This window comes from Dermacentor albipictus, chromosome 2, assembly GCF_038994185.2.
Source record: "Dermacentor albipictus isolate Rhodes 1998 colony chromosome 2, USDA_Dalb.pri_finalv2, whole genome shotgun sequence".
Taxonomy (NCBI): Eukaryota; Metazoa; Arthropoda; class Arachnida; order Ixodida; family Ixodidae; genus Dermacentor; species Dermacentor albipictus.
Genome location: NC_091822.1, coordinates 108461608 through 109581607, shown reverse-complemented (window position 1 = coordinate 109581607; position 1120000 = coordinate 108461608). Strand labels below are relative to the sequence as shown.

Below are 1120000 nucleotides of genomic sequence, written 5' to 3'. Positions count from 1 at the left end.
ACGACATCTGCATTTGGACATCAAGCGTGACACGACTTCAGCTTCGCGCTCGGCTTCAGAAGGCTGCCACAATGACATCTTGCTACCTTCGTGAACAAGGACTTGAAATTTCATGCGGAAAGTGCGCAATGGTGGCATTCACGAGGAAGCCAATGTCTGGTCACGGCGTATCTATTAACGGACAACTTATACCATACAGCAGAAGTCACAGGTTTTTGGGAGTCGTAATTGACAGAGACCTGTCTTGGACTCCGCACGTGAATTACGTGAAAAAGCGGCGGACTGCTATCTGTCACCTGTTCAGGTTCCTTGCAGGAAAAAGTTGGGGAGTATCTATACACGCTATGTTACAGCTGTACATGGCGCTGTTCGTTGGATTCCTGCAATACAGCCTGCCTGCAATATCCAACACCTGCAAGACTAACCTGCGTACGATTCAGAATATTCAAGCCCAAGCCCTTGAGATATGTCTTGGCTTACCACGCAGTGCATCAACGGCATCATTGCTCTTGCGTAGGATTACCCAATCACGACGCACATTACTGTTGAGACAATGCGTATGCATCTGAGGCATTATTCTAGGACCCCTTTCCACCACTTGACGAGCCTCACTGCTGCAAGGTACTGCTCGACATTTAGCGGTACTGTCAGTGCACACCGTGCGTCGTTTACTTCAGGGTGCGCACCTGCGGCCATACCAGCGTTTCATCCGTGGTGTTTGAGCCGTCCACAAGTACATATAATGATTCCAGGACTACCGAAGAAGACAGATCTACCGACCCCTACTCTAAAACAGCTGAGCTTGCTTCTTTTCCATAAAAAGTAGAGCAAACACATGCACATCTATACCAATGGATCGACTACGTCTCGCAGTTCTGGTGGTGCCGTGGTTATACCAAAGCGAGGAATGACACTGCAGTTCAAGACATAACATGTCAGGACCTCAACGGCGGCAGAACTACCGGCCCTGCGTCGAGCAGCGAAATTAATTGATTCTGAAAGCACGAGAAAATGGGCTGTGTTCTGTGATTCAAAACCGGCATTACAGTGCACGCAGTCACTCAGTGCTCCGACACGGATGTCATGACCAATTGACATACGAAGTCGGGAAACTTTACCATCACGTCCAACAAAAAGGTCACGAGGTCGTTTTTCAATGGGTACCTGACCATTGTGGAATCAGTGACAATGATTCCGCCGATAACGCTGCTCGCACAGCACATCAAGAAGAGCACAGCGTTCGAATTCCGCTTTCGAGGACAGACGCCGCAAGGCAGCTTCGACACCTGGCACGCAGTCTCACACTGACCGAGTGGAACGCGCCAAACTTACGACTTAACACGACTGCATCGACTAAACCCCTCCCTGCAACTCCGAACTCCATTCGGACTTTCTCGACGTGAAGCTAGGCTTCTCTGTCGCCTTTGGTTAGGAGTTGCCTTCACAAAGGCATGCTCTACATTAATTGGAGTGACTGACAGTGGAGCATGCGAGGTCTGTGGCACGGAAGAAAACATCGACCACCTGCTGTGCCACTGTCCACGATACACCCCTGAATGACAAGAACTTGCCAGAGCTTTTCAAAAACTGGACAATCGGCCGCTTTCTGTGCACGTGCTGCTGGAACACCGCCCCCATCGCCCGTCGGCCCATAGAGCGGTGAAGGCGCTTTTGTGCTTCTTAAGGATGACGGGCTTGTGCGACCATTTGTGACTATTAATGCAATTTCTGTAAGGCCACACATGCCATCGAACTCACTGCAATTTCCTTCCCTCCTCTCTCTCCCTGTTACCTTTGTTATCCCCCTTTCCCATTCCCCCGGTGTAGGGTAGCCAACCGGACGTGATTCTGGTTAACCTCCCTGCCTTCTTCTGATCTCTTTCCCTCCCTCCTATTAAAAGTTAAAAGTTATATTAAAAAAATGGCTGTGGCTTAGCTAAGGTTAAGCCCAGGATGCGAAGCATACTAGCCTTCATTTTAGTTGTTCAACCACTGTTTAGCCTGGTGAACTGCTGTTGCTTGGTTATATTTGGTTCGGCTAGACGAAGAAACAACTCATGCGTTACTCTGCTTCGCCTTCAAGAGTGGAACGCGACAGCGTTCCCGTCGACCCGCCAAGGGGTGGAAGACAATGGCCTACGGCGCAGCGACTACGCGCCCCGCATTGGACGCGGTGAGCGTCGAGCAACGCAGCGTTCGGCGCGGCAACGAAATGTGCGCCTGAGTAAGCGAGGCACTCCTGAGCCTTAGAAACAGCTCGTTTCTAAGGCAACACCACATTCACTAGAGGCGCTTTTGTACCGCTTTGAAGCATCGTACTCGTGGCTCAGTGGTAGCGTCTCCGTCTCACACTCCGGAGACCCTGGTTCGATTCCCACCCAGCCCATCTTGCAAGAGTTGAGCCAAAGACACCTAGAAAATCAGTCTCTGTAGCACGCCGCAACCTTCGCTTCTCATTCCAACGAGCAGCTGTCTCCAGGACGCATCTCACCTCGTGAGTGTCTAGCAGAGGCAAGCGCAGCTGCTTATATACCGCCGCGACGCCGCGAGCGACGGCGCGAGTTGGAGCCCCGTTTCTCCTCCGTCGTGACGTCACGGTGTCACGTGGTATTGAAGGCGACACCGCCGCGCCTGAGGAGCTGGGTTGAGCTCTCGTAATATGCTTCGCATAAAATTAAAAGTTACTTGAGGTCATCGCAGAAACACTTGGTATAGATTTGTTGGAGCGCGCCTACCTGCCACTCGCGCTGCACCAAATGTCATTCTGCGCCCAGTCTAGTTCTCGGAAATTTCTGGGAAGAATTCGCGGAAAACTGGGAATTCATAGGGATTTTTGAACAGTCTGGAAACTCAGAGAAATTTCAGGGAACGTGTCCTTATATAAGGGGAGATTAGGTGTCATTTTATTGACAGGGAAATAAAGTCGCCCTAATGCTGGCTCGAGTAAAAAAGAGGAATTGCAACGAATTGCCTGGGACGCTATGTCGCCGGCGGGAGGAGTTGCCAGTGTACAGTCAACGACCGATTTTCCGGACGCCCGATTTTTGGGACTTGCCCGATAATGCGGGCGGCTTCGCGGCACCATGCACTACGTTCTCCACAGAGTTAATGTTTGAGAACGTCTTCGCCGTACAATTTTCTGGAGTGTTTACCGCGACCGCAGGTCCGAAATACACACCGCCGTTTTGATTATCTCACCGCCTCGAACCGGCGCTCTCGCACGCAGATCCGCTGGCAGCGGCAACGCGAGGCCTAGCTGCTTCGACGTTCGCTATTAAGGTATTTGCCGTTCGGTGCCGTGTTTTTCATTGAAAGAATTCGCCGCTGTCAGCAATGGCACGGACTCCGCCTCTACAATTCTCACGATTGATTTCGAAGCCTGGAAAGGACGGCGCGTTGCATAATGCCGGTTCCCGAAATGCAACTTTGCCTCGGCACAGAGTTGCTACGCGGTGAAGCACACGTAAAGTATTGCGGTGAAGCTCAACAAGCGTGGGAAGGGGCAATTAGTTTTATAATAGCGTTTGTTTTCTTACGTACATTAAACGTAAGCACATTTGTGGGGCGTTAAGGTGCCTGTCCTTTCAAGTCCTTTAGTTTGCCTTATGGAAACACAAACGTAAAGAAAATGTTATAAAACAGGGCGCCGTCTGGCGCCTCATGTCAAACGTATCCAAGCCATGATTGTCCATTAGCAACCATCCCACAGTTGTTATGTGGACGCGTCTCGTTGGGTGTACGGGCGCCAAGATCGCCGAACGATCTCAGAAAATGGACGCCCAATGCGCTTATAACTAATTTTCAGGTGAGTTTAGAGAAAGCGAAAGCTCATTGCAATAGCTACTGGCCATCAACGCGAGTGAGAGCGTATAGCCATCACGAGAATTCACGCTCAAGCGCGAGCCATGGGTGCCGGCATGTTCGACAACGCTATTTCTTAGCGTCCGTAAACATTACGGACGTTAAACTCGCCAAATAACGTACGTTATCATAGCGCGCGTAAACCGCAGAAACCTAATAAAGTTCCGAGCATGCGCAGTGAGGACGACGCTATTGCGTTACGTACATAATGCTGTTACATTCGGTTGCAAACGCTACACTAAAATTGTCTATTGTCAAGGGACACGGTACGTATTCCCTTATTTATACACTGGTGCACCCACCATCTCCTGTCACAGTACGAGTACCGAAATACCTAATAAGGGTATATTGGCAGGCCTTTAGAGCTTTTTCGGACGTGACTATGTGGCGATTTGAGCCCTTAAGGGCAGCAAAAGACATGCACTCATTTTTTTCGGACGTTTTCGCGACCCCTACGGAGTCCGAAAAATTGGACGTTCACTGTATACAGCTGTGCAAGGGGATGCTTCAAATGGTCCGTGGGGCGAACACGCGGTGGAACGAGGACGAGAATAAATAGAAAGGACCGTCGCCATAAGGAATGACAGGAAAGGAACTGTGCCGCCTCTTCTTTGAAGGATCTTGAGCTCAAAAAGCAAAATGTAGGCCGACGCCGAGATGCAGCTTCTGTGTGCATCTCATCTTATTCGTATTCAAAAATGTCTTCATTTTCAATGGCTTTACCATCTTTTTTCGAACATATACTATTCGCCCTGCATTTCACAAACCCTCCCTTAATTTAGTCTTCTATTTTGAATAAACACTACTCCTTAGTATATTAAAATTGGATTAAGTAGATTTTTTTTTTAGCATGCTTCAGCATCCGGCGACATGGTGACGTAAAACAAAGTTATTTGTCACTCGGGGAATTTTGCAAAGGCACTCTGGCAAAACCTGTAGAACTGAGGGAATTTGAAAATGTCAGCTTGATAGAGAGCCTGGTATAGTATGCATTAAATAATTCGACGCCTGCCCTTAAATTTTGTTCTCCTGCCGGTGCCTCGCGTGCCACGGAAGGCGGTGCGCTTCCTCCTGGCTTTCCTCCCTTGCGCGTGCGAGACTGGGCCGCGATCATCGGGGGATCCTCTCCAGTTTCACTCGCACATACAGCATACAGCGCGCGGCGACTATGCTATCGTGCTTGGACTTTATACGGTACATCACGGCGACGGCAGTAATGCGCCTCGAGTGTCCGTAAATTTCAGTCGCCAAATTGGGACGAAGTCGTAGATGAGTTGCTGCGTCCACAGGCGCTGGAACACGATGCAAAGTTTATTGGAAGTGCAGTATCCCAGAACCCAGCTGCGCACCGGCACGTATCATGCTCGTTGTGCATCGATAACTTTTGCGCCGATAACTTTCGATAACAAGATACACTGTCGCCGAGACGAGTAATCTTGTGCTGCGAGCTATATAGTACACATATATGTAAAAATCAGTCATGGCGTCCAATGGCGTTTCGAGAGACAGCCTATTGAATGCAACAAAAAGTCTACGAAACTTCTATAACGACTTCCATATAAGGGATACACGTGTACGAGCCGTACCAGCGCATGTGCTCAAAGGTAGATAGAATTTTGCGGTTGTCGCCAACAAACCGGCTACATGCATCCGTTCATTCACGAATGTCTGCACCCACGAAACTAAATCAAAATTAAATCGTTTCGAGGGCACCCAGCAGACGTGCAGGCGTCTGCAGGGCACGTACAACATCCGGGCAGAGATTTCAAAGGCGCCGGCGGTTATCGTCTTCTGCTCCACGGGAGCGCATATCAGGAAGCGCACAGTATACGCCAATGTTTGATTTGTCCGTTTGCAAAGCTATACGTGCTGTATTCAAAGCAGTTGCCCTGAGCGCGCAAACACAAGCGACAGAACACGTGCTGCGGTTTTGTAATGGCCTGGCGAGCGAGTGGAAACGCACAAGCCTGTACATGTACAGACCCGTGATATCGAGAGCGATGAAAAGACGTATGCGACATAAAAGGCTGCATGGCGAAACTATATAAAGGTGCACGCGCGCCCGATTTCAACCCGAAGTGTATGTGGTGCTCCCGCGTTCCATCCTCTCTCTCTCTTCTTCTTTCAGGAGACAAATCGCCCTAACCCCTTTGCAGCGCGGTTGAGGTGTCCTCTGCTGAGAGACAGTTACTGCGCTGCACTTTACCCCAACCTTTCCTTCCCATCAAGAATCCCCTTCTCTCTCTCCGAACGCAGATGCTCCGCGCTCACCTAATGCTCGGGACTTAACAGCGAATACATTTTATCGCTGCCGGATGTTGGGTCAACGCGTCTTCGCGTTAGGTATACACGAGACTACAGTGGGATCAGAGCTCTTTATCTGCTCGGTGGTCTCCTTGACAGCGCTGCATACCGTGTGCGATATAAAAACAAAAAATGAAGGGAAAAAACAATAAAAGAAAGGAGAAAAAAGAACACACGAGGGAAATGGAAACGAAGCTAACAGGTATGAATCATCGGAGCAATGAAACGGTCAGGGAGAAACTATATTTTTCAGATATACCCGCTATATATAAACTGTCGCCGCTTGTCAGCGGCGAGCCAATTTCACTGCGCGGCGAACAACTCTTGACCGCTCCCGGCCAGAACACACAAGTTGCGGTATGTTTAAGTACACTATATACTGTATATATGGCCTGCCCATGCGTGCCTGTATAATCCAGTTCGCTGCGCCAGCTATATAGGATCTTCGGCATTGGCTCCCCTCGATGCATTTACCTTTATCGGGGTGCATGCCACTGTCGCACGTGCACTGTGCACCACGCTGTTGGTTGCAACACACACACATAAACACACACACACACAGCTTGCCGAGCCACTCGCCGTCGGTGGACCGCGTATATTTTACTGCCGCGATAGGCGCGCGGCCCTCCCGAAAGAAAGGCCCTCCCCGAAAGAATAAAACGGGGCGGCGGCGGCGGCGCGGTTTCAAGCGTCCCGGCGAGCGAGCGTTGATAGTGGCGGGGCGTCCCGTGTCCACATCGTAAATCGCCGAGTGACCCCAAGGACGAGGCAGCGATGATCGAGACTCGCGGCGAGCGGTGTAAAACGACGCATACGGAGAGATTCGGACAGGCTCGCGACAGAGCAGGCGGGAATGCCTAAAGGCTCGCCTGCATGCTGCATGGCGGTCGCCCCCCGGGGCTTTACAGTGGTGTCCCAACTTGTCGTTCGCTCACGAATGCGACGAGTGATTTATGCGGTGAGGTAATGAGACGGTGCTTGTAGTGCTAAATATTAAAATAATAAAGAAGGATAGCAGCGGGAGGGGACCGCATCGTATAATGTGGGCATGATATTAGTGCTATACGCTCCTAAATGTTTAAAGACATGGCGTGGTGACGCGGAATAGACAGTATATAAAGGAATTAGTCGAAGTCCTTAAATGCGAGCGGTATGCTTCAAAGGGCCCATGCAAGCCTCGCGGAATTCGCTTTATCTATATAGACGCGCAAGCTAACTCCTGCGCTGAAGCACGACAGCGGGCGAGAAAGATGCGACGCGGAACGCAATCAGAGAAGCCCGCAAGGCTATGCGACGCAAAATGTTTGCGTTGAGTGCACGCAGGGAAGGCCATTTGTCCTTCCTTCCGAGAAATTAAAAAAAGAATTGAACCTCTCTCCCTGTTCCAAACGCAAGTGGGTTTAAATACCTTCGTTCGAAAGAGCTGCTTACCAGTGGCCCTCAGGGTCCTCCTTGAGTATTTAGGCTAGGACTTGTGCAGCAGGTCTTCCAATTCTTCCCTTTAGGAAGTTGCGGCAGGCCTGCTGGGAATCCGTGAGGATCGTCAGTGGTTGGTTTGCGTGTAGGCCCTCGCGGATGGCTAACGCGATGGCCAGCTTTTCGGATTCCGTAATCGTGCAGGGGCGTGTGGCCTCACCACCGAACGTGGCCTCACCACCAGAACCATCATCTGAATACCGGGCCACACTGGCATCACGGGCAACCTGCAGGCCGACAGAGCAGCTTGAGGATTCGTACATAACGGAACTCTCATGACGCCGGCTACAGAAGACCCGGACCCTGTCGACCTCGAGTATTCAGCCATCGTGAACTACCACAGATGGCGTCGCTTGCGATATCCACCACCCCACCGAAATCTAAAGACATAGGATGCCGCTGCCTGGCGTAGGCTACAGGCAGGCACTTACACGAACCTACGCATATTACATCGCATACATCCCACAGACTACAGGGACGAAGGTCCGTGGTGTGGGGCCACACCTACCCTATACCACGTTACGTGGTAGTGCACACTACACAACATAGAACACCCCGACACGAACACCACGAGGGAGCAATGGGAGGCACTGCTGTCCAGCTCGGCCCTCGACGACCAGCTCAAGCTGATAAAGAGAGCTGAGAAGATGCCAAGAGCCAACGGAGCCATGGACTAGGGGCCCCGACCATTAGCGACTTTTCTGATTACTCTTTTATTAAGATCCATCCATCCGTCCGTCCGTCCGTCCGTCCGTCCGTCCATCTATCTATCTATCTATCTATCTATCTATCTATCTATCTATCTATCTATCTATCTATCTATCTATCTATCTATCTATCTATCTATCTATCTATCTATCTATCTATCTATCTATCTATCTATCTATCTATCTATCTATCTATCTATCTATCTATCTATCTATCTATCTATCTATCTATCTATCTATCTATCTATCTGTCTGTCTGTCTGTCTGTCTGTCTGTCTGTCTGTCTGTCTGTCTGTCTGTCTGTCTGTCTGTCTGTCTGTCTGTCTGTCTGTCTGTCTATCTGTCTATCTATCTATCTATCTATCTATCTATCTATCTATCTATCTATCTATCTATCTATCTATCTATCTATCTATCTATCTATCTATCTATCTATCTATCTATCTATCTATCTATCTATCTATCTATCTATCTATCTATCTATCTATCTATCTATCTATCTATCTATCTATCTATCTATCTATCTATCTACCAGTGGCCGACCGTCTATTGCGCGAAATCGTTAAAATGGCGTGTGTTTGCGCATCATTGCGAATGCAAAAAATATGCTCCTTTTCATAGCTAAGCTTTCCTTGCCCATGGAGGCATCCGGCACTGCAATCCACTCAGCTGCCGCAGAAAACTTATAATGCATCCCCGAAGGTTTCTATTGTTTCGTTAACGTCTTTAGAATGTACATGTTTGCTCACATATATAACTGGTTAGGACGGAGAAGAAAGCTGCGGAAGAACAGAGCGGAGCACGCGCGATGCTGCATCAAGACGCCAGATCGTCGAAAGTTACGCACACGCTGTATCCGGTTCTGGAACGTTTCGAATGCCATGAATCGCACACAACTTCACTAGTGAGCACACTTCGCTAATTGCACTTGCGGGCAAAAGCGAGACAGCACATCTGTATATAGACATAGCACGTGGCTTTCAAGCTATACACATGTGTCCGAAAAGTAGGAGCGCCAAAGGTTTTTCAGAACCCTGAGGATGCAATTTTCACTTTAGGGCGATCCACCTACTCCACACAGAGCCTGTGTGACCAATATGGACTTACTCTCGTAGTAGCGCGGCGCTTTTGTACCGCATCAGAACCGACGGTGATTCAACACTGGACGATGCGCTTTCCCGCTCTGCCTTCTGTGGTCATATATCGTCGACGTGGAACATTTCGTTTGGCTATGCCCGCAGTTCGAGCACAGAAGGAAAATCGATGGTTGACAGCCTGCAAAAGAATGGTCTTTCGCATAGGGGCCTTCGAAGACGTCGTTTTCCCCGGAGGGCACGCGGCAATCAGGGAGAGAGTGCAACGACTGCTGATCGCCTTCGTGCGAGACACGGGGCTCTTCGACACCTGGTGATACACACATGCAGTGACACTCACAGAAGGCTCAGGCGGAACAGTTGCCGGCTATGTAAGCCAGGCTATTACCCAGCCTGGTGCACCACCAACACCACCACCACCACCAAACGATTGCGCGAGAACACAGTATATATACAAGCTGCCATATGAACGCTAGAATTTCAAGTTGCATGGTCGAGTGAAACCACAGTCCATGCAGAATCAAGGGCCAACGGTGACAAGAAAACAGCGTCACCGCGTTCGTGTGCTTCTGTCACGCCGTCGGAGCACACGTAATAGTGCGGCTTGAAGCGAGCGCAAGCTCCGCGTTACACATGCAGTTGGCGTGTGGATTACACAGAGTCATGTGCCATCGCTGTAGTCCGCTCGAGCATCACACATTGTGAGGCGTATAGTATAGAAAGAAATAGCCCGGCCAAGACCCACCCGTTGACATCCGCGCATGAGCTCATGCGCCGAAGCGTTCCACAGTAGACAGAAGCCGCCATATATAACACAGTTTAACTGATATGAACCTAAACACTTATTTTTAAAGCTAAGTAGCAGTAATTACTGAAGTGCCTCCGATGCATCCTATTCGTCGGCGCTGGATTTCCAGATGGAAGCTCTTTTCGGGCGCCATGTCTTTCCGGTAATGTAGCCCGACGTTGCTGACAGCGAAGTATGCGGTCAGGCTAACAGCGCAGATGTGTCAGCCGAAAATGAAGCCGCTAGATCGGGCACGAGCCTTCGCGGACCACCTCTAGTAGACAAATCGGTCACGCAGTTTAGCCTTAGCTATACACAGTGCTGCGACTCCCGCGGTCTATCTTCGAAACATTTTTTTTTCTTTTTGCTCCGCGTTATCTGCTTCGATGTAGAAACAGCCGTGTATACGACCGGGAGTTGTACTCTGCGCATGCGGGTTAAGAACAACACGGCGAACGACTGCGAAGGGAGAAGGAAAGCGTTGCTCCTTATCAAATAAAACAAGCATATCTTTTCAAGTTTAGCGAGCGGAGCAAGCAAAATTGAGGAGGCGAGTCTCAGATGACGCCCCCGGACACTTATCGCGATGCAAGTGTGCCCAGGAGGAGGAGGAATAAACTTTTATTGCAGAACCAGCACTTTATGATGGCCGGGCCTACGCCTCCCACGAAGGGACGTCGAGGGCTTGCCTCGCCGCCGCCTCGCGGGCGTGCTGGGTCGCCCAGGTTTGGTCGTCGAGGGTGGAGCTCCGCAGAGCCTCATGCAACCTCGACGAGAGAGTCGTGGTGTTAGTCTGTGCGTACTGTGCTGGGCACTCCCATAGCATATGCGAAAGCGTAGCCGGGTGAATTCCACAGCACCGGCAGTTGGGGGTAGTGTAGACGTCCGGAAATATAAGGTGGAGGCGGGCGGGTGAAGGGTACGTGTTTGTTTGTAGTAGACGCAGGGTGGTAGCCTGCGCCCGGCTGAACTTTGGGTGAGGCGGGGGGAAGATTCGGCGACTCAGGTAAAAGGCCTTAACAAGATCGTTATAAGTTGTCAGACTGTCCCTGGTGTCCAACTCATCTCCAGTGACTCCGGCGCGGTTGACTAGGCCTCGCGCAATGGAGTGGGTGACCTCGTTGAGATTGGGGAGGTGTGGGTGGACAGGGCCCGCATGGGCCGGGATCCATGTTAGGGAGATGATGCTGTCTTTAGAATGTGGTGCCTGGCAGAGGATGCGAAGAGCTTGGGGACAAATACGCCCTTTGCTGAAGTTAATAACGGCTGAGCGAGAGTCACACACTATGGTGTGACAGGTGGGATCTAAAGTGGCCAGGGCGATGGCCACTTCTTCAGCCGTCTCTGCAGTGGGGGTAGTGACGCTGCAGGCATGGTGTAGGGCTCCATCACGTGTGGCAACGGCCACAAATCGTGTGCCATGGGAGTATCGGGCTGCATCAACAAATGTGACGCCAGGTACGTTGGCAAGGGCTTTTATGATAGCTCCGGCCCGAGCTTGGCGCCGGGCCCTGTTATATTCAGGGTGCATATTCCTAGGGATAGGGTCTATGTAGATCCAGCTACGGATGTCGGTCGGGATCGGTTGTTTGGGGCCCTGTTGCTGATGGTAGGTGAAGCCAAGCGTGGACAGAATAAAGCGCCCCGTTTCAGTATGGGTGAGCCGTTCAAGCTGAGAGCGTTGTTGGGCTTCAATGAGTTCGGAAAGGTTGTTGTGAACTCCCAGTTGGTTGAAGAGTTCAGTGCTGGTGCAATGTGGGAGACCAAGTGCTTGCTTGTAGACCCCTCGTATGAGGGTGTCGAGCTTGTTCTGCTCAGCCCGGTACCAGTTGAGGTACGCAGCAACGTAGGTGATGTGGCATATGACAAAGGATTGGACGAGTCGGAGAAGGCTTTCTTCTTTGAGTCCTCCTCGACGGTTAGATATACGTTTAAGAAGTCGTAGGGTGTTTTGAGATTGGGCACAGATCTTGTTGAGAGCCAAGGCGTTGGAGCCGTTGGTAGAGATGGTGAGACCAAGAACCCGGATACTAGGGACGTTTGGGATAGGACTGCCATCTTGAAGGCGTAGGGTGATGGCGTCACAGGGTCGGTGATCAGATTGGTGTTTGGGAGGGCGACCCCGCTGAATGGGCTTGTATAGCAGAAGCTCCGATTTAGCCGGCGAACAGCGCAGTCCAGTCCCTTGGAGATAGGCTTCAACCGTGTCAATCGCCGTTTGGAGGGCCGATTCCACTTGACCATCACTGCCTCGGTACGACCAGATGGTGATGTCGTCGGCGTAGATGGTATGGTTGATATTGTCGACTTGCTGTAGCTGCTTGGCAAGGCCAATCATGACTAAGTTAAAGAGCATGGGAGAGATAACGGAACCTTGCGGGGTGCCTTTGCTGCCAAGGGGAAGCTGGTCTGATCGTAAATCCCCGGCCGAGAGGGTAGCCGAGAGGGTAGCCTCCAGCTGGGAGAGCGAGCCTACAATTACATCCGTGACTTTCTCTCCAATCGAAGTGTGCCCAAGAACGGCGAATTTTGAGCTTAGCGGGACCACCCATGGTGTCGCTCGAAGGTGGAAAAGCATGGGCATTCCGAAATTTGCGCTTTCGGCTGAGCACAGGTCGGCGCGTATATACTCACACAAGCGTTGGCGCGTCTCCTGTCGTTGGGAATGTCTTTTCATTGCCTTCACAGGTACACAGTGTGTATATGTCAGCTGGTGTCAGTGACATTGGCGTGACATACAAGAATGCCGCAGCACTATCTCGCTGGCGCAGGGTGCCTATACGGGGCGTGACTCGACAATGATGCCGTGTTTATACACCGAAGGAAGGGCCAACCACCTGCGCATGCAGGCAGCGGCGAAATACACACCGGCAAACAAATACACGACTTTCTGCCGTTCCACTTGCAACTGCAGATCGGTATCCTAGACTGGGGCAATACCGCAGAGAGACAGTATAAACGTATGTGTATATATACGCACACACCGACAGCTTTTATGGAGGCACGCACGCAATGTGGCTTCGAGCGGACGACGGAAGAATATATGTAGTGGCGCCGTGGTGACACGTCCTCCTCCTTAACTCAGCAGTCATCGACAGTCTTCGCGCGGTACCGCGCGACTCAGCGACGCATGCCACGTCCCCTCCTTGACGGCGCGTTGTGTACAAGGCTCGCAGGCAGGTCACGTCGCGCTGATGAATCACGGCCGCACTTGTTGGGGCCGAGCAGTCGTAAAAACACCTCACTGCCGAAGCCACCGCTGCGCCCTCGTATAGCCGCGACAGGGTCGCAGCAGCAAAGAGCCGCGGAGCGCACATGTGCTCGAAGCGGGCTATGGAGTCAATGCATGAGAAGTTTTCGTTTACCCGCCAGCCTCTTCGAGGCGATCGCGCGCCACGCTGACCGTCTCCCTGCACAACGCCTGCCACTTCCCCCCCCAACCGATCGCGGCGCCCCCTGAGGTTCCTCTCTCCTTATCGGAGCAATATTTTAAAGCGGCTCCGGGATCTGATAACAGGTCCGGATGAATGTCGACCCACGCCGACGTGTGAAGCCGCCGCGGTTGGACAAACACGAGGAGAAAGGTCCTCTCCTGCGCGTTTGCCCGCGTGCATTATATATATATATATATATATATATATATATATATATATATATATATATATATATATATATATATATATATATATATATATATATATATATATATATATATATATATAATATGCGTATACCTGTAGATCCACGACGCAGTAAGGCAAAACGAGAGCGACAGAGCGCGGCACAAGCACTATTTGCCTGCGGCGCGCATGGGCCATTCTCGTTCTTGTGCACGGTGTGTACAGAGAACAAGCGCCCGTGCGCCTTCAGTTTGTGTGCGTACACGATCGAACTGGCGCCCATCGGGGCGCGCACGCATGCAGCCTGGTATAGGCGGATATGCTTAAGGACGTGCGTGGGGAGAGCTTGCATATACGCGTCCAGTTTCTGCGATCAAATCGGGAAACCCTCAGGCGCGCGCGTACAATCCCGGCGTTGCAGATTCACAATTTTTGTTTTTGTTTCTTTCCGAGACGCGAAAGACACCTGACAGGAGCCTGCGGGCAACGCAATCATTGGCGCGTTCCTGCAGTAACTGCTTGCTTCCGCGGCGTTTTGCGGCGAATAGCTGCTTGCATGTTGCACTGTATATATATATTTTTTTCAGACGTGGAGGCTATAAGGTCCAGACTCGAACTCCGGAACACACCGCCTAAAAGATAAGCCCTCTGCTTCGAATGCAGTAATCCCACAGCTGGTATCGGCGGCACACAAATCGGTATATAACATCGCCTCCGAAATCTCCTGCGCTCCGCGTCTATGTATATGTATACGTTGTCCCCCACCGGAGATCTACAAGGAGGCTCCAGCCTGTACACATAGTTCGATAGACGCGAACGTGGTGTTCCATGTCCGATGACGGGAGCGCTGTCCGCAATTTTCCGGCCGTCGTCACTAAAGGTTTAGCGACACCTTTGAGAATTTTGGCTTATAGTCCGTATAACGTATTACCCTTTTTTACCCTTAACGTTCACGTCTCTGTTGGTGATGTCCACAGATTATGATGATGATGATCTATAGCCGTCCCCTGCCATCAAACATGCTATAGATATTTTTCATTCTAGCATTTTTGTGTATACATCTCTCTAACCTTTTTTTTTTTCCTAGAAACTTCACTATCTACCTTGTACGGCTACCTATGCGTGTAACAGATCCGCTCGTATCTTCTCTTCCCTCTTCCCTGAGTTTTTTTTTTTCACCAATACACTATAAACGTCTCTTGCTTATAGTGATTGCTATGTAGTGTGATTTCGGGCTATGATGTACTCACTAGCCCCAAAATAGGCCTTAATAAGGCTTTTCTTATGAGCTTTTGTTTCTCGGATCATCAAGTTTTGCAATTTCTTTTTATTCTCACCTAACTGATTTTTTTCTTCCATACAGGATTAAAGCAGGAGAGTTTGACACTAATAACAACGCCACCAAACAAAGCAGAACCCCCGGCTCTCCAGTGCAACTATACAGTGAACCACTGCACCGGTAAGCGAGAAAGTGGTCCAGAATGGCTGTTCATTGCACTGTGAAAAGATCATATGCTTATGATGAAGCACACAAAGAAAAACGTGATATTTTGCCAACAGAAAAGTGTGGTGAGGTGCAGAAAGAGACAAGCGTTTGCAATATTGCTCGCATGTGGATGACATTGAAGCACTTGCCCATGCACTGTACAATCATCACACACATTCATGAGCCCTCTCACTCATTTCAGCTGATTTCACTGGAGTGGGAAGTCACTGAGTCAGCTTAGGCGAGTGTAAATTAATGCAAGCACAGCTGAATGCCAGTAAGTGTAAGAGACACAAATGAGTACCCCTGAGTGCCAGCTGACAATGTAGGTTAATTAGTTGTCGCCTGCAAGTGTAAAGGAATATGGCAGTGAAATAAACCATAAGCTCAAGCACATTGAGTTGATATTGAAGAGGACAACTATATGCGAAATGAGTTCGTGCAGAATGGGGGGAATGCAACTGAGCGTATTTTGCTCGCTTTAGTTCCTTGTTCAGAGCATTACGTGTGTTCATCCATTGTCATGACTTGAATACTTCGTTTATACTACGTATACGCTCATTGTAATCAGAATTAGTAGGGATGGACATTGGTGCTAATAATGCCAGTGAAATTTCAAATACAGGGCTGCAACTTGGAAGGTCGGACACATTTGCATGCTATTCACAATGTCACAGGAAAATCTATTTATTTCAGTACCTGCATCATTTCATAATGTTATCAGAAAGCAGTGCTGCGTTGTTAAAAAGTGTGAAAGAATAAAAATACACAAATATGACATTTCGTTTAAGTCTAGTGATTGCTTTGTAGTGTTGATTTTCGGTTGTGAGGTACCTAATGGCCCCAAAATTAGCCTTAATAAGACCTTTCCTGGGAACTTTTGTTTCTCAAATGATCAAATTTCTGCAATTTATTTTTATTCTCACCAGACTGATCTTTTTTTTCTATGCAGGATTAAAGTGGGAGAGGTCGACACTAATAACAATGCCGCCAAAGAAAGCAGAACCCCCAGCTCTCCAGTGCAACTATAGAGTGGACCACATCACCGGTAAGCAAGAAACTGGCCCAAAATGGTTGTTCGTTGCACTGTGAAAAGATCATATGCTTATGATGAAGCACACGAAGAAAAGCTGATAAATTGCCAGCAGAAAAGTGTGGTGGGGTGCAGAAAGAGACAAGTGTTTGCAATATTGCTCGCATGTGGATGACATTCGAGCACTTACACGCACTGTACTAGACACACATTCAAGAGCCGTCTCACTCATTTCTGCTGATTTCACAAGAGTGGGAAGTCACTGAGTTTAGGAAAGTGTACATGAGTGCAAGTGCAGCTGAATGCCAGTAAGTGTAAGTGGCATAAATGAGCGTCCCTGAGCGCCAGCTGACAATGTGGGTCAATTATTTATTACCCGCAAGTGTGAAGAAATATGCCTGTGAAATTAACTATAAGGCCAAGCGCATTCATTTGATTTCGAAGATGACAAGTATATATAAATTGTTCTTGTGCAGAATGTGGAGAATGCAACTGAGCCTATTTCGCTCACTTTAGTTGCTTGCTCAGAGCATTACGTGTGTTCGTCTATTGCCATGGCTTCAATACCTTGTTTGCACTATGCATGCACTTATTGTATTCATGCTAAGTGGAGACGGACTTTGGTGCTAATAATGCCAGTGACATTTCAAACGCAGAGCTTTAACTTGAAAGGTCGGACACAGGTTCAAAATTTCTTACGAGTTATGCACATGAGAATTATGTGATACAGAATGTTCTGCTTTTTGTAGTAAATCATCGCCACCTAGTTTTATAATGTTAAGATAGAAAATTGGGTGTGTTGGTCAGGCAGGATCTGATGTGAAAGGTGCAAGTATGACAAACAAAAAGATAAACACACACACCGGGCACCTTGTTTACTTCCAACAATATTCAGTCAGGAAACAATGCCACTATTTTATACAAGGAGCACTATCACAGTTCATCTGTGCACATTTGCATTCAGGTAAAGCAGTTCCTTTTTCAGTGAAATGAAAATAAAAGAAAGAGACATAGTCACCTTATAATGGTGATGGCTACTTCTTTTCGCATAGCAGAAACAGCAATATAGCATTTCTTCCTTGCGATTATGAGATTGAGTAAACACTCATGCACCTATCATGTGCCCCAATCATCCTTTTGGCCTCAATTACTAATCTAACCCATTTGTCATGGCTCCTGGCAGGCATGAAAATTTGTCTTACATTTGCAATCTCTACAACAAATTCCCAGGTGACCCTCTCTCCCATTTCTAACTTTGTTGTAATGTCGCCTCGGCCTATCATTCACACAGTGCTCGGTTTGTGCCACATACTTTCTGCCACATGACAAAGGAATTTCATAAACAACTCCTGCCTGACATGTGTGACATGGTCTTTTTATTTTTGTGATTTGTGGCACAGGCCGGTGCCTTGGGGAAAATGGGTTGGTCATTCTGCACATCCTTGAAAGCTTGCATGGGGCAGAAAACACCACCTTTGCATTAGCTTGCTCGACAATCTTCTTCGAATTATGCGACATGCGGTGTACGTAAGGTGTGACGGGTACCTGTTTTTTTTTTTTCGCGAGGTGGCCCCTGGGTCAGTTGGCAAACTCACAACTTCAGGATTTTTTCTGCTATGGTAACTGGAGCAAGTTGTGGGTAGCCTGCCTCCATTAGTCGTTCAATCTGCTTAAGAAAACTCTCCGCAGCTTGATGTGGGCAGGACTTGAAAACGTTCAGCTGGCACATGTTAGCCATGTTGCATTTGACTTGGCTGTCTTGACTAGATTGTCCGTCATCGTCTTCGCACCTTTTGCATCACATCAGTTTTTTAATGCTGACACATGCTCTTGGAGGAAGGAGGAAGAACGATAGGAAGATAGGCAGGTTAGCCAGCATAAATACAAGTGAACTACTCTGTGCTGGGGAAAGGGTATGAAGGGAATGAAAGGAAACAGGAGAGCCGATATTTAAAATAAAGGACAACAGAATGTGTGCACATCCATGCGATTCAGCGCACTCTAGCAACAGCCCGCACCTCAAGTGGCAGGGCAACGCAAGGGTGTTCAGCACAGTCTCGACACTGGTTCTCTCCCCCAACAAGGTGCAAATAATTGCAGTTGTTTTCTAGCCACACCACAATCAGGGCAGTCACATAAGAGATCTCGAATCATCGTCTCGCAGCCTCAGAAGTTTACCGCTAACATATATAGAAACCTGTTTAGTGCAAGATCACTACTATGTTGTCCTTGAACAACTGTTGAACGAAACATAGCCCTAACAGGGCCAAGGTGAAACAGTTTATGGAATTGTCTAACATTAAGTGGAATTTCTCTTTCCTTCCAGGTACAACGATTGACTAGAGGTCCTGGAGTCATCAGGACAAATAATTCTCAACATATACGAAGGATATCTGATGTGTTTGAGATGACGAAGCAATTATGTCAATATGAAATACTTATTTGAAAAGGCTTCCTTTTTTTTCTTATTGGTAATGTATATATAAAGAACTTCACTTGCATCTCCCTGCATTCACCTAAACACTGTGACATGTATACGGAGTGTGCTCCACAGCACAAAAAAAAGTTCTTCAATTCAAATACGTACATTTTCTTGCAGCGCTTTCATTCTTTCTTTTTTCATGCTAGTCATGGATAGCTATCTTTTCATTAGCTGCGAGCACTTCACTAAGTTCCTCATTAGATAACATATCTATGAAAAATGTGACCTTACACTAAGTTTGGGACATATGTCTTGTTCCTTATATTGTACTTGTCTGCTATTTTACATAATTTTGGTTCTATACAAAACTTTTTCAAGGAACGAGAAAGCAACGAACTGAGAGGTCTAATTTTTGTTGGTCACAACCCCATGAAATTCATGCAAGTTCATTCATTATGCTTCTTTCACATATTAAAATCTGTAGGCGCAATACACTTCCTATCTGCTTTTCTATGTCCTGTCACAGTTTGTCTTTTACTTTTTACTGCCAGAGCTTGGTGTATAAGTCCTCATTCTGTGTTAAGAACCTACAGTGAAACTATGCTGTGCACTTTGTTGTATTGTAAATAAATCATTCTCCTTTGAGTAATATGTCCTGTGTCAAAGTCTGCATGAACATGTCTGCGTAAATGTACAGCATGCTTTCAGATTGCGTACACAGATGAAGTGGACATTCCGCTAAAGCATACTTCAGGTGGTAAGAGAAAAGTGCTTTTAATAACTGTGTTGACATAACAAATATAACCATGGCAGAGGCACTCAACTATTATACACGATTCCTAAATCCTGATTTCAATCGTTCCTTCGAGATAATTGCATATGCAAGCGTGCAGTCCATCTCACCCGCTTGCAGCCACTGCCTGGCACACCTTGCTCTGCATGATACAGCACAATAGCGTCGCGCCCGCTTAATGCAGCGCGTCCACTTTAATACAGTTGACATTGCTTTATCTATCTATCTATCTATCTATCTATCTATCTATCTATCTATCTATCTATCTATCTATCTATCTATCTATCTATCTATCTATCTATCTATCTATCTATCTATCTATCTATCTATCTATCTATCTATCTATCTATATATATATATATATATATATATATATATATATATATATATATATATATATATATATATATATATATATATATATAGAGAGAGAGAGAGAGAGAGAGAGAGAGATAGACATAACCAAGAGTAGTTTGTGCATGAATACGGCTCGTCTTGCACACGGTGAATTGCTTGCATTCCAGTCAGCAGAAAGTGCTCATTGCGGTGGTGCTGATCATACAAATGTAGCACAAGACAATGGGCACATCGCAATTATTCCAGGCTCATTCTGCGTCGGAGCCATCTTATTGAAAGGCGCTTGAAAGAAACCGTTAGCAGCTTCGATACGCAGGCAAGATCGCGCCTCGTTTTACATTTTCAAACAGCTGAATCGTTATTTTGACGACAGTTGCCGTGGTAACCTGGTGGCTCTAGCGCTTCGGCCCTGCCTGTCGCATTCCAATGGAAATGCAAAAACGCTTGTGTCACCCTTCGGGGGTGCGCGTTAGTTGACCCCAGGTGGTCACAATTAATCCGGAGCTCTTCATTACTGCGTCCCTCGCAATCCGCAGCAGTCTCAGGATGCTAAGACCCATAATATAAATTCTTTAACCATACCCAGATTTCTTTCCTCCCTTGCTTCCTTTAACATCGACGGCATTGCAGGTATGGCCACTGTAGCTGCGTTGACATGCATCTGGCAGGTAAATAGGTGAAAACAAGCTAGCGTGTGCAAAGCGGTGAAGCTTCCGATATCTGCAATACAGTTACGTTAGGCTCACGAACGGAGGTGGTGACGCGCCTTGCTGCTTCAAAATAAACACTGAATCGATAACTGCAATGGAACGGCATGAAAGGCACGGTCCGGGAGCTTTTTTCTCGTACTCACAAAAGCCATATCTGCGAGTCTTACGACGGGGCACCGTTGTTGTGGCTAGCGGTAGTGAATAGAAATATTCGTCGGTTCAACAAACTTACAGACGTGCCGGCAAAATCCAGCCCGCTTATTCGACGTCTCAGAATAGCGCAGCCGTATTGCCAGTGTAACGTCGAGGCAGCGCAACTTTGAAGCAAGTGCAGTTACCTATATTTACCGAGCCCGCCGTGGTTGCTAAGGGGCTGTGGTGTTGGGCTGCTGAGCACGAGGTCGCGGGATCGGATCCCGGCCACGACGGCCGCATTTATTTAGGTGCGAAAACACCCGTGTACTTAAATTTACGTGCACGTTAAAAAACCCCTGGTGGTCGAAATTTTCGGAGTCCTCCACAACGGCGTGCCTCATTATCAGACAGTGGTTTTGGCTCGCAAAACTACATAATTTCTTTTTATATTTGCAGTTGTGCATGTCGGCGGCGGATCATATTTGATTGAACCTTGTGAACGAGGTTGAAAGTGTCTCAGACAAAGCCAAATTCCCGGTTAAACAGCGACTACAGCGAACAATCCGCAGTATAGCGAATAAAGACAAAACATTGAAGAACAACATTCGCCTGGCGAAGCAGTTTGTTTTCGCGCAGCTCCCACGCTCGGTTATCTTATACCACGTTTAGCCTTTCCGCCGCGAATGACAGCTCTTGAAAGCGTTATACTGCTACTTATTTAAATACACCTTTACTATCACCGACCACATAAGCATCGGCAACAGTTACACAAAATATGTATACCACACACGATCGCCGATGGTGACCAACCGACGTAAAACGGCAGCCGCAGAAGCACAAATGTATGTACAAATAAAAATTCGAATCCTCTGGTTCAGCACAGCGATGAGGTCTAGTGATTACAGTGTTCGGTTGTCACGGGTTGTACCCGGGTTCGATTCCCAGTGGGTGCATGTTTGTGCAATGTTGTTTTCCAATGTTTGTGTGGTGAGTGTTACCGATTTCCTATAATCTGGTTCTAAGCTATGTGTATGAAACCTCGCGCGAAACACCTCTGGGCGGCACATGGCCATACAGAATTATTTTTTCATCAATAATACCCGTTAAGCCGAATAATATTTGAGCCGCTTAGTAAGCCGGACAGATTTGACCTGAAATACCGTATAAACATTTGGCGTTATGCGTGACATTTTCCAAGCGGCCCCCTCCTCTGCAACGAATGGGGCCGTATAAATGCGGGCCGCATATGCAAGAGCCGCACAAAATAGGCCGCATGGAATGAGCCATTTATAAGCGTCAAAATTTTCATCTACTTTCTGCGTTATATGCGTTATTTTAAGCCGGTATTAACTAAGAGTGTAATATGATCATCATGGTCGTTGCAGGTAGCGGCTGGTGGAGCTGGTCTCTTTTGTTACCGCTCTTCGAGGAGTATTCCTGTGTACAGTACTCTAACATGATTGTAGCTATCTTTTTATGTTGCCGGCAGACCAAGGCTGACTCAACTGGCGAAAAATTAAAAAAATAGAAGAAAAAAACACTTCACACAAGTAAGTTTACATTTACGAGTTTATTGTCAATGGTGAATGAAGCAGTATATATGGCCGCAATTTTCGTACAGGTCAGGCGGACTTAATTTTGTCAGTCATTGAGCTTGCCACATACAGAAACAGATATCCATCTATTTATTGGAATTGAAAAGTGAAATCGAGCGAATTTTACCGATCGTGTTCGGCGTGTCGTGTACAGCACGGATAACGCAGCTTCAGGCAACAATATTTGTGGTGGGCTACCCTACTGTAGTCGCGTACGGTGCTATTTACCGTGTTTTACACTGTGTATATTGTCTGCATTCGACGAGTTGAGCTAGATTTAAAAAAAAAGAAACATTAAAGGTGCTCGGTAAAGATGAAGTGTCAACAAGATAAGCTCGAGCACATTGCGTCGTTCTTAACACATCGGTGAGGGGTACGTAGCGTAGTAAAAGAAACGTTATAAACGCTACGCTAAGTATTCCAGCAGATATTGTCTGCTCTTGATATTTATGCTGCACACTCGGTGTTCAGGTGCGGCAGTGAAGGCTTTGATACAAATAGAGTACTCATAGGAAAGCAAGGAACGTTATGGAGACAACAGTGCGTGCAGGTCCTTCGCCAAAGATTGTGTAAATACAACAAGGACACTAAACAAGCGAGCGTGCAAGCCCAATTATATCTCACAGATCCTTAGAAAACGCAGTTTATGGTTTCATCTCGAAAAAAAGAAGAAAAAACTCCGTTTATGCACTCAAACAATGCATAGAGATTCAAAAGGACAGACTGGGGGGCTAGTTGGTATGACATTATTTACACAGTATGTCGTCCATATACTTCTGCGCTACTATGTAAATAATGGCATTGTGGTTGTAAAGAGAGGAACACTTCAATTGAGTAACAGAGGTGACCAAGGGAAGCCTCAGCCTGGGAACGAACGTTTCAACAAGCAAACATATATGTGAAGGCCGTGACGGAAGCAAGTTATCACGCTGACGCTTCCGCTGATCGCTAAAGTACTGTTCATTGGCTGAATGTTGGGCCGAACTTAATATTCTGCGAGTATATTTCAAAAACGTTTTTCGTAACGTGCTGTACCCAGGTTTGTCATCTGCTGCTTTGAAGAGAAACAAAAATTGTTTTTTAGTGATTTGTCATGTTTGTAAATGTGGAGTAAGCCGGCTGTGTGCAGGGCTAGCCTATAGTTATCGAATTCGTGCTAACTGTTCTTGAAACATGTAAATGTAACTGCCAGAGATTCAGTCATCGCGATACTCGATCTCCTTAAAATTGCACTGAGCTCTTTTGATCGTTTTAATAATATTTGCATTTTCTTTTAATAAATTTTTGTTGTGCAGGAAGCATGTGGTTGGTATTTTCCGGCAAGCTGATTTGCAAAGAGCAGATGACAGAGCTTGCGCTTTAGCAACTAAGAACTTGCTACATTGTTTCTGTCCTGGTCGTCTCGGTTGTAATAACCTAGGAAGAAATGTCGGGAATCAACGTAATATATATCCGGTTATCATAATTATAACGGCTTTAAAGGCAAGTCGTGTGTAGTAAAGGCAAGACGTGTATGTCAAATTTTAGAGCTCCTGCTCGGTATAATACAAAACTGTACACTGCTGCTTTCCTGCACAGGGCTCTTCACCCTCCATCTGGCAAACTTGAAACAGTTCACAGCGGGGTTTGGAGTCCAAGAGGGCTTGTTGCCATTAGTGGGACCATTGAGCTACTTATAACTTGGTATGGACAGCTTGCAGACCAATAAACTGTCTTTTGTCCGTCTTCCTGAATAGAGAAATGATATGAAGCCATGACTAACGTGCAAGTAAGCAATGCCGAAACAAAAGTTGATGCAACAAATGGACCTATCACAGTTCTAGGTGAAGTGTTCAGAAACATACCTTGCGAGGATTCTGGCCCAGTCGTGACACATTCCCTTGATTTCACAGCGATGCCTTTAAGGTTTCTTCAAGTGATGTCATCTTCAATGCCGACTTGTACGCCCAAAGAATACAGAGTTCAAAGGGGTGAATGAATATCAGCAGCATCTTGGAGGTTAATAATAATATTTGGGGTTTTACGTGCCAAAACCACTTTCTGATTATGAGGCACGCCGTAGTGGAGGACTCCGGAAATTTTGACCACCTGGGGTTCTTTAACGTGCACCTAAATCTAAGCACACGGGTGTTTTCGCATTTCGCCCCCATCGAAATGCGGCCGCCGTGGCCGGGATTCGATCCCGCGACCTCGTGCTCAGCAGCCCAACACCATAGCCACTGAGCAACCACGGCGGGTCATCTTGGAGGTTGTAGTGGAAAGTAAAGAGTCTCAATTAGTATGGTAGAAGCATGGGTGAGCTTGTGATTCATTATGAAAAAAAGTGCTCGCAACGTGTTTGTGTGCTTTTGTGTCCTTTTGTGTGCTGTGCTTAGTCAAGCCTCGATTATGTGACAATTGTTTCCGTGAGGTATTAGTAATAAACACAGTCGATTCATTATGTCTTAAATGCGACAAACTAGATGTTTCACAGGAAGTAAATTTCCCACTAATGTGCAGTGGATTAACTTATCGCGGTGGATAATTTATGCAGGAACAGCCAAAACCATTTATTATATTGTAGTACACGCTACAAATATTATCGACGTGTCAAAATAACAAAAGCCTCGTCTAAATTGCCTTTGAAGAGCAATAAACATATATTTATTGTTATTTTCCACAAATATGTGAGATAATTAAGGCGTTTTAGGGAATGTCCTTGGAATCGACTACCAGCGCTTCTCAACAGCTGAAAGTCTTGCAGCTTTAAGAAATGATTATAGGAATTTGCTCTATCCGCCTGACACGCAAAGTAATTCAACGTTGAAAATGCGAAGCATTGTTTTTCTTACTCACCGGCGTCCACATATGGGCCCACTCGCTGCAGGGTTAACATGCTTTCGTGGTAGTCGACAAGCAGATTTTGTTCAGTTCCAGCGGTGGATTTTCGCGCTAGCCTGCACATTCATGTTCAAGCAACACGTCATTGCTCGGCCAGATGCGGCAGATCACTAACGATTGAAGCCGTGCAGCCGTTATGCCAGTGAAACGCCACAGCTGATAAAATTCGCCGTCTTTGAACACGTTCGCTTATTGGTGGCAGTCACCGAAAGTCGGACGCATTAACTGGCTGAAATATTATTGTTATCAAAAGAAAACTGCTTTAAAACGACCCTGCGTGATTCTGCTCAGCGGAAACCGAATATTACCAGCAAATATTACCGCCGTACAATTTGAATCAGTAAATGGCCCGGACTGCGATCAATATGAATGGGCTGCTCCTTATAGCACGTCTGTGTGGTTTCAAAACCTTTATTCTAGCAATAAAGCACAGACCTTGAAAACAAAACCCCTAATAAAAACGATTGCCTACTCATTTTTTAGAAAATGGCATGTTAACTATGCTTGTCCCATACTACAGCTACATTTATAGATGAAACATTTAACAGCGTTGAGCGCCCTTAGCAGAAAATAAAACATGAATAAATGTAGACGGCAAAATTACAGCAACTCCACTTACGCGCTTCATGCCGAAACGCGCCGCGGTTGATTTGTTCGCCCTCTGTGGCAAACGCTGGAACTTGAGCAACTTGTGTTCGGGGCCTGGTGGCACTGCGTCCTCTCTGGTTGAGCTCTGAGCCACGAGATGGCGCAGCTGCTCACGTTCGGACATCATCAGCATCAGCATGATCACGTCTTCGGTAGTCGATCATTCTGTGAACAATAATAAGTGCACGGAGGGGAGGGTGATAAAGGCTAAGTGGAGATGGGTAACACGCCAAGCCACAGCGGAAGAAATGCGAGGAAGTGCACGGGGTCTTCGTAGCAAGCATGCGCAGTGCGCAGACCATTTGCGCAGACATGACTAAGAAGAATTGAAGGCTCGGCGAGTTGGTAAACTATATCGTAATGCAGGATGCGCAAAAACACACACACACATACACACACACACACGCACGAGGAAGGATGGAATGGACGACACGAGAAGAAGCTGTCAACACTTTTGTTTTTTTTCTACTCAAAGGCATGATGACACAAAAAGGCGTACAAACAAGTAGAAAGAAAAGAAATTAGCAGATAGCATTACGCGATACGATTGAAGTCAAACGTAAGCAGACCGTTTTATCGAGTGCGCCGCCATTTTGCGATCACAGCCATGCTGGTATGCAGGTATGTGCATGGGAGCACGGCGGAGGCATCTGGAGGGTCCTCAGCGGTACCGTTGTTGAAGACGGGTGGCAAGCTTTCGCGTTTCTTGAAAGGTGTCAATAATAAGCTCACGCGGCTGGGTTAACATTTTAGCTTGTCGTTACTAAGCTTGCCGGGCCTATATAGGCGACGGGCCTAGAGCCACTGCCGCAGCTCGGCCTGTTGTCGAAATAGGAGACGAGTGAAGTCTGAACATATAGTGAATACGTAACATACGAGCAGAGCGTTATTATCGCATGTCCCGCCTTGAAAATCTATTAAGGTATCATTCAAGTGACAGAAACCCAGGTGTCTCGTTGTGTCGGGCGGTGTGCCGCACCGCCAAGATCCCAATTTAGGCCCGCGATGAAATATGCTTTGCTGGAGTTCATGTTCCTAAAGTTATCGCGGTGAAATTTTCTAAGCATTGTTAACCAGGCACCCGGGTAGCATCATTTACAATATAAAAAATCTAACTCTAGCAGAAGGTCCGTTAAAATGGATAAAACGATCTGATGACGGTAGGTATACGAATATGGTACGATCTACCACAGACGCATGCGACGCGTTAAAAGGATATGCGCACTCTTGGTCTGGAGCGGTGACTGTGCAACAGCACTTCGCCAACTCGAAAGAGCTCAAAAACAAAGAACTGCTCTTTGCAACAGCAACTTTATTTTCTGAAGTAATACAGCGCGCGGCGCGGCGCGCTGGTTCGAGGCTATACGTTCCTCCTTGCCGGTGAAACTGTCTATATCGCTAAGTACGGACAGCTAGGCTAGTTGGTTGTGATTAGGATCATGAAACATCGTTCCAGCGCACAATTAAACACGGACTGGAAGAGAAAGACAACACGAACACCAGAATACCGGCGTTCGTGTTGTCTTTCTCTTCTCGTCCGCGTTCAACCGTGCGCTGAAACGATGTTTCACAATGCCAACGGTCTATATATCGGCCCAATATGCGGTGATCGCGTCAGGGCGCCCGGTAGATTTTAGTGCTCGCTCTTTGCAAGCACAGGTGTGCTATTAAGGTATCATCAAGCTGTGTCAAGGCAGGCAAACAAGTGCGCCTCGGTTAATCTCTACCTAGAACCCAGCACTCCCAGCCAATATTGGACGAGTCGTGTTGAGCCGATACTGCGAGAGCAAAAAAAAAAAAAGCAACGCCTTCATGAAGAGTTTGTTGGCCAAGGGTGGCTGCGTGGCGTAATCACTTTCTGCTAGTTTATTTCCTTCCTCAGTGCATACAATGCTAACTGATCATGGTCTTTATCGGCATCTCTTTCGAAACTGGGCAACGACCGATGGGTATACCTACACTGTTTGATCCAATCACGTTTTACTACATCTACCGCTGTCTCGCATTCTGCATATGTGTCTTCTTCATCGCTTCTTTTTTTTTTGCAATAAATTTACGCCTCTGTTATTTACAATTAGTTTTCGTGCTTCTTTCGACAATGAAATTTCTGTGATTCTACCATCTGCCAGCATATCCCTTCACCTATAGTTGGCAAAGCGACTGCCCTCTATGGTGGTGTGGTATAACCGTTTCTGAACATGCTATACTGTTGTCCTAATGGAAGCCGCACGGTTTTCGGGTGGATGCAAACTTTTGTGAATTTCCTTGGGTCCCACTTGCATTCAGTGTCGAAGAAATCCGCTCAGTTGCGTTGGCCATTTCTCAAACATCTCAACGTTGCTTTGTGGGCATGCAGAGGAACGGACAACAGCTGGTGGTAACGAGACGGCGACTTTAGGTAACCAACGGTGACGTCCTTGCAGAAAGCAGCGAAGGCACGACGGGGATACGAGCTTGCGCCGGGGCACGGCCGCGTATAGCAAAGCCTAAGAGCTGACGGGCAGGCCGTGGCGCTGGTCTTATAGGCAGAAGTGTAACCGGGTCCTCCGCCATACTAGTACGTGTACGCGGAGGCGGCAGACGCGTCTGGGTATTCGTTCGAAACGCCAGTAGAGATGAGTACCTAGGTTTGGTACGCTCCGTAAATTTCGGCGAACGGGGATCCCGGTCCGATGTTCACGGGATACCCAAGTTCCTCGTAGGGTCCCGCCTCGTACGGCTTCACTTCCGGAAGGCAAGGCGAGTAGGTGCCAGGCGGCGCCGGGCTATTCGAGAACCAGTGTGGCGAGCTCTGCTGCGGCTGCAGACGAGGCGTCGTGTGCCACATGTCCCGCGACACGGCAGCGGCAGCGGCGGCTATCTCAGCTGCGTTGTAAGCGTCGTGAATGTAGACCACCCCTTTATGGTGGTGCAAGTAGGCACTGTGCGAGTCCGTAACGTAAAACGCGCGGGCCGGCATGCGGTAAGGCTGGTCAGACTTCTTGGACGTCGGAGGCTTGGGCTTGCTTCAAGGCTTTTTGTAGTCCGGGCAGTCCCGCATGTGCTGCTCGCGTATCCGCTTGGCCTCGTCGATGAACGGCCGCTTGTAGTCCTCGTTTAGCTGCTTCCATGCGGCGCCCAGACGCTGGGATACTTCCTTGTAGAGCATGTCGGGATTTTCCTGCTCGATCTCGCGCCGATGCGCGCGCGACCACACCGTGTACGCGTTCATGGTCCGCTTCGTGTGACCGCCGCCGTTGTTGCCGCCGCCGATACCGCAGTTGCAAGCACTGCGGTTAGAGCCGCTTGCAGGACCGATAGCAGGAGAACCGTGGTGGTGCTGCTGCTGTTGCTGTAAAGCTGCATTGACGGCCATGGCATAGAAGGGCTGTTGCATCGCAAGGAGGCCCACAATTATCACGTATGCCACGAGCATGGTGCTTATATATATATATTGTAAGCATTTATGCGGACTTCATCTTCATCTGTACAAAGTCATCATCAATCATCGGCTCGTGTTCGTTTTTGCGTCGGCGCCATTTTTCCTTCTTGGAATAAAGCGTCGTCTCAACCGTAGTATTTCAAGTGGTGGAGGCGCTTTAAGATCCCTTCGACCTCAATCCACTTCAAGATCTCTCCTGGAGCTACGTTCGGGACGCCGCTTACGCCAAGAGGCCGCCATGTCGCAAGACCAGACCGCAGCATCCACCATCTCGGTTCAAGTTCCAGCCACCCCCAATCCCAGCCCTGCCAACAACCGGTATCGCGACCCTGAAATCTTCTCTGGCCTTCCAGGTGAGGACGTTGAAGACTGGCTCGACAACTACGATCGTGTCAGCGAATACAACAACTGGAACGAGACATCGCGGTTAACCAACGTGCCATTTTACGTCTCTCAAGTAGCCAAGACATGGTTCCTGAATCATGAGAGAGACTTCCGTGATTGGTCGTCTTTCAGGGAACAGCTACGGCGGATTTTCGGCACGCCCACGGTTCGTTCGGAAGTTGCGAAAAAGAGGCTGTCTGAGCGCGTCCAGCATTATGGCGAATCGTATACCTCGTACATTGAGGACATCCTCGCGCTCTGCCGCCGTGTCGACAGTGCCATGCCAGAACCTGATCGCGTGCGACACCTTCTTAAGGGTATCGGATCTACCGCCTTCAACGCACTCGCCGCTCAAAACCCTTCGACGGTGTCGGACGTCGTCTGCGTCTGTCAGCGCCTCGACGCCCTGCAGTCAATCCGCTTGCAACCGGACTTTTCCGACAACTCCCTGGCCAACAGTATTGAGCTCCGGTCTATCATTCGAGCCATAATTCGTGAGGAATTGCAAGCGCATGGCTCAACCCCTTGCAGCAGCGCTCACGTCCAACCTGCTTCTACGGACCTGCGCGGTATTATTAAGGAGGAATTGGCCTCCCTGCATAACGCCCAGCATACCAACGCTTCTCCTTGCCCACAACCGGCTTCTTACGCCCAGATTGCTGCAATGCCAGCCGCGCCGCCTCCAATTACACCATCTGCACCTGTTCACGATCACCTGGCACCCTTAGACACCCGAGCTCCGAACCCGCCTTACTACTCTGCCTGGCGTTCGTCGAGGCCTACCTGCTACTACTGCGGCTTTCGAGGACATATCTCCCGGTTTTGCCGACGCCGCCAGCAAGACGAACGTCGTGGTTACGCGGCCTTTGAACGCGATGAGCCACCTCATCGCGTTTACCGCACTTATGACGATAATCCTCCCGTTCGCCGATCTCCATCTCCGGCCGACTTCTCCAACACCGCACTCAACACACGTGCCTCGAGACGCCGCTCCCCATCGCCGCTCCGACGTTCTGTTTCGCCACTTCGCCCTGTCTCCCAACTCCATGTCCAGCGACCGGAAAACTAACCAGTGCAGTTTTTGGAGGGAAAACTGCATCACCGCGAAGTGCTCCAAGTCCTCCTGAACGTCCTTCGAACATGTTATTGGTGTCTGTGGAGGGTGTGCCTTTGTTAGCTCTGATTGACACGGGAGCTACTATATCTGTTATGCGTGCCGACCTGTGCTCTCGTCTGCGGAAAGTGAAGACGCCTTATACTGGATCATCCCTGATTGGGGCTAATGGAGCCATAATTCGACCATCAGCCCAATGTACAGCACGCGTCTTCATTGATGGTATCTGTCATCACATTAAGTTCGCGATTTTATTCCCGTGCGCTCATGAACTAATTTTGGGTTGGGACTTTCTCTCGTCAGCGTCCGCATTAATCTCTTGCCGTCAACGTGTAGTCCATATGAGCGAGACAGTTCATTGCGGCGGGAGTACCGATGAGCCACGACTGCGCTTTCTCACTGCTGCCGATTCTGTACTGCCTCCCGGCCACGAGCAAGTCATAAGTCTCTCTTCTACGGACATCACCAATGGCGACGTGTTCATCACTCCTTACGGTCGCTGTCTTGCCCGTGGGATTGTCTTCGCTTCCTGCATGGTGCGGTTCAAAGAAAGCTCTGCCTTAATCATCGCTTTAAATGCGACCTCTGAGACAATCCTCCTACCTCAAGGCTCCGCAGTGACTTGTTATGTGGATACCCAACCAGTCTCCCTGCTTCCTCTTGCCGCCTCGCCAGCTCTTCCTCAACAGGACAAATCTGCTTCATCTGCCCTTACTTCCGTGATAAGCCCTGACCTTACTGCTGCTCAACATGAAGCGTTGCTAAAATTGCTTACGAAGCACCAGGCCTCCTTCGATATGGATACTTCGTCCCTCGGACAGACTTCCGTTGCCTTCCATCGTATCGACACCGATGGCCAGACTATTGTACGCCGTCGTCCCTACCGAGTCTCTTTGGCCGAACGCAAAATCATCGAGGAGAACGTCGCCGATATGCTGAAAAGAAACGTCATACGTCCCTCCGCCAGTGCTTGGTCATCACCCGTCGTTTTGGTGCAGAAGAAGGATGGATCGGTACGATTTTGTGTTGACTACCGTGCGCTAAACAAGATCACCCGTAAGGATGTATATCCCATGCCCCGTATCGATGACGCCCTTGATTCGTTGCAAGGCGCGCAATATTTCTCCAGCCTTGATCTTCGCTCCGGATATTGGCAAATCCCAATGCACGAAGCGGACAAAGAAAAGACCGCCTTTTCTACTCCGGATGGTCTTTATGAGTTTAATGTAATGCCTTTCGGTCTATGCAATGCTCCCGCCACATTTGAAAGAATGATCGACACGGTTCTTCGCGGCCTCAAGTGGAAAACTTGTCTATGTTACCTCGACGACATCGTCGTGTTTTCCTCGACTTTCACTGACCATCTGCAACGCTTAGATGAAGTGCTCACATGCCTTTCTAATGCCGGACTTCAACTAAACACGAGGAAGTGCCGTTTCGCTAGCACAACGATTAAAGTCCTGGGTCATCTCGTTAGCAAAGCCGGCATCCAGCCCGATCCGGATAAAATTTCCGCGGTGCTCAACTTTCCACGTCCACTTCGTGCAAAAGAACTGCGCAGCTTCATTGGACTCGCCTCATACTTTCGACGTTTTATCCGGAACTTTGCCAGCATTGCCTCGCCCCTCCACAAGCTCCTTGCTAGTTCCAGTTCCTTCGATTGGAACGATCAGTGTGAAGCCGCGTTCCAAGAACTCAAGCGCGCACTAACATCCCCACCTGTTCTTTGTCATTTTGATGACAAGGCGCCCACATTAGTGCATACTGACGCCAGCGGTCACGGAATTGGTGCCGTACTGCTGCAGCGCGACCACGGATTTTGCGAAAAGGTTGTTGCATATGCAAGCCGCACTCTCACTTCCGCGGAAAAGAAGTACTCGATAACCGAACAAGAGTGTTTGGCTGTTGTCTGGTCCATTCAGAAATTTCGTCCATACCTCCACGGTCGACATTTCACGGTTGTGACCGGCCACCATGCCCTATGTTGGTTGTCGACGATCAAAAACTTGTCCGGGCGCCTTGGCCGCTGGATACTCCGATTGCAAGCATATGATTTCAATGTCATATATAAGTCCGGACGGAAGCACCAAGATGCCGATGCTCTTTCACGATGCCCATTACCACCATCATCGGGGCACATCACATCACCTTGTCAAATTGGCCGCACGGAGGACGCTTCGTCTCTTACACCGATTTCTTCCTTGACTTCACCAAACCGCCTTTCAGTGCTTTCCACTCACCAGCGCGCCGATTCCTATTGCCATAGTATCATCAATCGCCTTAGCGGTGTTTCATCTCCTCCCAATGCCAGGCTACGGAAACAACTCAAACTGTTCAAGTTTGAAGACGACGTGCTCTACCGGTACATTTTTCACCCAGAAGGCCATCGATGGGTTCCCGTTCTACCGCGCTCTCTTCGCGCTGCAGTTCTGCAGGCCTCGCACGATGACCCGACGTCAGGCCACTTGGGTTACAACAAAACACACGAGCGCATACGCAGCCGATTCTATTGGCCAGGCCTTTCCACGAGCATAGCTAAATATGTTGCCTCGTGCACGCTTTGCCAACACCGTAAGCGACCTACTACTGCTCCGGTCGGGACCCTACAACCACTTCCTTGTCCAGCACAACCCTTCTCTGTCGTCGGCATTGACCTTTTCGGGCCACTCCCACCTACTCCAGACGGCAACCGATGGATCGTCACTGCTGTTGACCATTTGACCCGGTACGCTGAAACAGCCTCAATACGCTCAGGAGCTGCCTCAGAAGTAGCGGCCTTCTTCTTGCAGGCTGTCTACTTACGTCACGGGGCGCCTCACGTTCTTTTGAGCGACCGAGGCAAGGCATTCCTTTCAAGCACTCTTAATCAAGTTCTGCAAGCGTCCAACACCGTGCACAAGACAACGTCTAGCTACCACCCTCAGACCAACGGCCTAACAGAGCGATTTCATCGCACGCTGTGTGACATGCTATCCATGTATATTCAACCTGATCATCGTAACTGGGATGCGATTCTCCCATTTGTAACATTTGCGTACAACACGTCTGTTCAACGGACCACCGGATACTCTCCGTTTTTCTTAGTATACGGCCGCCACCCAACCTCATCACTCGACGTTTCTTTCTTCTCTGGCCCCGTCAATGCTTCACCATTCATTTGCGACCAGTTTGTGTCTCGTCTTGCCCAATGTCGTCGTCGCGCCCGTATGAACACTGCAGCCAGCCAAGACGATCGCAAACATCGGTACGATGCCTCTCATCGCGCCGTTTCCTACCGCCCTGGTGACGATGTGCTCCTATGGACCCCTGCGCGCACACCCGGTTTATGTGAGAAGCTTGAGTCTCGATATCTTGGCCCCTACAAAGTCATCGAGCAGACCTCGCCGGTGAACTATCGCGTTACACCTGTTGAGTCCCCAACCGACCGACGCTGCCGCGGAACAGAGATCGTGCACGTTTCTCGCCTGAAGCCCTTTCATATCCGTTCCACTGTCTAATGTGCGGCCAGGCTGGCCGCTTCCGTCCACGGGGGAAATTAGTGTAAGCATTTATGCGGACTTCATCTTCATCTGTACAAAGTCATCATCAATCATCGGCTCGTGTTCGTTTTTGCGTCGGCGCCATTTTTCCTTCTTGGAATAAAGCGTCGTCTCAACCGTAGTATTTCAATATATATATATGTATATATATTATCTGTAGGTGTGAACGCGTCGCAACGAGTGCCGTCGCGAGCGCGTCCAGATAGCGCCCATTCGCGCTGCCCTTAAAACAGACCGACGATATCGCAGCGTCATCCGACGAAAAATCGACGCAAGATACCAGCGAGCGGTAGAACGAAAACAAATGGTCTCGTCGCCATGGCAATTGGCAGCCAGTCCGCTCGCTTATCGCGCGCACAGCCCCTGCTCGAACGCTTCTTCTGCCTTGTCAGGGGCGCCTTGTGCGCGTGGCGCTATGGCACGGTGCGATATGGGTTCGCGCGAGGAGCAAAGTGAGACAGAAGCACGAATAGATATTCGCGAGATAGGCTCGCGTGTAGCGCGCAAAAAAAAAAAGTACGCCTTGTTTGTAGTTCCTAAAGTAGACTTCTGCGACTTCGCACGTAATCGTGCACTGACGACGGAGGTTTGACGAAGGGACACAGTCACGTCATTTTATTCGTCGCACACACACACACACACACACACACACACACACACACACACACACACACACACACACACACACACACACACACACACACACACACACACACACACACACACACACACACACACACACACACACACACACAAAATAAATAAATAAAGGGCGTGCGGAAAACCTACGCCAGAACAGCGGACAGTTCCCATATATATAAAATCATTACCGCCTCTCTCGTGACATGTAGATCTGTAGATCAGAGAGCCATCTCGTGCTTCCTTTTCGAAAGAGGGGGCATTATCAGCTTTTTCTGCAAGGCGCACTGCCCAGAGCTAAAGTGTATATCTTAGACCTTAGACCGTGGCCAAGAGGCAGACAAACAATACCTTATGAGCAACACTTACCCGCCGTGGTTGCTCAGTGGCTATGGTGTTGGGCTGCTGAGCACGAGGTCGCGGGATCGAATCCCGGCCACGGCGGCCGCATTTCGATGGGGGCGAAATGCGAAAACACCCGTGTGCTTAGATTTAGGTGCACGTTAAAGAACCCCAGGTGGTCAAAATTTCCGGAGTCCTCCACTACGGCGTGCCTCATAATCAGAAAGTGGTTTTGGCACGTAAAACCCCAAATATTATTATTATTATTGAGCAACACTTGGTAGTGAAAAAACAATAAACTAACATTGCGAAGCAGTCTCATTTAAACCACGCGTGCAAGCAACTGCAGACCATCGTTCGTGGACAGCCGCATTTTATCAACTGAAAAAAAAAATATAAATAATATATATATATATATATATATATATATATATATATATATATATATATATATATATATATATATATATATATATATATATATATATACATATATATATATATAACAGGGAAATATAGAGGCATTCCACGTAGAAAAGATGGGAGAGGCCTCTGTCAGACGGCCGTGTATATTGCTGACTAAAAAAGAATTCGCGTATCTGTGCAGCAGGTGTCGCGGCATGAATGGCATTTCTTACGAGTAAGCTGTCGTTAGCTCGCACGGTTTCGGCGAGGCTTTTTTTTACGCAATGTTGTTCTGTAACGAAGAAGGACCGCCGGTCAGACGCCACCAACGTTTGCGTGTATACGGCGCCGTCCCTCGCTGTTCAGGGTGAAACCCCTCGAATGAGTTCGTCTTCTCCCGTCGTGCACACCTTATAAATGAACCTTTTAACAGTTCATTTGCTTTCCGTTTTTTTTTCTTTCCCTACCAAGTAGCGCTTGTCGAACGCTTGTCTTATAACGCGTATACAGGTGTATATTTGAATAGCAACGAATAGCGCGCTGAGGACGAGAAAGTAGAAATCAGACAGAAAACCAGCGCTGGTATACATACTGTGCGTGTGTGTATGGTTTTTAGTGTCTCGTCCTCCACGCTCTATTCGTTGCTATTCAAATCACGCACCAACAAGGCAAAAAGCTACGCCGCTGAATTACAGGTATGTATAGTTGCCAAGCGAGATACAGCAGGGAAGAAGACGCATGCGCTTGCTTCGATAAAGCTATGGAAACGATGGAGCGTGCTTTATTAGAATGGTAAGATATGTACCCAGCTTTCGGTTTAGTCTCCTCTAGACCCCTTGAAGCCCCCGCGTTCTGGGATAGCTGGAGGAAAGTAAACATGATCGTAATAGAGATTAGTAAATGCGATCGAAGCTTTGGTGGCAGAAAAACAGGGAGACCACAAACAACGGAGGCGAACAAAAACAATGTTTCCAATATTGTTTCGGAAAGTTTTGATGCTGGAAATTCTTGGTGCGCTTAAAACAAAGAAAGAAAAATAAAGATCGGTAGGACATTAGGCAAAATAAAGAACAAGACATTAGTGGCGCAACCCGCTCTTTCAAAGGGGATGCTCATACATACATACATACATACATACATACATACATACATACATACATACATACATACATACATACATACATACATACATACATACATACATACATACATACATACATACATACATACATACATACATACATACATACATACATACATACATACATACATACATACATACATACATACATACATACATACATACATACATACATACATACATACATACATACACAAATTACCATGCTGGTCAGTAAAAACCAGTTGGGAGTTTGCGCTTTTACCTGTCGTCCATTAATTCCTTCCTCGTCGTCCGTGTTTCTTATTTTTTCACAATCACAGTATACGGATAACATTCAATCAGTAACATATATTTAAATACTATAGTTTATGGAGCCTAAAAATGATACAAGTCGAAGCGCAATTTACAAGAAAGGACCATACGCCAGAGGTCAAAATTATAACATGATACTTGCAGCGGTCGCTCAGTGCATGTGTGTCTATGGAGTTCTAATGCTGAACCCGAGGTCGTGAGTTCGAAACCCGGCCGAGACGCCGTATTCATTTGCATAGGAGCGGAATAAAAAAAAAAGAAGCTTCTGTGCCGCGCTTTAAGTGAACCTTAAAACTCGCGTTTTTTTTGTTTTTTTTTGTTTTGAATGACATGGCGCCTCAAGTTGAAGTCAGGTGCATTCAATGTTGCGTAAATGAGAGAGCCATCTACGCATGACTCAATGAAACTTGTTGAGTGAGTTGGTTCATAATGCTTAAGGAAAGATACTGTGCCAAAGACAACCACAGGAGGGTATCCTTCTCGTGCTTGTCTGTCTTCGGCTATTTGCTGACTCATTCGCACTGAAGTTTTTCACAGAAGTGGCATGAACGCATTTATAATACTACGTTTGGGTGCGTTTACTTGCCTGCTTCGTACAGGATAAACTGGAAGCATGCGTCAATTTTGATCTCTTAAGAATGGCTGCTGCTCTCGTGAAGGAAAACCAAACGCGCTCAACGGGATCGCTGTCTATAATTGAATACGCACATGAGAATTACATCTTTTTTTCAGCTCTCGAATAAACATAAAGTCGTTTGAACGAGTGCGGTAAGTGCTTCAATTTATCGAAGCACTCGATGTAACGAAATAATTATCGGTTCCACCCGAAGTTCGTTAAATGGAGTTTCAATTGTAGTGTGTACGCCTTCTTGTTCGAAGCATCATCTCCAGAGCACAGGTTCGCGCGACTGAGAAACGCCCCTTGCGCCTGCCACAGCTTCGCCGTCTCATTAATTTGAAAACCGATCGCGGCTGAAACACGCAGGCCTGAAATTAAGCGATTCGGCGGTGAACGCCTCCCGAAGGATTCCAGAAGAAGCTTTAGGAGAAGCAGACGCTCTGCGCCATCTGCGGACCGACCCACGGACTACTCCGCTTTGCAGGCCCGCAGCAGCGCGGGCTTTACGAAAGCAACAAGTGGTCGATCGCTGCTGTGACCAGCGCTTGGGTTAGGACTATCTCATGAAAAGCTGCGCAATGAACGAGAAGATAAAAAAAAAGGAACAAGAAACAAGCAAACGCAGCATATCCGACTGCGCGGGTAAGCTCCCAGAAGCGACAGCTGTTAGTTGTATAATACGACCTAAATCAATCCGGTTGTCGCAGTTGTATGTATAAGGGCAGTTTTATAACAGCGTACGCAAACAAAGGTGAATGCTTTACGTAAGTTATAACTTATAAAGGGGATTTAACGCACGTTTTATTCAAGTACGTGCGCTATGAAATAGCGATGTAAATTACACAACACGTAGCTCCCGCTTCGATGGGAATTGTATCGATGGCTGCACGTTTGTGGTCGTTGGTCGGCGATAAATTACGAACCAAGCTATCGCTTCCGCTTAGCTTACCAGAACATGACGCTATTAGCGGCTAATCTGTCGAACTCAGGGTCAGCATGAAAACGACACCATGGGACTAGTGAATTGTGTTATACCCCCGTCACACGAGCAACTTCAACGTCCTTTGAACTAAATATCCTTTACTTCAAGGGAAGACGCGCGCTGTCCCGTTGGTGCATCAAAGGAGGCCTTCACTGTTTAAAAAAAATTACACCCATTGGGGCTTATCTTGTCCCACAACAACAACCATCATCCGCATTGCCCGGCGGTAGTTGAGCGCTTAGTAAAGACGAGGACGAAGAAGGAGACACACGTGCGATACTTGACGTGCAAGCTAAAGAAGTTCACCAAACTTGGCCTATCGCTAACTTCGACAAGCATTCTTTCTTTTGGGGAAACTTCACTGGGAACCAGCCACAGGGATGCTTTTCTTGCAGTTTACAATTTTATTAGAGAGACAAAAAGAGTACCTTGCTGATTTTCTACAATTATCCATAGTTTCTATTACTTCCTTTCTTTACGTTAAATTATTCTATCAAAATTCTTACCAATACTTTCATTGCAAGTCTAAGTTACAGTTCTATCGTCCCACGCTCCACTATTCAAATCTAGTTTCTCTATATACTTCTAACCTTACGGAAAACCGCCTGCTTCTTGGCCAATCCCCCATAGTGGGTACGCGCCACTGTCTGGGACACAAGACAAGACAAGACAAGTTCAGCGTTTGTCCTTTTGGAACGTTTGCCCCAAACTTTGGTCCGAGTTCAAGGACGCGGCTGTGCACGTAGTCTGGAAGGCAAAAGCCTTCAGGGACGTGGGTACTGCTGCTGACCTTTTGCTGGGATTCGGCAGAAAGGTTCTAAAGATTTCGAAGTTGGATATTCCAGAGCTTCTCAGTAGCTGGGTGAGCAAGACGCCGAAACTGCTTGACCTGAGTGAAGGCGACGCCAGGTTTAAACCCGATGTGTAACTGCACGCCGAGGCGAGTCCGCGGAGCAGACGAGCCTGCGAGTGCCGCTCTGAACGCAGAATCTTCGTAATTATTCTGACATGTCCTGTAGACGGGGTTAAACCACCGAAGAAGGCCAAGACGTCTTCAGGAAGAACGCCGTTACGAATGCAATACCTAAGAGCTCTGCACATGGCGGTGGCAAGGAAGGCGACTGTGCTGCTGGGGTCTTGCATAACACGATGACATGGCCCGCATTTCCTTTCTTTAACGCTGCGAGCCCAGTACTTCCAAGTCTCAGGAACGGCTAGCGCGTTATCAGCGTGACACAGCGTTCTAGACAGAAAAGTAGCGAGCACCGAGCTTTCAAGAAAGGAAACGCAAGCAAGGCAGATGATGATTATTTCTGTGGGACAAATGTATATATACACCCCAAAGGGTGCAACTGTTTTACGAGTGTGTACAGGGGGCGTCCGACAGAAGCAAAAAATAAAATAAAAAAACTATTTCTAAACATAGAAGTTCAATGTTTACATGTCAAATACAAGTTTCACTGTATTATAGAAATTTCTGAGTATACTACTAAACACTTTCGTGATCCACACACAATCTCAATCATGAATGCGCCAGTACAGCAGCGCTGGCACGGCCTGTCGCCATCACAAAAATCGACGCAACATGTGTGCGATGTGCGATTTGAGTTGTCGGCTCCTACGCATCGAGGCATAAAGATCATCGAAGTGTCGTCACTTTTATTTTCTGCGCGTAGTTAGCTTCTTTCCTTTCCTCGAAACCTATGGGTTTCAAGATACGCTGCGCTTTCTGTTAAACATGTTTATGAAGGGTGTTTGGCTGTCCCATGGCGAACTCTATCAGGGTCCAAGGGATAAGACCGCGTTGGTGAGAACCAATGAAGCTATCTTGCGTGCCGACTTTTTGTGGCGAGTAAAAATTATAATAGCCGGACAGACGACACGAAAAGTGCATCAAATTAACTTTCAGAGCTACTGCTGTCAAATTCTATTGTGAGATATATCTCTGGGCGCCCATGGCTGTCAGAATTATTACAGTTTTCAACAACATCATTTCTCGTTGCACGTCTAGTTAGGGAGCGTTGTCATGCTCAAAGATGTTCAAATCCCCAACGGTGAAGGCATTACCTATGGGACAGACCAACACCCTTAATGGCGCAATCACTTTTAGAGCTTATACCCTTTACGAAATACCGGGTTACCGGAGAGGCGGATGGCTAGCGACGACCTGCTCTGGTTTGCGCAATCACAACGCGTTATATAAACTATATAAACATTTTACAGAGAAGCTGTTTACACTTAGCCCCCGCATGCATCCCCCGCATACATTCCCTGGGGTGTATACCCTGGCCAGCTTACGGGGGCCGATTTTCTGTTCCATGTGTGTTGGTTGACGGATAATCAGAAGGCGACTGCTTGTTAACAGTTAAGTTTATTTACACGCAGTAGCTTACCGCAGCAGTGGCAAAACGGTTGAGAATCCGCATCGTGTGTAGGCAGCACTGGGTTTGAAACCCAGAACCGAAACTCAACGGTTTTTGTAATGGGTAGAGATGTACTGCGGTCCGGTGCTCGGCTTCTTGTAGGGTTTCTTTTATTTAGAAATGGCTCCATATGTTATGCAAAAAGCCCAATAGCGCTTTATATATTGGTTTTGCCCGAAAACTTATTTTTGCTTATCATCTTTGTTGTTACACTGGTATATTACTCTTATGTCGTGGATTATAGTGCTTTATAATTCTTCCTTATATGTAAATATTGACACAACTATATTTGGCAGAACCATAATTCAGCGGGTATGCGCCAGTGGGGACGATGCTGTAGTAGCGCGGGTTTTTACGTGAAGCGGGGAAAACGAAGAAGACGTTGTTGTTGTTCCCTTGGACGACTGATAAAGTGCGTTTCTTGGCGGTGCTGCTATGCATACTCGTCGATCCCACGTCGTTACACTGGTGGAGGTGAGGGGTATTCTTCATGCTTTGCACCCCTTCGCGGAGCCGACGATCGAGCCCGGAATCACCACCGCGCATCGAAACACCGGTCCACCGGTTCGGTCGTCGCCTGCTAGGCTTAGCGCCCGAGTCCAGCCCCCTGCAAGAAACTTCGAGAAATCGTTTGCCTCCTACAAATAACATGGCCACCGTAGCTCCATCACAAGTAACACTACAGAATCCTATGGTCCCGGAGAGCTTTCATGGTGATGCCTTTGAAGACGTCCAAGATTGGCTAGACCAGTTCGAGCGCGTCGCCCAGTATAACCATAAGACCAGCTCGGCGGACAAACTCTCGAGTGTCTACTTCTATTTGAAGGACAATGCTCGTACGTGGTACGTAAACCGGGAGAGGAGCTTTGCCACGGGGGACGACTTCCGCGCACAGCTGCTGGATACCTTTTCAAGCATCGACAGGAGGGAAAACGTGCAGCGTCTCCTTCAAATCCGCGTTCAAAAGCCCAATGAGAGTGTTACTATGTTCTCGGAAGACATGGCCCGTCTTTTCCGTAGGGCAGACCCAGACATGTCAGAGGAAAGAAAGCTGCGATATCTCCTACGTGGAGTGAAGGAGCAACTGTTTGCCGGCCTTGTGAGAAATCCACCGACAACAGTGGCGCAGTTCACAAAAGAGGCTACAGCCATTGAACGGGCCCTGCATCAACGATACCGCCAGCATGACATGAGCAACTCGACGGCGAACACTTCCGTACTGGATGCGAGTAACGACATGTCTCTGCGTGAAGTTGTCCGAGAAGTGGTGCGAGAAGAGCTTCGGCAGCTCGGCTTTGTGGTTGCGCCTACGGAACCGACGCCAGCGTTATCTTTTGATGCTGATGTAGTCCGGGAGGAAGTCCGGCAAGCTTTTTCAGCGCCAGACTGTGGCAACGTTCCGCGGCGCCTCACTTATGCGGAAGCTGTTCGCCGTCCACTCAACGCAACTTAAACGCCGTTGACACCCATAACTACAACATCACCTACGCCACAAGTAGAGCCGACATGGTCACCCTCGTCTACTCTACCAACCCCGCCGATCCTGCCAGCACAAACAATGCCGTATTTTCGACATGCGCGCGCCACTCCTTGGCTCCATGGAGAGTTACCGCCGAACTACCAGCGTCGGAAAACCGATTTGTGGCGCACCGTCGACAGTCGACCGTCGACCAGTGTGCTACCATTGTGGTGAAGCTGGACACGTCTATAGAGTTTGCCGCAAGTGGATCAACTGTCGCGCCGCTCAACACCCAAGGTTTCCTGCCAACTATGCTTATTCTCCGTACGACGGTGGACGCGCTTAGAACGACGCTCCTGTGAACAGTCAGCCACCAAATACGACGACGCCCCGACCACGTTCTCCTTCTCCATCTCCGGCGCGCTACAATTCGCCGACTCGTCGCAGTTTTGCCGACGTCACTAGGGGCAGATCGCCTAGCCCTCGACGGGGAAACTAGCCGCAGTGACCTCCAGGGGTGAGGTTGCCGATACTCTAACTGCTCCACATCCCCCGTTATCGACGAACGACGACGTGAAGACGACATTGACGACATGACGACGAAGGCTGGTCCACCAGCCGAAACGTTAAGTAAAAGAAGTCTTCCAAAAAGTTCGTCGTCTCTTTCCTGCGTATGTTACGTCGGGTCCTGCGTGCTGAACTTTGAAGAAAACAATATATATATATATATATATATATATATATATATATATATATATATATATATATATATATATATATATATATATAGAGAGAGAGAGAGAGAGAGAAAGAGAGAATATAGTAACCCGTCTTGGTTGCATGGTGTTGGGCTGCTGAGCACGAGGTAGCGGGATCGAATCCCTGCCACGGCGGCCGCACATCGATGGGGGCGAAAACACCCATGTGTTTAGTTTTCGGTGCACGTTAAAAAACCCCAGGTGGTCAAAATTTCTATAGTCCTCCACTACGGCGTGCCTCATAATCAGAAAGTGATTTTGGCTCGTAAAACCCCTTAATTTAATTAAATTTATATAATCTACTAAAAGGTTCATTCTTTCTTTCGTTCGTTTGTTGATAAAAAATAACAACTGTAACTCACGTCGATTGCATTTCTATCTTGCGCTTCTTACTCGCCGCTGTTGGAATGTGGACGAAATTTTTTAAGAAGTGTACCGGCAAAGTGCGTCTTAGAAGTATTGCAATAGGTAATTTGTTCTATCGTTATACCACGTGCTCTTCTAAATGATAACAGAATTTTCCAACACAAGTGCCCCGGCAGATGGCACATTTCTACTGTCTGAAACATACTACTCGGCGGGATGGGGGGGGGGGGGCGCACATTAATTGCACGAGAAATTATGTGAGATACATAGCTGACTAGGAACAGTTTGTTCATTACCTCTTTAACTAATTGCTTATAGCGGGCGTGTCGAAATTGATGCACTCAAGCCTGTAAGTTGTGAGGCACGTCCATGTGATGGTAACATTGAAACAAGAAGCATTTTTGGTATCAGCGTCCTCAAACTTGCCGCAACATACACATGCACTCCAAATAATTTTTTTATTAAAAGGAAAACACCATTTAATGCAATGCAGGTCAAACTTAACTGCGGAAAAAATGCATTTTGTCGCGAATTTCGGGAACAGTATGCGCGTTTCGAACTTGCAGGTGTACTCAAGTGACTAGCAAAAAAAAAATGTTTTTGCAAGAATAGTTAATTTATCAACCATGAGTTCAAATTCCTAGTGTATATGTCCATCTTTACGAGGAGCTCAGGGAGTAGAACTGTGATCTCTACGACAGGCGATCCTCACAAATTCTGTTCAGGATTAAAAAGAATTAAAGAAAAGAAAATTATACAAAGAACGTCATACAAAGCCACGTAATTGTAGAGAACGCATCAAGGTCCACTGCGTGCTTTCGGGGAGCCGAATCTCGGGCATGACGACACCAGATTACGAAGTTCCGGTAATACGTTTCTTCCTGCACAAATCGAAACGATGGCCAATGGTCCCAGCATTATCCCGAAGACTCTACACGCGCGAGCCCCTTTCCAAAGCGGAGGAAATAGCAGATCGGTTTTGGCCGGCGCAAATGCATTTGCGTGGTACGGGAAGTGCTTCTGATGGAGCCGCATCGTTTCCCGTTTTTTCGATAAATCACCGCTGATGGAGGAAAACGAACGCTCTTTCGGCGTTCCCCAGCGGCTCGAGCGCGATTGATCATCTTATACCCCACCGAAACCATTTCATCGAAGCGCGGTTTGTCACCCCAACCACGGCGCTTCCTTGAACGGATTGTCTGTTGACCTTCCGCACTTTGGCGAACCGGCAAAGGCAATGTCAAATGGTCTGATGCGCGGGTTCCGCTGTAACGCAGGACGTCAAACGAACTACAAATCAATAAGCATGAAGGCCCGCAATACGTCCTTCGAAACTGTTTTGAGATTGGTATCTTACGTAAGTGGGTAATGTCGAGGGTCCCGCGCACAAAAGCGAACCTCGATGACGCACTAGCAAGACACCGTTACTATATATATATATATATATATATATATATATATATATATATATATATATATATATATATATATATATATATATATATATATATATATATATATATATATATATATATATATATGAGAAGCACAACTTCGCAGTTTGGTTTATTTACGCAACAGTCTCTTTATACATTTAGGTACGGAAATACAAACGCGCGAAAAAGAACGAAAAGACAGAAAAAAAGAGAGGGGAGCAAAATAACCATAAGTTGTGCTTCTAGACTTTCTAAGTCCATTTGGCCCATTGAAAATCCAGTTATATATATACAATATATACAAGCATGACTCTCAGGTAAGTGCCAGCGGTTACCATGATTATGTCTAGGGAAAACACCTGAGAGTCATGCTTGTATATATTGTATCCTGAACACATGTGCATTTCATTTTTTGTATTTGAAAATGCGTGTCATTGATAATCATTTATAATGCGCAATGATAATGATTTACGATGCGCAGTGTATGGTCTAGTCAGTGCAGATAGCGAGCCCTCTGCTCTAGATACGGTGCCTTTAAAGCTGTGTATGTTTTGTTCATGCGTTACTGTACTCTGACGAAGGCTGGTCCACCAGCCCAAAACGTTAAGTAAATAAGTCTTCCAAAAAGTTCGTCGCCTCCTTCCTGAGCGCCATGTATATATATATATATATATATATATATATATATATATATATATATATATATATATATATATATATATATATATATATATATATATATATATATATATATATATATATATATATATATATGAGATACGACACATACTCTAAGAACGAGAATACTGTTACCTTGCCCCTCCGGCTTGGGCCACACTTCCTGCAGTATGATGTAAATAAATAAATAAATAAATAAATAAGTAAATAAGTCGTGCTGTTTGGGCAATGCAAATCATGCTGCCGACTACTCCAACTGCCCTGCAAGATCGAAAGAGATCCGGGTAACCGAAGTGATTGAGAGGAGGCGGTGCTCTCGTCGAGAAGCTATTGCAGAAGTTCAGAGCAGGACCCAGGGTTATGCTGGTGTCGGAGTAAGTCAGTCACTTGGCATGGACTCGTCAATTTCCCAGAGAATTGCAACAGGGATAGAAAAAGCGATGGGAAAAAAGCATTAGAAAAGATTCTACTAAACCTACCTAACTCTTTGGCTACAGTAATATCCTCACAATAATATGGTTAGTCTCAGACAATAATAAACAGCGCACCGAATTCGGCTGCCATATTTACAAAGTCACCTGAGTGTCAGATAGATCTTCCCTCTAACAGTGTGGATTTAGCAAGACCTTCGACTTCACATCAGGTTGATTATGAGTGCCATTCTGATTCAGACTCTCTAGGCAATTGAGATGTCGGTATGGACACTCGAGTTCTTAAACGAACGCGATCGTCTAACAACAAACTGCCTGATTCTCCTAACTCTAAAACAAAGAAGTGTGCGAATGAATCACTTACGAGGACTGACTTTCTGAAAGGCAGTATTCTGACCAAGCAGTTGCGGCTGCTTATCTACCCTCAACATAGGGCGCCTAAGAATACTCCACTGGAAGTTTCTGCAGCTACAGATTTATATTTTATCTACCAACAATCTCCAGACATTATACTTTTACAAGAAACTCGTTTGTCCGCTGACGAAGACTTTCATTAAAACAACTACAGGTGTTTTCGATTAGATAGACCTTCCCGAGGTGGTGGATTAGTGTTTTTCATTTTGTCTAAATTCTGTCACAAAGCAAAATTTTCACATCCTACTCTATCATCAGAATGTGAAATCTTAATATTAGAAATAAATATTCTGGGTTGCGCCCCGCTCTCCACAATTAACTCCTACTTTCCCGCTGGGGTGCAAGACGTACGCTCACTTGATGTTGCAGTGGCCTATTGCAAAAAGAACTTATTGTTTGCGGGAGAGTTCAACTCACATCATGTGTCATGGGTATGCCGCACTGACTCATCTGGAAAGCGTTTATGGGATTCGACTAATGTCAACAATTTCGCAAGTTTGGATGCTAAAGTTGCCACTTTCGTGCGTTCGCAGTCGCCATCTGTCCTAGATATGATATTTGCTACCTCAGGCTTTTACATTTCTTCTTGGGCTGTGGTCGATGCTGCCATTAGTAGTGACCACCGCCCGATTGTCTTTGATATTAACAACCCCCTGATTGAAAAAAAGAACGTGCGCAGACTCTTATGGACTATTCAAAATTTAAAAATAATTTACAATCAACATTGTCTTCTATGACAGGTATGGAAAGAGATATGAAAACAATTAGCCTTTGTGCAATATTGAAAGGTACCATTAAACACTCTGAGTATGTAGCCTCATCAACAAAAGGGAGTACTGATTGTCCATGGTGAAATAGCGCTTGCGCACGAGATTATAGACGCTGAAAAGCTGCACGGAAGAAAGTTAGTTTCTATCAGTGCCCCACTAATTGGAGTAATTACTATAAGTATGCTGCTGCTATTTTAAAAAGAAGAGTTTCATTAGCGAAGGACAATTATGATGAAAAACAGTAATTTTTAATCAAAAAGTGGCAATAAAAAGCACTGTTTAGGTTTTTCCGCTCTCCCAAGGCCGTTTCAGTGGCCATAAGTACTGACTCATTTGTTCTGTCACCAACAGAATTCTTAGAATTATTAGATTAAATTGCTAAATGCTTAGAACAGCGCTTTACAACTTAGCTGCAGGTAAACTTCGTACGGGCTCTGTCAGGGGATGATTTAATAGAGGTGACAATGGAAGAGCTTCAGCACGTTGTTCGGCTGCTCCCTGGCACAGCTTCGGATCCAGATGGCATTACATCAGGCATGTTGGAAATATTCTTTGACCTCCCTCCGGAAGACCTCTGCAATATAGTTAATCACTCTCTCATGAACGCATGGATACCTCCTGACTGGAAACTCGCAAAAATAATCATCCTGCTTAAAAAGCAAGGAGCAAGAATGAATATTAGCACAACTATATTTGGGACAACTATATTGCCGCCGGCACAGAGTTTATCACTATATGGCCTCCGGTATGTGCCAGTGGGGACGAGGTTGAAGTATCGCGGGTTTTCAGGTTAAGCCTGGAGACGAAGAAGACGTAGGTTTTCTTGGGCGACTGATAAAATATATTTGTTCGTGGTGCTTCTCCGCGTCCTCGTCGATATCCCGTCGTTACGATATAGATAATATAAGGCCAATCGTACTACCTTCGAATGTTGTGAAATTAATAGAAAGATTATTGCACAATCGTATCGTGAAATTTTTAAAATGATGATGCATTATTGAGCACATGTCGTATTGGATTTAGACCTGGGTACTCGATATGGTGAGCACATGTCGATTTAGAGGGACGCATTAAGCTTGCTCGACACAGGCGGCAGTATGAAGCTTTAGTGACGCTTGATTTAGCTAAAGCATACCACAGTGAAGGGCATATCATACTCATTAACGTTTTAAATAGTGTGAGTTTTCGTCGGTATAACATAAATTAGATATATGATTTGTTAAAAGATAGGAAATTTTCTTCTTGCCAACTTGGCTTGTTGACGCAAAAATATAATCAATCAAGAGGAGTTCCCCAGGGATCTATGCTTTCTCCTGTTTTGTTTAACGCTTTATTAAGCTGAATTGCATTGTGCGATACCGTACAAGTATATGTCTATGCAGACGACATAGCATTTTCTTGCGTCTGCGAGTGATATTCACTCCATTATAAAAAACACTGCAGTCATACTTAGGAACGCTAGAAGCTCGGTTTGCACATTTTCGAATGTCGCTTAATGTCAACAAAAGTTCCTTGACTGTGTTTTCATTGAATGTGACGGTTAACATCTCTCTCCAATACCACCAGGAAATAATTCCGCAAATTGACTTTATCAAATATCTAGGTGTAATACACTACGCACAACTGAGCTGGAGAAATCACATTAATCATGTTAAATCTAGGGCAGCATGTGCTGTTGGCATGATAAGCAAACTTGGCCGACATCATTCCGGGCTACGCAGGGAAACACTAATAATGATTTATCGCCCGTACGTTCGACCGATGCTGGAGTTTGGGTGCGTGTTATTCTGTGGTGGACCAGCACACAAAATTTAACCCCTGGTTCTTCTAGAGCGGGATGCTCTACGGAATTGTCTTGGTTTACCAAAATTGGTAACTAACAATATTTTATATGAAGAAGCATGACTGCCTACTCTTCCCAGCCGATTCCGCATTCTAACAGTAAAGACTTATTTAAACATTTATGAATCTGCTTTATGAAGATCACAATTTGTATTTATAATTGAAATTAGGGCATTTTTCGACGACCATTGGTCGCGTTTACATAGAGCTCAGGTTTTGTTTGTACAAGCTGAGCTAAATCCACTAAACGTTAGCATACGCGAGATCATTTGTCTAGACAAGCCGTTGCCTAATATAAAAATTGAATTTCATGATATATTTCCATCAAATGCCCATATCCTGCCCGCTACATATCTAAATGGCATGGTACAAGATCATTTGATGCAATTGGGAATAGTTTTATGTGATCGCAACTGATTCATCAATGAATGAGGCGAAAGCGAATGTGGGTATTTTCTCCGAGTCCCTATCCTGGTCATTACGCCTTCACACTTTACGCCTTCTGGATTTCCACCCATACTTCTTGATGAACTATCAGCCATTATCTCACCTCTTCGAAAACTTCCTTAAAATTATTCATCAGTAGTTATAGCGACTGATTCGCTGCCGGTACGCACATCACTCATCTTCAGACACCTGCTGTAGCCAATACATTTGGGTCATTAATCACCTCAAACTTAAGAGGAAGCTTTAGTTCGGGCCCAACTCCGTCGCGGCCTATTCAAATACATGTAAAACGCAAAAACGTTTTTCTGAGATAACCCCTGGACCGATTTTAATGAAATTTGTTGCATTTGAGAGAGGAAGCTAAATTATAGTTACTGTCGACGCGGAATTTTGATTTAGAGCCTGAATTTTATTAAAAAGATCTTCAAATATTCAACCGTGTGAAAAAAGATAGAAGCACGAAGTTTACAAATTCATAGCTCGGCACGAAGAACAGATAACGCAGTTCTGTAAACGGCATCCATTAGATCATTCAAAGCGGACAAATTTGATATGTCATTTTACAAATTACGTGAATTCGTGGCGTTGGGTACAAGGGTTCTTCAAAAGCTGTATTTCCATATTACTGAATTTTTTTATATTCATGTGCAAGATTTCAATTTTGTCCGCTTTAGATCTACTATTAGATTCAAGTCACAGAATTCTATTATCATTTTTCTTTGTTGAGTTATAGAGTTGAAACCTTGATAGTTTTTGTTCTTTGAAAATTTTCGATTTTTGCGAATTTTTAATAAAAATTGACAACCTAAATTAAAAATCCAAAACAAAAAAGGAAAAATACGAAAACGTATTTCCAACAATCTTTTTCTTAACGCAGTAAAGCGGTGACAAGATAAACGAGAGGGCTGTATCGTCTCCTCATTACCAAAAGAACAGAGGGGGGAGGTAACCAAAGGCGACCTGTGTAAATAGAAATTTAGGGAGGGAATGCGGCAGTGTAACTTGGTGAGGCAGACCCCAAGCATCGTTGTGTAACAGGATTCGCTATGCCAGGGCAAAAGCCAGGTGCTTATACTCTGGAGAAGCAGTCAAATGTGGGTTTGATAAGGCTAATCTAATTGATCGCATCCGAAATCTTGCCGCCGTGATCTGTGCTATCACTGGTAGAATAGGAAGAAAAGGTCTTATGTCACTGAGGCTAGGTTTAGAAAACGTTCTCTTTTCAAAGATTCTACAAAATTGAAAGTCCAAACGACGGAATTTTAATGATACATCCTTTTCATGGGACAGTATATGGTGTTCCACACGTAAATTAGAAATCTCTATAATAAATTTACGATGCCACATCCTACTATTAAATATTTACCTATACAAGTTCGGTCTGGCCCCGTCCCCTCTGTGTCCCATCCTCCAGGAACCCGAAAACATTGATCACTTTCTAATAGCAAGCCGTCGATCTAGAAATCAGAGGAAGAAATTCGAATTTTCATTCCGAAAATTGCGTTTTTCTTTATCTACCCAAAATATCCTCTCCTTCGGGGCTTCTTCATTGCGCTTTAGCCACACGAACATCTGCGCAGCCATTGGTCACTATCTCTGTGACACAGGAAGGCTACGGTGTTAATTCTCGAAATCCTTAATTGGATAGATAATTAAATCGCTGATTTTGTGTTCCAAATTATTCTAATACGACCCAAAAGAAACAAAAAAATTGCTATTTATATAGAATCACAATCAAATTTATTTCTGTATCTGCGACGCAAATCTATTTCTTAGTTAACATGAACGTTACACTTCACCCTGATTTACTTTTCCGTTTAGGTTTTCCTCTCTCCCTTCCCTGTAACCTTTAACTGCCGGCTTCTTGGCCAATCTACTGCAGTGGGTAAGCGCCACAGGTGAGGAGCAAACAAAGCAAGCAAGCCTGCGCCGAAGCGTGAGTCATTAGCAAGGATTCCAGCTGCATAGTGGCGCGCTCACGCCACGTGATCTAGCACCGTTACCTATGCGTTACTTAACCGTGATGAAGGTCAGGTGCACACAGGACAAGCTTGGCTTACCCAAATTTTCCGGTAGGGGAAGGGTTGGTCATTTTCTGAAGTGGCAACGCGGGGGGCACTGACGGCCCGAGAGCAGTGTTTGGCGCTCGTCGTATCAACACATCAAAGGAGAATGTTAGCGGGAATTATATCGTTGTCGCGAGTTACAACCCGGATGACGGTACGGTGCGCCGCTACTCGCCTTAACAGCGTGGGCATCAAGCGCCACGAAAAGCGTGTCCGCTTCATTGGCTGACGAGCCGCGCATTCTAAGCGTCATTGTCGTCGAGACGCTGACCAAACCACACCTAATCACAGCTCACCACACCGCTCACAGCGTTACTCAGAGTAGCGTGCATCACGGTAGCGAAGCGTCCACCATCGCTGCCGGGGATTCGCGGGACGTTGTGGATGGCAAAGCGCTTGGAATCATTCGTGCCTATTGCAAAATGCGTTCCACAAGGAGCTCCAGCAGGTGCAACAAAAGGTATGCTAAAGTGATTATCTACTTTTGTCGTTGCTGTGGCCTCAGAGCATGAGTCATACCCACAAGGGGCTTCGAATGATGGTGATAACCTTCAAGGCATGCAGTGGCACGTATACCCACTCACGGGGGCCTCGCATGTCAGTGCCTTTCAGGTATGCCAATGTGCTAATGCTTTTGTTGTTGCTGTGGCCTCAGAGCATGAGTAATACCCACAAGGGGCTTCGAATGATGGTGATAACCTTCAAGGCATGCGGTGGCACGTATACCCACTCACGGGGGCCTCGCATGTCAGTGCCTTTCAGGTATGCCAATGTGCTAATGCTTTTGTTGTTGCTGTGGCCTCAGAGCATGAGTCGTATACCCGGATGATAGCACTATACTCTTCTGTGGAAAAGACGCAAACGAACTAATTATCAGATGTAATGCATTGCTAATGAAACTACCTGATTAGTCACATTCAAATGTGATCAGAATTAATCCCACTAAAACGAAAGCTATTCTTTTCAGAGCCAGAAACAAACCTTTTCAGTTGGAACATTCAATCACTTATTTAGGCAAACACATAGCACTAGTTAATGAACACAAAATACTTGGAGTAATATTTTCATGTCATTTGAGTTGGGATGCCCATTTTAATAACCTTCGAAACAAGTTTTCTGCAGTCGCCGGTGTACTATCTCGCTGTAGAGCTTACATGCCGACAAAAGCCAAGCTACAAATTTATCATGCATTGTTCACCTCGCAATTTAATTACTGCAGTTTAGTATGGGCAACGACAACGCGAACTAACATAAATAAAATAGTTACATTACAAAAGACACTTTTCCGACACATTGCTAATATTGAAGCCCGATCAACAACGAAAACATTATCGCAAACATACCAAATCATATGGGTAGATCGATACTACGAATATCGTCTTTTACAAATATTTTATTTTGCAAGGAAAGAATGGAGAGATTTTCTTACATCACTAGCGACCTTGCAGCACCATGACATACCTGTGCATTTAAGAAATCCTGAACCTTGGCTTGTACCGCGCTTTCGCACCGAGTATAAGTTACAATCTATTAAACACAATTTGCCGAAAATGCTAAATAATCATGTTCACGCTAATAAATTCTCTCGTAAAGAGTTGAAGATGTATTTCGTTAACCTATAACACATATATTCATGTATAACGATGCATATAAATGACTATGTTTTTTCTTTTTTGCCTATTTGTTTGCTTGTATAAAAAAGGCATTTTTTTTACATATCCATTCATAAGCATGTAACTCAGTTTTTTTCAATTTTATGTTTAGTTTATGTTTAGTAAACTTCTGCTTACGTTTTTTGTACTAAAAGTTATTGTTATCGCGCTGCCATGTATAACGCCTCCTGGGTCCAGTCAAGCTGCTGACGGCAGCTTTTAGCCCGGGAGGACGTTTCTAGTCTGTACTAGAAGAAGAATAAACTTGAACTTGAACTTGAACCCACAAGGGGCTTCGAATGATGGTGATGACCTTCAAGGCATGCAGTGGCACGTATACCCACTCACGGGGGCCTCGCATGTCAGTGCCTTTCAGGTATGCCAATGTGCTAATGCTTTTGTTGTTGCTGTGGCCTCAGAGCATGAGTCATACCCACAAGGGGCTTCGAATGATGGTGATAACCTTCAAGGCATGCAGTGGCACGTATACCCACTCACGGGGGCCTCGCATGCCAGTGCCTTCCAGTTTTCTTTGTTGGCGGTCTATCTAGCACGCCGGCGCCGCACGGCCAGGAAAAAAGCGGGCGGAAAAAGGATGGCAAAAATTGTGGGGAACCCTCACCTTCCAATTGCCTTCAGCTACGGGGGTCAACCCCTCACAGCTCCTCAGAGCTTACCCACCGCAGCTATTGAAAGCCCCCACCGCACCCAACTGCCGGCCCTGAGGTGAGGAGCCAGACACAGCTGGGCCGGGTTCCGATCCTGACCTGATGCCACAGGCCAACCTGGGCCGTGATCCCACAATTTCCACCCGCTATCCTGGGCAAGAATCCACGGGTGTGCCGGCACGAGCCGAGTGTCTTAGACACTTGGCCACGATGTCGGTGCTTGCCCTAGAGTATTGGGATGTTATATAGCTACCGAATCTGCGTGTCAGCGTTCTGGGGCTGCGGTATAGCGCCGAGAAAGCCTGTAATAAGAACCGTTAACAAGTCCACGTACGCTTCGGGATGGGCTCCTTTATTGCGCTGTCGCGTAACGGAGTTGGATGTCCAGGGTTCAAGGGGGTTTGAATCAGGTACAGGAACCTCGGACCGAGAGAGACGCAGACAGCGTCTGGAGCTCCATTTCGGATAGAGGTGAGCGCGGACACTGTGCGGTACACTATCTAGAGGCACCTTAGCGATAATGGAGGCCTCGAGTGTAAGGTGTCAACACAGCTGCGAGTAGCTTGTGATGCGGGCCAGGCTCTTTCAACGACTGCGTGGTCCTCTGGATTGGCGTGCGCCGGACGGCGTGTACCTTGAAATCTCTCACAGCCAGAGCAGCGGGGACTAGAGCCGTGAATCAAAAACAAAGGCCGTGGTTACCGGGACCTGAGTTACGCGTCCTGAAACGCGTATAATATGGCGGTGAATAAGGATGCATCACCGCTTTCCAAGAAACAGTAGGTTGACGGAGAAAGGACGAAACGTGAGAGCGGCCATCGGCCGTGGATATTGGGATGCGTCGAACCTCGTCCACTGTCGCGGTGGCGTAGCGTACCCGGCAGATGATTAATGTCCCGCGATTCATGAACAAAAAAGGGGAGGGGGGAACCATCGCTGTACCGTGAATCAACGTTGTTGATGTTGATGTTCATTATTTTCGACATGGCACATACAGATAACGGGGATTGGCCGCGCAAATGAGAAATGAAAGGCGTAGACATGCTACCCCGCAAGGTCGCACTGTTGTCTTCATCTCAGCTCACTTAGTGGGACCTCAATAAGCTCGACAAAATTGTTGTTGCTGCTATTGAACAAGGAAGGGTACATGAAAAGGTGAAAGGTCTTCACCTCAGTGCTTATCGCTTACTGAGTGCGAGGACGTCGCAGAATGTCGCGAACCGAAGCTGTGACGGACGGGTCAAATGCATTCGCGACGTAGTCGCACCCTGGCTGTCTGCGACGTGGCAAGCTGGTGGCGAGACTAGCTTGCGACGTGCCTAAACCACACTTCACAGTCAGAGGGCTCGAATTTGGCAGGCTCTAGGAGCCGTCAGGGTCCGGTTCTACGATGGAGGGGCGGAGGATTGGTGACCTTTAGCTGCAATAAGTGAAGCGTCCGGCGTCACCAAAACCAAGAGGGCAGTTAGAGGTCAGAATCAGCTAGAGCCTTGAATCGGGACTGCTCCAACCATGTTGTTGTTGTTGTTAATGATGATGACGATGATGATGATTATGCACCTATGTCGTGGCTCCTACCCACTAAAAGGGATTGGCCAATAATTGGGCGTTGTTGGGGCATAAGAGAATGGTTAAAACTGACGAGGTGTTTTGCATGATGATGATGATGATGATGATGATGATTAACTTGAAGGCAGTGGCACGTACCCACTCACGGACGGGGGCCTCGATGTCAGTTACAAAATTTTCTTCGTCGGCGGTCTAGCTAGCACGGCCAGCGAAATAGCGGGCGGAAAAAGGATGGCAAAAATTGTGGGGAACCCTCACCTTCCAATTGCCTTCAGCTACGGGGGTCAACCCCTCACAGCTCCTCAGAGCTTACCCACCGCAGCTATTGAAAGCCCCCACCGCACCCAACTGCCGGCCCTGAGGTGAGGAGCCAGACACAGCTGGGCCGGGTTCCGACCCTGACCTGATGCCACAGGCCAACCTGGGCCGTGATCCCACAATTTCCACCCGGTATCCTGGGCAAGGATCCACGGGTGTGCCGGCACGAGCCGAGTGTCTTAGACACTTGGCCACGATGTCGGTGCTTGCCCTAGAGTATTGGGATGTTATATAGCTACCGAATCTGCGTGTCAGCGTTCTGGGGCTGCGGTATAACGTTGACGAAGACTGGAATAAGGACTGATACCCGCTTCGGGATGTGCTTCTTTATTCCGCTGTCGCGTAAGAGAATCGATAGCCTCTATTTACACGGGGTTTGACGCAGGAACCTCGGACCTAGAGAGAAGCAGGCGGGCGAGGCTCCGGAAGCGCTCGGGGTTACTGGGAGCCTTCACCATATGTGCCAACGCAGCTTCGAGTAACCTGCGATGCACGTCGGGCCCTTTACATGGCTGTTGGATCTTATGGAACGACATGGGCCAGAGGGCACAACACCTTATACAGCCTCACACTACCGGAGCAGCGGGGAGCTACAGAACCGTCAATCAAGAATGAAGGCCTCGCTTACCGGAACCAGAGTTACGCGTAAAATGCGTAAAACAGCTGAGATTGAGGCCATATCGCCGCCTTCCAGGAGGCCTTTGGCCACAAAGAAGCGTAACAGCGGGAGGAGCAGTCGTAGATTTGGGATGAGTCGCGTGCAGGTCTGGGGGTAACCCGTATATGGTTGGTCACCATTGACCTCAACCTGTGAAGGACGAAACACATGGGATACCCAGGTGAGGAGCACCGGGTAATCCGCACTTCTTGTTGCTGTGCCCTTAACCAAGATGGCGCCCAGCTGGTTTGTTTGCTTGCTCGCTCTCTTTTATTGGCCCAAACCCACTATAGGGGATTGGCGAAGACTCGTATGGAATTCGCGGCCGCGCTGTCGTCTACGTCACAGTCGTTTAGCGGTGCTTCGCTTGCATTATTGTTGCTGCTCTTCAAAGAAAAAAAAAACGGAGAGGAGACGCTGTGCTCAGGCAATTCGGCGCTATTCATTGCTAATTCCATAGATATTCGGAAATTTATGCTCCCTATTAATTCGGAATAATCCCCCCATTTCTTGGCTCATCTCCCATCGTGTGTAGGAGCCACACGCAGACAGGCAACAACAATAGGAACTTGCTACTATACTACAAGGAAGGACTTCGTCGCTGTGGCTGGTTGGTTAATGAACCTGGAGATTCTCACACATTGAAGATGTGCTAAAACACACATTCTTGCAACCTGAACGACACGCTTTGAATGAGCCCAATGCCTTAAATTCACTCATTCATTCATTCATTCATTCATTCATTCATTCATTCATTCATTCATTCATTCATTCATTCATTCATTCATTCATTATGTGTGCTTGTTTTAGCCAGTTTGAGGATCTTGGATACAAGAATAACGTCGAGAATATTTCGTCCGACGTCGGCCTTGTTACCCGTACATGGCTCAACAATAACGTAGCATAAATTTACGCGAAAAACGTAGGCATTTTCTGGTTAAGACATGGTGAATTGTGAAGAAGACCTGTTAGATATGAACAGGAGTATGGCAAGCGAAACGTTTAGTGTCCCCATTCTCCCTCAACACGTCGGTTTCTCTTGGCAGGGCGGGAGGGGGTGGTGGAGGGGAGACGCCGATAGCAAAGCCTGCCTATATCTGCACTTCATTTTTTTTTACGTTCAACTTTTAATGCAAATGCATTGTATGCCTCATTACGCGAAAATCCGGCGTTGTAGTCAGCTGTGTGACCGAATGACGGTACCAGAAATAGCCGAAGGCAACGAGTAAAAATTAGACCTTACCGAGGCGCAGTTAAAATGCAGGCAAGAGCTTGCGCGGACATGGAACGCGCAGAAAGAAGAAAAAAAAAGAAAAACATTTCACCAAAGCGACTATAATGCTTTCGCATTCCCACACGTAAGCCGTCTTAAAGAGACGGACAACCGATTTTTAAGGTCCTAGCTTTTTTTCTGGCGCGACACAAAGCTCACCGTCGGTAGTGTTTACATCTTCCAAAGGCGCGTGGATAATCAGTAAGCAGAATTTTCCTATCTGAGCAGCCTCTAGAAAAGTAAGAGTCCCTCCTCCAGCAACGCTGTGAAGTGAAAGCCATGTCGATATAGCCCACCTCGCAAATTGCGAAAGCCCCTATTGTTCTGCTTTCACCGGATCGAGTGAGTGTAACTGTGGTATAACCGCCTGCACGTTGACCTTTTCAACTACTTCTGAAAATAAAAAGCTGGTGCAATAAGTTCGCGTTGTTGCACAGACATTTCTTATATTTGTGCCGCGTTTTTCCACAAGTGAACGCCTACGCCATGGCTGGCTGGCCCCCGTCGTCGTCGTTTTGTCGATGGACGACCGAAGCAAACTCGTCGAAAACGAAGGCGAAGGCAGCGTCACTTTTCTGCTCACTACAAACGAAGGCTTATCTGCATATTGTAAATCAGGAAGAACTTATAATAATAACAAGCATACTGCATTTCAATACCAATAAATAGACCAGCAACCGGGTACACTAGTAGAAAGTGGCATGGTGGAGCTCTTATGCAGCTTCATGCTTTTGCCGCGTGGGGCGCCAGAGCAAATTTTTTGTGACTTTTAGCGATGAATTAAAATTGTAAATCCACGTTTAATGAGAAAAACATGGCTCGTTTTAGTCACTACGATAGGGAACCATTTCATTAGCGTGGTTATATATCGATTCATGTTCTGAGCGGCTGTCTGTCCCTCTAAGTGTCTCTGCGATTTTTTTTTTTTTTGGCTAAGCCCTTTCGGATTTCGAATGGTTGCTGAAGCAGCTGGGTTGCTCGATATCTCTCCAAATACATTTGAGGATACATTGTTGTAGCGAAAGTCAAGAATCAAACACCGGTAAATTATGAGTTAAGATTCTCAGTACTCAAATCACAACGATATTGGCGAGTACCGTTGTCGGTCGTCGAAGTCTGTCAGCTTTTGATACGTGACTCACCGTATAGGCTCCAGAATAAACACCGGCGTTCGCGTTCATTAGATAATTTACAGGTCTACTCTGTGAGTTCTGATTTATCTGATTTCACAAGACATTTTCACTCTTCTATTTGTGATCTTTTTATTGCGCTTCTTCCGAGCGCCAAACTTGTGGCCTAAACCATAGAATTTATGTTTGTATTGTGAGAAGTGCTTTGATTTTAGCCGTCCGGCATAGCGGGTGTATGTCACACTTCAGGATCATCATCATCATCATCATCATCATCATCATCATAATTACCTATACGGTATACGCGAGGCATCGCACCCTGTAATCGGCAACAGCTGTGGCCACAAAATTCGACACGATAATGACTCTCATGCAGACAGAAGCCACTACCGGGACAGCGCAAGACAAGCCCAACCAGCCACCTCCGAACTTCTGGGACCCCATCCCCTACCTGACCGAAGTACCAACCACCAAGTGCCTGACCAGGGTCGAGCACGACATCTGGGAGATAGAGGACTACAGTATTCCCGGAATGTTCATCTCTGCCGAGGAGAACGACATGACCAAGATCCACGCGCTTATCTTGGGCCCTACGGGCACGCCGTACGAAGGCGGCTTCTTCCACTTCCTGATGAAGTGTCCGCCTGACTACCCCGACAGTCCACCGCGGGTGCGCCTGATGACCACCGACGCCGGACGCGTGCGGTTTGGGCCGAGCTTCTACGAGAACGGCAAGGTCTGTCTAGGGCTGCTGGGTACCTCGTCGGCTGGAACCACGTGGAGTTCTGGTCAGTGCCTCGGAAGCGTGCTATTCGCCATCAAGTCGCTTCTGACGACCGAGAACCCGGTCGCCCAAGGGTCCGCCTTCGGAGTCCTCCCGGCGTTGGGAACGTGGCTGAGCGGCAAGATCTGCTACAACGCCGTGCTCCAGCACGAGACCATCAGGGTCGCGGTGTGCGACGTGGTCGAATGCTGCCTGCGCGAAACGTCGCCGTGGCCGCCGGCCTTCAGGGACAAGATCTTGAAGCACTTCCCGCAGTTCTACACCGAGTACGAAAGGACGGTCAAGAAACACCTCCACTTGACCGGTTCCTACATGAACGACTCCAAAGAGGGAGGCGTGCCCACGTATCAGTTCGAGACGCTCTTGCAACGCCTCGCAGAGCTGCGCGAGAAGGTCAGAGGGGTGAACGATGCGGCCGCCGGAAAAGCAAACGAGTGATTCGACGCCTCGCGTCACTGTAGATTGCGACAGAAGACCTGAGAAGGTCAGGCGCAAGTACCGCTTCGGTGTTTGCCTGCCTGTGTACACCAGCGCCATGAGTGACACTTGTTAAGGCGGTGGCTTTATTCCTCGAACTATTCGAAACCAAAATTTGCGTATACTTGACGAATAAATCCTTGTTTAGTAAATGCTTTCCACAAACACCATCATGAAAACACCTTCCACCATCCATATATACATGGCTGCATGTTGCGTGCATATGGCGGCTCTTATGCGCGCATAGAATGGAACGTGGTTCCAAGAGGAAAAATTAGTCAACAAAGCATGCAAATTAGGTTACATGGTGTCACTCCTAAAACTTCACCTCTCACTCCGTCTATTAGTTTTCATCTGTACTTGGCAAACAACATAAGCGGACTTTTCAAGATGAGGAACTTAAAACCTGAGCTCCGTCGATTGAATCAACGGTACTGCTTCCATATGTTTGGAAACCCCCTTTCATCACAACCCAAAATCTTGTTAACTACAGTTTTACAACAGAAGAGCGTACTCATCGGCAACCGGCGAAAGTAGAGAGCGTCAAACGATAACCGATTGCTCAAGTATCAGGCTTGCTGTGCAAGTATATAGCAGAAAAAGATGACGTTTATTCGACGTACAAATCGTACAGACATGCAGGAAGCATCAGCAACTCATCTAAAAGGTTCACGAAAAAAGAAAATTGACAGTGAATGAGGGAACGTTGTGGTCGTTCGCGAAATTAATTTTTTTTGAGGATCCCCTATGACATCCAAACGTGACGTAGCAAACTCGGCCTGCCACTGCAACCGCGCCATTCGTGATAGCGAATATGAAGACGAGTAAGCGTTTACATCTCGACCACTAAACTGCATCAACAGCCGTAGAGATTGTTGCCATTCTGGAGGCAATTCGTTATATATCGACGGAGCCACATCAGACTTGGGCTACATTTTGTGATTCCAAGCCGGCACTTCAAGTGATCGATTATGCTTTTAGATGAAGACCTAACTATGCCTTTGCTCAAGAGGGCATCGAATCATATGAAGTCGCCGTAAGAGCTGGGCATTGCATAAGGTTTCAATGAATTCCGGGACACTGTGGCTTACATAAAAATGAGCTTGCCGACGCGGAGGCAACGATGACCCACATTAATGCCACGCCAGTGTCGATCCCGTTTTCACGACCTGACACTAGTGCCCTAGTGTACAGTCTTTTGCGCGATAATATCGCGGTATATTGGGCCTCGCTAGGTCATCGTCATCGCCACCTTCACGAACTCGACCCGAAAATACGGATACCACCGACCATGAAAAGGTGAAATGCAAGGTAGCTGCACAGATTACGATTAGCTGTGGCTTTTCCCCCGCGCTGTCGGCATCTCATCGGCCGGGCAGACAGCCCGAATTGTGAGAGATGCGGTACTCCTGAGATGACAGAACACCTCTTGTGCATCTGCCCACGATTTGGTGTACAGAGAAAATCGATGATAGACATCTCGTCAAAATTCGTCGTTGGGCCATTAACTGGAAGGGTTCTATTGGTAGTTTCGCCTGATCCTCGTCATCATTTATTTCACAATACTGTCAATCCCGATAGGGATTATTGCAGGAGTGGACACATGATCATCAAAAAAGTACAATATAAACAAAATAACAATGAACAAACAAGAAGTTAGCATAGAAATGCATGGACACTTACATTCATTGAATAACACATTGGTCTTCACACTATCACTCTTTCAAAAAAATAATCATGCCTGATAGTCCGAAGGCTCGCAACAAATTTTTGCCTGAGAGCGGACTGGACAAGAGACTTTGAAGAGTCTTGGAGCGTGCAAGATTTTCACCACCATCTTCGTACTCATAATCCACGTCTTCTCGATTCTTTCTTTCTACACTCTTTCCCCTTCCCCTAACGCCGAGTAGCAGGTCAGAACATTGATTCAGGCCGACCTCTCAGCTCTTCTCTCATAGTAAATACATCTCTCTCGCTCTCTCGGCCTGCCCAATATCGAGAGGCTGGACGCGCGGCTACTGGACGACGAAACTCCCGAGTGCGGCAAATATTGCAGTTAGGTTAAATACCGGACCAATTGCGGTTGCATGAAGACATAGCAGTGCGAACGAAAACATATGCACAGAGAAAGAGACACACGGAGACAAGCGCTAACTTCCAACTACAGTTGAAACTCGATTAACCGAAGTGATGACAGCTCTCAAATTATTTCGTTATATCGAGAAGTTCGTAAAATCGGGAAAGGAATTTTTCGGTCCTTCGAAATATAAAATTGAAACGCAGCGACGCGCAAAGACTACCGTGGCATTGTACTTGTCGCTAATCCAGCTCTCTGTCGCATAAACCACGAAATAAAGAAAGCAACCACCGCCGTCCCTACCAAGGCGGTGTTGAGACGGCTGTTCTGTGCACGGGCGCGGCGTGCAGCCTCTTCAAAATAAAGCTAGGGATGTGACCACTGCACCTAGATGTTCTAACGCGATAGCTTTAGAGCGCACCCTCGAAGAAGAACCTGTGTCAAAATTAGAAGGACATAAGCGCTTTTTTTTACTCATTTGTTTCAGGGATAACTTCATTAAATCGAGTTCGGCCAAGTGTGTTTCGTTAACTCGGGTTCATGGTAACATTGAACCCTATGGGTACCTGTGGGAAATGTAAATTTCTTCGTTAGATCAGGAAATTCGTAAAATCGGGTTTCGTGAGATCGAGTTTTAACTGTATCAGCTCTTGTTTATTGGCCGGATTTATATATACAGAGGAGCAGTCGTAACGTCACAAAAATTCTAAAAAGAAAAAAAAGACAGCAAATTCAGAAAAGCACAGGGTACCCTGAACCGCTGCTGTTCTCAGTCGCAGAGGCTTCACACAGCAAAAATAAATGTCTTTGTGCAATGAGTGGCAATACGTCCACTCCACACAACCGTGGGCGTGACAAAGTGGCGGTTATTCCTTGCAGGCATTGCTTGCAAGCATCTATGGAATTGCTAATTCCATAGATATTCGGAAATTTATGCTCCCTATTAATTCGGAATAATCCCCCCATTTCTCGGTTCATCTCCCATCGTGGGTAGGAGCCACTCGCAGACAGGCAACAACAACAGGAACTTGCCACTATACTACAAGGAAGGACTTCGTCGCCGTGGCTCGTTGGTTAATGAACCTGGAGATTCTCACACATTGAAGATGGGCTAAAACACACATTCTTGAAACCTGAACGACACGCTCTGAATGAGCCCAATGCTTTCCATTCATTCATTCATTCATTCATTCATTCATTCATTCATTCATTCATTCATTCATTCATTCATTCATTCATTCATTCATTCATTCATTCATTCATTCATTATGTGTGCTTGTTTTAGACAGTTTGAGGATCTTGGATGCAAGAATAACATCGAGAATATTTCGTCTGATGTAGGCCTTGTTACCCGTACATGGCTCAACAATGACGTAGCATAAATTTACGCGAAAAACGTAGGCATTTTCCGGTTGAGACACGGTGAATTGTGAAGAAGACCTTTTAGAAATGAACAGGGGTATAAGAAGCGAAACGTTTAGTGTCCCCATTCTCCCTCATCACGTCGGTTTCTCTTGGCAGGGCGGGAGGGGGGACGCCGATAGCAAAGCCTGCCTATATCTGCACATTATTTTTTTTTACGTTCAACTTTTAATGCAAATGCATTGTATGCCTCATTACGCGAAAATCCGGCGTTGTAGTCAGCTGCGTGAACGAATGACGGTACCAGAAATAGCCGAAGGCAACGAGTAAAAATTTGACCTTACCGAGGCGCAGTTAGAATGCAGGCAAGAGCTTGCGCGTACAAGGAACGCGCAGAAAGAAGAAAAAAAAGAAAAAAAAGGAACATTTTCACCAAAGTGACTATAATGCTTTCGCATTCCCACACGTAAGCCGTCTTAAGGAGACTGATAACCAATTTTTAAGGACGTAGTTTCTTTTTCTGGCGCGACGCAAAGCTCACCCTCGGTAGTGTTTACATCTGCAATGGGTACTTCCAAAGGCGCGTGGATAATTAGTAAGCAGAATTTTTCTATCTGAGCAGCCTCTATAGAAAAGTAAGAGTCCCTCCTCCAGCAACGCTGTGAAGTGAGAGCGATGTCGATATAGCCCACCTCGCAAATTGCGAAAGCCCCCATCGTTCTGCTTTTACATGATCAAGTGAGTGTAACTGTGGTTAACCACCTACATTTTCACCTTTTCAAACAATTTTGAAAACAACAATCTGGTGCAATAAGTTCGCGTTGTTGTGCAGACATTTCTCATATTTGTACCGCGTTTTTCCACAAGTGCACGCCTACGCCATGGCTGGCTGCCCCCCGTCGTCGTTGTTCTGTCGATGGACGACCCAAGCAAACTCATTGAAAACGAAGGCGAAGGCAGCGCCACTCTTTTGCTCACTACAAACGAAGGCTTATCTGCATATTGTAAATCAGGAAGAACTTATAATAATAACAAGTATACTGCATTTCAAAACTATATTAAATAGGCCAGCAACCGCGTGCACTAGTAGAAAGTGGCATGGTGGAGCTCTTATGCAGCTTCATGCTTTTGCCGCGTGGGGCGCCAGAGCACATTTTTCGTGACTTTTAGCGATGAATTAAAATTGTAAATCCACGTTTAATGAGAAAAACATGGCTCGTTTTAGTCACTAGGATAGGGAACCATTTCATTAGCGTGGTTATATATCGATTCATGCTCTGAGCGGCTCTCTGTCCCTCTAAGTGTCTCTGCGATTTTTTTTTTTTTTTGACTAAGCCCTTTCGGATTTCGCATGGTTGCTGAAGCAGCTGGGTCGCTCGATATCTCTCCAAATACGTTTGAGGATACATTGTTGTAGCAAAAGTCAAGAATCAAACACCGGTAAATTATGAGTTAAGATTCTCAGTACTCAAATCACAACGATATTGGCGAGTACCGTTGTCGGTCGTCGAAGCCTGTCAGCTTTTGATACGTGACTCACCGTATAGGCTCCAGAATAAACGCCGGCGTTCGCGTTCGTTAGAGAATTTACAGGTCTACTCGCGTAGTGAGTTATCTGATTTCACAAGACATTCTCACTCTTCTATTTGTGATCTTCTTATTGCGCTTCTTCCGAGCGCCAAACTTGTGGCCTAAACCATAGAATTTCTGTTTGTATTGTGAGAAGCGCATTGATTTTAGCCGTCCGGCATAGCGGGTGTATGTCACACTTCAGGATCGTCATCATCATCATCATAATTACCTATACGGTATACGCGAGGCATCGCACCCTGTAATCGGCAACAGCTGTGGCCACAAAATTCGACACGATAATGACTCTCATGCAGGCAGAGGCCACTACCGGGACAGCGCAAGACAAGCCCAACCAGCCACCTCCGAACTTCTGGGACCCCATCCCCTACCTGACCGAAGTACCAACCTCCAAGTGCCTGACCAGGGTCGAGCACGACATCTGGGAGATAGAGGACTACAGTATTCCCGGAATGTTCATCTCCGCCGAGGAGAACGACATCACCAAGATCCACGCGCTTATCTTGGGCCCTACGGGCACGCCGTACGAAGGCGGCTTCTTCCACTTCCTGATGAAGTGTCTGCCTGACTACCCCGACAGCCCACCGCGGGTGCGCCTGATGACCACCGACGCCGGAAGCGTGAGGTTTGGGCCGAGCTTCTACGAGAACGGCAAGGTCTGTCTAGGGCTGCTGGGTACCTCGTCAGCTGGAACCACGTGGAGTTCTGGTCAGTGCCTCGGAAGCGTGCTATTCGCCATCAAGTCGCTGCTGACGACCGAGAACCCGGTCGCCCAGGGGTCCGCCTTCGGCGTCCTCCCGGCGTTGGGAACGTGGCTGAGCGGCAAGATCTGCTACAACGCCGTGCTCCAGCACGAGACCATCAGGGTCGCGGTGTGCGACGTGGTCGAATGCTGCCTGCGCGAAACGTCGCCGTGGCCGCCGGCCTTCAGGGACAAGATCTTGAAGCACTTCCCGCAGTTCTACACCGAGTACGAAAGGGCGGTCAAGAAACACCTCCACTTGACCGGTTCCTACATGAACGACTCCAAAGAGGGAGGCGTGCCCACGTATCAGTTCGAGACGCTCTTGCAACGCCTCGCAGAGCTGCGCGAGAAGGTCAGAGGGGTGAACGATGCGGCCGCCGGAAAAGCAAACGAGTGATTCGACGCCTCGCGTCACTGTAGATTGCGACAGAAGACCTGAGAAGGTCAGGCGCAAGCACTGCTTGGGTGTTTACCCGCCTGTGTGTACCAGTGCCACGAGTGGCGCTTGTTGAGGCGATGGCTTAATTCATCGAACTATTGGAAACCAAAATTTGCGTATCCTTGACGAATAAATCTTTGTTTACTAAATGCTTTCCACAAGCACCATCCCGGAAGCACCTTCCACCATCCATATATACATGGCTGCATGTTGCGTGCATATGGCGGCTCATATGCGCGCATAGAATGGAACGTGGTTCCAAGAGGAAAAATTAGTCAACAAAGCATGCAAATTAGGTTACATGGTGGTACTCCTAAAACTTCACCTCTCACTCCATCTATTAGTTTTCATCTGTACTTGGCAAACAACATAAGTGGACTTTTCCAGATGAGTAACTTAAAACCTGAGCTCCGTCGATTGAATCAATGGTACTGCTTCCATATGTTTAGAAACACCCTTTCATCACAACCCAAAATCTTTTTGACTACACTTCTACAACAGAATAGTACGCATCGGCAACCGGCGACCGTAAAGAGCGTCAAACGATAACCGATTGCTCAAGTATCAGGCTTGCTGTACAAGTATATAGAAGAAAAGGATGACGTTTATTCGACGTGCAAATCGTACAAACATGCAGGAAGCGTCAGCAACTCATCTAAAAGGTTCACGAAAAAATAAAATTGACAGTGAATGAGAAAACGCTGTGGTCGTTCGTTAAATCAACTTTTTTGAGGATCCCCTATAGGACATCCAAACGTGGCATAGCAAACTCGGCCTGCCACTTCAACCACGCCATTCGTGATACCGAATATGAAGACCAGTAAGCGTTTCCATCTCCACCACGAAACTATATCAACGGCCGCAGAAATTGTTGCCATTCGGGAGGCAATTCATTATATATCGACGGAGCTGCATCAGACATGGACTATACTTTGTAATTCCAAGCCGGCACTTCAAGTGATCAATTCTGCTTTTAGATGAAGACCTGTGTATTTGCTCAAGAGGGCATCGAACCATATGAAGTCGCCGTAAGAGCTGGCCATTGCATAAGGTTTCAATGGATTGCGGGACACTATGGCTTACATGGAAATGAGCTTGCCGACGCGGAGGCAAAGATGACCCACATTAATGCCACGCCAGTGTCGATCCCGTTTTCACGACCAGACACTAATGCCCTAGTGTACAGTCTTTTGAGCGATAATATCGCGGTATATTGGGCCTCGCTAGGTCATCGTCATCGCCGCCTTCACGAACTCGACCCAAGCATGAAATACGGATAGCACCGACCATGAAAAGGTGAAATACAAGCTTGCTGCACAGATTACGATTAGGTGTCCTTGTGCTGCCTGCATCTCATCGGCCGGGCAGACAGCCTGAATTGTGAGGAATGCGGTATTGCTTAGATGACAGAACACCTCTTGTGCATCTGCCCGCGATTCGATATACAGAGAAAATCGCTGATAGACATCTTGTCGAAATTCGTCGCTGGACCATTATATGAAAAGGTATAAAAAAGGTATTGGTACTTTCGCCTGATCCTCGTCATCATTTATTTGACAATACTGTCAATCCCGACAGGGATTATTACAGGAGTGGGCACATGATCATGAAAAAAAGTACAATGTGAGCAAAATAACACTGAACAAACAAGAAGTTGGCATATAAATACATGGACACTTACATTCACTGTATAACACATTAGTCTTCACACTACTGCTCTTGCAAAAAAAGAAAATCATGCCTGATAGTCTGAAGGCTCGCAACAAATTTTTGCATGAGAGCGGACTGGACAAGAGACTTTGAAGAGTCTTTGAGCGTGCAAGATTTTCACCACCATCTTCATACTCATATTCCACGTCTTCTCTATTCTTTCTTTCTACACTCTTTCCCCTTTCCCCAACGCCGAGTAGCAGGTCAGAACATTGATTCAGGCCGACCTCTCAGCTCTTCTCTCATAGTAAATACATCTCTCTCGCTCTCTCGGCCTGCCCAATATCGAGAGGCTGGACGCGTGGCTACTGGACGACGAAATTCCCCAGGGCGGCGAATATTGCAGTTAAGTGAAATACCGGACCAATTGGGGTTGCATGAAGACATAGCAGTGCGAACGAAAACATATACACAAAGAAAGAGACACACGGAGACAGGCGCGAACTTCCAACTACAGTTGAAACTGAATTTAACGAAGTGACGACCACGCTCGAATTATTTCGTTAAACCGGAAAGTTCGTAAAATCGAGAAAAGAATTTTAAGGGCCTTCGAAATCTAAAATTGTCACGCAGCGACACGCAAAGGCTACCGTGGCATTGTACTTGTCGCTAATCCAGCCATCTGTCGCATAAACCATGAAATAAAGAAAGCAACCACCGCCATCCCTGCCGAGGCGGTGTTGAGTCGGCTGTTCCGTGCACGGGCGCGGCATGCAACCTCGTCAAAATAAAGCTAGGGCTGGGGCCATGGCGCCTATAGATGTTTTAACACGATAGCTTTAGAGTGCACCCTCGAAGGAGAACCTGTGTCAAAATTAGAAGGACATCAGCGCTTTTTTTTTACTCATTTGTTTCAGGGAAAAGTTCGTTAAATCGAGTTCGGCCAAGTTTATTTCGTTAACTCCGGTTGATGGCAACATTGAATCCTATGGGTACCTGTGGGAAATGTAAGCTTCTTCGTTATATCAGGAAATTCGTAAAATCGGGTTTCGTTAGATCGAGTTTTAACTGTATCGGCTTTTGTTTATGGGCCGGATTTATATACACAGAGGAACAGTCGTATCGTGACAAAAATTCAAAAAAAAGAAAAGGAAAGACAGCAAATTCAGAAAACTACAGGGTACCCTGAACCGCTGATGTTCTTGGTCGCAGAGGTGTGCCAAAGAAAAAGTAAATGTCGTTGTGCAATGAGTGACAGTACGCCCACTCCACACAACCGTAGGAGTGACAAAGTGGCGGTTATTCCTTGCATGCAAACACTGCATTTCGCATCGCTTGAAGGACGTGGGTCAGCGATCGGGCATTCAGGTAGTATTTTCTGCACCTCAGAAGCCGTTGGAACTAGCAAGGACTAGTTGACCCACCAGAGGAAAAGCGCGTCGATGCAAGGGGAACCATCGCTCAAGGCTTCTAGACTGCGTGAGCCTGGTCGTCTACAGGATACCCCTCCCTTGCGGTGCATGTTGCGTAAGGCAAACAGGTACGTGCTTGAATGAACGCCTACGCGAACATTGTAACAATGTGAGAAATGGGAGAGCAGGTTTCTTTGCGATCCATTGTCGCGACTGTGGATGCGAACAGGAGTTCGGGTGTACCCTCGTGGTGACTAGGCATAAGGACGAATTTACAGGCGCAGCCACTGCTACTGGGAACACCGGAGTCGTGGCATCGTTCCGCGGCAGCCCCACCACCGGCGCCTCATGTACACTTGCGGCGCAGGCGCAGTAAAAGCGATTGGCGGAAAGCCCGGTGAGTCGTCTGCTATTGCGAGCCGTCTGGCAAGGCTTCACGAGGCGCCGGTGGTGGCGCTACGCGGAGCGATTCCACGAGCTCCCGTGTTCCCACTAGCAGTCGTCGCGCCTGTAGTCGCACTATCGCTGAGGATGCGCGCATGGCGCGGGAAGATAGTCGTGTTAGTAGGCCTTCTGGTGCGTTGTCAGAAAAAGAAATAGTTTTTTTTTAGAAAGCACAGACATGCGCACATAGATGATGCCGTGGTTTTGTTTTCTGTAAACCGTAAAAAACTGAAATATATGTCGAACTTTTTTCAAGAAAGCGCGGCAAAAAGTTGACCCTTGTCCTTATATACCGGTCATTTTTTGCCTGTTTATACCGTTCTTTCTCTCTTTCTTCTTTACGAACTGAAGTTTTGGGGGTCAACCTATATTCCGGTGCGACCTTTATCACTGTTTTTACGATAGCTTTAGTTTCTCAATTTTCTGTTATTTGTTTTTGTTTTTTGTCACATCATGACTTCTATGTGTATACAAATACGGCCAATAAAGAAATGCTGATGGTTACATGGAGGTTAGCGCTTGTCCCCGTGTGTATCTTTCTTTGTGTATGTTTCAGTTATTCAGTTACCCTAAAGGCCCGATGGGGGAATTACATAAGGGGGAAATGATAACAAAACGAAAATACACTGTAACTCATTCACTCCAAAATATTCCGTCATTATAAGGAGGATATGCGTCAATATACGGAGGAATTGCAGGTAAAATACGGAAAGTATGTCGTATTTCAAAAATACGGCCAAATCTCCCGTTAATTTACGGAATATGCCCTCAGTTTTAAGCTTTACGAACATTTCAGTGTAATAATGCAGTGGTTACACTGTTTTGCACGAAACAGACACAATTCCGTATTTTTGTTATGCGAACATCCGTATTTTTGCGAGGAAAACTATACGCGCTGTCTGAATGAGCGCTTGTGCTCACAAGGTTTCAGCTAACAATATTTTATTGAACACGCAAACTGTACGCATTATGAAGATACGTACAAAATGTGAGAGCTAGCCTTCTACCAAAAGCTGCAATAATATGTCGTATAAATATGTATACGCATCCTCTATTCCGGTCGCAGTCTGCCGCACACAAGGGCCTTCTAACGCTGATCAGATGCGCAAATATATACGTCTGTTTGCACTGTTTTCAATTTAAGCCTTTTGTAATTAATAATACATCATATATGTTTAAGTGAACGAAGAACCGTGGGCATACGTGCCTATGTAAACAAAACTTGCGGCTCTCAGGTGCTGGTGCACTGGGAATGACATTGGTGCTCTACGCCAAAAATTGTGCGCGCTATAAATCAGTACCGAAACACAGGGACTGGTATAATAACTGTATAACGGCGTTTACATTTAGCAACAAATAGTCTGGAAAGGAACTGGCGGCCTGTAGATCCAAGTACAACGGCCGGGTGGAATTTTCGAATGCGGGAAGCAATTAACCCAAGAGTGAAAGGGCTTCGCTGAATTATAGTGTGATTGTTTTAACTAATTCCCAGAATATTTCCAAAATATTTCGTCTCTGTCAGTAACTGTTCATTCATTGACACACAATGATTACGCATAATCTTCACTCTTCATGTGTTGTCAGTTCTTGGGGTAAGGTATAATCGCAAACATTTGTCGCTTCACCTTGAAACAAGACCGTTGAGCGCGCACGTTCTTGTACGGCAGAATAAAGATCGGGAACATGCGCCGACATTTGTGCAAACTACGGGAAGGTGACTGAAGATGAAGGACCTAGTACCGTGCTAGTATTGTGTGTACTGTCAAAAACAAAAATAAAAAATAAAGGAGAGAGAAAGGAAAGAAAGAATGCCCAGTGCCGAGTTGACGTAACAATTCAAGCTCTATTTCTTTTTGACCCAGCATGCAACACCATATGTTCCATGTGCTCTATCCATTTATTTACCCGTTAATTACATTCGCCAACCAGCCCAAATTAGCACTATGCCAGAGCTTATCGACGCATCCCAGTGCACTGCTTTGCACTGCATTGCAACACTGCGGTTTGCTATCCGCAGAAGCAAGCCGTCTGGTTGACCTCCCTGCTTTTCTTCGTGTATTCTTTATCTCTTTGTATGTAATGCACAACCTTGTGAGAGAGAAAGCGTTCTCCTCTTTCACAATTCAATTATTTGTCAAGCAATTATTTTGCTGTTCCAGCAACTACAGCCCAAATGCCAAAACGAAACCGATTCTGTTTTGTTCTCCGTGCTCACAGAATGCGGCACCACGGTGCAGCGCGCGCTGCGCTTCTGATCCAAGGAGCGGTAGACGAAGCTGCGCATGTGTAGGTGAGCCGGCTTTTATCGTGTCATGTTGTAAAAATTGTTAGTTTACCGTAAATATGCTTTCATTTGTACTCAAGAGTGGAGCAAGGCCCCAAGGAAGAGAAATTGACGCATCGGGAGCGAAGAACAGAAGCGATGGATGCTTACGCTGCTCGAGTCTCTGCATGTTCGAGTTGGCAAAGTTCCCAATTTGTCGCTGTGTGGTGCACGCTTGTGTGCTCGTCATGTGCCGTCGTAGCGCGGGCATATTCGTGCTGAATATGTTTCACTTCGTCTACAAAACTCTGCATGCTGCGGCATCGAAGAAATTGTCCTGTGTTCGGGTGCACGTAAGCGCTTGGACAACCGATAAGCTTGCTGCTTCTCAACGGATGTTCAACTGTCTACGCGCGCTCGTAACTTGCTCGTGAGGTAAGCCGATTTTAATTTTATTTGGTTTGCATAACGTAGGTGTTAAAATGATGCGTGGTAAGCCGGCGTCGCGAAAAGAAATATTGTTTCAAAAGGCCACTAAGCAGCGTCTTAGGCCAAGAATGACGCAGGAATGGGGAAAAGGACCACCTATCATTTCATTTCGATTTCAGTGATAGCGCGGTCGGCTCGATCGCGATCGTAATTTTCCGTGTGACACTTCTAACCTCTTGCTCACTTGCGGTAAAAGCGTAGAATAAAATTGCGTTCAGTTGTGCACGTGTATTGACGCTTGTACCGGCTTGAGAGCGTACTGTATCCGATACGGCAAAAACTTCTGCTTGCTTTATTGCTAGCATGCACGTTATTGTAGTGAACAAAATAGTCGTACCCCGTCAAGCGGGCAAGTTATGTGCACTTACGGGGAGTGAGTGCACTTCGGGGACCTTGAGTGACACTTTCGGCCATGTATTCTTCCATCGTGCTTTCGGCCACGCAGTGCTAATGGTGCTAAACGGAAACAAAGTGCACTCGCACAAAAAAAAATGGCGACAGACTAAAACCATGTCTTTTGAAGATGTAGATTAAAATATAAAAAATTTCTGAAAAGCGATTGCTTTAGTGGTATTATAAATAAAAACAATCGTAATCTATATTTACTCAAAAAACAAAAGTATTTTTAAGAGTGTTGCAAGTCAAGGCCGGCCAAGATGAATGCCTAGCCAATCCATAACGAGATGGTCACGTTCGATGAGGCGGCATTTGATCCTGTTAGAATATCAGCGAGTTATGCTCTGATTATTTTGTTAAAAGCTGTTCAACAGCTAGAATTAACTTCTGTGTCCTTTTTCTATGCATTACATTTTGTACCGTTGAAACCGCTGGCGGCGAGGCTATGTACTCGACCAGCAAAGTGCGTTCCGTGAACGCACTCCGACCGGAGTGCACTCTTCTGCGAGTACACTCACCTTGCGACGTTTAGATGTGGGAAAGTGCACTTGAAACCGCGTGCACTCTCCGTAAGCGCACCTAATTTGCTCGCATGACAGGGCTGATCTGCTCTGTTTCCTTGGTGCAACTGTTTGCGGTGCAGCAAAATGTTTTGCCTCGAATGATGCCTAGGCAGTCAAGGCATTAGTGTCAGAAAGCAAGCTGTAAATGTTGTATGAGTTTCCAAGAAAATGCTGGTCGTACAAGAGAAGCGAATGCAATCAACAAACTGTTTTTTACGAATAATTCAGTTGTGTTACTAAAGCGGGGAGTAGATATGCATGGAAATCGGATTGTATTGTTACTTAGCGGGAACAAGGTAACTTATCATTACTAATTAATTATTTTATTTTACTGAAAGACTAGTTGCTGTTGCCCTGCTGGAGCTGAGAAGAGGTCTGCTGCCTGTAATGGGTTCATCTCTCTCAAGTTATCGCAGTATTGTTGCTGTCAAAGTGAGTGGATTTTTTTTTCTCTGCTTTTTGCTACCTAAATCATGACCACCTACTTAGCTGTGTATGTGTAGGTTATCACTGTTAGTGACGGAGTGTTGGTGGACAAGCACCCCTTCATTATTGCAACACATATGACAGTGCAGCTGTGGCAGTATGCGAAGGTGTTATTATATAAGCCAAATTATGTTCTGAGTTAATATGATTATATATTGATGTCATTCAATTGTTGTCTAGCAGGCAAAAATGCTAAACAAGAAGTAATTTTAATTTGCACTTGGTAAGTTGTGCAAGCAAATCAAGGTGTTACACATGAAATGGGACATTTATAAATGCTGCAAACCTGAATAGCTTTAGAGTTAAGTGATATACCACTATAATTTCTTTGTAAAGCATGCAGCAAGGTTCAGGGTTGTAGGAGCCTGGCATCAACAGAGGTTTATTTACTGTGAAGTTCGAATGAAGTGTTCCTGTTAAAGTGACCATGTAAAATTTATGCCTTAGTTCTAATCTTGTATGAGGCAGACTCAGGTGAGTGAGTGAGTGAGTGTGAGTGAAACAACATTATTTTGTCCACTATAGACGTAAGCAAACGCCACGCCACCTGGCTAGGCCCACTCGGGGACCATCAGGTGGAACCTGACGGCCCTGTCGCGAGCCCTCTGGACTGCCAGGGTTTGAGAGGTCTGATCGTGGGCCCTAATGAGCTTCTTCATTTCCTCTTGAGTGAAAGGGGGACCGGCAGAGGCGTAGCCCCACAGGACATGTTCGAAGTCCGCATAGTCACCACACAGAGGGCAGTCCGGGCTTGGGAACCGTTAGGGGTACATTGTGTGTAGCGCTGCGGGGCTCGGGTAAGTGCTTGTTTGCAGTAGTCTGAGAGTGACTGCCTGGGACAGGCAGTCACTCTCAGACTACTGCAAACAAGCACTTACCCGAGCACAGCGAGGAGTGCGGCGAAGGTAGGACTCTTCTTGACAGATAATTGTATTTGCAGATTTCGTTGTACGAGCAGAGAGGCTCGGGTCGCCCAGGAGAGGACGTGTTGCCCAGCGCACGGTCAGTCAAACCTCGTGCAGCCGAGTGCGCTTCCTCGTTGGGGTTGATCGAGGCACCCTCAATGGTTCCAAGGTGCGCAGGGAACCAGGCCAAAGAGTGATGTTTCATGTCTTTGGCACTTTGGATGATACGTAGGGCCTTGGGAGCCACCATTCCCATCTGAAAGGCCCTGACAGCGGCCTTAGAATCCGAATAAATCGTGTCATGTACACTGTCCGTCAATGGAAGAGCAATAGCAACTTGCTCTGCAACGCTGGAATTAGAAGTGCGGACGGTAGCGCAGCTAAGGATTTTAGCATCACAGTCGATGACCACTGAGGCGAAGGCCTCTTCTTGAACATAGGAAGCAGCGTCTACGAAGCATGTTTGGTCCTTGTTCAAGCAGACTCAGGTGGTAAATTTTATTTCTTTTTAGACAAACGCAGAAATGCATGGGTAATATTTGTATACATAGACATTACATCGCTATTGTTTAACCAAGTGGTGCCCCTGGATGTTAAAATTGACTAGGCTCTGTTTGAATAATGTCATCTTTCGTTGTAACATGAAGGCAATGCCTTTTACATTATGAGAAATTATTGCGTATGCATACCATCACAGTGTGATATTTGCACCAAATGTACTTCGTCTATGAATCCCTGCACACTGGTGCCGCATGAAAATTCATCATGTAAAACATGTCATGCAGCTTACCAATTTGCATAAATATAACGCAAAAATGTTTTGTGTCAATAGTATGTGGCCTCAGAATGCATTTCATGTCATATTGTTCGCGAAAAAAACTATAATGCAGTTTTCTGTCTTTATATTTTCTGGCACTTCGAACTGCGGTGAGCTAAACCACTGGGCAGCAATACTGGAATTGGTACCGCGTGTGGAGCCGTGTTCAAACACACACGAGGAAACACGGCTTTGCCTTGTTTGACTGTGTTGCAGGTACTTCTGAAGTACTGCCTGTCCAATAACCTTGGTGGCATGGAAACGCCTCCCACTTCTATGCATTGCTTTCTGGTTCATTGTGGCATCACATCACATTGTAATCAGATTATATGTTCTTTTTCTGAGAGTTCCGTAATCCTCCTCTTGTGTTATATCTGCAGTCTCATTATTTATGTGCAGATGACCAGTGCTCGAAGTTCCATTTTATCGCAAGGTAAGGTACTAGTACCTAAACAATTCTGTATAGCAGAAAACCAAAGCTGAACTGGCGAACGGTACCAAGCAGCAGCCTCAGTGCAGTCTCAAGTAGACGGATTGCATTGGTCATGCAGAGGTGCAGAGCATACCTCTTTATTACTTGCTGAACAATTAAGCTGTGAGGAAGCTGAATATTCACATAGCTTCAACCGCGTGATATTGGCCATTGGTCCTGCCCTCGGCAAATGTGGAAGATTATCACGACATTTCATTTTCTCACTCATCTTTCTTATTGGAGTCGGATTACCGCAGGTGTAAGTAGGAAACAAATCACATAGGCAATCAAAAGCCAACAATGTGTTAACTTGGAACATTGATTGTACAGTTTGATGACCCAAAATAAGTAGAAATACACCATAAACGATTGACAATTAAATTTTACTTGACGCAGGGCTAGAGCATACAGTAACAATACTGTACGATCATGCAGTGTCGCATAAATATAATTTGTAGTGTAGCTTTCCAGTGTATGCTTCAATTGTTGCATTCTGTCAGAGGGCTGGTAACATACTTCACACGTCTCACTGCTAGCCTGTCTAGCAACAGTAGTAAAAATGTGCCAACTGTATTTTTTTAATGATTTCATAGAATGTGTAAGGAGTTCGCTCAGAATAATAAAGCCATAGAATCAACACACAGTGATATGACTTTCTCTGCACATGTTGCAGGTTCAAAAAAAGTATGGTGGAAGCTGTTGCCAAGGTTCTGACCAGAAAGGAAAGCCAGTCCACACCACTGATCTCTACTACAGGGGCTGAATAGCACATCGAGCTCCCTCGACTGAAGCCAACCTTTGAAGGTAGTGCTTCACGACTTTGCAGCAGCACATCCCTTGCACGAGTGTGTGGCATTTCTTCCTCTAAAATACCTTCCTGTTGTGCCGTAAGCTACTCAAGCAGGCCAGAGCAGTGTTTCGAGAAAATGCCCAGAATTTTTCCATTGCAACACCCACAGTGTCGCTAACATAAGGGGCGCACACTGGAAACACTGGTAAATTAGAAAAAGCTGTAAGAAAACACTATCGTATATGGGTTCAAATTGTCGTAAAAGCACTTACCATACATGTAGAGACATCTCCTAAAATGTGGAAAACCACGAAGAAAAATTTTTACGGCAGCAATGTTATCTGATCATTGCCCTGGTTAGTGCACCGTACATCCTGCTTCCAGGACAAGCTGCTGCACAACACATTTCCACTGGATTCACCTGTGTCCAGCGCAGCGAGCGACATCCAGCACAACATATTGGAGATCAATGGTATACACAGTGTTTTGTGTCCCCTTTCTCAACACCAACTGAACACGTGGTAAACTGTTTCCAAAGCAGAAAAACAGAGGGCAAGGGTTCTGAACACATTGCATTTTAAGGTGGCTGGTAATGTGCAAAGCAAGTACCCTGGCATAGTAGTAGTAGGTATTTGCACGAGGCAAGCTAGGAGCCAAAAGTCTGCTGGTAGCTTGCAAATGGCCAACATATTGTTGGCATTTTGAAGTTCTTTTGTTCTCATCATTTATTTGTGTAGTGGAGACAGCTTTCACAACTGAAGAAGCCTTGGAAGCATGAAACACTTCACGAAACCAGCTTCAATATATCATGCGTCTGCATCACATAATTTTTATGGCTTCATGAGTGAGCCCACTGGTTAATACGTAAGAGTGTTCATGATGTTTGCCATGCATTGTCCTCTTTATCTGCAGGCCAACCCTATCTTGAGACTCAAGCTGACGTTGCCGTTAGAGAAATTGTGGCTGCGAGCTTGCTTTCCGAGAGCCAGCTTTTGAGAATACAGAATGAGCTAAACACATTGAATGCCAGAACAGGTTGTTCAGGATTCAGGTCGAGAATCTTCAAAGCCCAATTCATTTAGTGGTGTTAATGTACTGCTGAAAGTTTTTTTTGTTACGTTCATATGGTGCCCAAGCATTGCACTAACAACTTCTTCATTTGGAGTACATAGCAAGGGTGTAGTCCACATAAGCTGGTAGCTTTTTCCTGCATATTCAAAAGGTGGTTTCTTGTTCAATTGAGATTTTCGAATTTTGCATTGTTTATTACGTGTTCTGACCTGTTCTCTTTTTGTACAGCTTCTTAGTTAAACATATGAATAGTGAACACAACTTGACCTTTTTGCTTGATTTTCTAAATTGCACGCCCTTGCTGCAAAACAATCTAACTTCAAAACTGATTCCACCTTATTGAAACAATTACTTGAAGCAGCCATAGCCAGCAGTAATATGCCTGACATGATTGTGAACATGTAATATTTTTTTTTTATCTACAGGGTGTCCCAAGTATCATGCACCAAGGTTTAGAAATATGTAAATTCCATGTAGCTAGACAGAACCAAGGTAACATTGTTTGCCGTTGCTTGGAAATACTCAGATTATTTCTTTTTGCATTCTACCTAATTACATAATTATTATTCATTAACTAACTTCTCAATTAAATGAAAAGTGTCAATGAGAAAATTGTAGACCTATATGAAAGCCTCCTGATACAGCTTTCTGTTGCTCATTGTGTGCTACATAAAAATGTTTTTCTAAGAAAGAAGCCCGCGAATACACATAAAGTGCCTTGAGTGGCCAGTCACATGGCAATCTTGTGTCGCAAAGCTACGAATACAACTTAAATGGGTTCTCTTAAGAAAAATACTTAGCTCAGAAAATTATATTTTTTTATGCAGCCTGTGGAGACAAGGTTTCTTGGCCATGGCCCTCAAGAGTGATGCGGAGGCCACAGCAGTTAACTGCAGAAGCCAAGGTCACTAGCAGTTCCTCCAGTGACCGTGAAAAGGTCCCCTGGGGCACAAGTCTAATTTGGCGCCACCACCTTTCTCTTGCAACTTTTCTACCTACTTTGCTAACCAGGTGAGTCAAAGATGGCAAAGGGAAAAAGAATCAACAGCTCCAAGCATAGGACTTGCTCAAGCTCAATGCAGTTTAAGTGTGAAATTCTAACCTTATCATTTATCAAAAAATGGGCAATAAGTAGACGGTATGGTCTTCATACGGACACCTCTTTCCCGTAGAAAATCATCAGTGAAAAAAGCAGCTTATGAAGGCTTGAATATCGGCCAGGATTAACGCAGAAAGTTGGGCTAGTTGGTGTTGATCCATTTGCTGAGACATAGTTACTAGCACTAAATATATTAACGGAAAAATGTTTGAACAGGACAGAGCACTAGACTTCAACTAACAGGCTTTAGTCAGAAAAAAATTGCAAGAAACCACCGTATGGTCAATTAAATACGCAGGCTGACGCATCAACGAATGTGCCACGTAGGAGAAAACCACATGCGCAAAGAAGCCGATAGATGCCCACATAAAGCCATTACAAAGCATTGAGATTCTTCTGAAGGTACAACTCAATCATGAGTGCCAGGGATGGAGCGCCTACACATTCATCAGCAGCTTTGAAATGCAATATGCCTCAATTATTTCCCTAACTGCCTGGGGAACCGTCTGAGCATTTACATGTTGTGAAAACACGGGGAGCATTTTCATGTGCATCTACGGCAATGGTCACCCAAGTGGCCAGCGCCTGCGAGAGCCTTTACAGCATTCCTGTGCTCCCCACGCCACTCATCCAGGCACCTGCCTGGTAGTCCAATATAGAACTTTTCGGAGGGAAATGGAATTTTGTACACCACCCCCAAGTTGCAGTCAACAAAGCGGGTGACACGGTCTTTAGTGCATGTACCTTGACTCCCTGCATTGTTTACCAGCCTGCACATTCTTGCGAGCTTCATTGGCGCTGAAAAGCAACACCCACACCGCACTTGTTCGCCACCTTTTTTAGGCAGTGGGACACCCCGTGTACATATGGCACAGGCACAGGGTGCCCCCTACGGCTTGCGTTATCGCACCGAGCAGCTGCCGGGTCAGCTTTTACCTCTATTATGAGGCAGGTGCTCACAGGTGCTGGCCACTTGGCTGACCATTGCTATTGATGCACATGAAAATGCTCCCCGTGTTTTCACAACACGTAAGTGCTCAGACAGTTCACCAGGCAGTTGGATACGGAAATATTTGAGGCATATTGAATTTCAAAAGCTGCTGATGAATGTCCCAGATAGCCAGATACATCCATTAGATAACCAGATTTATCCAGAAAACATTGCATGAATGTACTATGGATGTATTAAGGATGAATGTACTATGGATGTAAGTAGTACGTTGTGAGGATGTCAGCGCTGGGTATATGTAACATCTAATAGACGCCCACAACATCCTGTAAATGTATTTATTACATCTAATAGATACCCACAACATCCAATATATATTTACTACATCTAATGGATATCCATATTGACCAAACTTAGGTCCATATGACATCCATTGTACTATTTTTGGTTGCTTCTTTTATTCGTCATGCATGCATGCACTGGACCTCTTCAATTTTTTGCCCCAGACTGCTTGAGATGCTATTACAGCCAGTGATTATCGGTATACGCAGCTTCTCGGGCAGTCCTGGACTGTTTGGGACAACAAATCAAAGTGCCACTATTATAAGCGAAGGGAAACTCAAGTTGTCACCACCGGCCTTTTTATTGTGAAACCTCTTATTGGTATCAACCGTTTGACAAGTATGTAATGTACACAATATTTGCAGTGAAATACATTGGCAAACTGCAGCTGTCTCGTGAAAATAAAGTGAACACTAAAAATACAACATAATGCCATCTCTTGGTTCCTGGAAGTGCCAACGCGCACTTAACACACAAACCAATGCAAAAATGTCACTTTTGCACAACAGCTAAGTATGAACATACTAAGGGATAAATAAAATAGGACAGTAAAAGCAATGCTTGAAAAGGAACATTTCTCTCATAAAAAAATTATTTCTTAGGTGAGCAACAGCAGTGTTAGCTGCATTCTCTCCAGTGAAATATAGCACAGAGGGCACATTATTCTCATGAACAAAAACAAAAGCAGAATTCACATATGGAAACATCAAATCACTATTTGACTAGCCTTGTATTCAGCAAAAGCAATAGAAACAACGTAGTGAAACGTGAAGGAGAGCAACAGCTGGAGGCCCAAAACAGCAATATATCCTATAGGAAATGCAATCTGAAAACCATCAGTGTGTTAGCACAATAATAAATTATGGGAAAAACACGGGGAATGCGAGAGATGGAAATTCAAGACGATGAGCAAAACAAGAACAAGGTGAAAGCAGGAACCAACGTTTCGGCAAGTCGACTTGTCTGATAAATTACGTAAGAGAAGAAGGCAACGCCCTGCAGCCAAAGGAGGCCACATTAGCTTCTCCATAAAGGAGAAATATTTGCAACACAGCTGCTGTAAAAAAAAATTGTTTTAACACACTGTTCTCTTTTAGAAATGAAGACTGTTATAACGAGGGAAGTATCTTAATATTTAACCTCATTTTTCTCGAATAAGTAAGCATGCAGTCCAAGTACAACCATGGTATGCTCTATAAATTATTCGGGAAAAATAACTATATCATATTTGCTTGCAAGTGAGACTACAGCCAGTTCGTGTGTGGATTCATGGATCATAAGGAATGTCAGTGTCATTGCAGTTAGTGGTTACCTGGTACCACAGCACACTTAGCATGCAGTGGAGCCAGGCCATACTATGCTGATGAATGCTGAGCCACTTGTAGCAGTATCAAATCAGCCCTTTCCTTTTAACCCGTCCTAAGGCTTTCATTACACCCAGCCTGACACCAGGTAACAGGATTCTACATTTGTCACATTTTTGAAAACATGCAGCACTACTTATAATCCACTCAGGTACCCCAAAAGGCCAAAGCATTGATTCTGTCGATGCTGGAGATGAGCTGCTACATCTGCATCTCCTTAGTGATTGTCTCGTTGGTGTTCATACACCGGCCTCAACATAGCAACAGTGGTTAATTGCACTGGCCCCCGCAGCAGTACTACCAAGAAAACATGTTGCAGTGAGTGCTAATCTTACGGTTGCCACTTCAAAGGGAACATTATTTTTGTACTGTGAAGATAGGTTTAGCTTTGTAGTTGTTACCATGATTAGAAGTTAGACCACTACCAGTTTAAAAAAGAGAAAGAAAATTTGTCAGCAATCCTAAAGGCACATGGTGCAATGCTATGCGTGGCTGGAGGGCGAATTTCACTTGCAAGACCACTCTCTTGCTGGCTGGCTTGAACATCCTAAACATGAAAAAGGACAGAATCTTTACAACTATGCAAACACATCGCTCATTACTTACCCTGCAATCAGGGTAAGTAATTCACCATTACTTGAAGCCCATGCTTGACTTTGTCACTATAACAATATGTGTGAAAGTGTCCAAGACACTCATTGCCTTTCCTTGGGTGTGTTCACATCAGGCTTTATCTTGACCAAATCAAGCATGGGCTTCCAGTTAAGGCACATTTTTTTAATTCTGGGGGGGGGGGGTGTAAGACATACAAAGTACCTTAAGACGCTTAAAGTAACCGGTTTTCAGCTTTCCTAAATTCAGTGATTAGGCTAAAATCCCAGGGTAGAAATCTACAGCTGTAGCTTCTCCTTTATCATGGAAGCAGATATGAAGCATCTGGTTAAATAGTACCACTGAATGAAATTTGTCCTTGCAAGCAGTACAGCACAGGGAAGCTTTTCATAATGTGCAAAGATATTGACTGTTCAAGAACACGGGAAAGTTCATGCCTTGTGCCTATAAATGATACAAGCATGTAATACTGAATGCTATACACAGGAGCTATGTAAACGTACAGAGGTGCAACAAAGCATGCAAAAGATCACTTAGCTCTACATACACCCCTTACTACAAAATACCTCCATCGCCAGACAGAACAAAAATTTATCCGACGATTACGATACTCCCTAATGCGAAATTTGAGCACAGCTCTATACGTGTTTCCATTTCGCGATATTTTGAAGCAAAGAATTTGAGAGAGACATGTAGCAGAGTCGGTAATGGTCGAAAATCTGATCTGCGGATCAAGCGAGCCGGCGTTTATACATGACTCGTCAAAGGTTCCAGTGTGATCGCTGGTGCCGCATGGCTTCCAGAAAGTACTATACAATTCGCATAGCGCATACAATCAGATTAAGAAACAATCTCACACAATAACAACCAAAACAAGCGCGAACGAGACCGACCCAACAGAACCAAACAGGCGCGGGCGAGAGCTGTGGCGCGAGCAGACGATAGTACGAAACGAGCGGATCGGCTGAGACCAGACACGAGTGCGCATCGAGCCGTAAGGAGGGTCCGCATGACACCAGCATCGCGCGCGCACGTCACTGAAGGGGCCGCTCTCATTGGTCTCCGCCATTCGCGGCTCGCGTCCGTCGTCTCCCACTCCAGCGAAGGGGGGCGGAGCTGGTTACGAGGCCGACGACAACGCCGACGACGACGCGAAACCCAGGAACGGACGCCAAAGAGCTGCGCTCTAAAAGCAATGCATGACCGGGGACTACCTCACAACATCGAGCACCACTATTGAAAACATGTGCCAGAACCACTGAAACCATTGTGCCATTGTGCACAAAACCTGCAGACCGCAAAAAGCACAGTGCGAGAAAGACCAAGATGAGTGTGAGAAGCTGAACTGAAACACGAGACAAAGGGAGGCAGACAAGAACATTGCTTGTCTATCGCCGTTTGTTTCGGGTTGCAGTTCAGTTGTTGCAAACTTGTCTTAGCCATGCACCAATTGGCTCAGTATACTTTTTCGTCAAGAAATACCGCCGACATCTCTTGAAGGGTACTACCGAAACTGTTGTGCATTTGTGTTGTGCATCAGCTCTTCGGCCCATGCTAAGCACTCTACCAGCATAAAATAGAAGAAAGCAGTAACTAACTCCCGACATACCTTGAAAAACATGTGCCTACTGACGACCGGACACTACTGCAGACATGGTGAGAATAAGAAATGAAGTGTCAAAGCATCAGCACCGCAACTAAGAGTGGTTTATTGTGAGAACGGAAAAGCTGGCGCTATCTTGCTATCTCATGCAGCCCTTCGGCGAGCACCAGCAGAGCACGGCTCAGCGCCAGCACCGACACTCTACCAAAACACGACAAGCTGGCACATGCCCGCATCTGCTTGCTTGATCTTTGCGCTTATCGTGACGTATGACAGGCACGCGGCTGTGAGAATCGTTGATAATTGGACAATGCTATGTAAAATCTCATTAAATCATTTTACTTTTGTAACGTCTTTAGACATTCTGCATATAGTGCGACATTTATGGCGTGCTTCCGGCTCCTTGCATTCGACACACTTGGCCTCCGAGACCGAGTGTCAAGTTTAGAGGCCAAGCAATAACTTGCGCACGTGAGGGTTGTCGCTGTTTTAAAACGTTTGGTGGTGCTTAGTAAAAGTAAAGTCCCTTCATATAATTTCTGTGCGCTTTTTCTGCTATATATTAGTTAATTGCTGAATGTACTGTACCCTGTTTTTCAATTACTTTTCCAAAGTTGGAAACAAAGAATTCTACAAAAGATCAAAATCTGCAACACGAAAGTTTTGGGCGCATGCGCATTCTTCTTTTGCTTCACTCGCTGCTTGCATATGTTGTTCTACTGAAAAGATGTACATTTCATGCGCAATTATTGATTTTATGAAGTAGAACTGATCGATCAATGTGCAGCAAGAGAATGGGACGTCATATGGACATCCATTACATGTGAACTGATACTGCGCGATATAATCGCACCAACTACAGGCACCAACCGCATAGCATCGTCCACGTCAAAATCATAGAAGGGCGTATACAATGCGAAAGTTTTGGAGGGCCTACAATGCACGCTTAAACTGCAAACTTTATAGAGGTGCAATGTATGTCGGAAGTACTGTTTTTAGAGATGTTCTATGGACATCCAACATTTTGTTCGCTGTATGTCTGATGAATGAACTAAATGGATGTTCAGTGGACATCCAAAACTTTTACGCCATTGTATATTTCTTAGATTTATGTGCATATAAAGGATGTCCATAGAACTCCCCATGTTTTGCTGATGTTTGGATCAGTCCGGCACATTTATTGAATGTTTACGGCTATCTTGGGTGTAAGTGCTCCATCCCTGGCGCTCGCTGATAAAGAGTTGTATCTTGAGAAGAACCTGATCAATGCTTTCTAATGGCTTGATGTGGGCACCTATCGGGTTCTTTGCGCATGCGGTTTTCTCCTACGTGCCGCATTCATTGATGCATCCGTCTGCGCATTTAATTGAGCATACAGTGGTTTCTAGCATGGTTTTTCTGAAAAGGCCTGCCAGTTAAAGTCTAGCGCTCTGACCTGTCTCAACTTTTTTCCATTCATCTTTTTAGCGCTAGTAACTATGTCTCGGGAAATTGGCCAGGATGACTTTACGTAGATAGGATAATGATTATGAACGTTTCTGGTGAAGGTAGTGGTAGAAGACTGAATAATCGAAGAGTTTAGGTATAGATTAGAAGACATTTAATTCCACTGCTAAAATTTTAAATCATCCCCAATAATTCTTGTCTGATAGTGCGTGCATGTCGAGTGACAGTGCTTCCTGATTCAGTGCTTCTTGGTGCTTGCTTCTCGCTGACATCATTCTTATGCTGCATAATTCACCTGTTTAATTTCCCTATTTCTCCCGTACAAGCAAATTTACATTCATAAGAAACCTTGTAGATGATTTCTGGAAACTTGCTGATGAGATCAAAGGGCAGCATGCACCCCAGGGTTAGATATGCATTCAAGAGCCTGGTATCTTGCAAATGTTCAAGATATACCCCTGCTAAGCAAGTTCTTGGCATCATCCTCAAGGTTATTTGCGAATAACCTTGAGGATGATGGCTTAAATTGGGAAAAACGATCAATTTAAAACATGTCAAGCAACATCGCTGACAATTCACACACATTCCAACTGTAATAAAAATATGGCACCAAATGCAAGAATCATTGGCATTCCGATCTAAATATGGAAACCTTAAAGCTGAGACCACACGTACGCTTGCGGACGTGTGCTAGCTCATGTCTGCGCGCCTAGCACCTGCCGCGCCTCGCGAGTAATGGTGGTTTGCATCCACAAAGACGCGCGACAGGGCGCGCTCACTGGGCTCAATCACAGACGCCTCGGGAGGCGCCGCTTCGTACTTTGTTACTGACAGCGTTTCAAGATGTTTCGATATTTATAAACGTCATTGTTATATTTTTATATCTGTTAGATCAGTGCAAAAAGAAAGGAAGAACCACATTCTTGCACGATATAAATCTGCTTCACTGAGAGTTGAACGCTCCGTGCCGTAGCTGCGTAGCCAGGCACGCCGACGCGAGGCAACCCAAGCGCGCGATAACAGAGAGGAGCTGTTCCCTGAGATCACGCCGCGTTTTGACACGTACGAGCCATGCCGCACTGTCTGTGCATGCGTGGGCGCGTGAACGCGAGCTTGCGCACGTCCGCAAGTGTACGTGTGGTCTGGGCTTTATAATTCAGGCTACTAAATACCTCATGAGGGTTACGATGTGAAATATACATTTGTTCCTCATTTTTTTTACTATAAGACCCAATTATGCTTAAACATCAGGGAAAGCACTGAGATCACAGTACCTAGTATTTTATAGTGCTCCAGAAATCAGTTTCTCTGCCAACCGTAGCATCCCACACTAACAGTTTTTGACAGAAAATGTGAGACAGAAGGCACATAACACTTGGGGTGGTGCTATTCGCTTTGATTGTTTAGGAATGAAGATCATAGTCTACATGTTATGGCCCTACGTGTCATTACCTATAAACAACAAAAGGAGGGGTTTTGCATAACTGCGTAGATTTGGTGTGTGCAGTTTAATTTAGAAACCTTCACAGCTGATACTAAACGCACTCTCCACAGCGTTAGGCTATACAGGCACACTAGTTTACACAGAACGCACTTGTCACCTCGTCATGGTCCAGGTGGCGATTCAGGTTCTTCAAAGGTGTTTCATTTTACGGGATGGCACATAGTGCTTCACTTATTTGCAGGATATTGCATTCCAATTGTGTCACATGAGATAAATTCATTCGAGTTTTAACTTGCCCAAAATGTATTACAGCTGTGTACCGGTAAACTGGCAACAGCTTGCAGTAACTACAGCTTGTGGAAGTACAATTGCAACTGCCATATTATGTGTGACTACTAGTGCATAGGCATCGGCAACAATGATGGTTAGGGTGCACTAGTTTCTTCTACTCTGGAGTATGCATCCTCCATGAGAAAATAAAGTTTTTTCCCCGCCTCCTCCTCTACCAGATTATAATGTGAAGTGGGGTGTAATTTGTAGAGTATACCCTTGCGTAAACTTCATAAGCATTTCTCCTTGTCGGGGCCACAGATCATTGTTGCTACGACTGTAAAAGCAGGGTGCCTGTTCACAGCACCTATAGGGAACAGTCTGTGAATCTTTAACAGTAAACATAATGAATAATTGAATAATTTTTAGTAATTTTCAATAAATTGAGCACTCTTTGCCTTCCACGGTGGTGTTTTCCAAACTCTAAGGTTGGCATGTCTGCGCAAGGTTTGACTGCAGGATGTCATTTTGCATGAAAGACAGCGTTTGTGCACATAACACCTCGTTGGCATTGTTCTGCTATACAGAATGTCATAAGCTTGATGATGATGATGAACCCCTGATGATGAACACCTTTGTTGAAATGTCGGCTACCGCAACATCCCTTGTTCCAACAATGTTGGTCTACGTACGGTTTTTCTTACATACAAGTTACTGTTTTGTTGTGTTCTGTGATTATCCTTTTTTTTTTCGCTTTCTTTAGGGTAGAAATTCACAAATACTATTTGTTTCTCCTAACAGCAGCAAGTTTATCCTTGCAAGGCGTTTGGGGTCAAGAACAACTTTCACCAGGAAAGAGTGCAAGACGAGTGATTAAAGAAAATAAAGTTGTTTCTGTGATCTAAAGAACTTGGACTGAAATTTTTCACCTTTTTGTATATATGCTATGCAGTGCATACATATCATTCATAAAGTGCAAAGTGTTTTATCTTTTCAGCTATGTCAGTGTGTTGGCAAGACAATTTTCTCAATAGTGACCTGCTGCTTCAGCTACGAGCTGCCTTCATGACATTTGCATTAAAGGATAGGTACTATTGTGGACAAAAGTACCCTGGAGGTGCGAGTGTAGACCAAATTGCATCTCTGCATTCAAGACCGCTGGAAGCAGTGGGTAACGTATGCACATTCCAAACGCAGATGTTAGCGTGGCTGATCCCAGCAGATGTCGCACCAATAAAATTAAGTCGACTCTCGCGCGTCCTGGGCAGTTTCGATCCCGGTAGTATATTCTGCAAACAATGAATATGCTCTGTAAGACGAAATATGGGAAGCACCTGTACTTTAACGGATATAGTACAGATTTAGCATACAGAGTCTTTTGTTTTCTGAATACAAGAAGCACCTGTACTTTAAGAGTTATAGTACAGATTCAGTATATTGTGTGTTCCTTTTTCTGTTTTTCTGAATACAAGAAGCACCTGTACTTAAAGGGTTATAGTACCAATTAAGCATACAGTAGTCCATTTTGTAGATACGAAAGAACTCGTATTTTGTATTAAGGTCTCATTTCTACGGCTGTCCGTTCTATGGAAATGACCGTTCTTTATTTGCGGAAAAGCATTTAGTCGCACATTACCAGCACATTTGCCGTAAAATGAAATTTTTTTACAGTGTTGATAATGACTACTTGACGGCAAAAACAAAAAAAGGAGAAGAGAAAGCACGATACAAGACTGAATCTAGTACATACTACAGCTAACAACACTCTTGGCAAATACACAATGGTGCAAATGTTGCAATATAGATTCCTATACACACAAGTGAATGTCAAACAATGGAGCGAGAATTATAAAGACCAAATAACCTAAAAGAGGGCCTGCAGTTTCCAGATACTCTGCATTAAGTGCACTGAATCGAAGAGAGATCTGCGATTTAAAACTACAGGAAAGAAAAATAAAACAGTTGCATGACACAAATGAGCTGAATCTGGAAGTGATAGAAGTAGGAAACAAAATAATGTTCATAAGAATGTGCTCTTTACATGGCTAACAAATGTATCGTAATTGGTAAGACATGCAACACCTGAAAGCTCATTCCAGTGTCTCGTAGCAACAAGAAGTGGCAATTAAAGAAAAAGTTAACTCACACATATATAGGCTGCACTTTAAAGGAATGGTCTAGTCGAGGAAAAACGCTATAAGCCTGCGTGATGTAACGGGTGGCGAAGGGTGAATGACTAAGATAAAGTTTTTAGAAAAGAGACTGCAGTGCCTGACGCCTGCGATTTGCAAGTAAAGGTAATTCGAACGATGTATTTATTTCCGTATCGCTAATTCTTCGAGAGTACTTGTTTGCAGTGAAACGAGCGGCTTTGTTCTAAAGCAATTCTAGTTTGTTAATTAGGTATAATTGATGAGGGTTGCATATTATAGATGCATACTCTATTTTTGAGCATACTAATGTAGTGTAAGCTAGTAGTTTTCTATCGGTGCTAGTAGAGTGGAGGTTGCGCCTAATGAACCTGAGTGCGCGAGATGCTTTGCTAACCACCTCATCAGTATGGCGATTCCATGAAATATCCTATGTCAAATGAATTCCCAAATATTTAACATGCACCGTTTTGATGAGCATGTTATTTAATGGGTAACGGCATTTGACTGCAGTATTTGATGTAAATACAATGGCTTTTGTTTTTAAAACATTTCCATCTGCCAGATTTTGCAGCATTTATTAATTTTGTTTAGATTATCCTGAAACGTGTTAACATCGGAGGTATTAGTGACCAGTCTGTATATCGTGCAGTCGTCTGCAAACAATCGTAATGCAGAGCGTATGTTAGCGTTTAGGTCGTTCACGTATGGCCCTGTGTAAAATTGGCCCAAGTACGATTCCTTGGGGCACACCAGATTTGGCTTGTGCTAATTGAGATAGGTGTTGATTTACAGAAATTGGCTGTGCGTGGCCCATTAAGAAGCTTTTTATCCGCTTGGGAATTTTCGTGTCTATGTTTATAACGGGGATAACGTGAGCAATTTTCCAGTCGTCTGGCACACGCCCGGAGTCGATAGACTGCTGGAACAAGGCGGATAAAATGTGGCATGTGGAAGGCTGAGTTAGTTTTAGAAGTTTTGGGCATATGCCATCAGGACCTAGTGAAGAGTTAATTGGCAATCGATGTATAACTGCTGATATGCCCTGAGAGGTGATGGTTACGTCATCCATGTTAGCACTTAAACATGTAAAGTTCAGGTTAGAAGGAAGGGATAGTTTGTCGGTAAATACGGAGCTGAAAAAAACTTAAGTTCCTCAGCTGTCTCTGCCAGGAGAAGTTCGCGCTGCAATGACCTTGAATATTGTAGACCCTCACAATGGGCCACACATGAACAATCATGAGCGCAAGTAAATGTGGAGCTGAAATTCGGCGCGCTGATGTCGCATCACATAAAACTGAGGCATCATATGTTGTGGACAGCAGCTAGCTGCGCCATATCCAGGCTGTTGTGCAGAAAATGCCGTCGGCCGATAAACCACTGCGCAATGAGGAGGGTTAAGTAGCGTGTCTTGTTTCGTTGCGCTGTACCGTATCTGCTGCATCTGTCTGAACAGCACTGGTGACCGGCGCATCTGTAGCGATAATATTAGATGGTAGAACATATACGCCAGCTGGTTATAATATGCGTGCTGTCCTCCGTAGAGTCATGTGGTGGTGGTTAGCTGTAGCAGCAGGTGGGTTCAGCCTGGCGATCAAGGCCGGCAATCAATTGCTCCGCCCGAACGTCTCTTATAGAATCAGTGCGGTGTTTCACCACGTGTACATCAGACCAGTACCTCTTAAGAATGCGACAAGGAGACGTGAAGGAGACGTGCAGTTTCCTTGCGGGCTATAACTGGTCCTTCGAGGAACACAAGGTGTTGCAGGCATGTATCCGGAAGGTCCTTAATTTTGTTGCAGATTTTCGAGGAGATCGACCCTTTCACCTTGAAATTTTGGGCACGACCACAGGAAATGTTCAATGGTCCCTGTCTCGTCGCATGTCGTACGGTTCGGAGAATTGAGCCATGTCAGACGATGACGTATATAGTTTCCATGAAACGTAAGTGGGCGGAAGGGCCTTCGGGAAAAAAAAAACTGCGGAGAAGAACGGCAATATCGTTAAAGCAGCCGGTAGAGCATAACAAGTGTACGAAATAATTTGTTGCGTAACCACCACTACGCAGTGCATGTAGGTCACGTCAACTGTGTGATGACCGTATTGCAATGGAAATCTGCACGCGTGAACAGATGCGGACAAACCTACGTGGCAGCCGCGGACACTATGTCTGCCTCGGCTTCGTATAACTGGCTATCGCAAAGTAAAACAGCAGAAGACTTCAACACTGTATATAGACCATACTATAGGTCGAACGCATCACCTTGTCTTTATAGATAATATAATGCTTCGGACGCATGCGTAGCGCTTTCAGGGCAATTAGCGCAGTTTACGGTGCCGTAATACGTCACCCGTAACTTCGTACGAGGAAACATTTACTCATGCATCACAATGGGCAATATCAATCTTTCCAACTCAGTTTCGCAGCAGCCAAGTCGTGTCGGGAAAGCCAGGTTTTCGTAATCCACCGTCGCTTGAGCTTCCGAAAGCCTAGTAAAGAAACTAATGAGAAGCGAGACATTTCAACAGGACGATGCTGACATTGAAAAGGTCGCCGCTTCTCGCAGCGTCTGTCAGCAGCATAAACTAGCAGCTCCACGCGCGCTGATTCCAGGGTGGACACCGGCAACAACGCCGTTGGAGACTATTCACGTAGATTTTGCCGGCCTACTTGATGGATGGTCATACTTGGCCATCGTGGATGCCTTCACAAAATAGGCGGAGGTGAAGGCCATGAAAACGACCACATCACCATGCGTTGCAGCTGCCTTTCCTTCGCTGTTTGCAACCTTCGGTGTGCCGCGAATCATATAGTGAGCGACAACGCACCGAAATTCGTGTCCGCGCACATCGAAGAATTTTGCACGAGAAAGAGCATCAAACAGTACACAAGCGCACCATATCATCTGGCAACCAACGGCCGAGCTGAGCGAATCGTGATAGAAACAACGCGACCCTTGCTGATCGCTGACCGAAGGTTCTATGCCGTGAAGAATTGCACGCTTTCTCTTTCAACAACATTCCACGCCTTCAGCAACTGCTCACAAAAGGCTGACCGAACTCATGTTTGGCCGGAAGACGACAATGCCACTTAGCCTCATGACTCCATCAGCGACATGCCGTGAGGGGGAACCCGCAAACGATCATCTCATGCAGCTTGATCCGAGGCAACCACTCTACATGCCAAACTTCCGTGGAACTCCTGCTTGGATCCCGGCTATCATAAGGCAGACGAGCGGAGTGCGTTCGTTCCTGGTGAAGGCGACAGACAGCCAGCTACGCAGCCGTCACCGTGATCACATCCGGCATCGCACTAGTATGATCAAAATCACGGACGAACAGATTCTCAAGCCCGAACAGCGCAGCCGGTGCCTTAGACTTCGGAGGGGAGGGAGGCACAATAGCCACCAAGGGATGCATCGAGCCTTCATGCACATCACAACGACTCACGATTGGCAGTGGTGGCCCAGTCAAGCCACCGTACTATTAGGCTCACACAGTCTTCACAAAGAAGGATAGAAGGTTGGTGTGGTTTGGTGGCTTTGGTTTGGTTCTGTCTGAACTCCCAACTTCTTTAACGTGTGTGTGTGTGTGTGTGTGTGTGTGTGTGTGTGTGTGTTTGTGTGTGTGTGTGTGTGTGTGTGTGTGTGTGTGTGTGTCGTTAAAGAGGTTGGGAGTTCAGAAAGAACCAAACCAAACCGTTCTGCGACCGACGTCGTTAAACTGTCCAAGAAGAGGCACTGCCAAGTCGGCGCCTGCTCGTCGCGCGCGAGTGGTGCCCTGGCCGGCACGGGCATGCGAGCAGCTTCCACTTGAGCGATGCGCACCGTCGCGCGCTTTCTGGAGCCTGCACATTCTGTTTTGCAGTGCCGACCCACAAAGACCACGTTTGTACGGCTAGGAAATAAACAGCTGTTTCTTTAAAAAGACATGTTAGTCATCATCATCAATAAGCATTTATGTTTATTGGGCTAGTTGGTATGGCATTATCTACACAGTAGCGCAAAAGCACACAGATAGCAAAAGGAACAGACGGGACACAGTGCTAGCGCTGTGGGCCTTCTGTTTCTTTCTAGGTCAGTGTGCTTCTGCGCTGCTGTGTAAGTAATAATTTTCTCTATTTATTTTCTAATGCGTTTTTTCTAGTCATGGCTAATTCCTGGCCCATCCCCCACAGTGGGTACGTGGCATATTTGATGCCCACCGTCATCATCATTGTCATTACCGATTGCCGTACTCGAGGCATCACAGCCTGCAATCGCGGCCACCGCTATCGCAGCAAAATTCGGAGCAACAATGGCGGGCCCTCATGCACCGGCCACCGCCGCGAAAGCGCAGGGCACGCCCAACCAGCCTCCTCCGAACTTCTGGGACCCCATCTCGTACGAGCACGAGGAGCCGACCGACGAGTGCCGGCGCAGGGTCGGGTGCGACATCAGGGAGATCGAGTTCTATCGTGTTCCCGGAGTGTTCATCTCCGCCGACGAAAGCGACATCACCAAGATCCACGCGCTCATCTTGGGACCTCCCGGCACGCCGTACGAAGGCGGCTTCTTCCACTTCCTGATGAAGTGTCCGCCTGACTACCCCATCAGTCCTCCGCGGGTGCGCCTGATGACCACCGAGGCCGGGCGCGTACGGTTCGGGCCGAGCTTCTACGAGAACGGCAAGGTTTGTCTAGGGCTCCTGGGTACCTCGTCAGCTGGACCCGCGTGGAGTTCTGGTCAGTGCCTCGGAAGCGTCCTGCTTTCCATCAAGTCGCTGCTGACGACCGAGAACCCCGTCGCCCAAGGGTCCGCTTTGAGAGTCCTGCCAGGGTTGGGAAGTTGGCTGAGTGGCAAGATCTGCTACAACGCCGTGCTCCAGCACGAGACCATCAGGGTCGCGGTGTGCGACGCGGTCGAGGACTGTCTGCGAGGCACGTCGGCGTGCCCGCCGCCATTGAGGGACGTGATCCTGAAGTACTTCCCGCAGTTCTACGGCGAGTACGAAAAGACAGTCAAGAACCGACTGCACCTGACCGGTTCTCGCATGAACGACTCCAGCGAAGCAGGTGTTCCCACGTACCAGTTTGACGCGCTGCTTGAACGACTCGTGGAGCTGCGCGAAAGGGTCAAAGTGGCGAACGGAGCGGCCGCCGAAAAAGCAAGCGATTCGAAGTGACACGTCATGAGTCCGACAGACGTGGCGTGGAAAACGCGCTTGGACGTGGATGCTTGCCCCCGGCTGTGGACTACACGAGTGATATGTGTGTCAAGGAGAAGACCTCCTCGAACAACATTTCAAAATAAAATTTTGTGAGTCATGGATGGAAGGCGCTATATAACCGCAGCACTTTCCGCCTACCGAATCTCTCTACTGTACATGGATGCGCTCTGCGGGCAGGGCCGTGGCCAGGGATGGAGTACACCGAGCACCTTTGAACGCATTTGAAATAGCCAGAGATTTGCATCAGAGCTCACAAGGCTTCATTTGTCGACAAAGCTCGCATCGCGTCTTAACGCAGCTGTGTGTCCTCTGATACTACAGGCCTACAGAAACGGGCACACGTCGCAGAACAGAGATACAACGCAAGGTACGGCCTGCTTATTGCTTTATAGCACATTCATCGATGCCTCGATTGGGAAGTGCAATTCATAGTGTCTTTTCAAGGAAAATAGAGGCCCGTCTGCCGTTTTGCTTTCAGGTACCTCGCATTTGTACCGCAATAAAAAGTCTACCATACAGTAGGCTTCCTGGGAGTGCCACTTAATGTAGGCCATGGCAGCGGGTACGGCAGACCCCTTTAGCCGCAATCGTCACGTAGCACGTTATTTATGAACAGGCAACTGGCTAATAAGCCCTCCCATGCTAACTCAAGGCATCAATTTGAGTAGCGTAGGCTAACACTTCCTGGACGAGAGCTAGTACACATACGGCATCGCACGCTGTAATGGTTGGGTTCGGACATGAAATAGAAGGTAGCTGGCCCATGCCGTCGTCCAACTCATCCACGCTGAGGACGTTGTTGAAGGGAGAGACTTGTTCTCATCGAGAACGAGGAATATGGGACTTATTTACAGTATCTACATAAGAACGCTACAGTTCATCCGGCTAACTAGACTGAAAGAGGACTGCACACTAAGGAGCCGCCGACGGCTACGTAAATATACTCTGTCCTCCCTAGACCCCTAGGTGAGGGAAAACGGCCGTTCGACCAAACGCAGCGTTCAAAGACATCGTAGCCGACCCGCCTTTGAGGGGGAGGGTTTACGCACTCACTTCCACACAGGTTGCACTGACCACACCGAGGTGAGTGGGTTCTCAAGCAGGCGCCTCTTTATCCCAGAGTCGACGTTGCAGTCAGTGGTCGCCGCGTCTGTCCATTGACCGACGACTTCTAAGCTGCGCGAGACGTCTCCGCAAAGCACCTCGTCCCCGGAATTCCCCGGGGACGAGGTGCTGTAAGTGTGTACGCCTTCACCACACTAACAATACTTCCTCCGCCTTCTACGTCCATACATCTCGGCGCCGTCCCCCGGTTGACGCGGCTCATTCTTGTCTTCACAAAGCAGGTTGTAGCGGCAGCAGACATCCCGGCGCCGAACGGCTGGGGAAGCGGCGCATTGTCCATCCTTTCAAAGCGAGTCGTCGCAACAGACCTGGTGGCGCCTTTCCATTGGTCTCTTCCCGGAAGATCACCAGCCCCCGCCGGTCAAACGTAACAAGGCGTAATGCAGAAAATGAGAGTTCGGCTCCCACCGAGGGCAAGTTGTCTTTTCGTCCAGTTTCATATCACTACTGTATTAAAACGAAGCTTTAAAAATTTGGAGGACGCTTAAGCTTCGCCTTTAAGAGTGGAACTCGACAGCATTCAAAGATCCCTGACTGCTTCTCACACTTCCCGGCAACTGGAGCGTATGTAACCGTAATGTTTACCGGGAAACGCTGGCCGCGAACGCTATGCACGAAGGCGGGCCTTTTGGTAGAAACACGGCCTCTTGCGTAAGCTGCGATGCGGCGGAGGCGAGCGCCAGCTGGAAGCATTGTAAGGAACCGGGCGCGCCGCTCCGTGGCCCCCGTGACACCCACGCGCAGGCGTGTGCCAATGGTGGAGTCCGCGGTGGGTCTGTGAATTGTGGAAACGATGGGGAATGGGTTTCTTTGAGTTTTCGCGTAACAGAATTATGTTTTCCCGTAGAGAAATTACAATATGAGAGCTATCATGCCTGTAGGTAGGTTGTGTGTATGTTGTAGTTTACGATTTTTCCACGTATATTAGCTTGAGAAATTCAATTATTTCAGTAGATTCCTTGCGTCACATGGGTGGCCTGGGTATGGGTGGTTCGAAAATCTCTGTTTCAATGCGACGTCGGACACCGGACGCTGGGCGCCGGCGCGGGACGCCTGACGCTCATACCGGATTTTCTGCGACACGGACTCCTTAATGTTATCGCGTTAAAAAGCTCCTCCTGCGCCTTTCCTGCTGACTGTGGCTGCCGCCTGCTGCTGCCGCCGGCTGCTGCTGCTGCTGCTGCTGCTGCCCGTGCTTTCTTGTCGAATATTTCACACAAGGTAAATATACCTGGTAGCGAAGCTTCCACAGGAGCCCATACGTTCAAAACATGGCGGTCCATCGGCGGTTCATGGGGCTTAGCGCCATCTGTATGTGGTGGGAACACTTCCGGTGGAAGAAAAAATAATGTGACGCCATGTTCGTTAAGAGCAGAAGCGACGTCATTTTGTTTTCGAAGGCGCGAAATTTGTTTTGCTGTCCTTCCTTTGGAGCTATATATTCAAATGCCCCGCCATTCAACTTGATGGGCGTTTCGAGCTTTCAGCGTGGAAAGCGATGCAAGAAAAGCCCAGCCGTACGGCTGTCATAATCGCATCCCTGCACCGAGGAGGAGGAAATAACTTTAATGTGTCCTGAGGAACCCCTCCCCGCCCACTCTTGGTTTAGTGGGCGGCAGGGGTCGCGGGCCGCACCCACGTTGGGACGGGAAGCCCGTGAGCCTCCGCCCTTTCGTGAGCCCTCTGGACGGCCCTGCACCGAAAATACTTTCTTTGGAGGCCGACGAAAGCTGTAGTGTGCTGATCCTATCGTCGGATGCCAAGCCCGTCGGCCAGCGCAGTCGCACGAAAACAATTACACAATTATCTGGCGGTCGTAATTCACTATATTTCTCTGAACATATTAAGAAGCGATGAAGCTACCCGCGTCACCAAATTCAGACAAACTTCGACAAGCAAAAAAGCACAAACTGTTAGGGGGGCGCATAGAGTTTCTCACTATAACACCTAGAGGGTAATCTGGCGCCACCGTCTATGGGAGTTTCTTAAGGGGGCACCGTGCCGTCATGGGAATGACGGTATATGTGTCTGCGAGGCTCGTGTTGGCTGGTGTTGTAAGAGGCTTTGTCTAAAACGTGGATACGGCTACGCAAATAACGCATTCTCAAAGTAAAATCTTCATAAAATGTTTCTATTCACGCATATTACATCTCTACTCACCCACGATGCATGACCAAGCGAAGAAAAGCAAGAACAGACGACCAACTGTTTCAAAGCGAGCGCGAACCTTGTCGTCTGTCCTCCAACTTTAGCGGCCCGCTGATACTTTTTACGTAACATGTAGTCGTACACACAATAACAAGTACTCATAGTTAAACAAAACATGTTTTCGCGTAATTATAAAGTTAAAACAGCTTTTCACGTGCTGTTCTAATAGAAAATGAATCATTGTGACAGACGAAACGGTGCTTGCCAAGCGCGTCTTCAAGGTGTCCTGTCTCTACGAGAACGATGCCAATCCGAATCCACAATATACCGGCATTCCCATGCATACCACAGCGCAACAGCGCCAGATTTCCCTCTAGGTAATGTAGTGAGCAACTCTATGGGGGGGCGTATTTCAACAGGTGAACTTTACGAGTGCCCCTTTCTGCCCATTTCAAGACGTGCATTGCATTGCGAGTGATAGTGGCGTCAACGCCCCCTGTAGCGATGGGCGCTGAAAAGAAATGCATTTATTACTAGTAATAAAATTAAACTTGTATTTTCTTAACTCGTCACGAATATATAAAATTGACTAGGAATTTTATTTTCGCTGAATGAATCTAACTGTGTCCCGTTTGGATTCAAAAACTGTTTTTTCTTTCCCAATGCTTGTTCCTTCCAAACATAGTCGCGCTTCAATCGCTGCTCCCATAACCCCCCATGCTGATGTCGGTGACAATCTGTACTGAACGCTTTTCGCCCGAAGCTTCGCGACCTATTTGAATCGACCTTGGTTCAGATTCGGATGGATGGATGGATGGATGGATGGATGGATGGATGGATGGATGGATGGATGGATGGATGGATGGATGGACGGACGGACGGACGGACGGACGGGTGGATGGACAGATGGACGGACGGGTGGATGGACAGATGGACGGACGGACGGGGCGGTGCGTTGCGCCACCAAGCTCTTGCTATCATACTGCCTAATGTCCTACCTAGGTTAAACAATAAAAAAGAAAAAAAACACTGAACTACCCCACCCGAATTTTCTGATCCCGTATTTGGAACTGTGCTTTTGTACATCTCCGTTTTTTGTCGTTTCCCTACTCTTCCACCAATCCTCTAATCGTCTCTTACTAATGCGTATTGCGGACATGTTTACTTTTCCACTGCTCTCGCTGAACCCAAGTGCTTCAAGGAGGCCAGTGGCGCCTAAATCGACCGCTGGGTAGACGTCTTCACATTCTAATAAAACATGCTCCATAGTCTCCCTAGCTCCCTAGTCCCCCCGGGTTTGGGACGGCGGCGGCATCTAGGAGCGGTGGCTCATACTACGCCTGCAGCAGTGGCAGGCAGACGGGGAAGCTGACCTGCGCATGCGGGTCGTTGGCCGCTGGTTGAGAAAGAAAGGGTCCGCGACGCTGATCAACGTCATCTAGAGTAAATTTTAGGTGTCATTGCGCGGAGAGCCGCGATGAGACGGGAGGGAGAGCACCGGAGGAGATCGCCTCACGTCGCGCATGCGTTGCGCCGCGTGGGCGGTCGCATTTGCACCTTCAAGAGGACGTCGGACGCCCCAAACAAATGGCGCATAAATCCAGCTTGCCTCTTTCAATCCCTGCAACTTTGGTCGCGTTCAAAGGTGCACTGCATTGCAGAGTAATTCGTTCGGGGGCTTCCTTGACCCAGATGAGAAGGTGCGGGTGAACACTGCCTCGTAAGCTTCACTGCATATAGATTACTACAGGGCATGTTGGATCTGCTTCATTTCAGAGAGCACCTCTTAGGCACCCGTTTCTGTGGCAAGCGTCGGCGTTACCGGCATAACCAAGCGAACTAGCAAAGCGAAAGTTGAATCAACGCGGCGGGCAGCGGGACATGAAAAAAATCGGCTAGAGAGAAGAGGTGCGAGGAGGAAAGCGGAGAGGAGTATGGAGCAGAAGCATGAGGCAGAAAGCGGAGGAGGGTATGACAAAAGCGTGGGAAGAAAAGTGTAGTGCGGCGACGGTGGCTACGAGATGGCGCCAGAGCAGCGCGCGTCGTCTGGGAGGTTTTTGGCGGCGGCTTCTGTGAATCACCCACGTGCTTGCTTTCGCGATCTGAAGATTAACGAGGCAGTGGTGCCGCACCTCGCTTTGCAATGTGCTTCACGAGGCCCATTGTCCACGCCAGCCAATATATCGCGAAATGAAAACATATATAGAGCTGCGCTCAAATTTCGCATTAGGGACTATCGTAATCGTCGCGATGATCACCCACCGCGACGATAGTTTCTACATTTCAATTAAAACCACGGTTAATCTCCCCCGCGCCTTCCTTGGCTTCATCGTTTTCATTGTCTATTTGCTTCATATCTCCTTGATTGTGAACTTGTGACCACTGGTCTTCGCTGGTGGTGACTCACAAAAACGACTGACCTCTACTAAACCGAGCCTCTCAGTTCTCCGTATTTATCGACAGCGTGTCACCTGAAGGCCGAGCATGCTGGGTGCCAAGAGTAACTCGTCAGGTAAATGCGGAAGTCTCATAGGCTGTGTTGTACAATATTCAAATGTCCTGGGTACCTAAGTGCTTTGTGGAACGCTACTGGAATGCCATCAGAATGTTTCAGTGGGTCTCTAGTATGTACGCGTCTAATCGCGAGGTCATTTTCTATATTTAATTTTGTTTGTGAGATATTTTTACAGCGAAGCTGGCTTCCCCGGCAAATTTTCTGCGTCCGTGCGTGTACACCATCGCGTCGACAAAGAAGAAATTTCGTCTCCAGAGCTAGTGTAAAAGAGAGTCTAGTCTTGTAGTTTCATTAGCATGAGTGTCAGTACCAATGATGGATGACCCATTGTTCATCCGAGATTGGTCACACAATATATGCTGACGACCTCACCATCTGGACTACAGGAGGTTCGGCAGGCAAATGGCAAGACGCTCTGCAAGAAGCGGCTGACAAAATAGAAAAGTACCTGGAAGCATGTGGACTGACGTGCGTACCAGAAAAGTCGGACGTCTTGGTGCTAAGAAATCGTACAAGAGGCCGACAACTGCAGCAGATACCGCAGAACCGGAAGTAAAGGTAGGAGCTAGGCATCATGATTCCGCATGTTAGGACGCTTTGCATCCTCGGACTCCTGAGAAAGAGGGCGGAGCCGGGGAAGTAGAGTTGGAAAATATTCAGGGAACAGTACAACAAATAGCCCACCTGATCAAAAAGGTGACGAGCAAAAGTCACGGGCTTAAGGAAGTATACTACACGAGAATGACACAAGCGTCAATTGATCACGAGCGTCGTCAGGTACGGGATCCCATACGTCAACATGAAGAACAGTTTAGACAAAATCAACACCCTCATCATAAAAACCGACGAAATTTCCATGGGCCTGTCACCCTCCACGTCCCCAGCACGATTACTCAAAATGGGGGTGCACAACATATGGGAAGAGCTCTTGGAAGCGCCCAACGTCAACCAGCTGGAGAGACTAAAGCTGAGAAAGACGGGAAGGGCCCTGCTCCAGGATAGGCACTACAAAGTCGAGGATGAGAGGCACATACCTCAGCGTATACCGCACGAGATCAGAGACAAGCCACACGTCAGTAACATACCCAAGAACATGCATCCCGAGTACGACAAGGGAAGGAGACAGGTGAGAATATAAGCGCCCAAGCACATAGTCGAACGAACCAACAATAAAGAGGAAAACGTGACGTGCACAGACACAGCGGCGTACAGAATAAACGACTGATTTGCAATCAGCGTGGTGGACGAGAAGGGCAAAGGACTGACAGTCATGTCCATACGAGCCAAGGGCTTGAGCACAGCGGAAGAGCTGAGCATAGCCTTGGCCATCGCAACTTGCAAGAAGACCCTGGTTGCCGTGATTACGGACTCGCAAGAGGCGTGCACAAGGTGTATGAACGGAAGAATCGGAACGGCAGCAATTGAGGTCTTGAAAGGTAGCGCTAGCTCGCGCCCAACTCCGACGCGGCCTATTCAAACACATGTAAAACACAAAAACGCTTTTCTGAGATAACCCCTGGACCGATATTAATGAAATTTGTTGCATTTGAAAGAGAAAGTTGGATTATAGTGACTTTTGGAAGCGGAATTTCGATTTAAGGCCTGAATTTTATGAAAACGATTTTCCAAATTCGAAAGTTTATAAATATCTCCGCATCAAAAATATACATCGCGGTTCTGTAAATGGCATCCATTAGATCATTCAAAGCGGACAAATCAGATATGTCATTTTATATCTTACGTGAATTTGTTACGTTTGCGCAAGGGTTCTGCAAAAGCTATATTTCCATATTACAATTTCTTTAGATTCATGCGTAACATATCAATTTTGTCCGCTTGAGATGTACTATCAGGTGCAATTCACAGAATTGTGATATCATTTTTTCCTTGCTGAGTTAGAGAGTTGTAAACTTCATAGTGTCATTTTCTGAAATTTTTCGATGTTTGCTAATCTTTAATAAAAAATTGACGATATAAATAAAAAATTGGAAACCAACAGTCACTAGATTTTAAGTTTTTTTTGTTTAAATGCAGTAAACCTCGTCAAATTTGGTGCAGTGGTTGCTGAGAAAAACGAATTCTCCTTTTACATGTATTTAGATAGGAGCACCCGAGCTAAAGATTCGTCTTGAATTATAGACGAAATTTCTGCAAGGAAATGACTGGCGCGATTTTGCCGCGCAATTTGTGATTTGCCGCGCAAAACGCAATTTGTGAATGACAGAAGCAAGGCCTGCTGACCGCTGAAATACCTCTTCTTTACCTCTGCCTCCTCCTTTCCCTAGTCAGTGGCTATGGTGTTGGGCTGCTGAGCACGAGGTCGCGGGATCGAATCCCGGCCGCGGCGGCCGCATTTCGATGGGGGCGAAATGCGAAAACACCCGTGTGCTTAGATTTAGGTGCACGTTAAAGAACCCCAGGTGGTCGAAATTTCCGGAGTCCTCCACTACGGCGTGCCTCATAATCAGAAAGTGGTTTTGGCACGTAAAACCCCATAATTTAATTTTTAACATTTAGAAGATAAACACATAGACGGGCGATGCACTCGCGTCTAATTCATTATAAGAAGGCACGCACGCTAAATATATTACCTGCGATGCAAATACACGCACAGGCAAGAAGAAAAACCCAAACACAGAGGGATGTGCCACAAGCAATACTAGAACAGATGCATAACGTAAAGCACCTTATCATATGGCACAAAAAATGCCTGAAGTATCAAACTGGCCTTAAAGCTCATATCACGTCAGTGTACACCGTTCATACGGCTTTAAGAAGGAACCAACCTCCTCGTAAACGTTACTTTCAGCAATCTCGATGCTGTTATCACGATATATTTTTTTTTTTCAACACCACTGCGGCGCTCAACTGGCCCAAAATCATGCGCCTCCATCGAATACTGCGGCCGTCCGCGAGAACCAAGGAAAAAGAGTATGCCGTGCAAGGAGGATGGACGGATGGATGTTATGAGCGTCCCTTTTGGAACGGGGCGGTGGGTTGCGCCACCAAACTTTTGCTGTTATACTGCCTAATGTCCTACCTAGGCTAAAAAAGAAACCACGACGAATTCTCATAACCAAATTTTCTGACCCCCTATTGTGAACTTTGTTTTTGTACGTTTCCGTTTTTTGTCGTTTGCCTACTTTTCTTCCACCAATCTTCCAATCGCCTCTTACTAATCTCTACTGCGGACATGTTTACTTTTCCATTGCTCTCGCTGAACCCAAAGGCTTCAAGAAGGCCAGTGGTGCCTAAATCGACCGCTGGGCAGATATCTTCACATTCCAATAAAACATGCTCCATCGTTTCCCTAGCTTTACCGCAGCAAGCACATGCTTCTTCTTCCTTATTATGTCTCACTTTATAGGTGCGTGTTCTGAGGCACCCTGATCTTACTTAAAAAAGTAATGAGCTTCCCTTTGAGTTATCATAAATTCTTTCTTCCCTGATTTATTTTTTTTCCTCTTAAGTAGTTACTCATGGCAGGTTTTTTTTTTTTCATTGCCGCTACTTATGAGATTGTTTCAGTCTCTCTGACTTTCCGCTTGACGTTCTTTGTTGCTGTGTTGCTCACCCTACAGGCCACATACTTGCTGGTAAGCTTCCTAGTTCTATTCCAATGTTTTTCCTGCGATGTCTTTTCCTGTAATCAATGTTTTTCCTGTACAAATTCCTGAACACTCTCCCAGCCCATGTACTTTCTTCCGTATTTCTCAGTCGTTCTTCATAATTAATTTTACTGTGAGCTTCCCTCACTCCAAGACTTGTCCAGCCCATATCACCCTGCGCAGCTTTATTTGCAATCTTCCCGTGAGGAGAATCGAGGAGGAAAGCGCCGTGGGGAGGAGAGTGTCGCTACTTTCAAATTATCGCGGTATTTTAAGGCGGTGTTGGGGGCGAGGACTTACGAAGTCGCCATCTGTCGGAAGCGCCTCCCTTGCGTAGTATGAGGGATCACGCGGCGTGCTCCTCAAAGGTTTCGCTTACGGCGCTCAATAAAAACACCACGCGGCAGCCCTCCTGCACATTTATGTAAGTACTCTCAAAACGAAGGAAGTTTTTGACTGTCGATATAATAATCTTGGGCAAACTGAAAGCACAGAATCGTTTACAGACGCTCTCTCTTTACCGAATACGTATAGTGAACGCCACTGCGCGCGGTCGCCGCGACGGAGTCTCCCGAACCGGCTTCTTTCGTGAAAGGTAAGCAAACACTGTGAGTAAACTATGTGAAATGTGTTCTTATATAATAGGCTGCCTGTATAACCAAATGGACCATAACAGAATGAAGCTTCAATGGAGCGATCGCATGGGTTCCCAGCGACCGACTGCGCGTCTGCATGCATGTCCGCGCACAATGTTTTGCTTTCGCTGTGAGCGCGTTTTAATGTGCGTGTTACTTCTCCCTTTCGGTTCCAGTGAACTTGCCACTATCTAGCATCAACAAGTTCATAGACTAAACCGTCATGACAGTAGCCGGGCAGCGGGCGCGTGCGAGCGTCTCAGTGCGCGTTTTCTGCTATTCACCGAACATCGCAGTCCGAGCGTCGTAGCAGAAATCTTCCTCGCGTCCGTGCTTGCTGCATGTATAGTTGTAGCCGATGTCTGTCTGCCAGTTCTTTCGTGAGCCAAGCTTCACGCAGCTCCTTGTCCTGCGGCTACGTGTGAATAAGCTTGACACCGGGCTCCGTTGCGTACGTCTGGCACTGTGGCACCGAGCAGTAGCCTACCATGCTGCACGCCTCCAAAGGCAGCCACTACCTATTACAGTACTTTCAAATGTTGTCAAGCAGATGCCCAAGGCGGGAGAGCCTCACCACTTAATCAGAGCCGCAGCGCAGGTGGGACATTTAAACTTTCGTTTTCAGCTCGCTTCGGCGCTTCCGAAGCAACCGACGCGGCCGCTGTGTCCACGTGATCCCTCATGCCATGTCACGCCGACGGTGGCGCCAGCTTTTCCAGTGGTGGAGCTTGGCCCCAATAGGGTGCCTCCATGCGCACGCCACCGCTGAGGCGCGCGCATGGAGGCACCCTATACGGCAGTACGGTCGCGATCGCCAACACACGGCACACGCTCCCAACGCGCGGCGTCGTACCTCCAGTACCAAAGCAAGCGACGTCCCATGGCATATGCTTCAAAAAGCCTTTTTTCCTTCCTCCGTCGGCTCCGTCCAGTGAACAAGATGCGCCACTGGGAAGGTGGAAAGACCCCGAAGTTTAAACTACGTACACATGTCGTGAAAGCCGCACGTATGCGCAGCTTGCGTTGACGTCATCATGGCCGCCATCTTGGAGTACTAGCATGCCGAAAAGAGGTGTCAGCAAGGAATGTGACAGCACGATTGCACCACAGGCGCGTGTTGCGCCGTACGACAAAGCGATAACAATGATAGAGAGAGAGAGAGGAAGGACAGGAAAGGCAGGGAGGTCAACAAGACGAGCACCCGGTTTGTAAACCGGTGAAAGAAAGAGTCAATGTAAGAAAGCAAAACACTGTGCGCCTGATAATATACGGTGGCACTGACGTCATCGCAGCCGCCATGTTTGGCTACTAGCATGATGAGAGCCGAGTCCATGACGTCACGTGAAAACTATCTAGATCTTTTATTCGCCGTTTTTTGTGTACGTGAAGATACAAACGTGGTACTTGATGATGTCACAAATACTTTTTGCGGGTTTAGGCGTATTAAAGGATAGGAGAGTAATTTCATGTTGCTACGTTAACCAGCGGAGACAAGCTGTACGCTATACTTCACGTTTTCTCTCCGCGAAAGAAGTGGATTGCCTGAACGTTCACGCCAAGTGCTGTTCGCAGCAGGCAAAACGACTGTACGAAGCCATCCTGCACGTGAGTAAAGCCTATCGGGATACTAACAATGAAGTCGCTAAACTGGGGCGCTATTCTGGACATTCCGCCATTTTCTTCGATGCGTGACGTAGGCGCGACGCAAACAAAATGGCGCTGGTGGCCCGGTTTTGCTTACGTAACGTGACGCCAACTTGACGTTCCGCCTAAGAAACTGAAATGAAGGCACTGAATGTAGCGTTATCGGTAAAGCAAAACAGTTTTCCTCCGCAGTAAAAATAAAGCAGCTATCTCAAAGCGTATGATTATTCTGTCGAAAACGCTTCTCGCTTCCGTCGTCTGCTGCGTACAAGCCGTCGTCTGCTTCAGTAGCTCGGATCCGTGTCCCTGGAAAATGGAATGAGTCATCGCATGTTGGCGCCAACGCGCTTGTTTTCTTTCTTGAGACAACATACGCGACCTACCAGTGGTGATGCGCGCACGTTCTAGGCCACGTTATCGCTATTTCGTGAAACGCAAGTGACTCAGCCCGACTCGGCTGGCTTAGAAACGGTCGAATATCACCGATAGCGTTGCGCGCGCCAGAGATATCCACTAGAGCGACGCAAGCGCCGGCGCTGCCATCTCTTGTTCATTTCGCTGGTTACTCGCACCGCGGGAGGGAACTTCAAGGCGCCGCCTTGCGTACATTTCTTTTTGTAAGTTAGAAAAAGGCCGTTGTAATAACTTTTGATTGTGCGAAAAGGCATTAATCTCAATTACAATACAAATGCAGCAGTGAAAAGTGGACAACATTGCTGAAAGTTTGCTATATTCAACCAATATTATTTCGTATAAACGCGTTCTTTTAAAAAACGATGACCCAAAACACAAATGCCAACACCACCCGAGAGCGATGCAAATACTATGAGCACGCGTTTTGAACAAAAGATTTTCGTGGCGCCAAACGGCGGGGAAAATGTGGCGATACGCATTCCTCTCGGCTGCCATTGCATATGGCTGCCCATTAGCATAATTCGCGCGGCTCGTCGCAGCAAGAATTATGGCGGAAAATCTCAGCAATGGCGGCCCAGCGCAACGTCACGCATCGTCAAAATGACGATTACGAAACAGCCCTTCCTGTGACGCTCCTCACGAGATATTCCTTCAGCCAATCAGCAAGCTGGCATGGCGCATATCTTGGATCGCCACCACATATTCGCGCAATTGCAGATGCATTGCACTGGCTTCTGCACGCTACCGCTCACATTCTTTTTGAAGCGCTAACATCACAATATATCTGCCAAGGACCAAAAAAATGTATTAGTTCATAAAATTTGCAGCTCCACGTCACGTTTCGTCATCTTAATGAAAACGCAAAATTGCATTTTGCAATACTTCCGCTTCCCGGCACAAATTTCAAAACACGTGACCTTTCGACAGCCAATCAGAGAGTAAACATGGCGGATAATGGCGGCCGTGCAGCCGCCATGCGTGTCCAGAATAGAGCCCCTGGCACCCTGAAAACGTTGCACTTCTAATAGGTTGACCGATTTTTAATCGGCGCCTCACTGTTGGCGACGCATGCCTCATTTCGCTCCGGCGTGCTGCGCGCCGCGGCCTATACCATTTGATTCCCATGTCACAGTGTTACTTTATATCGCCATACAGCTTGATATGGACCGGGTACAGCTGCACGGGCACTTTGGATCGCGATTTTTCTCGATTTGCGTTTAGTCGATCGCAATACGCGCATCGAGTTCGAGCTTCACGATCGCGATCGTAGGCTGTCGTCAGTACCATCATGCCGAGTTAGCTAAACTAACTCGATTAGATTTGTTGGACCGTGTGTAGCAGTGACCATGCTTGATCGAAACGGCAATTTGATCCAGTAGGGCGCGATCTTAATTGAAGTGATTGTGTCACACCGCGCTGCTCTAACGTCCTGCGTGCTTCATCGTCGTCTGGCACGGCGCCAAACGAAAACTTTTGTGGTTTTGAAGCAGTTGTAAGCGGTCTTTAATGGCTCACGGCTGAACACATGATCGGGACCTACTTGCCGACGTAGCGCAACGACGAGTCGCTTCGTGCGGCAAGTGAGACAAGCGAGCCCTTACTAATCAGGTCTCTTTATTCCTGAGATCATTCTCGATCGTCAGCTAGCCGCAGTTTCTAAACGTCAGGAAAAGCGTCGGGTTGCTGTCAAGATTACTTTCGATTGTGCCTTTTTTTTATCCATTGACGAAATGCTTAGAGCATATCCTGGTTGATTCGTTTGGGACCCGTTCGGAGCCATCTGCAGCTGAAAATGAGATTTATTAACCACGCCATGTGAACTTATACGACGCGAATGTTCCTTTTGCATCATGTGCAATGATCGAGGTTCATTACACTCGTTGCACAAGGTCTGATTTCGCTTGCATATGCGTTTGCTTTTGCAATGCGATTGCGCAAACGTAAATTCGCAAGAATAATCACAATATGGGAAACGGCGCCTCTGACGCCAGCGGCCGAAACGAGTATCGTCTACGAATTAGCGCTCGCCAGCATAAAATAAGCTTCTTCGGCATAAAATATTGCTCATCGCACCCTCCATTGTAACCCTGATCATACCAAATGCTAAGGCTTGTGGGGATGTGGGGTATGCGACGCGCCATTACAGTGTACTAGAGTAGGGGCAGTGTGCTGCAGGAAGCGCTCGCCGCTGAGGCGCTTCATGTAGATAGCACGAGATGGCGCTGTAGGAACATGGGCTGTAGAGTTACTGTATATGCTACCGCAGGTAGCATATACAGTAACTCTAATGGGCTGTACGGAACGTACGGCGCAGTGCCAGCGCTGCACGCTGATATTTTGATAATCGTTTTCTGTTGCTATCAAATAGACGTGCAAATGCTCGGCGGATGTTAAGATGCATCCCCGAAACTCACTACATATAAGAGATGAATGGTATGTGCACTCCTAGCGCATCTCAACGCCCATTAGATGCATTTATTAACCTGACAGCAAAGGTTTTGCAGACACAGAAGTAATGGCGTAAAGCCGTTAAATTTGTTTTGAGCCACGTTGCCACGTAACCAGAAATTATTCGAACGGAAAAGTCGGCTGCAAATGACGCCGTAGTAAAGGACATCGAATTGATTTAAACCAACTTGGATTCCAGGTGCACATATTTTCTTTTGCGGTTCGCATTCATAAAAAAGCGGCCGCGGCATCCGCGACCCAACGTCAAGCGCTTAGTTCCTCAGCCGCTGTTGTAGAAGAGAAGGCAAAACAACATGCACGTACGTAGCCCAAAGCCAAAGAGCTTCCCTGCTTGGCATTGTGGGGATTTGGGGAATTCGACGCGCCATTGCGCGGGCGCATTTCACCCATGTGTGTAATCCTTAGCCACCTCGTTCTCGCTCCGAACCAGTTTTCGGCGGTGGCGCTCCACTCGCGGTGGTTCGCGGTGAGGGCGGAGCTAGTGACGTCACGGAGCGGCCCCTGGTGGCTACTGCCATGATGGTACCGGCTCTCTTTCTCCTTGGGGACTGCGCCGGTACGTACATGCTCTCTCTCGTCCGCCGACACCTTTGTGACTAGGATTAAGCTCACGCACGGTGCCTTTGCCCGTGCGGGGAGCGCGTACCTCGTGTTGTTCCTATCCCGACGCTAAGCCGAAGAACGGGTGCCTAGTGCTCGCGCGAGGTCGTACCACGCCGAGCCGCACTCATCGGAGGCCCAAGCCGAAGGAGATTGCCGGAGCTCTCGCGAGTTGGCCCATCGGTTATCGCGAGAGCAAGTAGCATAGCCGCCGGGACTTTTCCTAGCGGCGCGTCCCAGCTTGAGCCTGTGCTCTCGCATCGACGTGCTACAGGCGCCCCTAACTGTATTTTTCGCCCTTGGTGCGGTACCTCTTTGGTTCCCCGCCGTCCCGGGACCGGGCGCTCGTGCAGTGTTGGGTGCCGTTGGAGACAATAAACGGTTTCCGTCAACTAGGGCAATACTGTGTTTTTGCGTGCGTCGCTCAGTAGCCCCTTGTGGCCTGAGCTCGCGCGCAGCGGCGCTAGAGGCTGACGGCTGACGCGGCCCTGTGGCTCGCTAAACTCGAACCCGCGGTGGTCGGTATACTCCTGTGAGACACTAAGACCCCACAGCATTTACCTTCTCTCGCAATAAACATTGGTCCCTCATTCTGTTTCGCGAGCACCCCGCAACTACTTAAGTTTATTCGTGATTTTTTTTTATTTACATCATGAAGTGTTCCTGAACGTCAGGCTCATGTGCGAGTATGAGACACACCGACATCCTACATTTCTATGGAAGGAATAAAACAGGTAGGAAAGACGCTAAGTAAAAGGCATCTCTGCAAAACTACACACAGTATGCCAAAACACAGAAAAACAGTGCAAGTACATTCCTACCCAAACAATAGAGACCTATAGCGGAATTAATATGCGCAAATAAATTACTTCATTCATTTTAATTATATTAACAAAATTAGCTTTTTGAATGCACCAGAAAAAGTTGTGCATTCAGATGAAAAAGACAAATAAGGGTCAGTATACATATGTACGTATACATACAGGCTGTATGTATACATACAGCCTGCTAAGAACAGTACAGCTAACTTTAAAGTGCAATTTCTTTTTTCGTCATGCTTCTCTTCAGTGTTAACACTTTTTACGTAAAAGTGCAGCCTTGTTAGGACATAAAAACGCACAACTGCTGATGTGAAATCGTCACCATGTAATTTGCAGCATATATGGCATAGCCAAATTTAAAGCTTTCACTAGAATCATGACATCAACTATGCTGTCGCTGCAAAGCTCCTCTTTGTGGAAGAAGGTTGTAAATATATTCCCTCAAGTTTCTTTAGTGCTTCGAAAAGCAACTTGGACGGATACAGCAATCCTCCCCTGTCACAAATTTCGTGAATTTTGAGACTGCTACTGACACTAGAGTTCTGCAAAAGAAAAGAGCGGCAGTCCTCACATTTCTTGCGAGCAAAAAAGTTCTGCGCGACATACCCTGCCATATATAACGGATGAGGCGGTCACCGCTCCTTTCCTCCACATAAGCCCGGTGCTCTGCCGGAGTATTGTTTAGCCTTTGCTCTACCAGCGTAAGATTTCCAGCTTCAACTAACTCGTAAATTGTGACGCAACGTCCCCTTCCTTGTCAGAATTATCAGGTGAATGAAGTAGCGATACCAAATATTTACTGACCTCTGTGTTCCCTGTTTGCATTGCCTTCGCCAAGATATAAAAAGGCAATTCACAACAATCGAAAATTAAGGCGGCGTTGGGTGATCGTTGGATCCGCACGACTACCTCACAAGTTCTCCAACTTTTATTGGCTTAGTCTAGATGTCAATAGGTATTTAAAACCCTCTCCTTCCAAGTATTCTAACAGAGCCAAAGTGCTGCACAATGTCACACGGAGCCCATCTGCCGTCGACTGGCTCAAGAAGCCACAAAGTCCTTTTGCATTGGAAATCATACTTAACGCCAGCGAACAAGGACAGAAGGGAGACGACACCACAATGCACTAACTTCAACAACTTGATTTTCAGGAAACACCCACCTATTTAATCCATGCACAGTTAAATAGGCGGGTGTTTTCTGACAATCAAGTTAGAGTTAGCGCATTGTCGTGTCGTCTCCATTCTGTCCTTGTTCGCTGGCGCTAAATATGCTTTCCAAGTAAGTCTACCAACACGCCCAACAAATGGCAATTCCTTTCTTTCTTTCTTTCTTTCTTTCTTTCTTTCTTTCTTTCTTTCTTTCTTTCTTTCTTTCTTTCTTTCTTTCTTTCTTTCTTTCTTTCTTTCTTTCTTTCTTTCTTTATTTTATTTATTTATTTATTTACAGTACCCTCAGAGTAAATATACATTATAGAGGGGAGAGGCTTCATAAAGGAAGTAAATAATGATATACAGGAAAGGCACAGTATAAGTAAAAATAGAAAATCATACTAGCTCACTAATTAACACAAAAAATAGTAGTCGTAGTTCACCATAGAAATCTCATCATACACTTAAATATACAGGTTGGGAATGATAGGTAATACATACATAGTTAATTTGAAAAAAATAGCAGTTATACAATAACAAGCCACATGATATATTGAACGCAAGTTTCATGATTTACATGTAGTTAACTAAAGGATTTCTTAATTGAACATGATTACCTATATTAACAATAGATGCTGGCAGACCGTTCCATTCGTTGCATGTTTTAGGTAAAAATGATTGCGAATGTGTTAGTGTGTTAAAGCGAGGAACATGTACCTTATGTCTATGATCTCTACGTGAGAAGATGAATGGTGCTGGGTTAATCCACGCCGACCGAAGCGCAGCGTTCTGGTAGTTAATCTTATGAAATAAGCATAGACGTGATTGTTTCCTGTGGGTTAATAGCGAAGGTAGGTTCAGAGTAGTCTTCATTTGTGTTACGCTTGCTGTACGATGGTAATTAGCTAGTATAAACCAAGCGGAGCGATTCTGTACACTTTCAAGGCAGTTAATTGAGGTGGCGTGATGTGGGTCCCATACTGATGATGCATCTTCCAACTGTGAACGGACATATGTCGTGTATAATAAATGTTTGATTGATAATGGTGCGAGCGAGAAGTTTCTACGAAGATATCCAATTGTGCGATTAGCTTTGCTCGTTATAAAGTCGATATGGTATTTCCAGGATAAGTTATAGGTTATATGGACGCCCAGATATTCGTAATTTCTTACGCTCTCTAAAGAAATGTTATTAAGTAAATAGGCAGGACAAGCTTCATTAGCACGGGATATTCGCATTGATTTACATTTCTTGACGTTAAGCTGCATGTGCCATTTTATAGTCCAGTTATGCAATGTGTTTAAATCGTCCTGAAGAGATGAAATATTAGTGTCATTAGTAATTTTACGATATATTACGCAGTCATCTGCAAAAAGACAAATTTTAGACGAAATGTTATCAGGTAGATTGTTAATGTAGATTAAAAACAACAGCGGCCCAAGCACAGACCCTTGTGGAACGCCTGATTTAACTGGGGTCAGAGTTGAATTAACTTCATTAGCGCTTACAAATTGCATGCGGTGTGTTAGAAATGCTTTTATCCAATTAAGTACATTAGTATTAATGTTTAGTGCGCTGAGTTTAGATAGCAGTAATGTGTGGTGTACTTTGTCAAAAGCTTGAGCGAAATCAAGGAAAATACAGTCCGTAAGAAATCCTGCGTCCAAGTTAGAATGCAAGTCGTTAGTAAAGCAAAGAAGCTGAGTATCACAGGAGAATGTTTTACGAAAACTATGTTGGCTGGATGTATAGAAGTTGTTAGATTCAAGATGATTGATTACCTGAGAATAAATTACGTGCTCCATTATTTTACAGGGCACAGAAGTTAAACTAATGGGCCTACAATTAGAAGGGTTATGCGTATCACCAGATTTATGAATTGGAACGATCTTAGCCGTTTTCCAATCTAAAGGCAATGTGCCGTTGTGAAGCGACTGAGAAAAACGTAATTCTAAAATTATTGAGCAATACTCACTATAGTCGTATACAACTTTAGAAAAAAGGAGAGGCCCCGCCCAGATGACCGATGCGGCGAAGTCACCGGCCGTCCGGCTCATGACGTCGGTCCAGAGTGCGCACCCATTGGTGGATGCTCGTGTGCATCCACCTCGGAAGAGTAAACGCCCCCTTTTTTCTAAAGTTGTATCCGACTATAGTACTGTGTAAAAATTTAATGTTAATTCCATCAACACCACATGACGATTTCAATTCTAATTTATTTATAGTCGATTTAATACCGTTACTATTAAATGCTATGGGATCCATGTGGGGGTATCTTTTAGGCCGTATTTCGGGAAGAGGAGAGACGGCGAAAAGGTCTGGTGTCATTTAGCACGTCAGCGCATGCGTGGTCGGTGATTGCTTTCCCAGTTAGTGAAGTTAGAGTAACCTTTCTAGTGTTATCTCCTTTCATAGAGCTCCAGAATGCCTTACTGTTAGTTTTCAGTAGCTTGGGAAGGGTAACGTTGTAGTAGGAAAATTTTGCAGACCGTAAATTTGAAAAGTACGTGGCGGCAGCAGATTTGTATGAGAACCAGCGTTCAGGATTTAGTGACCGTTTGGCGATACGAAATAGGCGTTTATTTTTGTTACTAGTCTGCTAAGGTGTCTGTTATACCGCGGTGCGTTACTATTTGAATATATACGTCGGACTGGAATATAACGATTTATTAGATCAGATACTTTTTCTTTAAAGAGGCGCCAATTTGTCTCGACAGAACGATCAAGATGGCAAAGCAGAAACGTGTCAAGAAAAGAAGCAAGTTCGTTGTTTATTGCCGAGAAGTTAGCCTTTTTATAATCTTTTATTTCCTTAAATCGTTTACGTTTCAGTGGTAGTGATATCGTGATTGTAAAATGTAATGTATCGTGATCGCTAAGGCCAGGTAAGTGCGTTATCGGGGATATAATATCAGCTGATGACGTTAGCACGAGATCAAGTAATGATGACGTAGTGCCTGTTACACGTGTTGGAATAACGACCGTTTGTACTAAGGTAAAGTCAGAACAAATAGCGATAAACTGATTAGCCTCACTGGATGATGGGTTAGAGAAGGGACATGTGCTTGACCAATTTATTTTAGGAAAGTTAATGTCACCCATAAGAATTATCTTTGCTCCCGGGAATCTTACTGTTAATTGATTTAGACAGTCATGCAGGTGATCACAAAACGAACTATTCGAGGGTGGCCGGTAGCAGACGCCTAAGATAATTTTTTTGAAATTAATGGTTGAACAACACCAGATAGATTCAATTTCAGTGATTATCGGTACATTAAAGCACTCAACGTCTTTACTAACAGCAAGTAATACAACGCCCCCTATTCTGTCAGTACGGTCATTCCGATACACAACGTATCTTTTACGGCAATGAAACAATTCTTCGTTTGTTATTTTGTTAGTCAACCAAGTTTCAGTTATCGCTATTATGTCAGCATCAGTGTCATCAACCAGAGAACACAATTCGTCCCTTTTATTAAATATACTGCGAATATTAGTGAATACAACAGAAATAACATGTTTCGATGAAGTGCAAGCATCTCCCCTTGCGTTTCGCTATCGCGAGTTCTGTAAGACACGTCCTGAGCGCAGAATTCGAGGATCGGAATTTCTGTTTCGTGGCGTTATTTCGTAGACTACATCGTTATCTATGCCATAGCCATAACATTTTTCTCCCACGAATAGTCTTTTGTAACGTAGCCTGTAGGGTACATTTAGTCCCTTGCCATATTCCGTTAACTTATGTCTTATATTGCGTGTTGCCTCACAGAAGTCTTCGCTCACAGTCAGGCTGCTTCCTTTTAGAAGAGAGCGCTTAGACAAAACTTGTTCTTTGGTTTTATAAGAGAAAAACTTAACTATTATCGGCCGTGATTTTTGTTGACTGTAGCGACCAATCCTATGTGCACGCACTATGTGGTCGCAAGTTAAACTAAGTTTTAAAGTGTTATTTATGAAATCTAGGGCTTTTTCCTCTGACTGCATTGAATTTTCTGTTGAAGTATCCGGTACTCAAAAAAAAAAAATAACAGATTGTCGCGACGTGAGCGATCTTCCGCGTCATCAATTCGCGCACGAAGCGTGTTCGTGTCAGTTACTACACTCTCAATCTTGTCGCGCAATAAGCTGACATCCTGTTTCCATTCATCAAGGATGGCCGTCTGGCTTTCCACGTGCTGCAGTCTTTGATCGATGTCTGATATAGCATCTGAAACGGTTTTTTGCTGTTGTTTCAGCTCATGAATTGTCTCCGGCATAGAATTTTGTACAGATTCCATTCTAATAGATCTTTCATTCAGGTCCCTCACGGTTTTAAGTACTTCAGCAAGGACATCGTCCTTGGATGGGCCAGGATTGCTTTCCACGTCACCACACAGTGAAAGAAACAAGGAACAGAACGGGTCACTCAAGGCTTCTGGGCACGGACGCACGACAATGAAGCGATTACTAGATTTAAAGCAAAGAAGTGGCAGTTTGGAAATGTAGCTGACGTGCAGGGTGAAAAAAGAAAAGTGTGAGCCGGTCATCCTGTCGGTGCCTCCATGCCCTCTGACTGCCCAGAGCGTGTTGCTTGGCTTTAAGCGTCCCGCTGCTGGCGCTGTCGACACTGTCGCGGTTGCGCAGTGATAAGCCGAAGATACAAATGGGGTGTCGTTCCAGATGTAGATTTCGTGGTGGCTTTGATCCGGGCGAAGTGTGGCGGGAACAGGCTCAGCGAATTTGCCGGCCTCAGAACCATGAACGATAGGTTCGCCATACGAATCCAGTGGAAGAGCGCACCGGAAACCGGGGATGAAGGCAGCGAGTAACTGCAGGGTGAAAAAAGACAAGTGTGAGCCTGTCATCCTGTCGGTGCCTCCGTGCCCTCTTTTTGCATAAGCCTCCTTTTGCATGTGACTCCCAACGAGACAGAAACTCGAGGAATTCCTTCAGAGCCCTTCAGAGCAAGCACATGGCAAGCACGCTGCAACTGGCCGCAACACCACAGAACGCATGATGATGTGTGTTGTTTTGTGGCGCAAGGGCCAGGTTTGGCCAAAGAGCGCCATGACTGGTGGTCATGACAGAACGCAACACACGGAGAACGCGTCCATACAGCCCGTGCGACTGCAGCGCCGCCGCATACATTCGGGACCTGTCTACGTTCCCGGCTTCGAAGCGGTGCGTGGCGCGCTGCGCCGTCTGAACATAAAGCCCCTTGACAATCTGAACACACTGCCCCTATCTAGTATCTAGCATAGAGTTTCCTTCAAAATTTGTAGGAAACTCTATGGTATCTAGTACACTGTAGCGCCATTGCGCGGGCGCATTTTGCACACGGTCTACTCGCTCCGAACCAGTATTTAGCGGTGGCGCCCCACTCGCGATGGGGGCGGAGCTACGACGTCACGAGGCAGCCCCTGGTGGCTACTGTCGTGACGGTAGCGTGTCCTCTTTCTCCTTGGGACTGCGCCGGGTGCGTACATGCTTCATCTCGTCCGCCGACACCTTTGTGGCCAGGACTGAGCTCATGCACGGTGCCTTTGCCCGTGCGAGGAGCACGTACCTCGTGTTAGTCCTGCCGACGCCAAGGCATCAAGAGCCCACAGGCTGTAAGGAGTCGTCAAATCAGCACAGTTGTGACAAATGTATTTTAAATGTTTAGCAGCTGACCCGGCCATGACCGCTGGCATCGCATAACAAGCTGCTAAATGTGCACGTGTAGCACGATTTACGAAACAAACATTTCTCAAAATAATCATGACAGAAGCTGGCTTACTTCATTTTCTTCATAGCTACGATCCATTTCCTTCGCCGTTCTAGTTCTTAAGGCGTGCCAGGAAACATATACCAATTTATCCCAGGCTGGCCTTCGCGGCTGAGAGTCTCTTACGCAGCAGTGTGGCCGGTTCCACTTGTTCTTTTTCGCAGCTGATTAATTTCAACGCTTGCCCATGAAGCGCATGCCATTGCACTGTCGCAATACGTATGGTATCTTATGGTAAAACTTTATTCTGGCTTTTTGGATGGCAAGACGTTTGGATGTCAGATGACTCAAGGTCGACAGGCTACCACTCTGCTGTATTCGGCTGCAAAAATAAATTTCGGAAGCAAGCGTGGAGTGCATATTCAGCCGCGGCGACTTCGAGGACACCACCGCTGCGATAGCAGAGAAGCGTCTGCTTTGCATTGCGAGCATAAACAGAAAGGACTTGATGAAATCGCACGTCTGTTCGGAATCTTTTGTTCCCAGTGAGCGCACGGCGACGAGCACGGAACCCGGCACCCATGATCAAGCTTGGATACGAAAGAAAGGCGCGCATTCGAGTCAACTATTGCGAATGGATGAAGCTAACTTCGTGGACGCACATTAAACTTGTTCAGTTCAAACGTGTTGTAAGATTATTATGCTTAATTGGCAACCAACGTTCTGGTGGAAGTTGACCGATGACGTATTATGAAAACAGTACGTGACTAAGAAATGAAGGTGTGTTCTTTTCCCTTCTGTAACCAAAGCCATGCCTATACCATGTGCCGGCGGCCCTAGTTCACACGGGCTCTCCCGTGCTTCTGAAGCTCGCCGGCAAGCTGTCGACTCCGCTCATCGTGCGCGGTAATACTGCGCAATGTTGTTGTTTGTTCCTTTGAAAATGCCGCAGAAAATAAAGTTGCTTTCGCATAGAGTAGCTGCTCGTTTTTCAGCTCTCTCGAGTAGGCGAGGTGCCCTTGCACGCGCAGGCACCATTCGAGACCTAAGAGTGCGCATAATCAACGCGTGCGAGTGTCTGGTAGATCGTGACATATTCGCAGCCACTGTCATCAGCTCACTTTATCCATGTTAACAGCCCTTTCGACCGAGTTATATTACAGTTCTTTATTTGTAAAGCTTGACGCTCGGATGCCAGATAAACAATCTTCGGAACATCGCACCGCGAAAATTTCAGCAGCACGAAAGCTAGCAAAACATGCTTCGTCGGATCCTATATTCGGATGTACAGGCGCGGGTTGCCGCGCTCCTCGGAGCGCCACGACGGCCGCCGCGCGAAGTATTGCGGCGCAAGCGCACTCAGTGCCAGAAGCGGAGTTAGCTGCGCTATGGTCCCTCTAGCCACCATAGCTGCGCGTCGTCCGCTACGGCTCCTCCCACTTCGCCGCGAAACCTAGATTGCGCGCGCGCTTTGGAGTACACAAACCCTAGCAATAGTGCGTCAAGAGGTTGTATTCTTAATCAGTTATCAAAGCACGCAGGCATGCTGCACACCTAAAATTTTAACTGAGCCTTTTATTTTTAAAAGGTCCCTTTTGTCACGGAGGGCCGATTTCAGAATTCGCTTGCTAAGGAAGTAAGAAATCACATGACAAAGGAGGCATATTTATAAATCTCAGCTTCAGATTTATTATATGGTAAACACGAAGAAGCCCAGACCATTGCTGCAGAGGAAGCTTAGATGAAGGTCTCCTTCCTTTCGAGCACCATGGCTAGTCTTGTACCAGACGTGGCGAAGTGGGAGGAACCGTAGCAGACGACGCGCAGCTAACTCCGCCTCTGGCGCTGATTGCGTTTGCGCCGCAATACTTCTCGCGGCGCCCGCTTGGTGGTGCGAGGAGCGCGGCCACGTTCGCCGCGTGGCCGCGCCTGTACGCTTGCGTGGCACACCTCATGGCACATGGACACACCTCTGATTGTTGTCACCCGAGTGATGCCTTATTAAAATTCCAAGGTTAGACATACAACAATAACACATTACATGTATACGTCACGTATCGACAATATACTTGACTCGCCTCCTATTCCTATTGTGGGCAGAGCTGCGGGAATGCCTGTAAGCCCGTCGCCGTTCGATATTGCGACTATATCGAAGCTAAAAGCTTAGTGGTGACCCGCTAAGAAGTTTCCGAATCCAAACAGCTTGTTGGCACCTCTCGGGAAAGCGCGAAAACTTGCCACTAGTCGGGAGGGGCACACCTGTCCCCGAACCGTTAGGTACACCTATGACAAGCATGGTGTCACGCACGTACAGGCAAACATATCTCACTCGATGACCACGAGCACCCGCTGTCACAACGCTGACGTGATGAAGACTGCCGGCAGTGAGAAGCGAACGCTTCGTGCTGCCCCAGTTTCACCGCGAGAATACCTTTCCCGACCAAATAAGTGAAATCAGACTTGAAAGTTCTGGGAAGCTCAATTGCTGTAATGAGGTTTGATTCCACTGTAGACAGACAAGGTATACAGAATTAATGTCTAGAGCAAGACTTGAAAGACTACTGCGGACTTGCAGAGGTTGGAAAATTTACGAACTGTTACCGCGTAGAATGTGTGTTCTATATAAATACCAGTGATGAGTGCGCTGAAGAACCGATGTGGCCGAGACTCCATGTGCTGGTGGAGAGGCCAGACACCATTATCAGTGCTTCAGACAGCTTTCTGTAGACCCGAGTGATCTTGGTTGGGACTCTAAGCGCATATATCCCCGGTTTCAAAAGTGGAGGGGGTAAATGACCTACTCCCCCCGTCCTGTGAGAGGGGGGGGGGGGGCAAGTGCCCCCTTGCCCCGCCCCCCTCCGGTAGATACGCCTATGAATGGTTGCGGGTTCGCGTCCATTGTGAACATACCGGAAAACGTCCCATTTAGTGTGCTTAATGTTTCGCTTACTTCGCTTGTAACCTCTGAAGGGTACCGTAATGGAGAGAATGTAATGATCGCTCTCAATGTTTAGTTTGGAATTCTCCCAGATGGCATTGTCCATGTTCCTGGTATAAGTCAAATCAGGCGAGGTGTTTTGACTCGCGCTATTGCCTATGCGGGTTGGTCTTTCGGGGTTAACCAGAAGAGTAAAACCGAGGTCTTGAGCGGTCTCCCAGAGTTTATAGTGCCTTTCTTTTGACATTTTTGATAGCCCCAGGCCGAATGCTGTGCATTTAAATCTCCGAGCAGCACGAATAGTACATGCTTTGTAGCTTTATGTGCTTTGCCTATTAGTGTAGCTATTGCTAGGAGGGCTATATCCCTAGGAGAGCTATAAACGTTCAGAATGTAGAGCATTTGGTCGGATCGTCGTTTTGGCAGGATTTCAACGAAGGCGTATGACACCGCCGTGAATTCTAGGTTTAACTGGTTGGCGGTCAGATTTCTGGTCACCACGATCGCCGTGGCCGGAGAGATGCCTGGAGCGGTAAATTCGTTATAAGCCACAAAACCCGATAGTTTCGCCGCTGTACCAGTTTCCTGGAGGGCAACTATGTCAAATTTGGTTTGGTGGTTTTGAAGCGTGTATTCCAGATACCTGCGTTTACGGCGCAAACCTCTGCAATATTCCACTGCAAGATTACGATTGGCGCGTTGGCCATCACGCTTGTTTGTGCGGTTCCATGCACGGTGAAGCCATGCTGGGTGTTCTTGTGAGCACTCCGGCTGCGCGTTGAGCCACAGAGTTGCGCAGAATGTTTGGTTTTGGCGTTGGCGCAGGCGGCGTTACCACCTGAGGCTGATGGTGAGGCTGGGATTGGGGTTGTGCCGCGGTTAATCCAATGTGGGACATAACCGCAGTCACGGCGGAGCTAAGAGCGGCAATGCTCTTCCTCGGCTGTTCGTTTTGGGCGGCTTGCTCAGCAACCGTGCTCTCGATCACGCGTCCTAGTTTTGAAATTTGGGAGTCCGGCGCGGCGGCGCTCTCTGCGGGTACTGCCGTGGGACCTTCCGGCTTCCGTTTAGTGCGGCGCGCACCATCTAGCTCCGTGTCGCATTCTGCATCCGCTCCACGCCTACACAAGCCACGATCTCGCTCGCGTTTTTTTGTGCTGGGGTCGTTACTAGGCGTATGTCCGCTTTCTAATCGTCGAATTTTGTTATTAGCCGCAGCTAATTGTTGTCGGGGTAATTTCATTTGCTCCGCCAGCTCCCTTACCTGCGGGTTTTGGGGTAGCTTGTTCCCATGCGACCTGTGTGCTCTTGGAGCTCGAGCGGTCTCCAGGTGACCGGGACGCCGACCGGTCCCTCCCGCTCGCGCTCTGGCCGCGAAGTGGTGGAAAGGATTCGGTACGGCTCTGTTTGCTCACATGACACCGCTCCTGTGGTCTGGACGTACTCGTCGACGCCTTCGTGCCCTTTTCGGCTCCTCCCCGTGGCGACAGCGAGGTGTTGTCTGGCTTGGCGGGCTGCTTTTTTAGGATAAACCGATATTCGCAACTCCCGCTGCCGGTCGGGTGGCTTCCGCCGCATACTACGCAGTAGGTAGAGCAGGCTGGTTTTTCACCGTTGGGTGGCGAAGGGTGTTGTTCGCCGCACCGCCGGCATCTCGGTTCTGTCGGTCGGGGTTGAGGGCACACGTCTGCTCGGTGCCCCAGCTTCCAACAGCTGAAGCAGGCCTCCGGCCGTTCTCGGAACGGACAGACTTCAAACGTGAAAGCCAGGTAACGTACGAATTTCGGGAGCTTGACTCCGGTGAAGGTGATCACGAAGTGGCAAGTCACGCCCATTCTCCGCGCGTTCACAATCGGCAGGTCGGGACTTCTGTTGCGAAGCTCGGTGTAGATCGCTTGGTCCGTTTCGTAGCTGTACGCCCTGTACGCCACCCCTCGCACCGAGTTGTCGGGCGCCGGAATGTATGTTGTCACACGCGCATCAAGCTTCTGCTGTGAGTTCTGCAGCTTTGTGATATTGCAGTAAGCCTCGGCCTGTTGCCGGTTTTGGGTGCTGACCGTGATCGTGTTGGTGGTGTGGATCCTCACCTGTAGTCAGTAGGGAGGGCTTGGCGAACGTCGAGGTTGGCGGCGGCGCATACCGCGTCCGCGAGTACAGCTGGCCCCACTTCGGTCAGGTTGGCGGCACCTTTCGGTCGCCGAAAGACCACCTTGTAATCGTCCACTGGTAAGCGTGGCCTTGGTCGACGGCGCACGATCGGAGGCGGGCGGGCCCGTCGTCGCGGCATCGGTCTAGGCTCACCCATTTGGCGAGGCTTCTCCGTAGGCGGGCCTCGATGCGGCTCCGGTCCGGTGTCCATATCTCTGGTGCATGTCCAGGGCCGTCTTCCAAGTCCCGTCGGACAGCTCGGCTGGGCCAATGGTTTCGCCTTCTACCGCGTACTCCACGGTTGGTCTCCCTGAGGCAACAAATTTGCGTTTGTTTGTTATTTGGTAGACGACAAAAGACTAATTTTCCCGGCACTGTTGGTTCTTAAAGACTGGAACTTTTCTGGTTGAGCCCGAGTTCACTGGAGCCCATTTTTGAGCCGCTGCGGCCGCATTTTGATGAAATATGAGGAGGCGATGAAAATGAAATAGGCGAGGAGGAACGTAGCCTCGAACCAGCGCGCTGCACCGCCACGGGTATGTGCGGATCCCGTTTTCTCTCGGCGACAGCTTGGCGATTAATAATCTGGACACGTTTAGAGAAACATTAAAAAAATTGATTCCGTAGTTATGCGCACACGTTTCATTTGTACCATGTCACTTGACTGTCATTCTGTGGACAGCATGTCACTTGACATGCACTTGCAGTTCTTTGCAGGAATTGGATGAGCCATGCGCGTTTCTGATCGTCCAGAGTGTTTTTGTTGTTCTTCGTTTGCTTGATGTTGTTCGGCGTATTTCGATTCAACTTTTTTTCAATTGTTTGATTTGTTGTTAGCTATGTTTTTTGCTCCTGTTTTCGACATGTTGTTTCTCTTACCCCCCTCACGCAATACTCCAGTTGGAGCCTGTGAGGTATGTGTATAAATAAATAAAGGTAGCGGTATAATTGCGAATTAGTGCGATCCTAACGTGTTCTGTCTGCGATTTCTGCGATGTCAGATGACTCAAGGTCGACCGGCTACCACTCTGGTGTATTCGGCTGCAAGAATAAATTTCGGACGCAAGCGTGGAGTGCATATTCAGCCGCGGCGACTTCGAGGACACCGCTGCTGCGATAGCAGAGAAGCGTCTGCTTTGTATTGCGAGCATAAACAGAAAGGACTTGATGAAATCGCGCGTCTGTTCGGAATCTTTTGTTCCCAGTGAGCGCACGACGACGAACACGGAACTCGGCACCCATGATCAAGCTGGGTTATGAAATAAAGGCGAGCATTCGAGTCGGTCAACTATTGCGAATGGATGAAGCTAACTTCGTGGACGCACATTAAACTTATTCTGTTCAAACGTGTTGCAAGATTATGATGCTTGGCAACCAATGTTCTGGTGGAAGTTGACCGATGACGTATTATGAAAACAGTACGTGACTAAGAAATGAAGGTGTGCTGTTTTCCATTCTGTGACCAAAGCCATGCCTACCGTGTGCCGGACGGCTCTAGTTCAGACGGGCTCTCCCGAGCTTCCGAAGCTCGCCGGCGAGCTGTCGAGTTCGCTCATCGTGCGCGGTGTTACTGCAGAAAATAAAGTTGCTGTCGCAAAGAGTAGCTGTTCGATTTTCAGCTCTCTCGAGTACGCGAGAGAGCTTGCACGCGCAGGCACCATTCGAGACCTATGAGTGCGCATAATCAACGCGTGCGAGTGTCTGGTAGATCGTGACATATTCGCAGCCACTGTCATCAGCTCACTTTATCCATGTTAACAGCCCTTTCGATCGAGTTATATTACAGTTATTTATGTTGTAAAGCTTGATGCCCGGATGCCAGATAAACAATCTTCAGAAAAGCGTACCGCGAAAATTTTAGGAGCACGAAACAGCTGTGAAGACGTACTTCCTCTTAGCTTCGCTAAGAGCATCGTACATCTTGGATTCGCATGTACGCTTGTGCGGCACACCGCATGGCACTCGGAGACACCTCTGATTGTCGTCACCTGAGTGATACCTCATTCGAATTCCAAGGCTAGACACACAACAATAACACGTTACGTGCATACGTCACGTGTCGACAATGCTTAGACTTGACTCGCCTCCTGTTCTATACTGTGGGCAGAGCTGCGGGTGCGCCTCTAAGCCCGTCACCGCTCGATATTGCGGCTATATCGAAGTTTAGCGACGACACGCTAAGAAGTTTCCCAATCCAAACGGCCTGCTGGCACCTCTCGCGAAGGCGAGAAAACTTGCCACTCGTCGTCGCCGGCACGTTCGCCGCGCACCCTCCAGCGCAATCGCAAAATGGCGGCGCCCTCAATAAAAGGGTCTGTAGTTTTTTTTATTATTTTTTGCTTTGTTTTTCTTCTTCTTCTTTTTTTTTTTTTTTTTTGAAGGAGCCATTGGCTCCGCCTCGGCAAGCATGTAGTATGGACCACCGTTACTAGTATGAACCATGTAGTACGTCACGGCTCGCGAGCATGCCAGTGTTGCTCGACTGTTATGCCCATTCGCGTCTAATATAAAAAAATAAAAATCAATTACAAATTACCTGCTGGCTCAAATGCCCTAAAATTTTGCCAACGTGTTTTTTAACGCACAATGATTACCCCAATAGGAGTTTTAGGTTAGGGGACGCAAGCGACTGGCGTACGCAACAACCAGTACCGTGGCCCCTGGTGGCTGTGCTAGAACTCTATGGTTGTGGTAGCTAGTGTTGTAGCGGGTGCAGTGATGCCAACCCTAGGAATTTATCCCTAGATCTAGAGATTTTTTCTTTGCTTTAGGGATCTAGCGTCTTTTTGTGAAATCTAGGGATTTTAAGAGTCCGTATAATTGTTACTTTAAGCGGCCTCAAGGCAGACGTATCTGATTATATTGCCTTCTAAACACAAAATACTATATCATGAGAAGCCAACAATCACTGACACCAAGGACAACATAGTGGAATTACTTGTGCTTAACAAATGTAATGAAGAAACGATAAATTAATGGAAGTTAAAGTGGATGAAAAAACAACTTGCCGCAGGTGGGAACCGAACCCACAACCTTCGCATTTCGCGTGCGATGCTCTACCAATTGAGCTACCGCGGCGCTGTTTCCCCATCCACTTTCTTGGGTATGTATGTGTACTAGTAAAACCCTGGGAGTGTTAGCCAGCGCCATCACTCACAGACCTTGGCAGCGGACGTGGAACGTCCTTGTTGCCGCAGGCGTCACGAGAACGTGATCTTTTTGGGTGAAGGCAACTGGTCAATAAACCCACATATGCTACCTGAAGGCATCAATGTTGCCGGATTCGTTGATGCTCTACAACTAGCAACATTAAATTTTGGGGGATGTCAGTTTCTCGTGATATCATTTCTTAGTCGCTCCAACTACTGTTTGACAATCTTTGATTGAGACTTTGATAAATAAAGAACTGTGCGGTGAGGGACGCCATTTCACCGCTTCTGAGTGTTCTATTTGAGGTGAGAAGGGGACTTTAACGAAGTCCAACATGTTCGTTTTTCTGTGCGCATCATAAAAAGACTGTTAATGTTGTCTGAATAAAATACCTTGATGTGATGACGGGGCTTAGCAGACAATGTCCAACTCTTTCAACTTGGGACCATTCTTTTGTTAAAGGGCTGCATGGGTTCTTTGCGCGTGAAGATGAGCCTGCTGAAGGAGCAGCTCGAAAGGCGGTGCGGTGAAACGGGAGTCATCTGCTCGAAGTTCACTTCAGATACAGAGGGAGTCATCTGAGTGTCGTTGCTGACTCCCCCTCTATCTGGTGGTGCCATCTGTCGACCCTCTATGCATAATAACTCTACAAAAAATTAAGAAAAAAGCTACAGATGTGGCTAATACACATTTATTTATCTCTGATAAAATGTATAACAAATGGAACAAAGAGTGAACTGCGCTGAGACTTTGTTAAAGCTGAAATTGCCACATTAACAAGTAAACAAAGAAAATCTAGGGATTTTTCTTTAATCTAGGGATTTCTGGGGGTTCATTTGAGGGATAAAACGTTGACCTGAGTTGGCATCACTGAGCGGGTGGGTCACGAGGCGGACGTGGCACACATAGCCGGCAGTTGTTTCGTCTGACACCGTAGTTCTCGCGTACGCAAGCCGCTAAAGAAACTCTATATTATGATCGGAAATTGAGTGTCGTGCTCTTTTAAAGAGTGTACATATGTTAAATCGTGCTCGAACTCGTGGCAAACGAGATTGGTGTAGGCGCGTGGGCCTCATTCTAGGCCTCCTCGTGATGCAACAGGTGCCAGCCCGGCACCATGCCATGGCCGTCAATGCAGCTTTACAGCAACAGCAGCAGCACCACCACGGTTCTCCTGCTATCGGTCCTGCAAGCGGCTCTAACCGCAATGCTTGCAACGGTGGTATCGGCGGCGGCGGCCACAACGGCGGCGGTCACATCAAGGGGCCCGAGGACGCGTGCGCACTGTGGTCGCGCGCGCATCGGCGCGAGATCGAGCAGGAAAATCCCGACATGCTCTACAAGGAGGTATCCAAGCGTCCGAGCGCCGCATGGAAGCAGCTAAACGAGGACGACAAGCGGCCGTTCATCGACAAGGCCAAGCGGCTACGCGAGCAGCACAAGCGGGACTACCCGGACTACAAGAAGCCTCGAAGCAAGCCCAAGCCTCCGACGTCCAAGAAGTCGGACCAGCCTTACGGCATGCCGGCCGGCGCGTACTACGTCACGGACTCGCACAGCGCCTATTTGCACCACCATAAGGGGATGGCCTTCTTTCGCGACACGTTCAACACAGCTGAGACAGCCGACGCTGCCCCGTGGGAGAACGTCTGGAGCATGATGCCTGATCAGAAGCCGCAGCAGAGTTCGCCACTATGCTTCTCGAGCAGCCCGGCGCCGCCTGGCACCTACTCGCCTTGCCTTCCGGAAATGAAGCCGTACGAGGCGGAACCCTGCGAGGAACTGTGGGATCTCTTGCAGGCCTTCTTTCACAACGCGTTCAACACAGCTGAGACAGCCGACGCTGCCCTGTGGGAGAACCTCTGGAGCGTGATGCCTGATCAGCAGTCGCAGCAGAGTTCGCCACTATGCTTCTCGAGCAGCCCGGCGCCGCCTGGCACCTACTCGCCTTGCCTTCCGGAAATGAAGCCGTACGAGGCGGAACCCTACGAGGAACTGTGGGATCCCGTGCACAGCGGATCGGGATCACGGTTCTCCGAAGTTTACGGAGTGTACCAAACCTCGGTACTCACCTCTACCGTTGTGTCAACCGGATACCCAGACGCGGCTGCCGCCACTGCCACCGCGTACACGTATGGCGGAGGACCCGGTTACACCATAAAATAAAGAACCGTGACACCTCTGCCTGAGACCAGCGTCACTGGCTGCCTGTCAGCTCTTAGGCTTTGCTATACGCGGCCGTGCTTGGGTGCAAGCTCGTATCCGCGTCGTGCCTTTGTGCTTTCTGCAAGGACGTCACCGTTAATTGGTTACCGAAAGCCACTGTCCCATTACCACCAGCTGTTGTTCATTCTTCTGCATGGCCACAAAGCAATGTCACTGAATATAAATATCACCCATGGTGTTCTGTGCGCGTCGCGAATGCACGGCCAGACTTTTCTTTCAAGAGGGAAGCGAGCCTTCCTTACTTTTATGGCTTTCTCTTTCACTGGCCCCCCGCGGACTCCAAGCTGTGCGCGAGAGAAAGGACCCCGCTCCCTCCGTTCGGTTCCTGAAAGAAACCCAGTGACGACGCTTCGGGGTGTCGGCTGTTGTTTCCCGTGCCTGGGGGCGGCGACGGGGATGGAAACCGCAGTTGGAAAAGCGCGGGACGGGCAGACTCGCCCCACCAGCCCTAGAGACCGGACCACTTTTTTTACGGGGCTAAAACTGAACGTTTTGTGTATTTTTAACTTGCTTTTTTGACCTTCTCAGTGTAATTAAAGTTTGTTTTAAATGTTCAACTGCGTTCGACCCGTTATCTAGCTGGACAGCGGACGCTTTGATCCCGTCAAGTGCGATCCGCGAGGCCAGCATAGTAAAAAAGTGAAGTCGACTGCCATCGGCCGCCAACTCAACGTCCGCTGCAGTGGAATACGTCGCACGGCAAGACCTCCGGTTTGACCATGACATCCGCCTACTGCAAGGACACGGCATCGCCTACAAGTTGAGCAGCTGACGGCACGCAGGGCAACGACAAGGTGGGCTCGTTTCAAATTTCATCGCGCAGCTTAGCAGGCTTCACCACATACGTCCGCTTTGAGTGAGATACGTCGTGAAGCACGCACGCCAAAATGGATCAGGACAAGCTGACGCCTGAAACGTCTCAAATTATGACAGCAGAGTATGAAGCTTCCACGGCAAATATTCGACCACAAAGAGCAACTACGTTTTCCATGAAAGGTAAAGAAACGTATGAAACGAGTCGCGAAGAGCACTGCCGGAGAATAGACGCTGCCTGGAAGAATGTGGAGACAGCTATTTTGAAAGTGTCATGTGCGAAAGAGGAAGACGTTAACAACGCCGCAACGCAGCTTCGCGCAAGCTATGAGCGCTACGAGCACGTCGCCGCCAGATACTCTACCTTCCTCGCCAAAACGAGCAGATCGGAAACCCAGCAGGAATTAGAACTCCAGAAAGCAATCGACGCAGATCGTTATGTGACTGTAAGCGACAAATTACGTGAGGCTACAGAACGAGAACGCGACCGCTTACAAGAGGTAACGTCGCAGCACTCTCTATCGGCCCACTCAAGCGTTTCTTCGAGGTCACGACGATCGGGCTCGTCAACAATCAGCCTAGCCGCCGTACAAGCACGCGCACAAGCTGAAGCCGTCCGGGCCAGAGCAGAGTTTGGTCGCAGAGAGGCCGCGATGCGTATTGAAAAGGCAAGGATTGAGGCTGAATTGGATATTTTGCAGCATGAAAAAGAAGCGGCAGCTGCAAACGCACAGGCGAATGCGCTCGAGGCAGCCGTGGAGCAGGATGGCGGGGAGCGCATGCGCACGCTCCCTCCTGTGGACCGAACGCTGCAGACTAGGAGTTATATCGATGAGCAGCAAGCCCTACGCAACTCTGCGCTCGTGTTTACTGAGGAGGCCGTTACCAACTCAAGCGACGACGTAAACAATGCTCGCACGTCGCCGAGGGCCAACACAGCTGCGAATAATTCGATGTGTCTGCGAGCTGATGAACGTCCACCTGACTACGATGCTGCCCCTAACAACCCAAGTTGTAAGCATGCTGGAGCTACGAGTCGTCTTATGAACTTACGAGTTGGTCCGCAGCCGCTTGTGCACGCCCCGACACACAACAGTTCAAGCTCAGAGCTAGCCGATGTCCTCAAATTCCTGTGCCGCAAAGACCTTGTTTCAAGCGGTCTTATCAAGTTTGATGATCGACCTGAGAACTTTCGCGCTTGGAAATCATCGTTCAAAGGTGTCGTCAGAGATCTAGGTCTTTCTGCCCAAGAAGAGCTAGACCTCCTCATCAAATGGCTTGGCCCTGAATCGTCAAATCAGGCTCGGAGGTTGAAATCGGTGCACGTGGATGACTTTTCAACGGGCTTGAACGTTGTGTGGAAACGGCTCGACGACGTCTTCGGGCGCCCTGAGGCAATTGAGGATGCACTACTGAAGCGGCTGGAAGACTTCCCGAAGATATCTTACCGGGAAAATACCAGACTCCAGGAACTTGGCGACCTCCTGCTAGAACTCGAGGCTGCGAAAACTGACCCGTATCTCGCCGGTCTTGGCTATTTGGATACCGCAAGAGGGGTCAACAAAATTGTTTCGAAGTTGCCATCTGGACTTCAAGAAAATTGGATGTCGGCGGGGTCGAAATACAAGAAAGATCACCACACTGCATTTCCACCCTTTTCTTTCTTTAGCAAATTTGTTAGAGATCAGGCCAGCATGAGGAACGACCCGAGTTTCATCTTGCATCCACAAAATGCCTCGTCTGAATTCAATCAAAGGAAGGAAGACAATGGTACCAAGACCACGCGGCAAAGATCATCTGTGTCAGCGAGGAAAACAGAAGTGGATCCTGTTTTTGCCAAGAATTATCAAGATGCCACTGCTAACGAACAGCAACCGGAATCGAGGGACTTGAAAAGGTGGTGTCCATATCACAAGAAACCTCACCCTTTGGAAAGGTGTCGCGCCTTCCGTGAGAAAACCTTGGAAGAGCGGCAATCTTTCATAAAGAAGCAAGGGATCTGCCTACGATGCTGCTCATCCAAGAACCACATGCAGTGGCAATGTCAGGCAGTTGTGAGATGCCTCATATGCGACAGCGCCGACCACGCCACAGCGCTTCACCCAGCACCGCCAACCTCGGAGCCGTCAAGGGCTAGTGGGTCTGATGACAGTACCACAGATGACTCGGAAAGAAGAGTCACATCTAGGCGTACTGAAGTGGCAAACGCTGACAACAGCACAAGGTCGTGTGCCAAAATCTGCCTCGTAGAGGTCACCCATGAGACTCAGCCTGAGAAGACAGTTAGAGCGTACGCGATTCTTGACGACCAGAGTAATCGCTCGTTGGTTAGGCCAGAACTCCTCAACGATTTCGGAGTGATGGGGACGCCTACGCAATACACGCTCCGCACTTGCTCCGGCAGTACTGAAGTGGTTGGAAGAGTCGCTCATGGTTTTTTCGTGCAGAGCATGTCAGGCGAAGTCAAGTTTCCTCTTCCACCTCTCCTCGAGTGCAAGGCAATTCCAGAAAACAGAGAGGAAATTCCGACACCTTACGCTGCAAGGCACTACCCACACTCGAAGTCAGTAGCAAATCACATTCCGCCTCTTGAGGAGGCTGGAATACTGCTCCTTCTTGGCCGGGACATCCTAAGAGCTCACAAGGTTCGTCAGACAATCAACGGACCCCACGACGCGCCGTATGCTCAGAAGCTCGACCTCGGATGGGTCATTGTCGGTGACGTTTGCGTTGGTCGAACGCGGAAAACGGGCAGCGTCAACGTGTTCAAGACCCATGTGCTGGACAGTGGGCGACCATCTCTTTTTGAGCCGTGCCCAAGACATTTCTTTGTTAGGGAGGCGCCGATTCTCAACTCTGCGGATAAGGTCTCAAAAGATTTACGATTGGCAGCAACACTGGATGACACCCTGGCCCCGAGTATTTTCGAGACAACAGAACTTGACAACCAGCGTGCTCTCTCCATGGAAGACAAGACATTCCTCAAGATAATGAATAGTGAATTCACCCAAGACAGATTAAACAATTGGGTCGCCCCTCTCCCCTTTCGCACACCGAGAAGTCGGCTTCCGAACAACAGAGAACAAGCTCTGTCTCGTCTGCTCTCGCTACGGCGTACCCTGCGAAAAAATCCTGAAACAAGGGAACGTTTCGTGAACTTCATGAACGAGCTCTTCATCAAGGGTCATGCGGAGGAAGCTCCACCACTTCACGTGGACGAAGAATGTTGGTATCTGCCCATATTCGGCGTTCACCACCCCCAGAAGCCTGATCAAATCCGAGTCGTATTTGACTCCAGCGCTCAGTATGAAGGGGTATCTCTGAACAACGTTCTCCTGACCGGCCCTGATATGACGAATAACCTTGTGGGGATTTTGATACGCTTCCGGCAAGAACCAGTTGCGGTTACAGCGGACGTCCAGCAAATGTTCTACAGTTTCATGGTTCGCGAGGACCATCAGAACTACCTGAGGTTCCTCTGGTTTAAGGGCAACGATATCTCCAGAGAAATCATAGAGTGCCGAATGAAGGTTCACGTTTTCGGCAACAGCCCATCGCCAGCTGTTTCAACGTATGGCCTTCGACGGACTGCCCAACAAGCTGCCCCCCGATTTGGCGAAGATGCCAGGAAGTTCGTTGAAAGAGATTTCTACGTCGATGATGCACTTAAGTCTCTTCCGAGCGAAGAAGATGCCATTAGTCTGCTGCAAAGAACACAGAAAATGCTTGCAACGGCTAACATAAGGCTGCACAAGATAGCTTCGAATAGGCAGAATGTGCTTAATGCATTTCCTCGAGAGGACCACGCCCAGGGACTGAAGAACCTCGACTTCGGCACAGACGCGTCGCTTACGCAGAGAAGTCTCGGTCTGCTGTGGGACATAGGCGACGACAGCTTCGTCTTCAGGGCTCCTCGTCAGCACAGGCCATATACGCGGCGAGGAGTGCTGTCGACCGTCAACAGCCTTTACGATCCATTAGGGTTTGTGGCTCCAATAACGGTTCAAGGCAAGTACCTTCTCCGTGACCTCGTGACGAAGGGTTATGACGGGGACACACCGCTTTCGGACGAGAAAAAGCAGAGATGGGACGAGTGGAAGAACTCTCTCCAGACACTACAGCACCTTCACGTGCGAAGAACGTATGCGCCAGTCTCGACGCTTGAAGCCGAAAGCAGGGACATTCATGTATTTTCAGACGCGTCCACAAGGGCCGTCGCAGCTGTGGCATACCTACGCGTGACTGACAAGCAAGGAAACAGACACGTCGGATTTGTCATGGGAAAGGCCAAGCTTGCTCCACAACCAGAACACACCATCCCAAGGCTTGAATTGTGTGCAGCAGTGCTTGCTGTAGAGATGACCGATTCTATACTACGAGAATTGGACTTCCAGCCGAACTCGGTCACGTTCTACACGGATAGCAAAGTGGTCTTGGGTTACATATACAACGAAACAAGAAGGTTCTACGTGTATGTGGCCAACAGGGTGCAGCGGATACGTAGCAGCACGCAACCTGAACAATGGAAATACGTTCACACAGACGAAAATCCAGCAGACCACGCCACTAGAGCGATTCCAGCAGCACAGCTTAAGAGCACGAACTGGCTGTCCGGACCTGATTTTCTCTCACGACGAGAAGAGGAAGCACGGTCGTCGAGCTTCATCCTCTTAAATCCTGATGAAGACAAAGAAATACGCCCTGAAGTCTGCACTCTGGCGACGGAGGTGAACAAACGACAGCGACTCGTAGCTGAACGCTTTCATAGACTCTCGAACTGGAAATCTCTCACTCGTGCTGTAGCAAGTCTGATCCAGGTTGCCCATCGCGCAAAGAACGCATCACAAGGAGAGGTAGCTCCCGTTGAGGCGCTCTCCAAAGCCAGGCTCGTCATCATTCGCGCAGTACAGCAGGACGCATTTTACGAAGAGATATGCTGTATCCAGAGAGGAGAGCAGGTTCACAAGACAAGCTCGCTTCGAAGGCTTGACCCATTCTTAGACGCCAACGGCTTGATCCACGTCGGCGGCCGCTTGAAGAGAAGCGACCTTCCAGACGACGAGAAACACCCTCTCTTATTGCCAGGTCGGCACCATGTGGCCAAGCTTCTCGTGCGCCACCACCATGAATGCGTGCAACACCAGGGCCGACACTTCACAGAAGGAGCCGTACGAGCTGCTGGGTATTGGATCGTCGGAGGTAAAAGGTGCATCTCATCCGTGCTGCAAGCATGCATTTCATGCAAGAAGCTGCGAGGGCGCTTTCACGACCAGAAGATGGCTGACCTTCCGGCAGACCGAATCAGCACAGATCCTCCTTTCACGAATGTTGGAATCGATGTTTTCGGTCCCTGGATGATTGTCTCTCGCCGAACGAGAGGTGGTGTTGCAAACAGCAAGCGCTGGGCAGTCATGTTCACTTGCTTAAGCATTCGCGCAGTGCACATTGAGCTGATCGAATCAATGGATACGTCGAGTTTCATTAATGCCTTCCGAAGGTTCCTAGCAGTGCGAGGGCCCGTCAAGCTAATACGCTCTGACTGCGGGACCAATTTTATCGGAGCTTGCAGAGAACTTGGAATCAGCGCAGAGGGCATTCATCGCTCACAAACAGGCAAGTTCCTCAGCGGAAACGGCTGCAAATGGATATTCAATCCACCGCACGCGTCCCATATGGGCGGTGCGTGGGAGCGGATGATAGGCATTGCACGTCGCATTCTTGACTCAATGCTCATGCAGTCACGTCATCAACGACTCACGCATGACATTCTTGCAACCTTTTTGGCAGAAGTTGCGGCCATCATTAATGCCAGGCCCATAACTCCTACTTCGTCTGACCCCGAAGATCCCACAATCCTAACTCCGGCGACACTTTTAACCCAAAAACACGGAAGCGCATCTGTAACAACTGGGCAGTTAGATACAAGCAACCTCTACAAACGGCATTGGCGTCTCGTGCAAAACCTGGCTGACGAGTTCTGGAAGCGCTGGCGCACAACGTATGTCACTACTTTGCAACAACGCCAAAAATGGCAAGCAGCAAAACCCGACCTCAAAGAAGGCGACGTCGTTCTACTCAGGGATAAAGAAGCAACCCGCAACGACTGGCCCGTCGGAGTGATTACACGAAGCCTGCCCAGCGCAGATGGAAGGGTGCGCAAGGTCGAGCTGAAAACAGCCAAAGACGGGGTTGTGAAAACATTCTTCCGGCCAACAACAGAAGTTGTGCGTTTGCTGTGACCGTGATATAGTGGTGGCGTCTTAACAACGGAAGACACCAGACGGGGAGTGTTCTGTGCGCGTCGCGAATGCACGGCCAGACTTTTCTTTCAAGAGGGAAGCGAGCCTTCCTTACTTTTATGGCTTTCTCTTTCACTGGCCCCCCGCGGACTCCAAGCTGTGCGCGAGAGAAAGGACCCCGCTCCCTCCGTTCGGTTCCTGAAAGAAACCCAGTGACGACGCTTCGGGGTGTCGGCTGTTGTTTCCCGTGCCTGGGGGCGGCGACGGGGATGGAAACCGCAGTTGGAAAAGCGCGGGACGGGCAGACTCGCCCCACCAGCCCTAGAGACCGGACCACTTTTTTACGGGGCTAAAACTGAACGTTTTGTGTATTTTTAACTTGCTTTTTTGACCTTCTCAGTGTAATTAAAGTTTGTTTTAAATGTTCAACTGCGTTCGACCCGTTATCTAGCTGGACAGCGGACGCTTTGATCCCGTCAAGTGCGATCCGCGAGGCCAGCATACATGGAGTTTCATGAAAGTTTGCATCCGCCCGAAAGTAGTATGGCTTCCAGCCAGAAAGACAACCGTGTAGTGTTCAGAAACTATTATGCAAACCGCCATTGCGGGGCAGTCGTTTTGCCAACTAGGTTAGCTGATATGCTGACAGATGGTAGAACCACAGAAGTAACATTTGCAGAAAAAAAGCAGGGAAACTAAGTGTAAATTACGGAGCTGTACATTTTAATAAATAAACGAAGGATTGAGAAGAGATAGGCAAAATGGTAGACAATGATAGATGTAGTAAAACCTGATTATATCAAACAGTCTAGGTATGGTATGGTAAAACTCTATTGAGGTCCTGCAGATCATGAGTCATCACGAAGTGGGCCGCTCCCATGTGGGAACCGTTGTGGGAACCACAATGTGGCCAAGCCTCTCGGCCACATTGTGGACCTGCTGGACAGCCCAGAGTTGATCAGCCAGAAGAGGGCTGCGGAGAACCGCCTCCCATCTGGCCAAGCTGTTATCTGTGATAGAGCATGACCAGGCACACCGCCAGGGCATGTGTTCTAACGTGGTTATTTCTCCACGATTGCGGTAAGTACCACCGGTGTAAGTATCTGGATAGGTTGTATGTAAGAGCGATGGATTGGGATATGTATTCGTTTGTAGTTAGTGCTTGAGCTCGATTGATTGTCATCTCTTTCGAAACAGGGCAATGACAAATGGTCAATCTAGGTGGTCATTTGTCATTGCCCTGTTTTGAAAGAGAGGATGATGAAGATGATAATCAATCATCATTGCATACATTGAGGAAGGAAATAAACAAGGAGAGAGCAATTACATCATGCAGCCAGCCTTGGCCAGCTAATTCTCCCTGAAGCCACAAACTTTGCACGCACATTGCAGATCTATACACCAATCATACTGCCACTCAGCATTGCACACCAATAACTGCCCGCTCAATGCCATCACCCGAACATTCTGAACCCATGATTCTCGCAGAATCGGCAAAACCGACAGAAATCGCACAAGTTGATGTACTGCAACGACAGTTTCTAGCAATCCAACAAAGCATCCAGCAACTGGCAAGTGTAATTGAAGAAACGCGGCTCGCAAAAGATCAGTGACACAAGAAAGTGAACACTGGCACAACAGGAAGTAGAGCAGGGACACCCTGCCGATCCACCCGTAAGCCAGAATGAATAGCAAAACCAACCACAGGAACGAAAACCCACTCCTAATCTGGTAATGGAATTGTCGCAGCTACAAACACAAGCAAGGACCATTGAGACAGTACATAAGTAACGCCAAAACGACACCAAGCATAATCGCATTGCGGTAAACAGGCACACACCCAACTCAAACTGGCTACAGCACACATACCACCATGTCTGAAAGCCGCGTGGCCACACTTGCAGCTAAGACGCTCGCAACACACAATAGACGGCAGTGATGTCGATTATAATCTAATTGAGATCCTACTGCTCTAACGAGGCTGAAAGAGCTTTCTCATACTGAATATCTACAGCCCACCCAAGCAGAAGCAGGCCAAGTTCGACTACTTGATCACTAAAGCAATTGGCATAGCCACCATAGTCTGCCGATTGTAGGAGACTTCAACGCGACTCACCAGGCATGGGGCTACACGACAGCCACATCAAAAGGCATTGCCCTCCAGTACACGATACAGCAGTACCATCTCACCATCCTCACAGACCCCACATGCCCCACGCGTCTAGGAAACAGCATCTCCCGAAATACATGCCCTGACCTCACCCTTTAATCATCATTGGGAAGTGGGTACGCTACCAGCAAGCTGGAAGCACGCAGACATCATACTCATTCCTAAGCCAGGCAAACTCTCCAGCTTCGAAAATATGAGACCAATATCACTGACTTCATGACTAGGCAAGCTTCTGGAACATGTCATTCTGAACCAACGTCAGCCTTACCTAGAATCCAGCGACCTCTTTCCTGAAACTATGTTTGGATTTCAGCCCCACCTTTATACCCACAACATCCTTCTTCAGCTGAAGTAACGAGTCCTTGAGCAAATCTCTCCACACAACAACGGAGCGATTCTAGCACTTGATCTCAAAGGCGCTTTCGACAATTTGGCTCACCATACCATCCTTACAAACCCAAGTTTCACAAACTAATCCTAATACTTACAATTACATATGTGCCTTTCTAAGCAACCGCACGGCCACAATAGGCATTGACTCACTCAGAACCCAGACGTTGCCTACCTGCAACAAAGGAACCCCAAAGGAACCCACCCTTTTCAACATTGCTATGATGAAATTACCTGACAACCTCAATGGAATACCAAGAATCGGGCATGCAATATATGCCAATGACACCCCTATCTGGACCACCACTGGTTCCAAAGGAGAGAAACAAGACGCCTTTCTACAAGCGACAGACGTCGTCCAGCAATATGCAAAAACAAGCTTCTCCGGTGCTCCCCAAGAAGTCGGAACTCTTAGTCCTTCGACAGAAATCACGAAGAAAGCTCAATGAAATACCCAACATCACACTCACCCTCGATGGCAAAGAAATACCCACAGTAAACCGCGTCGGCATTCTTGGCCTCCACATACAACAGGATGGCGGAGGCCAATACACCATCCAACGACTCAAGTAGACCACCTTCCAAGTCATGCAAATGGTCAGCCGCATCACCGCCAAACAATACGGACTGAAAAAAGACAACACAACTTGTCCAGGCCCTGATAATCAGCCGAATTGCCTACGCTACCCCATACGTACCCCTCACTACTAAGGAGATAGATCGATTAGACGTACTTCTTCGGAAAGCATACAAGCAAGCGCTCAGCCTACCACCGGGCACAGGGACACTCAAGATTGAAGCCCTAGGAGTCCATAATACAATAAGAGAAATGATAGATGCCCACCTCACAAGCCAACGAGTACGCCTAGCCCTCACACCAAGAGGAAGAATAATCCTAACGCCCTAGGCTACCCCACACACGGCAAAGGCCACGAACAAGCAATCCACCTGGCCCCCAATTTCCGGGAGCACATCAAGGTAGCCCATATCCTCAGAAGCAAGCACCCAGAACATCATGCCGGTCGTTGCCGAGCTCGTGCAAACTCTACAGACAAAATATGGCAGTCTCCCCACCACACTATACACAGATGCCGCGCAGTACCCCCAAAAAGCAGTCATGAAGACCAGCGTTGTCGACCATAACCTACAAGAGGTGGTCTCGATGACGGTCCGCACTGCCAGCGCCTTCGTAGCGGTGGAGACAGCCATCGCCTTGGCCATTACCTCTAGTCTGACCAACGAGTACGTCACAATTATTACCGATTCCCAGGCAGCTTGCGTAGCTACGCGAAAGGCAGAGTATCTTCAATTGCCCACCGTCTCCTCAAACAAGCCTCCCAATTTCCGGACGTTGAAATAGTATGGACTCCAGGACACAAGTCCCTCCGTGGAAATCGGGGTGCACATGGTGTAGCCCGAGCTAACGCCTCCCGGGTGCCACAAGCGAGTAATACGGCCGTATCTATGGAGCCCGTACTTTTACAATACGACGCCATACTACACCACCACAGATTGAACAGACGACAATACCCACCTCCACACAAGACCCTCCAATGTGAAGACGCCGTAACATGGGGACAAATACAAACCAATACATACCCCCATTTAAGCAGACTATACGCAATACACCCTACACTATACTCATACGAATGTCCCCTTTGTAACAACTACGCCTCTCTCTATCACACCACATGGGCCTGCCCCAACGTGAAGCCAGCCCCGCAAACACCGAACTCCACACCCGAGCAGTGGGAGGTCGTGATGAATAGTTCGGACCCTCGTAACCAGCAGCAACTGGTGCGGCGGGCCCGGGAGACAGCAAGAGCCGCAGGAGCCCTGGACTAAGGGCGCCTCCCGCACAAGCAGAAAGACACCTGCTTGTCCTTTTTTTTTAATAAATGTTTTTCCTCCTCCTTTCTGAAGCCACTCCCATCTGTTCTTCTCCCCTCGCAGTATCATCCCAACTCCTGACCAACAAGACTCATTGTATTGACCGGGAATATATTTTACTGTGAAGCTGCGTAGGTCCAACATCCAGAGTTTGTGGTGTCTGTGTGCAAAAACTATCATGTGGGCCGATCCTGGTGATTGTGCAGAAAGGGTCCAAACTCAATGGCACATACCCCTGTGGGCTTGGGAACCTGTGCCCTTGAACTACCCTCGTCGCACCTGGGACCTAAACTATCGTCATCAGCAATGACTCTAGCATTGCAGTCTTTTTCCACAGCTGGCTTGATGCCGCACCTCGGTACAAGCACGCGAATGCACTCGTGCAACTGCTCATGTGTTCGTCTTCCACTGCTGGCTCCATTGCAGCTTATCGTTCCACCGTGGCATTTCACTTTTCTGTCGCAATGGGGATATGAGCCATTCATTGTCTTACGTGATAGACATATTTAATGACAGAGGTGATACGCGAATGTGTGTGCGTACCTATATAGTCACGATAACCACAGATCAGGACAATAGAGAGTTTTAGATAAGGGACGCAAGCGGCTTGTGTGCACAAGAACTAGCGGCCACGGTACTCACATGCGCAGACCCTTATGTCTGGGCGCGCGCGTGCGTAGTACCGTTGCCCCTAGTTCATGCGTACGCAAGCCACTTGTGTCCCCTAATCTAAAGCTCCAGCAAATGTGTTCGTATCTTTGTTCAAAATTCTACGTCACCTCTGTGTCGTGCACTAAACAGCCTCGCTGGTCACCCACCTTCACAGAGGGGAATGACTCATGAATTTTTTAAATTAAGGTCCACTTGTTCAGCTGCCCTGTCTGCAGCTTTACGACACCATGGGCTCTATTCTCGACACGCACAGCAGCTACACGGCCGCCATTATTCGTCAAGTTGACTCTCTGACTGGCTGTCGAGAGGTCACGTGTTCCGACATTTGTGCCGGCAAGTGGAAGTCTTGAAAAATGCAATTTTGTGTTTTCATCAAGATCACAAAACATGCCGTGGAGCTGCAAATTTTATCGACTTATACTTTTTCTGACCCTTGGCAGCTAGTTGTGACATTAGCACTTAAAAAAATAAAATAAAATAAGAACGGTAGTGTGCAGAGACCCGTGCAATGCATCTGCAATATTGCGAATGTATAGTGGCAGTCCAAGATGGCTGCCATGTCAGCTTGGTGATTGCCTGAAGAAATGTGCCGTGCGGAGTGTCACAGGAAGGGCCATTTCATAAACATCAATGTGATGTTTCGCGTCGTTGCACTAGACTGCCATTGCGGAGATGTTCCGCCATAACTTGTGGTGCGGCGAGACACGCAAATTATGCTAATGAGTGGCCATATGCGATAGTGGCCGAGAGGCATGCGTATCGTTGCACTTTCCTCGTCGTTTGGGGCCATGAAAATCTCTTGTTCATAATGCATGCTCACAGCATTCGCATTGATCACGGGTGGTAATAGCATTTGTGTTCTGGGCCATCACTTTTTTAAAGCACACATTTATTTGAAATAATATTGGTTGAACGTTACAAAACTTCTGCTACTTTTTGCACTTTTCACTGCTGCATTTGTATTGTAATCAAGATTACTGACTTTCTGCAGCATCTGAGGTTATGGCAAAAGCAGCTTTTTAATTTATAAAATGAAATGCATGCAAGGCAGCGCCTTGAAGATTCCTCACGTGGTGCTTACTTGCACCGTGTGAAGAAGCTAATCCAAATAATTTTTGTGGCAGAACACTCCTTAGAAAGCACGTCTAGCGTATAACCAGGATTCGGTATGTGGCCTAGTGAGAGGCCCTTTAAGAACACCAGTCAGAGGCGCATACAGAGCATCGATAAATTTTTATTGCGCTTCCTTGATGAAATGCATATTATATATATAAGTGCTAAACTATACATACTACACAGCCTTTTATGTCTGCTACATGACAGATCCACCATGTCTAGCAGAAAACAACTTAAAAAGCATTTTTCTCGCTTTTTTTCGTCTCGCTCCGAGTACAAAAGCAATATCGGCACATGCGACATAAACACGTCATTTGAAAATCTCGTCTTGGAGGTTCAAAATTATCTTTTTTTTTTGTACACGACAATGGTAAATAGTGCTTTTTTTTTTCACAAGAACAAACACAATAACATTCAACTGGAGTGTGCTGTAGCAGCCCAGGTTCTGTGATCTAAAAATTCATGACTTCTTCTGGTCCACAGGCCCGATTGAGCGTCCAAGCTGCAAAGTAAGGAAATAAAAGCAGGCTGTCATCGATGTTTAGCACCTTAAGCTAGAAAATGAAAAGAAGTATGCGAAATTTCCTTTTATACAGCACTGAGTGTCATATCCCAAGTCACTGATGCATAAAAAAAAAGAAGCAACAGAAACTTGCAAACATTTGTTTGGGGAATAAAACAAACTAGAAACAATTCCCTATGAAACAAATGTGGGTGCAACTATAAAACTGATACACATTACAAGATAAGGCTTGCACAAGTAGTACTTTAATGCATAATGTAATGGGAAATTTCCAAGGTTTCATTTAAGAGGAAGAAATCGTTCAAAGTGTTTCACAACTGGTAAACCTACTTTGTACATATACACAATTTGGGTTCTACACCACAGTACAGTCAACGACTGAATTTTCGGACATGCCTGATATTTTGAACGTCTTCGCGGCACCGCCACGATCCCCACAGAATCAATGAATTATGACATCTGAAGTTTCGGATGCTCGAACCCCCCGCCGTCCAATTTTCCGGACTTTTTGACGCGATGGAAGGTCCTTTGGCTCCTCGCGCAGTGCCCTTGAGAAGGAAATTGACTTGCAGCCAAAGCATATCCCCACTTTGAACCACAACTAGCCGAATCTAGCCGTCACACACCGATTTGGTTCATCGCCGCACTTCCGCCTCCGGTGGAGTTTCTGGAGCGGCGCCATTTCGTTTGTTTGCACAGGCCATGTTTTGGCTAGCGTGGTGTGTGGTTATGCTGTTGTGTCAAGTGTGCTCTGCGACGCTAGACCTAGGTGCTTCGACGCTCGTCAGCGAACTCCACTGTTCGCAACTTGAGGATTTCGCTTGCCTTCGATGGCCCCCACTCCGTCTTCGTCGTCCTCGCTGATGGCATTGAAGCGCGGAAAGCAGTACCGTCGGTTAATGATGGAGAAGAAAGCCGCCATTATTAAGAGGAAGCTTTAGCTCGGGCCCAACTCCGACGCGGCCTATTCAAATACATGTGAAACGCAAAAACGTTTTTATGAAATAACCTCTGGACCGATTTTGATTAAATTTGTTGCATTTGAAAGAGAAAGTTAAATTCTGGTGACTATTGGAAGCGGAATTTCGATTTAGGGCTTGAATTTTCTTAAAACGATTTTCAAATATTTGACCGTTTGAAAAAAATAGAAGCACGAAGTTTACAAATTCATAGCTCTGCATCAAGAACTGATATTCCGGTTCTGTAAACGACATCCATTAGATCATTCAAAGCGGACAAATTCAATATGTCATTTTACATCTTACATGAATTTGTTACGTTGGTTACAAGGGTTTTGCAAAAGTTGTATTTCCCTATAATTAAACTTTTTTTATATTCATGTGTAACATATCAATTTTGTCCGCTTTAGATGTACTATTAGATGCAATTCACAGAATCGTATTATCATTTTTAGTGGTTGAGTTACAGAGTTGTAAACTTGATAGTTTCGTTTTATGAGAATTTTTTATTTTTGCCAATTTTTAATAAAAAATCGACGACCTAACTCAAAAATTCGAAACCAACAGTCACTAGATTTTAAATTTGTCTTTTAAATGCAACAAAGCTCGTCAAATTTGGTGCAGTGGTTGACGAGAAAAACGAATTCTCCTTTTACATGTATTTAGATAGGAGCACTCGAGCTAAAGCTTCCTCTTAAGCAAGTCGTGAGCAATGATCGCAGGCTGACGTGAGCAATGATCGCATGCAACCGGAACACCGTCCAAACAACAATCAACAAGTTCTTCAAACCACTGCAGCAATAACACCGGCTGCCCGACAATGCACATGTACATAATAAACCGGCAGTCGGCTGCATACAGAGTTTTTGAATGCCTCTTTTTATAGCCACTTCACTGATGCTTTGGCAGGGTTTCGAAAGCCTGGTACTTCGCCCTTTATCTCTAGATCTGAGTAAAAAAGAAAAAAGGTGTGTTTTTTTTGCATGCATTCATTTTTTCGGACTGCCTGAATTTTCAGATGTTTTTACGTTCCCTAGAGGGTCTGAAAAATCGGTCGTTGACTGTACACGAGTACCTACGGCTTGAAAACAAATTTGCTGTTCCTTATCATATTTATTGTATATTGCTATCGAATGTATATAGTAGAACCTTGTTGATATAATCCTGTTTCATATGATTTCATGGCGCAAATGTTTGCGATGCAAAACACAAAAACTAACCCACTATAGCTATGCTTCTTTTTTTTACCAGTGGATGCGTTCCTGGAAAATACAATCTTTTGGCACCAATGCTCATTGCATCGCCAAACTGTGATCATACAATTAGTTTTTTTAGGCTGCTAGACCCTATGTAAACAAGAACAGGCACGGGGCGTGCGCCATCAAGAACAGTTGACTCCGCCGCAGCAGCTTTTCTGCAGTACTCGTCCGCCCAAGTAACATGAAAACGCCGGCGCACACTCAGTCTCCTATTTCGGTGGAAGCAAATCTCCTTGCGAGTCGTCGCATGCTGCATTTACAGCTATCGCTTACCTATCCGTGTCACAGCGAGCACGGTGCCACTGGAAGCATACTGCACGCATCTTTAGGCAGTGTGAAGTAAGCGTCATGTTTTGCTCTGGCGGCACTGTATTCTGGTGTTGCCCACTAGCACGGTTTCATCTTGCTTTCCTCTCACCGTCTTCATACATTACACCGATAGGAAAACGACAACGTGCTTGAGCCCCGCCAGATCGACGGGCGTTGCTGTCTCCTGCCGCAACGATTCGTGCCGATTAAGCACATCAAAACTTCCCGTCAAAGTGCCCCGCCCGATCAAGCTGCCGGCCCAGGCTGATTATGAGGAGCGCAAGCGTAAGCTTGACAATGCGTTGACGTCTCATGCTGCAACCATTCGTGCAAAGATTTGCATTACATAGATGTGAACTACAGTTGAGCTTGCCGAACCTTTTAGTGACTTCGGATCTTGCGTTTTCCCGGCTAGTTCGTTTTTCGAATTTTTTTTTTTTCAGTGCGCACTAATGAGGTTTACTGTATTTGGACTTATCACTGCTTTACTGGTTGAAATTCAGATGAAAATTAGATAAAATCTAATTGCTCTTGCAGTTGGGACAGGCATCTCAGTGCCCACTTTTATTCAACTCTTTGTAAATTGCCACACGATGTGTTCGCTTCCACATCTTTCATATCACAACTGACTTGCTTCCATGTTCATGATTATATTGCGCTTAGTGTTACACTGACGAACGTGAAGGACAGGACGTGGATGTACGTAGCGCTACGTATGTCCGCGTCCTGTCCTTCACGTTTGTCAGTGTAACACTAAGTGCAATATAATCATGAACATCCACCAACTAGGCCTGTTCGTTGCCGTACTAAATGCCTTGCTTCCATGTATTTCTTATCACAGCTGACATGTGGTCCTTTCACTTATGTTTCTAAGTGTTGCCAGCTCCTCTGGAACACACAGCAACCCTCCTTAAACAGCTGCAGGCAGGCGGTGACTCAAGTTTATGCTAGTGCCGCCTTCGCAGCAGATGGCTTTCCCATAGAGAGAGTTTACTTACGATTTCTTTCCCCCCTTAAATACCAGGCAAAAGTAAGTGTGCCAAGTATTATGTTGACCGATCCAGACCGCAAATTGCAATCTTTCTGCAACATTTCAGTAAGAACAGAACAGCGGTAAACATAAAATCATTTTTCTATGATTTTAAGAGAAATATGCACGTCCCTGTATATGAGAAACTAGAGGAAAAAGAATAGCAAGAAAGAGAAAGACAAGACTACTTATGATTTTAAAATACCATTTAGAAGGGTTGTGGCAAGTACTGTAGCAGGGAAGTACCGCTAGGTACAAATAAAGATACAGAGGAGGAGGATGATGTTAGCTGCAGGAGGACCTAGCCTTGCTGGTATTGCCAGCAATCACTCCACGCCAGCACCGCCTTTCAGCATAGCTAGGCAGCTTAAGATCTACAGGTGCATCATTCAGTACATCCTCATTTAGAGCGCATCACGAGATGGGTGACCATTTATACTTATGCAGGAAGAAACATGCCCAAACGAAAAATGTTTGTGCCTATGAAAGGGAGCCTTTAAGCAGACATTTTCCGATTTAATATATCTGAATGCCGTTTATTTGGACATTGCATGATTTTGTACAGATTTGCAGCCCCTCCACTGGCCCCGTAGATATAATGTGTAAAAACAAATGGTATTTCACTCACCTTACAGTGCGTCATTCAATAATTCAAACTCTGCCTGCACAATGGCATGCTCTTTTGACCAACAAGATAAGCACAGAGAGATGTTTTTGTTTTGATACGTTGCCAGCGCCTCCTTGAAACCAAAAATAACTCGAGTATATGCCGACTATACCCAGCCCACGGGACAAGCCAAGCCACTAAGTTGTCAAGGCAGAACTCGTGTGTTTGCCGTGTGTCCCACTCGTGTCTAGATTTTTTACGTTTCACATCTACCTTTATGTTTTTGTTAACAATGGTGAAGCTGTCTCAGGCAACTTCGTTATCTTCTGTTACTAATTTTTGTCTCTTAGAATAATCAAGCGCCACCAAATGCCGCCAGCTCCGCTCTTGATGTCGGCGATAGGGGAGGGGGGGGAGGGGTATTCAGTAAGTGTTCACTTGACAGGCTTTCCATTGTAGCTGGTACAGGGTATGATCAAGAAAACAGCCTTTCACAGCCAGTTTCATTCTCGCTAGTTCAGCTCCAGTCAATCAGCGGTGGCCAAAATGAACAGTTCACTAGGTGGACACTTACTATTGCTAAGTAGACACACGATCATTTCGTTGTCGGAGTGCATTTGACCTCTATTCGAGATAGCAAGAGACAGATTTAGCGCATACACTGACCATGTTTTCATTTATTTGTGGCGATGGAATGACAATATTCAAAATTCAGACTGACCAGGTCACATGCAGCAATGTGTTTACAAGCCTTTCTGGCCAATTGTGGAACAAAGAAAGTTACATTCTAGGCGAATTCATTATTTCAGATTCCTAATTATTCGGACTTTTAAGCAGTCCCTTCAGAGTCTGATCTATTATTCAGCCAAATGTAGTATGGAACATCATAGTACTGATACACTCATTCTAGACAGCAGTATGCTTTTTTATTCTGGTGGCTTTGGTCAAGGTACATTACAGACACCGACTGATTTTCCGGACTCCAAAAATTCGGACATGCTCTATTATTCGGTCTGCTTCGCGGAACCGCCATTCTCCCCATAGACCATAATCTATAACAACTGCCGAAAGTTTGGACACCTTGCAACCTCTAGTCTGATTTTCCAGACAGTCCTTGAGCCAACTCGATCGAGAGCACCATGCACCGACTCTGACCGGTGCATGGTTCGATTAGCTGAGCGACATCTTTGTTTTGAATGGAGCCTCCGTGCTGCCCCACGAAGTGGCGCTACTGGAAATCCCCGCTCATCATCATCGTTTCTGCCTGGTTCGATAGAGTTGCTACAGCAGTTCCGGTCTCAGCTTAGTAAGCCACGTCAAGACAATCCAGCAGCTGATTTGTTTGTTTCTTTGTGCACAACGCTGCGAGTAGGCTACGTTTTTCGTTTGTGTGCTGTGTCGAGGTTGCGGTGATCCAAAGCAGCATATGGAAACATTGCGTCAAGTGTCTAGTGGTGCAGGCAGACTGCCCTGGTGAATGCCGGCATGCGGGTGCCGGGAGGCCTAGGATTTGTCGCCTTCTGATGTGCTCCCTATTAACGCCGAAAATGTTCTGCAGGGACCTGCGCAGCAGTTGCATTGCGATTCCGGACAGCGTCTCATTTGACAGTTTCACAGGTGCTGACATGCTGTAACTGACATGAGCAGAACTCGATGAGGGCGAGATCATTCGTCAGGTTTCTGCTGCACTGCCGGACGATTACACACCATCTGCTACACTGCCGTCGCGTGCGGAGCTAGTACAAGCAGTGACTGTGCTTTCAGCTGCCTATAGTGACCATACAACCCTCTCCGAGATTCAGGCTTATCTGATTGTGTGTAAACAGAACAGCGTGCAACGACGCAGTGACGATTTCTTCAAGCCTACTGCCAAGCCCGAATAAATGCGTGGAAATAAAGGATTTCGTTCTTTTTTTTTCTTTATCTGCTTTTTCGGACATTTCCGCAGGCCCCATGAGGTCCAAATAAACGGTCAGCAACTGTATATATGCCACAAGAGTGTTTCATTTACCTTTGATTCAGTGCTTACACATGTGAAATTTGAAGGAACACTAATTTATAACCGGGCAAAGTACAATAGGAACCCCAGAAAGCACATGCCCATCCAAGAGAACACTCACAGTGAGAGTCACATAGAGTCTTGCTGGGTAGAGGAAAAGACCAGTAAGTGCTCTGTGCTTTGGCTGGGCGAGTGGTAGAGGGACACGTCCGAGTTGCACCGAGAGCCAACATCTTCGAAGCATGCCAATTCTGTTGAGTGAACACAAGGAACACAAGTGATTAAACTAGGTGTACCTTTTTTTAGTCACGTATGTAAATCAGTGGGATAGCAAGTGCAACATTCCTTTGTGGTTCATGACGAAGTTACCTCATAACTTTCTTTATGGTGTTTATTAGCATTAAGCAGAAATTAAGCAACACCCACCTCCCCCACACACTCTTCCTAAAGCGCCGCCAAAACAATCTTGAGACTCGACAACTATTTGGCGGTTATCATTTTGCTGCCTTTTTCTCTCCTTTCGAATGGCAGTAGTTATCTGTCTCTCCTGGGGTGTGAAGGCCAATTTTCTCATTGATTCGGCATCCGTACGGTTAACTCGAGATGTATTCAGAAAAATCATCCATTGGAATGATCACGTGTAATCGTTGTTGCTTCGTTAGTTCAACCTTCTTTGTTTAGACTGATCCAGAGACCAAGAAAGGGATTCAGTACGTAGTGAGCTGGTCTGTATTATTGTGGAAAGCGTTGCGGCCGGAGAAAACGACAGTTGTGTCAAGGTTTTCCTTTTGCTTCATTATTTCTTTGAGTGACAGCTCACCGCAATGCTGGCAGATCCTTAGAACCATATACCCATTATATGGGTTAGATAAGGTGGAAAATAAAATCATGCGAAACAGCGTCCATCATGAAACCCTGCAATATGAATGTTACCCGTCACCTCGTCTCGTTTTTTCCCAATTATACAGCACTTTTCGTGCGAAATTGGCAACTGGAAATGAGTGAGTCTCAAGGAGCTGAGAAATTAAGTGATCTACTAAGGGAGAGAGCCAAGGCAACAGCCAAACAGGAAGGAAAGGTGAAAATAAGCAAATCGAACCTTTGTTTGTGAAAATATTTATGGAGCAACATCATTTTCATTTAAAAAGGAAGTATAGAAAACACCACCAGAAGTGGAGAATGATTCTGGGTTTGTTTAGAATGATGCTTCTACAGTTATCAGTTGAGCTGCCTGATGTAGCCACTTCTCTGCTGGGTTTATGTGGTTGTTTTCCTAACCTTTCGCGGTTGGCGTAGTACGTCTAGAACTGCAGCGTCCTGCGCTTTACATAGTTGTACAAGACTGGCGGCCACGCATCGTTACGCAACTTCCCTAATAACAATACGAGTTGGTTTTGGCACTTGGTAGAGCAGTAAATAAGGGATCCAAAATAACTGTGACTGCTCCGCAAATATATATTTCTTTATAATTCTTCCAGAGGTAACTCAAGAAACGCTACTAGAAATCTTTATTTTACACTTTCGCTTGTTTATGTTTTCTTCCTCCACTTCTTTTCTGTGAGAGTCCATTTGATGTGTTTCCTTGTTTGTCAAGTGAAGGAGAGGTGTACCTCACGGGCATGCCTGTGAAGATACACCTTATTTCATTTTTATTTTGTGGGTTTACGCGTCTTCATGAACGGTGGGAACATTTGTACTAGTAAAGGTACTTCCTCCCTCATTTGCACAGAAAAGTTACCCTGAGTTTACCCCCCCTCCCCACCCACGAATCAAAATCCTAGGTACGTGCCTGCCTACTTCATATAAACGTGAAAGCTCTAGAAAAAGAAAAGTACCCCTACAAATAACAGCAAACAACAATGCTTAACTCTTTAGAAAAACAAACCAGCACAACTATCGGCAGAAAGCAAACAGCCAGAGAAAATGTTCGTTTCCCATATTGACTAATCGGGGCGGGCCCCTTTCAGTGCTGCTATTAGCTGAATCATGTTGAAACCTTCACAGCAATGTGGAGAGCATTTAAAATTGAATTTAGCATCAAGTGTGGCTTCACACGAATGTTGCCTTCAGGCTACGTTGCAAGGCTGCTCCTGAAAGCTAAACTTGCATATAACATGCCACCTGTATGTGCACTTTATTATAGCAGTTTTGGTACTGCTTATAGTATGTGTAAAAATACAGTATTACCTCATTAACTCAAACAATCGGCAAAATCGCACTTTCTCTTTTTTTCTCGCAGATATCTCGAAATGTTGTTCGAGAGCGGAACAAAAACTCCGCCATCGAAACGTTTTAACAAACTTCGCGCAAGGCCACCATGCCTACCACGAAGTGGACGTTTCACCGAATGTCAAGTCGGAACGTAGTGGCATAACAACTTTGTCAAGTAACCATGTGGCACGTCATGTGAAGGGAGTCGTGTGCACAGAAGCAGGCACACTTGACACAGTTCGTTTTGTTCACTTTATGCAACGCACGTGATTCACCGACAGAGGCATGATTTCTGTTTCAACACGAGCGTTAAGGAGCCCGTGTCGCAGAAAACCCAGTGCCGGACGTCGCTTCGGCTAAAAGATTTTCAAACCACGTATACCCAAGCTCTCCTTGCAACGCAAGAAATTTACTGAACTAATTGAATTTCTCAAGCTAAAATACGTAGAAACATTGTAAAATATGACTTACACACAACCTACAGACATAATAGCTCTCGGATTGCAATTTGAGTATACGAGAAGACATATTTCTTTTGTGCATAAACTCAAAGAAGCCCCTTTTCCAGTGTCTCTACAATTAACACATCGGTTGTGGTATCCGCCATTAATGCGCGCCAGCATGCAGGTGTCTTGGGCACCATGGAGCGGCACGCCTGTAACCTAGCAATACCTTCAGCTGGCGCTTGCCTCCGCTGCATTGTGGCGCACGCAAAGGGTCGTGTTTCTACCACAAAGCCTGCCTACGTGCATAGTGTTCAAGGCCAGCGCTTCCCAGTAAACATTACGGTTACATATGCTTCAGTTGCCAGGAAGAGTAAGAAGCAGTCAGGGATGTTTGAGTGCTATTGCGTTCCACTGTTAAAGATGAAGCTTAAGCATACTCAAAATTTTTTATTTTGTTCTATGCAACGCACATGGCACAGATTTGTTATTCTACGCAACATGGAATAAAAACACACGTGCCACATGCGTTCCGACACATCCTGCCTGCAGAGCGCATACTCGTGAATGCTCACGTCGCTTGCATATGCAATGCAGGTGGCACAGACTTTCTGCGAACGGTGCCACAGAAAATGACGTGAGCACTCACGGGTACGCAATATGCAGGCAGGATGTAACGGGTGAAATTACTGTCGCCAAAATCACTAGGAAGGCTACAAGTGGAGAGGACGGTGAAGGCGGCGACGACGAGAGACCTCGAGAGATGCCAACATCAGCCAAAGCAAGAAGCATGCTTCGCTTGCTGTGAAATAAAGCTGAATGCAGCAGTGGAAACAATCAGCTCCTGCGATGTGTGAAGCAATTCGAGGACACCTTTCTAGGTCCAAGTGCTACCATGAAACAGACCAGCCTCACATGGTTTTTATGCACTGAATAAAATGACAGTGTTGAAAAATGGAGCTGGTTGATATCGCTGGCATTTTTTTTTCACACCTTTACAAAAGCCAGTTTAGAAGCTCTTGTTGAAAAGATGGTCAGTAATGATCAATAATAAAAAAAAGAACTAGACTTTTCACTGCAATTTTCGCAGTTTTGCTAGTAAAAAATCCGGTTATCTCAAAATGTTTACCGGTTCTTACTATTTCCAAGTTAACCAGCTATTACTGTACAGCAAATAAGACAGGGATATTATCGCAAGGGGAGCATCTAAAATCTTTGCTCTCTTAACATCTCAAGAAATATACACACTTCTTGAAAGCTTCAACAACCAATTTCACACAATATTGCCTCACTACTTCTGATTGCCAAGGCTGAGCACCAAACGGCAAACCAAAAATCAAATTATGGAGTTTGGCATCCCATAAAAACGCACAGGCTAAGAGAGACATCGTTTCGGGGGGTTCGGATTAAGTTCGACCACCTGGGGTCTAGTAAGTGAACATCTTTCCATTTAATCTCCGATAGCACGTGATGAGAGCATTATGCACTAGAAACAAGTGACTGCCATGGCTTGACGAGTCAACCAGCTCCTAATTAGAGGGCAGTGCCACCACTCACCACTGCCGCTAGAAGTGCGTGCTGCTTGTCTTTCCTTGTACGGCGACTCGTTCATGGCGTCGGCGATCCTTTCCATGAGCTGCTCCTGCCCGTTGGCATGAGAAGAGGCACCCGAGCTGTCGGACCAGTGCCCGCACACTTCCAGAAGGCTAGGCGGCCCTTCAAAGCTACCTGATGAATCCAAAAACCAGGGAAGGATGTAAGCAGCAGCACCCCTGAAGATGGGGCATTGGGGTTATTCATTCCAGTAATACCTTCTGAAACAATAGTCGCTAAAGGTAAAGGTTACGCCATGGCAGTTCTCCTTCTTCAATCATTTCCGTACATGACTACTGTCCCCTTTCACAAGGGAAAGAAATTACTAGGAGGGAGCAGCAGGTAACAAAATTGAAGTCAAGAAAAGTTGACCCAACATGGGATCATGTTGCAATAAGTTTTAGTTTCTTCCATGGCCGTGTTCAGCACATGCCCTACCGAAAAAACAATGGGTGCAACAGCAACATGTGGCTGCCATACTTACACGGTGCAATGAACGCGAAAAATTTATGCGTTGCAATAAATGACTGAAGATGCACAAGCATATCAGGAGAAAATGTGCACAGAGCGGTTGGCAAAGTACCCAAATGAGTGTTCGTCGATTAACAGCTACTGGAAGCCAAGCACACTAGGACAAGTTTGCTGGGCACAGGCAAAAGGGATGGGTTCAAGGAAAGTTGGCTTGCAAAGGCTGGCTGCATGAAGCAATGCTCCTTTCTTTTAAATTGTATAAACTTATGTAAGGGCCAAACTTTCCTTTGCAATTTTGATGAGATGGGCCTCTCACACGGAACTGGGCCATTTGGTCTACTTTTTTTCAACTACATGTTAAGGGAACTTGCACGCATTTCCACGGGACACCTCCCTAGATTTGTTCATTGCGACAAGGTCCTCTTTCTGCTTCAGTCACCAATGTACGGACTTGCCATCAATGCTGAAGCTGCAGCCGGCTGCTTGCTTGCCGTGCACCTTGGTGTACATGACAAACATGAGCTTAAATGCAGCGTCGTCGCCATTAAATGCTTTTTTTCCATTGTGGACTACCGGTAGCTGACAGATGAGCCAAAGGAGCTGGCCGAGCTGGCTGCGAAAACTAACCGCACGAAGAAAAGATGGCGCTGCCAACGCGCGGTGCTAAGGAGGTTTGTCAGTGTTTCTTTAATTGCAATAGCATTTATATGGACACTCCAAACAGATTTCTGCCTTCGCTGTCAGGTTCCGTATGAAGTCCAAGGGCAATAAAATCGTTGCCGCACACCATACAGCAGTATCTCGATGATATGAATTCCTCAGGAGCACCAAAATATTCGTATCATCCCAAATTCATATGAGCCAAAGCAAGCCAAGCTGAACATGAAAATGAACACCAACTTTATTGGGCACAACTACTTCTGACCGAAAAAGTCTGTAATGTTCTTTTGCACTTTCTTGCCCTCAATGTCGCTGACAAGACCCGCCTGAAAGGCATAAAATCGTGCAGCAGTTTCGTCGCTCACACTGCCGGCATTTACGGCGCGGCGGCGCAGAAGAGAGTGTGAAGGGTTTCTGACGTCGGCGTCTTCACCATCAGTGTCAGTCTCGATTTCATTCACTTTGTCGACCAAGTCATTGTTCAATGGACCTTAACACGCAGGTCGCAAAGTTGTTGTCCGCAGTGACGAAGTCTTGAGCGGTAAGCTTGGGTCCCCAGACTTTCAAAGCCTTTCCACCAATCACCAAGTCCTCATCAAGCTCTTGGTTATCTTCCGTCGGAGCCGGATACTGTCCCTTGCCAAATTCACAATTGCAAAAACAGTGCGCGATTGTCTCTGAGATTACATTGTCCCAAGACATGGCCAAGAAATGCAACGCATCGAGTAGACTAATCCGCAAATTCTCGTCTTTGCCATCAATTTTTGCCAGCAGGTGCCTTACTAAAAGTCCTTTGAAGTGATGCTTGACATCCTGAATTATTCCCTCGTACAGCGGCTGCAGATGGCTCGTAGTGTTCGCAGGCAGGAACCTTACGGTGACGTTGTTAAAGATTGTCTCCTTTGGATGGGCCGAACGCTGGTCAATGAAAAGCAACACCTTTCAGTTCCTTGCAGCCATTTTCTGATCCAGGGTTGTGATGAATTCGTGGAAAAAATCTGCGGTCGTCCATGCTTTCTTGTTCCCTTTGTACAAACAAGGTAAACGTCCTGCCGATTGGAAGCACCTTGGCTGTTTAGACTTGCCTATGGCGGTAAGCTGCATTTTCTCTGAGCCATCTGCATTCACGCAAGAAAGCACAGTCAGTCTTTCTTTATTTCTTGGGCTGCCCTGGCATGCCTGTCCCTTCACGCATAAGCTCCTCTCCAGCTGCAAACTGGCGGGGGAGACGTTCAGGTGAAGGGAAGAGGATGTGAAAAAGGACAGCAGCCGTGCATTAGCCATGGTGGCTACGCTCCCTCTCCAAGACCAGCCACATCACCCCGGTCACGTGCACAGGTCATTGGCCCGTTCGTATCATCTGCTAAAGCTTGAGAAACTGTTTGTGTAATCCTAAATCATAGGGTATTATATATAACGTAGAGCGTCCAAAACATCTTAAAAATTTGTATCATCACGTAATTTGGATTAGCCATAAGCATATCATCGAGATTCTACTGTATGCAATACATGCAAGTGAAAGCTTGTGAGGGTGAGCCGGCGATCACGGCTCAATCTTGCGCACACAAAGGAGGGAAGTGGGAAGAAGGTAGGGATGGTGGGGGGGTGTTCTACTTCAAGTGCTTTGTTTCCATGGCTTAGTTCGCACTGATGCGAGATGCAGCACGACGATCAATTCGCCCACTGCTGCTGCCGTGCTTCCTCCCTCCATTGTTCTGACACCGAGTTTCCACATACATTCACAGAGTGAAATGAGTTCATGTGTGCTTGTGCGCGCGTGGCACCATGCTTGCTAATTTAGTTAGTATGCCACTGTTTGCAAGTTTATACTATATATATATATGCAGTAATACGCAGCTAGCTGTGCCCGCCATGTTGCCATTGTGGCGGCGTTTTTTCTGGAGATCATGCTAAGCGCAACGCACCAGCTGGGAGACGAGGCACGGAAAGGTGCCTTGCCTCCCCGCATGCAGCAGCGCCAGACGTGGGCTGAACTTCCCTCAAACCATGGCTCTTGTTCGTGCTACAGTGGTCGTCGCTTGTCGCTAAGGATAAAATTAGGCATCGGCTTCACTGCTTTGTGTGAAGAACAAACGGTAGCCCATGTATTGCGTCACTGGTGGCAGTGATGCGCTCGGGCTGGGCAGCCAGCTCCCTGCCATTAACTTTGCCTTCATGCAGGTGTGTGTGTGTGTGTGCTCTAGTACTAGAAAACCAACATTTTTCGTCAACCAATGGTGGACATAAAACGCCACGCCGTATGGTTATACAATCGTCATGTAAACCCATTTACCTATAGTTATTTATATTGATTTTTAAGTTTTTATCATCTTTTCAATCACTTACGGGTTAGACAGTGGTACTATATGCAAACTTCTGCCATTTCACAACATGCTGCAGTGCTAATTTTAGATAGAACGGACTTTGGATATCAAGGACCTTATTCGCTGGATTGTCATGGTGCGCTGTACTAAGTGTTGGCTGCATACATGCATTAGGAAGCAAATGTTTATGCGCCTGCATCTGGACTTACACATGCACTGGTAGTTCAGCGCTTTAGCTGTTTATAAATTGTCGTTGTTCTAGTCCCTGTAAATTGGCCAGAATGTATTTTATCTCACACAACTGCAATATAAAAAATTTATGATCAGTGGGTGACTACAACTAGTGAGTTATAAACGGGACCTGTTACATTGGGAGAGCTGGTACAGTATTTTCAGAGTGGCAGAGTCAATTGTGTCCTATGAATGTTATACATTTTATCACTCGAAAAAGTTCAGTTCTCAGTGGAAATGACACAGTGAACAACTTGGGACACTAATTTGCTGATTTTGCTTGACTCGCTATTTGTGTTTCAGCTACAACAAAATGTCAAACCACAACGGTGCCCTGCAGTGCCTTACCAGACGTAGCCTCAATCAGGAGCGGAGGAAAAGCGCTGTCCGAGAGGTAATGACTCATGGATGGCACAGCTACGGGAACCGACATGGGGCCAGAAAATCTGCAAGGGAAAGGAAAAAGTTTTAATTCCCATGAAACTATATTACATGCCAATGCGAGTCATGTGGGGTCTCCAGTTACAACTAGAGGAAGCAATATTTACTTTTCTGTTTACAGTGATGGTTCCGTTTAAGTGAAACCTGATTTGCAGAAAGATATTCATTTAGCCTAATGGAGTAAATACTTTGAAGCAATGAAATGGACTCGTTTGTTTCAATTAAGTTTTGAAAGAATATACGAGTAAAATGTAGGTACGGTAAGTTTCAGTTAGATGACACACTGGACCTGACACGATAACCTGTAAAAAAAAAAATAATCACCGACGATTACGACACTTTCTAATGCGAAATTTGAGTGCAGCTCTACACATTTTCATAACTCGATATAGTATTTGCTGGCATGGAGAATCTGTATCGTGCGGCAGGTTGCAAACGGAGCGAAGCGTTTCGAAACAAGTAACACTCAAACACAAATGATAGCAGTGAGCAGAGTCAGCGAGTGTAGCAAATCTGATCTGCAGGTCAAGTGCATGGGCTTTTATACATGACTCGTCGAAGGTTCCAGTGTAAGCGTGGCTCCCAGAAAGTACTACACAATTCGTGTCAATCGTACAATTAGATTACAAATACTATGATGCCATCTAGTCTCATGTGGCACTCTGCTTTACTCCTCATACCTTTCATCATACTCTGTTCTTCCGCTTTCTGCCTCATGCTTTCACTGTAACTTCCTGCTCCACTTTCCCTCTCACGCTGTCTTCTTTCATCTCCCACTGTGCTCTCTGTGTTTGCTTTGATCTTTTGCTGTGCTCATTTGCTTGGCTACGCGGTGGAATGGCGCTGAGGCATGCCGATGGAACACTAGGAACACACAGGAACGCTAAAGAGCTGCGCTCTAAAATTTGCTGCTCACATGAAGTAACATCTTGTGTAGTGGCCTTTAGTGGTGCCTTTTCAAAGTAATACCGTACTTACTCGAATCTAACATGCGTGATAAAACAGGCCCAAAAATTACACCCATCTTAGAATTGAGCACGACTCTAAATCTGCATTACCATATCAACATTGGCATTTCAACATAGCTGCCTCGTACGCGCTTCGAGGCTAGCTGCCGTAGCTTCCTCCATGTGCTATTGTATATGTGCTTAGGTTAGTCCATCGTCCGGCTTCCCGTATTCTGCGTTTGCGCTATCAGCACGGAAGTGCTGACTGCGAAGATGCACTGAGTTCATCACGATGCCGCAATTAAAAGGAAAGTGATCACGTGTGCAGAGACAGACCAAAATTGGGTTGCCTCACGGGCGGTGTTTGGAGCTCCCAAAACTTGTGTGTGGGACTGGCGCAGACAGGAGAGGCATTCTACTCTGGTGGCTGTGCAGCCCCTATCTTGAAAGCGATTTGCGATGGAGACAGAATCTACACGTCTAGGCGCACCACGCTGTATTCTCGTCGCTTAGTTCATGTTGAAGCGAGAGGCGCAACAAAGGTAAATTTGCTCACTCCTGCTGCTGCACTTCCCCACTCCAGTATTTGATAAAAAGTTTCCGCAGTCATCGAGTGAGATGTGTTCATGTTTGCTTGTGTGCGCATGACACGATGCTTGTTAACTTAGTTATAAATGAATGTTAAAAAGTTTATATGACCGATAAAACTACTAATTTTACTTTTCATATAATAATATTCATCATCATCATCAGCAGCAGCAGCAGCAGCAGCCTGGTTACGCCCACTGCAGGGCAAAGGCCTCTCCCATACTTTTCCAACTGCCCCGGTCATGTACTAATTGTGGCTATGTCGTCCCTTCAAACTTCTTAATCTCATCCGCCCACCTAACTTTCTGCCGCCCCCTGCTACGCTTCCCTTTCCTTGGAATCCAGTCCGTAACCCTTAATGACTATCGGTTATCTTCCCTCCTCATTACATGTCCTGCCCATGCCCATTTCTTTTTCTTGATTTCAACTAAGATGTCATTAACTCGCGTTTGTTCCCTCACCCAATCTGCTCTTTTCTTATCCCTTAACGTTACACCTATCATTCTTCTTTCCATAGCTCGTTGCGTCGTCCTCAATTTAAGTAGAACCCTTTTCGTAAGTCTCCAGGTTTCTGTCCTGGACGTGAGTACCGGTATGATATAGCTATCTACTAATTTGCTATCAAATCTGTGCTTCACCTTTCGGGCGAAACTGCGATTTTTAAAATGTATTGCAATGTTAGTGCATAGGGAGTAAATCTTTGTTTTTCCAAATGAGAGAAAGTTGTATTTCTGTATGAAAGAATTAGTTGCGCACTACTGTAAAGGACTTATCTTTTTTTTAGGTCACAGAAAACGGGTTTGCACTACAATCAGGGCATCTTTCTTTTCCCTTTTTTTGGTCACGAAAAACGGGTGTGCATTACAATTAAGGGCGTGTTCAAATGGAGTAAATATGGTATGTCTGTCAACTAAAGCTAGTGAGTACAGTCAAAGCAGCCAAGCGGAGGGGCACAGGAGGAAGAGTAGGTGCAGTCAGAGCAGCAAACAGCAAAAGAACAGAGGTTGTGTGGTGAAACCGTCAACTTATGCATTAACTTCAACATGCTCTTAAGCATTGCAGATATTCAAATGTGAGAGGAACGACTAGAGGAACAGGTACGTTGTAGTTACACTGCGAAAAGTGCTGCAGAATGTGAAAGTATGCAGATTCAAAAATGTGAAGCTGAAAGACGCTGTGTGGCAGCCATTGGACAAGAAAAGCATGCTGAGCAATATGACCACACGCAAGAAAATTAAAAATCGACACATGGCGGCTATGAAAGACAAGTGTGTGTCTTTCTGATGATGATGTGTAGTGTTTTATGGCGCAAGGGCCAAGTTTGGCCAAAGAGCGCCATGACAGGTGGTAATGTTGACGATGTGTTGTGGATGACGTGCACAATGATCGCATCATGGTAAATGAGATATGGCTGTAAAAGGGCCTAAAAACTTCCGCTGTAAGTGGGGTAGAATACATAGGTGCTAAAATAATGACGGTGACTAGGATGTGATGTGGGCTATGGCAATCGGCTTCCGTTAAAACATGATGCAATAAAACTTAACACTGACAACAGAGTTTCAGGAGAGCCCTTGAAAGCAGGGCTGTTAGTCTTGTGCTTAAAAGTTGCCTGGCCAGATGATCTTCAGGGTGTCCGTTTCGGCTAAAAACTCTAAGACTGTTTGCAGATTAAAAAGAGGTTCATCGCTAAGAAAAAATGCAGGGTGAAGGGGTAAATTCTCGCGATATGCAGCAGGGAAATACTTTTTCCTCTCTGTTTCTAATGCAGGGCACTGAATAAGAGCATGGAGGACAGTGAGATTATTGCCGCACTTAACACAAGTTGGAGGATCGTCCCCAGTCAAGAGATGAGAGTGGGTTCCGTATGTGTGGCCTATCCTTAAACGGCAAAGGAGTACTTCCTTGTACCTTGCTATTTTCCCATTTATCCAGTTCCCCAGTTTTGGTTTTATTATGTGAAGCTTATTCATTGCCTGTGTGTCCCATTCGCCCTGCCAGTGATTCCTCAATTTACTGCGTAGAAAGGGCTTTAGGTCTGTGGCAGGGATGGGGATATTTGAATCTGCATGACTAAAAATTACTGACCTAGCGCTTTCGTCAGCAGCTTCGTTGCCTTCTATATCTTTGTGGCCAGGTACCCAGCATATGACAATCACTTGATCGCACATATATAGGGAGCACAACAGACTGTACAGCTCACTCAAAACTGAGTTCTTGTATTTTCTTGGACTAAGTAGGGCTCTTACTACACTCAATGAATCTGTAAACACAATAGCCCTAGAAAGTTTTGTGAGCCTTATGTTTTGTATAGCCGATAGTATAGCGTAGGCTTCAGCTGTAAATATACTTGCGTGTGGATTTAGTGCCCCAGATTCTGAAAATGAAGGTCCCAGAGCTGCGTAGGAAACTCCTTTAGAGGACTTGGAAGCGTCTGTATAGTATTCTGTACAGGAGTACTTCTCCTGAAGTTCACGAAAATGGAATTGTATGTGTGCTTCTGGTGCCCTCTTAGTTATTTCTACGAAGGAGACGTCGCATTCAATGGTCTGCCATTCCCATGGTGGGAGCAGGCGAGTGGGTGCCATTTGGACATTCTCTGGGACTAAGACACCTGTTTCTTCTGCCAGTGTTGTCAAACGAAGGCTCAACGGAGGTCTAATAGCTGGGCGGTTACGAAATAATCTGGCTGTAGACTCTTCATGAATAAGTGAGTGACATGGATGCTGAACATCTGATTTGACCTTGAGAGCATAGGAAAAGGTTAAATATGTCCTTTGGAGATGTAATGACCATTCATTACACTCCACATACAGGCTTTCTACGGGACTTGTCCTAAAAGCGCCTGTAGCCAGGCGTATACCCAAGTGGTGAATGGGATCTAGCATCTTTAAAGCACTAGGTGCAGCAGAGCTATATACTATTGCTCCATAGTCGAGACGGGACCGTATAAGGCTTTTGTAGAGGCTCAAAAGGCATCTCCTGTCACTTCCCCAAGATGTGCGGGACAAGAGCTTTAGCAAATTCATTGTTTTCAGACATCTCGCTCTTAGATATTTAAGGTGAGGGACAAGTGTTAGTTTAGAGTCTAAGATGATTCCTAAAAATTTATGTTCGTGGCTGACAGATAGCCGTTGTCCATTAAGATAGATAGCAGGGTCAGGTAATACACCTCTCTTTTTCGAAAATAGAAGGCATGTGCTTTTTTGGGGGTTTAACTTGAATCCATTCTCGTCAGCCCACTTAGATATTTTGTTTAGGCCAAGCTGTATATGTCGCTCACAGATAGAAATGTTGCATGATTTAAATCCTATCTGTACATCATCCACATACACTGAATAAAACATTGTTCGTGGAATGACGCTATAGAGGGAATTCATTTTTACTATGAAGAGCGTGCAGCTCAGTACACCACCTTGTGGCACACCTGTTTCCTGCGTAAATTGACGAGATAGTACTTTACCAACCCTCACACGGAACGTACGATCAGAGAGGTAGCTTTGAATGAGGCTCAAAAGATTGCCTCTGACACCCATACTAGACAGATCACGAAGAATTCCAAAACGCCAGGTTGTGTCGTATGCCTTTTCCATATCTAAAAATACGGCTAATAAAAACTGCTTGTGCACGAATGCATCTCGGATATTCGCCTCCATGCGGACAAGGTGATCTGTCGTACATCTACCCTCCCTAAAGCCACACTGCATGGGGTCTAGTATTTTGTTGCTCTCAAGATAATGAATTAGGCGTTTGTTTACCATTTTCTCAAAGAGTTTGCATAGACAGCTTGTCAGGGCTATAGGCCTGTAGCTGCAGACCGAAGTTGGATCCTTGCCCTCTTTGAGAATAGGAATGACGACTGCTTGCTTCCAGGCAGATGGAATGTAACTGGCAGAGAATATGGAATTAAAGAGTGATAGTATTGTTATGTGTGTTTCGGCGTGTAGGTGTTCTATCATTTCATAAGCTATTCGATCGCTTCCAGGAGCTGATTTATTGCAACAGTTCAATGCAGCCTGAAATTCCACCATGTTAAATGGCCGGTTGTAAGGTTCATTTTTATTTCCTTTCCGGTTCAGAGGCTGTCGTTCCGCTTGTCGCTGATATCTTAGAAATGTGTCTGAGTAATGGGATGAGCTCGAGATGTATTGGAAATGTGCCCCTAGCGAATCAGCTTGGTCCTCAATAGTGTCTCCTTGTGTGTTTACTAAAGGTAGAGGGTGAGTTTCACGGCCTTTTATTTTGTTGACCCTATTCCAGGCTTTCCGTTCGTCTGTATATGAACTGATGCTACTGATGTATTTTTGCCAACTTTCCCGTTTGGCCCGGCGGCGTGTTCTTCTACCTAGTGACTTTATTTTCTTGAAATTGATAAGATTTTCGGTAGTTGGAGATTCGCGAAGGTGATTCCAAGCGTTATTTTGATTTTTACGAGCTTCTTTGCACTCCGCATTCCACCAGGGAACACGTCGCCTAGTGGGCGAACCATTTGATTCAGGGATACACAGTGACGCCGCATCTACTATAAATGCTGTCAGATATGCCACGGCGTCATCAATAGAAAGTGCAGAGATGTCTTCCCAGGTCATGCGGGTAAGTTCTTTATAACGTTTCCAGTCGGCTGACTCGACTATCCAGCGGGGGACGCATGGGGAGCATTCATCACGTTTTGTTGATTTTATGACAATTGGAAAATGGTCGCTGCCATATGGATTCTTAAGCACGTTCCACTCTAGATACGGTACGAGTGTACCAGATGCAATACTCAAATCGATCGATGAAAATGTTTTGTTTGCCACGCTATAGAATGTAGGCTCTTTATTATTTAGCAAACATGCACCTGTAGTGAAGAGGAGGCTTTCTACTAGGCGTCCCCTGGCATCACAACGACAACCTCCCCAAAGGGTGTGGTGTGCATTGAAATCTCCGACGACAATATAAGGTTCCACCAGTTCATTGATAAAGCTTTGGAATTCTGTTTTTGAAAGATGGCAGTTCGGAGGGATGTATACTGAGGCAATCGTTACTAGTTTATTAAACAGTATCGCACGAACTGCAACTGCCTCTAGGGGTGTTTTAAGTTGTAATTGTCGGCAAGCAACACTCTTATCTACAATTATTGCCACGCCGCCGGACGAGGCAAAAGCGTCGTTGCGGTCTTTTCGGTATATGGCATACTGCCGGAGAAAGTTCGTGTGTGAAGAATTAAGATGTGTTTCTTGGACACACAGCATCTTTGGATTATAGTTATTTAGGAGTTCCTTAATGTCGTCTAGGTTGTGGAGTAAACCCCTGACGTTCCATTGTATTATCTGCGTGTCCATAATGTATGTGTTTTGTGCTGTGTGTCAAAGAAATTTAGATTATATAAGCTCACGAGACCTTTTCAGGCCCCTTGATGCGAGCTCTCTCTTTCTTCCCGGCGCGCTCGAGGGAGCTGCGCCGGTCCTTGGGCGTCTGAGACGCCGGATTTGTGCTTGTATCCATCACCTCGTCTGAGGCGGTGGATTGTGCCCGCGGAGCAGGCACTTTCGCGGGAGTGGTGGGCCGATCTGCACGAGCAGTGGCCCTGGGTACAACAGGCCCGGAGGTCTGCTGGCCCTCATTTGCGGGCGACGGAACAGCGTTGGCTGTTCCAGTCAGGGGGGCGGATGGCGTGACCGCCGTCACTCTCCGAGTGACTTGGGCGGCCGCCGAACGATGTGGCGCTGCCCCCCGGCGTGCCACCTCGGTGTAAGAAGGACTGGTCTGATTGTTGGAATGGAAACGTTTGCGTGCCTCTGGGAAAGTCAGATTTAGTTTAACCTTGAGTTCTATTATTTGTTTTTCTTTTTTCCACGAAGGGCAGGATCGCGAGTAAGCAGGGTGATCTCCTTCACAGTTGGCACAGTGGGTTGCTGAACTGCAAACGTCAGAAGAGTGTTCGACGGAGCTACACTTGGCACATGTAGCACGCCCTCTGCAGGTTTGGGACCCGTGCCCAAAACGTTGACACTTAAAACATCGCCGTGGGTTTGGAATGTATGGCCTGACACGTAGCTTGCAGTAACCGGTCTCGATTGATTCAGGAAGAATGCTGGTTCCAAAAGTTATGATAATGTGCCTAGTTGGTATTTCTTTGTCATCTCTTCTTATTTTAATTCTTTGCACCTTGACAACGTTCTGCTCTTGCCATCCTTCTAGTAATTCACTTTCACTAAGTCCCAGAAGGTCATCTTCCGAGATGACCCCGCGCACTGTATTCATTGTCCTGTGTGGGCCTACTGAGACGGGAATGTCCCCAAACGCTACAAGTTTTGAGAGTCTGTCGTACTGTGGCTTGTCGCAAACTTCGAGAAGAAGATCACCACTTCCCATCTTTGTTACTTTATATCCTGGGCCTATTGCTTCAGTGAGGGATTTCGCTACAAGAAAAGGTGATATCATACGGACAGTCTTAGTTTCGTGTTGACTGTGAACGACGTGGTATTTCGGGAAGGACTCTTTTGGTTGCATAAAAAAACTGAAAGGTTCATCGGTGCGCCCCCTCTTCAGGGAGCGATCAGGTAATAGGGGAAAAGCTTCAGCCATAAAAAATTGGAAAATTCGGCGGCGATGGTGGCCACCCACCACCGAGCCCAACAAGGGGACGCTACAAGGTCGGGAAAATACCTGCAGACGCCAGCCATGCATCGCCGCTATAACCTAATATACGATACCCAAGGTTGGATAACTACACCAGGTTAACCCTCGCCACCTGGAAGTCTGGAAGTAAGAAGAAGCGAAGAGAAGACAGGAAAGATTGAAAGTGAGAGAGAAAGACGAAGATTGAAGAGGAGGACAGGAAAAGGTGACTGCCGATTTCCTCCAGGTGGGTCAGCCTGGAGGTGCCGTCTATGTGAAGCCGAGGCCAAAGAGGTGTGTTGCCTCCGCCGGGGGGCCTTAAAGGTCCAAACACCCAGCATCAGCTCAACCTCCAGGATCCCCTTTTCCCCAGACACGGCTAAGCCGCGCACGGCTACACGCGGGAGGGTCCAACCCTCGTGTGAAGTGTGTGTCTTTCTACGTGTCTAGTTAAACAAGAAGAGTGAGAGAAAAGATACTAGACAGTTGCATGTTATCAAATATAGGCCTGAATGCAAGGCCAACGCTAACATTTGTGCGCACGTTTGCATAATCATCTACTAAAGCGTCGCTAAACACCAATTCCCACAGTGCATGGTATTCACAAATTTTTTTTATTTAGGCCGTAAATCTTACAAAAACTGACTAAATAAAACCGAAGCATAAAGCTTCTCTAATTTAGCAATAAAAAATTTTAACATAATCCTGTAAATTGTATCTATAGATTTATACAATGGAACCCCATTGATAAGTTTCTCCCTCTAGCATTTTCCCAGTGGCTAAGTTGTGTTTTCATGGTCTCGACCTAAAGTCGATTGACTCCTATGTATTACCATGTTTGCATGATTCTAACGCACCCTCGAATCTTACATACACCCAATTATCCCGGGCTTGAAGTAGGAAAATAAAAGTGCCCCTGAATTTACCATGCACCTTAATGTAACACGAACTTGTACCTAACAGGCGCCTGATCTATGAGAGAAAAATATAGCATGTCCCCACGTTCACAATCAGAAAAAAACGAGATGTGCTGAATTTACCTTCCACAGAAGGAAAGTTTTCATAATGAAACTGGCGCATCATTATCGCCATTTGCGCTTCATTGGCCACGAATACCAAGTACACAAGGTGACATTTTCGAGCGATCACTTTCGGAGGTGCTATTACTATATCCCTTTCATGAGATTTTATGCGACTCTGCATCAGACTTGTCAGAATATGCAGCCAAAAGTATTCCTGACACTCTGCACATATGGCGAGCTGGGCACAGAGCCAGAAATGCTGGTGGCCACATGCGCCAACGCATCCAGTGCCGAGTCGCACGAAACCTCACGAAAGCGATAGCATGTCGAAAAGTTATCGCAGCTGATCACAAAATAAACCTACAGTAACCTTCAAGGGAACGCGCTATGCCCCCATCTCGTGATGGCGTTGATGCTGCATCTGACGGCTCTGACAGCAGGCTGCTGCCAACACAGTTTTGGTTTCGTATGTGATTGTTTCGCGCCGGCAATTTTCAGACCCACATTTTTCAGCAAGAAGGTGCACACTAGATTTGTGTAAATACGGTATGTCCCCACTTGATCTGTTGCCATTCTGTAACAATCCTGCATCTTACGCTCAGTTTGAATAGTTCAGACATCACGTAAATTTAGCAGTGCAGAGCCAAATTTGCTCTAGGCTGTCGCTATGGAGACAATAAATGTATACTCGCGGTTAAGCCTGTCAAGCCCCAACATTGTCCCGCGCCGAAATGGCAGAAGTACACAATCATCAGACCCGATAAGTGTGTTACTGCACCACTGAAGTTGTTGCTGGTTCCCCAAAGTCAGTTTCACAGCAATACAGGCATGTGGAAAGGGGCTACCATAACAGAACATAGCAGTGCACTTCCTTTAATTACATACATGTGCATGTGCCAGCTCCAATTAAAGTACGTGTGAAAATGCGCCTAATAACTGTGCTGGAAGTCATTCAGTACCGTTTCTGATTTCACTGGAGTGATTTGGAGCCTCCCTCACTGTTAATTTTCCCGGCTGTTACGTTTTTCCCCGCATTCCCTTGAAAAACGTACTAATAGTACTAGTGAAAAACGGTTGAGACGTAAGGCTAATCAAAATTTCAGGTGCTTTGTAACGTGCCATTAAATATTATTACGATATCATCGAGCGATGCTCAAGAAACGAGCCGCCGTGAGAACGACGATGAAGTTGGTCGGTGCGCTTGGCGCGAGCGAGTGTCGGCCTGGCTGCCTGGCTCCAGTGTAAATAGCCTGTAAATAGCCTCTTCTGTCTGTGTTTTTCCACACGCAACATTCTGGTGGAGGTGCGGGGTACTGCAGAAGCCGCCACCTTCTCTCGTCTCGTTACTCTTCTCTCCTCACCACCCATTCTCGCCCACTTCGACCCTGATGCCCCTACAGAATTGCGTACAGATGCCAGCGGTCATGGCGTAGGTGCCGTCTTAGCCCAGCGTCAGCGTGGCCAGGATCGCATTATTGCTTATGCCTCCTCACACCATCCGAGCGCAACTATTCCATTACGGAACGAGAATGCCTTGCTGTAGTCTGGGCGGTTGCAAAGTTCCGTCCTTACCTTTACGGTCGCCCTTTTTCCATAGTCAATGACCATTATGCTCTCTGCTGGCTTTCTTCACTAAAAGATCCTACAGGCCGGCTTGGTCGATGGGCTTTGAGGCTACAAGAATTTTCATATTCCGTGGTGTACAAGTCTGGCCACCTGCACCAAGGCGCTGACAGTTTGTTGCGTTACCCTGTTGACGACTCTGACTCCTCTAATATTGCCAGTGCTTCTTGCATATTCTCTGTATCACAGCTGCTTCATTTCGCCGATGAGCAATGCCGTGACGCCCACATCAGAGAACTCATTGACCGTTTTGAGCACTCTCCGGCCGATGCTACTCTACGCCTCTTCGTCCTCCGCGATGGTACTCTGTACCATCGTAACCTTCATCCGGACGGCTCTGAGTTCCTCCTTGTAATACCTAAACACCTCCGCTCCACCGTTATAGAAGAGCTCCACGACGCACCAACGGCAGGACATCTCGATGTATCTCGAACCTATGACCGTGTACGTCACCGTTTTTTCTGGCCGGGTCTTGCCCATTCAGTACGACATTACGTCGCCGCTTGTGAAGTTTGCCAACGACGCAAGAAGCCTTCCCAGCTCCCCACTGGTTACTTGCAGCCGCTCGATATTCCTGCCGAGCCCTTTCATTGTGTCGGCTTAGACCTTCTCGGCCCATTTCCGGAATCTACATCAGGGAACAAGTGGGTTGCAGTCACGGTGGACTACACGACCCGCTACGCCGTAACCCGTGCTCTCCCGACCAGTTGTGCAACTGATGTTGCAGACTTCCTCCTACATGATATTATTTTGATGCATGGTGCTCCGCGTCAATTGCTAACAGACCGTGGCCGTACGTTTTTGGCCAAAGTCATCGACGACATCATGTGTGCCTGCTCAATACGGCATAAATTTACCACCTCCTATTATCCCCAAACGAACGGCCTCACTGAGCGCTTGAACGGCACCCTTACAGACATGCTATACAAATACGTTTCCGACGACCTCCGTGACTGGGACCTGGCTCTACCTTACATTACCTTCGCATACAACTCTTCCCGTCTCGAAACTGCTGGCTATTCCCCGTTTTACCTCTTGTATGGCCGTGAACCAACGCTACCACTGGACACTGTGCTTCCATCCGCCACAGCTTCAACTAACGATTATGCCCGTGATGCAATCGCCCACGCTGACCACGCTCGCCAACTTGCGCGCGCTCGTCTACAAGTGTCTCAACACAAGCAGAAGCAACGCTACGACCTCCGTCACCATGATGTCCATTTTGCGCCCAGCAGCCTCGTGTTGCTTTGGTCACCTTCGCGTAAAGTTGGCCTATGTGAAAAATTCCTTTCTTGTTACACAGGACCATATCGCGTGCTCTGCAAAGTGACCGATGTCACCTATGAAATCGTTCGAGCCACGCCCACTATGTCCTCCGCTGTGACAACCAGTGACATTGTCCACGTCGCCCGACTCAAGCCCTACAACTCTCCACGCGCCTTGGATATTTATCAACACCGTGACGGTGCTTTTGCCGCCAGGGGGGGGGGGGGTAGTATTACGATATCATCGAGCAATGCTCAAGAAACGAGCCACCGCGAGAACGACGATGAAGTTGGTCGGTGCGCTTGGCGCGAGCGAGTGTCGGCCTGGCTGCCTGGCTCCAGTGTAAATAGCCTGTAAATAGCCTCTTCTGTCTGTGTCTTTCCACACACAACAATATTTAAGACTGCCTGCATGACAGCGCGCTAATTCAGCAGCCAAGAAAAGCAGAAAAGCTATGGTTTCATTTCGATGTGTTGCTAGCACATTTTTTGAACATAAGTAGCAAAAGGATGCTAATGTTGTGGCCCAGTAAAACCAGTAGCCACTGACTGTGCTCGAACTATGGGATATGCCAAACCAAGCATTCAAGCTGTCAAGCCTGCACCAGTGTGTTCATGTGCATGCCCTCTGCACACAGTGTTAGCCTCTTTACATGTTAGTAGTTATATGGCTTTGCGCGACTTCACTGTTTGATGTTACAAATTTTCGTCAGTCAGTGTCATCAAAGAGCTTCAAGTGTGCCCAATTCTATGCTCACAGTCTGTGCTGGGGGGTACTGTGATGAAGTGAGGGGGAGTCCATGGAAATACAAGACAATGACAGTTGCAAACAAATTGGCAATCATTTGCCCACCACAACGCAGTTGGCTTTGTTCCCAGTTGCCAAGGTACAAAGCTTTGGTGTAAACACTGACTGTATCGCCGTCATGTCCAAATAACTGGTCAGCGACTGTAGCTTCTAACAGAAGCAAAGGGAGTTGGACATGAAGTAATCAACAATGTTAAGTGTTTATACTTTACAAGTGATGACACTTTCAGATAAAGTTAATGTTTTCCTGTGTAATCGTCACTTGGTGTAATCAGAAAAAGTTAACAAGTTCTCTCTGTATAAACTTATGGCCACCTATGTACAGCTTTCAAATTACATAAATGAAATTGCAAATTCCGCATTATCAATTTCATGGGAGTTGACTGCAAACATTATAACACTGCTGCAGCCATGAATTGTCATATTTGAGGAACATTTCAATGTGTTTTGGAACTTCAGAACTAAACAACACAACTAAAGACCAAGCTCACTTTAATGATTTAGAACTTGGTTCATCGTGCACTGTTAGAAAAATATATTTGTCATGCAAGAAGGCTAACCCTGGACTATGCACGTCGGAGTCTTCCCCGAAGGAATCGGGGGTCAGAGGTGTGTACTTCTCGGAGCCCTGCGAATGCTGCGACGACAGGGGGGTGCTCGCGGGGGTTTGAAGAGTCTTGAACGAAAACTGAGGACCCATCCATAGCCTCCGATGCGGCCCCACATGTGTGTTGATCTCAACCTGAAACAGTACGATAACACAGGTTCACGAGTAAACCAGCTGTTACATACTGCGGGTTGTACCGCGAGGCGGCATCAACACGAGGCAGTATCGGCAATACCACTTTACTGCCATCACAAAAACCAAACGCGAAATGGGGAAACTGGCTAACACAAGTGAACACACAATACTTCGGTACCCAGGTAATGGTGCTCTCCATAAACAGGGTCCACTGACCGTGTTCCATTTACCCGCTGAACTCAGCAGCCAGGTTCAGAACACAACACCAGCGGTACTCAAACTTTTGATTGTCACGGACCTCATGACCAGTATAAAGGTTATCCAGGGAAACAAAGCAGCCATTTTGGCTAGCGCAGTATTGCATATTCAATGGCTCCAATGTGCCTTCTGCCCTTTCTTCGCAGCGCTGCAGTGCTGCTAACCACTACATGCCTGCCACTGTTTGATGAAACACTGGACAGAGTGCTTGCTTTCCCACAGCATAAGCAATTATTTTCACTCAATCTACGCTTGTGCAAAAGATAAGCAATAAAACCAGCTGCAGAGAGCAAACGACTACACACGGACAGTCTGTCTTAAGGAAAAGCAGATGGCAGTTTCCACTTATATTTCACTGTTTTCGTATTAAAATTTGTGCAGTAAATCTCACGCAACCATCTGATTGACAGAGCACAGACATTTGGTAAGGGACCACGCACATGCTCTATCATATTAGAAGGAGAAGAAGAACTAAGGGGCCCAATTTTTTTTGTTACAGCCAATGGATATAACATGTCCATTGGTGTCGTATCTATTTATGTATTTTATCACTGATATGTCACAGAATGCATAACACCCTTAGAAAGTTGAACAAACATTTAACCATACTAAAAAATAAAAGGCTACCGTAATATCCCAACAGATCCCACCCCCGAAAGATAACCCACCCTTGAGTGCTCCCGGCATAAAAAAAATGAAGGTTAGCCACCACAATGAAAATTAGCCCACCTCATATTTTTCACTTGATTTTCTCTTTGTTGTAGGTAGGCTATATCGGGATTAAATACCTCACTAGGAACACAGACATGAAAATACAAACTAGAAGGTGCATCTTCCTCTCGGTATTCATTGCCAAGTGATAGTGGAGTTATGTATGTCGCAGACACCTAGTCATGAGGCTAGAAAGCTTCCAGTGTGTGGTTACATCATGATTTTACATAGCAGCTTTAAGTTATTAGGCATGAGAGGTGTTCTACTTTGCTTCTTCCCAAATGTGTTTCATTGCAACGTGATAGCACTCTCGGCTGTAAACATTGCCCTGCGTGTCAAAAGTGGCAACAGTGCAAAAGTTCATCGACATACGCTGAAAAGCGGTGGGGCATCCTTGAGGCCAGAAAGCCAGAGCAGCCACTAATCTAGAGAACTTGAGGGGCGGGTATAAAACAATTTGCGGCAAATCTTAAAAGAAGCCCTGAAGAAGAAACGAAATGTATAACTGTGCCAAGTTGGGCAAGTTGGTACAAATGCAGGTTTGCCCGCAGCATGAAAAAAGGTAAGTCTAGGATGGCACTACACAGCACTTGTGAGGTACTGTCCTTCCTTCGTGTAGAGTCTGTTTTTGTTTGCGCTGTAGGTAAACATGCTCAGGAGAAATGCCACCAGATTGTGTAAGGTAACCAACTTTATTTATTACAGAGCACCTCAACTGCAACAAGTATGGTAACCCACCTGTGAAAGCCAGCTGTCATCGTTCTCCTTTTGCCTCGGTCCAGAACCTTCCATGTGGCTCATTCCATTGATATCTGTTTTCAGGGAGGGTGCACACAATTAGAATGAGAGAAAGAAGAGAGAGGGAGGTGGGGGAGGGGTAAAATCATTAGCATACTAACAAGATTTCTAGACGTATCATATAGATATTTGGACAAAGACAGAAGCTATCAATGCTTTCACAAAAGGAAGGAGAATGAGAAATGCGTGCACATTTGATGACCATGCTGGCATCATTATTTCACGAATTAATAATATTGCTGGTGTATATTAGAGCAGTGTATAATGCCTCAGGTTTGTTCACTTGGGATGTCCTAATTGATAGAGTTTACAATGTTGTAATATCCGCTTTCATAGCAGTTATTGAGCTGCAAACATAACGTTTCAATGGCAAACAAGAAACTATGATTTCCTGCAATTCTTACAGGAAGATTTAAATCATAAATAAAGACACTGCTCCACAACAGAGGAGGTGGCTTTTGACTTACTCTTTTAAATGCAATAAATTTATCAAAATTGGTTCAACGAATGCCGAGAGCAAGATTTTTACATTTCCAACTGGTACTCGGATGGGAGCCCCTGGGGTACCTTATCTCAAGTCCAAACACGAACCAATTCATGACTTGGAGAGGGGGCCATGCCACCCCAAAAGCTGTTCAGGAAGGAGCTGTAGCCACCAACCTTTGAAGGACTGCTTCCCAGTGGGCACGTTGGTGGCCAGTTGTCCCATCATGAGGGGGTTGTTGCTGCTCAGTGGCTGTTTTGCATCGTGGCTCATGGGTGGCCTGGGAGCACCGCCAGGGACAAGAATAAGAACACCATCAACAGAGCTGAGGTGATCAACCCAGTGCTTGAGCTAAATTGGCAATGAATGAAAAGCACAACTGCCATTTGATTGATTCATTGAGTTCAGTGTCCCAGAGCGATACTCAGGCTGTGAGACTAGGCAGTGGACGGATCTGAATTATTTTGAACACTGTGTGTTCTTTAACTTTCAGCTGAATCAACGTAGAGCTGGAACATTGTTATGAGGAAGTCGCATACAACACAAAAGTATCTTTGTTATATCCAATGTTCGTTATGAGCATACATGCCGATGTTGGCAACGAAAAAATAACTAAATAAAAGTTTTTGTTTTTAAATGGGAGTCTTAGATTAGCTACGCTATATCCAGGTTCACTATACGGAGGTTCAACTGCATTAAGCATTTTTGCATTTCGCCTCCATCAAGATATGGGAACCATGACTAGGGGAGCATACTCTATTCAAGAGCAAAATAGAACATGATATTTAGGGGATGTAGCCACAGGCACACCCCCCCAGGCACATCATGACTTTCTCAAACTTATGTAACATGCACGATTCTCCATTTAAGGGAAACCCTGCATTAGTAGTACCGTATTTACTTGCATAATGATCACACCCCTGAATTTTGTCGCCAAGATTTGACTTTTTTCCCCTTTCCCGTGTAATGATTGCACCCCGAACTTGCCACAGCGATATGTCATGTGCCAAGTCTAGCTAATGATGATCACACTTACCATCTGTCGAATGCTACGCGAACGACTCAAGACATACCAAGCGGTCTGCACGCACCGAACATTCTTAAGCAGATGCCCCATTTCATTCCTTCCATCACTTTCCACACTTCCACGAAAAAAAAAAGGCTACAACCAAACTTGCCTTGGCTTTATTATTTGTAGGCTTTATATGACTGTGGTCAAGAACAACAAAAAAGACGCTTTTCAATTCTTCTTGTCTGCACTCGTGGGCACGCAACAAATCGCGAGCGGCAACAATAGTAACCACGTTTACACTAATATGTTAGAAGTATACCCTATTCATATGCCGCCGTTTTTAACGCAGCTAAGATATTCGCCCACCCTTAGCGGAAGTGTGCCGTATTAAGATAGTAGCGAAGACAAATGCCGCAGTTTCTTCAGCGTGCCCGCCATGGGTTTCTGTCACTGGCAGCTAAGCGCGCCCATCTCTGTTTCTGTCCCCTCAAAGTGGTCATGGCTACGTTATTGCCGCAAACTTGCCAATAGTAACGATATTGTTTATTACTGATACGGAAGAAACTGTTTAAATGTGCGTAATGAACTCACGAGAAGAAAAAAAATTGCGTTCGGCGGTTTCGGCTTGCGCCGCCGGCCGCCATTCTTTTGTTGGTGTCTCGCACTGTTACAGCGGCAGCCGCCTATCTGTTGATTTGTTGTCATCCCGCAGCAAATGCAGGATGGAAAAAAAAGTTTTCTTTTCATGGAACGTACCCTAACCCGGTCATCATGAATAAAATTAATCCGGACTGTGGGATTTCAGTCTATTGTAGTAAGTGTGGGGGTTTGCTCGATTTAGAGCACATGCTTTGGCGCTGCTTGGCGTTGGCCGGTGATGGTTTTCGAGGTGAACAGTGGTGGCATCGGATGCTACACAGTGAAGTGCTGGCGGACCAACTCAGGGCTGTCCAGAGGGCCCGTGTGACGGCAGAGGGGCTCGGCCTCTCTGTACCGACGTGGGAGCGGCCCGCATCAGTCCCAGACTGATCCCTCAGGACCTAAATAAAGTTATTCATACCATACCATACCATACGGGAAATTTAACCCACGTAATGATCGCACCCCTGAATTAGCGTCATTTTTTTTTACAAGAAAGTGCGATCATTATGCGAGTAAATACGGTACGTATTTGGCACCTTGAAATTAGCATATCCATTATTGCATGCCTGTGTTGGATGTTATGTTGACCACTCACTCACAGTAAAAGTGGAACAAACATTCAAATTATACTGGCCTGAATAGTGATGAAGTGTTTCTTCTGACAGTGGATGATATTGTGCAAGTCCCACATTAAGCACAAATATGCAGTCACTCACAATTTGAAAAGACCAGAGTTTGCTCGTGGATTCTGTCTACAGTCTGGTGTGCTACACAGGTTGCACATACTGATGGTTGTATGTTAAATAAAATTATGTATGTGGTTTTACGTGCCAAAACCACGATCTGATTATGAGGCACGCCGTAATGAAGGACTCCGGAAATTTGGACCACCTGGGGTTCTTTAACGTGTACCTAAATCTAAGCACCCAGGTGTTTTCACATTTCGCCCCCATCAAAATGCAGCCACCGTGGCCTTGATTCAATCCCGCGTCCTCGCTCTTAGCAGCTCAACACCATGGCCACTAAGCAACCACGGCGGGTTGATGGTTGTGTATAAATGGTGTGCCTGGTGTACCCAACTACAGTGGAATCTCGTTGATACGATTCTCACGGGCACCGAAAATAAAAACGTATTATCCAAAAATCGTATTATCCAAAACGGACTCCAAAAGATCGCGAATAATACATACTAGGCACAGAACTTGCTTTTATTAAGGGGGGAGGCTACCCTGGAGACCGAACTTTCTTATTTTTTAAGATATCCAGATGAAACTTTCAGGATATGTTCACACCACCGAACTATGAGGAACTGCAAAGTTTCATGAAGATATGTTTATTAGTGCCAGAGTTATTGAGGTTTAACTAGGTGATTCATGTATATGCCTGAGGAAAAGCCTGGAGAAATGCCAGGACATCGTAGGAAGCTGAAATTCACTGTGATGATTCCTTGATAGATATCCCAGGGGGCTAAAGAGCCCTTTTCTTTAATTTCCCCTCCAAAAAATTTTAAGACAACTTTGAATTTGATGTAGCCAGTAATGACCACATTCATCAAAAATTAATTGCTTATTATAAATTAACTCCACCAACTTTCAAAAAAAGAAGCCTGTTACCCCCTGGCAAAGTCACTCAGGAACAGAATAAAAAAAACGGCATACAAATCTGAAAAGCGGTTCTTGAGATATCGCCTTACCTAGCACCACTACTAGCGAAAAAACACATTCCGAGAAAACAGGCCTTAAAGTTGAACACGTGTTTTTTTTTTTTATTAGAAAGCTCCTGCGGAGCTTCTAATTAGCTCTTGCGGCTCCAGGCACACTCAGTGTGTCGGATTTTCGACTGGCGACAGCCGAAAGCACAGTTTCGCCGCTGAAAAGCGTCTACGCAGTCGGCACTCGCTGCGGAAGATAGGAAGTTCGATGCTCGTACAAGACGCATATCGCGCTCCCGTGCACCGAACATCTGCACTGTCTTGGGCTTTGCCGGCATCGCGTGCAGCGATGAACTAGCGAAAAAAAAAGAAAGCTGAGCAAATAATCTAAAAGATAGCGCTAGGCGATGAACAGCTCGAAAGCAGGCGAGCAAGGGACGCGAGCGCGCCATCACAGGGAGGAGCCGCCGCCGCCCGCGCAGCAGCCAATGGCAGGCGCGCTTTAGCCCGCGGGATTTGAGCAGCCGCCGCCGCCGGCGCAGCAGCCAATGGTAGGCGCGCTTTACCCCGCGGGATTTGAACGCGCTGCTCCGGCCAATCAGCGCTCCGCATCACATCGCGGAAAAACGCCAATAGCGCCTCAACCGCGCCGACGATGCGGTGCGTTTGGTGTTCGAGCTTGCGAAAATTGCTCCCAGAGGCCGCCACACTGCTGCAGGCGCTGTGCAGAAGCACGGCCGGACTCTAGCCGAGCCGAGCCAGGCCAAGCCTCGAGCATACAAAGCGCGCGTCGCCGCGTCTTTAGTCCGCCGTGCCTGTCGTTTCGCTCGATGTTAATTTCAGTAGCTCTGCCCACCCGCTTCAAAGGACTGGCTCTGATGTTATCATCATACAGAAGACGTTTCCGGGATCGTATTATCCAAACCGACGTGGAAATACGATCGTATTAGCCGTACAAAAATGCATTTACCTCTATAGGGCATCGGCCGGGAACGAAAAAAAAAACGTATTATGCCGAAAAACGTATTTAGCCGAATCGTATCAACGAGATTTCACTGTATTCCTGCAACACTACTGGTGCTTTTACCCTTACATTTCGCACAGAGGTGCTGCTCAGGGCGCTGCTTTATGATGCGGGTGGGCTCACATGGTATTTCTCATACTTTGCGAGGTTTTTTTTTTTTTCTTTGCTAGTCGGAAAAATATTGTACGCAATTAGTACATCGCTGAAAACACTGCAGTTAGATGTCATTTTATTGTGCCTACAAATGCCTCATTGACACTTTGAAAATTAGGACAGTACTTCTCGAGTTAGATAATTAATTGCAATTACCGAATTAAATACCAGTAACGAAATAATTACTGGCGGCTACTCCATTGTACTGGAAACAATATGCCCTAAGTTTTCTTCGAGTAACGCAACTGCTCTTTTCTGAAATCTTGGTGCATGATAGTTGGGGAACACAGTATAATTCACCCAGTAACCGAAATGAGGCCAAGCCGGATTCACTCGATATCAGAATTAACAACAATCAACAGCAGTCATGTGCAGGAGCGCTTATACTTGGACTCACAGAAAAAAAGAAAAAGACAGAGGGAGGCTGCAGTTTCGCCGGAAAGGCGAAGCAGTATTAGTGATAGCCAAGTATGTGACAATTACACGAAGGAAGATTACACAACCGAGAGGACTCAGGCTGTGAAATTGAACTGTCACCTACTATGAGGTCTTGTATATACTCATATAGCGCCATCACTAGAGCACTCAATTTTTCGAAGTCACATGAAGTTTCTTAAGTGCAAGAAATATATATACACACATATATATATATATATATATATATATATATATATATGGAGGTCAGAAAGCTAGTCGGGCCCCAGTCCCCCCCCCCCCGAAAAATAAAAACTCTACTGCTAGATTGCTAAGCCTATGGCTTAGCAATTTTGATTACAATGAAGCTGGAGGGGTGTGTGAATATCAAACTTTTCAGATACAAATTGAACATGAATGCTTAACTTCGATTATCGAATAAGGTTATGGAGATGCATTTAATAGTAAGTTTATTAAATCTTTAATGCCCAGACACAGTTCCACATCAAAGAAAATTATAATAACTTATTTGCCTTTATTTCTGGCCATGGAGAGTACATCTGCACAAAAAAACAACAATGAAATGTTTTTAGGCAAACCTCAATCACTACATGTATTAATTAATGAACTAGTAATCAGTTTGCTGAAATATTTACAACTGACAGCTCATTCCAGCGTACCAACGACACTACTGTAGGTAATGCATTAGCTTTCCCATGCTTGAATACGAATACTGAGGTATCGAGCTTAGTGCAGCATAATGATATGCTGAGCATTACAGCGCTAATCCTCTTGCTAACGCTTTAACATAGAGGGTTAACTTTTTAACATGCTTGAACATTGCAGTGATGTTGCCAATGTAAGAAGTATGATTAATAAGCTATTACAGTAAAAGTTTGTTCATGAGCATGTTAACTCGTAAAATTGAGGAAATCACATTGTCTAGTCTCCACAACCTGAGCATTATTACACCATCAAAGACACGTTAAATCAGAGGCACTGGGCCCTGTGCCAATTGTCACTCAGCCCTATTGTCGTAAAGCCAGGGAGCTCAATTTAAGCCAAATGTCAACGAACTCCAACAGAACCCACCTGAGCAGGTTCCACTGGGCATAAGCAGTCACGTCAAGCTCAATGGGCGAGTCCTCAGTGACTTTGTTCACGGAAGAGCACGGCCGAGGGTCGATAATGTACTCGGTCAGAGCACCATTACACGTCATGATGAAAAGGGAGTCGACAGGATTCTTTTCTGCATTCAGCAAAGAACACAAGGAGAGAGTAGCATTCACCAGGTGAAAGATTAAATTTTAAGGAATATTTTACGTGTTCGGAACAAAAAAATATTAATTTGAAAACCCATAGTCGTACATTTTTTGTTTTTGGCGAGCAAGTGCATTGCCATGAACAAGGCTGACAGCCAAGACAAGTCACAGACGAAACTTTTTTTTTAGAGTCGCCAACCAATTTTTCTGGGCCACCGTCGATGCCAACAAGTGCGACAGAGCCCTTATGAATTATTACAATCATATTTAGCGCCAGAAAACAAGGACAGAAGGGAGACGACAACACAATTGTGTTGTAGTCTCCCTTCAGTCCTTGTTTGCTGGCGCTAAATATGCTTTCAGTTTACCAACACGCCCAACAAATGGCAATGCTACAAATTACTGCAGTCAGTCCGCGGCACTAAAGCATGTTTTGCTTACACACTGCCCTCTGTAATGCCTTGGCCTCGAGAGAAAACAAATGAAATGAAATGTAATGCTGGCCTTCTCACCCTTCTTGTCGCGAGACGTGCTGGGGCTTCCTACCAGCCAGGCCCGGGGCGGAGCAAAGGCGGCTGCTATGCTAAAGGCCTCCTTGGTGGCGGGCCCCGAGGGACGGCGCCCCCTGGGGGGACTGTTCTGGGGGGCGCCGATTCCGGCCACCGAAAAGGCGGCCCCCTGTTTGATTTGGGCCAGAGGGGAGACCAGCGTTGGTTGTGGACCCGAACGCCGGAGGCTGCCTGAGGCGTACTTCTCCAGGCTGCTGCTTGACGAGCCTAGGTGGGAAGAAGCATGTGAATGCGGGCAAAATATGCACCAGCTTAACCCTTTTTCACCATTAAAAACCTGACCAAAGATGCACCAGATAGACAGACAAAGACTTTGACATCAAGTTGCCAAGAATTTTCTTGTGTTTAAAGCAATACAAAGCCTGCAGTTTGGACAGCTTTGTTGTGATTAAGAAAGAATCATAGCAGATGTAACCAAATCAGAGCAATTCATCTAACAAAGAGTACAAAGCTGCATAAGTGAGCTCTATCAGCCCTTGCAAGCCCTAGTTGTCTGGTTGGCCCCTACCCAAGACACTTCACTACTCACAACCAGTCCAATTCCTTTGACACACCAGTCTCTCCAGAGGCTTCACTGTATCCAGGCTTAGTACTCATATATATTCTCCACTATATCCAACATATGCACCTGTTTTTTGTGCTAGCTCTGCTCTGTACAATGCCTGTGCCTCCTCAATACTGGCCACAGCACCACACCTTGACAGCGCTGCATGAAAACTGTTGCAAAACTCTCTTATTCACTTCACTGTAGATTGGTGCCTAAACCTCTTGGTCTCGGAAGTCCATGCTGCCTTCTTCACACAAAGGACCCACAATCTGTATGCGTATGTAATGCTCTACAAATTAACCTATGCCAGTGGTTTTACTTTTGGTTCTGAAAGCTGTCACTTCTATTGCAACAAAAAGGAGGCGAGGCATTCACACATACCACTGTTGGCCTGGCCAAGCAAAATAGAAAATTAGAGCATAAAATGCTACCACATAGGCCTTTAGAGCCATCTCACGTAGAGTGCCGTAACAAGAAGCAAATTCAAAAGTTATTTTTGCTAGCAGCTCCGTTGCGCTGGAGTTCAGCCTATGTTGACACTGGCCCATCACTGCCTGCTCATCTTTCCACTGATCACACTCATGGTAGATTCGACTGATCCCTACCACAGTATGACTCAGTTTGCAGTGATGCAGGATCCTCGGGAGATTGGGGCCAGAAGCCTGATGGAGTTGATTCCAGAACAAGTGGAAGGGCCACATGACCGGAATTCTGTTGAAGCTCTATCGTGCTCCCAGCTTGAAGGTGAAAGTGCTCCTCGAGTGCTTTGAGCTAAAGTGCGGCACTCTGAATGAAAAAGGTAAACGTGTTCCAAGCGCTAAATTTCAACTGGCTGAATGTAATGTTTGTGGCCAGTTGAACGTGCCACCAGACATCAGCATGCACTTTATTAAATTTTTGGATTATGCAAGCAGGTGCGTGAGGCATGTGCTACCATTTTCCTAGTGCTTCCGAACAGGTTCTCATACGCTAAGGCTCCAACGAAGATCATGGTAGCCACAAGAGGGAACTCTCACTGCAGATGCTTGAACAGGAGTGCAACTTGCCATGGTGAGAAGGATCCATCTATGCCAGTGGAGCAAAAAAAATTAACAGAAAAATAAACAAAGGGGAGAGGGATCTCGTCAACGTGATGCGTTGATAGGAAGTGGTTGGCTACATTGCAGGGGGAAAAGGGACTGAAAGAGATTGACTCGCAGAAAGAGTAAGGAATTGTGTGCACACACGCAATGAAGCACACCGACTATTCTATCCTGTCAACTAATCCTTGTGTCCTAAAAAGAGCACAGCACAACACTAGCCGCAGGCGTCTGTCCGAACCAATGTCCAAAAACACCTTTCCGAGATAAGGGGCGACTGTCCAATCTGTCTGGCGCAGCTGAGAGCATTTGTCTCTGCATGCTATAGTGAAGGCACTTTACAAAGCAGATATGTCTGAAACTCTTCTGCAGTGTGATGAAGGGCTGCAACATGCCACGACAGACCAGGAATACAGCCCTGGTACTGAACATGGAACAAGACAAAGGAGTTGACAGAAAGAGAAATACATAATAGAACTCACAGTGGGCACACAAGGGAAGCCTCAACTCAGAACCAATATTTCAACAAGGGAACTTGACTTTGTCAGGATGCATTCAGGGTGTCGGGTGCCTCGTCGTTTTGAAGGCACTGACAATGACAAGTCACGCTGACCCAGGGCTGAGGCTTCCCTTGTTCATCTGTTAATTAGTATGCAGAACAGACTCTTGATGGAGTGCACAGAGTTGCTTTCAAGTGCATTGCACAATAAATGTTGTTGAAACAGCATCATCAGACATTGTTAAAAGATTCTCAGGGGCTTCTATCACCCCCTTGCACATACTGTTGCTTAGGGGCACACATGCTGTGTAGAGGAAGACGCTCTTGTTGCCTGGAACGAACAGGCCCTGGAACTGGTGAAGGACGATACACTTGAGGGAGCAGAGAACAGCATGTCTTTGCTCGAGTTATTCTATAAGTTCCAATAAGGAGCAGAGTTGTGTGCTTGTTTTCCAATCGCAGCTCAAACGTGTGGTTCAAGAAGCAGCCATGCAGCATGAAGAAGCCACCATTGGAGCATGAATAAGCAAGCCTGGCAATGGCAGCACCAGTGCATCATCACATTTTGATGTTTTTTTTGATGACCAATGTTGAAAGGGCTGCTTCAAAAATTAATGGCTTGTTTATCTTGCAGTGGAAAAATCGCATGACAAATGCTCCACTTTGTGTTGTGCATTATTTCAGGAATGCTGACTGGCATGTGTTTTCGCAGATGGCACCACCGTGCTGTGCACAGCCAAGGATCCTGTGCTAGGCAACGTCGTAGCACAAGCAACAGGATATTTCTATTCATTCAAAAGAAATCAAATAACTACCACAGCTCATATCTGTTAGCTGTATGCAAAGTGGTCCTTGAGTGTTTCAGCTAATGCAAGGTGACCACACAGGTAGTGCAATTCACAACCACAATCGCTGATGTCACAATGAGCTTGGCTTCTGCGAACATGATGTGCGACTTTACCTTAAAACTTTGGCTTGTTTAGCGTGCAAGATGGCGGGACGTCCATGCAACTCTACTCTCTGCAAGAGCACATACAGTAACTTTATTCTTTACCAGGCATTTGTTCTCTGAACAAGGCGAAATTCACAGGATCATGCCCAGCACACAATTTTCTACAAAGATTGCAAAAAAGGAAACTGTGCCACTAGTGTCTGTGGGTGCTGAAAGTATGGCATTGCAGCCAGAATGGGAATGCTCGGTAGTATAGATTGTGGGGATTTGGGGAATGTCTGTAATCCAAGCCACGTCGCCCTTGCTCCGAACCGGTTTTTAGCGGTGGCGCTCCACTCGCAATGGTTCGCGGCGACGGCGGAGCTAGTGACGTCACGGCGCGGCCCCTGGTGGCTACTGCCGTGACGGTACCGGCTCTCTTCTGCCTTCGGACAGCACCCGGTACGTACGATGCTCTCTCTCATCCGCCGACACCTTTGTGACTAGGATTGAGCTCACGCACGGTGCCTTTGCCCGTGCGGGGAGCGCGTACCTCGTGTTGTTTCCTATCCCGACGCTAAGCCGAAGAACGGGTGCCTAGTGCTCGCGCGAGGTCGTACCACGCCGAGCCGCACTCATCCGAGGCCCAAGCCGAAGGAGATTGCCCGAGCTCTCACGAGTTGGCCCATTGGTTATCGCGAGAGCAAGTAGCATAGCCGCCGGGACTTTTCCTAGCGGCGCGTCCCAGCTTGAGCCTGTGCTCTCGCAGCAACGTGCTACAGGCGCCCCTAGCTGTATTTTTCGCCCTTGGTGCGGGGCCCCTTTGGTTCCCCGCCGTCCCGGGACCGGGCGTTTGTGCAGTGTTGGGTGCCGTTGGAGACAAGAAACAGTTTCCTTCATTTTAGGGCAATACTGTGTTTTTGCGTGCGTCGCTCGGTAGCCCCTTGTGGCCTGAGCTCGCGCGCAGCGGCGCTAGAGGCTGACAGCTGACGCGGCCCTGTGGCTCGCTAAGCTTGAACCCGCGGTGGTCGGTACTCCTGTGAGACCTGTAGACCCCACAAGATTTGCCGAAGTTTCAGCCTTCTGACTTCAAGAGGCCTTGTCACATTGAAAATAGATCGTTTCCAATGAAGTTATATATTAAAACCTTTCGATGATTCACAAAGACTCATTGCTTCGTTTTATTACAAAAGCAATGATTGCTTGGAACTTTAGAAAGAGCACAGCAAGTAACGCCACAAGGGCGATTAAAGATACAAGCACAGAGATTAGAGAAATTCATGCACAATTGAACCCACTTGTAACATATTAAAGAGCCAGAACAATTCCGTTGTTATAATCAACAACTGCTTTAACCGGGTTGCATGAGAAAGGAATGGGGGATGGCAGAGGTGTAGTAAGAAAACTATAATGGCGGGGAGGCCAGTGCACCTCCACACTATCTTCCTCCATCTGGCTGCCGATTGTGTTGACTTGCTTAACTGTTTAACTCTGCTTCCTGCATACTCTGATCATGTGTAATAAGCTGTAGCTGTCAGCATTCAAGAATTGCACTGCTATAACAACTGCTCTCTCAGGTGGCAAGGTGGTCACAGGTGGCAAGTGACATGCAAGCTCCGCTGAGGCATTGCTTTGGTGGCCCAAAAGGGGCCTTTCCCTCCTACCATGTTATCGCCGCCATTGTCGCTGTCACTGTCATCATTTCTATCCAATGCAAGTATGTTCACGATGATGGCCTTATCAGTTAGAAGCTTTCACATTTCTAATGCATCCACATGTAGGAACTCTTCGAGTCCTGAAGCATCTTCGTCAACTGCAGACCAAAGTTCCGGCAACACTTCGTTGGTGGCAGCTTTGCAGGCTTCGTATAAGTCACTGCTGCCCCGGACAAAGCATGCTTTCTTAAAGCAGTTCCGCACAGTAGTAGCGCTTGCTTCAGACCACGCACCAAAGATAAACTGCACGGCTGTCACTAGATTGATCTTCAAGTCTGGTTACTCCCTGCTTGTCTGCCTGGCCATGTCCATCAACAAGACTAGTTTGTTCAGGATGCGGTGACAATGCATGACCTTAAAAGCTATCACGCTGGCGTCCATGGGCTGCAAGCCTACCGTTGTGTTTGGCAGACGGAAAAAACTTCCACGCTTGAGAGCTTAGGCATGGAGTGGTGGGCACTACAATTATCTAGGATGAGCGTGACCTTCCTCTTAGATTGCTCTACATGTTGATCGAACTCCAAGAGCCACTCATGAAAAATTTCTCGCATCATCCATGCCTTGCGATTGTGACAGTAGCGTACCGGTATCCTGGCAGCACCACGGAAGCAGCGGGGATTTTTTTAATTTCCCAATGACAAATGGAAGGGCACTTATTGCTTCTATCTGTGTTGGTGCACAAAAACAGAGTGAGGCAAAGCTTGCTATTTCCGCCACCCTCCGTGTCTCCTTTGAGTGCATGCATCTTAGATGGCGACATCTGGAAGAACAGTCCTGTTTCGTCGTCATTATATTATATACGTTGGTGTTAACTTAGTTGCTGAGAGCGTGGGGCAGCATCTCCCCCCCCCCCCCTTTCTGCTTCGCCTCCACATCAAGTGAAGCTCCCTCACTGGTGATGGCTTTGTAAACAGTGCCGTACCTCTCTTTAAGGCACTATACCGAGCCACCACATGGCTGCAAGTCCACAATGTTGATGAACAGGGCAAACAGCTTTGCCTTTATGGCCAGAATTGGCCCAGTGATGGGCAAGTTCATGGCACGGACACGGAGAAACCACTTGTAGAAGGCCTCTCCTATCTCTAAATAGGCACATTGTCGAACGTGTTTGCACCCGTTGTCTAGAGCAGCTTTCTTTGTTGAACTTCTCTGCTGAGCGAATGACTGTCGACAATGTCGGTTGCGATAGTCCATACTTCTTCACCAAGTCACACACTTTTTTACCGTCTTTGTAGTATTTCACGGTACTGCAATTCCTTTTTAAATCTATAGCAGTGCGCTTTCTTATCACTGGCAACATCATGCACTGCCGATGATCAGCGGGCAGATTAGCCATCTCCTGTTTCGGTGGCGAGTCAAACAAGGCGGAGGAACCATGTGGCCAGGAACGACTTCGACGCAACTAACATAGATGAGCACGAGCAATTTATTCCATTGGCACGACTGCGCAGAATGAGGGGATAGCAAGCAATCTGGGAGCAGTGCTGTCCGTGCAGTTGGTGCGGTCCATTTGTGTTTCGGAGGGTGGTGTGGCATACAGCTATGGGCACAGCCCATTCATGTTCAGAGGGGTGGAAGGGTGATGAGATAGAGGCACGTGAGGCTGGCGATGCGGAGAAGGCTGGAAAACAGGTTCTATTGGAGGGGTGCGCAGCAGCCATTGGGACAGCTGGTGAGTGTGCTCAAATTTCTATTTTTCTTTTTTCTTTTCAAGGACTTTGCATTCTATTACCTTTTGGCATAGACAACCAGCAACCAGACTTCATCGTTATAACCGACAATGTGACATGGGGGCATTGCAGTAAGCGGGTTATTTCACCACAGAAAACACACAAATGTTGACGGTGCAGCGGCTTCTCACTGTTATAACCAATATATTGTTAAAACTGGTATCGTTTCATAAGCAAGTTCAACTGTACCTGCTATCCTTGCGCCAAATGTAGCTGAACGAATGCAGCGTCAGAGTTTTCCATCTTTGTGGTGCCCAGCATTAGACTTTCTACCAGAGTTCCTTCAACTCTTCTCCAATTTTGCAAAATTGATAAACCACACATTTCTACAGGCCAATTAATGCCTTGGCGTTCATCATACTCCAGCCACAACTTTTGATGCCAAAAATTTCGCAGAATGAAACGAACCATGCTTTCACAATGCATTTCAGCTCAACATGAACATGGTGTTTTATGGCGCCCAAAAAATAAGTGCCATCATAGGGTCAACATAAGTAATAAAACCTTTCTGCCCACAGGTAAGCAGGCTGTCCTTTTCTTGATTACAAAGGATACCTATCAACAACTGCAAGCAGCCATGTGGTTCCCATTCCACTTCAGAGTGTCTACCAAGTTGACATTTCTAAGTTCCCCGAGTTTTCCAGGTTTTCCCTGAGTGCCTTTGCAAAATTCCCTGATTGACGCAGAACTAAGTTTTATGTCAAGACGGGCTGAAACCATGTCGCCTGATGCATTCAGTCTCTAGTGAGCATGTGAAATTTTTTTTTTAAATAGACCCACTTAATCCAGTTTAATACTAACGGGTAGTGTTCATTTTATTCAAAAACAGAATAGAAGAAAGGGGGGCTTATAAAACACAGAGCAAATAAAATGTCTTCGAAAAAAAGTGCAAATCGGGTCGCACATTCTCAAATACAAATAAAAAGGAGATGCATACAGAAGCAAATATTTTCAACATATCATATTGACTGCAAATAAAGACGGGGACAGCGGAAGAGAACACACAAACAACACGGGCGGTAACCTTCAACATATTTTCAAATGTGAGCTATTTCTATCAACTGACAGGAAGCTCAGTGGTATGAGGCCCCGAACTTTGTCACAATTTAGACTCTTTCTCAACAGCTCGCAAGTCAACTACAACTGTACTCACATACTCTCGGCCCATGTCTGACGCCTCAGTGTTGTGTTTCACTGCTTTAAAGAGTTTATTTTGGTTTGGATGAGGAACACCTGCATCTTGGCATCTGCCAACACTTTGTTTATTTAGTTCAACCTCCTTCAAAATGGCGGCAGCATGGTTCCTTTCCCGTTCATTCCTCAATGCGTAGGTCCTTTCTGTTCTCGTCCTCCTTCCGCCGCTCATTTGAAGCACATTTTTGGTGAGTTGTACAGACAACGTCCGATTTTTCGAACTCCCTAGGGGCAGTGAAAATGTCCGAAAAATCGGCCAGTTGGAAAAAATAAGTGCATGTCTTTACTGCCCTTAAGGGCCCCTCACCAGGCCCCATAGAAAATTTTGGTCATACATTGCAAGCTGTTAGATGTGCTCTGGGGAGTGTTCTGCCGCAAAAATGTTTTAAATCGACTCATTAATAACCGAGATAGAAATATTTCAGTGCCGCAAGCCCATGATTTCAGCAGGTGGGCTCCACTGCCAAGCAAGACACTCTCTCCACTAACCCAGACTAGCCTTCGCAAGCGAAATTCCTTCCCTGCATTCTCCCATACCAGACCTCGAGGATCGCGTGAAGCATACATCACAGGCCCAACCTTCATTTTTTTTTCTCCTCACTTTTCTTTTTTGGCGCTACGCACTTCCACTGACGGTGTCACACGCGATCTGTTGTCTCATTCGCGCAGTGCATGATTTCGCACGCTGTACAGAAGGAAACATGGCTAGCGGTATAATTCAGTGCTGCACGAATACTAAGGCAGAACAAGTGGATCGCAGAGCATGAGCACGTGCATGAACACGGTAGAAAATGGCATAGTTTTGGTACCTGCGCACGTGACCGCGCAACCATGGGAACAAGCAGACGAAGCGGAAATACATCTCTCTTGCTTTGGTGCAAAGTAAAATAAAAAAACATGCAGACATTTCGTTTGTGTTTTATTTCTCTGCACTTCAATTCGTCAATACAAGCAACAGATCACACAAATAACACATATTGTCTTGAATAATTTTCGAAGTCATGTGTTACCATGGGCGATGTTACACTGCGGACACCAGTACATAGGCGCAGGCACACGAGTACGTCATCCTCGGGCTTGGAGCGCGGCGGCCGCGAGGAGAAGGAAAAACGGCGTTCGGTTTGAAATTTCAGATCTTTCCGTGGCACACAGCGATGTAATCCTTTGCAGACGCGATCATTATTGCACAATGTATGCTCTGCGCTTGTCAGCTCAACATGGCCTGACCTGGTGAGGGACTCTTTAAGGGCTCAAACCACCACAGGCACATTCAAAAAAGCTCTAAAGGCCTGTCGGTACATGTATTGGGCATACCGGTGCTCATACTGTGACAGGAGATATCAGGTGCACGCTTGTATAATTAAGGAATACATACTGCGTCCTGTGACAATAGCCCCTTCTCACACTTGTTATGCTTCACCGCAAAACTATTGTGTATGCTTCACCAAATAACCAAATAACATTTGTGTACAGAGGCGAAGCTGACTTTTGGGAACCGGCATTATGCAATGCACCATGCTTTCTGAGCTTTGGAGCCAATCTTGAGGACCACAAAGGCGGAGTGCCAGTGTCATTGCTGATAGCGGCGAATTCTTTCAATGAAAAACACGGCACCCAACGGCAAAAAGCTTAATAGCGAACTTCAAAGCACCTAGGCCTAGCGTTGCCGCAGTGGTAGCTACGGCTGCCAGCGGACCTGCCTGTGAGAGTGCCGGTTAGAGGTGGCGAGATAATCAACATGGCAGTGGTGGTGGCTTTGATTATTGCTGTTTTGGACCTGTGGTCATGGCAAAAAAGCCAGGAAAATTGGATATCGAAGGGTTCTTGCGTCCGAAATTTCAGACGTTCTTATACATTGATTCCATGGGTTACGTGGTGGTACTGCGAAGCCGTCCGAAAAGTCGGTCATTAACTGTACATTGGCAACGCCTCCAGCCAATGACAGAGCCTCAAAGACGCACTACAATTCCTGTCTGTTGCTCGAGCCAGCATTAGCGCGACTTTCGTTCCCCTTCAATAAAATTACAGCGAATTTTCTCTGACAGAAGCACAAACTCCCCGACTTTTTCCTTACTTTTTCCAGACTACTCAAGATCCCTGAGAATTTCTGGTTTTCCTGGTTGGTAGACACCCTGCACTTGAAATGTTCCAAGCTGCTCTTGTTATGTACAGTGCCCTGCGATTCCAACATGACACTCGGAGCACATGGCTGCCCACATTTGTTGCTCCACCGGTGGGTGCTGGGGAACTAAGAAGATGTGTTCTGATATACAATGAGTGGAAGAGCATTCCTGGTGCAAAGTGGACGCATTTGGCCTCCCAGCACACATCGGTGGTGCAACAAGCGCTGGCTACGACACGGTCCAAGTATCCCATTCAAATCGCTGAGCACTGTACCTTTCATACACAATCAAGGGAGCACCAAAGAGAAATGCCAAATATGTTAATGATGATTAAGTATGCTTTCAAAACTTTATTTTTGTTCATATTGCGCGAGGAAGTTGATTACCAGAAGAGAAAATGAAGACTCAACTTCCATTTCCTGAATTTCAAATCAAAACCACAGCACAAGTATGTCAGTGTAATGTCATTATCTTGAGGTAGCTTTTGTATTTGGGTCATTGAGGCGCCAGTAACATTTCTCAAGACTCTCCAACTTCACTTTTGACTACTTTTGAATACAATGCATATCATAAAAACCAACCAGGACCAAGTAGATGTTGCATAATTCCATGACATAACATTGAGCTGGTGCAAGAACTTCCAAGACAGCATCATCAACCATCTTTAATTTTTGTGCCTACACTGACTTATGAAGCAATTTTCATGGTGAGAATGGCTTTCTTGGTGCTGTAGAAGCATAATTAACTAATACAACTAAATTTCATTCTGTCGCCAGTATCCCTTTAGCCCAGAAGTTCCACGTATGATAATATATATGAAAAAGAAAGCAAGAAAGAATCATCAAAATAAACACTAAGGACATAAGCAATAGCTATAACCATACATTCAGAAAATGCTGCACTTGAACATTGCTCAACAAAACACAACAAGCACATGATGGGAAACTGCTAACGTACAGTTAAACCTCAACCCATTGAAGTCCTAACAATCAGCAGTATAACTTCATGACATACAAACTTTGCTGCATTATAATATTTATATTTTTGTGTAAGGGCTGCACCCTTAAATTTGTGGTTAAAAACGGTCCCCACCCATGAAAAGTATGGCACACAATATGTTTTCAGATATAAAAAAAAAACATACTTCTCAATTTGGTCGGCCTATGTTATTCGTGGAACAAGTTCCCCAAGACCTGGCTACAATGGAATATTGATTACAACAAACAATATTTTCTGTTGAATTTTGTCAAGATGAGGCATGTACTACAATGTTGCCGCAGTGATGTGTTCATGCGACAGCACAATGAATGCAACTTTTTCTGGCCACTTTCAGAAAATGCGGAATTACATTTCAACACACACTATAGCAAGCTTCTCACGATGGCACGCCACACGATGCCCAGCTGGCTAATGGCGATGTTCTGGGACAACTGACCACAAGTGATCAACCTTATACCCTTGCACTAGAACTCGACCATGGTGAACAATGCAGGTGACAGAAGAGATATTAGGATATTCAAAAAGGACAGAAGCACCATCCTGTTTCAGCTCATCTATGCTGCTCATGTAACTCTTGTCTCGTTGTGTGTGCTGCTCACCACGTTTAATGAAAACCAACAAGTGCAGCTTGTATCCTTGTACCCACTTCACCACAACAACTCCTTCCTCTATGTGGGATGGCTTGCGGTAGACAATATCAGCTGCCACGGTGGAGGAATACAAAAGCTTTGCAGGCCTTCTGTCATATCACCAACGTGAAATATCATAGGCACAGCATGAAATCGTACCTTTGGTTGCAGACTCTCAAATTCAACAAAATGAATTTTTTAGTAATTTTTAGTAATTGAAATTCATTTTTTTCTAATTGCTCAATAATTTGGAATTCTTTTCACGTAACAAACATCCGTTGGCGATTTTATGTATGCATTTGCATAAAAGGTTGAATTTCAATATACAGTCAACGACCAATTTTCCGGACAAGCCCGATAATTCGGACGGCTTCGCAGCAACATAAGTACCCCAGAGTCAAAGTACTAAGAACGTCTGAAATTTCGGACGCAAGAACCCTTCACCGTCAGATTTTCTGGATTTTTCCACAACCAAAGGTCTGAAACGGCATTAACCAAAGTAACCACCACCGCCATATTGATTACCTTGCCGCCTCAAACTGGCGCTCTCCCACTCAAATCTGCTGGCAGCCGTAGTCACCACTGCAGCAACGCTAGGCCTAGCTGCTTCGATGTTCACTATTATTAAGCTCCTTGCCATTTGGTGCCATGTTTCTTATTGAAAGAATTCACCGCTGTCAGCAATGGCGATGATTCTGCCTTGTAATTCTCGCCACCGGCTTCGAAGCTCGGAAAGCATAAGGCGTTTCATAATGCCGGTTCTCAAAAGCCAGCCTCAACACATAAATGTTACGTGATGAAGCGTACCAAAACTGTGAAGGGGCAATTGTCACGGCACACACTATGTATTCCTAAAAGGGCCCTGAACCGTCTTTTGGGCTTGGTGAAATAACATAGTCCGCGGGTAGCATACACGGCTGTGAACATCTCAGCCAAGTTTTGCTGTCGTACGCGATGTGTGGAGCTCGCAAGTGAATCGCGAAGTCACCTTTCTTTCAAAATGCTCTCTTTTTAACAGAAGGCCCTGTACTCGCTCTCTTCTGGATGCTTTATTTTGTCATCAGACACTTTATGTTGTCGTGCCCTTAGACGGCTACTATTGGCCGATAGCTGACATCAAGCTGCGGTCGGCTACGTGGCGTAGATACTGCAGCCGCCTTAGGGTGCCTCCACGAGTCCACTGGCTAAGGGCACAGTGGCTCGCTGAGGACAACCGTGTTTGGCTCAAAGGTGCCAAAGACGAAAGTCGTGGTATCTACGTTATCCAAAATTACATTTGAACTGCACGCCACGGTGACGTTTAGATGGCAAAGCGTTGTGGGCACGCCCCACTGCGCCATAGCCTTTGAAGTGTAAGGCATTGAAGAAGGAACAGGAGCACAGCGGAGGTCGTGTTTGATTGCTGATAACGCTGCTTATGCTGAACACATTGAACTACCTTTTTGCCGCAACGTATTTCTGAAATAGCCTATTTTCATTTCAAATGCCTTTCTGCATTTTCATAAAAAGTGGTTCAGGGCCCCTTTAAGTATACACACGTGCAATAAGTGTATTGGCAGGCCTTCAGAGCTTTTTCGAACATGCCTGTGGTGATTTGGGTCCTTAGGGGCAGTAAAAGGTACGCATTAATTTTTTCTGGCCTGCCTGATTTTTTGGACGTTTTCGCAGCCCTTGAGGAGTCTGAAAATAGAACATTGACTGTACAGCTAAATTTCTATATAACGAAGTAAAGTGCTGGCTTTACTGACTTCGTTATATCGAGGTTTAACTGTACGGCATAAAACATGTAAAGGCTCCAGCGCCACTTAAAGGTACGTGACCAGACCAGCTTGCTTGCACACAACAGCCGATCAAACACAATAACAAAGTATGAGGAGGCTTCTGCATGCTCCATAACCTGACAATCACTGGTTCAAGAGTCTAAAGAATGCGGTGAAAAATAACCCAGATGCTTGCTGTGCCGAGTAAAAAAAAAAGTTTTCACATTTGCGAAGCCATGACTTTTCTGCATTGCATGGGCATCACTATGGCTAATATTAAAGACACCAGATCTGCGTATGCTTTTCTTTTCATGGTCGAACTTACAGAAATTGGAAAACTAGGAGCAGGGTGCATATGTTTTATATTCCAGATTTTCCTTTTAACTCTCAGCACTTACTAAATAAGCAAATCATTGCTTTCATTCACGCTTCTCGAGGTGATTCTTTGAAGTTTCACATAAGAAATCTCCAAAACTCATGGAGCAATTATTTCTGCTTTACTTTTATTCAGAACACCAACGATCAGGATATAACTTAATGTATTATTACAAGTGTATGTTGCCACTAATACAGCTTTAATTAAAATGTTAAAACATAAAAGCACAGAAAATGAGCACATTTCTAGTGGTAAAGGAAGACGTAAGGGCTTCAAATGCTTTGAAGATGGCAGTTGTCCCATTCAAGGGTTTTTAAAGTTTTTCGAGGACCACTAAGAACCCTGTGCTGTTAGCCAATGCCTGGCAAGATCTGGCAAGAACCTCACAGGAGGTCCAGTCCAGAGTCGGTGCTTATAAGCATTTTTTTTTTCACCTTGGCATGCCACACACAGTGCCTCCACTTGTTTCTTTATAGATTTGTATGCTACCATGCAGTGTTTAGCATGCACAGTCTCCTGTCAACAAGATTTCATGCAGAACTAAGCTTTGTGAGTTTAGCTTTTTAGCACCTTTCTGTACTAGGTTGTTGCATAAAAATCACTGAGTTGGCATTTGAAGCATAGATCATGTTAAAGCTCATGTGCTTAAAGCAAGGAGACGAATACGGCACGTGCATACATGCTTCCTGTATTGTGCCCCCCCCCCCCCTCTCTTTTTCTAATGCGAGTTTCTTACAATGCAATTCGTGCAGAAAAGGCAACTTAAAAATACCTCTGTCACACAGGAAAACTTATTTTGAACAAAACTGATGTTCATCGTAACATGAATACTTTTAACGTGATGAACAGTGGTCTCGAACATGTCAGGCTGAAGCCGACATTCTTGCAAGGGTACCACCTTCGCTAACACTTGGCAACAGATCCCCTTGTTGAAATGTCAGCTCCAAGCACGAAATATCCCTTATCTGCCCACTGTTCACCTACAAAAAATATAATGCCATTTGCAGGTACCGACATTCATACAGCAAATTACATTAGGTCCTAGCAGTACTACACAACAAAAATAACGTCATTAGTGTAATATGGCAGCCATGATGGATCAGAGCAAATTACATAGAAACAGTAACGTTCATGTGTGCAAAACTTTTCAAAGTATAGCAGAACCTCGTTCATACGTCTTGGGGGGAAAAAAAAAACGAGAGAAAGAAATGTACTACTGAGAAAAAGTATGATCGGAAGTCAGTAGAAAAACTGACAGATTCAAATGCAGTTGACATCTACGTAATTCAAAGTGTTGCTTGTTGCACGTCACAGCACGAGACGCATGAGTGGCCAGTGCGATGAAGTTTTTCTATTGTGAATGTTTCAGGACAATGGTAAATACATATTGGTGAGCAGCACCAGAATACGATGCCTATGATGCCACCAGAGCGATACATGACGCTCCCTTTGCGTGGCCTCCAGCAGAGAACGGTGGCGCATTTGCGTCACTGCCTATTAAATGCATGCAGCAGACTTCCAAAGGCACGACGGCCCATGTGCAGTGAAACAGATAAGTGGAGACGCTTATCGCAACAGGGTTGGTGGTGATAGCCATGAATGCGGCATTGTGGCAACCCAGGAGGAGATTTGTTAGTACCAAATAAGAAAGTTAGTACGCACTAGCATTTTCATGTGAAACAGGCAGGCAAGTATTGTGAGAAAGCTGCTGCAAAGGGCAGCTACTGTTCTCGATCACACGTGCCTCACACCTTTCCTTGTTTACATGGAATCTAGCAGCTGGAAAACGCGCCATGCGATTGCAGTTTGGTGAACATTGGTGCAAAAAGACAGTATATATATGGATATATATATATATATATATAGATATATATATATATGGATAGTATATATATGGATCTGTAAAAAAATAAGCATGCCTGAATTGGGTATTTTTTGTGTTCTCGATCGCGAACATTGATGCTGGGAAATTGTATGTAACAGGATCGTATCAACGAGGTTCCACTGTACACATATTTTCATCAACGTTACTGTACTTACTCGCATAATGATCGAACTTTTTTGTTAGAAAAATTGACGCAAATTCAGGGGTGCGATCATTACGCGGGTTAAATTTCCCACAAAAAAAAAAAATTTTTTTTTCATTTCGCATTTGCTGGTGGATGCAGGTGCAGGACACCAAAACAAAGATGGCGGCCGGTGGAGCAAGCCGAACACGTTTTTTTCTTGTCGTGAGTACATTACGTGCATTGAAACAGCTTCTTCCGCATCAGTTATGAATAATATCGTTAATATTGGCAAGTTTGCAGCATTAACGTAGCCATGTCCACTTTGAGGGGACAGAAACAGATGGGCACGCTTAGCTGCCATTGACAGAAACGCATGGCCGGCATGCTGCTGAAACTGCGGCATCTGTCTTCACTACTATCCTAATACAGCACGTTTCCGCTAAGGGTGGGCAAATATCTTAGCTGTGTTACAAGCGTCGGCATATGAATAGGGTACACTTTTAACGTATCAGTGTAAACGTGGCGACTGTCATTGCCGCGCGCGATTTGTTGCGTGCCCGCAAGTGCAGATGGAAAGAATCGAAAGGCGCCTTTTTTGTTTTTGTTGATTACAACCATTATAAAGCCTACCCACAATGAAGGCAAGTTTGGTTGTACCTCTTTTTGTCATGGAAGTGCGAAAAGTGATGAAAGTAATGAAATGAGGCATCTACTTAAGAATGTTTGGTGCGTGCAGACCGCTTGGCTTGTCTATAAGAATCGCTCGCGTAGCATTCGACAGATGGTAAGCGCGATCATCATTAGCTAGACTTGGCACACGACATATTGCTGCGGCAAGTTCAGGGTACGATCATTACACGGGAAATAAAAAAAATCGAATTTTGACGACAAAACTTAGGGGTGCGATCATTACGCGAGTGCGATCATTGTGCGAGTAAATATGGTAATTTTGCATATTTATAGTACAGTAAAACCTCGTTAAACCGTACCCGCTTAAACAGTAGTTTCGGTTTAAAAGTAGTAAAGTCAATTCCCCGACTCAGCGGCCATTGAACATAATGTATTTTGTATCCGCATTAACCGTACCAGCTTATTGCGTACGCATCGGTTAAAACGTAGCGTTTCCACTTTTCGTCGCGCAAACATGGCGGTGCGTCGTCTCCATCGGGCGGCCCGGCAGAACAAGCCTCGGAGATCGGTACAACGGCCTCCAAGCGCCCTGTGCGTTTGCATGTGAAGCCGCATCAACATCAACATCATTTCGACGCCGCATGGACGCCATGCCAGAGAGCGTTGTGGCGTCGTGCAAGCGAGGACTCGCGTCATGTCAAAGCTAGGATAAAAAAAGACGCCGGGTGCTCAGCATAGAAGAAAAATTAGACATCGTCCGTGCTACCGAACGTGACACGAAGAAGTCGGCGCTGGCCTGCGACATGGATCTGCTGTTGACTACAGTGTGTGGCATTTGGAATGCGAAGTTGCTCGGCAGCGCTGCTGCGACCGCGAAGAGATGTCGGCTACGAGGTTCGACTATTCACCATCGTTGCCGCTGTTGTTGCCGAAGTGTCAACTAGCGACAGGGATGAGGACGACACGGAAATCGACAGCACGGGCTATTCAGGCCCGACAGTGGCAGAAGCTGCGCGTTACGTCAGCCTCGTGAATGCGATCGTCGCAAGAACAGGGGCGCGATAACGTAACTAATTCCAAACGAAAAGTTTTCCGAACTCCGGCACCCGGCAATGAAAAAGGCGCCACGGGACTTATGCAGCACTACTGCGCGCGTGCACGGAGAATACGTAACGCCAACGAGGAATCTGTCGTGCCGTGCGAGTGTTTGCCGAGAAGAGGGGGGCTGGCTGAGAAGCTGGCACGCAGCTTCAGTAAGTTTGAGGCCGCTGTCGTCGTGCTAGGCCGCTGCGACATCAAACGAAAATAACACTTACGCCCCGCGAAGTGAATAAATACTGCATGTTTTTTCCCCTTTCATCACACTCTCTCTGAGTTCCGTTATCGACAGGTAAGTGGGCGATCTCATGCTATTTCGCTTAAACAGTACTACCGTTTAGTACGTACTTTTTCCGAGCTCCGGCGGACTACGGTTTAACGAGGTTTCACTGTAATCGTAAAACTTTCAAGTCATGTTTACGTAAGCAGTCGAGTGACACTTTTGCGTACAAAGTGCAGACAAAACTCGAACCAGGTACATGTCTAATGTGTTGTCAACATGGCCGGCATGCCACAGCAGAATGAGCATGCAGAAGCAGATGGCTGTCGGTGATCAGGTAACACACGTATCAGCTTAGTAGTATATTATGAAAGAACAACTTCTTAAAAACTCAACAAGTGTATTTTGTATACTGCATTGCTTTGGCTGCTCCTGCACATTTGTTTCCCAATACTCTTCATTGGAGAGTACGCATTAACTTCTGAAACATGTTTGAATTAGCTGCCTAAACTTGTTCGATGGCATATGCTGGTTTCATCTATTAATATTAAATATCCCCATGTACAGTAAGTGCAAATGACAGTAAATGCAAATGGCATTAACTCTTCCTATGTGACAGGGGCAGAAATTTCTCTGAACATCTTCTGGTTTTTCTGCATATCTCAAACACCCGAAGATAGCTTACATTATGTGCTTATGCATAAAAGGCAGCCCGTTTCAGTGCATCACCACATGTTACAGCTTGATGAGTAGTTATTGGGGCAGTTCCAGAAAATTCCACAAGCAGCAATTGCAAACTGAAAATATACCGTAGAGGAGAGCTTACACCAAAACAGATAAGCTGCTGCGTCGGCTGCAAAAACGTAAAAAAAGAAAAACGAGAAAAGAAAGAGACAGACTCAACACGTGTGGCAACATCAAACAACACTGTCGTCAACACACCGCAGCCAACAATTAAAGAAATACTGTGAAAAAAAAAAAATGAATGTACCTTATATTTCGTACCTTGTTAAACTAGACAGACTCCACAATTTAACTTTGCCTGATTTAACTTTTGCAAATCCTACGAAGTGTGCAAAAAATTTTAGCAAGAAATACATCATGGTGTGAAAAGGCAGACATACAAAATGCAGACACAAGAAAAACGAAAAGGACAACACCAACGCCATTTGGGTTCAACATTTGCGTTGAAACTGCCACTACAGTCGAACCTTGTTCTAGTGACGTTGCATTTGACACAAAAATAGGTTCATTACATCCAATATTCATTACAAAAATATATCCATTGCGCTGTAATAGTGGCGCAACAATTTTTAAATTTACTTTGTTATATCTGATATTTCGTTATATCCATGCTCGTTATATCAAGGCTTTTGATAAGCTGCATTCCCAAGAGCATGTGCAGATAGTTTTTGTGTCTCTGATCTTTTCAACCAGTGTGTGACCGTTCAGTTAATAGCTGACATTTGTGTTGTCCTTTCAGTTCCTTCAGTGTTTGTGTTTTGTACAGTTGCCTTTACACACTACAAAATCCTACCAACTCCTTCAGGGCCAAGATAACACACCAATTCTGCAGTTCGCAAGAAATGCTAAGCTTTAATTTAACACAGTAAAAATAAAATCTATTACAATGGTATTCCTTTCTGCACATTGTCAGTAGTCCTAGCGGCGCTCCGCCCACATTATCACTGGAATCGGGAGGCTGTGAACGATGGATGATAAAGAAGGAATAGAATCGAGTGAAAGAAATCCCTACATTACACTGGCTTAGCTTTCTGTTGTCGTAAAACATGTCACCTCAGGCCAGAGAAATTCATGAAATCCAGTAACCACACATACAAACAATGTGCCTGTGTTTTGCAAAATACAGTCAATCCTAGATACATCAAACTCGGATATATTTAATTATCGTCTTTGCGGAACAGTCCGCAAAGACCCCTTGGAAATCTAATGCAAAAGTATAGTGACGTGCTATGTGTACATAAAGCTTCAGTTCACAGCCACATTCAATATATTGTAAGCTATGCCGCGCTGTGCCCCTGTAGGTGGGCTTTTTGCGTCATCGGAAATATTTAATGCCAACAAATTTGAAATGACCCTGTTTTGGCAGATGCTGTCAAACGTGAGATTGAATCTGAAAGGCAGTGGATGAAATGCGCAGGGCGCTCTCGGTTTTGCTCGATGCAGATATGGATGGCTTGTGCAAACTACAGCCATTCGTTAATGGCAAGAGCAGATCGCCACTGTGCTTTAAGAATGCCAAAAGGCTTCCAGTCCGATATACGTACCGCAAGAGAGCGTGGACGACATTTAGGCGAGTGGCATTGGGCACCGAAAGCCGAAATGGCGACGCTGTGCTCACGGCTTTTTCTGGTTGTAGACAAAGACTTTCGCCGAATGGCATTTTAGGATTCCACGAGCAGGAAAAATGAGTCTGACCTCAACTTCCACTTGGACACATGTTTACATTAAAGTTTGAATCTAACAAAACCCTTGCACTTCATGGTAAGACTGTGTTTTGCGAAATACAGCCAATCCTAGATACATCAAATTCGGATACATCGAATTATTGTCTTTGCGCAACAGTTGTATGATCCCCTTGGAAATCCAATGCAAAAGTGTGGTGACATACTATGTGTACATCAAGCACATTGTAGAAGGATTGTGTCAACGGCATGCAATACTTATAGCTGTGCAATCTGAGTGTCCGTGCTGAATGCATTTCATTTGGCTCACACACTTACACGTCAGTAGGAATTGACTTGGATGCTCTGTAAGCTGAAATCGACTTTTGAAACTAACAGCGTGTGTGCAGTGTTGGCAGTCGCCGATGCAGGGGCCGGAGGGAAAGGGCCAAGAACGAAGAGACGTACAGTCAAACCTCGATATATAGAACACGGATATATCAGATTATTGCGTATATCGAACACTTTCTATATCACGTGAAAAATCGCATGCATTTTTACTTTTTTATTTCGAACGGGGCCGGATGTAAAATGGATATATCGAACTCCGCTGCCCCAGACCAAGTGCGCTCTGTTGACAGGAGGCGAGCTTTCCCGCAACGCTCTCGAAGATAGCGGCGGCGCGATGGCTGTTCCAGACTGCTGCGTACGACAGCTGCCCACATCGGTTGCGCCGAGGTAGCCATTTGAACGTAGCAGCGACCGCACATGGCGGCTTGGCGTGGCCATGGCTTGGCCAGGTTGGCTAGTTTGACAACGTCAACGACACGTGCGTCTCGGTGCTGTCGCTTGTGCTTGTTAGTGTGTGTGTGGCTTAGGCCTGTCGTGGTTGGTGTGATGGCTACAAACGCGAAGAAGCGGACGGCCCTAACATTTGCTGCGAAATTGGAAGCGATACAACGCGTTGAAAATGGAGAAAAGAAGTCGAGCGTCGCCAAAGCTTTCAACATCCCAAGGAGTACTTTGAGCACTCTGCTGAAAAACAAGAGTGACATAAAGGCCAAGGCGGAACAGAACCAGCACTCAGGTGCGCGGCGGGTGCGCAAAGCTGCCTTTGAAGACGTCGAGAAGGCGCTGTACAAATGGTTTATCGACGTAAGGGCCAGGAATATTCCTTTATCGGGACCAATGCTACAGCAGAAGGCCAAGAACTTTGCGTTCATTCTCGGCACTGAGAACTTTAACGCCAGCAGCGGTTGGCTGCAATGTTTTAAGGTCCGCTTTAACATTGTCGGGAAGACAGTTGCGGGGGAAAGTGAGGACGCCAATGAAGGCGAGATCAAGAAGTGGCTTGAACAAGAGTGGCCTCAGATTCTCGCCAAGTATGAGCCCAATCAGATATTTAATGCTGACGAAACGGGCCTGTTCTGGCAAATGCTTCCACGACAGCAAGCAAGGCAAGGCACGTATCACAGTTCTGTTGGCTGCTAATATGGACGGAAGCACGAAGCTGCGGCCGCTTGTCATAGGCAAGTTTTAAACCCCAAGGTGCATGCGCAACTGCCCCAGCGTTCCGGTTACATATGCCTGGAACAAGAAATCGTGGATGGCTCGGGATATATTCCAAAAATGGTTGAAGGCATGGGACTCTGAGCTGGCGCGTCAAGGCCGGAAGGTTTGCCTCAGCGTCGACAATTGCACAGCACACCACACAGGTGTCCAGCTGAGCAGTATTGAAATTCATTTTTTGCCGCCGAACACGACGTCAAAGCTGCAGCCATTGGACCAGGGCATTATTCGCGCTTTCAAGTCCATTTATAAGCGTCGGCTGATCGACATTTTGCTACTCAAGCTGCGAATGGGCCAAGAGCTAAAGATAGACCTTTTGGGTGCCATTCAAATGCTGAAAGCCTCGTGGGACAACGTCAAGCAGTCGACAATAGTTCACTGCTTTCGGCATGCGGGTTTCGTGAGCTGCATTGAAAAAGCTTCCGAGGAAGCAACCGAAGATTTTACGTTGGATGGCACAGAGGAAGGATGCCAGCTCGAAAAAACCTGGAGCCAGTTGGAGCACTTTGTCGGTGCTGAGCCACACAGCATGTGCATTGAGGACTTCGTTGGCGGTGACGACAGCACCGGAACAGTAGCGGAGTTAACAGACGTGGAGATCACGGCAGAAGTGACTGCTGCGCGGCCAAACGAAGACGCTGCCGAGGCTGATCCAGCAAGCGCTGATGTTGCCCCGCTCCCGACTGCAACTGAGGCTGTGGCTGCTTTGGCCGTTGTACGCCGCGGCGCAATAGAAGGCACTGGACTGTCTCTTGTGGACCGTTTGGACTATGCTGAGGATGCCGTGGTCAAGCACGCGGTTGCCAATATGAAGCAGGCTACGCTGCTTCAGTACTTTCAGCAAACGAAATAAATACTTTGTTTGAAGCTTCATGTGAGTATCTATTGCGCCACGATTGGTTCATTGATTGATTTGTGCTAGTTTTTGACGCGTTTTCTACGTGATTTTATATATCGAATTCTGGCTATATCGAACTATCTTGCAATCACCGCGCTGTTCGATATATCGAGGTTCGACTGTACCAGCTACGAGGCATGGGAGTGCTAAGCGGCACACAACTAGAAGAGACACGCAGACTTTTTTGGGCAGTCGAGAAGCTATAGTGACTAGTTTCAACATGAAGCCGACTTCGAAAACTGACACAAGTGCTCTCGACTCGTTGCCCACATATAACAACTGGCCGTTTAAATGGCGCATTGTAACGAACACGTGACTGGGAATGTTCAAGCAGTACAAGTGTGCTGATGGCGGCACGCATCCATTTCACCTGGTGCGTCCATTTGGTGCACCTAGACTGGAGCTGTGCATCCATTTCTACCTTATCTTGAATAAAAACACACAAGCACCTCAATGTGCAATGACCCTTAGTCTCGTGTGCGGGCGACACAGGCTTTTAGGGGTAGTGTTGCAAATACCATTCCGCAGCACAAGCGACTTGCAACGTTTGTGAAGAAAAAAATAGGTAAACTTTTATGGGTTCAACTGTGGCCTTGGAGAAGCAAATCCCTCTTCACTATCCCACTTTTCACAATCTCGGGAAACTGCGCGGAAAAAATTTTAAAATTAAATTATGGGGTTTTACGTGCCGAAACCATAATCTGATTATGAGGCACACCGTAATGAGGGCTCCAGAAATTTGGACCACCTGGGGTCTTAACGTGTACCTAAATTTAAGTACATGGATGTTTTCACATTTCGCCCCCATCGACATGCGGCCGCTGTGGCCAGGATTCGATCCTGCAACCTCATGTTTAGTAGCCAAAGACCATGGCCTTACTAAGCAACTGCAGCGGGTAGGCATGCTAAATTCTCAGGTAAGCTTCAGATAGGCTTTTTCATATTTTGAATTATCAATATTTCATACTATTTCGCGATCCTCTTTGAGTACTATATATCCGGGACTGACTGTTCTTCAGCCACAATATAGTAGGACTTTATAGCATATGCTTGAGACAGTCATAATGAGGATGGGTTTATAGCGTATGCTTGAGACAGTCCTAACGAGGAAGGGAACCCCGTGAAAAGAAGGAATAATGGCTGTGCTCACTTGAAGAGCTGGGGCTTCCCGAGAGCACAGGGCTGTTGCGGCCGGTAGAAGGGGCGGACTGGATTTCTTCCAGGCCCGCGCTCTTGTGAAACCTGCTCAGCCGGTTCACAACTCGGGGGGAGGTGTGGGTTCTCCTGGTGATGGGGCCTAAGGTAGAGAGGAGAGCAAGAAAATTTTTAAAAATTGCAGTTTGCCTCAAAGTACACAGGATTCACCAGCTTCCGCCACGAAACACAAAGCAGCGACAGCGAGTGCTGCCTTGCAAATCGGTGCCTGCTGCCTTGCAAATCTTGCTTTGTTCTGCATGGTTCCATTTCGCATGTCAACAGTGCTTCATCCAGTTCTTAAAGTGACACGAAAGAGAAAAATCGTGCGAGCTGTATTGGTAAATGCCTCCTGAACAATACCAAGAAAGCTACTTTTACCATGAGAGAAGCCAGGAAGGCCACTACACCAAAAGGCAAGTGGTACTGCCAGCTTGAATTTCTCATACCTCCTCCCCGTGAGGTCGTGGATTTAGGGGTGGTGGGCCTGCTGCCTATATTAGTGCTTGATGTTCACTCTGCATATACATTCCAAATCAAGTGCACCGACTGCAAAGGACAAGCATTGTACCCAACTCTTAAGCAAATAGCCAAATTATTCGGGAATTTTAAATGCATAAGCATTTCTATGCTTAGCCAACGAGAAAACTGTCCGTCCGTCCTGTAAGACGGTCGCTTTCAAGATAGCAACCACAGCAGCGAGTGAATTCACCTTCGTGCTGCCTCTCGCTTCAATGCGAACTATGTGGCAAGAAGACAGAGCACATGAACCTGTCAGCACTCGCTGCAACAAGCCTCCATTGCAGAACACTTTCAAGATTGGGGCCCACAGGTCTCTCTTTGATGCGAACTCAGCGGCAAGAACACAGAGCAGACGAGACTGTCAGTAGTCGGTGCTCTCTGTCGCCATCACAGATAACTTTCAAGATACAGCCCTCGCGGCCATGCCAGACGCAGCCGCCGTCACAGTGCGGTTGATCACGGTTCCTGATAGTTTGACACCCATGTATAAGGCACTAAAGAGCAACAATGGTTTATAATGATAGGAATGTCGTCAGCGCACCTGGCACCGCCACCTGCAGTAGTTTGCTTGCATTATCAATTCACCTTGTGCCACCATGAGCAACAGTTCGTGTCGCCGCAGCGCTGCCATTTGTACTGGTCGGATCAAGTTTCGTAACAGTGATAATGACAGCAGGCTGTGTGGAGATGAGCTAGTGGCACAATGTTTACGCATATTTAGACACCTCCCAGAGGAGTTTCTGCATACATTTTTATATTATTATTGACATATGCAGAATATGCAAAGGCACACTACTGATCAACAGTGGTGGCTTTCTAGTAGGAACTATATATACCAGGGCAAGCTATATAATACATTGAAAGTTATGACATATGGCAGCTCCAAACACCCATCAATTACAATGAATAGCTATCACTGTCAAAAGATTATCAGGGTGAATGAGTGGCCTTGACCTCAGGACTCTGCTTTGCGAAAGGGCTGCCAAATGCTGGGTTGGGTGTTGAATGCGACCTTAAAAAAACAGATTGCTAGAACCTAATCGACTGTATTTTTGGCTATCATGGCTATCTAACCTAGAATGCAAGTTGCAAATCTTCAAAGTCAGTATACTCGGAAGAGTGTTATTCTGGAAGTCTTTTCTTCAAAGCCTTGTAGCTCTTGTTCTAGGATAGCCAGAGCAATAATGTTGGCCTTATTGGGTTCCTCGAACCATACAGGACCCACTGTAACCACGCTTAGTGAGATCCGAGGAGCAGATCTCTCACAAATATTTCTGGAAAATTACGTAAAGGAAACGTGCATAAAATCGGAACTGAACGAGATAAAAAAAAATGATTGACCTCATATTCGAAATAAACACACAAAATTGCATTTTTTTAAAACTATCAGTCTAAGCCTTAACTCTCTTTAATGCATTACAAAGCCAACTGCTGTAACCAATTATTGTCATAAGTGATACTGCTATAAACAAACCACACTGCAGTGATCGTGCAAAAGTATAGCATCCTCACCTCCGTAGGGGGTAATGGGGAATATATGAGTGGTGCCCCTGAGGGTGCTCACTGCGACCCACCGACTGTCCAACGAGAACGCCACATCTTGTATCTGGAGGAGCAAGGGCACATGTCTTAAATTATTTTATAAAATTAGTGTGCAGTCAGATGCGCAACAATGTTGCTCCTGTTGGGCTAACAAATTCAAACAACATGACAAGAGCCTTTCAGGAAGATTCAAAACTGGAGTGGTCAATGTTCAGTACACATTCAAAATGGGAGAAAACACTTTTGTTCTCACCAAAAAATAATACAGCTTGATAAATCAGAAAGAAGCTGGCACTTTCTGGAGTTTGATCACATCAAACTTTGAAAGTGCACAACATTCAAGTCTCGGGGCAGGAAACACTTACGAGGAGCAAATTCTCACTGGTGCCTCCATGAGTAAACAATTGAGTAGCTTCATGCAAAGAAAACTGCAGTAATGGACGAAAGATAGGGAAGGAACTGATAAGACATAAGCAGGCTTGGTTATCACAGCAAATATGACAACAGGATGGTTGCAGGTCTGTTGCTTGTTTTCGCCACCACAAGATGCTAACAATGCAATTTTCACATTGCAATGGGCTGGCATTTCAGTACATTGTAATGGAATGCCAAGGTATGTGCCCAGCTCGAACTGCAGGGAATATCTGCCTTCCAGAGGCACTGGGATTCAAAGCTGACGAGAGCATTAACTGGATATAAAAGGGATAGATAGGGATTCTCACAAGCATAGGTAACGTTAAGAGACGAAGCTGAGATAGGCAGAGTGGTAGATTACGACATGGTAACGCTTAAGTAGCTCGTACAGCCTAGGTTACTATTTGCCCCCCCGCTATCTTGCTTTGAAGAGGATTCCATTAGAAATCATCATCACTTCAGAGCTGGTGCAGTGGCCTGTGATATCCTTCTCCTCTGTAAATTAGCTACACCCACTGGAGGGTAAATGCTGCTGTCCTGAACATTTTCCACTCTGTGAACATGTTCGACAACAGAGCTCCTGCAGTACGTCGCCGAGACTTACCTTAGCCGTGGTGTCGCCCCGGTGGAGGGTGTACAGGTGCTGGACACTGCCGAAGGTTGGTCCACCCGGGTGAGGCATGAGGTGAAACAGGTGGAAGTTGTGACCCAACCGGTCGGCTGTGAACAAGAGCACACCGCTTGGGTCAAAGTGGAGCGCTGACAGTGGCTCCCCATGGTGTGCCTGGAAGTGCGCCACCAAGCCCTCGGTGTCGGTGTCCTCTTCCGTGCTGAACGACCCGTTTGCCACACCCAGCACATCCACAACTGACACCACACCGGGACAACACGTGGCGATCGAAGCACCAGCTGCGCCGCCCAGGCCACCAGTCAGAGCACCTCCCAGTCGGTGGCAGTCCTTCTTGGAGCTGGTGGTTGTCGACGGCACTTTGTGGCCCGTCAGGCTCGAGGCCACAGTTTCGCCAAACAGGGACAGCCCTTTGCCCAGCGTCTACAAAGGGAACAAAAACAAAGACAAGGGAGTTGAAAGTTGGTTTAAGTTACTACCTCTATAACCCAAAATAATGACTTATGGCTGCTCTTCATGACTTATCAAATGAAAATCAAATAATACGGTTTAATGCCCCAACCCAACACACAAGCCAAGAGGGACAACGTAGTGGGGCGCGCCCTGGGGTGAAATAATGAATGTAGAAAAATTGTAATGAAAGTATTTAAATTATTCAATAAATGCAATTATATTAAATCATGTAATTAGAATTCAACAATTATTATGCACCTAAATATAGGGTGCACAAGTTTTTTTTTTTTTTTTTGCATTCAGCTCCTAATGGAATGCAGTATCAGAATGCGGACAAGAATCGAAATCGCAGCCTCATGCCTAGCAGCAGAATGCCGCATCCACGAAGTCGTTGAGGCGGATTAAAATTGTCTATGCCATATCCTAGGTTTCATCTCAACTATGTGTGCAGTTCAATTCATGACAAATTCAGGCCATAAGAGCCCGAGTTTAATGGTTCTTTTACTTGCTCACTTCAAAAAACAGATTCTCGTCGGGAAAAACAAACAGCTCTTATTCAGCCTACCTTGGCAGCATGTATGACTGTTGCTGTGTACGACTGTGTGCCTTCGCCAGCGACCCCGCCTCTTGTCTGGTGCACTGGAAAAAGCTGGAATAATCCACAGAACAGCCAAACTCAGGTAAAAGACAAAGGGCCAGCAGTGAGATAAGAATGCCCTGACTGACATCAGGTGTGACATTTCCTATGCATCATTCAAACTGAAAAATCATGACATGAGTCCTGTTGCTGACCACCACCATTCCTCCATATGCAAATCAGCAACAGCAATAAAACTAAAGCTACCTACATTCAAATGGCCTAGAGAGAAATGTACAGTACACTCCGCTGTTAAAAGGAACACCAAATCTTTATTTTGTTTCTGATTACAGATCAGTTTTCACGTGAACACCTTAGCAATAATTTTTTACCTGTAAGGTCTAGCTAACGCACCATATAAAGGATATTTTCCAAAGAAGTTGACATGTCTGTTATGTTGGTTTGTTTACTTATTAGTTTATCCTTTTAAGAGTGTACCACATTGTATACTTCTATAGACAAAACAAAGACTCTCATGCCTCCCTCTCCTTATGTGCAAAGCTAGGCAGTGTTGCCAATGGCAGCATATTTTCTTTTATATCTAGTGGATCTTTTGTATGCTTGTATGCATGGGGATGCTCATATTATCCATCCGTACATTGTATAGAGTAGAGTATGATGGTGTAAAGCCTCACACAATCCCCAGAGAGGATGACAAATAAATTAAAAGGATGTTGTACTGCCAGAAGTCAAGTGTACTAGAATGCCAGATGTGAAATGCATTAGGAATTGAGCAATCACAAATGAGTTGAAGGAATTGACAGCAACAAGGACGTAAGGAGGCATTTCAAGCAAGGTCAACTCCTTAGTTGAAATTGTTTTTAACGACAGAACGTGAAAGTTGGTGCATTTGAGCAACAGGTGCGTTGAATAGAGGGATGATTCCATGAAAAAGGGAAAGCGTTGATCTTGCATCCCTTGAAATATATACACCTCACTACTAATTTCTGACATCCTCATAGCTATGCAGTACCCCAACATTTTGTTTGACTGCAAAAGGATTAATTCAAGCATCTATAAAATTGGCCATTCACTTCAAGATGTATTCATCACTTCCAAGAAAGCTTATGTTTCCTACAACAGTGACTCACCGCTTTGTCCGCAAAAGCTAGCCATCGAGTATGTAGAGCAATTGGGTTGACATTTGGCCCCGACACAGGAAAGCAACCTGCACGTTTAGAGTTCATAAAAGCGTAAGTGAGCACATTTGGGCATTTCTGTTAAAGGAAGCACACCGGAAGAAGGGTCATTTTTTCAATAAAGAAAGAGTACTCTTTTCATCAGACACAATACTAGAAAAGAATTAAGTACAAAAATAACGAAAAAAACATCTTTCCTTGAAAAACATACTAGAAAAAGAAAAGCATGTGACAAGAAAAATAAAGGACAAGATGGAAATGCTTACCAGTAATACAAAAGCGTTCTTTAAAGGTGCAAGCATTGTACACAAAAATTTTGTCTTGGAAGGTCACGACCAGGACTCTGCAGAGGAAAAAGGAATGCAACTAGAACAAACTATACAGCGCACAATGAAGTAAAATTAAAAGTTAAAAAGTAGATTATGGGGTTTTACATGGCAAAACCTCGATCCGATTATGGGGCTTGCTGTGGTGGGGGACTCTGAACTAATTTTGATGACCTAGGTATTTTAAAAATGCACCTAAATTCAAGTACACAAACATTTTTGCATTCTGCCCCTATCACACTGCAGCTGCAACGGCTGGGATTGAACCGAAGACCTTGAGCTCGGCTGTGTAATGCCATAGCCACTAAATTACTGCAGTGGGTGAAATTAAAAGTGCTACCCATAAACCCTCAATAATAACGAAGACATTGGGACAAGAAATAGACTTCGTTATAGGGAATATTTTATTCAAAGTAAAGCAGTCGTAAAAAAGTCAAAGTAATGCAGAAAGTGCCGTCTAGCAGCACGAGAGCTTGTAAATCAAATCAAATCATTCTTTCTCACTTGGAACGTGACTGCTGCGACTGGGAATCGAACCCACGACCTTGCGTATCGCATCAGAACACCATAGCTACTATGTCACCGTGGCGAGTAGCATAAGGACAGTCGCAAATTCCGGTGACATCCGCGGGCATCTACCTCGTCAGTTGGCCATTATCAAGTGGCACAGCAAGTCCCAATGAACTGCAGTGATGTGCCAGTACATCTTTCACAACACTCTTTGGCACTCTAGACTGGTATGAGAAAAAAAAAAGACAAATTGGAATAGTTTTACATTATCCCGAGCATAGTTTAACCTTGTTATAACCAAGTCACATCCAACACGAAAATATTATTAGTGAGAAACCTTTTAGACTTAGTACGTCATTATATTTGATAATGAATGCCTGATGAAATACTAGGCCCATGTTTGTTACATTGAAGTTCTGACTGTACCTTGAATAAAGTGGTTGCATGTAATGAGAGCCTATTATCAAGCAAAAGCAGATTTGTAGCACAGTGAGGCTTCATCAATACAAATGCTTGCATTCCCAAATTGCAGTGCCACTGCGAGTGTCTCACCTCTTATTGGCTCTAATCTCATTGATGGGTTCTTTGAACCTGATGTTGTGAACCTGGTCCATGGTCTTCAGGGAAACGATGCTAACAGAACAAAACTGCTGCGCAGGACTGAGGTAGCCAGGGGAAAATAAGAGGAGAGAAGGGTGAAAGCAGGTCAATGACTGTCGCGAATGCGTGGACTACAAAATGGTTTTCATGTGCAACATCATGCTGTTAATTTGCTGCAGCTGACAGGCACGAAGAAATGCATGTGTCAGTTAATTTACACACACACACACACAAACACACACACACACACGCACGCACACAGAATAACAACAAAAACAACAACAACTGCAACAACTGCAACAAAAAGTTGCGGCCAGTTACCTCGAGCTGTCGCAAAGAGCCACGAGTGGCCTCTTTGATGCAAACGGGTCATTGCCACAACTGCCTGTGAATAAAAAGGAAAATAGCAAAATGTGACGAGAGTTTCCTTTATTTTTTATAATAAAGGCACAGGGCGCTGTACTTCGTGGTATTACACAAACAGTGGGTGCACCATGTAGAGCAAAACCTCATTAAGCCATACTTAATGTATGGACAAGAAATGTATGCACAAACAATAGTATAAAACTACAGTGTAGGCCTAAATACCAGTAAGAAGTGAAATGAGGAGTGCATTAGGAAACGAAGCAACAAGCTTCTATGTCACGCAAAGTGAGGGACATCAGCTGTTTTTGCCTACAACTGTTGTGTTGCAGAAATGGGGTGGTTGTTTAGTAAATTCTGCTTTACCGACACTGCCAATTGCCTAAGACCAAAAACACCTAGTACAAACTGTGCATGTACATCTCTCTCTGTATTTCCTTTTATTTACTTTATATATACTGTCCCCGACTGATTTTTCAGACTCTAAAAATTCGGACATGCTCGATTACTCGGTCTGCTTCGCAGCACTGCCATTCTCCCCATAGACAATCGTCGTCGCCGTCATCATCATCATCATCGTCATCATCATCAGCCTGGTTAAGCCCACTGCAGAGCCAAGGCCTCTCCCATACTTCTCCAACTACCCCGGCCAAGTACTAATTGTGGCCATGTTGTCCCTACAAACTTCTTAATGTCATCCGCCCACCTAACTTTCTGCTGCCCCCTGCCATGCTTCCCTTCCCTTGAAATCTAGTCCGTAACCCTTAATAACCATCGGTTATCATCCCTCCTCATTACATGTCCCGCCCATGCCCATTTCTTTTTCTTGATTTCAACTAAGATGTCATTAACATGCGTTTGTTCCCTCACACAATCTGCTCTTTTCTTATCCCTTAACGTTACACCCATCATTCTTCTTTTCTATAGCTCGTTGCGTCGTCCTCAATTTAAGTAGGACCCTTTTCGTAAGCCTCCAGGTTTCTGCCCCATACGTGAGTACTGGTAAGACACAGCTGTTATATACTTTTCTCTTGAGGGATAGTGGCAACTTGCTGTTTATGCTTTGAGAATGCCTGCCAAACGCACCCCAGCCCATTCTTATTCTTCTGATTATTTCAGCCTCATGATCCGCGTCCGTGGTCACTACCTGCCCTAAGCAGATGTATTCCCTTACCACTTCCAGTGCCTCGCTACCTATCGTAAACTGCTGTTCTCTTCCAAGACTGTTAAACATTACTTTAGTTTACTGCAGATTAATTTTTAGACCCACCCTTCTGCTTCGCTTGTTTAGGTCAGTGAGCATGCATTGCAATTGGTCCCCTGAGTTACTAAGCAAGGCAATATCATCAGCGAATCTCAAGTAACTAAGGTATTCTCCATTCCCCATAGACAATAATGTATAACAACTGCCGAAAGTTCGGACACCTTGCAACCTTTCGTCCGATTTTTCAGACACTCCTTGAGCCAAGTCGATCGAGAGCACCATGCACTGACTCTGACCGGTGCATGGTTCGACTTGCTGAACGCCATTTTTGTTTTGAACGGAGCCTCCTAGCTGCCCCACGAAGTGGCGCTACTGCAAATCCCCGCTCATCATCATCGTTTGTGCCTGGTCCAATAGAGTGGCTGCAGCAGTTCCAGTCTCAGCTTAGTAAGCCATGTCAAGACAATCCAGCAGCTGATTTGTTTCTTTCTTCGCGTACGATGTTGTGAGTAGGCCACATTTTTCGTTTGCGCAACTGGTGACGGCATGGTGGTGTTTGCTTTGTGTGCTGTGTCGAGGTTGCGGTGATCCAACGCAGCATACGAAAACATCACGTCACGTGTCTAGTGGCACCGGCAGACTGCGCTGGGGAAGGCCTGCATGCGGGTGCCGGGAGGTCTAGGATTTGTTGCCTTCCGATGTGCTCCCTACTGACGCCTAAAATGTTCTGCCGAGACCTGCGCAGTGGTTGCACTGCGATTCCAAACACCGTCTCATTTGACAGTTTCACAGGTGCTGACACTGCTGTACTGACATGCGCAGAACTCGACGACAGCGAGATCATTCGTCAGGTTTCTGCTGCACCGCTGGACGATGACTCAGAGTCAGAAGATCACGCATCATGCCGTCGCATGCGAAGCACGTACAAGCAGCGACTATGCTTTCAACCACTTATAGTGACCGTACGACCCTCTTCGAGATTCAGGCTTATCTGATTGCACGTAAACGGAACAGCGTGCAAAGGTGCATTCACGATTTCTTCAAGCCTACTGCCGAGCCCAAAGAAGTGCGTAGAAATAAAGGATTTCTTTTTTCTTTTTTTCTTAATCTGCTTTTTCGGACACCTGTTTATCGGACACTTCCGTAGTCCCCGTGAGGTCCAAATAAATGGTCGGCGACTACTGTATACATATATATATGCCATACATGAAAATGAAGCCTGGTAATGCTTTGATCAACCAAACACCTAAATGTTGGCAGTCAATTGACCTAAAACCCACAGTGAGCCCTGAGCTACAGAACGAAAAGAAGGTGGTTTTCCATAAGCGCCATGCGACACTTACTGTCTGGTGCTGGCAGAATGTTCAGTGCCCTCACAGGCCCCTGTCTCCAAGACAAAACTTCTTGAGCTTCACCATTGGCCTGCGAGAGATAAAAAATTGACAGTGTAGACATCCATAAACAAAAGTTGCCTGAGACAATCTGACACTTACTACATTTCTGAGACATGCTGCTTGGTACTCACCGAAACAGACCAAACTTGGACTCCATTTACATAACCAACGACAAGTAGCAATGGGGGTGCTGTTCCATTGTAATCTCTACTGCCATCTGTGCAGGCAACGAGAATCAATGCGAGTCACGTCAGCCATTTCATAAATAAATGCATGACAACTACTTTACCAGCCGGTAGTCATTATTTCAAGTACGCATTACCAAGACAGACAAACAGAAAAGAGAGGTAGTCTGCGGCCAGCATGCTCATGCATACTTCGTTTTTAAGCGTATAACTCAAACCGATTACTTGTTACCATTGTACGTGTGAAGTAGCATTGCAATTTATGTAAACAAATTACTTGCTCAATTGAGGCTTCACCATAATGCACTCAAATGGCAGTGAGGCAGAACTAAAGACAAAAGTTCAGACAAAATATCAAACAGCAGCTAGGCTTACCATTCACTTCTGTGTATGCAAACTGTACCCACTGAATTGTTTCTTTTTCTTCTGCTTTTGATGTTTGGGTGTAGGCCTGGAACAAATGAACGACTTTCAATATAAAGTAAAAATATGCGAATCACAAAAGTAGTAAATACTTCTTCGATTTTAACCTAACAAAGTATTGCCACAGGCCATTGCTGCTTCTAATGTGATGCAGTAGGTTGGGGGCCAGGGCGGGTAAGAGTTTAGGATAAAAATCAGCCAGTGAGCTTTTTTTATTAAATGTTTGCTTCGACCTTCCGGTGTGAATGAATTTGGTAGGTCAAAACCTTGATTTGAGCCCATTTCGTGCACACTCGACATCATTAACAACAGACACAGCTACATAAACAAAACAATTTAATTTTCTTTCCCAACAAATTCAGTTGCACTTACGAGTATGGACTCTGCAAACAATTAAGAAATCCAGGAATGAAACAGGACCATTTCACTCGCACTGTACTCAGAAATCACTCAGCCACTGAAGAAAGTAGTTTCACACAAACAGTTAAAGGGACACTAAAGGTTACCAGAAAGTCAAGTTAAAGTGGTAGAGCAATGTTCTAGAACGTCTAAGGCGTCAATATAATCGCGAACAGAGCTTTAGTAACCGAGAAATTGAGGTAAATGCATGACACGATTTGAGACCCCCCAGCGACATTCCGGTACTAAACCGATGACGTAAGGTCTCCCCGTAATTTATGTTACTAATACTCAACTACTCGTATTAAAAATATCATTTCATTCGATTATAAAGCGGAAAAAAATGCTACTTGTCTACGTCTATTCGATTCTAAGAAAAAATAACATTTTGACGTTGCCCTTCAGTAATATGGGCGTTCGAAAGGTTTCGTTTTCGCTCGACTCTGCACGCTCGACCCTGCGCCGCGCACGCTTTGGAGTTTCAGTACTTTCGTTATCGCGTCGTGCTGTGAGGGTTCTGCTGGCTCGCAAAACTTTCATTTGGAACAAGCAGCGAGAATGCCACGTCCATGTGATGTCGTGGGAAGCCCTCGTTGCTTTCCCGCTCCGGAGAGCCGTTGTCGAGGCCACCGTCGTAGTACGCAACGACGCCGGCAGTGCGAGCCCTCAGCAGCAGGTTGCACTCGTCGGGGCTCAAATCGCTGAAGTTGAGCCCACCATCGCGAGCCAATCTGTCGGTGTCAGGGTCCATTGCAACGAGCGTCGAAGTTAGCGTCATAGAATGAAGTACCAGCTTATGGGCGTATTGCGGTATAGTAGCGGCGCCTGGTGGCGGTGCGGGAAACGACATCTGGGTCATGCCAGCTTGGCTGTGGCGAAGCACGTTTCTAGGCCGAGTTTTGCGTCGATTCGCACTTTTTTATGCCCTGTTGCGAGTGCGAAAAGGCTCACAGACCAAGCCGACCACGCTGCGAGCTCGCCGGAGCCTATAGTTTAACGAAAACGGACTCTCCGTGTGCCGTGGGACGTAATGCGTTCCTCCTTCCGCTAGCCACCATACTCCCGCTTTCGCACTGCTGTCGGCTCTGTCTTGGCTCTGTTTCTGGCCGCGCGTTTGCGTTTTGCGCAGAAAAGCCGTAGCGCCGTCTGCGGACGCCGTTCTACTCACCGATGGCGCAACGTCACTATGAGACCATGATGTCAGTTCTCCTCGATCGGAGGGCGGGCGATTTGAACTGCGCTAGAGGTACGCGGATGCTTCAGAACGCATTTTCTCTTAAAATAAGTCTCTCCTTGGCACGAAACAAGCGTTTCGAGGTTTCTGTGATGGTATTTCAACAGTCCACGTTGACTTAATAGTAACCTTTAGTGTCCCTTTAAAAGTCAAAAGTAATTAAAGGACAGAACCTACTGCATGACCGCATACCACCATCAAACAACCAGATGTCCTTTTCCAGTGTCTTTTTTTTTTCTTTCTAAAGCATGTCACACACCTTAGCTAACCACAGGCCTTAATCAGAAGTGCTTTGTGGTGCATGCAATGCATTGTAGATATTTTTGTCATTAACAATTGCGATTCTAAGACTTTCTTACGCCCTTGTAGGTTGGTTGCCCTGCGAAGCTCTCCACGCTCCCGCAGAAACTTTAGTACAGAAAATACATTCCTAGCTCAAGTGCAGAACACTCGGTGAAAAACCTACTGAGGTATCAATATGGTGGGTTCACTGTTAGAGAGAACACGCAAGCGCATGGCTCATGCCAACGTTACTAGACTAGCTTCAGTTGTAAAACTCCCCGCCCGCGCGCTTACAGCGGCTGTCGCCACTTCTGTGATAGCCGCCAGGTGGCAACGCTGTTCCATCGGGCTCCACTGCAGACGCCTCGTCACAGCCTTGAGCTAGAGCGGACGGGCAGTTTGTGCGTGTTTCACGCTCGCTGGCATTCTCTTTTGTCCGAATTAGTGATACCAAGAGAAAGCGGTATCTACATACAGCAATAAGATTTATCGCGCCAGTTCGTTAATAATCAAAGAAGGGTAAACTGTACGAAAGGAAGAAACGCGTACAGCGAAGCGCAGAAGCTGCGTTTCTAAATGTCGTGTCTTTCTTCCTGTCGTCTTAACATTTCGCGCAGTTTAGTCTCTCGAGCCTGAATATCTGGCCAAAGTGCGTGATTGTAGGATGATCTTTATCCCCACTGAAGCTTCTCACCACGTTAAAGAAGCGCTACAAAAAGAAAGATGAGGTCGGTCTTTGTGCACACAAGCCATAAAAATAAATAAATAAATAAATAAATAAACAAATAATAATATTGTTACGTAGGAAGACGCAGACGAAAAGCTATGTACAAATATATTTACAAGGAAAATACGCTGCGCTTGGCCAAGAGGCGACAGCCCGTGCAAGCTTCTAACCGTCGTCGTCGTCTTCACACTGCTGGCCTTTCGTGATCGCACATATTGTGCCGTAGCACTACCCCCGGCTTCAAAAGCGCCGTCCCGGAGCGACTAAAGATCGGACTCGGAAGCAGTGTAGTAGGCCTTGAGCCTACTGACGTGTACGACATCACTAGATGCCACAGGAGAGGACGAGGTTGAGCCCACAGGAGCAATTTCGTAAGTCACAGGTGTCACCTGGCGCAGCACGCGGTAGGGCCCTGTGTATCGCGAAAGAAGCTTCTCTGAAAGTCCGACGTGACGAGAGGGCGACCACAGGAGCACGAGCGCACCAGGTGAAAACTGTACGTCACGATGGCGGGCGTTGTAGTGACACTGCTGAGTGGTCTGTGAGGCCGTAAATCGAGCACGGGCAAGCTGGCGTGCATGGTCGGCGAGGGCGATGGCGTTGCGCGCATACTCGCTTGTTGAGACCGCAGCAGGAGGAAGTGCCGTGTCTAAGGGCAAGGTAGGTTCGCGACCGTACAGTAGATAAAAGGGAGAAAATCCGGCGGTGTCGTGCCGGGAAGAATTGTACGCAAATGTTACGTAAGGAAGGGAAATGTCCCAGTCGTGGCGGTCCTTGGAAACGTACTTGGCCAGCATATCGGTAAGAGTACGGTTTAACCGCTCTATCAGGCCATTGGTTTGAGGATGGTATGAAGTAGTCAGTTTGTGTTGAATGGAACAGGAACGCACAATGTCAGCGATAACTTTCGAGAGGAAGTTTCGACCACGGTCAGTAAGCAGCTGGCGCGGGGTGCCGTGAAGCAAGATAATGTCACGCAAGAGAAAGTCCGCGACGTCAGTGGCGCAGCTGGTAGGGAGAGCCCTAGTGATAGCGTATCGGGTGGCGTAATCAGTCGCGACGGCTACCCATTTGTTCCCAGAGGATGACGTGGGAAAGGGACCGAGCAGGTCTAATCCAACACGAAAGAACGGTTCCACAGGGTCGGTGATCGGCTGGAGATGACCGGCAGGTAGCACCTGAGGTGTCTTCCGACGCTGGCAGGGATCACAGGCAGCAACATAGCGTCGAACGGAGCGAGCGAGACCAGGCCAATAGAAGCGGCGGCGGACGCGGTCGTACGTGCGGGTTACCCCAAGATGTCCTGCAGTGGGTGCGTCATGCATCTCAAAGAGCACAGTCTGTCGTAGATGTTGTGGCACGACAAGAAGAAGATCAGGGCCATCAGGGAGGAAGCTCCTTCGGTACAGAATGCCGCCCTGGAGGACATATCGGCGAACGGATGCGTCGGTAGGTGTAGAGCGCAGACGCTCGATGAGTACTCGCAGCGATAGGTCTCGGTACTGCTCATCGGCGATGTTAGCGAAGGCAGACACAGAGAAAATGCCGTCGGCGGTACTACTGTCGGCGTCGTCAGGCTCGTCTACCGGGTAGCGAGACAGGCAGTCAGCGTCCTTGTGTAGTCGGCCAGATTTGTAGGTGACAGAGAACGAATATTCTTGGAGGCGTAAGGCCCAGCGACCAAGTCTTCCTGAAGGGTCTTTCAATGAGCATAACCAACAAAGCGCGTGATGGTCTGTGACAAAGGAAAAGGATCGGCCATATAAGTATGGGCGGAATTTCGCAACCGCCCAAACTAGGGCCAGACACTCACGCTCAGTGATGGAATAGTTGCGCTCTGCGGGCGAGAGGAGCCTGCTGGCGTAAGTGATAACACGGTCGTGGCCACGCTGGCGTTGTGCCAGTACTGCGCCAATTCCGTGACCGCCGGCATCAGTACGGACTTCGGTAGGCGCAGAAGGATCGAAATGGGCCAGAACGGGAGGCGTTGTGGGAAGATCGATGAGAAGCGAGAATGCAGAGGCCTCGTTATCGCCCCACTGGAAAGGGGCGTCTTTTTTCAAAAGCTCGGTTAGTGATCGTGCTATGGCCGCGAAATTTTTGACGAAACGGCGGAAGTATGAGCAAAGGCCGATGAAGCTGCGCACATCCTTGACACACTTCGGAACAGGGAAGTGCGTAACAGCATGGATCTTGCCTGGGTCCGGTTGCACTCCGTTCGCGTCAACGAGATGTCGAAGGACGGTAATCTGGCGACGGCCGAATTGGCACTTCGATGCGTTGAGTTGCAGACCGGCTCGCCGAAAAACGTCCAGGACTGCTGAGAGGCGCTCGAGGTGCGTAGCGAACGTTGGGGAGAATACGATAACGTCGTCCAAGTAGCACAAGCACGTGGACCATTTGAAACCGTGAAGAAGGGAGTCCATCATGCGTTCAAAAGTGGCAGGAGCGTTACATAGGCCGAACGGCATCACCTTGAATTGATAAAGACCGTCGGGTGTTACAAAGGCAGTCTTCTCGCGGTCGAGATCGTCCACGGCAATCTGCCAATAGCCGGAGCGAAGGTCAATAGAGGAGAAATAGCGAGCACCGTGGAGGCAGTCAAGGGCGTCATCAATCCGAGGTAGGGGATACACGTCCTTTTTGGTAACCCTGTTAAGGTGCCGATAATCCACGCAAAAGCGCCATGAGCCATCCTTCTTTTTTACCAGCACAACCGGTGACGCCCAAGGACTACATGACGGTTCAATAATGTTCTTGGCAAGCATTTTGCGAACTTCTGCGTGAATAACTTGACGCTCAGCTGGGGACACTCGATACGGGCGGCGATGAATAGGAGGGGCATCGCCGGTATTAATGCGATGTTTGACAGCTGTAGTTTGGGCCAAAGGACGATCGTTAAAGTCAAAAATATCGTGGTAGGAAAACAGAACGCGGTAGAGTTCACGAGCGTGCTCTGAGGGCAAGTCGGGGGCAATCATTTTCAGTAAGTCAGCGATGGTACAATTTGTCGACTGCGATGGTAGAGGAGTATCGGATGAAGTGTCGTCTACTGCAATGGATGCTACTGAGTGATCCTCGAATGAACAAAACTGGGCCAAAGACATCCCACGTGGCAGCACTTGTGTCGTCAAGCCAAAGTTGACCACTGGCAGGCAGACGCAATTCGCCGTAATAGATAAAACTGTATGGGGTACTGTGATCCCGTGTGTAAGGAGGACGTCTTGCATAGGAGCCGCGATGTAGTGACCGTCGGGGACTGGTGGGGATGACACTAGGTCAACGTAGGTCAGTGCCGAAGGTGGCAAGCGAACAAAGTCGGCGGAACTGAGGCGACTGGGGTGGGGTTCAGCAGGATCCAGAACAGGCAGGTCAAGGCGGAGAGTACTGGCGGAACAGTCGATGAGAGCAGAATGTGCGGAGAGGAAGTCTAAGCCGAGGATGATGTCGTGGGGACAGTGGGCGATGACTGTGAATAGCACGATTGTTGAGCGATCGGCGACGGAGACGCGGGCGGTACACATACCAATTACGGGGGCTGTTCCGCCATCGGCGACACGGACAACAGGCGTCGTGGCGGGCGTGATAATTTTCTTGAGCCGGTTACGAAGGTCAGCGCTCATTACGGACAAATGCACTCCAGTGTCTATGAGAGCAGACACAGAAACACCGTCGACTTGCACGTCAAGAAGGTTCAGATGAGTAGGCAAAGTCAGTAGAGGATTTGGCGGCGTAGGGAGCAATGCAGCGTCACCTCGAGGCGCTGCATCGTCTAGTTTTCCGGCTGGGAGCGGCGTCCGAAGGGAGTCGGCGAGTAGGAGCGACGGGGCTGAGGAGAGCAAGATTGTCGTCGTTGGGGCGAAGGCGAACGAGAATAGGGGCGGTTCGTTGCAGGAGAATCAGTGGCGGCATTATCGGAGCGTGCGGCATAGGGACGAGAAGGGCCACCTGAGGGGCGAGAGTAGGCAGTATAAGTAGACCGGATCGGGGAACTCCAGCGACTACGACAGTACCGAGAAATGTGCCCGATTCGATGGCAGTGGAAACAAATAGGCTTGTCGTCAGCAGTGCGCCATTCAGATGGGTTGCGGAAACGTGGTGGGTAAGAAGATGCGGGACGGGGCGAAATCGAAGAAGCCGGGCGGGTATCAGGGCGATGGGCCGAGCAGATGGTGTGAAGACCCATGTTTTCAAACTCCTGGCGGACAACTGCCTGGATCAGTGAGACCGTGACTGCAGATGTGTTGGTGGGACTGGAGTCGAAGGCAGCCGGATAGGCGGCCTCGATCTCACGCCGGACGATCCTGGTAACATCGGCAGTGTTGTTGGGACGAGGAGCGTCGGCACAGGAAGATGTCGCTGGGGTGTTGGGCAGACGGGCAAACTGCTGGTCAATACGTCGGCTTTTGGCGAGTTCCAGGCGGCGGCACTCTTTTATAACAGCATCCACCGTGGCTACGTTGTTGCAAACGAGCAAGTTGAAGGCGTCATCGGCAATGCCTTTGAGGATGTGGGAAACCTTGTCTGACTCAGTCATGTGGGTGTCAACTTTGCGGCACAGAGCCAAGACGTCCTGAATATACGTGACATAGGGCTCTGTTGACGTCTGCACACGGCCGGAAAGCGCCTTCTGCGCGGCAAGTTGTTGACCGTAGGGGTTGCCGAACAAGTCTCGAAGCTGTGTCTTAAGTGAATCCCAACTGGTGAGCTCATCTTCGTGCGTGCGATACCAAACTCGAGGTGTGCCACCGAGGTAAAAGACTACGTTGGCGAGCATAATAGTAGGGTCCCACCGGTTATTGCGGCTGACGTGTTCATACAGGCTGATCCAGTCATCGACGTCTTCCCCATCGTGGCCCGAGAATACGCCAGGATCACGGGGAGCGGGGAGAGTGATGTAGGTCGGCGAAGTGGCAGCAGGTGTCGGAGCCGGCGGAGTCGGGTTGTCGTCACCGGGAGCCATGAAGGAAGGCTCGACGTACCGTCCACTGCGAAGCTCCGTGACGAGGTACAGGGAACGTCCACCTCCACCAGATATGTTACGTAGGAAGACGCAGACGAAAAGCTATGTACAAATATATTTACAAGGAAAATACGCTGCGCTTGGCCAAGAGGCGACAGCCCGCGCAAGCTTCTAACCGTCGTCGTTGTCTTCACACTGCTGGCCTTTCGTGATCGCACATATTGTGCCGTAGCAATATTAATAAATAAAAATAAAAAATAAAGAAAGAAGTCGGATTTTTCATTCCGGGAAGATGCTTAATCAGCGAAGCTGAAACGTGCAGCCCCTGTGTTTATCACTGGATTAATCGCGAGGGTGCATTAAAGTATTTCTCAGTTATGAGGTTACACACACAATCGGCTGCGACGGAGAGAACGACGCCACTGACGGTATGCCCGCAGTCCGCAGTTGTCGCTTGCGTTCGATGTCTCGAGTTTGCTCGGTGGCGTGGTTAGCAGCCTTCGCCTGCGATTTGCCGCTTGTGATTCTTCGAAATTAAATTTTTTCAAAATTAAATCTTTCCGTTACGTAAGACCATGAGTGCCTCATACTCCCTTCAGCAATGGCTCATACCCCCGTAAACGCAGCCTCCCCATTACGACGACAAAAGTGAAGTGAAATTCTGGGCTGGAAAGATGAACGGCCACGCAGCCAGCTGTGGAAGACAACGACGAACGCGGGAGCAGTGGCACGAGCACGTGCCGTGTATTTCGCAGAAAGTTCTCTATGTTCTTTTTGCAGTGCACCTGAAACTATCGAACATTGTTTTCTCTCCTGCAGCCGCTTTATAAGACAAAGAAAATTATTAGTACACTCATTCACCAAACTTGGGCTAAAACTAACCTCACCAACCATTCTTTCTTTTGGTGCCACCTCACTGGGATCGAGCCACAGGGATGATTTTCTTGCAATTTACAATTTTATTAGAGATACAAAAAGAGTACCTTGCTGACTTTCTAAAATTATCTACATGTTCTATTATTTCATTTATTTACGTTAACTTATTTTATCAAAATTCTTCACAGTATTTTCATCACACGTCTAAATTACACTTCTACACTCACGCTCCACAATTTAAGTCTAGTTTGGCTTTACTTCTAACCATACGAAAAACCGCCTGCTTCTTGGCCAATCCCGTATAGTGGGTATGCGCCACTGTCTGGGACACAAAACAAGACAAGACAAAGTTCGCGGTCGGCATGAGGAATCGCTGTTTCGCGCTGAGCAAAGCGGCGCATTACTGGGAGCACAGAAAAAGGGGCGCGCCGAACTGTTGACATTGTTCCGATAGCGGCTTATGCAGCCAGGTACGCAGCACGTCGGCATCGTCTGCTGATATTCTTAAGAAACTCGGCGAAGGCTACAGCTCCACGGTGACATGCTTGCTGAAATTCGCTGTCAACAACGAACCACAGAATACACCAATGCTGCACCGCGTGCTTAGTCCGGCCCGCCTGCATAGCCGGCTAGTGAGGAAGTGAAGCCGGACGCTACTGCAGTGCCACGAAGGCGCGGGCGGGTGGCGGTTCCGCGCAACGGCGGCGAGTTTTAAAACTGAAGCTAGTCTAGTAACGTTGGGCTCATGCGTCGCGTAGCGCCGTGTACAATTAGCGGCAAAAATAAGTGCATGCGCAAAACGATGCAGGGGTGGCGCATGGCCTGCATCGTCTGTTACCGAATCACTCCGTCGTTTTGCTCACACGCGGCCGCCTAGCCATGAAATTATACATCAGGAGCCCCTTGCTTATGGAGAAATAATTTCGTGCACTGCCATCCATGAGAAGTAGAAAGCACATAAGTACACTCACTTCTTCTACAGTGTCGTGGGATGCAAATAGGCAGCTGAAATATTTTACGGAGACAGTATTTTTGGACTTGCCATATATAGTCACTGTGCTTCGTGTCGCACGAGCATTCCGCAGACAGAATCCTATTCCCAACGACGTCTCCAACTGCAACTTGTTCTGTCTCTATTTGCTTATATACCGTATTGATTTTAATATAATGCGACATTTTTTTTCCAGAATCTTTAGCGTCAAAGTCAGCCCCCGCCATATCCACAAATATTGCCCATAGGTGTGGCTTCATGGCAGCGCGAATTAAGCTTACAGTGTGGCTTTGCGGCAGTGCGCGCCACGATGCCGTGAGGCCACACTATAAGGCAACATTTTATTTTCTTGGTTCCTCCAACTGGCACTTTCGCCTTATAATCAAATAAATACGTTATGCTAGTGCCACTCCCTCACTGGCATTTTGGAAAAGCGATACCTTTAAATGATTATGGTTGTGTGTGTGCAGGCGTGTTTACATTTCTGATTCACCAATGGTAATGAAGTGCAGTAATGTGGAAAGTTGGTAGAGTTGGTGATTATCATCATGGTAGCTTTGCATGGTATTGTCCAGCAAATCGATAGACTGAGCGCGACGTATCAAGACATCATCACTGAAACAAGCCGTGCACAACAGTGCTGAAAACAAACTGTAGTGTGACCTGTGCTCTTTGGTTGAGTCATGTGCCACACTCCATCCACGAAATGTGGCTTTGTCAGTAGTGGGATGATGTCCGAACATGAAGCTTCCACCAGAAAAACAAAGCTTGACTGAAAGCTCGATCATTTAGATTCTCTTGGCAACCAGATTGCTGACAAGAGAGGCATAACTTCTCTTCTTTAAATCACATTCCATCACAACCACAGCTCAAGATGTGCTCAAGATCCAGCCAACCAGGCGCAGGCCACATGTAGGCAATGCAGAGGGGTGGTTCGGTAGCAGACGACGCGTGGCTTGCGCTTGGTTTTTGCCGCTTCTTGTACACGGCACTGCAGGAGCATGAGCCATGCACTCACGTGTTCCCTCTAGCAGTAGACCCATCTATACCTTCCGGCCTTTTTTCCCCCTCTTTTATGTCCTATTCCAGAAAATTTGGTGCTGTTGTTTAGCACTGGGTACTTCTTCAGTATTATGTCGCAGTTACGGTCCTCTTGAAGGGCCACCACCATGAGCGTTGTGCAAGACAGCCAGTGATGGTACTGTTGCGACTGGGGGTCCGACGACGTGGGATCCTCTTTCCTCGTGGAGGGGTGAGTGAACGAGAAGCTGGGTCCGATGTTCAGGACATTTGACAAACACGTATATATTTACATATGTACAAGAAAACGCAAAGTAATACAGAAAAGTTAATGAAGTGGTAGTCGCCGGTCACTCCCACTGTCAGTTGCTCCTTTTATGCCTTGCATAATCACCGTTCAGTCACTTCCCCCAATCTGGTGTCAGGAGACCAATAACATCAGGTCCCACCAATCCAGAGGTAGGTTGCCCTTTCCACTGACTCCCATCGTATTCTGACAGGTGATGGCCGTGTCATCGCATGGACCGTGTCTCCAGCTTGAACATGTCAAATTGTGCGGCTGACAGGTGATGGCTGTGTCATTGCACCGACTGTGTCTCCAGCTGCTACATTCCAATTTCTGAGGCTGACAAGTGATGGTCGTATCATGCTAATTGCTCAAACCTCTCCTGATCGAGGTACTCCCACGCTGGTCATAAATCACCCGTGTCAAGAACTATTTGGACGAGGCCGTCAGCCCGTTTCCAATAATCGTGAGAGCTGTGACCAAAGGGTGTCGCAGGGCGAATGGCCGATCACAACAGTACACAGTCCAAAGCATAGGGAGCTATCCGAGATGAGATGGGCAACCAGTGCCGAAATTGTGCACACCAAAAGCAGTGCCGTGACACACAGTTTGGTGAGCAACAGATGAAACAGTTCTCAGTAGCACATGCTGCGATTTTGGGCACATGTGTCCAGTGTCTCACATAACTAAATTGTGATGTCTTCTTTTCTTTTTCTTTCAGGGGGGGGTTCTTTCCTTTGTTTTTCCGATACAATTATTTTGCCAATATGAATGACACATTGAACATTTTTTGCAGTTTGGATGCATTAAACAAAGAAATGTTGGCGAACAACGCAGCCTACTGCCATCGCCAAGCATCGTTGGGATAAAGAAATTAACAGCTAACCACTGTCAAAATGCCCATCAGCCCATAGGAGCGCTTCCTGTGCACATGAGACAGTAGCAAGCAAGTGCAATGCCAGTTCTTTCACTTTTCGCTTGCTTCTTTTACTTTTAGTTTTGCACAGCGACAGACAATGGTTATGATAGTAGCAAGATGACAGCGTTATGTCAAAAGAAGGCTACGTGACTTACGGTGCCACTTCCCTAAATCCTATTTTGACCCTATTTTTCTCAACAGCACAATAAAAAAATTCAACTTTCTCCACTTCTATTTCTGATTTCTTTCTACTATTACTCCACGTAATAAAGGAACACCTGGGAATCATGAAAAAAATATCATAAAAGAATTGGAAACACTGACCAAATCCATCACACTAGTTGCCGAGTCCCCCCAAAAGGGGTGGGCAGTTAACTGGTGCGGTGGGCAGCATTTACATTGCCACTCACCCTGGTTATAACCCTGAATACATTGTAGCCGCACACTCAAAATGCTATAGTGCTTCCTGACTATGGCAGGCTCCCCATAGCATTCATTTTTTGCTTTTTGGATATCAGTACAAAAGGGAGTATTTGGACTGCAGTTATTAGGAGTCTGCAGAACTCTGAAAGACAGCCAGGTTTAAGAGATGTTAAATAGTTCCACTGCAGGCGCAGCAACGCGTGACAGCATTGTATGCACTTGAAAGCAACTATTCTCTTAGTTGCTTGCTGCCTGCAAGGTAAAGCCCCTTTTTACATGGGAGCCATAGATGTCTCATTCTACACAGTGCTTCACGTTTCATCTGAAAGCTGCACCATGATAAACTCTACGTGCAATTTGATTTCTGTTGTCGCACTGCAGGCTTACTGCAGCAAAACATACTCTGTCCCAAAGGCAAGACCAAGAATATAAATAAATAAAAGACGAAAAGACAACAAGATTAAGACGCTACGAGGCTAAGTCTATTCCAACTTGCATGTTCTTCAATGCACTGATTACACCTTCAAGGTGGAGTAGAAGCTGGCTCCCAGTCTCAATCTAAACGATGACAATATCTCAAAGCAAGTCACTGGCTAGCAGAGATGACACATGGGTAGGGGGGTGGGCTCTAGATGAATTTTCAGCCCCTGCAGTTCCTTAATGTGCACCTAAATATAAGTAACAGAAGCCTTTTCTCCATTCCACCCCTATTGGAAAGTGGCTACTACGGCTGGGAATCAAAGCCCCAACATTGTGTTCAACAGTAAAATTCCACAGCTACTGAGCCAAGTCAACAGGTCCGAGTCTGGGACAATGGTTTTCCTGACAAGGTCAAGCGATAACTCTGGATTATTCATGGCTAAACACCATGAGAGCTATTTTGTGTGCGACGGCTTTGAGCGACGAAATGGGCTGTGGCTTGAACAGATCACTCAATTCTGGAAATCTAGAATTCATCACTCATCGCCCGGAAGTGCTGAGTGACTAGCCAATAGCGCGAAGCTGGAACTGGATGTACATCACTCAAATACTATCGAATGTCATACAGAAGGAGCAAACGATTGAACTTTTATATGTGCAAGAATAAGAAGCTACAGCAACACCTTCAGAAATATTTGCGGCTGCTTTTTAGAGTAAGATATACGAACTTAAATTAATAAAGCACACGTCATGCTAGTTTCGACATGCATTTGCTGCCTTCATACCGGCAACACCGGGGAGAGGTCACTCAAAATCGTTGCTCGCATGGGATACGACATGTATGCGATGAGCGAACTCAACAGCCATCTCCATGGCATCACTGTCACGTGCAAGGTCACTTGCATGAGGTTTATACTATAATAAAAGCTGGAACAGTCCTTAAATATGGAGAACTGTTGGCAGATTTAATTACCATACATAATGGCTCAACTATATTAGCATTCAGCTGGGACTTCGTGTGTAGTGTAATGTGGCCTAATGCTACAGGCAAGTACAGAACACTTGCAAAACACAGCATCATACTGACCAATTTTCAGTTCTTAAGCATGGTGTCATTTTGTTGTGTGATCAGCCTCGCCAACAGTTTTAAGTCCTAGATTGTGTGTGCAATGCACAATTCCAGGTTTCTTCTCACTCTTTAGTGCATTACAAGACACACGCAATATTACAGAAATTTCTGAATAATTGGAGATGAAAACTAGCATGCAATGGCTATAGGTGTCTGAAATATGCATGGTTGAATGCACCGATATACAAAGAATATATTTATACAGAAGTACAAGTGACATCCACCTGAACCCTTCGTTGAGGTAGTACAGTAAAGGAGATATCTCGTGTATTCTGTAAGCACTCATCTTTGATAAAAGAAGTTTGTTATGAAAAAAGCTTCTACTGATGTTTGTGTAATTATTTCTTTCAATGAAGAATATTTGTACAAGCTGTCCTCTCCCTCTAACTTTGAAAAACCCCATGTGTGCCTGTATACATGCATGTTAAATCTAGAAATCAGGGCACACACAGCTGATAAACAAGGCGACATGCTTTCTGATAACGAGGTTTTTTATCAGTAGAATGAACGTCTCTATTGTCATGCCCACGGCTTCTCTTTCTAAAAAAAAAAGAAAAAGAAAAAAAAACCATGTACTTTGGCCACAACAATGCAAGTGAACAATATTCATGCAATTTCCAGGAATGCAAGTGAGCTTGCACACTTTAATGTGAATATATATATATATTTTTTTTGCAATGAACACTTGCTTGATCTTTATTTATATGCAACATGTGATTTTCTTTAATAGCCCACGCTTTGTGCAATGCGAAATTTTTTGTTTAGCGCGTAAACTGGCATGTACTTGTACCACCACAACCAATTGTGCAAGGGAAAAAAAAAAAGGAGACACAAGTACCAAGAACATGGTGTTGCATTTAGGTGCACCAAGAGTTTTAATGTGATGTGACAGTGCAATGTGCGCATAATGTAAAAAATAATAAAGAAAAACTAAAGCCTGCCGCAACGCCACACGTCGATGCGCACCGCGGAGCCAAGTTCTGTCACAATGCCTTCGGGCATGTCGCAATGCACTTTTTTGTTGTTGTTTTTTCTGCTTACCACGCTCCGTTCACGTGTTTAAAACCAGACATTTTGTCGAGCTCACTTACTTGAGGAATGACTTCATTGATCAGATCAACAACACTGCCCATGTAAGACTTGTCACTGAAAGGAAAATCGACACGCATTATTTAAATCAGCTGGCACTCGTGCAAGCGAGCTGTGTTACTAGGGGTGACTAAGCGGACTACAACGCGGCGACGCAACAATGCGCTTTCGTTGGGAATTTTATTGGCCAAAAACGAGCATTCTCGCCGAATAGGCCACGTTACAGCGAAGCTGGGGGCTAACGGTCAACCGTAGGAAACTCGTCTGTTGTCAGGGCGCAGACGATGCATGCAAACGAAGGTCAAGCTCTCGTTTGAATGGCACCCCGGAAACAACGGAAAGCGAGAGTTGTTTCGAGGCGTGCGCATGCACGGAACTCGGTTCGCGACTATTCGTGAGTTGTTCTGCGTCACGTTGCCACCGAGAAAGCAGCGAAGCCCGTAATTAACCCGCGCAGTGATTCATACTTTTATTAGGGTTAGGCATTACCGGATGTTGCATAAAAGGTGAGCAGACAAAGTGAGCTGTTCGAGAGCAGCGTGGTTACGGAAAAACGAGGCGCCAGGCGACCCATTCGGCCACGCACGGGCCCCATCGGGTCGAGAAATGTCTTTCGAGAGTGGAGGTTCAACCGGAGTCAGATGAATACGCGAGTACGACAGCGCGATTTCAGTGTCAAGATCGGGTACTGCGTATTTTGGTGTATTGTTCTTCGAGCACCTACTTGATCACGGCTTGTGGTCGCACCACCAGGCCAGATGGCTTGACACCTCGCCTGTGAGACTCCGCTGCCATGTCGCAGGCAAATGAGATCCAATTTTGGCATACGACTGGCTAGTTGTTCGCACAAAATCAGAAGAAATATCAAATGACCGTCCGCGCAGATGTCTCCATCTTGTTTACAAACATCAGCTGAAGCCTGACGTCACACACGCCTTATCCCCCGACCGTGAAGTAGACATGAAAGAACGCGTTTAGCAACAACTATGAAAAGCACAATGAGTAGCTAAAAATTTTTAAAGATTGTAAATTTTATATTCTTACACTTATATTGTTACAAAATTAGTTAAAATGTAGCTATAATTTTGAAAGTGTTATATAATGATGCGACATACAGCGCCACAAAGACTTATCGGGATTATCAGGCAAGGACCTGTTTGCATGAGCATCTTGCGATCTTGCTAAAAGTGAAGTGGCCTACGGTTTGCATTGTAGTTTAGCTTCTGTTTTCGCCTTCCCTGTCGCAGAAAGTGAAACCTGTGACTGTTTGTTGCAAGCTGAAGCTTTTGAGATAACCGCTATGTCTGCGTTCGTTGGTGTGATGCCTGCTCCTGCCTGCCAGCAGCTGTCTTCTTTCCTGTTCGTCGACTCGGTCAAACGTCTCAGCATGGAATAGCCACGTAGAGTCCAACAATTATGGGTGCCGTGCGCGGTGGGGGGGCCATGTAGGACGGTATGAAACTCTGGTGTGCGTGTGTCACCGCCGCTCGCCTGCATAAAGCCCCCCCTCGTCCACCGACCGTCAGCCGACCAACAGTTGCGCAGGGACGTGGTGCTGCCTGCTAGACAGGCGTATACCTCGCATCGCGTAGAAAAGAAACAAACCATGGATAGCGCCTGTCTGCAGCACACACCCGACTGCACTCCGAGGTGCAAGTCATCGGCGCATGCCGATCTTGTCCTCTCCTCCATCACCAAGGGGACAGTGCCGGAGATACAGACATACTGTCGCTACCTCTGCCACAACTTCTGGTGCGTCAGCGATTCGATCGGTCGAACGGCGCTCCACGTAGCCGCGTCGTTGGGCAAGGTTGAACTCGTCAGATGGCTAATCGAGCAGTGTCACGCCGATGTGGACGCTCGCGACCGCGAGTCCGGCTGGACTGCCCTGCACAGGGCCGTTTTCTACGGACAGCTTCACTGCGCCAAGGTTCTGCTCCAGCACGGCGCGAGCATCACTACGTCCGACTACGAAGGTCTGACACCCGTGGACCTAGCGGTTCGCGACAGAATGCCGTACATAGAGTACACTCCGTCGGACCCCTGCGAAGTGTACGTCTGGGGCTCCAACAAGAACTTCACACTAGGTCTCGTCACGGAGCAGTCGCCCAAGGACCCCGAAGTTCTGGAGTCGTTTCGGCGAGACGGCATCTCTGTCCACAAGGTCGAGATGCAAAAGTTCCACTCTGTTTTCCTAACGAACGCCGGCGACGTGTACGTATGCGGACATGGTCTCGGTGGTCGGCTTGGGCTGAACTCCGAGAAAACGACGCTGAGCGTGACGCAACTCCCGCTTACCAAGGTGAACAAAGGAAAGTGCGTGGACATAGCATCAGGGCAAGACCACACTGTCATGCTAATGGAAGATGGACAAGTCCTGACATGTGGTTTAAACACCTACCACCAGCTGGGCCTCATCCCACCGCCCCCGCAAGTGCTGTCTCCGAGGCCTCTTTCAATGAAATTCCTCAAGGAAAAAAAGGTGGTTGGAGTCTGTGCAGCAAAATACCACACTGTCATCTACACGGAAGATGGAGTGTACACGTTTGGTCTGAATGCTGGGCAGCTTGGTCATCCAAAAGGAGACAGACTACAGACTGTTCCGAGGCAAATCTCCATGCTAAGCCATCCTGACATAAGATTCAGCCATGTTGTGTCTTCTGATGGTGCTGTCGTCTGCGCAACAGTGAAAGGTGACATATATGTTTGTCAGGAGTACAAATGCCGCAAAATAGCATCTAAGCAACTCGAAATCAAACAGCTGAGTGTTGTTGGTGGTCAGATCGATGATTCTGGTGACACTGTTAGTGGCAGCGGGGACGGAGAGAAGCAAGCACTTAAAGTGGCAATGCTAACCAAGTCTGGAAAGCTATACCTGTGGCAGTCTTCAAACCTTACACTCACTCGCTGTCTCTTTAACACCCATCTGCAGCCCAAAATTGTGGACATTTGCCTCAGCACCAGAAACATAGCTCTTGTCTCAAAAGAGGGCGAAGGTTACTTGGGAACTCTGGCCCCAAAGAAGGAGGTTAAGAAGGTCTCTGAAAACAGTCCTCAGTCAAGGAAGACAGCTGTGCCATCCTCTAATGCTTGTAGCCTGGTCAAACTCTTGGAGTGGAAAGAATGCGAGCATATCAGTTTGAAGAGGCTTCACTCTGTTAACAGGGCAACAAGAATCACCTGCAGTTGTGCTGGGGAGAGCTTTGCTGTGCTTCAGAGTAATCCCAAGGTGGGCCTCTTGTACGAACCCAGCGTCAAGTACTCGGAATTTCAGAGCCACATGATGCAGCTGTTGGAGTCGGGCGACTGCGGAGATGCTGTGCACGACATTGTTGTCAAGGTAAAGGGCAACTCCTACCCCTTGCACCGTTACATTTTGGCATCTCGCAGCGAGTACTTCCAGAAAGTTATAAATGAGATAGAGCCATCAGGTGTTCATGTCATTGACAACATAACTGTAAAGGCATTTGAAGAGGTTCTCTGCTTTATCTATACAAACAGCTGCAACATCCTTGAGAGTGAGAGTGCACGCGTTATTGTAGGGTTGTCAAATAAGTACAGTCTGGGAAAGAGGATCACAACTGCATTTTTGAAAGAGGTTCACGACGCCTCCAAAAAGCTTGGAGTTCATTCCCTCAAAGACTGCCTCAGCAAAGCAAGCATTAAAAACAATGCTGTGGTTCTTGGCACTGTACCGCCAATGACCAAGTACCGCTTCTTCAGGAACAAGTTTGATACCCTATGGGATGTTACCCTGGTGTCAAGCGACAGCGTGAGTTTTCCATGCCACCGGTGCATTCTCGTAGCCAGGTTGGAGTATTTCAACAGTATGCTGTCTTTCGGCTGGGCGGAGTACTCAAGCAGCCAGTTGTCCCTACCCATAACATCGAAAGTTTTGGATGCCATCCTGGAATTCTTGTACACAGATGACGTTCCTAAGTTGAGGCACTCCAGGGACATTGAGTTTCTTTGTCAGGTTCTTGTAAGTGCAGACCAGCTGTTGGCGACACGGCTGAGGCAGATCTGTGAGGCCACCCTTGGGGATATGATGACATTGAAAAATGTTTCAGACCTACTGGAAGTGGCTTGCATGTACAATGCAGACCAGCTGAAAACACTGTGTGTGCAGTTTATGTGCATCAACCTTCCTGCCATTCTGGAATGTTCGCTGGACTCTCTCAGTGATGACGCTGCCACTGACCTCGCGTCCTGTTACAAGGAAATGGTGCCGGCCATGTCAAGACGTGTCGTAACACCTTACATGAGTGACCCCAGCAAGGAAGACATTGAGAAGGTCCAGGAAGATTATGGGGCACTGTTTGATCACGCTGAATTTCTGGTCACTAACACCCCTGATACAAAAAGCAAAGCTAGACGGAAGAGTGCCCCAAGGAAAATTTCTGAATCTTCTGCACTAAATGTAGTCTTCACTTCCCCAGCAAAGCCCGTGGAAGAGCCCCGTGTTTCCAGCTTTGGCGATTTTGCTAAGCAGAGCAGTAGCTCCGCCATCAGGCCAGTTGTCCTGCCGAAACCTTGTCAGCCATCATCAGCAGTGGAGGTTACTCCCACTAAGCGCCCGGAGCGAAAAGTAAGAACGCTCTCGGAAGGTGCTACCTCTCCGCCAGCAGTGTCAGCCTTCACATTTCCGAGCCTCGGCGAAGTCATGGCTGACAAGAAAGGGTGCAAGTCACCAACGGACAGCAAGCATGTCGAGGCTGTGCGGCCAATGGTAAAGCTGTCACAGAAGCAGCGAAAACAAATGAAGGGCAGCACACCTGTCAACATACATGCACCCAAGACGCCACCACCATCCAACTGCCCATGGTTTCAGAATGCGTCGCAGACAGCTCAGGCTTCATCTCCTCCCACTGTGGGAACTAATGAAGCAGGTGCACATGGCACTTTCCCTTCTCCCTCTTCACCTCCTGCCGAGGTGCCCAGAATGATAGACATACTTAGGTTTGAAGAACAAAAGGTACAGAACCTTGAGAAGGTGAAGCCAAAAGCGCTTCACATTATAAACATGGAAGACAAAGCAATCGAAGAGTTGCTGAAATTTTACAATGCTGAAGACAACGCAGAGGAAAGGATAACGGCTTGCAGGGTCCTGCCTGATGCATATGCTGCCCCTGTATGGAGGAAGAAATATTGACTTGCAAGCAGAGGAGGCTTTGTCAAGAACATAAAGGGATTTGTCTAAACTAGAAAGTGAGCTTGGGTGCACATCTGCTTTCTTTTTCTCTCTTGAAGTACAGTGTCGAGCCTTCACAGGCAGCCTTGCAGCCACCTACGGCTTTTAAATCTTCAATGAACTTCTTCTAGGCATTAATTATTATTCCTTGCACTGTTTTGTTGATAAAGTTTTATGTAACACCATTACTTTGTGTTTTTGTGTCTTAATTTGAATTGGGCATAAATGTGCTGAAGAAAAGTGTAGTAAGGAGGAAAGAAATATTGAAGGTCGTAAGGCTGTCTTACAAGGTAGCTTTCTCGGTTGCTGTCACATGTATTTGAGCAGCAGGTGCCTGTCATCCAAATAAATTAATTTTCTTGTGATCCATAGAATACATTGTACATCACCAAAAAATTCTAAATTTGATTTTAGGAATGCTTTAGATAGCGTTGTTTCAATTGCAATCATTGACTGATAGCATTGTTTATATTGAAATGGTTTGCTTGTGGAACTGGGCTTCCAACTGACACATCTGGGCAGCACTTTTAAATCCGGTTTTATTGATTGCTTCAAATTTAAGTGACAGTGTTAATGTGCTGATAGTTCCTGTTTGTTTTTTCAGTATAGCTTAGTGTGTTCACTGTTAAGTCATTTGACTCTTCGTAGCAGCATTCAGTTTATCATGTTCCTGAAGTTTCAAATACAGACTGATATTCTAAGTCTGGAAAGTATTTATTCCTGTGCCTCATTTTTTAACATGCAATTCCAAAGTACAAGAGGGGTGAAGCTCATGAGATTGCCTAATGATTTCTTTGCATTACAGTTGAAACTAGATTTAACAGAGTGATGACCATAGTCGAAGTATTTCATTAATTTAGGAAGTTAATAAAATCGAGAATGGAATTTTTCGTTCCTTTGAAATCTAAAATTGTAATGTAGCAACATGCAAAGGCTACTGTGACATTGTACTTGCCGCTAATCCAGCCACCTGTTACATAAACCATGAAATAACGAAAGCAACCACCACCACCCATGCCAAGGCAGTGTCGAGTCGCCTGTTCCGTGCATGGGTGCAACGTGCAGCCTCGTCAAAGTAGAGCTAGGGATGTGACCATGGCGCCTAGATGTTTTAATGCGATAGCTTTAAAGCACACACTCGAAGAAGCTCCCGTCTGTGTCAAAATAAGAAAAACATTGCCGCTTTTTTTACTCATTTATTTCAGGAGAAGCTTTGTTAAATTGAGTTTTTGTTAATTTAGGTAGATAACATGGAACCCTATGGGTACCTGCCGGGAATGTAAATTTCTTCGTTAGATTGAGAACTTCATAAAATCTGGTTTCGTTAGACCAAGTTTTAACTTGCTTAACTAACTTAACTAATTTTTGCTTAACCATTGAAATACCAAGCCCAAGTGGTACTCATCCTAGCTGTTTGTACAGACTTCACTTTGCTTGCGAGGCTTTGCTTGCGGACAACAAGTTACTCTTGTCAAGTCAGTTTGCATTGTACACTTGAGTTTCGGTACTTGAACATATTCTTCAATATTTTCAATTCCTTTCATAATTATCTCTTACGATTATTACATTCAAATTTTGCATGTGCTCTGGGGGAGAGTCTCCATCTCAGGTCATTCATTGATATTTTGGGTTGTTGAGACATACTGCACTATAATGCACTCTGCAATTAGGGATGTAATGCACAATAATTTACTGGTAAAGAAAAATGGTAAATTAAGTATGCTTTCTTGCGAAAGAATTGGGATGTTAAATGGTAAAGTGCAAACAAATTTTAATGAGTTTTACACTTTAGTACTTGTACTGTCCTCTTTCAAACACTTTCAAATATATTTGCCACTGACATGCACTCATTGCACCACTTTCTGAGTGATACGTATTCGCAAATGCTTTCTATAAGATGGAAATGCATACTTGTTGACTCCACTTTCAAATGTAAATGGCTCACTGTGCTTCTGATAACAGCACATGATACTGTTTTGTACGCACAGTAGAAAAAAACAAATCTTTTTGATGGAGTTTTAACAGCATGTACAAAGCATGCACAGTAGGAAAAAGAACTTGTTAATACAATTTTAGTGTAGTGTGTATAAAGGGAGTATTTCAAGGCCGTTGGTGACACCAGGTTCCCCGTGGGTCTGGTATACCTTCCCTTGGAAAAAGAGAATAGCACAAAATTCCAGTCCAGGTTCACTGAGCAAAGCAAGGTGTAGTCTTCAGCCAGGCCTAAAGGTCTAAGGTGTGTGAGCAGTCTCGAGGTCCATGTGTTGTAGGTTGTAGCTGAGACTCCTGTGCATGGCCAACAGGACGATCTCGCTTAACATGGCAGCTACCCAGGAAGCCGCCACATGCCACATAAGTGGGAGACTCGTCGGTACTGCTGTTTTGTGTACGCAGTGCTACCATTGCATAGACGTCTGTTCCGTGGGCTTACAGCAGCGAACACGTCTCTGAAGAGAACGATGCAGAAGCCTATCAGGGGAAAGAGTAGGGGCAGATAGCCCAGATGATAACCCTTCATAAGTTGAACATTCACTAACAGTCATGACGAGTACATTAATTAGTTTAAGTATGTACTCTCACTAGTGGAATAGATACAGAAGTATGGAATGTGTTTGTATGACACAATATGAGTGTGATGTTCCGGCGAAGGAGAAGAAGACTGAAGAGACAAGAACAGGAGGGGGAAGAAGAGAAAGAAGTGGTCAAGATGGATCCCTGTAAATAAATGAGTGTATTTTAACTCGTACTTTATATTTGGCGCAGCCGACCATGTGGCTTGAAGTAACGTTCGTAAGAAGAACAGGTGGGCAGGCAACCGTAAAGACCTACCAGCTTGATGGCGAAGACCCAGTGCTTCTTCAGGAATTGGCGACTTCATTGGAACTGCTTCGCATCATCACTGAGAAGAGTCAACTGAACGAAGTGGCCCTCGTTGAGAAAGGAAGGGTACGAATTGATGCTTCTATGTCTGAATTTGAGATTATGTTTCCGGGACATTCAAGGATAGATACCAAGAATGAGACTGAGCACACGAATAACGCCTTGTTGTAAGCACTGTTGCAGCAGCAGACCACACAGTATGAGCAACAGAGACTGATTCTCGAAGCAGTTTGCGACTCACTAAGAGCACAGAAACCGCATCAAGAAGAGTTTAAGCCTCGATGGGGCATCCAATGCCGCCAACTTGTGGCTCAGATTTTATGAATATGCATGTGCGCAAAACCACTCGACGTCATTGGACGACAAAGTGAGTAACAAGTGCCGTTTTTTATCTGGCAATGTCAGAAAATGGTGGGACAAGCGAATCGCAAGTCAATGCCGTGATTCATGGCACAAGTGGAAAGATAGTTTTCTTTATGCTTTTAAGAGAAATCTGGTTGACAGATGGAACGACACAATAGCTATTAGACACGGATAAGGGACAGTCACGGATTATTTTTTCGAGAAGAGGCGTTTACTCTACATTTCCGACCCTAATATACGGACTCTGCAATCCTCCCGCTGATAATTCAGGGCATGACTAACGAATCGCAAAGAGAGGTTTGTGTACACTGTCCAACCTCCACGGATCACTTGCTTGCCTTAAGTATGTGTCCAGCAATTGTCTGATTGATGGTCCCATCAAAAGGCATAGTACTCTACCACTGAGCATTGATGCACATGGCGAAACGGTAGAATATTTTAATACCGAGTCCTACCATTGTGAAAGGATGGAAAATGTATACCTTTTGAAATCAAATCCTTTATTTGTTAAAATGATGGTAAATGGAAAAAATGTGGACTCCCTGGTTGATACTGGAGCATCTGTAAGCCTGGTAAATCAGCAAGTTGTCCAACCGAGAAAAGTGTATGAAGGAAGAATAGTTAGTGTACATCTATGATGGAAAAACTAGAAGGCATAGAGTTAGTAGAACAACTCTAGAGGAAAAGCTGGGCCGGAAAAGTGGGAACCTCTAGGGCGCCGCCCTGTTGCTACTGGTCAATGTGGCCAGCGCAATTACTATTGAAAGAGCTGAGAACAAGTACAGGTCACCTTATGCTTTGTCACCTAAAAACGCATACCTGATGGCTTTATGAAGGTGGTACGTTAATATTAAGTTTACAGAAAGCGATCGCTAAGTCCGTGACTTATGTAAATCACGATGTACGCATTCATGCAATAAAGGATGACGCGAATTTCGGTTTCGAATCTGTTTTTTGGATGCGTAGTAGCTTCGTTTGACATGCGATCGCGCGTCGACATCGGACGCTATGACACACTCGTGCCTTATGTGCCACCGAAGCCCCGAAGTGGTCTGGCATATACCTTCACATGTAAGTAAACGAATGTATCTCCTTGTTGAGAATATCACGCGAGTAGGCAGCTCTTGTGGTACATCACAATGGTTCGAGAAGCGTCACAGTAGAGCATTTTTTCTGCATGCGGAGCGGTGTTTTTATTTGCAGGTTTCCCTTCAGTAGGAAATTGCTGGACAGGCGGACCAGCGCACCGGAATTGTATTGGCGAAGCCACAAGCAACTCAAAGAACCTGTTTAATTGTTGCACTTTGAACAATCATGCTTCTACAAAGGCCACAGCAGAAAAACAGCCTGATGACCGAGTATTTCTGTGCCACGAAGTAATCAAGAGGCGAGTGCCTAATGCGGACGAAATAGAGTGCATGGAGACTTAGAACGACAGAAACCTGAGCTAGTTCGTAAGGATTCATTATGCAAAACAGAGGTGAGGCGTGCAGACAGGACACAAGAGTAGAGAAGTGGGCGGCGCGCGTGTTGTTTGCTTGTAAATACTCTACTCTTGTTTCCTGTCTGCACGCCTCACCTCCGTTTTGCATAACGAGTGCATCAACCCACATATTAATAGCTTAGGCGTTTTATTAACTGTGGAATATTTTCAACACTTCCTTGCATGCCATTTCATGTCACAAATTTGTGCAGCGAATCTATTTGCATGATCGACTCCGGGCCTGTGGGACCGTTCACTTGCACTTGATGCTGAGTCTTTTACATGTATCCATAAACTGCAGATATGCACATCAGATCCCTGCGAGCACTTTCAAAATTCAATTATTTTCGACAACAGGCACATATGCAATACTGACATAATCTGGAATACCACTAAGCAGCTGGGATACATTTTTGTTGACCATACTCGCAGGTAAAATAAGTACATCATGTGGACAGCTCCAGCTCATTTTCCTTAAGTCAGTGTGTACAAGGGTTATGCAAAAATAATTTTTTTTTCTCGCGCACCGATTATTTTGCTGTATAAGCAAGAGAACCCACCACGTTAGTGTAACGTATCTTGTGCATCACACTAATTTGTGCTTTCATTTACCAAGTGGGATGAGTTACTTTTATGGCTCATTCAGTCATATCACACTGCAAGCTGCATTCATCAATCTTCAATGGGATTTTGCAAATGTTTAATGAAACATGTTTCCCTTTTTTGCAGATATGCAATGGCGAGCCCTTCCGTGCGTTCCAAAGGTAAAATTTAAGCTCTAAATTAAAGAAGACATTTCTAGTCAGAAACAAGCAAAAATAGTGAATGCAGAGTATCAGAAGCCCAAGGTACAGAAATTATGAGAAGTGTCGAATGATTTTAAGGAAAGAGTCGTATTTAAAAATGCAAGACCCTTTAGTGGAGGTCAAGCAAGTCAATATAGGTAGAATACTCTGCAAAATTATGCGAGTGAGGGGATGTCAAACAATGGGTCAGGAAATGCATTGTTTTTCTGCAAAACAAAAGCTGATTGCCATTACATAAGTCACTTTAGCACCATGATAAATTCAGAAATAAACCAAAAAACAAGACACGCAAAAATAAACAAAACATTTAATGATATTTCAGCAGAACTTTTTGTTGGGCTAGTTGGTGCATATTACTGAAGTACTATAGCGCCAAACAGACGACACAAGAAGAAGAGACACGGACATACCGCGTCTCTTCTTGTGTCGTCTGTTTGACGCTATAGTACTTCAGCCATTTAATGATGCTCTCTCCACACTGGGATAAATAAAAACAAACACATCACATCTAATGTGGACATATCAGATGCCTTGTGAAACACTAAAGGAACAATTCAGTTTCGAGCTATGGCACTTGCCGCATAGATGTGGGGGGGCCTTGCACCAATAGTGATAGTTACCACTGCATTTAGAAATTGAAAGCATTCGTGCAGACAAGGATGATTCTTTATATTTTTGGCTACCACTTCAAATGCCTCCACCAAGTGTTACAATGCTGCATGCAGCCATACTAAGGATCTCGCAACAACACCTGCAGGTAAAAAGCAGAAGCAGTCAAAGTGCTGGTGTGTTCTGGACACTATGTTTGAAAACTTTTAGGCAAGAAGAGTGCAAGAAGCAGACATAACTGCATTTATTTCCATAATTCCCCATTTAAATGGCCTTTTCTTTTTGCTTAGACAATGCCTAAGCCTAGCCACAGCAGCTCCCTCATACAGACTCCACAAACCAAGAGGCCGTGGAGGCAAATGCAAGTAAGAGACAATAAAAAATAGCACTGGTATCGACATTCATCTAATTTCTTTTTATTTCATTTAGGCAGCCAGCACACCTCGAACAGCCACCTTGACTGCGGGTGTGTCACCCTAGTCGCCAAGGAAACATTTGAAGGAAAGTGACAGGCAATGTGAACCGCCACTTCTCCATGTAAACAATACTCTTTCTCTCGGATGACTCCTACGCCTCACCACGCCAGCACACTTGTGCACAAAGATGCCGCAGAGGCACGTGCAGGTCAGAGGCAAGAAGCAGTGGCACTGGTGTCGACATTTACCCAATTTCTTTTTCTTACACTGAGGCAGCCAGCACACCTCGAACAGCCACCTTGACTGCGGGTGTGTTAGTTGATTCCTGTTGTACATATGCTCATAATAAACTTCAGTAAACTTGAACTTCATAATAAACTTGAAGGCAAATGGGACATTGATGCATTGTATTTTTGAACATTTATTGTACACATACAATATGTTATACTTTGCAGTGCTACAGAGCGTATTTTGAAGCTTCCCCCTATATTTTGCACCTTTAATTACGTATGTGTTGTGTGGCCCTCAATGCAGTTCATGTTGTAGCAGCTGCTTTGTCTGTGTATCGCACACTGGCTTAAGCTCGTGATATCCACATACTTCTCTCACATATACAAAATAAAGTTCTATGTAGTCCTCAGTGTTACAACAAAAAATGAAAGTAAACAATCCGATCGTGGAATTATGTTTATTACAGTGATTCCTACGACAGTTACTGACAAGTTGACAACTTGAACTGGTCAATCGGTCCATAGCCGCCTCTATTTTTCAAAAATAAAGGAGGCTATGATCCGTCATGGCAAGGAATTGTATGTATACATAAAAAAAGGGGGTATGTGTGTGTTTGTAGTGGGGGTATAGGATTAGGGCGGTACGAAAAAATGTACCAACACCGTCCTCTAGACCCATTCTGTTGAGGTACCGTAACAAAACGTATTATGCATAAAGTTCATACAACCAACTCTGATATTACTACAGACGCCAGGCGACGCGAGCTACATTTGTCATGATGCATTCGCGACTGCACCGGATGCCCTCCACATTATTCTCGTTAATCGTGCTCACTGCGCCGAGGCAAAAGAAAGACAATGGGCGCAGGTGCCTTTAAAGTATCTCGACCTTGCGAGGCACGGCTGCGCGTGCCTGGGGAGCTGTCCGTGCGAACACTCCCTGGCACACACCTGCCTCGGCGGCCCCAACCTACGTACCGTTCTGCTTCGAGCTTTGATCCCCCCACTGTCCCTCGGGTGCCCTGGAGTTCCTGCGCCGCCTGCTCTACTATCATCTCAGGTGCTCTCCTGAGACTTCCGTTTGTCGGTTACATGTGCCCTACAGCTGGATCATTACTTATAATAATAAAAAACCCGATCTATCGTCACGACGATAGATCGCGAAAGCGGCTTTTGCAACATACCGCGCCCGTGCGAAGATAATTACGGAACGCCAACGAGGAATCTGACCACAGCTTCGAGCTCGTAACGTCGTCGAGTGACACTCCTGCAACAGGCGTGACCGCTGAAAACCGCATACCGCCAGAAACTTGAACAGGATCATCCCTCGGTTGCATAACTGCCAGCTGTACGGCCAACATGGACCCCACCCCCACCATCCCGCAACATAGAATAAAGAACCGAATTATAAAACCCAAACACACGGCTGCACGCACACATCACAACATCACAAGCGAGACGCCATGCTGCTACGCTGCTACTGTTGCCGGATTAAAACTGACTACTGTCACCAAGTCTAGCAAGCGTCTCAGGAGCTGGCAACCTCGGCGCGTAGCAACATGGCGGCGCTCTTGAGGTTCCCGATTTTAATGCATGGGCCCTATGGGTAGCTTGTCCTCTAGAGTCAGTATAGTAACTCTATGCTAGAAGGTTGCAACACTGGACAGAAGTAGAAGTTGGATTTGGCGGACATCACCTGAAAGTAGATGCCCTTGTCATGCAGGGTGTTGACTTCGTGTTTATTTTATCTAGACCTGATGTGAAGCGATTGAAGATGAATATTTCTTGGAGAGACGAAGTGACCATTGACGGATCATTTAAGCCTAATTTATGTGGAATTGAAAATTTGCATCGAGGCGTTAGAAATGCTGATGAGATACTGACAAATTTTCCCGAACTTATTTGTGTTGAGACGTACCCGCCAGCAGCAGATGTCCTCGAGGTACCGTTTAAGCTTCGTGACATCGCTGTAGTACGTAAAAAGCCCCAAGTCTTTCCCACGAGAAAAAGATACGGCTAAAGGCCGAACTACAGCAAATGCTAAATGCCGGTATTATAAGGCCATCGACATCAACTTTCACGTCACCAATCACCATGGTACCAAAAGACGATGGCTCATTTCGCCTTTGCACAGATTACCGGCAAGTAAACGGCCAGACTGATTTTTTTCATTTTTCCATGCCCCGAATAGACGAGATCATCAATGAACCTGGTGGATCAAATTTTTTTCTCTCGGATTGACCTCTGTAAAGGATACTAGCAGGTGCCACTACAAGAAGATTACAAGCAGTACACTGCTTTTGTAACACCTTTCGTTGTGTACGAGTACAACCGCTTACCATTCAAAGAATTCTGGATCTTGGTTTCAGAAAATGATGAATGGCATTCTTGATGAGTTCCTGGGAAAATTTTGTAACGTATACATTGACGACATCATCATATACTCACGTACACGAGAAGAACATGAAAAACACCTTTCATGCGTGTTAGAAGCCCTCAGCAAGTCAAAGTTTAAAATTAACAAGAACAAGAGTGAATTTTTTCAGACTAATGTTGTCTTTCTAGGAAGAGCTTTTGACGGCAAAACTAAAACAACGAAAGAGGAGTCTGTACAAAGGATGAAGAAGCTCGTCAAGCCATATAACCTACACTCACTCCGTGTTTCCCTTGGACTCGCCGGTCATTTTTGTGTGTTCATAAAGGATTACGCTGCAAAGACACGATGCCTCACGAAACTGACGCAAAAGGATGTGCTTGTTCTACCCGACTTCAACAAGCCTTTCGAACTGTGCATGGTCGCTTCACAATATGGTACAGGGGCCCTTTTATATGAACGAGACACAAAGGAACAGCAAGGACGCCAACTCAAAGTGATTGGCTATTATTCTTCTACGTTCTCAAAAGCTCAAGAACATTATACAACCACAGAAAAAGAGGCTCTGGCAGTTTTGATGGCGCTCCGGTATTTCAGAAGCAACGTAGAGGGTCGTCATTTCAGGCTTTTCACTGACAACAGAGCGTTAACCTACCTTTTGGTATTAACCCAGCCTAAAGGCAGGGTGGCGCGTTGGATCAGTGAAGTACAACAGTTGATTTTCGATGTAAGCCATCGACCTGGTGATAAGCTCCCTGATGTAGATGCTCTTTCCAGGCTTCACATCACAGAAGTGAGAACATCTGATCATGGACACGTTTACAGCTTGTGGGAAGGCACCGAAGACTTGACTTGCGATAATGGCAAATTCTGCGTGCCAGGAACATTGGTGAAAAAGGTTTTGAAGTTGTACAATGACAGCCCAGAGTCAGGAGGGCATGATGGATTCTGTAAAACTTATTGGAAGATAAAAAGTCGATTCACATGGAAAAATATGGAGGAAGATATTAAGAACTATGTGTAAACCTGTCACCACTGCCACAGTAACAAGGCCAAGTATCGTCCAAGGGGGAATCAAAGGGTCATCGCCAATCATTCCCAAGTACCATTTGAGGTAATTCATCTAGATTTTGCGAAAATAAAAAAGCGAGGCGAGGGAGTCAGTAAGACTCAAGCGTTCCTTGTCGCCATTGATGAATGCACACACATGGCAGCTGCAAAGCCAGGAAAGGAAGACACCAATTCTGTTTTGACGTTACTGGAGCGGAATATGTTCAAGAACTCAAGGGTGGTGGTGTCCGACAACGGGCCAGCTTTTCGCAGTAAGAAGCTTCAAGAATGGGCCCGTGATAGAGGAATTGCCCTGAGATTTGCCGCACGCTACCATCCAGAAGGAAACGGCCTAGCTGAGAGGCTCATTCGGGACTTGAAAACATTCATCCCAATTTACCATGATTTCCGTGGAGGATGGAAGTGTGCCTTAGAAGCAGCAGTTAAGTACCACAACCATTATCATACCATGGGATTAGGATGCACGCCTAACTTTGCTGCATCAGGCGAAGCAACTCGGCTACCTGCAGACTACGACCTTGGAATCGTTGGAAAAGTAGATCTGCAGGAAAGGCGCATTAAGACAGAAGAGTAGCTTGCACGCTACAGATCAACCATAAAGAGACACAGTGATCTGCGACATAGCTCGAAAATGCCTGTAATAGAGCTTGGAGCTACAGTTTTAGTTCGGAGGAGTTTAGATGGACCGAAGTCAAGATTTTCTTGGCCCTACACAGTGACAAAGACCATCAAGCAACAAGGAATTTTGAAATCGCTACACTATTTGGGACTGGAAGGAAAAAAAAACTGAAATAGCAACAGTGGGAAATGTCATACCCTATCATCCCAGGAGGGATGAAAACCAAAGTCCGGAAGGATGTGATGTTCCGGCGAAGAAGAAGCTAGAAGACGGAAGAGACAAGAACAGGAGGGGGAAGAAGAGAAAGAAGTGATCAAGATCGATCCCTGTAAATAAATGAGTGTATTTTAACTCGTACTTTAGCATGTATAAAAAGTAATAAAGAATACTGCATACAATAATTCCTACTCTAAGAGACATGTAACAGCAATGGAATGAAGGTGCATAGGCAATAAAGAAAAGTAACTTTACCTGGGACATAATTCACTGTTAATGATTGAAGAACATTCTACATAAAGAACCAGCGGTCCAGAATAATTTTATGTAATTGACTTGAATTAGGTTGGTGTCCACCAACCGGGAAAACGGGGAATTCTCAGGGGTTTTGAATAGTCTGAAGAAACTCTGGGAAAACTTCGGGAATTTGTGCTTATATCAGGGAAAATGAGCAGTAATTTTGTTGAAAGGGGACGAAAGTCGCGTGAATGAAGGCTGGAGTAATAGAGACCAATCGTAACGAGTCCTCTTTGACGCCCTGTCGTCCGCTGGAGGAATTACCAGTGTACCGTCAACGACCGACTTTCCGGACGCCCGATAATTCGGACGGCTTCGCGGCGCCACCACACCCGCAGTAGAGTCAATGTATAAGAACGTCTGAAATTTCGCACGCGAGAACCCTTCGCCGTCCGAGTCTTCACCTTTTTTGCCGTGACCGCCGGTCCGAAACAGCATTACTCAAACCCGCCACCACCATTGCCGCCATTTTTTATTACCTTGCCGCCTCGAACCGGCGCTCTCGCACGCACATCTGCTGGCAGCCGTAGCCACCACCGCGGCAACACTAGGCCTAGCTGCTTCGACGTTCGCTATTAAGCTTCTTACCGTTCTTAGCCGCTGTCAGCAACGGTACCCACTCCGCCTTTGTGGTCCTCGCGATTTGTTTCGAAGCTCTGAAAGCACGGAGCCTTGCATAATGCCGTTTCCGAAAGTCAGCTTTGCCTCATTACAGCAATGTTAAATGCGAAAGCACACTCGAAAGTATTGCGGTGAAGGATAACAAGCGAGGTAAAAGGGCAATTGTCATGGGACACAGTATGTATTCCTTATTTAGACGCGCGGGCACCAGCCATCTCCTGTCACAGTACGATATGCCTAATTAGTCTACTGGCAGGCCTTTTGAGCTTTTTCGGATGTGCCTGCGGCGATTTGAGCCCTGAAAGGGTTCCTCACCAAGTCTGGCCATTTTGAGCTGACAATTAAGCGCCGTGCATACTATGCGCGCTACATCGCTAGGCGCTGCGGAAAGAGATGAAATTTCAAACACAATGCCGTCTGCCCTTCTCCTCGTGGACGCCATGCTCCCAGTCGTAGAGCGGACGTAACAGTGCAATTACGCCTACGTACATCGTACTGATGTGCATGACGTCGCTCCTAGTGACACGTGTCTTCGAGAATTATTCAAGGCAACATCCGTTGTTTCTGTAATCTGTTGCTTCAGTCGACGAATTGAAGCTTAGAGAAATAATGAAACACACAAACCGAATGTCTGCGTATTATTGTTTTACTTCGCACCGCTGAAAGAGAGATGCACTTCTGTTTCGTCTGTGTGTCCCCATGTCCTGCAGTCGCGCGCGCAGACGACGACAGTATGTCATTTTGTAAATTGTTCGAGCGTGCGATCATGCTTTATGATCCGCTTCTGTCTTCCTCTGCATTCGTGTAGCACTGGCTTATACCGTTAGTCAGGTGTTCTCGTGCGCAGCACACAAAATCCTGTGCTGCGCAAAACGAGACAACAGCTCGCGCGCCACGCCGTCAGCGGTAGTGCACCACGCTGCCACGCAGCTAAATAAAGCGAGGGGAAAAAAATTACCGACGATTACGTTACTTCCTAATGCGAAATTTGAGCGCAGCAAATAAGCTGTTTCACCTTTTCGATAGATTGAGGCAAAGAAATCGAGCAACACATGTATGCGCTATCACAGAATTTTTTTTTTTATTTTTCACACGTATTCCTTTAACAAAGACTCCACTAACAGTTCTTGACAGTCATGAAGGAAGCTTTGTGGTCGGAGAAATAGACTGATATATGTTCGACTTGGTACACCAATGCTTGATTCTCAAAGACGAGATCTATACAAGTGCCTCGCGAGGTTGTCACAGCCGTGGGACGCGGCGGCGCGAACGGCACGGTCTTCTCGGCGGCGGCGCTTAGCCTCTGCTTCGGCGACGCGTACTCCTGGATCATCTCGACGGCGGCGACGGTAAGCTTCTGCTTCGGCGGCACGCACCTCTGGATTCTGACGGCGACGGCGCTGGGCCTCTGCTCTGGCAGCTCGTTTAGCAGCAGCAGCAGCAGCAGCAGACGGAGGACTTCCATCGGTCGTCTCGCTCATGGCTCAGAAAGAACTGGCAGATAATTTCGCAGTGGCGAACGGCAGCGGCAATTTCGGCTCGGGCGGTGCACATATACAGATCCGCCGCCACCGATCTGGCTCTCTGATTGCCACCGCACAGGGGTTGCATTGGAGGAGGAGCGAAGAAAGGAATTAAGTTCGAGCCGGCGCTTTGACAACCGGAGACTCGCAGGAAGAGGGGGGAGGGGGGCGGCGTGTACACCCAGCGGCAAACGATGGGGGCAGAAGCGCGCGCAGCAAGCGGACAACACGATAAAGGGAGGAGGGAAGAGATAGCAGCGACTGACTGATGCCGCTGACGCCGATAGTGAGTCAACCCCAGCTGCGGAGTTGGTTTCAGGGACAACGCCGCCGATGCCGACACAGCAGCGCTAAGAACCAGGTCTAGCCGTGGGAAGGTGGTCACGTATTCGTCGACGTGCCGGGGCCTACGTGAAATAACCGGCGCGTCGGCAACTGAAGAGCACCCTATCCGCCACACAAGAACAGGGGGGGGGGGACCCTTTCCTCCTCTTTCTGCATGGCGGCGACGGTGTTCTATGCAGTCACGTTATCTTGACTCTCTAGCGGCGTCAGCGGCATCCAGCGGTATCAGTCGGTCGCTGCTAGCGCTGGGGGGATGAAAGGGGGGCGGAGCTGGTTACGAGGCCGACGACAACGCCGACGACGACGCGAAACCCAGGAACGGACGCCAAAGAGCTGCGCTCTAAAAAGGAAGGCGGGTCCGTGACGTATGCGTCACGCGATCCTCGAGCTCCGGTATGGGAGAACGCAGGGAAAGAATTTCGCTTGCGGAGGCTAGACGGGGCAAGTGGAAAGAGCGTCTAACTTGGCAGTGGCTCTCGCTTCCTGAAATCGTGGGTTCGCGTCACTGAAATATTTCTATTTCGGCTAATATTGAACCAATTTGAAAAATTCTTCCGGCAGGGCGCTCCTTAAAGGGCAAGTAACAACTTCCAGCGTATAAGCAAGACTTTATATGTGGCCTGGTCAGGGGCCCTTTAAGGGCGAAAAGACATGCATTCATTTTTTTCGAAATGCCCGATTTTTCGGACGTTTTCGCGGCCCCTAGGGAGTCCGAAAAATCGGACGTTGACAGTACAACTGACTGAGAGGATGCTTCAAATGGTCCGTGGGCCGAACGCGTGGCGGAAGGAGGACGAGAACAGAAACGACCTACGCAGTGAGGAATGAACGGGAAAGGAAGTGTGCCGCGGCTTCTTTGTAGGAGCTTGAACTAAAGAAACAAAGTGTGGGCTGACGCCGAGATGCAGGTGTCCCTCATCCAAACCAAAATAAACTCTTTAGAGCAGTGAAGCGTAACACTGAGGCGTTGTGCGCGGACTGAGAGTATGTCAGGACAGAGAGGTTGACTAACCGACTGTTGAGAGAGAATCTCACTTGTGACAAAGTTCAGGCCTCATACGAATGCGCTGATAGAAATTGCTCATATTCGAAAATATTTGCTTCTGTATGCATGTCCTTTTTATTCGTATTTGACAATGTACGACTCGATTTGCAATGGTTTTTACCATTTTTTGAAGATGTCTTATTCACTGTGCATTTTAATAACCCCGCCCTGCTGTTTTCATTTTGAATGAAATAAACACTAGTCCTTACTATTCAAACTGTATTAAGTAGTTTTTCTTATTTTTTAGTTTGCTTACTAAAGAGTGGGGCGACATGGTGTCAACCCGTCTTGACATAAAACAAAGTTCTGTGTCACTCAGGTAATTTCGCAAAGACACTCAGGCAACTTGGAAATGTCAACTTGGTAGACACCCTGGGTTTGTCCAATTGTTTGTTTTAGGATGAAGAAAACATTAGCGTAGAATACTGCAGAAGGGCCCAGTTTCGCAGAAGCGTCCATTATTAAGACTTCCAATACTTCAGAATTTTGTAAAGTATATATTAAGCGGCCCCCTCGAAAGCGTCAACATAAGCCGAACTAATTCGAAACACCTATACCCAGGCCCTCCATGTGGCGCAATAAAGCTACTTAATCAAATTTCTCATGCTAAAATTCGCAGAAAAATCTTAAAGTACGACTTACAGACAACCTACAGACATGATTGCGTCGGATTGTAATTTAACTATACGAGAAAACATAATTCTGTTCCACGAGAACTAAAAAAAAAACATTTTTCCAGCTTTTGTACAATTCATAGACCAGCCACGGCGTCCGCCATTTGCGCGCGCCGGCGCGTGAGTATCTCGAGGGCCATGGAGCGGCGTGCCCGGTTCCTTGCCATACCTCCAGATGGCGCTCGCCTCCACCGCATCGCTAGAGTCACTGGAAAAAAATTCAGAGTACCGCAAAGGTCGGGATTTGACTGGCAACACTGAGCGGCCGCCGCCATATACCTTCCAAGCCGACTGCGTCGCTGGAAGGCCGCCGTGTTAGAAGCGCTTGATATTCGGTGACACATCGGGTTGAGTGTTTACTGATGTACAAATACTTTGTGCACGGAGATAATGGTTGCTAAGAACAAAAATAAAATGTTATTTTGTGCGAAGTAATGCAGCCGGTGGTTGTTTTGCACGCTGATCGTGTTAACTGCTGGAACTGTGCTACGATTGTGGGCAGCAGCTTAGCGCTGCTATAGGGAGCTTATGCACGCGTTTTTTTTTCCCCTTCCGCGGAGCGAGCTACGAAGGAAACATTTCATCACTTCGAGCAGGAATGAGGCAAGCTTGTGCTTTTGGGCATGGACATCGTGGACCGCCGTCGGCTTCTATTGAATGTTTCCAAGCAGGATGAAACTAACACCTGACAGTGTCAAAGGCACGTACGTTCATTGTATAATTTCACAAGCTAAATCGGATACATTTAATTTAGTTTGTAATTGGATACCACGCGTTCTCGACACTGCCGGGCGACTTCGTCCGCAGTATACGCACGACACACTTCGACTGCCGTGTGCGCACCGGTGTTTGGCCGTGATCGTAAGACGATCCGTGCACATTGGCGTAAAAACTAACTTCGATGACCATTTTGCGCATTAAATCTTGTGGAAGGCCAATATGAGCCATTTGCGTGATTACAGCAACGTATATTTACTTCCGTACACTGATAATGAGCCAGAGTTTGCTACACTGCGATTTATGAACGCGGCTGTCTAGTGCGTTCATAAGCGGCTACTCTTCTCAACTTATTTATGGCTCTTTTCTTAGACTGCCAAGATTTGCTGCCTGTGTAAAAAAAAGCAGGAACGCCCGCTGGTGACGCAGCACATTTTTTTTCTAAGTTACATAGGCGATGTATGAAATTCTTGTGCTTTTAGAGTGGTTTATGTAACATGCATAGTGACCGAGTGAAACTAAAGTTACTGGGTGTTCTGTTGTTTTGTATTTCTTGTTCTGCATCAAGCACAACATTATTTGGGTATGCACTGTAGCATTTCAACATGAAACATAATATGTATGCTGACTTCAGTTCATAGCATGTGCTCGGCTTACAAGCTCAAAATTTGAAGCATGTGTTGTGAATATCACTTGGACATTGGTTTCAAGCACGAAATGCGTATGTATAAATGAGCAAAGGATAAGTGGAAAAAAGGAAGTATCATGGGCTTCGTATTTACGATGTTTTTATTGACTGAGATCGTCACGATCTGCGAAAAACAAGTGCCATATGGGTCGAGTGACTCGAGGCGAGAGCGCGCTCACGTGCGCGGAGAAATGCGAGTAACTGGTGCACGTGAGGACGTGGAATTCTCGCGCGACAAGTGTGCCTTCCGTGCCACGAGCACAGAATAACCGTTTCTGTTAAGCAACAAACGCATACACGTGTACCCGCCTCAAACGTGCAATACGTGAACGATCCATGCAATGCACTCCTATTTTCGTAGCATCGCTAACACCGCGTTCACTTCACTTAAATATCTTCTAAAACAGTGCCGAAAAGCACAAGCAAGGTGTACTTATACATCGCACACGCGGGGGTTTTTTGTAGGCTTGAAGTTCTCCCGGCCGATTCTGTGTAACTACGCAGAACGACGCGCTCGGTCATTTTTCCCGGTCGAAATCTAGAAAAAGTCTTTTCCGACTCAGTTAGGTTGCTGCATCCGAAGGCGCAGCAGCCAGGCATGATTTCCCTGTAGTCAAATGCGAACGCGACAATCGTAACCCACACACACACACACACACGCACACGCACGCACACACACGCACACACACGCACGCACACACACACACGCACGCACACACGCACACACGCGCGCACACACGCACGCACACACACACGCACGCACACACGCACGCACACACACACGCGCACACACACACACGCGTACACACACACACACACGCACATACACACACACACACGCACGCGCGCACACTTGCGCGCGCACAATGCGCGCGCAAGTGTGCGCGCGCATTGTGCGCGCACACACACAATGCGCGCGCACACACGCACGCGCGCATTCGTTTTCCCCGCGCCGCCGGCGCACACGCGCCGGCGGCGCGGGGAAAACGAATGCGGTACTCTGAAATTTTTTCCAGTGACTCTACCGCATCGCGGCCCACGCAAGAAGCCGCGTTTGTACCAGGAACGCCTTCGTGCATAGCGTTCGCGGCCAGCGTTTCCCGGTAAACATTACGTTTACATACGCTCCAGTTGCGGGGGCGGCTCCGGGATTATATTACTGAGGGGGGGGGGGGGAAACCCGCGACAAGTGGGTTCATTAGGTGGAGTGGGCAGGGAGGCGGCAAACATATGCATTGTGTTTTGACTGTTTAACTCTCTTCCACTTTCATCTCTTATTTTATACATATTCAAATTAATCAATAGAAAGTCCGAGACATGGCCCCTACGCTTCCTTCAGTCGCTCAAGGCTCCAATAAACATGCGCAGTGTTCTGCTAAGGTAAGTGCAACGTAATAGATGTGGAGGCTGCGCACGTTCAATAAATGTCAATCATTGCTCAGCCCAACTCTTCTGTGCCTTAGAATTTCTCCCATTATTTCTGAACGTATTTCTTAAGTCTATTGTCTTTAATTGAACTAACTGAACTTTGTAGTTATTCGGCGTGCTTTTCTTTGCGTCATTTAACAGTGAAAGGATGTGAAGAAAAGAAAAGCGAACATTCATTTATGCATGTGCAACACACTCATCCGAGAGCACAACAGTGTTGCAAAGCAGATAGCAATAGCTCGATGGCTAAAATCTAACAACAGCTTGACTGGGCTGAAGGCCTTCTAAACACATCAGTGTGAATAAGCCATTCCAGCAATGCAGTAAGATATCAATTAAATTTTAGCATACTTACACAGCAGTGTTCCTGCTAAGAAAATGAAAATTTATATAGTACATCGTACAGCACATAAATAAAAAACAGTAATAAATAAAGAAAAAGACAGGTACCCAGCAGCGACAAAATAACATCAGTTAACTAGATTACAATACAGCTTCATAAGAGTAATTTCACAGCAGGAGAGTCAACACCACTAGGCAATGTGCATATCAATTCCAACTTTGGTAAAGACGCTCTAAATTAAAAAGAAATAGACACCCTTGTGGTACAAAATTTTATCAAAACTCAAGGCGGGTTTATCGGCCCCCTAACCCCAAACTCGACAGGGCCCAAGCGGTAGACTGGCGGCAGCTACAAACAAAGACCTTCCCCAACCCCGTCCATCTCAGGAGGATATATCCGGACGTCTACTTAGACGATAACTGCAAGCTATGCAGCAGGGCTCACGCAACTCTTAGACACATTCTCTGGGAATATGACGCTATATGCGAAGAAAATGCAGTTTCCCCAGAGGAAGCTGCGGCGTGATGGACGGCCGCATTGCGCAGCTCAAACCTCGAAAATCAACTATGGGCCATCCAGCAAGCCCGTGAGGCGGCGAGGAGACAGGATCTCCGGACCTCCTCGGGGGTGGCCTAGGCCTAGGCCACGAATTTGCCGGATTGTTAATAAAGTTGTTACCACCACCACCACCTTGTGGCGCCGGCTGGCGATTCGGAACGTTGGAAATGGGAAAAGAATAACGAAAAGATATGCAGATCCCACGTACTGTGGGAATCGACGTAAGCGAAGCTTTCCATGCTGGATGCTTTGATTGATGATAATTAGCGGTGATGTTGACAGCTAAAGCTTAATTTTTTTCAATGTTTAGTGTATGAGTATGTGAGTACCTTGTTTAGATTTTGTTTACTTGTGTTATGCTTTGGTTATTGTTTTTATTCTTATAATTGTTCTGTGCTTTGCTTTTGTTTATCTATTCTTTCCTTATGTTTATCCATTAATTGTTTCTTTTCCTTTGTTACTTGAGGTAGACATTAGATTTGTTTGTTTTTAATTTTAGTAGATTTAGTAACAACACTAGACATGGTTTAAGCTTTCTACATATGTACAGGCGCCGACAAAAGTGGTATACTCCATGCAGCGGGAGCTGGAGCAACGGCAAACTAAAACCCCTAGATAATTTGAAAGTAGCGACACTCTCCTCCTCACGGCGCTTTCCTCCTCGATTCTCCTCGACCGCCGGCTGCGCACGGCCCGCTTTTCCTCCTAGGCTCCCGCGGACGGGCCGCAGGATTCTATGGAGGCATGTTATTTTGGGCCAGTTGCGCGCCCCATTGGGGCTGAAATTTTTGAGAAATGCTAATAACAGCATTGATAATGCTGGAGGCAACGTTTGTGAGGAGGTTGGTTTTTTTCTTAAAGCTGTATGAATGGGGCATACCGATGTAAAGGGAGCTTTGAGGCGAGTTCTATACTCCAGACAATTTTTCTGCCACATGATCAGATGCTTTACTTCGTGCGTCTGATCTAGTATTGCTTGTGACACATCCCTTCGTGTGTGGCTTATTAAGCGAAAGCCTTAGACCTCTGTTTCGAGGTCCCGTTGTGAGCTACAGAAAATATCACGTGACCGAAGGAAGGCGGGAAGCGAACCAAAGCATGTGCAGCCGCGTATAAGAGATGATTAATGATTACCAAAGTAATGATTGATTAGTGATTGGATTGTTGTTGATGCACTCTAATCCACCCCAATCGGTCTTAATACCCTTTCATCAACACTTCACCTTAATCCCCCATAATCCGCCTTAATTCTCCTCCACGCACCTAAATCTTTATTCATGCATCTTAATCCTTCGTAATGCACTCTAATCCACCTTAATCTTCTTTAATACACTCTAATCAACCTTAATCCTCCCTAATCCACCTTATGTCAACCACTAATGATTCATTAATTACCTTGGGTAATCATTCTCTCATACAGGGGTGGACATGCTTTGGGTCCCCTCTGGCCTTCCTTGTGTCACGTGATACTTCCAGTTTAGAACGCGACCTTGAAACATAAAGATCTAAAGGCTTTCGCCTTAAAACTTAAAAAAAGCTCAATTTTGACTAGTGAACGCTCATCACCTACAATACTACGGGGATACTTGCCACTAATTTTTTCAGGGCGCAAAGCAGAATCAATAATACTGCGCTTCCGACTGAATAACAACAGTTAGCGACATGCGAAGTGATGGAGCCACCCCAGAATATTAAGCATACTGAGGACAACCGCAACAAAAACGCTGGTGAGCAGGCCGGAAGAATGATAAAAAAAATGCAGCATTACGGGATGCTTTGCTACGAGCTATAAGAAAGACTCCTCAGCTCGCAAACAACGCTGTTCTTTGTCAGAACAAAGTTGCTTCGGCCAATGTCATGCAGCCACTGCTTCCTACGCAAGACGTTACGCTTTCGTTGTGGTATCATAAAAACGGCATAACCATCTTCAGGCTTCTTGCTGCAGATATATGCGCAACAGCCCGGCATAGCGCTAGCACATAGACCAGAAACACTGCGCACAACGTTCGTTACGCCGAGCTAAAGCACCGAGCCAGCCGTGCTCAGGAGGAAAATGGCGCGAACGAAAAAGAAAAACACAAGCAAAACTCAAGATCCGCGCGTTTCCAAGGGCAACGGCAGGGAGACCAATCGTCGTGCAGAAAAACGGGGGCAAAACTGGTTGCCGCGGGGGGGGACACGCAAGGGGCGAGGAGGAGGCGAGGAGGTCGGGCGGCGGCGGCAGAGTTCAAAGAGTGGCGGTACTTTCAAATTATCAAGGGATTTTACGGCAAACTGCATCGCCCCGCCATCTACAGGCAGCATCTGGGATCGAGAGAACCAATGGGTGCCCGTTATTATCTGCAAGCATGTCGCTTGACTCGTGTCAATGTTTCGTGCTTCAGCTCGCCAAAATGCCGAGCGATGCCGCTGCAGTAGCAATCCGCATGGAGTATACCACTTTTGTCGGCGCCTGTACATTACACAATTCTACACTATCAGAACTGTTTAGATCGATCTAAGAAGTCCCGCTTGAATCGGGCGTCCGCTCCGCCGGTCTCGGGTAGCTGCCGCTGCAGCCGCCTCACCTCCGCTTCTCGTTGCCGCATCTGGGGCCTGTTTCACCTCCGCAGCGGGTCGGGCCGGTATTTCACTATATTCGGGATAGGCCCACGTATGGGGAGTGCTTAATGCCTGCTTCACCTCCGCCGCGGGTCGGCCCGGTGTGCACTGTCTCCGGGATCGGCTCACGTATGGGGAGCTTCTTGCTTACGACATGAAAATTTCCATCGATGGTAGAGGTATACAGCTTCGCTGTAAAAGCCACAGGCCTGCACGGCACACGCAGCATAGTCACAGCGTAAGGTGGAGGATCGGCTCCAAGGAGCTTCCATTTGTGTAAGTCCCGAAGATCTTCGATGCGGTGTTTGAGCGCACGTTGAGCATGGTCAACAAGGATTTTAAAGAATTTCCTAGCATAGGACAAACTTCTTCCTTCTACTCCAAGCTGTTGTTGCTCACTGCTTCCCTGCACTTCTGAGCATCCCCCCAGCACAGTTCAAGCTCGTCTTAGACTTTATCATCTGGGCTTTCAAGCACACCACAAGGAATGTGGCTGACGTCGGTCTGCAGATGCTGTACCGGCTGCTTCAAAACATTGGCCAAGAAGTGGCATCACAAAGCTTCTACCAGACGTACTACACAGGCATCATGCAGCACCTGTTCTCTGTGGTGACGGACACATCTCGCACAGCTGGCCTGTCGATGCAGGCATCCATCCTGGCCTACATGTTCAGCATAGTGGAGGCAAACAAGGTCACGGTGCCACTCAATCCAACAATGCAAGCCAATGGGATCACCAACGTGGTCTACGTGCAGGACTTTGTGGCCAACCTTTTGAAGACGGCGTTCAGCCACCTCTCCGATGCACAAGTGAAGATTACTGTTCAAGGTTTCTTCAACCTCAACCAGGACATCCAGGCTTTCAAGGAACACCTGAAGGACTTCCTCGTCCAAATAAGGGTGTACACTAGTGAGGACGACAGCAACCTGTTCCTTGAAGAGCGGGAAGCAGCACTGCGGCAGGCAAAGGAAGAGAAACGCAAGATCCGCATGCTCGCCCCGGAATCCTCAACCCCTACGAGATTCCCGAAATGATGCAGGACTGAGCCATCATTGTATTTATATAGAGCTCTCGCTCTTTCCCTACTGCGAGGTCCCTTCGCTTCGTTTTCACGAGAACGATCTGAACTGTCCGCCAGGCGTCGACGGCGAGCTGCGGATTGTGCTGCAGCTTGTCATGCTCTCTGCACAGCGGTCTGCTGAGCCCGATGTTGCCTGGTTGCAGTCGCACGCGTAGCACTATGATTTGCTTCTTCAGCAGCGTTTGTTACCTTGCGAGGAAGCGCCACAACGTGTACCGAAGAGTAAACACAGATATCCTGACTACGTCGCGCACATGTCATATATATACCTGCAGCAGTGGCATGGTACGTTGCTGTTGTTGATGACGATGATAATGATGGTTTGTTGGCATCCCCTTCGAAACGGTATGGTGGCAAATTGTCGCATAGCCTGCTTGAGTTTACCAGGTCCAGCTAAATGCAGCATGCAACTGCTATTAGCGGCGAGTTGGAGTGGCGCCCTCTCGCGAGTGACGTCACGGACAGGACGCCGGTCGCTCCGGCGCACTCGGCTGCCGCGCACGCTCGTTCCCTTAATGTGCATGCTTGGGGTTACTGGTGGCTCAAGCCGTACTTATTGCAGGATATGTCGACTTCTTTCTGCTGTCATGCCTGAACGAGATTTTTTTTTTCTTCAAAACCGCGTGAGTCGAGAAAATTTGCGGCTTGGATGACGCAAGCTATTAGCGTTGAAGCTGCCTACTGGTTTGGCGATGTTTGTCCATAAATTTTGCGTAAATAGAATGTCTGGGAATTCAACACGTGAAATCGTGCATGACGATTCGCTATTAACACTTAACATATTGTTAGTAGTTAGCTAGAGAGAGATCGAGTTTTACGTAGGAGAAAAATCTTGGTATTTGGTGTCAACGTTATAGATCCGTGTTAGGACACTGCCCAGCGTACTTTCAACATGATTCTTAGTGCTCAGGTCAGTTGTTCTAGTCAAACATGGCCACTTTATTAATGCGCATTTTCCTATGCGCCTAACTCTTCCTATTATGCGCCTAACTCTTCCTATTAAAAGGAAGAGTTAGGCGCGCATTTTGAATGAAAAAGTTTTCTGCTACTTCCATCGTTCTCCGAAACAGGCACCCAGAAAACGCACAGCTCATGGCTATTACACGACGGCGCGTCGTGTACCGTATTTATATGCTTCCCGCATATCACAACAACAGTCACCCGAAAGAAAAGTTTCGTGATTAAGGTCGAGAGCCAATCACTTGCAAGCTATGGAATTTTTCATCATGGGCCTCGGTAGACTTTATCGACAACACGGCACACTCCTCACGCCACGGAAGCAACCGACGGTCGTTATGGCGAGGCACGCAATGTTTCCGAAACCCATCAGTTCACTACAACTTCGAATTGAAACCATGAAGCAGTTTCTCTTGCAATGCCTATAGTGTACTCTAGTTACTACAACGCAGTTTAGGCTGCCTTGAATTGAACTGAGAATTATTCGCTTCATCAGTTCATAAAAGAGAACCAGGAAGACACTACAAGAATCACGCGAATTCACTAGATTTTTTACTTCCACCGGGGAGTATTGACATCCCCAAAATGTTCCATATTAGTAATAAATGAGGCTTCAGCTTCTTTTTGACAGCAGCCACACGGTGCGGAAGGAAAAATACGCTCAAATATTTAGGCCGAGCAGCCTGTGTCAGCTTGCTAAACAGCTTCGTCATGTCTGTTCCTCAAGCAACACGCTCCGGTCAGTTGCTCAGGTCAGTTGAACGTGTAGCACGGGAAAGGAAATATCCATCGGTATATTCATTTCCATATGCTGGAAATTGCTGTAAGCCTCAATTAGATATACCTCAATTTACCACCACTTAAATATACCAATTCAAGCTACAGTGTTAGTTAAGTTCTTGTGTGACTGCCGAACGTTTCTGTGAAGAAATGCAATAATTCAGTATTATACCGTGAACTACTCGCCGTGAGGAAACACTTTTTAGCAGATAATATCAAGGTAAATGTTGTAGAATTCATATATACCCAGCGGTTGTGACATGCTTGTTGCTTCGTTAAAACACGTTGGCGGGCTAGTTGGTTAGAATCCATGATAGAGTGCGCACGCACGACTGAACGGGGACGTGGAAAAAAAAAAAAAAACAGACACACAGAGACAGCGCTGTCTCTGTGTATCTGCTTTTTTCTACGTTCTCGTTCAGTCGCGCTTATACACTCTATCATGGATGCTTGTTGCACCGCGGCAGATATGGTATCCTAAGCGGATTCTTATGTGCTATGTTATGCGCTCATGATTTTATTATTCACGTGAGCTACCGCTGCAAAGTACAGATCCGCGCATGAAAATCCTGCAGCGCGCTGGTCGCAGCTCCATCGGCTGGCACTGTAGCGTTGCCTTTGAGCAGTATATTGCCGTCTAGGAAATAAGCTCTTCGAATAAATTTTTCGTGAACGAAGGAGTCGTAAAAATATGTTTGCGACGACCATCATAAGTGTACAAGCATAGGGAACGACAGCTTAACGAACGAAAACACTGCAGAATGCGCCCAGACAGCACCCGAACTGTAGCATACGACAGGCACGAGTCCGTGCACTGACGTCACGTGAGCGGCGCTCGCAGCGCCCCTGTAGGTCGTTCTCGGGGCTAACACGCCACTGCTACGTGTCGGGACACCTGAAGGATTATACCGGAACTGCAATGCAAATTTTATACGTATCGACGGAACTGGGCGCGCTTGTCAAACGTCACGATATGATGACAATGATGATGATTATTTAATGATATCCCCTTTGAAACGGGATGGTGAAAAAAAAATATGCAGATCCCACGCAGCGTGGGAATCGATGTAAGCGAAGTATTCCTTGCTGGATGCTTTGATTGACGATAATTAGCGGTGATTTTGATGGCTAAAGCTTAATTTCTTCAACGTTCAGTCTAACGCGAGAGTTGTGAGTGGGTGTTAAACGTTACCTTGCAGGCGCCACTGCTGTTTGTCTGCGTAGTACAGAGAACACGCAGGGAGAGAGAGAGACAACTTCATGTAGTCGCCTGCAGAACGACACCATGACTAAATGGCGCCGTGACGCGGGCCCTGACGTCTTCTCAGTGGGTGGTCTCTACTCAACTCCAGCGCGTGTTACTCCCGCGGTTGGTCGCCCTGTGGGGCAACGTTCCGTCGCTTTCGCTCGGCCTTTGTCTTTCAAGAGCCGCCGAGACCTGCTGGACAGCCCAGGTTTGGCTTTCGTGGTCGTAGCATTCCGCCGCAGCCTCGAGTCGCGGAGGAATCGTTGTACTTGTGGAAGCCTCATTGGGGAACTTGGTGCAATCCCATAGGATGTGCGTCAGGGTGGCCCTCTCCCGCTGGCACACGCGGCACACATCACTCACATATAATTTAGGGTATAGATGAGTCATTAATACTGGGGTGGGTAAAGAACCAGTTTGCAATTGTCTGAACAGCACCGCCTCCGCTCGGCTCAGCCCCGGGTGCGGGGGTGGGAAAGTCCTTCGAGCCAGGCGGTGGCACTGGGTAAGTTCGTTGAACGTCGTCATGCGGTCCTTGGCACTACACCACGTTGGACGGTTGGTTGCAGCGGCGCGGTTGGTTAGCGCTCGCGCCACTGCGTGTGCCGTCTCGTTGTGGTTATCGTGCTTCTCGGACGCATCGTTGCCCGCGTGCGCCGGGAACCACTTGATTCTAACACACCGATTCTGTCGTTGCAGGTCAGCCGAGCACAGAACGCGCACAGCCTCACCACACACTTTGCCCTTTGCATAATTCCGCACTGCACTTCGGGAATCGCACAACACCGTCTGGCACCCGGGGTCGGCAATGGCCACGGCAATGGCCACCTCCTCCGCCTGACACGCCTCGCGGACCCGTAAGCTCGCCGCTGCCCTCGTCGCGCCGGACGACACCTCGATGACGGTAGCTACGAACGCCGCGCAGTCTCCCTGGTATTGGCGGCGAGGAGTTACGGAGTCGCCCTCTATCGGAAGCGCCTCGCTGCCGTAGTATGAGGGATCACGTGGGTACGCTCCTCATAGGTTTTGCTGTCAGCGCTCACTGAAAACACCACGCGCGAGCTCTCCCGGACATTTCTGTAACTACTTTCGACACGAGAGAAGTTTCTTACTGTCTAAATAATAATCTTGGGCAAGCTGAAAGCACACAATCATTTACAGCCGCTATCTCTTTACCGAATACGTACAGTGAACGCCACTGCGCGCGGTCGCCGCGATGGAGTCTCCCGAACCGGCTTCTTGCGTGAAAGGTAGGTAAACGCTGAGAGCAAACTATGTGAAATATGTTGTTATAGTGTTTGTATAACTAAATGGAGCGTAATAGAATGAAGCCTCAATGCAGCGATCGCGCAGATTCGCAGCGACCGACTGCGCGTCTGCATACTTGTCCACGCACTGTTTCGCTTTCTCCGCGCGCGCGTTTTCGCACCGTGCCATGAGCTTTAGGCCGCAGAATATGAGCATTTGACAGTATACAGGCAACCATTGTTGCGTGGGCGCTATCAGAGCTGTTCAAAAATAATTTCATTATAGAAACTTCGACGTCTACGGGGACTGTGAAGTGCTGTCGCGACGATGCAATCTTTTTTTTCTTATAAGTTCTTGGACCTTTCAATACGATTTCTCGAGTTGCGTCGCATTGTATGTTTATCGGCGTTCTCAGCGTGCAATTTCCCGCTGCTCCTTTTTTGTAATCCAGTGCATTAATTCATAACACAAACATGACCATATGCCACGCTTTCTTTAAATGTGCTTCTTACCGCTGCCTTTCCACTCCACTGAACTTGCCAGTATCTATAGCAGCGACAAGTTCATAGACCAAACCGTCATTACAATAGTCGGGCAGCGGACTCGGGCGAGCGTCTCAGCGTGCGTTTTCCGAACTTCGCAGACCCGGCGCCGTAGCAATCTTCCTCGCGTCTGTGCTTGCTGCATACCCGAGTTGTAGCCGATGGCTGTTTGCCGGTTTTATGTTTCGCGAGCTAAGCTTCACACAGCTTCTTGTCCTGCGGCTACGTGTGAATAAGGCCGACACCTGCCTCCGTTACGTGCGTCCGGCCCTGCGGCACCGAGCAGTAGCATGCCATGTTGCGCGCCTTCAAAGGCAGCCACTACCTATTGTAGTGCTTTCAAGCGTTGTAAAGGAGACACTCGAAGCGGGAAAATTTCGCCACTAAATGACAACCGCAGCGTACGAGGGAATTTAAACTCGTTTTCAGCTCGCTTCGGCGCGCCCGAAGCAGCCGACGCGGCCGCTATGTCCACGTGATCCCTCCTAGCACGTCACGCCGACGGTGGCGCCAGCTTTTCCAGTGGTGGAGCTCGAGGCCAATTCTGCCGCATCCACGAACCTTGCGTGCTCGTCCTTGGCGTGAAAGTCGATGAGGGCCTTGGCCCTCGCCGCTCTTCTCTCCTTGTTGTACTCCGGGTTCATGTTTCTCGGGATGAGGTCCACCCGAATCCGGCGCCGGGTTCCGTCCGGGACAGAAACGTCGCTACTCGCCGCTTTCGCTCCGGGCGTGAAGCCCAAGTATTGAAGTATGCGCCTGCCGGCTTCGGTCATAGAGAGCCGCTCCAGCTGGGCGGTCCGTTGCGCTTCCGCAATTTCGTTGAGGGTATTGTGTACCCCCAGGCTCAGGAGCTTGTTGGTGCTCGTACACTCGAATAGTCCGAGCGCCGCCTTGTAAGCTCGGCGTATCAGGGCGTAGATTTTATTCCTTTCACATTGCATCCAGTTCTGGAAGGCTGCAACGTAGGTGACGTGGCTGATTACGAAGGAGTGCACAAGCCGAATCAAGCTTTCCTCCTTCATCCCGGCCTTGCGGTTGGCGACCCGTCTGATGAGACGTATTGCGTTGGTAATCTTGGCTGTAAGGCGGGAAATAGTCTCGCCGTTGCCCCGTCGCTTGTCTATGATCATGCCGAGCACCCGGATTTTGTCGACCTCCGGGATCACGTGGCCGTTCCTCGTCACGATCTTGATGGCCTCGCAATCCCTCGCTTCGCTCTTCTTACGTCTGACGTATTTCGGTGGTAAGACCAGCAGTTCTGACTTGCTCGGTGAGCAGATCAAACCGGAACCGTTCAGCTGGTGAGGCGTTGTTGTGCGCCATATTTGATAACCACTGAGAGGGTTGAGCGTTGTCATTTTCTCACATGGCACATCGCATTGTGGCAGAAGGATTAAACATGAATTGGATTATGGGGTTGTACGTGGTAAAATCACACTCGGATTATTAGGCGACGTAGTGGCGGACTCCTGATTAATTTTGACACCGTGATGTTGTTTAACGTGTACCAAAATCTAAGTGCACCTGCGTTTCTATTTCGCCGCCGTCGAAATGCGGCAGCCGCGGTTGCGATCAAATCCACGGCCTACATGCGCTCCCTGCAATGGTGAGGCGGCGCTGCGATCGGCTCAACCGTTACTCAACCGTCAGCACCACCGTGTCAGTTGCGCGAAACACCGAGGTGGACACGGCTAGGGAGGCATGCTTTTGCGGCGCTCGTTCGAAACGTGTCGGAAGTTCTATATTTGCGGTTTTAAGGCAATCGAAACATCGAGGCCCATTTTAGACCACCGACGCTTGAGAAAGGACGTCAAATTTACGACTAAAACCATGTATATCGTGTCAAAGAAGTAAACAGCGCGGACATCACAGCGAGGCACCTAAATTAAATTATGGTGTTTTAGGTGACAAAACCACGATATGATTAGGTGGCACGCTGTGGTGGGAGACTCCGGAATAATTTTGACCACCTGGGGTTCTTTAACGTGGACCCAAATCTAATTACATGAGTGTTTTGGTATTTCGACCCCATCGAAATTCGGCCGCCGTGGCCGGGATTTGATCCCGCGACCTCTTGCTTAGCAGCCCAACACCATAGCCACTAAGCAACCACCGCAGGGCGCGAAGTATTTGTCACAACAAAGCGAGCATGTTTACGAGGTCGAACTCAAGTTAACAAATAATTGTTTTATGCCACTTAAGTGAACAAATACGGCCGTGGACGTTTTTCAACTGTCATTTATCGCTTCATTACTTGGAGCGTGCCTTGCACCTCACAATTGCAAAGGTTTTGGCGAATTGGCAGGTAAGTGCTTTTTTCTCAGTTGACAGAGTGCCTCGATCATATTCTGGCCTTGTCGTTCGGGCTCGAATGTGAGAGGGCATTACCGCTCATGCATCATAGAGAGCAATCAGCTGAGACTAAACAACGTGAAGACTGAGCAAATATGGGCTAGCATGCGCGAGAGAAATGCTAATTTTCGGATACTCGACGTGTGCTGCAGTGTACTCCAACCTTAGTTCTGTTGTTCTGAGCGCGAGAAAGCATCGGCACGAATGAGCTCGGTTCCAGAATTAGCGTCTTGATCTCGGCACAGGAAGACGCACAGAGCTTACAAAGCTCCAGCACGGAGCGCTTACGAAGCTGACACGTAACAACCACTGTTCGTATTTTCTGGAGCAAGACGAGCTAAACAATTAACTCATTTGCAACAGCGGAAATCAGTTCACGCGTTTTTATGCAGTTGACGCTTTATTATGTGGTTTTACGAATGCCGCTGCTAGTTCTTTTTTTATTTTTTGTCTTGTTTTTGCTTTTACGTCTTAGTTCGATTAACAGAAATTCGCCAGACCGACACGAACCGCGACGATCCACTTCAGCCGCCGGGCTGCTTCCCCCGGTTTTGAAGGGAAGCAGTACGATTTGATGCCGACATCCTCTTCGCGGTTGTGACATCCTTAATCGGCGCTTGTTCTTTGTGTTCACACATCTCACGAAGGAGCTGCCAAGAGGCCGTGGTGAATCCATTGGAAAATTGGAAATGCAGGCTTTCAGGCAGGCCTGAGCGCACGACGGACAATGGTGAAATGACGGTGAGGGCCTACCCGCGGGTGCTCACCGCTACTGCTAGGTGGCGCGACATGTACAGGCAAACTTCATTGCAGTGTGCAAAACTAACGCGGCGGGCACAGAGGTGTTGATTTGACGATTGACCGCTTCCGTAGTGTCTCTTGTACCCTGCGGTGCGCTTTAATTAATGCGGCTCTGCTTCTGCACGCCCTGCGTAAGTTGCCCGCTTGACATATTTGCATGGCGTTTATTTTTCAGAAATAGCAGCAACGTACTGTGCCGTGCCTGGAACTTAAGCTTAGCCGGTTTCCCTGCAACCGCTGTCGTACGTGGGGTTTCCTTGCCTTCTTACGTCAGCTCCCCCCTCTCTTATATGGGAACTGCCTCTTTCCTCCCTCTCCTTCTCCTCTCTACAATTCTATCTGCGTCCCCTCTGTCCTCGCACGTTAGTAGAAAGGGAAGCGCTGCAGTTTCTGCAGTGCTTCTGAGGGGAGTCACTGATAATTAGAACTGTCAAGCGGCTAATGTGGCAGCGGCAGGCAGCTCCAGAGGGCATTGTGCACATTCGACGCGGTGGGGTGAAAACGAGTTTTTCCTGTCGCCTTTCCTCTCTTACTCGCGACTCTCACACTCTGACCCCCCCTCCCCCCCCCTCCGACGCGACAGCAGCAGCCACAACAGCCCACAGCAACCAGCAGCAGTGGGGAAGTCGATTGAAGAGGCAAAGAAAGCTTTGCTTTAAAACGTGCCTTGCGCAGCCGGCGGGCGAGGAGAATCGAGGAGGAGAGCGTCGCTACTTCCAAATTATGAAGCGGCTTTACGACGTGCAAAAGTTACTGTATATGCTACCACAGGTGGTAGCATATACAGAAACTCTACGAGGTGCTGTCGAACAGCGCCGCGAATGGCAGAAGTCGGAGCACTGGCATGTGAAGCAGACGACGGGACGAAGGCGCTGTCGGTGCTTCCAGCGGGTTTTAAGGACTGACGAACCGGAAAACGCGTTTTCGTGTGTCTGCTTTTGAGATAGGTCGCCACTTGTACGAGGCAGGCCACATTCACGGCACCAAGTAGTATACAAAGTAGAAAACTAGCGCAAATTGCGATGCAAATACACCCCGCCATCTGAGCTCACCGCGGTAAGCTAAGACGTGGGGCTTCAGCATTTATATTCCAGATGTTATTTTGCTGTGCACACTAATATTGTCTTGTGCTTAATCATGTAAACAGAAGAAGGGCACTAAAAAAAATTCACCGACAATGTAAAAAAGTGTATAAAATACATACCGTTGATACCGAACGGTATGTATTTTTATACATTTTTCATACATCGTCGGTGAATTTTTGTTGTTGTTGTTGTGCTCTTCCCCCATTTGAAATCATGGGGCCGCTAGGTGTGTGCCCCAGGAGCCAACAGGCATCTGCCGCTCATCAATGAACCTTTTTTGACGTTAGCATGGGTCCCTTGCAAGCATCCCAACATCACACCTACGCGGTGGCGTTCACGTAATGCGATTTTTCTTGCGAATTCAAGGCGGTGTCGAATTTGTGTTTTTTTCTTCGGCTCTCAAAAGGTGCATTCATGCCAAATATGACCTTCAACATCGCGTTTGTGCTCATTAAGGGCTTGCGTAGGAGATATTGAGTTAAAAGGTTTTCGCTGCTACCGAAAACTGTTCCGATTTTCTCGTTAATCATGCAATGACGAAGTATTTGTCAGAAGACTACAAAGATTGCTAGAGTGACTGCGGTGGCCATGAGCATGTAGGTTTGCGCGTGCACTTTGGCGTAAGTTTACACCTCATTTTCTTGCATTGACTCTTAAAGAAGTTTACACCCCTTAGGGTGTCCCACAACAACGCACTCTTAAAACGGTTACACCCTTTGGGGTGTACATTTGTCCCACAACAATAATCGTCATCTGCCTTGCTTGCGTGGGTTCGACTGTGCTCCGTGTGATGCGCAAGCATGTGGATTTTTTTTTATAGCTCTGGCCATCAGCCAGTAGACACCACTTAGCAGTCACCGATTTCTGCGAATAAACACAGGGTGAGTAATTTTTTGGTGTGGAGCGTCCAATAGCGCGTTGCTCAGTTCTTTGTCATTAGATATTTTAGGGCAAGAGCAATTATAACGAGGGGCCGACATAGCGAACACATTTTGCCCAACGGAGGTGTTCGTTGTACTCAGGCTCGTCTTTATTTGTTATCAACATCGGTGCCCTTTCGGGCGAAACTGTAACCTTTCCTTTGTCGTACATTGCTCCGTTGTTGTAAGCCATACGAATCGAGAGTAGTAACTTAAGGCACGTCCTCCATGCTGTAGATATTGTAAACTACTCCAATATGCAGCGTGTACTGCCGGAAATGCTATGCGCTTTTGTAAGGGAGCTGGTTTGGCGACCGAGTTTGGGAATGAAGAATTCGCTTTAATTGCAGAAAAATGCTGGCGGGGCCAATTGTTGGCCGAAACCCAAAACCCCGTCTATATTTGTGACATCACTCCTTGTATTGCGTGCTGCACGCGGTTACGCATATGCACCTAAACCGTAGGCAAGCAGAAAGAAGAAGAAGAAGGCATTTAGAATACAGGCACAGAAAAATACAGAATGTTGAAATTTTAGTATCCCTGAATGGTGCCATTGTATAACAAAACGATTTTTAAGAGAGCTATCGTTTCTCACAGGAAAGGAGTACAGCTTTAAAGAAACGAAATGTCTAGAACTAAAGTTTAACAGTATCTAGTTACTTCCGTTTCCCCCTACCCACGCAGTGAGAAGTAAAGAGAAAATGATGCTGGTGGCAATCTCCATAGCGACATGTGTATGGTGGCAAAGCCTGCCTGCCTGCCTGAAATCCGATTACTCTCGGGAAACAAACTCCGGCTCCGATGTCGTGAAAGTTGTTCATAACGGCAACATATACGTGAACTGGGCATTTCATTAAATGGGATAATACTATCTTGTTGCTCCATCCCGTAACACATGATTTACGTGTGTGTATGTACACGTCTGTGTGTATGTGTGTGTGTGTGCGTGTGTGCGTGCGTGTGCGTGTGGACTAATCAAGTGGCCCAGGTCGCTCACAGCAAACCGCCACCGTGTACATTTCAACGCGCACCGCGGAGCGCCCGCCCACACTAACGCGGCGACGGTGCAGCCACCTATAGCGCGAGCTTGCGGCCAATAGGGTCAAGTTTTTTCCCACTGTACACCCATGTCTGTTGCCTGTACACGCATACTTTGTTTTGCCATATCAAAGAAAGAAAGAAAGAAAGAAAGAAAGAAAGAAAGAAAGGAAAAAAGTAAGTCAGTCAGTCAACTTTTTCTTCTTCTTCCTGGTTTTCCTTCAACAGCAACGTTCCCGTGTATGCATTCATAAGGCTGCTTCGCCGCATGCTTACTCACGTGCAGGTGAAACAACCTTCTCAGTAAACGGCGTTCATATTTTGTACGCTGGACTAACATTAGTGTGCTCGAGTTCACATGTTGAGATAAAGAGCCTCGTGGAGGCGTGCCCCGCAGGGTCAGTATACCTGCAGACATCACGTACGTTTTTTCGCGAACGCGCAATGTCACTGTCGCTGTGTGCTGAAAGAACTTACAGGAATGGTTGGCTTCGATGTCGAGGAGTCAATAGACGGTGAACACCAGCGGCAATGGCAGCTGTGCACGCTGGCTTAAATAATCAAGCTACTTGGCGTTCCATCAAGAACTCTTGGAGCCCTTCTTGACGTTGTTTTTCTTGAGCCAGAAACACATTTCAAGCGTAAACCAACTAGCCCAACGTCGCATTATTCCGAGAGGTAATTCGCTGCAGTAAAACGTCATGTGACTCAACACACCACGCAGACCGAAACATAAGTTTATTTCTTATTTGATGGCTCCTATTATGTTAAGCTAATATTAAACGCGCAGCACTTCGTTGTGCCCTCCCACTATAAATTTAGAGCGCGGCATAGCAATCGCTCAGAATGCACTACCCATGAACTGCGTGCCGAACTCACATCAAACCTCTTAGGCCACGAAAGCTACCTCTGTCTTCAGCCACGTTCCCTAATTCCTACGTGCTTTGCGGCCTCCCGGGCAAACCAGAAACGGTGAGCTGATGCATTGCAGGGCTCGTCTGGGTGTCGCCCTAGCGAATCACGTCACAAAAAAGTCGGGAGAAGAGAAACAGCAGCGCTGGAGATCCCAACTAACTGGCCGTTAGCTGCCCCCTCTGCTATCAAGACGATGAGCACGTGGAGGCGTCACACTTTCCGTGGATCGAGTTGCCCAGCCACTGCAAGTATTTGATGTCGTCACGTCGCCCGAACCAATGTCATCACGCAGGACGAAAACGGCGTGCAGACACGGCTGAACGGCACCTCGTGTTGCGGCACTTCATCTCACGCTGTCTTGGAGGCCGGTTTGGACATCCTGTTGTGAACACTGTTGGTCACTCCGTCCCCTCGTAGACCTTAAGGCCAACCCCCTCAACAGAAACGCTATTACTGCAACTACTTCAGAACAGGTCGACCCCAAGAAACCACACTGCTCACGTTTACGCAATGTACACTTTACTTTTTTTTGCATTTCAAGTCTGTACAATCACAATAACATTGTTACGGCGATGGGAGCGAGAACCGGTACACGTCTTCGTAACACGTGTGCCTCAGAGATTCGCGCCATCGACGGTACACAGTGTAAACCAGTACGAATTACTGCGCGCGCGCGGGATCAACGAAGGCACGGTATACCTACTGATAAGGCACAGTTGCGCGGCGGCTGCTAGGCCACCAGTAACGACGATGTGATACCCAGCATTCTTTGCCTCGGGGCAGACAAACGAACATGTAGTTGAAGGCACCGACGGGTGAGCATAGCATACACATTCAGTTCATTTGATATATTATTGCACTTTCGTCCAAATGGCCGTAACGAAGGCGTGGACCATCGATATATGCACCACAGTGTAAAGGCTAGCTATTCTATTGCACAATTCGATTGCACACGAAACAAACGTATGGGGGTTGACGGGCACTGCGGCATCGTGGTGAACTTTGTATTGCCAAGAGTGGGAGAGGTCTTGCACCAGTCGCCTATATATCTATCACAAAACAGTTACTGCTGTTTCCGAAGGTTGATTAGACCTAAATTCACGCAGGCGCTGTAACATATACATTTTCGATCAGTGTCTGTGCACTACAACAGCTGGAGTTGGCATCGCAGTGAGAATGCGCGGGATGAGCGGCACGTACCCACCAGAAGACGGCCTTCGATACAGTTATTTCTGTACTTCCCTTTCGCATGCCAGCTCACGTTAAGTAGTCGAATGACGAATTTTTCTAACACCCTTACAATGCGTTCTCGGTTTCCGAAAGCGACGAACTTAGCGCACTCGACAGTAGTGTGAGGTCGCAAGACAGCAACGTTAGGGTACGCGTAGATAAACATCCACATATGCAGCTGATCGAAAACGCATGCCGCGTGGCCTGGATAGCATTAGGAAATACGCAGTGAGGTTCTGATTCTTTACTAAGGCCGCATAATTTAAGCAAGGCGCATATATACATTATATTCGAACTTTGCTCTGTTAATTTAACCACGTAATTAAAATCGCACAGATTTCCATTTTCGTACATGCTTTAGCCGAGATTTATGACGCCAGAGACTAAACCGTAAACAGTCTGGAAGAAATGTTAGAAAGAGCCATATCTGATACGTTTTCCGGGGTTCTACGTTCTTATCGCTGATTATATAGCAACGCCGGCTATATCGTCCTTACGAAGGGAATGAAAAAAAAAATGCTAACGCTGAAAAATGTTCTCGGGATCTTTTCTATGCTCTGAACGCCCAGCCTATGTCGACCAACACAATAATAACAAGCGTACGTTCTCAACGCTCTGAAAGATGTCTGTACATTGTGCCTCTCGTCCCTTCTGTCACGTTGGTCATACAACCTCTGGACGGACTCGGAGCGTTCTTAATTATTATCAAAACGAACACTCCATTCTCGTTTCTTTCTTTCGTTCGGAGCCTCCTGCGGGTCGTCACCGCGTCGAATAGTCGTATCCCGTCGTCTGCTTCACTCGGGGCTGATAGAGGGCGCTGTAGGCCTGAGCCCCGGCCGGAGCCGCAGGGTGGTGGTATCCGGGGTAAGAGGCTGCCGCAGCGGCTGCTGCTACGGCTGCGGCTGTGGCCGGAGTCGGCGGAGGAGCGGCTGGTCGGCCGTAGGGCGACGTGCGCGACTCCATCTTCATCTGGTACACGTAGTTGTCGTAGGCGGGCGAGTAGCCGCACAGCTCGGTCGGATACGGCTGGCTCACGGGGCAGCCCGCCGGACCAGCTGACGACGACGAGGACACGGGGCCGGTGGCCCCCAGCACGCGAGAGAACAGCGCGCTGTTGCTGAGTTGCTCCACGTCTTCATCTGCGCCAAGAGGAAATGAGGAACGGAACATATTAAAGGAATGTCGCATCAGCATAAGCGTGGCCTCCAAGATCGGGGTAGTGAGTCCTACCCCCCCACTGTTCAATCTCGGAAGCTGGGGTATAATCATTTTTCTACTAAAATTACTAATGGGAAATCCAGCGCTGCAATCGTACCGATATACCGTGGCAACCTTGTGTGATTAAAGGGCATTAACCGAACTAATGCTATTCTCCTGTATCGCGTACGCACAGTGTCAGCGCAAGCTCTAGTTTGGCGGTGCAAGACAGGACTTGGCCCTTCATCGGCGTGTGTGCATTGTGAAGGTCTTGGTAGCACTGAACATTATACAGGGTGTTTCAGCGAACACGTTGAAATTTTTAAGAACTGCCGGTGGCAGATAGCGCGATTCTAGTCTATGCACTGATCCGCCTGCATGCAACGCCACTGGCGGCGCTCCCTATCAGGCGAGCGTTGTGAGACGCCTGGTAACTGCTGGGACGCTGTTTCTCCTGCCCGGCAGCGCAATTGACTTGCGTGTTCTGTCGCGCCAAACATGTTGCGCCCACAGCTTGAACCCCAGTCCACAGTTCACGTGCAACGCTAAACCATGCTCTCGCTGTCAATGCTTCGACAACCGGGCGAAGCATTGATAGTTCTCTTGCTTTTTTTTTCTTTCTTTGTTGATTTTTTGTTTCCACTCCCACCTGGAAAGCGGTCGCTGTGGACGGGAAATGAACTGGCCAGCTTCGCCCGTGCTCGGTCGGCAGCAGAACGCCGCATGCCGCAGTGCGGGCACGACGTGATGATTCGGCGCTGCTGTCAGTATACGGAAAGCTTGAGCGCACGGGGCCCACACTTCGAGCAACCACTAAAATCATCATGCCCCGCACTTATCGAGCGATAGCGGCGCGAGCAGCGAAAACACCGAGGGCGACGCTAGTCGCGCCTGAGTGCGAAGTGAAGCGACGACCTCGGCGCTAGCAGACGTCTCGGGGAGGGCCTCCCAACAAGGCGGAAACAGCCAGGCGCGGTACCGAACCGAACCCTCCCTCCCCCGCAAACGCCCTTTCCCCTTCCCTCGACAGAGACGGATGCGCGCCCGCGAGCTCGCCCTAGCCGGCTTCGTCTCCGAGGGCAGGAATGCGGCTAAGTGCTCGCTTCTCTAAATGGGCCCGCCGTCGGGGCCCGAATCCCTATAACCGAAAACGCCGTGCAGCGCGAACGCGTGCACCACTTTACCGTAGCGACGAAGGAGCGAGACCGTTGCTCTCGAGTCCCACATGCACCACCTCGTATACATACGCTCACACGCGGTTATCTTCTTCCTCCGGCGCGCTGATCGTCGGCGTCAAGAAGCGGGAGAATCGACAAGATTGCTGAAACACGGCCGGACAGGAGCAACCAAAGTCTAGTAACGTTGGGAGCAACTGCAGTACTACATGCGAGAGTACCCGCATGCGAGACAGTGGGGCGAGCACCGAAAGAGAGGAAAGGGCTAACGTGGAAAGAAGGGTATTCCACGATCGTCAGAACGCACGTTCCGTGCCATGCAGGCACACGTGTTTCATCGTCAGCGGGCGAAGGTCAAATGAAGGCTGCGGCAACGGTCTTCTATAATGCCCCATCCCCCCCCCCCATCCCCCCAGTAGCGTTTTCGATGGCACACATGCAGGCAGGAAGAGTGAGTCTACCGGGGCAAATAACGTTTGTAGTTCGATTTCACTCAATTTCACCGAACGCAGAATGAAGCCTGGGGCCGAACAATATGAATTCAGTGAAAGTAATAATTAAAGGACATTGATGTAACCTAGAAATATACGTAACGGAAGAAAACTGTCTTTGGCTTTGCGTTAGAGAGACGCTAAAAGACCCCGGAGCGGTAAAGTATTCTGCGTTTACTTCGAGAGAAAACGTCGGATAACAGAGTAGAAATTGAAGACCACGTGCTTGAACTTTAGCTTGTTGATGCTGCTTCAAGACGGAAGTATACAGCATCAAACAAAAAATGACGGGATGAGAAAGAGAAGAGACAATGCGTTTATTTTGTCGTCCAGTCTTGCAGCGCCTTGTCATGTGCATTTATTGTGGTCCCATTTCTCTTTTTTTTAGCCTTGTTTTTTCTGTCATAGTTTCTACCTCCAATTATGCGCCCAGATCCCAGCGCCAGTACGTTACTGTGGTGTTAAGCATTCCAAGGCATTTTCGCTCGTAGGGAACAGAATTGAAAGAACACTGCGAAAGGTTCGAGACGCAGGGACAGCCTCAAAGTGGCCGGTGATGTCTCAATTGCACTAAACATTTTTAGCCGCATTAGTAAAGCATGGAGCTGAACTAGAGGTCGGTCAGAAACAGAGCACACGCATTTAGGAGACGAAAGGAACGCGGCTCGTTCTAACACTGGTTCTGCGACGTCCCGCGGTTCCAACCGGGGGTTCGACACAATAGATCGCCAGAGTTATTTTCTACCTTCGGAGACCCGTTATTCCGGGGAACAAAAATAAAGTCGTTCCTCCTTGGTGACCTCTTTTGTCCAGCTCTGAAGTATATGGCACGCGAGTGAAAAAGAGCACGTGTCTGAGGAAGAGAGAGAGAGAAAGAATTACCGGAAGAAGTCAATAAAGAACACCAATGAAAGTGCCACTTGTTGGCCTCATTCACACAGCACGGCAGCCGCAACCACAACCGCAGTAGAGGTCCTACGCAACTCGCCCTCCCCCCCCCCTCCCCCGCCCTTTCTTTTTTCCTCCTTCCCCGCCCTCCGGACGCGCGCTTCCTCGGCCGAGACGAAAGGATGCGGCGTAAATTACGCGATCCGGACGTATGCGCTAACGGTCTGGAAACAGGCACTAAAGTAACGACCGGGGCGCACCACTTTTTCAAGCGGTATATACGACATGCAACTCTCCCCTTCCCCTCCCTCCTCTATCTCTCTCTCACTCTATTCTACTGCCTGCAACCTCCCTCTCCTTCCCGAACGACTCTCCATCTCCCCGATCCCTCTCCTCTTCCTTGCTCCTTTACTTCGTTTTCCCCCAAGTTATTAATTGTACCCTTCACGGGCTTCTCTTTCCTTCTCTCTTTTTCTTTTCTTTCTATCCTCTCCGTCTTTCCCGTCTCCTCCATCTCGGCTGGTTATATACACTATACATGGCGCACTGAGCGCGCCGATTGGGCGCGCAAAAACAGAACACATTCATCACGGGCGAGAAAAAAAAAAAGAAGAAGAAAGGAAAGATAGCCCCGAGAAAAGAAAAGAAAAAAAAAAGAAACGATGGAGGGAAAAAGGCACGACAAACCGGAGCGGAGCCATACTACACACGTGGAAGAGTCGAGAGCTGTGCCGCTGTGCCAATGTTAGCATTCCAGCCGACGACAGTTTTCTTACACGCTTGCTTTCTTTTTTTTTTCTTTTTTCTTTCTGCTACTTGTGTTTCAGTGAACGCGGGACGCGGTGCTGCTCGCGGCTCGTTGCAAGGAGGAGGAGAATCGTGAAGGAGTGGCAGAACGAATCGGTAAAGAACAGGGGAAAGCGGGGGGGGGGGGGGATGTGCCTCTGGTCCACTTCGCGCGAGTGCGGGCGTGTCAAAAAAGCGAAGCGAAAGGATTCGTTTTACAACCGACAGCGTGCTCGGTGCCTCGCCGGACCCTTCGCGTATATACAGGCACCGATGGCTCATGTGTGTGGCGTGCTACCATACTGCTGATTTCAAGGTCGCTGGTTCCAGTCCCGGCCGCTGCGGCTGCATTTCAAAAGGGGCTGTGATAAAAAAAAAATCATAGACGTAAGTGGACGTTAAAGGTCTCCATTCGGTAAACGTTACGTCCGGGGCCGTGCGGGGCCATCCAGCGGGCCATGAACCATTTCCGAGTATCTTGGAAGATTTTCCTCTGGTGATGGACCCTTGGCAGCCTAGCCCCGGGCACCAACAACAATAACCGTTGGACAAATAAAGTTTATTCCTATATCCTATCCTATCCTATCCTACGTCCGGGGCCATCGGCAATACAACGTATAGCGTGGGAGTTGCTCGTGGCTTTATATATAAGCACGATATTTCCGCCTGCCTTTGCCGAATTGACGCTCTTTTTTCTTTTTTTGTTTGCTCGCTTGTTTGTTGATTTGTTTCGAACAAGAGGCGTTTCCCGCCCTTTCTCGGTATACACGTGAGTGCACTATGGCCTCCTAATCACTATACACGGCGCGCACTATTATGCACTTATAGCAACAACAACAACTTGTATGAGTACACTTCCGGTAGTAACGGCGCTGCCCCTACAGGTGGCGCGCCACTCACCCGCTTCTCCCCTTCGTCTCGTCAAGAGCATGGCGAGCGAATGAGTGGGCGGTGCGAACGGGTTGCGACAACGCTATCGCGTTCCACTCTTGAAGGCGAAGCTTAAGCGTCCTCCAATGTTTTTTTTCATTCCACCTAATTATATAACTAGTCTTAATAAATCAACTTCTCAAATATTATTAGATGAAAAGTGTCAATGATACAAACTCCCGATACAGCTTTCTGTTGCTCGATAGGTGCTGCATAAAAGTGTTTTTCCGAGCGTGAAAGTAGCCCGTGAATGCAGGCAAAATTGCCGCGCGATTGGCCGCTCGAGTCACTTTGCGTGTATTCGCGGGCTTCTTTCACACTCGGAAAAACGCTTTTATGTAGCACGTATTGCACAAGTGACGGCAAACAACATTACCTTGGTTCTGTCCAGCTACGTGATATTCGCATATTTTTAAACTCTGGCTAAAGTTACGTGGGCCACCGTATATATACATTAACAAACTTGAATATAATGGAAAGGCAGGAAGGTAAATAATCTTTATGACAATTTCTGGTTTGTTACCCGGAGCGGAGGAGGAGGAGGGGGGAGGATTTAGGACAATGGAGGAAGAAGCCAAGAAATAAGAAAATACAGAAGAAGCAGGGAGGTGTATCCGTTGTATATCCCATTAGGTTGAGTATAGGCGCGTAAGGCGGAAACGCATTATACTCATAGTCCGTAGTGCATCTTTATGTACCGTATAAAAGTTACATGGTTTAGAGGAGACCGTTTCTTCGACTTAGTTTTGTGATATACAATCAGCTTACCATATGTTAGTCTTTTCTTTTTTTATTATTTCTTGTTTTATTTATACCCCCCCCCCCCCCTCCTGAAAGCTGTCGTTCAATAATGCTGCGCGCGACGCATCCGATATACCGGTGCTGAAAACAAGGATGTTTGTATTTTTTTTTTTGCGCACCGTGCAAAAAGCTAACCAGCTGCTGCAGGGATCACGCCTCGCGGCATCACCTCGACGCTACAGTTTTCACAGCGCTCTGCATGCTGCGGCCTTTCGCAGCGCTTATTCATCATTCGCCGGCGGTAGCACTTTGCCGGGTGAGTGAGAGAGAGAGAGAGAGAGAGAGAGAGAGAGAGAGAGGGGGGAGGGAGGGAGGGAGGGAGACCCGGGTGTCTTGGCTGCGGCCGAGCGCGGAAGCGTTTTCCACCGCGGAGACGGCATCCAGACAAGCGGACTCGATTTATCAGCCGCGAGTCGCCCCCGTGACGGTAGCCTGCAGCTCGTTAGTGTGGCGCTCTTTTCAGCCGCATCTTTGTGTGGGTGCGCGCACGGTGAGGGAGAACGCGCGGGAAAAGCCGTGGAACACACACTGCAGCGCTCACGATGGGCCTGAGGGTATATGTATACTATAGTTATTATTTACCATACCTACACTGCCAGCCAGCTGACGCTTAGAAAGTCGAGGCGACAGCGATACATCAGCTGCTTTCTCGCAGCCAATTCGAAAACACATAGCAGGAGAGTCTGCGCCACAAGTTGGCATTGTATAGTTAAACGTGAAATAAGTGTTGCTCTCCATCCGGTTATAGGACAGTATACCACTGTCGAAAATGCACGGTTCGCTCATAGCAACAGCTCGTTTCCCGGGCTTTTGTTAAGAGGGTGGGCGGTAACTAAGATAAGGTTTGGGGCTTGATGAGCGAAGGTGCGTTTTTAATTCCTAAAGGCGGGTCGCTAATTCTCCGCACTTTGGGACTTTATTCGGTACATCACGACGACGGCGAAAGTGCACCTGGAGTGTCCGTATGTATTTGTTGTCGCAGCAAAAACTTTACTGTAACTTTTATTTATAATTCTTATTGTAAATGCTTGCAATAATACCTTTACTTCAAAAAAGAAAAAGAGCGAGGAGGTTGCGTTGCATGCACTTTGAGCCAGAATGTTTGCGAATATTGCCCGAACCGTACGAGCCTTCTTCAGTTTGGCAATGAATCAACGCACATGTGTCAAACACGAAAAAAAAAGAAAAGAATTGTTAGCAGAAACATCTCATTTTGTTTAGGTGGGCATCGGATGGCGCCTACGGGCGCAAGCGACGTATGACGTGACAAGTCCAGGACGCGTATCAGAGCGATCGTTTCGTTTCCGGATAAACTTAGCGGGCCGTTCCAGAGTGTGAAATTGCAGGTCTTTTGGGAGCTATAGCTGTGTGTGCGTAAACACAAAGGAACGCGTCTTGCGCATGCGCTCACCTTTCTCGGTCTTCGTGTAGGCTCCCCCGTGACCGACCCCGTGCAGCAGCTGCTGGATGGACTGCCGAGGGTGGACCTTGGGCATCTTGACCGGAGGAAGGTGGTGGTGACCCAGCATCTCGGCCACGCCAGGAGGGACGCTCCTGCGCATTGCGGAGCGCGAGCTTATATGTAATTGTGCTGGAAAGGAAGATGCATGAATGTATATATGGCCTGTGCGGGACCCAGCTGTATGCAGGCTGGATCCTGTTCCTCCCTGCTGACAGTGAATTAGCATTAATTGAAAAACGTGTTTCAGAGTCTGAACAGGTGTGCCCGTTGCATGCCATCATTGGAGTTGAATCCGCCATCGTACTGTTCACTCGGAGCTGCGGTCGTCTATATATGCATCCTGTACTTATTCAACAAAATATGCTTTCCCAGTATGAAATACCTGTTTTCCTCTAATGTCATTTGCAGTCTAAGTTATGCGGCATTAATATTTTCGATATCATAATCAATAGAAGATTTTGGTTTAACGCGGCTGGAAAACTGACTACACAGCGTGAGATAATCGTGAGATAAAAAAGAAAGCCGGCAGATAACATGACCTGTGGGAATCAATGTTATGCGAAGCAGTGTGCCAAGTTAACGAAACGACCATGAAAAAAAATATGGGGTTTTACGTGCACAAACCACTTTTTGATTATAAGGCACTCCGTAGTGGGAGACTCCGGAAATTTCGACGGCCTGGGGCTCTTTAACGTGTACCTAAATCTAAGTACACGGGTGTTTTCGCACCCATCGAAACGTGGCCGCCGTGGCCAGGATTCGATCCCGCCACCTCGTGCTTGGCAGCCGAACACCATAGCCACTAAGCAACTACAGCGGGTATAAGACCATGAAAGCACCAAGACGTAGGGTGCTGTTTCATGACCTACGTGACACGCATGTCATGACATTCATGTCATGGCCAATCATTTATGTTCGTCATGCACTCTTGTCATACCATGCCAATTTTTGTACGTACCAATTAAGTTAACGACACGACCATGAGAGCACCAATACGTGGACGGCTAGATAGTATGTCAAAGTGGCACATGTTCGCCAAGAAATACTTCGCATTAAAAAAAAAAAAGCAGGGATAACAGGTGGAAGGGACGACGCGTGCAGCGCTGTGTTCATAGAGTTACGTTATGCCGTTCATAAGAACTCATTGACCTGTGCTTTCTCTACCATCATTTGGATGGAAATATAGGCGCTCTTTTACAAACTGTTCAAACGATGCCTCGCGTATCTGGGCCCTACAAAATTTTCTTTTTGGCTCGTCAGACGAAATACTCGGATTAAAAAAAGCAACCAGAGACGAACGCGCGCAAGCACGCACTGACAAAGTGTCTCGTCCTTCATTTGCGGGGATTTCGTCTATCTCCAACAGATAAAAATCTTATATAACGCAGCTGTTTTTCAGGAACATCGTCGCTCCCTTAGTGCACTATATAACGTGGTTTCATAGGGACGTTCTTTGAACCTAGCAAGATTTACACTCGATGCCTCAACGGACGGCGCAACCGCCTCTGAAGACGGGACAGCCGTTCTTTTCCTTCTTCCCTCATAAAATTGCGGGACTATGTGTGGGTCGTATTTTAGAAGCGGAAGCCGCAGCCGAGACGTACTCCCGACTTCGCGCGAGATATCACTTTTCGTGGAACAGCTGATGAAGGAGCGCGCTAAACGTCGCACACCGAAGGGCTTCTGCTTCTGAACGCTGCAGGATACGCGAAGCGGCGTACATAGGCCACCAAAGAAAGAAAGAAAGAAAGAAAGAAAGAAAGAAAGAAAGAAAGAAAGAAAGAAAGAAAGAAAGAAAGAAAGAAAGAAAGAAAGAAAGGGGGCAGGGTGGGGGGCACTCGACGGTGATAGCGGGCTTGTGATGTCGCCGAACAGTTCCTCCCCTATCGCGCCAGGACCTCTCGAGCGCGAGAGTTGATATAGCGGTCTTTTAACGACCGCTTTAAGAGCGCTTCGCCCATGCGCATAAAGCCCGAAGACGTAAAAAGAAGGCAGCTCCCATAACCCTCAAAGATGCCGTCTTCGCGGACAGATCGCGACTGTTTGGCGTAGCAAAACGCCGCAGCTGTCATTTATATAGCGAGCCCAAAAATAAGTTCTATGCGAAGTGTTGCTGCGGAAATGCGGGGCACATCTATATAGCGCATGAAGGAGGACGAAGGCAAGCGCTTGATTTGCACGGCGAAATTCCCATAGTGGCTATACGTACTGTATAGAACACCAGCTAATGTGGCCGCGTCAGTGGAGCTTACGCGGGCCGTTAAGCCATGGGGACCACATCACAAGGCCTTATAAAGATTTAATCGATGCCATCAACGTCGCACCCTCACCTCGCGCGTTTCCCGCCACCTCTCACCATCACCTCAACACCCACTAACAACGGGCCAAAATCAAATGAGTGCTATTTCTCTCTCTCTCTCTCTGGTTGATTCTAGTCGATACTCTTGCTGAAGCCCAAGTTTGTTTTGTTACCTTTCTCTCGAGCTTCCATTTGATTACAACGTTGCACCACTTGGAGTCACGAACGCCAACCAATTTTTGGATTGGAGGGAGCCACAAAGGAGGAGTTCTCGGCGCGTGGTTCCGTTCCGTTTTGCCCCGAGTTGCAACTCAGCCGTGACAAAGTCTTATAACCCGGCAGTCATCTCTGCTCAGCTTGCCGGTGCCTATACAGAACGATCAAATCAAATCAAACAGCGCGCTACGACGTCGACGGACATACATGTGCTAAAAACAGGCTCGATTCAAATCTGTTTGCGGAGGCTTATATTCTTGGATCGTGGCCTTATGGGGGGGAGGGGGTAGGCACTCGACGGCACGTAGCACGGATGAGAAAGAAACGCGGCCATCACTATACGCTTTCCTGAGATCTGTCATACTGGCCTCAGCGAACGTTTGTACAGACATGGCGTGTACCCTGCGCATGCGTGCAGCCAGTGTTCTGCCTCTCCCTTATGTCATTCCCATATTCCCCCCTCCCCATCCCCCCGCGAGCTCTGTGTCGGGAGCGACCTCTCCATCTTTCCTTTACCATCCCTTTCTTTCTTAAACGTCGCAATTTGCGTTGCGATGTATACATCCAAACATCTTTACAACGGCTGCACGCGTAACCGCTGTTGATGCGACTTGTGGATGCGTGCTTGCTTTTAGAAGACGCGACGATAATTTACAGGAAACCTTGAGCAACCGTGCATGGTCAAACCACGTACGAGAAGTCAAAGTGCGTCATGGTTATTCGAGTTTTCAACGCCGCAGTGAAATACGCTTTGGGAGACGGATATATTTTTTTTTTTCACCGACTGCATATATACTTTTGCTGTTCTTCCTACACTGTGTGCGCGTGCAGTGCTCATTCTCTCCATTTCTCTTCCTCTTCTTGTCTCCCGCTTTCCCTTAACCCCCGTGTAGGCCGGGTATAGCAAAACGGATGCTCGTGTGGTTGAGCTCCCAGATTCTCCTTCCTTTTCTCTCTCTCTCTTGCAAGTGTAATGAAGAACAGCGCACGGATAAGGCCAGTGAAATCGTATGTTCGATGCCTGCAGTGCGGCCACTGAGCCAGCCGGATCGCCCCTGCTTGGGGCGAGCGTGAGCCGCTCGGGTTTCTTCTTCACTGTTTTTAGGCTTCCTCCGTTTCTGAGAGCATGTTCAATTCTATCCATATTATACTTCCTTATGTCAGCTGTCTTACGCTTGTTGATTAACTTCGAAACTTCTGCCAGTTCTATTCTAGCTGTAGGGTTAGAGGCTTTCATACATTGGCGTTTCTTGATCAGATCTTTCGTCTCCTGCGATAGTTTGCTGGTATCCTGCCTAATGGAGTTACCACCGACTTCCATTGCACACTCCTTAATGATGCCCACAAGATTGTCGTTCATTGTTTCAACACTAAGGTCCTCTTCCTGAGTTAAAGCTGAATACCTGTTCTGTAGCTTGATCTGGAATTCTTCTATTTTCCCTCTTACCGCTAACTCATTATTCGGCTTCTTATGCACTAGTTTCTTCCGTTCCCTCCTCAGGTCTAGGCTAATTCGAGTTCTTACCATCCTGTGGTCACTGCAGCGCACTTTGCCGAGCACGTCCACATCTTGTATGATGCCAGGGTTAGCGCAGAGTATGAAGTCTATTTCATTTCTAGTCTCACCGTTCGGGCTCCTCCACGTCCACTTTCGGCTATCCCGCTTGCGGAAGAAGGTATTAATTATCCTGATATTATTCTGTTCCGCAAACTCTACTAATAACTCTCCCCTGCTATTCCTAGCGCCTATGCCATATTCCCCCACTGCCTTGTCTCCAGCCTGCTTCTTGCCTACCTTGGCATTAAAGTCGCCCATTAGTATAGTGTACTTAGTTTTCACTCTACCCATCGCCGATTCCACGTCTTCATAGAAGCTTTCGACTTCCTGGTCATCATGACTGGATGTAGGGGCGTAGACTTGTACAATCTTCATTTTGTACCTCTTATTAAGTTTCACAACGAGACCTGCCACCCTCTCGTTAATGCTATAGAATTCCTGTATGTTACCAGCTATGTTCTTATTAATCAGGAATCCGACTCCTAGTTCTCTTCTCTCCACTAAGCCCCTGTAACGTAGGAGGTGCCCGCTTTTTAGCACTGTATATGCTTCTATTGGCCTCCTAACTTCACTGAGCCCTATTATATCCCATTTAGTGCCCTCTAATTCCTCCAATAGCACTGCTAGACTCGCCTCACTAGATAACGTTCTAGCGTTAAACGTTGCCAGGTTCATATTCCATTGGCGGCCTGGCCTGTCCGGAGCCGGTGATTCTTAGCACCCTCTGCTGCGTTGCAGGTCTGACCGCCGCCGTGGTCAGCTGCTTCGCAGCTGCTGGGGACTGAGGGCCGGGGTTTTATTGTTGTGTTCATATAGGAGGTTGTGGCCAAGTACTGCACCAGGGTGGCCAATCCTGCTCTGGTGAGGGAGTGCGTTACCGGGTCTGGTCACCGGGATCAGGCCACACTCCAGGCCTGTTTGTGCAATTTTATCAACACGCGCATTTTTTTTTTAATCCGGTGGAAAATTGCCGGCACCGGGATTCGAACCACGGACCTCATGCACGCGAGGCGGGTGTTCTACCTCTACGCCACTGCTGCACTCTGTCTGTTATTTATACCGGAACATCATTCATCCGAACGCCCTAGTGCTTTTAGGCTGTGGCCTTTGGCTTGCCCCCCCCCCTCTCTCTCTCTCTCTCAAACATTGTGATTTCAGTCGCAACGAACTGCTATATGAATGGTCTTCGTGGAGCGCACACACGCCTTGGACAAATTTGCACTGGCGCGGGCAAAAAAAACCTTGAAGTGTAGCGATTGTCATGTAAAAAAAAAAAAAAGCTATTCACTATTTCAATTTCGCTGTGCGTTGCCGGTTTGATCTGTTGCTCGAGGCTGTCTATCTAAGTGTGTCAGCTGCTAGAATCCGGTTAGAAAAGTGTATATAGACCAAGGTATAAGCGATATTTGGGCACTTGCATGACTGAGATTAATTTAGATTCTATACTTAGTTCTTGATCCATCGCGCATACCCTCATGTTCCATGGATCCGTATATACCTGTATTGCCAGCTCGTCCAAATGTCAACTTCGGCGTATATTGAGTGAGCTCCGTTCTGCGGACGCGCGCAAAGTGGAGAAGGGTTCACGAAAGGGAAGACGTCGTCCACTCTACTGCAGCACGATGCTGCAAAGGAAACCCAATACGGCCGCGTTGCTCAGAAGCAAAAGATTCGCGGTTTAAGCAAAACATTTCATGCTCCAGGGATAGAATAGGGGACCGACGCCCTTGCAGGCGATCGCTCTGCCCTCTGGGCTAGCCAATCAAGGGGATGTAGCAAATCTCAAAGAGAGACCGCGGGTTCATCGATAACTTGTACATAAAACTCGGACACACACTGAATATGGTAAATCAGTCCCACGGAAGCCCGCTAGGAGGAGGAAAGTTCATTAAAGGGAGAAATTGTCATCCAGACATTTTGTGCTACGCGGTCGGGTGCATAAAACTTTTCCGTTTCATTAAGCAACTCAATTCTTTAAATTAGGTGTGCTTGAAAATGGACATGTGCAGCTGTTGGCTACTGCTCTGGTAACTGCACATAAAACGATGCCAATGCTGCAAGTAAAACTCATGACAAAGAATTTAGAGACATCAGTTTAAAAAAAAAGTAACTGAACGAGTATCCCTAGGTAACGTCAAATGATGTGTATCATGAGTGCACGCATTCGAAGCACGACAACAACGAACATGGAAACACAAGACAACACGCAAACAATAATATTTCCATCTCCATAAGAAAGGAAGTACGTCCCCATACACAAAATTTTCTTTCAGGAGAGTAACGAGTACTCAAACCAGAATGCGTAAGGGAAGAAAGGTATAGCGAATTGCGAAAACGCCTTCATTCTTATTTCACGTGAAGTGACGCGCCCTAGTACTCACCAGTCTTCTGCGTCGCAGTCTCTGAATCCCTTGGCGAAAGGATTGCTGGCAATTTTCAGCTGCGTTATCTGAAAAAAGAAAAGATGAACATGAGATAAAGATAAACTAAAGAGATAAAAAATTGACATATATGCTCAACCTCGCTAGAAGCGAGAAAAAAAAATGAGAGAAAGCAGCCAATGGCACAACTCTAATTGGCGAAATACACTTGGTTGTAATTATGACAACCGGAAGGGCGCCTGTAGTTTCGGAGTGCAGATCGATTGCACACATAAGTTAGAGGCAACGCGTGAATGCTAATCTGCAACTGCCCGGTGCTTCAAGGCAGGCTTGCGCTGGTAGGACGCCCACGCCACCAACACACGCGCCGAAAAGCAGAAAGCAGCGGGCCTTTCAATGTCCCGTGAGAAATTGAGAGCAAGGTTCTACCCGCATCGCTGCCGAACACAAGATTGTTCGGCAGCTGAACGCTATACTGCCCTGGTCATGAAAGGGCTATATGCGTTTTCGAATTCTGCATCATGAACTTGGGATAGTTGGGATCGATTAAATAAATATTAGCACATGTGAATGGAGAAATGCGTAAGCTATAGTGAAAGGCCGCCTATGAAATGAGTAATTGTGTGAAAGGCACGCCCATGTCACGCTTTTGGCAGGTTCCTGTGTCTTACCAGTGATCGAAAGTGCTTCAAGGTCTGTCATTCGGCCACCAGCAGCTAGCCACACCTCAGAACCTAGCAGACGTGGATACCTCCTCAAGAGCAAGACGATACGGGACGTGCGTTCTCTTTGAAGTCAGAAAGCAACGCTTTCTATCAGAATCTTTTATTGAAGCCGTTCACCGGTGGTGCTAAATATTCGCCGGTTGCCAAGGGTCTGAGCGCCGCACCAGTTGTTTCATGAGACACATGACAGTGCATGCAGCGATTGATACGATCAATGAGCGAGCTTCTTGCCACAGCTAGGAGGCAGGAACTGCTGCGCCCCGACATCCACGCCATCGCGTGAGATTTCCCATCACGTGACCCGCTATACTGATTAGCTTCTGAGCTTGTCGAACCCCCTCCCTCGATCCGCCGCCTGAAAAACATTTGTCCGGTCACTCTTCGAAATGCGAACTCCCTTCAGCGCGCTCAAGCTCATCTGATAAAGAAGAAACAAACAAGAAAAGACGAATCGAGTGGTGCGGTCGTCGGCAAAGTAAACGCAGCGGTGGGTGGAAAAGCCAGAGAAACAAACAGAGCCCAGCGACAAGCAAAGCGAAAGCAGATTGTCAACGTCCGTGTTCACCAGCACAAGCGAAACCTTGTCGCGCCTCAGACCGCCGATCGCCTCCTCCTCGACCTGTCGTCGAGTTTACTACGAACCCACGACGCGGGCAGCGCGCGCGGCGGAGCACAATCGAGGCGTTGGCAGATTCGAGCCACGCGCTCGCACGCGCGCGAGTGGCGACAAAGTGAGAAAGAAATTTCTTTTCTGTTTACTCTCCCTCGAGGAAACAAACCCGGCCCCGGCCACGCGTGAGAAGGCGAGGAAACGAAACACGCAGTCTGGGCCACCCGTGTGGTTCGGCACGTCTGCAGGGTCGGGCGGCATCGCACTCCTCGCGCCAGTTCGGCGACGTCTTGCAGTCGGTAAACTGGGTGGTGAGGCTAACCACCGCCGCCCGCTATAAACTACCAACACTGCCACCTCTGTGCACCACGTTCGGGACGAAACATTCCTGTAGGCGTCGCGTGTCCCCCCCACCCCCCGTGCACTCACACTCACGCGCGCGCTTTCGAGCTCACGTCATCGCCTGGCTTGCCGCCGTACGAGCTTCTGCTGGCGATGTCGCCGCCGCAAGAGAGAGAGAGAGGGTGAGAAAGGTTTTTGTGAGCAACAAGTGATTTACCGCCTGCCTGGCGGCACTCGTCTTGGGAAAGTGTCGCTTCTTTCTTTCTTTTTATTAGTATTACCCTACGCCATTCGCGCTTTCTTTTTGGTGGTTCCCCCTATTTCCATCGTTTCGAGCGTTCGGAGCAAACTTTCTTCTTCTCGCTCCTTCGCGAACATCGGCGGCGACGCCCTTCTTTTTCAAGACTCTCGCGTCGCGCTTGCTGGCTACGCGGTGCAGAACGAGAGAGAGAGAGAACAAAAAGACCATTGCAAAAAAAAATAATAATAATAAAGAAAGAAAGGTGTCCGTCATGGCAGAAAGAGAGAAAGCGCGACCACGACTTGGTCGCCACCGTGCGCTAGCTCTTCGCCGCGGGCCCTTACAAATTACTCGCCCTCCGGTCTGCGAGCGAGCTTGGTCGCGCGCCCGGGAAGAAGAAGAAGAAGAAAAAAGAAAAGCAGAAAAAAGGAAGTCTCCGCAGCTCTCGAGTATCGTCCCGTCAGCGCTGAATTACGGCACTGCGGGAGGTCATAAATGCAACTTGCGACCCGCGCGCAAGCACTGCGGTTCACTCGCTGACGAACGCCGAGGAAGCCACGGTTCGCGGCTATATAACGGAGCGCGCACTATGCGCAAAGCGCGCGCTCGCACCCACAACATGCAGCTTATTCCCTGCCTGCCTGTCTGTTTGTTTGTTTGTTTTCGACCCTAGCTGAGGAAACGGAGACGCGAGGAATGCAGCCGCGTGGCTTCCGCGCCGGAGGAAGAGGAGGCGTTTAGGAAGGAGTCATTATTCGCGCCCTCGCCCCGGGAGAAGAAAAGGAGCGCGCGGACCGTCCCGCGGTTTTGTCTTTCGCTCCCGTTTCTGTGTGGCCCGCGAACGGGCGCCGCCACGACCGGGCGTCGTGGTGACGGTGGTCTCCGAGACGTTGACCCAAAGATCGAAATTGCGAAACGTGTGACCGGCGAGAAATGCCAGCGTTAGCACCGCTACTGTTAGTATCTCAAAGATAGAAACGGGGTATACTTGAAGTAATAGCACGCGTAGGACGCATGCTCGGTAAACGTGCGTGTATATAGGCTCTGAAATGTGTGTGCCTGTTGCCCGGGTTCGGCATTAAAGTTCCACTTGGAAGTCGGCGCTCGTTCTGTGGGCTTCTTTTCTCTGTGTTTCGTCTATCGCGCTGTCATATGCCGATGTGTGATATTACGCTTGGTACTGTTTCTTCCTGATGTAGGACCGCATATCAAGTAAATGTCAGTCGTATATGTATATGATCCAGTATATTTGCGGTATCTGTGACACAACACTCTCTGTGGCCCGCGCAACCTGCAGCCAGTGGCGTAGCTAGGTCGTCTGGCACCCGGGGCCCATAGGTCATTTGGCGACCCCCTCCCCTCCCCTCCCTGGGTGTAGCTGGCGGAAAGAGGGGTATCTTCAGACGTATGTGACACCCCCCCCCCTCCACTGGCCCCTTGCACCCGGGGCCCAAGACCTCCCCCCCCCCCCCGCTACGCCACTGCCTGAAGCCCTCATAACGTGTTTCGCAACTCTCTATCAACCAACTATAGAGCCAGTCTATAGCAGCACCATAACGTGTCCCAAAGCGTATATTGTCGCGAGGAAGGGGCAAGCGTGACGTCACTGCGTACGTAGCTACCTGTCGCGACGAAACTTTTGATAATATCCACGCCACCGTCCCAGAAGAGACGTGTGTATAAATCGGCGACAAAAAGTTTACCCGACATGGGATTGGCGAAAGAAAGCAGAAGCCACGCGAAACTTGGGCCTAGCTGTAGCCTCGAGTTCAAAGTTTGAATCTAGAAGTTTAGATTGTTCATTCAACAGACACAGATATGGATTAAATTAGGAGTGCTACACGCCTTAACGGGGTATAGAAATTCACAATTGTACCTTTGAGAGTGGCGACCTTGGCCCGGTTGGTTTACAGCTTATACATTTTGGAACGCCGAACGCGCGATAACGCATGGCACAGTCACGTGACAGCGACGGATGCGCCAATCTGCCACATGGAAGACCTCGATATCGCGCAAAACTGCAGAATGAACGTTGACGCAGCTATATAAAGAAAAAAAAAAAGGCATGAAATGCTGGGGTGTTATACTTTCCATGAAACCACCATTCGATCATTAGGCGCTCCCATTATAGTGCGGCGGACTCCGGATTAACTCGGATCACATGGGGTTCTTTAAACCTGCACCAGATCTCAGTACACAACCGCGTTTTTTTATTTATTATTATTATTTTATTTTTTTGCATTTCACCCCCATCGGAATGCGACCGCCGCGGCCTGTATTAATACCGCGACCTCGAGCTAATCATGCGCATCGCGACAGCCGCTAAGCGATACCGCCTGCATGGCGGGTGCAGGTATCTCCTGCCTTGCGTAATAAAAATGCATGCTCCCGTTCCCGTTGCTGATTGTATTCGACACCGATGCCTCGCTTCTGGAAGGCCAGACGGCAGCAGGGCTTGGCACATACAGAGAGCAGCAAAATGGCTGCTTTTGTGTCCCCTTTGACTGCCGTGCTTTTGCCTACTAGCGCTGTGATAGTTCTACTTACTTACAAAAAAACAAAAACAAAAACACACACACACTTGCCGCGGAACCAGTGTTCGGTAAACATTTGTGGCCGACTGTACGTATCGGCTTTCAGTTCAGCGCCACACAGGTAGGGTGACACAGGAGCGTCGTCCATGGTCAGTTTCTCCACCACCCAGTAATACAAGGGCGTTGTGTAGCACGGATCGGTATACGCATACAAGTGGTGTCGTGTTACTTACAGCTTCGCGCGCGCGTGGTGATGCATGCCAGTGAGTGGTGAGGGGGAAAGGGAGAGAAGGGGGATGAGCGTTGGAGGGGGGTGCGTGACCAGGCGGAACACATGTGGACACTGGCAGCAGGGTGCGCCTATCCGTCCGGCGCGGAAGAAAGATTGCCCTGTTTGTTGGACTGGCCGACTGTCAGCATATAGCGTACTCCCCACTGTGGCGTATTACGGTGTTGTTGTTCCTTCGTTTCTTCCTTTCTTTCTTTCTTTCTTGGAAGCAGAAGGATGGCATTCCTGACCGTGACGACAGATACATTGTCCGAGTCAGTCCTAAGCAAAACGCAGCGCAACGTGTAAAATCGTGTGAAAGGAGTGGTCTTCGCGTCCTGTTACCTATTGCTTGTTCTGTCGGCTTTCAACTTTGCATTTTCTTTTCGTTCGTTATTTATTTTTCTTTCTTTCTTTTTCCAATGCGCTGTGGTACGCGAGGAGTCAGACGTTGCAAGGTTGCACGTTTCGTTGGCGTCATAAATTTAAACACGTAACGGAATCACGTGGAAATATATGTGGGAGATCGGGTGCTCACCGGCGGAACGAAAATGTTTGGGCTAAGCCGTTCCCCAGAACAAAACACGGATCTTTCGAGCATAAAGCGGCGAAGAATAATGGGCCTCGTTTCAATTCAAACAAACCTTGACATGGCGAATATATATATATTTGCACAAGGACTTTATATTGTTTGTTCGAGTCGTTCCATCCCTGTCTGCACGTCGCCTTTTCTCTACTTCCTTCTTTCCGATGCGCCCCAACATATGGAATGCTTGATTGCTTAAGAAAGACTAACCGTTAGGCTAGTTGGTATGCATAACTGATGACAAGAATTAGCGCAAAGGAAAGAAAGAAAGAAAGAAAGAAAGAAAGGACGCACGCACAGGATGAAGGGAGAACACAAGACCCTGTAAGAAAAACGAGAGCTTGGTTAGTTGGCACTGTTCTTCACCGTCCGTCATCATTTTTTGCGCTGTCTCTAGTGTTACAAGAGCTTGTGGTTGTACGTCCCCTCTTCTTGTGTGCGCATGCTCTCTCTCTTTCTCTCTCTCTCTCTTACGCTAATTCCTCTCCGTAATTGAGCGGTTAGTTTCAATGTTTAAAGGCAATGCGGGACAATAGGGGGGTTAAAAAAGAACAAAAACGACAACAACGAAAAAAAAAAGAGAGAGACCTCGAGAGATGTGCACTGTTTTTGGCCACTTGGAACTGCTTAGCGCCCGTCCAAATCTCGGCACGTGAAGGTGTCTGAATTCCACTCCCACTGGAATGCTGTAGCTCTACTATAGCGGGAATGGAACCCGGCGACCTCGTGCTCAGCAGCGACGCACCATGTATACACACACCTAGCATCTGCGGCGGGATCGTTTAAATAGACTTGCGACGACAGTTTCGTGCAAGCGACGAAAAACGCCGAGGAGATGCATGCACGTGCAGTATGCAATCACTATGCGGTGCCGTCAGGGAGATACGACATGTCGCAACCTCACGATCTCAACCTCACGACCTCGGCTTCACACAGCTCGATCTCAACAGATATTCGTGCATTGCACGCAAGCCCCAAGCGGCACAGTGCCGGAGGCCCTTGGGACATTTTCGCACCCTCTTTTCGAAACGTGACAACGAAGAAGACGCGTGAATTCCTGCGAACAGCGAGGCTTGGCTCCCTCGCTCTTCCAGAGAGAGAGAGAGAGAGAGGCGGAGAAGAGTAAGAGCGTCTCCTCTCGGCTGCAGCGTCACGGCGTTCGCATCCAGGAGAGCGGTCATTTGTCTCGGCCCGACAGCTCTCTGTCTCGTCTGTCTCCCGCTTCCCTGGCAAGACTCCGCGCGCGGTGGAGACTCGCGCTAGCGTCTCCAGCCGCACGGACGACGACGACGACGAGGAGGAGGACTAGGCCTAGAGAGGGGAGCGTTCGAGGGAGGGACTCTCGCAACCGCTGCCAACTTCTCTCGGTGGCTCCGTCGCACGCGGTCTGCACCGCGGTCGCGCAAAGGATGTGCGAGAACGCTTCTGTTTATCTCTCCCCGCTTCTCCCTCGTCTACTTTTACGCTGGCTTCTGTTTAGTTTCGTCTGTTCAGCCCGGTGCCGTGATAGAGCACGCGCAGTCGCAAAGTGCCGCCGAGCAACCCAGATCATTCGGCGACGGCGTCTCCTGCCCCGCCCACACGCTTAACTGAAGAGGGAGCGGAACACAATAAAACGCAAGAGGTATATAGAGGCAGGAGGATAGAAGAGGTGGCTGTCCGCAATGAAGTGCTTGCCAGTGTTTGTGTGACGTACAGGCGTATCTTATCGTTTCGAGCCGCCCTGACATGTTTGCACAATAAAATGCCGTCAGCTCGGATTCTTTCAAGGGATACGGGGCACTCAGTCAGTTTGGCAGGTTTGGAAGGGGCGACATCGGGCAAAGCCTTACGATATTGGTTAGATGCAGTAAGAACGACTTGGTTGCGGTTTATTGTAGAGAGTTACGTTTACAGATTTGAGAAATTGTAAAGGAGTATAAGAAGAGTCTGCACGCTTTGGTGACTCATAATTTCCCCGAGCAATATTCGCCATCCATCTTGCGTGCCACGTGGTTTTTTCAAACCCTGCGTGCCAGCTACTTTCAGGAACACGAACGGCATGCGAGTATCAGCGTGACACAGCATTCTTGGCATGAAAGTAGCGGGCGCATAGTGTTTTAAGGAAAGGAGGCGCACGCAAGACAGACGACGGTGATTGTTTGGGGACAAGGTCTAAGCCCAAAACGCTGTAAAAGTTTATTTAGAGTGTGCAAGTAGTCGGTCAGCTGTATACGCGTAGACACATATCGCTCACCCTGTGGTTCTGGTAGGCGGTGACGGCGGTGAACTTGGTCTCGGGGAAGATGAAAGTGCGGAAGTTCTCCGTCTTGGACGTGTCCTCCCCTTTGCGGTTGACATACACCACGTGACATCGGGGCTGGTACCGGTGCATCGAGTTCAGAATGATCTGCGCCAGCGGCCAAGCTTCGGTTAAAATAAAGGCATGCTAGCGTTGCAGTATAACTATTCTGGCACAGAAAATAGTGTGGTGCAGTAAACGACGCCGCAGCGCCTGATGGAGGCGTTTATGACAGATGTCACTTGTTGCAGAGTGAACAAATATGTAAGCACACGCACCGTTCGCTTTTCATTCATTCATTCATTCCAGTCCGAATATTACAGCTATTCCTGTTCGTGTAAACGTAATTTATTTGGAAACGTCGTTATGCGACTTGAAGACTATGGCGCGAAAGATGCCGGGGACTAATGGAATTAAAATGCACGCGAGCTGTCTTCCAACTATATATACATTTTGTTGAATAGAGAACCGAATAATTACCAAACAAAAGTCACATGACTGAAAAGATGACCAAAAGCGTGCCGCCTTATGGCTTTGCCCGTGTGTCCGCTGTCTTTGTAGATACAACAAACGTCTTTGTTTCATAGTGCATTGGATGGTTTTCTCAATTGAATGTCTGCGTACGCGTCCGTTATTTCTTTCTTTATCTGCGTCAGTTTTTTGCGCTGTAGTCTTCAAGTCGTATCCGCTAACGCGCTTGATTACAATGGCTCAAGAATTACGTGCTCATAGGCCGTAGAGTACTCAGTCGCCTTCCTTTTGCTATAGGAAAATCAACGAGAGAGGCATGTCGGACTCGTATGATAGCGTGGAGCGGCATTTCATGGGACAAGTTCGTTCTACTTCTTTTTTTTTCTTTTCCTTGAACGTGTTTACGTCTCTCAGGCATTATGAAGGGGAAAAAGAAAAGAAGAGCAACCAAATTTGATAACATAAATGTACAGACAGTAAAGTTGCCTGAAGAGTAACTTGGGCCCACATTCGCAATAGAGCTCTTGTACCCTGGCAATGTTCGTAAGAGCAAACGCCAGGACATGTAATTACGGCGATAGCGGCGGGCAAGTGGCACTTACGAACGAAAATCTTCCTGAATTCGACCCCATCATTACTAGCTTTTTATTTATTTATTTGTTTGTTTGTTTGTTTGTTTGTTTTGTTCATCCATTAACACAAGGCGAATATATGACGGGCACGTGAATTCCTTAAATTTGCGAGCGTAAATTATAGATATCTACATATACGACTGGGGCGACATACCGCGTTGCCATCATCTTCATATCGACAGCATGCAAGCGCAAATAGATTCACTTTTTCTCTTCTTGCATAAGTTGCATTTAAATAGGCTTCCGTACACACTCCCTGCAGCCGCTTTGTAGTAAATGAGCGACTCAGTCAAGTTCTGACAACTTCTTTGCAAACGGGCATTGTTTGTGCATGACGTCATTGTAGTATGCATTCATACGCTTTCATATGAAAGCATATGAATTTTTTTTCATAAGCTTTTTTTTCGATGAACTACTTGACATGTGAACAGTTCGCTTGTTTTGATGTTTCCTTTTCTTTTTATTTTTCGCGTTTGCTTGGCTACTATATATATTTAATAGTGGATATGTGTTTATATATTCATGTATGCCCATGTATGTGTGTATATGTACATATAGTCCTTTTCTTTCTTTCCCCTTTTTGTTTGGAGATAGTTATGCTGCCTGCACTGCATTATTCGTCACCGTGTTTTTTTATGTAAGCTTAATTACAACTGTTTAACATTTGTATTATGCCCCCCCCCCACTTTAATGCCATCTGAGCGAATGTGGGACTGTATAACAAATAAAAAATGAATAAATGATATGACGCAGATATTATGACGACGAGCTAATGACTAAACTATATATGCACTTAGGTGAACGCAGAGAATACTCCCAATGAAAAAAAAAAAAGACTATTGCTCGCATGCACAGTACGAATGTCCCACATTCAAGCATGGGGCCATATAAAAAAACGGGCTTACGCATGAAAAGTATAGCCAGCAATGCAGTCGCGCTGCAACGGCGTGTTCCAACCTCCATGTGCAACCGGCCTGTCGTTAGCATAAAATGAAGTGGAATTGGTGATATCTACTTCCCGTATGCCTCTCGATAGTGCACGAGCGGACACGCCTGCTGGCGCACGATCATTACCTGTCTATTATACTGAGCTATACGGCATACCACATACGTAGGAACACCACACACAGCGTCACAGGTGCAGACAGAATGGTAGCCAAGGAAGAAGAGAACGTTTTTGTAACTAAACGACGCCTAAAGGATTGCGTGTGATCTAACCGGACAACCTCAATGACGAACATAAACTTGCGGGAAGAGCTTATTTGAATGGACACTAAAGGAAGATATTATATGTCGAGGCTAGGTTGAAAGATTAAGCTTTCGTAATAACGAAATCGCCAGTCGCAGCGACAACAGAGCTTTCTTTAAGTGAAAAAAAATTTTGAAAATGGAAAACCGGAGTGTCACAACATGTTCTACACTTCTCATGTGACGTCAACATTGGTTGGTTAATATAGAGCGGTACAGAGGGCGGGAGGGCGGGGGGAGGGAGGGGGATCACGTGGAGGTTACCTCAATTATTCCCGTTTGGCGTGGGACGTTGGAGAGCAGTACCGGCACCTTCGACGGTAATTTTCTACGCTACGAAGTGATCCATATTGGCACACAAACAAACGGTAATAGACTTCTAGACGAAAAATATGTCAATCTAGCCTCGACTTGATATTTTCCCTTCAGTGCCGCCTTTAACGAAACGTCGCGCGGTTTTAAAGCAGAGCCCACGCTGAGACTCACGTGTCCGTTGTCGTCGAGCTGATTGTTGGTGAGCTTGAGCTTGTCGAAGGAGACCACCTGCTTGGTCCACTGGGCGCCCTTGCACGGAGACTCGGGGTGCACGTGGATGCGCGGGGGCATGTTGGGGTCCGCCTTGCCGGCGACCATCCAGCTCGAGCTGCGCGTAACGCCACGATTTCCCAGAGTTGTCTTTGTTCTTTCGACTTGGTGCTAGAAATGGGGCATTAGACTGGTCGTTTTCGAATGCACTACTAAAGCGTTCTCGCAGGGGGACTTAATATTCGGCAGGACGAAATCGGGCGATCGGAACTCATTTGCCTGCCTATAGTTCAGAGCACCGAGCTCTGTATCTCAGAGCGCTCAGAGAGAGAGAGAGAGAGAGAGATAAGGGAGGAAGAAAAGGCAGGGAGGTTAACCAGACAGAGTCCAGTTTGCTACCCTACACGTGGGGAGGGTAATGGGGAGCGCTCAGAGACGCTCCTAGACCCCCTTGGAGCTGGGAGCGCGACCAAGATTCGACAGAATTCAGATCACGAGGCCGCTCTGTTTGCTCTGATGGGAGCATTGGAACGTTTGTCTCGGGCGTGCTCTCTCTGACTCTATAATCTCGAAAGGTCTCCGCTTCGCCGCATACCGATTTGGAGCGCGGTAGGAGCTATTCGAATGCACGTATACCACAAACCGGAACGAGCTGTTATATAGGACCGAGATATGTTTCTAATTAAGAAGTTTCTAGCGCGGCCAAGATGCAATCCCAGAACGCGGAGACAATACACGGATGGAGCGGACAGACGAGAAAAGCCGATTTTAGTCTGTCGATGTTTGTTATTATTTTGTCTTCGTTTTCAAGTCACATCTGTGCAGCGCTGTAGAAGACCATTGGAGAAAGATTCCAATTATCTTGCATTCAGCCATTGTTCATGCTTCTGGCGGTTGTCAATCGGCCATTACAGCGCAATAAAAATACTAGCTAGCTAAATAAATAAAGTAGAGCTATAAAAAGATAACGTGCACATGCCTAAGTTGACTTAATGTTGCTCTTTAGAATGTCCCCTTCACTTGTATATTTTTGTACTGAAACTTGATCGTTCCAATTTATTCCCCGGGCGAGCAGCGACGAAGCCACCTCCTATATTGCTGGTACGTGAGTACGTCTATAGTAGGGAGCCGCCCCTTGTGGGTACGAACTACTAAGGCAATGATAGGAACGCGACACAGATCAAATCGAACAGGGGGCCTTAAAGGACACTAAAAGAGAAAAATGATTTCTTCTGAATCCGTAAATTACCTTTCCACGACACTAAAAACACCACTCTCACCACAATAAGACGCTTGGTAAGCCAGAAAAAGCGCAAGAACGAAAGACTGGTAGCGACGCCTTCATGAAGTTTCCACACCTGGTCGCTGTGACGTCACGGATTTTGACGGCATCTTCTAGGGACTACTTACTTATACAGCGGTATAGATTAACTACATTGTGTTCTAAAGGAACCAAATATTAGACATAGCAAGTTTCGGGAACCTTTACTCAGCCAATGCGGCTCAAATGCGAAAACACACTTTGGAATCCCTGACGTCACACTGACGTACCGACATCGGGGTTTCGGCGCGAAATTCAAATACTGATACTTCGACCTTCGTTTTCTCAACTAATAATGAATCTATTATTTTGAAATGACTGCCTGCAGGGTTCTCAAACAATGCTTTATTAGTCTAAACTGATTTATTGTATCGCTTTATTGTCCCTTTAACATGCCAAAGCCCCAGACGGGCTATATGAGACATGCCGTATATGACGGCTTTGCAGGGGGCTCCGCGGATAGGTTTCGGCAACAAGGAGTTAATTTAGTGTGACCTAAATCAACAAGTTCACCAGAGTTTTTTTTTTTTCCATTCCGTACCCACCGGGATGCGGCCGCCGCGGACCGGTAATTGAACCCGCGACCTCGTGCACAGCAGCAGAATTCTCTATAGCCACGGGGCCACATGGCCGCATGCTGCGAATAACGTGTCAAAGGCTTTGCATAAATCGGCACGCCAACGCAGAAGAGAGAGGCTGTGAACTGTTCACATACATCTGGCTTTTTTGCTGTGAGCAAGTTGGCTGCGCGGGGACTGACCTGTGGAAGGCGTACCGGTACCGCTTGTTGTCCACGGGCACGAAGTCCATCATGAGCATGTAGTCCGCGTGCGGGTCCAGCCCGTACAGCTTCACTTGCAGCGTGGGGAACATGCGCCTGCGCATCGAGAACAAAGACCGCTTTTGTTTTTTGTTCACGGCTGATATCGATGTTCGCAGCAGTTTGCAGCATGCAGCGTCATGTTTAGCGCCAGTGGAGCAGGAGGAGGAGGAGGAGATTTAAAAGATGAGAGGTCGGCCCGGAGGGCGTGTCTTTAGCCTGGTACTCATCACACGGAAGTGGGAAACACAGGTATACGTAGCAGGTGATTAGGATATGGTACAATGAACTATTATATATACATGTTGTCCAAATCATTTCAGTAATTCTGGTTTACGGGTGTATACGTGCATTTCGAAGACGAGGCAAACGTGAAGGAAAGTCTTTATTGGAATTGAATGCTGCGGTTTTACGTGCCCAAAATCACGATTTGATTATGAGGCCCGCCCTAGTGCGGGGACTCTGGATTAATTCTGACCACCGGGAGGATATTTAACGCATGTGCACCCAATGCACGCGGGACGCAGGCGCTTTTTTTTTTGCATTTCGCCCCATAACGAGACGCGGCCGTCGCGGCCGGGATTCGACCCCGCGACCTCGTGCTTATGGCAGCGCAACACCAAGGCCGCTAAGCCACCGGGTAAAGTATTTATTTGAGCAACGAAATTAAATGACATTAGCAATTAAATAGAGCTAGCTTATAGATCGGCAAGCGACGATGATTTATTCGCTGAGCCCTACCTCGGCAAACCGTTGCAGTTGCTTCCTATGCCGCAGCCCCCTACCTCACCCGATGCCTTGGCTCACTCATATACCAGACACTCTGTGGTAAGGGGGTAGGTATAGGTTCCGGTCTCGCACCGGCGTCGGACCTCTTCAATAATAATAAAAAAAAGAAAATACATCTAAAGCGTCCGATGGTGGCATCGAACCTCGGTCGCTTAGCACAATAGTCCGATTATATGTCTAACCGCTACTAAGCGATCGCACGCGTGCATACTTCTCTCCTGCCAACGCGAGCAAGTCCTTTCAGACGCCTGGCGCATATCAAGAGCGAGACCACAGGCGTGCGCCAATTTCCACTGAAGCCGCGAGTGACATATTATACCACTGCCTTTCGCTTCCTTCACGCCCATATATATATACATCAACGAGTTTCTTGTGAAAGCTTGACGGTGCGCCAGCTTCGTCCATTTATCCATCGTGGCTGCATGGCTGCTATGAGACACTATAACTGCGTCGCCTTCGGGATTGGCCCCAGTCGTGAGACGAAACACGTTGTAACAAGAGGCGGGCGAATATCAACATTTACAAATGTACGAATCCAGTAGTGACAATATGCATCGAATATCGAACATTCAAGCGCAGAAGCATGTATGTTTACAGCAGGAGTATTTATTTCGGCATAAATATGTACCACTCATTTGCTGCCTATAGTGCAAAAGAGACAGCTAACAGATTCATCGACAAAGCATACATTCTTTTTAAACTGCAGATCGCTCATTGTCACTAACATAGTTGCAATAGTAGCCTCCCAACAAATGTAGAGCTATGTTCCAAACAAGCGTGTCGAAAAAGGATCGCTGCTGTATATGACCAGCTTTCCAAAAACGCTTAATAAATGCTTGCCGAGAAAATATCACAAGTTGTGTGTGTGGGGGGAGTGCTGAAGGGACTTGTGTGCCGTAGACGCACATAAAAGGGACGGCGGCAGGAAAAACATCGTATGGTGTAGCGTAAAATATATATCTGTTTTATGATTAGACTGCCAAAAAACGCTCCATGGCACACTACAAGCAAAAGCCAGAAAACAAAGCCAGCGCAATTATTTTTTGTTTCTGCATTGCTCCGAAAACATTTGTCGTTTTTCGCTTCCGATAATTCGCCATACGTTGTTCAGCGGAAGGAGAGCAGTAACCAGGCTTAATAACGTTCAGTTGTCGCGAAATTTAGTTTCAAATATTCGAAAGTACCTAATTTCGAATACGAATAGTCAGTGTGTCGTATTCGATTCGTATCCGAGATTTCGAATATATTCGACCACCCCTTGTTGTAACGCTTCTTCGACGAAGCACGAAAAATAAATCGCCACGCCATCGCCGCCGTCTTCGTATTGCTAGTATTGCTGCTGTCGTAGTATCGCTGTAGTAGTACTGCTGTGTAGTATTGCTACTGTACGGGGAAGTTCTCTCCCATATTCCTGAGCGCGCCTGACGTCTCACACAACGAACTCGCGCACATACGTCCACGTACACGCTCTCTCTCGGAATTACTATCAATTCTGCAGCCTGTAACCGTAATACACTGCCCTCCACTATCAGGAAGGCGCATAGCTTTTTTATACGCTGTCTCTATCCGTATATAGCGCGACCGCGGACATGCGCTAAGCCCACGAGCACCACGTGGGATGCAGTCCAAGTCGGGCGCTGGCAAACCGGGGTGTATAGCAGCGTACCATCACCACCACTCGTGACAACATCTCGACGCGATTAGTGCCAAGAGGCTATCCGCTTTCGCCCCCCCCCCCCCCCCTCCCGCTTACGTCGAAGAAGAGACGAGCTATCGTCGACGACACGTCCTCTGCGCGCACGCGATCGAGCACCGCAAGTCGCGGCCGCGGAGACCGCGTGTGTCCGGGATTAGGCGGACCTCCGCCGCAGGGAGCGAAGAGACGGCGCGCGTAAAAGTCCCCGGGCGGGACGCGTCCCGCGAGTACGGGCCGCGCAATCCGGGTGAATGATTGCCGGGAGGCGAGGAGGGTGACGCACGCCTGCGCGCGATGGTTACCACATGGACGGTGCTTGAGGCTCGCGCGCCGCCGTCCCACGCACTGCTGCTGCTGCTGCCGAGCCCGCAAGATGCGCGCATACGCGAACGGCGCAGTGTGCAGTATATACACGAGGGCGCCCTTCCCGGGCAAGGACATTTATCGGGCGCGCCACGTATTACCGCGAAGAAGAACCGGGAGCGCCCGAAGAAGCAGCGCGGCGTGGTGGGATGCCGCGGCTCCCGTATATCCACGCTGTACTACGCGAACGGACTTATACTCCGGGGCAAATTGCGCGATGTGTGCATCAAAAATGAAGCCAACGGATTGAAAACGAAAGAGATTAGATAGATAGATAGATAGATAGATAGATAGATAGATAGATAGATAGATAGATAGATAGATAGATAGATAGATAGATAGATAGATAGATAGATAGATAGATAGATAGATAGATAGATAGATAGATAGATAGATAGATAGATAGATAGATAGATAGATAGATAGATAGATAGATAGATAGATAGATAGATAGATAGATAGATAGATAGATAGATAGATAGATAGATTCTCTAATAAATCTCGGAGACTAAAGAAATCACAATAACCTAGACCGCAAGGGAGACGATATTGACCTGTCCCTTGCGCTGTGGAAAGTTAGGGTGACCGCCGATTTTCGCTAGTTGCCCGCGTTATTCGCCGTAACGGCGACAGGTACGCTCGCGAGAGATTGTAGAGACAGATGAAATTCTTTCTGAAGGAACGAATCGCGTCAGCGCTCCGTCCCCTGTCCTTGTCGAACAAAGAGCTACACGGTTCCTTGCACATGCGCCTCGCTCACGTTGATGACAGCATTATCTGTTCTTTATGTTGTGTTTGTTACGCATATCTTCTGTTTAAACCGTCGATAAACGGTAGTTAGAATTAGCGCCGCGTTTGTCTAACGTGTTTCTACGTCTAAGTGCCGCCAGTAGCATTCGTCATCGAGTTAAAATCCCGTAGAGGATTGCACTGGGATAGGTACGTTTGAATTACGTGCACAGGGCACGTTACAGATGCGAACGCAATACACACCGCCACGCCCAACAAAACTGAAGTATCTCACGGAGATCTGTGTCTCGTAAGGAAGTTGCGACAGAGGCCCATCCTTCGTTGCGCGAGATGCACAGGTATAGCGAAGTGCGTGTTGCAGCTGGAGGGATATGTGACAGTCTCTCGCGAATATCCGGTGCAGACATTGTAGGGTTTTTCTCTCCGACGTAAATGGCTTGCACGCGCAGATCAAATGGGCCGTGTCTTCCCGTGAGTTCCGTGCACTGCGCATGCTGCAGTGACGATCTTCTCCGGCTAATTTTAAATATGAAGTGTTTAGTGCAACGAAGGAAAGCTTAGGGGTGTTGAACTCTTTTACATACCTAAGAACTCTCGAAATAATTATGCGTAGCGTTTAAAGTTGACATAATGTGGTTGATTCTAAGGAAAGAAAAGGGAAATGAAAATCGAAGAAACGACAACCTGCATGGCTGCCGCCGGTGGGCCCGAGCCCACGGCCTCCTCTTGACTCGTGCGGTGCTTTCATATTGGTCACATATGAGGGCAGCTAACTCGTCGAGCGGAGATCGCCGGTTCGGATCCCAGTGGTGGTCAGCATATATTTTATTCCGCTTGTATTTCCGTTTTTTTTCTCTTGATAAAACCCGATCACATTATAACGAAATTCACCCTTTACGTCTATACCTTTCTCGACATTTCGTAAAAATAAAGAGATTCGCCTCACCTAAGCTTTCCTTTGCTTATTCGTATTCTGTTGGCTTCGTATAGCTCGTCCCTTGGTGGTCGTCTTTACTGAGTGATGTGCACCGGATCATTCTACTAGAATTAAGATGCCGAGGCAGTCTCCGTACGTCTGCGGTCACTAAAATAGGCTGCAGGAGTTCTGAACGTACAGCGAAAAAGCACGATAGACGAGATGCAGTAAAGGACACCGCCCAGAGCTGACCACGACGCAGGGCTGTTCATTGGCAAGCCATGCGCGCTGCCTGATCCTGCTAGTCATACCAAGGAACCGCGCTTGTTCTCACTGTTCTAGGTCGAGCATCCTTTCCAGCCGGCAGTATTTCTTTCTTTTCGTATAGGAAATACCTATTTTGCTAGTATTTCCTGACGGAACTTCTCGGATGTAAAATGAAAAATTTCGCACCAACGCCGCATTGTGTCTACACTATCTGAAACTAGGCTTGTTATGTTGTAGCAGGTTTTGCTGGATCTTTTTTAATTATAAAGTGCTACGCTGGCTAGGTGTGGGCTGCAAGCAAGTCGGACGGATCCTGCGCATTTTATGTTTGTGTTCTAAATATTCTCTGTTACACCTTCTACGAAATATGCCATGTATGTTGAAGTATTGAAGAGTGTTACCTGACAAATCTCTTGCAAGAAAATTTCTTGATTCACCCCTTCGAACTCTCTGCTCAAATTTATATTCTTGCGGTATGGTGATTTTTCAAATGAAAACACTGTCACATACATTTGTCGTACCAACACCTCTGATAATATTTCTTTTTATTTTACAGTGCAAGTAATCTCCTCCAAGTAATCGTGAGGTCGCTATGGGAAGTGGTAGCAAATTCAACGAAACGACCGCGTTATCGTGGTCCTCGGGGGCCTGGCCAGCCCGCCGTCATCCAAGCACTGACCAACCTGCCTACCGACGTCAGCTTCTTTCCCTGAAACCCCTGGCCAGCCCACCATCCTCGGCACCTTTCCCGATTCTTATCCCGAGGGCACTGCCTGTAATTAAACTGCTTGAACATAAACGAGCGTCACCCATCTAGGGCCACAAAAAATGCCGGTTTGTGCAAACTTATTCGTAAATAAACTGTCATGAAAGTGAATTTCAGTATTCTTTTATTATCATTTGCAAGTATAGAGGACTTGTGCTTCTTGACATAATATCTTTTTGTCGAGGTTTCCTAGCTACTATTGAGGAAGACGGTATGGGGACAATTGCTATCAAAAATGCGGCATTAAAAGGTTCGCAGTAAGATTGGCTGCATATACTCTAGAGCCAGCGTATCTAAAATATTCGTCATGCAAACTACATTGGTTCAAAGCTGGCATTAATAATGTCCATGATATGCTCAACACTGGTCCTACGCTGGCAGCACAATGGCTGCTGCATTGGCTCAAAACTGGCATTAAGAATGGCAACGATATGGCTCAACACTGGTCCTACGCTGGCAGCACAATGGCTGCTGCATGCATTGGCATAACATTGGTCCAATCTTGGCTTTAACTCTGGGCCAGCATTGGATTGGGTTGCACTTTGCCAATATGCCAACATTGGTTGAAGATTGGTACCAATTTCTGCCAGGATTGGGCCACGCTTGGACCATTGCTGGTGTGCTGCCTGGGACGTCTTGGTAGGCTGCCGGACCCTCGGTACGCAGTTGCTGCTTGCGCTCGGCTGTACGAGCCTGTTCTTGTGCCCGGGCTGCAGCATCGGCATGGCCTAGACGAGCTCGTTCCCGCTTCTGCTCACGGCGTTGCTGATCGAAAGCTGCCTGCTGCTCAGAAGTACATATGACGCGTGGCCTACGCATTTCGGAGGCGGAGAGAAACTGCTGCGCGCGCACTCATCTGCGACGGAGAGCAACGACGTCGCTACTGGCGCAGCCAATCGCGAGCCTCTCTTTGTCTTTTTTTCCCCGCATGCGCACGGCGCTGCGGTGGGGGAGTTTTTGGCGTACAGGCGACGGACGGACGAATCGGTTAGCCATACAAGGCTTCGCTGTAAAACACATAAGCAAAAATTTGGTGGACGCTTAAGCTTCGCCTTTATGAAGTGGAACGCAGTTGCATTCAAAGACCCCTGACTGCTTTTATGCGAAGCATACTAGCCGCACAACCACGCTCTTCCTTGCTGCGCCGCTTGCGGCCGCGTAGCTACATAGCCGGGTCTCAGCTCGTGCGCTCGCCTGCATGACTTGTTTCTTCGTCTAGCCGAACCAAATATAGCCAAGCAACAGCAGTTCACCAGGCTAAACAGTGGTTCAACAACTAAAACAAAGGCTAGTATGCTTCGCATCCTGGGCTTAACCTTAGCTAAGCCACAGCCATTTTTTTGCTTCGCACTTTTAATGTTTCCGTCTGAGAAGAGCCTACATAAAAGATATGCACTGTCATTATATTGTTTGCGGGCTGCCGTTTTCAAAATTCCGAGGAATAACTTCGCAAAATATGAAAGACAAGGTATGAGCAACTTTGGTAGTAGAAGTGTGGTTAGGTAGCCTGAACGCCGGACGCCTGACGCCGGCGCCGGATTTTCTGCGACACGGGGCCGGGGGCCCTCAACGCTCTCGCATTAATACGTATAACCATGACATGGTGGCAAAGGTCCAACGATGTCCGAATGAATGGTGTTGAAACGTGCATCGTGGAGAGGAAATTTTCCCAATGGAGGCTTGGTGTGTCGTTGCACCTTGACAGTGACACGCTGTACAAGTTGTCGGGATTTGTGAATTCACTGCGCCATTCCCAAATCGTCGGGTCGGTCATTCCGGGTCGGTCATTGAAGTTGCGAGTGTTGCGCAATTCCTGAGCAAGCCGGCGACTGGAGATGCGAGCTCTTGTACGGAGGGAATCCACTTCAGGAATTGGAGAGGTATACGGAATGCATTTATAACTGCCGGAGCGACGTCCATCATATTGTCGGCCAGTTCGGCGAGTTCCGACAAGGGCTTATGCTTATCTGAGAGCCATGCGTACGCTGGTTAGAAGACGTTGTAGAAACAACACACGAAATACGTCCGTGTCCAAGGAGTCTATAGTTGATCCCCAATGAGGTGTTGCAGGTGACGTAGGAACTGAGTTGGACATCGGTCACCAAGCTCTCCGTAGTTCTAGAGCTGTTGAATACGCCGATGTACAGGCGGGACGAGGCGGCGATGAAGGGCTTCTTTGATAGTCGTATATATGGCGTTCCATGGTGTGGCTGAACGATGATGTCGCGTATCTCGGCCATGGCCTGTAGCTGCAAAGCTTCAAGCAGTTCATCTTTGCTAAACTCCAACGCGACGCCATAACTGCGGAACTTGCTCTCAACTTGTACGAACCACAAAGTGGTATCGGCAAGCCATAGCTGTGGTAGCGTAATGGTAGCTGTAGCTCCTATAACAACTGTAGAAGGTAACTGACCGGTTGCAGAGGTGGTAGGAGCAGAGTGACGTCGTCTGGAGTCGGGGTTTGATCCATTGAAGCGTTCGTAGTACGGGTCACCAGCAACTGTGGAACCACCAAGCACAGTTAACAGTATACAGGGGTTATATTTGTACGGCCCTTCACTTCACCTACTCCATCGTTTCCGACTGCACTTTCTTATCTCTTAAGTCGTACCCCACTACTCCGCTCATGTCTAAAACCGGCGACGTGCCTGAAGTCTTCCACAGGGGTGTTTAGAATAAGTTTATTCCAACAAAAGACGATACGAACATTGAGCCACAATAACGGAACAATTCCACCAGGACGATGACATCTACAAAACACGAAGCGTTGTATACTTGGCACGCTTTGAAAGAAGTGTCCGAGTCCACACTCACTGACATATGACCACATATACCCACGGAAACGCACAGTTAACATCACCGTTGATTTCGCACTGCTGCCATAGAGAAAGAAAAAGACTAAGAGCGGACACTCAGAGAAATGTGGCCTCAGGAACTACGTCACGGCTACGTAACGAACTAATGCTCTCATCAAACGCCAGGGGACGCAGACGCAAAAAAAGAAAATGTTGTAATGAATTCTGCTCAATCGCTTTACAAAGTAATAATTATACACCCAAATTTGGCGTGTTTCTGATACATAAAAACAGAATTTATCGAAGACACCTTCTGTGCTTTTTGTTCTTCATTCGTACTGCCATCAACACCAATCACCATTCGTCCATCGAGAAGAAATCAACGACCCCAGCGGCGTGCCAGCGGGAACGTCTCGTGAACGTCGGCTGCGGCGGTGTTGTGTGTGAGAAAGGTGAGTCACGTTTTTAAGCGAAGCTTGGAGTAATTGACTTGTGAGCGTGACGAGGTTCGCTAAAAAAATCAGTTTGCGGCTCTATATGAGGCGGCTAGACGCGAACAATGCGAAAAGCATGCCCCCTCAAGAAATGCGTAGCAAGAGGGCTGTAATAGCTGTACTTCGTTGCTATCCCCACCGAGAACGGCATAATCTTTGTTGGTTGCGTACCGTGAAAATAATCAAACGACGCGAAGCTGCCATTAACTTGCACCGGTTCACGGCTGTGCACTGCACTGCGACTCGCAGCTTGTCAGACGCCATCGAGACGCTGCGTCTCGGTTTGCGAGGGTAAACCGTTCTTGCCCAGCGCTGTTTGCGATAACCGCGGCATCGGCATTCCATTGAAATAGTTCGTGTTGGCGGATTAAAAATGATCTGCTGGACAACGCTTAAGGTCAATATCATGAATTGCACATTTCAGCAAAATTCCGGTTTCGAGAAAATTGAATTCCTAAACCGCGTTTAAATGATCGCGTCACGGTTGACGGTCTTTTCGTTGGCCCGTTCTAGAGGCTGACGAACGCTGGAAAGAACATAAAAGACGCCACGCTGATTCGGACCGAAAACGGCGTTCCGGGGACGGACGCTACCTAAATAAAGAAAGCAGGATGTTAGGCAGGCTGTAGCCAAGTTTTGCTTGCTCGTTTCCCTCATAGAGTAAGGGCTCCTGAATATTTTAACGATATTGCTTGCAAACAATGACATTTGACATAAACAGCGAGCATAGCTTATTGCGTTTGGTACTTTGCGAGGTGTGTATCTACGGCTCCACACGGACGGACGCTGGTGAATGCGTCCGTGCGTATTGTTTATACAGGAAAGTAACGGTGGGGAAAAGCCACCAATGACTACTGCATGTACTTATTGCGGCGGCCGTGTTGGGAAGTACTGCGCATTCTAGTAATTTTCGGTTCCTTATCAGTTTTTCGTGGCGAAGACATTGCACAAAGTATTGTCGCGTAGGCGTGGCGAGGCGCGCATTTGAACAAAGGCCTCGTATTTGGACGTTTCAAATGTATCTTCATCACGCTTATGTGAACTGCTATTTTGCCTACCAATGTACTCCTTATACTGAGTACGTACAGCGGTGTCGAAAACTTCCCAGGCCGCGATGCCCTCGATGGGATTAAATAGGATGGAGGCCTGGGAACTTTTGAAGACCCCTGTACGGGGTATTAACATTTATCCTTGTAAGTCCGAGTTATATGGGTCAGAAGTCAGGATGTGTCGGTGGTTTTATATTGTGCATCGGTTCGCTATTCATTCAAAGCGGTTTCCTGGTACAGTTATGACGTGTACATATGTTTTTGGTAATTAATGAAGCGTGCACTTATTGATATTTTCAGACCGCGCTGATGCCATGCCCTCCGGCGGTCCAAGCTACGGCAGCTGCTGCTGTGTGTCGTGGTGCTTTGACAACGGCAGAACCCAGAAGCCTATCTTGACTTGGAATAAAAACATTGCGGAAACTCTGTCTCTTTGATACATATGAGCGCTTGTACCAAAACACAGAAGACAAGCGCGATGGATAAAGCCGTAGTGAATTATGATTACCTCTATCTCCATCTGTTACAACTTAATCGAAATAAAAATTGCGTCACTACCTCAATTCACACCAAATATTGAACTAGACAAAAGAGTGAATCGCTAAATCAAAGCGACAAATAAAAGCGTTACCATTTGGGTGACGAAAAGTGGTCTGAAATGACAAGCTTCCGCGACAGCCCAACGTCGGTTACGAGGGGTAATCCAAATTTCGCGCCAGCGAAACCGAAACAGGAAGTGCAGGCCAGTTGCTCTCATCAACCGCCAGGCGCGCTAGGTTCGATTGGGCCGCTGGGGGTGTATGGGTGTGGCCGCTCTTAACTTTTTTTTCTTTCTCTATGCTGCTACTGGAGCCATACAATGCGCGCAACAACCGTCACTGCTTTTCTGACAACGCGCCAAGATTTCCAACCCACGCAACACTTTTCTTGTGGGCAGCATGTTTTGTTGTCATTCTAAAAGATTCGGGTCGCATTGAGTAACCACTCTTTAATATCTATGGCATAATTTGTCCTTCAATGCAACTAAACAAAACGACAATTATTTCTGGATGTTGGTGTAAAAGAAATCCCGTTGTTCTTAAAAATATGCAGGTCCATCGCAAATGGTGGAATCTGTGAGAGGGGAAGAATTAGTGAACCAGTTAAACGCTAAATGCGATGAAAACATTTTCGTATTATCGGCGAGGAGGAACGCAGCCTCGAACCAGCGCGTCGCTGTCCTATCGTGCGGATCGCCGTTTCTCCCAGAGGCAGCTTGGAACGGTTGCGGTGTCATTGCGAATTAGTGCAATTCTAACGTGTTCTGTCTGTGACTGCTGCGACGTCAGATGACTCAAGGTCAACCGGCTACCACTTTGCTGTATTCGGCTGCAAAAAAATAATAAGTTTCGAAAGCGAACATGAAGTGTCTCTTAATTCAACCGCAGCGACTCCGTGGACTCCGCCACTGCGGTTTCAGACAAGCGTCGGTTTGGGATTGCCAGCGTGAACTGAAAGGAGTCGACGCCATCAGCCTCGTCGCGTGTATGTTCAGAAGATTTTGCGTCCAGTGAGCGCACGGCGACGAACTCGGTACACTCGATCAAACTGGGATACGTCACCACATGGCCCACCTTATGCTGCGCGACGGTGGACCAGTAAGCCTGCGTCGGCAAGGGCATTTGAAACCGAACCGGCCCACTGTTAAAAAAGAGAGTCGGCGCCAGTCGACGTGGGCTCTTACCACTACATGTACGCTATCTTCAGCGATATCTGTACATACACTGTGTATAAAGCTTTTCGTTTCCTCTTCGTCTGCTCCAAGAGCCGGTCTCTCGTCCTCCACCCCGAAGTTAGAACAACGAGCAGCTTCCTCGTTCTCTGGTTGTTGGTGCTGCCAACGAAGTATAACGTCTCCATACGGCGATGAGCATTCCTTAGACGTTCACCACGAGACAACCATCCACCCCCCCCCACCCCCCCCACCCCCCCCTCCCCACTTCCATTCCCTCAGCGCCTATCGAGAATTCAACGCAGTGGTGACGCCGACTGTTGACAACCCAACAAAAGGCTCCTCTACCTGAACCTGACAACCTAAGCTAATTGATGAAAAGGGCCAACGTCTAATGCTATACGCGTGGGAACGGCTTCGACCTCGGATTCCCAGATTTCTGCGCGCTTGCGCTATATGCAGAGGCGAAGGTGCAACATAGGAGGCGGAGACTCGACCGACTCGAATACGCACCGTTTGTTGAATTCTAGGAGTTTGCGTGCCAAAACCACGATTTGATTACGAGGCATGCCGCACCGGGGGACTCCGGTATAATTCTGACCAGCAGGAAATCTTGAACGTGCGCACCTTTCGTTCATATGTCCCACTTTTATCACGGATGCCGAGTTCGTCGCCGTGCGCCTACTGGAAACAAACTCTTGTGAACATACACGCGACGAAACTGCTGCCGTCGAGTCCTTTCAGTTTACGCTGGCAGTCTAAAGCGGACGCTCCTGTGCAACTGCGGCAGCGTAGTCCACGATATCTCAGTAGCTGAAGAAGCACTTCACGTTCTCTTCCGAAAGCTGTCTTTGCAGCCGCACACAGCACAGTGGTAGCCCGTTGACCTTGAGTCGTCTGACACCGCAGCAATCCAAGATGGAACGCGCTATAATCGCACCAATTCGCAGGGATAACGCGACCTTTCCAAGCTTCCATCTGCCGCGGCCAGAAATGGCGATAAACATGACCATAACCAGTGCGAGGAGGAGAGGGGCGCGGCGCGCTGGTTCGAGGCTACGTTCCTCCTCGCCGATAAAACAGAAAAGCTTGTGTCGCATTGACCATTTAACCGCCGCACTGAATCTGCCCGTCGTATAGACGCTAACATGCGCATTGGACTTGCATCACATTAATAATAACGGGCTTTGTTTAGACTATCCGTGAGAAAGAATTGTTCAGTTGCATTAAAGGACTAGTTTTGCCTTTGATATTAAATAGTCATTTTTTGTACGAACCGAATTTGTTTGAGTGACAGCAAAACATACTACCCACAAGAAATGTTTTGGGTTGGAAATCATGACGCATCGTCAGAGAAGCAGTGACGGTTGGTGCGTGTACAGAGCGGCTCCAGCAGCAATGTAAGTGCAACAATACTTCCGTGTTCACTACTTTGAAAATGTGCCGTGCATTCAATGCTTCGTACTCAGCAGCAGTCGTAATGCAAAAGGCATCGTTGCAATCGTGAGGACTCGGACACTACTTCGAAAATGTACCATGCATGCAATGCTTCGTGTTTTGTATAAGCAGCAGTCATTACGCAAAAGGCCTCGTTGCAATCGTGAGGACTCGCACACTATTTTGAAAACGTACCGTGCATACAATGCTTTGTACTTTGCGTATGTTATCGTCCTGGTGGAATTGCGCCGGGCTTGTGACTCAGTGTCCGTATCTTCTCTCATTGAAATAAACTTTTTCCAAACAAACTGCAATCGTGGCACACCCAATTTAATAACTTTGGGAATAAATATAGTGTGATGGCTCCAGTAGCAATCCAACAGAAGAAAGTCGCATTGCAGCCTTGACATGCCCAATTTAATAACTTTGGGGAAGATATTCACGCAGCACGCTTATAATACGCCCACATACGTTAACGTTGTCAATAGCGAAATTTTCGAATCGAATAGGTGTACGCGCAATGGAGGAAAACTATAATCGAATCGAATACCGAATATTTTATCAATTCTAAGCAAAGTGAAATAGAAAGGTCGTGTGGCGTTCACTTGGCTAAAACTAATGCTTGTTAACGTTATATGTGACACGCGCGATGCATTTCCTAGCTGGACTTTATTACAACTGAGGAGCTTCTAAATGAGAAACGACCGAAAAAAAAAAGTGATCATATCTGGCGCAACCTGACAATGAATGACAGCGATGGAACGTGGTGAGGTGGTCTAAATAATAAACTACTTTGCTTCACTTAAGAAATTATCACGTTGCATAAGTGTGAGTCATCCTTATGGAACGACTGGAATTTATTGAGTAGAAGTAAACTACATGCCAGAACATGCCAACGAGATGTGCCAAAAGCGCTGTGTATAATGCCCTCAATGACTGTCAGAGCTGAAGCCCGGCCGCGGTTAGCTTCTCAATAGCAGTTCCCTGCAAAGGTTCCGATAATACCGCATTTACCCGTGCAAATCTCGTACTCCTTTACTCCGTGCGCTTGCATCAGGAAGTGGTAGTACATCTCCGCAGCGACCACCGCAACCTTACACCAGAATCATTCGAAATATACACGACTTGCGTCTGGCTTTCTCTCTGTCGGTAGACTCCCATGAGTGTCCATATTTCTCGTACTCGGGTAGAAATGAATGTTCGTCAATTTCGAATAGTCAATTCTTGAGCACAGTACGAACCGGATGACAAGCATTCCAAATTTACGCTTACCAGACAACCAAAAGATTGCGAACATATCAAAATTGTCTAATATGTTCGCGCATTCGTGGTTGTCCGACACGCGTAAATTAGAATTTGTTGAGTATGCCCCTCGCTGCTTACGTTTACGCTGGTATTCTTAGATCGAGTAAACGAACGTGCACACACATAGTCTCTATATGCCTCCACGCATAAAACAATCACACGTTTATCTCTGCTGCGACAGACACCTCGCTTCATGACACCCAAAGTACCATCAGTTTTTTACCTGCGTTATTGTTTGTTACCCCTGCTTTATCCTATTTCTGCTGGCCCTTATGAAACATGCAACACTACCGTGGACGCGTGGACATTTGTTGATGACGCGTCAGATTACATTTGCTTTTCCGTGTCTATGACAGTGTTCAACTTCTTTTCATCCAGCCTTCTCGACTGATGTTACCTCAGCCACCTTTGTTCAGGGAAACACATAGCAAGCCACCCATTCACTGGCGTGCTTAACCCTTTATTGACGAGTGTTGCCTACAGGCAACGTACCAAAAAAGAATTTTTTTCTTAGTGAGTTTAAGTATTGAGTATGAAGTTTCCAGCTAAATGTCTTCAGCCAAGACTGAATGACAGGCAGCAAGCGTCATTTGTTGGTTTAGAGCAGGAACACTGGACGAAGAAGTAGAAGTTTGGTACGCGACTCACTGTCTTGTGCAAGCAAGGCCAGAGGAGACAGGCCGATGCAACATATGCAGCTGAAGTGGTGTCACACATGTGATGTAAAGCAACTCAAATGTGCGCCTATGGTTCACATATTATGAGAGCTGTCGATACAAATTGAAAATGAAGCCTTAGGAGGCTTGGGGTGAAGCCCACTTCCAGTTTCCTGTCTGGGGTTCGCCCTCTATTGCTAAAAAAATTCTGCAAAATATTTGTTATTTTTGTTGATTATGCTTATTCTTGATGTGTTTTGCGTATTTAGATAGAAGAATAAAAATTTTTCTTGGTATTTATATGTCTCCTCATTAAAGGGTTAAAAACGTTGCTTCTGAGCACTGTTTGCCTCCCGTGGAGCTGTCGTGAACGCGTGCGCATAGCCTCCATTTATTAATGCAATAGCGTTAACGGCCCCGTGTCGCGAAAAATCCATCGTCGCTTTAGAAAAAGTTTATTTCAACAAACGACGACACGAACACTGAGTCACAATGACGGCCCAATTCCACCAGAACGTTAACATCTACAAAGCACGAAGCAATGTTATAAATGGCACGTTTTCACAGAAGCGTCTTAGTCCACGCTCACTAACATGTATAACCACATAGACCCACGGAAACACACAGTTACACAAACTAATTGTCACATTACACAAAGACATGTTCAATATATACAGTATACACAATGGTTATGTACAATGATGATGTGACTTTACATAGTTTTGGAGCCATGCTATGAGATGCGTATTTACAAAGATGATCACGCATACGAGAGCATGCAGAAATCGCGGGCACCTATACGTACATGTATATTTAGTGCATTGTTTTGATGGCCTGGCTACAAGAACCAGGCTGGTCGAAAATTAAGTCATACGCGTCCATCAGTCACCGACAGGAAACAGCATGACCACTGCAGAAGGATCTCCTCTTCCCCAAGGAAGAACAACTCCTCTGACAGAAACGACGGTAGCGGTCGCTGGAGCCGCACCGACGACACACGCGTTGCAAGCCGCGGCAGTCAAAAATCACACGGTGGAGGCCCTCTGGTAATTAAGGACAGGGTTCATGGTGTTCATTTCCATCCGAATGAACAAGGTGCCCGTGAGCACGCCACGTCGTCCGCTCATAAGACCAGCGTTGACAGACAGAATGTTGCCGTATGGCGATAGTGCCTTTAGGAGGACTTCGTTCGGAACGAAGGACGGCAAGAGGAGGCAGGCTACGTGGGTGACCTGCGGGCCGACAGGAACGACAGGACAACGCTCGCCGTCGCGGTGACAAGGCAGCCAGCATCGACGATTACAGTCATGGAAGCCATGCTGCTCTTGAGTGTGACTTGGAAGTTTAGGGCTCCCGTGTGCGGAACGCAGTAGACCTCAGAGAGGCCAGCTATAGAGGGCGTCGCATTGACGACGGTCTCAGGACCATTCCCCGTAGGGACAACGACGTCGAGTCCGGCGACGGCGTCCCACGTCTAGCGTCGACCGTCTTCTCGCGAAACATCATTCCGAACCACGCACACTCAACTACTCTGCTATCACCAAAGTGGCTCATACCTTCTCTTTCAATCTTGACAAAGTTATTCCTCGGTATTTTGAGAACGACGGCCTGCAAACAAACACCGACGGCGCATACCTTTTATACTAGATCTTATCAGATTGAAACGTTAAAAGCGCGAAACAACAACAGGATATCGACCCACGCAAGAGGCCGCGTTTCTACCAGAAAGCTCGCCTTCGTGCATTGCGTTCACCACCAGTGTTTCCCGGCAAACATTACGGTTACATAAACTGCTGTTGCCGGGAAGCGTGAAAAGCAGGGACCTTGGAATTTTATCGCGTTCCACACTTAAAGAGAGGCGAATCTTAAGCGTCCTCCAAGTTTTCATTTTCTTTCCCCTTTCTCATAGTGAAGGGTAGCAAACCAAATGCAACCTGCCTAACCTTTATCTACGTTTCGATTTCTGCTTCTTTCGCCATTTAGGCCGGCTTCGAACAGCTAATAACGCATGAACACGGTATATGCGTTTCCCGGAGAAGCGATCTGCAGGACTTCCCCTCCCAACAGCCAGCACGTAGAGCTCGACACACAGTAGCAGCACCATGGATATACCGGGACGGTCCATTTACGTCGTCGTGCCCGATGTATGGATTCCGAGGGGCCGCGCACGAAGGAGGAGGACTCGCAGCCACTGCAGAGTCGTTGCGCTCGAACAACGTGCGGCGAAGGGGCAAGCGCGCACGCGTGGAGTTGCCCCCCTTGAGAGCTGCTAATGAGACAAGACCGCCCATGTTGGTTTTTGGATCTCGGCGTTGCTTCGGTGGGGGAGGCGGGCAGGCGTGGGTGCTTGTCGGGCTCTGCTCCGTCTTGATAGATCGCGCCGGCGAGGCAGCTCGCGGCGCCCCCATGCAGCTTCGTTCTCTTCCAGTGCACTTTTGTGTGCTGCGGACGCACGGCGCAGAATAGCGGACGGCTAACTCTGGAGAACGGCAGGCAGGCAGGCAAAAGAAAGCCTACGGTCGTGCGCGTCAACTGCGGCGTGTGCAGAGCAGGGGATTTCTGACGCAACGAAGGAAACCGGGCGCTCTGTTATACTTTATAACGACACGGCGGTTCCGCCTGGTTTCCCCCGTCTGCTCGTCCGTCAAAGCGGGAGAGCTCGGGCGGGCAAGGGACACGTGCGCGCCAAGAGGCCAGAGCTTGCGCGGCATTAGGAAACGCGGACGAAACCACGTGGCTCGGTGCCGCTAGGAAAGAGCTTCAGCTATACTAACTGTCTATATCTGTACAAGGAGCGCGCAGATTTGACAGACGCCCTCGGCATCTTTCAAAATGCGAATGGGTATCTCTGGAAGTAACAGTTGCCGTTAATTTCTCTAAGCTTGCCTCGACTCCAATGTTGTAACACGCGGTGCGCTCGTTATTGGGCTTGTCAGAAAGGTGAGTGTGTAGGGAAAACCAAGAAGGGCTTTGGTGCAGGACACGCGTGTATGATGTGTCCCCTTTTCGAAAAGTTGGCTCGAGAAATTAAGTGTGGTGACAGAGCTCAATATCCGCGAAGAACTCGTTTTGCGATCGGAAGTCGCGGTCGCAGACCCGATTGGCGCACGACGAGCCCGTATCGTTAGGCATCGCGTATGCGTGTAGCCCCTTTTAAACACCTTAAAAGAGAGAACGATGGTTGTGCGGCCGTTTCTGTACCGTGGCGTTCTGCTTGTCATCACTCGGACACAGCTTCGATGGGCGTCCGTGTCCCGATGTAGACCGATGGAAAAAATGTTTTGCTCGGGTTTTTTGAACGCACGTTATCAACAGCATGGCCCATACCCACAGAAATGTTCTTAGGCTAAAGTTGCTCGTAAGATCAGTTGGCAGCCGCTCGTGACGATGGACATACTATTAGCGAAGGCGGGTGGCAATAACAAAGAAGAGTCACGAACAAAATGCTCGGTGAATTCGGTCCCACGTCGCCAAATTTATTCCGGACTCCTTCACTATAGTTGAAGTGTCGCTCACCGCTAGAGAGAGCGATGTTGTAAGTTTGGTTAGCGATTGGGAGATTGGCAGCTCAAAAGCAGAGAGGTGACATAAGGTTAAAAGTGTAGGAACACGTATTTAAAGAAAATGGCCAAATTTAATAACTTACAACACAGTTAAACAGAAATTAAAGCTGAGCATGGTGGCAACTGCCATTACCCCGTTTCAAAGGGGACACTCCTACCTTCCATCCATCCATCCGGTTATATGGCGCCTGCATGTAACGTTGCATGTAGGCTCCCAAAGTTTGGTGAGAATCTGTGCACAGAGCGCTTGTGTTGCTTTGCGACACTATAGGCGCCAGTCAGTCACTCGGTCGGTCGGTCATGAGCGGCAACGCTGTTTGATCAGTCAGTCTATATGAACAGCAGCTCTGCTGGCGACGCCTCCTGTGAAGCCGACTTCAACCAGTTTAACAGAAGTGTTACTGCGGCGAACTGTGTGCTAACTCAGCTGCAAGCGTAAGCGCGCTGGTGGCAACGCAATTAGCGTACAGTGGCTCTTTTCTCGTCCTTCGACGAGACCAGTCATGCTACAACAGAAAACGTTCCTGACGAGACGTGGCGAAACAAAGCGCCACAAGAAGTCGTTACCGGCTCAGCTGCCACCGTTCTGGTGTCCCGAAATTCCGCAAAACACCGAGATTAAAGCTTTCTATTCACATCCACTAGCTGCAATATCGGTGCTGCATAAATTAAGCGTTGTAGAAAAACGTGTGCCCCCAAGCAACTTAAAATGCGAGCCCGATGCATGTGCCCGTGTAACTTCTCGGCTGCATGTGATAGAGCGTATATCGTGCGATCGCAATATACTATACATTTCAAAGAACCCGCGGTAAGAACTACTGCACGTACACGTGCTAGTTCTTACCACGGTTCTTTTCTCTTTTTCTTCGATTCATTGTTTTTTGATCGATGCGTTGAGCTCAGGAGAAGCAGAACGGCTGTGGGGAGCCTGGAATCTTTCACGGCCGACCACACACACGCACACAGGCGTGCCCGCGGAGAGCATCTAAGCGGTGTATACACACGCGACGTCAGGAGAAACCTTTTCTCCCTCTCTTTCTTTCTTTCTTTTTTTTTCCCTAGCCGGGCTAAACAACAGGCGCTTGGATCCCGTGCTTTCTAAGGAATTATCGGCCCGGAGATGGGGTTGCGCGAAGGCATCGGAAAACCCCGTGCGGCCCGCCGCCGCCGCCGACATCGTGCACCTCGTGACCGTGGGAAAGTCGAGCACCCTGTAAAGGTCTGTACACCCGCTCTGGTTTCTCTCTGTCTCGATAAAAAAAAAATGATGAAGCCACCCGACCAGCCGTCCTTATTGCGTGCCTTAAGCCCACCGGGGAGAGATACGAAAAATTCTTGAGTTGTTTGTTCTATAGCCACATGTGTGCTTGCAATTTTCCCCGACGCGCTGCAGTTTCCAGTTTATCGCTGTCGACCCCAACTATACTAACTCTCGCACAGCAACGAGACCCGTACTCTAAGCCGCATTCCCTATCACCTTCCTTGCACCGCACTTTGTAAAAAAAGAAAAAAAAATTATACGTGTAAGTGCGTTTTTAAAATGTTGTTTACTGTGGTAGCTGTCGTGCCATCAATGCCGCAGTCGTGTTGATGCCCGCAGCTAGCGCCGGCGTCTTTCGCAGAAATTTCATAGTGTTTTGCAACAGGCTTGTCTAAAAAATAAAAAAAAAATCTATTTTCACTCATAACGCGCAGCAGCGATGTGATAGTTGGGGAAATATTAAACGCAGCAGGTCTTGCAAGCCTTGCTTCACACAGGGCTGCACGCGTTTATTTATCTCTAGCTTTCTCGTTAACAACAACAACAACAACAACAACAACGACGACGACGACGACGACGACGACGACGACAACAACAACAACAACAACAACAACAATAATAATAATAATAATAACAGCACGTTAACTTGCAAAAGCAGGATAATGCTAATGTCAGCCCTGCGCTGACCTTAGCCGTGTGCTGTCGTGTCCTGCATACGCGCTCCTCGTTCCGATTCTGCGTATTTTTAGGGCCAGTTAAATATATTTCGATTCTGTATCTATGCGGGATCTATCGAAATAAACGTCGCGTAGCGTTGAAATACAATGCATGCTCCGACCTCAACGAGATGCGTTTCTTTCCGTTTTCGCTACCGCCAGGCAGATGGCTCTCTATAAGCAACGCAATCGGGCCTCTCTTTTTTCGTTCCTAATTTGCTCCCGACTCAGTTCCCGTCAAATGTACACAGCCAATTTACATCCGGCTCATTTCGAGAGGCCGCCCTTCGCGTGGTGTATATATACGTTGCTTTCGGTCAAAGGAAACACGTGCCTTAACTCATGCAGCCAAGCCTTCCTTCGTGCGCCCATAGTATAGCCAGCGGCAGACCCTGGACGCCGCACCGAGAGAAGTTTAAAAAAAAAAAACTTCAAAAAAAAGAAAACGGACAAGAAAACAGCCCAACAATTACATGTATATAAGCTTCGGTTTGTTATTCGAAGATCGTCGAACCATGGAACACAGCGCCGAGCGCGTTTACTACAGCCACAGCTACAAAATAATGAGTTATACGATAAACAACTCCCTCGGGCGTCCGCATACTTTTCCTTCTTTTCTTTTTTTTTCTTTTCCTACCGAAGTCTCGCGAGATCCTTCAGGCTGCTTCGCGTTACGACGCCGCTCTCACACGCGAGACGGGGACGAGAACACCCAGCGATTAGGTTACCGCGGTGGCCGCCTTTTTATGCGTCGTCTCCGCTTCGTGCAACGTCAGTGCAACTGCTGCAGCACGCAGCAGCGGCGGCGGCGCCAGTATTGAGTCGCGCAGCCCCCTCCACGGCTCGACCGAAGCGCGACGTTGTTTCGAAGACTGGCCTTGGCTCTCGTATCACGTGATATACGCCATATAGTGCATGTTATGTGGACGCAGCATATAGCCACATAGAGGACGCGGTGGTGGTGCTCGCGCTCGTTCCATATATCCATAGCAAGCGCTGCTTCTTCCTAATACGTCTATACGTTTTCTCAGGGTTCTGGACCACTTGTTATCTCTTGTAGAGTTCTTCTTTTCGTTTCTGTTTGTTTGTTTGCGTGATTTATTACGGTGTTGGCTGCTTTGCTTCGCGACCTCGGAGTTTGAGCTATGTGACATTTACGCGTGCCGGATATGTTTATGATGCCGCGCCGTAAACTGAAGGCAGCCCGCACGAAAGGACAGAAGAAAGTAGGGAAGTGAGAGAGCGAAGCGAAGAAAACAACAGAGAGAGAAAAAAAAAAGCAAAGGACAAGACACGCTTTCGTCGGAGACTGCTCTCTAACCGAGGAAACTGCAGGAGCGCCAGACAAGCACATTAGTTGTTGTGAAGGAGGAGGGAATAGAAAAGCGGGCACACAGAAAGGAAGTTACGATCCGCGAGCCGCGGCACTGGCTAGAAAGCGCAGCGAAAAACAAATTGCGGAAGGAGGGGCCGGGGAGAAAAAAGGAAGAAGAACACAGTGTTGCCGTGTGTTGTGTTTTCTTACAACAACGCGTTGCCACACGCTATCAGATAACGGTTCTGCCATGTATACGCGGAAATCGAGACGCGACGACCGCCTATAGCTCCGCGGCGATGCGGTCGCGAGGGCCACCGCAACAACAAACAATGCGCTCGGAGATTCGCCGATGAAACGCGCCGTATGCGGAGTGGAACGGGCAATAAACGCCGTCGTCGCAAGCGCAGGGCGAAGAGTCGCTCTTTCTTGTTGCGACGGCATCGGGGTTGGGGGGTAACGGATGCTACGATACACTGAAACGTGGACGCGTGGGCTACAGCGCTAGCGCACGTGTGTATGTTACCGTGTCTGTTAAGTGCGCAGATCCGGCACGTGACCCGCCGTGGTTGCTCAGTTGCTATGGTGTTGGGCTGCTGAGCACGAGGTCGCGGGATCGAATCCCGCCCATGGCGGCCGCATTTCGATGGGGGCGAAACGCGAAAACACCAGTGGATTTAGATTTAGGTGCACGTTAAAGATCCCCAGGTGGTCGAAATTTCCGGAGTCCTCCAATACGGCGTGCTTCATAATCAGAAAGTGGTTTTGGCAGGTAACACTCCATAACTTAATTTTTTAATCCTGTGCGTGTGCACGTGATGTGAATGTGTGCGTGACTGCGTTGCTTTGTTCCCGGGCCACGAATGGGCTGAATCGTAATCGCAGACAAAATGTCTCCTTGCATTTCGCTCCCCAGGCGTTCATCGCCAGCAAGGCCGATCATGCCACTGTGTTCACGAGCGTGTCAGCGCCGACGAGAGTGCCCGTGCGAGTACACGCGAACAACACGAGCATGCAAATATGACGTTTCTGCAGCGACTGTTGTAACTGCGTGTACAGGTGAGGGTCAATAGTGTACCTGCGTCGCCCTTGGCCTCGTACCTGATATCTCGTAGAACGTCGCGTAAGAGCTTTGGCGATTAGAATTGCTCGTGTCTAAATATATCTCTTGACAAGCTCTCAGGGGAACAAACTTTCCACGAAGCTGATTCCTGCGTGACCTGAGCGTCTCTATATATTGCAGCTGTCGCCTGTGACAGTTATTCACCATGGACAGTTATTCATCGTCGAGGTAAAGTGCGCTTAATTTGTGGGCCAATTGAACGGGCTATGAGAGACGCCGCGTGTTGTAGGGCTCGGGGTTGACCTTGACCGCCTGTGGTTTTCACTGTGACAGCAATTATATATGGTGACTCCAATGGAATTTTCCTGCCGTCCCTTGCATCCGTTTACAGCTGTGCGGAGGGCGACATGATGTGAGGAAAGGATAAGTTGCTGCGAGTCGAAATCTCGCCGAGTTGTGTCTGCGTTGGCGATTTTCTTTCAGAGCTTGTTTACCGCCCACCTTTTTTAGTTTATGAGAACGCGTGCCTCGCTGTCAAATCAGCCGAATTCACAAAGCCCACAGATTGTGAAATCCGCGTCATTGGCCAGCCGCTTATGCCTGGTCAATGACGTTGAGCTTGAAACTGAATGAAATGCGTGCATTGAATAATGATGGCGCTTAATGAATACACGTTGAATAGTCCTCTGATAACTTTTGAGATCCTGAATACGACTTTCCGACGCTCCTATAGTTAGGCTGACTGGCTTTAAATTTCCGGTGAACCTGTTCGCGGTACGGTAGGAACCTGACGCCTCCTCGTTTCAACTTCGAAATGCACTTGTGAGGTATTTGCACGATAGCGCGAAGTATTCAAAAACTATAAAGGCAAGGTAGACAGGGCCAAATCGAATCAAATAGTATTGTTTTGCCCGGCATCACGACTAGCACGATAAGCCCCGATATTGGTCGGCAGCTGTTCTTACATGAACCTTTCGTTGCCACACAGATGCAGCCACGGGACGGTTAAGCGGAAGAAAACACGATATTTACTTTACCGAGATGACGTCTCGTTAAGTCCAAAGAATGAGGCAACCGGAAGTTGCTGTCGGAACGCTTTCGTGGCCTTTGTTTTCAAACGGTGAAAGTCTCCGTACGGCGCTGTCAGCTATAGTTTCAAACTGGGCTCTGGCTAATGTCGGCCTAGTATCGGCTGAGGCCCAAGAATCCTACGTCCAATAACATCAGAAGGTCAGCAAGAGGATATTGGGCCCCCGCGCCACAGACGGTCGACCTTCGATACGTCTAAGGGCTCGGGGTCCAGCTCAGACCTTCCTCCTTGAACACGTATGAAATGTAAGAATTAGAAGGGTTTGGGTGCGAGCTAGTTGGTACGGATCATTCAAATTTAAAACAGCACCAAAAACATTAACAAAATTAACTTGTTAGGTAATTAACCGCGGAACTAACCCGACTGAAAGCTGTGAAACGATAAATTTATTTGCACTCTGATATGAAGATGTAAATAAATCTCCTATATAGTCCAAGAAGTAATAGCACCATAAACATTAAAAGTATTGAAAGCGTCACTCGAGCCCTATGTATAATATATATGAATCAAAATGCCAGCCACGCATTGCAAAATAATACGCAACATGCCTACAAATATTCCATGTTGTTTCTGTGGAACACAGGATTCTTGGTCTTCTTATAAAAAAGAAAAAAAATAACAAACAATAAATACAGTAAATAACGGTACGTCTGTACCGTGTGTACCTACGTCGGTAAAATAGACGAACAGGGATGTGCAGGGTTCAAATTCGGACACTGTGCATGCCTACACCTCGCGCTCGCTGAGCCATTGGAGGAAGCATGCGCGCACAAGCCAGCAATGTTCTATACGAGACAGAGGAGCGTTATTTACATCCATAAACGTTCACGTCTCTTCTTTTTTTACATTACTTGGTTTCCGCGATGGGTCTAGTTGGTCGTCACCGCGAGTCCGCCACGGCCAGACGAGGGAGAACCATAAACACGTGCGCGCGTTCTGCAAGCGTGCGCGCCTGCGTGCATAAAAATGCGCACCAAGCACTCGGTGCTTCTGCTCCCCGCCAACGTCATCCACGTACCCAGCCACAGAGGCCCTCCGCCGAGACGCAACAACCAAAGGGAAGGAGCGATCAGCACCGACGGAGTGGACCCACGCGTGTGTGCACACTGCGGAAGAGTGTATATAGCAAAGTCGTTTGCAAAAGAAAAAATAAATAAAACAACGTATTGTGACGTCATGCTGTAAATGTACCCGCCGTGGTTGCTCAGTGGCTATGGTGTTGGGCTGCTGAGCACGAGGTCGCGTGATCGAATCCCGGCCACGGCGGTCGCATTTCGATGGGGGCGAAATGCGGAAACACCCGTGTACCTAGATTTAGGTGCACGTTAAAGAACCCCAGGTGGTCGAAATTTCCGGAGTCCTCCACTGCGGCGTGCCTCATAATCAGAAAGTGGTTTTGGCACGTAAAACCCCATAATTTTTTTTTTAATGCTGTAAATGAGTCGACGAGGAGAGCGGGCGTCCGCGAGTGGTCGCACAATAAGGTGTTGAAAGATTGTCACAACGACCGACGGTCTCACCTTGCGTCGATCAGAATTACGTTGAGGTGTTCCCACTCACTAAATGTGCAAGTCAACAACCTAGCGGAGCTCGAATGCACATGTGAACACGCTACCAATATAGCTCGAGAGGCAAAGCAAAGGGCCAAGTTTCTTTAAGCGAAATGAAACGAAAAGCTCAAAATTTACATGCTTTTTTTTTCACGTAGTAATAACAAGCAAATAATGTAAGTTTAGAAGGCACGGCGCATGCTCAGAAAATCAAGCACGATGATATGTAGCTAAGAGGAGCAAACGTGGTCTTGTGGTTGTGCAAGGTACGCAGAATTACATAGTGCACAGGGTGCCACTGCTATCGCGCACGAAACTTTAAAACGAGACGAATCATTCTGCGCAAAATAAGGCCAAGTGCATGTTGCTCGAAGTCCAGTTGAGAAACCACTAGTAACTTCATAGTTTCTGGAATGCACTTAGTTAGTCAAAAGCACTCAACTAACTCTTATTTGTTGTTCTAAGTTTCGGTAAGCCCACCTTGAAGGTACTATATGGTACCGTGGGAACCAAAATATTCACAGAATACACACATGCGGAGCAAGCAATGCGTAGAAGGAACGCGTTACGTGGTGACTTTGTTGATGTTGATTACTTTTCAGTATGGCACGTAACCTACCACAGGGATTGGCCCTGGGCTCAGTAAGCGACGAGCACTAAGGTGAAGACCTTCCATCTTTTCAGGTACGTACCGTTCCTCTTTCAATAGCAGCAACAATATTCTCAACTGTATCGAGATTCCACTAAGTGACCTGAGATGAAAACGATAGCGCGACCTTGCGGGGCACCATGTCTACGTATCTCACTACCCATTTGCGTGGGCAATCCCCGTTATGGGTATGCACCATGTCGAAAGTAATTAACAGCAACATCAACAATGTTGATTCAGGGTAGAGGGTACATTCCTCCGTCAACCTATTGCTTCTTGGAAAGCGGTGATGGACCGTTAATCACCGCCATTTACACGCCTTTCAGGACGCGTAACTCAGCTCCCGGTAAGCGAGGCCTTTGTTCTTGATTCACGGCTCTAGTCCCCGCTGCTCTGGCTGTGAGAGACTGTAAGGTACACGCCGACCGGCGCACGCCACTCCAGAGGACCGAGCAGTCGTTGAAAGAGCCTGACCGGCATCACAGGCTACTCGTAGCTGGGTTGACGCATTACACTAAAGGCTTCCATTATGGCTAACGTGCCTCGAGATAGTGTCCACGCTCACCTCAATGCGAAATGGAGCTCGAGACGGTGTCTGCGGTCCGAGGTTCCTGAACGTGATTCAAATCCCCTGGAACCCGGGACATACGCCTCCTTTACGCAACAGAACAATAAAGAAGCCCTTCCGGAAGCGTGGACTTGCTAACGGTTCTTACTACAGGCTTTCTTGGCGCTATAACGCAGCCCCAGAGCGCTGACACGCAGATTCGGTAGCTATATAAGATCCCAATACTCTAGGGTAAGCACCGACATCGTGGCCAAGTGTCTAAGACACTCGGCTCGTGCCGGCACACCCGTGGATCCTTGCCCAGGATAGCGGGTGGAAATTGTGGGATCACGGCCCAGGTTGGCCTGTGGCATCAGGTCAGGGTCAGAACCCGGCCCATCTGTGTCTGGCTCCTCACCTCAGGGCCGGCAGTTGGGTGTGGTGGGGGCTTTCAATAGCTCTGAGGAGCTGTGAGGGGTTGACCCCCACAGCTGAAGGTGATTGGAAGGTGAGGGTTCCGCACAATTTTTGCCATCCTTTTTCCGCCCGCTATTTTGCTGGCCGTACGGCGCCGGCGTGCTAGACCGCCGACGAAGAAAATTTTGGAAGGCGCTGACACGCGAGGCACCCGTAAGAGGGTACGAGCCACTGCCTTCAAGGTCTTCATCATCATCATCATCATCATCATCATCATGCGAAACAGCCCTTCACTATGAACCATCTTCTTATGCCCCAACAACGCCCGATTCTTGGCCGATCGCCTTTAGTGGGTGGGAGCCATGACAGAGGTACATCATCATCATCATCATCACCACCATCATCATCATCATCACCACCACCACCACCACCAACAACAACAACAACAACAACAACTGCATATTTAGAGCAGCCCCGACCCAAGGCTTTACCTCTAGGTCATTCTTACCTCTAAGGGCGCTCTAGCTGTTGTAGACGCCGGACGCTTGACATATCGCAGCTAAAGGCCACGAATCCTCCGCCCCTCCGTCGTGGAAACGAACGCTTACGAAAGCGCAACATCGGCTCCTTGAGGCCGCCGAATTCGGGTTCTCTGACTGTGAAGTGTGGTATTGGCACGTCCCAAGCTAGTCTCGCCACCAGCTTGCCACGTCGCAGACCGCCAGGGTGCGACTACGTCTCGAGTGCGGTCGACACTTCCGTCACAGCTTCGGTTCGCGACATTCTGCGACGTCCTCGCGCTCAGTAAGCGAGAAGCACTGAGGTGAAGACCTTTTACCTTTTAATGTACCCTTCCTCGTTGAAAAGCAGCAACAACAATTTTCTCGAGTTTATCCAGATTCCGCTAAGTGACCTGAGATGAACACGATAGCGCGACCTTGCCGGGCACCATGTCTACGGATCTTACTACCCATTTGAGTGGGCAATCCCCGTTATGGGTATGTACCATGTAGAAAGTAATTAACATCAACATCAACAATGTTAATTCAGGGTACAGGGTACACTTCTCCGTCAACCTATTGCTTCTTGGAAATCGGTGATGCACCGTTAATCACCGCCATTCACACGCCTTTCAGGACGCGTAACTCAGCTCCCGGTAAGCGAGGTTCTTGGTTCTTGAGGTTCTTTGTTCTTGATTCACGGCTCTAACTCCCGCTGTTCTGGCTATGGGAGACTGTAAGGTACACGCCGACCGGCGCACGCCACTCCAGAGGACCGCGCAGTCGTTGAAAATGCCTGACCGGCATCACGGGCTACTCGTAGCTGGGTTGACGCATTGCACTAAAGGCTTCCATTATGGCTAACGTGCCTCAAGATAGTGTCCACGCTCACCTCTATCCGAAATAGAGCTCGAGACGGTGTCTGCGTCTCTCTCGGTTCGAGGTTCCTGCACCTGATTCCAAGTCCCCTGGAACCCGGGACATCCGACTCCGTTACGCGACAGCGCAATAAAGGAGCCCATCCCGAAGCGTACGTGGACTTGTTAGCGGTTCTTATTACAGGCTTTCTCGGCGCTATACCGCAGCCCCAGAACGCTGACACGCAGATTCGGTAGCTATATAACATCCCAATACTCTAGGGCAAGCACCGACATCGTGGCCAAGTGTCTAAGACACTCGGCTCGTGCCGGCACACCCGTGGATCCTTGCCCAGGATAGCGGGTGGAAATTGTGGGATCACGGCCCAGGTTGGCCTGTGGCATCAGGTCAGGGTCGGAACCCGACCCAGCTGTGTCTGGCTCCTCACCTCAGGGCCGGCAGTTGGGTGCGGTGGGGGCTTTCAATAGCTGCGGTGGGTAAGCTCTGAGGAGCTGTGAGGGGTTGACCCCCGTAGCTGAAGGCGATTGGAAGGTGAGGGTTCCCCACAATTTTTGCCATCCTTTTTCCGCCCGCTATTTTGCTGACCATACGGCGCCGGCGTGCTAGACTGCCGACGAAGAAAATTTTGGAAGGCAAGACATGCGAGGCCCCCGTGAATGGGTACGTGTCACTGCCTTCATGGTCATCATCATCATCATCATCATCATCATGCGAAACAGCCCTTCACTATGAACCATCTTCTTATGCCCCAACAACGTCCGATTCTTGGCCGATCGCCTTGAGTGGGTGGGGCCATGACAGAGGTACATCATCATAATCATCATCGTTATCATAATCATCATCATCATCAACAACAACAACAGCAACAACAACCGCAACAACAACAACAACTGCATGGTTAGAGCAGCCCCGACTCAAGGCTTGACCTCTAGCTCATTCTTACCTCTAAGGGCGCTCTAGCTGTTGTAGACGCCGGACGCTTGACATATTGCAGCTAAAGGACACGAATCCTCCGCCCCTCCGCCGTGCAAACGGACGCTAGCGCAACATCGGCTCCTAGAGGCTGCCGAATTCGGGTTCTCTGACTGTGAAGTGTGGTTTAGGCACGTCGCAAGCTAGTCTCGCCACCAGCTTACCACGTCGCATACCGCCAGGGTGCGACTACGTCGCGAGTGCGGTCGACCTGTCCGTCACAGCTTTGGTTCGCGACATTCTGCGACGTCCTCGCGCTCAGTTAGCGAGAAGCACTTAGGTGAAGACCTTTCACCTTTTCATGTACCCTTCCTCGTTGAATAGCAGCAACAACAATTTTCTCGAGTTTATCCAGATTCCGCTAAGTGACCTGAGATGAAGACGACAGTGCGACTTTGCGGGGTACCATGTCTACGCCTTTTATTTCTCATTTGCACGGCCAATCCCCGTTATGGGTATGTGCCATGTCGAAAATAATTAACATGAACATCAACAATGTTGATTCAAGGTACAGCGATGCTTCCGCCCCTTTTTTTGTTCATTGTTCATGTATCGCGGGACATTAATCACCTGCCGGGTACGCTACGCCACCGCGACAGTGGACGAGGTTCGACGTATCCCAATATCCACGGCCGATGGCCGCTCCCACGTTTTGTCCTTTCTCCGTCGACCTACTGCGTCTTGGAAAGCGGTGATGCGTCCTTATTCACCGTCATCTTATACGCTTTTCAGGACGCGTAACTTAGGCCCCGGTAAGCGCAACTTCGTTTTTGATTCACGGCTTTGGTCCCCGCTGCTCTGGCTGTGGGAGATTTCAAGGTACACGCCGTCCGGCACACGCCGCTCCAGAGGACCGCGCAGGCACTGAAAGAGCCTGACCGGCATCAGAGGCTACTCGTAGCTGGGTTGACGCATTGCACTCAAGGCCTCCATTATGGCTAACGTGCCTCCAGATAGTGTCCTGCTCAGTGTCCACAGTCACCTCTATGCGAAATAGATCTCGAGACGGTGTCTGCGTCTCTCTCGGTCCGAGGTTCCTGCACCTGATTCCAAGCCCCCTGGAACCCGGGACATCCGACTCCGTTACGCGACAGCGCAATAAAGGAGCCCATCCCGAAGCGTACGTAGGCTTGCTAACGCTTCTTATTACAGGGTTTCTCGGGCGCTATACCGCAGCCCCAGAACGCTGACACGCAGATGCGGTAGCTATATAACATCCCAATACTCTAGGGCAAGCACCGACATCGTGGCCAAGTGTCTAAGACACTCGGCTCGTGCCGGCACACCCGTGGATCCTCACCCAGGATAGCGGGTGGAAATTGTGGGATCACGGCCCAGGTTGGCCTGTGGCATCAGGTCAGGGTCAGAACCCGGCCCAGCTGTGCGGTGGGGGCTTTCAATAGCTGCGGTGGGTAAGCTCTGAGGAGCTGTGAGGGGTTGACCCCCGTAGCTGAAGGCGATTGGAAGGTGAGGGTTCCCCACAATTTTTGCCATCCTTTTTCCGCCCGCTATTTTGCTGGCCGTACGGCGCCGGCGTGCTAGACCGCCGACGAAGAAAATTTTGGAAGGCGCTGATGTGCGAGGCCCCCGTAAGTGGGTACGAGCCACTGCCTTCAAGGTCATCATCATCATCGTCATCATCATGCGAAACACCCCTTCACTATGAACCATCTTCTTATGCCCCAACAACGCCCGATTCTTGGTCGATCACCTTTAGTGGGTGGGAGCCATGGCAGAGGTACATCATCATAATCATCATCATCAACAACAACAACAACAACAACAACGACTGCATGGTTGGAGTATCCCCGACCCAACGCTTGACCTGTAGCTCATTCTTACCTCTAACGGCGCTCTAGCTGTTGTAGACGCCGGACGCTTCACATATCGCAGCTAAAGGCTCCGAATCCTCCGCCCCTCCGTCGTGGAAACAGATGCTTATGAAAGCGCAACATCGGCTCCTATAGAGCCTGCCGAATTCGGGTTCTCTGACTGTGAAGTGTGATTCAGGCACGTCGCAAGCTAGTCTCGCCACCAGCTTGCCACGTCGCAGACCGCCAGGGTGCGACTAAGTCGCGAGTGCGGTCGACCCGTCCGTCACAGCTTCGGTTCGCGACATTTTGCGACCTTCTACGGACTCGTAGGATGCCCTAAAGAGAAAAATGGGGCTATAGCTCATCATCGCCTATACAAGTAACGTGACATTCAGCCTCTATAAACTGTTATCGGAGGAACTTGGTGAACGAAATCCGACGGAGCTGCTGCATTGTATACGCCACAGTTGCTCGGAGTCAGTGCCTGACTTGACTCGAAAATATACCTACAGAGCTCTCTGCGCAACGCCAGCCACAACAGGTACGATTGATTTTAGGCGCCTCGCCGGGCTACCTCCCCGTGACTTTCGCTATGTCCAAGGCTTCCGATCGCCTGCGATTTTGTCAGCGTCTCGGCTACACTGTCGCTGCGAACTCACGCGTCTCATCAGCCAAGCAAATTCTGACAGATGACAGATGACAAATGTGACAGAGTTTGCTGTCGGGTACATACGTTGTGACGCGCATAGCCGTTCGCAGCACGTCGCCTTGCTCATCGCTCGCGCGACAGCATAGTGATTACAATTGATTGATTGATTGATTGATTGATTGATTGATTGATTGATTGATTGATTGATTGATTACGGTCTCTTGATCTGTTGGTATACCACACCAGTTCTCGAAAAACGTTGGTGCCGCGCGCCTTGCGAGCTCGCGGGAATATACCAACCATGATTAAATTAAACGGGCAGCTCTCTACTGTAATTTATGAAGTGCTAACGCTACAGCTTATCTCTAGTCGTAATTCGTTTAGCACAAGCGTGTTGTCCTTCGTGCTTTGTGAAATAGGCTACTGAAAAGCATTCGTGTTGTGATTGTTCCTACTCCGTGATGCCTGCCAGAACGCTAGACTTGCGAGCATGCGCATTTTTTGCAGCGGCTTCTTTATCATTACAATGAAGTGCCTCTTATGTGGAATGCTGTGAACAGTTGGATCTCCGTGGAACACTAATCCGAATAAAATCAGTCAGCTTACGTGAAACGACGATACAGACAATAAATAACTATTATCCTGCTCTGCGTACGCTATTCATTTCAGTGAATCGCTGTTTCACGTATTCCGGAAGTTTTCTGCGACGCGTGTTACCCTGGAGTTAAATTTATTTATTTATTTATTTATTTATTTATTTATTTATTTATTCTTGCAGAAAACATCCAAAAATGTGTACCATTCTCAGTGAACTTCCCGTGCTTACTGGCCATTACTGGGAATGGGACACTCTTAATTGAGGTCAAGTTGGGTATGGTGCCTCACTTCAATCAACATCTTGGACTCAAACTTGAATATGTGTCACTGGTTATGTGCCACTAGCTGTGTGCCATTGGCTATGCGGTTAACTAATAATCTTAGTTAATCTTAGTTAAACTTAATGTCATTTGTCATTTGCCACTAGGGCCACCAGCTTGGTTATGTGCCGTTCTGCAATGAATCTATTTGACGCCAACTTGGGGCACTTGGTATCGCAGCAACTTCTACGCAATCACGGTGACATCTACGTTGTGTTCCGCATTACGCACATGTCAACTGTAGCTGACTCTACTAACCATTTTTTTTTTTCACCTATATGCCTGTGCTTCTTCGACAGAATCGCGGCCTCGTGTACGTATTCTGAACTCGGTATATACGCGGATATGTCGGTGCTCATCATAGGGTTTAGTGCAAATTGTCCTCGCTTCTTATTTGTGTATGTTCCAGTGAACGCCTACGGATTATGTGAAATCATTCATTTACCCCCTCCCTGGATAACTCGATCGCACAGATTTGCCGAACTTGTCACGTTTCTTTGTAGCGTACAATATTTTATTTGCAGTTATTGTTATTATGTGAAAAGAAATAGCGGGCACCCTTACAGGCGAATAGAGCTCTTTTGGTATAATTTAAAAAAGAAAGCACCGAAATGACGACGGAGGTTTAAGCTTCGAAACATGCCACAACCAGGCGTCGTATAATGCTTATGCAATCTCTACATAGTCTACCTTATGTAGACACAATTCTAAAGTTCTATAAGCTTTCATCGAAATAAGTAAGGTCTGATAAATGCTGTCAGATGATCTCTACAGGAGGAACAAACGTTCACGCTAAGGTCCGACTTTCGTGGTTGTCAGTATAGTGCTAAGCGCGTTCCCACCCGAAGGAACGCCAACCAGCCAAATTTCTCGCTGCATACTACATAGTGTTCACGGTAACCCCCGGACCACCACCGCACCTCGCGTGATTTCTCTGCCTGGCAAGGAGGGCACGGTCAATAACATCCTTGGCCGATGCGCATGCGGCGGCGCATTTACACTGTGTGCAGAGTTCATGATCCGTTGACTCTGCGACGTACATAACACACGTCGGCGGGAGGAAACCCGCGGTCTCAACCCCGCACGGGGGGAACCGCGCAGCCGAAACGCGGCTCGAACCAGCCGTGCCTCACCGCAGGGAAACGACGGTTATACGACCGGCAGCACGACGGTGCGTAGGGGGGAAGATGAGGGGGGTGCGGTTGGGGTAGAGAATGCATTCCCCTCCCCCTTTTAATTTATGGCTCTGTTCTGGCTTTTCTCAGGCAGGAAACCTCCCTCCGCGGTCCCATGCAGGGCATCTTCGTGGGGTCGTTCCGAGAGAACGTGGGGGAGGGGGGGGGGCGAAGACTGGCGCACACACGTATACTATAGAAGTTTGGCTCGCGATCAGCGGTGAAGGAAAGGACGGGAAGGAGATGTCCGCGGCTCGCGCGGAACCGCTATAGTGTGTCGGGCTTAGCCAAACCATCAGTACCCAGAGAAATACTGTTTGTGCGCCCGTGCGCGTGATCGCTCGCTCGCCCGCCAACGGCTGCTTGAATACGTTGTGCGTTTGTGTACCGGCGTGCCTGCGCGCGCGCGTGTGTTGTGTTGGTTTCTATGCGTGCGTTTGCATCTGTGTTTGCGTGTGTACGAAACTTGCGTGTCTCGTGTAAAAAAACGCTTGCATACAATACAACGCATACAACGCGTTCAAGGCTTTGAAAAAGACGAGTCCACTTGTCGAAAGGCTGTCTCCTGCTTTCACCTAGTTCTCGTTTTAACACGATAGCGTGAAGGAGTCCGTGTCGCAGAAAATCAGGCGTCGGCATCCCGCGTCGGCGTTGGACATCGCTTCGGCGTCGGACATCGGCGGGCTTTGAGCCGTCGTCGCCAAGCGGCGTCTGACCAACCTGCGGATATCGCCTGAGGAGTTGCTTCACTGGAGATGGTCCCGAACGCAACAGGCGTTGCACCGTCGAGATCCATGTAGCGACCGCGTTCGCGCCCTGTGCGTTCGTGCTTCGACGCTGCGCAGCTTCGCGGCGCCTCTTTGCACGTCTAGCACTTGCACATTCTCTGTGGCACAACAGGCGTCGCACCGTCGGGCTTTAGTCTACCCAAGCCTAATGACATTCATGTCTAGCCACCGACCTAGGGACAGCCGTCAGGTCTGGCTGAACGATGATTGTATACCTAAATAGAATAATTACAGCTAAATCAAGGGTTAACCAAGTGAAATCAAGACTTAACCAGACTAAACCAACCTTTCGCTTTGCATATCCAAGGTTAACTGAGCTAAGCTGCAGTTTTTTTGCTCTAATGTCAACTAGAATATCGGCTACTACAGCTTGCTCTCTTATTCACCACCGCTGTCTTCTTGTCTCTTAGGATACACTTAGGAGTGTTTTACACAATCCATAAGTAAGACGGCCATAACACATACGACAAAGAGCATGACAACGCCTTTTTTCCTTAATATTTGCTGCCTTAGTGCAACAATTAGGCCTGGTCGTTATGCTACATTGCACTACCCATATAAAGTAGTGCAGTGAAATACAAAACAGTGTGGGGCAATACGGTTCAGTATGTACAGACCTGGACCACGAGCACGCACACCTGGAATGGAAGGGTGAAACTGCGTACACACGTATTACAAAAAAAAAAAGAGAGAGAGACAGACAGAAAGAGACAGGGGGCAAGCAAGTCGAGAGCTAACAAAAGCGTCGTCGAGTCCAGAGGTCCCAAACATCTTGCACCAAACTGGAGTGCTGACAAATTCCTCGCTAAAAACAGGGACGCACACTTTTACGACTCGTGTCAGAGCGTGACGAGTGTGCCGTACACGCTGCCCTGCTCGTGGGCTTGTGACATTGACTCCGAAAAGTGGTTTCCCCACCTCTACCCCCCCTCTCTGCTGACGCGTTTCCCGCGAACCCGGTGCTCTTAACTATAGCGAGGTGCCGGGCACCTAAGTTTTCGATATAGCTTCGGGAGGCTTTCCGCTGTATATTTTCAGACTTTGACAGGTCGACTTTGCTTTTGTTGTAGCATCGCTTTTCTTCCTCCCTTTCTGCTTCCCGAGCAAAAACAGAAAAAGCGGAAAGAAAAGAGAAACCAAAGAAACCTAGGAAAGACAAAGAGACCAACAAATGTTTCTGCGATGACGTGGTGTATTTGTCCCTCAGTGCGAAGCACCACAGACCGTGAACAATGCTGTGGTAGTCGTGGCGGCAGCTACAGCCCGATAGTTGTTTCGCGTGATAATGATAGCCGCTGACGTTTCCTCGGCAATTGGAGACACGTGTTTTTGGCTTACTGCATGACTAGAGCTGACCGCTCAAATACTTTTTTTTCTTCTTTTGTCTTTCACATAAACGTTTGTACGTCACGATGAAAATTTCTTGGAAGTTAGGCAGTTGTGTGGGAGCGTCCGCGCCTTTCTGTGCTGCGTGTTCTTTTGCGCGAAGAGTATAATCAAGTTAGCTACAAACGAACCCGTTGCGCTACTGGAATAGACGAGCGGGTTTAGCTTGGTGATGTATGTGCAGGCAAACGACTCTGTCTGGGCGTTCTCAAGTGCAACGTCACTCAGCCACATCACGAGCCGCTCAACAAGCCAGTGTCGCTCAGGAAAACGAAAAAGAATAAAGGAAACTTCCGTCCTCTTCCTATCTTGATGCGCGGCAAACTTTCTGCGAATTCTCGGCGTTTCACCGGAATTCCCGGTTGTTCCCGTTGCTGCCAGCTTTCTGTGCGCTGCATTCACTTCCACATCTCTTACGTTGCAGGTGAGACCGCGAAGTGGCGTTGTTGGTGAGATCTGTGACGTCGCCTTTAATTACTGGTGAGGTGACAGGCTGCTCTGAGAATAAAGGCTCTCGTTTGAGTTTTCAGCCCTCTCCATGGCATTTACATAGGTTTAGCAGGCCGATATAATGTTAGGCGTAACGTTACGAGACAGAAAGAGAGCGGTATGAATCAGGGAGGAAGCGGCAGTAGGCGACATAGTACTTAATGTCACAAGAGGAAAAAATAAAGGGGGACATGGGCAGGCCATGTGATGCGCTGGTCATACAATCGGTAGTTCGTTAGAGTTACAGAATGGGTGCCAGAGGAAGGGAAACGCGGTCGAGGACAGCAGAAAATCAGATGGAAGGGATGAAATTATGAACTTTGCAGGCGCGATTTGGAATCGGCTAGCGTTACACAGGGCTAATTGGAGATTGTTGGGAGACGTGTTTGTCCTGCATAAAATATAGGCTGATGACAGTGATCATGTAAGGAATAATTTTTTTTTCGTTAAATTCTATTACTTCCTTATCACTCACCGTTCGCCATCCGCCGATCCCTGTGATAATGCAGGCGGAGCACCGTTCGGATCGGAACGAAGCGCGGAAACAGACGTAATTCAAAGATAAACGTGAGATTGTGCCGGTCCTGGGCTTTGTATTCAGAAAAAGCTCTCAGACTAAGGATTGTCCTTAAGAGCAAAAGCCAGTCAATCACGTGGCCAGACATAACAGTAGCGAAGTCGACCATCTAGCGGCTAGTGGCACTTACGAATTCAAAGCCTTGTGAATTCGATTCCGGTTCCGCAGACATCGTCGTCAACATCATGTCGACGGCTGGTGCCCAAATCTGGTGAGGGCGTCTTTAAAGTGTCAATTGAATAAAAAAAAAACATGCTAAGACACAACTCTCATTGTAGAGCACTCGGCGAACGCATTTGTAGCACAGGAGCAGTGACAACTTGCGCTGAGCTCCCGTCGCCATGGCATTGTGAAGCGATCGCTGCTACTGTAAAAATGAAGTGGTTGCCGTACAACTGGCTTTCGCCAACGATACTGCCGTAGGCCATGCGAGCTTGAGCAGTCGACAGTATGCAAACCGAAGGCGCACCTTATCAACTCGAGTGCCCTGTCACTCCCTGCTGTGCTTGTCTTCGATGCACAGAGGGCATGCAGTGCGACAAGTGCTGGCGATCCAAAAAGGCGCCGCTTCCAAAGACGAAAGTTGCCTCCACGCAGCGATATCCACGAGACGGCGCCTATGCGTGCTGTCGTGTTTACTTTGTAAGTAGCAAATTAGTCAAAAAGAACAAGAGCTTGGTGGCTCAACCCACCAGCCCGTTTCAAAGCATCCATAGCATCCCAGCATCCATACATCCAATTCAATCCCCTAGAATCCAATCCAGTCTCATCCCATTAAATCCAGTCCATCCATCCGCCCGTCTCCGTCCGTTTGTCCGCCCGTCTATGTAATACGACCTCAAGACGTGCTCTGAAAGCTGTTTATCAGACCACATGGGCTTGCCCGAACGTGAAGGCAGCCACGCAAATACCACACTCCCCACCCGAACAGTGGGATGCCGTGCTGACTGGCTCGGACTCTCGTGACCAGCAGCAACTGGTGCGGCGGGCCCGGTAGACAGCAAGAGCCGCAGGAGCCCCGGACTGAGGGCGCCGCCCCGCACAAGCAGAAAAACACCTTCTTGTCCTTTTTTTTTTCAATAAATGTTTTCCTCCTCCTCCTTCTTCATTGGCCAGAGAAAGCTATCCGCTTGCATAAACGTTTTCTGAACAAAGGAGTATAGGCAAGGCAAATTTCTGACGAGCTGGTTTCATTAGCAGAACAAGGTGGGTATACAGAGCAACGATTATATTCCGATGCTATATATTCCTACTCGCACTTCGTTAGTGGTCCGGTGCAGCGCTCCGCTCACGCTATCACCGGAATCGGGCGGCCGTGAACGGTGGATGATAACAGAGGAATAGAATCGAGCGAGAGGAATCCGTAGATTATACCGTCCAAGGCCCCTAACCACTGTCAAAACAATTATGCAGACCCGACACGCTTGCTGGAATCTGTAAAGCAAGGTTTTAGGGAAGCGGTTACGTAAATGCTATATAAACCTAAATGCGAGGCATACAATTGTCTTTCTTTTTTTTGCCATTCTGTGCAACGTGTAATCTTGTATAATGCTTGGTTTTATGCACCGCGCAGGCGACAACTCTAATTTCATGCAATGTTCACACGTACGCACTATACACTAAGTTCACAAGGCATGCCGAGATGCAAACTGCAGCACTTTCTCGCGAATGCATACTGTGAAACGTCGACGTAGTGGTGTCACAAGGACGAAGGCGGTGTTTGGTGTTTCTGAAAGAAGGAATTCTGAGTGGAGGTGCCTGGCAGAGAGAAGTACGACGCCAAAGGCAGTGTCAAGGTTGAATATTATTCGCCTATTTCATTCTCTCCCCTGTTTAAGACCGAAAACTTGTACCCGCATCTGTGCCGTTTATTAAGCATGAAATGCGTTTAGCTCCCGTTGTCGGTGACCTTCAAGTGACCTTGAGCCAAAAGCCAGAGCGGTTATCCGGGCACTTAAACGAGAATATCCGGGCAACGAGTCAAGACCGCATTACATACGCTAGTTAATTGCGAAGCAAGTTACAAGAAAAATTACTTCTGAGTTCTTCCTGTTTGTTCACGATATCACTCAAGCTGTAACTTCTAGTACGCTGAAGTTTTATTTCTCAGTTCCAATAGTGACGTTAAAAGGGCAGATACAGGACACCATATACTTAATTGTCATCTTTTGGCGCTGAGACGCCTGCGCTCTTTTCAACGCCAGCGGTCCGTGAGGTCCGTGGCGCGTCCTGCAGCGCCGGTAGCGTCTGGCAGCGTTCAAACCGCGGTATAGCGTCTGGCACACCGCGGATGGCTGTTTGGCCGAAATTGCAATGAGGTTCTGTCTTTGACAGGAAACTATTGCGTCCATATGGACCATGCAGTGCACAGTATGGCGTGGTGCGGTGGGGTGTGCCGTTGCGAATCTGCACACACCCCTTTTAAGATTGTGGCTATAGTATTGTTACGTGTAGCTGGAGCCCAATACTATATACAATTTATTTACAGGGAAGCTAACGGAAGGCCAAAATGGCGACGCTATATCAAGCGGGGCCCACGTCGTCTTCTTCCTCCTCAGTGCAGCCTCACTGTGGCGGCTGTTCCGTAGCGTCACCCCCGGCAGTAGAAGCACCGCCCCGGTGTTTAATCTACACATCCGCGGTGAAAGGTGTCTGGTATGGCTTTAGTCTCGCCACGTGAACGATGTCACTTGCAGCCGACGATGACGCTGACAGGTCGGCGGGGATGACTTCATACGTGACGTTGGTCACTTGTCGCACCACACGGTATGGGCCAGTGTAGCGCGACAGCAGCTTTTTCGGAAAGGCCCACACGTCGAATGGGTGACCAGAGAAGCACCAGAGAACCCGGAGTAAAGTGCACGTCGCGATGGTGACTATCATAGAGGCGTCTCTGATGCTCCTGTGAGGCCTCGAGACGGCTGCGGGCGAGCTGGCGCGCGTGGTCGGCGTGTGCGATCGCGTCGCGGGCGTATTCAGTGGTTGAAAGTGTGGCCTGGGGCAACAAAGTGTCCAAGGGCCGGCGGTGTCGTGGCGCGATGAATTATAGGCGAACGTCACATATGGTAAGTGAAGATCCCAGTCGTGGTGGTCAGTCGCAACATACTTCGAAAGCATGTTGGTGATGGTCCGGTTGAGGCGCTCCGTGAGGCCGTTGGTCTGTGGGTGGTAGGACATGCTGAACTTGTGCTTTGTCGAGCAGGAGCGGAGGATGTCCTCGACGACTGCCGACAGAAAGCTGCGGCCACGGTCAGTGAGTAATTGGCGCGGACCAACCAATATGCTTTGCCGGTAGCCATTTTCATGCTTACATCTACTCTCAATTACGGGAGAGCTAGCATTTCTTTTCTCGCTCGCGTGCTCTCACGTACGCGACGCACACGCCAATCTTCTCAGAGGACTATACAATACTCGGCGCCGGCGCGATAGAAGCACGCGGGCAATTCTGGCCTAATCGTTTGGAATCGCAACGCATACTTGTCTTTCACGCATACAGACAGCAACTGAGCACAAACTGCTACAGTGTGCTACGCGCGTGTCGCGCACAACGTGCATGCCAGTACCACAAGGCAGAATGCTGCCACGTACAGACACCACCACCGAGCCAGGCTGAGCGGAGCGCTGAGAGTGCAACCACTACTCAAGTATTATTGCGCAACAAGAGAGAGAGAGAGAGAAAACAAGGATAGGAAAGGCAGGGAGGTCAACCAGAACGGCATCTGGTTTGCTACCCTACACTGGGGGTGGGGGAAAGGGGAATAGAAAGAGGAAGAAAGACATGGACGTAAGAGAACAAGACACACAAAGCGCAAACTTTCAACTAAACTTATTGTACCACTGAAACGGTTTATACATGTGAAGCAGTATAGACTGCGTATGCGCCTGCAAGAAAACGAACTGCGCGTTCGTGTAACATAGTTATGAGTCATGTGATGCCGCTTTTTGTTGCGCAATAATACTTGAGTAATGGATTGCCAACTTGCCCGGAATGCTGCTCTCATTAAGTGCATCCACTACCGTGCAGTCAAAGGAAGGAAGAAAGCAAAGGGTACCTGACGTCACTCTTCGCGAAGCAAAGTGATGCCGAAAGTCGGCGTTACTCCGCCGTCGTGTCGGACCAAATTCCCTTTTCCTGTTTAGAATTCTCGCCTTCGGTGCGCTACCACGGGCTGTTACGACTTTGCACCGCTGCACCACGATTACGACTTTGTGGTCCCGTAGCGCTCGTCCCCCGTTTCGTGACAGAGCGTTGGTAGCGAAGACTCCGAGCCAGGCGTCGATGAGAATAACAAAAGGGACTTTATACATTATATACAGGTTATTATACAGGACATGAACGGGTCGGCACTGGGGCCGAGTGCTCACAACAAACGCGACTGTTCTCGCACGGCGACGTCCGGCGAAAACGGGTGACACATCTCACTCCAGTCGAGAGCGGCACTGGCTCCCGGTGGGTCGGCGGATCCGGTTTTCGAGGCGGCTGCCTCGCAGCTTTATACTCCCCGAGAACCATTGTCACTCAAACGGCCCAATACAAAGTCAGCACTCGACGGTCGTCCGAGAAGTCCAATCAGCGACCGCGCTGGCCACCCGGTTCAAAGTTCGCGCGCGCGGTGACCCCCAGGCAAAAGGAGGTGCGGCGCCGGGCTGTCTGGCACTTGCTGACACGTTTGAACATGCTGCCCGCCGATGCTTCTCCGCAGGACACCGCTGCCTGACGGCTCAGCATCTTGACTTGTCAAGGGAGAATTTGGGCGCTCGCAGGATAAATTCTGCATCTTGCAGATTCGGAATCCGGGCTTGTGGTAATGGCACAACAGGGCGCAATCAAGCCGGGCTGCGCGCCGTAGCGATCTGACCAACGGTCCGATCGCTGTGCATTCCATCGCGATACAACCTATCGCAAGCCCCTCTGCAGATTAAAAGAACTAACGCGTATGCTGGTCGTGGCTTCATCGGAATCGTCTTGCTTTCTTGAACACCTTTTTTTTTCGGGCGTCCACTCGCAGCAGAGGTGTGACGAGCCACAGCACAATGACGAACAGTCCGGCAGGGGAGAACGTCGTGTACGCGTTCAAATACACCGACTGCTGCCTGCGGTATATTGTTCTCACGGTAAGTGAAGCTTTACGGAAACAAAGTTCTGCGGTGCCGAACAGTAAGCACGCCTGCCTGAGGCTAGCGCGTTGACCGGGCCTACGTACGTGCAGGCCGCACGTTCCTCTGTCGAGCATTGCTCATTTTGCACCAGAGCCGCCAACCTTCATTTCCATGCGCATCTAGAGCACACAGATGAGATTACTGCAGTAAAGGGGGTTCACCCCTGTGTTACATACAGCCAGCCGCTTCATTCCCATCCTTCTACGTGGCTGTTTTACGTGCCACAAATGCATCGTCCGTTGTCAAAAGCAGGAACACTGCACAGTTGTCACTGAGGTGCAAAGTGTTTATCGTACATAATCTGAAGCACACCGGTTTCAGTCTGTGATGACACGTTAGCACGGATCCACCGAAGACGGGAAAAATATCCCCACGTCGTCCTTCGTCCGTGGCGTGGTGTGCGGCGTTGCATGCGCGCTCGTTTCACGCGTTTTACCTCTTCCAGTCCCACCTGGCCAGAGCAACAGCTGGGAGAGCACAATCTACATTACGCAGCGGTAGAAAACACGGAAACTAACGCAATCAATCACTTACAACGCCTTTGCCACTGTGCTGAGCACACGGAGCAACTCCTGTGAGCGCACACAACCATAACAAAGCGGCCATTGTGGCCCGAGAACATGGCCACTAGAGTGAAAGAGAGGAAAAGAGGCTAAGATGAGCGCCGCGCACGCATATAGTCAGTGCGAGTTTGGCCATGGATGAGAGCGAGGCCGGGCCGTCTTCTCTGAGCGTTGCGCGGGAGCAGGAGGCTTTGAGCCGTCCTCGCCAAGCGGCGTTTGACTACCCCGCATCTATCGCCCGGCGACCTGCTTCACTGGAGACGGTCCGAAATAGAACAGGCGTCGCACCGTCGAGATCAATGTAGCGACCGTGTTCGCGCCCTGTCCGTTTGCGCATATTCTCGGCGTCTCTTTGCATGTCTAACACTTGCGCTTTCCCTGTGGCACAACAGGCGTCGCACCGTCGGGCGATGCGTGTCTACCCAAGCCTAGTCACAGTCATGTCTAGCCACCGACCTAGGCACGTCCGTCATAGCGGGCTTAATGATGATTGTATACGTAAGTATATTAATTACGGCTAATAAAAGATTAACCAAGTCATCATCATCATCATCAGCCTGGTTACGCCCACTGCAGGGCAAAGGCTTCTCCCATACTTCTCCAACTACCCCGGTCATGTACTAATTGTGGCCGTGTTGTCCCTGCAAATTTCTTAATCTCATCCGCCCACCTAACTTTCTGCCGCCCCCTGCTACGCTTCCCTTCCCTTGCAATCCAGTCCGTAACCCTTAATGACCATCGATTATATTCCCTCCTCATTGCATGTCCTGCCCATGCCCGTTTCCTTTTCTTGATTTCAACTAAGATGTCATTAACTCAAGTTTGTTCCCTCACCCAATCAGCTCTTTTCTTATCCCTTAACGTTACACCCATCATTCTTCTTTCCATAGCTCGTTGCGTCCTCCTCAATTTAAGGAGAACCCTTTTCGTAAGTCTCCAGGTTTCTGCTCCGTACGTGAGTACTGGTAAGACACAGCTGTTATACACTTTTCCCTTGAGTGATAAGGACAACCTGTTGTTCATGATCTGAGAATGCGTGCCAAACGCACCCAAGCCCATTCTTATTCTTCTGATTATTTCAGTCTCATAATCCGGATCCGCGGTAACTACCTGCCCTAAGTAGACGTATTTCCTTACCACTTCCAGTGCCTCGCTACCTATCGTAAACTGCTGTTCTCTTCCGAGGCTGTTAAACATTAGTTTAGTTTTCTGCAGATTAATTTTTAGACCCACCCTTCTGCTTTGCCTCTCCAGGTCACTGAGCATGCATTGCAATTGGTCCCATGAGTTACTAAGCAAGGCAATTCCATCAGCGAATCTCAAGTTACTAAGGTATTCTCCATTAACTCTTAAAGCCAATTCTTCCCAATCTGGGTCTCTGAATACCTCCTGTAAACACGCTGTGAATAGCATTGGAGAGATCGTATCTCCCTGCCTGACACCTTTCTTTATTGGGATTTTGTTGCCTTCTTTATGCAGGACTACGGTGGCTGCTGTGGAGCCGCTATAAATATCTTCCAGTATTTTTATATACAGCTCGTCTACACTCTGATTCCGTAATGCCTCGATGACTGCTGAGGTTTCGACAGAATCAAACGCTTTCTCGTAATCAATGAAAGCTATATATAAGGTTGGTTATATTCCGCACATTTCTCAATCACCTGATTAATAGTGTGAATATGGTCTATTGTTGAGTAGCCTTTACGGAATCCTGCCTGGTGCTTTGTTTGACCGAAGTCTAAGGTGTTCCTGATTCTATTTGCAATTACCTTAGTAAACACTTTGTAGGCAACAGACAGTAAGCTGATCGGTCTATAATTTTTCAAGTCATTGGCGTCCCCTATCTTATGGATTAGGATTATGTTAGCGTTCTTCCAAGATTCCGGCACGCTGGAAGCCATGGGGCATTGCCTATACAGAGTGGCCAGTTTTTGTAGAACAATCTGCCCACCATCCTTCAACAAATATGCTGTTACCTGATCCTCCCCAGCTGCCTTCCTCCTTTGCATAGCTCCCAAGGCTTTCTTTATTTCTTCCGGCATTACTTGTGGGATTTCAAATTCCTCTAGACTATTTTCTCTTCCATTATCGTCGTGGGTGCCACTGGTACTGTATAAATCTGTATAGAACTCTTCAGCCACTCTAACTATCTCATCCATATTAGTAATGATATTGCCAGTACGACCTCCAATTTGTACGTCTTATTAAGTTTCACAACACGACCTGCCACCCTTTCGTTAATGCTGTAGAATTCCTGTATATTACCAGCTATATCCTTATTAATCAGGAATCCGACTTCTAGTTCTCTTCTCTCCGCTAAGCCCCGGTAGCAGAGGACGTGCCCGCTTTTTAGCGCTGTATATGCTTCTTCTGTCCTACTAACTTCTCTGAGCCCTATTATATCCCATTTGCTGCCCTCTAATTCCTCCAATAGGACCGCTAGACTCGCCTGACTAGATAACGTTCTTGCGTTAGAGGTTGCCAAGTTCAGATTGCAATGGCGGCCTGTTCGGACCCAGAGATTCTTAGCACCCTCTGCTGCGTCACAGGTCTGACCGCCGCCGTGGTCAGTTGCTTCGCAGCAGCGAGGGACTGAGGGCCGGGGTTTGATTGTTTTATTCATATAGGAGGTTGCATCATATTAGAAGAGAGCAGACCTTTCACAGCACTGGCTGCAATTGACAGTGTGTTCTCCGTAACGGCACTCATGTAGGCTAAAGAGAAACATGGAAGCGTTCCTAATTTTTCTGGCCGCAATAATATTTGGTCGGTTTGCTTAGTACGTCAATTGCCGTTATGAAATTATTCAAAACACAAAGTTAAAAGGCTTGCGCCACAAGCGAGATATTTTATCCGCAACTAATCGAAGTGTGGGAATCTCAGAAATCTCGAAGAATAATTTCTATAGAAGTTACGAGCTTCCTATGACTACTGCCATGGTTGTGTCACATAGCAAGTGACCAGAAAAAGCGCTGCGGTGGTTACAAATTTACAGCAATCATTGCGAATTCCCGACAGTGTTGAAATATTGAAAGTTATGACTGGTTTCCCGGATCTTGTTTTTTCTCCAACTCGAGCTCCTCGGGTCGATGGGAAGAATATTTTCTACTGACGTTCCTGCGTGTTTCACGTCAGGGGCGTCCACCTCTCGCGCCATGACACCTACAATGCCGTGGACTCGTTCGAAGGCCCAAGTCTTCGATGTTGCTGTCTCTGCGGGGAAAGGTACCGAGACCGTCGTCCACGCGACGGCCTCAATAGTTGGCCTCTGTGACATCCATCGCGTTCAGTACATGGGAGGCTTCAACTTCCAAGTCACCGTCAAGAGCATGGCTTCCATGGCTCTAATCGTCGATGCTGGCTGCCTTGTCATCGGTGGCGAAGCACTGCCTTGTCGTTCCCATCGGCTCGCAGTTCACCAACGTAACCAGCCTCTATTTGCCGTCCTTCGTTCCGAACGAAGCCCTCGTCCAGGCACTATCACCATACGGCAAGGTTCTGTCTGTCTGCGCTGGTGTTATGAGCGGACGATGTGGCATGCTCACGGGCACCCGCATCGTTCGGATGGAAATGAGCACCGCAACCCCTGTTCCCAATTATCTGCTAGTCTCTGGTTATCGTGTGACGTTTCACTACCGTGGCTTGCAACGCGTGTGTCGTCGGTGCGGCTCCAGCGACCACTACCGCGTGCACTTTGCACCGCAGCGTTCTGTGGCCGTTGTGGTATCCGTGGCCACGAAAGCGACGGATGTGACCGTCCTTATCGGCGTTGTGGGGATGGTCACCCTACAGTTGTGTGGCCTGTGCGGTGTTCATACTCGGACGCTACTGCTGGTGCCTTTCCCCCTCACCACCGGCGTAAGCTTCGGTCGCGACTGCGCGTGACGCCGTAAATAAAAAAAAATGGCTGTGGCTTAGCTAAGGTTAAGCCCAGGATGCGAAGCATACTAGCCTTTATTTTAGTTGTTGAACCACTGTTTAGCCTGGTGAACTGCTGTTGCTTGGCTATATTTGGTTTGGCTAGACGAAGAAACAACTCATGCGGTACTCAGCTTCGCCTTCAAGAGTGGAACGCGACAGCGTTCCCGTCGACCCGCCGAGGGGTGTAAGACAATGGGCTACGGCGCAGCGACTACGCGCCCCGCATTGGACGCGGTGAGCGTCGAGCAACGCAGCGTTCGGCGCGGCAACGAAATGTGCGCCTGAGCAAGCGACGCACGCCTGAGCCTTAGAAACAGCTCGTTTCTAAGTCAACACCGCATTCACTAGAGGCGCTTTTGTAACGCTTTGAAGCATCGTACTCGTGGCTCAGTGGTAGCGTCTCCGTCTCACACTCCGGAGACCCTGGTTCGATTCCCACCCAGCCCATCTTGCAAGAGTTGAGCCAAAGCCACCTAGAAAATCAGTCTGTAGCACGCCGCAACCTTCGCTTCTTATTCCAACGAGCAGCTCTGTCTCCAGGAGGCATCTCACCTCGTGAGTGTCTAGCAGAGGCAAGCGCATCTGCTTATATACCGCCGCGACGCCGCGAGCGACGGCGCGAGTTGGAGCCCCGTTTCTCCTCTGTCGTGACGTCACGGTGTCACGTGGTATCGAAGGCGACACCGCCGCGCCTGAGGAGCTGGGTTGAGCTCTCGTAATATCATCATCATCATCAGCCTGGTTACGCCCAGTGCAGGGCAAAGACCTCTCCCATATTTCTCCAACAACCCCGGTCATGTACTAATTGTGGCCACGCCGTCCCTGCAAACTTAATCTCATCCGCCCACCTAACTTTCTGCCGCCCCCTGCTACGCTTCCCTTCCCTTGGAATCCAGTCCGTAACCCTTAATGACCATCGGTTATCTTCCCTCCTCATTACATGTCCTGCCCATGCCCATTTCTTTTTCTTGATTTCAACTAAGATGTCATTAACTGGCGTTTGTTCCCTCACCCAATCTGCTCTTTTCTTATCCCTTAACGTTACACCTATCATTCTTCTTTCCATAGCTCGTTGCGTCTTCCTCAATTTGAGTAGAACCCTTTTCGTAAGCCTCCAGGTTTCTGCCCCGTAGGTGAGTACTGGTAAGACACAGCTATTATACACTTTTCTTTTGAGGGATAATGGCGACCTGCTGTTCATGATCTGAGAATGCCTGCCAAACGCACCCCAGCCCATTCTTATTCTCCTAATTATTTCCGTCTCATTATCCGGATCCGCCGTAACTACCTGCCCCAAGTAGGTGTATTCCCTTACGACTTCCAGTGCCTCGCTGCCTATTGTAAATTGCTGTTGTTTTCCGAGACTGTTAAACATTACTTTAGTTTTCTGCAGATTAATTTTTAGACCCACTCTTCTGCTTTGCCTCTCCAGGTCAGTGAGCATGCATTGCAATTGGTCCCCTGAGTTACTAAGCAAGGCACTATCATCACCGAATCGCAAGTTACTAAGGTACTCTCCATTAACTTTTATCCCCAATTCTTCCCAATCCAGGTCTCTGAATACCTCCTGTAAACATGCTGTGAATAGCATTGGAGAGATCGTATCTCCCTGCCTGACGCCTTTCTTTATTGGGATTTTGTTGCTTGCTTTATGGAGGACTATGGTGGCTGTGGGGCCGCTATAGATATCTTTCAGTATTTTTACATATGGCTCGTCTACACCCTGATTCCGTAATGCCTCCATGACTGCTGAGGTTTCGACAGAATCAAACGCTTTCTCGTAATCAATGAAAGCTATGTATAAGGGTTGGTTATATTCCGCACATTTCTCTATTACCTGATTGATAGTGTGAATATGTAGCCTTTACGGAATCCTGCCTGGTCCTTTGCTTGACAGAAGTCTAATGTGTTCCTGATTCTATTTGCGATTACCTTAGTAAATAGTTTGTAGGCAACGGACAGTAAGCTGATCGGTCTATAATTTTTCAAGTCTTTGGCGTCTCCTTTCTTATGAATTAGGATTATGTTAGCGTTTTTCCAAGATTCCGGTACGCTCGAGGTCATGAGGCATTGCGTATACAGGGTGGCCAGTTTTTCTAGAACAATCTGTCCACCATCCTTCAACAAATCTGCTGTTACCTGATCCTCCCCAGCTGCCTTCCCCCTTTGCATATCTCCCAAGGCTTTCTTTACTTCTTCCGGCGTTACCTTTGGGACTTCGAATTCCTCTATACTATTTTCCCTTCCATTATCGTCGTGGTTGCCACTGGTACTGTATAAATCTCTATAGAACTCCTCAGCCACTTGAACTATCTCATCCATATTACTAATGATATTGCCAGCTTTGTCTCTTAACGCATACATCTGATTCTTGCCGATTCCTAGTTTCTTCTTCACTGTTTTTAGGCTTCCTCCGTTCCTGAGAGCATGTTCAATTCTATCCATATTATACTTCCTTATGTCAGCTGTCTTACGCTTGTTGATTAACTTCGAAAGTTCTGCCAGTTCTATTCTAGCTGTAGTGTTAGAGGCTTTCATACATTGGCGTTTCTTGATCAGATCTTTCGTCTCCTGCGATAGTTTGCTGGTACGCTGCCTAATGGAGTTACCACCGACTTCCATTGCACACTCCTTAATGATGCCCACAAGATTGTTGTTCATTGTTTCAACACTAAGGTCCTCTTCCTGAGTTAAAGCTGAATACCTGTTCTGTAGCTTGATCTGGAATTCTTCTATTTTCCCTCTTACCGCCAACTCATTAATCGGCTTCTTGTGTACTAGTTTCTTCCGTTCCCTCCTCAGGTCTAGGCTAATTCGAGTTCTTACCATTCTGTGGTCACTGTAGCGCATTTTGCCGAGCACGTCCACATCTTGTATGATGCCAGGGTTACCGCAGAGTATGAAGTATATTTCATTTCTAGTCTCGCCGTTCGGGCTCCTCCACGTCCACTTTCGGCTATCCCGCTTGCGGAAGAAGGTATTCATTATCCTCATATTATTCTGTTCCGCAAACTCTACTAATAACTCTCCCCTGCTATTCCTAGCGCCTATTCCATAATCCCCCACTGCCTTGTCTTGCCTACCTTGGCATTAAAGTCGCCCATTAGTATAGTGTATTTAGTTTTCACTCTACCCATCGCCGATTCCACGTCTTCATAGAAGCTTTCGACTTCCTGGTCATCATGACTGGATGTAGGGGCGTAGACTTGTACAATCTTCATTTTGTACCTCTTATTAAGTTTCACAACAAGACAAGGCAACTCAAGTCTCGTAATATGCTTCGCATAAAAGATTGCCTCGACGCCTGGTCAACCAGCGTCGGCAATACGCCATGTTCTCCGGCCTCGTCGGCCGAGAGGGAGGACTGCACTCTAAGCCGAAAACGGGGAAAAGGGGACTAACGGCAGCCGTTGGACCTTTGGATCAACGGTTAATCCACCGTGCGTGCCGTGTGCAGAGGCGAAGTGTCGTGCGCAAATTTGTGGGACTAAATGTTCGTCCTTGCAAGGTAACGGTCGACGGTGGGGATCAACGGCACAATTTAGTCCTCTGACTTTAGTCCCTTTAGAGAGGGGAGCTCCGTGTCCCTCTCCTCCCTGCCTGGACGGGGTGGCAGCGGGTCATAAAACACTGTCGCTCTGCTGTCATCCCGCCCACACGAAGGTCAACAGGCTTTCGCCATTGGCTAACATTTTGGCGGGAATCGGGCCCTGCTTGCGTGCACTCCGGGTAAGCGCGCGCAAGTCGGGTCCCGGGGAGACCACATCGGGGCGTCTGAAGGTGCGTACGTGTTTTTCTCTGCCGGCGGCGGCCCCCTTTGTCCGCCGCCGGCCGATGGCTACTTCGGCTCGTCGGGGTCCCGGCGGGCGCGCGCGCACTCTTCCGTCGTCTCGATATCCTGAGGCAGCGTCTGCCGATCATGCCCCCGTCTGTTCGTCTGTCATTTCTTTCTCGGCTTTTGTTCTCGATTGCCGCAAGGCGTTCATGCGCCGTCTGGGCCGGCAACCGGATACAAGAGGCCGAGACGAGGCATACGGTCGGTTTCTGAGGGAGCTCGCGCGTCCCTTTTCGCCTCTAGGCATTCCAGAAGGAAGGCGACGGCCCGTGTTCTGCTCGGGCTACGTGACCCTTTGAAGAAAAAGCCAACCTATTCGAACGCACTAGGCCGGAGTCACAAACAAGAAAAAAAACTGCAACATGTGCTGTGAACAAAGAGTACCGAGCGCCGTTGAGTCCCCTGCCCGGACCCATATGGGTGACAACACCCGATAGAAAACAAAATAAATAAATAAAATGACACGTGCAAACGATTTGCCTGCTTCGCATGGAGGGTTTGTCGAGAACAAAGAGAGGGAGAGTGCGGCACCGTCGTAGACATCGCAAATCGGCAGTGCGTGTCGTCCGCTAGGAAAGTGTCGTCTGTTAGGAAAACAAGTTGTGGAGCTCGCGCGACGGCCGCGCGCCGCATTTGGTACGAAATTGCTGTTCTGTCAACAGGCTTTGACGCTGAAATGTCGCACTCACGTACGGTCTGCTCCCAAGAGAATGTACCGCAACGGAACACGGCAGCCCGTTTTAAAGAAGACGAAAGGAGCCTGCCGACGACACTCCTGAACGGCTACAAGCATATTGTGGAATGCAAGAAAACTTACGTCGCGTCGTTGACCAAGAAGAATCAGACATGGAAAGAAATAGCAAAACATTTGAATGCCAACCACGGGATTACGCGGCGCGATCACCTGCAACTGAAAAAATGCTGGACCAACCTGAAGCAAAAGCGGAAAGAGGAAGCTGCGGAAGAAGAGGGAAAGCGCCACAAAACTGGTAAGCGCACATGTTCTGCATGACTGACTTATTTGGGCTACTTTTTGTTATGTGTAGTCACAGGAGATAAGAAAATACGCTCGCAATCAATCTTTCCGCGACTGCGGGAAGCGCACCAGCATAGGGCGCGGGTGCTTCGCGATGAGCAGAGTCACCTTTCCTACTGCGCGGCACACTGTTGACTGAGGAATGCGGACCGGACCTCCGGTGACTGTTTGAAACGTGCCAGCGCCGTAAAACATCACAGCCATCAGCAACTGCAGCATAGGAGGCACACAGTCGGTCCTCTATTGTCCCAGCTTACCCGGATAGGCAACGTAGCGAGAAGTCGCACGGCGTTCTTCGTGAATCTGTAGCGACCGAGGAATTGTTCGTCGTCGTACAGCTCCATCGAATTCCCTCGGTCACGTAGGGTGGGTCGCGGAATTTTCGGCAAGGGCTGCGCCTCTGAAAATGCTGTATCCATGGCGTAGCAAGCAAACTCGAAAGCAGCTAACCTCCGCGCGACGTCCGTTCGGGAGGCTGCCATGTTGGAATAACACACGAAGTCAGTTTCAAGCTAGCCCGGGAGCAGACTTCAAACTTGAGCGGACTTCGACGCAGCCAAGTCGTTCCCAAGTCGTCCGCAAGATCAAGCACGATTTACGACGCGCGGCGAAGCTGTCTTGAGACTGCCAGAAGTCAAGTTCGAGCCAAGTTAGATCTCTGCATTCGGGGGTTGTAGAGTGCTTCTAACTTATATTTGACTGTGACTGCTCCTGACTTAATTTCATTTTCATGATTTTACTCTGGCTATGACACGTTCCATCTGCTGTATACTTTGGAGTTGTTTTATTTTGTTTGAACTGCTGCATATTTCCAGTCAATTTTTTTATCTTCTGTATCTATATGTCATTACTGTATACCAAGGACTTGGCATTTGTATGCTAGTATTCCTTTATTTGTTTTGTTAATTGTGGCTCAAGATGATGGTGGCAATATGTAATCAAAAATAAACATGGGTTACTTGAGTTCGATCATTGTTTTTGCTTGAAAAGCTATGGCAACCTGGAATCATTGGAAAAGTGATTTCGGACTAACTGGGAAGGACTAAAAGTTGCTCCTGCAGTTACTCCCTGTGGACTAACCTTAACAGACTAACTGTTGGTCCTCTAGGAACTAACGGGAAGGACTAAAAGTTGCTCCTGCAGTTACTCCCTGTGGACTAACCTTAACAGACTAACCGTTGATCCTCTAGGGACTAACTGGGAGGGTCTAAAAGTTGCCCTCACTTTTAGTCTGCAGTAGTTGCTCCCCCAGTTAGGCCGCTGCATTTGCTCCCGCAGTTAGTCCAAAATTGGTTCAAAATCTGTGGCAGGTCATTTAGTCCCCCAAGAGACTAACAGCCATACCCGTTTTAGTCCTTTTTGGCTTAGAGTGTGTGCTCTTGATGGCGGGGTCGATCGCAGCACGCCATGTTCGCTGGCCTCCCAGGCAGCGAGGGACACGCGTTCTGTGGCCGGTGGCGCCTCCACTTCGGCTACTAACATCACTCCTGATTGCACCGAAGTTTCGAACACGGCTAAAACGCCTGGCCCTGCAATTCCTGCGCTCGCTGCACCAACTAAATCTGCGGTGGCTTCATCCGGCTCAGTTGTGTCGCTTACAACGCCACCTCCGATTTATGGCTCTTCTGCAACAGCCAGGGCGCTGTTGCATCTGAATGAGCCCCCGGCGGCCGAAGTTGTCGGCGGCGATGACATCGATCCCGCAGCCCAACCGCTACCAGCATCATCATCATCTGAACATAACTTCAGCCTCGGAGTTGATAGTAGCGTTGGACTCTCACCAAGCTTGGTAGACTCGACGTAGAAATGGCCGTCCCACGAGACGTAAAGCGTGCCCACGCGTCAGCATAGGGCTCGGACGGCGCCCCTGTATTGCCGCGCCGAGTTATAACGGCCAAAGAAACATCGGCCTTCTTCGAGAGGATCGAAGAAGTGACGTGTGTACTGCATGTCCCCTGGACTTGTTTCAGGGGCGACGCCTTAAACAACACGACCAAGTCAGTTCGGGGAAACTTTTAATTTTTTTATTTAATATGGCTGACAGCCTGAATATTATTTCATTAAAAGCCACAGGGGTTCCGAAGCCCTATAAAACAAGCGGAAATTATCAGCATGGCCCGCGCTAAAAATTGTGACATTCTGTGTTTGCAAGAAACACATTTTTTTTTCACTATTGGACATGTTCTTGCTTTCAAACGCACTTTCAACCTAGACTGTTTTTTCTCTTTCGCGACATTACGCTCTAGTGGAGTCGGTATTATTATATTCATTAGAGTTTTAATGCGAGATCATCATGTTTTTTATGATGGGAAAGGACGGATAATGACATTTGATTGTGTGCTATCTTCATTTAGGTTGTGTATTTTGTGCATCTACGGACCCGCGCACGCCACTAAGTCCAATTATTCTTTTCGGGACCTGGACGTGTATTTCCTGGACGGTCGTCACATGGTTCTGGTTGGGGATTTTAATTGCGTTTTAGACACGCGAGCATATGTGGAAGGCCCGGGCTGGGGTCGCCCTGATTGGAACGCATGGGAGTTGCGTCGCCTTGTCCAACACTTTTCGTTGCTGGATACACATCAACTTTTTCATGGTTCTTCATTTGTCTGGACTTGGCCGTGTACACCGTGTAGACCGTGCCTATGTGCCAAGCAATTTAGCTCAGTATGTCTCCCATTCAGATGTGATAACTTTACCTTCATCTCCTGTGTATTTCCGATCACAGACCAGTTATGCTTGAAGTTTGCTTCCCCGCTTCTTAATCAGTAAAACCTTGCCGCCTCGACATCCGCGTTCTACATAACGCGCACTCGCGCTCTTGTTTGTCAAGAGTCTTGCGCGATTCTCTTTCTAGATCTGACCCAGAGTCATGCGACGCGCCCAAGGTGTAGTGGCGTCTGCATTGTTCAGTTGAAGGTCGTGCACTTAGACGACGCATGTCAGAAGGACTGGCGGATACTGCCACAGAGCTCCGTATTGCACTTCGGGTCAGTCAACTGACTCCGCTGATGCGGTCATGGCCGCGTGAGCTACGGATGCATTTCCAACGTCTCATCGTAGTGCTGTCTTTGTCAACTGCTGCTTGGCGATGCAGACGTAATCCGTGTGCACACGTTGAAGTTCTGCGCTTTGCATGAAACTCTATTTTTACACAGCCATACGCATTCGGTTATGTAGCCCCAAGATCACTTCTTGTTATGTCGCCTCCTGCACGTGATTATTTGCTCTTTGCATCGCATTTTGAAAACATAGCGCGTATACGAATATGCGCATGGATCATGGTAACGTCGAAACGCTTAGCTGCCTCAGGTTCCACCTGAAGTCGCTGAAAGTTTTTATGCACGACAGTCAGCTGACGAAGTGAAAGCAGTATTATCTTCTATGAAGCGTGGCTCGGCGCCAGGGTCGGACGGGTTACTTATCTAACATTCTGGGATTGGTGCCACTTCCGTGTCTGTTATTAGCCGCTGCTTTGAGAACTTTGAATTGCCGTCTAGTTTTCACGACGGTCTTATTGTGCTTATACGTACCTAAGCACGATCCATCATCAGTTCGTCCAGAGGCCAATGATGCTTCTCAACGTTGACTAGAAAACCTTCACAGCTGTTCTCACCCGACGCTTGGGAAGCCTGATGCCATCCTTCATAGGACACCATCAGGCATGCTCAGTCCCTGGCAGAGAGATACCGTCTCTCGTTCGTTACGCGTGACACAATGGCATACACGCTGACCAGGTCAGAATGTGGTCTCTCAGTTTCACTATAGATGAAGAAAAGGCACGCGATCGCTTTGAAAATAGTTAAATATATTTAATGTACTGACCTCGTTCGGCTTTTCGTCAAATTTTATTGAATTTATTAGGAGCGCCTATTAATATATCCGAAGTACATTATTTATTAATAGTCGGCAAAGTGCACCATTTAGTTACTCGTGGTGTTCGTCAAGGATGCCCTCTATCTTCAGTACTCTTTGTGCTCAGCCTTGAGCTATTCCTGCGCTCGGTACTGAGAGACCCTTACGTGTGCAGTCTCCCACTGCCTGGTAGCGGTGTGGTGAAGGCGACAGCCTTCGCCGATAACATCACATTGTATCTCAAGAATAAAGATATAGCTCTACTCTGAGCTACTCTCGTTTCTTTCAGAGGAGTTGTTCTTCCTTGGGGAAGAGGAGTTCCTTCGACAGTGGTCGTGCCATTTCCAGTCGGTGGCTGATGGACGCGTACGACTTAATTTTCAACCAGCCTGTTTCTTGTAGCCAGGTCATCAGAAGTGTTCATTGAATGCGCATAGAATGTAGGTGCCTGTGACTTCTGTGTGTGCGTGGTCTCGTATACATGATCATTTTTGTATATACACACCTCATAGCATCACTTCAAAATGATGTAAAGTGTCTCTGTCACATCATCATCGTACATAACCATTGTGTACACTGTATATATGGAACATCATTTTATACATGTGACAATTAGTTTATGTGTAACTGCTTTTCCGTGGGTCTATGTGGTTATATGTTAGTGATTGAGGACTCGGACGCTACTTTGAGAACGTGCCGTGTATACAATGCTTCGTTTCTTGTATACGTTATCGTCTTGGTGAAATTCTGCCGTGATTGTGACTCAGTGTTTGTATCGTCTCTCGTTGAAATAAAGTTTTTCTAAACACAGCAAATACCACACCTCTACCACGGCCTCTACGCCAATGACATTGCTCTGTTGGCGGTCAGGAGGTGCATGGGCGAGGTGCAGGACAAGCTACAATACGCCACAGACATTGTGAACAGCTACGCCACGAAATGTGGACTTCGATGCCCCCCCCCCCCAAAAGAAAGAAAAAAAATATAGGGGCTCCTGCTGATAGGTGAAGGCATGAAGGCTACTACAAAAACGCGCGGACCCATCACTGTAGTTGAACTAGACTGAGCCGCCATCAGACCCTCCCCCTCAATTAAAATACACGGTATCACTTTCTAAGAGGACTGCAGAAACACACAGATGTTTCACAAACTGCGTTCCACTACCACCCAGATTACCCGCATGTTGTGCAGAATCGCCGCCAAATTTCGGGCGTGATAGATCAAGGCACAGTGCGTGTCGCGGAGGCCTTCGTTCTCTGCCGCCCTGCGTATGTCGCCCCATATATATGCAACCCTGAGACCGAGAGAACGACGAAAACTGGACCGGCTCGTCCGAAAATCCTCGAAGCAAGCACTCGGGCTGCTCGCCAACGAACACATCGACAGAGAAACTACTCGCGTCGGGGCTGCACAGCACTGCAGACCTACTTACAGAGCTCCATCTCACAGCCCAGCATCATCGCCTGGCGGCTATACCTCGACCGGCCGAAACCTTTTTTCGCGCTTATGGCACTCGATCCCAATCGAGCCCACAGATGGAGCCCATAGATTCAACATACGAGACAACGTACTTGTGGCACCCCTACCCTGCAGCATGCATCCCCCGCACCAAGAGGGCAGACAGAAATTCCGACATCGAGCACCGGAAAGAAAGTGCGGAGCAGCCGGTAGGGCGGTCTATACGGACGCAGCGGGCTACGTTCGTGCGAACGCCATTAGGGCCGTGGACAACAACAACCAAGAAGTACTACTACTACTACTACTACTACTACTACTACTACTACTACTAACCTACTATTACTACTATTGTATTTACTATTCCTACTGCTACTACTTCTGACGCCGCAGACGCTTTAACCGGCAATTTAGCTGGAAAACTCGGCGACAAGCAACGGACCATTGATCAACCTTCTGGCCACATACCACTGTTTTTTCTTTACTGCCGAGTACTATCGAAGTCCTCGACCGTGTTCATCGATCACGCGAACCAAAGTCCAAACGTGCTCTCACCTTCCGGCCTTGGTCACGATCATCTCGGTGCCCAGGGCGTTGAACTCGTCCCACAGGGCCTTCATCTCCAGCGAGGCGCCCACTCCGACCAGCTTCGGGTGCAAGGGCTTGCGCTCGTCCTCGGCACAGCCGCCGGACTGCGACAGCGCGGGCGAACACGAGCCGCCGCCGCTGTCGTCCGCCGACGAACAGCGGCCGCCGCCGGACGAGGCGCCTTCGAGGCACGGCGACCCTACGCGGCCATCGGAGGAACCCTTGCAGCTGTCCGGGAACTCGGTCGAGCTCCGGTACGCCTCGGCCAGGCTGGGTCGGTCCTTCGTGCTCGTCAGCAGGCAGGCTTTTCGGGGTGGCGGCGTACGGGGAAGAGAAAAACAGCGACGCCCCGTTCGAGAAACGAGCACCAAGTACACAGCGTGTATAGTCGGATACAACTTTAGAAAAAAGGGGAGGCCCCGCCCAGATGACCGAAGCGGCGAAGTCACCGGCCGTCCGGCGCATGACGTCGGTACAGATTGCGCGCCCATTGGTGGATGCTCGTGTGCATCCGCCTCGGAGAAGTAAACGCCCCCTTTTTTCTAAAGTTGTATCCGACTATAGTAAGAGACACACACAGCGAGCCCGTGCGTGTATATATTACTCCATCTCACTAACGCAGTGCGGTGTAGCGAGAGCCAAGGGTCGCGTCGGCCAAGCCGTGGCTGGCGCGACCCAGGAGGGACCCAGGAGAAGGGCCGCTCCATTGTCTGCCTCTAATCGCCCTCCGCGCGACGCCGGCTGAAACGAAGCGTCACGGAAGGATTAGCGGAGCGCAATGGGCGAGTCCTCCTCCCTTCACTGAACCAAAGCACGCGGTCTCGTTTGTGATTGGGCGGCCACGAGCCGTATAAGCTTTGCTTCACTAAACAGGATTTTTTGTGCAAAGTTGGCAAATTAGGAAACCTTAGGCAGTTGCGATGTTCTGCATTCAATTTCGTTGCGCTGCGGTGACAACTGTGGCTGAGCACCACCCAGTGCGGTCACATTAGGAGCGTCCGCTTAAATTGATAAATGTCAGTTCTCCAACGTACAACATGACTAATCACGCAGTTCTGCGGAAGCGCGCAAGGTGGAGGAAGTGAGGTCGGCGGTATGACAGTGTTCTCTTTGATCAGTCTCCAGCGCAAGAGAGCACCCCAGGTAAGAGCGCTCGGATGAGAGTCATATCGCAATAAGCTACGATCACTTATCTTTCAAATATTTAAACTCTACAGAAACAAGACACCCCGTTTAGGTGAGATTCGTCTGAGGTTCACTGGCTCAATCGACTCACTGGCTTTGTAGTCAGGAGTAAAATGTTCTCTTTTTCGTCCCAAATGCAAAGCCTTGACAGCAATAGACCCGCAACTCTTAATCCTCCTCTTTCTTTCTCGCGTTTTCATTCTGCGCCCCAGCAAAAGCGCGCATCTAACAATCAACTATCGCGTAGCACACAACACTTAAGCACACGACCTAATCCAATTGAGCGACCTATTTTCTAAAAATACGAATACCTGTTGAACAGATAGCAAGTTTATCAGCTTGCGGAAGCAGCTGGCCGAGTCAGATAGGAGATTAGGTAATGTTTAGTTTAGTTGAGTTGAGTTGATTTAGTTTCACCACACTGGTGCGCACCAATATGTACATTAGTGGCAAAGGATAGTGGGATAAAAACTGCGTATCAACAGCTTGAAAAGCGCCACCACATAAAACATACGTTTTATGGGGTTGATGGGATGAAGAAATTAATAAGCCCCGGATGGGTTTGGTTGGTGCTTGATAAGGGTAATTGGGCATCTCTGAGAGATGGCTTCGTCCTTCATTGAACGAAGATGGCGAAAGTATAAGGAACGACCAAGCGAGATGTTCGGTTGTCCTTGATTCCATATAGCTGAAGGATAAGTTGAACATGTTTTGTATAGGATTCTGCAAGATGAAGACGATCAATGAAATGAGATCGCAACCTTACACTGTACTATACGCTATCGCTGCGCTTCGGCTAGTCCCAGTTCTAGCCATGACCAATGTAGACGTACAAGTCAGCAAAATGACCCAGCTGGACGTCATAAGGCCAGTCGAACGGGTGACACCAAGGTGTGGTACTTGTCACCGTTGGTAGCAGCCAGAAAGCTAAAAGCCATCTTCTGCGTCAACTGCACCGAATTACGAAAGCAAGTTATGTGTGAAGGACTCATCATGCCTACAGTGAGCAGGTGCGAAACTGATAATAAAGTGAACATTATTGCCAGGCACTGGAAACTCTGCTTGTCTGGTATCTCATGGCTTTCACTACGTACATCAAACACTTCGGAAGATTTTGGTTCCCGTGGTAATTTCTGGAACCGCAAAAGTACCTCAGCATTTACAGAGGAGCTGTTTGACATTTTGGGAGACTTAGCCAATTCAACATTTACTCTGGTTAACCTCTCGGTTTGATCATCTTTTATTTTCTCTCTCCCCCTCTCTGCCTGGCTGATTATTCAATTTGGATTGTATAATTTTTTGGACAATACAAGGCAGAAGACCATACGCCAGGCTTACCGCGGTGGTTCAACCTCTCAAAGAAGCAGGCGTGGCCCTCAAGACACTGAAATTCTAATTCCACAAATCTAATCAAGTTGCTTAAGTGAACAGGTTATCATCGCGGACCCCGCTAAACCAGAAGCGATCCGAAGGATTCCATCTCCTTCAACATTCTGGCAAGCACAGGTCGCTACTGGACTTGGTATAGTTTCCATCTATCCAAGGTCTTTCTAAGATTAGCCACTAAAACCAAACCTTTGAGACACGTACCCATCATCTCGGTGTTACAGCTCGTCTTTGAATAAGCCGACTGCAGCGCTCATTTCAACATATCAAAGCTGCTTTGGCAATGCCGCCCTTTCCATGTTATTACAATTAACAGTCGGAAATATCAAGTGTTATCAGCGCAGGCGCATCGTCGTATGGTTTAGGGGCAGCATTTCTCCAAGTCCACGATGACATGAAAACGCGCTAAAAATTAAGTAAATTTTTGGTTTCCACGTCCCCATATCACGCCGTAGGCCGCCACACCGTATAGTGGAGGACTCCGGAGTAATTTCGACCACCCAAGGGGTTCTTTCCGAGTCCCGCGAGCGTCTCTGCGTTTCGCCGCCATCGAGACGTGGCCGTCGCGGCCGGAATGGAACCCGTGACCTCGAGCTGAACAGCGGAACGCCATGGCTACTGGATTACCCCGTCTACCCGCGGTATACGCTGCAAGTTCAATCCCACCAATGGCCGCGGAACTGAAATAAGGTCGATATAAGAATTAAACCCCCGCTGTAGCGTGGACCTGTTATCCATAATTACACATATAGAGACAAATCATGAGCCTGCGCCACGCGCCTCTCACCGCAACGAAGCGCGTCCACACACTCAGACTGCAGCGCTTTCGCGTGCGTCTGCTAGTCTTCAGAATCTCACGCGTGCGAAGCACGTGCATGTGCAGCTCAGATATGTTGTCAATAGAACGTCAATAGATGCCTTCACGCGTAGGGATCGCCGGAAATGCAGAAACTGATTGGCTGGCTTTAACTTGCGCTCACGACGAGTGTGCCTGCCCTGAAATCTTGCGCAAGCTTGACGACGCTCGTCTGCTGCTTCATCGCCACCTGCTCAAACAGAATCCAGACCAGCGCGTCGCAAATGGAACGTTCCCGCCCTGTGTTCGCGGTCCAGGCTTATACCTCGTCGCGATAGAGCGCAACTACTCAAGCTAATGATTGGCTGTGTGAACATGTGCGAACGTTTATACAAACAAGGACGTGTGACCAGTTCATAGTGAACGTCTTGCGGTCGCTGCGAGACACTTCGGCACTTGGTATTGTAGTCAGAGGATTTATACAGACACCTTCAAGAGTGCCCTAACCCCTCCCTCCTAAATATTCCAGATCCCTCCTTCCCCTCTTACAGTGAGGCACTCATCCTGCAAAAAAAAATTGCGCTGGTAATTAGTAAAACTAAAGTCCTGGAGAACATGCACGGAAGGTTTTGCGACCAGTTTCCGGAGCTGGCATTATTCCACGACGTCTTTCATTCAAAGAAGAATCCTGATTTTAAAGTATCTCCCAATTGTACAGAACATCAGAGGACGACATTGGGACCGAGTATTTAATCTACAGACGGGTATCTTGAAGAGCTGGCTTCAAGCGCCAGCAGCAAGCGCTGCTAATGCTTGCGTGCGAGGTCGGGAGAAAAACAATGTTCCCGGCTTTGTCATCAGCTAATGAAGATACTGCTTCTTCCCGCAGGAATTAATGCCGTTGAAAGAAGCTTTTCCACCATGAACAGGACCTTAAGATCAAATAGATGTCGCATTACACCGGACCATGTCGGCGCGCTGATGAAAATTTCTATCGAAGCTCCAAGTACCCCAATATTAGGAACGCAACGAACGAAGAACTGGATGAATATTTGCAGTGTGTGGACCGAGCCTACATGACGTGGGCTAAGAAACCACGTCGGGTATTGTGATATGTGTGAGGTGACGCGGTGCAACTGTATAATTTGTCCAGTCCCATTTTTGTTTTAATTATTATTTCGTGAATCTGGCAGCTGCGGTTGGCCTATAGTAGTTTCCTTGTATATTGTATCTACCGCATTGTAATGGACATGATGCGCATATATACCTTTTGTTCTTAGTTGTTATATCTTAATTGTGCTGTTTAAGGTATATGGATCCTTCGTGTCTATTGTAGCTTAGTCCTCTTTTTCTCGTGCTATATGATACTGTACTTAGTTTTGAAAGCGTCCGCACTTTGTTCTATCAAGACTGGTAGGTTAAGAACTTAATTGCTTGGCTTTGTTCTGCACATAAAAAAAGGATAAACTTTGTGCAATCAAATGATAACTCTAAATGCTGTCCCTTATGTCCTTGCAATTTTCAAACGTTGTGACGGAGTGTCATGGGTGTTTAAATATATTACCGAATTTATAATCTCGCAAAACGAGGCGCATATTTTTGCCTTCTATACAGCATTCGTTCGTGCCCACCTGTTTCCGCCTTCGTTGTAGTATTCTTTGGGCAACAACATCAGCTCGACATGCACCAACAAGGACGAACTCCCTTGTAAAACGTTGCTAGTATGCTTGCTTAAAATGTTAATTAATGTACTTCTGCTAATTAACAGCTTTTCCGTCCACATTTTTTGAAAATAAAGCGTCCAGCACGAATTAAATAAAGCAACGTGGTAAAAAGAGCGCTAGCTCCTTGAACCTCTTCCCTTCAACAGGCTAGCCTTTTGCTCAAAAAAGGTATAACCAATAACTTCGTATTCCCCCTCGCCCCTCGTGTTCTGGCAACACAGCCCCAAAATCGAAATTCTGGATAAACCTCTGATTGGAGTGTCGCGCTTTCAGTGCGCAGCGTATGTTGCTAGTGAGGGGCTATCATCTCCTTGGCCTGAGGTGTACGACACTCGACGAATCTGAGTGTCCGTGACTGGCCCTACTGTGTGTGATCTGTACTGTGTGTTCTACTTTATACTTTTAGATTCGTCCGGTTGCTCTTTCTTTCCTCTTTCCTTTCCTTCTTCCTATCTTCCATTTCTGTGTTGCTGTCACCTCCCTTCTGAAGGCAGGTGTTGTGCCCCTTCCGGTGGCAGTTGCCAGCCTGCTCCTCGCTTTCCCTTTCCTGTCAAATGAATATATGTTTTCAAAAAAAAAGAAGGTGGGTGAATATCAGTTTATAATAAAAAATGTTAAATTATTGTGTTTTACGTGCCAAAACCACGAACTGATTGTGAGGCACGCCGTAGTGGGGACTCCGGAAATTTGGACCGCGTGGGGTTCTTTTATCGTGCACCTAAATATAAGTAAACGGGTGTCTTCGCATTTCGCCCCCATCGAAATGCGGTCGCAGTGGCCGGGATCCGATCCCGCGACCTAGTGCTTAAAAAAAATTAAATTATTGCGTTTTACGTGCCAAAACCACTTTATGATTATGAGGCACGCCGTAGTGGAGGACTCCGGAAATTTCGACCACCTGGGGTTCTTTAACGGGCACCTAAATCTAAGTATACGGGTGTTTTCGCCTCCATCGAAATGCGGCCGCCGTGACCGGGATTCCATCCCGCGACCTCGTGCTCAGCAGCCCAACACCATAGCCACGAAGCAACCATGGCGTATAGCTTTTTGGAATACGAATTGAATGCGAATAGTAAGCATCGAATATCGAATAGTCAAAAGCAGACGCATATATTTGCACAAGGAATGTTTAAATGGGCATAATTAGGTACCACGCCAGTACTGAATAAAGTGGGAAAAAGGCCAGCTATCAAGGACGAAAGACCACTTTTAAACACAAGATCACTGACTGTCATTAAATATAACTGCACAAATTCACTCAACCTTTTAGATCCTGGTTGCAAAGAAGCTTTTCAATAAAGAATGAATGTTGTATGAATAGCTTTACAAAAGCCCCAAATACCTAGTTGCTAAAAGATATAAGTTGTTATAATAAAAGAAAAGGAAAGGTGTTGAAAGACTTGTGTGTCTTAGACACATGTAGAATGACCCGTTGCGAGATGAAACACAGGTTGTAGCGTAAAAGATAAAGCTGCCACACGGCTAGACCGCCAAAAACATTAAATTACCGACTGCAAGCCAAAGTCAGAGGTTGGCACGTAGGCTTCCGTCGTAAAATCGAAAACAAAGGGTGTATTGCACATTTTGTTTTTTGCATTGCCTCGAAGACTTTGGCAGTTGTCTCACCCCTGATACTCTGCAATAGTTTGTTTAGCAGACGGAAGAACGGCGACCAAACTTTAATAGTCGGTTGTTGCGAAATATTTGGTTAGTTCCGAATATTCAAAAATACCGAATACTTCCGTTTTTTTATGCGAATTAGTTGTGTAATTATAGTATTCAATTCGTACTCGGAACTTGGAATATTCGCGCTCCTCTAGTTGTCGCGATCTTCGCTGTGCGAAAGTGAAGGCTTGAAATCAGTGGTGCACGAGTGTGAAGTCCTTACTGTCGAACGGCTGCCGGCTTCACGTACATCGCGTGGTGTCGTTGGGTGGAAATACAGGCGGGAAAAGCCCTGCAGTCCACTCCGTTTCTTCCCGCCCGTATTTCCGCTCAACCACACCCCATGATGCACCGACTGGCCCAACAGTCTACGCTTATTGATCACGTATGTGTAGCGCAGTTCAAGAAAGGGGAAACCGTAACTCTGTTCATGCACTGTTTAGTAACTATAGGAAGCCGAAACCGGAGTTCGTCGTGCCGGAAGTACGTATATATGCAGCGATGGCTAGGGAGTCGTCTCGTACAATGACTCGGGTTCGGTGAGCTCATGTACAATAGCCCTTCCGCCAAGCGTATGCCTACAGACATGCTTCGGCCACTACATGCCGGACATCAATGCATTGCGGATTACGTATATTTGGCGCCGGCCCGAGGGTTCTCCTGGTGGCGCGGCATGAGCAGTGAGCCCTCCGATGCCCGACCTGGCGTGAGACAGCGTACGCTTCCAAGTGAACCTGAATTTCAGTCTTCCCAAGCTTTCGTGGCAAGTCATGGCTGGTCAGGGATCTGTTCTATGTATATCACGAAGGGTATCGCTACATTATCGCGGTGGGCCATCACGCGAAGTTCTTGAGCTGCTGAAACTACAAAAATGAAAGATGTCTGTAACTTCGGTAACCATCTCGGTTGGCTTGTTGCAACATTCCGGGCATGATTCGGTCAGACGACGGACCTTAGCTCGATTCGATTGAAGACATTTTTTTTTTTACCGGATAGGAATCAAAGCAGGTTAGTTCAATTCCCCATATACCCAAAGTAATGAAAGGTTGAGAGCAATTCAAACAACAAACAACATATTCCGGAAGTTAAGCAACATTGCTAAAGCTCTCTTAGATCCCAAAGTAGCGACCATGAGTATGAATGAGACTCTCCTAACGAACTTGTGATGGGTCGCAGAATGAATACGAGTGTTCCTGTGTTCATACAACCCCAGGACTGCTGGTAATCCAATCATAGGTAGCGGTCAAAACACTAGCGAAATACTCGGCAGGAAAGTAGAAGCCGGAAACTGGAATGTTCGGCACAGGAAAAGAACCAGTGGTCCTTGGTTCCTTACATCTGGTGCCATCATGTGCATCATGCCGGGTGCACAGAAGCAAAAAAAAAAAAAGAAGGTCTTATGGGACAGCTGCTGCACTGTGATTGTACTCTATCGAGCACACAAATATGGGAATGTGGGTCGTGCTAGGAAACACATTCAAGAGGCCCCTGCTTACTATCTGCCCACGTCAACGCAGGGTAACACAGGGTGGGCTGGGTACACAACTCATAGTGGCCGAACCACGAGTACGCGGCAACGCCTTAACTTGCGAAGGCGGCGACTTTTCGCCACGTGTATGTCAATAGGTAGTCTATGTGTCTGTATGTGGTCCATGGATGTCTATATGGGGGTGGCCATACGAACGCAGGATCTTTAGGAACTGGAATATTATGCCAGAATGAATGTACATACTATGTGGAACGACCGCCGGAGCCCATTGCCGACTAACATAGCATGTTATTTGACGACTTGCTTGTTTATTTAATAGGTGAGGCTGAAATCGCGGATGGTTAGCCATTAACGACCTTCTGGGACCAGAAATTACGCTTGTCTTTGGAGTAAAATATGTTCTAATATGGGCCGATTTGTGGCCAACAGGCTAGTACGTGGGGAGAGTTTTGCATTTACCTGAAGTTCTTCAGATGGGCCTAGATGCGTTTGTAACGTAACGCTTGTACTAAATTTGTGAACATTCTGGGTTGAATGGCGTTGAGTCAGTACACAAATTATTTCATCGGTCAAGAAAGCGCGCTGTGACAGGAGATCAAGAGTTAGCAAATGTGTCAGGGAAAGTTTACAGAATATCTGAGAAATTTTCGCTTTATTTTCAGGTAAAGTTTGGAACTGTCCCATGTGATTAGCTTAAAATATATTTGGCACTCTACTCTTAGTTGTTTTAAGCTTATTCAGTTTTTGTCAACTGCCCGATAAAAGGGCTGTGAGGACAGGCAAAAAATTATATTTGTGTTCATTTTTCCTTTACCCTTCTTGGCAACTTGTATGGATTGGCAATGTAAAAAAAAAGTAATAATATAACCTAGCCTGCACCATAACCTTTCTTGACTGTGGTGTCGTACCTACCAGCCGTTCCCAATTTCCCCTTTTTTTCTAATAACATGTTCACTTTTTTTTCACGCACTTTTTATTCGCAATGTCACTTTCTATGAAGCTCAAGCTATCGAACTTAACAAATTTGACCGCAGCGATATTCATAAACATTACCATCGCAATATAATCTAGAAATTAAACTACATTGACCCCGTCACTCCGAGAGGTCACGGGTGTTAGGGTAAGACATGTTTGCCTGAAGAAACAATGATAAGAAGGAAACGGCTGTCGACCTGTGCTTAAGACTCTGAAACGCGAGGCTTAATGACTTCCATGCCGTAATTACCGGGAAAAAGAAACATTCATTGCGACAAAAAGAAAAGAGGGCAATGCAGTACTGACTTAGTGGCTTTCTACAATTAAAAGAGCGAAGCGTCCGGTATCCTTAGTATAGTGCATGTGAAACTGTTCGCACCGATCGCAACGAAAATTCTGATATGTTGTGCAGTTTGGTATCGTTTCTTTGCTGAAAATATTTCACGCACATTTAAGAGTGGCGGGCTACTGCTCGTTGCTTGGACTCACATGGAAGACGAAAGCAGGAGCTATCTTCATGATATGCGAAGCCAGCAACACACCTTCAATCGGTTTTGGCAACATGCAACTCATTCAATGAGAGCATATAAAATGCATTCATTCGTCGCACCGTTGTTCACACGCATTGCCTTATGCATAATACCACCTCTATGGACTTAGCTAGAAAACGTGTCAATGCGACAGCTTTTTCACCAGTATCTGTTCTAATGTTCTCGTAATCACGTCATCTGCAGCCGTATCGAGCTATGTGCTCGGTACGAGCGCTCTGAGAATGTCCGAGGGAACACGCGTCAGTTAATGAGCATAATGAGCGTAACACCGCTTCGCCACGAGCACCGCTGAGCTATCCTATAACTGTAGGCACACGATTCACTGACCGATGGTGTTTGGCGTATGAAAGCGACACCTGGAGAGAGACGCGGCGGCGTGGAGCTCCTGATTATATGCGACCAGCTCGGAGTCTTCAAAGTGCTCTTAAATCCAGAGTGAGGAACATGCTTGCATTGCGCCGCCTATCGAAATGTGGTCACCGCAATGAAAAAAACAAGACTCACGACCAGAACGTCACAGCCACAGAACTGAACGAGGACATCAACATTAACTCCGAGCAAGCTAAAGCGAATACACGCTCCCAAACCTGAGGACGGCGTGAGGAACGACCGAATATCCGGTTGACGAGACGCGACGCTCATCCGAGGAACGACGAGCGACGACAGTTCTTCGCCGTGTCGCCGCAATCTCGCCGTTGCATACGAGAGCACACATTTAGCAAACGAAAAAGAGTCATCATCTCCCCCTCCACGCCGCAGCATCCGAGGTTGCCAAGAGGGGGGGGGGGGGGCGACGGCATCCCGACTCCGCCGAGAGGCGAACTCGACGCTCACCTTCCATGTCTTTCACCGGCGTGCTGGCGACGTAGCTGGGAGTGCTGGCCCAGTCGGTCGCCGCCAGGCAGCAGTCCCCGGCGGCAGCCGCCTGGTACGCAGTTCTTCCGGCCGGCGGCGCGTCTCCGTCGACCGCCGAGGAGCTCGGCTGCTGCTGCTGCTGGTGGTGGTGCTGCAGGTAAGCCTGCACGACGGGCGGCTCATTCGCCATCAGGGCGGCGATGCTGAACGTGTTGTGCGATGACCGTCCCGTGTCGACAAGTTCCATTGTCTGGCGCCTGCTTGCCGAGGTGTCGACAGGGGCCCCTCCAGGCCGCGCCCCCCGCCCACCCTCGCCGGCACGCCCTCCGGCGGTTCGAAAACCGACCCGCGGTGCTCTCACTGGCAACTGGGTGGTGTTCGCGCCGCGGGTGGCACCCCGAGATCGGTCCGCCTCCCGACTGGCCCGTGGTGCCCACCCTTCCTTCGGCTATTTGTGGCGTGGGAGACCGAGAGAATGTAGCAAAAAGAGGCACCCTCGGCGGCGGCGGCGGCGACGATGCTCGGGCTGTTGCCGCATCTCTCGCTGCAATGCAAGCCTCTTCAACGTTGTAGCGCATCCCGCGGCCGGCGCGGGGTTTCGATGCTGTACCCACCACGTGCGAGCCGGCGCGGAAGGAGGGGCTTCGGCGGCGCGTCGTTGCTTTGGAGACATGCCAGGTCCCACGCGGGCACCCTCCGCCACTCGCTTCTTCGAGGCTCGGGCTGGATGTGGGGTGCGGGAGAGTGAGTTCCTCTTTGCTTTGCTTCGTTTTGCTTTGTCACGGCTGGTTCTGCTTGCTTTGAGGAGTTGAAGGAGGCATGGGGTGTTGTCGGTGATCGTACCGTGACGCAGGCAAATGGACTGCAGCTGGGGAATTCGAGCAAGCTGGCGTTGAGCGAACGCCGACGCTCGCTGTTGTTTAGAGATGTTGAGGTTACTTGAAGAAGTACGACTTGCTAATCGTCGGCGAAAGCCGCACTCTTGCGCAATAGCCTGGTTTAACACCATATTGCTTCCGTGAGGAAGAAAACCAGATACTATGAACGAGCGAGATGTTCACGTTTCTTCGTACTCTTTTTAGTTATGCGTATTCTTCGTTTTTCTTTTAATGTTGTAACACCACGCAATTTGCGTAGAAGTGTGTATTGATGGTTGATGCTCATGCAGCCATAAGTGTTGAGGTGTTTAGATATTGGTATATTGCACAATAAAGTTCGAAACGCATAATACATCTGCGGTAGCTGCTCAAAAACAAAACATCTTGCTTCTTGTTGACACCTCCACTAAAGCTGTTTTCGTCAACGTTTTTCTAAACTTAAAGAGAATAAATAGAAGTTTCGTCTTCGTCATTTCCAGTCCCGTGTACCAGGCCTGCCAGCACTAAAATCTGAAGAAGCACTATAAAGCGTACTGATATTTAGAGGAGAATACCAAACACATTGTTGTTACCTAAAATTTATAAAACAGGCCAAAGGCTCTATTCTTTAGAGCCTGTAGAGTCCCCTGACCTCGCCCTGTAGCACGAAAATGCAGTAGAACGTGTGGCCCCTTGTACTGGCATCAATTACGCGGTGGTTTGGACGCGTAAGTAAAACAAAGAATTTTCTATCAGTCGCCTCTTTGCTTATGTTTGACCTGCTCGGCCAAAAATCTTACTTTTACGGCATCTTACGGCATCTTACTTTTCCTCAATCGATTTACGGTCAGGTTGCTGGCAAATTCCTATACACAAGGACGACAGAGAAAAGACAGCATTTGTATCACCCGACGGACTATTCGAGTTTAACGTGATGCCTTTCGGGTTGTGTAACGCGCCCGCAACGTTCGAAAGGTTCATGGACACGATATTACGCGGCTTAAAATGGGAAGTTTGCATGTGCTACTTAGACGATGTTGTGATCTTCGGGCGAACGTTTAGTGAGCACAACAAACGTTTGGATTTGGTCTTGAACTGCTTGGAGAAAGCGGGTCTTGTGCTCAATTCAAAAAAATGCCGTTTTGGGGAACGGCAAACTCTTGTGCTAGGCCATCTGGTCGCTAAAGAAGGCATCCGACCAGATCCGCAAAAGACTGCGGCCGTAGAAGCATTTAGAGTACCCAACTCTGTCAAGCAGTTAAGAAGTTTCTTGGGCTTGTGCTCCTATTTTCGCCGCTTCATTCCCCGGTTTGCTGACATAGCTCATCCCCTTACACGCCTTCTCCAAAAAGGCGTTCCCTTTGAATGGACTGCAGATTGCGACTCATCATTTCGCCAGCTCAAGTTCCTGTTGACATCCCAACCAATTCTTCGCCACTTTGATCCTTCATCACCAACTGAGATTCACACCGATGCCAGTGGCATAGGCATCGGTGCTGTGCTAGTTCAGCGTGTTGGCGACCGAGAGCACGTGATCTCTTACGCTAGCCGGTCCTTGAGCCGCTCCGAGCGCAACTACACAGTCACCGAACAAGAGTGTCTGGCGGTCATCTTCGCCGTGCAACGGTTTCGTTCGTATCTCTATGGGCACCCCTTCACTGTCGTAACAGATCATCATTCGCTATGCTGGCTTGTGAATCTGCGGGATCCCTCAGGACGACTAGCGCGCTGGGCCCTCCGTCTACAGGAATACGATTTCGTTATTTGCTACAAAAGTGGTCGGCGGCATGCTGACGCTGATTGTCTCTCTCGGATGCCACTTGAAACAACTGAATGTGATGCGGACAATTTTGATGAGTACATCGCTTTTGTGTCCCCGGAATTTCCGGATATGGGTACCGTCATATCCGAGCAGCACAAGGACGAGAGCTTACAACCGCTCTTCGCGGCAGCACAGGAGTCACCTGCGGGCAGTCGCTTTCGCCTACGGGATGGTGGCGCGCTGTATAAGAAGAGCTACTCGACCACCGGTGCACGCTACCTTTTAGTTGTCCCCAAGAACCTTCGCCACCAAGTATTACACGCCATGCACGATGACCCAACTTCCGGTCATCTTGGTTCCACACGGACACTCTACCGGGCTCAAGAACGTTTTTACTGGCCTAAGATGCGGAAAGATATCGAACGGTACGTCGCCAGCTGCTCTAAATGCCAGCGCTACAAGCGTCCGCCACAAGCGCCACATGGCCTGCTTCAACCAGTTCCCCCTTCTAGCGTCCCCTTTGAGCAAGTTGGTATAGATCTTCTGGGCCCTTTCCCGCGATCCTCCAAGGGTAATCGTTGGGTTATCGTTTGCGTAGATCACCTTACCCGCTATTGTGAGACCGCCGCATTGCCATCGGCCACAGCTACAGAAGTTTCTATCTTCTTGCTGGCTAACATTATACTCCGACATGGACCTCCTCGCATAGTAATCAGCGATCGTGGGCGACAGTTTACCGCGGACGTGGTTGAAGAAACCCTTCGTCTGTGTTCATGTAGCTTCCGCCATTCTACGCCCTACCATCCACAAACTAATGGTCTGGTCGAGCGCACAAACAGAACGCTTGCCAACATGCTGTCCATGTACGTCGATTCAGCACACAAGAATTGGGACAGTATCTTGCCTTTCATTACCTATGCCTTCAATACCGCGAGACACGAGACCACTGGTTACTCACCATTTTTCCTTCTGTATGCTCGTCCGCCGCGCTACACCCTCGACACAATATTTCCCTACTTCGCTCATGACAACGAATCAATTGATGAGCTCCTATGTCGAGCAGAAGAAGCGCGACGCCTCGCTAGGCTACGCACCATAGCATCGCAGGACCGGTCCAAGATACGCTATGACGGGCGTCACCGCCACGTTTACTTCGATCCTGGTGACCTTGTGTGGCTCTGGACGCCGTTGCGGAAGCGTGGCTTGTGCCAGAAGTTTCTCGCCCACTACGTCGGCCCTTACGTTATTCTGGAGCGCCTCAGCGATGTAAACTACCGCATTGCGCGTCTCACGAGCAGTGGACGACGCTCGGCCAAGGCTGAAGTGACACACGTCGCGCGTCTGAGGCGTTACAATCCGCGAGATGACTGACTCGCCCGGCGGGCTTCGTCTGCCAGCGGGGAAATGTCACAAGCTGTCATGAACCACGCCTGCCGCGCAAACAACCAGATGAAAGAAAGAAGAGAACGACGTGAGCCAAGCTGCCGCGAGACCGCTCTTCAACAACCGCGCCTATCAACCAGATTCATCTGGTTCTGCATTAAAACACCTCGTGTGTAACAATATTGATGTAGTTCGGGCACATTAATCTATTGGTCTGGACTGACTTATTGTTCTCTTTTTTTAATATATATTAAAAGTCACTCCGTGTGCAAGCTCACCTGTTACTGGGTCGTATGGTGAGATATCCGAATCCCTGCCGGCGCTGTGGTAGCATAATATTAGAAATAAAAACGGATAAGGATAGCCATCTCGTTTTGTTCTCGCAACTTGCCCGGATGTTCTCTTTTGAGTGCCCGGATAACGGCTCTGGCTTTTGGCTCAAGGTCACTCTAAGGTCGCCGACAACGAGAGCTAAAAGCATTTCATGCTGACTACACATAAATGGCATTTATTCACTCGTTACAAAGCTTACATGATGGACTTATGATGTAGCTATGAGGGGTATACGGTGTAATATTGCAGTCGTGCTCGCTCCCTATTCCTTTACACTGGGCCCGAAATGGTCAAAGGTGGTGGGCGTGGATTTGGACTTCCTGTACCTTTCTTTTTATTGACGGACTTACCGCCAGGCTTGTGTATCAAAAGTTACCACAAGGCATCAACTAATTGCCTGCAGCCCTGTTTGACGCAGTTACTGCAGCAGTGAATTAGCACACTTGTTGTCCGTTATCGAATGATTAAGGTCATCAGCCACATTAGGATTTGGCTTGGCCTCCCTGAGCATGTTGTACTTAATATGTACTTAGTATCAGGGCACAGCCACAGAAAGTGGCAAATTTCGGACGTATAGACGCAGGTGACGGGCACTTAAGACACGTTGCGGGGTTGTCACTCGCAGATGCCCAGGCGCATGAGACAGCAGGTGTCAGAGCCACGCGAAGCCTGCTGCCCGAGTGTCTTCATGCCATTTCTGGACCTTACATACGTGTCGAACGGGGAGGCGCCATTGCCGAGCAACTGTGAAATTTCTGCAAGAAATTGCACACTTGCAAGCCTTATATAACTCCTGATGAGCACAGGTTTGAGTTTGATGGAACATGTCGACTGTGGCAAGAGTCAGCTCTCTCAAAACGCAACCACTCCCACTCTGATCGACAAACATACTGCCGGGCTACACTTCTTTCTCAACAGCGAACGAGAGGCTCAGTTTAGCTCCGAATGCGTCATACGATGCGCGACAACGGAGCCATCTGCGCAGGCGAAACATGGATGATGGAGTAATTGCTACTTTCCTCTACACAGCGATACCAAAGTCAGGTGCGTGGGTAGTTTCGGTTGCAAAGACATAAGCGGTGTTAGTGTTACATGTTCTCATTTCATTTCGTCAAACGTTGTTTGACGTTTCACGTCAAAACATCTTTTGATTACGACTTTTTCTATTCGCGTTTCAGTTTGTGTTGCGAGGGCGAGAGAGTGAATAAATAAAAACGAGCGGACTTCAGCGAGTTTTCTGGCCCTGAACTTCTTTACTGCGACAGCAGCAGGCCCTCGCAGTAAAAATCGACCTCGAGAACAACTACACTACAGGGTGGCCCAGCTTAAACCAAACCCAGCGCAAGTGAAGAACACTTGAACTGTAAGGCGACATTATACAAGTTGACGCAAGACAAACGTCCACTTACGTGGGTTCCTGCGTCTCTACCTGTCTCTATAGGTACTGCTGCAAATGTTGACCGCCGTGGTTGACCGCAAATGATATCGCCTTAGAGTTCGGGCGTGCTTCGCTTGCTTTTGGGTTCGAAGTATCTTGGGCCACCCTTAGCCCACGTGCTCTTCGCCCACTACACTGTCATTATGTTGATTGATGATGATCGGCTTCTAATGAACTTGGTTAAAACACGTTGGCGGGCTAGTTGGTTAGAATGCATGATAGAGTGTATAAGCGCTACTGAACGAGGACGTAGAAAGAAACAGATGCAGAGACAGCACTGTCTCCGTGTATCTGTTTCTTTCTACGTCCTCGTTGAGTCGTGCTTGTACACTCTATCATGGGTTTTAATGGCGCGAGGGCCAGCGCTGGCCAAAGAGTGCCAAACACATGATGCAAAGAGTTAACAATGGTTCATGACCTCTAAGATGTACCATGGCTGTAAAGGGGTCTAAAACGAGTGTAAGTGCGTAAAATATGCAGGTGTTAAAAATATGACACTGACAAGTGAGGTATGTTTCGACCATAAAATATACGTTGCGAAGTGATCATAACATAAATATGTAAAAGGGTGAAAGAAGCATTGATGCGTTACCTGGGTCTTTGAGCGCATGAACCGGGATGCACATGCTCTAAATACTACTTCCGCACCAGCAGCATCTGTTAAGATGCTGTGCCACGGATCATTTGAGTGTATAACATGCAGTACACCTGCATCCTTTACCAAAAATTAAGGTTGAGTTAACGTCAAAGAGTGGGTCGTTATCTAGGAACATTGCTGGGTGTAATGGAACTTGTTGCTGGCGTGGTAAACGGAAGTGTTTTTTTTTTTCTGTGAGCTTCTAATTCACGACATTTCTTCAGCACGTGAAGGACAGTCAGCGTCTCGCCACATTTGCCACAGATAGGTGGCACCAGTCAGCAAGTACGAGTGTGTACCATATATGGCGGCCGATTCTCAGTAGACAGAACATGAGCTCGGTTCGCCGTATTTTTTTTTTTAATGGGTGGCCGATTCCCCAACTGTGGTTTAGTGACGTGCAGCTTATTGGATATTTGAGTGTCCCATAAGCGTTGCCAATAGCCCCTATGCTTTTTCCCACAAGAAAGGTTTAAAGTCTAGGGCAGGGACAGCTACAGAGAAGTTGGTGGCTTTTGTAGCCATTGATGTGGCGGTTTCCTCTGAAGCATATTACCCTCGATACCTCTATGGCCAGGTACCCAGCATATTGTGATATGCTGCTTAGGGATACACATTGTACACAGAAGCGAGTAAAGATCATTAAGCACGGAATTTTTCATGCTTAGTGAACGACATTATGGATCTTACGAAACTTAAGGAGTCAGTGGATATAACAGCTTTTTGTATATTTGTTTTTCTGATGTGTTTGACATCCCACAATACTGCATACCCCTCAGCCGTGAACATACTCATTTCCGGATGTAAAATGTCTGATTCGCAGAAGCATGGACGAAGTGCTACGACGGTGTGAGACTTGGACGCGTCAGTGTAAGACCCTTGGCACGAATATTTTGACTGAGGCTCGTCGAAATGCATTCGAACATGTGCCTTTGGAGCATGTTTAGCAATGTCTACAAATGAGGTGTCACATTCAGTGTCCTGTCAGTGCCACTGCGACAACGGCGGCTTTGGAGCAATCAGGCTGTGTCGAAAGAGTCGGACATCCATTTATTCGCTGAGGCTGCTCACACGCAAGGAGAAAGGCTGTCTCACGGCAGGTCAATCATAAAGAAGTGTGACACTGGTCATATCATTTGTGCTAGAATAAAAGGAATGTTCGAAGTTGACATTCACTTTCAAAAAAGTGCACGAAGCCTGAATATGACCTCTGCAGGGGAAGGAACCACGCATTAGCTTCTACGTAGAGGCTTTCCACAAGACTTGTCCTGTGGCCAGTCGGATGCCTAGATGGTGGACAGAATCCAGTGTCATCAGAGCTCTTGGGGCGTAGCAGACTGGCACACTATGGCGCCATAATCCAATCGCATACGCATAAGACTCTTGTGGAGGTCCATGAGGCACTTCCTATCCCTATAGCCCACCTAGAGTGCGGCAGTCTTTCAATAATGTCATTGTATTTACGCATTTGTTTTTAAGACACTTTATATATGGATGAATGTTAGCTTTGAGTCCAGTATGATACCTAGAAAGGTGTGTTCTGTGGCCACTGGCATGCGCTGTTTGTGCAAATCTACATTGGGCTCTGCGAATCGGCCTCTCTTTCCTGTGAAAAGAATACGGAAAATTTTAAGAGGATTTAGCTTAAAGCCATACTCTTCTGCCCATTTACACACTTTCTTCAAACCAAGCTGAACAAGTCGCACACAGATTGCGACGTTACACGACTTGAATTCTAACTGTATTTCCTCTACTCGTATACGGAATAAAACATATGCCGCGGTAAACATGTCCGCAAGGAGTTCATTGTTACGATAACAAGGGTGCAGCTCTATACCCACCATTCGGTACCTCAGCTTCTTGAATAAATGGTCTGGAGTGGGCATTGCCAACTCTAACACAATATGTATGATGTGATAAGTAACTTTCAATTAAATTCAGCATATTGCTTCGAATACCCATTTTCAGAAGTCTCTTAAAATCCTACCTCTCCAACTTATGTCATATGCATTTCCCATGTCTAAGAACACGTAAAGAAAGAACTGCTCACGGATAAGGGCGTCGCGAATGTTTGCCTCAATCCGCGCGAGATGCTCGGTAGTCGACCGACCCTCTCTGAATCATCACTGATAAAACTCAATCATTTTGTTCAGTTCAAGAAAATGTAAAAGATAACGCTTCACCGTTTTGTCGAAGAGTTTGTATAAGCAGCTTGTGAATGCTATTGGGCGATAACTTGATTAGTCGAATCGGTTTTTACCTTGTTTCAAGACCGGGACTACAATATCTTCTTTTTATGTGAATGGAAGGTATCCGGCAGCCGAAATAGAGTCGAAAAGTGTCAGCAATATCATCTGTGTGTCGTTGTGCACGTTTTGAATCATGTATTACATGGTTCTGTCAGCTCCCAGTGCAGAGACCCTATGTACGCTCAAGGCAGCCCTCCGCTAAGAAATATTAAAAGGATGGTTGTACGGTTCATTCGGTCGGCATTTACGGTCAAGCGATACACACACACATTTAAGTTCTGCTACTTGCTTGTATTTAAGAAACAGTTTTCAGAAGTGTATGGAGCTTGATACAGGCTCGAAGTGTATGCCAAGGGCGTCGGCCTGGTCTTTCAAGGTATTCGATAACCAAGGGCAAAGGGTGGATTTGCTGCCCCTTTAGCCATGCAGCCGTATTGACAGGATGGCGGCATGTTCACATTTGCAGTCAGCGCCTACTAATAGCCCAGTTTGATTCCCTTGAGAGGTGGCTATTGAGGTGAAACCATGTGGAAGAGACAAGCCCCAGCTTGTGCAGCTAGCACTTCGTCCTCGTTTGAACGGTGCCCATTGCCGCCATAGGTCATGCAAGTGTGCAGTGGTGAGAAGAGCACTTGCGAATTGGGAAAATCGTTCACTGTGATCGAAGCGCAAGGTGGAGTATATGTATACGTTTGATGAGATTTATACGTGGGATTGGATTTAGGGTGCAGGAATCACTCACCCCCCCCCCCCCCCCGCCCCTGTATGCGCTTTAAAAGAATGTCAAGCTTAGCAAGCCTGAGCCGAGAATGACTTTTCTGCGCTTATTGTAAGCGTGCACTTCTCTCATGCTTGCTAAGCGGGATAATATATCGCGCTTTCTTCACGCATCGCAATGGTGGGTTTTGGCCAGTTTTACACGCGCGTACAAGCGTGTTTATCTTCGCGCCTAACTGGTCAGGCATGATAAATGGAGATCTTGGGACACGCGAGGAATGCGTGTCGCTGGATCTGACGGCTTCTTTAAAACATCGGCTTCTGACGGCGCAAACTTTCTTGCTGGGTACTGCTACTATACTTTCTGCCGATCGACACTGATAGCTCGATATGCGAACAACATATTGCGGATGTAGAGCACAAGCTTGCATTCTTAAAGTACAAGGTCCACATATATGACGACTTCGCTTAGCGTCCACTGAGCTGCCGGCATCATCCAAAGCGACTGCTTAGGGGAATGAATGCGCAATTGGGTTCAAGTTAATGCGCAATTGTCTTCAATTTGAACGAATTTCGCCAGTTAAACAAAATTCGAAATCATACGAGCAATATTTCATAATTTGTAACACCAACTGGCCCGATACTTCGTGCGAACGAGCTGTCATGTCAGCGGGCTTAATTGTTCCAGTCGACCGGTTTCATCCACCATTCTCTAGTTCGTTTTTGTTATCATGTAAAGGGGCACTAAAGGAAAATATTAGGTCAAGCTAAAGCGATAGATTAGTATTCGAGAATGCCTAAGGCGTCATTACTATCGCGAACAGAACTTTAGTAATTGAGGAATTGAGGACACGATTAGAGACTCCCTCGGAACACTAATGTACTAGCTCTCGAAGACACTCCTTATCATAATTCTGTCACTAGTATTCAACCAGTCACAATAAAACGATTATTCTATTGCTTTATAAGACGGAACAAAATGCTGCTTGTCCAGTGCTATTTGATTTTTAGAAAAAATGAAGTCATCGACCTTGCCCTTGACAACGACGCGGGTGGTCGAAAGGTTTCGTTTTCGCTCGACACCGGCGCTTCCCGCGCTATCGCATTTCAGTAGTTTCGCTATCGCGTAGCTACGCTGGTTTTGCTGGCTCTCTAAAATTGCACAAACTGCAAGTAGCGGACAATGCCACGTCCGCTTGTCTAAGAGCAGCTGCAGCGGCGAACCCAACGCTCTGTCTTGACTCGGTTTCTCCATGGCCGCGCGTTCGCGTTTTCCGCAGAAAATCGTAGCGCCGTCTGTCGGTGCCGTTTTACTGACAGACTGCAGTCAATGGCAGTGATGGGGTATGCAACGCTAAAGGTTTGCGGACCTTTCAGACGCAATTTTCCCGTAAACTAAGCCTTTTCTTGGCACGGAACAAGTGCTGCGACGTTTCTAGAATGACATTTTAACAGTCCATGTCGACTTAGTATTTGCCTTTAGTGTTCCTTTAAACTCGACCAAGATGTTGCGGTACGAAAAATACATATACGCGCATGACGAATGTGTAGGGCTCAACACTTAATTGAGCGAGTATGATCGGTCCTCCTTTAGCCCGACGGGCGTTGATTCTTGTTCCAAAAAATACTGAGCTTCATGTTGAAGAGCACCATGAAAAATTTTCATCGAGAGCCCCTCATTTCAAGAAAGTTAAAATATTTCTTTTGGGTTTCGTCGAAGTTAAAGCACTAATTAGGAAAACAGATACAGTATCACAAATTACATCAGAAGGTAGATTGCGATTATTGATATTACTGATATTCGATGCTGCTAGCTTAAACGAAGCGTTCTTATCGTGATCGTATTAGAGGCTGCCCTTAAACAGCAGCCCAGTAACTTCTAGCGCTATGTGTTACCCCATAGCAAAGATAGCATGAGCATAGCTGTTGCCAAGTTGGTGACAAAGTTATTCGTAAACCGCAAGAAATCTGTCAGGCGTTCGCACACCACTTCTGCATAAGTTCTTTTGCAAGCGATAAATGCGCATACGGTTATCAAACCTGAATCAGAATCAGAATAAGAATCAGTTTATTCATGACAAAATGAGGACAATCACAACATATGTATATACAGAAGGAGGTCCCGTAGTTAGAAGCTGAAATGGGGCTTCCTGTGCGTGATGACTAGAATTAATAATACATACAACAATGGCAACATGAAAAATTTACGAATAAAGGTTTTAGGAGACAAGGCATAAATGAACAGAAAAACATCATATGTACGTATTAAACAAAAACAAGGCTTCGACTTAGTCAACGAAAGGTGAAACTAGAAAAATAGCTAAGAAGAAAGAAAGTAAAAGAAATATATATATATGCAGGAAGGAAATAGAGAGACAAAGAGAAAGTTAATAATACAACTCATACTATACTCAAATGGGAAAGTCGGAGGAAGCTAAAAGAAAATGCTTACGTTCTGTACGAAATCTGTGAGCTCTGAACAATTTTAAAGGGAATGGTAATGTATGTATTCCACAGAGATAAAGCTGAAAAGTGTAATGACTGCTTACCATAGTTGGTGCGAACTAAGGGTAAAATGAAGTTAATATCTTCTGCAAATATAGTATTATTTATATTAGTAAGGGATGTCTTCGGTACGATGGTTACTGGAATATCATTGTTTAATGCCCTAAAAATAAATATGGCCAGGTTATATTTAACAAGGTCAGTCACATCCAAAATATTATGTGCATGTAACAGCCGAGTTGCGCTAATGCTACGAGGTGAAAATGTTATTAGCCAAATAGCTCGATTCTGAATGACTTGCAACGAAGTTAGGTGACTGTTATAAGTGTTTCCCCATGATTCAATGTTATAGTTATTATGAGAATGAACAAAAGCATAATAAAGCGACATGAGAGTAGAAAATGATAAATATGGTCGTGCATTGATTAAAATGCGTATCCCGTATGCCATTTTTTTTTAACATTAGCAATGTGAAGGTAAATTTGAAATGGCGGTCAAATTCTACACCTAAATAGGTATTAGGTGATCGTTGATTGAAATAAACTGAAGGAGCTCAGGCGATCGCTGATGTGAGGCAAAAACGACAAAATTAGTCTTATTATGGTTAATTTGTAGCTTGTTAAGTTCACACCATGTGGAAATTTTCACGAGATCTTCATTGAGCTCGCGTGTTAGCGTTGATATACAATTTTTAGAGCTAAATATAGTAGTATCATCTGCGTACAGAATACACTTAGATGAGGAGAGGCAACTGGGCAGATCATTAATATAAATTAGGAAATGGAATAGGAATTAGGAATTAGGAAATTAGGAATATGGACCCCTGTGGTACACCAATGTTAGTAGTAGCTTCTTTAGAGTAGTACCCAGAAACATTAACGACTTGTTTTCTATCTTGTAACTGCGGATTAGAAGTAGAGGCGGACCAGTTATTCCGATGGCTTCAAGTTTAGCACAAAGAATTGTGTGAATAATTGTGTCGAAGGCCTTGGATAGGTCAACGAATATCGAGGCTGCAAATTTGCCTTCATCAATTGCTTTTCTGAGATAATCAGTAAAAGATACAAGTGCCAGATTAGTTGAAAAGCCTGACCAAAAGCCGAACTGAAAAGGGGAAAGAATACTAAATTTGTCTAAATATTTTGTTAGACGCTTTTGGATAAGTTTTTCAATAACTTTATTAAAAGATGGAAGAACGCAAATGGGTCTATAATTTCGTGTAAGCGTGCGATCACCTTTTTTGAAAACGGGAATGACTCGACCGCGTTTGAGTTCACGTTGAAAAACACCGGTTTTAAAAATCAGGTTAATGATAGCTGAGAGGACGTTATCGATATGTTGTGCGATCATTTTATTGTGGTAGGCATTAATATTATCTAGGCCAGCACTAGCGGCTTTAAGGGTTTTAATTACTAAAATTACTTCATCAGGTGTTGGAAAAAGGAAAAATGAATGAGGTAAGCGCTTAAAGGACATGTTGCAGCATGAATCAGAATCAGAAGTGTTATTGAAGAAAGCATCACAAAATGCATTTGCAATATCAAGCGGATTAATGTATTCTATGTCATTGTGAATGATTCTCGAAATGACTTTCTGAGAGTTATGGTTTAAAAAGGTGTTAACTATTTCCCACTTTTTCCTAGTGTTATTACCACATTCTATAATTTTTTGTTCATTATAATTCCTCTTCGCACTTCTAAGCTGTGCAGAAAGAGAGTTAGAAAATTTTTTGTAGCGGGCAAGTAGTTTAGTATTGAAAAGCTGCTTCTTTGCTTTTTTTATATAAATTTTCACAAGACCGCATAGCTTTCAGAAGGCTATCTGTAAGACATGGATTTTGTGGCAATGATACCTTTTTTCTGCATTTTATTTTATGAGAGTGGGAGTTGAAATGCGATGAAAGCGTGGTTAAAAACTGCGGAAAAGATTTTTGAGGTTCATTAGATGACATAACTTCTGACCAGCCAGTTTCAGTTACGCTTGCAAGGAACATCTCTTTGTCAAGTACAACTCTGTAGAATAACGTGTTAGATAAGGCGGAGTGATTGCGCAGGCATAGAACGATAGGATAGTGATCGGATCGGTAATTATGAAGAATATGTTTAGTGCCTAGCGTGCGAAATAATTATGGAAAAAGAGGTGCTTAATGCTGTTCGCAAGCTTTAAATGACACCATCCGCAGGCGTTGATGGTATTCCTAATTTTGTGATTAACGGTTACGATGACGCCTTAGTTTCCCGCTTTAAGTCTTTGCAGAATGCAGAATGTTCAGCTCAATGCAAGATTGCGGCCGTTGTCCCGATAATTAAGTCGGGAAATTTTCGTAATGTGAAAAATTATCGCTCTGTGTCACGTCGTGGTTAAGTTTTTGAAGCGATGATGTATGACCATTTGCATTTTTATTTTGGGCGAGAGATCTCAGCATCGCGACACGGTTTTGTGAAAGGTAGATCGTCAGAGAAAAACTTGACGGTTTTTCTTGACTGCACCCATTGTATTTAACCGCGGTAGGAGTGATGCATTTAAGTTTAATCTAAGCTTTCTGTAAAGTCTCACACCAAGCACCATTGCCGAAACTTAAGCATTGCAAGTTATGACCACATTATAATACTGCGCATAGTTTGAAGCTACTTGAAAGATCGTTGAAGGTCTGCCTCAAGCTTCTGACCTTGGCCTGCTGCTGTTTGTAGTCTTTACTAATGTGTTACCAATATGCTTAGATACCACAGAAGCATTATCGCTCGCTGACCTCTTAAAATTGTTCAAAAAGACTGAAAGTGTGCATGTGTTTTCATCTTGCATTGTATATTACTTTTCACTATTTCAAATTGCCCAGTGATATAAAGTCCTTGAAGTTTTCCTTTTGTGAACGTATCACTTTGCCTGCTGTCTGCATAGTCCCCAGGTCCCCTCAAGTTGTCTATGACAACTTTTTTGCCTGGAGGACCCCCAACTTTGCGTTGGAATTAAAGTGAAGTGAACTGAAGTGAAGTGACTGACAGTAACTGCAACGTGACATGCTCTCATTTCAGAATGGTGCACAGCAAATGAACTTCGACAAACCTGAAAAAAAAATTCGATGATGTCATTCTTTAAGAAGCATGGTTGCTTAACGCTTGACTGTTAACTTTCTGGCAGCGAAGTACGACGGGTTTATCATGCACGGGACCTTAAAGTTGAGGTCGACTGTAAGTTACATGTTTATTCACATGTGTCACACATTGCTTATTCAGCACTAAGAGCACTTGATGTTATTTTGCATATAACAAAAAGAAAAATTTCGCACATTTCAGTGTCTTGTGTTTTGCTATTGCGCTCTCATGCGCTCGCGTCTTGAGTTCGCATCTATGGTGCGGGACGTACTGTCTCATACGTTTAATGACCTAATTGAAAAAAAAAGTGAGAAGAAGATTTGTACGTATTGAACTTTACAAGTATATCAGGCTCCGATGGTTTTACAGCTACAATTGCATTTTGACAGACCTTGGGCTAGAAAGGTTGGGCTAGAAGGCTTTCGCATGGCATGAACTTTTTGAATCAAGTTGTACGTGGTACGCTCGACTGTGATGAACCTTTGGGATCGCTGCGTTTTCGTATTCCGCGCGGCAAAACTTGCAAGCGCATACATATATTCTATCCGTATTTTAGATTGCCTTGTCCCATGGCGTGATTGTAAACCACTCCTTTCGTTCTTTCACAACGATATTTATTTGACATTTTTATAAATGCAAGTTTCTATTGAGTTTGTTTCGTATTTATTATATAGTGAACTGTTCAAAAGGAGTGCCTATAAAATAAATAAATGACCTTACTCTTGCATTTGTGCCAAAAACGTTGACGGGCATGCAAATAAGCTATCTGATATCCAACTGTCCATTGATAAAAAGTAAAAACTCTTTAGACCTAGCTGCGCGGGCTGCTCAGCTGTAGAATATTCATATTAGTAGTACCTTACAAAGAGTCTATTGCATTATATTTTATAGATGACTTCTGAAGAAGTTCCTGAATAATGTCGTGGCCAAATTAAAAAAAAAAGTAATTGCCAGATTCTATATCAACCTTCTGGCTAGTACACTGAAGAGATTAGATGCACATGGTGCATTACTAACGAAGGCTATGCGTAGTTTTACCGGAATATTCCACATCCACACTTGCGCTACACTTATGAGTGCAACGTGCAAGCGTTTGTATTTTGCTCAGCCAGCTTGAACTATGGCAAGCAGGCAGTGAAAAGGCACAGTGCTTGAAGCGAATGGCAACTCCTCAAAACGAATAATCTTCTTGTTGCAGGACGTATGCGCAAAATAATGTTACAAACTCAGATGTTGCTATCAGGCACGCCGTAGCGGAGGGCTTCTGATCAATTTTAACCACCCGGAGTTCTTTAACGTACATAATATAGTCACATGGAAGTTTCTGCATTTTGCCTCTACCAAGAAAGCAATCGCTACAGCCGGGCCATCAATGCCCCTTTCTGGCACGTGGAAAACGTATTTTCTTTATCAAGCAGCCCAAAAGGTATATATATATATATATATATATATATATATATATATATATATATATATATATTGTCGCGAAGCACATTGAGCAGTAAGCGTTCGCGACTAGAACGTTGGAGCAGCGAGCGTTGGAGAGGTAGTGTAGCCGACCGAGCACCGAAACAAGCTTGTTCTTTCTCGTCGTCGTTGTCTCTCTCCTAGCCACAGCGCCACTGCTCCCTATTTTACAGTACAATATATATATATATATATATATATATATATATATATATATATATATATATATATATATATATATATATATATATATATATATATATATATAGTTGCCATGTCAATGTTTGTATTGAAACGAGGCCCATTATTCTTCGCCACATTATGCTCGAAAGATCCGTGTTTTGTTCTGGGGAACGGGTCTGCCCAAAAATTTCCGTTCCGCCAGTGAGCACCCGATCTGACACCAAACACTGACACCAAGGACAACAGAGGGGAAATTACATGTGCTTAATAAATGAAATAAGGAAACGATAAGTTAATGGAAATTAAAGTGAAAATTAAAGTGAAAAAGAGAAATGGAAATTAAAGTGATGAATCCACTTTAATTTCCATTAACTTATCGTTTCCCTATTTCATTTATTAAGCACAAGTAATTTCCCCTATGTTGTCCTTGGTGTCAGTGTTTGTTGGCTTCTTATGATATGACTAATAAAATGGGGCTCGGTTAACCACCTGTCTTGTCGTTTATATATATATATTACTGCAGTCAAAGCTTTAGCAGAAAGGTAAAGTAAAAAAATGCAACAGCTGATCGAGGCAGAATGTTTTCCTCGTATAAATGAAAAGCAAAGTTTTGTGCAATGTCTTCTACCAAAGAAAGAACGTTCTGATAAGATAAAATGATAGAACACAGCATACAGCTAATATATGACGTGCCTAGTTGTAGGAAAAAACAAATTGATTGACCTCTTAAGCTTTCACTATATCGTAGCTTCCACAGGCCAATTACCCCCACAAGTTTGCCCAGAGAAATCACATTAGCTTGTTACTTTTAGTGCTAAAACGACTGCTACAGGCCCAGTATGATCCCCACTGACTTTCTCAACAATATGCTTGAGTCGTTTCAACATCGTTGTATAGTCTGCAAAAAAGAAAAAGAAAGAAAACCAAACAATGAACAAGTGAATTGCACCTTGGTTGAAAGTGCACAAATTTAGCCGACTATGCCGGTCAATTTTTAACACGATTTACTCGCTGGTGATGTTGTTCCTAGTGATTACTGGTGCAATGCCCCTTTCTACCTCAACAATTTCTGACACTGGCTTTTAATAATAGACTTCATTTTTGTAGACTGAGTAGGATTGTGCCATTTAATCTGATATTCCAAGTTGTCTAAGTTGTCTAGTGCTGTAGCTAATGATAATATAAATTCAAAGTTCAAAATACAAAACTTTACAGCTCCATTATACTTGCCACTCTCTTTACAGACTTCTATTTTGGCAGACGATTGGAAAGTGGTTAAGGTGGTTCCGCTACAGAATTCTGGCACCGCCCATTGTCCTCTCGACTACAGGCCAATATATTTAACCAGCGCAGCCTGCAAACTTCTTGAACACATTTACCGAAACCTGCTGCATTTATGCGCATTGGTGTACCCACAAAGTACACCAATAGATCACCGAAACAGACCGTGCTGCTGCCTGTGCATCAGTCCTCCGTTGCGTGACAGCTTGTGCTTCGTTTCGCAACATGGGAATGTTCGGAGCGTTTTGAGCAAGCAGGTGGAACTATAGAGGGCAAATACATTATCAGTTCACTGCAGTCAGTGTGCTGTATAGGCGTACAATAAAATGAAATCGCCAGCAGTGTTGCATTTCAAAGCGCACTGCCCGCCGTCTATCCACACCAACGGTAGTAATCGTACAGCTCCATCTGACAGCCATATAAGGCTGTGTCGGCATCTCACAACGTGTATCCGCGTTATTATTAGGGTAAAAGCCTTTTGTGTCAATGATGGTGGTGCGCTTGGCGCTGACCTTGGCGAAACTGCGCGTGACGAAAAAATGGCCGACGGCGCAAAGAGAAGAAATACGTCAAAAAATTCTCGGATTGGCGTCACATTTCTCGGAGAGGTTTCTGTAAGCGGAGTAAATTAGTGGCTTTGAAAAGGACATTTGGTACATTCAGGTCTGTGTGGGAATCGAACCCGGGCCTGCGGGGTACGAAACGAGCACGCTTCCCTGAAGCCACGGCTGCTCTTTTCTTTTGTTTTGTTTTCATTATAACATGGAAAACAAAACTGAAGAGATATGACAGAGCGTTCACAGCTACGCACTCAAAACTCGGGCAAACACACACGTGCGTCCAACAAGTGCATCCAGTCAGGCGGAGGTTCCTGCGCAGCATACAGACATCTCACATAAACAGCACTTTCGCGAAAGAAGGATCCTGTAGATCACGAGATTTCGGCATGGCGATCACGCAGTCTACACCTCCATAGTATGTGTAAACACAGTACTATGAATATGTCACAGGGAGGACCACCAGTAACCTTAAACAGTAGAAGGCTAATTGAGTATGGAGAGATGTCAATGACCTTCTAAGCGTCCGCTGGAGAATATAAAAAAAAAACACTGCATCACCACAATTTTTGAAAGAGTGATCCATGGTCTCGGCACGTGGACAGAGTCGACAGTTCGTTGACCACGGCACAAAGCAGCCCCTCGAATTTAACCAAGATTAACAGGGAGCGCTTCCGAATGCAATTTAAAGGAAAATGTTTTTACTACAGGAGGTATAGACATTTTACAAACCCGCCTAAGTACATCCTGATAAGGGCGAGGTAAATAAGGGGCACGATACAAAGGATCTGGGAAAATTGAGTCCACCAGTGCCACAGAAATTGGTGTAAAATTTATTAAATTAATGTGTTTTACGTACCAAAACCACCACAACATGATTATGAGACATGCTGTAGTGGGTGATTCCAGAAATTTGGACCATCTGGGGTTCTTTAACGTGCACCTAAATTTGAGTACACGGGTGTTTTCGCATTTCGCCCCCATCGAAATGCGGTCGCCGTGGCTGGGATTAAATTCCGCGACCTCGTGCTTAGCAGCCCAACACCATAGCCACTAAGCAACCACGGTGGGTAAATTGCTTTTCGACTCGCACTGAAGATGTACCCCAGGCTGAATCTAACTTTCAAGAAAAGAAATGAGTCAACGACCTCCTTGAGAGAGCCGCAAGGAGCCTGTGGGACATTTTTGACGTCTGATGACGCTACTATATTAGGAAGATAATGAACTAATCGGAGTTGCAATATTTCACGTAAAAACTTGTGGTCACTGTCTCGAACGAAAAACAGACGAGAAACAATTTGCCTGACGAAGAGATGGACTAATCTTAGACCACCACATTCAAGGGGGAGGAACAGATCGTCGCGCCTTATTCGATTTACAACTCGAGCTCCAAATAAATGTTGCAAATACGCGATGCAGTGCCTGAATGCGAAGTCGTCAGCAGTGCAGTACTTGCAGCAAATACATAAGACGGGAAACCAAGAACACGTTGCACAGTTCAGTACGACTGAACCTTGACAAATTCCGCCCTCGCCATGAATTAAATTTACGTTGAATTTTTCGAACTCCTCCTGACCAATGACTGTTGCTATTTCTGTACTGTGAGAGAGGTACACCTAAAAAGCGCAGATCTTTCTTTTTTTTTTCATTGAATGCCTGCGTAGTGTGATCGCATTGTGTTCCGTAGTCCAAACCAAAAACCTGAATTTTTTTCAAAATGTTAACGCTAGCACTAGAAGCCGTACAAAAATCTTATGTAATTGCAAGAACAGTCTTAACACTCTTGCTATCAGTACAAAATAAAAAAAGGCCACGTCGTCTGCATGTGCAAGGACCCGAATTTAATTAAACGGCGAGTTAAACCCTTGGAAATTTAGTTTTTTCAGCATGCTCATACAAAGTGGCTCTAAATACAAGCAGAACAGAAGCGGTGACAAAGGGAATCGTTGTGTTACTGATGATAAAAGCCAAATCGGATCGGAGAGAGAACCATTCACTGTCAGCCTCCTTGAGCCACTAGCATAACATATTCTGACACCTCTAAGGAGCAGGGATCCGATATTTATATGCTCTAATACAGCAAACAGGAACGAGTGATTCACCCTGTCGAACGCCTTAGCCAGATCTAGCTGTACTATTGCTACCTGCCCACTCACCTCAGCTACACACTCTAGCACCAATCTCGCAACACGAATGTTGGTCTGACTGGACAGGCCTCTGACGCCGCATGTTTGATGATCACCGACCACAGATCTCATCACGACTTGCAAACGGTTAGCCAATACCTTTGCAAGAATGTTATAATCCACATTGCACAAGGAAACAGACCGATATCCGTCCACTTTCTGCAATTTAGTCTCATCGTCACTTTCGGCTATGAGGACAGTGTGCCCTTCGTACACACTTTGGCACTTAGGTACTCTACTTCCAAGGTCTCACGGTACACCTGAAGTAATGACAATGATAAGAGGGAACGACAACAGTGATAAAATTCCGCAGTAAGGCCATCCGGGCCGATCGCCCTGCCTTTCGCTAGCGAAATTGTGCATGCAGTTACCTCATTAAAATCAATGTTTGTATAATCACACTCATCCTGATTTAACTGGGGCAGCAACGATACGAATTTCCTGGCAGACGCATCTGTATCCAATGGCTTATGGCCTCCAAATACTTTTTTATAACGTTCGAAAAAGCGCTTTAGCTATCAGAGTCGGCTCATTAACAATGATTCCACCATACTCTACATCTAGTACTCGTTTAGCAGCCGGGGCTTGTCGTGATGAGCGCCGACAAGTCACGGCTGCTCGACGGTCCTGGCTTACTAAATGTGTGCCTAGTGCGTGCCCGATTGCACGCATCACACGTCGCAGCTATCTCGCAGACTAGTACGTGCGTCATTAGGCGGCGCACTTGATGGTGCGGAGGAGGTGGCGCCACGTCATGAGTGTATAAAATGAACGCGTTGACGACGTTCCGAGGTCTACAAACGGTGCAATGCCTTCGCGTTACCGCACGTAAGCAGTCTTGAGTGTATGCCGAATTTTTAGTTTAGTAATTGCTGTCGCGCCAGGTGTTGTTGCGCAGAAAAGGGGGCGCGCGCTCTGCGCATTGACGTCACAGTCAGCGGCGGTTGTGGGCGGCGAGCGATGGAGGAACGTGCGCGCTCTTGCGGCTCGCGAAGACGGCCGCGCAAGTACGCCACTGCGGAAGAGTACGTCACTGCGTGCCGCTGCGCCTTAGTGAGGAGGTCGCCTTCCACAGGTGTGCTTCCCATTGCGGCTCGTTATGTCTTGCAAGACGTCTAGCCCCGGTTGCATGACCTAATGCATTACCAATATGCCTTACAAAGAAACCTAATCCCGATTGTATGACGTCATGTATTAGGGAATGTGCAGTGGGCTTTCTCCTTCTTGTGTTACAAGAGTGTAACACCTGCCGAAATTTTTTGTGTTTACATTTCGGCAGAGCTTTCGAACGGTGTAACGCGCTGTATCGCTTTCAATAGTGCAAGGTGTGCACCATAATCAGATCGTGGTTTTGGCAAGTAGAGCCCCAGAATTGAATTGCGCTACTCCGGCCCTTACTGCATCTTACGCGAAGTGACCGACATCGCGTATGAATGACCGATATCAGGTGACCAATATGCGATTCTTCCGTCGGCTCAGCTGCCAGAAAAATGTCTTTCTTTTTTTCTAAGATGTTTGTACTGTTACGGTGAACTTTGATCAGTTTTCGGGCGGAATTCACGAAGCCCACTTAAAGGGCCCTTCATCAGGCCACACAGCAAATTTTGGTTATACGTTGCAAGCTGTTACGTGCATTCTATGGTGCGTTCTACTGCAAGAACTTTTTTAAATGGTTCATTATTAGCAGAGATAGAAATATTTCAAATGTCGCGGACTCGTGATTTCAGGAGGCGAGCTTCACTGCCAACGTATACACTCTCACCACTTGCCCCGTCTATTCTCCGCAAGCAAAATTTCTTCCCTTCGTTCTCCCATACCGGAGCCGGTCACGAACACGCCACGGTGCCCGCCTTCTTCTTCTTTTTATGCGAGAACACTGTATGCCACATTACGAGAGAATCCGTCGGCGTCGGCGCGACCGTAAGATGGTACCAAAAATGACCGACGGCGCAAAGAGAAATGACAAATAAAAGAATGCTTGGAGCAATGTCAAATTTCCCATGGAAGTGTCCTTAAGAAAGGAATACACTTAATTCAAATAGCAAACGACGATGGTCGTCCTCAGGTGGGCAGCGTCCTCATGTCCAGGCCACCGTGGCTCCCCACCGGCCGTTGCGCTCTATCACCACTCGAAGCTGCACAAAGTAAATTAATGACTTCGAAAAGTAAAATTGGTACATTTCGGTCTCGGTGGGAATCGAGCCCGGGACTCCTGGGTGGGAGACGAGCACGCTTCCCCGATGCCATGGTGGCTCCGCAATTCTGGCTCATTAAAGGTGTGCCAAGTGCGCGCGTCATCGCGCACTTCACGTCTCAGCCATCTCGCGGACTAAAGGTGTGGCCTAACACGTGCATCATTAGGCACGTGATGGCTCACGGAAGAGGTGGCGCCACGTCATGAGTGCGTTTGCGACGTTCCGAGCTCTACAAAATGTATAGTACTTTCACATTCCCATAAGTAAACAGTCTTAAGTGTCCGTGTCGAAATTTTTTACAGTGCAGCTCTTAAGCACCCATCCCTGCGTTGAGCGTCGGCGTGCCTCTGCGTCCCTCATAATCGAGCGAGCAAGCATAGCGAAGGATGGAAAAGCGAACGCGGAGAGCAGCGGGTGATGAAAGACGGTGATAGCGAACAGAGTGCGAGGAGGAAAGCGGAGGAAGAGGGTGCCGTGGAACCTTGAGGCGGAAAGCGGAGGAGGAGAGTATGGCGAAAGCGTGAGAAGAAAAGCGTAGTGCCGCGCAAGACAGGCTCGGCGGCGACGATGGCTACGAGATGGCGCCAGAGTAGCGCGCGTCAGACATATGGAAACAAAGCACTGCATGAGTGGAGGTCTGTCTGCGGCGGCTGCTGTGAATGGTGCCCGCGCGTCACCCATGCGCTGTCTCTCGCGATCTCCCCATTAACGAGGCAGTCGTGCCACACTTGCTCCGCTCCGTTTGCAACGAGCCGCACGAGACAGATTCTCCGCGCCAGCCAATATATCGCGAAATGAAAACACGTATAGAGCTGCGCTCGAATTTCGCAATTAGGCATGTGCCGTAATCATCGGTGAAATTTCTTTCGCGTTTTTCGCTGCCCGGTTCACTTCCGGTAACCGTCTGACGAGCGAGCCCGCGACCTGTTGCGTTTGTTTTGTTTCGCTTTTCTCGCACGATCGTACGAGCTGTGTACAAGAAGACCTGCGTTGTTTTTTGACTGCTTCTGCGAAATCTACCCTCAGTGGGCGCACGTTTGGAGAGGCTGGCCCGGCTCACGGATCCTTACCGCGATACACCTCGTTGTTGTACTGCTGGAGCCGCCGTCAGGAACGATGACTCTAACTAGCGGTAGGATAAGCCGGTGCCACGCGAAAACTGAGGTAAACGTGAGCGGATGAAAGAGCTTGATAGCGCGTGCTGGAACATGGTAGAAAATGACAGTTTCGTTCTCTGCGCGCGTCACTGCACGGTTTGGGAACAAGCAGACTATACGAAAGTACATCTCTTTTGCTGCGGCACGAAGTAAAACGAAGACACGGAGACATTCAGTTTGTATGCTTTATTATTTGTATCGGCTGACCATGCTTCTTTCTCTTCTTGTCGTTTAATCCGAGCGCCTATTCCTTCTCGCTCTCGTATACGACGAACCACATGCACAAGTAACCACGATATAAGTGCACTGCAACTTCGGCTGCAGACTTAGCTTAAGAACGTTTTGGCTAAGAAATTACATACGAAGGACGCAAATTAGTGAGTGTCGCCCTAGGTTATTATCTACCACGTGGAATCTTTGAACTTGCAATTAATAAATCCAAGCATACGAGCGGTATTGCTGTAAATCAAGCACACAAGCAGACGAGTTCTTTGCAACAAATTAAATAAAGTTGAGGAAAGTCCTATATCAGGGTGTATTCAAAGGCGTATTTCCAATTATGCTGCCAGTAGCGTTAACAGTAACGAGCACCAATTCAGGAAGCTGTGTTACCGCATTGTAGGGGTTGGCTTGATGGTATATACAGGACACAGGAAGACAGACAGACAACGACGACGACGAAGACGACGACGACGACGACGACGATGACAGCAACAACAACAACAACAACAACTTGTTCATTTCCCTCGGCTATGGAGGAGACTGTACAGCGCTTGTATCTCAAAGGCACTAGGAAATGGCTTCGCATTTGCAAGTTTCAAGCAAATCTTGTCCACTCACGGCTCCAGCAACATTCTAGATTGCGTTACAGCGATCACTGCAAGAGAAGTAGGCAAGCAAAGTCTGGCTTAAACTGCTGTCCTCGTAAAACAAGACTTAGTCCCTGTAATAAGTGAGTCCCCGCAATATAATGACAACACGCGTAACAGTCTCCGAAGCGTTGAAACAGATCTGGGATCACCACGGGCACCAGAGTTCGCGTGGGAGACACACCATGATCAAGACAACGGTGTGTTTTCATCATCAGGCCTGAACACTTGTATGCCTTTGCTAAGTCTTCGTCATACATCAGTGGGACGTTGATATGAGCACTCGCTGCTGCGGACAAACTGCTTGGGCAGCTGTAGTAACTGCTGTATAGGCGTAATAGAACTGCACATCAGGTAGTCTCCACATACTCCAGACGATCATGACTGTGCGTGGCTCGGTCGAGTTCAATGTGCTCAGAACAGTGGACAACCCGAGCGCGCTGAAAATCTTGCTTTCAAACACATTGGCATCATCTATGGCGTCGCGAAGGCAAGTTTTGGCGAAGCAATCTTTCAATTTTTCGATATTTGCATGCGTTCGGCCTGGTGTCCAGTTTATGTTGTAGAAAGTCATGGACCATAGGGTTTCGGCCATTAACTATCCAACAACGGCCATGTTTGACAGTTTTGAGACGGGCGAGCCGGTACGGATGAAATTGTACACATTGGGCAACAGAAAAGGTATCGATCTTCCATGATCTTTACTTCTCGGTAGTTGAGCATTCTTTACGCAGCCATGACGTGCTCTCAAATCGAGGTTATAAGCGCGGTCGTTCAGTAGGCTCTTTGCGAAGTCTGGCGTTGCAATTGGAACCGATATTGAGGCTTTCTTCACAAATACAGGAAGCAGTAGGCTCACATTTTTGAAGACCCTCTTCAATTCGTCGGTGTCCTCGGGTTCGAAAGAAACGACTACTTTTGAATTGTTCGTAGGGAGAGTCTCCTATATGGCACCAAACATCTTTCTTGCTTGGATATCTTTTTTGTGGTTGGTTAGTAGTTTCGACTCATTTCATTTATGCTGCTCGTGCAAATTTCGAAGAGAAGTGACGAGACAGTGCCAGCCTCGACGTCGAATGCTCTCAGGCCGCTCACAACGGCGTGCCACAGAAAGTAAGTGGCTTTCCGACTGGTATTTGCGTCGTCTGTGAACAACTTGTAAACGTGGTGAATACTTCCGGCGCCTCGAACGTCGATAAGTTGCACATTATCCAAAGCTAAACCATATGCCTCTGCGGCGGCCTCAAAGTCTTTGATGTTACAAACCTCGTGCTGATAGCGCTTCTGTTGTTGCGGACATCATATGTATTCGGCAAAACATTACTGCAGAAACTTCTGGCACAGCCGCGCGGCTACTCTAATCACCTGTTTTTCTATCGTTGACGTGTTCGTATTGCTATTTATAGTTTGCACCGTAGTTCTGCGATCGCCCAGAGTGCGACTATCAAGAGGACATATGAGTGACGTTATTAAATGCATTCGTGTCGCTCCATAGTGGGTGACGCTGTTGACTAATGAAAGGGCATACCTTAGCGACATGGCTGCGTATAACGTCATGGCGTTTCAGAAGTCTGCTTTCCTCAGAAGGCACGTGATGTGTCGGAATAAAGCTCTCGCCAGGGATGAGGCGAATGGCTCGTGCGTCGAGGAAGCGTCCGGCCTCGCGCATTGCCACGTTCCCCGACATCACGCCCGTGGCCATGGCTTCCCGGAGCTGGGCTGGCACGGCGGCTTCCAAGGCATCGTTGATTGCACTTGAGCAGGCGTAAGCGAAGAACTCTTTGCACGGGCTTATGCTCTTGTTGACGTACGCGGAAATTTCACAGGCCTCTTTTGGACAACAGAAACCCGCGTCGGAAGGCTGCATGCTGTTTCTTTGGCACTCATGCACGTGGACTACTGCGAAGGTGATCACAGCAGCGATGTCCAGAGATAGCGGTATACCGCAGGCCATGACGATCACTCGCCGGGAAGTGGCAAGTGACGTGGAGGAACGCACGTCCTTCGTTCCTGAGGCTTCAGGAACGCCGGGGTGGGCCAGCGTGGTTGTCACTGGGCGTGTATTGGTACCGTCCGCCATGGCTTCCTCCTTCTTCTACTTCGTCTCGCCGCGTGCGCTTGAAACGTACCGGCGCAAGAGCGGTAATTTCTTATGATAACCGAAGAATGCTTTTTTTCGCAGCGAAGGTGTATATGGAAGGCTCCGTGTATTTGTCGTGTGCCTCAACAAAAACTATCATCATAAAGTGCCTCAACAAAAACTATCATCATAAATGGCTCATACCCCTGTAAGCAGGCAAAAATTGCAATAGCACATAGCCCCGTAACGTGGAGGCTACAAGCACTTAGCAAAGGAAAGCGAACAGTACTTACATTTTTTCTAATCATGCATGTTCGTTCGTTCGTTCGTTCGTTCGTTCGTTCGTTCGTTCGTTCGTTCGTTCGTTCGTTCGTTCGTTCGTTCGTTCGTTCGTTCGTTCGTTCGTTCGTTCGTTCGTTCGTTCGTTCGTTCGTTCGTTCGTTCGTTCGTTCGTTCGTTCGTTCGTTCGTTCGTTCGTTCGTTCGTTCGTTCGTTCGTTCGTTCGTTCGTTCGTTCGTTCGTTCGTTCGTTCGTTCGTTCGTTCGTTCGTTCGTTCGTTCGTTCGTTCGTTCGTTCGTTCGTTCGTTCGTTCGTTCGTTCGTTCGTTCGTTCGTTCGTTCGTTCGTTCGTTCGTTCGTTCGTTCGTTCGTTCGTTCGTTCGTTCGTTCGTTCGTTCGTTCGTTCGTTCGTTCGTTCGTTCGTTCGTTCGTTCGTTCGTTCGTTCGTTCGTTCGTTCGTTCGTTCGTTCGTTCGTTCGTTCGTTCGTTCGTTCGTTCGTTCGTTCGTTCGTTCGTTCGTTCGTTCGTTCGTTCGTTCGTTCGTTCGTTCGTTCGTTCGTTCGTTCGTTCGTTCGTTCGTTCGTTCGTTCGTTCGTTCGTTCGTTCGTTCGTTCGTTCGTTCGTTCGTTCGTTCGTTCGTTCGTTCGTTCGTTCGTTCGTTCGTTCGTTCGTTCGTTCGTTCGTTCGTTCGTTCGTTCGTTCGTTCGTTCGTTCGTTCGTTCGTTCGTTCGTTCGTTCGTTCGTTCGTTCGTTCGTTCGTTCGTTCGTTCGTTCGTTCGTTCGTTCGTTCGTTCGTTCGTTCGTTCGTTCGTTCGTTCGTTCGTTCGTTCGTTCGTTCGTTCGTTCGTTCGTTCGTTCGTTCGTTCGTTCGTTCGTTCGTTCGTTCGTTCGTTCGTTCGTTCGTTCGTTCGTTCGTTCGTTCGTTCGTTCGTTCGTTCGTTCGTTCGTTCGTTCGTTCGTTCGTTCGTTCGTTCGTTCGTTCGTTCGTTCGTTCGTTCGTTCGTTCGTTCGTTCGTTCGTTCGTTCGTTCGTTCGTTCGTTCGTTCGTTCGTTCGTTCGTTCGTTCGTTCGTTCGTTCGTTCGTTCGTTCGTTCGTTCGTTCGTTCGTTCGTTCGTTCGTTCGTTCGTTCGTTCGTTCGTTCGTTCGTTCGTTCGTTCGTTCGTTCGTTCGTTCGTTCGTTCGTTCGTTCGTTCGTTCGTTCGTTCGTTCGTTCGTTCGTTCGTTCGTTCGTTCGTTCGTTCGTTCGTTCGTTCGTTCGTTCGTTCGTTCGTTCGTTCGTTCGTTCGTTCGTTCGTTCGTTCGTTCGTTCGTTCGTTCGTTCGTTCGTTCGTTCGTTCGTTCGTTCGTTCGTTCGTTCGTTCGTTCGTTCGTTCGTTCGTTCGTTCGTTCGTTCGTTCGTTCGTTCGTTCGTTCGTTCGTTCGTTCGTTCGTTCGTTCGTTCGTTCGTTCGTTCGTTCGTTCGTTCGTTCGTTCGTTCGTTCGTTCGTTCGTTCGTTCGTTCGTTCGTTCGTTCGTTCGTTCGTTCGTTCGTTCGTTCGTTCGTTCGTTCGTTCGTTCGTTCGTTCGTTCGTTCGTTCGTTCGTTCGTTCGTTCGTTCGTTCGTTCGTTCGTTCGTACAGGCCATGCGCTTACGTTGGCTGTCATCATCGATGAGGTTTCAGTCATACGTTTTTCCTTCTTTTCTTTTACACGCTTGCGCTTGTGCCGAAATGTTCCTCAATTACCCGGCGCAGCACCGCTCTGAGGATCGGCCATGAATTGGGCGGTGCAAGGGTACAAAAATAACGCTGATATTGAGGAATATAATTTCGATCAAAACTGGCAAGTGGAACTTGTGAAAATTTAAATATATTATAGAATGCTTAATCGGTCGCGAGAGCGCGGCGTCCTTGTTTATTGCTCTGTGCGCTAGTTCTCTTGCGCATCGTTTATAACGAACTTATGACATCGCCCTTCTTGACCGTACACCGTGGCTCAGCTTGGCTCCGGTGTAGTCCACGTCACACTCCTCAAGCCGTAAGCAACATTTGGCCTTCTTCTAACCCGCACCAGGGCGGCACTTCAGTCACCGGTGTATTTGTCTCACTGCTGGCGAAGATGACAGAAGAATCACGGTTTAGACAAGCTGCATGGTCTAACTTTTTCCATTTTGGACGTATTTTTTTGTAGGAACCTCCTCTCTAGGGTAATGCCACATGGATGTTTGCTCCGCCGTGGAGGAATTTATAGTTGTTGATCTTGTTCAATCCCTCGCAGTGGATATGCAACGTCACAGAAGGAAAACGAAACGAAACAGGACAACGCTCATGGACTTCACGAACTAACCGCGCCATTTTGCCAGCCGTTGAAATCATTACAAATATGTTGTAAATGTATTTTGTGCTCATCTTCTTCTCGTAACAAGCTCACGTGCATAAAATTAAAAAAAAATATTCTGGGGTTTTGCGTGCCAATATCACGATATGATAACGAGGCACGCCTCTAATGGGGGAACCCGTATTGATTTTGACTACCTTTGGTTCCTTAACGTGCGCTCAATGCATGACATACGGGCGTTTCTTCTTCTTTTTTTTCGCATTTTGCCCCCATCGAAATGTGGGATCATGCGTAAAGTGTAGAGTCAGTGCATGACCTGTGACTGGACGCTACACTTGGGCTGAAACGTTGGTTTGGGCCGCTGGATTCCGTGCCACTCTGAACCTGCCCCACTCACGGCCGGTTGATGCCGTTGATAACGCGGACGGAGTGCCGCTCTGACCACTGGCGAAGGACGACGAGAATTGTGACCATTGTGATAGAACGTTACATTATCCCGCCTTGATAGCGAAACACATAAAAAAGGCCCTGATTTCATGCTGTCCATTATGGCCCACAAAGGGTCGACCACATCACACTAAGGGGGCTCTCTGACAAAAGCGCATACACACACAGAAAAAATATGGGATCCCATAATTCGCAGGAAGTCCATCGGCGACCTACACACTTAATAATAAAAGTAATACATAAGATAATACATAAAAGTTTAACAGTCTCGGAAGAGAACAGCAATTTACAATAGATAGCGATGCACTGGAAGTGGTAAGGGAATACATCTACTTAGGGCAGGTAGTGACGGCGGATCATGAGACGGAAATAATCAGAAGAATAAGAATGGGCTGGGATGCGTTTGGTAGGCATTCTCAGATCATGAACAGCAGGTTGCCATTATCCCTCAAGAGAAAAGTGTATAACAGCTGTGTCTTACCAGTACTCACCTACAGGGCAGAAACCTGGAGGCTTACGAAAAGGGTTCTACTTAAATTGAGCACGACGCAACGAGCTGTGGAAAGAAGAATGATGGGTGTAACGTTAAGGGATAAGAAAAGAGCAGATTGGATGAGGGAACAAACGCCAGATAATGACATTTCAGTTGAAATCAAGAAAAAGAAATGGCCATGGGCAGGACATGTAATGAGGAGGGAATATAACCGATGGTCATTAAGGGTTCCGGACTGGATTGCAAGGCAAGGGAAGCGTAGCAGAGGGCGGCAGAAAGTTAGGTGGGCGGATGAGATTAAGAAGTTTGCAGGGGCGACATGGCCACAATTAGTACATGACTTGGGTTGTTGGAGAAGTATGGGAGAGGCCTTTGCCCTGCATTGGGCGTAACCAGGCTGATGATGATGAATACATGCGCCTGTAGAATTTACTGCCTAATTATCTGCGGTGAAATACGAGCATGCAGATCTGTGCACCGACAAACAGACGCCTATAGGGATCACGCAGGACAGCGTGCCATCACGTGATCCGGAGCTTACCATGGTGTTCGCGGTTAATTTGGTTCATTTGAGTAGTCCGCGGCTATATAGGGGGAGCACACTGTTTATCCGGGGCGTGGGGGGGGGGGGGGGGGGGGGGGCCGGAAGCTGCGTGTGAACACAACAGTTAAACGCCGCAGAACCATCGCATGTCAAAAGCGACGAGCGGGCAATTTTTCAAACTGACGCTCTTTTCAGACAGCCCTGGAAACTTACTCACCGGGAGGACAAAGAAAGAAAGAAAGAAAGAAAGAAAGAAAGAAAGAAAGAAAGAAAGAAAGAAAGAAAGAAAGAAAGAAAGAAAGAAAGAAAGAAAGAAAGAAAGAAAGAAAGAAAGAAAGAAAGAAAGAAAGAAAGAAAGAAAGAAAGAAAGAAAGAAAGAAAGAAAGGCTGAGGGCTCTCATGGGTGGAACCTAATGTAGGCTAGAGGAAAATTACTCCTGATTTGTCACTTTCCGGATTTTCCTTTTCGTTTTTTTTCTTTTCGTTCTTCTAGTTCGCGGGGACGCTCCCGTTCCTTGCCACCGCCAGCTTGTCGTGTGCTTCCGTACGTGTCCGGTGTCAGATTGCTGCTGGGTGTTTACCTCCGTCAGAGGCATCGGCAAACTTTGTTTTGCTGGGCGGGAGGAATGGTTTTTCTTTCTTTCTTTCTTTCTTTCTTTCTTTCTTTCTTTCTTTCTTTCTTTCTTTCTTTCTTTCTTTCTTTCTTTCTTTCTTTCTTTTTCGTTTATAGCGTGGAGCCTTGGCGTCTCTGAAAAATAGGCGGCGAGATGGAACACTTCCCTATGAAGTGCTCATCGATCATAAATGTTTACCTTCGAGTGTCCGGTCTGTACTGGCTGCACCCGCCATGTATCGAATAGCTTCCACTGTGCCTCGGCACCATACCGACATGGTGGACACGACTAGGGCTCAACTTCGTGTATACCGGCCCGCCCTAGCTTATTAACTATGCATGCAATCTGCAACGTTGTAAAGTGATTTAGTCGCTTTTTTCTTGGTAAAAATGAGGCTTCCTTTATAATTTTTTTTGTACGTGTACATAATAACGAACCGAGTTTCTAGGATACAGTCACGGGGTAAACGACGCCTTTTAACTGTGGAAGTTAAAATATCCTGATAGGAATTACAATTCAAGTACTGTTCAGGCTTTCGCTAAACGGATGTGTGCGCACTATAGACCAACGCACTACAGGAAACATTTTGCGCGACTGCGACTCTCTGAATAAGGCCACCCACTGGAAAGCCTGCATAAAGATCGAGCGTTGCTTGGTAGCAGTGGCAGATTTAGAGGAAAGACCCTGGCTCTTTGACTCACCCCCCCCCCCCCCCCAGACGTCAGAATACCCCCTCTCTCTCTTGTACATTTTCCCGCCTGTACGAATTCGTTTCATACACGTCGGTAATACGTTTGAGGCCCCCCGCCATTTTCTATTTGTTTAGAAGTGGTATATGAGTGGAACAAGAAACACGTGTCTGCAGGTGCAGCACATCGTTCAAGATGTTCTTCACTGCAACAAAGCTGAAGGAACTTGCACGACTATCCACTATTCCCAGCCGGAAACGCGGCATTTTCAGTTAGAAAACTAAAATGCAACCAGACAGCAGAGGCGCGCGCTAAAGGCAAGGAGACAGAGAGATCCTCTAGATAGGAAGTTGATGATGAGTGGGTGGCCTGTTGTCAATGATAGCGCCCCCACAGATGACACCACAGACGGAGGAACACATCACACCCTGCTTCGAGCTCACGAATTGCTGTCGAAACAATACAAGGGGTACGTTTAGAGCGCACTCCGCATCAGCGTGTCGCAAATGGAGCCAATACGTGCGGACCTGTTATACGCACCTATTGACGGAATAAGCTTCAGCAATGACGACTGTTTGAAGTCACAGAAATCAAACAAAGACAAACAGGTGGTTTTTTTTTTTTGCATCTGGTGCAAATTAAACAGCAGTATGTGTGTCGAAGTAACAAGAATGTTGGCACGCAGATGCATGAATTAGCAGTTTATTAAAGATTCGGAGTTTTAAATTTGCGTACGTGATGTTATTGAACCTCCCGTGCACCTTGTCGGATTCATATTGAAGCCTGTATAATTTACGTGAGTGTTTTCTTTTTTTTTCTTTCTATCTTTCTTTCTTTCTTTCTTTCTTTCTTTCTTTCTTTCTTTCTTTCTTTCTTTCTTTCTTTCTTTCTTTCTTCCTTTCTTTCTTTCTTTCTTTCTTTCTTTCTCTCTTAGGCTACCCGAAGAGACGATCTTCATTTAAAGTGCCAATTACGTCAAACACAGTACGCCCTTCAGGAGCTATCCGCAGCAAAGTGACAACTAGTTACTTTTTGCACAGCCACAACTACAATAATCCCGACAATTTCCGTCGCACAAAGACCACCTAACCATCCTTTTCCTGCTGCCTTTTCCACATCGAAAAAGCGTGAAGTTACTCGCAAACAAACTTGTCTCGCTTGTAGCTGTTGATATTCGCGAAACTGTCTCAAGGAGGGGGGGGGGGGTCGAGATGAAAAGAAAACAAGAGCGACACAGCTCGAACCGCTGCGGTAATCCATCTTGTCCGCGGGATTCCGTTTCCGTTAGCCACACTGTCGTCGCCTCCGGGCCCTGTCGTCTGCTCCAGAAGCCGTTTCGTTCCGTCTGCTTCACTTCGTGCGACCCCGCTGGTCCGTTTTCGCATACTCAACCGCTATGTATATAGACGCGTGTGTGTTCCGTACACCCTCCCGCATTGCGTGCGCTTTCTTTGCCATTCCTCCTCCTGATCTTTTCCTTTATTTTTAACAATTTTTCTTCCCTGAAAGGAGGAGCCGAAACAACCAGCGGGGCTTCCCAAAGGGGGCGCGCGTGCGCGACCATGATACCTCTTCTCTTCGGGCGCCGACGAGTGAGACGGGCGTGAACTGGAACGGCCGAGAAAGAACGTGCTGCGGCCGGTCGTACGTCACTCGGATGGGCAGCCCCGTACTTCCTTGCACTGGTTTCTGCTACCCCCCCCCCCCCCCCACACACACACACACACACAGCGCCGACCCTCGGCCGGCTCCGCCAATGTGCCTCTTGTTACCGCTCTTGTTTTCCTCAACTTTCCACGGGTTTAGTTGTTTTCTTGGGCGCTAAAACCGGATGAGAAGGCCTTCCCTGGCTTAAATTTGAACTGCCTACAAGGCGACGACATGCTTTACTTACCCCTATAAATAGTTAAAGAAGAAAAAAAGAAAGACTGCGGCCGCCAATGTAGTGCTGTGACCAGGAAATTTCCGCACAGGAAACATGGCCGACGTAGGTAAAGCTGTGGTGTATAGTGTGTTTGAGGTGTTGAGGAATTGAAATAAAAATTTGTGCTAACGGAAAACCCCTGTCTTTAGCTCTGTAAACGAGCTCTAAAATACACCTGTAATTCATTTAACTTAGTCGAAGAAGTATCTTGTACTTCAATAATTATAAGACATTTAACTTAATAAGACTAAAGTTATGGTAACACGTGAAGAACAGTCGAGCAACGAAATGATATGTTTTGTAGACCCCTATGTTTTTCTAAGAACGAGAATAGATAAAGATGACACCTGTACTAAAGAAAATCAGCGAGAAATATAGTACTAGGAAAAAGCAAAGGGGATACTTTGAAGAAATATGAAAGACATAGATGTTAGCTTTACGAGCTGTGTGTGCGTGTGCGTGCGTGCGTGCTGGTGCGTATGCGAATCGCAGACTTTGCTGAAATATGAACGAAAGAAACTTGATTGTTTGAAGCTCTGGTGCTGGCGTGGTCTTGAGAATTCCATGGACTGCCAAACGGAACAATCTCTCGGTCATCAAGCAGATAATTAACTAATGTCGGAGGCAAGAAAAAACGGGACCGCCAATGCTATACATGGTCAGGTGGGATTCTCCAGACCACAGGGAAGCGTTTCAGTGAGTTTTAAGAAAAAAAAATGTGTGTTAAGCAAGTTTCACTGGTTTTCATGTGTTCATGGTGCTACCTGGTCACGACAGCAACTCGATGGTACACACAACAACAACGCACATTCCAGCCTAATCAATGCTGCTCGCGTACCCGACTATTCGCACCGCGCACGCACTCTGATCAAACAAAATTCTGCCGCTATATCATCGGCGACGGCATTCGGCAATGTCTCGATACACGTGCGGGACGTCTCGCGCAGAGCAATGACTTTGTAACAGTGGTTAGCCGGTGAAAAACGTTCACTGGGAACACCATCAGCAATATTTAATTTAAAAAGACAGCATTGTACAAGCTATAGAATTGGGCTAGTTGTTAAAGGCCTTCGCTCAAGACAGCGTTTTAAACAAAAAATTAACGAATGAGAAGGCGGCACAAGTGGTCGCAAGCAATTCTTGACATGGTAAAGAAACATACTGGGCGATAAAAAAATGCTTAATGATTGGGTTTTACGTGCGGAAACGACGACTAATTATTAGACACGCCGTAGTGGGGGTACTTTCGGGATTAATATTGGCCACCTGGGGCTTTCTAAGGTGCACCTAAATCTAAGTACATGGGTGTTTCTGCATTTATCCCCCAACGAAACGCAGCCACCGCGGCCGGGATTCGATCCCGCGACCTCATGCTTAGCAGCGCAACACCAAAGCAACTAAGTTACCACGGCGTGTGATAGAAAATGTGATCGTAGAGGAATAAACGCAGAGAAGATAACCACTTCTTCCCTGCGCAGCCTCCCTTTTCCTCTGATTTTATGGTCCACGATAGCGTAGATTACCGTGCGCAGAATAAAACCTTCAGTTGACATCCGCAACTTTAGCGCTGCCTGTGGCAGCCTTAACCGCGGTCTCTCCGTGTTGTGCAAAAAAAAGAAAAAGAAAGAACTCACCTGAGGCGAAGACAGCTACTCGAAGGTATTGTGAATTTTCTCGCTCTGTTGAATTGTGCCATGCTGTCAAGTTCACCATTCACTCTATAGATCGAGCCAATCCCACGCAAGACACATTCACCAAGCCAAACGTATAATTATCTGGACTCTGGCACAGGGAGTCCATCAATTCTTCATGCCATTGCTCTTATTGTGCCGTTGCCTGTGCCTGTAGCGTTGCTTGTACCAGTATCATTGCATGTGCCCTTGCATGACGCAGAACTTAACCAGTGTTAGCACTACGGGATTCACAAACGTGTGCCTGATGCCGTAAGGTGGTCTCTTCTTGCTGCTGCATGGACGCGGACAGGGTGCTAACGCACGAGAAGACTATGGAAATAATGAATTTTTTTTATGCGACGTGCTCACGTGCTTAGAAGAACGGTCGGGATTAATTAGAATAGATCTTTTCATCGGGCGAGGAGGCAACGGGTGAGCCCTAATTTCATGCTCTCTCGTTTGGGCTAACCGGCGCGCTCCTGCGTGAATGTGTTGCCATCGCGCGCTGCGGAACGATTTGGAGATGTTTTGAAGGTCGTTCTGCGAAAGAATTTGCCTGACGTCAGATCATGCAAAGTCGTCGAGGAACCACTGTTTTGCGTCATCAGCCCCGATATGTGTGCGTCTGTATCTATGCTGAAAGAAGATATTTATTTTATTTACGCCAGGTGACAATGCTTTTTTCAATGATGTTATTTTTTTTCGACCGTCCCATTTTATATTTTAAGCTATCGTGTTTTCCCAACAAAGCTCAGTTGTAGGCGCAACGGTTTGCGTGTGTCCCTTCTTCGTTTATGTGTGCCGTTTCGTCGCGATACTTCCACCATGCTTAGGGTGCGTACGTATTGTGGACTATACTTTGGGTGTATCTGTTTGAAATCGACAAAAAATCAGCAGCCCCTGTATAAATTACCAGCGTGAATTGGCAAATTGTTCTCACTATCTGATCGCTTAGTGGCGTGGGAACTGAAACATCAGAGTGCTCGTGTACGGCCGGCCAACCCGATGCAAACCCGAAACATCTAAGCGCCAGCCGTTATAAAATATTTACGTCCGCCAACGGCATCGTTCTACCTCATTTCAAGCCTACTATGCCGTGTCACTGTTACCCTCCTGTATGAAGCCGATGGCGGGGCTCAACACAGTCATCAGTGCAGTTGGTAAACCAAAGTGACACACATAAGCTTCGTGCTTCGGCATTGCCTCTACGCCCTGTAAAGCAGCAATGTAGAAAGGGACCGCACAAAAGGAATGCGACGGCAATTTGTAAGGACATGACTCTCGCAAAATGGATGAGTGCGTCGTAGAGGACGAGCCGAACAAGAGCGAACAAAAAAAATCGCTTTTCATCCCCTTGCGGCTTGCTGTATTCTCGGTCTATGCGCTACAGGACAAAAAGACCTATAACCCAGCAGCTACCACTACTTCGGACTTCACAGCTATTCGGCGGTCAACATTTAGCTGCCTTTTTTCTCTCCTTTTGGATGGCGGTAGTTATTGGCATCTCCTGGGGTGTGAAGGCCGGTTCTCTCATCGATTAGGTGCCTGCGCGACTAACTCGAGATGCATTCCGTTGTCACCATATAGTGCAACGGTCACGCGCATCTCTGTTGCTTCGTTAGTTCAACCTTCTTTGTTTAGACTGATCCAGGGACCAGAAAATGGATTCAATTCGTAGTCAGCTGGTCTGTATGCCCGTGAAACGAGTTGCGGCCGGAGAAAACGTCACTTGCGTTTAACTTTTCATTTTGTTTCATTATTTCCTCGAGTCACGACTGGCCGGGACGCTGACAGATCCTCGGAACCATATACCCGCGAAATGGGTTAGATAAGGTGCAAAATAAAATAATGTAGACAGCGTCCATCATCAAACCCTGCAATAACCGTTAAACCCATCAGCAATATGAATGTCACTCGTTAACTGGTCTGCTCTTTCCCTAATGGTACATCACTTTTCGTGCCAAGTTAGCAACTGGAAACAAGAGTCGAAAGGAGTTGACAAATTAAGCGATCTACTAAGAGAGAGAGCCGAGGCAATAGCCAAACATGAAGTAAAAGCAAAAAATTAACAAATTTAACCCTTATTTGCGAAAGTATTTATGGATCAACATCTTTCAATTAAAAAGAAAGTAGAGAAAACGCCGCGGGAAGTGGAGAATGATACCGTTCGTTTTGAATGACACTTCTACAGTTTTAAGTCGAGCCGACTGGCTTAGCTACTTCTCTGTCGTGGTTATGTGGGTTTCTCACTTTCCGTGGTGGGCGCAGTACGTCTAGAACCACAGCGTCCTGCACTCTACGCGGTTGCAGAGGACTGCCGGCCGCGCATCGTTACGCAACTTCCCAAATAACAATACGAGTCGGTTTTGGCACTTGTTAGAGCAGTAAGCGAAGGATGCAAAAAAAAACTGTGATTGTTCCGCAAATATATATTTCTCTATAATTGTTCCAGAGGTAATTCAAAAGACGCTACTAGAAATCTTTATTTTACACTTTCGCTTGTTTACTTGTTCTTGGCAGTGCTGTTCCTGCGCTTCTTCCCTGCGCGAGTCCATTTGATGTGGTTCCTTGTTGGTCCAGTAAATGAGAGGTGTATCTCACAGGCGTACCTGTGAGATACGTACACCTTATTTCATTTCTCTTTTGCGGGCTTATGCGTCTTTATGGCGAACGCTGGGCATTATTCACATTGGTAAAGGTACCCCCCCCCCCCTTTCTTGCGCATAGAAAGTCGTCTTGTTATGTTGCTCTCACTGTTGGACTGATCTTTTTTCTTTCGGTACTGTAGAAAGGTACTTAACCAATGCAGCTGTACTTATTTCTCACTTTGGATGGATGTGTGTTGTTTAGTGGCGCAAGGGCCAGGTGTGGCCAAAGAGCGCCATGACTGATAATGATGTGTTAAGCGCTGATTGGTGAGTTACGATGATGAGATGTAACATGGCTGTAAAGTGGCCTAAAATTAGTCGCTATCGTAGAAGCATAAAACGATATATAGGTATAAAATTATGACAGTGATACGTGGAGTGGTCTCTGGGTATAGGACGAGTGACAAGTGATAATGGGGCTAAAATGCATGAATATAGAAATAGCACATATGCCTCCTTAAAGCCTTTGAGCCCAAAGGCTGGGAGGCAGGTGCTTTCTTTCAATGCAGCTACCGCAGCAGAAACCTCTGTTAAGAGGCTGTGCTACGGATTTCCTGGGGCTATAGTATGAAAGCTATGTACAGCTTTTAAAAATTGAAACAGTGATTGATGTTTAAAGAGAGGTTCCATACCTATAATCATTTGGGGATGAAGTGGAATTTGTTGTCGGTGAGGTAATGGAAAATGCTTCTTCCTATTTGCATCTAATTCTCTGCATTGCATCAGGATGTGAAGCACGGTAAGTGGCTCACCACACTTATCACACATCGGTGGATCATCACCTGACAAGAGGTATGCGTGTGTACTGTATGTGTGTCCTATTCTAAGTCTGCAAAGTAATTATTTCTCACTTTGGCGTCCCTCTATCCGGTGGATGTGGTCCAGCGTCACACCTTTGCACCAGTCTTCCTAATTTCGAGCTTCCATAAATGCGTAATGCAAGGGCGGCACCTCAGTCACAGCCGGTGGGCGAGAGAAGGAGTGCAGTCCTCTCCGAGAGCGCCAGCCCAGCGTCCGAAACCTGCATACGCCGGAGAGCGCTCGCTCGACAGCACCCGTGTCACGGAAGTGGCGTCTGGCGACGAACGTGTGCGCTTAGCGTCGACACCTTTGTGTCGTCGTTGAAAGTCCGACAGCCGCGGAAACGACACCAAAGAAAACTATTCGCTTCGAAATATATGCAGTATACCGCGCAGCCCTTCCGAAAGTGCGCTACTCGCGCCAAATTATTGTCACTCGGTGACACTTTTATTTTAACTTGACGACACGTATCGTTCAAGTTAAACGACTTCGTTCCCAGTATACCTCTCACACTTTCATCAGATTTATCTATGTTCGACTGTTTCTTATTCACTGCTGATGTGTGTATACATGCGTGGGATTACCGTGGCGCGGTTTACATTTACCAGTGAGTCAAGGGTGCCTTTTAAAGCGAAAGCTTTACTGGCCGCGAATTTACGATTTCGCCGTGGTGGTGCTCGGAGGAGGCACATGACGTCACAACGCGCGCCTCGCCGCGGATGTTTTTCTCTCTCTTGCTTCCTAGTCATTACTGCGCATGCGCCACTAGTAGCACCGAGCCACAGGTGTTCCGCCGTGCGTCGCCGTTTGGTATGACGCCACATCGCATACTTCGTCGTTGCGCTCGCCTCCGCTCGCTTCGCCAGCTGCGTCGCATGCCTGATAACATGTCGGAGGATTGAAAAGGAGAGCTCGTGTGCGCCGCAACCACAGTTGAGGCGGCAGTACGGACGGCGACAATTCTGATAAGCAGGAGGAGGCCTGGAATCGACATCGGAACGAGATGAAGAGGAAACGAATCGCCCCGGAAACAGACGAACAGCGCGCCGAACGCGTGGCTAAACGCCGCAACATAGCTAGACAGCCAGACTAACCTGGACTTGCAATCAAGATTAACCAAAGCTAACCATGCTATGCCTTAGCTTTCGCTACGTTTATCCTGGCGTAGCCGAGCTAACCCACTGCCAATTTGTTTATCTTGATGACGATCTTTATTGGCATATCGGCCTTCGAAACGGGTGGGTGACGCGTATATCACCTAGCCTGCTTGGAGCAGTCGGGTTTTATACATATCTATTACAGTCTGCGTTTTTTTTCTATCTCTCCTTAATTTTTTTTCTTGTCATTGGGTCCTCAATCTTTGTATCGTACAGTTACCGATGCCTGTAACGACCCTGGCTCTATCGATCTCTTCCCTGCTTCTTTTTATTATTACTCTAAACGTATCTTGCTTATGTCAACGACTGACCACTTTATGATTACATCCGTTTCGAATTCCAGAGCTTCTGATGGTGGACGTTTCCTACGGTTATCAACAGTAAAGCGCTGTTTCCTACTTTTCTTAACAGTATTGTTATCAAAAGTGAAGCACCATCCGGAAGCTTTTCCTGAAAACAAATCGTACAACAGGAGGCGTTACCTCCCAGAAATTACAATTTAGAGATAGAGGTTTGAATGACGAAAGCAATGATAAAGGTAAGATAGGCAAATTGCTAGACGTTGATAGATGTATTAAAACCTGATTAACTCAAGCAGGCTGGGTGACTACATGCTGCCACCCCGTTTTAAAGGGGGATGCCAGGGATAATTATTATCATCACTCCAGAAAACCCTGCAAGGTGCAGGTTAGAGAACTATATAGAGTTCAGATTTCACCCAGAGCCCACTTTGCCGCTTTGGAATGTTTAACAAAATCAATCAGTCAGTCACTCAATTGATCATTCATCTGTCTTGTTCCAGTTCATTTTCTATTTTCTCTATTCCCCTTCATATTTTTCAAGCTTCCCTTCCTTCTCCCCTCCAGTGTAAAGTGACAAACGACATTTTCGATTGTTTGCCGAACTCCCCTTTATTTCTTCGCTCTCACTCGGATGGGAGGAAACACTTACCCCGTACGGTCAGGTGTTTGTCCCTTATGGCAATCCGAAATGACCAAAGCTGCCTTTTGTGATAAAAGCGAGTGCTATTTACCAAAGCAACCGTGCGGCGATCACATTCCTACTTCGCGCTTTTCGAAACACGGTCAACGGACGTTAGGCTCATTTGCATTCCAGTTGCCTCCAATACCGCCGTGCGTGTTCGCGTGCACAATACACGAACCGCCATCATCGCCACCGAGCCGGCCTCCTTCCCCGCCCAAGCTCTCCTTCCTGTTTTTTCAGGGCCGCGACGGCGATTAATCATATTGTATAAGCGCGCATCCTTGAGCTGGGGAACGGGCGCGCCATAGTTTGCAACACGTGTGTGTGTGTGTGTATGCGCGCGCGCAGTGGGGCAGGGGGGGGGGGGGGGTCGACCATCCTCGAGCACGTATCACGAGCCTCATGTTGTAAAAGCGCGACGCGCATCTTTCGTGATTCACTCATAATCGCCAAGAGTGGCGGTGTCGTTATAGATGGTCTCGCACGGGCCACGTATAGCACCGCTAGGAGGCGCGCGTGTCGCACAAACTGTCGGGATGGGACGCTCCGTGAAAAATGACGTCTCCCTAGCGCCCGCCCCCCTCCCCCCGCCCGCCATCCCGCGCTTCCCCTAACGTAAACTTCTCCACTGAGTCAGTCGGGCCCTTCTTGTTCATTCAGGTCATCGAGGTCGCAAATCTTGTTCAGTCGCCGGCTGCCAGGAGCGTCAAAAGCATTTGATTCCTTAGCCGAGAGAGGCGAACAAATATCTGAAAAAAAAAGAAAATAAATAAATAAAGGAATAGGAAGACTTAGTATGCGTGCTTTTGCGATGCTTTCGACAGCAAGCAGAATGCCGAAACCTGCGCCACTAAATAAACAACTTGTCAGGAAAACGTCGGCGCAATAGAACGAGGAGGCCGCGTTAACAGGCGCGCCGGAATATTAACTTCGCAGACAAACGAACCAAAAAGAAAAAAAAGAAATATTCGAGACAGGGACCACACGTGTATGTGTATACCACGGACAGCGCGCTAGTCTATATATTGCGTGCGCAAGGCTTACGCCTTGTATTTATAAACGTAGGTATATGCGCGCGTTCCGAGAAGAGGGCCGAACTATACGTGAACTACTATATGCGCGCACGAGGCAGCGCCAGAGTAAACAACTGAGCGGTGCAGGTTGCTTATTCCGCCTCGGCGGAAGGTCGTAAAAAATGCCCGCCAGTAATGAGAAGCAGGAAAGAAAGAAAGAAAGAAAGAAGGAAAGAAAGAAAGAAAGAAAGAAAGAAAGAAAGAAAGAAAGAAAGAAAGAAAGAAAGAAAGAAAGAAAGAAAGAAAGAAAGAAAGAAATTAGCGGACAAGGAGCGAACCGTGTATAGAGTGCCAACGAGCGCTCCTTCGCAGTCGAGCGGATGCCATTGTATTGTCCGGCACAGTGAAGTTAAGTCTATAGTCGCTGGCCATGGCTGCGAATCTGGACCTGTATTGACAAAAGAAGAAAGGCTTTTACCCTAGAGGCTTCCGTAAGAAAAAATCCCAGCCGATGCTGATGGCTGGACATATTATTAGCGAAGACGACCGGCCAATCGCAGCGAGCACTTACGGACGGTGAGCTTTCGGAATTCGTCCCCTATGAGTTTTTCTTTACTGCAATCGAGCACCATATAGCCAAAGGAGAAGGGGAAAGGGGGGTGTTAATGTAGACTAATTTGCGGCAGACTCAGAAGACCCCGAAGAGAGAGAGAGAGAGGGATAAAGGATAGTCGAGGTTGTTAACCAGATGCAAGTTCCCAGTTTACTAGCCTACAATGGAAGGAGTAAGGTCATGGGGGAGTAGGGGATTAGAAACATGAAGGGGAACAGAAAGAAAAAAATTGCGAAACAGTGTCGAACTACCGTATAGGCGTTCACACAGGCCGGTGGATCGTAATCGACACAGTATTGTTTGCAGGCCTTCTGATAAAAGTTCATCGGTCACGTCGATGTTGTATAATTATCTCTTCCGACAGAGTCCGGTAGTCCAACTTATTGAACACTCTCTTGGTAATGAAATCAAGCAAGATCTCTAGAACCAGTGCTACCAGATTGTCACGTGTGCTTTTCCCAAACTTTCCCTTTATTTCACTTCTTCAATAGTAAAATTTCCCTTTATTTCTTTTGCAAATAAACAAATCCACTCACGAAAGCTTTCTAAACAATCTAAAAAGTTAACATCTAAAAAGGTTTTATACTTGTTTAAAGAAAAATCACTTTTAGAGCGTCTGCGGAGGTGCATACCCAATGGTGCGATGACTGGACACCGGGCGTCGCTCGCCACTCTCCGCAGCTGGTCCTGCTCTCGGCCTGCAAACAGGCCTTGACCAGAGAATGTAAGCGTTTCTTCTACGTCATGCGTCACGCGCCAGAACAGCCGGGGATACGCAGCGCTACCCTAATCTAACAGAAGAAGAGAAGCAATTGAGAGCATTTAGCTCACAAACGCGCTGATAAGGAGCCACTATAGAATGCTTCGAACCACGATGATTGCCCTTAAGGAAGTTTCGACCACATTTTTTATACGTGGGCGTGTCCCTGACAAACACGCGCTTATGGAACAAACAGAAGGACGCTCCGGCATTGTCGTCACCTTTTACTAGTGCAAGACTGTCCTGCGAAGGATCATTCAACCAGCCTTGCTGAAACTTCCTACAAAATTTAGTTTTACGTGCGCCGCGATTAAAAAAGAACCTAATTTAAGGCCATTTACGCGAGCCCGAGGGAATTCACGTCTTTGCAGCGGCCCTTGTGGCCAGCTGCAACAAGTGCGACAAAAAGCTCGGATTGCTCGGATTTCGGAACTATGCAACAGAGTCTGCGTGGAGGTTAAGGCATGTTGGACTGACTTGAATTCAAATGTAAAACAAGGTATCAACTTTGTTACAGGTAAACATGAATGGGTCTCACTCGATGATCACGAAAATTTGCTGTCACAAGACTGGCCTGATGAAGAGCGTCGGCAGCGGAGAGCAAACATTTCGTGCGTCTCCGACACTAGGCAGGCGGAAAGCAGCGCGCATAAAGTCACCAGCCATCTCGGTTTATTCTTGATCTTTGCGCACGCCGCAGGTTACCTACAAGGTAGGTATGGCACGTGGGCCGCGTATGCACTCAGCCACACGGCCAGCCTTACGCAGCGGTGGCCCGGCTAGAAGAGGAGACGCACGTTTACCTGAAGCCCATCCCCCCCTTATGGTGTGTGTTTGATCGCGTTATCTCCAACATTGTGCACGGGATAAGGCGGTGCGCATGACGTCACCATCTTTCTCGGATAACCCTCGCACCCACAGCACACTGCGTGCTGGTTCGATAGGATCTTATCGCACTTGGACTTTATAAAAAACATCACGCCGAAGGCGACGGCAATAATTCGCCTGGTGGGTTCATAAACGTGCTATAGAAATAAAATCGATTGCTATTGCTGCTGTTGGTGCTCGACACTGCAAAAAAGGGGCAAAAACATTTTCAACCTCAGACGAAAAAAAAGTTCGGCAGCATGTTACACTCCTGTAAAAGGTGAAGGCGAAAGCCTCCTGCACACCTGGTAATGCATCAAGCTATACGATCGTAGGGAGTCAGACTTGTTGCAAGACATAACGAGCCGCAGTGTTAAAGGGACCCCCACCAGGCCACATAGCAAATTTCGGTTACACGCTGGAAGTTGTTACGTGCCCTTTAGAGAGCGTTCTGCTGGAAGAATTTTTCAAATTGGTTCAATAATAGCCGAAATAGAAATATTTCAGTGCCGCAGACCCATGATTTCAGGAGGCGAGGGCCACTGCCAAGACAGACTCTCCCCACTTGGCCCGTCTAGCCTCCGCAAGCGAAATTCCTTCCATGCAATCTCCCATACCGGAGCTCGAGGATCGTGTTACGCATACGTCACGGGCCTCGCATTCATTTTTTTTTTCTGCTCGCTTTCTTGGGGCGCGGCGCAGTTCCGCTGACGGCGTCGCGCGCGAGCTGTTGTGATTGTCTCGTTTCGCGCAGCGCACGTTTTGCGCGCTGTGCACGAGGACACCCAACTAGCGGTATAAGTCAGTGCTACACGAATACTTAGACAGACACAAGCGGATCACGGAGCATGACCCCGCGCTGAAACACGGTAGAAACATGACATAGTTTCGGTGTCTGCGCGCGTGACTGCACGACGTGGGAACAAGCAGACAAAACGGAAGTGAATCTCTATTGCTGCGGTGCGAAGTAAAATAAGAACACTCAGAGATTTGGTTTGCCTGTTTTATTATTTCTCTAAACTTTAATTCGTCTATTGAAGCAACAGATTCCACAAATAATAGATGTTGCCTTGAATAATTCTCGAAGTCACGTGTCACTACGAGGAACGTTACAGCAGTGCGATGTACGTATAGGCGCCCTTGTGCGATATACGTCGACCCTCCGGCTGGGAACGCGGCGCCAGCGAGGAGAAGGGCAAACGGCATTTGGTTTGAAATTCCAACTCTTTCCGCGGCGCCTACCGATGTCATACCTGGCAGATACGATCGTTAGCGCGCATTGTACGCACGACACTTGTGAGCTCAAGATGGCCAAACCTGGTGAGGGGCCCTTTAATTGCACGTGTGGCACTTTAGGGTGACCTCCTCAACGACACATGCGAGCACTTAATGCACTGCCTAAAGTTGCAGCATGCTTGTCGCCAGTAAGTGTTACAAATGTGTAACACAAGCCGAACCCGATTACGTTGCATCCTCGCAGCAGCGGAAAGCAGCACCCGTGGTCGAACGCCTTGTTCCCGCGGCTTCGCACGTCGCACCTCGTTTCTCGTTTGGCGAGCATTCTCCGCCGTAGCGTACTTTCGAGGCCTACCGCGCAATCTTTTAGGCCCCGGGCGAGCGTCCTTCGTCGCCGTCTCCGCCGTCGCAGTCGACTGTAGCCGCAACCGCCGCCGCCGCCGCCTCGTTACGTCAGCGACGCAACACTTGTTTTTCTGTCTGCGCGCGCAGCTCGTTCTCCTCTCCACCCGCCGATCACTTGGAGACGGTCAGGTGTTTTGTTTTTTTTTTACCACTCGACCAGACGCCGCTTTATTTTTCAAGGCTATCGCGCGAGAATTGCTTAAGGCTTTCACCTTTGAAATTCCGATGTTTTATACATTGCCAAAAAATTAATTTGGATTATCCCTCAGACCCATGATCTTGTCCACAATATCGCAAATGCCCCACAACGCTGTCTGAAACTTCACAGCGGTGAGTGAGTGTCTCTGCACACGATACTGTGGGCACTGGCACAGTAGTTTCATATACACCCAAGTACAAAGAAAAGTACTACAGCTTATGCATGCACTGTTTTTGAGGGAAGCTCACGCGTGTTACCAAGGCATTATGGCACGCACCAGGTACTTGCGTAACAGGCACGTGCTCTTACTCCCTCCGCAATTTCTGCGTACACCAGGGATACCTGGCATCCACGAAGAGCCCTATTCATGCGCGTGTCCACTTCCGAAAGAAAAAATTTCTGGCTACGCTATGAGTTGTTGCATGTTCCAGTGAGGTATACGCAAGGCAACGGTTCTTTTAGATTCGTTCATAATTATTTTTTAAAGCCAATTCTTACTGACGACCCCTACGCAGGATGCGTCGCAGCATCACGGCGTCAGCTTTCATCGCTATGGCCCTGCGAACTCCTTCTTTCTCTCTCTCTACATTTCTCTCTCCCTCTCGTAGAGGGCATCCAAAGTGGAGCCAAGACGCGACTTCAGAAAACGAATAAAGGATAAGGTTATAAAAATGCAGCAGCTCCAACGAGTTGGAATCTATATAAAGCGAAGCTTTGTGTGAGCGTATAAGGACTCGAATCACGAGTACACACACACACACACACACACACACACACACACACACACACACACACACACACACACACACACAAATTATACATAGCTTACACGTGACGTCATATCCGCCGTCTGCCCCGACCGTCCGCCATCACTAGGCGCCTCGCTGCTAGCCACTGCACCGCCGCTTTTGGGTTCACCGTTCGCTTCAGCGTGTAAGTGCAGCATGTTTGCTGTCGTTGAAGCTTTACGATGGAAAACGTCAGGAGCCCTAAATTTTGCCCTTCGTACATGGACGAGCATGTAGGGCCGACGCGTGCTCGCTACAAAGAAAAGGTAGGAATTTGCGACGGCGTGGATGCCAGTTCAAGATCCGAGGTGTTCCCGGCCGTGCCTTACGTGGATATTATTAATTATCTTGGCCTGTCCACGAGTTACGTCACGCTGAACTGAATGAAGGCCTACAAATCGCTGGAGGTGCACAATTACTTCACGAGCAGTTGGGTGAAGAACGTTGCAGCGAAGCGCCTGCCGTCGAGTCTTATCATCGTCTTCGGCGAGGTTAGTCATATGAAAGCATATGTTCCTTGGCATGCGGCAGAGAAAACTAACTACATCAGTATTTCTTGAGCTGCTCCATTGACGAACAGCTTTCTTGCCACATAGGTTCATCCATATGCACCTTTTCCTCCAAGTTTGAAATCGTGTGTTCGCTTTTTTATGCGCGTTTTGGTTTACAGGTCGGCACAGATCCATGCATGAGCATTTTCTTGCGTGAAATAGAAGTGTCCCTTTATATTGCAAGCATGCAGTAATCTTCAGTATTTACCGTGAGTTTGTGACAACTGCAGCAGCTGAACATGAGCCACTAATTGGTCCAAATTATTTGTGGTTTTACATGCTAATAATGTGTGGCATTGTGTGCCAGTAAGCAATGTGTGCTTTTGAGGCAATATCAGGATGAAGTCACAGATACAGAAATGTTTGTGAAACTTGATTTACAAGCGAAACTTTATTTTCAATTTCAGGTCAGCCATTCCCAAAGATTCCGGGAGGCACCAGTAAAATCTTGGTTTTTGGCTAAAGCTGATGGCTCTTGTTCTCACAGCCCATGAACATGCATGGCAGGACCTGGAAAAGCTCGCTCCCACGACGGTGCCATATTATTTGCTGCTGAGACGGCTGTGTGCCTGAGATGCAAGAACATTCACAGAGAATAGGAACGCATGGCTTCAAACCAGCAGCCCATGCACAGAGCACAAGCGCCTCAACGACATGGACTTCTCGTCATCGAGGATGAATAAGCGTACGATGGCCAATATTCATTTGCAGGTGAATGACATACAGGTTCCAGCATGCTCGACACAGGCCCAATCAACTAGGTCAGCTTCTCCCACAGAAGAAGATATTAATTTGCTGTAATCGAGAATTGCAGATTCTGGAGTTAAACCAGCTCTCTTCATGGTGCACCCAGTGTACAGTGTTTCAGCCACCACGTAGTGTAGAATGTCTAGAACCACGTGTCCTTCGGGAATTGTCCTTTGTAGAGGCACTGCCTGAGGACCTGGATACACTCGCTAAACGTTGCGAAGATTTCCTTGCCAACCTCCACATCGCACAAGAAATGGTCGACCATGTTGAAGGCGTCACAAGCGGAGAATCAAACTGCTCCAAACGGTATCGCCATCACGCAGGGCGAATTATCGCTTCTGTCTTCAAAAGTTTGTGCTCCACAAGCTTGAAGAACCTTCAGTCAGCCTACTCAAGAAAATATGCTACCCAGAACAGCACAAGTTCACTGCTGTATCAACATCATAAGGGCTGCAACATGAACGTTACACCTTCAGGACATATGCAAAAGAAATGGTACTGCAGCGCACAAGCTTCGAGCACTTCAGTCCAGGGGCCCATTTAAGTACACAATACCCCTACCTTGCTGCCACACCGGATGCAATGGTCAAGTGCAAATGCTGTGGTGAAGGTGTTGTGGAAGTGTCCTTACAGCCTTGCTAGTAGTGTGATACCTAAGAGAAACAATGATCGAAACTTTTTCCTTAAGGATTTGAACGGGAACCAGATTCTTAAGAGGACACACTTATTCGTCTTTCAGGATCAGACTCAGATGGCGATGTGTAATGTTGCGGACTGTGACTTTGTAGTGTGGTCCCCATTATCCGGCACATAGAGAGGGTTCTCAAGGACGAAGCATTTTTTTTTACTCTAGTGCCAGCTGCGAAGAAATTTTTTGCGCGTGTCACCGTGCCAGCATTGTTCGCAGTTTACTTCACGCGGAAAGCGACAACAAATAGCTCCGCTGACAACGCAGAAGAAAACGCATATTGCTTTTGCAGAGGCCCGGAATATTGCAAAATGCTAGCATGCGATGACCCACAGTGCAAATATCAGTGGTTTCATTACACTTGCATCGGTATTAAGAGGGCCCCAAAGCAAAAGCACTCGTACTGCGAGGACTGTCCGCCAGGAGAAATAACCACGCCATCAGCCCTGACTAATGAACTAATTGTCCATGCAACGAGTTAGGTGAAGTTTCTTGCTGTCGTGGTTGCATCGTCATCGTCACAACATCGCCTTCATACTGCCCCCGTCAAGGCACATCACGATGATCGGAACGCTGCTACAATTGCTCTAATCTGTGACTTCTTATCGATAAGATGCTACCCACCGGGACTGTTTTGGGAACCTTTGCAATTATGTTGTGACTGAAACTTCAAGTAAAACTTCACAATATGAAAGTTTGACTTTATAATCTTTTTTACAATGTACAAAGTGCTGTATGCTGTAGATTGGCATTGCCTTTTGGGCTGTCTTAGGAATCTGGCTTTCAGGCAGCCCCAGAGATGTTATGATTTAACTGCTCTGTCAATATGGCAGAGTATGGCAGATCAGCTTGTTTGGCGGCTTCTGTAGGGTGCTTTGGTCTCATAAACAGTTTAGATCAATGACGATGAATTTATCCTTCTTTTCGTTTGCTGAACATGATTGGTCTGCGCTATTGGAAGTGGTACAGTGCGCAATATTTTCAATGACGGGACCTGTATCACAGTACAAGACCTTTATCACAGTAAAAAAACAAAAGAAAGTGTAGTTCAAAATTTCTCCACAGGATGCAGAATGAAAGCTCTACAAGTGGTGCAGGAGAAATAAAAGAGATTGTTGTTTTCCAAGTTGCACAAACATTAGCACAAACATTGAGCAGTGCCTAAATTGCCGAACAGTTGCACAAACAATGGCAAAAATGTTGACTTATGCCTATATTACAGACATACACGCATGAGCTCAACAGATAGGAAGTGCCAATTTAGACTAAACATATAGTCTTAATTTTTTAGGAAATCACCTAAAGATGGTAGTTTCACAGTAGCGTCCGACAGTCTGTTCTACTCATTGATAGCTCTAGGAAAGCAGCTAAATGTAAAGCATTTGGTAAAGACAAAATGAGGAATAATGTACATGCTGTGTCTGTGCCTAATATAGGTGTTTGGTTGTACACAAAGCAATCATTTTTGTTTATGCTAACAAAATCATGCATAATACGAAACTTAAGTCTTTCAACCGAAGTTCTAGATTCCAAAGAGGGCAGTTTGAAAATTAAATTGATTATATTATGGGGTTTTACGTGCCGAAACCACTTTCTGATTATGAGGCACACCGTAGTCGAGGACTCCGGAAATTTCGACCACCTGAGGTTCTTTAACGTGCACCTAAATCTAAGTACACGGGTGTTTTCGCATTTCGCCCACATAGAAATGCGGCCGCCGTGGCCGGGATTCGATCCCGCGACCTCGTGCTCAGCAACCCAACACCATAGCCACTGAGCAAACATGGCGGTTGAGAGGACAGTTTAGTGACATTGTTAAGTTCAGAGGGAAAGTGCTGTAAAGTTCAAGCTAGAGTCACTCATTGGAGTTCGCAAGAACCACTGATGGGTACAGGTTTGTGAGAGCACAGCAGACAGTTACTATCTTGTCAAGAGGCGTGTGCTAATCTCTTGGTTTGGAGGCAACGTTATCAACTGGTTGAACAGCCTTCATTGTGAGATACTTGTTGCGCACAAGGCCAATCACTCATTCCACGTGGATTCGAACGTTGGCCAGCTTTCTCGTTTTTTTTTTCAATGTCTACAGCTGTTAGCTGCTTCTGGCCCTTAGTAAATGCAGCTAATGCGGCTTAGCACAGAATAGACCCACTGAGTCAGCAATTTCAAATCCTCGATCAGCCAGACTCTTGCGACAATTTGTCCAGGATGTCACAGTGTTCCGTGATCACTGGTTCTGCCTCCCCGGCCTTCATAAATGTATGATATGGAACTCCGCGGGCATATGCCTATTAGAAACTTTACACTGTTACATTTCTTATAATTCGACCGTGTTTCACTTCTTGGGAGCAAGCACGATGTCCTTTCAATCATAATTTTAATGCATTCGACTTTAACTGCTGCCTTTCACCCAAAGTAATCAAAGAATGTCTGTGGCAGGGTCCTCTGAATATCTCTTCTGGACGGCCATGATAACAGAGACTTAAGTCTCCAGAATGCAGGATCAAGTCACTTATCAAAAGTCCTGCTTATGGTCACTTACGAGACACCAAACCTATATGCAAGGTCCTATAGTGTGGCAAGTTTAACTTAAGCTTCATTAAAAACACAGCAAACTCTTCAAATTTGGGTAGCCCATTCTTTGGCGTGTGCTTCACCACACCTTTTATATGCTGAACATTGCCCACAACATAGAAAAGTTGAGCAACCCATGCAGTGTAGAAAAGATACTTTTCCATTGTCCTCGCGCAGTGATGACTCCGAAATTCCTCGAATATTTTCCCCTTCAACTTGCACACCTCTGAAGGAGTCTTCGGTTGTCGGTCTCAAGTGCCTGTACGTCTTACATTGTGAGGTATGTCTGCACAGGAACCTCCGGTCCTAACAAAGGAAAGAAGAAGGCTTAGGTTTTGCACACTGAGCACTAAGACAGATAGACATTCAATTGATAACTTATGTGAAAAATCGTTTGTGCAAACTTACATATGTTTGTTTCCGAAGCCTCATAGCAGCTTGAAGGCGGAGAACAACTGTAGGACTCTTGTTTCGAGCCCACACCCATTTCATGCAGGGAGTCGTCTGCTGATGAAAACTGGCAGCCTGTCATACTATTTGCAATGGTGAGTCCTTTGATTTCGCTGCGCTTTTTTGAACGTTGAAAGCGTGCGTCCTCAGCTGTAGCTATTTCGTCAATGTCGTGTGCCTCATATAAAATGTAGGCGCTGCTATGATCGACCTGTCAAGTGTGAGAGACATTCACGTACGTTCCCAATCCAAGATGATTTACCTCGTCTCAGAAAAGGCTGTAACGGTAAGTCAGGCCATCGAACTGTCAATTATGAGAAGCGTTCAAGCGAGCGTTCCCATGTCGACATAATTGCCATCTTCTCTGAAACAGCCTCATCCCCTTTATTCCCCGAGCTGACACAAAGGGATGGACGAAGAGAAGACAAACCGAAGGGCGGAAGGTCGTCGACGACAGAACCTGACGAAAGTGCTAATATTCCCACAGGCTCCCCAAGAAGACGTTGACGACCACAAGACCGCCAGATGTTATTTAAGGCCGTCCTGGCCCCGTGTTACTCATAACCGCTCGAGACTCGGATGAGAGTCACAACCATACAATAATGAAGTGATTACAATTTTTTCTACTTTTTTCGTCATCACGATGGCCGGCTTCGTTGTCGTTTCCTGATTCTTGCGGCGAAGACCCACCTGACCTGGTCGAAATCTTATGAGCGCCCAGTCTGGAACCATCAGTCACTAGATTTTAAGTTTTTCTTTTAAATGTAACAAACCTCGTCATGTTTAGTGCAGTGGTTGCCGAAAAAATGCATTCTCCTTTTACATGTATTTAGATAGAAGCACTTGAGCTAAAGTTTCCTCTTAACCAGCCTTCGAATTTTGTCTGCAGATTTAGGCAAATCTGATTATTTAGGCAATGTCACCATGCCTGTATCCATTTTAAAACGGTGTACGCTACTGTATGGTAATGAGCTTATTCGTTCCTTCAATGAGCACAACAGGTATATGAATAAAGGGAAAGTCAGACATCCACCCTTTCGTAGCAACTACGTCAAACACAACAGGTCTATGTGCATCTGCTGACACGCTTCTTGTTTGCTGAATTCATCGCCATATAAAACATAGGGAAGGCAGACGATGAAAATTAAAGACAGTCAGCAAAACAAGAAAAAGGTTAAAGCGGGAGCCAACGTTTCCACAAGTGGACTTGTTATTGCCATAGTGCACCAGATACAGTCACATTTACTTTGTTCTTATTTACAAGCTTTTCAAGTAAGAAAAAATCCAATTGATAACCGCATTAAATGTTTCAAATAACATAAATAAGCCTTTCTTGGTTGCCAAACAGACCACACGAGAGTTTTTGCATTCTACTTTGTTTAGAAGCGATAAAATATTCGGTATACGATTCGATATTCGAAGCCTGTTATTTTCGAACATTAGCGTTCCGTTCACTATTAGTACCCTCACGTGCTCAGACACCTCTGCCGCATTGTTTGAAAGCTCGTTCGATGCCGCGAACATCTTTAAGAAAACAAATGAGGACACCTATAGCTTGATTCAATTTGTGTGATTTGTACGTCCCAGAGGAACAACTGAAGCCACGAGTGACACGGTGTTGAAATGCTCCGGATTCAATTTAGAACACCCGGGGTTCCCTCAGGTGCACCTAAATCTAAGTACACACGAGCGTTCTCACATTCCGTCCCAATCGGAATGCGGCCGCGGCGTTCGGGAATCGAACCCGGGACCTCGTTCTCAGCAGCATAATGCGAAAGCCACTTAGCCACCGCCGTAGAGATAGATGGTTTATACACTACTGCAAGCGGCCTGACACACGCCGGCTACGAAAGACAACGTTTAGAAATCCGTTGTTCGACGAAGCAGAAAAAATAAAATATTGAATGAATGAAAGAAGCAGGGCGGGGTGCGTTGTGTCTCAGCCCGAAGGGAGCAGATGGCTCAATGACGATGCCGTTACACATGGCGATAAGCCTTCGCCCGCATCGCGACCGCATCGTTACACTTCACCGGCCATCAAAACAGTCATAAACTGGGAATATATCACAGCGAATGAAGGGCCCGTTGTAACGGTCCCCCATGATGCAACCCCCTGGGATCCAACGAGAACCTCTCGTACGCGAAACGCTTCCTCGCGAGGATGCGAACTCTAGACGCGAGCGCTCCGTCAACTTTTCTGTTTCCTTCTCTTTCGTTTTGTTTGTTTCCTTGATTTCTCGAGAACAAAGTTACTGGCCCTGATGGGCGTTGAAAGGATTAATTTGAACCACGTGTGGCTAGACGGAGAAAGCTTCTTTTCCAAACTGCAGCCCGCGCGGAAGAAGCGAAGCGCTAGTTTTTTTTTTTTCTTTACGTCCCAAACAAAAGGCGTCCGTCCCGCTGGACGTAAAGAGGCTGGAGAGGAACTGGGGGGAGGCCAGTTGCGCCCAATGAAGGTTTTGGTTGCGCCAAACAGAGCCTGTCCTTTGTCTATGCTGGGGAGAGTCTAGGAGCTGCTTCTCCCGTATCTTATGCGGGAGGCCTGGGTGGGCGGGCGCTACGCGGTATACGCTCACTGTATACGCATACACGCGGGCGCAAGTAGCTTACTTGCTCCTCGGCAGGCGGGCAGGCTGGTGGTGGTGGCGGTGGTGGTGGTGTTTAGACACGGACGCTTGATATATAGCGCCCACTTCCCCGAACAACGCGTGCGGTTTCCTTGCGTTTGACGAGGGAGGGGATCTCACGATTCCTGGTGGGTGAGTGCCGTGTTTGTTTTACGAACGCGCTTATCCAGCTCCAGCGTCTCACTTCGGCGACTATACTCTGGTATGGGGCGGATTAGGGGGAGGCTGCCGTACATGTCTCGGGCAAGAATGGTGCGTGCCATGCGTTTAAAGGGATTCTAAAGAAAAACATCAGTTATAGAAGAAGGCTCTTCGAGTACGGTTTAAAATTTGCAGTTCCTTGGAGCAGAAAAATGTGAAGTGCGCGGGTCACCATGTACACAGCTTGACAGGCTGGGCGAAACTGCCGTCGTTGGCGTTGTTGTTGTTGTTGTCTTCGTCGTCGTTGTCGTTGTCGTCGTCGTCGTCGTCGTCGTCGTCGTCGTCGTTGTTGTTGTTGTTGTTGTGAATACGGAAACGCAATTACAGCGCTGACAGTAGTACTGAACGTTCCTTTCATACCATTCCTAGAATGAACCAACACGAACTCAATCAAAGTTCAGCACCACTACGTGATTCGATGTTTCTGCAATGTCCAGCGTGCTTGATTCTCTTCAATATACTCTCTAATATCAAGACTAGTGGATGGTTACACAAAGCTTTTCGTTATTAATAGCTGTGCCATTAGTCGACCGTTTTTTTCTATCATTACGCATAACGATTGGCTCACAGTTGCTCTTGCTAGCTTTTCCAACCTGACAACTTCTTCTATAAATGCGGACACATATGTGTAGCCATTTGCAGGCCTTAATTAACACCGCTTAATGTAACACCCGTGTGTTGTGATCCGGATTTAAATGTACCCACCTCGCAGCGGCGGCTGCGTCAGCAGGGGTTTGGTGCGTTGCGACACCACGGGCCTGAGCACACGAGAGTCGGACCCTCCCACGTGTAGCCGTGCACGGCTGAGCCATTTCTGTGGAAAGGGGGATCCTGGGGGTTGAGCCGATGCCGGGTGTCTGGACATTTAGGCCCACCGGTGGAGGCAACACACCTCTTTGACCTATGCTTCATATAGACGGCACCTCCAGACTGACCCACTTGGAGGAAACTGACAGTCGGTTTTTCCTATCCCGCTCTTCAATCTTTTTCTTTCTCTCTCACTTTCAATCTTTCCTGTCTTCTACTCACTCATTCTTACTTACGAATTTCCAGGCGGCAAGGGTTAACCGTGTGTAATATATTTCCTCTTAGGTACATACATTAGGTTATAGTGGCGATGTGTACAGCTGGCGTCTGCAGGTTGCTCGGAACCTGTAGCGTCCCCTTGTTGAGCTCGGTGGTGGGTCGCTACCACCGCCGCCGAATTTTGAAACCATGTTATGGCAGAAGTGTCCCCCCTACTTTCAGATCGGCCTCTGAAAAGAGGTCGCACCGAAGCAACTTATTTTGAAACCGAAGAAAGACACATTTCTAAAGCACCATGTTCTTCACAGTGAAGGCAACACATACATAAGAAAACATTTACTATTTCTAACTTCTAAATGCCTAGCAAACGCGATTGGACCTGACTGCGAAGCCTCCAAGATGGCTAGCGAAGACCTCCTCCACAAACTGACCAAAAAAGATCAACTTGAAAACCTCGCTGAACTCACCAGTATCGGTGGCATTAAAGCGAAAATCTCTCCACATCGCTCCTTCAACACAAGCAGGGAAGTTACGTCAGGAAAAGACTTCCTGAACCTCAGGGACGAAGCGCTCCTCGGAGGATTCCAAGGTTAAAACGTAGGGAGGGAGGAGGGAAAGAGATAAGGAGAAGGCAGGGAGGTTAACCAGAATAACGTCCGGTTTGCTACCCTACACCGGGGGAATGGGAAAGGGGAAAACAAAGATAACAGGGAAATAGAGGAGGGAAGGAAAGAAAGAAATTGCGGTGAGTTCGTTGACGTGTGTGGCCTTACAGAAATTGCATTAATAGTCACAGATGGTCGCACAAGCCCGTCGTCCTTAAGTAGCACAAAAGTGCCTTCACCGCTTTATGGGCCGTCGGGCGATGGGGGTGGTGTTCCAACAGCACCTGCACAGAAAGCGGCCGATTGTCCAGTTTTTGAAAAGCTTTGCCAAGTTCTTGTCTCTCAGGGGTGTATCGTGGACAGTGGCACAGCAGGTGGTCGATGTTTTCTTCGGTGCCACAGACCTCGCATGCTGCGCTGTCAGTCATTCCAATTAATGTAGAGTATGCCTTTGTGAAGGCAACTCCTAACCAAAGGCGACAGAGAAGCGTAGCTTCACGTCGAGGAAGTCCGAGTGGAGGTCGGAGTTGCAGGGAGGGGTTTAGTCGATGCAGTCGTGTAAGTCGCAAGTTTGGCGAGTTTCACTCGGTCAGTGTGAGACTGCGTGCCAGGTGTCGAAGCTGCATTGCGGCGTCTGTCCTCGAAAGCGGAATTGGAACGCTGTGCTCTTCATGATGTGCTGTGCGAGCAGCGTTATCGGCGCAATCATTGCCACTGATTCCACAATGGCCAGGTACCCATTGAAAAACGACCTCGTGACCTTTTTGTTGGACATGATGGTAAAGTTTCGCGATTTCATATGTCAATTGGTCATGGCATTCGTGTCGGAGAACTGACTGCGTGCACTGTAATGCCGGTTTTGAATCACAGAACACAGCCCATTTTCTAGCTCTTTCACATTCGATGAATTCCAGTGCTCGCCGCAGGGCCGTTAGTTCTGCCGCCGTCGAGGTCCTGACATGTTATGTCTTGAACTGCAGTGTCATTCCTCGCTTTGGTATAACCACGCCACCACCAGAACTGCACGACGTAGTCGATCCATTGGTATAGATGTGCACATGGTTCCTGTACTTTTCGTGCAAAAGAAGTAAGCTCAGCTGTTTTAGAGCAGGGGCCGGTAGATCTGTCTTCTCCTGTAGTCCTGGAATCATAAGATGTACTTGTGGACGGCTCAAACACCACGGAGGAAACGCTGGCTTGGCCGCGGGTGCTTACCCTGAAGTAAACGACGCACGATGTGCACTGACAATGCCGCTAAATGTCGAGCAGGGCCTTGCAGCAGTGAGGCTTGCCAAGTGGTGGGAAGGGGTCCTAGCACAATGCCTGAGATACATACGCAGTGTCTCAACGGTAATGTGCGTCGTGATTGGGTAATCCTGCGCAAGGGCAATGGTTTCAGCCGTTGATGCACTGCGTGGTAAGCCAAGACATATCTTAAGGGCTTGGGCTTGAATACTCTGAATCATACGCAGGTTAGTCTTGCAGGTGTTGGTTATTGCAGGCAGGCTGTATCGCAGGAATCCAACAAACAACGCCATGTACAGCTGTAACATAACGTGTACAGATACTCCCCAACTTTTTCCTGCAAGGAACCTGAACAGTTGACAGATAGCAGTCAGCCGCTTTTTCACGCAATTCACGTGCGGAGTCCAAGATAGGTCTCTGTCAATTACGACTCCCAAGAACCTGTGACTTCTGCTGTATGGTATAATTTGCCCGTCAATAGATACGCCGTAAGCAGACATTCGCTTCCTCGTGAATGCCACCATTGCGCACTTCCCGCATGAAATTTCAAGTCCTTGTTCACGAAGGTAGCAAGATGTCATTGTGGCAGCCTTCTGAAGTCGAGCGCGAAGCTGAAGTCGTGTCACACCTGATGCCCAAATGCAGATGTCGTCCGCATAGGTGGAAAGTCGTACGGTGCTTGGCAGGTTGTCAATTAATCCACAGAGGGTAAGGTTGAAAAGAGTCGGGCTAAGCACTCCGCCTTGAGGGACTCCTCGGCTACCGTAATGCTCGGATGTCGGGCCATTTTCTGTGTCGACATAGAATGGTCTTCTCTGTAAGTAGCTGCACACCCACATATACATCTTACCACCAATTCCGACGGCTTCTAACGTGCTAAGGATGGCTTCATGGCTGACATTATCATAAGCCCCTTTAACGTCTAGCAACAGAGCAGCAGATAGTCGCTTACAGGCCTTTTGGTGTTGCACAAACGTTATCAAGTCAACAACGTTGTCTGTTGATGAACGGCCACGTCTGAATCCAGCCATTGCATCCGGGTAGATTTCATAGTACTCTAAGTACCATTCCAGACGTGTTAAAATCATTCTTTCCATTGTTTTTCCGACACAGCTGGCAAGTGCTATCGGACGGTATGAGGAAATGTCCAAAGGCGACTTGCCAGCTTTCAGAAGTGGAATGAGGCGAGTTGACTTCCACTCTTGCGGAACCGTACCCGTCTGCCAGGAGTCGTTGTACAGGAGCAAGAGCGCCTTCCGAGCTTGGCCTCCTAGATTACACAGGGCACGGTATGTAATGCCGTCAGGTCCTGGCGCTGAAGAACGCCTGCACAAAGCCAGCGCAGCTTCTAGTTCTTCCATAGAAAAAGGGCATTCCATGCGGGGATCGCGTGAAAACGGTGGGTGGTCGAGCGTTCCCGTACCCGTTCCATCGGAATTTGCTTCGCCAGCAATCTTTCTGCAGAAAGATTCAGCGACGTCAATATCTCTACATTGTAGATGGAGTGCTAGAGATTTAAACGGGTGGCGCTGACCAAAGGTTGTGCGAAGGCCACGAACAGTCCTCCATATAAGCGACAAAGATTTTCGCGGATCCAGGGACTCGCAAAAGGATACCCATTGCCGTGAAGCCAGCTTGTTCATGCGACGCTGTATTTTCTTTTGTGTTCGTCTAGCCAATCTCAAATCATAATTGGACTTCGTGCGTCTATATCTTCGCTCCGCGCGACGGCGAATTGCTCGAAGTTTCGCTAGTTCGATGTCGAAATCGGTGCGGGAAGAACACTTCGAAAGCAAATGCGTGGTTGTTTGTATGGCATCCTTTATCGCGCCCTGTAGGTTATACGAGGTGCCGTCACGACAACAGTCTTCCATTATTATTTTGTATTTAGGCCAATCGGTGCACTGGATGGTTCTGGAGGACTTGGAGCTAGTCAAACCTTCGATCTTCAAATAGGTTGGGATGTGGTCGCTACCCCGCGTTTCTAAATCCGAAAACCAGTGCACTCTTCTCGTAAGCGAACGTGAAACGAAGGTAAGGTCCAAGCAGCTACTATACGCTGATCCACGCAGATAAGTAGGGCTTCCATCGTTTGACAGGCAAAATTCGAGTTCATTGGCAAAGGACACCAACGTTCTGCCTCTAGAGTTCACTTTGGAGCTTCCCCATAGGTAATGGTGGGCGTTAAAGTCACCAGTGAGCACCCATGGCTGTGGAGTCAATGTCAAAATTCCCCGTAAGCGCTCACAATCTAGACGGCTTGTTGGAGATAAATAAGCTCCAAGAATTGTGAACGTGAGCTTTTTCTTCTTCACTGTTAAGCAAACGTATTGATTTGCTTCGTCAGGAGGCACTAGGTGATGTACATAAGTCAAGTCACGGCGTATAAACACAACGACCTTGCTGCACTCTCCGTGGGTAGAGGACATGAAACACTCATACCCGGACAGTCTGATGGGAGCTGACAGGTTGGGCTCGCAAATCACGATAATGGGGAATTGGTGCGTAAATACAAACTGTCTGAAGTCGGACATGCGTGATTTAAGCCCTCTGGCGTTCCACTGAAATACAGATGCATTCTTGACCTCCTCTTGAAACGACGGTAATTCTCGGGCCGTGGTTTTACCCTAGAGCCGCAAGCGCCGGACTCAAGGTGTCCAGCACCTGCAGTGCGCTCTGTGCCGACGGAGTTTTCATGTTGCGCAGTAGAATGCGCATGGCGTCCATAAGTGACTTTAGCATCACTACGACTTGGCGATCATCAGTCGTCGTCGCTTCCTTGGTTCGTGAGGTCATTGAGGGCGGCGCAATTTGATGTGACTCCGATGCAGCTTGTGCTCGTGGAAGTGTAGGCCACTCTTCAGGAGGTGAGAGTGTTGCCCCAGTCTTCGTTTTCGCACTGTCGGTCTTTGTGGAAGTTGGCGTTGATACGATAGCCGCTTTGCCAGAAGAGTGCGTATATCTCTCAGTAGACGTAACTCTTCGTGCTGCTCTTCGATGGCGATGTCGTCGTCGCCTGAGAGTAGCGGCAGCCTCTCTGCATGTTGAATGGTCCCGTACCATACGTTTGAGTACTGCTCGCTCGTTCCTCACCCGCGGGCAATCATTGGATGAGGCCTCATGGGTACCATGGCAGTTAGGGCACTTCAACACAGTTTCGCGGCAGGCATCTGCTGAATGAGATTCGGCGCACCGTGGGCACACGAGGTTATTCCTACAGACACCTTTTACGTGTCCCATCTTGCAGCATTTGTAGCATTGCAGGGGCTTCGGTACGTATGGGCGGACTGGATGGCGGACGTGGCCAACTTTGACGTGTGAGGGAAGGCTGTCTCCCTCAAACCACAGCTTCAGGCAACGTGTGTTGCCAAGTCGTGTGATGTGCGTGATAAGAGTGCCTTCTGTACTTGGCTTTATTAATATAGGTAAGTCGTCGGTTGGTATAGAAATATCGACATCATAAATGACGCCGACAGTGCCATTGCAGCCTGTAGGTATCATGGATCGCACTTGTACTTTGTCGATCTCCGTTACGTGCCGTAGGCTTTGCAGCGCACTACGGTGTAGCACATCTACTGCTAGGACATTCTTCCGTGCATTTATTCTCACGTCCTTTATCTCGTTTGGCGCGATTCCCTCAAGAAACGCAGAAAGGACTTGCTTGTTTAGAAGTCGAAGATTGGACACTGGGTCCACAGGCATGAAGAGCATGGTGTGCGGCCAGCGCTGAGGTGTTGTCTTCACGGTGGAGACACTTGGCGACGATGACCTCCGTAGCAGTCTTCTTTTTGTGGTTCGCCTCATGACAAGTGTGAAATCGTCGTCCGACGAGTCGATGCTGTCCGAGTACAACTCGGTTGCCTCGCTGTCCGTGTCACTTGACGCATTTCCACGTTTCCTGGACGCGACACCACGTGATGGTTTGACTCCAGGAAGGTCTTCGAGGGCTTCTTCATCCATTGCCGCAACAAGGGAGCGGCAGCTCCCAGAGTTTCGAAAGAAACAAAGCGAGACAAAGGTACAAGCGTTCTATGATAGAAACACTTCCAAGGTTAAAACGTAATTAATGTACAAAGAATAACACTCCGACGAAACAACCAACAAATCGCCATGATACATGCGATTCGCACACTTGGTACCAGTACTGTGCCCAGTTCACTTGACGAAGGATCTTTGATAATCAATGTCAGACCACACATACCGAACCCGAGGCGGTGCTTCAAGGGCCATAGGCTCGGGCATTCATTTCATTTCATTTATTAATACTGTCAGCCTCATTGAGGGGCTATAACAGGAGTGGAAAAAACGGAACTGAAGAGCAAAATAAGTAGTACAGTACATATTGAAAAACCATGGTTACACATTAGTTAAGAGGAAAAAAAAAAGAAAAGAAAGATCATCTCGTGAAGTGCACACATAAACAAAAACAAAAATGCATCACTCAGAAATCAGAACAGCAATCTTATACAGCAGCAATCTGATCTCTTCGCCCTATGCTAGTGCCATAGATGAAATTTTCTAAGTGGCGTAGGAACTCGGCTAATGATGTCGACCGAACAGCAGAATCTGGAAGAGAGTTCCAGTCTCTACAAGTTCGGGGAAAATAACTAAACTTGAAACAATTATTTTTTATAGTCGGTAATGGGATAAACTTACTATGTCGATGCCTTGATGTTTCATTAGTTTTGATCTCAAAGTAATCTGATTTATTTATTTTGAGATAATTATTGATAATGAGGTAAAGAGTTTTTAGTCTTTCATATCTGGTTCTGGTTTCTAGCATAGGTAGTTGGGCTTGTTGGCAGAGTTCTGTTGGAGAGTGGTTCCGGCGGTATTTATTAAAGATAAACCTTACAGCGAGTCGCTGAATCCTATCAAGCTTGTGACAATTAGTTGCAGTGTGAGGATCCCATATTACTTTAGCATATTCGATTATCGGTCTCACTAGGGTTTTGTAAGCGAGGCACTTTACATCCGGAGTAGCACTGTGCATGGTGCGTCGCAGGTACCATAGTGTTTTAAAAGCTTTGGAAATGACAATTTCAATGTGGGTGTTCCATCGTAGATCTGATGTAAATGTTATGCCTAGGTATTTATACTGATTGACTCTTTCAAGCATATAACCGTTGATTTGATAATTGTAGTCAAGAACGTTTTTCTTTCTAGTTACTGACATGAACACAGACTTTGTAAGGTTTAACTCCATCTGCCAGTCGTTACACCATTTCACTATTCTTTGCAAGTTTAAATTTAGTTTAATCTGATCATCAACTGTATTTACGGTATTGTACATCACACAGTCGTCTGCAAAAAGTCTTAATGGAACATCAATGTTACTTTGTAAATCATTAATAAAGATCAAAAATAGGAGTGGGCCTAAGACGCTACCTTGCGGTACACCAGAAGCAACGGGAAGTATGCTGGACTGACAACCTTTAACAGTTACATACTGTTCACGGGAGGATATATACGCAGAAAACCATTGTGTGAGTGTTCGATTTTGAAAGACCGCATTTATCTTATGTAACAATTTTTGGTGCGAAACTTTATCAAATGCTTTTGCAAAGTCAAGGTAGATAATGTCTGTTTGACCACGTGAATTTATTGTTTCTGCGAGGTCATGAACTATTTCTATCAGTTGGGTAATCGTGGACAGTCCCTTTCGAAAGCCATGCTGACGATAATACAGGATATCATGCTGGTCGAGATAGCCGAGTAGGTGTTTGGATATGATGTGTTCAAGTAACTTCGAAACTGTACTAGTGAGCGAGATCGGGCGATAATTACTAACAGAATTATTTCCGCTTTTATGAACCGGTATGACTTTTGCTCGCTTCCAATCAGTTGGAAAGCATCCGCTACTCAAAGAAGACTGAAAAATTTTGGACAAGTATTTAGATACCCATTCAGCGTATCTATATAAAAACTCATTAGGGATACGATCTGGACCTTGGCTTTTCTTAATGTCAATATGTAATAGCAGATTTAAAACACCTTGCTCGTCAATATGTAAATCAGCAATAGGAGGTCTTTCAGTGTCAACATTAAAAGGAGGCAGTATACCATTATCACGTACGTAAACAGATGAAAAATATAGATTAAAATCTTCAGCACGCTTATGGGCGTTCTCCTCGGTCTGAGCAGGGTGCAGAACTTTAGACGGATTTATATAGCGCCAGAATTTGCCAGGTGACTCGCGAAGAAATTTTGTGAGCGTCACATTATAGAATCTGTCTTTTGATTCCTTAAGAAGTCTCTTTAAATCCTGACTCATGCGGCGAATACATAGTTTATTTTGGGGGTTTGGGTTGGGTGAGTAAGCCTTACGTTTGCGTTTAAGTCTTCGTTTGAGATGAAGTATATCTCTGGTTATCCAGGGATTCTTTTTATTCGTGCGCTTAGTTTTCTTAGGAATAAAGTGATTAAGGCACCGTTCTGCTAATTGCGAAAAGAATTCCCATAGTTGGTCCGTGCTAGCACCTAAGTCATACAGCTGCATAAACTCTGAATATGAATAATCAAGACAGTCTATCACAGCAGCGTCATCAGCGTCATGAAAATTAAAGAAACTTTTTTTGGACGAAGTACTTATGACATCTGGTGATGCGTTTAATGACAACAAAACCATCCTGTGATCTGACAAGCCCTCCAGTGTTTCACATTCGCAGACAGAACTGTGTATTCGTTCGGAAACAAAAATTAAATCAAGTATGGATGATGTTGTAGGACATATCCTTGTGTAACCAGACACAACTTGAACTAAATTATGACAAAAAGCCAGTTCAAGTAACTGCTCACAACTAGGCACTTCTCGTGTTCCAGGCAATTGCGAACACCAGTCAATGCCGGGTAGGTTGAAATCCCCAAGTAACAATTTCCTACTATCCTGAGGCAGGTAAGTGTCCATAAATGTTCGTAGATTTACCAGGACGTCCAACGGAGCATTTGGAGCCCTGTAAACACCCCCAATGAAGACTGTTTGTGTATCTAATTTTATCTTGACCCATAGTGCTTCTACGCCATTCACATCTGGAAGTACAGAAAATGCTATGTTGTCTTTGATAATTATCGCAACTCCCCCCCCTCTGTCTTCTCGATCCCTTCTTACTATTTTATAGTTCGGAGGGGTGACTTCAGTGTCGAGTACATCCTTGTGCAGCCAAGTTTCGGTGACTACTATTAGGTGAGGTTCATGTTCTATGATTAGGCTTTCTAATTCGACAAGTTTATTTAATATACTTCTGGCGTTCACATTTATAACTTTGAACGGTTTTGACCCTATGTTCCTGCGTCAATTGCCACTCCCAGAAGGGGTATGGCAATTGTACCTTTGTTTCGTAGTTTCATCCCAGGCGTAAAGGATTTTGTTCACCTTCATCTTATCGAATACCATCTTTACCTTGGCCCCGTTTTTCCTTTCGTCAACAGTGGTATTCCAGAGTTTTTTCCGAATATCATGCACTCTTTTAGAATAGTCCTCTGAAATGCTTATTTTCCCTCCTTTAAGCTTGTAGCAATTATTCATAATCTTGGTTTTTTCCCTAAAATCACCAATCCTAAGGATAACTGGACGATGATTACCCGGATTCACCTTACCAAGACGGTGTATTCTCTCAATGGTACTTAACTTCTCTCCGAGTTTTGCCTCAAAAACGTCGTCATTTACTTTTTTCAGCAATGTTTCTTCGTTTTCATTCGCTTCTTCCAGTATACCCCTTACAATCAGGTTGCTACGCCGGGATTGATTTTCCAAGCCATCGACTTGTTTAGCTAGTGCATCGATTTCCGCCTGACAATCACTCATAGTAGACTCAATGTTTGATAGCCTTATTTGGGATTTCTCTAGGACCACGAGTTTTGCTTCGATGGAATCGAGTCTTGGTTGCATTTTCACTATACCTGCCTCAGACGAAGTTTGTTTTTCTTGAATTTGAGTAACTTTGGCCAAAATATCTTTTTGGGTTTGTAGAATTTCATTTAGGGTGGCTTGAGAAATAGGCCCCGGGTTTTCCTCTACATCCCCTGATGGCTTAAGTAGTATGCATGCCATTGAAAAGCAGTCGCAGACACAATCAAGCAGCACTTGTGGACACGGCAGCACAACTAGACAAAGGTAATCACCACGAAAACCGTATCTTTTTGCACTAACCTGCACATACAAAGGCACTTCAGGTGACATCGTCACGGCAGGGCTGCCGTGTCCACTGATGATCGTAGGTCTCGGTAGCAGATTTATAGCTGGCAGGCTCCGTGACGTATCACGATGGAGTGACGTCACTGTGCTCATCGATGGTGCGCAGAGGCCGTTTTCCACGAGGCGATGATCAGTCATATTTGCTGCACGGCGATGGGCGTCGGCGATGAATCCAGGAAGCTGCCACAGCATTTCGTCGATCGGAGCCAGGGAATCGGAGCGCTGCCGTCCAATGTCCCCCATAACCGGCGACGTGGCGGAGGCTAGGATGAGGATCGACGCGCAAACCTGCACATACAAAGGCACTTCAGGTGACATCGTCACGGCAGGGCTGCCGTGTCCACTGATGATCGTAGGTCTCGGTAGCAGATTTATAGCTGGCAGGCTCCGTGACGTATCACGATGGAGTGACGTCACTGTGCTCATCGATGGTGCGCAGAGGCCGTTTTCCACGAGGCGATGATCAGTCATATTTGCTGCACGGCGATGGGCGTCGGCGATGAATCCAGGAAGCTGCCACAGCATTTCGTCGATCGGAGCCAGGGAATCGGAGCGCTGCCGTCCAATGTCCCCCATAACCGGCGACGTGGCGGAGGCTAGGATGAGGATCGACGCGCAAACCTGCACATACAAAGGCACTTCAGGTGACATCGTCACGGCAGGGCTGCCGTGTCGCAATCATGCAGTGGCAAAGAAACATGCGCGATGTGCTGTGCCAATGACCGTCCTTGTGATAACTGCAATGGTCCTGCGCAATGTTTCAACTGCAAGTGAGACCATCGAGCTTACTCACGGAGCTGCCCTTGCTGGAAGAGAGGAAAAGAAATAATCGCAATCACCGCAGAAGAAAAGGCCTCATATTGTGAAGCGAGGAAAAGGCTAGGGCACTTACCTCAAGTAAGCTACGCCAGTGCGGCCGGGCAGGGGGCAGCGCCACACGGGTGTCCGGTCTACAGGGTCCGCGCACGATATTCCTGTGGAACCTCCATCCGCCCCCTTGGCGGCAGCGGCCAGTGCTACTCCATCATCGTCGAAGACGCCGCCGCCAGACCGCAGTGTCACGGGGCCCAAAGTTGAACCGAACTCCGCGGCTCGAAACGCGCGTCCGGACGCCTGGCTCTCGATCGTCCAGCGCCTCGGAGAAGGCGCTGGAGGTCGACCCGAAAACCCCGGCGCCATCGACGTCGAAAGAACCGCGCTCCCTGGAGCGCACCAAGAAGGACAAACTTCTTGTAACTGCGCCAAAAAAGGACAGGCAACCTCAATGGTAGCCACCCTCGATGAGAGTAATCAACTTTTATGCGAAGCATATTACGAGGGCGCTCCTCAGGCGCGGCGGTGTCGCCATGAAATCACGTGACACCGTGACGTCACGACAGAGGAGAAGTGGCTTTGGCTCAACTCTTGCAAGACGGGCTGGGTGGGAATCGAACCAGGGTCTCCGGAGTGTGGGACGGAGACGCTACCACTGAGCCACGAGTACGATGCTTCAAAGCGGTACAAAAGCGCCTCTAGTGAATGCGGTGTTGCCTTAGAAACGAGCTGTTTCTAAGGCGTGCGTCTCTTGCTCAGGCGCACATTTCGTTGCCGCGCCGAACGCTGCTTTGCTCGACGCTCACCGCGTCCAATGCGGGGCGCGTAGTCGCTGCCCTGTAGCCCATTGTCTTACACCCCTTGGCGGGTCAACGGGAACGCTGTCGCGTTCCACTCTTGAAGGCGAATAAGTAATGCATGAGTTGTTTCTTCGTCTAGCCGAACCAAATATAGCCAAGCAACAGCAGTTCACCAGGCTAAACAGTGGTTCAACAACTAAAATAAAGGCTAGTATGCTTCGCATCCTGGGCTTAACCTTACCTAAGCCACGGCCATTTTTTTATTACATGTCACCTACAAGCTAAGCTCATCCAAGAGTAAATATTTTCAATTCCATTAAAATGACTTTCATCACTCATTGGAATTGAAGATGCCTGATCCACAATCTAGGCGACATCAAAGATATAATGAATACGTTACCGCCAATAGCATTTTGCCTTTAAGAAACAAACTTCGGCCCCAAAAGTACACATTTCATTGAAGGTTTTACTGCCCTACGAGAAGACCACGAACGCTCCAGCCCTCTATCTGGAGGAGTCGCTATTATTGTGCAAGGCGGCATCCCCACACGTAACGCTCTGTTAAATAAACTGTAAGGGCTAGGTGAAAGCGGTCACCGTTTTATCATATCAAACTGTCACCATCTGTTCACTGTGCATTCCACCCCGTACTCATTTTACCACCCGAGACCTGGGAAATTTAACAGACCGTCGCCGAAGTCTTTTGTTTTAGTAGGCGATTTTAATGCTCATTTCACTCTTTGAGGCAGCGATAAAACTGACCAATAAGGGCAACTTATCGGAGATGCTATTTTAACAAACAACATCTGTCTTTCGAACTCAGGTACGCCTACATTTTTTTTCAGCGCGTTCACGTAATTTTTGCTGCCTAGATCTGGAATTTTGCTCACCGGATGTTTTTACCGATTTTAAATGGGAAGTACTGGACACTTCATATGGCAGTTATCATTTGCCTGTTATAATCAACTTCACATCAACGCTACCCATTACATCTCACAAGCCGCGCCGTTGGGAACTGCAAATTTCAGACAGCCCTGTTTTCACGGAAAATTCCCAGCTGGAAGAGCCCATTTCGACAGAGCTAAGCATTGATCAAATCAGTGAAAAGCTTATTGAGTGTATCATTGCCGCAGCTGAAAAGGCTATTCCACAGTCTCCTGGCATTATTCGCTCAAAGCTGAATCCTTGGTGGACTCCTGAATGTGCGGAAGCAAAAAAGCAGCAAAATAAGGCCTCGGATATCTTGCGTATAGATACCCAACGTATGGCAATTTCCTGAAATACAAACAAGCCAAAGCGAGAGCTCGATATATCGGAGACAAGGCGAAAGATTATCATGGCATGAATTAACAGCACATCCAAAAGAATGTGGGTTACAGAACAGGTTAGGAAGTTTATGGGAGACTACTCGTATACAGGATACCCATACTAACAATTTCAGGCGCCCACACAACATTACAGGAACAAGCAAATATACTTGGGGAGCAATTTTATAAGGTCTCCAGCTCGGCGAACTATTCAGACACGTTCCTAAAATGCAAACAATCAGCAGAAAAGGAGAAACTGCCAATGCCTTCTACGTCAACGGAAGGATATAAGGATCCGCTTACTCTACACGCACTAGAGAGTGTTCTCTCTTCTGGTAAATAAACCACAATAGCTCCTGACCACATCCACTACTCAATGCTCGCAACACCTGTCCGAAGCATCGGTTGAGGCTCTCTGAATATTTCTATAAAATATGGGAATCTGAAAAGAAATCTAAACAAAAATTGGAAAAACGCAATAGCAGTGCCGTTCCAAAAACCAGGTAAAAGCCCTACATCACCTCAACTACAGACCCACATCCTTGACAAGCTGCATGGCAAAATCGTACGGTCGCGTTGTAAATGGGAGATTAACATTTGCCACTCTTGGCATACGGAAATTCGTTGATTTTCGTCAGTGCGGGTATAAAAAAACGCTGTTCAATGACTGACCACCTCGTCCGACTTGAACATCAAATACGTGGCGTATTCTTACACAAACAGCACTGCCTGACAGTGTTTCTTCTATTTAGAAAAAAAAAAAACGTATGACGCCACATGGAGATTTGGAATCTTACGTGACCTCGCTGCTTTAAGAATCCGCGGCAAAATGCTGAACTGCCTCGCTGATTTCATGTCCAAACGAACATTCCATATACTTATCGGCAATGTGCTCTCTCGTATGTTTTTTCCAGGAGAACGACGTGCCACAAGGTTGCATGCTTAGCTTTTTTTTTTTTTTATAAAAAAAAAAAAAGGTTGCATGCTTAGCACAGCAGTCTTGATGTTAGGTTCCGGGTTATATTGCCACACCATTCTATCCCTAAAGTTGCTCATACCTTGTCTTGCATTCTTGACAAAGTTATTCCTCGGAATTTTGAGAATTACAGCCCACAAGCAAATGTCATGAAACAAAATACCGACAGCGCATGTCTTTTATGTTAAGACTTCTGAAACCTAAATATTAGAAGTGCGAAACAATAACAGATACCTGAAATAGATGAAAATTTTTTTTTCACAAGGCGGCGCACTAGCTCTGGGATCGGCCCACGCAAGAGGCCGCGTTTCTATAGAAAGCTCGTCCTCGTGCATAGCGTTCGCCGCCACCGTTTCCAGGAAAACATTACAGTTACATAAGGTGCAGTTCCCGGGAAGTGCGAGAAGCAGTCAGGGATCATTGAATGCTGTAAAGGCGAAGCTGAAGCGTTCTCCAAGTTTTTTTCTGTAGGTACAAATGCGCGACTGAAGTGCCACTCGAGTGCGTGACATGCGCTACAGTCTGTGGTCGCTCAACAGGGCGCTCATAAATGAACCACAGAGAGTAGACATGACATGGCATAGACAATGACCATCAGAGACAACAGAGTAAAGCACAAACGAGTCACATATTGAGGGACCAAGCGGAGTTTACCACCCATGCTTTCGCATATGTCTTTCGCTCAAGTGCAGCATGAAGCGTCCTCAAAGTTTCCAAGTTGCGAGGGATCTTGCACGCGCATGTACCACACCGCCTGTCGTCTTAATTAATGCGATTTGCATTCGCAGCCTACTTCGACCACATTGTGTCTATACTCAGCTCTATGCAGCAGTTCCTCGCAGCAGAGTCAGAGGTACAGGGCATGCGAGTGCAAGTTTTTGTGTAGCGAGAAATGGTATAGTGTCATAGTTCGGAACCCGCGTTGCTTGGCAAAATGACCTTGACAAGTGGTCTCGCCGGCAGGTCGCTTTTCGAAGCTCGACAAGCTTTTCTGCAGGTCGCAGCTGCGATGTGCACGATGTTGCTTCGCTTTTTATTTAACTATTTATGAAGGAAAATAGCAGTTCTCCACTTGTTCGAGCGAAAACGTGCAAAGAACAAAAGAAATCAACGCAACGCTGCCATATACACGGTATTTGTATTTAAAAAGTACAAACAATTGATTGCTTTGACGCTGGTTCAATTCGTACGTAGTCGGCACAGCCCTAACAGAGCGGAGGGCTCCCTCCAGAGTAAAGCTTCGTCTTTCGCGAAAATGACGTCCGCAGACTCACCTGCGCGCTATCGTTCCAAGCTGATCTTTTGCGCATCATTGATGTCGACGTCCAGAACTTTCGCCTCTGGTGATTGAAGCGAGTTCGAAGCAACATGATCAATTAGCGTACTTGTGCCATTAGAGACTTCGCATGTTGGAACTTCAAATAAGCAATCAGATCCGTAGGTACGGAACAAACTATAGTATAGTTAATACAAATGGGTGATGTTTCATCGAGTAAATGAATGTTTATATTACCCATCATAACGTTCTTTTCTTTTTTTGTCTAGTGATACACCATGAAAAATATGAGCAGCCAGACATGAAATTCCTGTTGTCTTGAGCAAGAAAGCAGTTATCGAATTTAATCCAAATAGAATCGCAATTAGTAACGGTAAAGCATGGGCCACGTCTTCTTTGATAAGCAAGATTAGAAGAAACATGTATGGCTGCACCACCGTGACTGCTGGTTCATTTATTGAAGCATTGTGGATTATCGCTATGGGAGCAATGTAGATTTTTGTCATCAGATAAAAACCTTCAATGTACGTAAGACCACTGTTATCCAGGCAGCGGGCGCTGGGGACGACGGAGTGGTCTTGCGGCTGGGCGGAGCTGGAGGCACTGCTCGGGGACTCATTGCTCAAATATCTAGACGTTTGCATGCGCTGTGATAGTCAAATCTGCGGAGAGCGCGTGGAGACGATAGCCCAAGCAGCGCTTCTCTCATACTACGACGCCGATGCCTGTGGGGCTGCCGTCACTACCTAATGCTCAGGGACCTATTCAATATCATCGACGTCTCTGCGTTACCTTTTGAGATTGTAGTTGTATGCCCGTGGACGAAATGTTAGGACCAACTGGAACGTCGACAATAGGAAGTAGGTCGAATTCCCCTGGGTTGTCATAGAGATGTTGTCAACGAAGCTGTGCAAAGTAATCTAGAATGATCAAGCTTTGAAGCCCGAGAAGTTTCCAGCAAGTTGACTTACTACAATCACCTACTGCTCATGAGCATGGAGAGATGGGTGAGATGCGTGGTCAAGTACCTGCCGGTAACATTCCTCCACCCTCTTGGGGTGGAGGAATGTTACCAGGCTTTTGACTTCTGTTTGACTTTTGACTGTTACCAGGCTTTGACTACCAGGCTTCACTACCTCGAACATAAGTGCGGCCTACTCGAGAACGCAGTGTAAGTCGACTCGGATAGGTAATACGTAGAGGTGGTGTGCCGCAAAGTGCAAGATGCAGCAAATGTCACGTGGCGGCAGGAACTCGCCCGAATGTACACGCTATCTATCTACCTCAATCATATGAGTGCAATCGGGACCGTCCACTTGTACAACAGCGTCGGAAGCTCACTGTTCTTCGAGGCGAGGAGCAGGAGCATTGCGAACGCTTACACGGCAACGAACATTCCGCGAAAGTGTGTGCGCTGTGCTGTGTCGAGCATGTGGTAACGGGGAGGTAACAATTGGGCATATCGTGCTAGAATGCGAGCAAGTGGGTAATCGTCGTCGCAAGACGTCTCTGGGGCAGGCACGGGCTTTAATTAGGCCTCTGGGCTGGCCGCATTGAGGCAGTCGCAGTGACGAAGCGACGAAGCGACGCCTCGAACACTGGAAACCGGCGGCGACGAAACGCCAGGAGCCAACCGACAGTCAGCAGCCACTAAAGGCGTCGGTGTCAGAATCGTCGGGATCGAATCCTTTAGCATCGTGACTGTACTTGGTTTCAATTCTTCTCCCTTTTTTCCCTGTTAATTAATCGCGTTATTACTGCTACGATGTGACCTATAGGTCCGCCCGCTAGAAAGGGAAAAAGCGCCATGCCATCGTCGCCGCCGTCGTCGTCATCATGATCATGCTGCAGGGCACCAACGATCGATAATTGCTCACTCAATCGGATGATGACCAATGGCTCCCGGCACCATCATTATCAGCAGCAGCAGCCTACTTCAAGTCCACTGTGGGACTAAGGTCTGTCCCTGCGATTCCAATCACCCCTGTCCTGCGCCAACCGATTCTAACTTGCGCCTGCGAATTTCTTAATTTCGTCACCCCACCTAGTCTTCAGCCGTCCTCGACTGCGTTTCCCTTCTCTTGGCAGCCATACTGTAACCCTAATGATCCACCAGTTATATAACCTACGCATTACATGACCCGCCCAGCTCCATTTCTTTCTCTTAATGTCAATTAGAATATCGGCTATCCCCGTTTGCCCTCTGGTCCACACATCTCTCTTCCTGTCTCTTAATGTTACGCCTGTCATTATTCGTTCCATCGCTCTTTGTACGGTCATTAACTTGTTTTCTAGCTTCTTTGTCAGTCTCCAAGTTTCTGCTCCATATGTTTGCACCGGTAGAATATGCACTCACTGTACACCTTTCTTTTTAGTGATAATGGTAAGCTTCCAGTCAGGATCTGCTAATGTCTGCCGTATGCGCTCCAACCCATTCTTATTCTTCTTTAAATTTCCTTTTCATGATCAGGGTCCCCTGTGAGTAATTGACCTCGGTGCACATATTCCTTCGCAAACTCTAGAGACTGACTGGAGACCCCGAACTCTTGTTCCCTTGCTGATCATTATTCTTGCTGATCATTAATGATTGAACATTATCTTTTTCTTCTGCATATTAATCTTCAACCCCACTCTCACACTCTCTCTGTTAAGGTCCTCTATCATTTGTCGTAACTCGTCCACAGTGTTGCTGAACAGGACAATGTCATCTGCAAATTGAAGGTTGCTGAAATGTTCGCAAGTGATCCTTACTCCTAAGCCTTCCCAGTTTAATAGTTTGAATAATTCTTCCAAGCACGCAGTAAATAGCATTGCAGAGATTGCGTCTCCTTGTCTGACCCCTTTCTTTATAGGTATCTACCTACTTTTATTGTGGAGAATTTAAGGTAGCTGTGGCATCTCTGTCGGTACTTTACAAGATATTTATACGTAAGCGTCCTGTACCCCTTGATTACGTAATGACTCTATGACTGCTGGTATCTCTACTGAACCAAATGCCATTTCGTAATCTATCTTTTCTAATCTAATCTAATATATATTATTTTCTCATCTAATCTAATAATCTCATTCTTTCAGCGAATTCTGATCTCTTGAGTTGGACAGTTTCATACTTTGTCGTTTCTTTGTTAGGTCCTTCGTTGTTTGGGAGAGCTTACCTATTGGTTGCCTTGATGCGTTGCCGCGCACTTCAAATGCTGCTTCGGAAGCCAGCCTACTTACGGTTTCATTCATTATCTCTACGTCATGTTGATGTTGCTGTTGTAAGGCTGCATATTTGTTTGCAAGTGCCAGCCTGAACTGGTCTCCTTTTACTCTTACTGCGTCTCGGTTGGCATGTTCCTTCTTGACCAATTTTACTCTATCTCTCTTCAAGCTGACCTCACTAACCTATGATCACTACACTTTATCCTACCTAACGCTTCTACATCCTGCACTGTATACTGAGATCGGCAGAAAGCATGAAACCAAATTAATTCCTTGTTTCACCATTAGGGCTTTTCCAGGTCCACTTTCTATTGCCACGGTTTCTGAAGAAGGTGTTCATTGTTCGTAGCTTATTCCTTTCCATGAATTCTCCCAGCATCTCCCCTCTAGGGTTTACAGAATCGACTTCGTAGTTGCCAATTGCTTGCTCACCAGCCTGCTTTTCCCCCACCTTTGGATTGCATTCGCCCACTACTACAATATATTGAGTCCGCACTTTTCTCATAGCGCGTAACTTTAAATGCTTGCGGGGTTTGATAGAATGTCGTGTCGCTCCCGTAGATGCGGGAGAAAGCAGCTGGCACAGTCTAAGAATGTACGCGTGATTGTTTTGTTGTGGTGGTTCTTGTGTGACTCCGCCGGAGGGTGTGGACATTGACTCAGGGTATGAGACGAGGCATTTGTCCGGGCGCAGCCCCGGCAGACGCTTTGCTGCTGAAAGAAACGCGTCCTTCACCGTTCGCCGGCTCTTCCTTCGCACCGTCAGCGTGAGCCCGAGCCTTCGAGGGGCGCCGCCTTGGACAATCGTCTACCACGATCACATCCATAACTGTTGCTGTTCGTAAAATACAAATAGTTTGCGAGTATTTTTTGTTCAAAAAGTCAACTGTTCGCAAACAAACTCGAAAACTGGAGCAAAAGCGCGATGATTTTCAATCAAAGCCACGTTATTTCGTAACATTACAAGGCGAAAAAGGTGGCCGAAGAAAAAGCTGCTACACTGCAGCTTGACTGGGCTCCAGCCACCCATGAGCAATGGAGACGAAACACATTTAGCATTACTAAACTTTCATAAAAAGCACTGTACCAGCCATACAATGAATACAAGATTACATTACAATCAAACACGCCAATCAAATTCATCCGCGCAGCCATCGTATAGACATAAAACATGCGAACTGACGTTGTGGAGCAGACTGCGTTGCTCAGTGAGCCAAACTTTCTTTGATCATTATCAAGTTAGCCGGCTGCTGTGTTCGCACACCGATGTGGGCAAAAGCTGTCGTGTGCAAATTGTTCAGATTCAAGTTGCAGAACCCGAGGTCGTCAAAATTGATCCAGAGCCGTCCACACTACAGGGTGTCCCAACTAACTTTAGCCAAGCCGTTCAACAAAGAAAGAAAGACGGAATGAATAAGAAACACGGTGCAAGATACAATTATAAGACCTACAGTGTTCGGTCGCCAGACCTCTGACGACCGAATACCATAAATCTTGAAATCATGTCTTGCACCGTCACTTTTTAATCCTTTCTTTTTTTTTTCAAGAGCTTGGCGAAAGTTAGCTGCCCCGCATATACTGTATATGCTCTCCACGGAATTTCGCAACAGAACACCTAAATGGCACCTAAATATCCTCTCGATCTGCAGTCAATGTGCGCTTGCCCTTTAATAAATCGAAGCTTTCGACGCCAAGTTTTCTTTGCCAGGCTGTGGCGCCTTTGCTTGCTCGGTTTCTCGCCCGGCATGGCAGTGCAATCCGCGGTCGCGCGCGTCGCGGGGTGGGGTCACGGAATGGTGTCGTTGCGTTTCACGCCACTTTCCTCCCGGATGTGCCGCGAGCTCGTTGCTTCTGCATCCTTCAGACGGTTTGCATAAAATGACGCTCAACGGTTTTCTGGTAGATTTCAGAGAAGCTAACGCTGTCGGTGACTATCACTATCGGTTGTCTCTAGGATGTTTTTATTTATTTATGAATCGAGACAAGCAGCCTCGCTCAAATGGCGAAGTGCTACGTACGGGCGACTGATTGATTGACTTAAGATATGCGCCACCCATCATAGATTTAAACATCTTTAGCGCCCATGTGGTGGGTGCATAAAGGGTGCTTGATTTCTCCTTTAACTAAAACGTATACCCTCACCTTTAAGAGATAAGGTCGAATTGTTAGTGGAAACAAAGCCCTTTTGTCCCCTATTTAATATGGAAAGCGCAGGTATACATGATGATAGCTACGACAGAAAGGGCACAAAAACTACACGAAATAAACTTTAATAGCTATACAGCTGGTAAACTCTCGATGTCAGATATTTCGGTGCGCACCAGATGGTCAGAACGAATACACAGCATTCGACTGCGGTTTCTCTCATCGTAGGTGTAGTTAGGGATCGTTGTCGTGTATAACAAAATGTTTTATACAGCCTAAAAGGCAATTGTGTTCATCTGTGAGACAAACTAGCGCCCGTAAGCGTGTAAATTTTTTTAGGGTGTGCCTGCGCACGGCATCACGTTCAGACATTGACCCCACAGCACTCAACCTATCATGTTTGATACACTGACTTCGGCATACCTCAAACTACTGATTTTAGCGCGGGAAACATTGAGGAAATATCCTTCTAACATACACGATGAAGCGAAACTTTAGTTGTGAATAGCCGTGCAAACTAATTACTAAATATATAATTGTTATAAAAATTAATTAGTAATTCGGTACCCTTTTGTTGATTCTTTAAAATAAGAACTATATCGCCAGAAATAAAAGGTGAGCTAGTTGCATTTATTATTATCATTTCTTTTCTTTTGGTGCGGAATGGTACATGAGCTTTGTGGTGTTAAACGCTATCAATTCGATTCAACATCGGAGAGGCATTAGCTTGAATTATCCAATTAAAAATACGATAAACGAGGAGAACTCTGAAAAGTATACTACATATCTCGTTTGGCCGCGCCGGAGAGTGCCTTGGAAGAAAGTAGTATCGACGTCGTTGAGCTGCGCCAGTCGGCAGAGAAACGAAAACGAAGGGTCGACCGACAGGACGTCGCATGGCAGAGGAGGAAGAAGAACGACCGCATAACTATCAAAACAGAAAACAAGGAAGCAGCGGACGAGGCAAGAAGCAAACGCGCGCACGGCGGCCTGAGCTAATGTTGAGGTGGCACTTCAAGCAACTTTATCACTCTCAAAATAGAGGATGGGTATCCGGATGGCGGGGGGCTCAGATTTCGCCAGAAAAGAGCGCCGTTCGCGTCAGCTGCAATGCGGGGTCACCTAAGGTAAACAAGCCGCGAAATCAGAGTGCCGCGCAGGGAAGCAGATGGGATGATCCGTGGCGGGTGACGACAACTTTGTCCTGGGTCGTCTTCAAACTTACTTACGCTGGCGGAAACACACGCGCACGCACACACGCACGCACACGCACGCACACGCACGCACGCACGCGCACACACACACACACGCACACACACACACACGCACGCACGCAGACAGACAGACAAAATAAGATGATGGGAAGGAGGGCACCACGTGTCCTTAAGCGGATCATTTAACTCTCATTTGTATTCGCACTGCAGCAAGTGTGGATGTGCGACCGAATTCAGCAAATGTGTAATATGGAATTAGAGAAATGATCAAACCACTCTCGAGCCCACAGGGGGATGTTTTTTCGTAAGGAACCACGATAAAAAAACAACTCGTTGGTCGCCTACCAGGTGTCTAACCGCACGCCGACATACCCGCCAGGCAAATGTGTCGGGTACCACCGAGTCACCAAACATCTTTTAAAGGGACAAGAAAGAGAAAGAAAGCATAAATTCGTTTCATGACTCTGCATTCGTTCGATTCGCGACAATCGGTTATAATCTAACGGAAACAGCATGCGGTGGCCCAGTGACGTCAGCGCCTTCGCAGAAGGATGCGCAGTATGGGAACGCTGACATGACGAGCGGCAACGGAGCCAGCTCCGTGCGTCTTTTTTTTTTCCCCGAACTTTCAAGTCCTTGAAAATTGTTTTAACAAATTTCAGGCCCTCAATCGAAATTGCGCTTCCAACAGTCACTAGAATTAAACTTTATCTTTCAAATGCAACAAATTTCATCAAAATCGGTCCACGGGTTATCTCAGAAAAACGTTTTTGCGTTTTACATATATTTGAGTAGGCCACGTCGGATTTGGGGCCCGAGCTAAAGCTTCCTCTTAACTCGTCGAGCCGCTCGCGCCGTCCTCTTAAGGCGCCGTGGACGCGAGACGGTGCATTTGCAGCGACTCAAACCTTACTACGACAATGAATCTCACCCGCCGTGGTTGCTCAGTGGCTATGGTGTTGGGCTGCTGAGCACGCGTGGTCGCGGGATCGAATCCCGGCCACGGCGGCCGCATTTCGATGGGGGCGAACACACCCGTGTACTTAGATTTAGGTGCACGTCAAAGAAACCCAGGTGGTCGAAATTTCCGGAGTCCACCGCTACGGAGTGCCTCATAATCAGAAAGTGGTTTTGGCACGTAAAACCCATAAATAATAATAACATTGAATCAAGTGTCCTTACTTTCTTTAGATCACTATCAACTGTTCATCCTCTCCTCCCCTTGAGCCACCAGGATAGCGCTCTCTCCTCCGGGGAGCAGTTGTCGCGTGTAAGACAGGCGTGTCCGTCAGGCGCATTGTTAACGCCTCGCTGCAGACCCGCCTTTGTGCATCGTCCTGGCTTGTTAATTCAACCGCGTTATAGTATACAAGGTGTTTTTTTTAGCTGCACCAAATATTTAACCATTGCCTGTGGAAGACAGCACAATTCTAACCCTTGATCTATATTACTCGACGAGGTGGCCATTAGTTCTACAACAAATCAAAATAAATAATTGAATAATTAACATAATCTAGCTAATTAACGTTTCTTATTAATCATTATACGGTGCATATTTTAACCCAAGTATTGTAGCTAGCGAGTTCGCAAGGCGTATTCACTTGGATCGAGTTCACAGGACTGCCCCAGTTTCGAGATATTCATTTTCAAAGTGTCCGACGAAATGCACTGGTGTTCCAGTTACTTTTGGGCTTCAGTGCATAAAACAGCGTTTTCTTTCGAAAGGTATCCCGAACGCCAATACAATTTCTCGGATACCTTGAAAATTAATATCTCGAAACTGGGGCAGTCCTGATTAATTCGTTCCAAGTGCATACGCCTTGCGAACTCACCAGGTGCAATTCGTGGAATAAAATATGTGCCGTAAAATGATCAATTAAAATCATAATTAGCGTAACTATCTTAATCATTCAACTGAAAATTTTGATTTCTAGCAGAAGTGACGGCTGCCTCATCGAGTAACTTGCATCAAGGTTTAGAATTGTGCCATCTGCCACGGGCATTTCTTAAATATTTAGTGCAGCTGAAAAAAAAAAAGAAACACCTTCCATATCGGGTGTTTGAGCGAACACTTTCAATTTTTTTTAAAAATGGCCTGTGGCGGATAGCACAACTCTAGTGCACAGGCACTACCCAAGGAGGGGCCCTGCCCCCCCCTCCCCGCCCACGCCACCACTTCAAACACACATTCCTAAAGCGCCGCCGAAATAATGTAGAGACTTGACAGCTATTCGGCGGTCAACATTTTGCTGCCTTTTAAGGCGACAGCTTTAAGCAGGAGACACACGGTACGATTCGGCGTACGATGTGACGTGCGACGCCGCGTGCTCCGGCATGCGGCATACGACGATTCGGGCCACACGGTACGTGCATCCGAACGAGCGAGCCGTCAGCTCCAGATCCAGATCCAACGCCCCAGCTTGTACGCTCATAAGACACTTCATATCCACGTCGAGAAACGCAACTCTGCACAACAGTGCTTCGCTTTACCCGAGCACTGTCAATAAAATTATGCCCCTGAGAGTGACAGAACACTTCACCACGGTGCATTGTCCACTGACGGTTCCGTTGATAGCCAGCGCTGGGGCCGGTAGGCCCATGACCTAGGCGGACGCGCGGCCGACAGCGCTTGCGATCCAGCCCGAGCTAGTCGAAGAGCGCTTCTTTTTGCCAAAACGATTAACACCGTACACTTATGTCGCCCGTAATTAAATACAATTGGTTTACTCAACGCAGTCGTTGCGAAAGGCAAACGTGCAAGCGAAGCGAGCAGCTCAGACGGTCGGTGTATGCTGCCTGCCTGCGAAATGCCCTCGCATCGCGGCTCCCGATCTCGCCAGTAGCTTAGTTCTAGTGTACTAGGCGTTGCTTTGAATAACAGGCACACGTTCGAGATAAGTTTACTCAACTGGTAACTATTTCGTGCCGGAAACAAACTCCGGGTGGCAAGAAAAAAAAAAGACTGCGAGAAGACGGCCCGCCAGCCTGCCTCTGCGGAGGGATCATCAGAGGACGTCACATGCCAGCCACGCTGTCATTGGCTGCGTCCAAACGATGGTGCCGTTGTCGGCCGCGTCGGACGATGAAAATCTGCCTGGTTTGTCGCACGCCGGACGTCCGATCCGGCGCTTCGCCACGGCAAAACACCTCGATTCCGGCTAGCGTTCCGGTGCGTCGAAAGCCGGATCAGACACCGAATCGTACCGCGCGTCTCGCGCTTTACTGGCCGCGAACTTGCGATTTCGCCGTGGCGGTGCTCCGAGGAGGCACATGACGCCAAACGCGCGCCTGCCGCGGATATTTCTCTCTCGCTCGCTTTCTTGTCACTACTGCGCATGCGCCGCTAGTAGCACCGCAGGTGTTCCGCCGCGGCGCAGCGCCGCGCCTTTCCGCTACGCCGTTTGGTATGACTTCACACGCGTTCCTCGTCGTTGCGCTCGCCTCCTCTCGCTTCGCCAGCTGCCCCGCATGCCTAACAACAAGTCGGAGGATTGAAAAGGAGAGCTCGCGTGGACGGCGACAATTCTGATAAGCAGGAGGAGGCTTGGAATCGACATCGGAACGAGATGAAGAGGAAACGAATCGCCCAGGAAACAGACGAACAGCGCGCCGAACGACTGGCTAAGCGCCGCAACATAGCTAGACAACCAGACTAACCTGGACTTGCAACCAAATTAACCAAGGCTAACCGCGCTATGCCTTAGCTTTCGCTACGTATATCCTGGCATAGCCGATTTAAGCCACTGCCAAATTTTCTCTCCTTTTGAATGGAGGTAGTTATCGGCGTATCCTTTGATGTGAAGGCCCGTTTTCTCATCAATTCGGTGCCCGCGCGATTATTTCGAGATGCATTCAGTTGTCACCATCTATTCAACGGTCACGCGCTTCGTTAGTTCAACCTTCTTCGTTTAGAATGATCCAGGGACCAGGAAAGCGATTCAGTTCGTGGACAGCTGGTCTGCATGCACGTGGAACGAGTTGCGGCTAGAGAAAATGCCAGTTGCGTTTAACTTTTATTTTTGTTTCATTATTTCCTCGAGTGACGGCTCGCCGCGACCCTGACAGATCCTCGGAATCATATACCCTGGGTAGATAAGGTAGAAAATAAGATAATGCGAGACAGCGTCCATCATCAAACCCTAAAGTAACCCTTAAACTCATAGGCAATATGACTGTAACCCGTTAACTCGTCTGGTTTTCCCTAATTGTACACCTCTTTCATACAAAATTGCCAACTGGAAACTAGAGTCGCAAGGATTTGAGAAATTAAGCGATATACTAAGGGAGAGAGCCAAGGCAACAGCCAAACAGGAAAGAACAGCGAAGTTTAACAATTTTAACAGTTCTTTATGAAAATATTTATGGATCAGTATCTTTTTATTTAAAATGGAAGTAGAGAGAGCGCCGCCGGAAGTGGACGACAATTCCGTGTGTTCTGACTGACGCTTCTACATTTATCATTAGAGCCGCCTAACGTAGCCACTTCTCTGCTGTGCTTATGTAGGTGTTTTTATAACCTTCCTTGGTGGGCGCAGTACGTCTAGAATCGCAGCGTCCTGCGCCCTACGCGGTTGTACGGGACTGGCAGCCACGCATCGTTGCGTAACTTCCCAAATAACAACACTAGTCGGTAGTGGCACTTACCTTGGTAGAGCATAAACGAGGGATCCAAAAGAACCTGGGATGGTTCCGCAAATATGTATTTCTATATAATTCTTCCAGAGCTAATTAAAAAAAAACGTACTATAGTCGGATACAAATTAAGTCTGCAGTGAAGCTCCGCCCACGGCCTCATAAGCGCCAGCCACTGTTCCTCCGCGAGGCTGCAAATGATTCGTACTTCAAACTTTTTCTGTTACCCAAATAAGGCGGTAACTACAACAATAAAATTATTAGCGCGTAAATTTATACCTTTTCCATCGCCTCTTAGTGTGAAATGGCGAATGCCTAATTCTTTATTGAAATGAAATAGCATGCTTGCTTCGCTACAACTATTTGTTGCGAAGTTTCATTTCATTTGGCAGTAGAGTAAAACGGGTGCAGCAGTGAAATGAACTGCACCGCAGACTTTTGAAGACTCCATACATTTTGTCCATGTCTCTTGCACACCTTATTGCTACCGTCGATGAAAAGACTCCTCAAGAACAGCAGACGCTCCGGAGGTATCAAGTACGACGCGATTTTGAAAAGACCGCATGACGACGATTTTGTTTGCTTCTGTGATTGGCTGGCGCAGTAGCCTAACTCCGCGCGGTCCGTGTGCCTTTGTTGCCAACTGCTGATTATTTAGGTTCTATTCTACGAAAGTAATCTGTATTTTACATTTTCGGTTCTTTACTTGTTCTTGGCAGTGTTCTTTCTGCGCTTCCTTCCTGCGCGAGTCCATTTGACGTGGTTCTTCGTTTGCCAAGTGAAGAAGAGGTGTATCGCACAGGCGTACCTGGAAAAAAACCTTATTTCATTTCTCTTTTGTGGGTTTACGGGTATATATAGTGAATGGTGGGTGTTAATAACATTTGTACTGGTAATGGTACCCCCCCTCTCATTTGTATAGAAAAGTTACCCTGGGTTGCCCCCCCCCTCCAACAAAAGATCCTGGGTACGTGCCTGTGCATGAGCTGGTCTATACTCGAAGAGGTGGACATTACTTGCACAAAAAGTTAAAATGTATAACTCACTATTTAACAAAAATTACTAATTAAATTTTTATCTAGTTACCTTATGGCACATATAGCAATTTACAAACTCTAGCCGGGCAGTTCGCGAGGGGGATTCACTTGGAGCGAATTCTCAGGGTGCACCAGTTTCGAGATATTCATTCCAGAACTTTGTGGTGAAATGCATTGGCATTCAAGTTACTTTCGTGCCTCAGTGCATAAAACAGCGTTTTGTTAAAAGAGTCAAGCGGCACAAGAGTGCATTTGTGCTGCAACTTTACCGGCGCATATATCTCGAAACCAGTGCCATCCGCAGAATTTGTTCCGAGTCGATATGCCTTGCAAGCTCACTCGTTACAAATAATAGATTGAATTGTGTGCCGTAAAGTAAATAATTAAAAAAGTTCATTGGGCAGTTACGTTAATTATTCGATTAAGTATTTTTATTTCTTGTAGAAGTCACGTCCGCCTCATCGAGTAATTTATATAAAGAGTTAGAACTGTTCTAACTGCCACAGGCAATTTTTAAAAATCTCGGACAGCTAAAAAAAGAACGCTGTATATGTGTGAGTGTGTGCGTGTGCGTGTGCGTGTGTGTGTGTGTTTGTGTGTGTGTTTGTGTGTTTATGTGCCTGTGTGTGTGTGTGTGTGTGTTTGTGTGTGTGTGTTTGTGTGTGTGTGCGCGTGTGCGCGTGTGCGCGTGTGCGTGTGTGTGTGTGTGTGTGTGTGTGTGTGTGTGTGTGTGTGTGTGTGTGTGTGTGTGTGTGTGTGTGTGTGTGTGTGTGTGTGTGTGTCATGTTAAAACAAAACAGCAAGGCCCCGTTTGATGCAGGTACTGGAGCAATGAATTCGCACACTTGTCGTCCGTTATCCAATGGGCGTCATGTTCATGAGGGCATGTTCTCTCTTTCTTCCGGCTCATTTCCCACATCAGGCATTTTATTTGCAATTTCGTTTTTTCTCTCACCATTTTGTAGTCAATCCCACCTTTAATTAAACAGTTTTCCGCTAAATTTGCTGTTCATATTCTTTGCAGGTATCCCTTATGAAAATGACTGTTGAAATGTTGTTGGCATATTGTTGACGAATTGTTGACTCAATAGCCTTTCAACAATACCTCAACAATTATTGAAACCACAGAGCCATAATTCAACAATAAAGTTGTTGGGCAGTTCACAACAAAAAAGTCGTTGACTAAATTCTGTTGGTATATTGTTGACTAGTATTGAGTATTATTGAGCCATTGTTGAGTTGTTTTCAACAATAAGGTCATTGACTAAATTCTCTTGATATATTGTTGAATAGTATTGAGTATTATTGAGCCATTGTTGAGTAGTTTCCAACAATAAAGTCGTTGACTAAATTCTGTTGATATATTGTTGAATAGTATTGAGTATTATTGAGCCAATGTTGAGTTGTTTCCAACAATAAAGTCGTTGACTAAATTCTCTTGACATATTGTTGAATAGTATTGAGTATTGAACCATTGTTGAGTAGTTTCCAACAATAAAGTCGTTGACTAAATGCTGTTAACTTTTTGTTGAATAACATTGATTCACGAGCAATATTGAGTTTCGAAGTATATGTGAAAAACACACGCACATATGTATGTGTGCGTCTTTTGCACATATATGTTGCTTTACTGATCACTTGATCACCATTGCATATATACAGGCTGTTGGTTCACGTTACTTGAACCATAGACGTATATACACGGGTTTCAGCTAACTTTACTCAGAGTTTAAAAATATGCCGATACACAATAATACGATGCGACCAAATGCATGTTGCATCACTCCTGTATGCGTCACGCTATTCTTGTATATTCCTAAGTAGTTAATTAGTCAAGAAAATTAGCCATTCTGAAGGAACAATGTTAGGCGAAAAATTGCATTCAGGATTTCTAGAGCACTTTGTAAAACGTCCGATTAGGCAATTTCTAACTTTCTATCTATTAAGTGTTAGTGTTTTTCAGCTTACTGCGGATGCGCGCGAAATACAAGAAATATCACTTGACATACCCGCTTGCGCGCGCCGTGCTTGCAGCGCTCCTAACTGAGCATACCATCGAGCAGGGTGTGTTGCCGCTTAAAAGGCGTCAGGGCAGTGACGCCAGCGACGTGCTTCCCTCGCTGCGGTTCATAATGGCGATAAGCAGACGGGTGTTCACACCGGTTGAATGGTATGTATTCGTTCGTGCGCGGAATAGGAGCAGTGCAATCACGACTCGCAGGCGGGCATGTCACGTGGCGTTTTTTGTATTTCGCGAGCATCCGCAGTAAACTGAAAAACACTAACACTTAACAGATAGAAAGACAGGAACTGTTTATTCGGACGTGTTGCCAACTGCTCTGCAACTTTCTAATTGGAATTTCTTTCCTAACTTCCTTGCTTCAGAAGTTGGTTAATTATATCCTTGACTAATTAGCTAATTAAGCAAAATACAGAAATAGCGCGACACGCTACACACCAAAGGGAGCAACATGCATGTAGTCACGTCGTCATAGAGTGCATAGAGTTTACACTCGGCCTAAAGTTAGCAGAAAAACCCTACACATACACACACACACACACACACACACACACACACACACACACACACACACACACACACACACATATATATATATATATATATATATATATATATATATATATATATATATATATATATATATATATATATATATATGCAGTTTGAGAAGACAAACGTCCCTACAAGCAGTGACAAACAACCGATGATTGGACGCATCCTGCATTTCCATCGGCGTCCATTATAAGGGGCCAGTGCCCTGGCTGTGTGTTAGGAAACGGCATTGCATGCCTCTATGTTAAATATGGTCAAGCTGGCGGAGAACGTTCACAAAATTCAAGTCTGGGGTTTGACGTGCCAAAACCACGCTTTGATTATGAGCCGCACCGTAGTAAGTAACTCCATATTTATTTTGACCATCTGGGGTCCTTTAACCTGCACCGAACGCACGGTACACGGGCGTTCTTGCATTTCACCCCCATCGAAATGCAGCCGCCGCGGCCGGCATTAGATCCCAAGCATTCGGGTTAGCAGCGCAACAGCTCAGCCACTATGCCACCACGGCAGGTGCGGCGGAGAAAGGAGTGAACATCGTTTTTACAGAGTGCGTTTCCCTTAGATGTTACCCGTTAGCGCGCTACAGAACGAAACGAAAAGCTTGGCCGATATTTATGACATGGTGCTCATATTTCACATGGAGGCCAAATTCTGTTCTGTGACCTAGACGGGGTGCTGGCGAATGTGTTGGGAATCTGTTCCGCCACCAAGCACAATCTGCGCTGCTATTGGCCTCGAGCTCCACCACTGGAAAAGCTGGCGCCACCGTCGGCGTGACGTGCTAGGAGGGATCAGGTGGACATAGCGGCCGCGTCGGCTGCTTCGGGCGCGCCGAAGCGAGCTGAAAACGAGTTTAAATTCCCTCGTACGCTGCCGTCCTCATTTAGTGGCGAAAATTTCCCGCTTCGAATGTCTCCTTTACAACGCTTGAAAGCACTACAATAGGTAGTGGCTGCCTTTGAAGGCGCGCAACATGGTAGGCTACTGCTCGGTGCTGCAGGGCCGGACGCACAAACGGAGGCCAGTGTCAGCCTTATTCACACGTAGCCGCAGGACAAGAAGCTGCGTGAAGCTTAGTTCGCGAAACGTAAAACCGGCAAACAGTCATCGGCTACAACTTGGGTATGCAGCAAGCACAGACCCTGAGGAAGATTTCTGCTACGGCGCCCGGTCTGCGATGTTCTAAAAACGCGCACTGAGACGCTCGCCCGAGTCCGCTGCCCGACTAATGTCATGACGGTTCGGTCTATGAACTTGTCGATGCTGTAGATACTGGCAAGTTCAGTGGAATGGAAAAGGAGCGGTAAGAAGAACATTTAAAAAAAGCATGGCATATGGTCATGTTTGTGTTATGAATTAATGCATTGGATTACAAAAAAAGGAGCAGCGGGAAATTGCACGCTGAGGACACCGATAAACATACAGTGCGACGCAACTCGAGAAATAGTACTGAAAGGTCAAAGAATTTAGAAAAAAAGAAGGATTCAATCGTCGCGACGGTACATCACAGGCGTCGAAGTCTCTAAAATGAAATTATTTTTGAACAGCTCTGATAGCGCCCACGCAACAATGGTTGCTTGTATATTGTCAAATGCTCATATTCTGCGACCTAAAGCTCATGGCACGGTGCGAAAACGCGCGCGCGGAGAAAGCGAAACAGTGCGCGGACAAGCATGCAGACGCGCAGTCGGTCGCTGCGAATCTGAGCGATCGCTGCATTGAGTCTTTGTTCTATTACGCTCCATTTAGTTATACAAACGCTATAAGAACATATTTCACATAGTTTACTCTCAGCGTTTATCTACCTTTCACGCAAGAAGCCGGTTCGGGAGACTCCATCGCTGCGACCGCGCGCAGTGGCGTTCAATGTACTACGTATTCGGTGAAGAGGTAGCGTCTGTAAACGATTGTGTGCTTTCAGTTTGCCCAAAGTTATTATTTAGACAGTAAGAAACTTCTCTTGTTTCAAAAGTACTTACAGAAATGTCCGGGAGAGCTCGCGCGTGGTGTTTTCAGTGAGCGCTGACAGCAAAACCTATGAGGAGCGCGCCACGTGATCCCTCATACTACGCCAGCGAGGCGCTTCCGATAGATGGCGACTCCGTAACTCCTCGCCGCCAATACCTTCTCGGTGACAAATCGCACAGCGCAGAAGCACAGGCACAAATGTTTAAAGAATGGGACGACAGACTGCCTACAGTTCGCCATGACGTCGAAATAAGAAGCACAAACAGCGACGTTTCTGTACTTTTCTGGTCAATAGTTGAGTTCGCATGGTTGCGGCATGCATTACCTTTTTTTTTAATCCAAACGACGAAAACGGAGCGCACAAATTAGCACGGCGTTTGCGACGTTTGAATTTGGCGCCTTTTCCAGCGCATCCCATTAGCTCCGGCCGGTGCACTGAGTTACTGCGCTAAAGAAAGTAGTTCATCAAAGAAGCGAAGCAAAAACTTTCATACACTTGCAAATCGCAACAATTGTCCAGTAATAACATGACATTACCAAATTTGTTATGAAATGATGAAATTTATGATAATGTAAGCGTGTATTTGTATAAGTATACATGTATGATTGCGCGTATGTGCTGTTCATGCTTGGCGCATTCCGGCGAGGTCGTGCACGTCTTTTGCTTGTGAGCTTCCCGAGTTTTCTGCGTTCTTTGTGTGCTTCGCTGTGACATCTTTGGAGTATTCCTGCGTGTTGCTCGCTTTTTATGGGCTTGTTGCCTCGAAGATCGCCATGATCGCCTCCGACTCGGCCGCATCAAGGGTAAGTGAGTGTTTCGAATTTCCCTTGTTCGTCCATTGCGACGTACGCGGTGAACGGAAGCGCGGGAATTATTTCAGCGCTTGTGCGTGTCTTCCGCGCGCCTCTTTTCTAGTTTTCATTCCTAGTACTATCCTTCCGTTGCCAGAATTGGTTGTACAGCACTAGATTCGTGGTATATAACATGGAGCTTTGTCCTGGTTTAACTTTACACTCCGCTTGTGGTGACGTAAGGCAGCTATGTGGTGCCAGCTAAAACAGGGCATGTTGTACGCCATGATTTCTGATACGGTATTCGAGCACCGATTGAGTTAGCCTTATTAATGAGCGCAAAACAATGCGACGTGAAACCATCCGATCTGTACTGTAATCGGAAGATATTTCGTTCGCGCCACGCTAGTACAAGACGTGGGAGCGAGCTTGTAGCGGCGTGGGGCGGTGGGATCGGCGAAAGTGTATTCTGTTGCGCTGAATTCCCTTCAGGAACGAGTGACTAGGCTGCTATCTGACACGCCGTGCTGCCGATGTTCGCGCGATCGGAAAACACAGAGGAGGCTGTCGCGCAATAATAATAAAGAATTTGAAGGGTGTACATGTGATTCTATGCGATACGTGAGATACAATAGAGGGGGATGCCACAGAGTGCTGCGAAATCATCGAGTTATACGCCTTGCCAACCGCGTGTGTTTTGTTTTCCACCAGTTCGCGCGCATCCAGCTTTCTTTTTTCATCTTCGTTCGACGCCATCGAGTGCTTCGCCCCAAACGGCTTCGCGTAGGCGCTCTTAGCATTCACGGGAAGGCAGATTTCATGGCACTCCAGGTCCTACAACATTCAAAATAATGTAATTTCGTGAAATTGCAGCTTTTCGCACTTCAGTAAGTGATTGATTTAACAAAATTTTAAAATCAGTAGAGGAACGAGATGCCTGGCATATCTGCCTTGTCGTCCCACTGGGTTTCGAGGCGGCATGTATACGTTATCGGCAACATAAACATCAATAATCAGCATTGTTTCTTGTGACCATAGAAGTAGCTAGTTATGTCGAAAAGCTATTTTTGCTTTGAATCCGAGCACTAAATAGTGAACAGATTGAAAGGGGAGCGCATAGTTGTGAACTAAATGACAACGCTTTGCCACAAGCTTGGAATAATGCATTGTCGAAAGAGCAGTTCTGTGAAATTCTTTCTTTGAGAGTAAGCAAAACTTCAGTAGCATCAGGTAGACGGGGAGTAAAAGAATGCAACACTGGTTTTATACGAAGGAGCATCCTTTAATATGTGGCCATAACAGTTCAGTAGATGCATGGAAATAATTTTTAAAACAATAGAGGAATGTGAAATAAATTATTTGACAAGCTCACACTGCCATTGGCAAGAGCGGCCACACTTTAGTGTATTCAATGACTAGTCATTTGTATCCGTCTATTTATGTCAGCCTAATGGTCCATGTAGCTCTTTTGATTGTTGATTATGCTGCATTGTGGCTTCACATTTTAATACTGACATCTTTTTTCAGATTCAAAATGAGCCGAGAGACACCCAAGCTGGAATGCTAAAGGTGAATTCTTTGGCCATCCATTCTGTAACGTCACCATGATCAAATACAGTGATGCCGTGAAAATGTATTGCAGGAAGCAGAAAAAACAACATTGCTGATGCAACTGCAAGGCATTTGCTCCAGTGATCAATTGGTGCAGAGTGCCTTCATTAGGAGACATGGTGCCTTTAAGCACTCAGCTGAAAGACTGCAACTGCACCGGGACTGGGAGTGAATTTCAGTGTCACTTGTGAACATATTAAAGATAGAATGTGCCTTCTTCAGGGTATATGCCCGATATGAGAGGGGTGTTCAGAAACAGTGTGGACATTAGTGGTCTACGTGAGTGCACATCTTCCTAGTTTTACATATGTCATGCAGCAGTGCACTGCTAGAGGTATCAAACCAGAGTAGCAGCACCCTTTGAGAAAGTTGGCTGAAGAACGAGCAGTGATCAAAGCTTTCTGCATTTCAAGGGCCAAATTCCAAAAAGATTGATGCCGAGCTGGATGGTGTGAAGTGCCGGTCACCACATACTGTAGCCAGCATGGCATGAATCTCCTTGGCATTATGCCTCGTTAGGATGCAGAAATTGCATCACTGCTCATAAAAAAAATTGGAAATTGGGAGGTTGAGGGGAAGTGGCAGGGCTTCCCTCTGGAGCAGCCAGTGCATGTCCATTGCTATACTGATAATCCTACCTTAATGAGAACCAGTGATGCAAGTTAACCTATTACGCAGCTAAGTGCATTCCTTGTTTTGTATTAAGGGGACACTAATTACACCTTAAATGAATTTAAAATGAAGCATCGTTTTAAATATCTACTTCTGTAAATTTCTTGGTAATTGCTTGATTATTAGAGAAAATAAAGCTCAACATTCAATTTTCTGAGTATCGGCCCAAAATCTTCGTGCTGACATCTCATTGTCACATCGTAGATTTCAAGCATTTTTACAAACTTGGGTTGTATTGTTTCAGTAAAAGTTCCTGACGGTTCTTATTTTAAGTTTTTGGAATACAGTGAAGAACATCTTTATTTGTAAAAAAAAATTGCTGCACCTGAACAGACATCATCAAAATCCATGACGTCACAGCAAGCGGGTGTGGTAACTTCAAGGCAGCACTGCCACCAATCTTTCCTCTTGCTGCTTTTACAATTTACTCAGCCTCTTGTCATGGTACGAGTGAATCTCTTGAATTGTAGGAAGGTCATTTACAGATACATCTAAAATAATTTTTCTCTTTAGTGCTTTCTTGCCATAGTTGCTTAGGGGTGTTGGCACAGCGCCGCTAAGCACGAGGTCACATGATCAAACAACCGCATTTTGATGGAGGTGAAATACAAAACTGCCCATGTACCTTGCAGCCTGATTTGGTAAAAATTAATCCAGAGTTCCCCACTATGGCGTGCCCTAAAGCCTGTTTCACATGCAAGCCAAAATGCTTGCAAATCCTGCCGCCGCGCCGCAGAAATCAGTTTCAAGCGGCGGTGGGAGCGGCAAGGTTCGGGCAAGTTGGAATTTCATCGCAGCGGCAGAGCGGCAGCACTGCTTCCGAACGGCCCACCTCGACACGTGACCAGCGGAGGATTAGTGCTGGAAAGCCTGTGCATAGGACGATGTTTATTTACTTGGTACGCGTGGTACAGGCAACATGCCAAGAGAGCTTTTCAACGAATTGTTAAATTGCTAAGCGCAGGATATGTATTTATAAAATAAATATTTGAGAGGCAGGGACAAAGCAATGTTTATCTTGGTAGTCGCAAACTACCGAAACTGGCTGAAAGTCCTGTGTTTTATGCCAGCAACATTGCTATTCGCAGCAGCGGAAAATGCGCGGCGGCAATGCATATGAAACGAAACTTTGCGATAAGCTTTGCAGCGCCGCGTCGCTGTTTGCTCCATTCGCTGAATCGCTTGCATGTGAAACAAGCTTAAACATCAGATTGTCGTTCTGGCACTTAAAACGCCAAAATTTAATTAATTTAATTTTACTTTAGTGCTCCTTTAAGCGGTAGAATTCATGATCTCTGCAAAAACTCATGCTCAAAGTATTTCCTGTAAAGATTAAATAAACTAGATATAAGTGTCTATTTATGTTTTGAATTCTGTGATACGTGATGACTATTAGTGGTACAACGAGACAGAATTGTAATACAATGTGTGACGGCACGATGATGCACATCGAGGAAATGACCGAGTCTCCCTAGAGGTCCCTGACAAGGACATCAACTGACTGTCCACATGCTTCTGAGTTCACTCCGTGATCTTGTGCAGCCTGTGCTTTGCGAGTAGATTAATTTAATTGAGGTTTAATTTAATTAATTTAATTTACTGTCCTTGCGGCTTATGTACATTTCATACAGTGGAGTGGAATCTCGCATTACTTCTGGAGCACAGCAAGCGAACGTGATGTGTAGTGGTAATCTTAGTAATGATCGACAATCATGTCCCACTTCGAGCTCCTAATGCTGCTTGCCAACACAAGCAGCAGCATCTGCTCAAGATAGCGTGAAAGAGATTCATTGAAAAGTGGCATATGCCTGGGGTCGCATACCCAGTCACCCAAGCTGTTCCAACGGTTGGTATTGAACTCTTCCCTCAACATAGCAGCCCAATCTCTCCATTAGACCATGGCTACATATTCACACAAATGGATGGGACAATCGAGACAAACACCTGAAAATATGAAGTACCCCAAGAATGGTAATCACAATAAATAGTACTAGATGTGCATTAGCGCAAGCTCTTGGGCCAGTGGGTGCTTGATGAACTTGAAAAGGGGGGGTACCAGCAAAACAAAGGACGCGCACACATGGAAAAGGCGTTAGACAGGGACGAACGCTGGTCCGTCCCAATGTCCGTCCATGTCTAATGCCGTTTCCTTGTGTGCGTGTCATTTGTGTTTCGCTGGTGCTCCCCTTTTTTAAGTACTAGATGTTTGGATACTTTGGTTTTATTTTTCTTGTTTGTGCTGGATTGTTTTTCTGAAACATGGGGCATCCAGACAGCATCAGAAGCTTGTAAGAAGTCAAGTTTAGCATTCTAGATTTGCAACAGGTACTTTTGTAATTTATTTGCAGTAGGGCTGTTGTGTGAATGTACTTGAAAGGCTTAAAACTGTTTTGCTAACATTTACTTAAACATGCAGGTTCACATACGCTGTAAGAGTACACATTGAGAAGGTTATCCTGGCCCAGCTTACCATGGCCTGCCATGGTGAACCAGGAAAGTTTGCAAGGGCCTTGCTTCACCATGTGTTCACAGAGGAGGAGCTCATGGGCCATTTGGGCTTTGGAAATAACACCAAGGGGCAACAGAGGCTCTTGACCCCATCAGGGTCAGTGCTGTTATAGGCAAGTACCATATATCCTTTCTGGTTGCATTTTTACATTCACATTTCTTTTCTAAATTTATGAACTTGCCATTGGCATAACAAACAACTTTCATGTAGCCTGTGTGTGCAGTTGTGTGATACAATAGCCTACCATTTGGAATGACTGTTCATATGATCTTAAGTGCCTAATGTCGCCATACTCAAATGCTTCCAAATTTAAAAGCTGCCTTCACTGCCGAAAGTTTTTAGCATCTCCACCAAATAAAATGAGCTGCATTTGTGCATTAGCAGTGCTACTTGGCTGTCATTGCAAGGAATAGTTGTCTGTGAAGCACGCTCCAAATCTGTTGGCATGGAGGACATGGTTAAGTAGCCTGAAAGTGTTAATACACGAATTGAAATACACAAGAAGCTATGCTCAAGTGTGGTTACTGCTCAGCTCGAGCAGGAGCACGTTCACCAAATTGCAGAAATCAAAACAAAACAGCTCTCCATGTTCTGAGATGTGAAACAGTAGTTTCACCAATTTTAACAGACCACATCAAATCAAAGTTGCTCCTATCTTGAAGCAGGTCCATGTGATCCGAGACAGCAACCTTTCAGCGGAGGGAACCTGAGTGTTGTGGCAATTTTCTTTTGGTAGTTTCAATCAAAGAAACAACAGGGACAGAGTTGCCAGCTTCACAGTCAACAGTACTATGTTTAGTGGATGCTTACTTATTCTAAGCACCTAACCTATGACTCATATTTATTAACATGAACTTTATCACTTTGTATTCTAAGATATGAAAAAAATATTTGTGGCTTTTCCCCATATACTTCAATAAATGGAGAATAGGCTCTTGGGGCCTAATGTATAAAGCTTCTTACAGACCATCGGACATGTCCACTACTCCCATTCTGAAATTGTTAGAATTGTTTCCTGCTTCCTTAATGGTTATGAACCATTGCCAAGTAGATTATGGGCTTAAATTTATCAAAAAGATGAATGGGCTTTTCTGTCGCTCTTGTTTAGCCCGTTGAGGATCACATTTTGGGGAGAAATATGCCTCTAATTTAGGAGTTATATATCTTTTGTGGTGTGCACATACTCAAAACTTTCGACTTGAATAGTGTCCTATTCAATTTAGTCTTTGAATGGTCACTATTTGTAAATGTGAGTATTGTTCTAATATTTCGAAACACCAATAAAACATGAGATTTGAGCCAAAGTACGGTAAATTTTCACCTCCAATAACATAGTATAGACGTAAAACGTAAGAACTTGTAAGAATAGCAGACCAGGCTACATTACTAAAGTAGCTGTACTTTAGAGGCTGTACAGCAATCATTCATGCTTACTGAAAAGTCCTGTGCATGTGAAGAAACTTTTTGCTGCTCCATTTGTTCTTTTAATAAACAGCTCTTCATAACATAACAATGACAGAAACTTGCTAACTTTAAGAATACTAGTATGTGAACCTCATCTTACATTAATTGTGATATCAGCTGTTCATTATTCAGAAGCTATCCAATATTTTATTTGCTTCTGGCATTATTCGGTTCAGTCTCAAAAATCACTTTTCGTGCATCCTTAATATTTTTATTGCAGATTTAAGTTCTTCAGGGCGACTTTCCGAGAAAATAAAGTGGTAAATAATTTTTTAAAATAACAATAAAGTGGCAATACCATTTCAGTATTTGCAGTTTTACATGTTTTATTTTTTTATGCAGGATAAAGCAGCATAATTTTTTCTGTAATGAAACTTACGAAAACTTGTGGCAGCACTCCCAAATTAGTGCAATGACAGACACCAAGGAGCTAAGTGGAAAATCAGTTTGGGAGAAACCCAAGGAGTGACAGCACTATAAGAATATTTTCTAGAAGTCTCAGAAGGTTGCAGCACCTCCAGTGGGAGGCTAGGCAACACTTTGTTCTGAAAAGGCAAATTTTTTCAGAACGTTCCATCACAGCGACAGATGTATGGCAGTGAACCCTAAAAGGGTTAAAGAAGTCAGTCCTATGGCATATGGCTCTTAAAAGACAGCATTTCTTCGTATCTGTCACATTCTGCATGTGTCATGCTAAGCAGTTTGGCGCACAACTACACGGAATCCTCATTAACAGTAATTCAGTCGTTGTGGCAGAAAACATACTTCGCTGTAAGCAGTGTCTTCTTTAATGTAGAAAGTCCTAAGTCATTGTAAGGCGAGAAGTACGTTCCGATTGCATGTGAACTCAGGAAACCTAACATCAAATGAAGCTACACTCAATTCTAGTGACATGACACTATTGTATTTGGAGCATGGAAAAGCACAGTGAAGTGCTGCACATTTTTATTATGAAACTTACAAGAAATAATTTTAGTTGTCAGTTCAGGTTTATTTATGAACGACATGAATTTTTTTCACCATTTTGTTTCTCAGCAAGCAAAGTTCACATCTTTGAGATTGAAGATATTCATAAAGTTATATTGCTACAGTGTTTTGTTCCTCTTTGCGCTTTCCTGCATTTGACACTTAGTGGAGTCCTGTGCCACACTAAATAAATTTAAATGGTCATGCTGTAAAGCTGTACCCATGGAAAATTGGAATAAAGCAACACAAATACATAAATCAATTTCATTGTAACAAGGGCATATTGCATGCCATTCTTTTGCATGTGGAAGTTGCTTTTTAAAACTTGTTCTGGCTTGTTTTTGCAGGTTTCACGTGTCGCAAATTTCCTGGTACCAACATGCCCTATGTAAAGAACTCTGGCCTCGCTTCTCGCATGGGACCCTGCCCCTGAAGCAACTGCCCCTGCCCCTTCACCTCTGAAGGGCCCAAGTTGGACAGCTCAAACCAAAACACAAGTGTTGTACTTTTGTAACTCTCGACATTTTTATGTTTTATGTTAGTCTCCTGAAGGGCCCAATTTGGATTTCTCAAATGAGCATACAAATGTTGTGCCTTCCTATGCCTTGACATTTTTATGTTAATTTTATTTATGTTAATTATGCTAGTCTCCTGAGAAGCCCACATTGGATTGCTCAATCCAGAAGACAAGTGCTGTGCTTTGTTAAAGTTCATTACATTTTTATGTTAGTTTTTGATATGGTTCCAGTAAGGATAGTGTTTCCTTATTAATATATTTTTGAAGTAGCTTAAGTCATTTCATGCCAAACCACCCAACAATTTTCTCAAGAACTGTTCCATTATGGCAAACCATTTCAAGTTTGCTTGATTTTGAGTAGGTACAATGAGAAAATTTTTGAGAAAATTTGCTTTCATACATACTCTTAAGTAATTCCAGGGCAACCAACCAGCGTTTTTTTGGCCATCACAGATATAGTTAAAGCTCCGAACTCTTGCTCCCCATTTATTTTCCTTCACAAAAATTTTTTTGAATTTTGGCAAAAATTTATTGTTCTTGCCCAGCTAAGCTAGAAGCCAGATACACGTTTCTTCTGAAAGGGAAATTGTATGATCCAGATATTCAGGTGGTGTTCATGTCAAGAGACTGAAGTGGTGTGACTGCCAAAATTTGCAAAGTTTGAATTTTCTTCTAACGTAGGGAAATACAGAAGGCACAAAATGAATATAAAATCAGACTGGTTGACTTGGGATACCAGCAAAATATTTCAAGCCTTGGAGGTTCAGTTGATCAGCTAAAAAAACTAACGTTGAAATTTTTTTGCAAGCTTCGTGTTGAAGGTAAAAAATTAGCTTTGGTGGTTGGCACAAAAGTATGTCACCCATCATTACACAGCCGTACATGTCTGCTATGCATGTGACAAGTAACAAAAAGTGATTATTCTTTAAGTGCGATAAGGTATTTTTTATAATGTTCCTTTGTGGATCACACATACAGCATAAATATAGCATAAATATATGAAGCCATGTCATCTAGCAAGGAAAGGTTGTTAATATAGTAGCCACAAGAACTACTCAATAAACTGACTTGCCTTTTTTATCATTACGAAGGCAGGTGACGTCAAGTGCTGCTGCTGCAGTCTCAGCTCGTATTTTTTTAACATGAATGAAAAAGTGGTTGCCAATGGTGTCTGACCACATCAGACTGAACATGGCACATATGACTTTTATAGATGAGCATGTTCCAGCTCTGAAACAGTGGTAGCAAACAACACCACAAGAATTTGTTCATACTCATGTAGGTTTTCAGTCTTAATTATGAAGGTGTTTTCTACTTGCATCATCATTGGGCTTCAGGGAGCAGGGCACAAAGTGTCCTGCTCCCTCTATGTTGCATTGCAATGCGACATGCCCTTTAGGATGCTTTGTATGAACAATATCAGTGCTCTTTATAGATTTACTGTCTACATAATAGCTGATATTTCTTTTTCTAAACTGCATGAAACATATCTTTTAGCACTGCAGGATTCCCTCACATATTTATTACGTACGAGGTCTGTTAGAAAAGTATTCGACCTTTTTTTGCGAACACCTGATGAATATGAAACAAGCACGTTTTCATCAGCTGCCCTTGAACCTTTGTGCGCATGCATGAATTTTTTCCCACCCGCCAATAGCGTGAATTGCTGGGACGCAGCGTTTGAATGAGGTAGTACAGTGCTCTCGTCGGTTTTTTATTGCAAGGAAAATGGCCGAGCGACTGGAGCAGTGCTACTGCATCAAATTTTGACAGAAACTGGGCGACAGCCAAGTGGAAACCATCTGGAAGATTCAGAGTGCTTTTGGTGACTGTGCTATGAGCAGCACACAGATTAAGGAGTGGTACAACCAGTTTAAAGACGGCCACACATCGGTGGAGAGCGAGCCACGCTCCAGTCGGCCATCAACATGCCGAAATGACCAGGTCATTGCCGAAGTGAACCCCGTGGTGATGCGGGACCGTCGTGTAACTATCCAAGAAATTGCGGAAGAGGTGGGCATCAGCACATTTTATCCATATTCCATTATCACCGAAGATTTGGCCATGAAGAGAGTTGCGCCGAAATTCGTTCACAAGCTGCTCATGGTGGAGCAAAAGCAACTTCATGTTGAAGTCTCACAGGCATGCTGGATTCCACAAACAGTGACCCCAACTTCATGAACACCATAATCATTTGTGACAAGTCTTGGGTGTATGTTTACGACCTGGAAACCAAATCCCAGTCGTTACAGTGGAAGCATTCCACGTCGCCAACCAAAGACCGCTAAGTGTGCAGCAACGTCAAAGTGTTGCTGACTGCTTTCTTTGACTTCCGCAGTGTGGTACACCACGGATACACACCACAGGGTCAAACAATCACTAAAGACTACTACAGGGATGTCCTCCATGGCCTATGTGATGCTGTATGGAGCAAGATACCGAAGTTGTCAACAGGAAATTGGCACATCCATCACGACAATGCTTTTCTCGCACTTGATTCAGACTTTTTTGGCGAAAAACCAGACTCCTGTAGTTCGACAGGCTCCTTGCTCCCCTGATATGGCGGCCTGCAACTTCTGGCTGTTTCCCAAAATCAAGGGGCCATTGAAACAAGCGTGATTTCAGACAAGAGAAGACATTATGGCTGCAACGACAGGTGAGCTAAAGTCCATTCGGAAAGAGGCCTTCTCGGAATGCTTCTAACAATGGCAGCACCGCTGGGAGAAGTGGCTGGATTCCCAAGGAGGCTACTTTGAGGGTGATTAGGTTTCCAACACTTCAGTTATGCCAGTTTTTTTTTCTTCAGCCAAAGGTCGGATACTCTTCTAACAGACCTCGTATTGATATTTTATGTGCAATGGCTGTAAGGTTTACCTGGCCCACACCAAACACAAGCCTCGTTGCGTTAGAGCATGTGTCCCTTAGCAATAAAATGCCGACCCTAACACCGCTTCTCTGTCATCTGTGCATACGAAGCCAGCTTTGTCGTCTGCATTCCCGGCCAGCAAGCTGTGCGCACATCAGAGAAAAGTCGGTGCTGACAAAATTTCAAAAAAGAATTTCTCGCATTTAAAAATGCCTTTTTTAACTTCACACATGCATAGCAGACATGTAGAGCCATCCAATAATGTATCACATTTTTTCGCCAACTACGAAGGCTGTTTTTTCCTTGAACATGAAGCTTCTTGCAAAAGATTAGAATTTTTTTTTTACAGGCGATCAGCTGAACCTTTAGAGCTTCATATATTTTTCTGCTATACTATGTCACCTGGGCTACCATTCTGTATTTAAGTTCTGTCCTGTGAATTTTTTCTTACGAAAAAAAAAAACTAACGGATTGCAATTTGACTCATTTTTGCCGGTGCCAAAAGCAATTGAAGTATTCAAATATTTGAAAAATTGGCTATTTTGGCAGTTGCATCACTTCACTGTATTTCCACGCACACCATTTGAAGGCCTCGATCAATACAATGTGCATTTGAAAAAAAAGTATTTGAAGCATTTGAAAAAAAAAATGAAAAGCTAGAGGACATTTGATGCCTCTAGCTCAGCTGAACAGGAAAACTAAACTGTCACCTAAAATGCTACAAAATATCTGGCAAAAATAAATAAAAGTGGGTAACGAGCTTTGAACTCTAGTAAACATATGGCAATGTTTCAGATATATGTGCGGTGTCAAAAAAATGCTTGTCGATTCGGCATGGAATTGCATACTTGCAAGTGCATCTGTGCCATTTCCAGAGTTCAGTAAGAACGGCATTTTACATAACTTTGTAAAAATGGTTTATTGCTATCTAAAATACATGAGTAAAATTAATAGGTATAAGTCAGCTTAAATTTAATATGCAACGAAACATCTCCAGTAATGGCAATGATGTGCCTTTCATGTTTGCATAAAACCATATCTTCTGAATTCTTTCGTTATTTTTTGTGGCAGCGAATAAAATTGAAATGGAACTCGCACAAGGAGTAACTTTGCTGCATTCCAGCACATCACTAATAGCTGTCTTTGTTTCATATGAAAATCTGAAGCAGTTAATATGAATAAGTCGCTTGATATGGAATTACCTGCGCAGGAACGTTATCATGGCAGAAAACACAACTGGATCATGCAACAGCAATGCGGCATAATAAACTGCTCCCATAGGCATCACTTATTGTGATTGCCATGTTTCAAAAGTATGTAAGGTTTACTGAAATTGGCACACACCATTCAACCAACAAATGGGGATTGTACAGTGATCCTTTTTCAGTTTTACAGATATTTAAGTTGTCTGCCAGGTAGCATAATTCTTGTTCTTGAGCTGGATTATTCAGAGGTGGACATTACTAGCACAAGAAATGGAAACATTAAACTGATTGTCATAAATTTATTAATTCACTTATAGCATCACAGCACATATTTCAGTTTGCAAATTGTAACCAGTGAGTTTGCAAGACATTCACTTGAAATTAATTTCCAGGATGACAGCAGTTTCGATATTTTTCCATAAATGTGAGAGAAATACATGGGCATTGCGGTTACTTTTGTGCTTCGATGCATAGCAGTGCATTTCTACAGCCAGTTTGATGGCATGTGTCTCGTTACTAGTGTCATTCTGGAAATTCATTCTTAGTGCATACACCTTGTAAAATTACCGGCTACAATTTGTAAAAACTTTATTAGGAACTGAGTTTTTGTTAATCAGCTGATTATGGTGTCTTGTTTCTCGTGCAAGTAATGTTTGGCCCTCTGTATCTAGAATTATGTTAGCTGCAACAGTCAGTCTTCAATAAGTTCCATGAAACTTAAAGATAACCACCCTGCATATCAGGTCTCAGTTGAGTGCTGTGGGCACAAGCAAATTGTGCCATGGTTATAGTACCACTGGCTACCTAATAGAGAAAGCAAGTACCTTTTTTGAGTGTTCTTATTTACAGTCATGTCAGTCTGCTTGTACATTTATTTATTTAGGCATTTATTTTTGAAAATTTATTTCTTTTGGGAAATGTGTTTTACTTGAGAGCCACACTGACTACATCTTCAGTATTCAATTTTGTTATGGTGTCAAGCTGCAGGAAGTTTGTACTGTGCGATAGTTTTTAAGAAGTTTCTGATCTCAAACTACAAATGGTTGTACATTTACACAGATGTTTACAAATAAACAGTTCACCTAGAAAAATGGTTTTTGTCTGCATCAGTTCAGCACTCTTGATTTTTCGGAGGACCATGCACTCTGACAATTGAAAAAAGTGGCATAACAGTACTGCTAGCAGTTTTACAATATGGTTTATTACAGGCAATCTAGGAGCATGCTTTTGAGCCCAGGGTGACAGAGGTCTGCAGTACAAAATGCCTGTATTTAAATTTTATCCTTATCCTCTCACAGCAGACATACCACCGTGACATCAAAGGTAATTATATGCAACATAGCTCAGCAGTATTTTAAGGTAAGTGCAGGTTTAAACTGCTAAATACCCAGTGGGGCATAAAGGGCTTTCAACGTAATTTGTGTTAATGTTCAACAGATCTGCAACAATGCTTCCATGGGCTTTCAATATTGACGAACTACACATTTCAACAATACCTCCATGGGCTTTCAATTTTGAGGCTCAACACATCTGCAACAATGCTTCAATGGGCTGTCAACATTGACAAACAACACATTTCAACAATACCTCAATGGGCTTTCAATTTTGAGGCTCAACACATTTGCAACAATGCTTCAATGGGCTGTCAACATTGACAAACAACACATTTCAACAATACCTCAATGGGCTTTCAATTTTGAGCTTCAACAATGCTTCAATGGGCTTTCAACATTGACAAACAACACATTTCAACAATACCTCAATGGGCTTTCAACATTGACAAACAACACATCTTCAACATTGCTTCAATGGGCTTTCAAGAGTGAAATACACCATAGTTTCAACGATATGCCAACGATCTTTCAAATTGAGAGGCCACAATGATGTTTCGACAAAATGTCGCGGGCCAATTATCAACACTTGTCAACAATTTCCTCAATGATGTTTCAACAATTCGCCAATGATCTTTCAAGGTCATTTGTTGACGTTGACCAATGATATTTCAATAACCTTTCAACAATTTTTTTTGTAAGGGATCTCCCCTCGGGATCTGTCCCTTATCTTATGGAAAGCCTGCCGTCCCACTTACCTCGGCCAGCATCACGGATCCTTCAACATGAGATCCCAACCTGAAACTATATGCGGTTTTTTTATGTATCTTTCCCTTTCTTTTCGTTTTTTTTTATTCTTGCATCTAACTGTCTTCTTCTTCAACTAGAATCACGCTCATTTTCTTAATTATCTTTTTTTTTACTTTTATTCTATTGTACTTGCAGTTTGCGATTGAATTTATATGGGTAAATTATTCGTTTCCACTTGTGAACGGGCATTGCCCTATGGGGGACTTTTTTTTTCGGATGCGTCACGTATTTCGGCGGCCAAGTTTTTGTATTCATGCCTATCTAACCTCGATTCCAGCTTCAGAAAAAAAGGAAATAGAGTGAAATATTGACGTAGTGCACAAGTTCTGTATTCGGCAAGTAAGCGTTGCTGTGGCCTCAATACATGGTCACATTTGCATGCTATTGTGATGTTTAGCTTTAGTATAGGGCTCCGAAGTCATATTGAAAACCTATATAGGTCTTCCTTAACGTACCACCCTAAATGTAAGTATACACGGCGCGATCATTGCAATTAGGCTCCGTCAAAATGCGGCCCCCGCGGCCAGGAATCGAACCTCCGACATCGTGCTCGGCAGCAGAACACTACAGCCACTGAGTCGCCGAGGTGCGAGCAAATAAATGTCCACGCATCTCAAAGCGTTTTCTTCACATTCTTACAACTCGGTTAGTGCTTGCAGTCTATCGGCACCATAAAGACCTGTTTTAGCGCGCTCATGCGTCTTCCTTGAAAAATAAACTGCGCGTGTCCGTTTAAAGGCAAGCGTTAAGTACCGTCGAAGACGTCGACACCGTGACCCAATGAGAATGAGGACGGCGACGATGACGTCACGGCGACTCGCGCCAGTATCTCGCAGTGGCAAATACGTATTAACTGCATCAACGACTATGGATTAAGTTATCGGAGGGCACAAGCATGTGCACCTTTGTTGTGGCCACCGATGCCGCGATAGCGAGGAAGACATACGAAGTGCTTCCTCGTCTACAAATAACGAACGACTCGGACTGCAGGTTGTCGGAAATAAAGGTTCTCTCTATCAGTGCCTGCCACACGTACTCCCGAGAGCGACTGGTCACACTAATGCAGAAAGTACGAGCAAGAGGGAAGATGGGTTACGCAACGCCAGTAAAATGCGATTCCACAGTACAAAAAAAAAAAACTCGCACTTTCGTCCGAAAGGTGAAGCATCGATCGCAGTAGCAAATTAGTAGACAACTATGCGTAGTAAGGGTAGTAGATTTATCGGCCCTATCCAATCGGAAACGTTCGCTTATGAACTAAATTAACAAGCATGGCGTCACGTGCGCATAAGCAAACGTGAACCCTCCTCCCTCGATGACCGCGCACACTCGCTGTCAAAACACTGGAAGAAGCGCGGCAGCAGCGTCGAGCGAACTGACCTTCGTGCTGTCTCTCGCTTCAACGCGAACTAAGCGACGAGAACACGGCGCACACGAAGCTATCAGCACTCGGGGCTCTCTGTCCCCATCGAAGATCGCTTTCAAGATAGTGTCCGCGCGGCCGCGGCATACGCGGCGGCCACCGCAGTAGAACGCCCCCTCTGCCTTGTGCGCGATGAAAGACGGCGCACTACCTCCCCGCGTTCCTCCCTCGCGCACGCGAGGTTGAGCTGCCATCGTCGGCGCGCCTTCGCACACTTTCACTCGCACATACAGCATAAGGCGCGCGGCGACGATGTTATCGCCGTTGTACTTAAAAAAAAAATTATGGGGTTTTACGTGCCAAAACCACTTTCTGATTATGAGGCACGCCGTAATGGAGGACTCCGGAAATTTAGACCACCTGAGGTTCTTTAACGTGCACCTAAATGTAAGCACACGGGTGTTTTCGCGTTTCGCCCCCATCGAAATGCGGCCGCCGTGGCCGGGATTCGATCCCGTGACCTCGTGCTCAGCAGCCCAACACCATAGCCACTGAGCCCTTTGTACTTTATGAGGTACCTCACGGCGACGGCAGAAATATACGCCAAAATTGTCCATATAATTGCTATCGCAATAAAAAGTCGTCACGCGATCTGCAACCCCATCAGCGCGACCGTTCGGAAGCGCAACAGAACTCGTGCAGAGCTGATGGAATGATCCCGCGGATGGCACTCGGCTGAAACGCACCCAACGACGACAAGAGATGATAATTCAGTAAGCTCAGTTGCATTCAGTGAACTTGGGCTTCTCCACTGGCAATTTCATCCGGCCCTCTCAAACAAAAAAACAAAGAGAGACATCGTGATGGTATTTGTAGGCTGCGACAGGCTACAAGAAAAACTCATTAGCGGCTTCCACTGTAAAAAAAAATTAAGCTGTCTCGCAAAGACCCGAGTTAGGAACGCGGGAAGTCTCTGTACAGGAATGCAAAGCCACACGCACTTTTTTCTTTTCACGCGACCCCTGTCCGACGAGAGGGCAGGGGCCGACGCGCGCGCGATATACAAGGGAAGCAGAGTCGCAGAGCAGAGCTCCGCGACGACGGGTCGCGGGGAACCGAGGGCGCGAACCCGCGCAGTGCCGGTGTTGACAGGACAGCGCCGGCAGACTCGCGACGATGTCATCCTCGCGAGTGTCGCTGCATGCGGCGGCGGCGGCGGACTCCGTGGCTCTCCCGTTCCGAGGTGCCGACACGTCTCGAACGCTCGCGTAGAAGGAAGGAACCGCGCGGCACATGGAGTAGCGAGCTTGCGAAGGAGGAGCTGCGCGTTGCAGGAACGTCGCGGCAGCCGCACACTAGCCACGGGTGGGGAGTGTCTTTCAGCACGCACGTATAGACTCGTTCCCGGCCGAAGGATCGAGAGTGTCGCGGTTGCTCCCACACCTCACCGTCGCAGTGTGTGTATACCCGTACGGCAAAGCATGCGTAAAAACTGTTCTGCAGGCGAACGTGCTAAGAAGGTGGGAGGGCCACGTGGGGTAGGGAGTAGGGGGAGGGGGATAGGCTATGCGCCACCGCGGTGGTGAAGACAGGCCGAGTCTGCGTACACTCGTGAAAGCGCTACGCGCTCGCATGTGTATATATACACGAGGTGAGTGGCGCACAAATTTGTTCCTTCGTGTACAGGCGCGCAGCCGCGAATCTCCGTTGAACGACGGGAATGTTGAGCGCACACTTTGGAATAACGCCGTATGAGAGTGACGCTTAAGATGCCCGACGCATCTCTTAACGTTTTCCTCTTATTTTCCTCAACTGCGAAGCTTTTCTTTCGAGGAACCCGTATGGGTTTCCTTTGCAGGACTTAGCTACGTTTGGGTGTGGATGTCTCCTTCTCCCTTTATTAATTACTCCTCTCCACCTTGTGGGTTTCCACAGAACTATTACGTCATACTTCTTTGTTTATGTTCTAATTCGGCGCCACGATCGTTATAGACTGTTCAAAACGAAAAACGACTAGTCCACTTTGAAGTCCTTCTGGGACGCCGCGAATGTATTTTGCGCGCTGTAGGCTCGATGTGCTTCGCGCGAATCTGATGAACTTGTCGTTGTTAATGCGAGTCACGTGAACAGTGTCATGAACCGCGCCGACAGCAAGCGCGTTAAAGTGGCATCCCGTTAATTAAAAAAAAAATCGTTTGCATCAAAAGTGCGTCCGTCTGCCTATGATTGTTGCTGTTATTTTCTCAATGAAGATACCACGGTAAGTCGTGTACTCACATAAATACCGAAGGGCAGAATCGCCAGGCTTGAGTTAATTGCAACGCGGTTAATGGTGGCACGTAGCACTGACGTGTATCTGAAGAGTTCCTTGTGGCTTGGCCTTGCTCTGGCGTTTGTATCTCAAGCTTATATGCATTGGAAGCTATAGTTGCCTCATGGTAATTGGGAAAGAATACAGTCACTGGTCCGCCACCCACAAGGTGTGGCAGTGTGAATGAATGAATGAATGAATGAATGAATGAATGAATGAATGAATGAATGAATGAATGAATGAATATACGTGGCGGCGCGAGGCCTTAGTGTGGAAAAGAGCTAGCAAAAATGAAAGGACACATCGAGACTATGATACCCGTATTAACCCCGCAAGTCTGCTTCGACGACAAATGTCCCGAGCGTGATTAGAGCACACTGGGGGCGTGCGTCGCCTGCAGTGCACAGCTAGTCGTTAAGAGCCAGCTGTCTTTAAATGGCTTACATACGTACTACATGTACGTTCTCGTACACGTGCGAGAACGTTGCATCGGTTTCCGCCGAATCAGTGCAAAGAAAGCAAACCGCAATTGACGCGAAGTATTTCTCTCGTACTCAATTGGTTAAATATGCGGCAGCGGAATTCACCACAGGGGTCCCTGCGACACCAGTTAACAAAATTGTGGTATGTGTTTGTCCTTAAAGCTCACCACTCGCGAATATCCTCCGGGAAAACGTATTCGAATGGCGGTGTCGCGTAAGAACGAAGTTCTCGGCAATAATTTTTAGGCGGAAATGTATTGCTTTTTGTTAGCTAAGAAAATGAAGGATAAATGTTTTCTTTGCGACTTTTGCGTGCAAGCAACGGCGCTTCTGGCGTCGCAGTGAGCTCCCGAATTTCACTGTAATTTTGCGTATTCGTCACTTTGTTGAGGAGGAAATATCCAGAAAGAAATTCAGAACGAACATTTGTTTATCTTCTTATCTAAAGCAATATACTCTCCTATAATAAACAATCAGCTAGTCATGTCACTCGCGCTGTAACATGACAGCATGATCGAGGAAGAAAAAACATAGGAGTGAGCACGACGTCACGCAGCCAACCTTCGCGGTAGCCAACTCTTCGTGAAGCCGTTTACTTCGCTTTTTCTCTCTTCCGTCATGCCTCCAAAAGCCGGCACAGCGCGTGACCGCCTTATAGTTATCGGTAGGTTTTAGTGGAGTCGCACTGATTTGCGCACGCTTTGCAAGCTGCTGCACGTTTCCTCCTCCCTATATATGCTTGTGCAACTTCGATCATTGATGACAACGCGTACATCTACCGACTTCGTTGCAACGCATGGGTGTGTCGGCCGCACGTTGCTGTCGCATCCGTTGTCTTTGCTGGCTTCACCTGTATCCTGTGACACTCCGCCCTATTTTTCCTTTTTCTTTGTTTTTACCCCTTCATCTATGCATTGCCGCATGGAAGATGGTCCGGATATTTCAAGGAATATTGAAAAACGCGCCTTTCGCTTCAGTGTCGATCCTTTCTGCTACCTCGGCAAGCCTCCGCTAATGTATGTACTTCCAGTTCCTCATGTCTGTACTACCAATAAAGCGAGATTTTTCTCAGTGATGTGCGAATGGCAAGTTTTTAGACTGCGTCTATACTAATCAAGCATAGTGCCAGAAGCAAAGCGAATCAAATCAAATATATGTTTTCGAATAGCCTGAGAATGATGTACAGCCTTCTAACCATTATTACCAAAGAAATGTGCAAAGGAAGCATCATGAACAACTAAGCAGTTCGCTTGCATACTCAGCGCTCTTCGGAGCATAAGAGCAACCAAGCATTACCGTATAAAATTTAGCAAGGCAGTCATGCGGGCCAATTAACATCCGTGTTTATCTTCGCGACCAAACCAGAAGTTCACGTGGTCTGCATGCGGCCGACGGCAGAACAAAAAACAAAACAAAAGAAAAACTTGTTCTTTATTTCAAACTGTCGCGGTAGATGGTGCCAGTATTCCATTAAGAATGGTGCAATGAGTCATATTCAAATTTACTCCAGTCAGAGTACACAGGTGCCACATCTATAGATAGCACCAGACAATAGTGCCAACCAGTGCCAAATGGCAGGTCTAAACAAAATTTTATTGGAAAGCCTTGGTTCAGCCGTATAAGTCATGGCTCCCTAGATGAGCGATGCAACTTGCTCTAAAGTACGTCACGTCCACTGTGGATGGTATTTTTAAAGCGAAAGCCTTAGATATCAATATTTCAAGGCCGGGTTGTGAAGTACAGAAAATATCACATGACCCAAGGAAGGTCAGAAGCGAACCAAATCATGGGCAGTCGTGTCATCATCATCATCATCAGCCTGGTTACGCCCACTGCAGGGCAAAGGCCTCTCCCATACTTCTCCAACAGCGCCGGTCATGTACTAATTGTGGCCATGTCATCCGTGCAAACTTCTTAATCTCATCCGCCCACCTAACTTTCTGCCGCCCCCTGCTACGCTTCCCTTCCCTTGGGATCCAGTCCGTAACCCTTAATGACCATCGGTTATCTTCCCTCCTCATTACATGTCCTGCCCATGCCCATTTCTTTTTCTTGATTTCAACTAAGATGTCATTAACTCGCGTTTGTTCCCTGACCCAATCTGCTCTTTTCTTATCCCTTAACGTTACAACTATCATTCTTCTTTCCATAGCTCGTTGCGTCGTCCTCAATTTGAGTAGAACTCTTTTCGTAAGCCTCCAGGTTTCTGCCCCGTAGGTGAGTAATGGTAAGACACAACTATTATATACTTTTCTCTTGAGGGATAATGGCAACCTGCTGTTCATGATCTGAGAATGCCTGCCAAACGCACCTCAGCCGATTCTTATTCTCCTGATCATTTCCGTCTCATGATCCGGATCCGCCGTCACTACCTGCCCAAAGTAGGTGTATTCCCTTACGACTTCCAGTGCCTCGCTGCCTATTGTAAATTGCTGCTCTCTTCCGAGACTGTTAAACATTACTTCAGTTTTCTGCAGATTCATTTTTAGACCCACTCTTCTGCTTTGCCTCTCCAGGTCAGTGAGCATGCATTGCAATTGGTCCCCTGAGTTACTAAGCAAGGCAATATCATCAGCGAATCGCAAGTTACTAAGGTACTCTCCATTAACTTTTATCCCCAATTCTTCCCAATCCAGGTCTCTGAATACCTCCTGTAAACATGCTGTGAATAACATAGGAGAGATCGTATCTCCCTGCCTGACGCCTTTCTTTATTGGGATTTTGTTGCTTGCTTTATGGAGGACTACGGATTTTGTGGCTTGCTTTATGGTGTCTGTGGAGCCGCTATAGATATCTTTCAGTATATTTACATACGGCTCGTCTACACCCTGATTCCGTAATGCCTCTATGACTGCTCAGGTTTCGACAGAATCAAACGCTTTCTCGTAATCAATGAAAGCTATATATAAGGGTTGGTTATATTCCGCACATTTCTCTATCACCTGACTGATAGTGTGAATATGATCTATTGTTGAGTAGCCTTTACGGAATCCTGCCTGGTCCTTTGCTTGACAGAAGTCTAAGGTGTTCCTGATTCTATTTGCGATTACCTTAGTAAATAGTTTGTAGGCAACGGACAGTAAGCTGATCGGTCTATAATTTTTCAAGTCTTTGGCGTCTCCTTTCTTATGAATTAGGATTATGTTAGCGTTCTTCCAAGATTCCGGTACGCTCGAGGTCATGAGGCATTGCGTATACAGGGTGGCCAGTTTCTCTAGAACAATCTGTCCACCATCCTTCAACAAAGCTGCTGTTACCTGATCTTCCCCAGCTGCCTTCCCCCTTTGCATATCTCCCAAGGCTTTCTTTACTTCTTCCGGCGTTACCTTTGGGATTTCGAATTCCTCTAGACTATTTTCCCTTCCATTATCGTCGTGGGTGCCACTGGTACTGTATAAATCTCTATAAAACTCCTCAGCCACTTGAACTATCTCATCCATATTAGTAATGATATTGCCGGCTTTGTCTCTTAACACATACATCTGGTTCTTGCCGATTCCTAGTTTCTTCTTCACTGTTTTTAGGCTTCCTCCGTTCCTGACAGCATGTTCAATTCTATACATATTATACTTCCTTATGTCAGCTGTCTTACGCTTGTTGATCAACTTCGAAAGTTCTGCCAGTTCTATTCTAGCTGTAGGGTTAGAGGCTTTCATACATTGGCGTTTCTTGATCAGATCTTTCGTCTCCTGCGATAGTTTGCTGGTATCCTGCCTAATGGAGTTACCACCGACTTTCATTGCACACTCCTTAATGATGCCCACAAGATTGTCGTTCATTGTTTCAACACTAAAGTCCTCTTCCTGAGTTAAAGCTGAATACCTGTTCTGTAGCTTGATCTGGAATTCTATTTTCCCTCTTACCGCTAACTCATTAATCGGCTTCTTATGTACTAGTTTCTTCCGTTCCCTCTTCAGGTCTAGGCTAATTCGAGTTCTTACCATCCTGTGGTCACTGCAGCGCACTTTGCCGAGCACGTCCACGTCTTGTATGATGCCAGGGTTAGCGCAGAGTATGAAGTCGCAGAGTATGAAGTAGAGTATGAAGTCGCAGTCGTGTATAAGAGATGATTTATCACTAGCAAGGTAATTAATTATTGATTAGTAATTTGATTAGTGTAGGTAAAGGTGGATTAAGGAGTATTAAGTTGAATTAATGTCAATTAAAGTGGATGAAGGAGGAATAAGGTGGATTAGGGTAGATTAGGGCGAATTAAGGATGATTAGAGTAGATTAAAGTTGATTAAGATTGAATAAAGTGGATAAAAGAGGATTAAAGTGGGTTAGGATAGATTAAGGTCAATTTATGTGTATTTAGTGTATTAAGGAGGATTAGGGTGGATAAAGTCGATTACGGTGGATGAAGAAGGATTAAGGTGGATTGAGGTGGATTAATGATGATTAGCGTGAATTGAGGTCAATTAAAGTGTATTAGGGTGGGTTAAGGTGGATTAAGATGGTTTACAATAGGCTTTACAAGGCTTGCGCATTCGCGTTTGGGCAGTAGCTGAATACACCTGAGATTTTGTTTCAATTTCATGTTTTATTGTGCACACTGACGTGAAAAATATTCGGATTTTCGAATATTGACTATTTCATTCGAGGATCGAATGGAATATCACTATCTGAAAGTCTTAAATATTAGCACACCACTAATTTCCTCTTTAGAGCCCCTCTATAGTTAGCCCCACGATGACGATTCGTGTCGTTTTAACTGACAATGCTATATGTCTGGGCCATGAAAGATATCGAACGGCGTGTGGCTTTTGCTTAATTTTGGCCGTTGCGAAATTCATTGGCGTGCACTGAAAATCACCGACGCAAACGTTTAAAAAGCTTCTGAACGCGGCCGTCTCGTCTGGGAATGTAGCCACTGATTGCGCATTAAAGCAAAGCGGCGCAAATCTTGCCAGCTTGGCAGCAAATATACACGCCGTATCCGCTGTTGTATATACCGCCTCTGAGCCATATGCGAAGATGCGAAACAGGAGCCCTCATGACGACAGAGAAGCAATGCTATATGTACGCAACATACCGCGTTTCTCGCCCCCAGCTGCTTCAATAAATTCACGTATAAGCACGCTGCGAAGGAGCTCGCGAGACGGCTCACAATGTGACTACAACAATCTGGAAAAAGGCGTTCAATTCTTTTAGCGCGTGCCGTTATCCTTATAGCAAACGTCATATAGAATAGACGGTGGACTTAAAAGCTCGCAGCACGTCCAGCCTGCACTGGGAGGCACCTCGTTCGGATGACGTGGGTGATCTGAAGGGTGTAGGGGTTGAGGGACGGACTTCGGGATGAAAACCAAACTTCGGAGTATTTATTTTACATTATGTACAGGGAGGTGAGCGTCAATTAACAGTCGTACTGTCATTACGGGCCGGCAGCAACTCAGACGCTGCGGCCCGCGGCAAGAAGTTCGAGAGAGGTGAATCAGGGAATCAGGGCATGTCCCAGAATGCTCAGGTCTCTCTGGAAGGCTTCTTATAAACCCTTCGAGCACTGTAAGTCACGTCATGTTTCACCAATGGGAGAGTCCGCTCCGATGACGCCACTTTCAGCCAATGGTAGGCGCCCGTGTCGCGGTGTCGCACCTGGCGGCTCTCTGCGGTCTTGCCTCGCAGACTGGCAATCCACTTCTTCTAGGCTGGAGAAGGAGGGGGGGGCGCTCATGCTTCATTGCACAAGGGCCCACCTGCACCCGGTGGCTCGGCTCCGCAGCGGTAGCAGATGCCTTCTTCAAAGCCGAAGGGGGACGATTGAGCTCCATTGTACGAGGCCCCCTTCTAATCCCGGCGACGCACGAACTTGTTGGCACGTGAACTTGTTGCCTTAAACTTGTTTGCTCGGCCGCTTCTCTGGAATGCACTTTCCTGCTTCTGCATTCCTCAATTAGCTGTGCTGCCATCCGATGTGGTCTGGGGAACTCGAAGTAATCGCAGGAAACAGCTCCATATCTAACAGCTCGTCCTCGCCCCGGTTGTTCTGAATGGCCGGTGAACTCAATTCGCTGGCCATGAGGAACGCTGAAAGAAGCTGCAGGGTACTGGGGTCGAGCCTCGTTTGACAACCCTCGGGATCCTGGACCCTGGAGAACATACGTCAAACAAACAAAACAACACAGCGCTGCACCACGCGTAAGCGCAGGCTCTTCACCCCTGACTCGCCAGGCTATTACTGAGTCAAAATCAACCCTGATCTTTTAGTTCCCCCAATTTTGACCAAACAGTTCCAACCACCCCTCCAAACAGCTATCCATTTCTCCTCGATTGCCGACAAGACCAGAGTACTATTGTTGTTGCAAAGCAAAAGGGTCGTTGACGATGCAAACAACAAATGAAAACAGCCGAACATAACTTAAGTGGCCTAACCACACGAACAGCATGTTTCCGATCTATCGCAGTGGCGTACATATCGCACGTAATGGTGCCACTGAACAATCTGGTCAACCTCACAAGTACGTAATCACAAGCGCACTAACCTTGTGGTCACTAAACAGAACGCGTACTTGCGTTGTAGGCAAACTTTTCATTTACGCTTACTCACGTTTCTTCCCTGAAAGTCCTACAGGACACGTGACGTAAACGAACAATTAAACTCGCGGGACTTACACACTCCGCAGAACTCTTAAAATGATGCGTCTTCTACTAACTCTTTCCACGCACGTTCACTAAAGAAGTCAGAATACACGGCTGCCCTCACACACACACTAGCAACCCAGTCATAAAGTCTGCTTCCTTCCGTCCACACAGGACACGCGCTAATGGAACTAAGAACGCTTCTCCGTGCAAATCATGCACTCACTCAAATCTACGCGCTTAACCTTACAAAATTCAAAAACGCTTAAAAAGAAAGAAGGTTAAATAACACACGCGCTTTACCATAGGCCTTTCGACGATAACCTTGACCTTCAGGTTACTCACACACACAAAAAAAGCCTATCTACTTATTAATGAACATCTCGCGAGACTACATGTTTACATAAAACGCATCTTTCAAATCTCGGAGCTTTCTCAAACCAAAACATAAACAAAGCTCAAACCTTACATATTGAAAGAAATCCTAGTCTCAAATCGCGAAAACATTCCGATGCTCAAAATAACAAAAACAAGACACTCCATTTCTACGGAAGGGCTCTTCGCCTCCCTTTCCAAACGCTTATGTCTGACTCATACTCTGAGCCGTCCTCGCGGTCGTCGCGGCTTGAAAGCTACTCTGGCTGCCGAGAGACAACAAAAGGGCTGACTAACTATCAGCTCCCCCAAGACGTTACGGTCTACTGCCAATTTGCGTCCCCGCGCCCCGCTTTCAACACGAACTCGATTGACCACGTCGCTACTCCCCACCTGGTCTCGTCCTGCCACCTTGCGTTTCTTCGAACTGCACGCTGAGCTATAAAAAGAACTACGGAACGACGAGGAGCTTAACTGCCCCGTGCCCTTTGTCCGCGTCCGCGCAGAACATTCTTCGCGGTCCCCCTTTGACCGGTGGCTCGACCATTTTGGATGCGTCAACATCGTCCTTGACGACCGCACCTTCTTCCTCGCGCCCTGCCCATTTGGGTTTCTCGCCATCTTTGGCGGCGCCTCATTAGTTACCGACTTTCGGTTTTTACTGCGCTTCTTTTTACGGCGCTTTCTCTTTGCACTCGCTTTCATGTCGCCTCGTGCCTCGTGCTGGCCGGTACACATTTCGTCTGCCCGGATCGGCCTCTTACCCGCACAGTCTGAGTGATTTACATTTAAATCGACCCTCTCTCTGCCTCGACTGGCGGACAGCTCAACCGTCTCTGGCACAATGCAGCAGGCTTTACTCGAGTAAGACAACTCGCACTCTTGCGAACTGCCCTCTACTACATTGCCCAGCGCACGCTGTGCATCGACACACAGCCCGTCGGTATCGATCACTGTCTCACGCGCACAGTCCGAATGATTAACAACGGAATCATCCCTATCTAGGCTATCTAGACTGGCGGAGAGCCGCACCGATCCCTGAACAATGCAGTTGTTCTCTCGTGGACTACGGAGGTCGCCATCCCGAGAACTACTCTCAACTGCATCGTCCAGTTCGCACCTCACTTCTGCACGCAGATCTGGCTCTACATGGGTGCTCGCGTCCCTCGGGTCAGCAGTACCCTTTTCTTCGCTAGCAACCTCGCTAACATTACCAGCGACGCACACACGCGGTAACTGTGCCAATTTGTTCGCAGCTGGCCTCGCTGTCTCCACAGTCATCTGTTGGCACAGCACCTCGTCGCTCTCACTGCGGCCTTTAACGGCCTCTGTTGCCACTAAGGCATCGTTAGCGGCTAGCCTTTTCCCTTCACTTATGAAGCTGCAGCTAATCTCACAGGCACTACTCTTTTCGTCGGCTTCTGGCGAAAACCTGCTAGATGCTTCCTCATTCTTTCGCTCTGTACTACCTACAGAATTCTCAGACAGCCGTTGTCTCTGTGCCAATAACTGATCACAATACTGTATCTCTTTGATCAGTGCTGCCTTCTCTCTCTCATACTTTTGCTCACGCTCAAGCTTACGTTGATTCTCACGTTCGTGAAGCTCACGCCTAAGAGTAAGTTCTTGAAGCTCATGCGTCCTTTCATTCTCGCGTTCTTCACGCTGACGCTCACTCCTAAGCTCACGACGCTCTCGCAAACGTACACGACGCACACGCTCCCGTGGCTCCTGTATCACCTCCCAAGCAAGCTCAATGCTTTTGTCATCGTTGCCACTATCGTTAATCGCTTTTATGATATCTGGCGTTTTCATCCGTTCGTCCGCCTCAACTCCCAAATCGTCGCACACCAACAACAAGTCTAACCTCGTCAACCTTCTAAGATCCATGGCAGCTGCCCCGACAGGTGGTTAAAACTGTTTTCCTTAATTAATTTGTGCAAACACACAATGCAACAAATTCCCGATTCCCAGAACTATCAAAATTGAACACACAACCTTTGAGTCTGGCGAATCATAAGGAAAAAAAACCACGCGCTCACTTACGGTTGCAGCACCCTGCCATCCGGTTCCTTTGTCCGCTGTTGCCGGTTCCTCCGGACTCCCTGGGTCGAAGGCTCGCTCCTTCTTCGCTACTCCCAGTTTCTTCGGACCTCTTTCGACGAAGGCTCTCTCTTCTTCGTTCTTCCCGGTTCCTTATGATCTTTCTCGACGAAGGTTGATCCGTAGCGCTGCCACCAGCTGATGCATTCGGAGGCGATCCTACCGCTGCCAACCAGATGTAGGGGTTGAGGGACGGGACTTCGGGATGAAAAACCCAAACTTGGGAGGGTTTATTCTACATTATGTACATGGAGGTGAGCGTCAGTTAACAGTCGTACTGTCATTACGGGCCGGCAGCAACTCAGACGCTGCGGCCCGCGGCAAGAAGTTCGAGAGAGGTGAATCAGGGAATCAGGGCATGTCCCAGAATGCTCAGGTCTCTCTGGAAGGCTTCTTATAAACCCTTCGAGCACTGTAAGTCACGTCATGTTTCACCAATGGGAGAGTCCGCTCCGATGACGCCACTTTCAGCCAATGGTAGGCGCCCGTGTCGCGGTGTCGCACCTGGCGGCTCTCTGCGGTCTTGCCTCGCAGACTGGCAATCCACTTCTTCTAGGCTGGAGAAGGAGGGGGGGCGCTCATGCTTCATTGCACAAGGGCCCACCTGCACCCGGTGGCTCGGCTCCGCAGCGGTAGCAGATGCCTTCTTCAAAGCCGAAGGGGGACGATTGAGCTCCATTGTACGAGGCCCCCTTCTAATCCCGGCGACGCACGAACTTGTTGGCACGTGAACTTGTTGCCTTAAACTTGTTTGCTCGGCCGCTTCTCTGGAATGCACTTTCCTGCTTCTGCATTCCTCAATTAGCTGTGCTGCCATCCGATGTGGTCTGGGGAACTCGAAGTAATCGCAGGAAACAGCTCCATATCTAACAAGGGCCACATCATGCACGCACGTGCGAAGGGTGTCGAGCGCGACGACGCGTTTAGTTGGCAGCTAAACTGCCCATTCGTCTCCAGCGAGGACCCGTTTAAGTTGTGGGATAACTGCGTTCGCGACACGACGAAGCCGGTCGTATAGCAGCTGCGTACAAATCTTTCGACGCTCGCGACTACGAGCCGGAACGTGAAACTGGTGTCTCATGCAGCGTACATGTCGTGACGCAAAGACCGCCTCCCCCCCCCCCCCCCCCCCGCCCGCGCGTACAGGCGCTTTCCATGCAGATGCATGTTCTCGGGGCAGGAGAGTTTGGGAAGACGAGGAGGAAGGGAGTCCGGGAAGGGTCGGTGGCAACGCAGCTCCGCGTGATGGACGTGACGACAGCGCGGACCCGGACGACACTCCGTGCGGACGGGTCGAGGCGCGATGTTTCTCGAGAGGATTCCCGCGACCCCGCAGCAATCGCCCCTAAAAAACGAGTAAATCGGCGAACGGCTAAGTACATACGTATAAAAAGAAATGAGCACGGCGCTGGCGTGTCCGCTTCGAAAACTAGACTTGTTTTACGAGCTATCGAGAAACGAGTCTCGCCTGCCACACCGACTGACTACACACGCGACGCGCCAAACCAGCAGGAACAGCTGTTGCAGAGGCCAGTTGCCGATTCGACTCTTTTTTTGTGCTTATGCTTGCTTTTGTTTGTTCTCTCCGCGCAGGAAGAAGGATACGAGAGAAGGAGACGGCGAGTGGGGCGTTATACGCGACTGTAGGCGGCCTGCAGTTTCGCGCGGGCCTGTCTACAACGTCACCGCATTTTTTGAATTACGCGGGACAGATGGCCAGTTCCGGCCGCGAAGGGGCTGCGAATATCTACGCGGCATTGAGTTGCTCTCAGCAGCGTTCTCGCACCGAGCGTGGTCTCAGTATATATACCGTCGGGACAGATGCAAGCGGTTGACTGCGCCGTTCACCCACGAAATCAGGGACGCTGTATATTCGTCATTGCTCTATAGAAACAATGTGGAGCGTTGGCAACTCCCGTACGAGTATGCGATATTGGACTTTCGTAAGCACAATTGACGAAACCTCTCCCATTCCTCCAATGGAGTACGCTCGCTCTGCTTGCGTCCATTCAAATTAAACTATTGTATACGTGAAAAGGGTGAAACGAACCTGCCTCGAATTGAGTCAACCATCGTGAAAAACATGCAGTTACCCCCGCAGCATAAACAAGTTGCTCTTGGAGCGACGGCGAGTGCCAATGTGCGTGGCGTAAGCACAATTGAAAAAAAAAATGCGATACGCAGGACAAAGAGCGGAAACTTGCGAACGCGCTATATGCTTGCGCGAGCAAATTTTAAAGGAGTATACTGACACTACTTTCGTATCATGTACTTCATTTTTGTTTTCTTAATCTTTTTTTTCTCTTTAGCCAGCTGTCGACTCCTATAATTACAGTAGGAAGACTGAATTCCTCGAGAACGTATCCAGTAATTAATTTCAGCGCCGTTTATGCGTTTATGTACAACGCTGCTTCAGAAGACAAAAAAGAGAGACTATGTTCGCGTCACCGAAATCGAAGGTGGCGAACACACGGTCAGTCCTGTGCCGTGACTGAAGGCCAGTGGCGTAGCAACAGGGGGGGCCGGGGGGCCGTGGGCCCCGGGTGCAAGGGGCCAGTGAAGGGGGGGGGGGTGTCATATACGTCTGAAGACACCCCTCTTTCCGCCGGCTACGCCCGGCGAGGGGGGTGACAGAAGACCTATGGGCCTCGGGTGCCAGACGGCCTAGCTAAGCCACTGCTGAAGGCCACAACATTATCGACCGTGTAGCCGAAAGCTTCTGTGTGAAATTCCAGTGGAACACTCTCGCTGTCGAGCGCTGAGTGGGCTCGGCATATATTTAGGCAGCATGGTGTGCGCGTCATTATAATAGCATCCGGTACCACGAGATTGCCGCAACAGGTTTCAATGACGATGAGTTACCCCCATTTCTTTCCTTGCATGGGTCTCGATACTGAGTACAGAGTGTACGGCTAAACGTCTTCGGCCAATACTGAGCAACCAGGCAGCAAGGGTCATTCATTGGATCCAAGCAGCAACTGAGGATGGAAAAGAAGACGAAGAACGACGCATGACTATAGCTCTTATTATTATTTTTTTTTTGAGAGAGCATATGGTCAGAGGAGAAAGACCAACGCGATATCCCCGCAGCAATGGCATCACGCAGGTAAAGTAGACGAACTACAATGCATAACTGCCTTTCACATCTGACGAGAGCCTTTCCGCTGTTAGAAGTTCTACACAAAGGCATAGGAGGCTTGGGGCAGAGCTAGCTTTCCGTGTTCAACCTTGTGTTGCCCACAGACAATAAGAAACCTGTTGTTGAGAAAGCTTCCGCAAAATGTTTTTCTCTTTCGTTGAATATTCTTGTTCTCGGTGAATTTAGCACAGAAAAACAAACATTTTCTGCCGCTACCTTCAGCTGTCCTTCTTAAATGATTAAAAGGCAACGTCAAAAAAATTATTTGCTGCAGTCTTGAACAATTGAGGCTCTATATCGGGTGTATGCCGGGTCAACAGCTATCCAATAAATAAATAAAAACAAGGCAAACATTTTTTTCAGCGCTACTTCAGTCTATCTAAAAAATAACAAACAAAAGTGAACAAGGACGAGTTCCAGCAACGTCCGGTAGGTATGTACGTGCATACGTGGTATCACGTGGTTGCTAGTAAAAACGAAGAAGCGAATCAGAAAGCAGAAGAAATAAAGATGTAAGGCGATATGATCGAAATAACTCTATATTTAGTCTTGTAGTGTCTCTCCTGCCATCGCATGGAAGACAGATAGTAAATACAGAAGGTTTCGGGTGGCTGTTAACACCACAGAAATGGTCCTTGGCGAACTGTATTAACTATGCAAGAAGTATTGAATTGAATCCTGAGGTTTTACGTGCCAAAACCACGATTTTATTATGGGGCACGCCGTAGTGGGATACTCCGGATTAATTTTGACCACCAGGATATTTTTAACGTGCCCCAATGCACGGCCCCCCTCCTTTCCCCCCTACCCCCATCAAAATGCGGCCCCCGCGTATGCAATCAAAGATAGAGAGTGAAAAATAAATAGAATATGGTAGGCGATGGGAGTTGATTAAAGTCTTTAACTCGACTAATCGCCAGCCTTCCGACACGACTATAATTATAATCGCCAGCAGGGCTTTAGCCCTGAAATTCGGGCTACTATACACCGGGTTGCAGAACCTTTACATCGCATCGGGCCTAGCATTCCAGAAAAAACAAATGTTTCCCCTTTCCCACCGATTACTAGTATTAGGCTGAAGAATCCATCCCATAAATAAACCATTTATTCAATCGATCAATTTCTCCTTGTCACTTGTCGTTCATGCATGCACTGGTAACAGGCTTTGAAACCAACCATCAGATCAACTGGGTCGCTCATGAGCACGTACCAATGTGTACATACGCGCCTCTCTTCAACGAGGCTCTGTCGCATCAGCATGGCTCCCTGTAGATGTGGGACTGGGTAGAGGCACCACTGTACTAAGAAAAAAATATTTCTCGGCGACTTGGAGCAATGGGTATACGTGCCACTCTGACTGTGCTGGTCTTGAATGAACCTCTTCGATGCCAACTTGGGAAACCGGGCAGGTGCCGTATGTGTGTGCCGCCCTTCAATGAACATATTTGACGCCAACTTGGGTAGCTATAGGTATGTGCCATTGGGAGCGTGCCACTCTACAATGAGGAATATATATATATATATATATATATATATATATATATATATATATATATATATATATATATATATATATATATATATATATATATATATATTGACTCGCCATTTCATCCCTGCGAAAGCGGATGTCCGGCTAAGCTGTTGAACACCACCACAACTGCTGAGAGGGGTGTGCAATGCTTTATTTCTTTAGCGCAATGGTAGTAATGGTAATTCAGAGTAATGGTGGAAATGTTAATTTTGACAGCATGCCGCCGCTGGTGGTATTGTCGTTTCTTCTTTCCTTTGCCACTCCTCGTATTCACGCTGCTCCTCTGGAATCCTAACTATGCCTTGCCTGCCCATATAGCGGTGCTGCAACAACAAGTAAATCAGTTGCTAAGCTGGTTCTTTTATATACGAAAGGCTAGTGACGTCACTCCCCACGTCGCAAGCTGGCGTCGCCGCGTCAGCTTGAGCAACAGTAACCTTTGCCTGGAAACGTATGCGCGCAGCGCTACATGCTTCGCATTATTATCAAGAGCGTCTTATCATCAATCATGTGGCTCGGATGCTTATCTTGTGCTTGTTTTTATTGAAACGAATGCTGTTCTGTATGTTGTATGTGTGATTCCAAAGAATGTATATACCTTTCGCTTCACTTACCTGCTATTTATATGTATACATACGTTTGCAGTTATTTGCCAAGTAAGTATGATCACCGGAGAACCCGACACCAGGTAAGTATGGTTGCCAAGAGCTTAATTGAGCCATGCGTGTTTCTGATCGCTCACAGTGATGTTGTTATTGTTCCTCTTTTCCTCGATGTTAAATGACGTCCTCTTTTTCAGTTGTTTGATTTGTCGTTAGTCATGTTCTCCTGTTTTCGCTATATGTTATTTTTTCTTACCCCCCTAACACAATACATCCAGTTGGAGCCTGGGATGTACGTGCACAAATTTCTCCGATGCTTAGTGGAATCGAGTCCACGTCACAAATGTTCCCCAAGGATAGCAAGTCGGTGCATTACCAGGCTGTGCCACAAATGCACCGAATATATGTGCCATATTTCAGTGAATATGTCTTTCACGCCAACGATGTAGCGAACTGCGCCATGAATGCACTGGGTATGTGTAGCTCTTCAATGAACGTCTCGTAAACATGGCTCAGTGAGTATATGTGCCACTGAGTGTGCGGCAAGCGAGGGAACAATTCTCAACGTTCGCAGGTACCAGCGCGCCACGCTTCTCATCTCTGAGGCCGCGTGCGAACTTCGCGGCAGTGCCACCAGATGGCATAGTGTGTCCAGAAAGAAGCACGAGAGAGGAGCCCGGTTGCCTTTCCACGAGTTTCTCAGCGGTCGCACGCATGCCGACGCGCCATGCATTTCCTAGGCCACGGGCAAGCTTCGCGGCGGCGGTGCTAGATGGCGCCAAGTGTTCTTATAACAGAAGTAAACAGTGAAGTGAGAAGGTGTGGTGGTTTTGAACAAGACGGGGTCCACTTCAATTACAGGCTTGGACGACAAGTGCTCTGGCGACTCGTTGGTCGCGCTGTTGCTTTTTTAGGAGGCCTGCGGGCGCTCAGGAGGCCATAATGAAGAAAGTCCCCTAGGAGAACCTCAGAATACAGTCACCGTCAATAACAGAAAAAGGAGGAAAACAAGAAAGAGAGCTCGCCATGCAATAGGCTGCATAAACATGCAGAGCGGCAGAAGAAAGAAAAAGTTGGCAGAGATTGAGGAGCATTTAAATAGAGAACAAATAGGGGTGTATGCGGTTATAGAAACGCACCTTAGAGACTCAGAAGAGCCGCCAGTGATTGTGAATTATGTTTGGGAAGGGTGCAACAGAACTAAATCAGAAAGAAAGGGAGAGGGAGTCGGAATGGTCATCCATCAGGGAGCCAAATGGAAAAGAGTAAATTCAAAATGTCAAGAGCATCTTTGGTTATCAGGTACAATGAGTGGAAAGAAAACTTGGCTGGGCGTAACGTATTTGTGGACCAGAAATAATTGCACAGAGAAGAATCAAGAGTTAGTGGAACGCCTAAGTAATGATATTAAGGGTTTCGGGATTGATGCCGAAATTATCCTATTAGGTGACATGAATGCCCACATACAAGATCGAGATGGCTATACCGACAACAACAGGAAGTCAATGCTAGATCTTTGTGAGCAACATAACCCAGTTATCGTAAATACAGGGCCTAATGTGAAGGGCAGACCACGTGGGAAGTGGGAAACCGACAATCGACCATTGATTACTGTCTCATGACAGAAGGAATTCATGATAAGTTGAAAGAAATGGTCATTGGCGAGGAAGGGTATAGCAGCATAGAGAGTGGCCATAAACGCATGATTTTGAAAATGGGATATGTAGTTGGGAAAGAGAGCATAAAATGGAAAATCGCCAGTCCAAATGTGAACGCTGAACAAATAACAAATATAGTCACAAGAGTCGAGGAAGAAGATGGCAAATGACCAAGTAAAGAGTGGGAATATAGTGAGCTTCTAAGTGTAATAGCGACAGAAATACGGAAAAAGAAATACCATGTTCGTTATAATATCCCGAGAGCACAGGCAGGCCAGAAAAGCGCAGTTGCTACAGAATGAAGTAGCTAGTAAATTAGAAATATACCGGGAGAAAAAATCTGTGTTTCAAATAGTGGTGCAAGCAAATATAAACGGTGAAAGTGAACGTTGGTTGTCAGAAATACTTGAGAAAAAGAACGCCGCACCTAGAGTATTTTGGAACCACATAAAATTATTAGGGAAGAAGTCAACAACAATTCAACATATGCTAGACGAAAATGGAAACAAACTGGAAGGGGAAGCGGCATTAAATTACATACTAAAAATAACAGCAGAATATTTCCAAGGCAATGACGAGGTCGTATTTGAAGAAAAAGAAAGCATGAAAGAGAACCAGATGAAAATGGAGCTAGTGCCGACAAATTTCAACTGGAAGAAAGCCGAAGAAAAAAATCCCAAGCGCACAGCCACAGAATTAGACGAGGTTCCCGTTAGGTTGGTTAATCAACTAGGACCAAAAAGTAAGGAAGCTCTGGTGAAAGCAGAGGAAAAAAATTAAAAAGATTGATGAATACCAGACTGTTGGCGAACAAAGCAGAATGAATTTAATTTATAAAGGTAAGGGCATAAAGATAGAAATCACTCATGTAGACCGGTAATATCATCGGTAATATATAGCTTAGCAATGCAGGCAATCAAATTAAAGCCGCAAGCATGGGCAGAGAATAACGACATTTTGGGAGAACTTCAGTATGGCTTCAGAACAGGTATAGGCGTCTGGGTGATAACTTATTTGTTCTTACTCACTGTATTGAAATATAGAGTAGAAATAAGACCGTTATATGTGGCCTTTTTAGACATTACAGGAGCGTGCGACAACGTAGACCGGAACATTTTGTGCCATATTCTTGAAAGGGAAGGCTTAGGCGACGATTGTCTGCAGCTTTTGAGAGAGATTTACATAGAAAATACCATTTTCGTTGAATGGCAGGGGATGAGGAGCGAGGAGAAATATGGTATCAACAAGGGACTGAGGCAGGGGTGCCCCTTTATCCCCACCGCTGTTTGTGATGTACATGGTGAGGATGAAGAGGGAACTAGAAGGAACTAATATTGGGTTTAATTTCTCATAAAAAACAGGCGGGTACAGTAGTAGAGCAGCAGCTTCCGGGTTTATTTTATGCGGACGACATTGTGTTGCTAGCTAACATGCAAAGTGATTTTCAACGTGTGTATGATATCTGTGGACCGGAATGCGGCAATTTAGGTTTGAAATTTAGCGTTGGAAAATCAAGTGTTATGGTATTCAATGAAAACAGTGAACAGATTGTGGCAATACAATGCCAGGAAATACCTCGGGTAAAAGAATATAAATGCCTTGGTATATGGATAAATGAAGGCAATAGATGTATGGAAACACAGGAAAAACAATACCAGTAAAGGGGAAGAGAAATGCAGCCATAATGAAACACAGAGCGCTATGGGTGTACAATAGGTACGAGGTGCTCCGGGGTATGTGGAAAGGTGTAATGGTCCCAGGACTTACTTTAAAAAACGCGGTTGTTGACTTTAAATCAGAGGTACAATCCGGACTCGATGGCAACCAAAGGCCAGTGAGACGCCTCGCATTGGGGGCTCACGGGAAGACTACAACTGAAGCTGTGCAGGGGGATATGGGCTGGACAAGTTTTGAAGTGAGCACAGTAAAATTCATTATGAAGAACCACTGCGGAATGGGGAAGAGTGGGTTGGGAGAGTGTTGAGTTATTTTTACGGGAATAACATTGATTCACAGTGGAGGAAAAGAACTGGGAAGCTTAATAACCATCAAGTATGCGGCCTGTAGGGTGAACAACACAGCAACAAAGAACGTCAAGCGGAAAGGCAGAGGGGCTGAAATAATCTCATGGGTGGTAGCAATGGAAAAGAAACCTGCCGTGAGTAACTACTTAAGAGGAGAAAACGAAATCAGGAAAGAAAGAATTTATGATAACTCAAAGGGAAGCTGATTTATTTTCGAGGCGAGATCAGGATGTCTTAGAACACGCACCTTTAAAGCAAGATATAAGAAGGAAGAAGAAGCATGTCCTTGCTGCGGTAAAGTTAAAGAAACGATGGAGCACATTTTATTAGAATTTGAAGATATCTACCCAGCGGTCCATTTGGACACCAACGGACTCCTTAAAACCCTTATGTTCAGCGAGAGCAGGGGGAAAGTAAACATGTCCGCAATAGAGAATAATATGAGTCGATTGGAAGATTGATGGAAGAAAAGTAGGGAAACGACAAAAAGTTCACAATAGTTCACATTTCACAATAGGGGTCAGAAAATGTGGTTATGGGAATTCATCGTGCATTTTTTTTTCTTTTTAAACCTAGGTAGGACAATAAGCAGTATAATAGCAAGAGCTTGGTGGCGCAACCCACCGCCCCGTTCCAAAGGGGACGCTCATAACATCCATCCATCCATCCGAAGCGCGATAGAGAAATCCCGATGCAGTATAGTAAACGCCTCGTACATAACTTGTTTCCACGATGGCGATACATTGCGTTGCTGTATTGAATCAATGCTAACGCATTACCGTCAACAGTAATCGTGAGATGGCTTCTGTCGCAAATTTTTCGGCCGCTTGAGACTCGGAAAATGCGACAGGCATTTTGAACGCGGTCCTTTCGTGACATAGCCATTTGAGAGAAAAAACTCGAAGAAAATACTCACACCTATTTCTGCTCACTCAGGGACGCATCAGTCCCGATTACATTATCTATTCCTAGTTGCTTTAAATGAAGTCGCAACATGCTGTTTAAATATGTAGTAGGTGGGATTCTGGCATGAACGAGAACGGATGGACGAGAATATAAAATCAAATTCAATCTTTATCTTAGGCAAAGGCTTGTCTGAATAAATGTTCTCGCGCACATTGAATTTTAATGGCTCTAGCTTATCTTGCACAAACAAAACCTGAGTTCTATATAAACTTGATCGCAACTCATGAAAGGACGTCCTATAGTTTCACTAATAATACTAACTGTAATCGTCTCAATGCTGATGCGTAAATGTTTAAATATGTCTATACTGTCAGAATGCAGAATCTTCAGGCAAAGGTATGCAGTCGTGATTCTTGATATAAAACATTATTTACAACAAATTTTCGTAGACTAAGACAATTCCGGAGAGCCTCCCGCTCTTGAAGAACCAGGGGGTAAATTTTGTATGCTGGTCCACCAGAGCATAGCACGCACCCAAAATCCATTATCGGTCAAACGAACATGAGATAAATCATTATTATAGTTTCCCTGCGTAGCCCAAAGTGATGTAGGCCAAGTTTGCTTATCATGCCAACAGCGCGTGGTATACCCTAGATTTAACGTGATCAATGTGATTTCGCCAGCTACGTTCTGCGTCGTATGTTAAACCTGGATATTTGATAAAGTCAACTGGTGGAATTATTTCTTGGCGGTGTTGGAGAGAGATATTAACCGTGCATTCAATGGAAACACAATTAAGAAACTTTTGTTGACATTAAGTGACATTCGAATACCTGCAAACCAAGCTTCAAGCGTTCATAATGTGACTGCAGTGTTCTTTGCGATGCGTGAGTATCCCTCGCAGACTCAAAGAATGCTATGCGTCGTCTGCATAGACATATACTTGTACGGTATCGCACAATGGGATTGAGCTTAATAGGAGGAGGAGGTTTTCATGGGAGGGGGAGGATAAAACGTTAAACAAAAATATGAGAAAGGAAATATCCCTGCAAGACTCCTCTTGATTTATTATATTTTTTGCGTCGACAACGCACGTTGGGAATAAAATTCCCTATCCTTTGAAGAATTCATATATCCAAATTATGACTTATGATATGCAAAATGTTAAGGAGTGTGAGATGCTCTACGCTGTCGTATGCTTTAACTAAATTCAAGGGTGTCTAAAGCTGCATACTGCCGCCTGTGTCGAGCAGGCTTAATGCGTCCCTCTAAATCGACATGTGCGCATCATGTCGAGCATCCAGGTCTAAATCCAATCTGGCATGGGCTTAATAATGTATTATCATTTAAAATTTTGATAATGCGATTGCGCAATACCCTTTATAATAATTTACAACATTCGAAGTTATAGTGCGATTGGCCTTATATATCTACATTAATTCCCGCTCCTTGCTTTTTAAGCAGGGAGGTTGTTTTTGCGAGTTTCCATTCAGGAGGCATCCACGCGTTCGTGAGAGAGTGATTAACTATATTGCAGAGGTCTTCCGGAGGGAGGTCAAAGTATATTTTCAACATGCCTGATGTAATGCCATCTGGACCTGGAGCTGTGCCAGGGAGCAGCCGAACAATGCGCTGAAGCTCTTCCATTGTCATCTCTATTAAATCATCCCCTGACAGATCCCCCTACATGAACTTTACCTGCAGCTTTGTTGCAAAGCGTTGCTCTACAGACCCTTAGCAATTTTATCTAATGAAGCTAACAAGTAGTCAATATTTTGTGGGCACTGGAACGGCCTTGCGAGAGCGTAGAAACCTGAACAGCGCTTTTTTATTACCGCTTGATAAAAAATTATGCCGTTTTTCATCATAATTATCCTTCGCTAATGAAACTGTTACTTTAAACATAGCAGCAGCATACTTATAGCATACTTATAGTTACTCCAATTAGTAAGGCACTGATTGAAAATAAGTTTCTTCCATGCAGCTTTTCGGCGTCTATAATCTCGTGCGCAAGCGCTTTTCCACCATAGACAATCAGTACTCCCTTTTGTTGATGGGATTACAAACTCAGCTTTTTTAATAGTACCTTTCAATATTGAGCAAAGGCTCATCGGTTTAATACCCCTTTCCATACCTGTCAAAGAAGACAAATTTCTGTAAATTATGTTTAAATTTTGAATAGTCAACAAAAGTCTGCGCATGTTTATTTAAAGAAATAAGGGGGGGAGGGGGGGGGGGCTTTGTTTATACCAATGACAATCGGGCGGTGGTCACTACTAGTGGCGGCATTGACCACAGCCCAAGAAGAAATGGAAACGCCTGAGGTAACAAATGTCAAATCTAGGACAGATGGCGACTGCTAACGCACGAAAATGGCAACTTTAGCATTTAAACATGTGAAATTGTTGACATTAGTCGAATCCCATAAACGTTTTCCAGATGAGTCAGTGCGGAATCCCCATGACACATGATGTGAGTTGAAGTCTCCCGCAAACAATAAGTTCTTTTTGCAATAGGCCACTGCGACATCAAGTGAGCGTACGTCTTGCACCCCAGCGGGAAAGTAGGAGTTAATTATTGAGAGCGGGGCGCAACACGGAATTGTAATTTCTGATATTAAGATTTGACATTCGGATGGTAGAGTATGGTGTGAAACTTTTTCTTTATAGCAGAATTTATACCAAATGAAAAAACCTAATCCACCACCTCGGGAAGCTCTATCCAATCGAAAAGACTTGTAGTGTTTTAATGAAAGTCTTGGTCAGCGGACAAACGAGCTTCCCGTAATAGTATAACGTCTGGAGATGGCTGAAAGATTAAATATAATAAATCTGTAGTTGCAGAAAGTATTCATCGGCAGTTCCACTGGAGTATCTTTAGGCACCCTATGTTGAGGGTAGATAAGCAGCCGCAACTGCTTGGTCCAGAATACTGTCTTTCAGAAAGTCAGTCCTCGTAAGTGATTCTTTCGCACACTTTTTTGTTTGAGTTAGGAGAATCAGGCAGTTTGTTATTAGGCGATCGTGTTCATTTAAGAACTCGAGTGTCCATACCGACATCTCGATCACCTAGAGAGTCTGAATCAGAATGGCACTCATGATCAACCTGATGTGAAGTCGAAGGTTTTGCTAAATCAACGCTGTTAGAGGTGTGGTCTGTCTGACGCTCAGGTGACTTCGTAAAGAAGGCGGCCGAATTTTGTACGCTGTTTGTTACTGTCTGAGACATACCAGACAATTGCGAGGATATTACGGAAGCCAAAGAGTCATAGGTTTAGTAGAATCTTTTCTAATGCTTTTTCTATCCCTTTTTCTATCACTGTCGCAATTGTCTGGGAGATTGACGAGTCCATGCCAAGTGACACCAGCATAACCCTGGGTCCTGCTCTGAAATTCTGCAAGAGCTCCTCGACGAGAGCAGCGGTCGCCTCCTCTCAATTATTTCGTTTACCTCGATCTCTTTCAATCTTGCAGGGCAGTTGGAGTCGTCGGCAGCATGATTTGCATTGCACAAACAGTATGACTGAGCCTGAGACACGCAATCGTTGGCAGTATGGCCTTCCCCGTATAAACGGCAACGAGCACTTGATCGACAGTCATTAGCACTGTGTCCGTACCCCATCACTTGAGGCATTTTAGTGGTCGTGGAGCTGAGGAACTTCAACTCTCTAGATACATATTGCCATGCCTTTATCTCTGATGGGCGAACCGTCCCTGCAAATGTTGCTACGGATGTTTCTGTGGGGACCCTCTTATTGTCTACAAGCCTGGTACAGAGGTACACGGAAACTACATCTGCTGCACGAAATATCTCTAGAATTTCTGATGGACTTACGCTTACGTCCACACCGCGGACTGGGCTTTTGCAGCAAGCGAGGAGAGGAGGGATGAAGGACCTCACCGGTTGCGTGGCAAAGTTAGTGCATTTCAGCAGATCATGTACACAGGCCTGGTCTGGGGAACAACAGAGGATCCTCCCACGTCCAAACTGTAGGACCTCGGTTATTTGCTGGAAGTGCGTCGAGGAGGCGCGGAGCTCTGATTAAATTACCTTGGGGTTCTTCATACGAATAACTCCTCCATTCGTAGGCACCAAAGCCACAGGAAGGCATGGTTCCATTGCGAAGGAACAATTCCTCTGGCACGTAGATCATGCGGAGGAATGGAAGCAGACCAGAGGGTAGCCCTCTGACCCGGAGATGAAACAGTCATCACCTCGTCAATAACCACCACTTTCAATCAAAGGAGTGAGAATGAAACAATAAAGTTAAGGAAGGAAAAGTAACCGCCGGCTACTTGTCAGCAAACCCGGATAGGAACCGGACCAGGGCGCACCAAAGCGACAGAGCAGGAGCGTCGTCTCATCTGTGATGCGCGTCCTTGACGCACATCACACATGAGACGCTCTCCCCATAGAGTTTCCTGTAAGAAACTCTATGGGGAGAGTTCATAATTATGTTCATAAATATGTCCATAATTATCCGTGATCTTCGTTCTCGATTCCTTTTATGACACCTTGCTTTCACATTCAAACTTTCCCTTTCATCCATGTCGCTCTTTCGGAGCCCACCTCCTCAAACTTTCTGTTCCGTGGGAAAGGGGGTCGTCAGAAAATTTCGAAGGAGAGGAATTTGAATCCACCCCCCCCCCCCCCCCCCCCCTGGCTACGCCAATCATACATAGGACACCGGGGCTCAGTGCTTGTTCAGGGTTCTGCATGTGTTGAGTGCAGATTGAGGGCGCTGTTACTTGTGGCAGCTTCTGTTTTCTTGTTCCAGATGTACTAATACACCAGGACTAACCATGTTCCACGGTGTAGATAGGCACCGCGCGTATCAGAGGTAGAAGACGATGACGTTGAAGTGCTGAATAGACAGCTTGCTTTTGTAGGTATAGCGAACAATAATTGCTGTGCAGTAGACAAGGAATAAGGCCGTCTATGATGAAAATAAATCGGACGAAACAACCATGAAGTAGATGGAGGCCATTCAAGTGCAACGAGGAGCGGTGGATAACGAGCGCAAACAATTGTTTGGAGGCCTTCCACACACACTGTCTGATTACCATCATGCAAGCTTTCCATCATTCAAATGTGTGAAACAGATGAGAATAATTCCCAATTTCGAAATATTTTGTATTGCTCTTTACAGCGACCAAGCCTTGGTGTACTTTACATAGGACAACAAACTAATCTAAAAACGTTGACATAGGACATGGCACAATATCTTGTACTGATTGTGTCCACATCATCATCATCATCATCAGCCTAGTTACACCCACTGCAGGGCAAAGGCCTCTCCCATACTTCTCCAACTACCCCGGTCATGTACTAATTGTGGCCATGTTGTCCCTGCAAACGTCTTAATGTCATCCGCCCACCTAACTTTCTGCCGCCCCCTGCTACGCTTCCCTTCCCTTGGAATCCAGATTGTAATAAATATTTTTTTCAGTTTCTAAGACTGTAGTAAGTTCTTACCCCAGACGCGCAGCCACAATAGCCACCGTAGTCATCAACAAAGAACATCGGAACAGCATTTCGCTCACCCGAAACAATCCCCTCCAAGCCGAGGAAGCGGCCATTGCCCTAGCGCTCACCCAAACAGAGGTTGAAGTTATAGTGACCGACTCCCAACAGGTGTGCCGCAACTTTGCTAGCGGCAGAATTCATACAACTACGCTCAAGATCATCAATCAAAAGCCGCCAACGAGGTCAGTCATGATAATCTGGGCGCCAGCTCATCACGGCATTCCTGGCAACGAGGTCGCCAACCACGTGGCTCGCGATTTGACCCACCGAGCCGACGCCGAGGAATCTGAACCCGAGCGCATGCACCCTCTAGTCTCGTACCAAGACATCACACAACACTACAAGCTAACCCGCAGAACATATGCACCCCCACACAAGTCACTACCTAGAGAGCAGGAGCGATTCCTCCGAGCTCTACAGGTTAATACAATCCCCAACCCAACCAGAAATCACGTCATAGCCCCTACACAATTCTTTCCGCAATGCCGCTTCTGCGCATTCTCAGGCAGATAGTAGGGGGTTCCAGAGCGGCACCATTGAATCCTCCGAACCCTTACCCCACCAACGAGCTTTGGGAGAGATCCTTGGCCAGCTCCGACCTCGAGGATAAGCAACGGCTTATTGCGAGGGCCCAGGACGCGGCCCGAGCTCAAGGCATTTGGAATGAGGACGCCTCTCCAAAGCTGCATTCACCCAATAAAAATGTTTATTCTTTCTTTATAGCAATACAAAACACGAAAAAAAAATATGTGCGTTCAAAAGAGATTCAGGGCTGATTAAGGGATAAACTCTTTGTCGAGAAGTAATAGAATCTCCAAGAAAGCTAAAAGAAGTTCAGCGTTTGAAAGCGCTTGAACATAGACCTGAACCACCTGCGCAGTAGGTGCATGAGCAGAGTTTAAAACGGTGAAAACTGGGAGCGCGGTTACAGTGTACTAGAACATTCTAGTACACTGTAGCGCGGTGGACGAAAACAGTTTGAAAGAACGTGCCCATTGCGGCTTTGAATGCATACTTTTTTCGCAGCGATCGCATTGAAAGTTGGGGTAAATTGCTTCTCGTCAGTTTTTACAGAATCTAATAAGAGTTGAGTTGACTATTTTGTTAGCGTTTGATCCCAGAGAAATTAATTTCAGACATGCCACGCAGGCAACAACAGCTGTTGGTGACGTCATCACACGCGAAGTGGGAACCGCTATCCAAGACAATCCAGTGGTCAAATCAATCACGGGCAGCGAAGCTCTCGTATGTGCAGAGACTGTTTGAACGTCATTATTTCACTTCATACATACTTAATTTGCTGTCTTGCACTAGTACCACTCATTATTGACAAACATTTGTGAGTTTCAACGCTCCCTTTCGTCAGATAAACGTAATGGGCAAGAAAAAGTGAGTATATGGCGGCAGCGTATTGCGCAGCGACTGTATGGTAATGTCGCGGCGGGTGGACAGGCGAGGCCATTCACCGAATTTTGTTGTTGTTGTTGTTGCTTTCGGTGTAGATCTGGTAAGTGGCAAAAGAACGAGGGCCGGACGGTCTTGGGATCCGACGATGAAGCCCTGTACTCGGATTTGGAGCAGCCTGATGAGAAATCGAACGAGCACCTACAAGACGCAGTGGACGCGTTTCATGCCGACCGCGATAAGGTAAATTCATAGCATTTGGTTGTAGTCAGCTGCAACATGTCCTCGGTGACTCTCCTAGCTGGCCAACGGAGTGTATATACAAGCCGGTGCGTCTTTTTTGTCTTCCTAACAGGTGCTGCTTGATGACTCTGATGCCGATAGTTCGTCAGGGCAAGTGAGTGTCATGGACGTCGTAGCCTCGTTTGCTTTCGAACATGTGCGATCATGGCTCAGCCAACGTCTGTACCCCACTCGCTTCTTTTGTTTTTGCCCCAGGAGGAAGAAGTTCTTTCCCTGGACGACGACGATGATGACAGCGATAACGACCTCGATATCGACGAGTCCGAAGACGAACTTGGCCCAATTAGCGAGGCCCATACGAGGAGTATCCAGAAGGACGATATGGCAAGCGACATAGAGGATGAAGACGACGGTAGGCTTAGCTCACGGAACTTCTAGATTTGGACGGTGTTTCACCGCGCTTATTGCAGGGACGTTGCTTTTGACGAAGTTCTAAACTGTGCGTCTTCGCCGCTGCTTTAGGCTTGCCTGATGTGAAAGCGTGGGGAAAGAAGAAAGCAACCTACTATCACACAGACTTCGTCGATGAGGACTACGCAGGTAAGCGCTGTTCTGTAATTTCTGTTTCCTGCCTTCGCGTTTCATTCTTTTGTCGCCTGAAAGTGCGCGGCACGTGCCTGCATAAACTTTCTGTGCAACTGTGTAGCAGACGGCATTTCTTTCTCTTGCAAACGTCGTGCATGTGCGTAAACGATGACGACGCCTCGAAAGTGCACTGTTGGAACTTTCATCTTGTCTTGATAGCCACCTTGTAATTTCATTTCCTTCCATTGCACATAACACATTTGCTCAAACCCACCTTAACGTACAACTTGCTCTACTGAACCGATGTACTTTCGCGTGGACATTGAGCCACTGCTTCATGAAAAGCTATTTCGTTGCTTAACTGTGGCTTCATTTTGGGTGTTAGGTATCACCGAGGACGCAGCAGAGCTTGCAAGACTAGAGGAGCAAGAAGCTCGTGCACTTCAGAAACGGCTTGTTGAACAGCTGGATGAGGAAGACTTCGGACTCGATTTATTCCAGGTTCTGTTATTAACTTTGCATTCCTGATTGCTTGCTGTACAACTGATTATGCAAATGTTTTGGAAAACATCGTGGATACAAGGCAGGTGACAGGACAAGGGCTTGCTCTACCGGGCTGATAAAGCATTAAACTATTCCAGTCTGTTTGGTATTCAAAGTCCATCTTTATCCCTCTGTGCGATAGGTCAGAGTGGTTCGAGTCAAGCGCATATGAGCGGGTGCCATGCTCAAATGGGCAGAGCCCAAGCCATCTTGACCTATCATGGAGGGCTAATGACCGGTTGGCAATAAAAACAGATTGGAATAGTATTACATTATAGCGGCCCTGATTTGTTTATTGCAAATGACCTTGCATTCAAAAAACATCAAAACGAAGCTGACTCGAAACAAGAAACACACAGGCGATTTAAAACTAATATTTAAAGATAGGTTCTGACATTACATCTTCTACTTGCAAGTTTTTTTTTTTTCAGTTATGTAAATATGCAAGGCCTCTAAACACTAGAAAGATACTGGCAAGTGTCAAAGCTCCCTGAATAATTTAGAACCCCAGTCACACAGGGCACACATTGTGATTGAGCCTGATCAGGATCAAATGTTTGGCTCCTTTGCGCATAACGTGATCTTTGTAGCACAAGAACTCTAAAATGAAAGACAACAGTGAGAGGAAAGAGAAGAAAGCAAAGACAAGCGCTACTTTAGAAGGGAGACAATCGCTACCTGCAATTGCCTTTGCACAAGCTGCACACGGAAGACAACCGAAATTGAGGAATTCGATGCTGATTGGACTTGATTGTGATCAAAAGTGCTCTGGAGTATAACACTCGTTAGTACAAGCCATTTTTGGTTTCGGTACCCAGGAGACATATTTATGAGAACACATTGTGACGTCACGATGCATTGTCTTGCTCAGTTCTTGAAATCACAGTCGAGAGAAATGGGTACCACTCCTGCTTACTTTTTTTTATGAGGGAGGTCATCATACCTAGGCTTAATGCTACACCATGTCAGGAAATTGTGCTCTGTGCCATAATGTCACAGTAATGTTGATAATGCCACGTCTGCACTTAGCGACAAACTGTTGGATCAAATTGAAATATCCTGTGTTTCTCAACCTTCACACTTTCTACCTCATCTTGCTGTGCACTACAAGGATGTGGTATTGCTTCTACGAGTATTCATAAGTATTCCTTATCAAGCATTTTGAAGTTCACAGGGACTTGCACATATACAGGGTGATGATTTTAAAGCAAAGCTTTCATTGCCTCTTGCTTCGACTTTTCCACTGTTGCTGCTGTTGCTGTCTTGCACACTGCAATGGGAGGTGGTTCAGAGCATGCAGTTACATGGCAGGAGCATGGCAGAGACAAAAAGCAATGCAAAAAACTGATTTGGATTTTTCCATTGATGATAGTAACAATGCCCACTGGAGCTCCCTGGGCATTGGCACAATAGCCTAGAAGGAAGGTAGGGAGAGGATGCAGGGAATTGAGGTAGAAGCGATGCAGCCACGAAACGAGTGACTGCCTTGCCACTCTTTGCTCGCAGTTTGCATACATGTGAGGGATGGTGGGAGAGGGAAAAGGCAACTTGAGAAGGCAAAGAAATGCTATTTTTAGAGATGGACAGCAGTTGGGGACAAACTGGATAAATTTAAGTCCAAGGTATGGCACCTTATTTTTCTGATACTTCTGAAAAATAAGCACCATGCAAAACACTGTGCACCATGCAGACAACTGACACATCGTGCAGATGCAAAGCCACAGCACAGTAGCATCTAGGCGACACTACATAAGTGGTCCCACACCAAAGTCAACAATTCTGTGCCCGCCATGGTAGCTTTGCGGCTATGGCATTGCTCGAGGTCATGGGTTCAATCCTGATCATGGCAGCCACATTTCGACAGGAGCGAAATACAAGAACGCGTAAGTACTTAGATTAAGGTGCTCCTGAAAGAACCCCAGGAGGTCAAAATTAATCTGTATTTCGGCACTACGGTGTGCCTCATAATCCATTTGTGGTTTTAGCATGTACAGCCACATAATTCAGTTAAAGTAGAACAGTTCTGCCATGATTAAATGTGCCATTTGAGGCAGTGACAATGCTAACCTCGGAGGGTATGAACAATGGCGCTCAACAACACCTCAGGCAAACACATCTTGCTGTGTGTTGTGTGTGTTGCACGGACAAACAGCAGCGGTGCATGCACAAGGTAACCTTTGCCACCAACTCACCACTCTTGTAATAAATGCTGAGTAAATTAAACATTCACTGTCGGCATCACCGCAACTGTCTTGGAAGTAAAGCAAATGGCACAGGAAGCTCCACTTACGTTGATTCCCACATAATTAAAATGTTGTGTTTTATGGAATGCTTAAAGATAGCGTAATTCTTGTCTTTGGGCTAGATTACTTGAAAAGGCGGACATTACTAGCGCAAGAACTTGAAACACACTCAATGAATTAACAAAATCCACTAATTACCTTAACTAATTACTCTATGGCACATATTGCAATTTACAAATTGTAACCAGCGAGTTATCAAAATGTTTTGACTTGAAATTAGTACCCAGAATGAAACTAGTTCTGAGAGGTATTATTTCCAAAAATGTGGGATGACAATCCCACATTTTTGGAAATGGGTGTTCCAGTTTTGTGCTTCAATGCATAAAGGAGTGTTCTGTTAGAAAAGTCAGTGGAACAACAGTGCATTCTTATAGCGAGTTTGATAGCGCATATCTCCTAACTGGCGCCATTCTGTAAATTCATTCCTAGTAGATATGCCTTGCAAGCTCACAGGTTGCAATTCGGGAATTGCAATATGTGCCACAAAGTAATTAAGAAAGTTAATTAGTGCATTTGGTTAATTATTTGATGTTGCTTCTATTTCCCATGCTAGTGATGTTTGCCTCTCTGAATAATCCAGCTCAAGGACAAGAATTAGGGCGCCTGCCATAGACTATTTTTTAAAATTCCTTAAAACTTAAAAATAATCACCCTGTATGTATATACATACACCAAGATTTAAAAATATGGAAATGCCACATAGCTGGACAGAACCAAGGTAATGTTGTTTGCCATCGCTTGGAGATACTCATATTATTTCTTGCATTCTGCCTAATTGCATATATAGTCTTAATTAATCAACTTCTCAAATATAACTAGATGAACAATGTCAATGATAAAATTCTAGAGCAACATGAAAACCTCACGGTACAGCTTTCTATTGCTCATTAAGTCCTACATAAAAGAGTTTTTACGAGTTTGAAAGCATCCCACAAATACACTCGAAATTGCCGTACGACTGTCTGCTAGAGGCACTTTGCAAGTATTCACAGGTTTTTTGTGTATTCGCGGGTAGCTGCGTGTATTTATTTGAGAAATTGGTTAATTGAGACAAATTATGCAATTAGGCAGAACAAAAAAAATAATGAAAGCATCTCCAAACGACAGCAACAACATTACCTTGGCTCTGTACGTGGCATTTTCATATTTTTAAATCTTGGTGCATGATAGTTGGGACACCCTGTATACCGGATGTTTCAACAAACACTTTTAAAATTTTAAAAAAATTGCCTGTGGCAGGTGGCACAATTCCAGTTCATGAGCTGGTCTACTCGAAGAGGCGGACACTTCTCACACAAAAAATTGAAATGCATAATACACTAATTAACAAAAATTCACTCACTTTTTAACTAATTACCTTATGGCCCATACTACAATTTACAAGTTCTAGCCGTGGAGTTCACAAGGCAGATCCACTTGGGACTAATTCTCAGGATTACGCCAGCTTTGAAATATTAATTCCCAAATTTTCTGGCGAAATGCATTGGCGTTTCAGTTACTTTCTTTAAAAAAATGTTTTATGCATTCTAGCATGAATGTAACTGGAACACCTATGCACCTCTCTCATCAGTTCGGGAATTAATATCTCAAAACTGGTGTCATCCTGAAAATTCTTTCTAAGTGGATCCATTGCCTTGCGAACTCAATGGCTACAATTTGTAAATAGCAATGTGGGTCCTAAGGTAATTAGTTAAAAAGATAATTAGTAATGTCTTGTTAATTAGTCGAGTGTGCATTTCAATTTTTTGTGCAAGTAATGTCCACCACTTCCACTAGACAACCTCATGAACTAGAATTGGGCTATCTACCACAGGCACTTAAGAATTTTTTTAAGTGTTCGCTGAAACGCCCTGTATATGTATATGCAGTGATTGTTTCTGAACCTAATGTATGCAACTCTATGTCTGAATTTTTTTTATTTCCATGCTTTTCTGCACAGCTTCCAAAGGAAGACACTGCAGAGGTTTCAGAGAAGATTTCAAAGGACTTATCAAAACTTTCCAAGCGTGAGAAATTGAAGGTTAGTGCACTTCGGAGAACCCTAAAGATTGGGGTATCTTAAGTGTATTCATTGGTATGGTTTTGTTCCTTTTACAGTTGCTGTCGAAAGACAGTGCAGAACTACTTGAGCTTGTGGATGACTTCAAGGCAAAGGTCAGATTGTTTCATAAAGTTGGTTGCTTGCAGCGTCTTCAGTTGCCTGATGTAATATATCTTTCATTGCAGATGATAGAGCTACGAGATACAATTTTGCCACTGGCCAAACTGGTTGACAGTGGAAAGGTTATCTCTGTGCCAGCAATTGAGTATGTTAATCTGAAGAGACAGCTTATTGTCCAGTAAGTAACATTGTTGAGTGCTAATCAGAATTGGGTTGTGCTGCTTGACTTACACTTTGCGTGTCAATGACAGCAGTTTTGTGTCAGTGGCTGCAGTTGGTGCTTGTGCAAACTGATGTCTACCGTATTTGCACAATTCTGCCGAGTGACCGGATATAAAAAAGATAACTTGGTGCCAATTCTACCGCACACATCAAGTAACGAAACCTGAGTTGACGCGTACTGTGTTGAAACGATGTTATGGTACACACAGAGGCACACAGACATGCACGCAGCTCAATCTTAGCAGCTAGGAGCTAGTATTAGAGGCCGACGACACCTCCGTTTCGCTGTATACCGACCACAGAAAGTCATCTCTAGGCCCATATGATGCATTAGAAATGCCAGACTTCTTGAAGGCTCACACAACCACCGTCTGGGGGAGGCCATTCCACGCACCATGGAGCCACCTTATAATGTCTCGGAGCGTCACTTTCTTCTGACAGCCTGTTCGATGGCAGTGCGGCTAGCTACTTTGCATTGAACTTTTCTTTTTAGAAAGTATCAGTTTATTTTGAGTGAAATTAGTCATGATTGTAACGCACATGCAAATTTGTGCACACCTTTTATTCAAGAAAGGTGCACGTTAGGATCGAGCAAATACGGTGTATTAGTCTGCACAAACAAATTTGACCATTTTTGGTCACCTTTCTGTTCTCGCATGTAGTGACCTTGGCAAAACATGAGCTCATTCCTTCACGTTGCACCATTGTTGCCCCTGGCAACAATATGGCATGATACGTTTGCTGACAGAAACTGTGCTTTCACAAAAACTTTCTGTGTCGTGTTTGTTTCCATTGGTTCACCCATTCATCACACACCTTCACTGTGTGCCAAAATGTGAATTGTTTGCTGATAGCCCCTGATTGTTCCAGAGTATAGCCTCAGGTGTGGCAGGAAGACATTCACAGTAGGCCACGCAGAATGAAACAATTTGCAGCCAGCAGTGTTTACGAGAATGTAATGTTTTTAGCCCAGTCCTTTATAAGAGGCATCGCTGTGGCATCTCAAGTGCAGAAGTTCTGTGCTAAATGCCGGGAATGTTGGGTTCCCATGGGGTCCTGTTTGTAGTTTGCCTAATGGCTTGTCAACTTATTGCCACTAGGTACTGCACAAACATAACCTTCTACATGATCCTGAAGGCCAAACGAGTGCCTGCTGGGAACCACCCTGTGATCAAAAGACTAATTTCCTTCAGAAATGTAAGTCATCTCCATTGCTGCACAATTTTTGGGCTACCCGTTCTGAGGCAAGAAACTGTGAACCTTAGCACTAGAGCCAGCACGAGCAAATCACATCTGTTGTAGATTCATACAGTGTTACCGGGCATAGAGGTTAAGGTAAATAGAAAGCAAGATATTACAGCCAACTCATGGTCTTGGCTTTCTGACATGTTTGCAGGTAGGGGTGTACAAATAATAGAAATTTCGAACATAATTGTAGTGGCCTATTCAAGAATCCACTGCTCTAGATCGTGTAACGTTCATTTCTGTTTGTGTATAAGGGATGACAACACTTGCTTGAGTCTAGAGTTAGGAAAGTCTGTTTTAAGTGGTGGCTGTACTGGGCGAGTCTGCAGCAGGGGAGGTGCGTTTGCTGTGCGGATGTACCAGTTGCTAAAGAAATGCATGGAGTAGCTAACTTTTATGAGATTGCTCCACCTTTATGCCACCTATGGATTTGCTTTCTCTGTTCAGGCGTTGCACTTTATTTTTCTGACAGTCTCACCCCATTTGTGTGCCTTTGAAACAATGTGCATTGCGTAGTGTTAAACTTTTCTCCAACGAACACAGGACTCCACAGCCGTCTGTTGACATCTGTTTCACTACTGTCATTGTTATGGTATGCCAAATGCGATCACTTTTCAGTTGTTTCTCATATGCAAGAGACTTGGTTGTCTTCAGTCTCACTTGCAAGAGACTCAGTTGACTTCAGTTGTCTGAACTTAGTTCTGCATGGCTTTACTTGTATCAAATGATGCAAGCAAGCTTTATTTTATATATCTCTACCAGACCAACCCCACACACTCTCTATATTTCACTTTATTTAGAAATGAGAAATTATGCAGCAAATCTGAAATTTTTCTATTAAAACACAACTAGTTGCCAACTGTAGAGGTGTAAAATTTAATCCTGAGGTTTTACTTGCCAGAACTGTGATCTGATTTTCATGCATGCCATAGTTGGTGACTCTGGATTAATTTTGACCCCCCCTTGGGTTCTTTAGTGTGTAGCTAAATCTAAGTCCATTAACGTTTTTTGCATTTTGTCCCCATCGAAGTGAGGTCGCTGTGGCAAGGTTCATACCCCCAATCTTGAGCTCAGCAGTACAATGACATAGCGACTCAGCTACCGCGACAGGTACTATAGTGGTTTTGCTTCATAGTGTTGCGTGCCATTGAGGCTGAGGGCTTTGTTTCTACTACATGCTTTGTCATTCTGAACATACATTTACAGCATTGTATCTAAAGCATTTCTTTTTTTTTTTTTTGCTTTGGACATGCGAGGTGTTGCTGATACGTTTGCCTTTCCAGCTTCTGAAGCAACTGGAGCCAGTGGATAAACGACTGGCCAATGAAGTAAACATATTGCTGGACAAGTTGTCAAAGGGCGAAGAAATTGTGCCATTGACTGCATCAGCAACAAAGCCACAGCAGAAGCCTAAATTAAGGTACGCATAATGTTTCTTCTGTGCATCTGTTTAGATGTAAAATGAAAGTGCAGCCAGTTATGAGCCTGGCCACGCATAACATATTATTGGTAGGATCTCCTAGGCTATCGTCATTACATCTCAATCACTGTTGAAATCTCATTAGTGTTTATTTTGTTTGTGTGTTTGCTTTCTGGCGTGATTTTTAGGTTTTCTATGCTTGCTTCATTCACTCTTTTTGTTATTGTCTTTAGGATTACTCAACAGATGCAAACCGATGCATCTGGCAGCAAAAAGGAAACTTCCAAGGGAAGTCCGGTGAAACAGGTAAGCCACTGTTTTTGACAATAAATAGCTGGTAACATACTTTCACTCAGTTTCCTTTTTGGTATGCATCCATGCATAAAACACATCAAGAGTACTAATAGATGTCAGAACAAGAAGTAGAATGAATTGGGAAAATGCATAGCGCATGTACACGATGCACGTGTCAGCATGTGCAGTGGCAGACTGGGAGACTTCTGAAGATGAGTTTGCGCAAGTAGGCACCTGTGTTTGGGCTAAGTTAAGTTAAATAAAATGCGCCTGCCCATATAACTTATGCATAGGTAACATTTATGGACAAAAAGTAAGATTAAACGGCCCCCTGCACCAGCCCACATAGCAAATTTTGGTTATACCCTGAAAGCTGTTATGTGCCCTCTTGGGAGCATTCTAGTGCAAGAATTTCTAAAATTGGTTCATTAATAGCAGAGGTAGAAATATTTGAAGTGCCACAAACCCATGATTTTAGGAGGCGAGCATCTCCGCCAACAAGGACTCTCTCTCCACTTGCCCTGTCTAGCCTCTGCAAGCAAAATTCCTTCCCTGCATTCTCCCATACCTGAGCTGGAGGATCACATGATGCATAAATCACAACCCCGCCTTCCTTTGCTCTCTTTCTCGCTTTTTTGCTGTGCGACGCACTTCTGTTGACAGTGGTACATGCAAGTTGCATTTGTCTCATTTAGCTTGGTGCATGATTTTGCACACTGAACACTAGATTGAGCACACTGATTTTGCGCATGAGAACACTTGACTAGCGGTATAAGTCAGTGTTACACAAACATTGAGGCAGATGAAAGCGGATCACAGAGCGTGATCACACACTGGAACATGGTAGAAAATGACAGTTTCACTCTCGGCACACACGACTGCACGCCGTGGGAACAAACAGACGAAACTGAAGTACATCTCTCTCGCTGCGTTGCGAAGTAAAACAAAAACGTGCAGACATTCAGTTTGTGTGTTTTGTTATTTCTCTAAACTATAATTCATCTTTTTAAGCAACAGATTACACAAATAACTGATGTTGCCTTGAATAATTCTCAAAGTGTCACATGTTACTATGTGCTACGCCACAGCATATAAATGTACGTAGGTGCATTTGCTGATATACATCATCCCCCCCTCATGTAGCACTGCGCCCGTGAGGAGAAGGGCAAACGGCGTTCAGTTTGAAATTTCATATTTTTCTGCAGCACGTAGTAATGTAATTGTCAGCAGACACGGTCATGAGCACGCAGCAATATGGCCAGAGCTGGCAAGGGGCCCTTTAAAAGAAAGAATAAACCCAAACTGCACGATGAGCATGCTTAGTTCACGCCATGTGCTCTCTCTCACCGTGATATTGCAGTGTCGTGTAATTCATGCAATCCGATGCCAGTGCTCTCATTGGTGAGCTCATGCCTATGCTCCGTTTCATGTGTAGCAGGTAATGCTGCAGAAGCTGCACGAGTACTGGCCAAGAAAGCCTCACTTTGTGCTTTTTGCAGCACAGTTCTTAATCTGCAATGTTTCCTACAAAATAACTACTTCTTGATATATTAAAACTTGTGGACGCAAGTTTGTGTCAAATCACATGTTACTGGCAAAATGCAAAAACATCCATCTATTTAGAGTGCCCCACTATGATGCTCCTCTTACTCGAATCGTGGTTTTGGCAGTAACACCCCATAATTTAAAATAACATATTACTTGCACATGTTGATGCTCCTACAAGGCAATGTTTTGGTCGCAGGCGCAAGTGGTACGCTGTGGCTGCTGGTCACAGAAATGTGTTGCACTGCTCATTTGGTGCTAAATTTGGTTTAGATCTCCAATGCCTTTCGTGGAATGAATACATTGCATTTTACTATGTAAAATTATGGGACATGTTACATCGAATTGCATGCCACGTACAGTAAAACCTCACTAATTCAACATTGTTAATTCAGAGAATTCGTATTCTCCCTGTGGTCTCTGCTGGCATATGCATTATTTAATGGCATCAACCTCTCGTTAATTCGGATGTATTTGGCCGCACACCGATGAATTTGGACAAGCCTCATGGTGCAGTGAGCACAAAGCGCTGCAAATGTGCGAAGCCAAGATAGAAAAAATGCACTAGCAACCCATTGCAATGAAGCGGTGGAGGCAGCATCACCATAGTCATCAGCAAGAACCGTACGGGATTGCTGGAAACCCTGAAAGCATTGTCTCTTTTTGTATTTATGCACTTACACATGACACCATGTTGGCCACATGTGCTTTCAGAACTCCGTGGTCGCCATGCACGATCGCATCGATAACGACTGCAGTTTCGACCCAGCATTTGTCGTGAGCAGTAGTTCTGTTTTGACTTGGTATAGTGCACATGCAGTGTCAGAAACACAGCAGACGCTGTTGAGGAAGAAAACGGATTCTACCGCGGCCTGCATGCTCGCATCGAACGTGCGGCTACATCACGATGGACGGACAATCTGTTAGGGTTCACTAAGGAAAAAATAATCAGGATGTGCTTTGGGGGTCTCATACATGAAGGGATGCATGAGAGTCATGCATCCCCACAGTGCACCCAGCTCTCGCATGCCAACCCAGCGGCAGCCCTAGTTGTAATTCTGTTTTGTCATTAAGCCTAGCTGCTTTGACGTTGGTTACACAGTTCCCTGCTATTCGATGCAGCGTCTCTCATTTTAAAGATTTGTTCCTGTCAGTAATGCTGCCGAATCCACCGTTGTCATCCTCACCGATGGCTTTGAAGCGCAGCAAGGCTCTAAAGACTGCTGCATAATGCCGATTCCCTGAAGGCAGCTTCGCCACAATACAGTGGTAGTAAACAGTTTTAGTTTAGCGTACGCTATGTGCTATAGTATAGTGTACGCTAAGCAGCGGACGTTTGTTAGAGATTCAGTTGCACTGCGAGATGATCGGATCTCAGAGGCCATATGCCGTCGTTGTGGCTATCTTCCGACTGGAGTGATAGATGGAGCTGACATCTCAAATGTTTCCTTCGTTAGGCTTCGACTCGTTTGAAACGAGAAACGATCTCAAAAACTATGCAAGGTTATCCACAATACCTTCGTCAAAGCTGCCCGAGACTAAGCGAAAGCCGTTTACACAGTCATTTACTACAGACGAAGTGAATTTTACAAAAGCAAAGCCAAATTCAATTCGAAGCAGACTGCCGGGACTGCCGCCATGTTTTCCGCGAACTGCGCAAACCACGTAAAGACGCTAACGCTAAATCTGAGAAATAGCATGCGTAGACTATATGCTATGGGTCGTTTAGCGTTCTGCGCATGCGCAGTAATGATGAGCTATATTATAGCGTACGCAGTGATGTAGTGTAGGCTAAATTAAAGCTGTCTATTACACGGTCAAGCATACGCAGTGTATTGCTGTGAAGCATACCAGGAGTGGGGAAAGGCCACTGTTAAGGGACATAGTATTTGTTCCTAAATTATACACATGCGCACTCACCATCTGCTGCAAGCACCGAGATACCTACAAGTGTACTGGCAAGCCTTTCGGAGCTGTTTCAGATGTGACTGTGGTGATCTGAGCTCTTGAGAGCAGTAAAAGGCATGCTTTCTTTTTCTTTTTTTTTTTTTCCGGGCGTATTTGCAGTCTCTAGGGGCTCCGAAAAATCGGACATTGACTGTATCTTTCTATCATATAAGAAACACTGCTTCTTGGTCGCCGATGCGAACAGTAAGTCCCTGTAGCCTTCTTAGCATTGGATTCTATGTATGAAACAGGGTATAGTATTTACTAAGCCTTCATAGCAGAGTAGGGTTACTCTATAGTCTATTAAGACTCGGTAAGATGTACAAATGACTTGTACTTCCAATTTTCAGCATCTGCTCTAGTGCTTATTCTGTTCATAGTCACACTCTCCTGTGCAGTCTGATGCAAGTGATGTCTTTCTTTGGCAGGAAAAGAAGGACCTGAAGCGCAAGAACACAGCTGAAGAGCAGGCCATCCTCGACATGTATGCAGAGATGCGGAAAAAGTCACGGTTTGAGGGCAGCTCTGGCAGGTACATGTGTTCGCTCATTGGTCAGCTGCAAAAGTGAATTTCTACTCTAGTAAGGTATGGCGGTCACTGTGTGGCTACAAAGTCCACTACAAGTTTAAAACTTAAATCTAAGGCTAATTTGCCAAGGCACCGTGGGAATTCAGCTTCTTTGCAAATGCCGTGTCCAATAAGCTTTTGTGGCTGACTTTACAGGTCGGTGATCACCTTTGCATTTAGGGAGCTCCATACAGTGCATTAATATTGTAAAGGAGCTATTGATCCACCTATGGTCATATTTTGTGGCAATCCACTTTATTTCCTCTTCTTTCTGCCCTATATTATTGGCTCAGACTCTGCTGTGCTACTGTTATAGTCAAACCTCAATTTAACGAAATCCACGATGTAACAAGCCATTTTCATTTCTCAGTCTTGGTTCCATTGAGAACCATGTGCATCAATTTGTTTTCTTTATTTTTGCAAATTTAACAAATTGATTTGTGACACGGTTTTGGCCATTACTTGAAGCATGTACTTGAAGCCTCCATGGGTAGTAAATTGTTATAGTGAACTGGGCATCTTCTGTCGACATGAGCTAAACAAGCATCCAGTTGGCTAAATATTAGTAGGGGTGTGCAAATATTTGGAAATTTCAAATATTATCAAATATTATATCTTTGAATATTCAATTGGATGCAAATATTCGAATCAAACCGAATATATTGCTGGCTTTGCAGCAGCAAACAGGGTTTTTAGCATTTATTGCTATTTAATCTAAGAAAGTGTGTCTGATTTCGTGCTGAGTTTTGCGATAATTTCATGCTGCTAATGAGATTTTGCCTGTAAAACACGCTTAGCCACTGGACGTCAAAGTTGAGCAGGAAAGCCAGCCTCTCAGTAGCAAGGAGCACAGGTTTCCGAACCGCGAGGGTGCTCTCTTCTGCAGGTTCGACCCCCAATCCTGAGCTTATTGCTTGACAGCAAATGCAATGAATGACTGCTGGTACAGGTTGAAATGTCTCTTGAGTTTACGGGAAATAGATTTAGTATAAAGGCACTGGTGGTGAGAACAAAGAACTAGCGGAAATCACTCAATTTTCCAAAGCTAACATGAGCCAAATACACAATATTTTAGTATAACGGCTAACTAGTTTAATTTCTTTACCAATGACGATGTAATTGCAATGTTCCAACATGTTAAAATAAACCAACTTGCTAATAAATGCATGTGCATATTATCCGTATTCAATTTGTATTCGAAAATTTTGATGTTAGCACACCCCTACCAAACATTAATCTTTGATGACTGCTCCTCTCCACCTTGCGGGTTTCCGCACAACAATTACGTCCAACTCTTGCCTTTGCTTCGTGTTGTCGACAAATTCGACTTTGCCCTGCCATCTGCTAGCTGCCTAGAGCGGTAGAGCGGCTGCCCCGGAAAGGCGGTGGTCCCGGGTTCGAGTCCCAGACCAGGACGAATTTTTCTTCAACTGTGAGGCTTTTCTTTCGTGGAACCCGTATGGGTTTTCTTTGTAGCAATTGCTACGAACGGGTGGATGTCTGATTTTCCCTTTATTAATTATTAATCTGTGTTGTTTTGCATAACTTGCTGCTCTATGCATGCAAAGTCTTGTGCTGCAATGCAAAGTTGGATTTTGTAACACTCCTTCTGGAAAAACATGAAAGTTTAAGAAAAGTACGAGTCGGTTTATGCATTGGAGCTACATTGTGTGCAAGTGGCTCGATTAGCCCAAAATGCAGTGAAAATGCCCTATAATTTACCACTTTGAGGAAATGCTCCGTGGACCATCATTTGAGTAGCCACTGGTGTAATGCACTCTAATGTGGTACATTCTTTAGTGCAAGCACGTTAAGACAACATTAATCCACTCATTTCCATGATGACTGCTCTTCAAATCTGCGAAACAGTGTTGACTTATTGGCATCCGTTTAACATTTGATGCACTGCAGCGAGAATGAAGAGGAGGAGGATGCTGTGCCTGAAACATTTGATGATGAGGATCAGGAACAACTCGATCAAGACGAAGAAGAAGGCGGAGATGAGAGGCGCGGCATCACATACCAGGTAATCGCTGCAAGATGTCGAATGTGGGAGTTTGGGATTCTGAGTTATACCACTTTGTAGGCAGTCTACTGCACTTGCAGTGAATAGCAGCACGAAGTTTGCCATGAAAAATATGTAATGGGATGTAGTATCTTAATTTGTTTTCTTTTGTCGATATAACGTTCCACCTAATTTCGAACATATAGACTGGGATCGGCTGGTTATTCTGGATGATCTAAGGGTTCATATGCTTGCCAGCTGGCACATTATGTCACAGCGCATGTGCAAAAATAAAATGTAAGGAGTGTCAGGAGTTTTTCCTGTTGTGTCTAAAAACTGCAAGAAGCTTAGTTTATGCGGCTATAAAGTGGGGCTTATATGCATAGCAAGCGTTCCTCAAATCATTGCCACCCTCTCCTCTTGCTTGTGCAGATTGCCAAGAACAAGGGCCTGACTGCCAAGCGAAAGAAGGAGTACCGAAACCCACGTGTGAGGCACAAGATGAAATACCGCAAGGCCAAGATCAGCAGGAAGGGACAGGTGAGTTTTCTGTCCTGAGAGAGGTTGCGACTTGATGAGGATAATCGCTTCACACTTGACTGTGACTTGTAAACTTTCTTATCACTCCTGGGCATATGATAAGGGTGCAACAGTTTGTGCTCATTGGCAGTTGAGTTTATCTCAGTGAAATTGGTTGGAATTCTTTATGCTGCAACAAATTAGCAGCATCAGATTTTTGCGAGTCTGAAATTGGTCATGAACTCCTCCAAAGTCTTTGGTCTTCTGGATATTAAGTTAATTACATCAAATTACCACCTTGATTCATGTTAATGTCTGTGCCTTTGTGGTGAAAGTGATCCTAAGAAAATTGCCTATTCATTATATCTTCCCTATATTAAGTGATTGTTTAATGCATTTTCTGAAAATGCCTCATTTGCGTAGTGGTCGTTTTCTTGCCCCTTTTTAACCTGCTTCTCCAAACCTCAAGCTGAGCTCAGCCAAAATTTTTGCAATAGACAACTACAGCAAACCATCTTAGCCAAATTGACCACCTTTTTTTATATATACCTAATTCACTAATAAGCTGTACACATCTGGATCTCTCAGTTTCCCACGCTTTAACTGTAGTTCTGTCATGTTCTTGTAAGATGAATTTCCAAAGTTCCCCCAGGTTTTCTTCTAGAGGTCTACTACAGTTTAAAACCTTAATTGTGTATAAGGGTGTGCACGGCTCCTTGAAACCCTTGATATCGCAAAGTACATTTTCAAGGCCCTTGAAAGTCGGGGAGTTCCTTTTTTTTTTTTTTGCCTTTGAAAACCCTAGAATTTCTTTGAGTACAGTCCAAAATCGATTATGTGGCCAGCTTTTTATGGTGGATCAGCGTGGACTCGGTGAGCTTGCCTTTCTAGCAACAGTGGTACCATGTAAAAATTTAAAGCTGGTGCGAGCGCACACACGTTTTGCTTTTACAATGACTTACGCAGAATTGGGAAACCTCATAGTGGGCGAGAGTGAGACACCAGCACTTGGTGCTGGTTTCCCTCCCATGTTTATGTTGCTTTATTTGCACCTCGTTAGGAACTTGGAAGTGATCAAGGCTGCACATTTCCAATGTGCAGCCTCAATATATTTTTGTCTCTAGCGCAATAAAGCTACCTGTATTGTTTTGGAACCATTATAGTATAAAATTCCTACATGGGATGCCACTCGGCAACTTTGAAAAAGCTTTCACGGGGCCTTGAAAGTCCTTGAATACCCTTAAATTTCTGTCTCTGAAACCTTTACGAACCCTGTGTAAGTATTTTTAATTTTACTGCTTTTTTTTAAACTTTTTTAGTACTGACAGGATGGAGACACATTTTGCATCTACTTGACAATGTGTTGTTCCGGCCCATCTATCTACTTGTGCTTTGAAACACATTTTTAAAATTCATGGTCAGCCCTCCCACCAAAGTGGAGATAATGCCTGACGCTGCTCTAACTCACCAATTCAGGTTTCTTTAGTTGAATCACTCATCAGTGCTAAATACTAATGGGGATAGGCTGGCATTTATTACCAGAGGTTGTGGTTGTCCGCTTTCAACTTTGATGTTGAGCTTTATGTTGACCTCATGAGGCCAATGATAGGCTTGTAAGGGGGCATATTTAATGAAAGGCGGACTGACCACTTTGCTTCATCACAGGTACGAGAGGTCAGGACGGAGCTTCAGAAGTATGGCGGAGAGCTGTCTGGCATCCGTGCCGGTGTGACACGCAGCATCAAAATGAAGTGAAGAGGACCTGTGATCAGCCAAACATATTTCTTGTGACAAAGCCCATTGCTTAAAAAGGTGCTTTTCGTTGGCATTTTTTTGTTGTTTCAGATAGAAAATATAAAAATTTTTCACACCAATTCTGTTTGTGTTCTCTATATGTGCCCTGCTAGTGAAAAAGTTACAGCAAGAACTGGTCATGCACCTTTACTGTAGCTCCTGTTCCATTAAGAAATCTCTAACCTCGAAGTTTTGATTCACGAACCTTGCAAGAATAAACTCACTTGACAAAACTAAAAGCCATTCTGCAACTTTTCTAAAGGGCTTAAAAAGCACATGCAAGGATACCAACATCTTGTCAATTATGTACAGTGTGCTGTACATTGTTAAAGAGAACACAGTAATGTGGGTTTCGAACACTTTCATGTGCAGTTCTCACTTTTCCAACACTTAGATGCCAAAAACGTTGAAACCTACGTCAGTGTGTACTGCACCGGTGTGCAGAAAGGTTCCCAGTGCCACCAACCACAAGTCATCTGCTGCAAAGCCAGGCAGAAGGACTAATTTTTATTGTGCACTTGCCAGGAGGACAAATTTGTACAGTAACAGTTTACTATACTTGCAGACAACTTTCTGTGGCAATTAAACAAAAGCTAGAAAGGCAGAGCATGCACATATAGAAGCGTTCTTGAAAAATGAAAAGTAAGGTAAGACCTTATTTACAACAATAAAATAAGGCAATACACCACCAAGTGTTAAATTTGACTTATTTTTCTGCAATGCTCTTACGAATTTGATGCGAAACTATAGCACGTGAGAGCTACACTGATTGTATGCTCCAAGAAACCAAAAGCGTTGTATAACACTGCCGGAATGCTTGGCACAATAACACATGCGGAATCCATCCCTGTAGCTTTCCCTTCATTGCCACAGGAAGCTGTCTGTGAGCACAGCGCTAACCCTCTTGCAAATGTAAGTATGGTCAAGACAATGTTATTGAGTTAATTTAGACTACATTGCCAAGGCACGGGGCCCGTACGAGGTCTAACCTTTGGTACTCCATGGGCCGGGACCACGGGAACAGCCATCGAATTGTGGACTATTTCAGACAAGGTGGTGCTGCCATAGCTGTCCAACAAGGAGGGAGCACAAGTGCAGGACTCCCATTCCCTGAACCCACGATTTGCTTTTATTGCTCCTGACCCTCCCTGTCGGCCCTGGGATGATCAGCCCTGTTAAGAGTTTTATACCTTAAAGTTTTATTGGCCTTAAAAAGCTTTATACCACAGTCACGCATTCACTTTCAATAACCACTGAAACTAATGACAATTGAAATGTGCATGCCCGATTGGCTTCTTTGTGTGAGCTATCAAAAGGTAGCCAATTGGGCTTGTAGATTTCAATGGTCATTAAAAGCGAGCATGTGGCTGCAGTACTTCTCTCATGTGTTCCCTTTAGCAGTAGATTGTACTGCATATATACTACTGTGCTCTTGGATTATGTACACTTGGCCCTGCCACCTTTCTCTAGGCCTCAATAGAAAAATTTGCTCCATCTAAGACTCTATATGGTTCCTTTTCAATCGTGGTGAAAAGTTGCCATGTTATTGGAGTTCACAACGAGTAAAAGAGCTCCTGGTGTGATTAAAACTAGACCACACTGCGGCATACTATTCCGTGGTCTCAATGTGCGGCTAGTCTACTGGGGCATTTGTGCCTGTGCCAAAATCAACTTCGTGAGTGCAATGTACTGATCTTGGTGGCATGCCCAAGACAGGTTTGTCTTTTTGGGATGGCTTTCCGAGAGCTGTTGGGCCAAATGAAAATCTACACTATGTTCTAGATAAGAGAGACTATTGCATGTGACACGTGAGGGTTTCTCTGTAGCACCATCTAACCCTCTATTCAGTAGCCTCTCCTAGCTACTGCTACTTCAAAAACGCTTCATTTTGAAAATACGTTGCCACTTGTATCTCTGTGCTCAAGCCTGCATTTATCGTGAAGCATTCTTGTTCGAGCCAACCCACTTTTTTGACATGCATCTGGCTATTTTCGTGGGCCGATTTCGAAGATAGTGCTATCTAATAAAAAGTAGCCATTAAAAGAAACCGTGGTTTGGATCATCATTGTACATGACAATTTGCCCGAAAGAAAGTGCACAGAACAGCATAGACAACCATGAGATCAATGTATCCCTTGATAAGCTGCCTTGCATGAAAGGCACACCCCTTGCTCTAGATTTAAGGTCGCACCTCTAATAGTACTAGGGCCTGCTCGAGTGCTGCCTCACTTTGCTCAAGTTGCACTCAGCAGAGCGCTCTATAAGACTCTCCTTGCACTTGCTCCACCCTAAAAAAAGAAAGAAAGAAAAATTAAATTATGGGGTTTATCGTGCTAAAACCATTTTCTGATTATGAGACACGCCGTAGTGGAGGACTCCGAAAATTTTGACCACCTGGGGTTCTTTAACATGATCCTAAATCTAAGTACCACGGGTGTTTTCGCATTTCGCCCCCATCGAAATGCGGCCGCCGTGGCCGGGATTCGATCCCGCAACCTTGTGCTCAGCACACTCCACTCTAGGCACCTGTGGATTTCTGGAGACACACATAACCCAGAGTCACAGGATGTGTGCTCGGCATGGGGAGCACACGTGCCCCATTTCCTCCCGCGTGCTCGCGTCGCCGTCCCGGTCGCACATTCCAGACGAGTCAGTTAATCAATTTTCTGCATATCATTGTGATTGAGGGTTGCAGACAGGCAGAGGTGTATTGCTCGCCATCTCGAAAGAACTCCCATCGTACCGCATCCACATTCCAAGTGAGTTGGAAACCGTTTGGGTTGTTGCTGAATTTCCCAAGCAAAAAATAATTATTGGTGTCTATTACCGCCCCCCATCTCAAAATTCCATTTTCGTTAACGAACTGCACGATGTCATTAATTCTGTGGTGTGTCAATTCCTGAGGTTACTGCTTTTCTTAATGAGGGATTTTAACATCTCTAATGTTTCGTGGGACTGTGAGCGACCTGTGCTGAATCCGCCTTCTTCGCTCGCAAGATATTTTTTGGATATGTGCACTGTATTTTCTTTACCACAATTGATAACAAAACCAACTACAATCGCTGAATCAACAGCAAACATTCTTGACCTCGTACTAGCAACACACCCTGAATACGTTTCTAACGTCACTCACCTGCCCGGTATAACTGACCACTCCATTCTATCATTTCGCATTAACCTCTCACGTCCAAAATGCAAAAACAGAAAGAAAGTTATGAAAGATTATAAAAATGCGAATTTCGAACTAATCAACCAGGAACTTTGCACTTTTCTTGTCAGTTTTCTCGATTGTTTTGAAGAGCGAACGGTACAATCAAACTGGGATTTATTTTTATTTAAGGTTCAGGAATTAACAAATGAATACATACCTACTCGTACGATAATTGCAAATGCTGGTGCAAAATGGCACAACCGCCACATAAAACGTTTGTCGAATAAGAAAAAACCGACATACCGCTCAGCAATAGTCCCCAGATGACGGCCGCAGGGCAGCCTACGAACAAGCTTCTGCCGTGTACATAGCAGCCATAAAGAATGCTAAAGATACTTTTCTAAAGGACATGCTACCTTCAATGCTCACATCCGATCCCAAAAAGTTCTGGCGCGTTTCATCCTAAAAGTGATAGCGCAATCAGTCTTGTTGATTCTGCAGGGAATACTATACCTGATGCGCAGTGTGCCCGTGTGTTAAATGAAGTCTTTGTCCGCAACTTCTCTACAACTACTCAAACAATGGTTCCTCATGTTAAACCTTTAGGATTTACATTAATGTCTCCCGTTATAGTTGACTACAATGGTGTGGTAAAAGCTATCAAAATTTTAAAAGCCTCCTCCTCACCTGGGTACGATTCCATTAATCCTAGGTTTCTTATAAACACAGTCTGTTACTCATCAATTAAATTAACAAAAATTTTTCAGCAGTCTCTAGAGAACAGTTCCCTCCCCACTGACTGGAAGATCAGGAGGGTGGTTCCGCTTCAGAAGTCTGGTAATAAACACTCACCTCTAAATTATCACCCCATTTCTCTAACTAGTATTCCATGTAAAATTTTCGAGCATATTCTATTTTCAAATCTTGTTTCTTTTCCTTAATAGAACTCATTTTTTTCGCCTTCACAACATGGTTTCCGCAAGACATTCTCGTGTGACACTCAACTTGTATGTTTCACTCACCGTCTTCATGCTATCCTCGATCGTTCCTCTTTAGCAGACTGTATATTTTTAGATTTTTCAAAAGCCTTCAATAAAGTATGCCATAATCTCCTTTTATATAAGTTGCAGTTACTAAATTTGGATTCCAAACTACTTGCATGGCTTGAATGTTTTTTTACTAAATCGTTCCCAGTTTGTCTCTGTTAATAACACTGACTCTCCTCCGAGTCCTGTTTCCTCAGGGGTACCACAACAATCGGTGCTTGGCCCTCTTTCTAATCTACATTAACGACTTACCTTCCTGCGTCTCTTCCCATATCAATTTGTTTGCAGATGACTGTGCAATATTTTGAGAAATAACTAGTCCTAACGATGCTACTATTCTACAGTCTGATCTGGATGCTGCGTCCGATTAGTGTAAGACTTGGTGCATGGAATTAAACACTTAAAAATGCGAAGTCATGCGTGTAACTAGATCTACTAATACAAATGTTTCACATCATCTTGATAAAGTTCCTTTGGAAGTAGTATCGTCATATAGATATCTTGGCGTCACTATATCCTCAAAACTAACCTGGAATGATCACATTGGATCCATAATCGCCAGCGCCAACAAAACACTTCCATATCTTCGCCAGAATTTCTCACACGCTCCTCAGACTCTTAACACTAATTCGTTCTAAAGTGGAATACGCCGCCTCTGTTTGGGACCCTTTCCATGACAATCTAATCTACTCACTCGAAATGGTTAAAAATAACTCTGCAAGTTTTATTATGTCTAATTACGCTCGGACCGCAAGTGTGACTAATATGAAATCAAGCCTTGAACTACCATCACTAGCATCTCGCCGCAAGATTCATCGCTTGTGTCTTTTTCACCGCATATTTCACTATCGTTCACCACACGATTTCATCTTTCCTCCCCAGTATGTATCATCATGCATTGACCACCGACAAAGTAGCCATTGCTTTTTGTAGGACTTCTACTTTCCAGTATTCATTTTTCCCCAGGACTTGTGAGGAGTGGAACCATCTTCCTACCACTACTGCAGAAATCACAGACCAACGTTTCAAGAATGCTTTAACTAACAGTAACTAGTTTCTTTACCTCATGCTATTTTTTCGTTGTTTCTTGTTTGCTTGTGCTTACCTGTATCATCTAGTCCTTTTACATTGTTTTATATTTTGGTGATTTGTTAATTAGGGTATTGAATTTTTATTCGTACATTATGTATCTGCATGTATAAGTGTATTTTTTCACACAAATGTTTTTTTTTTTTTGCTACTCCCCTCTGTAATGCTTCGGCCCTGATGGTATAATAATAATAATAAAAAAAAATAAACCGTTTGCAGCAGAACACTTATACGATTCACAAAGACTCTTTTGTACCAACCCCACCCCAAGCACGTTTCACATTACATAGATGTAAAATGGTTTTAAGTACGTAGTTCTGGCGCTAGTGAGGTGCTTGTCATAGTCTGGCAAAAGTTCTTGTGGCTCATCCTTTGCTACAAATGCAACCAATGATGCACCCTCAGGGGCATGCACCTGGATGTTCAATGTCGTATGTATGCAAATTGTGCAGAGAAATACACTATAAATGAGGTATTGCTGAAAATATTGAGTCTAGGCATATCCAACACTGCATTTGAATACTGGACAATTTGCAAACTTCTGTAAGCAGGCTTTCCGACATACCTGGCCATAACCAAGATGGTTGCAGTTTCGTATGCGTTCCTTGGCTTAGTGTGGTTGCGTTCCTGTGAATAACACTTAAAAATGAGACACTTGTTTTGAAAGCTTGGAAGTTTTGAAAGATGGTACAAAGGGCAGCAGGAATGATGTCATCAGTCCACATGTTGATACCTCAATTTCGATTCTAGCCTAAGGTGTGCCATCACTACGACAGACGAGGTGCATGGAAGAGCACGCTTTTAGGTTTTGCATATCCAATCTACACATCTTGCCATTGATTGCATTTTTGCTCGTGCACAAATGCAGAGCCATTCAGCATCGGGGCACTTATGCGTAGAAGCTACTGTAGTGGCCACTCTACTGTTTGTGCACTTCATGCAATGATTACGAGACATACAACCAAACGAAAAAAAGAAAGCATTTATTCACAATCGCCGCTTAAGAGTCGCAACAATGGTAGCACCGAAGAAGCTCTAAAAGACCAATGTCACAGCAGTCTTATTTTCTTCTGCAGCACTTTCATGCGTGAAATATATTAAAATAACTCTTATGCATCTGGCTCTACAACAATAACTTATTTTGGTTTTATCCTAGGTACCTCATCTCAGCAGAAGGAAAATAGCTTTGTTCAAGGACTATCAACACATTTGACATTCTTCTATACAACAATCACGAATGCCTACATTTTGTTACTATGATACAACAAATGACAGTGCTCTATGAACCAGCTGAATTCTCACCGTTTGGGCGAGACAAGATGTTATGTGTGTATGCTTTTTATTACATGTGTGCACGATTGGAGAGCTTAGTTGTGCCCACACAAAAATATTTCTTTAAATACACTATGATCACAGCTAACAGCATTCATTGAAAAGAATGTCCTGTCCATTTCTGCTCCTCCAAGCACTTCAGTCGTCTTCATCGCTGTCACTGAAGTGGGCTGTGTACTTCCTCTCCTCGTGAGTGTCTCTTGCATAATTTATTAGTTGCACAACCTGCAGAACAAACACACACAGTAGTCAGAGCTCTGCAAATAAAACTGCCCAATACTGCATCACCTTTAGAGGGCAATCAACAGATTTGTGGATGAGTGCTTGGTTTCCATTGAAATTTTGCCTTCCTCAAACTGATGTTTTTATTTATTTATTTATTTACTGGATTTAACATCTCAAAGCAACTCTGTGGCTATGAGAGACCCTGTAGTGGAGGGCTCCAAATTTATTTATTAATTTTGAACACTGAGGGTTCTTGTTCCAAAAGCCAGGGGAAAGCCAGTGAAAACAACACTTTGAAGCACTGAGGGTTCTCTAATGTGCACCTAAATCTAAGTACCCACAGGTGTTTTTGCATTTCACCCCCACCAAAATGCAACAATTAGAGCTGGGAATCAAACCTTCAACCTCGAGTTAAGCAACAGAACGCCATAGCAACTAAGCTACCCCAGCAAGTAGATTGCTGTTTTAACTACAGTTAAACCTCGATATAACGAACTTCAATCATAAAGAAATTCTCCACATAACGAAGTAGTTAACTTTTCATAACCTCTTGTCCATAGTACACCATGTATTTTGAACTTCAATATAACAAAGTAAAGTTTGTAGGCGATTTCAATATCACGCAATTTCAGTGCCGCCGCAATGGAATTTCGAGACAATAAATGGACACTTCCGTGCACGCAGATGGTCAAATGATTTAATTACATGTGGACGCTTGCACATGCACCTCTCAAATCATGCACGGTGCGACAAGGGTGAACGCTGAAGTGGAGCCACATCATGTTCCGTATAAAGTCCAAGTACGATAAGATCCTGTCGCACCCCGCGCACTGTGTGCTTTAGGTGCAAGTGAAAGTGTGCGAGGGTGAGACAAGAAAGCTGGTGGCTGCACGAGTGCCGCCTTCCCGCACGTGCAAAGGGAAAGCGGGGGAGAGGAGCAAGCTCACAGTAACACGATCAAGTGCGCGTGAGCGGGCGGCGGAGTCGGGGTTAAGCTAGCGCATGTGCGCATATGGAGCCGCGTACCGTGCTTTAGAGGTAACCTGCCGCGTGTGCAAAGAGTGGGCACAGCAACATGTAAGCAGTCTTCCCGTGCATTTAGTATTGGAGATAGCGTAATCGAGAGTTTCGGTGGCCCGTTAGAGCAGGATGCACACGAAGCATTCTCTACCCGCCACCGGCGCTTTTCCTAATAGCGTCATCTAAGTACGGACGACCCTATCAGCTGCGGGGGTGGACTGCACGTGAAAGCATGGCTGGCTTAGCTTAATTCGTACCTCCTATGTGGAGATATCATCGACATACGTGGCATTAAACCGTATCATTTGTTGCCGACTCTCAAATTTATTAAAATGGATCGTTTTCACATTCAAATTGGCTTTTTTCTATTGCCCCTAATCCAGAAAATTCTGCGGTCCTTTTCCATGTAAGAAAAATCAACCGACGACTGCAGTTATTTGCATAAAAGGTTGAATTTCAGTACAAAGAAATTTCAATATAACAAAGCAAATTTCAGATTTTACCTACTTCGTTATACAGAGGTTTAACATTTTATGTACTACACGTGATCTTCTTTTACAGAGATGGTGCTTATTAAACGACACCGCAAACTACCATCAGATAACTAAAATAAGCAGTTGCATGTTATCTTTGGCTTTGGAATTAGAGCAGCATGTTAACTTGTTCTCAGCTCAAACAATCTTTCAGCAGTACATTTATGTACACTGTGAAGAACAGAGTACAGTTAAACTTCGATATAGCAAAGTAGTTAAAATCGGCAATTTGCTTCATTATATAGAAATTTCGTTGTATTGAGATTCTACCTTTTATGCAAATTAGTAGTCGCCGATCGAATTTTCTTACGCAGGAAGAGGCTACAGAATTTTCCAAATTATGTGGCAGTCCAAAAAAGCAAACTTGAATGAAAAAACAATTCATTTTTATGAATTTGGGAGTCGGCGACGAATGATACGCCTTTATGTTGATATTTTCACATCGCACTTGAGAAGCCATCTTTCTTGTCTCACCCTTATACACTTTCACTTGCAGCTAAAGCACACAGTGCGCAGGGTGCGATAGGATTTTATCGTACTTGGACTTTATACGGAACAAGAAACGGCTCCACTTCGGCAGTCGCTCTTGTCGTGCGGCGTGCAATTTTAGAGGTTACAAAAATTCAATTACGGGGTTTTATGTGCCAAAACCCCTTTCTAATTATGAGGCACACCGTAGTGGGGGACTCCGGAAATTTGGACCACTTCGGGTTCTTTAACATGTGTGCTCTGAGAGGTGCATTGGCAAGCAGCCGTTTGTAACTCAACCATTTGACCATTCGTGTCCACGGAAGTTTCCATCTTATGCCTCAGAATTCCTTTTGCGGTGGAAGCGAAACTTCGGTATATTGAAATTGCATACGAACACACATTGTTAAATTGAGGTTATGAAAAGTTAAATGCTTTGTTATATTAAGAATTTCCTTATATTGAAGTTCGTTACACCGAGGTTAAACTATACCTCCATGTTTAATTGCACTCATTCAGAGTGTGCTTAAATGCAGGTCTTCCTCATTTTTTCCCCAAGAAATTTATAAAAAATTGTTGAATGCACATTTAGGCCAAGACGCATTAAGAGATTGCAGTTGCTGGAACCCTGAAGGCAAAAATGCGAGTGAGAGGAGCAATAGAGGTTCGCTAGTTGCACAATCAGAAGCACATATGCACACGAAGTCATCATTTTGAGTTGCTAGCTAGTTCCAGGGATTGAGGGGCTCAAAATACTGAGCACTGAAACACTGAACAACTGAAAAACAATGGTCTCCTTGGTATTACACTTAAACCTTACACATTGCTTCCATCATCTCTCTCTATAGTCAGATACAACTTTAGAAAAAAGGGGGCGTTCACTCCTCCGAGGTGAAGGCACACGAGCATCTACCAATAGGCGCACACTCTGGACTAACGTCATGAGCCGGACGGCCGGTGACTCTGCCGACGGAGAAGATGGCCGCCCGCGCTTCAAACTGGGCGAGGTCGTGTCAGCTGTGTGCTTCAGCCCCTCGTCAGAGTGAATTCCAGAACTGTTTGTGATGGTCTATCATGCCGGAAATATTACTGCGAGCTTATGATGCGGCATTTGTGCCGCGTGCGCTGCGCGACGCTTTGCCTGAAAACAGGATCCCCCGGTGACTGCTATGAACACACATCCAGAGTGTTTGTTCCATGCTGTTTTATTTTGCTCCCAATGAAGTTACGACGAGAAAAGTTTTCCAAAGACTGGTGCCTACTGTTAGCGGCGGGTGTGTTCGTGTACTGTGTCGCTGCGTTTTTCGTCGGACGGGTAGAAGTGATGGAGCAAAACCATTCTCAGGAGAAATCAGAAAAGTGTGCGCGCATGAAACAAACCTACAACTGTCTCAACAGAAAATATTTGCAGAAGAAGCCTTCAATGCAAAGATTTGTTGCCGTCAACTTAGTGTAAACGATCATTGTCAGCAGTGAGATAGCCGAGCTTCTAGCGACGGTGCTCGAGCGTTGTGTAGCACCGTCGATTGATTGCTGTCCACCAGTGCTCACTGCACGCGTAAGCTGTAGAATGCGTGCTGTGAAATTGTGAACACACAAAACCAAACAATATAAATTTTATGCTACTTAAAACCAAGAGTATTTATTTAAAACGATGAATGAAGCATCTTTGTACCTTCCTGCCTCGACTGTATTCTTGCCCCAGGTTTGTAATGGTTGTGATAAATGCATTGTTTTATGTAAGTCGTTTTTCAATAGCAACTGATTCATTTTAAGCTTGGAAGATGAGTAGTAGATATGCCGTGTACATGTGAACAAGCGCAAAAGCCTTGCAGAGCTGCTCTTTCTACTTTTGTCACTTGCAATGAAGCTAAAGAGCAGACGACAGGCAGCGTTGTAGAAGGCACGGGGTTATTTTCCTGTTGCTATCTGGCATGTGCTGTGGCATATGAGAGCTCTACTAAACCAGTCATCAAAATACAAAAGTCTATTTATACCGAGAATTACTCATTTCAAGAGCACAATTTTTCGAGTGGGACTATTTTAGTCGCGGAGGCAATCAGCTGTTGCGCTTCGGTCATCTGGGTGGGGCCTCCCCTTTTTTCTAAAGTTGTATCCTACTATAGCTCTCTTGCACTGATGTATATTTAATTAAGTGGTTGATGCAAATTGAGGACAAACTGGTTGAATGGTTTCTTTGAGTAGGGCAACTCATACGTAAAAATTTGCAGATAAGTTAGATTTTTATTTTTATGATGCGTGTGGTTGGTTGCACACATTTCTGGTGCTACCAAAGACAAGAATTTTGAGAGATAGTATGTGCCCTATAAACTAAGTGACTGCTGACTAGGGTAGAAAAAAAAAAAGAAGAAAATTAATGCTGCTTGTTTAAGGTAAACCACAGAGGAATTTCCAAGTTACAGCGCAGCATGGCAATCTAGCTGGTGTAAACAGCGAAAATGCAAGCAAACAGTCATTGTGTACTACCATGCATTTTGTAGCAAACTTTGGCATATGTACCAGTGTGTTTTGATACGAGCAGAAGGAACACAACACAGAAAATATTGCCACGGCACGTCATGGCTTGGGAAAGTGACATTGAAGAGCAGGCAGGTTAATCTGGAAAACGACCCACAAACGGCAAAGTGCTGCACATGTTCCCGTGCATGCTCGGTGACTGCGCCTGGCTGTGACCATGTACCCGTGCACAGTGTTTCACTCTATTTTTGATTTATTTCTCATCTTTCTACATCACCCTCCCCCACCTACAATGTAGTATAGTAAACCAGACTTTCTGTTCTACCTTCCTGCTATTAATTCTGATTCTTTAAAAGGTTTTCTTCCTCTCTCTTACGCCAGATTAAAACTTTATCTTTGTCCACTAGAGGGTACACTTGCGCTCGGCAGCATGCAAGGCAAGGTTAGAGCCAAAGGTCCTACAAGGCAGAGGATCACAGGAAAATGGAGGCTTGAAGTGAATCACAGCAGTCAAACAAGGAAACCCACTAGCTACCTTTTAGACAAAGAAACAATACAAGCATGCTCACTGAAATGTTAGCGCCAGTGAGATTCCTTGCTCGACCACTGAGATTCACTTCAAGACCAACTAGCAGCACAATTCACCACCTTTCCCAACCTAGAATGGAGCAAGCGGCACTGTGCCAGCCTACCTACAGGCAGTTCAGCCATGGCGTTAATCAACCCACCTTTCGCGCTGTGGTCTCACTCTCGCAGCCAACACGAAGAGATCCATGGTTCAGGTCCAAGCTGGCCGAGAGCCGCTGGTTCTCGGGTCTTAGCAGGAACTCTACGTAGAAGGGCGGCTGCGGCTGGGGCCCCAGGTTGGAAGGGAACCAGCGGCAGTAGCTGAGGCTACTGTAGTGCACTACATGTACGATGCTCTCAGAGTGAGCACCCTCACGCTTGATGATGAAGGCACGCTCGGTCGATATGAGCACCCGCAGGCCATCAGGGCGGCTCTCTAGCTGCTCCATGGCTACGAACCTGCACAAACATGCAATACAGCGGTGCTTAGAACTTCTGAAGGATGAATTAGCTATACATTCGGTCAGGTTGTGGTAGCTCTTATACAGATCATCAAGAATATTTCCGTATTCGTGGCCCAGAGTTTTCACCGGTGAACACGGCTTCCAAATAAACGCAGCAGTACAGAGGCACATACTAGCTGAAAATGCCTACGAAACCTAGTAGCAAGTTCAGCTGCTCACTAAGCATGTGTGGCAGAAACCTGATTTACTTTTCCAATTTATTTTGTTCTTTAGTACCACCTTCCAAACACGACGCATTTGAAACGTAGTTCAGAACAGAAACTAGCAAGAAACAATGCAAAAGCTAAATGTGGCCCTGTACTTTGACTACACCATTCGCATTTTACTGGTGCAGGGCCCCTCTTTACGAGACTGCACTTAGAAGAGAAGCACTCTTCTTCAAGGCTTAGCAGAAAGTTTCATTCTGCCCAAGAGGTGGCTGCCACTCTTAGCAAATAGAAGGGCTGTCTTATTGTCAATGCACACACTGAAAGTGCTGGCACCACGGTGGGCACTGGCTCTAGTGCAACTTCTACTGTTGCGACTGCACAGGAGCCGTTCTTCCTAAATACCGGTGGAGCTTTGATCAAGTATGCGGCAGGCAAAATGGACTCGAATGTGTGTCGCAGAATTTCCATCCTGCATCAACTACTACTGAGACACGCCGCAGCAACTGTCGCGCTACTGTCATGAGCCGTTGGTGACGCTTATGGAGGCTGGTGAAAGATGATGAACTTCGACCAGCAATGCTATCTATTTGAACAAGCTCATGCACGACAGAATTGTGACACGCCGATAATGGTGACATGGTTTGATAATGTAACAAACAATCATCTTGTCAATTTATGTGCCATGTGTTACCCAACCATGTGTTTCAGATCAATCGGCAGTCACCACAGAAATTCGACAGTGCGTTCGATGCATGATGCATCGAACGTGATGCAGCATCACTTAAATTCAATACCAATAAGCCTATCACACTAGGAGCTACAACATGAGCACATCTTGTGCTAGGGCTGGAACTAAGCATTGAAACTAAACCAGACAGCAGCAAACTTACGGCACACTACACTTATCTGCAACGTCTTAAGCTGCTTTATGTCTTGAACATACACTATGCTCCGCACCAAAAACCCATCTTCCCTTCCAGTTTGCAGTGTCTTCGAATAGGGCATACACTCACAAAACTACTTTGCAATTGTCACTTACTATTGGTCATTTCTGCAGTGATCATGTTGTTGTTATGCCAATCATTATCATGGTGACAAGCACGTGAATGTCAACTGATGGTGAAGCACTCTTATATAAAGAAAGTTTTGAGTACAGGTCTTGGTCACTTTAACCAGAGGAGAGAAAAATAAAGCCTCCCCTTTTTCGATATGAAGAGCCAGTGAAGGCACAACATTTGCAATACTGCTGCACACTCATGCAGCACCCTATATTACTAAAGCCACCTATTGCTCACTATTCGAACCACATCAAACAATGCTACTAGCTTCCACAAAAAATGCATGTTTTTTCTAATTGTTAATGCGCTTTCAGGGTAATGATCTCAATCAGCTTTTGTTTATGGGCTAGTTGCCTGCTCCTAAGCTCACATACTACATGACGTTTGGGGTTCAAAGGATGTTCCACATCCAGTGCCTTGGCCTGAGCGTCACTGGCTAGCACTTCCAGTGTTATGCTTGTCCACACACACAAATACCCAAGTAAGTGGAAGGGAATATGGCCGCCTAGCTAGCTCAATAGTTAAAACACTGCACGTGTAATGTGACAGATGTGGGTGGCAAGTTATCTTTTCGTCCACTTTCAATTTCACTTATCACATTATTTCTATGTTTCAATTAAACATAACAATAATTGCTCCTATGCTTTCTCTGGCTTCATTGCCCATTTCTTCATATGGTTGAGATTAACAAGGAATCCAACCCCTCAAATCCCCTTATTCTTATCATTGCTCTTTGCACCTCAACTTTCCACACTGACCAAAAGAATGAGAAAAGCACCACTCACAGGTCTCCACTGGCATCGGTCAAGTTGCAGAGGAATTGCTGCCCAAGCGCTTGAGTGGTCGAGTAGCAGGGAAGCAGGCCGCCTGGCCCCGAGCAGAGACGAGGCGCCCGGCAACGCCGTGGGTGCACGTGCGATAGGGGTTTGCTAGTGTCGCGCACAATGCTCGCTGCCTCCGTCACCAGGTCCAGCAAACCGGCGGCTGGCATAGCCACTGTCCCAATCAGGCCCTTGCCCAGGCCTGTCAACAGGCCCTGGACGCCCTCATTGATTGCCCCCTGGTACGAATGCTTCGCGATGCTGGTGAAGCCCCCAACCACTCCACTGCCCAGCCGACGCAGTCCCGTTACTATGTGGCGTTCGCTCGACTGTTCAGGTGCTGCAGTGCTGCGGCTGCGCTGCTCCAGCTGTCGGCCAGGGTTGGCCACCGTAGTCAGGCTCTCGGACAGTGAACCAGCCATCTGGAAAAAGTTTTATCACAAGCCTGGCCACACACAGCTGCTGAGAACCTACACGGCGAGGAATTCGTTCTCTATAGAATTATGCGCATGGCTATGTGACAGAGTGAATGTGACGCAATCATTAGAGCTGAGCTTCAACTGATCGTTTATTTCTGTCTGCCTTCCACACCAAGCTGCGAGCGCTCGAAGTGGCAGCGAACTGCTGAGGCGTTGTTGGGAGTGGCAATATGACGCATGCAGATGGAAGAGTATTGTGTTATTAAAAGGACACTGAAGAGAAGCACTAAGTTTAAGCTGCTTATTTAGTCTTAAAATTCTCCCTGCGTTTATTCAACTGAAAAATGTCGTTGTTATTAGAAAAGGAAATAATATCGAACTTCCCTCTCTTGAATTACATGCCCAAGCCCCATTCATGATGACGTCAGTGCGATGTTGCACATTTACACTAATTCTTGAATATACAGTAGAACCTCGTTAATACATTCCCATTATGTATGTTTTCCCAGTGCCAATGTTTGCAATCGAGAACACAAAAAGTGACGCAACGGAGTCGCGCTCATTATTGACCGGTTCATATGTTCCCGGAAAACACAATTTTTTAGCACCAACGTTCAATATGCCGCCAAACTGTGAACGTATAATACGTTTTCGAGCCGCTAGATCCCTAGCAAACAAGAAAATGTGCAAGGTGAGCACGATCGAGAGCAGTATAAAGCAGCCAGTCTCACATGAAAATGACAGCGCACACAGTTTCTTATTCCGGTAGTACCAGCAAATCTCTGCCTGGGTCATCACACGCCATATTCATAGCTATCGCCACCAAACCTATTGTGATAAGCATCTTTACCTATCCGTTCTATAGTGTGCGGTGAGTAGTGCCATTGGTAGCATAAGGCACACTTTTAGTGGGCGATAATCCAAACGTGCCGCCATTCCCTGCTGCAGGCCAGCGCGATGTGGGCATCATGGTTCACTTCGGCAGCATCTAGCATCACCCACCAGCTCAATTTTGTTTGTTTCCCGTCACCCTCTTAATACACCACACAATAGGAAAACAATAAAATGCATCTTGGACCATCAAAGCACCACCAGCTTACCATGCGTGCCAGCGATCGATCGTCGCGACGCTTCGTATTATGTAGATGTCAACAATAGTTGAGTCTGCCACATTTTTCAGTTACTTCGGATTGTACATTTTCCCGGTTAGTACGTTTTTCCAAAATGTATGAACGAGGTTTTACTGTATGACATCCCTACATGCCACGAAAGGAGCTTCAATTTCAAACCAAGCGCCATTTGCCCTTTTCCTCAGGGGCGCTGCGCTCCCAGCTCGAGAGTCGACATCAATCGCACAAGTGCACCTATTTACATGGCAACGCTGTGACGTTACTCACAGTGACACGTGACTTCGAGAATTATTCAAGGCAACATCTCCTATTTGTTTAATCTGTTGCTTCAATAGATGAATTAAAGTTATGAGAAATAATAAAACATACAAACCGAATGTCTGCATGTCTTTCGTTTTACTTTGTACTGTAGGAAGAGAGACATACTTCCGTTTCGTCCACTTCCCACATCATGCAGTTGTGTGCACAGAGAATGAAACTGTCATTTTCTACTGTGTTCCAGAGCCGTGATCAAGCTCTTTCATCCTCTTGCATGTGTCTCAGTGCTGGTGATTGTGGCACTGACTTATATTGCTGCATCGTGAAACATTGTACTACACAAACGGGGACAAAGAAAGATGTACAAGGACAAGTATTTATCTTTCTTTGTTCCCGTTTGTGTAGCTCAAAGTTTCACGATGAATCAATTCCAACCAGGCCGCCTCGCAGTGGTGCTTCAGCTTATACTTTTAATCAGTTGTTCTCGTGCAGAGCGCACAAAATCGTTCGCTGCGCAAATCAGGACAAACGCAATAGCTTGCGTGCGCAACTTCAACTGGAAGTGCGCCACTCTGCAAAAACGCGGGAGAAAGAGGAAAAAGAAAACGAAAGAAGGCGGGGCCAGTGTCATATTCATCAAGGATACTCCGGTTCCAGTATGGGAGACCACCAGGAAGTAATTTCGCTCGTGAAGGCTAAGCGGGGCAATTGGAGAAAGTGTCTACAGTCAAATCTCGTTACTGTGAACTCTACATTAACGAATTTCGCAAATTTACGAATATTTTAAGAATACCCGCCAGATTGCCTATATTTTTAACGTAAAAATATTTCAGAATAACACATGTAGTTTATTTTCCCCTTCATAACCGAGGAACATTAGTATTACGAATTCGGCTAAAAGTGATGGCGCCGCAACTCTCGTGTGAAACAGAAACTACGAGTGCAGTAGCTATCACTATCACCACGTCGCAGTAGCTATCATCATCACCATGTCAAATACCAACTACTTCACCCCAAACTTCACCAAGAACTTCATGACAAAGGTTTGGCGATGTTCGCGCAAGATCCAATGATGAATGCAGCTAGCGATGGCGCCAAGAACTGAAAGCAGTTTTTGCTGCAGGACAAATTGGAACTACTGCTGGAAATCGACGCAGGGAAAAGGCAAATTGATGTGTGCAGACAGCGTGGCATTGCCCCATCGACCGTTGCGACCATTTTGAAAGACCGAGACAAGATTGCCAAGCTTCACCAGGAATCGCAACTCACTCCTACAAGGAAATGGCTGCGACTGGGAAACTCAAAATGTAGACCAAGCTGTTCTCATGTGGTTCAAAGATGCCAGACAGCAAAACGTTCCCGTGTCTGGGCTAATGCTCCAAGAAAAAGCCAGCGAGTTTGCCGATACACTTGAAATAACTGGGTTCAACGCCAGTATGGGTTGGCTTTTTCGTTTCCGCCAAAGGAACGGAATAACTTGGCAGGTAGACTTGGGCGAGGAAGAGGCTGCTGACAGAGAAGGTGCAGATTCCTGGCGCAATAATAGTTTTCTAGAGGTGGCTGAATCATACTCTGAAGTCAATATTTTCAATGCGGATGAGACCGCATGTTTTTATCAGTGCCTGCCAGACCGGACGATGCACTTCAAAGGGAAGCAGTGGACCAAGGACCAAGGTTGCAGAGCTGCTGCCCGCCATCTCTTCCTTCGATGACTATGTGGAGAGCGACAGCGCAGCACTAACGGCGGCAGACCTGACAACCGGAAAGGTTGTAAACTGCATTCGTGACGTCTCCAGTGACGATGAACACCCGAAGGAAGACGACTATGGGTTACTGAACACTGAAGATGAGATTGTGTCGAACATTGATGTTTTAGTGCACACGAACAAAGTCCGCACTTTTATCCCTCGGTGCAATGACATACCCGATGAGGTATTGCGCAAAGTGGAAGATGTAGACGCATTCCTAATCGGTTGTGTGTGCTGCACACGCCAGAAGAAAATCACTGATTTCTTCAAATAAAACAGCTTTGAAGTGAGTGAAACATTTTTATTTGAGAGCATGCTTGTCTGCACACATCTACAACCAAGGTACGTCATTTTCATTTCTAGGTTTGTCCGCTGGCTTATAACCGCAAGTTTTTCATTGCAACTATATTTCAATATAGCGAACAATTTTAGGCGGTCCCACGTGATTAGTCATATCAAGATTTGACTGTATATTGGTGGTGACGCTTGCCTCCTGAAATCATGGGTTTGCGGCACTTCAAATATTTCAATCTCTGCTATTGGTTAACTTAAAAAATTCATGCGCACACCTCATTAATGATGCCAGCGGGATCGCAGTTACATTGCCCTCAACAGAAGCCTACACTTATGGTAGAATCATAATATAGCATTGTACAGCGCAACGTCCTTTGTTCAGAGGACCTCGTGGCATGCCTTGCAAAGAAATGCCCGTATATCTGTATGCTGGCATCAACGTTAGATTGTCTGAAGCTGCTCTTTTTGCTTAGGTGATGCCCACATTGCGCCGCCTGCAGCAGGAAAACGCGGCGCGATGTGGGCCGCTGTTTCGCTTCGGAGGCATCCGAAGGCATCAAGCTCCACCATTTCGTGTCGGTTTCCCATTGTTCTCTTAAAACACCACGCAATAGGAAAACAACAAAACCTGTCTCGGGCTGCTGGAGCACCACCAGCTCAATGCGCTTCGGCATCTCGTGCTGCAACAATCCGCACGAGGCCTCACATTACGTAGATGTCAACAACAGTCAAGTCTGTCAAATTTGTTTAGTTACTTCAAATCGTACGTTTTTTCTCACATTTTTTTCTAGAACGAATGAATGAGGTTCTCCTGTATCTGGGCTGTTTTATGCAGGAATACTTTCCAAGAGCTTTCTAGTTGAGTCTATTATTTGTGAGCACAACACAGTCCCTCCCGTTTGATAAACCCTCGGAGCAGGCGTTTTCAAGATTTGATATCTTAGAGAGCTGGTGTAGGAACATCAATGTGCTATTACATAATTTATTTACACAATACTATCATTGCCTTGGGGGAACTATGTAGGGGACAAGTAATAAAAATTGTGCCACTGCAACATTCATCCCACTAACACAAGCATGCCCACTTACAACATACAGCAACATAGAGCAATGCAGTTGAACCTCAATATAATTAACACGGTTATAAAAAATAATCGAATATAGTGAAGCAAATTTAAGATGTTTCTTGCCAATATCAGCGTGTAATGATTATATGTTTATAACAAATATTGATTATAACGAAGCCATTTTTATATCAGACGCGACTTCATTATAATGAGGTTTAGCTGTACTTTATTAAAAGTACATTCTAACATTTTTCTTGTAGTAACCAGAAAGTCAAACTAAATGTCATTATTTATGGTTACAGTACATCATTCTTTCATGCACATAACCTACACCCAAAATACAGCAGTCAGAAAAGAAAAAGACTGCATGTATAACTTGTGAAAACAACAGCAAACAACACATACATAAAATATTTATAAGCACTAACAGGCGCTACTGCTGGAACAAAGCAAAGCTCCAGAAATGAACCTGCCCAGTATGTTCAGTAATTGTTGCCTTCTCTGCTGCACTCTCATCAAGCAGGATGAAGATTCATGGCAACGCAATTATCTTGCCTTTAGGCGCAGTTTTACGACAATGGAGCGCACTGCCAAGAAGCCACAGCCAAAGACACAATTCGTGTTATTAACCTGCACTTACACAACATATTCTTTTACTATGGCATCACCAAATAATGTCTTAAATTCTACGCACTACAGAGCTTAAAAATTCTTATTTGTATATTTGCATACCACCATCAGGGAGAGACATGGATATCATCGTTACCGTGGTGCCATCAACCAGAGAGCTCACCTTGGCAGTGGAGTTGGAGAGGCCATGGGTGACCCCCTTCAAGAGGCAAGCGGCATTTCCATCTTTCATGAAGTCCGACCAGCCTGTGCAGACATCATTGATGAGCCCCACTGGGTCACCCAGGAAGTCCACAGCACCCAGAATCTTTGCAGCGTGGCTCTGAAACTCCTGAGAAAGCAGACAGCGAAAATGCCATCAATTTTCAACGTGTGTGACTGCTCCATACGCTCATGTGCATGAGGTGCAACGTTTACTTCTGCAACACAAACTGCCTTACAAGCTTTGCCCTCCCCCCAACATGTGAGATTACATTTATTTCACTTTCAAGTAAAATAAAATGCGACAATAACAGGAAATAATTTTGTGCACCATACATGGGAATTTTTGTCACTAAATGCAAACTGAAATTAGTTTCAAGCATTTTTCATTGTTCTTGCAAGAATTGCCACATGTGTTCAGTAAAAATGTTTGTATGCATACCTCTTAAGCTGAAAGTTTATACTTTCGCAAAGTGCTACAGCCTATAATTTTTATAATCGAGGGCGCCTGTTGATTGTTAATTTTGAAAAAAATGTTTCCGCTAGGTTCATTTCAGTTTTATAATGCTAGAACTTTTGTTTAGGAAACGTTTGGAGAAAAATGAAGGAGTTTGGGCCGAAAGACGAAGCATTGATTGTGATAGAAAATTATTAGACACCTACACTAAGTAAAGGATAGTAGCTTTACCTGCCGTATAAACTTGTAAACATTTATTTGCTTACAAACTAAATTAACAAGCATGGTGTCATGCGTACACAGGCAAACATGAACACATCTCACTCGATGACTGTGGACTTTCCCTGTTAGAATGCTGACGTGAGGAAGAGCGGCAGGAGCAGCGAGCGAATTGCTCTTCTACTGCCTCTCGCTTCAACGTAAACTATGTGGTGAGAACGCACACGAAGGCATCAGCGCTCGTCGCACCTAGACTTTGTACCCATTGCAGATTACTTTCAAGATAGAGCCTACGTGCCTGTGCTCAGCTACACCCCCATATGCAGCTGCAGCCAGCGTAGAAAGCCCACCTATCGCTGCCGTGAATGTGCAATAAAAAACAAATGAACAAATAAGAAAAATGTATACCGCAATGAACATGTCCTCAGTGTGGTAACTTTAGCATCGGGTTAAAAATTATTCTAAGATCGAAGCTAAGGCTTACAACAAAAACCAATCGACTGAAAAACATCAATAAAATAATGTCGTGTGTTGCAGAACATCACAGTCACTTGAGGTGGGCCGCGTTTTCCTGAGATGCGCGCATATGCGTCAGTTGCAAGAGAATAATATGGGGACTGTACATAGAAACTATGGACGCAAACACGCTTTCACCCGTTTATCCCTAGCCAAGCTGCCCTACGTGGCCGCAGATAAGTACTCCGGAATAAGCACTTCTTTTGTTCATATGTCATGGCATAGCAGTCATAGCACTGCGCTTGTGATTTGGAGGTCAGTAGTTCGAATGCCTGTTTGAAGTTTTTTTCCTGTTCTTTTTTTTTTAAATATATCTGCATTATTATATCACTTTTCCCTTTCACTTCTGCAGTAGTTGCTTTTCACCTATGCTTCACCAGCAAGCTTGATGAGTATGGTTCCTGCCAAGGGGGGCAAAGTGACCCAGTGCGAAGTGCAGGGGTGGGGGCTTAGGTAGATGCCACTTTAGCGGCTGTAGACCAATGAATAATAAGTTGCTACTGCAACTTTGTTGTTTTCTATGCTTCCCCATAATGGATCCTGTATCGGCCGCTGTGATCCTGTTTGAACTGCAGTTAAGCGCTGGTTGTCGTGTAGTACGCATTGTCATTGGCTAGGGACAAACAGAATGGAGCGTGTACTCCTTCACAGTACTCAGGTGCAGTCTCGAGATTTCTCTCTCGCAACTCACACATGCCCACAAGCATCAGGCAAAGAGGGCACAGCTCTTGCGTGTCTGCACCACCGACGAAATGGAAATAAACCACAGGCACAGAGATGAGCAGTTAGATTTCTATAATATATAAGAAACAACACAAAGGTAAAAATCTGTGATTTCTTAAAGAATGCTACTTCCAAACAAGGATAGGGCTTTGTTTACAATGTCATCGCTTATGCAAATGCTTTACGATACATCAAAAAATACAACAGGTAATACAGTACATACCCCTCTGTAATGTTCAACCACATTGTTGACTAGAAATTCTAGAGATTCAAATGGGTGCGACTTCACAAAGGAATCTGCAACATAGAATGACAGAAAAATGTCACATGTTATGCTTAGAGTGCAAAGCGTAAGCTAGCTATTTTCATAACGGCCAGCATGAAAGTATTCATGAATTAAGCATACCAGACAGTCTTACTGAAGGCAGGTGTGGACGCAAGTAAAAACGAACAGGTATTAAACATTACTCTCATTCTCATTCTCAACTTGTGTTCGTGTCTGTGCGTCATCCTTTCAGTGACTTCAATTCCTGACAACTTATTGAATGTTCAGTCATTCTAAATAAACAGTCTACACATTATTGCGGTGACACCTTTTTATTCTAACAAACTTTAAAGAAAGATTTACTGCTTATTGCTCCTTTATAACTACTCAAATTTTTATGACATTTTTTTTGTCTGCACTGTTCACTAAAACATTAAGAATCATTGTGCTTCTGGTTCATCTGGACATTCATTGCCAACAGCTTACTTCTTCAATGGTGAGGTGCACTTATGACAGCAGTATCTCATTTTGCATACACATAGCAGGCAAGCAAAGATGCCGTATGCATTCATGGACATTAAGGAAAAAAAATGCAATATCATTGCGAAATTTGAGTGAAATGCAAAGCAGCGCTAAATCTTCTGTTAAAAGTCATTATACAATTGACTTCTGTTGATTCGACCTTGACGGGACCAACAAAATTGATTGAGTTATCTGGCATGTCGAATTAAACAAGCACCAGACAAAATACCAAACCCACCGCTGAATCATTTGGCAGGATTTGCCCGGTTCTAACATTTTCCTGATTTCTATGCGTACAATGCGAAAGTGGTCTAGGTTTTGTCCACAGTCAATTTTCCATGCATGCAATTTTTGGCCCGATTTTCTTGAAAATTATAAATAAATAAAAGGCGCATGTTATAATTGGGTAAACACCATAATCAGACATGGTGAGCGGCGATTGTTGCTTGAAGATCTTCCTAGGGCTGGCCGGAAATAGGCGTTTTCAATAGGAGATGACGCAACACGTTCACTGTCCCCCTAAGCTCCACCAAAACAGACAGTGTCACTAAAGAGGTATCAGGCTGTCTACCAGGTTTTCTCTTAGTGCCTTTGCAAAATTCCCTAAGTGGCACGGAACCTTGTCTTATGTCAAGATGGGCTGACACCATGTTGTCTGATGCTGTCATTCTCTCAGCAAGCATGTTAAAAAATAAAAAACGACTTAATCCAGTTTGAATTGTAAGGAGTAATGTTTATTTTATTCAAAATAGAAAACTGAAGGGAGGGGTAGTAAAATGCACAGTGAATAAAATATCTCTGAAAAAGGAAGTGGCAAAGCCCATTGCAAATTGAGTCGAAAATCTTCAAATACGAATAAAAAAAGAGATGCATACATAAGCAAATATATTTAAAAATGAGCTATTTCTATAAACTGATAGCAAACTCATTGGTATTAGGCCCGAACTTTGTCACAAGTGAGATTCTCTCAGCAGCTGGAAAGTCAACCTCAACTGTCCTGACATACTATCAGCCCATGCACAATGCCCAAGTGTTGCATTTCACTGCTTTAAAAAGTTTGGTTTTTATGGCGGTCGCCTGCACCTCGGCATTAGCCAACACTTTGCTTGTTGAGCTCAAGCTCCTTCAAAGAAGAGGCGGCGCAGTTCATTTCCCAATCATCCCTCAATGCGACGGTCCTTTCTATTCTCGTCCTCGTTCTGCTGCACGTTTGCACCACAGAACAATTGAGCATCTTCTTCGTATGTACAATGGCATCTCCTCTAACCGGCGACATGGCATCAAAGACAACTCGTTACGATTCCTCGCTTTTACTCGAGTCAGCATTAGGACGACTTTCGTCTGCTTTCAATAAAATGACAGCTAATGTTCCCTGATAGACGCACACATTCCCCGAGTTTTCCCTGAGTATTTCCAGCCTATTCAACATCCCTGAGAATTCCCGGCTTTCCCGTTTGGTAGGCATTCTGAGGTTGTTATTGGGGTCACCATAGGGTGTCAGGCACATGCATGCTAATTGGTCAAGTTCGAATTATCCAACAAAGAGCAGTTTTAAGATTAAAAAAAATGAAAGTTTGCACCCACAGAAATGCATGGGCGCCAGCCAGAGCCTTCATTCAGAATCAAATTAACCAAAAAATCAAATAAACCAGAATCAAATCAATGGAAGTCTACTGCAATAAAAATGCAGGTCACTGTGCGTAATACAGAGATGAAGCAGGAAGTCACTTCAAATAAACTGCATCACAGGCAGTACCTATATGCACTTATTTATCACCAACCGCAGGCCTATGGCAAGAAAAATGCTTCAATCATGCAATATGCATGGTTTTGAAAAATTGACAGCACATTAAAATTTGAGGTAACAATGTGGCATATGCTTTGCTATTACTATACTACCAATTAAAGTTTAACAGTAAGTAGCTAAGTAAATAATAAATATATGAACACATTTACTTTCTTCTTTAACATATTTACTTTCGTCACCCTACTCTACATGCCAATTTATCCTCCTCCCACATTGAGGGTGAAGGAGAGTGAGCTACATAACTTACTGAAGAAAGCAGCTGTCACCCTGACAAAGATGAGTACCCTTGTTGAAATCTTAGCTCTAGTGAAATCCCTTGTCCAAACACTGTTGCTCAATAAATAAATGGTAGCTCTAACAGCTGATGTTCTTTAACACTATAAATTGCGCATTGCAGCTACAAGCTGCACCTTCTGAAAAAAATTTCTTTAGTGTGCCAGAAGAGTTTATCAAATAACAGCCATAGTTAATGAGACATCATTCTGCAAGACAACTCAACGTTGTGTGCTACTAAAGTAGTACAGTACATGATTCATTTCTATTGCAGCCAACACCCCCCCCCCCTTCTGGTCCCCTGTTCTTCTTCTTTTTCTTTTTTTTTTATGCAGTCAATTGTGAGCTATAGAAAGAGTGTCCTTAGGTGCAGTAGAGTAATGGCGAAATCACGACACCATCACAGTCGGTCCGAATTTCGGAATGATATCAATTGTGAATAAGTTCCAGTTTTAAGCTCAGAGATAGCTGAAACTTGCCAAGTTCAACAGAAACGTCCTCAAAACGCATGAGGCTCCATCCAACTCTCTTCTTGATGGCATCCAGCTCAGGGGGACGATGACTCAAGGTGAGCACGCTGAGCTTGACTTGGTCCAGCCTCAGTTTCAGGGTGTTGAAGTAGAAGCGCCTGGCATTGGCTGACGCCGCTGCATGTGCTCTAGGTGCCAAGTTAAAAAACCTCCATTAGTGCCATTCTGTGCTCTGTTTGCCAGCGAACTGCATGCATTTAAACCTGTGCTGTAGAAGAAAAATACACTTGCAGCATGGATCTTTAATTACACAAAACATCACTAAGAGTTCCTCTATCTTATCAATAGTGACATGTGGCAACCTACTTTGCCTTGTTCGATGAAAAAATAAAAGCTCATGAAGTAGGCAGTAATGATTTACTATCTACGAAATCAATAATCAATAATCAAACCAACCAAATGCAGGAACATATAAATCTCAACATTTCGAGGTCAACTTGGAGGCCGGCTTCGGGGCCGACGTGGTCAGCTAAACGACGGGTGGCGACTGTTGGAGGCATAACTACACAATTAACTAGCCCAATGAGACAGGTAATCCTGTCAAAATATTTAGCTTCAAGTAATAATTTATGTTAGGATTATGACTATATTAGGAATAATAGCTGGGCAAGCATACCTCTGTAGTTGATTGTCAATGAAAACTTCATCCCCGAAATCATCCACAAGGTGGTGCATGAATTGAACAATCTTCAGCATCAGCAATTCCTCCAAGGCCAACGTAATGTTCTTCATGTGCATTATGAAATGCTGCAAAGAAAGACATGCACAGCTCACTTTCTCTACAGAAAGCTCAGAACTCGAATGCGCAGTGCTATTTCTTGAGCAACCTATACACTGCATTCAGTGGTAACAGCTATAAATTGACAAATGGGTGAAGAGATGCTTGCTTGGTAATCTTGCAATCTATAAACTTATGTCACAGAAAAAGACAGAGTATGGTTTTCTCAAGTTGCCCCATAACATTTACCTCGCACATAGTAGAGAGCTTTAGTAAGTTTGGTATTCTAGCAAATGCAAGTGGATGGGTCCACTTGCACCCACCTGGTAGTGCAGAGCTCAACCAAGTAACCAGTGCAGTAACCGAGTGCATCCTTCCTCATTGCTAGAGAAAATTTTCGGCAGCATTATGGTGTTGCTGCTGAATATTTACTCCAGTAGCACAGTAAAACACACTTCGCTACTGTAACACTAGCTGTTTGTCTGGTTGCACTCTTCACCACCAGGTGGCTGCACTGTGCAGGTCGTCCAGCTTTGTGCCTCTGCTCATCCGGTAAAACACCCAATCCACTTGCATTTATCGAAATACCGGGACACTAAAACTCTAGTATCTTGAGTACCCTGATTTGGCAACACTGAAGCAATGAAATGGTGGTGCTGTGACCATACCTCAAAGGGCCCCTCACCAGATCTGGACATTTTGAGCTGACAAGCGCCATGCATACAATGTGCTTTATCGATTGTGTCTGATAAATACATACTGTATTTACTTGCATAATGATCACACTTTCTTGTAAAAAAATTGCTGCAAATTCAGGGGTGCGATCATTACGTGGGTTAAATTTCCCGTAAAAAGAAAACATTTTTTTTCATCCCGCATTTGCTGCGGGATGACAACAGGTCAACAAACAGGCGGCTGCCGCTGTAACAGTGTGGGACACCAAAACAAAAATGGCGTCCGGCGGAGCAAGCCGAACGTGCCAAACGCAATTTTTTTTCTTTTTGTGGGTACATTACGCACATTGAAACAGTTTCTTCTGTATCAGTAAAGAATAATATAGTTAATATCGGCAAGTCTGTGGCAATAACGTAGCCATGTCCACATTGAGGGGGGAGGGGGGGGTTAGTGAAATGCTCAGCAAATAAAATACCTGCGAAAAAAAAAATGGTAAAACTTATTGTGAATCGAGTCAAACATTCTCAAATACGAATAAAAAGCAGATGCATACAGAAGCAAATATATTCGAATATGAGCTATTTCTATCGATTGATTACAAGCGCATTGGTATGATGTCCAAACTCTGTCACAAGTGATTCTCAACAGCTGTGAAGTCACCCTCAACTGTCCAGACATACTATCAGCCCACGCACAATGCCTCAGTGTTGTGTTTCGCCGCTCGAAAGAGTTTATTTTGCTTTGGATGAGAGACACCTGCATCTCGGCATTAGCCAACACTTTGTTTTTTGAGCTCAAGCTCTTTCAATACGGTGGCAGCACACTTCCTTTACTTCCTTCTTGTTCATTCCTCAATGCGTAGGTCCTTTCTCTTGTCGACTTCCTTCCCCTGCGCGTTTGCCCCACGGACCATTTGAACCATCCTCTTGGTCAGTTGTACAGTCAACGTACAATATTTAGTACTCCCTAGGGGCCGCGAAAACATGCAGAAAATCGGGCAGGTCCACAAAATGAATGCATGTCTTTTACTGCTCTTAAGGACTAAAGTCGCCACAAGCACATCCGAAAAAGCTCTGAACGCCTACCAGTACACTTATTAGGCATATCAGTGCTATACTGTGACTAGGGATGGCGAGTGCACGCGTGTGTAATTAAGGAATACATACTGCGCTCCGTTGCAATTGCCCCTTCCCAAGCTTGTTAGGCTTCACCGCAATACTTTCGCGTACGCTTCACCACGTAACACTACTGTACCAAGGCGAAGGTAACTTTCAGAAACCGGCATTATGCAACGTACCATGCTTTCCTAGCTTCGAAGCTAATAGCGAGGGCCACAAAGGCGGAGTCGCATTGGCGACAGTGGCGAATTATTTCAATGAAAAACACGGCAGCAAACAGCAAGGAGCTTAACAGCAAACGCCGAAGCAGCTAGGCCTAGTGCTGCTGCGGTGGTGGCACCTACGGCTGCAAGTGGACCGCGTGTGAGAACGCCGTTCGCGGCGGCGAGGTAATCAAAATAGCGGCAGTGGTGGCTTTGATTAACGCCATTTAGGACCTGCGGTCACGGCAAAATGTCCGAAGAATCAGATGGCAAAGGGTTCTTGCGTCCGCAATTTCAGACGTTCCTATGCATTGACTCTAAGGGTATGTGGTGGTGCCACGAAGCTGTCCAAATTATCGGGGGTCCGGAAAGTCGGTCGTTGACTGTACACTGGCAACTCCTCCAGCCGACGACATGGCTTCAAAGTAGATTCGTTACGATTCCTCTTTGTTACTCCAGGCAGCATTACCACGTATTTCATTCCCTTTCAATAAAATTACAGCTAATTTTCCCTGATAGAAGCACAAATTCCCTGAGTTTTCCCCGAGTATTTCCAGACTATTCAAAATCCTTGAGACTTCCTGGTTTTCCCGGTTGGTCGATACCCTGTGCTATTAATGAACTAATTTGAAAAACTCATGCACACACCTCATTAATGATGTCAGTGGAATTGCAGTTACATTGCCCTCAATCTCCTACACTTATTGAATAATCATATCAAATAATTGTACAGTGCTATGTCCTTTGTCTTGAGGACCTCGTGGCATGCCTTATGAAGAAAGTCCCTTATACTTGTCCTGCTGGCATTGACGAAGGATTGTCTGAACCTGCTCTTGTTGCTTAGGACCTGCACCTGCACTTGCTGTAGGATTAGTCATGTTGCCTACTAGTCCCTTGATACCTACTTGTCTTTCCTTACACTTCGAACTCCAGAAAAAGGAGTTAACCTGCAAGTGTATAAGTATGGTATAATTACCATGTTAACTTCAACTTTGATAACCTGAAACTATGGAAGTGAACTTAGAGAAGCACACTCAAAGTAACTTGCTTTTATTTATAATCTCAGAAAAGGGGAGTGCTTAAATTCGTGCTGCTATATGTAACTGGCAGATTATGTTATAAACAGGTTTAACACATTAAAAGATCCATTCCACGTCTGGCGCATTATGCTAGAAGAGGTTTCCCACCTGGAAGATGACCACGTCTGTGTCCTTCTGGGGCAAACGCTCAGCAGTGATGACAATGGCTGGCAGGTGGCGCAGTCTGTCACGCTCGTGCAGCGGTGTCACGTAGAGTGCCACGGGGCGTTCAGCCCCGTGCAGCTGATTGTCAACTTGAACATTCTCAACACTGGCATCCAGGAGTTGTGACGACGCGCTCTGAATAAAGTTCACACGGATGTTCTGAAGCACTGCATAGACAAGTTCCTCACTCAGATGGTTGATGACCGACACACCCAGGCCTCCCAACAGGTGCAGGTTGAGCTGCAATATTAACGCAAGAACAGATGAGAGAGAAGTAGGCTACATTTCCCAAACACAGCAGACAGCGACCAAAATGTAGCACTCCTCTGGCAAAGCACACATCAGATCAGTACGACATAGGTAACTGAAAGTTTCTCAAAAAATGACTGACATTGCAGATTCAACTTAGCATCTTTTTTTTTTTTGCTTTAAGTAAAGTTCCCGAGCCTCAAAACCCAAGAAAAAAATACTGAGAATCTTCAGAGTACCCTAAACAATTCACCGTAATAGCATTTTTATAAACCAGTCTTGGCTTCACTATTTAGGAGCTGCATATGTCGTGATGTCATAAGATAGAAGGTAGCAACGCAGGAGCAGGACATTGCAACATTTTGGCACATGCTTTGGTCTGCTTGGTCATCTCCTATGCTGCTACTCATTGCACGGTCCGATGTAGCAGCACAAGACCTTTGAGAAAGCTGCAGCGAGAGCCAGAATGTTGCATGTCCAGCTCACATGCGACTACCTTCGGTGTTATGACATCATGACTGTTGCAGCAAGGGCATGGAATCCACCAAGCCCATCGACTGCTATGTCAGGTTGTAGAAAATGAAGGAAAAACAGTTTATTGCCCTAGTTACACGGCTCCAGTACAGAATCCCTCTAAGCAGGAGCAAGTTAAAACATCTCAGTTCCCATCAGGACCCTCTGCCCTCGCTCTCGAAAAGTCTCTGCTTTTAATGCCGCCGTCTTCCCTAGGTGAGTTGACTGAGAATCTGAAGACCGCTCAGCAGCAAATCACCATCGTTGATTCTGTTGCGATATCATGCCCATGCTCGCAATAACCCGCAGTAACTCCTCCTCCAAAGAGACTGGTTTGGAATATGTGGCAAGAAAGCAACCAGTGCCTCTCTGGTCGTCGACGTTGTTCCCGTCCTTTTCATCCTTTGCTCAGGCTGACAGGTGGGGCGAGGGCCTTTTGTGGGACTCATCAAGAGTTGGTGTCCACACGGCATTGACCTCTGGATAGGTGCTAATGGATGTGTGGACTTTGACTTGTGTTAAACGTCTAATTAACTGTGACTCCCAAATCGTTGTTGTTCTCTTTTCATCCTTTGCTCAGGTTGCCAGGTAAAGGGCGGGGTGAGAGCCTTTTGTGGGACCCTTCAACAATCTATGTCCACGTTGTGTTGATGTCTGGATAGGTGCTGATGGATGAGTGGTGGTTTGACATGTGGCAAACGTTTAATTACCGTATTTACACGATTGTAAGTCGACCTATTTATTTAAATTTGAAAAGCTGAAGTGAGGGGGGTTGACATATAATCGAAACCAAAACACGGCACAGCCAAAAAAGTGAGACCAATGGGAGCTACAACGTTGTTAAAATTTTATGTATGCGCTGTGGCCCTACCCGTAGCTTTTTGCTATCCCGCGTGTTTGTTAGCTTTTCGGGAGGGTTTTTTAACATTTTTGAGAGTTTTGCAGTGCACACAACACTCATGGCGGGAAGTGTCGATAGTTGATAGAAGTGTCGCTGTTCCATTCGCGGCGGCGTTGGTTTTTTATTCTATGGCAGCACCCTCAGAACGGCGGCGCTTGCGGGGAGTATTGGTAGTTCATGGAAGAGCAGACACTGCTCATGTGTTTCTCTTTCCCTGTAGCTCTTAGCTTTCTCTATGCTCTTAGTCTGACCAAAGGCATTGGTTTGACATGTTTGACTTGACTGCCGGCTACGTGCTACTCCCATGCTTCCTCAGTCGTCATGAGTGCTCCAGGCCCACTAATGATTCGGCACTCGTTTACAGCAGTGTTCAAGAGGGCTGCCATCCTTTACGCCGAAGAAACAAATCACTGTGCAGCGAGCCGCAAGTTCGATGTTTCTGAACGGGTGGTGCGAGAGTGGCAACTGCAGCAAAGCAAATTTTAGTGAGGAATTTCCCACGTGCCAAAGTCTGGACACTTTCCGGAGCTGTAGGCCAAGCTTGCGGCGTACTTCGCTGAAATGCGTGATCTGTCTCGGCCAGTGAAGTGCGACATGGTCATGAAACAAGCCCGGATCTTTGCCTTTTAAGAACCTGCTCTGCCATGAGTACAACGAGTGCCTGGCGGCAGAAGACTGCAAACTTACGCCAACCGGACCTGTCAAAAGAGCCTCCCTGACAGCTGCGTGTGGTTGGGTGCATTCGGCATGGGCTGCTGTTCCACAAGATGTCGTGGTGCGGTCGTTACCAAATGTGGAATTTTGCTGGACGACAACGCGCTGTAGGACCGTAGCAGCGACGACAATGGCAGCACTAGTGAAGACGAGTAGTCCAGTGACCATGTCAGCTACAGTAAAGCCTCGTTAAACTGTAACCGCTTAAACAGTAGTTTCGTTTTAAGAGTAGTAAAGTCAAATCCCCGACTCAGCGGCCATTGAACATAATGTGTTTTGTATCCGCATAAACCGTACCAGCTTATTGCATACGAACTGGTTAATACATAGTGTTCCCACTTTTCGTCACGCAAACACGGCGGTGCTTTGTCCCCATCGGGTGGCCCGGCAGAACAAGCCTCACAGATCTGAACAATGGCCTCCAAGTGCCCTATGCGTTTGCGCGTGAAGCCACATGAACATCAACATCATTTCGGCGCCGTCCCAGACAGCGTTGTGGCGTCGTGTAAGCGAGGACTCGCGTCATGCCGAAGCTCAGATAAAAAAGACGCCGGGTGCTCAGCATAGAAGAAAAATTAGACATTGTTCTTGCTGTTGCATGTGACACGAAGAAGTCGGCGTTGGCACGCAACATGGGTCTACTGTTGACTACGGTGTGTAGCATTTGGAATGTGAAGAAGTTGCTCAGCAGCGCTGCTGCGACCGCGAAGAGATGTCGGCTGCGAGGTTAGACTTTTCGTCATCGTTGCCTCTGTTGGTGCCGAAGTGTTGCCCAGCAACAGTGATAAGGATGACACAGAAACCGACAGCACGGGCAATTCAGGCCCGACAGTGGCAGAAGCTGCGCATTACGTCAGCCTCACGAATGCAATCGTCGCGACGAGAACAGCACCCCGCAATGAAAAGGTGCCCTGCGACTTCTGCAATGCTACCGCGCCCACGCACGGAGAATATGCAACACTAATGAGGAATCTGCAATGCAAGTGCTTGCCGAAAAGAGGGGGCTGGTTGAAAAGCTGGCTCGCAGCTTCAGTAAGTTTGAGGCCACTGTCGTTGCTGATAGGCCACCGCAGCATCAAACGAAAACAACACTTTTTGTGGCGCGAAGTAAATAAGTACTGCACATTTTCTCCCTTTCATTACACTCTCCCGTTTTTGACAGGCAAGTGGGCGATCTCATGCTATTTCGGTTAAGCAGTACTACCGTTTAGTATGTACTTATTCTGAGCTCTGGCCAACTATGGTTTAAAGAGGTGTCTCTGTACTAATAAATGTTTTTATCAAATGTGTCCTCGGGTATGCTTTTCTTCTTTTTTTTTTTCCTGTTGCACGCAATATGGGGGGTCGACTTACAATCGCGTAAATATGGTAACGCCTTTGTGGTTTGAGACGTAGGACGACATATGCAGCTCCTGAGAAACGAAACCAGAACTGTTTCCAACAAAGTTATTATAGCAAATTACTTAGGGTGGAGTGCGGCTTACCAGTATTTTTCCTGGGGTTTCGAGGCACGAAACCTTCATTTAAAGAAAGAGAGAAAAAAATCCGTACCCTCATATCAGTACTCCTTTACCCTTTTAAGTCCCGTGCTTTAGTGAAGCTGTGTGACAATTTCACAACTTCTCACAGTGAAGAGGATAAATGATTAATAAGCATAATCATTCATATTTGTTGAAACATCCAGGTCAAGATACCCAGAAACATTAAGCGTCATTTTGCCAATTAAATGCCACTTGAATGTAAAGCCTACTAAATCTGTAATTAGACAGAAAGTGAACTTGATGCACTTTGAAAAACAACTTTGGCACGCAGGGGCTGGTAACACAAGAGGCATTCAGCATTTAAGGTTTTTCCAAATACTTCCAGTTGTGAGTTTGCAATGAAAAATGTTTCAATGCACACTTGCCTCAAGGTCCAAGCCAAACTTCCCCTCCAGCTGTGGAGCCTGCTGGTCCTCTGACGCTTTCTGTGCAAGAAGGCTGGCATCTGGGCTTGGGGTGCTTACAGAAACCTTTTGCTGCATGCAAACAATATGCTCTGTTAGTCAGCACTTCCGTGCCACATACCATTGGCTTTCAGTTTACACACCTTCTGCATGAAGTCGGAGATGCACAGCACTATCGTGGGTCCCTTCGGAATGACTCGCACCAAAAGGACGCCGGAGCCGCCACGCATCTTCTGGTTGGTGACAGCCTGCTCTAATGGCACGCCATTAGGCATGCATTCAAAGCTAACCGGCTGTGGAGGGCCCAGGACTACATCGTTTCCTAAAAATGAATAAGAAGGACACTTGATATCTGTACAAATAATGAAAGCAAACAGGTTAGTGCTATTTTTTAAGGACACACATTTAATGGTAGAGTCAATAACTTCAGTAATTTTACTGTATGTGCCAAGCACATGCAAGAGCCATTTCCTAAACATAACTGCATATTCTTGGTGATCAACTAACAGTGGTAACTAGTGTCAATTGTAGATGACAATGACTGCTGATAGACTAAAGACAAAAAAAATGAAGGGGCACTTAGTTATCCCTATGTGGCTGAACGCAAAAGCATTGCAACCACAGCACAATGCTTTGACATTATGCCACAATGCAAGGTTGTGGATTCGACTCCCACCAAAGTCTGAGGGTGCGACTCTCAACAAAGGCCGTGGATTTCAGAGCTTTAATTATCTACATATTAATTAAATGTGTCTTAATTAACTTTGCCTTAATCAACACCAAAGTTTGTGGGTTTGAGTGCCTCAATGAACATTGCCTTATTTAACTGTGCCTCAATTAGCTTCACTTTAACACCGAAGGTTATGGGTTCGACTCCCACCAAAGGTCGAGGGTTCGTCGCCTTTTTGTACCATTGCATAGTCACGCCAATGCCGGACTTTTCACATCGTGCAATGCTTCCACACTAAAATCTCTCTTTTTCTGGGCCACAGCGATGTCAGGAACAGCTCTGGGTGGCTGTCAGTACAGCGCAATTAGACGTCTCGGCACTCTGACTGTGACCACGGAGGGCCCGCGCAATACGTGTATAATTAAAGAACTTGTAATTTGGCCCATGGCAGTGGCCCCTTTTCACTGTTATATTGGCGGCGAGGAGTTACAGAGTCCCCATCTATCGGAAGCGCCTCGCTGGCGTAGTATGAGGGATCACGTGGCACGCCCCTCATAGGTTTTGCTGTCAGCGCTTACTGAAAACACCACGCGCGAGCTCTCCAGGACATTTCTGTAAGTACTTTCGAAACAAGAGAAGTTTCTTACTGTCTAAATAATTATCTTGGGAAAACTGAAAGCACACAGTCGTTTACAGACGTTATCTCTTTACCAAATACGTACAGTGAACACCACTGCGCGCGGTCGCCGCGATAGAGTCTCCCGAACCGGCTTCTTGCGTGAAAGGTAGGTAAACGCTGAGAGCAAACTATGTGAAATATGTTCTTATAGTGTTTGTATAACTAAATGGAGCGTAATAGAATGAAGCCTCAATGCAGCGATCGCGCAGATTCGCAGCTACCGACTGCGCGTCTGCATGCTTGTCCGCGCATTGTTTCGCTTTCTCCGCGTGCGCGCTTTTTCGCACCGTGCCATGAGCTTTAGGCCGCAGAATATGAGCATTGGCAGTATACAAGCAACCATTGTTGCTTGGGCGCTATCAGAGCTGTTAAAAAATAATTTCATTGTAGAGACTTCAACGCCTGTGATGTGCCGTCGCGACGATTCAATCTTTCTTTTTCTTCTAACATCTTTGATTTTAATGCTATTTTTCGAGTTGCGCCGCGGTGTATGTTTATCGGTGTTCTCAGCGTGCAATTTCCCGCTGCTCCTTTTTTGTAATCCAGTGCATTAATTCATAACACAAACATGATCATATGCCATGCTTTTTTTAGGTGTGCTTCTTACCGCTGCCTTTCCACTCCACTGAACTTGCCAGTATCTATAGCATCGACAAGTTCATAGACCAAACCGTCATGACATTAGTCGGGCAGCGGACTCGAGCGAGCCTCTCAGTGCGCGTTTTCAGAACATCACAGACCGGGCGCCGTAGCAGAAATCTTCCTCGCGTCTGTGCTTGCTGCATACCCGAGTTGTAGCCGATGACTGTTTGCCGGTTTTATGTTTCGCGAGCCGAGCTTCACACAGCTCCTTGTCCTACGGCTACGTGTGAATAAGGCTGACACCAGCCTCCGTTACGTGCGTCCGTCCCTGCGGCACCGAGCAGTAGCCTACCATGTTGCGCGCCTTCAAAGGCAGCCACTACCTATTGTAGTGCTTTCAAGCATTGTAAAGGAGACACTCGAAGCGGAAAAATTTTGCCACTAAATGAGGACCGCAGCGTACGAGGGAATTTAAACTCGTTTTGAGCTCGCTTCGGCGCGCCCGAAGCAGCCGACGCGGCCGCTATGTCCACGTGATCCCTCCTAGCACGTCACGCCGACGGTGGCGCCAGCTTTTCCAGTGGTGGAGCTCGAGGCCAATGCTTCACTGCACTAAGACCACATTGCGGCAAAGCTAACTTAAGAAAATCTGCCATTATGCGACACAGACTTTGGCCTCGTGTATGCTCCTCAGGGCATGTTTTGATTTGAAGCGACCTGAGTTAGGCCTACGTTGCCTTGGATTGAAAATTGACTGCAACTAGCTACCTTGGCTGCAATGGCAATTACGAAGTGGCTGTGCTGCATGACACGATTCTTTTGATGTTGTTGTTGTTACTTCTATTTTTTTTTTTTGTAGTGGGGTGGAGCAGTTTTCTGGGAGATTTATGGCTGCGTCCACACAATCAGGAGGATTAGTTGGAATTCGGGAGTTTCCCTGACAAAGCGGGATAATTGGCAGGCATATTATGCGCAATCCAAGAAAAGCCGATACAAAAAATACCCATTTATTGACCGATGTTACAGTGTCTCTGGAATCAGTCAACAAAGTGCAGCTTATGGAGAAGGTGCAGTATTCTGTATGAACAATCACAAATCCAGCATTAATTTCCCTTATACATGTATGACATGTATGTGTAACTATAGTATATACATACACAACTACAAAATCCAGCATTTATTTCACAAGTATATGTGAATTTGAAAAAGAAAAAAGAAAATTGAAAAGGGAGAGAGAGAGAATACACAGAAAGGCAGGGAGGTTAACCAGAGGTAGTTCCTGTTGGCTACCCTCCACGGGGGGAAGGGTGAAAGGGGCTAAAAAAGAAAAAGAGTGGAAGGGGGACATATGGAGAAAGAGAGACGAGCACGAACAAAGCGCGACACATGCAAAATTAAGAAGGTTCAAATACATTCTCGCCATCAAAAACATGTTTTGAAAATGTTACTTTCAATGTAAACTCTCCAAATGAACTGCAACTACAACAGCAAAGCTGGCAATAAACAGCATGCGAGACAGTGCGCAGTCCAAGGATGCTAGTTTAAATTTTTTTTCTCTCTTCATATTCATAAAATAATTAAACTATGAAACAAAGCCCATTCCAGCAGTTAAACATGAGTACATCATGCAACAAGTAAGGGAATAAAAAAAAGTATTGGCATAACATCAGGGGACTAAGATAGCAGTATGGATTAGAAAGTGAACCGAAGATTATGAGGAAAAAAATGGCACTGGGAATGCCATGTAATGCATAGGGCAGATATCTGGTGGACCATCATAGTTATAGAATGTGTGCCAAGAGTAGGGAAGTGCAGTCGAGGACAGCAGAAAATTAAGTGGTGCGAAGAAATTAGGAAATTTGCAGGCATAGGACAGAGACAGCTGATACAAGACAGATTTAATTGGAGATTACCACAAGAGAACATCGTCCTGTACTGGAGCTAAATTAGAATGCTGATGACAAAACCAGCTTAAAGAAACATTAAACATTACAGAAAAAGCTTTTCTTATTGAAATAAAATCCTAATTGCACACAGCTTATTCATCTAGCTGTTTCATTTTGAGCTATCAACTTGTTAAAACACACTTTATGTGAGCTGTTGTGCTTTGACTCCCAAGCTTTTGTAGCCAAAATAAATTTAAAAGACGATAATAATGTTAATAATAATAAAGAAACTATCGCAAGAAAATGTGAACAATGAATATCCGGCAGATTCAACATGCATGCTCACCTCTTCGCAGGCCATGGAATCCATCACGCGGCTGCACAAACATGCCAGGCAGCTGGCAACAAAGACGGCCATCGCTGCAGAACTGCCAAGTCTGGGTAAGGCGACGGCGGCCATCAGGCTTGCGCAGCATCAGCTCTGTGTACTTCTTGGGTTCAGGACCCAGCCCGGCAATGTCGAGGACCAGCATGCGGCCAGGTTCAGCGCTGGGCCGCGGTTCACGTGGAGTGCTCGAGCCCTCATGCTGCAGCATCCCCGTTGAGGTCATGCGCCACAGTTGTGAGCGCTTACCCAGTTCCTGCAAAGAAAGGTAAAACAAACAGTTTTTATGACACTGTAGTACCAAACAGAAGTGAAAAATACCAGAGAAGCGCACAGTGCTTTGCGCATTGTCAGGATTGGGGGCTCAATCCCTTCGTCCGTGGTCCTTTGCCAAGATTGGAGTACGGCATGAATTCGAAGGTAGCTGGCCCATGCCGTCGTCCAACTTATTTACGCTGAGATCGTTGATGAAGTGAAGAACTGCTTCTCATCGAGAACGAGGAAAAAGGGGTTTATTTACAGAAAATTAACTCAGTCTAACATGACTGTTTGAGAAAAATAGTATTAGTCCAACAGGACTGCATGAGAGAAGTGAACCAGTCTAACATGACTGCTCAAGAGAAGTGTGTCCAACAATCGCACAACCACAGTTTTTATACACTCGATCCGCTGGTCCTACGACGCGGCGGCTGTTCGTTTACACACCACCAACTCGCAGCTGCTCTGAAGACCAGTTTTCAGACACAAAGGCACACACATTCCGAAGCCCAAGCGACGGCGTTGAAGGTGGTGCCGTTCCGGAAAATCGACGCCGCTCGAGGGACGCTCGTTGTTTTGCAACATGCTGAACCGTGAGAGCGCAAAAATAAGACGTTCCCGCGGTAGCTTCTTCAGGCGTGTCAGATCAGCGCCGCGTTGAGGAACTCTGGAATCATTGTCCACACACCAAACTCGTCTTGTCACAATGTCGAAGCGGGCTGGAGGAAGGCGGCGGATTCCAGCGCAAAGGTCGCTTCTTTGAACGCCTCGCAGCTGCAGCGGCGGAGAGCGGGAGGTGCGCGTCTTGCACCCCTTGTCGTAATCGGGTGGCAAGGTGACAATCTTGTTGTGCAACCCGCCGTTCTTTACAGCGCCTCCATGGCCCCAAAAGTCTCGACTGTCTAGCGCTGACAACCGCTAGGCAGGAAGAGAACGGCTGCTGGTCAGGGGGGGATTGATGTCTTGGCTCGCAGCGACCACTTGTGCATTGATGTCACCGCCCCAAAACATCCAACAAGGACAGGCAACTGCAAAATGAACCCCACAACACGGCTCTGCGCCGAGATGACGTGCATTGGCTCTCACTTTAGACTCGCTAGGCTTCAAAAAAAACAACAACAACATAAGTGCAGAAACAAAAAAAATGCTGCATTTCACTATGCCAATTTCTGAAGCAAATTCCTGCTGACAAATTCAGCAATCATGGAGGGAATCCTGCTAAATGAGAGGGGATCTTCTTCGCTTAATAAATTTAACACTAGTAACCCTAAAATTTAGGCGGGACCCTCAAACGCAGAATTCAAATTAGCCTGCTCAAACCATCAGCATTGCTATGCAACTTTCCCTTCTTATATCTAACGGAGAAGTTGTACTCTTGGAGAGTGAGGCTCCATCGGAGCAAGCGGCCGTTTTTGTGTGACATTTGATTGAGCCACGTAAGAGGACAGTGGTCGGTCTCGAAGATGAACTTCGCTCCGTACAAGTAACACGACAACTTCTGGGCGGCCCAAACCAAACAAGCGCATTCCTTCTCTGAAGCGCTGTAGGCTTCCTCTCTTACATTTAGTTTACGGCTGGCGTAGAGGATAGGATGCTCCTCGTTATCGTCGCCGACCTGACTAAGTACCACGCCCATACCTCTGTCGCTTGCGTCGCATTGAACTATGAATTCCTTTGTGTAGTCTGGCGCGCGAAGCACAGGGCGAGAAACCAATAGCGTTTTCAAACTTTGGAAAGCGTTCTCTTTGTCCTTATCCCAGTGTACGTTACTCGGTGCTCCCTTTCGGAGGGCGTCTGTTAATGGACTTGCCAATTGCGAGTAATTCGGAATGTACCGTTGATAGTACCCCACAAGTCCCAAAAATGAACGAACGTCCGTTTTCGTGCGCGGCTGAGAAAAATCTCCAATCGTAGCTATTTTCAGCTCAGCCGGTCGTCTCATGTCCTGACCGACAACATGGCCCAGATAGGTAACCTGCGAACAACCAAACCTACACTTTTCCGCTTTCATCGTTAAGTCGACTTTAAACGTACGAAGTCTCGCATTCTTGTCGTAATAGAATTTGGCGTTCCTTTGAGCTATTTCCATGTTCTTTCCGACTAGTTCTTGGGTCGCGCTTAGCCGTTCCAGTAAATTCAGCACGTATTCAACCACGGTTGGACTCTCCCCTCTTTCCTCCCACATCTCTCTTAACATTCTCAGTGGAGAACGGAGTGTCCTCCCATACACTAGTTCTGCTGGTGAGAACCCTGTCGCTTCATGTGGAACCGTTCGCAAAGCAAACAAAGTTGCCGGCAGACAGTTCTCCCAGTCCTCCTTGTGCTCGTAACAGAGCGCACGCAAAACTCGCTTAAGCACCGAATGCCACCTCTCTACACTGTTTGACTGAGGGTGATAGACAGAACTGTGTATTAACTTTACCCCGCACTTTTGCAAGAATGTGGAAGTCAGTGCGCTCGTGAATACTGACCCTTGATCTGCCTGAATTTCGGCTGGAAACCCAACTCGTGCAAACACTGTCAAAAGCGCGTCTACTACTTCGGTGGAGCTGAGCTCTTTCAAAGGGATTGCTTCTGGAAACTTGGTAGCCGGACACAGCATGGTAAACAAGTACCTGTAGCCTGATTTTGTTTTTGGAAGAGGCCCTACCGTGTCTATTACAAGCCGTCTGAAAGGCTCTGTTATTAAGGGCACTACCTTCAGTGGAGCTTTCCAAGTCTCTCCTGGTTTACCAGAACGCTGGCAGGCGTCGCATGATCTTACAAAGTTTTCTACATCTTTGAAACAGCCAGGCCAGTAGTATTCCATAAGCAATCTTTCCTTTGATTTGTTTATGCCTAGGTGGCCGGACCACCCATTTCCATGACAAAGACTCAAAAGGTCCTCCCTATACTTAGTAGGTATGACTAACTGATCTAAAATCCTACCCTTTCGATCTCTGTAATGCCGATACAACAATCCTCCTTTCTCATGTATCGTTACGTTGCGCCTAGCAATGCCTTCTTTAGCTGTGTCCCGTAATTTAGCTAAGCTCTCATCATTCTTTTGCTCAGCTGCCAGTGACTCTCTATCCACGCGTAAGAGTTGATCAAAGTTCTTTGAGGCCGGTGATAATAACGACCCTGTCTCGCTTGGGAGCGCGTCTGCATGCTCTTCCTGCAGGCTAGAACTCTGACACTCTAGTGCTACGCTCTCATTGAGCTGGTCAACTGGCAGGCTCTCCTCAACTGTTCTTTTGTCCGTCGGGCCTAGCTCGGATTCGGGTATTGAAGCCATCCCCTTTTCTGCTTCAGCTGGAGGAGCTTGAGCATTTTCAGCCGAAAGCGCCGCGATCTTACGAGCTTGGCCTCTGGTCAATGCCTGTACTATGACCTCTCCCAGTTTGAGCCCTCTGTCACGCAGTAACTGATTCGAACGATTCGAAAAGATGTAGGGATACTGCAGTGACAAAAATTTGGAAACTGCAGCCTCAGTCTCTAGCTCCCCGAATGGTCCACTGATTTTGACTTTGGCCATGGGCAGACACACGCTGTGTTCTTCTACAACCTGTTTTATCCATGCTACTTCTCCGGTGAAGTCATCTACCATCACGTAAGACGGATGGACAATGTCCAGCGTGGCGGCACTGTCTCTTAGCACTCGGCATGGTTTTCCATTAACTTGCAGGTCGTGGAGATATGGACTTAAAAGTTCCATATTCTCATCTTTTTCCTCCACGTAGGAAAAAACTACGCTAGACTTCTCGCAGTTTACAGCTATATGTCCCAGTTTGTGGCATTTGTAACAGCGAATTGGTCTAAAAGATCCGAACTTTCTTTTCTGTTCTTGTGCGGTTTCTCCGTTAAGTTTCTCCTCGCTCTTTTCTGCGGGCTTTTCCGCCATGTCTACAGGCTCGGATCGTCTAGTTTGCGCACCCTTTTTGAACGGAAATGGTTTCCGCGGTCCATTTCGACCGTCCCAGTTTCCCTCCTCGGCGTTCAATTTTCTACGGGTTGCGTACTCTTCGGCTAATTCAGCCGCCCTTTCCACAGTGTTTACATTACCTCTGTCTTGCACCCACAGTTTCACAGCTTGGGGGATGGTTTTGTAAAACTGCTCTAGACACATGCATTCAATGATCATGTCTCTGCTGTCGTACGCTTCCGCGCTTTTAAGCCACTCGACTAGGTTGGCCTTTAAGCTATACGCAAACTCCGGATAGCCCTCGCTATCTTTCTTGCCTGTGCTCCTAAACCTTTGCCGAAAAGCTTCGGCTGAAAGGCGGTATTTCTTCAGGAGACTAGCCTTAACTTTTGCATAATCATATGCATCCTGCACACTCAATCTGGCGATTACTTCCGCCGCCTCACACGGCAACATAGACAGCAACCGCTGTGGCCATGTACTCGGACCGAAGTTCATCTTTTCGCAAGTCCTTTCAAAATTGCTTAGGAACAAGCCTATGTCGGTCCCGACCTCATATGGCTTTAATAGCCTGTCCATGCGGTACGATTCTGCCTCACTTGATCGACCCAGAGCTCCTTCACTTCCTTGAGACAACTCCAAACGTCTGTTTTCAAGTTCAAGTTGCATTTTTGTTATCTCGCGATCTTTATCGCGTTCCTCTCTCTCTCGTTTTTCTCTGTCTCGTTCTTCTCTTTCTTTTTCCCGTTTCTCTCTCTTTTTGAGAAGTTCCAATCCCATTTCAATATCTTCCTCACTGGCCTGATTGGAAATTAGCTCCAATAATTCCGATTTGAGCATTTCCTTGCGTACATCTAGGCCCAGTTCCTCACCAACAATCAACAACTCGTCTCTCAGCAGTGTCCTTAACTCCATGACTGCTGCTTTACTGCCTTGATTCTGCTCTCTAAATCTAGCTAGGAAAACACAACCTAGCTAACACACAACAATCTAGCTTCCCTACTGTTCTAAACAGAACAACCACAAAATGAAGCCTAGAGAGTCAAAGCAAAAACCAAGCACTCACCACAGATACAGCACCATGTCGCAAAGTCCATCCCACCGCTGCCACCAGTTGTCAGGATTGGGGGCTCAATCCCTTCGTCCGTGGTCCTTTGCCAAGATTGGAGTACGGCATGAATTCGAAGGTAGCTGGCCCATGCCGTCGTCCAACTTATTTACGCTGAGATCGTTGATGAAGTGAAGAACTGCTTCTCATCGAGAACGAGGAAAAAGGGGTTTATTTACAGAAAATTAACTCAGTCTAACATGACTGTTTGAGAAAAATAGTATTAGTCCAACAGGACTGCATGAGAGAAGTGAACCAGTCTAACATGACTGCTCAAGAGAAGTGTGTCCAACAATCGCACAACCACAGTTTTTATACACTCGATCCGCTGGTCCTACGACGCGGCGGCTGTTCGTTTACACACCACCAACTCGCAGCTGCTCTGAAGACCAGTTTTCAGACACAAAGGCACACACATTCCGAAGCCCAAGCGACGGCGTTGAAGGTGGTGCCGTTCCGGAAAATCGACGCCGCTCGAGGGACGCTCGTTGTTTTGCAACATGCTGAACCGTGAGAGCGCAAAAATAAGACGTTCCCGCGGTAGCTTCTTCAGGCGTGTCAGATCAGCGCCGCGTTGAGGAACTCTGGAATCATTGTCCACACACCAAACTCGTCTTGTCACAATGTCGAAGCGGGCTGGAGGAAGGCGGCGGATTCCAGCGCAAAGGTCGCTTCTTTGAACGCCTCGCAGCTGCAGCGGCGGAGAGCGGGAGGTGCGCGTCTTGCACCCCTTGTCGTAATCGGGTGGCAAGGTGACAATCTTGTTGTGCAACCCGCCGTTCTTTACAGCATTTAAAAGCTCAACAACGTAAGTACAGATTCAATTGATACTTGTGAGATGCTAAGGACATCCCTGTCTTGAGCATGCAGGAAAATAAACATGCATGACTTTGATACAAACATAACAAACTGCTATACACACACAGCATACAACCTATCTCAGCTCCTCGTGATGAGCAGCAGTAGGAAAATGCAGGCCCATAAATGCACTTTCACTTTGCTAGCAGTTAATCACTCAGGCCTCTACCTAAACAGCATGTACTAAACTTCCACACTTTAATTATGTAACTTTAAAATTCCACACTTTAATCTTTGTAAGGCACCGCTGGTAAACTGGGCTATAATAAGGAGCTCACGTTGGGCATTGTGGCCCTTTCAGTTCGCACTCTGCTTAGCTGCAACTTGGAACATGATTTTGCTAGAACACATTTATGTGTTGTCCCTACCCTCATCTCCCCCATATAGCATTAGTATCACACACCTTCGGGCAGACAGTACTACTGCCCACAAGGAGCAATAAATGTTCTCACTGCATGTTTGCACTACTGTGTCATTTCCTTCACTGCAAAGAGCATGGCCCACTACTACCAACTTGCGCATGCCATTAAAGGATGGAGTCGGCTGTCTGTGAGACCAGAGTTTGCTTACTGCGAGATCTATTCATCACCGCAATTGTGAATAGGCACTCAAGGGGCAGTTGATGCAAAAAACTAACCTCAGACACTGCCTAAGCAGTTGTTCTCTTGAAGAACCTGCCCCTTTGTACTTTCTTGATTTCAAGGCAAAAGCAAGGACAATTGGTGGCATTGAATGCAAAGTAGGTGCTCTCATCCATATCCGTCTCCAGTGTACCTTTACTTTTCTCAGTGCCCTCTGAATGGCTCCTCTTTCTCAAGGCACAACTTGTTCCTTGTGTGCAGTCGAACCTTATACAACAGTCATATCAGATCCGAAAATACCTTCGTTGCACCCGATATCTGTTATAAGCATACATCCAGATATCGGCAAAAATTAAATCTTGATCAGATACGTGCGAAAGAAATGCAAGTGGGATGCCTCCGAGAGGCCAGCAAAGGGCCCTCAGTGGATTCTGATGACCTGTCCACATCTTGCTGTGCCGAACAAGGCACGAGAACAATAATTTCAGACACGTGCTCTGCACTGTTGCAAATGCAAATACGCAACCGTGTGATTCGTGTTATCGTGTGGGACAGGTATGCTGGCTTGCCAACTGTGGTCCAACCAAGCCAAGCCGCTGGCAATAACGTGCACACTACAGACAGACTTTTTGGACACTGAGGGGGAACCGTACGTGGATCAGTACTCTGCTACTCTGGCCGTCAGTCTAGCCCGTGCATCTGATCTCACGCTCAATCACCGATAAAGTATATGAGTGCGAACATATTGGCAGTGAGCTTCTTGCGATGGCTTGTCACCAGCCACTCCATCAGCCACCCTGGCTAGGCCACTATGCCTAGCCTGTGCTGCTTCGCCAAGAGTCGGCAATCGAATTTGCAGGTTTGTGCCAGTGCTATTCGACATGGCGGCAACTTTGTTCATGGCTGCCATGTTTGCAGCATCACATGCACAGTTTATGCTCACAACACCATGCGGCGTCTGAAATTTTGATTACTGCCATTATAAGTTGGTGCTTAGGGTAGGTGATGGTACCGCAGGAACAATGCAGATCAGAAAAATCATTCATCTGGAAAATTGGTGTGCAACTGTATGTGACATTTTTGCTACCAGAACATATATTTTGAGGCACCTGCAAACAAAAATTTACTTTGCTCTAACTGATGCCGTATTGAATCCCACATTTATGGATTCATTATAGTGGAGGAATACACAATTGAAATAAAGAATGGTGAACCGAATTTTATATACACCATTATATTTGATAATTCAATACACCTATCCATGTTTGTTAATCGAGGTATGACTGTATATGCTGCATGCAAAGCAAGCCATGGTAAAACAGTCACCAGAACACGTTAGCCTAACAAACTAACATGGACAATAACTTGGAACCTTGAAATTCTATGATTTTATGATGCATAAAGCACTAGAGTGCCCCCCCAAGTTAACTCTGAATGTTCAGTGCCATTGAGATCTTTTCTACGGGGCAATGGATTTAATAGTGTATGTAAGCAGGCGCTAGAACAACAAGATATGTCACAAGCCTGACTACCTTCTTGTTAATGACGACGCGGGTCCCTTGAGGAACGTCAAGCACCAATTCTTGACACTTGACGTCTTTTGAGCCTGGTTGAACTTTCACCATAGTCCGCGGTCTGGAACAAGCAAATACAAGCGTGGCATGGAGGAGGGCACAAAGCATATAGCAGCACATTACATTCTTGAAACCAGCATCGTCCACTATGACCTATGTCAAACATGCATGATAGCGTTCATGCTAGAATCTATGACAGATTCATGCAATGCTGTTTTTGAAGCTCAGCATTAGCAGAACGCCAGCTGCGCAGTGTTCGTGACAGCTGTGAAACCTTACACAGAAACATTTGATGGATAAACCAAAATGAAGCACTACGGCACAAAGAAACAACCTAAAATGAGGCAGGTACACATCCCAGGATAACACTGCACTCACTCTAAGAATGTTCCTGAGAAAGCGATGTAGAAGAAGTTCTCATAGTACAGCTTTTTGCCAGCTCTGAAAATGGTCATGTCGTACGCTTCGCTCATCCCTCCTGGTGCTGTCACTGTGATGTGTGGGGGCAGCGTGGGCTCATCCCAGGCATAGGGAACTGCAAGAGTGGTCCAGAATAAAACAGAGTTACCAAACAAACAGAGATTGCCGTGAATGTTGACTCTTTTGACTCTCTTTATGGCAAACGTCAACAATACCCAAGACACTTTCGAATTGCCTTTCTGCATGCTTTTCCCTTCATTTGGTGAGTAATGTTTCAAGTCTACACTGATATCTGATAATTCTTCACTACTATAGCCAAGCAGTATACTTTGCTGTACTGTACCAATATAGACTTCAAGCTTCACAACATTAATTTTGGACATTGTAGTGATTAATTTATTCTTGAGATTCAACATCCGAAAGCAACACTAAGACTATGAGAGATACTGTAGTGGATGGCTCCAGGTTAAATTTTACTATCTAGGGATATTTAAAGTGCATCTAAATTTAAGTACACGAGCATTTCTGCATTTCACCTGCAGCGTAATCTTGCCAGCTTGGCCGAGAATTGAACCCATGACCTTGTTCTCAGGCCAGGTGAACACCAAAGTCACTGAGCCACTATGGCAGGCACATTTAATAGTATTTATTTAATAGTATTTAATAGTATTTATCGTTCACTGTCTTGTGGCTGGATAGTGCCAAACACTGCTCGCAATGAGAGCTTTAAAATTATTACAGAAAAGAAAGTAGGAATGCAGGCTATTGGTACCTGAGGTGTGTGCCTTGACAGTGGCCCTGAGCAGTTCATTGCTAACGTGCGTCTGATGGAAGGTGACAGGAACTTCGGACTGATTGTCAATGCGCAGTGGTGGTGGGATTTTGGCACAGTCCATGAAGATGATGAAGAATGTTGCACCTTTCAAAATCACTTCCACTCGAAGAAAGTGCGACCTGCCCAGATCATCCCTGGAATGTGTAAGCTCATTAATCCCAAAGTGTAACCAAAACGGCATCAATAATTTTTTTTTAAATAAATAAATTAATAAAAGAACATATAATGCAGCACTTCTTTCACGTGAAATTACCAGCTTAGAATGGCACCTTTCTTTACACTTGGAACTCTGTTCCAAATAAATGTGCCATTATTTTTACTCCCCATTTCGCATTCGAAAAATAAGCAGAGCTCAACTGACAAGTGACTTAGCTCTGCAAGAAAGCCAACCTCCCAATGCTGTCAGCAGAGTACAGATATGCATATGTCATGTCCATTTAGTGTCAATCCTGATAACAGCATTAGTTATGAGATATCTGCCCAAAAATTTTGCTCTGAATTTGGCATTTTAATTAGTCTTTGTCTGACAGCGTATGAAAGAGGATTTAGGTGAACAACAAACACCACCCCACTTTGATCATCACGAGCATGAAAACAAACAGGAGCTTGGATTTAAGTAGCAAAACATGAGAAACACTGCACCCCACTCGTATTGTGAATAAGACCTGCCTCATGTGGATGTGAAAGGAGTTCAGCTCATCAATCTTGAAGCCACCAGACCACATGCAGCCAGGTGTGTCCACCAGCCGCACACACAACAGGTTGTCGAGGTCCACTCGAGGCCAGTGGAACGGCAGGCTGGATTTTGGCTTTGCCAGAGAGATGTGGTGCCTGTGCTGGTGCTGGAAGGCACAGTGCATAGAATGTTGCAACATATCTTGAAGAGAAGCACAGTAGTTCTTCAGAAAGGCATGACATGAATATGCAGTATCCACACAAATATAATGCGTTACATATGGAATCATGCGCCATGTAATGTGTGATTTTACCCCACCATCAATTTTCCTTACATCGTACTTCAAAATGCAGAAACCTCAGCCCCATGGCCACTTAGTCTTGCGGCCAAGTAAACCTCTAACCACAGGTGGTGCGGGAAAGCTTGCAAATAGCAGATCGCAACTATGCTCGGTGATGGGTCCAACTACAACATGAATGTGTCTATGTAGAGACTTTAAGTCAGACTGCCTGATCTATTTTTTTCGTGCCCGCACTGTTTTAACACTGGTTCACCCCATCGCCAGCACATTTCTTCCCCGTGACAGTGACAGGACGGTACGGACAACAGCTTTGTGAACAAGGCCTTAGCAAATGCTTGGTTAGGGGAACACTGCTTTCTAAAATCAACTTAACAACAGACATGTTTACTTAATTTATGCACTTTTCAGTTCAAATGCTTAAGTTGTAATAATGATCAATAGTTGGTGCTGCAACTACAGTAGAACCTCATTCATACGATCCCATTACATACAATTTACTGGTGCTAATGTTTGCCACGAAGACCACAAAAAATGACCCAATAGAGTTGCACTTCTTTTTTACCTGTTTATACGTTCCCAGAAAACACGATCTTTCTGCACAAACGTTCAGTACATCGCCAAACTGTGGTTGTAGGATACATTCCGGGGGCTAATCTCATGTAAACAAGAAAAGGTGCGAGGCGTGCGCGATCAAGAGTTGCCGCCCACTGCATCAGCTTCCCCACAACACTTGCCTGCCCAACTCACGTGACAACACTGGCGCACACTCAGTTTCTTATTACAGTACCAGCTAATGACCTCCTGAGCAGTCGCATGCCGCATTCTCAGCTATCGTTGCCAACCCTATTGCGATAAGCATGTTCACCTACCCGTTTTACAGTGCGTGGGGCGTACTGCACGCTTTTAGTAAGCAATAACCCAAATGCACTGCTGTTCCCTGCAGCAGGCAGTGCAATGTGACACGTTTGGCACCGGCGGCATTCGCCGCTGCCCAAAAGCTCGATTTCGTTACGGTTTCCCGTTGCCGTCTTAAAACGCTACACAATAATAAAACAACAAAATGCATCTTGGGCTGCTGGAGCCCCACTAGCTAGACATATGTCGGCACTATGTGCCACAACACAACGATTCGCGCAATGTTTCACATTATGTAGATCTCAACTACAGTTGAGTCTGTCAAAATTTTTAGCATTGCCATTTGTTGGGCGTGTTGGTAAATTGACTTGGAAAGCATATTTAGTGCCAGCGAACAAGGACGTGTTCTTGTTCACTGGCGCTAAATATACTTTCCAAAATTTTTAGTTACTTCGTATCGTACATTTTCCCAGTTAGAACATTTTTTCTTGCATTTTATTCCAAAACGTATGAATGAGATTCTACTGTAGAATGCTCAACTCTGCTCCTAGCTAGACAACGCAAATGTCGCTCTACGCACTAGTAAGACAAACTAGTCAAACAAACCTTTTCACACTGAGTTAATGCTAATGAATATACAGTGCCTAAATTTTACAAAGCTGAAGGCAGTGCTAACAAATACAGTACATGCACATATTGTACACGACATAAAACTGAGATTAAAGGGGCCCTGAACCCCCCCTTGGGCTTGATGAAATAACATAGTATGCGGGTAGCATATGCTGCTGTGAACATCTCAGCCAAGTTTTGCTGTCGTATGCAGTTCATGGAGCTCGCAAGCGAATTGCAAAGTCACCTTTCTCTCTAACACTCTATTTTCAACACAATTCCCTGCCCTCACTCTCTTCTAGATGCACTATTTCGTCATCGGACGCACTATTTCGATAGCTGAAATCAAGCTGCAGTTGGCTACATGGCGTAATACTACGGCCACCGCGGGATGCTGCCACGAGTCCACTGGCTAAGCACACTGTTGCTCGCTGAGGAAAACGGTGTTTGGTTTATGTTTAGTGCGTCGCAGGCACCAGCAGCGGAAGTCGTAGCGTCTACGATGAAATTTGAGCTGGCCACCATGGTGACATTTAGAAGGCGGAGTGTTGTGGGATGCCCCACTGAGCCGTAGCCTTCACAGTGCAAGGCATTGAAGAAGGAACGGGAACACCACGGAGGCCTTGTTTGATTGCCAATAACTACGCTTCTGCTGAATGCACTGAAGTGCTTTTTGGGCAAAGTATTTCTGAAATATCCTATTTTCACTTCAAATGCCTTTCTCTGCTTCGATAAAAAGTGGTTCAGGGCCCATTTAAGACACGACAGCATGAATAAACAGTTGCTAAGGTTCCGGAACGACTGCATGTGTTTCCAAATGACATTGTTTTCAAATACACTCCGGATATCACTTTAATCTGTTAAGAAAGTGCAACAATGTTTAGCTTCACTCACCAGCTCCTTGGTGGCAAACCTCTGGGCAATCTGAACAACAGAACTGCTCTGATTGTCAATCAGGAACCTTGGCGAGAGCACAACGTAGTTGGTACACATGTAGTTGCCACGCCCTTGTCGAATCTCCACTCCTATTGTGTACACCCTGCAACAGTTGAGTTCAGCAACTTCGTTACCTACAAAATCTCGAGGACCTGATTTTCCTTGTGCAGATTTGTACACATCAAAACAGTTTGACAAGACTGGTGGTGCACAGTTGCATTGGATTACTGCCCTCATGCAATGTAGAGAGCACTACTCCACTAATGACACACGATGGCAGCACCTGTAAAGTTAAAAGCCAACTGCAAGGAAACAAAACATCACTTTGGCTAAATCGGTTATAAATTTATTTGTTTGTTCATTTATTTCAAGTGCCTGCAGCGCCCGAAGGCGTTATTGCAGGGGGGAATACGCAGGGTTACATATACTCATACAAAATACATAACTGATCAAACAAAATAACACAACAGAAAAATTCACGCCGCTATAAATTCAACAGAAATGCTCTGAACGATGCTTCAGTGCGATAATCAGCAATTTCCTGTGGCAGCTGATTCCACTGTGATATTGTGTGTGAAAGAAACGAGTGCTGGAAGACGTATGTTCCACAAATAATTTCTCTTATTTTTAAAGAGTGGCCATTTCTATAAGAAGAAATTAGGAGGCAAAAGTTAAGTTCCTTTATCTGTTTTAACCATACCGTAATAAAGTTTAAAAAACATTTCTAATCTCACGTTTTGTCTGCGTGTGCTTAATAATTTCCACCCCAAGCTATTTAAGTGCAGTAATACTAGAAGTAAATTCATAATTATTACATACAAAACGGGCTGCGTGGTTTTGTACATGCTCAAGCATATTATACAGAGTTTTGGTTTGTGGATCCCAGGCAATACAGGCACCTCTAATATGGGCCTTAGGTTCAAAAAGTAAAGTAGTTCTTTAATTTTGGGAGGAGCTAACCAGAAGTTGCATTTAACAATATTTAGCATTTAGCAAATGAGTAACGTATACTATATTGAAGTAATCTTGGCAAAGCTGCAAGACTGGTAAATGTCCAAATTTTCTTATAGCAGCTTTCAAATAACGCCTAAGCAGGCAATACGTGCAGCTGGAGGTTAGCAGATATACGACATAACTCCCAATACTCCACCTTTGAGGTCTCTTTCAGTGTGCAGCAGGCACCACATCACTCCAGGTGAGCAGTAACGGCAGTGTTTTTTTTTTCAAGTTTCAGTACCAAAAACACCTATTTCTGCAAGATTTTCGTAATGCATCCACTCGCATTTTAAGTGCAAAGATTTGCATGGAAGCTGTTCTATATCTACGCTATTTAAAACTAGGATTTTTACTTGACCGGAAAACTTTGTTGCAGTTGGCCTTTAAATAAAAACCGTCTAATGTGGACTGCAACTGCTGTGCAAAACAGCTGCACTTGAGAAAAGGCAAACTCACCAGTCCGGCCGGGCGTCGTTTGGAGACACCATGAGGCGTCGCACCTTGATGCCCTTCTCGAGAGAGAAGCACATGCACCACTGGGGGAAAGTGCGCGGGTGCAGCTCCATTCCTACCCTCATGCTGCACCTGCAACCACCAAGTGCAGAAAGGCCCAGGTCACACACTCCTCCCACCGAGCACAACACATTTCTTTTGCTTTTGCAGCGTGTGCGATGCTCAACTCTCTTGCATCCCTGGATGTTCAGCTTGCCCGCATGACACATACACAATGATTGAAGTCAGCATTGTTACGAGATATGGTGCGAATGTTCTAATGCGAGAGCCACCTGATGGCATGAATGAATCAGGTGCAAGAGTAACTTGTTTCCTCTTCTTCGGCTGCAGAACAATGGCATGCATGAACTAATAGCATGCTTGTACTGTGAAGGGTTTTCCATTAGGCTTCCTGTTCCGCTTAGAAGCATGGCTTCAGCATTGTCGAAAATATTCTCTCAAATGCGCTTCTGTTCATGGTACTGCACCCTCAAATGTCTTAGGTGTCATTGTCGGGCACGAGCAAACATCGCTTGGTAAACTTGCGTGGCGAGTCCAACTTCCTTGATTCCGAAGCATTTCGTAGAGGAACTATTCCTGGCATGCATTTCGGCTAGTTGGCATTCTTGTGTAGACAAGACAACCTCGGCCAGGCAGTACTGCTGCACCTTCTCTAATGTACCCCGTTGTTCAAAAAATTTGTCTAGCCAGTCGTATACAATGCTCCGTTGGCTGTTTGTTTGTGTGCTCTCTTTTTTGTTACTCATAGCGCTCACGCTTTGTGATGACCGACCGCGTGCATGCTCTCTCTCACAGAAACGTACGAACTGGTTGGAAAACAGCAATGTGTAGACTACAGTCCCATTTTCCAGAGACTATCTGATGCAGAATATATTTTTGCAGCAGTAACACTAAGAAAGGAGTGCCTGTTGCGCCTGTCATTTAGGGTGTCAAATAAAATGTGGGCACAAGATGCAGCCACACATGCAAAGTATGTTTCACACATCAGTGACATAATCTATCTGTAACATCGAGCTTGAAGTATACACGAATTCAGTGCAAAAGAAGTCACCATGCTTAGAGATGTATTAAAAAAAAAAGGTATGGTTTATTTCTTTCTGATGCCAATTCGAAGCAACGAAAGCCAAAATACTTAGAAATATGGCAAGACGAGTACTGCTTATTTGTTTCCAATTAGGAGCACACTAATATGTCCCTAGGATGCCAAGTTACAATCAGTTTTTTGACAGGTGCATATGTATGCAAACAATTGCTTTTTTGTGCTAGTCTGCCTGAGAAACACAGACGCAATGCTTTGTGCAACCAATTTAAATGGATTTGTATAGAATAATCATGCATCTCGTCATGCCCAGTCACTTTAAGAAGGAAATGGTGTCACAGAAATTTCTGCTGTGCGATTATAACGTTGCTACAGATTTTAAGAAATGGATACATTAAGCAGCTGGTACTCCTGATTTTGCACAGTTCCAAGTATGCTTAGCATCACTTAGTAAATGAATGGCATATTTAAAATAATGATAAGTTATCTTTGTTTTGGCAACAGCTGTGTGCAACTATTAGTGCAATGATTTCCAAATGCTTATGACAATAGTTTAAACTACGTGCCTAATGATAAACAGTGTGCGATTTCATTTTCATTTCAAAGTTAAATTATGGGCTTTTGCTCACTGTTGTGCTCCAGTCTACTAGAAATTTTGTGATGGTTGCGGCTGCAAGAGCATTTTGAGTTCGACCGTTGCATTTTGTTGCAATGCTGTGAATTTGCAACTCAACTTGTTGCTTTCTGTATGTGGGGAACGCAAGCTTAATCGAGTTGGCCCATTTTGTTCAGTAAGCGCAGACGAACTTGGCAGGCATGCTCGCCTATTCTGCAGCCCTCAATCTAGCTCGTGCACATGATTTCAGGCCCGATCACTGATAAGCAACAAACTTCCAGCAACAATTTTACACTCACAGTCATGCGATTGCATGTTAGGCCTAACCAGTGCTGCTTCACTGGGTGTCAGCGACCAAATTTGTGGTTTAGTGCCAAATTGGCGTAACGTATTTGCAGTAGTCGTATGGCTCTCGGGAAGCTGAGGAACTATCTCGCCAGTGAAAACAAGAGTATGTGGGACAAAATGAATGCCGCTTCATGGCCGCCGTTATTAGCAACATATACTGCATGGATCACGTCCAAAAAATTTAGCCAGATACTTTATGATGTCCGAAACTTTGATAGCTGTTATAAATTGGTTCAGCAGAGAATGTGGTGGTGCCACGGGACTGATGTTCAAATAATTGAGCAGGTGCAAAAATCAGTCAGCTACTACAAACAAATTCATATTTGCCTTGTCTTGGCTTTGAGCCATGCGATGCGACTTGCTTACCAAAACCGAAACAGCCAATCATACATGTTTTTAAATATATATTCATTTGTTTCAAATACCTTCAAAGCTTCAAATAGTGAGATTAGAGCCGGAGGGAATGTTGAATACTATGATATTTGATCAGATATTCAAAAATATTTATTATTTGCACAAGCCTAAATTATAGGCAACAGCATGGGAAGCAGGACAATTGTTACAAGAGGAGTTGCAGCTGATTGCAGCAAGTCAAAGTTAGGGACTGTACCCATTTGTGGAGGTATTAAGGTAATGAAAAAAAGCCCGAGAGTCTTAATGCACACGTACATCATGGACGCCTCGCTGTCAGCGAAGGAGAACAACAGGGGCACCATACTTCGTGCTTGCTCGTGCTCAGGAAATTGACCGGCAGACTCTGAGTTGGTTCCCTCTTGCTTGAAGATGAGCGGCAGACCAGAGCGGTTGATGATCCAGTAAGGCACTGACACATACACCTGCAGTTGTAGGTGCATGGGCAAGCAAAAAGATGGTGAAAAGAAAGCGTGAAAATGTGTGGGTGGATGAATGAGTGGCAGAAGCATGATTACTAAAAGAATCGGAACAAAAGAAAGCTTTACCATGCTGAAGAAGCAGGTGGTTTGGATTAAGGCAAAGGGACGCACTAACAATCAGTTGATGTGTGGTAAAATTTAACATATAAAAGTGACGCAGCGGCTGTGAACGAACCCCATAGCGGACAGCTCCAGATAAATTTTTGCCTAATAAATGTTTTTAGCATACACCTAAAGCTTAGCACTCAAGAATTTTTACAGTCTTTCCCCATGAAATGTGATGACCACGGCTGGAAATTCAGAACATGTCCTCACACTAAAAAAGTACAACACGATAGCTGCTGATTCACCATAACAGCTGAGTAATAACAATTATATGCCAAGATTTTCTGTATCAATCATATGCAGATGTCTCAAACCTGTTTCCCACACGTACTGCTGAAATTACAACGAAGGTCAGCGTAAAGCTTAGAATGAAGGTGTTTTATGAAAAATGCTGATATCACATGTAAAGTTAAAAAAAATAAAGTATCCTACAGAATTTGCAAATGACATATGATTAATGCTAGCCATTTTGTACTGTCACAAGCTTTTGAGCAAATAAAGAAAAGAGTTTCGTGTTCTTCCCACCACTCTTGCAGCCAAGTGTTTGCAGGCCCAGGTTCATTTTTAGTGAGATATGCTCACGTGACACTAGTTAACAGAAGTGCACATTAGCATGCAAAATTACAAAACTACGCTTTACCCAAGGTCACCAAGAGCAGTCGGTGTCAAAAGTTGATTGAGCATGGGATCCATGAAAAAGCTAGCTTTCTGACTAGTTTACACATTGGGTGCATAAATAATTGAAACATTGTGTTGCTTGCGCATAATGAAGATTGCAACTATGCACCTGCAAAAAGGCTTAAAAGGAAACAAATTCAAAACTACAGTGATAGATCAGTGCTCCAAAACACTCGCTTCACATCCATAAACTGGACAAAGTTTTCACAAGTGAGAAAATGATGCAAACATGAAGTTGGTTGGTAACACCACCTTAAAAATGTAGCAACAGGTCCTGGTGATGCCTCATGTGCTTATGGTTTGCGAACAGTTATGACCAGTTGTAATAAAGATATAATTTCAATGCATTTAAAGTGGGAATTTCAGCCGATTTACTGTTTTCCAGTGGAACTCAATAATGCTATCTACCATATTTACACAACTGTAAGTTCACCTCTTTCTAAAAATTTGAAAATCTGAAGTGGGAGGGGTCAACTTACAATCGAAACCGAAACATGGCACTGCAAAAAAAGCAAGACCAACAAGATATCAGGGGACCTACAACGTAGTTCCAATGTTTGCTCTACAGCCCCACCCGCAGGTTTCCACTATCCCACATGTTTGTTTGCTTTTCGGAAGGGTTTTTCAACATTTTTGAGAGTTTTACAGCACACACAGCACTCATGTGGGGGTGTCAATAGTTCATGCAAGTGCGGCTGTTCCATTTGTGGCGGCACCCCCAGAACAGTGGCGCTTGCGGGGTGTATCAATAGTTCATGGAAGAGCAGACACCGCTCGTGGCTCGCGTGTTTTTCTTTCCCTGTAGCTCTTTAGTTTTATGCGTTCGATTGGACTGTCGGCCACGTGCTACTTCCGTGCTTCCTCAGTCGTCATAAGTGCTCCGAGTCCACTAAACATTCAGCGCTCGTTCACAGGGGCTTTGAAGAGGGCTGCCATCCTTTACGCTGAAGAAACGAATAACTGCACAGCGGGCCACAAGTTTGATGTTTCTTAATGGGTAGTGCAAGAGTGGCGATGGCAGCGAAGCATAATTTTCACCTGCGACGGCAAGCGAAGAGGTTTCCACGTGCCGAAGTGGGGACGTTTTCCGGAGCTGAAGGCCAAGCTTGCGGCATACGTCGCCGAAATGTGTGATCGGTCCCTGCCAGTGATGTGCGACATGGTCATGAAACAAGCTCGGATCTTCACCTTTTAAGGACCTGCTCCGCCGTGAGTACAAGTGACTGGCGGCAGAAGACCGCGAACTTACGCCAACAGGACATGTCAAAAGAGCCTCCCTGACGGCTCTGTGTTGTTGGGTGCTTTCGGCGTGGACTTATGCATGTACGCAAATGCACTTATGTATGCGAATTCGGAATTTCGCTGGACGGCAACGTGCTGTGGCACCGTAGCAGCAATGATGATGGCAGCACTAGTGAGGAGTAGTAGTCCAGTGGCCATGCCAGCCACTAATAAATTTTCGTTATGGAATGCGCCCACGGGTATGCTCTTTTTTTTCTGTCACATGCGATATGGAGGGGTCAACTTATATTAGAGTCGACTTGCACAATCGTGTAAACATGGTGTTCACATTGACTCGCTGGCATGAACTATACAGGTACAGCACCAGCAGTATATAAGCTCCGAGATTGCCAGTGAAGTGAAGGAGTCTTGTGTTGTGTTGAAGCACATATGACCTCACCATTTGTTTTATGAAGACATCTGCTATTTTCATTTGTTAGTTTCTCAGCAACTAAGTCATCTCTTGGCAATGTACGAGCACCGATGGATTTTACAGAGGCCGCAACCTTTCGCTGCAGCTACACTTAACATCTGCCTTCAGTACCTCTTCAACGATACTGAAAATGTAAAATAGTGAGTTAAGATGAGAGGCTAGCAGCCCTAACCTTGAGTGATCTGGCACGGTGCACACTGACACGTGCGTGCAGCACGAGAAGCCGTCCCTCCGTGTCATGCGTCTCCAGCCTCGTGGAGAAACTGCTTGAGCCAGGCGGAATCACCAGGCTGGTGCACTGACGGAAGTTCTCCAGCGAGAAGCCAATGATCACATATTGCTCAGTGTTCACCTGCAAGAGAGGGCAAGGCATCCCCATGCTCAATTCCAACTATGTACAGCTGCAACACAAATATCTTCGTAAGAACTCCGAGAAGTAACATAGCAGATATAACATTATCATGTTTCTTTACAGTGTGTAAGCATGGCCACTGACTGACACATGGGATTGAACATCTAACAACCACAAGGCTATGAACACTGAAGCTATGAGCAACACTGTAGTGAAGGGCTGTGGATTAATTTTGACTGCCTCGGATTCTTTTGAAGTGAATGTAAATCTAGCATTTCACCTTCACTGAAATGCAGCTGCTGCGGCAATGAATGGAACCCGCAACCTTGCACTAGGCAGCAGAACATCACAGCCACTGAGCCATTGCTGCAGGTCCAAATTTCGGGACGTGCACATGGTGCAGTGCTTCACAGCTTGTGATGTGCTATGCAGGAGCACACTTTTCTAGAGCTCTAAGGTGTCAGCGAGGATTCCTTGCGTCTGAAGTCATACCTCGTGCAGAGCCCGGTTCTTTTGCGCAGAGATGATGCCCCTGCACTGGCCCTCATTCACCACGTATTCCAGCTCACAGGGCAGCAGGTTATGTATTCTGATGGGGGGCAGCAGGCTGATTGTGTGCCCGGGCACGCTGCTGGACACTGTGTTCCAGTCAGGGTACTTCTCACGCTTCACATCAACTGAGAATCTGGGGGGGGGGAAAGAAAAAAAGGCAGCAGGTTTATGTATTGCAATGTTTGTCACATCATGGGGCATTCAAACGGCCCATTGTATCTTTCCCAATACATTTCATCTCGTGGAACACTTTTACATTCAGCATAGAAATTAAACCACTCTTACCTTCTGAATCCCAATTTCGTTGTTTCCTGTCATATTGCTCACAGGAATAACTTCAGCGTAACACAAATGGCTGAAATTTTCCTTCAGTATAGGTCAAATCAAATCAAATAATGGGGTCTAACATCTTAAAGCAATTCGCAGCAATTTTTTTAGATGTTGATTACTGCACTCAACAGCATTCAGGTTGTTAAGGGCTGCAATTTTTAGTGGCCCACTTGAAGGAATTTCTACCTGTTTCTCATGTCGTGAAGCACCCAGAGGATGGCAACATTTTCTCCACATGCGTGTTACAGAAAAAATTCACATGAGTTTAATGAATGTGAAGATTATTTTAGTGCCAAGGAGGAAGATAATTGTGACTTCTACAAACTTCCTAGGATGAGAGCACTAAAGAAGAAAATGATAAGGAACTTAAACCGGTTTTTGCGGTGGTTACTCACTGTGTAAAGCTGGCTGGAGGCTCTACATTGTACAGGAGCTCAAGAATAAAACAAACTTTCAGAAATAAATCAGTCACTATGCGTTCATTCACCCGAGTGCTCTTTCCACAAAATGTCCAAAACACACAAAATAATTTTCCAAACAGAACAACCGCAAAGTAGGCAAATGCTCACAATTGCAAATAGTTAACTGAAGGGTTGACTAATAAAGCTGAACAGCTGAATGATGAAAGACTTGCTTCTAATCTGATGATACTGCTGTGTGAACAGTGCCAGAGTGAACATTACAGACGCTTCGTGCGTACCTGAAAACGGCAGCATCATTGCGTATGGGGCAGCACGTGATGGAGTAGCTGCTGCCCTGCTGCTTGGTGGCGACGTGCTGCCACTCCAGAGCCGAGTAGGCAATCAGGGAGATAGTCGGCCGCACCCACATGTCCGCAAACACATATGGCAGGGGCACCGCGGTGGTGCACTTGGGCTGCAGGCAGATCTGGTACGGCCGCACTACGGCAGAGAAACAAGAGGACACATGTCCCCAGTAGCTTCAAGCAACACCTTGCAGGCAACGAACCAGTTATACTTAACAACACTACGCTGTGCTTCTTATGGCAAGTTAACAAGGAAGCATTACAATCTATCCCACCTTGCTGCTCAATTAAATAATTTATCACCTAGTTTTACTGGCCACGAGTTTAATGCAATTATCCTGCAACATAAATGGTACATTTGACTGGTTGCTACTGTGCTCAGATGCAGTTTGCAGTAGGGGTGTGCGAATATTTGAACACGTCAAATACCATCGAACATTATATTTTGAATATTCTTATTTGATTCGAAAACTAGGTACCTGAAAATTTTATAATATTTGGTTGGATAGAAATATTTGTAACAAATCGAGTATATTGCTGGCTGTGTGCGAGCAAACACTGTTCTTAGCACTCATTTCTATCTAACTTAAAAATGTGCGTCTGACTTAGTGCTGAATTTTGTGAGGATTTTGTGTTGCTGGTGAAATTTCACTTGCAAAGTGCATTGAGCTACTGGACATCGAAGTCTTGTGGAAAAACCAGCCTCTCAGTAGCAAGGAGCATGGGTTGATGGACGAGGGCGCGCTTAGAGCACTACGAAAGGCGTTGGGGTCGTCTGTGCAAAAGATCCATCTGCAATAAGAAAGGTTTTTCTGGAAGTAGAGGTCCAATGGGCTGCTTCTCAGCAGCAATGCCTGTCCACATGGCCTCGTTATGCAAATATGCCAGCTCCCCACCATATGCCAATGGCATGCTCCAGTGCAACACAGCACATGCCTGTTACAACATTTCAGGATAGAGTGATGGCCGATTCGCTACCACAGTACACACCCGTGTGAAACACGAGACTTGTAGTACAGATCTCGCAGGCAGCGGTCGTTCCGGGATAGGTATGCTAAAGGCGCTATTCTAAATGAGTACGGATGCATTTCACATGCTTGCTTGAAGTTATAAGCACATCTTTTTAATGCAATCAAAGGTGCCCTCTTTCTTCTGTAGATAACATAGTATACACCGCATTATATTGGTGGTTGCGCTACATTCTTGCGAATGCAGTAACTTGACAACAGTGAGTCAGTCAGACGTCTCACACCAAAGGGAAACAACACAGGGGGCTTGATGCATAAACTGTGCTGAAGAGGTACAGCTCGCATGTGGCACAAGACATTAGGGAAAAGAAAAGACAATGTTCTTGCAGCTCTTTTCTAAGCAACGGTCACAGCAAACAGTACAGCACCCCTTCGTTTTGGCTGGGTGTGAGTGCATCTTTTGCCTTGCTCATTTGCTACCCTTGCAGCACCAGCCCCAATGCTGGGCTTATTGCTTGACAGCAAATGCGATGAGTGATGGCTGGCACAGGCTTAAATGCCTCTGAGTTTACGAGCATTTGATGCTGTGTAGGGCACAGGTTGGAGAGAACAGTCAGCCAGTGGGAATTACTCGTTCTTTCAAGTTAATATGAGTCAAATACATCATGTTTTAGTATAGTGGCTTACTAATCTAATTTTTGCCGCTGACAAAGTAATTGTGACGTTCCAACATGTTAAAATAACCAAACTTGCTAATAAATGTGTGTGCATATCATTATTCAAAGCAAAGAATATATTCGTATTCTATTCACATTATAACTTTTTTTTTTTTTGACACTTAGTTTGTAGCAACACAGAGCCTTCTCAATATTGAAGACAGAGGTCTACCCCAGCCGAATTTTCTGCTGCTCCCATAGCAAATGGAAGACATGTGACTGAAATGCTGTGGGATTTCAATTGTGCACCCAGCTCGAAAGTGAGGGTGCCTCCGATCAATCTCAGCTGGATCGAGTGTGGCACTCTGAATAAACCAGGCAAATGTGCTCAGAGTACTCAATTTCAACCAAATGAATATAAAAAGGACCGCAAGAGTGCTCTACAGTGCTCGAAAGCGGCCAGTTGAATGTAGCATAACTTGCATTTTTCAGTATTCAAAAGAGTATGCTCACTTTTGCCTTCTGTGTCTCTTCTTGTCATGCCTTTCTTATTCTTCGTTTTGTGTTTCATCTGTTTTGTTCTTTTCTGCGTATCTTGATTTATTTTTGCTTTCGCTTTACAGACACATCATATGAAGAAGGGGTCTTTACAAAGGCACAAACATGCTGTCCACATGCTCATTCACTGAGACCCATCCCCCAGCCACGTGCAGTGATGACAAGTGCCCAACCTCTGTGCTTGTGAAAACAATTTCTAAAGCCACATTCAGGGTCAGTCAAATAAATGTTACTCAAGGATTCAAAGAAGTCGCAGTTCCGCCCGAATGGTGAAGCACCGATTCTGATAGCAAATTAGTAGATAGCTGTACGAAGTAAGCATAGTAGTTTTATCGCTTGTATAATCGTGTAAACATTCGCTCACTAACTAAATTAACAATGACAGAATGTGAAAGTGTGACTCAACGAGGATTTAGAAAGAAACAGACACACAGAAACAGTGCTGTCTCAGATAACATCAGTTAACATCAGATAATATCACTGCTTTAAGACATTATACTGCCAACTTTTGTTAAACCTGACCTTGATGGGAAAAACTAAATGGACAGAACTTGAGGGTGGAATCAACAGAAGAGGCAAAGAAAAAAAAAAAACATCCAAACACATGGCTGCTTTATTTGCCACTATTTAGCCGAATCCAATGCTAACGTACATGCAAATGTAAGACGCACCCAATTTCATAGCAAGAAAATTGTTGTGTCTTTGATTCTGGCAATCACAATAGGATGAAAGAGATTACCACAACAGAATGTAAAGTTTACCTACACAGAATCAAAATTTATTTAGACCTCACATCCATTGCCGTCACTCGATGAAACGTCTTTACTAGGAGCCAACCTGTCACCCTCAGTCCAAAGCACTGCACTTGACATCCCACATTTCTTAAAGGAACTGACAACTGGCCAGAATGTGTTCTGAGATGTTAATGGAAATGAAATGACCATAATTTATAGTGATAGAATCCAGCATGCTGTTCGCGATTTAAGTAGGAATTGTAACTTAAAATTGGCCAAGAAAGTCTCAAAAACCAGTAAATGGCGAGACCTGGCAGTGAAATCTTGGTAATACGAATGTAATTTATGAGATTACTGTAGATAAGTCAACTGCTATTAAGTGCATCATAATTAATGCTTAATATTGCAGTCGGTAAATTATTAGACACTCGTGCATTATTCTATGCTTCAGAAAGCAAAAACGCATGTGTGCCTACGGCAACACGCTGAGTTCCGAATCACTTGTAAAAGCGCCATCTTGTTTTTGATTCGATTGGTCTCATTTTGACTGGTTAAATACCAAAGCAGTTGCACAGGAAACTACGAAAACACATAGCTACTATTGCAGAAACAATTTAACAATTCGGAAAACATGAATCACAGGAACATCCACTTGATAAACAAAATCGTACTTTGTTACAACATGACCACACTTGTCGTTTACCTCTACTAATGCTGGCGTATAATCACTATCGTGCTCACCTATCACTATTTTCAGCATGCTTTCAGTGAACGACTACATCCTCACTCTGGCTGGTAAGGTTTCCATTGCACTAAATAAAATGGGTACCACAAAAATTGGTTGTCATCCCTTTGAATACCTTAACAAACATCGCAAACGAGATGGTGGCCCAAGCACAGACTAACAAGTTCACCAGTTTGTCTTAAACAAAAAACATGTACAGCAGCTCTGTTTCTACTAGTGTAGCGAGTGAAATACTTTCTTTTGAATGAGTTTTCTTCATGAAAGTGCCCCATCATCACCATCAACCTGCGTGAAAGCTTATTCTGTTGTCAGCTTGTAATGATAATGGTGATGACGCTGGCTCTGAGTAGGCAAATGCCACAAATGCAGCTTAGGTTTTACAGTAGTGTTTTCAGCGGGAAATAACATGTCTTCGATCTTTCCACTGTCCCGTAGCACAGCCAAGACTGGTGCCACTGATGTCATCATTGGGGTCATCAGTGGCATCAATGGATCAGGTGCATGCGTGCTGACCAGCTAAGTTTGAAATATGCAGAGAGGGGCAATTTAAAAATCGAATTAAGGATAGCTTTGGCCCATATAAATGTATAGGTGCCAGCAAGTAGCTTTGGTCAAGATGGAACTGCCCGAAAAATCAAACCAACCGGAGCTGAACTAATGGAAGACTACTATACTCCAATCCTTGAGCATGCCAGGAATACGGTATAACAATGCCACTGATTACCTCCGGCTGTTTCAAGCTTCAGGTCCACTGCAACCTCCACCCTGTTTTTGATCACCAACGCTGACTGCACAGTGATCATCTTCCGGGCATTGCCATCAAGGGTCACGTTGAACAGCACACGTGTCGTGCCAGAAGCACGGTGCTGTTTTGAAAAAACAAAAGAAGGAAAGGGCACATACAATCATGTATTACATCGTGTCTTATTGTAAAACATGTTGCAAACTGCACTTTTTAAAGGCTCCCCAATAACCAGCAGTCACATTTTGTCCTGGTCCTTTTAACATTTGATGTTTTAGCTACCAAGAGGCATCAATGCTTAGTTGAGAAAATCAGCAAAAGACAAGCTTTTAGGTTTCATTATGATGACTAGAAGCTAGCATTTCTACAGGTTACCGACTATGAAGTGAACAATTATGTTAATGAAAGCATTATACCTAGAAAGGTCGTGGAGGTCACACTGCAGAATGGATTAAAGGTAATACTGTATTCAGTAAGCATTCTGTGTACTTACTTTACCTGTAAGCACGCTGCTTATGGCAGGCACGCAGCATGAACAACAAACAAGACCAGAAAGTAGAAAATTTACTGTAGCACAGCATGACTATATGCACAGAAAATTCGAAATGGTCTTTTGGGAGCTAATAATTAGTTCCTTATAAGAAACAGCTGTTGTACATCAAACATATATTCTGCTAAATTTAATACTATTTGCGTCATTAAGTTGTGGGGATTGAGATCCACTTCGGTAGCTTTGTCCAGGCATTGATCTGTTCTGTCATTCCTACGCCTCTCCCTTTCCACTCGCAGTGGCTTGCGGTGGTCGCGCTTGCATTGCCGGTAGTGGTTGCGCAGTCAGCAAAGCCAGCGCGAGGGAGATTGCTCTGGGACATTATTGGATATGTACACCTTTTTCTCTCGACCACTGGCCCCTTTACTAGGGTCTTCGACTTGAGCATGTCTACTGGGCCTTTGCACTTACAGCGAGCTTGTGTTGATCCTTTTCCAAACGTTACGCTGACCAGCAGTGCCTAGTGCTCGTGCGCGGTCCTGCTATGCCAAGCCACACTTATCGGAGGCATAGGCCACAGAGATTGCTCGAGCTCTTGTGAGTGGGTCTATTGGTCATCGCAAGAGCAAGCAGTATAGCCTTGGGGACTTTTCATAGCAGCGTGTCGCGGGAAGCCATCCTCTTGCAATGGCATGCGGTGCCCCTGTCTGTATTTATCGCCTTTGGTGCGGGAGCCCTTTGATTGCCGTGCTGGCCCAGGACTGGGCGTTTGTGCACTGTTGGGCATCACCGAAGACAAATAAATGGTTTCCGCTAACTTAGGGCAACACTGTGTTTTCTCATGCGTGCGCAGTGCTCGGTCCCCCCTTTTGTGGCCTGAGCACACACGCAACGGCGCGCTAGATTACGCTAGGTGATGGCTGACGCAGTACTGCGGCTCACTAAGCCCAAACCCGCAGTGGTCGATACCCCTGTGAGATACCAGAGGCCCCCACAAAGTTCAATGACCACAGTTTATTTACGACTCTTTATTGAATTTTCCCCATTTTTTATCTATTCATTAAAGTTACTTTCGCCTGATCAGAGCAACAGCACTGGAGGACGTGCCTGTCTCAAAGATTTATCATAACACAAAATATTTTCCCTGTTTCTCATTCACAAATTTTATCAGCAATACATCAACAAAACAACCTGTTTTTCATGCTGCCAGCTATCATTTCATGCTGTGATTACTATAATAATCTAAAATTACCAATGCATTACACATTCCTTACACAAGATTATTCATGTGAACCTTGCACTTCAAAATACAGGAATGACCTGTCATCAAACACTGTCATGGAGAAAAAAAAAAAGTACATATGTTCTCTCAAAAGCTTATCTGCAATTACTGCAGTGCCTGTATTGGTGCCACGATAAAAATATTTTTTTCTTATGGTACTGACTTTGTTTCATTGTAACCTTTATGTTCTACTTCCCCATGTTACTTTAATACTATTTCCCCAAATTCCAAATTTTTGTTTTATCGCTACATTGTGCTTTATAATTACACTTTTATATATCTGTATTTATGCACTGATACATGAGTTAGAATTGCTATTTTATGATGATGTTATGCGATACCTTTGCCCCTTATATAACACACTTCTACTGAGTGCTTTTGGGAGCAATCATTTAAAAGAATTAATTAATAAATTGATGCTAAAAGATATCAATGCAATCATTGATACAAGCACATAAAACAGCAAGTAGGCACAAGCAGGCATAACAGAAACCCACCTGACGCTCTACTGGCCTCGCATACTTGAAGTAGACTCCCACTTTTTCCACAGACACTGGATCAAGCTGGGTGTAGCCTGGAATCTTCAAAACCAGCCTGTGCATCCTCAGCTCATGGGAATCCTATACCAAGTAAAAAAGCAAAAAATTTAAGCTCCTGAAACTTTGTAACAACTTCCAAGTAAAAAAAAAATATGAGATCATGGAGGTTTAGCCTCCCAAAGCAATACTGGGGCTTTGAGAGGCACCACAGTGAGTGGCACTCCAGGTCAGTTTCAACCACCTTGGATTTTAACATGCCACCGCAGCCGGGATTTGATCCCACGACCTCATGCTTAGCAGCGCAACCCCATAGCTGCTAAGCCACAACGGAGGGTGTTACTGAATTTGGTGCTGAAAGGCTTGTGAACAGCTGTTTGTATTCATTATGCCCGTTAATGTTCAACTTATTAGTATTTTACCACAGACAATGAACTTGCTGTTGCTGAAGAAGAGCAAAACAAGAACAGTGTAAAAGTGGGAACCAATGTTTCGACAAGTGGACTTGTCTTTTTCAAGGTGACATACGCTTTCCTCGGCACCGTATTTAAATATAAGAAGTTACACAAATGTCTTGAAACCTGTAGTGTAAACAGTGTGAAAAACAAGAAGTGAGACACACATAACACGAGCACTTGTGTTTTGTTTGTCTCAGACATCATTTCTTGCATTGTTTAAACTGCAAGCAATCCCAATTAGCCCAGTGTTGCAGCCTTCTACTGTCAAGAAAGCTGCTAGAGCCCCACTTTTTATGATGTGTGGTTTTTAGTGGCAGAAGGGGCCTCCCTCTTCCCTGAAGCTTTGTATGCGCTCAAGCCAACAGTTTGCACATCTGGTATCATGTGCATCTGATGGAAAAACTATTCTTACCATAAAGATTTCGTGCAAGAATGAAATCACTACAACATAATTCCTTACTCCAAATTTGGCAGAGCCCATCTAAAGATGATGGTCGACGATAATGCGTTTAGCATTCAAACTATATAGTGAGAAAACGTATTGTCACCGTCGAAATGGGTCACGTATGAGGCATGTACTGCAGCGGGACTCTTCTTTTGCACTTCCCTAAGAACACTCCACGCCATCTAGCACCGCCACTGTGACGCCTACGTGTGGCCTCCGAAATGCGTGGTGCGCTGGTGCTTGCAAACGCTGAGAAATGTGTGATGCGGCAACCGGGCTCTTCTCTCAAGCTTCTTTCTGGACACGCTGCGCCATCTAGTGGCAATACTGAAAAGTTTGTGACATCCAAGACAGGAAGCATGGTGCGCAGGTGTCTGCAAACGCCGAAAATTGTTCCCTTGCTTGCCGCACACCCAGTGTCACATATTCAGTGACCCACGTTGGTAAGAGGTTCATTGAAGAGAGACGCCTGCCCAGTGCATTCATGGCATAGTTCGCTAATGCGCTGGTATGTGCCGCAGCCTGCTAATGCGTCGCATCGCCGTCCTTGAGAAACCCTTGGGACGTGGGTTTGATTGCTTCAGCACTGAATAAATTTAACTTTTTCCGTACCGTGCCCACTGGGCATCGTTAGCCCGCTAACTATGGTTTGAAAAGGCAGTTTCGAGACTTCTCGCATCGCTCACGGACACACTGTGCTTTCGGATGCGGAGGAGGATAACTATTCCTTTGTTTCCTAAGCAGTTCGCCTTTTTCTTTAAGGCAGCAATTTTTGAACGCGCTCCAAAGTTTTGCGCTTGTCAAAGTAGAAAACAAAAATGCCCGTCTGCTATCGATGATTTGAAACGCCGCTTTCGAGATTTTCTGCACCGTAGGACATGAAGGAGGAGAACCATATTTTTGTTTTCTAAGCAGTTCGCTTTTTCCCCACCAGGCGTTAATTTCTGAACACACCCCAAGGTTTGGCGATCGTCAAAGCAGGAAGCAAAAATGGGCGCCTTCAAGAGCAGCGCACGTGCTTCGAAAGATTGTAGATCTCGGAATTCTGCTGCGTTTGTGGCTGACTGTATCCATGGATCGAGCAGCAGCGAGTCTGAGGACGCTAGTTTTTCATCTGACTTTGACACTGAGACCGACGATGATGCAAGCCCGCCCAGAACATGATGGCCACAGGCTAGCACGCCAAACTGTAGTGCCTGCACTTAAAATTTTTGTGGTGCAATACCTGTTCAATGAAAAATTTTGATTTTTTTCAGAGATAGTGCCAATTAGGCGGCAGTACATTTTCTCCTGACTTCTGTTAAATTTTTTTCTTAGTAGATACAGGCGACTCTACAAATTTTCTTCAATTTTATCCCACAATCTTGATTTTGGCAATTTATATCTTTTTTTATGACATTCATCTCATTAGTAAAATATGATGCGTGAAAACTGCATTCATTCTGCCTTTTGTTTAAGTATTACATAAAATATAGAGTGCAGTAGTTCCTTCAGAACCTACCCCGTCCTGCATCTTACGTGGGCTCGATTCCTCTCAGCATCGGAGAAATTTAAGGAATCGTTTTCGCCATTGTGAAGTGGCAAATTTTCAGTGGCACAACCCGTTACCTAAGTTGGCGTCAAATACCTTCACTGAAGAGTGGCACATACCTACTGGCACATACCCATTCGATCATCGACTACCCAGTGACCCAGGTAGGTGGGAAAATGGTTAAACACACACACACACACACACACACACACACGCACGCACACATACACGCACATACACACACGCACGCACGCACACATGCGCACACGCACACACACACACTCACACACACACACACACACACACACACACACACACACACACACACACACACACACACATAGCCGCCAAAAATGTGAGAAATACCCTAAGAATGCTAATGCATTATTAAGAGTATGTTAACACTATAAGCATTCACAAATTGTCCTGCTCGTCATTTGATCTTCCAGAAACTTAAACAATCCAGAGGGCCTCCAACCCCACAAAATCAGAAAAAGTTTGAATAGTATCTAAATTAGCAATGCTTTACCACACAGGTAGAAGGTTCTGATCACCTGATGCCTAATCTTGCCTCGTCCTTCGAATGTGAAAGGCACGACCTGACCAGGTTCCACGTCCTTCCAGTCAAACCTAGTAGTGGAAGCTTCGTCCTTGTTGCCACTGAGATAAAAATAATGATTAACTGGCTATTTATTGTGCGTTGGTCACAAACAACATAAAAAGAAAGGAAGCAGAATGCAAATGCATATGTTTAAAATTATGACTGTGAAATGCCACACATTAAGAGAGAGAGAGATAAGATAATGCAGAGAAAGCTAGGGAGGTTAACCAGAGGTAGTACTGGTTGGCTACCCTGCGCAGGGGATGTTGCTCAACAGTGCATAACTCATGCACCAAAGGCATACTTGAAATTTTGAATGTTCAATTGAGCAGCCATTGTGCCGTCACAAAGCAAAGAAAGAAGGGTAAAAAAAAATACATATTTATTTTACCACTTACCAAAAATACATTATTTTACCACTGCAACTAAACGTGCAGTAATATGCTTTGCTTCTTCTTAAATTCAGCTTTTATATGCCTTGCACAACAATGTGTCAACACAATTACAACCCTCCTGCAATAATATCAATGTTAAAATGGCACATATGGAAAAACAGTCCCATACCTGAATGTCGCAGAGACAAAAGCTGTAAAGCGAAAGGCGACTCCAAGGTCATTCTTTATGGCAAACGGTACAAAAGGGGAACGGCGCCTGACTGGTGCCTCCCCTTGGCCGACAGCGCCATTTTTCTCAGTGTTCCTGCATTTAAAAAAATACTGCTTAGGTTTGTGCTAAACGGCATGAAAGAAAACAAAAAGAGTGGCTGAAAAGGCCACCTGAAAAGCCTCCGAGCACACACAGATTGTCTCGATGAAACCAGCTGCCATCACAACCAATGCTGATAAATTTCTGTCAGCTTACAAAGTCTAAGAGTGCCTAAAAAATACTACACCTTTCTGTTGCCTGCCACACCAAACTCTGTTATGCATGTGTTATGTTAGCCATGTGACACACAAAGAGAGGACACACGTGAAGTGGCCAGACATCAGCATCTGGTGTTCAAACTGTCACATTTGCCACCACATCGTAAACAAAGAAGAGTGGTCACGTGCGACATTTCCTTTGTGAAACGCACAGCCTGGTAGTACAAGAAACGAAGGTACACAGCTTTGAACTCAACTCAAGCTGGAACACGGCATAAGCGTGGCCATCTACACAGAGGTTATGCACATAAAGCCATCTTTAAGAAAGTGGAGCTAAGCCTGGTGTAAAGCAAGAAAGGAGGAGAGCTATGTGTGAAATTCAATATGGGACTATGATGTGCTATCCCACCACTGTGGCACAAATGAACACAGCACAAACTCACTTTTCAGCCGAAAAAAGCTGATAGAAATCAGTGGCCCAAGAGGTTTTCACTTTCTGGTACAGGTCCAGCAGCGCAGTGGTAATGTTCACTTTGAGGACATCCTCAGCTGAAACAGAAGAGGCTGTCAGTCATGGTACTTGGAAGACAGCAGCAAAACCACACCTTTCAAATGTCAAATTATGACTTCTGAGACAGCCCACTATGCTTGTCAGACATTCTAGCAAAACACTCTTAATCAATAAAGTGCACTATAGTCAAGAAAATTTGGACTCGTTCACTGGCTTCCCTACCCCTTTTCTTTTTTTTTAACATTATTCACTAAAAGTAGAGATGCAGGTAAAAAAAAGCACTTTTCTATACTTAAAGATATATTCACGAACATTTGCCCACTTGTCTTGATGCTATGGAATTACCTTATAGGTTCGAATAGGATGAGACAAATAATAGTAATAGCAAACACAGACACACCAATATATAGTACGGGCCTTTGTTAGAGGAAACACCCAATTGGTAGTGATATCAGTGCACCTCGAGTATATCACCAGTTTCTCAGGAAGAAATGGCTTGATGTCACGCTCTAGGTACACCCTTATAGAAAAAAGATTATTGCTGAAACCTGCGTGTCAAAAATTAGCTGTAATCGGTCCCGAAATACTTATTTGGTGTTCCCTACCGCAGCGGGGCGTACTGCACAACTACAGCTACAGCTAGTCGCAGCAAAGATCAACTGAGCACTTCTTATGCAAACAATGGCCCCTCTTCAATCCTTACGGTTAGGAGGGGCACATTGAACATGGATAAATAAAATATGTATCAAGATATTATTAAACAACATCCATTCAAAGCTGGCAATAAAGCTACAGGTATATGCAGTGATGGTCACTGTGCCTTGCAAGCTGTGCCAAGCAAGCCCTCACACTGGGGAATATACAGATAGATATCCTACCGTTTATCTTGAAGTGACATTTTGCAAGGCCAGTCTTCCTAAAAGCAGCCTCCCACTGGCAATTGCACCTGTTTGAAAAGTAAGATAAGGTCATGTTACACTGCTTCATCTCTCGTATTTACATGATCTAGCCCTAGTGCAGGATCAGAAAAAAAAATGATGTGGGAAACTGAAACCAGGAAGATAACTATCGGCAAAGAACAAGACAAGCTGCATGATCCGTTCCACCTCATGTAATCATGATAAATGTAGTTCCACAAATGTTGCACATGTCATTTCGATAAGGCTGATTTTCACATTCAAGCCCAGTCTGCTAAACATTGTGGGCACGCTCGACTCTCATGCGTCCCATGACGTTGTTTTCCCCGCAGGGCTCTCAGATCTCTTGTAATATGGCTTTGCCACATAGCTAAGCACTACGGGCCGTCAGTGTAGTTGCAGATTCGTAGGAGAGATGGCGCAAGTGCTGCACTGCTAGCGCCGCCTAATGGCGGGGTTAGGGTCGGTAAAGCGCATGACTTGTCGCGTGCTTCACGGCACTCTCTACGGGACTGTTTCAAGATGGGCTTCAGAGTGGAGCACCGGGAAGGGCGAGCATGATCATTCAAAGGCACCACCGTTCGCGTGACTGTACACGTGAATGATTAGGCGTTGTCATCCAGCATGAGGGCGAGCATATTTGCTCGATATCCTGCGTCGGAGAGTCGGATTTCCTTGATTTGTCTGCACCCATTGGCATGTTCTATTGGTAGTAATTCGGCTAGCTGGCATTGATTGGTGTATAAAAGGTGCAATAAATACCCTTTTGATTGTTCCCACTACTGTGTTGTCATTCCTTTGTCCCAAGAGCATGTTTGAGACCTTATAACATTAAACTTGCTTAAAGAAAGAAAAAAAAAGAAAGAAAGGCTCGGACCTGTTTTCGTGTTGGTGCTTACAGAGTCGTGAACAGCAAACAGTTGTTCTACCCTCCAGTCCATTGCAACTTGCACAATATGCACAATCTGGTGCAAAAACTACCCAAATCAATGCAATTGTGCATAAATCTAAGGATGCAATGCTTTAGTGTGCGAATTATAAAACCACCATTGCTGCTCAGTCTTCCCACATACCTTTGTTAAAAATTTCTTGTAATGAACCTGAAACAATTGACCAATTTCATCTCTCCTGCTACCACATGTCCCCTAACAGATTGTTTCTTAAGTTTCCAACAAGTCATGCTGCTAACATTTTGACCTCACATCTATTTTCCTTTTGTCCATGTCAGTTGGCTGCCAGCCACAGATCTATTACATCAGCTTTACATAAAGTCATGGTTGCATCCAGAAGGTTGTAGTGCTAAGGGTGCTTCTGTGCATTGTGCTAGTTCAAGTTCTATTGTCATTGTCACCTAACGTTTTCTTTCAGATTTTTGCTCATTCATTCTTTTTCACTATGCATAAATTTTGTCTCCTGTGCAGCCAATTCTCTCATGAGTAATGGGCCATGTTTTCAAGCCACATCGACCAGTGCATCCACTGTGAGAACTCACTGCTGTCCCAATAAAGAATTCAAAGCCGGGGAAATCACTGCAGTCTGCCGATTGAGGTGACCTTTCCCAATACTTACGAGCAGATTAAAACCAAGGCTGCTTTCTCGAACATGGTGATCTCGGCGATAGTGCTTGCAGCGCAAAGACAAGTAAGGAAACAAATGGACAGAAAAAAATTCCTGCCTAATCATTTTCTTACTGGTTTTGCATCTTTTCCATCCCAAGAAGAATGAACTAACTAGCCTAACAAGAAGCCATGATCAGCAATATTGGTCACACATGCATGAATAACCTATCAATGTGTAATGAAACCCTGAAAGCTATTCATCACAATATTGCACGCTTACCTCCAGGGTTCGATGATGGGCTCCCACCCCGAGAGCGCTCTGTTGTAGTAGCCGATGCTGAAGAAAAACTTGGACTCTCCACTGAATGTTTTCGAAAGCTCCTGAGAAATGTAGGTTTCTGTACAAACAAGCATAATCACATTCAATGTCAAGCCAAGCAAATGTCAATAAAACAAACTGGTATGCCAAATCCAATAAGAGAAATAAAAAAACAAAACAAAAGAAAAATTTATGGTGCTAGCAAGTCACTCAAGCTGAATCGCAATAATAGGCATCAGCTGCAAATCACAGTGCACAGGAGAGGTAAAACTAAAAGGACACTGAGAAAAGACATTCACTTCAGAGTGGTACATTACCTTTTTTTTAAAAAAACTACCTCTCAGTTACCACAGTGAAAAAACAGACTATTAGAGGGGAGAAAATAAAGGCCTAACTTCAACTTTAATATTGAATTTAATGCAAACCACTGTGCTCACTAGACAATGTGAATATGTTACAGATTTTTAAAGGTGTCTACCACACAGTATTTCAGCAATTTTCATGTAGTGAAAATTATAATAAATAATGAGGTTGAGGCCTCGTGTACCCTTGAATGCAAAGTAATTCTTAACCACAGATAAACACTTAAAAGAGGTACTGAAGAACAGCACTTAGTATAGTTTGTTATTTTGTCAAGAGTCAATTGACTTGGCGGAAAAAAAAAGGTTGTTTATTGTGGAGAAAGCTCAAAGCAGAGCTTCCCTTTTTAAACTTCACACTGGCACCTGTAGGGGTTGAAGGACGGACTTCGGGATGAAAACCAAACTTGGGAGGGTTTATTTTACATTAAGTACAGGGAGGTGAGACGTCAAGTAACATTTGTACAGTCATTACGGGCCGGCAGCAACTCGGACGCTGCGGCCCGCGGCAAGAAGTTCGAGAGAGGTGAATCAGGGAATCAGGGAATGTTCTGGTCTCTCTGGAAGGCTTCTTATAAACCCTTCGAGCACTGGAAGTCGCGTCATGTTTGGCCAATGGGAGAGTCCGCTCCGATGACGCCACTTTCAGCCAATGGTAGGCGCCCGTGCGATGGTGTCATACCCGGCGAAGAGAGTCGGCGCCTGGTCCTCCTCTCTTGATCCCCCTGCGGTCTTGCCTCGCAGAGTGGCAATCCACTTCTTCTAGGGTGGAGAAGGAGGGGGGGCGCTCATGCTCCATTGCACAAGGGCCCACCTGCTCCCGGTGGCTCGGCTCCGCAGCGGTAGCAATTGTCTTCTTCAAAGGCGATGAAGAGGTACGCTTGGGCCTTCCCGGCACGTCTGGCTGTCACGGCGCATTACCGCCGTCTTGGTTTGCACCTGTCTTGTGGCCTTCAACTTGTTTGCCTGGGCGCTCCTCTGGAATGTGCTTTCCTGCTTCTGCATTCCTCAATTAGCTGTGCTGCGTTTCGAAGTGGTTTGGGGAACTCGAAGTAATCGCAGGAAACAGCTCCATATCTAACACACCACAGGACCAGCACATTAGTATGACGCCACGCACTTCAATCAATTTTTGTGTTTGCGCCATTTTTCTTCAGAGCAAGTTCTCACAAGTTCAGCACATTGAGTCTTTGGTTTCTTCAGAATGCAACTCGAGTTTACTAACCCTTTAATGAGAAATAACTACTAGAAAATGTTCATATTCTGTCTCAATGGGCAAAACACATGAAGAATAGGTGTAATCAAGAAAAAAAACATATATTGCAGCAACTTTTTCAGCTATAGGCAGGAAACCCCAAGCAGGGAACTACAAGTGGGCTTCACCCTAAGCCACCTAACCCTATGTCTGAAATTTATACAGAGCAGCTCTCATCATATGTAAACCATAAGTGTACATTTGTTTTACATCACGTGTGCGACACCCCTACAGCCAGAGATTTTGCATTGGTATGTCTCCTCTGACCATGCCTTCAAAAGTCATGTGCCAAACGTCTTCCTCTTCCTGTGTTCCTGCTCCAAACCAACAAAACACACTTTCTGCTTGTCATTCAGTGTTGGCCAAAGACATTTAGCCAGAAAATTTGGACTGAGTACTGAAACTTAGCAAGAAAAAATTTTTATTGCGATAGCAATTATATGGACGCTCCAAGCAAATCTTTGCCATCGTTGTTGCTGTAAGATTCCGTATATGTATGCTAAATGCCACGCCAAACCCATATATACTACATGTAGTATATATGGGTTTTACAGCCGCACCATTCTATCACTAAAGTTGCTCATACCATGGTCTTGAATTCTTGACAAAATTATTCCTCAGAATAATGATAATGGCAGCACACAAACAAATGACATGGAACAAAACGCTGACAGTACATGCCATTTATCTTTAATCTTCTCAGACCTAAATATTGACACGTGTACTCGTTTATCTTTTTTGGGTGACCGCTTTTTACCATCTGTCAAATGTTATCGCTCAGCGGGAGACGCACCCTCATGTATCAGAAGTTTCTCGAATGTTATTGATGCTTCTGTCCATTGTCTGTTGTCACCGAAGCTTATGTAATCTGATCGCATGTGCGACGGTAATTGTGTAGAATTTTCTCGAAGACACACGGGAACCAATGATTACTCTGAATCCTTTGATGACCCATGTATAAAAGCAGACACGCTTGACCGGCAGATCAGACTTTCAACGATCGCCGGCCATGTTCACCGCTACTGCTGTGCTCCGAGTGTAACCTGCTTTTGTGGGCACAAGTTCGCCCAATAAAATGTTAGTTTTGTCATTCACAGTTTTACTGCTGTATTATTCACTGCCACTACTACGTGACAATATTCAATGTGCGAAACAATAACGCAACTCAAATCTGAAATTGATGTAATTTTATTGGTACTCCTGTGCATTACCTCCAGGATCAGTCCAGGAAAGAGGTTTGAAGCATACCAGATATGGAAAAGTGGTGGTAAAGCCGTTAAGAAAGATGGTGGCTTTAATTATGAAACATAAACGAAATCATCCGATGGCAGGATTCAAAACAGGACCCCTAGCAAAGTACTAGCTCCTTTTACTTGGTCGGCTTAAGTTTACTTCAATTTATACTGCCACCACAGCTACGGGTCTTACACTTTGTGTAATATTCGGACATATTTTTGTCGCATTAACCACTTCGCCGTTACGGCAAAATTGATATATATTCTCTCTCTCTCTCTCTCTCTCTCTCTCTATATATATATATATATATATATATATATATATATATATATATATATATATATGTTTTGTTGCAGGCAACACTCGTGAACAAAACGTAGATTGCCAAGTCCAGGTTAACTTACCGTTTTTCGTTATCACCATCATAATTTATATCCACTGCAGAGCAATGGCTTGTCTTAGAAATCTACCAACAACACCTTGCTGACTCCTCTGTCTTATGCCTGAAAATTTCCTAGTCATCACACCACCCAATTCTCTGCCATCCTTGCCAGTGTTTTCATTCTCCTGGCACCCATTTTGTTCTACAATAGACCACTAGCATTGTATGGTCTGCCCAATTTTGTTTCTTCCTCTTAACTTCTACTAGAATGTTCGTTACCCCTATTTGATATTTAATCCACACCACTGTCTTCCCATCTCTTAAGTTATGTCTATATTATTTTGTTACATCGGTTGTTTACATGGTTTCTAGCTTCGTCTCAAGCTTCTTTGTTAACCTCCAAGTTACTGCCCCATATGCTAATACTGGTGGAATGCAACATTGCAATGTTTGTCTATATATTATACCTTTAAAAGTTCTCAGTGTTGAAGTCATATTTATTATAGGGGGAAAAGAAAGTTGCAGGAAAAGAAGCATTTTCGAGTTCACCAGTGCCCCTCATTCCCTCAGAAAGCACAAATGGCCCCCCCTACTGCCCGGCACTCACCCCTGAGATCAATTTCCAGCAGTGGCACATCGGCATCCATGCAATCATCAATGATGCAGAGGCAGAAGTAAGAGACTTTGAGTTCAACAGCGGACATGACTATGTCTTGCTTGGCAACATCTGTCTGGGAGGTGCTCATTGCAGTGCTTAAGCAAATGCTGGTGGCAGCATTCTGAGTGAGCCAGAGTGCTGCATCATTGAGGTTGCCACCGCAAGCTTCGAGGCTTCGCAGGCAGTCCTCCCGGGAGAAGCCCATCTCCAGGAGGCTGTCAATGTTCACAGCTGCACCGTGGAAAAAGAAAAAGGGAAAACAAAAACTCGTGCAGATCCCATGCACTGTGTAAATTTGTAGAAGCGAACGCTTTTGCATTCACCCTGCTGCCACAGACAAAAGTGTGCTGATTCATCATGCCATCCCTGCCCTGCCTGCAGTCTCCACTCAGCCACCACGGCCTGATGAGGTCAAAACTTGTGGCAACCGATCGGTGGCATGTCAGGTCCTATGCTCACCTAGTGATGTCATCCCTTGCACTAACCTACTGGCACATATTACTGTCTCCTCTATTGCCTTCTTCCTTTTGGCACTAACCCTTCTCCCTCCTCCCTGCCCTCCTTTCCATCACCACTGACCACAGCATCTAAGCCTCTTTTGTTCCACAGGTTGTGTGGCAGTTGCATTTGGTCACATTTGAGTTAGTCATAGGGCCAATCGCATTTTGCACAGTTAAATTGACCAAAACGAGGAGACCTACTAGAAGCGTGAGGTACTCACAGTCCATTTTGCTGCCACCAAGCAGCCACTCCTTTGGTATTGAGTCCAGGATCCTGAGGAACATCTTAACATCGTTGTAAGAAAGCCTGAGGTTGAGGTTCATTGTTCCCACCTGCATTAGAAAAATTGTTAAAGGAACAGGTAAAAATTTTCACAGTACCATGATCTGTAGTTACACAAGCAGATAAACCTGGAATTATTGCATACATGCCGGTACTCAAGCACACACCTTGTTGCTTCTTCCTCGCATCATTACCCTTTTTGCATTCAAACAACAAATAGCAGAGTCCTTCTTTTTTCTTACTTTAATAGCATGGTACAACATGCAGCTACGAGCACTAAAGAGGGAGGGCGTCTAATGGTAATCTGTTAGTTCTGAAAGTGTAATAAAAAAGACATTAGGTCCCGACTTTCTTTATGACCAAAGCCATACATTACTTACCCAAGCATAAACAAATGTTCCTTTGCCATCCAACTGTGGAATGGGAAGTTTGTTCACAATACAGTCGCCAACTGATTTTTCGGACTCCAAAAATTCGGACATGCTCGATTATTCTGTCTGCTTTGCGGCACCGCCATGCTCCCCATAGACCATAATGTATAACAACTGCCGAAAGTTCGGACACCTTGCAACCTCTTGTCCGATTTTTTGGACGCTCCTTGAGCCAACTCGATCGAGAGCACCACGCACTGACTCTGACCGGTGCATGGTTCGACTTGCTGAACGCTATTTTTGTATTGAACGGAGCCTCCTTGCTGCCCCACGAAGTGGCGCTACTGCAAATCCCCGCTCATCATCGTTTCTGCCTGGTTCATAGCTACAGCAGTTCCGGTCTCAGCTTAGTAAGCCATGTCAAGACAATACAGCAGCTGATTTGTTTCTTTCTTTGTGTACGACGCTGCGAGTAAGCCATGTTTTTCGTTTGTGCAACTGGTGACGGCGTGGTGATGTTTCCCTTGTGTGCTATGTCAAGGTTGCGGTGATGCAACGCGGCATATGGAAACATAGCGTCAAGTGTCTAATGGCGCCTACAGTGCCTGCGCAGACTGCGCTGGGGAATGCTGGCAAGCGGTTGCCAGGAGGCCTAGGATTTGTTGCCTTCAGATGTGCTCTCTACTGACGCCGAAAATGTTCTGCAGAGACCTGCACAGCGGTTGCATTGCGATTCCGGACACCGTCTCATTTGACAGTTTCACAGGTGCTGATACTGCTGTACTGACATGCGCAGAACTAGACGACGGCGAGATCATTCATCAGGTTTCTGCTGCACCGCCGAACGATGACTCCGATCAGAAGATGACACACCATGTGCAATGCTGCCGTCGCATGCGGAGCGTGTACAAGCAGTGACTGTGCTTTCAGCCACCTATAGTGACCGTACGACCCTCTCCGAGATTCAGGCTTATCTGATTGCGCGTAAACGGAACAGCGTGCAACGCACGCCGCATTCGCAATTTCTTCAAGCCTACTGGCGAGCCCGAATAAGTGCGTAGAAATAAAGGATTTCCTTTTTTTTTTTCTTAATCTGCTTTTTTGGACACCTGTTTATTCTGACATTTCCGCAGTCCCTGTGAGGTCCGAATAAACGGTGGGCGACTGTAATCCCATGTGTATTAGGTATTAGGCCTTCTGCATGGGTGATATTCGCTAAAGTTCTAAACATAAAAAACATATGCTGCACTTTCCACACAGGCATGTCAGAAAAAGGAAAGCTGCAGCAGCAGCACATTTCAGCTCCGGCCGCTTGTCAGCGACGCGCACTCTACACCGAATGCGTGCACATAGTCAATCTTTGGCTGTTCAGTTTGTGTGTGCAAAGTAATTTTTTGTATGACTCCAACATAGTGAAAAAGTTGTTTCCAGAATTTTGCGGTATGCTGCATACAACTGAAATTATATCTATATTTGAAATTTCATGATGTTTAAGGCCATGGGTATATTTCACATTCGCCAATTGTGGTGCGTGTCGTGAAATGCAGATATCACGTGTGCAACTTTCGTTCGTCTGTAAGCTATGTTCTGCAAATTTAGTTTGGAGCTTTCATTCTTTACATCCACACGTAACTTTTGCCATTCCTACTAGTATGCGAACATAAAACTTGGTAGGCGCTCACAGTAGTTGCCGTGACTGATCGTATGTGAATGCAAACTCTGCTGCAAGTGTGCCGCCTTTAGTTCAGCCTGCGAGCATGATTTAAAGCTCATTGTCCGTTTAATAGTCTATGGATACGCACATATCAAGGGTGAGCTTTTCGCGACAGCATGTGGCCCGACAACCCCCTGCTAGCTAGGCCTACAGCGCTGTCTCGTCGGTAGTTGGCGAGCGAAGTTGCGGTTTGGTGCCGAGTCAACAAAATGCTTAAAGGTGGCTGCATACGGAAGGCACTTCGAATGTGGAGGAACCACCTCAACAACAAAAGTGAGGCTACGGGTAGCACACGCAATGCTTGAAGGGTAGAAACTTCATTCGCAGTTGCCATGTTTTCGATATTAAGCCCGTGGACACAAGGATCAGTCCGAAAAATGTAACACAGCACTATAGAGTTCGTGGAATGTCTGTCTCCATTCTACATTGACTCTGTGGGGTTGGTGGTGATATGGGAAGTCCGAATAATCAAGCGGGCCTAAAAAAAAATTATATGTTTAAAAAAATTGGTAGGTGACTTACTTTCTTCTATAGCACTTTTTCTTCCTGTGTTCATTTGTTTGCTTTGTGCGAAGACGATGGGTCCTCGGACGTTAACCTTTCAATATTGGTAATTTAAACAGATGCAAACAACCTGGTCACAGGCTTCGATTCTCGTATACATGAGCATGCTTGGTCTACATGTTTTGGTTATAGCGCAATAGTACCATATATATTGCGGAAAGTCGCGTCTTTGGCGACTTACCTTATCAGCTGTCTACACTGTAACACATACCTATATCTTTCTTTCTTATGTCATGCACTATTTTTGGTTGCGATTGCAAATCACTGAATGAACTGAATGATTGAATGAATGAATGAGGCTCATAGTTTAAGAGAAGTCCAACTACACTTTTCAGAACTGCCGTTTTTGTTTTCTTTACCAGCCACTTTATATTCGGGCTGGGCGCATCAACCCTGCAATGTGTGTGATGGATGCTTACCTGCAAGACATGTCCGAATTTGGTATCAGGTGGTGTGGAATCTCGGTCCACGAGATCAATGTAGACGCTGATGGGGTCTATAATGGACAGTGCAGTGTCATCCTCCAGGCCCAGAATGCATGAGAACACTTCTAAGTTCTGGAGGTTGCAGGACAGGGGTCTCTCAGTATGTGCTTTATGGTAGGACAGCACTGCCGTTGACTGCAAAACAGAATTATAGACCACTAATTCACATACAGACGAACAAAATGGGTTGGTGCATATACGGCAGCCACTAAGAAGTCATGATCGGCAGCTTACCGCTATCCTTAAAAAAGGAAAATGAGCAATTATATGGGGAGAAAACTAGAAGGACAATGAACAACTTGAGAAAAAGCTAAGAATCACGGCAAAAGCGATGGAAATTGAAATTATAGATGTAGCTTTAAAGGACAGAAACACAGTGGATGGCGATGTGAACTAGAGACACAGAGCAGGAGGTTGTAATTAATACTTTAGCTGAAATCAAAGGAAAGTAATCGAATTGGACAGGACAGGTAATGCATACAGCAGGTAATCAGTTGTCTACATTAGAACATCCCTACATTAGAATTGCAGAATGGGTACCAAGGGAAGGAAAACACAGAGAACTAGGTGGTGTGATGAAATAATAAAATTTTCAGACATAGGACAGAGTCAGCTGGTACAAAATAGGGGTAATTAGAACAGCTAGGGAAGGCCTTCATCCTGCAGTGGACGTACAATAGGGTGATTATGATGAATTCCCAAGTTCTGTAAAGCACCGAGTCATGAAAGAAAGAGAAACACCCAATTTGAACTTGCTAACCTAGTGAAAATGAAAAGAAAGCATATTGGTGGATACAAAGCTGTCAGCTTAAACCAAGACAAGGCCTATGACCAAATAAATAGAATAACAGAAAAATCCTAAGCAACCAAGTGATAGTTACAGAACAAAAAATACCAATCACTCTCTTTACGTCAACGAAGAGAAAAGGGCAGGTATAAAGTAGCAATTCCTTTCTCTCAATTCTATTCCTTTCTTATCATCCACCACTTCCAACCAGCCGATTCTGGCGATAATGCTGGAAGAGTGCCATTCGGATCACTAACGAAGTGTGAGAAGGAAAATAATTTAAATAAAATAATTGCACTGATCACGCTTACGGTTAGCACTCGAAAGAAAGATGCTGATGATATGCAGGACTGTATCACTTTCTACATATTACGAAGTGCAGTTGAGCACTGACACATCAAGTTATACTTAACCAAAATGTTATCCTAAAAATAATTAAAATATGACTGCTGATATCAAAATCATACTGACATCATGTCAAAGCACAGAATCTACCAAAAAAGATAGATACCTATCAAAAGTGATCATATCGATATAGAGCAACCTAATAATTCATACTTTTATTTATTTTTTTATTTATTAATACCTCAAGGGTCCAAAATAGGACATTACATGAGGGGTGGGCATGTAAAAGGCGGGATTGATGATGTGGAAATAAGGAAGATGAGTCGGAACACTCAATGGCAGATCTAAAGCGTGCTGTATCGCGGATGAGTGCAGTTTGTCTGGGAAGGCCATTCCAGTCTCGGGCAGTTCGGACGAAGAATGACTGCAGGAATGTAGTGGTGCGGGCTTGTGGTGGGATTACCGAGTTCGGATGGCCTGTTCGACGAACAGGATGAACCAGCTGGACCAGCTGGCTGTCACGAGGTATGGAATAAAAAAACCTGTGATAAAGGCATAGGCGAGAGATGCGACGACAAGAGGCAAGAGGTGATAGGTCTAGTTTAGATTTTAGTGATGAAACGCTAGTGTGATACGAGTAATCTGAAAGAACAAATCTAGCAGCACGGTTTTGAACGCTTTCAAGGGCTTTAGTGAGTACAATAAGTATCCGGTAATGCACTTCCAGAAGCAGAAGTTTGCAAGCCACTGCTTACACAGAAAAAAACTAAATTTTGATGCGACCTAGCAGCACTGCTTGAAGATGAGAAGTTCAGCCTGTACTCCTCTGACTACATTAAAGACAAGAACTTGTTATTCCGCACTGCACACCTATACAGCAGCAATATTCAATTGTTACTGTGATAACCATTAACATTTGCTCCTGATAGTATCGAGACAGAAGGCTCTTTAATGAAGTGCAGAGAATTCTGTTGTGTATATGTAAATGCCAACATGCTACTCTGCATAGGGAAAGGGATCGGGGACAAAAACGGCCCAGAAGGAGGATGGGAAAGGAAAAAAAGGCAAATGGCAGTACAGTCGCGGTACAAACAGGGGTAAGTGGAAATCACTGGAAGAGGCCCCATTCTGCATACGACTAATGATGATGGTGATGATGATGATGATGATTATGTGATGATGATGGTGGTGGTGGTGATACAGTCTACTGAAACTTCCAGTCGTCTCTTGTAGCTCTATTCTGGACACGCATGGCGGCTGCACAGCCGCCATTATCCGCCATGTTTACTCTCTTATTGGCTGTGGCGAGCTCACGTGCCTTGAAATTTTTGCCGGGAAACGGAAGTTTTGCGAAATGTCATTTTGCGTTTTCATCAAGATGACGAAACGTGACGTGAAGATGCAAATGTTATGGACTAATACATTATTTTTGTCCTTGGCAGATATATTGTGATGTTAGCGCTTCAAAAAGAATGTGAGCGGCAGCGTGCAGAAGCCAGTGCAATGCATCTGCAATTGCGCGTATATGTGGTGGCGATTCAAGATATGCGCCATGCCAGCTTGCTGATTGGCTGAAGGAATATCTCATGAGGAGCGTCACAGGAAGGGCTGTTTCGTAAACGTCATTTTGACGATGCGTGACGTTGCGCTGGGCCGCCATTGCTGAGATTTTCCGCCATAATTTTTGCTGCGACGAGCCGCGCGAATTATGCTAATGGGCAGCCATATGCAATGGCAGCTGAGAGGAATGCGTATCGCCACATTTTCCCCGTCGTTTGGCACTACGAAAATCTTTTGTTCATAACGCGTGCTCATAGTATTTGCATCGCTCTCGGGTGGTGTTGGCATTTGTGTTTGGAGCCATCATTTTTTAAAAGAACGCGTTTATACGAAATAATATTGGTTGAACATAGCAAACTTTCGGCAATGTTGTCCACTTTTCACTGCTGCATTTCTGTTGTAATCAAGATTAATGCCTTTTCGCACAATCAAAAGTTATGACAACGGTCTCTTTCTAATTTACAAAAAGAAATGTACGCAAGGCGGCGCCTTTTTTTTTAGTCGGTGCGAGTAACTAGCGAAATGAACAAGAGATGGCAACGCCGGCGCTTGCGTCGCTCTAGTGGATATCTCTGGCGTGCGCAACGCTATCGGTGATATGCGGCCGTTTCTCAGCCAGCCGAGTCGGGCTGAGTCACTTGCGTTTCACGAGATAGCGATAACGACGCCTAGAGCGTGCGCGCATCACCACTGGTAGGTCGCGTATGTTGTCTTAAGCAAGAAAACAAGCGCGTTGGCGCCAACATGCGATGACTCATTCCGTTTTCCGGGGACACGCATCCTAGCTATTGAAGCAGACGATGGCTTGTACGCAGCAGACGACGGAAGTGAGAAGCGTTTTCGACGGAATAATTATACGCTTTGAGATAGCTGCTTTATTTTTACTGCGGAGGAAAACTGTTTTGCTTTATCGATAACGCTATATTCAGTGCCTTCATTTCAATTTCTTAGGCGAAACGTCAAGTTGGCGTCACGTTACGTAAGCAAAACTGGGCCACCAGCGCCATTTTGTTTGCGTCGCGCCTACGTCACGCATCAAAGAAAATGGCGGAATGTCCAGAATAGCGCCCTTGGTTCTTGAAACTCCTGCAGCTGCGACGAATGCAGCTCCAAGATTATGGCACCCAGGATCCGCAAACCACCATGGTCTCAGCTTAACGTGATAGAGGTCGAAATTGTTGCTTTTATTTTTATTTCTAGCAGATTACAGCTACAGAAGTGATGGCCATACCTGGCAAGGAAAGTGCCAACAAGTCTCCCACTTACAGTTTGCTCCAATTAAGGCACAATGTAGCTGAGATGAACAAATAACTAACACTTACATACTCCAAACACTTTTCCTATGCAACTAAGAAGACAAATTCAGCAACAGCCTACCTTCAGTATAACTGCATTGGTGTCCCATGCAGCAGAATCTTCAACGACAACGATTTCAGTGTCGGTCATATTCAACTTCAGTTCCAAAGGAACCTCTGGAAAAGGCTGCTGTTGCTGTTGCCACTGCTTTAAAAAAAAAGTAGAAAAGAGAATTACAAACACAGCATTTGCAGCCACGAAGCTTCTCAATCACAGAGCTCCTGACCTCTTTACAAGTACCGATCGACTTGCATGCTGCGGTTATTTGGCATCATAAGTATAGTACAAACACAACAAAATACATGCAGCACAGCAAGATGTCGCATCCAGCCTCCACAGGGGTTGCTAGTTCAACTTTACCGTGCTGAAATGAAAATAGGAAACAGTGCACACGACCATTCCAATGTTTGCATATGAAATCTTCCATTTGCTGAACAAGCTTGGAACGTGCTTGGAGGTTCTGCATATTCTATTCCTTTAATTATGATAAACTCAAATAAACTTCGAAACTCGAATTCTATTAGCAGTAAGAATTCGGTCAGCCCCCTTGCGAAAGGCCTCGAGCAATGCACCAAGCAATCAGATCAGATTTCATGTTTGACTAAAGTGCAGTAGAACAGAAACGTAAATTCTTTTACAGCCAACAGATGTCAGGGAAATCTAACGAAGCTTGCTGTTGGGCAAACTATAGCGAGGGTTCACTGTCTGGTTTTTACAATTGTTGTGCGTGCATGCATGACCAATATTGCTGACGGGACTGCCTGTGAAAATAAGACGGATGGGAAGACTACTATTAGAGGCACATGCTGCTTGTGAAATTATTTCCAGATATTTCACAGCTTACAGGCATTTAAAGAGATGTTTTGACAAAGGGATACAGGAAAGTACAGACCTTCCTGCATGAAAGTGAATGAACGTGATCATACTGATAAGTGATAATGACATGACCACAGCAGTGATAGCCAAATGAAGATGGCATGTACATAAGAGAAGTTTTGAGAATGCGAGTCTTGTTTTTTTAACAATTCTTTTCGTTTATTTACTTTTCATAGAGATGTTGGCAAAATACTACACCATGACATAAGAGAATTGCATTCATAGTAACAAAAATTTATAAAGAGAACTTTATAAACTAAACCAATAGCACACTCCACAAACATGCCAAGTTTGCAGAATTTGCTGTTCGTGCAGTTCATAAAATTCTCTTGACACATGGCAAAGTAGACACCAGTCAGACTGGCTGCCGCATTAGGAGCGCCTGAAAGAGCATGAGTGATCTTAACCGACAGAAACCAGATTGTATCTAGCACAACACTGCAAGCTGTTTTCAAAGAGACTTCAATATTGAAAAGAAGACCGGATACTACTGCCCCAAAATTATCAGAAGCTTCCTTTATAAGATTGAAAGTCAGAATATGTCAGTTACTTCTATTGCTATGTGCAACAGTGAATTTTTCTTTCTGGAATATTTTGTTTGATACTGCTCTCTTGATCTTTCTGATTTCATGATGGCTTCTCTGCACATTCTCCTTATATAGTAATGAGATCTTAAAAGTAGAAGCATAACGTAATAAAGATGTCAGTTGAGCCTAGCACATTGTACTGTCTCCTTGTGCAGTCCTGTGTGCGCTGAAGTTTGTTGTGAATAGGTACCAACTAGCTCGTCAATGCATCCTGCTGAAGGGAAACTGCACTGTAACTCTTTTCGTACCGCACCCATCGGGCATCGTTAGCTCGCTAACAATGGTTTGAAATGCCGTATTTGGAACCTTCCGCACCGTTCATGGATACACTGCACTATCGGACATGAAGGAGGACTACATTTTTGTTTGCTAGGCAGTTCGCTTTTTCACCCAGGCGGTAATTTTTGAACACGCTCCACAGTTTTGGCGATCATCAAGTACAAAGAAAATGGCCGCCAGCTATCGATGATTTGAAACACCACTTTCGAGACCTTCGGCGCTGCTCACTCACACTCTGCACCATAGGACATAAAAGATAATTATATTCTTGTTTGCTAAGCAGTTCGTCTTTTCCCTGCCAGGCATTAATCTTTTAATGCATTCCGCAGTTTCGTGATCGTCTAAGTAGGAAGCAAGAATGGCCGCCTCCAGGAGTGGCGCGCGCGCTTCGAAAGATCGCAGGTCTCACAATTCCACTGCGTTTGTGGCTGACTGTATCCATGGATCGAGCAGCAGCGAGTCTGAGGATGCTGCCTTTTCGTCAGACTTTGACTCTGAGAGCGACGATGAGGCAAGCCAGCCCGGAACATCGGCAGCTGCAGCCTGGCATGCCAAACTGTATTGCTTGCACTTAAATTTTCGTAGTGGAATAGCTGCTCAATTAAAAATTTTGATTTTCTTTGGCGATAGTGCCTATTAGACAGCAAAACATTTTGTATATCTAATAATTTTTTTTCAATACGTTCCTTTGTAGATACAAGCATGTCTTTACAAACTTTGTCCAATTTTATCCCACAATCTTGATTGTTGTTGGCTTTGTTGGCTTCTTATGATACGACTAATAAAAATCGGGCCCCTCGGTTACCCCCTTTCTTCTCTAATCTTGTTTCTGGCAATTTAGATCTTTTTTATGACACATCTCATGAATAATACTTATGCATGAAAAGTGCATTCATATTGCATTTTGTTTACGTATTACACAAAATATTGAGTGCAGTAGTTCCTTCAGAAAAAATAAATCGCGTGTAACCTGCAATAAACACCTATTTTTTCCATGGTAGGGAAAGAGAAACACAAGCAGTACCCTATTTACTCGATTCTAACGCGCCCTTAATTGTAACGTGCATCCATTTTCTAAGACCAAAAAAAGAAAAATGAAAACGGCCTCGAATATAATGCACACTCGTTCGCCGTGACCTAAATAAAACAAAGGTCTCTTAGAGTACAGCGCAGCTCATTCTTTCATACAGAAATACAACTTTCTCTCATTTGGAAAAAACAAAAGGTTTACTCCCTATGCACAATAGTTGCGATAAATAAAAAAAGTCGCAGTTTCACCTGAGAGGCGAAGTATCGATTACGATAGCAAATTAGTAGAAAGCCATACGAAAAGTAAGGATAGTAGTTTTAGAGGCCATATAAACTTTTAAACACTCGCTTACTAACTAAATTAACAAGTACTGTGTCACACGCGCACAAGCAAACATGAACACATCTCACTCAATGAGTGCGGAAACTATTTAAACGTTGGAGCAAGGAAGTGCAGTAGCAGGAGTGAGGGGATTGACTTTTGTGCAGCCTCTCGTTTCAACGCGAACTAAGCAATGAGAACACAGCGCGGTGCGCCTAGATGCATAGACTCTTGCCTCCGTCGCAGATCGCTTTTAAGATAGGGGCCGCGCCGTACATAGTAGCCACCGGTGTAGAACGCCTCTCCTGTTTGTGCCAGCCCTGCATGCAAGTTTCGGGAACTCCGAACACCCGTGAAGCGGCCCAATTTCCATCGGTCTCCGCACACGTGATCGCTTTCCTTTTAATTGCAGCATCATGATGAACTCGGCATGTCTTTGCAGTCGGCACTTCCATGCCGATAGAGCAAACGCAGAAAACGGGAAGACAGACGGTGTACTGACCTAAGCCAAGGGAAGCATTGCCTAAGCACACATACTACAGCACATGGAGGAAGCTACGGCAGCTAGGCTCGAAGCACGTAAGAGGCGGCCATTTTGAAATGCCGATGGCAATATGGTAATGCAGATTTAGGGTCATGCTAGATTCTAATGCGCACGCAATTTTTGGACCCGTTTTATCGTAAAAAAGTGCGCGTTAGATTCGAGTAAATAAGGTATGTTGATCCCATTGGTGCTAACTGTATTTTTTATCATGGGCGACATATAGATATGTGACGCGTATTTTAATTGGAAACGAAGTGCAACAGGCAAGAAATATATGCGATTTACACTACCTTGGTCATGCGTCGTACTGAGGACTGGTTCTGTGAGATATGCAAATCCGCTGATGTGGGCTGCTTAGCTGAAAATGCACGGAAGGCAACAGTAATGTAAACAGAGCGGTGACAAACTCACATTATTGTGTTGAAAAAGTAAGCAAAGCCTTCCGTGTGCCCATAACAATGAGCGCAAAGTGTTTGGCAAAGAAAGCATCCTTACCACCGGACAAAACTTGGTGCTCGTCGCGCAGAGAAAGGAACTCAGCAAGTTCGCTGATCCAGCTGAAAATGGCCATGACGCGCATGTTGTTCAGCAGGACAGTGAAGCGTGCTGCGTTGTGCGTGATTCGGTAGTGGATCTCAGCCTGCAACACTTTTTCCTTCGAGGCATTCTTTGTTGGTAAGAGGATATTGGTGAACACGTTGGGTCGGTTGTTTACCGGTGCATCTAGAAGTGAACCACGACAAAATTCAGGCACGCACTGTTTGAACAAATGTTTTAAATTTCAGCCCAACGTGCACGTCTGTATACAGAGCATGCTACTTCAGGCAGGTGTGTTGAAGCAGCAAATTTGCAAACAAGCTTGATACAAAATAACCAATGTTCCTAAGAATCCTTAAGAACAATGGTTCAATCGCAAAACATTTTTAAAATTAGTTTGCCCTATGTAAAACATTTTATTGCATGTGAATTCAAAGTTCTGTGTCCTACATAAAGTTAAAATAATTGCAATAATATAGTCCATGACTGCAATTGAGCACATCTGGAGATATAGTAACATATATTGTGAGCTGACTGCAGCCTTATCAAACATTATTGCACAGGAAGAAGCTCAAATAAGGATATAAAACCGACAATGCTACAATGATGAGACAAACAGAACACCACCTTGCTTACGTACATCAACCTGTCTTGCATTGTTTCTTTTCTTGCTTTTCTTTTTTTGCTTTCGCTACTTTTAGCTGACACCCAATCTGAACTTTAACTTCACTACCAAGCATATCATCTCCTGAAACACTTTTAAAACGAAGCACGACCTGAGGGACAGCTTACCTTTAAAGCGTGTGTCCAGTATGCGTATCTCGTGAGAGACCAGATCAATGTCATTTGACTGGTCAGAGAACCGCTCCAACGTGAGCTTGGAGCGAATGAGCTCCACTTTTGCCAGAGTGGACTCTGCATTGGCGCAGTGCAGTCGTGCATGGGCATGGACAAGCTCCAAGGTCACATTCACCAGAGCCATGCGTATGGCTAAGAAAGTCCAGCTGTTGCCGTTGTGGCCTCCCTGCTGGTAAGGGGCATGAAAAAAATGAGGCTTTATGTTGTGATACGACGCGCGCTACTGGACTGTGTGGCCACATTAAATGTGATAGCTATTCTTTGGCTACCTCCTAGCTAAAATTTTGTTGTCTCGCACCGATAAGCGAAGTAGTGCTAAGAGGAAAGTGGAGAATGCAAAGCTTGACGTCAAAGGTTGGGAAGAGGCATTGACATCATTCGAAAGGCAGCCAGATGCGGGGGAAAAGGAGGAAAAGAAAGACATGCGGGACAAAAAATAGATTTAGTTATCATGAGCAGGAGATAGAAGTTGAATAAAATGTCTCTCTAACATTCAAAGTTTGTCATGCCATCATAAATGATAAAAAAATTCAAGTCTCATACATCTATGTTGATTAGCTTTGAAATGCGGTAGCATTCCTTCGTAATTAGCCAGCTCCATGAGCATAAACTGAGCAATAGATTAGCTAATTGTGTCGGACAAACAGGGTCAAACATGAGCAAATGCGTGACTTAGAAATGCTACCTAATTTCAAAGCTAATCACAAGAGATGAATGCTGCTTTAATTTTTGATGAGCTAACTGAAGCACGAGAAACATAACACCCTTACTTTGGTGTCACACTGTGACCGGAATTTAGATACAAGAATAACTTATTGTCTAAAATAAAGGTTTGTTGTTTACCATACTAATCTCTTTGCACAAGACAAACATTGTGACAATTCTACAAGGGTAATCAAAGAGCAGAGATTGATTCAACATTTTAAAATTGAAGCACGTCGCGGGGAGGTTGCGAAAGACATCATAGAGGGGGACTCTCCATTAATTTCAACCACCTGGGGTTTTTTAATGTGCAACCAAATTTCATAAGTACACAAGCGTTCTTGCATTTTGTCCCCATAAGAATGTGGCCCCAGTAGCCCAGAAGTGAACCCACCACCTTGTGCTTAGCAGCAGAATGCTACTATGTACAGCCACATTGGATCACCCAACACAGTGGGTGAACCAACATTTTTTTTTAGTGTTGCTTTAGGACAAACGCAAAAAAATAAAGACAACACAATGCTGTTGCAGTCAACAAATAGCGAGCTCCCACAGCCAATGAATAACAGTCTAGGATTTTAGCGACATTACAATGATGAAAATCAAGTTATTACAGGCTCACCTGTTCTGGAAACAGCTCGACAAGGGTCAAATTGGATGCGGAAGTGCGCTCCACTGTCTCCCCGAGGTTGCGACTCAGGATTCCGTGGACCAAGGCATACTGGCTGCGATCCAGAGTGACGTGTACCGAAGAAAAGTTTCCTTCAACCGTCCAGTCGGGCACTGAAATCAAATGCGACCCATATGGGAAAAACGTGTAGTAACACTCACAACAAAGCACAGAAACTTTCTCATATGACAAAGGTGAAAGGGCTTCAAGTGCACTGAAAAGCCCAATTTTTAGCTCTACTTTACTGCACAATTTTTTCCCCTTTATGCTAATTTGGTCATGAAGTTGTGGCATATACAGGGAGAATGCTCCTTGCAGAATCATGGGTTTATTAATGGCAAAAAAATCAGCCTAACTCCCGGAATTTCTTTGGTGATGAACTCCTTTAATGTGAGAGCAGGAGGCTCTCACAGCAAAGGCTGTTTTGAAGAAATTCTTTCCGATGCACACAACATTGTCATTGTCCACTACGGCATTGAATGTTGTGACCTTTGAAGTTCATGCAGGGACACCACTTCTCTCAGTGTCAGTGTGATGTCCGAAACATTGCACAGATATCCAATTGTGAACATTGCACAATAGCTCAGTGTTTAGTGCGTCAAGCTCCGAAGGGCACAGTGCCGCAATGACATGAGTCAGGATTGCAGTGATGATGGTGGGCAGGTTTGTTACATGCATGTAAGTGCTAATTTAGCAAGTCTGAGCGCATGTTGCCGATGTCTGTACATAACACATAATGCGTTGCAACATCTTAGGCATTCGTCTTAGGTCTTCATCAAAAATGGCATTGTCATCCTCGGCAGGTTAGTTTTAACAGGTTAGTGGAGTGATGTCGCATGCGGTCGTGGTCGGTGGCAGTTGGCTCTAAAGGCGGAGACTGACCGGCTGACCTGCTCTTCTAAAACCACGAACACACGCCGCTTACAACACCTACGCATTTTGCTGAGTTCTCTGAAGGCTCTCTAACCTCTCACTCCCCCAACACCCTCCTATATCCTTTTTTCTTTCCTTCTTTATTTATTTCTTTCCTGCCGCCTTCCCCTCTCCCACTCTTGTCCCCTCATCTAAGAAACCACGCCCAGATATGTCAAATGACAACGCTGATTTTCCTTTCTGTCTTTCCCTTTACAGCCAGCCTCCACCGACAAAACTTGTGATGTCACTATACTAACCTGTTAAAATCAACCTGCCAAGGATCACAAGACTGCCTTTTATGAAGATAGGTCCTCCTATCGAAACATTGGCCAGCCTCTCTGAGGCACCTTATCTCTGTTTACAACCTGCTAGGTAAGACAGTTTCCTGAGCATGAGTGTCTGCAGCGCAAGCAATGCAGTGGCGACAGCGGACGAAATTTTCTTTTTCTTCGCCCCATGACAGGCGTGAAGCCAAGGATGAGGCAGGCAATGGCCTCATGACCGCAGCTGTCGTCGTCATCCTAGTCAGCACTCGATGGTCAGACAGGCAGAGTAGACCAAGTTTTAAGCATTTAACTGCTGTTGTAGTTAAAGTGTTATTTATTGAAACAGTAACTACACAAAAGAAATAAACTGAGTATAAGCTGAATCCGATTGCACCAATACTCTCTCATCCCACATTTTGCAACGGTACAAGGACTCACCGAAATGGTTGAAAGCAGAGTCCAGGTTCTTTTCAACTAACAGATGTAACATCAACGTGCGTTTCAGGAGAGGGCCACCCTAGAATCAAAAATAAGACGTGAAGGTCAAGATAATGTTGCAGGCTGCTAGTATAATTTTGTGTTACTGTTAGTGCTTGCTCATCTGGTAAGACTAATACTGCTTTGATGACTAACGCTTTACCTAGAGCTATCTGGCAAAAAATCACTATTTACTGGGATGGTTTTTATATAAGATACACTACAAAGAAGGACAAGCACAAACAACTGCACATGGCACATTGATGGCGCACTATTACACGCATGCATGCAGTAAGTTCGAATTCAGTGCTAACAGGCATACATGAAAAATCTTTCAAATACCTAATGTCACAGAAAAGTGAAAAAACTGTTGCAACAGATGCTGATTACAACAAAGGTTGATTATACAGTGAAGCGCTTCATGTTGACCAGGCAAGCAAGCAAACTGGCCCCTTACACAATGCTGGACGCGTTGTGATAGAAATTACACAACTGGACTTAGAAAACCACTTCCAAAATCAGAGCACCATTCCATGGAATGAACAAAAATATCCTATGGATGATCTGCAGTAAAATCACGTAGTAACATATGTGAGCTATGTCTACTTTGTATAAGCCATCTACAGGCAGCATTGTCTATGACATTCCTGTGTCTTGTCGTCACGGTTACATTGAAGCATTGCTTAAACACTCATTTAAAGAAGAGCAAGAATAATCTGCATGCACATCTTGCTGCCCTCTGCACATCTTGTAAATGAATGCCTACATATAATAGATAGGGTAGTTGCTTTTTATGAGCACAAAGCTATACTGTCCCGATAATTGGTGGTTAAGGGGAATGTTTGCCCATGAAAAGTGCAAAAGCTTTTATGCTTTGTGATGTCATGAGACAGTGAGACTGATTTCTAGAATGCATGCTGAACAAAATGTTTTGTTTTTGTTTTGATTCCTTGCTTTCTGCCTAATTGACCTTTTGTTAACACTTCTCACGTCAGAATGTCATCCTATAGCTTGGTATATCAATCCCACAGTTCACTTTTCATCTGTATTTAGACAACTCTAACTTTTCGTTTAGTGTTTCGTTCCACATATTTAGTCGCAAGTAAGCATTTATATTCTTGTTTTCTTTGTTCTATTTTTGTGTGTCAAGCTGATCGAACTTGTGCAACGGTAATAAGGAGCCATAATTCAGTTACTGCAAAGAAATACAGAGAGGCAAAGAAAGCTGGTAGCTCTCCCTAGCTGATGACGCTGACATGATGGCAAGTCGAAACTCACATTCTTTTTGATGAAGATGGATGGAAACTGAACAGTGTATGAACCCTCGGGATGATTCAGTGGCACAGCTTGGCAAGCTGGAACACACACACCAGAATAGACATCCATGTCCACCAGCTCCACATCCATGACTTGCAGAAGGCACTTCTCACCTGAAAGAAGACACACCGTTGCAAACAAAGCAGGTAAACTAACAACAATGCAATAATCAAACGGACATTGCAGAACAGCACCCAAAAGCAGGCAAGCAAAGCCAACTGTAGACATTCTGCCCAACACTTCTGCAGTCTCCCCAATGCTCACCCTTGCACTAAAGGGACACATCAGAAAGCATGAGACAGACCACCTATTCAGCTCTCTCAATTCTTGCACAGAAATGCAATCATGACTTTAACGCCCTATAGATAGGTACTATCTTAGACAAATTAAACATATAAAAAAGAACGCTATGACGTAGGAAGCCTCTTACAAGTAGCAAAAGTAGTGTAGACGGCAAAAGAATGCCAACATCACATAACACAGCAAAAACAGGAATGAAAAATACAATCAATACAAATAAAAAGAACAAAAACGCAATCTAGTTCTCACTGCCTTTTAAATTTGTCAACAAGAGTACTATCGCACTCAGTGTGAGCTACAGTGCGCGATGGTACATGTGTACTATGTGTACAGCAAGCATTAAAAGTTTACAAGGCCTCAGGACCTGAGTACAATAAGAATACTTCCCTGGATTTCAGATTTGAGATTAGTACTAATGTATGCGACCGACATAGCATCGCACTGTTTTAATGATGGCAAGCTAAAACTGGGTTCAAATTTAGCTTTCTCATGGAACCCACACCTTGTAAATTTTTGATGCCAACCGTACCTAGTTGCAGTGCCCATTCGCACCTTTCCATCACTGCTGTTATTTTACTATGAGTTTGCATTCCTATTTTCCATTTATTCAAATTTTGAGTTGAACAGTTTCTTGTCCACTGACATAAGCGCCAAATAAAGTGCTATACTTTACCATCCAGATCATCCAGCACTTTCATGACTTCTTCGGCGCTGATCACAGTGCAGCCCTTCCTTACAGGTTCCAGCTGCGAGCTGGAAAACAAAAATAAGGAAGACAGGTATACGCAGTGCCACATCCCTTCATTTTTGCTTTCACAGAATAAGTTAATGAAGCAATAACTCAGAAAAAATAGTTATGTGGATGTGTAGCCCCTGTACAGTCCATTAGTGTTGACTTGACTCACGTCTCGAGTGAAGCACGCCGTGAGGAAGACGCACTCTTTCCCTCTCCTGTGAAACGAAATGTCGTGGTGATGTTCAGGTTCCCCAGGTTGGCAACGAGCACATCAAAGCTCCTGTACGACTGAGGCACCACAATCACAGGTGAGGCAGCTGTCACCTCCAGCTGAACTCTGGGCGCTCTGCAGGCCTCTAGATTCATCTGCACATGAGACAAGAGGAAAACCACAGTTTTTGAGCATCTCCCTTCCAGAGGGCCTAAAACCTGCACTTATAAAAAGGCAGCACCAAAATTTATTCATGTAAAATTGGGTCACCCAAAAGAGTACTCGCAACACATACAGCACACAGCAAGAAACATTTTTGAAAATGACCTTGTATAGAACTCAGAAGATACAATTTATGGTCTACAAAATAAAGCTTGGTTAGGCAACCTGAATTTTCGCATAAATTCAAGTGTGCCTGTGACTCCAGTTGGTTTCTTACGGTTCCCGTCCCATGATTATTTATAGTAAATTGAAGCCAATTTAGTTGTTGCCTCAGTTAAATCAAAACTTTAACGGTGTGTTTCTTTACTGAAAAGTACCAAACATTGCTAACTGTCTAATGACCATGGCGTACAAGTGAACAAAATAGATATCACGGATGCTAGTGGTGTCTAGAACCACAATAGTCATACTCATAACCGTGGCATATAGCTAGGTGAAATAGTTTTACCCACAAAAATTCAGTCATAACAGTAAGAACTACTTTAAACAAAGTCACACCTTATTGCCAGCTGTTGCAGCCTTCAGGAGCATCTGAAGGTCACTGAAGTCAGCAAAAAAGTCAGTGACCTCAGTCAGGAACCGCTGTGTGTGAACCACATGAACCGAGGACATCTCACACTTGACCTTGATGTCACAGTCACGCTGAAGGTCAGGGTCAAGACTTCCATACCTGAAAATTTAAGACAGCATGAGCAAGGCAGGAACAGCAATGATCAGTCCTGTGCTTTCAAGGAATTAAGTTTAGTGCAGTCTGTAAAACTATAAGCAAAAAAAAATAAATTCATGCAGACCCCCCACAATGTGGGAACCTGTAAAGGTGTGATGAGCCAGCAAAAAAAGAAAATGAAATTCTGGGGTTTTACGTACAAAAACCACAATTTAATTACAAGGCTTGCCGAAATGGAGGACTCTGGATAAACTTTGACCACCTGGGATTCTTTAACGTGCATCTAAATCTGAGTACAAGTGTTTTCGAGTTTCGTCCTTATCAAAATGCAGCGACCGTAGCCGGGTTCAAACTCACGACCACCGTGCAACACAAGCTTCGCAGCGCAGCACCATCAGAGTGAATTCTCCTGTACATTTATTTGGCACTCACTTTATTTTGACTTTGTTCAAACACACCTAGCCTATCGCATTGAATACTGGGGAGCCACATACAGTCGAATGTTTTTACAAAGAAGTGCCTGCGGCTTCCGAAATCATTTGTTATACAGGTTATAACACTGTAAAGGTGGCGCACCACACAGATCACAACAAAACAGGAACAGAATTATTCCATCATTATATTCAGGTCATTCTGTTGCAGAGGTGCTCGACCATATTCCAGCTATCATTTAGCTATTTAGCCAAATGCAAAAAAAAAAAAAAATTCACAATAACAGTTATAACGTCAACAGATCACAGTGCACCTTCTTTTAAATCCCTTCGGATATTGCCACTCAACAGTGTACACATATAAAAGGTAACCCGTCATTGATCATTAGCTAAGAATTAACCGTTTCCATTAAGCATAATTACATTACCTACACTAACCAACCCTTTACCTTGCCTGCTTGTAAAAATGGTTGTGGAAAGACAAACAGTTTGGGACTCTAATTTGGAATTCACTTGCAGATAATGTTAAAACTAATCACCTTTTACTTGCACTAAAGCAGTTTTTAATGAATATCTATTACCGTGAGTTATGAAATTCTTGTGTATTTTATGCTAACTTTAGAAAATTGTGCACAGCGTATCTTATGTTGCTGCAAAAGATAAATGTGTATTTTGTAAAACGGGCCAGACACTAGCCATGATGGCTGTACGGTCCGGCAATGTTTTGAGTATGTATAGTGTGTTTGTAATGGAAAATAAATAAATAAATAATGAATGAATGAATGAATGAATGAATGAATGAATGAATGAATGAATGAATGAATGAATGAATGAATGAATGAATGAATGAATGAATGAATGAATCGGGCTACCACAGCAGGTAGCCAGCAAGACGAAACACTGCAATATGTAAAGAGATATAGAAAGGCCTTTCCTCATGTCTCGTGCAGTAGATTTCAACAATGAGCGCATGCCCCAACTGTCCTTGGCCACAGCAGCGAACATTACAGATGTTTGAGGAGAAACAACACAGCACCACCACCGACCACAGCATGTAAACTTTCAGATGCCACAAAGGCTGCTCCACTGAACACAGCTTTTCGGTGGGACAGTTTCGTCCCACCGAAAGTGAAGAAAAAGGGGTTCAGCAAACACGATTGCAAATAAACGGTGGCACAGCTGCATGGGCTTCTTTTTCAGGCACAATGCTTCTATCATCATTGTCAGCTAACAGAGCTCTGAATAGCTAGTGGAATGCCGGCTAGTGGTAAGCTCCTCTCTCCTCCCCACCGCTGAGCCTACCAGGTGAGACAAACAACAACGTGCCAACACTAAACCTCTAGGACATAAGACAGACAGCTTCACTTAAAAAACATATGCAATATCAAGATGGAAAAAGTTAGACATTTGTTGCGAAGGCAAACAAACAGCAACTCCAGCACAATATTTTGCACACTAACCACTGGGCGGCCGATTTGTAGCAACAAGCCACACACTAAACAGCTTTGTTGAGATTTACACTGCCGAACACGAAATTTTCACACAGTAGCAGCATGTGTATGACCACAATGAGAAGTTGCAAGTGCCAACTTTAGTTGCAACACTGGAAAATAGTCACATTAATTTAGGTGCCCACTTAGACGCAATGGCAGTCTCTGGACATTGCGCTCTGATAAGGACACCCTGTGAAGCATACAGTATGTGCAACTCAGACTTATTCAGAGCAATGAGCATATGTGTTTATGAGGATGAACAGCATTGAGCCCCATAACAGTGTTCCCAGGGGCAGTGGATAAAATAAAATTCCATGTATTTTAATATAGTCGAAGCTATACATGGAATACCCAACAAAATGAATGAGAAAACAGCGCCACAGTAGCTCAATTGGTGAGAGTATCGCACACATAATTCAAAGAAGTGCATGCTGAATTTTCTTTGAAGTACAACAACATACTGAAACAAGAAACAGGGTAAAAATCGGGGAAAGTGACAGGACAAGCACATGTGGAGACATACGTTTGGATCCCACCTGCGGCAAATTGTCTTTTAGTACACTTTCATATCCCTTTGCTTTACTATTTCTACACTTTAATTTTTAAAAAAAGCAGAGTAATTTAACATGTGTTTTCCTTGGTTTCACTCTCTGTTGGTTTCATAATATTGTGGCTAAACAAACATGGGCGCATTAGATACCCTTCTTCCCGTTTCTGGTGATAACGAAGTCGCATCTGACACAAAAATCCTTTATCAGATATTTGTTATAAGCACATAGCGTGCCAAAAAATTTGCAATCTGGTCTATGCGAAAGCAACGCAAGAGCAATGTGTGCGGATTTTGATGGCCCTACAGCAGTTTGTTGTGCTGATACATAAAACCTGATCAACGCTAACTGTTTTTGCAGTCTTTATTATGCAACTGTGCGGTCGGTATGGTCACAAAGGGTCAGCACGTTGGCCTGGCAACTGTGAGCCAGGCAAGCCAAGCTGCCGGCCAAGACTTGCAGCAGCATCCAGCATAGGCCATTTCAAGTTGCTCCAACTGAGTGTTTGACATTTTTTCCACCTAAGTACACATTTTTGAACACCCTTTAGCCAGTTGAGTTTCTCCAACAGGTCAAAGCCACAATGAGTAGTAGGACCCCAAGAAGCCAATTACGGCCATTGCCGAGCAGCTTTAATGGGACAGACCATGAATAGGGATAGCCCCGCTGACAGAAAGATCAGATTTCACATCGACTGAAGCAAGCATTGTTGTTCTCATTAAATGAGGATTTATATTTCTAATTATTCACCCCAAGTCGCGAAAAATGACTTTTGGCGCCCCCATGTGGCAAAAGCATAACAAATAGAATGCCCTATCATGTAACCTACTAGTTGTGTATGTGGCTCCTGGACCTTTCCCAAATATTGAAATACAACACATTTCTTTTTTTCTATTATAAGTTTTTCTGTAACTTGCAATGCGCAGCTAAATACTCTGTTGTTCCGAGTAGAAAAGTGGCACTGTGAGAATTTGTGCCCAGGACCAAAAGAGGGACCAGACTGCTACTAGCATAGCAGGCTAGGTGATTATTCATCACCGCCCCATTTCAAAGGAAATGCCAATAACTCATCATCATCATCATCACTAGGATTTGAACCACAGCCACTGAGGCAGCAACCTATTGGAGCAGCTTTTTATTTTCAGAAGTGGCTGAAAAAGTCAAAATGCAGATGGTTAACAAAGTTGCACTCACTCCTGAAAAGGATGCCCATCACTCTGCTTTCCCAATTTGCGAGGCTGGCAACCAGCGTCGCTCTCATTTTTGCTAGCATCGGCACTCCTATTTTTTTAAAGATTGCTCAGATCAAACAATTCTGCTTACAATATTGCCATGTGCTTTTGGAAGTAACTGCTGCTGGTATGAACACTTCCAAGGACCAGCTTTCATTTTGCCATAAAAACTGGGTCCTTCAAAATCAGTTGTCAGTCCCTTTAACTCTTTCGTCACCACACCTATAAAAATCAATCAATTTGATGGACAGCTTTTCTACACATTGTTAAACATTTACGTTGGTATTCTTCAACTAGCCACATCATGCACTGTCTGAAATAATGACTGAACCTTAACTAACATTTGTCATATTTGACAATTTCGGGCAGATTGGGAAGTCAGAAAAATCAAACTGGCTGTAGGTATAGTCGAAACTAGCCTCCAGTGCTCCTAGCACATCAACAAAAAGATTAAAAATTTGCGCTTTCGTCGACTCGGCAATATAATTTTTAAATGAGAGCAGCAGTGAAGACACAGGTACTCCTCTCGGGTTGTCAATTTTATGATTCAACGTATAGGCTGTTTTAATGATGTCTCAAACAACAGTAGATGTTCATGAGTGCATGTTATCTTGATAAATGTGTTAAACTAATATCAAGTTTAACTTCATTTTCACCACTGTGGGTTGCTTTTATCCATCAGCGCTTCGATAGCGTATATACAAATCATTACGAGCAGTTCTTCCCATCGTGTGAGGTTTTCACTCACACAAGAGCATGCAGTCAATTTCAAACCAACCTTTGACCGAAGCTTAACTAGCTGTCTAATCTCTTACAAGTTGAACACCTGTAAAGTGCCCTTATTCATTACTGTACAATATTATGCAACATTCTACATTACTGTGCAAGAACTGAACAAAACATGTGGAGGTTCCAGTGCCAGTTGAAACCACACAAGATTACCTTTGCTGGCACAAAAAAGCTGATCAAACACAATAAACAAGTATGAGGAAGCTTCTGCATGCTCCCCGACACAATCATGCGAGCCTAAAGAATGTAGTAAAATGTCGCAGTTTCACCTGAAAGCCGAAGCATTGACTGCACTAGCAAATTAGCAGACAGTCATACAAAGTAAGGATACTACTTTTATCAGCTGTATCAACTTATCAACTTGTAAACATTTGCTTGCTAACTAAATTTACAAGCACGGTGTCAGCACGCACAGTCAAAACGCTGGTGTGAAGAAATGCGGCACTACGGCAGCAACAGTGAAAGTGATCTCGGTGTTGTCTATCACTTCAACGCAAAGTGAGCGCCAAGAAGACACAGCGCACACCTTTAAAGCTACAAGCCGTCGATGCAGCTAGACTCTGTCCCCAACGCAGCTGCCGCGTGCACAGTTGCAGCCGGTTATCAATGTCTCAATCAGCTTATAGCTGAGGATGAAAATGATTTTATTCAATGGCCTGAGAAAAAGCGTTAAAATAAAGAATGTAAAAAATCTGGAATTAATATACTGACTTTTTACAGAAATATTGTTGCTAATCTTAAGGTCATCATTATGTTCTAAATACCTCACACACTCGGTAAGCGCTTGTTGCACACTTTACCGACAGCCCCTCAAGTTATCAACACGCTTGCACATAGTGGGTGTGACGGCATAAATTATGTTATGTTCCCTCTCAAGAAGCGCACCGCTGCATGGTTCAAGTCTGACAACATGCACTCGTGAATGGCTGCGTCATGATTCTAGAGCAGAGCTTAGTGTGATCCTACAAACATAATTAATTGACACAAGATCAAAATACTCCTGGCCCACTTACTTGAACACGGTAAAGTGCAGCGCCTCGGGACCAGCTGTGATGAAACGTTCCCGGTACAGCTGACCATGTCCTGTTAGGTCCAAAACGCATATCTTGCCAAGGCTTGCTTGTAGCGTGATGTTGGTATCTCTCAAGGACAGGTGGCTGGAGAAGCCACTTATTGTGGCTCTAGCCAGCTCATAAGTTGGCTTGTTCAGCGTCACAATAAAGTTGCGAATGTTCACTTCCAGTTCTGTGTTATCAACATCTGCCTGGGGCTCTGCGCAGAAACGAACGACAAGTTGTGCAGAAATCATCAAGGATCATCATCAGCCAAATGCTTCAAGGAAACTATTTGCTTTAACACTTTCAGGGTCAATGATGTAAATATACGGCGCCGCGAACAAGTCCAAAATGGTCGATGCTATATATTTATGGCGCCGTCTATACATTTAAAAACTGCGCCAATTACTTGCCTGGCATGTGCTGCCACTATGCGGGAATACAGGGAATTTTTTTTTCTCGCGCCTCTTTCTCTCGGTTTTCGTTGCATGGTTTGTTTGCTCCGGAGCGTCTACTACCGTTCGTGCATTGGCGTGCGCATAGCGGTTAGATTGGGTTTTGTTCCCAGGGCGGTTTCGTCTTCTTGGGCTCGCAAAACTGATGGCTATCTCGTTACTAATCGCTCAAAGGGTGACTGCCGGTTACTCGCTCGTTTGTTGCTCACAGGGGTGCACATGCAAAGGATGCCGCTGTGAGTGCGTTTCTTTTTTTGGAGACCTTAGAAAACTAATTGCCTCTGGTTGGCGATAAGATGAAGGATTACCAGAAATTTGTCACACGTTTTGCTTTTCTGACGGGCACACAACTACACAGCTTTCTTGAGTGTGCTCACCTATGCAGTTTGATTACGCTATGGACGTAAATATTAGTGTAAGAGGAGGAACATTTGAGACTTGAAAAATATTCTCGTGTGCGCATTTTTCTAAGCCTTTGAGCTATGCGTATAACAATGCGTCAATATTGTAATCCTTATAAGTTCATTTCCTATTTTTATCATTCATGAATAAACAGTACATATATGCCAAGAAACCTCAGCAGTCATGGAGGCATTACGGAATCAGGGTGTAGACGAGCCATATGTAAAAATACTGAAAAATATCTATAGCGGCTCCACAGCCACCATAGTCCTCCATAAAGAAAGCAACAAAATCCCAATAAAGAAAGGGGTCAGGCAGGGAGATACGATCTCTCCAATGCTATTCACAGCGTGTTTACAGGAGGTATTCAGAGACCTGGATTGGGAAGAAATGGGGATAAAAGTTAATGGAGAATACCTTAGTAACTTGCGATTCGCTGATGATATTGCCTTGCTTAGTAACTCAGGGGACCAACTGCAATGCATGCTCACTGACCTGGAGAGGCAAAGTTGAAGAGTGGGTCTAAAAATTAATCTGCAGAAAACTAAAGTAATGTTTAACAGTCTCGGAAGAGAACAGCATTAGACAATAGGCAGCGAGGCACTGGAAGTCGTAAGGGAATACATCTACTTAGGGCAGGTAGTGACTGCGGATCCGGATCATGAGACAGAAATAATCAGAAGAATAAGAATGGGCTGGGGTGCGTTTGGCAGGCATTCTCAGATCATGAACAGCAAGTTGCCATTATCCCTCAAGAGAAAAGTGTACAATAGCTGTGTCTTACCAGTACTCACCTACGGGGCAGAAACCTGGAGGCTTACGAAAAGGGTTCTACTCAAACTGAGGACGACGCAACGAGCTATGGAAAGAAGAATGATAGGTGTAACGTTAAGGGATAAGAAAAGAGCAGATTGGGTGAGGGAACAAACGCGAGTTAATGACATCTTAGTTGAAATCAAGAAAAAGAAATGGGCATGGGCAGGACATGTAATGAGGAGGGAAGATAACCGATGGTCATTAAGGGTTACGGACTGGATTCCAAGGGAAGGGAAGCGTAGCAGGGGACGGCAGAAAGTTAGGTGGGCGGATGAGATTAAGAAGTTTGCAGGGACGGCATGGCCACAATTAGTACATGACCGGGGTTGTTGGAGAAATATGGGAGAGGCCTTTGCCCTGCAGTGGGCGTAACCAGGCTGATGATGATGATGATGATATGCCAAGACAAAATATTTTTTTCTCACTTTACGGTCACCCTAGAAAAATTACGGTCATTTTTTTTTTCCGAAATAGGTTTCTCTGAAGAATTTAAATCTGCAATAAAAAAAAAATCAATCTGGGCGGTTGCATATGACGAAAAAAATTGGCCTTGAACGGGTTAAAGAAATGATGCGTTAAACTGCACATATTTGTTTCAGTGAGGATATTTAGGTGGTATTTGTTGTTTCATTGCACAATTCTGTAGAGAACAGAGCGGTAAACTAGCACACCCGTAGCAGCAGCATAGGTAGACAGCACATTCATCTCAAAGAACTCTAATAGTTGGCATTTGGCAACGAGCGTGCCCCACAACTCAGCTGCGAGAGCACATGCTACTTTTGCGTGCATGCCTTTGTATCAGCAGTGAAAACTCAACCTTCAGCCACCAATGACTGACCACGAAAATGGATGAAAGAGCATAAGAAAGCTATTTGCTTAAACACAAGGATGCAACTTAGTGCAGTGATAGAAGTTTTTCGTAGGGGCATAAGCACAATGTGGTTTTCAAGCCTTCTGTAAACAAAGCAGTGGTTCATGAAAATATAGCTTCGCTTAGCAGAACAATCCTGAAGAAAATCGGCATTAATCAATGACCACTGTCATCATAGGAGATAAAAAGACCTTGCTAGATGTCATAAATCAGAACACTATCAGTCAGTACAAATTAATGAATAAGCATGCTGATCTAACTTGAGAGGCTACACTTGACTATCTTTTCAACTACCGTATATTGCCACATGTAAGTCTACATTATTTTTTTCGTCAAAACTTGGAACGTCAAGTTTAGGGGCTAGGCTTATACACGAATCCCTTCAGGGGGAGCAAAGACAGATCTCAGACAAGCCTTAGCAAACGCCGTTTACCATACATATACCTATTCTATATTCACACTATAGCAGCAATAATAATTAAGAAAAATAGTTTTACACATTGAATAAAATGCTAATTGTGCATTTTATGAATTCTTTGACGGTACCCTTAAGAATGATACGGGTAGTGCAGTAAAAAGGTTTCGCTTTGACCAGGCTCTGTTCCCCTTGCACATTCGCATCTGAACAGTAGTAGTTTCATTATCGCGTACTGCTGCACAGGCTCCTCAGGGTTACGAAATTCACTCCAACTGCAAGTTAAAGTGCTGCACCTCTGTAAGCACTCGGCAGTTTCGTCCACATTGCATTGTGAAGTGTCGGCAGGATGACATCGAAATGGCACCAACTCACTGGTGAAATTACAGTGTGGAGTATAAGTGGAAAGTTATTCTTTATGCCAAATCAACCAACAACTTTGCAGCTGAGCGTCATTACGGCGTTTCGCAAAAATGCATACGAAGTTGGTCGCAACAAAGGAACAAGCTTTCTTAATGTGCAGGTCTGCGAATGTCCTTCTGGGGCCCAAAAGAAGGCAAGTGTCCTGTCATTGAAGAAGCTGCACAAAAGTGGGTGAAAGAACAGTGGGACAAATGCCTGGGCGTGTCCTACAAGGACATTCAGGTAAAGGTGCAAAGTGCCGTGAATAAACTGAAAATCGGCCATAGTGAGTTCCAAGTTTCAAAAAAGTGAGTGACAAGCTTCATGAAGCGGAATGGGCCGGGTATGAGGAGGTGTGCCATGGTTTGCCAGAAGATATCTGATGCTTACGATGAGAAAAAAGAAGCCTTCATAGAGTTCATCAGTGTGCTGAAGGCGCAGCACGCCTTCACACTCAGACAGATCAGTAATGCCGATCGAACTCCTGTCTGGTTCGACATGCCGAGCAAGCGTACTGTCGCAGCAAAAGGTGAGCACTAAGCGCACCCAATGACAATGGGCAATGAGCATAACTGATGTAGTATTATTGGTAATATTGTGTTCATTGTGTTCAAACACAAAACAATGCCAAAGGAGAAATTCCCCCTGAAAGGTGATTGTTCACATGAATGAAAAGGGATATTGCACTGAGGAGACGATCCTAGAATGGTTCCGCCTATTCTGACTCTGGCGCCCAGGCAGTCTCCTAAAACCGAAACGCATGCTGATACTGGACTCATTCCCCTGTCACCAACGGGGCATGTGAAGCGGACGTCTTTGAGCACTGTGGGTGTGCGACGCATGGTCTGCCTGACAACATGGTGTGCAAAGCATTTTGTAGAGTGCTCAATCATGACGGCGACTTGAAAATTGTCGGCACGATGCAAACATCTAAGATGCTTGCAGAAGTCCAATAAATGCATTTTTGTCTTTCGTCAATGTGGCCTGTTTCTTTCTATGTTACCGTGTATAACTTTTTATTTTTAGGTGGGGGGGTCGAAAGCTGGGAGCAGAAGACTTATATTTGGAGTCGACTAATATACTGCAATATATAGTAGTTAAAAATAAATCTGGAAGAAACAAGAAGACATTAGATTCATAGTTCTTTTTTAATATCCTTAAAAACAATGAAATTATGTGCCTTTACACAACCACCCAGAAACTTACAAATAATTCAAATTTTGTCGAGCACACACAACTGACGTGGTCACTTTTACTACACAATCCTGCTCCGCACAACTTACTGAACACTCACGGCCTTCAACACTGACCGGCAAGTTTCCCACGAAACAATAACAGGATGTTTGTTTAGCATATGTGCTTAATCACAGAACACGTGAATAACAGTGATTAATCTTTCAGTGTTTGTTTCCATAACACTGTATTTAACGTGACATCTCTTAAACTATCATGTCTTACCATGCTCAACTTCTATGTCTTCTCTGAATAGAGAGTCCTGTCTAGAAGTGGGTCTTGGCTCTTCAGGTAGATCTGCAGCCAAGCCAAGAAAGTCGAGCACCATCACCCATGTCTGAGAGTTGATCACCACCTCCAGGCTGTTCACATCAACGGTCACAGCCTTGCTAACCTGAAGACAGTTAGGGAGTTCCGACACATATTTTCAAAGCTCTATAAACATGCTAAAAGGACAACATAATAGGACAACATTTAGCAAGTACGAAGGTTGGGAAACCCTTATAAGTTTAATTTGATACTAAAGTTGGTTTTAAATGTGGAGCTGGTGTGTTCAAGATTATTGTGACGTCATGACACAAAGAAAATTTTCCATCGCTTAGCAATAAGCCTAGTCACCATGACATCACTCATAAAGAAACAAAAAAGAATGTTGCGCACATTAATCTTGGCAATGCTCCTATGTGGCAGACACAACAATCACAGGAACAGAGTGAGCCGGTGTTTTGCAACGTCCTGACACATACTATGTACCAAAACTGGAACTGGTTCGTAGAAACAAGTACTATTATGGTCAATTATTTAGGGCACTCAGAGGCTTACTAGTACTTTTTCTAAGGTTTAGAGGGTCTGAACCTTCACTAAACACAAAAATATGGTAAGCCAAAATGTTATGCAAGTAGTATCCCTTTAAGAATGGCAATACAGTCTAGCCAACTTATAACAATCCCATTCAGAGCAAACTTCCAGCTACTATGAATAGTTTCTCAATGGCTAAAGAGTTCCGCAAGGAACCTATGAAATTGCTGTTCATTTATAATGATGCGCTAGACTACGCGGTTTGCCTACAAAGAATAGAACGAACTATGGAGAAGCAAGGTCTCAACGAGCCAGGCTAGATGACAAGGCTCCATGGGCAATCACCGCTGTAAGAGGCGTCGCGCTTTTTCTTTATTTTGCAGTTTCATTGTATTCGGACTCTCGACAATCCTCAACAGTGTGGGCGCAACCTCTCTTTTTTTTTTTCTGGGTAAGTTTTCAACCGAGTTTCGGACTGCTGTAACAGCGATTGGTGTTGCTGCTGATGATGGCGTAGACGTTGCCATCAACTGTGCTGGCGAGGTGTGACAACTTCCGAAAAAGGAGGCCTCCAGTGGTGAGGGTGACCAACACACAATCATGTTTCCAAATGTACCTCCCCCCCCCCCCCTTAATGGCCAGAGGCTTCTCTTATGATGAACTTCAAGAGTGTGATTATCCAGTTTACACAACTTAAACTTGCTCATTCATTTCTGCCAGTAAACAGCGTGCAAAACCTTTTTGGTTATAAAGCATTTCTTCAGCGCCTGGTTGTATTACTTATGGACAGTTTTTAGGAAAAGTTCAACTATAATGAACTTCTGATATAGGGAACACAATTTGTGCAACGAAGGCGTTTGTTGTATCCGGGCTTGAATGTATTTATTGAAGAGCCTTGAGAACACAACTACATTTTCACCGCAGGAAAGCTTAAAGGGACCCTGAAACGATTTTGGCGATTTTCTACAAACGGACTGAGTCGTTAGAGTAGGTTCTTCTGATCATTAATTGATGCATCTAAGTGCTCTGCGTAAAGCGTGTAATTTATTATAAGGTTTTAAAAATACACATCGCTGCCGATCGCAGCGCACTGCTCGGCGGAATTTTAAGCCGCCCCTACCCTTATGATGCAAATAACCCATATTACGTCACATGGGCGAGCTATCTGATTGGCTGACCAGGGCGCGTGGTCGATAATTTTTCCAACTTTATGGTGAACAAATGATGCTCGTAATAGTTGGAATGTTAGTTACTTTGTTTTTGTAAAAAGAAAATAACTTAAAGAGAATACACAAGAATAGTTTTTTAGTACACTTCAGCACTTCCGGCACACAGCAAGTGTCGTCTGCTTGTGTTACAACGTACTCCATTTTGACGAGAGCTCCGCGGTCAGAGTCGGTCTCAGTCTTTTCGCGAGCACTATGATTCGACTTGCCTTGTGGACTGCAAACCTGTGGACTGCAAACCTAGCGACCTGCAAACCGCGAGTCCAGTATTAGGGCAAACGCAAGCGCAAGGGGACAGGGTCTGGCCGCTTGACTGTGCCGGGATGAGCCACGAGATGAGCAGAAGGGCAAATGTGAACGGTCTGCACGGTGCAGCCACCTGGTGGCACAGAGCTCAACCATACACAGTAGCAGCAACGAAGTGCATTCTTTGCTGCTGGTGTGTATTTTTCGCAGGTGTGTAATCATCAACACGTTGATTTATAAATGTTTAAAATGCTTTACACTTGGTTAGAGCAATATTAGCGCTTTGTTTGACTGGTTAAGCGCTGCGCCAGCAAGTGTCTGGACCGTGCACACCGATCAGGCTGCTCACGTACGTCTACGCTAAAGTTCCTTCATCAGCTTGAGTTTATGCCTCCAGTCATTTGCCGAAATGACCAGCTTGCCTGTTTTTAGCGGAGTACCGGACACGTTCGGCGCTACGACAGAATGCTCGCAACGCACGCTGCTTCGATAGCTCTCGGTCGACGGCCAAGCGGCTAGCGGAGAGGTCTCGCGCGGGAGGGGGCGTGCTCCTAAACAACCGGAAGTGAGCGATGTGACGTCGCATCGTGACGCTGAACCAGTGAAGGCGGAGCTTAGCGCCGCTCGCTCGGCGAGCGAGTTGAGGAGGAAAAGCATAGCTAGGGAGGAGGGCAACTTCTAATCGCTTGCAGCTCCATTAATACGTAACGCTTCACTTAAATTGTGGTGCGAATGTTCTACTTAAGCTGTACCCTACGCGCCTACAAAATTTGTCCGAACCGTTTCAGGGGCCCTTTAAAGCAAAGATTGTAGCTTACGCTGTTATGCTTGGAAGTGAAATCTGGGCAGTGTCTGTCAATAAGATGCATATTGATGTGCATGAGTGAATCCTCTTGTGCCAGCAGGAGCGGAGGGGTTGTAGAGCCACACGGGGACGGAGGTGGAGTGGACGGCGACGCACACATGCTGGCGCACTGGCCCCTCTTCTTTGCATGCTCTGCAAGTTAAGGAGGTCAACGTGCAAAATCAGTGATGACATCAGATATAATGACCAGATGTACCCCACTGTTGGCAGAACGCAAGTGAACTTTGTTGTTTTCTTTCATGTGGATGCATATCAAGAGTGTACTACCCATCCTTTACATTGATACATGAATTGCAGTAATCTTAAGTGGTCAAATTTTAGCTGGCTATACATTTGGAAATCTGCATATGACATGGCTGAAAGAACAACGGCTAAGCTGCCTGCCTCACCAGTCCCCTTTCTACTTCTCTCATGCCCTACCTTCACGTGCAGTTTTTTACAAGTTGATCCTCATTTTACTCAATGTATTGAAATAAAAACTACTATATTGTGGTTTGGAAAAAACTTAAAACAATGCAAGATATCCCGTCATTCTATGCACGCACTCCTAGAATGATGAGCATAAGAAAAAAAGGTAGTCTTGAGCTTTTTCGTATCCAGAGCATGTTAAATGGAGATTTTCAATATTCTTATATTTCAATCCAGTGTGCAGACAAAAAATACCCTGCTCGTATTTCTAGATAAGAATAAAAATTGAGATTTATATTCTAAGGCACGACACAAGCAAACAATCATTGAAGTGGAGAGCTCCAGAATACTTCAGGCAAACCAATGTTCTAGTAAAGACAAAGACAACGAAATTAATACGAAGACCAAAGTAAACAGGATTAAATGCTCGTTGTACGTCTTCATTTTGCACTCATTATTATTTATCAGTATGATAAGTATCAACCAGCCCAGCAACGAGGAGCCTAATGTTCTCTAGGCCATGTCTAAACAAAAGCAACTCAATCGCATAAAAGTGTTGCCAAAGTGGCAATTTTGGCCAGGTAATGGAGGCTACTGCTTGATACTCTGCAATGACATGTACTGGTAGAGTGCTACCACAGTGGGTAGCAAAAGCAGGTCACCTCGTTGTCCTACCATGAGGCAACAGTGTGACGTTGTGAAATACAAGCCATGCAGGTTAGCTGATGCATCAATTAAAATTGCATTATTGTTACAGCAGCACGGCATAAGAAACTGGGCAGAGAAGACACAGGAACACCAACTTGAACTTCTACACACAAGTCTTAGCTGTGCTCAACATGACACATTTCATTACTATGCATTGAACCTCACGCAGTTTTGAACACTTGTGCACAGCTTGTTTACACGGTAATCTTTTAGTTAACACAAAACGCTTACTGGTCTGCTGTGCCTAGTCCCTTGTGCCTTCATACTGTAGCAACAACGCATTCTGACATAATAAAGAATGTTGACTGATTGATTTATCGATTTTAGCATCACAAGGCAACACAGGGGCTACCACAAATGCTGCAGTCGATGGCTCCGAATGAACTTCCATTACATGCTGTTCTATAATGCACACCTATATCTAAGTACATAAGCATGTTTTCATTCCACCCTCATAAGATTGTCACGACCACATCGAAGAATGAAATCAATGGCCTGCTGCTCTGTGCCAAAATGCAACAGCCCCTGGGCCATTGTGGCAGGTGAGACTCCACCAGTATGGCTCACAACACGTAGTTTCTGTACTTGCCATGTCTTGACACTTCCTAGAAGAAGCTTTCAAAACTATGTGCAGGTTTAAACAAGTGTATGTTTTGCACGAGGATGGAAGAGAAACAGGCATAGAATGAGGGCATTACCTATAAACCCTAAGTTACCTGTGGGCTTATTCTTCTTCAAATGTGCCTGGAAGACATTCTGAGTACAGAGCCTGTCAGGTAGAGATGGGTGGGCTGGTATAGTCGGATTGTGGTACGTCATGTCCGGGCAGGAAAACGAGATGAAATCCGATTTGGGCGGCCGAGCGTCTTTGGAGTCCCCTGCTTCATTCTCAGGGTTAGTTGAGCGAATCAAGTAACGGTGGCTAGATTCGGGGCTCTCAACGAGGTCCTCCATGATGATGCCTTTTAGAGCCAGCTGCAAATGAAATGTGTCATATTGTACCATAATATAAATGCTATTTTTTTATTAATGCTCAGAAAATATACCTCACACCCTACACTGCATTTTATTATCTTACATTACAGATTCCAAATATTACTAGTTAAGCTAGCTCAGGCTGGTTTGTAGTAAAGGGCAATACATTGCTGGCATTGCACTAATCTTTAGGGCAACCATGTTTGCAGTTTTCAAGAAAAAATTTCATAAGCAGTGATCAAACATCACAATGGCCAAATTAAACAAACATGACATAAACTTTGCAGTAATTAATTGTACTGCCAATGCCTCAATGTCCAAATCATCCTGTTGTATGCGTTCCTCCATCCACGAATGTTTTGCACCATTTATGATTTTTTTTTTTGAATGATGCACAAACTAGCTCAAACCAAATTTCTGTTTGAGCCAAGGCATAATTATCTTCCTGGGCGTAAGTTTTGTTTTGTTTTGCATAGCATAGAAGCACAGAAGTATACAAGCTTTGTCATTAAGTGTCATCGTTAAATTCAATGTTGAAATCAAGAGAAACAAGGCAATGCATCATTAAAATTTGTCCTCCCGCACACAGAGTCCATGTGCTTTACCGTAGTGCAATTACCAATAAGGGAGAATGGGTGAAACTTGGTTTGGTACTTGTTTTCAAATATTCCAGCAATTGGCAAAGCAAAATTAAGTGGCCAAACAAGCAAAAAAAAAAGAGTAAGTAAAGTTTTTATGCAAAAATAAGTGTTAACAATTCTAGTAAGTGTCTAACAAAATAAATAAGTGATCAGAAGAATAAAAATGCAAGCCAATGTGTCTTTATAATTAGTTCCATTTTTTTTTACTTAAAAAAGTACATACAAAGCAGTGAAAGAAGACCATATATGTGGGTATTCCCTGAAAACTTTCCTCAAATATGGGTTTCCAAAGCTATAGAATGATAAGGTGTCACCTACCTGCATTTTTATCAAAGCTCAATAACAGTTTTGATCCTACAGCAACAGTAACAATAACAGTTTTAATAACAGTACCTTGTACATGGATACTTGGTTTAGAAAGGCCAGCAGGTATATGCACTTGCAGCAGGTATACGCAGTTGAGTGACAATGCAGCAACACTAACTCACCTGAATCGAAGTCTCATATGGATTGTCTTGCTCGTAGTTTACAACAAATTCTTGAAAGGACAAAGCAACAAGGTCCTGCTTGTCATTGCACAAGTCCGAGCAGATGTTGATTACGAGCTCTGGCAGCATGAAGTTGACGTGGTAGTTGAATGCCATGTGCTTTGAGCCATCTTCAACAACGTTGACAAGGCTCTGCTGTGGCCTTTCGTGTTCATAATGCGATTCCTTTGCTGCCAATTCATCCTGTACATGAAGACATGCACCAGTTTATCAATTAAAACAGACTGTTTAGCCAAGAATTTGGAATGTGGCTACATGTGGCCCACAGAAGAAAAACAGCTAAGCAACAGTTCAGTCTCAGTTTTGTCAAAACAGACAACCCTTAATTGCAGCCAAGTTGTAAGCTGCACTTTGCATCGTCAACGCAACTGAAGACACCCCTTTATTCACAAGTGAGCCTCAACTTAAAAACATCCCTGGGATACACCAGCCCTCGCTGTGAAGTAGGCAATGCGTTTTCATAATGCTTCTCAAAGGTTCCACCAGTGAGAAGTTGCCTGAGGAACACGTCTCCACTCCAGTGCTTTAGTGACGTTCCTCTTAGGATTAGTGAAGGAGTGTTAATGAAGCACAGTGACTACTTGAGCTAATGGGCATTGTTGCACTCTGCTTTCTGGAGTAGAAGTGGTGCGCTGAGCACAGGAACACAAAACAATAATGAGACAACTCATTGCCGCAAACTTAACTAAAAGCTTTATGCAGTGGACAGTTGTAAACATGACTTCAACGTCCTGGTCCTGCCCAGTGATGGGCACATCAGACTACATGTGGAACAGCATGAATTCTGTAGTAAGATGAGACACATGCAACGCATCTAGCTTTCTTTTTTCTTTTCGCAAGTTCCTGCATATCATCTTTTGTACTATCTCACAAGTTAATCATGAACCAAGTAGTCTAACTTGGTACACATAAGCCTGTAAATCTAAATCTCTGTCACTGTTGTTAACACTGTGGCCTATGAAGTCTATGAAGCCTATGTAGTATGAAGCTCAGTGGGCTATTCTGCAATATATACAAGGAAACATAGTCAGTACCCAAGATGAGGAGATATGAAGTGATTCTGCCATGTCCTCTTCTTCAGCACCAATATCCTTGCAATATGTTATGTTCTTAGTTGACTGCAGTAGTAGCTCGTACTGATACTTTGTCACTGCAAACTTTAGAACATTTATAACAGTTCCGGAGACCTGGAGAAAAGAAAACAACACAACTTGTTAAGCAAAGCAGGTCCCCGTAGCACTGCACAGTGTGCAAGCCATAATACTTGACTGCCATAATACTTACGGTGTAAGCCATAATAAAACAACACAAGAAAGTCATACAAATATATTCTACCTCAGTAACCTTCTTTAAACCATGCTATGTTGTACAACAAGCAAACTGCATGTGTACAATAAAATAACAACCGATCAGACAAAGGGTTGATTTGAAGTGCCTAAAATTGTTTGCAGTGGCTGCATTTTATGCAAAGAGCCCACTATGAACAATTTCTGCCAACATGTCCTTGCTCTCTGTCATGCTGGTTGGAGGCATAAAATGCTCGTTCTAGTGAAACTTGACCATGAACATATGTCTCTATGCCATCTGCTTGGCCCTCAGGGCTCCTCAGAGCTTAGCTCTCTCTTAGTTTAGCAGATTAACTAATGGTGTTTGAATTCAGGGTTGTCCTCAAGGTACTCCATAAGAACACATTTTAGAGCTAGCTGTAAATGAAATGCACTGCATAGTACTATAATCAGTGGGTTGTCTGATAAGCTGTCTAAATTAGCATGAGCCAGTTTTACAGAGTCAAAGTCTTTTCAATCAACTCAGACCAGAATATTTGAATTGGTCAGGTTATTAGCAGATTGATACAAAAAAAAGAAAAAATAAGTTAAGAAAGTATCTGCATGTTCAGTCACCTTGTTTGGTTATCAGCCTTATATTATCAGCAGCCATTTAAACTTCGAGAAGCATGCCACACAGATCATGGATGTACCTAAGCCCACATATGTCTCAGGGAAGCAACTTTTGCAGCATGAGGTCATGCTTCTCCTCTATCACACAAGTCCATAGAGTACTTGACAGCATTTTTACAACTCTCTTCATCACTGCCAATCACACTGCTCCTCAGGTGTACGTCACTCACTGCTTGCCATCAGAGTGCAGAGTTACGACTCACTGTCAAGGTTCACAGAGTCAAACAAGGCACAGCCGACGGCCCATCACAAGTGGCCACCTTTGGTGCAACAGTACAGGCACTGCGTAGTCATTACTATCAAAATAAGCTCCTTGCTGTCCCTTTCCCCTTCAATTTTCTCTCTCATTTCCCTCTCCTCTGCACCACTGAACCTTGTGTGCCTGAACCCATTTGCCGCAAGACATTGTGGTCACATGCACCACTTGCAGCGTGCATGTTCTCATAGCGCGCCAAACGACCACCACGAAAGACTATGACGACTGGCTGCATGCACACAACTAGCCAGTCCCAGCTAGGGGATGGCAAGACCACGCATGCAACAAGGGAGACCCTAGGCAAAGCTATCTGGGAAGAATAAACAACATTCATAATTCTAGATTTCGATACAAAGCAAATGTTAACAATAAAAACCAAATTGGAACCTAATTAGTAATTGTTATACAACATGGCCAAATGGTCGCTAGAGGTCGCTAACAGGGAACCGCAACATGGAAAGCAAAGAACAAAGACCCTAGTCCACAGTGGCCACCTATCCATCGGCCAGAGCCTGCCAACACGCACCCCACACTAGAGAAAATAGAAAGACAAACAGAGGAACAGATGAGGGCACAATTGGATAGCGCTGCCTCAGGTTGTCGAGACAATGGAAGAGGGTGCACACCCATCAAGGCTGGGACCCCAACAAGCGAACTGTTGGCTGTCGGCAGAGAGGAACACATACACACCTTCCATGTTATCACAGAAGATCAGCACATTGGCTTGTTGATGCAGTCCAACCAGGTCAAGCCGCTAGTCAAAATGTATGTGTCATTTCAAGGTGCTATTGCCGAGCACCGCTGTCGACAGATTTTTCTGACACCGAGGAGACCACATGTGCATGGCACTGCCGTCAGTCGAGCCTATGCATCTGATTGCCCGCTTGATCCCCAATAAGGTTTACAAGTGCAAACATCATGACGGTAAGCTTCCCGTGACGACTTGTCACCAGCGACTTCGCCAGCTGCATAGCTTAGACCGCTGGGCATAACCAGCGCCACTTTGTTGGGAATCAGCAACTAAAGTTGGGCTTTCGTGTCAATTGAAATGGTGGCAAGTTTGTTCATGGCTGCCATGTATACAGCATTGCGCGTACTGTTCATGCCGGTAGTAGCGTGTGGCATCCGAAAATTTGGTCACTGCCATTACACATTGTTGCTAGGGATAATTGGCAGTGGTGCAGTGAAGTCCAAATAATCGTGCAGTTCCAATAAATTAGGCGTCAGAAAAAATTACAACTATGTGACATTTTTGCTACCACAATATATTTTAAAGCATATGCAAAGAAGCATTTGCATCACCATAACCAATGCCATGTCAGATGCTGCATTTTCTATTTTGTTATAGCAGCTCCATTAAAATAAAGCATGACCAACCAAATTGTACATTTACTTCATCATATCCGATAATTAATTCTGCAGTAAAACCTCATTAATATGTACCTGCTTAATAAGTAATTCCGGTGTAATTATCGTCGCGATAATTTCCTGCCCTGTCGCCACTGAACCTAACGTATTGGCTGACCACTTAAGCCGTAGTCACTTAACATATGCCAAAGATTAGTGCGTAGTATTTACTACATTTTTCGGCACATTAAAGTGTGGAATTGGCGAAGTGTCGTGTGCGTAGACCATACATAGCGAAATTGCGGCACACAGACCCTTTCCCGAACTGCAGTCGCCACCAATAGATACATCAAGACGTGCTAGCCATGACATGTTTCCTGTTCTCATAGCTTCTAGTTCTTCCTCGTCGTCATCATCGATGACAACGTGGATGATGGCCCTTCCGTATCTGACAGGGCTAGTGCGTGGCCTATCATGAGGGCGTTTGCAGAGAAGTGGGGCCCAATGGAGAAACTGGCCTGCAGCCTAGCAGCGTTTGAGGATGCCGTCACCGCTGCAAGGCCACCAGGATGGCCAGTAGAAATCGCAGATTTTTTTGCTGCCTATTTGCAAATAAAACTTGTTTACATGTGTATTTGAGTGAGAATTAATGCGTTTTTTGGCCGGTAAGTTTATAGCCTCTCATCTGCCATTGTCGGTTAATTAGTACATCGATTAGTGTGCACATGGTCCACGTTCCCTGCCAAGTACGTATTAACGAGGTATTACTGTACCTGTGCTTGTTATATCAACATTCAAGTGTAATAATAATAATAATAATAATAATAATAATAATAATAATAATACAGCCTTAGTTTCTAAAATCCCGGGAGTGGAATGAAAGGATGCTTTTCCATTACCTCTAGGGTAGGCTGTGTCTTCAACTGTGCTGAGGTGCTGCCCTTGTTTCCTTGGTCTCCCAGCCAGGTTGAGTCATCACTGAACCAGCCGACTTCCAGTTCCTCCAGCGGCTGCTTGTACTGAACAGTGAACTCTATTATGGTGTCGTGTAGAATGGGACGGCCATGAGCCCTACAGCTGTACAGGTCCACAACTGGCAGTGAATCAGCTGGCGGCAAGTTGCCAGTAGCACCAATCTTCCCCGACGCTGCCGCAAGGTTCTCATCAATATTCAGCGAGTAAAGGTTCATGTCTCTGAACTGCACAAAGAACAGGCCTGCCTTGTGAGGGTCGCATGAGTTGAATGCAAATTGCGCCGACTGTAGCATAGACGAGTTTGTGTTCTGTAGTGAGATGCGACCCAAGTGGGTGACTAGCACATCGCGGCTGGAGGGACTGCAAGGAAGCACGATCACTGGTGTCTGCAAGAGGATGTCAAGCCTGCAAGAAGAGCAGCGATGGAGAATTTACTGAGTTTACTGAGAATTTACTGATGGAGAATTTACATTTATGAAGCAAAGTGGCATGTGCAATCCCAATTTTTGCTTACAAAGTGAAAAAAAAAAAGCAAAGTGCACTCAGTGGGGTCAACTATAAAGTTTTTACAAAGAAACATAGAGAGTACTTGAAGTCTTACAATTTTGTTTTAGGTACAGCCGTCATCAGACTTATCCTGAACAACAAGACACATACATACCTGGTGACTTAATTCTAACACGAGCTGCAAGGGATAAACATCGAAGCATAAGGAAGGAAAGTGAATTAAGCTTGCAGTTTCAAGGTGCTTCCAACCAGATATATTCAGCACCATGTGCAGGAGAACATAAAGGCAGTTAAAGGGCCCTTCACCAGGTTTTGCCATTTGAATCAGACAAATGCACTGTATACAATGCATGCTGATGATCGTGTCTGCAAGGTATTACACCACTGTGCACTCTGCTTCTTGAAAGAGCCATGCTCCCAACCAGACAGTTGAGGTCACATATACAAGTACGCTTATGTAACTGGCATTGCTAAAACGTCACTCACCATGACAGGTGACTTTGAAAATTATTCAAGGCTAGAGCAGTTATTTGTTTCATCTGTTGCTTCACTAGACAATTTAAAGTGTAGAGGAATAGTAAAACCTACAGACCGAATTTAGTTGCAACCGTCTGCAGAATGTACGAGTTCGAAAACTGGATTTTTTTCCCTGACATATTGTGAACTTTGTTTAGAGCACAAAATTCTGGACATGCTACAGAGATATTGCCACAACAGCATCTAGTTAATTAAATTGCCTTAAATTAAAAACAACAAAGACTCACTCATTTTTGCAAGGTGACTATTGAAAACTTTTGCTGTGTTCAGCTACACAATTAAGATAGGCCCATTTTGTACAAGGTGACCACTGAAAACATTCCGACTTCACCCTCACACAATATAGTAACAATATAGATTTAGGACTCTAATCCCACTTAGGCACGCTAACGGAACAACTCCCAATCTTAGATATAGAAATTACGAAATAAAAAAGTCACTAGTGCCCATTCAAAATAAACTGTGCTCACAACAAGAATTTCTTCAACTCACTTTACATCCAATGGCAGCGCAGCCTGGACATCAGATGGCTCATTCAGTGAAATCTCCCGTTGCAGAGTGGGTGTCGTTGCACTGTCTGGTGGGCAAACATGGAACGAGAATGCCATGCTCTGTGCAGGCAGGTTCACAATGCCCAATGCCACCTCAGTGGCAGCGTTCTTGATGGACTGGGCGAGCATAGAGACGCAGTGCTTGAACTCGACTGCACAAGATGCCAGTTCGTGCAGCAGCAGGGGCGAGTGTGTGTAGCAGACGGACGCCATGCGTGCGACAACCTCCAGACACTCTGACTCCGTCTGTTTGCTCTGAGCCCCGTAACGCTTGATTGTGAACTCGAAGGCTTTCTCGGCATTCGCGGAGTCGTTGCTGGCCAGCGGAAGAGAACGGTACAGTTCTGTATGATGACGCTTGCCCAATACGTCGTGTAGGTCTTGCCCGAGGTGCGGGTCACTGCCCATGCTAACGATTCTCCTGTGGAGAGTCTTCTCGGAAATTAGGTCACACACCTGAAGGCCACCCAAAGTGCCTTGAATCTCAAGTGATGATCCTGGAAAAGCAGGATGAAAAATTTCCGACGATTACGTTACTTCCTAATGCGAAATTTGAGCGCAGCAAATAAGCTGTTTCACCTTTTCGATAGATTGAGGCAAAGAAATCGAGCAACACATGTATGCGCTATCACAGAATTTTTTTTTAATTTTTCACACGTATTCCTTTAACAAAGACTCCACTAACAGTTCTTGACAGTCATGAAGGAAGCTTTGTGGTCGGAGAAATAGACTGATATATGTTCGACTTGGTACACCAATGCTTGATTCTCAAAGACGAGATCTATACAAGTGCCTCGCGAGGTTGTCACAGCCGTGGGACGCGGTACGATGGCTCTCTGATTGCCACCCCACAGGGCGAACGGCAGCGGCAATTTCGGCTCGGGCGGTGCACATATACAGATCCGCCGCCACCGATCTGGCTCTCTGATTGCCACCGCACAGGGGTTGCATTGGAGGAGGAGTGAAGAAAGGAATTAAGTTCGAGCCGGCGCTTTGACAACCGGAGACTCGCAGGAAGAGGGGGGAGGGGGGCGGCGTGTACACCCAGCGGCAAACGATGGGGGCAGAAGTGCGCGCAGCAAGCGGACAACACCATAAAGGGAGGAGGGAAGAGATAGCAGCGACTGACTGATGCCGCTGACGCCGATAGTGAGTCAACCCCAGCTGCGGAGTTGGTTTCAGGGACAACGCCGCCGATGCCGACACAAACAATATGATACCCTCGCTTCCGCAGCGCTAAGAACCAGGTCTAGCCGTGGGAAGGTGGTCACGTATTCGTCGACGTGCCGGGGCCTATGTAAAATAACCGGCGCGTCGGCAACTGAAGAGCACCCTATCCGCCACACAACAGGGGGGGGGGGGCACCCTTTCCTCCTCTTTCTGCATGGCGGCGACGGTGTTCTATGCAGTCACGTTATCTTGACTCTCTAGCGGCGTCAGCGGCATCCAGCGGTATCAGTCGGTCGCTGCTAGTGCTGGGGGGATGAAAGGGGGGCGGAGCTGGTTACGAGGCCGACGACAACGCCGACGACGACGTGAAACCCAGGAACGGACGCCAAAGAGCTGCGCTCTAAAAAAGGACACAGCCCAACTCTTTTTATTAGCCATATTCTTATAAAAGCTTGTTGTGCGAGATGGCATCCCAATCTCAATGCTACGACAGCGACTCATTCGTAACTGACACCAAACAATTGAAGCAGCGCGCAGACACTGTTCTCCAGGTTAAGGTCACATGAGCCGAAGTACTCTAAAGTGTTGCATGTTCTCATAGCCCTCAAAGTTGTTTTAGAATACAGTGCAACCCACTTATAAAAATATTCAAGTGCCAAGAAAATTCCATTGTTATAAACTATAGTTGTTTCACCAGGTTGCATGACAAACAGAGAGGACTGACATCAAAACAATTTACTATGACAGAAAGCAATACAATCAAATCCACTCATAACATTACTGCTTTTAACAATACTTAAATGTAACAATAACCAGCCACTGCACCATGTGTTTTCTATAGACACTTTTTGCGAAGCAGTTTACTTTAGAGGAACAAGACAGAACTTTCGGCAGCGTGCCACACACTGCCTCAGCGAAAGCTTACAAATATGAAAACATTACCACTTTTGCCCGGCTATAGTGTGCCTAGCTGTGAGAAATCCAACTGGGTGTTCATAATACACTGTGCTCCAGTCATGCTGCAAAGCATGAAACAGTAGAACTGAGGACGAGTGCAGTAGTTGGCTGAAAAAATAGTGACTGGCATATTAGGGAATGGAATGAATCTGTGCGACCAAGTCCACGAACCACTGCTAACACAAGGACTGCATGTGTTGCACCGTCTTCATGATGCACAGCTTTCCTCAAGGATAAAAAAATTCACTCGTCCGGCAGCGGTGGATCGCTAACCTCAAGAGAAAGGACTTCCAGCACACTGGAATGTCAGCAAGAGTGAACACCGCTTGTTAAGCAGTGACAAAGAGAGTGGCACCGCTTCCTGGAATACAGTAGTACGTTTCTCACACACTATCTGCACATGCCCACCCCAAATTACATGCAAACTTACGCCCACTCTATCACCAACGTATCAAGAATAAGTGAATGGGTGTACACTTCAATCCATGTGCCGAAGCATGGGTCACGGCGACTGCACCGCAACAACCAACAAATTTTCAAAACTGAATGAATGGTCTATAAAGTAAGAGAGTGACTGGCGATAATACATCATTGCTACAAGCTATTACAAAGTACAGTACGTAACATCTACGTTCCAAGCCTTGTGCGCAGCAAGTAAAAAACAACAGAATAAATCTATCACAGCTAAACGCACCCACAAAGCAAGTAATTAGGCAGAAAAACAATCCTATAGTGACTGCACAGAGGAACTTCACTAAGTCAGAAACATGACAAGCTGCTGCTTCAATGTGTTTGCCAGATAAAGAATAAAGAGCAAAACAAACTGGTCCTGTTTTAATTTGTAAGTGGAAAGTACGGACAGCTTGGCAAACATTTCTAGCCCCGCTTTTAGAACAAGCACCATATATGCTGCTCGCACCGTTTGAACAAGCCGTAATGAGCTCCGAAAGCACTTCCATGTCTTCTGAAGCTGTGGCCAAAGCTTCATATCATGCACCCAATCACTGTCTACAACATCTGCCGGAAAAAAGGTTTACTGAGCCACATTGGCCTCATGCACATCCATTGTAAACACGGAGGCAACGGAGACAGCTGAGGCAAGCAATGGACACGTCATAAAACGGTGTATAGTAAAATAAACCACTTATTACAATGTTCCCATGCCGTGTTATTGAAAGAAAAAGGAATGTGGAACAATGGAAAAGAAAAGGAAAAAAGATATGTGAGCTCCCCTCACCCCCACCTCACATTAGCCGCTTCGCATGCCTCTCCAGTCTTCCTTCCGCCCATATGAAATACGAGTTGTGTGTGCCAACTGGCCGTCCTCGCCAACCGTCCGTCCTCGCCAACTGGCCATCCTCGCCGACCGGCCATCCTCGCCGACTCTCATTATCTGCACTGTCGGCTCGTGTTTCAGAAGGTGGAAGGGAGACAGGAGAGAGACGTGTGAGGCTGGCTAGTTGCCATGGATGGCGGCTCGCATGTCTTTTTTTCTTTTCCATGATTTCACATTCTTTCTTCTTTCAGGACAGACACCCTGTAGCCAGGGTTAATTTTTATGACCAATAATGCGGCATGGAAACATTGTTGTAAGTGGTTTATTTTACCATAGAGCACACACAAAAGTTCATCATGCTCATTCTTCACATTGTTACATCCTATATATTGTTAAAACCAAGTGGATTCAGGTGCATGTGTTATGTGAAATCGCTATAGAAAATTAACATAGAGCAAAACAATACTGAATATGCATTCATGCATATACACACACAATGAAAACATTTATGTTTGCAATAAGGTCCATTCATTTGCTCACAATGCTTTATAAGCTATAACACATGCAATTTCCTTCAAAGGAAAACTGCCAAATAAAACAGCTTGGCAAACTAATGTCTACTTTGAGTTCGTACTACACTGACACGCAAAAAGGTGTCTGTTTATACTTTCCACTACTTGCAAACAAAGAGAACAATACTCCCATTAATCATGTTTGCATTATGAAAGCAGCAAGATGTCCAGCACATGCATAGGCTGACATTAGAGTTCAACTGAAGCACAGGAATCTGACATTTTCCCTCGCGAATGTATTTTTCCAACATTTAGCAGAACGCAGCTACAAGCCAGGACAAGCTTAGCAAACGGTTCAACGAATACACAGGCGTGCCTAGAAAAACCACGTTTAACAACTCATGCAAGGCAGACACTGTTGATTACTTAACAACTCACTCAGCAAAGTCCCAGCATCAACCCAGCCTGCACATCCAAATGCTCTTACCTATAGACGCCTGTATCCTCGCCCCACTGACAGTCGCCGTGGCCACCTTCTGACCCGACACACTGCCCTTCTTACTCACAGCACGCAACAGCAGCACATTGAAACGATGAAAGTCGAATGTCAGCTGCAAGCTGCTGATCTGGCTTGGTGCTGCCTGCACAAGGCAACCGGAAAGAAAAGAAAGGAAAGAGAAATAAGGATATTAGCGAGCAGCTACAGCATGTGATAACACAAGCAGAAACACAATGTACGCATAGACGAGCCATATACAGCGGACTATGGTTAAGACAAACCGACTCAAGCCAAATTTTCATATATGAGGGAGGATATGCGAACATTTGGTTTGTTTATCATAGACCCCCTACCACAAAAATCCCTTTAACAAGAACTGCTAATTCAGTTAAGCCAAACCAGGGTGTCTACCAAGTTGTCATTTCCAAGTTCCCTGAGTTTTCCAGGTTTTCCCTGAGAGCCTTTGCAATATTCCCTGAGTTACGCAGAACTATGTTTTATGTCAAGACGGGCTGAAACCACGTCGCCCGATGCTTTCACTCTCTAGTAAGCATATGAAAAAATAAAAAAAATGACTTAATCCAGTTTGAATACAAAGGATTAGTGTTTATGTTATTCAAAAAGAGAATAGAAAACAGGAGTTAGTAAAATGCACAGCAAATAAAACGTCTTCAAAAAAATTGCAAATCGAGTTGGACATCCTCAAACACGAATAAAAAGGAAATGCATAAAGAAGCAAATATTTTCGAATATGAGCTATTTCTATCAACTGATAGCAAGCTCAGTGGTATGAGGCCCGAACTTTGTCACAATTGAGATTCTCTCTCAAGGTATAGTAAGTCAGCCTCAACCATCCTGACATACTCTCAACCCGCGCAGGACCCCTCAGTGTTGTGTTTCACTGCTTTAAAGAGTTTATTTTGGTTTGGATGATGGACACCTGCATCCCGGCATCAGCCAACACTTCTTTTTTTCTTGAGCTCAAGCTCCTTCAAAATGGCGGCAGCACGCTTCTTTTCCTGTTCATTCCTCAATGCATAGGTTCTTTCTGTTCTTCTCCTCCTTCCGCCACTCGTTCGCCCCACGCACCATTTGAAGCACCTTCTTGTTCCACATCCAATTTTTCGTACACCCTAGGGGCCGCGAAAACGTCTGAAACATCGGCCAGTTGGAAAAAATAAATGCACATCCTTTACTGCCCTTAAGGGCTGAAACCACCACAGGCACATTTGAAAACGCTCTGAAGGCCTGTCGGTACACGTATTAGGCATATCGGTGCTCGTACTGTAAAAAAAGATCCCGAATGCACGCGTGTATAATTAAGAAATACATATTGTGACCCGTGACAATTGCCCCTTCCCACGCTTGTAATGCTTCACCGTAATACTTTTGCGTATGCTTCACCACGTAACACTTCTGTATTGAGGCAAAGCTGACTTTCAGAAATCGGCGTTATTTAACGCACTGTGCTTTTCGAGCTTCGAAGCCAATTGAGAGGACCACAAAGGCGCAGTCCGTGCCATTGCTGACAGTAGCGAATTCTTTCAATGAAAAGCACGGCACCCAACGGCAAGAAGCTTAATAGCGAACGTCAAAACAGCTAGGTCTAGTGTTGCCACAGTGGTGGCTACGGCTGCCAGCAGATCTGCGTGCGAGAGCACCGGTTCGAGGCGGCGAGGTAATCAAAACGGCAGCAGTAGTGACTTTGATTAATGCCGTTTCGGCCCTGCGGTCACGGCAAAAATACTGGAAAATAGGCCAGAGAAGGGTTCTTGCGTCCGAAATTTCAGACGTTCCGATACATTGACTATACGGGGTACGTCGTGGTGCTGCGAAGCCGTCCAAATTATCAGGCCTCCGGAAAGTCAGTCGTTGACTGTACACTGGAAACTCCTCCAGCCGACGACAGGGCATCAAAGACGATTCATTACGATTCCTATTACTCGAGCCAGCATTACCGTGGCTTTCGGCCCTTTCAATAAAATTACAGCTAATTTTCCCTGATAGAGGCACTAATTCCCTGAGTTTTTTTTTTTTTCAGACTACTCAAAATCCCTGAGAATTCCTGGTTTTCCTGGTTGGTAGACACCCTGCAAACTTCTGCAGATGCCACGGATGCCTGCTACTCAGCTCAACAAGAGGTCCACATTGCCACACTTGGAGGAGGCAACTCTGCTAGCTACATGAAAAACAAATGGTATTTCCGTGAACATAAACAGCTGCACCAGCACCAACAATAATTTGTAAACCTGCAGGGCCGACACAATAGAAACAATAATTGCGTAGCTCCTCGAGGTGCTTCTGCAGGCTGAAAATCATGATGAGGACACTGCCCAGCAGCCACAAGAACCAGAGGTGTTCACACGACACAGCTGATCACTCCTAAATGCTTTGGTGCATTTTTCACAATAACACGAGGGCACTGAAACATTTTTAGCGAACAATGAGCACACAGGTCTGCCACAGCACCAGAAAGCAACAACTACTCAACTGCCAAATTAAGAGTGCACAATGGTGCTCTGTATCATGAAAATGAAACGAGTGCCTCTTTCCATACCTGCCTTTTTAGTTTTATTTCTATTTCGTATATTGTTTTGTGCCATGGATATCTAGGTGCAACAGCAATAGTATATTTTTAGTTTTGTGGATTACTTTTGTTAAGAATAACTCCTGATAAGATGAACCAATTTTTACAATCCCTTTGAGTTCATTTCAATGAGTGTTTACTACGATGCTGGCACAGTCAATGTCTCTACACGGAAAAGCACACATAGTGGTGACATGCGTTGGCTTTATCTACCACCAAGAAAAGCTAGAAATAGTGACACGTGTACTTCTTTATCTCTTTCGGGTGAGCGCTTTTCACCACCTAACAAATGTTATTGCACAGCGAAGGAGGCACCTTCATGTATCTGAAGTTTCTAGAATGTTATCAATGGTTCTATCTGCAGTCTGTTGTCACCGAACCTTGTGTAATCTGATTTCGTGTATGTGCAATGCGAATGATGTAGAACTGCCTGGAAGACATGCGGGCACCGCCGATTACTCTGGAACCTTAGATGACTCATCGTATATAAAAGCCGATGCGCTTGACCGGCAGATCAAATTTCGACCGTGTTCGCCACTTTTGCTGTGCTTTGCGTGTAACCTGCTTTTGAGGGCACAAGTTCACCCAATAAAACACTAGTTTCACCATTCACAGTTTTCCTTTCTTCACAGTCACTACCACGTGACAAAGGAGTGCTGTTGCACTATTTGTCCCACCACTGTAAATCTAGTAGGCTAAAGCTAGTGCATGGAGAAATTCATCAAAATCATGAGGGACACAGGCCTCCACTGTTTCATTTGAACACTTAATTAGGCACACTTCAAGGCAATCAATCCAACAGCTTAGTCATGTTCACTAGAATGACCAAATAGAGATAAAATCAAGCGCTCACATCTAAAGAATTAGACTGCTGGTCAAGCATTCTGGTGAACACAAAAGTCCACCATATCATGGGACACACAAATTTTTCCCATGTGCATTGCAGCACACAGTAAGCTGCAATCAAAGAAAGCCAGCCCTTGCTTACAAATCTGTCCACCAGCCAAGTACTGACAACACATTTCAATAAATAGACAAACTGTGAAACTGCACTTGTGCCACTTCCAAATCATGAGGGCTAGATTCACATGAATACACCAGAAAAACGCACACTATTAGTCACGTTATAACAAAGCTAACCAACACGCATGCATAAGAGTAGCTGCTCGCAGTTGTCACATCTCTGCAACAAGCCTGACTTCGTGCATGAAGAACTAATGCCACCAAGAAGTACAGTGATAAAGAGCACCCCCTTCCTCCCTTTCCTCCCCCCAAACACACACACAAACACACACACAAGGTAACTTGACTCAAACTGTCCTTCATTTTTCTCCTTATTTACTTGCCTGAACGTACGATGGGCTGAGATCAACTTGAGAAGACATGCTTATTCTGCCCACTGTTGAAATTTTCTTGGCAGGCACTTTCAATGCATCGTATGGCGTCAGGCAACGAGCAAAATTTACCAGCTCGACGATAGTCTCTTGGTTTGCTGTAAAAAAAATAAACAAGATGAATGGTAGTCATCACACACTCTGCTTATAACAAAGTTGATAAAACCGACAATTTGCGTCGTTATATAGAAATTTTTTTACATTAAAATTCTACCTTTTATGCAAAAATTACAGTTGTCGATGGACTTTTCTTACGTGGAAGGGGTCGCAAAATTGTTCGTGGTAACGAGCAATTGGCAAATGAAAATTTGAATGAGCAAAAAACAACATTTTTGTTGAAATTGAGAGTCGGAGATGAGAGATATGGTTGCGTGCCATGTCAACAATATCTTCTCATCAACGGTACAAATCAAAGCCAGCCAAACTTTCGCATCACCTCCGCCCCTGTGGCTGATACTGTTGCCAGCAGTGGGAAGACGCCATCATGAAAAGCACTGACAGCGGGAAGTGAATACTGCGTCTGCCTCTCGCTTAAATGAGCCTCTGAAACCAAGATTGTACAACCTCCAGTACTAGGAAGGAGATGTGCATTTCATCATCTGCTTTAACAGAAGCTTCCATGTACTGTCTCGGTATTCCTTCAAAGTGGTAGTGAAATTTTGTTACGTTGAAATTGTATATAAACACTCTTCGTTATAATAAGGTTCTAAATACATGGTGCTCTATGGACAAAAAGTTAGACTTCATTGTATCGAGAATTTGTTGTATCAAGGTTTAACCGTATTTCTTTCTTTCTTCTTTAGCAGAACATCTTCAGTGATACATTACTAACCACAAAGCTATCGGTAGCAGTGAAGTCCTTTCTTCTTTTTTAATTCTGGGTTTTAACATGTGAAAACCACAATCTGTTATGAGGCATATTGTAGTAGGCAACTCCATATTAATTTTGACCAACTGGGGTGTTTAAGGGGCGACACGGGTCTTGAAATCAGAAAAGAATGCAAAAAAAAAATGCAAAAGAATGCCAATTTTCAAAAATCACGATTTTGAAGTCTTCATTGTCCAAAGTATTACCCCACAAAGTATTATTGGTCAATTCCTTCTTGAATTATTAAAAAAACTGCAATTTGTAAGCATTAGTGGGCCGGAACTGAAAGCATAGCTCGAAAATTTGCCCTAATTTCAAGCTGCCAAAGTTCCGGACGATGCAAGGCGATCGCCACCACGTAGTTCTTTTTTTCGAACTTTGCTATTTATTTGTGATAATCACAATTACTTTACTGGTATTTGCTTAGCTTTAAAAATGCAGTGGCCCTTCGGAAATGTCTACAAATTCTTAAAAATGCTTTATTTTAATGAGAAATTATTAAAAAGGTCCGTAAGAAATTACCTAATTAGGAGTTTTGTATTCTGTCATATCTTTTCTTCTGAGATATTTTATATCTAAACACATATTTGAAATCAGCCTTCTACAATATATCTCCACACAAAATTTAAGCAATGTATGTTGAAATATTAAAAAAGAAATTTGCAGGACCCTCCTCTCCCCTTAAATGTCAATCTAATGTACGATGTAATGATCGATGCAATGATGAATGTAATGATCTAATGTAACGTACAAGTGTTTTTGCATTTCGCCCCCATCGAAATGTGGCCACCACAGCCAGGTCGGACTTTCATGCGACCTCATGATGGGTAGCGTAGCGCTGTGACCACTGCGCTACCATGGTGGACTGCAGTGAAGTATTCACATGCGACCAAGTCACTAAAGAGAAAGCAAAATAGGTAGAAGGCTACTTTACCAATCACATCCAGATTGTTGAACTGAATGGCTGCAATGAACAGTTGCTCAGCTGCATCATTTGCACCGGAACTTGGAACATTTAATATAGAAATTTCCACATTTATCAGGGCATCTGCCTCGTGTGCATCCAACATTCCAATTGGTGAGATGCGTTGCCTGTCCATCAGCACTGTGGAGATAAGAAATTAGGCTATCAGGCATGAATGCCCCCTGGAAAAAGCACATCTTTTTAACAGCATTCAGTATCACGAAAGAAAGCATTATAGTTTCTATACGACAGATAACTGCCACTTACACCAAACTGAGGACACATCAAAATTTTGACACATTTCAGTTTATCATTGCCATAAGAAAAGAAAGCTTTTGGGGAGCAGACAGAAAAAAGAACTGTTCCCAACTTAGAACAAGTGTCATTGTCACTTCGTATAGGATAGCAAGCATGTGATGACGAACAAAAGTAAATAATAATCATAAGAGACTGTACGAATTGGTGCTTCTATTTGCAATGCCCGTGTCATTAAGGAAGTCGAAGTAAAGTCAACTAAAGCTTGGAGTTATGCAATATATTTTTAAATGTCCCACAATTAGTGCAACGCAAAGACTTGCTGACACCACAGAACAGCAAGTAATTCACATTTCGGTTATGTATGCACGCATGTATGTGCTTATTATTTAAATGTTGCAAGTACCTCTTAAGGCTTTACAAAAGGAATAGCATAGAAAACCTGATTTTTCTGGCAGCACTTGTGCCATAGATTTCTGTGGCATACTTTGACACAGTGTAATTACAACAAAAACAACAAAGAGCAGCAACAGTAAAAAATTCTTTGGCAAGATAACTGAAAAAAATATATACAGAAACAATGTGGCGTCAACTTACTACTTAAAGAAAACAACTATGATCCGTTACGCAAGCGATTTCGTTATGTTCTACAAGTCAGATTAACTTGTCAAACGCAGGGAACAGCATTGACAATTAACCAGATCTGGAACTTCGAACTGCCGTAAACAGAGCATGGCATCAGTGCCATTACTTTAAGCCTGGAACATGACAATTTTGGTTTTTGATTTATGACAGACCATGAATGGCATTGTAAAGTATAATCACAAATTGAAATACAGTCACACCTCTTCACAACAATGTCATATCAGACACGAAAGTACGCTCATAATACCCAATACTTGTTATGAGCACATTTTTGTTACGTGCTCGCATAGGCAATGAACACTTCCTATTTACCCTGTTATATCTCAATTCATTAAATCTGTGTTTATTATATCAAAGTTAAAGTGTTTACTGTTATAAGTTGTTAAAGCCCCCAGCCCATTGGCTGGGCTTCTATGGATCACTTTTCTGGTTTTCTTTAAAAAAAGAATCAAGCGAAAAATTCGAGGAGGTCTGTGAATGATCTGTCAGCATGTCAGTGCACCTATGACAAATTTAAGAACCTCTACTTTAGAAGAGCATCCTAAAGGTCAAGTAAAAGGACTCATCTTTCCATAGCAATGACCCGAAATGTTTACATGCTAAGTTCAGTAATTTAGGTTCTTTAATAAAGAGAGATAAAAGAAGATGGGCAGAAACATTCGCTAACAGTACAGACGTTACCAATGCCATTTCACAGATACTTTTTCCCGTGTCTGCTTTTGAGCATGCATACTTTGCACTGAGCACTTTGCTTTGGCATGACATGGGCATTGAGAAACGAAAATATCTAAAGCAGTCGACCCAGAATTTTTTTCCACTGCAAGAGAAAGGCCTCTTCCAGTGATTTCCAATTACCCCCATCTTGTGTCAGCTGCTGCCATCATGCTGCCTGCCAACAAGGGCTTAGTACTGCTTTAAATTTCAAGTAGGACGTAGGTTGTAACTCGTCTAACAATATGCGATTGCATTAGTCTACTCTCATAAACCCTGGCTAGAAATAGAAACTTGGCCTCAAGATTGTAAAGGCTGACCACAACCACCATGATTATCGGACTACCTGCATAAAAGTTCGCCGTGGGACAAAGGCCTCTTCCAGTGATTTCCAATTACCCCTGCCCTGCATCAGCTGAATCAAATGCCTGCAAATTTCCTCATTTCATCACACCATTTAACTTATTTTCGACAGCATTTCAATTCCCTTGGCAACCATTTCTTACTGCAATAGACGGTAATAGATCATTGGTTTTCTGCTAGAAGAATCACATTGCTTGCCCAACTTCATGTCTTTCTCTTAACGTCAACCAACAAAATATGTAGGCACCTTTTGGTGGTGATGACTGCAAGGTGGATAGGATGGCCGACAGGACCTTTGGCACAGCTATAGTTTGCATTGGTGGTGCAGTTGGGTGTATTGAAAACAGAGGAGGAGTCGCTGGAGAAGTTGGCGAATTGGGATCACTGTCCCTGATGCTGCCGCTCCGGCTGTCCATGCTGCAACATGTTCACGGTCAAAATATATCTGTCGATACACACACAATAAAATTATTGCTGCAGTACACATGCATGTGTAGGGCTTATAATGGCTGAAAGTTGAGCAAATTAAGCCTGTGTCTGCGTTTACATGCCTGCCTTTCCATACAACAGGTGAAAATTAAGCAAAAAAATGCCCAGCCACAAATAGACCTACATTAAATAATATGCCTCTGTGCATAGCAAGGGAGTCACATTTTAAGCCACGCCTAGATTAACTTAAATGTAGTTACTGTCCTGTATGGCTAATGCCTACACAGAACTTCCTAACCTCTTCTAGCTGGTTTTCATTACACTATATACTGGTTATGAGCTGTATGGGGCTTAGGAGCTCGTCAAGCTGCAGCTCTTTCTCCTTTAGTCTTTTGCTCATTGTGGTAGAAAATGAAGATTGATTGATTGATTGATTGATTGATTGATTGATTGATTGATTGATTGATTGATTGATTGATTGATTGATTGATTGACTGATTGACTGATTGACTGATTGACTGGCAAAAAGTTTAATTAAGAAGTTGCGTGCTGTTTCCTAATAACAAGCTATCAACATGTCGCCATTTCTGATTTGCAAAGTAAAGCTCTACACAGAGAGCTTCCAAGAAAGGCTGGACATTCAGAGAAAGCTAAGCAGTTGCATATATTCAGATACACAAATTGCAAATTTAACTTCTGCAGCACAAAGTGCTAAAAAGCTGCCAGACAATGTCAGACAATCCATTTTCTTAGTGAAAATCCATATGTTAAGAGAAAGTAAGGAAATAAACGCATTTCTTTGCATTGCACTGAACTCTCCTCTTGTCGGTTTTAGATTAGAAATACACAAATGTCACAATGAATAAGCAAATGATGTGAATATATTTTGTATCATCTTGCAATGCTAACAAACACTTTCAATGCAACAGGTTATGTAATTTTTTTGTGTTATGAGAAAGAAAGTGGAAATTCATAAAAAAATTAACAGCTCTCACAATATGGGGGGAAAAAATTGCAACCTCAATTTTAAAGCTAAGAACAACCAAGCAATTAGTGCACTTGACTACCCCAACAAACTGCTCTTCCTTTAAGGTTCATGATTACATGGGTAATTTGCCAACACTTAAATGCAAAGGAAAAAAAAAAGCTCTCTGCTTACCTGACATGCTTGTGAGATGCCACAAGCAGCTCGAAGTCAGGCCCATACGTCTGTAAGGCATCCACTAGGAGTAGTCCATGCACAGACATGGTGACTGACAAATCTTGAGGGGTCTTGGAAAACGTGGCTTGGATGCCCGTCACCTGCAGCTCCGCAATGCATCTACCTGCAGAGCAACATCGGCTCACACTAATCTTTTCCACAATCTTTTCTACGACACAAATTAAGAACAGAAAACGCACTCGAATGTTCTAGTTATGACCATATGAAGAAAACAAACAGTAAAGCATACGGAAAACTACTTATGTTTAATTTAAATGTAGAAATAATAAGGAAAAGGGAAATTAAAGTGGACGTGACAACTTGCTGCAGGCGGGATCCAAAACCACATTGTCTACATTATGCATTTCGTTGTTATTTCTGCACTTCTACTAAACAAAACAATTAGTTTCAGCTAGGCTTTCTCTGGCTTCCTTGTGTGCTTCCTTCAATTGGTTGTAACTAACCAAGAATCGAGCCACTCAGATTTCCTTATTCTTCTCAATCCATAGTTTCCTGGAATATGTGTGCAAGACTGAAAATTGACAACTCTAATAATTATTAAATAAAAGTATAAACTGAGTTTTTTAATATCCACATGGTTTCTTTGGCCACGCTTGTTCATGTCTACACCTGCCAGATAGCAATAAATAAGTCACACACTTATTTTTTAATGTCCCAAAGCTACACATGAGCTACGAGTCATGCTGGGCTCTGGATCAGTTTCGTCACATGAATTGACACTCGTCTCAGACAAACATCTCTGATGCTCCTCAAAGTTTAGTCTGCAAGAGGCACCAGTTGCTTTTTCCTTACATGAACCGAAAAGAACAAGAGCTTCAGAAACTGTGCAAAGCAAAAAAAAAAAGAAAGAAAGACTGCACCACAGTCTTGGCATAGAAATGTTTGCATTTTGCTCCATCAGAATGCAGCTGCCACAGTTGGGAATCGAATCCGTAGCTTAATGGTCTGCAGCAGATTGCCAAGAAGTAAGCTGAATAACAGTGGTCGAACAAGGTACAGTAAAACCTCGATAATTTGAACTCTGTTAACTCGAAGAATTTGAGCGGTCCCATAATTTTCAATGCAAATTCTACCAGATAATTTGAATAGCCCATGCGGCTCTATCTGGATAATTCGTAGCTTCTTGCCAGCAGGAACGTGTGACTCTTAGGTTAGGGTGCTACATACAGTCGGCGATCGATTTTCCGGACCACACGGGAACCAAAATATAGTCTGAAAAAATAAAATTGATTAGGCTTAGAGTGGCTTAAAAAATCTCGAATAGTGCCCTGCCTTATACTATGCTTGGAGGCAATCAGACTTGCTTTCATTTGCACAAGAGTGACGTCGTCTCCTTTATACTGCACCATTCCGGAGATACTGCGGGCTAAAAAATGCTGTTTTTTCTTGATTTAAACAAAACTTTTCCCCGCCTTAGCTGATAAAACAAATTTTTTAGAGCACTTCGACATGGTTTACTGTGAGGCTATTTGGGAATCAGATAGAAAAAGAGTTATAGAACCTGAAAACGTGATTTTCAAAAAATCAATTTTTTTTTACATTTTTCACAATGCAAAAGCCGCGCCCCCCCTTAAGTGATTATGACGACGGTGCTGACCGAAAAAAAGAAAAAAAGCGTCCCCTGGAGCATTTTGTGAGCTAAAGACATGGCTTCTGAGACTGGAGGATGGTGTGCACTCTCTATTGAATAGCGTGCGCCTCCCAAGGAGGTTAAAGAAATCTGCTGGAGAGGATGTCGCCTATACCAGCCTATGGGTTTGCGTCAAGCCAGCGGCGGCCATCTTGCAGGGGGCAAGAAGCAGCCTGCCAAGAGCTTTGCAGCGCTGCTTGCTGACCTTTCCAGCGCTCTTAATTGTTTAACAGATTTTCAAGTTCTAATGCAACACAGTGGGTGATGAGGTGTGCCATATTGGAGGTATCCGGATCGCAGATATATGAGTACTGGGTCATTTTTACATTTTGTCGACATGAATATGCAGCTGCCGCAAAGTCGAAAAACAAATACGGAATAATTAGCGCTTACTCGTCTTTTTTACTGCACTATATAAATTGATCAATCATAAAAGCTGTCAGAATAAAAAGCAATTAAAAACTGAAACTGCAGCATGAAAAATAGCAATACATGCAGCAGGCCATAAGTATTCATTTTTACTTTCATTATCATCAGGTGCTGCTCGTGCTTTAGCATCCTCATTGCATAGAGGGTCTCGGAACTTGGGTGGCGACTGTTTCGTTTCAGCCTGAAATATTAAATTTTCCTTTATTTTAGAGAAAGGCAGTGCTAATCTGCTACTTTATTTAAATGAGAAGAATAACACTAACATGTCAACTGCTTGTATGTCAACTTTCCTAAAAACACCTGAGTGTGCAAGCACAGTTTAGGATCCGCACAGCACTGCGCACGGCAAGATAAGACGATCCGAAATACATAGGCTGCAACAACTGGCGTGCTTTTGCCTCCTACAAGATGGCGACGCAGCGGCTTTAGTTGACGGGCGCTCCCTCCGCTCCAGCAGTTTTTATTGACCTCCTTGGCATCTCCCAATTTTGGAGGCTATACAGCGGGCCACCGGAAGCCAAGCCAGCAAAAAATCCAACATGGTGGAATCCAAGAACGCATAGCGTGGCTCGGAACATGCGATGTAGTCCGGTAAAACTAACTTTGGGGTCTCAATTTGTCCGAAAGTCAGTCGCAAAAATGCATTAGCTCAATGGGAAACCTGACAATGCATTTATGAAGTCCAGAATATCCATCAAGTGCGAATTTTTGGAGTCAAGCGACCACTTTAGCGGCGGCTATCGATTTCACAAACGTCATCCGCAGCTTTGTTGAGTGCAGCGGTGGTGATTTTTTATATGCTATGTGTTGCGAGCCAGCTGGAGAACATCGCACTTGGGTGAACTACTGTACTCAGCAATGCTGCATCAGTGATTACTTCAAGTAAACGTTCTTGGACGTCGAAAATAAAGGTGATTTCTTTTTCCGGAAAGTTCTTGCTTGTTTCCTTTTTTTTTTCATTTCATTTGAAGATCTGCTCATTCGAAGAATTTTCGTGGTCCAGCGGCGTTCGAATTATCGAGGTTTTACTGTATGTCCAATAGAGGCAACATTTCTACAAAGCAAATTGGCTTTGTCAGGACAGCAACTGCTTTCCTTGGCAGCCAAAATGCTGCTAAGGAAAGCAGTTGCTGCCCTGACGTAGACAAGCCCCCTTTTCAAAACATTCACTCAAATGAACATCTACCTTGCTTACTTTCATTATTCACTTCAAGCATTCATCTTCTTGCGAGCTCTGTCTCGATGCTTCTTCTTGCGCGCTGTGTCTCTATGACACTGAGCTACCACAGTGAGCATGGAGCAATGCATGAAGTAAGGTTATCTAAAGACACACCACACTTCTGCCGTGCAGATTCACCATCTGAGCCGCAGAAGCAACAGACTCAAGTGAAGATGAGTTACCTCGGCTCTGAACTTCCAGGCACATTTGCTCGATGGAACACTGTGCTACCAGCAGCAGTGATGTGTCGTGAGACTCCTTGGATCTGTTTGCGAAAGCACTGAAAGCAAAAAGTAGAGATCAGCTGCCAGAACCAATGTCCCCCATCTACAATCACAGCTTTGTTGGCCAGTCTATTGATATAAACATTGTGTTGCACTCTGCAATACACTCCGCCTGCCCCTTGAACTAATCCTTTAAATGTTGACTCTTCTATATAGTTGCAGTTCTGATTGAGCAGAAAGCATTTAATGACCGCATGTGCAAGTGAACTGCAGGCGGATAAACATAATATGCAGCATAGAACAGCAAGTTTGTTCTATGCTCAAAGACTGTAGGACCTTGGCCATATATTTTGGAAAGAAACATGCAAAAAAACATACTAACCAAATAAACGCACAGTTCGAAGTAACTAAAGAATTTTACAGACTCAACTATTGTTGACATCTACATAATGTGAAGCGTCACGCGGATCATTGCAGCCCAAGACGCCAACACGCGTCGTGCTGGTGGTGCTCTGGTGGCCCAAGACGCGTTTTGTTGTTGTCCTATTGCGTGGTGTTTTAAGAGGGCAAATGGAAGCCGAAACGAAAGTGAGCTGATAATAATAAAATTTGGGGTTTTACGTGCCAAAACCACTTTCTGATTATGAGGCACGCCGTAGTGGAGGACTCCGGAAATTTTGACCACCTGGGGTTCTTTAACGTGCACCTAAATCTAAGCACACGGGTGTTTTCGCATTTCGCCCCCATCGAAATGCGGCCGCCGTGGCCGGGATTCGATCCCGCGACCTCGTGCTCAGCAGCCCAACACCATAGCCACTGAGCAACCACTGCGGGTAAAAAAGTGAGCTGGTGGGTGACACCAGATCCTGCCAAAGCGAAACATGATGCCCACATCGCGTCACCTGTAGGAGGGAACAGCGGCGCATTTGGATTATCGCCTAGTAAAAGCGTGCACTACACTACCTATGTCACTATGCACCAGTGCTGTAAAACAGATAGGTGAACATGCTTATTATCATTGGATGGGCAACGATAGCTGGAAGTGCCGTGTGCGACGACCCTGGAGAAAATTTGCTGGTACTGAAATAAGAAACTGAGTGCGCACTGGCCTTTTCACGTGAGACGGGCGGGCGAGTATTGCGGTGAAGCTGCCGTGGCGGGGCAGCTCTATACTGTTTTCGACTCGATCGCGCACGTGCCTCATGTATTTTCTTGTTTACGTGGGATCTAGCGGCCAGAAAATGTATCATACAATTACAGTTTGGCAACGTGTTAACATTGGTGCTGAAAAATCGTGTTATCCGGGAATGTATAAACTGGTAAAAAATTTGCCTAACGCTTGGGTAATTTTTTGTGTTCTCGATTGCAAACGTTGGCGGCAGGAAAATGTACATAAGGGGAACATATCAACAAGGTTCTACTGTATTACTGCATCTCAATCAAGATTAACCCACTTAACCCACAAGCACGAGGAACACACCACTCATAAGGCTCTTTGTGCAAGTACTTAAATCAATTACCCAAAACTTTTTTAGTCACAATCACCACTCTAAAGTAACAGAAAACTGTTCACAAATGAGGCATAAGCAAGTCAGGTAATAAAAGCATCCAAGTTACTTGCCACAGCCACACACAAGCGTAACTGTACGCAATGCATCAAAATGAGAGCAAGCATCGAAATTGTTTGCAAACAATGATTCCTGCAAATGCGTAAATCAGAACAATGTTCTGCTATTTGGCGTATGGTTCTGATGTTCAAAAACCATCCATGGAACTTTTTTTTTCAGTGTGGGAACAAAGAAAATTACAAGTTGAAAACAACCAATGTGCATTGTTGCTTCTAGAAGTTTGCCTACATGTGTGATGGTGGCTTGATTCAGGCTCCAATACACAGGTTTGGGTTATGCTATGTTTGAAAACCAGCTGAGGAGAGACTATACGTCACACTCCCATGTGATACATGTACAATATGTCGTGATCTTCTGTTTCTGTTTGCACATTCCCAGGACTAATATTGTGCACGTGCACTTACGCACATACAAACACATACACAAACAAGCACAACAAACTGGATGGGGTAATGGCTGCTTCGCGATGCAAAATTTGTGCGCTCAGCTTCCACCTGCGGCATGTTACCTTTTTGTTCACTTTTATTTCCTTTTACTTTATTACTTCTAGATTTCAATTAAGCACAACAATTAATTTCCCCTCTATGCTTTCTCTGGCTTCATTGCCCGTCTTTTTTATATGGTTCTGACTGATAAAAAATGAAGCCTCTTGGGTACCCATATTCTTATCACTCATTTATGCTGATGGTTCATGTGATCAGTTATGGCAAGCTCAGTTTATGTCTTACCTTTCGCTCATCCCTTCCTGCTGAAGCATTTTGTCTAGATTTACAGACGACGGACATGGCGAGGAGGGGCCCTGAGAGGACCAGCCCCCAGGCTGTGTTGAAGTGCTTTCCTTCAACCTTGACAAACACATCTGCATGGCATGAACCTGCAAAACACGAATGAAGTAGCTATCAAAATAGTTGTCAAGAACACAGTTTAACATAGACTGGCAGTACCCATTTCATACAAACAGACGGACAGTTGTAAGAAAAGGCCAGCTATAAAAGTGCCAGCCAGCCTGCTCTTCTTTCCATCAACCTTTCAACCTACCAACCTGTGAAATTTAATATCCATAAATATCCTGCGAACACTACACAAAAAAGAAGAGGACTGTCTTTTTAAAATAATTTGCCTTAAGCACATACCTTTCATGGGACACACAGATACATGCTTTATTAACAATAACTTACATTTAGACACAGCACACGAGAAACAGTGAACTTGAAACAGCAGAGACTGACAAGCAACGCAATTCTTTAGGTCATATTGACTTTTGAAGTGATTTTGCTGCTCCCAATTTTGCCTGCTATTACAGGGACTTGTCTGAATACGCTTGCTCGTAGCAAGTGCCCTTCTGGCGTTCTTTCACTATCAGAAGACTTTCAAAGGTATGATTAGAGAACGACCAGCAAAACTTTCGTGGACTTTTTTTTTTTTGCTAAAGTTTAAAATATTTGTGGAATTGTAGAATGAGCACAAATTCATTTTCTAAAATTTGGGAGAGTTGGCAGGTATGCATCAGGAAACGTTTGTTTTCATACTGGCAATGTCCTACGAGCAACTCGTAGTGTTATTTGCTCAAAAATAAATACAATTTGCTCTATAAAAGTATAAAACTGATCTGTAATGATAAGCTCACCTTCTGCTCATTGACGTGGGCAGTCAGCCTGGGAAGCTTCATGTTTAGTACGACGCTGGGCCAGTGAGGATCGTCAGTTGCCAATAAGCGCCTAGCAGTAGAGCAAATTAAAACAAAGAAAAAGTCACAGTGACAATTAAAATTCCTTTCATGACAAGCTGCTCAGCAGTAGTAAACTGAAATACACAAATTTTAAGTTCAGCGACTGAGCTACGAAATACATGTAAGCAAAACTTAACAAATAAAATGCCAGGACATAGAGTGCTATGTGAACCAGAAATACCGTAAGACCAAAAACTTATGGCTCATACAAACAGATTTAATTTCTAGCTAGTGCCACAGGAGACTTTTATAGCTTATAAACAAGCACTAGATAATGAACTAATGATAATAAGGAGGAAGGCATTGCAAAAGCATGCAATTGGTATGCGTACCTTTCGACTTGAATGGCTATCGAGAACCTGTCCAGCACATGCATTCGGCTGGTTCCCTTCGTCTGTGCAAACTTCCAGCTGTCCTTGCCACTGCCAATGAGCACCTGCATGTCTTGCAGGTTCAATGTGTACCTGAAGGTGACAGAAACAGGACACCACAGGATAGTGTAATGCAGCTAAAACCATGCTCACACACAAACAAATACATGGCGCTAAGGTTGTGAACAACCATCTTACTGAAACTTGCCAATGTAATATCTAGCTGCACAGCAGAGAAAATTTACACATACTCTCATGGTTTAGAATCTGTGGGGATACGCGACCCTCGCGCCTCCCCTGATGTTTTTCCCGCATAGCGCGTCTCCTGTACTCCCGCTTCGCCGCGTGGCCTGCGTGACGCCCGCGCGGTTGATGTAGTTGAAGCGCAGTGCGAGAGATGGCGCGAGTGTTGCGCTGCTAACGCCGCGTAAAGGCGCCGCGAGGTTACTTGGGCGCCGAAAGGAAGGCGCTTGCTCTCTTGGGTTCGAGACAGCAAGCGGGACGGACGTGCCGCACGTGCAGCGACCCTCTTTCCCGGCGGGTCGGCAAACAGCGCGGACATTCCGCGCACGCGGTGACCGATGCTTCTGCGAGACCGCCTCGCGTGGCCGCCTTCGAACGCGCCACGATTCGCGTGACTATACACGCGAACGACCAGGCGTTAGGATCCAGCATGGAGCGAACATATTCGCTCGCGAGGACGCGGTGAGTCGGACTTCTAGATTTGTCGCGCGCCCATCGGCATGTTTTGTGGATAGCAACTCAGCTAGCAGGCATTGATCTATGAAAGGTGCAATAAATGCCCTTGTGATTGCACTACTGTGTTGTCGTTCCTTTGTCCCAAGAGTAACGGAGGAGAACACCACAAAGCGCACCAAAATAATAAAACAAAGAAAAAAAGGAAGCATGTCAGCCACAGAATAAATTAGTATGAAGGAACTGCTGACTACAAAAAATGCAGTTCCAGCCTAATAAAAAGCAATTAAAGGAAAAGTTTACAAGTTCAAATGTGTTATATAAAGATGGCTGGCTTCTACGTTAGTGCTGTGATGATAATGCTAATTTACCACAGCAGAATTCTCAGCATTCACTTTTGGAGGAACAATCATTTTCACAAGCTTTCATGCAACTAAAGGTGGACACATTGGTGTTTATGGGTGACAGCATACCTGGCCCAGTGCCAAGAAGGCTGTCTCAGCAAAGCATCAGGAATTTGGTGGCCCGTTGACATTGACCCATTTGGTGTTAGTTATGTGGATCCTCGTGAAAGTTAGTGAATCCCCAAAAGTGAATGACTGAGAATAACACTCCAGATTACACACTACATGTATATGCAGTACAACAGCTGTAACAAGAAAAAAAAAGAAGAAAGGGCTCATTCAACAAAGTTCTGAAGAGAAAACTCACTTTTTGTACATATGGCTGTAGATGTCTGCATCCGACATTGCAGTCTCCTTCACTGGACTCGAGACAACAGTTTCAAGCTCCTCTTGCTCAGGTGGCGAAGAGCATGGTGTCTTGAAGTCAGCTAAGTAAAAACAGTTTATGGTGAAGTCACGCAGAATTGTGCACAAAAGCTAAAACATGCAAGGAGCCAACCAGACATTGAAACTTCTATATCGAAATGTTTTTTTTTTTTAATGAAGAAAGCAAGAGCAAGAAATTTCCATTGGTGACAGAACCAGATTATTTATACAAGGATACCCAATAAGGATAGGTTTGAAACTTCACGACAAGGAACCAGAAAATGCCACCAACACTGGCACAGTTGATTTTAACATTTCGCTGCAGTTCGATGAACTTGCCTTCTTGCTGCAATTATCTACTAGGCTTATACGGATAAATCGTAATCCCCATAGTTTTTATCTACCTTCTTGAAGCATAAAGAGCAATTCTAACAAGCAAAGTGACCAAGGTGGCTAGAGGTGGCTAGCACACAGCCAGATATGTGGTTTTATTCTAAAAAAAAGTTGGGGTCACTCCATTCTTGCTCTTGCAAAATGAGCTCCAAAAAGATATGTATAAAACATGCTTTCTTCATTCTTTGTACTACCGAAACACAGTTACTACAGTTACACAAACACATCAGGTGGCTCAGTCGACGAGCTCAAATGTTACACAGACTATTTTCACACTACATGAATGACTATCGCGGCTTCACTGAACAACCGTGGCCATGACGGGGCCATGTTTTTTAATTGCTGCAATGCACAACACACCCCCATAAAGTAAATAAGAAATGTGCAATTCTAAATTACCCTCATCATCAGATATGTCTTCAACATTGGCACGAGACGCCTCCATTGGTGCTGAGGAATTTGAAAACTGCACACGCCCTAAGTCAATAAGAACCTGAAATAAAGGAATAAGAATCAGTGAAATCGGCTTACCAGCATGACAAAAGCTGAAGTGCATACAGTCGAATCTCAATAATACAAACTCCAAGATGCCCAAAAATTTGTTCGAGATGAACACGAGTTTGAATTAAAGAAAGCTCATTGAATGGAGGACTTACGTGGAGTGCTGAGTTAGGTAGTCCATGTGCACTGAGCTAACTCATGAACGAGGAGTTCTAGAAATGCGGCTTCATTGCAGTGGCTTCACTGAGGCCACACTTACAAGAAACAATTTAGCTGCTGTGAAGCCGCATCTCCAGGCGAAATTCACATATAACTCGCACCCCCAACTTAACTATTATATAACTATTATATTTTTAAAAATATCTTGTGCAGGTCACACGGGCCAAAATACACTGCCTGCAACAGACCGGCATGTGGCCAACCCAGCGTGCGACCACACTGCCGGGTCGGAGGCACCCTCGCGCGAGTTGGTGCGCTGCTGAGAGCACGGTCGGCACAGCAGTATGTTTGAATTAACTGTCACAAATGCTTATACATTCGAGTTACCGGGCGTTTTCGCACACTGAGATACACATAATTTTCGCAGGACCACAGCATCAGTTTGAATGTCAGTTCAAATAGAGTGGCAATGCGAATGAATGAAATTCCACTGTAATTACAGAAAATAAACAAATAAAGATGACAGTTCCAACAATCATGCATGCAATGAGTGAGAAATGTTTTATAAAAAATTTGAAGTACAGTTTATGAGACTGTCTTACTGTGGCAGACGTGTGGTCGGTGAAGCTTTCTGGAACAATGATTTGTGGTGCAGAGATGTCCATGTGGATGTCCCATTTTGCAATCTGCAACTGTAGCAGAGAACCATGATGACACAAGTTGCAATTAGTACTTTCATTTATTTATCTATTTATTCACATATTTCTATGAGCGCTCACTACAAGTCCAGTACCTTTAACCCAGTGCACTGTATACAAAAGAAAGCAAGTGTAAAAAAAGAATGATAAGCTAAGTAAAGCCCACTAGTATCTGTTGCTTTCAGTTAAATAACAAAATCATGCTAATATCAATTGGATTTCCTCCTACAGAGTAGTGTTTGGCTGAAGCCTATACAGCCCCTTCATTATTTATATATCAGCTTTTCTCAGCTGAGCTTGCCACAGCTTTCCCATCTTTCTAAGGTCATAGCATCCAACTGCTTCAAATAGCATGTAACCTAATTTCAGCTCAGTAACATCTAGTTATATATTGCAGAAAAGTAGTTAAAACAAATGTAAGTTTCATTCACCCTGCAGTTTAAAGCAACTAAGATTCTCTTTTATACCCTTTCACAACATAGCACACAAGAAATGTGATAGCAGTAGAGCTTGATTCAGGAGATTTGGTTTGTAGTCATAAAGAACACTTGTATAGGTTTCATTATTCAATAGTTTGTTTTTTTACAGTAAACAGCTGTCATCGCTGCAATCGGTAGCAATCATGTTCTCTTTCTGTACATGTCTTCAGGCTTGCTGACTTATTGCACTGAAAAGGCATGCTGTGCCTCGTCTAGTGCACGTGATTAATCTAAACTCCTGTCTGCTTTTTCTCCCTCTCATTCCTTCTCCCCACGTGTCGGGTGACTGACTAAAGTCTACGGTTAATCTCCCTGCCTTTCCTTCCTTTCTCTCTCTCTGCAGCAAGAAATTTGAGGGGTCACAAAGCAGTTATGAGGATGTGCAATGCAGTCATAAACCAGCAATGATGTGAAAAAAAGTTGAGCAATACTGTCAGCCATTTGCAGGAGTACTGCTGAAATCTCCCCAGATCTGAATTTTCCAATGGCCACACAGTTGCAGCGCTTCTGCACAGCCCTGAAAGCAGGCACCCTCACCGTGCTCTGTTCCCCTTCAAGCATGAGATCCCAGTGGTGGCGCAGCTCCTCCTTGGTGTGCTTCTTGAACATCTCGTAGCGGGTGCGAGCTGCCGCTGACAGGTTGAGCAAGCCACCCGACGACGGGAAGCAACTGCCTTCGTAATTGAATAGCGTGAAGAACTGCTTCACCGTCCGAATTGTGGACGGATTGTACACCACATCCAGGGACTGGGTGTTCACTGTTAGGCTGCAATGAAATAAGGGGAATTGAAGACAGCATGGATTGTGCACCGCATCATACCACAGTGGGTGCATGTTTTGACAAGTTGAACACAGAACAGCAGTGTGAAGGTGACACTGAAAAACAGGCTAACCCACTAAACTTATATGCCAAACCGAATCTCAGCGTGGAGCCATGTTGCCTTATGACAATGGTCGGTATGACACAGTAAAATGACCACATGTGAGAGTGAAACATACTAGCACATTGTGTTGATGTCTAAGAAGCAAGTAACTACTACTCCTGATTAAGTTATCCGAGCAGGACTTCTACTCAACGATAACCTAAACTTGCAATAACGACATTAAAGTACAGCAAAATCTAAGCAACACCATCAGGGTTGGCAGAAATTTCAGTTTGACATGAATTTGTGAATTACCCTGGCCAAAGTGCATTATGTGCTATGTTAAAAATTTTTGGTGTTCTTCATGCTGCTCTGAACCATCATGCACAAGACAAGGCGTAAGACACTCAGCCCATAAATGTATCAAATGTGTTTATTGATTAATGTACATATTTTCATGCCATTAACCCATCCTGGATATAAAATGCACACCCAATTACAATCCACAAAACAGAAAAGAAAATATAGATTGCACATAAAATCCACACAACTAAGTACACGCAACAAAGTTATAACTTTTATAGAGGCAATCTGGCCCAACTATTGGTGCAAGAAACTCCTGAAGTAATTTTGCTTCGTGTGCTCAATCTTCACCACAATTACCGCCGCTGACCATTAAATTTCAATGCAGCTTCACAGCAATGCGTACCAGACAGCCCTGAAGCCATACCTGAAGGCAAAACTCACCTACAACCCGCACCTCCAATTCACAGTTATTTAATTTTTGATGCAGGTTACAGGTGCAAAAGTATGATTAACATTTTTGTACAGTGAAGTCAACTGTTAAATGTAACACAAAGTAAAGAGCATTTTTGTATAAAGAACTTTTCCCCCTGGCAAGTTACAATTGCATGGGTTTGCAGATGACTTGCTGCTGGTGGCAGCTTTCTACACAGCTGTGCAGTTCATTGACATACCTTCAACCAGTAGTTGCAGCTAGAACACCAGCCGTACATTACAGTGTTCCCTTTAACAGTGGGGCACAGTGTAGATGATTGGCCCTGTATGCCCTTTAGAATACCGCTACAGTTTTTCCAATACCATTCCTGAGGTCAGTGTCTAAAACTGGCAGCAAGGTACAGTCAACAGCAAAAGTTTGCGACATTCGGTTTCCACTTCAAATGTGAATTCCTGTACTGTTAAGGTATGACACTTCGTATTTAATGAATCACTGTGTAGGTGGCGAAGGCTACTACATGCTGGAACATTTAATTCGAGGCTGTGTGACCACGCTTCGCGAGAATTCAGCTTCCTGGCAGATCCTGCGTCCCATAAACTTTTGCGGTTGACTGTACATATAAGTAGTTGTAATTTGTGAGCCACTGCTAGTTAGAAGTTGTGAACCTCAGAAGTATATGCTATTCACTCACCTGTGATCAGCGCTGGATCCAAGAGGCTTTTTCTCATAAGTGAGCTCAAAGAGTGGAACACTGGGGAAGTCAGTCTTCTGACTGTGCATCAATGAAATGCCAAAGGGAGCAGACGACGGTGAAGTGAAAGGCAGAAACTTGAAAATGGAAGGCTGTGTCTTGGTCCCTTCAAGAGGCAGAGCCTTGGGAAACACATGCACTTGTTCCTGGGCATAAAGGCAACGGCCACCAGTTAGAATTGGGATCAAGACTGTAAGTTGGGCCAGTTGGCTAGGATTCGTCATAAGGCTTGTAACAACACAACACAAGACACGGATAAAAGGAAAGTAAAAACTACAACATGGCGCTGACTCTGAGAAGTTGAACCTGAGGACTTAAGCTCAAGCATAAAACTTCTTATATCAGATAATATAAGCTCTTGACTACAGCTGACTTGAATAGCTATTGTGTGGGACATTCGGCTGCATTATCACTGTAATGCATTTATCTCAATTAAACATTCAGCCCTTCATTTCCTCCAATTCTTGACTCTAAAGTGCTTAGTTTACAAGTTATTTCTAAGAAAATTATACGTCCTGCACTGAATTGGCATGTCTCTGCACTCCTAAGCAGCTGCCCCAACTTTCACCCTTATAACCTGTGTGACCAGTGGCAGCTGGAGTGGTGGGCTAGGCGGCTGGGAGCAGCGGCCGTAAGACCCCTGGACTGAGGTGTCACTGTTCTGTGTCACAGGCGCGACACAGAAGCAAGGAGAAGCAGCTTTTGACACTTGTTTTTTAATTTCATTTAATAAATGTTTTATCCTCCTCCTTCCCCAACTTCCACACTTATGGGCATGAAAAATAAAAGGGATGTTTAGGTTCAAGTTGCTGTCATAGAATTTAGTGTCAGCTAACAAAAGGCGGTCGCCCCATAAATTTGACAATAGCACGCAAAGCAAAGCAATCCTTTAAAATGCAGAAACTGCGGAAACAAACTCACAACAGCATGGGGAGACAGCATGTATGGGTAGGCTGAATTGGGCGATGTGCGGTCCTGCAGATGCAGTGAGCCAAGTCGAGCTGCAAACAGGAATGATCCCAGTCGTGGCCGACTCTCCACGTCTACAGTGACCTCTGCAAAGCGAAGCTCCACCAAGGGCTGCATGACCTCATCCCTGCCAAACAGAGAAGTACACCAACAAGGAGGCAGGGCTTTTCAATTGGCCAATGCTTGCAATGACATCCAATTTGACAGACAATCGATTAGGGGGTGTCCTAATAACCAAGTTTTGATTTTCCAACTGAACAGTAATAGCTAGCTAATTTAGTTCTACTTTAAAATACTTGACACTGCATCACAAACAATTCAAACCATGAAATAGCAAACCTTCCTCCAGGCAGCCTCTTGTGATCCGTTGTGTTACAAAACATCAAACTAATGTAGGTATGGCCTGTTCACACAAATCAGATCGAAGTCAATTCCTTCTCTGGTGCGAAAACTTTCTATCAGTACTGCTCCTGAACATGATATGCAAACGTAAAGTTTACAAAATGACACCACACATACTGTTGGGCATGACTCAATAAGAAGGCAGATTGAAGAAAACAGTGCCCCGTTGATGCCGCAGTTACTCGTTACTGTACATAAGTGTTGCAAACATGCCACACAGCCTTGAAGTAGAAGTAGCCTTCAATGATGGGAAGAAAGGTAACATTTCAAGGAGCTTACTGAACAGAGAATGACAGAGCAAGAGATACAACTAAAACAAACACAGTGGTGACTACAAACTTTAATGAACAGGAATTAGATCAAAGGAACATTGACATGACATTTTCCATTGGTCACCTTTTTTTGGATTCAAGTGATCCAAGCACTCTAAGTCATAGAGAAATATTACTGGTAAGCATCATAGTGCCCTAAATAATTTACTATGATACTTGTTTCTGCTAATCACTTTTGGTCGCAGTACTCAAGGCACATACATGCACCATTATGTCATTAGACACTGATTCACTCCGTTCCTGCAACCGCTACAACACGAGTGCAGAAAAGAAGAAATGTGTGCAGCTATATTAATTTTGTTTTTTTTTATCAGCAACGTCATCATACCTAGCCCTGCACGACATCGCAAAATTTCCTCTGCGCCATGATGCCATGATAGTGTTGATGACGCCAGGTCTGGTATTTTGAGACCAGCTTTATTATCAAATTAAAATATCTTACAAGTGTTTCCCAACCTTTGTACCTTGAGAGTTTGGTCATTCTTTGTTCTCAACACAAATCAAGCAAATCTTGACAAGTCAAGGACAGCAACACGCACCCACACTATGAGCAGTTACTACACTTTCAGCTGATAACCAGCTATACGGAAAAGCGATATTGAATAGCTCAGTAGCAATGAAAAAAAACTTTTTTTTTTTTGCAGCTCACCCTGCTCCCAGGTTTGGTGCAACCCGATGTCGCCCAACCAGCGTGAGCCCGCACTGGCTGAGTGAGAAACAGACCCTCGCAAACACTGTGTCTCGCATCAGAAACGTGTCTCGATCAACGCTGTCCAAAGCGTCAAGGATCTCCTCTTCTGCACGAAAAAGACAGTGGCATTCTGTTGGCACCAGGGCTCAAAAAACACTTAACTTAATGGTGACAAAACACTCAGTCGAAATAAAAAGACGAACCAAGTAGCTCCTCAAGCAAGCAAACACAACTATATCAGGAAAACTCAACTGGACTAGCGCGCGCATAAAAGTGGAAAGCAGCCAGTCATACATTAAGGTAGAGAGCTTCATTAACAATCTTGGGTGCATTCTGCACTACAGTACCATTACTGGACGCTGTGCAAGCTTTGCAGGCCATAGCGAACCAGTTATGACTGTGTCACTTGCAATTTAGATCGAGATTACGTGCATAACTGACTAACAGAAGCTTATCAGTAAGGGCAACCAGACAGGCAGCAAGGCACCCCATCATACAATGTTCTTTTGTGTGTATAGTGGAAACAGGAAAGCCCAAGTCGGCACCGAGGGACATGCAACTGAACTCTGCTTCCTAATGAAAGTGTTCTATACAGCTTAGGTTTCCAGAGACACACAGCTACACTGCACAAGAGTTTTGCATGTTACAACAATGTGACAGTGCTTGATATCAAGTCCACTGGATTGCTCGTCAGGCAAGCGGGATGAGCATGATTGTTGCAAAATTTTAAGTAGACATCAATGCACTTTGCTGTATGACTAACCAAGAGGGTATTCAAATTTTTTCTGTTCTTGGTAGAGTAATGAAACTGCCTGTACCTACCCACCTCCACACCTTGTAAAATTCATTTAGACAGACAGCCTGGTTATTCGTTCTTGTATTCCCCTCTGAGTGTTCAAAGTTGCTCAGCCATCACCTTTAAACCATGGCCTTCAGCAAGCAATCACTGTCCAAATGTACTCAGCGAAGCTCCATAAAGCTATATAATGGACATGTAGGACCATCAATGAACCCATATGCAAAGAAGGTATTTTAAATATATGAGAGATAGACCAAATACGCACCAATCTGCGTCGTTAGTGATGTGCTGATAGATGAAGCATCGTCAATATCCGATGCCTCGTCCTCAGTCACTTCGGCTGAAGGTGGCTGCGATGCTTCGTCCTGTTTCGCATACCAGCCAGTCCAGCCGGGAAACCAGTACTGTAGAACACCCTGACCTCTGGACTCGGAAGGCCAAGATGACTGCATACAATGGCAAAAAAAGTTAACATCATGATATGAGAAAACAGTTTTTCTAACACGAAAGCTAGAACCTGCAAACATGGATCAATTCTGAATCATCCAAAAATAGGCAAAAAAGCAATGAATTTATGCCTCTGGGGATAATATAGTGTAATAATGTGACTTCACAATGTACCTCTGCTAAAGTAAAATGGACTAAAAAAATACGATAGAGACGATACAAATGTTGCAACTGCCAATGAACATAAAGCAAGCCTCCAACAACAGCAGCACCGCAGAGACCAAACAAAGTGGTCAAACTGTACTTTCATAAATGCCTAGTTACAACAAATTCAAGAACAAACACATGCCCTGGTTAGGCTAGGACTTCAATGAATCTTTACAGAAAGCTAGTTTTCATAACTAGTTGAAAGTTATAGTGTTGTGTGGCAACAAAGCATAGTACAGAGTTCATTTCATTTTACAAGAGGCAGGGTGCTAACATCAAATTTGCACAAGAACCTTGGAGTGACCTTTACTCACTTGTCATGGTCTGTACACACTGATGCAATATGTATTTAAAGAACTAACTCAATTTCAATACATGTGGCATACTTTGCCCAATGCCCATGAAAAAACAGTTACTAATGTATAAGGCACTCATTGGTCCTGTACCTGACGATGCCATTTCTGTTTAGCGTTCCCTAAAAAGGAAGCTTTAGCTCGGGGTCAACTTCGATGCCACCTATTCAAATACAAGTAAAATGCAGAAATGCTTTTATAAAACTGCCCCAGGACCGATCTGAATAAAATTTGTTGAATTTGCAAGAGAAAGTTAAATTTTAGTGATTGATGCAAGTGGGATTTTGATTCAGAGCCTTAAAATCTTAAGATTTCGAAAAAGAAACTGGTAAGCTTAAAAAACATGGCAACACATAGTTTACAAATCTGTAACTCTGCAACAAAACCAGATACTGCAGCCCTGTCAACTGCATCCATTAAAGCATCTAAAACAGACAAACTCAGTATATAAATTTAGTTTACATAAATTTTTTGCAATGTTGACAAGGGTATTGCAAAAGTCCTACTCGGATATTAGTAATGTATTTGAGAGCCACATATAATACATCAATTTTGTCCACTTTAGATGTAACTAATAAAAACAGTTTACAGAATTGCGATATCATTTTTCATTGCAGAGCTACAGAGCTGTAAACTTGATAGTTCCATTTTCTGATAATTTGCAGTTTTCAACAATTTTTATTAAAATATTACCGACTTAAATCTAAATCCGGCTACCTACAGTCACCATATTTTAAGTTTTCCTTTTAAATGCAACAAACCTAATCAAAATCGGTGCAGTGGTCGCCGAGAAAAATGATTTCCCCATTCCCACGTATTTAGAAAACACCAAGCCAAAGCTTCCTCCTAATTTTCACTGGTGATATTTTTCACTAATTTTTCCTTAGTGATATTAAATTATGGAGCTTAAATTCCTGAAACTGCACAGTGGGTTATGAGAGGTGCCGTAGTAGAGGGCTCTGGATTAATTTCAGCCATCTGGGCCTTTGATGACAAGCAGTCAATTCCCAGTGCATATGCATTTTGCATTACACCCACATCGGAGTGTGGCTGCCGTGAAAAGGAATCGAGCCTACAACCTGATGCTCAGCAGCGCTATGACACTATGACAGGTGTGCACAATACAGCAGATCCTATTACGTACGATTTGCCAGCGCCAATGTTCACGATCAAGAACACAAAAAATGACACATCCAATACTTTTTTAACCCGTTCATATATTCCCGAAAAACACGATCTTTCGACACGAACTTTCAGTACAGCGCCAAACTACAATTCTATGATACAATTTCCAGCCACTAGATCCCATGTAAACACAAAAAGGTGCAAGGCACGTGCAATCCAGAACAGTAGCCACCTGCCGCAGTAGCTTCCCCGCAATACTACTTGTCCGCCTGTATTACGTGAAAATGCCAGTGCATACTCAAGTTTCCTATTCCGGTACTGGCAAATCTCCACCTGTGTCGTCGCACGTACGTCACATTCACAGCTATCGCCACCAACCCTACTGTGATGAGCATTTTCATGTGTCTGTTCCACAGCACGTGGTTCGTAGCGCCATTGGAAGCATGCTGCACGCTTTTAATAGCCAATAACCCAAATGCACCCCTGTTCCCTGCTGCAGGCGGCACAAAGTGAGCGTCATGTTTCGCTCTGGTGGCAACGTAGGCATCGTATTCCAGCTTTGCCCCATCAGCTCGATTTCGTTTCAGTTTCCTGTCACCGTCCTATAACACTACGCAATAGGAAAACAACAACGTGCATCTCGGGTCGCTCGAGCCCCACCAGCTCAGCGCACGTTGACATCTGGTGTTGCAACGATTTGCAAAACGGTTTGCGTTACGTAGATGTCAACTGCAGTTGAGTCTACCAAATTCATTAGAGACTTTGGATCGCACATTGCCACGGTTAGTATGTTTTTTTCTCACATTTCCATCTGGTTAGTATGTTTTTTTCTCACACTTTCATCTGATACATATAAACGAGGTTCTACTGTATTGCTGATAAACAGTAACAGCCATTCAAAGCAAAGCCACATGCTTTATATTGACATGTGCTCTTGTTTATCTTTATCGGGTGACCGCGTTTCACCGTCTAACAAATGTTATCGCGCAGTGCAGGGTGCCCCTGCATGTATAGGAAGTTTCTCTAATGCTTGAATGAGTAAAGATTAAGGCGCAATAGACCAGGACAGAATAAGAACACAAACGACATTACCGGCGCCACTCACAATTTAATTTTATTTCCACAAACAAGCCTGCCTTACGTAGGTCAACCAAGCCGAATCAGACATAAAACATTAGAAGTAATATACAGCAATCCATCGACCACTCAGGAATCATATCTGGCACAATAGATCAAATCAGCAAACAAAAACTACACGTGGAGCAGCACAGGAAGCAATTCATCGATCACAGTCATTACCAAGCCAACGGGGAGAAAAACGAGACATAACAAGTACCATCTCTGCTTCACCATCATACTATCCAACACATAACACCATTCAAACACCTAAGGACCAGTCAATGATAAAACCCGCATGACTATGAGACTAATGACCAACGAATAACACGGAAAAACATGAAGAATGGGCGTCTAAGAACAGCGTCTGCGTCAAATCTAAAATATATAATAGTCCCTCACCAATAAAATTTAAAAACTTGTGACCGCACAAAAAATGAACCACGCGACAAGTGATGAAACAGACAGAACAGTTGAACGATAAAGGGTCTAAAGAACAGCGTCTACGTCAAACCAAAAAAAGGCGAGAAAAACCTAAGAGCCACTTGAAAATCGCTAACAAAAATTAAAATGAAAACAAAAAAAATTAAAGGAAGACAGATGGAAAAATCTAAATGAAATCACTCTAACCTGAGGCCTAAAGGAAGCCTTAGAAAAAGTAGTTTCCTTGTCACTAAGCACAATGGACAACCTGCTGATGCATTTGTTTCCCTCTTTCTTGATGAAATAGGCTTCCACAAAAGAATAAAAAATAGGGAAACAAACGCGTCAGCAGGCTATCCATTGTGCTTAGTGACAAGGAGACTACTTTTTTAGAAGGCTTCCTTTAGAAGGCTTCCGTTCTCGCTGCTCAGTTGCGTTGAAGCGAATGTTTGCAAATTTATACAGCCGATAAATCTAGTATCCTTGTTTTGTGTAGCTGTTTAGACATTTGCTATCACAATCGATGGTTCGCATTTCGGGCGAAACTGACTTTTTTACAGGTGGCCACAGAAAAAAAAAGTTTGCTCAAAATTTTACCCCGCATAATGAACGCACCAGCCAACTTTGCACGTATTTTTCGGGAAAAAAAGTGTCTTCATTATGCGAGTAAATACGGTTCTCTGGAACCTTCAATAACTCAAGTATAAAAGCCTGCGTGCTTGACCTGCTCATCAGATTTTCAACGATTGTCGCCTGTGTTCGCCATTATCATTGTTCTTTAAGTGTAGCCTGTTTCTGAGGGCACAGGCTCGCCCAATAAAACACTAGTTTCGTCATTCACAGTTTTGCTGCTTTTTTCCCCATCACTACTATGTGACAATATTTCGGTGGTAAAACCTTAATTTCTCGTAAGTGTCTGCTTTCTCTGCAAAAAAAAAAATTGCTTTCTGCATTTTTTAAACTTCGAATCATTAGAATTATAGTGCAGCATAATTATGCCTGCTGCTGCTTACCAATGACAGTCTGCCCTACTTCGTTTTTAATAAAGCACCTCCTACATGTAGTTCTCATAAGCTTACCCTCACAATTACTCTGATACAAACCTCCACAAGTAGGTTTTTTTCTCTCCCCATGCAGTAGACAAATATTTTATTTCATAACCAGCACTACATGTTCACTTTTTAGCGACGTTTCAGCCAAACTTATCAATGATGAGTATTGATACAGTTGAACCTACTTATAATGATACTGGTTTTAACAACATATCAATTCACATATGAACAATGAGAAGCTGCTGCACCATCAACTTTTGTAGGTTTTCGATGGTGAAATAACCCGCTTACTACAATGCCTCTAAGCCATATTATCGGTTATAATGATGAAGTTTGGCGGCTGGGTGTCCGAGCCAAAAGGTAGTGCAATGCAAAATCTTTGAAAAAAAAAAGAAAGAAAACAAGAAGTTTGCGCCACTACATGATGGCCCACTGCTCCAACAGCAGCCACACGCTCATTTTCCAGCCTTCTCCGTGCACTTCTCTCCCATTGCCCTTCCACCCCTCCAAACAAGAATGGACCACACCAACTGCGCTACTCGCATGTTGCTCGCTGGCTTCTCATTCAGCACAGTTCTGCAAACAGCTTAATCACTCGCTTTCGTCTTTGTTGGTTGCGGTGAAATCATTCCTGGCCATGTGGTTTCTCAGCCTTGTTTGACTCGCTGCCAAAATGGAAGATGGTTGATCTGCCTGCTGATCATCGGCAATGCACGACGTTGCTGGTGAAACGAAAGTACATGGCTATAGATTTGGACACTAAGTGCTTCTTACCAATGTTATCAATCATCACGAACGTGCTTGCATCAGATAGCAACAACAGCAGCAATGACGCAGTAGGGCAGGCTGCTTCAATGTTGTCCTCACAGGAGGCCTGGCAGATGGTTCAGTCCCTCCGGGGCTTCGTTTTCGCAAGGAACTTTCCGCTGAACTACGTGGAGCACCTGGATACCTTGGAGAACTGGCAGTTTGGATCCGCAAGGATGGGTGACAGCGCGCGCTCACTGGGCTCACCCATAGACTCCTTCGCAGATGCCACTTAATACTTTGTTATGAACAGTGTTTCGAAATGCTTCGATTGACGGGCAGAGAGATCGCAGTAGAAGTAGCAGCCAAACGAAGACGCTGCCAAGGTTGATCCCATAAGCACTGATGTTGCTGCACCCCCTGACTTCAACTGAGGCTGTAGCTGCTTTGGCCCGTCTACACTACTACTGCGACACACTAGAGGGCACTAGCCTATCACTTGTGGATCATTTAGACTACGGTATGTTGAAGTTCTGTGTTTAAGCACGCAGCTTCCAATAAGTAGCAGGCTACACTACTGCAGTACTTTCAGCCAAATAAATAAATACTTTGTGTGAAGCTTCAAGTATTTACTGCGCCACGATTGGGACGCGATTGGGGATCGTTGCTTGGAGCATACGATTGGCCTAGACCACACCGACTTAGCGCAGCGGACAAAGTCGGCACGGCCTACGCCAATTGCATGTGATGTAATGGACCACGCACTCCCGGTGGACAAAGTTGGTGCGGCGTAGGCCAATTGTGCGCAGCGCAACTGAACGTGCACTCCGAACAATGATCCCCAATCACGCCCTTGGCTCATTGACTGATTTGCAGAAGTTTCTGACGTATGTTTTACGTGATTTCATATATTGAATTCTGGTTATATCGAACTATTTCGCGATCACCGTGCTGTTCAATATATCGAGGTTCAACTGTATATGACAGCATACCTTATTACGACTTTGCACTGCTGCCAAAACTATTACGACTTTGAGGTGGTCCTGTAGCGCTCATCACCCGTTTCGTGACAGAGCGTTGGTAACGAAGACTCCGAGTCAGGCGTCGGTGAGAATAACGAAAGGGATTTTATACACTATATACAGGTCATCATACAGGACACTATCGGATTGGCACTGGGGCCGAGAGCTCACGGCAAATGCGACTGTTCCCGCACGACGACGTCCGGCGAGACTGCAACGCGTGACACATCTCACTCCAGTCGAGAGCGGCACTCAGCTTCCGGTGGGTCGGCGGATCTGGTTTTCCAGGCGGCTGCGTCGGGCCTTATAATGCCCCGAGAAACCATTGTCACTCAAACGGCCCAATACAAAGCCAGCACTCGACGGTCGTCTGAGAGATCCAACCAGCGACCGCACTGGCCCCCCCGGTTCAAAGTTGGCACGCGCGGTGACCTCCAGGCAAAAGGAGGTACGGCGCCAGGCTGTCTGGCACTTGGTTGCACGTTTCGACATGTCGCTCGCCGATGCTTCTCCGCAGGACACCGCTGCCTGACAGCTCAGCATCTTGACTTGTCAAGGGAGAATTAGGGCGCTGTGCCTTTCGGCGCAGCCCCGGGTTTGTCCAAAGGGCGTTCGCAGGTTAAATTTTGCATCTTGTAGATTCGGAATCCGGGCTTGTGGTAATGGCACAACAACCTGCAGCTCTGCTCGTGTTTGGCTAGATGGTTGCTTTACACACTGCAGGCATTCTTCCAATAATTCTAAACATGACTTACCAAAAATTCTTTGTAAACCAGCGTATTTTTAACTATTGATGATGATTTTGTTAATTTACAAGCATACCGTTCCCAATGCAGGATGGCTGAGCCATCCTGCATTGGGTCTCGCAGGTTAAGTATGAAGATATACAAATCATGTGTCCTCAACTAAACACAAACAAGGGTGCGCAGGTGCGTAAGGTTGCAATACTCAATGAGTGTGGCTACTCATGATAACCAGAGGAGAAAGTTAACAAAACCCTGGCTATTAACAAAACATAACTACCGCTTTCCTCTAAATGCGATATGTACGCAAACTCATGTTAGTCGCACTCAGTGTTCCGGAGCAGCTCAAGCACAATACAAGACATTTTTATGGTTTTGGCACAGCCTGGTCCAGCAAGCCAAAAATGTAGCAGTTTTGTGCAATTCGTGCAACTGTACTACCCCTGAAACTCTAGCTAGCTCGTCCTACGAAGCATCAGCATGACCACATAAATAAAAACACATTATGCCCAAGACCTAAGGAAGCACAGCATCAAGAAAGGGGCCAAAGCAAATCAGTTACCTGTTCTCTGCGTACTTTCTGTATCACTAGTTCCCGAAGAGACAGCAGGGTTTCAAACTCCAGTTGTTGTTCCAGAGCATTTTTCTCTTTCTGGCATGGAGAAGACAAAAGATGTATAAAAGTCACGAAAAAGGAGAACCATCTGTGCTTCTCACACTTAAAGAACAACAAGCCAAATGGTCAGGCACAGAAATTTGATACATGTAGAATCAGTCAAAATTAAATTAGAGTTATGCAGAAATCCGAAAGGTTCAAGGGAGGGGTCGAGCATCATAAAACATCAGAATGGCACTCTCCTGAATTTAGCACAATTCTACCAAGAAAACCTGCAGCTGTTGTGGGGACACTCGACTCTCACGCATCCCCTGATGTTTTCCCCGCATGGCTCTCACATCTCCTGTAATCCAGGTTCTCCGTGTGGCTTAGTGCCGGCGGCACTCGGTCTGGTTGCAGGGCGTTACAGGAGATGGCACAAGGTGGCACAAGGTGGCACAAGGTGGCACAAGGTGGCACGCCACCTAACGGTGGGATTAGTCGGTCGCAACACGGAGTAGGCTCTTCCGCTTTGGCTTGGGGTTGGCGAGCGACGCGGATGTTCCATGCGTGCACCAACCTGCTTTGCGGGACCGGACTGTGGAAGGCATAGGAGCGGGACACCGTAATGCACGAACATGAGTGTTCAAGCGCACCACCGTTTGCATGACTGTACACATGAACGACCAGACATTGATGTCCAGCATGGGGCGAACTTATTCGCTCGATATCCAGTCGTGGCAAGTCGGACTACCCAGATTTGTCGCGCACATATCAGCATGTTCTATTGATAATAATTCGGCTGGCTATGAATTGGTGCACAAAAGGCATGATAAATGCCCTTGTGATTGTCTGCACTACTGCGTTGTCCTTCCGGTATCCCAAGAGCATGTTTGAGAGCCCCACACTGTTTCCTCAGAACGCAACTTCATCCATACATGAAAGATTCCTTTAGGTGCCATAGAAAAAGGATGCCACTAAGTGTCATTAGAGTATGGCTCAAATGTACCATCAGCCTAAAAAGAAACACTAAGAGTAGATTTACTAACCAGAACAGATGGAAACTATGGAATTACATGGAAAGGTAGCTGACGGAATATTAAGACTCAGCAGGGATTGCCCGAAATACTGAATTATTAACACAGCTAAAACGATAAATGGCAATTATGTAAAACGGGCTAAGGGAGCTTAGACATAAGGAGGGTGTTCCCTAGTAGAACCTATTATCTTCTAGGGTTCCCTAGAAGATAATAAAACTAAATTGGTGAGAATATGCCCTTGAGGTGTGGCTCTAAGGCAGTGCAAGCCGCAATACCATAAAGCCACACATCAAGGTGAAATTCGCAAATATAACCTGAATTCTGCCTTTAATGTTAAATTTTTCTAATTCTTGGTACGGGTTATACATGCAAAGATGTGGTATTGCCTCACATCCCAAATTAGTTGGTACAGTTTGCGCTGCCATTTAAAATCCATGTCACCGGAAACGTGGCACTACTGCCGCCATATCAAAACGGGAACAGAATCTATTAGCCTCGCATAAAAGGGAGGGAGGGAATGACTTCGAGGCTAAGTATTCCACGAAAAAAAAAGCTCGCCTTATATTCACACAGTAATCTAAGGCAAGCACTTGCCACCAGCACTGTGCATGATTTTCTTCCAGAAGAATGAAATGCCAGCATTGCTTAGCTTCAGTGATCACTCGAGAACCGATTTACTCAACAGGACATGGCCAAGTAGCAATACGAAAGAGCAAGGATATGTGGTCTGCGCAGTGACAGTGGCACACCATGTGCACGAGCATATAACCACTTGCCTGCATTTCAGTAGTGAGGCACTCCGGCTTAGCAAGATGGCAGTAGTAGACATCAACATATCTTTTCACCTCCTTGGCACGCTGAAGAGCAAATGCCCAAGTGGCTTGGCTGCGCTTCTTGGTCAGATGATGAACGTGGGCGTGTGAGGCAAACTGCCACCACAGCCTTGTACTGTGTAGAAAAAGGAAGCACCAAGACAATAACAACTTTGTTGACTTAGAGGTCGTATTAATGCAGTCACTTCTAGACATCTGCGGAGAAGACGTGAATGCACCAGTGAAACTATGTGTGAGAGGAAGTTTTATAGTGCACAGACAAGGCAACTAGAAACACATGAAGCCAAAGAAAGAAGTTCCTTTCTAACAAATGAATTCTCACTACAACATTTTGAATAAACAGTATGGTTCAACTTCAAAACAATGAACAAACAAGCTAGTAATACTCATGGAGTTTTACTTGGTTTACGAAATGTTATAGTGGAGGGCTCCAGATGAACTTTGAACACTGGGGTTCTTTTGTAGTACCCCTAGATGTACAGGGCTCAGAGATTGAAATGCGATACTCAAACAATATGGTGGCTAGTGATCCTTGCGCCACTGGTGAGCGCTGGGTGATCGCTGAGGGGGCCCAATTGCATCACGATGCATCAAAATGACTTGTTTTCAAGTGACACAAAAAAATGCCTCAGCTCAATGTTCCCAGCATTCAACGGTGGCATAAAAAGTGCAGGCCGCCATGCTGTCTGAGGATCACGCTCCAATCGGTGAGCACTGTACAAGGTTTTTCCATAACGTAATGAGACTGCCTGCCATGCGGCGCTGTTGCCGCCAGTAACATTCTCCCCGGAGGCGGGATTTGTGGTGGGGATTCAAAGCTAAGTAATGCACAGGGCGGCAGTCGCATCTGAGCTACTACGCAGAGTTTAAAGTGGCACAAGAGCTGTTTTCAAGCTTTTTTTCACAGCAGAAAACATAAGAAATGTAGCGTTTGCTGGAGCAGCAGTGAGTTCAAGAACGGACAGGAGACCATTGAAGACAAGGAGCGATCAGCACACCCTTCAACAAGTGGTTTGGACAAAAATAAAAGATCTGCTGGGCTCCGACCGTCGTTTTAGTATCAGATTAATCGTCGAAGACTTCAGCATCTGCAAAACAGCAGTTCACAAAATTATTTCTAAAAATTTGAATATGCAGAAAGTTTGTTTGAAATTAGTGCAAAAAAATTTTGAGCGATGAAAAAAAAAACACGAGTTGATGTTTCTCGTGAGATGTTGGTGCAGTCAGAAAGTGGACAGAACTTTTTAGCCGGCGTAATAACCAACAAAAAATCATGGATGTTCCAGTACGACCCCGAAACCAAGCGCCAAAGTTCGGAGTGGCATACAGAGAACTCTCTGTGCCCCAAGACAGCGAGAATGTCAAAGTCCAAGGTAAAGACAATGTTCATTGTCTTTTTTTTTGGCAAGCATGGTGTGGTCCACAAAAAATTTGTGCCTCCGAGATGAACCGCCAACGCCATCTACTACAAAGAATTCCTTGAATGCCTTCACAGAGCCATCAAATGGAAATAACCAGAGACCGCCCATCACTGGAAGCTCCACCACGACAAAGGCCCACACTGCCTTTGCAGTGACCACGTACCTGGCCGAATAGGCGTTGCAACCTTACCGCAGCCGCCATACAGTCCTGATGTGAGCCCGGCAGACTTTTTCCTGTTCCCAAAGCTCACGAGAAGCATGAAAGGTCACCATTTCAACTATGCTCCCGCCATACAATGGGCTGTCAATGTCTCTGAAAGACGTTACAGCCGCTGACTTCAAGGGAGCCTTTGCAGTGTGGGAATCGCGTTGGCAGCAGTGTACCGATGCCCAAAAGGATTAATTTGAAAAATTTTAATAACATGTACTGATCGGATTAACAAATTCTTTTTATCAGACCCAGTCTCATTACTTTACGGATAAACCCTGTATGTTTCACAAGTGTTCTTGCATTTCATTACCAATAAAATACAAACCACTGTGCCCAGAAAACATACTCATGACAAAGCAAAGGCTGCCCAGCAGTATTTTTGGCTACAGCTTTTAAAGCATAGAAGGCTAAGATAAGAATTACCTTCTGGCACCGTTTGGCACATCCTTCTTAACTCTAAAGTGGTATCAATGCAATATCATGTTTGCCCATCATCCTTTATCAGTTTAGCAGTGAAAGTGCGAAGAGATTACCACGTACCATCTCACAGCAGGCGGTGTGTTTAACAGAAAGAGACATTAGAGTCCATACAGAAATAGCACACAAGCACAACCACTGTGTAGACTTGAGCTCCCAGTTTTTATCTACTGTGACAAAAAAATCCAGCAAATCAGATTTACGAAATTATCGTACACCAACATTTAAAAAATGAAAAGGCAGGCACGACTTGGTGTGTACAGTCCTATTTTCTACCATATATGAGTTTTTAAGATCACATGCTCAAGCACGCTTGAACCACAACTCACTTTCCACTGATCCCGACAGACGGTCGCCACCGTCTGTACTTCCAAGACACATTGACCCTCTCCAGTTCTTTGAAGCAAAACACCATCTGTCGGTATTGTTCCTGCATGAAACATGAACGAGAAACTAAAACACTGCTTCCACGGTATGGACAGAGCCTTGCTGGGACATATAAACCCCAATGCTATAAAATTGCAACGTAAGGAACCGCACACACAAAAAAAAATGAAGACAAGCCCTTTCAAGGAGGCATGAGAATATTTTACCAAGTGTGCAAGAAGCAACATTTTATGCTAGTCCTTACATATTGCTGCATCAAACTGTATTTTCTTCTTCATTTCCATTTGTTATGCTGCACATCATTCAGATTTTAATGTTTGTTTTGTTTGCGCTGTCTCCTTTTTAATATTGTACCCCTCTCAAAGCATTTAAGGATCTCATAAATCCCAACTATGAAAGCAGCACCCTCTATATATGTAAGCACGCACCTCATTTAGGGTGATGCTAAACTTGTCCAGCTGCAGGTTGCACGTAAGTCGTGGCTTTGACCGGACCCTGAGTGGCTGTGGTGAGCAGTTCCGCGAGATCTGTGCCTGGAAGCTGGTGGTGGCCAGCAGGTACGAGTGCGGCCTCACAGTCCGTGCAGTGCTCAGCGCATGTGTTTGCTGCTTCTTCATGGCTTCCTGCATGCGTACCACCGTCAAAACACTGGCACTGTCACAGCCCACAGGCAAATAAGGTACCACAAGTTTTTTTCTGCTGACAAATAGCAGGCACAACGGATTGAATGCAGTTCTCATTCAATGCCGATGCATGGGCGCTTATGTGCTGTCCCTTCCAAAAAGATGTAACTGACAACTACAACCAGAACAAGCATGCGCCCTAACTAGGTCTCAAGTGTAAGTGTGCCCATACTTTCAAGGCCGGCTAGCACCAGCCAAGGTTACCACAGAGCACTTCTTTTATTAAAACTGCATTTGATGTTAGTAAGCTGAGTGCGTGCATTGTTTTTAATAAAACAACAGCAGCAGAGTATTCTGTAACAACATAGTACTGATCAGACTTTGCAATATGTGTCACAAAAGTAGCCAACAGACAGAAAGAATGTTGGTGATAAAAGGATAAAAAAATGCATGTGCCCCACTTGTTTGAGAGAAAAAAAAATGCAAGAATGGCATCTACAGTGGCACCTTTCTTTTAAGATAAACCTAACTTGGCTACAGGTTACTGAAATTAGAGTAAATAAAAACATTTAGGCTGCTGTCAATGCTAGAATACAAATAAGGTGCCTCCCCTAAGCATGGTCAGCCCGTACGCACACAGAATTTAATGCACAAAGCCACATCAGGCACTGCCCGAGTGCTAGATGCATGACTACATGTTGCCTCGTAGCAGTGAACCACCCATACTGCATTCGTACTCCACGCGTGTGGGAGAATAGGAAGTTCAACCTACAGCCACTGCTGGGATGTCCAGGCTTCCCAGAAGGGTCACGTCACTGTCCCAGTAGACTGCGAAACCACTGAGCTGTACCGACTGGTGGGCAACGTCATCTGCAGCCCCAGATGCAGGCTCCTGTGCGGCAGCCTACAACAATTTAAAGAGTTAGAAAAGCGTGAAAATGTCACTGACTGTTAGGGGAAAGAAAACAGTGACACCAAAAAATTGCTTCCATAAGCAGACAACTAACCTCTTTAACAAAGGTGCATGTTCTCATCTGTCAAGCACCAATCATTAGACTGCAATTCTATGCATACTAATATACTTCGCGACTAATATTTAAAGAAAAAAATGTGAGAGAAAAGCTATAGAACGTAGCATTATAAGACCGAGCAAAAAATATAACAGTGCAAAGTGGTCCAGAGATTTCTGAACAGGTTCACACATGTTCAAACAGATTTCAACAGTAAAAAGAAAAAAAAAATTTGTGTGCATTCGGTTTCTTTGGGAGAAACAGGTTTGCTAGAGTATCGTGTAAAACAACTGAGGACCATTGTTATTTTCATTGCTTTCTTTTTCTTTTTTCACAAGAAAAGTAACTTGAAAGAAATATCACGAAAATGAGGCACCATGCACAGTTGTAGTTAAGCATGTCCGAATTTATACATACAAGTCGATTTCGCGGTGTCATGTGGGCCTATCCAATATGTTATTACGGTTTATCTCTCCCCCTTTCTCCCAAATTTTCTTATCAGATTCTTAGTTGTTTGCTCATTTACCATAACATAGAAATTAAGTAAACTACTTCACCGAATGCTTAACTACCGATGTTTTATGCATTAATTTTGGTAAAAATAAAAGAAGGTGCCTAAGTCTAAGACAATGCGTGAAGTCATTTTGAAAAAGTGAGCAGTTGTAATTAACCCCAACTTCACGAACACTTCATGCTTTTATTGATAAATTCACCAATTTATAGCTGAAATATCTAGAAGGAACAAATAAATAATGCAGTGAAAGCAATGAACAAATATTTAACTAAGGTGTATACAGTGGCAAAAGAGTAAAGAATTAACAAAATTCTTTGTGTAAAGAAAAACTTATTTACAGTCCCTAACATTGACTCAAAAACAAACAAATAAATTTGCAGTGCAGACACTCTCAAAAGAAATATTACATATGGTGTGGCATATTTACAAGTAGTAGTACGAGTGGAGATCTCTGACAAATACATTTCTGGCATCCCTTAAAAGGGTTCTGAACCACTCCTCTGGCTTGATGAAAAAACAAAGTCTGCGGATAGAATACACTGCTGTGAACATCTCAGCCAAATTTTGCAGTCGTGCGCAGCACGTGGAGCTCGCAAGTGGCATGCAAAGTCACTTTTTTCTCAAACATTCTCTTTTCAACAGAAGCCTTCTCTTCACACTTTTCGGACTGCTATATTATGTCACATATATCAGATTTCCATATGTGGACAATAGCCATATTGGACAATAGCCGACATCAAGAAGGATGTTTGGATCAGTGCACTTCTTCCACTGTTATGTTACTGTGTGTATTTACTGATGCAGTTTAGTAAATAGGCTGAAGTGTAAACATGCATTTCAAATTTTGACACGAACTGTACAATTTCGGAAGTACAACTATCGTAATATTGCCAACTATCGTCCGCTAATGCTCGGCCACGCCCACACGTGTAGGAATGAAACGTTGGTCATACTGATTATCAGTCTCATAGTCGTCGACCCTTGCTAATTTCTATTAGTTTTGAAAACTCAACTAGCCTCGAACACCATGATATGTAAGGTCAGAATAGACACGCTCGCCAGCACGCGCTCACACCATGCCACTCCTGGCTGGGTGCCTTGGCAGGCTTCGCTTTGTATTAAGCTATTGTGCAAAGTGTGCCATTTGTATGTGGCTACTACCTGTTGGTCAAGCTAGTGCAGGACAAAGCTGGTCTGCACCACACAGCACGGTCAGACTGGAGCACATGAGTGCAAGCGTGCATTCCGACCCTGTCGTGCACATAGTAAGCAACTACAGTTGCATGTAGCTGCATCTGCAGCGTAGCGTAGATACTACAGCTTCCGCGAGGTGCCACAATGAGTGCACTCTAGGAACTTCTGTGGCTCGCTGAGGAAAACCGCATGCTCTGACTTGTCTCCGTGGGTAATGTGAATCAAGGTCCGAGTGCCTACATCTGACAAACAGGTCATTGGCTTCCCGAGTTGCACACTCTCGAGGTGTGTCGCCACCATGGTCGAAGCTCATTATGTTAGCAATTCTTTCAACACGAGTCCGGAGTGCAGCATCTATCACTTAGCCGATGTGCGCACTGCCAACGCAATCACCTGTGATCCGCTTCAGAGTGCTCCAAGTCCTTCTTCAATGCCTCACACTGCAGGGTGGTGGTACCCACAATACTCTGCCTACTGAACGTCGCCATGGCCGCACAGTTCAAATTCGATTTTGGATGTTCACATAGATGCCACCACTTCCGATTTTGGTACCCAGGATGCACCAAACTCGGAGGCTATCCCTCAGCTTACGGTCGAGTGCTATAGTGTACTAGATAGCTTTGCGCGGCTATTCTCGCACCAAGTGAAATGAGCAGCACATTTACTTTTGGTCAATTCCACAAGAGATCGAAACAAGTGGCATATTTGACATTCTTTTAATTTTCTGATAATTTTGCACATAACGTACATGTGAAAATAGTGCTAAACTGCTACTTGATCTTAAAAAAAGCTATAAGTAAACGAGAAAAAAATCCTCAAAGGTCATCGGCCGACGACAAAAATTTTACGAAATGTGCTTTTTCCTAAGTATGCGACAATGATTTATGCCACACAAGTATACTATAGCAAATATTGTTATGAATGTTGCGGGTACCCCCCACCTCCAACAAAACTGTTAAGGATGATCGTGTGTTTATTTACAGATGAAGGCTGGCAGAGATATCGATCAGGAAGACAGCTGTAGAAATGCTGCCGCTCACCCCAGGGACCATCGTCACCCTCTTCTTCAATCTCTTTCTGACCACGTTACAATATACAGTAAAAACCTCATTCATACGTTTTAAAAAAAAACTCTAGAAAATGCGTACTAACCAGGAAAACATACAATCCCAAGTAACTAAAAAATTTGACGGACTCAATTATTGTAGACATCTGTGTAATGCGAAGCACGAGACAACGCATGTCGAGCTGGTGTTGCTCCGGCGGCCCGAGACATGTTTTGTTTAGAACTGAGGTGAAACAGCACGAAAGAGACGAGGACACAAGGAAACAAATACTACAGACACCACAGATTACCACACCACAGAATACCACAGATTTGTTTCCTTGTGTCCTCGTCTTTTTCACGCTGTTTCACCACAGTTCTAAGTATGAACCAACTAGCCCTCATCAAGATCTTACTAATGCATGTTTTGTTGTTTTCCTATAGCATGGTGTTTTAGGAGGACGACAGGAAGCCGAAGCGAAATTTAGCGCGTGGACAATGCTGGATGCCACCCAAGCGAAATGAGATGCCCACAACGCACCACCTGCAGCAGGGAACGACGACGCATTTGGATTATCGCCTACTGAAAGAGTGCAGTACGCTACCAGTGGCACTATGCACCATGTGCTGTAAAAAAGATAGGTGACGATGCTTATCACAATAGGTTTGGCGGCGATAGCTGTGAGTGCGACGTGCGACGACCCGGGCGGGGTACCAGAATAAGAAACTAGTCGCGCCGTCGTTTTCATGTGAGATGTCCGGCTATATACTGTTCTGGATCGCGCACACCTCGTGCCTTTTCATGTGAACGTGGGGTCTAGCGGCCGGAAAACGTATACAATCGCAGTCTTTTAGCAATAGGATTGGCGGTGATGCCTGTAAATGCCACATGCGACGACCCCACAGAAGATTTGCTGGTACCGAAATGAGAAACTGATGAGCGCCAACATTTTCACATGAGACAGGCGGGCGAATATTGCGGTGAAGCTGCCGTGGTGGGCAGCTATATACTGTTCTTGATCATGCATGCCTCGCGAATTTTCTTGTTTACATGGGATCTAGCGGCTGGAAAACATATCATATGATCACAGTTAGGCGACGTACTGAACATTGGTGCTGGGAAATCATGTTTCCTGGGAATGTATGAACCAGTAAAAAATTAGCGTAACTCTATTGGGTCATTTTTTGTCTTCTCTAATGCGAAAGTTGGTGCCGGAAAAACGTACGTAACGGAAATGTATCAACGAGGATCTATTGAATTTATTTCCAGTGCAAATAGAAGTAAAGGGAAAGTAGCTCACAGCATTTTCTGCATTTGTGTACAAGGTAACTAACTTTTTTTTTAATTCTTTTTATTTAATTTTCAGGCATGCTTACCTTTGGGACTCTGTTTCTACTTCTCTGAACATATCGCAGCTAGTTGCAATTTACAGCACAGATAGGCCTTTATGTAGATAACGAACCTATGCATTCTTATTCTTCTACTAGATTTTAATGTAATATATTTTTTTACTGACATCAAAATTAGAAAAATTTTACTTTATTAAAAATTGTATATAAAAAGAACCCCCCTCTCGATTTAACTCAGTCACTCAAGTTGCTCTCTGAGGACTGTGGATTATGATGATGAACACATACGTTGCATAATCATTATTTGAACAAAGTTACTAATGTTCGAATATTGCAGTTCGAGAGAGTGGTCCACAGTACAGAAATGAAATTAAGCAACAACCCTGGGTTGAACCTGTGGTTGAACCGGTTCAGAGCGGCTTTTCTGGGAAATTAGGGGTAAAGATTTGGTACTAAGATGGTAGAATAAATATCTGATTCTGGCTCAGCTCCAGTTTTCTCTCAAGTTCCAGTTCGATTCGACACTCCGCTGCCACCAACCTCACTGGATCACCACTTCTCACAAAGCAGTGGATGAGTGATCAGGCTGTGATGTCAAATATGTTGAGGCACCAATGCTTTCATCACCAAGGATGACTGAGAAGGTTGGCATTGCCAGAAAAAAAGAGATTGCATGAGCTTTTGTGTGATTCTACAGGGTCACCAGGACATATTAGGCAGTAGTATCCAGTAAATGCAATCACTATGGACAAATTATGGCACTCAGAAACTAAACCACCAAGTCACTCACCTTATTATCACCATCCTATAATTGTGTGCCTGGTTGAAAAAAAAAATGCACTAGTCTATTCTTTAAACATATGACTACATATTTGTCATCTCCTAGTGAATGCTTAGCTTAAATATAAAGTTCACTATGAGCAAATGCTTGCAAAACTTGCCCTCTTGTTTGACTGCATTTAATTTGATCGCATGTTTCAGTTAATTCTCGATGTCTTGTTATTGCGTGTGTGTTAAAAAGTTTGCAATAAACTGTAATGCTCTTTAGTAACTTGTGTTGTTTTTTTGATACAAGTACTTTAGCACCAATTGTGCAACATAAGTTATTTCTTTCCTTTTTGTTACCATCCTATGACCGCTGTGTCATCTTGTATCAAAAGGGCTTTACACTTTGTCAGGCATTCATTTGCAATAGTAGAGAGAGCTCGGGCAAGTTGGTGGATGTTCATATTTGGCAAACAGCACCACTAACACAGTTTAGAACACTTACGTTGTGAACCATACGAGGTGTGTTCAAAAAGAAACCGAACTTTTGCTATAACACCTTTACTGCTTATGGTACAGCATTTTAAGTGCTGTCCCCTTCAAAGTAGTCCCCTCTATTGGCAATGCACTCTTTCTATCTTTTCTTTTATTTTTGGAAAGCCTCCTGGAACACACTTTCTGAAATGGTGCGCAGGTCTCTTCTCGCATTGTCCTGGATCTTCTCTACGGTTTTGAAATGATGTCCTTTCAAGGTGCTTTTCAGCTTGGGGAATAGAAAAAAGTCTGCTGGGGCTAGGTCCGGAGAATATGGTGAGTGGGGCACAACAGGAGTGTGGTGTTTCACTAAGTAGCTGCGGACAAGGAGCGACGCGTGAGCCAGGGCATTGTCATGATGTAACATCCAAGCCTGACTTTCCCACAATTCAAGCCTCTTACTGCACACAGAATCTCTCAAACGTGCTAGGATTCCTTGGTAAACTTCTATGTTTACCGTCTGACAATATGGCACAAATTCCTGATGGACGATGCCTTTGCAGTCAAAAAACACAACCGACATCACCTTCATTTTTGACCGACTCATACGTGCCTTTTTTTGGACGAGGAGAACCTTAGGCCACCTACTGCGATGACTCCACTTTCGTTTCAACATCATAGCCATAAACCCATGTCTCATCAACTGTTATGATGTTCTTAAGAAAGTTTTCATCGTCATTGGCAGGGGCAAGCAGTTCCTGGCTGATTTCAGCATGGGTCTGCTTCTGTTTGTCAGTCAACAAACGCGGCACGAATTTTGCACTGACATGATGCATCCCAAGTTTCTCACTCAAAATTTCATGAAATGATCCTACGCTGATAGCCACTTCATCAGCGACTTCTTGAACAGTCAAACGGCGATTTCCACGAATCACAGTTCAAACTCTCTCGACGTGGTCATCATCAGAGGATGTGGAAAGTCGTCCAGGCTCGGGATCGTCACCAACCAACATTCTTCCATGTTCAAATGCTTGAACCAATCATAGCACTGCGTGCAACTCATACAGTCCTCCCTTAATGCTTGGCTAAGCAACTGAAGTGTCGCTGTGAAAGTTTTCCCAAGTTTGTAGCAGAACTTCACACACACACGCTGTTCTTCCGATTCCTTCACTGTCACTTTGGCACCAATCCGAAGAACAGCTTCATGTGCTCACTTCAGCGGCTGTAGCTCGCTAACTAAAGCTCAGAGCGAAACGTGGCAAATGGCAGTTTACTGTGTAAACCTACCACTACATGCGTTCAGTAGCCGCAGCGCGCTCCCTCTGCCGGTTGGCGTGCTATTTCAAATGTTTGGTTTCTTTTTGAACACACCTCGTATTTTTTCGTCCTTATGTGTATTAGCACAGCCATTTACCAAGCACTCCTTTGCTTTCATGTCAAGCCCCTCGGCAACTGCTTTTTTAGGCTGTCCAAAATATACTTCGAAATTCGTGACATTTTTTGTGCACTGTACTTGGTCATCCTAAATCTCCAGACATGACTGGGGCCCTAAAGCAATAAAAAAGGTCATTCAGGCACTGCAGATAAATACCCTAGAGAAATGGGTTCACAAGACAGGAAAGACGCTGACCTGAAATATGCAAGTTTTGGAGGCTGTTTTCAAGAGCATTAGCAGATACAGTAATCGCACTGACCTCATCTGCCGCAGCTGCTTGTGATGACAGAGTCTGGATGGTGATGCCACAGGCAAATGGGTTTTGAGGATCTGTACAAGCATCTTCATACCTTATGTGGATGTCTTTGATTTTAAACTAAAGATATGGAAGAAAAAATAAAACTTGTCAGGGTCAAAGCAATAATTGTACTGTTCAACAAAAGACACTGAGTCATCCTAAAGAAGGCATAAGATCAGTTCTTTAGCAAATAAGTAAAAAGAAAGTGTAGAAAACAAGAACAAGCAGCATTAGTTTTCCTTGGCAAACACAACTATCACCTCAGGCAATCAGGCAACAGCAGTTTACAAGTAGCCGCCACACAGTGCATACTTATAAAGTGTGCTTGAATATAATTATTTTAAAGGAATCTGCCACACAACTTAATTTTGTTTTCATTGACACAGTAGCTATGACAACTTCAGTCCACGCCCATTTCAAGTGATCCGCACACAACATACTTTCGGATTATGACTTAGTTTTGTCCACCTATATTATCAATGCAACAAATTCAGTTTTTAACAGACCCGGCTACAACGGACTATCAGCTACAACAGAAAAAATTTTAGGCAAATTTTGTCTAGATGGTGTGAATACAACATAACTTGCTTTGGCGATTGGTGCATGCAATAGTGTACTGCACACTTTTCTGGCCACTTGTGGAATCTCTAAAACCATGCTTTTTCTTAAGGAACAAATACACTAGCAATAAGCTTCTCGCAATGGGAAGCATTTCCTTTTGGCACCTAGTAGGCAGATTTAATTTTTATAACCAATAACGCATTATGAGAACATTGTAGTAAGCGCTTTATTATACCACAGCATATGCACAAGTTTATAGTGTCTTGCCTGCTCATTGTTACATCTGATATACTGCTAACAACAGTAGTTATAAGTGCACTCAACTGTATGGCAATTTGTCTAAAACAAAGTTCATTCCATACTCACTACTTCAAAAATTCAGTGTGGAATCTATCAATGCTATGAGCAAGTAACAGCACAGTTACTGAACAATGACAGCATGCAAACATCAAACAGTTATTGCACAATAAAAGAAACACATAGGCCATTTGCTTCGACTTCTTAAATTTCAACAGCAAATATAGAAACTCTCGGTATTAATTCGTATGCACTATTACAAATGATGACAGGCCGACACAATTGTCGCAAACATTCACTTTATTACCCCACTCCGTGACTCTTCCCTCACGCTGTCCCCATGCTGTCTTTCTGCACACACTACATGCAACACACACTTCATGCCACCAGCGTCTTGTTTCCCCTCTCGCCGCCGCACACGCGCCACCTGGTACTCTCTCTAGCAACTACAGTAAACCGTGCACACAGCCTCTGAGAACCGCGCCTCACCTCACTTGAAGCTTTCGGTCTGCTTATGCCGCTACTCTCTCTTCACAGTACAACTGCACTGAACGAATTCAGTTCAGTTGTATATATGTGTGTACAACAGCATAAATGCACACAGCCACAAAGTGCACTGGACAATATTTAGTGATAACATGCAAATGGCTTGCAGAATTAATCATACAAAACTGAACACTACAACTAATGCATAAAAAGAGACATCTTCAGGAACAGTGAAGCATTTCAATTCCTAGCAGCAGCTCACCTGCAGGTTCTTGATGATATTTGTCATAACAGACGTGCCACAGGTCAACCATGCTGCATACGAGTACGCATAGTACGAAGGTTCTTGCTTTGATTCGTAACTGGCCTGTAAAAAAAAAGGGGGGGGGGGGGGATTATATTTTAAGCTATTTAATGGCGCATGACAGATGTGGAAAAGGAACACAAATGACAGGACAAGGTCGCTATTTTGAAGCAATGCCTTTTTCAATTCTAATGCCTTTTGGTGCTTTTCGCATTCATGAGTGGACACGCTTGACACTCCACCCATGCCTGTAGGGTTTGGGTACCATGATCTCAGGAGTCTGCCGTCATTTAGAGGGTCGCACTCTAGCCTATGCCGGCGGTGTGTCTAGAAACAAGTAGCTGGCCGACGCTACCGGGGTGTCACATGGAGGCTAAGCTAGCATAAGCCGTCGTCCATACTTTCATGAGAGTTAGGTTTTCACGATGAGTACGAAGTCGGGAGGTCAGAGTAACAAAACAGGGGGCTTATTAACATAGGTGAAGCAAACTCGGTTACAGGTAAAGACAGACTCATACGTGCACGACTTGCAAGCAGAGCACAAGTTGCATCATAGCACACAGATACATAGTTCTCGGAGCATGCTAAAGAATTGTGGAGCAGCGCACTAAACGATGTTGGAAGTACACACTCCACATACACAGAGGATGGCTCCTAAACACCCTTTGTCTTCCCCAGATCACTCGCTAGAAAAACAGTTCATGTCCTAACCGGTCAATCCGGTGGTCATGTAGACTCACAAAACTTCGCCACCGAGGAGAAGGTCAACACAAAGCACCCACGCTGCCTTTGTGATGCTCATGGAAAGGAGGAAGCAAGTACACCATACTGATTGCCAATGCGATGACAGGGAGAGGTGAACAAGACAAGCCATCATAGGGAATGCCGCATCCCAATATTCCCAACCGCTTCTTGACTGACTTCATGGGTTGGCATGACACACAACACTTGGCATTGGATGGGCTCGACCTTGGGCAACTTGCTGAATACGCATGCACCCCGTTTTCGGCAATTAGCCCAAGCCTTGGATGAGGCTTACCTCCAAGGACGGCTTCACAATGACGTCACTGGCAAGTTGCTTGATAAGAATAGAGATGTGGAATCTTGTAGGAAAGCCAATTTTTTCAGCACCTCAGTGACCATGTACTCAGGGGAATGTTGTTTGATGCCAATACCACAACGACCCCGGCCTCCGCTCTTCGGCGAATATGCCAAACGTAACAGGGCAGAGCATCGCTTTTCCACTCACAACCCAAAAAGCGTCGATAGGAATTGTAGCAACGGCAAAAGGCATCACAACAAAATTGCAGCCCAGGTGTCAAGCTATCAACCGAGATTTATTCAGAAAAACATTTAGTTTTATGTACGGCTTACAGTCACATAACCACAGCAAACATGCTTGCTATAAAAACAAACAAAATGCACACACACAATGAGCTATTATAGAACACATGTTACCTATAAGACATGCACAGAGTTACCCAAGAAAAGCATTTCCTTACTGAGATCGAACACAGATTACATGGTGGTACAAGCTTCACTCCTTCACTTGATAATAGGCTTGTAATAGGCCTCTATTGACTGTCTCTCTTAGTTTTATCTTTTCTTCTGCCGATATTTGGTTAGAGTGAGCTTATGGTACTAGTAGCATCTGCATTCCTTGCAATGTTTGGCAATTTGGCTGCCAAAACCATTCTTGACATTCACTCTGTTCTGTGGCATCTGATCATTAAAGCACTGACTAGTTTGTTTAAAGGGTTCCTGAACCACCCCTAGGGCTCTATGAAAAAATGCAGTCTGCAGATAGCATACGCTACTGTGAACATCTCAACCAAATTTCGCAGTCATGAGCGACATGTGGAGCTCACAAGCGGAGCATGAAGTCACCCTTTTCTCAAACACCCATTTCAACATAAGCCCACTCCTCACTCTTTTCGGGTGCTATATTTTGTCATATAGCCAATTCCCATATGCGGCTGGTACCGGCCAATAGCTGACATCAATCAAAAAGGGCATTTGGATCAATGCGCTGCTTTGTGCTGTTAATGTGTATATTTGTGGACGCAATTTAATAAACAGGCTGAAGTACACAAAAATCTGCTTTTGAATATTGATAAAATTGCGAATTTCTGAAAGGAGCCAACTATTGTCTGCTCACGCTCAGCCATGGCCACCTGGGTAGGAAGTGAACTTTGGCCATTCTGCTTATCAGTGTCATAGCCGTCAGGTCTCGCTAATTTCGACTAGTTTTGAACACGCAACAAGTCTCAAACCACGCGGAACTTAAAGTCAGACCACATGCATGCTTGCCAGCGTGCGTGGCCTCATGGCTGCTCCTGGTTAGATGCCTTAGCAGACTTATTGGTAGCACTTTAAAATACACAAGTTAGATGTGGCTACTATTCACCGGTGCAGCTGGTGCAGAACAAAGCCGGCCCACACCACATAGCACGGTGCGGACCATGCATATGAACGTGAGCGCGCACTCAAGCCCTGTCATGCACAATGCAATTGCTGTGCATAAGCTCTAAAGTTGCATGTAGGTGCAGTCTGTTATTTAGAATAGATACCGCGGCCACCATGGGGTGCTGCAACGAGTCAATTTGCTGAACGCACTGCGGCTTTTTGAAAAAATGACGCGTTTGGCACGTCGTAGGCACCAAAATAGGAAAGGGTGGCGTCTACAAGAACATTCGAAATCAAATTTGAACTGCGTGCCACGGTGATGTTCAGTAGGTGGAGCATTGTGGGCACGCCTCGCTCTGTTGTAGCCTTCGCAGTGTAAGGCACTGAAGAATGAGCGGGAGCACCACAAATGGGATTATAGGCTACCTTTGAATACCAATAACTCCGCTTCCGATGAGCGCATTAAAATACATTTTGCCGCAAAGAATTTCTGAAATAGTCTATTTTAGCTTCAAATGCATTTCTCGACTTCAATAAGAAGTGGCTCAGGGCCCCTTTAAAGGGCTACCGACACGTTATTTTCACCTCACTTTCTTTTTTATAATGCAGATCTAGTACTTCTAAGCCCCAGAAATAATACTGTTGTGCTTTGCACCACCTTAAATAATTTAAAATATTAGCTTTTCAACAGCAAGTTTTGCTTTCGTTTCTACTGTGTCATGACATCACGATACGGTATGTGGTTACGTGCGAGAAGGACATTGTGACACTTTGACACTCACTATGGCTCGTTCGGCCGTCCACTATGCTGCCACAGAGGCACTCACGAGTAGCAGCATATGAGGCGACCGAGCAAACAAAAAAGTTTGAAATATTGTGTCAGTAGTACTTTATTGTACTCTTTCTCACAACTAAGTCGGATGCGATGCACCGCTCCTGATACACACTTTTCTTCATCTCATTTTATTTATTTATTTACCCTAAGTATAAACAAGTAGCACATGGCTTCATAGCACATGAATTCTTCTGGCTGTGGTTCATCAATGTACAAACATTTGACTATACACAAGATGCTGACATGAAGTGCCAACATCGTGACAAGTGTGTGCCAGGAATTGGAAAGCTGCCAGAACAGTGGTAATGATATGTGCATAATGAATGATACTTCGGTAAGTTGACATTATTGTAACTTCAACACATTTTCATTCTGGACTGAAGACAAAAGCCCGAGTCAAACTTTAAAATGATACATGTACGAAACAAAACAAGGAATGCTACGCAAGGCCACCCTTTCGCTTTGTGAGTCATCTTTTTTGTGCTATGATTTGCCCTGCATATTCGCACTGCCTTTTCGTGTGTTTCAATGAGCAATGAGTTACTGTCACATCATCCACAAAGATCAACAAGGACACAAATCCTATGATAGTCATATGCACTCCAATTTGGCCACATTTTATGGCCCAACTGGTACAGCTCCATTACATCTATTTGGTATCCCAGAAATGTGTCCACCTAGAATTTTGTGTGTGCTTTTTACTTCGTTTCTTTTTTTTTTCCCCACAATTAGTAGGCACTACCCCCCATAACTCCTTTACGACTGTGTTGTCATTTATTGATATAAAATGCTTATGGTATGAAAATGTATCGAAAGTAAGAGAGGCTGCCAAAGCTAAGGTAACAATGAAAATGTAATTTCTGCTTACTTCGATTTTTTTTAATACATCCTATTCAGAGAAAATTTATAATCTTCGGTGATTAAGCTAGAGCGTATGTATGTTTTTTTTTTAATGCCACTGCCAGAACAGTGGTAATGATGTGCGCATAATGAATGATACTTCGATAAGTTGACATTGTTGTAACTTCAGCACATTTTCATTCTGGACTGAATGCATCAAAGCATATATGCTACTGCAGTATAAAAGAGCTCCAGCATCTTTTCACAGCAGATCCAAATATAAATGGCGGAAGTAGGGATGAGGAGTAATCACTGTACTAGATAAAGCTTCCATTAGCGTCACCAGAGATATCTGTATTACAACACAATGAAAGGTACATGACACCTCATTCCCGCAATAGCACAGGCCAGATTATGAAGAGCACACGCATGCTCAAGATAAGCCCAATCGGAGCTGTTACTGCAAATTATCAAAGTAGAAAAAAAAAAACTAACAGATAAATAACAAAGCTTATGCTACCTCTTCAATAAATGCCACTGTACAGATTGCAGACAGGAGGTACAAAATTATATAGATATGACCTGACTCATTGGTTGATTGATACTAGGTGGATGTTAAAAAAAAGAAAGAAAGCAATGCAATGCAACAACACGTGACGGGCAAAATTAACAAGCTGGAGAGTAATGCACAAGAATGCATGCACTTTCTGCCTACCTTCCACTTGGCTTCCATGGCATCCAGTTTGGCAATTTTGGCATTTTGCAACACTTGATCTTCCCGCACTTCATCATACTGCACACATACACACAAAAAAAGATACCAGCTCTGAGCATCTCTGACAATTTAACATGGCAATGTCTCACAAAGTAAAATGTTTAAACAGAATAGGTCAACCAAGCTCTGCTGCCATTAAAAAATCAGATCACTACATAATATAGAAAACTAATGCTCATGAATGCCAAAAAGATCTCAAGTCAGTCTAGAAAAGGTCGGAGGGAACTTAATTTTTTTTGTTTATTTACTGTCACTACATCAATTGTCCGATTTTTGACAACTGAATGAATTAAGATTTTTTTTTTAATTTGGATATAGAATTTACATAGTTTTCTATCATCTACTGAATATATTCTTACATTAAATGAGGCACATACATATTTAAGTGATTAGAGATGAGCATGGGAAGCCAAATGTTGTCTTATACTACAGTATTCTTATAAAGATCAGATAATAGTCGCATCCCACACTCGTTACAATACATCTGACAAGGGTGGAAGTAAGTTTCTGCAATGAATAAATAAACGTTATGATGAATACGGGTGAATGGTGCTCAAGGTTGGACAAAATTTAATGACACAAAACGACATCAAAAATATGTAACAAAGAAAATAGTGTTACTTGTCATGCATAACAGATAGAATATTTTCACACTTTTGTTAGGAAGAAAAAAAAAAAAAGTGGGGTACATATCAGCAGGAGATGCCGATTCCTCTCCGTCATCCTGTTAAATCCTCTTATGTCTCATGCAGACACAAGGAGATTTTTTACAATTATTACTAACACACATAAAAATGTACTGCAACCACATCCTATACTGCGTAGCATGAAGAGAAACTTTTCAAACAAGCTTGCTGCAATGAATGAATGCTCTGCCTATAATTGCCTGATTGACATTTAGATGATTGATAATAGCCGATACGTCAAAATCTACACTTGCATTACAGAAACATTGCAGCAATACGCTGAAGATTACGATCATGTGGAGCTATTTAACCCTTTCTCTACCGCTGACGAATGCAGTCTTAACTGGGGATTAGCACCAATATAGCCAATGGCAAATATATAGTAATCATGATGGCATGTTTCTGAAATCTCTGGAAAATTTTATGCACTTTTCATCATTTGTTTCAGTGTGGAAACAGGTAATGCTTATGAAACTCCCAGTACCCATGCATTTTTACATTCTGCCGATACCAAAATGTGCCATGATCAACTTCCGAATACGCAATCACAATCCGAATAAGCATTTGGGATTATGCAATAATTACACAGAAATGGGCACATGTAGGCAGCCGCATTCACAAAATGCTTGAACCAAGCACGTTCCCCACACACAAAAACCACAGTATGTGCAATTCACTGATCAATGCATAGTAAAAGTGCTCTGTGTATGCTCTGTACATTTTGCTCATTTAGAAATTAAGTACAAACAAATGAAATCCTGTTCTGTATTTTGTCGCAACTTGACATATACAACTTGACATATACAGTCACAGACAAGATAGACCTTCCCAGCAAGCAATGCGTATCCTCTGCAGTAATGCAAAAGGTGGAATACTAGCACATAGAACTTACATCGTCAAGAGAGACTGGTCCAATAACTATGTACAGTTGCTCAATGGTGATCAGCCACGGTTCACTGCGCAGCCTGGTCACTGGGATTTTCAGGCTCAGTTTTCCGATAAAACCTGTTTTCAAGAGACGAAGAAGCGGCAATTGCAACATGTGACATGACAAAATTTTTGAGAAACCTCGAGTAAGTACGGTTTGATGAACAACTCAAACATAATGCTAATATTTACCCGCTTTAATTTCCAGCGGCAGCAGCAGATGTCGAAATGCATCTTTCTTGAGTGGAAGGTTTTCTAATTCAACTTGGCCTGCAAAGCGATGTGCGAAACATAATTTCGAGACGAGATTTGTGGCAGACGCACACGAGCCGGAAACGTCATCCGGCGAACGGTTTAATATAAAAATGAATTGTGTAGTACAACCAAGAGAGGTTTCGGCAGCTCACCTCTAAGCAACCCAATTGACAACTGGTGCGTGTTGAGGTTCTCGACGTAACCTCCAACATAGGTGTTGAGGACCCATGCCGCTAGACCTTCCAACATGCTCGCGGCTGCGTGGAGGAAGAACAGCAGGAAACACGGTGACTCACGAAACACTTCACAGAGCGTTATAATCAGCCTGGCAGTGCTGCAACGCCGAGTGACCGCCAGCACGCATGGCAAGCGGGAGCATGTGTAGACCGACCGATCAAAGTGACACACCTTTCCGAGTAAAACACGCAATTTCGGCTCGCGATTTCGCTCCCGCTTTCGCACATGAAACGAATCGCACTGTACGCGGCACCACAGCAGCTCGACTAATCTAATGTAAAATTTAGACGCTTCGCCTCAGCCCGATATTGCAAGGACACAAGCACACATTTTCCTTGGTCCCGTAAAGCCATGTGAGAGCAGCACGGTAAGGAGATGACTTTCCTGTTTCTTTCATTCATTACGGTCGTCATGCAGAGGCCAATGGTGGCCGAGTAGCGACCTGGATTACCCATTATTTACCTCAAGATCCTGCGTTCGCTCTTCGCATATTTACTAAGCACTCCACGCAATGCACCCAGCGGAGAACGCAACTTTTCTCTAACTCCTTCGAAATGATAACAAATCGACAGAGGCGACATCTATTCATAAAACGTGGGCAACGTGGGCTGCTGAAAACGAAACCGATATTGCGCGGGAAAATTCAATTGGTTGCGAACACCAGGTAACCGTGTCCTCGCATAACTCAACGATTAAAAGTCATGCTGCAATTTCTGAACGTGTTCTTAACACCTAGTGGAAAAATAAAAGCAGTCACACATTCATTAGACGATGGGGCATGTGCCTTCTAATGTCTGCTCGCTGCATGACGCTTTTTGGACGAATCCGGATGCGATTCTATCATAAACACATACGTAGGTATGTTTCTCTATAAATCACTCAGGCTCGTGACATCACAACAATCGTCCAACTGCGAACGTCGACCTCATGACGTCCAAGTCACTAACGTCGTTAAAATCATCATCATCATCGTCCTATTTTCATGGCCACTGCGATCTCCCCTGTCCTAGCTGCGCCAACTGATTCCAACTTGCGCATGCGAATTTCCTAATTTCATCTCCCTGCCTAGTTTTCTGCCGTCCTTGGCTGCGCTTCCCTACTCTTGGCACCCGTTCTGTAACTCTAATGGTCCACCGGTTACCTAACCTATACATACATGGTCTGCCCAGCTCCATTTTTTTCTTTTAATGTCAATGAGAATACCAGCTATACCCGTTTGCTCCCTGATCCACACTTCTCTCTTCCCGTCTCTTAACGTCACGCCTAATATTCTTCGTTCCATTCCATTGCTCCAAGCTTCTGCTCCATATGTTAGCACCGGTAGAATGCATTGATTGTACACCTTCCTTTTCAATGATAATGGTACGCTTCCAGTCAGGAGCTGGCAATGTCTTCCATATGCACGCCAACCCATTTTCATTCTTCTGTAAATTTCCTTCTCATGACCAGGGTCCCCTGTGAGTAATTAACCTGTGTAAACATACTCCTTCACAGATTCTAGAGGCTGACTGACGATCCTGAACTCTTGTTCCCTTGCCAGGTTATTGAGCATTGTTTTATGCGAAGCATATTACGAGAGCTCAACCCAGCTCCTCAGGTGCAGCGGTGTCGCCTTCAATACCACGTGACACCGTGACGTCACGACAGAGGAGAAACGGGGCTCCAACTCGCGCCGTCGCCTTCAAGGCTGACCACGTGACACCGTGACGTCACGACAGAGGAGAAACGGGGCTCCAAATCGCGGCGTCGCGGCGGTATATAAGCAGCTGCGCTTGCCTCTGCTAGACACTCACGAGGTGAGATGCCTCCTGGAAACAGAGCCGCTCGTTGGAATGAGAAGCGAAGGTTGCGGCGTGCTACAGAGACTGTTTCTAGGTGGCTTTGCTACGGCGCAGCGACTACGCGCCCCGCATCGGACGCGGTGAGCGTCGAGCAACGCAGCGTTCGGCTCGACAACGAAATGTGCGCCTGAGCAAGCGCCACACGCCTGAGCCGACGCCGACGACACCGGCTTTTCTGCGACACGAGCTCCTTAACGCTGTCGCGTTAAAATAAAGGCTAGTATGCTTCGCATCCTGGGCTTAACCTTAGCTAAGCCACAGCCAGTTTTTTTTTTCTCTCCTTCATGTGAATCAGCTCCACTCTTACACTTTCTCTGTTAAGGACCTCAATTATTTGCTGCAATTTGTCCCAAGTGTTGCAGAACATGACAATGTCAACACGAAAGTTGCCATGATATTTGCCATTGTTTTTCACTCCTAAGCCTTCCTAGTTTAATAGGTTGAATATTTCTTCCAAGCATGCAGGGAATAGCATTGGAGAAATTGTGTCTTCTTGGCTGAACCCTTTCTTTATAGGTATCTTTCTACTTGTGAAGAATCAAGGTAGGTGTGGAATCATTGTAGACATTTTCTAGGATATTCACGTCTCCTGTACTATTTGGATTACATAATGCCTCTATTACTGCTGGTATCTCTACTGAATTAAACGCCTTTCCATAAATATGAAAGCCATATATAGAGGCTGATTGTACTGTGCCGATTTCTCAATTACCTGATTAATGACATGGATGTGATCCATCATAGAGTATCTCTTCCTGAAGCCTGCCTGTTCTCTTGGTTGACTGAAGTCAAGTCTTGCCCTTTTTCTATTGGAACTTACCTTGGTGAATATTTTATACAATACTGAAAGCAAGCTAATGGGGCTATAAATTTTCAATTCTTTAACATCTACATTTTTGCAGATTAGTATAATGTTGGCATTCTTCCAGTTCTCAGGAACCCTTAAAGTTGCGAGACATTTCATATAAAGGGCCGCAAGCTTTTCAAGCATATCTTCTCCATCTTAGATTAAGTCAACCGTTATTTAATCTTCTCCTGCCGCTTTTCCCTGGTTCACGTCTTGCAAGGCCCTTCCAAATTCATCGCTAATTATACATGTTTCCAATGGCAACCTCAAACCAGCAAGTTGGAAGGTGATGTTTGTCGCCTGGTAACGAGGGTAGCGCAGGCCTCTGGGATAATGCGTGAGTACATTACCTCTCTAACCTGTTTGTTACTACCTTGAATGGAGGTAGTGTGGCTGCTCTGGGTAATCTACAGGTCAGCATAGACTTCTTCCGCTGCTTTTACTATATCCTCGAAATTGCTGACAATATTACCCTGCTTATCTTTCAGTGCATACATCTTGGCTTATCCTATGCCAAGTTTTCTTCTCACTGATTTCACGCTGCATCCATGTTTTACTACTTCCTCAGCCTTTCTCGTTATAATTTCGAATATCCCTTGCTTTCTCCTTGCTGATCTGTTCCGAGAGTTCCGCGAATCCCATCTGATCTCTTGAGTTCGACACTTACTTAAGACCTTCGTTACTTGGGAGAGCTTACCTACTGGTTGCCTTGGTGCCTTACCTCCCACTTCAGTTGCTGCTTCTGAAACCAGTGTAGTTACGGTTTTATTTATTACCTCTATGTCATCTTCATCTCTCTGTTCTAAGGCTGCATATTTGTTAGCAAGTACCAGCCCGAACTTGTCTGCTTTTACCTTTGCTGCCTCTAGGTTGGCCCGTTTCTTCTTGATGAATTTTACTCTTTCTCTCTTCAAATTGAGGTGAATCCTAGCCCTCACTAATCTATGATCACTGCACTTTACCCTACCTATCACTTGTACATCCTGCACTATGCTGGGATCGGCAGAAAGTATGAAATCAATTTCATTTCTTGTTTCACCATTAGGGCTTTTCCAGGTCCACTTTCGGTTGCTATGCTTCCCGAAAAAGGTATTCGTTATTCGAAGCTTATTTCTTCCTGCGAATTCTATCAACATCTCTCCTCTAGAATTCCCGGAATCTACGCCATAGTTGCCAATTGCTTGTTCCCCAGCCTGCCTTTCCCCCACTTTTGCATTGAAGTCGCCCATTACAACAATATAACGAGTTTACACTTTTCTCATCACTAATTCAACATCTTCATAAACTGATCTACTTCATCATCATCGTGACTGAATGTTGGAACGTAGACTTGAACTATCTTTAATCTATACCTGCTATTTAGTTTTATTACAACTACTGCTACCCTCTCATTAATGCTGTAGAATTCATCAATGTTGCCTGCTATAGCCTTATGGATTAGGAATCCTACTCCATCTTGCCATTCTGGAAGTGCTCTGTAGCAGAGGACGTCGCCATCTGTCAGCATTGTACAAGCCTCACCAGTTCTAACCTCACTAAGGCCAATAATACCCCAAACAATGCCCAACAGTTCCTCAAACAGTCCTGCCAAGCTAGCTTCACTCGGGAGGGTTCGTGTGTTGAACACTGCCAGGTTCCAGTGGTGGCCTGTCCGGGTCCAGAGATCCTTGCCACCCTCTGCATCATTGCAGGTCTGACCGTCACCTTGGTCAGGTGCTCCGCAGCTGCTGGGCACTGAGGGCCATTCAGTGTGAACTTTATTAAACTGAATTACAAGCTCACAAACATGTGCGCACAGCAGCACTGCAACACCTAACTCGACGACCGAAATAATCTACATTTAAAATTGAAAACAAAAGAAATGTTACTCATATATTTCATCAGTGTTTGCCGTCAGTTCTTCGCTACAGTGAGATCATCAATTTACTGAATAAGGAATACAAATAATCCATTCGTAACAACATGTGCAGGTAACAAGACAATGTTGAATTTTATTCTGAACACAAACTTTAGTTTTTGTAACATGGGAAAGAGGAATCCTGCTGCCAAAATCAATTTTAATGCCAAATTCAGACTGTATTGTATTTTTTTTTACAGTTTTACTCCAATATGATTGTTTATTGGTATTATTCTTTCATTTACGCATTCGGGTTTCTTTATTCTATACTTTCCAAATATATTTTTTTTCTTTTGATACATACTTAAACTCAAGTTGTTGTTTTTTATTTATTTTACATCTAAACTCTCAATTTACTTATGTTGTACAATTCTTCGCTAGTCCCACAAAGTGGTAACATTAACACTGCCACATAAGACATTATTGCTGCTACTAGTACTACTACTACTGTAGCATTGAGAGTTCTACGCCATAATGGGGTGATAGCTTTCTATACAAGTTCATACAAAGCTTCACCCTTTGATATTTTTCACTATATAATGAATTGCCGTGCATCTACTCCACTCGAAAAGTATGTTCCGATGGTTCTGCACCCTGGATTTTATTTAAGAGGAAACTTTAGCTCGGGCCCAACTCCGACACGGCCTATTGAAATACATGTAGAGCGGAAAAAATTTTTTCTGCGATAACCCCTGGACCGATTTTAATCAAATTTGTCGCATTTGAGAGACAAAGTTAAATTCCAGTGACTGTTAGAAGTGGAATCTTTATTTATGACCCAAATTTTCTTAAAAAGAATTTTAAAGAATTAACATGTTCAAAAGAAATAGACGTGCGAAGTTTATAAATGAATAGCTCTGCAACAAGAACAGATATCGAGGTTCTGTAAATGGCATCCGTTAGATCATTCAAATCGGACAAATTCGATATGCCAATTTATATCTCACGTGAATTTTTTACGTTGTGTGCAAGGGGGTTCTGAAAAGGCTGTATTTCCATATTACTAAATGTTTTCGGAATCATGTGTAACATGTCAATTTTGTCCACTTTAGATGTACTGCTAGATGCAATTCACGGAATTGTGATATCATTCTTCCTTGCCGAGTTACCAGAGTTGTAAACTTGATAATTTCGTTTTCTGAAAATGTTTGTTTTGCCAATTTTTTATACAAAAGTGACAGCTTAAATAAAAATTCGAAAACAACAGTCACTAGATTTTTAGTTTTCCTTTTAAATGCAACAAACCTCGTCAAATTTGGTGCAGCGGTTGTCGAGAAAAACGAATTCTCCTTTTACGTGTATTTACATAGAAGCACCCGAGCTAAAGCTTCCTCTTAAGTAGATTTGTTCTGACGTCAGACACATGTACGGGAACCTGAGAATTTTGGCACGTACTTGGAAACCAAGAATTATGCCTACACCATCAACTGTGCACTCAAGCTTTTGATATCCACACCGTCAAAATCACACGCATAAAAAAAAAAAAATTTAATCTCACTAGCTATTTTCGTTCTCACGACTGCTCACACAGCAAGTTGCTTCCCTTCGTTCAACCTGACTGGAAACAGCTTTGGACATCCTGCTACACAAAAGACATGCTTGACAGCTACAGACCTTGGCATGCAACATATATAAGCCTTCTTCCACCATCGTATATTAGGCATTAAATCTTTTCAGCTCAATGCTGCTGAAGTCACTTGTTTTGGAACCATTAAACATAAAATTTCTAAATGCATCCCTCGAAGTTTTTATTTAGTCCTTCTCAAAGAAAAAGCAAACAAATTTTAAACATAGCTGGGAACAGTTTCATGCGCTCTGCTAAAAAGCTGCCAAAGATGCTATGCCCAATTCATCCACAGCTCGACTTTTGTCACGTGATGCAACAATTGTTTTGGCAGATAAACAACTCTGAGCATTCCCATCAATGAGCCCATAAATCTTGCATTAATCCACTCTAAGTAGCAGTACATCTTCACGTGGATCAAGTAGCTGTGCAGCTAATAACACCATGCATTTACAACATTCAACAATTTAAATGTTTAGACCTCTACCAAGCTGCTAGCACGCTACGACCTTCAGGTTTCACAAGTTTCTCTGAACGCCATTGGCAGCTGACTACAGCTGGTTTTCAGCTGCAATCTCCAGGTACAAGATATCATGGACAATTGGACAATTGCCATGTACACAACATCCCAATGAATAAGCAGACAATGAGCTCACTTTGAAGTGACTTTTATTCAACACTGCAAAAATAGCACCGTGAACACAGGTATAGGCAACAGTGTATAAAAGGAAATCACTCGGTACGTGGACATCAGCGCAAGGGTAGCCCAAGTGCAATGCCTTATTGTGACAGGCACACAAAAAAGAACAGGCACACAAAAAAGAACAAAGTAACAGCATTAGGTTTCAAGGCACATGCAAAAAATAACAACAAACAATACACGTGTATACATATATATTGTTCATCTGCTGTAGAAGCACGTGTTAAAACATGAATCTGCTGAATAACATCATCCAAAAGTTCACAACACACACTATTTAAGCCATTTTCACCGCTACATTCTGCATTATTGAAAGTTTTGAAACTAAATCTCAACTATGTTTAAATGGGCAATGGTTGTACATCAGCAACTCAAACGGCATTTGAGAGTAGGACATTGAGCAAGTCATGAGAATTCTATAAGGCATCTTTGTCAAAAACATAAATACATCTTTATATGTCATAACTGCTTACTACAAGAAAAAAAAAGGGGAATACTTTGAGCATGCTGCTTAAAATGTTTGCATAGACCAGAAACACTTGAGCAATGAAGACAATTGTGAAGAAATACTGAGATTCCATTGTAAGATTAAACATGTCAAAGCCTGTTCAATGACATGTAGTTGTATCAAACAAATGCAGGTCTGCATCAGACTCGGTGCACAGATAGTGCAGATAAACAATAAATAAGCTGTGCATGCTGATGAGCTACCCTAGCCTCGCTAGATCCTGTGCTCCACACAGAGTACAATAAAAGTGCAGCTTATCTTGGATAACAGCCGGCACTAAGATAGCATACAAGGTCCATTTAAAAAACAGGCTAGGTTTTAAGCAAAAGATACATGCTGCTGCGCACACTCATCATGTTGCTTGAAAACTTAACTGGACCAACTAAGCACTAAACATTGATCAACAACTCAAGAAAAGATAGATCAACACAGTGGTTCTATTCCAATGCCGTTTCTTCCCACATGGCATCACTGCCTCGAGCGTTACCCAGCCTAAGTCATCATTAAAAAAACTAGTTGCTATTCGAGCAGCGGTGGATGAAACTGGAAAGGGATCAGGCAAAAGAACTGTTACGTTACCCCATACAATGTGTGACTTCAAACAGAACATTATGCAGACTTCCCAAGTTAGTAAGCTCTCTTAATTTGATATGTGATACCTACATTGCAGTCTACCAATAACCGCTGTGGTTGAAAGCAAATTGACGTGCACGAGCCGAGAGAGCTGCGTCCATCAGGTCATTTGCACTGTACAATTTAGTTTTAGACACTGCTACGTACCTCTACTAAACATTAGCATATGAATTACATGCTTCGGCATTGTTGTCAACAGTTGCAAGACCTGTAAATAAATTATGACATAATGGCTACTCTGTACCTAGGCAAGATTCATCTGTTGAACTTGCTTATACAGTGCCATACACTGCACGGTACCTGTTGCTGTACTTTCCTATAGCAGAGTGTGAAGAGAACAGCATTACTGACTGGTTGATTGGTGGGGTTCAACATCTAAAGAACACACAGGGGCTATAATGGAGGGCTCCAGACTAACATCGAGCAGCTGAGGCGTCTTTGGTGTGCAAAAAATGCTGAGCACACAAGTATTTTTTGCTATCCACCCCCACTTAAAACACCACAGTTGTCATACCCAGGAATTGGTCCAGTGACCTCGCACCCTAGGTTCAGCCGACTGCGATAGACACCACTGGAGCCACTAGGACTGGTAGGACGGCATTACTATCATTTTCAATATTGACTGCTATCAAAAACTAGGCTGTGTAAGTCCAGCGCATAACAGCACTTTGAGTAATAAGATAATTGCTTCACTGTCATCATTATAGCTTGCATTTCAGTTGATCTGCTGATTCTGCCTGCTGAAGTGCTAAGGATTCCTTAGTGGCCCTCTGACATAAGGTGCAGAAATGAAATCCAAAAATGCTTTCGAGGCTATTTCACAGATGAAGCAATCGTGGCATTAAGAGCCTTGCTGCACAAGACTGGCAACTATTTTCACACCGAACTGCTACACAAGAAATCCAGTGTATGACATGTTTTGAGTTGGGCTGGGATGCTTCATTGCAAAAAAAGGGGGCAAACACTGATTACAAAGGTTACCAGGAGCCACCTCAAAAAAAACAATAATTAATTGAGTTTTACGTGCCAAAACAGAGATTTGATTATGAGGCATGCTGTAGTGGGGAACTCTAGATTAACTTTGACCCCTTAGGGATTTTTGTTGCACACCTAAATCTAAGTACCACAAGCCTTTTTGCATTTCGCCGCCATCAAAATGCAGACCATCATTGAACTCGCAACCTAGACTTGAGCAGCACAACTCCGTAGCCACTGGTTTACCACGGCAGATGATTATCTTTGAAGTCCCTGCATTGGAGTTTAAACATGAAGCAGATAGCTGGAGGTCCATTAGAACAAGCGAATGAGTGCCAGATTAACAGGAATGCCGACGAGGGCGGGAGACAACTAAAGAGTGACAAGATAAAAATATAAAGCACAGCAATCTTCCAATGCAGGATAAAGGTAAGTGGACATTGCAGAGAGAGAGGCCTTTATTCTGCAATGGACTTAATTAGGCTGACAAGGATGATGATGATGATTGTGAAATTTCTGTGGTCAGTGCTCGCCTTTTTTTTTATTGAAACGCGTCTAGATGCTAACCACGACTAGCAACAAGGGCTTAGAACACCAACAAGTAAATTGCCAGCGAGCTCTCATCTCAGAAATTCATAATGATCCAATGCCAGTTTTTTTTTTTTTAATCAAGTGGCACAGTGTTTACAAATCCCCCACAAGATTTTCATGGTCCCTAAGAACAAGGATACTGTGACCCTTATAGGCTGCCAAGTTCAAACGTTTCAATTGCTACAAAAGGTCAACAAGCCCCACGACATCTTTTATAAGATATCAATTTATAACAAAGCACAACGTCACAGCAGAGTGTTGGGATCAATTGATCCCCCATGACATATAGATCATTTGGGACGCTTGGCTATATCAAATTAATTGGGCACCTATAAAATTTACTTGGAAGAAAAGAAGAGGGGGGGGGGTAGTAAAAATTTAACACTATTGCATGGTATGTTGTACTTCGTAGTAAAATAGTGTACTTATTTAATCTGCACAAGCAAGTTATTTGCAGGAGTCAGTGTGCCAACACCGCAAAGCTCTACAATGAGTTAAAGGACCCTGTAACAATTAGCACCAACATCTGGTGTCAGTGGCTGCAACTGACAATACACAACTCACAAGTCAGTTTGTAAACCGGATGTGCAAAACACACAAAATGAGCATGATGCAGGTGAGCGATTATTGCATTTTGTGACGCAAGTGCTGCCTAACGCGACATGTAACTTCTGCGCTGTAGTATCAAAATACATAGCTGTTCTCCTCTTGCAGAACACATAACTAATATACTAGCTTACAAAGGTGCTTCTTGTCACCAATATGGATAATAATAGCGAGTCTTACATCTCAAATGGACAGTTTGGCTATGAGGGACGTCATAGTGGAGGGCTCTGAATTCTGGCCACCCTGGCTTTATTATTAACCTCTTCCGTGCCACACTATTCTTTTAAATTCTGACCGAAAATGGGAACTCTGTTTGACCAGAGAATCCTTTACAAAAACACTGCAGACAATATTTTAAGAGCTTATACGAAATCTCAATTACTGCAAAAGTGAAGCGTAATAGCCCTATGCAAGGAAACAAAAAATTGACGATAAGTAAATAGAAACTGCAAGAAAATGAAACGTACTGTTGATAAGCTGAGCTCGTCGTTTGCAGTTTTTTATCAGAAACACACTGACAAGCTTAGCTAATTCATGGCACAGAAGAGGTTAACATGAACGAAAATCAGAGTAATTAGACTTTCTTGCATATTGCCCCCCATTGAAGAAAAGGCTATGATGACAAGCCGGAATCGAAGCCACGACCACATGCTTATCAGCAATACAGACCACAGCCATTCAGCCACCATGCTTTTTGTGCCATCTTGGTGGAGAATGCACGAGAAGCCATGTGAGATTCATGTTGATGCCAAGTTAATGTTCACGAGTGTACAACAATTTAGAGAGTGCAGCCTCTACCTCCATTCATCAAGTGCCTCACTTTATAAACACAACTTTTAAAGTAGCACTTCCTTTTCAGACCATTCAAGCCCAAACACGTTAGGGGCTGCCCCTAAGACTAAAACAGTACTTCAAAGGTGGTCGAGATTCATAAAACTACAAAACTTGCTTTGCCTATGTTGCACTATAGTGAACAAGTGTTATGCCAGTGAAGTTCAGTGCTAAGAAATAAAGTAGCTTCAATGGCTCACTAATCTTTGGTTAAAAAAGAAAGATAAGACTGCATTAAACATATATGTAAGGGGTTATATGTGAAGGCTATTATAAATGAATATGTATGTAATTTTGTGCAACATGGCAACATTTGCTGTGGTGCCTTTCTATGGATAATAAATGTACATTTGATCTTGGAGTCTCAGAAGCCATGGCAATGAGCTACGTTACTATACTTTCCAATTTATGCAACAATGCTGTGTTACGTGTGAAATGGTGTCTTAACTTAGCTGCAACTTGGGAGTATTCACACGTAAAAATCAATTACAGTTACAAAAAAAAAAAAAAATGCCATCACGGAAAGGATCATGTTATAGCGCCAGGATAGGCAGTTTGACATGTTGATCACGTCAATAATAAACAAAACCACAGCTGTCACACGCCACAGGTTAGATGAAAACTGACTTCGACATGTCAGCAGTTAGCGGGTCACCACACACAAGCTATGTATGCATGAACAGGCAACATCTATCTCTCGTTACAAAAAAAATGTTGAAGACAGCAGGTGATTGGCAACTCAAAGTCATGTTTCTTAACAAGCCACAAAAATGTTGTCTAAAGAGAAAGAGGGGCATCTAGAGACATGCTTGCACCACAGCTGGTAGCTTCTGTTATTTCACAAGGCACTAATGCTGCTAATGCAGGTTCCTGCGATGGCCCAACAAAGGCCATTTCCATGCAATTGGGCATCAGATAACCTACAACGCAGATGCCAACAGATCCTGTTCGAGTTCACATTGTCTACTGCTTTACAGGTGAACTGATCAGGCTCGAGGCGTAGTAGACAGAATGTGTAGCCACTTCTCACGCCATATAGAAAATCTTTATGCAGGTGAACTGCTGCCGCTATTTAAACCCGCTTCTAATCAACAACTTTCAAAAAAAGGGGGAAACAAAAAATAGTGGGTGTATGGGTGTAATCCACGTAAACAATCTCATGCACAATGTTAAACTATTTATGAAATAAAAGCAGTAAACTGCTGACACGAAGAAAAGTTCCAGGACTGATCCCATCTTGCATATTCACTAATTCAGTCGCCACTGCTTTTCATTGCTGCTCCCTGCTGAGGTGCAGTGAAACTTCACAGCAATTACTATTTTGTCTTTTAAGCACGGCTTCACGACGCCATATTGTGTGTTGCCACGAACCACGCATGAAGGCAAAATTTATGTACAACCCCCTCACCCCATCTCCCTTCCCTTTTGTACTTTGTTTTTATTTGGTGAAGGCTATATGGACGAAAGGCACAGCAGAGTAAAATGGTAGCTACTTTTTCCAGCAACTAACTGCACACGCTCTCCATCTGCGATATGCATGCCCTAAAAGCTGGCAGCTATGAAAAATAAGGTTCAGTAAACGAACAAGGTGCTTCCAATTAGCAAAAGCTCAACAATGTTAAAAAGTTCTTGGCAGATCAACAGGGGTTTTACCAAGCTGCAATAATTGTAACGAGTTGAATTCATGCAGCTATAGCCAGCTCGTTGAGCTTAATATTTTCAAAGTGTCTGGATGTGCTACCAGTATGTCGCTTGCACTCCAACAAACAGATACACTATTTGCCGAGAGCTTCTTGCTTTGCAAACGATGTGGCAGTGTGAACACAGGTGTCAAAAACGTTTTCCTTTCACCAGGCAGAGTGAGTGCAAGACAAACCAGTATACAAAGAGCCAAGCTCACGGTCTACTGGCCCCCTTTCCATCTTGCTTGACACGCTGTTCGGCAAAGGCAATGACAGCACCACCATAGAACTTCCGGTGACTCACTTGAGCTTGCAGTGATTCGCTCAGGCTTTTGATGACTCGGTGGAACGCAATGCCACTTGCGCTGTTGCTGTAGCGACCATCACGACTTGATAAGGCATGAAAAGCCTGCAAACTAAAAGCAAAACCACACCAAACTATTTTTTTTTTCATTCCATACATTAAAAATATACCAAATAAAAACAGGTGCTTAGGACTCACAGCAACTTTGGCGCTGTCCTGAGATTCTGCCTGCACACCATTTTCTCTGTAAAATGAATTTTTAAAAAGTTAACAGAAAGAAAAACTACGCCGCAGGTATAGAGAATATAGACATAATTATTGCATAGCTGCCAAACATGCTAATAAACAGTGCTGGATGAGTAAACAATTTTGTCCATCCCTCAGACTGATTTTTTTCAAAGGAACTATACCACAAAGTCACTTTTTTCACTTGATATGCTTTACTCACTTCTTTAAAACAAAGAAATGTCACTGGAAATAGTGTGTAAAATCTAATTCCATAAAGAAAGAAAGGATGATAGAATGCCTACCACCAACTTTGTTGTGAAAGAGAAAAAAAAATGCCGTCTGACATTTCCTGCATGCAAGAAACCATTCAAAATGTGGCGAAATACAACAAGGCCGGCTCCTCACAAGCCAGAAAAAATTACAATCGCTCATGAAGAACTGGGGTCGTCGAGATCCCTTAAGGATTAGTGTAGTAGTGCATTATAAAGATTAAATGCTTTAGGATCTCAAAGCAATAACTTCCAAAGGGTGTCATTCTCCATCACGCTTTGTTGTACCTTTAGATATGCTGCAGACGAGTGCTCAGCATATGAAAGCATAAACACTGAAACTTGTCTTTCCACTCACTCATATATATATACACCCTTTTACCTCCTGCCTCCCCTAAACCATATATATACACATGCATGCAGAGAGAGAGAGAGAGAGGACTAATGCAGAATACTACTTACGATGTGACTTGGCCTGAGTTTTCAAGCTGCTGTTGTAGCAACTTTTTAGGAGAGATCTGCAACACAAGTGAAATAATAATTAGTGAAATGCATGCATGCGAACACAAACAAACAAACATGTGTCTCATCAAACAATTTATCTTATAGTTCAGACAAAATTATTGGTGTTCGAAAAAAGTCAACTCATGGAAATATTTGCAAGTACTAATCAATGAAGTGTACAGAAGCATGAAATTCCAGCCCCCTCAGCAAAAACAAAATCTCAAAAGCATGCGCAGGTCCACATATTACCAGCCCGTAGTTGCAAGGAACTGTTATTCACCAGTCAGAACTGCCATTAAAATACAAAACGGCAAGTTGCTTACTTTTTTGTGGAGAATGTCGTCAAAGTTGAGCTCCCGGAAGAATGGCTCCCACTTGAGCTGGTGAAGTGACTGGAGGCGCTTGTGAGGTATCTTGCACAAGAGCTGCAGGAAGTGAATACATACAAAAATTTGAGGTTTCATATTCAAAGAAATGAACACTGCATGGCTTCCTGAAATCTGAAAACTTCTGCTAGTATTTCGATTTTCTCACTCTTTCTCTTACAGAATTCCCGAGCATGCTATGACATACAGCCTGCAGCGGTGTATATGCATAACCAAACATAGAGACGCTGCTTCCTTTGCTAGTGAACCCACTGGCTGCACTGTAGAACATGCTGCGAACATGCATTTTTTAGTGTGTAACTACGCTTGTTGTTTGCGGTTACTAAGGTTAATACGGCGTTTCGCTCATTTATATTAAGTAAGTGGCATCTTGGTATGCAGAATTTTTTGGGGGGGGGGGGGGGGGAGGGCATGTGCCCAGTGTGCCCCCCTGGCGACACCCCTGTTGCACACATAATGGTACCAGCAACCTTAGCAGCTGTTATGTGTGTTAACACGAGCAAGTTCTCTTCGATCTGGCTGCATTTTCTGCACTAGTTCACAGTCAAAAACACATTTGTCCACAAGATGACAGAGAAGCCCGTATGACCTGTGCCATGCTCTTCGATTTAACTCCACACAAGGGACAGTTCGGCATAAGTTCACAGCTCTCCTCCATCCGCCACTTTGGATGTCTAGGCATCATGTAAGCTCTTGGTAGCAGAAAACACGACACGGCACCAGTTGATTTACGGTGCGTTGATGTAAATATCTACTGTGTTGGTTATAACTGCCACTCTACCTGGCATAAGAAAGTTAGGCAAGGGTTCCGTGCCTGGGCGTTTGTCAGGGCACATCGATAGAAGCGTGTAATGCGCTAAATCGCGCACATTCTGGATGAAAAACGGCCTCCACGGTCACCCCTTTGCTGCCGCTACCATGCTAGAGATTATTGGGAGACTGAAAGTGACCATTGCATTTCTATGCGTGCATTCACCGAAGAGGCTTGACTGCCAGCAGCACACAAAGGGGCTTCTCTGTTCTCTTCTCTCTCTGTTATCTTCTCTCCTTGAATTTCAAAGGCCACAAGGTATGAAGATGCCGCACGCAATTGCTAGATGTGAACTCATGCGGCATCACTTACAGCAATACCAAAAACTAGTTCGGAAAGTGCATTCAAATCAAAGAGCCCCATGGACACGAGCGTCCACCAACTAAAGTGCCACTCAACTTATGGTTAAAAAATGCGAGGACACATTATTTCATAACAGTGATTGATTGACTGAACGTGTTTAGTTTCCAAAAGCAGCACAGTGGCAGTGCGAGATAGCATAGTGAAGTGAACCGAAATAAATTTTTAGCACTTGGGATTTCTTTAGCATGCACTCAAAGCATGGTACATGAGCGTTTTGCACTCTGGTTATATTGGAACAGACCCACAGCGAATGGGTGTCGTACTCTCAACCTCGTGCATAGCAGCAGAAAGTCTTTGAGCTACCAAGACAGGTAACTTAATGGGCAGCGAGCTCACATTGGCAGTACAGGGGCAAGCCACATACCACACATTGGCAAAATAATTACGAAAAAATCCGCTTTTGGTGTACACACCCCATCATAAAGCACGGAAAACGATGCTTTTAAGTATAGAAAACTTAAAGTGGTTTGAGCAATGGCCTAAACATAACCTTTTTTTGGTGATACAGAATCTATGAGAATAATGCATATTAGTGACACAAACACTAGGTGGCATGAAGTTCGAACTAGTGCTACAATGAAGTGAGAATTTCATTACACAACGTGCCTTAACAATAGATAAGTACAGTTTGTAGAGAGCACGTGGAGAAAAGATAGAACCAACCTTTCTAACAAGTTTGCGGGCTGGGTCAGAGAAGCCTTCGGGGAGGTCATAGTTGGTGTTGGCCACCAAATGCCTCATCTGTACATGGTCACCCGTGCCTTCAACTGGATACTACAGGGGGGGGAAGAAAAAAGGGAAAGGGAAAAAGAAACACAGTCAAGAACTGCTACGCATTCTTTTAATGTTAAAGAAAGTAATACTTTCCTTTAAGGTTTTCATGCCTTATTAAGTTACAATCACAACACGGTAACTTTGTAACAAATATGAAGAATGTCCCCACATACTAGTATATTGTTCACACTGTGTTCCACATCTGAATCTGCCTGCAATGTATCCTGTTCATTTGAACAAAGATGAGCTTGTCCAATCTTGCACATTTGGTGGTTTATACTTGTCAGAAAAAGAAAATCACATTGCATGCAAGTGATAATCCCTAGTAGTATTATAAAAAATCTGAACATTCGGATATATCAACATGCTGTTTGGAATGAAAAAAATGTGTCAGAGGCTGAACACTAAAAGTTCAGACATCATACATGACCCACCTTTTCCCCACATTTCTATGTTTGGTGCTCTTTCTGCTAGTAAGAAAAGTTGTCAATTTGCCCAACTGTTTGCTGCACTGTCTAGAAACTTATTTCACAGGGAGCAAAAGCTATTTAACAGTTACTGACATAAGTTTTATCTTTCATCTGTGATGCCTTGCCGGCTATCCATCTGAAAGCTGTCGCTACGTAAGTTCCCATGCGATGGAATAAGCCCACACTAGCAATTTGCCAACCATTATTTCATATTAATCGCATACATGCACAGTTAGCCAAAATCAAATGAGCTTTACATGGCAAACAATAATTTGCAGATTATGTACAATGCCACGAGACACCACGATGGCACATTGACAAAGCAGCTTGTAGCACACGGATCACACCAGTCACTCTAGCGCAGCAGCATTGTAGACAAGATCAATGTTAACTAGCTGTATCACGTAAGCCGCTCCTTATATACTGAATCAGTGGTGGAAGTGGCTTTTGGTCTCTTGGCACAGCTTTTAGAGCAGGAAAAAGACGCAGTATGGAGCAGTAATATATGCTGTTTGAAGCAAGAAAACAATGCTTTGGAGCAGTGGCTTACTGCGCTGGTGCGAAGAGAAAGCTCTGCATAAGTTAGTACTTCCTGAAACATTGTATTCAATATCTGTTATACTAAGATCCAATTATTTTTTCTTGAACCTGCTATTCCATTTTATTGATGTAAGCTGATGATAAGTGCAAACTTAATCATAATTCACAGTTAGTTCTGCATTTCAATAAAGAGTTAACACCTCCCTTCCCCCAAGCTGTCCTTGGCTTCGTTATTCATTTCCTCTGCTAAGTGTGCTATCTGTTATAGCGTTTCATCCGCTAAAAACGTTGAATACGCACAGCTGCCCGATTCTTTATATTAATATGAAACGAGTGCTGTATCCTCGCATATCAATAATGATGTATAAGGATAAGCTCATGCTAGTCACAGCATATAGTCTTCTAGGCTATTCCAAACAAGACACTGGTGCACTATATATTCAGTGCTCACGCGAAGTTAATAAATAGAGTGGCTGTACCATATCGCCATTATATATCCCTACAACTGAAATTGCTAGCTGAGCAAGTTGGTAGTTGATCAGAAGCACGATTAAGCAGTGCAAATCCAGAGGGAACAGAAACAATTATACTATCTTAAGTGTCCTCGTAGGTATAGACTAAATAGTGTCTGTGTTGCATGACTCGCACGTTTGTGACAACTTCCTTGTCCCATTTTCAAATTTTTTTTCCATGTCAGGACTGCCTAATTGCAATAAAATGTGCCTTACACATTTGTCAATATACCACTAAGCGACCGCAAGAAAGGCATGTAGAGCAGCTGCACCCTCACAGTCATGTGTCACCGCAATTACAAAACAATTATTATTGCGATAGCAACTGTATGGACACTGCGGGAAAATTTTCGCAGTTGGCGGCGTCAGTGAGGTTCCATACAATGTCCAAGTGTAATAAGATAGCAGCTGCGGACCATATATGCTGTAGCTGTGATGGAAAGCATGTGATGGTAAGTCACGAAGAAGGGTTGCTTGATGCATATCACCTCATGGCGCAAGCAGAATATGTATTCCCTATTCATAGCAGGTGCGTGTCAGCACAGGCCTGCTTCAATACCTGGGATAAAGGACAATTTGACGCAGCATGTAGCAGGATTTCCTTCATGTGAAGTTTGGCGCAACTGGCACAGCACTTCATCACTGCTGGCTGTAATATTGTGCTATTAACATTAGCTTACTTAGGGTCACTAGAGGGCCTCTCCCAGTGATTTCCAATTACCCATCTCTTGCGACTTCACCCTAAGCCTGCAATTTCTTAATTTCATCATTGCATCTAACCCTCTGTGCTTCCCTTGATATCTATTCCGTTACTCTCGTGGTACATTCGACTGGTTGCTTTTGAGTATTCTAGAAAGCTCTGGCAGCATCCTTTACATTCAACTAGTTGAAATCGAGGGCTCAGAATTCCTTCAACTTGGTCATTCAGAGCGCCATGTTCCAGCTCATAGTGCTAGGCGGTATACTCTCACCTACGAGCTGGGAGCGTGACTGAAATCCGCATAATTTCTGGTAACAAGGGTTCCATCGATTGCATTGGGCGCAGCTGAACATTCGCCTAGGAATCATAATCATGTTTCATTCAGTTACTAAGGTGTAATAAATAAGCTAAGAGAAATGGCAGGAGGTCCCAAAGTGCAAGATTGTAAGGAGACTTCCTGTCGGACAGTAGACAAAAGATTATTTAGGCAGGCCTTCTCTGCCTGCAATCGCACGCAGACTCCACATCGCTGTAAAGTGAGTCGAAGCGAGGTAAGAACCAGTCAAGTTTACCATAAGTAACCACCAGTTACCTGTCCCAAGCATCTCCTAATTAGAATATCACCTTTCCAGTTTGCTCTGCCATTTACTTGCTATACTGCAATTTCCCACTTGTTAGTGTTACGCTCATCATTTTTCCATTTGTCGACTCTAAAATACTTAGCTTCATTTTAAGCTTCTTTGCGATATTCCCAAATTTCAGCTCCACAGAAACACCTAGACATGAATAACAAGATAGTGAGAAGGTTTCAGGGAAGAAATCGGGCATGGACATACCCTTCCCACCAGCAGCGCATACATCATGATGCCCAGTGACCACCAGTCCGCGGCATGAGAGTATGGTTGAGCTGCCAGGACCTCGGGTGCTATGAAAAGTGAAGAGCCACCAGGCACGCAGTATGAAGGACTCTGTTGACAGAAGCAAACTAAACCACAGTATGGAAAGAACAAGGCGAACAGAATGGAAAGCCTGTGAGGGCTTTCCAAATAAATAAGCAAAAAAGTGGTTAACAGGTGTGGTGCCTGTGTACAAGCGTCTACACAACCTTGAGGCAGCTGCAATATACTGTGCAGGATAGATTTTTGAGCAATACGAGTCTAGATTTGTAGCACTGAACGAACCCTAAGGACACAAATTTGCATATACAGCAAGACCTTGTTAATGTGTTCCTTCCAAACTGGTTTTCCCAATTACAATGTAGCTGAATTCAAAATGTGATACTAAGATCATGTTCAGCATGCTTAGCGTGTTTGTATGACACATTTTCAAATGCATGTGTTCTAAAGTACGGTAGAGCCTTGTTGATACGATACCATTACATACGATTTCCTGGTGCCAACATTCATGATCGAGAACACAAAAACTGACCCAACAGAGTTATGCTTATTTTTTTACCAGTTCGAACATACCCGGGAAACATGATTTTTTGCCACCAAAATTCAGTAAATCGCCAAACTGTGATCGTACGATAGGTTTTCCAGCCGCTAGATCCCATGTAAACAAGAAAATGTGCGAGGCATGCACGATCGAGAACAGTACATAGCCGCCCACCGCAGCAACTTCACCGCAATGCTCGCCCGCCCGTTTCAGGTGAAAACGCCGGCGCGCACTCAGTTTCTTATTATGGTATCAGCAAATCTCCTCCCGGATCGTTGCACACCTCATTCACAGCTATCGCCGCCAAACCTAATGTGATAAGCACCTTCGCCGATCTGTTTTACAGCGTGTTGGGCCCAGTGAGTAGTGCCGCTGGTAGCATACTGCAAGGCCTTTAATAGGTGATAATCCAAATACGCCGCCTCTCCCTACTGCAGACGGCACGATGCGAGCATCACGTTTTGCTTCGGCGGCATCCAGCATCGCCCGCCAGCTTGATTTCATTTTGGTTTCCCGTTGCCCTCTTAAAACACTAGGCAATAGGTAACCAACAAAACATTTCTTGGGCCGTCAAAGTGTCGCCAGCTCAACACGCGCAATGATTCGTGCAACACTTCGCATTAGGTAGATGTCAACTTCAAACTGTAAAATTTTTTAGTCACTTCAGATCGTAAGTTTTTCGGCCCGCACATTTTTTTCCAAGAGGCATGAGCAAGGTTCTGCTGTATTAGGAGGGCTCCATTGTATTAACTCTCTAGTGCCTGTCCTCCCTGTCATACCTCACACTACTCCTTTTCTCTCCTTTCCCTCCGAAAAGTGCAGCAGGCTCAAGGAGCCTTTCCATGGCTGACCTCTCCTCCTTTCCTCGAACGGAATTTCCCTTGTCTCTCTTTAGAGGCGCATTAAATTGCAATTTGACAATAATAATGTCCTACTGCAGATGTTAAATACTGCACATAATGTCCATTCACCCAGAACAGTTTCCATAACACACGGAACTTGGGAAACGTTTATCTCGCTTGCCTTGCAGCCAAGAACATGAAATTTAGGGAGGCACTGTACAGCCTGCATCGGAAGCTACACAGCGCACATATAAATTTTTTTTACATATACCTAAAAAATTAGAAAATTCAGTTTCTCTATAAATTTTATCTTCCAAAGACAAATGTGGGGAGGTGCATGTACATCCACCCACACACACACACGTTTTGGTTAAGCACTACGAGTAACACATACTGTAGCACCAGTAATGCTACGAGCGGCAGAGTAAAACAAGCAGCACAGTATGTTGATTAACTACTAACAAGCAGATTTCTCACGTTCATGCTCACCCATAAACTGCATTGTGCCACAGACAGTCTGTGCCCGACCGCAGTAGCTGAGCCACCGGGCGAGTCCAAAGTCTATCAGCTGTATGTGGCCTGGAGAAAAGGAATGTGGGCATTTTCACCATGCACAAGAGCATAATGTGGCAGCCCAGCCCAGCATGCAAGGCCAATATTAGTGAAGTAATGACAGAGTGAAAGAAGGCTCACCATCCTCATCAAGCAGGACATTCTCCATCTGCAAGTCAGACAACATTACGTGACCAATGATGTCATGCTTGAGTAATTTGACATAAAGTAATGTCAGCAATCACATAGGCAATACGTATTCCGATACAGCCACAGTTCTGGAACAACTTAGTATTGGAAATGAACTCTACATAGAACAAACAGCATAAATGTAACATCAAAATCTAGGGTGTGGGGCATTCAACTCTCTCACATCCTCTGATATTCGTCTCCGCGCGACTCTCACGTGTGCTGGCGTTCCGATTTCTCCGCATGACACACACGATCGCAGGAGTCCGTGTCATACTGTAGTTATGCAGCTACAATGAGAGATCGAACAAGCGTTTCGATTTGGTGCCACCTGAGGGCATGAGAGGAAATCGCTTCCTTCTGCTGGGCTGTGGAACATCTGTGCATGCTGGCCAACCGCATGCTTGTTTGTGCGCTTCGTGAGACTGTCCTACAGGAGGCTTCCCATTCTGCTTTGAAGTGGGGTACTCAGTATGCCTGTGTTGCAAGCATAACTTCCTAGTTTCCTCAGATTATCTTACGGAACTATTCCTTATAAGTATATCGGCTAGCTGGCATTCTTGTACTTAAAAAGAAAAAGAAAGAAAAACGCGCAACGAATGTTCTTTTTATCTTTTGCACTACTGTGTAGTTTGTTCCTTTGTTCTCCAAAGCATTCTAGACCCCACAGAGGGAAGGCCTGCGTTGGCCCATCACACGCCATCTTCTATCATGCGAGTCACAAGGCCTGCCTCCCAATTTTAAAGCAACTTTGCAATAAGACATTAGGCAGATGGTTGCACTACACACAAGCAAATACTATATAAATTATGGGCATAAAGTTATGGTCAGCCATCCATGCAAGCTAACTAGCCGCAAATGTTATGTGAAAGCGTCAGCATATCACGACATAACACAACATAACAGGGCATGAGTCAAATTCCATGCAACATATTGACACGTGTACTTGTCTTTATCGGGCGACAAGTATTGTCGCCTAACAAATGTTATCGCACAGCGCGGGACGCGCCTGCATGTGTCCGAAGTTTCTGGAAAGTTATCGATGCTTCTATCCGCTGTCTGTTGTCGCCGAACGTTGTGTTATCTGATTTCATCGCTTGACACGAATGGTGTAGAACATTTTAGAAGGCATGCGGGTCCCAACGTTTAATCTGGAACATTCGATGATTGCTGTATAAAAGCCGACGCGCTTGACCCGCTGATCAGATTTTCGACGATCGCCGAGCGTGTTTGCCGCTATCGTTGCGCTATAAGTGTAGCCTGTTTTGTGGGCACAGGTTCGCCCAATAAAAGTTAGTTTTGTCGTTCACAGTACTGCTACTGTGTTATTCAACGTCACGACCACGTGACATCTGGTGGAGGTGCTTGTGCGTTCATGTACCGAACGCCCCCGCAAAGCCGCGATCCAAGCCCGAAGCCCGAGGACAAAACCAACGTCGCCCAAGACCAGCGAGCTAGCCGCCGGCTGCAAGGACTGCCCCCAGAGCACGGACTCCTACCTGAGACGTGCAGGAAGATCGCCACCAAGTCCACCCCAATGGCAGCCCCAGCATCCCCCGTCGTGCTGCAGCAGCCCAGGGAGCCTCCGACGTTCCGCGGTTCAACGTTCGAGGACGCAGAAAGCTGGCTTGAGACATACGAGAGGGTCGCTGCTTTTAACAACTGGAACAGCGAAGACAAACTGCGACATGTCTTCTTCGCATTGGAAGACGCTGCCAGGACGTGGTTCGAGAACCGAGAAGCCACCTTGACTACCTGGGAGCTGTTCCGAAGCGGCTTCCTGAAGACATTCACAAGCGTCGTACGCCGAGAACGAGCCCAAGCACTACTGGAAACCCGAGTGCAGCTGCCCAACGAGACCACCGCGATTTTTACAGAAGAAATGAGCCGCCTATTCCGCCACGCCGACCCGGAAATGTCCGAGGAAAAGAAAGTCCGGCTACTAATGCGTGGTGTTAAGGAGGAACTTTTCGCCGGTATGGTATGAAACCCACCGAAGACTGTCGACGAGTTTCTTCGCGAGGCCACTAGCATCGAGAAGACACTCGAGATGCGAAACCGGCAATTCGACCGCCGCACCAACGCTACAAACTATGCCGGAGTTCAATCACTGGCCTCCGAAGACCTGCGCGAGGCTATCAGGGCAGTCGTACGAGAGGAGCTTCAGAAGATCTTCCCGTCGTCGCAGCCTCAAGTGGCCTCGATCACTGACATCGTCAAAGATGAGGTTCAGCGGTCGCTTGGAGTCCCGGAGGTGCAACCTCAATTACCGCAACCCCAACCCGAAGCGATGACCTACGCCGCCGTCGTACGCCGTCAAGGCCCTCCTCAGCGACCGCGCCAGGGCCCTGTAACGCCGCAATTTCGTCGTCCGCCGCCACCGCCGCCAGCACGACCACCCGTCGCCCAGCGCACCTACGCGAGGAAGACGGACATTTGGCGTGCTCCTGACCACCGCCCGCTCTGCTACCACTGCGGAGAAGCGGGTCACGTCTACCGACGATGTCCGTACCGGGAGATGGGACTGCGAGGTTTCGCCGTCAACGCGCCGCGTCCACAGCTTGGAGAGCGCCCACGTGACATCGCCGATTACCTCGCCGCTACTCAGTGGAGCCCTCGACGGCCATCCCGTTCGCCGTCACCAGGACGCTACCTGTCGCCGCAGCGCCGACCATACACTGGCCCAGCCCGGGGCCGATCAGCGAGCCCATATCCGGAAAACTAAAAGCAGCAACCGATGGAGGTGCGGTTGCTGTTCGTCGAACTGACGAAGATCCTCCGCCGCCGACGAAGACGACGACGAAACGATCTCGACGACATAACAACGACACGCCGCCGTCCCGACGAAGTCAGGAAGGCAAGACTACACCGACGAACGACGACTTGACGACGCGACGTTCCAACTTCAGTTCAACACGACGCAGCCGTGATCCGACGCCACGACCTAACTGCAACGCCAGACAAAGAACCACCGACCTCGACGTGCTTCTCGACGGCCACGCAGTCACTGCCTTAGTCGACACAGGGGCTGATTACTCCGTCATGAGTGGACACATCGCCGCCCAGTTGAAGAAAGTTAAGACTACGTGGGAAGGCCCTCAAATTCGAACCGCTGGAGGACACCTCATCACGCCGTCAGGAGTCTGCACGGCAAGAATTACCGTTCATGACCGGACTTACCCTGCCACCTTCGTTATCCTCCAACAGTGTTCACGAGACGTCATTCTCGGTATGGACTTCCTGAACCAACACGGCGCAGTCATCGACCTGAAGTCGAAGTCAATAACGCTGTCGGAAGATAAAGCGATACCGCCGGAGAGCCCTCGAAGTCACCACGCCTTGAGTGTGCTCGAAGACCAAGTGAGCATCCCGCCCCGCTCCAGCATTGTTATTTCGGTCGGCACCGAAATACCCGCTGACGTAGAAGGTGTCATCGAAGGCGACCAACGTCTCCTGCTAGACCGTGAAATTTGCGTCGCAAGAGGGATCGCTCGACTGCATGGAGGGAAAACTGAAGTGTTGCTGACAAACTTCAGCCAGGAGTTCAAGCACATCAACAAGGGCACGACGATCGCGTACATCGAGGAAATTGTGGAAACCGGTAATGCGTTTGTCCTCTCGGATTCCGCCGCATCTACCCCGACGACCATGGTTCCCGAACCTGACTACGACATTAATCCAAGTCTCCCAGTGATTAAGCAACAGCAGCTCAGAAGTCTGCTCCGACGATACAAAGGCTGCTTTTCGACGACATCGAGGATTCGACAAACACCAGTCGCCAAGCATCGCATAATCACCGAGGAGTACGCTCGACCACTCCGCCAAAGCCCTTACCGAGTTTCGCTGCGAGAACGCGAAGCTATAAGAGAACAAGTCGACGAAATGCTGCGCGACAACATCATCCAGCCGTCGAAAAGCCCGTGGGCATCCCCTGTTGTCCTGGTGAAGAAAAAGGACGGAACCCTACGTTTCTGCGTCGATTATCGTCGTCTGAACAAGATCACGAAGAAGGACGTATACCCCCTTCCACGGATAGACGACGCATTGGATCGGCTCTGCAACGCTAAGTACTTCTCGTCGATGGATCTCAAGTCTGGCTACTGGCAAATAGAAGTCGACGAGAGGGATCGCGAAAAGACCGCCTTCATCACGCCAGACGGCCTCTACGAGTTCAAGGTCATGCCATTCGGACTCTGCTCGGCACCTGCAACTTTCCAGCGCGTCATGGACACGGTGTTAGCAGGATTGAAGTGGCAGACCTGCCTTGTTTACTTGGATGACGTCGTCGTCTTCGCCGAAAATTTCGACGATCACCTTAGGCGGCTTACGACAGTACTAGAGGCCATCAAGTCATCAGGGCTCACTCTGAAGCCAGAAAAATGCCGCTTCGCTTACAACGAGCTTCTGTTCCTAGGCCACGTCATCAGTAAATCCGGAGTACGCCCCGACCCCCAGAAAACAGCTGCCATCGCAAAGTTCCCGCAGCCGACAGACAAGAAGGCAGCGCGTAGATTCCTTGGCATGTGTGCCTACTACAGGCGCTTTGTCAAGGACTTTTCACGCATCGCCGAGCCGTTGACACGTCTAACTAAATGTGATGTTGAGTTCAAGTGGGAAACGCCGCAGGCCGACGCATTTGAAGAACTCAAACGACGCATGCAGTCGCCGCCTGTACTTGCGCACTTCGACGAGTACGCCGATACAGAAATCCATACTGACGCCAGTAGCCTAGGCCTCGGTGCCGTTCTAGTCCAGAGGAGAAACGGAGTCGAACAGGTGATAGCTTACGCTAGCCGGTCGCTGTCAAAAGCGGAAGGCAACTATTCTACGACCGAAAAGGAATGCCTCGCCATCGTTTGGGCTACAGCTAAATTTCGCCCTTATCTTTATGGCAGGCCATTCAAAGTCGTCAGTGACCATCACGCGTTGTGTTGGCTAGCGAGTATAAAGGATCCTTCAGGACGACTGGCGCGGTGGAGCCTCAGACTACAAGAATACGACATCACTGTAACCTACAAGTCCGGACGAAAACACTCCGATGCCGATTGCCTATCACGCGCCCCCATTGACCCGCCGCCGCAAAATGACGAAGATGACGACGCCTTCCTTGGCATGATAAGCGCGGAAGACTTCGCTGAACAGCAACGGGCAGACCCGGAGCTAAAAGGCCTGGTGGAATATTTGGAAGGGCACACCGACGTTGTCCCCAGGGCATTTAAGCGCGGAATATCTTCCTTCACGCTTCAGAACAATCTCCTCGTGAAGAAGAACTTTTCACCAGTCCGCGCCAACTACCTTCTTGTTGTCCCGTCAGGACTTCGTCCAGAAGTATTGCACGCCCTACATGACGATCCGACCGCTGGACACCTCGGTTTTTCCCGGACACTATCGAGGATACAAGAAAAGTATTATTGGCCGCGCCTGACCGCCGACGTCGCCCGTTATGTCAGAACATGCCGAGACTGTCAGCGACGCAAGACACCACCAACAAGGCCAGCCGGATTACTACAGCCAATCGAGCCTCCTTGCCGACCATTCCAGCAGATCGGGATGGACTTGCTGGGACCCTTTCCGACGTCAACAACCGGAAATAAGTGGATCGTCGTGGCGACAGACTACCTTACCCGCTTCGCTGAAACTAAAGCACTGCCGAAAGGTAGTGCAGCCGAAGTGGCAAAATTCTTTGTCGAAAACATCCTGCTTCGACACGGCGCCCCAGAAGTCCTCATCACTGACAGAGGAACGGCCTTTACAGCAGAGCTCACCCAAGCCATTCTGAAATACAGTCAGACAAGGCACAGGAGGACCACGGCCTACCACCCGCAGACGAATGGTCTTACGGAGCGGCTGAATAAGACCCTCGCCGACATGCTAGCGATGTACGTCGACGTCGAACACAAGACCTGGGATGCCGTCCTGCCGTACGTAACATTCGCTTACAACACGGCGGTGCAAGAAACAACACAGATCACGCCGTTTAAGCTGGTTTACGGCAGGAACCAGACGACGACGCTCGACGCCATGCTGCCCCACGTCACTGACGAAGAGAATGTTGACGTCGCTAGCTATCTCCAGCGCGCCGAAGAAGCCCGACAGCTCGCCCGCCTACGGATCAAGAACCAACAGAGGACCGACAGCCGACACTACAACCTCCGACGACGCTTTGTTGAGTACCAGCCCGGCGACCGTGTTTGGGTTTGGACACCGATACGCCGACGAGGACTCAGTGAGAAACTACTCCGACGCTATTTCGGACCCTACAAGGTCATCCGACGTATTGGCGCTCTGGACTATGAGGTCGTGCCAGACGGCATTTCGCATTCACAGCGACGTCTCGCATGACCTGAAGTGGTCCACGTGGTGCGTCTTAAACCATTTTACGGACGCTAACGAACTTTCCTTATTTTGTTTTTTTTTTCTTTGCTATGAGTGCTTACTTATTACTTTCGTTTGTTTGCAGCATCGGGTCGATGCTTTTTAAGAGGGGGGTATTGACACGTGTACTTGTCTTTATCGGGCGACAAGTATTGTCGCCTAACAAATGTTATCGCACAGCGCGGGACGCGCCTGCATGTGTCCGAAGTTTCTGGAAAGTTATCGATGCTTCTATCCGCTGTCTGTTGTCGCCGAACGTTGTGTTATCTGATTTCATCGCTTGACACGAATGGTGTAGAACATTTTAGAAGGCATGCGGGTCCCAACATTTAATCTGGAACATTCGATGATTGCTGTATAAAAGCCGACGCGCTTGACCCGCTGATCAGATTTTCGACAATCGCCGAGCGTGTTCGCCGCTATCGTTGCGCTATAAGTGTAGCCTGTTTTGTGGGCACAGGTTCGCCCAATAAAAGTTAGTTTTGTCGTTCACAGTACTGCTACTGTGTTATTCAACGTCACGACCACGTGACAATATTTATTTGGTCGTCATCAATTTTCAGCCGGAGATAGCTAAGACAAGTCCCAGCGCCAGTTAATATTTTATTACACGGTAAGAAAAGCAAAACGAGATTTCACTAACTCCCTGTGAAAGTCTACAGCAAGTCACTATTGTCAGGCACCAGGCTCGAGTCTTGCAAGCATCCTCAAACACAACAACATGATGCATATCAAAGTAGTTATATGTTCAGTTTGGATAAGGCATAATACTCAAAAATGTTACCTGTGAATCTTTAGAAGACTCCATGATAAAAAACGTCTGTTAGGCTCCTCAAGCAAACATGAACAAAATGTTAAAGGCGATCAACAGTGCATTAAACACTAGCATGTTTCAATATCATGCCTAATGACAGGTTTGGAATAAAAATCGATTTAAATAGTTTTATGTTATCCTGACCAAGACATACTCAAAGGTAAAGCTTCCTTGTGTCTAGGAAGCTCTAGACACAAATTCAGCAGTAGCAGCGTTTTCCCTATATTATTCACCTGCACAATATAGCCTGTTCGTTTGTAATGGTGATACACACTACTGCACCTTGGGCTGTCATTGGCATGTGGTTCTCCATGTAGTTATCTACACGTTGTTCGCAGTTCCAAGACAACAGCACCGTATTGGACGGCTAAAAACAACTTGGGAGCAATGATGTACAAGGAAATAAAAACAAACACCAGCACAGATAGGTACTTGGAAGTTGGTATGTCCCTGCTGCCTTATTCGTGTTGTTCATCCTTTCTACTGCAAGACATTAATTATGCAGCGATGAAACACACTTACCTTCAGGTCTCTGTAAATGACACCGGCGCAGTGTAGGAAGTCTGTGAGAAAATAGATGGACATTTGTACAGCCACAAAGAACCATGCTAATTCTATAAAGTCATCAATTCCTGTCAAATGTTTATCTGCCTGTCACCAGCCCTGATGAGGTTTAACACTGTTCTGAGCAACTGAAACACAACTGGCCAAAATATCAGCTGTTCATTCCACCACAAGATGTGCCGACAGAAAACACACTTTAATAATGTTAGCGGCACATTTAAATCTATAAGATGTTCACTTACATAACATATCTTTCATATATACCAAAGTGTACTACACTGAAATGATATACTGAACATAAGAAATAGCATGCTACAGTTCCCAATGCTTCTGCTGCAGCTAATTACATATAACAGTGAGCTGGATGATACCCATGAGCTAATTGAGGAATGACAGCTGAGTGATACCGCATGTCTCAACCTGTCCTAACATACTTTTAAAGTGACATTCATTTGCAAAAGCTAGAATCTATGTGCTAGCCTGGTTGCTAATGTAGAGTTATTCTGCCCTAAGAAACTTTTGGGTGCACAGCACAATTCACTACTTCTTTGATTCAGCTTAACTTCCCCTTTTGAGGAATGGTGTCAGCAGGGACTCACCAAGGACTAGAGCCAGCTCGGCTATGAGCACTCGTACGAGTTCTTCTGAAAATCCACCTAGTGCTTTCCATGTCAGTCGGAGCTCGCCGTGAGGAACATACTCTGTGACTGTCAATAAGACAGGAATGTCTCAGTACTTACAAAATAAAACAAACAAACAAGCAAACGATCTGTTGTTAATATTTTTTCTTTCTTTTATGATGTTTGACATAAGAAAGTTACACTGGAGCTCTGACGGAGGCCGCAGCGGAAAGCCTATGGTTTCATTTTGCCCATCTGGGCTTCTTTCAGGCACACCAAAATATAAGCACGAGTGTTTTCGAATTCCGCCTCCAAAGAAATGTGGCCACAGCAATTGGGTCTTGAACCTGCAACCTTGAAATGTTGAGTGCCTCTACAAGAAAATGACCTCTATAATGAAGCAATAATTATCTCCCAGTTCTACTGCGAGCTGTGCCTTTACAACAATTGTGAGCTGTGCTTTTACAGCAGAGTGACCACGATTTCGGAGGCCCCAAGCACTTTGTGTCAAAGGCGTTTGACTGTACTCTGCAGCAGAATTCCATAGCCACAGAGATAGGTATGTCATTATTTTAGTGCTTAAATGATCATCCATGTATTAGCAGGAATATATTTGCTTTTTCCAGGACATTATTTCTGAGAGTTACACCAGGCACAGTCCAGAGAGCCTTTCTTCAGCCACTGTAATAACTGTGCAAGTAGAAGGTAAAACACTATGACAAAGGAGTTCCTTTGTCTTAGCATTTCTCGCTTTACTTAGCACAATAATTGAGACGTCCTAACAACTAGCCTTGTCTTCCTTGCTTCACCAATTCCTTCAGGCAGTGTTGATATTCGAGTGACATATTCTGCACTACTCTGGAAACATTCTAGTTTTCATCAGCAACAATGTCAAGAACACTATGCATGTTCAATCGATATGAAAATTTATTTCCCAATACACTAAATACAGTATTTACCCTATGAGCCCTTAGCCGTCATGACCAGACGTGGGGCCCATGCCTCACATGAAAGTGTGACCTCCTGCCGTCACGTTACTACTAAACTGCACATGGCAAATCAGTTCTGTGGAAGTTCGCAAGGTGCAGGAAATGAAGGAGAAAAATTGGCATCCGTTCGAATTGCAGCACGAAGCTACAAAGGAAACCCATACAGGTTTCTCAGAAAGAAAGCCTCCTGGTTAGCTCAGATGGTAGAGCGACCTTCCCGGATTCGATTCGAGTCCTGGAACAGGACGAATTTTTCTTCAACTGCGAGGCTTTCTTTCTGTGAAACCTGTATGGGTTTCCTATGTAGCTTCGTGGTACAATTCGAATGGATGCCAATTTTTCCCTTTCATAAATTGCACATTCATGATGAAAAGGCTAAATGAATAAAATTAGTTATGATTCAACAAACCAAGTACAAAGCGAAGTTCTACAGGGAACCCACCTATGAAAAGCTGCTTCCGCGTCTGCCAGTGATGAGTGCAGGGAACCACAAATGGATGCCGACCCAACACAGCCTGGTGAGAAAGAAAGGAACACTAAGTGCAACCCTCCCTTTGTAACGACCACATGTGTATGAGACTCAGCTCTGAAGGCGCAGAGTGAAGTGCAACGTTTGCATGACACAAAGCCAGCCACAGTAGATGTTGAAAACTAGTATTATTACATAACATTCCATAATCAACAGAAAGTAAAGCTGCAGCGACGAGCTAGGCCCATGTGCATACTCTTCAGGTGGCAACAGAAGCACTTACGAGATGTGACAGGCTGTCAATTTTACATCAACTTTTCTTCTTTCATGCAATGTTCCTTATTCTAAAACACTCTACCAATTGAACTGTAAATAATTTATCCCCCAAATATATGATACACGATTGAAGTTCGACAAAGACAGTCACAAAGCATATCAAACCTATCAGAGGCCAAGAGATTGACTAAATAATTATTAACACAGCAGGATTGCCTATATGGCTTTTGCAACATTAATACAAATAATAGTTCTATTTTTATTTATAAGCTGGATAAATTCATTTGGATGAACTTTTGGAAACTGTAAAATTTGAGGAACATTATTGCGCTCAAATTATCTACATAACAAATTTGTGTCAAAATGTATCACAAGTTGCACTGACGAAAAAAAAAAAAAAACAGAATTCAGCTCATGTTAAACCCCCCAGTCCACAATAAAGATTATAATATTCCCCTTTTCAACACTGAAGGAAAACGAACAAGAAAAGTAGCGATCACCTGTATAGCAACTTCTTCTTTGCATTGTTGAATGGCTTCCTCCCTGACAACTTGAGCTTTGGAAAGCACCTGGCAGAAAAATTAGCCATAGATTAGGACACTTGTGTAACAAACGAAAAGTTAAATTCTACAGCCTAGGGCCCGCCCAACTCCTACTTTGTGAGAGACAGACAAAATAGGAGGCACTTCCTACCCGCACTAACATCAATAGGCCTTTAGGGCACAGCTCTGTACCGTTTTAGAGCAAACTGCACAAAATATGCTCGCCATTTCTGCATGTTAACATACCATCATAACTGTCTAAAAACATGCACACATACACTGGCCCATCTAAGCAGAAAATACAATTATTAAACCAGACCAATACAGGTTTAAATTCACAAGGTGAGGTCATTGTGGACTGAAGCCTAACCCTCTATGTTCAAATTTGGATTGAATATCACTTGAATATCTGGGTTGACTTCTTTCTTTGCCACAAAACTCCAATTTTTAAAAATTAACTTGTTGCTTTCTTTATAACAATATTTCCAGGGATTCATAGTGCGAGAAAAGAAGTTGCTTTCTTCAGCTAAAAATTATGGCACACGAATATGGAAATACTGTAATGCATTATACATGACTGAAAAAAAAAAAAAGGTATCTTTTCAACCATGCAGCAGTATCCTTCCATAGCAAGAACTTAAAATAAATTTAAAGTTACATGGAGCCAGGCCCTTGTGTGATATTATCCGATTCACTTGTTATGATCTACAATAAGAGGCAATATAAAAGTAAAAACTCAGAAGACAATGCTGTACTTTCTTCACTAACCTATTTTATGCTCATGCTGACAAATAAACCAGTCTCCTTACTAATTGTGCAAAGAGAACATGCAAAGGACAATTGCCCATACTAATTTATTCAACAAAGAACACGCTGCTAACCAAAGAACATACCTTCATGGCATAGCACTTGCCGGTAGCAGCCTCTCGCACCAAATAAACTGAACCAAACTTGCTCCCAGAAAGCTGCTTGATTTTCTGAAAGGAAAGAGAGATTCGTTTGTACATCGAAGAGGACAATCTGTAACATACCTGAAGGGATAAACATCCGTAAGTTCCACAAGGGAAGTTAAGAGCTAATCTGACAAGGTCTTCTCTCAACGTATGCTTGACAAGATGCCAGATAAAGAGAAATATGGGCTGGTACAACCTAACACTTCTATTCCAATTCTTTTCCTTTTCGCTTGGGCCCATCCCCCGCTTGGGTCACTGGCTTCAAGCAGCACTCTGCCTACGCAATAACGAGGACCAGCCGTCTATGAGCAGTGAACAATGAGAAAGGAACAAAATCAAGCGAGAGGAATCGCTATATAATACCTGCCCTAGGTTCAGATGTGTCACCATATTACTGTGCCACCCTCTCATGTTTGAAAAAGCAAACCGAAGGCCCGAAGTTTCCGAATGCAGTCCTGCAAGAAACCTGTGGGGCTGCATGCATTCACATGTGCAAATTACCATTCTCCCATATACAATACTAACTTTTAGAATGTGTCTTAAAATGTGAAACAGTTTACTTGCAAAGTAAAAAGACATACAGTGAGAGAAAATTATGATATAAAGGTTTCTTCCTACCGTTACTTGAATAAGGTAATAATAATAATAATAATAATAATAATAATAATAATAATAATAATAATAATAATAATAATAATAATAATAATAATAATAATAATAGTAATAATAATAATAATAATAATAATAATAATAATAATAATAATAATAATAATAATAATAATAATAATAGTAATAATAATAATAATAATAAGACAAGCCTATAAATTACTCCTTAGGGCAGGAGATTGGGTGAAATGTCAGCGTTCTCACTAACCCAACCGAAATATTTTTCCTAGCATAAAAAAATAAATATTCAGGACAATGTTCAACACAATACTGACACAATTTAGCATATGTTAATTTTGTTATTTAAGAGGAGGCTTTAGCATGGGCTCAATATCAATGCTGCCTATTCAAATACATGTAAAATGCAGAAATGCTTTTCTGAGATGACCCTCGGGCCAATTTTAATGAAATTTGTTGCATATGAAAGAGAAAGTTCACATTCTAGTGACTGTTGGAAGCAGAATTTTGATTTATGGACTGAATTTATTTTTCAATTGACAAAAATTGGCAAGGTTGAAAAATACAGGAGCATGAAGTTTACAAATATATGTAACTCTGCACCAAGAACAGATATCCGCAGTTTAGTAAACTATATCCATTGTAACATCCAAAGTGGACAAATTTGATATATTAATTTCTATCTTACGTGAATTTGCTGAAATGTTTGCAAAACTCCAATTAACATATTACTGGTGTACTTAAGACTCATGTATAATAAATCAATTTTTTCTGCTTTAGATGTACTAATCAATGTGATTCACAGAACTGTGAAAGGTGAGTTTCATGTTTTGAAGTTTTACAATGTTCAATAAAAAATCGACGCAGTAAATTAAACATCCGCTTCCGAAGTTACAAAATTGAAGAATTTCTTTCAAATCCAAGAAACCTCGTCAAATTTGATGCAGTGGTTGCCAAGAAAAACAATTTCTCCTTCTCCGTGTATTTGGATAGGAGCCCCCAAGCTAAAGGGGGCAAATAATTTCTTTAAAATAAAATCAGAACTCTAATTTCCCAATTTTCAGCCAAAGAAACATGTTTCCAGATTATAAGTCTCAGGTCCCTTTAGTCACCGAGAATGTGCCCGAAAAGATTTTATCTCAGCGGCACAGTAGAAATGCTCAAAATAGCGCTTTTCACAAGCCAGCAACTCCATGCAAATGAGAAGGTCCCGATTTCCTGCAGTTTTGCCACGCTCACAGACTTGCTGTGATCCACTCATACGCAGCTGCAGGGGGTGAGGCGGAATAATGCACCGCTGGCTGATGCTCACAGTGATAAGAATTACACACAATGTGAAAAGAAGGCAGCGATGGCCTTCTTTCTCTTTTCCTTTTAGCTGCCCCACCGTTTTCGCACCACTTTGCCCAGGGCCCATTTTGCACCATTTCTATGAGCGCTCATTTCGCTCGAACCGAAACTCCACTTTTGGAGACATTGTTTGGCTTGCCTACGCGCTGGTTACGTGATCATTAAGCAATTTTTTCCAGGCGGTACTTGGAAGCACCAGGCAGTGTTTGTTACTGGCAAAAGCCAGGGCACTTGACAGCTCAAGATGGCTTGGAAAAAAAAAAAAAAGAAAGCTTGCAGCTATTGCCACAGAACAAAGCCAAATTGAATAAGAAGGCCCAATGTATGCTGCAGGAGAATTTTAGTTACGACAGGTGCAATTTGAATAAAATAGCACACTTCAGATTGTTTAGAACCATTTTTCTCAGTCTGTGTTTTTTCACAAAAGTTTGCGATTGCAAAAAGCTGTCTTTCTTGTACAAGAAAAGAAAAACTTATCATTAGGGTGCTCACTGGAGTGAAATTTTAGGCAGGATGCACCTGAGAACTCAAATTTTCAGTTTTCATAATTTCTTTATATGAAAATTGAACTTTTGGCCGAAAGTGGTAGTTTAATTCCTGGTAAAGCCAATCATGCAATTTTTTTTTTCTATAAGTACTGCAAAAACTGAACAATACAGCTGCGTGCCTAACTGTTAAGTGTTAAGCGTGCCTAACTTAAGTACCCCAGCATTCCTGCATTCCGAGCCTGCAGCCACGATGGCGTAAGCAACATACCTGAAAGCTGGCCTCGTGCAGCTTGCTGCGGACGGGAAATTCGGGCAAAAAGAGGGCCTCAGCCAGTGTCACCGGCCATGGTGTCTTGGCAAGAGGGTCAGTGCAGGCTGACGGTGCTTCTATTGGCACTGCGCTTGCTAGCGGTGGCAGGCGAGGCTGCCAACGCAGCTGGCGTCGACGGCCCAGGCTGGTAGATGCCCGCGACCATGAGCGCTGGGCGCTGGCCACCGATTGCACGCTCTGGCTGCTGCCCCAGCTCAGCTGCAGAGAGTGAGAACAAAAACGGGAACATTGTAGTCCAGACCAGAAGGCTATTTGCTCCCAATAAAGGCTTTATTTCAGCTAATTAAATCCCTTGGGTCTTACATGCCAAAACCATGATCTGACTGTACGTCAGGCTGTAGTGGGGGCCTCTGCACTAATTTTGACCATCTGGGGTTATTTACAGCGTGCCCGATTCTAAGTACTCAAGTGTTTTTGGATTTTGCGCCCATCAAAATGCAGCCACCGCGACAGTGAAAAAGCCCACGAACTCGAGTTCAACAGTGCAACGCCATAGCCACTATGCTCCCGTGGCAGGTTTCAACCAAGCTTTTAGATAGAGAAACCAGAGGGGTCGCTGTCAGGTGTTACTGGCCTCCTTTCCAATTCCACTCTAACGTTTCTTTCTTACATGTAACCACCGTACCTTCCATAGTGTGCTAACTCTAGACAATCTTACATTTCATTTATTTAAGCACAAATGTTAATCCCGAATGAATGCTTCACACCTAAGTTCAGTTCACTTGAAGATTGTTGCCAAATAGAAGCAGATTTACATTAAAGTGAATCATCTATAGCTTACTCCCCAGGTTTTGTTACATCATCGTACTTCCAGATAGCTTTAATCCCAGCCACCATGTGGCACCCACAAAGGCCTTGATAGGATAACTCATCCGGTTCTGCCACATCGTCATCTGTCAAGAATGAGTGGACGGGGAACCAAGGGGCCCATTTTTTGTAAGTTACAACCACATAAAGCCAGCAGACAATGGTAACAGGAAAAGCATAGGAGGACTTAATCGTTTATTTGTTTATAATCTAGAAATTATTTAAAAAATTTAAAACAAGGGTAGACGAAAAAATTTGGCAGAGACAATTAACACTGCTTATATGTGGGACTGCAAAAGCAGTATAGTCTTTTTGGTGAAATGTATTTTTCCGCACATTTCTTGTCCGTGCAAGCCCTCGCCTGTGTTCTAACTGCGCCTCGGTAGGGCCAAATCAAAACGCGTCAAGCGTCTCAACACGCTCATTTGCCAGTGAGGAGTTCTTAACTTGACGGAAAGCTCAGCGTCGTTCAATTGCACAGTGTTTTTTTATTTTATATATTCATTTCATACACTCACGACGTGGCACCACCTCCTCCCGATTGGCTGCACCATCATGTGTCCAATGTGACACATATAATAGGCCACAACTTTTGACGTCACACGTGCAGTGGTGCACGCACTAACTAGGCACACCTTTAGTCAGCTAGAACCGTGCAGCCACCGTGGGATGGGGGAAGCAAGCTTGTCTCTCACCCCAGAGGCCCGGGTTTGATTCCCACCCAGACCAAAATGTACCCAATTTTTTCTTCAAAGCCACTGATTTACTTTGTTTACAGGAAATTCCCTGAGAAATTTGACGTCAATCCAAGCACTTTTTACATTTTGCTCTTTGTGCCGTCAGCCACTTTTGGTACCATCACTCAGTGGCAACGCTGCATTTTCGTGTAATAGGGCATATGATGCTTTCGAATTAAAGCAATTGGCCGCAGGTGGGATATGAACCCATGTCTTCGCATTATGCGTGCAATGCTCTGACCAACTGAGCTGCTGCAGCGCCATTTTTCCCATCCACTTTCTTGGGCATTTATGCATGTGTACAACAGTTAACCCTGGGAGTGTCAACCAGCACCACCAATCACAGCCTCGGTGCCGGATGTAGAACATGCTTTCTGCTCCAAGGTATTGCATGGTATGAGAACTTGAGAGAGGGCAGCTTGACCAATAAACCCTCGTATGCTGCCAAAAGGCATCAAAGCTGCTGAAGACTACACCCTCGCTATGCAATGAACAACCACACAGCCTCCATGCATCAACTACAAATCTAGTAGGCAGCGTGTGCTTGAGAGTGCCACCAAGGGCTCTCTTGTTCTCATTTGTACACAGTAGATTGTGCCTCTAGTTCTGCGCAGCATATGTGGGTGAGGATGTTTCCTCATTCTCAATGTGCTGATCCATTGTGCACTATACTTAAGATGGTGTGCTGCACTACTACACATGGCACTGGGGAGGTTCACATCACAATCATGATGTATGAAAACTGCAGGCCTAGAGGGTGGTCTGCATCAGTCTGCTTGTGATGGCCACTGAGGTATTTCCAAGAGTGGGAGAAATTGAATCATGCAAACAACGCCATGGTGCTGGCTAAATGTTTTGCTGTCACCAAAAGTGTTTAAGAGAGTCCATCAACTATTCACGTTTATACAATTAAATCATTGATTAAAATAGTTGTGGCTGGCACTGCATGCATTCTGGTGTTTCAACAGTTTGCAATGTAACACGAAAAGGCAGACATCGACATGATCAACCAGATGGGCAATACACAAGTGAGGTACACAGAAGCATAAATGTTAGAACATTTGATCACATGTGCTGAGCGCCAAATGCTTTGCATTGACATAGGTTCCCACATTGTGGAGGATCTGCGTCATTTTTTTACTGCTCAATTTACCTGAGCAAGCTGCTGTTCAACAGAGGTCATGTCATGTAAATTATATGGTTTAACTTAACACCGATTACATTGTAGCAGTTCCTTCTTGAAGCACACATTGCCTGCATGAACACAGGTACAGCTGCAGGGTTGGCAAGAACTATCCACCTGCAATGCTGCACGTATTTTTTGTACCGGAGCCTTTAATTCTCTGTTGTTCTGGTTAAAGCTTTTCTTCTCCCTGGTGCCTTATCTGTGCTTTCTCTCAAGTTGCGCAATAAAAAGGATTCTACTTAGCAATTAGATTTCTGTAGCTTCTTCTGCCTTAACAATATCAAAAAGAAAATTTTGTTTCGTTTTCAATTTGACTACTTCCTACACTGAACACAGAAATAAACTGGAACATTCCAAATGATGTGTCCAACTAGCGACTGAGTTCTGGCCTCACTATGTGCGTCTCTGCTCAAGAAATTTTCACTGCACAATGCATACAGGTGTGAGCTGTAAACAAGCCCGGTCCTATGGTTAAAGCTCAGACATGCACAAGCAGATATGAGGAAGTACAATATGCTCGTGAGCAATTCAAGCACATGTGCAACAAGCTTTTTAATTTTTGAAGCATCATACCACAATATACTCTAATCGGAGTAATATATTTGCTTTTGGTGCTCCCATATATCGAACAGCTCAGTGTATTTCCAACATTTCACAGCTAACTAAAGGAGCAGTGCTTTTTACATCATTACTATATGCAAACAGCATTTTACTAAATTTTTTTGCTTACTCGTCAATGAATTATACCTACTTTTCATGATACGTTAAGGTACATTGCATAGTTCTGTATGCACACAGAGAAAAATGTATAATTAAAGTTGAGAACTTCGCTGGCTATACAGAATACCAGGCTATACAGAATACCAACAATGTCACACTGGTAAGCCAGATAAGTGCTTGTGCTGAGAAAGAACATAACTGAGTATAAGGATTGCAAACAGTGGAGTTTTGATTTTTCTGGGGCTTACGTATACCTCCCTCTTGTGTGACTGCTTGAAAAAAACTTTGTGATGGCAAGATCGGCTGCTAAAATTTATTGGACTGTGGTTAACACAACAATGCACAGTTAATCCTTTAAAGTTCACAGAGTGCAACTTTGAAATACTTGTCAAAGAAGGCGTGATCAAAGAACAGCGATATGCCAGTGCCACAGTTCTACAGTTTATGAATGCTTGTTGCTACGAAGATTGCAAAACCCGCCGTGAAAAGAGCACACGCGGCATAGCACGCAAGTTTCTGTCGCGGCTGAGCCATGCGCACACGGATCGGTTTACTACGAGCGCCGAGACAGCGTGCAAGAAAACACGTGAGCGGGGTTACCTTTCGGAGCCAGCCCATCGCTTGTCCGGTGCTGCTCGCTTGCTCCTTGGTCCTTCGGTTACACAGAGAGCTTCCGCGGCGAGACCCTGCCTATTGTTATAAAGACGACGCTCCCGGGACTCCGCTCATACGGCAACCTTGAAGGCACCGGCAATTATGAGGGGGCCCGAGCGCGCCGTTTCGTTTCTTTTCCCTGTCGCGGCGCTAAGGCACGCGGCCACGGGAGCAAAAAGCGCGCCTTGGCCCCACTTTTTACGCGCTGCGCCAGTTGGGCAGACAAGCGTGTAGCACAAAGGAATCTCGCGCCCGAAAGGCGCGTGTGTACCGCCTCGCGCGGCTCACACCAAAGGATCGCCGAGAACATTCCGATGCACGGACCCGTAACAGGGCGCGCGCGCCGCATGCACATATACGCAGACGCTCGTCGCGCGCACGACTTCCTGCAGCGTGCGGGCGCACAGACACGCATTTGTTTACCTGAGACTGCGTCGAGCTCCATCTCCGACACTGCTGCTGCTCTTGCGACTCGGAGCTCGGTTTTTGCTGGCTGTTGCCCATGTAACGCGGGGTTCTTGGCGGTCGTTGAACAGCAGACCTTCGTTCATCGCGGCGAGGAGTGCCACCAACCGTGCTTCATCCGGTGATGAGCAACGTAGTTGGTGTTCAAAGGCATGCTGTTGCCGCGGTAACCGCGAGATCCCGTCCCGGTGATTTTACATGTTACCTTCGCCGCTTTCGCCACCTGACAAAACATACTACGGTGCGCAGACGCAACGGAACGCCCCCTGACAAACCGAAACAGAAGCATCTTGAAAACCATTTTCAACACCAACCTGTAAAAACTCTTGACTTGAAGTAGGGTATCATTTGTAAAGCAAATGATAAAAATATTCAGCACTTTTTAATGTAAATTAATAGCGATTGAGGCACAACCGATAGAACCCCGTCCCCTTTGTTTTTCGTACTTTATTTATTTATTTTTGCAACACCACCTTTTTGCAGGAATCCTATCACCTAGCCAATGGGCCAAGGCCAGCCAAGTCACTTCGCTCGATCGAAAGGACACGGAGGGCATCATGGCGAGCCTTACCTTAAAGCAAGCTATTCGTAACTTCTCGAAATCGACGGCTAGGTTTGCCCAGCAAGGGGTTGAACATTCCCATGAAGGCCAGTATCGCACTGTTAAACTGTTGGTTCGCTTACAGCTTGACGGGGCATTGAGCTCGGGGAAGGGAAGCTGCAGCCGGCGTGGCTTTCTGAACGGGAGGAGATTCTGACGTCGAGTGCTTTAATAACGTTGCGTTAATTCACTTGATTTTCTTTGTATATACTGCCTCGTCTCTCATGGCAACCCTTCTCTGTGCAGCTGGTGAGCTGCTGTGGAAGAGGCTGAGTTTCTTCGTCGCCCTCCCAGCCATCGCACTGTGCGGCATCAACGTCTACTTGGCTGAACTGGAGCACAAGAAGCATTTCCACAGACCGGAGTACCGCCCTTACGAGTATCTTCACATCCGGACCAAGGTTGAGTACACATTCAAAATCTGATGCTTAGTTCTTGCGCCGCATCTTTATTACCAAACCATGACCCGTGAACCTGTCGGTTTCGTGCGGAAAAGTCTGCACTGCTCCACAACCGGCGGCATCTCAAGAGGAACTCGTTGTGTGTGTGGCTAGCGCTTGTTATTTTCGTTCCGTATGGTTGTCCTGACTCCTGCGCAATGTTTCGTTATTATTTTTGTACTGATTCCTGTTCGTGCTTTTCATATCTGTTGTGAAGCAGAATTACTGCGGAGAAAACGAAGCAACCGCTGTGGTGCCGTTATGTTGAGAAAGATACAGTACTGCATATATAGGTACATGTCAACGTTCATGCCAGCTGATATATTTTTTTTTAAACAAGCTGGTTACTTAACGAGCAGACTTGCACAGCGAATTGCAGTCTGATGTTACTGACTTACTAATTTCATTTATTAACCTTGTGTATCGGTTTAGGGAACATGTCCCAATTGTGGAGCTGAAGCCGAGCAGTAGTTACGTCATGCCCACTAACTGAAATACCGTGCTTGGTACCAGTTTCAAGAAACATCTTTGAATTCTGTGGTGAAGCGCAACTGTGGTGTGCATTGGTGTTTGTTACACTTACCAGCACGGATAAATGTTAACTGGAAGATCAGTGCATTTCGCTGCAGAATTTGATGACGTAAAGTTTCTCTGAGAATAGCTTTAACACTGTTCTTCGGTAATTTCCACGACTAGAACTTGCTTGAAAAACACGCCTTCACTCCATGCATTCGAATGGACTCCAAAGAGAATCTGGGGCTATATTTATTAAGGGCCCTTTTTTTCCCATTCGTATTCATTCATTATTTGCCCCACCGTGTGGCCAAAGGGGTGTGGCTATGTGTGGGCCAATGAAAAAGGGCAAAAAGGATAAAAAATGGATCAGTACAAAATACAGCCCCTGGTTAAAAAGAACTCTTGCTCAGAGATCGCAACGAAGGGCCGTCGAAGTACGGTGACCACTCTGCCACCCTCCTTATTGAGTAATGGCAGTTGCATCGTGATGGGGGCGGAATGCAAAAATGCCCATCTACAATGTTTTGGGTGCACATTTAAGAACCCAAGGTGGTCAGAATTAATCCAGAGCCCTCCACTGTAGCATCGCTCATAACCATCCACTGTGCTGTCACATGATGTTAAACCCCCACAATTTAGTTTGAGTCAAGGTTTAGTGTAGAGTGGAGTAATGTTTAGATAAGGGTATAGAACTCGCATGTTTCTGTTGCTACTATTTTTTTGTTTTACCGTATGTGCATTTTACCACATAGAAACTAGTTTGCTGCTCTGAGGAATATGTTCTGCGAACTGTTATTAATATTTTCCCGATTAAAAATGGGCTCTAAATGATGCGTGTTAGTAGTACAAAATTTCACACTGAAAGGGCAGCCGCTTGGTATCCCGGCTCCTTTTGACCCTGAAACGCACCTTGCAGAGTGCGTTCTCAACTCAAAATCAAAATTAAAGTTGAGTCTAAGTTGTTGCATCAGTAAGGAATTTAAGTTCTAGAGCATTAATTAGAAGCTCTTAATTTTCACTGTGAAAGTTCAGTGGAGCATGAGAAATAGTTGAGACATACAGGCTTATGACTCAGAGGCATTAACATCAAATATAGAGTATAGTATGTGGAGACAAGTCGGCAGCAGCTATGGGTTCCTTTATGTGTGTACACCTTAGTGTGCCGGAAGGCGCCTTTGAAGAAATTTTTTTTAATTGCTATCTAGTCTACTTAACAAATACACAATCAAGACAGTGTTGTTTGATTGTTACCTTGTGCTTACACTGCTAAAACCTCGATAGTTTCTGTACATTTTGTTGTTACAGCTTGCAGCAGCTTTATTGCTTTTGTACCTGATGTTTTATTTAGAGCTGACCTCTTCTCCGAATGCTTTTTCCTTTTTAGAAATATCCCTGGGGAGATGGAAACCGTGCCCTCTTCTTCAACCCTAAGGTGAACTGGGTTCCTGGAGGCTATGTAGAGTGAACACCTAAGCAGGCCCTTTGCTGCGCCAATTGTTCATTGGAGAATTCTAACTAGGCAGTGGTCCTAGGAAGTACAATAAAGATAGTTTCTCCACTTGAAGAAAGTCTTTACGTGTTATTTGACATCGCTTGTGGACACACCTGTGACTGTAACAGAAGCGAATGTAAACTAGCACATGTAATGCTTTCATTCTGTTGTGATTCTGTTGTGTTACAGAGGTGTATAGTGCTCACAGACTCGGAATCAGTTTATTCATGTCAGTAATGAGGTAAGAATTACAAGGCTCAGTGTGTGGACAGGAGTTCCTGTAGTCAGAAAACTGAATTAGGACCTCCTGCGCATGACGACAAATTATTTAAACAACAGCAATGACAACATATGAAATTTTTCAACTATAGAATTCTGTAAAATGTGACATACAAATGATCAAAATATCTTTAAGGCAGTGATTAAATTATTAAAAGTGAGAAACGACAAAGGTGCATTATTGAAATATTAAGACTTAAACAGAAACAAAATGCAGGAAAGAAATGGACATAATTGAACTTATCTCACAAAAACAGATAACACAATGATAAAGAAAGTTAAATTTGTCAGAAATAGCTAAAATGTTTTAGCCCTGTTTGAAATTGACGAGGCTGAGTGAGGAATGAAACTCTGCAGGAAAACTGTAATACTGAGTTCAGTTACTCGAGAAAGCGATGTTATGTCGCTACATGTCTGGTCTCTAAAGGTGCTTTTCGCTTCTATCTAAGCATAAGAGTGAAAACCACAATGCAACCTGCCGTGGTTGCTTAGTGGCTATGGTGTCAGGCTGCTAAGCATAAGGTCGTGGGATCGAATCTCGGCCGCATTTCGATGGGGTTGAAGTGTTAAAACATCCGTGTACTCAGATTTAGGTGCATGTTAAAGAACCCCAGGCAGTCCAATTTCTGGAGTCTCTCACTACGGCATGCCTCATAATCAGATCATGATTTTGGCACCTAAAACCCTGTAATTTTTTTTACCACAATGCAAACTGGGATAGGGAGGGGGGGGGGGGAGTACGAAAGTATGGGCATGTTGGTTGGGTGTAACATGACGTTTCCTTTTTAATTTCATGAGTGGTTTACACAACTTTTAAATTAATTGACAGGTTTCTTGGCCTGTTTTATCGTGTGCAAGTTCTCAGACCTGTCACAGCGGCTCGATAACTATGGCATTGTGCAGCTGAGCATAATGTCCCATATTTTATTTCAGGCCGTTGCAAGAGCTTTCCGGTGAATTGGGAATGTAAAAGCTATCATGTACCAAGCTTAGTACGCACATATGAATGGCCAGGAAGTCAAAATGAATTAGTAGCTCTCACCTATGGCATCTCTGATAGCCTTTGTGTTCTACTCCACCAAACAAACTCTGTGTATTGTAATGAGACATTGTTTCTCTTCTATCAAAACAAGCAGATGTTTAATGACCTGTTAAAGAGTAAGGGCAACAAGCAGAGCACCTTGTTATATATTAGGCTTGATATTACTGCTGAATGCATCCAGGAGAAAAAGATAAAGAATAAACTAACTAAATAAAAAATCACTGCCCAAGCACCCCATACAGATGGTTAACTAGTCAAGCTGAAACATGTGGCCCAGTTGTTTATCATTGGGTTAATCCCAACGGTTTATTAAACGACGGCTTGGTGGGCTGCCAGATCATTGGTACACAGTTGCTGCTTGCGCTCAGCTGCACGAGCTTGTTCTTGTGCCTGGGCTGCAGCATTTGCACGGCATAGACAAGCTCATTTCCGGTTCTGCTCGCGGTGTTTGCTGGTCGATAGCTATCTGCTCCTCAGTTTGACGTATGATGCGTGGCCTACCCATTTCGGAGCTGGAAAAACTGCTGTGCGCATGCTCAGCTGCGATGGAGAGCAGACGTCGCTACTGGGGCATCTAATTCAACACCACCTAGATAGCACAAGGCCTTTTCACTCCAATCCATGATGTCATGTTACCTCACTCAAATGCCATAGAATCTAATGGGGATGCTTCCGAGTAAGCAACAGTGATTTTGACGTCACAGCTTTCATCACACCAGCCTTGTCAATGGAAATTTCGGGCCAGGTAGTGCGACGTCATGGATTAGAATAAACAGGCCTTGTGCTATCCAGGAGGTGTAGGCTAATCGCATGCCTCTCTTTCTCTCTCTCTTCCTTTTTTTTTTTTTTCGCGCATGTACATCATCGCTACTAGAAACCAATCTAGTAACGTTGCATGTACATGGGGTTGCACTGGAGGAGTTTCTGGTGTAGAGGCGACCAACAGATGTACAGGCAGACAAATCAGCTAGCCATATACAGCTTTGTTGTAAAACTGCATCCACCCAGTCGTCCCTTGTCTCATGGGTGACGGCAATACCTTCCGACTTACAATATTGTGGGTTGCAAGGATTTCTGAAGGATTAAAGAAGTGGAGACCAGAGCGCAACTCTCAACAGCAAAAAATAAATGGCTGTTTCAGCTTCGCCAATAGCGTGAAGCTGGCACAGTGACACTTAGTACATTATTATGAATAGTAAGAAGCACTAGCTGTGTCACGCAAGCTCATTTTCAGTTGAAGTTTCATTCACAGCTGTGCATAAGCAACCTTGGGCACTGTTGATGACGTTGACCTCAGACACTGATGCAAACCTACTATTGCTTCTTCCTCCTCATACCTATCTCGTAAATCATTCCTCAATCATGCACCGTGGCACACATCTATCATTGCCTCGCAAGACAATGCTGCATTTAGTGCCCAAAATTTGATGCAGTTTTCATCACCGGGAGGTACACAGAAGCCTCCTGGGTTTTTTTTGAAAATATTGGTTGAAGTGATTTGTTTTTGAAGGCTTCTTTTAGGTTGGGTAATAGAAGTGCCTCCCACAATGTAATCTCTATACCATTTATTACGGGTGCCTGAATAGTATGTCAATTTTGAGACCAAATCGAATACTGCCAACTGCGAATCGAATTGAATATCAAATGTCTAATTGTTTTCAAATAATGAACAGCCTTTTTCACCATTAATATATTACAATGTTCGCATCCCAGTATTTGCTACATTAGCAAGTGTCTGTCATTATACTACCCATTATGAAGCATGTACGCTTTATCAAAAGCTTGAGTGGAGCGTTATAAACAAATAAGCAGGATTCTTTGGTGCACGTGTGGTCATGAATTATAGCACAATGAAGGTTTAAAATGGCAGTCTTGTCAGCCCATTAGCATCCATGTGTACCTTTAAAAATAAAATGAAAATTTGTGCTGACTGCCGCGATGGCAGAACGAAGACAGCACTATGGTGCCACGTTATTATGAAGTAATGCTGCAATCAAGCATACTCAGAATTAATCCCGTGGTGGAGCAAGAAAAAGGTGCTGCCACGTTAAAATGCAAGAACCAACTACTTTATGGCACTGCAGACGAGTGTTGCACGGTCTCGTGGCATGGAGTACGTAAAGGGGCAGACACGCGTTTTAATGGTGACCCGTGGATGTGTCGACAAAGCTTGCATCATCGTGACGGGGATGTCTGCAACCTGTGGTACTTGGGTAAAACTCGTGGCACGCCTGGTGGCATGAGCGTTACTGAGACTGGAAACCGCGTGGTATGGTAACTTGCCTGATGGTTCGACATGACCACTGAAGGGTTACGAGGGCGTACACTGGTGACCACTCGAGGCGTACTCTGCCATGAGGAAGTTGACTTTGCATATTTGGTCACCGTGATGCATTCAGTACAACGGCACTGGGCATCATGTAGTTATTGAGGTGGTGTGGAAGACTCGACTTGTTGTGAATGAGTACTTAACTAAACACTAGAAAAGGTGGCAATGGTTGTGAGGGGTGGCTCATCCTCCTGACCGGTGAGCCTTGGGCCTAGCATTATCGCGAACAGCCCAACAGCTCTGCAGGCATTGGTTCTGGTCTGTTAGTTGTCGTATTTACAAGTGTCGGCAGTGTGGAGGTTGTGGTTCGATGGCGAGCCATCCAAGTGACAGGACAAGCACGGTGAATCATGGGTGGCCACTACTGCTGTGCCGCTCTCACCAGTGTACAGTGAATGAGTCTCAGCAGTGCTGAAGCCACATGTGGTAGGGCTGTAAGAGTTGGGGTTGGGCATGAAATAGATGGTAGCTGGCCCATGCCGTCGTCCGACTCATCCACACTACACAAGTGTCAGAGATATGCTAATGTCTAAAAAATTTCAGTGAACAAAAAATTGTAGATTCGAGCACTGAGGCAGCACTGTGTTCTTTTTTTTGTTGTTGTTGTAAAAAAAAGAATGCTGAAATAAAATGAAATGAACATCCTTGCTTCATGCCGATTCTCATAAGCCATACAAAGGTCACACGAGTTAGTGCACAGGGACATTTATTTTGCTGAAACATTTATACAAAGATACTCTGTCTCAGAGTTGTACAGTATAGTCAGGTACATGCTAACAACAGTTGTTTTTCTGCACCAGAAATTTGTTCTTTTATTTCATTGTACATAGGAGCTAAAAGCAAGGCGATGAAAGACTTCGTTTTCTACACCCCTTACGTAGCTTCCTGAAATCCCTGCCAAGTTTCCCAGCAGGTATTCTTTTACAGAAGCACAACTGTGAGTCAGCCTAGTTGGAACAGATTCATTTTTTAAAAACTTTTTTGTGCACAAACAAACAGGGACAAATAAGAAGAGCGCTCGTCCTTGTGTTGCTCCTCTTCTGTGTCCCTGTTTGTGTGCGCACAAAAAGTTTTTTAAAAATGATTCTTTTACAATTTTTAATGCTTGCTTTCATTTTTTTAGCACCTTAATGTTTAAAGTTAAGCAAGTTGCATGAGGTTGACAAAGAACATTCGCTACACTGTCGTAGTGTGATTTTGAGTAGTGGGGATGTGTGCCTCCCAGATATCATTTCCACAAAAGCTACCTTTTTTTTGCAATTTACTTCATGTTTGCTGTACAAAAGTATACCTGCCGTTGCTGGTTCAATTCATGATTGCAATGGGCACAATTCGGCAAGTGCAAAAAAAAAAAAAGCTCCCAAGTGTACAAGCTTTAGTACACGATAAGTACTACTGCTTTTGTACACAATGACACCAGGTATTCAAGATCACCTAGAATGGTCTAGTGCGGTGTTTGACATTGACCAGTAGATACCAATCAACCAGAAATCACTCAACAAGTCAAGCAACTTGAGAAGCCGTGTAAATTATGTGCCTCGCGAGAGCATTTTTTTCCTTCTTTTTCTTTGCTTTACACTTTTATTGTATAAGTACTGTAAATTCTAATTTAGGCTAATTAATTGATGTTGCAATGAGCACAAGATAATGCTGCACAGCAATCTGTACAAATTTTAATCAGCAAGATGTGTGAGAACAGCTCAATAGAAGTTACATCCACAAATGACACCAAGTTTGACGTTACTCAGCATGGACGGCTACTCTGCAACAACAACTCGGACGCTTTATAGTGGAATGCAGACACACAACCATGCACTTGTGTGAACTCACCTTGTCCAAATTTTCAAACAGTCACTCACTCGAGATCAAAACATTCCATAGTCACACATTAACATGCTAGCTCCACTAACAGTGAGACAAAATTCTTGCGCCAGTAGTTCCTGTCTTAGCACAGTAAGACAAAATTTGGCCTCAAGATACCACCAGACCTATCAACCAACTTTCCAAGTATTTCTTTAACTAAGCTTTTGTCTGAGGGAGGCCCAATAGCGTTTACTGGTATTAAGCATCAAATACTAAAATGCAGTTAATGCACTGAAGGACGCACACAAAGCAAAGAAAGATGAAGGATGCAGCGCTGATTCAAGGAGAGGTGTGCTCGTTAAACTTAGACCTCAGAACTGACGCCACACGAGAGAAATGTTTCAACACAATTTAGGCACCACATGAGTCACTACCGTACTTCCAGCATATACTTCCATCAGGGTGGCGGATTTTTCAGGCTGGAAAAATAAAATGTGTCTTCGATTTGTTGTCTAGGGTTGTTCAAGGCAGCTGGTCCTTGCCTTCTATCAATGTGCATTGGCATATGCAACATCTTGGGATCTTGGGCCGTCCAGCAGACCAAATCGAAGACTCAAAAAGGTAATAAAAAATTGGTGGTTTACCATCAAATTTGCAAGAGAAATGATAGTAAAATATGATAGTGTGAGCTGTTTATCGGCATTATGTGCATATTGGCAAATCACGGTTGACGTTCTGACAGCTCTGGTTTTTTGGTTCGATTCACACCGACACCCAGTACCCGTTAGACATCCAAAGTAATGTTACTTTGCAGTTGCACAAAAAAGTAAAAAAAAAAAAGTTATGCACCATAAAACCCACCTATGAAAGATGCCATAAGCGAGTCGGGGCCTCCATGAACAGAAAATTACTGAATGCAAATGCATTATTATGCAAAACAGACTAAACATGGACCTCCATGCGAGATCTAACCATTAACCAGGAAGACGTAAACCCAAAGGAATTTCGCAATGTTGTGGAAAGGAACAATCATGGTGCAGCATGTCCTGCATTTGTAAGCACCAAGCTGACAGTCAGCATTCATGACATCTTCCGTTATTCACATGTTGACATTTTTTGCATGTATTTGCCAATATGTGAACTAAATAGACATTATATGCAAACTAAATACACAGGAACGGTGTTAACATATATCTGCTAACAAGTACTCAGCTCTGCAGTCACAGCTAGTGTGACCCAGCCATCAACAAATGGGAATATTTACACAGCCATGGCCAACATTTTGGTAGCCATTATACATAGCTTCTATGGAATGGGTGGGGCTCAAATAACCACTCAAATAACCAAGCAGGTGTGAGAAATCCAGCTCTGCAAAAATCGATCAGCAGCTGCACTTGTATAGTTTTGAAAGAAGTACTTTCCTAAAGCGGACGCAAATAAACAACTGCAAAGTTATGATGTCATTACACAATCATGACGAAGCTAAAAAAAATCTAGCGTTTTACGACGAATTCATAAAAGCTGAGCAGTATGCAAGTGACGACTGCAAGGACTAAACCACATGCTCGCACTCCCTATTCCTTCTTTGCTTGGTCCACATGCTCCTCGCTACAGTTTCTGTTTTCAGCATGCCACCCAGAGTCGTTCAAACATTTGTGACACATCCACCGGAAAGACACTGGTAGCAACATTCAACAAACACTGGTGCCATGCAGGCCAACAACACTGCAACAGTTACAACAACAGCAGCGGTAGCAGCAGCAGCAACAATAACAACGATGGTGACAGGCATCGCCAGTGATGCTTCAGCATAAAATGATGCCACATTGGTGACGTTCGTTTTTATTTCAGGAGGCGCCTCATCGTGGACAATGAAGAACTGCGGTAGCCACCACCAAAGTGGTTCCTGCGGGATGTGAACCATTACACATTGAATTTACTGCAAGGCTTCAATATAGAAAAAAAAAGAAAAAAAAATGTGGAAAAAAATTTTTTTTCAAACAAAGTGCAATGCTGCAACAGTGAGAGCTTGCACAGTTCCTCCAAGGACCTGCTGCAATGAATCTTCTTTTTGATGGTTTCATTTCTTGCCTGAGCATTACTTATAGTACTGGGCTCGTATGAGTATACTGTGTAGTAAACAACACTTAAAGGGGACCTCAACCACTCCTCGGACTTAGTGGAAAAAACACAGTTCACAGATAACATACGCTGCTGTGAACATGTCAGTTAAATTTTGCAGTCGTGTTAGAAGCGTGGAGCTCACAACCGGAGCACAAAGTCACACAGAGAGCGTTCCTAAAACGCTCTTTTCAACAGAAGCCTGCTCCTCACTCTTTTTGGGCTGCTTTATTTCGTAATACAGCAGGTTCCCATAAGTGGCTGCTATTGGCCAATAGCTGACATTAATCAAGAAGGGTGTTTGGATCAGTGTGCTTCTTCCTACTGTTATTGTGCATATTTATTGACGCAGTTTAATAAACAGGCTGAAGTAAGTGAAAGTCTGCTTTCAAATTTCGATAACAATTGCGCACTTCCGGAAGAAGCCGACTATCGTCTGCTCACACTCGGCCACGACAGCCCACGTAGGAACTGAGCTTTGGCCACCCTGCTTATAGGAGTTATAGCCGTCAGGCCTCGCCAATTTCAACTAGTCTGAACACTCAACTAGCCTCGAACCAAGCGCAACTTAAGGTCAGAATATATGCATGCTTGCCAGCACGCGCTCACTCCTGGCCACTCCTGGTTAGACACATTGGCAGAAGACTTTGCTTTTGTAGTGAACATTTGATTGTGCTTCAAACTGCGCAAGTTGCACATGGCTACTATTCGTCGGTCAAGGTAGTGCAGGACAAAGCCGGTCCACACCATGTAGCCAGACCGGAGCAAATGAACGCAAGCATGCACTCAAGCCCTTTTGTGCACAAAGCAAACGCTGCGCAAACGCACTACACTTCCATGTAGCTGAAGTCTGCTATGTAGTATAGATACCACAGCAGCCATGAGTTGCCACGATGAGTTCGCTGGCTGAGCGCACTGTGGCTCCCTGTGGACAAACCAGGTTGTCTACCAAGCTGACATTTCCAAATTCCCTGAGTTTTCCAGGTTTCCCCTGAGTAACACAGAACCATGTTTTATGTCAAGACGGACGACACCATGTTGCCCAATGCTGTAACTTTCTAGTAGGCACACGAAAAAATAAAATAAGACTTAATCCAGTTTGAATAGTGAGGAGTAGTGTTTATTTTATTCAAAAAGAAAACAGAAGGGAGGAATTAGCAATATGCACAGCAAATAAAATATCTTTGAAAAAGAAATGGCAAAGCCCATTGCAAATCGAGTCTAACATGTTTAAATATGAATAAAAAGTAATGCATACAGAAGCAAGTATTTTCGAATATGAGCTATTTCTATCAACAGATAGCAAGCTCACTGGCAAGAGGCCTGAACTTAGTCACAAGTGAGACTCTCTCTCAGCAGCTGGAAAGTCAACCCCGACTGTCCTGACATACACTCAGCCCGCGCACAGCGCCTCAGTGTTGTGTTTCACTGCTTTAAAGAGTTTATTTTGGTTTGGATGAGGGACACCTGCATCTCAGCATGAGCCAACACTTCTTTTAATGAGCTCGAGCTCCTTTTTTTCCCATTCATTCTGAATGTGTCAGTCCTTTCTGTTTTTGTCCTCCTTCCACCGCATGTCTGCCCCATGGACCATCTAAAGTATCTTCTTGGTCAGTTGTACAGCCAACGTTCAATTTTTTGGACTCCTTAGAGGCTGCGAAAACGTTCGACAAATCAGGCAGTTCGAAAAAATGAATGCATGTCTTTTACTGCCCTTAAGAGCTCAAATCGCCACAGACACGTCCGAAAAAGCTCTGAAGGCCTGCCAGTACATTTATTAGGCATATCAGTGCTTGTGCTGTGGCAGGAGACAGCGGGTGCACGTGTGTACAATTAAGGAATAAATACTGTGTCCCGTGATAATTACCCCTTCCTACGCTTAAACTTCACCGCAATATATTGCATATGCTTCACTGCGTAACATTGCATTGCCGTAATGAGGCGAAGCTGACTTTCGGGAGTCGGCATTATTCAACGCGCTGTGCTTGCCGAGCTTCGAAGTCAATCGCGAGGATCACAAAGGCAGAGTCGTGCCATTGCTGACAGCGGCGAATTCTTTCAATGAAAAACACAGCACCGAACATAGCAAACGTCAAAGCAGCTCGGCCTAGCATTGCCGCGGCACGGCTATGGCCGCCAGCGGTTACGCATGCAAAAGCGCCGGTTCGAAGCGGCAAGATAATCAAATCATGTAGTGGTCTTGATTAATGCCATTTCGGACCACGGCAAGAAGTCCAGACAATTAGACGGCAAAGGGCTTTTACATTGGAAATTTCAGACGTTCTTATACTTTGGCTCTATGGGGTATGTGGTGGTGCCGTGAAGCAGTCCGAATTATCGGGCATGTACCAAAAATCAGGTGTCCGGAAAATCGGTCGTTGACTGGCAACTCCTTCAGCCGATGACACGGCGTCAAAGACGATTCGCTACGATTCCTCTCTGTTGCTCGACCTAGCATTAGTGCGATTTTCGTTCCTGTTCAATAAAATTACAGCTAATTTTCCCCGATATAAGGACAAATTTCCTGAGTTTTCCATTTATATTTTCAGACAATGCAAAAACCCTGAGAATTCCCGGTTTTCTCAGTTGGTAGACACTCTGCAAACGTGTTTGGCTAAAGTTGGGACGTCGTAAGTGCCAAAACCAGAAGTGGTGGCGTCTACGTGAACATCCAGTCATATTTCAACTGCATATATCACTGTGGCATTCAGTAGGTAGAGTGTTGTAGGCAGGCCCCACTCCACCATAGCCTCCACAGTGCAAGGCATTGAGGATGGAATGGAAGCACCGTGAAGGGGATATCATACAAAACCTTTTGTTGCCAATAACTCTGCTTCTGCTGAATGCATTTTTCAATTTCGATGAAATGCAGTTCGGGACCCCTTTAATAAAACCCTGAAAAATTTTTCTTTAAACTTTGGAAGCAATAAGGACGATGTTTTTCAATGAGTCTACATTGTCAAATTAAAAAGAAATGGACAAATAATAGGAAATATATATTTAGGTGATAAAAAGAGCACTAATGATTGTATTGCGCTTAGTGTTACACTGACGGAACTAGTAAGGAACAAGATGCGGGTGTACGTGGCACGCAGAGCATACTGCTTGCTTTCCCCATTCCCTATCAACTGTTCAGCGCCTCTCTGCCGGGACTGGTGCCAATAGCCATACCCTGCTTACTGGTACTTTCTTTTAAAGTGAAGTTTTCATTAACAATCCCACCAGAGTTATGCTTTCATCTATTGTTTCACAAAAGCTTTGCTTTACTATATTTTAACACATACATGCATTTCATTCGCAAACTTTTTTTTTTGTTGTTCTGTGGTGAGCTGGTAACTCTTCAAGTTGGCACCTGACACAGATCCTCGAGAATGACAAAATGACAAATGCTGCTTCCCCATTTCCTAGAAAATCTGGAAACGTAAGCATGCATGCGCAAGCTATTGCTTGCAAGTAATTCACGGTGATGAACCATCACCACATGGCTGACGTCTAGAATGAGTAAAGGCAAGGTGCAAAAGACCAGGACTGAAGAAGGACACAAATGACAGGACCGGCGCCTCTAGGGCCACTGTTCTAGCTGCAATGTCAGTCAATGTGATGGTGATGAACCATCACCACATGGCTGACATCTAGAATGAGTAAAGGCAAGGTGCAAAAGACCAGGACTGAAGAAGGACACAAATGACAGGACCGGCGCCTCTAGGGCCACTGTTCTAGCTGCAATGTCATCACTAAACACGGCGCGTGTCAGAATGAAAGGAGTCTTCCACAACAGCAGGACAGAGCAAGCAATCTCTTATGCGAGACTGTGCTGCATGCAGCATAATAATATTTGGCTAGCATGTTCATAGCATCAGCGTCTACAGATTGGGAGCGTTTTCTTAAGTTAAGAAAGTATTTCAATGCCCATTTAAAGGGAAACTAAAGGCAAACACTAAGTCCACGTGGACTGTTTAAACACCATTTCAGAAACCTCGCAATGCTTGTTCCGTGCCAGAACAAGACTTAGTTTATGAGAAAATTCCATCTAAAGGGTCCGAACACCTTTATCGCAATTTAAATCTCCCGTCACCCAACCGAGAAGTGGTGACGTTGCATAGGCCATAGCCACCCTTTGCTGCCATCGCGGAGTAAAATGGTGCCCGACAAACGGTTGTACAGTTTTTTGCACAATACGCAAACACGCGGCCATGGAGAAGCCAAGCAGAGTGGTGGATTCACCACTGCAGCTGCTTTTGGTCAAGTGGTGTAGACCGTTCATGCATCCTGCGGCATTACATGGATGTGGAATTTTCTGCTACTTGCAATTTGTGTCACTTTCATGAGCCAGGAAAACCAGCGCAGCAGTACGCAATAACGAAACTACTGAAACTCGAAAGCGTGGGCAGCACAGAGTCGAGCAAAAATGAAATCTTTCGACTGCCCACATTGTTGTCAAGGGTAATGTGAATGAGTTCTCTATTCTAAAAATGAAATAGCACTGGACAAGTTGCATTTTCTTTTTGTCTTATAATGCAATACAATGATGTTGTTATAAAGAGTTGTCGAGTACTAGTGACAGTGTTTAAATGAGGAGTGCCTTCGTCATCGGGCAAGCACTTGAATGTCTCTAATTGTGTCCTGCATTTACCTCAACTTCTCAATTGCCTAGGCTCTGTTCACAATAGTATTGACACTTTATAGAGATTCCCAAGCACTACTCTATCACTTTAGCTTGATTTACTATTTGCCTTTAGTGTCCCTTTATGCATAAAGTCTAATGACTTTAGGAAGACAATGCAGTGTGCCACACTAGCCATGAGATGTGGGCATTTGACGTGACGCGGACCAACACTTCAAGCAGCTGAATGTCCTTTCTCTATTGACAGACAGTAGTTATACTCTACAGACTTTGTAAACCACGTGCACTGGCTATAGGACGTGTTGCACACAATCCTTAAGCATACATTCTAATGACTATGGGGTAATTTTTTCACAGCAAAACAAAGGCCTTACGTCAATGTACACCACTCGCTGACAGTGGTAGTTTTTAGTAGGCATCATATGCAAATCTGTAAATGCTGAACATGTTACGACAGACAGTGCTGCCGATGCCCGACACCTGACACATCCATGTGAATGATGAGCCCACAACTGCTGTCAATTCAAAAGTGGCCACTGAGCAAAAAAATTTGGAGGACGCTTAAGCTTCACCTTTAAGAGTGGAACATGATAGCGTTTGATGATTCCTGAGTGCTTCTCACGCTTCCCTGAGACTGCAGCTCATGCAACCGTAATGTTTACCGGGCAACGCTAGCGGCGAACGCTATGCACGAACGCAGGCCTCGCCAGCAGCACGGCACACATCGCAGGGGACGCTTTCACACCAAACCCACTACGGTGCAGCGATCACGTCAGAGGCGTCCCGCATTGGACGCTGCACCTAGGAATCGCGCTGTGAGCGGAAAGAGGAGCCGCAACGCCTAAACACGAGGGTTCGAGTGCCGCACGCTGGAAGTTGGAAGGGGAGAGAGCGAGAAAACTGATTAAATGCGAGGGTATTGGGGCATCCTCGCACCAGTCCCCGTACGGCACCTATGCGCTCAAACGAGACGAAGGGGAGAAGCGGGCGAGTGGCGCGCCATTTGTCAGGGCAGCGCCGTACATTGCAAGGAGGGGATCTTCTATGTTTGCCGCAAGATGGCTCTGCGTGTGCGCCAAGCGCAGAAGAAATGTAGCGGAACCGCACTTCGCTAAGCGTTTAACTGCAACTTCTGTAATTTACATGCTCATAATTACCTATATACACTGCAGTATAAGTTTCTACGGCGCATTTCTAAGGTAACACCACATTCAATAGAGGCGCTTTTGTCCTGCTTTGAACCATCGAACTCATGGCTGAGTGGTAGTGTCTCCATCTCACACTGCGGAGACCCTGGTTCGATTCCCACCCAGCTCATCTTGCAAGTTGTTTTTATTTATGAACTGCCTTCCGGGATTTTTTTCTCAAAGCCAACGCCGCCGACGCCGGCTTTTCTGCGACACGAGCTCCTTAACGCTCTCGCGTTAAAACAATTTTGGTTGCTGCAAACAAAGAGAGCCTGTCTGCCTGATCATATGGGCTGAAGGAACATGCAACAAATAAATAAAAATATTTTCATTCATCTGGCAGCTTCTAGTGGTCGTTTTTTTGCAAGCATACCAATAGTGGACAAACAGAGCATAAAATAACGTCGAAAGTAAAACAGCTTTTGGAGCAAGTTGCCAGCAATCACAGCCAGTTCATGACCGCCAGTTGACATGACATGACATGACATGACTACCAGTTCATGACCAGCAGTCACACATAGTATGTGGACATCCATACACATCAGCATCCTGAAAAACTGGTGACACGATTCAGCAGCAGCTGCCAATATTTTCTTTCACATAATTATTTGCTTTGTTTTCATGCCTGCAAACTTAATAATAATAATAAGCATGGTGCAAGTGCAATGACACCTCACCTTAAATACACAAGGCAGTATGGTTGGAGTCTGCTTATGGTTTCGCATGTTTTCTTTTCTTTTTTTTCATGACACACATTTGTAACTTTTTCTTCTTTTTCTAATGTGTCTGCTTTATTACCCTCACTAACATTACTTCCATAATTTGTGGCACCATTTATGCCATTCCACCAGAGCTCAAGTGTCTTCGATAAACACAAACTGAAATTTATGAGTCTAGTGGCAGTTATATCTGATATATCTGAACAATATGCTCCCTGGTTAGAGACTTTCAGGTTGCGACAACTTCCCTCGTTACTGTTTTACAAGAGATGCAGCTAAACTTGAAGTTCTCCTTTGAATCTGTCAAATGGAGGACAGTGCCACCCATCGGTTAATGCTGCTACTGTACTTCAATAGCATCTTTAATTACAGCACGAACAAAACAGACAGAGACCAAGGAAGGACGAAAGTGTGACGAGTGAGGTGCGCAAGGCCAAGTACAGTGAAGAAGAAAGACAAAACGATGGCTAAAGGCATATGGATGTGAGTTAAATGCTTGGTAAAAGATGATTACGGTCAGAGTGCCAAGCATGAGAAAATGTGGCGCAAGAAATAAATAAAAGAAATAAGAGCCAACGACGGGATTCTATGGAGCTCCAACGAGTCAATTGGTTAAAAACACGGAGCACCGTAGAAAACCAGTCATGTGGAACCACGAAGAATGAGGCAAAGCGCATTGGTAGACGTGGCAGAGTTCCAAGAAGCAACACAGGAAAAAGGTTGGCAACCTGGCTGGGAGCTGCAGACAGGCCGCCTGGTGGTGGACCCAAGCCACCAAGGCTTCACCCAACCGTAGCAAGCTGTCAACCTCTGCCTGCACTTCGCGACTTCAGCTGGCCACAGATTTCTACCATGAGGCTTATGAACGCCTGCACTTGTAGGCAGAACGTGAGCAGCAAGGCGCGAGCTTATGTACAGCTTCCTAGCCAAGACGTCCTGGTCTCCGGCCGCTTCCATTCTAAAGGTTCCAGCTGCAATGCCTGTGTCTCCTCAGCCAGCTGGACAACCGTGCTCCAGCCATCACCAACCAGTTGCTCAGCCTCATCACTGGTTTGATGAGATCATCATCGCTGTCCTCATCACCTAACCCCACCGCTGATGCAGCGGTGAACTGTTCTAGATTTGATTGAACAGCATGCTCAAAACTTAGAATTGTTTCATAATGTTGATACCCAATCCTCTAAATATGTCAGTACGAGATGTGCACTGTTAACTGTTTTATTAAGTCTGTGCTATCCTATTTTTGTTTCCTGTGTCTATTAAATGTCTTGTGTATGTCAGCGTGAACAAATTACTTTGTCCTTGATTGGACGCTCTGAAGTTCTGCCTCATTGACCCACTGCAAAACTAAATGAGAACCTGCATCAGACACGCATAACACCAGTGCTGTAAGTAAAGATGCAATTGTGCCGACATGCCCAATTAGCCATGGTAGTTCAATAGTTCTCAGCAGTTCCCAAATTACAATCTTCTTAACTCAAATGCATTGCAGCAAATAAGTCCTTCAAGTCAACTACTGATTACAGAAATGGCAAACATGCATCACTGAACTTTAGTGCCTGCTTCATTCAAGGAGCAGCAATGCCCTACATTCAAGAAAATCTAGGAACAGCTTTTTTTGTTGTTGTTGTTCTGCTAAAGACAAGCAAACGAAGTTCTGACACCTAAGATGAGTGATAATTTCATAGGTTGGTCAGTTGATTAACGAACTGATTGAGTGGATGTACCCTCTAAAAAGTAACACAGGGACTGTGACAGACATTGTAGCAGAGGGGTACAATTTAAAATTTGGCCCCCAGGTGTGTTTTAATGTACGTTCAACACTCAGTAAAAAAGAGTTTCCTGCATATGCCTTATTGAAATGTAGCCACCACAGCCACACTGCAACCTCGCACTAAGAAGCACAACAACATGCCCACTCTAGGTGTATGCTAGAAAACCAAAATTAATCAGAAGCCCTCTACTATCGCAAACCACTGTACAGTTTTGGGACATTAAGCACCATAATGTGTATTTTCTAGCCATAGCCACTGCGAGAGGGAGGCAGGCAGGCTGATGTAGTGTTTATAGAAAGTGTCCTTCAATGTCCCAAGATGCTGCGTCCCACTGAGTCCAGTTTCTACATCTATGGCTGCTATAATTAAGCCCAGAAGTGAAGAGACTAACCTGCAAAATAGTGACATTGACTCGTAACCAATTACTTCCACAAGTAACTTATGCACTACATGCACAATGTGGACCTGTGACATTTTATATCACCAGTTTTCAAGATTCATGAAGCCTGGGAAGCATGCTGATGTGTGTGTACCGCAGATTTGCTGAAGATACTGTATCCCAATGACATTATTTACTGAAGAATCTGGCAATCTTGTGCACGCCTTCTTTGGAAGTGCCACTTGCAAGAAGCTGTCTAAAACATGCAGCTCAGTGATCGATACAAGTCTGGGGCCCCCTGCTCAACATGACTATTCCCCTCTGGCATTTCTTGTGCGGAGATCAATGTGAACGTAAAAAGCAAATGAAGTCACCTACCAGTGGTTGAGGTAGTGGAAGAGATGGTAGAAGTCAAGCCTCTTCTCAAAGCCTGGTGCCTTGGGTATAACCTTAAAGTAGGCCGAGTAGAATTTTGCATCGAAGCCACCAAACAGTTTTGCTATTGACAGCTCAAACTCAGCATGTCCATAGTATGATGCTGGGTCAAATATAACTGCAAAAAAAAATAAAGATGTGCAACATTTTTGTAAACAAATCTTTTTTTTTAGCTTACTTAAACAAGAGACACAAATATGGTGAATGAAGCAAGCTGTAAATAAGTTTTGAAATATCTACAGAATGTTATGTAGGTGCCACAATAATAACCAATAGTTACACTGCAATAGGGCATAAATGTTCTTAAGCTATGACTGAAACAAGGATATTATCACTGAACACACACTACTTGGACACATAAACAAACACAGGCTAAAACATTTCCTTTAGTGATCTTGTGCATGGACTTAAGCTGTAATTCAGAAATACAGTACTAAACGGAAGGAGAGAAAAAAATGTAGAAGGCTGGTACAGCTCCCAGTTGCACATAGTGGAGTAAGTACTCAAGTGTTCCACCAGCTGAGCTACTCATTACGCACAGCTGCTGTCCCCCATTGGTTACCTTCATGTGTAGCTGGCCAAAAGCAACACACGAGTAAAGCTGCAGATGAGGACTCGTGCAGTGCGCACAATTTCTTAACTGCTAAAAAAGCACCTGGCATTCCTTAAGCTGAGTTACACCCTGCTGAAGCATCAAAATGTGACACTACTGCATACATATTCAGGTCATAATTGCAGAGTCATGAAGTAGTGCATCATCACTGGGCTACACCAAAGCAAGGGGTGGTGTAACTGGGTGTAATACCACACCACAATGCACTTCACATTCTGCTGTGTGAGTGTAGACGGTGAAGAGGTATGGTAGGGAATAGGTTATGTGTGTTCCCAACCATTAAATGGCCTAGGGTCTAGCTGTAAAATAAACTACCTTAATTAATCAAATTAAGAAAATGTAGTTAGAGGCATGCGAAAACAAAGGCAAAGACCATTATGTATGTTCCGTAACATTCATGACAGTACTACTCAGGGTCAGCAAATCAGCAAGTCACACTTGAGCTTATACTTAACGAGTAGCATCTCAGTGGTAATACCATGCACGGTGCAATGATATGCACTGCAACCTCCAAGGCCACAGTACTGATGTGGCACTTCTAGATAATGTTACATGATAAACAATATATGATCAACAAGTGAACTAGCTGTGGTCAGTGTGAAGAGCTTCAAAAGCACTACAGCACATAATAAACAAGAAAGATCAAACAATAAATGTTACAAAATGTGAAGAAAATCGACAGCATGCACTTATATACGACATGAGCAATGCTTTTGCTTTAACAGGAACAAATAGGTTACTGAGAATAATCCAGAGAGCTAAGCAGCTTTGTATATATTTCCAGAGCTACCCAATTACGTAGGAAAAGGCAATAGTCACTGAGAAAACCTTTGCATTATGACTAAGTTATTAGACATGTAAGTAAACCAAGTAGACAAACACCATAAAGTATGTTAAAGAAGTATCAGTCATTCAGCAAAATTGAGACTGCGGCACTTAATTGTTAAGCAAGTGATCACGAAGTAATAACAAGCACGGATGTCCTGAATACTAACAGTCAGTCATTCACTCATGGTAAATATTACAGAGGACCCAAAGTAACAATTTTTTACCAAGGCATAAAAGCAGTTAATAATTTGTTTGCAATGTTTATTTAACTCCGTCAGTAACAATGACAATGCTAATATTTTAAATGACACCTCTATATTTGATTATGCTATTGGATTATTTTTCCAAGTTATAAGTATTTTGTTCATGATCTCATTTTGTGTCTTTCTTTCTTCCCTGTGCACCAAATTAGAAAGCTTGCTGTATGCTGTTTTCGGGCACGTAATTAAACAATTTAATTCAATATTGATGCATGTTGAGGCGTAAGTACCACACTATTGCCCAATCAGCTGGCCAAGCAGTTCCCTTGCGCAAAGTTTTTAGTACTTACTATGTCGCTTTCTTTCGACCTCTGTTGCCATCTGTGTGAGCCTTGCAATGTCAGATGTCAAAGAACAATATATATCAAGTTCTATTCTCTCTAGCGAAATTTTTTTGAGATATTAAAGAGCTTGCTCAATTTGAGTTTGTGCCGCAAGGTCAGACAGTCAACCAGTACATTTATGTTGAAGTGGTTAAGTGGTTGCGTAATGCAGTTAAAAGGAAACACCATAATCTGTAGAACTCGGCAGTGTGGCCTTTGCACCACGATAATGCTCCTGCCTACACAGCACTGAGCAGGTAGTGCTTTCTTGTCCAAATGGGACGGCAATGCTGCCTTACCTCACTGCCTCCATTTCTTGTTGCTCTAGACAATTTCCTATTTTCAAAACTGAGACAACACACACGTTAAAGGAAAAAGTGTTTTGAAGGCGCAGAGGATATTTTATTTGTTTTTATTTATTGCATAGTGCTAGGCTTGTATGTATGACATGATCGGGACACAGATACAATGGAAACATAATGAAGAAAGGGATGGAGGTACCGAAAGTTATCAGGGGATGTATTCTCGGGTAGTCACTCTCGGCGATATCACTTTCAGTGCACGTTGATTGGCTAGCTGAACAAAACCGCTCGAATCTACAGCGCACCGTGTACTACGTCAAGTAAAAGTTACAGAATAGTATAGTATAGTATCACCAAAAGTGATAATCCAAGAAAGTGTCGCCAGTATGTGAGTGTTCCAGAACAGTTTTGAATGATATATATATATATATAAAGTGGTGGGACAGATTCAGTGCTTTTGGGAGAGCTCACTTTAAAGGTGATTAATGTTTTTTAATGTTTGAAGAAATATGCAAATTAAATAAACAGATAATTACTTTTGGGTCCCCTTTTGTACAGGCTGTGAAAGGATCGAACTGGGAGAAAAGGCCACCTGTTGACAGTGTGACAGATCTTATCTGGTTAACTAGAATACCGGCAATATAGGCTTACTCGGTCCATCCTCGTATTCAGCGACATTTCCACCCCAGAGGTCACCGTGAATGAGGGCGGGCTCAATTTCCAGGCCCTCAAAGAATGACGGCACCTTGTGGACTAGCTGAGACCACAGTTCAGGTGCCTCACGGTCATGGTACTTCTCTTGAGCCATTCTCACCTGGGCGTCAATGCGCTGCCGGCAATAGAATTCCTGCACAGGGCCAACACAAGAAAGTGACCACCAGCACCACGCAAAAAAAAAAAAAAGAAAGAAAGCCAGGACAAGTTTTAGGCCTCTAGGTGAACTGGCGAAGGTCCAAAAAAAAATGGACACAAGTGCCCTGTGCATTTTCCCAATTACTGTATTCACTTCGTCTTTTCTTTACTTAAGTAATGCTCACACCCACCACAGTGGCCCAGTGGCTATGGTGTTGTGCTGGTCGCAGGTTCGATCCTGCAGCCACAGATGCATTTTAATGGGGGCAAAATGCAAAAATGTTTATCTACTTAAATTCAGGTGCACATTCCAGATACCCAGGTGGCCAAAATTAACTCAAAGTGCGTTACTATGGCCTGCCTCAATCATATTTTGGTTTTGGCACATCGAACGCCAGAACATAATTTGTTTTATGTAATGCTTGCAAAAGTGGCATTAAGGTGGGAGGTCACATTCAAAAGTCAATTTTCTTGCACAAGACTTTTTTTTTTACATTTTATGCATGCCCAAACATTTAGGAACATGCGCTAAAGAAATTATCTTCTTAACATCATTAGTTTGGGAGTTACAGAGTTTTACAACCCATATCCTCGTATTGCGAAATCAAAACCACATTGCATTGGTTCCAGAAATTAGTACTATTTCTTTTATATAAATGCAGTTGACGATCGATTTTTCGGACAGGCCCGATAATTCGGACGCCTTCGCGGCACCGCGACGTACCACCATATAGTCAATGTATAAAAACGTCTGAAAATTCAGACGCGAAAAACCCTCGCCATTCGATATTCCGCACTTTTTAACAGGACCGCAGTCCGCAGGTCTGAAACAGCATTAACCGAAGCCACCACCACCGCCATTTTGATTATCTCGCCGCCTCGAACCGGCGCTTTCACACGCAGATCCGCTGGGAGTCACCACGGCGACGTTAGGCCTAGCTACTTCGAAGTTCACTACCAAGCTTCTTACTCTTCGGTGCCATGTATTTCATTAAAACAATTCGCCACTGTTAGTAATGGCGCCGACTCCGCCTTTGTAATCCTCGCCAATATTTGAAGCTCGGAAAGCGTGGCGCGCTGCATGAAACCGGTTCCCGAAAGTCAGCTTTGCCTTAATACAAAATTGTTACGCGGTGAAGCATACGCGATTTATTGGGGCGAAGCATATCAAGTGTGGGAATGGGCAACAGTCACGGGCCAAGGTATGCTTTCCTTAATTATACACGCAGGAACCTGCCACCTCATATCATAGTACGAGCATCGATACGGCTAATAACTATACTGGCAGGCCTTTAGAACTATTGCTGACATGACCGTGGCGATTTGAGCCCGTAGGGGCAGTAAAATGCGAGCATTCATTTTTTCGGATTTCCCGGTTTTTTTTTGGACGTTTTCGCAACCCATAGGGTTCCGAAAAATCGGACGTTGACTGTATTATACAAAATATTTTTTTTTCATTTTATGTTGTCGACGAACAGCCCACACGAACAAAAGGGAACTCTAGTGCATTTCATGGGGGGCCCAGCTATGAACCTGGTCTCTAGGTGTAGCTTTTGACCTCTTTGACATGGTTTGAAACGTTTCTTTACATTTTTCTCAAACCAAGATTTTGCTCCACCTCATGTTACACAAACCTTGATAACATTTTCCTGAATAATATTTTGAAATTAAACTTTGCAGTCATACCTCACACAGAGATGTGTGTATAAAACTAGGATAAAAGAAATTGATGCAATATTTCTGAAGTTACAGCTCATTTTGCAAATAAATTTGTTCCAAATGGGCAATTTATTTCACTTTGCTGAGTTTTTCAAACATTACTTCCTTAATATTTATCACATTGCATTTATCCTAGTTGATTGCACAAGTCCCACACTTAGCTACATAATCGCCTTAGCTTTACTCAATTTATTAATTGTTTGACATTACTGGTGCGACTAGCACTTTTAACACATTAGTAGTTTTAACAAAAACTACCTGCCAAAAAAAAATTGACCATTTTTTGCACTTAAAATAGGTGAGAAAGTTAAATAAGACATGCTTATTCAGGAAAAAAAAGTTATTTCAATCCTGGCTTCCGATATAAGCTTTTTTTGCATGTGTGTGACCTCTGACTTTAAACTGAATCTACTGCTACATGCTCTCTCTGTGCAAAGTTTGAGTGGAAATGAGCCAGCGGTATAGCAGGAAGCGTAATTTGTACAATCAGCATTAGAAGTATGTGCCTTAAGGGTCATGTGTTAAGGATTCATGGAATAACTGGCTTATTCTAAGTCCAGATGGTTTAATGCTTAACATACGTACAATAAGAAAACAATGACCAATTTGTAGTGAATCTTGTTTTCCTTATCACTCACAGAGCATGGAGTGCTCAAAGCACAAATGTTTTCCAGTTCCACAAAATGTACATGTGTACAGAGTGTTCACGCATTTGTCTCAATGATCTGTCGACTTCTTGTCAATGCCTTAATCATTTATTGGTAGGAACAGTGTGCTCAGTGATGAAAACAAGAACACCCACAGTCTCTTTTGACTTTGACCACAAAAGTCAAGCGCTATACAGAATTTATAAATTTTGATATCAGCTGCGTAAGTGTCAGCTATGTATGCACTAATGAGTATTTTGCAGCTCTAGAAATACCGTGCAGGACAAAAGGATTAAGGACAAAATACTTCTTATGGGTGGTTGTTCACTTAATCTGGTTTTAACACCGCATCTTGCGTAAATCCTAAAGCTTCAGCTGATCTCACACATATTTCAGGGAATTGTTATCTACAGTATGTGTGCTCATTCTAAGAGACAGAATATAGCAGAGCCACAATATAACGAAATATGGGATATAACAAAGGTACAAATATAAAACGCTTCTCACCAACATCAGCACGTAACAAACATACTGGGTTCGTCCGTAAAGTAATGAGACTGAATCTGGTAAAAATAATTTATTGATCAGATTGGTACATATTATTAAAATTCTTCAAGATAGTCTCCATGGGCACTGATAAATCGCTGCCAATGTGATTCCCATGCTGCAAAGGCTCCCTGGAAGCCAGCTGCTGTAACCTCTTCCAGAGACTCTGTGACAGCCTGTTGGATGGTGGGAACATTGTCGAAACAGTAACTTTTCAATCTTCTCTTGAGCTTTGAGAACAGAAACAAGTCTGTCACACTTGCATCGGGACTGCACGGTGGTTGCGGTGAGATTGCAACCTCTATCCGGTCACAATGAAGGCGGTCGCAATGAAGGCGATGTGGGCTGGAGCGTTGTCGTAGTGGAGCTTCCAGTGATCGGCAATCTCCAGTAGTTTCCGTTAGACAGCTCTGTGAAGGCACTCAAGGACTTCTTTATGGAACATGGCATTGACGGTTTGTCCCAAAGGTACAAATTCTTTGTGGACCACCCCATGCTTCTCACAAAGACAATTAACATTGTCTTTACCTTGGATTTTAACATTCTCGCTTTCTTGGGGCATGGGGAGTTCAGTGTGCCACATCGAACTTTGGCACTTGCGTTTGGGGTTGTACTGGAACACCCCTAATTCGTTGCCTGTTATTACACCATCTAAAAAGTCCAGTCACTTTCTAACAGCACCAACACCTCACGGGAAACGTCAACACATTGTTGATTTCATTCATCACTCAACACTTTTGGCACAACAAGTCGAGCCTCCGGACCTCATTTCAATAGAAGTGTTTCACACACACACACACACACACACACACACACACACACACACACACACACACACACACACACACGCACGCACATGCACGCACGCATGCACACATACACACACCAATTTCAAATAAACCTTCCGCATTTTCAAATTTTCATAAATGATATTGTATTCAGCGATTATTCTTATACTAAAACGACGGTTGGAGTCCAGGATATTTGTTTAATTTGGCAAAATTTTCATCCAAACTACTCACTGAAGGGCGTCCAGATGGCTCCATGTCTTCAATGGTCTCCCATCTGTTCTTGAACTCACTAAACCACCAGAAAACCTGGGCCCTTGATAAGGCATCGTCTTTGTTAGCCTCCTTATCCAAGACAAGCATATTGGAAGCAGCCCAAGTGAAAGCATAATTTAATCGCTTACCGCTGCTCCAGTGAATGCTCCATTTTTGATGTTTCCGGTCATGACAAAAATTCGAAAACAGCTTTTGCACCACCTCAGATCCTCACTGTGCCAGAGCTCAGACGTGATGGCTGCCTGGTGCGTTACTTACCTTAGAACCCCCCAAAACAAATGCCACCTCCGGGGAGCGCGCTACTGGCAACAGCAGCGCCATGTGACAGGCTGTCTTATTACTTTACGGGCAAACCCTGTATATGCTTATAAGAAATATAGGATGCAATGAAGGTAATTATTTTAGTGTTGCATGCAACATTATATTAATGTTCGAAAGCCAATGTCATGGTATGGTCAGGGAGACTAGAATTCTGAAACCCTTCTTTTTTTTCAGGCCACAACTGTGGTTTCAATTCATCTAATGAACAGGCTTTTTTCCATCAACAATTTATTATTATTATTTTTTCCGGCACTGAAATTTTGGAACACTGAATGTCTAATTTACAAAATATTTGTTCTCTGGATTGCTTGCAGTTATACTAAATTCACTGTCACCAGAGAAGATATATTTATGACCCATGCATATAAAGGAGAAAACAGAAAATGGATAATTTTATGTACACACTGTTGAGCAGCTGGGTATAATACGTATCTTGGAAGCTAATGTCCTGAAGCCACTGTCTTCCGGGCTTTTTTTTTACCCTCCCTCTTTCCAAAACCAACTCATTGTAGCCGCTGTGAAGGACAATAAGGTAAATAAAGACATTTAAACAACAGCTATGTATAAGTCGATCGTAACTCTGTTACATACCAAAGATAGTACATAACAAGATAAAATTAGGTGTGCAAGGTTCTTACCAGACACAATGCTGCAGACCTATAGTCATGGTGATACCACCAGCACAGGTGAGCAATATGCAGCTTCCTCTGTTTTAATCACTTTATTCCTTTACCTACACACAAAACAGCTAATTAAAGTCCCCTATGGTGAAACTCCCTTTCCTTAGGTTTGCTCCCTCTTGTACTTTACACCACATCAAATATATTGTCAAGGAGATTCTGCAGCAACTTACCAACCAGTCGTCGTGCCAGCTATTATCCAGAGGCAGGTACCCACAGCAGGTGGTGATCCCAAAGCCAAACTGGTCCACATAGCCAGACTCATTTCGGGAGCCATGCACTGAGCTGCCCTCGTCCCGTTTGCGACTGTTGTGCAAATGCATGCTGCAAGAAGGGTTTGACAGGTGGCAGCGCGTCAATTAGTCACGCGTCGCGACACACATCAGAGCTGCAGATGGGCACCTTGCCAGCTGCTTTCCCAGGAGCTCGGAGTGGCGACTCAATTGGCGCATCCGCACGCACTCCATAACCAGGGCAGCACCACCAGAGGGGTTGTCAACCACCTACGCAAGGGCATTTGTCAGTGGAAGTGAAGGGCCCCTGACAAGCTGCTGGTAAGGCCATCCTCCTCCCTTTCCCCAGCTACTTGGAATAACGTGCACGAATGCTGCCGGCACCCACAATACATAGCCAAAACAAGTGACAGGGAGGTGTCAGTCAATGGCTTGATTGTCGTAAATTGTAAACGGGAAGAAACACTTGGCAAAGGCACAAGACGAAAGGAGAAACCAATCTGCATTGTTGTAGTTTAGTGTTTTGGGAGACACTAATCACGCAGCGATGGAATCTTAATTCAGCTAACTGTTTACAGAAACGAGAAAGGGTACACAATAATTGATAGCTTTTTGAACTATATTTACCATGCTGTTTATAGTGAGCATGCATACACCAGCCCTCATGATCGAGAACCTTTGAAATACACTTAAGTGCAAAACTAAGTTTAAGTTTGTCAACATGCACCTCCACAGGCGCAGCGACAGAATCGGATTTCTTTTAGTGGCAGTTTGTTCAGCAACAGACAGCATGCGCAGATGCCTGGAAAATGCGCTTTAATTGTGTTCCGAAAGTAAAGAGAATGATATAAAATAGCGCATACGCATATGTGCACGTCTCTGCAAATAGAGTTTTGTGTATACACTGAATTCGAAAGTTGAGTTTACATGCATTTCTTCGCCACTGAATTGAGCAAAACAGAACCTGTGTACGCGAAAGTCGCTAAAAATCTACGAATGTCACCTTGACTCCTTGCTAGACAGACGGTGCACAGAACTTACTGCCAATACAAAAACCGTGCAATTAGTTGCACGGAATTGAGTGCCGAAGGTTTTCGTGAATCGCACAACTGCCGTAGCTTTTGTGGAATACCTAGCTGCTAGTTTAATAGAAAATCAATAGTCGTTAAATAAAGGTACTAGCTGCTACACACAGACCAACAGTTGGCTCATATACTTACCACGTACGGCTTCGGGACTCTCACGGTCTCGGTCTCCAGTATAGCCTTCAAGGCCGCGAACTCGCCATCAAACATCGTCCGTGCCTGAAGAAGAAACGTACCCGCATGCCGCGAATTAGTACACTTCGCGTATCGCCACACGGTTCCACCGATCTATCTTCTCGCTCGAAACAACATGCAACTCACCTGCGATTTCGAATTTCTCTTAATAAACACTTCGCCGTCATCGGTTTCGAAAGCTTCGCCTTCGTTGATGCAGCCGCTGCCTCCGCGGCCGGTAGCGCGGAGTTTCGTCGTTTTCAACGCTTCCTTAATCCTCGCCTCCATCGTAGCCGGCCTAGAACGACACGAATGGGCGACATGAGGCGAGCAGCCTAAATATAGCGCGGGAACAACAAGTCTCCTCCCGTGCAATCTCGCGCATCGTGTCGCCGAATCCGAAAGCGAACGGGCACTCAAGGGGCACTGTCGCGGTGTCAACAACCGCGCGGCGGCGGCGGCTGCTCAGTGCGACTGGAAAACATGAACCCCATTGTTTCGCGCAAGTGTCAGATAGAGGAATAGACACAAGAACTGCAGCCCGTACCGAAGCTGCGAGGTGACAGGGAAATATAAGAGGGACAATCGAAGGAGGTGCAACCAGCTAATTGCACTGGCGCGCGCTACCTTGGATGTCGTCGGCTGCTTCAGCGGCTTTCGGAGAAAAAGAGCACCTGCTGCTGCTCAGTCGAGTGGCTTCTCGGCGCGTCGCTGCGGCAGAGAGTATGTACTGCGGACAGGCTACGCTCCGTAGCTGGCGTGGTGATCCAATTATATTAAGCAACAATTGGATAACATATCAAAACGACCAACACAAGGCGACGTTTCAACGCGTCGCTGGCGTCACCGCGTCGCATCTTTGTAGTGGTGTGTCCATCCGCCGCATACCGTGGAGCGCATACCGTCGCAGGGGCGATGTGCGGTGCGCGCGCGCGACCATGATGTGCCACCGGTGGCGTTCCGTTTCGGGAGCGCGCGCGTAGGTCACGAAAATAAACCGCTGGAAGGCGGGGAAACAACGGTACGCTGTTTACGACGACGTCCCACTGAATGCCAGACTGGTACACGGGAATCGCTCGCGACGCGGCCTCTCGGCAGTTGTGCAAAGGTTTATTGAAAAAGTCGGAAAGCTTTGCGCCGTCCACCTGTGCTTTACTCGAACCCAAACCATGCAGGTGAGCATGAACCGGCGCTGCAGGACAGGCCACGAAAATGACACAACATAATACGACGGAGCCACCGTGAGAAGTGGCCGCTAACGAGCTGTAGGCTGCCTATCCCCCAGTATTATACATTCGTCCTACGACCCCTCCCCCCCCCCCTATTTCTACAATTACGTACATAGTGCCATGTCCATGGAGTCCTCAGCTGTACTCCCATCAGAAAGGGGAAACCATGATGCCCATTCCCCCTCCCCTCCCCCCCCCCCAAAAAAAAATAGAAGAAACCCTGGCGCTGCTTCTAGATATATGCGGCAGCTGGGACAGAACAGTGTACTTTAAAACACTTTCACGGTGTTTATTCCATTACAACCACCTGCATTGGTGCTGAGCTGCGTCCATAGGTTGTTAGCTAGCAATTAAGGCCTGTTTTTGAAAATATGCTACACAATTTGTATTCAAGGTATCTCATTTAATTGTGCAATGGTACTGAAACCCCCTCTTATCTCGGCATCAAATCTGCCATCTACTGTTTTTCAGCTTAACACCTTAGTGGATGACATGGGCAACACCAGCGACTAACATTGCTCCCAGGTGAAAGTAAAAATACACTTCTCATATCCTTTTGTTACCTCACCACTCCTGCAAAAGAAGTAACAATAAAGTTAAAAAAACAGATAAGGGAGCATCCACAGGGGTATAAAATAAGTGGAGGAAGCAAATTCAATACGAGTACAAAATTGTCCTAGAAATGTCGGAAAGTCCAGATGTTCTTTATTAATCCTGAAAATTTCGTTCAATAAGGCCAGAGATAACAGGGAGGCACGTTTTCCCTGTTATGCTTGCTTCTTATGCATGTGCTTCCCTAGCTGTTGTCCTTTCAGCAGTGAAATTTCAAGATGCTTCTGAAAGATATATCTGTAGTTTGCACTCATAAGTTATAACCTGCTTGCTACAGAATTAATCCAAATCAATGTAATTAAAACCAGCATGCCAAGAAATATTTATTCTAAGTAGCAAGCACCTTTATTACACATTCTTATACTTCAATATGAGCACAGTTGAACTTAATTATGACTAAGTTGCATTCGACACAAAAATATCTTCATTACAGTACATCCGATATTCATTATAAGCATGTATTCTTTACATGCTGATATCAAAAGACATTTTAGATTTACTTTGTAATGTCTACATTTATATTGACATTTGACTGAACACCCTCGTTGAATATGAAATGGAACACCGGATTAGTGTTCAAAACCAGCAATTTTCCTTGTGCGTGCTTGTAATGAGGAAAAGTTCCATAAGCAGGATTATTTAACAGGGGAACAACATGACAAACAGCAGTGAGTGAGGTTCTGACTTGCAAATTTGCAGTAATCATGATTAGAACACATATGATATGTTCAATTTAACACCGGACAAGGGTGTGCATCTTCCACATAGGTAGTAGGTGTAGTTGCACTTCAACTCAGTCATGCCATTGAGCAATGTGTTTCTGTAATAACAGTCAATATGAAAACTTTAATGGGACTTGGTGCAGCTGGATACATAGACTGATGTATATTACATTTTCATGTACACAATTTACAGGTATGCAGTTCAGTTCAGTTAATTGTGTCACTGAACAAATTTACCACATTTTCACACACAAAAAAAAAATTGAGAAAGAAGTTTGCATGCGAATCTAAGCACCCACTTTTTGGCAAAGAGCGCATAGCCAAAGTCACCAAGTGAGCTTGCTTGGTGACCTTGGTGTCAGATAGGCAAAACCCAATGCTGCTCTGACACCAAGAAAGGCACGGTTTAATAAAGGCAAAACAGACGCTACGTGACGGTTCAAATTTTTGTGTGAAAAGTTGGCAACATAAATTTTCTCACACATTTGAGAACATCCCAGCCTAACAATATACTGAAACTGAGGCCTTCTCAAAAAGCTACATTGAACAGTAATTGAGACATCATTATACATTATTTTTATCAGCAAGCAATGGCATACATGCATTTTATAATTTTGTCTTATGAATAAAATCTCATCTCTCTCTCTCCAAAATATCAAGTACTTTAAACCTTAGACAGTTCTTTTGCTGATACTCTAGGTGATGAAGAAATGCTGGCATTGCAAACAGTATAGAAATACACGAAGGCTTGAGAGAACCCTTTCCCTGGAAGCAACAGAGAAAATGTGTATGCAACAGAAACTTTTTCCTTGGAATCACAAAGAGTGTAACAGTAATATCACTTTTCATAAAAGCAACTAATGAATAGATAAACCAATGCTTTTAAAGGACACCTGTGAAAATGTGACCGACTCCATTTTTTAACAGCTATACCTGATGGCATGTGAAGATACAAAGCTAACATTCTCCACTGTGGCTGTAGCATAACACTATGGCGGCTGGACAGATCTGCCTTTTAGAAGGTTTCCATTTATTGGCACATGTGCAAACACTGCGAGAAATTTTGCCACACCAAATAGCAGCTACACTGGCAAGCTAACTTTAAGAGAACACTAAGCCCTGAAGTTAAACCTGCATTAATAGGGCACTCTGAAATAATAAGTACACTAATGCTGCTGAAAGAAGACCTCCCTTAAGCGAGACAATGGCACAATGAGAGATGAGTGGAGCCATCACTTCGAAAAGGAATCAACTTCCACTGACAGACGTCATCCTGGGAATCATCTGTAAACAGTGGTCAATGATTGATGATATAAACAGACTATATGCCACACTTAAAAATGAAGGAGAATGCAACCTGACCACTCTTAGTGAATTTTCCTATGGAGGATGACACTGATGCAGCCTCCTGACAATGCGCGGTTGGCAGTTTCCCGGCGTGTTGTGCCCTCTCCGTGCCACCAGCAGGTTGACCACGAGCTCTCCAAGCAAAATAAACTCAAGATTAATTCTCACTGCGTTTGCTTGGCCACAGAAAATTTTTGTTTTATCGCTGGTTTATACCCTGGTCCATTGGCATTAGTGTTGCTGTCGTCATGTGTTGTCACTATCAAATGTAGTAAGTTAGAAGCACGTGATAAATAGGTGAACAGCGGCACTGCACATTAAATATATAGTTGTTTTATAAACACATAAAGTGTAATAAATCAGAGCACACAGCTTACTCTGATAAGCTAAACTCACTTTTTTCAATTGTTGCTGGTTTAGAAATCAAGAACGAACACACACACGAACAGAACACACAGGCGCTATTCAAGGAAGTCACCTTACAATGTGTTTTAGAATAAGAAAGAGGAATACAAAACTTGTTGTGGCACTATTAGAAACTGACGTAAAATATACCAGAAACATCCACAATGAAATTGAGTGCTCTGGTCACCTGTACTTGACAATCTTACCAAAAAATCACAAGAAACAATTTTAAATTCAGTCAAGACTCTTGAAAAGGATTAAGTGTTTTGGATAAAAAAGTAACCAATACTGCACGAATGACCTTGAAAGCCTCAGAATGACCTTCACAGCCAAATTAACTGCGTGAACATCAATAGGTTGTCTCCTGTAAAAATAATGCACTAATTACAATATTCACTTTTTTAATACAATGGTAAGTGATGCTCCAAATAGCATGTGTCCAGTTTCACCACAGAAAACTGCAGCTCTCAACCTACAAAATTTGCCAAAAGGCACAAGAGGCATTCATCCGACTAAGCGTCTTATAAACCAGTGCAAGGGGTATTTATGCCCTGTCACAAGCCAATGTAAAAAAAAATGCTGTTCAGGACGCTGCAAAGATCTGGCCAATTCTTCAAGTGGCACAATTCATAATGCAATATCAAGGAAGAGCACATAATTCACACCACAACAATGTTGCTTTGGTAAGCCCAGGCTAACAGAAGCTGTCAGCTGCACATTGTTTTTAAAGTGGTTAACGATGGTAGAGTACTAGTAAAAAACTTTTATCGATGCATAGTTTGAAGCCAAAAGGCAAATGGGACTGTATGTACAATGTATGAATGCTGACTATAGTTACGCTTGCCCACACTACAATGCAAGTCCACTGTTCACCTTCACAGCAAAGTCACTGCAGACAGGTTGATGTGACAGAACGACATCTCACTGACTCAGCACGGAATCAGTATGCTGCTACTTTGTTCTTGATGGGCAACATCGGGAGGCTGTCATGTAGCGCCCCCTGTTGACTCCGAAATCGCTGTAGATATGTCACCAAGATGCAAGTACACTTCCCCGGACTGCTCAGAAGAAGTCCGCAGCTGCCTTGCGCTTGACAGGAAGCTTCAATAGGTTGTCTGTTAGTGAAGAGCTGTCGCTGCCGGAGAGGTAGGGCTCCCGTCGACACGCATCTTTCCGGGAGGCGGGTGAAGGCACAAGGGGGGATGGGGTGGCGCCGCTTGCAACTGGTGTGCCTGGAGTGGCAGTCTTCGGCGTGTAGCTGGCCCTCAGCGCCCGGTCTATACCTTTGGAGATGCCGAGCTTTGCTGATGCCAGATGACGTGCAGCGGGTGACATGGTGCCAAGACATGCTAGGGGCGACTTGGGGGAAGGGCTTAGCCTTGGGCTGCACAGCAGAAGAGTATGCAATGATTACGATTTGCACGGCACAATCACCACAAGAACAACGACAAGGACACTGATGGTGAAGTCCAAATTGCTACGTGATGGGTAAACAGTGCAAGGGTAGAAAACAGCAGGAGCAATGGGACAGCATGTTGTCCTGTCGCTCTTGCTGTGTCCCGCCTTGGTGCTGTTTACCCGTCACATAGCCATCCACAGACTGGTCCAAATGCATACCATCTCGAAGTTTTCAATTGCTAGTGCAGAAGAACAGAGAACTTATCTCTTAGGTTAAACTGGCATGAAGCCATGCAGACTAATGAAAGAATAATCTGCAACAACTTGGATTGCAGAAAAAGGGCAAGCAGGCTACATTTACCTCCTGTAAAATGAAACTGAGACAGGCTCGTAGAAACAAGTATTATAAGTAGATAAAGTCAACAGCCAATTTTTTAGATGCCCGGTTTTTCAGATATGCCTGATAATTCAAACGCCTTCGTCGCAGCGCTGCATACCCTATAGAGCCAAGGTATACGAAAGTCTGAAATTTCGGATGCAAAAATCTTTGCTGTCCGATATTCCAGAATTTTTGGCACAACTGCAGGTCCAAAACGTCATTAATCGAAGCCACTACTGTCCCTATTTTAATTATCTCACAGCCACAATTCGACGCTCTCGCACGCCAATCTGCTGGCAGCCGTAGCCATCACCATGGCAGCGCTTGGCCTAGCTGCTTTGACGTTTGCTACCAAGCTTCCTGCTGTACGCTGTTGTGTTTCATTGAAAGAATTCACTGCTGCCAGCAAGGGCGTGGATTACGCCTTTGCGATTCTCGCCGATGGCTTCAATTTGCAGAAAGCACAGCGTGTTGCATATGCCAGTTCTGAAAAGTCAGCTTCGCCACAATACAACAGTGTTAAGGCCGACCCACGTGAAGCAAACTTTCCTGACGAACATTCGGCGGCAAGCGCCATCACGGCGACCCGGCGGCGTGCCTTCGTCATGCTGCACACACATGCAACGAAAAGCAGACGCCACCATGAGTTCAACCTGAAGTCGGATGAAGTAGAGCCCTGATTGGTCTGCCCTGCCCGCCTGCGTACGCCGCTTCCGCCGGCAGCTGGCTGCCGGCGACAATATCAAGCCTGGCTTTATCGGCGGCGAACAGCTACACTTTGGCCGCCACTGCTTTTTCGCCGGAAAATCGCTCCAACAGGGGGGGCTTTTACACGGTCAAACTTACGTAAAGTATTGCAGTGAAGCATACCAATAATAGGAAGGGGGTCAACTGACACGGCACACAATACACATTCCTCAATTATGCAGGCGTACACCTGCCGTGTCCTATGACAGTACAAACATCGATACATCTAGCAAGCATAGCGGCGGGCCTTCAGAGCTATTTTGGACATGCGTATGGCGATTTGAGCCCTTGGGGGCAGTAAAATGCACGCATTCATGTTTTTTTTTTTTGACTGCTAGATTTTTCTTACGTTTTCTCGGCCCCTAGGGGGTCAGAAAGATTGGTTGTTGGTTTACTTAGGATGCTCTGGTGCTTGCCAAAATTTTTTCATAATTTTAAAAGGTTCTAGAAATTTATTTTAAAAATGACAAAAAAAAAAACATGTCATGTCAATATACTTCTTTCAAAGGGCCATGACGCCAAATTTTCAAGCGTGAAATATGCATTGTGTGTTAAACCACACACGACCCACAGTAAGCTGGCAGAATTTCAGCACATTTGGTGTGGTCAAAAATTTTCATTTTTTTTTATGTTGCAGTTGTCGGGACACTCAACTCTCACATGTCCCCTAATGATGTTTTCCCCACATGGCTCTCGTGTCTCCTGTAAACCGGCTACTTTGCATAGCTATGTGCCGACAGCAATAGGTGTCATTGCAGCATACTATGAGAGATGTGAGAGTTTTGCACTGCTAACACCACCTAATGGAGGGGTTACTGTGCATGAAAGGGAGTAGGCTTCTGCTCTTTGGCTTGGGCTCGGCAAGCTGTGTGAATGCTTTGCGCGCTTGCCCATCATTCACAGGACCATCCCAAGAAAGGCGTCGGAGCAGGACACCGGGATGGATGAACATGATCATTAAAATGTGATGCTCTTTGTGTGACTGTACATGCGAACAATAAGACGTTGGTGTCCAGCATGGGAGCAAACATATTCGCTTGCTATCCAGTCGCAGTGGGTCGAATGTCCTCGATTTGTCGCACACCCACCGGCATGTTCTATGGGTAGTCATTCGGCTAGCAGGCATTAGTGTACTAAAGGTGCAATAAATGCCCTTTTGATTGTTTGCAGTACTTTGTTGTCGTTCTTTTGTCCCAAGAGCATATGTGAGACCTAACACAGTTGAACCGTACAAAAGTATATAAACAATAAATGATGATGAAATGAAATTGCACCTTCGCAAATGGCTCGCCTCAGAGTAATGAAAGTGGATCTTGAAGGGCATGCATTTGTGTACAGCGAGCACCGGCAGCAATTGCAGGAGCTATAAATACGTCTAGGCCGCCACACATTATTTTGTTTTCACGTGCATGTCTCAGCAGTCTGCTACTGTGCTTTATCGTGCGAGTGGAGGAAATGGGGGCACAATTCAACGGCAATGCCGTTGCTGTTCTGTTGCATGCCAAAATGTGTAGAGCAAAACATTCTATGGGGTTGTGAACTGTTTCAAAGCAGATGACATGGTGGTGGCTCTGCATTTCCTGATGTCAGATAGTCCACACCAAACTGGCGGTCGCTGTATGTGGGAAAAGCTTAGGAGGAGGGATTTCAAATCAAAACTTTTGACTGAGAATGCACACTGAGAGTCAAATTTTTTGTGTATATGACCACAATGGGCCCTCTGCTCTCAGCTACAATGATAAACTGAGAATAGTTGGATGATCATGTCATGGCCCTTCTAAGAAACAAGGGTCTACAAATGCAAGGGCAATGCGTTACCCCACCTGAGCAGGGAGGAGCGAGCACGATCAAGAGCCGCATTCTTCTGGGCTGCACTGCGGCGAGCTGCACCATCTGCTAGAGAGTGAGCCAGTCTCTCCCTAGACCGGGGCTCGGGTATTCGGAACTGGGGCCCACCAGGGTTGCGTGGCAATGGTGTGTCACTTCCATCCAATAGGAAAGGTGTGCCTTCAATCTCGCCCCACGTCAGCAGCGGAGTCTCATTGACACCTGTAAGCATAAGCACATGCCAGAAAACTTGAAATGATGCTGCATCACATAAATCTTGGTACAACACAATTTCCACGACAATTGGGAATAGGCCAGAACATAACACTGCATATGATGTTAAAGGGACAGAGAAACATGAAATCAATTTCGACTTATAATGTGTCCTTTTAAAACTATTTTTGTTAATTACAGGGGCAAGAATTTGATTACTGAAATACCAAACGAAGGCCAAACTTCCATTTCTTTAATTTCACGGTGAAACCACAGCACTGGTGTATCAGTGTGAGATTGCGGATTTCAAGGTATTTGCTCATATTTGGGCCGTTAAGGACAAGTAAATGTTCTCGTCACTTGCCAAGTTAATTCTTTCGTTCTTTCAGAATACAATGTAGTTCATCGTAAACCAATAAAAAATTAACTAGGCCCAAGAAGACACAGTGCAAACCCACGACATTATGGCGAGCTGGTACGTGAGCTTCAAGACGTCATCACGAGCCTTTGTTCTTGCGCCTTTTGTGGCTTAGTACCAAGTTTCTTCTGATGGTAATAGTGGCTTCTTTGCGTATTACAGAACAATAATTTATTAATACAGTTCCAATTATATTTCTCTTTAGTGTCACTCTAAGAGGAAGCTTTAGCTTGGGAACTATCTTAATACCAGAGAACGAAGAAATTGTTTTTCTCAGCAACTACTACACCAATTTTGATTAGGTTTGTTGCATTCAAAAGAAGACGTTAGAATCTAGTAACTCTAGGAAGCTTAACTCCACGAAGCTGATTTTCAATTTATGCCATGAATATATTAAATAAGCTTTTTGAATTACAGTATGTCCCAAAGCAATACTAAGCTATAAGGTGGTACTATGGGTTTATTTTCATGGTCGATGCCGGTTTCCCCGTTTCACGCCATAAACAAGCTTTGGCCAAGCTGGTGTTCTCCCACCGTGCCTCTTTCGGAGCAGGCATTTTTCTAAGACGTTCTAGTGTAACAGCCCACATAAGCACACATTTTTCATGAACGTCAAATTCTTTTACAGCTCCTTTGTTGAACTTGAGTTCTTGAGCCCATTCAACTATCTCGACTATACTGAGCTCAAACGATACTATGAAGGCTCTTCGTCTTTAGGCTGCTATCAGAACTTCTTGTGTTTTGTGCATATATAAAGTTGAGTATAAATGCATTTCACATTTTGCAACAAGGTTTCATGCTAGTGTTCATAAATGTAAGCACTGATTAACAGCCGCTTTAAGTATCATGAGCAGCATTTGCTTGCACATCATGAGCTGCCACTATGAGCCGGAAATATTGCTTGTGTGCAGTAACGATCATTGTGTAGCAGATTTTGCTATGTGATTTAGTGCTAGGAGAATTTGCAGGCATAATTTAGCCTTGTTTTCTTCAACCGTGCTTCCCATCTTGTAAAATAAAGTCATGGCATTGTTCACACTTACAGACAGTCTGCACCTTGCGAAATATTAAACTTGTAGAGTCTGCGGACTACAGTCCAAGATATGTGGTAAATAAGGAAAGCCATGCAATGTACTCTCACAAACATGCACTTAAATGGCTTCTAAACTGTTGCATGCAGCATACCATGCAGTGCACAATCCAGCACTAACCACCATTTCTTAAATACTGGGTCAGCTTTTATATTTCACAATAGTGATTAGCAGAAACACAGCCACTCCTAGATTCCTCATGTGGCTACCGGGCAAACTCATATCATGCATGCTGCCAATAGACATGAAAGAGTGGTCACGTGGAGCTTGGCCTCCAAGCTTTGGATGATGCACACAATCTGCATAGGAAATTGCAGTGCCTGCCACAGGCTTCGCCAGGCAGGCAAGCTGTGCCACAGTTCAGCAAGTGACACTGTAATCTACGATGCAGCAAGCATTGGTGACCTACCAGAAGATGAGCACTCACCTGGTGCAGGCGATGGTGTGGCCACAAAGCCAAAGCCGCCCACCTTGGGCGAAGCTGTTCCAGGCTGGAGTTCTCGGCCATCTACACCCAGCTTCCCTTCAAGCGCCTTGGCCTGGGCGTTGGCTGCCTGAGCAAGAGCTTCTTTGTTGGCGTTCTCATCGAAGGGTGAGCGTTCCAGACGCGTGTGGCAATGTGCAATGGTTCGGCCTGGGCCACGCTCTCGCTTCTCCTCCTCTGTCAGGGCTGCTCCTGTTTGTATTAAAATAGAACTACTGTAAGCATTGTTCACACATTTACCTACATTACAACTCTGTCCCTCAGCAAGAGTTTTATTCAGTCCTCATATTGCTGATTACCATTCCTGTACTCTCTACATTTTCTGCGAGGTATTTCCGTTCAAGTTTGCATGCTTTGCTGCTACATGTTACCACCTGCAATGGATGGTTATACAGTTGAACAGGGAAAAAAAGGATAATGCACACTAGGAAGGCAGACAGTCACAGTGCTGACTTTCAAATCAGCACTGTCTGTCTCCCTTGCTTGCCTGCTAAACGAACAGTTTACTCCTTCCTTTAACTAGACACCAACTAGCCCAGTAACATATTACTATATAATAGATACACAACATGCAAGTAGATTGCAACTTTAGTCTCAACACTTTGATCTGGACTATGCACTGACGCATAGCAGGTGCTGTGAGCACTATTCATAACTGCTATCACCATCCTAATCTGTAATATCGGCACCATTAGTCACATAATGTAACCCTCTTTGAAATGCCCCGTTAAATAGGCTGTCTCGCAAGTGACAGGTGCGACTCCTGTCCCGTGGTCTCTCTCCAGTACATATTGTGCCATAAACAGCAGTACTGAGGGTGACATCTTGCAGCGCAATGCTCCGCCCTACCACATGAGCCTCTTACAACATTTTGGAGTTGTACGTCCTCATTCACTGGTGTAAAGAGTTTCACAATGACACAGACTTCATGGTGCTATATTTTTACCCACCAAAATGTGTGACATAAGAGAAGAACACTTCAGCGCATTCTGGTCTGAACAACGTGCCACCATATAGAGGTCACTGCCAACACTGCTGTTAGCGCTTTCATTCTACTAAAATAGTCATGCACTGCTATGTGAATGCATCAGCTAAGATTATCTATAATTATACATTTCCCTCTGCTACCTGCTACTACTCTTGCACATCCACTCACTGCACCTAGTTGTATGGCTGCTATTGTGAATCAGCTGTTAAGAATAAAATGTGCCAGGGTAACGAACACTGACCTGGCGGTATGTACATGAGTGAGTTCTTGTTGGTGTAACGCCAAGTGATGAGAGGCTTGTTACTCCTGTTACTTGTGCCTTCTGGCTCAGCAGCTGATGAAGGCGCTTCCAAAGCTGGCTTTGGCGTTGGCCCCTCAAGCATGGCATCCAGCGGTGCCCCCTCAGCCTTCTCATCGTGATACATCCAGGCATGCTTCTCACGATGCCTCCGCTCGGCCTCGGCAACCATCACTTCGAAGGAGGCGTTGTCCTCGCTGGTGTGTTTGTGCATAAATGCGTCCAGCGAAAGCTGGCTGCCCTGCGATGAGATGCCTCCACCATCTTCACTGTCAGGCACAAGCCCTGTCATGAAAGGTACCGATCACAGAAGGTCAAGTAAAAAGATAGAGGTTCGGGCCATGACACAGATGTAAGTTTCAAGTGAGAAAGTAGTGGAAGGACTCAGCCTAACAAAACAGTCTTCCTTCGTGCATATTTTTTTACATTCATGATTTCCTATGTTAAAGGGACACTAAGAAGCAAGATTATTTGAGCTGCATTAGTAAGCTGCCCTTCAAAATACAAAAAATGAGAAAGAACAGTCATATTGCGACAGTGAAGGCAGAAAAGACACAAGAACTAAGAATGGGTGGCAACGCCACCTTTAAGTTCCCACACCAGCTCACTGTGATGTCATGTATTTTGGCAGCGTTTGCAGCCTAGTTAATTTTTATAGAGAATAATGGAATATGTCACAGTTCAAAGAAACCAAAGATTGAACTCTGCAAGTTTTGAGAACTTTCACTTTAAATTTAAAAAACTAATATTTGCTTTCATTTTTTTTTTCTTCAGTAATCAACCTCATACTGTGAAATAAGCAAATATACAGTTTTTAAAGAATACTTTGCAGTCTAAACTGGTTTAGTGTTTCTATATAGTGTCCCTTTAATGCCATATACTGAAACATCTTCTAAATAGCTCACTTACTGCACTGCAGTGTCTGCCCAGAGGCATTCACAAATTGTATGCAGAGGGTGCCATTCATACCTGATGAAGCCTGGTTATCAGAGGCATGACCAGATTCCGAAGGGACTGGTGTGGCACTGGGTTCCAGAGATGGAGTTTCAAATGTTGATGGTGTTTGTACTGGAAAACAAGAAAATCAGGAATGAATTCACCATGGAACCTTCAAGGCAAAAAAAAAAATTTGGAGGACGCTTAAGCTTCACCTCTACGAGTGGATGCGATAGCGTTCCAAGATCCCTGACTGCTTCTCACGTTTCCCAGCAACTGTGGCTTATGTAACCGTAATGTTTACCGGGAAACGCTGGCGGCGAACGCTATGCACGAAGGTGAGCTTTCTGGTAGAAACGCGGCCTCTTGCGTGGGCTGCAGATGCGCGGAGGCGAGCGCCATCTGGATGGTGGTGTTGCAAGGAACCGAGCGCAATGCAATGCTCTATGAAAGGCAGAAATGCTGGTAAAGGGCTTTATGTTTGAGTTTCCGTGTAACAGAATTATTTTGTCTGGTATATTCAAATCACAATCCAACGCTATCTTGTCTGTAGGTTGTGTTTAGGTTGTACTTTACGATTTTTCTGGCGCATCTTACTCTGAGGAATTCAATTAGTTTAGTAACACCTCTGCGCTACGCGGAGTGCCTACCTGGTTGTGGTTTGGAATGATTTTTTGCTAAACGACGTACGACGCCAACACTGGATTTTATGCAACATGGGGCCCTTAACACTTTCGGGTCAATACACAATAAACAAGCACGAAAGAAGATGCAAAAACACTTGGCAATGCACATGCAGTGTAATATACTTGGAGCAGGACCAATGTCAATGCAACATTGTAATCAGTTGAGCATAAAAGTGCGCCAATTCTTGTAGAAGTGCAGTCGAAAACATCATAAAATGCACAATGAAGAACTACCAAACTTTATAAACTCCCTCACTGGTAAATATTTCATTAGAGATTTATACTTATGCAAGTGATACTTAGGTAAGCAATGTGCATGCAATGCACAATACAATTCTGAAGCACAACTTACCGCAAGATCTAACAAATTAGGTTTACCACGCAATTTAATAATAATAATAATCATGCAACGTGTGAGTCTGTGTAATGTTGGGGCTTAACACTATCATGACGACTTCACAGTGTGAAGTTGGCACATTCAACTGCAGCACTAATCATATAATGGAAAAAGGGTTGCTCATATTTAGTGAATATGTACGCTTGGGAAATGGCAAGAACATGAGCCATACACTGCAAGAACTTTTGCTACTGGATCTGCCATAAGCGTAAACTCAAACATGACAAAGCAAACTACTAGATGTCTTACACACGAAAACAAGAATGTGCAGTGTTACATCACTGCATATTCTTGCAGTGATGAATCTTGCAAGGCCCATGCAAACAAGTTAAGGTTCACACAACACCTTTTCACCCCCAACCGGACATAAATAATGGTTCTGGTTGCAGCAATGTGCGCATATTTTCTATTGTCGTTCTTGTATGTGCAATTTGCATATACGGTTTTCAATTCTTATGTTCCCGCAGGGGCAGTATAGATGGCACTTGAATGTAAGGGCCCTTGAATTTCTGTCTAGTCCTGCATGCCGCTGTGTGGAGAGCACATTTTTACGGGCAAATAAATTGTTCTAAGCAGTAGTTGCGGTACTACTTGAGGAAAAAAAGGGAATTACTTCCATGTCTTCTCACATTTCAATGATGGCTAGAAGATATGTAAGTTACCTGCTGACTGTCACTAGCACTGTTATTAGTTTGTCGGTGGATTTAGCTCATCCGCACACGTCCCACATCAGCTCCAACAGTGCTTGCCAGTCAGAGTGCAATTAGTGAGTCACAGCCAGTAAGAATGCAAATGGGACTTTAGCTTTGCTGCTTTTTCACTGAAATTAACTCTTAACAAAACAATGGTTTGCTCAAAATTGGGGGGTGCGCCTCAACCATTTGGGATCCCCCTCTCAGTCTTCACTAATTCTCGATTTGGAAAGTGTATGATATGGTTCAGCACGCTTCATGTTGTCAAATTATTCTGGCTATACTAGTGTGACATCTATGAAACGAGCTCTTGACTTACCTGCTCTTTCGCCACACCACAAGTGCTACAGTCTCTGCCTTTTTCACAAAGTTTGTCATTTTAACTCCTTCTAAAAAATACCCTTTTCGCCCCCCCCCCCACCCCCAATTTTGCATTTCGTCCCACACTGACCATAACCTGAAAGTTGAGATGTCAATGTGCCACCTAGCCTTACAGTGACTCCTCCCTCCCTAGGACAAGTGTGGACTGTAATCGTCTTTCTGCCTCTGTCACACTCATCACCAACACAAATAACTTGAACACTGCTAGACAGAATGGCTTTTTAAAAATATTTTTAACGCATTTTGTTTTTTACCCCACTCCTTTCTGTAACACCTTCGGGCCTCGAAAGTATGAGAAATAAATAAATAAATAAATTCAAGACGCAGTGAGCTTACTTGAACGGAGTACGCTCCGTGTGCTGCCGCGATGTTGATACTTTTCCTGTAGCTCCCTTAACTTGGTAATGTTGTTGGCTTCGAGAGCGTCGAGGTACTCATTCTGTGCTCTGAGCTTGGGCACGTCGGGAAAGAAGTCCCGCTCTATGATCTTGCCGATTTCCTGTAAAGTTGAGTCGCATGGTTACGTAACTCTGCGGTGCTCCTGACACAGACTGTTAACCCGGCTGCTCAGGAAACCCCAGGTACAGCCAAACACAGCTTACGGCAGTTGGCGACACAACCCAGAGGTATCATTCATCGTTACGGCTGCCAGCGCCAAAAAAACAACAACGCAGATAAAGCGTAGGCTGAAAAACGCTGGCGCGTTCGTTGTTCTCTCTTTAATTTCGTTGCGGCATCACGCAGTACCGATTGTACGCGCACGGCGGCAAGTATCCAATCGGCTGTCGCAATTAAGAGACAACTAAGTGTCGTGGATTGCCAGTTTAGCATGCAAGAGGGAATGAATGAAAATACAAAGACCGCTAAACCTGAAGTAACAAGCACGATTACTCACAGCAGTGTATGCATCTTCGTCCAAGACTTTCACCGTACGTGTCTTCGTCGGGTCGGCGGCCGATCGCACCACTGCCAATGTTTTGATGGGCTTGCATACCTCGACATCCAATGAGATTTTGGACTTCGGCGAGTCTTCACACATGTCTGGCGTCGAAGCAAGAACAGGCATGAAAGCTTGCTAACGGGATCTGCGGATTTACGTCGCCTCCTGCGATACGTGACGATTGCACTACGCCATCTTTACTAAAGTTGATGCCGATGATCATGGACGTTTGCCGAGTTGACCGAGTTGGTAACGATTTGTTTTGAAAGTGAAACAGGCTGACAGGGCGCTATTGTAAGCAGTAATGCATATGTATGGTAAAAAAATATTTTTTAAAAATTATGAATATGATTACAATGTTTCTGAAAGAGCTGACGGCCAATCGAAACTGACCGAAACTACGGTGGCTAGATGCGGCCGAACCGAAACCAACGGTCAAAACTTCAATCGAAACCGCTTTGCGGCTATTGAACTTACGATACGATGGTGTTTTGTACGTATACCGTGACATCGGATATCACTTGTATGTAGTGTGTCCGATAAGGCAGTGCATCGTTTTGAGCATAAGCTTTATATAAACATCGTCAGTAAAGGCGATCATACTTAATACTATGAATATCGACTGGAGTAATCTTTTTTGTTCACCTGCCAAGCGTGTAAAATATGTCATCACCCGACACGAACTATCTGCTGAACCTTCTTCAGATATCGGACAGTGGCAAGTTTCGCGAAGTTTTCATTTCGTGTACTTATACAGTGAGCAGGGCGTAACCGAGTTTGTTTCTTTTTGACAGCATTTCCAACGGGCAGTTTCGCTCACAGCGCCGGCTTAGAAGTGGCATACCAGCGTGGGTTTCTGAATACGTCGGGTAAATTATTTGTGTCTGTGACATATAATTATCGTGACACTGTCCTTAGCAATGTCAATATTGTCGAGCAAAAAAAAAAACCTTTTCTCTTTATTTGACTTGTGTCTCGTTACCTTGTTTCAGAAAAGGTCGAAAAGTTCCTGCTTGCAAGTGTTGAGAATGTAGGCAAGTGCGCTATGTGCAGTGCGCTCACGTTACAGCAACATAATCGTCACCTTGCAAGCTGTTTACGCCCCACACTTACTGTCATCATCATTTCACAGGTTCCTTCAGTGTACCATTCGTGAGAGAAGCATACAAGATATGGACTGACCTCGAAGCCATCAGAGCTCTGGATCGCCTCCTGAATGCCTCGTTGAGCAATCACATCGCCAACAGGGCGAGTACGCAACAGGTTTAGTATAAAGCCGACTTCTATCTGGCATTTGTTGTTTCATTGACAAATTCGGGGCATCCTGTTCTCGGTATATGTGCCTGAGAGGATCAGATGATCGCTCTTAATTATACACATTTATATATAGACTTTTTCTTCCTGTCACAGGGGCGGTCTCTGATCCAGACTGCTTGTGCAACGTACAAGGATGCAAAACTCACAGAAATTCAGAACTGGATCTATGATGGCAAGTTGATAGGCCATCAGGTAATATAGAACCACTTTGTGTGCATTCAATGACATGTACTATGTGCTAAGTACATATTAATAGATAGTGCACCCAAGTTCAGTATAACCATGGTATAACTCTATCTACGATGGTAGCCTGATAGGTCATCAGTTAACGTGAAATTATGTTAGATGCATGATGCAGTAGGAAATAGAAATCTGGTAACATTTTGGCTTTCTAGACATGAACAGAATAAATGGTGAGCAAATGATATATAAGATGGGCATACATAATATGCCTTATACATGTGTTATAGCTGTTGTGTTACGCAGTAATTTGTAAATATTACTGTCAAGGCACATGCTTTAGAAATGATTACTGGGTGTTCTGGCAGAGCTGTATAATTTTTTGCAGCACATATGCAATCAATACAGAAGTACCAGTGATGCATGCAGTACATCATACTGTTTGATGTTAGCACACCATTATCACTTATACTTGACTGTTTTTAACTGTGTTGTAACTCGGTAGCTCAGCTCCTATGCAATAAACGCTTAGAAAACTGAAAATTCGCTTACCTTCTGTCGCAGCTTCTTGTAGCCTTGAGTGCCACAATGTTGGGATATTGTTGCTTTGATTAGAGGCAATTTTACGTGTTGGCCATGGTGGGTAGCAACAAAGAAGCTTATGCTTATAGCCCTAGCTAGCTTCCAGTCTTTAACTAATGCAGAGACTTTTCCAGCCATGTGCTCCCAGAAACCAAATTTGATCTACCATTTAACATACATCCATCCCATGCCGCCTTTGAAGCGTCAATTGAAGTACATTGCTAAGCTAATTAGCTGCCTAATAATGCTATAGATTGTTGGCATACGGAATTTTCAGTTTTCTAAGCGTTTATTGCATACGAGCTGAGCTACTGAATATGTCAGGCCCTACTAGGTGTTCTTAAAAGACAAATGAGATGCCAGAGTGCTTATAAATGTTTCACATTTCAGGCTGTAATGTATGGCATTGTGTGCGCATTTCTGAGTATTCCCGAAGACCAGGCCATCCTGTCCTTTCTATTCAGCTCGCTCCGAACCACAGTTGCTGCTGCAGTACGGCTTGGAGCTGTAGGCACACTTGAGGTTTGCAGCATCTTTTTAACATCTTTATCAACTTCACTAGGCATAAGAAGGGAGTGGGATTGGCCTTGTTGGTAAAGCATGCTTTAAAGTTTGAATAACAGCGTAAGGACAGCGGAGGGGACAGAAGAGAGAACACAGCGCTAACTTTGAACAGTTAATTTTCTTTTCAGAAAGCATAGCAGGTTGTATAGCCACACACTAGCACACCAACCATGCGCAGAGTGCCGCGGCAAAGCCATACAGAATTAATTGTGGCATCGATAGCTCGAGGTATCTGAAAAGAGCAACACAGAAAAGGGCACCTGGCAAAGATATGTCGCTATTACAGAAAAACCTAAGTTGTTTAAAAGTGAAAAACCTAAGTTGTTTAAAAGTGGACGATCCATTTCTTGTAAAAAATTCTGGTGCAGTCCAGCAATTTGTCAGCTCACAATGTAATTAGAATCTGTTTGCAATTCAGTTGTCGTTAAGGACCTTTATTATTCTATACCACATGTTCCACTACGTCACTACATTGATGAATGCATTGATGAATTTGGCCCTTCAAAGTTCCAGACTCAGTCTGGTGTCAGTGGTTCTTTAGAATCGCTTCGCTTTTATCTACAGTTGACTTACGTCCGTTGGGATGGTAAACCTCGCCTCCAAAAAGAAGGCATTTGCATCGGATCATGCATCGCTCCCATATTGAGCAATTTGTCTTTAGCAAACTTGACAGATCTTTGTCAGATGCTTTCATCAACACTAACGTCTTAGGTGCTTTTAGATACGTGAATGACTTTTCAATTTTTCTTGACAGTGATGCCAGTTCTTACGAGTCTGATGCTTTTTCAGTTATGGACACAGTGCACAAATGTTTTAAACCACTAGAACTAACCCATGAATTTTCAGAGAATGGTGTAATAAGGTTCCTAGACTTAAACTATTCTTGTACGAAAACCATTCTGTTTGGATTTACTACCCACGTGGCAACAAGCCACTTCTTCCATTCAACTCTGCGCACACTGATCTTATAAAATGTGGCATTGTTAGCTAATGTTTCGAAAATTCCTTAAGAAACTCCTGCTAACATAAAATGATTGACAGCTTTCGTGAGCAGTCTGAACAGTTAACTTCGGCAGGCTATCCATCTCCTGTACAAGTCTCTGTTGTTGAAGGCCTGCTGCGCAGCTTTCATCCGTGGTGAATGAAAATCCAGATGGAGCAACTCAGGATAGACAAAAATTGCAGTAATCCCATACATGCATAGAATCGCGCACAATCTAAAAAAGATCGCTCAGCGTGTAAACATCAAAGTTGTCTTCTCTGTCCCTGAAAAAATTGGGCAAGCTTTGCAAAATGATCGTCCCGGCATCTAGGCCCAAATGAGGGTGGCTTATCACACGCAAGAATAAATTCATAGATTGCACGAACAACATGGTGTATCGGATCCCCCTGTCCTGTGGTAAATATTACATTGGACAGACATGCCGATGCGTTAACGAAAGACTTAAAGAGCACAAGTGCAATGTTGACCACGCTAAACAGGGTTGGCTTTCTGCCCACTGCTGCATGAGTGGATGTAAGCCGAGATACAAAAAATGTAGTATTAGTGCAAAACACAGTGATTGTGTCATGCTTGAAAAAATCAAAGTGGGAAAAATTCTGTGTTTAAAGGATGGGTGCGTCAGCACTCCCTCTGTTGCGCTAACTGACAAGGAAGTCAGATACCTTGGGCTATCGATGCCACGTTTAATTCTGTATGGCTTTGTCTCTGTGTTCTGCGCATAGTTGGTGTGCTAGTGTGTGGCTATACAACCTGCTATGCTTTGTGAAAAGAAAATAACCTGTTGAAAGTTAGCACTCCATTCTCTCTTCTGTACCCTCTGCTGTCCTTGCACGGTTATTCAAACTTTAAAACTAGGCATACCTGCTTAAGCATGGGTTCAGTTTACTGCGACAGCAGTGAATAGCTCAAAACTGGGTTTGATGTGTTAGCCGTCTTTCTATTGCACCGTCATTGTCATGTCACCATCATTGCAAGGCTGCTTTCATCATCAGCTTTGCCGTCACCACATGGTAAAGAAAAACAAAAATTTTTCCATCACTGCCACTGATGATAAATTTCATGCCCCTGCAACCACTTGGAGTTGAAAGCTAGATGTGCCAACCCCTGAGCTATCACGCAACATTCACGCTTGGCAATTTGTGCTGGGTTTTGTTCCTAACACAGAGTCTGACAGTGGTGGTGCCTGTTTATCACATATTTCAGAGGCTAGAGCTGTAACGGGTGCAGACAACACCATGTACATTGCAAGGAAGTTGCTTTTGAGAAGAAAGTGGTTTCCACTCTTAGAGAGTGCTTCTGTTACAGTAAATGAGGTCAGAGATGGAGGAATCACGAGAGCCTGTTGATGCTTTTCTACTTTGAATTTCACACTTACTTTTAATAACTCATGGACGCATGGCGCCTTCCTCTTCTTGGTTTCATGCAGTGAACAGCTTCATTTTAATGTCAAGCTTGCACATGTGATCTGCTGCTATATTTGGGTGTTGCTTGATCATCATTGAGGCTCGGCCTTGTTGGTAAGACATACAAAAAACGCATGCTCACACACCTGGCATCGCTGCTTCAAGAATCAGCCTAGCGAGTTCATCTTGCAACAAAACATTTATGAAACAATGGGTTATGAGCCTTTGTGTGCAGTCGTTTCAGAAGTGCTTTGTTGTGTCAGGACACAGAGGTGAACCCGCTAGGCTGATTCTTGAAGCAGCAAAAATAGAAAGTTTAGATGCCAAGTTTGTGATTATGCCTTCGCTGGCACAGTAAAAAAAAAAGACCTATCTTTTTTTTTAATGCGATATGGTTCACACATGGCATCTTTGCTTCTGCCCATGTGTGATGTGCATGCAAGGGTTGAAGATTGGGCAAGTTGGTAACGTTGCATCTTGAATCTGTCTGTCCCTTTTCCCAAGTATGTGTGCACTGTGAACAAATTCAAGATGATGTGCATGGTTATAAATATGTGCATCTATCTTGAATAAAGCGATTATTGAAGTCAGCGCTTGTCTGTGTCTTTCTCTGTCACTGTACTTGGACATTCCTAAATGGGTGTTACTCTCTAATGACCGTTCCAAGTTTGTCAAGGCTGATATATATTTTTTTTTAATCCAAGGGCCAGCGGATGCAGTTTATGCTGCAGACGAGGCTGCCTGAGATCATTGAAAGGTACGTTGTGGAAGTGGTAAACTGTTGAGCCAGCAACCTGCTGAAGTTATGATTAGTAGGCGTCAAAAAAAAGGTTATGATCACATCTTGATTCAGAATGAAATGCCATACCTGAAAGTTATATAATACAGATAATTCCTGGTCTCAGCTGGTGGCATTTTGTTGGTGTTGTCTAATACTCTACTGTAAAAGAAAATGCTAACGCTTATATCGAAAGCAAAGTAGCTAAATGAGCAAACTTTCAATCGGCACAGAAAATGTGTCGACAAACCTGTTCAAAAATTATTTAGCACAAAGATAAACAGCAGCTAAACAGATTGTATGTATAAGGGCTTCAGCACCAAAGTAAGTAAGTGAAGTAAAAAGACCCCGACAAAGCTTTAGAGAAAAAAGAAATGTTTAGAAAAAATGCACGATGACATGATGAGCACTTTAAAAGATGAGCACATCTCTTTAAATGAGCAGGTCATCTGTGAAAATGTATGAACGAATTTCTGCACATTTGTGCAGCTACACTGGCAGTATCCAATCGTGCTGTTCAGGGCACCACTGCCGTAAGCGAGTTGGTGGGGGCATGCATGACGAGGGCACCACACTCCTGCAAGTAGTGCTTGCTGACGCCTCTCGATATGAGGTGTGGCACATCTCTCTCTCTCTCTCTCTTTTTTTTTTTTTTTGTGCAGAGTTCACAAAGAGTGGTCAAATGGGGTGTGCTTGCTTTTGTTGTTATCAGTGGCTGACAACTATCTACGAGTTGTAAATAAAATGCCACCAGGATCTAGATTTTTTTTTTTTTCAGTTGCAGGACCAATCACGACTGGTATTTGTAATTTTCTCACTTTAAGCAAGCACCGTTCTTTGCAAAAGCTATGCTTTAACATTTTAAGGTTTTGATCTAGTGCCCTAGCATAATTAATGTTTGTCATTAATGGATCTTTGAATTCATTAACACTATGCGAGCTTATCACCTGTTAATGCACATTTCCAAGCCCCAGTTTTGCATGATTAAATTAGCTAAATATATATGGAAACTGCGGCCACCCTTCTGATAGCATAATAGTGGTGCTTTTTTTCACTTGTATTTACCTCACAAGAATTACGCTTGATATACGAAACATAAAGAAAGGAGTTTAAAAGGCCTTTGTGTTCAGTATATTGCGGGTGTCGTGCTTGTGTACATCCATAACATAAACGGTTTAGTGTGGAAGCCAAAGTGCCTCATGTATTTTGTGAAATTTCTTATATTTTTTATAATATAACCTCTTCCAAACTTTAGTGAGTATGTTCTGGATTATGTACATTTGTTCTTCTTCAACTCCAAGCATTGTTCTGAACCTGCTCAAAACCTTGCTCTTATACAGCCAATAGAAAGTCATTACACGCTTTTTATCAGCCTAGAGGCCTCCTATGGGCAGCCAGTGTACTCATGGCCACATTACTTCATCTCAAATGTTGTCCATACAAGTGTTGAAAGCAAGCTGTTAGGATGTCAACGGAGCATACAATGAAGACTGACGTTAACAATTTTGGCTACAGACAAAAGCGTACGAAGATTTGGTGTAAATAGGCTACAGGTTTTTTTTATGGGGAAATGATAGTGAAATTCATGTGACAATTCTGAAAGATTAATCTGTAGATAGTTTAAAACCATTACAAAAAGCTATAGTCTCGGACTTTCTGGATAATAAAAAGAAGTCTTTAATCCTTCATTCACAAATTTTGATGGATTGTGAATAAGTGCACCATGGTAATTTTATTTCAGGGTGCAGAATTCATTGAAACAAAGTGAAAGTGGTAGGATGGTCTTTTGTTCATTCTCTGAGGAGAGTTGTCTCGGTATTATGCAGTAATTAAACATTAGTGTGCAGTCACTCGTGTCGTGTCTTTTCGTAAAAAAAATCGAATCGCCTGTTTCAAGCACTCACACAAATTAATTATTGGCATCAGGCAGTGTGAAGACTAGAAAAACAAACCCTTCATCATCGCCAATGAAAAGTTGCTTGTTGAACAGCCCATCAAACGCGGTAATCCCTTTTGGAGTGTGTAGTCATACACTGCAGAATTAAATAAAACGGAAGCAAGCGCAGGGTTCAATTTACACCCACCTCAATTTTCTCGGCTTTTTTCCCATGCCGCTACTAAATGAAACTGGAAATAACAAGTTACATACACAAATCTGTACAGAGTGACTGAAAGGTCTTAAGGGAAAGTAAAACAGCTTTTTTTTTTCACAGTGCAGTTTTTTATCTGCAACGCATAACTTCATATGTTACAACTGCAACTTGTAGGCAGAAGTTTACGACAAATTTTGTACGTATTTTCATGTCCCTTCGTGCTTACAGTATGCAACATCCGATATTTTGGCTGCGAGCAGTACACTGTGGCCACTGGTCGCAGAAACGTGCCAGTCTGTCCGTTCAGTGGTAAATTGGTTCAGGTCTCCGGTACTTTGCATGTAATAAGTAAGTTCTGATTTGCAGCATGAAAGGGCAAGACTTTAAAGTTGTGTCAACTTACACAATGCATACCTATGTTTTTCTTTTATATGTGGAGCCCTATTTTTTGTTTGACTGACGTGAGGAGCGTTACAAGAAATCTCTCTAGAGCTTTCGTAGCGTTGTATAAAATGGAGCATAAGAGGGGAGGGGGACGGCCTTCTCACGAGTGGCATCACCACAATTCGCATGCAGGCACCAACACAGAACGTCAGACAATGCTGCCAATGTGTATCCCCTGGTTGACGTGATGCAGAGTTCCCACGACCAGCTGTTTGCACGCATGTTCTATTCCTGACAGAAAAGCACTGCCATAAGAAAGATGGGAGCGTTAACGAAAGAATGAGAAAATAAAATAAAACTGAGCTACAATCACGGAGTATGCTTTGCGAGGATCTTTATTCACTGCACACACATCATTCATTCAAAGAAAAAAAAAAACATGTTCAAAGCCAGCTTTGACGATGCTACTGCCAGGTGACACACATCGATCCCTTCCCGTATAAATTACTACTGTGTTTGACAAGTCTGGAGATCTCAAAATACACAGGCAGAAACAATTTTGTTTCTCTCTTTCTCCATGAGAAAGCTACAGTTCTATGCACATTCTCTTTCCTATGGCTTTCTACTGTGCCACCATTCATTACATGACATCACCCACACAATGTGATAGAATACAAGAACTTTCAGACAAGCTGAAATGCTGCGTAATGCAATCGCTATTTTTCATCCATAGTCAAAGCAATGCTGATTTATTCCCAGATGCACATCTAGCAGCATTATAATTTGAAGGCATCTGCATAATGGTGCCACATGGCATGCTGTTAGATGGGCTAGTAATTTTTAGTAAGCCGCTTTTTTTATTTACGCTAGCTACGAATAAATCTGCTTTTGCCAGCCTGTCTTGGGAGCTTCTCCAGCCTGCCACATACACCAGTAAAGAAAACAAACAAAAAACAAGAAGTGCTACATGCCTGGTCCTGCAAGCCAATATATTCAAGCAAGTGACATGCACCAGGTTTCCTTTAGGGTATTCCATCAACCACATTACGCCTTGTCAAAGCAAAAAGCTAAATAGGCTAATAACAAGGGATGCCCTCGCTGCTGCGATTGAACAGCAGATACACATACAGGTAATGTTCCAAACAAAAGTGGCACATTTGAAACATTCTAGAATTGGCTATGCCTTTGCGACCAAATAAAAAAAGAAACAATGGCAAACTGGAATAACAACAGCAGTCTCCCAACTGTGTCAGTTATAAAATGGCAAGATTGGTATGACCGAAGCATAGAAAGATAAAAAAAAAGCAAACCACAAAATGTATAGTGGACTTTAGCAACTTGCCCTTTTCAAAGTGCACTTCAACACACTGTGCACAAAACAGCAATGAAAACGATTCCATACATCTTCATGCACTGCATAGAACAGGGGAAAGATGCCACAAATATTTTTTTTTTGTAAAATAGAGCATGCATTTGTTGAGTGTCTCAAGTGCACTACTTGCCGACTTGAAAGACGCATAACACAGATCGTACGAGCATAAATGTGTGCCTTCACTTTTTTTTTTTCTTCTTCCAAAAGGTGATACACTTTTTGAAATGGCGTTATGAGAAGTAAAACCACAAATGTACAGCGGGAAGAATACATGTGCAGTTGGTGCCAGCTTTTGTAATGCATAATGAGTGAGCTTGCAGTAAACACTCCTTTGTGAGCTCTCAAGTGATAACCGTGTGGAAAACAATTCCAACGTATTTTCAATGTAGCATTGCCTGAAGTTGAAATCACCATTTCACACTGTACATGTGAGCTTTTTAATTCTAAGCAGAATGGGCTACACCTGATTCACTCTGAAACTGGCATGTCAACACCACGTTATAAGTATGTTCTACATAGTCGGTGCTTAAAGAAACACAAAAGGCAAGCATTAAATCGAGTTAATGCTATACAAGAGGGCATTCCAAGGTACCCAAAGTGTCACTGTTGCTGACAAACGAGCTTCTGCAAGTGAAAACACAACAGTGATGTTGGCCAGGCCTGGCGATGCCATTGTAAAAAATATGCGACACCCACGCTGCAATACGTGCTGCTTATAAATGGTAAATTTCAGCCAGTCATCAATAAGAAGCAACTGTATTGAATTGTGAATTAACAATGTTTCACTTTAACATGCGAGAAAACGCAGCTTGGCCAATATGACTGCACTTGCCCCTGCTTGCAAATCACCTATGCTACTATGGACTTAAGACGCTTCATTTCAGCTTAGTGGCACCCTCTGCCTGTGACTCAAAAGTAGGCTGTAGTGCCACACAGAGCATGGCCTGCAAGATCACTGGCATAGCTTAGGATACTTTCACAAAAGACCCCTTCATAGCAAGTGACATCAACTACAGAATTGTGTGGTTCCTTGGTTTGCGATTTTCTCTGCAGTTTGTTCAAAGCCACGTCATCTCTTGGTTTCAAACAAGCGTTGCAAGGCTCCTATAAGGTTGACCTAACATCCTAAACTGATCCAATGTCTGCCTTTAGCATTAATTCGTTTAAACATTTTCTGAATTTCGAGCGTTTTGACAGACGTGGATGAGTTGGTGGAAACAATGTGGCAAAAAATGCTGTGGCCTCCAAAGAGCATCAGAAACAGCAGGAACCAGTAATTATGAGCAGGAAGCTACGCCAGTACTAGATCCACAGAGTTATTCAAAGGAAAGCCACACTACTTTATCATGATGCACAGCGCTGTACACAATTTGAACATGCAGATATTGGTGAACAGTGCTTACACATAAGAATGCCAACAAACATTATGTAAAATGTGACGCTAAAACAAGTTGAGTATTTTGTAAAGAAATAAAAACAGTTGGGAAATGTGCACACTTTTTCAGCGGACACTTGTTGTTCACCTTAAATGAAAACTGCAAAATATCTTTGGTGAAAATTAAAAGGCAGCTTGTCAGGCAAGTTCTTCCAAATACTGCAAAAAGCAAAAGTTGCCCCTGCGAGATGGAAGTAGTTAGTAATGTGCACACGTGAGAGTACAGCCTTAATTCACGAAAGGACTTTGTGACTAACACATTCAACACGAAATGGTTTGGAGCCTGCAGAGGCAAAACCAAGTGCCTGCTCGTTCAAGCTGCACACCCCTGCCAGCCCTTACTGCAGTGATGCAACAAGAACTCCGGAATTGGCACTATACGGCTTATAGAAAAATAAGAAACACAGCCTTGTGCCTCCAGCAAGATTTTCAGAACCACTTTATGCTCTAGGTAAGTCCAACTAGAGGTTATGCACTTGTTAGTGTTATGGCGTTTTGAAATTAGCCTAAGATCAGTGCGTACAACTGTTTGTGCAAGGTTTCAGAGCCATGAAAGCCACAAACGTCAATTTCCTGCATACTGATGACTCAAGTCAAGCTTGTGCCTACAAATTATGCATTACATCAAGCCTGTTCTCTTTTGAGGAGAAGGGGCCTGCTGTTTTAAATTTTGTAAGCAGCCTTGCACTGTCTTACGGCACTGTTGTGAACAAAGCTGCCTTGTTTGCTTCTGCAGGGTGCATCTGTTCAGTTTTAAAAAATACATTATCCCTCAAGGAAAGAGAGTGGCAACGGCTCTGAACAATAAAGTTTCACACACATCCAGTCAGGTTGTAGTTGTCTGGTGCAGAGAAAATACAGACTCTCAATACAAAAACAAAGGAAAGTGCAAGGTACAAGAGATTCCTGAGATTGGTACTTGTGATAGCATCTCCATGCACACAGCAAAAACATGAAAAAAAACTGCCCGCCCCTGCATCACTGGACACTGACAGTCCAGTCGTGCGTGTTCAAGAAGCAGGCACGAGAGAATTCAAGGCCGGGATAATGTAACGATTGTATTCCAATGCTGTTCTTTCTCAAGCTCTTCCCCCCTTCCCCCCCTCAGTCATTAACGTCATCAGTGAGCTTCGCATGATGGGTGATAAGAATAGCGCAAAATCAAGCAGAAGAAATTGCTACATTATACCGGCCCTGGGTGCTCTTTTGTCAACAAACAACTAGCTGACTGCAAGAGTTCCTTTCTTGCCCACTCCTGAACGCTTCTGGGAACCAGCCATTAGTCGCATAAATGGTAAATCCTGCAAAATTGTGATTCACTTGCAAGTGTTGAATTTTGTTTTAAGGTTCACACTAATATTCGTGGTTGCTGATGGCTCACGTAACTACATTATAGGCATTCATTTCTGCGCATTGCAGCTTCTGTTGCAGTCCGAGTTAACATTTCTGTGGTATACCACACACTTATACTGAAGGAATTTCCAAAATAAATTACCTGGAATGAATCATACACAACTCTTTTGCAAATGACTAGAAAGGATATGCAAAAAGCAAGGCACCAAGACTGCCTACAAGCAAGGTTGAAAGCAACACGCGTGTACACAAGAGGACATGCCCGCATTATGTTTTTAAAAAAAGGCAACATTCATCAAATTTGTCTGAAAACTTCAAAAAGAGACTGAATCTGCCGGTTATTGGGGCACTTGCATGTTGCGTAAGCACGCCCACTTAGGACAAGGCACTGAAGACTTGGTCATCACATCAAGCTTTAGCCATATTATCTGTGTAATGTCTTGCCACTCCCACTCATACTACAAAATACTTTAAAAGCAGCCTGATCTTTCTTATCCAGCCACTTTCTACAGTTGCAAGTGACATTCAAAGTACGGCGATGCACCTTGAATGTATAGCCGCACCTTCACTGTCACTCTTGAGAACAGCTCAAGAGTGTACAATAGCATTGTAGTTATGAAAAAACCCCAACCAAAAATTTATGGCATTCAGCTGTTATTACACACCACTGAGGGACACTCACAACATTTCTGCCCCATTCACTGGTAATAATTGACAGCCTGCCACTATCGCACTGGGTGTAATGAATATTATCCCACTCGAGAACTGCAGCAATGTGTCACCGCCAAGAGATAACATCGACAGCGGACTCTGTAATCCAGGAAGCCAGTGATTCACGTACAAGGAAAGAGAACATTAACAAAGGAGAAACAAAACAAGGAACTTGAAAGGGTCTTTCCCACTTATGAGGCAAGAGCAAAAAATCCAAAAAGGCTAGGATGTGCAAATTTTCCTAACGATAGTGAACTGCATTGCAAAATCATGCAGCACAGCTTAAGAGTGAGAATTGGCAATAGCGAACTATTGCATGTTCCTGACGTCTATGGCCGAAATACAACATTGCTTATCAGGGTTTGCCAGCAGTAATGCTGAATGTGTGCCACACGTGTCAACTGCTACAACATTGATACAGCACACTGACAAATTCCAGAACGTGAGGTAAAATATGTTGTATATACTACTGAATGCCAAGCAAGGCAAATTTAACGGTTATGAAATAGACAAAATGCAATACACACCATTAAGGGCGAGTACTAGTGCGAAATTAGCTTTAGCTCGCGGCCATTCTTGTGGGCAAGAATTGTATATAGGGTGCATTAGGTTAAGTGTCAAACATTAAAACATCCTTCCTTTTCACATATATGCAGAAATGCAGTCATTAGGCAACCATAGAACAAATTAGCACGAAATTTGTTACATATCTAAAGGGAAAAAAGCCAAACACTAGTGGCTGTTTGGAAAAGATTCTGATTTAAGTTCTTTTTTTTTTTAATTGTAAAGATGACAAAAATAAGACAAACAGAAACTTCAGGCTTATAATGCTAACGCTGCAACAAAGCAAGTGTCAAAATCATATATAGAATGTGCTAGTCATACAATTTAAAGGACAACTACAACGAAATTTCACGTTGGCTATAAATTGGTGGAACTAAATTAGTACTATGCACTACTGAAGCAATTTCAGCATAGCTGCAAGGCTGGTAATTAGCAGCCTTTACATGGCTCCTAAGCAGACAACACACGGCACCTGGTGGCTAGAAGATATGACGTAAGTGCCAGTACGTCGCCTCCAAGATTTTTCAGTGCACCATAAGGAGCCGCAGGCAATGCCCCGTCTAGGAGGTCACGGTGAGGAGCCCCACAGTTCGAGTCACGAGTCATTTTCAGCCAAGTGGTAATGATGGCATTCTTTATTTTTCAGTTTTGGTATTAACAGCTTCAATATCTGTGAGCCTTTCTCGGGGTACCCACTCGCATTTCAAACTTAAAATTTTGCCCAGAAGCTGCTCTCTACCTACGCTATCTGAAAATAGGCTTTTTATGCAGCCCAACATTTTGTTGCAGTTGGCCTTTAAGGTGGGCATGCAAGACTTCTGTACAATTAAGTCAGCATTTAACATGAACTGCAAATTAGCTTGTTGATTTTGTCCTCTTTAAATACTTCATCAATTGTGGTTTGTAGAATTTTGATGTCAGCTTTTGTTTCGAGTTACAGAGGTGTAAACCTCGACTTTTGTTACAGCTTGTACTCGTGAAAGTTGCTAGAATTTGACTTTTTTCTTTATTATTTCACAAATGTTATTTTAACTGGTTCAGCAGTTGCTTAGTGAAAGCATTTATGCACACTGCATGTATTTGATTAAGAAGGGGCAAGAAAAAAGCTTTCTCTAAGGGAAAAGGAGAAAATAAAAAAGTTTAGTCCTCAGGCTTTCGTATTTAATTTTAGCTGTAATTAGGGCTCGAATTCTAATAACACATTTCTTCTAAGTGTAAACCACAGATTATGGCAAAAGGATGAAAAAAAGTAGAAAAGAAACGCATTCATTCTACTCGTGTTCAATGTCCTGTCTCATCTGTGCGACTGCAAAGCTGTTTTGTACCAGCAGTTTCTTTTCTTCCTCCTCTTCTTTTTCTCTCTCTTTTTTTTTAAATACACTGGACACGTGCATATGGCCTCTGCAAAATGTCTTGCACAAAAACAAGGAGCAGATGACATGCTTCAAGAACACCTGTGGGGAACCACCTGTGCGTTTCACTACTGACGTCACGCAATACAAGGCACGCACTATGAACAGCTGCAAGAGTCTCGTACGAGCATGCAATTATGTGACAGTGAAGGAGTTAGGTGTGGAGCTTGCACTCAGTTCCAAGAAAAGACTAGCAACTCTATGTCGACAGAACCGTTGTTCTGTGTTCTGCAGTCCGCAAAATAAACTCACAAAAGCATGACTATGCCAGTAAGTCTGCATGTAACATAGGGGGTAGGCATTTGACTTCTCTACCAGTGCTTCAGATAGACTGTGCTGCAAAATATATTCCATATATTCAAGAATGGCACAATAAAGCTATAACTAAGTGCATGCATCACTGCAATTACAATGAAAGCAGCCCTGATAATTATACATAATTCAGGTAATCCATTCACTTTGTTTACTGGTTCAATGTTAAAAGGACCTCTTCATTCTATGCTAACAAAAGCAAATAACATGTAAACTCCCTTCTTTTATGTTGTGTTTCTGGGTTTAATTTTTACCAATAGCTGTGCAATATTACACTCTACACACTTGTCACACGGAACATAATTAATTGTTATACTTCAAAACTTATCTTCTCTCCTTCAAAACTTTAATGTTGTCATGACAGTGAGCACAGCAGGGGCTTTAGGTCATGCCACTTATAAAGTAGCTTGCCAAGTGTGACCTAAGTGGTGCCAAAAGAAAGGTTGCACGGTGCCAGACACCTTTCAAAACAAGCGATATGGACCACTCCAAAAATGCAGGGCTTAGAAAGTATTTTCTCTTAAAGGGAATCTAAAGAGAAACACGAAATTAGTTTAAATTGATAAATTCTTTAAAAAGCTGTGTTTTAGTCAACTTTGCAACGAGAAGTTTATTACTGGCATTTTTTAAATTTCACTGAAACCCCAGCACTGGTAGCACTGGTACGTTGTAACGTTACAGATTTCAAGGGCATTTTCACATATCTGAGCTGTTGTGCCACTGCAGATATGTCGGACTGTATTTAACATAAACTATGCATATACCTATTGTCACCTTTTTGACATGCAAGCGAGTGGCAAATATCCTCATCGTCCAAATGTTGCGCAGTGCCCAGTCGAGATGTGAAAGCAAAAGGAGAGGGTGGTGTCATTCCTTCCACGCCTACAACCATTCTTGCACATTTACGTCTTTCTGTGTGGATACCACGCGCAAGCAAAGGAGAATGGAAGAATCTGATAGGGTGACTGTGCTACCGGTCATCATGCTCACTCACTATTCACTCTGCTTTTGATGCTGTGATAAATACATAGTGTCCACATCAAATTCATATAAAACAGCCCTTGTTCATGGGTGTGCAATAAGAAAGATTTAAACACAGAACTTTTGGTATGGGGGTGCAAACGGAGGAAGGAATGGTGTCCTTACATTGTTTTCGCACCTCACTGTAGTGCAAACCCTCCTCTCATGCAAAGGGTGGTTTTCTTGGTATTGCAGATGGGTAATTTACTAATAATTTTTTCCTTAGTGTCTCTCTGACACATTTTCAAGCATTCTAGGATGGCGGTGACAGGACACTACCATCATTTACTCTATACAACACGATTCCAGGCACCGACTATTTTTATGTCAAGCAAAAAGCCCCAAATACTTCTTATCTCCCTATATCTCATATCTCCCTATATCTCATATATCCCTATATCTCATATCTCATATATCTCACATATCTCCCTATAAGCCAATACTGTAGGTCAGCCTAGCAATAGCTCTTACGTGAAACACTAACCAGTGTGACTGCATCTTTTTTTTTTTTTTTAATGAAGTGCCTTTTTAAATGAAGGATGTGTACATAATCGTGAAAGCACTACAAAATGTGTTGGATATGTAGCAGTATGGCTCACATGGGAGAAAAAAAGGAAAAGCAGTAATTATAACTGCAGATAGTTGTGGCCAACCGTGAATATTGGACAATGCATCAAAAGCTCAAACGTGGCACAAAACGTCTCGCAGCGAAGAAAATTTGGTGTACCAAGATTTGAAGCACATATTGATTGCCCGAGTTTACTACACCTTTAATTGCGCACTGCAAACACTTGTTCCCAAATTTATAAAAAAAAAGGATTCGTTTATGAATGCAAAATTTAAAAACTTGCGAAAAATTACGATTGAAGCTTAGTTGCATGGAGTACTTTTGTGAAGAGCACTTCTTGCACATCAAGGCTGTGTGTTTGATCAGAGGCATATTGCTACTATATCAGCTCCACAGGTGAAGTTACTCTCCACAGGTGAAGTCACTCGGCACTGCCATACAAAACTGTGTATGCTATGCCCGTTTTACATTATCAGGGCCCTTTAATAAAACGTATGTCGAATAGATCATGACGTGAAGGCACCCAATGCATTCATAACTGAAAAGCATGTTGGTTCACTATTCTACCAGTGCAGTGTTATGGCAAACTACAGCAGCATTAATGGCTCAGGAGGTGTTTGATCTCTCTGCGCTGCAACGCGGAGCTTGGAAAAGATGGCCACAGACGCATGTGCCTCTGTGGTGACTAGCAAGTGATGCCTAGAAATACTAGGTAATGCAGACCCACAAAACGGCTCTGGCAGGACAGCTGGCCACATCACTTGTATCGATACTTCTTTATACAGTCGTTCCCAAGGTCTACCACAACAGCGTGACCATCTGGGAGTGCGGCGATTCCAAGAGGCCGACCCAGCCGGCTACCCCTGCTTTCAATCGTGTAGGTGAGCTGCCCGCCGACCCGGTCAAACAGCAGGACGTTGTTCTTGCTGCGATCAGGGCGAGCAGCCAGCACAATGCCTTGTGCATCGACACAGATGCCCCCAAATCTTCCTTTCCCCTTGCCCTCGACAAACATTTTTGAGAGCCAGCTGCCGTGCATGTCTAGCACATGTATTGTTGAGTCCGCCACTAGAACGCTGTCATCCGGACTCACCGCTACAGCACTTGGGTTGAAGTTGGTCGGCAGCGCCAGCACTTTTCCTTCCACCTTCCTGACAAGCGTGCCGTCTTGCTTAAAAATAAAGACGCAGCGTTTCCCGCTATCCACGACAAACACATCCCCCTTAGAGTTGACTGCAAGGGCTGTGGGTTCCTGCAGGTCGGCATGTGTGAAGGTCCGAACGATGGTCCCATCAGCAGTGAACTCAGTAATCAGGCGGGTCCTCCAGTTGCATGTCACCAGAGTTCCTGCAGATGGGGAGATGGCAAGTCCTGTGCCACCGCGTTCTTCAACGCCAACTCCTGTCATGTGACGGAGAAACCGAAGTTCCGGTGTGAGGACCTTAATTCTGCAGTTTCCTGTGTCCAGCACATAGAGCAGGCCCTCTGGTCCACACACCACGGCCACAGGCTGATGGAATCCGTCAGCGCCGTTTCCACGTCGGCCAAACACCATGTCGGGGTCGATGTTGTCAGTGGCGGCAAACTCGAAAGGACTGCCCTGTAAGGGTCGGCCTAGCACTGAGACAGCAAGGCGGTATCGCGCAACACGGGGAACTTGAAACGTCACAGCATATTCACCAGTGCCACGGTCTATAACTTGAACATCAAGTGGTTTCTGATCTTCATTACATGCCACTAGTGCCACAGTCACAGGATCCCCACCCACCGTCTGAGGCCGACCGTCACAGTCGTAGGTACGAAGCAAAGCACAGGCCCTGACATATGCCGGACAGTCCTTGACGTTAATTGTACACAGGGGTGGAAATGTGTGGCTTGTCTCGAGCTTGCCAAAGAGCTTGAGAGCCTGTGCAATGTCATCAAGAGCAGAGTTGTAGGCACAGTCAAAATGGAGGTAGCAGTTCTCGCGTGGTTCAGCCAAGTGATCTAGAGAACCCATCTTGATATCCAAGTCGGCAATCTTTTTTGTGAGGTTTCGGACATCAAGCTGACTCTCGGGGGTGCAGCACTCCTGCTCAAGCTGAGACCTCTCATTTTGGATTTGATTCAGCTGCTCTTCAAGGGCCTCTTTCTTGCGGTCCCAGAGTGCCTGCATTTGAGTGACAGTTAAAAGAAAAAAGTGAGACATCAATTGTACCCTTCGATTTCAAATTATTTAAGTTTGGCATGGACTGACAACATAAGCCACACAGGCCACACACAACCCACACTGCTGTTTTGCTCATATCATCATCCAACATCATCATCATCATCAGCCTGGTTACGCCCACTGCAGGGCAAAGGCCTCTCCCATATTTCTCCAACGACCCCGGTCATGTACTAATTGTGGCCATGCCGTCCCTGCAAACTTCTTAATCTCATCCGCCCACCTAACTTTCTGCCGCCCCCTGCTACGCTTCCCTTCCCTTGGAATCTAGTCCGTAACCTTTAATGACCATCGGTTATCTTCCCTCCTCATTACATGTCCTGCCCATACCCATTTCTTTTCATCCAACATCCAACAAGTGGCTGAAAATGCTGCCTCAAAATAAGGCTTTACAACCCATTTTCTTTCAGTCCACCATACGTCTAATACAGCCAAATCTCAACACAGAAATAATGTATTATTGAGTATATGAAGTAAATTTAAAACATTTCGCACCTATATCCAGCATACAACGAATGCATGTTTATAATGAATACTGGATATAGCAAAGGTATCTTCATGCCGGATGTGACTTCATTAGGTTCGACTGTACTTCCAAGTGTTGTGAACCATCCCTGTCAAGGAGTGTCATGCCACAAAAGAAAGTGCAGCAAGCTGTCGTGCTGAGTGCTGCCGTGTCACAAATTTGTGCAGTCCATCAAGACATAGTAAAGCGTAGCACGACAGTAGCCGCAATAGTATATGGTATAGCTGCTATGGAGTATCGGTGCTTCACAATGAACCACTGTACCCTGAATTGTGGAGTGGGTGTTGGGGGTATTGAGGTGCCTTCCCACGCCTCATCCCCCAGCTCATGCGCGGTGGTGGCCATTTGCCAACGTCAATCTCCAAGAACCGGTGCCCAAGTGGCAACATGGTGGGCAGGGCTAGTGTGCCAGAGCTACTTTCCAGTGCAAACCGTGCTACTCCCCAGGTAGAGGGAACAGTTGAGGACATGCTGTGATTTCATCTTGAGGCACACGCGTCTAGTGTCATACTAGTGCATGCGCTTCTCCCAACCAGCATGGCCATGGACAGAGCTTGGCTGGTTGCATCGGGCATTAGCAAGCGTTAATATAGGTGCATATCTTTCCAAACATTCAGTCATTTTTGCAGCATCCCCACTGGATAGTGGATGCATATGTTAGTTGCACACTCAAACTGTCGTAACGCCTCCTGGTCAGCAATGGTTCCCTATACCCTACGCAATACAGCAGGGGTGCAATGGGCGGGTTTAGCCTGGCAGTCGAGGTTGACAATTACACCACCTGTACAGTGCCTGTGTGAAGACACAAGCAGAAGACACAACATTTCTATTTGAATGAGCTGATCGCCTTCTGGAAACACGAAATGTTGCACACAATCATGTATAAATCATCCTCTTCATGGGACATCAAGTAATGCGTTGTGCTCCAAAGTACAGCATCACCATGACCGTATTATAATGCTCCGTGTCACTAAATTCGCTGCATTCAGCACAGAGCAGCAGAGTGACTCAGCGTAGATATATAAAGAAGTAGTGAGCAATAAATAATGACCTGCAATGTGGCCAGCAGTGACTTCCGCCGTTGCTCCAGAAGGTCCTGAATTTCCCGAAAGGAGGCCTCAATTTGGTCTGTTACTTCTTCCGCAGCAGCATCAAGCCTTGTGATCTCGGCACTCACTGCCTCCGCAGCTGCATCCAGTTTGCTCAGGCACAATTGAGACTGCAAGCATCGGAAAATGCACTCAGGAGGCAAAACAATTGACTGATACTACAAGCAGTTGAAATGCATGTTGTTGGCCCAAATCACAACCAACAATACAAGGGACCACTGTGAAGACCGCAGACATGTCACTAAGAATTAGAGGCATACTAAAGAGAAACACTTAACAAGCTTGGCCTGATAAAATGTTCTTTCAAAACTTAATTTTCATTAATTTCGCAGTAAGAGGTTGATTACTAGAAGATAAAATGAAAGCAATGCATTCATTTCTTGAATTTCATGCCAAAACCACACCTCTAGTATGTTAGTTGGACGTCACGAGTTTCACAGTATTAATTTTTTTTTTCGAACTGGAGCCATTATGGTGCAGTAGAAGTTTACGAAACTTGCCAAATTCAGTCTTTGGCTCCTCTAGAATATATACAATGTAGTCCATCTTTACCGACAAAAAATTAGCTATGCCAAAGGAAACACTGTCAAAATCCACGACGTCATAACGAGCTGGTGCAGAAGTTCAAGGCAGTATTGCCACCCATCTTTTGCACTGTTTCTGGCTTATCAAGCCCCCTATCATGGTAAAAGTGGATGTTTTTGCATAGTAGCCTAAGAATAGACTAACCCGCATAAATAATTATAGGAAGATAAAAAATAAGTCATTGGATATCATGTGCTACTGTATTCCAAAAAGAGGTCTGTGTACTTTAGCTATATCTATGAGCCATATTATATGCACGGGTTTTATGTAGTGATTTATTATTATTTCTTTATTATGCAAAATAGAAATGCGCTAACCAGCACTACATTGTTGGTTAAACTTCCATGCTAGATAAGCTGGAGCATCCAATAACACATACCCAGCTGCTCAAGAATGCTGTAGCCTGAATACTGTACAACAAGAAAATCAAAGGAGAGGTTCGCTATCACCTGCTATCCCATTAAGAGGTCAATGTGCTTTGGACAAACCGATGAGGCAACAACATTACATTACAGGTTTTACATTATGATGTGTTGTTTGATATTGCTGAACAGAGGTGCGCTCACTGGAACTACATTGTTTATTCAATATCCAGAGCTATATAAGTAACCTATTTGTCAAAAAAACTTATACTTGCACCAAAGCACGAACGGGGAAGGGGGAGGGGGGCAAGAAAGCTTTGCTTTCAGGAAGTGCTTTCTGTGTTCATAATTTATGTGCTTTTACAACATGCCCATCTGGTTTGTACTGTTTCATGCTTAAAATGGCTACAGGCCACCCAGACCAAACAGGAATCCACAGCAGCTCACTTTGTACAGCAGTATCTCGGACATGCGCTTGACAGCAATGGAGAAGGGCACGACAGTGTGGCTGGAGTCGGCATGGGCAGGACCGAGGCATGTGGAGCAGAACACTTGGTCACACGCCTCGCAGAAGAGCAACTCTGGCCCCGCAGGGTGGAGGGCGCACTTGGGCACAACCTCACGCCGCCGGCTGGCCACGAGGTCCAGCAGCTGGTTGACAAGGAAGCTGGGGGGCAGCGCCCCAACCCCAGGCTCTGGCAGAGGCACAGCCTCACGGCAGATGGGGCACCTCAGCGTGCCCTCGTGCTGCGAGACACATAACCAAACCGAATCGAATTATGGAGTTTAATGTCCCAAAGCAACACATGCCATTTAAGTTACTTTATTTATCTCACAAACGCAAATAGAGAGCTCTATAGGAGTACACTTGAAGAAATATAACTGTATATTTGTAGTACTCCTGTTTCTGTTATGTGAATTAAGGATTGCGTGGCTCGTTTACTTAATGACAAAGTATGCGCTGTGTCGGTTAAGTAGGCAGACAGGTTCACACCTGGGATCGAGCGGCTGCAGCAAGGCGCTCGAGGCAGCTGCGGCACACTGTGTGGGAGCAGGAGAGCAGCTTGGGGCTGCGCTCCTGGCCATCGTACGTACACAGGCACGTGCTGCACGTGAGGAAGTTTTCGCTGAAGTCTTCGTAGTTCAGCGACACCGTCTCAACCAGCGTTGACGACGTCATCGTGGCAGTCCAAGGTGCCTCTCCTCATGCGTAGTTGCTTGAAAGAGGTGCCGCCACTGCCTGCTTTGGGAGCTCCTGCATTTGAAAGCATTACCGCTATGTGCATGCCTGGGTTAAGGTCCAAGGAAGAAACAAGCAAACGAGAACATGCACAACACAGTATATCACATTCTGACACACAGCATTTACTCGCCACAGCCGTTACGCGGCCATGACATTTTGGTGTGGAGAAAAAGGCAGCATGTTTGATTCGCAGTCATGTCAATCAAAATCTGATTGAGCGGAATGTATAAACAGTCCGCTACTTTGAGTTAAGTTCACATTAAACAACCCCAACTGGTCAGAATTACTTTTGTAGCACAAAGCCACAGAGAGGGAGGACTTGTGTTGTGTCCTTTGTCCCTGTGATCTTGCTGTAACAACCTACGAGAATGTCATACCAACAAAGCCAAACCTTTGCATTTACCAAGATCAAAAGTAATATGCAGCACTACAATATATCACTACAATAGAGCACTTCACATTTCCCAAGTGTTGCTTGACGTTAAAAGCCCATAAATCATCAACATACAGCATAGTATGTTTGATGCCGGTGCCATCCTCAAAATTTGTTCCAACTGATATTGCCTTGCAAGCTTAATGGCTAAAATGAGCAAACTGTAATGTGAACCATAAAATAATTAGTTCATTATACTTCACTAATAAAATTTTGTTAATGAGTCAATTGTGCACTCCAAGATACTGTGCGAGTAATGCCTGCCTCTTCAAGCAATACATCAAAGATTAAAGTTGTGCTATTTGTCACAGGCAATTAACAAAAATTCTGCATAGTCCTGGAAAAAAAGAAAGCCTGACATGATGGCGATATATGGTGTCTTATGGTGCCAAGGCCCACGACGGCCAAAAAGCGCCAGGAAATAGTATCGTACATTGGACGGTGCAATCAACGACAAATGGCTGTATAGTAGCCTAAAGATATTTGCTGTAAAGTGCGCAAGATATGCCATATATGTATTAAAACCTTTCCAATCCATGACATTCCAGCAGTATGTGGAGGACAGTCAACGTCCTGCCACATTGTGTTGCCAATACTTCCTAAAGTTTTTCCATAGGAAACGCTTCAAGTCGACAGCAGGGAGAGCCATTCAGGTGTCACAGGCTTTTGTTGCTATTGACGTGGCAGTTTCGTCAGCCCCCATATTGTGACATGCAGTTAGACATTATACACAGGAATGGATAAAGGTAATTTAGTACAAAATCTTTAGTTTTGTGAAATGAACTTAACGCTTTCAGCGTCATTTTTTTCTTCTCTGATATCATGAAACAAACACACCAGTTTATGTTCGGTTATTCAGAAAGGAATAGAGAACAAGAATAACGGCAAACGCACTCTTACTATGGTCCTCGGTAGAGAGTGAAGAATGCACGGGTGCATCAGTGACATTGAAGGGTCAAGGATCTTATGACACCTAAAGAGTCAAGTGTATATAATGCCTTTTCATATCTCAAAGATACTAGTTTTATTGTGCAGAACACATGAGTAAGAGAAGGGTGGTCCTCCAAGTGCTGCATAAGACACGCCGGCATGTGACCCTGATGCATCAGTGTAACACTCCGGGCACGAGTACTTTGCCTGAAGTTCGAGAAAGTGCATTCGAATATGTGCCTCTGGAGCATGTTTTGTGACAATAATAAACGATGTGTCAAATTTTAAACGAGCTTCCATGGCTATGATGGTAGCAGCTTCGCTGGAAGCATTAGGTGGTGTTCTAGAAGAGGATGGATGGATGGATGGATACAACTTTCTTGTACGTCCGGCAAGGTTTAACGCGACCCGGGCTCAGGTCTAGAAGAGGGACACCAATTTTTTTCACTGAGCTTCCTCGCTCACTGCGAGTCGATTACGAGGGACTGGCATTGGTCATGTCATTTACAGTTGTGTAGCAAAAATGTTCAGGGTTCAAATATATTTTCAGGAAATATGTGAAGGTGATTGCGCACTGCGAAGGGGGAGTGACCACTCATTCAATTATTCATAATGACTTTCAATAAGACTAGTTTTGAAAGTGCCTGTAGTCAGGCAGATGCCTAGATAGTGAACAGGATCCAGCATGTTTAGGGCACTTGGTGCAGCAGATTTATATACTGTGGCACCATAGTTTAAACATGCATGTATGAGGCTTTCGTAAAAATTCATTAGACATTTTCTATCACTACTCTGTTGTGTGGGACAAACTTCTGAGCAAGTGCCTGATATAAGTAGTTGCTTGGACCTACAGAGAACTGCCAATAATTGCTGTTGTACCTCTTGGCAATGATGATGTAACATGAATGTGGATTGCCAGCTCTGGTTTCTTGTATAGGACAACCCATATAAAAAGCTACCATGCAGCAAATTAAGCACTCTCAGCAGTGGTTCACACAATCACCGTTTCATACAGGCAGGGCTTAAAGTCACCCTTCAGTGGAGGAGGGGCACTTGTAGAGCGGTGACCAGTACAGTGTGCACACACTCGCATGCATGAAGCGTTGAATCACAGGATTCGGCAGTGAAACAGGTCAATGAATAGAAGCACGTAGGAATAATGCCAGGATTTTACTTATGTTTTGGCTGAGGACTGACCTTCACTCTGAGAGAGGTCTGGGGGAAGTGCATGCAGCAGTACAACAACACTTGCTTTCCTGATTTTGCTCATGCCGCATCAACCAATTGATCGTGGTTAAATCATTCATTGAAAAATTGGAAAGCTATAATTGCTCCACACAAGACACACTACTGGTAATAAAATCACCTCCATGGCTTGTCGAATGGGTGCCGCAGTGCTACAGTTGACCTGCTAAGAGGGGCCTGAGCCTTAAGATATGGATGGGAGGCTGCCTCCACCACCCCCCCCCCCCCCGACTTTAAGCACTGCACACAGGTGTAAGCAAAGCTTTTTTTCGCATATCACACAGTACACACAATTTGTATGAGCAAAGCTTCTACTGAGGCTAAGTGCTAGGATGACATGTTATTTTTCATAACAAAGTTAACTGCGATGTAATCAATTTCCCCTCCTCATGCACTGTACTTGAACTGTTGCCTACTCTTTTCTCATGTGCCTCCTTTTGTAAATAAATGCTCAATTACAGACTAGAAAACGTGCTGTTAATGCTACTTGAACAGGAGACAAGAACACCATGATTTCAAATATAAGGTGAAAAACACAAAAGTGTTGCTTCTAAATGTAATGAAAATTGCTGCTGGTTGCACTTCATATTTGGGTATGTCATTCTTTCATTCTGTTGACAGTAGCAACAACATTGCATTTTAATTCTTCCAGTAAAAGTCTATGTGCCACGTGCAAACAGAGATTCCAACATAGCAGTATAACTAATGACATTCCGGTGCTGGCTGCATCTCTGGTTTCTTCAACTGTATCTTGGTGCACCACTGATGTAACTTTAAGAGAACACTTCTACTGCAGTATCAAACTGTAAAACAGCCCAGGGTCACATTGTACACCTGTCAGTTATCTACACAGCACATATCTGTAACCTACCTGTCATCCTGTGAACTTCAATATTCATATTACTGGGCTTAATCAGACGATCGGCACAGGCACCTGCAGAAGCAGACTCAGGCAGGACATTTCGCCCCCTGGCTGAAGCCAAGTGATGCCAAGCAAGCATGCTTCACTGGAATGGCCATGTGAACAGCCTTAGCTGTGAATGCTGCCAAGTGCCTGAGACTCTCCAACATCTGTTCTCCGACTACCCTCTCTATGCATCTCAGCAGAACGCACTGGATTCTGTGCTAGCAGACAGTGACAGGCAAACATTGTCTGAAAGTACCATTTTTTCTGTGATGTCTACCACACAGTAGCAAGAATAGCTGCAAGGGCTGCTCTGGATTATTTGAAGATCACCAGACTTGAATCGAGGCTTTAAAGAAACCACTGTATTAGTGTATACAGGCATCCCTTCTTCGTGTCCTCATCATCTTTCATCCCTCTTTTTTGTCCCTTTTCCTTTTTCTCCTGACCAGAGTATTAGGTTAGAGTGTGCTAGCTCAGGCTGACCTCTCTGCATTTCTAATAAATTGTAGATGTCTCCAAATTCGTAAAAATCCAGCTAACAAGACAAAGAGGCGGTTATAGCAAGCATTCTTTTTTTTTATTTCACCCTGGGCAGTGAGCATACATACACTCCTTGCGAGATACACAGTTTTTAAATAACCACTGACCTTTAGGCAAAGCTGACAAGCAGCAGCAAATGTAAAGCAAACAGTACTGACAAGCAACATACTTTTTTTTTAACACAGCTTTTTCAGCAACAATAAACTTTACTGAATAGGCTCACTTGAAGCAAATACTCTCCGGTTTATATGGCGCTTTTTGCTTCCACAAGAGGATGGCGCTGATATCACTTCCATTTCTTGCCATATTAGGGCTTTATGTCGCTTTCAAAAGCTTCAAAACGTTTTCATGAACAAATTTAGTTTCCATACAGCTTAATGCAACATTAGCAAAATCGTAGAATGTGCCCAAATTTGTAAGCGTTACAAAAAATTGAAACAAGTGCAAGGAGGAAAGCGGAGGAGGAAGCCATGGCGAAAGCGTGAGAAGGAAATTCACGAGCCATTCCACTCTGTGAAGGTGGACGACCAGCAAAGCTGTTTAGCGCACAATGCAGAATTTTGAACAAAGGTACAAACATATTTATTGTCCTAATTTGTGGTCATCGGTAAAATATAAGTATGTACACACATTCGCGTATCACCTCCGTTATAAGATGTGCCCATCATGTAAAACAATGACTAGCTAATAACCCCGTAAACACATGCATCCTCCCCATTATGGCAAGAGAAGAGAAGTGAAATTTTAAGCTGGAATGATGAGTGGCAACAGAGCTAGCTGTGGAAGACGACGACGAACATGTGAGCAATGACATATGAGCGCGTTCGCTTGGTTGGCACCAAGAATTTTTTAACAGACCTTGTTGAAAAAGTTGTCCAAAATATTTTTTCAAAAACATATTTTCTTACTCGTGCCTGGGACCTCTTTAAGTCCCAGGTGTCACAAGGGCAGTTCAAGGGCGCGTTCCGGGTCCCCGTGCCCACAGGGTTATGTACCATTGGGCTAGCTTGGACCCTTTCTGCACTATCACCAGGATCATGATCATACTTTCTGCACACAGATGCCACGAAACCCCGGATCTGAGCCATAGACAGCTTCGCTGTAAAATTCGCGATAGCTGGCAGGTATGATATATTATACAACGCTTCTAGGCACACTTAGTGTATAGCCACAAATGAGCCACACACACGTGTTCACTGCAGATGATAGCCATCTGTGAATGGAAAGATTAAATGGAAATGAACTATTTGGACGTCACGACCGAGCAATCAACTGCTTAATGGTCCGATCGAACACACGCGCTATTACGAAAAGCAGGCCCACAATCAGTAGCACTGGCCTCACAATTTGTGTATATAATTGCCGGGGAACGACCTAAAAACCAGGCGGCTGAGAAGGATCGAGCAGTCGCGGCGAGAATGAGAAAAAAAGCATGTGTTTCGCGGGCGAGCACCTCAACCACGGCGGGAGAACCGGATTATCCCATCTGTTGTCCGAGCGGCAAGGAGGAGGCGTGCGTGCGAGCATGCTGGCGACGATCCAGCAGCTTCAGGAGTCGCGCGCGCCGGGGAGAGCCCCCTCGTGCCTTGCTGCTCGTATGTCTCAAAGTAGCGCGGCGCGCTAGACAGAAAAGGCTGGCGTCTCCCTCCTCAGCGATTGCGAAAGCCGAGCCACCACGCGTCATCGAGGCGCGCGTGGTGCGGGGGAGCAGCAAGCGCTTCTAGCAGCTGTGTGCACGCACACACACCTGATCGCGCGAGCACCGTTCGCGAAGAAGAGAGCAACGCGGAAGTGGGTCATCACATGCTCTCGCCGTATGGCCGAGCCAATTTTAAACCCCCATCCAGTCCGCGCGCACACGCCGACTGGAAAACCAACATTTGAGCGGGGCACGATTTTTATCAACGTTTATCGCGTGGCGTGCGCCTAATCTCTTCGGGGAAAGAAGAGCCCCGCTCGGCGAGCTAGCACATAAAAAAAAAGTCGATCGACCACGGCATTATGCGGGGACAACGAGCTGCAGTGTGCGCGAAGTGAGGCGCGGGAATGGACATGCAGCATGCAGTGCAGCTGATAAGCGCTTACCGCGCTTAAGGGGCGCGTAGAGGGTCAACGGCAGTATGAACTCGGTCGCCATAGAATGCATTCGGTGGTATACAAAGCGGACGCTTTGTCGCAGTCCATATAGCGTCGTGCAGAAATTAAGTCAATCACGTCAGTGCTCCATCCGATCGAGCATGCAAACGCAGCACTCGTTTGGCCCCAAAGAAGCGCGAGCCAAGATGCATCAACTGCTCACCGTCTTCCTTTTGAGAGGCCCCTATTTGGAGCCTTCTATAAATGTACGAAGCGAGGCGCCGAGCGTGCGCGAGTGGTACCGTACGTGCTGGTGTGTTTTTCTTGTCGGCTTCTCTCGCGTCTTCAGGCGCGCGCGACGAGTTCAAAGCTATGCACAGAGCCCACTCGAGCGCGCAGGATATCCCACGCCGACCTGCTCCGACCGGCCGGCGCGGAAAGCGACGAAAATCTATTGTTCACGCTCGCACCACGCTCCAACGGACATCGCACCAACGGATCTGTGCACGGGATATCGGGTCGTCTCGCTACGGCCGGCCGATGTGCCGCTCAATATGCCATTTCCGACTCGCTGCGGAAGTGCCTCGACGAGAGCCATTCCGTGCCGCCTCATAAAATGTCCCTTCCAAGCAGGACGTCACGTAGTGACGCGCCCAAAAGCAACCACAACAAAAACTGTGTACGCATCTTCCAAGCAAAGACAAATATCTTCCAACGAAGGTTTTACCTATATGATGACCTAAAAGCGTTCACAGCTGCTGACGAAGCGGCAAATGCCGTTGAACACAGCCTCATCGAACATTTGAAACCCTCCGCAACCGTCGCATTTCGGTATCGCACCACGTTCGTGCACGCATCATTACACAGGGCACTCCATCGATCTTGCACTTTCCTTCGGTTGCTTCCGTCCGAACGGCAGTTCTCGCGTTTTAAGACATCGAATACGCGATGAAATTAAGCGTCTCTCAAAAGACAGCTAGCACACTTACCACAACTCGCCCCGTTGGTTGTTGTTACGCGATGAGGCCGTGCAGCGGCTTCGCCGCGAGTCCCATAACAACAACAGCTGCAGCTGTTCCTAGGAGGTCTACTGGGTCTACTGCGACATCGACCGGTCGGCCTCCAACACGTAGCGGGCGAGAGCCTCGCGCGGGCTCTGACGTAGTTTCGAAACCGGCCTCCGACGCGCCGCCGCCGTCGACAGCGCTAGCGTGTGAGGTGCATGCCGCGTGCCGCCGCCTCTGGCATTGAAACGACGCACGCACGCACGTCATTACAGAGCCTGTCACTCACTCTGGAAGCAGGAATACACCCCCTCCTCCACCCTTTGAACGTAGGAATAAAAAAAATAATGCAAAAGTAAAAGACGCTCGCAACTGCGTGGCGCGTGTGCGAACACCTTTTGTTTCTCTTGTACGCGCTTGATCATAGCTCGCCTGAGGTACGAATACGAAACGCGTATTTATGAGCGTAGATTGCAAAATGCAGATGAGCCTTTTTCTAGTCCATGTGCAGCGAAACGGAGATCAGCAATTTCCTACATGTCGCAAGAAGAAAATGAAAGTGTTTTTGAGTTGGCTTCTTCGTATGACAGTCGAGTATTGCAGTGCAGCTGCTCTTTATGACGCAAACAATTGTGATCAGAGAGCAAAAAATAAAAAAAATAAACTTGGTGATGTCACAGCCATTGAAAGCAGCAGTTAAATACAGAATCCTGTTCAACGCGGCTTTTATATCTCCAGCTCACCTGCATCGCGTCATTATGCATGCGCGGGCTTTTCTACTGCAATGAAAACACGCGTGTTCAACGCGTAATTATAGACATACATAAATACTGTCACTCTAAAAGCTGGCACTTTATTCGCGCTTCACAAATGAACAGTTTAGAAAAAAATGGCGATCGTTCAGCCCATTACGAACAAGTTAAATAAATAAATGGAAATTTTAAGTTGAACATCGGGTGTTTTATTCTTAAAATATTTGTATGCCTAGATAACACTCATGATTTCATAGGTACAGTGTTAAGAGAAACTGAAGCATTTAACTAGGTGCTTGGCCTTACACATGCTCTGGCGATTTTTCAACAGTAACGCCGTGCAATAAACATGCATGAAATGCAGCATATATGCTTGCTTTTTAACACATCACATTGCTGTCATGCCATTAGAAAATTTTGTTTTTGCTCCATGGTTTAATATGTTTCAAGCACACTAAAAAAAGAGTACACGAAGAATTAAAGAAGTCGCGCATTTATAAACGCAACAATTTAAAAGGCTTCTTAGCACTAGAATCTAAAAACTGAGAGAAATGAGGTGTGACAGGTAGGGAGGTTAACCAGAAGTCAATCTAGTTTAATCGAGCTGGAGAAGGGGTAAGGGGTGACAAGAGAGATTAAAAGTAGAAGCACATGCACAGTGAGAAAGAGGTAGAAACATGTCGCACGTACACATAAAAAAAAAAACCAAACAAGTTAATGTTCTAAAATCAGCATATTGTCAGAGCGAGCAAATACTTTTGGGGCAAAATTATTGGAAAACAAGGGCCCTTTGTATATTTAAACATATGTCTAAATGCAGTATTTGTCTAAGTAAAAAAATGCAGACAACTCACATTAAAATTCGAAGCCCTTGAGACTTTGTTTGATGCTTCTGTTTGACACATTTAAATATGTGGATGATCAATATATATCATGATAAAATTTATGACAGTGTACACGAAGAAGCATGCACACAATGCATTTTTTCACATTTCTTCGTGCACATACCCCAAATAAATATAAAGTGCAGCAAAACAATACATTCATTTACACTCTTGTCACACGAGCATGCTCAAGTGAGCCTTGAGTCAGTGCACATCAAACTCGGTATGCCTGGCTTTGACCTTCACTTGGCTTTTGATGACAGGCGGTGAAAGGTACAAAAACAGAGGACAAAAGAATTCAAACAGAACTGCAATTCTGCCTGCCTCCCTCCTCGTGGTTTGCGCTGCCCGTAATCATGAACCAGCCCCTACTCGTCTGATTCTGAACCGTCTACTCGCCTTTGCTCGTACAATGTATGCTTCATGCTTTAATCATACTCGAAAAGTTTTACGTAGGTCGATGAGCACACAGCTGCATCACGTGGTCAGGCGCCTGAAATATATGAATATTTGGGAGGGAATGAACACCGCTACTGTCAGTTAATGAAGTGAAGGCGACAGACACAGCAATGTATTCACTTCGTCCTGTCTGTAGCACCATTCGATTCCCTTCTAAACATGCACCAACCAGCCCAGTTCAGAACGCTCCTGCAGTTAATCTGAATACCTCAATTCGCCAAGCAGATTAAGTGATGAGATGTTAGCACCTGTGGGGGCTATTCTGCGAGTTTTTCATATTTTAAAAATGCGTCATAAGGATTTTTCATTGCTCATTATTTGGTGTACAACTACACAAAGCAGCATCAATAGCTACGTTGCTCCCCCATCCTCTGTTCAGGGTCTGTGCGTGTTTCCTAACATAGTCCTTGAGTTGTCGTCCTGTTTGTCCTACATAATTGCTGCTGCAGGGCAGTAGGATGTTGTAAACAGCATCAACCGCAGTTCCTCTGAACTCCAGCACATACTTCTTGAAGCAAACTTCACGTTTTATCCTGGCCCAGTTGACATTTTCATACGTGACAAGATTTTTTGGCTCTGAAAATAAAAGCGTAGTTACAACTCTCCCAGCAATTTGCTTGATCTGACGGCTGCCTTTGTGTACATACTATATGAGAGTGGTAGGCCTTGGCTTCATTGAAGTCCTCCGACCCGAGTTGTCCCCTATGTTCAACTCCGTTAAATGCATCTAGGTGACATATGCCAAAAAGCAGTGTGAACACACTTTTAAAAGCAAACATTGTACTTGGGTCTGGAAGCTACCATGATGGTACCAAGTGTTAAGAGTGCTCTCTGGTGTTCCTGAAGCCACAACACACTTCATTGTTCAAGTGTGCTAATAGGAAAGGCCAAAGCACCTTTGGGTGTGGAACATAGCTCCAGTATGATGCTCACCACAGAAAATCTTCAGGCTCAGATATCGGAGCTTGCCTTCCAGTAGTTTTGCTTACATGCACAAACACCCGACACTGTGGAGGAGAGGTTAAAAAATGGCTCAACCCCTTGTGCAGCCCAACTTGACTACTTCCCACAGATGAGAATACTGTCAACTAATCGTAAAACACTAGCTACTGTGGGCACCAGTGTAGTAAAGGTATTCTGCTTCGTTGGCAACTTTCTCTTCTATATTTCGTGAAGTAGGGCTACTAAATGGGTAGGGTGATCTTTTTCTGTCTTCTCTTCAGTGCTGGATGAGTTCATGTATGGGGAAAACGAGCTACCACTAGACAGTTATCTTCCATATCTGGACCTCAGGGTTTTCTTTGGCGAGTGTTGTGTGCTGGAGCTATGCCCGGTGTCTGAAGGAGGGTATTCTGCCTTCCGCAACAGCACACTCTTTGTTTGTGAAGCTTGTTGTTACAGGAGCACCAAAAAGCATCCTCAATGAGTTGAGGTATCACCTAGAAGAGGAGAGCTTCTAAACCCAGGTCTAATATTTGCTTACAGTGAGGTGGTCACTACTATATCCTATCCACAAAGTCAGCCATAGTCTCAAAAAAACTGTTGGGAGAGCTGAAACATTCCTTTTACTTTTCATGTCGAGCAATCGGGGTACATTGTGTGAAAAGGTGAGTTGGATCAAAGCTTGACGCAGAGTGTAACAAGAGGTAGATACAGCAGTTCATCAACTGTATGTTGTTGTTTACGACAGCCCGCTGTCCTGCAGCTGCCACGATGCAGGACAAACAAGCCCAGTATATATACGTGTGCTTTTAAACAAGATTCTTTGCCTGCACTCGTGTTGTCTAGCCTTCTCCTGTCTCTTCGTGCTGTCCTCAAGTAATTGCATAGGCACATCTTTTCAGAACTTGCAATTATGCAATTCATGCTTTGGAATATAATCAGGAACTGTGTCAAACGGATGACATAATCCCTCTACACGTGTCAGTGTAAAAAAAAAAGTGACTGCGCAGTCAGGGTAGGCCTTCAAATTTGATTCTTTGCCATTTGTTATGCAATGTTGCTTCCAAAGGTTGAGATACAGTGATTCAAGCTATGTCTGTGAAAACAGTGCAGCATGTTGCAAGGAAATGTTACAATGCTCAAAGGCAATAGCTCGGTATTGTGGGAGGTTCCAGAAACTTGCTTTCAACTTGCTTTCTACAATGTTCTACAGCACTTAATAAAGATGCTTCTTTAACTTCTGTGTCCTGTTGTGTTCATGTCTCATCACCAAACCGCCAACTGCCTTGAGTTTCAGCCAAGATTACAGGAATATAATTAGGGAGGGACGCTCCTTGAAACAATTTCTCGAAAGAACATCGCAACATGCCACCTGAGGGTCTCCATTTTAAATCATCTGAAACTCTTACATCTACTGTTTTACTAATCACAATGGTGACTGATTTCAATATCTTTCTCAGAAGTATTTTGTGTAACATAAAGAAAATTAACATGCCGAGTATTACATGAAGATGAATTCAAAATCTTTATCTATTGATTGCACTTGCTTGGTGTACGTAACTTCTTATGTCCAATTATTCTAGCAATTACACTCAATGAGCAAGAATGTGAACTGTGAGAAGGCTGACTGGTGCAGCTCTCTTTGAGAGGTCTTTGAGAAGTAAGGGGCAAGTGCTGGCTTCACCTCTGCTGGTAAGGCGCTGAGGGGGCTGACCCTTCAGAAATTGATTTTAACACCTCCTTGAAAGTAATGACATATGTCACCACGTATCAAGAGGCATATGAAGAAATCTAATATGTGTGTTTTGGCAAAAGAAGGTTATGAAACCTGAGATATCCTTGGATCACAGCAAGACAAGCAAACCTTTATAACACACAACTTTATTCACATCTCCAAAATACATAAGTTAAGTAGAATTCTTTTTATGATTTTGTATTGACATACATGTTACTGAGCCAACCACATTGTACGATTTTTCAATGCAAGGTTGACTTCAAAAAGATAGAATGGCCACACGCATACAGAACTTGTGTACAGTTACATGGTGCATGCACTTTGTTCATGGGTACGCAGTGGAGCTGTGCCACAATACAATCAACAGTGCCGCAATAAACCTTGCAGTCATTCTGGTCATATCAAACAAAAGCAAATCACGAAAGGTGGTGCCTTGCAACCATGAGAAAGCGAGTACCCAATGTGCAATGTCACAGACATGCTTGACAACATTATGTGTCGCAACAAGCACGTGTCACTTGCGCAGAAAACTGGTGAAGTATGGTATGTATAATGCACGTTCCTCAGCTACAACACTGCAGTGCAAATTGACAAGGTACTGTGTTGGCACTTAGAAAACAGAGAAACCAGCAACCTGCATGTACACTATGCACATTTCCTTGACCTTTAGATGCGATGTGTGCTTTGTATAAAGCTCAAGTGCTGCTGCGACAAGGGGTCGTATTATACAAAAATTCTTTTTCTTTCCCATTTTTCTTGCTCTTACATCATTAGCTGCTTTTCATTTCCCATTCCTTTTACTCCTATGTCATGGATGGAATGACGCCATGCCTTTGTTACTGCCAGTATTGGACACTAGCTGCAACAGGTGATGAGAAACGTATAGAATCGAAGAAAGGGAATCCTCGCACAATATGGCCCCACATGCCTTTTATGTTTGTCGAGAAAGCTGTAAGCACACAGCTTTCTCGCCAAGAAGGCCTTCAACGTGACTTTTGTAAGTGTCGTCAATAAACTTGAATCAGAAATAGGGTGGCCCAGTGATGACGGCTGGAAGTTTGGAGATCACGGGAGGAGGGAAAGTGGAGACAGGTGCTAAAGGCACAGGGCAACACAAGATCATTGCTTTCATTTTCTAAACTGCCACTACAAAAACACTTGCAAGTCGTACTTCACTGCACTGCAGGAAATGTGTGGTTTAGCACTGACATTCAGCGTTACCATCCGACATGGTTCTCCTGCCGTACAGCAACGTCTTGGTCTTATCTTGCTGTTAACTTTTTTTCTGTTACATTTAAACCTTGACATAACGAACTTCAAATAACAAAATCCTTCACATAACAAAGCATTTAACTTTTTGTAGCTTTTTGTCCATATAACACTGTGCATTTAGAACCTCAACATACAAAATGCGTTTATACGTGATTTCAACATAACAAAATTTCTCTGCCGCTGTAAAAATCAAGACAATAAATGGAAACTCTCCCTGATGTAGATGATAAAGTGGTTGAATTACGAGCGGCTGCTTGCGAACGCACCTCTCAAATTGTGGGCTGCGCAACCAAGAGTGACCGCTGAAGTGGAGCAGTGTCATGTTCCGTATAAAGTCCAAGTGCGATAAGATCATATAGTGTGCTGTATGCTGTATGCGTTGGGTGTGAGTAAAAGCGCGTGAGGGTGAGCTAAGGATGGTGGCTTGATGAGCACTGTCTTCCTGCACGAGCAAGGGGATCAAAAAGATTGTGCCAAGCGAGCTCTTGGTAACGTGTACAAGCACACATGAGGGGAGGGGCGGGGGGCAGCGGGGGGAAAGTTGGCACATGTCTCGTGTCTCTTCTTCTAGCACGGTCGTGGCTGCACACGGCTGTCAGTGTGGCTGAGCGTATAAGCAGCACTGTGCACTCTGTTTTAGAGGTTCTATGCCCTGTGTGCAAAGAGTGGGCATGCCGTGATGGCGTGGCATCATGGGTGCCGTCTTCCCGCACATTCATTAGTGGAGTTTGTGCAATCTCGAGCTTTGCAGACACATTGAAGTGAGAGGCAGATGAAGCATTCGCTCTTCGCTGCCAGCAATCTTTACGATATTAAACTGGAAAGGTGGGCGAGTTGGTATGCATTCATAATGGTAACAGCGTGAACAAAACGATGGATGGGGTGATAGCATGGTCCCACAGCTGGGGACACTACCAGCCCCGAGGGCAGAGAGAATGCAAAAGTGTGTCTGGCTTTGCTTCACACTGCCGATGTGAAGATATCGTCGACAAAGCCTTAAACTATATCTCTTGTTGCCTGCTCTCAAATTTAACAATTCTTGTTTCTCATTCAAATTTGCTTTTTCTAAATGCATGATAATTCAGAAAATTTTGCAGCCCATTCTGTGTAATGAAGCTCCATTGGCAACTATACTTATCTGCAAAAAAGGACAAATTTCAATATAAGGAAATTTTGATATCCAAAGCAAATTGAAAATTTTACCGACTCCGTTATATTGAAGTTTAACTGCACACAGTGCAATATTATTGATGCGATTCTGCCCAATATGTTTTTCAGGATAACACATGTTTTTTTCTCCCGGTCAATGTCCCATAGGAGCAATATATTTTTCCTATGGTTATTGCGATCATGTTTTCACCCGAAATTGGATAATACGACTGCAGATGTGGGCTTTTACTGGTATTTCTAAAACTCACAGCTTTACATTCCAGTGTACTAGCTTAAATAACCTTCCAATGACCCAAGGACAATGTGTTAAGCCCCGGCCACACTGGAGAAAAAACACACGTCACATTGCCAGTGGTAAAATGCTGCTGTGGCGGTGCGGCCATACCGATTGGTGGTGTGCCACTGTTCAGTTGAGTGTGGAAATGTCGGATTCTTTTTTTTTTTCTAAGTTCCAGAAGAACTTTGTTACGGATATCGAAAAGAAGAAAGTTCAATGCAAACAGATGAGCTATTTGAACGTTGCTGAATAAAAGTGCGTTGGCTGTGGGGTGTGTGACATTGAGCAATGCCCCTCCGTATAACGTATTATGCGGAGCAGTATCACTGACGCCACACGAACCTTTGCTATTGTGTATGTCATTGAGTATGCCTATTTTCATATTTTTTGAAGGTTGCTTTGCATAATATGATTTCCGGATGATACGTATTATTTTCCGGTTTTCGTGAAGATCGTATCCATGCGGTTCCACTGTTTTGCTTTTGAAGAATTGTATGAGATCCTATCGTCATGCAACAGTCCCGGTATCAGATTGAGAAATATGCAGAAGCTGTCATCTTATGTTCTGGGAGGAATAACACAAGCACAAGGCAACAAAATAAAGTGTCTGGTTATAAACTATAATCCAGACATAACTATGTTACACCTCTGGTACCACTGTGAATATGGTGAATCACTGTGCGAGTGGCTGTGTACAGTTTTTGTCAAAAATATATCGGCTATGTTGCCTGCAGTTTGCAACCGACAGGCTTACTACAGGCTGGTTAAGGAAATTCCTGTGATATACCATAAGTTCCAATTCCCTGGGGAATGAAAATTACTTTTGTACTCACCACTGAGAGGTCTGCAGTGTCAGAAGCACCACAATAACCGCACCACACACCTGAATGACATATATGATGAAGGCACTGATATACTTTAGACAAAGGCTGCACAGTAAAACCTCATTAAACCATACCCACTTAAACAGTAGCTTCGTTTTAAAAGTAGTAAAGTCAAATCCCTGACTCAGCGACCATTGAACATAACACGTTTTGTATCCACACGAACCATACCAGTTTATTGCGTATGCAATGATTAACACATAGTGTTTCCACTTATCGTTTTGCAATCCTAGCGGTACATCGTCCCTATGCCATCAGAACAATAAGCCTCAGAGATCAGAACAAGGGCCTCCGAGCTCCTGAAGCTACATCAACATCATTTCAGCGCCGTGCCAGAGAGTTGTTGGCGTCGTGTAAGCTAGGACTCGTGTCATGCTGAAGCTCGGATAAAAAACACCCGAGTGCTCAGTGTAGAAGAAAAATTGGACATTGCTTGTGCTATCGAATGTGGCACGAAGAAGTGGGTGCTGGCACACGGTAAGGATCTACCGTTGACTACAGTGTCTGGCATTTGGAATGTGAAGAAGTTGCTCGGCAGCGCTGCTGCGACCGCGAACAGATGTCGGCTACGAGGTTTGACTTTTTGCCATCGTTACCTCTGTTGTTGCCAAAGGGTTGCCTAATGACAGTGATGAGGACGACATGGAAAGCGACAGCACAGGCGATTCAGGCCCAACAGTGGCAGAAGTTGCACGTTATGCCAGCCTCATGAATGCAATCGTCATGACGAGAACAACACCCTTCAATGAAAAGGGCGCCCGTGACTTCTGCAGCGCACCATGCCATTGCACGGAGAATATACAATGCCAATGAGAAATCTGCCATGTGAGTGTTTGCCAAGAAGAGGGGGCTGGCTGAAAAGCTGGCTCGCAGCATCAGTAAGTTGCAGGCCGCTGCCGTTGCTGCTAGGCCGCCGCAGCATCAAACGAAAATAAGAGACTTTTGTTGCGCGAAGTGAATAAATACTGCATGTTTCTGCCCTTTCATCTTAGTCTCTCCGAGTTACAATTTTGATAGGTGAGTGGGTGATCTCATACTGTTTTGGTTAAGGAGTACTACCATTTAGTATGTACTTTTTCTGAGCTCCGGCCAACTACGGTTTAATGAGGTTTCATTGTACCTACATAATGTTTGTCGCTTGACCCACTTAAGACTGCTAATTCCTGCGATTGAAAACATTCGTGAAACATGGACTATCGTATTACTACGGTATCATGCAATGTGGGGTTACATCAACAAGACCTTAAACCACGAGTACAGTCACCTTTTCGAGATTTGATAGAAGCGAGAGAATTATCTGGAAAGAGGTGTAAAGCTTGTGGTCAGCATAAATACATTGCAAGACAAATTTACGTTCTCTGTGCCTGCCAAGATGGTGAACAGAATGTGTTGTTGAAGAGTGCATTCATATTCTGGCATTTAACAGGACACATCAAGAGCAACTAATAACAAGAATGTGTACATAACTTATTCCATACCAAGTTTCTTAAAAGTAGCATCAAATGTTAGGTATGTGGCTATGTAAATCTATACATGCAAGTCATGACACATTTCAACATACCATGTTTCTGCACACATTATTACATGATCTGCAAATTCTCTCCTACTTCATCTTTGTTTCTGCAAGTCCTGGAGGTGCTGTGCATAAGTGCAGAAGACATTGCCAAGCTTTCTGCTATGCATGCATTACTGATGCCTTCCTTCCGAACCACCTTAAGAAAGCGATCAACTCTAACTGAGGTTCTGTTAGGCCATTGCCACCCTCCATACAGTCAGCAAGTCTGAGAACATGCAAGACTGCAGCGTCATAAGGTAACATTCTGCTTATAAAAGCTGGCTGGTTCTTCAGCTTGGAGGCCTCTGACCATTGATTAAAATGAAGTGAGACACCATTGCTGCTAAAAGCATGCGCACAAGAACACAAACATGAAAGGAAATAATTATGACGCGATTGTTTTCCTTAGTGCATGTGTTTTTGTGTGCATCCTTTTAGTGGCAATGGTGTCTCGCAGCAAATACCAACTAGGCCAAGAACAAGTTCGTCTGACCACATAGAACGTTGAAGCATTTGTGTCTGTAACAGAAGCCAAAGATCACATTGTGTTAAGTGCATCCACCAGTCGGAAACAAACATACAATGGTGCTGTGTGTCTCCTTTCCCGAGGTGCACAGGTGACCCAGTGAGAGAAATTCTGCCACAGAGTTCCATGCTACGTGATGCCCCACAGCTCCAGCTACTTACCAGAAACCTTAAATGTATAAGCGGGTGACAACCACAGAATGCGGTGGCGAATACAGTACTGTTCAACACTAAAGAAATTTGTGTAAATGCGCCAGCCAATTATGTTTGCTCATTTATGTGATTTTGTAGCATATGTGAATTTTCTTTCAGTATCGGCATCTCCCGGGAAATAGACCATGGAATGAAGCAGCATGGAGTGCAGCAGTATGGAGGGCAGTTGCAGTGGTTTTGAGGGCAGCATTCACATTGAATTCTTAGATTGTCAGTGAGTGGAGTGCACAACACAACATTTGCACAGTGGGAGTAACTGTGAGTAGCATGGAGCTTCTATGAGTCTTGGTTGTTTCAGAAAAATGCACCGCAGTAAAGAGCCAAGCTTTCGTATAAGGCCTCTGGTGGCAATACGAATGGCAATATGGTGCCCCTCCTTCGTAGACAATAATGATGATGATTGATGGCTGTTGATGTGACAAACACGTAATCTATGTTAGCGTGTGTAAGCTTTTTCCTGTGTCACGCCAAAATAAGGCTTTTCTCTACGAGCCTGTGATACACGCCCTGCATCTGCATAAGCTGCGCGTGCGTTCCCTGCTCCATGATAGTACCATGGTCCATGACTGCGATGCGGTCCGCCACCTTGATGGCAGACAGGCGGTGACTCACGAAGATGCAGGCACGATCCCCCAGGTTATTTTTTACTGCTTCCAAGACAGCCTGGAACGAATCAAACCAAATCCAATCAAATCAAATCATAAGGCTTAGCATCAAAGAGCAGCACAGAGGCAATGAAAGACAGAGTAGTGGATGGCTGCGGTTTATCACAAAGATGTTCTGTGTAGCAAAACTAATACATGGACAGAGAGGAAAAACAGGCAATATACACAGTGCTAACTTTCAAGAATGTTGTGTGCGTGCGTCCCATTCTTCCTCTGCATTCGTGTAATAGTTGCACTACACTGAACACCTTCCAAATGACCTACCGACAAGCTCAAATCACAACCCTGTCCAGCTCTGCATTAATTTTGACAACCTGGTGCTCTTTAACATGCACCTAAGTCTAAGTACGCAACCATTTTTACATTCTGCACCGATCAGAATGTGACTGTTCTTGCTGGGAATTAAACCTACTCCTTCATGCTGAGCACCAGTATGCCACAATCGCTAATCCATCAACGCAAATACTCAGAAATGAAGAGTGCCAAGTGACAAGGAACCAGAGTCATAAGGAATTGAAACTACAAGAACCACAAGATAATAGCAGTGTTTCAATTATTAGTAGATGCTAATCGTAACTTTTGGTGAAGTGTACTCTGTGCCCTCTCATGAATGCAGGTAAGTGTTCAGGTACATATTTTTATCCCATCTTTTCCAGACTGTAAAGATGAAATAGTGTCAACCTTTCTATTTTTTTTTCCAGAATTTGCCTCATTATAGGAGACGAAAAGTTGAATGTAAAGAATTAAATACTATGGCAGCTGCAGGAACTGAACCCACATCATTCACGCTGAAAGCCAGCATCTTGATAACTTGCGTTTGGCAACCTGCCAAACAAGGAAATGGCTTTGCATTTTAATTTTATTGACCTGTGAATGCTGTCACCAAAGAATGTATCTAAACCTCACTGAAATTACATATTAATTAAGTTCTGAACAAAATATCATGTCAAAGTGAGCTCATTATACTCATGATCACATCTATGCTATCATTTCTTTTTTTCTTCATAAGGTGGACTTTTTCAAAAGTGTGAGTGACCTTTAAATTAAACAGACATATAGAACGAATGTATGGGCTGGCAACTTGGCTTGTATTTGCTTAATGCTTATCTCCAGAAAAATAATTGCAATTAATGGTTACATATCATCATTACCAAACTGCAATGAGAGGTGGTCAGACTTCATGTGTCAACGCCACAGCAATGTCAAAGTACCCTTGTCAAACTCAGAAACATTACCTGAACCAATTCTTCCTCTGCATTTGTGTAATAGTTGCACTGCACTGAACACCTTCCCAATGACCTACCGACAAGCTCAAATCACAACCCTGTCCAGCTCTGGATCAATTGTGACAACCTGGTGCTCTTTAACATGCACCTAAGTCTAAGCATGCAACCATTTTTACATTCTGTACCGATCAGAATGTGACTGTTCTTGCTGGGAATTGAACTTACTCCTTCATGCTGAGCACCAGGATGCCATAATCGCTAAGCCGTCAAGGCAAGTACCCAGAAATGAGGAATGACAAATGACTCACAGGAAATACGGTCAAAATAAAAAGCTAAAAAGATGCCATTCAGACATTACGAATACCTTTGAGCTACAAATTAAAAGAGAAAAGTGCAAGTTGACAAAGCAGGGGCGAACACAATAGACAGCAGATTGTAGAACAGTGGAAGCAGTGAGCAATGGTAGCCCGATATCAGTTGGCTGACATGCCAGGCTTTTGTGTAAACACACGCAATCCCAGGGCAGGCACGCAGTGGAGGCCTTTCAAGCAAAACATTTGCGACTGTCATCACAATCACTCGCACGTTGTCACGCAATGAGGGCTGCAAGCACATTCCTACTTGGCACGTGAAAAGAAGCTGCTGTGCCGTACATTCACACATTGCTTTACAAATGCAGTTAGAGCTGGCTGCAAAAGTTGAAGGCAGTTTCTTGAGAAAAAAAAGAGCAAAAGAAGTCTAAGCTGTGGATGAGGATAGCTATAAGGGCTTGTTGGTACGGCATACCTTATTTTGTTGTAGCGCAAGCTGAATGAGGACAACAGAAAGGCACATCTGACACACACAGCGCTAACTTTAAACAAAATATTTATTTCCCGTTCTCGTCGCTATACATACACCCTCGAAACGTCATATAGCATGAGTAACATTTCCCAGTTTCCGAGTTTGGTTCCTAGTTAATTTTTTTGTTCGTTTTTACTGAAATTTTACATGTGCTGTATGATGTTTCGAGGGTGTATATATAGCGACGAGAATGGGAAATGAATCTGTTGTTGAAAGTTAGCACTATATATGTCAGATGTGCCTTTCTGTTGTCCTTGTTCAGCTTGCGCCACAACAAGATAATCTAAGCTGCGCTCTCCGAGGGGGAGAGAACGAATGTTTATTTACAGCAACAGGCAGAGAGCTTAGCCTGCTGGCTCTAGCCAGTTACTTTGCACTGGGAGAAGGGAATTAAATTAAATAGTGGAGTTTAATGTCCTGAAACTGCACAATGGGTTATGAGTAACACCGTAGTGGAGGGCTTTGGACTAATTTTGACCACCACCCCTATTGAGATGCAGTCACTGCAGCTGGGAACTGAACCTGCATCCCCATATTCATCAGCAGAACACCATAGCCACTGTGGCAGGTGGGAGAAGGGAAGAAGGAAATTATTTAAACTAATTAATCTAATTGGGGGGTTTCACACGCCAAAACCACAATATGATTATGAGGCACGTGGTAGAGGGGGACTCCGGATGAATTATGACCACCTGGAATTCCTTACCACGCATGAAAATATAAGTACCACAAGTGTTTTTGCATTTCACCCCCCCCAATGAAATGTGGCCGGGATCAAATATGTGACTTTGAGCTCAGCAGCATGATACCATAGCCACTAAGCTGCTGTGGCTGGTAGCAGAAGCAAAAAAATTAAAAATGATTGCGGTTATGCGACAATGAGAATAAGAATTGTCATTGTTATTGTTGTCACAGGATGAACAAATTGGCAAATGTGTTTTGAATCCAGGCCTGTGGCTCATAAAACCAAAATACTAAGGCACAGACAGCCTGGAACGATCATTTGCACTCCTTGCCATGGGTGAAATCAGAGTCCTTTAGAGAGAAGCCCGCTTGGCAGTGGCGACGCATTAGAAACGATTGCTGAGCGCCCTTTCTGCTCTTTCAATGCAGGTTCATGCTCTTTTACAGCGTTTGATTCCTTTAGTTGCTGCTGCCAAGCACAGTTCTAGATATTATCGCAAGTTCTTTTCTTCTTAGTGTGCTTGCTTAAATGTTTAAAGACATGTCTAAATTGAAAGAAGACATGAAGGGTGAATTTGCACGTCTAAAGGAAGAATATAAACAAGAATGGAAAGCTTCCCTGGGGCTGCGGAATGAGATTTATGGAATGAACTAAGAAAAAATAAAAATTTAACAAGGAAACCTTGCCCAAGGTCTCGAGTATGCGTACAGAACGAGTAAAGAACTAAAACAAAAGCTAACCCTTGAGCAGAAGGAAAAGAGTAAATTAGACCCAGACAATGAGGAACCACAGGCAAAATATGTCGATCTCAAATGCAAGACACAACAACTAGAAAGACGGCTTGTGCAGTCAGAGCAGTATTCTATTAAGAAGAATTTTAAAATACAGGCAGTTAGTAGTCATGACAATGAAGATGTTTTCAACTTTGTTTCTCGAATTGGCCAGGCCGTGAAAGAAGAAATATCAGCAAATGACATTGATACATGACTTTGTGCACCAACCAGACCTTCAGGTAGGAGCAACAACGTAATTCAGTTTAAATCCCAAGCTAAGAAGGATGCCACATTAAAGAAGGCTAAAACCATGAGGATTACCGACATATGCATTGGGCTAGACAACTTGGAACTAGTATAGGTAAATGAGCACTTGTGCCCTACACTGAAGCGACTTCTTGGAAGAAAGCATCAGCATAACTGGAAGACAATTAGGTCCGACGACGGCAAGGTCTTTGCAGGACAGTCCGAACACTCATCAGCTACAAGGATTGAACACGAAGAGGATCTCCCTAAAATATGTTATGGATCCTGACTGGTGTCAGGAGCGTGCTTAGACAAATAATTCAATATGGAATGTCTTGAATTTGCATTGCCCTACAATGTTGACCTCCCCAATGCATTTCATACATCTGCTTTATATCTCACCGCTTGTTCAGTGGCCAATAAAGAAGGCCAGATACGTTTTTTTTTAAATGAATGTTCTTTCAGATTTACTGATACGTATATTGATTTCTGAAAGTTCGTATTATGATGGCTGCCAATGGTAAATTTATACGGCTACAAATTGTTTCACAAAAATCGTCAAAGTAAGCGTGGAGGCAGCGTTGCAATACACAATGCTAAGTGCCAAAACTATGAAGCTGTAACAGATTCCAGAGTCACAGCCAACGACTATGAAATACTAACCTTGAGAGACGAAAATGAAGTCCTATCCATTATATTCCACCCAACAACTGGAAGCGTACCTTGACTCTTACATTTCCTAGATGACTTATCTGACTTTGTAAACATGAATAATTATTGATTTATCTGAGAAGGTTTTTTAAACATAAATGCTTTAGAAAAGAACAATAATGCTTTCAACCTCAATAACAGAATTTCCTCATTTGGCTTCTTTAATGCTACAGTAACATTATTATTACATTAGTACATTATTATTATTCTTATATTGCAGTAACTACCTCCACTGCTCTTGACCTTTTCATCACTAATTTTGACAATAGGATTAGTAGTGCAGGAACAATTTCATCTGATATCGCCAACCATTGCCCCATATAGTTAATATAACCAACTCTAGAAGAAAGCAAGCACAGACGAAGAGATGAGATTCAGACGAGACATACAATCAACACGATCCTATAATCAACACGATTGCTATACATTTGCTGGCTAAGTGTTGTCTGGAAGGAGGTTTCACTGCTCCGCTTGCTAGAATCTGCTGCTATCTTAAAGCATTTAGCTTTCTTTGGGAACTAATCATGATCTCTTGTGAGTGCTGAACTGTTTTCATAGGCTGATACCAAAGCTCATGCAGCCTAACACTGCGGTGAAAACCACACGGTAATATGATACAAATGTGGGATGGTACTGTGCAGTACTGCACAATGGCATGGTGGTAACGGGAGCATTCTTGCTCTCTTTCCTCGTAACAGCTAGCATTTTGAGATTCTGTCATTAGACAGTTTTAGTACTGCGTACGTAGCGTACGCAACGGCGTTGCGTACGTAAGATCGCTGCGTTCTGCAAACTGCGCATGTGCAGAACGCAACACAAACGGTACGAGATGCGTACGCGGCCGTTGCGTACGCACGCATCCGATTCTTGCGTGCGTACGGAGGGAGCCTTGCGTGCTGCTCTCGTGGTTCTCGTTTGTTCGGGAGAGCGCGAGACAAAAGAGTTTCCCAAGATGGCAGCGTCAAAGGCGACTCGCGGAAGGCGGTACTTTCAATGGCCTACGATTTGGCTTTGCTGCGTGAAGTGAACGCGCAGAAGGCATTCCCAGACCCTGCACGTTGGGAATGCATAGCAAAAATAGGAACTTTGTTTTTGAGGAAGTGTTCAGTGTGTGCTGTTTGCGCGAAAGGCTCGACCTGCTTTTGGCGCAGTTTGTCGCAAATGACCGTGCCAGCCTGAGAAAGCAAGTACTCGTTTTTTTATTCTTCTCGATATGATTCGTGCATTATATCCGCATTAAAAGTAGAGTCTCTTAAAGGCCTAAATATAGTCCGATGAAGCGGTAACGCGCCCACAAGTTACATCACGTTAGCGAGATCAACAGCGTCTAGTTTGGCCGACGGTTCGACGTACTGGCGGACGCGGCCATACGCTCTGACGCGCCCGGCGTCTAACGCTCGCCCTCTTACGTACGTAGGCATTTCGCAGTACTAAAAGCCCCAACGCGACACGCGCTCCTACGTTCCGCAAAGCCCTTGCGTGCTGCGTACGTATCGTCATGACGCAGTACTAAAACTGTCTATTGAGATGCTGCGCTTCTGGCTGAAGGCACAGACACTGTCGTTTAGGATGCTGCGCCTCTGGTTATAGCGTCTGCAATCAGAGGCGGTGACAGATACTGCATGTGGTTTCGAACTGGTCCTTCAGGAAGTGGCACTCGAAGTACCAGTTGGCTCCCACATATAGGTAAAGCACATCGGTGAGGGGGAAAGCCACCAATACGACATGGTGCAACACGGAGTCACAAATAACCACCTCCCAAAGAATGATAACTGCATTTTTGGACAACAACTTGGGTTGGTTCTTCATAATTCAAATTTATTTTTTGACGTTTCAGATCAACACTGCAGTTTGCCACTAACTAGAACTGCTGCGGCATGCACCCAATTTTCCTTTTTTTTTGTCATGTTGGATGCAAGCTTTGTGGGGACGCGTGATCCGCTGCTAATTCCACCTGATGGCAGGGACACTCGAACACAAAAGGAAGTAGCCTCCTCCTCTTGGGTGGCAGGAACGCACTCTCGGCAGGGTGCTTTGCGGGACCGCCTCGAAGATGCCTTCCCATTCGCTCATATGCGCTAGCTAGCTGGCCTATTTTATAGAAGGTGTAAAATGCCCTTTGCTTTGTTTCCACTACTGTGATGTCATTCCTTTCTCCCAAGAGTATGCTTGAGACCCCACAGCTTTGACGTCCATCTGACTCCACTAAAATTTTCTTCCGATTCATTGGGCATAGAAAATATGGTGCTGCCATCTATGACCAAAGCACCAAACACATAGGGTGAGCTGCAGCTTTTTGAAATCATTAATAAAGCAGGCACAATCATAATGGTGAAGGTGCTCTAATCCAAGACAGTTCTGTAAAATCAGAGAAATCGTGATGTGCTCCTACAAAACAGGATGGGGCTTGACCTTTTTTGGCTGCTGGGCATTTCAGGCATTTCCACTGACTGCATGCCAATGGTTTTTCCAAAAGTGGCACAAATTCAATTTCCGCCTCGGTAAAACATCAACAGGCTTTTAATTCACATTTTATTTATTGGCAATATGCTACTGAACCTTCTAGAGAGTTATTAATCTGGAAATTCAAACCAAGACTAAGACATGGTAATCACTGATTTTAATTAAAAGAATTACGTTCTACAGGCAGCATGGCCTCCTTGTTACTGTCATTGTCCCTTGAATATGCCTTGCAATCAACACCTAGATTTTCAGAATCAGAGTTCGTAAGAATTTCTTGAATTTCAGCATTGTTAAAAAAGCAACCACAGGCTTTTTGTGCCATCTTGGCATGTTGGAAAACAAGAGTGATGAGCAACACCGACAAATAAGCTTGTGTAATAAGATGGTGCCGCAATCTGTCCTACAAAAACCAAACCTGCCATAACATTTTAGAACTTGTTGCGCAGATGACGCAAGCAGTCTACGGATGCTTCAGATTTGCAAATTATCTCGGGAAAGGCCAGGAGTGTGCAGAAAGTATGATGCGGCTTCACTCAGGCTTGACCAGGGGTGTGTGCATAGGTTCCCAGACATGCATGCTTGAGCACGGTACTTAAAGGGTTAAAGAGGACAAATCAGTTGACAGCAAAAATACTCACCTGTTCAGCATCAGCATCCAAGGCGGACGTAGCCTCATCCAAGACCAGAATGGGGGGCTTGCGCACAAGTGCCCGTGCAAGCGCAACTCGCTGTTTCTGTCCTTCTGACAGCTGTGTCATGGCAGAGTTACACAGGGGTGTGTCGTAGCCCTGCGAAAGCACAATTTCTGGCATGTACACCTTGCTGACATTTCTCATAGTTTTAATGTGCGTTAGGTCATGGACAAATGCTTAGGCAGCAAATCTGTGGTGCAGCTAATCTTGTCCCTTGACACTGACAGAAGAAGTCAGTGATACAATAATATTTTAGTTGTCTCAGGTACACCCAGTTCCTTATTGTTCTTCTCTCCCCATGCTGGCTTGCCCACTCCACTAACTTTGTGTACAACTGAAGATTGAACGTGTAGCGGCTAGGAGCAATCCAGGATATCATGCAAGATGACAAGTGTAGTTACGGTGCTTAGCCTAACTAAGAAAGCTTGCTGAAATCAATGTTTGACACAATCTCATCACTACAAAGATTGAGAGAAAACAGTACAACAGGGGGACCGACATAAACAATAAGGCTTCCAGAAAGCCATCTTGAGGCCGAAGTCAAGCGATGGTAGCCGAGTTAGCCATTCTCTGAATGTGCACTTAGCTTAATATACAGTATTTATTCGAATTTAGGCCGATAGTATTTTTCAAATAATCTTATATATTAAACCCTAGGGTTGGCTTAGACTCAAGGATTTTAAAAAAATACGCGCCAGTTTATCATTGAAAATGATAAATATGGTGCATAGCTAGCGCCATCTAGAAAAGTCAGTATTGTAGCTGCTATTAGCCGTGCCAATAGCCAACTGAAGTACTTGAGTGATGTTGCTATTTTTACCTGCGTCGTATCGGCGTGCAGCATCGCCCACAGCATGGCGTTATCGTAATGGCATCAAACAGGCGATGCCACTATAGTGCCGCTTTCAAATGAAAAATTCGGCTATAGCCACAGAGGCATCATCAAACGTTCAAGCCAGGCGGGACTTCAGAATCGATGAGAAAAACGTCCACCGTTGGAGGGGGCAACAGGGGACGCTTTTTGCGTGTGCCGCAACGAGGAGATGACATCGATAAGGAAAATAAGTGCGTGATAACAGAGAGGAGCTGTTAAGCGAAGTTGCGCTGCATTTCGATGCGTGCAAGCCGTGCCGCACTGTCTGTGCATGCATGGCCGTGCGGACGCGAGCTTGCGCGCGTCCGCAAGCGTGCGTGTGGTGTGGGCTATAGCGACGAGGCTACCGGCGATGATAACGTAGAGGGAACTCTGCATGTTCATATTAAAGAAACACTGTTTTCATTTTGTGAACGCTGTCTTCACTATTTTTGTTTGGCTTACATTTGAGGTAAGCTTTTAAAATTTTTTTCTGTCTTCGGACATTCCGGGCTTAGAATCGGGGCCAGCCTAGATTCGGGTAAATATGGTACTTCTTGCAAGAAACTGTCTGTGTGAATATGTATTTCCTTTGTACACATGAAAATTCTAACACACAGGTGTACGTGTTTCACCCTTGCCTCGGACCAACCTATGTGACATTGACTAAACATCCAACCTCATGATCAGTAGTAGACAACATTAGCTAGAATTGCACTGCTTCAAATGAGCACTTTCTTCCGTCTGTCTCGGTACCAAAATGATCCCAAACAACTTTAAACTCCACGATGACACTCCATCATCATCATGCTACAAATGAAACACTAACACAAAGACACAGTATTAGAATAACTGCAATGTATGAGTGTGTCATAACTGGGCACTAAAAGTGCTCTAGCCCAAAAGCTAAATGCTCGGGAATGAATGACACAGGTGTTGCACACACCGGCAAATGTGGAAAGAGAAACGTGTTCATGCGGTTTGCGTTCTCATGTTCGAGCTTTATTCATAACATGACAGTACCCTGCTGTACGGGACGGTTTCCATCATTCTCGAGGCCTTGCAAAGCAGCTGTCCATCACAAACAAGTGTTGAAGCACTGCGCTTATACGACTACACTTGCAGAGCAATGCTCTCTTGCAGTACTCGCAACAGCAAAGCTGTTTCACGTATGCTCTACTTTATGCCAGTGCTAACGTGTACCCACCAAGGGGAGTTGGCTGACGAAATCGTGCAAACGTGCCATGCGGGCTGCCTCTTCTAGCTCCTCCTGGCTGGGTACCCCGGAAGAGGGGTCAAGGCCATACACCACATTCTCCCCGAGGGTGCGGTCCATTAAGGACAGCCGTGGCTCGCAGGCCACTATGCATTGCCGCAGGTATCCTACGTTGACTGCACGTACATCCACGCCATCCAGGTACTGCACGCAAAACCACAAGGGAGCCAGGGATCAGCCACCACAGATCAGCAAGTTAGCGCAGCTTTCAAAAATGCATTGGACTCCTTGTAATACGAAGACATGTGGACATTATAAATCTGTTGGTCATATCAAAGTTTAAGTTTGGTTTAAGAATTTCAGTGAACCTATGAGAACTAAACAAAGGTGACAAGCTGCCCGCCTAGCACAGAAAAGGTGCCAACATAGTTTACCTTAAAAGATGCTCACTTAATTTATTTGACAGGCAGTTTATCCTCTATATTACCTTTTCCTCCATTCCCTTAACCTTTGCAAGAGTCGGCTAAGGTGGGATCCCCCTCACACTGAAGAAGCACATGAGCTGTCGTGTCCTTTTCATTTCGAAACTACAAATAGCTCTATTTTTACCGTTGCCAAGAATATACTGCATAAGACTTGCAAAATACAGTGGCCTAAAAGGTTAAAATATTAGCACCTACAAATGCCACTTAATCACCACTAGTTATGAATGTCGCTTAATCACAACTTGTCAACTAGTCACTAGCCAATGTCACGAACTCACTGAAGACCACTGCAAAACCCCTTGTATGTTTTCTCAGTGGCCCAGCACCATCTTCCCTTTTTTTTTTTTAAGTGAAGCTGAGATGAAATGCCATACGTCACCTTCCATATATGCCTTAAAAGTAACAAATGTCTCAATGCTAACAAGGGAAAATAAATAAATAAAATAAAAGCCACTGACTTGACAAGAAAGCAGAGTGACTTGATTCATTGTAGAATGTCTTACTGAGTTCATGAACACATTTTACTGTGGTCCCAAAAAAGGTGATTGGTGGGACAGCGACTTTATTATACTTTGATCTGTTGCAAACTTGCATGGAATTTTTTTTTTGTCCACACAAGTTGCTGGTCGACATATTATACTCAAATAAATGAACGCAGGTCCTCTTTGGATGGAAAGTGCATAAGTGGCCCATGAAACTTAGTGTACATAATTATTTGCATGTAGTCTGTAGGCTCGTCTGCCCATATCCAAGCACCTGTAAGCACTTTCCAATTAGCATTGCTGCTAGATGTGTGCCCATGCACCTGTGAGTGAGCACAGCACACTTCCATTTGCACTCTGATTTGTGTACCGCCTTCTGTGCGGCTGTTATGCTATCAAGACCAAGATTGCTTTCCTTTGTCATAGTGCAGGACATAATGTGAAGTGTCTCATCACGAGTTATCACTCTTACTTTTCCTGCCAGAGGGCAGCTGGCCCTATTGTCAAATCGACAAACAAACACAAGAAAAAGCGAACCCAAGTTATGGCGTTTGACAATTCAAAGCAACTCACGCACTATGAGAAAAACCGCAGTAGGAGGGCTCTGGTTTAATTTTGACCATATGAGGTTCCTTAATTGCACCTAACTCTCAGCACGTGAGCATGTTTACATAATGCCACCATCAGAATGTGGCCGCCATACCACAGCCACTAGGGCCACTGAAGCGGCTAAACAAACAAACAATAAGCAATAACAATAACAATAAGCAATAACAATAAGCAGCTGCACCGAGCAGAGAGGCTCACCACTTGCCCACACTGGGGGTCGTAGAAACGCAGAAGAATGTCGACCACGGTGGACTTGCCACAGCCACTGGCGCCTACCAGTGCCACCATCTCGCCTGGGCTTAGCTCAAGGTCAAGCCCCTGGAGCACTGTGACTTGCGGACGGCTTGGGTAGGCAAAGGTGACCCCCTTGAGGGACACTCGGCTGCTCACCTCCTGCGTAAAGTCACACAAGAAGAGGGCGGGCCAGCTTGTACATAATTCAGCAAGTAAGTTAAGGCCGTTGTCTTTTGATTGACAAGCTCCGTGATATAAAAATGTAATTTATCACACCTCAAAGTGCCATTATTTGTTAAGTTTCCATACTACATTCTGTTTTAGAGTGGTTATGAGCCCCGATATTATTGGTGGTCAGCGATGCGCACATAGACATAAAATTTCCTAAATGTTTTCCCACTAGAGTTTACATGAAACCTACCTGTTTTAATTATGGCACATGCATAATTATCTTCGTCTAAATTACATACGTACTTGCAAGTTGATTAGAAGTACTAAAAGAGCGTCCTGGCACAGCCCTTGACTTTGGGATACTTGTCTGCATGTTTTTGCTTTTGCACTCTTGACTTTTGGAAATAAAGAAACTAGATAACAAGTTAATGCCTGACATGCTACGTGTATTTCTATAAGCCTATTCAGACATTTGTTTCACACAAGTTTAACATACTATATTTGCTCACGTAAGGTCCACACTTATTTTTTTAGAAACTTTGCTGGGTGCACTGGGTTTTCGGAAGTGTTACTTAAATGAGGCAGCTACTCACTTAAACCTTGAACAGCACTTGAACTGTTTGCGAAATAATGCAACCGTAGGCAGCCAACTATGAACATATTTGCAGCTGTCAATTAAAGTTTCAGACATGGACAGTGTTGCAAAAATCTGTGAATAATTGCGCAATATGAAGAAGTGGATGGCTTTGGCAAACAAATTTTCATTGTTTTTAGAATGCCAGCACAAGAGGAAATTCATTTACAAATTTTTTTCCCTTAATGGTGTGCTCTATTAAATTTAATTTACTTTACATTTCTTGATGACTGAGGCCACAGGTGCATTTTGCATTTACCTGTGCAGCCCGATGTGCATCGTGCATTGTTGCAAAGTGACGATGCCTCAAAACCTCGATTCTCGCCGTTGTCAGTTTAGGCTGTGCTGTACAAAATCATTTTGGAGCTTCTTTGGCCATTTGGCCACATGTGAGCTTAGTGAAACTTCCCCCCCCCCCCAAATTTCTGCACTCCAGAGTGGGGATTCAAGCCTTACATGAGGGCGGGCCTTACACGAGTAAATACAGTATGATAATGTACACATTTCAAGGGGTATAGTCACTAACACCAGCAGGACTGTCACCCAAGCCAGAAGGATTGGAAATATGGTGTAAAACAAAGGGAACTTGGCATGTCTTATGTCTGCAAACAACTTAACAATAGTGACACAAGTGCCTTTTCAGCACATAGGGCATCATTTGCTGGAGGATGTGAACTTGTTACACAGCACAACTCTGCCCACACACAAGCTGATAAAGCAGCATGAAAGACAAACCTACCATGGCACAAAGAGGCTTAAGTGAACCAATATACTATTTGTGATGAGGCCACATTGTGGCAGAATGACAAACTACAGTTTTATAATTCAGAGGAGTGTAAAGGAAAGTACACATGTAATATAGAGATTCTGTGGGTTCTGTTGATGGTATGCGATGTCAACAGTTGCCTGAGACCATTGTCAAATAAGAATTCTTGGGTTTTACATGCCAAAACCACGATCTGATTATGCGGCATGCCGTAGTGAGGGACTCCAGATTAATTTTTACCACCTGGGGTTCATTAACACGCACCCAATGCATTGTACACGGGTGTTCTTGCATTTTGCCCCAACAAAACATGGCAATCCCTTCGATGCAGACAGGAAAACAGCGCTCAAGCACAACGTGAGCAGTGGATTGCAGTTTCTAATGCCAGCAGCTGCAAATGTGTGGTAATTGCCAGACTGCAAAGGCTTCCACAGGTAAATGAAAAAAAAAAAAAGGAAGCCTTTTAAAAAGTACTTCTCTGTTCAAACTGGCCCAGATTTCACAGAATGGTGATTTGATCTGTGAGAAGAATGCAGTGTAAGACTGTGGCATCGTGGCCCTTATATATACACCGGGCCTGGAGGAGTTTGGTCCAACGGCCCCTTTGACCTTTGTGTGGCGGCAGCGTGAATGTAATGGCATGTGACCACCATGCCAGACACAGCCACCAGCTACGTTGGTCGATTATGTTCCGTCATTTATTCTGTTTCGCATTGCCGAAATATGCTGTGCTATCCAATCTGAAAAGACATATTGTGTTTTTCTGGTGGACGAACAGCTATTAGAACATGACTCAAGCTTGTAAGGCCATTCAGTTCCGTTCATTTTCATCGCAGCCTCACCAGGCGAAATGGTGGAAAGTCTGGAGGTGCGCATTCATAGGCAACTGTATGCACAATTTCTGATGCTGCTCTGCTTTGGCTAGTTGTTCTAACATAAATAAAGAAGCCGTTCATCCACAAGAGCTTCGTGTATGTGGTGGCCGGGCTTGCAGCCATAGTATACGGTAGAGAGGACACAGAAGTCGCTGTCGCACACTGACCACGCTGTACACTGATTGCACAGTTTAGTACCAGTACCAATACCTAGTGGTGCCAGTCACCACAGTGTAACATTGATCGAAGTACATTGCGTGTCTTCGATTCCACAGGTGTGGCGGCTCTGCAGCTTGGGCATCAAAGGTGAGCATGCAGATTTGTAGTCGTCACTTCGCCGCCCTCTCAGCGGCGCAGTATTTTTCTTTGGAGGTGTATTTTCTTTCCTCGCACGCCTCAGCCCTGGTTGCAGCTGGTACGCGACTCTGTGTGCTCTGCATTGATGGCAACTGGCAACGCAGCATCGCGTATTTACACTCACTGTCAACACCGGCCTCACATATGCACTGGACACTGTCATTGGTTCTTTTCACGCCAGGCTTAGTGAAGTAAACCAAGACTGAAGACTGGGCCAGTTGCCAAGACATTAAAATCAGAAAAGCGCTGAAAAATATGATAATAATAATGAAAATGGACAGAGAATGGGAAAGTGCCAACGCATGTGCTATTGGCAATGCAGCACAAAAAAAACAAAAAGTGGAGACATACGTCTCCCTTTGTCCATGATTTTTTGCTCTGTTTAGCCAGTCGACATGCATTAAATATCTACACGACAATGTTAACACACACAGTAAACTGCTGGAGTTCCACGTCCTTGCTTGCCACGGTGAGCTTTGTTGTTGGGGTGCATTTACATTGCAATTTGCACTTGTCTTCTGCTTTACATACTACATGATGCCGTGAATGTGACCCGCTTCATACAAGCGGCAACGTACGTACAAAAACGTGGTTTCCAGTTTTTCAGGCCTCGGAAGCAGCAGTGCAAAGTCACTGAAAGCGCCGTGTGCACCTTCGCCCCGTCATCTTCATCACATGCCATTGCTCTTGCTCCACCAGATAAGTTTATCTTGCTCCACCAGATAAGTTGGTGGCGCTGTTCACCAGTGCACTGCTGGCGCCTTACGACGGCTGCCCAGTGCCTATAAAGGCCTCATAGAGCTGGTGATTAGGGTTTTGGAGATCGTCAGCAGGACAGATTGGTTATCTGCGAGCTGTTTGGCTTGCCTTGCACTGTGCTGTGCAGTGCGCTGCAACATTATTTCTTTGCCGCCACCAATATATGTGGCATCAGCTTGCAGGACTCTCAGAGATGCTAAGAACAGCTGTTATTCCTTAATCGTCATTCACTTTTCTCTCGTTCAAACCTTCTAGCTCTCATTGCAGACTAAACAATTTCATAGCTCCCTTTAATGTTTCCTTATAAAGGCTTCAACCTGGCGCTCTTAGGCCATACCTGGCCCTTGCACCAATAAACACCATACATTCATTTATAAAGGCTTCACTGTAGCTCCTGCACAGATTGGAGTGGTAAATGCATCTTCATGTTGTTTTTACATTTAGCACAACATGCTTTTTATGCTACAACAAGATGAAGATTGTCTACGCGTTGATAGCCCTTCACCTCACTTTATTTTCACTTTATTGATTTATCTAAGTTCACTTTATTTTACTGTGCAGGTGTGTTGTGTGTTGACCCACGTAAAAATTCAGATAACTTACAGGCCGCATGCCACCATCCGAGTAACCATCGATTTCAGTCTCCGCTTCGAGTAGGTTGAAGACTAGGCCAGCCGACAGCCTGGCCCGGAGATAGTCGGGCAGCATGGAAGTCCACTGGCCCACAGACACCGCACTGAACGCCATTGTGAAGAACACCCTGGGGCACGAGCATGCACGCAAAATGAGGAATTTCCAATGGCCAAACTTATGATGAAATATATTAAAACCACAGAAGAATAAGAAGTTGGCGGCAGTAACTGCACATTTCATTAAGAGAGATGCAAATTAGGTTGACAGAATGCCAGAGCCCCTCGATTCACTGCATGAACTAGTTTGTACAGGGTTAGCAACAGTTCCATACTCTTACTAAAGCTGTCTAATGTGTCATGCATAAAACCTACCTACTCTTGCATTCCTGAAAGTGTAGCCAACGTTGCAACTCATGCTAGCATGATGTCTGAATGTGTTAGAAAGAAATGGCATCTAATATAAGCCCTTTATAGTGTGTCGATGAAGATGATTGCGATAGAACGAATCCACTCCCTGAACCAGTTCTGAAATTGAAGGCAAACCAGATGCATTTACTGTTTACCTAGGACACAAAATGCAGATACAAGAAAGAAAATCATGAAGGAGAGACAAGTGGCTTGTAATTCTGGCTATTAGTACAACAATATACAAGTTCAATGTTCTTTGAGTATGCTCTTACACAAGTTCCTTCAATAAACATTTCTCAACTGTAATAAATTGCAATCTTTCAACTATGATCCATCTGAAATACAGTTGCACAAGTTTCGGTTTTCCTTGTTAGTCATAAAATAAGCGAAGCCTCGGTGCCACTGCACAGGTTATGCTTTATCTACAGAAAGAAACTAAACAAACTGTATCACCCACCTGTAAACATTGGTGGCTTCCATCTCCCCCCTTGTAACCAGGAAGGCACCCAGACGAAAAGCACAGCCGTATACTAGGAACATCACACCTTGCGAGAAGGCGAAGGAGAGTGCGAACAGGATGCTCCGCTTTTTCGATTCTCTGTGGGCAAAAGCAACAGTAACTGTAGGCATAGCATCGCCTCAGCAAGGTATGATGAACGTGCTTGTGCGTAATTGAAATCAATCACATTCATTATGTCCATGATAAAACAAGGTTGACTGTATACCTTTAAAACTGTGCTTTGACAGGAAATAGTTGATACGATATGTCTTTTTTCTATAAGTTGCACTGCTTATGTGATATACGCCAGAACACTGGCACGTAAACATGTGTCTACGTATGTTTCATGTCTATGTGTCAGCGTTCCTGTGTTACCTGAACAGCACGACTTGTACAATCAAGGCATGATTATTTATATATTTGCTGTCTGAGTAAGTCATTAGGACTTTTTTAGAGTGTAGCTCTTAGGTGGTCATTCCTGCGACAAGCATAGCATCACTTGTAGCCAAGCGAATGAGCACAGCACTACGAATGAGCACAGCGAATAACCAGTGCCACTCAGAGCCAGGGTGCGCATGCCAAGTTGTGTTATGCGACGTCATCAGGCAAAAAAAGGATGCTCCACATCCGCCCACTTTGGCTATGAGAGGCACTGGTTTACACTCCTAGGGCTAGATCTAGTAAAACCCAAGTACCCAAGTTAGTGGACGGATTGATAGCCGTCACCGTAGCACAATGGGAAGTCCAACGCCCGCGTAATGCGGAAATTGTGGGTTTGTCTCCCACTGGCGACAAGTTATCTTTTTGTCCACTTTAATTTCTCTTTTCTTCATTATTTTCTACATTTCAATTTCAACTACAGCGAACTTCCCCGATGCTTTCCTTGGCTTCATTGCCTGCTGGCTTTATATTCATAGTAACAAAATTGAGCCCCTCGGTTCCCCTGCTTCTCCCACAAGCCCAATATGCAAGAGAAGGCTTGGACTGCGTACTGCTGAAAGAAAAATGAATCTTTTACAACATTAAACTCACATAAGTGGCACAAGTAGGTGGCTGACGAACAGGCCAAAAAAGGTGGGTTCCAGGTTTAGCTCTTGAACAGCCCTGATATTCTCTATGCTCTCTGTGGTCACCTGCAGAAGAGAAAAATGGCCGCAGATAAGTGAAAATAATGACACATACTTGTTTGAATGTTGCAGAAGTGCACATTATGCACGACAAATGTGTAGAAGTGTGAAAACATGCCAAAGCTTATTGTATATGCTCTGCCTAATTAAAGATTTGCTACCAGGCACTACAGTGGGCTGTGTGCCCTTCAATTTTCTCATGCATGCAGTTTGTGCATAACAGAAAAACGGACTTAGGGGAGCCTTCACTTAAATGTTTCCTGAAAGTGGTGACATTACCTAAAATAAAACATGGCAAAACGAAAGGGGTATGTAGGTAAACAGAAAGCTTGTTCCAGCTTTTCCTTAAAGAGGCTCTGGACCACTCTTTATCGAAGTGGAGAAAGGCATCAGAAGTTAAAATATGCTATTTCCGAAATACTTTGCCACAATAAGCACTTCAATGCATTCAGCAGAAGTGGAGTTATTGGCAATCAAACATGGCCTCCGCTGTGTTCCCACTCTTTCTTGCCTTGCATTGCGAAGGCTATGGTGGAGTGGGGCGTGCCCACAACGCTCCGCCTTGTAAATGTCACCGTGGCGCGCAGTTCAAATTTCATTTTGGATGTTAACGTAGACACCATGACTTCTGATTTTGGTGCCTACGACATGCTGAGTGTAAGTCAGATTGGGTTGTTCTCAGTGAGCCGCAGTGTACTTAACCAGTAAACTCATAGCGGCACCCTGTGGCGGCTGCAATATCTACGCTGCATAACCGACTGCAGCTACCAATAGCAGCAGCGAATGGGAATCCACTTTATTACGAAATAAACTCTCCAGAAGAGAGTGAGGAGCAGGCTTCTGTTTGAAAAGAGAGCGTGCGAGAGAAAGGTAACTTGGCACTTCGCTTGCATGCTCCACGCCCTGCGTAAGACAGCAAAACTTGGCTGAGGTGTTCACAGCAGCATATGCTACCCACGGACTATATTATTTCACCAAGCCCAAGGGCTGGTTCAGGGCCCCTCTAAGAAAACCTCATGCCTAAGAAAATGCTGCTTTTTACACATCACTTCACCTGCACAATTTATTTTCACTTTGCAGAATTTGATTCCTCTGACGCCATTTTCAATGTCTTGCAAACAAATTATATTCTGTGTGCTTGATATAAAGTGCTTTCAGTCAAGTCTAATTTGCAGGCACTGAGTTTCACAACACAGAGAAGTGAAACCTGCATTTCGACATGCAAATTGTTCACTGAAAGTAATTTTTGTAAAAAAGGAGGCAGTTCATAAAAATAATGACTATTCCCCCCTCACGAAAATTAAGTCCTTTACAGTATACACTGTGACGATGGAGGTGTGCCCTGGTGCCTTTGTGCAGGCATTGGCCTGTTCTGTTGTCTCTAACCTCTCCCTTCCCACTCGCAACAGTTGTTGGAGTGGCTTTGGCCACAGACCAGGTGCCCGCGCTGGTGGCCGTGGTGCGACCAAGTGCAGTCGGCAGAGTGAGCACGAGGGAGGGAGACTTCTCCGGGACAGCACTGGATGGGTACATGTTTATCTCTCATCCACCGGCCCCTTTTTTAGGGTCTCGTACTTGAGTTCGTCTATGGTACCTTTGCACCTACGACGAGCGCACCTGGTGTATCTTTTTTCCTGGACACTAAGCCATAAAGCGGTGCCTAATGCTGGCGTGTGGTCCTGCCAGTCCTACTGCGCTGAGTCGCTCTTACAGAGGCCCAAGCTGATGGAGATTGCCTAAGCTCACACGAGTGGGCCCAATGGCTATTGCAAGAGCAAGCAGCACAGCCGCGGGGACTTTTTCTAGCGGCACGTTGCGGGAAGCCACGCTCTCGCAGCGACATGCTAGCGGTGCCCCTATCTGTATTTTTCACCCATGGCACGGGAGCCCTTTGATTCCTGCGCCAGTTCGAGACAGGGCATTTGTGCAGTGTTGGGTGTCCCAGAGACAAATAAATGGTTTCTGCTAAATTTGGACAATATTATGTTTTTCGTGAGCATAGCGCTCGGTGCCCTCCTTTTGCAGCCTGTGTGCATGTGCAATGACGTGCTAGATTACAAGAGGCAACAGCTGATGGGGCCTGGTGGCTCGCTAAGCCCGATCCCGTGGTGATCAATACTCTTGTGGGATACGAGACTTCCACAATACCCACTGTTTTATGCAATATAAATTGCTACCAGAGAGAAGCACAGATGCCTTGGCCTTATCACAGTGGGAGAAGCGGCCATACAGTGATTACATAATGTCTTGAAAAGCTTTCTCAAATGTGCCAGCAAAATTTCTCAATTCCAGGGGAACTTGGCTATTCTGGTTACAACAAACAGGCTTACGCGTTAAAATAGTTCGATGTATCAAGTAATTAAATGCCACACCCAACCTCCTTTATAATTAACTTAAATGAAGTTTCGTTATGCGTTTGTTATATACACATTTCTTATTTTAAGTGCGAGTAAGAATCAAACAAGGAATCCATTTATTGAAAACACAACTGCGCATAGTAGACAGTATTTTTTAGCCTGTGTCTTGACCTCTTTTTCAGTGTCACTAAAAATGGCATGACTGTGTAGATGTGTGCCAGTCTAATAATAATAATAAAAAAGCGTGAAAAGAAAATACTGCTTTTCCTTAACACTGCAAGCGGCTTCGTGGCATTCGCAGCAGACGCCCCGAGTTCTATATGTCACATGTCTAGTTTGCTATGAGGAAGTTATTTTGTATGAGCATCACTCAGTAAGTTTTGCATGTTCAACATAAAGAATAATTTGTTTTATCCGGGTTTGTTATATTTGGGTTTGACTAGATAAATTCAGACTACTGCGCTCAGAGAAAGAACAAGGTGACTTAGGCACTAATATTTTATCTGCACAACAGCAGCGTAAGCCCGGCTGGATGCCTCACTCACTTGAACAGCATGAGCCATGAGGTGCGCATCGCGACGCTGGGAGGCCTTTTCAACACGCAGCTGCAGGCCACCGGCCAAGGCCAGGATGGGCACAATGGCCACCAGGGCCAGGGCCAGTTTCCAGCCGAAGGCAAAGGCCAGTGTCAAGCTCGTTCCAAGTGTGACGAGCGCTGTGAACATTACTGCCAGGCGGTAGCCTGCTGCCTGCAAATGCACAAAGCACCAACAGTGTCACCTGCCAAGACAGCAAATAAATGATACAGTGATGACCAAAGTCGACACTGTGAGTAGGATTAAAGTGTGAAATGGCTGAAACCATAAATACAGCAATTATCAGAAATTGTGCAGACAACTATTGGTTAACGACAGATCTGCATGCTGGTAGATCTGAATGCGCATGCTGGAGTTCACTAACAAATTACTGTACTAGAGAAAAAATTAGAGAAATTTGGGTAAGAAGGGTATGCGAGTTTAGGGTGAATTGTTTCAAGTGCAGCTTCACTGCGCTGTTACTCACACTGCAGTGAAGCCACACTGCTATTCAATAAGAAGCGGTGACAGTGGTGATGACTGGACATACAAAATAAAGTTGCTTCCAGAATTTTGGCGTTGCACTGAAAATTGTGCTTGATTGTTTTTATAGACACTAAAATGGTCTTGTATATTGTTGTTTGTACAGCTGATATGCGCATATATCTTTCTCCTTTCTGAGAGTTGTTGAGTGCAGATTTCTCAACAGAAAGAGCAAGCAAATTTAAAAAGCTGATCTTGAAAAGTGTTGAAAAGTGTATAGCAAGCTATGTCACACTCCTTACTTGAGTTAGCAGTTTGATTCTCTACGTACAATACTACACCTACTAGTGCTATCTAGTGATTTAGAAATTGCTTTCTGTCATAAACCAGAATGGCAAGGATGCCCAATATACTAAATGAAATTAAAGTGAACTGAAGATGAAAATGAAACTAATACAAAACACTTCATAAACTTCAAAAAGATGCACAACCTTTGACAGTTGTTTGATGCACAACTGTTCGAAAATGTTACATCCATCACAAGAAAGTGCTGGAGCATTTCCTTTTCATAATATTCTGTTCCACTCACGGTTTTAACAACAGGAACGTCACTCGCTAGCCGAGAGGCCAGTTTGGCCGAGGAGTGGGAATCTTCGTCAAACCAGCCCATGTGTTGCCGCAGAATGTTGGCCAACACAGCGACCCGCAGGCGGAATGTCAGGTTCTCCCCAGCAATGCCTACACCCAGCGTCTGCACAAAGTAAACCACACTTCAAGCAATGACTCTTGTAACTATGACCCGTTTAGTCAAGTTTGTTGCATTATGAATACTATGCTAAGCGAGAGAAAACAACTTGGTATAATGCAACCTTGCCAGTCATTATGAACCAGGAGGATTGCTCATGACTTATAAATGTCTATTCTTATGTACCTGCCATGGGAAAAGATATCATGTAATCATGGTTCTGAAAGTGCAACTAACTTAAATAAGTTCAGTTCCCATAGCTTGGAGTAAGGTCAGAAAAATAATTAAACAGCATTGTGCAAACTAACTGCATTATGACATGAACAGACAATTTCCTATCTGGTACTACATAAGATCAGCGATGACACTGTTCATGTTCGTCAGAACTAACCACATCTCCATCACTTGTGCCCAATGCTCGTAACTCTAGTCTTGGTCTGGTCACCTTCCCTATCCTCACAAGTTCTCCCTTATTGATTTGAACAATGGTGCATCTATGAAGTAAGGAAGGAAGATAAAGAGAAAAAAGTTAAGGGTTCAAAATACAAGCCATTATTAAAACATCAGGTTCACATCAGTGATGATTAGCGCAGCTAGGAATGATAGCTGAACAAAAGAAAAGGTTATGGGGTCTAACGGCCCTTAAGCAACACACATGCTATGAGTGACACTGTAGTGGGGGGCTCCGAATTATTTTTGACCCCTTAGCGTTCTTTAACATGCACCTAAATCTAAGCACATAAGTGTTTTGGCCTACCATCCACTTGAGAATGCGGTCGCCATGGCTGAGGACTGAGCCCACGAGTGCTCGTTCACAGTGGCTACTGCGTTTAGCTTTAGCCAGCGCTGCCCACGGCCAAGGTGGCAGACATGGAATTCCCAGGACTAACCTAACCTTGTACACAAACACCCAACAAAGTGGCTGGTGGGAAGGCATCATGGTAGCCCAGTAGGTAGAGCATTGCACGTGTAATGTGGAGATGCAGGTTCGCCCCCTCCTGCTGCAAGTTGCAATTTCATTTCCCCTTACCTTATTATTTCCACATTTAGATGAAACATAATTAACTTTCCCTATGCTTTGTCTGGTTTCATTGTCTGTCACTTTGTATGATTGTGGCCAAAAACAAAAATGCTGACTTACCCTGAAGAAGTGCCCCAGACCACTAGCAGCTGCCAGGACCAGGAACATCATGGACCAGAAGAAAGCAGCATCTTGCATCTCTTGCCCAACCAGGGTGAACGTCTACAATGCAAGAGAGTACAGAGTTACTGGGTGAGCACTACTTTCACAAAAGTACCATGGTTAACCAAGTAAGTTGAGAGTGAGGCTCGGTGGGGACAATGCAAATGCTGACATCCCATTCCCATTCTCGTCTTGTTTTTTGTTTTTTTCAGAGCTCCATATGAAAAGCATTCCCCTGCGTTCTCAATTCAGAAACCTTTTCTAGTGACGCCATATTTATACTTCTATGTCGATCTGGACTGAACATTTCACAAAATGAATCCACAAGGTTTTTATTCCTAGCTTCAGAAATAACACATAATGAAATCTAACGGGTGCCCATAGATGTACACAATATTGCAGAGGTTTATAAAAAGCACAAAATGTGTGAAAGAATTTATTTTCTGCCAAGATCTGGCTGTACAATGTGGAATCAAAAGGCTTTGTAGATTGGGACTGGTAGAAGTACAGATAGACAAGCTGAGTGACTGATTTTTGAGGTTTAATGGCCCGAAACAACACTGCTTTCATCTAGGTGCTGTAGTGGAAGGGCTCTGGTTTACGTGTGACTACCTGAGGGTATTTAACGTGCGCGCCTGTATCTAGGTCCACGAACATTTTTGCCTTCTGCTCCCATTGAAATGTGGCCACAGTGGCCAGGAATCAAACATGCAACCTCCTACCCAGCTGCAGAATGCCATAGGCACCGAGCCACCATGGCATGTAGAAGTTCAGATTGTACGAGTCAGTTCCATGGTGTACATATCAGGTAGGAGAGAGCTTGCATTTTTTTCATCAGCTCATAGCAGTTACAGTGGTGAATTCCAGTGATGGGAGTCGGAGCAGCCGACCGACTTCACAAGCAAGCACCTCTCTCTGACATGCAGCTATGCTTCCAAATTCACAGTTTGCAACCCATGATTATGGAGCACATAGCTTGAGAGAAGCAGCGGAAGCTCTCCAGCAGATTCAGCGTTACCCAGGATACCCTTAACGGGGGGGACGCGGGTCTTGAAATCGCGAAAAATGGTCAAAAATGGCAATTTTCAAAAATTGCGTTTTTGAAGTCTTTAATGTCCCAACTATGCCTCTACAAAATATTATGGCTCAATTCCTACTCGAAGTATAAAAAAACGGCAATTTAGAAACGTCGGTGAGCCGAAATTGAACGCCAAGCGCGAAGGTTTGCCTCATTTTCAAGCTGCCGTAGCTCCGCGCGATGCGAACCGATCGGCGCCATCTTGGTCTCGTTTGAAAGCTGGTTTCCCGCTCTCCATTCTGGCGCCCCTCGGCACGCTGTAGACCCTCGTGCAGCGGAGCTATCGGCAGCCCAGGCACCCGTTCTCAAGCGCGAAATCGTCGCGAGACAGCCGCTGATTGGGTGAAACGGGCGCCTCCCCGAGGCGCAGCCCTCTGCCTGCCGCGGCCCCGCGGCCGCGTTGTTCGACTCCGTCGCGTCGTCTGCTTTCGCCGGCGCGCACGTCATTTTTCGCATTCCTCTTTGTTTCCTAGTATTTTTCGTTCTGCCATTTTCTTTATCGTTCTTGTAGATATTTTGGCTATTGAGTCGCTTCTTTAAACCACGAATTTCTTGCTTTTGCGTGCCTGGTGTCTTTGTTCCGCGTGTCACGATGGCGCGAGACGCGCGCTTGAAAGCAAGCACGCGAAAAGCAGTCAGCAAAAAGAGGCGCGCATGAAATAAGAGCGCTACGTCGTCGAGAACTACAGCTTCGGTGATGCCGCAAGCTGCTGTGCCCTTGGTGGATGCGGCTGGACTGAGCTCGCCAACAACAGCTTCGCCGGTGGACGCGGCTGGGCAGTGCCGATCGGTGTCAACTTCGGTGTTACCGCAAGTCTCTGCAGTGCCGGTGGATGCGCCTGGACTAAGCCCGTCGAAAATGCTAACTTTTGAGACGCTGCAAGTCGCTTCGGATTCCGTGTCGTCGGAAGCGGCCGAGCCGGCTGACCTAAGCCTAACGTCGACTTCGGCGTTTCCGCACGCCGCTACAGTGCCGACGGACGCGGCTGAACCGAGCTCGCGTGCTCAACGCTTCGACACGGTGTTTTGCGCGGAGTGCGCGGGGCGTGAAAAGTACGCAGACTACATTAAAACTTCATTGGCGAAGAAGTCCGCGACTTCCCGCAAGTTCGAGCTAATGAACGTCGGCGCAGCAAGTGAAGACGACTTTCTGAGCTTTTTTTTTTTTTTTTGTCAAGTGCCAATGCAATACAGAGGTTTTCACAATCTTTACATGAACAGATTTCTGTGAGTTTGGTGTTATTGTGTTCAGTAATGATTGGGCTGCATGCTAAAGCATTAAAGTTTTCCATGTGATAGGTAAACAAAAGTGGCAGAGTAAGCAAAACTTTGAATGCAATTTTCTCAGCTTTGCTTTTTTGATCAAATGCCTTTGCCTTACAGAACTTTTCATAATGTTTGCATCAACTGATTTTATTGAATTAGGTATCATTTTTTTCAGTAAAACCTCAACTACATCCTAAAGCTTTCCATTTTTCATTAAACCCAATAGAATAGCACTTACGTCAGATGTAAGCTAATTACTCCCACATTGTTTTTTTCTTCATACTTTGTTATTCATTCATGACCTATATGATCACTTTTTAAAAATTTCTTTAGCCTTAGGATGTGCAGTGGGCCCTTGGAAATGAAAGCTATTCTTTGAAACTAGTTTTTTTAATTAAGAAATTATCATAATGGCCCGTAAGAAAAGACCTATGTGGGATAAATTATTTTGCAATATCTTCATTTGTAGATGAGATATATAAAATCTGAATATATATTTGGGATCAGCATTCAAAGATATATCTGCATGCCAATTTTCAGGAAGATATGTTAAGAAATAAAAAAAAAGTTTTCAAGACCCTCATCCCCCCTTAACGTAGAGCGATGGGTGAGTTGGAAAAGATGATACTTATCAACCAGTGTGAAAACAACAAAGACACAGACGTAGAAGGACACAGCACGAGCGCTGTACACAGGATACTGTGCACGTGGTCATTCGGTTTTGCTGTTTGCTGTCAGTGTCATCAGCCTGTCTGTGTTTGGTCTTGCATTTTGAAGTCAAGACGTTTTCGATTCGGATATCTCAGCAAATACTGCCGAACAATGTTGTCAATGAAACTGACCAATTTGGGTCTTTTTGCAGGCAGCTGAAACAACCTGTCATATGTGCGCTCATAAGTGGCAGCTACAGCATCGCCATCTGTGTCTGATTTGTCACATGTATCAGAACTAGAGTCCAAGCTGTCCCTATTGAGCATCAAAAGCAATGCAGCATGCTATGACAAATCCATGCCACGACAAGTTGTTCGTGGCATCCGCCATCACCACGAAAGCGATGACAACCACAGTGCAACTGAGTGTGCTGAGCAGGAAACAAACTAAAATGCACAGGTGAAGGAAATATATCACGAAAAGTTCCGGTCTACTCTGCCGATTATTTCAGAGCAGCTTTGGCTGCTCCACGGAGTGACTGCTGCTCGAAATATTCTCTATCTCCCGTTCAAACATGTGACTAACTCTGTCATTGGAACACAGTTGCTCAGACTCCGTCATTGGAATACATTATAAGTAAAAATTAATAGAGCATCTACAAAATAGTAAAGATTGAAATGCCATCTAAAATGCCTTTGTTTCATTTTTCATTACACTTTGCACGTGTAAGAGACATTCCATAACGATGACAGATATTTTGCAAGGACACACCACTGCATCATAGCAACAGAAACACACCAGTATTTGTGGAGAATAGATGTGCTATTTAATATAGGTCTAGTGAAGCCCGTGAGGACAAAGCAGTTTCATGCACTTAATATATTGCACAATGCATGGAAGTCCCATGAAAGTTGACTTAAGGATCAGCACAAGAAGTGAACTAACAGGCAAAAATTGAATGCATTCACTCACCTTTCTTAATAAATCAGTTGAGGTGAAACTTATATGCTAACAGGAAAACACATGCTAGATAATCTAATTTTCTTTCTTGTAACATTCTGGTTGACCAATTATTTGGACATCATTAATTTGGACATGCTTGATTATTTGGACAGCCCTGCAGCACTGCCACTAGCCCCATAGACTTAATGTTATAAGGATGACCGAAATTTCAGACGCCTTATAGCGCGTGGTGCAATAATTTGGACTGCGACTGTGCAATCGTGTACTAATATGGCTACCAAGTCAAGCAGAAATAGCGATAATTTCATTTTGAGACATTGCCAGCATGGTCATTGGCCATGTCGCCAGCCTACCACGAAACTGAAACTAGCTAAGCCTAGTCAATCTAGCAGTTGTGATGGAAATTTGGTGCGTACATTGACTACTTTCCCCTATAAGTAGCGACAGCATGACAATGGTCAAGATACAGGCCACAATATTGTAGTAACACTTTCCACTCAATTCTATGCCACTCTTATCATTCCCTGTTCATGGCTGGCTGATCTCATATTGATAACACGTGCAGATACACTAATCACTGACGAAGAGCAAAAAGTGTGAATAGGAATAGCATAAAAGGCATTGCTAGAACATCATGGCCACAGGCCACATACGCTTGCTAAGGGCAAGCGTATGTGAGCAAAGAAACACACATTGACAAACTTGGGCTGCAAGCTTGAACTATCATTTTTTAAAGATACTTTCATTTCCACGGTATTTTACAAGACTAGCACCCCAGGCGTTGACGGTGGTGTCTTACCGCACAGTGATAAGGTAGTGTGCTTGGCACTGTGTTAAGAATGATGTTGCTCGCAGACGCCAGCGCATCTTGTGCTAGTCCCACAAAATATAACGCGCTTGGCAATGCGCCATAGTCAAGCAAAATTGAAGGTATCTCTGAAATTGACAATCCGACAATATGGTACACCTTTTTTTGGCCACTTGCGGAATAAAGTAACTTATTTTGGGATGAATCCGGTATTTGGGACGCTCAGTTATTTGGATGTTCTTGTGACCCCCACTGAGTTCGAATTGTCAGTCGCCGAATGTACGTGGACCACCAAGAACACCAGACTTTCTAGATGAGCATGCATTTGGGTAGGTCGGTTCATGATTACGAGCAGAAAACAAAGCTAAATAACACGATGAAGAAAGGGACAGAGACTGCAGCACTGACTGACAACCAAGTGTCTTTATTCTTTGTCAGCATAAATATACTCTACTACTATCTCAAAGCACAAAAGCAACAGAAATTCAGCATGCGCAGGGCAAATTGCAATCAATGAGGCTCCGTCTTGGGACCGTTATTATTCCTAATTTATATAAACGACTTACCTGCCGTAGTTAATAGTTCTATTAAACTTTTTGCCGACGATTGCGTTCTATACCGTGAAATAACTAATCAGCATGATAACTTTATTCTTCAGAAAGATCTAGATAACATTTCAAGGTGGTGCTCACAATGGCTAATGTTCTTAAATCCGACTAAATGCAAAATTATGTCTGTCTCACGTCGCTCGAACTCACCAACTCCTTTCGGCTATATTATCAATGAAACTAACCTTGAGCACGTGACTTCCTATAAATATCTTGGAATCCAGCTAAACAGTAATCTTTCATGGCATGCGCACATCGAACATATCACGAACAATGCAAACAGATCTCTTGGCTACATTCGCAGGAATTTCTCAAAAGCCCCACCCCATTTGAAGTTACTGCTCTATAAAACACTAATTAGACCGAAGCTAGAATACGCGTCATCTGTGTGGGACCCTGGTCAAAAAACACTAGCAGATAACATTGAGTCAGTTCAGAACAGGTCAGCACGATTCATCCTTTCTAATTATTCCCGCACATCTAGCGTTTCTTTAATGAAGTCGAACCTTGGCCTTATTAACTTGCACATTCAAAGAAAAATTTCCCGTCTCTGCCTTTTTCAAAAAATCTTTTACCAAAACAGCTCGCTTAAACAAGACTTAATTTCAGAGCCTTCGTACATGTCGTCGCGTCTTGATCATCGGTTTAAAGTGTTCATTCCTTTCTGTCGCACAAATGTTTTCTCTGACTCATTTCTGCCGAAAACCAGTGCCGAGTGGAACCGCCTTCCCCCCTCCATCGCCTGCATCGAGGAGGCATCATCTTTCAAGACTGCAATAACTGATTATCTTTTGAATTTATCACCTTAATACTAATAATTGTTTGAGCATGTATTTTTTATTATTATTGTACCCACCCCCCTCTGTAACGCCCTTTTGGGCCCTGAGGGTACTGTAAATAAATAAATAAATAAAAATGAGATAGAAAGTAAGCGCTGTGGTCTGTGTTCCTTTCTTCATCCTGTTATTTAGCGCTGTTTTCTGCTCGTCATCAGACTTTGCTAATATCGCTGCTCGCACCACATGTTGTTTGATAGTCAGAAAAGCATTTTGCATAAGCATGCATACGCTGTAACAACCCGCCTGATATCAGAAGCCCTTTAGAGGGATAAGTTTGTGGGCATGAGTAAACTACCTGTTTTGCTGCTGGAAGAAAAAGGAGAGCGGGAGGGGGCGCAAGCAGGTGGCGCGATTACCGTCAGTACATAAGGTATTCGCCCTGTGTGCTTCAGTTTAATTTTCTCGTGTTTGCGTGCATCTTTCGGAGTCTGCTGGGGCATACACGCTGCTCGCTTCTTGTTATCTATACAATCATACTGATGTCAATACATTTATCGTAAAACAATGTTAACAGGGTGATAAAGTTTATCAGAATGTTAAAGCGCACACTGATCTTGGAAAGTGCAATGCACTGAGTTTGCAATACACATTTACCAAGTTGAGAGAAACTTTTAGAATATTTCATTTCAAGGAAGTGCCATGTACTCACATTGAATATTTCGCTGTAGAATACTGCAAAGACAGGCAGGGATGCTCCAACCACAAGAGAAGCCAGTGAGACCAGAAAGAACCAGCCACAGTCGGGCCGGGCCTTTTGCAAAATCTTTCGGGCAGATGGAAGTTCAACATCCTCCTGCACATAAATGCAAGCCTGTGATATCAGAATTGCCACCTTGAGAATCAATCAATCTCATTAAAAAAGAAAGATTTCAAAGAAAGAAATGCAGCCAGAGAGAAGACCAAAAAGACATAAGAAATTAACAATAGTACAAAGTAAAGAATATGCTTCGACATAATTATTGCATATGTACAGTCGAAATCCGCGATAATGAAACCTCGTGACAACGAAATTCTCGCGACAACAGAACATTTTCATATCCTAGGTGAAAGCCCATAGGATTCAATGCATTTCATACCTCTCGACAATGAAATGTCACTGTGCTACCATCCTGCATCAAAGAAATTTGCCAGAACGTAACTCCACCTGTTGGCTACTCGCGCAAGGCTAGCAGACTCCAAAATTCTGCTCAAATGCAATTCCTTTGCACTAAAATTGTGTAAAATACCATCACATTACACATGCGTGGGCGCCACCATTTTTCTTTACAAAAACAACCAAGTGCCGGGAGTGATTGCGTGGGCCGAAAACACATCATGGCCACCATCTTGTTTGATGATAGCCCATTCAAAGCAGCACGCATGTTACTACTGACATGTGCCTGTGGTTTTTGCACACCTGGTGCAGTGCTTAATGTGCACCTCAGTGAGCAAAATGCAGCAGAAACAAGAAAATTCACATCCCACGGACGAGGAATTGTTCATGGCGTTTGAGATGGCGGTCGCAGCATGGAGTGCCACGCATTGGGCCGTGATTGAGCGATCGTCTGGGAATACCCTACCTTGCTTTAAGAATGCTGGTTTTGATGCCACCCAACAGGCATCGCATGTGGATTCAGCACTGGACATGGATTTGCGCGAAGGGGCCGTAATCTTGATTGATTGCCCTTGGGTATACGAGACATGATAATTTTCGCGCACGGCGCCGGACGTGTTGGTACCTACGGGTGGGTGACAGCGTGCACTGGAGAAATGCTGCTGCATGCGCAGAGCTGTGTTGCTTTGCATCCAGTGCCGAGTTATGCAAAATCTTGCAAAAGTGATTGTATCTCCGAAAGCAATTGACTGAGAATACTGCTCCACGACAGTGCTGCCACTGCTGATCGACGCATGCAACACACTTTGTACTGTCAGCAATGCGGTTCTATATCACCAAGCAAAGCTTGCGAAAGTAGGCTAACGGAATTTCGACAGTAAAGTTTCATTCTGTAACATATTACCTACCTGTGCTGTCTCATTTCACAACAAAAAATTCTCGCAAAAGCGAATTTTTTCACGTCGCCTGCCGGCTTCGTTATTGCGAGGTTCAAGTGTATTGAAGTGGCATAAATGAGGCAATTAAGTGCAGAAAAGTCTCAAAAAGACTAATCTCTGTGTAAGTTATCATATTTGTTCGTGTGCCTAACATATCAGATCTGAGGGTTCACGTCTGCACAAGTGTAACAGTAGCTCTCAGCTGTCAAGCACATAAAACAAAATGTGAAAATGAAGGAAAGGCAAGCTGTACAATGAAACTGCAGTAGCCACTCAATATAAACAGCAAAACTTTCACAGTGAAAATGATTTGGCAACAACACAGAATACAAATGTTCATGCTTCACTTTGGTAATTTTCGAGATTCATTCCTTCAATTTTTCTAGAGCTTATGCTGTTTGTCCTCAGTTGCCTCTTTGCGATTGTCCCATTTAGGTATTTTGTGCATCCATTTGAAGTATTGTCGAATAGATTTATCATCTATGAAGCATCTATGATACATATATTCATAGATGTGTCATTGGCAACTGTGTCTTTGCCAAGCTTTGTACATACAATTTAGCACAAACTTCATTGCCACTGATGCTTTATCTGTAGCTTTTCATGTGCACGTCTCCTCAGGAATTGAGCGAAGTACAAGGTACCTGCAGTGTTGACAAAGCATACCTTTTCTTGGGTATGAGTTTTAACTTTCTTTTGCTATATCAAGGCAACATGAGCCACAAGATAATGTTTGCAACAAAAATTATTAGTGCTCACATTTGTTTGAAAAAGATCATTCTGATCAGGAGACCTAAGCCAAAAAATATAGTTCCAGTTGAAAAGATAAAGCGGCCTGACAGATGTGCATCGTGCTGAAAAAATGAAAGCGACAAGGTCATATGGATGGGTTAGAAAGCAGGAAAGTGAAAGCAAGAAAATTCAAAGAAATGTGCAGGACAATTTGGCTGTAACCTCTCCTTATATTAGAGAGAGAGAGAGATGGAGAAGTAGTAGTAGTTGCATCTTTTTCTTTAGCGCAGCAGCATCTCTGGCCATATTGAGCCAAACACTGGGTATAGCAGTTACTTGTTAGTTCATAAAGATACGCAATAATTTTGCTGTATAGAGGCCTAAAACCATCTATATGTGATGAAAGTATTTTTGTATATTCAGAGTCACCATTACTAAAAACCTGGGATTGTCATGCACACTTTATGAGCAAATGCGCGCAGGTGCCTGGCAGCTAAATATTATGTGACATTCTCTGCGAGGGTTTAAGGCTGTGGCTTGCACTCATATCAGACATGTCTGGTTTCTCGTGAGAGAAAGGGAAGAAGAAGAAGATAAAAAGAAACAAATAGCCTGCCTTGATGAAGTCATCAGCGAGACGACTGCACTCGCGATCAAATGGAGAGATGCTTTCCAAGAGCAATGCCTTCCTGCGTCTTCGCAGCTGTTCCTCTTCGTCATCTTCGTCCTGTCTTGCTGGAAGAGACTTGGTATCAACAGGCTGCACATACAACAGGAGGAAAAGCAAGCGGAGGAAGTAACGTTGTGCGCCCAACCAACGAAGCCCACAAATTCTAGCTCATGAGTGCTATAAAACCTACATGCAAACTGTGATGCAGTAGAAACACAAGCTACAGTTTGGCAGAAAGCACAGGAAGAAAGTAATGCGCGCTCACTGATGAAGCGCACCAATGCTAGCAAATTGTAGTGAGGTAAAGACATTAAAGCTGGAGCACTAGCGCTAGCAAATTTACAAGTTATGGCGTCGTAACAGCAGAAGACCAATAGTGTGGTAAAATCATGTGGAATTAATGTTCTGCGCTCAGGGATGAAGGGTATCAATGCTAGCAAGCATACAAATTAGAGTGTAGTGCAAGCAATGTTATAGGACGTGGACAGTCCACTGTTAGGCAGTGAGTAATACTGCAACCTGCTTTAGGTGCCAAGACACTAAAGCCTTTTGAAGTTTAATGCGCATTCTTTTCTTAAAATTAAGACTGATCACAACAATCACACTTTGTTGCACTCCGACATAGTGAGTATGAGTGCACTCATAAGCTTGGGAAGTAGGGTAACACCTCTAGCAAGATGCTCCAGCTGAAAAATATTGCAAAGAAGGGGCAAAACAAAAAGGGGAGGCAAAAGACATATGCAGGACTGATAAAAAAAAAAAAATATGGAATGGCAAGAGGCATACACAATGATCTGCATCTCTTGTGCCTTCCTCGCATACCTATGTTCACAAGCGTTTTTCAAGCAGTTGAATTAACAACTAGCCCTTGCTGAAATCGCCACAGTGGCCTAGTGATCTTAGCCGTCTGCTGAATGCATATAACTAAGCAAACAAGCTTACAGGCAGGACGACAGGACTCGGGTGGAGGTGCCGGAGCCTCAGTATCTTCACTCTCTGTGAGCTGGCTGAGCATGAGCTGGAAGTAGAACCCTTTCTTTGCCACCAGGTCCTCATGTTTGCCCTGCTCCACAACGTGGCCCTCGTCCATCACGTACACCATGTCTGCCTCTCGTAAGGTCGACAGCCGCTGTGTTACCACCACCGTTGTGCGCCGAGGACTGCCCTGCAAGTGAATGCGTAGGTAAGCTGTAGTCATACAGGCTGACAAATAAATCTTACCAAGCATGACTCCACAACTATTCAGTCTTCTGCTATTCAATTATAGATAAATTAGTTTATGAATCTGACTCCCCTCATTAAAAGTCCTATATGGGGCCTATGAGCTGCTCGAACAGCCATTGATAGATATTGTGAATGTAGAGGTGAGGCTAGCAAAGAAATTTTGCCTCTCATAGACCTACAACCAGGACCTCAGCAGCTGATTGAGTAGAGAAGTATACAAGTGTTTTGCAATATTCCAATTAAACTGAAAATCCACAAAATTTTCATCTCCAGGGAACTTCACCAGCTCTCAAAAAACCTTAAAAACACTCGCATACATTTCCCCCAGCCTGATCATGCACTCAAGGGACAAAGGCATGTTCTTCCACAAAGCACCTTTGCCTAATTGATCAGTTGTTGACATGATGCTTATTAAATGGAAATATATACACTGTCACACTTCTTTAAACAGAGTCAGCAGGTGGCTCGGTGACACTCCACCCAAGCCGCTGCAAGTTCCAAACCAGTTCTAGAAGACAGAAGCTGTCGCAATAATCTTCTGGCATTTCGCTTTCCAGAGGTTGTGGGCAAAACTCCACAGTCATGGTGGAGCTTTTAATGCAGCTTTTTTCCACTCATCCCAACCACTTATGTGAAACGCCATGTATGTGGTAAATAAATGAACTTGAACTGTTCACTAATGTGGTTGATGACTCACTCAAGATGACCATGGGTGTCAAAGTGACATCCATTGAGCGAATTCATAGGATAGGACACAGGCAAGTAATTAAGCCACGGCCGATCATTCTAAAGTTAACTGATCACCGAAAAATAAATGCCCTAAAGAATTGCCACAAGCTTAAAGGTCAAAACGTTTCTGTAGCTGAGGATTTTTCTGCTGCCACTAGGATACCGCGCAAACAACTGCAGGATAGTGCTGCCAAAAAAAAAAAGAGAGTGCAAAACGTTAGGCTTCTGTATGACAAGATCAGTATCGAGTGCACCCTGTTTTGATGGGACAGCAGCCAAAACAAGAGGGTTCCGCTTTTCATAGGTAAGGAAGATTCTTCAGCTTCTGACACCCAAAACATGAGTAGGCCCAAACGCAATCAATGAAGTGGTTGCAAAATCATTTTTCTTTGCCTAAATATATAAGCTCGTAGCATTATTTGTAAATTAGCTGACTTAGAAAGTATCATTACAGCGCATAATCCCCATGTCATAGTATTAACTGAAACCTGGCTGCCCCATAACATCAGTGGCCATGAGTTAACACCAAATGGCTTCAGGGTATACCATAATGATTGCAACGTTAGGGGAGGTGGAGTCGCAATTTTACTCAAGGAATTATTGCGGGTCTCCAGGTTGCCTGACATATTGGGAATAGAGAGCACTGTAATTAAACTGTTTCTTGAGGAATGCCATTTCACTGTAGCGGGCATTTATCGTCCATCAAACTCTGATAGTTCCTTTGCTGAAAACCTTAATGAATTCTTGCGTATGAACAAAATTCTTTCCTGCAGCCTGTTACTGAAGCGATCTCAACTTACCAACAATAAACTGGTCAGACGATTTCTATGAAGCGTTTACTTATGCATCTCCGCCATTCATTGACGTGATCACCTTGCACAACTTGACCCAATTAGTTAAACTGCCCACTTGCCCTAAACACAATGCAGTGTCTGTCTTGGACCTTCTTGTCATGGCCTGTTACGGCGGAATTCCAGTGTCAATATTTTTGATGGCACATCCAATCATAAAACTGTATCCTTGTCTTTATAATTGTAGTTCTCTTTAAAACTTAGAAAAAAAGAAAAGGAAAGAAAGAAAAGAAAGCGAAATCCCGTTGTCTATACGTGCTAGTGACGTTGACATACATGATATGCTTGAAAGCTCATTTTTCGACTTCGCCACTATGTACGAATCAGCTGATGCCTCCACCGAAGAAGTGCGGCATTTATTTAAGGAAATAGTTTTTCGATGCATTGCGCAGCCTGTTAAAAAAAACAACAACTAGATTTTGCGCAGTAGCAACCCCTGGTTGACAAAAGACATTGTCTGCATAGGGCGTAAACTTTACAAAGCCTGAGCTACGCATAAGCGCCATCCAACGAATGCTAACGCAAAAAAGATTACGCGTTACATTAGGAAATGGCATCAAAAAGGTGAAACACAACTTTCAGAACATGTGAATGAAAAACTGTCTTCTTTCGCTCCCTGGAAGGTTCTGGTGATACCTTTCACTGAAAAAGAAGTCAGTGCCATCCTGCAGTCTATCAGTTGGTGACATAGTACTCGACGATAAATTTGAAATCGCTTGAACATTTCATACATATTTCTGCTCTGTGTTCATGCAGGATGATGCTAACACTCCAAACATTTTGCATTTCAAAGAAATAGTGCCTATTGGTCATGTATCTGTTAGCAAGAAAGGCGTGCTGGCACTGCTTCTGAATCTAGACGTCAAGATATTGCCTGGTATTGATGAGACACCGAATGCGTTTCTAGTTCGATATGCTGAATGGTGCACAAAATATCTAACCCTATTATTTCACAGGTCACTGGCTCGTGTGGAGCTTCCAGACGATTGGAGATTTGCGAAATTTACTCCCACACCTAAAGCAGATGACCACTTGCCGCCTTCTTAAACGTCTATATCAATTCTATGCACTTCAGTGAAATTGCTTGAACATACTATATTAAGCACATATCTTCTTTTGCTGAGAATAATAATCTGCTTGACCACCGGCCACATGATTTTTGTAGAGGAGTACCCAGAATAACCCAACTAGTCGTAACAATTCATGATCTTGCAATAGTATTAGGCAGACATAATATTTTTGGACTTTGAGAAGGCCTTCGACCGGGTATGCCACTCTAAGCTCATACTAAAATTGAAGCCTATTCTAAAAATGATCGCCTTCTGGCATGGACTGTGGCCTACCTCTCGTCTAGGCACCAAATTGTAATCATTGATAACATATCTTCTTCTTCTGCCCCGGTAGTGTCTGGTGTTCTGCAAGGCTCCGTTCTCAGACCTCTTTTCTTTTTGCTCTTCATTAATAACATTGTTCAGAACATAGGCGTTCAAATCTGGCTGTTCACAGATGACTCCATCATATTGCTTAAATGATATTGCGCGACATAAAAACGACACGGACATGAAAGAAGACGGCACACCGCGCCTGGTGTGTCGTCTTCTTTCACGTCCGTGTCGTTTTTATGTCGCGCAATATCATTTAAGCAATGGATTACCAACTTGCCCGGAATGCTGCTCTCATCAACTCCATCATATACCAGGAAATCTCTAGCCCTAATGATCAGGTCTCACTGAGCGAAGCTTTAAGTACAATTGAGAACTGGCGTTGCGCATGGCAGATGACAATAAATAGTATAAAAACCGTAGCAATGACCATAACCCACAAAAACAACCGCCTGAATTCACCTACTGCATTAATAACCAACCTCTAAGTGCAATGCATAGCTGCATAGCTATAAGTATTTAGGAGTGATAATAGCCTCCGATTTGCAATGGAATGAGCATGTAACGTTCGTTGCAAAGAAAGCATTCAAACAACTGGGATACCTTCACTGCATGCTGGGTCAATTGACAACCGAAATAAAGCTTTTGGCATATAAGAAGTTTGTTAGGTCCATGCTGGAGTATGCAGCGGAAGCCTGGGATCCCTAGGTGAAAGCTAATAAACTAAAGCTAGAAAGTATCCAAAGAAAATTTGTTAGGTTAATCTATGACTTATAGCTGGGAGATATCCCCATCTAACCTTTTACAAAAGCTGAACTAGGGGGACTTGAAATGTGGCGATATCATGACAGGTTAAAACTCTTTTATTCGCTACATCACAATATGGTAAGCATTGATCAATGCACATCTATAGCACCTGCCACACGACGCCGCTTTACTCAGTATCTTCACCCAGGAAAGGTGACCAAGCTCAACTGTAGAACAAACGCGTTCAAAGACTTTTCTTCCTTGGATGATTGCCGAATGGAATAACTTGTCTGCTGATGTGGTCGAACGTCCAAGTCTTGATTCACTTTTGCAAGTGATTAGAGCTACAGTGCCACACTTCAAGCACGTTACGTCATTCTGCTTGCCATGTTTTTTTCCCATTTCTGCATGTTTGAATAAATGCACATGCCTCATGCACTCTTGCTTTTTTTTTGTGTCCATTGTTAGCTTTTACAAATATGAATGTCATTGCTTGATAGGCTTCTGCATCATTTGTTCCCTTTTTATGTACTCCGATTGTTATTACTTTGTAAATTATCCTGCGATTATTTCCTAGACAGTTATTTTCTTGCGTTCTGCACGTATGCATTGACGCTTGTGTGTCCTCCGATTTCTTTCTTACCTTTTCTTGCACTTATTGTTTTGCTTTTGTGCACTGAACTTATATTATGTTGCAGCCCTCCTCCCACTCCTGCCTTAGCCCTCAAAGGTAGGCCAGTAGTATTAAATAAATAAAAAACAAAATAAATAATATTCAGCAGTATTTACCTTTTGAATAGGCTATAGCTAAGGATGCTAGCTCACAGGCATATGTTGCACCAGGAAGGACATGGTACAATAGAATTGAAAACAGGAAAAGGCCGACATGCGCTCACTTGGGTGCTCCCTTGAGCCCTCAAGTGCCATTGGATAAACAGCATGTGAGCCCCCGGACAATGAAAACATTGCACTGCTAAAATCACTACCAAATCCAAGGCATTCACAATGCCGCACTCATTGTGGCCATTAGAATCTAAAACACCGCTCCTGCATGTCCTACTTGAATGAAAATTGCACAAAGATCACACACACCAAATGCAAGCTGATGTGCATGAGCTGCCTGCAACCCCATTTCTGTGTCAACAAGGCGCAGGGGGATCTTCCCAGAGAAAATTCTCCTCCCTGCAAAAACTGCAGTGACTGCCCAAACACCTATCATATCCTGTGGATATGCCTCCTACACAACCTTATCCCACCTCCCAATCCACACCCTCCAACCATGGGTAGCCGACTACAGCCACCACACCAAAGGAGCAAGAGTACCAGGCAGCCTATGTCTTATCGGCCATCATGTATATGCCGACGGAGAGGGGCCTGGACTGACATTACCCGCTCATTAATATGATGAGCAACAATAAAGTTTGACCTCTCTATCTCACCTTCGCAAGGGTGCGCAGAAGGTGGGTTTCAGAGGCCGCATCCAGTGCACCAGTTGCATTGTCCAGAAGCAGTATACGGGGGGTCTTGACCATTGCTCGAGCAATGGCCAACCGCTGGCGTTGCCCTTCACTCAGTTGGCAGCCTTGCTCACCTATCTCTGTCTCGTAACCCTGACCAAAAAAGAAATGCATCAGACGCTTAACTTACCACTGTTAAATTAATACTGTCTGTAACACTGTACAAGCAAATTTGAACAGCAAATTGGGCACGTTTGTAATGATCTAAAAATAATGGCAACAGACAGGCAAGAGACCAACTATAGGTGATACAGAAAGCATGCTGGCTTCTGAGAGTTTGATGAAAGCATTCTCAAAATATAAACACTTGAAGCATAGTTGCAATCACACTGCATCTGTGCACACAAACCACAGCTACTTGAACTCATCATTCCATTAAATGACATAACTTCTATAACGAAGAAGATGAGAAATAAGACACGTGTTTTGCTCCTGTACTCCATCAAAGCAGAATGCACAACCAGGGCCTTTTCTAAATGGAAACCCATACAATATCCTACACATCTAAAGCTGTCAGTGGTATACTACAAGCATGGCGTGGTACTGCCACACGTGTTAGTCTGCACTCCTGGTCATCAGCGTGTGGCCAGGTATGAGTTTTGCCTTGGTTGATTGACATGTCAAGGTGAGTAATAACTGCAGTCATGCCAGGCATAGTGAAGTGCCACAGGATGAATCTGCCACCTATTGTCAAATGACCAGCTGGATCTATGCAGTTCACTACACAGCCAGATTGTTAGTTGCACACCTCTTCTGCATAGTAATAAAAGAAAGGAGTCGCACAGAATTGCAAGCATCAAACCAAATGTCAAGTCAAGCTGCAAGGTTCCAGCATTTCTTAGAGTCCTTGCATTTTGTCAACTGTCTTTTGCATGCTTCGTAGCTTGGCGATGAATCACCACCAACTTACCCAACTTCAATTTCTATGGATCACATACTTTTCTCGGGATATACGGATTCTTACATGTAGTACTGAAAGCTACACATGCCAGTTCTCGTAAGAAAAGAAATGCAGTCGAAACCCGTGATAAGGAAATTCTCGCGACAACAAAATATTTTCATATCCCAGGCAAACGTCTATAGGATTTAATGCATTTCATACCTCTCAGCAACAATATGTTGCTGTACTACAATACTAAAATCCCGCATCAATGAAATCTGCCGGAACGTAACCCCGCATATTACCTACTCGCGTAGGGCCAGCGTGCTCCAAAATGTGCTCAAATGCGATTGCTTTGCAATAAAATTGCATAATATACCACCACATTACACTTTGGCGGGTGCCGTCCTTTCTGTTTGCAAAAACAACCTAGCGCCGAAAGCGATCATGTGCGCTAGAAAGACGTCATGGCCGCCATCTTGTTTGTTGATCGCCCATTTGAAGCGGCATGCATGTTGCTACCTGCATGTGACAGCGGTTTTTGCACACCTAGTAGGCGAGATCGTAGATCGTTGCTTGAAACGCATGTTCAGTTTGCATTCCGGATGGCTGACAACTCGGCACGGCTTAGGCCAATCGCATGAGGCGAAACTGAATGCAAACTGAATGCAAATTGAATGCGCATTTCCAACAATGATTGCCAATTATGGCAGTGGATTGTGTTATGTGCGCCTCGGTGAGAAAAATGCACCAAAAACAAGGAAGTCCACGTCCTACCGACATGGAATTGTTTATGGTGCTTGAGATGGCGATCACAGCATAGAGTCCCACGCATCAGGCTGTTATTGAGAGATCGCCCGGGAATACACATCCCTTGCTTCAAGAACGCTGGTTTCCGTGCCACCTGACAGGCATTGCATGTGGATTCGACGCCGGACATAGATTTGCGTGAAGGGGCCATAATCTCGATTGTTTGCCTTCAAGTACACAAGATACGATCACTTTTGCCTTCGGCACTCGATTTGTCAGTGCCTACGGGCAACAGCGTGCACTGGAGAAATGCTGCTGCATGTGCTGTTGTTCTGTGTCCGGTGGAGAGTTACGCAAAATCTCGCAAAAGTGATTGTACCTCTGAAAGCAATTGACCGAAAATAGTGATTCACTGCTGATCAACACCAGCGGCACACTTTGTACTGTTGGCAATTTGGTTCTATATCCTCAAGCAAAGCTTGCCAAAGTAGGCTAATGAAATTTTGACAGTAAGGTTTCATTCTGCGATGCATTACCTATCTGTGCTGTCTCTTTTCACAACAAAGAAATTCTCACGAAAGCAAATTTTTCCTCGTTCCCCACTGATTTCGTTATTGCAAGGTTCATCAGGCAATGTAAGGAGAGGCCAATATAAGGGGCAATGGAGTTGTCTTGTCGTGACATGCAAGACAAACGCCTCATCAATTTGCCAAATGCATGCATTTCATAGGGCCTGCATCTGTTAGTTCACCATCAGTTGCATTAACCAACAAAGAGATGAACTATCTCAGCAGCTGAACAATTCATTGCTCTAGATAGGGTTGGATGCATGCGTGTTTCACCCCCCCCCTGCCCCCCCCCTCTCTCTCTCTCTCTCTCTCTCTTCAAGAATGAGCACATATTTATGCTCACAAAAATGAATGCTTTGTTGGTAGTCAGTGCCTGACCTGTCCGTCTTTCTTGTCTTCTTTTTTTCTTTTTTTGCACTGTTTCCCCGTAATGAAGCCATACCAACAAACTCAAGTTCAGACCCTTTTACAGGAGTCCACCTTCAGCTACAGTGACCAGAAAACCATAAAATAAGTTACAACGATGACCATGTCTCATGAAGAATACAGCTCAGTCACAATGGCTCAGCCTGTGCTTACCTTAGGAAGGCTAATGATGAACTCGTGCATGCCAACTAGCTTGGCTGCCTCCACAACTTCAGTCATTGTGGTGTCCTCCTGGCCAAACTGGATGTTCTCAGCAATGGAGTAGTTGAACAAAGTTGTCCGCTCGCTCACAAGGCTAACTTTGGAACGCAGCCACCGCACGCTCAGGGACCTCAAGTTCACGCCGTCCAGAGTAATCTAAAGAAAAGTAGAGGGAAAACATTGTCTACGGGCCCTACTACTGGCTGCAGCAGGTTCTCAGCCTTATTGTCGGCAAACAAATTCAACAGGTCAGAGCCACAGAGCTTCTTCACTTAACATTGTGCACTGACATGTTTACAAAAAGCAAATTATGCAGTACTTTCTGCACCTTGGTAGAAAACATTTAGGTTTACACTTTTCTGGCACCTAGAAACTGTCAATGCCTTCTTCATAAAGACTTCAAAGCAGCAAAGCTACCTTGACTTGATTGTAGCCTCAAACATGACAAGCACATATCCAATGCTAGGAAAATGAAAGAAGCAATCTAGTTGCATTTTCCCTACGGTCAATTTTACGACTGCGTCAACTTCTTTAAGGGAAGAAAAGCTTATTGTATAATACACTTATTTCTTCATTTGCAATTCTTTAGCACCCTTGAATACTTCTTGATACTCAGGAACAATATTTATGCAGCCCTTGACACTGTCAGCAGAAAAATCTGTTTAGTGCAGGCTAGTTAATGAACATCCAAGCAAGGAATATATAAACGAAGATTGAAATACTTATGCCTGAAATTCTTGGCACAGCGAAACTTTGCAATATTGCAAGCAAAATACAAGGACCTTGTCAGCTTTCTACGAGCTTTTAAAAAAAAGAAGCAGTGCTCTAATGTCACATTCCCCGTTTCGCAACTTAACACCCTCTTCCATTCACTTAGTATATCACACTGGCCCTAATACTCAGTCAAGTGAAGATGACCGACCCTTGCAAACAGAACTCACCTCGCCATAACAGGGGTCGTAGAAGCGCACAACCAGGTTGAGTAGTGTGCTCTTCCCCGAGCCACTTGTCCCACAGATGGCCACAACTTGACCTTCGCCGGCTTCCAGGCTCACGTCTCGCAAGACCTACCATTCCAGGCAGCAGGGGAGCAAGGAGGGAAAAAATGAAACGAAGATTCAACTGATGTGCACACACACACACGCAATAAAGAAACTGCAGCATCAATTCCACAAGGCATTTGTGAGTGCTGTGGTTTCCACAAAGGCAGGCCACTTGTATAAAGATAGCAAAAGGTAATAAAACAAAGATCAGTTCTCCTCAAAATACAAGTGTAGACAATAAAGTTGAACTTGGCAGGTGCATAATGGAGATGTCACTTGTAACAAGCTTCCCGATTTTCTGACTACTCTATTGCACCTTAGCGAATAAGAACACCTCTTGAGCAGCAGCTGAAGACACAATTCTTTTTATCAGAATTGCAGATGCAGACTGACGAATTCTACTGGTTGTCGACAACTGCTCTGCTCACATTGTGAATGTTCGCTTGACGCACATTCACTTGGAGTTTCTGCCGCCAAACAACACATCCTTGCTGCAACCTCTAGTCCAGGGCATTATAAAGAGTGTAAAAGCAGAGTTTCGTAAGCGCCTTGTGCAGCGATTGATTATCAACCTCCCCCTAAAGCAGCATATTGCAATCAATATTTGTCGGGCAGTGGAAATGCTCACAGGAGATTGGTGGAACTTGAAGGCGTCCACCATTAGCAACTGCTGCCGAAAAGCAGGGCTTCTCAAAGTGCCTGTGCAGCATTAAGACGACCTGTAGGTGACTAAAAACAATCCAGGAGACCTGTGGACCGAGGTTAGGGAACTGCTGTCTGCCGCCTCTTCCTTCACCGACTACGTGGAGAGCGACAGCACAGCGCTAACGGCGGTGGACCTGACAACCGAAGAGATTGTTAACTGCGTTCGTGACGTCTCCAGTGATGATGATGACCCAAAGGATTACGACTGTGGGTCACCAGACACAGTAGATGAGATCGTGTCGAACATTGATGTTTTAGTGCACATGAACAAAGTTCGCACTTTCATCGCTCGGTGTTATGACGTGCCCGGTGAGCTATTGCGCAAAGTGGAAGATGTATACGCATTCCTAATCAGTCGTGTGTGCTGCACGCACCAGGAAAAAATCACTGATTTCTTCAAATAAAGCAGCTTTGAAGTGAGTGAAGCATCTTTATTTGAAAGTATGCTTGTCTGCACATGCGTCTACTACCAAAGTACTTCATTTTCATTCCTAGGTTTGTCTACTGGCTTATAACTGCAAGTTTTTCATTACAACAATATTTCAAAATAATGAACACTTTTCAGCAGTCCTGCATGATTCGTTATATCGTGACTTGACAGTATTAGAATACTTAAAACTAACCAAATATTTTGCAACAACCAAATGTTTCACTCATGTTACTCTTTTCTGTCTGCTAAACAAAGCATTGCTAATCGTCAGAAGTGTGACAATGACAAAAGTTTTCAAATGAATGCCGAAATAAAATGGGTAATACAAAATTTGTTTTCAGTTTCGTGACTGAAGCCCACATGACAACCTGCGATTTCTTGCTTGTGCTTTGTCATTTCATGCATTTGACGGTGTAACTGCATTCTAATTTATCTTCTGTGTTACAACCAGCAATGTTTTCTTGTAACAGCCCCTTATAGATATGTCTAAGGCAAACAAGTCCTTCCGTAGCTTATTATTTTGCTTTTTAACTGCAACTTTAATTCATTCTTTGGCAGCCATTTATTTTGTGTTCTTGGAAAGCTAGTCATATAACTGCTACTTCATTTTGGAGCACTTGTTTGAAACCAGGCTCTAACAACATTGAGAGACTATTCATGCAGTTTTTCTAATGGCAATTGGCAATTTTCTTTTTGAAAGCTGTTAATTTGACCCAGGTAGCTAGCTGTCTTTCTTACTGTCTTTCTAGCTGTCAGTACAGGTGTGGTGCCTCATAATACCGTAACACATATTCTCGCTGTAGACGTATGTGTCTGCATTTGACTATTCGATATTTGATTCTATGTGTGATGCTTACTATTCATATTTGAAAAAAATAAATGTGAAATTTGGCCACCTCCAGTAATAACCCATGTTAAGGAAAATATGATAGGCTGGTGCCAAAACACGCTTCAAATGTTCATGTCGTGCTGTGCATTAAGGAACACAAAACACTTCAGGATGTACTCACAGAAGCATGCCGAGAACTAATTTTCGTTACTTCTGCAAGGCACAGATAACTACAATATGGTCGCGTGCAACTGTATACTGACAGTATTGTTCTTGCTATTTTCACATTTTTCACACGACCATTTGTGGTCAGTATAACGACATGCAATTAATTGTGTCAATACCTTATGAATATCAGAGATTCTTTTTTTCTTTTTTTGCGAGGCATTGATATACTGAATCTTTATAGTGTCCCTAAAAGTAATTTTTTAGAATATTCTATCTTTCTGCACACGGTAACAGATTGGAACAACTTACCTGCAACAAATTTATGTAGCCCTGATGACACTGCGCAAGATGTGGCTAAATTTTTTTTCGTTTTCTTTTTACAGGTACCTTGCCTCAGTTATATAATTTTGTTGCTCATCTGCCCAGTTTAGATATGTTTAGATATTTATTTGCTTGGCCCTGTCTTATCCTCTTTATTGAATTGTTCCATTGCTCCAACTTATTAGAGAATTTTAAAATAGGGGCCCCAATATTTTGGGGCCCCAAAGGGCTTTACGGGTGTTGGCGTTGGGGCACGCAGGAGTGAAGAGTTTTAGAATAGGGCTTTGCGTTTGCGGATAGCGTCTTGCGCTGACAGCGCCACTACGGCGTCTAAGAAAAACGATTAAAAATAATTAAATAAAATATACCATTTTATGATATGAATAGTAATTTTTACTTGCGTGTATTCGCATTTAATTACAATTTAGAGGTTATTCTTCAAGCAGCGAACAATTAATTGTGCTTAGTTTTGAGCAACAAAACCAACTTTACGTGCCTTCACCAGCCAAGCTTAGCCGTGTCAGGCCTACGAGCCATAAAATCCACACACGAATTCGGAATCAGCGGCGTCTAATGAATTAATCTTCATAACACACACTAGTTGAGAGAAAGCGATAACTGCAGTCACTTTTCCTAGCTTGCGAACTTCACGCGTTACCACGAATCGAACCCAGTTTGGTGCTAGGTTAGAGCCGTCGCTTCGATGGGTGCCGCCATGTTTGTTGACGCAAAGCTTTTGGGAATGCTATTTGAGCTCCCGCTAAATCGGTGAAATAGCGTGCCCGACGCAAAACCCAAACGCAGTTTGCGTCTCGCGCATGCGCAGTGGCTTCGACACTATTTCTTTGGGGCCCCAAAACGTTTGGGGCCCCTATTCTAAAACTCTCTATTGTCCTTTAGGTATTTATGCATACTTTCCTATTGGATTTTGTATAAATCTTATGTTGTTCAGGCTTGGGCCCTTACAAGGGTCGGTGGTATAGAATAAATAAATAAATAAATAAATAAATAAATAAATAAATAAGCAAGCACGCAAACAAAGAAACAAACAACAAATGAATAAATTAATACCAATTGATAGACAGATAGCAATCATAACATTTCTTAATTTACAATATCTTCATGCGCTGAATTACATCCACTCAAAAAGTACATTTTTCTTCAGTATGCTGCATCTATTCTTAGCTAATGTTTGTAAACTTGGTAAGAAAATAGGGATGCATGGGAACACTGGCCAACAACACTGACGCCCACGTCTGCAAGTTCACTTGCCACAGCGAGTCGCCCATCCTGGCAATAACGAATGTGTGGCATCATGCGCGTCAGTGATGATGAGCAAAAGGAATGGGAAATTTAAAAGAATCATTACAAAACACACCGTCAGCTCTGCTTTTGCATCAGGTTTGCAGAGAATTTAAAAAATTTATCAAGTATGTGGACTTCCACACGCAAGTAAAAAAAAAAAGGCAGGGAGGAGCAATGCTTTCTACATGAAAAAAAAAACAATAAGAGAGAGAGAGAGAATTCCACTGAGAAGAAATGTATTTTAAAGAAATACTTTTACATGACTCTTACCATGTGACCTGGGCATCTTGGATAAAAAAAGCTGATGTCCTTAAAAGAGAGGTTAGAGGTGAATTGTTTTAGCTGCACACCAAGTTCAGAGTATGAGTCGATATCAGGCCTCTGGAAACAAAATGTGCATCAAATTAGTCCTGGGAGCTCCAACGCGCACAGAAAACATAAAGGGGGCGAGTCAGCATTGATTATATTCATGAACCAGTTCATGATCAACAGTATTCACATTACTAAAAGCAAGTATATCTATGTCTGCTATCATTTTCAAGAAGGGAGTATTGTTACTGATAGCTAAAGGATATTTTTTTTTCTGCTGTCTGCACCTAGAACTCAGCAGAAACGTTTTTGTTTCTGCTGCTTGACATTGTGGATACCACAATGTGGCATTAGTCATCCTGCTACATTAGTAGAGTATGTTTCCAAGAAGTGATTCATTTTGTGACAGTCACCACAAAAACAGAACTTTTTTTTTTTTGCTTTAGCAACAGTTGACTCCGTTAAATTTCAGTAAGCTCAGTAACACTGAAGCCAGGCAAACGCTTTCTTTGGAAGTAGCTGTAGAATTCATGACGGAGGATGCTGGAATATGCAGCAGTTTGTGGAACCCCGTTCCCAGTAATATACAATAGACTCCTGTAAAGATGAATTCGAAGGAACCAAAAAAATATGTGTCCACGGAGGTCATCAAAGAAAAGAAATTCACAATTGCAGGTACATTCCAATATTTAAAAAAAAGAGGCAAATATACAAAAATAAACATTTTTTTTGCACTTGCACTATTCAAAGTATTCATTTATACACATTTATTTGGGCCACACAGTAATTTTTCTTTGCTGGCATTTTGAAAATATGTGTGCTGCCTTTAAATTAACTTGTTGAAAAATCCTCTACTGCCTGCATGATAACACAATGTGCCAATGTATTTGGAGTATTATCATCTGCATGATATGCGAGCACAACTCGTTCTCGTTGGCTCTTCGGCAGAATCCTCACTACCAGCTTGCAAGAACGCTTCGAGCACCTCCTTGATTAATGTTTCTATGGTGTCAGGCCTGCATGTTTTCACACAGCCGTGGATATTGGCATGTGTTTCTGTACACAAAACATTTGCTTTTGCTGGGGCAAGAAGTTGTTCAGGATCTCTTGATTCGCGCAGCTAGTATCTGTGACGACCACAGAAATGCAGTTTGTGTTAAGCAGATTCTTTTTTTTTTTTCGTATGGGGTTTATGAGAGATCGATCAACCAAACAACTGCACATTGCTCCACATAGCTGAACATTTAGCTTTGTTAAGTTCATCTTAATAGTAGTCTCCTGCCTCTCCTCAAAGGATTCTCTTTCACCCGATTTTTGTGATTAGGAATGATAGGCAAGACAGTTCATTATTAATCTACAGGGTGATGTGTTAAGTGCCTATAGAATGGGCAACACATATCGTGGATCAGTACCAAGACAACAAGTGCAGCATACTTAACAAATAATACAAACATGTAGTAAAAAAGAAAAGGAAACTGAAGCTGCCAAAAAACAATGGAATAACAACTGGCCAGTATCAACTGTTAGTGGATTCGGCAGGCTTAATTTCCCAGTGACAAAGTCGTTCACTTGTTGCAGAAGATTTTCTCTTAACACTGCCATAATGTGTAACTGCCTAAAATTGTACTTTTTTATCGCACAAACATTTTTTTGAGAGCGCTTAAAAACCTACTCGGTCAATCACTTCAAAGACACGACCAGCCGCCATTTGTGCCACAGCGATGCTGTTGAGCTGCGGCAGAGCATTTCCCAGCGAGAATGAGCCCACCATGACTGCGAAGAATACCTGCAAGAAACAGCAAGTGATTTGTAGAGCACAGCAGGCCCTTGTTTTTCTTTTTGGTTGGCCAGAATCTTAAAACAAGTTTCTAGGTAGATACAAACAGCGTAAAAGCAAAGGGCTACACTCACAATGAACGCCCTGCCGGGATCCAGCCTGGATGCTGCTACTAAAACCGAGCTGTACCTGGAAGCAGAATAACAACAAAAGAATTTAATTCATCCTATACCACTAAATACGACTTCGAGCACACATTACAAGTATAGCCACCGTCAGACTCCCATCAGTACCCAAGCAAGTCTCAAGAACTTTTTCATTTTTTTCCCTAGATACTAGATGTTTCGTGTAGTAGTGCTGTGCAAAGGCTAGCTTGATCCGTCTTTGCAAAACTGCTGAAGTTTACTAGCTGCAAGCTGCGCTTGTAAAACAAGACTTCCAGAAGTGCGTCTAGGTTGAGTGTGATGGCAGCTGTACATTTTGACAGAAGAATAACTCCAACAAATCAAAAGACAAAAAGGGATCCCTTTATGAACTCTCCAAAGAACAACAGGGTGTAGCAAAAGTACAGATAGGTGGGTAAGTTGGTGGGTAAGTTGGTGGGTAAGCTGTCCCAGTAAGGAACTACTTCGCATGTTTTGGAGGACACTCAAAAGAGTTCTTGCATGAACAAATTGGAAGCAAGTAAATTACTTCAGAGAGCTTTTTTTGTTCCTGAGGCTCTCATCCAGAGTACCATCTCTAGCCAACCTCACTGAATGCTTGATCACCACAGGGACCTTTTTCTCTAAGATCTTCATTGCTGCTTTCTTTGTTAGTGCTCTCATCCGAGGATGTCTGCTGGTCATTTGAAGGCAGAATATACTGCTCCTTGGCACTAGAATCACCTTCAGGTTCACTAAAACACATGTGAGATATATCCGTAAAACGCATGTGAAGAAAAAAAAAAATGTTGCCATTCCTTTGGCGCTTTGTGCCACAAAAAAGCATGTACGAATTCCTTCAAGTCTGCTAATAAGAATGTGCTGCCTTCACATGGAGACACTGCAGAGTGCAATTGTCAACAGTCCAAAAAGTTTTTGAAAGGTGCGGCAACAAGCACAAAGAAGAAAGAAGTAGTGCATGCAAGCACACGCACAAGTTGGGCAGTTTCCAACATCTGACTAGGACTGACAGTTTTGTACATTGGCAGGGTCCTGACACATGACCACAAGGAGCTGAACTTATGGGTTTAGGAGGCGCAACCCATCTACTGCCTGTGTGCATCCCAACATCCGACTGTCCGTTAAACAACTTGTCTGCATTTTCCTTTGAGACTTACCAAAAAGCAAGTGCATAGGCACCGTAGAGGACCACAAACGTCAGACCAAATCCAAATGCCATGGCTACGTACTTGCGCCTTGCAGCAGTCTTGCCCGCTTCTAGAGCAGTCATGTACCTGAGCAAACATAGCAGAGTAAGCGAAAGCCTTCACACGAAACGCAATGCTAAGGGAATGTTCGACTGCAAGGCACACCCCTTCACATGCTGCTAAGAGTAAAAATAAAGATCTCCACTTGAATTTGGGGTCATAGCAATCAAATCCTCACACAACGCATTGAAGGTAGTTAGGGGAAAGTGAACAGCCATAAATGCTTGAAATTATGGTTTTATCGCTACGTGCGATATGTGCATTATGACAACTAGCCTGCCTGAACTAAATTTTTTCCTACTCTGGATGAAACTTGCTCTCTGAAATTTCTGCGCCTTTTAAAGAAAACAAGGGCTCATTTTTTAACAAGTAAATTCGAGTTTTCAAAGTCGGTTGGTGCTGAAGGTGCTAAACCCAATCAAATCTATTGATTGTGTTTAGTACCTTCAAACAACCCTGCAGCTACAAAAGATAACATAGTGGAGAGCTTTGGTGTAATTTTTACCACCCAGTGTTTTTTAAAGAGTCCCTGAAACACTTTTCTAACATCATAGAATGGCCTCACTACATCTATTAAGAGATGTCGTGTATGGATCTCCCGATGACAAAAGTTTTCGTGTCCTTCAGGTATAAGTAGAGTTAGAGGTAGTTATCACATCGTGCACTGGAAGCTAATCAGGGGGGATGGCAAAGGGGCAAGGCCTCGCAAGAACGCTGCGCATTTTCATTTGTGACGCTACTTTCGGTTCAGGCATGTGAATCGCTCTCTCAATGCAAGATGGACACTCAGGCTGCCTCGCACCGCCACACCCCTGAAGTCACGTCACCCACCGGGACAAATCGGAGCACGTAGTGTCAGAAGCCAGAGGACTCGTCACAACACTTCATGGCAGTCACAGTATATCTATGCTACACAACACGCCAGGGCAATCTCCGAGCAGATGCAGCTATGCGCAACTACAATATGTAGAGCAGAAGTGCAAAGATGAAGTACCCTTTTGATGTTTTTGAGATCTCAGGCATATATATCTTTCACTTATTTAACACAAACTTAGCCATAATAGAATTACTCAGAATGTTCTCGCGACCATGAAATCTGGAAAAAATTATTTCACTGTCAATGCCGTTTGGCTGGCTGTTTGTGGCAGAGCTGCATAATGACATTGCAAGAATGAGAGCAAGCAATTTTTAACTGTTTTTGACACGAGGGTGTAGATTTCTTGCTGCGTGCAGTGCAATAATATTTGCCTCACATGTTCACAGGAGCCTGATCTACGGATTGGCAACATTTTCTTACTAAGTGCAAAAAGTGTTTCAGGGCCCCTTTAATGGGCCACAAAAGCACAGTATATGAGCGCTTTTACACTCTACCCTTGTTAGAATACGGAACCACTCAAGCCTTCATTTGATCCCATGAACTTGTGCTCAGAAGCAGAACACCACAGTCACTGGACCCGAATGGCAGGTCAATAAAGGACACTGACAAGAAAGAAACAACCGAGCCTCATAAAGAAAGAAGTTACATCCGACATGAAAATTCCTTCATCATACCCAATATTTGCCATGGGCATATAGTATATTTTACATGCTGATATTGGAGAGAAACGTTTATGTTTAGTTCATTATATCCATGATTAAGACATAGAGGTCCGATTCTACTGCTAAAGAAAGTGTAACTTAATAATATATGCTTTGTTCTGTAACCAATTCAAACTAACGGATGATGGTTAGGAGTTACGATAGTGGTTAGGATGACGATTAGAGTTATAAGGCTGTGTTGTTGTCACAGAAATTTGACAGTTGCTCGGCGATTACGCTCCCATGTTCGACATGTAGGGTCCAGAAATTGTGTGAAGCAACTGCGGCAACAAGACAGAGGATGCCAATCCTCACCCACCCCCTTTGACCACGGAGGAACGCATCTGCCTACATAGGGAGCGCACTTGCAGGAGATTTAGCCAAGCGACGTGTGGGACTGGTACTTGTTCCAGGACGATTTGAAGCCAGCAACTGAAACCATGGCACGATTTCTGCAGGGGCTGTTTCCAGGACAAAATAGGGCCAAATTTGAGTTCTGCTCAAATTTGGCTGTATGTTCTTGCATGTGGGCCATCATCAACGAGTGCCACCATTGGGTACAGGTTGCTCTTTGTACCCTAGCTATTTGACTAGGTCTGATTGAGGAGAGACTCGCGTCCCCACCGTCACGGTACATGCAAATACGACAGCTGTGGCATGTGAGACAACACGGCATCATCAGGCAGGTGATTAATTTTCCGGCCAACGTAAACAGCATGGTGCAGACCCTGCCCTGCCAGTTTGATGACGATTATGCGATAAACATTAATATCAAGCGGTCACTAGCCAACAAGTTGGCATACTTGAGCAGGTTTGTACACAAGGCAACAAATTGGCCCACTACGAATACAGAGTGAGCACAACGCAATATCACACTGTAAGATCCCCACCAGCTGTAATGCCAGTTAAGCATGTAAGCTTTCTAATGCGCGAATAAATGCAAGTCATGTGTTTGGTTACGCCATTTCTGTAACCTAGTACCTCTGCAGCATGCACAAGGCGTTTCGTGCACCCTACTGTGGCTGTGTTCACAATACCGCCTACCTGATTTTTTTTCAAGCTGCAAGAAGTATATTTCACTTCAATCATGATATTGTCAGTGGTCGTGCTATGGCGGCGAAATGCCTCACGAAACGGCGGAAGTACGAACAAAGGCCGATGAAGCTGCGCACATCCTTGACACACTTCGGAACAGGGAAGTGCGTAACAGCATGGATCTTGCCTGGGTCCGGTTGCACTCCATTCGCGTCAACGAGATGTCCAAGGACGGTAATCTGGCGACGGCCGAATTGGCACTTCGATGCGTTGAGTTGCAGACCGGCTCGCCGAAAAACGTCCAGGACTGCTGAGAGGCGCTCGAGGTGCGTAGCGAACGTTGGGGAGAATACGATAACGTCGTCCAAGTAGCACAAGCACGTGGACCATTTGAAACCGCGAAGAAGGGAGTCCATCATGCGTTCAAAAGTGGCAGGAGCGTTACATAGGCCGAACGGCATCACCTTGAATTGATAAAGACCGTCGGGTGTTACAAAGGCAGTCTTCTCGCGGTCGAGATCGTCCACGGCAATCTGCCAATAGCCGGAGCGAAGGTCAATAGAGGAGAAATAGCGAGCACCGTGGAGGCAGTCAAGGGCGTCATCAATCCGAGGTAGGGGATACACGTCCTTTTTGGTAACCCTGTTAAGGTGCCGATAATCCACGCAAAAGCGCCATGAGCCATCCTTCTTTTTTACCAGCACAACCGGTGACGCCCAAGGACTACATGACGGTTCAATAATGTTCTTGGCAAGCATTTTGCGAACTTCTGCGTGAATAACTTGACGCTCAGCTGGTGACACTCGATACGGGCGGCGATGAATGGGAGGGGCATCGCCGGTATTAATGCGATGTTTGACAGCTGTAGTTTGGGCTAAAGGACGATCGTTAAAGTAAAAAATATCGTGGTAGGAAAACAGAACGCGGTAGAGTTCACGAGCGTGCTCGGAGGGCAAGTCGGGGGCAATCATTTTCCGTAAGTCAGCGATGGTACAATTTATCGACTGCGATGGGAGAGGAGTATCGGATGAAGTGTCGTCTACTGCAATGGATGCTACTGAGTGATCCTCAAAAGAACAAAGCTGGGCCAAAGACATCCCACGTGGCAGCACTTGTGTCGTCAAGCCAAAGTTGACCACTGGCAGGCAGACGCAATTCGCCGTAATAGATAAAAATGTATGGGGTACTGTGATCCCGTGTGTAAGGAGGACGTCTGGCATAGGAGCCGCGATGTAGTGACCGTCGGGGACTGGTGGGGATGACACTAGGTCAACGTAGGTCAGTGCCGAAGGTGGCAAGCGAACGAAGTCGGCGGAACTGAGGCGACTGGGGTGTGGTTCAGCAGGATCCAGAACAGGCAGGTCAAGGCGGAGAGTACTGGCGGAACAATCGATGAGAGCAGAATGTGCGGAGAGGAAGTCTAAGCCGAGGATGATGCCGTGGGGACAGTGGGCGATGACTGTGAATAGCACGATTGTTGAGCGATCGGCGAAGGAGACGCGGGCGGTACACATACCAATGATGGGGGCTGTTCCGCCATCGGCGACACGGACAACAGGCGTCGTGGCGGGCGTGATAATTTTCCTGAGCCGGTTACGAAGGTCAGCGCTCATGACGGACAAATGCGCCCCAGTGTCTATGAGAGCAAACACAGAAACACCGTCGACTTGCACGTCAAGAAGGTTCAGATGAGTGGGCAAAGTCAGTAGAGGATTTGGCGGCGTAGGGGGCAATGCAGCGTCACCTCGAGGCGCTGCATCGTCTAGTTTTCCGGCTGGGAGCGGCGTCCGAAGGGAGTCGGCAAATAGGAACGACGGGGCTGGGGAGAGCGAGATTGTCGTCGTTGGGGCGAAGGCGAACGAGAATAGGGGCGGTTCGTTGCAGGAGAATCAGTGGCGGCATTATCGGAGCGTGTGGCATAGGGACGAGAAGGGCCACCTGAGGGGCGAGAGTAGGCAGTATAAGTAGACCGGATCGGGGAACTCCAGCGACTACGACAGTGCCGAGAAATGTGCCCGATGCGATGGCAGTGGAAACAAATAGGCTTGTCGTCAGCAGTGCGCCATTCAGATGGGTTGCGGAAACGTGGTGGGTAAGAAGATGCGGGACGGGGCGAAATCGAAGAAGCCGGGCGGGTATCAGGGCGATGGGCCGAGCAGATGGTGTGAAGACCCATGTTTTCAAACTCCTGGCGGACAACTGCCTGGATCAGTGAGACCGTGACTGCAGATGTGGTGGTGGGACTGGAGTCGAAGGCAGCCGGATAGGCGGCCTCGATCTCACGCCGGACGATCCTGGTAACATCGGCAGTGTTGTTGGGACGAGGAGCGTCGGCACAGGAAGATGTCGCTGGGGTGTTGGGCAGACGGGCAAACTGCTGGTCAATACGTCGGCTTTTGGCGAGTTCCAGGCGGCGGCACTCTTTTATAACAGCATCCACCGTGGCTACGTTGTTGCAAACGAGCAAGTTGAAGGCGTCATCGGCAATGCCTTTGAGGATGTGGGAAACCTTGTCTGACTCAGTCATGTGGGTGTCAACTTTGCGGCACAGAGCCAAGACGTCCTGAATGTACGTGACGTAGGGCTCCGTTGACGTCTGCACACGACCGGAAAGCGCCTTCTGCGCGGCAAGTTGGTGACCGTAGGGGTTGCCGAACAAGTCTCGAAGCTTTTGCTTAAGCGAATCCCAACTGGTCAGCTCGTCTTCGTGCGTCCGATACCAAACTCGAGGTGTGCCACCGAGGTAAAAGACGACGTTGGCGAGCATGATAGTTGGGTCCCACCGGTTATTGCGGCTGACGTGTTCGTAAAGGCTGATCCAGTCCTCGACGTCTTCCCCATCTTTTGCCGAGAATACGGCAGGATCACGGGGAGCGGAGAGGGTGATGTAGGTCGTCGAAGTGGCAGCAGGTGTCGGAGCCGGTGGAGTCGGGTTGGCGTCGCCGGGAGCCATGAAGGTAGGCTCGACGTACCGTCCACTGCGAAGCTCCGTGACGAGGTACAGGGAACGTCCACCTCCACCAAATATGTTACGTAGGAAGACGCAGACGACAAGCTATGTACAAATATATTTACAAGGAAAATACGCTGCGCTTGGCCAAGAGGCAACAGCCCGCGCTAGCTTCTAAATCGTCGTCGTCTTCACACTGCTGGCCTTTCGTGATCGCACATATTGTGCCGTAGCAATATCACCAATATGTACAAAGTGAATGGCAGTGCAGTCACTAGTTCTGCACTGTTCTAACATCGCAGTGCGTAGACACACATAGGCCTCTATCTTAATGTGTAGGTCAGCGTCAGCAAATAAAGGGCTGTCACCTGTTGCTTTATGTTTATTCAAGACACAAGCACTTTGACTTCATAACTTCTACAACAAATAGCATGTCCTATGCTCCCATGAATGTCTTATGTCTTCTATAAAAGTGGGCAGTGTGTGTAATGCCATGCTTTCTCACTGCTGGCAACACTACAGAGAATGTTTCCCACAGTGACTCAAGTTTTTTTTAAACTCCATACAGCTGGGGATGGCAGCGTTGAATTAGTTGACGCAATGAAGACTTTAAAAAAAAAATTGGATAGAAGTGGAGTTGCTACAAGAAAGTGAAGGCTAGAAACAGAGAACAGGCAGCAGACGACCTAAACTGACCGCTGCAGCTCGCCATATTGAGAACAGAAGGCAGCCACAGTTCGTATCTTGCTTAGAACTTCCAGGGCCACTGCCCCAGCCTGTGCATACTTTTCTTGCTCCTTGGCAGCTGATTGGGACACCATCTGAAATTGATCAATATGACACAGAAATGGTAAGTCGCACATGCAGCATATTTGCAGTCTGTACAATCAACGCATGTCGAGCTGTGTACCTGGAAACTCTGTTACCTTGAAACAGTATTTATGTAGACAAAAGAAAAATAAATTAAGGGAAACAAAGGGAAATCAAGATGAAGATAGAGTTAGAAACCCATAAGACAAGACAAACGCTCATTTGCCTGTCGTCTTCATTAATATTTTCAATCTTATGTCACCCTGCTTATGTATACATATACGAAACATTATTTCAAGCAGAGAAAAAGCAAGGTAAAATTTAAATTAATGTTTTTTTTTGCATACAAACTGGTTAATATACAATAGTTAACGTAAATATCTGCAATGTTCTCTCTCTCTTTCTCTCTCTCTCTCATATATATATATATATATATATATATATATATATATAATTTACTCTTTTCATTTTACTCGTTTTTTATCATTTTCCTTACTATAAATATAAAAAAGTTATGTTGCTTTAGGCTTCCCCTTTAGAGTAGAACAACATAATTCTTTCTACACCTGTCATGCCTACAGTAACTGCTGGTTCCTTCGATAGTTACTCAGTCAAAATAAAGTCATACTTCCACCTTAAAGGCGAAGCACTCACAATGATAGAAAAGTATTGGACAATTACACGAAATAAAGTTCTTACCTCCGTATTCAGAAATGCATTTAAATTTGAAACCCATGCTTGACTTTATATATATGACACCTGGTGTGAACGCACCCAAGACGCTCATTGCATTTTCTTTAGTGAGTTCACAACAGGTGTCATTCAAATCAAGTCAAGTGCAGGCTTTAAATTAAGATGCATTTCTTAACACAGGGTTTAGTCTCATTGGCTGTATAAATTGCAGTGAACATTCGCTTACTAATTAAAAGGCCCCTGAAATGGTTTGTAAAAATTTTGTAGATGCGTAGGATACAGCTAAAGTTAATCATTCGCACCACAATTTGTGTGAAGCGTCTCATATTAAGAGAGCTACGAATGATTACAAGTTACCCTCCTCCATAGCCATGCATTTTCTCCTGAACTCGTTCGCCAAGTGATTGAGGTTAAGCTCCGCCTTCACTGGCTCTGCGTCATGATAGCACGTCGTGTCTACTTCCGGTTCTCTAGGAGCTAGCATGCGAAGCCTCTCCAACCTCTCCAGCAACTGCTTGGCAGTTGACCCCAAGTGACAGCTATGAAGCAGGGTGCGTTGCGAGCATTTTTCCGCAGTGCCAAAAGTGCCTGCTTTTCTGGTAACCACAGGCGAGCTGGGCATTTCGACGGATGGGTGGAGGCATAAACTCAAGCTGATGAAGGAACTTTAACGTAGGCATACGCGAGCTGCATGATCAGTCTACACAGTTAAGCCACCTGTAGGCACAGAGCTTAACCAGCCAAACAAAGAGCTAATATTGCTCTAACCAAGTGTAAAACATCTTAAACATTTACAAAAACAACATGTTAATGACTATGCTCTTGCAAAAAATTTACACCAGCAGCGAAGAAGAATACACTTTGTTACTGCTACTGTGTTTGGTCGAGCTCTGTGGCATCAGGTGGCTGCACCGTGCAGACCTTTCATGATTTCTGATTTCATGTTTTTGCTTCTGCTCATCCTGTGAAACGGCATGGTCAAACGGCAAGGCCCTGTCCCCTTGTGCTTGCGTTTACGAGAATACCGGACTCGCGTAATGCTGTTGTGGTAGTAATCTTCCGGTGTAAAGTGACGGCCACAAATGCACAAATCCTGGCGCTGATCGGATAGCGACAGCCCAATGCGCTGCAGCCACTCCGCTTGTCTGGTGCGTTGCAGAGGGAGACAATGTGGGAGGTTGAGATATTGCCAGTCGCTACGTTTGCAGGCCACAAGGCCACAACGCAACAAAGTCGAATCATGGTGCTCGTGAAAAGACCGAGACCGACTTTGACCATGGAACTCTCGTCACAATGGAGCACGTTGTAACACAAGCAGACGACGCTTGCTGTGTGCCAGAAGTGCTCAAGTGTAGTGAGAAATTGTTCTTGTGCATTCTCTTTCTGTTACTTTCTTTTTATAGAAACAAATTAACTAACATTCCAACTATTACGAACAACCTTTGTTCACCATAAAGTTGGAAAAATTATTGATGACGCACCCTGGGCGGCCACTCAGATAACTCAGCATACTAACGCCATTGGGGCAAATGTGACAAATGGGTCAGGGCAGCTTAAAATTCTGCCGAGCCGTGTGCTGCTGTCGGCCGCAATGTACATTTTTAAAACCTTATAATAAAGTACACACTTTGTGCGGAGTACTTAGATGAGTCAATTAATGAACAGAAGGACCTACTCTAACAACTCGGTACGTTTGTACAAAATTGCCAAAATCCCCCCCCTATTTCAGGGTCCTTTTAAATATACAAGCATGGTGTTGCATGCACAGACAAGCATGAACAGATCCCACTAGACGACAATGAGCACATGCTGTCACTAACCTGGCATGATGAAAAGCATAGTGAACAAAAGCGAATGCTTCGTGCTGCCACTTGCTTCACTGTGCTTTCAAAACTTAGACTATGTGACCTCGAACACTAGACATGGGGGGAAGGCAACATGCATGAAGTCACCAGCCATCTCAGCATGCACTCGGCCTTTGCATTCACCACAGGTTACCTCCAAGATGGGGGATGCGGGTCACCTATGTGCTCAGCCACACAGGCACAGTTGTAGCTGGGCTAGAGGAGGAGACACGCTCTCCTACCATAGCGTGCACTTAATCATGTATATTTAACAATGGAAACGCATCAAGCCACCATCCTTCTTGGCTCACCCTCACGTTTTCCCTCACAACCGCATTATACGCCACACAAGCCGCCAATTCTTATCATGCTTGTACTTTGTACAGGACATTCGCCTGAAGTGTCCGTATAATTGGTATTGCAAGAAAACAAAAATTTTGCTCCTCAGCTCTCCCTTGATTCTTACTGCGTAAGGCAAGTTCAAAATGACACAATGGCTTCTATCCTGTTACCTTCAAAAGCTTCACTTTATTTCATTCACTTTGAAGCCAGTGACTGTAAGTGACTCACATTGCCCAGGAATGCTGAGGCAAAGGCAAGCAGTGGTGTGACCGACATGATGACCAGGGTGAGCTCCCAGCTCTCAACAAACCCTGTGGCAAAGCCAGATGCAAAGGTGGACAGGTAGTGGATGAAGAGGCCCATTTTGTCACCCATCCCCTCACGCAGACGTTCCATGTCACTGAAAAATAAGGAGGAAATACATACTCAGTCATTTGGAGATTGCATTCAATTAATAGTCGAAACACAATTTCTACAGTCAACCCGACTACAATAAAGTCACATCCAACGTATAATTACCTTCGATATATCCGATATTTGTTATAAGCATTATAAAGAACCACTTTTATTCTTGCCAAGCTCGAGCTCTGACAACAAAGAAGATGCAACAAATGACGATGATGATACGTACAGAGGAGGAAGATGGAAATCCCATATTGGGCTCACATCATGTATTCATTACAGGTTGATATTAGCCAAAGCATTTTTAGATTTACTTTGTTATAACCGCATCCGCTACACCAAGTTTTGACTGTTTGGAGTGTGATATGCAAATACAATAAAAATTTCAACCCCTGTGGTGCCACGGAACGATTGCTATTATTGCGAGCACATCTGTACACATGGTATATTCTCATCAGGAACACTATGCAAGTGTAGAAACCTAGCTTAAATGGGAAAATTAATTGCAGTCAGGTTGAATCATAGTTGACGGTACGGCACCCATGCAAAGAAGAAGAACCTGCAGGGCTTCATGCCATGCATCAGCACTAAAAGAAACACTGAATCTAATTGGACCGATAAAAGTATTCTGTCAAAAGTCTACTTCCTTTGATTTTACAGTAACAGGTTGATTACTAGAGGAGAAAATGGAGGTCACAAGTTATGTTTTATGAATTTCATGCTGAAACCCGTGCTGGTACGTCAGTGCGCCATCACGAATTTAAAAGTGCTTTTCTAATATCAGGCCCATTGTGGCACTGCAAAGGTTCCTGAAATTCGCTAAGTTTAGTCATTATATCCTTCAATAAACAATGTAGTCAATCTCTACTTATAAAGGATTAACTACACCCGAGCACTGAAGAGACTGAAGAAGTGTCAAAATCTACAAACTCACGGCACACTAATGTGGGAACTTCAATGTGGCTATCGCCACCCATCTTGTTCTTGCCATGCCTCCTCTAATGGCAAGAATGGCTATGTGCGGAGCGTAATTAACTAATACAGGTTGTCTGGTTTTTCTCCTTCATGTCCCTTTAATGATAGTGGAATACCAACTAGATGTTTCCTGTCTAAGTGAACATTACTGTATGTGAATGTAAAGTGCTAACAAGCAAACATTTGAGACAAATAGTTTTTTCATAAATGCTTTCCTACAGAGGCACACCTTCTTGTGCAAGCACTAAAGGCATGTTACGTCAACTGTTCCGTGTCTTAGTGAACCTTCTTTCTTGCAAGTGTAAATTAAGTTTGCAGTAATTTCAATGCCATAGCACATACTCATTCATTCTTGATGCAACTTCAGTGACACGGTGCCGGTCAAACCAGGCTGCATCCTGCCGTAGGAGCGAGTAGAACAGCTCTTGCCGCAGTCTGTACAGCTGACGATCACAGGCTCTGGTCCAACACCACACCTGTTGTTAATGCACATTCAAAATTTGTGACAAACAAATGCTGCAAGTAAAAGAGAGATCTCAGCTAGAAAACCTCTTTAGTGTAACAACAGTCAGTAGCTAATGCCCTGAATCAACTACATGTAAAGAAAAAAGGCAACTGAAATAAGCTTTGTCTACAGTTTGAAAGCATGCTCCACAACACAGCGACAGTGGTGGGATGAGGATAGATTGTGGTGTTGCTACTCTGCTTCTCAAGTTAAAGAACCAGAAAAAGAGGAGGAGGAAAAGAGAATCAATTCTGACTTCAAGATCCAGCAAATGCGATTCCCTGAAAACACTTGTGAGGCATTGTGGCTTGTCTCCACATCTCGTTCATATGAAAAAACAAACAAAAGCCATGGAAGAAAACAAACAAATAATAAAATATCAGCATTATTAAACCAACACAAGTAGAAGCGCTGCTTAGTGACAACGGCACCCAACTTAAGAAGTGAATGTTAACCAAAGTTGTTTTAGGCTTTCTCACTTACTTATTGCTAATTAACAATGCTCTCTTTAATAGAGACAGAAAAAATTCACATGAAGCACACTAACTCCAGCTATAATAGAAGGAATGATTGACATACGTGTACAAATGAAGACACGAAGACCACAGCAGCAATGATGACATAAGTGAGTGCAAACTTGTTCATGATGATGTTGTACTCCAGGATGGTTACAGGGTCAAAAATGGACTGTGCGCCACTTCGCTTTATTGCTTCCCCAAAGGTCTGAGGAGGCGGCAGCGTGGTCAAGTTTGAGCTTTCGCCATCGTAGAAGCCCGCCTGCTGCTGGTGGATGAAGGCATTTGTCATGTGACCAAACACAATAGCCAGTAGTGGCCAGCCGGCACCATGGAGGATTGCGAAGACCGTGCCCACGAACAGCAGGACAATGTCTTGCGCTGTGGCATAGCGAAACTGGGACACAAATACAATGCATCACTGCAGAGTCATTAGTAATGAGAGTAACACTGGTCTACCTTAATGTATGCTTAACAGGCTCTCACGATCGAGAGCCTCCTGTGATAAGATTGATCAGCGAAAAATAAAATAAAATAAACAAGCACAAGCATGCACGCGCACACACACACACACACACACACACACACACACACGCACACACAAAAGGAATGCCTGCAACTTGCAGCCTGCAGTTCCATACAGGTATGTGGAATAAGAGCTACTGGTAACGTCCGTAAACAAAGCAGAAAAAAAATATATATATACTTCATTTTGATCTCGTACACCAAATCAGAAGTTCTGCACAGGAATAACAAGCTTGATAAACAGTTGCCGTAAGATCAGTCAATGAGAACGATGTTGGCAAAAAATAGGGGTAGACACGCTGATGGCATAACACACTTGATGAAGCAAAAACCACTTTAACACATGGGGTGTATATACATCGGTCAAAGGTTCGGATCAGGCGACATGAAACCACGTGAGACCTTAGGCTGTCCTTGCAAATTTTCATTTGGAAACAGAGGCATCGAACGGTTGATCATAACAGCACGTGTTTTCAAACAATATGAAAATATTCATGAAAAATTCGTAGATAACACGGTACCAAGAGAGAAGGAGGAAATAGTTGCTGCGCGCCAACTCGAACGACAGGTCAATGACTTTGAATTAACATGTTCAGGGCACCTTTAAAGCGACCGCAAACTACTCGCTGCATCGATTTACTCCTGAACATAAAGAAATTATAATAATTACACAATCTACTCCTTATATCGCTTTCGGAGACAACAGCGCGAAATCAATCGGCGAGAAACGCATACATTTACCTGTTTTCGAAAGCTACCCATAACATGAACGACAAAGCTCGCCGGAAAAATATTAAATATTCCATATTACTCACCAGTTTCCAGTAAGAGACCTTCTTTGGTCGCGGCCACCTGTCATTGTCCCTGCAAAGAGCGAGGCAACGAAACAGCTGCGTTACAGTTGCGAGCACCGATGCCGCCGAGCCGAAAACAGCTGCTTTGTTTGGCGTGGTTCGGCAGCGTCCCCCGTAACCACGCCAACGCTATTCTTGGACGAAGGTTCTATTACGCACACACAGAAAAAACATTACCGAAAAACTAAATAGAAAATTTGTTAGGCAAACAAAAAGACGATATCTTTTTTTTTCTCCTCTGTGATATTATCGAGCGGTAAGTGGGAATGAGTAGCAAGCGATAAGGAGGCGGCGCCACCGCCGCTTCGCGCGCGAAGTTTTTCGCGGGAAGCGGATTGTAGCGTGGGTCTCCTCGTCAGCCGCTCTCTCGTGTATGTTGTGCGTGTTGGTGGCCGATTTTATTTCGCAGTATAGTTTGTTCCCCGAAAAAGAGTCACCGACACGATGAAAACTGTCAACGCAGTGCCCGTTTCCCCCGTGAAATTGGATACGACGAACGGCAAGTGCTCATCGGACGAGGAATGCGGCGGGACGAGCGGAGGCTCGGACGACCGCGAAGGGAACGGCGACAAGAAAGAATCGCCGCCGGCCGCCAAGCTCAAAGGTGGGAAACGCAAGCGACGCTCCAACGGTGATGTTGCCGGCGGCAGCCAGCCTACCCTCACCGCGCTGTTCAGCCAAATGGCGAAGCGCGTCAAGAGCGAGACCGGCCTGGCCGAGAGCAAAAAACCGCCCGCCGCAGAGGCGAGCTACACCCGTTGCTCCGACTGCCGCCAGGTGCTGGACGCGGCCGAGTTGCGGCTTTTCGAGGGCGACCCGGCGGACGCCGTCGACGAGTTCTCGGCGCTTACCGACCCGCGGTTAAGCGTGTTCAACGATAACGAGGCCGTGGACGAATGCGGCGACGACGTGATGGACACGCCGCAGCACAAGATCACGCAGTTCGCCGTCTACGACAGGCACACACACCTGTGCCCCATCGACGCGGGCCTGATCGAGCGCGACGTGGAGCTCTACTTCAGCGGGTACGTCAAGCCCATTTACGACGAGGACCCTTCCCCCGAGAATGGCATATGCTGCAAGGCGATGGGACCGATCGGCGCCTGGTGGACCGCGGGTTTCGACGGTGGCGAGAACGCCGTGATCGGATTCACCACTCCGTACGCCGATTACGTGCTCATGACGCCCAGCGAGCAGTACGCGCCCTTCATCGACGCCATCAAGGAAAAGATCTACATGAGCAAGTTGGTCATCGAGACGCTGGTGAAGGACCCGAGCACCACTTACGAGGACCTGCTCAATAAACTCGAGCTGACGCCTCCGCCTCAGGGCATCGCCAAGTTCACCGAGGACGCGCTGCTTCGAAATGCCCAGTTCGTGATCGACCAGGTGCAGAGTTTCGACGTCACCGGAGACGACGACGAGGCGCACCTGATCGCGACGCCCTGCCTGCGAAGCTTGGTTAACCTGGCAGGTGTGACGTTGGGTCAGCGGCGAGCGATGCGCCGCGGCCGACGCGAAGCGCTGCCCAAGAAGCCCGTCTGTACGTTGGCTACGACGACGCCGCTCGTGCGAGACGTCTTCGAGGTGCTGTTCCACGGTCAGATCGACGACAAGGCTTCCAGCGCTGCCCGCCGCAAGCGGTGCGGAGTTTGCGAAGCGTGCCAGTCGGCCGACTGCGGCAAGTGCAGGGCGTGCAAGGACATGGTGAAGTTCGGAGGCACGGGCAGGCAGAAGCAGTGCTGCGTGGAGCGGCGCTGCCTCAACAAGGTCTTCCAGGAAGCGGAAGAAGACGACGGCGACACGGAAGAGATGGAGGACGAGCTCGACCGCAAGGCCGTGCAGGCGGAGGCTCCTGCGACGCGCAAGACGACGCGGCGCGGCGGCAGCGACGTCTGCTGGGTTGACGACAAGCCGGTCGCGAAGCTCGACAAGAAGTCGTACTTCTCGCGCGCCGTGGTGAACGGCCACGAGCTGCGCTGGGGCGACTTCGTGCTCGTCACTCCGACGGATCCTGGCACACCGCTGTACGTGGCCCGAATCGTCCACATGTACGAAACTACGTCGGGCGAGAAGATGTTCCACGCGCACTGGTTCTGGAGAGGTTCGGACACCGTTCTGGGCGAATCGTCCGACCCTCGCGAGCTGTTTCTCGTCAACGAATGCGAGAACCAGAGTCTCAGTACAGTGAACGACCTCTGTACGGTAGTACTCAAGCCCGTAGCCGAGGACTGGTTCTCTCGCGGGGGCGTGCACAGTTTGGAGGACGAATGCGTGCTGCAGGGTGAGGACGACGGAAGGTCGTTCTTCTACCAGAAGGCCTACGAACCGGATCACGCGCGCTTCGTCGACCCGCCCGAACTGCCTTGTCCAGAAGAGTGTGACGTGACGCAAGCTTGTACCTCTTGCCGTCACGCAGAAGCGCAAGAGAAACTGGAGACTCCCGTCCCGGGAGAGGTCGTCGAGGAAGACGGCGGCAGACTGAGCTATTCGAGTATCTCGTTCCAGGGCAAGTCGTTCTGCGTCGGCGAGTGTGTCTTCCTGGAGCCGGACGCATTCCAATTTGACTTCATGCCAACCAAGAGCAAAAACAAGGGCAGCCTCAAAAAGGAAGACGTGGACGAGGACACTTACCCAGAGTACTACCGCAAACGTTCCGAGTACATCAAGGGATCGAACGCCGACGTGCCCGAACCCTTCAAGATCGGCAAGATCGTATCCATTTATAGAAAATCCCGCAGTGACGACGCCAAAAACGAGCCCCAAAACTTCAGGCTGAGAATCAAGAAATTTTACCGCTCCGAAAACACGCATCAGCCAAAGCTGGACGCCGACCTCTGCCTCTTGTACTACTCAGAAGAAGAGGCTGTCGTCGGGCTGCACCAGGTGTGCGGCAAATGCTACGTTGTGTACGGCGAAAACTTAGCTGAGGAAGTCGAAGACTATCTTCACCGAGGCCCTCACCGATTCTACTTTACCGAAGCGTACGACAGCGAGACCAAGAGTTTCGTGGAGCCTTCATCCAAGGCGCGCATGATGGGTTGTCTCGGCAAGGGCAAGGGTAAGAAAGGCAAGAGTTCGAGCAAAGCCGTCAGCATCGAGCCGCCTGAGGAGTACTGCGTACCGCAGCGCAAGCTACGCAGTCTCGACGTCTTCGCGGGCTGCGGAGGCCTGTCCGAGGGCTTCCACCAGGCCGGCGTCAGCGAGTCCTGCTGGGCCATCGAGCGAGAAGAGCCCGCAGCCACGGCCTTCCGTCTGAACTTCCCAGACGCCACCATCTTCACTGACGACTGCAATCGTCTCTTGCGCCTGGTCATGGACGGCGAGACCCACAACGAGCGTGGGCAGTCGCTGCCGCAGAAGGGAGACGTCGAGCTGCTCTGCGGCGGACCTCCGTGCCAGGGCTTTAGCGGCATGAACCGCTTCAACTCGAGGCAGTACTCCCAGTTCAAAAACTCGCTCATTGCCTCGTACCTGAGCTATTGCGAGTACTATCGGCCGCGCTTCTTCTTGCTCGAGAACGTACGCAACTTCGTGTCGTTCAAGCGCAGCATGGTTCTCAAGCTGACCCTGCGCTGCCTCATCAGCATGGGCTACCAGTGCACCTTTGGCGTGCTGCAGGCCGGCAACTACGGAGTGCCGCAGACGCGTAGGAGGGCCATCATTCTGGCGGCTGCCCCGGGAGAAAAGCTTCCGCTCTACCCGGAACCGCAGCACGTGTTCGCTCCTCGGGCCTGCCAGCTGACCGTCATGGTGGACGACCGCAAGTATCTGTCCAACTGCAAGTGGTCGTCGTCTGCCCCGCTCAGGACCATCACCGTCCGCGACGCCATGTCGGACCTGCCCGAGATCCGCAACGGCGCCAAGTTCGACGAGATTCCGTACGGCGCCCAGGCCCTGACCCCGTTCCAGAAGGTTCTCCGCGCCGGTGGCGCGGTACTGCGGGATCACGTGTGCAAGGAGATGGCGCCACTGGTCGAGGCCCGCATGCGGCACATTCCCCTTGCCCCGGGCTCCGACTGGCGCGACCTGCCCAACACCGTCGTGCGGCTTTCGGACGGTGTGACGTACACCAAGAAGCTGCGCTACACGCACCACGACGCCAAGAACGGCAAGTCGTCGACCGGTGCCCTCCGCGGGGTGTGCCCGTGCGCCTCGGACAAGCCGTGCGACCCGCTGTGCCGACAGGACAACACGCTGATCCCGTGGTGCCTGCCGCACACGGGCAACCGGCACAACCACTGGGCGGGGCTGTACGGTCGACTCGAGTGGGACGGGTTCTTCAGCACCACCGTGACCAACCCGGAGCCGATGGGAAAGCAGGGCCGAGTCCTGCACCCCGAGCAGCACCGCGTCGTGAGCGTGCGGGAGTGCGCTAGATCGCAGGGGTTCCCGGACACCTACCGGTTCTTCGGCACCATCCTGGACAGGCATCGGCAAGTCGGAAACGCCGTGCCGCCGCCCATGGCGCGGGCTATCGGACTCGAAATCCTCAAGTGCCTTGCTGACGGAAACGACAACTGACTATACAGCGCTGGAACGTGACGATCGAGTGTGCCTTTGGGGGAGGCTGTGGCTCCCAAACTCTAGAAAACGCACGTTTTTGGTGCTTGCCGTTTTTAGATTGTCACATGCGGTTCAGCCGGTGTGTGTTTCTATGTGCTCCTTTTATCCACGGAGATTCGCTTTTGAACTCCGGGAAAAAATTGTACCTTTGCTAGGCTGCCTTTATACACTGAGCGGGCATTTTATGTCGTTTTATAGCTACCTTATGGAGTCTTGCCGTCTGTAAGAAAGCACGCTGAAGGTGACTGTTGTGTTGGAAAGGCAATTCTTTGTTGCACTGTATATAATGATTTTATATCACTGTTTCTTTATGCACCTTAAACGAAAAAAAAGCCCATGATATTATTAAGTGCGAAGATAATGGGTACTTTGAGGGTGTTCTGTTTGAAAATATCGAGTAATCAAAAGTACAACGAAGTAGTTCGCTCCTACTTATCAATAAGTTCCTTTGTTGGGTCACCATGGCGTAGCTTGACCATGGCGCAGCTTGAGTGCGCGATCTTACGATGTTTTCTGACAGCGGCCTTCTCGGCCGGCGCTTTCATTTAGAGCGATGCGTGTTCCAACTATCAGTACTTAACCATAGGTCGTTGCTGAGCTCGCAATTACTTTTAGATTGTTGTCACGCTTGGCAAAGCTGATGGGATCGCTGTAAAAAGTTGAGTGGAACTCGTGTTTTACCATTGTCAGTGCAACAACTGTTTCACGTGTAAAAGTTTTACGCTTATTTGACGATTAAAAGAAGGTTTTTATCTACACCTCGAATGTGCGTGTCTTGTTTTACTATCCGCCTCGGTGGCTGAACACGAGGTCGCGGGCTTGAGTCTCGACCGAAGTGAGCGTCGTGATAAAACCGCGACCTTCGCTGGCTTTCATGACCGCCGCCACAGAGTTGCGCTCTTTCTGTGTGAAATAAGCAGGAGTCCACTACGCTGCAAAAATTAGTCATCTTTGTGCATTTTAAACCGGCTGTGAACTTGGATGACGTGCTTAAAAATCTTGCACTGGTATCAGTCGTCTGACTCGGCTAAAAATGTTCATATTGTTACGAAGAACGATGGTTCTGTGCGGTCCTGTGTGGACTATAGTGGTGCCTCAACGAGATCACTCGTAAAAGACGTATACCATCTCCCACGCATAGACGACGCGATTGACAGTCGCCGAATTATTTTCATCCCTAGATTTGCGCTCAGGGTATTGGCAAGCAGCCATGGCAGACGCCGATCGGCTGAAGACAGTTTTTGTCACACCCGACGGCTTATACGAGTTTAACGTAACGCCTTTTGGAATTTGTAATGCGCCCGCAACTTTTGAGCGCATGATGGACAGAGTTCTGCGCGACTTGAAGTGGCACACTTGCTTGTGCTATCTTGATGACGTTGTTGTTCTTGCTCCTGACGTCACCACGCACGGCTTCGGTGCGCTGTGACATGTTCAACAAACGCTGGCACACAACTAAACCTAAAGAAGCGTCGATTTGTAGCTCGGCAGCTGGCGACTCTAGGTTACGTCTTATCGAAGGATGGAATTCTCCCCGATCCAGTCAAACTTCGGGCCGTCGCCGAATTCCCTAAGCCGACGTCTGTTTCACGCAGTTTTCATAGATCTGTGCTCCTATTTCAGACGCTTCATTCGCAATTTCGCCACCATCATATCGCCCCTGACGATGCTACGTTTAGAAGCAACGGGCCCCTCACTTCGTGGTCGTCTGAGTGCGACGAGGCTTTCACAAAGCTTCGTCGTTTGCTACTGTCTCCGCCAATTTTTTTGCCATTAAGACCAGTCAGCCTCTACCGAGGTGTACACAGATGCCAGTGTACACAGTTCCAGGTGGCCTCGCCGCTGTTTTTGCCCAGCGCAATAAGGGTTTCCTGACTATGTCGTTGCTTATGCAAGTCATACGCTTACGAAAGGTGTGACCAATTACACTGTGACAGAAAAAGAACACCTGGCCATGATATGGGCTCTTACTAAGTTCCAGTCTTATTTGTATGGCACCCGCCGTGGTTGCTTTGTGGCTATGGTGTCGGGCTGCTGAGCACGAGGTCGCGGGATCGAATCCCGGCCACGGCGGCCGCATTTCAATGGGGGCGAAAACACCCGTGTACTTAGATTTAGGCGCACGTTAAAGATCCCCAGGTGGTCGAAACTTCCGGAGTCCTCCACTACGGCGTGCCTCATAATCAGGAAGTGGTTTTGGCACGTTAAACCCCATAATTTAATTTTTAATTATTTGTGTGGCGTTCATTTGGTGTAGTCATGGACCATGCATGCATGCACTATGTTGGCTGTCGTCCTCAAAAGATACGTCAGGCCGTCCTGCCCGCTGGGCCCGAAGGGGACAAGGGGAGTACCTCCCCTTGTCCCCTTCCGTCCTTTCTTGTTTGGGCTAAGCGATCATAAACATTATGGTCTACTGAGCAATATGAACCGACTAGCCCAGAAACATGTACTTACCCACTTCTGGTCTGCAACATTTACCTTGCCCTACCCGGCCGTCTGAGCGTGTCGGCATCGATTTGTATGGGCCTCTTCCCCTGACATAGGCTGGAAATCGCTGGGCCATTGTGGCAGTCGACCGCCTCACGCGATACGGCGAAACTGCCCCTCTCCCGGCAGCTACAGCGCGCAATGTTGCCTCCTTCCTGCTTCGTCGATTGATCCTGCGTCATGGGCCACCTCGGGAACTGCTCAGAGATCGCGGACGTGTTTTCCTGTCCGAAGTAGTTTAAGCCATTCTTAAATAGGGCCACGTTGTTCATCGCACAACTACGGCGTAGCGGCGTACAGAACGCTTAAGACGTACGCTCGGCGACATGCTTGCCATGTAACGTCGCCTCCGACCGCACAAATTGGGACGTCGTTCTGCCGTTCGTAACCTACGCGTACAACCGAAGTCGTGGCGTAGTGGTTAGGGCGCCGGCCTTGCCTTGGCTTCAGGAGGTGGCTGGTTCGAATCCCACCACCGGCGTAGACCCACTGATTAAACGGGTATTTCCCCTGCCCGTATAGCATGGCTCCAATTCGTGGGATGTGCACTTGGGAGGTGGTCGGCTCTGCGTCAGTCTCTGCGACCCCTCTGCGTACAATACTGCTACTCAGAGCCCCACCAGCTTTACCCCCTTTTTTTTACTGCACGGTCGGTACTCGCCGCGACACAATTCTGTTATACCGGCCATATGACGAAGAGCGCCAGAAGGCCGGGTGCAGCAGAAGGAACCGATCGAGAGCCGGCTCCCGCTTCCTTCCGCTGCCCCCGGACTCTCTTCAAAACTATTGCCCAAGTATAAAGGGCCCTTATCGTTGAACGCGCACGCCCGTCACCTATGTGATCGAACCCGTTGAACCGTCTTCGCACATGCGCCGTCGTGAACGAGACATGGTCAACGTCGAGTGCCTCAAGCCGTGATACGAACCCACTCATAGTGAGAAGCTGTTTGGTCGCCGGACGGCTCGTTCCCTTTTCGTTCCCGGGGGTAATTGAAGCGAGGAAGAGGGACGCTATATAATGGGCCACGCACTCCAGCGCTTTGTATAGTGGTTTAATCTCTCCAGCGCTGAGTTCGGGGAACGCCGCTCGTGCTGAGAGTCCGCGCCCTGATCTGGCGGTCGGCCGAAACGCTGGTGACTGATAAACGTCTTTACAACATAATTACTACCTCTAGCTTTCCTAAAATATAATCCCGAGGAAATCGCTTAATTATGGCACCTTCTACATTCTCGATGAATTTCGGGCGCATTTTCATAAACATCCTGTAGAATGAAAGAAAGCGCCTACAAGAAAGTAATATATACGCTACAAAAAAGAGCTACGCGGGCTGTCTATGATCTGTCCCTATAAGTAAAGACCAAGTCGTTTCCACGTGCGCGTGAGGCTATTTCTTTCAAATCGAAAAATATTGCGTGGTAGTAATCCAACGCAACCACGCACCGTGCACAACACTATTACAACATGCGTCGCTATAGCAAAAAGTACAATTCACGCGACGCGCTGTCCGGAACAATGACCTGTGCAATAGCCGTGAACAGACCATGCAGCAGGCACTTGCTCAACAAAATGCTGAGCGCAAATGCCCGATTGTGGAAGACACCGCAGCTCAGAACTTCATTGACGCTTTCTCGATATCATGAACAAAGTACACATCCGTGTTCACACTGATTTCTTTGTTACGGAATTTGTTTACGGTTCCTTTGACCTATTCTTTTGCGCGCCGATCATAGCGAATATATTTGACCTGTTCGTCTTAACGCTGTCGCATACGGCGCTGTCTTCTGCTTTGAAGAGTGGCGATGTCGAATGCCAGTCAAGCTGACCAGTCAAACTGTCTTTCTTTAGCTTGAACACTTCCTGTACTTATGTACATTTGACTTTCGACAAACTTAATTTGCTTTGGTTTTAATGCATGCACAGGCGGCCACGCCCACAATATGTCGCGGAATGCGTTTGGATGGGTTCTGGTGACGCCTTGCCCCAGTGCGGCGCATTCGCGTTGGTTGAGGTCAACACTTGACTCCGGCTTACTGTAAAGACTGCAGTTAGGCGTATAAGGTATACATTTCGCGGACCAGCGCTTATATGTCAAATGGGCTACGAAGCCTGCATATACACGGTGCTCTCGACACATGTAAGCGGTACTTTCTTTTTTCTTTATTTTATTGTCGTTTATTCATTTGCTTCTCTTTGCGAGTAAATGAGGATACTGAACTTCCATAGTTGTGGGCCTGCGTATACTAAGCGTTAAACGAGGTAAATTCTCAAAGTTGTCAATTTCGGGGAAGGGGTGTGAATGGATGTGGATATACACTGCGCAGAAGAAACGTTACAATAGCAGTAATAGGAAAAGAGGGACCCTTTCTCGTTTTACTGTGTTCCGTGCTTTTCCTGTCCTTGTTCAGCGGCAAGGCGCAGAAGTTGCACTAATGCACTTTTGCGACTACACGAGTCTGTGTACGGCTAATGAAAGCTCTGCAGCGCGACAGAGAAGGGAATAAAGAATACCACGGGCAAAACGTCGACCCTTCGTCCTCGTCGCGGTAGCAAGGCTTGAAGACAAGAAGCGTCAGATGACGTCGCGATGTCTAGAAGCGGGGGCATCGTTCGTATTGGAGCTGCGCACATATCATCCATACGTACGTAGAATATACAGGCGATGCTCAAGCGTTGAGCTGTGTCTCAACAAACCAACGCCCAGTTCATGGGCGCCGAAATTAAATACATGCTTCTCTCTCTTTCTCTCTCGTCGGGATACCGAATCAGGTTTGAAAGCGGGGAGGCATGCAGGCACATCTGCTTACATTTGTCGCCGAAGTTTCGCCTTTCTTTTTGTGCAGGAAGGCTTGGTCACACAGGAAACAGTCGCAGTAGTGATTTTGCAAGGAGCACAATTCACACTCGTTATATTCCTGTATCTCTGGCACTTTGACGAACATTCGAAGCCGTCGCCGGAATTCCTCATCCCATCAACGCGAGCGGTTGCACGCCGACTTTAATCGTCCAGTGACAAACTGGGCAAACGTGCTTTTGGCAGCTACGCCAATGTTAGCTAAGGGCGATCAAGGCAGAAAGTTGGGCTAGTTGGTGGGTCATCATTATTCAAAAGACTAGCGCAAAATAGCAGGGACACAGACAGAGAAGACGACAGGACGAGCTCGTCCTGTCGTCTTCTCTGTCTGTGTCCCGGTATTTTGCGCTAGTCTTTTGAATAATGAAGCGAAGGGCGACATTTCGCGTCAGCGTCAAATCAATCAATCCAATCAATCAACTAATCTAGTCCTCTCTTTATATGCTAGCGGACTATAGTTAGTTCGACATAATCACGTATCTCACATGCGGCACTTACCTTACGCAGCGCCCATAACTCACACGCCGCTTATCCTTAGTTTGTTCTCATACCTCGTTTTTTGTTCGTGCGCGCTGTGTGTAATGACAATTCGGACAGCCTTTATGACCTCTGATATTCAAGTTCGCCGACGCGGCTGCGGCGTCAGCCCGCCGAGTGCGCGCGGAGGAAGCGCATGCGAACGCCTTTCTTCAAGTGCCTTCATGTTCCATACAAAATGCCTCGTCACGTTGAATACTCCAGTTCTCGCCAGGTCACCCCAATCTAAGCAGCAATGGGCTGGCTCAATCGCCGCGAGAAATAATCACCTCCTAATGCCGACGATCCCTTCCTGTGGCAAAGAACCACAATCCAGACCCCCCCTCTATCCCCCACCTTCCTTTCTTTTTTACAACAACAACAACAACAACAACAACAACAACAACAACAACAACAACAACAACAACAACAACAACAACAACAACAACAACAACAACAACAAAAGCGCGAAGAATATGCACCGGTCAGGAACCTTGTCCTCTGAACTTTCTACATAGAGTCTCTGCGCGCATCTGCACAGTTAGACATGTTTTATCTGCCGGCCAGAACAAAACTACTGCTGAACGTGACCTATATGACGCAGGGCAAGTTTTTTAACGCCGTCCTCAAAGAAATTTTAGGAGTTATGGGCCACGCGGGCGTGAGAAGCTTGCGAAGTTATATCCATGACCGCAGAACTGCATCGAGACCCGTCAGGAAGGCGTGAGGCTCCAATCAGGGGTGAACATCACTTGTTTATATAAAATTGTAAAACAGTACTCTTCTTCGTTTTTATTCCTTTATACACTCTTAAAAAAAACAGTTTGCACCGTTTGGGGCTTGTCCCACGACGATAATCGTCATCTTCATCTGGCATGCTTGCGTTTCTTTTCTTGAAAACTGTGCGCTGGCTACTTTCCTGTCGAAAGAACTATGTGCCACGCTGATAACGAGCTAGCCGTTCGGGATGTGGAAGTACCGGGTGCGCAGCATAAAAGAAGTGTGGTCAAGATGACGATTATTGATGTAGGACAAGATGAGCCCCAAATGGCGCAAAATTTTTCAGAGTGTGCCGTTGCGGGCAACTAATATTTTAACGCTATACAACAGGACATCCTGGAATGAAATTCATTAACCTTCTAGTTCGTAAGAAACGTTTCAGCTTAAAAAAAAAACTAAATTATGGGGTTTCACGTGCCAAACTCCCGATCTGCTTATGGGGCACGCCATAGTGGGGGACTCCGGAAATTTGGGCCACCCGGGGTTCTTTAACGCGCACCTAAATCTAAGTACCACGGGTGTTTTCGCATTTCACCCCCATCGAAATGCGGCCACCGTGACCAATGTTTCATCTTCAAAAGCACCATTTACAACAGGGATGAGCAAAGAGAGCACAGTAGATGGGCTGTGGTAGCACATGTTCTGTGTTCTCTTTTCTCATCACTGTCGTAAGTGGTGCTCGTTACGAAGGTGGGTCGTTTCCAACTTGCCCAGTTGGGTACCCTGATAAGAAATGCTGGCCATCCCGGACGGATACTTCTGCTGATATTGTTGCGTTCACTACATATAACGACTGCTCAGGACCTCTTGTAATACGAACACACACACACACACACACACACACACACACACACACATATATATATATATATATATATATATATATATATATATATATATATAAACGAGAGAAGAAGGGAATCCGAGAGTCTCGATTTTGTTAAATGAAGCCAAAGAAATCATTGGGAAAATTAAGCATGGTTGAAATTGAAACGTGTAAAATAATTAATAAAGAAAAGGGAAATGAAATTGCACGAAATTACATCTTGTCGCCAGTGGGAGCCGAACCCACAACCTCCGCATAACGCGTGCGTTGCACTGCTAATCGGGCTACGGCGACGACTGTCAATCCATCCATTAACTTGCGTATCTATGTCTGCTCGGTCTAGGCCTGGGATTGTTAGCCAGCGCCACTCAGGGCCATGGTGGGCGGATCATCCTTCTTTTGGCGAGACGGTGTCATGTGAACTTAAGAGAACAGGCACGCGTGGCTAAAAAACCTTCGTGTGCTACCTAATGACATCGAGGCTGCCAGATACGAGATCCTCGCCATGAATGAACGAGAGAAGGAGGGAAACCGAGGATCTCGATTTTGTTAAACACGACCGTACAAAGCCAACAGACAATGAAGCCTACATTTTCTACACTTCCATTTCAACCATAGTTAATTTCCCCAATGCTTTCTTTGTCTTCAATGTCTGAATATATATATATATATATATATATATATATATATATATATATATATATATATATATATATATATATATATATATATATATATATTGAGGGGCTCGATATATATGTGAAATCATAAGAAGCAAACAAGCAATGTCATTGTTTGTTGGCTTGTGATTTTACTTATATGTACTTATCAGCTCACCCGGAGTTCTCTAACACGCGCCGAAGTCCGGAATGTTTAATTCTGTCTCCATCTGTGTGCAGCAGCAGCAGCCGCGGGGCATCGTACCCGCTACCTCGCACGTCAGCAAAAGAACTGCGCAGCCGCTGCGCATCGGTGGCTACCACGATTCCGAGTTGTAAGGCGCCTCGTATCTCGGTCAAAGACTTACACGCTGTCTTCCAGGAGAGCTGCATCGGCATCGGTCAGCAGCGAAGCGGTACAGACTAGCGTTGCGATCGACGAGGGCTCGCGCACCGAACCGCAAAGCCGCTGTCAGTCAGAGATAAGATACGGAGTGCACGCGCACCGCGAACGACGCCGAATAATGGGGATAGCAGGAGCGGACGAGGAGGATGGGTCGTGATGCACGCTCGTTCCTTCGTCTTCACTGCACACAATTTTAACTTGCTCATATACGGTATCGACGGGACGCGTCACCCGTGACATTGTATACATTGAAATGCGACAATCTCGAGTTATTAAGTCTCGTTAAACATTCTAACTTAATCTGTAGCTACATTTAGCGCCTTCAGCGAGACAACTGTTTGCGAACGACTTCATGCGTCCACAAAAAAAAAAAAAAGCCCGTCGCTAACTTTCCAGAGTGGCTCGACCGCAAGTCGGTGTTATACCGAAGCGATGGTTAATTCTGGCCTCATAGGCATGAAAGCTACACGAGCTTTTCTGCAGTACGTTAGGGAGTTAAGGAGACTGCAGATACGCTGCGGATTTTTACAGTATGTGCGGTTAATGTGGACTCATAGGTTCTCCCTTTGTTTCACTCCCCCAGTCCCTCTCCACGAAGAGGGTAGCAAATTAAACGAATTCCAGTTAACCTACTTCTTTCTTCCTCTCTCGCTCTATGATGCTACTACCGATTCAGCTGTATGAGCCAGCACAGCAAAGGGAGGTGTGGAGAGGTTATCCGTAGCTGAATGGCTGTCGATAGCAATGATCCATTGCCCTATAGGATAAGGAGTTCATGGCCTTTCCGCTGCTTTCTTATATCCAGAGATTCATGCCGAAATTTAGGTGAAGAAGAGGGCTACGAAGCATAGATCAGCGTGCGAGAAACGGGTCGTAGACTACTATATGAATAGACTTCCTAATTGAATTTCTAAAAGTCTTCTAATATTTCATTTCTTGATGTTAAATTATTTTGTCTCAAAATTCTTAACAATATAATTTTCCAATTTCTAGATTTATCTTTATTTAACCCACGCTCCGCTGTGGAAATTTTATTCTTGTTATAATTCTAACAAAAACACATGCTTTTATTAGGATTACATAAAACCTCCTTCTTGGTCAATCCCCCGCAGTGGACATAAGCCAGCGTTTGGACGCAAGAACAATGGTGGAGACAAAATAAAGCAGTTCGAGGAAACGATCTGTGATGTACCTGCACATCCTCATCGATGAGGATGCGCAGTCACTTCGTTCTCAACAATCCGCAGCCATCTACTCAAATTGCAGTTTCGAGCGTGGGGTTACATTGTCCGCCTCCTCGGGCGACAGCGTTATAGGGACGGACACCAAGGAGAAACAGCAAATCAGTACCGACTGAGAGACAGCTGTTTGAAGACTTTCTCTGCGCGTGTTCGGTAGAAAAACGATTGGTTGCTTATAGAGAGGAAAACGCGCACGAACACCTCTTGTATTTGGAGTTTCTAACTGCGGTGTCCGTGACGTCACGGTTCACTCGACGGATTTCGATTTCGTGGCAATGTTGTCGACGCCCACCCTTCACGTGCAGGAAAATATATATATATATATATATATATATATATGTATAAATAAAACGCGCGCAAAACTTCACGAATTATCTTTTTCTGCTAGTTTTTTCATTCGATCGGAAACATCTGAGTAAATTCGCACATTACGAATGTCTTAGTAAATTCAGAAACGTCTGACCAGCTTCGGTCAGACTCCGTCAAAAGCTTTGACGTCACGGCAAGGTAGTTGGGGAATTTCGACACGGCGTCGCCCCCCATCTTTCGGATTTGCACTCATTCAAGTTACCGAGAGTTCATTCACGGTAACAGCTAGCGACCGGTAATCGTAAAAAATAATGCAAACTATCTATTTATATTTTTCTTTGTGTTTAGATCAAACCGGAAGGTGCGCGCTTCTTTCTTTCTTTCTTTCTTTCTTTCTTTCTTTCTTTCTTTCTTTCTTTCTTTCTTTCTTTCTTTCTTTCTTTCTTTCTTTCTCCATTTCTTTCTTTCTTTCTTTCTTTCTTTCTTTCTTCCTTTCTTTCTTTCTTTCTTTCTTTCTTTCTTTCTTTTATTTGAGGTAATTGTGGACACGAACGACTGAGTTTTTGAGTGCTTGTGCACATACGTGCTTTCTAACGTTCATGCAGAAGACGGCGAAAGTTATGGAAGAAAGGAGAGGGAGATATGGGTTGTCCACAGCGCTCATCTGGGGTGCGATCTTGTACGCGTTCCAGAATAGAACGGAGGCGGTCCGTTCCACCGAGTCGCACACGGTTGGTCAGTTTGAACGGTGAAGAACGCCATGACGTCAATTGTGAAGTGATATCTGCTGTCAATCATTCCGTGTTGTCTGCTATCGGACGAACGCAACGGAACGGACCGCCAATTTCGCGACGGAAAGAACGGACCGCCTCCGTTCGAGTTTGGAACGCGTACAAGATCGCACCCCTGGTTTGCTACCGCGCACCGGCGCAAGGGGATAAAGAGGCAAAAATAGAGAGAAAGGAGGGAGGCAGACCACTAGCTGCGCGCGCATTCTGAACAGAGAGAGAGAGAGCGTGAAAGAGATGCAGGAAGGTGAACCAGGTTTCACCAGGTTTGTTGCCCTACTCCCAGGGCTCTCAAAATGTAGAAACTAGGGGTAAGGGTATACGGGGTGGGGGGAGGGGGGAACGCAACCTCTTACTTGCATCCGGGCCCTGCGGTGTCGAAGCTGCCGGTTGTCGCCGACGAGGAGGCGGCGCCGGCGGCTGTCATGGCGGCGGTGTTGTAATTGGCACCGTAACTGGTGCGCTTGGGTCGCGTACCGCTGGCCGTGCCCGGGTCTAGCAGCAGCAGCCGCTCCTCGTTCTCGAGCCCCATTCTGCCGCCTGCCCGCGCGGTAAAGGTAATGGGGAGGGGGAGAGGAAGATAGAGTGAGAATAGTTAGCCACGGTACCGTACGAATCGTCGGCAAGTATACGGCATGCATGATCTGTCATTTTTCATTTCGTTGCGTCTGTTTCCACCTTAAAGGAGTGAAGGAATTACATGAGTGGGGAGGGAGGGCGCTCGTTCGAGGGTTAACATCAACTGCCTCGATAAAATAAACACAAAAATAAATGAACAAAAAGAAATAGATCAGCAAAAACCGAAAAAAAAGAAAGATATATGGTAAGGAAATAAACCCGATGCATACATACGAGTTGTAAGTTGAGTACAGAGTAATTATACAGCAACAAACATTATAAGGATAAACACAGTAAATAGCTGGAGTACACAATACGCGATTTGTGCTCAATGCGCGATGCGGCAGTGTTTAGCGTTGTTACGAAAAATGAGCATTTTTTTTTTGCGCGAAATATTTTGCGGTCGGTGCATGAGACAATGGTATCGGGTAGGCTGTTCCAGTGCACAATAGCAAGAGGGGAGAAAGAGGAGATAAATGCTAAAGTACGACAACTTATGCTATAGGGATGGCATGACCACCACTTCCAAAATTATTACTACAAAGTGGTTCGTAAATCGCGTGTATAAGTGTGACGTCAGCCTAAGAAATCTGGGAAATGAGCGAGAGAGAAAATTATTGACCCTAGAGACTGTTCTTTAGCAATCTTTTCCCGACTAGCCGTTCCTCCCTTGGAGATTAGTTTGATAGATCTATTTATTTATTTTCTTACTTACTTATTTATGTTCTTATCTATTTATTTATTTAAGTCCGGGACGGCAGTTAGGGGTGAAAAGGGATGGCAGAGGCGTGGTTCACGTTCAGGTTTAATATCTGAATGGGAAAGGGTCTGCACGGCAATCGGCCTCTGGGCCCTACCCTCGCTAACTTTTAATTTCTTACAATTTTTAATTTCATAGGGTGGCGCACTCATCCTCCGATACCATCTAGGAAATCAAGATCGGTATGAAATCTTAAGGTTAGCACATGTAGAGCTCAGAGTGGTATGTAACCGACCGTTTCGATAAGGAGCAAATGTTTTGAGGATATGTATATAGGATAATGAGGCTGCAGCACCTCCACACACACACACACACACACACACACACACACACACACACACACACACACACACACACACACACACACACACACACACACACATATATATATATATATATATATATATATATATATATATAGAGAGAGAGAGAGAGAGAGAGAGAGAGGGGGGGGGGGTCGGCAGTGCAAAACGTGACAAGCACGTAGGTGCAGCTTTCCCGCTAAGCGTTCCTCTCTCGCGGCTCGGCAGAAATGTTTATCATGCGCGGTCACTCGTATGCAAATTCCGGCGTGTACATCTTGTACGAATGCACGTACAGCCCTCGACGGTATTGTTTTGTCACGTGCCATCGCGCCTCTTACATATAATAAGTATATCCGCGAGGACTCGTACTATAGATGCACGTCGACTTCCGCAGCACTTACCGAACGGCAGGAACAGCTCGCCGTCCGCGAACACAGCGTACATGTGTGCAGAGTACCACAGTACACATGTGCAGAGTACGTCCAACTACGCAGCGCACGAGGGCGCTGTCGCCGTTCGCATCGACAGACGCTCCCATCTGTGAGTAAACATGCGACATCTGCCGTGACGTAACTTAGTTCCCCGATGTTAGGAAGTCAGCGCCTCGGGCCGGCGTTTTATTTGCCACTCTACATACGCAGTGGCTCGCTTCTGTCATGGCAGATTTTATCGCGTCGGGCGGTCAAATAAATAACATCTGCGAACCATTTCGCCCCGTTTGGCCTTCCTTTCGTTGACCTCGGGCATTGTTAGCCCAACACGGCGTCATCCCATATAAGTACTCGTGTACTTGGCAGTTCAATAGGATTTTTTTTTTTTGCGTGCGTTGTTGAGGTCTGCACGATAAACGCTTCCGCCTGCAGCATGCAAGCTGCGAAATCGTAGGTGCTCGCGGCAGCGCGCAGGGCGTGGGTTTAAAAATAACATATAGCTGAGCAATCACGCCAAATATTATTTTTTTAGACACGACAAACATGAAGCGTGTAGAACAGTGGGTGCCAAGAAATGTTGCCGCGGACTATAGTTCAACACTTCAAAAGAAATGCATTGTAGCTTTATTTCTGGGCGCACCGACGTGGAGTTTCTAAACCTTCTCAGAGTTGCCGACAGAGGATACAGTGAGCCACAAGTATTGGGCTGCTGACGTTATCCTTCAACTTGTTAACCACCCTGGCGGGCATCGGTTTTTTATCATTTTCAAAGCTAAACCAGAAGCATTAACAACAGAGCTTCCGCTCTCTTGAAACCAGATGCACGCGCGGAGACGATATGCTATTTGTTTAGCACTTATTCCACTACAGGCTTGCTCGAAAATTGATGTCAATTCTTGAGAGGTCCTTTTTATCAACACCTCCGACGTAACAAGTGATCAAAGTGCATTTGAAAATATTCGTGCGATATGCGGCGTCGTCACACAATAGGATGCAGCATGAGCATGATCGTATAAACCGTCGCAAAATGTTACACCTTTATCAGTTAAAGAAAAGGGATGTTTACTTGAACAAACGTGAGCAGACGTACAGCTGTACTTTCTCCACCAACGTGGATATTCTCTGTAGTCCGCAGGCTTGTATAACCCTGACCATGCGACAAAATCAATAGTTTTCTAAGGATTCGCGGACGACAAGTCATGCAGTAAGAATTTACAGGCGCAAGAAGGCATTATTTCGGTGGAACACGACAGATATTTCGGATGCACGTGCCACCTCAGCGACCGTACGTTCCTATGGGAACGGACTACAAAAAAAAAAGTTTCATCTACACAAAGCTTTGGGTGGACGTTATGTATAGCACCCCACGGGGGCCAAATTAATCCGGAGTTTCCTGCTACGGCGTCTCTCGTAGTGCGACCGAAGTAAACGGAACGAACCCGGAGGAAGAAAAACCATTCCTCTATCGAACACACGAAGCCTGCTGATCGATACTCATGCAAAATAACACCCCCATAACGAGCCGCACACTGGATGCATCGAACTAAGCCCATCCGCTCCCAGGTGAGCTGCCCCCTCGTCCGACGCTTTAGGACACACTTCTCCGGTGAGTGTGCTGCGCCGCTATGTACGGTGACGACATTAAGTGAAGAGGGTTCGAAAAGGTTACACTATAGCGCGCATCAATTACAAAGGTTAAACAATAGCGCTTGTATATAGTGACGCCGAGGAACACATTAAGGAACATGCAAGCGATGCTGCCTACGTGTGTAGTTTTGTTTTCAATAAGTGGATTATTTTCCCGGCTTTGTTTTGCCTACAGGATATAACAAATCAGTTCGTGAAGAACATGTACATCGCAGAAGTTCGTTTTAGAACGTCATACAGGCGAATTTGGACATATCGAATTGCCCGATGCACAAGGTGTCCATACTAGCACGCATCAAGATTAAAAAAAAAAAATGCAAATGCCACGTCGCTGGACAGAACCAAGATAATGTTGTTTGCCGCCGCTTGGAGATACTGAAGAGCATTTCCTGCATTCCGCCTAATTAGATAATTTATCTTAATTAATTAATCAACTTCTCAAATATTATGACTAGATGAAGAGTGTCAACAAGAAAATTGTACAGCAACGTGAAAAACTCCCGACACAGCTTTCTGTTGCTCAATACGCGCTACATGAAAGTGTTTTTTCGAGCGTGAAGGAAACCCGCGAATAGACGCAAAATTGCCGCGCGACTGGCCGCTCAAGGCACCTTGCTTGTATTCGCGGGCTGCTTTCACGCTCGGAAAAACACCTTTAGTAGCACCTCTTTGAAATACCTCTTCGAAATACCTCTTTAAAATAAACTTTACAGCAATAACCCCCCAAAAACGATGCTATACGAAAGCCGGTCAGTTTATGACAGTACTGCGTCAGGTTCAACGCGCACGCGCTTGCTTGGCTTCCGACGTTGATACCATAACGGCATCGCAACGCCCCTGATGTGTACCAATGCTCTGCGGACCACACGCAGAGTGACCACCGCGTTCACAAGGAGAGAATTCGTGTATGAGATAAAAAGAAAGGAAAGCGGTATAGTCATTCTCACAGGATCCAGTCGTACTAAGAAGCAATTTCCTCTTTTTTACACCTTGACAGCGCGATACATGTCTGATACAGGCATGAATACGCTCCATTTGACGCAACCTCAGAAAGAAAATACGTGTCCGTGTTTCTAATGATAAACCAGTCACCAGTCATGTGCTCGTACGCAACTTGTTTACGTCCATGACGTGGGCCGTAACTCGCGTGTATAATGTAAGTATCCTTTGTTTTGTACGGGGGAATTCATCGCATGCGTTGGATCATGTATGCTGTCGACTCAGAACCGCATCTTCTCTCGGGGTTGCAGCGTGATTACGCCAAGGAGATATTAAAATAATATCTTAAGATTTCCTTGCGCTTCTACAAGTTGTAGAGCACTCGTGAAACACTAAACATGTCCGCACGGCACTGGAAGGCTGCCAGGATTCAGCTATGACACTAATGTGCAAGTAGGAGAAGATGGAACTGTTTTCAGCCCACCCTACATGCAGCTCCCAGGAGAAAGACGCCGCCAACAAAAGATAAGGTGGTTGCAATAAGCGCGATGGAGTATACACTATCTGAAGGTAAGGATCCGAAGCCATTGTTGTAAAGCATGACGCTTGTTACGGCTGCATACTGACGACAACGGAAACCATGCATACAGGGGGTCGAAACGCGTAATCTCGCACATCTCGCAATGATGTGCATTACTGTGTTTCGTTTGTTAGATGATAACTCAACATTCGATTATTTAGTAAAGGGAAAATCAGACATTCATCAGTTCGTAGCAATTGCTACAAAGTTCGATTATTTAATATCTGCCGAAAGGCTTTAGAATCTTCATGTGCCGGCAAACTCCTGATACACATATATGGGTCGACAACATCCGCTGAAGCTGATCCTCTTGTAAGCACAAGTGAACTCAAGCCTTGTGAACTCCGGACGGAACCGCCCTTCGACACGGTGAAGGTCACGACTGGCAAGGCGCGTCTGCCAACGATGACGCTGTTTTCCTTTGGCACGTGACTGCAGTAACGCGTGGTCTTTCGCATTCCACATTTCTGGTAACGAAAGTTGGTTCATAAGTTTATCGCTCGCTCTGCATACAAGACAGCTTTTGATTCGTCGGTGGGGTTCAGCGTCATAAAGCAGTATACAGGGGCGATGGGAGACACTGTAGTGGAGCAACGGTGGGTCAATTATTTTCGTGACCCTTTCTTTTTTCTTTTTCGTGCGCGCTCCAGGCGGTAGGGATCAAACCGGCAGTCTCGCGCTCTAGCAAACGAGGACGGTAAATGGTTAACTTGTCTTCAGCATCGCACTTTGCTCTTAAGGTTAGCCATATCATGCAGAGGCAATGATCTGTCGAATCTTCACGACACTCAACTCCACACGACAAGAAATAACACGACAGTGCGATAGCTCTTGCGCAAGAATGCTGGCCAAAACTCGGAACACCTATATTAGCTCGAACCGACGACTTCGTTCTCAAAACATAGAGACACGGAAACTGTGCCACGACGGCAGTGTGTATTGTAGCGATAACACATGAAATGGCTTACTGTAAAGAAAATTCACGCGTTCCGTTGTTCTTGTGTATGTGTTTCACCGAGAGCCAATCCGTGTTGTCGTTTCGAGCACCGTGTCTCGGTCGAGACGACGACATAGAATAAAGAACCAACTACGACGCTGCGCGCACTCAAACGGCCTCCGCCGAAGGATATCGACAGACGCGATTGCCATTGTTTTCAGACTGTATACTGTCCATATCCAAGCATCGCGTAGCCTCCTTCCGCAAATAAACAAAAAAAAATTATGGGGTTTTACGTGCCAAAACCACTTTCTGATTATGAGGCGCGCCGCAGTGGGGGACTCCGGAAATTTTGACCACCTGGGGTTCTTTAACGTGCACCTAAATCTAAGTACACGGGTGTTTTCGCATTTCGCCCCCATCGAAATGCGGCCGCCGTGGCCGCGCAAATAAACACTTTTCGCTCGTTTGTTTTCGAAGGCGGACGCAAAAACGAGTCGCGTTTCGGTCAGAAGCTGATGTTTTAGGCGGCCAACATTCAAGAGAAGGAAATTTCCAAAAGAAATAAAAAAAAAGAAGGTTGGAGTACAACGGCAGACATTACCGAATCCTGGCTGGAAGCTTAACACTATTGTTGAAAAGAAAAAAAAAGTGTACAGTAATTGCATTCTATCGGGGCTAAGATATGGGGCAGAAACTTTGAGGTTAACGAAGAAGCTCGAGAACAAGTTAAGAACCGCGCAAAGAGCGATGGAACGAATGGTGTTGGGCGTAAGGTTAAGAGACAGGAAGAGAGCGGTGTGGACGAGAGAGCAAAAGGGGAGAGCCGATATTCTAGTTGCCATTAAGATCAATAAATGGAGCTGGGCAGACCATGTAATGTGTAGGGTAGACAACCGGTGGACCATTAGAGTTGCAGAATCGGTGCCAGAGGAAGGGAAGCGCAGTCGAGGACGGCAAGAAATTAGGTTGGGTGATGAAATTGCGAAATTTGCAGGCGCAAGTTGGAATCAGCTAGCGCATGACCGGGATAATTAGAGATCTCAGGGAGAGGACTTTGTCCTGCAGTGGACATAAAAATAGGCTGCTGCTGCTGCTGCTGCTGCTGCTGCTGCTGATGATGATGAGGACTCAAGAACGAGTCAAAATAGCGCGTGACTCAAATCTACTTCCCGTTCGACTGTGTCTGAAAGGAGGTGTCTTCTGTGTAGCTATCTCGCTTTCTGTGTACATACTATATGCGTACTCCATGACCATGAGTGCACCAGATGGGCGTTTCTACGCAGGTCAAGCGGGAAGTCGGGCATTTTTCGAGACGCCGAGTTGAAATTCCTGAGCTGTTTGTCACTGCGCCGTAAGAAATAACCAGAGCTGTGGAGCTATCAATCGGTCCATTGGTAACGCGTGGTCAAACGTGTTCAAACGCGTGGCCTTCGACGAAGACGACGGCCCACGCGTGGAAGCGTTGATGCCTGACAGAGGCCCGTTCTTCTTAAAGCGAGTGTGGGCTTCCACTTCGCCCGGGTATCAAACAGGACACTGTACAGCGTTTCTGGGGCTGTAACAATCTTGTTCCTGCTTTAGCTGAATCTCCGTCTTTGCATTCATTGGTGCACGTTGGGACACTTAGTTACCTTGTGGAAATCAATGGCGAGATTAGACTACGTGAGCCCAATGAAAACAAGAACATCGATGCCAAGGTTTCGATAAGAACACGTTTCCACGCTGAGCGTCTAAATGTTTTGACACCAAGCTGTGGCCAAATACTTGTTTATATCGTCGCGAGACTGAACACGACAAAGCATTTTCTTGCGAAAATATTTATAGTCCTTACAGAAGTCCTGTTCATTGCTTGGGGCGCTTTCGTTCTATTAGTGCTAGTAGCCGAACGCGCGCAGTGTGTGTTTGTGTCATGTTGCGGCAACAAAAAGTAACGTTTAGTAGTTAATGGACATATGCAAGTCCGTTCGTGAATAGCGCTTCTGCACGTCAAATTTTTTTACCTACCCGTCTTCGTGCGACTTTTTTGTGAAGACACAATGCTAGCTAAGCCCTGGCGAACACCTTAGTGTCGGTGAATGTAAATGCGCCTCACAATAGCAATAGCTTCACGTCTAGCTGATTTACAAAAGAGAAAGGAAAAAAGAGAAAGAGTTTACAAAAAGAGAAAGAAAGAAAAAAAGAGCAATATATTCTTAATGGGATTCGAAACGTAAGGTTAAGTTTAGCTAGGTTGATAACTTTCGCTTCAGGAAAGCTAAAAATGACAATCCGTGAGTGGAGTCTTCGTGAGCCAGACACTGATCGACCGAAGACAGGCTTGCAGTTCCAGCGTGAGCCCTTCGTGAGGTCATGAGATATGGACGACGTCTTCTCGGAACTATGTAGTTAATAGTCTATCAACGAACAAGGATACCATTGTATGCTAAAAGAACCAATGACTAGACTCAACGTGTTTCGAGAAATGTTTCTGAGCAAGAACGGCCCGAACTCGGCGAAATGAATGCTTTGAAATTTGTGACGTCACACTAAGGGGCCGGTGCTGTGGTGGTAGCGCTGAACTTAAATAGGGAAGCTGAAGCCTTAATTTTTTCCGCCCATAAATAACATCTCTCAGCCAAATAAATGCATATCAAAGCCTTCGGAAAAATAAAAGCCACTTCACCAAAATAAAACTAATTTTGTCCTACTCTTTAGTGTCCTATAAAAGAAATAAGGGCTTTGTGGTCGGTCTAGGAAATATGAGAAGGACGCAAAACTGTTCAGCACAGAGTTGCTAATAAAAAATACTAGAAAAATACTAGAGGGAACTTCGGCGCAGCGACCGTATAGCTAACAAATTTATGTAATCTTCCAGCTTTTTTCCAAATTTCCAAGCAGTTATACATTTCCTAACCCATGAAGGCAACAGGTTTCTTGGCATTATCATAGCGAATTGTTGCTCGCGGCTTTGTCAGGCTGCCCATTGGTTCGGTGGGTTTCACTGTCTGCTTCCACCATCGTGTACAAGTGATGGGAAATGAATTATTATTATTATTATTATTATTATTATTATTATTATTATTATTATTATTATTATTATTATTATTATTATTATTATTATTATTATTATTATTATTAAGCTTTGTGATTCTGCAAATTATCAATTTGCAGAAAGCAAGTTGGACGATGTTTCCGCACATCAGTGTACAGTACAATATCGGTCATTCCCTTGTTCACTGAACCGTCATTTACGCCTCTGCTCCCACAGACCCTAACGTCAGAGTTCTCTGTCGTTATTTCTCCCGGAAAAAAATATGAGTCAATACAATCGTGACGGGGATACCTAATGAAAAGGCACCCGTGACCACCTCCTCAACACAGCACGAATTGCTAAAGAACAGATCTCCTCGTAACATGCTCGTTGGCTGTGACGTCATTAGCACGCGCCACGGTTTGCACGCCCGAATTCGCAGTGTGCATTCGAGCACGCCAGGGAGCCTTAAATCTGTTGTAATTAAATCGAAATTAAAATTTTATCATGCATATAGTTTTTCAAGAAAATGCTTCACATATCGTACACGGCCCATTCAAGCTATGACCCGTCGCACAAGTTATACGAAGGGGAAAAAAGTAAATAACGAAATAATAAAAAAAAGAAGCTGTGGGACTAGCAAACCAGACCAGCACATCCAAGGACAAAGTGTTACTCGCTTCTAAAACCGAGACATTCAGAAGAACACGCCTTCAGTATAGGAACGGTCTTGCGGTTATGTCGGTAAACTTACATATTTATTGTGACAACTGCGTGACTATACAGTGTTGGAACACTTAAATTATTGGAAACAAATATTTTTTTGCTTGTTCTTGATCAAGCAGAGCAGCGATATTTTTTGAGCGCATTACATTCAATTTTTTTTTTTAACACGCGTTCCACAACACACGGGGTCGCGAGACCGTCTTGCTAGGTCTCACATTTCTCCACAAAAGGTGGCGAAAAAAAAAAAAAAATTCCATGAACCTTTTACGCACTGCGGCAAGCTTCGCCTCCGCTCATTATTATTATTTTTAAGCGAACGCTAGCGTTGTTGCTTTGACCCCTCGTTTTACGACTTGAAATGTGATGAATGCTTGTTTTGTTGACGTTACCAATAAGCGCTTCGCTTTTCTCTTTCTCTGTACCTTCTGCTTCGACTAAGCGACTGAAGAGCGTTGATGTAGTGCTTGAATTTTGCTCACGTTGATTTATTGAAGCACATTAAAAGGCGCTATTAGCTTGTCTACTCTGTACACAGCCGCTAAGGCCTTTAGAGTGTGTATGTTTCTCTCCTTCTCTCTATATGTCACCACTCATCATACATCGCACCTGGAGTAGCATAGTCTCATGCCAAGCCTATAGGTTAACAGGTAACATTAAACTTTCTCTCTCTCTTGCTTCTGTTATAATCACTCTGGATCACCGGCCTTTACACTTCGGTTATGAAGGTCAAAAGTGCGCAGCAGAACAAACGCACAGCATAATGTCAACCCTGCTGTGCATGGCAACGAATAAAGTTAAAAGAATATATGAACTTGCATTCCGCTCCCTTCACCATTTGCAAGCTCTTGCGCATGATTTGCAGGGTTCAACAGTGTTCGGTTTGCGCAACTTGACCTTTTGAGCGCGGTCGCATATGCTGCATGTGATCAGTAGCGATTCACTGTCGTCTGTTCAAATGTGACAACATAACGCCGATGTTGATCAAGAGGTAACATCTGAGGTTGATCATAATTGTGATTTCGACTCGTTGGCAGTTCACCACGAAGGCGTTCAGTGTAACGCAGCTGGTGCGTGGACTCAGAGGAAGAACAAGACAAGTAGTAACGTGGAAAGTTGGGCTAGTTGGTGAGTGATCATAGTACCTTGCTGGTGAAGCAGCGCACAGACACGGACACAGTGAAGACAAACAGGAATAGACGACACTCGCTGCACTCCCAACTATTTTATTTCAGAACACATACTTCATGTTTATATACCTGCGCATCCTAAGGCGTCAAGGCAAATCAAGGCAAGATTAGAGGCATTCCCATATTAAGGGGCACTGCTCACAACATGGGTGCTGGCCGCTTTACAATGATACCACAGTTTTATCACACCATAAGGATCAACTAACCAGGGAAATAATCGAAGCCTTTCATATTCACAAGAGGGGAGAGGGTTGTATCAGTCAGCCATTTGTACATCTAAGCCATGGTGAGGTTGCGTTTTTGGAAGTACACTAAAAAGAAGAGAAAAGAAAATGTGTAATAAAAATGGTGGTTAGGGTTGCAACAAATCACGATAGGATTGCACACCATGTTAGATAAGTGCCATGTCTTTGACGCCCGAGTATGCGCGGGCAAACGATGTATATATATATATATATATATATATATATATATATATATATATATATATATATATATATATATATATATATATATATATATATATATATATATATATATATATATATATATAAAAGCCTCTAATCTTGCCTTGATTTGCTTTGACGCCTGAGGGTGCGCAGGTATATAAACATGAAGTATGTGTTCTGAAATAAAATAGTTGCGAGTGCAGCGAGTGTCGTCTATTCCTGTTTGTCTTCACTGTGTCCGTGTCTGTGCGCTGCTTCACCAGCAAGGTACTATGAAGACAAGTAGGAATCCATCATCATCACCATCATCAGATCTGCTCGTTTGCTTCCAGTTTTTCCTCTGCGTCCATGTTCTGATTGCGCTACACTGAATACCTCCGCGACTCCATCCGAGGTGCTGTTCTGGGCAATACGTCAAAGTCCGCCGTACTGCCATACTCGGCAACTTCTTTGCTCTGATCGGCTCACAGGGAGGAGGAGGTTATACGCTCTCTCCGATAGACTCAAAACGCAAACCTGGCGCAATTCGAGTACATATGGCGGGATTTGGCAACGTCTAGAGAAGTGACACCCCGAGACGCCTCTGTTAGGACCGGAGTGCCGGTCGCACTAAATTCTGCTCCCTTAACAACTCGTTCCAGAGATAAGAGCAACACAAACCATTCACAGATACCGCATCAAGAGCATTAAAATATGCAGCCTAACCAACACCGGAAGCGGAAGGGTTTCATGAAGAGCGAGCCTCCAGTGAGGCAATTGCGTCATCTCTTATGTTGTTTTTGTTTTTATGCCATTTTGCATTGTTGAAACGACGGGTGCAGTCTACAGCAACATATCAGGCTCATGTAATATGGATGTCACGCTGTGCATTTTTCGATCGTGATCGGGATAGAATTTCTCGATCGCGATCGGCTTCAACGCGCATGCTGCGGAACGTAGCCAATCGCCTTCTAGAAATTGGATCCCGATCAGACTCTATCACGATCGAAAGTACATCGCGCGGCAACCGTATTATTGTTAGGAGGTCCCAACACGAGCGGTTACAGCTAGTATCAGCAGCATAGATATCGTTATGTGATTCGTGTCACACGAGGACAATAAATGACAATAAACGCCTCTCAGGGCCAATAAGTAAAATAAAGCAAGATGCTCTGTATAAGTAAATTATTTGTAATACCAAAAACACCATTTATATGCATTGAGAGGTGGCTTGAAAAAAACCCGCAACAACAAAATACGGGAGGCGCGAATTATAAGCCGCCTAGACGGTTTCGCACGAGCTTGCCCTGTAGTCGTGAATTTCGATGGCGTCATGCTCGGGCCTAGTTATTATATCTTTTCCCTCGCAAAGTGGACTATGTTGCATTCTAAAGGAGTCGATAGACTGAACTTAGCAAGTTTTTGACAATTTTTCACTGCGCGACAAACAACCCGAATACGAGAAAAGAGTTCGAAATTCGTGACGTCCCACTGACGTGCAGGTGTCACTTTATAGGCACGAAATTAAGACAGTGAAACTTCGACCATCATTTCCTCTTCTAGTAATAATCAACACATAGAGTTTTCTTTTTAAAGAATACATTAACCAGAATAAACTGTCTAAGCGTCTTTTTATGTGTGTGTGTGTCCGTTTAATACTTCGGGTCAGACACGCTGCACCGGTATTATGATTTCATCCCATTTTTCGCACGCCGCACAACTCAGTCGTCGAATGCGTGCTATCGCTCCCTGTATTAGCAGCTGTGACTGCACGCAAAATCAAATTGGAAAAGTGAGCTGAATATTTTGCATTATATATCTATAACGACTTGTTTTTTTATTTAATCGTGTATGCACGAGAGTGGAACTGCAGTAGGTGTAGCAAAATAATTCTGCGAGTAAACTATATTAGTTGTGTTCACCTGAGGCGTCTGTTGTCACTTATGTAATGTATGTACAGGCTCCCGTTAGGACGAACCCGGTTAAGCCGAATGATCGCATATGGCGAACAATGTGCGAGTGATTGGTTGGTTTCCCCATACGCCCTATATATGATGCTTGCTGCTCGCGTCAGTGAGAGGCTCGGATCCACACTGCAGCAAAAGCGAATTGTATTTCCGTGGACATAAACTGCGGAGATGTTGGTTTGGAAGCAAAAAAAAAAAAAAGAACGCAGGGCTGACACTGCGGTAACATCAATTGAGCAGGTCCTTGAAGTCCAGTTTGTAGGCTGATACAGATAGTGAGCCAGGCACGTACCCAGGGGGGGGCCCGGGGGGGCCCGGGCCCCCCCCGAAATCAAGTGGCATAACCCCCCCCCCCCTCCCCACCCACGCCACCACTCCTCACACATTCCTAAAGCGCCGCCAGATTAATGTTGAGACTTGGCAGCTGTTCATCGGTCAGCCTTATGCTGCCTTTTTCACTCCTTTTAGATGGCGGTAGTTATCGGCATCTCTTGTAATGTGAAGGACAGTTTTCTCATAGATTCCGCACCCGCGCGATTAACTCGAGATGCGTTCAGTTGTCACCATCTATTCAACCGTCACGCGCATAGATCTTGCTTTTGTTAGTTCAACCTTCTTTGTTTAGGCTGATCCTGGGACCAGGAGAGGGATGCGGCTGTTACTTAGCTGGTCTGTATACTCTCATGGAACGAGTTGCGGCCGTACAAAACGCCAATAGCGTTTAAGTTTTCCCTGTGCTTCATTATTTCCTTGAGTTACTTACGGCTCGCCCCGATGCTGGCAGATGCCCGGAACCATATACACGTGATATGGGTTAGATAAGGTGGGAAATAAAATAATGTGAAAGAGCGTCCATCATGAAACCCTGCAATAATCCTTAAACCCATAAGCAAGATGACTGTCGCCCGTTACCTCGTCTGTTTTTCCCTAATTGTATAGCACTTGTCGTGGAAAATTGGCCACTGGAAACAAAAATCGCAAGGAGTTGAGAAATTAAGCGATCTACTAAGGGAGAGAGCCAACGCAATAACCAAACATGTTGACCGTTGTTTATGAGAATATTTATGGATCAACATCTTTTTATTTAAAAAGGAAGTAGAGGAAACGCCGCCGGAAGTGGAGAATAATTACTTGCTTTGAATGACGCTTCTACAGTTATCGGTCGAACCGCCTCACGTAGCCACTTCTCTGCTGTGCTTATGTGAGTATGTTTTTCTAACCTTTCTCGGTGAGCGCAGTACGTCTAGAATCGCAGAGTCCTGCGCTCTACGCGGTTGTATGGGACTGGCGGCCGCACAGCGTTACGCAATTCGCGGAACTGTCAGAACTGATCCACAAGACGAAAATAACTGATATTCGAAACTATGAGAAAGACTGAAGAAGCCGTAAAAAAATGAACGCAGCCTGAAATCAGTAAAAAAGAAACCTGGCATAGGACAAACCATGATGTATGCACTAAAAGATAAGAAGGATAATATCATAAGCAATCTCGAAGATACAGTAAAAGCAGCGGAAAAATTCTAAGCTGACCTGTATACAGTACCCAGAGGAGTCACGATACCTCACTTAGAAACAGTAATGAACAGGATACAGAAACTCTCCTATAACTAGCGATGAGGTCAGAAGGGCCCTGCAAGACATGAAACGATGAAGAGTTGGAGGAGAACGTGGAATAACAGTCCATTTAATCGAAGATGGAGGAGACATAATGCTTGAAAAACTGGCGACTCTTTATACGAAGTGTATATCGACTGCAACGGTCACAGAAAACTGGAAGAATGCAGACATTATACTAATCCACAAAAAAGGAGACGTTAAAGAATTGAAAAATTATAGGACCATTAGCTTGCTCCCATTATTATATAAGATATTTACCAAAATAATCACCAATAGAATAAGGGCAACGCTGGATTTTGTCAACCAAGGGAACAGGCTGGCTTCAGGAGGAGATACCTTACAATGGATCACATCCATGTCATCCATCAGGTTATCGCGAAATCTGCAGAGTACAATAAGCCTCTCTATGTGGCTTATAGAGATTACGAAAATGCATTTGATTCAGTAGAGATACCAGCAGTCTAGAGGCACTGCGTAATCAAGGACTACAGAACGCTTACGTAAAAAGCTTGAAAAATATTGCTACATGCGTGTGGTATTTGTTTGTTTGAACGAGGTGCGTGGGCGCCATCACTCCAGAAAAGAGGAGCAAGAACGAACTGGGCTCGCGCTGTGAATCTAAACGGTCAGCGCTGCAACCATTGTTGTAAATATAATCTGTAAATAGTTTCTCGTCTTACTGACTCGTCCTTCGCGTAAGAATATATACAGAGGTTCTACAGCTACCTTAATTCTACACAAGAAAAGCAGGGAGATACCTATAGAGAAATGGGTCAAACAGGGAGACACAATTTCTCCAAAGCTATTCACTGCGTGCTTAGAAGAACTCAAGCTATTAAACTGGGAAGGCTTAGGAGTAAATATCGACGGCAAATATCTCAGCAACCTTCGGTTTGCCGATGACATTGTTCTATTCAACAACAATGCAGACGAGTTACAACAAATGATTGGATACCTTAACAGAGAGAGTGTAAGAGTGGGGTTGAATATTAATATGCAGAAGATGATAATGATAAATTGCCGGGCAAAGGAACAAGAGATCAGGATCGCCAGTCGGCCACTAGAGACTGTGAAGGAGTACGTTTACCTAGGTCAATTAATCACAGGGAACCCTGATCATGAGAAGGAAATTCACAGAAGAATAAAAATAGGTTGGATCGCATACGGCAGACATTGCCAGCTCCTGACTGGAAGCTTACCATAATTATTGAAAAGTAAGGTGTGCAATCAGTGCGTTTTGCCAGTGCTGACATATGGGGCAGAGACTTGAGAATGAGTTAAGGACCGCGCAAAGAGCGATCGAACGAAGATTGCTAGGCATAACGTTAAAAGAGAGAAAGAGAGCCGTTTGGATCAGAGAGCGAACGGGTATAGATGATATCCTAATTGACATCAAGAGGAAAAAAAATGTAGCTGGGCAGGTCATGTAATGCGCCGGTTAGATAACCGTTGGACCATTAGGGTTACAGAATGGGTACCAAGAGAAGGGAAACGCAATCGAGGACGACAAAACACTAAGTGGAGCGATGAAATTGGGAAATTCGCGGGCGCTAGTTGGAATCGGTTGGCGCAGGTCAGGGGTAAATTGAGATCGCAGGGAGAGGCCTTCGTCCTGCAGTGGACATAAAACAGGATGATGATGATGATGATGGAGGTGGTGGGCCCCCCCCGAAAAAAAATCCTGGGTACGTGCCTGTAGTGAGCACATCGCTATGGGCCGCAATAACAAGTTGTTCTCACGTATGACGCAGCTGATAATGCCCCGAGTACATTGGCACGCTGTTTCGACAGGAGGGCACCGATGGATTTTGGAGCAACGGAATGGAAAAAAAAATATACACCCGTTTCTCGTGGAAGCGTTAAACATCCCCTGGTGGTCAAAATTAATCCGGAGTCCCCGACTACGGCGTGCCCCCCAATCAAATCGTGGTTTTGACACGTAGAACCCCAGATTTCAATTTAATTTTTGAGCAAAAGTTAGGTGCAATGTCAGTTTTGAGCTAGCTCACGGATTTGTAATGCGCTATCAAAGAAACATTACTGAGTGACTCAAATAAGAGTGCATAAACCAGTGCTTTGAAACGTTCAGAGATCTTCCAATATTTTTTCGCCCGTCTGCACGTCTTTTGATTATATACCACTTGGGTGCACCAAGAATAGTGAATTTGTTTCCTTTGATGGCTCCTGTTCCCGTGAACATCTTTCTGATAAGACAAAAACATATTTCGTTTGTCGCTTGGAGTTCGTCTTAACCGTAGGGAGTATATACTGCATATAAAATTACGTCCGTATTTCGTCAACAGAATAAATTCAGCTCGACTGGCAAAACTTGATCCCTCTATTTAATCTTCTAGCCTAGCAGCACAGAAATCAAGGACAATGTAAGCATGCATAATGTCGGGCCGCATTTACCCATATGCAGCAGGTATACATATGAAATAATATATATATTGCAATAATGAAAAATCTCCTTGCCCTCCGTGTTCCAGTTCTTACTCGCAGTCTTCACACTTTGCTAGAAATGCCAAGTTGTTCTTTACTCCTCGCCGTGTGAGTGGATTGGGTTAAATGAGTCGTTTTACTTTTTCTTCTGTGCACACGTGTAACACTTTCCTCTCTATACGAGGCAAGCAAACATTGCGGAAAAGCCGGTTACGTCAGTTTTCCAATAACACAGTCAATCGACGAATCAATAAATCAACACGTCTCAACGTAAGGAGTACGACTTTACCGGACGCGGATTTCTCGCGTAGGTGGACTTAGGGACGAGCAGCTAATACCCACAAAAGTCAATCACGCGAGCTTCTACGTATAAGCGGATCATCTCGACGACACCTCTAAGACAAAAAAAAAAAAAAGTCTCCCCTAGTCCCTAGTTGTCTTCTCGAGGCGGCAACCGCAACAACTATACCTTTCATTTATTATTTGCTCTCTCTCTCGTTAGCAAGCGTAGTCTGTTGAGCCAGTTGGTGCATCATGTAGTGTCGTTGGGCGGAAATACGGGTGGGAAGAAACGGAGTGGACAGGACAGACGCTGTCCTGTCCGTTTCTTCCCACCCGTATTTCCGCTCAACGACACTACATAAAACTGCCTGTTCATTTGCGCGTCAACGTTTTTCTTCTCATGTCGAATAATGCGTACGCTGCAGCGTGTGTGCAAAAGCTGAAGAATTAAACAGTGTCGCGCCCTCGTATATATGTGCACGTAATCTTGCCTCTTCGCAGGGCCTCGACATCTGACCAACTTTTTTTGTCTTTCGGAGAGCGAACTTTATACCTTTGAACAGATCGAGCGCCATGGGTACGACGAACAGACGACAGCATATATCGAGCCTATTATGCACGCTTTACCTTTTCTGTGTATGACGCCTGTGTGTCCTGCTGGAAGTCGCCGCTGTCGTCACGTCCGTGCTGGGGGTGAGTACGTCGCGGATGTTTTTTCCCCCCCACAGAACACACCCACCACCGCTGCGGCGCACGTTCTTGAGCGGCAAACGGAAAAAGAACGAAAAAAAAGTGGAAACACAGATTTTTTTGCTCCCTCGACGACAACGACGGGTGCCAAACACAGCCAACGAGATGTGGAGACGATCGGCGCACGCAGGGAAGATCTCTGTCGCCCCTTCGACTGCCACCGCTGCTTCGCCGGCTGCGGAAGCTTGCATATGAAGTACAACGTGCGAGACCAAATGGGAGGCGACGGCCGAAGCAGCCTCGGTCGCCGCTATTTGCTCGCGCCGTCGGCGATAAAGCGAGAGACGACGGCAGATAATAAGTTCCGCTCCTATCGGCGGTGTATCGGGACTTCTGTTTCTGGCGGAGTGTGGTTTTGAGAGAGCGTGGCGGTTGTTGCGGAGAAATCTAGCGATACACTTGCCCCGCTGCTTAACGTACGCCAACTCGATTGTTTAAGGGGAGAGCGAAGGTTGATATCCGATGCCCGCGTAGAGTCTGACGTAAATGGCGGGAGGAGGGAGTCTCAGTCACGCGTGTGACTCATGCGCGTCAGTTTGGTATAGTTGTTGCCGCCGCTGCTGCTGCTGTTGCCCGTGTAGTGCGACGAAGATGGATGAGTACATGCGGTGCAATGTATGCGTCAAGAGCGAAAAGCGCTGTGAGGGCAGACGGTGATGACAACTGCTAGAGTCGCACCTTTCGCAAATGCTTTTAGGCAGTGGAAAGAGCAGTGACATACAGAAGGAGCTCGATGAAGTTGGGCGCAATGTCTTTGCGGAACGTTTGCTGCTGATCTCGTTTATTCTTCCCGACCCTGCTTCGAATCAATCAATCAATCAATCAATCAATCAATCAATCAATCAATCAATCAATCAATCAATCAATCAATCAATCAATCAATCAATCAATCAATCAATCAATCAATCGTTATTATCACGTCAGTCCTGCGGGCAAGGCGAGGATCGACGTCAGTCAGTTCCCGTCACGGAGCTATAGACAAATCTTCAACTTTCTCGAAGTCGACCGCCATCTGAACACAAACGTGAAAAAAAAAAAAAACATGAATGGAAAAATGAAAGTTGATAGCACCATACCATGTCATATTAAACTATACCATGCCACACCACCCCGTACCATGATATTCTATGCCACCCATTAACAGGCTCGAAGTCCATGTTCTTACCTTAAGGGCATCGTACACTCATGTCTCCTATTTGACCTGGATATGCCTCCTCCCCCCTTGTTTTTATGCGCTCCACGTTGCGTACGTAATGTACGTATTGTTACGCTCTCGAATTACTGCTGATTAACCGTCAGAATGATACGGAAAAAAATTTATTAGTAAACGTACAACAATGTAAGCCAAAGGTAAAACGTCCGGCAGATATCTGCCCGTCAAAACGCCCAAAACACGCACAAGCACTGCTACGCCTCACGCCATCTCACCTCTGAAGGAAGAACTGGTCGGCCTTCGAAAGATAAGTTTTTGAAAATAAATTTTGGCTGGGAGTTTTCATTCTCTTTAATGCAACTATGGGAGTGTTGCTGTAGCGCAGTGAGCAGTGACATACAGAAGAAACTCGATGAAGTTGTGCGCAATATGTCTTCGCGGAACGATTGCTGCACATCTCGTCCAAAGGCATGCTAAATTCCTTCTTGAAGCTACCTATCTTAATATAATAATAGGTAAGTAATTAGGCCGGCGCTTGTGCATTCTCTAGTTAAGCAAGGATAAGAAATTACAAGGGTAAGTTGTAATTGACTACATGTAGGGCATCAGTCCACACCGGAGCCCATTTTATCTCCTTCAGTTAGGTTTGAGAACCATCCGAAATCGAGCGGAGCAGTCCTGATTTTGTAGTAAATGCCTCGTGTCCCAATTTTACACAGTCGGGACGGCCAAATGTCCCTACTTATTATTATTATTATTATTATTTTTGCTGAATAACAACAACTTGACCAGACTTCCTTTTTTATAATGCCTGACAGTTCGTGTGCCCATTTTTTTTTTTGTGCGTGTCTGTGTTCGGTTGCATTGTGATAAACATATAGAGGCGGTCAATTTCGCTTATGTCATGGTTCTAGTTCTGTTGTACGCCCTAACGAATCGCTGTACCTCTATCTGTATCGACAGTCATGTTAGACAACTGTAGTGCACCTTTCTTGTTGTAAATCGCGACATGGTAGGGCTTCAAAAAATAGTTGTACAGTTGTGTTGCATGTACAGACTGGCGGCTCCCGGCACCGACACGGCCAGTCGTAGCTCCCCCCCACCCTCCCTTTCTCCGCCACCACGTCCTAACTTTGTCCACTCTACTGTTGGCAACCCTACCTTCAATGCCTGTCACAGTAATTAAAGAAAGGCTACAGTTAGTTCAGTAACCATAATATTCATTCGACGTAATTGATTTATACAAGAATGACCCAACGCTGTTTCCACGAATAGTGGCTGCGTTTATGGAAATAACAACTCCATAAAGAGGTCACCGGCACCAGCCAAGCCATTTCCTTGCTTGTCCATAAACACGCTCATCGAGCAGCACTGTAGTGACTGTAGTGCGTGGGACATGTAAACACAGCCGTACCAGAAAGAGCGGTAAGAACAGACGAGGAACGGGCGCAAAGGGCGGAAATGTAGGCGCCAACACGCTCCCATCGCCTGTGCCAGACAGAAATCCATCAATAAAGCAGTGACGGCTTCCGAACAAAACCGCCGAAGTATGGATAGCCGAAGTACACACGACGTGAACTGACCCACATCGTTTCCCGCACAGCTCACGAGATGGAAGCGCATGCAGTATTCACGAAACTTGTGAATGAAGTGAGTTGCATGACTTCCTTCCAGCTTTAGAACAAAATCTCAAACAATTTCTTGCCTTTAAGTTTGTAGCATACAAGCTGGCGCGCCATCTCTAAACGGTTGAATCAACACATAAACGGTAATTTTTGTTTATATTGCCAAGAATATGTGTACAATTTTTGCCTACAGATGACGCCTTTGTCAGTTAGTTTCTCATGCTTAGTCGCAAAGAGCGGTTATATTTTGAGGCGCAGTTTCGCACCTGACATAATTTACGAACTGCAGACTTCATTACCGGAACGCAATTTGCATATCGGGACACCGTTGGCGGCAGACGGCTGGCCTTACGCATAATCGATCTCCGATGTCCGGCCGCCGAAATATGGGTGCAGCGCCTGGGAAAGTGGTGACGGGAAAAGTAGGGGGCCGGCTTCCCTGAGCTATTTTCTCGACAGTAATCGTTGGTTGGTCAGTGGCGTCACCTGGCGTATCATCCCGTCACTCGGCCATCGGTCGCACAGGGCAACACGATGCCGGCGCGGGACAACATGTCGTAAGGTGAGCGGGCTGACTCTTGCCGCGGTTTTTTGCATATATTTTGCGAGAATTCACAACTTCGAGTTGTCGGCCGCATTTGTCAATGAAATAGTAGAGCTTTAGTGCTGGCGACTTGGGGTTACGTGCCGTCCTGTAAACAGTAGACGGCGCGATTAGCAGACAACGTTGCGGTGCGACGCTGACAACGAAGTCGTCTGCTTTCGTAGCGTTTCTCCCATAATATTTCTGCTCTGGCTGAAGCTCAGAAAGTGTCTTTGCTATATTGTCAAGCGCAGTTTAATTTCTACAACGAGTAATGCAGCGCAGAAAGCAGAAAACTTACGAAATAAGTATTAATGCGATGTATACGATTCGTGAAGGACAGTGCATAGGAGGTGTCCATCAATTATTTTAATATCTAATTTCATTCACCAGCGCTACAAAAAACTCTTCCTAGTGGCGCAAAGCTCCGATTCCTTTGACGAAAGGTCACCTTAGAAGACATGCACATAAGTGTATTGCGTTGAACAAACGAGCTGTGACTTGCCCATTTATGGCGAGTGAGTTATCGTGCAATCCAATGTCAATAAAACAGGAACCTTACTATGCAGATAAAGAAAACTGCTATGGGAATTTATGCGCTGACGTAAGCACCTAATTTCTCTTTGACTAAAATTCCAGCAGCTAATGCAACTGTATAGTTCAAATGGACCCGGAGCAGACGCAACTAGTAACCAGACGCTGCCAGAAATAAAGCTTTCTTGCATGACGAGGTTGTCATGTAACAAAGCCATACATAAGCACTATTGTATTTTTAAACATTGTTTTCCAATGACCGCCGTCGATCGGGGGCTTCTGTTTAAAACGCACTAAACAATCCTAACGTGTCGAAATTAGTCAAATAAGTCGCGCATGTCTCGTAAGTCATAATGGAACCATAAACGTAAGAAATAAACCCCGATGTATAAAGCACACAAACCATGCAGCCACTGTTTCCGCTGGGCATAAAGAAATAGGACTAGATTTTTGCTTGAAAAAAAAAAAAAGCACAAGTCCACAGATTCCTTACGTTGACAAAAGAGGTATTTTAGATAAAGTTTTTTGCCGGCTCGGATCCAGTGCTCATTGTCATAGTTCTACAATATGCCATATGAAAAGCAGCAGTAACGCCACTAAAATGACCCTTAAATTTATTGGCGCAGTGCGTGGTTCGAAAATGCCACACGCCGCACAGTGAATCTCGAACATTGTAACTATTAAAACGACGCCTTGTCTCAACCTTTAAGAAAGTTTTAGAAGGGCTTCATAGAACATATGGTACCTGCAGTCTGAAGTGTTCAGTGTGCTTTTTTCAGTTATGCTTAACCGTGCCCCCCCCCCCCCCCTCTTATAAAAAGAAGACAGAAGGAAAGAAAAAGGAAACGCACATATTGCTAGTCGCTCGTGCGCAGTGAAAGTGCATTGCGCTTTAGCAGTTGTCCATTGAAAAAGTAGTACATTGCGTAGAAAGTAGGAGGCAATTTTGAAAAAAACTAGTGCATTTCAGTGTAGTTTTTCGCAGAATACACACACACACACATACACACACGCACACGCACGCACACACGCACATACACACACACACACACACACACACACACACACAAACACACACACAAACACACACACACACACACACACACACACACACACACACACACACACACACACACACACACACACGCACACACACGCGCGCGCGGGCAAACAGAAAGAAGCTGGAGCAACTCTGCCCGCAACAGCTTGCTGCATAATCGGAGATGGATGTCGGCAACAGTGCTTTAGGATTGGTTGAACGCACAATCTTTCCTTTTCATCTTGAACTGCGCAAGCTGTCTTACGGAATATAATAGTGACAATCGCCCACACATAAATAGCGACACACGTTTTTTTTTTTTACTTTTCGTATACCACCGTGTAATAATAATAATGATGCAATGCGCTCACAAAGAGGAACTCTTATGAGGTCAGGTTTGTAGGAGCGAGGGGTGAGTAAAATTTAAGTAAAATTCATCAACAAAAATTCATCAGTTGCAATAAAAGAAAGTACAAGAAGTGCGAAACGATGTTTCTTTATAAGAAAGGTATTTCCAGTTTGACAGACGCAACACAGGAGGCCACAAATGGTGGAGCACACTTTGTTGGATGAATGAGTGTGCAACATCCTATGCCGTTTGTTCGGCTGTGTGGTGCAGTGCTTGTGGCGCTCCGACACTCCGTACTTATAAGTGGAGGGTACTGGAGTTCCTTTGATTCCTCAGGGAGCTGGGAACTTATGGCATACCACAGGAACTCCCTCAAACAGGCCATAGTGTGTAGCCAGCCTGGCTGTCGTAGACAACGTAGCCCGCAAACTTTTTTAAAGAATGTACTTACACGAGCACTTGCAATAGGTTTGCGGGGCCAATAAATTACGAGAAATTAAACTGAAATATAACGGAACAGTGATTCATTTGTGAACTACGTAGCACACCGTAGCTAGATACGTGGACACAGAGGTCACAGTCACACGAGCAAGAAAGGTAGTTAATTAAGGTCAAACTTGTACACGTTACAGAAAAAAAGGTAACCGACTACAATTACGATTACTTCAATGAAAAATTTAATTGATTACAGTTACGAGATATTATTTCCCAGTGTGGGAAGACATACATGGTCGTTCCAGTTACTTTTATGCTTCAATGCATAACATAATGTTTTGCTAAACAAAAGTAAGTGGGACTGCAGTGCATTTTTACACCGAGTTTGATGGCGCATATATCCAAACTGGCGTCATTCTGTAAGTTTATTCCAAGTGTATACACCTTGCACACTAGATGGCCACAATTCGCAAATTGCAGTATGTGCCGTAAGGTAGTTAATTAAGAAGTTAATTAGTGAACTTATAGATAAGTTGAATGTGTGTTTTGATTTCTTGTTGAAGTAATGTCTGCCTCACTGAATAATCCTGCTCAAGGACTAGAACTGTGTTATCTGCAACAGGCGATTTTTTCACAAATTCCGGAACTATAAGAAATGATCATCCCGTACGAAACCATGCTGGCCTGGCTCTTTCAGTGCATCGTTGCAGCCCTTAACTCATTGTTCCACTTCACGAACAATTGTTTTTCCAATTTTTCATCGCCCGTCTTCCTACTTTTTCTTCTAAAGACGTCAGCAGTGACAAGTCAAAAACTCGCTCGATGGGGGTGCTGGAAGGAATGGCGGTGTTGCAGCATATGAACACTTTACGCACGACATCGCGGTAGCACAATGCCACAATACTCTCGTCTGGATCTCCTGTGAACCGTAGCGCTTCGTCGTATTGGTGGGAGCTCGAAGAAGACGCTCCCGGTAGGCAAAAGCAGAAAAAGCATCGTCTGCAGGTGATTTGCTGGCAACAACCTCCAAAGTGGCCATCGGTGTGAAGTCATAGCAACGCCGGTTAAAGTTGTCGGTCAACATCTGGTGAAGCTCTTAATGGTTCTCTTCACTCGTTAGCCATATATAGACTTAAACCACGGAATCATAAGTTGACGCCACGAGAAGGTCGCGCGTTCTTTGAAACAGTGGATAAATCTGTAATGTAATTAAAAAAAAACAGTTTATCCTTCAGCCCTCAAAACGTCGTTTCTGTTGCATTCCCAATATACGTGTATGTGAGCCGCGGGCGATGTAGACGGACAGGAACATGTACGCTTATAATGACCAAGAACTTGTCTATATGACAGAAATCGGAGTCCGCGCTTGGCGAAGAATTGAGCAGCAATTCCGGATTTTCCCAGCAATATGGATGCCGCGGAATAAAGGCACCTCAAAGGGACGTGTGCAAAACTCGGGTTTGCCTGTCGATAACAGACGCTTGCACGATCGAGGCTGCCGCGTTGGACGACCACGGGCCGAATTCCTGCCAAATTCAAGCGTTAGAAGCTGCGTCTCCTGTCACAGCTTGTCTACTCAAGGAAGTAACTGGTTACATGCAATGGGTTACTGAAATATGTAATTTAACAACAGTGACCATTACCGAGTTAACAAGAAATGTAATTGATTACGAGTATAACTGATTACGTGTAATTCGTTGCGCAGAAGTCTGGTTAATGAGCATTAGGAATACATTCATGTACCTCGGCGACATTTCATCGTGTTCGCCAATTTTCGTCCAATTTTCGGCTTTTTTTTTCTGATAACGCAAAAATTATAGCGATGTTACAAACGCCTGACAGCTATAGCTACGTTAAGCATTAAGCGCTAAGCGTTAAGCACTAAGTGTTAAGTATATCTGCTCAAACTTTCCGGTCTCGATCGAGGCCGAGTGGCTTCGTTTGTTTGTAAGGGCACGAAACTGTAGACAAGGAGGCTGTCAGCCCTCCAGAAGATTTTTCGTACGACTGAGCAACAGCAATATTTCATAGTTTGTTGTTTGGCGCTAAGGCAACACATGCGCTATATATAAAAATAAATATACTTGGGAGGGGCCGCTCTATGTGAATTTCGACCAGCTTGTGTTCTTTTCGTGGACGTGTGACGCAGTCATTAAAGAAACACAAACGGAAAATATTAAGTCGAACCAGATTTACAGATTAGGCCGCATCTTCGAAAGATAGCGGCGACAAATAGTCTCCTGCAGCCTGATTGGTCCAATCAGGTTTTACTACATCATTCGCCGTCTAGGATTTTAGTTATCTGATCTCGATCTTTCCTTTGTCACTAAAACATCTATCTTTACATCGTGTCAATTACCTACGCTTGCAACGACTCCGATCTTATCTCCTCCCTGCATTTTCTCCGCCAATACTCTAAACGTCTCTAGTATACACTAATCGTACCAAATAATATATTAAAGCCAGAAATTAATTATAATATTATTTATATGCATATCTACAAGAATGGAGGCTTAAGAAACCGAACGTGTTGCGCAGCATTAAGTTAAAGAGAGACAAACTAAGTTTTGTAGTGTTACGTCGCAAGCCCACGATATAATAATGAGGCACACCCTAGTGGAGACTCCGGATTAATTTTGACGATCTGGAGTTCTTTAACGTTCACCTAAACTATAAGTACAGGAACTTTTTTTTTTGCATTTCGCCTTCATCCAAATGCGGCCGCCACGGCCAGGATCGAATCGGCGAACTATGGGTCAGCAGCACAGCGACATAGCCACTAAGTTACCGCAGTGGGCGTACGTATCAGTAAATCTATACTGTCTAAGGAAACAACCTCGTCGCCATCTTCCAATCGCTCTGGATTCCGTCGCACGAGCCGCGGCGTTATTAAAGGGCTTATCCGCACTGAAGCCACGTTACTATAAATAGTATGAGCGAAAACCGGTCAGGATCGGCGTACACCATAGTGGCCTTTCAAGGCAGGACGTACTAAGTATTGTCTCTGCGCATGCACGGACTGAAATTAAGTGCGCGACTTCGTGCACTTCACCCGACACTACACCTATTGCTGAAGTTAAGGGAGAGATTATGCGGCAAACGGAAGAGTAGAACGACAGAAAGCTGAGCTAGTTGGTAAGGATTCATTATGCAAAAAAGAGGCCAGGCGTGCAGACAGGACACAAGAGAAGAGAAGTGGACAACACGAACGCCATGTTGTCCACTTCTCTTCTCTTGTGTCCTGTCTGCACGCCTCACCTCTTTTTTTGCACAATGAAACGGAAGAGATTGCCACACGCGTGTGCGCAAGATGTAGTGTTCCCGAAAGTGCCTCGGGAAGCGGAGTGCGGAATGATGTGTCGCGTCTTGTTGAGTTTTAACCTGACTGAGAACTAATGGGCCACTGAGTGTACACAGTGCGATATGTGCTCGGGACAAAGGCGCTGAGGCGGAGGAATTGCTGGTATTGGCTACCATTCCTACACCACCTGCAGCAACAACACAACAACCACCACCACCGTACTGGGGGCATTAATTTTCGGGTTTAATCATGGCAGCCGCAATGCAAGGATGGTCATCACGTTGGCAAGTCGGCGTCCATCTGCGACTTCACATGTATGCGTGAGGCCGGCCCGTCGGTCTAATTTCGCGTCCGCTCATTACCATAGCGCAGCTAACGGCCTGTGAGCAGTAATAAAGAATGGAGTGGGGGGGGCGGCGGGGGGCTCGCAATCTGTATGCAGGCCAGTGCCATCGGCCAGTGTCCCGTTCTCGCCTGTTCCTTGCCAAACCCCTCCCAAGGGTGGGTCGCTGTCACTCGTACCACTTCCTGGACCGAGATCTACTGGCGTTAGGCTTGGAGCCGCTGCGCGCCGTGCCGTACGACGGCTGGCACTGCGTGCACGTGGTGCAGCGAGGCGACGGCGACAGTCCCCGGGACAGCGACCGCTGGGGCAGCGGCGACGGCGACACGAAGCGCCGCGAGCACGACCGCTTCGATTTGGGCGCCTTGGCCACGTAGACCGGCGACGCGGCCACGGCCGGCTCCGGATCGGCTGCGCGCCTCCTGCGCATCAGCTCCTCGATGCAGTCGCGGCACGTCTCGGGCTCGAGGCCAACGTCGGACTCGGTGTCCCTCACCGCCGGGAGTACCTTGTCGTACCAGTTGCGGTCGTCGACGACCTGCATCACGTTTGGCAGCTTCTGTCGAGCCGACCTCGCGGACTTGCGCTGCTGCGACGAGGGTACCACTTCCTCCAGGTAGACGTTCTTGCCCCGGGGCACCAGGCGCACGACCTGCGGCTCGTTTGCCGCCGCCGCGCCGCCGGCTACGTACAGGCAGTCTTCCGGGGAGGCGTTCTGGCGGTAGACCGGCGGGCAGCCGTCGCACAGCCGGCCGCCGGCGACGGTCGTGCCGACGACCGGTTGAAGCACGCGGTCGGCCTGGAGCGACGACGTCGGCGCCATGCGGTACACCGCCTTCTTCGGGCGCACGGGGGCAGAGCACTGGACGGGCACGCACTTTATGTCGCCGACAGCCGGCTGGTTCTTGAGCTGCGCCGCGTCCAAGTAGTACACGGTCTCCGAACCCTGCCTGACTGCGGTGCCCATGGCGACGGTCTTCGGTCCGGCTTCTCGCCGAGGCTTCGCCTGGTATTTCGGCTCGGAGACGCTACGCCGGACCGCGGCGGGGAATTTTTAAGGCCGGAGGGGTAGCCGCTGGGGGAGCAATTTCGCGACGCGCTTTTCTAGCGTCGTCGTCCCGGGCCGAATAGACGAGCAGCGGTTCCCGTGTTCCGGCTGCCCGAAGCGCCCCCTCGCAGAACGGGCGCACGTTCATCGCGGCGGCTCGTGCGCCAGGAGCGGCGATGGTCATCGTATATGCGGCGAGTACGCTTTAGAAGAAGAAGAATAAAAAGAAGACGAAGAAGATAAAGCAAGAAAGATGTTTTCTCTCCGATGTTTCCTCCTTGTCATCAATGTTATAATTTTGCGATTGTAATATACTTTCTATCGCCATTTTGCTCTTTCCGTCCGATTGTCGACCAACCCTTTATAGTGGGCGTGAGTCATGGGAAGGAAGGATAACGACGACAACATCGAGGGAGACGAATTTATGATCAATAGGTTAACATCCTGTGCTGTTCCTGGGTGTATAGTAACGTGGATTCAGTCATTCTTAGGTGAAAGAGAATTCTATTGCTACGAAAGTGGCGTTTCTTCTTCTAGCACAAACAAAAGAGAGGCGTACCGCAAGGCTCAGTCCTTTCCCCGGTGCTTTTTAATATTCGGGTGAGCACACTACCTTGTCATCAAGAAGTAACTATTTATTTTTATGCAGACGATATTGCATTTTTTGCATCTGCAAAAGACGTCCACACGCTATACCAACGACTGCAAACTTAGCTTTATGCTATGGAGAGGCGGTTAGATGTTAGTCACTTTATACTCAATGCCAGCAAATGTGCTGTTCTCGTTTTTCCGATACGTGACATAGTGCACATCTCATTGTCTTGCCACCTTCAAGACATACCACAGGTGGAATCTGTTAAATACCTCGGAATTATTTATAGCGCCTCTCTCAACTGGCACCCACACATACATCATGCGAGTGGAAAAGCTACCCGTGCAATTGGCATATTGCGTAGGCTGAGCAGTCGTCGAATAGGATTGAGAAGAGATGCACTCCTAAAGATATATCATATGTACGTTCACCCTGTATTAGAATTTGGTTGCGTGCTCTTCTCTGGAGCTCCAGCCCACATGTTCCGTCCTCTAATCGTCTTAGAAAGAGAAGCATTACGTCTGTGTTTAGGTATTCCTAAATTTGTTGCAAATTCTATTCTTTATCTAGAATCCCGTGTTCCTCCTCTTTCGTGCAGGTTCCCACTTTTGACAGTGCAGACGTTCTTAAGGATTTATGAATCACCGCAGCGTCATCCCCAAACAATCATTATTTCACAACCTGCATTGTTTTTCGGTGTCATCTGGCCGCGACTACATACTCCGCAAATTATATTCGTGCAAAAATTACTTGACTGTTTGGGCGTGCGCATGTCGATGTACTTCCTATTCCCGACAGAGCTGTTGCAACGGATATTCAATTCGATGACATTTTTCCTAATAATGCAAAATTACTTCCACATCGTATTCTGGACGGTATATTACAAGATCATCTGAAAAACCTTCAAACAAACATTGTAATTGCGACAGATGCTTCACAATGTGAAGAAAAGTCAGGTGTAGGAATATTTTCCCCGATTCTCGATTGGAAATTTTCTCTTCGGCTGCCAGATTTCACATCCATCTTTTTAGCCGAATTCATGGCCGTGGTTCTGGCATTACGCAAATTAGGACCATCAATTACGTCAGCCGTGACAGTCACTGATTCGTTATCATTGTGCTCATCCCTAACTGCTTTTAGTGATTCTCGCATGATGAGGACGTTTCGATCATTGGTACCCGGGTACTTGAGAAGCGTACGTTTGATTAGGGTGCCTGGCCATAAAGGAATAATCATAAATTAAATTGCAGACTCTCTAGCCAAGACATCGATAAGTGGCCCGATTCTCCCTTGCTTCTCTTTGACTGCTCATGCTATTCCTGTTAGATTTCGCAGGAGCGTCATTATGCAGGCAGTATCAGGCTCCGTAATTACCAACTCTGTGGATTACGGACGTCTCCTAGACCCTTGGCACAGAGATTTTTGCCGAACACGGAAAATTGAAGTGTCCATCACGAAGCTGCGCTACCGTATACCTGAGTTGAACTTCTACCTCCACAGGTCTGGTCTGGTGGCGAAGCGGAGACAATAGACCATTTCTTGTTGTCTCGCAGACGTTTTTCTATTATAAGAAAACGACTACTCGAAATCCCGCTTCGCTCTATTGGTCTAAATTTATCAGTGCCTGTGATCCTATCTTTTGGAGCCTCAATTATTGGGTTCAGTCACAGGAATGTTTGCTTGGCGATCCAAAATTACCTCATTGAAACCAATCGATTTCCATGTTAGATTGATCGGTCTCCCTCCCAACCACAACTTTCTGTTATTTCTTATCCATCATCATCATCATCATCACCATCATCATCATCACCATCACCACCACCACCATCATCATCATCATCATCATTATTATTATTATTATTATTATTATTATTATTATTATTATTATTATTATTATTATTATTATTATTATTATTATTATTATTATTATATACCCGGTTTTATACCCAAGCACAGTTACAAAAATTGGATGTGACCATACGCCAAGTTTGCCATTCAAATGATGCCTTATCAGACCTCAAAATTGAGTTCGAGGACATAGTTTCAAATCGTGCTAAACTATTACCAAGGCGGGATTTAATTAATATCTTACACGGCCATCTACACCAGCTAACCACTGACAATGTAATAGCTACTGACGCTTCTGTGTGCAATGAGAAGGCAGGAGTGGGGATCTTCTCTGAATCTCTACAATGGTCTTACTGCCTTCGCCTTGCCGACTTCACACCTATATTTCAGGTAAAATTATTAGCGATTATATTAGCGTTAGAAAAACTCTGCCAAAACGACCCATTAGCTGTTATTGTGGCCGACTCGCTATCTGTATGTACAGCACTAACCGCATCTTTAAATACAAAAATTCAAAGAACATTTCGTTCTATGGTACCTCCGTACTTACGGAAAGTATGTTCGCTTTGGGTACCAAGACATCATGGGTTGCACTTGAATGAAATGGCTGATTCACTCTCACGAGCATCCCTCAACGGCCCTATCATGTCTGTTTTGCCAACATCAGCTTATGTCACCGTGGCTAGGCACAGAAATTTCGCTATATCTCAAAACTCTGCACCATCCATGCTAACACCGTCTTCTGAATTCCACCATCTTGGCTTCCCATGGAATAATAATTGGTGTCCTTCAAGACAATTGGAAGTTTGGATGCCGTATACCTGCTCTAAATTTTTACTTACACAGGTCTGGTCTCGCTATGTCCCCTCTATGTTCTTTTTGCAGTGCACCTGAAGCTATCTAACATTTTCTGTCGTGCTGCTGCTTTCTGAAACAAAGAAAACTATTAGAATACTCATTTATCAAACTTGGGCTATCGCTGACCTCGCCAATCATTCTTTCTTTTGGGGCGACTTCACTGGGATCCAGCCACAGGGATGCTTTTCTTGCAGCTTACAATTTTATTAGAGAGACAAAAAGAGTGCCTTGCTGAATTCCTAAAATTATCAACAATTTCTATTATTTCATTTATTTACGTTAACTTATTTTATCAAAATCCTTAACAATATTTTCATTAGACGTCTACATTACAGTTCTATGGTCACACGCTCCGCGATTTAAATCTACTTTGGCTTTACTTCTAAGCATGCACACGAAAAACCGCCTGCTTCGTGGCCAATCCCCCATAGTGGTTATATGCCACTGTCTGGGATACAAGACAAGACGAGCTCCCTTTCTGTATGCTCTTCCCTTACTGCTGCTGATTATTCTCCCATGGTAAAACTCTTCCACTTGCTAGTTCGATCTTGCCGATGTGCAATGTGTTCATTTAATTTGGGGTATACCTGGTCATAAAGTTTTGTTCTTACAATGAAACTGTCGATTTACTGGCAAAGACATCACTTTCCGGCCCTGTTCTTCCTATTCTACCAGTGACAGCGCAGATCACGGCGGCTAGATTTCGGATGCTATCAATTAGAAAAGCCTTATCAAACCCAGTTCTGACTGCTTCTCCAGATTATGAGCACCTGGCATTTCCCCGGCGTAGCGATTTCTGTAACACATAGGTGCTTGAGTTCTATCTCGTTAAATTACGTTGCCGCATTCCTTCCCTGAATTTCTACTTACACAGGTCGGGTTTGGTTCCCTCTCCCCTCTGCTCGTTTTGTAACGAGGAGGAGACATACATCACTTTCTTCTATCATGTCGCCGCTTTACTGCGGCAAGAAAAAGTCTGTTGGAAATACATTTTCAAAGAATTGGACTGGACTTAACAGAACCTACTATTCTTTCGTTCGGGACGTCCACTGTTAAGAACGGCCAGCTGCAGTGCAAGTTTGCCACCCAGTTACGACTATGGCGGCAACATTCCGGGAGCGTCGCCGCCAACCTCTAGCCACAGCGTGACTAAATCGACTTTGTGTCGGGGAACAAGACGCGCATCCTCCACTCTCCGTCGCTTCAGCTAGGATGCGTTCGATGAAGCAGGCTTTGTGCTGAAACCGCCGCCAACCTCTAGCCTCATCGCCGTTGTGAGGGAATGAGTTCGGCGGCCCAACTATTGTTCCCAAACTCCCCAACGCGGACCTGATCTGCTACGGGTGCGCGAGTTGCCGCGGGAACGCCGTTTTGCGCTCCTTCCCACGCACCGACCAAGACGCAAGACAACGCGCTACCCGGAACGGCTCCGAGTTCTATGAAATTCGTGTGGTGTCGGTTTCGGACCATAAACACGTATGCGTGTGTGTGTATACCGTGCCGCGGAGAGGCGGCTAGTTTGCGATGACTAAACGAACGTTCGCATCACCTTGTATAGGGAGAGGACCGAGTGTTTAAAAACCGCTGTTGTGCGGCTGCTCAGGACACTCTCTCTCAAGCAGTCATGTTAGACTGATGTACTTTCTCAAACAGTCATGTTAGACTGATATAAATACTGTAAATAAACCCATATTCCTCGTTCTCGATGAGAAGCCGTCCTTCCCTTCATCAACGTCCTCAGCGTGGATAAGCTGGACGACGGCATGGGCCAGCTACCTTCTAATTCATGCCCGACTCAATCTTGACAACGGATCACGAGCGATGGGATTGAGCCCCCAATCATAACACCACTTTGAGATTCAGCCACAGGGATGCTTGCTTCACTGTCCAAACATTTCTTACAGAATCCGAACGAATGCCGTGCTGAATTTAGGTTTTTTTGGACTTTTAAATTAGTTATTAATCATTCGATATGACTTTCCTGATATTATTTTAACAGATAATTCTACGCTATTCAATGCTAATTCCATAGATATTCGGAAATGAAATCTCCATAATAATTCTGAATAATCCACCCATATATGACCAATCCCCCACCGTGGGTAGGAGCCGCACATGCGTTAGGCAACAACATCAACAAGCTTCTTTATGAAACATTCCGGCACACTGTCCCATGTTACGGAAAAGAAGAAAAAATAATGTGGGTCCCGCGCACTGTCGAAATCAACGGACGCCAAGTTTCCGGACGAATTTCATCACACTCGATATTTCGACGCGGTTAGCCTTTCGGTGCACGTAGTATGGCAATATGGGTGTAGAATTACGAAACGTAGCACTTGACGCTCAACGCGTCTACATGACATCAATTTCACCACCCTGCCCTTCCGCCTCTTTCCTAATCGAGAAGTTGTGAAATGTCTCTAAGCGTCGCACTGAACTATGTGAACATCACTTGTGACGTACAAACCATCGGTACTACGCAAGTGCTTTCTTTCCAAATTCACGAAAGACCACAGCTGTTCTTCGTGACTTCCCTCCCCGCGCCTCTGTTTGAGAGAGCCGCCGCTATACGTTTAAACGGCGAGGCACGGACGCGGAATCCGGAGGAAGAAGCTAGGTCCACATGCTGCACCTGAGCGACTTTGATGTGATCTCCTTATCGGGACAGGTCTATCTACGCCTTTGACGTCGCGTTGAACGCTTTCCGAGGACACATCGTGCACTGGCACCAGGATCAGCGCACCAAGTCACCACCGTTGTCACCGGGATCGGCCCTGTTTACTCGGCGAGACAGCCGACACGCCAGTGGCCGGGGAAGTACGCAGAGAGAGCGTCGCGTTAAAATGTATTGTGCGCCAGCTTTCTGCGCAGGTGTCTCTATATTCCCGTTAAGGGGCCCCTCGTAAGGTTTAGGCATCGCGAGCTTCTTTTTAAAGAACCCTGTTACTTAGATCACGCTGCGACGATCGTGTCCGAAACACTGTATAAACCTATGCTCATCGGGAGGAAGAAATCGATATTCGAACGAAGTACGTGTGACCTATTTCTCGGAGCAGCCAGTCCTGTCGCCTTCGAAGCCGACGTCACAGGGCTCGCTTTCTTCGGCCACGTGTTGGGTGTGGCCTCGCAAAAATTTTCCAGACGTGCCTTCCACAGGATTGTCTCTGTTTGTTCCGTTTCGCTCTTGATCATGGGGTGGTATGGCAGCGAGTAGATTACCCTGCTGTAGTGGTTGACAACGCAGGCAAGCTAATCACCTGTGCAACTACACGTAGCGCCAGGATAGTGGAAGCGGAGGAGGTCGCTGTTGCGCTGGCGGCGGCCGAGGGCTATCGAAAAGACAAACCAGTGGTCATCTTAACGGATTCAAAAGAGGCATGCAGGAACTACACAAAGGGTAGAATCTTCAGGGCTGCCTCAGCTATCCTCCGCAAGGCAGAACGCCTCAGACACACCGCAACCCACAAACTAATCTGGATTCCGGCACACACGGGGATAGAAGGAAATGAAAGGGCAGACAGCTTGGCTCGCGAGTTCTCGTGACGAGTTGAGCGGTCACATGCCCTGGGACAGCATTTTCACCGTGGAGATCGGCTATTCAGAGTGACTGAACTACCACAGAGGCAAGAGAATTATATACTCCCCGCCACACAAAGCCTTAACACAGCAAGAAGCAGCTAGTTGGCGGAGGCTGCAAACGGGAACCTTCTCTAACTTACATATACCAAGCAAGATGTATCCTACACAATTTAGGAACACTTGCCCGTGGTGCGGGGCAACCCCCACGCTTTACCGTATAACCTGGGAGTGTAAACGTAACTACACATTCCACCAACACAAAACCGCGAGTGCGGAGCCGTGGGAGAGCCGGCTCACCAGCTGCGAGCTCGCCGCCCAAAGGGCAATGGTGCAGCACGCAAGCGAAGCAGCGCGGCTCAGTGGAGCCCTGGACTAGGGGCCCAACCCTGCTAAGAAGGTCAGGCGTCTGCAGCGATGAAGACGAAGACCGAACGCTAAACCCCTAATGGACCAAATAAAGCTTTCTCTCTCTCTCTCTCTCTCTCTCTCTCTCTCTCTCTCTCTCTCCAGACGTGCCGATAACTTATTTTTATATTTTCGAGCTCTTAGCGATGCTGTGACTGCTCTTCAGTTCGCAAATTCCCCACAACGAAAAAAAGAATAGTAATTCTAAAGTACAAATGCTATGAGGGCGCAAACGTCTGTTTCATGTTTGTCTCCACGGCAATAATGATGAGGCTTCACGGCAGTGTGTTTTTTGCTGCCGTGAAGCCTCACTGGATTTGAAGGGAAAGCGGTGAAAGGGTTGATTTAGACTACTGAACATATAAAAGCGGGGTTGTTTCTAGAGCTATTCCCTGTGCAGAAGTTGTACCGGTTCTATTTACAAACAATTTCGCGTTTCGTGCGGTTTACTTTTGTGAAATATCCGGCAGAATTCTTTTTCCCTTCTGCGAAAGGTAACTTTGCTATTCTGTTTACTTCTCTTTTTTTTTTCAAGGTTAGCGCCACAGTGTGGGTATTCCGTCTGGTCTAGCCGTCAGCTCACCCTGTTGTGGCTGTATCTCGTCTTCCCTGCCCAGTTCCTTCCGTGTATACATATTTTTACGTAACGCAAAACAAATGTTCCTTTGCAAACGTTGTATTTTGTTTCGCTTTCTTGTCCATTTTCTGCGATGTTTTCTTCTTCATAAAGAAGGCTTCACTTCGGAAAAATCGGCTGACTTTCACCCGACTCTACCTTCCGGCCGTTCTTCAAAGATTTTTTTATCTCTCTACCCCTGTACAATTCTTCAGGTATAGATCACTGCATGGACGAGATGGATATTATACCTGCACGACACATCAAAACGTTCAGTTAGCTAACTTACAAGGCATTGCGAATAAACTTTTTATTTGTTAACTCATGGCAAAGTAGGATAAACATTGAAGTCATACTTATTCAGCGGAAATTCTGAAAGTGCAGCGCCAGTTACGAGGTCTTCAATGCGTGACGAAATGTGCAGTGGTGTTGCAGTCACATTCTTCCCGCATTGCGCAAAGGTGGCTGTTGGAAAACTCTTACATGGATCGCCAGTGGTATTTCGCAGTAGACATTGAATATGTACGTATCTAGGGAAGCCGCGGACAGTGTTATAATTTCCGTTATAAGTAGATATGACTTCACTGCTGCCGCACGGCTTGAACGCCGCATGCAGTTGAAATATGGGCCCTAAAATGAACATTTTTTTTTCTGTACACTGAGGACGGAACTTGAACGGAGGCGCGTGTTTAGATCTACGATCCAGAAAGCACTCGCATAGCTGCGAGTGCTTTTTATGCTTTGGCAAATATGCAAATGCGGCATCCCATTGTTCCTCTATTGTATCAAAGCTGCTGGAGCGCAGCATCCTTAAAGGATAGTGGGGTAAAATCCCCTAGGTTATTAACAATGTTGCAAGGAACCTTGTAGCCTTTGCGAATCATTAGCGTTTTCTCTAAACTGAACCAATCGTTGTGCCTTCGTAAAATTTTAGCAGGCGGGCCAATGCTCTTGTTGTACTGCGCAGACAATACAAGTGCGTGGAACAACAACAAAAAAAAAAGGATATCGCGAATACCACGTGTTGTCAGTTCCTTCGCTACGTTCGTGCGTCGTCTGTGCCGTGCCAGAAACCGTGCGGGATGTATCAACGAGCCCGCCTGGACGTTCCTGGGGGCGCACATGTCCTGCTCCGCCGCTCGCAGGGCTTTTACGCCAAGCAACGTTTCGAGCCGTTTGGGGTGAAACGATTTGCGCAAATATTTGATGGGCAACCCCCCTCCTCGCGGCTATACAGACGCGCTACTGGTAACGGTAATGAGCTCACGGCCCGGGGGGGGGGGGGGAATCGGTTAACGGTTCGCTTGCGGATGCAGTCGCACCGACCGGGCGCTGTAACTGTGGTCACGGCTTTGCAGCAGCGGTCTCAGGCACCAGCTGCGCCATCCGAACGCGAAGTAAACACCGCAGTCGCTCTAATCAGACAAATGGCTTCCCCATTATGCCCGTGCGCAAGCGCTTGCCCGCGCTTGCAAGGGCAAGCGCGCAAACGCAATGTAGGCAACGGTCCCAGGATTTAACGGCAGCGTGGAATGCATTTATCGGTGCCCTTCGTTGAGAAGTGCTGCTTCGCAGGGTGAGTTTGAATTGCATGCTGTGCGTACCCGTTTGTTCACCTGTGTGTCTTCCTCTGTACCTGTCTTAAAAGCGCACCCCGCCGCAGTATACGGGATTAGGTTGAGATTCCCCGGGTGAGAGAGAGAGAGAAAAAAATATGCGCGAGGAACTTTTGTTGGCATTCTAAACTGTTTTCAACAAAGCGCACCTGTTCGCAAATGTTTCGGGAATAAGCAAACTGAAAAATAAGCGTTTTTTTTTTTGCAGGCTGGTTTTTTTTTGTTTCTCCCCTCTCCCTCTACTCTCTCACACACTCGCACAAATATTCAAGCGCTCGCTCGCTCGCTCGCTCACTCACTCACTCACTCACTCACTCACTCACTCACTCACTCACTCACTCACTCACTCACTCACTCACTCACTCACTCACTCACTCACTCACTCACTCACTCACTCACTCACTCACTCACTCACTCACTCACTCACTCACTCACTCACTCACTCACTCACTCACTCACTCACCTCACTCACCCCATTCACTACCGCGTTCCTTCTCTTACTTCCTTTGATGGACTCATGACATGGAACATTTTATCGTAGCTTTACCCTCATACCGTTACCGCCTGCTGTCGAATGCACATGGGTAGTTAGAGTGAAGCGGTAACATGGTTATGTCACGTCAAAGTACCGTCTTGAGGGACGCTCGCAATGCGCCTTCCGGGCGTTTTAATTCCCTAGTGCAATTTCTTTTCCTTTGTACAATACGCACGCTGCGTATATAGACAGAAAGATGCATAACGGCAAAGTGCACGCGGCGTTCTTCCAGCGCAAAGGCTGTCCTGTCTCCTGGCCCGCTGGCCTGCCTCCAAACGACCGCGACATGGCTCGGTGCGAAATGTTATGCGCTAGGAGCGAGAGAACGCAACCCTTCCAGGTCGCCGGCCCAGCCGGTCAGTGGTCATGCTTTCGTGAAGTTATCCGCCTAGTTGTACGGCGCTTAAACCGCGGTTTTTTTTTTTTTAGGCCTCTCGTGTCTTTTCAGTGACTGCACTATAGGCGGAGCGCTGTCAGCGTAGTGTAACAGCAATTGCAAAAGTACTCGACAACGACCAAAACAAAGTAAAAAGGAAAGGCGTAGACAAACACGCGGTCCCGGCACGTAATGTGAGTCACGTTGCGGTGATAACCCAGACGATGACGTCGTTGAGCCTCGGTGATTGAAAAGAGCGCAGAAAGCGAAATGGTTCGTGGAAACAGACAGCCCTGCGTGTTAGAAGAAAGAGGAGAGAGAGAGAAATCAGGGACGTAAAGAGGCGCACAAATCGCCCAAGTAGCACGATAAAATACGAAAAAGTCGAATGTATCTATGTAATAGTACGGAGAAGGACAAAAAAGGGATATCCGCTGAAGGAAAAAAACAGGCAGAGCGCAGGCTAGAAAGGCGAGGCCGGCGTGCATGTTGCTGGCGCGCCGAAAATTAACCGTGCGTGAATGACAAGGCGCAGGGAGCGGAGAGGGCGGTGTAGGAGGAGAAGAGTAATACGTGCGCCTGTGCGTGCGTGTGTCCAGTGCTTCCCTGCAGCAATACCGGAGTCTGCGTGGGCGTTGGCCGTTCGCCGGGGAGGGATGGCGACGCAACGAACCCCGGCTGCGGCCGGGGGCCGCGCAATAGTGAGTGTCAGGGCCGCGTGGTTCCGAGACCGGGACGTGACCCCGGCACGGCGCCCCGGTTTATCGCGGGCGAGCGCGAGCCGCGACGTGAAACGTTTCGCGGTGCGCAATTAGGCGGGACATGGGAGCGGCAGTGCGTCGATAGGTCGCTGCCTCCCTTCCAGGTATACCATCATCATCATCAGCCTGGTTACGCCCACTGCAGGGCAAAGGCCTCTCCCCTATTTCTCCAACAACCCCGGTCATGTATACTAATTGTGGCCACGCCGTCCCTGCAAACTTCTTAATCTCATCCGCCCACCTAACTTTCTGCCGCCCCCTGCTACGCTTCCCTTCCCTTGGGATCCAGTCCGTAACCCTTAATGACCATCGGTTACCTTCCCTCCTCACTACATGTCCTGCCCATGCCCAAGCCGGCAGCGGTGGCGTAGAAGTAGAACACCCGCCTCGCGTGCAAGAGGTCCGTGGTTCGAATCCCGGTGCCGGTAATTTTCCACCGGATTAAAAAAAAAATCCGCGTGTTGATAAAATTGCAAAAACAGGCCTGGAGTGTGGCCTGATTCCGGTGACCAGAACCGGTAACGCACTCCCTCACCAGAGCAGGATTGGCCACCCTGGTGCAGTACTTGGCCACAACCTCCTATATGAACACAACAATCATGTCCAGGTATACCGCAACGACGTAAATTTGGTCGGAAGGTGGCGGATTTTGAGCAAGGTGCGTCGCGCCGCTCCGCTGTGAAACGGAACGAGTGAGTGGTGGAAGGGAGGAGGTTTGAAGCGATTAACGAGACTCGAACAGTGAATGGTGGCCGAAGCAAACGTTTCGACGAGGGTACGTGTCTGTGTCGTGGCAGTCTCCTTGATCGAAACGTCGTGGCGCCAATCGCCGTTCTACCCTCGTTCGCTTGCGTTTTTTCGTGGCACCACATGCAGACGTCGTATGCCCCGATATACAACTCGACGCTTAACCATCGATTATGGAATCCGCGATACCGGCCTCAGATTCGTCGCTAACCGACAGTTCCTCGCTTCTTTGCACGAGTGATCGTTCTTCGTACAGAGCCACAGGGGCTACTCTAACGATTCCTTTCTGTCGAGTCAAATTTTTTTTCGTCCGTACCCCGAAGTGGGTCCATCTCGGTCAGAACAGCGAGCGTTGACAGGCGTGCGCCAGATGTGAAGTACGGCGCATACGGAAGAGAGGAGGAGACTAATTGTCAAACAAAAGGTGGCCACAGGAGTGCGCGAGGAAGGGCATCGCTATCTTGCAGCGCGCTATGTAGTCCAGTTCACTTCAAACTTACGCGATACCTGATACGTGCTCGTTCGTGCCTCGTGCATATATGTATATTACTATATATACTTTTGCCCGGCGTGGTATACCGTCGCGGCACGTAATCGGGGAAACGTCGCGCCAGCTATATGTCACCGCGAGAAGGCGAAACATACATCGTGCACGCGCTCGTGTCGCCGTCCCACGCGCCGAGCGGAGAGGTCGGCACCCGATCGATGGCCCTCGTCTACGGCGAAACGCGTGCGCGTCAGGGGGTCCGCGGTGGGAACGCCCCGCGGCCGCCCACATGTGTGCAGCGTGACGTCTACACGGAAAGGCCTGCTGCCGCCTGGCCCGGCCTTGGCCCCAGTCTCGAAGGTAGCGTCTCGCCACAGCCGAGTGGGTGACGCGTACGGTTCGAGCCTCTTATCTGCACGAGAAAGTAATACCACATATGCGCCCAACGAGGGCACGCGAATAGCCTTGTTATGTAGCAGCAAACATCCATTCAAGCTCCTTTCCCACGACGTACTTATGTGTATAGCATCGTCACGCGACTTTAATCCGCTCTGACTAAGCGGCTTTGTTGTAACCTTTCTGTTCTCGCATAAGAACGCGCTCGCAATGTCAGACAACGGATGCTTCTCGAACGTAGTATTGATTAATTAATTAATTAATTGATAACTTCGCACTGCAGACATTGTGGTCCAAGCAGAAGGAGCACGGGGTAAACTGATAAATATGCAATACTAAAGGCTGGCAATCGTCTTGTAATATAACATTACGATTAGAGATGGATGATTGCGACACGCTCTTGAATTGTGAGAGAAGAAATGAGAAAGATGGATTTGGTATTTACATATGTTCACTCTGCTCCGTTCAAAAGGAACGCTATGCGAAAATGAAATTTGGTCATTCCAATGCGTATATACAGTATTTTCAACTCGCCTTCACTGTTGTGCACCTTCTCTTCTATGTCACTCTTTTCCCTAATATACCTTTAAGTCCCCGTTTCCCCTCCTCCCGTGCAGAATAGCAGGCCATAGTGTCCTAACTCAGGCCGACCTCTCTGCCTTCTTTCAAATAAATTCTCTCTCTCTCTTAAAGATTGCCAGGAAAGCCAATATTCCGAAGATAAGCAAACAACAAGCTTAAAGCCTGCCACTGTTTAGAAGGACAATGCATAGGACGTAATGCGGTTCTCAGTATTAGGTCATAAATCGGTGTAGCAAGCCAGAACCTCTTCGGGTTAATTTCCTTAACTTTCCCACTCCGTTTCTATATATATATATATCTCTCTCACACGCACACTCACTCACACACACACACACACACACACACACACACACACACACACACACACACACACACACACACACACACGCGCGCGCGCGCGCGCACGCACGCACGCACGCACGCACGCACACACACACACACACACACACACGCACGTTAGTGGTGCCTGACTATTCTTGTTCCTTCGCTTTCATAAAATCATCTTCGTTCATTTATATGTAGGCTGGACATTCTAACAGCATTTGCTCTACTGTTTCTGTAGCACCTGAATTGTCGCACTGCAACAAATGCAAAACAAACAAACAACAAAAATAAAAGAAATGTTTTATATGAACTGGGTTATTGTCGTGTTGCGCAAACGATGTAATAGTTTTGACAGTTGATGTGGCATCAGCTACTTACCATTATTTGTGCGTTATGTGTGAATGAGCCATGAAGAAGCGTGTTGAATATTTAATTAGTGTTGTAGCTAAGGCGGCACTGTGTAGTGTTTTGCACTGAGCGCGCATTACGCCTTTGTTCTTTTCTGTAGCGTGATATAAGCTGAGACGGCGAGAAAAGAATATTTATTTAGAGGAAAAGCGAGAAGGTTGGTCGGAGGAGCGCGTCTCTGGCCTGCTGGCAATTGTACACTGCGAATATACTATTGTCTCCGTTGGCACTGTGAAAGAGCCCTCTTGTGTTCCGATTTGTTTTTTAGGTTGAAGCAACATATCTCGCTTTTCCCGCTTACTTCTGCATGTCACCATTGTCACTATAAAGTACACGTGCCGATATGCAAACGTCGTCATGAAAAATACATTTGTTGCACAAACGGCGCGTCTTTCGGGGAAACTTGTTGCACGTCAGCTGTGTGAGGAATGGGGTGTAGATGTGGGGAACAATGTAGATGTGTTCTAAAAGCAGGAAACACTGCAACACAGCCACAGTTATACGTGCATTCTAAGCACGTGCTACATTTTACTGCAGGCACGGCTGTGCTGACGTTCACGTGCAAATACGCTAGCAGTAATCAGTAGGTACGAGGCCAGGTAGGTCTGTTATTCAACATGCACGTTGCAGAAAAAATAAATAAATAAACACAGAGAGAGACAGAGAGACAGGCGAAGTCTTACTTTCCTCAAAAGCGTTTCCAAAAGCTTTATGCTGTCGCGACATTGATTTTGTCGATGCCATTTATAAAAGTGTAAACTAACCTCATCCAGGCTAAAGGATATGACGAAAAATGACAACAGCAGTTAAAATTCTCGCAGTGATGAAAAGTAAGAGGTATGAGGAAGATGAAATCGCGTGTTAACACGCATAGCTGTGAGTCCAGCGTTGCGGCGTCCTCGCCCGCTTCTTTTGTGTTGCGTCGATTCCGAAGATTCAAGGTTGAACAATGCAGCGGGAACCATGCAGGTCCGAGCTCTTCGCATGCGCGTTGCGAGTGCAAGTGTTGGCGTGCGTGAGACATCTCTTCCGCCTGGAGTATAGTAGTATGCCAAGAATGTCGCCTCCTTGCTTTCTCTCTTTCTCTCTCTCTCGCCAAGGAAAAAAGAAACTTCGGAGATTTCGTTTAAGGAACGCTTCGTTCTTCTGCTCTTGCGCTGACTATAGAACCACTGCCCAAGGAATGTGGCTTAATTCTTTGCAAGTAAATTTGGTTGCAGGGATGGCTAAACGCGGACGACAGTTACTATACACATATCGCTGCGGCGAACGGTCGCCCTCGAGCGCAGTGCGCCGCGCAGTAGCACGGCAGGCGAGGCGACCTCGTACTCGACGCCCGCTCGTCGCACCTGCGCGCCAGACGATTTCAGGGACCGCACGCGTCACGTGTCTCTGCAGTCCGTAAAAAACCTGCGGCGGAAACCACGTGCCCGAGCCATGTATAGTTAGCTGCTTGCTTTGTTGCTCCGGTGTTTGCGCAGTGCCGACACATGTCGAGAGAGAGAGAGAGAGAGAATGATGTATGCATATATATGATGGCTCTAGGTTTATTCAACGAAGAGGGTTAGGAGAAGGTAGCTAATTTAGGGCTTCCAAGTATCGAGTGGATGAAGTCGGGACGCGGTGGGGAAGGAATGGGGGGAGCGCAGCTGGCGATGACCGACCGTGTTAGTGCCAGGAACCGCCAGTCTGCACGGGCAACAAAGTTAAAAAAAATTTTTTAGTCACGATTTACGACGATGAAGGTGCAGATAGCTAGCTGCCTGACTAACATGGCTACCTATACGGATAGAGGTACTGTGAACAGTTAGGGTCAGCAAGAGAAGTAGAACCACGGCAAAAACAAAACCGTCGTCTATGTTTATATCAATGAAACAGAGCACAAGAAATGACGAATGGGCAAATTAGCTGTCAAGCATCAGGAAAAGGAAAATCTGGTCTATTTTTTGTTATCCGGGAGTGAGAGGGGGAGGGGGGAGGGGGGAAGGAATGTCGGGACGTTTAGCCGTCCCGACTGGGTCAAGTTGGGACGCGAGACGCTTACTCAAAAGTCGGAACATCCCTGCTAAATTCCGGATGGCTGGCAACCCTAAACTAAGTGTGGCTCACTATGGGAACTTCAAAGGCGAAGCTCCATGGTGAGTTGCGTGTCTCTTAGTCGTTAGCCCGTGGTGTGACCCCCTCCTGAAATGACGTGACCTTCTTAGGCCGGCCCACTTCCCGGAATGTCTCGTGTCCTTCGCATTCCCCACGCGAGAGTATGAACATCTGGAGTTACCGCCCTTGCGCTTGTATAGCATTTCGCTTACGGAGGTGATTGTGGCCGATCGAGATCGTTGCGTATCCATCGCGACTGCCATAAGACGTTGGTGGCGTTTGCCATGGTTTATATTGGTTTTACCTCGGTTAAAAGGGCCTGTCTCCTTCGAGATAGCCCTCTGTGAAGAGGGTTGTCTGGATCAGAGTTACGTGGCGCTTAATAGGTCCTTTAGTTGCTCGTTCGTTCTGAGTTGTTTCTTTACGTATGGAATCATTACACCTAAATATCACTTTTGCGTTGCCCTTCTGCTTGGACTTCCTCATGTCTGCATTATTTCGAAATTAAAAAAATTAATAAATAATACGAGGAACTGTGAGGCAGCGGTCAGTGACTCACTGCTGTTTACTGTCGAGGGATTAATTACTGTAGTTGCTGTAAACTAACCGAAGATACGACTGCGTGGCTCTGTTATCAGACGGTTAACCAGGCAAACTCATCCACTAATGCGTTTATTTCGCAAAGCCTATGTTTGTCGACACGACATAGCGGAATGAACGAAGTAGGACACACCACTAGGGGGTAAACAATTGGAAAAGGAAAAAAAAGAAAAGCTGGGATGAGCGCTACTTTCATGCTGTTTATTGCGTGACAGCGCTTTGTGAAAATAAAAGTACGCACGCGCAGCTGCACCAATCAGGAAGAGGTGAAGGAGAGCAAGGACGACAATAAAATCAGGCTTTTGGGCGCTGATGCACGCTTCGAGTAACGGCAAGGAAAGTTGACGATCTCACACACTGAATCGATAGTGTGCAGGGCCACACAGGCGGTCGCGGCATGGCTGACGGACGAGAACCGACGTATTCGGCATGGTATGGCCGATAGAATGGCTGACGATTCTTGAGACACGTGTGCAGCTGCTGGGAAATAGTAAGCCAAGGCTTCAGAAATTAAAGAAAAGGAAGCTGGTTCTCCCGTAATATATACAGAGTACATGCAAGCATTAAATGACAACCGACAAAGCAGATTGGTTGGATATGATACTATGGCCACAATATTAAAATGGGTGTATGCATGTTCGCAACGCCACACCCCACCGCACCGCACCACGCCATACTGTGCATTAATCCATATGGACACTGCCCAGCTAGAAGAAAACCGGCTGAAGGCGGCATGGCAGGCAACGAAAGACGCCAGGGAGACAGAGCGCACTGCCCAACTAGAAGCAGAAAAGTGCCTGAAGGGGGCGCCATGCAGCGTGGCGCCATCTCTCGAGGTGACGCAAAACCCGTTCCGCGGAACTCACGGACCGCTGGCGTTCAAAAGAGCACAGACAACCCTGTCTCAGCGCCAAAAGATGACAATGAAGTATATGGTGCCCTGCATCTGCCTTTTGAACATCGCTATTGGAAACGACAAATAAATCTTCGGCGTACTAGAAGTTACTGCTTGAGTGATATTGTAACAAACATTAGGGAGAACTCGGAAGCAATACTTTTCGTAACTTGTTTGGGCAGTAACCGGCGTATGTATTACGGTCCTGTACAAAGTGTTGGGGGCCAGAGACCGCATTTTCTTAAGTTTTGACTGGTTGCCCGGTTGACTTCGTTTTGTTCTCGCAACTTTCGCGGATGTTCTCGTTAGAGTGACCAGATAATGGCTCTGGATTTTGGCTTAAGGTCACTTGAAGGTCGCCGATAGCGGGAGCTAAAAGCACTTAATGCTTAATAAGAATCCGCAACGTTGCCTAGACAAACTAAGTAAGCAAAACTTATTATGCTAGCATGAATAAGCTAAATAATGATAAAGAGAGAAGGGGGAGGGTAGGGGCGTTGCTTCGATGGAAGTGGTTGGCCGCTGCTTATTACTGATTGAACATAAGGCCCGGAAAAGGCACCGAAGAATACACATGTAGCTCCCGCATATCCAAGCACGCTAATTTGATCTTGGGTTGCAGCGCGAAGGGACCCGGACGCAGACTAGAAGCAGACAGGACGAGCGCTACTAGTCTGTGTCTGATCTGTGTCTGTATCAACTAGTCTGTGTCCGTGTCCCTTCGCGCTGCAACCCAAGATCATGTTACCGTACCAACTCGCCCAACTTTCTATCCTTTTGCACGCTAATTTCTACAATTGTCATTGAAGTTAGTGGAGACTCTCCACTGTCTCTTGTACATGATAAATTCGGTCGGCTACTTGTGTGTGTGTGTCTGGGCTGTACAAAAATCTTGCGACAAGTGAAAAATTCAACTCCCCATTCAATTCAAAATTATTATTTGACACTTCGGGACCCGTGTGGGTTCTTTACCCGCAATCTCATAATCTGGTTCACAATCTGATCGTGAACAAGAAAGAGAAAGAGATAAAAGGAAGACGTCGGCTACGCCGATGCCGTCGGACAACGCCGACGCACGCCGCAGGAACGGGCGCCTAAGAGCTGCATTCTAAAACAGCCAAGAGGGTCGGTCCTATAGCAAAACAGACGCGATGAACAAGCGCAGAAAGGTAAAAAATACACAAGACTTGCCAACCAATAAAAGTTATGGACCCCTATAATATACAAGTGTAAAAGATTACAACATACAACAAAATGTTCAAGCTATATATACATTAATAAAACGATGCAATATACGACGTAACGCGTGTTTAAGTTAAACAAATCTAAATAAATGAAACATTACAGCTTCATGGAACACTTAGATTATGGCATGACTTGATGACGTTGGGAGCAAGTTTCAAACGGAGGTGGCGGGAAAAATGGCAACATGTTTCCTGTTATTAGGGCAAAGGTAGGTTACATTGCTGAGAAAAGCTTGTGCGGCCTGTGTTTGCGAGGCAGAGTGCGACGGAATCGGTAATGGGTGGGACAATGTTGTAAATTTGGAACGTGAGCCAAGGCGTTTTTAATTGGGACGTGTTGGTAACTTGGCAGTACGATAGATCAGGCGGGCAGAGAAAATAGGTGTACTTTCTCTGCAACTTTATGCAAAAGTCTTGGTTTTGAAAACGGAACAGCGACTCTATGCCATCGTCTCTTGTATTCACTGTAATATTTGTATATCTGTAACTCAGACCAAATTCACAAAGCTTTTTTGTTCGTGATCTTTGCGATTGGCTGGCCGCCTTCGGTAACATTGTGTCCAGAATAAGTATTGGCTGGAATTTGGTCTTACGAACAATCCTGGCGTAAAAAAAATAAATAGTAGCCAATCCATGCTGGCCATATTATTAGCGAAAGTGGCCAGTCAATGGCAAATATTATTTACGAACAAAGAGGTTTGTAAATTTGGCCTCTGACTTGTATTTTAGTGGTGATAGGTAGTTTAGGTCTAGGAAACTCGGTCTGCTTGTAAGCAACGTATACTTAACACGATGCAACACTCATTTCACCAACTTTGAGTGGTCGCCATTAGCGAACGCAAAAAGACTTGGATACAATATTTGAATCGGAGAGACTCAAATAACCGAAGCTATTAACTTAACGTGTTCAAGAGCTTTCTAATTGGTGTCAGTTAGTGCGAAATATGAAGTAATCGAAGGCCGTTTAAAGACAGGCTCGTACAGATGCTGTGATAGAATCGACGCCAGATAATCAGCGAGCGCCTAAATAAAGACGAAACTCTTGAAATACCAGTAAATGAAGCAAATTTTCTTCAAGTTAGTTGCTTGCGGCAGTAAATAACTGAAGGTGGCAGAGTATCAGTCTGACGTTCTTATTACTGTTATTGATACTCACTAAATATATTATTGGTATTTTTTTTCATCTTCCTTATATGTAATCTCAATCGCCTCAATCTTAAGTACCAAGCATTGAACGCCGCAAGGCACACACCTCTGACTCTTTTTAAATCGTTTTCTTTCATACGTATACAACCAAGCCATTTTGCTTGCTTGCTAAATTGTACCACGAAACTGTGCAAATTTTGTTTGCGCGTGGCCGAAACTTAGTGTTGACGGTGAGGGCTGTATAGATAGAGATTGGATTGTGGAACGTTTTGACAGGACACACAGAAGAGAAACACACACCACAGAAACACACATTATCTCTAATATGCCATACCAATACGCCCAGTCTTCAACCCTGGCTGTCTAGATACGTCTCTTCCCTAGTTTATATTGCTTTCCGAAAAAAAAAAAATAAGCGAGCCGCTACGGAATGGACCTCACGAATGTTTGAAAACGTCTCTCCTCGTTTTACAAGAGCGAGCGGTACGCATCGGTGGGTCCTTGTACTGCGCGCGATAATGGCGGCGATAATATATATATATATATATATATATATATATATATATATATATATATATAGAGAGAGAGAGAGAGAGAGAGAGAGAGAGAGAGAGAGAGAGAGAGAGAGAGAGAACGTCGTACCGCGTCCAGACGTAACACAAAGGCGCGACCTGAACCTCGAAGCATGGCCACATTTCGGGCCGTCGGTGCTCGACCTGTGTTGACACATGTGCTTCACAAGGAAGACGAGCGGCCTGATGAATTATTCAGTTGGGTCGACATCCCTGACGTTCTGTACGGATGAGAAGTTTTACCGAGGTCGTTGGTACGAACAGCCGGTAGACGGCGGGAGGGCAATCTCCTGAACTCTTCCTGGATTTTCCCCAGTGATGGGAATTGTACGGGCTCTGCATAAACTAAGTTTCTTGTTATTTTACATATAATTCTTCTTTTTTTTTTCGACACGGCATTCGGTCACATTGATTCATAGGACAATTTACAAACGTGGCAGCGTGTAAGCATGCTTAGTGTGACATTGGTTCGGCTTCCTTTTTCAATAAATCTAGGGAAATTTTTGTAACGCCTAAATTATAGTGTTATGAAATTGCCCCGGGATTCCGTAAACAAGTGCTTTGGGGTCCGGAAGCATAGTATTAGTAAGTGGAATATCACGATAAGTCTGCAGTGTAAAAAAAAAATAAAGTTAAATGTTTCCATAGGTGTGAGCGTTAGGGCCCGTCCCGCCTCTTCACTGGGTGAACGCGGGGATGCCGCCTTCTCCACAGCCACTGTACTGAACTAAAAAATAGGTATAGAATTTTTTAATTAATGCATTCTTTCTTTTTCTTTGTTGTTGTTGTACGCGGTTTTAATGCAATCGGTGCTTCGCCGTCAGTTTTTATCGGGTCAGCGCACGATACGCGTTAGTTCCACAACAGGATATGGCGGCGCCACGTTCCGGTCTCGATCGCTGCTCTCACCCGGCGCCATACGCGTCGAGCTCACAACAGACCTGTGGGGTGATTGCGCTGTGAGAAATGCATGACGTCATAGCTCATCCTTCAGTGTTTATTGTGCAGAACGCATTTATGTTCTTGAAGTGGGCGCACGTATACACGCTTCTATATATATATATATATATATATATATATATATATATATATATAGACAGATAGATAGATAGATAGATAGATAGATAGATAGATAGATAGATAGATAGATAGATAGATAGATAGATAGATAGAGCCCACACGCTATACATTCAACCCAACGGCATTTGCTATGTCAGTCACAGTCGAGCGAGTCTTCCCCATTTTTCACTGCGCGCAGGGCCGCTCGACAACGACCTTTCGGAATCTACGTGCAAGCGCATACGTACCCCGTGGGGTGGGGGAGGGGGGCGGGGGGTTGGCCTCGTGTACGTCGGCAGTGCCCTCTTCTCCGCAACCCTTCGGATTGGTTCGGAGCGTACTGCGGAACTAAAGCGGGACGTCTTTAACGGCCACGGGCAGTCGACTATTATACACTTGCGTGCTCCGAGTGATTTGCTAAATCATACATTTGGCCACACCCTGTTCCGGTGTCACGGCGTGCCCGACAGGGTGGGCCCGCTCTTCAAGCTTGCGTGCGCTCCCGTCGGACAACACCATGAATATTGACTTATTGCTCCTTCGAGGCGGGCGATGGCTGACTGAGGGAGAACGCTTTGTTTTCTAGTCGATCTAATTGGGGGAGGGAGAGGGGGAGGTTCGACTATATATAGTTTGCACAGACGTAATCGTGGCCGCCATCTTTAGGTACTAGCACGTCGATAAGGAGCGTAATCAAGAAACGTGACAGCATGACAGGACGAAGGGCCCATCTTGTGTCAAACTACAAAGCGATAACATGGATAAACCGTTGAAGAACACTCACCGTCAATAAGCAAAACAATGCGCGCGTGATAACACAATGCACTGACGTCATTGCGGCCGCCATGTTTGGGTACTAGCGCAGTCAGTGAGAGCTGCGTCCGTGACGTCGCATAAAAACTATCGATAGCTTGCTTTCAGGTCTAACGCGAACTCTATACTTAATAATAAATATTTAAGTAGTCCGGCCGGCCGCTGCATAAACATGTGACGTCAGAGAGTTCGAACTTGCGTTAAAATTTCCATTTGCATGCCTCCATTCCCTACTCTATAAAGAAGAATCTACGAGTGTAGCTTGACTTTACACACACACACACACACACACACACACACACACACACACACACACACACACACACACACACACACACACACACACACACACACACACACACACACACACACACACACACACACACACACACACACACACACACCCATACACACACCCATACACACACACACACACACACACATACACACACACACACACACACACACACACATATATATATATATATATATATATATATATATATATATGTATATATATATATATATATATATATATTGAAGCGGTCTGCGCTGGACGCATGAAAGAAGACGAAGGAAGGTGCTAGGGGAGAAGTGAGAAGGAAGAAGTTGGAATAAAATGGCGGACGACACCCGTCTCACTTAGATGATGTCATTTCTGTTGCCGTTCTAGTTAGGAACGCTACATTTTGGCGCAGCCGACAGTTTTCGAAGACCAGCGATGCGGGTGACGTTTTTCGTCGACCAGGCGTCATCAGAGTCTGTTGTGTTCACCCGATACCAAGTGCACGGTGAGCCAGCGACGGACCTTCCTCTTGAAGTTAGTTCTACCGCGCTGATCAACGTGGTACTGCAACAAGCTGCAATCAGCCGCCAAGCCCTCGTGCAAACAGGATCGGTGACAGTGAATCTACAACTGCAGACACTGAGCGAACTCGTTCTGGAACCCATACGACGTGGCACCCTCAAAGAGGAAACGCCTGCCGGGAAGGTGAGCCTAGACTTGAGTGTTATGGAACTGCAAAGGAACATTATACAACAGATCGAAATAATGAGAACTTTCGTCCAAGCGCTTAGTCGAGAGCAGTCAACACGAAGTATTGTTGAACCAGATGTTTTTGAAGGAAAATCGCAAAATGCACACTACTGGCTGTGTTTTTTCGAGTACGCCTGTGACAAGAATCTGTGGCACTCCGACGACACAAAGATTTTGCATATGCGCCGCTATTTGGGCGGTATAGCCAGAAAATGGTATGACGTGCAACTCATGGATTATGGAACAACATGTTGGGAACTGTGGAAAAGCAACTTTTTAGGGGCTTTCGAAGGCAACGCAGTAGAAAGATGGGATGCGGCACTGCGGTTCAGTTATACAGGTGGCTCTCTGCTTGAATACTGTCTTGAGAAGCGTCGCCTGTTGTATTCTGCAGAACCGAAGCTGTCGTCTTCTGCTGTTGTAGCTTTGATAACGCAAGGGTTGTGTATCGAGATCCGTTGTCATGTCCAGCTCAAAGGTCCAAGAACGTTTGATGACCTTCTGAACTTTCTACAGACCTCAGTGCCAAGAATTACATCGAGAAGACAGCCAGATGGTAGAACAGCACAACTTGATTCCAATCTAGAGTCGTTGCCGTCAACTGAATGTGAACACAGCTTCATAAACAAATCTCTGGGAAGCGTAAATCATGACTGTGAGGATGGTGAAGAACCAATTACCGCAGTTCACGGCAACCTACTTCCACATAATCTGTCTACCGTGCATCACAAGCCCCAGAAAAAGAGCTTCAGTGAGACAGTATATTTGGTGTCGTCAAGCTTATTGTACGCCCCCATTAAGGTAGATGGCATTGAAGTGAAGGCTCTCGTTGACAGTGGAGCTTCGGTATCTATTATCAACAAGACTCGAGTGGATGCCAGTCGTCTGCACGCTGGTAGAACATTGCGTGTCCAAGCCTACGATGGGTCAGTGACCATGCATAGCGAATGGGTAACCCTGGCTATTGAATTTCAAGGAAATGCTATTACCAGTGACGTATTGGCCATTCCCAATGTCACCTACGATTTTCTTTTGTCCCGTCCAGACATGAAAAAACTTAAGATGAACCTCTATTGGGATGACAAGGTAATGGCCGAAGACACGATAAGAACAGAAGACCCTGGTGAAGAACCTAGTGTATCAAGGCTAATTTTTCACCACGAAGACATCAAGACTAAGTACCCAGAGCTTATATGCATAGGAAGCTACCCTCCAGCAATGAAATCCCATGTCGTTCCTTTCGAGCTCGCAGATAAAACAGTGGTTCGTAGAACCCCCTATAATATGTCCAGAGATAAAAAGGTGTGGCTGAAAAAGGAGTTGCAAGAAATGTTAGACGCAGGTATCATCCGGCCTTCTGTATCCCCATTTGCTTCTCCTATCACTATTGCACCTAAAGAAGACGGGACATTCCGCCTCTGCACAGACTACCGGGCTCTCAATCGTCAAACTGAATTGATACCTTATCCAATGCCGAGAATCGACGACATCATTGACGAAACCGGTGGTTGCCATTGGTTTTCACGAATAGATCTCTGCAAGGGCTTTTGGCAGATTCCACTAAGTGAAGAAACGAAGAAGTACACCGCGTTCATAACCCCATTTGACTTGTTTGAGTACAACCGCCTACCATTTGGTTGGAAAAACTCCCCTGCGTGGTTTCAGAAGATTATGACGGACATTCTGAAACCTTACCTGGGCACATTTTGCAATGTGTACATCGACGACATCATCATCTACTCAAAGACAAAGGACGAACACCGTAGTCATCTTTCAAAAGTTCTTCATGCCCTCAGTCTTGCCCAACTCAAAGTCAACTTCAAGAAAAGTGCGTTCTTTCAAGATACCGTAGTATTTCTTGGCAGGGTGTTTGATGGACAGACTAAAAGCACCAAGCAAGAATCGGTAGAGAGAATCTCCAAGCTGGTAAAGCCTTATGATGTGCACTCCCTGCGCGTTTTTCTTGGCCTTGCAGGACACTTCCGGGCGTTTATCAAAGACTACGCACTGAGAACAAGGTGCCTCACACGTTTAACTCAGAAAGACATGCCTTTTCATTGGGACGAGAAGTGCGAAGCTGTCTATCGTGAGCTTGTAAAACTAATATCGTCGGACCCCATCTTGCGAATACCGGATTTTTCCTTGCCTTTCGTGCTGAACACGGACGCATCACATTATGCTACCGGTGCAGTTCTATACCAGAAGCCATCCAAACAAGCTGATCAAACCAAACACTACGTCGTGGGGTACTACAGCTATACCCTGAAACCCGCCGAAATCAATTACTGTACCACAGAAAAGGAAGCTCTGGCCGTCTTAAAAGCTGTGCAGTACTTTCGTACTTACCTGGAAGGTGCCAAATTCATACTTTTCACGGACCATCAAGCATTGACTCAACTTCTGAGCATGGCCCAGCCAAGAGGCCGCATTGCTAGATGGGTGAACTATCTGCAACAATTTGATTTCGTAATTTCGCACCGTCCTGGCCCACTCCTCACTGACGCTGACGCACTATCAAGATTACTTGTACAGGAATCAAGCAATAATCCAGATACAATCAATCATATTAAGCTATGGGAAGGTACAGAAGAGCTCCAGTTTATCAATGGAAGGTATCACGTACCACCAACTATGATTCCAAGGATTCTTCATCTATACCACGACACCCCTGAATCGGGTGGACATGATGGCTTCTGGCGCACTTATAAGAAATTGCTCATGAGATTCACATGGCCGGGCATGAAAAACGACATCAGCCATTACATCCGCACATGCCACCTCTGCCAGGTGAACAAAGTTAAATTCAAGCAATCGACAGACGTTATGACAAACCCTGAATATTCAAGCATCCCGTTCGAAGTAATTCATTTGGACTTCGCGGAGCTCAAAAAGAAGGGGGAAGGAGTCAAGCGAACGCAAGCTTTCTTGCTCTCCATAGATGAGTGCACACGGACGATTGCGGCTAAAGCTGGCAAAGAAGACGCAAACAGCGTAATAGACCTCCTCAAAGCTGAGTGTTTTGAACACACAAAGACGCTCGTCTGCGACAACGGGCCGGCTTTTCGGAGTGCCAAATTATCAAAGTGGGCCCAGGAGCACGGCATCATGATAAAGTATTCTTCTCCATACCACCCGGCAGCAAACGGCCTAGCGGAACGTGCCATACGAGACATCAAACAGTATCTGAAGATGTATCCAGACTTTGCCGGTGGCTGGAAGTGCTGTCTCGAGGCCGCTGTGAAGCATCACAACAGATCATACACCACGAGTTTAGGCTGCAGCCCTCATTTTGTAACTTCAGGTACAGCGCCCATACTTCCTGCAGATCGTGAGCTAGGTCTCCTAGAGAACCTCGAACTTGCGGAAGTAAGGAAAACTGTCAAAGAACAGGAGATCTACAGGCGCCGCATGAAGCGAAACTTTGATAAAAGGCACAGTAGCGAGATACCGGACATACAGCCTGGAGACTATGTCCTTGTAAGGAAAGGAGCTGTGCCCTCAAATTCAAAATATTGCGGACCATTTCAAGTTATTAAGACTGCATGCCAGCATGGAATATTGAAGAATGTCTGGTACGCCGGAGCCTCGGGCCAAACGGAGTGCGCCGCTATTGGAAACGTATTCAAGTATTACCCCAGGAGGTGTAATTAAAAGAAATCCGGAAGAGTGAAGCGGTCTGCGCTGGACGCATGAAAGAAGACGAAGGAAGGTGCTAGGGGAGAAGTGAGAAGGAAGAAGTTGGAATAAAATGGCGGACGACACCCGTCTCACTTAGATGATGTCATTTCTGTTGCCGTTCTAGTTAGGAACGCTACATATATATATATATATATATATATATATATATATATATATATATATATATATATATATAATTCTTCGCCGTTTTGATTCACGGGAGCTGAAAGGCAACTGTCCGGCTGCGAAATATGCCATAACGGAGGGCTATGAATTTAATTTGACCGCTCGGGCCAAATTCACAAAGCTTTTTGTTCGTAAGCGTCCTTTGCCTCTGGCTGACTGCCTCCGCTAACAATATGTCCAGCATCACGATTTGCTGACATTTTGTGTTAGGAATAGTTCGAGCGTAAAACCGGTCCGAGACCTGCATTTACAAAAAAAAGAAAGAAGGAAAAGCTATTACGATTGAATTGTTCGTAGGAGCGACAGATAGCCAATTGTGATGCAGGACATATTACATATTATAGCAGACGAGAAGAAAGGGGGTTAACCGAGGGGCCCGATTTTTAGTACTCATATCATAAGAAGCCAACAACCACTGACACCAAGGACGACATAGGAGAAATTACTTGTGCTTAATAAATGAAGTAAATAAACGGAAAATTAATGGAAAATGAAAACGGATAAAAAAACAACTTGCCGCAGGTGGGGAACCATCCCATGCGAAAGTTGTGGGATCGTTTCCCACATGCGGCAAGTTGTTCTTTTCGTCCGCTTTAATATCCGTTAATTTATCGTTTCTTTGTTTCGTTTATTAAACACAACTAATTTCTCATATGTTGTCCTTGTTGTCAGTGTTTGTTGGCTTCTTGTGACATGACTAATATTATAGCAGAGGCGGTCAGACAGTGGCGAAGAGTCCTTACGAACGAAAATATTCGCGAATTCGGCGCCGGGCTTGGCTGGAATTCATTCTCACGAGCAATTCGAGCATAACTGGTCGCTCTAAATATGTCACCGTTCGCTACACCAACGCATTTTCCGCATTTCGCCTCTATAGAATTGCTCTGCCGTGGTCGCGAAACGAACCTGTGGGTTCGCGCAAGGCAGCAGGACTCCATAGCCAGCGAGTCAACGCAACTGACTCAAGTGTCCATGTGGACGTGAAGTTCAATCGTATGCGCGGGCTTCAAGTCGGATAAACTGCTAATACCAAGTCGCCTTTTATAGCGATAGCGATATTATAGGGGCACTCAAAGGGAATTTTCGCCATCGTTGTCGAAGTTGTCGTGAGGCTCCGCATATATTTAAATGCATGCATGGTATATGCAATGCTGTATATGATGGTTATATTGCTACACTATTCCATCACTAAAGTTAGGACGGGAACAATCGGCGCTTGGACGGGATGAAGTGAGGTCGACAGACTACCTAAAAAAAAAAAGACGAAGAAAGGCTCTGAAGTCTGTCGTCCCCACTTCGTCCCGTCCAAGCGTTGTTTGTTGACGTCCTAACGGTATGTACCAGCCAGACGAGTCCAGCACACTCCTTCAGATCACTAATGTTGTTCGCACCAGGTCCTGCATTATTGACTAAATTATTCCCCAGAATTTCCATAACGGCAGGCCACAAACAAATGTAATCAAACATAACACGCACAGCGCGTGCCCTTTTATCCTAAATATTCTCAGGCTATTAAATATTAAAAGTGCAAAACAGTATCGGAGCTCAAACCTGAAGATGATGTAATTTTACTGGCGCGTCTCTTTACGGGCAGCGTATAGTGGGGCCTGTGCGATGTCATTACAGTCCCTGGCACAGCGTGGTAAACCTCTTTAGGGTGCCAGAAATGTTGGCTAACCCGCGTGTATATCGCGTCCGCGTTAGTCGGACCGGCGCATAGTTAGAATAACATGCGAAAAGTCCAAGCGTTGCGCCGCGCTAAACCTCGCTATCGCACTCAGTGCTTGGACCTTTTCGGGCGAAACTGCCAATTTCTTGTTCGTCCGCCTGCATGCGGCGAACGCAAACGGCTTCCAGCAGCGCGTTGCAGTCTGGCAACGAATAACCCCGTGTCGCTGCTTGCCTCGACAGAAAGCAGAAATGATAAGGGCAGGTTATTGGTTAAGCAAACTCTCGACGGCAGAGCACACGGCCAGCGTAGTGGTCCAGGTGCTGCGTATTGACGAAGCCTGGCACTGTTTGCTTCCTATATAGGCGTCTGCATTCATTTCCGGAGTCGATACACGGGTGGAGCGGAGATCTCGGGAATAAAAAATGTAAAAAAATGCGGGGAAAAAAGAAAAGAGGGAAGCCCAGCAGGTTTGCGTTGAACAAAATCGATACAGGACAGCGACACACACAACGGGAAAAGGCCGCCGCTGAATGCCACGAGACACGTCTATTCCGAGCGCGCGGTAGGGGAACAAAAATTAAACCGAGTGAAGAAAACAAACGCAAAGTGAGATCGACCGTCGCGCATGAAATGCCGCGTCGCACGTCTATTCGAGGCCGCCGGCTTTCTCGACGGTTGTCCGTGACAATGTAGAGGCGTACACATTTTGCTATGTTCGCCGGGCGGCATCTGTCATTCGTTTCTGAACACGCCGGCGCTGGGCATGCGTGTTTACCAGCGTCGGTACCGATTGCCCTGGAAAGTGGGTCTCCGGGTCCCAGCTTGCTGCGCAGCCGGATAGTTGAAGGAGCCGGACAGGGAGGACTTTTTGCACTGCCGCGTTCATGGTCCGGCGATGATAGCGCCGAATCTTGCGTTCCATTTCACAGTATGACAGAACCTGACGTGATAAACCCTGCTAACAGTAGAGCGGAGGCTTGGGCGAGTTGGTGATATTGCATCAATATAGCGTCGGGATTACGGGATGCAACGCTACGAAGGCTATTATATAGAGAGTCTTGTGTCGCTGTTAGCATCCGCGACCCAAAAAGTAGTGCATCAGATATCGAAGAAGAATGTTAGGTACTCGCCATGTAATTAGAGGTAAAATTAAGTATCATCTATCTACGTCACAGAGCAAGACGTATTGATTTCATGAAAGGCGTCGGAAACCTAAACCTATTTTCCACCTAACGAGCGGAGCAACACGTTTTTGCGTCCAGCTGCCACAGCGCATCATTTGCGCCGCCACGAAAACATAGTCCGTCGCCTACTGGAAGCAGAAATATGCGCAGGTATTGTGTGAGTTAACGTAAACTTCCGTCCACAAGTATCAGTCGGAATACATGACGTAGCTATTTCGTTGGAAACGTTGCAAATCGAGAAAGACTGCACGGCGAAACGCGCGGAGTGACAATTATATGGCGGCACTACTTGCGTTGCTTCCGCAGTGTTGCCTAGCTGCTATAGGAAGACACAAAAAAATTAAAATACTAGAAGAATGGCGCGCGCACACAGCGTCATTCGGCTTCTTTTGTGTGTGTGTGTCTTGCTTGCGTGTGTTGCACGTAAAAGTACAAAACCCTTAGGTTCTCAAATATAGATTTTGGAAATTTAGCCACATAGCGGGTGTACAGTGGAATGCGTTGGCTGACTGTCAAACCAGATCGCACGATGTTATGAAAAATTACTAGTTGCGTCACTGCAGTACGCCCTTTTCTTCAGGTCCCGCATTCGCGAAAAATTTCTTACGCTAGAATTGTTGTTCGTAAGAGAAAATTTTAGTTAATCCTGATGCCGGGTATAACATTAACAAAGACGACCAGCCAATGGCCAAGAGCACTTACGAACGAAAAGTTTTGTGAATTCGGCCCAGATTTTCGGAGATTGTGAAGAGACAGGGCTCTTCGTCCTCCTGCTGATTCTCGATCAGAGCATCGAGCTGCTTGCTGACACTGCAACTGGGTCCGCGGTCACATACTTGAAGGTGTGGTAACACGATAATTTCGTTTATTTCTTTTCGTTAAATCAACGTCAAACCCCCCGCAAACTCCAGAAACAATACCGGCAAACGTCAGAGCGTTCTAAATAACTTACGACGGTTCTTGTTTCTTCGATCTAGAGGCTGAATTCGCGAAGCTTTTCGTTCGTAAGTGCACTTTACCACTGGCCAGTCAGCTTCGCTAACAGTATGCCACACATCAGGATTGGCTGGATTTCGTTCTAACGAACAATTTTAGCGTAAGGGTTTTTCATGAATACGCACTTAGTTTCGGTTTCCGTACCCCAGTGGTGTAGACTCGACACACACCGCTCGCTTCATTCCTGCAATCTCTGCGGTTGTTTTACACAAACGCGCACCACAAGAAACATGCAAATTACTCTTGTTTTTTTTTTAATGAGCAACGCCATAATATCTAATTTATACTGCTACACAACGCTAGCAAATATCACTCGATGTCATGATGCCACAATAATATCGCTGACTCCAGTACAGTCATTTCGGGACTAAATTCACGAATGCTCATTCAGCACTAATTGGAATGACTGATAGTCCTACATGTGATGTTTGCGGATGCGAGGAGAACATTGATCACTTATTGTGCCACTGTACCCAATTTCAAGCACAAGGACAATCTTTGTCCAACACATTAAGGATTCTAGATGCTCGTCCTCTGAGTGAACATACACTACTGGAGCACCGTCCCCACCGATCATCGGCTCAGAAGGTATTGAAGACACTTTTGTGCTTTCTGAGAACGTCTGGATTGTACGAGCGGCTTTGACTCTAGTGCTATTCGTGCATGTCTCTATATCCCTTCTATCTCTTCCCCTTCTCCCTTTCCCCAGCGTAGGGTAGCCAGCCGGACTCTTAACTGGTTAACATCACTGTTACGGCGTGCGCCGTAACCACAGTTGAGGCGGCAGTATGGACGGCGACAATTCTGATAAGCAGGAAAAGGCCTGGAATCGAGATCGGAACGACATGAAGAGGAAACGAATCGCCCAGGAAACAGACGAACAGCGCGCCGAACGACTGGCTAAACGCCGCAACATAGCTAGACAACCAGACTAACCTGGACTTGCAATCAAGATTAACCAAGGCTAACCATGCCATGCCTTAGCTTTCGATCGCCACGTATATCATGGCATAGTTGAGCTAAGCCACTGATAATTTTTTCTTCTAATTTTTGTTTTTCTTACAATAAGTGCAGCCTACTTCCTGCTAGTAGTACACGTGCGCGTGGTACGCATGCCGTCTATAACAAGCGTATATGACTTCTTGCATTATAACGTTGTCGCTTGTCATCGTTCTCCCCCTTTCCCCTTCTGCAGTGAGGAGTAGTACCATGCCAGAGACGAGCTCTTCTAGTCGGCCCGCCTTATTTATTTATTTATTTGATTGTACAGTGACTTTGGCAACTTTCGTCACCTGCTTTTCCAACACTCGGTTGTCTAATGAACTCACATATATGACTTGAGGAATTGGCCAAAGAAAAAAAAATACATGCGCACACAATAGCCAACGCTTTATCGATGAGCGATTTGGTGCTTCCGTCGAACGCGCTTTAATTTAGTGGGCGCGACAAGACACTGGAAGCAGTGTGCGCATCCTCAGCGCTGGATCAAGGGGTGGGGGGGGGGGGGAGTGCTGAGGGGGCTGCAGCCCAGGGCCTCACCTGACAGTAGGAGAAGGGGGCCCATTTATTCTAACCTGCTTAGTATATATGGAACTTCGAGCGACGTGTATGAAGCGAGAAAACCAAACCGAGCAAACGGGGCCCCCCGCCTAATGCAACAGCATGCGTCTAGCCTGATCATTTGGAGAGAGCTTGTCGAGCTGCAAAAACAGGAATACCGCGCCACCCCGGCGGGGTCCTCTTTCTAATGAAGCGAGGTGCATTTGCTTGGAAGAGTTTTCGTGGCTTCCTGTCAGTCCGTCTGTCCAGTGTTGTCTGGAGAGGAGGGGCAAGGGGGAAACACCTAAAGCATGTAATGTGGGATGAGGACCTAAATTTCCCTTGCCCATCGTCACCACCACGCCACCCCTCCACCTCTCAAATAGTTCCGCCACTGTCTTTCTCATAGAAAGGATATGCTGCAGTACCCAACAGTGCCTCCCGCTCGACTTTTCTTTGCCGTGATGGTAATTTGGGCGGCGGAGGATGAGTCCGATAGCAGATAATGATGAGTCTGATGGCAGAGTCTAGGCAGGAAAGAAAGGAAGACATCACACGTGCTTTTGTCCGCGTGTTGTGGGGCATGTAATGTTCACTGTTCGGGCTAGGGTTGTGGAAGAGTGAAGCGGAAAGTTGGAGAACTGGACACAAAGGCCTGTTTCCAGAGCCCATTCCTGCCTAGTGGCTGCGCACCCTCGCGCGCGCTCGACGGAAAAAGTAGGTCAGATTGGCCGCTGAACTTTCCCGAAAGAAGTAGAAAAAGATGACTCAGAGGCGACGGAGGGCGCGTAACTTCGCCCGCGCTAGGAGTCGCCCTCTCGCCTTCGTTCTCGCGCTCGGCGTCGACGGGGCGAAAGAAAAATCGAGAACCTCCCAGAACAGACTATTGCTCCTAGCCAATAGGAAGACTAGACCGGAACGGGAGAAGGAGTGAGTTTCTACGGAGAAGGATGGAATTTGTACAAGGAACTCTATGCGTATGTGAACGCCTGCTTTGGCGCTAGTAACAGACAGACGCAGCGCGCGTCTATAAAAGAAAGTTGATCGCGGGCTGCGATTCAGCCCCGAGCCGCCGGTTAAGCTTGCATAAGCCCGCCCGCTGAGGAGCTCCCGGGGGACGCACCACTCTCAACCAGCCACAGACCAACCAGGCAGCGTGCGCCAGTCATCGGGACGGCGACCGTTGGACACCTGCGGTCGCGTCTTACTGACGAAATGCCCGGTGAACAATTAGCCTCCAATCATGCGAAAATGCTCGGTGGGAAGTATCAAAGTGGTGCGTCTAAACGAAAGGCGAAGTTAGAAAGAGAAGAGCGTGAAAAGAAGCTACCAAAGATGACAAAGTGCCTACTGAACGCAGCTTCCGCGGAAAGGTATGATCGCTCTCCATCACCACGGTTTCCTGGCAAGAAGCAAGGTTTGACTCATATTGGTTGTCTGGATCCCGTGAACACGGTGCCAACCTCGGTCGTCCATATTTCTGAGCAACCGACGCTAATGGAGCCCTGTCTTGTTCCTAAGTCAGCAACGCCTATGCTACTCGGCCGGGCCCCTGCCACAGAGCTCCAGGTGTCCGGTCGGCGACGCCCGATTTCTACTACTGCTGATCAACAGGTGCCAAACCTCCCCGATGAGCCTCTTTCTACTGACGAGCGCCAGGAAACAACACTCCAGGAACCGACTCATTTGTTTCCTGTTAGTTTGGCTTCAAATAATCATGTTCCCACGCACAAGGTGTGCCTCGAGAGGACGAATGAGACGGCTTCTCGTTGCGGCAACAGAGAAGTACAGACACCCCCGCAGCAAGAGGTACGTTGCGAGATTCTCCGGAGTGACCCTGCTAAGTGGCCGGACGTTATTACTGACAGCTTTCGGAGTGTATGCCTTGAGAAAGGGTCATTGTGTTTTCAAAATCGGGCAGAAAATTTTCCGTCTTCCGAAAGGCAATACAAAACTCAGAAACGCTATATGTCACCTCATCTTTTCGTGCGAAAGGCTGTAAATGGGGAGGCGTACGAGTGACACTGGTTAATTTACTCGGAGTCCAAAGGTTCCATTTACTGTTTCATATGCAAATTATTTTCGATTTCAGGCAACCCCAGTGCTTTCACCACGCACGGCTTTTCTGATTGAAAAAGAGCAGAAGAAAAGGTTTGCGCACATGAAAATAGCGTCGAGCACCGGAACTACGTGGCAGCATCGCTCGCCCGCTCTAACTCGAGCAGCACAATTGTCAAGGAGTTGGTTAAGCATCTTGTCACTGAGACCGCTTACTGGACAAAGGCGTTGAAGCGCGTAGTCGTTGTAGTTAAGCTTTTAGCTGAGCGCAACCTAGCGTTTAGGGGCAGTGAAGAGATTTTTGTTTCACTGAGAAATGACAATTATATGGGAGTGCTTGAGGCCATTGCCAAGTTGGATCCCTTTCTAGAGGAGCACATCAAACGCTACGGGAACAAAGGAAAAGGTCACCCATCGTATCTGTCAAAAAACATTTGTGATGAATTTATCGAGCATATGGCAAAGGCTGTCAAGGAACGTCTCGTTGACGAAGTGAAACGCGCAAAAGACTTCTCTTTATTTGTTGATTCGACTCCGGACCTTGCTCACGTTGATCATCTGTCAGTTGTTTTACGATATTATTTAAATGGGAAAGTGTACGAACGCTTTCTTGGATTTGTTCCAATTGAATCGCATACCGGTTTGTATCTTTTTGATACCGTGATGTCCCTCTTGACGACCAATGGCATCTCAATTGGTGATTGTAGGGGCCAAGCTTATGATAATGAGAGTAATATGTCAGGAAAATACAAAGTACTGCAAGCTCAAATCAAACACCTGAACGAATTGGTAGTCTACGTTCCGTGTGCTGGTCATTCACTGAACTTAGCTGGCACGTGTAGCGTTGACAGTTGCTTTGAGGCAGTCAAATGTTTCACTGTAATTCAGAGACTGTATGTGTTCTTTGCTGCCTCACCTAAGTGATGGAGGTATCTGTTGGACAGCATGGGTGGAAATGGCAAGCAGCTTGTTTTGAAAAGTCTCTCTGAGAGACCAGGTGGTCAAGACGCGCTGAATCATGTAAGGCCATTCTGAAAAATTTCAGTGCAGTCTTGTGTTCCCTTGAAGCTATATCAAAGAACGAGGAAGAAAACGGTGACACTAGGAACGAAGCGCATTCTCTCTTCAAGAAAATGAGAAAACTATAGACTGCATTCATGGCGATTTTCTGGAGCGAAATCTTGGAGCGCTTTGACAAAACGAGCGTAGCACTTCAGAAACCAGGCCTAGACATTTCAACTGCTGTGGACCTGCTAAGCTCTCTAGAAGGCTTTAAAATTGCTGACAGAATTTTGGAGCGAGGCCTCTCTGGCACAGCAGGCTGAGTAGTTGGTGAAAACCTAGAAAAATTATTTGGAGCCAGCATTTTCCGCTGAAATCGCTCAGTTTGCGAACTTTATGCACAACTCTGTGTGCCAGGACACAAGTCCCCTGGGAATAATGAAGTTACCGCACGAACGAAAGCTTATTGATATGTTTCCGAACCTTTCTATTGCTTTGCGAATGTACTTAAGCATACCCGTGGCAAACTGTGAGACCGAGCGATCGTTTTCCAAGTTGTCGCTGATGAAAAATCGCCTTCGCTCGAGCCCCCTTGACGACAAGCCGAACTCGCTTGCCATCATGTTCATTGAAAGTGACCTCCTCCGCGATATAGCCTTCGAACAGACTATATCTGATTTGGTCAAAGCGAAGGCGCGAAATATGCCATTTTAAAAGAGGTCTGTTTGCGCTATACATGAATAGTTCCAATGAGTTCGTTGTGTCGCCTCCCAGCTTCCACGTTGCCACTGAAACGCTGAGCAGTGTAATTCAAATATGCAAAGATTCATTGTTCGTCTCTTGTTTGTTCTCCTTGTGATATTTAGCGTGCTCATAAAGAACTGTATTTTTGTTGTTTTTGACGGTGCCAGGCTTATTTGGTGTCGTCCTTGCTTGTCTTACCTTTAAGGAAAATATTTTCAAATGATGTTTTGTAATTACAGTTGGTAATTTTCATCTGTATTCTAGTGCATCTTTATGGCGTTTGTATTGCCTTAAGTATTGCATATATCTATTGCATATTTATAGAGTAACGCCTATAACGATTACTGCATGCAGTCTGATGCTTGAATTTTAATAAAGAATGTTTTGGATACAACCATGCGTCTCCTCACGGGATTGAACTTAGTGATGCAAACAAAGCCTAGCTTCAGACGGATCGACATCTGAGCTGCGTTGTCTTTTCTACGTTCTTGTTCGTCTTGAGTGCACTAAACGTTTACTTAAAGCCTAGCTTTTGCTGAGAACAGAATACAGATTAATCACAAAGTGAACATTTGTGTTGGTGTTTACAACAGCACGCGTTTCAAGCAAGTTTTGTTGTTTTCCTTATAATAATAATAACAATAATAATAATCCTGTTGATCGCACTTCGTTCTCTTTAATTTAGTGCAATTAAAATTAAACATGGCATATTTCCAGTAGCGTAACAGGTGACAGGGTAGGGGAGGGGGGGTCAGTATAGGGAAATGGGGCCTGCATGCGCATTAGCCCAGGACTCCCATTTTTCTTAATCCGGCCCTGCGCATCCCCTTTTCCTCTTCTCTCTTAATGCACCTACGTGCTGCAATTTACTCTCGATATTTCCCCATGCTGTCATCAGTCACCGTCAGAAGATGTTTGCTACAGTACCCATCATTACAGTGCTCCTGCTTAATTAATTAATCACCTAGAGCAATATTTTTTTAACCATATTTCTTAGTTTTCACGTCTGAGTACCAGTTATAACTCTACCTCTTGCTCGCATGGCATTTTTTTACTAAATGATGAACGTACTGTTCCTCTCAACCACTGGTCGTGGGTCAACGCCAGAAGAGTTTTTAATTCTGATCACCAAATTTTTAAACGTTGCCTCACGCCCTAACTTTTTGGCCTCCTTGTACTGGAACAGGCATTACACACTGAAAAAGAAAACACTGTTAGACCAGTACTTCTAATAATAATAATAATAATAATAATAATAATAATAATAATAATAATAATAATAATAATAATAATAATAATAATAATAATAATAATAATAATAATAATAATAATAATAATAATAATAATAATAATAATAATAATAATAATAATAATAATAATAATAATAATCCTATTTTGATGTCAACTCCAGGAAGAAGGACTCTCCCGGCGATTTCTGATTACCCTTGTCTTGCGCTAGCTGCTTCCAACTTGAGAATGCAAATTTTCCGATTTCATCACCCCGCCTAATTATCTGCCGTCCGCGACTGCGCTTTCCTTCCCTTGGCAACGATTCTGTGACTCTAATGGTCCACCGGTATTCTTCTGTACACATTACATGACGTGCCCAGCTCCTTTCTTTTTTCTTGATGTCAACCATAATATGTCAATTAACGTCAACCTGTTAGCTTTTTCATCCACGCCGCTCTCTTCCTATCTCTTAACGTTACGCCGAACTTTTTTCGTTCCATCGCTCTTTACGCGCTCATCATCATCATCATCACACCACCACCACCACCACCACCACCACCACCACCACCACCACCACCACCACCACCACCATCATCATCATCATCATCATCATCATCCGTCACTCCCGAGACAACAATTTAGGCGCTGGGTAACACGCACGTTACAACGACACTCACGGCAAAAAAATAAAGCTAAAATAAAGATGGTTGTTTTTTAAAATTACAATCAGCGGACATTCCGCGGAGCTGGATATTTCGAAGTGTTACAGCAGGTGGAACCAGCCAGACGATTGGGTTGATAGAGAAGCGCACAGCCGGCCTCGGGTTGCCTAAATCGCTCGGCGTACGTCGACATTAAGGCACGTGTGCCCTGTTCGCTGATCGTTACCGACTTCGTCTTCCCGTCTTACTGCAGTATCCCTTGGTTACATTGATTTCCGATGCACCCCATCACACTAAGCGAAAAAAATGGTTAGAGCCCCCTTTTTTAACACTAGCCTCGTGGGGTGCGCGTATATTAGGAACTTTAGAACGACGAATAGAATTCTGTCCTAATTCGATTCGGGTTTCGAAGCTAACAGTCGCAATTCGTAGACGCGAATATACCTTGAATAGTTACCGAATATTTTAGATATTTAACTTTGGGCGATCGAACATGAAATGGGAGCTAAAGCGCGGCAACTTTATCCATGTCCCCGTAGCATAGACATTTGACACGAGACGTTACGCAGTGGAAGACGGTCGCCGAATACGCTTCCTATATATTATGTGCAGTGCAGAGACAGAAGCTTGCTGACGTTGTGTGCATACCGGGATGCCAACACAGTTTTATAATTTAACGGCGAAAGCGGATGTTCGTTATTCGAAAAAAAAAAGAAGTGTACGACATTCGATCCGCTTCTGGCACTGCTCGATTCGTATTCGATTCGGGCTGAAATGCAGAAAGCGCCATGCACCTTGCATTGGATTGCTCAGTGGCTATGGTGTTGGGCTGCTGAGCACGAGGTCGCGGGATCGTATCCCGGCCACGGCGGTCGCGTTTCGATGGGGGCGAATTGCGAAAACACCCGCGTACTTAGATTTAGGTGCACGTTAAAGAACCTCAGGTGGTCGAAATTTTCGGAGTCCTCCACTGCGGCATGCCTCATGATCAGAAAGGGGTTTTGGCACGTAAAACCCTATAATTAATATTTAAACGTTAAAGTAATCAAGGTGTCCCCTATTACGGCGTGCTTCATTATCATATCGTGGATCTGGCACGAAAAACTCCCGTAAGTAAATTTTCTTTCTTCTTTTTTTTTTGTTCACCATCGGCTCAGGCCAGCGCCCCAGTGGAATATTAGACGAGGTTAGCTTGGCGTTTTCTGCTCGTTCCGCTCAGCCCGATGCACACAGAGAGCAGCTGAGCAGGAAAGCTTTAAGCAAGCTTACAGCGCGCGCGCGCGTAGTGCCCATGCCAGCAGTGGAAGGCAGAACGAGAGCATGGCCTTGACGGTGTGGCCGCTTAGCTTTGTCGTTTTTGCAGCCAAATGCACCTGGACGTGGACCATATAAAATGGGTACGCAGGGGACCCCGTGGCACACAGGGGACCCCGATACTATGTAACATAGCTGTGATGATGCTCCCGCGGGATTTGGCACAGGTGGACAGGGTACATCGTGCTCTATACACCGGTGACATCGCAGTTTGGGCAAATAAGGGCAGCGTAGGCGAAATGGAAGACCGTATCCGGCAGGCCGCCTCCATTGTGGACACCTGAACACAGCTGAATCCGAACTCTTACATATCCGAGCAAACTCGGATATGTAAGAGTGGATGAGCCCGGGGCTCCATCCGGGCGGTCTCTGAGATCCGAATCTTAGGCCTTCCCATACATAACAGAACCAAAAACGGAACTACGTTGGACAAGTTGAGCTCGTAAGGAGCATTGGATTACCCCTGGTGACTGTGCGCAACCGTATCTGTCGATTAAAGTTTTTCTTTCAACTTGTAAACGGCCATTGTAAGGTTAACACTGCCAAGTTCTTCACTTACTCATCAGGTTATAACACGAGACGAAGGCATGCTTTATCAATAACCCCCATGAACGCACGGAATAACTGTTTCAAATATTCTTTTCTTTTCCTAGAACAATAACAGACTGGAATAATCTTAATTCTGATATTGTTACCCAGAATTCCTTATCAATGTTTGAAAAATGTTTGCAAATGTTATGAATTTGTGTGCATTATTTGCTTGTATGTTTTTTCTTGTATGTTATGTACTCTTCAATGTCTGAAAATGCCCGCATATGTGATGAATTTTGAATGTGTTTACATGCTTACATATTTCAATGTATACCCACCCTGCTATGATCTGATTTCAGATCGCAGTATCTATAAATAAATAAATAAAATAAATAAGTTATACGCAAAGTTGTGGAAAAGCTAGAACGTATGATCCGCCGAATGTTAAACAAACGCGGGGGGGGGGGGGGTTACGAGGTAGGGACGCACTTCAGCTCGCCCAAGCCTTTGTAAGTGGCGGGATTCTTTACTCAACTCCGTATTTAATAATGACTAAACACGAGGTGAACACGACTGATGCAATGCTTAGAAAAGTAACCAAACGCGCCTTAGACCTTGGAACCTTAGACCTCAGAGATTGGAAGTGCCCATCAGCACTTCCAATCAGGAACTCCCTGCCTTGGGGGTCCTTAACTCTATTCAGGAGCTCAGATATAGGCGCACCTCACAAATGAATACGCACGGCTTATGCAGACCGCCCCAGGTCGTCGCCTGCTGGACTGCCTATGCATTCAACAAGACTGCAAACCTGAACGCACAGAGCGCATCGCAGAGCTTTGGCGCACCAAACCCTGGGTGTCCATACTCCCTCGTAATATGACGCAGGAAACACGTGTATGAAGGAAGAAGACAGGCGCGTGCCAAAGCGTAAGAAAGACAGCTTGGCTCCCGTTCTGGGGTTTACCATGTTGATGTAGCCGGACCATCGCCCAGGGGATATTACACGGCCGCGATCATACATCAGGGAACTCAAGTGGACGTACTCTCATTCAGAGCCGCGAATCCAAACCAAGCAGAGGAGGTCGCTATCGCCTTGGTGGCTGCAGACACAAAATCTAAATGCACACTCACAGATTCTCAGAGGACCTGTGAAAACTACTTGGCAGGGGAAATCTCTCCCCTAGCGAAAAAAAAATTCCGAGACTCTGCATCAGGGACCAGGATCCCACCCCAAAACTAATAATCTGGACTCATGGCCATCAGGGCCTCCGAGGTAATGAAGCTGCAGATGCAGCGGTCTGTACACTAATGCCCCGGGAACCTCCCTACATGTTGCCCTAAACAGCCTGAATACCCTACCCTCTACTACGGTTCAGTGCGATCCGAGATTATTACCGCGAGAAGCGCCGGGTGTATCCCCCTCCGGCGGAAGGCCTATCCAAAAACAGAAGAACCCGTCCTATACGGCGCCTCCAAACTAATAGGTTAACTTGCTCTGCCCAGAGTTAAACATTTTGATCCAAAAATCAATGGGCAATGCCAGCACTGCGGTGATTTGGCAGATATATATCACATGCATGGTCTTGGCCTGCCAACAGAATCCCAAACTATCCCCTATTCCTCACCCCACTCCAGAGGATTGGCAGGAGACCCTGCAGCTCTGGACTAGAGGAACAACGAGTTCTGGTCCAATTGGCTCGAGCGGCGGCTTCGACCAATGACGTCCGGGACTAAGGACGACACCTAGTTCAGTGGAGCCCACGGGCTTCACCCTCTCTTTCTCTCTCTCTTTGTTGGATAAAAGATTTCGGCACCAACCGCGGCCGGTTATCGAACCCGCGACATCGGGCTTAGCAGCACAACACCACAGCCACTCAGTAATCGCGGCAGGTGCGGCATGTTTTCATTCCGCTGCCTATCTTCACTGCGTCATAATGCCGCATTGCATTGCGCGTACTCATGTGACATTTTGGCCAGCTGCCAAGTTCCTGCATTGCCACGTTACGCCTGTAATTAGTTCTGACGTCTTCTATTCACTAGGGTATACACGGCAGTAGATTGCATTTCTGTTTAGTGCTACTCTTTGCATTCTTATTTTGTTTAGTCGCCTAAAATGCGACTTTGTAAATGCAGCACTAGCGCTCGACTTTCGCGAATACTACTGATGTTATTCTTTTAGTCCGCGTATTTTTAGCTTTATTTTTTCTTCAGGTATGTTGCACCAACTCGCCCACATCAAGCTCCTGCTGCTTCAGAATACTGCTTCGTTTTTCTGTCTACGCTAAATACAGCGACCGAGGTAGTTGAAGCGATTGCCAAAACAAGAAATAAAAAATATCTGATTTGAGCGTTCTTTTTTAAGAAGTACAATACGGGCAAACGCATACGTACAGTCAACCACAAAAGTTTACGGTACGCGGGATCTCAGAAAACGTTGAATTTCCGAGCAGCCCGTAACAGCAGTCAGTAAAACCGAACATCACGATGTTGTTCACATATACTGGTTGATGCTGTAAATGGGAATACTACGCTGCGTTGTGCGACTACGCAGATATTCAGATTTTTTTTCCTCAGATTTCGTGTTCCGTAAAATTTTGCGGCCGAGTATACACATTGCCGGACAAGACCGGATGGGAATTAACGCGGCATGTATGTAGTAACCTGAAAGCGAGGCTTTGATCAACGTATACGCCTTGTCTACTGCAGGCTTCCTCACACAGCTGTCGCACATATGCCACGGCTGAACTCTTTGGCGCGGTTGCATGAGTGTGCATGGTCGTGTGTAAATCATACAGGAGCGTGCAAAAGTAACAGACACTTTAGAATTTTTCAAATCGCGATTGGGCATCCCTTGACAGTACAGTTACCGCTAATTTCTAACTAAGGCACAGTCGTACTTCTCATCCTCAAGTTCAAAAAACGACATCCTTGACAGTTTATGCAAAAGATGAAGCCAAACCGAAACAGAGAGGCAGGGGGACGGGGAAGGGTGGAGGATATGGGGCAGGGTAGGTGTTCCTTCTACACACGAGAAAGGGAAATGAAGATATGAGAGAAAGGAGAAAGGTAAGGTGGGCTAACCAAAACGGAAAATCTGGCTGGCTACTCTACACAGGGTATGGAGGAGGGGGACGTGTCTGTGCTGTCTAGCTCTCTCCATTCGCAAACGAGAGTAGACCTATTGGTGTTTTGCTACGCATCCTGCCTTCTGCTTTTCTCTTTCCTCCTGCGCTTCTGACTATATGTGCGACTATTTCAAAGCTGCAATTGTCACAAGGAATGCGAATGACTTTGACAGTCACGAATAGTATCCCCGATTATACGTCGAATCAACGTCGCCGTGAAGAGAATACGAGCGAAAGAAAAAAAAAAGCCGGCTGCACCGATTTTTCTTATTTCGTAAGAGGGTCCGAAGAGTGGGCTCGGCCGCATGTGCGCAAGCCTAGCAGGGCGTGGCTTCAGGCATCGCGTTCGACCGACCGGCTACGCCCTTGCCGTCACATCCGCTCTTTTCGTGTAATGGATGGGACAGGAGAAAAAAGAAGAGGAAAGGAAGAGTGTTACCCAAACTACAGCAATGTCACAGCTACGACGCATATAGGCGTTTACCTTAAAAAGAAAGAGCTTAGCGCGAACCTGAAATTCAGCGACGCGCAGTTCATTTAGACGAGTATGCAGGATCCTATAGCCTTGGCTTAAGGACTTACCGCGCGAACCATCATGTCGGTGTTTGTTAGCCGGGTCCTTACTCCAAGAGGCGACGCTGTGACGTATGTCGCTGACGGTCGCTGCCTTCCGAGACGGGAAATTCTTTCAGCTGAGTTCACTCGCGCAGGGAAAGTACACACAGCTCGCGCACTTTCGCGACCGCGGCGGGTTCTGGAGCACGGATTCTAGCTCAGGGTCGCAGATGTGCACCGGTATGGCGTCGGCACGAGCGGCCGATGCGTTTCTCTCTTTTTTTCCGGAAATAAAATAAACGAGCTAAAAGTAAAATTCGGCCTGCTCGGAACACCTGCCACGTCCGGGCCGAGCGGAGAGACGCGAACCGCGCACGTCATGGGATGTCGCGGTGCCCGTGTGCACGCTTGCCTATACGACAGCGGCGACGTATACTATACCGTGGCTCTCCGCTTTGCAGCGCGACACGCGTATATAGACCTTGATCGTTGACTGCGCCGACAGAAGGCAGGGGAGAGAAAAAGTGTGACGGAAGGAAACATTCCATGGGGAAACTTTTGGTAACAGCTATAGCCGCGTTCGCACAGGCTGCGGAAACGTCGCAGCGAAGACAGTTTTGCCCCGAGTCAGGGGTCCAAGCCACACGTGAACGGCTCGCTTCGCTTAGGAGTCGCAGACGCTTGACAGAGGCTTTCAAACGACTTCTCGATCCACTTGCACCATTGGCCTGCCATGCTGCTATGGACAGTGTCGAATTCCGCCGTGTTGTCAAATTATACAATGGCGGCTTTTTTTTTAGCCAATCAGAGAGGTCGTGGCAGTCCTCTGAGCCAATCAGAGCGGACAAGATGGTGAAATCGACAATGTGGCGGAATTTGACATTAGAGACGTTTAGCGTGTCTGCTATTCCGGCAAACCGGGGCAGTTTGGAAGGATTACCGGATGGTCGGGGGCGTAAACGTGAGCGGCCGGAGTGGTGCAGGCACCTGGTGTTGTAGAGCTCAATCAGACAAACACAGAGCTAAAATTGCAGTAACCTACTTTATTCTGCTTCACTGCTGGTGCAAATTTTCGGCAGCGGCGTAATTGTGTTCACAATTACGCCGCTGTCGAAAACTTACACCTCAGCTAAGAAGAATATGGTAATTGGCTCTGTGTTTAGGTGGTTGAGCTTTGCACCACCAGCTGGCGCCACCAATCTGGCCGCTCACGTTTACGCCCCCGACCATACGGTTATTCGCCCAAACCGCCCTGGTTTGCCGGAATAGCGGACACGCTAAACGTCTCTAATGTCTAGATTAGCAACCCTCGATATATGAGCCGCCGCGACATCCGGGAGAGCATGTAAACGCGAGTCGAAGACGTCATCCGGAGTTACCGGTCAGTCTGCATGGCCTCTTGTCGATATTGTCATAGTTTTCTACAACACTTACGAGAGTCGGTCAACTCACGCTGGTTATTCTGGCGCTTTGCCCTTCTAGTTTCGAGTGCCGTTGCGACTTTGCAGAATGATCATAATCAACAAAATATTGCACTACAAACACAATATTTTGTAATGATTAAGCATTTGCGCAGACACTGATCGCCTTGCCAGCCGTGTCTAGAAACCTATGAGCGCTTGGAAATACATAAAAATATCAACCGTAATAAACAACAGCACAGAACCGTTTGAAGACACAAGCACGCAAAATACATATTCATGCACTAACCATCATTTTTATGGTAACTGAACAGACGCAGTGGCAGAGTTCCATCCAGTAATTTTTGTAGGAAGCTCTATGGATACTACACACCGGTTTGTGCAGCACCTCCAGGCACCCCTTATCGTATCGTAAAGCCTGCTTGCCAGGTACTAGGCGGAGATTGTAAGACATTGTTCGACAATGCGACACGCTGTACCATCGGAGGATCTCTTCGATACGCTTAGCCTTGAAGGGTTGGAACTCTTCCTCGAAATGGGTGTCACAAAGCAGGTTCGTTCCCCTGTGAGGTGATGCGAGACGATGGCATGTGTTTGGTGCAAGAAGAGCGCTGACATGTCACGTAGCTCCAGTAACGTACGGAGCTACGTGGGGATGCGACATCGGTGTGCGTAAGCGTCCAGTTTCGGCCCAATGACGTGAACGAATCGCAGGGAATGCAGGTCGACGCCACGGGAACGCTGAAGAGAGAGAGAGAGAGAGAGAGAAGGGAAGACGGAAAGGCAGGGAGGTTAACCAGACTGAGTCCAGTTTGCTACCCTACACGTGGGGAGGGGAATGGGGAGTGAAAGAGGAAGAGAGAGAACTTAAGTGTAGGATGTCTATAGTCGGGCACTCAAGTCTGTTGCCCTCAGGTAGCGAAAAAGCGCTCGAACGGCTTTCTGGGCCAATGAACTGTGAGGCCAGGCTCCCAAGATCTTCGCTTCCGTAAATGGCCTGTCATCCAGTCTATTTAAGGCACACTGGAGAGTCTCACGTTGATTATCGAAGCGAGAACAGTGGTACAGAAGGTGACTGATGGTCTCTTCACACTTGCACTTAGCGCACATTGGTGAATCCGCCATTCCAATACGGTGAAACAATCAATACGTCTTCGCGGGACCTTTTCGTTTTGGAAGGTGCTTTCGGCGCCTTATAAAGAACGTCCCCTTCTCCATAACTTCAATCGTTAAATCCGCGCGGTTACTACGCACACTTCCGTGGATCCTGGCTAAGCATCTGGTGCGGCTATTTGCGGCAGGAATTATACATAATTAATTAATTAATTAATCAATTAATTAACAGATAAAAAGTAAAACATGGCTGTGGCTTAGCTAATGTTAAACCCAGGATGCGAAGCATACTGGCCTTTATTTTAGTTGTTGAACCACTGTTTAGCCTGGTGAACTGCTGTTGCGTGGCTATATTTGGTTCGGCTAGGCAAAGAAACCACTCATGCGTTACTCTGCTTCGCCTTCAAGAGTGGAACGCGACAGCGTTCCCGTCGACCCGCCAAGGGGTGTAAGACAATGGGCTACTGCGCTACGGCGCAGCGACTACGCGCCCCGCATTGGACGCGGTGAGCGTCGAGCAATGCAGCGTTCGGCGCGGCAACGGAATGTGCGCCTGAGCAAGCGACGCACGCCTGAGCCTTATAAGGCAACACCGCATTCACTAGACGCGCTTTTGTACCGCTTTGAAGAATCGTACTCGTGGCTCAGTGGTAGCGTCTCCGTCTCACACTCCGGAGACCCTGGTTCGATTCCCACCCAGCCCATATTGCAAGAGTTGAGCAAAAGCTACCTAGAAAATCAGTCTCTGTAGCACGCCGCAACCTTCGCTTCTCATTCCAACGAGCAGCTCTGTCTCCAGGAGGCATCCATAGAGATGAGGCATCTCACCTCGTGAGTGTCTAGCAGAGGCTAGCTACGCTAGCAGAGGCAAGCGCAGCTGCTTATATACCACCGCGACGCCGCGAGCGACGGCGCGAGTTGGAGCCCCGTTTCTCCTATGTCGTGACGTCACGGTGTCACGTGGTATTGAAGGCGACACCGCCGCGCCTGAGGAGCTGGGTTGAGCTCTCGTAATATGCTTCGCATAATAATCGCGACATCAGGTATCGGACTACTTTCACTCCAACATATATCGAAAGAATACAGGAACTCCATGCACGTATACACGGAAGGATCCGTAACATCGTCCGCCTCAACTGAGGCCGTTGTTATACCGAACCATCACGTCCTTCTAAGACGTAAAGTGTGTCCCAGCTAACTTTAGGCAGAGTTTAAAGATATGCGAATGCCACGTAGCTGGACAGGACCAAGGTAATGTTGTTTGCCGTCGCTTGGAGATACTCAGGAATATTTCCTGCATTCTGCCTAACTACATAATTGGTTTTAATTAATTAATAATCAACTTGTCAAATATTATAATTACATGAAGTGTGAAGGAGAAAATTCTAGAGCAACACGAAAAACTCCCGATACAGCTTGCTGTTGCTCATTACGTGCTACATAAAAGAGTTTTTCCGAGCGTGAAAGAAGCCCGCAAATCCACGCAAAATTGGCGCGCGACTGGCCGCTCGAGGCCGTTTAATTTTCTATGTTAATTACAACCACGGGGGTAAAAATACGCGCGATGATGGTTCGGCTCCCACCTACGGCAAGTTCTCTTTTCGTTTCCCTTTCCCTTACTATATCTACGTTTAAAAAAAGAAGAACAATTCATTTCCCCCTGATTTCTCTGGTCCGAATGTCTGTTTGCGTCATAAAGCAAGGAAATCATTCATTGAAGTATTTCGTGTGCAGGGGTGCAAATTTCGCGTGTGCGGTACAACATAAAGCATTTCGCGAGCGTGAGACGAACAGAAACGTGCTGTCGCCGTTTTCGTTGTCCTTATTCTCTTATTACGATAGCAATGATACGGAGGCTCGAGGCACATTCCCGCCGTTGACGTCGTAGCACTGTTCTGATATCCACGGCGCATGCGCTGAGGTCTTAGAGGGTTTTCAGAGACGTGCACATTAGGTGCGTTTGGCTGCAAAAGCAACGAAACGAAAGTGGATCACACCGTCAACGCTTCGACCAATCGGCTCGGTGGTGAAGCCATGTGCCAGCGTTCTGCCTTCCGCTGCTGGCGTGAGCCCATATAGAGCGCGGGCTTGCTGTGATCACACTAGCATTCCTACTGAGCTGTTGTGCGCGCGTACTGGTCTGAGTAGAACGGACAGCGAGTGCAGCGAGTGTCAAGATACCCCTACCTTAAGTTTCCCCGGGCGCACACAAGCACTATACTAGCGCCAACGGTTATGTCGTTGGTCGCATCTCGTGCATCATCGAGTTGCAACGCCCATAACGCCCAACGCCACAGGCGGCGATGCATTTTTAACGCGATAGCGTTAAGGAGCTCGTGTCGCAGAAAAGCCGGTGTCGTCGGCGTCGGTGTCGGCGTCGGCGGCGTTGACCGTGAGCGATAAATCACGGCAGGCGCTTCATAAATAAAAAGCAACTTCCAAGATTGGCCCGGTGGGAATCGAACCCAGGTCTCCGGAGTGTGAGACGGAGACGCTACCACTCAGCCACGAGTTCGTTGCTTCCAAGCGGTGCAAACGCGCCTCTAGTGAATGCGGTGTTGCCTTCGAAACGAGCCGTAGAAAGTTATACTGCGGTGTATATCGGTAATTATGAACATGTAACGTACAGAAGTCACAATTACACGAGTTGCGAAGTGCGTTTCCGCTGCATTTCTTCTGCGCTTTCCGCACACGCAGAGCCATCTTGCGGCAAACACAGAAGACCCCCTCCTCTCAATGTACGGCGCTGCCCCGACAGGAGGCGCGCCGCGCGCGCATTGGGACCGCTGCCAGGCGCGTCGCGGGACTCCCTCTCCCCTGACGACGCTTCGCCGTGCTTCCGGTTTAGATTACTATCTATCTCTCTGCCCGTGCCGATCACGACGTTTGGCTGGCGTAGATCGTTTCCCCTCCGAGACACCGAGTACTTTGGTTCGTTTCGTTCGCTCAGGCGCACGTTTCGTTGCCGCGCCCAACGCTGCGTTGCTCGACGCTCACCGCGTGATAGGTGGGCGCTAAGTCCGATGCGGGGCGCACCGTAAGTGATTGCTGTGCCGTAGCGCATTGTCATATACCCCTTGGCGGGTCGACGGGAACGCTGTCGCGTCCCACTCTTGAAGGCGAAGCTTAAGCGTCCTCCAATTTTTTTTCGTTGCGCTGCCGATGTTGCAAAGGTTCGCATATGTGAGTATAAAGGTGTTGGATCCGTGTGTCAGTACAAGTCCCACCAATCGAAGGAAAGACGCCGCCAGCTTTGAGCCTTTGTAAATGAATCGGGACGATTTCCTTGCTAAACTCTTTAATTTTTATCTGACTTCGTTTTTCTTTACCTGTTCGAAATTCCTCGTCAATGTTTCTTTTTAGAACCAACCGGCCGACCTGTTGACCCTGACCAAGCGAGCTACCAACCGGCCAACCGACCGACTGACCGACCAACTTTGAGGCACGAGTGGTACATCTAGAATTTCGAGGCAGAAATTTGGGGCACTCCATATTGCCGTGGCGCACACACGTACGCCAGTCGCTTCTAGCATGGCACTGCAGGACATTTAGGTCTTGCTCAGAGACACCGTTCCCGACTACCATTATCTGTTAAGTGGGGCGATTCGCACGGCCAGTTCTCGTATCACGGTGAAACGCGAAGCATGCATGTGTCAGGGTGTCGTGTATACTTTCCAAGGACCACGTTCGACCGTCGGATAATTAACGGCGCCGCACGGTACACGACAGGTATCCGCAGGAAGTTCTCGCCAGGTGGCGTGAGCGAGGCGTGACCGATGTGTGTTGACAACCCTTATACCGTACGCTCTCTCCCGTCCAAATGACAGGGATTTCCAGGAAGACAAGCGGTATATCGTTTTTTTTTAACGAGAAATACGCGACTATGTACAGTGAACTTGTTCACGAACTGGTCTACTCGAAGAGGTGGGCATTACTTGCACAATAATTGAAAGGCATAATCGACTAATTCACAAAAAATCCCTAATGAAGTTTTAACGAATTACCTTTTGGTCCATATTGTGATTTACAAATTCTAGCCGTGGAGTTCGCAAGGCAGACACTACAAGGTACGTGCTCTTGAAAGAAGAGTTGAAAGAAGTAGTTTTTTTCCGGCACCTTTGCCTTTCCATAAACAAAAGTGCAAAGGTGAAAACAAGGAGGTCTAATGAATTCTGTTGAACCTCCTTGGGTTATGATAATCGCAAGGAGGCGTTTGGATAAGCGCGACATGCGCAGACATTTGCACAAGTGTACTTGGTCACCATGTGATGTCCTCATTTAATGTCTCAAACATGGTACAAGGGTTCCATATAGTGGGATACGCGAAATATTGGTTTTATTTATTATTGAAAAAGAAAGGAAAATATAAAGAAAAAGCTGTACAGGCGGAATTCTTATGACCGCTGCCACAATTCTGCTCTAATAGAGATTCCCGTGCAGTTATTTTGTCAAGAATCCCAAGGAAACTTGAGCAACAGTGATGGTTGCGCGAGAAAGCAATTCAAAAATAAAGGATAGGGAAACGCGCGGCTTCAATATAACGTTTTTTACTTAAGCCTTCTAACTCTGTTGGACGCGTGTAATATGAGTAAAAGCTTCAACAGTGGCTGACAACGTAAGAATCACAAACAACCTCCACCCACAAGAAGGCTGTGCATCCGTTCTTCGCGTCTGAAAGAGAGCCCAGCCAGCTCGAGTTCACTCACAGCTCAGCGAACTTGCTCTGCTAATGTAGCGCTGGGCGATTGGAAAATAAAAGCTCGTTAGTTCAAGCTGAAATAATAACTTTGACTGAGCAGCGATACCAGGATCAGCCAAATTATTTTACCGGGACATTCAAGTTTCATCGTAAAACGAGTGGCACAAGGACCGATCTGTACGAAAAAAAAAAAGCGGCCGTTTTAAACATGCAATACGGCTTCACGCCAGAATAATAAGAGAACTTAAGTGGCTGTATATAATTTGCATATAATTGTACTTGCACCCCAGCTGGTTCGGCTCTCTTTGAGAGGCGAAGGGCATGGTGCACTGCGTTCTCAAGGGCATTCGTAATAGGTTGTCGCCGACTATAGATCATTTACTCGGCTCGATAGTCACATATATCCCTAGTTTACAGCGTGTGAGCATAATTTCCTTGAATTTTATCGCGACATCAATTAGTACTCGTGGCCGCACTCGTGCAGACTCGCACGCCGCCGGTTGTCCCGCTATGAACGAGGCGCACGCGGAGCCAGAGTACGCGGAGGTATTTAGAGGGTCTCCAGTGACGCGGAGTGCTCTTGGCTGAAACAAACAAACAAACAAACAAACAAACAAACAAACAAACAAACAAACAAACAAACAAACAAACAAACAAACAAACAAACAAACAAACAAACAAACAAACAAAGAGAAGTGGTCACACTGGTGAACGCTGTGCTGAATCGGCTACGTGGTGGAACCGGGTGCAGCCTTCCGCTGCATACTGGCTTTACCGTGTATGCAGTGCAGACGCGTGCTACATGAGCACACCACAGTGTCCCCTACCGAGCTGCTGCTGAGTGTACACGCACTGGCCTAAGCCAGCACGGGTGGCAAACGTCAGGCTAAAACGTTACTAAATATTTCACTGGCTGACCAACGCCGACGGTTCGCCTTCTGTCTTGCACACCATTTATCGAGGGGCCACGCCTGCTTTGCCACTGTGGTGGCGCTCCTCGAAATGTTGGCGCAGTGGGTAGCCGTGGCCGGGGCGCTGTATACCCCTCCACACAGCCGCAGTGGCCTTGCTTCGCCGCCTGGTGCCAACGTGTCGCGTTCGTTCAAGCGCCGCGCGAAACCTAGCTTAAACGCGCTGCCAGAGGTTCGCCTTTCGTCGGATGCTACGTTTGTTTATTGCGAGTGCAGATACAGGAATAAATTTAAAGAAGGCTGTAGGGTAATCAGCGCAGAATTAGAAGAAGCAGTGCAAGCTTTCCCCGCGACAGTTGTTCTGGCAACCATGGTTACCACATTCGCCGTCTTTATAAGTTTCATGAATGTATAAACACTTGTGCTCGTTCTTTTGAGATGCTTTTCAATCTTCTTTAACGTTGAGTCAAGTATTACAAAGCGAGAAATTGGCCGCGAGAAGTACCTTCTCTCACAAGACAGCACTGTCCCGAATATTTAGCGTTCCAGAAATAGACACGCACGATGCAAACACATTAAAAAAAATTTATCTCGGGGAACGATTCTAACAAAGAAAAACGAACAACAAAGTAATCTCATGTAATGTTATATGATATTAGTAAAATCCTATACACATACAAAAAAGAAATATCAAAACGAGCTATATACATTAGAGGATAAACTATACCTCAACTATATACTGTTCCTCAGTTTGACTAAACAAGTAGCAATTCGCCACTAGAAATCGAACGTTCGGGCCGTCACCTGTAGTGGCGTACGTCGGCCCAGCGTGGCGTAAGACGTCGCAAAGGAAACATAAATGAACTCCTTGCTTCCTGCTAACTTAGTGGCCAGCACTACGTATATCTAAATAACAGTGATTATAAATTATTTTTTTTGTTTTATTTTCTTGACAAGTGGTCAAGTCGATTTTAACGAAGATGCTAGATTGTGAAAATAATGCGAGATAATGTTTACAACGAGGAAAAGCTGTATAACATGGGAGTCTCCCCGTAGCAATGACGTACTCATGTACAATTTGACACACTTCCTTTTTGGCTCGATCAAGCGTACTCGTACGAAAAAAAAATACAATGTATTAATCACCGAGAGAGGAAGGCCCATACGCAGTAGGGGCTGTTGTAAGTATATATGTCTTTCTTTCGGAATTATGCTTTCGGCAATAGAGAAGGAAGTGGTCCAGTGATTCTACGTCCCCACATGTCGCGCCAAGGTTCGATGGTGCGAACCCACACCTACTCGTGTACCGATTTAATTGCGGTGTTCGACATCGAAATAGGGCAATGGAAACTTCGCATCGCCGAGAGGGACACGACCGGACATTTCATGGGAACGCTAAATTTCCGTAATCCGGAGCAGCAAGGAGCGGATCATTTTTTCCACCCAGGACTTGTCGTCTTCGGAGTCTTGTCACCGTAAGCAGAGTAAGTTTGGGTAGAAAGAAACCTACTGGCCCATTACGCGCTGGCTTTCTCACTAAGTGCTAGTCCACACTGTCCAGCTATCCACAAAAGCCGAATTTCTTGAACGTTAGGGACCGGTGCAGTAGTGAATTGTTTGTGCTTTCCGGCGACATAACAACTGACAGGCAGTCTGCGAGCATTATTACGAGTGACAAATTGTCCGGAACTTTGCATAGGGCCAAGCATATGGCCACGAATTCGGCGACATAAATTGGAGTGCAATCGGGCAGACAGATAGCAAAGCCCCGTGAAAGTGTTTCAGAGCTGAATAGTATCGCCGATTTCTCATCTTTCAGTGAGGCGTCCATGTACACTACATTATATGAGTGAAAAGTTTCCAGATATACTCATTCAAGAGTCCGACAAGTGTCTGTTTGGCTGTGAATTTAGCATTCTTCAGAAAGACGTAATCAAACTTGCAAGTTATACATGTTTTCATTAAAGTAACACATTGAAGTGATCGTAGGTTGACGTTTATTTTGGTAAAAGACTCTGCGCAAACACCACCCTAGGGACCTTGTATCTTGGTCCCATAGAATAAAAAAATAGTGCCGTTTGTGCGAAATACACCTGGTAATTTGTCCCGGGAACATGTTCGTATGCTCTAAGAAAAGTTTTTGCCGTTAGCAGCTGAAATCTCGACGCTAGATCTGGTATATGTGTACTTCTACATACAGCACAGAGTTCGCAACATACTTCGGGATACCAAGACACTCACGTAGTGCCCATTTCTCTACCATAAATAAAGATTGCCACTTATAACTTGGAGAGCCAGATATCAACACACAACCAAATTCAAGAATGGGTATGACATAAGCGCGATAAATGTAAAGTGGAGTATCCATATGCCAGCAGCGTAGCCAGAAATATCGTTCGCGGGGGTGGGTGGGGGGTGGGGGGTGTAGGTCACGTTGCAGCTCGTCCACCCCCAGTTTGTCGAGTGATCCAATATATGAATAATAACTGCATTGCCATTGCCAAAAATGCTAAAAACGAATTCTTGAACGCTACTCACTGCCAAGACAAGTAAAATATGTATTTTTTCATAAAAGAATACACTCGTATGTCCCAAAAATTGTGTCTGAAATAACTGATATCAATGCTTCCATGTTTTTGTCAATTTGATAAGTAACGAAAATATCACACGAACTTTAGAAATATGTGAGAAATATATAAAAATATATGAGAATAAACCAGCAAAGCAGTGCATGCCGCTGATATGAAAAACGTAAAGGCCATGAAATGAACAAGTTGAAGACAAATTTTTTAATGAAACTTTGTCAGTAAAGAACCTTGTTTACATTTTTGTACTTTTTTGTACAAGTGAAAATTTTCAATAACGTTGTCATTTGTTCCAATGTATTGCTCAGGAGCAGCTGTCAATAGTCGTGTATTGTGAATAATTGTACCGAAATTATAGTCGCAAAGTAAAGCACATATATAAAGCAGGAGTTCCGCAAAATATACGAAGGCGAGTCAAATGAAAGTCAGCCAACGCGAATATATGATAAACGGGGCACATTATTTAAAAGTAGTCTCCATGAGCATTTAGACATTTGTCCCACTGGCTAACTAGTCGCGTGATTCCAGTCTCATCAAAATCTTTGGGTTGCTGCTTCAAAAAGTCTGTAACTGACTCTTTCACGTCATCGTCCGACACAAATCTGGTTCCCTTGAGCTGTTTCTTCAATTGCCCCAAAATGAGGAAGTCGCAAAGCGACAGGTCTGGTCTGTATGGCGGATGTTGCAGAGATTTCCACTTGAACTTTGCCAGTTTTGTATGAACCAAATCAGCGTCGTCGGCACGGGCATTGTCGTGGAGCAACATGACCCCCTTCGTCAATTTTTCACATCGTTTGTTCGTGATTGCGACACGCAGCCGATCCGGCGCTTCACAATATCGAAAACGATTGATAGTCTCTCCAGGTTTAGCAAATTCTATCAGTAATGGCCCCTGACAATAGAAAAAAAGTCAACAGCACCTTTCCGGCGTGAATGACGGCCTTTGTTCTCTTTGGGGGTGGTCAATTCGAATGTTCCCACTGTAGGCTTTGCCAACGTGTTTCAGGCTCGTAGCAGTGGCACCGTGATTCGTTCCCGGTCACAATTGCAGACAAGAAGTCGTCACCCTCATTGTGATACAGAATCAGATGAGTCAAGGCAGCACCGAACTTCTCCGTTTTCTGGCGGTGGCTCAAAATCTTGGGCATCCGTTGCGCACACAAGAGCCGATAACCAAGATGGTAATAAATTATGGTGTGAACCGAACCGTGTCTGATGTTGACACGCTCTGCCAGTTCATCGATGCTCATCCTCCGTCCTTGTCTAATCAGCTCATCAACCTTTGCTATTCCGTTGAGGGTGATTCCACGATGGCTTTGGCCCTGTCTTGGATCGTCTTTGCAACTTTAACGTCCTTCTTTCAACCGTATGCAGCAACGCTTCACAGTGGTCAATAAAATGCAATGTTCAACGTACACGGCAGCCATACGGCGACTAATTTCTTTTTGGGGAACACCTTCAGCTGTCAAAAACCTCACGACACCACGCTGTTCAACTTTTGGAGCGTCCGTTATGTCACGCCATCATGTTAAACCCAGTGTATGAGCGCATTAAAGAACATTTATCTTCACACCTGCCTGTCACTTTTGTAAATGAGATGCCTGTGCTACGCGCATGCCTTGCAGATAATGAATGACTCCATTATTGCGCGGGATTGGTTGGCTCACTTTCATTTGACTCGCCCTCGCATATTAGAAAGGCGAAGATATCGCGGAACATACGAATGCGAAGATACAGCTATAGATATAGATATCGATATAGATACAGATATAGGGAATAAAAGTGTCTCTAGAAACAAAGTTCACTGCACGTATACACAAAACATCGCAATAAGATATTTAAATATTACACGTATAAGTCTCCAATAAGCCTACGTATCTAAGAAAAAATCACGGTATATAATGCGTCAAACAAGGCAAATAAACATGTTGCGCAATCACAGATTCGCAGTCCACGGAATCCTATGGCCTGCCCCACTCCCTCCTCTCCCCCCGACGTATCGCGCGCGAAGGAAGGCGGCACGCTTACTACCCGCTTTTCTCCCTTGCGCACACAAGACTGAGCCACCATCGTCGGCTCACCCATGCCACTCCCCCTTCCCCCCCCCCTTACGCTTTCACTCGGCCATACAGCATGCGGCGCGTGGTTACGATGTTGTCGCCCTTGGACTTAATACGGAACATGAGGGCGGCGGCGACGGCAGGAATGCGCCTGGAGAGTCCACGTAATTGCTATCGCAATAATACAATATGAGTATCCTGAACTGAAGCGTCCCGCGGCTCAAACACTTTGCGCAAACCAAGAAGTAACAAAATCGAACTTGCACCATACGATAATTCGCTACGCCGCAACAATGTCTTTCTTTTTATGGGGTGGGAAGCCGAAGTAAAGCATGTTAGCCACAATCTAATGCATACTTTGGGCACCTAATGTGGCTACCGAAGGAATATCAAAGAAAAAGTGAGGCGCAGTTGTTCCACGGAGAAACATACGCATCGTGCTCGGCAGGGGAGTAGCCAGGGGGGGGGGGGACTATGGGGCTATGGCTATGGGGCAGGGCTATGATGCTTCCGCCCCCCCCCTTGCGTTCTTGTAGTGCACTGAGAATGTGCACATTTTTTTTTTTTGTACGGCCTGATGTCTAGCTCACAAGTCCGTCTGAGAGCCCCAGGAAGCCTAAGCAGAGAAAAGCGAGTAGAAGGTACTGATAAAGATGACCTTTTTTAAGAAAGACGGAAGAACTGGGCAGCGGCCGGTATCTGCGTTTGACGAGAGCAGTTTAGTTCGCTGGCCTTCTAAAGCATGTTTATCTTCATAAAAGCCGGTAAAAGCAGGGGATTCGAGCTCACGGCCCAATTTGCGAAGTTCATTGTGAACTTGTTTCAGCATGACTTCGGCAACGGTAATGCAATGAGACATCGCGATTGCATCCTTTGGTTTAGGATTGCTGCGAAGTGCGCGCGCCCGAGCAGCCTGGTTGCACGCAGCGCGGTGTGGTTTCGCGAGAAATGTAAGCAACATAGGAAAACTGGCCCGACGTGATGGCGGAGCAACGCCAACTTCCGGCCTCACTTAGCTTCAGAAAGAGTGACGTCAGGGCCCCTCCTCAGTTTTTTTCCTACCTCTATGCCTTCGGGGCTTCTTCATTGGGCTTTAGCCCCAGGAACATCTGCGTGGCCATTTGCGACTACCTCTGTGACACAAGAAGGCTACCATGTCAATTCTCGAAATTACTAATTCGACAGATCAATAAACCGCTGATTGTTCTTACAAATTACTACAATACCACCCAAAAAAGAACACGGAAGTTGCTGTTTATGTATAATTAGAAATATTTTTTTTATTTCTATATCTGCCACGTAAATCTATTTCTCAGTTAACATCAACGTTACACTTGACCCTGGTTTACCTTTCCATTTAGGTTTTTCTCGCTCCCCTTTCCTTTACCCTTTAACCGCCTGCTTCTTCGCCGGTACCTCGTAGTGGGTAAATGCCAGAAGTGAAGAGCAAAGCAAACATGGGAACGAAGGAATCGTTTTTATCAACAACCACTGCACCAAGTTTGATGAAGGTTGCAAGCGGCCCAGTCATGAACGGGTAACGGCTTAAAGTACATGATATAATTAGGCGCAACTGAAATTACTACTGCAACTGCTAAAAAAAAAACAGCTTCGCTGGAAATTGGGTTGTGATTCATGAAGATCGCACAAGTCTGTTGTCTTTTTTCTCTTTAAGCTGTCGTTTTTGCGTCTCGAACCAATTGTTCGCAGGCCGAAGAAATAGCACATTTTCTTTTAAATAAAAGAGTTAACGTTTTTCTGTGAAGTCTGTGAATTGCTTGCCTGTGGGTTTACGACTTGTCGCTACTTTGGTCTAATCTTGCTAACTAGTTACGTCTAAGAAGAATTTGCATACCTTCTATAAACAAAAGCAACAATCTGTAATAATGCAGAATGGTCTACAGAGATGAATTTGTATAAAGTATGTAGACGATCTAAGTTTTGTGGAATGAGATAGCAACTGTATTTCCACCCGTGGGCCCAAGGGACGTATAGCGTAAGACTATTCATATCTCATGGCGCAGGACAGGGGTAATTGGAGATCGCAGGGAGAGGTCTTCGTCCTGCAGTGGACATAAATATGATGATGCTGACGATGATGATCTCATGGCGTCAAATTTAGGTAACTACCCATGGCAAACAGGGGCGATGACCGTCAGCGTTGTTTGAAAAGCCCAGATAAACGCTCTCCTTTTTTTTATAGGAGGTCACTTTTGTGTGCTTTCAAAGCGAAAAGCATCGCCTACCTTGACTTGTTTTGGTAACCTAATTGGATGAAAACAGGCGAGGAGATCAAAGAAGAGGAGAAGGTTTCGGTGGGGCCGAGCTAGAGCAGTGAAACTAGATAATCGGGTGAGGGAAGTGGTGCCGGCGTCTGCGATTGGTCCGCTTCCTCTTGCTTAGCTTGTGGCGGGTCGTCGAAAAATCTCGAGAGCGTTCAACGGGGAGCTAAAGATGCCGCTAAAACGTGTCCTCAGCAAAGTAGAGTTGACAGAGCGATGTCGGATACGTGTCGAGATGACTCTGAATGGCTTCTTGTATCCAGTGCCAGAGCGATCGGCGCGCAGTCATATTTTTTTTATTCCTTTCGGAACAGGGCAGTCATCGGCTATTCCAAAAAAAAATTCAGTTTTGTTCGGAATATTAATGCATATTTTGTGCGTACAAGTCACCTTGATGTCGTGAGCTTTCACGGTTTTTTGACGTCGTGTGACGGACAGGCGAAGTGCATGGGCGCATTTCGAAAAATTTTGACCCATAGAGGAGGGCTGATGGCGAAAAAGGTGCAAAATCGTAATTTATTTTTGCTTTTGTGCGGCTTAATGGTGCATAATCAATGTGTAGACGTCACAACAGATGGGGAATTCGCGTAATTTCCGTGACTCCGCGTGACAGACAGGCGAAGTACGCGTTTTCTGGAAACTTTTGACCAATTGTGCAGCGCTAATTGCAGAACTAGAACGGAAGCAGATTGAAATACCTCTACGTTATAGTGTTCCAAGTGTGTTAACCCTAGTAGCGAAGCGATTTAAATTGCAATTTGCTGCCATGTAATAGACGAAATATGCAACACGCGTAAAAAAATAACGGTAACGTTAGCGGAAACGTTTCAATCAACTGTTTCTATACAAACCAGCGCAGCTTGATTTATTTATTTTCGGTAAAACATGTACATCAAGGCCCTGATCAGCTCAGATGAACAATAACTGCTCGAAAGAATTGCTACGAAGGGTCTGCAGTATCGATAATTTTGTCAGCGCATGTGAAGAAGCTGCCGACATTAAAAATGTCCGTGTTTATCCTTATATAGCATTCTCCCTATTGTCACCACTGTCTGCCAAGCGCTACCCTTCAAGGCTTGTTTTGCGCAGTGGTGCTTTGTATTGTCGTTGAAAAAAATTAAACGGGCACTTTGTTACCCCTACGTGGATGAATGCGAGAGCATTGCGACTACCACGCGACGAAATTCCATCAACAACCTGACAATTTCTGCACAACGCGAGGTCGTGGATTCGACTCCCACCAAACGTCGAGGGTGCAACTCATAACTAAGGTCCTGAGTTCTAGTGCCTTAATTAACTATTCCTTAATTAATGGTACCTAAATGACTTCACTTTAATTAACACCAAAGGTCGTGAGTTTGACTCCCACCAATTGTCGTGGGTTCGAGTGCCCCAATTCTGCCTTAACTCATTCTGCCTTAATTAACTTTGCCTTAATTGACGTCATCGACTACATCGATTGGCTCAGGTGAATTTTTGGGCCGTCATCGTTACACCAACGCCGACAACGCCGAATCTTCCGCCCCATGAGCTATATAACGGTATCGCATTAATGAAGCATTATCATTGTGAAGAAAACAAAAAAAGTTATGGGGTTTTACTTGCCAAAGTTACGATCTGGTTATGAGTCACGTCGTAGTGGGGGACTCTGGAATAATTTTGACCACCTGGCATTCTTTAATGTGCACCTATAAATCTAATTACACGGGTGATTTCGCATTTTGCCCGCATCGAAATGCGTTCGCCGTGGCCGGGATTCGATCCCGCGACCTCATGTTTAGCAGCCCAACACCATAGCCACTAAGCAACCATGGTGGGCCGCGCCAAGAGAATGATTCTCGCGGTACAGATGGGATGTGATTTCGTGGTACACTGAACAACATGTCGCGCCGGAGCCATTATGAAGCAGTCAACTTTTGCAGCACCGTCACTGATGAAGAAACCACAAGTTTTATTGAAGTAGCTACCTGAGTTTTCTATCGAACAATGAGCAGCCTGTTCTCTGCATACTTAGAGGACAGCTGCTCCCCCTCCGCTTGTCACGAGGGTGGAGACACATGAAAAAGAGACAAACTCCTCCACTATATATCTGTCACTCGTCGCAGATGCAACGACTTTTAAGCGCTACGTGTGCAACGTTTTAAAGCGAGCTTAGGTTTCGTTGCCTACGGCCCACCACGGTTTATCGTCTACCAGTCGATAGCTCACTACCTCGCCACATTATTTGCGCGTATGTAATAAGCAGTATACTAGCAGCGTACACGGCTGGAAGCTGGGACGACTTGGTAATGGTTCATGACGGTGCTTTGCGCAACGCACGACTGGCTTTAGGAAAAGTACGGAGTAGTATACTGGCACTTATGCGGTTATAATATGCAGTAAATTAGGCTGGGCGATGAAATTAAGAAATTTTCAGGCGCAAGTTGGAATCGGCTAGTACCAGACAGCGGTAATTGAAGATCGCTGCAGGAGACGCCTTCGTCCTTCAGTGGACATAAAAAAAAGGCTGATGATAATAAGTTTGACGATGTTAGCGCGGGCCACTAGTACACGCAGTGCACGTTGCCCGACAAAGTACTGCGAGTGAGCGAACCTCGGTTCTGCGTAGTCGAACAATATATCGCAGCTTCGTGCTACGACGTACCATATAACAATGTGTCGAAGCTCGTAGCACCGTGCTACACCAGAAGTGTTGAAGAACCAGCACGGAAGCCGAGGATGTCCCAGAGCGAACCAAAAGTTTAACGATCCCTTTTTTTCCTCCTTTCTTGTAAGAAAATGTCGTGTATCCCTGGGGTCTCTCCCGGATTTTGCCGGGGAATGCGGCCTACTTACACATGTAGATCCTGCTCCTCGCATGGCGGTTTCCAGACCCGACGCACTTTCCCCCTTTTCCAATCCTTCGTATAGGCTGGAGAGCCAACCGATAAATAAACATTTATTCAAGCAATCGATTAAAAACGCGCGCGCGCTATTCCTCTTTGTCTTTCTCAATACTATATATAACCCCGTAGATATATCCAACGTGCGCAGACCTCTTCATGGAATAGCGCACAATACTGAATGGCGCATTTGATTCCTATAGTTAGGCTGCTCCATTCTTCATAACTGCGCATGAGGCATATTGGATGATCCGGCTTATGCGTCACTGAATGTAGGCTAACAAAGTAAACTGACGGTGAGCCAACACATGTTGTACGTTGTAAAACAATAAATCACTGCATAAAGTATGTACGTATAACGTCGGTTCATAGGCATTTCAAAAGCGCAGAGCACGATTTTCAACAGCTTGGTTGCTTCTTTTATATTTGGCTTGTCCCAGTGCCTGGCCGCTGGGTGGCTGCCGCTGGTTACTGTGACGCATAGAGTTTCTCACTATAACAACTAGAGGGAAATCTGGCGCCACCGTCTATGGGAGTTTTTTAAGGGAGCACCGTGCCTCATGGGAATGACGGTATATGTGTCTGCGAGGTTCTCGTTGGCTGGGGTTGTAAGAGGCTTCGTCTAAAACGTGGATGTGGCTACGCAAATAACGCATTCTCAAAGTAAAATCTTCATAAAATGTTTCCATTCACGCATATTACATGTTTACTCACCCACAATGCATGACTAAGCGAAGAAAAGCAAGAACAGACGACCAACTGTTTCAAAGCGAGCGCGAACCTTGTCGTCTGTCCTCCAACTTTAGCGGCCCGCTGATACTCTTTACGCAACCTGTAGTCGTACACACAATAACAAGTTCTCATAGTTAAACAAAACATGTTTTCGCGTAATAATAAAGCTAAAATAGCTTTTCACGTGCTGTTCTAGAAGAAAATGAATCATTGTGACAGACGGAACGGTACTTGCCAAGCGCGTCTTCAAGGCGTCCTGTCTTTACGAGAACGAAGCCAATCCGAAGTCACAATATACCGGCATGCACATGCATACCACAGCGCAGCAGCGCCAGATTTTCCTCTAGGTAATGTAGCGAGAAACTCTATGCTGTGACGCAAAGGATATAGGAAAAGCATTGGATGTATTTGCATATGTGCCGCACCTTTCTCTGCACACACCTCCAATCACCATTCTTCCCTTGACAAGAGAGAGAGAGAGATAGCAAGGAGAGGAAAAGCAGGGAGGTCAACCAGATGAGCGTCCAGTTTGCTACCTTACATTGGGGGTAAAGGAAAGGGAGAATAGAAAGCGTTATACACAGCCTTCGTCCTCGTGACATCACTGCGTCGACGTCGCAGAGTGTACATTCGCATGAACTGCTGTCCATTTCAGCATTTCGACATAGCTTGTGAGCGGTGCAGTCCATGAGTATAAGCACTGCATGACATTAAAGCTGCGACCTATAGGGCGCGATATCGTAAAGGTATTCCACTGTGACTTCGTTCTAATCTTTTTTAAGCCAAACTTACGTGACTGCAGATGCAAGCGGCAGTCGGGACTAGCAATGCCCATTGGACTAACAGCCCATTAGTAGATTGAGATTACCTAGAAGCTGTGGCTTCCCATTGCCCTTTTTGCCGGCTACATTTAGTGGTATGCTTAGCAGTACCTCCGTCTACGTTGTTACTGCTACTACTACTACTACTACTACTACTACTACTACCACCACCACCACAACCACCACCTCTTTGAACCCTTGATATAAGTTACTCGATGAGCCGACCATTACTTCTACAAGAAATCAAAATACCTGATTAAATAACTAACATAGTCACCCTAACTAACTTTCTTTATTTATTCATTTTACAGCACATATTTCAATCTACGAATTATAGTCGGCGAGTTCGCCAGGTATATTCACTTGGAGCGAGCTCTCACGATTGCACCAGTTTCAAATAATTTTCACTATTATTACTATTAAAAGAAAAGGGCCGAATCAATCTCTGAAAGACAATCTGACCTCCGCTCTCGCTGACTTCAAAGGAAAGTTAAAAAATGCAAAACATCACTATTTCAGCACAACATTCCCCGACTTCATTACCAACAATCCACACAGGTTTTGGAAATACTTTCGCCCGTGTTTAGGTGTGTCACCCGAACGGTCTCTAGAAGAGAAAACAGCTCGAGCAAACACATTCAACAAATTTTTCTTCTCGGTTTTCACTTCAGACAATGGCTTACTTCCCTCCCTACCCTGCCCACCTAAAACCATCGATTCATTAAGCATTACGAATGCCGGTGTTCTTAATCTGTTGCTTAATATCGACATCAAGAAAGCTAACGGGCCAGATGATATCCCGAACGAATTTTTAAAAACGTACGCAGAATGGTGTAGCCAATACCTTGCCATTATATACCGCAAATCACTCGAGTCTGCACAACTACCAGATGACTGGAAAAAAGCGAAGGTGACTCCAATACATAAATCCGATGACAGCAACGAACCTTCCAACTACAGGCCAATCTCACTTATCAGCAAATCTTGTAAAATATTGGAACATATTATCTTCAAACACATCACTACATTTCTCGAGCAAGAACATATATTAATACCTCAACAGCACGGTTTTAGAAGTGGCCTCTCAACGGTCACACAACTAACCGAAGTGGTCCATTACCTTGCGCTCAGCCTAAACAACCGAAGCCAGACAGACATGATCCTCCTCGACTTCAGTAAAGCGTTTGATTGTGTAAGCCATGTAAAACTAGTTGCAAAACTGGAGGCTGCAATCGGAGGTGGTCAGATTACTGCATGGATAAAAAACTTCTTATCACATCGAACACAATATGTTATTGTAGATAACACCTCTTCCAGGTCTGTAGCTGTCACCTCCGGTGTTCCCCAAGGGTCAGTACTGGGCCCATTGCTATTTTTGATCTTTATTAACGACATTGCTGCTAACATTGAATGTGACATTAAGCTCTTCGCGGACGATTGTATTATTTATAAAGAAATTGTCAGTTACGCAGACCACTTATTATTAAACAGAGCACTCGATTTGGTCGTGCAATTTGTGTAAAGAGTGGCAAATGTCAATTAGCACCACTAAATCTGTATGCATGTCCTTTACAACAAAAAAGAAGCCTTCAGAATTTTCTTACGCCCTCGGTGGCACTTGCTTGAATAAAGTAAATTACCACAAATACCTAGGTTTGACATTCTCCTCTACCCTTTCTTGGAACTTACATATTGATAATATTACCTCAGTCGCATTACGCAAGTTTTTTTTCCTTAGACGATGTTTACGCCTTGCACCGAAACACACCAGACTACTAGCCTATACAACTTTTGTTCGCCCCGTCTTAGAATACGCTAACATCATCTGGTTTCCACACACATCAACTAACATATCAAAACTAGAAAAGGTGCAAAGAAAAGCTGTGAGGTTCATTTTTAACAAATACAGTCCCTATGACTCCCCTACAAACCTCTTAGCTGATGCAGGTCTTAAAGCACTATCTGTTAGGGCCAGACACGCCCGCTTAAAATTCATCTACCAACAAATTCACGACAGTTATAAGATAGACCGAACTAAGTACGTTACTTTGTCTACGTCACGCCTGTCGCGAAAAAATCACCCATTTACACTAAACCAGTACAGTATTCACAATGACACGTTCAAGTTTTCACTTTTCCCACGTGCGATCAAAGAATGGAATCTCCTCCACCCAGACATAGTTTTCTCTCCGTCGCTTTCATCGTTCATCAACCTACTGGAGACATCAAACGGAGATGACGCCACTTAATACACCCACATATCTTAATCTTAACCCACATATCTGTAATACTTATTTCTGTGCGTGGAATTTATGCATTTCAAACCCCAAACTCGCCGCTTCTGCGCGGTTATCTGTTACCTGTATAAGTTCTCTGATCTTATAAGTGTCATTCATTCGCTATTTTTTATATAAAATCTAGTAATAAAATATTGTTATATTGTTATACTAACTACATTGTTATATTGTTATGGCCATATTGTTATACCAACCAAAAGTATTGTATTAATGGTGATTTCTGCAGTAGTTAAGGAAGCGTTTTTCCTTCTTTTTTTTTCTTTTAATGTACCATGTAACATGACCTGTTTGTTTCTTTCTGTAAAATTGTGCCCACCTGCTTTGGTCTTAACTGAGACTGGCAGTATTGCAAATAAAATAAATAATAAATAAATAAAGTGCCCGACGAAATGCATTGGTGTTTCAGTTACTTTAGTGCTTCAATGCATAAAACAGCGTTTTAATAAAAGAAGTATCTGGAATGCCAATGTATTTCGTCGGGCTCCTTGAAGATTACTATCTCGAAACTGGCATACAGTCCTGAGAATTCGTTCCAAGTGGATTCGCTTTGCGAACTCACCCGCTCTAATTCGCAGATTTACATGTGCGCCGTCAAATAATTGAATAAGATTAGTTGGGTAATTACGTTAATTATTGAATTAGGTAGTTTCATTTCTCGTATAACTAGTGGCCGCCTCATCGAGTAATTTAGCTCAACGGTTAGAATTGGGCTTTTTGCCACAGGCATTTATTTCTTTGTTTACACCTTCTGAAAAGAAAACACCCGGTATGCACATTTATTGTCACTACTACGTGATATCTACGTATTAATACGGCAAACAGTTGTTCTTTCACATCCCGCGTCAAGAACCGGACCTGCTGTTCTTTAGACATGTCGGGGTCGGCGTGGCAGGAGAGCTGAGTCATCTCCTCCGTGAATATCGCCATGTTTTCGTTCGGTAGTTGCACTCTGGTTTCTGAAGGCTCCCTGTCACACTAGGCCGACCCGACACCGATTTCTGACTGCGGACTGTCGGCGACAGCGTTGCTTTACCTTCGTGTCGGCGCCTCTGTCCCACTTTGTCGACGCCGACAATCTGCCGACGGTTGGCGCAGAGCTCGGTGTCGGTATACAGTGTGACAGAGGCGCCGACACGAAGGTAAAGCAACGCTGTCGCCGACAGTCGGCAGACCGAAATCAGTGTGTCGGGTCGGGTTAGTGCGAGTGAACCTTTAGAAGAGCATCGATCGTGAACGCGTAATGTTTCCTGCATGATTCATCCGCCAGCTGGGCCATCTGATCTGGCGCTGCTGTCGGCATGGAAAGCTTGTGCGTCCGGGCGCTTATGTGCTTATGAACCTATATTTCAGGTACAGGTTTCATGCCGTGATTTGTTGTTTTGTTAGGCAGAGCAGGTGCGCTCACTATAGCACAACTGCATCGGTCAAAATTCCCTGCTTTGTACATGGTGTAGAGTCTCCTACGGAAGTTGCCAGATGGCGCTATTGTCTATATTGGAGTTGCAAGCGTGGTGGTTCATGCAGCATGGGAGCGATGGTTACTGCATGGACTTGCCTAAACTTCGCCCTTCTGGCTTCAAGCGACTTCATGACTTTGTAAATGGCGCTCTAAATGCAGCAGTTTGTAATGATTATACACGCGCGACAAGTCTTATTGCTCTCATGCGGTTAGAAAGGTATGACTGCTTGAATATTTAGGCAAATAAAGGTAGATAAAGCGCAGTAAGTAAAGCTACAAGTATGTCTGAAGCAGCAAGCACGAATAATAAGCAAACATACGCATACCGCCAATATACCCATCGCAGCACCAGAGTCATCTCAAGTAAAGCCTACGCTTAATACTATGCTTTACAGTCTCTACAGCAGAATTATAGAGTTTGCAGAATCTCTGAATGTTGTGATCTATGCTCGTGATCGATGTGGAGCCTTCGAACGTCATGCTCCAACGCCAAAGGATCCCTCGTGCGCGCGTTTACTACGTTTGTAACTGCATCGGCGTTTTACTGCATGCAACAAATGGGAAGCGAGCGCACGTTGCAAGCCACGTCAACCCGACGAACTATTTCAGGATGTGCTGACTGACGTAAGCGACTCCCGGTCCCTTTGCATCAGCAGAGTTGGCCACACAGGATATAGTCTCACGAAGTGACAGTGCGAAGACATCGACAAGTAGAGGATGTCCGCCATCTCTTTCTTTCTTTCTTTCTTTCTTTCTTTCTTTCTTTCTTTCTTTCTTTCTTTCTTTCTTTCTTTCTTTCTTTCTTTCTTTCTTTCTTTCTTTCTTTCTTTCTTTCTTTCTTTCTTTTTTTTTTCTTTTTGCTGTCAACGTTGTCTTTGCATTGCAACATCATGAACTTTGCCTTGAGCATGCGCGGGTACTTTTTGCGTCTTCCCTCTGTTTCTTCCAGCTGTCCCAGCTCTCAGTTGACAGGGGGCGTCTGAGCTGTCCTTTCCGTTCTTCGAGTGCTTGTGTTTAGCACGCCTGCCTTTCCGCACCACGAACATCGTGGACGCACCGCTATTCTTGCAGTCCTCTCATTGTCGCGTGTTGTGTAGAATAGCCTCTCGCACACCAGATATATGCGCGAAACATTCGATAGTATTTCAACAAGACCCTATTGGCCTTTCTACACTGTTATCTGACGTACTACGTGTGTTTGTGCGGCGACAGTGTGTGGCACTGCGACAGGCTGTGTGCGACGTACAGTGCTCTAACTTGCCTCGAACGCAACACGCTATTTCCTTCTTTTTCTCTCGTACCTTGGAGTCCTTTTTTTTTCCTTCTCGAATTCCGGGTATAGGCAACCGAATGTCTAATTAACTTCCCTGTTTTTCCTTTGACGACCTTTCTCTAGCGTTCATTTTTGCATACCGTTTCCATGCGTAAGAAACCCTGTGAGTGCGTCACACACTACCCTGCGGTGACCCAGTTTATTCCCACAAGGGTCGAGCAGAGCTTAACATCACGTTTGACGAAGGTTTCGGGTAGCTAGAAAGGCGAGATGTTAATGCTTGCTACTTCGCTACTCGGTAGTGCAGGCGAGGATCTCTTGACGTGAAATGCGTTTTAGTTCGGTCAGCATATAGGCGCTCTATTGCTAAAACCGCATGTAATCGCAAAAAAAAAATGTAACGCTATTATCGCTTATATATTTGCAATCGTACTGTCCGCGCGCCTTACCTTGGTATCGTTGTGTAGAGGCAAAAAAAGTCGTCACTCGATGAAGCATGGGTCGTCGTCTGCACAGATGGCGACATTGTTGCCGCACGCATGACGCAGCCGGAGCTAAATTTAGCCTCTCTCTCGGCGTTCAGAGAGGCATATATATCTGGGCGGTGCATTTGTCCACCCGAGCGGTAGTGGCCGCGTTTGAGGGAATTCACTCCGTCATCCATCAAACTCGTACTGCTTCTCATCAGGACTTACGCATGACTTAGGAGTATGCAATCTGCTGCAGCAATACGGCATTTGCTCGGCTGTGGCCCGCCCGCGTTCGGCACGTGTATAGGGACCGGAAACAGCGGGAAGAGACTCGTGGGCAGCCGGGTAGGGCGATATGCCGATTCGCACCCACCACCTTTGACCGCGCCGGTCCCACCATATATGGCAAGCACGATTGCAAGATTAGACCGTAGGACCCCCACTAGCTGTATCATGTGGTTAGCACGTACGCTTTCTAGTGCATGAATAAATGTCACTTGCGTATTTGGTTACGTCATTTCGGCACCAAACTGCTCTCATGGGCTATCGTACTGCAGCGCTCTCAACCGTGCTTCGAGCCGCCTATCGCTTATCAGGGACGACGGCCGCTTCCTTTGCGTGTTCCACCGTCGAAGATGCTGACGCACTGTGACGAAGCACCGTTCACAGCGCTGCAGTACGACAGCGCATAAGCGCAGTGACGTGGTTTTACTTCGTATTTCGCGGTCTTTCTTTAAGGGCCGAAAAAATTCATCACTTAGCATGTACGCTGAAAAAAAAAGAAAAACAAATGGATGCGTCGTTTCTGAATCCCCTCTACAACGCGACGAAGCGCACTTGGGTCCTAAAGTGAATATTAAATCCTTTGCATAACTCATCTTAGTTAAATAACCAATCAACCGGAATACAAAAAAGTACTCCGAGGAGCGCCACACGGCGGCAAACCATATGTCGTTGGTTTCATTCAGCTGGGCTTAACCAAAACACTCTGCATATAAACGCAACCACGCACCGACATTGCGCAAGGCGCATTCATTAAGCTTCCGCGGCTGCGAGAGAATTAACAAGCGGATGAGGAGGTTGCCTTATATATATACGCTACGGACTGACCGTTGATGAAGTACACGGGATTGGTTTCCGCCGAGCTGCGTCGGGCCATGGTATCCTCTGACCGGCCGTCTACTCGATTCGTCGTACAAGACTCCTGTATAGTAATCCCAGAGAGAGAGATGTCCTCGGTCGGCGCAGTGGTTCCGACAGTGGACACAAGCTTGTGTCCGCATGCACGCACGCTCTCGTGCGCCGAGCAGTGGAAGCAAAGGGGCCGCGTACAGTAACAGATCAACTTGGCATGGCCGACGTCCTCGTATACCTATACACACAAACACACGTGCACGCACACACACGCACGGCCGCGCATATACGTATAGTGCAGCAGTCGCGCCGCCCGCTGCGGCGCAGCCGTCACAATCGCGAGGCCTCGGCGGCGGCGGCGCAGCGTTCGCGATAAATAAGATGTCCCGGCTCCGGCACGGCGCAAACAGCTGGCGGAGGAGATGCCCTACGCGGCAGCAGCGGCTGCGACGCCCGGCAGCTGCGCGGCCACAATCCGATGCCCTGCCGCCCTGCCGCGTAAGCTGTGCACATATTGCGCGGCGGCCGCATGTTCTGGCCGCTAAAGGATTGCGGCTATAGCCGCACCGCTGAGTTTTCATTAAAAAAAGAAAAAAAAATACTCCATAGAGGGAATTATGGCCCTTCGGTAGTCCAGCAATGGTGAGAACGATGGTTAGTGTAGACTACGTGGATTTGTCTAATCCTCGTGTTTGCGGGGCTTCGGACTTTCTTGTGGCTTTGTTTATTTTACGAATTATCTTTCTTAAATTTCGAGTCATTCGTATATCTACGAGCGCCCCAAGACACGTATAGTCGCTTCAGTCGCGGTCTCCACATCACGCACTCAAGAGGGCTATACCTCGGTAGTTTTGGATGGCACCGTATCCCTGAGAGACTCTGCTGCAATGCGCGGAACAAATGCCGCTTACGGAGAAATTCTCGGTGTTGCTCTTGCAATTCGATACGCCATCCGTGTTCCTGGGGAAGTGTATATATTGAGGGACTCGCAACACGCATGCCGGGCGTTCCTATCAGGACGTGGCAACCCGAGAGCGGCGCACCAAATTCTCAAACAGATCCTGCAAAATGCGCCAACCACACCTCCCCGCATCCACTTGCTCTGGACCCCTGGTCATACCTCGCTGCCGGGTAACGAACGCGCACATGCGTTTCCCCGAGAAATTTCCCTCCGGGCTACTCAGCATGGTGAGGCCACTGGTTCAGGGTGGGGGGATCTCTTGCTCCGTTACAAAGACATACTCCGTCATTGTACACGCATTCGTCGTACCCACGCCGCACCACCACCGTCCTTCTCGCGGGAGGAAGCAGTGGCATTACGCCAGTTACAAACCGCAACTTTTCCAAATCTTGTCTCTCTCAATAAATTCTACCCACACTGTTATGCAGATCGTTGCCCTGGCTGTGGCAGCTCGCCCACAATCTCCCGCGTCGCGATTGAGTGCACTGCAAACCTCTTTCCTCCCTTGCCAACTCTCCTTTACCCCCCTACGCAACAAAGAGCTGTGGGACGATGCCCTCCGCGATGGACCTCCCGAGGTCCTCCGAGCTGTGATACAACGGGCTCGAAACATCGCCGGAATCATCTTAGGGACCCTGGACTGAGGGTTCCTCCCACACTGCTCTCGCCATTCAAATAATAATAATAAAAATGTTTTACTCTCTATCTCTCTCTCCTTTGGGGGGCTCTCCATTGATGACAAAGGTATTTCGCAAGTAAGCATGTGGAAGTCGGACAGTTACGACGATGTGTACGCCCAGTTTTTTCTAGGCCCAGTCGGAAGCCGTTTGACATCTTTTGGTAACCGTATCATTGACGTGTCCACTGAATACGTTATTGCACTAAAGAAAAAAAAAGTTAGATTATGGGGTTTTACGCGCCAAAACCACGATCATATTATGAGGCGTACACAGTTTCCGGGGAGTCCGGAAACTTGGACCACCTGGTTTCTTTCTTTCTAAGTACACGGGTGTTCTCCCCCCACCGAAAAGCGGGCGCCGTGGCCGGGATTCGATCCTGCGACCTCGCGCTCAGCAGCCCAACACCATAGCCACTGAACAACCACGGTGGGTACGTTAATGCGCTATTGCACAGTGTAAGAGGTATCTGTGCGTTAGAGATACCTACATGGGGCTACATTACCTGTACAGGTTTGGGAGCGAAGCTTTCGTTGCAAATTCTGGTCACAGTTGTTGCTGCGCTCACGTCCTCGTGCTGAATCGTTCACTCGTAGGACATCACTTCCATCTTTACTACCTTTACGGGTGTCCTGGCTGCTGGCGTTGTTGTCTACGAAATTACCCACGGATAGAACGAATAATACATAAATATCCTCACTGCAACAAATGTACGTCATCAAGAGCAAAGTTCCTTTAATAAAGCAAAGCTTTCTATGCCTACTTTCCTAGGGTTGGTGGTTTGGCTTACCTGCTTGTCCAGCCTTTCGACGAGTAAAGTGCAGATTATTATCGCGCTACCTCCAGGATTGGCCCACTCTATAGCACGTGCGGCGACCCTGGCTGCAGCGTCATATCAAAGGGAAAACAATACCGGAGGCAGTATAACGCGTGGTCACGTGGTCACGTCTCGCTGTTTTCATTGCAGGTAATCGCAAAACGCTGTGCAGAGTATAATCATCTGCACGTGCCTTCTTTAACCGCTTCGCGAACGCTTAGCTTCTCAGATTACAAATTGTGGGTTGGATCTGCATATTCTTTTGTATCGTCACGCATCGTCTGATTATGCAGAGCACATAAGTGCACACTCACTCGCGCTGCTTTGTCTGTCAACAGGCAGCGGTAATAAAGGCCGCTCTAAACGTGCATTCCACAAATATTTCCTGCGAAATACTGACGGACCGACTGTCGCAACACCGTGGTCGGTTTGGCAAAGAAAGCAGCGCCTTAAAAGGAACGGCGCGATTTAATAGACGGCTGTGTCAACGCCGTGGCGGCAGTGATTTAAGGCTCCTGAAGGGACTTGGCAATCGCGTGTCCACTACACATGTTCATTCTCGGCGCGTGGAAAAGCACCACCTGCGAGCTACGAGTCACGAAAGGCGCTATTGACGTATCTTGAAACGCTATAGCTATCACTTGAGGGACGAATGCGATTAACTGTCATGTGACCCACGCGCCAGATGCTTCAAAGAGTGACTCTTTGCGCGAGAGAAGCAGGCGTGCGGTCGAGGCCTGTAGTGGTGTAGTGGTTTAGAGCATTGTGCAGCTGCGCTAGAAGACAGGTGTCCGATGCCACCATAGATCAGTGCATGTCTTGATAGTATTTTAGGCGGTTTTCCCTCGCTCAGACGTTACCTATCAGAAAACTCGGAAGTGTAATTGAGCGCACGCGAGCGCTTCACGGTGTGCACAGAACCGCACGTTTGTGAGGCGCGAGGTGTATAGAAAAGTTATCTTGGTAAACAACAGTGGACGCACGCGCGCGCGCGCGCGTAACCTCGAGACGTCGCAATTATCACATTTTTAGCACTCCCTGACAAACGAGCACCCCAAAGACCTTTGTACTAGGGTACATCTACCGAAAAGGCGTTCAGTATATGATGACGCACGACGTATCTGCATCTCGGTGTAATTAGGTCTCTTACGGAATGGGAGACATCCGAACTCCTTTACGGCCCTAAAACCTGAGCTCACACCACGGGTCGGATCGATAGTTTAGTATAGTGCGAGGACGAGCATGATGTGGTTCATTGCCACCGAATCACGTAGCAACAAAATGAAGCCTCTCTATCTCCTCCTTCCTCTCTCTTTCTCTTTTTATCCCGCTTACCCCCGTGCAGGGTCATCATCATCATCATCAGCCTGGTTACGCCCACTGCAGGGCAAAGGCCTTTCCCATATTTCTCCAACAATCCCGGTCATGTACTATTTGTGGCCATGCTGTCCCTGCAAACTTCTTAATCTCATCCGCCCACCTAACTTTCTGCCGCCCCCTGCTACGCTTCTCTTCCCTTGGAATCCAGTCCGTAACCCTTAATGACCATCGGTTATCTTCCCTCCTCATTACATGTCCTGCCCATGTCCATTTCTTTTTCTTGATTTCAACTAAGATGTCATTAACTCGCGTTTGTTCCCTCACCCAATCTGCTCTTTTCTTATCCTTTAACGTTACACCTATCATTCTTCTATCCATAGCTCGTTGCGTCGTCCTCAACTTGAGTAGAACCCTTTTCGTAAGCCTCCAGGTTTCTGCCCCGTAGGTGAGTACTGGTAAGACACAGCTATTATAGACTTTTCTCTTGAGGGATAATGGCAACCTGCTGTTCATGATCTGAGAATGCCTGCCAAACGCACCCCAGCCCATTCTTATTCTTCTGATTATTTCCGTCTCATAATACGGATCCGCCGTCACTACCTGCCCTAAGTAGATGTATTCCCTTACCACTTCCAGTGCCTCGCTACCTATTGTAAATTGCTGTTCTCTTCCGAGATTGTTAAACATTACTTTAGTTTTCTGCAGATTCATTTTTAGACCCACCCTTCTACTTTGCCTCTCCAGGTCATTGAGCATGCATTGCAATTGGTCCCCTGAGTTACTAAGCAAGGCAATATCATCAGCGAATCGCAAGTTACTAAGGTATTCTCCATTAACTTTTATTCCCAATTCTTCCCAATCCAGGTCTCTGAATACTTCCTGTAAACACGCTGTGAATAGCATTGGAGAGATCGAATCTCCCTGCCTGACGCCTTTCTTTATTGGGATTTCGTTGCTTTCTTTATGGAGGACTATGGTGGCTGTGGAGCCGCTGTAGATATCTTTCAGTATTTTTACATACGGCTCATCTACACCCTGGTTCCGTGATGCCTCCATGACTGCAGGGTAGCCAACAGGAACTGCATCTGGTTAACCTCCCTGCCTTTCCATGCATCTCTCTCTCTCTCTCTGACGAGCTGATGCAGGATGCAGGAGCTGGGATGCAGCTTGCAGCTTAGCGACGTCGCACTTTTATGCGGATTGATTTAGCGATCCGTCCTGTAGTGTGAATCCAGCTTTAAAGGGCTTAACCTCGTGCGCAGGTCTTCATGCAACACGAAACTTGACGAAACACAATGGCGACTTATTGATAATTTCAGTGCTGGAAAAAAAAGGAAAGGAGATCTTATATCTAATTTAGCAGTCGCGCAATCGGACCAGATATACTAGTCTTTAATGTTTTGTCAATTTAAGTTTGAATGAGCACCGCCGTATGCTTTGTGGCTTACTGAAGACACACAAACGAGACCGCGGTGTAATGTGTGTTACGGGCGAAACTGCTTCTGATAAGTGGTCCTTCAACGTAAAGTAAAGGGGTTTTTCTTCTAAAGTATTTAGCTAGCCATTGTGTGAGGGTATTAGAGAGCTTTAGATTAGGGGACGCAAGTGGCTTGCGAACGCTAGAACTACGGGCGACGGTACTGCGCATGCACAGACACCTATGTCTGAGTGTGCGCATGCGCATTACCGCCGCCCCTAGTTTTTGCATACGCAAGCCGCTTGCGTCCCCTAAACTAAAACTCTCTATTGGCTTTCTATCGCTCACGTGGGAGAGTCAGCGGTGTTATGTTATTCATGACCTAGTGTCTTTATTACACAATCGCTCTTCTGATTTTGTTGAAATGTGTTGCAGTTGAGAAACAAAATGAAGTTCTAGTAACTGCAGGAAGCAAATTTTTGATATATCGCAATTTTTTTTTAGATATACGAGAATTTGTAACTTAAGAACGCGCACAGTTTACAAATCTAGAACTATTTAACACGAAGGGGGATCGCAGTTCTGTAAACTGAAACGGTTAGTGCAGCTCAAGCGGACACATTTTATGTATAAATTTTTAGTTGAAGAGAAAGCTTTAGCTCTGGCCCAACTCTGATGCGCCTATTCAAATACATGTAACACGCAGAAACGCTTTTCTGAGATGACCACTCGGCCGGCTTTAACAAAATTTTGTTGCCTTTGGGAGAGAAAGTTAAATTCTACTAATTATTGGAAGTGGAATATCGATTTATGGTCTGAATGTTTCTTTAATAAATTTTCAAAAATTGGTAATTTCGAAAAAAAAATATACATGCATGAAGCTTACCAATTCGTAGCTCTGCACCAAGAACAAATATCGCAGTTCTGTAAACTGCATCTCTTAGAGTGCCCCAAGCGGACAAACTTGATATATCGATTTATACCTTACGTGAAACTGTTACATAGTTTAGCAGACTTTCGCGAAATTCTTACTCGCATATTAGTCGTCTATTTGAGAGCCATGTATAATACATCAACATTGTCCGCTTTTGATGTGATATTGGATGAAATTTACAGAATTGTGCTATCGTTTTTCATTGCTGCGTCACCGATTTGTAAACACGATAGTTTAATTTTTCTGGGAACTTGCAATTTTCAATAGTTTTTATTAAAATATTGGCGGCCTGAGTTAGAAATGTGCTACCAACAGTCACTAGATTCCAACATTTTCTTTTAAGTGTAGCTAACCTCACCAAATTTTCTGTGTCGGTTTCCGAGAACGGTTTCTCCTTTCCCATGAATTTATGTAGGAACGTCCGAGGTAAAGCTTCCTCTTAAGAGAAATTACTGCTATGTTTATGAGGTTTTTTTAAATTGCTGAGCTGCACTTGTACACTTGATATTTGAGTTTATTGGAATATTCAAATTAATCATCTTCCTTAAACCATTATTGACATTATAAACATAGCATCCACTTCCTACAGATACTAAATTTTAATTCTTCCTTTTAAACCCAGGAGGCCTCATCAAAATTGGTGTAGTGGTTGCAAGAAAAGAAAATAACATTTTTTTGTTCTCATGTGTTAGCATCGAGCTCTCGAGCTATAGCCTTGCCGAGCTTTGCTGGGAAGGACGCGTGGAGGGGATCATTCTGACCAGATCCGGATTGTTCTTGAAGAAGAATAACATCTACACCAGCATAGGTCATTTATTTATTTATTTATTTATTTATTTATTTATTTATTTATTTATTTATTTATTTATTTATTTATTTATTTATTTAAGATATTTCAAGGCCCGAATGCATTACAGAAAGGAGTGGGTGAACATAACAAAACATTTCTGCAATATACAAAGACATATTCAACGTGGCGTTTCATGAATGCTGGTTTTGAAGGTGTCGGTATCCAGGATGGCTGCAACGGTGGCGGGAAAGTGGTTCCAATATTTGCTTGTGCTAGGGATGAATGCACTACTACAAAGTTTAGTACGTGATGACGGCACACCAACTTTGAAACTGCGGTCAGAGCGAAATGATATGTATGACGGTTGGGTGATGAGCTGTTCTTTCAACAAAGGGTTGTGGTGGTAGATTTTATGGAATAGCGAAAGGCGGAAGCATCTACGACGGAAAGAAAGTTCTGGCAAGTTAAGTGTTGTCTTCATTGAGGTAACGCTAGCATGTCGGGAGTAGTTTGATAAGATGAAACGTGCTGCACGATATTGAATGGCTTCTATGCTGTTTATGAGTGCAATGTTAGCCGGGTCCCAAATGGCGCATGCGTATTCTAGTTTGGAGCGAACTAATGTTTTGTAGAGAGTTAGTTTCAGTGACGATGGTGCGGATGAGAAGTTTCGGCGCAAATAGCCCAACATGCGATTGGCATTGCTACATATAATGTCGACATGCATGTGCCAGAAAAGGTTGCTGGTGATGTTTAGTCCAAGGTATTTTTACGACGAGACAACTGAGAGAGGGCTATTATTTAGCAAATATGTATGCAGATTAGTAGCATTGGTACGCTGTGATACCCGCATGCATTTACATTTGCTTAAGTTAAGCTTCATAGACCACTTGTTACACCATAACATAACGTTATTAATGTCGTCTTGAAGTTTACGAGAATCACTGAGGTCAGTAATTTTATTATATATAACGGAGGCATCAGCAAAAAGCCTAATAGTTGAAAATCTCACACAGGAAGCAAGATTATTAATATAGATTAGATAAAGTAGAGGACCGAGAACCGACCCTTGCGGCATGCCTGACGTTACCGCGAGGTGCGCAGACGATGAATTGTTCGAATTGACCAAATCCCGCGTGGGCAGTCATCCATAGCGAAGTTGACCTGGTGTCTACCACTGAACAGGAGAAAAAGCGTCGGTGGCTTGTAGGAGCAGTCTTCTCAAGAAGACGCCAAAGCCGCTTATGACAACATTCTGCACGACCCCGTGCTTGACACTCTGGACATGGAGCCAGTAAGCTTCGTCGACGACAGGAAAGTCTTCATTCCTACAGCAGATGGTGATAATGGGCGTTACTCTGTCACCCGTGGAGTTCTGCAAGGAATGGTACTGGGACCTATACATTGTTGCCTCGGTGGGTCTTGGTGGTGAGCTCCCGGTCAAAGCGCATCTCAGCGTGTACGCGGATGATGCATCTTTGGGGCAACGCATCCGCAGGTGCGTGCAAACGCCGCTGTGAGCTCTGAGCTAACTACCTAGGCCGTTACGGATCGATGCGAGTGGCAACAGCGAAGTGCGCTGCAGTTGCTCTCACGTGGTTTGTCATCTGCCACTGCCCAATTATTGCAGGAATAAAAAAAAACTCAAATAAGAAGCCTAAAAGATTTTAGCAAACTTTTCAATAAAAGCTTTCACTAAAAAGCCCCCGTTTCTCCAAAATGATTACTAAAAGAATTTTAGTCAAAGTAAGAACTTTCGTTCACTTAGAGGGACACTAAAGCGAAACACTAAATTAGTTTAGATTGATTGAGTATTCTTTCAAAGCTAGATCTTCGCTAATTTCGCAGTAACATGTTGCCTATATATATATATGCATATGTATGTATACATATATGTATATACACGTTTCATTTAGTTCCGATACCCCAGCGCTAGTACGACGGGATTGAGAACTATTTTCTCGTACTTTTTCCGTTGTAGCGCATTAAAAGCTCTCGAAATTTGCCAAAGTTCAGCCTATGGCTTCTCTTACGATGTAGGGCATCTTTACCGATAAAGACGTGTCTGGGCCAGGACAGACGGCATCAAAATCCGTGACTTCATGGCGGCGTGTTGCCGGAACTTTAAATGGCGGTGTCACCTGCGTTTTGTTCTTACGTCATTGTTGGCTAATCGAGACTCCTTTCACTGTCTCGTCACTCGCACAAAATTAAAAAAAATATATATATTTTTATAATTAGTGCGACCTGCGGGAATTTCTCTTCTGTTCCTACTGTATTTTTTGTCGATACTTTACTTAAGTCATTGTGATCCTTTCTTCTCTCTTTCCTTCTTTCTACTCTTCACAAGTTCTGTTTCTGTCCCCTACGCCTAAAGGGTAGGCAGCCGTTGGGCCTCGTTTGGTGGCAGTTGCCCGCCCGCCTCTCAAGCCGAATAATAATAAGAATAATAATCGTCTCACGGTAAGAGTGGCTACTTTGTCCCTGTCGAAGCGTAGCGCACAGCTCGACCTACTTTGGTTTCCCTACAAGCACGCATATGGCAGGACAGATCTCAGAGGTGCCCCCGTCGCGCAGGAGGGCAACCCTGCGGTCCTCACTGCGGCTGCCCAGCGTCCACAGCAGCAGCAGCAGCAGCGGCAGCGAAGGCCATGCCCCGCTGCGGCGGGCCTCCCGTTCCTCCCACCGGATGGCCTCGCAGGACGTCACCGCAGCCGCGGCGGCCCAGAGACCGCGCTCCTGCTGCTCGGCGACCAGGAGGGCCCGCTCGGCGGACCGGTCGCGGCCGCACAGCGGCGCTCCGACGGCGGCCGGCGACTTCGACGAGGAGGACCGCTTGCCGGCGCTGCTGCTCCCGCAGGCGCGGCCGCTGTCGTCGGCGGTCGGACGCGGGGCGCAGGCCCACGGCAACCACCAGGGGGACGGACGCCGGCAGCGGTCGAGGTCAGCGTCGAACCGTTTCGGCCTTTCCGACTTCCGCAGGCCTCGATGAAACTCTGTGAATATCCGTGTATTGTGTATGTGCGTATATGTGTGACTGCGTGGTCTACTTTGTGCGTCTGTGTGATCAGTGTGTAAATCAGAATCATCCCCCTGGACGGCAAGTAGTGTACCAGGTGATCTGCCAGGCTGCAACATCTATGGCGCATCTTTAAAATGTCTCCTTCCGCAGCTACGCAGTGTGCATTGTAGTCACTCCAGTAGTGTGCATTATGCAAAATTACTTTGGCGTTTCTCTGAAAATCGGCTTCATCTGTGCACATGATGTTTCTCAAAAAGTCTGGTGACTCATCCGCTTTTGTTAGGACCCAATTCGAGAAATCTAGACGATTCTACAGGTATATTCCGGGAATTGGTGTTGGTTAAGGTGGTACGGGTGAAAGGCCGTCGTTTAGAATTCTCCAAACTGATGACTTGGAGATTGGTACCTGGGCGGCCATGTCCCGCACGGTAGCATGAGGGCTTGAGGCCATGAATGCTAGAACGTAGGCTAGGGCTCAAAGATGGAGTCATACGCCGCGGTTTCTTGAAGCGGTTTGTCTCAAGTCTTCATCATTCCTGATGATAGCCTTAGTCTTCTGCTCATTAGAAAAAGACATGGTGACTAGGACGAAACAAAACGCGCCTTGGAACATTTGCACTGACGTTGTCAAATCGCTTTTGTGGTGATATTTATCGTGGCAAAAAATGAAGAACCATCTGCGCACTTTGTATACGCTAAGACAACAGCTATCACAGCTTGTTTCCAACTAACACCACAGGCGCCATGTTACTTCGGTCGGGGCGCGGCAGATAAGGCACTAGCTCGAGGACGATGTTTTACAGCGAAGCTGTATATGGCTAGCCAATTCGTCCGTCCATCAGTCTGTCGCATTTATGCCGAATACTCCTACGGCGCAACCCCATGCGAATGCACGAAAAAAAAAAGCGGAAGAGAGGCGCGCAACTGGCTGCGCCAGTTGTGGCGTCGTTGCTCTCTGTCGCAGCCGAGCGGGTGCACAGCAGTTTCTCTCCGTCTCTGAAATGGGTAGACCAAGCGTCATACGTACTCATGAGGAGCAGGCAGCTTTCGATCAGCAACGCGGCGAGCAGAACCGGGAACGAGCTCGTCTATGCCGTCCCGATGCTGCAGCCCGGGCACAAGAACAGGCCCGTGTAGCCCAGCGCAAACAGCAAGTGCGTATCGAGGATCCGGGAGCCTACCAAGCTGTCGTTTATTGAACCAGCGGGATTAACCCAGCGACAAACACCGGAGCCGCATGTTTTAGCTTCGCTGTTTAACCATCTGTATACGGTGTGCTTGGGCGGTGATTTTTTCCGTTATTTCCTTGATTTCGTGCTGGCTAACTCAGAAGGAGCCTGCTCGAGGGCGCTGTTGTGATGCGGGTGGGAGCGCAGTGAAGTGGTATTCACCATATGTCACAGGGTTTGTTTATCATTCGGAAAAAATTAGTACGCCATTAGTACATCGCTGAAAATACCGCAGTTAAATGTCCCGTGGTTGTGCGCACAAATGCTCCTTGACACTTTGATAATTATGTTAGCATGTTCTATCAGCAGGCAAGCCCTCCCTGGCTTTTCTTCTACCCACATTTCTCTCCAGATGCACTGGAAAGAGAAGTGATATATACTGTGACACATATCATTCACGTGCATTTCATACGCCGTTGACGATAGACTGCCGAAGGAGACACTAAAGTCTACAGGTCGTTTTTTTTTTTCAGGGTCAAAAAAGCGCGCAAAGCGCTTTGAAGAACATACAGCAACATATTTATTCTCTAGCCATAAGCTATCCATACCTTTGAAAATAATTGTTAATTTGTTGTCTCCTTCTCTTTAAATATATAATAAACTTTGTCCTGTGTATATCTTTATATATATTATGTGGAAATTAAAACAATGTTGAAGTGAGGAAATACGGATGAGAGAGCCGCCGCTAGTATTTCTATTGCGCTTGCTCTCCTATTGTGAGGATTTGTAGAAATAAAGCAAAGTATGAATAAAATACGTGCATGCCCGCGCTAACAATGATGCAGTAAGCTGTTAGCCACAATAAAATTTTAAGCGGAAAGGTCGAGGCAAGTCAAAAGAAACCTCAAATGATGTGTGTGGCAAAACTCTGGCAATGACATTGTTGGGGGGGGAGTGTAGGCTTCGGCAAAGCCGGAGAGGGGGGCAAGGCTCAGCCCTCACCGGAAAACTCCGGAGGGGGCTTGGGCCCCGGAGTTCCCCGGTAGACGGCGCATATGTCCCCGACACTTCGGCGCTTCACTCGCGCAGGTGATTCCGCGCGGTTGTGGTCGTGGCGTTCCCTGCTCTTGCCTCGGTTTAAGAGTACGTGTGCCCCTCGAGATAACCCTCGTGCGAACGTGAGGAAGCTAACCCTATGTGCTGATCGCCTCGTGCGTTAATGCGACGGACTCGAGGCATCCCGGGAAAAGTTACCGCGGCCTAAGGAGGTGTGGTAATTTGAGGACTGGGTCCAACCACAGGCTAACGCGAAAGGGACACTTCGCTCACGATGGATATTCGCGTTCCATAGCGAGCCGTACTTGACTGCCACCTTCTCCTTACCCGCTTCCTCACATAGGCCCCTTTAGAGCCATCATTTAAATACATATTTTCTCTTTTGCTCTGTCCATTTCGGCCATCGGTGCCATGTCAATCCTTGTCACGTCATGCCCCGAATATAAGCATCATCCTGCTGAGAGTACTGGCTGGAAAAATGCATAAAAGTTGGCTGCCATGGGCATACATATTCAAATGCACATTTTATCAAAAAGTAGACATAACAGCTGCAGTACTGACAAAGATATAGTTGATTTGACCAGTTGTTGGTGATAGGATCTTTTGAAACGTTCAAAACTTCGTATGAAACGCTAGACAGCAAGTGGAGGCATGCCATGTTTTGTCCAAGCTTTGTTGTCCTGGAATATTTTTGTAAACAAGGTTGCATTATGACTCCAGATAGTAGGTATACGGAAACATATACTGCCGTACAGCTTAAAATGTCGTTCCAAGTATGTTGAATACCGACATATTAGGTAACAAAGGAGGCCACAGTGGCCACTTCCACAAGAACAGAAATACGTGGGCGCTAGTTGTTATTTGTTCATATTGAAACAGCACGGAAATATACATTTAACGTCTAGCAGGGAGTGAAAATCAGTTTAGGTATACAGCACCTGTTAATACGAATATCCATTTTTGTTATCATAGAATAAGATAAAATATGAAAAAAAATGGGATACACTTCTGTACCACTACACTTTTGATCTGGGCTTGAAAACACGCAGTGCCTAGTTCCAAACGTGCGTGGCACACGGTAAGGTCCTTTTTAAGCTGAGACACTCTCTTTTGTGCGCTCTGCACTTATCATAAATGACCAGCGCAAAAAAAAAAAACGCGTACTCCTAGAAGGAACAGCTGGAACAAAGGTCTACAATCGAGCCTCGGTCTTCTGAAGTATACGCATACAGAGAATCCACCACCTCCATAGCGCCTGTCCACAGTGCTGCAACGTATACGTTGCGGTCAGCGCTTTAAGTGGACGTTAAAGAGATATACTTAATCAATTTCGACAGACGAAGGGCTCCCCTCAAGAACGTTATTCTCGTTATTTTGTGGTATGAGGCTGATTACTGAAACGGTTTCCAACTTTTAACTCACAATGTCTCCTTCGGACCAGACCGGTTTCCGTCAAATTTCACTAAGAGCCTGCTTACGAAATAGCTATGCCGTTTGTGCGATTTCCAGCTGTGCCAGTTCAAGTCAGCGTGTCTCGCTGCGGTTGAAATACGCGCACAAATGTCGTCCGCATATCTGAAATGGGCAACATTATTGCTTTACATTGAATACACGCAGAACCGCACCCACGCACGTTTGCGCCGATGGAGCGCTCTGAACCAGTAGCTTGCGTATGCCAAGAAAGTGCATCGACAGCAGAAGCATTGATGAAAGTAGTGATATTGAAAATGTGTCGCATACGTTCTTGATACCCTCCTGATTGGAATCGCGCTGCGAGCTTGAGGAGCGGGTACAAAACACTTTGAGTAAAATGAGAGGGCTGAATTAAATGGTCGTGTGTCTTCGCTTGGTGTGAGTATGTCTTTGTATGTATAGTGGGCGCACTTCTTTCATTGTTTTCCACTGTGCGATGCACAAGTCGTAATTTTCAAGCGCCTGGATGGGTGCTTTTCCAAGCCTGCTATACACGAAGCAGTTGACGTTCTCGTGTCTGATGTTCCCGTAGTGAGTTATCGCATCTAGTCTATGGTCTGTAAACTTGACAAGGCTTACAAAAAATAAATCAGAATTCTTAATCAATTCTGCATCTGTATGCGCTTTTATGAGATTCCGAAGATACCAGAAATGCGGCGAAAGTAAGTTTTCCGTCAACAGAATTCATTGGTGCCCGAAGAGGTTAATCTATTGAAATTAAATTGAAAACGCCACACTCCACATCGTTGATGGCCTTCACGCTTGTAGCCCTGCGTCGGCACCAATTCATCCAGAGGACGCTTCCCGCCAGTACCTCAGTTACTCCTAAAGTAGCCTCTCTTCGCATGCCTGCGCCGGGGATACCACGATCAAGTTGTCGTGGACGTTAGAGAAGTCTACCTGCTTGTTGTCTGCTAGCTGAGTCACTGCGTTTTCGCTGGAAATGACCCGGGCACGAAAGTGCACCAGCCATAAATGCCTATGGCAGTGTCAGATGCGTGGTCGCCATCTCGTTTTGCAGCGCGTATGCAATGGTAAAGTTTCGCACGTTCGCTTGCCAGCGTGCATAGGCCACATGACACTCTGCTCACATTCCACCAGCTAGAAGGGTTGGTTCTTTCATACGTGCCCACAGGTCCACTTTACCACTGCTTATACGACGACATAACGTATAGCCCTCTCATGTTGTCTATGGCCTTATGGTCACATTCAGGAATGCGTTTTCCCCCTTATAATTATGACCGATAGCTCCACAAGTGAATATTCTGGAGTAAAAGAAAACATTGCGTACCTTCACTGTGAGCGTTCTTGTTTCATTTCTCAAAATAATGATGATGATAATAATAATAATGGCATCGTTCCCCACAGTGCTTGACACATTCTATAGGTATCCCCGCACGAAAAACGGAATTGTTAGATCATCCTGACTGAAACAGGCCAGAAGGGTTGAAAGTCTTCCTGAGTTTAATTGAAAGCAACAGGAATTCGGGGCAGATTTCGATGTCTGTGCACAAGTGATCCCTTTTCACACGTTCATTATTTTTCTTCTCCTACCTTCAACCATTCCGTCTCCACCAATACACGGTTGCCGATCGGACACTTATTTGGTTTAAAGTTTTATGGCTTCATTTCCTATTTCTGCCTAGTCCCAGGTGGGAGACGATCACTTGGTGAACCCCCAAACATCTACGAAATAACCTTATCGTGACTCAGGGACTAAAATAGAGTTGGCGAAAGGGTGAGCAAGCCACCCAGAATGCATTATAATATTGCAGTGCAGGAGAGTTAGGGAAATGACAAGCACCTGGGAAACTTCAATAAGGACTGTATCGATTAAGCCGACAGCCTTGTCGAATAGACCGAGGTCGCGGCATCGAATCCCGGCCACGGCGGCCGCATTTCGATGGGGGCGAAATGCGAAAACACCCGTGTACTTATATTTAGGCGCACGTTAAAGAACCACAGGTGTAAGAAATTTCCGGAGTCCTACACTATGGCGTGCCTCATAATTAGAAAGTGGTTTTGGCACGTTAAACGCCATGATTTTTGTCCAGTTGACCTTGGTGCCACATTCCCTCCCTCCTCTTTGGAATTGCATGCAACTCCTCCGACAAACGCTGGGAGATACGGAAAGGCGGTGGCTGCATTCGCGATAGCTTTCTCCATGCCGGCCGTGCATGGGTCCGTGCTGAATATTCGCGTTACGAACTGTCGTGCACGACTGCATCTCGAGGATGTAATGCGCCTTCGCGTACTAACCAGCGAGAGGCGTCGGCCACCGCGCTCTCGTATGCGCCTTGCTATACGGTGGTCAACGCTGATTGATATACGCGCCGGCTAACAGCCTAAACAAGGCGCAGCTGCAGCTGTAAATGGCTGCAGCGTCTTCACGTATTACTCCTGTACCGTCGTTTTTGATGACGTTGTCGTCCTGTCATTTGAGAATGAAGGCCAATGTCTTTCCATGCACAAAGACAATTTGTTACAGCATTTCACGTCTTCCTACTAGACAGTCACACTAATTGTAGTCTCGTTGAATGACGATTGATGGCGGATGTTTTGAACATCTTACTTCACTTCACTTCACTTCACTTTATTTCCTTAAAGACCCCACAAGGGGGTGTTACATAAGGGGTGGGGTGTACAGAGATGCTACAAATGCCACAGGTTGTTAACGAGACAGGTGTATGGATACACTTTGAATAAAACGTGATGGACAGGTGATTGAAACAATGTCGTGGGGAAGGCCATTCCATTCTGAAGCTGCGCGGCAAAAAAATGATGCAGAAAAAGTAGTGGTGCCGGAACGGGGTCGGGTGACTTGAAGTGGATGGCCCGTGCGGGGGGATGTGCGAGCGGCAGGAGCGATGTAAGGTGGATGGCTGAAAGAACTGTGATAAAACTTGTGGTAAAGTGATAGTGTGGCGATCCTACGGCGAGACGAAAGAGTGAGCAGACCAGAGTCATTCTTAAGGGATGACACGCTGATATCATATGAATAAGAAGAATGAATGAAGCGAGCAGCACGATTTTGCACTGCTTCGATAGCGTTAATCAAATAAACTTGGTGAGGGCTCCAGATTGGTGATGCGTACTCAAGTTTGGGTCGAATTAGCGATTGGTAAGCCAAAAGTCTTACGTGGTAGGGTGAGTAACGCAGATGACGTTTTAGAAATCCTAATGATCGGTTAGCCGATGAAATGATATTCGTGACATGGGTGCGCCAGGAAAGATCAGGGGTTAGTGTTACACCAAGGTATTTATAGGATTCACTTGTTTCAACTGGTATGTTAGCTATTTTATAGGGAAATTGGAGCGGGTTTTTGCGGCGGTGGAAGGAAACTAATTTACATTTGTTAGGATTAAGGGTCATTAGCCAGCGGTTACACCAGTCGAACACTTTATTAAGATCATTCTGTAGGGCTGTTTGGTCAGATATGTTAGTTATTTTGCGGTAGATAACACAGTCGTCAGCGAACATGCGGATGTTACATGATAAATTATTAGGCAAGTCGTTGATATATATTAGAAATAAAAGTGGGCCGAGGACAGATCCCTGCGGCACGCCGGACGTTACAGGGAGCGAGTCAGACTTGACATTGTTAAGGGAAACAAACTGAGAGCGGTCAGTCAGAAATTGGGCGATCCAGTTTAGAACGTCCTGTGGCAGATTTAGTTCAGAGAGCTTCATTAGTAGACGCTTGTGTGGTACTTTATCAAAAGCCTTGGTGAAGTCAAGAAAAATAGCATCTGTTTGTAGGTTAGTGTCGAGGTTAGCATTTAGGTCGTGAAGAAAAAGGGCTAGTTGGGATTCGCATGAGAGGCCTTTTCGAAATCCGTGTTGAGAGGGATTAAAAAAGCTGTTAGAATCAAGGAACTGCATGACCTGAGAGTATATGATATGTTCCATGAGTTTGCAGCACACACTGGTTAGAGATATGGGGCGGTAATTTAACGGACAGTCTCTGTCACCTGCTTTGTGAACTGGAATGACCTTCCCACACTTCCAGTCGTAAGGGAGAATTCCTGAGGAGAGTGACTGGGAAAACAGTAGCAGTAAAAATTCGGCAGATATGTGCTTAGTGTTTTTTAAAAGCTTGGAATTTATTTCGTCCGTACCAGTAGAAGATGACAATTTCATTTTTTCAATTAAGGACAAGATACCAGAGAAACTAATGGTTATGGGTGGCATTTCAGGTAACCTAGCGCAAAACAGTTCTGTTTCAGTAGGGTTAGGTTCATTTGTAAAGACAGAAGAAAAGGCTATATTAAATATATTGGCACTTTCTGAACAACTTGCTTCTTGACCAGATTGATTAGTAAGGATAACAGGAGGGGTGTCACGTGGGTTTAGAATTTGCCAGAAACGTTTGGGTGAATCAGCAAGAATTTTTGGTAGCTCAGTGTGAAAGAATGAGTATTTAGCGTTGCGCACTTCTGTTAAGTATGCTTTTTCTGCAATGTTGTATTTGTCCCATGCGCAAACACTGTTTCTAGTCTTGGCGACACGAAAAAGACGTTTCTTCTTGTTTTCAAGCGATTTTAATGACTTAGTAAACCAAGGTTTTTGGCGGGTGGGACGGAAAGTTACCTTAGGGATGAAGTCATCAGCTAATCGGTTCATTTTGTTTTTGAAGAGTGACCAGTTTTCGTTAATAGTTCGTTCCCAAAAACCGTCTTGAAACGATGGAAAAAAGGCATTAAGTTCGCTAATGATGGCCCCAAAGTTCCCCTTGTCATATAGTCGAATTGTTTTCCTGCAAGCTTGGCGTATTTCGGGAAGAAAGGCAAAATTAGCATGAATTACTTTGTGGTCACTTATTTCTTTTAGAAGTGTTATAGAAGACAGGCTCCCTGGATCTGTTGTTAAGATTATGTCAAGAATATTGGCGGTATCGGAAGTGACTCGTGTAGGTTGTGATATGAGCTGAGTAAGATTAAAGTTTAGGCAAACGTCAAGAAATTCGTTAGCTTCTTGCGCATTGGGTGCTGACGAGGTTAGGGTCATCCAATCGATATTCGGAAAGTTAAAGTCTCCAAAGAGAACAACGCGAGCATTGGGGTATTTGGTCGAAAGTTTGGTTAAAATATTGTTAAGTTCGCGTGAAAAATCTGGAGTGTGTCTAGGAGGTCTGTAGCAAACACCTAAGAGCACCGACTGTGGTGCGGAACGACAGATTAACCATAAAATTTCAAGGACACAGGGTATTTTGATAACAGAGCACGAAAGCCGTTTGTTTGCAGCAATGAGGACGCCCCCGCCGCGTGTGCCGAGACGATCCTTTCTAAAAAGATTAAAGTTGGGCAAGTCGGATAAAACTTCGCCATCGGTGACGTCAGAGGTCAACCATGTTTCAGTTAGAATAAGTAAATCGCTACTGGATGAAGATACAAGGCTTGACACGTGGTGGCGTTTAGAAAGGAAGCTGCGAATGTTTGTGAAAATAATCGAAAAAGAGAGATTAGCTTCGTACACGCTCTCGAGCGAACTTACAACCTCGTCTGTTTTGTTTGGTGGAATGCACTGTCGATGTCTTACGTGCAGTATCTGTAGTGTTTTATTCTGTTCTGCGCTAGCTGCGTGCAGGGTAATTTCTCGTTTTGCTTTGCGCGTAGCGGCTGAACAGGTGTTCTGGCGATATCCGCTGTGATAGAACGTGCACGCGTAGCCTCTCTGACTATGCAATAGCGTGGCAGGCTACGCATTAGTTATGTGAGATTTTCTTTCTCCCATACTTGCGCTTTCTCAATTTCCTTTCTTGACATTTCTTAGTCGTTGGGGTTTACTTTTTAGGTGTAGGGATAGCCAGAACCTTTTAATGGACCCTTTCTTCCAAGACAACAACAACAACAACAACAACAACAACAACAACAACAACAACAACAACAACAACAACAACAACAACAACAACAACAACAACAACAACAACAGCAGCAGCAGCAGCAGCAGCAACAAGAACAACGACGACGACGACGACGACGACAACGACGACGACGACGACAACAACAACAACAACAACAACAACAACAACTACAACAACTGTGAAATGACAGACCGCACGTGCCTGTTTATTTTAATCTAAGCACTTTCATACAGTGTGATTTTTTAAATCTTTTGCCGTAATGTCACGAAAACATCAGCAACTTTAAAGCCCATCCAACATCAACATAGTTTCCTTCAAGATACTGGACATCAGCAAAGCTAACTAATAAAGCTACGTTACTAAGGAACCTGTTATACTATAACCTGGATCACATGTTCTGTCAAACAAGTTGCATCAGTCATATGGTAATTAGAAAAAAAAAATACAAACAAGACTGCGGTGACACTGCCATATTTCTATTAAGGAGGCAAACGCGAACAAAACGTTTCGGAAGATGTGCGTAACTTGCCGCTCGTACAGATCACAAAGACCCGACTAGCTGCGGGTGTTGCTTACGTGTTCACCTCGTTGACGGTTGGCGACTGTCCCGTGCACCATGGCAGGAAGAGGCGGTGTAGGAGAGATAGATAGATAGATAGATAGATAGATAGATAGATAGATAGATAGATAGATAGATAGATAGATAGATAGATAGATAGAGAGAGAGAGAGAGAGAGAGAGAGAGAGAGAGAGAGAGAGAGAGAGAGAGAGAGAGAGAGAGAGAGAGAGAGAGAGAGAGGAGACTGTCAGTCGAAGTAAACTGCGCATATTGTCTTGCGCAATGTTGGGATCCTGGAGATCCTGGGATCCTGGAATCCTGGATCCTGGAATGGAGTTGAGAAAAAAGAAAGTGGGACAACCCGTCTCGCGATGACCGTCGAAATTAATGCGATTAGCACTCAAGTAATGTCGCGACATATATATATATAGCGTACAGCTGAAGACGCCTTTATTTTAAAGTATGCGCTAGTTTAGAACATGTAGTAGCCCGTGTCAACGCTATAGCTCTGCAGTGGTCACTCTGAGATTTCTATTGCTCCGGCTGCATGCGGCATACACTGTCTCCGGGATCGTCCCACTTTGCTATGACACTAGCTCGCAGGGTCGGCTACGACCACGAAGGCATGACGACGACTGTACAGTCGCGATCAATTTGAAGATGATCGCTCGAGCGGCGACCAAAACTAGGAGCAGCGCCACGTTACGTCATCACCGTCGGTCGAGAGGGAAACATCAGATAGCTCCCCCCCTCTCTCTTTTTGTTTTCCCTGAAAAGATGTCACTCCCGTCACCGTTCACGGCATAACCTGCGAATTCATTTCGATTGCGTTATGAGCTTCTGCACAGAGGCGTCATTGTTAGCCAAGATATGCATGAGGAAGCGACGCACACAGATCATTGCCATGAAAGGGAAAGAAACATAAAAATGTGGCCAGTTGGTCTTGGGGGTGATGGTTACAGCCTGGAAGAGCATGATAGGGGAAGAAGGCAGCGCAATTTTTATCTTCGCAGTTCCGAAATCGGCCGCTATGCTGCTTGGAAGGCCGCCGGTTGATGCTTGCGCGATCACCTTCAAATTGATCGCGACTGTACGACGACGACGCCGTGACGACAATAGAATGACGTAAAAGGAATATCGTCGATGGAAACGACGAAGGCGCTACGGCAATGACAGCATGAGGACAGTGGGATGACCGACTGTGTGGCCAGCTCGATGGCGCGATGTGAAAGCCACGGACGGGGAAAGCGAACGTTCGCACAGCACCGACTTTCATTGGGACTCGGAACACAGAAACTGGCGAGAAAGGTCGAACGCCTCGCAGCTTAACCGTGCAGGCTTGAATTTGAAGGGGCGTTGAGTTGTAGAAGATTCATCCCAGAGCGTTGTGTGTCAAGAAGGCCTGTGGGCCGACGTGGCGTTATGCGCGCTGGTATTGGCTAACAAGCTGCCGGCTCGCGTCCTGCTGTGCATCGCTGTGCTGGTCGCCTTGTTCACTCGTCTCGCCCTGCGAATGATGATGCAACGAACAACTGGCCCACAGATTTTTGGGTTTCTTAAAAATTTCACAATGGCCGGCGCTTGCGAAGAGTCAGCGCCTGCGAGTTTCACGAGGCTAGACATGCGCCATGCAGTGAACCTCCTCCTCCTCCTCCTTCGAAAAGAGGCGTTCTACGTTTAGCGCATGCAAAGTGCGCGGGCATCTTGCCGCAGCTCGTTGACAGCATAACATGTTAAATTAAATTCTAGGGGTTTTACGTGCCATAACCACGAAAGGTGGCTGCTGCGGCCGGGATGAAGCCCGCGATCTCAAGCTCAGCTGCACGACGCCATATATCAACTAAGATACCACGGCGGGTACAGCATAACATGCTAGAACAAGCGCGCACTTGAGGTGCAGCTGTATATGAGGAGCTACACGCAAGATTAAATTGCCTTGCAAGCTAGAGTGTACGAATGGTCTCAGTCCACTGCGTTTTCGGACGAACGTAACGCATTGCATTTAGATATGTAAAAAAGAGAGAAAAATACGCGTACCTTCCACAACTTTTTTTCGTAAATTTCTGTAGGATATCCTATTTCACTACTACAAGGGGTACGTGACTCGATTGCGTGTTTTCTTCTTTTTTCTTGCGCCACTTTCAGGAGCATCGAGTCCCAGGAGCTGACTCTCATTCCTCTTCCACGAGAAGAAGCGCATAAAAATTCATCGTCCGGTCAAGAAGCCAAAGGTACGTGAATATATGCTGGTGGTGTGAAAGCGGACAAATAAATAAATGCTCGCTGTGCGCGTTGTTCTCTTGAAAGTTACTGTCCGTCCGTCCGTCCGTCCGTCCGTCCGTCCTATTGCCCGAACACTCACGCAATGCAATGGTATATGGTTGTTTGGAGAAACGGGTCTCAAAGGAGAGGTCATGGTTGTCTCAGACCGGCAAACTCGGCGCTTAAATAAATATATTTTTTAAACCGTACGCACGATTGCTGTCAGATTGAGGTTGAAACCTCAGGTTGTTCACAGCACTTAGCGCCACACTTACATACAAAACATATCTGTTATTAGGTGTTTTCTAACGTTAAAGAGGTTTAACTAGTTCGTCAACGTCCCCATCACTTTATCTGCTGTGTTGAAGGGATGGGGGTGCGAAAATACAAGAAATTAGGCCACTTTCACGTTTCGAGCTGGAAGCCGTGTCCACTGCCTTTCGCGTTTTCTAAACTTTCGACTAATTCCTTGTTCTACTGCCGGACTAAGTTTGTAAAAAAACGGGTCCCAAGATCGATCCTTCGGTTGACACTGATTGCGTTGTGTCTTCGAACCGTTGTGGTTAAGCCATTACACTCGCAGCTCAAACCCGCATACAGCCATTATTCCATTTTATTTGCCCCCCTCTCTCCTTACTTTGGTCTTCCATATTTGTGACAGCGGAAACCCCAGAAAATAAGTGCGAATGATGAACCGCTCGAAGGCAGTAAATTTCTTTTGTGGCACGCGAGGAAGACAGAGATACAATTTTATTTATCGGATGGCAGAGTAGTTGGCCTGAGCTTGTGCGCACAAGGACAGGGGGAAAGGGGAGCGAAAAAGGAATGTAGGACGATAATTACAAAATAGCGATGGGAGAACGTTGGACGTCAAAATAGCAGCGTTTTTAAAGCTTTTAGTTCAGCCTGCAAGTAAAGTAAGTTCGGCCTTTGTTCGCAATGAGGCTCGTACGAGAATATTGTTTTCTAAAGAGAGATGTTGCTTTTCTACGCCCAACCCAACTGAGTGACTTGGAAAAAAAAAAGCAATTCGATAACACGAAATCTCATTCGTGCTCTGTACTGTAGGACCAAGCCATGCATCTGGAAACCACTGCGAGCTGTCGGCGGTTCCAAACGGTGAGGTAAGCTATCCCAATTCATCCGAGCATTCGGAAACATGCCGCATAGTGACAAACAACAGCACATACAATGGCTTGTCAAAGGCCCAGAAAAACAGCGACACCTGTCCAAGTGGCAAAACGTCGTAAATTGGCCTTTTATTTTTTTTTATTTTCTTATATTGTGTAATTATTCAGGATAGCTATATATGTATATATTACGGTTACCAAACGACAAACGTATTGGTCACTGAGGAAGCACTGAAAGAAAACGCAATCAGCACAATTTTGCTCATTTCCTGCGACGCCTTCGTAGCACCTCTAACTTTGACAGTTCTGCAGTGTACTTATCAAAGATATACTTTAACATTTGCGAAGTTTCATGTTACTATTCTTGATAGCTGTGAAGCAGCTCCAAAGCGCAATTAACGTAGCTTTGCTAGTCTTGAACAACGCGGCTAATCATCCATCACACATTGTGGTATGTACACATACCAACTTTGCACACACATAATCTTCAACATGCCAAACAAACTTTTCAGATTCCGTGGCTCTAGCTATGAATGAATTTTCTCCAAAATTTGGAGCGGACATTCTTCACCGCATCCTGACACAACGACAGCTTCACTGCAAAACTGCAAGGCGCGCTTTCAAAACCAGCAAGCTGGTTTCGCCCCATGGCTCTGCGAGCTAGCCGGAAAGCGACAGAGCCATAACGGGGGCAATGCGTGGACCTTTCAGCGATTAAAGAAATGCATAACGGGCCCTGTGTATGAACGCACACTGATCTTTTTGTTGCATTTCGCCTCGAGAACACTAGCTGTGCTGTCGGTCGTCCCACTTCAAGACGCCGTGAGAGAGCTATCGGCCTTAAGTTACGCGGCAAAGCTAGCTTACGAGGCGAGTGAGAGGCGTTTTGCAGTGTAATGCGAGCTACGTGTCTCCTTCTGTGCTATTTTGTTTCCTGACACTTTCGGTACATAGAAACGTAGAAAATATACTGAAGCATTCACTGGAACTCACAACAGAATGTGACCGGTAGAGAGCTGTCATTTAGAGTTAGCATGCATGTGTTTTCGTCTTTATTTATTATTTATTTACAAAATACTGCATGCCCAAGCTAGTGCCCGTGCAGGAGGGGTATAAAAAAGGTTTACACAAGCACTGGTAAAAACATCAAACAGAAATCATCGTAGATCATCGAGAGAGAGAAAAAATATATACATAAAGATAACACATAAATGAGCACCTTATGGTCGTGAAAACAATTATAAACATTGCAACTTTAGGAAAACAAGAAAAGCGCTTCACATTCTGACGTTAATTCGTCGAATGAGTCACTGTACTGAAGCATACATAGCGGCAAAGCGTTCTAGTACGTAATCGTTCGTGGAAAAAAAATGAAAACTTTAGTGTGTTAGTACGTGTTCTAAATGGTGTTATCGATTCAGCATGACGATTTCGAGTCAGTCGTGACATCAAAGGTTGTATGTACGGAGCAGGGTCTAATGCAAGATTCTTCTTTTTCAAATGAAAAAGAAACTTTAAGCTCAGAATTTCGCGACGTAGCTTAAGTTCCTGGATATTATTTTGTTGCATCATAAAGGTTGGGAAGTGCGTCATGCGGTATCGAGAAAAGATAAACCGAATGGATTTACGCTGAATAATTTCTAGAGCATCAACGTTTTTCTTAGTGTGTGGGTCCGAAATAATACATGCGTATTCGAGGGCAGGTCTTATGATTGAATTATAGGCAAACAGCTTGACGGATGGAGGGGCATGTCGAAGTTAATATCTGAGGAGGCATAACTTACGGAAGGCGGATGCGCATATGTTAGATACGTATTTATTCCAAGTATCTATATTACGTGGTTATTCCAGTATAGGTTAGATACGGGGTTATTCCAGTATCGTCCGCAATTTGCACGATACTCGCTCGCGCTCCTTTTTTCTTCTCCTCTGGTTTCTGCATTGAACTATCCGGAATGAGCGTCGCACCACAGTCCTGTGCTTTACTTTGAGGACAAAAAATACTGTCTTAGAGGAAGATGCCTCCGTAGTCTGGGATCACTCGTTGTCATCGTGACAGAGAACAGTCCTACCATGACTGCAGGGTCCATTCTTTCCCATCATTTTCGTCGTTCCTGTCACACTGATAATCGTCGTCATCACATGATCCACGCAGAACGGCATCCCCAGCTTTCCCGAGAAGAACGGCACCTCCACGAGCCTGCTCTTCCACAAGGTGGACAGGCTCGAGCGCGAGCTCGAGTCGACGTCCGATCTGTTGCGCCAGGCCAACCGGGAGCTGGCGCGCCGCGAGGCCTCGCTTGCCCAGCTGGGACGCCACAACGAGCGGCTGCGAGGACGGGTCGCGCGGCTCGAGTCCGACGTGGCCGTGTACAGGGCGGCCTCCACCGCGGCCGCCACGTCTTCCTCGTCCGGCGATGAAGACGTGGCCACTGCGGGCGCAGTCGAGGGTTCCGCCGCCGACTTGGCGCGTACCTCGACCCGTTGCTGCTCCGCCAGGGAAAGGGAACTCTTGCGAACCCTGGCCGGCATCTACGACAAGATAACGAAGACGGACTCTCGCAAGAGCGCCGCCAGCAGCGATAGGTGCGAAGTAAATTTGTGCGCCAAGAATCATCGGCACGCGGACGCGGGTCGCTCGCTCCCGGACGCCCGCGTCCTGGAGCAGGTGTTCGCCAACTTCTGGCAGGAGTACCGGAGCATGAGCGGAGAACTGGAGAGCTGCAAGCAGGTCATGGCCAACCAGGAGCTCAGGATGCGCTACCTCGAGGCGCAGGTCGACGCTGCCAACAGAGTCAGGACCAACGACTTCTTCAGGGCTGACGTGCTAAAGAAGGACACGACGAACGGTGCAGTGGGGGGTGTGGGCGGTGGTGGTGAAACTTGTGATGATGTGCTGAACGGCGGTGATGTATGCTCGCCGACGGTGGCTTGCTGCGCCGCGGTGGCCAACGTCGAGAGGCGAGTGGCGGAGGAGAGCCACCTGCTGGCGCGCCTCAGCCGCCTGCAGCTGGACAACAGCAGGCTGCAGGTCCTCAACGGGGAGGCCCTGACAAGGGAAGCGGCCGTCAAGAAGGAGCTCCAGAGGGTGCAGAACAAGGTGAGCTACATGAAGAAGTGCTTATACGATTGAAAGTATGAAAGACGAACTCGATGCTCTGAACTCTGAATAAGAGAGCCTATATACCGTTTCATCGGGCGAGGAGGATAGGGCGCGCGGAGAGCCTTTCCTCCTCTCTGGCTTGGGCGATCCGGCGCGGCGCTGCTTGAAAGTTTTGCTGTCGCTTGCTGCGGAACGATTTCTTGATGTTTTAGATCGTACTCTGTGAAATTTAAGCCGTGTCCGTTCATGTAAGGTCGTCAGGGAAGCCTTTCGGTGCATCGGTAACTACAATAGGCGGAAATATCTTTTGGGAGCGAGAAAATGTGACGCGTTTTATCAGCCGCGGTGTACGCACATTATCAGTCGCGGTGTGAGCATGTGTTGTGAACTATTTTGCTTATGTCGGTTTTAATTCAACAAAGAAAAGCGGTGTCTCTGCAGCCTGAAATGGTAAATCTGCTCAATATCTGATCGCTTGGCGTAGGGAGTAAAACATAAAGCATAAGAACGCATGCTCGTGCACGGCCAACCTAAGGCAACCACGAAACATCTAAGCGGCAGGCGCAATCAAATATTTGTGATGCACCGGCATCGTTCTCGCGCATTTCAAGTCTAGTAGGCTGGAAATTGCCATATGTCTATGCTAGCCTTCCTGCATGAGGCCGATGGCGCTGCTCAACACAGCGATCACTGCGGTTGGTGATCCAGCACGGTACAGATGTAAGCTGGGCGCTTCGGCATTGCCTTTTTGGCCTGCATACAGCCATAATATATGAGGGATCGCATAAAAAGAATGCGATGCCTATTTTTGAGGACAAGATTTCCGTAATGCGTGTGAGTGCGTCGTAGAGAATGGAACGAACACAACCGAAAAAGAAATTCGGTTATCATCCTCTTTCTAGAAAAAGCAAGAGAAAACGGGCTAACGCCGCAACAGGGCCTCGCATAGTCACGCCGCACAACGTTTATAAATATATAACCGCTGATGCGGTATGCATGCTTGGACTATGCGGTATATAGAACAAAGATATATGTAATCCAGCACCTACCACTGCTTAGGACGCTCGCGCAGTTCGTAAACAGTCCCTTTGCTGGACAAGCGCAATGCAGACTGTAAGGTATGCTGCTATCACTTGCCAAAACTATTTTATTCAGGGGCGGAAACTTCATCCATCGAACCAAGTAGTCACGCAATGTAACCTGCAGCGAACAGTCTGAACGCTTGTCAAAGTATAACATCGCAGCTCCTATCGTAGCAGAACGGTACCCACGCTCACGCTGTCACGATCGTCGCGAATGTTTCATAGCTCCTAAACCGCAGCTTAGAAATAGAGGATAATACTGCAATAAGGTCACATTAGTGCCTGGAACATTCAGAAATACACAATTCATCTCCGAGGCTGATTGTAGACTCGAATATGCGCGCACACATCGCGCTGCGTGTTCCGTCCACCTCAACGCCAGCAGAAATTCCGGCCATGACGCCTTAAACCACTTCAGCACGTCTCACAGAACCGTTTACCACGTAGAAGACGCACGTCATACTAAACAGACCGCACGACCGCGAAAACAAACGCCAGAACCTATCGCCGAGCGTATACCTGCCATGCAAAAGACCGCTTTCACCCAAGCCAGTATGGTGCTGCTCATAGGCGGCGCCACTGTGCTCACAATATGGCGGCGCCTACGAAAAAACGGTCTATAAGCTCTGAATAAGAATAAGAAGCCTGAGCTCTGAATAAGACAGCCTATAGGATCTCTTGTTGTAGTGCCATAGGCCGAGCAAACTTAGTACACCTCTTAGCCAGGACGGAAACACAATAGAGCGAATGCTGACTTTTTGTACTGTTCTTTCTCTCTTTCTTAAAAGTGCACTGTCTGCCTGTCTGTGGCTCACTCACTCACTCACTCACTCACTCACTCACTCACTCACTCACTCACTCACTCACTCACTCACTCACTCACTCACTCACTCACTCACTCGCTCGCTCACTCACTCAATCAATCAATCAATCAATCAATCTGCTAAGCTACTTCGTCTTCGGTTCTTTTCATTCGCTATCTTTCACTACATGTAGGTACAACTCGTCTCCTTACTTTGACGTCTAATAACCGTCTCTCCCTTTTTTTCTTTCTCTTCCCCTCAAGCTGTCGAGCTTCAAGACGGACTTAGCTCGGGCTACAAAGAAGGTCCTGGGTCGAGAATCTAGCTGCACGTTCCCAGCCGAGGTAAGCATGACACACTAAGCACTGTAATGAGAGCGATACAAGTAGAAACGTGCTTGACTGTATTAAGAAGCCGTAGATGATATCCTGGCAGCTGGCTTGGCGTGATACTCTAGCCGTGGAGCGAGGAATACGGCGTATACAGCGATCACAGAAACACACAGACGGTATACATACACCCACAGACGCGAGTAATACACGTTAAAGCTATCCACAAAGTATCACGAAGAGCATAGAAAAAATTGGAAGACGCTTAAGCTTCGCCTTCAAGAGTGGGACGCGACAGCGTTCCCGTCGACCCGCCAAGGGGTATAAGACAATGCGCTACGGCACAGCGATCACTTACGATGCGCCCCGCATCGGACTTAGCGCCTACCTATCACGCGGTGAGCGTCGAGCAACGCAGCGTTCGGCGCGGCAACGAAACGTGCGCCTGAGCGAACGGAACGAACCAAAGAACTCGGTGTCTCGGAGGGGAAACGATCTACGCCAGCCTAAAGCCCCTCAATTTTCCAAAAGTAGCGCCATTCTTAGATCTTTCCGCCACCCCGCTCACCCAGGCGCATCCTCCTCCACTCCTCCTGTCGCCCCAGCCTCCTCCGCTCCCCTATTGGCCAATCTGTGTCACGTGAAAGGGGGCCCCGCGCTTTTGTATATTTTTTTCTTTCCGGCGCAGAGCAGGCGCCGCGCTTTTGTATATCTTTTCTTTCCAGCGCGCTGCGACCCCCAATCTTGGGCCTGCGACCCCCATTCTTGGGCCTGCGCGACTAAGTACGGCAGGCGGTTTGAAGGAGCGCGGTAGTTTTATACAATGTGTTAGGGCCGAGTGCTTAATTGCGATGCCGTGCTGCTGCGCCTACGGTTGCCACAACAGACCCAGTGACGGCAAAAAGCTTTTTGTTTTACCATCCGCCGGGCGCAACGCAAAACGAAGAAAAGTGTGGATTCACAAGATCGGGCGGGCTGACTTCGAGCAAGTGGCAAAGAACGCGCGGCTTTGTGAAGTGACACGGCTCCTCCAACCTCTTCTTTTGACGCCCGTGTCAAAACGGGCCCGTGTCCAGTGCATTGGGGGTGCGTTAAAGAACCCCAGCTGCAAAAAAAATTAATCCAGAGCCCCCATTATGGCGTGCCTTATGAGATCGTGGTGTTGGGATGTAAAACCCAAGAATCAACTTTTCTTCTGTCTTGTGTGCCTTGACTGTTCCAGTTAACGCAACACTGCTTCCTTGTGAAAACTTACAACGCAAAAGAATACAGACGCACGTAGTATACAGAGATAAAATTAGCACTTCAACAAAAGTGTTGCTGGTGCCAATGAGGGAGGGGGATAATTATTTTCTGAACCTCTTTCCAGTTGTCCCATCAAGTTCCTTCTTTCTTTTCTATCAAATTCTAACCATTTGCACTGTAATAAATAAATAACGATTTCATATGCTGGTACGTTGTTAAAATTATCTATACCGCCTATTTGTGAAAACGTTGCTCATGGCCACCACAACCTGTGCATGACCTACGTACATCTGTAAAAGGCGCGGAACAGAAACGGCCCTGCTGCCAGGCATTGCTGACCGCAGACAGTCGGAATCTCTCACGCGCCGGCCGAACAAAAGCATCCTGCAGGTACGTAAATTAACCTACGAAACCACGTGCACATACTTTCGCGCTGTCAAAACCTGAAGCTCTGGTAATTACTCGCGTGTCTGAGCACACCGCGTGCTTGTGTCGTGTTTCAGCAACACGAACTTTCAACGTGCGCGCGCTTTACGCCTTTAATACGCCTTGAATAATGGTGCTTTTCTCTATTCCTTCCGCAAATCCGACACGACATTCTTAAGGCCAGTTACCGACTGACAAAGCAAGATCTAGATTGAAAAAACTGCTCCGCAGGACTCGAACGAACTTTTCCGCGGATTTCCTCCCGTAGCGTGTTAGCCGTCGTCTGCTACGGCAGGCCCACCGCCGGCGGCGCCACCGTCGAGGCCGCGCTGAGCGGAGGAGGAGGGAAGTGAATGGCGCTACTTTGGGAGATTGAGGGGCTTTACGCCAGCCAAACGTCGTGATCGGCACGGGCAGAGAGATAGATAGTAATCTAAACCGGGAGCACGGCGAAGCGTCGTCAGGGGAGAGGGAGTCCCGCGACGCGCCTGGCAGCGGTCCCAATGCGCGCGCGGCGCGCCTCCTGTCGGGGCAGCGCCGTACATTGAGAGGAGGGGGTCTTCTGTATTTGCCGCAAGATGGCTCTGCGTGTGCGGAAAGCGCAGAAGAAATGCAGCGGAAACGCACTTCGCAACTCGTGTAATTGTGACTTCTGTACGTTACATGTTCATAATTACCGATATACACCGCAGTATAACTTTCCACGGCTCGTTTCGAAGGCAACACCGCATTCACTAGAGGGGCGTTTGCACCGCTTGGAAGCATCGAACTCGTGGCTGAGTGAGAACTCAGCCACGAGTTCGATGCTTCCAAGCGGCGCAAAAGGCTAGGGCTCTCACACCTGTTTTTCAAGCAGCTAGTAAGCAGATTCTTCTTTGTGCGGGACCAAACTGATGTGTTTTTGAGAACTGTGATCCAAGCACGATTGCAGGATTATCTATCTGACTTTGTCGTGTCATTTGTTTCTTTTGGAGCTGGACCACTCAGTCCTTATTTGCGTGAAGTGGTTACTTCTGTACGCCTGCTCAAGGCAAGGTTCTCATATGAATACTTGTGTGATGTCACGAAAAAGCGTTTGTATTCTGATATCCTCGATGTATTTTTACCATTACCGGTTTACCGAGCTGCCTACAGGCTAGGTCCTGAGCGCGATGTGCTAAAGCGCGTTAAAAAAATGCCAGTGAGACCCTCTGCTAAAACGTTCTTTTTTCAATTACATACCGACACTCTCCCTGCAAAGCCATGGTTACAAAGCAAAGGTCTTTTTGTACCTTGGTCGGTAAACTGCTTAATCTGTAATAAGCCAGAATCAATTGAGCATATTTTTATTGACTGCCATGACGCCGTATTTCTGTGGGACGTCCTACAAAGAACACTTAAAAAAGAATTGCCGATAAGCCCTTTTGGAATCCGGTTTCTTCCACGTGCAGAAACAGGGGAAGTGCCGAGTGATATGCTAATGCTGCTTTGCATGCACAGCGTATGGAAGACGAGAATGGACATCAGACATTGTCATATACAGGCTCACTCAGCAAGACACTATTTTGTTGAGAGCATTATATACACACGCGACTTGTTCAGAGCACTATGTGAACCCCCGGAATGGCTTCCTGTACTAGACCAATTGGCTTCTGTGAAGCCCTTCTAAACACCTTACACTGGCCGAGCTGTGGCTGGTGTTTTTAGAATATGTACATGTCGTGTAATTGATCTTTTTGTTTGCGTTTGTGAAAAGGCAATAAAGAAAAAAAACTCGTGGCTGAGTGGTAGCGTCTCCGTCTCACACTCCGGAGACCCTGGTTCGATTCCCACCGGACCAATCTTGGAAGTTGCTTTTTATTTATGAAGCGCCTGCCGTGATTTATCGCTCACGGTCAACGCCGCAAACGCCGACACCGACGCCGACGTCACCGGCTTTTCTGCGACACGAGCTCCTTAACGCTATCGCGTTAAAACCAGAGCCGCCGTGGTTGGCTTTGGCGTTAATTGCTCTGGCAAGCACGAGATCGCGGCATCGAATTTCGGCCGCGGCGGCCGCATTTCCACGAGTGCGAAATGCGATAATGCCCGTCTACCGGCGTGCACGTTAAAATACGCCAGGTTGTCGAAATTAACCTGTGCTCCACGACGGCATGCCTCATAGACGACCGCACGCCAAGTTTCATCCTAGACGCCAGCGCTCGTTTCTCCCCTGGCGGAGCGATTTCATCTCCAGCGGGGGTTTCCGTCGCCGCTTCCCTTCACGGTCGCGCCCGCGTTCAGTTCGCGCTGCGCGCGAAACGTCTCTTGTTTGCGACGGCACCTCTTCGGATGACCGGAAATTATTATTGTGTTGTTAACTGTCACGACAGCAATGTAAACATGAAAAGGTTGATGCCACCAGTGAAATTCTGCCGATTCACAAGAAAATGGTACGAAATAAGCAGACGACAGACATGGATTACTGCGGTGCGCCGAGCGAAGTAAAGATCTGGCAAACGAAGCGAGCTCGTTCATTGATCCCTCCTGAGTGTATGACGGTTTCTATATGTAACCCACGTGAAATTAATAATTACTCGGTACATAATCCTTTTATTCATATAAAAACTTTAAGTTCAACGAGCGCTTGTCCTGTCTTCTTTCTCGTGTTTCGTTTGTGTGTGCGCTGCCCAAGAATGGAAACCACGTCTGTTGTATGCGCTAGCAGTAGCCGAAGTTCACGCGTGCCGAGAAATTGAATATGTGCATGATGCATTGAACATGACCGGAGTTCATTCCCGCTTTACCACTGCACCGATCGATCGGGTTACTGGACGATACACACCCGCGTCTTGGTCGCGCCGGCATTGCTGAAGCAGGAATGATTAATAATACTTTCAACTTCCGTCTCTTGAGTACTGTTAAAAAATGGCCAAGCTGTCTACATTGCTGCCTCTATTCCATATTGTAGGAGACGTACTAGTTAAAGTTGTGTGCGCATGTCGTACTTGTGCTATGCAGCGATATATCTTGTTTATTTCCGCACAGTGTCGATAGAAGTCCGTTGTCGCCATCAGATACAACACGGATTTGTAGCAAACATAATGTGAGAAAATGCAAAAATGACTTTAGCTCGTAGGTGCCGTAAGTATGTGCCGCATCGTATGTGCTGACGATTTTTCCGGCGGCACATACGATGTCGTTTCCAATTACCTGCTCAGCGTCACTTACATGGTTAAGCAGACGCTGCCCTTTCGCCGCATTGCAGCCATAAAAATAATCGTCAAGTGTACTGATCTTCTTAAAGGCAAATATAGCGTGTGCAGTTTGTTTCAGGGGAAAACTCGGAACGTATTGCATCGCGATGCGGCAAGCAATGGATTCGTGCGGCGGCAGCAGCTCGAGCAGGCGCACACGCTTGAGGGGCGGTGTCGTGATCTGCGTCGTCTGCTACGGCGGCGGGCGCTGGCCGCATTTTCGGGAAGCGTGGTAGTGTCAGGGGCAGTGCACCGATTTCATCGGTACTGCGGGAACTGAGCTGATATTGTTTACTAAACGTCGTGCGTCGCCAAACTCTGATCCTTCATTGGCGATAATGGAGTTCCACAAACTTCTTTTGACAGCATGGTTCATTTAGCCTTTCGAAAGGCCGGAAGTACTGAGCGTGTGCACGTATATTTCTTCGCTGTGTGTGCTACCGTAATGAGCAGCGACAAAACGCACCAAGATGTGCGCGCAACGTGCTCAGTCTTTGTTTGACTCGAAAGGAAAACAAAGCACTCAACAATGGGAGTCGAACACGGTGAAACAAACGGACACGATTAAATGAACGTTTTAGGTTCAGACAATGAGCTGGAAGTGATTTTTTCTCTATAATCTTTCGCTACACCAGACAGACCCTGCCCGCCGGTGGGGAATTGGACACGTCACGCTCGGAACTTCAGTTAGTATCTCGTCATGTCCCCAGCGGCAGCGATGACAGCGCTCATCCTGGAAGGCAGTGAAGTGTAGAATGACTTGATCAGGGATGTGTTCATTCGCTGCACGTCTCAGTCACTGACGATGGTGGATCGAAGCCTATCCTCGGGCGACTGATAGAGGGGATGTTGCGCCAGCGATACTTTCAACGAGCCCCAGACATTTTAAATGATGTTGGCGCCCGGGGATTGAGGCGGCCGCTCCAAGAGAGTGACTGCGCGCTCTTCTAGCAGTTCTTGCACAGCACGAGCAGTGTGGATCGGCGTCCTATCGCGTTAGAATATATAGTCGCCTTCCAGAAACGGGCCGTCAAGAATGTATGGAATCAGTACGTCGTCTATGACTGCCATGCAGCGATGAACTTACATTCGAGGCGTATCAGTGGGCGTCGCGCAACGCTTAGCAAAGAATACCGGCTCCTTTCACGCAGTAACGATGTGATCAGCACCCTGCACCTGACAGTAGAACGTTTCTCGACAATGCGGCCAGCGTGCGCCGCCGTAGCAGACGACGCCGTTCAAGATCCCGCCCCTCGAGCATCTGCGCGAGCTGCTGCGCTTCGAGTTTTCCCCTAAATGTGAGAGAGACTGTACACCGCCCTTCGAAGGAAATGTCCACGCGCACACACCGCGCGCGGCGCGAGACGTGCCCTAACACGCGCAGTGCAGGAGGCAATCAAGGCGGCGCGAACGAGATGGGAGAGGGGTACCACCGCTAATAGAATTTTGCTCCGCATGCGGCGCTCTCAACGCCGGCGCAGCAGCGCCGCTCTCGGTGCCGTTCTCGTCTATAATCAGATTGCGGTTTTGGTGCGTAAAACCTCGGACATTAATTTTTTAAGAAAGAAAACGAAACTTTGTATGCTGTTTGCTTTGATTGACGATAAGTAGCGGTGATGTTGGCGGCTAATGTGTAATTATTTCGGCGTTTAGCTCAATACGAGAAGGGAGAGTTGATGTTACACGTTACCTTGCATGAACCTTGTTTGCTTGAGGCGTTGTTGTGCGTCACTGTTCCTAACATCTGAGAGGGTTGGGCATTATCATTACCTCACATGGCACATCGCATTGTGGCAGAAGTGTTAAACTTTAATTGCATAATGAGGCTGTACGTAATTCAATTATTATAATTGTATTTATACATTGTATACATACATTCGCGGTCTGCACGACGTTTCACTGCGTAGCGAAGAGGCTCCCGTTCCGCGCGACGCTTCTTTCGGACCTGTGTGTCGTCGACGCCGAGTTCACGCTTTGGAGTCATTTTGCTGGCGCGTGTTGACGTGCTACTTCTGCATACGTGGCCGGCCAGCGCGCTGTCGAGACGCCAGCTCCAAGCGCTCTCTTCAGGCTACGGACGATTGTGATGTTTGCACTATCACAGCCCTGCACGCGACCTCCACAGCCCGGCACCCGCATTTTTGCCGCATAGGTAAAGCAGGCACAGCACGTGCCATACGCACAAACGACGCAACCAATGCAGCGCTGCCGTGACGGTGCCGGTCGGGATGCGTAAAACTAAGGGATGTGCGGAGGCGAGCGTCATCTGGTGGCGTTGCAAGAAAGCCAGCCGCACGCGCGGCAAGGCCATCGCAGCAGCAGCAACGCGCGGAAAATTGAAAGGAGATGCGCAGAAAGCTTCGCTTTAAGAATCAGAAGCGCTTCGATCGCACGCAGCGAGAGTGCGGTGCTTTTCTCTCTCTCTCTCTCCCCTCGTGCGCACACAAGATCTCTCGTGGCTCGAGTCGCGCTGCACGTACAATGCGACCTTCGGTAGGCGGCAGTCACGCGGTCGAGTAGCGGCAGCATTCACACAGAACACGTTGGGAGCCGATGGAATCAACCAATAAACAAATCACTCAAATCTTTATTGACTACAAGTAATTAGAGAGAAAACGATACAGGGTAAGTTTTAATCACGTACATAGTGGAGCTCATCGAATTCCACAGCGCTCAAGTTTCGACAAGAGGAGACGTTACACACAGACAACAGTGGTCGAGCCAGCTCAGCAAGTTTTGCATTTGAGGTAGTTAACATATCCCTGCAAAAAAAAAAATCGCGACAATACAGGATAGAAATCATCTAGCACGTTTTTTGCTGCAAGATTCGACACCAATCAAACTCGGCGCGTCAGCGAAGTTTAGATGCCAACGTAAATGGTTAACCGCGGGATGCGGGCGAGGTCAGACTATATGAATACTGCCACGATACATCGTTCTTGCCGCCAACTTGTCGTATGCGTGGTCAGGTGTGGGAGAATATTTTTTTTATGCCTCAAGTTTCTCTGCCACCTTTTAAATAACCAGCTTTAAATATATATTCTGAAAATTATGCCCCCTCCCGCTCATGCAGTCCATACATTAACGAGAAATGAGCACAATAAACATGGACACTTAATCGAGTTCAGATTCAGCAATAGCTTGCTTCGCTATTCTTTCTTTCGGTGCGCAATCCGAGAGTGGAACACGTTGCCACAATGGCTTGTGAACTGTACGTCTATTGACACAGTCTCAAGCAAAGCTGTCCTAGTTTATTTACTCAAGAAAGATGAATCGAGTTCAGCAGTTCCATTTTGCTTAGTGTAATTATTTTTACGCTACCAGTTTGCTTACCTTTTCTTTCTTTTTTTCTTCTCTGGTGACTATTGACTAAATTTCTAATGTTCACTACACATGCGCCCGTATGTACTACACAAGTTCCCCACTATATATAGCCATTTATTGGTTTACCAACCCCGCAGCAGTATTGGAAGCTAGCAGTAACGCCGAATAAAGTATAAATAAATAAATAAATAAATAAATAAATAAATAAATAAATAAATAAATAAATAAAATGACAAGGCGGTATCAACGCAGATTCTAAAATCTGTCTATTATGCTGTAATACTCAGGTAGACTGGAATAAACTATTTTCTTAAGCAATATCTTCTGCTTTATGCGGCTTCTGCATTAACAGGAAGCTTTACGGCTTAGCTTCTATAAAGAAACATTGTTAAGTAGAAATCGTTTTGACCGGCAACCGCACACTGCATCAAATTTGATACGAATTGTGGCATTAAAATAAAGAATAAGATAAAATATACCGACTGTGGCGAACGGTTTTTTTAGGCTGCCATATTTTACAGAACTTGATGGAAATCGGGAAAATTGAAGAGAAATCACGTATCAAGTTTTCAACACTGTAACTCGGCGATAAAAAATCGAGATTGCAATTCTGTAAACTAGCACCAATTGAGACATTTAAAGCCGACCGGTAAGTTGTGAGCAGAAGTATTACAAAGCCGATCGAAAACAGTGGAATAACTTTACGTAAGTTGTAAACTCATATATCAAATTCGCTCTAACATTTGCCATTCGCGAAACTGGGATATCTATTTTAGTGCACAGTTACGGATTTGTAAAGTTCGTGCCTCATATTTTTTAACACTTCATACCACTGACCATTCTTTGTAAAACTAGTGAGTTCTTAAATCGATGTTTTCCTTGCTGCTATTGCTAGAACCTAACTTTCTCTCTCAGTTACAACAAATGTAATTCAAGTCGGTCTAGCGGTTGTTTCATAAAAGGACTCCTGCGTTTTACATGTATATCAATAGGCACCAATGGAGTTGAGCCCGAGCTGAAGCTTCTTCTTAATGCAGCTTGTTCTTCATTTCTTCAAGATGATGACCTGCGTTAGCGTTAAAGTTATTTAAGATTTCAATGCGCACTTCTAGTTTAAGTTCGTCCAATCTCGTAGTGCGCGTTATCAGATGGCGAAAACCCGCAGGTGTCGCTGCGCATCCTGCTGGAAGAACTGGTGTCCCTCCGGCGCCAAAATGGCCGACTGCAGATGGTGCACCAAGAAGAGGAGCATCATCGGCGGCAGCAATGTCAACAGCAACATCAGCAGCAACAGCAGCACAAGACCAAGGACGCCGCTAAAGACACGGTTAGCTCACCTTATAGAGTGCTAATATACATGTGCCTACCGGAATGACACATCCCTTCGTGTAAAATTGTTGGGTCTTTGTTCTCGCGTACATTCTGACTACTACTCTCACAAAAATTATTTAAACAGTATTGAAAAACGTTATAGAGAAAAAGAATTCACATCTCCGAAGATTCTTTTCGCACACAACCAACCGTAATTCTTGGAAGTCAATTAGAAGACGGCTAAAGTACATTAAATATCTTGTAGCCACGTTTTTATTACTATTATATATATATATATATATATATATATATATATATATATATATATATATATATATATATATATATATATATAAAGTACTTTGGTATAGAAAAACTTGCTGCCGAACCCCTCTCACGATGGCTGTCGATGGTAGTGCTTTAGCATTTGATCAATATAGCGACACAACGTATTGCCGCCGTCGAAACGAGTTATGCAAGAGGCGCGTACAGCAGCGGGATTCCTCTTTCGCGCTTCCCTAAGAACACTGGGCGCCATCTAGCGCCGCGTAGCCTGCCCGTGGCCCGTGGTGCGTGCGAACGCTGACAAGCGCGCCATGCGGCAATCAGGCTTCTCCGCAACGCTTCTTTCTAGACGCGCACGCTGCGCCTTCTAGTGGCACTGCCGATAAGAACGTGCGTGGCCTCCGAGATCAGAAGCGTGGCGCTCCGTTGCCCGCGAACGCTGAGAGTTGTTCCCCTCGCTTGCCGCACACCCAGTGGCACATACTCGGTGACTCAAGTAGGCGAGAGGTTCATCGAAGAGCGGCACATACGCAGTGCATTCATGGCGCAGCTCGCTAAAGCGTTGGCGTGAAAGGCGTTCATTGAAAGCAGCGCATTTGCGGCGCAGCCTGCTGATGCATGGGGTTGCTGTCCTTGAGGAAAACTCTTGCGACGTGGATTCGATTCCTCCCACCATCGGAGAAATTTAAGGGATCTTTTTTTAGTCGTTGTAGAGTGGCCCATTCCCAGTGGCACACACCTAGTTACTCAACCTGACGTCGAAGACGTTGATTGATGAGCCGCACGCACCTACCGGCACATACCCAGTGACCCGAGGTTGGCATCAAAGAGGTTCACTGAAGACCAACACAGACCGAGTGGCACGTGTACAGGGCTCCAAGTCGACGCCAAAGAGCTTCTTCGAACAGCGGTGCCTATCCGGCTCCGCATTTGCAGTGATTCCTGTCGGCGTGAAAAAATGTCCGTAGAAGAGGGGCGCGTGTGTACACATGGGCACATACTCGGTGACCCAAATCGATTCGATGGTTGGTTTCGAAACCTGTTGCCTCAGCAGCCCGGTGAGCTAACTATTCACCCGCTGACTACCCAATGACTACGGTAGGCTGGAAAGCGGTTAGATACATAGATGCAGACATCGATATATTGAAGGATATCCAGATAGACAGATACGTAGTCCCCTGAAAGTGCGTGAAGTACCTTAAGAATGCTAACGCACTAAAAACAGACAAACAAACGTACCAACAAACAAACAAACAGACGAACGAATGAACCATCCAACAAACAAACTGCTAGCAAGAAAAAAGAAACAAAGCAAAAGAAACAAAGAAACAAGCAAGCAAGCAAGCACACAAGCAAAACCCGCCGTGGTGGCATAATGGCTACGGTGTTGCGCTGATAAGCCCTAGGGTGCGGGATCAAATCACGGCGGCGGCCGCGTTTCGATTGGAGTGAAATGCAAAAACGTCCGTGACTCGTGCACTGGGTGCAAGTTAAAGAGCGCCAGGGGCCCTATAACGGAAATCTATTCCAATTGTTTTTTATTCCAATATCCTGACGTCAAATTTACGTAACCGCCGACTCAAGCATCCTGCGATGACCCGCAGCGTTGTCTGAATGGCACAACCAAACGATGTCCTCCTTTACAGGAAGTCACTTTTTGTTTGCTTTAAAAACGAATAACATTGTCTACATTCAGCAGTTTGTTTTCTCTAATTGGTTGACAAGAGGCGAGGAGCAAGCTTTAGTGGAGAGGGTTTCGATGGGGCCTGTCCCGCGCAGGGACAATAGACAACCGGATGAAGAGGGGTGTGCCGGCGGCTGCTATTGGTCGGCTTCCCCTTCTTGGCTTGCCTTGGCTGATCGAAAATAGCGGGGAAGTGCAACGGAAGGTTAATTAATGCCACTGAAACGAATGCTCAACAAAGAAGAGCTGGCTGAGCGATCTCGTAAACGTGCCGAAAAAGCTCGATAATGTTGTACTATACCGCGTAAATTTTCTTATTATATGCGCAAATAAATCCGTGCTCTCCGGCAAGTGTCAGTAGCCAATGCCTGAGTGATCGGCGGGCAGCCATGGATCTTCTATTTATTTCGGAACGCGGGCAGTATCCGGCTATTCAGAAAAAAAAAATCGTTCTTTTTCTGCATACTAATGCATCTGCATTGCGTACACGTCACTTTCACACGGTGAGTTTCGCGGTTTTGTGACGTCGCATGACAGACAGGCGAAGCGGGTGCATCCCGAAAACTTTTGGCCAATAGCAGAGTGCTAACGGTGAAAAGGTGTCTGACCAGAAATAATTATTTTTCTTTCGTTCGGTCTAATCATGCATAATCGATGTGCACACGTGATATAAGATGGGGAGTTATCGCGGTTTTCGTGACGTCACGTGACAGAGAGGAGAAACGATGGTGGCCCTAAATTTTTTGGTCCAGTCGTGAAGGGCTGATTGCAGAATTGGAATAGAAAAGTTTGAAAGAGCTTTGCGTTATAGGGCTTCAGCTTGTCAAAATATTTAGGAGTCCCCCACTACGACGTGCCTCATAAGCATTTCGTGGTTTTGGTACGCAAAATCCCAGAAGTAGAAACAAACAAAGCCATCAGTCAAACAAACAAACAAAAGACGACGCAAGCATTACAGCACGCAGTTGTCACATGCATCGCTGCCACGAATTTTCAGTTTTGAGCGAGGCAGCAAGGTCATTTAGTGGAACGCTGGCTCACCTTTGGTTGTGACTTTTATTAATCTGCATGCCTGCTGATATAGCGCGTGTGTCAACGACAGCTGGCCTCAGATGACTAAAAATGGGGGATTCGAGAGGATGTTTTATTGGAGAATCTTTACAACAGCGGCGAACTTCAGGGCTCGCGCGATAATCGCCAATGGGATTATCAATTAACATTTCACTAATCAACCTTCTAAAAAAATGACTTTAGCGGGTGCATTGCAGTTCCAGTAAAAAAAGAAAAGTCAGCCAGTGGTTATGCACGACACAACCCGCTGCTAGAAATTATGTGTCGCGCAACAGTTTTGAGAAATAAGCACCCAATGCCTGAAACGAACGGCAGATCAACCCGCCGCGGTTGCTCAGTGGCTATGGTGTTAGGCTGCTGAGCACGAGGTCGCGGGATCGAATCCCGGCCACGGCGGCCGCATTTCGATGGGGGCGAAATGCGAAAACGCCCGTGTACTTAGATTTAGGTGCACGCTAAAGAACCCCAGGTGGTCGAAATTTCCGGAGTCCTCCACTACGGCGTGCCTCATAATCAGAAAGTGGTTTTGGCACGTAAAACCCCATAATCTAACGGCAGATCTGTTCCAGACAACATGCTTCCGCAAGGGAGAAAGACTCGGTACACCGAACTCCGTACCGCATTTGAATGTTTGAATACGCCAAGAAAGTTACATAATTTTCAGGTTTCGTATAATTTTTCGCAGTTCTAATATTTAAGTTGGAAGGTTTAACATAAAAGGCATGCGCTGTCGGTGTTTTGTTTCATGACATTTGTTTGTGGGCTGTCATTCTCAAAAAATTCCGAGTGATAACTTTGTCATGAATGTGAGACAAAGTATGAGCAACTTTAGTAATAGAATGGTGTGGCAATATAACCCGCATATACCGTATGTCACCTAAATATATCCGGAAATTTTCGCTCACGGACAATGACAACGACGCCGACGCCGTATTTTCTGCGACGCGGGGCCCCCAACGACATCGCTTGAAAAACAAATAATGCCGGCAGTTGGGAAAAGAAGAAAAGCGAGAACGGCGGCTGAAACGGCGCTTAGAATCGCAGTCTACCGGGGCAGGCTTAACGCCGGGAACTATCAGCGGTGGTTAGTCGAGAGCGCGGAGGACAGTTAGGAGAGAAGAATACAAATGGCCTAAAAAAGGAAATCAAGAATTCAAACAGAGCTGCGGCATTTAAAGCCAACGACTCGCTTCCTCGTGACGACTGTCACCGCTCTAATTTTTTTCTCCTCTATCATCTGCGACCCCGCCGCGCCAGATGGCCCGGCGAGATGTTTCTTCAAGCTTCCCCGTTTTTCTTTCTTTCTTTCTTTTTTTTCTCCATTCGTTGTCATTATTACCATTATTTCGCGTGTCACGCCGCCGACAGAAAACACACAGCAACCCGCCCACCGGCCAACGACGCATACCGCTTTGAAAAAGATACTCGAAAAAAAAGAAGAAAAAGAAACCGGCCTCCGCACTGGCAGCCAGTCGGTGTGTGTGTCTCCCCGGCGAAAGGGACGACGCCGCGTCGCGGAAGCGAAACGACCTCGAATGAACCCGGCGCATGCAGACTTCCGGGCAGCTTTCACTACGCGTCGGGAGCGTGTGTGTCTGTACGTGCGTGTCTCTCGAGTAGCCGCGTGCTTGCCGCCGCCACTGCGAAAGAGACGCGCACGTTGTTGACGCGGCGCGGGCACGATCGGCATCTGCCGCTATATCGGTCAATGCCGGACCGGTTCCCCGCCTCCGGCGGCCCGGCTACTGACTTTCGCCGCTCTTCTCTCTGCTTGGCCGATGCCGCTTTCGCTTTCCTTTCTGCTGCTTGTGCTGTTTGGGCTTCGTTGTTCCACGCGTCTTTGCAGACTTTTCACCGGAGTTTATAACGCTATACGAATTCCAGAGTGAAGGCAAATGCGACTGGGGCCGTCAAGCTGACTACGTTGGCTTTCCGAGACGCGCCGGTTTTTTCGTTCGTTCCAGTCTGCAGCGCTGAAGATGACTGTCTGTCAATGAATACACACGTTACCGCTAAAGACGGCACCGTGCGTCAGCATATTTATAGGCACAGCGGGCACCGATGAAAACGTTTTGCGTCAGTGAAGTTGAGCGAGGCACGACGCCGTCAGTGTTGTTGGTTGTACTTGTTGGTTGTGTTGTTGGTTGTACCTATACGCGGGTCATTCACTGGTGAACCGTGTCTTCCTCCGTACACAACGTCTTCGACACTATAGTGGGCGACATGCCTTTGCGGAAACGTTCCTCCTGTGAATCCTCTGCGTCCCGTGCCTCCCGCGCGCCCCGAGCAACGAAGACGCTCTTAACATTTCTGAGAGACGCTGGTCGCAACGAGCTATTTTAACATTACACGTCGTGATGCACGTGTCTGTTACGTCTGCGTCAAGTGACGCATGTCTTGAGGGTATGATTTCATATATCGTCACATTTACCTGCAGCAGCATGGCGCCAGGCAAACCTCTCCACTTTTCAATGAAGTCTATATCTCTCTCTGTTTCTCACCGTCAGTCAGTTCACCTGCATCTTTAAAATGACACTGAAGATAAAAATGATTTCTTCTGCTTCAGTAATTACCTTTCTACAACACCGAAAACACCACTCTTACCACCATATGACGCTTGGTAAGCCAGAAAAAGCGCAAACACGAAAGACGGGTGGTGACGCCTCCTTGACGCTCCCGCACCTGGTCGCTGTGTTGTCATGAATTTTGATGGCATGTTCTAAAGCTTAATTACATATCGGTACAGGTTGACTACATTGTGTTTTAAAAGAACCAAATATTAAACATGGGTAGTTTCGGGAACCTTTACTCAGCCAACGCGGCCCAAATGCGAAAATATATTTTGGAATTCCTGACGTCACACCGACGTACCGGCGTTGGGGTTTCGGCGCGAAATTCAAATGCTGATACATCAACCTTTATTTCCTTATCTAATAATAAAAATAACATTTTGAAATGATTGCCTGCAGGGTTCTCGAACAATGCCTTATTAGTCTAAATTTGTTTGGTGTGTCGCTTTAGTGTCCATTTAAGTACGCTGTGTGCTAATTATGCTGTGGCCCTGAGTGGCGCTGGCTAAAGCGCCCTGGGCTAGATCTAGCGCGCATAAACATCCTGGGCAGCTTCATGGCTGTCGCAGTATCGCAATTGGTAGGACAACGTGCGCGTAATGCGGAGGTCGTGGGTTCGTTTCCCAACGTCGACAAGTTATCTTTTCGCCCGCTTTCATTTCGCTTTTGTTCATTATTTTTCCACGCTTCAATTTCAACCACAGCTAATTATTACCGCCTATACTTTCCCCGTTCGTCATTAACAAAAATCGAGCGCTTCTGTTTCTATTCTTCTCGTTATGCTTCCTCGTATGAGGAAAGACGCTATGCACCAATGAAAAGTATTAATTGTGAAAATTTAGGGCCTGAGATAATTGAAGAGGCCGTGTGCAGCTCATGCGTCATGTCTTATCCGGGCTCAACTGGACCTGTGGAACTAATATTTTGGGCGCCAGGCACATCGTCGGAGAAGTAAAATTGTAGATAGATATATTTTCCGAGATTTTTTTTTCGCAAGGTTAACTTGCTGCGAGCCAGCCATTGGTGCCCACAGACACCACAATCCTGCGATAACTTTCTAAGTGGTTATCTGCAGTATCCTCACTACGTTATTAATGACTGACATTCATATCGGCGTCGTAGCAAACCAAGAGCACCAAACGTGGCTTTCGATTTGATAAATTCTGTAATCGCTTATAATAATTTTTCAGTTTCAGCCATTATAAAATTTTATAATTTCATAACCGAACGAAATGAGGTGGCTTATACGCCATTAGCCTTAGCTGACGCGGCCTATAGACGAAATAAATGCCACCAAGGCACGCTGGTGCCCCGCTTTCGCTTTATTGCTGATGCGTGACGGACCACTTTTGAGGTGAGCCGTGAATCCTCGAGGAACGCTTTTCGTTCTCAGAAGCGCCAGTCGGCTTTCTTTTGTTATATGGCTATAGGGGGTGTGCGAATATTCGAAAGTTTCGAATAACGAATCGAATAGTGTCCTATTCTATTCGGTGTTCGAATCGAATAGTCACTATTCGTAAACGCGAATAGTTTTCGAGTATCTTGCGAACATTTTATAGTCCCAACTGCGCGCAGTTAAACATAAAATTGGAGCAAAACGATGATTAGCTTCATCCACGCAGGCATAGCTTGTCCGCGTGCATGGTGACCTAAAACGCGAGAACTATACGTAGTGGATCAGGCTACGTCGCTCAGGGAGTCGGACTTTCCCGGCTATACGAACAGTCATGCGCATGCGAACAAACTGCTTATCTGTTTTTATGATGTTCCATTTGCGCGTTTAATGAACAGCGCTTCATAATGTGTAATGTAGTGACTGGGACTTGCTAACGTTACGAATACCGGGATGAGAACATAGGTGAACACAGTGTTATATTAATTGTGAAGATGGTGGTCCGTTATTCGAAAAATATCCGAAAAGTATTCAATTCCATTCACTGCTGGCACTATTCGATTCGTATTCGATTCGCCCCTCAGAATTGCAATTCGCGCACCCCTAATTATATAGCGCCACTGCGTGGCTTATGGAGACTTCCGAGTTGAGGTGTGCTGTCGTCATAGCATGAGCCGTTGAGCTTCGAAGTTCAGCTTACCACTTACGAGGTGGGAGAGAGCAGATAGAACACGTGCGCTGTGGTCTTTACGTGCCAGGCTCAATATCAGCTAATCGTGAGGTTGCACGAGCTTAGGTTACGGAGTCGATCGTTATGCTATAGGTTAGCTTAAGTTGGGATAAGCCGTATCAAAACTAGGTTAACCTGTAGCTTAGTTATCACTGGCAAAGTTCTTTCTTTTTTTGTAGTTTTACAGGTTCCACAACAATAATTAGCGAGCAACATTTTTGACAGGTGTCTTACAGATTATTTCCTTTTCTCGTATCGCCCGCAATCTCTTATTTTGCCAACACCCGTCTGGAGCACAGTCTCGCTCGGGTGGCTTTGTGCTCTCTGCTGGTGGCCCTGATTTGTCGTGAAGCAGAAAACGCTCTAAGCTCGTCTAATCTCTCAGGCCGAACACTGCTTAGGCGCCCATGCCGCCTCCCCGTGAGGCGAGCCAGGCATGCGTATAACCGTGTGAACACGCTGCGAAAGCCCAGCCCTCGAAGGACTTACCTGCTGTGCACCCGCTTGCACGGGCGTGTAATACCCCTGTCACACGGGCACCCGCGAACTACATTGAACTCCTTCGTCTTTAAGCCAATGGAGTTGCGCTCCCTGTCACACGGTCTCCCTTGCGCCAAGGAAGTTCAATGGAGATTTTGGGCGAAGGGAGTTCGGCAATGACCATTACGGTTGGATGGAGTACTCTCGTTCCCAGGTAGCTACAGTTCCGCAGAGAAACCACGCTAGTAAAATCGTCGTAACTGGTTAATTTAAAAGTTTTAGCACTATTATTTTTTTTGCCTTGAGATATATGCCACATAATGGAAGTTTAATTTGTTTTTAAGCGCATCAGTGACTGTACCCTCTACACCAATACTTCGCCACGCCGCATCGGGAAACGTCGTTCCGCCATTTCGTTTGTTTTTATATGCACGCGAGCCGCACGTGGTGTCGTTCAAGCCGCACGGGTAAATTCTCCGGGTGACACGCATCAGGAGCGATCCCGGCGCATTATCGTCGCGAACACACAGACACGCACGATAACACAGCGGCATCACAACTGGAAGCCCACCGGCCAAACAACGTGACCCGCGCTGCCCACGCACCAAAGCAAACGCGCAGTGTGGCCAGCATCGCTTGCAACTTCGCTATGCTTGGAAAACAAAAGTCTTGCGGTAACGTGCCGCAAAGTTTCTCGCTGGATTTTATGTTATTACGTACTGCGTTTAAAAAAAAATACACATAACTTACTTTAACGACGACCGTATACGTGAACAGTTGCACGCGGAAGTAAGCGCAGCAGCGCCGTTTCTACCCCGTGCGGCGCCCGTCGAAAGCGCGCACTGTGCCGTGTAGCACGGCCGCAACTCCATTGCTATCAATCTCCGTTAGGGAGTTTCATGCTCAACGGAGTTCGCGGGTGCCCGTGTGACAGGGAAGTCGAACACCTTTTCGAAAATCACGATTTTCAAAGAGGTCCATATTCACTAAGATACGAGTGAGTCATCTCGTACAAGTACTGACAGCTTTTGTTTATTTTTTTTTTCGATACTCTGTGTATAGTCGTCAAAACCGGCCTTAACGCTCGCACAGGAAATACGCTGGACCGGGGTGTGGCAGCAGTGCGCCTTTCTCGGAACACGTGCGATATTTCCGACGGAAAGCACTCCGTATGCTTTCAGCTGAAATGGTTGCTTACGCTGTTAAGAATCGAAAGGACGTCCTGCCAAGGCGTTCCCGCTATAAGCAGTGAAGCTTAGGGGCGTATAGTACACTGTAGAAAGGATATACAGCTTATAATTCATAACAGCTTTGGCGTCGTGCTGTGGAAATACGGAAATACGTTAATAAACGCGTGGATTAATCGCCAGCATGTTTCGCATGCTTTGTGTTGGCGTTTTAAAGAAGTATTTTTTTAGAGGTCACTCCAATTGGGCCATTGCTTATGCACATGTTCTGTGTCTGTGTGTGTGGTCGCGCACACGCACACACACACACACACACACACACGCGAGAGAGAGAGAGAGAGAGCGTCAGTGAGTGCAAGAAAGAAACGAAAAAAGAATTAGAAAGACCCGGATGTTAACCAGCATGGAAAATTCTGTTCACGGATGTACAAAGAAAGAAAATAGAGAACGCAGCCGGTTTTAGTTTGGAAATAGAGAACGCAGCCGGTTTTAGTTCCGTTCCACTGAAAAAAAGTTCCGTTCCGTTTCTGCTCCGGAACGAAAAGAAAAAAACATGATCCATAACGGTTCATAACGGTTTTTGATTGCTCACGGAAATTCTTGAAGCACTTTAACGATAAATGCAGCATTTATTTTTCTCGGTAAGGGAATTATTAATTCTGAAATCATGATCACTGCCTTGAGTCAATGCACCGAACATTATCTCGGAAGCAGCACGTCACCGAATGTACTCGCCGAAATGCGAGACCGCTGTTCCGATAAAACGAGCTTAAACGAACATAAACGAACATGAGAATTTCAGTAACAAAGCGTCGTGCCCGTAAAAAACGAAACGAAACGATAAGCGCCTCAGCGCGCAATTCCTGGGTTTTGCTACACTGCCGATTTGCTAGTGCACCGAGCGACGTGCTTAGATAAGTGGGGCGCTCGACAGGCTACAGCTTTCACTATCTCTGCCTCAGATACACGCTTATCCGGACTCCTGGGACACGCACTAATGCTGACGTTGTATGACGTTAGTTGTTTCAGATTGCCGACTTTTCCTCTTGAACTGAAAACCGGTGACAAATATTTCTGTTTCACTCCGAAACAAAATAATAAGTAACGGTGTCGGTTTACGTTTTTCTTCCGCTCGAAAATATCGCTTCTTTTTTCGTTTTTGTTTTCGTTCCGTTCCGACACACTGGAACACACACCAATCGTATGCAACACCATCACAGCAAAGAACCATAATTAATGCTAATTAATGCTCAAGCCCTTTGTGAAGGTGTCGCGTGGTTAAGTATTGTAACAATGAATTAGTCCTCCTCCGCCGCGATGGCTTACTATGAGGTCGGCGCTCCAGAACGGCTTGTTCTAACAACGGTCTATAAAGCTCTCGTCTGCCTTACAGCATGTGCCCTGTACTGCGGTTTGCCTTTTCTCCGAGAACCAAAACAAACGTTCTCCCGCAGTGCGCGGTTAAGCGGCGACTACACTGTTCTCCAAGTCTTTTTTCTCCTTCAGCGAGTGCATTTGATGTCCACTTCTACGCACCCGCAAGGTGCGTTTTCTCTTCAGGTTATCTTTTTTCTATATAGTTTGTGCGAAAAGAAAAAAAAAGAAAGATTCCCGGTTTCCGCAGTATACGTAACGTTTGTCTCTTCCTTTTTCTTTTCAAAAGTTGCTTCAGGCCTTAAGTGCCTAGCGCGGTTGTGAAAGCGACGCCCGACGCCATTTGAAAGCCGCTAACGGGGACGGAACTGCGCGGACAAGGGAGAAATATCTCGACAGCGCTGAAGCACGTCGTGGCCGCTGGCTGCTCATTTCAGTTCGTCTGCCGAACATCACGGAGGCCGTCAAGCTGAAGTCGAGTATTGTGTGAACAGTCTCGTTGCTCCGTTGTTAAGCCATTGTTTCGTTTCGTTTCGTTTCGTCTCTCTGCTGTTAAGCCAGACTCGAGCAGTCTCTTTCGACACGAGTCTGGTCAGGTGACAGAGAAAAGGGCTTGGTGTCTGCATTGTGCAGAGAATATATAACGTCCGTTGTCACCCGATTGGACAAGTAAACCAGTGCGTGAAATTATGGCTTCCACTTGAAAAACGACAGCAATGATACGTGGCCGTGCTGGCAATGCTCCCTTTCGCTCTTCTTTCCTATTTTCTTTTTCATTTAGGGTGTAGCACAGGACATTTACAGTGTGGTGGCAGCGTCTGTGAAGTTCTAAATCAGAGGGCTCGAAGGACTATATCGACAAACGTCTGTTCCCTATCGTTCTAGTGCGAGTGGGCCCGTTTTTGCTCGAACCGCGACTTCGCAAAACCATGAATTCGCGCCGACTTGCACTGTTATCAGTCCTGCTTCACTGCGTGTTACTTTCGATCCGCGCTTGAAGGCGTGGGCAGGCTTGAATAATGAAGAAATAGGGCCGTATAACAAACAATGCGGTCACCACTCGAAAATGTGTCAAGCCTCAGCGGCAAATTGATGTATTAATCGATAGAGTTTAATGGTCCCAAAGAAACTGAGGCTCCGTGAAATGCACCCGTAGTAGATTGCTCTAGATTATTTCTAACCGCGTGCGATTCTTTTGCCATGCGCGTAAATCTAAGCACAGGTGAGGGCTATTTTTTTCCCGACCTCCCAGCTGCTCCGCAACAGAACACCTTGTCTACTGGGTTATCGCGGTCGGTATACGCATCTAAACATGAGGAGAAGACGAATAAGACGCCTTATACGGTTATTTTTTTATTTATTTTATTGTACCCTCAAGACCGAAGTATTACAGAGGGGAGTGGGTAAAAGAAACATACGCAAGTAAATAAACAAAGCAGCAATAAACAACAAATGTGATTAGTTAATTGCATCCGGGAGTAATGATGTCTGATAAGGCCGAACGAAACTTTGATTTGTCCTTGATTGCGACAACTGCACCGGGAAGGTGGTTCCATTCCTGAGAGGTCCTAGGAATGAATGATTCGTTACAGGTTCTGGTGCGGCACTGAATGATTCCAACCTTATGGCTATGGTCGATGCGAGAGGAAATGTAGGTAGGAGGTGATATTAGATTATCGCGTAGGTACGAATTGTGGAAATATAGTTTATGAAATAAAGCAAGGCGAAAGCACTTACGCCGGGCTGAGAGAGGAGCAAGCAGCAAAGAGTTTTTCATGGCAGTTACGCTTGATGTACGGCTTTAATTGCTATGAATGAAACGTACGGCATTGTTTTGGATTAGTTCAAGTGATTGAGTGAGGGTTTCAAGGTGCGGTTCCCAGATGGATGAAGCGTACTCCATTTTACTCCTAATAAGCGTTTTGTATAGAATTAATTTTAATGATGTAGGAGCAGAAGAAAAGTTTCGGCGAAGATAACCTAGCATGCGATTAGTATTGTTAATTACGTTGTCGATGTGCAACGACCAGGAAAGTGACGAGGTTATGTGGACGCCTAGGTATTTATACGAGGTTACGACCTCCAGGGGAGTATCATTAAGGCAATAGTTCGGTGGAGGAATATGGCTGCGAGTTACACGCATACATTTACATTTACTTACGTTAAGTTGCATTAACCATACGTCACACCAGTTAGAGATAGCGTTTATATCGTCTTGTAAGAATTTGTTATCAGATTTGTCCGAGATTTCACGGAGGATAACACAGTCAATAAAAGCATTATTTTTTTATTTGTACATACTGCAGTCTATACAGACCAAGCAGGTGTACCCTGTACTCAGACCCTGTACTCACGGCTTCTCCAGAGTTTAAGCAGTTGGTATTTTCATGGAGTAGGAAAAGCTCCAACTCGAGGTGGCGAAATTCTCCCTCGCGAAATTACGTTGCCACGTTGCCTCTCTCTGCGCTTTTACGCGCGCATCTTCAGGTTTGGTGCCCTCCCCTTAGTGCTCTTTTTTATTGGAGTTAAGAAGACACAGTTATACAATTCTTCCTATATCTTGTCGCCGCTTCATTGTTTCAAGAAAAATAATCTGAGAACTCTTCCTCTTCGAAGACTTGACATGGACGTAACAGATTCTGGTAACCTTTCGTATGAAGCGCTTGATTCGGGGAGTAATCCACAGGGATGCTTGCTCTGCCATCCAGGAACTCCTTATTGAGTGCAACCGATTGCCCCGGTAAATTTGTATCTTTTTCTCTATATATAAATTTTTGCACTTTCCAAGTAATCATTATTAGTACTTATTGTTGTGATTCTTCTCATGTTAACTTGTGCGATTACGCCTTTGAACTGCGTTTACTCTATACCAGTATTGAAACATTATTTTTAAACTCATGGAGCACGTCATACTTAACCGTCTCCACAATTTTGCGGAGGACAACAGCCTATTTCCGAACTCTATAATTGGCTTTCGTCCTAAACTTTCCACGCAAGACGTCATGATTCAGCTTAAACATCAAGTTCTGCACCACATATCCAAGAATGGTACCCGGGATGTCCCGGGCCTTGATCCTACAAAGGCCTTTGACAACGTAGCGCGTCATGCTATACTGGAGAATCTGCAGTACCTAGGTGTAGGCCAGAGGACCTACAACTTCATCAAAGATTTTCTCAACCACCGCACAGCGGAACTAAGAATAGGAAAACTACAATCGGAAAAGATCCCTCTTGGAAGCCGTGGCGCAGCGCAGGGATCATTCTTGTCCCCCTTCCTCTTTAATTTAGTAATGATCCGATTACCAAACAACTTAATCAGATTCCAGATCTACACTATACAGTCTGTATGCCGACGACATCCCCCTGTGGGTGGTTAAAGGTAGCGATGGAGATATAGAAACCACGCTACAACAAGCTGTAGACATGGTTGAAAAGTACGTGACCGACAAGGGCTTCACCTGCTCCCCGCAAAGATCAGAACTCTTCGTACTCAGAGTCCCTACAAACCGCAAATCCGACACTGCACCACCCCCAGAAATCACTGTGCGCGCCGGAGGAGGCGCGATCCCGGTGGTGACCACAATTCGTGTACTCGGCCTCTTCATGCAAGCTCACGGGCGCAACGGCAACACAATGCATAAACTAAAAGCGTACGTTCAACAGACGATGCGACTCATCTCAAGAATTTCCAACCGACACTATGGCATGCAAGAAGCCTACCTCATAAGGTTGGTACAAGTCTTCGTGCTCAGCCGCATCACCTATATCACCTCGTACATCTGCCTCAAAGCGGCTGAGAAAGAGAATATAGAGGGAATTATCCGGAGGGCCTATAAACAGACTCTTGGGCTACCTATAAGAACTGCCAACGCTAAATTGCTATCCCTAGGTGTGCACAACACCCTGGAGGAACTTGTGGAAGCGCACCTTATATCTCAATACGAAAGGCTAGCTCAGAGTGCCGCTGGGCGAAACATCCTCCAGAATCTCGGCATCAACTATGAGTCGATGCAAAGCACTAAAGTAGACATTCCTCACGATCAGGGGCGCCATCTAAAAATTAATTCACTCCCTAAAAACATGCACCCCGAATTCCACAAGGAAAGGAGGGCCGAGCGGTCCAAAGCCCTACATCAGAAATTCCACGCCTTCAAAGACGTAGTCTATGTCGACGCCGCAGAATGCTCAAAACGCAACTGTATGTCTCTTGCAGTGGTGGACTCCTCAGGTCAAATACGCGCTGGTGGTTAAATCCGCACCAGAAGCTCTGAAACAACGGAAGAGGCGGCTATCGCTCCGGCAATAGCCTCCACACGTTGTCATTACATTATTAGCGATTCCAGAGCAGCAGCACGCAATTTTGCGAAAGGTCGGGTCTCGGCTCCCGTAAAACACATACTAGACACGAACCAACACCCACGACCGATCCAGAATATTTGGGCACCAGCACACTCCTCCCTACCCGGCAACGATGCCGCCCACACCACCGCTCGAGGACTCGCCAACCGAGTACACGGACGGTCAGCGCTAGGATCAGACAGGGATCGCATGGTCAGTTACCAGGAAATAATTAGGCACTACAGGTTAGTCAGGGCAGTGTACCCGCCAGCACAAGAATCGCTTAACAAGCGACACGAAGTAGCTTGGAGACGCCTTCAGACGAACACCTACCCCAACCCCGTAGCCTGTCACTACTACTACCCGGACCAATACCCTAATACATGTAACCATTGTAAGAAAAAAAGCGGATATGTTCCATATTATGTGGTCGTACCCAGCGGAAAATCACACAAATCACGAAATAAGTAATACTGGGCAGTGGAGGCCGTGTTGCTCAGCTCCGACCCTGACCTTCAGGCCAAGGTCATCAAGAAAGCTGAAGCCGCCCGGGCCCATGGGCTCGTGGCTGCTTAACAACAAGGTCATTCGTCAATACCTTGTTTTCAAATAAAGTCTTTACTCACTCACTGACTCCTATCCTAACTTGGAATAACCCACGCATTTGCTGGCTCATCCACCACAGCGGGTACGAGACACATTTTCAGTGGACAGCAACAATACCAATAGCTGACATTAACGAAATCCTTAAACGATAACATATAGGCAGAGACAGTGACATTTGCTCACAATCCATTGATTTTCCATTGCACGTAATCTTTTTGTAGTGTGCACAATTTTTGTTGGGTTTTGGGGAGAACAAGCGGAGTAGGCGCATGTCTTCGTAAAATGTCGCTTTCGCGGCTTGCGAAGTTCGTGCATATGGGCGAGGGTCAATTAAGTTTGGAATCGCGCTTCCCAAAGAAAAGAATTGTGTCTCTGAAACAAGTCCAAAGCAAGCGTGCATGCGCGGAGAGCCTTATAAAATTGCGAGAATTAGCAATGAAAAAACAAAACAAAAAAGAAACGCAAGCTATCGCAAGTAAATCTAGAGATGTCCTCGAAACGGTTGCCTTCGAAGCGTTGTTCATGGTTACTCTGACGGAAGCGAAAGGGACCGTCTTGTAGTTTTGTCGAAAGCCGACGTGCGAATCACAGAGCGAAGTTGTCCGGACAGAGCTTTTTGGCTTCTGGCTAATCAGATGTGAAAATGCGAATTGCGCAGGTCGGCATACTCATGCCGACCTCCGAAGTCGTACGTGGAGGGTACGCTTACGAAAAGACAGTCTTCGCTTTCCGGAATATTCATTGTAACATGCACAGTGACACCACGTTCTTCGGGCATCACCATATGGAGATACTAGAACTAATACGTGTAGCGATGCTTCTGAAATCATAGTGCACTATCAGCCAAGGAAGCAAGACATCTACGGATATGTTTTGTGCGCGTTGCGTCGGCGAGTAGTCTTAGCTCAGTCTGGAATAGGAATTAAGAAATAGGTTCGTGTCAACACACTATCGTTCTTGCACACAGCGTTTCTGAATACAAAAATACAATGTTCTTGAATACGTACAACGTTAACGAACCAGAAGCAATTGTAGCGCGGAAGTATGGCTGGCTTGGCTGCTGCTTACCCAGCGTTTCCTTTCCTACGTCTAAAATTAGGAATATACGTGCGATACAAAATTACCTACGCCCACGATGGATGAAGGGGCTCACATATTTTATGAGCCACTAAAACTTGTTCTGCTTGTGCTTTTGCCGCGTCAGCCGTCAAGGTCCGTGATTTGTGGCAACAAGCCATGTAATCCTTAGCCATTTTCGTACGCCAAGCCAAACCAGTATGAGATTCAGCTCATTGGATGTTTTTCCTACCAATGCGTTGTGCAACCCTCTAGCCATCTGTTGCCAGCACCCACTCCAGATGTGATAATGAATTTTTTCCCACTGGGAAAATTTTCTCACTCGACTCTGCGTTCAAAAAGTGACTTAAAAGCGCGCACTGCATTATACGCGCTTTGCTCGTGGTTTTAACTTCACCCAAATAAAGCCCGAACACCATTCCACATCAAAGAAATTTAGAACTGTTTGACTGCTTTGATTTCTGGCCATGGAGAGTGCATTCGTACAAAAATAAGAAAGGTTATTTCAGTTACAAATTATTTTGTGAGCTAATTGATTTGCCATTAGTTTGCTGAAACTTCGTACTGGAGCAAAAAGTTGTAGCATTTCTGACACACTGGAACGAAGCCTCCAATGCATCAGAAATGCTACTGTGTCTTTCCCGTTATGTTTAGCGTGATTAAATCAGGATGTCTGATGTGTCAAACTCGTGCGTATCAAACATTATATGTCTGGCTGTGCGGGGCTAAAAGAAAGCTACATTTTTCTCCCACCGTACGACTCTTACTATTCTATGCCGTCTGCGCTCTCCACACGGCGCCATCGCAGGTTTCTTCCGCGTCCTGTTTCCCTAGCCCCTATGCAAATAAGCAGGCAGTTTCGCGAACTGAAGAAAGAAAAAAACGGAGAAAAGAAAAACCGAAGGAAGCTGGATTTACCTCCTGCTCGATACTTGTTTTTTATCTTAAAGCGATCGCGTCCAGTCACGTCCGGCACCGTTCTACGGAAGCACAGTTGCTTCGCCCAGCATAGCAACGCCACACTGCAGACGGGCAAAAAAAAAAAAAAAGAAGAAATCGCTGTCGCGGGAATTGTACGCTCAGCGCTCAGAAAAAAGTGGCGCTGCCACAAGGACGGCTTTCTCTCACATTCCGTAGTTGAATGAAGAGGACAACTGATCTCGGCGACTGTCGAAGGTTCCTTCGGTAGCTCTGGTAGCACTTACAGTGAGCCTCCCTCCCCCCTCCCCCCTTTCTTCTATAGTATTCTGGAGGCATAAAAATTTGGTGGGAGGAGGGCAGGGAGGCAGGTGAGTGGGAAAGGTGCTCGTGGTGCGGAGGCCAACGCAGAAAAAGCGCACGCTTTGGTGGCGTTCAATTGCCGTGGGCTCAATTTTCGCCAGCACGGCGGCGTTGCGGCCGTGCTCTCGGCCAGGGACCGGCGTTTGCCCCCATTCCTGCGAGTGGACGTAAGACGACGACGAGGAGGTGGCGAGATCGCATTGTTCCCCGGAAGGAGGGGAGTAGCGAGAAGGGGAGGGGGGAGGGGTCGATGTAGTGTGTAACCCGCCACGACGGGGGTGCGAATGAGGCGCGACCGAAACCGTGCAAGTCGCGAGACAATTTCCGAGTACCGACGTCTGCAGCTCGGCGCGCGGTGTTGTTTCTTTTCTGTTTTCTCTCGCTACAGCGCTGCGGTGGCAGTGGTGTAGCGAGAGAAACGGTACAGTGGCCCGTATAGCAGACGATACCCGACGGCGGCGGCAGTGTTTTTCGTCTGCTACAGTGGCGAGTCGTGCAACTTCGGAGATTTCAAAAGACCGGCGGCAGTGTTGTTTTGCTGCGGTTACAGCAGCCCCAGCGCTTGCAACGGACGATTTTCGACGGTCGCCGCAGCATTTATCACTTGCTACAAAGTAAAACGGAGCAAACCGAGCAGCTTTCGGAGGATCTCCGTACAATCTGCGCTCTGCAAGCTGCGTTCTTCTCCTCCGTCTGCTATATTCAATCTCAGCAGCAGTGCTTGTAGCAGAGGGTACGTGCCCCACGGCGGCGGCCCGGCGAAGGTGTCTGTCGTCTGCTACAGCGCGACAGCACAGCAGTGCGCGCTGGATTACAGCTCCTGTGTGCAGCTGTGCTCGAGGGGGGCGCCTCGTCATCGTCGACGCCGCCTGTTTGCATCGCGTGCGCTGCTTGAGTTTCGCCAGTTTCCACGCCAGTGGTCGCGGCAAAGAGGCGAGCAGCCGCTGCAGGAGAGGCAGGTGCCGTGAAAGGCCGCGTTTGTTTGCCTCTCTCTCTCGCCCTTTCTCGCGGACACTCGAGACCGCTGTTGCGTGCGTGTTGGTGGTGCCCGCGCAAAACCTCCACGACGTCTGCAACCCTCCCGCCGTCAAAGGACCTATATACTTGCTGAAGTGGGACCCTGTGGAGATGCGCTACCATCCGGGAGTGTTCCGGGGGAGTACCGATTACTAATACCACATATCGCGTTACAATCACGCAACGCGGCCAGCTGTGCTCTGCACGCGAGGTGTGTGTGTGTGTGTGCGTGTGTGTACGTTGAGCGGGTTGCCTCATCGCTACCTGTACGACTTGTTTCACACACATGGCGCTGAACCGGCTGAAGGCTGGTCGCGGTCTTCAGCCGGTTCCCGAGGAATCTGCGGCCAACGGTACGACGGCTGACGCCGACCCGGATGCTGCCACCGTTCCGGTGAATCCATTGGAGCAGTGTGTCAAAAGTAAGTGCCTAATCTCTTCCCTGTTTACGTCGAATATAATCCACTGACTGCCTATTTCACTTTCCTCCTTCCCATTTCGGAGTAGCACTAAATGATTACGTGAAAAATACCTCCAATGTTGACGCCGCGTCTAGTAATTGCGCGTAGGCCAATCTGACATGAAGCTACAGTGCTATACATATGTGGTGCGTGTATAGAGAGCGTCTATGGCATCTACCGTTACGCACTTAGCTACTCCGCAATCTGCGAGCAGAAAAAAAAGGGAAGAAAGTATGCGAAAGAAATAATTGACGGGAAGCTGGCCGGGAAGTCAGTCAACGCAGAGCTTAACAACAGCTGGCGAGTTTTTTGCAGCCTTATAAGCGATGCGAGCACTTCAAATCCCTTTGAACGGTATATGGCGATCATCTGCTGCAGAGCGGTCCGCAGACGCCGCACCTACACTTCTCAGATTGTTTCGTTTGTTCAGCCAATGGTTCAGCGCGATTAGTCACACGCATGGCGGCAGCCTTTCCCGAAGATGTTTTTTGTCTTTATTCATTGCGCCGCCAATAATGCGGAGTCGTGCTCCTCCACAATACAACGGGAGCTTTCTTAGGCGTCTTGATAGAAAGAAACAGCAGCAACTGAAGAATAACAATAGTTCCCATTGCTTCGTGTTTCATTGTCTGGCAAAAAAAAAAAATGATATTGCGGGGATGCAAGCGCAGAAGAATAATCCGCAAATAAAAAAAAATATACTACGAGAAACTCTGGTTCTGCGATCGTTTTGCTATCTCAGGTACGACTATTAGAGCGCGGATTTGATGTGGCTTCAAGAGTTCTTGCGGCGTTAAGTATTACGCTTTGCCTGTCTAAATTTCCGAGTATTGATATTTTTCTTTCTAAACGCCAGAAGGCAGTAAGTATCCGCGCCCATGTTCATTTATTGCGAATTGATACATTTATAACGCAATCTTTTGTCGAAAATGATCAGTTCGTAATACCACATAGAAATTTCGCAGTAAGAAGGGCGAATTTCAGACCAATACACGTATAGACTAACAAACATTCACAAATTAACTTTTTGGTCCTACAGGGTGTCCCACGTAACTTGTACCAAAATATGTAAATGCTACGTAGCTGGACAGAACCAGGGTAATGTTGCTTGCTGCCGCTTGGAGATACTCCGATTATCTTTTGCATTCCGCATAATTACATAATTAGAATTAATAAATCAGCTTGTCAAATAATATTTCTAATAATATTAAGCATGTCAATAAGAAAATTGTAGAGCAGCAGGAAGAACTCCCGATACAGCTTTCTGTTGCTTAATGCGGGCTACATAAAAATCTTGGAGGACGCTTAAGCTTCGCGTTTAAGAGTCGAACACGACGGCATTCGAAGATCCCCGACTGCCTCTCACGTTTCCCGGCAACTGCAGCTTATGTAACCGTAATGCGTACCGGAAAACGCTGGCGGCGAACGCTACATGCACGAAGGTGAGCTCTCTGGTAGAAACGCGGCCACTTGCGTGGGCCGATCCCGGAGGTAGCCCCAGAAGCCGCGCCAGAAAAGTTGCGTCATTTTCAGGTTTCTGTTATTGTTTCGCACCTTTAATATTTAAGTCTGAGACGGTTTAGAATAAGAGGCATGCGCTGTCAATGTTTTGTTTCATGACATTTGTTTGTGAGCTGTAATTCTCAAAATTCAGAGGAATACCTTTGTCAAGAATGCAGGACAAGGTATGAGCAACTTTAGGGATAAAATGGTGTGGCAATATAACCTGCATATGCCGCAGGCCACATAGCAAGGCGTCGCATATACATGCATCTAAATACATATGAAAATTTTCGCTCACGAACAACTCTGCCGACGCCGATACCGGATTTTCTGAGACAAGGACCCTTAAAGGGCAGCTCCGGCGCTTTTTTTAACCATATTAGGATATTGTCATTTTCAAATGGTATCGACGGTCCTGTCACCTGCAGGGTACTTCAATTTGCTTAGAACTTCATCAATAATTTTAAATAACCAATAAGCTAGATACCGAAACGGGTATGCTGCTTCATGGGACGTCACGATGAGTGAATGACGTCAGGTCCTACGTTACCAAAATGTAAACACGCAGAACGCGTGCTAAACACGCAGTACACGCGGCGTTAACACCATAGAAGCGAAGCTGGTGATGTCCCCTGACGACACGGGGAACTTTTACAAAGTTTCCGAACTAGACAGCGGCCATTTAAGCGACGATTTCTGCGACAGTGGGGTGCAGACTTTGACGTCGCAAGCACAGGGTGGCCAGTGGAAAGTCATAACCAATCTTTAAAATTCATTTTCAGGAGAACTAAATGGCTTGCAGCCATATAGTTTGGCACAAATAACCAGAATGCAAAAGAGAACATATATTCAAAGTTTTATTAACATCAGTGGACATCAAGATATCGCCGGAGTTGCCCTTTATTGCTATCGCGTTAGGAGTGTTTTTCAAGCATTAAAGAAGCCCGCGAATACACGTAAAGCGCTAGCAGCCACTCGTGCGGCAATTTTTCGTGTATTCGCGGGCTTCTTTCATGCTTGAAAAAAACTTTATGTAGAACCTATTGAGCAACAAGAAGCTGTATAGGGAGTTTTTAATGTTCCTCTAGAATTTTCTCATAGACACGTTTAATCTAATTATAATATTTGAGAATTCGATTAGTTAAGACCAATTATGTAATTAGGCGCAATGAAAAACAACAATCTTAGTATCTCCAAGCGACGGCAAACAACGTTACCTTGGTTCTGTCCACGTACGCGGTATTTGCACATTTTTAAAAGTTTCGCTCAAGTTGCGAGGAACACCCTGTATACTTGACGGCGCAAATTACAGTTTACGAAGAGTAGCTAGTATGTTCGCAAGACGGATCTACTTATAACGAATTTTCAAGATGACACCAGCTTCGAGATATTCATTCTTAAATGCGTGACGGAATGAATGGACGTTCCATTTATTTCGTGCTTCAATGCATAAAACGGCGGTCATAAAATTAAAGCGGAATAATATAGTTCAATTTTACCGCAAGTTTCACGGCGCGTATCTCCAAACACGTGCAATCCTTAGAAGTCGTTCTAAGTGAACGCGCCTTGTAAATTTGCCGGCTACAATTCGTAAGTGGCAATATGCGCCGTAAAGCAACTATTTAAAAAGGTTCGCGTTTTCTTTTTTTTTTTTTGCGGTTAGTTGATCACGCCTTTCGATGATGTCTCGCGTGAATAATATCCACCCGCTTCGAGCTAAATCCAGCCCAAAGGCTTACATTCTCGCTATCTGCCGCATGTGACTTCTAAAGAAAGAAATGGCTGTATGGTCTCAAAAAAGAAACATCCCGTACAGTTCGAAAGTGCGGCGAAGACGGCGATGACGCGTTCCGCGCTGCGTGCGCGAAATGCGGGCGCACACACTGCAGGTTAGCGAACCGGTGTGCGAAGAAATCCGGGTTTTAAGTTCTCCACAGGTTAGCACCTTTTCTGCGCCGCGACCGGCGGAAGTTAGGAGGGAGGGGTGGGGGCGAGGGTAGTGTAATGGTTCGTGCGCAAACTCGATGACACGTGCTCGGTAAAACCGTGGTGCGTTGCAACGCTCGTCCGCTGCGTACGTCGTAAAAAATTAAGGAAAGAGAGAGAGAGAATGAGAGAATCGGGTGGAGAAAAATAACGATCGCATAGTTTGTCGCATGTGACCCAGGTTTTATCAGTCACTACTACGTGCAATAAAATTGTTATTAACGAAGTAGCTAAGAAAGTGTCTCTACTGCCACTGTATTAGTGCCACGCAGTTGCTTTATTGAGCGTTCTATATTGCGCCATGCAATATTGTAATGTAGGAGCAGAGTGTATCAAACCGACGTTAGAGAAAAAAAGAAAGCTTGCGTTCTGTCTGCACTTGTAAGCATCCACATATGGCTTCCCGTCGCAGAACATTGGGCGGAAGAGTTCAACTTCTTTGGGAAACTTTAATTTCACACTTGTATTCAGTATCTGTGCCTTCGTACTAGCCACAAACTTTTCTATTGTTGGGAGGGTTTTCTGCTTTCTGTATAATGCAATATTTGTTGCTTAGCTTCTCTTAAAGCAGCATGTGAACATACGCAAAGCTTTAACTGTCTAGGAACGTTTCCCGAGGCATTTCGAAACACTTTTCTAGATTTAGCCGGCAATGGAACAAACTGAGAAAACGCGAGAGCGGCCAGTGGCTCTCGTTTTTGCTGACACGTGTTGGCAGTTTACTGTAATGGTCGAGTAGAACTTCTGCGTATTATCGCTTGAAGTCGAATTCGTCGTCGTACACAATCGTGCATACTATGTGAACGTGTTAGCACGCATAAGCACGCGTCAAGCACTAATTAGGGCTTTAACTTCACGTATATGCAAGCTATACGGACGCTTCGCTCAAAACAGAAATACCCTGTGTTGCCTTACACAGTGCAGGTATGGAGACGGCATTTTTATTCCCGTCTTGATTCATGTAGATAAGAACATCGGCAGCGTTACCTGTATTACTGCAAAGCACCTACTTATTTTAGTGTAAACTGTAGAGCAGGAAATCAATTTGTATTAAAGTTTAGCGTAACTACATTTGCAGCTTCATCAAGTACATGCGATTTTTATTAAATTGAGAAAGTACGCTCGCTGCATCTTTGACGTAGCGTCTCGAGTGTACACATTCGAGTTACTTTTTCATATTGTTGGTATGCAACGCAGTTAAACGAAATTTGTCGATAAGTCGTGTGTTTCTTTGCATTGCGCCCGCAGGTGCTGACGGCACCTCCACGAACAACGGAAATGACATCGTGGACCGCCGCCTCCGAAGGTGGTTCTCCGAGGACGCAAGTGCAGAGCGGCATCCACCTGACGACGTCTCTGAGAAGGAGTACCGCATCTGGTTTCCTCGCGCCGAGGTCTCCGACGAAGACGTCGCGGGTCGTGCTTCGAGCGACTGGCGAACTTTCCGGGAGTACCGCTACACCGAGTGCTCCCGGGCCGGTCGGCTGGAGAAGACCCTCTCTGTGGATGAAGTCTTCAACAGCAAAGGCTCCCCCCGGACTGCCGCCGTTAATCCGCCCACGTTGGCATTCCACTGTGTCTCTTGCTCGAACAGCGACGAGGACAAAGGAAGCCCGTTGGACGTGACAGAAGAAGGACGATGCAGGATGCTGTCATCGACCAAGAGCGAGCTGTACAGGGAGCACCGTAGCCAGCTACTCTCGCGGCAGGAAGATGACGACCCCACTCCGTGGGAAGCGTCGTCGCTGAAGACCGACAAGAAGCCAAAACTTTCCGAAGCCTCAGGGGATACGGGTTCGGAAAAGGGAGCACGGACGTCAGTGTGCCAAACGAGCTCCAAGAAGGTTGCCTTCGAGGACGACAATGCCAAGAAAGGTAGCTGGGAAATTCCGAGTTCGAGCGAGGAAGGACTGGCTTCGGCACCAGCGCCGAGGTCTCTACCGGGTAACGAGAGCAGCAGCCGTGAGGCTGTAAGCGCCGGCCTACAGGATGCAAGCCTCGTGTCCGAGGACGACGACTTCGACGACTCGAAGTGTACTTACGTGAAGGTGGACAGCGTGGACTCGGAGGTGGAGGACGAAACCGGTGGGACTAGAGAAACTGTGATAGGGGCACCGTCGCTTGACGATTTGGGGTACATAGCAGAGGAACCAGAAGAGGAAGTGGACGAGACCACTGGAGATCTTGGGAATCGAAACTCGTCTGCCACCACGACGCATGAAGCTGCTCAGTCTGAAAGTAGCTCTATGGTGTCTTCAACTGCAGAAGCCAGTCACCAGGCACCACTGTCTTCGAAGTTGGGCGTTAAAGAAGAATTGAGCGAAGCTGATGAAAGAGGAAACGATTTGCAATTTAACAAAGTCACTTTGGACAAAACTGCACCCCTTGCTGCTGACGTGAATGCGCTAGCAGGTGGAAAGTCTGTGAAGTGCCATAGTGATGAATCAAAAAGCTCTCGGCTCGAGGAGCCATATGCTAAGCAAATTAGCCATCATCACAATGAGCCAAAAAATACCGTTGAAGCAGCACCACATCACGCTGACTTGTCTGACAGAGAAACGAATGAAAGTGATACCAAATCGGAGGAATCTGTTATCACAGTGAAAGGTGACGCAATACTTTTGCCAAGTACAAATGACGAAATCTCTGACGAAGTGCTTGCAGACACTGTTAGTAGATCTGCGAATAAAAAAGAAAACGGTTTAGACACTCGCGAAACATTCATTACTGGCGAGAGACACAGCCCAGAGCTAATTTCGGGCAAAGCTGTCGATATACATGTGCCCAGTGACACTGTGAATTCGCAAAAAATGCTTGGCGAGGCTAATGGGAGTATCACATCTCTTGCGAATGTGACAGAAGAGCTACAGAAAACTTCGAAAAATGTTTCAGTCCTTGTTAGCGAAAGTTCCTCTAACAGTGGCGCATCTCAATTTGGAACATCCATTGCCGACAACAAAAGTGTACAACTGACAAATGACGCAATAGAATTTCATGAAAGTAAATATTATCACACAGACCTAAGTGAAAGTCTGGATCGCGCAGCACGCGAGAGCGGGCAAGTGTTCATTGAAGCAAATGCTTGGCATCAAGAAGAGATCGGAATGCTTCGAGAAAGTCAAGAGCTAACAAAAAACGCAGCTACGCATATTCTTGGTATCAGTGATCGTATGGAGGAAATGTTGGACACTGCTTCAGCAAATGTCACGAATTTACTATCATCGAAATGCACGTTTGACAGCAAAATGGAGGTTACTGATGAAGTTGGCAAGTGGCAGCACGCAGGAACCATAGACGAACTTGACCAAAACGATACCCAAGAAAGCATGAATGAAGGTCCAAAAGGTGCATCAAATAAAGTTTCTGGACTGAATACCCAAGAAAGCATGAATGAAGGTCCAAAAGGTGCATCAAATAAAGTTTCTGGACTGAAAGAGAAGGACTTTTTGCAGTTTCTTAAAGGGGGAACATTAATGGATGAAGTATATGAGCTGGAATCAGTTGCGTGTCTCAGCAAAGCGGACGATGTCACAGAGAACACACAAGAAAGTGTTACTGTCATCATGGACGACTCGGTCTTGAGTAAGGAATTTCCACGTGACAAAAAGAGCGCTGCTGATGAATGTGAAGACCAGCAACAAAATCCAGACGTCTGCCAAGATGTCAAGAACAGCGCAGAAAACAATCTGCAGATTGGAGAACTGCTAAAACAAGACACCTATCAAAGTGCCGAAATGTGTTTTCTAAAGAACACTGAAGTTAGGACACAAAATGTGCTCATGTGTTTTACAGGTGGCGAAGAGCACACGAAGGAAACTTTGAAAACTGTTTCAAGCATTCTAAGTGATTCGCTGCCAAGAAAAGACATCCTGCAAGATGACGTAGCGCATGTCGTGGGAGGCGTTAAGAAAGGAGACAAACATTTTGCAGAGGGTGGACTGAAGGGTCCCCGAGAAGACATGAGGGAACACTTCGATGACCTGGCGTTCAAGAGTAGTCACGACTTTCGGGATGAAGGTGCCTCTCATCATCATCCAGCTGAGATGCCAAATGAAAATGTGAATACAATTCAAGATACCGGTGTAATTACAGAAAAAGGGAGCGTGACCGACCATGTTCCCATGATATTGCCAGACGATCATCATCTTTTTAAAGTACTAGAAATATCTTCGGTTCAAGGACAAGAAGGTACGGGAGTTACGAGAGAAAGTAACGATGGACTAGAAATTGACAGTACTGAACAAGGCGCTACCCAGCATTGTTTGGCGGAGCGCGCTGTTCCTCAGGAAAACTCGCTCTCGTCTTCAATAAAAACCAGCATGCTAAAAGACGTCATCGCCCTGAACAGGACTGATGACGCAACCAGTTTTGACGATGCGTCGCTTCAGGACGACAACGACCAAGGATTCGAGTCGCTTCCTTGTGACCAAACGCTTGACCAGGAAGATTTGAATGAGAAGCAAGTGAAGGATGAATTATACAATGTCGAAAAACACCTGCCCGCGGACAATGATGATAACAGAGGTGCGGATGAATTGACCGCTTTATTAGGTGAACTTGCTGAGCATGAGAAAGAAACACCCGTTAGCCTCCAATATGACACTGGAGTACAAACTACGCCGACTGACGCGACTGGCCAAAACAATGAGCCTCTTTTCGAGCATAAGCTTCGAAGCTCGGCTAGCATGGACGGATGTGACAAGGAGGGAAGCGCGCAAAAATGTGCTCACGGTATGCAATCAGACGAAAACGCGCATCCCGCCTCGGCGATGAGCTCCGAAAATGAAGTACAAGTGACGCCGAGCGTACAAACACCAGAAAGCAAATCAAGTGAAAGTGGTTCTGCAGTTCCTGACGAACACAAGGTCGCTAAGGTTAGTATGCGCAACGAAGACAGCGAAGACATTTCAGACGCTGACGTGGAGAATACAAGAAGAAGATCCGAATATTATATTGACCTTCATAGTGTCAACACATTGGGGTGGCAGAAAACCTTACAGGAGAAGGAGGAAAAGGCGAGCGCGCAAGATGAAGTGTCAGGAAAGTTCGCGAGTGAACATTTCATGAACCAGGCTACCGGTGACGACAACAAAATCGGCATAGGGAATACTGAGACTTTAGAAAAAGAGCCGATAGACATTACAGTGGCTATTGAAGCTAGCGTGAAAGATGGGGATGAAAGATGTGAAGAGTTTGCGATGGAAAATCCTGCTAACCAAAGCACTAGTGAAAACGAGGTTACTGAAGTGAAGACAGAAAATTTAATGAGCGAATCGTTAGAGTCTGCCGCGCACCATGAAGAGAGTGCGCAATATGAAACATCAGAAACGTTTCTGAGCAATGCATCTGTGAAGATATGTACCAATGTGAACGAAATCGTCAAATTGAAGGTAGAGTCATCAGAAACCAAGTTGCGAAAGATAGTAGCGCGTGAAGAAGAAATCATGCGACACGAAACACTGGAAGAGGTTGTCGACGGGGCAACTACACATGCGAGCTCAGGTGACATTGACGTCACCAAACTGAAGACAGGGCGTTCTGTTGACGAGATTTCAGAGCCCGTGTGTAATGAAGCCAGCGTGCCAAATGAAACGTCTGAACAAACTGAAAGTGAAGCGCCCATAAGCCAGAGCACTGCCGACGAGGTCACCGTTGTGAAGGCTATGACACCAGTAAACGAGATTTCAGAAACAGCAGTGCCTAACGAAGCAGACGTACAAAGTGAAACACTGGAAGACTTTTCAAGCGAAGAGCTTGTCAGCCAAGGCTCTGGTAAGAAAGATTTCGGAAATATAGGAGAAGAGATATCGACAGACCAGCTGGTGTCCACAGAAGCGAGAGCACAAAGTAAGAAGTCTGATGAACTTGCAAGCGAACGATCTGCGAGCCACATCACTGATGACCAGCATATCACTAATGAGCAGGCAGACGCATCAGGGAGCGAGCTTTTAGAGCTATTCGATGAATTGAGCGCGCAAAGCAAGGAGTCTGATCTACTTGCACGCGAAGAATCTGTGAACCACAGCAAAAGTAACATCGTGGTCACCGAAGTGAAGGCGGAGGCGTCTGTAAGTGAACTGCAGAAAGTCCTAATGTCTACTGAAGCAGGCGTGCACAGTAAATCTGAAGAGTTCGCGAGTGGAGAAACTCTGTGCCAGAGCACAATTGACAGTGATGTCACCAATGTGAAGGCAGAGATATTAATTAGTGAGGTTCCAGAAAAAGTAGTGTTTACTGAAGCAAGCGAGCGAACTGAAACGTTGGAAGAGTCTGCAAGTGAAGCGTCTGTGAACGAGAGCATGAACGAAAAGATCATCTGGGAGGTGCCAGACACATCTGTAAGCGAGTTTCCAGAGATAGCATTGTCCGCTGAATTGAACGTAGAAATAAAAACAGCTGATGAACTTACAAGCGAGGAATCCGTGAACCTGGGCACCAATGAAAACGAGGTTGGCAAAGTGAATGCAGAGGCGTCTGTAAATGAGATGCCAGAACTGTTAGTGTCTATTGAAGGGAAGATGCACAGTACATCTGAAGAACTTGCAAGCGGGGGAACTGCGCATCCGGGCACTAGTGACACTGAGATCACCAAAGTAAAGGCAGAGGCAATATTTGCTGAGATTCCTGAGATCGTGGTGTCCGATGAAGTGAGTGTGCGAACTGAAACGCCTGAAGACTCTGAAAGCGAAGCGCTTATGAACCCTAGCAGAGAGATCAAAGTGGGGCCAGCTGCGTCAGTAAGCGATGTGCCAGAGATGGAAGTCTTCGTTGAAAACAGTGCGCAAAACAAAACATCTGCACATTTAGCAAGTGATGGATCTGGAAACCAGAACGTTAATGACCACGAGAACACCGAAGGGAAGACAGTGACGTCGGCGAGGGAGTTGCCTACGTTCATAGCCTCTAATGAAATGACTGACCAAAGTAAGATATCTGATGAGCTTTCAAGCGGAGAAGCTGTGCACCACATTGCCAGTGACGTCGTGTTCACCCAAGTGAAGGAAGGGACATTAGCAAGCAAGGTTTCACAGGTCACAACGGCTGATGAAGCAAGCATACAAAGTAAAACATCCGCGAAGTTTGAAGACGAAGTGTCTGTGAGTGAAACCACCAATTGCAACGTCACGGAAGCAAAGGCGGATACTTCATTCGAGTGGCCGAGCATCACATTATCTAATGAAACGACTGACCAAAGTAAGATACCTGATGAGTTTTCAAGCGGAGAAGCTGTGCTCCACAGGGCTAGTGACGTCGCGTTCAACCACATGAAAGAAGAAACATCAGCAAGCAAAGTTTCACAGATCACAATGGCTGATGAAGCAAGCATTCAAAGTCAAATATCCGCGAAATTTCAAAACGAAGTGCCTCGGAGTGAAACCACCAATTACAACGTCACGGAAGCAAAGGCGGATACTTCATTCGAGTGGCCGAAAATCACGTTACCTAGTGAAACGACTGACGAGAGTAAGATATCTGATGAGCTCTCAAGCGGAGAAGCTGTGCGCCACAGTGCCAGTGACGTCGCGTTCACCCAAGTGAAGGAAGGGACATCAGCAAGCAAAGTTTCACAGATTACAATGGTTGATGAAGCAAGCATACAAAGCAAAATATCCGCGATGTTTGAAAAGGAAGTGCCTGTGAATGAAACCACCAATGGCAACGTCACGGAAGCAAAGGCAGATACTTCCTTCGAGTGGCCGAAAATCATATTGTCTGCTGAAATGACTGACCAAAGTGAGATATCTCATGAGCTATCACATGGAGAAGCTGTGCACCACAGCGCCAGTGACGTCGTGTTCACCCAAGTGAAGGAAGGGACATCAGCAAGCAAAGTTTCACAGATCACAATAGCTGATGAAGCAAGCATACAAAGTAAGATATCCGCCAAGTTTGAAAACGAAGTGCCTGTGAGTGAAACTACCAATGACAACGTCACTAAATCAAAGGCAGATACTTCATTCGAGTGGCCGAAAATCAAATTATCCAATGAAACGAGTGTCCGAAGTAAAAGTGCGGAAGGATTTACAAGCGAGGAGTCTGTCAACAAGGGCAGCTGTAACGAAGAGAACGCCAAAGCGGATGAGGAGGAATTGGGAAGTGAATTGCCAGAGACCATAGTCCCTAACGAAGCGAGCGTGCAGGTTGTCAGTATAGAAACTGAGTCCCAGAGCAGCAGTGATTATGAGGCGCCTAAAGTGATGGCAGAGACATCAACAAGTGTGATTCCAGAGATAACAGTGTCCGACGAGGCGAGCATACAAAGTCAAACTCCTGAAAAGGTTGAAGACGAGGCGCTTGTGAACGATAGCCCACGTGACGACGCCACCCCGGAAGCGAAGTCAGAGGCTTCAGCTAGCAAGTTGCCATATAATGAGGCTTCCGTGCAGAGCATAACGTCTGAAGAATTTGCGAGTGGAGAAAGCACTTGTGAAAGCAAAGGGGACGTTGAAATCTCCACAGTGAAGGCAGATGTGCCAATAAGCGAAATGCCAGAGATCGCAGTGTCTAATGAAGTGACTATAGAGAGGAAAACGCATGAAGAGCTGAAAAGTGACGCTGCAGTGAACGAAAACACCAATGACAACGAGGTCACTGAAGAGATAGCCGGTGCATCTGTAATCGAGTTGCCAGAGGTCACAGTGCCGAATGAAGCGAGCGTAGGAAGTGAAATAACAGGACAACTTACGAGCAACGGACACGTGCGGCAAATCAACAGTGATAATGAGAACACCGAAGGGAGGTCAGAAACAAGCAATCTGCCAGAGGTCGCAGAGTCTGATAAACCGAGCGTACAGATATCCGAAGAATTTGCTAGCGAAGAATCTGTGACGCGAAATAGCGGTGACAACGACTCCACCGAAGTGACGCCAGGGACTTCGATGAGCAAGCCTCCTGAATTTGACGCAACAAGAAATCATTCTGATTCTGAGGATCTTGATAAGACCTCTTCAGATGCTTCAGAGACTCGCATGGAATGCATAATGAAAGACAATACAACACCCTGCATCGTCTTGGAAGGTGTCGCTGCACAAGGGCAACAGGAAGCTGCGTTCGATTGTACGAGCTTGCCAAGTAACATGACGAAAAGATTCGCAAATGCGGATTCTTATGATGAGATGACTGAGGACAACGAAAGCGCCAGCACAGGCGCAGAGAGTGCAGACGGCGAACTACGAGGTATTGCAAGCTCCGATGAATCGATCGAAGGTGGCAGCGTTGAAGAGGTTGACAAAGTTGTGGAAGACGTCACTGAGAACAGCCTGGAAAATGCTACAAAGGAATGTGTAGAAAGCAATTATTCAGACCGCGCACATGCGCTGGATGAAGAACGGCACTGGAGCCAGGAAGCGAGCGCACAGGACAGCACACATGAAAAGTTCGCAGAGCAGCAGTCTGTCTACCAATTCGCCGATGATGAGAAAAACGTGAGTAAAGATAGTATGTCACAAGACAGCGCACTCGACGGTGTCCCTGCGGAATTTCGTGAAGCAACCGACGATCGTCATACTGCAGAGCTCGGAAACAGCAGCATAGGCGTTTCACATATCCTTCTGGAAGACACAGCTGACGTCACCTCGGCGGCTTCTAATAACGAACGGAACATGCACACGTCAGAGCCTGTGAAAAAATCAGGCGAAGGAACGGGTGTGCACAATGAAACGCTAACAGAAGCTGCAGACGAAGGGCTTGGTAACGTTGACCTCGACAGTAAAGAACATTTAAGACTTAGAACCACTGGCTCAGAATCAGTGGAAAGCGAAGTGCTTCACCATGAAATTTCGACATCTCAAGGCGTCGTCGAGGCCAAGGAGCCCAGCACAGCTGAAATGTACAATACCAACATTGCCGGTATTTCGCTGAACTCTGCTTTAGAACAAGAAAACAGGGATAACAGGTCGTCGTTGCTGGCGTATGCAGAAGAGATTGTATCGACCGTTCTGACAAAGTGCGTAACGTACCTCGGAGAAAATGACGAGACATTGAGGAGAGCAGAGCTGGTGGGAAGAAATCGTTACGAGTTGAATGCCGACACAGAAAACGCACTCAAAGAGAAAACTATTTCTGATGATTACAAAGAAGAGCTTCGTATTCATCTTCCGCACTCGGACTCCACAAACAGAGGCAATCCCGGTGATGCCTTCGAGCCGATTGTCTCGAGACAATCTGCATTCGAGGAAGCGATACCGACTGCTGACCATCAATACTCTGTTACCAGCCGTGATGCGAACCAAGCGGCAGTGGTTCTCCCAGTTGCTGCAGAAGATGAAATAAATTCTAACGAGGCGCTAAACTATCCGGTCATTAGCGAGCAGCATGACGAATCAGTCAACATGGAGGAAATAGACGAAACGATAACAAACAGCACAATGGCGCAGTTGGCGACCTCCGATGAAGTCTTCGATAATGCTAAAAGTGATGTGCCGCTGAACAGCGCAGAAGAGGCGGGCTTGTTGCTAATAACCAAAGACCGCCACGATGGAGACGCCAGTGACAGTGCAAGTATCTCCGAAGCGTTAACCGAAGATGGTGCGTCGAGCGAGCCTGAACCTCACAGCTCCGTTTCCGCAGTGAAAAGTAATCAAGAAGTTCCTTTCCAGGTTGTAGAGCAAGCTGACCAGTCAGAAGAGGAGCTGGAGGAAGCAGAAAGATCGGCGGTGGCCCAGTTTCTTGATGATGCAGGCAAAGACCCTTCTGAAGGATCAGAGACACGGCGAAACATCGCCGAGAGTGATAACAGGGGCGAAAACTCTGAACCTGCGCACAGCGTCGCGGCAATGGGCCGTATAATACGCCGAGAAAGTCAGATAAACGAAGAGTTGTTTTTAGACAGCGCCGCTTGTGTCCACACGAGGCGTTTCGAACGTTCAGCATCCGATGTGGAAGCGCGAGCAGGCGATGACGCTAGAGAAAGCGAAGAGGCCGAGAACGAAGCGACATCCAACAGTTTTAGCGAATCTTCCGCGACGACGGTTTCCATGAACACGGACGATTCCGCAGAAAGCGTGTCGGAGTTTTCCACGAAAGCGAGCGAGCAAGCATCAGACGCTGTTTCCGCCAACGAAGTGAACAGAGACAACTCAGATACTTCGGACGCGTGCCACACTGATGATAAGAACGTACAGACCAACAAATTCAACGTAACACATTCGCTGGATATGCCAGATAGCGTAGATAGCGTTGATAGCGAAGGGCGAGAAGAAAGCACAAGTAGACGCGAGAATCACGCCGGCGTTCATAGCTCGAATGAGCAATCCGAAATTCCGCATGATACAGAAGATGGTAACGGCATCGGTCATCAAGGTTGGGACGTGCGGGAACAAGCCAAAAAAGCCACTGTACCCGAAAACCACGACATGTTTTCGCAAGAAGTGCGTTCCGAAGTAGCGGTGAACAACGGAGAAAATAATAAAGCAAGTGAACCTTGTACAGATGCAAACTTTAACGACTCTGCGAGGCCAAAGGGCAAAGATGTCTGCAAGCACGAAAGCTCAGCTACAGCAGACAACGACATGGACAGCTTAGGTGCCCTTAGCACTGTCTACGAAAGCTCGCTGGAATACATTAGATCTTACACTGACGAGCACATCAGTGCAAGCGACGTCACCGCGACCGTAAGCGGCGACTATTACGCTGTTGGTACGACAACAATTTCAAATATTTCCCCCCTGAAAAATATCAGTGCTTTGGGTGGCGTATTTGAACACGAGGAGCACAGCGATGAAGGAAAAGCCGAGCTGAACTCGGATGAATCGACGATCAGTGCTCCAAGCTGCCCGCTTCAAACAGAGCGAAGTGGTGGCACTGGAGACGCAAGCATTCAGCATCCGGAAGTAGCTTCCGGTTTCATACCGGAAGAAACAGCTGATGCATTAGGCAGGCACGTCGACATGACTGGTTTGTCGGCTGGTAAAATGTTGACGAACACGGGAGAAGATAGAGGAACGAATGATTTCGAAGCATCTAACGACTGGATCACCTTACAGGAAACAGATCAAGTGAAGGTCACTGTAGAAGATCACGGCGATCCAATTCAACCGCGAAAAGAACTGGAAGGAGACCAAGGCGGTTCACAAATCGATAGTGGTGAAAATGTTACTCAGTATATCAAGAATACTTCAGCCATGTGGGATCAGCGTAGCCTCACAGCTAACAGCCTAAGCGAGGGATATATAAAGGCACGCGACACTTCGAGCAGGGAAAATGACACGGAGAATGTGGTTCTTTCGGAACTGCCCAAAACAAAGATTGCAGATGCACACGAGGCGCTCCATCAAGTCGAGCGGCAGGCACTGGAAGAAGATGAGGTGGCGACCATGGACTTCTCAGACGAAGAAGAGCGCTCTTTAGGTGATACGGGCGCGCACGAACACATCGTGTTCGTGGACGTGCACGACATACCCTTCAGCCAAGAATCAGGCGACACGGGAAATGCCGAAATCGAGCAAGAAGGTGCCCGCCAGGAAATCGTTTCGTCTAAAACTAGTGGCTCTGCAGTGACAACCACAGATTCAAACGGCAAAAGAGACGCGATTAGTACAGAAGGCACAAATCTGGCTCAGCTTGACGCAGGAGTTTCAGCGCAAAATGTTGAAGCCGAGGCTGAAGGACCCAGTTCCACCAGCACACACGTTCATGCTGGAAGCCCGCATGCGGGAAGCTTGTCCGAGAAATTGCAGCCGACAGTCGAGGCTTTAAAGACGGCAGTGGTGGTTCACGAGGAAACAAAATTAGAAGCGCTGGAGTGCAGCGAGGACCTCCTGCACAGTGTTGCCACCGAAGCCGACTTCTCTAGCGACATTTACGAGCAAGCAAGCGAGGGACTAGATGCAGATGCTGGGATAGGCGAAGACAAAGTTGAGCAAACAACCACAGGCTTGCCGGCAGAATCAGCAGATGTCTCGAGTGCGTACGGAGATCATCGAGTGCCCACTGAGGAATACAGTGGTCTTGACCAAGAGGGCGCACAGAATGAAATTGAAAAGCGTATTGAGGACGAAGCGGTACCGCGCAAGAGATCGTCCAGCGACGCTGTCGAAGATACCATTGTACCGGAGCACATAAAAAGTCCATCTAACATGTCAAGCACGGAAAGCGAAGCAGGATCTGAAAAACAAGACGTCGTGGCGAATAGTGACTTGAAATGTGCCGTAGAAGATTTTTCTAGATTGATTTCGTCAGACGGCAACGACGTCCATGCCACCAATAGGAAAAGTGGCGAGAAAGGTAGAATTCACGACGAAGCTGTCATCACGGAGGCGTCCAGCGAGAACGTCGTTCCGGAAGTGAGCGAGGATGAAGGTGACCAGAAAAGTCAGCCGCGTAAAGCCGCCGGCGCCAAGGAAGGCGATAAGGCCGACAATGACAATCAGGAGGACAGCCTCAAGACAGATTCAAGCGAGAGCTTTGACCTTTCAGCAGCGGGCGGGGAGAACGTTGGCGAGAGTGGCTCGCGAAATGTAAAAGAGAATACCACCCACAAGGTCACCGAAGCTGTCGAGCAGTCCGAACGAACCGAGGGCGAAGACGGCGCCAGCTCTGGCGACCCAGTCCGGTCGACCAGGATCTTCCAAAGGACAGTGAAGCGCACCGAATCCACTCGAACCGTGCGGAGAACGCGTTCCTTCCTGCCGTACACGAAGTGGATGAAGGGTGAGGCACGCCAGCGAGCTCGGCAGGAGGCGCCGGACGAAGACGCCACAGAGCCGGTGGAGGAAACGCTCGTGGCCCAACAAGCCTTTCCCGCAATGTCGATCCCTCGGCGCGGCCTCGGCTCGATGTCTGACTGCCCCGATGGCAACGTCTGCAGCGTAGCTGTCCAGGCGTTTCCAAGCGTCTTCGACCAGGGAGTTCAGGTGGATTTTGACGAGCACGACTGCATCACCAGGCTCGTGGAGCTCCAAATTGTGAGTACCGTTCAGATATTTCAGTATTTGCTAGGGTTGGGCGGGGAGAGAAACCTTTTGGCTATAAATCATTCCTCAACGGTGCACGGACCCATCAGCACCTATTGCTCCTAGGTTGTCTCATTCCTAAGGACTGATCAGGCCAAATCCTGCTTAGATTCAGGGGTCAATCATAGCGCCTGTTCCGTTCATGTTTCTGTGTGCTTCTTTTGTAGAGTATGCGCTAAAACACTAATAAGTATGGATTACCAACTATACCGAACCGACACATTGTTCAGTGGTATGACTCGAACCGGCACAATCAGTGACACGTGGCCAAAGGCCTAGGTTTGCAGGCGTTTTGTTGCGACTATTAAGCGCAAGGTTCACTAACGGTATCGGTCTGTTTCTTCCCTGCTCTGTTCGTAGAGTTTTGTAGCGCCATGTTCTCTTGAACGCGACAGCAGCCCGTCGCGTCTTCTAGTACACTTACACCTCATCGTGTCGTATGTCAGAATGACCGGCTTGAAGTCGCAATGATTGCCTATCCATAGTGAGCCTGTGTTTGCGACGAGTGGGGGTAGGACACATGCACCAGCGCTTTCGAGGTTTGCCTGCTGGGCTCTTTGCGAAGCCCCGGCCGTTCACATAAGTTCGTTGAAAGCGACCTCACAGTCTCGTTCTACCTCAGCACGGCGCAGTATAATGTGACGCTTAATATCTCGTGATGAATAAGACATACTACGAAGATAAAGCGATGCTTTCTTTTTTTTTCGAATTTGTGTTGGCGTAGTTTAGGTGGAGCTCATGGAGGAAATCTTTAAGCAGTGACAATGACAATCAATGATGACACACCAGTGTTGCTATTTTCGTAGCTGTTGAACTATTTCAGGGATACTAGTTTGCTCAGTAAACAGCTTGTTTCTCGCAAACTGATTCCCTTTAGCCACGTGATGTTATCTTGGCTTGGCCGGTAAATCGTTAATGTGACGTTCTTAATGTAACTCCCTCGCCTGTGAGAGTGCTGTTTCCCTTCTTTAGGTTACCTTGTTTCCCTCTGTACCTTCGTTTTTAACTTGCAGACCCAGCGCGACGTAACAACCATGATTGAATTCGTACTGGAATGCTTGTGTATGATCTTTCTCATTGAATAATTAGAACGCCTTTCCCACAATAATCGAGTGGGTAGAATTGGTTTCAGTCCATGTTGTGAAAAAGAAATGCTATGCACAAAGTACTCTATTTTTTACTCTGTATTGAAAGGAGGTAAAATGTATGGACTCTTTCTTTTACGTTTAACGAGAACATCAAGGAGTCTGTGCCGGTAATACGCACCGTCTAAGGGACTGCAGTATCAATCAGTCGGTCTTATTAAACGCACTCGATGTGTGCATTTATACGGTGTTACATTGTATTTACTTAATGAAGAGCTAAATTAACGAACATGGTACCGCACTAACCAGTGGCGTATGGATGTTGCTGCTAGCGCGAAAGATCGCTGTGTTCGTTAGCCCAACAGCTTCCGACACGCGCACATTCACGCGGGGACACGTGAAAGGGATGTTATTGGTGTGTTTCTCAGGCCATGAACGAGCAAGAGGAGGTCCGGCGCCAGGACATGAAGGCTGCCTGCGAACTGGTCGAGAAACTAGAAGCGATGCAGCTCTCCGAGTCACTCATGAGGACACAGGTAAAAATAGTCACTTTGGCTGTGTGTGCGGAAGTCCGCGGTGCTTGTTAAAACTGCCGTTTGTGTTTTGCGTCTTGATTGAGGGAGGGAGAAAGAAGCAGAGTTACAACAGGGATGTTAACATATGAGCCATATTGCAACAACAACAATACAACGGCTACGAAAGCGTCTCACCAGCACAAGAACAGGACACAATTAATGCTTGCGCAAGCGCCGTCAGCGCCAGGCCCTCGCAGACTTGGTGTAACTGTTTCCGCCTTGATAAAGACAGTCGCTCAGGTTATAGTTTGCTATAGGGTCGCGACAGCTGCTCTGTACGACATTACAGTTCCTCTCCCTTTTTTGTTTTGTTTGTGGGGGAAGTGTTGAAACGAAGGGGCGAGTGAAATATCCCGGCATTCACTACTCACAACAAATTAGCAGCGTCAGCCTTTAGCGAGGTTGTAACTAGATATGTACTCTCCGGCAGACAGGCTTCAAGCCTCACATTAGCATCGATATCACCTTACTGTCTTGGTTAAACAGTTAGCTGAATTTATAATTGCTACTTCGACAGATTTTTAGCGTTTCTCCCTATGGTAAAGCGGTCCCGCGGGGAAGTCACCGGACTGTCGCTTATCCTTACTTGTAAGAAATGCAGGGAGCGTCTTCTAAGACCTAGAACACCCCGTGCGGGTGCTCATGTGTACTTCATCTTCTCATTAGAATATTAATTGCGAGTTGGATTTTGTGTGCGCGCTGTCCCTCGTATTTTGTCTTTTGCGTTGTCGCATCGTGAACACCAACCGATTCGCCCAGTTGTCTGGTTCGCTGGGATTCAATGTCATGTATAGATACAACAGAGGTACTTGGAAAGCATTTTAGCGCAGGCATACAGGGACAAAAGAAACGCATAGACACCATGGCGCTATACACCGTGATGCTTACGGCACATGCGAGACATAGACAGAGACGTAAACGAAAGCGTTGACAAGACAAAGACGCAGACATCACGGCACTGAACATCGTGGTGTTTGCGGCTCATGCAAATTTAATTAGGAACTCATGCTGCAAGGACAGCGAAGCTGCATAAGGAAATTATCACACACTTAGGAAGCCATGTAGGGTGGCTCGTATCGGCCGGAAACCTACCCAAGGCTTTGTAGACCCCTTACGACACCCGAGCTCAGTACTCTTACACTATCCACTATCCCCAACGCGCGTTCCTGTATGCTGAGCCGGCTTCGCGCTGTGCGATACGCCCGTGCCGGGCGCCCCATGAAAACGCTTGTGGAGCTCCCAATTCGCTGTATGCCGTCACCTTGCGTCACAGCTGCGGGCCATGGACGCCGAGCGCCGGGAGCAGAGCGCGCGTGAGGCCCGCCTCCGGGACGAACTGACGGCGTGGCAGGAGACGGTACAGCAGCAGCAGCTCCTGCTGCAGCAGCTCAAGGAGGACCTGGACGACACCGAGGACACGCTGGCCGCCCAGAGGCAGGAGGCCAACAGGCTCCGGGAGCAGATGCTCGGTGGGTGGCGCCGCGTGCAGTCGCGGTATGCATGTAGGGCGCATGCAGGGGGCAGCTGGTCTGACGCTGTGTGCAAGTGCTGTGGACTCAACATCTCGACACTTAAGTAAACGCGCGCCCTGACAGTGAACGCTTGCGATATACGACAGCGTTCGCTCACTAAAGCTACAACCGACCGACGCCATTTGCTGCTTGTTGTAATTCTTCCCTGTAATGTAGCACTATAGAGCGGGTGCTGCAGCCAGAGCCCTTCAACCGCGCCATTTGGTCTGTGGTGGCACCAATTCTCCTGAGGGCCTTCATGCTTAAAAACCAGGACACAGTGATTGGTGACGGGCGAGGCTATTCTGGCTTGCTAAATGTCCTGTCGCCTACGCATAGTAAGACTAAAAAAGCGACACTTTTTGAGCTGGACAAAATGCAGAGATCTTAGTTTCGAGTTTTGAGAAACTAAAATATGTGCACACACTGGAAGCTAAGCTCAATAAATGGTATTACTAATCAGGACATTTTCTTTTTTTCAGTTAGGTTGGCCGTTTCAATAGTTTCTTTTTTGCTGGCGATAAGTGACGACGAGCTCTGTGTTGTCACTCACTGTCACCGTCTTAGTCAGCCTTTATTTCTTTTTAATGCTGCGCCAATTCCCAAGAAATACCTATTACCAATTCTTACAGCTTGAGTACATCAGTTAAGCCCACGAAGAAGGGCAACCGAGCATCTCCGGCGTTTGAAGCCATATTTAATGGGTATCAGGGAAGAACTTTGGCAACGGCTGGCGTTAGCCAAAGGGGTGTATGTCCGCGCATACGCGCGTTCCCGCGTCAGTGCGTCGTCCGCTATGTCTCGAGTGAAATTTCGAGTGCCAGAGTGCGCCTCGTAATTACCACTCCAGTTCCAGATTATTGTGGAAGAATGGGCAGCGAGATTGCACCAAACGTGCTTGTTCTACGGTTCCGAGTGTGGTCGTCAAACGACAGTTGGTGAAGCTTCAAGTGTATGGTTAAGATGGTGAAGTTTCTCATGGAGATGAAGTGTCTAGGACACGTGGGGTGTTGCTAATTGCCGCGAAACAACCCAAGCATACGGCAGGTAAGATAGCAGAGAGCTTTAGTATCCTGCTCTCGTACTATTACAGTATGCGGAATACCGGAACATCGGAGTTGTTTAGGGCAGAAACGGTGACGATGATGATGGTCTGTGGTGGCAGCCCCTTTGTATCGGTGTGGCGACAAATAGTCACCTATGCCTGTTTGAGATACTTATGGTTTGATATATCCTAATCTATCACTCTAATCTACATGTGCCTTTTACCTATTCCTGTTGTCCGGCCTCCATATCATCTCTTCCCATTTTTTCAAGCAATACTCAGAAGGTCTGCTTGCTTGTCTTGACTGCTGATCGATTAACACTCCGATCAGTTTTGAACGCCTGCACTTCTGTAAGATGGACGACAGGCCGCTAGCAGGGACATTTTGTGACGATTTATTCCACGACAACGCATTACAAAGACGACGTGATTTGAACTGCGGGAGCATTCTGGCCAAAAAAAAAAGGAAGAAATGAAGAAGTCACTGCGTATTAGCGATTGCTGCTGCCGATACATTCACACCAGTGGAACATGTCTGTTTCAATTATAGCTGCCTCTGCCCAAAATGAATTCGGCTTCAGAAGATGGCGCCCCCAGAGATGCTGCTCACGTCTGTCTATCCGTTATATCGCGAATGGTAATAAGCCCCCATAACAAACGAATAAAACTATTCTAGTCATCTAGTCGTGTGCGCGAAAACCGGGTAGCGTTGCAAAGCTATAGGAACGGATGTTCCTATGCTAGGCGGGTCTAGGGCCTCTGCGGACTGCTTGTAGACGTCCGTCGAAAACAGCACGTTATTATTTGGTTACATTTTCTGAAATCGGCTGGCCTCGCGGTAAGCGATTGTAGGCCTGATGAACAGCCCAACCTGTTCCCACTGACGGTGCCTCCCTCCCCCTCCTCTTTTTGTCGCCTTGAACCTTTCCCTCGCTGCAGGGTAGCCGACCGAGAAAGCGTATGGTGGATCTCCACACGTTCCTTCTTCTCTCATATTTCTCCATTCCAAAGAGACGTGCGTGTTTGATGGTATACCTACAGCGCGACAGATGTGGACAAAAGGACTAGAAGGGGACACAATACGGCGCTTAAGTTGAACCAAAGTTTATTCAAAGAAAACGTCCAATATATACCACGCATCACATGACGCCCGCCCTCCCCCCCCCCCTCCCCTGCATACGCAGATACAGTATCAAAGAGAACCATCACATCACAGAAGGCGCATGTTTCGACGGCGATACACAGGTAACGACTGATTAACCACCGTAGCAAATTGCTATGGCAGGAGGCAACTCAACTGCTTTACCCGAGATCTAAGGAGGCAGCCTCGCTATCTTGCATCGAAATGAATGGCTGATTGACACATATAGTGAGCCTTTCTTAATTATGTGATGTAAACTTCATTAAAATTTCAAATTTTGAATATAATATAATATTGGCACGAGCTAGTTACGCGAGCTGTCGAGGAAGAAGAAGTGTGCGTGGTAGCTGCTGCGAAAACAAACTGTAAACGGCCGTTCGCTTAGAACTGTCTGACTGGCTTTTCCTCTCGTGACAAACTGGTGGACGTGCTGGGTACGCATCCATCGTAAGCCTACGGGTCCTCAACCAGAAGCTACTGACGCCAGTACCTCGGGGACGGCAGAAATCTATCGAAGCAGCCGTCGCCTCCAAGGTCTTCCACCGCAATACAGCCCCCTGGCAAGCTCCGTGAGGAAGATGTCAACAACTACCGCAAGCCAAACCGAGGGGATGCCAAATGCTGCCGTACCATGCATTCTCAACGCGCCTCGCACGCCTAACCCGTTCCATGGCGACGCCTTTGAGGACGTTGAAGACTGGTTGGACCATTTCAACCGGGTCGCCGCCTTTAACGACTGGGACGATCGCCGTACGTTGAAGAACGTCTACTTTTCCCTTTTAGACGCGGCGAGAGTATGGTACGAGAACCACGAAGCCTCATTTACCAGCTGGCAGGAGTTTTACCGACTGCTTTGCGAAGCCTTCAGCACTCCCGAAAGGAAAGAAAGAGCCGAACAGGCACTGTCTTCGAGGTTCCAAATGCCAAACGAAACCGTCGTCATGTTCGTCGAAGACATGACGCGATTGTTCCGTCGGGCCGATCCACTAATGCCAGAAGACAAGAAGGTGCGTCTGTTAATGCGAGGCGTAAAAGAACAGCTTTTCGCGGGCCTCGTGCGCAATCCTCCTACAACAGTCTCTCAGTTCATTCGTGAGGCAACAGTCATGGAACGTATGCTTCGGCAGCGGCTCTCGCAGTATGAACGCCAGACCACCATGACTGCTGCATGCTCTCTCGTACCTGCAAATGATGACAGGGAGTCCCTTACCGAGCTAATACGACAAATCGTTCGAGAAGAACTGCAGAAGTCCTATGCATCAGCTCCGGCACCTCCCAGTGCCGCGGTTCTTACGGATGTCATTCGGGAAGAAATCGGCAAAGTGGTTCATCCCTCGCCGCCAACACGACCCGAACCTCCCACGTTCTCGTACGCGGATGCTCTTCGGGCTTCCGCGCCGTCGACGGGCCGTTTTTCGCAGCCGCCTGCTGGGATTTCTCGACGCTCCCCAAGTCCGATCCACCGCACGAACCCGCAAGCACCTTTTCATCCTGGTCCGCGCAAATCTACAGTATGGCGCGCCCCCGACAACAGTCCGTTGTGCTATCACTGCGGGGAGGCTGGTCACATGTATCGCGACTGCCAGTACCGACGGATTGGTCTGCGGGGATACCATCCGGACGCCCGTTGCCCGCGCTATGGCGAACGCCCGCACGACATCGAGCAATACCTAGAAAGTAACCGGCTTCCTCCTGCCCAACAGCGAAGACAGTCACGGTCGCCTTCACCTCGTCGGTACGCGTCACCAAACCGTGCTCAACCCGCCTTTGATTCCGCTGGAGTCAACGGTGGAAGCCCGCGCCGGGGAAACTGAAAACGGCGACCTCCGGGGGTGAGGCCGCTGTCATGCGAACCGTCAAATATCCTCCGCCGACGCCATCCCCTCGCGACGTACCGCTGACGCCTTCATTCGAAACTGCAAAAAGAACTTCTGCTGTTATTACTGCTTCAATCGACGGTTATCCGGTAACTGCACTTGTCGATACGGGAGCTGACTACTCGGTTATGAGTGCCTCACTGGCCACTCGGCTACGCAAGGTGCTGACAGCGTGGGACGGCCCACATCTGATTACGGCCGGAGGACACCTCGTGTCACCCATTGGACGATGCACCGCCCGACTTGCAATTTCTACTTCGACTTTCGTAGCGTCTTTCCTTGTGCTGCCCAAGTGTTCTCGACTAGTTATACTGGGCATGGATTTTCTCCAGGAGTATGGGGCGATCATTAACCTTCGTGACTTGTTCGTGACTTTTTCTAACTACGTTTCTTCGGATTCGAGTGTGGAGGATGAACATCACCGCGCGGCTTTACGCGTGGTCGATGACTGCGTGACGTTACCGCCTCGAAGTAGCATCTTCGTCCTCGTTGAATGCCCCCAAGAACAACTAGGAATAGGCATTGCCGAAGGTAACCTCGCCATATTGCTGGATCGCGAAGTCGGCGTCGCACGAGGTCTCGTAGAGCTCCAACATAGGCAAACCACGATTCTAGTTACCAACTTCAGTGGCGAATACAAGCACTTTGCGAGGCATACCACCATGGCCTACTTTGAAACGGTGGCCGATTCCAACGCCTGTGCTTCGGTAACGACAATCTCGATTCCGGAACCCAGCGATGTGGACTTGACCAGTCACATCAACGTCAACCCACAGCTAGACCAAAATGAGAAGCAGAGGCTCCTCACTCTGCTATCGTCATTTAGCGACTGTTTCGCCACCACGTCGAAGGTCAAACAGACTCCTTTAATCAAACACAGAATCATCACTGAACCGACCGTCCAACCTGTTCGCCAACACGCTTATCGCGTGTCGCAAAGAGAACAGGATGCTATTCGTCATCAAGTTAAACAAATGCTCGACGATGATGTCATTCAACCATCGACAAGTCCTTGGTCTTCACCTGTTGTATTAGTTAAAAAGAAAGATGGTTCACTACGCTTCTGTGTCGATTACCGCAAACTGAACAAGGTCACGAAAAAAGACGTTTACCCACTTCCTCGAATTGACGACTCCTTGGATCGCCTGCGACATGCCCGTTACTTTTCTTCAATGGATCTGCGTAGTGGGTACTGGCAAATTGAAGTTGACGAACGGGACCAGGAAAAAACGGCGTTTATAACACCCGACGGTCTCTATCAATTTAAGGTCCTCCCTTTTGGATTGTGTTCCGCTCCGGCCACATTTCAACGCATGATGGACACAGTTTTATCTGACCTCAAGTGGAACTCGTGTTTAGTCTACTTAGACGATGTAGTTGTTTTTTCCACCACGTTTGAACAACACATCCAGCGGCTTGAGGCGGTTCTTCAAGCTATCCGCACCGCCGGCCTCTCCCTGAAGCCCGAAAAATGTCACTTTGGCTACGAGGAGCTCAAATTTCTAGGTCATATTGTCAGCAGCACCGGTGTGCGCCCTGACCCTGACAAAGCCATGGCAGTCGCTCTGTTCCCGATACCGAAGACAAAACACGATGTCCGCCGATTTTTAGGGCTTTGCGCGTATTACCGGCGTTTTGTACCGAATTTTTGTGAAATTGCCGAACCTTTGCAACGACTCATCAAGAACGACGTCACATTTGTTTGGGGCCCGGCACAATCCGACGCCTTCCACGACCTTCAGCAACGTCTACAGACACCACCGATCCTTGGTCACTTTGACACCGAGGCTGACACAGAAGTGCATACTGATGCTAGTAACGTTGGTCTCGGAGCGACACTCGTACAGTTTCAAGCTGGTGTTGAGCGCGTTATTGCGTATGCCAGGCGAACCTTGTCTGCTGCTGAAAAAAACTACTCAGCAACTGAAAAAGAATGTCTGGCAGTCATATGGTCTCTCCAGAAGTTCCGCCCATACCTGTACGGACGCCCCTTCCGTGTCGTCAGCGACCACCACTCTCTCTGCTGGCTGGCGAATCTCAAAGATCCTTCAGGCCGTCTCGCAAGATGGAGCCTTCGGTTGCAGGAATTTGATGTGACCATCGTCTATAAGTCTGGCCAGAAACACACTGACGCCGACTGTCTCTCTCGCGCCCCCGTCGAACCCGCACCACTAGATACTGACGACGATTCGGGTTTTCTTTGTACTCTTCCGTCTTTAAACCTTGCTCAACAGCAACGCCAAGATTCCGAGCTCCAGCCCTTGATTGAATACCTTGAAGGAAGCCGCCCACAACCCCCACGGCAGTTCGCGCGTCACTTGTCATCTTTCTGCCTACGTGGCGACATCCTATACAAGCAGAACTTTCACCCTACGGCAACCGCTTTCCTGCTCGTTGTTCCCGCTACTCTCCGCGACGACGTTATACGTGCATGCCACGACGAACCAACGTCTGGGCATCTTGGTTTCACGCGTACTCTCGCGAGGATCAAGCAGAAGTACTATTGGCAAAAACTCACAAAAACCGTGAAGCAGTACGTCAGAAGTTGTCGAGATTGCCAGCGTCGCAAAGTTCCACCTCTGAAACCAGCCGGTCTGCTTCAGCCTGTCCGACCTCCTTGCTCACCTTTTGAACAAGTTGGGATGGATTTACTCGGCCCATTTCCCAAGTCTTCGGCTGATAACCGCTGGATCGTCGTCGCCACCGATTACCTCACTCGATACTGCGAAACACAAGCCGTTCAGCGAGCTACTGCTTCAGATGTTGCTAACTTCTTCATCAAAAATATCGTCCTTCGACATGGTGCTCCCGCTGTCGTCATCACAGACCGTGGTACGGCCTTCACTGCCCAGTTGGTCCGAAATATCCTGCAGCTGAGCGGGACAACGCACCGTACGGCAACTGCGTATCACCCGCAGACTAACGGTTTAACTGAGCGTCTCAACAAAACGATCGCGGATATGCTTTCCATGTATGTTGCCACGGACCATAAAAATTGGGACGAACTGCTCCCGTATGTGACATTCGCGTACAACACTGCCCTACAAGAAACCACCGGGTTTCCTCCTTTTCGTCTGGTCTACGGACGCGACGTCACCACTATGCTCGACGTGATGCTCCTACCAACTTCGTCGCAACATACCGCACCAGATACAGACGCCTTTGTTCAGCGTGCCGAAGCAGCGCGGCACCTTGCGCGGGAACGAATTCTATCCCGACAACGTCAAGATGCTCGTCGATACAACCTATGTCATCGAGACGTCACATACAACCCGGGAGATCTTGTATGGGTTTGGACCCCTATACGTCAAAGAGGCCGGTCAGAAAAATTATTGCGCCGATACTTTGGGCCCTACATTGTTTTGCGTCGTCTAAGTCCTGCCAACTACGAAGTTATTCCAGCCGACAGTTCGCACCACTCCCGTAGACCACGTTCCTCTGACATTGTTCACGTTACCAGGATGAAGTCCTACCATTCGCGCTGACTCTCATCCACAAACTTTGTGATTCGGCCCCTGTCGTCTCGTCCGTTGTCTTTCTCATTTCTTTTATTTTTTCCTTGTGGCATTTAACATCTCCCCAACTTTATTTATTTATTTATTTGTTTTTTTTTCTTTTTTTTTAGAGGGAGGGGTAATGGCACGAGCTAGTTACGCGAGCTGTCGAGGAAGAAGAAGTGTGCGTGGTAGCTGCTGCGAAAACAAACTGTAAACGGCCGTTCGCTTAGAACTGTCTGACTGGCTTTTCCTCTCGTGACAATATAGTAATACAAAATTTCTAATATAGTAAACTTCAATTAGCGCCGTATTATGTCCCCTTATATTCCTTTTGTCCGCGTCTGTCATGCTGTGGATACCACGATGCTTCGCCAACTCGCCCAATGTTCCACCTTATCGACTGCGTGGTTGTTCTGATTCTCGACAGACGTCATGGTCTTCGTGCCAGTAGATCCTCTGGAAGAAAAGGGAAATACTGTCTGTCCCCTTGTTGAGTGTCAGATCAGGTGTACATCGAAAACGAACTTTGAAGAAATCAGCCCTTCAGCGCTCAAACATCTGGACGTAAGCTTTATTCATCGAGACGCTTGTAAATTTCAGGCACCCTTGTACAATTTTTTTGTGCACGCACTGCACTGTCTGCATAAACATAAACCCTTCGTTCGCGCACCCTATAGCCTCACGAACGCATCTGAGCAGCGCGCCACCGCTTGTAATCTCATATACACGCAGTGCTCCAGGAGAGCTGCGACAGCGGCCTACTTATGGTGGACGTCCTAGGAAGGGCCGACAAGGAAGTCCAGACACCCGACGGTGGCGGGCAGCAACCCTTCTCCAGCTCCTCGCCTTACAAAGGAATCAGGTAGGGCGCACCACATGCCATGTACGGATTGAGTAACAAGATTTTTTTTGTGTCACTTATTTCTCCAATCGTGCTTTTGCTCTTCTTTTCTTTTTCTGAACCTGGAAAAACACATTCTGCAAACGCGTGAGTTCATACGCTGTCGTCACACTGGATCAGAAAGTTTCAGCGCTTACATTTTCGAGCGTTTGTTTCTGGAGGATATCCTTTCTATTTCTATAGCACTATATACTGTAATTCTATACATATTCTTTAATTCTATACACTATAATTTATATAGCACTATATACGCGTGCGCCGGCTTTATGCAGTTTTACTGATACGACGACGCGAAATGCGCCTTTGCAGCTGCAACGCTCTTCCGAACCGGACATCCAGCATCACCGCCTCACGTAGGTTCTACTTATACTGTAACGGATTGCGGTCGCTTGTCGTTTGCATGTACCGAAACAGCCGAAATCAAAGAACACATGCGCACACGCAGATGCGTACTGTCAAATGGCACGCGGTTCACATCGATGGTACGAAGAGACTAATTCAAAGTGTCAAATAATGCGTTCAGATGACTGCAGCAGGCTCCAGGACGTTGAATTGTTACGTTTTAGACAGCGCTATCTTGTTATGTGTACTAAAGGAATTTCTTAGATATGCAAGAATCTTTTGGAAACTTTACAACTTAGACAACGAGTACATCTACCTACATCATCTCTTCTTTTGTTTTTTACCGTGTCTTCACTTGTTCCTGTTATCTTAACTTCTAAAAAACCATTCCGGCAATGGCTGGTCGACTTGCACGCCTTTCTGTTCGGCCGAGTGACTTCCGGCTTCGCGGTGACCGACAGCGTGAGTGTGAGGACGGAAGGGCACGTAAGACCTGGTATGAGACTCTGAGATCTTCGGTTCTGAGCAACGCGCCACGCCGGATATTTCGGAGGCATCGCAGCTAACTGCTACAACTACAAACTGTGCGGCAGATATCGTACGCGTATCTAGGTTCTGGCTTTCCATACAACCAGCTAATGTTGGGGGATCATCTCTCTAGCTTTTGTAAAAGAGAAAAATAAATGCAGGTGCAACGCGCATGTTGGAATCCATGTGATGCGTAGTCTCAGTCAATCCGCGTGTAATACTATACAACTAACGGCGATGAGTACAATTGTGTTCACTTCCATCCTAAGTAGCGTGCAACCTTCGACAGTGTTTATTTTTTATCCACCACAAAAGTAAAAAATAACGAAACTTGTGCTTATGAAACTGCGTCACTCACAAGCTATGCCGAAACAAGCACCAAATCACACTTGCGCGCAGTGTGGTAATCTGCTTGGTGATTTCACGAGGACGGAGGGGAAATGTGACGCTTGTCAAGGAACAAATGGTGACGACAGGTGCATGCGCAGAAGTACGACACACACGGTCTTGCGACATTTAAGGATTGTGTAACTACTGTGTCACGGTGAGTCGTACCGTTTCTCGAGGACTTACCGCGAATGGGCACACACACAGTAGCACGTGCCGAATGAAGAATGTATTGCGCTACTCACTCTCCCATATCGGTCAGCCTATAGTGGTTATATAAGCCCGTTTGCTGGTACCAGCATTTACTGGTACTTCTGATCGAGCCTGCAGCAGACGGCAGGGTAGGCAAGGGTAGGCAAACAAGGTTTCGCTTTAGAGAGGAACGGATCGATCGCGGTGTCTTGAGCGCAACGTTTGATGGCTAATGGCTAATGCTGTGGCTAATGCTGTGGCTAATGTGGCTAATGACGTGTTGCGCAATTCACTTTTTTTTTGTCTCGTGGAGCGCAGGTTGGACAGCTCCTCGCCGGTGTACCTGGACCAGCTGAGCCAGCACCGGCGGCTGTCGGCGCTGGTGAGCTCGCAGCTGGAGGCCACCGCCAACAGGATCGCCCAGCTGCGAAGGGAGGCGGCCGCCAACCGGCCCAGGGGATCGGCGATCGACGAATACGTCCAGGACCTGGCTGTAGGCACCGACGTCAAACGCTCGGGCGCGCCGCCGTCATGAACGCAGGCAGAACGCAATGCCGCGTTGTACGGCTGTGGAAACCGCATAGGACAGCTGCGACCGACCGAAGATTTAGAGACAGAAGGCCTGCGTAACAGAGATATTTATATCGAATTGAGAGTAAGACACGAGGAACTTTGTATCGTATGAAAGAGCAGGACCAGCTTTGTTTCCTTTTTTTCTTTCGAGGGAGCCGAGAGTGATTAAGAACAAGCGAGAAACGAAATTAATGTTTCGCTTGAATGCACTAAACACGGTACTATTACACGGCAAGTGTTGATGTCACAATGCGACGATGTTATGCAGTGTAATCGCGAAGAGATGCGCTAAGGCGACAGATGCAACCGATGCATTAGAGTGATTGTCTGGATGTTAAGGGAGGTCACGTCACGGAAGCGACTATTGTCAATGCCAATGCACGCAACAGTTGATTGAAGGATGACGAGGGGCAAAGGCTTTTAAATAGAGAGGGTGCATGAGACGGCTGTAAAGAAACGTTTACTTTTGGTTCCCTAGGATGTATACTCACTGGCACATTCGCACATGTGGAGTCGAAGAGCTTTGCGGTATTCGCAAAGGTGGTTCCAACGCCAAAAATGGCCCATGAGCGTTGCGGTTATTCGAGATTTTTATCAATTGTTTCAGGCGCGGACAACGTAAGCGAAAGCGTGGAAAGGAACTTTACCTTGAACTTTACACAAATTCGCGCTACATAGATTGCCCCGCAAACTACTCTCTTTTTCTTTCTTTTTCTTTGTCGGTTTTGCGGGCTGCTTGTTTCGGGAAGGAGTGAGAGTCATACATGACAAGAAGAGAGGCAGCCCTGAAATGAAAACATTATTCCACACATTCGTCGGCAGCAGGATTAGGCGGTCTATGATACGGCCAGCAAACCTGGCACAGTTGGACAGGCTCTGCCGAGTTTCTGTTGCACTATCTTTGCATTCTAGATGACAATCCGGTGACACTATACGTGGTGCCCAAGTATTGTTAAAGTGCTAATACGAGCAGATACGCAAATGAGTCGGTCGCACGCAGTCTGTAAAAGAGGGCCGACGGTTTTGTCGTCGACATTTAGTCAGAATTTAGTCACGTGGCTTTGGGATTGCGCTAATGTGAAAGGCTGCGTTCGGCACAAACGCGCTTTTGTTTGCTGGAGGAGCCTTCAGTGTTCTGTACCGTCTCGTAAAAAAGCTTCAGCTTGCAAATCTTGGCCGAAGACGAGAATCCGACGCCAAGGCCTCTGCCATAAGGAAACCAGCTGCCATTGAAGGCGCTCTTAGTTCCTAAAGCCGGTTTATTTTCTTGCACTATTTATTATATGTCGCAACTTAGCTAGGCTTGGCGTCATTTGTATAACTGTCCTTTATTTTGTAGGTATTTAAGCTTGTATTCGTTCCGACGACGCTGTGGACGGTGTGCGCTTCGTTCGCGAATGTGATTTTTGAAATAACAACAGAATTCTAGTTAGTGATGAACCATAGGCTATGAGCAACTATAGTTTTGTAGCCGATGATATTTTTTTATTGATGCGAATTTCATGCGGGATAAAAAGGTAGCAACTTTCATCTGCTTCCTCGGTGACAATTCGAATGAACACTGGTTTAATGCATGGTAACTTTGATCAGATGAAATAAACGAACTATTTTTACCTGTCTCGTTCAAGGTGTGATATTACGCTTCTCTCTTGTATGAAAGACATTTTTCCACTTTTAGAAGAACTGTCACAGTCTGCTTCAGAGCTATGTACGAAATTAAACGATTCGGCCGGCTAAGTTCTGCCACGTGGGAATATCAGAAACATGAGTTCGTACAAAGATCACGTGGTGCGCTGATGGCGAGTCATAAGCTTAATTTAAGTGAGCGATCGCACACTCTCCGACATGGTATGGAAGAATACCACTTCCTGAAAATGAAACAGTGATCAATTTAAGCATGTAACACCAGCTGCGGACTCATGACTACCAACAACGATTGCATAAATCATAGAAAAATTAGGCACGCGAGCGTGGACATGCGCACGAGCACTTCGCCAAAATGGCCGCCGTCGTTGCTGCAATAAATTCGAAATTAACCGTCGCGTGTCATAGTTTGCTCAATTCAGCGAACAGATAAAACTAAAACATTCGTTACAGCGAATTCGCATCTCAGTGCGCCGATTTCCGGTACACGTAACGTCACTTTGCCACCTTTGCCGCAGACTCTTTAGATGCTCGCGGCAAAACGCGAAACGGCATGGGCGATCGTAAGCGCGGGTCAGCTGCATCGGTTTTATTTCTCCTTTGTCGCTGACCTACCGACGCGAAAGCAACTGTTTGCTGTAATCAAGCTTCGCGACACAAAAGACTGCACTGGCGTACAACCCGTATCTCTCAGCGCACAGCACAATTAAAAACATCGGCGGTGGTAAGCACGTCCAATCTCATTACAAGGCACGCCTATCATTAAGGCCGCGTGCGCGGTAAGCTCGTTCGGAATGCACCGCGGGTAAACCTTCCGAGAGCTACGTGCAAGGAACAATCTGAAGTTGAGGTCAACAGCTTCAGGGTTGTAACGCACGGGGAGTTGGCGACGTACTTCAGCTGATCTTCGCTGCGACGAACTTAAGACGGGGAAATGTACGTCCGTTGGATGCACTCGCAGCATAATTAATCGACGTCGACTTACGAACGCGCGAGTGCATGGTCCACTCGGGAAAAGTGGATGAGATGTGAATACGCGTTACGAGCCTTTCGGAATGGCTTTCTTCCAGAGCTGCCAAGGATAGGCTCAAGAGCCCAGAAAAGAGTCACTGATCATGTACTACAGATTACGTCCTACCGTCTTCTTGACACCGTAAACTAAATTCAGCATATGTGACACTAGCATCTTTATAATCAGGCCGTTCATTTGAGCCCTTCGTTCGTCTCGGTGCTTTCTTGCGTATAAACACATTCTTTGGTCTAGATCAGGTGTAATAAAAATGGCGCAACCCATTCGGTCGTCCATTGTATAGCGGCTAATGTAAAGTTACTGAGGCGTTGACTAGCCTGTTTTCTTCACATGTTTTGTTATGGGCAATCTGCGTTACGCACACGCACACACGCATGCTAAGGTACACACACACAGAAAGAACATGCTTTGTTACATTTTTGGAAACCATGGTTATGCTTACTACACCCTACACGTTGGCAACGGGAAAGGGAAAAGGAAAGATAAGCAGAAAACTATGGAGTCACTTGTGTGCCACTGCCCATCTTTCGTCAATGATACGTTCTCAGACAGATCGCTCTCTGAAGTAAAGATCCTGGAACATTGACTGAAGAAATTTAGTACGCACTGAGAGCACTGAGGCAGTTGGGCTATACGAGAACTTGTGACTACATGCGAGTGAACGTTTATATTAGGGTGCGAGCATCAAACTAAGTTGGCAACATGGTTAAGGCGACGCCAAATGCCGTTGACCCTTTATGGACGGGAGATAAAAACACCCGTGGAAAATGTTCATTTTTCATCAAAACGTGCAAAGTACACCGAGATTAAGGGTACTAAAAGAAAAGAAACAAAAATATGCTTGCGGAATTTTTTTTATAAGTAGGTGGACAGCCGTAGGCCGAACTTTGAAAGGGAGCTTCACCCGGAGCCACCTGTGGCTTCGCGTGGAACTTGTACGGACTGTTCTCGTCGAATCTGAAACAGAGCTGCACACTCCATTTTTCTCTACTTTACCTAAGTGACACCACAGCCTTCGGGGGTCTTGCATCGATCTGTCTCCTCTGACCACACTTTGAAAATGATAGCGAGCCAAACGTGAAACTTCTTCCTCGTCCTCTATTCATGCCCTAAGCCAGCAAACAACGCTTGCTGCCTGTCATTCAGTGTTGGCCGACGCCGTCTAGCCAGAAACTCTGTTCTCAAAGGCAAATTTCAGCAAGAAAATGTATCTTTAAGACGTGCCACCCTAAAGACAACACTCGTACAAATGTCTAAACGGCGGCGAGCGTAAGGACACCAAACATTGTCGCCAGCTGTATACTCACACTGCCCTTCCCTTCCTCTTTCCTCTCATCCGCCACGCATTGCCACACAGGACAAGGAGGCCATCGTGCATCAACTCCTGCTGGAGCAGCAACAAATGGACGAACTGCTGTCGGAACAGTAAGCGTCATTATCGTTCACGGCTCCATGCACCACCGATGTGCCGACCCGCCAGACACACTGCTTCGTTCGTCCGCGCACGTTTGCTACAGTTGCCACTTCACGGACGCGCTTTGTTTGCGCATGCTTCGTTGAAAGCGCATGTCCTCAGTTTTTTGCCTTTGCTTCGTCTTGGTTTTCGCTCACGCCATCACGCCCACCTTGCTTAGTTTCTTTCTTTCTTTCCCATTTTTTTTCTTTGTCACATAGAGCAGCTTCATGGCTCATAATGCATTCTGGTTTTTGCCTGGGTATTATATCTTGCAGATGCATTGGCGTTCACGGTGTACAAAAGTGAGCAAATGAGTCGTTCCGGTAGTGGTAGTGATATCTTCAACTTGAAAATCATTTAAGGGGAGTAGGCAATCTGTCATTGGCTTAAAGCGGCATCACAACAGGAGGTTAACATTTAATTTCATTTCTGTCGGAGCGCACTGGGTAGCTTTCACAACTTCGAGTCGGTTGACGAATTCTGTCCATGCGCTACGGATAACGTGTGCACTATTTTGGATGCAGCAACTACTTCGATACTGCACTTATATGCGTAGATAATTCCACCGCGCCCGATTTTATTTTATTTTCATCTTTAACTTCTTTCACATTATCCAGCAAAATAGGTCTTAACGGAAGTTGTGATCTGGAGATCAGGATGCCCACGTAGTGAAGCCGTTGCGAACGGTTCACTTACCTCAAACCTAGTGTTTTAAACACGCTCTCAGAGCAATCAGTTGATGCGGTGGCCCTCCCGTAAATAACATGTTCTGACGTACTGCTGCTGCTACTATAACTAAAGTTCATCGCACTTGAATGAATTCGTTGTGCAACGTGTATGCAATGGCAATTTTTATTTCCCTGAAGCCATTTAGCAGTCAGGTAAGTACTGAGGGCGTGAGAACAACCGCCAGTGCCGGCAAGCTGGACACTTTCTTTTTTAATGCGAATCATTCTTTCCCTCATTCCAGTACTTTGCAGCGCGTAGGTATACGTACGTATGTGGGGTTCCCCTCTCGCCTCGTTTCGTGCCCCTTCAATAAAAACATACGTGGCTGATGTTGGGATCGCACTGTTGTCTTCTAGAACAGCAGCTTAATGGACTATTTATTTATTTATTTATTTATTTATTTATTTATTTATTTATTTATTTATTTATTTATTTATTACCGATAGTGCCAATCAGCATTACGCCGAGGGGGGCGGAGGATAACAACGCAAATTCAGAAACAAAATGCAGGGAGATACAAACTACAAAATTATACTATGTAAACATCGAAAATAAACTATACGTGATCTGATAGAAATGTAATAATTGACGCGCATTATACCCATAAATGACTTTCTAAAAGGATGCAGTAGACACGCCGTTCAACACAATAGTTGCAAGATCAACGGGTGGCTTGTTCCACTACGATATTATACGCGGGAAGTTTTTATTTCTTTACTATCGGTCTTCGGCATGTTACAATTTCATGCAATCATCAAAATCAAACACAAACAACAAAAAATATATGAGCATCAGGTGCATCAATTACGGTCAGAGGTTCAACCCTGTTTGGCCACTCCGACATGCGTCGTTGTATTTTTTTGTAGATGGATAAACTATGCCATACACATTCCCTGAGGTACATACGCGCTGGTCGGCCGTCCGAGGCGCAGTGGTAGCTCGCCTTCTCGAAGCGCCATTAACAGTGAAGGTCTGCAAGCACAACAAAAGCAAATGGAATGCCTCGCTAAGGTTGCTGATTGGGCCTGTTGGTGTGTCATTAGGACGTGTTACGTTGCGCGTAAAAGACACGGACAGAAACAATGAACGAAGAAACACACTCAGCACAAACTTCCAGCAGTTTGTGCTAAGCAACAGTTTGTGCTAATAAGCATGGCAATAAGCCATGCTTATTGCCAGACACCCGATGTCATGTAAATATATTGGAAATTCCATTTCTAACGTTCTCTCAGGGACGTCCAGGGCGTAGGCTACTTCTCAACAGTGAACGCCCCGGTTCTCGTCCGATTGGTCCAGAATCGCACGCACACTTCCCTCGCGCCATAGCCAACTAACCTTTTTTTTTTAGACGTTTAGCGTTTTGCATCAGGTCCCAGTTTCTTCACCTGCCAGATTCTTCCCTCGTGCCAGCTAGTGCTTTGAGAGACTGTGTGTTAGACTGCACCATCTTCGCGATCGGCCCACAACCTCCAGTCCTTTCCTCGTAGGTGACACCGCTATATAGACCCTGTGAGACATTGCAGCTCCTTCGTGGTCAGCCCAGGTGAAACAGCTTTTCGAGGTTTCTTCTTCGGAGTACAAGTGCAATCGTCCTTTTTAACGTAGATTTGATGACACGGACATAGGTACGTGCGTTTGTACAAGACTGATGACGTCACAGTCCGTGTAACTGACTCTCTTACACCCGTCGTCAATCGCCTATTGTAGAATCCAAGTGTCGGCATGCTGTAAACTGTAGTCCAACGACCGCAGTAGAAATCTTGCCGTTGGCCGTCGTACGATCGTCGTCACTGCCGTCGTATCATTTTACTACTGTCTTTCACCCGTATAAGGCCGCGTCGCGCACGCATGTGCTCGCCGTACAAAAACAACGTAGCATATCCGGTAACGCTTTGCGGTACCCCAAACGATGCTGAATAGCCATCCGCGTGAAACGTTCTTGGCATAACATCGACTCCCGCAGTGAGTGGGATCTGCACATCCTTTATTTTTTTACGTCTTCACTGAAGAACAGGCTACATTGCTTGTGGAACAGAATGCTCTTAAGATTCGTATTTACAGCTACAACTTGGATGAGCCTACTTCTTGAACAAAAAGGAAAGTGAGCGAAAAGGTCATATTGTTCAACTAATTAGAAACCCGTTCAAACAAAATAAAGAGAGAGAGAGAGCATATGATAAATGAAAGGTAGGGAGGTTAACCAGGACTAGGCCCGGTTGGCTACCCTACACTGGGGAAAAGGAAAAGGGGACGGAAACAAAATAAAGTTTGCGCAGTAACAAACAGCTCACCGACAGTAAGCTCTTTTCCGCATACAAAACGGTTGCTTGCGTGCAATGTTGCCATTTTAGCGATTTCTTTTGCTAGATTTAACGATTTTATGATCGGTCAGCGGTAAATGTTTTAGTAAAACTTGTTGCTGAGCTAGCTGGTTCATGACTTGAAAACAAAGGTTACGGCGCTAAGCAGACGAGGATGAATTGAGGCACAAACGACACATACGGGCGCCAACTTCCAAATGTTTTTTCACCAGGATCCACGCATTCTTGTACAAGTAACCTAAGTGAAAACTAATCACAGTAGAGATAAGCAGGGGCGACAGAAGTTGACACTGCATGCGACTTTCGCACACACCCGTAATAACGGAGGGAGAAAATCGAGCGTCTTCCACTCTGCTAATGTGACTGCTAAAACATGTAACAAGATTGTGCTCGCATGACTTCATTAATACCGAATTGAGGCATGCGTTAGCTATTTCCCTCTTGATCAGTTCGGAATGTGCACCGTCAAATGGTGGAAGGCTTTTCTTAGTCATTGGGTTATACATCCAGCACACGTGGGCCTTCGTGAAAATATATTTAAGGTCCAGAAATTGAATTGAGTTATCCTGTGGCAATTCCCAGGTGAAATCTCGTCCACCAGACTCTGCCAAGAAGGTGTTAGTTAATTCTGCAACGTCAAGGCTAGTCTCAGTTAGATTTAAAAGCACAAGGTAGTCATCCGCGTATCTGTGGCAGAACTCCATCTCGAGCAGCATGGCTGGACAAGCTTTTTCCTGGACAGTGGATTGGCCGGCACGGACCTGTACTCTGGCCTGCAAGATCGCCGGACATGACACCGCTGGACTTCTTGTGTGGCTACGTGAAAGATGGCTTGTATAGCAGCGAAACTATCACACCGGATGCCCTAAAGGCAAAAATAAGCGGAGTCTGCCGCGAGATTGCAACGTCGTTTGTCAAAGCTGCAACAGCACAAGTGTTGGAGAGAAGCAAGTACTGTATTGGCTTCAGACGGTGGCCTGTTTGAGCACGCGCTGTAAGTGGCAGTGGAAAATAGCCGCTCAAAACTGGTGTAAAGCGTGACTGTTTAACGCGCCTTGATGATGCCACCCTATCCTTGCAGAAAAAAAGCTTGCGACAGAGACAGAAATGGGCAAAAAAACTGCTTTGTTTTGCCTCTTTTCTCGAGTTCAAAGGACAGAAAGGGTAAATGGCTAAACCAGTTTTTGGGTGTTTCTTTGTGGGTGGCTGAGACACCTTGCGTGCTTTTGGTTGGTTTTTTTATTAAATAAACTCCTGGGTACTTCCTTTATGTTCTTCTGAGAGCTGTCTTTTTGCCTGTTTCGTTTTCTATTTCGCACTGATTTTTTAAACATTGCTTGAATTTTTTTCGTATCCCTGTTTCGTGATACGCGAAGGTTAAAGCTATCCCGCGTTCCTCATGATCGAGCGCAACATTCTTGCGTCCGCAGGTGCTGACGCTTATCGCACCACGCTAGTTAGGTCGTTAGTTAGTTGGTTAGTTAGTGAGTGAGTGAGTGAGTGAGTTAGTTAGTTAGTTAGTTAGTTAGTTAGTTAGTTAGTTAGTTAGTTAGTTAGTTAGTTAGTTAGTTAGTTAGTTAGTTAGTTAGTTAGTTAGTTAGTTAGTTAGTTAGTTAGTTAGTTAGTTAGTTAGTTAGTTAGTTAGTTAGTTAGTTAGTTAGTTAGTTAGTTAGTTAGTTAGTTAGTTAGTTAGTTAGTTAGTTAGTTAGTTAGTTAGTTAGCCATCCGAAATGACGAAGCCTTTCACGATGCGGCGGTAAACGAATGCTGCCGTATATCTTTCAAATGTTGCTTGGAGGCGCTTGAGTAGCGGCGCGCGAGTGCGCATCTATTTCATATTTCGCGTATTTCGCGGGCTTTTGTTTTTCCCTCGGCAAAAACAACCAGGCACTCTTCAGCGCGAAAGAAATGCTTAATTCGGAGGTTATTCAGGGTGCCCTACAACTTTGTAATGGACATGTTTGCGATTCAAGCAATAATTTAAAAAATCACTAGTTAAAAGCAAATAATTAATACTTCGTGATGAAAAAAATATTGTCTATAAGTAGACATAACTGCCGCTACTATGCAGTCGGTACGATTTCTCTAGAGCTCTTGGGTTTTCTTAAAAATCTTGCTCCAAGTTAACTGGGACACCCGTTATAACAGACAGCCAGATTTTCAAAAGCACCTTAACTATCAGCGACTGACAATAACAATGTTTTGCTTTATTGTTTCTCAGTTGTTCAGCTTGTATTTTCTTTCCTGTGGTATTCTTTTCCCCATTTATATTGTTGTCTTGATGCTGTTGTTTTTGACCGCTTGATGTGTTTCTTGTTTTTTATGTGTGCATTTTTCTTTCTTTTTTTGCATTTTGATGCATTCTTTCTAATCACTCCCTACTAGCTTCGGCTCTGATGATACAATAAATTAAATAACTAAAATGAAATTGTTTTTCAATATGCTACTATGCTACTAAGCTAAATGTCAACACGCTGCTTGTAAATCCACTGCTTATTGCTCACCTTCATGGACACTAGACAAACGTGAAACGTCTCAGTATATGCGATGCGATATGTTAGCCTACATTATAGTGTTCCAAACGCGTCTACAATATGTGACATTCCCTCGATAATTTTAGCGACATTTTTAGCTACATCGGAGGGAAGCTGAGCCAAAATTTAGCTACTTCCATGTCCCGGTTTAGCGACACGCTCGAAAAGAAAGTTGGCGGCACTGTTTGGGAGATGATGTTTTGCATCAGTATCGCCATGCGCATGTAGATAAAAATATTTCCGCGCGCTTTAGTTCTTTAGCATTCCAACGCTTAGAAAGCACACTTGTCGGCAACACTGCCGATCGAAAGTACAAAAGAAAGTTAACGTGACTGTGTTTTTATATTTCCCCCTCAATTGTAATTTTAAGACGCAGTCACACAAAGCATTGAATTCGAAATTTAGTTCGAATATTTTATGTAAGTAATCATGCAGCCACACAACAGAAGTACGGCAACCAACGCTTACATGCAACAGAAGGCTCAGGACCTTAGTCGACAAAGTGCAAGTCTAGGTCCGAATATTAATATGCCGAAGACTAAGGCAATGTGCAATAGGCTCGAAAGAGAACGAAAATTTATGAATGGCAGTCAGCCATTAAAATGTGTGCAAGAGTGCGTTTATCTAGACGAATTAGTCACAGATGACCCTGATCACTAGAAGAAAATTGTCAGAATAATAAAGATGAGTTGAAGCGTGCACGGTAAACATTGCCAATAGATGACTGGCAGCTTAGCGATATCTTTGAAAAGAAAAGGCTATAATCAATGCATTCTATCGGTACTAACAAAAGGGGCAAAAACTTGGAGGTTAACAAGGAAGCTTGAGAACAAGTTAGGAACCGCGCAACGTGCAGTTGAACGAGAAATGATAGGCGTAACGTTAAGACACTAGAAGACTGTCGTGTAGATTAGAAAACAAACGTGGGTAGTCGACGTCCTAGATTTGACATTAACAGAAACAAAGGGACTTGGACAGAACATCTAAAGCGTAGGGTGTTCTATTAGGATTACAGAATGGGTGCCAATAGAAGAGAAACTGAGTCGGAGACAGCAAAAAACCAGGTGGTTGGACAAAACTTGGACATTCTGAGGCATACTCAGACTTAGAAATGCTGTGGATTATGTGCCGCGCCTCACCTCTGACGTTATTAATTGGTGTGTGTTATAGGCCACCTCGCAAAAGTCCCGACTTTCCCCGCAAGCTTCACAATGTTCTAAATAGACTAGTATCAAAGCACCCTAAAGCACATATCCTACTATTTGGGGACTTCAATTACCCCAATATCGACTGGAGTAACCAACCTCAGCCCATAGTTAGTCAAGAAGAGCCGAATGACTTCATTGACGTTTGCCTTAATTTTAACTTGACCCAAGTTGTATCCGAACCGACACGCGTCGCAGGGGAAGCAGCGAACACTCTGTATCTCATACTGACCACTCATACAGACAATCTTAATGTCATTACAGGCCTCCGAGAAATCAGCGACCATAAAGTAATCCATGCCAACTTTAACTTCTCACCTGAATTAAAACAAACTTCCCAGAAAACTATTAGGCTCTATGATAAGGGAAACTACGAAGCAATCAACTCTGAAATAACGAACTTTCTGTCGGTCTTTGAAACATCCTATCTTTCCAGAAGTGTGAATGAGAACTGGACCCTTTTCAAACATAAAGTTATCGAACTAACAAATAAATACATTCCGTCATGCAGTTTACGAAAGAGTAATCAGAAACCCTGGTTCACAAAGACACTGAAAAGGCTCGAAAACAAGAAAAAACGCGCATTTCGTACAGCGAAACGCCACGCAAACCCCCACGCATGGGAAAAATATTATGAAGCTGAGAACGCATACTTGGCCGAGATCGGAACTGCTAAGCGTTCATTTTACGAAGTAGTACTACCAAAAATGATAGTTGATAACCCCAAGAAATTCTGGAAGGTGATAAACCCGAAGGAAGCGCGCGCTATCACCCTCACTAACAATGCTGGTGAAATCGTGGCTGATTCCGACTGTGCAGACATCTTTAACGCTGCATTTTCATCTGTATTTACAGACGAATCCGATGCACCATGTTTTACATTACCACTTATTATTACTACAGCCATGGACGCCATAACTTTCAGCAGTAGTGGAACTTCGTGCATAATTGATAAAATAAAAAATTCATCTGCCGCCGGCATAGATGACATCAATCCAAAAATTTTGAAAAACGCTAACCCAGCCTGTTCCAGTATTTTCTGTTTATTGTTTTCACAATCCCTCTCCGAAGGAACCATTCCAGACGACTGGAAAGTGGGGAAGGTCGTTCCCGTGCACAAAACAGGTAATACTGATTCACCTCTTAATTATCGGCCCATTTCATTAACAAGTATTCCCTGCAAAATCATGGAACACGTCATTTACTCCCAAATCATGCAATTCTTAGATTCCAATAACTTCTTTCATCCGTCACAGCATGGTTTTCGTAAGGGTTTTTCGTGCGAGACTCAACTAGCCATTTTTCTTCATGACATTCACGCCAACCTTGATATTAATCTACAAACTGACACCATCTTCTTAGACTTCGCTAAGGCATTCGATAAAGTACCTCATCAACGCTTGCTTCTTAAACTTTCCCAGTTAAACCTGCATCCAAACATCATCGCGTGGATTAACGAATTCCTCACGCATCGCTCTCAGTCTGTCTTCATTAATAACCAATCCTACGACCCGCTCCCAGTCACCTCTGGCGTCCCGCAAGGATCCGTCCTCGGTCCCTTGTTATTCCTCATTTACATAAACGACTTACCCCAGCGCGTATCTTGCCATATCCGCTTGTTCGCTGATGATTGCGTTATTTATCGTTCGGTAACTAACCCTTCTGACCAAGAATCCCTTCAGGCAAACTTAAACCTTGTGCTAAACTGGTGTTCGCAGTGGATGATGACACTCAACCCTAACAAATATAAGTACATGTCTTTTCACCGCCGTCGCAACCCTTTTGTTTTTGAATATTCCGTTTCTAACTCCCCTGTTGACCTCGTCCAGTCTTACAAATACTTAGGTATCACCATTTCTCATGACTTATCTTGGCGACTGCACGTAACTAACCTAATATCATCAGCTAATAAAACATTAGGTTTCTTAAAACGTCACCTGAGGGAAGCCCCTCAACACGTCAGACTACAAGCATACATCTCACTTATCAGAACTAAACAGGAATACGCATCGCCCATCTGGAACCCTCATCAAGCATATTTAACAAATGCCATCGAAGCTGTACAAAACCGAGCTACCAGATTTATTCACTCTTCATACTCATACGACGTTAGCATATCATCTCTAAAATTACAATCAGGTTTGTGTGATCTTTCTGCTCGCCGTCGCATTGCCAGTCTTGTTTTGTATCACAAGTTTTTTTATTCGACCCTAAGACAAGAACCATACATCTGCGCACCCCCACCACGCCGATCCCATCGCATCGGTCACCCTCTTCAAGTTTTGCGTCCACGAGCCCGTACTACTACCTTCATGAACTCATTTCTTTCACGAACAGCAACTGATTGGAACGGCCTTCCCCACTATATCGCTGCCATAACCTGTCCATCCACATTTTCGACTTCTGTGAACGCCTGCATCTTGTAAACCCCACCCCTTATGTAACACCCCGAAAGGGGTCTTTAAGGAAAATAAAGTGATGTGATGTGATAAGATGGTGTCAGCTGGCACAAGACAAGGGTAACTGGATGTCGCTGGGAGGTGCTTTAGTTTTACAACGGACATAAATAAGCTTCGCTTTCATACTGCCAGCGCAGCCAATGGATTGAGGCGCGCTTAAGTATCGGCATCCGGAGGCGACAGATGCGTGCGAAACCGCCTGCCAATATCGCAAGTTCGTTTCACCCGAAGAATGCAAGTTGGGCCTTGAAATTGCCACGTCAAATGGTCATGAATAATTTATTTCCTATTGAGACCGACAGCTCTCATTGGTACTAAGGTGACTGTCGAGAATGTGTTTTTGGGCGGTGAAATAGCAGCGTCGCCGCTAAAGCTGACAGAAATATATATAGGGGACAAAATGAAAATAAAAAAAGAAAGTTAGCTGTTAGTCTCTCTTCCTGACACATCTGCTCTTTCTGCCACAACACTGCCTCAATTAGTGCGCCTCTATAGATGCGTGTGGTGCATGCATGCGTATGCGCGCATTTGCGAACGTGTACGTGTGTCCAGTACATTTTATTTCTCATTGTCTGAGAGTGTAGTTGGGCCACAAGGTCACGCAACGTATCTAACCGAAATAACATATTGGTGCAGACAGTATTCAACACTATTAAGTGCAGAGTACATGGCCACTGTGAGAGCATTTCAAAAAACGCGTTCATCGCGTGAACAGCACCCGCTGGGCTGTTCTCACCGCTTGCGACATGCATGACACTATACAGGCGTGCCTCTCAAGGGTCGGATAGCATTTTCGACTTCATAAGGCACCAATGGAATGCACCTTTAGGTACGTCTGCAAGCTATAACTTAAGAGAAAAAAAAATGTGCCGATGCCTCTGACGTTGATTGATGTGTACAGCTGTCCACGCTTCTGTTTAGAGTGCTTAACTGCTGCGCAGAGACGCAAAGAAATTGATGTCTGTGCGTTGCGGCAGGTTTCAGAAAAGTCTTGCGAACAGTGGAAACCACAGCGACATGCGGGTCACGCACTATTCAGGCAGGCACCTGAACCTAGAAGCTGCTGCGTTATTACTATGTCTTTCCTCTGCAGCCCATCTCTCGAGCGCTCTTGACATAAGTGTAGGGGTCTGTACTTGAGATGTATAGCTACAGATTCAGAAGACTAAATCGTGTTCGGCGAACCTAAAACAAATGATCCGGAGACGCGGCGATGTAAGCTGCCGCATTAATTACCGAAAAGAAAAATTGAAGCACACAAAAATAAGAGACGGAGGGAGGGGGGGATGCAGAAGCAACATTATATTAAGCTCAAGTGGCCAAACATTGAAACCTTAATTATGAAAACATCAAACATAAGAACAGCGGGTTGTTCTTTGTTCGTTTAATCATTTCATTTTATCTGATGTGATCCGGACAAACACAAACAGCATTGAAAAGGCTGATGATTATTACAAGCGCAGTTGTCGCTATATGAGCAATGCAGTAATTAAGCGTCCCGCTCCTATTTTGTCAAGCTCGTTCAGTTCCACTAATGACTGCACATTGATAACCAGAAAACTAATATTTCCAATGCTGATTAAGAACTTAAAATAATAATACAGATCGCTCAGAAGAGGACCGTTTGACTTGACGAAGACACACAGTAAAAGAACCTGTCTCTTTTCACGGGGTATGAATTCACCTGCAGGTCTGTAAAGCCATACACTGATCAAGCAAAACTGCGACTGCTGGAGTGCGAAATCCAAATCCTCTTGAGAAAGCTTTGCACCGGACGTAAGTGTCCATTTTCGCTTTTTGCGCATGTTTCTGCACAAGTCTCCTTTAAACTACGACATCGTCTGTAGCTCGTCATTTCAAACTTTTCTTATGGAGAAAGAAATTATCCCAACACAATGTCGGTGGTGTTAAGCGAATTGAAAAACATTGCAGATGTGACATAAAGCATTTCTGCGGCGTAGCTGCAATCGTTGCTTCCAAGATGAATTGAGGTCTGCGCTCGGTCATAAGAAAAGCATTGTGCCCATGTAAAAGCTTACATGGCTAACAAAAAAAAAATACTGTCGCAGTTTCGCCCGAAAGGCGAAGCATCGATTGCGATAGCAAAATAGTAGACAGCTATACGAAGTAAGGATAGTCGCTTTATCGGCCGTATAAACTTGGAGCCATTCGCTTACTAATTGAATTAACAAGCGCACGAGCAATCATAAACACATCAGATTCAATGAGCGCGGACACTCGCTGTCAAATCGCTGGTGTGAGCAAGCGCAGCAGCAGCAGCGAGTGAACTGGCCTTCCGTGCGGTTTATCGCTTCAACCCGAAGAGCTGCAAGAACACAGCGCGCACAAAGGTATATGTTGAGAATTGCTAGCGACCGTCGCACGTTTCTTGCAACCGTTGTTGGGGGCCCGGCGACGCACCAAGAGGGAGCCGGCGAACGGACGAGGGGGCGCCCCGCTGGGCTGGCGTCCCGACCGGCGCCTCGACCCGCAACCTGACCCGTGCCCCGTGTTTTCGGCGGACCGCTTGCTGGGCGCGAATGGCCGGCGCTTCCGAGAAGGACGAAGGCGTCGGTGCGGCCAACGGACAACTTGGATTTTGTATTTTCTTTTCTCTTCCATTTCTAGTCACTGCGATGTCTTTTGTAAAATAAACGTTCAGTCTTGAAGCGAACCCCGACGAGTGAGAATCGTTCCTTCGAGGCTCCTGCGTGCGCGGCCGCTGTATACGCCGCCGCCCGAAAGAGTCTCACGCAGCAGTTTTTTTGTAGTCGCACTCGCGAAGTGACCTCCACAGAGCGTTGGTCGTAGCCCTTTAATTATTCTACAGTATAAGCCTTCTGCAGATCCTTTTCAAAATACGGCGCGCGCGACCGCTCGCGGTCGTGCAAATGTACGCACTTGTGGGCGGAATCGAAGACACCCTCACACCCTCCCGCGTTGCCTCCCCGCTTTCCTCCATATATGGCGTGCCAGATTGAGCCGCGATCGTAGGCGTCACTCGCGTGCTTGCACTCGCACATACAGAATACGACGCGCGGCGACGGTGTTATCGCCCTTGGACTTTATGTGGAACATCACGGCGACGGCGACGGCAAAAATGCACCTAGAGTGTGCATATTATTGCTATCGCAATAATAAGTGAGAGGCAAGGGAGCCTTGTCGCTATTATTGATTTGTGGGTTTTTGCGTCCACATGCAACACTGTGGTTAAGAGGAACACTGTAGACACGCTATAGCCGCTTCTCCAGGTTGACTTCGACCACCAAAATGCAAGCACGCATGCGTGCTTGTAATTCGTCCACCCCCCCCCCCTTCAGAAATGCGGCCTCCGCGACCGACAATTGAACCCGTGACTCTGTACCCTGCTGCTTTTACAAATTAGATTAATTTTTTTCTCAATCTCTTCCAGAATGTATACATTCTATGCCTTGAAGAGAACTAAATTTTCAGCACGTTACATTCCTGTAACACGTGAAGGTGAAAGCATGCTGCACACGTGGTAGTGCATTAAGTTGTCCGATCGGTGGATTCAGACTTCTTGCAAGACATAACAAGTTGCAGTGCAAGTAAGCGTATTGCACTGTAGGTCGATCTCCTCAACGGTACATGCGAGCACCTAATGCACTATCTAAACGTTCTTTCGTTCATTCTTTTGTTCTGTCTTCTGTATTTTTTCTCCTTTTCTTTTGTCATTTCTTTGTTCTTTCGTTCGTCCTTTCATTCTTTCTTTCATTTCTTGTGTCATATTCAGCCATTGCATCTTTGCATGCATACGGGGGTATGAACCATTCCTGATGTTGATATTTTTTTACGGCGAAAGCTGTGTATGACTAACCATCCGTAGTTTTTCGATGTCTAGCAACAGAAATGGACTTAGCGATATTTAACAAACCCATACGGGTGCAGTGCGGTAACGCAGGTGTCAAAATGCGGAATATATTAGAACGCTCGCCGTGAAAAATATCGTGACGTCAAGGTTGTCGCAGTATGTAAGCAGGAGAGGTATCGGCACTAAAAACAGCTGCGTTATCGACAGGTATAGTTCGTACACCCGAAGAATAACATGCGGACGAGGAGCGCCGGAGGGAACAGCAACGAGAATGTAAACGGCGCCGGCGCGAAACGACCACCGACGAAGAACGTTCCCGCGATGCCGAACGTAAGCGACAGCCGCGAGCCTGGGCACCTCCGAACAAGCAACGACGCCAGACTCGCAACGCAAAAAATGACAACCGTTCCACTCTGTGAAGATGGAATGACAGGGAAAGCACTTTGCTTTTTGTTTGGGAGCTTTGACTGCCGTCAGCGTTCGCTGCCATTCCGTCTTCACAGAGTGGAATGGTTGCCATTCTTTCTTTCCGTCGTTCTTTTTTTCTTTCGCGACTTCATTCATATTCAGACATTGTACCTTTGCTAGCTTACGGAGGTATGAGCCATTCCAGATTATATTTCTTTCTTCTTTTTTTTGGGGGGGGGGGGGTATGACCCACTGCTGCTGATGATATCTGTCTACTTCTTTTTTGTCTGTGACTGGACCAGACGCCGTTTTTTTCGTGTACGAGTCATTGAAACGAGCCACCTAAGGCTTAAGCTTAGCCTTCAAATAAATATGCACAGGAACCTGTAAAACGTAGCGGCAATTTTACCACAGATTCCTCGCAGCATTTGGTTTAGCGCACTGATAAAGCCCTCTGTGTAAAACGTTTCGAGCGTGGTGTTTGCTTTTACTCACGTAGCGACAAGATCTTGGCTCACACCAGGAGCGAAAGTTTCAAGTCCAAGGAAGGACAGATGACCCACACCTTGCAGACAGAGGTGAGTAGTGCCGTGCATCCTTCGATAGTACAGCGGTCATGACAAACCGATAACTAGATCAGAAGTTCTGATCAGAGGGACGACGCGTTGAGGAGTGCATATACCTATAGTTATATCATATTTTTCAGATAAACGAATGTACACTAGCATCCTGGTGCTCAGAGGGTGGCAGCGCCTCGTTTCCACCTCTGTGGGCGTGCCAGCCAAGAAACTGCGTCGTTGCGTACTGTAGAGCAGGCTCTGATTATTGCTTTTCCTACAGACAAAGCCGCAAGCCGTTACAGTGATGTGTCACACAAAGATGAGAACTAAATAACTCAAAATAACCGGTCTCAAAACAGCACGAAATGCGACCAAAAATAAATGTACAAGATGCGCATTCAAGAATATAAATTACGCATTGGCTACACCCCACACAAAAGCAAAGAAGAGCATCAACACATTCACTTGTCCGTTTAAAAAAGAAAGCAGACCATGATTCCAGGTGGTAAACACGATATATCGTTCCAAAAAGCCACTCGCAACGCCGCAAATTGCGCAATAACCACTCAACTAAACATAGGGCTGCGACAGTACGCATAGAATGGGAACATTATTACGTAATATCAGTTTAGCTGACAAAAAGAAAGGGGGAAGGGAGCGGAAGGGAAGACGGGAAGAAGTACCTTCGTCATCGCCAACATGCAAGCACCAGCCGCTAGACGCAAATGCCCTCTAGGCATGGGATATTGTACCAGTATGTAAGATTTTACTTGCTGCCAAATCTCATAGCACATTCTGTAGTTCTGGATCTATGTACAATATTGCATTTACCGAGCTGTTTATGTTTCAACAGCGCGCCTTCCTCGTATCGAGCAAGCGTCTTGGTTCGTATATCCGTGACGCTCTATGGACAGTGAATAAATTGAAGTGCGCGACTTCATTAGTGGACCAATCATTTTGAACAGCGCCAAAAAAGCAGACTGACCAGGAAGAGTACAGGACCAGCGCTGGTACTCTGCTCTTCCTTCTCCGCGCGCGTGCGTGCGTGCGTGCGTGTGCGTGTGTGTGTGGGGGGGGGTGTATGTGTGTGTGTGCGTGTGTGTTTGCGCTGTTTAAAATGAATGACCCATACCAACTATATAGCTCGCACCCAAACCCTACTAAGTCATCATTAGCAGATAATATTTTTGGGTCACTACACCAGTCAATTTCGTTCGTTTACTGCTGTGTACACGAGGCCCACATCAGAAAGCAAGGGACTGAAGCTGGAAAGCGGGGCTTTATGTGGCGTATATGAGAAAGTTGCTTTCCTCTGCAGAAGAACATGCATAAAGATTGCCGCGCGACTGGCCGCTCGAGGCACTTTGCGTGTATTCGCGGGCTTCTTTCAGGCTCGGAAAAATATTTTTATGTGGCACGTATTCAGCAACAGAAACCTGTATCGGGAGTTTTTCGTGTTGCCCTACAATTTTCTCATCGGCACTTTTCACAGGATTATAATATTTGAAAAAATGGTTAATTAATTAAGACTGATTATGTAATTAAGCGGCATGCAAAAAAATAATCTGAGTATCTCCAAGCGACGTCAAACAACACTACCGTTGTTCTGTCGAGTTACGTGGCATTTGCATATTTTTAACGTTTGGCTGAAGTTACGTAGCACACCCTGTATTGTCCAAAACACGCTACACCCTGCGTGACAAGTGCCACGCTCAAACGGAGTCTTTAGTGCCCGCTAGTTTTTTGGTCGCGTCGCAGACGTTCCGACCTCGGGAAGCGCGGTCATTGTTTCCTGTCACGCTTGGCCGTCACATTGTTTACTTCCGCCAAGAAGAAAGGCCCGCTGCCGACGAGACTTCCGGGACACGCACGCGCCCTCGGACGACACCCATGTCGTTGTGTGCGCAGGCTGACCTGTGCGCTGCCCGAGCCGTTCTATTAGGCTTGATCTATAGGCCAGGCATGGCGGCCTCCGGCACGGATGCGCCTAAGCAAACGAAGTTCTGCAAAAAAGCCGCAGAGTGGAAGAAGGCGGGGCGCGGGACTGGAGCGACAGCCCTGGAAATGCGGTGGCACTCCATGGGTTCAATTCCCGGGCCGAGACGATTTCTTTTTGAATGCGACACTGTATCTTCGGGGGAACCATGCGAGCTTCCTTCGCATAGCTTGTGCATAATTTTGAGTGGGTGAGTGATTGTTGTTACAAACACCGCCAAAATTGGAAGTACGGCTGCTAAATAGTCCCCTATCCCAAAATATCAGCCAAAGGCAAAGCATTACGGAAGACTTAAAAGAGTAAAGTGGAACAAATAACGAAAACCTTTTACAAATACAGTGGAACTCCTTGATAACGAAGTGCTTTAAGGGCTCCGAAATCATTCGCTATACGGGTCACTTCGTTGTAAAGATCGCGCACCGCACAGCCCGCGATAGGACCGGGACAGAACTTTTCCTTCGTTATACAGGTAATTTCGTTGTACAGGCGCTGTAGAGGGGCTCGACTTACGAAACGAAAAAGAAAAAAAAACACAGACACAATAATTATGACCCTTTCCCGGGTGGCTCTCCGAAGAACTCTGTGGGCTATGTCGCGCATCTCTGGCTCTCTGAAAACTATTTATAGCCCAGCCGACTGAACTGCTGGTGCTCATTAAAGTTCGCTCTCTCTCTCTCTTAATCGTAGGCCAGGGAAATTATTTCTTATGCTCTGCAGTACGGGCGGCCGCTATAAGTGTGTGACCGCGATAGTTCCAACAATTGCTGCAGGCGTACAAAACGTCGTACCCAGCAAAAGTTGCACAGGAACCCAGCAAACCACGTGATAGGATCCTGACGAGTATCTTAATATGTTTTCGGTAGAACCGTGAAGCTTAATTGTATTCAACAAAGTTTCGAGGATCCTTGGAAGCGCGGTTAAAGCAGACTGGGCTGGACATTCGTCTACACACTCCGTTCCAGAAGCCGCTGGAGATTACGTTCGTTGACGCATTTACCGAGAAATCTCACAGGCAGAAGGCTAATCCTCGTACTCTATAAAAGGTACCTTCACTCGACACTCCAACTAGACTCGATAAACTTAATAGCAACGCTGTCCATAGACTCGAGTGAAGACTGCCCGTCAGAGACACTCCGCGGCTATTCCTGAACGAAAATGTTGTAAACAGCTGCTCCTGACATCTGTTCGAACGCACTAACAAAACGGTGCGTTTCTAAAGCAACTCTTTGCCGTGTTAATTAACGAAGATCGTTGTTCGTGCACAGGGTCGTCGCTTTCACAACATGGAACGGCAAAATAAATCACCAGGGAAGAAAATATTATATTTCGAGGGGCTCTCCCGTTCAAAGCCCGAGCAGGGTGTCGTAGATATAGGAGGGAATTTTGGGCGAAAATGTCTCGCGCACCGCGCGATGAAACGGCGGAGACACCACTGAGCACATTTCGTCAGGACATCAGGGAATTCCATACAGCTATAAATTAAATTATAAATTATAAGCTTATAACTGAAGCTGAATTATAACTATAAATTATAAGCTATAAAAGGAAAAGGATTCTACTTAAATTGAGGACGACGCAACGAGCTATGGAAAGAATAATGATAGGTGTAACATTAAGGGATAAGAAAGGGGCAGATTGGGTGAGGGAACAAACGCGAGTTAATGACATCTTAGTTGAAATCAAGAAAAATAAATGAGCATGGGCAGGGCACGTAATGAGGAGGGAAGATAACCGATGGTCATTAAGAGTTACGGAATGGATTGCAAGGGAAGGGAAGCGTGGCAGAGGGCGGCAGAAAGTTAGGTGGGTGGATGAGATTAAGAAGTTTGCAGGGACAACATGGCCACAATTAGTACATGACCGGGGTAGTTGGAGAAGTATGGGAGACGCCTTTGCCCTGCAGTGGGCGTAACCAGGCTGATGATGATGATGATGATGATGATGATGATGATGATGATGATGATGATGATGATGATGATGATGATGATGGTGATGGCGATGATGATAAATTCGGGACGAGCGCATAGGCTCGACCGAGGCGTTAGGCTTCCAGAGGCAGTAGGGAAACGTATAAAGAAACTGCCGTGGTAACTAGAGAAATACCGTTCAAAGTTTGGTGACAAAAGGAAGGGATAACACGTAACAAAGACAGCTGTCTACAGTGAATAATGTAGCTTAGAGTTTAAAGGTACTTGGAGATTTAAATATCATCATCATCATCATCACTACCGCCATCCCCACAGAACCGAAGAGCAGCTGCAAGTGGATTTACAGTGGTGAATTCGGGAGTAAGGTTATACCGAGGTGGATGACTGAAGATAGATTCGTCCTAGTCTTCCTGAACGAGCTCGGTGAAGCAACCATATCTTTCTCGAAAACGCGGTCGAGTATCATCGGTCAAGATAAAGCTCTGACACAGCGCCGGTGACATGGGCATCATCTTGTCCAATATCTCGAATTATCAGCACTTCACGTTCTTCGCAATTAATAAGAAAGAAGAAAATCAGCAATTGGTTCATTTACAAGAATTTCTCAAGTGGAGGAAGGCTGGGAAAACTGTTCATGAATTTCAATCCAGGAACAGATTTCAATCCAGAACAGATTTCAATCACCCTAATACATGTCGGTGTAAGTACATTCCCGCGTTTATTCTACATTGATAGCTGATAAAAACGTATTTCTCGAGCTTCCGTTGCGTCCTTCGCAGGTGTCAGCATCATGCTTACCATTATTGTCTTCTTTTTTAACAGAAAAAACTCGCCCTTGCAGAAGATAAGCCTACGTTTCTGAATCTAAGCATAATTCGACCTCAGCTCTGCGACGAGTGAGCCATCGTTTTGTCGCCGTCGTTGACAGTGTCCATGCGTCGTCGTTGACAGTGTCAACGCGTCCTCTCGACAGCGTCTTTCCATCTTTCGCCGCCAGCGCCATCTTCCGCCGTTTTTTGTCGTCCTTCGTCACTTTATGGGCTAAACTTACATCGCCTTTTTTTCTTTTCGATTGGCCGACTCATGATACCCGTCATAACATCTACCTCTCCCCCCCCCCCCCCTTGTCTCTCTCTCCCTCCTCATCTTTGCACCAACGCAGGAAGAAAAGCTGTGCCTGGTGGGCGCCCGCTGCCTCCACGAGAACCACCCCGAGGTGATCGCGCGCCAGGCTCGGCTGCTGCAGCGCCTGCAGGTGGACAGGATCGGAGGTGGGGACAGGACACGAGCGCCTTTGCTGTCGCGAAATCGGAAAAGAAACCGAGGAAGTTAGTTTGAAGAAAATAGAACCCTTGGCTACTACAACTTCACGAGACTCTACTGAACCTTTTTCTTTTTGTTTCTTTTCTTTTCTTTTTTTCTTTTTTATAGAAGGTAGCACTTTTCACATTAATGAGCCCATCACAATATAACTACAAGAACTGGCATCGGCTGGTGCTCAGAACTTCTGACACTCGTGATAGTTCTTCACGGTTATAGTAACGTTAGCGCATACAAACGTAAGAAAGTGAGGAAACGTGGTAGCTTACAGAACATGTTGCTGGGCTCCTTAAGAGAACGGGTGGGGGTGGGGGAGGTAGAGGGGGGAATAATTGCTGGGGCTATAAAAGAAAACATCGCATTGCCCTGCTTTCGTCATGTGCGTTTGTTCTCGATGCGAAGCAACTTGATGCCATCAATTCCTGCAGTCCTTCAAGCTCTGCCCAAAATAACGTTTGCATCCAGCCATGAGCGAATAAAGTGAGAGTCCTACCATCAACCCGTCGTTTATTAATTGCGTTGTTTTCGCGAGTGAACATTGTTCGGCGGGCTACTACTGTTTACGAAGCGTGCGATGCTTGCCCCTTAACCCCATCAAGGACACAATAAAGTTTTATCTCTCTCTCGGAGAATGAAGATTAAGGCTCCGAATAATTTCCCACTGAATCCACCGCTAATCAGAAAAAGGACATGGTAATAATCAAAACGAAATACGGACAATGCTGTTCAGCGGGATGTATACTAGTCTAAAAGAAGGACTGTAGGGGTATAGAGCGTTAGAATTCATTAGAGAACAGTGGGAAAAGTGTATACACGTTCATTTGTATTTGTTCTAGAGTAAAAGTTAGCTGGTGTCATTTTACATGCCAAGGTGGCATTACAGAGAGAATTTACTTGAAGGAAGGCCGAGAAAGGTCGGCCTCAGCTAGCGTGCTCCAGCCTGCTACTCTGCACAGGAGGAGAGAGGAAACGGGGACGTAAATGCAGAATGAGGGAGAGGTGGGTGATGACATAGAAGAATGATACTTCAACCTGTTGTTATCACTGGCTTAACTCAACTATAAAATATAACAAAAACATAGACGTTTCGCCACCTATGCGGGTGGCATCGTCAGTACGCTAATGGCAACAAATGAGCTATTTTTATGTATTAGATATAAAAACAAATATTTATGTATGATACTGCCGTAAACATCCGACAAGTGGCCACGGTTAGAATTGCATGTAGATTGAATGCGACAGATAAACAATGATTCCACAAGTTTTCTTGGGCCCCATCGGTGTTCTCGTGCTAACGTGCTTACATTATCCAAATCGAACATGTGTCCTTTTGTTAAACAATGATCCATCAGTTCCGTCCTTGCATGTGTGGCATGGGTAGCCCTTAAGTGTTTCTTGAGTCGAATGCGACGTCGCCGCCTCGTCTCGCCAATGCAGCTGGCACCACAGTCCGAGCGGTCAGCCTTGTAGGTGACACCACTTTGTTCGCATGCGGAGGTCTGCGGTCCTTTGGCTTCGGGAACACGTTTGCCAATGTGTACGAGGGTTTCAACAACACGTTGAAGTATGAGTTCCCCCGGCTTTTGGAACATTTTTTCATAGAAGAAGGATGCACAACGATGAAAGCAAGTTAAGCATTCTCGTGGTTATCAACAAAGTCCAAAAAAAAGGTCATTCATTCATAAGTGTCATCCGCCTTCCAGAGCATGGCTTGAGTCCGGAATCTAATTGAAACTTAACAGGAACGCGCAATGAAGAAACTTTGTATGTGGGGCTTCTCTTGCGTGAGCAGTACAGGTGGGCAGAAAGGTCTTTAAATTATGTAAAGAGCAGCGATAAGCGTCTGCAGTATGTCGAGGACGTGCGCGGTCTGGAGATCAATAATCACGCATAAATTTTCTTAAACCAATTTGTAATGCAGTTACTGTATATTTACAGCTGCTAGTACACTTCTCTCTCCCTCTAAAAAAAAAGGAAGCAGAGATGCTGGGACTGGTGGCAATAAGTATATTCCAACCTTAACTCGCTTGCACAAATCTCTTCATCTTTATTTCAGTGTTCAGAACGCCTACGCCGATCGACCGCTCGTCGGCAGGATCCTTGCCTAGGAGAGCCGAGCCAACGCAGAGGCCGTACCACGCCCTTCTCACACAGTACCCCGTGAGTTTGACATTGAATGCGTCGCATGCCTGTAGGGCTCGCCTTATGCTATAGATGCTTGAGCGAATATATCACGTCTCGTTAAATACAACACAATTCAGCACCTCTGGCTTGATTTGCGAACACATCACCCGACACCCCGGTGCCACTGCCGGTGGGTTGTAATGCCACGAGACCTCCACAGCAGACAACAGACGACAAGACGCAGCATTATCATCTGGAACATTTTGCGTTGGCCCGATTTTCTACAGTAACACACACTTTGCATCTAGAGCTTAACGGTATATAAGAACTTTGCCAAAGCGCCACGATATAAACAGGTGCTTTTTACTCAGTAACAAAAGCAACTTATCATGCTTTAGGACATGGCTTGCTTCATCGTTTTTTTGTTGTTGTTTTTGTGGTTGTGGTTGTTTTGTTCGCTTGGAGTAACTTCAACCGCATGTACTACGTAAAGAAAAAAAAACAAATCGCGCTCCTCCGCAGGTTCACCGATACGGTCCCCGGCCGGGCGCGCGAGCTGCGGGAGCCCCCGGCGCGAGCGGCAGCAGCGCGGGCGGCGCGTCCGACGCGTCGGCCGGCGTCGGCTCGTCGACCGACCAGCGACGCATCTCCTTCTCGTCCACCTCGACCACGGCGGTCCACTCGCGCAGTCACGGGGTGCTCCGCGTCTCCCAGCAGCGCCAACAGCAGGCGCGGCCACCGCACGTGACGACGACGACGACGACAGCGCCACTGACGGCGGCGAGTCGCGGCCATGCGAGGCAGTCGCAACCCGGGTCGAGGCCCCCGGTCGGCGCCGCCTCCCCGAGGAAGACGGCGGAAGCGGAGCGCTTCAACCGCTTCGTCAACACTTCGCGCGGAGCGAACGCTTCGAAGCGATGACTAGGCGGCGGACGAACGGCGTGGCTCGGCGTCGTTCACTTCTGGAAGCGAACGTTCGAAATCGATTCGGCGGTGGCCGTAAGAAGCGCGGCCTGTGATTGGTCGTCCTGGGAATGCGCAGAACGTCGTCTCTGTAGTAGCCGCGTAAGGAAACGCTATTGGCTGACGGACCGCGTTGTCCGTGGTAGTGGATCGACGCGCGGAGACGATGACACGTGCTCAGTGTCCTGAAAAAAACTTGAAGGCGAAATGTAAGGAAACTTGGAGAACATCGATTGGTGGCGTCCCTTGGTCGTGAAGAAGAAAAGTCGTATCCATATACTATGGCGTAGTAAAATATGAAAAAAAAAGAAATACCTACCGTAAAGTTGTCAATTGTAATTCGAGTTAACGCATTTATTCTTTAGAGTATATAATACATGTCGTGGTCTTTTCTATAATGTATGCCTAGTTAGCATAGCCCTCCATTCGTCTTTTCCCACGTCCATTCGCTCTTGGTGCTCTTTTTCCCTTCCCCGAGCGTAGGGTAGCCAACCAGGAGCTTTTCTAGTTAACATCTCTGCCTTCTCGCTTTTTTTCCTCCTCCTCCTTCTCAGGGTATTGAGGCTGTGTAATATTATTATTCCCCCAATGGGTCCTCCTCTTTGACGATATATGTCGTTAAAGAAAGAAAGGCCAATTTCGAACCGTATGTGTACCTTGTGGCGTCAAGGTTACGTGTGCACCCAAAGTGTGGCATACGATTGCGGGCGGGACTTCCCGCAGCTCCTTGCAGAAAAAAAAAAAAAAAAGTGGAAATGTACATCAGGTACCAAGGCGATTCGCAACTACATGAGCCTGGTGTGAGCGTGGTATAACGTGTATTACTGCGTTTCGATAGCTGGATTTAGTAACAGGTGCTACGAGAAATTCTTTATATCGTTCCCATTAACCTCTCAATCATGTTCACCGTGTTCAAGCTATGCGGCTTGCATTTTTCGCAACGAAATCGCGCTCCAAACGACGCCTTTTTCTTCTGTGCCTCTCTTACACGTTAGAGTGTGGGCTATCAAATAGATATAGCCCACGAGTAGGGATTACTCCGAATCATTAACCGTTAATTTATCTTTTAAGTTATCTGTAAAGACGGCCGTAAACCTAGGTAGCAATGACGCATTCGAGTTAAAGCCGGGGGTTTTAGCATCTAACGTCTACTCATCATATGTTAACTTACCGCTATAGTCTGTTAAATGTCTCAACTCTGGGCCGCTGTATACCAACGGTTCCTGTTGGAAAAAAAAGAATAAACATATCGCCAACTCGCTGCCATATAAGAAAAACAAACATATCGCTGACGCAATCCGCGCCTGGTTTGGGTCTAGCACGTGTGGTGTCCGGTCTTGTCTTGTCTTGTGTCCGTTTTATGGCTTCGCCCAAATGGGAAAGCCACTGTCCAACGCGCCTTAATTGTTCAGCACCAATTAGGGATGCGCCGTCGAGCGGCCAGCACCTCGCGTTATCTTCCACTTGGCACTGCAGGAAATTGTGCTCCCTTTCAATGAAATGCTTTGCACTCCAATAGTGAAATTATGCACTCCAACAGCACTATATATGTTCTCCGCACGGTTCCTATATATGTATGTATATTTGGACACGAACGAGAAAAGCATATCGGACTGTTAAAATGAAGTCCCTGGAGCCTGGGACCGAATTAACCAGACAAGTGTTCTTCGCTAATGATGAGTCCAGTATCAGGATTGGCAAGAATTTTTTCGTACGAACAATTTTAACGCGATAGTTCTTTCTTTAATTATGGCTCCTTATTTCTTGCCTCTATTTCGAACGGCACGCGCAGTGTTGACATATTTTAACCGATCTCCCGACACATCTAGCGTATTCGAGACTTGTTTAGTGAAAAAACATTTCGCCGGATATCTGGGGCGAAAGTCACAAAGTTTGTCTTTCGTAAGCGCTGTTTGCCATTGGCCTGCTGCCGCCTTCGCGCACAGGACTGGCTGTAGCATTTGAGCTTACGAACAGTTCTGGCGTAAGAAGTTTTTGCGAACACGAGCACTGATGTTTAGGGACCTTTATCGATACTTTAAGCAGACCGGTGCAGTATCTTGAAATAATATTTATCCCACCTTAGCAGCTGTCGGATGTTACCTAGAAGAACCTCTCCGAGATAAAATGGCAAAAGTCATTTGCTGTGCCTACGAATGGTAGCATAAAACGCTACGAAATCACTTACGTTCGTAGAACTTCTCTAGCGTACTATGTTTCTGAAAACATGGAGTATTTTTTTTTTCAAGATGTATTCAATAAGCGATTTAGTGCTGGCATTACCATTTGTGACGCTATAAGAGCATAGGAGTTTAATTTACGTTTTCTTTTGTTTCTGTAAGAAGTGTTTCTGATTTGTTATCCGCTTTCGCTAATAGAATATTTGCTGTTGCTACCAATCGCATATTGTTCTAACGAGCCATTTAAACGTATACGAAGTGCTCTCTATGTATGGACCCAGTCTCCTTAGATTGCCGCAATCAGGTACTCGCTGTGTTCCAACCGCAAACAAATCGCTTTTTCAGCTAATAGAATATGCCTGTTTGTTACAACTGATTTTGTTTCTTTACCCTTTCCACGAAAATTTCGTCGGTCCATCGTCGTCCTGCTAGGGCAGCCTCTTTTATTTGAGGTAAAGAACGTCCTAACGACGGGTTAAGTGCATGACTACCTTGCACGAAAGCATCATGTTATTTCCGTTGAGCCCTCGTCACATGCTGAGGTATACCGGGGGGCGGGGGGGGGTTATTATGTAAGATTTCACCTTGTGGACTGCCCATTTCGGCCGCTGCTGATTGGCTAGGGCCTCTCGTCCCCTACTCTCTCGTACAGCTGCATCCAATCAGCAGCGGCCGAAATGGACAGTCCACTATAGGTGGACTCTTACAGAATACCCCCCCCCCCCTCACCCAGATATTGTAATATATGAGATCCAGTTATCTCGAACACAGTGAGGGGAACATAGTAATATCTCTCCATCGGGCGACGCATTACTATAGATAGTTTTCACGTGACGTCACGAACGAAGCCTCTCGTGTGTCTGTGCTAGGACATGCATGGCGACCCCGATGACGTTGGCGCAACATATCATCACACATACATCGTTGTGCTTTTTGACGATGACCGTTATTCATCGGGTTATCAATGCTGTCGATTTCTCACTTGGCGCAAGACCGCCTGTTGTGCTATCACGTTTCATGCTTGCGCAGCTTCTCGGTGTGCTGGTATGCCCAAAGATGGCGGCCACGATGGCGTCGATGCAAGCTATCTATGTAGAGCCGGTGGACATTAGTAAATGTGCGACAATCACTGACAAAGCAGTCACATAGCTGACATTTATTGTATAACTTTTTAATCGATTAGATTTGAGAGATAGGTCGTATTCGTAGAACTGACGCCGCCTAGTGTGCAAGGCACGTCGACTATGTAGAAGCTCGGAGGCTATACCACCAATTTAGAGATAATAGACCCCCCATAATTTTTTTTTTTCTGATCTGCATTGCTGCGTCGAGCAGTTTTCCACTGCAGGCCAACAGCGCAAACACTTATTGTTATCATCGTTTACTCAATGAAAAAGAGATGCAGATGCGTGGTTTTGTTCATACATGTCAAAGCAAGGGTTCATTGGAAAACAATAAATAACAAGCACAACGCCTACGTTTTCTCGTCGCAAGATTGGAGCGGTGCACCTCGTAAACATGTCTTGATCAGCGACCGGCTTCGACTTTGCGATAGTGCAGCGCGTGCCCAAAAGTAGGTTAAATATTATAAGTGGTCAAAGCTTGCTAATGAAAGAGTCACACGATGGTTTCTCTGCGCCCGCCGATTTCTCGTGCCCGCGGGTGAGACACTATTACGTCGTCGCCGAAGAAGTAACCTTTCTCCGCTGCGCTGTTTTTAAGAGTTACGCGTACGTTAGGTGTTCTACGAAGCTGCTGGCTTAGAATCTACGGACGACCTCGTGGCTGCTACCTAAGGCTTCGTTATTAAAGTATTAACGAAAGTGGCCACCGTAACAACCATTTAACTGCGCAGCCTCAGCCCGTGATGAACCAGATGGTGTACGCGTCGTGTATGCGATGGAAGACGGTTGTGCTTTAGACGGGATGTGGGTGCAGCTGCGCGTTTCGGATTCTAAGAAATGTGAAGAAACCAAGATTGCCGCGTGGTTGAGCCTCTGTTCCATTAATTTATGTTCTTTAGTCATTTCGGCTCACCTGCTCTTTGAATGCTTTGTGTATTGTACATGCGTGGTCATTAAAAAACAGTAAAAAGGGGAGGGGGGAGTCTTGCCTTCAACACCAAAGAAAGAGGAATGACGTAGACGTCTTCGCAGAGAAGCAGCTTTCTTAGAAGGGTTGTTTTGAGGCACCCAGTTTGTTATCTCAAGGTCGAGAGAGATGGAAAGGAGTTTAATTACCCCGTCGTTGTATATCATGAATGTTAATAAATGCTTGTGATAAGCGCAGTCACGTGTGAGTGTGCTCTCTGCGTTGTTTTGAAGCTTTCTTCTTGTGGAGCTTAGTTTCCGTGGGAAAATGTTAATACTAGGCAACATGTTGACGAACACCGAAGCTGCAACGATTGTTATGACTCACTTTCGCATTGTGCGTTCAAACATTTTTTTTTCACTTGTTGATTACGTGTGAC

The 1120000-nt window shown here is 45.8% G+C and overlaps 19 protein-coding genes, 5 long non-coding RNA genes, 1 other non-coding gene and 1 pseudogene across 39 annotated transcripts; 16 read left to right on the top strand and 10 right to left on the bottom strand.

Annotated features, from left to right (window-relative positions):
* The first annotated feature begins 15210 nt into the window (after window positions 1–15210).
* On the top strand, window positions 15211–18820 carry LOC135900807 (uncharacterized). Its single transcript, XR_010563945.1, has 3 exons — window positions 15211–15308; window positions 16288–16383; window positions 18695–18820. It is a non-coding gene; the product is annotated as an uncharacterized lncRNA (long non-coding RNA).
* Window positions 18821–28915: 10095 nt separating this feature from the next.
* LOC135900730 (transcription factor SOX-1-like) lies at window positions 28916–29323 on the bottom strand. Its single transcript, XM_065430271.1, has one exon. The coding sequence runs from the start codon at window positions 29321–29323 to the stop codon at window positions 28916–28918; it is 408 nt and encodes a 135-aa protein (XP_065286343.1).
* A 30184-nt stretch (window positions 29324–59507) lies between these two features.
* LOC135900731 (ubiquitin-conjugating enzyme E2 Z-like) lies at window positions 59508–60368 on the top strand. Its single transcript, XM_065430272.1, has one exon. It carries the CDS (start codon window positions 59508–59510, stop codon window positions 60366–60368), a length of 861 nt encoding a protein of 286 aa, XP_065286344.1.
* Window positions 60369–65717: 5349 nt separating this feature from the next.
* On the top strand, window positions 65718–66578 carry LOC135900733 (ubiquitin-conjugating enzyme E2 Z-like). Its single transcript, XM_065430273.1, has one exon. The coding sequence runs from the start codon at window positions 65718–65720 to the stop codon at window positions 66576–66578; it is 861 nt and encodes a 286-aa protein (XP_065286345.1).
* Window positions 66579–93877: 27299 nt separating this feature from the next.
* Window positions 93878–94966, top strand: LOC135900808 (ubiquitin-conjugating enzyme E2 Z pseudogene; annotated as a pseudogene).
* Window positions 94967–125773: 30807 nt separating this feature from the next.
* TRNAS-CGA (transfer RNA serine (anticodon CGA)) lies at window positions 125774–125846 on the bottom strand. The gene has a single exon. It is a non-coding gene; the product is annotated as a tRNA-Ser (tRNA).
* A 1164-nt stretch (window positions 125847–127010) lies between these two features.
* On the top strand, window positions 127011–128084 carry LOC135900809 (transcription factor Sox-3-A-like). The gene has a single exon (XM_065430387.2). The coding sequence runs from the start codon at window positions 127011–127013 to the stop codon at window positions 128082–128084; it is 1074 nt and encodes a 357-aa protein (XP_065286459.2).
* A 13450-nt stretch (window positions 128085–141534) lies between these two features.
* On the bottom strand, window positions 141535–228694 carry LOC135900771 (BCAS3 microtubule associated cell migration factor-like). 2 transcript variants are annotated; one of them, XM_065430335.2, is made up of 23 exons: window positions 228495–228694; window positions 227773–227827; window positions 212965–213040; window positions 212536–212621; window positions 212354–212432; window positions 209765–209828; window positions 209396–209503; window positions 208274–208350; window positions 207960–208036; window positions 206797–206880; window positions 205755–206201; window positions 204707–204800; window positions 202629–202775; window positions 197433–197459; window positions 179011–179274; window positions 178329–178485; window positions 172517–172620; window positions 171797–171870; window positions 169908–170089; window positions 156402–156499; window positions 152332–152502; window positions 148242–148371; window positions 141535–141936 (listed from the first exon to the last, which is right to left on the bottom strand). In XM_065430335.2, the coding sequence occupies exons 1-22, from the start codon at window positions 228563–228565 to the stop codon at window positions 148250–148252; spliced, it is 2664 nt and encodes an 887-aa protein (XP_065286407.1). In that variant the 5' UTR covers window positions 228566–228694; the 3' UTR covers window positions 141535–141936; window positions 148242–148249. The 2 variants fall into 2 exon arrangements, with proteins under 2 accessions (XP_065286407.1, XP_065286408.1); XM_065430336.2 differs by lacking the exon at window positions 197433–197459 and having other exon boundaries at window positions 228495–228693.
* On the top strand, window positions 200870–201433 carry LOC135900772 (tigger transposable element-derived protein 6-like). The gene has a single exon (XM_065430338.2). The coding sequence runs from the start codon at window positions 200870–200872 to the stop codon at window positions 201431–201433; it is 564 nt and encodes a 187-aa protein (XP_065286410.1).
* Window positions 228695–228892: 198 nt separating the features above from the next.
* On the top strand, window positions 228893–233149 carry LOC135900773 (inhibitor of Bruton tyrosine kinase). Its single transcript, XM_065430339.2, has one exon. The coding sequence runs from the start codon at window positions 229377–229379 to the stop codon at window positions 232920–232922; it is 3546 nt and encodes a 1181-aa protein (XP_065286411.1). The 5' UTR covers window positions 228893–229376; the 3' UTR covers window positions 232923–233149.
* Window positions 233150–237173: 4024 nt separating this feature from the next.
* LOC135900774 (uncharacterized) lies at window positions 237174–239913 on the top strand. 3 transcript variants are annotated; one of them, XR_011511815.1, is made up of 3 exons: window positions 237174–237275; window positions 237408–239467; window positions 239532–239913. It is a non-coding gene; the product is annotated as an uncharacterized lncRNA (long non-coding RNA). The 3 variants fall into 3 exon arrangements; XR_011511814.1 differs by having other exon boundaries at window positions 237194–238451; window positions 239393–239467; XR_011511813.1 differs by having other exon boundaries at window positions 237194–239467.
* A 27729-nt stretch (window positions 239914–267642) lies between these two features.
* org-1 (optomotor-blind-related-gene-1) lies at window positions 267643–364518 on the bottom strand. Its single transcript, XM_065430340.2, has 8 exons — window positions 364185–364518; window positions 353547–353883; window positions 295796–295912; window positions 293676–293832; window positions 290794–290946; window positions 283252–283319; window positions 276747–276889; window positions 267643–270206 (listed from the first exon to the last, which is right to left on the bottom strand). Exons 1-8 carry the CDS (start codon window positions 364450–364452, stop codon window positions 269827–269829), a joined length of 1623 nt encoding a protein of 540 aa, XP_065286412.1. The 5' UTR covers window positions 364453–364518; the 3' UTR covers window positions 267643–269826.
* On the top strand, window positions 308612–322091 carry LOC135900776 (uncharacterized). The gene is made up of 3 exons (XR_010563936.1): window positions 308612–308851; window positions 315475–315631; window positions 322010–322091. It is a non-coding gene; the product is annotated as an uncharacterized lncRNA (long non-coding RNA).
* Window positions 364519–416658: 52140 nt separating the features above from the next.
* Window positions 416659–417175, top strand: LOC135900810 (uncharacterized). Its single transcript, XR_010563946.1, has 3 exons — window positions 416659–416708; window positions 416808–416899; window positions 416987–417175. It is a non-coding gene; the product is annotated as an uncharacterized lncRNA (long non-coding RNA).
* Window positions 417176–453096: 35921 nt separating this feature from the next.
* On the top strand, window positions 453097–466148 carry LOC139056034 (uncharacterized). Its single transcript, XR_011512110.1, has 4 exons — window positions 453097–453265; window positions 454781–454822; window positions 457953–458157; window positions 460823–466148. It is a non-coding gene; the product is annotated as an uncharacterized lncRNA (long non-coding RNA).
* A 30862-nt stretch (window positions 466149–497010) lies between these two features.
* Window positions 497011–514686, top strand: Sas10 (UTP3 small subunit processome component Sas10). Its single transcript, XM_065430341.2, has 16 exons — window positions 497011–497197; window positions 497311–497455; window positions 497568–497609; window positions 497711–497867; window positions 497978–498055; window positions 498426–498541; window positions 502826–502906; window positions 502984–503040; window positions 503113–503225; window positions 504370–504466; window positions 505798–505934; window positions 506168–506240; window positions 510149–510252; window positions 512200–512314; window positions 512726–512833; window positions 514478–514686. Exons 1-16 carry the CDS (start codon window positions 497184–497186, stop codon window positions 514565–514567), a joined length of 1527 nt encoding a protein of 508 aa, XP_065286413.1. The 5' UTR covers window positions 497011–497183; the 3' UTR covers window positions 514568–514686.
* A 6173-nt stretch (window positions 514687–520859) lies between these two features.
* Vps13D (vacuolar protein sorting 13D) lies at window positions 520860–694787 on the bottom strand. Its single transcript, XM_065430344.2, has 78 exons — window positions 694701–694787; window positions 694154–694258; window positions 693939–694016; window positions 693712–693824; window positions 692074–692151; window positions 687236–687340; window positions 685591–685707; window positions 678317–678448; window positions 677350–677544; window positions 676864–676964; window positions 674369–674540; window positions 672520–672609; window positions 664988–665168; window positions 663882–664029; window positions 662451–662625; window positions 661470–661675; window positions 659714–659942; window positions 658602–658691; window positions 657739–657832; window positions 656888–657008; window positions 655442–655573; window positions 655008–655098; window positions 654109–654254; window positions 651711–651808; window positions 648188–648353; window positions 646847–647016; window positions 644596–644766; window positions 642742–642891; window positions 638801–638950; window positions 634340–634895; window positions 632728–633208; window positions 629302–629454; window positions 628208–628450; window positions 626820–627078; window positions 624941–625119; window positions 622078–622246; window positions 617217–617475; window positions 611542–611713; window positions 610780–610976; window positions 610548–610627; window positions 609536–609687; window positions 608219–608297; window positions 606552–606712; window positions 605162–605393; window positions 604328–604555; window positions 604123–604190; window positions 600217–600342; window positions 596082–596282; window positions 592952–593063; window positions 592180–592461; window positions 588302–588419; window positions 586424–586491; window positions 585478–585583; window positions 584736–584870; window positions 584125–584230; window positions 581098–581220; window positions 578811–578952; window positions 574360–574561; window positions 573270–573462; window positions 572598–572777; window positions 569705–569871; window positions 566976–567104; window positions 565482–565626; window positions 562816–562988; window positions 562084–562280; window positions 561270–561426; window positions 560850–560952; window positions 552570–552864; window positions 548550–548728; window positions 548368–548478; window positions 544028–544324; window positions 540743–540873; window positions 540076–540254; window positions 536953–537026; window positions 534777–534944; window positions 529032–529489; window positions 526677–526974; window positions 520860–521449 (listed from the first exon to the last, which is right to left on the bottom strand). Exons 2-78 carry the CDS (start codon window positions 694248–694250, stop codon window positions 521363–521365), a joined length of 12906 nt encoding a protein of 4301 aa, XP_065286416.1. The 5' UTR covers window positions 694251–694258; window positions 694701–694787; the 3' UTR covers window positions 520860–521362.
* Window positions 694788–701039: 6252 nt separating this feature from the next.
* Window positions 701040–735085, bottom strand: LOC135900780 (ribosomal protein S6 kinase-related protein-like). 2 transcript variants are annotated; one of them, XM_065430345.2, is made up of 15 exons: window positions 734717–735085; window positions 730127–730387; window positions 727337–727420; window positions 726402–726470; window positions 725599–725671; window positions 724147–724254; window positions 723506–723546; window positions 715747–715774; window positions 715543–715632; window positions 713611–713699; window positions 710442–710552; window positions 708542–708643; window positions 708177–708232; window positions 707416–707461; window positions 701040–707329 (listed from the first exon to the last, which is right to left on the bottom strand). In XM_065430345.2, the coding sequence occupies exons 1-15, from the start codon at window positions 734795–734797 to the stop codon at window positions 707297–707299; spliced, it is 1272 nt and encodes a 423-aa protein (XP_065286417.1). In that variant the 5' UTR covers window positions 734798–735085; the 3' UTR covers window positions 701040–707296. The 2 variants fall into 2 exon arrangements, with proteins under 2 accessions (XP_065286417.1, XP_065286419.1); XM_065430347.2 differs by lacking the exon at window positions 734717–735085 and adding an exon at window positions 734240–734600.
* A 160-nt stretch (window positions 735086–735245) lies between these two features.
* Window positions 735246–737883, top strand: LOC135900812 (cytochrome c oxidase subunit 6A2, mitochondrial-like). Its single transcript, XM_065430388.1, has 3 exons — window positions 735246–735406; window positions 735606–735760; window positions 737700–737883. The coding sequence occupies exons 1-3, from the start codon at window positions 735316–735318 to the stop codon at window positions 737778–737780; spliced, it is 327 nt and encodes a 108-aa protein (XP_065286460.1). The 5' UTR covers window positions 735246–735315; the 3' UTR covers window positions 737781–737883.
* A 4263-nt stretch (window positions 737884–742146) lies between these two features.
* On the bottom strand, window positions 742147–765333 carry LOC135900781 (ketosamine-3-kinase-like). 3 transcript variants are annotated; one of them, XM_070533848.1, is made up of 8 exons: window positions 765293–765333; window positions 764295–764445; window positions 764109–764192; window positions 763058–763158; window positions 762829–762979; window positions 757478–757673; window positions 754444–754618; window positions 742147–745166 (listed from the first exon to the last, which is right to left on the bottom strand). In XM_070533848.1, exons 1-8 carry the CDS (start codon window positions 765328–765330, stop codon window positions 745103–745105), a joined length of 960 nt encoding a protein of 319 aa, XP_070389949.1. In that variant the 5' UTR covers window positions 765331–765333; the 3' UTR covers window positions 742147–745102. The 3 variants fall into 3 exon arrangements, with proteins under 3 accessions (XP_070389949.1, XP_065286420.1, XP_065286421.1); XM_065430348.2 differs by lacking the exon at window positions 765293–765333 and adding an exon at window positions 764775–764997; XM_065430349.2 differs by lacking the exon at window positions 765293–765333 and adding an exon at window positions 764695–764786.
* A 1472-nt stretch (window positions 765334–766805) lies between these two features.
* On the bottom strand, window positions 766806–780552 carry Es2 (ess-2 splicing factor homolog). The gene is made up of 7 exons (XM_065430354.2): window positions 780293–780552; window positions 779734–779896; window positions 777275–777373; window positions 776249–776590; window positions 774963–775211; window positions 772810–773035; window positions 766806–769846 (listed from the first exon to the last, which is right to left on the bottom strand). Exons 1-7 carry the CDS (start codon window positions 780461–780463, stop codon window positions 769525–769527), a joined length of 1572 nt encoding a protein of 523 aa, XP_065286426.1. The 5' UTR covers window positions 780464–780552; the 3' UTR covers window positions 766806–769524.
* Window positions 780553–780764: 212 nt separating this feature from the next.
* LOC135900784 (uncharacterized) lies at window positions 780765–789010 on the top strand. Of its 2 annotated transcripts, XM_065430357.2 has the most exons (9): window positions 780765–781055; window positions 781132–781206; window positions 781330–781371; window positions 781470–781600; window positions 781748–781846; window positions 782807–782938; window positions 786091–786143; window positions 786654–786777; window positions 788834–789010. In XM_065430357.2, exons 1-9 carry the CDS (start codon window positions 781001–781003, stop codon window positions 788882–788884), a joined length of 762 nt encoding a protein of 253 aa, XP_065286429.1. In that variant the 5' UTR covers window positions 780765–781000; the 3' UTR covers window positions 788885–789010. The 2 variants fall into 2 exon arrangements, with proteins under 2 accessions (XP_065286429.1, XP_065286430.1); XM_065430358.2 differs by lacking the exon at window positions 786654–786777 and having other exon boundaries at window positions 780769–781055.
* An 8-nt stretch (window positions 789011–789018) lies between these two features.
* On the bottom strand, window positions 789019–810823 carry LOC135900782 (tripartite motif-containing protein 2-like). Of its 4 annotated transcripts, none has more exons than XM_065430351.1 (5): window positions 810540–810823; window positions 803171–803452; window positions 802624–802923; window positions 801172–801339; window positions 789019–799537 (listed from the first exon to the last, which is right to left on the bottom strand). In XM_065430351.1, exons 2-5 carry the CDS (start codon window positions 803354–803356, stop codon window positions 798146–798148), a joined length of 2046 nt encoding a protein of 681 aa, XP_065286423.1. In that variant the 5' UTR covers window positions 803357–803452; window positions 810540–810823; the 3' UTR covers window positions 789019–798145. The 4 variants fall into 4 exon arrangements, with proteins under 4 accessions (XP_065286423.1, XP_065286422.1, XP_065286425.1 ...); XM_065430350.1 differs by having other exon boundaries at window positions 803171–803431; window positions 810540–810822; XM_065430353.1 differs by lacking the exon at window positions 810540–810823 and adding an exon at window positions 809774–810443 and having other exon boundaries at window positions 803171–803431.
* Window positions 810824–819503: 8680 nt separating this feature from the next.
* Window positions 819504–1000192, bottom strand: LOC135900786 (ATP-dependent translocase ABCB1-like). 5 transcript variants are annotated; one of them, XM_065430360.2, is made up of 27 exons: window positions 999880–1000192; window positions 901014–901197; window positions 885186–885234; window positions 883910–884242; window positions 883168–883301; window positions 881677–881848; window positions 878456–878580; window positions 872107–872223; window positions 870920–870974; window positions 870681–870794; window positions 868970–869080; window positions 864840–864965; window positions 863851–864054; window positions 860995–861165; window positions 855565–855787; window positions 854569–854687; window positions 851839–851982; window positions 844935–845036; window positions 843638–843799; window positions 842536–842739; window positions 839539–839639; window positions 838465–838605; window positions 837571–837727; window positions 833370–833564; window positions 831587–831799; window positions 829473–829622; window positions 819504–821885 (listed from the first exon to the last, which is right to left on the bottom strand). In XM_065430360.2, the coding sequence occupies exons 1-27, from the start codon at window positions 999926–999928 to the stop codon at window positions 821685–821687; spliced, it is 4056 nt and encodes a 1351-aa protein (XP_065286432.1). In that variant the 5' UTR covers window positions 999929–1000192; the 3' UTR covers window positions 819504–821684. The 5 variants fall into 5 exon arrangements, with proteins under 5 accessions (XP_065286432.1, XP_070389948.1, XP_065286434.1 ...); XM_070533847.1 differs by lacking the exon at window positions 999880–1000192 and adding an exon at window positions 973792–973806; XM_065430362.2 differs by lacking the exon at window positions 999880–1000192 and adding an exon at window positions 919164–919497.
* On the top strand, window positions 885508–890555 carry LOC135900785 (DNA (cytosine-5)-methyltransferase 1-like). The gene has a single exon (XM_065430359.2). It carries the CDS (start codon window positions 885669–885671, stop codon window positions 889746–889748), a length of 4080 nt encoding a protein of 1359 aa, XP_065286431.1. The 5' UTR covers window positions 885508–885668; the 3' UTR covers window positions 889749–890555.
* Window positions 1000193–1009358: 9166 nt separating the features above from the next.
* On the top strand, window positions 1009359–1117386 carry LOC135900734 (serine-rich adhesin for platelets-like). Its single transcript, XM_065430274.2, has 17 exons — window positions 1009359–1009762; window positions 1022108–1022193; window positions 1023293–1023348; window positions 1025510–1026454; window positions 1028606–1028686; window positions 1038047–1038208; window positions 1057593–1057707; window positions 1062484–1075139; window positions 1076701–1076808; window positions 1078121–1078316; window positions 1086651–1086780; window positions 1088587–1088761; window positions 1092873–1092940; window positions 1106959–1107037; window positions 1112106–1112214; window positions 1114320–1114423; window positions 1114910–1117386. The coding sequence occupies exons 1-17, from the start codon at window positions 1009359–1009361 to the stop codon at window positions 1115306–1115308; spliced, it is 15873 nt and encodes a 5290-aa protein (XP_065286346.2). The 3' UTR covers window positions 1115309–1117386.
* The last annotated feature ends 2614 nt before the right edge of the window (window positions 1117387–1120000 follow it).

Bases quoted from the DNA above. Each gene is read 5' to 3' on its own strand.
- LOC135900734 (XM_065430274.2), top strand. From the start codon at position 1,009,359: ATGGCAGGACAGATCTCAGAGGTGCCCCCGTCGCGCAGGAGGGCAACC. The intron at 1,023,349-1,025,509 runs GTAAGCTATCCC...TGATCCACGCAG, and splicing joins CGGCGGTTCCAAACGGTGAG to AACGGCATCCCCAGCTTTCC. The intron at 1,026,455-1,028,605 runs GTGAGCTACATG...CTTCCCCTCAAG, and splicing joins TCCAGAGGGTGCAGAACAAG to CTGTCGAGCTTCAAGACGGA.
- Vps13D (XM_065430344.2), bottom strand. From the start codon at position 694,250: ATGTTGGAAGGTCTAGCGGCATGGGTCCTCAACACCTATGTTGGAGGT. The intron at 562,989-565,481 runs GTGAGTGAAGCT...TGTGCCTTCCAG, and splicing joins GGTTTGCCACCAAGGAGCTG to CACCAGCACAGGCACCACAT. The intron at 521,450-526,676 runs GTGGGTTGATTA...TTTGTTCTGCAG, and splicing joins GTGAGACCACAGCGCGAAAG to GTTGTGCAACTAATAAATTA.
- LOC135900730 (XM_065430271.1), bottom strand. From the start codon at position 29,323: ATGCTCGTGGCATACGTGATAATTGTGGGCCTCCTTGCGATGCAACAG.
- LOC135900786 (XM_065430360.2), bottom strand. From the start codon at position 999,928: ATGGCCCGACGCAGCTCGGCGGAAACCAATCCCGTGTACTTCATCAAC. The intron at 872,224-878,455 runs GTCAGTTTAGGT...ATGTTTGCTCAG, and splicing joins CAATATGGCGAGCTGCAGCG to GTACATGACTGCTCTAGAAG. The intron at 839,640-842,535 runs GTGAGTGAGGCA...TCTCTTCTGCAG, and splicing joins TCATGGCTCATGCTGTTCAA to GTGACCACAGAGAGCATAGA.
- LOC135900771 (XM_065430335.2), bottom strand. From the start codon at position 228,565: ATGGCAGCGGAGTCTCACAGGCGAGGTGTCAAGCCATCTGGCCTGGTG. The intron at 206,881-207,959 runs GTGAGTCACTGT...GGATTATTCCAG, and splicing joins TAGCTTTTGCGGACAAAGCG to CTTTTTCCAGTGCACCAGAC. The intron at 206,202-206,796 runs GTAGGCTGAATA...TTCCCTTTGTAG, and splicing joins CAGTCATACATGCTGCCAAG to ACGCTGGGCAAAGGGCTGTC.
- LOC135900773 (XM_065430339.2), top strand. From the start codon at position 229,377: ATGGATAGCGCCTGTCTGCAGCACACACCCGACTGCACTCCGAGGTGC.
- LOC135900785 (XM_065430359.2), top strand. From the start codon at position 885,669: ATGAAAACTGTCAACGCAGTGCCCGTTTCCCCCGTGAAATTGGATACG.
- LOC135900733 (XM_065430273.1), top strand. From the start codon at position 65,718: ATGACTCTCATGCAGGCAGAGGCCACTACCGGGACAGCGCAAGACAAG.
- LOC135900812 (XM_065430388.1), top strand. From the start codon at position 735,316: ATGGCGAGCCTTACCTTAAAGCAAGCTATTCGTAACTTCTCGAAATCG. The intron at 735,407-735,605 runs GCCAGTATCGCA...TTCTCTGTGCAG, and splicing joins GGTTGAACATTCCCATGAAG to CTGGTGAGCTGCTGTGGAAG. The intron at 735,761-737,699 runs GTTGAGTACACA...TTTCCTTTTTAG, and splicing joins ATCTTCACATCCGGACCAAG to AAATATCCCTGGGGAGATGG.
- LOC135900781 (XM_070533848.1), bottom strand. From the start codon at position 765,330: ATGCTCACCTGCATGGTTTGGGTTCGAGTAAAGCACAG. The intron at 764,193-764,294 runs GTGAGTTGCATG...TTTCTTCTTCAG, and splicing joins AGAGAAATTCGAAATCGCAG to GCACGGACGATGTTTGATGG. The intron at 754,619-757,477 runs GTAAGCCTATAT...TTTTTTTTGCAG, and splicing joins TGAATACGAGGATGGACCGA to TTATATTTGACCCAGCATCA.
- LOC135900780 (XM_065430345.2), bottom strand. From the start codon at position 734,797: ATGGGCAACAGCCAGCAAAAACCGAGCTCCGAGTCGCAAGAGCAGCAG. The intron at 715,775-723,505 runs GTAAGTGTGTTT...TCTGACTTGCAG, and splicing joins TCATTTACAGAGACCTGAAG to ATGGAGAATGTCCTGCTTGA. The intron at 715,633-715,746 runs GTGAGCCTTCTT...CCTTTTCTCCAG, and splicing joins TGTCCTGCTTGATGAGGATG to GCCACATACAGCTGATAGAC.
- Es2 (XM_065430354.2), bottom strand. From the start codon at position 780,463: ATGCCTGTTCTTGCTTCGACGCCAGACATGTGTGAAGACTCGCCGAAG. The intron at 779,897-780,292 runs GTGAGTAATCGT...TCAACTTTACAG, and splicing joins ACGAAGATGCATACACTGCT to GAAATCGGCAAGATCATAGA. The intron at 769,847-772,809 runs GTGGGGTAACGC...TCTGCTGTGCAG, and splicing joins GCTCGCTCCTCCCTGCTCAG to CCCAAGGCTAAGCCCTTCCC.
- LOC135900782 (XM_065430351.1), bottom strand. From the start codon at position 803,356: ATGACGTCGTCAACGCTGGTTGAGACGGTGTCGCTGAACTACGAAGAC. The intron at 802,924-803,170 runs GTGTGAACCTGT...TGTGTCTCGCAG, and splicing joins CTGCAGCCGCTCGATCCCAG to CACGAGGGCACGCTGAGGTG. The intron at 799,538-801,171 runs GTCATTATTTAT...ACTCAAATGCAG, and splicing joins CACTGCTGGCCACATTGCAG to GCACTCTGGGACCGCAAGAA.
- LOC135900772 (XM_065430338.2), top strand. From the start codon at position 200,870: ATGGGCCAAGAGCTAAAGATAGACCTTTTGGGTGCCATTCAAATGCTG.
- Sas10 (XM_065430341.2), top strand. The intron at 502,907-502,983 runs GTTAGTGCACTT...TTCCTTTTACAG, and splicing joins CCAAGCGTGAGAAATTGAAG to TTGCTGTCGAAAGACAGTGC. The intron at 505,935-506,167 runs GTACGCATAATG...TATTGTCTTTAG, and splicing joins CAGCAGAAGCCTAAATTAAG to GATTACTCAACAGATGCAAA.
- LOC135900784 (XM_065430357.2), top strand. From the start codon at position 781,001: ATGTCATCACCCGACACGAACTATCTGCTGAACCTTCTTCAGATATCG. The intron at 781,847-782,806 runs GTAATATAGAAC...TTCACATTTCAG, and splicing joins GCAAGTTGATAGGCCATCAG to GCTGTAATGTATGGCATTGT. The intron at 786,144-786,653 runs GTACGTTGTGGA...ACATTTGTGCAG, and splicing joins CTGCCTGAGATCATTGAAAG to CTACACTGGCAGTATCCAAT.
- org-1 (XM_065430340.2), bottom strand. From the start codon at position 364,452: ATGGAACTTGTCGACACGGGACGGTCATCGCACAACACGTTCAGCATC. The intron at 290,947-293,675 runs GTGAGTCTCAGC...CCGCTGGCGCAG, and splicing joins AGCTCGACGACAACGGACAC to ATCATTCTGAACTCGATGCA. The intron at 276,890-283,251 runs GTGAGTACTAGG...CGCAATGCGCAG, and splicing joins GACTGCGACGCAGAAGACTG to GAGCGTCCCTCCTGGCGTGG.
- LOC135900809 (XM_065430387.2), top strand. From the start codon at position 127,011: ATGCAACAGGTGCCAGCCCGGCACCATGCCATGGCCGTCAATGCAGCT.
- LOC135900731 (XM_065430272.1), top strand. From the start codon at position 59,508: ATGACTCTCATGCAGACAGAAGCCACTACCGGGACAGCGCAAGACAAG.